Source organism: Elgaria multicarinata, chromosome 2 (assembly GCF_023053635.1).
Source record: "Elgaria multicarinata webbii isolate HBS135686 ecotype San Diego chromosome 2, rElgMul1.1.pri, whole genome shotgun sequence".
NCBI classification, from domain to species: domain Eukaryota; kingdom Metazoa; phylum Chordata; class Lepidosauria; order Squamata; family Anguidae; genus Elgaria; species Elgaria multicarinata.
In genome coordinates, this window is record NC_086172.1 from 107,707,060 (window position 1) to 108,787,395 (window position 1,080,336).

The following is a 1,080,336-nucleotide window of genomic DNA, read 5'->3' on the forward strand; positions in this document are numbered from 1 at the left end:
CACTCCATTAATTGGTTCAGAAGTTAATCTTACTTTGAATTTGAAGTTCCCCTAACAAGCCCAAACCAGATTTTGTGGGTTTGATTGATTGCCTCCTATAGCTGCTTTGGTAACCATGACAACCTTTACCCCCAAATAGAGAGTACAGCCTGTTTTCCAGCCTGTTGATAGTTATCCTTATACATGGCTCTGATGTCTTTAGCATGAGTCATTGTTTTTGCTGCACACCTGCATTTCGGTAGTAGACAGGCTTCGCCTAAAGCTAGAGTAAGATGTGGGCAAATCAGTTGTTGACCTTCAGCTGCGATCTGTATCTGCATCTCTTTTGCATGAGAGATCTTCTAATCGTGGATTAAAAATGCCACATTAGCTTCCCTTCCGCATCCATTTTGAAATGTCTGTTTCTCTCCCTAATAACAAAAGCAATACAATAAGGGCAGAATAGTTACTCCAAAGATGGTTGAACCGGGTGTTCCAGCCACTAGTTGCTCTTTGGTTGCATTATCTACAGGGGTAGGAGCATGTGAAGAGGGCCTGACTGCAAAGTAAATGGGCCACCTTTTACTCTTTCTCTTTCTCAACCCCATTTTCTATCCCCCCATTTCTTCATCATGCAATGGGCTGCCAAGGAAGGAACAGATTGCTGTAGCCTGAGGTCTGAACAATTCACATGTAGAGGCTTTTAGAAAACAGGCCAAGGTCCTAATTGCCAGTCAATCCTGCCAATCTACCTGGCTTTGATTAGGTCAGAGCATGGTCAGGTGGCTGTTTGACAGAGGATAGCCCTCTGTTTCAGAGAGCTGGTGTAGGACAGTCCTCTGTTTGAAGGGAGCAGTTGTGTTTGTGCTCTGCCTTGCCAGTGTTATAGAATGCAAAGAAATTGACTGAACAACCTCTGTATGAAACTATATGCTGAACCTGCATCTGTATGCAAGAATATTATGAGTAAAGCCATTTTACCCTTGCTTCACTAAAGTAGGGTGACCATATGAAAAGGAGGACAGGTCTCCTGTATTTTTAACAGTTGCATAGGAAAGGGAATTTCAGCAGGTGTCATTTCATCAAAACAGTTAAAGTGCAGGAGCTATACTAGAGTGACCATTTTAAAAGAAGGCAGGGCACCTGCAGCTTTAACTGTTGTGATGAAGAGGAAATTTCACCAGGTTCCCCATATATACAAATGACACCTGCAGAAATTCCCTTTTCAATACAACTGTTAAAGATACAGGAGCCCTGATCTCCTTTTCATATGGTCACTCTAACTAAAGAAGAGTGAGGTTTCCTTTTATTTTAGCCTTGTGTGTATGTGGGACTGGTAAACACTAATTCTGTTTTGCCTTTTATTTTCTCTGCTAATTGCCTTTTTAACAGGAGGCAGCAAGCCCAAATAATTCCAGTCGATTATTTCTACATTTCCACTTATACATAAGTATTTGCATATACAACTGTTATACAAATTGGCCTCCTCTTTTTCAGTGATGCAATTCCTCTTTTTTAGGGGAGGGTGAACTCACCCAGCTCCAACTCCTGGCATGCTCGCCCTGCTGCTGTTTGGCCCCACTTCTGCGCGGTGTGAGCTTCTTTGGCATCTCAGTGGGCATCTGATGAGTGCCCAGCAGGAGTCACGCTTGTCCAGAACTGCCATTGTGCACAACAATGGAGGCTCCAGAAGTTACGTAATTCCCCCATTGCATAAATGGCAGCCATAAAATCCCCATCTATGCAAAAGTAAAAGTACAAATGCTGTTGTGTAAGTTGGGACTTTATGACCGCCATTTAGACAAGGGGAAAATGCTTGTCAGCTAGTGAGGGTGGCACAGGACTCCTGCCACTGCCAGCTCTGAAACCCTCATGGGCTCTCCTTCCTTGAAAGGAGACATTGCAGCCACAACCACACCCAAAGCCGTGTACTTTCCTTGAGAGACCATGAGGGCTTCAGAGCCAATGGGGCAGGAGTCCCCTCTGCTAGCTGTCAGAAGGGACTCCTTGCATAAATGGGGCCTTTATGGCCATTTCTGCAACACGGGAGGGGAGGAATACGTAAAATACAGAGCCTGCATTATGGCACACAGTGGAGGCTCTGGATGAGGGTAGATGGCTGCTGAGCACTTTCTGGGCCTTGTGGACCCTCAAAGTGCTGCTCCACAAGCCCAACACAGTGCCCAACGTGGTCCAGGAGGTGGACGCAGGAGAGTCCATTGGAGTCCTGGACTCAGGCAGGTGCCCGTGACGTCCCTATGCACAAATGGCCACCATACTAGGGCACTAGTATCTGTGCAAAGGGCTGCATTGTCCCTTTGTGCTAATACTCAGAATAATTCTTGCTCAGAGCCAAACTACATGTTTTTAACATCACACAGAGCTCTGCATGAGTAAGCACCTTCAGCCGCGATTTGGACTGAGACCATGGGGCTCCAGAAGGAAGGATTTATGCTTTTCCCTCTTCCATTTTCATCCTGAAATTGCTCCCCTCCTCCTCCTCCACCACCACCACCACCACCTCATGTGAAGTGTAAGGTTCAAAAAAGAAAAATGCCTCCACTGGAATAAATGCAGATTTTTTTTAACCCTTCCACATGGGGTAGGATTTGGGGGGAAATGGAAGGGGGAAAGCTTAGATCCCAGAGCACCATGGTCTGAATTGGAGGACATGCACTTACACCGTGGGAAATAATCTGATCATGCATAACTCTGATATGCATGGATTGAAGAACATGTAATTTGGCCCTCAAATGAGCTGGCTTCAGTACACCAGGTCATGCATTAGGAATGATAGTGACATGTGGGGAACTAATTTACTATGAAGTATCATTGTTTGGAGCTTAGCTACTACCTAGGCTTCCTTTCATTCTAGCAACCAATTTCCCTTCTCTGACATTTAACACACTGATAGCCAATTATAAACAGCTGTTTCCTTAAGGAGACTGGAAAGGATCTCATAGTTTGTGCCAATGTAGCAGCAAGCAATGTACTTAAAAAGTAAAGTGTTTGTATCCACTGAAAAATAAGCTCTGCTTGCATTTTATACACAAATCTAAAAAATATACTATGTAATGTGAGAATGGCCATGCCAGGGTCTTTTTTCCCAGCCTTTTACATGCAAGAGGAGGCCAATCCCGGCTTATGCGTCCATATGTGTGCGGATCAAGCAAGAAAAATGTGGCTTGTGTGGCATTTCACGCACCGCGTGCACGAGTGTAGATGTGTGTGCGTATACAGCCAAGGGGTGACTGGCACTCGCTTACAGATGTAGCCAGGCGTTCCATTTGATATACATTAGAAAGACAGGCAGAAAGGATAGTTTTGGTGTACTGAGAGTAGCACAGATGGGTAGAGACCTTTTAAGCCCATTTTCTCAGGCATTTTAAGCTTCTCCAGTTGATTCCTCCTCCCTAGCCATCAATCACGCCCCACGTTTCTATTAGAACTGCCTTTAAAACAACCTCCTTCCCCCCCTCTTTTTTCTTTTTAGCACTTTCTACTTTGTGCCCTGGCATCACGTCAATCTCCGCACAGTTCAAGGATTAGTATTTATTAGCAAACTGCTGCTTTTGTGTCAGCGGGGAAAACATACACAAGTTCCCTGGTAATTGTGACTCTTTGCATGTCTTTGGTGACAGAGCAGTGAATTAAACAAGGATAAAAAGGGACAGGATGTTTAGAATACACAAGATAAGCGCTTCAGCATAGCCTCTCTTTGGAAGCCAGCAGTCCCAGGAGCTCCTTTGTGAGTCATAATTAGTAGTAACTTCCATTTATATCGCACCTTTCCTTCCCACATCCATTACGATCTACAGGCCATATGTGAAGGATTTGTGTATGTGAGGATTGGGAGAAGGAGGCAGGGAGGGGGTGGAGAAGCTATGTAGCTGACTGAAACTCTAGCAATGTAACCCTTACAGTGTCAAAGGGTTTGCGTGTATATGTCACTCCACTTCTTCCCCAGCTCCTATGACTAGACCTGCTACAGGGAACGGATTTTTATTTGTGTTTCCTTGTTCAGCCAGTTCATATATTTTACTGCTCAGCTATTTTCTTATTCGGGGCCTATTTCGCACCATGTTCCCTCCTTTTCTTTTCATTTCTTTTCTTTGCTGTGCTACATTGTTATTGCCATTGGCTTTACAATACATTTGATTTGCAAAAATTATATAGGCAAGGGCACTACGTTCGAAGACATATATTTCCCTCTCCTCTCCCCTTTCTCTGCATTCCCCATTCACTCTGTTTTATTTCTCTCTCTTTTTGCTTTCTTCAGTCTGGTTTTACATTCTTTTTCTTTTGTTGAATGTTTAATACAGGTTGTATTTATTGTTATGAAATCCGTTATTAGAAAAGTAAAAAGAAAGAAAGAAAGAAAATAGAACATTGTAGGTTAGGCTATGATGGCAAATTCTGCAGAAGGCAGAAGATTATGAATTATGAAAGAGGTTCAGCATCTCAAACTGAGGGCCCAAAATAGCTATGGAGCTGGGATCCATTAAAATGTGAAATGCAGAAGACAGTGTGTCTTCTTCTAATGAGCCAAAATGGCTTTAAAGTAGGGGGCCCTTGCCTGTAGCTCAATGGGGGAGCCCATGTTTGCACGCAGATTGTCACAGGTTGAATCCCCGCCATCTCTAGGTAGGGATAGGAAAAAAAGATTCCTGAAATCCTGGAGAACTGCTACTAAGGGCCAGCCCTGGGATAAATAGAGCCCTGGGTAAGGGGTGCCTTTGGTGCCCACCCCAGAAGTTTCATGGAGCCAAGTGCAGGTACGATGCCCATCAAGAATGGCATTACTCAAAACCTTGTTCTCTCAACCACTGTGCTGGTTTGCACAACCCTTTTCAGTGGTGGCCCCCCAATTCTGGAACGATTTCCCCGATGAGGCTCACCTGGCACCAACATTGTTATCTTTTCGGTGCCAGATCAAGACCTTTCTCTTCTGCCAGGCATTTAACAGCATTTAACAACATATGCTAAGTTTGTTTTTTAATGGACCCCAGAACTGTCGTTGTTTAAAATGGATACTGTTTTACACTGTGGTTTTTATACATTTTTTGGTTTTAAATTTGTATACTTTTAATGTTCACTGTTTTAACTTTTGTAAACCACCCAGAGAGCTTCGGCTATGGGGCGGTATATAAATTTAATAAATAAATAAATAAAGTTCCAAAAGCCACATTCTGAGCAGTGGCAGGGCACTATACAACACAGCAGAACTATCACATGTTTCAGTTATAACAATTGAACAATTGAACAAGTGCTTTGTAGCCACTCCTATCTTCTGGTAAGCATTCTTTATTTTAGAAAATCCATTACTTTTATCTTTAAAAATAACAACGAAAAGTTATGAATGAAAAGATATCCAGCTGACTGCTTATGGCTTTAGTTTATTATTATTATTATTATTATTATTATTATTATTTATATAGTGCTCATGGTGTTTATGGTATTTGAAGTGCTAAGTGCTTGGTACATCGCCTCAAAGTAAAGCCACATTCCATTGATTTTTACCTGGTGCGAATGCTATCAAAGTGAAAATTGAAAAAGATAACATACTTTAAAGCTAATTGAAGGAGGATCATTTTTGTAGTTAATACCCAAACAACCTGTAGAACATTGAAAGGTTACAGACACTTGTTTTTTTGCCACCCTAGCTCACTGAAAAAAACCTGTACCTTGTTTTAGCCTGTCCTGTTGAATTGAAAAGACTTGTTTCCGCTTCTCTCGTAACATATTCCTTATTTTGAAAAATATCTGGTGTGCATTTCCATTAGCTTTATCATACACTCTCTCTTGTTTAGCCTTCCCCCACTTGCTTATTGAAAAGATTTGTCAGGAGAGGCATATATCTTGTTGTTATCTTTCATTATGCTGCATCTCTATTATTCCATTAGATTCTATTGGCACTATGGCTTAGAATTCTCATTTCAAATCAGAATGTATTTTAGTTTCTCAGGTCGTTCAGTAAAAATAACTTCAAATTCATTTGCAGCTCCTTGGAGAAATGGGCTGTGGATGTCCAGTTAAAGGGAATCCTTGAGATTTAGGGTTTTGTTTTTGTTTTTTTAAAAAAGGGAATCCTTGAGATATAGGGTTTTTCTACTTGAAGCTTTTAATTCACTTCTTTAGTGAGGCTTCTGTTTCTCGATTCTCTGCTCCTTTACACATGTTTTTTCCACTGGGAGGTTTCTTTCCCTTTCTTTCTTCACATTCCATTACACAACCACTAGGTGGCACTGTAGTATAGTGGAATTCCACAATTACACTAGGCTTTATACTGCCATTCACAAATAATACCAGACTTTTCTCATTAGGGGGAAAAAACACGTTCAAAGTATGGGAGAGGCCCTGGAGGATGACAGTGTTGTGTAAAGGATCTGTAAATGATTGTAAGTGAGAAATCATGAGTGTACAATAAATTCCTTGTGTAGAAAGGCTCTCAAAATCAGGTTTAAATGTGTTCAAAACTGCAATGAGTATTGGGACATAGGAAGCTCTCTTTACTGGGCTAGTTGACATGAATGCTGCAGCCCACACTTAAACCATAGTGGGTTGCAGTGCATGCTGATGGCCGTTCAGAATATTCAAGACATGATAGTCAGTTACCATGGCTTATTGTATCATCTGAACCCAGGAAGTGTGGGTTGCCAGCATGGTTAACAAACCACCCACAACCCATGAGATGTTAGGGTTGTGGATGGTTTGTTAACCATGCAAACAACCCACCCTCATCAGGTTCAGACAACACAATAAGCCATGGCAACTGCCCGCTGTGGCTTGAATATTCAAAGTGGCTGCTGGCACATGCCACAGCCCACTGTGGCTTAAATAATATATGGTGAGCTGCAGTGATCATGCAAACTAGATCCCTGAGTCTGACCATGGACCCATCTAGCCCAATATTTTTGACACTGAGTGACAGCAGCTCTCCAGGGTTTCAGACTGGACCTTTTCAGGCAGGACTATCTGCAGATGCCAGAGATCAAACCTGAGACATTCTGCATGCAAACAGCGCTTCAGAAGGTGGCAATGAAGTAGAGAACTCCAGTGATGGAACACTCTCCAGAGAGGCTTGCCTGATGCCAACATTGTCATACTTTTGGTGCCAGGTTATGACTTTCCTCTACTCCCAGGCATTCAACATATATTATGAAGTTTTAACCAGTCCTGGGCTTTCTATTGTTATTTGTTTTTAATTGTGTGTGTAAATGGTTTTGCATTATATTATATATTGTATTTTTAAGGTTTTAATCTTTTCTAAACTGTCCAGAGAGCTTTAGATATTGGGTGGTAGGGAAATATTAACAACAACAATAAGAACATCTGCTCTACCACTAAGCAACATGGCCCTGTCTGCCTATTTGCTGAAGTGATGTAAACATTCATTTTTCCACTTTTCCAGCTTATATTCACTATTCCTTTTGAACTATGTATCTGTTTTGATCAGTCATTTGATATCATGTGCCATGATGTAACATTATTCTGTCTACCTTGTAGTGCTTTATTGGCTCCATTGCTTTGATTTCCTAAAGAACAGAGATATTGTAATATCACACATCATAACTTGACATCAATCCATTTGCTACATTGTATTGTATTGGGCTGAACAGAGCGAGCTATATGATCTTATCTATGGTGCTTTCCCAGACATGGACGAAAAAGAAGCTGTACAGAAAGGAATACTGTCGTCCCCCCCCCCCCCGCAAAAAACCCCCACAATGTTTTCTGTGTGTAAATGAGGGAAATATTATGTATGTTCAAAAGCAAAATTAAAATGAAAGTCAAATATCACACACTTCTAATGCTGGTTTAAAATAAACAAATCATAATATTTACAAACAGAGATCTTAGTTCTCTGAGTACCAGGAATATTAGGTTTTAGTGGGCTCGGGAAGCTTCCAGGTTTGAAGTACCATGATGATGATGATGATTAGGATGTTGTTGTTGATGATGATAATAATAATAATTTTAGAACCGATAACCACAAAAGCACAATGGAGCATGCTCAGTAACCTCAAAATGCTTAGGAAGTCCCTGGGGGTGGGAAATGGAAAGCAGGGTTGTGGAGAGGGAATGGAATGGAGTATTCTGAAGGTGAGCCTGGCTGGCTGAAATGCTGAACAGGAGCATTTCACACTGCAACATTTTATTACAGGTCACAACTACGTATACAAAAGTAAAATGGATCTTCTTCATGCAGACACACTGGGAGCTCACATGGGGAGCAAAGGGAGAAGAATGCCTGACTCTTGCATGACTATCATTAGCAGCAGAGGACAGGAGTCAGAGGGCAGTGGCCAATGCTTAATTGTGTTGGCTGATGGAAGAGAGCAGGGACACAAAAGCTGAAAGTCCCATGCCCTTCCAAACAGCCTAAAGGGGAGGGAGGAACCCACAGTTCCCCACAGTTGCTTTGGATGGGATGGGAGGACTCTGACTCTTCACCTCTAGGTGACCATGGGTGTGTGTGGAGAGGGGCTTCTCTCCATAATGTCAAAGAACTAGCATCATTTCAGAACATTGGGGTTGTGGGTGCAGTGGCAGTGGACAGGGCTGGCGTTTTCAAGAGGCAGGGTGAATTCCCTGCTCAGGCAGCAGATCAGGAGGGGTAACAGATTGAGCCTCCACCCCTGCAGGGAGGGCTCTTGCCACTGAGGGTTCTGCTGCCGCTGCTATATTGGCCCAACTTGCCTGCTGCAGGAAATGCTACAGCAGGAGTGTGGCAAACAGGGCTCCTTGAAGGGGAAGCACACACACACACACACCACAGCCTTCTCTCTCCCCAAGCCCTCTCCCAAAGCAAGTGATTAACTTGGCAAGCTCCCCAGAGAGGCTGCCTACCTGATCTCTTGGGAAAGAGCTCAGAGTGAGAAATTCAGCAGGTTGACTCTCTGGAGAGGCCACCTGCCTGCAAGCCTGCCCATCCAAGAGGCTTGCCTGCCTGCCTGCCTGCCTGATCTCTCACTTTGAAGATTTTCCCAGAGCAAGGGAGCTGCTGGGCAGGAAACCTCTCCAGAGAGCTCACCCAAACTCTTTCTCTGCACAGGCAGTCTCCACAGCTATCTCACAATGCCATGATTTGAGGAAGGACCCCTCAAAGTGTGGCTTACATCCCTCTCAGTCTGGGGATAATGGGGATTGGGTGGGCAGTGGTGATAGTGGCAACAGCATAGGGAGAAGCAGCACGTCTCCTCCCACCTCAGGAGAAGTGGGTGGTGGTACCTGCCTGTGGCATCACTACTCTCAGTGATGCTCTCCACAACTTCTCTTCCACTGCCACCTCCCTCTTCTTTTTTAAAAGAGGGAAATTTAAAGCTTCTTTTTATTTATTTTTGTGAGTGTGATTGTATATCACCAATCCACGGCAACAAATAAGACCAAGAGAGTGTGGTTAAAATAACAAAACAATATTGAAATTTTATTTATAAAGAAAAAAGATATTTAAATACAACTTACGTTTAAGGTTTTAAAATAAATATACTTTCCTCTGCCTTCCAAGGAAAACTAACCACCCTCCATAACTATAGCCCCAGTTCTCTAATCCTACTCTGATGAAAGTCTGTACTTCTCCCCCCTACTTACCATTGCCTGTAATAAAAAAGAATTGGCCCAAGCAAATCAAGCCCTGAACTAAACATTCAAAATGATACATGTAAACAACAAAATAAAAGACCATTCTGTCACTCTGCCACACACATGAACACACACCATGAAGAATATTAAGAGAAAATTCTGCAAAGTTGTCTTTTTCTGTGAGGTGAGGAAAGAAAAAAAACCTCTCAGAAGTATCCTCAGAAAGAAATATCTTCTGAGAAATGTAGCTCCAGCTCTAGTGTAAACGGGTCTCTAATTGCTGGGGCAAGAGAATGGAATAAGTCTCTAGTGTTGCAGAATGGAAATACTTACCTAGTAATTACATTAGAGAATAACTTGTTCATCACCACAGTTTGAACTCCGCTTTCAAGGAGGTCTTTCTCATCTCCCTTCATTGTTGGGAGCTGTAAAATGCACATGCAAGATGAGCTCATGCAAAATTTAAGAGGAACTTTGGCTAGATGTAGCTGTGGAGGCAGATATGTGAAACATACTTCAGTAGGTCTTGACTGGGTTAATATAGGGCAAAGAACTTAGTTGAGCTCAAGGGTGAAATTCCCTCCAGCTTTGCTCATGGTTAAGAACTCTTGAAATGGATTGATGGACCAGCCCAGCGCAGCGGAGCAGCGCAGGAATCATTTTGTAATTCTGGAACTTCCCTATAACTTGGATGCTGGGTCATTGGCATGGTTTGCATGTGTGCACAATTTGCTTATTTGCACAGTCTGCTTATTTGTAGAATTTGCTTATTCATATTGATTTGAGTGTCATCATTTTAAGCTATTGAATCTATGCCGTTTTGAGGAGCTCTACTGCTTGCAGTGTTCCAGCGTCTCCGTGACACAAACGCCATGCCTCTGGAAGTAAACAAAGCAGGGACAGAGACTACGTGAGGCTGCTAATATGCTCGCTTCCTGACGCACATGCACCTCTGGAGAACTGAAACGTCTTCCACAGGGAGAGTAAGGACATAAAACAGGGCTTGGGAAGCCCCATTGGCAATGGGGAGTGAGAGATGTTGCCCAACAACTGATACAGCTGCCTTGGAAAACTCACCAGTCACCACAGCAGAAACAGCCAGAGCAGGGACAGCCTCTTTCAGCCTGAGGGCCAAATTCACTTTTGGAGAAGCTTTTGGGGTTGTGGGAGGAGCATTCTAGTGATGGACAGGGCCAAAGGCGGAGCCAAAATACCAGCGTATTTTAGCTTAAAGCTCTTACTGCCAGTAACTGTGCCTTAGGAGAGGCCTTTCATCCTTTTAGAATCATAAAATAGTAGAGTAGTAGAAGTCAAGGCTTGCTTTATTCCCATGAAAATGAAGGACTCCACCATGCAATGTGGGATCAATGGTCGTGAAACCAAGGAGTGAAACCATGAAGTGGAACTCCAAAACACAGCACTCAGGACTAGGCAAAGCCTGATTTTGAGGTGACTCCTCTCCAGGCCATCACCTAATCCCATGTGTGCATTACCTGCTCTTCCACCATATAACCATAGAAGGGGTTTGAATAACTCACTGCATCAGTGCTGTTGTTGCTGCCCTTGCATTGAAGTAATTTCACTATGCTCCACCAATACAGGAAGTAGCCCACCAGAGGACACTTTAACCAAGAGCCCCCTGGGGTTGTACCCCTATAACACATCCAATTGGACTGTGCCCAGGATGTGTATCACAACACAGCATTCACTATTTATTTATGTTAAATACATCAACAATACCCCCGCCCCTTTTCTTTTCTTTTGTTTCATTATTGCTGGAAGCAAAAACAAATTCACAAACAAGCTGTGAATTTGAGATGAGATCAGGTGGAGAATATCACACCATCCCAGAGAAACCAGAATCACACACTTTAGATGGGTCTTTTTAAAACACACACACACACACACACACACACACACACACACACACACACACCACCACCAATTTCATTACCGCTCAATGAAGATAATGACACCATGGAATCCACAGAACTGGGTTAGATATAGCATCCTAGGCGATAGCTATCTTATCGCTTGTCGCCTGAATTGGGTTTATTTGAACCCATTTATCATTTTCATTGCAATCATTGTAATGAGAAAGGAACTCTGCTCCATTTTTAATCTCACCAGCATATAATATACAGCCTGGATGTAAAGAAAGCAGCAGACGCTATCATACTCATTTTCATTTTGCTTTGCTTGCAGCAATCTTCAAATGAGGGGGACAGAGAGGGTAAAAGAAGATGCGTAAGGGAGACTGTGTCAGGACACTTCAGTGTGGAAATAGAAGCATCTGGCAGAGCTGTAATGTGTTTCAGAAATCCCAAGGGGATAATGTTTATAACATGAAGGTTGAACGGTCTTACAACATGTATCTGTATGTGAGTTTAAATGTATACCTGTATTGATCAAGTTAAAAATCTGCAATTGCTGTAAGCTCTGCTTGGCTCATTACACTTTCCCAGAGTGCAGTTTCTGGTTGAATGTGCCAGAGATTACCAGTGAATGAAGTTCTCTCTTTGCAGACATACACAGAAGTTCTATTGCCAAAGAGGGATTGTGTATGCCTATGGAGTTTGATCAATGTACTTACAAAACTGAGCAAGAAGAGTATAGCAAAAGATAAGACTTAAAACCCTTTGCTGTCATTTCCGCCATGTTTTGCTTGTGCTTTCAAGTCCTCCTCTTCCCTGCTATTTCCTTCAAGAAGAAAATTGATATGATTTAGTGTGAATTTTCATATACCACCCAGCGCCATTTTCTTTTTCTCTTTCATCCCTTCTATTTTACTTTTGGCAATGTCCCAGGGCTTCTGACTATGCCCACAGTTACCTTGTCTCCATTTTCAGTCCCACAGTCTGCACTTACAATCATGTACTGGATCATCATTCCATCTAACACAGTGCTGCTTACTCTGAGCATCATCGAACAAGTGTTTTATAGCACGCTCGTTACTGGCCACTTACGGATGTTCATGGAACTTTTTAATGACGACGTCCACCTCCAATTCATCTCCCGCACCTTCTGGTCTTTTTTCCATGACAAAAAAAAAAGACCCAGAAAATCTGACTTTTGGTGGTTGAAGCGAAATGTGCTGTAAGCAGCATGATAAAAATGCCCACTGAATGGCCCGCATCATCATTGTTTACTTCCCTTTTCTTCCCCGTGTGACAAAAAAGCAAGTATTGTGGGACAGAAACGTGTGTGTGTGGGGGGGAGAAGTGACGATAAGGAAATGCAATTTCTCTCCCCCCATCTGATGACGCTCTCTGACTGTATGAATGGGCAACAGTAGCTCTCTCCAAGGGCTGAGGCCAAGAAGGTCTTATTTAGCCCTGCTATTTGCAAGCTTTTTCACTGGAAATGCCAAGGACTAAAGCTGGGACCTCCTCTTACCCTCATGTCTTTTTTAGTCCCTCTCTCTCTCTCTCTCTCCCTTTCCTCCTTCTTTACTCATCAGTCATCGCTCTATTGTACCTTCGCTTCCACTCTGCTTTCAAACATGCTCCCTTCTTAAAGTATCCTTTAGCCCTGCCGTTTCCTTCAGCTGTCACATCATCCTGTTCCTTTCATTTCATTTCTAAACCATCAGTTGCTCACATTCTGCCTTTATTTCCTTTTCAGCAACTCTTTTCTTGCCTAGGGAAGCATGATAATTTCATTGGGTTCATAATTTGATACAAACATGCCTAATTCACACATCCCTAATGAAAGTATGAACCAGAACACAGTCATGCTCCAACTTTCCTGAACGCTGAGCTTGGGTTTGGCACTTTAAAAAATAAGTACAAAAATGTGTATATTAAAAACAAGCATGCACAAAATGCACATATTAGGGGAAAGTGAGCATAAAATTGCTCTAGCCTATGGTGGAAGTGCATACATTTTTGGAAATACCTTTGGAAAACTGCATACAAAAATCTGTATATTGTCATGCAGATTTTTTTTTATTAAACAGTTTGCAAATCAGGACAGAAATAGTACAGAACAACTTTACCTATGGAAATCTAATGCCCTGATCAAAACCAAGTTTGATAGATTCAATCATCCCTATTCTTGACCATTTTCAGCTTAGTTTTCATCTACTCTGCCCAACAGAACTGCACTTTCCATGTTTTCTAGTTGACTTCTTCCTGGCAAAAATGCAAAGATTGCTTCTCCCTCTTCATTCTTCCTGTCTTCAAGATTGCTGACCACTGTCATCCTCAATTTCAAGAACGTGTGGACAAGATCATAGACTTATAGTTTGTATGCAACAATAGCTTTGGCTATTGGGCAGTATAAAAATGTAACAAACAAACAAACAAACAAACAAACAAATAAATAAATAAATCTGCCACTCATAGATTTGTATTCACAATCAATATGATAAACTACGATATCTGCTTCAACCCGCATTGTGCACCAGAAGCAGAGGTCCTGTCCACAGAGGTCTAAAATGAGCCCATGTAGTAAGAAACCTGTGGTTAGCTATGGCAGCTTCTGGTTCTGACAGGTTGTACAACTGTCTGGAGAGCCCCATTGATGCTCCATGTTCCCACCTCTCCATACACCCACCTGCCCTCTGGAACCCCAGGGATTCCTCATATAGTGACTTCTTTTTTCTCCTCCAGTGCTAGAAAAAGAATTTCTGCACTGCTGGAGAAGGAATAAGCAAATAGATCACTGACAGGATGGAAAGAGAGCTAGAGTGGTGTTTTCTGGCTGAGTGTAGCATCTCCAATAGCCATTGAACTCAGCTTTTGCGCACATTGAGGCTCTTCTTATTATATATGTATGAACCAGGCCAGTTGTTTTCAAACTGTGTTTGTAGGAACACTGCAGTTCCTTCAAGGTTTATCAGAGTTTCCTCCATTCAAGAATCAGTAGGACTGAATGAATTCTGGAATACTTCCCAGAATATTCTGCAATGCATGTAGCTTCTGTTGCTGAGGTCCGAGTGTTTCTCAGCAGACAGATCAATGATGAAAAATGTATTACTGTAGATAAGAATTTTGGAAAACACTGAAATATTCTTAAAAGAACCCATATCACTGCATTATTCAAATATGAGTAGTTTCCTCTTCTCACAGCAAGGTTGGGGAACCATGTCCCTCCAGATATGTTGGAACAGAACTTCAATCAGCCCTGCCCATTGGCCATGACATCTAGGACTCATGGGAGTTGGCATTCAATAATAGGGCCATGGAGTGTCCAGTCCTGTCCTATGGGAAATGCCTTGACAATATATCCTAGATTTGCACTTTCCCTTATGGATCCATATTTCATTTGTGCTTATAGAATCTTGTGATCAACTAGGGTCGACAGCTCTCTTTCCTTTTCTGTAATTCCCAGCTGATAAGTCTAAGCAGATACTGAAGTGCTTATTATTGATTCCCAAGTGTTTGACCTTATCTTCGGTGCTATTAAATTGAATCCCATTTTTATAACTCGTGTGCTTCATTCTGTAATTTTTTTATCCTTATCTAATCTGACAATGCCTCCCAATCATAGAGTCATCAGCAAATTTAATCAGCACACATATTTTTTCCACCCAAGTACAGTTGTTAACAAATACAGACTGAAATGGGACTGAGAATGACCTCTAAGGAGATCCAAGGCTCACTTCTCTCTAACATAAAAGTTTTCAGCACTTTAAATGAGACCATCTAGAATTATATACCCACTTACTTGGAGTAAGCCCTGCTGAACTCAATGGGGATTTACTTTTGAGGAGCCATGTACAGGGTTGTTATGTTAAGGATCATAGAACACTTGACTCCTGACCTCAGAGGTGACAGTGGCTGTGTTCAGAAGACACCTTAAACCATAGTGGTTAAGGGTGGGTTTTTTTGTTGTTGTTGTTAACCACTGTGGATAAAGCCTTAACCAGTGTTTAAGGTGTCTTCTGAATAGAACCAGTATGTTCATGGGGTTTATTATACTATCTGTATTCACCCCTCATTTAGTTTTTAGTTGTATCAGTAAATTATTTAGTTGTGGATATATATGTGGATATAATGGCATCACATGGAGGTTAGGTCCGTCACCAGTTCACAAGTATAATGTTAGACCCTAAGTAGAATCTCCATTTTCAGAGGCAAAACACCTCTGAATGACAGTTTTGGGGGAGGACAGTAAATGAGGACTATTGCCTTCATCTGTGTGGCCACTGTAGAAAACAAGAGGCTGCAACATGATGGACTACTGGTCCAACCTTTCTCAACCTCAGGGTTTAGTGACTCCTGCCCTTGTTGCTTCTCATAACATTGGATGGGCCATCACCCTGATCCAATGTGTCTTTACTCATGAATAGAGGGCTGTTTACTGTTATTTTCTCTTAAGGAGGAAGCCAGAACTGTACACAGATGGACCTTCAAAATTCTGCACCCTGTTCATGGGCAGAGAAATTTTTGGGGTGGTGGAGGAAGATTTCACTGAATTTCTCCAGGGCAAGGAGGAATTTTCCAATAGTTTTTCACCGATAGGGCTCACCATTGGCAGGGATTGTTGCACATATCCTTTCTTTTCCCCTAAAGGTATTTTTTGACACTGCTATTGCAAGTGTCAACACCAGCAGCTGTGTGGGCAGCCTGGCCCCCATTTTGCATCCTCTGCAATGCCCCCTACCGAATGTCTTTCCAGGACATCTTGGAGTGAAGAAAAAAAGTGAAGAAAATCTGAGGATTTTTTTTGCAAAGTGGCCTTTCATTTGTAGGGGGTAAGATGATAAAGATCTTAGAACTTTTCTGAGAAAAATGCCTGAGAATTTTTGGGCCATCTCTAGTGGTCATTCTTCAGGGTTCATCACCTCCTCCAAGGTTTTCCAAATATTCAGGGTACAACCTTATGCATGTTTAGCTATGCTGGCTGGGGAATGCTGGGTGCTATAGGACTTTTTTCTGTTTAAACATTTCTCCCCCAATTCCTGAGGAGTGACTGAGGATATATCTTGTCCATAATGCAGAAGCTAAAATTACCTCTACTTCCCTGAAAGCCCTGTGGCAGGTAAGGAAGACAGTCTTGTTTCCAGCCCCAGGGAAGAACTAGAGCTAGTGCTGCCTTTGAATTTCCAGAAAGTCTTCTTCCCACATGAGAGAGGCTTTCATTTTTCTGCCTCATTTTCAGGGCTTCTTATAATTTATTTTAAATTTATTGTGTTGATGTTTTGGATTGCCTAATCATGGTGAGGTGGTCTAGGGCACTGTGTTGTTGTTGTTGTTGTTGTTGTTGTTGCTTTACACATCTTCCCATTGCTCAACACCCTCCCAGACTGTCGCCTACACTTCCTGATCTGAAAAATCCCTATGAGGGGAATTCCATCACAATGTCTTTCCCTGGGCTTTCATTGAAGTGTGTCTACAGGTTGCTGGAAAGAGAATTGTACCAATGAAAGATGGGACACTTATGCATGCTCCTTGGCCACCTCATAAATAAGGAAAGCACACAGACCTTCCCATGAGCATTTCTTCAAAATCTTCTTCTCCTTTCAGTGGGTGCCTGGACTCATTCTTTTCTAGCAAATCAAATGACAATGGTAAAAAAAAAAATTAAAAAGTAGAAGAAATTTTCAGCACATCACCACCTTGAGCACTTTCCTTTGTGTGTGTCTCTCTACTTCATCCATTGAAATGAATGAGAAAGCCTGGGCATGTAGAAGCACACCCTGTGCCCGGAAGGGATGGTTTGAAGGATAAATAGCCAAAGCAGACTTTCTCTCATAAGTTGACAGCAAAGGTGATTACAAGGCAGTAGCAACCACATCATGAATAAAAAGATTCTTGAAACCAACATTGATTTGAAGTTTAGTGGCAAAATGTTTAACCACAAAACACTTTCCCTGTATATTCGCTGTGATTATTTTGATAGGGCATGCTCATGTGTGTGTTTGTGTATGCAAGCCCATAATCCTCTTGGTACCATGGCAACAATCTTTCCTTGTGATTGCACATAGGAGCAAAAGTCTTGGTAACACTCCCCCTCTCCACGCTCTCCCTCCCTCCTTCCCCCCATCTCTCTTTCATAGCTATGCATCTTTTAGGCTGATCCTACTTCTCCCTCCTTTTTGACCCTTCTGTTTCCTTCATGCATCACAAATACCCACATAACAGGTAAGTCTTAGGGGTGGAATGGCAGGAAAACTCTATGAAATGCATATTATTTTGGTTGCTTTGTAAAAAAAGATCTCAGCTAAAATTGTTTAGAGCTCAATTTGTAGGGTGGCCATACTCTGTTTAAAGAGCTGTCCAGTCCAAATCAGATTTAGAGAGGAAGAACCATAAGAAACTGTGAGAGAGCAGGGACCTTGTAGTTGCCCATCAACCATTAGCAGCTGGGCAGTAGACTGAGCAGTCACATAGGTCACCCACTACAGGAAGTTGTTTTGTATTTCTATTTAAAGCATAGGAATCATTTCTAAATGTGCATTTATACACATAAGTTAGCATTTTTGTGCAGCCGTGTGTCCTCTTTTTTGGCAGTGCATGTCCTCTGGCCACCCTAACCCTAAGGGCCCTGGCAGGACATGAAAGGTGACAAATGATTTTTCAGATCTTCTCTTCTGAGGATGGAGAGAGGTCCAGCCTTAGAGAAGGAGGTCTGACCTCACATGCCTCCTACCTGCAGCTATGGAAAGGTTCACAGCTGGTGCTTCTCTGATATTGGAACTCCAGCATTGGAGAGGCCAAAAAGGGAGGCATGCCAGAGGATGCTTTGGCTACACAGGATCCAAAACCCAACCATTCACCAAACACATCACCAGAATGGGGCAACCCCCCCCCCAAACACACACACACACACACAACTCCTAGAATTGGCCTAGTCTATTTCCCTCACGTTGATAATCACTGTTCTTATTGAAAAAGCCATATATACAATGCTTCATGTAGTGGGGGTGGGGGCAGGGAAGAATCTGATTAGCAAACAGACAAAACCCCAGATATGTGTTATTTGATACCATTATATTGCACTTGTCATATGTGAAATATGCTTTGTGTTCACTTAATTATCCATCAACATAAAACTGCTACGTACTGAATAAGCTAACAGGAACAATTCCAAACCTAAGACAATTAGCAGTTACATAGTTGCAATACTTGGTACTCCCAACAGAATGAAGTAGGAAGTGGCAGGGGATGTGATGAGAAATGCTCTAGGTGCAACAAGCACGCTTAGTGATTTTGCCATTGAAGTGGAAAATGGAGATCTGCACCTTTTCATTGGTGTTTATTATGCTTAATTGTTATGAGCTATGAATCATGCTATGCATACAGAGTCACTGTGATTCAAGGTCTTGCTATGAATATAGAGCCTTCTGCCTCCCAAAATTGCCTCGGAGCTAAAACAGACTTTAAATGAGTGTCTACAGCTTTTGTTTTTTGCTTTTTCATTTTTACTCTAGAGTAGGTGCAGGGTCCCTGATTTATTTATTTATTTATTACATTTTTATATCGCACAATAGCCAAAGCTCTCTGGGCGGTTCACAAAAATTAAAATCTGTATTGGGACCCTACCGTGGAAGGTTGTGGGCTTTTAAGTTCTGGATTCCACCCCCAACCCACCCCCGTACCTACCCTAGACTAAAAATATATAAAAAGAAGACATAGCTGCTAGACACACATTTAAAGTAAGGTTTGGATTTCAGTACCATGGACAGACCTACACGCACATCACTGTAGAATGTATAGCTGTTTTCTTGGCTGAAGTGAATGGGCCGGCTGACATAACGGGAGGAATTTTAGCACAACAGACAACACACGGCGGCATTGATTTTATTTATTTATTATCTGTAAAATAATTAATAACAGAATGCAGACGTGAGAAAGATTATTGCAGTTCATTCATTCATTCATTCATTCCATGCTTCTCCTCTTTAAAAGTTCCAGATTATGTTGGTTTGGAAGAAATTTGGGGGAGATAAAATCATTCATCATGCAGGCTTTGAAGGGCTCAAAGAACTAGACCTTTTGAATGAGCATTTTACTGTTTTGATGGCTCCACCTCACTTCTGCTTCTGAAACGATCCATCATTTTTATTTTAAGCTATAAAGTTTGTAGGCAATCACTTTGTTAATTAGCACATATCAGCTTTTCACAGAAGACACTTGAGTAGTGATGGGAGAAATCTGCCTGTTTCAATTTAGAATGGGCTGGAGATTTCCAAGCCCCTCCCCCCTCTCTTTTGAATGAAGAATTCTTGGGAGAAGCTCAGTGTTCCCCTTAGAATATATCAAAGCTTCAAAAGACCAATCTCAAAGATGCCCCTCCACTGGCCCTACCCCACTTGTCTGCCACTTTATTTCTCTATTCTATTTTCCATGTATCCACAAATGTAGACATTGTGGGAGATTGTAGGTTGGAGGGGAAATGACTGCTGAGAGGACTTTGGCATGGAGAAGGCACTTATTAAATTTCCAGCTCCTACAGTTAATGGAGGGAAGTATATTATAGTGGGGTCCCACAGGGATTGGTATTGGGACCAATCCTTTTCAACTTATTCATAAATGGCCTGGAATTAGGAGTGAGCAGTGAAGTGCCCAAGTTTGCCAGCGACACCAAATTATTTAAGGTTGTTAAAACACAAAGGGATTGTGAAGAGCTCCAAAGAGATCTCTCCAAGTTGGGAAAGTGGGCATCCAAATGGCAGATGCGGTTCAATGTAAGCAAGTGTAAGGTGATGGACCCTTGGTCTGATCCAGCATGGGTCTTCTTATGTTCTTATGATGCTTTAGCTTCTGCAGCTGTTTGCCCTGCTTTGCCCCTATCTGGCAACTTGGCAAGTTTGTGGAAGGATGAGAAAGGGAAACGAAGGAGGCAGATGGAGAGATGGCTGATACAAATTTGGAGGAGGTCGGACTCAGCTCATGATGGCTTGGGAATTTCCATGCTAGAAGAGTTATTTTATGAATCCCCACTTCTGAAATTTCCACTCCAGGTGCCCTTCAGATGTTTTGGACTATATCTCCAATAAACCCCAGTCATCAGCGATTATGGAAGTTGTAGTCCAAAACACCAGAAGGGGACCAGGTTACCTACCTTTGTTTCTACTCCGTCCCTACCATTGAGCATTGGGATAACTTTTCCAATTTCTCAGACATATCTGTGTCTCGGTTACCTGAGACTTTACTTTCATTCAATTTTGCAGTTAAAATTCAGAAACACATATATAGAAAATCAAAACCCCATTTTGTGTTCAGTGTATAAATAAACAACTGACTGCAGTCAGCATTCAATTGAATATTGCAATTCCCTCCATATTGAATGCTGATCAGAAAATCCTGGCCAGACCTTACCCTTTCCAGACAAAAATATAGGCATTCTCTTGATATGTTAATTCTTTTGCACAAAACCATCTGTTCCAATCTCATACATTCCAGGATACCAGCTCATGATGCAGTGTAAGCATAAATAAACAACACATGCATGTGAAGACATCCCAAACCTTCAATTAAAGAAATCATATGATAACTTTGGATTGTCCAAATCTGCTGAAATTCAAGTTAGTGAACAGTTTTTTATTCTAGAGAAAACTGCTACAGATCTGAAAATAGCCTCGTTCTTCACATGACTAGTCTACTTCATTATGTTTCTAACACCATCTACAAACAACCAAGAATGGCCTACTAGCTATAAGCACCATATAGAAAGGGTATAGTGATATCCATTTTCATTGGCTACCAATCTATGTATTAATAAATAGCCCTTTACTCTGTTTAGCTCTTTATCATGTTAAGTTACTTAGCAAGCTTTGATACACTTAATTCCTTTGTTGATTGAAAACTAAATATCTATAAACTGGAAAAAAAACTACACAAGTGGCAAAATTTGTACCCAGCATCAATTAACTGGGTCTCCAAAAAGTATGCAATCTGGCTGTTGGAGCTCCAACATAATGATGTGGTTCATACAACATGACACTCCACCATGGCTTAATGTACCCTAGGAGGTGGCTGTCACATCACCCTGGATGCTTGTTGGTGTCGCTTTGCCTGGTGCCTTTGGATGCCTGGCTTGACATGGCTTGTCATGTCATGCAAAACCAGGTGGCAGGGGTTAGACGACCCTCAAATAACCCATGGCTTGTTTTAGGGTTATTTGAGGGCTGTCTAACCTGCAAACAACCCCTGCTGCCTGGGTCATATGGAACAACAAGCCATGGCAAATGAGGTGCACCATGTAAAAATTGTGCCCACAAAAATTGCACCCACCTGGCATGACACAACAGCCTTCACAAGTAAATTAAGGAATAGTGGACTGTTGCGTCATGTAAACTAGGTCAGTGTAAAATCCACACACTGAAAGGAGGAGGGTGAAATTTGTCCTTTCCTAATAAGGACATGCATAGTGAGAATGAAATTATTATGATCCTCTAGAATCTCTTATTTAAAGACAATGAGTCATCATAAATGGTTCTTTTCTTAATGCCAGTAGGGGAAGGTTAATCCATCTCAGTCAAGGAGCTGGTTGGTAAGCCAAGTTAGAAGAGTCTTATATTCTCAAGAGCTCCTTCTGCAGCAAAAGCAGTGGAAGATAAAGCATAAAATTTCTTCAATCCAACACATTCCCGCCAGTTCTTTTGAGGACACACAATAAGGAGATTAGCCTATAGAGAGAGACAAAGCCAGTGGGAACCAACATAAGAAAGAACTCAGGTATTGAAAGCTAAGCATGAATAATGAAGGCCACCTTGTTTTAATCTGCTGCTGAGTCCAGTGAGGTGCCTTTTTAATGTATTAAGCGGTTTTAGGAAAATGTTTTTAGGCATGTCTCTTTTCAGTGAGCACTTGAGCAATATAATGTACCCAAAACAAGAAATATTGTTTCATCACACTTCTTCTGTGTATGAGAATGATAGGCCAGAAAACTTGGTAAGAAGTCTAGGACAGATACGCTGGTGAAAAACTAAGAATGAATCTGATAGAACACGGGCTAGAGATCATTTGAAAGCCTACTTTATGGCAATGAGGGTGGCAAAAAAAATAAATCATACTTTTCTGCTGCCACCATTGCATCTGTTCAGAGTCACTCAGCAGAACTTTTTCTTGTTGTGCACTGGCCCACAAGAAGAAGAGGCAGACCATTCAATAGCCCTGCTGCAACCAATTTGCATGACGCTTCGCAGATAAAACTGATCGTACCTATGTTGACTTGATATTGGTCTGGTGGATGTAACTTTGATTCCTGCTTGTGTAGCTACAATGAATGCATTTCAAATGGTACAGCTTGAGAATGTGGATAGGAACCTTAGGGAAGTGAGGCCTACCATTGTGGACTCGACACATGCCCTTCCTGGCTTATAAAAGCAGCCAGTGGGGATTAGCTGTATGGATAAGGGCTGTGATGAGTGCCTTTTAATGGCAAGGTTTGATTTTATCTTGCTTGAAGGAAGCAGTGGTAAGCCCTTTGTTTGCTTGCTTGCTTGCTTGCTTGCTTGTTTTTTTTAAAGCAAACCCTCCCTGAACCACACTGTGTTGAATACTTTCCAGCCAGTGTGCAATCTTCCATTCTTGGGCAAGGTGCTGGAACATGTGGTGATTTCTCAGATCCAGGGATTTCTGGATCCATTTCAATTTGGCTTCATGGCTGGTTATGGAACAGAGATTGCTTTTGTTGCCTTGGTGGATGATCTATGCCAGGAACTGGACACAGAGAGTGTGTCCCTTCTTGGAGGGGCAATCTTGGAAGGTGATACTGCAGGATTCCTGTTCAAGACTGTCTGTGGATATTGGCCGGTGGTGTCCCTCAGGGCTCCATCTTATTCTTCATGGTATTTAACATATACATTAAATTGCTGGGAGAGACTATTAGGAACATAAGAACATAAGAAGTGCCCTGATGCTGGATCAGACCAAGGGTCCATCTAGTCCAGCACTCTGTTCACACAGTGGCCAACCAGCCGTCGGCCAGGGACCAACAAGGCAGGGCATGGTGCAACAGCACTCTTCCACCCATGTTCCTCAGCAACTGGTGCACACAGGCTTACTGCTTCGAATACTCGAGATAGGAGTTTTGGGATTCAGTGCCACCAGTATGCTGATAACACTCAACTCTATCTCTCTTCTCCATATAAATCCAAGGAAGCTGTTCTGGTTCTGCATTAGTGCCTGATGGGGTAATGGATTGGATGAGGGCATCAAATGGAAGTTTAATCCACACAAGACAGAGGTATTCAAGGCCAGTCCAAAGGTAGATCAGGCAACAGGGATTCAACTTGTGGTGGATGGGGTTCCACTCTTCCTGAAGATCCAGGTTCACAGCTTGGATATACTCTTGAACTCAGCCCTGAACCTGAATAGTGACTAGGGGCTCATGTACACCAAGCAGGATATTTCACTATGAAAGTGGTATTAAAGTGGTAGATAAAAGCCAGGAGCTACACTACTGCTATATAGTGGTATTAAAGGGCACTGACAACCATTGGGACCCATAACACATACTATATACCACTTTCATAACACTTTTATGGTGTTATATCCTGCTTGGTGAAGTTGTGTCATGGGCCCCAACAGTTGTCAATGCACTTCAGTACCATTATAAAGCAGTAATGTAGATCCTGCAATGCACTTCAATACTGCTATAAAGCGGTAGTGTGGCTCCTGCCTTTTATATACCACTTTCATAGTGGAATATCCTGCTTGGTGTAGATGAGCCCCAGGAGTGTGTTTGCATAGCTGAAGATACTTTGCCAACTGCACCCATTCCAAGAGATGTCTGATCTGTCCATGGTCATGCATACCTTAGTTACAACCCATTTGGACTACTGTAACACACTCTATGAGGGTCTGCCTCCAGAAACTGTTCAGAAATTTCAGCAGGTCTAGAAAGCTACATCTAGACTGTTGATTGGGACCAGTTACAGGAAGCATGTGACTCCCTTGTTACAACAGCATCACTGGCTACCAGTCTGTTTCCAGCAGAATTCAAAATATTTGGTATTACCTATAAAGCCCTGTACAACTTGGGACTAGGCTACCATAATTTCTATTATATTTTAATATGTTTTATTGTATAATTTTATTTTAAATGGTTTTTTAAGCTGTTCTGAGTGCTATTTTTTGGGTAGAAAGGTGGGATATAAATCAAATAGATAGATAAATGAGCAGATATTGGTCAGGTTCGCATGATCGTGGCAGGGGAAATAAGCCATAGTGGTGCATGCCAATCATGTGAACCCTGCCAGGGTGGCTTATTGCTGTGGTTATCAAGCTATCCCAGAATCAACAAGCCACCCTGACCAGGTTCACATGACATCATAGGCCAGTGGTGGTAGTTATGCAATCCCCCCAGCACATGACAAGTAGGTGCACCATGGCTTACTTCTCCATTCATGATCATGCAAACTGGGCCATTGAGTTAAGACATCAGTGACTGTATTTGCATATGGCAAAGCTAATAGGATAGGAGTTGCAAATGCTGTTCCATAAGTATGTATTTACAATAAAAGTTCATTCCTGTACTAAGACACCACTAGATCAACTTCAGAGAGATTATGCACGTTCTGCTTTTCTGCACGTGAATGATTCATCTGTGCACTTTGGGAGTCTCACAAAGTGGTCAAATATTAACTCACGGCTAGTTTTGGCAATAATGTAATGAACGTTTTTCATGCAAATGGAAATTGCATGCACCCCCATTAGTTGTAAAAAACCATTAATTACATATTTTTTTCAAAAATTAATTTGTTTCAATGTGGTATTATACTTGGGAAACTGTGCTGCAAGCCAATATCAAAATTTGCCTATGCAACCCCATAATCCTCTTTTTCCCACTTGAAAATTACTCTGTTTGGATTAATACTTTTGCCTTCCAACTATGTGCCTGTGACAATAAGATAATTAATAAAATGGAGGCTGCCAATTTATAATGTTATTTCAAAATATATTTTCACATGCTTGGCCTTTATCTAAATCATTACCCGATGAACATTAATTTATTTAGAAAAATAGCAATTAATTTACCTTAAATTATGGTCCACACCTATGATGCAATATAAAATTATGGACCTGCATATGGTATGCCACCAATTTTCTAAATTACGCAGGTGAACATTGTTTGATGTATACTTCAAACTTCAAAGAAAATCTGAACACTGCCTCCCATAAGATTGCATTTATCCTTAAGTTACAGTCAAGAGCCCATGCACATTTAATCACTGAAAATAAATGCAGCAGCATATACTAAGGCGAAAGTAACTGAAGAACATAAGAGGAATTATGCTAGATCAGACCAATGGTCCATCTAGTCCAGCATTCTGTTCACACATTGGCCAACTGGTGTTGATCAGGAACCCACAAGCAGGAAACAAGTGCTGTAGCACCATCCCACCCATGTTCCCCAGCAACCAATGTCCATAGGCTTACTGGTTCTGATACTGGAGGTAGCACATAGCCATCAGGACCTGTAGCCATTGATAGCGTGCTCCTCCAGGAATTTATCTTACCCCCTTTTAAACCCATACAAACTGTTGGCCATCAAAAACATCTTGTGATAGTAAATTCAATGTTTTAACTTTGTGCTGTGTGAAGAACCAAACTCAAGTTTCCTTTCAAGGATGTACACATTGGCTGTGCCTGCACAATCAAATTCAGCCCCAGCACATGCCGGGTGCCTATGCACTCCCATTCCATAACCCAACCCCCATTCATAGGTTGTCATATCATCGAAACCCAGTGAGGTCTGGTTAAGAAAACACCCAGAACCCATGGGTTGCTTTAGGGCTGTGGGTGGTTGTTAACCATGTCAACAACCCACCCTCACCAGGTTCAGATGACACAAGAACCTAGAAGCAAGGTTTGGGTTATGTGGGTACTCGGCACATGACACAAACAACAGTAGCTTATTTAAGCCACCATGGCTGAAAATTGGTCAGTTTGAGAAATATCCTGATCAGCTAGGGATGGGATAGAAATCCATTTGGTTCACATTTATTATTTTTTTAAAAAAATTACCTAATCTCACACTTTCAAACCAATATGAGAACTGAAACTCAGTTATCCTTCACATCTCCAAATTTTACAATAGAGTGCTCCAATCATCATCATCATCATCATCATCATCATCATCCATACACACTTTCATATATTAGGGGAAATAATTATACCAGGAAAATTATGCATATTAGGCAAAATAGCACATAAAATACGTGTATTAGGAGAAACACGCCCAATTGGCTATAAATTTTCATGCATTTTTAAGGTTCCAAAGTTCAAGAGGAACTGAAACACAAAAAGCAAAAGCAGAAACTGAGAAAACCCAAAATGGACAGATTCATCTATTGCTATGATCAGCTCCAGCAAATAAAAATAAGAAGCTCCAAAGAGTTTGATGGCTAAGTAAGGATTTATGTAGAGATTTCCTCAAAGTTCAGGTTCCTGCCTCCTACACTACTTTCCCAGCATGAACAATTGCCATTTAGACATGGATAATGTAACATGCCCCAGCCACAAGCTAGAGCGCTCCTTCTGTATTCAACCACTTCTAGAACAACAAAGCAACATTTATATCTGTCAAAAGTTATGGAAGAGTGGAAAATGATTACCATGCTGTGCAGATGTTGTGTATCAATCCCACCTGCTGGTTTCTGGCAATACTTAAGCAGGGCCCACCTATGTGGACACCTAAGATAAACTTGTATGAAAATGGTTTTTAAAATGCAGATATCCGGAGGCATGAGGGAGTTGGATATTGGCACCCTTGACTCCCTGTCTTACTCATGCATTTAAATTAACCTTTATTAGGCTACTGGGTGGAACTTTAGAGCATTTGCTATCTAAACACCTGGCTGATTTGTGGGCAACGTTTAGACCCAGGAAAGTGAAGCTCTATAAAATGCCTGTGATTTAAGTGACAAAAACATGCCAAAACACAAAGCAACAACAACCAAAAGTAAACATATTCTTGAGACGTAAACTGAGCATCTGAATTTTGGATTGACATTTGGCTCTGTACTTGTATAAGGGCATGGATAATTTTCCTTCTACTTTAACTTGTATCATAAAATAGCTTCACCTAAGCCTTTATCTTCTGAACTGGTCAAGACTATGTCCTGAGATGGACACAGAAGGACTCTGCACCAAATCTATCCCTTGGAGCAGGGTGGCTGATTCCCAAAACCACCTGGCTAAAGGTGGAAGAAAGACGTAGACAGAGTTGAGTTCTAACTGCAATGATGGGAATTATTGGTTTGCTATTTTGGAAGGTTGGGACTTTGACCAATCATCCAAATTTCTGTCTGAAAGGGGTTCTCTAGTGAAACCATTCTAGCTGTTCCACAGATAGAATTATATTAGTCTGGTTGAAACATTTACCCCAGTTGTGACAGTCTTCGTAAGGTGAGTGAGTGGATCCAGCTTCCTCTCCTCTTCTACTGCTTAGATAATACATCTAAGATAATACAGTATGATTTGGCTGCTATCTGTTTTCTCCCTGTTTTATGGGGGTAGAATCACCCAAAGCAGGCAACCATACAATTGGGGTACCTGCATTGAGCAACCACATATATAATCTGAATGATGGAGGAATTCTGGACCTTGTAGGTAACTACATTGACCAGCACATGGGTCTGAACTGGTCATGGTCATGCTGACCGGAAAAGCACAGCCACAATAACAGACATCAGTGTTGTCTCTCAATTAGTTCAGCACAGTTAGCACATCCATTTCTCCATGGATTCATGGACACATACGTAATAGAACCTGGGCCAGATGAATCACTTGGAAGTTGGAGAAGGGAACAAATTGTGTGAACAGGCGCTTGGTGTAATCTCTCCAATGTAAAGCTACCAAAACAGAAGGATGATAAAGACTCAGGGCCCCTAGTGCAAGTTAATGCAGCCTTAATTTTATTTATACAGCAGTCAAAGGCAGAGTGATCACAGGAAGTGATGACTTTTGCACTGTTTAACACCAGGTAAATTGATGGTGGCAGTGGGGTGCTTGTAATTTTTAGAGGTAAATAAAGATTTGGATTGATCTGTCCTACTCACCTTGCACAGAACATAATGTGTTGCAGTGACTCAGCATCACAATATATCTTCAAAACAGGTCATCTAATGGAAAGTCCCAGTATTCTCTATAGCTCTAACTTTTCCCAAAATGCTGCTCTCCAGGGGTTTGGGACTATAACTCCCAGCATGCCTGACCCTGCTGGCTGGGGCTGATGGATGCTGAAGTCTAAAACATCTGGAGGGCACCAGGTTGAGAAGGCTGCATTAGAATGAATCAGTTCATTTCTCTGCACGTTCTAAAAATAACAAAATGGCTACCGAGAAAATCACAGTGGTTTTGTGGAAGGCTTTCAGTACACAATTCTGTCGAGCTAAAAATGCTCTGTTATTATGCCTTACAGGAACAGTTTGACAGAATTCATGATGTTTGCTTTCTGATACTGTTCTCAATTTGGCAAATTCAAAAGCGTGTGTCTTAGTTTGTTCCTGACCTCATGAGTCAAACACATTTACATTTTGCAAACACTGTAAGCTCCATCAGAGAAATGGCAGTGCATTCATTGAATGTAGCCTGAGCCTGATGCTTCTTTGAACTCAGTGCAATTTCAGTAAAATATCTCAATTCACATTATCCAGTGTATCCAAGGTACCTGTTTGGCCTGAAAGCATGTGCATTATGATTTATTGGTAGGTTCAATAAAAGCTATTACATTATCAACCTTGTGCATACTATTTCTCCTGGGAAATGCATAACAACATTTATTGCCATGAGACATTTAAAGTGCTCCCGTGTATGATCTATTGTGCTAAGATGCAGCATGTTTTATTACTTAAATGCTAGAAACCTTGTAGTAATACTCAGGAACTTTAACTATTTCTTCAACATCATATTTTACCAAATACTACTGCCAATCCAATAGAAGTTAAAAAGACATGCAATAAGGACATGTTAGGCATGAAATAATATAAAGGAGAAAATCGCCAGTACAATCAAACTATTACTGTGTCCTCAATTGACTCTGCTGCATGAAGATACAGCAGACTGTAGACAAAGGAACAGATGAAAATCATGTTGTAGAATGAAATCATTTTAATGGCCATGAGCATAAATAACAATAATTAGGTTTCATAAACCTAGCGACTTGGGGGTGGATCCAGATATAGTCACAATTAGAGTAGACCCACTGAAATTAAAGGGTCCTGACTATCTTAAGTCCCATTAACAGGTCTACCCTATGATTGAATATGGATCCAACCTCAGATTTCCAATTTTTCCAAATACCCACTTAGAAAAATCTTTTATTTTCACATGTGAAGGAGGGCTTGGAGGGTGGTTTTATTTCACATCATGCTGGTGTTTGAAGTAGTCTTTTCTGCTGTTCTACATAGTATAACAGAGCAGAGAGAAAACTCTGCTATTGCCCCATGGTGCCCTCCTACATGCCACAGGGCCTGGGAAGAGGTGGATTTCTCTTATTTGAGTTGAGTTTAGGAGGCGATAGAGACTCCTGCACAAATGAGATAAGATCCCACTGCCTCCCCCCAATATCTCTGCCTGTAGAAGAAGACATTGTTAGGAATTGGTGGCATCCCCAAATTAATGGCTGGTTAGTAAACCAAGACAGAGACTGTGTACTCCTCTGTCACTTACTTGGACAAAACATTGAATAAGAAGCTCTCTAGATATATTATCACTTAGTAAAATTGTTTCTGGGCAATACCATTTCAAACAGTAAGCAAGGAAGGGGGATGCATGGGACTGAATTCCCCCCCATTTAAAAAAGCTTACTATACATAGAAATCTAGATACCAGTGACAGTGAGAAGAGCTAAAGGCAAGACTTCTCCCTGACCATGGGCGCCATTTTTTTTTTAAAAAAAGGAAGTTGGCTGTCCTAAACCCTTGTATTTTAGATCAATGATAATTCCTCAGGAGCTTCAGTGTGGCCTGTTATTGTGAGATATAAAAAAGAAATCACAACAATGTGGGTATTTTAATTTAAAAAAAAGAGGAGTGAATTTTATCCTCAGTTTAAATCTTGCTCTCTCATTGTAATCTCTTTGCCCGCATGTGAAGCTCCTCTTACCCCTTTGACTTGCTAGTTTTCTAGGTCCAGGATCTGTAAACATTCAGGCTGCAATAGTAGCAGGGCTGAAGGGCCTTTCCTCTCTCTTGGGAACCACTTTCCTTCAGGCATAATCTTCCTGCTTGTGAACACTTGATGTGACAAATGCTGAGGCCCCTGGACCACTTGCTTAAACTTAGGGTCAGGATATTAACATTCGGGTAAAACTAAGTGGTCCAAGAAACACATTGCTGCTGCCAAAAATGGCAGCCCTGTGTTGAGTTTAAACTTCCCCACTCTGTAATGCTGTTTCAATTTACCCAGCTTCCTAACATCATTCTGCAGTGCATTTCTGAGCCAGTGATGTGGAGTGGGACACATCACAACATGAGACGTGTCGGCAGCAATGATGTAATTTTAGATCCCCGACCTAATAGTCTTACAGGAACCTCCCTTTATATGGTCTTGTGTTCAGTTGTGAAGCACACAACTAACACCCCTCTTCTCCCCTGCCCCACCATTCCATAGTTTACAATTGCTTCTATATTCCTGCTAATGTTAGAAAGAGAAACAGAGAAAATGCATCTTACCAATCCTAATTTTAAAAAGAAAAGGAATACCCTGGGCATGTGCAGTGACACATTTTAAATTCTCTGAAATGGCCGCACCAACATCAATGAAAAGGAATAAAATGGAGTTTGCTTCTGCTGCCCTGATGTTAAACATTTTTACTTGGGAATTAACATCATTTTGTTGAAGAAATGGATAATATATATTTTATAGTAAAAATAATAAAATGAACATCTGTAACCATTCAGATGACCATGAGCATGGCATTTAAAAAGAAAAAGAAAAAAGGATGCTTTGGCAAACAGTGTCAGTCTGCCCATGTTGGTCCATGCACTGACACTTTGGGCCTTGCTAGACCTACCTGATAATCTGGCGGGGAGTCGGGGTGAGGCCGCACTACAGCTAGCGCGGGCTGTCGCCCTTTTCTACACGTAACACACGATGGGGAAAGGGAAAGCCCTGTGGCGTTCTCTTTTTTTTTTTTAATTAAAGGGCCCTGTGCGCAGGAAAGGTAAGGTTTTTTAAATAAATAAATAAATAAAGGGTTCCCCACTCCCCCTGCCCCTGATTTCCCCCCCACAATGTCTGATGCCCCCCTGCCCGCTCACTTGCCCGTCCTCCCCCCGCTCGCCATGTCCGCCCCCCGCTCACTAGCCCGTCCCCGATCTCCTTGCCCTGGCCCCGTTCTTCTTCCCCCCATCAGCCATGTCTGATGCCCCCCTGCCCGCTCACCAGCCCACTCGCCATGCCCACCCAATCACCCGCCTGCCATGTCCGATGCACCCTCCGCGCCCACCCATCCATGATCTCACCACCCTGGCTCCGCTGTTCCCCCCCATCTCTCCTGCCGGGTCCGCTCTTTCCCCCGGCCCCCATCTCCCCCCCCCCGTGATTTCCCCCCCCCTGGCCCGATGGGCACAGCTCTCCTATGGAGTGCTGTGCCCAGTGCGTGGCTTCTTCCAGCTACTCGCGAGTAAGCGAGCAGCTGGGAAAAGCCACGGAAGTAGCTAGACCTTCTACAGCCCCGGGCTCAACCCGGGGCTGCAGAAAAGCCAGGCCATAAGCGGATTTACTCCTTGATCATCCCAGATGCAGGACATGGAGTAATGGGCTCAAGTTACAGGAAGCCTGATTCAGTCTAGACATCAGCAGTATGACAATGGGCATTCCCACACTAGAGGCATTCAAGATTGTGGCTGGACATCAGGAAAAATGGCCTGACTGTTAGAGCAGTATGACAATGGAACCAATGACCTAGAGAGGTAGTGGGCTGTCCTACACTAGAGGCATTCAAGAGGCAACTGGACAGCCATCTGTCAGGGATGCTTTAAGGTGGATTCCTGCATTGAGGGGGGGGGGCGTTTTGGACTCAATGGCCTTGTGGGCCCCTTCCAACTCTACTATTCTATTATTCTATGTTTCCAGTTTGGTGTAAATGGTATGGATTCCAACCCATAAATTACTTATTCCAGTTCAACTCACTGCACTGCAATGGAAGAGTTTGGATTTTGTTAGTTTCCACTAGCATTTGTTAGAAGTGTTCCTGTTTATGTTAAGTTTTATTTGGTCCGATATCTTTTTATACTTCCCATTGTTTTGTTTCCATTTGCATTTTAACTTATCCTCAGCACTATGCCAAGGGTATTTGTGTTGTATCCAACTCCACCGCCAGATCCTACTCCTGCTCAATGTTTTGAAGCATATGGCCATTAAAGATATATTTCCTAGTCTTGCTCTAATCCCGAGGCTCATTACCTTGCACTTCTCTGCTCTGAATTGCTTCATCTGCCCATGCTCCAAGTCAATTCAAGTCATTCCAAATTTGATTGCCTTCCTGCTTTGTATTGACTGCTCCTACCATAGGCTCAGCAGTCAATTTAATCTCCTTTCTCTCCATTTGTAAAGCTAACAATTTCGGCACAAACACTGATCTTCTAAGCTCCTCAACAGCCACCTTCTTTCATCCAAAATTCCATTCATGCCTGGTAACTACCCATTTTAGGTAGCTTCACCCACTTTATTAGCTCGCCTCCAATCATTCTCTTACTTATCTGTCGTTAACTGTGTGTGTTCTGCTCTCTTATTGCTCTGTTTATTTTATTTCTGTTACACTGCATTAGTTATGTTCAGCAGAATCTTATTGTTTGCCCTATGCTGCTTTTTCTTAATTAAATCATATTTTTCTTATGTGTTCACTGAATATCATTGTGTTCAGCGTCCTTGAAATGATTGCTGCAGAAAATTAAGTGTGCATGTCGGATATTTGTTTTGCTCTCTTAAATAAACTGGTTAATGAAACGGGTTGAACAGAAACTGCAAGTGAAGATTCAATACAGTCATTTTTGGAGTGTGATGTATTAGAAGACCTGACTTTTCCCCTTAGTTGGGCTATCAGCCACCCACCATCAACTGCTTTTAAGCATTGAAAAAGAAGACATCAAGAGTTCTGATGATAGCACTCAGCAGAGAACACTTCTTAGCCTTTATGAAGTATATTTCAAGGGTTCAACAGCTTCACAAATGCTATCTTCATAATTCTTACGGCAGCTATTAAGGTAGCCCAGTATTATATTGGTACAAACCAGTTCTCCAGGATTGTTCTGCAGGGTTCTGTTTCCTTTGAATCAGACCACTGTAGGCATATGGTGTTTTGTGATATGTGGTATGTTTACACATACATCCACAAGTTGAGCTGAAGTGGAGGCTGTGGCATTCCTGCCCCTATAGTACTGGAAATTCCCTTTTTCTAAGACCTTTCTCACTCCTAAGTAGCAACCACCTTTTCTCACACACACAGGGTTTCACTGCCATCAGGACCTTTAAGGCTCAGGACCATCACTTTACTCAGTCCTCTATCTGGAGGATGCACAGGCAGGATCTACACCACCACTTTAGAACAGTTCATAATAGGGGTGTGCACGGACCCTCCGCTCCGCCCCGCGGGTGATCCAAAAATTTTGGATCGGCCCGCTCCGCGCCGCTCCACCCATACTCCACTCTTCTTCGCCGCGGAGCTCCGGCTCTGAATCGGAGCTCCGCAGTGGAGGGGAGTGGCGCCAGGTAAGGCTGGGAGAGGAGGGCGGGGGGGTTACTGGGCCCTGCCGCCATCGCTGCCCGTGCGGCGATGGCGGCAGAGCCCGGTAAGGGACCAAGGGGGAGGGGGCCCTTACCTGCCTCCGTCCGCGGTCCCTCGGCTTCTTCAATTGAGCCCGCGGTTCAACCAGGAAGTCTGGGCCGCTAGTGCGGCCTAGATTTCCTGGTTGAACCGCGGGCTCAATTGAAGAAGCCGAGGGACCGCGGATGGACGCAGGTAAGGGAGATGAGGAGGGGTTTACCGGGCCCTGCTGCTGTCGATGCATGGGCGACAGCGGCAGGGCCCGGTAAACCCCACTTACCTTTCTGACGGAGCACCGGATCGAGGCGAAGGATCCGCCTTCACCTCGATCCTCTTCGCCATGCTCCACCGGCCCCCCAATCCTCTTCGCCTCAGCCTTAAGGGCAGGCGAAGCCCCCCGCTCCGCTCCTGCTTCTCCGGTTCGAGGAGAAGCGGAGCACATCCCTAGTTCATAACACTAGTGACAATTGTTGAGGCCCAGGGCACACTCCATATACAGTTTCAAACTGTTTTCAGAGTTGTCCATGTTGCTTTACAAGTAATACTTCAAGGAGTGTGGGATCATCTAGCTCAAGAGAACTGCCAAGTCTAAAATCAATTACTATGACCTGGATGGATGAGATGGACAGTGTATACCTGACCCTGCCTTGTCTGCCTGGCCAGCCTGAAGGTTCAGGGTAGGGGGGAGTCATAGAAGTTCCAGCTTGCTCACCAGGAAATCCCTCTGCTTTGGGATGGACTATGAGCACCTATGCCTTGTGTTGTGCCAAAGAGACACTGGTGATGCTATTGGTGTACCATCCAACCAGCTGCCCAATAGCTTCCCTGATCAAGCTGGATGAAGAGATTTTGGAGAACCCTAGGACCCTAGTTCTGGGAGACTTTCATGTATACGCTGAGGCTGCCTTAACAGTATTGGGTCAGGATTTCATGACCTCCATGACAACCATGGGGATGTCTCAGTTTGTCGTAGGCCTGACACATAGGACAGTGCATACCATTGATTTGGCCTTCAACTCAGTGTGAGAGGCATGGACTAGATATTGTGGATGGGTGAGTGTTGGAAATCATCCCATTATCATTATCAGACCATTTTCTAGTGACATTCAGTCACATGATGCCAGTCCCTCACTTCAAAAGTGGGGAACCATTAAGGTGACCCACCCATGGAGACTTATAAAATTTGAAAACAAAGTTTTTGTTTACACAGGTTTTCCCTGGCCTGTGATGGACTACATTGCTCTGTTTTACTGTTGTTTTTGTTATAATATTTTTAATTATTACAATGAAGATTTATTATTCTTACATCATTTTTTAAATTATATCACATACACATTTTAGTGTAAACCACTTAGAGATTTTATTATATCAAGCAGTATACAAACAGTATAAATAAATAAATGATTGGAGCCCAGATAATCAGCATCTCTGCCTTGCTTGGGCTGAATTTCAGTTTATTTCCCTTCAACCAGCTTGTCACAATCTCCAGGCACTCAGCTCCCACAGAGCTTCTACCATCTACCCTGGATTTGCTAGAAGGGACAAATACACTTATTACCAGAAAAAAAATATTTTCTTTTGTTATTTATTTGAAATTATTTTCAAGCTGATGTTAAGGGTGGAAGTCTTGGGATAAAAAAATCCTTTATCCTAAATGTTGAAAAGCATGGTGGTGGTGGTGGGGATCTGAGCCACGTCAGATCGCACAGGAAAAATCCCATGGAGCTGAGCTGATGTCCCCCAACATTACCTCTGGAACCTACCTGACAGGCTGTAGAAGGTTTGCAAAACTGTAGCAAAGTAGTGCCATCACCTCCCAATGTGACCAGGCAATTCAGGTAGATGCCATGGCTAATGGAATCAGAAGCCACTGAAGAGCACAAAGAATCAACAGTCACACACACACATACCCTTCTCTCTGTGTAAGTCATCCATAAGGGTAATAAAGTTTAGCTTGGGATGGGAAGACAGCGGGCTACCGGGACATTTCTCCTGATAGTAGCATCACCTTGAGAGAAGATATCTGGATCCCAAACAAATGACAGAAGAGTAAAAGCAATGTAAGTCTCACATTTTGAAAAGCTAGGCAATCCGCAAAGAAGGAATGGCCATTTATCTGACACTACTGAAGCACCACCAACTTTCGGCTAATTGAGAAGTACAATATATCCAAGCAGATGCCTCAAACACTTTGTAAGCACAAGGCTTATTGAATGACTGGAAGTGGTGGTAATGCTGTGCCTGCAAAATAGTTTTGAAAATGAGACTGTCCATGTTGCTTAGCTGTTTAAGAAAGACCGAGCTATCCTTGGTACATTTATGCTCTGAGTTCCACATGCACACACACCGAGGCCACTGCATCCATGTCAAGAAGACTATCCTATGCACTGAAAATTGGCGAAGAGCCATTATCCCTTGGAGCATGATCAAAGGCCTCCGGAGCAACCCTTCACTTCTCTTTCTTCTTTTGCTGAAATGAACAGTTCCAAGCAGCAGTATCAAAACTAACAAGCGATCATCTTTGCACTTAAGAATATCTGGATGTCAGCATCCTGTTCACAGCTTCAAGTGTGGAAAGCATCTCAATAAGAGGCAGGGACTCCCCCCTCCCCCCTCTAGGACAGAGCTATTTTCACCCACAGGAAGGAAGGCTGTCCCTGTCAGCTACTCAGACCGACAGAAAACAAGCAGCCACTGAACCAAAGGGTGAATAAGCAGCAGTGCCAAAGTAGTTCATGCCATCCCTGGAAACAGAGCGGTCTGGGTGTGCCCTTATCAAATCTTATCAGTGATCACTATGAAGGGGTGATGGGTGGGGTGGGGGATTGTTCCAGGTAAAATGTGACTCTGAGGATTGTCATGAGTAAGGATGGTAAAGAAGGAAGCTTTTAGGTATACAGCGCACATTTCATCTGTGCCAAGGGAATGCAGGGACATGGACACATGACCTCTTGTTTAACAGCTTTTTGAAAATGCCAGATGCCTACTGGCAGCTACCAGCTGACAGAGCTTATCAGCTTGCAGACCAGATATAGGACAAGCAGTAGCAATATCCACAACGATGCATCTGCAGAATATGTCAAATGCTGTTCCCTTGATTTGGAGAGACTTATCTGTAAAGGGCTGTTTATATAGCCAATATTTTCAAATCCTGGCATGGAAATATCCTGATCAGATCCTATTCCCAGATGTAGATAAAATTAACTGTAGTTCGTATTCAGTCCCTGTACACCAATTGACCGCAAGCAAGTTTGTCCTAATATGCCCGATATCTTTGACATCGGAAAACAACTGCACTGTGAATGACCACTGTAATGCTGGGATTGTCACTTCTGCATTTAATTTTTTCTGACCTCAATGATTACATTCCACGCCCCTCATAGTACTGTATATAAACCTGAAACTCTCCATAATACTCCATGCATCTGTGCTTTTCCAGCTTTTCTGCATGAGGCATTTATTGTAAATGCCATAAGGCATTCTTTACTCATGGTTGTTTATGGGTTCTTTAGTCAATGTAGTGACCCTCTAGTTTCACTTCTGTTTTTTAAGAGCATTTTTCTGGGGAGGGGGCAGGGGGTTAGAGTGGGGGAAATGGAGTATTATTTGTGAAAGGGGGGGAGTATTTCCCTACTTGTGTAATTGCAACAGTCTGCTCTAGCACAGCGCCATCTAGAGGCTATGTAGAGCTCAGAGCTCAATTTTGCAACAACACTGGATGCTCAATCTGGCCATTTATAGGTATATGAAAGCTAAATTTAACAATAATGCAGTAAGAGTTTAATATAGCATTCTATAGCAACCTCTGTGGTAAACAATCCTAACATCTGATTTTAGCTGCAAACCTGACTTCTCAGTAGAAAAATCTGTAGCAAAAACTCCACAATCTCCAGCAAAACCAATGGAACTCCTCTCCTATTTCTTCCAGCTACCTTGTTCTCTATGGGGGTCTATCTGAGAACAAAGAGAAGTAGCTCAATGTGTTGCATGCAAAAGGCCCCAGGTTGAATCCCTGCCATCTCCAGTGACATCATTTGCTTAGAAGAGGGCCCTACTGAATTCAACTCCCAGCACCCCAAAGCCAGGCATGCTAAGAGTTGTAGGACTTATTTCTGTCTGAACATCCATAGGATTACACCCTAAATCATTTTCTTTACTCTGTTTTTGCCGGACCACCCCCATTCCCATGCAATTGCTTCCATCAAGCCCTGAAGGCCTATCAGGCAGCAATCTCTCTCTGAAAGGAGCGATTATCCTCATCCCCACTCACTGGTGGGGGCAGATGCATAGGACAATAGGATCCATATATATAACTTTGATAATTGTGTAGAAGAAGAATTTTTGCCTGGTGCAAGTTGTCATTCAGTGATTAGAAAATCAGCTTTCTGTTCCAGTTTGCCCTTCTCCACAACTTTTAATGGTACAGAACAGGAGCTCTGTTTTCCTGCTCAGCTTTGGATCAGATTGTATTAAGCTTCAGCAGGGGAAAACCATTACCATCTCCTGATTGGTGTTGGAACTCCGAATGTTTCCTTCCCAAAAGCTGCTTAACATTCCAGTGCATGAATGGATCTAGCACTTTGGCTAAACTTTAATGAGCTGCACCTGGTTCCTCTTCTTAGCTTTTGTCTGTTCAGCACCCTTGAGCTTCTGCTGCTTTTCCAACAGTTCCCTTTTTGGACCTGAATCTCTCCACCTGTTTGTTGTAGCATATGTTCTGTCTTGGTTGTTGGCTTTTGATCATTTGGCACGGGCATCCTCTCTTTTAAACCAGAGCCCCTCTTTTCTCATACTTCCAAGAATTCCCTTGTGTCAACTTGGCTATAATCCTGATTCAGGCTCAGCAATTTTTTTGGCGGCAGAAGTTCTATGGGTCTCATTCTGATCCTGCCAAGAATTGCTGGGCCAAGTTGTTGAATAACATCTTCTTAAAATGTAATCCCTTGGCAGTTAACCCCATGCAGTTATTTACATCTGAGGAAGCATTACATGACCAGTGTGTTAGGAATCTCCTGTCCCAATTGTATATTTATTCTACTAGTGAATCGCTAACAGCCTCTGATAACAAAGGAAATCAGCATTGTCCATATTTTAGAAATGAAATAGTTCCAGATCACAAATAACTTTAAAAAAAAACACCTCTGAGATGTTCAACGGTCACTGAGTTCTCAACACTGAAATATTGAGAACTCAGTGATGTGGGGTGTGTGGGTGTGGGTGTGTAATTTCTCCAGCTGCTTTTCCTGTTTCACATATCCTTTGTTTTTTTTAGTTCTGTATTCACCTATTAAAATCTATATTGTATTATGTATGTGATGATGAAACTTCTGACACCAAATGCCTGACCTGATGGCATGGAACATTGATGTACCAACACTCTAACTGTGCAGAGACCAAAGGTGTCACCAGGATTGCATCCATAATAACTGCTTAATCTAGAATTTCCATCCTTCATTCACTCACTTTTTATGGAGAATCTAGATGACATCTTTGCTAACCCTTTGCATTCTAGGGCTTTCCATTTGGTCCTTCCATCTTTGTTCCAACCTGATTTTCAGTTCTTCCTCCATCAAATGCAACTGCAGTGTCAGCCTGCCCAGTGATGTAAATAGCACTTTTGAGGCTTTTCAGGGCTACTGCAGCTTTAATCAGAAGCTTCCTTCTTTCAGCTTCTGCTCCTATAATTACTTCCTTTTTAGCATGGTAATAGCACTACTGATGAAACGACCACTTAATTCCTTCTTTAATTTAGGCATTTCCTATTCCCCAAAAGGAGGCAGTCTTAAATTAGTGCTTTCCTCTATTGATTGATTGATTGATTTTTTGCTTTGCTTTGCTTTTAAATGGTGAAATAAATGGAAACCATTTAAAATGATTTTTTAAAAAAAAAATAAAAAAAAATTAGGGAGAGAAACCATAATTAAAGAGGTTTGTTTTAGCACAAGAAGGGCTAGATCTTCAATTTACTGTGGTCAGAGGAAGATTTGTTAAACCAGAGTTGGATGCCACATCTGCACAATTGATGTAATCGAGAAAAGGAGACCATATTTCATTGAATGGGTCATAGCTAAGTTGGCCCGACGAGACTCTGCGGTGGTAGGTTAATTTTTCAGAGCAGGCTATATCCCACACTTTCCCTTTCCATCCAGTGAGTGTAGGGCCCTTTGCATCTATTGAAGGAATAGATTGAAGGAAACAAGCTCGGTTCGGCATCTACAGAAATCGTGTTTGTGTATTTATTAAAAACGCTGTCTGACTTGTATGTTTTTATATATATTTTTAACTATTTAAATCGCTTTGTTAAATAGAGTTTAATTTAAAAAAATTAAAAAAGAAGGGCTAGATCTACATTAGTGCTTTATATCATCATTGAAGTGCACTTATATAGGGTGACCATATGGAAAGGAGGACAGGGCTCCAGTATCTAACAGTGGCATAATGAGGAAATTTCAGAGGAGTTATTTGTATGCATGCAGCACCTGGTGAAATTCTCTCTTCATCACAACAGTTAAAGCTGCAGGAGCCCTGTTTTCCTTTATATCTGGTCACTTGGGCAGGGCTCCTGCAGTTATGGGGGATTATAGTCCAATTTATCTGCAAGGCACCAGATTAGGGAAGGCTGCCATATTGTGATGCTGAGGAGGAAGCTGGACAACCATCTGTCAGGGATCCTTTAGGGTGGATTCCTGCATTGAGCAGGGGGTTGGACTTGATGGCCTTATAGACCCCTTCCAACTCTGCTATTCTATGATTCTATGATAATCCCTTTCCACAGCAAATCATGTGCCACCCACTGGATGAAATCTGATTAGCTGGACCATAAACAAGATCACACTATTTTATTCTGGATAACTTTTTAACCAGGAAACCTACCACCACCACCACCCAGTTCTGTACTCCTCATTCCACCACTGTCACTTTCACATGCTGGAGACTGGTAACTTCAATGTCAGTGAGGCAGTGAACCCACTTTGGGTTGCAGTCAGAACCACACAGAATTCTAAAGGAGCTATACAAGGTGCTGAACTCTATCCCCTCCCAAGCTCTGCACTTTGCACAGCTCTGACTGGTTCTGGTTCTGAATGAAACCCAGAGTAGATTCACCGCCCTCACCGACATCGGAGTCACCAGCCTCCACTGCTTTCACAGCATCCTATTGCATTAAGCACTCTGATATGGAAGCAAAGGGCAATGCGCATTATTAAGCAAAGTCAGGCTGCCCTTTGTGCTTTGATCAGTAATGAATATAAAAAGGCAGATCGGGCATATTAAGGAACAAGAGATTTCATGTTAAGCCTTCAAGATGAACCTGATTCCACAAGCAAAACCTTCTGTGGCATCTCAGCTAAAAGAATTTCATCTTGCTTTTTACTCCTCCCTATATGCTTGTGCATAGAGAAGAGTCCATGATGTTACTGCTAGGAAGGAATACTTTAAAATGAAACTTTCCACTAGATGGCAAAGCCAGGCAACGATTTGTTGCATCTTTCCCCCCCTCCCTCGCCCTGCAAACTGGGAGGGGGGAGCTCCAATCTGTAGAACCTGCTTGACAAAAGTCAAGAGTGTTCTGCAGATTTTAGCTGTTGGGAACAAATGTAACTTTTTAAAAAACTTTAGATCACAATGGGGTCAAAAGTCTTGAGACAGCAGACTGACAGGGGTTGAGAGAAAGAGCCATTTGGATCATGAAAATTCAAAGCAGAACTTCACAGCAGACCCATACCACTGCACAAAGGGCAAAACTGGTTATTATCTGAATCGGTCCATTTAAGTGCTTTTGTCTTATTTGAATTTGGTGGCTGCCTTGTAGCTTATATTTCTGCAACAGTCACCAGAAAACATTCCTGTTGCTTGCTGCAGAACAGCTTAACACCTAGAACGGATGGTGGGAAGAGCCGCTCAGTTCCCAGTCTTTCTACTGACCACCAGTAAAAGCCCACCACTTTACATCAGATTCTGACAGACTGTTAAGCAGCAAGTGCAGCTTTCTCCTGCATGTCACTGTTATCATGAAGGGGGAACACTTCACCAGTTGAATGTCTACCTGTTGCACAGCTATTAATGTCCCAGAAATAACAATGCCAGCTACACCTCATTTAGCTTTGCCTGCTGTAGTAGTGAGTTCAATTGAGGAGATAAGTCACTGCCTGACTTCCAGCCAATGGGTTAAATCCAATATTCTCTGAGTGGACTTCTCCTTGCTATCATTTCCCCCCTGCAGCCCCCTGCATGTGACCCAAAATCTGCTCAAGAGGGTCCTCCAACCCTCCAGAGCAGATTTGGAGGCACATACAGGGGCTGCAGAGGAGGAGAAATTCATTCCACTGGTGGACAGCCAGCATTCGATCTGACCCTATGGGTAGTGACCAATGTTAATCCGATATAGAGCAGACCCATTGAAATGAATGGGAGTTAAGTTAGTTGTGACTAATTTAAGTCTCATTTATTCCAATGGTTCTACACCACATATGACTAACATTGGATACTTGCTAATCAGCAATCATGTTCACAAGTTCTATCTATATTTCTATAAAACTCTGGTGGCTTTAAGTTTCCACCTCCAGCCTAAAAATACTGGCCCTGATCTAAAGAACAGAGTGCATGGCAGGAGTAGCTACAACTCACCAAACAAATCAGCACCGAAGAGCAAAAGCTCAACTGAGTATCAATGTGCTGTTGGGTGGCACAGGTCAATATTTGTCCCCCCTAACCCCCACCAATAGCATTGGTGGCTGCTGAAATAGGGTTGTGGTAACTCTGTGATAAACTGAACTCACTTGGAGAAACCTGTTTCTGCAAAGTGATCATAGGGCAGGGCATGTCTACACCAGGCCTATATCCCAGAATCGTCTCAGGATCGTTCCTGTGCATCCAAATGTCACACAGGGGATCCCGGGGCAGGCAGGGATGATCCTTCCATTTTCCTGGGATAACGCTTAGATGTAAAAAGGGCCATAGTCTCTGTACTGGAGTCATACACATAGAAGTAAGTTTTCTTGATTTCACTGGAAACTTTGTTTATATCCATCATCTAATAGAGCCATTAATGGAGCTTGAAGTGCCATGCTGCAATTTCACACAAAAGTAGAGAAATGTCTCTAAACATCTACATCTACATTTCCTTGAAGAATAGTGTTATTTTCACACCTTTGGATTATTTGCTGCCAAAGGACAGTGTACTGTCATCTTTACTCATGAGTACTAAGAATTCGGGTTTTTTAATAGTCACAGGACTGTTGTTGTTTTTAATAGTTGCAGGACAGATTGCAGAGTATGATGATTTAAACATGAAGAAATAATTTAATACCAAGCTTTGTAAGTTAAGTGACTTTGTTCTTGCTATGCCCATACACATATATAAATCTGTCAGTTTGATAGCAGTGTAATTAATTTATTTTGAATAGCAATATTTTCATGGCTCAGAAATCTGATTTAAGCTAAGGCTTTCAAAGACAAGAAAGAGGCTATTTTTAATTAAACCCACTGTTTATCAGTATACCCAGTGCTCCCAATGAAGGAGATGAGAACATTTTCATTCAGAAGAAATGCAGGAGACAACTATGATTCTGTTCAGAAAAACAATTATGTCATTAATGAGGCTTTACTGGACTTTAAAATACACACATACACATGTGCCTAATTTCTAAAATGAGAATTCCTGGTGCCTCTGCCAGCCCTGCATAGCTAACTTCTTTCCCACCCAGGGCTGGTGTCAAGGTTCGGCATCGTTGGGCACTTACCAAGGGCCCATGTCCCAGTAGGGGCCTGCTGACAAAAGCCACCTAGAGTTGCTCATCCTCTTCACCACTGCAATCTGCTTGTTCACCTCTTGATTGGCTCAGACAACAGTGGTGGTGAGAAGGAGGAGGAGTAGATGACACCGCTTACTTGCGCACCGGCTCTCTCCCTGCCAAGCAAGCAAGTGGTAGCAGTGACGAGGAAAAGGATAAGGAGCAACATGGCCAATGGTCAGGAATGATGGGAAATGTAGTCCAAAACATCTGATGGTCAGGAAATCAGGGAGAGCTGCATTGCCCCTTGATAGGGCCCTTGCCAGATGTGAACTACACATCCGGCATGGAGTCACTTATTCAAAGCTGTTTCTAATTATTTAGTCCAGTTACTCAGGCTGCTTCATTCATTACACAGCAACAAACCTAGGTTTGCTACTGAACATACACTCAACAGGAAGCTGTATCCATTTCTGCCTCTCAGAGGAGCATGCCTGCATGGCACATATCTTTCCAAAGACCTGTTTATTTCATTCATACTTTACATTTTTAGGTGTACACTTAAAAATATTGGGGGTATATGTCTATAAAAATGTAATGTCTGATGCAGCACTCTGTTCTGTGTGTGTTCTGCTAGTGATGGAGTCAAAACAAAGCAAACCAAAATATATATATATATATCTCACAGCCTGGCTCTCATATCTTTTAGGCTGGCTATGTCAGATTAAGCTGAGTATGGCGTTTAAGAAAATATTATACATATATATTTGTCTTCCTAATACTGCTGGCTTGAGCAACATCCACTGAGGAAAGTCAGCATGGAAGCCTATATTACCTTTCCTGAAAATATCATTTTTCTGAGTATAAACACACTTTAAGGATGACATTTTACACTCTGCTAGACCTGCGGTGGTGAAGCAGAACTGCATTACATATGATGCCAAGCTGTTCTTAGAACCCTTATATCAATGACTGACACGCAACAGCAGTCACGGAACTTCAGGACTGTCACTGCTATCGAATGCTGAACACCAAGGGGCAGCAGGTGGATACTCCTAAGCTGAAGGGTGTTCCCATGCGCTTCCCTTTAGATAGTTCATGCAAACATTTTCTGACCCTCTTCCTGCCTCACTTTATGCTTTAAGGTCACTGTCGTAAAGATGTTTAATAGAGGGTAAGCCTCTTTGAACACAGTGGGACTTACTTCCCAGCAAAGGCAGATAGGATTGAGCTACAGAGACCACCAATGGACAACTTGTTTTAGCACTGAAGGCAATATAAGTTAAAAATAAAATAAAATCACTTAGACGACTGCAGCTAATTTGCATGTGTACACCCCATATAATTAATATAGTGTGTCATCTGGCGCCATTAAAACTAATGGTGGTTTTGCCAGTGGTTGTATCAATGTATTACATTTGTTAACACACACGGCAGATGCACTACAACCCCCCGTCCAGAATAAAAAATGTGAGGGAAAATGCAAAATAAATCTAGTAAGAGCAAATGGCTTGCACAATTAGAAAGGTACATCTATTTATGCAAGGTGTCCGTATTGTCACCAATTATGCCACCCCATTTTCACACACAAGGCCTGCTTGACTGAGGGGCCAGTCAGTCAATTGTGGTTTCTCTCAGTCCCTCATTTTGCCAGTCTTAAGTTGAATGTTGAGAATTCATTTTTTTATAAGTTCACATGAAAATTCAAGTACATTTTTATGCACTTTTCTCATGTGTAATTCTGTATGCAATTTTGCTTAACATACAGATCTTTGGAAGCATTTTTCCTAATAATATGCATGTTTTGCCATTAAGTTCATGCCTATATGCATGCGTGTGTGCATTCCCCTCCCCCATATATCCTTTTTTGTACACTTTAAAAAAAATCTTTTTGAAAAATGCAAATTTCAAAGGAAAACTGAGTTTTTGTCCACGTAGTGGTTTGAAACTGTGAAATTAGGTAAATTCACCTTAAAATGTGAACCAAGTGCGTTTATGCCCCATCCCTACCTTGACCCTCAAGAGTGGCACTTGGTGGAGAGTAGATGTAGAAGACTGCAGGGAGGAAGGAGTCTGAAAGCTCTATTGCATAAATGAAGTCCCACTCACAATTCTTGGATCCAAACCAAAGCTTGAAGGGAGATTAAAGGGCCTGTGGAACTTAGGGTTTTTTTTACCCCTGTTACTGCCCCAGCTGCTTCAATTGGTAGGTTATTTCATTCTGTGGGACTGCAAAGACTCTTCTCCAATATTGACCAACCAACTCTGCTGGGTTAGATGTGTTAAGCTACTTATATTAGGGTGAACATATGAAAAGGAGGACAGGGCTCCTGTATCTTTAACAGTTGCACAGAAAAGGAAATTTCAGTAGGTGTCATTTGTATATATGGGGAACCTGGTAAAATTCCCTCTTCATCACAAGTTAAAGGTACAGGTGCCCTGCCCTCTTTTAAATCTGGTCACTCTAGTATAGCCCCTGCAGCTTTAACTGCTGTAATAAAGAGAGAATTTCACCAGGTTCTCCATATATACAAATGACACCTGCTGAAATTTCCTTTTCTATGCAACTGTTAAAGATACAGGAGCCATGTCCTCCTTTTCATATGGTCACCCTACTTATATATCATTGAAGTCAGCATTTACTCACCAATATTTGTATGTCAAATGAGGGGCATTGTGCTGTTCATATCTAGTTTAGGATGTTGCATTAGATGGATGGTTGGCCAAGGTATATATGTGCTTTTCCTTAAGAATGATAGCTCTGGAAAGGCTGCTCAGGATTGCAACCCCAGTGCACAGGGCAGGAGGTTTAGCACCTTGCTACCCACTCTGCAATCCTGATGAAAATCTCTTTCCCTGCACAGCTACAATGTGCCTTTAGGATGGAAGCTGCCATTTGCATTTCCTTCCCAAGACTGCAGCATGAGAGGACGGTGTTAAATCACGTTTCAGTCACAATCCAAATAGGCTTCTCTACCACTGTGATTTTAAAAGTAACACAAGCAAACATACTTAATGGCAAGCTACAGATTTAACATGATATGTACCTTGGCCCTAAGTGCCCACAACACTCTTAATTCTGCAGAATGTGCCTGTGATTTCTGTTTCCGCATATAGCACAACAATGCAGGCAGAGTGACTACATGGACTATTTCTAGAACTAAACCATATACTAGGGTGACCATATGGAAAGGAGGATAGGGTTCCTGTATGTTTAACAGTTGTGATGAAGAGGGAATTTCAGCAGGTGTCATTTGTATGCACGTAGAACCTGGTGAAATTCCCTGTTCATCACAACAGTTAAAGCTGCAGGAGCCCTGCCCTCTTTTGTCTCTGGCCAAGCCAGCAGGGCTCTCCAGCTCTTCTCTCTTTAAAAAAATGGCCACCACATGGCCCATGTGGACTGAGGGGGAGGATCTCACGAGCACCATATCTCCAGATCCTCCCCACTCCCTCCCATAGTGTAGACATGCCCCTAGTGTCAAGTTCTCACTCATGCTACTGCCTAATGGAAACATTTAAAAATGATTATTTACATCATGCTGCTAAAGTCATGGGGAAGGTCCATAGCTTAATGGTAGAGCACATGCACCATGTCCTGCTTGTAGGTCCCTGGTCGATGGCTGATTGGCCACTGTGCTGGACTAGATGGGCCCTTGGTCTGATCCAGCATGGCTCTTCTTATGTTCTTATGCTTGGCATGCAGGAGATTTCAGGTGTAATATTGGACTATGTGAAGGATTTCTGCATGGGACCCTAGAAAACCACCACTAGTCAGACTAGACAATATTGAATTTGATCAGGGATAGGGAATCACATGTCCATGGGCCAAATCCACCTACCTGAGGTCTCAATCTGGGCAGTGAAGGCTGGTGGCTCTGATTTTGGTTGGGCTGATTTTGGGGTTTCAGTGAGAACCAGCCAGAACTCTAAAGGCAGTATCCAAGGTGCTGAACTTATTTTGCGGCTAGGAGTCAGCACCATGGATGGCTGCTTTAGAGTTCTGGCTGATTCTGACTGAAACCCATAATGGATTCACAGCACCACCAAAATTGCAGCCTCCAGCCTCCACTGCTCTGGGATTCCCCAGATGACCATGCAGCCTTCCCCTTCCCCTGACCCCTTTCCCAACCACCAATCATTTTGTGCGTTCCCATTTTTCCCCATTCTAAAAGCTTGTAATACCTCTCCTAAAGCTTCATTACTGTCAGTAAGAGTTTTAAACTAAAATATGCTGCTATTTTTGGAATTTTGCCCGGACACCTTTGCCTTCAGTCCCATGGCGTTTACCTTCAGCACTGCCCATCACTGGAATGCAGCCCCCAGGACCTTCTCTGGATTTTCATTTGGCCTTTGAGCTAAATTGACAGGAGTTCAAACCACCACCACCCCATCATGCAGAAATAATGACCAGTTCACATGATCACTGCAGCGCACCATGGCTTATTTAAGCCACGATGGGTTTCACTGCATGCCAATGGCCATTTTGAATATTCAAACTATGGCAGGCATGTGCTGTGCCTTATCGTGTTATGCGAACCTGGGCTGTGTGTGCCAAAAATGTGTGTTGTGTCCTTTCCTAGGTGTATTGGACAACTTTCTGAATGCAAATCACTCTTTTTGGGTGGGAGCAATTATGTTTAAGGATAATGGCCAGTCCCCCTGCACTAGGGTGTGTGAAGTTCATTAGATAACAAAATTCTGCCCACGGTATGGATTCATTTTCATGTAAAAAGTCATTATGAGAACAATGTGGTGAAATGAATTTCACCATTGTGTGCCTGATGGATTTAATTTTACTCTCCCATCAGGCATAGATCTCCTAGAAGCAGGAGAACAATAATGATGAAGAATTTTCCATTTGAATTGACTTCCTGTAGGGCCATTATGAAGTAGCATGTTAACATCCATCTAATACCATTGTTGTTATATGATATCAAGTAATGAATGCAGATTTACATATGGAGTTATTCTCCTCTAGGTAGCTAGTTTTCAAGGACTGTAAGTAATAATAACCCTTAAAGTTGTCATTTATCCATTGCTCTGCAACAATCACAGAATTTCAAACTAAATAATTAGTCATCCTTTAAGTAATTAATAGGATGCTATTTATTTAGTAGTCTATACAGAGTGGTTCAACAGCACACATTTATCTTAAATGTTTTTATGCTATGCCATTATGTTTTATATGCAAATGTTATGGCCTGTCCCATTATACCAAGTGGCTGCAGAAGACCTTGTAATGCTCATTATGATGTGGTAGATTTATAAATGAGAGCTTTTACTAGTTGCTTCTTAGCGGTTTAAATTGCAGTGCACTTAGGAACTGGAAAGCCATTATTAAAAGCTTAATGTTATATAGTACATAGGTTATCAGGTCCTTTTGTGACATTTTTCCCCTCAAGGAGAAAAGAACCCCACCGGGGTATGATTCCATTTTAAAACAATCTGTTTATGAAGAAAATGGAAAGTTGAGAAGATGGAACACAACCAGCCCGGACAAGAAACCTTGTGCAGATGACAATTAGTGCAAGTCTTGCTCACAATCCCCATGCATTGATGCACCCAACTCCAAAGCCAACTCCTCCAACAAAGACCACCAGGACCAATCCCACTTCCCTCTCCACTTACTGGCCAGGTTCAGACATAATACTAAGCCATGCTATGTGTGTGATGCAATGGTTACTGTTAGATTTATGATCATAGGGAGTCGCCCAAACTAATTTTGGGATATGGATTTTCACATGGACTCTGTACTGAATAAAGAACTGGGGCTTGTGTCCAGTATTCATCCTACTTAGTTGACCCACTGAAATGAACGGGGTCTAAGTTAGACTAACACTGCATACAAGCCTAGGAACCCACCTGCATTGGATTGGGATGTGGAGAATGGATCCTTCTTCAACTCAAGAGCTCACTAGCTGGCCTTAATCAAATCATTACCTAATCTACTAAAGTCCTGCTCTGAGCCCCTTAGAGGAAGTATGGGATACAAATCAATACATACAGTGTAACAAGTGGATCTCATCTCTCCCCCCCACCCCAACCCACAACCCTCTCTCTGGGCATGTCTACACCATATGGTGTAGAGGGAGGGAGGTGGGACAATCCTGGACTTACCTGCTTCCAGGATCGTCTCAGGGTGCCTACATGGAAGCGTGACATCCCAGAAGGCAAGAGGGACATCGCACACACCACACTCATGCCCACCTTTAAAAAAAAAAAAAAAAACAGGAGCTGGAGGGCAATTACACTCCAGTGAAAAAGTAAGTTCTAAAAAAAAAAAAGCCCCAATCCCTCGATATCTATGGACTCTCCCTGGCCTGGTTCCTTCCTGTGCTGACTCATGGAGAGGAGGGAAGAAGCTGGGATGGGTGCCCACACCACCCACAGTCCTCAGGATCGTCTTGGGACTGCAGGAAAAACCAGGGGAAAATGGCCATGCCTAGACAAGTGTTTATCCCAGGGATCATCTTGAGATCATCCCTGTGCATCCACGACACACAGGGGATCCAGGGAGCAGGGAGGGATGATCCCTCCATTTCCCTGGGATAACTGGGACCACTTGTAACCCAATTTTTCCTGCAGTCTCAGGATTGTCCCGAGACCACAGGAGGTGTGTGGGTGCCCATCCCAGCTTCATCCTACCTCTTCATGAGTAAATGTCAGGAGGAGGGAACTGGGCATGGGGCACAGAGCTCTTCACATGCTCCATGCTCATCAGGGGTGGGGAGGGGAGCAGGATCAGGTTGGTTTTTTTATAAAAAAAAACTTACTTTTTTGTTGGAGCACATGTGTGCTCTTCTTCTGAGAAGAAGAAGAAGAAGAAGAAGAAGAAGAAGAAGAAGAAGAAGATGTCGGGCGTGACCATATCACACTTGCATGTGGACAAAGGGGAGGATTTCGTGAGCAGAATACTGCAAGATCCTTTCCCCTTCCTCCCCTGGGCTAGACATGCCCAAAGTGTCTGCAGATATCCCATGGAAATGGAGGGATCATCCTTACTTGCTCCTGGGATCCCCTGTGCATCATGTGGATGCACAGGGACGATCCAGGGATAATTTCCAGGAAAAACAGTGGTGTAGACATGCCCCTTTCTCTCCAGCTTGCCTCAATTTTTCAATTTCCTTGAGCTTTCTCTTTTGGCTGTTAAACATGCTGCGGTCGCTGTCTCCCACCCATCCCCCTTCCCTGCATTTATTTTCTGCCTACCTCTGCTTGCATTTCCCCTAGCAACAGTCTGTCCCTTATTAGGGAACCCAAACCTTTCAGAACCAGAACATTCAAACAGAAAAGTATTGCTGACTCCAAAAAAGAAGGCTCTGCTGAAGAAAGTACTAGACAAACTTAGATGAGGAACTATTTACAACAACAACAACAACACAACAACAATTCAAGGACAGCCAAAATAGAAAATACAGATCAAAGCTGGTGAGGAAACAAACATGGTGTAAGGGGGGTGGGAATGGAAAAGGATTTACCCAACTGGTTTCCTAGTTTTATCCACTCGTATCAGTTCAAAATCGCTCAATTAAGGTGGTGGTTATAATATAACCTTTTTTCCCCCCACTGAAAGGAAATAGTAATGAAACAACCCTGATAAGGAATTTCAAGCTTTTCACAGCTCAAACTGTCCCTCACAGCACTAGGCTTAAGAAAATTACCATCGATATCAACTAGAAGGAGCCAGGATTTAGGAACATAGGAAGCTGCCATCCATCTAGTCAAGGGGTGTTGAATTTCTTTCAGGGTGAATGTCATTTGGAGAAACTCTTAAGGACCACATTCCAGTAGTGGATGAGGCTGAAGACAAAAGGAGACATAGAGCTTGTACTTTTTCATCACCGTAAGTGGGTTGGATCACAATGCACTTATCTTATTGATTTAAGTGTATCCACTCTAAGCATGTCTAGGCCTGGATACAACCTAAAGTATTCCAATTGACATCCAGCAAATCAAAAGTACAATCTGATTTGTAATTCAAATTCTCAGCAATCAAGACTGTATCAAAAATTCCATACAAAACTTCATATACCCAGCTTTGTGCCTGGTTCCATACCTTTAAATTGCATATATATATATATATATATATATATATATGAATCAGTACCATTTGTGATGTCTAAAATGCCACTTGCTTTAGGCCACATTGAGGTAGAAATGATTGGGAATTATAGAGTTCTAAAATTTCTAAAACTGAATGTATAAAAAATGCAGGCTTTATCAGGATATGCAAATCAGTAAACCTTCAGCTCACCAAAGTTCTCCAAATTCCATATTGAAGCTTATTCCAAGTCGAGTCCATATCAGAGTACAAGCTTTTTTTTTTCTTTTTGCATGAAAATTTGTCCGTTTTTTCATGCATATTTTTCCTTTTTTTTTTTTTTATAATAATTTTTATTCATTTTCAACACTATATAAACATAGACAAACATTTCCAAAATATAACTGAAACTAACACAATAAGAAAAAAAAATACATCAAATATCTGCTGCATACATATTGAATAATTGTTGAGTACAAATATCAAAAACTATTACATATGCCTTATCACACTACAACATCTTCATTCTTAACATAAATGTGCACCCCCCACCTCGGGATCATTCTTGAGTCCAAAATCTAATCATTTCTTCTGCTGGTGGTTTCCCACTTCCCTTAGTAAACACAAACACTAGGAACTGTTTCCAGATTCCTTCGAACTCATTTATTTTAGTTACGCCTTTTCTCCACTTAATATTGCATGTCAGTTTATCATTAATGGCTATGTCCCATACTACTTTATACCATTCCTCAATAGAATATTCCCCTTGGATCTTCCAGTTCCTAGCTATCATCAATCGTGCTGCAACCAACAAACTCGATATCAGCTCTATAGTTCCTTTTCCACACTTTATATCTTCAAATAGTGACAGCAATGCTATTTTTGGTGTTTGTTCTATTTTCATTCCCACTATTTCTTCAATTTCTGAAAACACCATCTTCCATAATCTTTGTACATATTTGCATTGCCACCACATATGTAAATACGTTCCTTTTTCCCCACATCCTCTCCAACAATTTGCTGAATGTTGATCACTTATCTTATTCAATCTAACCGGGGTTAGGTACCACCTCCATAAAATTTTAAAATAATTCTCCTTTATTCTTACTGATAAACTTCTCAACACTCTTTGTTTCCATAGTCCCTCCCAGCTCTGTCGCCCTATTTGTATCCTCAAATCTGATTCCCAAATCATTTTCTCTGTATTCTCTCTAAACTCCTTCTCTAACAATATTTTATATATTTCACTCATTAATCCTTTTGAAACTATACTACTTCCTTTTCCTTTCTCCTTACTTACTACTAATTCTTCAAACCTCGTCATCTTTCTGCACATTCTATTATCTTTAATCCACTTTTTATTCCATTGTTCTAATTGACCATATTCTAGCCAAGATAGCTTCTTCTCCTTTAACAAATTTTCCATATCTTCTCTTATTTTAATATCTCTTACCCAATCCTTTAATTTTATTTTATTTTTCTCTTTTAATATTTTACATAATCTACCCTTTAGATCCTCTGGGAAATTCTTTAACATTATTATCGGTGCTAAGGGAGAGTTGCTCGGAAGCAGCTTCCCTTTAAATTTACTCCAAATTTCCCATTGAGTCCTCAGGAGTGGATTATCTATACTTCCAACCCACTTTCTTCCTCCATCTTTAAAAAAAACATTCTCCAGATTCATCTCTACCTTACTTATGATTTTTTCTTCCATCCAATATAAATCTCCTACTCCCATAATTGCTTCTACAACATGTCTTAATCTATTTGCTACATAGTATAATTTTATGTTTGGGAGACCCATTCCCCCCTTTTTTTGGCTTAGGTACCAATTATTTTTATTCACTCTTGCTCTCTTTTCTCCATTACAATATTTATTAATAATATTTTGCCAACTTTTTATCTCGGTTTCTGATATTTTTATAGGTAACATCCTAAATACAAAATTAATTTTAGCTAATATCTTCATTTTTATCAAAGCTATTCTCCCAAACCAAGATAAATTTAATCTTTTATATTTTTCCAATTTCTCTAGTACCTCCTTCTTTAACCTCGTTAAATTTTCCCTTTCTAAATTCTCTAGATTTTTTGTAATTTTAATTCCCAAATATTTAATCTCGTTCTTAACTTTCAATTCCATTCCCTTAAATTCCCAATCCTTTTCTTCCTTCTTAGTATAGTTAAACAACATCATCTCTGATTTAGACCAATTTATTTTTAACCCTGTAATTTCCTCAAATTCCCTCAACTGATATTTAATTCTTTCTAATTTTTTTAATGGATTCTTAATGGTCAATAAAGTATCATCCGCAAACATGTTTAGCTTTATTTCCCTTACCTCTCCAATTCATTCTGTGGGACTGCAAAGACTCTTCTCCAATATTGACCAACCAACTCTGCTGGGTTAGATGTGTTAAGCTACTTATATTAGGGTGAACATATGAAAAGGAGGACAGGGCTCCTGTATCTTTAACAGTTGCACAGAAAAGGAAATTTCAGTAGGTGTCATTTGTATATATGGGGAACCTGGTAAAATTCCCTCTTCATCACAAGTTAAAGGTACAGGTGCCCTGCCCTCTTTTAAATCTGGTCACTCTAGTATAGCCCCTGCAGCTTTAACTGCTGTAATAAAGAGAGAATTTCACCAGGTTCTCCATATATACAAATGACACCTGCTGAAATTTCCTTTTCTATGCAACTGTTAAAGATACAGGAGCCATGTCCTCCTTTTCATATGGTCACCCTACTTATATATCATTGAAGTCAGCATTTACTCACCAATATTTGTATGTCAAATGAGGGGCATTGTGCTGTTCATATCTAGTTTAGGATGTTGCATTAGATGGATGGTTGGCCAAGGTATATATGTGCTTTTCCTTAAGAATGATAGCTCTGGAAAGGCTGCTCAGGATTGCAACCCCAGTGCACAGGGCAGGAGGTTTAGCACCTTGCTACCCACTCTGCAATCCTGATGAAAATCTCTTTCCCTGCACAGCTACAATGTGCCTTTAGGATGGAAGCTGCCATTTGCATTTCCTTCCCAAGACTGCAGCATGAGAGGACGGTGTTAAATCACGTTTCAGTCACAATCCAAATAGGCTTCTCTACCACTGTGATTTTAAAAGTAACACAAGCAAACATACTTAATGGCAAGCTACAGATTTAACATGATATGTACCTTGGCCCTAAGTGCCCACAACACTCTTAATTCTGCAGAATGTGCCTGTGATTTCTGTTTCCGCATATAGCACAACAATGCAGGCAGAGTGACTACAGGGACTATTTCCGTTTTTTCATGCATATTTTTCCAAACGTACACATCAACTGTGCACATCTTTGAAATGTACACATTCTTCTCCCATTGATTAAAGCATATTTGTGCACATTTTTTAAAGGTACAATTTTTTTCCTGCACATTTTTCAAATGTATGCACGTTGTTGAACACATTTTTATGGTGTTCAAATCACACTGCAAGCATGGAAATGAACAGATTTTGCATACGAGTCCAAGTTTGGTCCAAAAGGTGCGAACTGGGTAAATTCTGATAAAAATTAACTTCAGCAAGTTTCTCAGACATCTCTAAGTATAATTGCAAAGCCTGGAAACACTCTGCTTTCTTGGTGTTACACAAGGTCTTATCAAATGTTCATCAAAAGATAAGTGTCAGTCTTAATATATTCTTACAGATGAAAAGTCAGCAAGAGCACCATTTGGGACTTCTTAATTTTTTAAAGCAATCATGCTAATACTATTTTTTAAGCAATTACTGTATTTTTGACAATGTCACTTATCCTTTATAAACTGATGTCAGAGTGCATCTTTTGTAAATTAATAGATAACAAGCAATGGACTATTCAGCAGGATATTATGCCTGAATATACAAGAATGCCTCCATCAATTGAGAATCATCTCATGCTTTTCATTCTTTGCTTTTTGCCCTTCACCATTGTTTTGTCAGAAATATTAACAGAATCAGAATGTATATGATGAACATTTTAGGATATATTTGTTTTAAACAGCCCATCGTTAGTATAACTTACAAGGTCAGTAAGAATTTGGACCACACATATACATGGAGCAATTATAAGAAAGTGATGGAATGGCAACTCATTAAATGGTGGCTCTCTAAGATTTGGAAGTAACTTGAGCTATTTTTTACATTAACAAATTGGGCTACAGATTGTTCCAAGATGAAGCTTGCTATTTCATTAATACTGTATTCAGACTCTGCCATTGTTTGGTTGAGTATGTTATGGTGGCATGTGATGTTCAATTGCTCAAGTAACTAAACTGTTTCCAGACCAGGTTTTTTGAGGAAATGGAACATTGTCAGTTTGACTAGAATTAAAATTTTACACAGGAACAGTCTGAAATCTAGGAAAGGTTCCAAGAATGCAGGGAAATGCATTTTTGGGAATGACCAGGAAAACAAATGTGGCTGACAGAAGGATGCAGAACAAGGAATGCATGAAGAAAGCCAAACTTAAGAAAAAGTGGGTGGCACAATGGAAATAAGAAATGAGTCGGGGAACTGATGCAAGAAGGGACTCTTGAGAGGCTGTGAAGAAACTCTACAGTCAGGAGGTCTATTGTTATAGAGGGAAAGGAAAGGAAACAGGATTGCTAGGGAGGCTGGTCAAGAGACAATGTGATTAAAGGAATGTGTTGCTAGCTCTAGAGAACGGAACTTGAGAGAGAATTTTACCAGTTGTGGCTCCTACTATCATTGCACCATTACACCCTCGCACCCTAAAAAAAAAGATGCACATAGTGATTTAAACTCATTAACCAGTTCTTTGGCTGCTGAGTTCTAGTTCTGTAGATAATATGCACTCAGTGCATAAGCATGTGACAAATGAATACCTGAGTACAAAATATATGCATGCCCCAACTAAAGTAAGGCCACACAAGGGTTTGTTGAATTGAAAAACTCAGAAGCAGGAGACAGGAAAAACTACAGTTCCTGAAGCCAAGCGATTGTTGTCTTCCTTGCACATTCATACTTCATGTCCAAAGTCTCCCATAATCATACCTTTATCTTTTGGCTCTCACGTTAAGGCAATGCTTCATCATTACTTTTGAAATAATATTTGGTGCCTTCCATCTCCTTCAGTTCCTGGCCCAGAGTCAACCACAATAAACCTTGAGATTAACCTTGTCAACATGCTTACACTGCACAGAAACTTCTTTCATCATGTAGAAACGAGGTAATTGGTACAATTGATTTGTTACACAAATCCCTATTAAGGAGCTGAATATGCATGACTGATCATATTTTCCCATCCTCAATGGTTTTTCACCAGTTGCCAGGGAAGTGGGTATGACTGTGGCAGCAATACCTGTTGCTTTGCCATCACTGCTTATGTTTTCCTTTTTTGGACTGTGGCTATGCTGCTTCCTTCATCTCAGCAGAGCCTCTGTAGGAAGCTACAGTGGAACGATACATGGCCCAGCCTTCCATGCAACAGTGCGGAAAATTGCTCACTAAAGGCAAAGTGAACAACTCGGTGTCACAGTACAGGTGGACTACACACCTCAAGTGTTAAAACACTGTGCTAGTTTTTCTACTAAAAAATCCAGCTTCATTGCTTTGTTTCGTTTTTAATTCTGACAACTAGCTCAATGGCAAACAAAAACAATACAAACAAAAAACTTGTCAGGGTAGGGAGATGGGTATTTCCTGGTCGGTTAAGAACATAGGAAGAGCCATGATGGATCAAACCAAGGGCTATCTAGTCCAGCATTCTGTTTACACAGTAGCCAACCAGCTGTCCATGGGAAACCCATAAGTAGGATATGAGTGTAACAGCACCCTCCTGCCCGTGTTCCCCAGCAACTGGTCTACAAAGCCATACTGCCTCTGATACTGGAAGTAGCATACAGCCATCAGGACTACTAGCCATTGATAGCCTTGACAAACTCTTGTTTAGTGTCAATATCAGAAGACTGACCCCAACCTGTTATACATAGAAAAAAGGCTTCAATCCTTGCAAAATCAGATAAAAATCCATGCATTATTATTGGTATTAGTAGTTTGTTGTGATATTAGGCAACATATGGATAATCATAGTATTTATCAATGATTAAAAAACCTGCTGGTTTAAGACTAGACTTGGCTTATGTTGGCTCAAGCTCCTCAAAGCCAGGAAATTGGAAATTGGAACCTGATCCTTTAACTAATGTGCTCCATAATCAGTGATGACGTTGTGCAACACCACAAATTGGGCTTGCTTATCCCATACACTTCATGAATTTCAGAGGACTGACCTTAGAGAACGTAAAAAAGAAATATGGGGTACAGACGGTAGGTTTGCCCATTTTTTATTTAAAAAATTCCGCCCCTCTGTGTGGAGATAGGCTGGGAGCAGTGACTGCCAATGTGGGTCAGAGGGGAAATCCTGGTAGACATGGGGAAGGAACAAGATAGAACCTGGCATTTCAGTAGTGCAGCTGGATGGAACCTTCCAGGTAATGGGCGGAGCCAAGGAATGCAGGTAGAGCCAATAGCTGTCAGGCAGCTGTGACATTTTATTCATTTTTCTGAGCCCAAACTGGTTGTCTTGCCAGAAAGAGGTTGTACAGTTTGGATCGATAAAATAGCAGATATATGGTAAGGTGACCATATGAAAAGGAGGACAGGGATCCTGTAACTTTAACAGTTGCATAGACAAGGGAATTTCAATAGGTGTCATTTGTATATATGGGGAACCTGGTGAAAGTCCCGCTTCATCACAACAGTTAAAGTTGCAGGAGCTATACTAGAGTGACCAGATTTAAAAGAGGACAGGGCACCTGCAGCTTTAACAGTTATGATGACGAAGAAATTTCACCAGGTTCCCCATATACACAAATGACACCTGCTGAAATTCCCTTTTCTATGCAACTGTTAAAGATACAGAAGCCCTGTCCTCCTTTTCATATGGTCACCCTAATATATGGAAACCCAGAGGTATGTTAGAGGAAGCAATTTCTTAGGTGCATTGGGCCTGAGACAGGATATGATATGATTGGCTACTTTTCATAGAATGAGGCATGAAATTGGTTCTTCATGGAACTGTGGATTGCAAGAGGCCTGAAAATTACCTAGATCAGCCTCCTACACTTACCATGTGTTCATATACCTCATCATGATAGAAGACTGCTCATGATTATTATCTGTTATTACCAAAGTTATAATGGGCTTTTGCAACAATTACTGATCAGGGAGAGAAAACTAGGAAGATCATTGTCAGACTTCCCTCCTTCTCAAGGGACAGAAAGAATCAGATGGATGAACATATGAGCTACTCACCATACTTCAGAGTGAGGAAGAAAATGTAAAAGAATTGGCCAATCTTACTTTTGGTGATGAGGGGAGGGGGCAGGCTTTTCATCAGCCAGGTTTGTCATTTAGTTATTCCATAACTAGAATTGAAAGGCCCATCTGATAGTCCCACAACATATTTGGGTTAGAAATAAGTTCTAACGTGGACCTCTATCAAGAATCAGATAGCTATCATTATTTTATACATTTCATTTACATATATAGGTGTGCCATGTGCAACATTCCAAATAAAAGGTTCAGTGTATGACTGATGAATATTTGTAACTCTTAAATCTCTCTGCAGGTTCGCTTTGATGTGAGATTCTAACAAGAAGCTTTATGATGATAGGCCATGCATTAATAGGGATGCCTGTTATTGTTTACATATTTAAGCCCCACAAAAAGCCTTCACAAAATGCCTTACAACATAACTAAGGTAAAATAATAATAATATAATAATAATAATAATAATAATAATAATAATAATAATAATAATAATAAATTCTCTGAATCTCTTCCAGTTTGATGTTGAGGGTTCCAATACATAAACAAATATTAGAGAAGTTTAGGAGGTGGGCAATCCTGATTCAGAACAACAACAAATGTACTTTGAGATTGTCCAAATGAGTTTGCCATAGTGTGTTCCAGACAAACCATAATTCGGAATGTGACATCAGCAGCAAATCCATCGTTGTCTTTCATGGACATGAGAATGTAGCTTCCTTACCAGGAACCAGGTTCTTGATAATCCAGTAAAGTTCTCCTTGGAAAACACTATCCCCCCACAGGCGGGGATTGGAAGATGCTTCCACATTTGGACATATAGTGCACACTATTGGAATAAAAGGAGAAGGTTGTGTGATTGGAAGCATGAGATGCTGACGGGTTTAAAACAGGGGTGAAGCACCTAAGGCCCTCCAGAAGCTGTTAGACACTAACAACATGGCTAATAATCAGGAATTCCTGGACCCAACAACAACCAGAGGACCACATGTGTCCTCTACTTGTGGTTTACACCTCAACATTAAAGGGGCACAAGCCTCAAAATTCTACTACACATGGAAGGTGACTTCTGCAGAGGACAATCTCCTCTATCTCCTTGAGATTTTAGAATCCTGATTCTTGAAATGAAATTACAATTACCGTTAGTTAAGTATTTATAATCACATTTATCACATAGGTAAACTTGCAAGCAAGCAATTCAAATACATTGAAGGGAGGGGTGGTTTGACAACACTGTAATGATTGATTTCCTTTTCAAAAACCAGGGAATTTCAGTGATAAACAAACAAACAAACCCTGTTCGTTTAAGACCAGAGTTAAGGCTATCTCAAATTAGCTCAAGTGCCACAAAGCCAGGAAATTGACAGCTAAGGCTGATGCCTTAACTGGCATGCCCCATGATCAGTGGTGATGATGTGCAATGTCACAAATTGTGCTTGCTTACCACAATGCACCCTCACATTTCCTTGATATTTCAGGCCCAAATCCAGATGGGAAGGATGGAGTGCATGCAACCAGCAAAGAAGCAGTGTAATCATCATCATCATCATCATCAAATATTATATAGTATTAAGGAGAAATCCTAGGTTATAATGCATGAATTAGCCTCTCAAATCTCAGGCTAATTTGAGCATTAAGGAGTATATGTTCTTTAGTATGAGCACTACATTGTCAACTGGTTTTTAATAGTAACTATGATTACTCATTGCAAGTGACACTGTCAGGAGATGGTCAGAAGGGCTCTCTGACACTTTAAATTATTCAGTGCTTCACATGTTTAATCTTTTATATGCCCAGAAGCATGTAGACATATACGTAACAATGCAAGGGCCGTACGTCCCCAAGGAAGTCAACAAAAACCACCAGTCCAGCACAGAAGCCTCAAACAAACCTTCTCTGCCCCAGTTTGCCCCCTCCGCTTGCCAGACAAGATAGACTTTTACAGGCATGCTCTAGCATTCTCAATTCTGGGTGGATTACACAGTAAACAAAGATATAGAAACAAAGGACCTGAAGGCAAGTCTATAAATATTAGCCGCTAGAGAACATTAGCAGGAGAGGGCCATTGCCATCATGCCCTCCTTTTGAGCTTCCCAGGGGCATCTGTTGACCCACAGAGAGAAACAGGATGCTTGACTTGATGGATTTTGCTTTTATCCAGCACGACTCTTCTTATATCAGCTGTGATGCTCCCAAATGTCCACCAGGAGTTAAAACAGAACATGACATCTTCACTCTTTCATAGATCCACTGTAACTGCTACTCTTCCAGGAATTGAAGTATCCTATGTCCCCACCCCACCCTACCCCAGACAGACAGACAGACATAGAATTGCTCTCTAACTTATTTAGTGGTTCATCTTGTCTCTATTGTTGCTACCAATCTCATACCAAAGGCTCATATACCAGGCTACTGGAGCATTTTAAAGTATTCTAAGAGAATCAGGGGCAGCAGAAAAGAGGCAGCTAAGGAACCCTGTGTTATAGTAGCAGAGAGTTTTTAGGTCCTGATATATAAGCATTTATATAAACTGCTAATTCTTCTCGATCTCTCATCAGCATTTCATACCACTGACCATGATAACCTGCTGGATCAACTCTGGGATGAGCATTGGAGGCACTGTGCTACCATGGTTCTAGTCCTACCTGCAGAGCCAATTTCAGAGAGTGACATCGGGTGATCATTCCTCAGGAACTGCACTGGCTGCTAATCATGACCAGACCAAGCTTAAGGTTTTGGTACTTGTGTACAAAGCCCTAAACAACTTGGGGCCAGGATATCTTCACCCGTACCAATCTGCCCAGTCACTGAGGTCATCAGAAGATATGCTCCTGGTGGTTCTACATGGACCTAAGGCCTGATGGGAATCCACAAGAAAAGTCTTCAGTCTGGTGGCTCCCTTCTTATGGAACTCTCTGCCTCCGGAGGTCAGTCAGGCACTAACATAGCACTGCATTCAGTGCCTCTTCAAAACAGCTCTTTTCCAGGAAGCCTTCTTTGGTTGACCAGCCTCGCACTCTGTTTTTTAAAGAATAATTTTAATATCATATTTTATTCTTTTTTTCTTTCATTCATTTTATCTCTTGCTGTTCACTGCTCTGGAACCTTTCTAGATGTGGAGCAGTGTACAAATGTTATAAATAAATTTGCTGGAAATAAGGAAGCACTGGAAGAGAGAATTCCTCAAATATCCCAATATTGACACTACGATGTTAAATCATAAAAGACTCAAATACAATTCTGATATCAAATCTCTATCCTTGTCTTTTGAGAATGCATGATGACAAATGGCCAGAAAATAGCAAAGGACAGCAGTTTGTAAATGTGGACAGATATGAAGCTACAGGAGGCTTCTATTATACTCACTCACTCACACATCTCAGACTCACATCTGACCATTCACATATTACAAAGATGCTCTTTTGGGGCCATTATCTTATGTCTCTACACCTATTTTCAGAATTATCGGAAATAGTGTGTGTTTGCTGTATTCATTGAGAAATAAGGGTGAAGACCATTTTGTGTGTGTGTTTCAGATGCTATTTTAGACAATTGTCCACTCCCCAGAAATTTCTGATCTTAGTTTCAATCTTTCTGTGCAGTAGGAGCAATGAGTAAGTGATTCTTGGTTCTCTCAGTGGTCATGAAGTGCTCTTGGCTCAAGGTATTCAAGTAGCTATTACTTTATAAAAGTCAAATCACATGATTTGCTAGCAAATATCCTGCAAAATAATTCTGCTCTATGCCCAGAGAAGAAAGTAAACTGCTCCTCTGAAGTCATTCCAATCACACTACTATGGGGGTTAAAGACTATTAGGGAGGTGCTTATGATAGCTCAGAGCTGTAGTAAACCTTTATCATCTTTGCTTCCAGGGGATGGTGGCAGTAAGAGGCTCATCGTCTTTCCCCTGAGTTTCCCATTAATTGTTTCCTTGCTACCCCCCAGGCTTATGAAATCACAAGGAAAAGTGGTATGTGCAGAACTGGCAAAATTAACAGATGAGGGAAATGTAATATTCATTCTCTGGAAACACTAGACCAAGTTGCAGATGTGCTAGACTGGGAGCATTTTATCACACGCTCATTACTGGACACTCATTTTTTGTGTGGATCCTTTGGATGATGCCATCCACCTCTCACGCATCTCCCACTCCTTCTGGTCTTCTTCCCGCAACAAATAAGCCCCCGGTAAATCTGGTTTTGGGGGGTAGCAAAAGATGCCACCATTTCCTGCTTTGTGCAGGAAAAGCAGCATGATAAAGACACCCACTGAATGGTCATTGTTTACTGCCTCTTTCTTCCCCCATGTGAAGAAAGAGGAAGTATCATGGGACAGAAGAGGAGAGAAAGCGATGGTAAGGAAACGTGTTTTACCCCCATCTGGTGACACTCTGGAATAATAATAATAATAATAATAATAATAATAATAATAATAATAATAATAATTTTGTTACCCACCTCTCCATCTGGATTGAGGTGGGGTACAACACAAATGCAAACACCATAAAATACATATAATTGATTAAATATATAAAACTAATGCATTATTAAAAGCAGTACATTATTAAAAGGCATCTTCATATGGCTCATGTCCATAGTAAAAGTTGACATTTATTAAACAAAACCCACACATACATAGAGATCTGCATGAGGCTTCAGGGATTCCATAGAATAGGCAGTTTCTGTGTATCCCACCAGCAATGGTTGTGCCTTACAAAGACAGTCCTTTCTGCATGATTTGATTTATGCCAAACGTATTCTGCTTCTCCTTCTGAGATTATCTCAAAATGCTTATGCCATCCCTATCCTCAGTTCTTGCTGTGGGGGGAGGGGAGGGGAGTAGATGCCCCACATTTCATTTTGGCTCCTGTATTGGTCAGCATTTAGGCTTTCCAAGAGAGTGTTGTGCTTTTTCTGAGGCTGGCTGCATATCAAATTGTCAGACTACAGCTGCATAACGAAAAAGCCGATAATGATGCTGAATCTCCAGCCTACTCCTAAGTAAATCCTCTTTATATGTACCATTGAAAACTAACATTAAGCTAGGCATTGTCAAGTGCTCTGTTCATAAGAAATGCTTTAGATGAGCTTTATGGGGACTGTAGTTTATCTCCTCCAGCAGATTCAGTGCTCCGTGTCTTCTTTACCTCCTTCATGTGAATAAGCCCAGGGGTTGCTCTTTTCCCACTGCAGAGCTCATAATTTATGCTTTCAAACCCACTCAGTAGCCGAGACAGGCACTTTGTATGTCTTCTAGTCTGCTACCACCACTAGTAAAGAGCAGTGGTGTACTAATGATCAGTTTTGAAGTGCAGCTGCCCATTGTGATAGTCCCCCTAGCCACACCCCCAAGGAGAGTCCCAAACTGCAGGCAGCAGTGTTGATCCATAACAGCTTTCCACAATTGTGTGCCCTTCAGATGTTTTGAAACATAGCTCCCAGAATTCCTGACCATTGGCCAGCCTGATGAGAGGGACTGATGAGAGTTGAGGTCTAAAGTTGAGGGCACCAAATTAGGGAAGGGTGATCTATAAATACACCCCTCTCCCCTCAAAGAGCAACAGCACATAGCATAATATTCAATTCAATAGGATCCACTGATACTCAAAGAATAGCGAGCAGGCAAAAGGCAGTTACAGGGTAGTGATTAGCATGGTAGAAAGACTTGAGATGGCATGAGAAAGAAAAAGTGAGGAACACAACAGCCTGGTTTGCACAATCACTGTGGTGTAATCAAGTCACGGTGGCTTATTTAACCTATGGTTCATGCCAGGGCATGCTGGGTACCATTTGTCTAAGTACTCACTCAGGCGTAGGTTGTTGTGTTGTCCAAACCTGGCTGGCATGGCTTGTTTGATGGGGAAACAACCCTCAAATAACCTAACAACTGGTCATGCCTTATTTGAGAGTTGATACCCCCTCAAACAAGCCATGCCACCCAGAATCATACGGCATGACAAGCTGTGCCTGGGTAGGTAATTAGGCCAATTGAGCCCAGCAAACTCCAGCACATACCATGGCTTAAACAAGCCACTGTGGTCACAGTGATTGTGCAAACTGGGCTGACATGTTCCCAATTTCCAGGAATTTTCAGGAGTTTCTTTTCCCAGAACCAGGAAGAAGCACCATCTTTAAATCAACAAACCAGTTCTAACACTTTTCATCTCCATCTGGAGCAGATCATTTGGCAAAGCTATTAATTGCCCGTTCAAGACCAAAACATTGCTAAACACTTTGCATTACAAAAAGGATAGCTAACAACAATATATTGTTGCTGGGAAAATCCATCCTCCCACTTTCCCCTGCTACTGTGATGACTACAGCTAAGTTCAGAGGGAAGAAGGGAGCCTGAGGGGGTAGCAGATGGCATCATTGTTCCTGCTAGTCAGAAAATCCTGACATTCAACCCTGCGAGCCCTGGCTCTACCACACTACTGCTAGAGAGAGGCAGTAGAGGACAGTGGGTTGGACATGTTCTGGACAGGACTGGTTCAGAACCTCTTCATAGCCACAGTGCTTCCTGGGCAGCCTTGGGTCAGTCATAATACCTCAGCCTAGCCTCACAGGGCTATTCTGGAAATAAAATAGAATTTCCCTTATATGTTGTCTTGAACTCTTTGGGAAAAGGTTGGGCTAAAAAAATTAATTGATACACAGGAAGTCAGACAATACTAGAAGGAATGATAATTCTTAAATGCTACAAAAGTGTTCTAAACAAGGGTCAAAACTTAGGTCTTCTGCATAGAAATTGTGCTTGCTATCAAAGAACTTTGCTGAGTATTGTCCTTTTAATTTTCAGTGGGATCTACAAATGTCCCTCAAGTTACACTAGATTTTTGTGAGCCATATATGTAGTTAGCAAAAGAAGAATGGAGTTATATAACAGCCTTCACCAACATGGTGCCCTCCATATGTGTTGGACTACAGTTCCCATAATCCCCAGAGAGCATAACTAGCTGGAGATTATGGGAGTTGTAGGCCAACACATTTGGTGAGCACCAAGTTGGAGAAGACTGATATATAATATAGGAGCAGCCATTCATTACATCATTGGCTCATCCAGTTGAATATTCTTTCTTTGTCACTGTCCAGATTCAAATTTTAAAGGGTATGCATGTCATTGCATCATTACTACCATGACCACCATCACCACCACCACCACCACCACCATTCTTTTGTGAACAAAAATGTCCACAATCTTCGCTAATTTTATTAGTCTGATAATGGTTAAGGAGGCCAAGCTTTCTACAAACTACATGGATGAAAGTGAGAATACTAGATGACTCAGCCTATCCTTAATGTCATTTCCATTGTTGGCACTTGCAAACAGTTGGACCAGTGTGCTTAACATCAGAGCATTGAATTCCAGCATAGATTATTTGCTTCCCTTATTTCTAATTGTGTGTCTGTTGCTTCCACAACTGAACTGTAATGCCACACCAATTCTGTGTTTTTTGGAAGGGTATCTTCATCCATTTACCAGTTCTGTTTCAAGGTCATTAGACATTCAAATGTTTCGGCATGACCAGAGCAACTGAGCAATCCCATGCATGGTTCCCATGCTTAGCGTGAACATTGGTAATGAGAATTTTGTCCTGTCATTTCAATGACATTCATTTTTTCAAGCTGCTGAGATTAAAATAGTTCAATTTTGTTCATATGCCAGTTGGGTTATCCTGCTTTCATAAGTCTGAATAAAGAAAGTCAAAGACATGGCTTAACATACTTTCAGATGTGTCTGAAAGAATATGCCCCAATTGCTTGAAACAAAAGAAGCTGCTTTATATTAGGTCAGACTTTTTTTCTCAGTCTTATCCTGTACTGTCTGCTCTCTCCAGGATATTGGCTTCTCTCTAGGATCTCAAACTGAAGTCTTTCCCATTACCTCTCACCTGAACATTTTCTAAATGGCATTACGAATGACTGAACCTGGGGCCACCTGCATTCAAAGCGGGTTCTCATCCACTGTGTTCTATAGTCCCTTCCTATTAAGCTGCTAGTGATGGCTGGAAAAGCTACATGAGTTCTGGATGTTTAATTTAAGATTACACCATTATTGTGTGATTCATAAGATAAGGTATGGGCCAAGTATTGGAATGGGAGCCAGATTTATGCTGGATCGAATACACTGGTAGAAGTGGACTTCCCTGGCCCCCTCCCACATCAGCCCCACTAGTCTACCTACATAGAGAATCAGGAGACCCTGCTGAATAGGGAGAGCTGTGGTGTGTGGGCAAAAGGGGGATCCCAAAAAATCAGGCAGAGGCACATTAAGTGAGCAGAGCCCTTCCTCTCATGGAAGGTCCCTTCCTCTTGTAGAATGTAGATTCTGGATCCAGCCCTTTCAGTTTATCCACCATTTGGATGATCTGGTCTCAGGAGTAGAAACTTCTGCCGGGAGCTGGTTGTTATTATCCTTGTCTTTTTCAGGCTAAGGATTAGGCCAAAATGTGTCCATATTAGGGCTGTGCATGGACCCCCAGATCTGCTCTGGATTCTGATCCACAACTTCTGTATCAGGTCTGCCCCACCCCGCACCAATCCGCCTATGGTCTGCTCCACTCCACGGCAGGGCTCCAGATCGGAGCTCCATGTTTCCCCCCATAGATTTGCATTGAAAATCAAATGCCTATAACTTTTTTCTTTTAATGTTATAAACCTCAAAATTGACACCATGACAGCTTATCCATGTATCCACATTCCTGGCCAGTTTGAAGCAAATCCGAGCATACAATGATTTTTGGCAAATACGTCACAATCCCCCACCCCATTTCCAGAAATGCCAATATCTCCATCATTTTTCCAGATACAAACTTGAAAATGGGCACCATCCTAGATTCCACCTAGATTCATATTCATGCCAAGTTTCAAGGAAATCTGAATATGCCCTGATTTTTAGTGATTTTAAAAAACTTTTTAACCCCAATTAACAAAACTTTCTGCATCTCTGTCACTTTTAATGTTAGAAACTTCAAAATAAGCACAATGAGAACTTATCCATGTATCCACATTCATGGCCAGTTTGAAGCAAATCCGAGTATCCAGTGATTTTCACCAAATATGTAAAAAAAACCCACCCATTTTCAGAAATGCAAATATCTCTGTCATTTTTCAAGATACAAACTTTAAAATGGGCACCATCCCAACTTCCACTTAGATTCACATTCATGCCAAGTTTCAAGGAAATTCGAATATGCACTGATGATTTTTTGGAATTTTGGGGAATTTAAAAAAATATTCCCTTCCCCCATTTACAGAGATGCAAATTTCTCAGGGATTTTTCCAGATACAGACCGGTAAGTGGGCACCCTGAGATCTTCCACCAAGATCATTATTCTGGCCAGTTTGAAGGAAATCCAATCATCCCCTGATTTTTGGTGAACATTTAAAAATAATATTCCCCCACCTCATTTTCAGAAATGCATCTATCTCAGGGATTTTGTAAGCTGCAGACAGCTAAATGGGCTTCTAAATAAATAGATCCCTATTCATGACTATTTGAAAGGAAATCCCAACATGCCATGAATTGTGGGGAATATTTAAAGATAAACCTAAATAAGAACCTTCAACACTTCAAAAATTAACAAGGAACTTCAACAGGGTGAGGGCAGCAGCAATGCAGCAATGCAGGAAGAAGGACTGAGTCAAAGCAAGACACACACAAACCAGCCCTGTGAGGAGGGCACAGAAGAGGAGAGGCAGCAGCAGGTGGCGGCTATGCCCTGGCCTGAAGTACTGGGAACAAGCATGCAAGAGGCTTGTGGGGTTGACCCACACAACCCATCTACATCTCTCAGGCACCAGGAGGGCAGAGAGGCAGGCAGAGAGGTGCTACACACACACACACACACACACACACACACACACACACACACACACTGTGCCATAGATCTATGGGGAAGTAAGTCCCAGGCAGCAGATACCAATCCCCCACAACAACAGCACCCAGGCAGAGGCAGGAAGGCAGGCATGCAGCAGACATTTCTGGGGGCACAAGTAAGTGAGCCAAGGATTGTTTCCACTTTCCAGGCCATCAAAGTCAGTAATGCAAACCAGCCCTGTGAGGCGGGAACAGCACAGAGAGATGCCTTTTGCATCCCATAACTAATAGAAGGCTAGGAGGATAAGAGTAAACCTTTGTCTTCCTTGCTTCAGAGTTGATTGACTGCACTGTGATCATCACACAGCCATTAGTAAACAATAATAACAATGTTAATAATAGCAGTACTAGTAATTTTATTAATAATAATCACAACAACAATAAGAACTTGAACTACAATGAAAGACTGCCTGACTTCACTGAAGAGGGGAAGCCAGGAGATCTTTGGTGGTATTTAAAATAAATAAATAAATAAACAAACAAACAAACAAATACAGGAGGGGTGGAATTAAAAGCAGCAGTGTTGCTGAATCTAGGAATAATCATAACAACAACAATTTTTTTAAAAAGGCTTTGTCTGACTTTATTACCAGTAAGGGGAAAGTGGACGTGCCCAGAGGGACAGGAGATTCCAGGCATTTGACCGATCCTGTCTCAGTACGTGCCTTTGAGAAGCGACATCACACTTCACCTCGTGCATGTCATTGGCTTCTCAAAATGGCTAACCTTTGGAGGGTTCTGATGACCCCCCCAAGGCAGGGCAGTGTGCACTGGGCACGTCCACATGACGTATGGACATCATCCCCTTGCACCACATCTATTCAGTTGTTCCCCAAGGTTATGGTGGGTACCTTGCAGTGGTATGTTGCCTATCTATTTTACTTAGTATATGATTTAAGGTTGTGTGTTTAAGTTTACTAGGGCTACTGCTTCAAAACACTGAAAAAAGTCCGATCGAAAGACAAAGAAATCAAAGTTACTAGTATTCCAAGTTACTAAGTATCCTGTTTTGCTTATTCCCCCCATTCCAACATTGGGATTGGAGGATGTCAATCATTGGCATTGAATCTGTCAATCATCAAGGTGGAAAAAAAGCGCTTTCCCCCTCCTGCTTTTACCCATTCTAAAGAAATTAATAGCAAGCAAACTGCACAATGAAAACTTCTGAAAATTGGCACAAATGACTCCCAATGTTCACTCTCTAAGCACAGTAAGTTTCAAGGATGTAGCTTGAAAAACAAAAAAAGTTATATGCACATAGTTTGCACCATGCAATCCTGTGGGGGAAAAGCTCCAAAATGGTGGGCGGATTGCTCCACTACAAGCGAAGCGCTCCACTTATAGGCGCTCTACTTCATTATGCTCACTTCTCCTCTGCCTTTAACGGAGGTGAATCAGGGCATTCCGATGCCTCTTCTACGACTCTAAGCGAAGCGGAGCACAGCCCTAGTACATATTGCTATTAAGAATGAATTATAATTACAGTATCCTCAGGAGAATTATCTATATGCATTCAATAGTCTGCAGATCAGGATTTTGGTACCATTTCTTCCCATCCAATCATTATTCCCACATTGATATCTGTTCAGTCCTGATGAAATTGAGCCTATGGGTAGGGTGGGAGGAAGTAGGTCTGATAACCAGTATGGAACTGATGGAAAGAGCAAAAAACAAACAGGTAGGCAGGGACCAACCCAAGGTCAAGACTACAGAGAACAAGGGTGGCAAGATACAGGATGTTCAGAACCCTGGACATGTTACATGGGACAGACACCTTGTTCGAACAAGAGTTTAAGGTGAGCCCTTATGTACTCTAAGACTACACCACCCCTTCCTGGAAATCCCCCCTCACTGAAGAGAAGAGAGCCCTAAAAGGGGCAATCTTCGCTGGAGCCCAGCAGTCCATCAGCTCTCTGCTATTTCTTGTTGGGCAAACTACCTATATTGGTGAGCAGGTCCAGGAGAGCATGAGGCTCTATGGCAAAGGTGTAAGATTCTTGGTGGACTCCAGCTGTACAGATTCAATCTCTGTGGACTTCTGTTTTAAGGGAGAGATTCTTGGTTGTTGGTCACAGGCTCAGTGTTGGGGCTCCGGTATAGCTCAGGTCCAGAACATAAGAAGAGCTGTGCTGTATCACAGTAAGGGTCCATCAGGTCCAGCATTATGATTCCAAGCCCAATTCAATGTGCTGGTTTTAAAATATATAGCCTTACATGGCTTGGGACCACAATACCTGATGGAACGCCTCTCCCGACATGAACCTACCCGTACACTGCGCTCAACATCTAAGGTCCTCCTCCGAGTGCTTACTCTGAGGGAAGCTCAGAGGATGGCAACAAGGGAGAGGGCATTTTCAGTGGTGTCCCCCCCCCCCCCTTATGGAATGATCTCCCCAATGAGGCTTGCCTGGCACCAACATTGTTATCTTTTAGGTGCCAGGTCAAGACTTTTCTCTTCTCCCAAGCATTTAACAGCATTTAACAACATATGCTAAGTTTGTTTGTTTTTTAATGGACCCTAGAACTGTTGTTGTTTAAATGGATACTGTTGTTTTATACTGCTGTTTTTACATTTTTGATGGTTTTAAATTTTGTATACTTTTAATGCTCACTGTTTTTAACTTTTGTAAACCATATAATCATAGAATAGTAGAGTTGGAAGGGGCCTATAAGGCCATCAAGTCCAATCCCATGCTCAGTGCAGGAATCCACCTTAAAGAGCTTCGGCTATGGGGCGGTATATAAATTTCATAAATAAATAAATTAATATAAATAAATAGATAAATACATAGTGGCCAACCATCAAAGGAAAACACACAAGCGGGATATGAGTCCAAAAGGACCATCACACCCATCCAACTGGCGTGAATAGGCATACTGCCTCTGATACTGGACATAGCCATGGTGACTAGTAGCCACTGATAATCTTCTCCTCCAGGAATTTGTCAAAGTAGCGAATGCCATAATTGTGAAGAAGTCGTTACCTATATCTGTCCCGAAGCTCCCACCAATCAGCTTCATGGGATGTCTCCGTATCCATTTTCTCCACACCATGCATAATTTTATACACCTCTATCATGTCTCTCCTTACTTGCCTCTTTTCTAAGCTAAGCAGTCCCAGATGACATAATCTTTCTTGTAGGCAAGTTGCTCTAGCCCCTTGACCCTTTGGGTTGTTTTTCCCCTTATTTTCCCAAGTCTACAACATCCTTTTTTAGATGTGGTGACCAGAACTGCACACAGTAGTCCAAGTGTAGTCACACCATAGATTTGTATAAGGACAGTATGATATTGGCAGTTTTACATAGTTCTATTCTAATTATACCTAATGTGGAATTTGCCTGACTTAGCTCCCTCCTCCTGTGTTTCTGTCCAAGTTGTTGCTCATAATATGAAAGATGACAACATCTCAAAAAGCATTCTGTAGAGCAAACAAACATCTTCACTAAGAGCGCTCCGACCCAAATTTTGCTTAATGAGAAAACAAATTTAAGGATTAATTCTTTAATGAAACATCTCAGGCCCTCAGCCCATCATGAAACTGTGTCACCTTCATAATTAAATATCTGAGTAGTGAGCACAAGCAAAACATTTCCAAAAGTCATTTTTATAAACAGTATCATTTTTAAGAGTTCAGCAGCAGACTTTCAATATCAATGCTTTTTCCCTCTTTACTTTTGTGTGTGTGTGTGTGTGTGTGTGTGTGTGTGTGTGTGTGTGTGTGTTGCAAGAAAAAAAGAAAAAGAAGAGCCCCACATTTATTGTTCCTCTGGCTTTCCTAAAGTCACACTGGCTGATTCTCAGCAATGTTCCCAAAATACAGCAAAGCATAATCCTGGCATGAGTCCTTATAGATACAGCTATTATGGGGACCCTTCTGTAATTATAACAGATAACAGAATTTCCCTTTCTTTTGTACAGATTAACAACAGGGGTATCTTTATTCTCTTGAGGTTCTTCTTTCCGTCCACATTTATTGGGGGGAAAAGTACAGTACATTAGCAAAGAAGGTATCAGCCATTCCAGTGACGGAATGCATCTTGTTCTATTTCAAATGTAGATCATTAGTTACTATAAGGTAACTAATGCAGGAATCCACCTTAAAGAGCTTCAGCTATGGTGCGGTATATAAATTTAATAAATAAATAAATAAATATAAATAAATAAATACACAGTGGCTAACCATCAAAGGAAAACACACAAGCGGGATATGAGTCCAAAAGGACCATCACACCCATCCAACTGGCGTGAATAGGCATACTGCCTCTGATACTGGAGGTATGTAGCACATAGCCATCGTGACTAGTACTCAACTTTCTCTTATATACTCCTATTCTCTTTCAGCTCAGGATTTGTTATTACCCAAAGCACCATGATGCATACATAAATAGAATAGGAAATGGCTGTCTTCAGTAATTCAAGGATTAAAATAAACATTCTGAGAACTGCCCATAGTCAGAAATATTGTGCTTTGGTCAGAGTCATTGGAATAACATTAGCAACCACCTTAAAAAGATGGTTCAACATCATGTGGTAATGTACCTAATGAAGTGAAAAAATGGGACTGTCATGGGCTATGTAAAAATTGCCCCTCTCTTAAGTCTTCTTCATAACATACACTGGGTTGATCCAAAACCACTTCTGTATCATGGAATCTTAATGCAGGGACAATAACATTTGCAAAAAATTTACTAATGGACCAATATGGGGACTCTACTTGTGTGAAAAGTCTCCATATCTTCTGGGGTCGGGAGGTGGTGCTAATATAGGTGTGTGTGTGTGTGTGTGTGTGTGTGTGTGTGTGTGTGTGTGTGAAGAGTAATGGAACTAAGTGGATAGACTCAGGAACTAGTTAGGGAATAAGAAGTGATGGGACAGGAACTCTGTGGGAGGATCCCTCACTTACTTCAGTGGGCCTACGTGGACTGAATCTGCTCACATAGAATTGAAGGAAGGCCTTTCCTCTAATCTAAAGCCTTCCAGTGATTTATGCTAATGAAACAGTGTGGAGATTTTTCATATAATTGGATTATTGCTACAGAGAGCTTCTTAAAACTGTTATGGCCCCAGATGGAAGTAGTACTACCCACCTGACATATAAAGCAGTCCTCACTCTGTTTAAAAAGACAGTGGATGCTGCTATATTTTGTCTAGGGCCATCCAGAACTATTCAGATATCTCAATTCATCCATGTGATAGCTGGAAAAACGTACTCATTATCTCTCTACTAAAGCCAGAGGAATATGATAGTTATCAGAGTATGACATCGCCTTTAATGTGCCATAGTCTAAATGACTGAACTGAAAGCTGCCATTGCCCTTCCTAAAATTGTTTTCCTCCCTTTGATTTTGTTAAGATCTTGTCTGTACCGCTCTCACCCATGTTCTACATGCTGCCTGCTATCACAACAAAGGGGCTGTTAATGTATTTTTAATATGCCAGATGTATTTTTTCCAGATACCTCAGCCTGGCGGAATTGGCTGGTAGGGTAGGGGGTTGCTGGGAGTCAACACATCTAGAGGGACCCAGGTTGGGGGAAACTGAAATATATGTAGCTGATTGAAGCCACAGGAAATAGCTTTGTTTTGTTAATAACAGAGTACAATCGCCCTGCAATCCGCTGGGTATCTGTGCCACATGGAAGTAGATTATGAAATCTCCCCCCTGACTCACTAACAAAGCAACATTACAGTTCTTGCTCTTCCTTTTCAGGCATTCCACTGTTTCCAAGGTGGCTGAGCTCAGCTCGAATGCCATTTCCTGCCATTGCGGCAATTTTGCTCTCCTTGGTGGCTTCAGAATCATTTTGGCCACATAGGGAACAAATGGCAGCCGGAAAGATCATGCCCACATTATCTCTGTCGCTTTCAAGTTGTCGTTTCAGATGGAGGAAGGATGAGAATGAAAGCGACAATCCAATTCTAGTGGGTGGCATGGAGGACAACAGCTGCTTTTTTTTTTTGATCTGCCAGTTGCTAATGTGCTGTGCACAAACGCCAACGAAGGCGTTCCATAAAAACTCTGCAGCATATAGAACATGGAGTTACGACAAGTTAAGAACGTATAGCTTGAGCTGATATTTTAAATGAGCTGCTTTCTGTTTATGGATTGAACATCTTTCTCCCCTTTCCCAGCTTTATCGCAACAGTGGCGCTTATAAACACTCTTTCTTTAGCAACCTACAGCACATATATTGAACAGAGCACTATTGAACAGTTTCTAATAGCATTTATGTCATGAAATATGTGTGGCAGAGGGCATTATTGTGTGCGCTGCAGGCTACACTGAACAATTTGCTGGCAAATGCACAGATAGATATGGAAGGAGACAGCTCCTGTGACTCCTACTGTGTCCTTAACACCCTAAATTTTCTATGGGATTTGAAAGAGAGAAGCTTGGTAAGAGAAAATGGAAGGGACTACGGTTGTGAATGAATTCGTGCTGGGCCCAGTGTGACCTTGATGTACTTTCTGTCATTTTATACAATACTCACAGCCTGATCCACAAAAGGGTTAAGCTGCTAGCTAGTTTTTTAACCCATTGACTTGAACTGATCTTGAATGCAAGCATTCAAGCCTACGGTGTTTGTGAATGGCATTGCCTATAATATGGATGGGTCACTAAGATACACTTTGCTGCTGCTCTATACGTGTTGGTAACGATTCTCGTTGATAATTGGGTTTCCTCACAAAGACATTTTACATGTTCTGCTAACCAATGGAGACTTTTTAACACACACACTCCGTGTGTGTGTGTGTGTATATATATATATATATATATATATATATATATATATATATATATATCATAGGGTGGTGAAAACAGTTGGGAGGAAACTTAAACCCTTGCAATCTGATCAAGATGCACTTACATGAAAGAAAAATAGCAGGCTGAACTACACTGATGTGATCAGTAGAACATATAGTTTGGCCCTAAGCCCTAATGGAGGCATGCCAACTCTTTAGAATGAGGGGGAGAAGTAAAAACTGCAAAAGCCAGGAAGCCGCAAAATGATTGTCTGCTGGAAGAAAGGGATTGGGCCAGGAGAAGACATGGATATCTGGGGAATTTCAGAATGCCAGGCCAGGACCCCAGACTTGACCCTAGGCCTGTGTTTCCACATTCATGTTCATAGAATCATAGAATCATAGAATAGCAGAGTTGGAAGGGGCCTACAAGGCCATCGAGTCCAACCCCCTGCTCAATGCAGGAATCCCTGACAGATGGTTGTCCAGCTGCCTCTTGAAGACCTCTAGTGTGGGAGAGCCCACAACCTCCCTAGGTAACTGATTCCACCGTTGCAAATGTTGTAAATAAACCAATACTATTATAGGTGCCTTAAATCTTTGGTGCTCTCTCATGTCAAAGAAAACTGACTCTTCTGTGGAACTTTGCACCACTCTGGGAAAGGGGTGCTTTGAAACTGCATATAATGGTCACCATGAATGAAGTTATAGAAACAGTGCAGAAGAATTGCTTATTTCCATGGTCTTTCATCAACAGTACATTCAGATTTAGTCAGGCATGAGTTTGTCATGTGCTGACAGTGCTTATGTAACAAAGGTAATCAAGTTCAGGGCCATCTTATTTAATGAAGCTGGCAGGGTAACCATGGCACACATCCTGTATGACAAGCAACAGACGTAGGAATCCATTCTACTTTGTTTCACCTCGTGTTTTGCTCCTTGATGCAAATAATTTAGGAGAGTGTGAAAAATTAAATGCAATATGGACAGATGGCTGATGCTGAAAGGATTTTCCCTGGCATCAAAGTTACTTCTGCATTACAGTAAGAACAAGACTTATATTGGATACCATTGCATCTTAGTGGTAAAAAAGGAGTAAACTACAATAATGGAGAAAAGATCATTGCATCCTTGGGAAAAACAGTTAACCAAAATTTCAGTCAAGAGGGCAACAATTTAAAATCTACCTAGAACATTCCTTTTGTCTAAAAGCAAATTAACTTTTTCTCCTTCTCATAACAGTCAATCACTTGGTGACCTTTCTTTACAGACTCATAATGCCCTGAGACAGCTGTAGTCAGAATCAGCAATTAACTTTAAATGATGAGTAATTGCATTAGTGAGAAAAGAAGATGAGTTATGAGACATATTTAGTAAGCTGCACAGGAAGCGCTCATTGCATTTATTTGTGGTTTAACCCGCTTTTCTACTCCTTCACAAATTCACTTGGTTTTTCTAAAACTTGGGGTGCAAATTTCATTTGTAATCCATGCATTCCTTTCCTGCGGCTTTGGAGGCAGGAGTTCTGAAAGGACCAAATATGACTGTATATACATTTTTAGTGTTTTGGAGTAAACCCAATGTAGCTGTCCAGGAGAGGAGTCCTAAAACTGGAGTAAGAAGACCTCTACCACCTGAATATGGAACTTAGCTTTGGGTGTGTGGTGTGTATGTGTGTGCGTGCATATATGTATGAATGACATGGGTTCCAACCACAAGGCTAAATCAACACCAAGCAGGATACGACACTTTGAAAACGTTTTGAAAACTGTAGAAGGAGTGTGTCCTGGGCCCCAACAGTTCTCACTACTGTTATAAACTGTTTTAAAGCAGTAGTGTAGATCCTGCATAGGTAAAACTCCATATTTTGGCACCTTCTCTCTCTCTCTCTCTCTCTCTCTCTCTTTCTCTCCTACTCTTTCCCCTTCTGCACTACCAAAAATAAATTTCCAAATTTGCTAATATAAGCTCTGAAATGTTACTTTTTTACTTCTGTTCTCTATGTCACAAGGAACCTGTATTCAGGGGCTCTTCCACACGTCGTACTGAGGCCGCTTCCATGCGCCCCCAGTGCGACCCCAAAGCGATCATGTACTTGCCTGTTCGAAGAGACGAGGAAGAGGCGTCCTTGCCGCCGCCACCACCCACCTCCCTCCTCGCCGGCCGTGTCGGAGAGCTCGGCCGAAGAAGGCGGGGTGACTTCCGTGGCTTTTCCCGGCTGCTCGCTTACTCGCGAGTAGCTGGGAGAAGCCACGGACTGGGCACAGCGCTCCATAGGAGCACTGTGCCCATCGAGCTGGGGGGGAATCACGGGGGGGGGAGATGAGGGCTGGGGGAAAGACCGACCTGGCAGGAGAGAGGGGGGGAGAAGAACGGGCACGGGGACAGCCATGGCAGATGGGGGGGGGAAAGGACAGGGACGGGTACAGTCATGGCAGACGGGGGGGAAGAAGGACGGAGACAGGCCTGGCGGATGGGGGAGGACGGGCAAGTGAGAGAGCGGGCAGGGGGGCATCAGACATTGTGTGGGGGAAAATCAGGGTCGGGGGAGCGGGGGACCCTTTTTTTAAAAAAAAAACCCTACCTTTTCCGGTGGTGCGCTCCTGCGCACATGGCCCTTTCAAGGGCGAAAACCCAGAGCACATGATGGGGCTTTCCCTTGCCCCGTCGCGTGTTTATGTCTGGAAAAGGGCGATGGCACGCTTTAGCTGTAGTGCGCCCTCACCCCTCCTCCCAGACGGATTTTCTGGTAGGTCTAGCAAGGCCCCTAGTATCTGTCAACACAGTGGTTTGGATCCAGATTTAAGCTTCCCCAGCCTTTCCTTCCCACGGCAGCCCCTCCAGCCTCCTGAAAAAATGCTACATAGAGAGTCAGAAGAGCCTGTTGAATGGAGCAAGCGGTGGTGGTGGTGGTGGTGAAGTGGGATCCCCAAAAGTCAGATAGAGGGACCTTCTATGATTAGCCCTTTGTCTTGCAGAAGGTCCCTTCCTCTTGCAAAAGGCAAATGCTGGTTCCAACTCCATTTGTTCCTGGTAGTGTAAGAACTACTGATACCATTATATAAATCAGTGCAGACCTTGGCTGCATGCTCACATCTGAAGGATACATGGTATGGAAAATTTGGAGTTTGTTTGGGGGATGAGGTTCTTCACCTCCGTGGGCATATCTTTTCCTGTTTTTACTGCAATGCCACCAAAACCATTTAAGTCTCCACATTTTGAGTACAATATGCAGTGGCACCAATAATGCTAGAGGTTCAAGGTGAGACAATAGGTGGCAAGAATAAGATGGCAGCCTATTTCTGCTGCCATCTTATTCCTGCCACCTATTGCCTCACCTTGGAATTTGTCCAGGACTGAATGGGAGGGTCTGAATGGCCAAACCTGTTCTTTAAGTGCATTCAGTCTTTCAGCTTGAAGACCTAAACAAGGCATAATTACACTTAACTGGGTCTTGTCCAAATGGCATGGTGCCTGCCCTAATTTGAATCTTCAAGTTTTCCAACAAAGCTTAACATTTATGGGGCTTGTGTGAAACAAATACGAGTACTCTCCTACTGAAGATAAACTCTAAGCAATGAAGATGAAGCTAACACATTCATAAATGTGAAATGACAATCTGTTTTCACACATGGTACAATTAGCCTATTGATCTCATTGCCAGAGAGTAAAACCAAGGTTAATCCTAATTATATTCTACTGTTTTTATTTTTGCCAAAAGATTATGCTACGTATATAAGGCCAATTGTAGCAATCAAAAATTACCCAGAACATTATAATATCTGCATAATGTGTTTGCTTACGTCTAAACTCCTGGGTGCTGGTCATGGAACTTTGGATTGGATAGATTATAGATTTCATTCAATATGGGAATTCTGGTTTTTCTTTATTTCCTCTTCCAAGCAGAGTGCTATTTTTGCTCTTATGTCATTTACCCATGAGGTAAAGAACTATAATTGTTTTATCCTGAGTATTGAATTAAATTAAATGATCAACGGATATATCCCTTCAAAATTATTACTCAAGTGCATTGCAATTCAGTGATGCTAGTGGAGATATTGGCCTGGACTGGCCCTACCATTAGGCAGAGTGAGGCAGTTGTCTAAGGCAGCAGATTCGTGGAGGTGGTAGCAAGGTGTTGGAGAAGAGAGCCGTGGGCCACATAGCTGCTCCGCACTACCTAAGCTAGCCTGCTGCTTTCAGGTGTGGTGGAGGATGCTGTCCCATTGCCAGTGTCAAAGAAAGAGTCAACTGTCTGTGCAAGCAGTTTTTGTACATGGAATGGGAAGTGGTGCCATCTTGTCCTTTGCCTTAGGCAGCAAAATGTCTTGAGCCAGACCTCATATTGGTTATTATTATTATTATTATTATTATTATTATTATTATTATTATATTATTATTATTATTATTATTATTATTATTATTATTATTATTTACATTTATATAGCACCCCATAGCCGAAGCTCTCTGGGCAGTTTACAAAACTTAAAATCAATGAACATTAAAAACAAATATACAAAAATTTAAAAGCATAAAAACAGCAATATCATTTAAAACAACTATTCTGGGGTCAGTTAAAAAACTCAGCATATGTTGTTAACTGCCTGGGAGAAGAGAAAAGTCTTAACCTGGTGCCGAAAAGATAACAATGTTGGTGCCAGGCAAGCATCATTGGGGAGATCATTCCATAATTGGGGGTGGGGCACCACTGAGAAGGCCCTCTCACTTGTTGCCATCCTCCAAGCTTCCCTCAGAGTAGGCACTCAGAGGAGGACCTTAGATGTTGAGCATAGTGTATGGGTTGGTTCATGTCAGGAGAGGCATTCCATCAGGTATTGTGGTCCCAAGCCATGTAAGGCTTTATTGGTTAAAACCAGCACCTTGAATTGGGCTCAGAAATGTATAGGCAGCCAACGCAAGCAGGGCAGAATTGGTCTTATATGTTCAAACCTTCTGGTTCTGGTTAACACTCTGGCCGCTGCATTTTGCACAAGCTGCAGCTTCCGAACCATCTTCAAAGGCAGCCACACATAGAGCACAAGGCAGTAATCTAGTTTGGAGGTTACCAGAGCATAGACAACTGAAGCCAGGTTATCTTTGTCCAGATAGGGGCGTCGGTGGGCCACCAACTGAAGTTGGTAGAAGGCACTGTGTGCCACTGAGGCCACCTGAGCCTCAAGGGACAGAGATGGTTGTAGGAGAACCCCCAAGCTACAAACTTGCTCCTTCAGGGGGAGTGCAACCCCATCCAGAACAGGTTGAACACCCACTATCTGGTCAGAAGAACCACCCACTAGCAGCATCTCAGTCTTGTCTGGATTGAGTTTCAGTTTATTAGCTCTCATCCAGTCCATTGTTGCAGCACATGCCTACCAAGTGGGAGTCCTGTTCACAATGATTTCTTGGGCCCATGTGAACATAGTAGGAGGAGTCAAGAATGAACTGATATTATTTCTAACCAAACTCAACCTAACAACAACAACAACAACAGATTGTACCCCATAATTGACTTTAATTCCCATCAGCCCCATCCAGGATGGCAAATGATCAGGAAAGCAGGGAGATGTAGTCCAACACATCTGGAGGGCACCAGGTTTCCACAGATGGAAGTATCCAGGGGAAAGATGGGGCCTTTTTTCCCTCCTCACTGCCTGCAGGCCAAGCATCCTTCATTCCTGAGATCAGTGGTGGCTAGTGGCTCTGATTTTGGTGGGGCTGTGATTCCATTCTGGGTTTCAGTCAGAACCAGCCAAAACTCTAGAGGAGCTTTCCAAGGTGCTGGACCCTATTCCCAAAATAGGAATTGCTGCTTTAGAGTTTTGGCTGCTTCTGACTGAAACCCAGCATGTACTTCCACCAAATCAGAGCCATCACCCTCGGCAGCCTGAGATAAATAACAATTAGAGACGTACCATTATGTGGATAACACTGCATTATTTTTTTCTCCCTCCCCCAATACCTTCAGAAGTGTATTCTTTTTATTTATTTATTTATTTATTTATTTATTTATTACATTTCTATACTGCCCAATAGCCGGAGCTCTCTGGGCGGCAATGCAAAATTACAAATTTAAAATACCAAGTTAAAATTTATTTATTTATTTATTTATTTATTTATTTATTTATTATCTCAAGCTCTGCATTAATAATACTCAGTGAAACTCCTGCTTCAGTTCAGATACTAGCCCTGTGTCTGTGGATATTTCTTTCCGACTTTTCAGAAGTACTTTGAAAGTTCTAACTGGTCATTGCTCGCACCGTCATGAAAATCTTGCTGAGCATGGTTTTCTTGTAATATTCTCTCTCAGTCAATGATTGAAGCATTGCAGCAGATGATAGGAAGCATATTGCTTTGCCGTTAAATTCTCTTTTATGGGTAGCTGTGATAAGAGCACAATGGAAAAATAGTTTGTGTTGTCTACTGTGCTGAATGTGGTTTTCTGTATGTTTCTTTGCTGTTAATGCAGAGGAGGGGGAGAACCCTTCTAGGCTGAAATTGCTGGTATTCAGTGATTTGACTATTGAGGGATTTATTTATTTTTAGTTTTGTTGGAATCATGGAAATCACCTCTTAGGCAGGGGTGCATTCCAGTGATGTGTGGGGCTGAAAGCAAAAGGGCATGCAGCCTAAACAACAACAATAACAACAAAATCTGCAGCATATATTAGCTTAAAGATTTTACCAGCTGTAATTAAGTCTTAGGATACTGATATCAGAGGCAGCAAGCCTATATACACCAGTTGCTTTGGAACATGGGTGGAGGGTGCTGTTGCACCTGTGTCCTGCTTGTGGGTCCCTGGTTGACAGCTGATTGGCCACTGTATGATCAGATTGCTGGACTAGATGGACCCTTGTTGTGATCCAGCATGACACTCCTATTGTTCTTATGTTTTTACATCTGGGAGGTCAAGGTTGGGAAAGGCTGGTATCAGAAGTTTGGAACAGGGCACACAAATCTGTAAATTTCTTCACACAGTAAACTATGGAACTCACTACCACAAGATGTAGTGATGGCCACCAATTTGGATGGCTTTAAAAGTGGGTTGGATAAATTCCTGAAAGAGAAGGCTATCAATGGCTACTAGTCTTGATGGCTACAAGCTACTTCCAGTATCAGAGGCACTAAGCCTACGTATATACACCAATTATGGGGAACATAAGCAGAAGGGTGCTATTGCACTCATGTCCTGCTTGTGGGTCCCTGGCCGACAGCTGGTGGGCCACTGTGTGAACAGAATGCTGGGCTTGATAGACCCTTGGCCTAAATTCCAGCTTGGCTGTTCTTACATTCTTATGAGATGCATTTCAATCTTCTAGAATCACAGAAAGCCAGGAAAATGCCTAATGGTAGACATTTGGGGGCAAGGGGTAGAAGAAGCTACCTGGTGATGTGGGGAAGGAGGTGCGGCCATCTGTGGAAATGCAGATGGCCAGATCATGATCTCAGGCAGGCCAGATTTGGCCTCCACATTTGAGCTTTAGCACTATGGGAATCCTTTGTCAGCTCTTTGAGTTGCATGTGTGGGGGACAGTGGATTGCATCCTATGTTTGTACACTATATATAAACATCTTATTATTTGCTTGTGTTTTTTTAAAGCAATATTGAGGCATGCCAGAAACAGAATCAATTCTGTGACCATATCATACTTTATCCTAGGTACAGATGTTAGAGACATTCACAACAGAATCAAATGCATTTGGATTCCTATGAACCTGACCCCCAGATTCTGCAGTAGATGACTTTAAAAGTGGGACTTTTCTTGAGTCACACAGATTCTGCAGATTTGTGAGCCAGTTTTTTGGGTGTGTGTGTGTGTGTGTGTGTGTGTGTGTTACTTTCTGGAATTTTACACAAATTAATCATAGTAAAACACATTTTAAAAAAAACAGCAAAAAACTGCATTTCCCCCCATAGGATAAAGCATGAAGTGCACATTTTGGGAACATTTGCACATTTGCAGAGGGATTTGCACATTTTGGTGAAGATTTGTGCAATTTTGCAAATGTGAATTTACACAAATGTGAATTTGTGTGAATGCAAGTGCATAAATTCCAGTTTCGGGGGAGGGGGGATGCAACTCTACCAGGGAGTGGGCAATGAAATGAAAGGCACCTGACAATCTGCAAAATGCAGACAGAACGGATTTTACAAAATCTGTACACCTCTAATCCTAGATTTGTGACCCTGAAAAAATATTTTCAGCAAATCACAGGGTTTATGGTGTCCCTGGGTCTTTTGCAATCTCATCTGCCAAAGTTGTATAATGTGCATTGATTTCTATTTGATATTCCAAGAGTGGGGAAAGCTGTTTAATCATTTGCCTTCTGACTTGTTAATAAAGAATCTGTCTCATTTAATCAGTTTATTTTAGATAAAACTACAATCTCTGCCACAAGATGACGTCCCCTTTTCAGTGTTTCTCTAAAGTAATAAATGATACTGAGAGTGAAGCGATGCAACTGTAATTTCAACTACACATAACCTCTCAAAAGTACCTGTAGTTTGCCGAGCTGTTCAATGGCTAGGAGTGAGCTATTTAATTCACTTGCCGTATGAATTTTAACTAAAAGAAAGACAAGGCATACAATGACTTCACATGTCAGAATGACAAAAAATACTATTCCTTGAAAGGAAGCCTTTTACAGCCAGGTAGAACGACACACCTATTTGTAAAATACAAACACCAGCAAATTCCCTCCCCACCCATCTCATTAGTATTCTGCACCTCTAAAACCCCATGGCAGAAGAGTCGATTTAAGGAAAAGGTCTTTTGCATTGTACTGGCAACAACAACAACAACAACAACAAAAAAATAGTATTAATTAATGTCATTAGATGATTCTGGGAAATTAATGAAAAAATTTCCTATGATGGTCATTTATCATGGTTTTAATTTTTGTGAACCGCCCAGAGAGCTTCGGCTATTGGGCGGTATAAAAATGTAATAAATAAATAAATAAATAAATAAATTTTGTGATGCAATAGAATCTGGTGATTCAAGCCGATGACTGGGGATGAGGGCAAAGGTGCTTTTCCCAGTAACAACATAGCTCAAAATAGGGGTTCCTAGGGTTATATCCACAGTTGGTAGAATGGATTTCCCCTCCTCCCCTGCAGCCCCCCTGGGTTCTCCTAAATCAAGTTATAGGTTTGGGGCACCATCCAGAGCAGATTTGAAGGTGAATGGAGGAATAGAGGACGGGAAAGTCCCATCTCAATAGCAGAAGTTTTCTTGCATGATGTTGGATGGAACCCTTGTTTTATCTATTATTTCATTTATTTAACATTATTTGTAGGCTGCTGTAAAAGTAGAACCCTTAGCATTTATGTGCTACATGTCATGTCTTCAGATATTTTACATACATTGTCTCAAGGATGAATGACACCAAGGGAGAGGCAGCTAATATGATTCTCTCTGCACTGGCTGTGAGGTGCAGTGGGAGTGAGCAGGGAGCTCAGACTCCTGGGTCCAAGATCACAGTGCTGCCTCCAACCTCACAGAATCCAAGCTATCCTATGCCCCTCTCCTACCAGATACTATCTATTGGCCATAGGATTGGTGTCTCTGGGAGTTTTTGGCTAAGTTGAAATTTGAACCAAGGATTAACTAGCTCAGTTCAATGAAACCAATTTGCAGCTAAACTAAACATCTGGGGTTGGATTTTATTTGCACCTATCCGTGGACAGAAGGGCTCCACCTAAGGAAGGTGGCTCTGCCTGATTTTCAGGGTTTCCCTCCCTTCTCCCCCCGCCCAACACAGCTCACTCTGATCAGATGGGTCCCCTGAGTAGCACTTTCAGGGGGCTAGAGGGGCTGTCATAGGAAAGAAGGGGCAGGGAAGTCCACTCCTGCCAGCTGAGTTGCACATGCCAAATCTGGACCCAATCCCCTGCTGCTGAATCAAAGCTATTCTTAGATACAAAGAATGTGACAATAATGTAACCCATATGGTTACCTTCCACATACCCAAGGAATTAGTGATGGACATTGTAGAGAAATAGGTATAAGTAAGGGTGCAGCTCTTCCAGAAGATGACCATTGTCCACAACTCCTCAACCTGCCATTTCCTTGAGTACTGAGTGCTGTCTGGTGTATAAGAATAATTTGAAAACCTCACCAAATTGAAGCATACAGGCTAATAACTCCCTAAAGGAACCTTATGTTTTACTTCTCCTTTGCACAAGCCATGAATGTAGAAGAGGCATGATTGGATTTTTTTTTCCTTTTGTGATGTCTCAAAGGGAGTAAATTTTGACTGCAAATTCCTTGCCAGAGACAAAGTGTTGGCTCAGAAACGTCTGCTCACATTTCATATTTATGGCTCAAGGAAGATGCTATCCAGTGTCCCCTAAACATATTTGTGTTTCTCAGCAGGATATTTATAATGCAATAGACTTGATGTCGAAGCAAATTGTCAGATATATGTATAGGAGTTTATGAAGGAGACCAATTAAAGGAGCATGAGGCTCCAAAGTATGTCTGAGCAGCAGATCACAAAGATGTGAATTAGCAGGAGGACAGGAGACAAAACCAAAGGTCAGGATAACATAGCAAGACAAGAAATACGAAGGTTGGTGTTTTTTTTAAAAAAAGAGCTAGATAAGCACAATTCTACACTCGCTGAAAGCTTCAGCTCACCATTTGCTGTCATCAAAGCAGATGAAGAGCAGCTACATCAAGATCAATGGCATTTCATCCATCATCAGACAGTTCAGAACCAGAGCCATACTATTTTGCAATTGAAGTGGAGTTTGAAAGTCAGGACGTAAAAACAAACAAAAAGCAGCCCAAAAATTATGGTCACTGGTAATTTTTTAATGAAATGTGATCTGAAGATAACTGATAGCTTCTCTCTCCACCTGCATGTTCTTTGTGTTCTTTACAGTGCATTGCAATCAACAGTCTTCTTTGCATTAGCTTCAGTTTGTGTAGAGGCTTTGTGCAGCAAGGAAGAAGCATATCCACTTGATGTCAATAAGTTGGCTGTAATGTTTGCATAGACCATGTATGCTTAAAATCCTAAATGTGTAGGTGCAACCAGTTGCATTAATCATTAGACTTTGGGTATCTATACAAACATTGCATACATACATTGATGTCCAATGAGCCTAGAGGCACATGAGTCTAGTAATTGACCCTGATCCCATTGCATGTAGACGTTACTTAGCATAGAAGGCCTTTAATAAGCATTTTGCCTTATTAAAGTTAATATTCCATGCAAAGCATATAGGTTGTTGTTATGAGACTAGCTTGCTCCAGTGTCAGCAATGAATCCATTGTGGATACAGCTTGCGTTCCTAACCTTCTATGATTTTATCATTAGATTATATAATTTGATCCTGTAATACAAGTCTGAGCAGTCAAAAATGATCAGAATATGAAAAATCACGCACACTTTTTTTTTAAAAAAAAAAATCTAAATTGATGATTAATCAAAACAACACTAGGCATTCTTATGACATTTCACTTTTCAACTTACAAAAGTTCTGTTATTTTGAATTGGGTACTGCTAGTAGTGCCTAGAAACATACTCCCTAACTTAGGGATTTTACTGAGTAAAGATGTCTGTCACTTGGCGATCTGGTTCTGTTTTGGCTTGACAGAGTTTTGTGGCATGTACAACCCAGTTTGCATCAGCGAGCCAAGCTGCAGGGTTTCCTCCAAACTCCGGGAATTTTTGTTACACATTTTTTGGGGGTGGGGGAGGTTTTGCACAAATTGATCAGAAATATGTACAAATTGTAGAACCTCCACCACCACACACCAAATGTTCAAATTTCCGAGAAAAATTGCAGGAACTAAAATGAAGTCCAGAAGGGCCAACATATTGAAAATGCATTGAAACTCCCCACAAACATCCCTATTACTGAAAAACCTCTGTCCTGAATCCTCGTAGAACTCCCATGTCTTAAAACGAAACAAAACAAGCTGATGTTTGGATAGCTGTTTTGGTGCTGTGTGTGTGTGTTGTGTGTGTATGTATGTATGAATGATCCAGTTCAGAAGACACCTTAAACCATGGTTTAACCATAGCAGTTAAGACAGAAATCTGGGCTGTGTTCAGAAGACACCTTAAACCATAGTTTTAACCATGGTGAGTAAAGTAAAAAGCCTTATTCACCATAGTTAAAGCTGTGGTTTAAAGGGTCTTCTGAATATGGCATGGCTTTCTGACTTAACCACAGTGGTTAAAGCCACGGTTTAAGGTATCTTCTGAACAGGCCCTGTGTGTGTGTGTGTGTGATGGTCACTTGTCCTCTTTTACAGAGGATAGTCCTTGGTTTGAAGGGCTCGCACAGTCAGCACCTGGACAGCAGACTGAACAGGCAAGGCAGACACACAGGTCACCTGGTCACAGTTGTCTGTACTACTGTCCGAATTACTACATTTCTATTAGATTCTAATAATTATTTCAGAATGGGCATCTATACATCTAAATTATCATATGCAAAATTTATCCAATTTTATACAGTCTTTTGTCTTCTTTTCTGGTGATGCATTTCCTCTTTTGGGGTGATTAATGGGGTGGGGGTTGCAATTTTTAACAGAGGGTTTGCTTTTCAGATATCATTCAATAAGGCTGCCAGCCTATGCACACTTAGGACTTAACTTCTAACTAAACATGCTTAGGATTCCAGTGAAAAATCATTACATTATGGCAGCCCTTGAATTATTAAAAGATGTTTCTAAAATTTGACAAGAGCCTCATTTAAATACGATCACCGATAAAATATTCTCAGTACTTGATCATGCTGCTGGTTATCCAGAGCTGCAGACATTCTCTAGTGGAGCAGTTTGCTATTGTTATTCTTTCCATGTTCTTCTCTTGACACTAACCACATAGGAATGCTGTTGATCTGCTAAAATCTAAATAATGGAAAGCTTTTCCTTAAACTGATTCTGACCCTGCTGTGTCAAGTCTTGATTTCAGTTAAGTGATTCTTCAGGCTTCCTGAGCACAACCCAGGCGTAACCGGCAAACAAAAAGAAAAGGTGGCATTTTTCCTGCCAACATTTGGGTGCTTCATCTCTCAAGTTCGGTTCCATGGAAAACAGCTTGACACGGTTGTTATCAAAAGGCCCGCTGCAATAAAACAATTTGTATTTTGAAGGTTATGGCTCACAGCTCCCTGCTGTCAGTTCAGCAGATGCAGGATGGAAGTGTTCCAGAGTAGCTCTCAATGTATTATATCTTGACCAAAGAATAATTTAGCGATAACGAATGGTCAAACCTCCAAATGAAATCCCTTAATGTAGAAACTCCCTTCATATCCATAAGGACCTGTTGCAAGAAGTCCAAGTTTGTTTCCACCCTCATTCCATAATATATGCACTTGCTCCCTCCTTTGTCCTTTGCTGCCCTATAGCACCTCCCTATAGTAGAAGAGCAGGCAATCTCTTGTGGTCTAGGGTCTGGATTGTCCACCCAAAGCAAGCCAATAGACTAGATGGCATTAAGGGGTTGGGCCAGTGTGAACATGGACTTGGACGCAATCTGTAATCAAAGTCTGTGCATTTCTGAGCTTGCAATGGGATTTGCAGATCCAAAAAGAGCATTTGACAGCATGAATGCATATGGAAAATGCACATCAAAAATGCATACATTTGTAAAAAGAAAAAAAAGGGGGGAAGCACAAATGTGCTTTAATTATTGGGAGACTAAGTAGGATTTAAAAGAAGGGTAGCCCTCACAGATCTAGTCAGACATGCTCGGACCTGTATGCAAGTGCTCGCAATGCCCCCACAAGCATTCAGCAGCTGCCTGCCCAGGCTGCTGACATCATGCACTTCCTCCCAGCATTAATGGCAGCTGCCCTTGGCGGGAAGGTGGGATTTCCGGAGGCAACAAAATTTTCCATCACAACCTAATGGCTGCCATTAGCGTGGAAGGGGGAAATGTGCAATTTTCAGAGCCTCCAGAAATTGTACGTTTCCCCCTTTTGCGGCAACGGTGGCCATCATTAGTGTGAAGGGGAAAATATGCAATTGTGGCAGTGGCTGCAGGTGGCTGCTGAGTGCTTGACCTCATGCCAAGGCCCCCAGTGGAACAAGGGGAAACACGTGACTTCCCAAGGCTCCCAAAAATGCACATTTCCCCCTTTCATGCCAATCGCAGCCACCACTAGTGCAGAAGGGGGAAATGTGCAATTGTGCCAGTGGCCGCATGTGGTTACCGAGTGCTTGCCAAGGTCTCATGATCCTTGCAAGCAATTGGCACAGGCTCACAGGCTTGGCCTGTGGGGATGAGCAGCAGCAGCTGCCGGGGCAAGCATCTGTGGGCCAAGCACTCAGCGATTCATCCACCCCTATTTAAAAGATGTGGACAATTGATGCTATTGGGGGGGGGGAAATAAAAAAAATATGCTCAGATTTCCACGTGAAAAGAATAAAAAGAAAGGCAGCCATCTGATATGGACTTGAGTCACAACAAGAGTTGAGATGGAACTTGGGGTACTTTATTTATTTATTGCGTTTTTATACCACCCAATAGCTGAAACTTTGGTGAGCTTGAGTTTTGCTGATTCAGACATCCCTACCTTGAAGCTGCTCCTCCCTCCCATAACATCACCTGACCCACCACCCACCTTTATTCCCTCCATATCTTTCTCTGCATGGAGAAAGGGACTTGGCCAGCGCTTGCAGAACTGGGTCCTGCAAATGGAGTAGCCACTTATGAACTACCTAAAAAGAGGAAACATGGAACCACAGCTTCTCTCCTGGAACCATCGTGTTAAGTGTGCATGTGTGCCCCTAGGGGGGAAAGCCCAAGAAAATAGATCTCCATGCATTTCAGCCCGCATGGTTTAGGAAGGGACTCAGTTAGTTGTACTTTCAGCTATAAATAGTTATTTTCTGCTTTTTAAGTTCCATTAACAGCATTTAGATATAGTAAAAACAGTGCAGGAGAAATTCTGGTGGGGTCTTTCCAATCCACATATTGGTTCTGGAAATGATATATTGATTATTATTCTTTCCTTTTGAAATGGGTTAGATGCAGTGAGACCAGGTTGTAAACTATTCTAAACTAAGTCAAAGCAAGATTCAATAACAACTCAAGGACAGGATTTCAGGTACTCTCACAATACAAACCCTATTTGCCAAGGCTACTAAGAATATAAACATGGTTCACTCATTTAAAAATCTCCAAATACTTCATCATGTGCAATCACTCCATGAATTTCATTTACTGAGTTTTAAGGCAAAATAATATTATCCTATGAATAATATCCCTTGTGTTTGACCAGCTTTATAGCTGAACAATATTAGCTGAATAATTTATTCATTGAGTAGTGCTGTATATTTCCTAACAGCAAGCCATTGCTTATTCATCGTAAAAATGTACATACTTAATAACTCAATATCCCCAAAATATATATCATGATTAAACATAAAATATGTATTAGTGTTAGACAATAGATTTCATGCATTGGGTGGATTTTATAGATGCCCAGGGTGACCATGGGGGGAAAATATCACATTAAGAAGAATAATGGGTAATTCCTGTAAATAATTGTCTCTACATTTAAATACCCAAACAATATTCATGCTGTAGGTAATTTTTTACAATGCAAATCTTGCTACTTCTGTTGAAGTCATTACCCATTTACACCAGTAGAATAATAACACAATAGCCCACAGAGAAGCGAGAGCATTTTTTTAAAGCTGACAAGGCTTAGAAAAAAGCAGTGAAATAGGCCAATAAAGTAATGTATAACAAGTTGGGCAACAGATGTTTCCCTCACTCATCATCCTTTCTGGAGGATCCACTGATAAAATTTAAATCTTGGGAATACAGCAATGTTCCAGCTCAGACAATTATCAGGCAACAATTTGGCTCGTGCAATGAAGGCTTGTACATGTGCCCAACCCATATATTTAAAGTATCAAGTAAGATGGGGGCTCCTTGCTGTGGTGCAGCTAGGTAATGCTAGACCCTGGACTTAATGGTCTTAAGGGGAGGGAGGCATTAGATGGCTATGTGAAAAATTTCAGTTGTGAACAGTCAACTGAGTAGTCTAATCTGGATGTAACCAGGGCACAAATGACTGAAGCAAGGTCCATTTTGTCCAGCCGGTGAATCAGCTGAAGGTGATAAAAAGGCAACCCTCATAATAGTTGCCAGCCATGCTTTCATAAACAGTGCAAAATCCAGGAGAACCCCCAAGCTACACACTTTCTCCTTCAGGGGGATTGCTACCCCTTCTAACACTAGGCTCACACCCCTGCCCAGATTCCTAGGTTTCTCCACCCATTGTATCTCCATTTGAACTGGTGGCTATACTAGGTTATAATAGGTTCTTTACAATCTAATTCTGAGACAACAGCTCACATTCTAAACAGCTATCAAGGGAGGGGCCATAGCTCAGTGGCAGACACATGCTTTGCATAAAAGTCTTGGGTTTGATCCCCAGCATCTCCAGGTAGGGCTAGGAAAGAATCCTTCCTGAAAGCTTGGAGAGTCACTGCCATCAGTGCTGACAATACTGGGCTAGGTTGGCCAATGGTCTGACTCAGTATAAGCAGCTTCCTAGGTTCCTATGTACTCTAGATGTATCTTCTTGATAGAATAGTTCTGCACATTACAAATCTCATCACAAATTGAGGTTCTGAAGATAACAAGTCCAGCAACAATGCTAGGTGAGCCAAAGATCAGCATGAGACTTAGTCCATGTGAGCAGGATGGACCACAAAAGCTCTTCTGACAGACTAATCCTAAACATATGGAATGAACAAACAAGCATTTCAAAAGCAATTTAAGGCTCAGGAAATTAGTTGACTTTGACCTCAATCTCTCTCAATCTTCAGCCTCTCTGAAATACAATAATTATGGTGACAAAACAGAAGACAGAAAGGAAGCTGGTAACTCACTATCTGCCAGTTCATCTGATCTGTTTAATGTGTGTCACAGAAGAAGCTGAAAAAGTGTATGCCCCAAGTAGATCTATTCACAATAAGGATATGTAATCTTCATCGAGTCAATGGCGGTTGACCAATAGCTTTTTTCTACAGGAGAAAGTCATTTCACAATCCAGTGCTATCGAATATTAAGGGCCAGATAACACATGCATTTTCATCACTCACTGAGATCAAATGATCAAACTTTAATACAAAACACCCTATTAAACATGGAATAATCATGTAATGTGCACGCTGTGGCATTCCACCTTTCCTCAATGAGAATTCCCTTCCTCTAAGGCCTTTCTCACCCCCAGGAGGAACCACCTTCTCTCATGCACACCAGGGCAGGATCTACACTATTGCTTTCAAACGGTTTATAACAGTAGTGACAATTGTTGGGGCCCAGGACGACACACTCCATATACAGTTTTCAAAATGTTTTCAAAGTGTCATGTCCTGCCTGGTGTAGATCTGGCCCAAATTTCACTGCCCCCAGGACCTTTAAATCAATGAGGACACTCAGACTTTACACTTTATAAACTTGTACCATTCCTTTTATTACCTCCCTCTTGCATAGCCATGAGCAGGAGGCATAGGATTTTATAAACAAAGAAAGCTTTATTAGTGACAATAATAAGTTGTTGAGCAATAAACAAATAACTCTTAAATGGCTCTATCAATATAGATCATTTCATCCACAATACTCCAAAATCAGTTACTCAAACAATCCTTGCACGATCACCACAGATCTCTCCCTTACTCTCTTTCAATCCTAACTCTGATCTAAAGCCAATCTCAACACATCCCTATCCCGTCTTGTCCCTGTCAAGCACACACACAACTTTCCTCGCCTTCTCACTCTCTCTGCCAATCAGCTCACACCTGCAAATCCACAATTTTACCCTAGAGATACTTACCAAACCATAGATCTTTAGCAAGGATACATAAACATAAACTCAGTATGGACAGACGGGTAATGTCACACATGCACGAATGAATCAGTTCTTAGATGTACACCAGCTTCAGATCGTGGAAATAAATCACTTTGATCCAGAAATTCCTTCTTGCTACAAGAACTCACACAAAGTGAGACACAGTCACTGATTCTCAGCCCAAACTACCTCACAGGATTGTTGTGAGAATAAAATAGACAGAAAGATCATGTAAGCTACCTAGGCTCCTTCTTGGAAAAAAGGTGGAAAATAATAATAATAATAATAATAATAATAATAATAATAATAATAATAATAGCAATCCTTTCGTCCCTGAGAGAATATCCCCTAAAACATAGTATTGTTCAGAGTCCCCCTCTCAAAGTTCATAGAATCATAGAATAGTAGAGTTGGAGGGGGCTTATAAGCCATCCAGTCCAACACCCTGCTCAGTGCAGACAGTGCAGAATCCTTTGATTCTGTTCCACTCCCCCACCCCTTCACACCCTGGCTGTGGAATGCCCTCCCTCTGGAGGCCCGACTGGTGCTGACACTGGCTTTATTTCGGTGCCAGGTTAAGACATGGCTTTTTAACAAAGCCTTTGATGGCTAAATCCACCAGCCTGCACACTGTCTTGTTTTCATTGGATTTTACTGTTTTAAAAATTCATATTGGTTTTAACATATTAATGGTTTAACTTGTTTTAGAACTGTATATTTATTGTTCCTTTTTATATGTATGATTTTATCTGTACGCCGCCCTGAGATCCTTGAGATATAGGGTGGGATATAAATGCTTTAATAAATAAAATAAATTAACTGGTTGTGCATGAGATTGATAAAGTGATTAGGTGTCCCTTTGATCCAGCTTCACTGAAAGAAATTTATGTCAGGAAGAAGAGGATTCCTTATAAACAAAACTCATAAAAGAATCAAGATATTGTTTGCTTGTCAAATGCATGCTTCATTATGTGCAATCATTACTCTGCTCTCATTTGGTTAAATCTGACAGCTGGGAATGTTACAGTCTTTGGAGTGAATCTGATATATAACATATAGATACACAAACACACACATACACACACCCCATTTGGGCCAAATTCTCTTCTCAGCTGCAAATTCTGCTATCGGCAGAATTTAAACGTCTGGTGGATTCACTCCAGATCTTGACATGTGCATACTTATTGGAAAACATTGAGTGAACACATTTTCTTGGCATAATGAAAGAAACACAGAGATATTAGCTAAAAGCCCTCTGAGTAATGTGTTGGCTTGCTGCATTGGCAATGGGAGACAATCATTCTTCACCTCAAGGCCGACAGTTCAAAATCCATCCTAGCATGATAAGGAATGAACACTGATACCATCTGTTGACTATAATATTTTAAACATCAATATATCTCCCAGTCAAATTCCCAGTGCACAGGTGGCTGCTTAATATAATATGAAAAACAATTACAGCTCCAATGGGTTAATTGTTCCTTCTGTTATTTTCTAATTAAAGCAACTTACCTGAGAATCTTTTGGATAAAAAATCATCATGAGCTTGCGTGGGTGGGCTTCCAGGACATTCTGGCAAGGGACAGAGTTCTCTATTTAAATGATGGGTTATAACATGGTCGCTTTTGGATCTCCAGAAGATGCCCAAGAAGACTTAGGGTATGTCTACACCAGCCATTTATCCCGGGATCATCCTGGGATCATCCTTGTGGATCTAAATGACACACAGGGGATCCCGGGAGCAGGCAGGGATGATCCTTCCATTTTCCTGGGATAATCCTTAGGTGTAAAAAGGGCCTTAGTGGTACTTCACCAGCTGGGAATTTGGAAAGCTGCAGGTGATATTAGCCTTTCAGTAATGCTTAAATCAAAATTAACTTTTCTTCCTTTCTTCATTTTTACCCAGAAAAAAAAATCATTTTTCAATTTCCAATATGAACAAAAGCTGCTGTGATGGCAGCTTCATAGTTCTAGCCTAAGACTGTGAAAAAGGCATGTTCTCCAGTCCAGATCTGCATGCAGCCCCCCAAAAAGCAGGCTTACATATGTGTAATGCTTGCTGGATCAAGAGCCATAAACATGGACAAGATCCACTCCAAAAGTGGTTATAATCCATCCAGTGGAGGCTTCAGTGGGGCCCTGAATCCATTTTGGGTTTCAGTCAGAACCATCACTTTAAAGAAGCTGCCCAATGTGCTGAACCCCTTTTGGGGTTCGGATTTGGCACTTTGGACAGCTCCTTTAGAGTTCTGGCTGGTTATGACTGAAACCCAGAATGGATTCACAGCCCTCTGAAATTGGAGCCACCAGCATACATTGTACTATTTTCTACAGGTTCTGCACTCAGATTTGCTGTGAATCCCATCCAAATCGGTCACATGCCAGAAAGGGGGTTGGACTCGATGGCCTTGTAGGCCCCTTCCAACTCTGCTATTCTATGATTCTATGATATGTCTCAAGAGCTGGATTGGGGTGATTATCTAATCCCCACTCCAATTTCATTTTGCATCCTGTACCCATTTCTGTAGTTCAGTCCATTCATCGTTATCCTTCTATCTCTATTTGTTATATTTTCTTACCTTGCATTCTAACAGTGGAATTTCAAGATGTTTTTAGAATGTTTTAGGATGTTTTTAGCAATGTGTATTATGTTTTAATTCAGTTTTGTGTATTTTATTGCTTATTGTTGTTCCCTGCCTTGCTCAAAATGGAGAAGCGGGTAAGAATTATTATTATTATTATTATTATTATTATTATTATTATTAATAACTTTAATTCACACAGATGACAAACTGAAATCATACCAACTGAAATGTGCCATGTTAACCACAGGGCAGAACTGGGACCTATCTGCACAGAGACCATTTCTGTTTAAATCTGGATTTTCATCAATTCCGGTTTGCTTCTCTGGCAGTAGCCAGTGGCCAGTGAACCAATGCTTCCTGTCCCTGTCCTCTTTTCTATGCTCATTGAAGTGCAATGGATGAGAATGAGATACGGAGATACACATATCCAGTGTAGGGAAAAGCCGTAGGCCATTGAACTAAATGTGATTTACTTCTGAACAGACATGGTTATTGGCCTGGTTTCAGCAGTTGTTCCTTGAGGCAAAGAAACGAGAGAAATGGGAAGGCGGGGATGAGGAGAGGAAGGGCATTGGAGGAATGAGTGAAAAACTACTGGGGAGAGGTGTATCAATGTTTCCTTCTTTTCTCTTTCTTTCTATATTTTTTTCTTTTTTTTTGCCATTCAACAAGCCTTCAGGGGTGCAATAGTATGATGCCGCTACGATGTGGAGGTGTGTGTGTGTGTGTGTGTGTGTGTGTGTGTGTGTGTGTGTGTGAACAAAGAGAACCCAAAAGCAACTTCCTGACTTTATCAGGAGTAAAAAAAAGAAGAGAGATTTACTTCTGAATAGACTTGGTCATCCATGCCAGCTCACTGTTCCTTTAGGCAAAGAAATTTAAAAATGAGAGAACTGGCCTCCTTCATATTCAAAGGTGTGGAGATATGGAGATATGCATTTCCAAACCCCAGTGTTCAGCGCAGGGAGAAGCTGAAGGTTAACTCTTTCCATTCCTTCGCTCTCCCATAAGAGCCGAGATTTAAAATTCTAGGCTTGCCCCCTGCCCTGCTTCTGCACCCACCTCTTGTCTCTGCTTTCCTCTGCTCCTTACAACTGAAAATATATATTTACAAAGCCCCAATCATTCATTCCAGGGCATGTATGAAAAAGCGCTTATGAATGCGCAACCTTCTTTCTTCCCCTCTGATCGTTAAATCGGCAAGCCTGGGAGAACGGATTCCCACCCCTTCTCTCTGCTTCTTACATCTGAGTAGGCATGTTTAGCCAACACCTCTTTCTCAGCAATTAGCCAATTAGCGGCTTCTACCCACCCCGATTTTCTTTGCTGCGAATTGATGCAGTGGAGAAAGAAGCAAAAGAAATGCGGCAGCCAACCTACAGTGACACAACATCAAAAGACATCCCAAAACAAATGTAATAAACCGCATCTAATTTGGGGAAACTGCTGGGTTATTACAGTTGAGGCACAGAACGCCTTTGCAGAAAATGCGGGTTTTCAACTGGAAAGGTCGGGTTTGCTGTGGAGTGGCAACAACATCATGTGACATGGATGACTGTAAAGTATCACTGGGGCAAAGCTCCCGTGTAGATGGGTCCCTGCTTTTATTATTTCTCTCCTCCCTTTATTTATTTTTGTCCTGCTGTGATTTTTAGAAATAATTGCTGAACACTAAAGACCAGCGTTAAACTATGGAGCTCCAAATGCAAAGAGTAATTGCATATGTGATGTATCCACAGAGACAGCAATGATATACTGCATTGTCTATTTTGACATAAAACGCACAGTATTAAAGCCTTGCAAAATGGCCCGGAATATGTAAGTTCACGAGCAGGAGGAAATGAAGCATAACTGTAAACATGAAAAAGGAGATCAAGAAATATCTGTAGCCAAAAACAGCAACAACAAACAGTAATTGCATATATTACTTATACCTAAAAGTCAGGAGCATGATAAATAGTACTTGTGTAGCATTTACTCTAGGGTGCTATTCTAAATGAATGTCTGAACTTAGTATATTGCTTGTAAGGGCGGGGTGGGGGAAGGAGAAAGATAATATTGATGCAGTGTTCCTGCCTCTAAGGACAAATGTGCAATGTCAAGACGACAGTGCTTCTAATACTGGCCTATCCTGATTCAATACTAGCAAAAAATGATTTTTCTAGTTATTAACATTGTCTTCCATGGCCACATGCTCCTGCCAGCACATGGTAATCCTGTTAGAAGCATCCCAAGGTGGGAACAATGTGGTACTATTCCAACCTTACTGCCCTTTCTGCCTCTTTGGTTATCAGGGTTCCTTAAGGGTGGGTTTTCACCAGGGATGCAGAACAGTTTTATGGTGGGGTGCCAGATTACCCTCCAACAGGCCCACCATGGGCTAGATGGCATCAAGGGGCACGGCCTCATTCCTGATGTCATAACAGGGATTGTTGCCCCACCACAACATCATCCCCTCCTTTTTCTTTTCTCTCCATGCTGGAAGGAAGTATTGAGTTCCATACATTCTTCCAGTATGGAGAAAGAGACATAGGCCTAATCTACACCAAGCAGGATATAGCACTATGAAAGCAGTATGAAAGCAGTACATAAAAGGCAGGAGCCACACAACTGCTTTATAGCAGTACTGAAGTGCACTGACAACTGTTGGTGCTCATTGACACATACCATATACCACTTTCATACTGCTTTCATAGTGCTATATCCTGCTTGGTGTAGATTAGGCCTTGGCCTGCACCAAGAGGAGCAGCCACTGCTCCTGGCACTGGCAGAGTCCCTGGCTTCAAATGGCTCCCAGCATCTCCCTGGATGGCAGGCACCATACAAACCTACTTGGCCCACGCCAAGGACTGCTATTTCTGGCACTGGCCGAGTCCCATCACATCACTTCCCCTGCTGTTATCTCTGATCTGAGAATGAAGATGACAGTGGGGGTTTCACTGCTGGTGTGCAGAGCCCAGGAGAACCACTGCTGTTACCTCCAATCTCAGATCAGAGATAACATCAGGAGTTCCCCTGGGTGCCGCATGCTGGCAGTGGAACCCCCACTGTTATCTCCAACCTGGATGCAGATAACAACAATGATAGCAATGGACCCCCTGCTTTCATGTCCGACCTGGACTCAGCCCATGTGTGGGCAAGTCCCAACAGTCCACATCCCTGCTATGATAGGAGACAACATCAGGGGTTCTGCTGATGGTGTGCACCAGCAGGGGAATTCCCCTGTTATGTCTAATCTCAGAGATATTAGTAGGGCTGTGCAGGGACCCCCCCCCCAATCTTGCATCAGAAGCTGATCCAGACCCCCAGAAGCAGCCCTGATCCACCTCGGGGGTTCCCGATCTGCCTCAGCACCAAAGCTGAGGTGAAATTTGGGTCCTCTGAGGCGACTCAGAGTTTTCTGGATGCCGGCTGCACAGCCGGCACCTAGAAAACTCTCCTCACTTACCTGGTGCCTCTGCCGTCCACCGCCGCAGACAGCAGAGGCACCAGGTAAGCCTCCCTCCCCCCTTACCTGCATCCGCCATCTGGCATCTGGCATCTTCCACTCCGATGACACTGAAGCCCAGAAGTAGGCCGCTCCAAAATGCCGAGGCAGCCCAAAGCGTCAGAGCCAATTGGCTTTGGCTTCAGGCTGCCGCGGCCTTCACCCACACCACCTTGGATCTGGTTTGGAAGGGTTCGAACCATCCTGATCTGCTTTGGATTCGTTGGATCCGAGGCGGTGCACAGCCCTAGATATTAATGATCCATAAGCTGGGGTTTTGCATTGGCCTGCTTCTGTTACTTCTGAGTAGAGATGTTGTGGTGGTGTTAGGCACCCTTTGTGCATGTCTACCAGATAATCAGATAATTGCTTCAGAAGAATATGCACCTGGCCTAGTTTCATCAGGGGTCTGTTGATGGGTAGTGGGATTTTCGGGCTTGTGATGGTATTTTTTTAGTAAGCTGCATCTCAGACTGGAGTGGCAAATTTGTAGGTTGAGGCTGCAGTCCAAAATCTCTCCGATGCTTTGTGCTGCAGGAACAGGACAGAGAAGGGACAGTGAGAAGGAGGTGTGGGGCATTGAAAAAGCCATGTCAGGATGGGGATAGGGATAGGGATTTTAAAATAATAATAATGTTGCAGTGTTTAGCTCAGAGTTGTTTAAACAAAATACTAGGAGTACCATTCATGTTGTAAAAATACTGTGCTTTTATAAGTAACTATAGTTTTAAACCTTTTTTTAAAGCTTGTGAGTAGCACTTTGATAATTGCATTCTTTTCCTGGTCTCTTCATTTACAATATAATGGAAATTCAAGTCAGATCTTTCTGGTACATTTCACTTTCCTCATATAAGTAAGGAAACTTAGCTTGATTTCAGAAATTTGAAAAGTTTGAATTTTCTACAAGATCATCCATCATGCACAGAATAAATTATTAACTGCAACTGAACAGCTGTTTTCATTCACTCTTCATTTCAATAAGGATGGGGTCATCCCTTAAGCAAGTATAATTGTCTCTTACCCTTTACTTATAGTTTACTTATAAAAGTATAGTTTACTTATAAAATCAGCTCAACAGAGATAAATATTTACTTATTACATTTACAATTGCATTTACTTTCCACTGAGGAACTCAAGGTGGCTACATGTAGTTTCCAAGCACTGACCAGCCCCAGACCTTAGTTTCATCAAGGTGGCTGCATCATATGCCGTCAAACAATACCCTAGGATTTGTTCCCTTACAAAATGGATCTAGGGAAGAAAACACTGACTTAGCTTAAAGCCTTAAACCTTTTTCACAACCCTCAGCCTGAGTATTGCAAGACAGCTAAAGGCTATTAAAAAGGAGCGGGGCTATAGCTCAGTGGTGCAATGCATGCTTTGCTTGCAGAAGGTTTAATTCCTGGCATCTCCAGGTAGGGCTGGAAAAAGTTTCTGGCTTGTAAGTTTCACTTTCCTCATATGACTAAGGAATGTTAGCTTAACTTCAAAATCTGGGAAATTTGAAGCGGCAGGAGATACAGGCACAGGAAGCAGGAGAAAATGTGCAAAGAGTCCTGTTAGTGAGGGCGGGCAAACAAACAGGCCAGCATGGTTTCTTGGATGACTGCAGGAGATAACAGGACTAAGAGGTGGATTGAATGATTGGGGGTGGGGCATCACACAAAATTCAGCCTCTGTGATGAGCTAGCTATCCCTTATTGAAGACCAAGCTGGGAGCTATTTGGCTCTGTCAGCAAACCTAGAAAGGCTAAATTACATCTGAGAGGTTATTATCTTAGGCAAGATCCACACGAAGCAGGATTTAATACTATGAAAGTTTGAAAACGGTATACGGAATGTGTCATAGGCCCCAACAGTTGCCAATACCATTATAAACCGTTATACAGCAGTAGTGTAGATCCTACCTTAGATAGTTTATTTGATCTCCCATCAGCCCAAGCCAGCATGATCAATGATCAGGGATGATGGGATATGTAGTACAAAACATATAGAGGGCACCATGTTGGGGAAGGCTGTACTAGGTTGTTACCCCCACACACGCACTCAATAAGACTAACTTCAGAGTAAACCATACAGAGCAGAACTGCTGCATTTCCTTCTCTGCATGGTGAATCCATTACATTTATATTTCCAGTGAACTCTCAGCTAACATGATTTGGAGCTAACACAATCAACGTTTTCCTAGAGCTTTTCATGCTAAGCATATGGTTATATGTTTGGGCTCTGACAGTAAAGAGAACATGAAAACATAATAAGAGCCATGCTGGATCAGACTAAGGGTCCATCAAGTCCAATATTCTGTTCACACAGTGGGTTTCCCACAAGCAGGACGTAAGTCCTCCCATTCATGTTCCCCAGGAACCATCTCTGATTGTGGAGATAGCATACAGCCATCATGATTAGTAGTCTTTTATCTGTGATGTATTGGTCCCTCTAAAGCCTGGATGCTGTAGTGAAGATGAAGGCCCTTCTTCCTTGCCTGCCAATACTCAGAAATGGCCATGGGAACTCATAGCATGTGAACTTCTACTTCCACAGGCTCTCCTACCTGCTGTTTAACACCATATTTGCAACAGTGCATCGAAGAGCTAATAATAAAAGGACAGCCCTGGATTATTTTGGTATCTTTAGGTAGGTAGGTAGGTAGGTAGGTAGGTAGGTAGGTAGGTAGGGTATTTATATCCCATCCTTCCATTGTAAAAGCAATGGGCAGAGTCCAACGGTTCACTTATGTCCCTGCTAATTCTCTTCCTTTATGCCAATTGCATTGTGCAAGTAGCCCCCACCACTTTCCCAATGACAATTTATATATGTATGTATTTATTGCATTCTTATACCGTCCAATGGCTGAAGCTTTCTGGGCAGCTTACAAAAAATTAAAATCATTCAAAATATAAAACAAACAGTATAAAAGCATAATATGAAATATGATATAAAACCACAACCAGCATAAAATTGAGCAGCAGTGCAGAAATTATAATACAAATTTAAAACTGCAGTGTTAAAATTCAGTTGACAGACTGTTAAAATGCTGACAAGATAAAAAGAGTCTAAAAGAATATAGTGTGGGTGCTAGGTGAACCTCTTTAGGGTGCTCATTCCACACCTGGGGTGCCACAGCAGAGAAGGCCCTCCTCCTAGTAGCCACCTGCCTCACTTCCTTTGGCAGTGGCTCACGGAGGAGGACCCCTGAGGATGACCTTAGGATCTGGGCAGGTACATATGGTAGGAAGCGTTCCTTCAGATAGCCTGGCCCCAAGCCGTTTAGGGCTTTGAATGTTAATACCAGCACTTTAAACTGGATCTGGACCTGGACTGGCAGCCAATGATGCTGGAAAAGGATTGGTGTGATGTGGTCTCATTGGCCAGTCCCTGTTAGTAAATGTGCTGCCCTGTTTTGTACTAGCTGAAGTTTCTGGACCATTTTCAAAGGCAGCCCCACGAATAATGCATTGCAGTAATACAGACAAGAGGTTATATGAGCATGGATAACTAGCTAGGCTATCTCTGTTTTGCACTTACAGGTGCAATGTGAAACAAACAGAAAGACTCATTTGTAGAAGGAGGCAGGTTGACACAGCCACATGAAGGAGATCTGCCAACCTGCCTCCATCCAGAAATGAGCATTTCCGCTTGTTTGGGGGCTTCTCCTAGGAAGCAGTAAATCTGCCTTGCATAAGCAGTGGATCATTGTGAGACAGAATTGACAGGACCCAGCACTTGTAAAAGGGAATCAGTGGGGCAGAAAGGGATTGGTGACAGCATAAGCACCCCTTTGTATTCCACGCAATACCCTGGGCAGCTTAGAGAATATTAAAAACAAAAAACAAAACCTAACATGTATTTCATGAACTTTAAAACTAAGATTAGGAGCAGGCCATGGCATATATTCTTAAAACAAGAGGTCAGTACAATAAGCTCCTTACCCTGCCAGGTCAAATGCCAGGAGAAGCAGAAACGTCTTACCTAAATGACAGTAGTGGTGGCTGGTGGCCAACCTGACTGCTGGAATGGAGGATGGGTCATCAGGGCGGAACTAAGAAATCAGCAAAAGGGGAGCAGTCTTTTAAATCTCCAATAGCCAGTGACCAATATTTTTATTTATTTTATTTATTTATTTAAGGATTTCTATGCCGCCACTCAGCCAAAAAAGGCTCTCACGGTGGCTTACAAAAGTATTTCTTGACAGTCCCTGCCCACAGGCTTACAATCTAAAAGACATGACACAAAAGGAAAGGGGATTGGGAGGGAGGAGGAGGAGGAGGGGGGAAAGGAAAGCAAATTCAGGCACTATAATCTTAGTTGCAAAGTTCAGCAGTTACAGTTGGTAGCAGGAGGGAGGGGGCTCTCAGCTGGAGCTGGACCCAGGCACGGTGGAGAGGTGCCTGGCTGCTGCTTCCTCCCTCACTGGTGGCCTCTGCAGAGACAGTTGGTAGCAGGAGGGAGGGGGTTCTCAGCTGGAGCTGGACCCAGGCACGGTGGAGATATGTCTGGCTGCTGCTTCCTCCCTCACTGGTGGCCTCTGCAGAGACAGTTGGTAGCAGGAGGGAGGGGGCTCTCAGCTGGAGCTGGACCCAGGCACGGTGGAGAGGTGCCTGGCTGCTGCTTCCTCCCTCCTTCCAATACTATATATAAAAAAGAAAACTGAGGTGCATGAACTTTAAGATCATAAATGCAAAGTTGGGGGGATTCCTGCCGCTTATATCTCATCCTCTGTGGCTTTGACTCACCAATTGCACATGACAACCAACCCTCACCTCCTTTGGGAATGCTGGAACTGCCTTCAGCTGGAGTCACAAGCCTAGAGGAGTTTCCACCCATGCACGACCTCTCTCAGGAGATTTATTCTGAAACACCTGAAGGGCAGCAGGTTGGAAAAGGCTGTTCTAATAAGTATTCTTAGGATTTCAGTCTTACCTAAGGTTTATCCCAGGATTGTCCTGAGGTCAAACCTGTTCATCTAAGTGCCACACTGGGCATCTAGCGCTCAGGCAGGGACGAACCCGGGATGATCCTGGGATAAACCTTAGGTCTAACTACGGCCTTAGTCACAGTCAGATAAGGTGTACAGATGCCACAAAAGGAAAGGGGCTTCCATCCTTCCTTCCCTTTAATAATGTATCGGTATGTGTTATGCCCTAAAGAATAACAAGTAACTGTAAAAATACCGCTAGTGAAAGCAGCATGGACCTAGGCATAAGTCGATAAATAGCTCTCGCTCTCTTGTTCTCTAGCTCTCTTCTGATTTCAACGCATGTGCAATTGAGAGACTTCACATTGCCTGTAGTTAGCTGTACTGATTTCTAGCACATTTGTAATTTACACAATTTTCTTTTTTCCTGGCATTGCCTAATTGCTCTTAATCCAGAGGAGAAAGTCATTGGAGTTGAATATTTAACCGAGCTATGGAACACAAATGTTGTCATTGTTCAAACAGGATACTGGCATGGCAAACCCCCATCCCACCCCATCCAAAACACCTTAATCACCAAACCTGAAAACCAGTAGACATGACCACCAGTGGGGGACATTTTTTTCTTCTGCCCATTTCAGGTTTTACCCATATTAATGCCAACCCCACATTAAGGAAGTTTGCGGAGGCATGCAAAGTGGAAGGCTTTGTTGCTCAAAGCAACCGAATAAGACAACCCAGGTTCCATGAGCAGGAAGTCACGATGTACAAATGAATAAAATAGCTGCCACAAACCAGACAGTTATAAATATTAGGCTCAAATGCCACACAAGTAATACACAAATGGCTTGCAAAATCAGATTAACAGTTCTTTGGGCGCTGAGCTGAAAAAAGTGAAGGTACCACTGCATATCGCCCACACAGTATATCATCAACTGAAATTCATCTGTATTTAAATAGTTTAACTATAAGGGATTTACCACCTAATTCTATGCATATTACTTGGAAGATAGTCCCGAAAAATTTAATGAGACTTATTCCCAAGTGCATCAAAGACGGTAGAGGAAAAATAAAATAACTGCATTTATTACACAGCAAGGATTTTCTTTCCCGAGCTCCATAAAATAAAATCCAAGAACACAATTCCAGTGGCATCTTAGAGATTCAGGGGTTTGTCTTCACGATATCCACATTACCTATAATACATACTTGTCTTAAATTATGTTACATTATCCATTTCTGCATCCCAGCTGTTTTAAATAAAACTGTTGCTCCAAAGGAAACATGCAGACTTTAGAGAGTAAACCTGTGGCCCCCAGACAGCGCTCTGACCTTGGACCCAGGGGTCCAAACTCCCTGCCCCTTCCCTTCACAGACAGCACAGAGAGAACCATGCCGGCTGTGTCTCTGAGGTCGCGGAAGCAGTCTCGGAGGGAAAGTAAAGGCAGTGTTCCTGTGTGTGGAGAGGGCAGGGGGCTGACAAAGCCAGCTTATAATGAAGACTCCGGCCTCCCCAGCCTCCTTCCTCCCCGATGTCTCAGCTAGACAAGCGAAAAGCCTATCTAGCTGAAATGCAGAGTGCAAAGAGTGCAGAGGCAATGATGGCCAAAAACCTCTGAGTTCAGAAGCTTTTGGACATTCCCTTAGGATTGATTTCATGGATGACGCCAAACAAGTCTATCAAATAGGAGCGCTATGGAACTTCACAATCTGTGAAGACAGACCGCACCATCCATAAAGGGTGAAGATCAATATTGGTATGACCCCATATTGTATTATACTTTGTGTGTGTTTTCAGATGCTACTTGCTTATTGAAATTTTAAAAAGTATAAATGCAAATACTCAGCCTAAATAATATATTAACCATCATTTATATCAGGAATGCAGAACTCCAGGCCTGCCTGGTGTCCCAGACTCTGAGGTTCAGCTGATGGCCCCACTCCCTTTGCCCCAAATGTTGATAGTTTTGTAGTTTCCAAGCTTTTGCATCGTTTATTTATTTGATTACTAATTAATTAATTAAAATATTTGTATCCCACCCTATTATCACTGGGGTCTCAGGGTGGTGTACAGATAAAATCAGAACAATATAAACATAATTTACACAGCTAAAAATTTATTAAATATTTTACAAATTAAACCCGGTAGAATTTTTTTAAAGCACTAAAACAATTAAAAACAATTAAAACTATGTGTAACCAGGGAGAATTTAGCCCTCAAAGGCTTTGATAAAAAGCCATGTTTTAACTTGGTGCCAAAATGAAGCCAGTGGATCCTGATCCGAAGCGGGTCAGCATGAGCCTAAAGCACCCTGAGACAAATCCCTGAATCAGTGTCCAAAGTGATGGGGGGGGGGGGTGTCTCTATGCCAGTCAGGCAGGCCTGGAGTTCTGCATTCCTGATATAAACAATAGGGTGTCAGTGCACAGCCCTAGTATTCGCTACCCATGTGTGTGTATATACTGTAGGTTTGCTGACTTCATGCATCTGATAAATTGCAGTTCTAGTCCATGAACAATTATGCCACAATGAATCAGTTAGTATTTAACATGCCACCAAACGCTTGGTGGTTTTCACATAGCAGCTTCTTCCTACCCAGCTCAGGTCCTGTAGAGGAAGAGTTTGCCTTGTTTTATAATTTAAAACAAAGCAAATAATCACACTGCATAAGGTACAAAAAGCAATGATAGCTATGGAATATCATCTTACTACTCATATGATTACTGTTATTTTCATGCTTGCTGAAATGACAGTCCACAAAAACTCTAGGCCAGGAAGTATATAAATTGACACACATATATGTATTTCTTTCTTTTTCTTTTTTAAAGAATTATCCAATAATGTTCATCATTTTATTTCCCATGCGTCTATTTTTCTTTTGCCAGAAGAACGTGTAAACTCATAAAGGTTGCAATGTACACATACTTGGGAGTAAATCTAGAAATGGCCAGATTTGACAATTTCAGTTTCTCATGTTTCCAACTCTACTTTCGGTTCATCTCAAACTTCTCCAGTCTTAAGTTTGGTTTGTCTTGAACTTTGAGATTTTTTGGTAAAGTTTGCATGAAAAGTTATGAGCATTGTGGCATTTATTTCTGCCATTACATGTATTTTGTATTCCTTTTTTTCCTTCTGTTCATATTTTGAAAGCAATTTTCCTAATACAATACATTATTATGATTTTCCCTAATGTGCACATTTTTGTACAAATGTTTTGTTTGGATAACTCCACTGCAAATTATTTGAAAAGTACAAATTTCAGTGGCTAAATTAGTTTTCGTTTTCATAGTGGTTCAGAAGTGTGGAATTAGGCAATTTTAGATTAAAATGTAAACTGAATAAATTTGTCTGTCATCCCTAAGTAAATCCCATTCAAGTCAGTCAGACTTACTTCTTAATAAACATGCACCAGACTGCTATACAATTTTGCCATTTATTGGATGTAGCCCAAACAACATCTGACCATGGGAAGAATGTCCAGAAAGTGTTGATGCTTTTGAGAAAACAATTCCAATTCCACTAGATTATTCATTTAAATATTTGTCAGGTTAAGGCAACTGGAAGTTTAAATCCTCCTGCACATAACTGTTTGTATCAGTGCTGACATATAAAATTGATTCTTTAGCATTTGTTATCTCCTTCTCTCGGGGAAGGTTATCTCATCGTACTGGGAGGTGTGTAGCTAAATCTGCACTTGAGCACTGACTGCTGTTGAGGTGAACATTCCAAAACAAATCATTCTAATGCTGTAAGACGCAGATCTGAAGAGGAATGCTTATAAAATGGGAAATTATTTGGAGTGCCAGACAAATGCTTTCTAAACTTCTCCAATAGGTGATCTCTCAAATAAGAAGTGGGACTCAATGCGCTGGATGTGAAATCTGTACTAATCCTCCCTCCACTGCTCAAGGGTGTACTTCTCTCTAACAAGTAAATTCTCAGTTTTCATTCATACACAAGATATCATTCCTTGATGCCTTTTAGGGATGATGTGGAAGTCAGGGTCAGCTGTACAAAAGCGTGGCTACAAATGGCCACCTAGGGCTGTACTACAAGTGCTGTGCCAAAGATAGCAATTTGGGAAAAATATTCCACGGATTTTAGTTTAAAACATACTGTTTCTATACTACAAGGATGGGGAATGTGTGACCCTCCAGATGTTGTCATACTACAATTTCCATCACCCCCTGACCATTGGCTATGACCAATGGGAGTTGCAGTTCAATAACGTCTGATTCCCACCCCTGCTGGGACCAAGTTTCTCAGGGAATCAAGACAGGAAAACATCAGCACAGTGAAAAGCTCCAAGTGGAGGCCAGACCGAGCTGTCTGTATGTTGCTCCAATAAGGAGATCAAGTTTAAGCCTTAAATAAGAGTTGGGCCACATTTAGGCTGGTTTACTCCACCTCCACATCTGTGAATCTGCCTTGATTAAGACCTCTCCCACTTATAAAACATCTAAGCAAGCATATATCCAACTACAGTGTTTATAAACAAAACAAAACAAAACTTGAGATATGGACCCTGACAACTGTGAAAGCAAAAGAGAGCAGCCAAAGCTCCATTACAACTCTGGACAACAAAAGTAAAGGACTATTTTATTGAAGCATTTATCATAGTCATTATTATTATTATTATTAATAATAATAATTTATTTATATAGCACCATCAGTGTACATGGTGCTGTACAGAGTAAAACAGTAAATAGCAAGACCCTGCCGCATAGGCTTACAATCTAATAAAATCATAGTAAAACAATGCTGTATTGTATTTATGCTGTATTGTATTTGACCAATAACCATCACAACCAACATAACTTAATACATTGTGCAAGAACAAAACACAGACAGGGATCAAGTCAACGAATCACTTGCACAGACAACTGCAATAGCATCCAGAGTGATTCCACGAATATGTTTTATGGCCTTTGCAAACCAGGTTGTTTTGTGTGTAACGTAATCTGACAGTAACCACCAAATCTTCACATAGTTTTTTTACCCTGTAATGATGCCAAAATGTGTCCCAGGAATCTCTCCTTGGGGTTTTGATATAAATGGCAGTACAGTAAATAATGTGAGAGATCCTCTACGCTACTTGATACCTGCATTTATCTTCCATCCAACAATGCTGTGGGCATGGTTTGGAAGCATAGTTTTGTAAATGAGGTTCTCAAAGAAGCAAGAGTGAGAGTTTGTAGATGTTGGGTTCTTTTATGATCCATTTTAAACAGGCAGTACCACTGAGAAAAATGTGAGCATTTAAATAGATCCAAGTCATGGTTATTATCTATCCTAGGGTGACCATATGAAAAGAAGGAGAGGGCTCCTGTATCTTTAACAGTTGCACAGAAAAGGGAATTTCAGCAGGTGTCATTTGTATGCATGCCTCACCTGGTGAAATTCCCTCTTCATTACAACAGTTAACGCTGCACTAGCTATACTACAGTGACCACATACAAAAGAGGGCAGGGCTCCTGCAGCTTTAATCGTTGTGATGAAGAGGGAATTTCACATGGCACCTGCTGAAATTCCCTTTTCTATACAACTGTTAAAGATACAGGAGCCCTGCCCTCCTTTCCATATGGTCACCCTATCTATCCCATATACCCAATCTCTCCGTTTGTTTTTGGCTCTCAGTATGGTGGAAATATCTGGTGGAAGGTTTTTGGAGATTAGCAACTCTTGGGCTGACTTAGCCCAGCCACCTTTTCTTTGTTTTTCTCAATTACAATCTGGGGAGGCGGTCTTCATACATTTCCAAGATTCCCTTATAATCTAGCAGGGCTGCCTTCTGAGCCCTAGCATCTACTGATACCAAGCCTGTCTCTGCTTTGAGGAGGGGAACTGCAGTCCCTGAGGTTACTGCCAGTATGTATGTATGAAGCCCTTGTAGTCCTATTGTATCATATTATATTATTCTTTTCTGTTTTGTGGCCTTTTCTTAAGAATCCTGTATCAACTGCACTGCCTACACAAATGATACCCGAACTGCTATGGCCTGTGTTGATGGCAGGCATTAGAATAGCCTTTCAATGCAGAAGCTGCTTTAAAAAAGAAAAGGGGGGGGGGGGAAGGCTGTACCGATTGCATGCTTCCTTTAGTTCCCCCCTGCAAAGTATTGATGGTTCATATCTTGCAGTGACTTTACAGTGATGAGACTTTGTAACACTGAACAGTGTTATTCCAAACTGTTGTCAATATTATGGAGAGCAGAATTTAGCCTATCGAATTTGCTTTCCCAGGCAGATGTAAGTAAGCACAGATGTAGATCTATATAGGCTAACTCCTTCCAGCATGTCCAATGAATCAATGTGGGGTGAATTCATTCATATAGAATAAATCTCCCTGCCCTGTACATTTCCCCCCTTGCAACAGCTAAGTCGGCTGGAATTCTTTGTTGATTTGGAACTGTTTTCTACGTTTTATAATATTGTCCGGCAATGAAAACATCTGCTAAATGTTGTACACAGGGCTCCCTTTTATGTTTTTGCTACATCCTTTCCTTGTTAAGTGAGAGTTGTGGGAAGTTTGCTATAAATATATATTTGCCAAACAAAAGCCATCCCTGACAAAGGTAGCTGCAGCTTTCTCCAGCACTAGCTGTCTGCAGCATTATCCCTGTCCACACTGGCTGCCTATTCACTACTGGGCCAGGTTTTAAGGTTCTTGTACTTGTGTACAAAGCCCTAAACAACTTGGGACCAGGATATCTGAGAGACCGACTTCTCCCCTACCAACCTGCCCGGTCACTGAGGTCATCCAAGGGCCTGCTCCTGGTGGTTCCATAGAGATCCATCCTCTGATTGGAGTCCACCAGGGGAGGAGCCTTCAGTGAGGTGGCCCCCTCCTATGGAATTCCCTGCCTCTGGAGGTCAGGCAGGCGCCAACTTTGTACTCTGTTCGGAGCCTCCTGAAAACATCTTTATTCCAGAAAGACTTTCCTTAATATCCAGCCATGAGTCACTGTATTTGCTTCTTTTAAAATCTATTTTAAGTGTTTTATTCTGTTTTTATTTTCATTTTATCTTGTACACCACTCTGAAATCTTTCAGTGGGGAGAAGTATGTAAATATTATAAATAAATAAATAAATAAGAAGATGATGGAGTAAGTCTTGCAATTTAAAAGTGATCCTGTATAGGGAGCGAACCCTTAAACACATTGTGATTATGGAACAGGGCTGTTGAACCTCTTTCATCCCAAGGGCCTAATTCTATTTCAGGGACGCTTTCAGGGGCCACATTCCAGTGGTGGGTGGGGCCAAAGGCAAAAGTGGTGGGGCCAAAACACCAGCATATTAGAACTTAATGATCTGACTGCCAGGAACTAAGCCTTCAGGGAAGCATTTTGACAGTTTAGAACGGGAGGGAGGAACTGTGCAAAAGCTTGGAAAACCACCAAACATTGGCAGTTTGGGAGAAGGGGTAGGAGGAGAGGCCATCTGGGGAACCCCAGAGGGTTGGATTGGGACCCTGGGAGGGCCAGATGTGGCTGGCAGGCTTGAGGTTCCAACACCCTGTTATAGAGAAATGCAGTCTAGTGCTGGAGAGGATCAGCACAGAGCCACGAGGAAAAACAGGAAGTTAAGATAGGAAAAACACGCATCACTATGAAACTGAGCAAACGGCACAGGGAGTAGCAATCCAATGGCATCTAACATAACATCCTTGCAGCATAGGACTGAAATAGCTGCACTTTGGGGGACTACAAATTATTATTGACCAAGCAGCATCTTGGATTAGCTGCTGGTAAAGAGCAATTCAACTACAAGAGGAGTACTTCTTAGGGCAATGTCATCTGGCTAGTTTCGTTACCAATGCTGTTGCAGTATCTCCCCCAGGAAAGGAAAGCAGCTGAAAAATGGCCTTCAGGCACCACTTCACTGCACAGCCTTTACTTGACTCTTTCTGATTCCCCTTCTTTACCCACTACTGAGCCAAGCAGCAGCCACCAATGGCCTACAAGAGACCTGAGTCTTACAAGGCAGGAGGGAAGGGAAAGAGCACATTGTCTACTTGTCCCTAGGAGGAGACAGCTGTGTAAGGGACAATGAACTGACATAAGCTGCTCTTCACTTGCGATAGGACACTGGGACTCACTGAGGCAATGAAGATTCCATTTAGTCATTTTTGTTTTTCTCAGATACGTGCCAGAGATGGCATACTGTGCTGAGGCCCAGCAAGGTCTTAGCTAACAAGGCTATACAACAGAAACACAACACATCCTGTCCTCTATCGTCAGCTAGGTGGCATCTTACTTCCAGATGTACATCTTCCATGGAGTACACACCTTGGCCGCTGGGGCATTGCATGACTAAGAGGACACAGTGCTTTGTTGACCAGCTAAAGGTAGCTCCTATACTAGTTCTTCTTGCCAATCCAACAGCTCCATGCTTTCTGCTAAATGCAGGCTCCGTTAAGGGACACCCCTATTCCAATCTGTGCTTGAAGAGGGACCTTCACCCTTTACAAAGACTGGCAGCCTTCCCCAGATGTTTTGCACTACAACTCCCAAGATTTCTGAGCACTGGCCATGTTGGCTGGGGCTGATGGAAGTAGAGGTGTAAAGCACCTGGAAGGCACCAGGTTGGGGAAGGCTAATCTGTGGCACCTCACAAGAGTAGGTGGATTCCTGAGATCCTGAAATCCCTGCTACCTAGATATAGCTGATAAGCCATATCGGTTATGGTATACACACACACACACACACACACACACACATACATGGGGAGAGAGAGAGAGAGAGAGAGAATTAAAAAATCATCCAACATTTATTTTTAAGGATTTTTTGTAGCATAAGACAAGTATACATACATAACTTTATTATATATAAAATTGTTTCACTTTTTACAGGAAAAAATTACACTGAGAATTGTGACAAAGGTAGCTTTTAACACACACTGAAATGGGACTGAGCCTTGAAACAAATTATTATTATTATTATTATTATTATTATTATTATTATTATTTATTTATTTATATAGCACCATCAATGTACATGGTGCTGTACAGAGTAAAACAGTAAATAGCAAGACCCTGCCGCATAGGCTTACAATCTAATAAAGTCATAGTAAAACAATAAGGAGGGGAAGAGAATGCCAACAGGCACAGGGTAGGGTAAGCAGGCACTGGGTAGGGTAAAACTAACAGTATAAAGTCAGAACAAAAACAAGTTTTAAAAGCTTTAGGAAAAAGAAAAGTTTTCAGTTGAGCTTTAAAAGCTGCGATTGAACTTGTAGTTCTCAAATGTTCTGGAAGAGCGTTCCAGGCGTAAGGGGCAGCAGAAGAGAATGGACGGAGCCGAGCAAGGGAAGTAGAGGCCCTTGGGCAGGCGAGAAACATGGCATCAGAGGAGCGAAGAGCACGAGCGGGACAATAGTGTGAGATGAGAGAGGAAAGCTAGGAAGGAGCTAGACCGTGAAAAGCTTTGAAGGTTAACAGGAGAAGTTTATATTGGATTCTGAAGTGAATTGGAAGCCAGTGAAGAGATTTCAGAAGCGGAGTTACATGGTCAGAGCGGCGAGCCAAGAAGATGATCTTAGCGGCAGAGTGGTGGACAGAAACCAATGGACTGATGTGAGAAGAAGGAAGGCCAGAGAGAAGAAGGTTGCAGTAGTCAGCACAGCAACTGGCCAATTTAGGGAAGCTTAAAGTTACCCACCACAAACATTTTGCTAGATTTCCAGTGGCGTTCCAGCAACTTCCTTCCTTTTGAGTGCTCTTTGTTGTGCACCCTAAGAGTTTGTCAGTTGAACTACATAGGTGTTAGATTCATTGAGCTCTGCAAATGGATCAGCTATTAGGAGAGTTCAGTGGTTGCATTTTATCATGAGACCTGGCAATGGCTTCTTTGTGGTTAGCTTAAGAAGATGCTCACCAGGGGATCGCGAGGTTCTTGCTCACAGACTTTTGAGGGAAACTATTTGCTAACTGTGCCAAAAATGAAATAAAAAAATTCACCTACTTCAATAAGTGTGAGTAGAATATTTAAGCAGGCCGGGTTTATTTCCTTGGCTACATCTCATTTTGTTTATTATTGTCAGAAAGAATGTGTGAGTGTGTGTGTGTGCGTGTGTTGGTTTGTTTTGGTTTCTTTGGCATTTATTTGGGTCACTGGCTTTGCTCTGTTGAACCTATGGTATCCTCTTTATATCTGTATTTTCTGTTATTTGCTAACATTTTTGTCCATTTTATCAGTTTTGTAAACCATCATGGAAACATTTTGCAGGATGGATAAACAAACAAACAAACACAGATAGGAAACAAGATACAAATTGGGATATCTGCATATTACATATGTCCTGGACTTTCCAGAAGCCATTAGCAGGTTCTAGCAAATTACTCATGCACAAGTGTGAAACACTCCAGTGTATCAAAGAAAACAAAGCCTGGAATAAGTAAGATGTAGTGTGTTCCTAAGCAGGTTTACTCAGAGGTAAATCTTGCTGAGTTCAACAGGACTCAATTCGTAACATGCTGAAATGGACACAGCCTAAATGTTGCTGTATAGAAGCAGAGGCCATAGACCTGTTTCACACTACACAACAAACCAGAGTATCAGTTGAGTGTGGATTATCATTGAACCGTGGGTTGTTGCTGAACCATGGTCTTTTGTGTGAACCCAACAAACCATGGTTTGTTAACACAGCTGGGTTCACACAACATAACAACCCACAATTCAACAATAATCAACATTTCAATGGCAATCTACAATCAACCAATACTCAGCTCATACTCTCTGGCTTGTCATGTTGCTTGGACCCAGCTATTAATGGAAGAACATATCCACCTCCTCGTCTTTTACTAAGGCAAGCTTATTCTTCCGAATAACGGGGTCAAGTTAAAGGAAGCCAGATTCCGGCTGGACATCAGGAAAAACTTCCTAACTGTTAGAGCAGTGCGACGGTGGAATCAGCTACCTAGGGAGGTTGTGGGTGCTCCCACACTCGAGGCCTTCAAGAGGCAGCTGGACAACCATCTGTCAGGGATGCTTTAGGGTGGATTCCTGCATTGAGCAGGGGGTTGGACTCGATGGCCTTGTAGGCCCCTTCCAGCTCTATTATTCTATGATTCTATGGCTACACAGGATACTACATATACTCAGCATGGAATGCTCAGCATGTTGCCTTTCCACCAGCAGGCAAAAACACTTTTATTCAGGCAGACCTTTGGCAGGTAAGCCTGTCAGACGATTAACTGGGTGGGTGCTAGCTATGCTTTGCTTGCTGTGTTTTAATTCTGTTTTCAACCAATTTCTATTTCTGTTATGTTTTAACCAAGATTTTATTTAATTTGTATTTGATTGCTGTTAGCTTGCCTGAGCACCATTTTTAGTGGAAAGGTGGGATATAAATTTGAATAATAAATACATAAGATTGTTTCTTTCAGCGCTCAATAGAAGGCAGAACTCGGTACAGGGCTTTCTAGAGTCATGGAGAAGTGAGGTCAAATATTTTAAAACAGGTTATCCTAAGCAATACTGAGTGAAGGAAAACAATTTGTCCAATAAATAGGAATAAAATGTGAGATTTGTGTAAAAGGGATTATCTAGGGATGTATTGCCATGCCTCCGCTGGACCTGTGACAGGTCTCCTTTCCTATTGGGTGTGTGTCGGCAGCAATGCTTCACAGCCAGCCAAGGTAATAATGAAAACCAATCAGATAGCAGTGACAGAAAAACAGATTTGTTAACATCAGAGGCTGGAAAAAATCACAGCCTGTCTTTAACAGAAAAATAGACTGACTGGAAAATAATTCAGGCTAATGTTACCTGTCCATTAGAAGCATAAGCACAAGCCTGTTTTCAAACTTTTCTCTATATTACTAGTTATTGGGGGGAAACACAAAAGCTGACATCCTAACAATTTTTATCTTACATTTTGAATGCCTTTAAAATCTCCTCAAACTGCACAACTCTTGAAATGTGACATTTGAAAACTCAAGCTCTCTATATGCTCCTACCAACGTGTTCTTATGTTCTTTCTTACAAAAGTAAGAAAGAATACAATGTGCAATGGTTATTTCTCCCAGCCTGTTGTGAAACTGTCAAAAGAGTTGGCTGTTCCACATACCAGAGAGCTGGGGTGCAATCCTCAATCTAGCTCTCGATTGATTGATTGATTGATTGATTGATTGATTGATTGCATTTTTATACCACCCAATAGCTGAAGCTCTCTGGGCAGTTCACAAATTGATGCAGTGAAGCAACAGCATTGGGCAGGAGGAATGATGCTGGTTTGGCCTTCCTCCTTGAGTAGAAGGTGAAGAGAAGGGAAGGGCTGACAAAGCAAGGAGAAAGCATGCCCAGTGTATTCCTGCCTAGTTTATTAGCTATCTAGCAAGTGCCATAGTGCCCACTACATGCAGGGCTACTGATACAGTAGTATATAGGCTTACTGCCTGCAGTAAGCCTATGCACCAGTTGCTATGAACATGGTTGGGAGGGTGCTCCCTGATCAACAGCTGGTTGGTCACTGGCCATGGCTAGATCAGGCCTATATCCCGGGATTGTCCCAGGATCATCCCTGTGCATCAAAATGACACACACGGGATCCCGGGAGCAGGCAGGGATGACCCCTCCATTTGCCTGGGATAATCCTTAGGTCTAGCTAAGGCCAAAGTGTGATCAGTGCTGGACTAGATGGATCCTTGGTCTGATCCAGCATTGCTCTTCTTATGTTCTTATGATGCTGAGAGGAGCAGAGATCCTCAGGTTATTTATCATCATCACCATCATCATCAACGTCATTAAAAACATTTCTATCACTTTTTTTTTTTTTGTATCAACAGGTTACCTAAATATGGCATATATTCTATTCACCACACCTCAAAAAAGGTTATTGTGGGGTTGGAAAAAGTGTAGAAAAGGGCAACTAAAATGATCAAGGGACAGGAACAACTCCCCTGTGTTACACCGTTTGGGACTGTTCACTTGGGGAAAAGGCAAGTAAGGAGAGAAATGAGAGAGGTGTATGCATGGTATGGACAAAGTGGATCTCTCTCTGTCATGATGTTAGAACCTGGAGTTATTCCATAAAGCTGAATGGTGAGAGATCTGAACAGATAAAAGGAAGCATTTCTTCACACAGCACATAGTTAGAACTATGGATTTTCCTACCACAATATGTAGTGATGCCCACCAGTCTGGATGGTTTTAAAAGGAGATCAGACAAATTCATGGAGGTGGAGGCAATTGTTGGCTATGAGTCCTGATGGCTATATGCTACCTCCAGTATCAGAGGTTGAATGCCTCTCTATGCCAGTTGCTGGCAAACATGTGGGGACGGTAGTATTGCACTCATGGCCTACTGGTGGGCTTCCCACAGGCAGCTAGTTGGCCCCTGTGTGAACAGAATACAGGACTAGATAAGCCTTTGGTCTGACCCAACACTTCTTATGTTCTTTTGTTCTTAAACAACTAACAACAAAGCAATGACACAACAAAATATAGAAAATCATAGCATTATACATTGTAAACTTAATAATAAACCACAGGCATAAAACACACAGCCAAAGAAAATAGCAGCAAAATATTTAAAAACAATGAGTAGCAGGAGATTGCCTACATACGCAGCTGCAGCAAGTCGCAGACAGTTCAATTGCACTTAACCTAATCCCTTTTGGAATTAAAAAGAAAGAAAGTATTTGCTGTTGGCTGGAAAATCAGCAGAGAGGAAGACAAATGAGTATCTCAGAATTGAGAATTGCAAAATCTGGGTATAACTGCCCCAAAGGCCTTCTCTTCAGAGACCAGGGGTAGACGGACCAGGAACTGTACTCCTTTATATACCATGGACCCTGGCTATTTTATTGTATTTTATTTATTTTATTATTGCATTTATATGCTACCTTTTTCCTCCAAGTAACCCAAGGTGGCATACATAATCCTCCTACTCTCCATTTTATCCTCACAATAACAACCCTGGGCTGAGAGTCTGTGACTGGCCCAAAGTCACCCAGTGGGTTTCCATGGCTGAGGAGGGACTAGAACCCTGATCTCCCGACTCCCAGTCCAACACTTTAGCCACTACACCATACTGGCTCTATTTAGGGCTTTAAAGGTCACTGGCAGTACTTTATTTGCATTAAGCCCATAAAGAAGTTAAGGAGACATTAAACTATTGGCATTATAGGCTCCACATGATGGTTCTCAGTAAGCATCCTACTGCAGCTACATTTTCTTACAAATCACTCTGCTGTGCTGTAGCCCTGTATATTGCTGCGTGGTGGGAACTTCTGTATCCTGCCCTGTGGACGTGGAGTACAGGATCACACACTTTGTTATTAATTATTTCAGAGGGCACAACATTGCAAGTTTCCATGATGTGAAGTCCCTCCCTCCCCTCCGCCCGCCAAACTGAGTGGCCCCATTTTGTGCATGGTATAGCCCCTGTTGAACTGGGCCTGATTCAAGATGGGTCTCACATCCTGATTCCGCTATTACCCCTGTCTACACCAGTGCTCTTCTCTCACTTTTCTTAAGTAAAAAAAGCCCTTATCTTTGGGAAGATGGAGAAATCACTTCCAGACAGGAGGGTCCTGTAAGGCTTGTTTTTAGGTGTAAATGAAGCAAGAAGTGTCATTTCCTGCTGGGGGGGTTATGGGGCCAGTAGTTGTTTCTAAACTTCATCCCCTATGATTCCACTCAAAGCAAGAAATGAAGCTCCATGCCTCATTTAAATTGAAGGAGAGGACTTGTGGGGATTCTCCCTTCTGAAAGGTAAGACTTTTTTAGCTTGTGGAATAGGAATGGGGATGATGGAGGCAAATTTAATTAGGGTTTTCAAGTGTTTATATTGAACACCCACAAAATCTGACTGAGCATTCAGATGGGACATGATGAAAGTCCAATTCATTTTCTGAGAGAGCCAGAGAGCAACCATTGGCTTGGGGCATCCCTAAGAAGCAACCATTGGCTTGGGGCACCCAAAACAAATGCCATGTGAGGATCTCTGTTTCCTGTGCCTTCTTCCAAATGCTTCACACAGGAAACAGTTAGTGTCCAGAGGTAAAGGTTTCCCACACTGGGTGATCATTTTACCCTTGCCACTCTTTTTAGTGTTGGAGTGCTATTTTGATGGAAAGACCCCAAACTGTGCAGCAAGCTTCTGCATATAAAGGCTGAGCACGTGGAGACAGCAACTGCAAGGAGTAACTGTTCTCTATTCACTGGACCTTAATAAAGGCAGTAAAATACCATGCCACTCATGCCAGATACAGTAAATAATTTTCTTTATTCAGCTATCTATAAGTAAAAAATTCCAGGATGTGCCTTTTCATCCTGTCTTCTTAGAAAGTTTTAGTTTTGTATTCCTCTTACTTTGATTCAAGTGTTGTTTTCAGAAATTATGAACACTTTTTAAATAATAGATTTTTTCAAAGCAGTAACCTAGCTGAATCCTGATGTTCTAGTTCGGTTTATTTTCTCAGAAATAAATGAATTTGAAGAAACACCTTTCGGCAATTATCATGCATAGAAAATATCAAGCCAAAAAGCATTGGCCTATGTTTGGAATGGTGTAAAATATTTATGATGGAAATTGCTTTCCACCAATGGCCGTTATAAAGTCCTCCTCCTTAAAACTGCTTAAGTACACTTCTGGCTTTATTGCTGATTGACTTGAGTATTGATTTGGATTTCCTCCCAGCTCCAGCCTCTAACGTTCAGAGAAAGTCACAATCTTCTTCTTCTTTATCGCTCTCTCTCTCTATCTGGCCATTTCTACACCTGCCTTTTCCCCCCAGGATCATCCCAGGATCATCCCTGTGCATTGAAATGATCCCGGGAGCAGGCAGGGATGATCCCTTCATTTTCCTGGGATAATCCTTAGGTGTGGAAAGGGCCTTCCTCTCTCTCTCTCTCTCTCTCCCTCTCCCTCTCCTTCTCCTTCTCTTACACACACACACACAGTCCAAATAAAAAATTAGTCAAAGTAAAAAAAAAAAAGTATTTTACAACTTCATACTGTGTTCAAGGCTTACACTCTATTTAATCCTTGTCACTAAAAGTCAGGCTGAGACACAAAATATTTCAGGTGTCAATAAGACTCATCTTGTACAGGTTGCACAGGACTATACTTACAGAAATTCACATACAAGATTAAGAGTGCCCCATCTCTCAGGACATGTTAACAGATCTTAAAGCAGGGATGTCACACCTCAGGCCTGTGGGCCAATTCTGTCCTGATTGCGGTCCCAATCTGCTCCCTACCCCATGCTTGGGTTCCTCAGAAAGACCTTCTCCTTCCTCCAACTCTAGCCCCTTTCTCCCAACTGTCAAACATTTGATGGATTCCCAGGTGAGCTGCAGTTTTCTTCCCTTTTTAAAATGTTGAAATGCCTCTCCAAAGCCTTAGGCCTTAGCTAGACCTACCCTTTAGCCCACAACAGAGGAAGGAAGATCCCGCAATGTGTTTATTGCGAGATTCCTCCTCTGTTTACATGCGATGTGTGATGACCTCAGAAGGAGAGGCGTCGCGCCCACCATTTTTTAAAAAAATAATAATAATGGGCAGCAATGCACGAATGCTCGTGCGCTAAAGGTAAATGTTTTTTTTTAATTTAAAATACTTTCCCCACTCCCCCCACCCTAGCCCTAATGGGCACAGCGCTCCTAAGGAGCCCTGCGCCCTGTGCATAGCTCATGGCTCCTCGTGAGGAATCGCATGGAGCTGGGTCAACCCACGGCACCCTGCCACATGTTCCGTGGTCTCAGGCTCAGCCCAGAACCGAGGCAAAACTGAGGCCAAAGGAGAGGGCGAGATCCCGGGGCAAGGGAGGGATCATCCCTCCCTGATCCCGGGATCCCCTGTGCGTCATGTGGATGCACAGGGACAATTCCCGGGGATTACCCCGGGATAAAGCCCCATCTAGCTATGGCCTTAGTTACTGGTGATAAGAGCTTTAAGCTAAAACATGTTGTTGTTGTTGTTGTTGTTACAGTTATATCTGTATCAGATTATCTGCTTACATAGGTGAGCACTTCTATGCATCTGATGAAGTGGGCTCTAGCCCACAAAAAATATTCCATAGTAAATTTGTTGGACTTTAAGGGTGCCATAAAACTCTTCATTGTTTTAGCAGAAGGAAGTTCTATAACTGTGGGATAGCTCATATATTTCTTTAAACATGTTGAAGATGGAATAATGAAGAAGGTATTCTCCATAGATCTAAGAGGCCACAATTAGATATGAACAAGGAAGTGGTCTCACAAGCACCGATATTGTTGTAAATGGGATAGCACAAAAAATAAATGTAGGTGTGGGGGGGGGTTGCCCCCTGATAGAATCCGGGCTTTAGAAAATGGTGCCTTTCTTCCTGAATTGAGCCATTTCCCAATTTTTATGAGAATTTTCAAATTGGTTTCATAAGGGATGCTATTAAAACCATATTATCAATGGTGCATCCTTATCATTTCTGCTCAAATTGAACAAGGCTTCACATAAATATTCATGGGAAAAGCTCTTTCATTTGCACATTCTAAATCCTTGCTGGATGGTCTGGAGCTCAGTTTCCAGGACTGTTCAATGTCAAGGGCAATGCAGCTTTCTTTGAGCAAAGCTTCATGTTCAGCTTAGAAAATTTAGCAGTTGCCTTCTCATTAAAAAAAAAAAAAAAGCAAGGGAAAAAAGCAGGCTTAACAGTGTGTGTGTGTGTATACGTATGTGAAATAGCATGAATACCGCTACCTCTTTTTCTCTTATACTTACGAACAACCTTAAGATTTACGTTCATAGAAATATTATTTGCATGTTTACTTCCAAGTCAGCCCTGCAAGTTCATCCACCAAAGTCTCTAGACCACAATTTTGTTTGATTTATGCATTTAAAAAGGTCGCTTGCCTACTTATAGCCTTTTAAGGCACCTTGAGAGCCTGAAAGAAAAAGAGAAGCAACTCTTTTCCAGTGTAACTCAATTTAAACATTTGTGCTTGCATAGGGTGACCAACTGTCAGGATTTCCCCGGATTTGTCCTGGTTTTTGTTCTTTCCATGGTGTCAGGGGGGATTTTCTAGAATTTTCAATAATGTCCTGGAATGACACACCTTCCCCTTTAAGGCTGCCATTAGCACGGCAGGAGGGAATGACATGCTTTCTTGAGGCACATCATTCCCCCACCCCAAGCTCCAATTGAGGTCTTAAAGGGGAAAGTGCGTCATTCGTGGACATTATAGAAAAGGCCCCAATTGGAGTGGATGGTGGTGGTGCAGAATGAAATCCTTTCCCCTCCTCCACTCCAATCGGGTTCTTTAAGGTGGCGGGGGAATAACGTACTTTCTGCAGGACTCAGAAAGTTGCTTTCCCACACACACACTAGGTGTCCTCTTTTTTGGTTTCCCAAATATGGTCACCCTATGCTTGCATATATAAGAAGTGCCATGCTGGATCAGACCAAGGATCCATCTAGTCCAGCACACGGTTCACATAGTGGCCAACCAGCTGTCAACTAGGGACCAACAAAGCAGGACATGATGCAACAGCACCCTCCCACCCATGTTCCCCAGCAACTGGTGCACACAACCATCAGGGCTAGTAGCCATTGATAGCAGTCTCCTCCAGGAATTTATCCAGCCCCCTTTTATAGCCATTGAAATTGGTGACCATCACTACATCTTGTGGTAGTGACTTCCATAATTTAATTATGCACTGTGTGCTTCATGCTTGGGGAAAAGTAGCATTTTGAGATATTGCACTGGTATGCCTAGTATTAATCATTCCCTATATTTGAAAATTACGCATACTAGCTGAAGACAGCCTTGAACCTTAAAGATTGGGCAGGCAAGGGTAGGAAAGAGCCTCTAACACAGACAAAGAGCTCCTGATGATATATGCAGATGAATATTTTTGTAAACCGCCCAGAGAGCTTGGCTATGGGGCAGTATATAAATGCAATAAATAAATAAATATTGGGAGGTTAGGTTAAGGGCTGCACATGCAAATTGTCCTCCTATGGCTACGGGAATGCATGTGTAATCCCTTATCTAGCCAGGGTTGAGAATCAGGCTGAATAGAAGCAATCAGTCTCACACTAATTCCTAGGAGTGTGCTCTCTGCCCTGGAATTATGTGGTAACCGCGAACATCCGTGGAGAGCATTCAATCTTCCAGTGCAGAGATTGGCTGCTTCCAAACCCATCAATTAATATCAGAGCGGAGACGTGCCCAGTTGGAGCTTCTAATGTCCCTGAAATTATTCAACTGTTTTTCAGGTGTCAATGGTGTGGGTGGGTGGGTGGGTGGGTGTGTTTCAACTGAATAACTCCATATTTGGAAGACGCTGAGTGCAGTGAGGGGTAGCTTTGATATTGACCTCACAGAAGTCAGTCATCCACAGTGAAAGTGCTGCTGGGCTGGCTGGCATTATGAGTGAGTAAGCATCTACACCTGAGTCAGGCAGGCTCTTTATTTCAGTTAAACTCTCACTCCTATTGACTTGCTGGGCTTCCAGTGCATGGGGGAGGGGTCCTTCCAATAGTTCTGGATTAGGGGTGTGCACGGACCCCCCGCTCCGCTTCATTTACAGATCCGCCATTTTCGGAGTGGCCCACTTCGCCCCGCCCAAGCTCCGCCCACTTCCGCTCCGCTCCGCTCGGAGCTCCGGATCCGGATCGGAGCTCCGTTTTTCCCCCCCATAGGGTTGCATTGAAAGTTTAAAAAGTAAACAACTTTTTTTCTGTTCAAGTTAGAAACCTCACGTTTGGCACCATGACACCTCATGGACGTATACACACGCACGCCAAGTTTCAAGGCAATCCCATCATCCCCTGATTTTTGCCGAATTTTTGAAAATCGGGCACCCCATTCACACCCCTTGGGATAGCGTCAATTTGCAAGTTAGAAACCTCAAACTCGGCACCATGATAGCTTATCCATGTGTCCATGTATAAGAATATAATAATATGTATAAGAATATACTATATGTAGGAAATGGGACAAGAAGTGTGTGTATGCTTTCAAAAGAAAGCTTTCACAAAAGCAGTCAGGCTTTAATAGAGAGAAGGGGGGGACAACCAACCAACCAAACACACACTCCAAAATTTAAAAATAAAGTTTATATTAAATCAAAGTAAGGGGAAAACACAGGGCAAACTAAGCTAAAAGTCAGAAAGAAGCAAACAAACACACGCGCCAAACTAAAATCCTAATCTATCTCCAAGTACACAGCAGCCAGCAGCTAGCTAAGTAGACCTCTCCCAACGAAAGCTAAACCCACAAGACGCTGAGAGCTCAAAGATCTCAGGATGACTCTGCCTTAGTCCCCCCCTCCAACGCTGGGATTGGAGGATGCGATCAATTCTCATCAGGATTGGGAGTTGAATGTGCCTGTCATCGCTTCAAATAAACCCCGCCGCGCCGCAGCCGGTTTACTCTATCGTTTGTATTGTAAATGTACCCGATTTTTTTAAAAAATATTGCACGTGAACCACAGGATGCAGAAAGTTGAGAGTAGTCTCAAAATGACCCCATCCACGACTCTCTGTGCACAAGAATTTTCAGAACACCCCCCCCCAGTTATCCCCGATTCTTTTCCGCAATGCAATCCTATGGGCGAAAAGCCGAAAATCACCATTTGAGCCGCGCTGTTGACCCGATTTTTAAAAAATTCTAGCACGTGACCCGCACGACGCAGAGAGCTGAGAGTAGTCTCAAAATGACCCCCATCCACGACTCTCTGTGCACAAGAATTTCCAGAACGATAGCTTCAAAAAGAACCTAGTTATCCGCGATTATTTCCCGCAATGCAATCCTGTGGGCGAAATGTTTCAAGATGGCGACCGGAGCGCTCCGCCTGAAAGAGGAGCTCTGAAAAATGGGCGCTTCTCTTCGCCTTGCTTCTAGGGGTATGCGGTCCGCTTCTACTCCACCTCTGGGTAAGGCGAAGCAGGCCAATCCGCTACTGCTTCTACGCTCCTAATCGGAGCGGAGCACATGCCTATTCTGGATGGCACCAGGTTGGAGAAGGCTGGAGTAGAATACCTACCCAATCTAAATTGAATTTAACTGCTCCAAACCCCATCTAACAATATTCAAAATGATTCTGTCTCTCTCTCCCTTCTTAGCAACTACTATACAGGCCTTTGACCATAACAAAACAAGGTCTCAGGCATAATCACATACAGTGTAGCTTCACAGAGGCCACACAAAGTAAACCTTACATAACAACAAGCTTCACAGCCCCCCTCCCATTCCATGTACAAAAGCCAACTGGACTGGCAGTTGAATCTTTCTACAACATTGGTGATGGGACCGCATCCCCCACCAAACCTGAAGGGAGCAAGCTAACTTATGGGGCTAGGGGCAGGCTGCTTGGCACGCAGCTTTCTCCACCCACAACTTGCTACCAACTGCCACCTGAGGCAACTACTTCACTGTGCCTAATGGTAGGGCCAGCCCTGCTTCTGGTCTTAACTCCATGCATCCCCAGCTTTCCTCCATAAGTTCTATTTCCAAGGGCCTTAAAAGAACTAGGGTTTCTTTGCTAAATGCCATTGCACATATTTTGCATATTAGCTATGCAGGTCTCTATTTGTACATTTATTATAACTATTCTTTGTGTGGTTCTTTGCTTCTGCCCTGGATGCAGCAACCATTACTTTTGACCTGATTAAACTGAATGGGGGTTCTGCTTGACTCAGGAGGAAGGTGGCCGAACTGTTAAAACACAGAGGCATTCCTTCCCGTATAAAGTGCTGCTGCCCTGGTCCTGTTAAAACAACATCTCTGAATCCAAGGCAGGAACTGGGAACAACAGGATGCAAAAAATCCAGGTACAAAGCAGCTCCCATAGTTTTTTGTCCACATTTATTAACGCTTATGAAATTAAAAAGAACTATCATCAGTGTGCTTAAACATTTTAGATTTGCTAGATCTCAGTTATCTGCACATTTACATTACGCGGAACAATAAGGAAGGAAGGTAAAACAATTCCAGAAGCTAAAATGAAATATATTAAGCAAAGTGACACATCTGTTATGCTGATTGACACTTCATTATCTAAATGCCTCACATCCTTTTTGCTTTTCAATAATGACTTGTCAGTTTGCAAAACCAATTACATTTTAAATGTTACCATAGTTATTCAAAGGGCCACATAAACTTCTTTTTTCTTGCAGCTGAATTGGTGTTCACATCTCAGGAAAATATATAGCCCTCTGAGGGATATGCATTGGCAAACAAGAGCAATGCCTGAGCACCGTTCACGTCTCTTGGACAAAGCAAAGATAAATAACATTTTCAGAATCAAGTAGCACATGGTACCATGCTGAGTACAAAGTAATTCTTCAAATGGAATTACTTTGCCTAACCTTGTACTATAGAAGCAAACTGTTCGTTTATCTTAGGTGCCTGGCCTTGTATTCAGGCTGTGTCTGGTTCATGCCCAGTTCATTGGGGCTAATAATTGATTTGAAAGCTCACAGGAAAAGTGGGGGGGGGGGAAATGCTATTTGGATCATATTCAAGAGCAAAAGAAAAAGAAATAAAAAAGAAGTTAATGGCAATGTTAAGCAATACTGTTTAGGCTGCAATCCTGTACACAGTTACCTCGGAGTAAAGCCCGATGAATTCTATTGGGCTTATTTCTGAGTAGATGTGTATAAAATTGTGATGTTAGACCATTTAAATGCCAAATACAAACTTTTGCTTCATATTGCATTTCCAACCTAGCTAATGCTTTGCCTGTGATTAACTACATTTTTTGCCACTAAGACTTGTTGAAAGGTCTCTAAATAACAAGAGACTAATGACACAAGTGCACACTAGAGAAAAATATTTCCAGGAGATGCAATGAAGCTATTAAATGAGGAGTATTATCTTGGACAGGAACTGTCAGTTAAGATATATTTTTCCTTCTCATTATCTTTCCGTCCGTCCCCCATTCTGAACTGAATTATTATCATCACAATATCTAAAAAATGTCTCAAAACAGTTTACAAAATTAAAATACATCATAATAAATACTCTAAAGTAGCTATCTAAGGTGCTGAATCTATTTGGGGGATAAGGTTCAGCATCTTATTTGGCTACTGTAGAGTTCCGGCAGGTTGTGACTGAAACCCAGAATCAATTCACAGCGCCCCCCCCCCCCCTGAAATCAGAACCACCAGCCTCCACTGCAAATGCTCATCAGTTAAAAACATTTAAACCCCAAAACTCAAAACACAACAATTAACAAACAATCTGGGCAGCACAACCATTCAGAAAAGGCAGGGTTAAAAATATGGGACTTTAGCAGGCACCGAAAGCATGCCACAGTTGATGCCACCTGAATGTCAGCTCCATTCTCACAAGCCTCCCACTGGTGGCTCTGGCAGTTGACACTTTAGCATGGCCATGCTCCTCTTCTGCTGGCACTTAGGATTCTCCCATGCATTTGGAACATCTGAACATGCTGGTGTGCTAATCACAGCTGCTCATGCATAGACTTCTGCACTGAAGATACTACCAGTTGGGCATCCAGAGATGGGGCCAGCAGTGTGACTGATGGTGTGGACCTGGCCAGGAGCACAGCCCTGCTCCCCAGTAATTGTGTGATGGCTTTTTCATACAAGGAAAGCATGAAAAGGGCTAGAATGTTGAATCTTTGTTGATGACAGACCCAGCCCACTTCAAAAGAAGGTTGCCATCTTTAAAACTAACAAACAAAAAACAAAGCAAAAATAAAGATGCCAATTGATTAAAGAATTTTAATTTATTAATCACCTGCCTTTCTATCAATTAATGAAGATGTTAAATTGGGCAGGGGGAGCATTTCAACAATGCCCCAATATAGGTGCCTGTTAAGGGATACACAAAATTTATTTATTTATTTATTTATTACATTTTTATACCGCCCAATAGCTGAAGCTCTCTGGGCGGTTCACAAAAATTAAAACCACAATAAAACAACCAACAGGTTAAAAGCACAATTACAAAATACAGTATAAAAAGCACAACCAGGATAAAACCACGCAGCAGAAATTGATATAAGATTAAAATACAGAGTTAGAACAATAAAATTTAAATTTAAGTTAAAATTAAGTGTTAAAATACTGAGAGAATAAAAAGGTCTTCAGCTGGCGACGAAAGCAGTACAGTGTAGGCGCCAGGCGGACCTCTCTGGGGAGCTCATTCCACAACTGGGGTGCCACAGCGGAGAAAGCCCTCCTTCTAGTAGCCACCTGCCTGACTTCCTTTGGAGGTGTAAGAAATATTATAATATGATAGTGTAAGAAATATTATAATATGATAACCTAAATCTGCCAGCCAGCTGCAGGCCTTTTTTCCATGGTTCAGCCATGTTAAGCAAGAACAATACTTACCACAGTATTCTCAAGACCTGACTTTCCTTGCTCTCAGAAAGGCCTTTACTGCCCTCCATTTCCAAACAATGCCTACAACTTATCCCGAGGGGAAGTATAAAGGGGTTCCCTATGCTCAGTGGACATGTATTTGTGGTGCGGGGGAGGTGGAAGATGTAGTACATTACTTGTTACGCTGCTCCTTGTATAAAGATATTAGGGAACATTTTCTGGGAGATCTTCTGAGAGCAAGAGTGGGTTGGCCCACAGGTGATATTATCTGTGATCTGTTAGTAGATTATAGTAAAGCGATTACAATCAAGGTTGCAACGTTTGCTGCAGTAGCTAAAAAAGTCTGCCAAAATTTTCTAAAGAAATCAGGCGTAGGTTGCAGAGGGGACCACCTGCTATAATTTTCTACTACTAGGGTCTGTATCATTTTTTTTACCAGTATACAGCTCAGCCTTTTCTCTAAGTTTGGTTCTTTTTGCAGGAATTCTCTCCCTCTGAGTTTGACAATCCTAGTCAAAAATGCACTTAAATGCACTTAAATTGGGGAACAGAGTGGAAGGCATAAACTTCCAAATGGTGTGTTGCATAATGAAACTGAAATATCCTCAATGTTACATCAATAATGCCATTGCATGAAACCTATCACTAAATTTCTGACTCTACTTATCTCCTATTTCAGCTGTAGATTGGCCTAAGAAACCATTAGGAAAATATTCTTCCCTTTTTTTCTTTGTTTCTCCAGAAATCAATTTCCCCAAACTCTGTCTGGATTTAACTATTCAGAGGCTGTTTCTTCAAAGTAACTCAGGGTTCTAGTATAACATTATAAATGATTTATTGTGATAATGACTTGCGACCTGGCCAGCTTTAAATTCACCTAACTGGTTCCCAGCTCATCCCCAGTGCTAGGCAATTGACAGTTGCATATATGCAAATGTGCCAACACAGGCAAATACACCCTGACCTTTTCCTTCCCTCTAGAACAGGAGAAAAAACTGGAGGTGTTTTATTTTACATGTTCAGCAGCAGTGCTTTCTCGGTTATCTAAGTTTAGTTTCTATGAAACCAGATTTTCCAAATACGATCTGGTATATTTCACTGGGAAGGTCCAAAACTATTTCATTAAGAGACTACTTTGATGCTTTTGCTCTGTGAATGTGTGTGTGTAGCGGGGCGGGTGGTGGTGGTTTGTAAACAAATGATGCTGTTCACTGTACAAAGAGTTTTGTAGGCATGGTTTGCTCTTAGCATGTGGTCCTAAATAAACACACTGTCTAGATGTGGGCCAAGTTATAATTGCATCTGTGTTTCAGAGACATTTCTCATAATAACAGTTGAAAGGACAGAAAGATGAATTGGCACTGCAGGTTTTGGTATTCAAATGCTTTCTTTCTGTGTGGAAGTAACTAAATCACCACAGCCCCCTAAGGAGCATTCAGTCCACTGACAGAGTCTGCTAATAAAGGAGCGTGCAAAGTTCAAATGAGCAATGTTTCTCCACTGCGGAAAAGCCGCCACATCTACTGCTACAGGAAAGCAGTCACATCAAACATGACACAGCTTACCTTCACAAATGCTACCTGAAATTGCCGGATCTAAAAAGCACAGACAGCTTTTCATCTAAGCATCTGAAGCTATCACAGTGCCTGTTAAACTGAGGGACTTTGTTTTTCTTTGCATGATAAACTTGGTTACTTATTCATTGCATGGGATCTAGATAGATATAGTCTCTGAAGATAACACTTTTGTTATGAGTACATTGAATTGTTCCAGTGCTCAGACTATAACAGAGGGCACATTCATTTTGGGGGAATTGCAAAACCAAACCAAATGAGCTCCATTTTGTTCAATTTCTGTTCATCCCAAAATGATTGCTGAGAGAGGATGAATGAACACAAATGGCAATCCCTTTAAAGGGAGGGGTTACCTTCTCTAGCAGTGCCAGAAGTTATCTTTGGCTTCTTTTTCCTGTCTAATTTTATGCTGCAGGTACTGACAGCAGCAAGGGAAAGTCATTTTGGCAGCTACCATTTTAGTTTTCCTCTAATACTGTAGATCAGAGCTTTCCAAACTTTTCATGTTGGTGACACACTTTTTAGACATGCATCTTTTACGACACAGTAATTCAGTTTTACTAGCAAACAGGAGGTTAAACTAACCCCTTATAAGAGATACGGACACATACCATATTTCTTCGATTGTAAGATGCCATCGATTGTAAGATGCACACTAATTTCAGTACCACCAACAGGGGGGAAAAAACCCTAAGAAACACCCGTGATTCTAAGACGCACCCCATTTTTAGAGATGTTTATATAGGGGGAAAAGTGTGTCTTAGAATCGAAGAAATAGAGTACATAAATTGTAATAATGAAATGTATGGGGACACAACATATCTCATGAAAACCTTTCATTTATATTTTAAAAAATATATGGTTTGCAAGATAATAACTAGGGGTGTGCATGGACCCGCTTCTCTTCCAGATCTGCAATTTTCAGATCGGGTCGCTCCGCTCCACCCCTGCTCCGCCTATGTCCGCTCCTTTCTGCTGCGGAGCTCTGGATCCGGATCAGAGCTCTGTTTCCGCCCCCCCATAGGCTTGCATTAAGCTAAAAAAGTATACAACTTTTTTTCTGTTAAAGTTAGAAACCTCAAGGTTGGCACCATGACACCTCATGGATGTATACACACGCACGCCAAGACTCAAGGCAATCCCATCATCCCCTGATTTTTGGGGAATTTATGAAAATCGGGCACCCCATTCACACCCCTTTCGATAGCTCCATCAATTTGCATGTTTAAAACCTCAAACTCACCACCATGATAGCTTATCCAGGGATACACACGCACACCAAGACTCAAGGCAGTCCCATCATCCCCTGATTTTTGGGGAATTTATGAAAATCGGGCACCCCATTCACACCCCTTTCGATAGCTCTGTCAATTTGCACTTTAGAAACCTCAAACTCGTCACCATGATAGCTTATCCAGGGATACACATGCACACCAAGGTACAAGCCAACGGCGACGGCGGCAGAGCCCGGTAGGGGACCAAGGGGGAGGGGGGCCTTACCTGCGTCCGTCCGCGATCCGTCGGCTTCTTCAATTGAGCCCGCGGTTCAACCAGTTGAACCGCGGGCTCAATTGAAGAAGCCGACAGACCGCGGATGGAGGCAGGTAAGGGAGAGGAGGGCGGGGGGGTTACCGGGCCCTGCAGCTGTCGCCACATGGGCGACAGCGACTGCAGCAGGGCCCGGTAAACCCCACTTACCTTTCCGGCGGAGCTCCGGATTGTGGCGAAGGATCCACCTTCACCTCGATCCTCTTTGCCACGCTCCGCCGGCCCCCCAATCCTCTTCGCCTCCACCTTAAGGGCAGGCGAAGCCCCCCACTCCGCTTCTAATTCGCCGGTCCGATTAGAAGCGGAGCACATCCCTAATAATAACATACATTTCCAAGACTTTTCACATTGGACTAATTTTGTCGAGCGGCAGTTGAGACGTTGTTCTATCAAAAAACTACACCCATGGAATTTCTCGAATGCGTCACTTCAGGTGTAGCCACGTCACCGGAAGTGATGTGGAATCAGCTGTTTCGACCCGATTATGCATACTGCACATGCGCAGTACCTGTATGATCCCTCGACCGTGGTGTGCATACATGGATATAACAGAAGTGCACCATACTAGTGCACCATTCTAATCGGCACCTTTGCTGTGTAAAAAAGCATGCAAGTTGGTATTGCTTATTTCACAGAGACTCAAAGTTTCTCGTTACCTTTGCATGACACACCTACACACTGCAGCTGACACAGTAACGTGTCGCAACACACAGTTTGGAAAGCTCTGCTGTAGATATTGCATTGTACCCAGGCTACCATTTTTGGGTGACCACCATTTTGTTTTTCCCATAAGGCCTGGAACAATGCATTAGACAGGCTACTGTGGGGGGCCGGGAATGGGAGCTGCTAGGAGTAATCACAAGTTCCAACTCCTCCCACTTCTACTATCACCACTGCAAAATGGGAAAAGCCAAAGATGAACGTGAGTGCCAAAATTACATGAAGTGAACCACAAAATTTAATGATTTCATATATAGTTGTCTGAAATTTGGCAAGCTTTGCCCCTTCAAGCTTTGCCCCTTCAAATACTTTCATCCAATTCTGCCAAGAAATAAAAAGGATATAGGCATTCCCTTAAAGAAACAAAAACAAAAAAACCCAGCAAATTAAAAATGCCTTGCATTAATACCCCTGCATCTATTTGTCTGAAATGTAACTGCAGGGTGGGGTCGAAGGGAGGAAAATGAGTGAAAGTTTTAGATGTTGCTGTTGATGATGCGGCTGTTTTAGTAATATTTTAAAATGTCATTGCTTAAATCATGTGATTACATTTAAATAGTGCTTTTGCTGGCAATTTTGCAATATAGGTTCCTTTATTATTTGTTTGTTTGTTTGTTTGTTTTATTACATTTTTATACTGCCCATTAGTCGAAACTCTCTGTGCAGTTCATAATTTTAAGATAGTGAAGGAAATGTAACATAACTTACGATTGACTATCATTTATTGTTGTTGTTCACCAAGGGTGTTGCTTATAGTAACTTTTGTTGTTTCATATTACATTAACATTGCAGAACCAAATTGATGGATCATTTTAGAAACATTTACTATATGTTTTTAATCACATTGCTGGAATGTTTACACCACCCCATTGATTGATTAACAGTGTGATTCTATGCATGTCTACTCAGAAGTAAGCAACCTTAAAGGGACTCAGGCCTTATCTAGACCTAAGGTTTATCCCAGGATCGTCCCAGTGTCATCCATGTTCATGTGAATGACATACAGGGGATCCCGGGAGCAGGCAGGGATGACCCCGGGATGATCCTGGGATAAACCTTAGGTCTAGCTAAGGCCTCATTCTACTGTAAGTGCATATGGATTGCAGCCTCATTCACAAAATATAAGTTTATGGGCAATAACATTGCTACTTCTCCCACAGGAAAGCTTATCCTCCAGGATGTAGACATGAGATACTACTATCACCAATGGATCAAATATAAAGGAAAAACAGAAATGTTATAGTCTAGAAAGATCCACAGAGCTATCATTAGGGATGCAAACACCCCTTCTCAAATGTCTGCAAACAGAACTGAGGGGTTTACACCCAGGTCAAGAAAGCCCCCTGCCTTATTACAGTTGCTTTCTATCCTCCACCATCTGCTACCCCCCAATCCTTTAAAAAAAAATCTTCTTAAAATTGTGAAATAGTGCTATTTCCCCATAACTTAAGAAAATAAAATGAGAGGAAATCAGTAATTAAGGATGCAATCCCTATACGCACTTTCCAAGGAGTAAGCCATATATAGGATTGCGCTATTTGAAAAGCCCTGGGAGAAGAAAATTGAAAACTCTGGCTGCAATGCAATGGTTGCTCCAGAAAACATGACTGAACAAAGGATGGGAATTCTAGAGAAAAAGATCAATTATGGAAGCAACCTCCAGAAGAAAGGATTTTTATTTCTGATGAAATAATAACACAAAAGGTATAACATTGCTCAGGGGAAAAATAATATACTTATTTAACTATAATAACTTCTTTCATATAAGTTAAGGAGGAAACATTGCAGGTGCTGCACTGTCAATCAAATCAAATGGAGCAGCAATGACGTTGGGCCACCATTGCCTGCCCGAAACCATGACCTCTCTGGTCATGGAGAACAGAAACTGTGCTGATGTCAGAAGGTGTGGCAGTGAAAAGCAGGCAGGTTAAAAAGGCCACCTGTTCTGCTTTCCCTCCCTGCCACTGGTACGTTGCAGGATCAGGGATAAGTTGCTGAAAATTACACAGAGTGGATTTTATTTACCAAATCAGCATAACTTATTTGCATGATATGCAGATGATTCAGCCTGGGTCAGAACCTTTCCATATGGCAACCCTGCTTAGGAAGCTTTCACAACTGTGTATGGGTTAAGCATGAATATGGGTATGGGTTCCTATCAGCTAATAGAAATATCAGAGGGCAAGCTCCAGAAAGCAGCTGTCTTAAAGATCAAAACCTCTTCCTCATTGTCTTGTGCATTGTACATTCAATGTAAAACCCTGGCATAAATGTAATTACCACACCAATGCAAAAAAAGAAAAGAAAGGGGGGTTAAAATAAAGGAGAAAACAGTCCTGACATCCTACTGCAAGTCATGAAGCTGCATACAGTATATATGCATATATCCCATCCTGCTATACAAAAAGGGTTTGGGGTGGGGTGGGGTGGGGTGGAGATTCAGGATTGCTTTACAGAGTCTGACTCTGAATTGAGGTCGTGAGACAACAAAACGGACCCAGCAGAACATTTCCTAGCATGTGTCTCATCTGCATTGGAGTCAATTGGAGCAGCAAGGTTAAGCTTCTGTATAATTGTTGCATGTGTGGTGCCATTATTCAAAGCCAGAGGGGGAAAACAAAGTCACAGCAAGAGAGAAACTAGCCGATAAGTGCTGCATCAGACATATTTCTCCTGCATAGAGATCATCCCTTCAAGGGGAAAAATGTGTGCATAGTGTCTCAGGTCTTGAGCCAATGCCTTCTCCTAATCACACCTGCAGATTAAGCAGCTGCTCAGAATTAGAGCCAGAGATGCCAACTCCTTTAAAAAAAAATCAGACTGTGTTTTAAAGATTTGGGGTTTTAATATCTTAAATCCAAGTGCTTTTGGACCACAATATAGGGCTGTGCATGGACCCCGTAGCCCACTTTCAAGGCTGATTCAGAATTTCCAAATCGGCCCCAACCCAAATCGGTCCCAGCCTGATCCACTTTGGATTCTGGATCCAAAGTGGTATTCGGACATCCAAATCAGCCCAGCCACCCACATGTGCCCCCTACCCCAATGCCCCTCAGCTGCATGAGCCCCCTGCTCTTTATTTTATTATTTATTTATTTATTTACCATACTTATACCCCGCTCCTCAGCCAAAAAAGGCTCTCGGAGCGGCTTACAACTAGGAAAAAAGACAGTCCCTGCCCTCAGGCTTACAATCTAATAAAGACATGACACACAAGGAAAAGGAGTCAAGGAGGGAGGGAGGAGAGAGAAAGAAAGAGAGAGAGAGAGAGAGTCCAGCAGGAGCAGGCCCCGATGTTTAGATGGAGTCCTGGACCCATTGGAAAAGCGGTCTTTGAGGTGTCACCTTTTTCTTTCAAAATGGCAACTCCTCTTTCAAAAATTAAATGTTGTGCAAATGGCAGACATAAGGCCATCACGTGTGCAATATTACAGGTGTAAATGGGTGGTTTACGCCTGTAATGTTGCGTGCATGAACACTCCAATGTAAATTTCTCCTGGACAAGACAACGCAACTAAACTATAGGGCACATTATTCCCCCATTAAGTTGTTTTTCCTACATCATTGTGTTGGATCATAGGGACAACTCTGCATGCTTCCAGACACTAGAGAAAGTGCTATGACAACAGCCACTTCTGTTGTCATTATGGAACTTCCCTACTCCCTCCCCTTCCTCTTCCTCTTCGGGCTCATCAACACCAAGCAGGATATTCCACTATGAAGGCAGTATGAAAGAAGTATATAAAAGGAGGAGCTGCCCTACTGCTTTATAGCGGTTTTGAAGTTCACAGTTGGGCCTATTGACACAGGCCTTAGCTAGACCTACCTGTTAGTCTGCGAGATCCCCCCTCTGTTTACACACAGTGCGCGACGACCTCAGAGGGAGAGGCATCGTGGCTGCCATTTTTAAAATTTTCTTAAAGAGCCAGCAGCGCACGAGTGCTCGAGCACAAAAGGATATATATATTATATATATATCCCGCTCCCCCCACCCCACCCGCATGGGCGCAGTGCTCCCTGGTCCCAGGATCCCCTGTGCATCATGTGAACTCACAGGGATGATACCGGGGATCGCCCCAGGATTTCGCCCCATCTAGCTATGGCCACATACTATATACCGCTTTTATACTGATATATCCTGCTTGGTGTGGCTCCTGCCTTTTATATACCACTTTCATACTGCTTTCATAGTGCAGTATTCGGCTTGGTGTAGATGATCCCTTTGCCTCTGCAACAAGCAACATGTGCTCTCTCCCTGACAGAAGCAAGTTACTATATCTCATGCCTTCACTTCACACCCCCAGCTTTAGGGGGTGCTTATAGCAATGAAAGGGGTTCAAGCATTGGGGTTCAATTCTATGCAAGTTTAGCCAGGGTTTCAACAGTGTTAAGGTGCAATCCTATGCATGTCTAAACTTGCACAGGACAGCACACTTACAGCTTCCTTCAATGATGTGTATAAAAGTACTAATAAAGTAAGTTGATTTGAACTTCTTCTAAATTGCCTTTAGGCTGTCTTAATTCCCTCTAATACTAAATGCTATGTTACTATGCTTCTTTTGAATAAGGCAACTCTGTTGTAAGCAGTGGTGGCTCCAAAGGGGGGGGAGGGGGCAAGTGCCCCCCCCAAAAAAAACAAGGAGCTTGCCACCCCAGTTTTTGGACTCCTGTTATAATTGCCTGAATTCTGGGAAGGTCAAGAAGTCAGCGGCAGTGGGGACAAGGGTCTGATCCAGTTCCAGGGCTGCTTGGTCAGCTCACTGCTGGGCGACTGCTTGGGCAGAGGCTTTGAGGCCTCGTTGTCATGGTGATTAATTATCTGGAAGAAAGGGCTTGTTGTTTTAGAAAGAGGTGGGGCAGGTTGGGAAGGTTAGGAAGCAGCGACTGTGCAAGAGTGAAGAGGAGAGCGAGCACCTCGTGCCAGGCAGGCCAGGCTAAGCAGCCTCGGTGAGCAGACACTGCCGAACCCTTTTTTGCTTGTTCCTTTTCTTGCGGGAGCAAGATCCGACTGAAGAGAAAACAGCAAGCAACAGGAGGAAGGAACAAGGATGGGATAAGGAACAACCGGCCCAGGTCCCAGGTTGCTGCCTCTGCTTTCCCAAGGCCGCCAACTGTGCCGTTTAAATTAAGTTTGTTTTAAAAGATTCTTCTTTTAAGTTACTGATATAATTTCATTCCCTTAAGACAGTCTGCTAACAATCTAGCATTCCATTTATATTATTGCTCTGCCTTATAAAAAACACTTCCTAATATTGTTTGTCAGGAAAATCCTCAATACACTATTGAAATCTGCACTGAGGAACATTTTATTTACCCCACCTTTGCCTTTTTGTGAATCGATCTGGTTGGTAGAATATTTCTGTGCTGGTTGTTCCATGGATCTCTTCCTTTTTTCCTCTTTACAATAGGCCAGGAAAAATGAGAGGGGGAGGAAAGAATTAATCTGTACCTTCTCCACGTCTTCCTTCTTTTCTCCTCAGAGAATTAGGGCAGAAATGGGTGGGTGGGGAGCATTCACTCACAGTGCAAGAGTAAATTGTGAGAATTTCCTCACAATGTTTGCTCATCAATTAATCCCACCATATTCAATGTCTCTTATTTCTTTTATTACATGTTACAAAGGCAATGGATTGTAATTTTTTTTAAAAACACACCCAGATTCATCAGGAGCATCATCTTTAAAAACATTGTCTTTTGGATCTTTAGACTACTACTTCACAAGCCAAGCAAAATTCAGGAAAAAGTCTGATGTCACAGAAACACAGAGTTCCTTGGAAAGACTAACTGAACCAGAACTTGACTGGGAGGAGGAATTATCTGGCAGTAGTAGCAAGTCTGATATTTGTGAAATAGATAATTCTGAAGACAAAAGTGTTTCAGAGTTGTCAGATGCTTGTTTAGGGGTTGAGTTAATGCCTCCCTTTGTAAAAAAAGGAAAAAAAGTTACCTGGTCCAAGTGACATTGCACAGTCTCAAGAAGAAAGTCCAATTCAGCCAGCGCTACAAAGTTATCCATCAACAAAATATGGCCAATCATCATGGAGACATTTCAATCCAGTATGGTACAAATGCTATTCTTGGTTAGAATACAGTGTAATACAAAATGCTGTGTTTTGCTTTGCTTGTCGCTATTTCTCTGGAAAAGATCTCTGTACTGCTGAAAATCCATATAAGCATTATATAACCACACAACAACATACATTGAGTTTCCTAGGTGTACAGGGCCCACAGTTTGCTCTTACTTTCCTTACACTAAGAGTCTACCTTCCTGGTGCTACCTGCACAGGTTGAAAAGTAACTGTTTTCTAAAGAAAGTGTTATTTCTGTTTAATCTGTATGTCAAGGAAATGCTTATATACTGACTACCTTGAATGAAAGTCTTTTTCCTTACTGCGATTTGAATTTAGCTAATATATGCTATATATTTTTTAAAAAAACTAAATCAATATATGTTTTCTTTCAGAATATATGGTTAGGATGGCAGTTATAGTGTGAGATATACTGTTATTTTTCTTTGGAGACCTTAATATGTGGGGCACAGCCCACCCACCTAGAAATATACTTTTCCCCTGCTGTGCCTCCCCCCCCCCCTGAATTTTTTTCTAGTGCTGCCACTGGCTGTAAGTCACACCAGACTTTCCAAGATATTGCACAATGCTATCATGAGATATATCCCTTTTGCTAGGAGGGTGGTCTGCTGTGCGCATCCAGAACTATACGTCTTTGCCTTGAACCCTTTTCATTGTTACTCTGGGTTTCCCTCTTCTAAGCATCCCCCAGTCAATTGCTTATTTACTTCACTCTTCCTCCATCCCCCTCTCAGTCACTTGCCATCACTGCAACAGCTTTAGCTTCAGACAGCTTGGTTTCATTCCATTAAAGATTGTTCCTTATGCCTTCCTCAGAACTACCAAACTTACTGGATAGGATTGGTACACTGACGCTTTACCTCTTGGTTTGATATTTATGATGGCTTGTCCTCTGAATGTGATCCCATGGACTTTTGAAATGGCTTTGCTTTCAGGAATCTTTAAGGCCAAGTGGATCCAAATTTGTCAGTTTATGAGAAGTGATGAGCCAAGAGCCAGAGGTGATATAAAAGTAGGCAAACATTTAGCTGCTCTTAATTACTATTTATAGTTCTTCTGGCAGTAGCTATCTTCTCACTTTATAAATGACTTGGGTAATTGCGTTAAGCAGGGTTGCACATAACACTTGTGGTCAATTACTAGATTAGAAAACATTAATTTTTTTTCTTTTTCACGTAAGCCTCCAGATCCAAATATACACTTAATTTATTTGCAATGGTGTCAGCCATTCCAAAAGACAGGCATCATGTGTATTTTTTCCCCCAGATGAGGCCACGTGCTCCTGTATGAAGCACCTGCCTATTATTTCTCCAGGTATTAAAGAAGTGTTAACTCACATATGGACAAATCAATGGATTCCTTACTTCCACTCTGGGGATTGTCTGTGAGGCAAATGTGTTTGCTCCATCAGGGCAAGAAATCAGCATATTAATTAAAAGAGTAACAATACAAAATGAGTGCTGCAAAGTTAATCTTATCCTGGGGCTTAACTGTAAGAAAGTTTGGAAGTTAACTTGAATAAATTCAAATTATTTGTGGTGTTATTAAAATTAATGTTTGAACTTCATAACTAGGATACCTAATTATTTCTGTTTCATGTATAGCAAGACTTTCAAACCACACATGCCCCCCCCCACACACACACACTATAAGCCTGGGACTGAACTACCTGTTTAGGGAAGAATGGAGTGTAAGAATTAGATCACGTATATTGTGATGCAACCTATTTTCTACACACTGGCCTACAATTCACATGGGTAAAGTAGCATGCAACTGAACGAATGTTACTTATATACCTGGTTGCAGATGGTTGCTATGATTTCTGAGAACATGGCCTCTGTGTTATAATATCAGTGAACTCAGAAATCACTTGTAGACCTGGTATGATATAGATGCAGTGTTGGACTTAGACAAAAAAGAATGGTGTTTATACACCTGCTCAGCCCTGACACTCACTAGGGGCATGTATATACCAGGGGAGGGGAGGAGAGGATCTTGCAATATGCTGATCCACACACAGTGCACAACATCCAGGGATGTCCTGCCTTCTTCCAGGATGCTCCATTCAATTCCTCGCACATACCCTCATTTTTCCCACTCAACAGTTATTATTCCAAGATCCACATTGGGCTCTTGCAGAGAGGGGGAGGCAGGGAAGAATGCCCCTTTAATTTTGTTTCTTGTTTGTACTTCTGCAAAAGTGGTCCCACTGAGCCAATTAATACCTCCCTCTTGTGCATGAGTGGAATCATTTTTGCTAACTATGGAACTATACTCAGAGAATAACTTTGCTATTGTTTTATATAACATTGTTTAGAAGCCATTCTGTGGTTATCACATTGCATTGAGTGACAAATATTTGCCCCAGAAATCAAATTATATATGAAAACATTTTATCATTTTGATGTAGATTTCAATAAAACAAAACAATAAACAAAATTTAAAAATGAAAGTATAACTGCATGCTTTATAAGCCTTGTTTTCAGATAAGGGAAAGGAATAGATTACACATAAATATCAATGAAAGCAGACCAAATATCAAAATATAAGTACATTCACAAGTTGTGCTTATATATCCCTCTTTCAAATGTTGCTAGTGTTGTTAGGTCTTCAGTCCATTGCATTATAGGTGGTGAGCTTTTATTCTTCCAATATTGTAGTATCAGTCTTTTAGCAGTCAAGAGGGTGCAAAAACAATAACCATGGGCTTTGGTAGACCTACCTGTGAATCCGGGCATGTGGAGGGGCCAGCTCGTGCTGCAGCTAGTGTGCGCTGTTGCTCCTAGCTAGACGTCAGACGCGACGGGGTTAAGGAAGCCCCATTGCGTCCGCCATTTTTATTTAATGTTTTAAAGCGACCAGAGCATGAGCGCTCAGGTAAGTGTTGTTGTTGTTGTTTTAAAAAAGGTTTCCCCGCTCCCTTTGCTCCCAATCTCCCTCCCCCTGGCAGCGATCTCCCTCCCCGCCGACCACGATCTCCACACCCTGGCTCCGCTCTTTCCACCCGTCTCTCCCGCCGGCTCTGCTCTTTCCACCCATCTCTCCCACCAGCTCTGCTCTTTCCCCCGATCTCTCCCCTGCCCACCCGCGCGTGATCTCCGATCCCCCCAATGTCCCCTGGCTCCACTCTTCCCCCCATCTCTCCTGCCGGGTCTGCTCTCTCCCCCCAGCTCTCATCTCTCTCCCCCTCTTATTTCCCCCCTGGCCCCGATCTCCCTCCCCCCCACGATTCCCCCCGGCCCGATGGGCACAGTGCGCAGCTTCTCCCAGCTACTCGTGTGTAAGCGGCGTAGCCAGGAAAAGCCGTGGAAGGGGCTAGACCTTCTGCGGCCCTGGCCTCAGCCTGGGGCTGTGGAAAAACTGGGCCAAAAGTGGTGCCGGTTACCCCGGGACAAGGGAGATTTGAGCCCTGCCTGAGCCCAGGATCCCCTGTGCATCATCTGCACATACAGCGGGGAGCCCGGGCCTTGCACTGGGCTAAACCCTCGTCTAGCAAGGCCCCCAATGTTACTTTCCAAGAAGCAGGTAAATATTTTAAGAGAACTTGTACATCAGTTAATATTAAAGAGCTTTCCAATACAAAGTTTATCTGTATGATAATTTCCTTCTGAAAGAAGGCCACTAAAGGGCATTTTCAAAACATATGAATAAAAGCAGTATTAACTGTATTACAACAAAGTTAGACAAACCTTTATTAAAGAGCTCTTGTGATGTCCAATAGACCCAAAACAATAAATTTTGCTGAATAAGATGTAGCCAAAGGTCCATAGACATATCAGATATGGACACCAAAATGACAGTCCATTGATTTGGCAAAATAGGACATTCCAATTCCTGCTGGATATCCTGAGTACCACGTTTGTTCACTGATAATAAATATTTATAAGCATGAATTGTGGATCGATATACCTGGTCAGCTTCAAAAAGTGTTTCCAAGAGCAAAGGAGACTCTGAGGTGGTGAAAGCAGTGGGACCAAATCTATATTCTAACAAATATTGCAATTGCAAATATTGCCATTCAGCTGTAGCAGGCAAATCAAATTTTATCTTGCAGAGCTGAAAATGGCAAAAACTCAGCATCAACACCCAAGAATTGATCCAGGGTTAAAAAAAAAAATTATCTTATCCTTCCAGGTCCACCACAAAAACATTTTCTTTCCAAATTTGAAATCTAGATTTCTCCATAGAGTCAATTTGGCATGGGAATTCTACCATAGCTGTTTAAGTATTTATTTATTTATTTATTACATTTATTTATTTATTACATTTTTATACCGCCCAATAGCCGAAGCTCTCTGGGCGGTTCACAAAAACCTGTTTTAGAGTAATAGTCCTGTTTTAGAGTAATAAACTCCATAAGAATATGTACCAGCAAGAGAAATAAACCCTGCAGAGAATGAAGAAGGCTATCAACCCATGAGGCTATTTTTTTATGTGGCATAATACATGGCTAGCTATAGGACCACCACATTTCATGGGCACGAGGGAAAGGTATGGGAAGATGTACCCCTTTTCCAAGCTCCACTCACTAATCTCCTTACCAAAGCAGATAAGCTAGCCTGAACCTATCATAGCCCTATTCAGTGGTTCTACAACTGAGTAGACATTATTATTATTATTATTATTATTATTATTATTATTATTATTATTATAAACCCAACCTAACTACAAAATACCCTAGTTGGCAATGTGACATGCATGTCCATCACACTCTACTCATCGTAGATTACTTTCTGAACAGGAGGCTCGCCACTTCAGACAACTGACCTCCATGTGGATAGGGTAACAAGGAAGGAGACAGTGCCACACATTCCTCCTCCTCATGTGTTTAAACAACACACTTTCAGAATGCCTGAGTATGGCTTATTACTTCTTGTGACTTGGAGAAGTGCTTTCAGACAATTGCCCTTCTGTTTTCCTCCATGACCAATGTTTTATTTGATGTATTTTTATTTAAATTTTGTTGTAATTTTAGTTTGTGATTTTTACTTGTTGTATGATTTATTTCACAATTTAGAATCAAACTAAAGAGAATAGGGAAGACCCACAGATCAGTTAGATATGAGCTCACTAATATTCCTAATGAATATGCAGTGGCGGTGAAGAACAGATTTAAGGGACTAGATTTAGTAGATAGGATCCCAGAAGAACTATGGACAGAAGTTCGCAACATTGTCCAGGAGGCGGAACAAAAAACGTCCCAAAGAAAAAGAAAACCAAGAAGGCAAGATGGCTATCTGCTGAGACTCTGGAAGTACCCCAAGAAAGAAGGAAAGCAAAAGGCAACAGTGATAGGGGGAGATATGCCCAATTAAACACAAAATTCCAGAGGTTAGCCAGAAGAGATAAGGAATTATTTTTAAACAAGCAATGCGCGGAAGTGGAAGAAGACAATAGAATAGGAAAGACAAGAGACCTCTTCCAAAAAATTAGAAACATCGGAGGTAAATTCCAGGCAAAAATGGGTATGATCAAAAACAAAGATGGCAAGGACCTAACATAAACAGAAAAGATCAAGAAAAGGTGGCAAGAATATCCGGAAGATCTGTATAGGAAAGATAATAATATTGGGGATAGCTCAGACGGTGTGGTCAGTGAGTTAGAGCCAGACATCCTGAAGAGTGAGGTTGAATGGGCCTTAAGAAGCATTGCTAATAACAAGGCAGCAGGAGACGACAGTATCCCAGCTGAACTGTTTAAAATCTTGCAAGATGTTGCTGTCAAGGTGATGCATACCATATGCCAGGAAACACAAGAATGGCCATCAGACTGGAAAAAATCAATTTATTTTTGATCAACTCATACCAAAAAAGGGAAACAGTAAAGAATGTTCAAACTATCGGACAGTGGCACTTATTTCACATGCCAGTAAGGTAATGCTCAAGATCCTGCAAGGTAGACTCCAGCAATTCATGGAGCGAGAATTGCCAGATATACAACCTGGGTTTAGAAAAGGCAGAGGAACTAGAGACCAAATTGCCAATATCTGCTGGATAATGGAGAAAGCCAGGGAGTTCCCAAAAAACATCTATTTCTGTTTTATTGACTATTCTAAAGCCTTTGACTGTGTGGATGATAACAAACTGTGGCAAGTTCTTGGTGGTATGGGGATACCAAGTCATCTTGTCTGCTTCCTGAGGAATCTGTATAACGACCAAGTAGCCAACAGTAAGAACAGACCATGGACTGGTTTAAGATTGGGAAAGGAGTATGGCAGGGTTGTATACTCTCACTCTACCTATTCAACTTGTACGCAGAACACATCATGCGACGTGCTGGGCTTGATGAATCCAAGGCTGGAGTTAAAATCATGAGAAGAAACATTTACAATCTCAGATATACAGATGATACTACTTTGATGGCTGAAAGTGAGGAGGAGCTGAGGAGCCTTATGATGAAGGTGAAAGAAGAAAGTGCAAAAGCTGGGTTGCAGTTAAACCTCAAAAAAACCAAGATTATGGCAACCAGCTTGATTGATAACTGGCAAACAGAGGGAGAAAATGTGGAGGCAGTGACAGACTTTGTATTTCTGGGCACAAAGATTATTGTAGACGCTGACTGCAGCCAGGAAATCAGAAGATGTTTACTTCTTGGGAGGAGAGCAATGACAAATCTTGATAAAATAGTCAAGAGCAGAGACATCACACTGACAACAAAGGTCCGCATAGTTAAAGCAATGGTATTCCCCATAGTAACCTATGGCTGTGAGAGCTGGACCATAACGAAGGATGAGCGAAGGAAGATAGATGCTTTTGAACTGTGGGGTTGGAGGAAAATTCTGAGAGTGCCTTGGACTGCAAGAAGATCAAACCATTCTGCTCACTTGAGGGAATGATATTAAAGGCAAAACTGAAGTACTTTGGCCACATAATGAGAAGACAGGATACCCTGGAGAAGAGGCTGATGCTAGGGAAAGTGGAAGGCAAAAGGAAGAGGGGCCGACCAAGGGCAAGATGAATGGATGATATTCTGGAGGTGATGGACTCGACCTTGGGGGAGCTAGGGATGGTGACGGCCGACAGAAAGCTCTGGCGTGGGCTGGTCCATGAAGTCACGAAGAGTCGGAAGTGACTGAATGAATAAACAACAACAAAGCCACCTTGTATTTGCTTTGTGCAAAAAATGAGATCTATGCATTGCAAATAAATAAATAAATAGCCTCCTACCAGTGTGGCTCAGGAAAGTTTGCCTTCTCTCTCTCCTCCTCCACCCCCTTTCTTTTGTAGGTTGTAAGGACTGTTGCAGAATGTAGTGTGTAACATGTAGTGCAGGGTGTCTATGAAGAAATACATTGAAGTACCTTGCATGATCGTAGTCCGTAAGGGTGCGGATACCCAAAGCCTTGGAGCTGGAGGACACATGTTGCTGTTACTACAACAGTGTGTAGTAGTACAGCACTTTCACAGTTATGGGAGACAATAAAGGGTGAACTTATATTGCTTCTTCTTTACTCCTTTCAGGCCCCACTGCAATGGAGCCAAGACTGCTCCTTGCCATTAGTGACCCCAACTGTTGAGAATCAAGGCCAACAATTCATTTGCAAAGTGCTGCCCTGGGTTCTCTTTCGTAGCCTCACTCATGTGTGACAGAATGATGGGAGAATGGGACCAAATGTTGAGAACAGATGTGTGTGTATATACATCTCTCTCTCTTTCTCTCTATCTACACACAGAGGGCTCATCGACACCAAGCAAAATATTCCACTATGACAGCAGTATGAAAGCAGTATATTAAAGGCAGGAGCCACACTACTGCTTTATAGCGGTATTGAAGTGCACTGCAGGATTTATACTACTGCTTTATAGTGGTACTGAAGTGCACTGACAACTGTTGGGACCCATGCCACATCTACACCAAGTAGGATATAGCACTATGGAAGTGGTATGAAAGCATTATATGGTATGTGTCAGTGGGCCCCAACAGTTGTCAGTGCACTTCAGTGCCGCTATAAAGTAGTAGTATGGCTCCTGCCTTTTATATACTGTTTTCATACGACTTTCATAGTGGAATATCCTGCTTGGTGTAGATGAGCTCAGAGAGAGAGAGAGAGAGAGAGAGAGAGAGAGGTTCATTTTACATATCACACAATATTTTAAAAAGAGTTATGATTTTATATCACAGTTATGTAATAAATGGTTAGAATGCCTGGAATAAAGCTAGAAAAAGATGAGGCTACATTCATCCTCTGAGGAAAGAAGGGAGGCCTGCCATATCAATTGTCTACTTTAGTTTCCTAATCCTGTCTCAAACACCTTGTTCTCAGCCCTTCAATCACACCGCAGACATGCATGGACTTCTTGCCACCCAATTTGTGCTCCAATCTATCAACATTCTGGCTAATATATGGTTCCATTCAGCATACTTCGGCGTTATCTCTTTGCTCTCACCCTGTCAGGCACACCAAATGCAGCAGCACATATTCCAACTACTGGTCAAAGCTACATTCACAGTAAGCTATATTTGAAATCTTCTACATTATCTTTGTTTCTCCTCTTTTATATTCTGTCTCCTTTATTCCTCTGGGAGAACAGAACCTATTAATTCAGAGATCATAGACAAGGGAATGCTAGTTCTGCTTATATTCATTAATACCCAGAAGATTGTATAATTCCATGGGAAGAAATTCTGCAGAGCCTTATAATTTATACATTGTCCATTTCACTTGTCTTAATGTTCTTTGACAACAACAGCCAAAATATTTTTAATTAGCATATCAGCCTTCCTGTTTTTGCTTAAATTTATTTAAATTCTTAACACTCTATTATAATTCTCCAACCAATTTTATTCTAAGGTAATTACAAATGTTGGATGTGTGGCCAAGAGATTAGGACCCTTGACAGCATTACTAAGAGTTGTATGGGTTACTTTTATTTAGTGGTTGTCACACCAATTGTTGTCAGAGACTGAGAACTGGGCATGTTTAGCCTGGAGAAGAGAAGGCTGAGGAGAGACATGAAAGCACTCTTCAAATACTTGAAAGGTTGTCACACAGAGGAGGGCCAGGATCTCTTCTCGATCCTCCCAGAGTGTGGGACACGGAATAATGGGCTCAAGTTACAGGAAACCAGATTCTGTCTTGACATCAGGAAAAACTTCCTGACTGTTAGAGCAGTACGACAATGGAACCAGTTTCCTAGGGGGGTTGTGGACTCTCCCACACTAGAGGCATTCAAGAGGCAGCTGGACAACCATCTGTCAGGGGTGCTTTAAGGTGGATTCCTGCACTGAGCAGGGGGTTGGACTCGATGGCCTTGTAGGCCCCTTCCAACTCTATTATTCTATGATTCTATGGCTACACAGGATACTACATATACTCAGCATGGAATGCTCTTGACTGTGAGATAGAATTTGTCTTCCCAATGACTCCAACTACCATTGCAAGCAAAACTCAATTACTAGGGATGAGGGAGAAATTTGTTTGGCTCCTTCTAAATTTGCCATTCTCTGAATTTTGTGATGGAGTTTTCCAATTTAAAAATTGTATACAAAATGTGTATATTAGTGAAAACAAAAATGCATTATATTTAGAAAAAAGCATGCAAAATTGTGTATATTAGGCAAAATTGTCTACAAAATGGATGTATTAAAAGGTGACCACAAAAAATGTGTGTGAATGTTCATGTGAACTTATTTTAAAAAATCTCAAAGTTCAAGATGGTGGATTTAAGACTGGAAAAATGAGAAATGGAGAACGGTAGAAACTGACCAGTTCATCCAGCCCTGGTCATTACTACATCTCATGGTTAACTAGTGTGAAGATCCAGGTCAATAGCCATGGCCCTGGGGGCTGGCAGCCAGGTGTAATCATTAGGTTGATATCTACAGTCCCAGTATCAGTGGTCAACATGTTCTGGAGTCCATACTCCATCAGGAACCTACCACTGACTACAGCCCAGTGAAACTGTTGTTGCTGCTCCTTCTCCCTCCCATCACCACACAAATATCCACCATGTCAGGACTACAAACAGCCTGTGAAGGATTAGCGATAAGCCCCAAGAAGTTTGGAGAAGCAACTGGGCTGGCATGGCTGCCTGAGACAGATGAAAGAGGAACAGAGCCAATACACAGCAGCAGGGACAGAAGTGGAGAGCCGGACATTCTTAAATCGGAGACAAAATACTACCATTGTGACATCACACTGAGGCCGTGTCTGCACCAGCCATTTAACCCGGGGTCAGCTCGAGGTTGCCCCTGTGTGAGTCCAAATGCTGCACAGCTGATCCTGGGGTCAACCAGAGATGACCTTTCAGTTGACCTGGGACTCCACTTATCCTGATTTTTTCCCACGGTCCTGGGACAACCCCAGGGATCGCGGGTGGTGTGGCATAGGCTCCTGGGCCCTCCCTCCTCCCCGCAAGTAATGAGACTGTTTAAACAGGCACAGTGATGTATGGGGGAGGGGTGTCCTCCGTGCTCATTGAAGGTGGGCAGCAGCATTTTTGCCACCCTCAGGATGGCTCTCAGCATGTTGGGGCACTGAGTTTTAAGGTGGTTTTTTTTTTTAAAAAAAAAAAAACTTACCTTTGGTGCAGGATTGCACCCACACAATTGCTCAAACCTCTCCCTTCTCTCTCTCTCTCTGTCTCTCTCTCTCTCTCACACACACACACACAGACACACACACACCTGGAAGGCTTTCCCCAAATCTAGACACTGAATCTATTAATAACATTTTTGGTGGAGCAAATAGTAATTCTTTGATTAACGCTGTTTCTCATACTTCATGTTCCTCATCACACTGTATTTTCTGCCTGCTGTGTGAGGTCAGTGAATTACTTCAGTAGACTAAGGACTTTACTTTCCCTTGGGAATGAGTCGTGCTTGTGAGTATCTCAGCTCCAATGCCCTATATGCATTGATCCTGTGTTAGAATTCAAGCTTTCTCATTCCCTAATGGCTGCCATATCAGACTTTCAAACATTTCTGGGTGTAAAAAAAAAAAAAAAAAGGCACCAAGACCTTCCCTGAATCAAACTACAGAGTTTGCAAACGAAGTCAGCTCTTTATAAAGACATGCAACTTGTGTCAGATCAAAGACAAGCCCATTCCAAAAGGGAGAACAGAATACAGGTTGGAGGTCTTGTGGTGATGTTGTATCTTTTGAGGTGAAGTGGGGGTGGGAAAGTTATCATCGGCATTCAGCAGTCATCCCGTCTTCAAAAAAAAGCTTTGATAGAAAATGATGCCTTTCCATGGAGGGGGTGAAACGTGCATTTGAGAGAATAAGAGAATACAAAGCTAAGCTAAGAACCCTCTTTTCTGTCTGGGATGTAAAGAGTAAGTTTGTTTGTTTGTTTGTTTGTTTGTTTGTTACATTTATATCCTGCCTTTCCTCTAGGGAGCCCAAGGTGGCATACATCAGTGTCATTCTCCTCTCCATTTTATCCTCACAACAACCCTGTGAGGTGGGTTAGTCTGAGGCCTTAGTTAGACCTAAGGTTTATCCCGGAATTGTCCCGGGGTCATCCCTGTTCATGTAAATGACACACAGGATATCCTGGGAGCAGGCAGGGACGACCCCAGGATGATCCCGGGATAAACCTTATGTCTAGCTAAGGCCTGAGACTCAATAACTGGCCAAAAGTCACTCAATGAGCTTCATAACCAGGTAGGGACTAGAAATTCCATGACAACACTCTAACCACTAAAGCACACTGGCTCATTTTCCTGGAAGTGATTGGCAACATTTAGGGATGTCCTGTGCTGGGAAAGCCACATTTCAGAGACGTACTGTGGATTTTTCCTGAAAACTGGGTATTTCTTCTGTATATATATATATATTTAAAAAAAAATCTTGGTGCAAATAGAAATTAGTACATATTGGACATGCAAAAAATGGAATATCTGTACACTGGCCTGACTCAATGCAGATCAAGTCAGGCCAGCTCAGGGGGCCAAAGCCTAGGGTGCTGAGCTGATGAAAGTTCAGGAAGCTCTACTGGCAGGCCAATCCAGTGGAATTTTAAGATGTTTTTATGTTTTTGGGATGTTTTTAACAATGTATATTATGTTTTAATTCAGTTTTATGTATTTTATCGTTTATTGTTGTTCCCTGCCTTGATCAGAATGGAGAGGCGGGCAAGAAATAAATAAATTATTATTATTATTATTATTATTATTATTATTATTATTATTATTATTATTATTATTTGCCCCGGATGGGTTACTCCAACATCTCTAGGGATATGTGGACATGGAGACTAGTCTCTTTCTCTCTCTTATGTGGACTGCAGCTGTGTGAGCACACATATGTCAATCAGTCTTCCGGCACAAAGTAATCACGAAGTCACAATGGCCAGTCTCTCTTCTTCAGGCAGGCAACATCAACATTGAGCATGTTCTCTCATTTTTCTCAGAAGTAACTCTCACTGCCTTCAATGGTGCTTACACCTAGGTAAGAAGCTATAGGATTGCAGCCTTACATAGGTTAAACATGAAATATAAAATTCCATAGAAAAGTTATTAGTAAAAGCTATTAAACAGTTTCAAACAAAAGAAGAAAACATACAGTAACAAACAAAACAAAGTCAAACGTCAATTATAATCTCATAGAGGTTTGTATCATATTAAATGAACCATAGCAACAGATATCTAAATTATATCTATTCTTCATAAAGTCTATAAAAGAAAGCCATAAATCATGAGATGTTTCTTTATACTGCCTCCTTTCATGCAACTTAATATGTTTGGTTATTATTTGGGACATTTTTGCTATATATGCCATATTTTAGCAAGGCAGTATTTTAATGATGGGACAATATTCTTCCACCAGTTACTGATAACAAAAATCTCTGCTACTGGTGATAAGTTACAGATTTGTTCATGACATCCCTTATGCAAAGGTATTTCTGTATATCCTAATAATATAATTGATGGTTTTAGAACAACTGAGTATATCCAATACACACACACTCCAAACACACCTGAAAATATTTTGAATCACATGTTTCACATAAGCAGTTTCACTAATAATTCTTGTATCTCCAGCACATGCCAAAGAAGTCCTGGTATAAATTGTTGTTCTCCTAAAGCCACCCTCAGCTTTGTAGCACAGTAGAATGATGTTCAAGTCATTAATGAATTCTGGAGGCTGTGAAAGAGCTAATGATCTTTTCTGATATTACACACAGAGGAATAAAAAATGGATTAACTGTCTACATTGCAATGCGAGCTGATAATAGCCAGATAGGTGGAAAGCTGGAAGAATGGCAAAGTGTAGGCTTATTTGTCTCCATTAAGAAAGATAAAATATTCTTTTTAGATACTCTGCACAGAGCTGCTTATGAGGAAATATGCTGGTGTCACTGCCACAGCTCTATCACTCCCTTTTTTCCCCTCGTATGTTTCCGCTAACTGTTACAACTTCTACAAAAGGTTCCAAGGTCCTACACGATAAGGAATGTCTTTTATTACATAGCTCCATGGGCTGTGATTAGTGATGGTACTGAGATCTATAATTACCTGGCATGCTGTATGAATTTGTCCACCACATAATGCTTGGCTGTATTACATACTGAGTATTTTTTCCCTCACAATGTTGAAAGTAGTTCTCTGCAGACATAGTCAGTGGTACTGACCAAACCACCAGACCAAACAGCCTTTTGTTTCGTGAGTAACTTCTTTATTTGGGTAAATTCTTTTGTCTGTTTCTTGCACATTTTTTGTGTACTTATTGTTGTCCGCCTGTTCATAATGAAAACCCTCTCATGTTCCCAGGAGTTGTTTTTTTTTTTTTCTGGGGCAGACAATGTCATTGACTTTTCAAGGGCTTTCCATATGAGTTACCTGAAACTCAACTACAATCCCCAGGGGGCAATATAATGTGCACAAGCACACAGCACCACCTCTCTCTCTCTCTCTGTGTGTGTGTGTGTGTGTGTGAATCCAGCCCTACTAGGCTCAAAGAACCACCAGATCCAACAAACACTGAGCAGCCATGATGGACTAAAAAGGATGACAGCAATGAAAAAGTTCAACCCTGTGCAACCTCTGGGGAAGCCAAAAACACTACTTGACTGCCAGTCGGTAACCTTGGTACTGCTGATAACAATAATACCTTCATAAGAAGCTGGAGAACAGTAGATGGCACATTCTTAACTCCCTCAGAAAGTTAGAAATATTCTGAAAAAGCAATAAAAAGAGAGCTACAAAAGCAATAGTGATGCAGCAGAATAGCAATTTTTAACTAGGGAGTGGGCTCTTGGTGCATGGTAGCTTACTTCTTCATATCCTGTAATGCATGATGTGAAACTTGGGTGTCTCCAGAAGTTGTTATACTATAACTCTGATCATCCCTGCCATTGGCCATGCTTGCTGGAGTTGGTGGAAGTTGAAGTCCAACAACATATGGGAGACCACAGGTTTTCCACCGCTGCTTTAGGGGTACCACTTTTCCACTTTGTAAGTAAAAAAGAAAGTCACCAGGACTTAAAGCAAATAAACATGTACATTAAATTGGTGAAGGTCTGATTTTCTGTTCTCAACGTAAAAACAGCATAGTCAGTGTTTACATGTAAGTGCCCATAGATGCAGAAGTGGTGCAGCACAATCCTATGCATGTTTGCCTGGAGGCATATATGCCACTGTTTTCAATAGGTCTTACTCCCAGGTAAGTGTGCATAGAATGGCAGCTTTAATGGTACAAGTTGGTGCACTATCAAATTAATTATGTATGCAGCATGAAACAGTTATTCAGACATGCATGGCCTTATACTGCTTTTATTTATTTATTTATTTAAAATAGTTATATCTCGCCCTATATCACTAAGATCTCAGGGCAGGGTACAAATAAAAACATACAGTACAAAACAATAAATATACACAGTTAAAAACAAATTAAACCATAATCCAAGTTAAAACAATATATAATTTAAAAGCAATAGATGCAGTTAAAACAGTTAAAACAATGTGCCAGTGAGTTTAACCATCAAAGGCTTTTTTAAAAAGCCATGCTTTTACTTGGCGTCGAAATGCAATCAATGTTGGCGCCAATCGGGCCTCCAAGGGGAGGGCATTCCACAGTTGGGGTGCCACCACAGAGAAAGCCCTCTCCCTTGTCCCACCATAACGTATATGTTGTAGGGGTGTGCACGGACCCCCCGCTCCGCCCCACGGGCCGATCCAAAAATTTCAGATTGGCCCGCTCCGCCCATACTCCGCTCCTCTTCGCCGTGGAGCTCCGGCTCCAAATCGGAGCTCCGCATTGGAGGGGAGTGGGGCCAGGTAAGGCCGGGAGAGGAGGGCGGGGTGGTTACCAGGCCCTGCCGCCATCGCCGCCCGTGCGGTGATGGTGGCAAAGCCCGGTAAGGGACCAAGGGGGAAGGGGACCTTACCTGCCTCCGTCCGTGGTCCATCGGCTTCTTCAATTGAGCCCGCGGTTCAGCCAGGAAGTCTGGGCTGCAAGTGCGGCCCAGACTTCCTGGTTGAACCGTGGGCTCAATTGAAGAAGCCGACGGACCGCGGACAGAGGCAGGTAAGGGAGAGGAGGGGGGGTTTACTGGGCCCTGCCACTGTCACCGCATGGGCGACAGCGGCAGGGCCCGGTAAACCCCACTTACCTTTCCGGCGGAGCTCCGGATCGGGGCGAAGGATCCACCTTCACCTCGATCCTCTTCACCACGCTTCGCCGGCCCCCCAATCCTCTTTGCCTTGCCTTAAGGGGAGGCGAAGCACCCCGCTCCGCTTCTAATTCGCCGGTCCGATTAGAAGCGGAGCACATCCCTAATATGTTGCATTGGTGGGATGCAGAGAAGGGCTCCTCCAACAGATCTAAGGTCTCGGGCAGGCATATATAAGGAGAGGTGCTCTCTCAAGTATCGAGATCCCAAGCCATTTAGGGCTTTAAATGTCACTACCAGCACCTTGAATTCCGACAGGAAGCATATAGGCAGCCAGTGCAGTTCCTTTAAAACCGGTGTTATGTGGGCTCTGTAAGATTTACCTGCCAGCAGTCTAGCTGCTGCATTTTGCACTAGCTGCAATTTCAGGGTCGTCTTCAAGGGCAGCTCCACGTAGAGTGCATTGCAGTAGTCTAATCGGGAAGTTACCAGTGCATGCACTACTGTGGCTAGGTTGTCCCTGTCCAGGAATGGCCGTAGCTGGCGGATCAGCCGAAGCTGACCCAAGTACTCCATGCCACACCTGGGCCTCCAGTGACAATGATAGATCAAGGAGTACTCCCAAGGAGTACCTTTTGAATTATGGATGACTAATCAAGTGTGTAATTGTGGAGGAGGAGGAGGATGGATGGATGGATGATGATACAACACATGTGATTTGCTATAGTAACCTACTTTGAGGAACTCAGATATTCATTGGTGTGGATAATAAGTGGCAAGGAAATGCAATGCCAATGTGTGAAGGAAGGCAAAAATAACTGTGGAAATGAAGGAACATGTTTTGCAAATCCCTGATTTCAACAAAGGTGGTCTGTGTTATGTCAGTACAGAGAAATTGGATATATCAGGAGAATACAGTAAAAGTTACCAACTCATTGAAGTGGCCTTTTTCTAGCTAGGGAAAGGTACATATGATGCTCCTCAAGTGAGGAAAGAAACCTCCCTGACTCTACCTCCTCCACAGGTGCCTCACCATATTGCTACTATCTACTTAAGAAAGGGGAGGGCCTTTCAGTCACTTAGGGCACAATCCTATGCATGTTTAGACAGAAAAAATATCTTACAACTCCCAGCATGCCCCAGCCACCATGGCTGGCAGAGGAATGCTGAGAGATGGTGGCTAGGGAATGATGGGAGTTGTAGGGATTTTTCCTGTATGAAGATGAATAGGCTTGCATGCTTACAGTAAGAACTCGGCCAGCCTTTTACCATGCCTTCCCTTGTTTGTCTTCATACGTGGTGCCCAATGAAATTCCACTCTTGCATTTTGAACTATGCAAAAAGATATCAGTTGGGAAAACCTGTCCCATTACAAACACCTAGCTGAATAGAAAACATTGAAATGCAAAACATGAATATTTTTCCCTATGAATTATTTGTTAAATTGTGTTCATTATACAACAAACCCATCGTGTAATGAAGGGTCTCTGCAATATTTTAATTTTATTTTATTTTAATTCTTCCCTCTCATGGTTCATTTCACAGGTCACAGGTATTATTGTTTTGTCATGATTTCCCAGCTCGTCTCATCTCTCGGGCTTCTTTAAAAAAAAAAATGCACTCCATTAGCAATAGAATTATCTTCTTCGTAAGACCAGGTGTTCACAAAATTGGAAATAACAGCTTGCTTCCTGGGCCAGTTTCTGCCTCCCAAGCTTTGATACAGTTCTCAAAATAACAGAGTAGCTGAAATGATGTCTAATATTGTACTTACCACACAGAGCAAGTTCTTTTGATTTACTCAGAGGCCCGCACCCTGTTGCTCGTTGCTATGTGCACAATCTCTCAGATTTATTTCTGATGATGAAAAGATTGAGAGACACAAAGCAGTGCTGGATTTCACTAGCCTAAAGTAAGATTAGTTGGATCAACATCTTCCTACCTTCTAAATCCTAGATGAACACTGCTATCCATAATTCCATTTGCTGGCATTAAAGCGTCAGCTCCCCATGGAGTGTGCAGGACAACACACATACAAATACTTCTTATAAATAAAAGTAAATATTCAATCACTAGAGAATTAAGGAGTAACTTGTAGTAGGGGATATATTGTATGTGGCTGCACAGATTCAGCAGTGAAAATAGAGCATTAGCAATATTGTCCTCTGTCACTTCTGCCAATGCCAGGAACAAAAAGAAGAATAAAATCATCATCGATATTGAAACGACTCCATAAGGTTTGCATGCAAAAACATGAATGAATCATCCTTGCAAGATTAATGGAAATACCTAAAACTATGCTAAGAAAGATAAAACAAATGGCCCTATAATAGCAGACTCCACTGTAGGGCTGCTATTGGCTACTCTATCTCAGCTCAGCCCTCCAATCTGTCATAGGGGCATAATAGTGAACTACACTACAGGGTTGTTCTTAACTATGGTCTCAGTCCAATATGCAACGTGGGGATAAAAACAGTGGATAACGTTGCAGGGTTGTTGTACCCTACATCAGGTGTCTAATACCACAGGGCAATACTACAGGGTTGTTGTACACACTCAGAGGCTGACCTGCAGCATTCAATTTGAACTACACTGCAGGGTTGTCGCAAGCCACTCTTTACAAGCTACAAATCTTTCCAATCTGCTGTATAGAAAATAAATTTCACTTGCTTTTGACATCTCCAGGTTTCTTTGTCAGACAAGATGTGACATAAAGTGGGGGAGAGAGGAGGCTGATTTGAGTTGATGCTGAAGCCATGAAGTCTGCATGGTGGAATCGTAACACAAGAGTGTAGGCAGAGGCAGACTGAAATGGGTTAGGCTCTACTAGGTGTTATTCAGGAAATAACAATGTACATCACTAAGAGTTCTTTGGATCAGAGGTACAGACCTTTCAGCCAAGGAGCCAAATCTGGCCGACCTGGGTTTTCAATCCAGCCCCCCACAGTTCCCCAGAGAGCTACCCTCCATCCCTCTCACCCCACCACCTGTCCCCTAACCAACAACGGTTTGGGGTTTTCCTAGCTTTTGTGTCTCTCCCCCACCCTCATTATAAAAACTTGAAATGCCTCCGCGAAGGCATAGTTACAGGCAATAAAAGATTTAAGCTGAAATATGCTGGGTGGGGGGTTGGTTTTGGCTCCAGGCTTTTGACTGTGGCCCTACCCCCCTTTTGCCCTTAGCCAAACCCACCACTGCAATATGACTACTTGATTTGGCCCCCAAGGCAGAAAATCTCTGAACTTGCCTGGATATAGAAATTAGGGCTGTGATCTGCTTCTCTTCGGTTTGGAGAAGCAGAAGCGGATCAGGGTGCTTCGCCTCTGTTACAGGTGGAGGAGAAGTGGATCAGGTGGCTAGCAAAGCATGATGAATAGAAGTGACCAAAAGCGAATAATTCGCTTTTGCACGGAACGCTCTGCCCGCCATTTTGGATATTTTCCCCATAGGATTGCATTGCAGAAAAGATTAGCAGATAACTTTTTTGTTTTTCAAGCTACTTCCTTGAAACTCACTGTGCTTAGAGGGTGGTGGGTGGGGGTCATTTGTGCCTATTTTCAGCACTTTGCGTGCTGCAGTTTGCTTGCTATAATTTTTTTAAAAATAGGGTAAAAAAAGTGGGAGGGGGTACCTTTTTTTGAAGCGCTGAGAGACAGATTCAACTCCCAATCGTGATCACCTGATGAAGCATCCTCCAATCCCAAAGTTGGAGGGTGGGGGATAAGCAAAACGGGATACTTAGTAACTTGGGATACTGGGAAACTTTTCTTTCTTAGTCTCTGAATGGAGTTTTCCCAGTGTTTTTTGAAACAGTAGCCCCACCAAACACACAAACACAACCTGAAATCATATACTAAGCAAATAAATAACAGATAGGAAACACAGCACTGCTACCCACACTAACCTTAGTGAACAACTGAATAGATGTGGTGCAAGGGATGAGGTCCCTTAGGGCATGTGGATGTGCCCAGTGCACTTCTGTCCTTGGAGGGTAATCAGAACCCTCCAAAGATTAACCAGTGGAAGCTACCTAATGCCTGTCATGAGTTGAAGTGTAAGGTAGCTTCTGAAAGATTGGTTCCTAGACAGGGCCAGTCAAATGGGAACAGTTCCCCCTCCCCCTGGGCACGTCCACTTTCCTCTTACTGGTAAAAGACAGACATAGCCTTCTTTTTTTTAAAAAAAAAATCTTCTTGTTGTGATTCAGCAACACTGCTGCTTTTAATTCCACCCCTCCTTTATTTATTTATTACATTTATACACCCCATAGCCCAAGCTCTCCTGGCTTTCCCTCTTCAGTGAAGTCAGGCAGGCTTTCATTGTGTTTCAACTCCTTATTGTTGTATTATTATTATTATTATTATTATTATTATTATTATTATTATTATTATTACTATTAACATTATTAATGGCTGTGATCACAGTGCAGTCAATCAACTCTGAAGCAAGGATCACAAAGCTTTACTCTTGTCCCCTAGTTATGGGATGCAAAAGAAAAGGCATCTCTCTGTGCTGTTCCTGCCTCACAGGGATGGTTTGCATTACTGGCTTTGAAACAATCCTTGGCTCACTTCCTTGTGCCCCCAGAAATGTCTGCTGCATGTCTGCCTTCCCTCCTCCACCTGGGTGCTGTTGTGGTGGGGTATCTGCTGGGACTTACTTCCCCATAGATCTATGGCATAGTCATACATCTCTGCCTGCCTCTCTGCCCTCCTGGTGCCTAGGAGATGTACTAGATGATGGGGTTTGTGGTTCAACCCCACAAGCCTCCGGCATGCTTGCTCCCAGTGCTGCCTGTCCTCCTCTGTGCCCACCTCACAGGGATGGTTTGTGCATGTCTTGCTTTGACTCAGGGAAGGTATCCTTCCTTGTGATAAAAGGCAGCTGCATTGTGCGCTCTTGGGGTGTGTGTGTGTGTGTGTGTGTGTGCATGTGTGCGTGCATTTTTGGAAGTGTTTCACCCGAGATGAAGATCCTTATTTAGAAAAAAAATCTTGATTCCTCCAAATCATCTGTGCTATTGATTGCTATGGGCAAGTGCTTTGCAATGGATCCCTATGGACAGGTATAGTTTCCTTATGGGTATACTGTCACTTTTTGTGGGGGATTTTTCATATATTCCCCCAAAATCAGTGGAGGCTCATATTGACTTCCAACTGGGCATGAAGGTGGATACATGGATAAGCTCTCGTGGTGCCAATTTTGAGGTTTCTAATGTGAAAACTGACAAAGTTCTAGAAAGGGGTGTGAATTGGGGTGAGTTAAAAGGAAAAAAACCACCAAAAATCAGGGGATGATGGGATTTGCTTGAAGCTTGTCATGAATGTGGATCTAGATGGCATCTGTGAGGGTGCCCACTTTCAAGTTTGTATCTGTAAAAATGTTGGCATAAATCCCATTTCTGAAAATGGGGTGTCGGATTTTCAAAAATTCCCCCCAAATCAGAGGAGGCTCGGATTTCCTTACAACTGGGCATGAAGGTGTATACATGGATAAGCTCTCATGGTGCCAACTTTGAGGTTTCTAATAGGGATGTGCTCCGCTCCGATTAGGAGCGTAGAAGCAGTAGCGGATTGGCCTGCTCCGCCTTACCCAGAGGCGGAGTAGGAGCGGACCGCGGACCCCCTAGAAGCAAGGCGAAGAGAAGCGGCCATTTTTCGGAGCTCCGAGTTCAGGCGGAGCGCTCCGGTCGCCATCTTGAAAACATTTCGCCATAGGATTGCATTGCGGCAAATAATCGCGCATAACTACGTTGTTTTTGAAGCTATCATTCTGAAAATTCTTGTGCACAGAGAGTCGTGGATGGGGGTCATTTTGAGACCACTCTCACCTCTCTGCATCGTACGGGTCACGGGCTATATTTTTGTGAAAATCGGGTCAACCGCGCGGCTCAAACTGCGTTTCCGGCTTTTCGCCCATAGGATTGCATTGAGGGAAAGAATCGGGGATAACTGGGGGGGGGGGTTAAGCTATCATTCTGAAAATTCTTGTGCACAGAGAGTCGTGGATGGGGGTCATTTTGAGACCACTCTCAACTTTCTGCATCGTACGGGTCGCGGGCTATATTTTTGTGAAAATCGGGTCAACCGCGCGGCTCAAACTGCGTTTCCGGCTTTTCGCCCATAGGATTGCATTGAGGGAAAGAATCGGGGATAACTGGGGGGGGGTTTAAGCTATCATTCTGAAAATTCTTGTGCACAGAGAGTCGTGGATGGGGGTCATTTTGAGACCACTCTCACCTCTCTGCATCGTACGGGTCGCGGGCTATATTTTTGTGAAAATCGGGTCAACCGCGCGGCTCAAACTGCGTTTCCGGCTTTTCGCCCATAGGATTGCATTGAGGGAAAGAATCGGGGATAACTGGGGGGGGGTTTAAGCTATCATTCTGAAAATTCTTGTGCACAGAGAGTCGTGGATGGGGGTCATTTTGAGACCACTCTCAACTTTCTGCATCGTACGGGTCGCGGGCTATATTTTTGTGAAAATCGGGTCAACCGCGCGGCTCAAACTGCGTTTCCGGCTTTTCGCCCATAGGATTGCATTGAGGGAAAGAATCGGGGATAACTGGGGGGGGGTTTAAGCTATCATTCTGAAAATTCTTGTGCACAGAGAGTCGTGGATGGGGGTCATTTTGAGACCACTCTCAACTTTCTGCATCGTACGGGTCGCGGGCTAGAAGTTTTTAAAAAATCGGCGGGAAAAATACCTTTTTCAAAGGGCTGAGGGGCAGAGTCAGCTCCCGGTCATGATGATCCCAAAGTTGGAGGAGGGCATAGGCAAAACAGGTAACTTGGGATTCTGGGAAACTTCTCTTTCTTCATCTGAACGGGCTTTTCCCCGTGTTTTTTAACACACCTCGCAGGGATGTTGTGTGTGGGGTGCCCGATTTTCAAAAATTCGCCAAAAATCAGGGGATGATGGGATTGCTTTGAAACTTGGCGTGCATGTGTATATCCCCATGAGGTGTCATGGTGCCAAACATGAGGTTTCTAACTTGAACAGAAAAAAAGTTGTATAATTTTTTAGCTTTCAATGCAAGCCTATGGGGGGGGGGAAACGGAGCTCCGGATCCGGATCCGGAGCTCCGGGCGGAGCGGAGCGGAAGTGGGCGGAGCGGGGGCGGGGCGGAGCGGCCCGATCCGAAAAATGGCGGATCTGCAAGTGAAGCGGAGCGGGGGGTCCGTGCACACCCCTAGTTTCTAACATGAAAACTGATGGAGTTCTAGCATGGGATTTGAATTGCGGTGAGTTAAAAGGGAAAAACCGCCCAAAATCAGGGGATGATGGGATTTGCTTAAAACTTTACATGAATATGGAACTAGATGGCATCTGTGAGGGTGCCCACTTCCAAGTTTGTATCTGTAAAAATGTCAGAGTAAATCCCATTTCTGAAAATGGGGTGTCAGATTTTCAAAAATTCCCCCAAAATCAGGAGAGGCTCAGATTTCCTTCTAACTGGGCATGAAGGTGGATACGTGGATAAGCTCTCATGGTGTTGATTTTGAGGTTTCTAACACTAACAGAAAAAAAGTTATAGGTGTTTGGATTTCAATGCAATTCTATGGGCGGAAAAACGGAGCTCTGATTCGGATCCGGAGCTCTGCAGTGAAGCGAAGCGGACTACTGGCGGATCGGCGCAGAGTGGACCCAATCCAGAAGTTGCGGATCAGGATCCAAAGCAGATCGGGGGTCCGTGCACAGCCCTAATAGAAATGACAAGTTACCGAACTGGAAGAGGGAGGGGGGGAAATGCCAACATGTAAACAATGATATGCTCAAATATATGATGGAAAATATTTAAACACAGTTTCAGTTAAAGTGTGTGTGTGTGTGTGTGTGTGTGTGTGTGTGTGTGTGTGAAGTTGTTAGTGAAGAAGTAAAAAGAAAAAAAATCACACTCCATAAAGTTAGAGGATGCCCTTCTCCACTACATTGTATAGAAGCTAAGTGTGTTTTCTACCCATTTTGACTGAAGCTCATGAAAATTAGTCCTTGAAATCAAATTAAGTTTAGTGCCACGTCTAGAAGCTGCTGGGAATTGGATGCTTTCATCTTAATCCCTTCCCTTATATTGCTACCTCCTGCCTGAGCTAGGAAGATTGTTGACACCAATCCAAATTTTACCTGCAGTAGAATTATGGTAGTTTTCTGTTGTTCCAGCAACATATTCTTGCAGCTGAGATATTTTCCTTCCATGTTATTCCCAGCCTTGGGGGATATAAGTGTTTACAAGGCTGACAAATATACTACAACCAAGATAGCCGGGATGTCTTTTTATTTATTTATTTATTTTTATTTCCCCCCTTCATTCAATCCCGCTCCTCGCCCATGGAAAAAGTGTTAGAAAGCCAGCAAAATTTAGTGAACATGCTACAGTCAAGGACTGTCAAGAGCATCTTGATAGACAGATGAGCTGTCACTTGCATTGGGAGTTCAACTCAGAGAGAAAGACATCAGTGTTTGGCCCAGATAGATCTCCTTGGAACTTGTATATTAAGTTTCCTCCCTCAGATTCACTTTTTCATATGTAACGTTTAATCATGTGGGAACCCCCTTGCGATTTTGCTGGCACTTTTTCAGAATGTACACATTTGTAAAGCTGAATCACACTGTCATACTTTTTTCTGAATAACTGTTTCATTTAAGAAACTTGCAACAAATTTTGTCTTTAAGGCACTGAGGGTGCCATGCATACAGGAGATTTGCTGATGAATCTCTAATATCAGGAGTATTAGCAGCCTAAGTGAACTTAATAAAGGAAGGAAAACATTTTCTAGACTTACAAAGGAGCCTTACAGCACTTAAATGGGTAATCTTGCAAAAATTCAATCCATTACCCATTGTAAAGTATTATACTAGCTCTTTCTCTTGGACTCCTGAAGTAACAGAACCGTGTGTGTGTGTGTGTGTGTGTGTGTGTGTGTGTGTGTGTGTGTGTATGTGTATGTGTGTGTAGTAAAAGCTTTATGAATAAAGAGAAAAAGAACAAACTTGCCAAAGAATAATTTTCTGTTTTAGCCAATTGCTATGTTTATATATTAAAACATGACCTATGTGGATATTAATATAAATTGTTGTAATAGGACAGACAAGTGAACTTCTTATAATTATATAGGTTTTAAAAAGTCAGTTTTCCTGCAATCTAGCAGACCTTTGCCAAAATGGATTTTCATCAAGACCAAACACTGGGGTGTTATGAATCTTTTTATTTTTAGGTCGATACAAGTAGAAAAGAATCAAAGAAATAAACAAGAAGCAAGCAGCGCTATTGTGAAGAGAGTCAGGCAGGACCTCCAAGTTCCAAGAGACACAGAGCCTGAGGGGAGTTTCCAGTTTACAGCTCATCTCATGGCCCATTAAGACAAAGGCAGCCTAAACCAGTGTTTTGCTGCACTGGAGAAAAAAACTTGAAATGGCACATCCACAGTGGAATCCACAGCTTTTGATTCTAGGATTGATTTGTTGAGTCTTAACAGAACATAAGAAGAGCCATGCTGAATCAGACCAAAGGCCTATCTAGTCCAGCATTCTGTTTACACAGTGACGAACCAGATGCCTTTGGGAAGCCTACATGTAAGACACAAGTTCAATGCCCCCCTCCTATGTATGTTCTCCGGTAAATGGTATACAAAGGCATGCTGCCTCCAATGCTGGAGGTAATATAGAGCCTTTATTGCTATTAGCCGTAGATAGTGTTTCCTTTTTTGCTTCATTGCTTCGGCCTAGTTGTCTGTGGCAATGGGCTTGCCCACTTCCATCCTTTCCTTGCTGGCCCTGAGTGGCAGAAACAGGCAAACCAAGCCTGATCAGAGAGGAAAACAGTTCTTTTCACCTGTGGTTATAGCAAAAGACCTCCATCCCACACCAACCACATTGTCCACCTTTCTAAATCTGACTGCAAATTCCTTCCCCGGGCTCATGAACACACCCACATGTTCCATTCACTCAGAAGCCCTGAAGAGTCCACATGGCAAGCTATCCAACCTAGTTTGACTCATCTGAGGGGAGAAATCTTTTTAGTTAGCTTAAATGGTTCCTATTCAATAAATGGACCTCTTCCTGCTGCTGTGTACCACAAAGAGAAAAGTAGTACTCCCAAAGGACACTTGCAAGTCACACAATGATAGCAACTGATATAATACCAGTCCTCCATTTGTCTTACTGAATAGCAAAGGGCATGTTGTCTCTTCACTGTATCATGTGTCTCCTATTTCCAAGCTGAATATGCATTCACAGCTCATCAGTGCAATGGAGGCAAGATTGAAGGCTGATTGGTACATGCATGCTTATCACTTGAATATCACAACATCAAATGATGGCATGCATGTGTGAGTGAAACATCACACCACAAGAGCTATGCCTTTCAACAGCGTAAACGTTTAGTTGACAGTCATCAAGTGCTGAATAGTCACTTGAAGAGAATCCTGTGTGTAAGAACCATGCCTGGATACCCTCGTGATGCTGTGGGAGAAACCAAGGAGCAAATCCAGTGAGCTGATTAGGTGTTGGGAGGTGAGGCTTGTTTGAACATGGTAACGCTGATGAAGCACAGCAGGGGTAGGCAAACAGTTTGGGCTGTGAGCATATTTGGCAATTTGAGAAACTATCTTGGGCACCACTACAAATTGGGTGCCATCGGAGGCATGGCAAAGGACAAGGAACCTGCCCAAATTACTGATTATAAGGCAGAGGTGGAGACTCAGCCCCCATATTAAACAACGCATTTGAATGCACGTTTTCCAACACCAACAGACACTTATTTTGCAGTAATCCCAGCTGCCAGTTAATTTTTTTAAAAAAAAAGTGGGAGGGGTAGGGCACCTTGGTGGGTGCCAAGAAAGGTATCCAAGAGCACCATATTGGCTTACCCCTGAAGTAGAGGTGCCAACTGACCATGGTGGGACAAGAAGCCAATTCTACACAGTATAGCAACTTGCCATTACTGAATGGCTGAGATGTACACATACATAAACACACACACACACACACACACACCCCTCTGTTGAAACATTCTTAACTGAAACAGTTATAATTCATTTCCTTGTTTGTAAATACAGGGTGGGCAGCTAGCCTGTTTTAATTTATTTTATTTATTTATTTTATTACATTTATATACCGCCCCACAGCCGAAGCTCTCTGGGCGGTTTACAACATTCCTCTACAAGAGAACATTCCTCTATTTGTAAGAATCCTCTGTTTGAAGAGCAGTCTAGTCCAAGTCAGGTTTAAAGATAGGAAACTGGAAGAAGGGAGAATGGCTTTCAAATTACCCTAAAACTGAGCAAACTCAGCTAACTGACTAGGAAGACAGTCAGGTCATCTGGTCGCAGTCTTCCCCACTACAGTGAGATGTATTTTATTTCTGTTTAAATTATGGTAATCATTTCTAAATTTTCACGTATATGCTGTTTTGGGCAACCTTGTGTTCTCTAGTGTCCTCTTTCATGGCAATGGATGTCCTCTTTTTTTCACAATGTCTAAGTGGCCGCCCTCTCAATAGGAAGAAATACAAACTACATGTTCGTATGTACACATGAATCTACCCGCATCAAAGACATTATTTTGGATGTCTTTAAGGGGAAAAAGTGCTTTGGATTTAAAAGATACCCCATAATAACGTAAGTTCTGATGGGTTCTGTTCTCAACATTGGCTTGCCCACCTTCTTGCCCCTCCAAGAAGGCTATAGATGGGATGTAATGTTTAGAAGTCTATTCCATATTTTCCTAACAGTTCTGACATACTGGAACAGTTCTGAACCAGGTTTTATTTAGGACTCAAGGTCCCTCCATATACATATGCTAAGCCTGGTTGGGGAGCCATGAACAATTCTGGTAGACCTCAATTTAAGTACTTGGTGGGCACTAAAGTTGTTGCAATAAAACCATATTTTGCTTATACTATGCCTCTGCATTTGCCTACGTCTCTGAAGAATCTTACACAGGACATCAAGACTCCAGCCCAATCCTGTTGATTCTCGCCAGCATTTGGTATTCAGAGGGGTTCCACAGAGTCTCAACATGGAGGTTCCATTTTGCTGTCATGGCTAATCCCCATTGATTGACCTACCCTCCATGAATAAATTATGGATCTACCCTGCTTAACCTTCCATAAGAATGAACACTGCACTGAGTTTTCAGACATGTTTTCTGACTGAGTTTTATTATATTTTGACCAAGAGAGAACAGCAGTACTCCACTCGGTAAGCAAATTTCCAGATAATTCCATCTGATAAATATTCCAATGGGCTGGATGGTAGAATAACATAATGAAAAATACAGCAGGCTGGCTTGCTGGCGTGCAAGCTATTTCTGCTGGCTATGCAAGGTTGGAAACAAGAATAAATAAAATGCACATAATTACTGACAGGCAAATCTAACAGAAATGGGATTTGTTTTTGAGATCACTGTGCATAGGTTACAACTAAACTGCTGGCTTTTGCAGGAAAAAAATTGCCTGAAGATGAAAATATTAATTTGGGATGCTCTCAATAAGTTATAAGGGGCCATGCAGCAATCTTCTAGGTCAATTGTGTATTAGAATTCATAGGCTGATGCTCCAGTGTACCAACATTTCCCAGTAAAGCAAACAAGATTTCTTCATCAAGAGGGTAGTAAAGCTGAAATCTTACTGGCTTGTCGGCAGCCAACACTCTGCCCTTTTTATGGACTGCTGATGAATAAATCACCAAATATAAACCAACCTCAATTTAGTCTGAATGTCATGTTTTCAGCTCTGATGGCAAAGGACAGCACATTGAGAGCGCGCACACAGACACACTTTCAACTAGGAAAATTAATTGCATTGTATGCTAATAGAATAGCAACACAGAAAATTACAACTAACTATAATAAGCTGTGTTTGCATAGCTTTGTGCAGAAAGGCAGTTAGCTCATAATAGATGTGTACCATCAAGAAAATAAATGGCTTTGCTCACTTTTGCTTCCAGAGCGATGCTACTGTATAAAATTTAGCCAAAATGAGGCCCTTAATTACAGCACCTGTACAATGCTAAGGTCTTAATGTTGACGAAAGCCTCAGCAGAGTACAAGAGGAATCCAAAAGAATGAAAAGTTTAATCACCAGCGAAATGTGAATGAAATAGATTCTGCACATGATGCAGTTGTCACAGGCAAAAGGTTATTAACTCGATTGTTGGAGCGGATGCCTGTCCTTGTGTTCTTGCTAAACCAATGACAAATAGATCTGAAGGAAAACACCTAACAGCCTCTGAGAATACAAAGCACACATGGATGGGGGAAGAGTGACCTATCGTAGGCCTGCTCCTGATTCCAACTGCAAAAGCATCACCAAAAGAACAGAACTATGGGTGTGATCCAATACACACATACCTGGGAGTAAACCCATAGGATGCAATGAGACTTATTTCATGGTAGATGTGCATTGTTAATGAATTTGGGTAAGAAATGATATCTAGTTAGCAGCAAGTAGCCTATATGTTGCCCCTATTGTGCTGAGGCACAATAAATAACGTAAGAGACAATATGCTCTCCCTCTAAAGGCCCAATCCTGGGTTTCCCAAACCACACAGGATCCATTCCTAACCATCAATACATAAAGCTCTATAAACTCTTATACATATATCTGTAAAATGAGCTATTTCTAGAACTTGAAGGGACATATTTGAAAAAGAAGAGGTGCATATTGTAAGGCAAAATGTGGCCCAACTTTCAGCTTCATTGATTGTTTCTTCCCTCAGATCTGGGGTTTTCTTCAGAAGAATACTAGCGGTGCTGATAGGGAAGAAATACCTCATTAGCCAGTTTTTTCTCTGTTTAATGACCTTTAGGTGGTCACTTTGGTTGCGCCTATGCACATTTTTGTCCTTCTCTTCACCCTCCCCCATTTTATAGCCACTCCTTGAGCTGCTTTTTTTCTTTCTCTTCTCTTGCCATTGTAACACATTAGTTGTACATTACTTAAGTTTGATAGATGTGACATTGGGAGGTGTGACTTGTCTGTATCATGGAATACAGTTCAATGGTGGTGGGGTTAATGATCTCAAAAAAAGGGACAGTGTGTTTCCAAATCAATTTAAAAACTATCCAGCATTCACCAAAAGATTTTGACTTTTCCCTGCCGATTCCAGTGTACGTCTGATCTCAAACACAAGAATGGCCATCAGACTGGAAAAAATCAACTTATATCCCCATACCAAAAAAGGGAAACACTTAAGAATGTTCAAACTATCGGACAGTGGCACTTATTTCACATGCCAGCAAGGTAATGCTCAAGATCCTGCAATGTAGACTCCAGCAATTCATGGAGCGAGAATTGCCAGATGTACAAGCTGGGTTTAGAAAAGGCAGAGGAACTAGAGACCAAATTGCCAATATCCGCTGGATAATGGAGAAAGCCAGGGAGTTCCAGAAAAACATCTGTTTCTGTTTTATTGACTATTCTAAAGCCTTTGACTGTGTGGATCATAACAAACTGTGGCAAGTTCTTGGGGGTACGAGGATACCAAGTCATCTTGTCTGCCTCCTGAGGAATCTGTATAACGAACAAGTAGCAACGGTAAGAACAGACCACGGAACAACGGACTGGTTTAAGGTTGGGAAAGGAGTACGGCAGGGTTGTATACTCTCACCTTACCTGTTCAACTTGTATGCAGAACACATCATGCGACGTGCTGGGCTTGACGAATCCAAGTCTGGAGTTAAAATCATGGGAAGAAACATTAACAATCTCAGATATGCAGATGACACCACTTTGATGGCTGAAAGCGAGGAGGAGCTGAGGAGCCTTATGACAAAGGTGAGAGAAGAAAGTGCAAAAGCTGGGTTGCAGTTAAACCTCAAAAAAACCAAGATTATGGCAACCAGCTTGATTGATAACTGGCAAATAGAGGGAGAAAACGTAGAGGCAGTGACAGACTTTGTATTTCTGGGTGCAAAGATTACTGCAGACGCTGACTGCAGCCAGGAAATCAGAAGACGTTTACTTCTTGGGAGGAGAGCAATGACAAATCTTGATAAAATAGTTAAGAGCAGAGATACCACACTGACAACAAAGGTCCGCATAGTTAAAGCAATGGTATTCCCCGTAGTAACCTATGGCTGCGAGAGCTGGACCATAAGGAAAGCTGAGCAAAGGAAGATAGATGCTTTTGAACTGTGGTGTTGGAGGAAAATTCTGAGAGTGCCTTGGACTGCAAGAAGATCAAACCAGTCTATACTCCAGGAAATAAAGCCAGACTGCTCACTTGAGGGAATGGTATTAAACGCAAAACTGAAGTACTTTGGCCACATAAAGAGAAGACAGGATACCCTGGAGAAGAGGCTGATGCTAGGGAAAGTGGAAGGCAAAAGGAAGAGGGGCCGACCAAGGGCAAGATGGATGGATGATATTCTGGAGGTGACAGACTTGACCATGGGGGAGCTAGGGGTGGCAACAGCCGACAGAAAGCTCTGGCATGGGCTGGTCCATGAAGTCACGAAGAGTTGGAAACGACTGAACGAATAAACAAACAAACAAAAAGACTTCTTAAGGTGGTCAGGTCTCCTACTTTACACGGGACTGTCCTCTATTTGGGAGGGCTGGCAGAGAACAGTCCTCTTTTTGAAGGTGTCCCCTATTTGATGGGCTGTCCAGTCCAAGTTCAGTTTAATGATAAAAGAACCATAAGAAGGGAGAGGCCAGGGGCCTTGACATTGCCCATCCACAGTCAGCACCTGGACAGCTGACTGAGCAGGCTCACCTGGGCAGGATCTGCACTACTGTTTTCAAATGGTTTATAACAGTAGTGACAACTGTTGGTTCCCAGGACATAATTCAAATGCAGTTTTCAAAACGTTTTCAAAGTGTCACATCCTGTTTGGTGTAGATCTGGCCCTGGTCACAGTCTTTACCACTATGAGATGCCCATTAGGGCTATTTAAATAATTGCTATTGTTTCTTAATATGCTCCTATACATATAAATATGTATATGCAATTTAGTGGCCTCCTTTGTCCTCTTTTTTGGCGATGCTCATGGTTGATGATGTTACTTGATTCTGCCATCCATTCTGCATGTGTGCAGTGTGCAGTGCCCAACCAGGTTGCTGAAGCCTGGGGCCAGGGCAAAGTAAGCAAGAAGTTCTGTAGAGCAGAACACTAACTCCAATCCATGGACCCCAATCTGCTTGACAATCTTAGCTTTCTTATTTAGGTGGCCCTAGCATCAAATCACAAGTTCATAGTTCAGGTCCTGCACCATGGACCATGCTCTTTCACAACAGAGGACTTGCTGTTTTACCATGTTCTACTCATACAGGGTAGACTTATCAGTTATGGAATGCAGTTTTAAGCACCATTGGGATTTCCCTTTGGAGGACCTACCCCCGCCCCACAACAGACTTCTGGGGGGTTCGTCCATCCCTACTTCCTGATGCTTTGGACTTTATCTCCCATCAACCCTAGCAAGCAAAGGCAATAATCAGGAATCCTGCGACTTGTAGTCCAAAATATCTGGAGTGCAGCAGATTGAGAAAGGCTGCCCTAACTTGTTGATATAAATTAGCTAGTTTCCCCAGTGTTGTCAGAATACAGACCATTTTCCCCTTCAAGAGTACAGCATAAAACAGAATAGGGAGATTGTCCTTTTCTAAGGATACACCCTCCCACCGCTTAAATACCTTATAGAAAAATAATGACATCCGAACATAAATTTAAAAGTTACATGGAAAAGCACTAAATCCTAGCAGCATTTTGAGACTTTCAGCTAAAGTTGCACTGAGCACTATAAATGCCCCCAACATATTGCAATGTTGAAAGGGATGCAGTAATATATATGTGAATTTAGAGTGGGGCACCAGATTTATAATTCTAGTTTCATGCTATTAATTACAATTGCAGCAAAGTCCACACACCAGTTAAGCTAGAATTATTATACTTAAGCCACCTGCCTTCATATTATCGTGCTTTTAATTGACTCCAGTAGAGCTAAATTGGCTTAGATCTAAGTATTCTCGATTAACTGATCTATAGATTAGACTGGCAGTGACCTTAATTAATGGCGAAGAACTTGAGTTGTATCTTGGACATTTCTACAGTCCTACTCCAAATTCACAGGACTATATTTGACGCTGATGGGATTCTACTAATTTAAAGGGTTTAAAGATTAGGTTGGCATTCATCCTGTTCACTGCAGTAGCACCAATATGAAATGATCAATCTTCTATTGTAATGCGCACACATTGCCTCCCCAACACATTATTAAAGAATACATTGTGACTAATAATGATTGTGATGTGATGACCCAAAAAAATCTCCATAAAATCACATAAGCCATTGTACCAATCTCCCAAAATACTTAACATCAACAAATACAACTCAAGGAACAGCACATCAGCCAAATGTGGACTGAAATTTTTAAAAAGTCTTCAAGGTCCTCTTCAAAACTAATATCAAAGGAGCAATGCATATTTTCCTGGGAAGAAAATTCCAAAAGTGAGGAATCACCACCAAAAAGGCCCCATCTGTAATAACTGCCAGTCTAATAGACTGTAACATCAGGCTAGAGAGCAGGCTCTTATGCATTCATAACTAACTGGAATATTGCTTCTGGTAGAAGAGATAACATCAGAATAGGAACAGATCAGTAAATCACTATGGGTATGGCTAGACCTTCCTGCGGAGGGAGGATGATCTCATGATTTTATGATCACAAGATCATTCCCCTTGTCTACACGTGGTGTGTGACGTCCCAGGAGGAAGAGGACATCACGCCCGCCATTTTGGGTTGTTTTTTTCAATCAGAGAAGAGCGCACAAGCACTCGTGCACAAAAGGTTAGTGTTTTAAAGAAGAAAAACCTTCTGCTCCCCCACCCCACCCTCAATGGGCACAGAGCTCCTGAGAAGCTCCATGCGCTATGAAGAGTTCCCGGCTCCTTGTGGTTACTTGCGAGGAGCCAGGATGAGACCGCGATGGTGGGCCAAACATCCCGCAGTCTCAGGATCATCCCAAGACTGTGGGAAAAATCAAAATTAATGGGTAGGGCAATATCCTGGGGAAAGGGAGGGATCATCCTTCCCTGCTCCCAGGATCCCCTGTGTGTCATGTGGACGCACAGGGATGATCCCAGGACGATCCTCAGGATATTTCCCTGTCTAGACATGCCCTATGTCCAGATAATGATGGTTACACCACCATTCCACAATTAAACAAAAGGATGTGTATCCCCATCTTAGAGAGAAAATAATATTTTCCACCTAATATGCACTCGCAACTCAGCTCTGCATGACTAACTATAACTGATCTCCCAGCTTTCCTCTTTTCTCACAAAATGGTCTTCCAGAAAAGTTTTTCCCCCAATGTGTCTTTTCATCCTTTTGTTGTCCTAACTTGTTCCCCCTCCCCCAAACCAACTTAAGTAGAGTTAGCTCAGTTGAAAGTAGCAGAATTATTATCACAGCTTTTCCTTAATGGTTCTGTGAGCCTCATTCCCAAGGCTCACCTTTTCTGAACTCTGCAATAGATCACTGCTGTTTTACGCTGGCAGTTCCTTATTAACATCCAATTTAAGAAAGACCCACACTTGGAGAACTCATCTTTTCCTTTATGACATAATTATACATAAACTGCTTAGTGCTGAAAAGAACCTATATTTCCCTGTCTGTATATCAGATGGCTTCTTTCTCTTTTTCATACTGCAGAGAAAAGCTGAAAGATTTCTCAGTCTCTCTCCAATAAGCACCCCTTCCAGCACTGGTCTTCACCCAAAGATATTCCATAGACAGCCTCTACAAGAGCAGATCTCTCCCCACACTAAGGGCCAAACTAGACATGACATCACATGTGTCTGTGCTTTCCATGTTAACATTTTAAAAATGCAAGTAGCAGCTGTTGAAGGGTGGTAATTATCAGGATCACAGCTGTTGGAGAGGGGGAGTTTAATCCTTTCTTACCTCCCCTACTGCGGTCCTGATGAAAATCACCCTTCAGGAGCTGCTGTTGGCATTGGGAAGAAATTCCCCTATCGGTGCCATTTTGGTTTTAAAGTAAAAATGTGAGAAGCAAAGCAAAAACAACAGGCGTGCACATTAAATGAACAGGCACACTGAACCTCATGCTAGTTTGGCCCAAAGGTATGAAAAGAGAATACCAAACACAAGGGATAGAACAACAAATAGACCTCATTGGGGAAGCACAGAGTAATTTTAAAAAACACAACAACCGCAACACACTATTGCCATGTAAAGGTATCATTTGGTGTGATTGATAAGAGGGCAAACTAGGCAGTTTGGAAGAGGATAACATAGTAATGAACAGGCATGGGTGCTAGCAGGAGTACAGCGGTATTTGTCATAAGTGATTTGGACTTCCAGGCTGAATCTACTAAAGTTGACTGTAGAAAACCAGATCGCTTGAGCAGAAATAAGACGCCATAAAAATACACACCTGTTAAGGTAGGGATACGTCACACATGATGGGTGGTCAGTTTCCTCCATAAAGCTGAATAATCAGTGTAAATGTCTATTGGCTATTGATGCACTGGTCAACAAAAGTTCCTTACAAACTATTTCAATGGATGCATGTAATCCCTCCAGTTGTCCTTTCTGTAATGTGAGCATCACAAAAAGCAGATCCTAATGTGTCTGTCAGTCTGTTTCCCTGGTCCCCACTAGTTTTGTCCTGCAGGCACAACTTGTATATGAAGGCGCTTAACTGTGTTAATTAAAGATGCCAGTGAAGCACGATGTTTAAAAATGATACTGCCAATGGGACACTCTCCTTTAAAGAGATAGATTGATTTAAGGCCCTCAGCCAACTGCTCTTTAAGTCGCACTGCCACTAGCTATTGAGTTACAAAAAAACTAGAAGATGCAAGTCTGACATTTCTGGACTGTAGCCATGTGGCAGAACCAGATGGAGACAGTGACAGTAACTCTACATTTTTATAGAAGGATTGTGCAGGGTTTCTTATTGTTTTGCAAATGTTCAAGTAATCTAATACTGCTCCATCTTCTAACTTCCCTTTAGATGCCAGATCTACACCTCGTCTCATATCAGTACAATCCCATCATGGTGATGTTGTATCTCTCTTGCACATTTATACCTTGCAGTATGCACAATGACAACTGTGGCAGTATTTTGGATAATATGGAATAAAAAGCTAACAATAATGCTAGAAAAGCAGTATGTGGAATGCATAATGAATAGAGAGAAAAGCATTTATGTATGTATGTATGTATGTATGTATTTATAACACAACAAAAATATCTTGAATATTAGAGTGGCATTTCCTATACCTGTAGTACCTTATGCCTTACTGGCCCAAAGGATTGGAAGGATATTCCTCTTCTTGTGCTTGACCCACCTGTGTGCTTGACCCTTGCCCCTCGTGGCTCATTACATCAAATAAGGAGGGGATCGCCGGCTGGGTCCAGGAGGTTGTAAATGCCTCCTTGAGAGAGGGAGTGGTGCCGGCCTCTTTAAAAGAGGAGGTAATTAGACCACTCCTGAAGAAGCCTAACCTGGACCCGGAGGATGTTAACAACTACAGGCCGGTGGCTAATATCCCCTTCCTGGGCAAGGTGCTTGAGTGGGTGGTTGCAGGACAACTCCAGGCACTCTTGAATGAAACGGATTATCTAGATCCATTTCAATCGGGTTTCAGGCCTGGTTTTGGAACGGAAACTGCCTTGGTCGCCCTGTGGGATGACCTCTGTCGGGAGAGAGACAGGGGGAGTGTGACCCTGTTGGTTCTCCTGGACCTCTCAGTGGCCTTCAATACCATCAACCATGGTATCCTTCTGGATAGGTTGTCTGAGCTGGCACCTACACTGTATTGCTTTCGTCGCCAGCTGAAGACCTTTTTATTCTCCCAGTATTTTAATAGGGGTGTGCACGGACCCCCCGCTCTGCTTCTCTTCCAGATCCGTGATTTGTGGATCAGGCCGCTTCGCTCCGCCCCCGCTCTGCCCATGTCTGCTCCGCTCCGCTGCAGAGCTCTGGATCCGGATCGGAGCTCCGTTTCCCCCCCATAGGCTTGCATTAAGCTAAAAAAGTATACAACTTTTTTTCTGTTAAAGTTAGAAACCTCAAGTTTGGCACCATGACACCTCATGGAGGTATACACACGCACGCCAAGACTCAAGGCAATCCCATCATCCCCTGATTTTTGGGGAATTTATGAAAATCGGGCACCCCATTCACACCCCTTTCGATAGCTCCGTCAATTTGCACGTTAGAAACCTCAAACTCACCACCATGACAGCTTATCCAGGGATACACAAGCACGCCCAGACTCAAGGCAGTCCCATCATCCCCTGATTTTTGAGGAATTTATGAAAATCGGGCACCCCCTTTCGATAGCTCCGTCAATGTGCACGTTAAAAATCTCAAATTCGCCACTATGATAGCTTATCCAGGGATACACATGCACGCCGAGACTCAAGGCAGTCCCATCATCCCCTGATTTTTGGGGAATTTATGAAAATCAGGCACCCCATTTGCAGACGTGGACTGTTCTCTGACATTTGGACAGATTAAAAAAAGGGAAGTGAGCACACTCACAGATGCCATCTAGACCCACAATCATGCCAAGGTACAAGGCAATCCCATCATCCCCTGTTTTTTTGGCGGGGCTTAAACCTGCAGACATCTCAATGGGGCCATTTCAAAGGAAATCCCAACATGCCATGAATTGGGGAGTAGAGATAAACCTATGAATCTTCTTCCACACTTGAAAAATGGATTTGGAACTTCCAAAAGTCTAATTGAGCGCAGGAAGGACTTCTCCCCTGAGTCAAAGCCAGACACACACAACATCCCTGCAAGGCGGGCAGGGGAGGAGGGAGGGAAGGCAGGCAGGCAGCAGACATTTCTGGGGGCATAAGGAAGTGAGCCAAAGATAAGCCAGTAATGCATATAAAATGGAATAAATAAATAAATAAACAAAGGAGGGGTGGAATTAAAAGCAGCAGTGTTGCTGAATAAACAACAAGAAGAACTTTAAAAAAAAGGCTATATCTGTCTTTTACCAGTAAAAGGGGGACATGCCCAGGGGAGGGGGAAGCAGCTGCCAATTTGTCTGGTCCTAGTGACCAGTCTTTTAAGAAGCAACGCTCTCACTTCAGCTCATGAAAGCCATTGCTCCACCATGAGAGCTCTACTAAGAAGTAAAGCTCTCACTTCAACTCATGATAGGCATTGCTCCACCGGGTTACTCTCTTTGGAGGGCTCTGATAGCCCTCCAAGTACAGGAGAGAGTGGGGGCACGTCCACATGGCATGCCCTAGGGGAGCTCATCCCCTTGCACCACATCTTTTCAGTTCTTCCCCAAAGTTAGGGTGGGTAGCAGTGCTCTCTTATTATTGGCTTAGTATATGATTTCAGGTTGTGTTTGTGCATTTGGTGGGGCTACTGTTTTAAAAAACACTGGGAAAAGTCCGTTCAGACTAAGAAAGAGAAGTTCTTTCTTAGCTACCCATTTCCAAGCTACCCATTTTGCCTATCCCCTCCTCCAACTTTGGGATCATGTGATCATGACTGGGAGTTGACTCTGCCCCTCAGCAATCGAAGCAGGTAACCTTTTTCCCACCTTTACCCTACTTTTTAAAAAATTCTAGCACGCGAACCGCACCACGCAGAGAGCTGAGAGTAGGCTCAAAATGACCCCCATCCACGACTCTCTAAGCACAAGAATTTTCAGAAAGATAGCTTCAAAAACAACACAGTTATCCCCCTTTCTTTTCCACAATGCAATCCTATGGGCGAAATGTTTCAAGATGGCGATTAGACCGGACCGCGGAAAGAGGAGCGCTCCGAAAATGGCCACTTCTCTTCACCTTGCTTCTAGGGGTCCGCGGTCCGCTTCTACTCTGCCTCTGGGCAAGGCGGAGCAGGCTAATTCGCTCCTGCTTCTACGCTTCTAATCGGAGCGAAGCACATGCCTATATTTTAACACTTAATTTTAACTTAAATTTAAATTTTACTGTTTTAACTCTGTATTTTAATTTTATATCAATTTTGCTGCGTAGTTTTTATTCTGGTTGTGCTTTTTATATTGTATTGTGTATTTGTGCTTTTAACCTGTTGGTTGTCTTACTATGGTTTTAATTTTTGTGAACCGCCCAGAGAGCTTTGGCTATTGGGCGGTATAGAAATGTAATAAATAAATAAATAAATAAATAAAAATTCTTTTTTCTCAGGCACTCTGAGAAGGCCTTTTCAATGGTGATGCCCCAGATACGGAATGCCTTCCCCCAAAAAAGCTCACCTGGCCTCTACATTGCAGGCTTTTCGATGTCAGGTGAACTTTTTTATTCTTCCAGGCATTTTTATTCTCCTTTTTTTATTCTCCCAGGCATCCTTCAGTTTTTATTGTATTAAAACCGTTATTGTGTTTTTTAGATCTTTACAGTGATGCTGTTCTTTTACTCTGGTTTTATGCTATAGATTTAAACTTTTAGAAGTTTTATGTTTTATCATGCTGCTGTATTTTATGTTTTTAGCTGTTGTGAACTGCCCAGAGAGCTTCAACTATTGTGCAGTATAGAAATGGAATAAATAAATCAAATTCTGGCTCTCATATTTTCTTGTTTCTGCACTATTCAGATTTTATACCTGTTGGCAGGAATGGACTGCTTCTGATGTTACAACCCAGGGCAGAGATTGTATCTGGTTTTATTGTTGTATAGCATACAGTAGATTTTAGGTGTCTAAAGCACAATCCTGTGCACTTTTACTCAGAAGTAAAATCCCACTGTGTCCAAATCTAAGCCTGTCATCTAATGCACTTTGAATCCCTACTAAGTGCATTATAATGACAACCTTAGAATTATTATTATTGGTTTGGATCCAGATGAAGATAGTTGCACTTAGGCCTCAGCGAGACGAGGGGGGTTGGAGGGAGGTGATCTCACGATTTTATGATCTTGAGATTGCTGCCCTGGTTTACACATGGTGTGCGACATAGCGCCTGCCATTTTTTTTTAAGAAGAAGGAGCGCATGAACGCTCATGCACAAAAGGTTAGTTTTTTTAATTAAATGAATTTCCCTGCTCCCCCACCCCACCCCCAATTGGCACAGAGCTCCTGAGGAACTCTGTGCCCCATGCCTAGCTCCCGGCTCCTCGCAGTTACTCGCGAGCAGCCAGGATAAACCGTGATGCTGGGCCACACATTCCACGATCTTGGGATCATCCCGAGACCACAGAAAAAGTGGGCTACAACTGGAGGGCGATATCATGGGGCAAGTGAGGGATCATCCCTCCCTGCTCCCGGGATGCCCTGTGCGCCATTTGGACACACAGGGATGATCCCGGGATATTGCCCCATCTAGCTATGGCTTTAGTTCCCATTGAAATCAATTGAGCTTAAGTTAGCCCATTACTAACTTTTTACACTGATTTCAACGGGACCTACTTGCAGCTGTCTTATTCTAGATCCCCCACCCCTCACAATGATGATTTCTAGCTAGAGAATCCCTAGTCTCTATTTGCCTTTGATACTGAGGAAGCCAGGCAAATAGTGTTGCATGGCTTCGGAGGGCAGCTTTGGGTTTATAAGCAGAATATACTATTGAAGAGGGATAGGAGGAATTGGGAAAAGAGCACCAGTAAAAGGACAAGGCAGAACATGCCAGTCCTAAAGTCGCCACTCAGTTGTCTCCCTCTTCCCCAAGTACACGCTGTTGCATTCAGGATTCTTATAGCACCATATTAGTCTGTCAAGGTTTAGCTACTTAATCTAAAGGGGCTGACATTCACTAGGCTTGTTAACCTGAAAGACTTATCTTGAGACAGCACTCGGCTTCTCTAAGATTACACCAAGGCATTCCCATTCTCCCTTGCAGAGAGCCTGTCCCAGAAGCCCTCACAAAGCACTATCATTTAAAGTATCCGAAAAGTCACCATAACTCAAATCAGACACCCTTGACTCTAAATGGCACAGAGAGGGGCTTGGTTACCTTAGGAGAAGAATATGCAAATGAAGCACAAGGAACAGCTGTGGGAGTTGCTCTTTGCACTGTGAATTCCTGTCAGTGTTCTGCTAATAATGTGAGGCAACCTGTTGTTTATTCCAAAGATGTCTAATCATAGAGGTTTGTTGTATAAAACAACAAACGGTTCATTTAGGGAGCCAGAGCTGAGGCTTGCAAAACTATCAGAAAAACTGGCATGTATCTATATTCCAGAATGGCGGTCACCTTCCAGACCTAGTTTCTGTGGCAACAGTAAACTAACACCATCATAAAATTAAAAAATATGCTCATGCATACAACATCAGTTCTAGTCATCTCTAATTCTGTTAAGTAGTCATAGAAGCTTAGAATACCACAGCAAGAAGTCGAGTGTCCCCACTTTTATTGACTCTGATGAATCCTAAATATAAAGGCATACCCATAGCACAGCTTTAAATTAGTTTAATTATTTCAGTAAGCCCTGGGAACTAGTTCTGTAAGGCTAACAATGTTATTCTATAACTTTGTAATGCTAACAATGGATTTTCAGGATCCTAGCCAAATTACAGCATTCTTTGGACAAAGGCAACAATTAAGCTGGTAGAGAACTAGTAAGGGTATAATGTTGTCCGTGTCTCTGAAGGACGGCCTCGGAGCTACATTGATCTTCACCCCCAGGTCTTGGAATGATCCACCACTCCAACAGCCGCACCAAGACAGCAGTGACCACTTGAAAAATAAGCAATAAGCAATAAAAGTTGGTCATGGAGATGTACCTTACTTTGTTGGTCCTTCGTATGGTAAATACAAGACAAAAAGAGAGAAGGGAGGGAGAGAGAGCAATACATCTTGGCTTCCTGGCCACAAGAATTGGTAGCATATAAGAGAATCTGTGGGGGCATTTGATCATTCCCCTTGCTTCATCAGTCCAACCTCCATCTCCAACTATCTGTGCCATTCACACAAAGCTATACACACACATGAATCTCTGAATATACAGTGGAATCTAGGAAGCTGTTTTATATTGAGTCTGACATTTATTTATTTACTTATTACGTTTATATACTGCCCCATAGCTAAAGCTCTCTGGGCAGTTTACAAAAGTTAAAAACAATAAACATTAAGAACAGATATACAAAATTTAAAACCACCAAATTTAAAACCACTTCACTCAGAGTAGGCACTCGGAGGAGGACCTCAGATGTTAGTCAATCTAGCCTAGTATTGTTGACATTGACTGGCAGCAGCTCTCCAGTATTTCTGGTAGTTTTTTTCTGCCCTACCTAGAGATGCTAGGGATTAAAACTTGGACCTTCTGCATGAAAAGCACATGCTCTATCTCTAAGCTACAGCCCCTCCATAGTCACCAAATCCTATTCATCTTTACTGGGACATTAACTGTGTTCACTGCGGCTTACTTGTCCAGGTAAGTATACACTGTATTGCAGCCTTCACCTGAGCAACCTAGGAAACCAACCCGTGGATTTTTAAGCACTGAAACTGACTGTGAAAACGGAGTTCATTGCATTGACCCAGTTCCATTAAGAATTAATTAACTTAGGCTAGTTCTTCACAACTGCAAGTAGATTTTTCCTCTTCACATATTGCCCATAGTCAGCAATGTTGCATCAAGTTGCTGTATGTCATTTCGGGATTTTTTTCCATGTTGAAAAGCAGATTATACCTTTCCTAAGGATAAAACACAATTCGTGGAAGATAAGAACAGCAAATATGTTCAGTATATATGCCCTTTTGATGAATGAAGGGCCAGATTAACTTTAGAGCAGACTTGAACTCATGGATATCTATTTTATGGCTTGCTTCGCCTTCCTCCACACCCCTCAAAAAGTTGTGAGTCCTCTCTGGCTCTGAGTCACTTAAATATACCGTAATTAAGGCTAGCGATATTTCACTGTGTGTGAATTCCTATACAAAATGAATGGATCCACATATTTTGGATGAATGCAGATCGAAATTTGAGTTATCCACCAGATTTTGCACTTCTCTGAACACACACACACACAGAGAAAAAGAGAGAGAGAGAGAGAGAGAGAGAGAGAGAGAGTAAATACACATTTAAATATATATTAAAACATTTATTTAAATATTCTAAAGATTATTTAAAAATAGACTGATGTGGAAACAGAGTGGAATTATGGGTAAAACATGCAGAAGTGAAACAGATTGGAAATAGGTTTGCCCATTTATAGTCATTCCCAAGTCCCATTGAAACTGAAAGCACTAGCAGTCAAATTAGTCTCAACTTACATGACCTGGAAAGAGGGGCATGGTCGTTAGTAACTTCTGCAGTATTAGGGCCCCTGTTCTAATGTGTACACGGCTTTAACACACAAATAATTAGTTGGGGATGTGGCACAGAATGCATTATCCTTGAAAGAGCCGATTTCAATATATTTTTAGATAAAACTTTAGATATTTTAGCACCTGGGGTGGATGAATTGTACATTTGTTAATTATCTGTTGCATGGAATCCAGACATTTCCTCTCTAGGTAGTGCTTATGTTGCAGAATTGCCACAGTTCCTCAGCACTCAAAACCGGAATATTCTATCCCTGGAAATATGTGAATCTTCCCAGCTTGCACTTCACATGCTTCCCATTATACTTGATGGGCAGTACATCTGCCTTGATTTTGTTTTAAAGCAGTGGTTCCCAAACATTTTCAGGTCACCGCCCCCTTGGTTCCACAAACTCATGCCCAGCGCCCCCCTACCCTACACTATAAACATCATTTTTCGGAATAGTGGTTTTCAATGAGCCACCAAGGAAGATAATAACAATAAAATTCAAAACAGTAACAATTAATTGAATACTTTATTCAAAATCCAATTGGTGTGCCCTGCCATGCTGGCTGCAAACAGAGGCGTTCGCTTTCGTTTCCCTCCCTCCCTCAGCAAGCCTGGGGCAGGTGCTTCCCATTTAGAGGGGATTCTAGAAGTTGAAGGACTTTTTTCTGTCTGTTGTTGTTTATTCGTTCAGTCGCTTCCGACTCTTCGTGACTTCATGGACCAGCCCACGCCAGAGCTTTCTGTCGGCCGTTGCCACCCTAGCTCCCCCAAGGTCAAGTCTGTCACCTCCAGAATATCATCCATCCATCTTGCCCTTGGTCGGCCCCTCTTCCTTTTGCCTTCCACTTTCCCTAGAATCAGCCTCTTCTCCAGGGTATCCTGTCTTCCCATTATGTGGCCAAAGTACTTCAGTTTTGACTTTAATACCATTCCCTCAAGTGAGCAGTCTGTCTTTATTTCCTGGAATATGGACTGGTTTGATCTTCTTGCAGTCCAAGGCACTCTCAGACTTTTCCTCCAACACCACAGTTCAAAAGCATCTATCTTTCTTTGCTCAGCTTTCCTTTTTCTGTCTAAACATACATAAAATTGTGCCTTTAACTTATCATGTCACACTAGCATGAATACAGGAATCAAATAGGATTTCCTTCTTCAGTGGAACACACTTACTTAGGAGTAAGCACTATTTTGTTATAGGAAAGGATAATGTATTTTAATTTAAAATTTAAAATAATTATCTGCCACCTAGTACAGAGTTTTCCTATGGAAAACCTGGCTGGGACTGAAGTAGAGGGGCACTAATTTTACTGTACTTATTGTCTTTAAATATGGTTAACTATCCCACAGTTACCTTGCTATTCTATTTCTACAATTCATTTTCTCCTGTCTTTTCTTCACCCTCTCTTCATTTTCAGGCTGAATCCTATGCACATTTACCTCAGAGTAAGATCTCAGTGGGCTTCTGAGTAGACATACTTAGGATTGTGCTGCAGCTCTGTTTTTATGGTGACAGAAGATACACACATACCATGTTTACCAAAATAACTTTTGAAAAAAGGGGGTTGGACACCCTGAAATAAGCAAGGGCAGATAGGAATGGTTTCAGCAAGCATTCTGGGAAAAGGTGCTGCTGAATCTTCTTTAGCCAGGAAGGACCTGGGGAATTGCAATTCTCTCTCCCTCCCCCTTTTCTTTTCTCTCCCAATCCTGTTGTAGTCCAGATTTTTTGGGGGGTGGGAGCACACACACAGACACACAGCATCTCTCTCTCTCCCCCCCCCTCCCTCCAAGCCTCACAATAGCTGCTGGGCTGATTAGGACAGGAGGGCAGCAGCTCAGAGGGGAGATGGCCCCAACCTGCAACTCCTGACAGGGGAAGGGAGCCTGGTGATACCTTGCAGCAGCACAAGCAGTCCTGCTCCCCACCCAGCCTGCCGGCTGACTGCTGTTCTTGGCAGCTGCTCTGCCGCCCGCTGTCCTCCACATGCTCCTTCCTCTCCACCGCATGGCTGCTGCTCCCGCCTTGTGCAGCAACTATCGCAAGAGGTCTGCTGGAGCAGCTTGTAGGAGGGAGCAGCTCTGGCCGAGGGAGCGAGCGAGTGAGCAGGCGGCGGCGGCTCCAGCAGGTAAGAAGCCCTGGGCCCTCCTAGGCAGGAGAAGAGTGGGCAGAGCAGCTGAATTCGCCGCTGTTTCCTGCTCTGCTGCCTCCTGTGGGCGCTTCCCCCACCCCCTACTTCTGGAGGGGCCACTGTGGGCTTGAGATAGGAGGAGAGAGCGGCTGCGTGAGTGAGAAAGTCTTTCCTGAGCAGGAGCAGTGTGGGGAGAGCTGCTGAATTTGCTGCTCTTTCCTGCTCGGTCCCTGGGTTTTAGGACCTTCTGGAGAGACCACCTCGAGCGCTCCCCTGCCGCCCCTTTGCCTGTTAGCGCCCCCTGCCAGTGCCCCCCTGCCGTCCCTTTGCCTCTTAACGCCCCCCTATGCAATCCCACCGCCCCCAAGGGGGCAATACTGCCCACTTTGGGAACCACTGTTTTAAAGTATGTGCACCCACTACCACCACCACCACTACTGTACACATACTTAAACCACTGGTGCATTAGATGTGAAATGAATTTGGAACTGTAGTCTTTAATTTTGTTCTTGAGGGAGAGAAAGGCCTACTGTACAAGAGCCACATGCAGTTGGGTAGTTATGGACTGTTCTGTCAGTCTTGGTCTCACTGAAATTATTGGATTTTTGAGGTTAAGTTCATTCTTTCCCATTTCTGCATAATCTGCATTTATTATTATTATTATTATTATTATTATTATTATTATTATTATTAAAAAGCTGTATTGAAATTTGTATTTTTTGTGTGTGTGTATTTTCCCTTATGTATTATCATTATTATGATTTATTTATTTCATTTCTATACTGCCACATACTTGAAGCTCTCTGGGCAACTTACAATTCTTAAAAATACAAAATATAGATAATAAAAATAGTCTAAAAATTTATTATTGAAAAATTAAAACAATATAAAGCGCTAAAAACAAATTATTATTTTTCCTAATAAAACTGTTCTAAAACAGCAGATATAGATGCCTTATAATATATCATTATTAAATACCTGGAAGTTAGACAGTGGTCTTTACCTGGTGCCAAAATGATGACAGTATACACATTAATGTACACATTAAGGTATACATTTTTGTACACATTGTTAAGTGTACACATTTTTCAAGTACTTTATATTCCTGAAATGTTGTTTTGTGCAATGTCTCCCAAATATACACATGTTGTGTGCACTTCCCCTAATATGCACATTTTTGTGTGCATTTTTTCAAGGTGAAGTGCACCAGAAAGCTCACAAAAATGCAGATTTCAGAAAGCAGTTCTGTGTTGCCTTGCTGAAAGGCTTGGGAGGTGAACTGGATAAATCCATTAAAGAAAATGACAGTGAATTTCTCACCCATTTCTACATTTGTGTCACATTCACTTTGTGTCTGGATAACGTTTCAATCAGCTTGTTCCTTGTGGCCTTAAATACTATGTTATGCCCTTAACTATACATTTACATGGACTTTTATTACCAGCCAGGAGGCATTTGTGCCAGGAGACATGATGCTGTTTAAACAACAACAATATAAATGTGCATACTAGTAGACAAGTGGGGAGGGGGGGAGAGAAACCCAGTAATTTGCTCAGTGATGCTGCAAATGAAGCATTTCGACTTCACTCTGCCAACTTCCATTTGTTTACAAGAATCTAATTTGTAGAGTTATCGACAGTACCAAATAATAGTGTTTTGTTCTATCAAGTGAATAGTCTGTTTCAATGCCATTGTATGATCTATACAGTACTGTTGGCAGTCACACATTCTATTATGAAGAGTATTGTCCATTAACAGCAACTTTTGATTTGTGTTTTATTTCTATTGTCACACAAACGCACTATTAACTTTTGAATAACAAAACAATGGTGCATCAAACAAAGAGCTCAAGCATTTTGGTCTTGGCAGTGAAACCAATTATCATAGACATGGCTGGCACCAATAGATCGGCCATTGGCTATTAGACTTGAGCTCACGGTGGCAATGATAAGTATTTTATTATAGAAACAAAGTGGCTTCCATGTTAAAGACTGTCACACTGCCCAATTGCATGAGGTTCTACTACCATCAAAGACCTGGCTATCATCATCTCTGTCTTTGTAACTTCTAGGTTTGACTATGGAAATCACCCTAAATGGGGCTGCCCTTGAAAACTTTTCAGAAACTACAGAATGCTACTGCCTAGCTGTTAATAGGTATAAGTTGGTGAGAACAATTTATATCCTTTACAGCTTTGTTTCTAAGGCCAATTCAAAGTGTGGTTTTGATATTTAAAGCACCCTGTTCCACATGAGCACCCCAGAATGAAGAGCTCATATCTGCTAGGGTAAGGTGCTCTTGGGTTCCTTCTTTTAGATGTTCAATTTACCAGGAGCATGGCCTTTTCTGGGGTGGGTCCAGATTTGTAGAGTGCTATCCCCAGGTAGTCTATATGTATTCTTCCCTGGTCTCCTTACACAGTCAGATAAAAATATATTCTTCCATTGAGTATATTTGATAAGTTGTGGAGATTTTCAGTTTTATATTTGTATTTTAAATATTTATATTTAATTTAGTAGTTTAATCATATCGGGATTTTCTTTTCTTTTCAGGACCCAATTCCAGGTGTGGATCAATCTTTTTTGGGGCCCAGTTCATCATATTGCTATTGTTGACCTTTAAAGCCCTAGACAGCTGAAGAAACATCTCCTTCTACAAGTACCATATATACCATTAGGTCAGCTTTGGAAGCTGACCTAATGGAAGTTAGGTGGGTGGCTAGAAGAGAGAGGGCCTTCTCAGATGGGGCACCCCACCTAGGGAATGCCTTCCCAAAGAGGCTTGCCTGGCACTGACATTGTCATCTTTTCAGTTGCCAGGAAAAGGCATTTCTTCTTTTAGGCTTTTCACATTTTTATTATTGCATTTGTTATATTATTGTATTTTTAACTTGCTCTTAGCCCATTTTATGGTATGAGCCATCATGAGAACATTTTGTTATAGGCCGCCATATATAATAAAGAAATAATACATACATAAATCAAATATCTGCAAATTCTAAGCAGATTTTGTATACCAGCATCATTTTCCCCACTCCTATCTATTCACCATAGGCATTCTTCTGCAGAAGAAAGTAGGAGTTTATATTAGGGCCAAGTTATATGCCATGCAGGGTATATAGACAAAGGATTTCACACAGCCTGGCATCTCATAAAAAATTGCTATTTTTTAACCATGTGCTTGTCCTTTGTGTGCACTGTTAGCATGTAACAGCAAGCTATAGGCAAGGAGGGAATTTTGATACATATAAAGAGACCAGTGCTCAGGTAAAAAATACTTTAAATGAGATGTCAGGCTGTGTGAAATCCTGGCCCAGATAGGTGATTGCTTAGCCTGCTGCCTGCTTCATGCAGGAATTGACTCTTAGAAGTTTCTCTGCAAGGATGTTGAAGTCTTTTTCTTTTCTTTTTAAATGTACGAACACTAATTTTTTTTTATCCCTCCCACAGTACTTAAGGAACTTGCAATGCATTTGATAAAGTTGATTATAACATTTTGCCAGCTAAATTAGCCTCCTAGTGTTTGATAGTTCAGCTTTGAAATGGATCACTACATATGCAAATTTAAGATGCTGAAGAGAAAGTTGTCTTTATTTGGAATTATCCATTTTCTTAATGTTATCAGAACTAGCATTACATGCTCTCTTGATTTCATGCAATTGCATTTCTTATATGTTAAGACACAAATAACAAAGAAGAATGATTGATTTTATACATTTCCACCCTGCTCTTCAACCCTCAACCATTTCCAGAGTGACGAACAATTCACAATATATTTTTTAAACACACTCACACAAACACACACACACACACACCACTAGTAAAATAAAAACAAACAAAATAACTTTAAAACAGCCAAATGACAGTTATAGATGTTAAAGACCAGGGTTAAGAAGATAACAGCACTTGCTAAAACAGCTTCTAAAAAACCTAGGAAAATAAAGAGGTCTTCACCAGGACCCAAAAGAACAAGATATGATAAGCCTCTCTGGAGTAGAATTTCCAAGCTGGGGATGCCACCACTGAAAAGGCCCTATCATGGATCCTGACTCAACCCACTTCCAAAGGCAGCCACCCCACCAAAGATGAGCTTGAAGAGCTTTAAAGCAAATGTACACTGAAGACCTGTTCAGGGCCTCCCTCCCTGTGTAAGCTTGAAGTAGGAAGCAGGACTATGGCCACTGGTTCCACCCCCAATGCCCGTACATTCAGCAGTTTGTTCGTTTTTTGCAAAGGGGTGCCTAATGAGTGTGTGGTAGTAGTGCAGTCATAAGTACCTAAGATGAACACTCATGGTGGATCAGACCAATGGTCCATCTCATCTGGCATTCTGTTCACCTAGTGGTCAACCAGCTGTCTGTGTGAAGCCCAGCAGTAGGACATGAGTGCAATACCAGCCTGCCACCCATGTTCCCCAGTGATTGGTGTACATAGGCACACTGCCTCTGATACTGGAGGTGGCATATAGCCACCAGTGCTCGGCTTCGTCCCTTCTCTTCTGCTGCCCCTTACGCCTGGAACACTCTTCCAGAACATTTGAGATCTACAAGCTCAATCACAACTTTTAAAGCTCAGCTAAAAACTTTTCTTTTTCCTAAAGCTTTTAAAACTTGATGTTGCTCGGACTTTATACTGTTAGTTTTACCCTACCCTGTGCCTGTTTTCCCTACCCAGTGCCTGTTTGCATTCCCTTCCCCTCCTTATTGCTTTACTATGATTTTAGTAGAATGTAAGCCTATGCGGCAGGGTCTTGCTATTTACTGCTTTACGCTGTACAGCACCATGTACATTGATGGTGCTATATAAATAAATTAATAATAATAATAATAATAATAATAATAATAATAATAATAATAGCCATTGTTATCTTTATTCTAGACAAATTTGTTCAAACCAATTTAAAAACTATCCAAATTGGTGGCCATCAGTATATCTTGGAAGTAAATTCCATAGTTAAACTATGGAATTGAATTTCATAGTGAATTGAATTCCATAGTGAATTCCATAGCTGGAAGTGAATTCCATAGTTTAACTATGGGCTGTTTAAAAACATACTTCCTTTTATCTATCCTGAAGCTTCCACCAATCAGCTTCATGGGATGACCCCAGGTTCTAATGTTATGAGAGAGGGAGAAAAATATCTTCCTATCCACTTTCCCCAAACCATGCATTATTTTGTACACTTCTAGCACATCTCAATTTACTCACCTTTTCTCTTAGCTGAACAGTTCCAAAGGTTGTAAGCTTTCCTCATAGAAGAGTTGCTGCAGCCTCTTGATCATTTTGCCCTTTTCTGTACTTTTCCCAACTCTACATTTTTTAGGTGCAATGACCAGAACTGTACACAGTATTTTAAGTGTGGATGTACCATGAATTGGTATAAGGGTAGTTTGATATTGGCAGTTGTAGTCTCAATTCCTTTCCTAGTTATATCTAACACAGAATTTGCTTTTCCACAGCAGTCTTAAGTTGACTCAACATTTTCATCAAGCTGTCCACTACAACCCCCAGATCTCTTTCTTGGTCAGTCACAGCTAGCTCAGATTCATCAGCAGATATGTGAAGTTGTAATTTTTTGCCCCGAAGTACATTGCTTTACCCTTGCTTGCATTGAACTGCATTTTGGGAATAAAGTTCAGCACCCTGGATAGCTGCTTTAGAGCTCTGACTGGTTCTAACTGAACCCCAGAATGGATTCACAACCCCACGAAAACTGGAGCCACTGGATCTCTCTCTCTCCCACACACACACACACACACACACACACACACACACACACACTCACACACTCACTCACACATACACACACACTATATGAGAAAATGTGTTGGGAATATGGTTGAGGTGATTTCTGGCCCATTAGTGGCTCTATGAATGAAATCGATGGTAATGCATGGATAGAGTCCTAGGACATTTCACTGTGACCACCGTTTGAAGTAATCCGTCACCTCCTCTAAGACATGCCTCTGCATGTGATTTAGGGAAGATAGATTTTTTCTATTAGCATTTCAAGCTCTCTTGGGGCCTTGAGATTGCTGTTAATAATATACAAGAAACGAAAATAATGTGACATCTAGAAATGACACCCTTTTCCCTTTGAGGAAAATGCAACAGGCTGAGGAGATGGAGCAGGGAGAGAAGGAGAATAAGCAGCCATAAAAGAAAGCAAACTCAGAGGAAATATGGGTCACAAAATATAAAGGGCAGAGTAGACTTGTACATCTGTCACTTTAGTAGCTGGGTTTCCTGTGAGCTTTTATTGAGATCCGATTAGCTCCACAGGGAGCAATCCAAATGGGAAAGCATTAGAAATGACTGAACTTGTGATAAATCCTTTTCTCACCCAAGCATTAGTCAGTTTATTCAACACCCCTTGGAGTATATTAGGAAATATACTGGTCTAATAAAAAAAAGTGATGATGGTTTTTAATCCTGAGTGGTACTTTCAGAATTATAGATAAAATGGATCATTTAGTGTTGACTTTTATAATTCCCTGAAGTAACAATATAGTGTTCTTTTTAACTAACAGAATCCTTCAATTTGAGGCTAAAATTATATGAACTGTGTGCCATTATTGATATTAAAACACAGGGGCAGTATTCAATATTGTTCATTCCATTGTGCTAGCAGGACTTCATTTCCAGGGTTGCTTCCTAAAGTGACCTTAGAAATTAGTGGAAATTCTCATTTTTGGATAGGGACAGGTCAGCAGAGCTCCTGTCTGTGACCTGATGTGCCCTGTTGGAAATGAGCATTTGGATTTGTTTCCAATAGCTGTAAGAATCACTAGTTCCTCCATAGGGATGTATGGGTTTTGTAAAATCTTTTCATTTCACAGATTATCAGGTGCCTTTCATTCTGTCATCTCACTGGCAGAATCAGGGTGTGTGTGTTTTTCTAATTTCCCAAATTTGCACAAATTCCTATCTGCAAAAGTGCACAAATCTCCCAATATTTGCAAATCTCCCCCCACCCCCCACATGCATTTTCATGTTTTAGCCTATGAGAGAAATGTGCATTTTAGCTGATTTTTATACTACTACTAATATTTTTCTACAACTAAATTTGCATAAAATTCCAGAAACTAGAAAAAGCATTCTGCATGTCTGCAGAATCCATGTGATTTGTTAAAAGCTGGTCTGCTGCGGAATCCACAGGTCAGGTTGAAAGAAATCTGAACACATTTGATTCCATTACGGAGTCCTCTGACATCCCTACCTCAAACATAGATATAGTAGGCCAAAATAAACGGCAATAAGTTTGGGAAATGGCTTAGAATAATAAAACTTCTATTGCTTCCCAAAGATTTTAAATGTTATGTTACCATGTTGATGGCTCCAAAGAGATTGGTCTGGTAGATTGGGATATACAGTATCACCAGGCTGAAGGCCTTTCATTAGTTCATAAATGTGTGGCTCTTATTGGCACTTGTTAAAGGCAGTAATTTTGGGAAGGGTGGGGAGAGGATGACAGGCTGAAAACCAGCAGAAAATAAGGCACATGTAGGACAATTGAAATCCATGAACTCACCTACTTCTGTGCTCCTTGTGGCCCGAGGCTCTGCACTCCACTCCCTTGCCTAGGTATCTTGATTTGACTGGATTTTCCAAGAGACCAACCACTTTCCTTTCTTCCACTTGCTGCTGTTTCTCACCACAGGAGGGCCAGCTCAGGAACAGTTAGGTATGGGAGATGGAGAACAAGGTAGGTGGCTTGTAGGTTCAGTCTGTGAGTGACAGGAAAGTGGGTGGGAGTAGCTTAGGGATACTTATGTGGGAATTTGGTAAGAGTGGAATTCTTCTTTGTCTGGGTTAAGACAGGAAAATATTTGAGGTGAGCATTATGAACCCCTAAGTCATCCTTCCAAACCCGGAAATATGAGTGTCAGTCACATCACTGCTCTGCATTTTTCATTCATCCAACTTCTTAAACAGACGTTTAATATTTCCTGAACCCTCTTTCAAGCCTTCAGGTTGCCCCACAAAGTTATTCCTACATTTTGAAAGGTTTTAATCTGATCAAAACTGACAATATATTCTCTTAAAGAAGCTAATACTATAACCATTTTGATAACTCTGAATGTTCCCTAAAGTGTCGGAATGTTAGTAAACACTCCATGTACGCACAGTGCAAGATAAATACCTCATTAATAAAATGGGGAAAAGAAATGGAATTTTTCAGAACAATTGTATGTCTGTTAACTACATGAGATCTGGCAGAGCTTGAGAGTCATGGGTGGATTTCGACAGCTTGGGCTATTCTGTCCTCCCATCCGCAATCCTCGCTTCAAATCTAGCCACACTCTGACTTCTTAAAACTGCTATTTAATCTATCTAAACAACTAGAGCACATAAATAAGTTTATGTGTGTATTTAACTAGAACCAATGAAGTAGGTTTTATTGAACTAAGCAGCATCCATTTCTGTGAATTTTCAGAATTACAGAAACATTTCATCCAGTCTCTGACAATGTAGTTTTATTATCTAAGGTATAGCCAGATATGTTATTGTTTACTTTAATTTTAAGTGCACTCAGCAATGAACTTTTATTCAATTTCCCTTAGGAAGCTGTGTCCAGCCAGATAGGCCTAACCAATAAGGAGGTTCATCCCACGTACACTTTTGTTCTGGTTTACCCTCGAATTATCCCATTTTGGTTATATAGTGCTTATATAGTACTTACATAGCATATGAAAACTTGTAAACTTACACCCCTGCTGTAGCGCGTTGGGAAGATCCATTGAGGTTCACTCACACATGTTATCCCCACCCCCAGATCTTCTTTGTACCTCCTCCTACCGTTTATTGATTGTTTGAAGTGGGGACAACTCCCCCTCTGACAACGGGGATTGGGATTTGCTTCTCTTGTTACTGAACACCAAAGTAGAACATTATGTAAGACTGCAGTCAACTAAATCCCATTGAGTTCAACGGAATGCATTTCCAAATTAGAGCCCCTCGGATTGCAGTCTTAATTTTTGCAACTTTAAAAAAGAAAAGAAAAACGGGGTGGGTGGCTGGGGTGGGGGAGCGAAGTGAGGTAGGAAGTGGCCATCTCAACTCCCAGTGTACGGAGGAGGAGACTTCAAACACAGCACCAGGACCTCCAATGACAGAGAAATTGAGAGGGAAATCACAGTGAGAGGATTAAGCCATCCTTTCCCATGTGGGGGCTCCCAATAAAAACTGGACCCCCTATAGTTAAAAAAAGAAAAGAAAAAGGTGGGAAGATGCAGGATCCCCCCCATGGAGAATGTTTTCATCTCAGCTTACCCCTGTTTGTGTCTCCTGCCATCCCCCACTCAGCTTCACATGCTCAAAGGAATGGAAGTACGATCTGTATCCTTCCCCTACCAACTCCCGTTCAAATAAGAACAAGAACAACACATGGTTTTAGAGAGACCAATCAATAAAGGAAGGAGCCCCATGTGGCGTTACACCCCACAAGTCCATTCCAAATGTATGTCTGCAGTTTGTAAGTCTGTGGTTTTTAGAATATTGGCCTGAGTGGGCGGAGTTAGAATATCTTGGGAGGGGGAGGAGTGATATATAAGGGAATGACTGAGGGGATTGAAAAAACTTTTCGGGGGGACTTGTTAGGTACTCTTAGAGTCTTTAGTGCTCTCTGTGTTTATGGTACTTAAGTTCTGGGAAATTTGAGGGTCAGTGTAGTGAGTGGTGTCTTTAGAGTGTGGTTTGCACATAGTTGAGGTATATCAATCAATACTGATAATAAAGAAAGTTCAAGAGTGATTGTGTGAGAAAAAGGAAAGCGCGGATGTGAATGAGTGACAGGATTGTATGAAAGGTTTCAAAAAGGTTTTTAAATGTTGTTATTGGAAACAAAGCTTGTGAACTTTTAAAAATAAATTGTGATTGTTTTGTTTTTAAACTACCCCAAAAATCCCACGTGTCTGTTTGGCATTTATCATCTTAAGTTTACACATTTAACACCCACTCTGACAACCATTCACCTCAGCAGATATAACTCACAGCGCATTATTATATATATGAAAATCCTTTCTCCATTTAAACCCCTTTCTCCAAATAGTTTGGAGGAAGATGGTTTTTATCCCTTGCCTCAGGCATATCAAGCGGTGGTGCTTGGCTTGAGCAGGGAGTAGCCTCGGCCGGGTCTGGTGTTCAGAGCCTGTGTCGTGGCACCCCACCCCTATGGAGAGCAGGGAGGGGATAGGGGAATGGGGCAGAGTATGGGGCACACACACAGAGAGAGAGTCAGAAGCAGCCAAAGGACTTTGCTTGAAACTGACAAGACATTTGGTGAAACTGACCAGCCTTGTATTGCTTTGAATGGCGCTCTTACCAACCTAAGGACCAGTGGAAAACTATAAACTATAAAGGTTTTTAAGGGAGGGAATTTTAAAAAATCATATATAATCAACAGATGAATCAATCTGATTAAAATTTGGTATACTGAAATCCCTCCTTAAGACCTTCCCCTGTGCCAATTTGGATCTCTTTATCTTTAAAAATGAGGCTGCTGGCAAGGAGGGTGCATTTTCCACATGTTTTGAAGCAAAGGCTCCATTAAAAACACACACACATCTAAAAAGTCTTTCTCCCCACATTCCTTTCCTCCCTCACAGTCCGGTATATATGTGGGTGAGGGTTGTTGCTGCTTTTTGCTTGTTAAAGCTGGTCCTGGTTTCGCCGCAAGGAGAGAATGGGGGATTTCGGAAGCAAGAGAAGGAAAGGTTTTCAACTGGCACACTCCTCTCTTTTGTCAGTAATATCCCCCTTTAAAACCACACCCACAAAACAGCACAATGAAACGATGTTTGAAAATACATGTTAAAGTTTCAGCGATGTGCTTTCGCATGCCTGGAAGAACCAGACTTTCTGCACACCAAAATATTTTGCTATGAGGGGCAGAAGAACCGCAATCACAGCAGGACATAGTCAACGTCATCAGAGTCCTTCGCAAGGAAAGCAGACTATTTGAGTCCATTGCATAGAATTCGCTGCAGCAGCACAATATAAGGCTGGTGGGATGAAGCTAAAGGTCTTCTCCTGCTAACCGGCTGTTTATTTCTTTGAAAATACTTTCTGAACATATACACAAGGCTGTGTGAAGTCCCTGAGTTCTCTGCAGAAGTACAGAATGTGCTGCCTTATGAAAAAGAAGAAAAACAAAAACATCCGCTTTCTGACAACTTTGCCAGGTCTTTTCTAAACAGCACATTTCCTGCCTTCTTGTTAGGAAATGTCCTGGAAAGCCAGAAGGAATTTCAGCATGACTTCCATTGTTCATGTGGTGATATCCTAGGGCAGGGCAGAACTCCTTAGCCCTGTTCAGGCATTCCAAAAATGGTGAACAGCAACAAATGAGGAGAATAAGTGTTCCAGCCCCATTCTTCTCTAGCCATATATACGCCTTGTGTCAAATCATTACGATCTCATCATGTGGGCTTTTCAGCATTCTAGCTCATGTGGTGAGCTCCACAGGAATATCAGAGGCACTCATCTTCAAACAGTCCCCCTCCACAACTACAGAGCAACAAATGCAACCTGCCTGCACAAGTGTCTTGACTCTCTTGCATGGTTTTCTGAAGCCTCCAATACTGATTCTCTATTCTAAGCTCAGTCAGTGTATTCGTTTTACAATTCTACCAGTCCTTGTAAAAAAAGTAATTATTATAATAAATCTCCTGAAACCCTTCTTCAAAGCAATGATGAGCAGATCCTCCCGGTATCATTAATAATAAATTGTGTACCAGATTAGAAATGTATGGATTTTGCTTATTTTTTTAATTTCCGTACCACCCAATACCCAAAGCTTTCACACACAAAAAAACCCATAAGTATAGCATAAAATATAATATAAAGACTTAAAACCACAATATAAAAACACAATTCAAAAGTACAACCAGAATAAAACCAAGCAGCAATGCAGATATTTAAAATACAGATTTAAAATGCACAGTTAAAAGACTAGGATAGTAAATTGCTAAAATACTGGGAAACTTTTTTTAAAAAAAAGGTCTTCATCTAGCACTGGAAAGATTACAATGTAGATAGGTGCCAAGCAAACCTCTCTAGGGAGCTCATTCCATAGCTGGGGTGCCACAGCAGAAAAGGCCCTCCTCCTGGTAGCCACCCAGCTCACTTCTTTGGTAGTGGCTCATGGAGAAAGACTGCTGAGGGTCCATTCTGTCTGTTTCATGGATTGTCAGGTGTCCTTTGTTCCATTGTCTGCTCATTGATGGATCAGATGAGGGGGGATATCCGAGAATTTAATTCCTGTTTGAAAATGCATATTTGCACCAATGTGCACATCCAAGTGCATATTAAAGCTAATGACCTCTTGAGCAAATCCCACCCACCACCACCACCACCACAACAACAACAACAACACAGTTGGCATAATCTACACAACTTGGAAAAAGCTGGTCTGCTACAAAATCTGCAGGTTGGATTCATAGGAATCTAAACTCATTTGAATCCACTGTGGATTTCCCCAACATCCTTATACCAGATCATTTTTCAGGATGACCCCAAACTTGCCAAGGTATGTTTCAGGGGCCACTCATGTTGCTGCATGCACATGATCACCTAACACTTTTTCTTCAAAGTTACATCTGTCTCTATCCATGTTTTGCATGGTGACTATGCAATGCAGCTAAGCAAAATGCAGTGTTCAAAGAGTTTTCAGATTAAACTAAAAGTAACTCTCAGCTTTTGTGATCTGCTGCTTAAAAGAGGTGTTAGAAATGAAAGGCTCCTGCATAGATGAAACTAACTAAAATAAAATGTGACTGCAGTGAGTTCTGACATGATTGAAATACTCAATATAAAGTAATATATAAGCTAGTACATTGACTCCATACAGAGTAAATCTTGGCATTGTGATCTGCATGAGTGTGTCTATCTACGAAGATCAAATGGCAGCCGCTCATAGCACATTGGATGAGGTTTAGAGCAGAAATTAGCATCAGAACATATAAAATTTGCAGCTTCCAATGCACTACACCACCACTAGGCCTCTGCTGATGATGTTTTGCTGGTAGGATCCTCCACACGTGCAACAGAAAGATAGTGCTTCCTAGAGCAACCCCAGAAATGGGCCAAAATGCTTATTTCTGGAATGTGACACATCACCGGAGTTCCCTTCTGCTAGCTCTGCAGACCTGTTCTGGAAATGAGAATTTCAACTGTAGGCTATAAGCTACTAGGATTTCTTTGGAGTGTGGATTTCACTTTCTTTGTCCATTCCACTGCCACTAGATTTCCACTGGAGGTGAGTGAGAGATTCAGATGTTTCATACCCATTCATGGGAAGTGCATATTTCCTCTTGTTGGAATCCAGCATTCAAAGGATCCCCAATTCCTCTTGTGGTAGCTGAAAAAGCAACTGTGGAACCAAATGCCTCCATTATCCTGCTTTGGACTGGTTTTTTGTAGCTACAGAAACTCTTGAATGCAACCTATGACAAACATAATAATAGAGGAGGAGGAGGAGGAGGAGGAGGAGGAGGAGGAGGAGGAGGAGGAGGAGGAGGAGGAGGAGGAGGAGAAGAAGAAGAAGAAGAAGAAGAAGAAGAAGAAGAAGAAGAAGAAGAAGAAGAAGAAGAAGAAGAAGAAGAAGAAGAAGAAGAAGAAGAAGAACCACCTCAGGTGTTCAATGTGGTTTTGTTGGTCTGTGAAATAATTTAATCAAAGGACAATGTTCTAACTTTAAGACTTCAGTACACCAGCTTGTGGCTTCGGATAGTGACATGTAACACATGAAAGCATCATGAAGTGAATGTGGTGAAGTTCTACTCAAAGCAATTTGCATTTACTTAAATAATCTAAACCATTGATATAGGGCAGTATCCAACTATATCATTCTGTTAGCACAAATTATGCTGTACTAGCAGAAACCAGGTTACAAACTACGTGAAAGAGGAGAATCCAAGTTAGGTGGCATTTGAACAAGCCCAGTTGTGCAAGCGATTGTAGAAGTGTGTGCGCAACTGATGTGCAACTAGTTACGCAACCAATTGCGCAACTGCTATTTGCGTTGTAGAATGACATTGCTGGTTACTGCCCCTCATCATGAAAAAGATACGTTACTCATCTAGTTCATTGACAGCCTGCTGTGGTGTTGATCTGTTTTTCTATGTATAATTTTACAAAGCTGTTTGACTCAGCAATACAGTCCACTTTTCTTTTGGTGGGAAGGGAAATATTTAAAGGCTCCTCTTCCCTGATCCATTCAGTGCTGTTCTTGCAGTAGTGGAAATGAAGGCTAATGCTTCAAAGCACAACTGGAAACTAACTGAAGCTAGCAAGACAGTAGAGGTCATGACCTCTCCTGTTCCAGAAGTACAACTCTGAGCTAGTTCCCAAAGTTGCACTATGAAGCACTAGCTTCCCATTGCACTAACAGTTATTCCCACTAGCTCAACATGATTGGCATTGGCAAACTGACAGCATACTCTTCTAACTCTTTCTCAGCCTAGTCACATGAAGTTTGTTGGAGAGTTAACCTACCGTTGTATCAGTCATCGTTTAACCAATGGGAAGATAGCCGGTTTTATCCCAGCTGGCCTAAGGAAATTTTAACATTCAATAGGAAGGTTGTTCAGGATGTAACACCAACAATGCCTTTGTCACACATAGGATGTGAATCTGCTTAGGGCCATTTATTTGGGAGGAGTGATTCAATGCTGTCCTTGCAGTAGTGGGAATAATAATAATAATAATAATAATAATAATAATAATAATTTTGTTACCTGCCTCTCCCTGTGGATCGAGGTGGGGTACAACACAAATGCAAACACCATAAAGTACATTTAATTGATTAAAACATATAAAACGAATACATTATTAAAAGTCATCTTAAAATTCAACTGGATAGGCCTGCCAGAAGAGATCAGTCTTTATGGCTCGAAAGCTAACAATTCATAGCACAGCTTGAAACTAGCCCAAACTAGCATTTTTTGAACAGAGCAAGTCAGCAGAGGTCATGACTTCTCCTATTCCAGAAGTACAAGTCTGAATCTGCCGAGATTCATTTCTTTGGGAGGAGCGATCAGGGGAGCCCACCTTGGGTGCCAAATTCTGGGTGCCCCAAAACAACTCCCAGAAGGTGGTAACACAGCTTCAGCTCCTCCCCTGTGTCAACTGTCCACCCATCTGTGCTGCCCAGAAATCTTCCAGAGAAAGAGATCACATGGGCTCTCTGGAGAGCAGCAGTGGCTGCACAATGCAGCCAACATGGCTCACCAGAGAGCTGGCCAGACCCAAATGTGGCACATTGAGGAGTCTTTTCTTAAAGCCAGGCATTCTGGGTGAGGTGACTATTAAGATTGCCTGTGCTGCCACAGCACAGGCAATCACCAGGGCGCCTCAACCAGAATGCCCCTCTTTAAGTAAGTACTCCTCTTAAAGGGCAGCCAGTGGGGAGAGGGAGGAGGAGGAGGAGAAGGAGAATATTGACTAGAGAAGAAAAGAAGGTTGGATTGGAGCAAGGGAGTGGTGGAGGAAAAGAGAGGGAAGCACGAGTGCTGGCAGGTCCACCTAGGGTGCCAAAAGAAGAAGAAGAAGAGAATGGAGTAGGGTGGAGATCGCATGTGCATTCGTGCTCTTTCTCATTGCATAAATTATTTGAAAGCCTGAATAGGGCTTTGTTTCAAGTGGAATTTGAAGAATCAGCCAATAATGGGTGTACCAACTGGGAATGCAAAAGTCCTTGGATTTTTCAAAAGAATATGTGTCCTTTGTTTACCCCTCAGTCTTATCAACAGCCAGGGTGGCTTTCATTTACATGAGCTGTGCTTTCTGCAGACAGATGGTTATACTGAATGCAACAGGTAACAAAATAGGTTTGGTGTAGGTTGCCATTTTCAGAGTGAGTGTGTATACAGTAAAGCTCTTGAAGGAAGAGAAATGTGCGCATAGCAACAGACTGTGAAATGTTCACAAGTTATAAGCTTGACAATGACGTCTTTTCATTTACATAAGACTTTAAAAACATACTTTAGCATCCTTCTTTTAGGCAAGCACATCAGTGTGGAGTTGTCTAAATCCTGTTGATGGCTATGAGATGACTGCAGAGTAAACTGTTTGAGGATGCAGCCCAGCTGTTTAAACCAAACAGCAATGTAATTGAAATCCTAACCATTGAATGCATTTGCATGTATCTCCCATTCATCTGACTCTGATCGTTTTCTTGTCTTTATCCTCATTTTGCTGCTACTTCTTTTCTCAGGGTACATCTGGTGCCATTCAGTGTGCTCGTTTGCTTACCGCCACACCTTTAAAGATCCAGTCTGGCTCAATTTGCATATCTTCCTATCAACCAGTCACCTGAATGTCTATTATGTTGCTTTGAGATCCACCTTTTATTTGGATCCATTACAATTTTATTAGCTTTAGTACATCATGATTTGCATTCATTAGGTGATGCTGCTGGGGGTGGAAGGGAGTTTCTGTATGAGAACCAATCTGATCCTTGAGCATTATGTTCCCCTGAACAATATGAATGGCACAAGTGGAAAACTCCAGACCTAGCCCTGCCTGTGATGCTATTGCCCCTGGCCTAACCTTCCAGCCATTGTGCTTGGATTACAGTTCAGATGCTTGCAGTTCTGAATGGAAAGGGTCATTTTTACCACCTAGGAATCCCTTACATAACTTTGCATGGCTGTACCTCAGGCAAGTCAGAAAGAGGGGGGGAAACCAATTGCAAACTGAGATGGACACAAATTGGACCAAATTTCAGGGAGGAACTCTGAGAACCTCAATGAGCTCAGGCTTGGCTGATCTCCACATCTCTACCCATGATAACATTTTGATGGGTGTAGCTAGCAGAGGTACGTTTTCAATTGCATGTGTCTGGGCCTGTTATTTAACACTCCACTCTGCAGGTGATCCAAAACTCAGAACCCATGATAGGGCTGTGCTAGTGGTCTATGCAGAAAGTTATGAGCTCCCAATGGCTCCCATTGAGTTCCACCGCACAAAATAAATGGGCTGCAAGATGATTGGAAGAGGAGAAAGAGGCTCGGGCGACCAGCAGTAGATGATAAGTTTAGCCCCCACTCCAACATCTCAGAATACACCCTGAACTTTCACCCAGGTGAATTCTCCCATGAGAAAAGTTAGGCTGCACATTTGGGAACATCAGCATGAAGGTTTTTCCTCCTCGACTCTTAGCAGTGGGTGGCGTAGCCATCACAGAGAGGGACCTTCAAAAGCTGCAGAGAGTTTGAGGGCAGATAGATGTTGTACTAGTTCTACTCGGTTTTAATCATTTGGAATGGTAAAAATAAACTAAAGTCAAGCTTTAATATAAATAAATTGTTTATCTACTTCAGTATGAGCAACTTGAATTTGATGATTTCAGGTGAACCTTGAATTTTGTGCAAGTGTCATTGCGGAATCAACTCCGCATAAACTTTGGACTTTCCGTGCCTAAACATAATCCATACTGTGGCTATTACGGCTATGTGTCTTTCACTGTCAGATGTTACAACAACCAAATGTATTTTGGGAAGCACTGAAGCATTTCTTTTCTTTTCTTGCTTTTCTCGCTCCTTATCAGGAAGGAAGAAAAAACAAGAGTATATGCTTAGAAAATAGCATCTCCCCTTTCATATATGTGCAGCTATTTGGAGCTGCTAATCTGAAGCCTTTTGTAAGTGTGTGTGTGTGTTAAATTTAGCCACAGTAGATTAAAGAAACATTGCAAGGGACAAAATTTAGTGGGGGAGTTGTTTTGTTTTTGAGATGTGCCATTTTAAGCAACCTTTTCATGAATAATCTGTGAAATATATAGAAAAGCTGTTCTTAGAATATGAATCTAGTCAAATGTTCCCTTGTGAGGGTTCCAGGGAGTTCAGAGACACTTAATTAAACAGCAAAATATTATCTCATATCACTAAAAAGCCAGAATTCTTACTTGAACAAACTAGTTTTAAGTGTGAAGAGATCACAGGTTTTGTACCAGAACAACATTTTAATGGCATCCAAGTTACCCAAGGACGACCTTTTCTTGGGGAGAAAAATTACTCATGTTCTACAATAACCAAAGCAAATGGATTCATATCACCCTTCCTCAAAAATGCTGTAGTATCTCAGGGTTTTTGTTTCAGTCTTAAAATCATATTGATGATATTTCAACAACACTATTTTAATATGAAGAATACAAGTGGGACCTGCAACAAAATATTACAGTATATCTATACATCTTAGTAGTAGTACCTCTTGCAATTGCAACATTTTGTGGCAGGGTTCCTACTAGCTAGTCATTCCCTCCTCCAGGTTACTAGAAGCTGTAAGGGGCTCAAGCAGACATTTCAACACCCCACCCCAAAGTTTTTCACTTTCTTTTCCAACTGACAGTCAATATTAAATGACCACTGTGCATGGTGAATTCATGAACTTTTGGGGTCCCCCACCCAATTAGGACTGCATACTTCTGCAAACCTCAGAGTTCCACCAAGTATGCTGATACCTCTGGTCTTGTTAGTGGCCCCATTTTGGCAGTAATTCTGATGGTACTCACCATCTGAGTTTGCTATTAAAGGGAGTGATGAGTGACAGTTAATTAAAAACAACAACAAGTGGTGTATCTGTAGATCAAAGGAAGGTAAGAGAATGCAATCCTATGCAAATTTACTTAGAAATAAGCCCCATTATGTTCAGTGTAAGTGTGGATTGCCTAAAGTTGTATCAATTAGTAATAAACTAAAACATAATGGTAGATTCTTAATTGCATTCTTGAGAATATGAAAATTGCTTTCCCCCCACATGCACATCAGAACTATTAGTTCCATTGCACTTCCATTATATTTGTACCTAATCAAAAGCAGAGAATGTTTAGTTAAATCAATCTGGTAGCATGTCACTTTTCACGCAACAACCATTCTGAATCTGTCAGTAGCTTGCATTCTCTCCCCGCCCAACTCACACATATACCCAATTAAAAACGCAATGGGAGATATTCTTGATTATTATTATAGCTTTCAATAATTCTAGATTGTTATGTCTTTCAAAAGGTTAACAGCAATGTGTGTGAAAATAAAGGCAATCATTTTAATAAAAGAAATATTGCTTTCTTTCTAAATAACCTCAACAGCCACAATTCCTAAATCAATAGACAGAGTGATTTCTAGAAGGGTTCCTATGGTGGGACTGGCAGCCAATTTTTCTTAGGGGTGAGGGAGTGCAGATACATGACCTTGATTTACCTATAGTCCAAAAAACAAACAAAAACCCCACTATACAAGAAACTATACATTTCTCCTTATTTCTTTCAGCGATTTCCATTTCCTACTCCAAGCGGCTCCTGTTCCAACAACCACTTTTAAGATCCTAATTATCTGCACTATGTTGCCAACAAACAAGATATTCTCTCTCCAGCTCATTCTGCATCCCATGAGAGATGTTAAAAAGTATAAGCCTGCTTGGCAATCCTGATCTGCCTTTTCATTATTGGTTTTTTATTTGTTACTTTTAAGGAAGAAAGACAGCACAGTCTAGTGACACCGTAAAGACCAACTCATTGATTATTACATAAGATTTCATGGAATCTGTAGGCAGTGAGGTTGGGATTCCAATTCCCAATTAAAATCTGATAAAGTGCATGGTGTAGTTCTGCAGTATAGTCCTGTTGCTATGAAAGTTCAATTACACTAACAAAGATTGAATAGGTGACAACTCTTACAATGTTTATCAGAGTACTGTTGTAAGCTACTATTGATCAACCTCATCTAAAATGTGGAAATCAGAATAAGATGGAGTGGTTGTAATCCCCACTCCCATCTGCAAATGGGGTATGTTAATAGTAGCTTCCATGGCAGAGAAGCTGAATGAATTCTTTGCATCGGTGTTCATTGCAGAAGATATAGGCTAGATACCAGTGCCAGAACTGACGTTTTCAGGGAGTCTGAGGAACTGAGGCAAATAGTGGTGACAAAAGATAAAGTTCTCAACCTTATTGATAAATTGAAAGCAAAAAGCAAAAACCAAACAAACAATAACAACAACAACAACAACAACAAAAACAGGCTCAGATGGTATCCAGCCTACAGTTCTCAAAGAAATCAAATATGAAATTGCAGATCTTAAAGAGACCATGTGAAAAGGAGGACAGGGCTCCTGTATCTTTAACAGTTGTATAGAAAAGGGAATTTCAGCAGATGACATTTGTATGCATGCAGCACCTGGTGAAATTTCCTCTTCATCACAACAGTTAACGCTGCAGGAGCTCTGCCCTTTTTTGTATCTGGTCACTTTAGTGACACAGAAAGGGGAAGTGTGTGTTTTTTGTGCATGGGTGGGGAGCTGCAGGACACTCACTGGGGCGTGGCGAGTGCTCGGGTGGGGGAATCTTCACTGGTGTTGGGAGCACCCGGCTTGATCCAGAAGACCGGATGCAAGGGGGACCTCAGGACTCCCAGACCCAGTCAGGTGCTTGTGGTATCCCTAAGTTAAACTATGGAATTCACTGCCACAAGATGTATTGATGGCCCCCAATTTGGATGACTTTAAAAGGGAATTGGATAAATTCCTGGAGGAGAAAGCTGTCAACGGCTACTAGCCCTGATGGCTATATGCTACCTCCAGTATCTGATGCAGTAGGCCTATATATACCAGTTGCTAGGGAACATGGGCAGGAGGGTGCTGTTGCCCCTATTTCCTGTTTGTGGGTTCCTGGTTGACCACTGTGTGAACAGAGTGGTGGACTAGATAGACCCTTGGCCTGATCCAGCATAACTCTTCTTATGTTCTTAAGTCAGACATGCCACAGAACTCTGTCCAGCAAAAACAACCACCAGATTTCTAAGCGATGGACAGCCCTAGTATGAATCTGCCTGTATAATAAATCTAAGCTGCCAGGCAGCTGCTGATGTTTCTGAATAAAATTCTGGAAGTTGCCCTGACTCCTGCTGCTGCTTGACCTTAGGGCAAACGAATTGAAAGGTGATCTCACACAGGGAGTACACTCCACCAAGCACATGGAAATAAAGAAGTAAATGCCACATGACAGGCACCTTCACCAAGCCTGAAGCAATGGTTACAGAGCCTGCAGTTGTTGATAGAAGCTTCATGATGCAATTCTCCAAACCCCCTTCTGAGTTGGGACTAACTGGCTGTTTGGGAGAATTGGAGAAGGGGAGGGAAAAAGCTCCTTCCTTAACACGCTGTAACTGATGCAAACAATTCAAACAACAAACCAAAACCTTGGCAAAAGACCTGAATGTTGCAAAGGTTATTGTACACCCAGGAAAAATCCTGTGTGTGAATGCTACCAATTTGGGCAGCTTAAATTCAGTGTTGTAGATGGAATTGATAGTTTTCTTACTCACGTAGCATGCAAAGTTCAAGCTACAAGTTTGGACCTTCAGAAGACCGGCTCCAAAAAGATTACAAAGAATTCTCTTGGAGCTTCAAAAATATGACATAGGGCAAGGGCATGTTTGTTGCTATTCAACGCCAGTTTGAGCAACCCTCAGGATGTAGCCCTTGATGAAAAGGTCATTGTCACAAAATCACCTCCTTTTTTGTTTTGACAGTTTAGTTTTGAGGGCAGATAGGGTTTGAAGTTTAATGAATCTTAGGCTCTTTCTACACCTCCCAGCCTTCTGGGAGGGAGGGGGAATGATCTCAGGATTTCTGGGGCCCGAGATCTTCGCCCTGGGCCCACACACCCACGCCATGTCCAGGGACGACGTGGGCACCATTTTTAAAAATAAAAATTGAAGCAGCAGGTGTAGAAATGGCCTTAGTTGAGGAGGGAGGATTTAGAGGGGTAGCGAGGTAAGCTTAGGCTAATTAACAACATCTTTGTAAATATTAATAACATCTGTAACACTCAAACAACATCTTGTAAGTGGTAAACTTTTTTATGTTACTGAGTTAAATCCATGCACCAATTTGGTCTTCGTTTACGCCACCTCATACATGAACACATCATAGACAGCACCCAATTTCCAAATTAGAAACAGTGGTAAATTCAACACACTTGGCATTAGGGATGTCACTAGCATCCAACTGAGTTCATGAGGGCAGTGGACTCTCATGCATCCAGCCCTCATGGACCCAGTCAGACATGCTCAGCCCAAGTTATTATTATTATTATTATTATTATTATTATTATTATTATTATTATTATTATTATTATTATTTATATAGCACCATCAATGTACATGGTGCTGTACAGAGTAAAACAGTAAATAGCAAGACCCTGCCGCATAGGCTTACATTCTAATAAAACCATAATAAAACAATAAGGAGGGGAAGAGAAAGCAAACAGGCACAGGGTAGGGTAAACAGGCACTGGGTAGGGTAAAACTAACAGTATAAAGTCAGAACAAAATCAAGTTTTAAAAGCTATAGGAAAAAGAAAAGTTTTTAGCTGAGCTTTAAAAGCTGTGGTTGAACTTGTAGTTCTCAAATGTTCTGGAAGAGCGTTCCAGGCATAAGGTGCAGCAGAAGAAAATGGACGAAGCCGAGCAAGGGAAGTAGAGACCCTTGGGCAGGCGAGAAACATGGCATCAGAAGAGCGAAGAGCACGAGCGGGGCAATAGTGTGAGGTGAGAGAGGAGAGATAGTGTTCCCAGCCCATCACGAGCAATCACGTCCAGGTGTGCAACTGTCATTAACACAGTGAGAGAAAATGCACCCTTTCTGGAGGCTCCGGAAAATGTGCTTCCCCCTCCCCAGCTCCAATAGGGACCTTAGAGGCCCTATCAATGCAAAGGTAAACCTTTAAAGTTCCCATTAGCACTGGGGGGGGGGAGAGAGCACAATTTCCAGAGCATCAGGGAAGTGCGTATTTTCCCCTACCACACTAATGGCAGCCACCATTAACAGAGCGGAGGGTGGGGGGGTGGGATGTACATTTTTGGAGCCTCCAGAAATTGTGCATTTGTCCTTGCTGCATTAATGGCAGCTGCTTGGGTTGTTGAGGAGCGTTCACGAGCCTTGTGAGCACTCGGCGGAGGTTTGTACAGCCCGGTTCATGGAGGTAAGTTGCAGCAGCAGCAGCAAAGTGAGTGCTCACTAATTTCGGCCATTCCTACTTGTGGGTAGCTGGGTAAAAGTTTAGCTAAATCCATGGATACAACTGATTTCACAGTGACATTCCACTGCTTGGAGTTATTGCATTGGCTGCCTAAAGGTTTCCAAGCCCAATTCAAGGTGCTGGTTTTAACCTATAAAGCCTTACATGGCTTGGGACCACAATACCTGACCGAACGCTTCTCCCGACATGAACCTACCCGTACACTATGCTCAACATCTGTTTGAGAGACAGGGATCTTGGGAAAACGAGAAACCCGCCATACATGTTTAGGCTGTCCATGCCCTCCATTGAGATAAGTATGAACTTCTGATACTGACTGTTAGATTGAGAGGAGCCTAGGTTTTACTATGCTAATAATATGCTAGTCAGATGGAGCGAGATGGAACTATTGTTGTCCCCCTATATTAACTATTTAAGAAGAGATAGATACACAAAAAGAAAAGGAAAAGAAAGAGGAGTAAAATTAATTAAACAGTCATTTGTTTCGGAAAGCAGTGGAGTGATTGAAAAAGTTAAAATTGTTTTTAGAAGCAAAGGGAGGGGGTGAGCCACCATATTATCACATAATTGGTTTTACTAAAATAAGTCACATAATTGATTTTACTAAAATAAATCAAAGTGTGAAAGAACTTAAATGGGATTATTTTAAAGAATTGGTGTTTTTCTAAAAGGCCTTGGAAGAAACACAGAAGAAGGAAGCACTGGTTTGTTGCCTGTTTTTTGCCTTTGTGTTTTGTGTGTGTGTGTGTTTTTTAATAAAAAGTATATTTAAATTATCTGAGCAGAAAACTTGAAACACTCCAATGACATCTGATAAAATCAAAGAGGTAAAAATGATTTGCTGAAGCCTATACGGAGATGTTAAGATCTCCTCATTTACAGACTTTTTCAGATGTGGTACTTCAAATCCCACTTTGTGTTTGATTCAGTGTTTTGATGCCAAATGCAGAGGCTGAAGTCTTCTAGTCTATGTATTGAAGATTCGATTGCACATCTCAAAGGCTTTGCCAGTATGAGGGTCAAACTAGACCCAGCTAGCAACTGCATATTTTCCCCTTCTAAACAAATGGGACCCTACCCAGATTAGGACTCTAATGTGGGGGATAAGGGGTTCAACCCTTTGCTCTCCAATGCAATCCTGATCCAGATTGAAACCCCTGTGCCTGCAATGTGCATTGGATTCTGTTTGGCAGTGCAAATTGCAGATATGCCTACCCACCCACCCACAATTTGGATGCTTGGCTGTCCTAATCTGGATTAGATCTCCCACACCAACTCTTGACTAATCAAAAAAGACGTAGCTGCTACCTGCATCTTTCAAGTAACGTGTGGATAAGGAGACATTTTTCTCCGTCTCTCAAAATACTAGAACCCGGGGTCCTCCCATGAAGCTGATTGGTGGGAGATTCAGGACAAATAAAAGGAAATACTTCTCACACAGTGCATATTTAAATTATGGAACTCACTACCACATGATGTAGTGATGGCCACCAAATTGGATGGCTTCAAAAGGGGGTTGGATAAATTACTGGAGGCAAAGGCTATCAATGGCTACTAGCCCTGATGGTTGTGTGCTATGTCCAGTATTCAAGGAAGTAAGCCTGTGTACACCAGTTGCTGGGGAACATGGGTGGGAGGGTTCTGTTGCACCATGCCCTGCTTGTTCATCCCTGACAGATAGCTGGTTGCTGAACTAGATGGACCCTTTGTTTGATCCAGCATGGCACTTGTTATGTTCTTAATGAACATTGTGTCCCTCCACAACACATGCAATCGGAGTCATGATCTGGTATCAGAACCCCAAAAGATGAGGGCAGAACAAGCAATTGACCACTAAGATTGATCATGTTGCTGATATACACTCCCCCACTACTTCAGACAAAAGAAGATTGCTCTTGTAATCAACACTACCTGATAAGGAAGAGAGAACTGTTCAGCCCATTTTCCATGAGCCAGAAACCAACAGCACCACCCTGCTTGTGAGGCTTGGAAGCAGAGCTTTGTTGTGGAGGAAACATCCAAGCTAAACTTTCTGAGTGTCACAGTAAAAGAAGAAGGCAGAACTGAGGTTGAGAGTAAAGAGGCTGTGCCCAGGGGGCAGTGATTTTCTGTTTCTTCTACCATTCTGTAATATTCATGAATGGTGACTTTTCAGTAAAGTTATTTCCATAGGATAGGGGTGGGCAATTTCAGGAGGCCCAATGGGCATTTTTGCACCATCACCCCAGTGCCCCCATGGCACTGAATTTTTTAAAATTAATTAAAAAGGCATCCAGAGTGGCTATAGAGCAGTCAAAGGCCAAAAAACAAACGAACACCCTTCTAAATGGTCATTCTGTATGCCATTTTGTTTTGTATTTAATTTCTGCTTTATAATTTTGGGAGACGGGGGGACTGCATGCAGCCTGCGGGCTGCAAATTGTCATCGTTCATCCACCCCCCACCCCCCCCCGGTCTCAGAACAACAAGAGACCTCCCTCACAAGGTGTCAGAGATGGCATTAGAGGCCCGAAGGCCTGGGGTTGCTTTGCTGTGCTTCTAAAAAGAGGCAGGCACGTGAGAGTCAATCTCTGCAGAGCAGTTCATCTCTAGCGGAAAGGAATTGCTAGGTCTCTGAGCTTTTCCTGCCCTGCTGTTATATCTTGCAGTTAATATTCCCTATTTGTGGCAAGGAAAGAGCAGAAAGGTTAGACATTTGAGAGATAGCTCAGAAGGTGTTTTTTAAAGAAAAAAGAAGAAGAAGCTTGGGTAACAATAGAAGAACTGCACTCTATCAAGGAGCTGATGGTGAGCCTGATTCTACTGGCTCCATCCCAGGGACAGCAAAACGAGAATCAGCCCATCTTGCTCTCTTTTGCCTTTGCACTTGTGTTGCCAATTTGTGTGGATGGAGCCTTCAGCAGCATAGTATGTAGGAAAGGAAGCAAATGTAGGTGTTGAGGAGAGGCTGAGGCCAGCAGGATTTGTGTTTTTTTGCTTGTACATTTAAACTTTCACCCACAGAACTTTCCCTGTTAAAATTCAAAACTCACAGTAGTAATCACTTGACACCACTCCTCCTCATCCAAACTTCTGCTCAGGTGGTTGGTCTTGTTTCTGAATGAATCCTCCACTGTTCTGGTTGTTTTGTTTTTAATTATTCCTGCATTGTGCTGCAGCTTTTAGTTCTGTTTTATTAAAACACTGTGAAACAATCCATCTCTATGAGAATGCATGAATGGTTGTATCTTTTTTGGCGGGCCTTAAGGCAGCTATTTCAGTCTGATATACATGGTGAAATGCTGAAATACAATTCATTAAGATCCCTTAGGTTAGACCAGGGGTGCAGAACCTCTGGACCAAATTCCATTTTAGAGAAGCCCTCAGGGGCCACACTCCAATGGTGGATGGGGTCAAAGGCAAAAGAGAAGTGGGACTAAAGGCAACAGTGGCAGGGGCAACAAACAAAAGCCCCCAATACTAGCACATTGTAATTTAAAGTGCTTACTTCCAGCAACTAAGCCTTAGGAAAGGTAGTTCAGCCTTCCAGAATGAATGAAAAATTGCACAAAATCTGTGAGATCAAACAATCAACGCTTGGGGGAAAGGGCATGGAGCCAATGGAAGGTAGCATAACCTTCTGGGGAATCCTGAGGCCTGGTTGGGGAACACCCCTCCCCCCCAGGTGGGCCAGTTCTGCACCCCTGACTTAGGTGGATACAAAAAGCAGGGGATGACTGGGAGAAACAGACAAACACACACACTCACCCAAAAAATAGACCAGATGTTGTTGCCATGAGGTTGCAGTTTAGAAATTTGCAGATTGAATGAGGTGTTGCAGGGTTCAGATTACACCTAGTCATGCATTTTAGGGAGAGAGAAGCCATAGTTGTTCTCCATATCTGAAACCACAAAGCCCAGTTGTAAAACTCACCCTTCTTTCTGTCTTCTTTTAGCCCTCTTTTTTCCTTCCCTTCAAAAGGAAACACATACATACACACACAAAGGAAAACTGCTTATGCAGCAAGTGCGGCCTACTTGTAGGACCTAACCATGCTTAGAGACCCCATCCCCTCTTTCCTGTCATCAGCCTTGTCCCCACTCCACTGTAATGCATTGAGGGGGGGGGGGAAATGGAGGGGAGTCTGTTCTCTGTATATATGCTCTACACAATCCTATGCATGGCTAGACAGACTCCTACAACTTCCAGCATGCCCCAGCCAGCAAAAAAAATCCAGGAAAAGCAATGGAACCCCTCTCCCACTTCTTCCAGCTGGCTTGTTCTCTATAGTGGTTGATGTGAGAATGAAGAGAAGCACTCAATGTGTTGCATGCAAAAGCCCCCAGGTTGGATCCCTGCCATCTCCAGTTACATTGTTTGCTTAGAAGAAGGCCCTACTGAATTCAAGTTACCAGCAGTGCAACCAAAATTATAGTAATTAAGCAATTAATTATGTGATTTAGAACTCTTACCACCTGTAGACGCCTTGCTACAGACTTCCCCCAACATGTGAATGACAGGGAGGGGAAACCAATGGCATACTCTAACTGGTTGAGGGTGGAATACCTAAATGGACTATAGTTCACATTTCAGTGCTATTATGCAGCAGGCGGGTTCCTTTTCATAATGAAAGAGCCTTTGATCCTCCACTGAGATTGGAATGGTTAGTTTCAGTTCTGGTAATGCTTTCTGAGCCAAGTTAATAATAGCCCTATAAAAACAGTATTTAGCATGGAAATAAAGAGAGGGAGTGTTAACCTCTGTAGGTACTGGCATGAACCACCCAAGAGGCAGTAGCAAATGTTAAGTGAAACTATACTTAAAATACTAGCACACCACCAGTCTTTTAATCACAGCTTTGCTTCCTCGATGGCCCTCAAAACGTCTCAAATTTTCTTAATTGCCATAAATATTTACTAACTGGATAATCATCTGTGTAGATGATGTTCTCTTGTTCAAACTGTAATTAAAAACGTGAATCAATAAAAATGCAATTGTAGATAGTTATTTTATTGCTTTAAAAGGCATTCTAATTGCAAATGAATGAAAGCAGTAATTTTAATTCATTTAATATCATTGCAAAGCTTCCATTAATTTCCAGAGAACTGCTAAACAGCCTGATCAAACAGCTAAATCCATAGAATTTTTCTCAACAAGAGTTCAAGGCATTGATATTAACTTTGTAATAAGAAAAGTAGTGTACATTCATACAGCTTCGCTACCTTAACAGACTTACATTTATAGCTATTTGAATAGAGGTTTCTATAAAAGATGGTTATATTTGTGTTCCCTTTGCCCCCTTTTCTGGGGTGAGAAAATCGGACTTATTCAAAATTATTTTGCTCACTGTTTAGAAGAGCAAGCAGTGGCAATTTTCACTTAGCTGGGTTTGGTTTCCTTTGGCAGGAGATCACTGGGGGCTTATATTATTTATTTATTTATTATTATTATTATTATTATTATTATTATTATTATTATTATTTATTACATTTTTATACTGCCCAATAACTGAGGCTCTCTGGGGCCAGTTCACAACTGAAACCATAAAATACAACAAATCAAAACATAATATAAAGCTTTAATATATATATTTTTTTAAAAAAACATGTAAAACCAAAATAAACCCAGCAGCAGTTATAGCTCAAGGAAAGCCTGTGAGAAAAGATGTGTTTTCAGGAGGCGTTTAAAGGATGTTGCATTTTCCGCCTCCAAACCACCCGAGAGGGTTTTCCAGATGATATTGTCATGGATTTCCAAGGCACTGACAAGACACCAGAGTGACACTGGCAAACAGCTTTATTTTCAGCAGCAAAACAGAGTTAGCACATATATGTGGGCTGAACCCCAACAAAGAGGGGAGGCCCAGAGAATAGTTACAGTAGCCTTTTTGTACTCAGTGCTCATGTCTCTTTTCCGCGATAACTAGCTAAATACATTATGAACCCAGCTTTCAAGATTAGAAGCCTGTGTTCCATCAAGGTTCTTCATGGTGACATTCCGTTCAGTTCAGAATGACCAGCAATATTGGAGTTTATTTAAAAATAAAAATGGTGGCAACAAGCGAGAGGCCTTTCTCTGTGACCGCACTCCACCTTCTAGCAAGTCCCAGGAGATAACATAATGGTTCTGCTAGCAATTGAAGACGTTTCTCTTTAAACAGGTTGTTGATGAAGTTGTTGCCTAATTTAATGTATTTCATCATCATTTTTGCTGTCTGTGATTTTGTCTTGGTGCTGCTTTTCATTTGATATTTGCTTTCTAATAATAGATTAGATAGATAGATAATTTTTATGCCTTTTATTATTTTGTAAGCTGCTTTGAGCAATTCCTTTTCAGGGCAGGGGGAAGCAAGGTATCAGTTTGTGTATGTATAACTTCTGGCTCATGTGGGTGCTTATGGGGCTTCATTAGAATAATCTTGCAAAGATATAACTTGAACAAAACATGTGTTTAGTCATCAAACTACACAAACATGCAACAATTAGTCCTTCTACATCCAGAAAAAAGGGGCATATCTTGCTTCTAGCCCAGCCTTAAGTGTCTTTGGTATCTCAAGATGCTAAGTATTTCAGAAGTCATTTTGTATAGAATCATAGAATCATAGAATAGCAGAGTTGGAAGGGGCCTACAAGGCCATCGAGTCCAACCCCCTGCTCAATGCAGGAATCCACCCTAAAGCATCCCTGACAGATGGTTGTCCAGCTGCCTCTTGAATGCCTCTAGTGTGGGAGAGCCCACAACCTCCCTAGGTAGCTGATTCCTAGGTAGGTATATTACCTATGGGATCGTCTTCCCCCGTACAATCCATCCTGCACACTCAGGTCCTCTGGGGAGAACTTACTCCAGTCAGCCAAAACTAGGCTGACAATTGTTACCCAGAGGACCTTTTCTTCTGCTGCCCCCAGACTGTGGAATGGCCTGCCGGAGGGGATTCTTCAATTTAACACACTTTCCGAGTAAGACAGCTATAAAGGCTAGTGTCTTCTGGCAGGCCTACCCGGATGAATTTTACACCTAAGAATTTTAAGATGTCCTGATTCTTATTTTAATATTGTATTGGTTTTATATGGTCTTTTAATCAGTTTTATGCATTTGATTTATATTGTACTGTTGTATTTAAAGTTGTTCCTCACCTCGATCCAAAGGGAGATGTGGGTAATAAATAAATTTATTAAGTATTATTATTATTATTATTATTATTATTATTATTATTATTATTATTTTCTTAATTTTAATTCACAGGACAATCCCCAATTTGTAATTCAACATTGTTGTTCAATGGATTAGCCCTGCAATAATAAAATAATTATGACAAATCCAAAAATGATTCCTCATTCCTTTGAAATTCTACTGTTCACTTTACCTTATTCAAGGAGATAAGAGCCTATAATCATAAACTTCTAACATCAATTTTTCAGTAGAACAAACTGATTTTTTTGGTGTTGTTTCTTCTCTTAGCCCTCCCTCTGAGTGAGTGAGGGACTATACCATCTATTCTACAGGGGTTACATATATATCAAAAACAAAATTTAAAAGCAGAAGCAACATGACTAAACTGTGCTGAATAGAGATGGAGCAGGCATTCAAAGCAGGGGTGCTCAAATATGAAGCACCCTTGCTCAAATGATTGTAAACAGAATTGAGATGGGCACAGACTACCTCAAGTGGACCATTGGCTCATGCCAGCCAGTTTCACATCACCCTTCCCCCAGGTTGCACTGGACCATCCCCCAGGTATCACCCTACCCCCACACTGCCTTTTTGATCCTGAAATCATGGGTGTTGGCATTGCTATAAGCATCCATGACCTTGAGCTCAAAGAACACAATTACAAAAGCAGCAAGGCAAAATGTTGAAGACCCCTTTTCCACAAACGTCTTCAGCAGTGTGTTTTTATTTACCTTGCACTAACTGCTTTTGGGACTGCAGGCTCTTCAACTCTCCATTTTGAAATTAATGAAAACACAAAGTCTCTATTGAGAGAATTAAGGAGCCTGCTTTTCTGGAAATGGGTAGTGGGAACAAACAGCAAGAGGGTCTTCAGCAAGCAGGAGAAAGAGGGCATCCAGGATTTGGTTGCTATTTCTCCCACCCCCACTCCCATGCATCTTTTTTAAATCTAAAACCAGTGTCTCCATCAATTTGAGCATGCATCTTCTTTAATTCTAAAACCCATGTCTCCATCAGTTTCCAAAGGCACAACACTGAGTGCTTGCAAAATCCCTTGAACTTTTGTAAGTATTTAAAGGGACTGCTTACACATGCACACAAACTATTTTCAAGCCAAACTTGTGAGTGTTCATCCTTCCCTTTAGAAGAGCCTTCTTCATGGCATGGCATGAGAGATGCATAAAGAACCATTTGAAGCCATGAATGCTCTTATTGAGCATTCCATAATCAAGAATGAAGTTCATCTGATAAAGGGCATAAACAAAAAAAATATGTCCCTTGATTGTCCAGGGTCTAGAGATGTTGCTTTGAAGACATCTCAACTACACATATAGTTCAGCATCTCTAGAAAAAGCTGTTGAAACATTTTGGTGATAGGTTGAAGGAGCCAAAGAAGAGGAAATATTATCTTCTAGAGAAGGATGAAACTAGTCAAAGCTCCACAGGAACTGTTCAGTGAAAAGAACAAGATGAGTACATTAATAACAGTTCGTGATGCAGCATTTGTTCTATGTAATGAAATTTTAAAAGCTTCCAAGACACCTTTATCATAAAATCCTAACAGTAAAAGATGCCATTAAAGGAGAAGCAAAACTTCCTGAACTGTTGCTTGAATTCTACACATAATATGCGGCCAAAATCCAAGACACATCAAAGGAAATGCTGGGAGGCCACGCAGTGTTCAGTGGGGTCACCTTCCAGATATGTCTGTATGGGATTACAGCCTTAAAATACATCTTTTAACAACAATTAATATTGCGATAATGTCACCTATACATTCTTAAAACATACACATTTCTTTTATGCTTCTTTCAGTAGAATTGTGCATTTTTATATGATCATTGAGCTGATGTTGCCCATGGGTATGTTTTATGGATCTTTAATAGAAAGATGTGCATGACTCTGAGACAAAATAAAGAGTGAAGATATAACAATAACTAAAAATACAAAATCTGAGAAGGAGGCCTACTTGACTTAGAATTTCTGTGGTACGTGTAAAGTTCCATACGATAATAAGGGCAGCACAGCAAAGTTCGGTACAGTTGGAGCTCCTAACTAGTCTGGTAGATTTGCTGCCAGCGTATTGAACCTGAAACAGGATTACCCGAGTTTAAATCCCCTCTCAGTTATAAAGCTCGCTAGATGACCTTCTTCTGAGTGTTATCTCTAAACCCAGAACTATGAGAATAAAATGAGATAACCCCATATGTGCCCCAAGTAAAAGTTCTTTGGTGGAACTATGGGCAGTGCATGTGATTCATCAATAACGGTGGTGCTTACTGAATGAATAATCCCTGTCTCAGACAGCATTGACCAGAGTTAGACCTAGGAACCACCATGAACTGCTTTTGAATTTAAGGCTGTCTCTCCATATGAGCTCAATGGGCAGTAGATATCAGGAAAATTCCCCTTATCTCTGCATTATAGGCCACTCAAGAAGCTAAAAGCAAGCTTTCTCATAACCCTATTCAGTTGTTCTTTCCTGCCCCACTCACATTATTATAATTACATGACGGAAGAATGGGGATAACCCTATGTCCACCCCATCCCCATCCATTGCATCCCTATTACCATATCTGCAGCCTTCCACATGTTGAAAGCTGAACACCTGCAGCAGTGAGCCCTATTCAACTTGAGTTGGCTCCCTGTGTGTTTTAGAACTCTGTGAAAGATTGGGGTTCTAAATCAGGTGGAAGCTACTTGAGTATAAAAGGGTCCTACTGGAGAAGTTCAGCCTCCACTGTGTGGAGGTCGGTGGAGTCAGGCCAATGGGTGACAGAGAGTGCAGAACTAATGAGCTCATCCCAGCTCTCTGCCTCATGTTATGGTAATTGTGTGAGTGAGAGACACAACTGAATAGGACTCTGGTCTGAGCCTCAACATAGGTATAATAAGGATGTTATAAGGTTGGTAAAGGTGATATATGTGAAGAGCTTTGAATATTCTAAAACTCTGTACAAATGTTTAATTTATTATTAAATGGATGCTATGTTGGTCTATATATATATATATTTCTCATTTGGAAAATTTCATGGGCTATGTCCCTATTTTATCCAGTTTTGACTACATGTCAGGAAACCCTAGAAAACGTCCCTAAATATTCACAAATCAACAAGTGGGAGGCAAGAGTGGTAGTCATAAGTGGAAATTTTGCCTTTTGACAAGGTTGGAATCTCCGGAAAGCCTTTCAAGTATTTACCAAGCCTTTCATGTGGAATTAATTAAGTCTTTCTTATATTCTCTTTCCAATGTTCATGCCTATCTGGGCTCAATGTTTGAATTGGTTCCTTCTGCTCTCAGTGGCAACGGCTTGCTTACTACTGGCACATTTAAATTCCTAATAAAGCTTAATTGCCTCTAATGGTTATCAAGGGATGCATGGTTGGTGATATCTCCTTTGACAGATTTCTTCACAGCTGCCTGGATTAACTTGCAAAATGTTGGATATAAGGCAATTCCATCGACTGATTTCATCCCCACCATTTTACTGATGGAATCCCCTAGGTCCACTTGCTAGGGCTCCCAGTGGCCCTTCCAAACTTCCACGAATTCTTCTAAAATTACTTGCTCTCTCAAAAGCAGCATATGCTACGGATATGAGGATTATCATTCTAATGTGGTGTGGTTAATAACACCTGTAACTATAAAAGAAAGGAGGATGCTGATATATAGCATTCATTTAGAAACTGAGCAGTGAATCAGGAAGTTATCAGTTGTCTAGGCTAAGCCATGGAAAGTGGTCTGAGCTGGACTAGGATCCAGGAGCCATCAGGTTAAAGGAGAAATTAAAGATAGGGCTGGGTGAGGAATTTGTTGTCAAGTTTCCCTCCCCCCCTGAATTTACCCAAGATGCATCTCCCAGAACCAAATGTAGAAAGCCATACATTCCCAGGTGTATGATGCATTCTGCAAAAGAAAAAAAACTTGTGCTTAACCACATGCACACATCTGAAAAATGCACAAAAAGCACTGTGTACCTTTCTAAAATGTGCACGTACATGCTTTAGTTAATGAGGGCATCCATTCTTGAATACATCTATTTAATGTGTCCATTTGAAAAATGCCCATAAAAAGACATATAGATTTTCCTCCCATGAAACAAACACACACACACACACCACCCCACAGAATGGATTTGGAGTTGGGAAAAGGAGGAAGTCCACAGAAACTGATTTGGCAGTTCCAGTCATCACCGTAAACATGTTCCAGTAACGTGAACTTGTATACACACACACACACACACACCAGGTTTACACATTAATCTGGCATATATGAAAGTAACAGCAAAATGTGTGCCAAAATCATACAAGTTGCTTTTAGGTTAAAATGCCCTGAACTTTTTCAAATGATGAAATAATAAGTATCTGGGTCAGGGTTTTTGCATCTCCAAGAGAGTGTCAGTACTTCCAACTAAATAATTCAGTTGCCTTGTAGCAGTGGTTCTTGAAAAAATATATGTTACAACATAACAAATCTGAAGTTCTTGAAGTCTTAAAGAGCCTTAACTCCCTTTAACTTTAACTGGTATAATTGTGCTTTCCAATGAATCTCTTGGAATTCCACATAATGTTGATATATTAGCTCACTTAGGAATGCATTTTTAGCAGCTGATTGCTTATGTAATCTTTCTGGCAATTTTCTACATTTTGCTTGCCCTGAATTTGTGGCAAGAAAAGATTTTTACTTTAATTTGGACCATTAATTTCCCTAAGTCATTTGGACAGTGAGGTACTTAGCCAGCCTCCTACGCAGTTGGAATGAGATACTATTTCCAAAGCACCTCAGCTGAGTGCTTATTCTGAGGTTTAAGGCTTTCATTAGGAATAGACTAGACTATCCGTGGAAGATTTATGTTCTATGATCAGGGGTATAATGTAACCAGAAATATAGGCACTATTTTCATAAAAGACTGGGCTTTCCAAAAAACCATGCTTGGATGGATTAAAGCTTTCTACACCGTCCACCCCATTTTATTTTATTTTTTAATATTATCATTAGCAATGAATTAAAAGTAATTATCTGCTAATCACCATACGAGCCAGGTCAGGTATTCCATTCCAAATCTATGATTGCTGTAAAAGCCAATGTGAGCACAGGGAATAGTCTTTGGCCATGCATGGGAAGGAAGACGTGGTTGGCGTCCTCTCAGAATGCTGTGCCTTTTAGATTTCTTTTTGCCCTTTGGGGCTTTACATCTGATGAAGTAGGCAGATTTATGTTGTTCATTCATTCCTGAGCTCAAGCTTTTTGCTTGAGAAACTGTGTTTTTGGCCATTTGTTGATACACAGAGAAGTTTAACTAGGACATTTTAGGCAGTGATTAAGCAAAGTCCATCTCTTTGGATTGCAGTTAATGAACAGGTGAGCAAACATCCTTTTGCCTGTGCAACTTTCTTGGAGATGCTAGCTAATATTAGGCATAAAAATAACAATGCATTTGCAATACCGGAGGGCAAAACAGAAATAAAAATCCAAAACAAACTTGGATCACAAATTGTTGCAGTCTATCTTTCAAAAGCAACATGGTTTTGATTCAAAATAATCATTCCGTATATCTTGGTAGGACTCCCCATCCATCTAAATGTGTGTACTTCTATTTCTTTATCTACAGTGCTTCCAGATTGGCCTTTTACTGTGCAATTGCACTTCCTCATTCACAAAATTTCATGGTGGTTCCAGGCATCATTTTCTTCCAGTTATATCCTGCCTGTGTTTTCCCACCACATCTTCTGGTTCTGATCTTAACAGGAGGGGAAAGCTGATAAGGAAGAAAACATGGAATGGCTGCACAATGCTTTCTTATTATTATTGTTGTTGTTGTTGTTGTTGTTGTTATTAGCGCTAAGAGCTCTTCATCTGGAAATACCATTACATAGATATGTGCAATGATTTAATATCGCATTTACATTCTGAGCATTTATGCTACATGACAAATTAATATGACAGCTCTGATAATATCAGTTTAGACCTGATAGTTTTAAATCCTCATGGTCTGTCCATCAGTTCATTCTCAATGTATTATACATCCCACCATGATGAAATTATATATATATATATATATATATATATATATATATATATATATATATGCCCTCCCATTTATTTGAACATATGACTTTTTTTTAAAAAAAAAAGTATCTGTGTCTCTCTGAACTGTTAGAATAGTAAAAAAGGTATGCAAGTTACTTTATCAGCTTTATCAGTTTGTCAATATGTGCAGTTTTGGTCAGATAGTTCATGGCTGAGGAGCGGAGTAGAAGACAGTTTCTATTGCACTGCAGAAAAACTGTATTCTCTCAAACGATGTAAGTAAACAAAACTCTTTAAGATCTGTTTGGAAGTTCTGTTCCATGTCCCACCACCATCTGAAGTGCAGCAGGAATACTCCATGCAACCCTTCTCAGCTGTGGAACTAAACTCTATTGGGAGGTTCACCTAGAGACTCCCCTCCTATCTTTTGGAAACTAGTGAAGATAGTTGTGAAGAGCCAATGTGATGAAGCGGTTATAGAATTGGACTATGAATCTGGAGATCTGCATTCTAGTCCCCACTCAGCCGTGCAGCTCACTGAGTGATTTGGGGCCTGTTGCTGATTCTCAGCCTAACTGATCTCACAAGGTTTTTGGGGAGAAGGCTTGTGTAAGCCACCTTGGGCTGCTTGGAGGACAAAAGATGGGATATAAATGTAATAATAAATAAATAAATGTAGACGGGCCTTCAGTTTTGGGCTATTTTTTCTGCTTCCCTGGATAGATTATTTATTTATTTATTTATTTATTTATTTATTTATTTATTTTTATTGCATTTTTATACCACCAATAGCTGAAGCTCCCTGGGCGGTTCACAAAAACTAAAACCATTCAAAGTATAAAACAAACAATATAAAAACATGATATAAAATACACGTTCAAAAGTGGTTAAAAACATACCACACAGGATTAAAACATCTTTTTTTTGTCTTGTTCTATTATTTATTTTATTTATTATTTATTGCATGTATTTATACCTCCTAGCTGAAGCTCTCTGGGTGGTTTACAAAAGTTAAAACTGTGAAAACCATTCAAAATATAAAGTAAACAGTCTAAAAGCATAATATAAAATGCAATATAAAAACACAACCAGGATAAAACCAAGCAACAATGCAGAAATTAAAACAAATTTAAAACAGCAAAATTAAAATTAAGTTGATAGACTGTTAAAATACTGAGAAAATAAAAAAAGTCTTCACCTGCCGTCTAAAAGAGTATAATGTAGATGCCAGGCGAACCTCTCTAATGGCTCTATTCAGGTGAGATCTTTGTACTGTTGAGTTTGAATAGCACCACTTTGAAGCCCTTGTTGGCCCTGCAGTCCCAAAGGTGAATTATGAATGGCTTAGCTCCCTGAGTTCATGGCAGAGACAAGCTCTGAACTAAGTGTTTCTTGATCCATAGCTCAGTTTCCTATTTTGTTAAATTACTACTTCATTGCTTTTTAACTCTCAACCAAGTAAACATTTTCCATAGAAAAATATTGTGCTTGAATTGGAAAGAACTTGGTGTCTGAAAAGGAATGTCTGCAGAGATGAAACTATGATGGCTGATTCACTCATGCTTGTTGACTTGATACCACAGTCAATGTGTTGTATGGATCCAAAGAACCATGAACAGAAGGCAAATAGCTTCTAGCACTGTCCTGAAATAGTTGCTCATGTGGGACCATGGTAGATCGTGGAGTGCTATAATACAAAGAATATCTAGAGTTCTCATGCTTTCACTTGTGAAAGGTATTGCACAAACTCTTGTACAAGCTTTTAAATAAGGACTAGAAGTTTTCTGGATTTAGTTTCACTTCTTTAGTGCAAAAGAACCCTTTTGAAGCCAGATAAGTGAGGAATGTTGGAACCAGTGAAGAAGAGTGGACCAGTAAGCTGACATTAAAACAAAGATCTCAGGAGACCAAGAGCAGAGGTGTAAATTAGAGCTTCTGTATTCTGAAGCTATCCTCTCAAGGATATAGTTACTTACAGTTAAGTCATTAATACCATTTCTTTACCCAATTGTGCCAAGTGAAGCTTAACTTCAGATCAGAATGTTGCCCAGAATATTGGCTTCCTGTTTTTAATGCCCTGTAATGCTGCATTCTGCCTCAGCAACAGTTCATTAACTTTTATTTCCTTATTGATCTATAAAATATGGAGGTTTGTGTTTGGCTTTAAACCTTTAATGTACAATTTCAGGGACAGTGACTCCTAACTTTGTAGAGAAACTGTCTGTAACAATGCAGATAGACATACACATATTGAAAGGGGTTAGTAAAATTTATACGTTTTATGCTCTGGAGAGCATAACTCCTTGTGACCATGAACATTTACTAGCTATATAAAGGAACTTTGATCTAAATTTGCCTCTCGTTCTCTTAATGTGTTTTGCTGAGACCACATTGTTTTGCCATCCTAGAAATTGAATTTTTCTGGCCAGGGAATGGATGGAACACATAAAGTATTTCTTTGCGTTAGAGCACTATCCTTCACCTTTGACAAATATGGCTAATGGAGAAAGTGTAGAAGGCCACGTGGCAATATCATAAGAGAACAAATGAAAAAAACCAACAACTTCTCCTTAGTAATTTCCTTCTAAGATGGACCATTATCTTTTGAAACACAACTAATGGCTGGACACATTTGAGAGGGTCTTTTATTAGAAGGGCCCATGGTCATCTTCCAAAATGTCCTGCTTTGTTCTGCTCATTCTCATGGTGCAGTGTCCAGCTAATTCCAACTAACTTCCTCTTACTTGGACTTTTTTTTCCTCAAAAAAGCAACGCATTTTTCCCCAATATGTGCAATTCAATTAGCACTGCAATTTTTTAAAAAATGCTTGAATGTTCATGTTGTTGCAAGTCTGACTCTGATATGAATAAAAACCCAAAACACCCTTGTAGGAATTAATGCCTGGTAATTATATATTTTAGTAATTAATACTATCTTCCATTCCACTTACTGCCCAAATGCCTTCCTTAAGTGGTTATTGCACTTCTCTGTAGAATGAGCGTGGTCTCTGAAATAGCAAATTGAATGGATAATTAAGACCGCTGAGCTGCAAGCCTATACCTGCTTAACTGGTAGTAAGCCCCATTGAAGACAATGCAATTTATTTCTGAGTTGACATATATTATTACACTGTTGATTTACCAAAGACAACATAAAACCAAATTGTGCAAACCATAGATAGTCAGCTTAAAAAAAGAGGTGATTTGTTAATGCAACAGTTTATCTAGAAATTTATGCAATACCCTATCCAAACACATTCCAGTACGTAAAAGATTACCACTGAAATAGACATTTAGAACAGAAAGGCAATAGGGAATAAAAATCTACAAGAACACATGAAAGACAAGAGTTTTGAGTGTCAGACTATAAATGCAACGACAATAAATATAAATGACTAAGAAATCCATTTTCTTCTTGGTTGGTTTTGTCTCAGAGCACTGCGTAGGCACAACAGTACTCAGTACCAATCACATCCACTCAAAAAAGCAGTACGGGTTCATGACTTGTGAATACAGCCTGGAGTTTATAAATCAGACTTCTAGTCTGCTAGCAGTCCATTGACGCTTTGCAAACAAGTTCTGAAATCAAATGTCTGCTCCAAATTGTTTTTAGATGTGACACACTTGGAAATGATATGCGGCTTGTTAATAGGAATAAAATGGCTGATCTATTGAGTTGATATGTCTTTTCTTCATTCTTAACTTAAAAGAACTACTTTTTTTGGCTCATTCCTATGCATGTAATGATATGGGTATTTTAAAGGGAAAGCTGAGGGACTGTAGCCCTGTTCAAGCATTTGCTTGCACATGTGAAGGCTCAAAATGAGCACAGGGATGGGGCTGAGCATATATTAGCCTTATCCCTTCCATCACCACCTACATCTCTGGTCATGCCTCAGCCCTTTAGTTTTGACCTTGCTGTATTGAACGTTCAAAGTCTAACCAAAAGTTCTATTCACAGTTGCTTCAACCCAAGTAGAACTCTCATTGCAATAGCTGGCCCGAATTCAAGGTGCTGGTTTTAACTTATAAAGCCTTACATGGCTTGGGACCACAATACCTGATGGAACGCCTCTCCCGACATGAACCTACCCATAGGTTTGTGAACCGCCCAGAGAGCTTCGGCTATTGGGCGGTATAAAAATGCAATAAATAAATAAATAAATAAATAAAATAAATACACTACGCTCAAATAATAATAATAATAATAATAATAATAATAATAATAATAATAATAATAATAATATATTTCTTACCCTCCTCTCCACTTGGATCGAGGCACGGAACAACAATGAATATATTACACATTAAAAACTGATTAAAAACATAGCATACATGATTAAAACATCCTTAAAACATCCTAAAAACATCCCAAGGTCCTCCTCTGAGTGCCTACTCTGAGGGAAGCTCGGAGGATGGCAACAAGGGAGAGGGATTTTCAGTGGTGGCCCCCCAATTATGGAATGATCTCCCTGATGAGGGTCTCCTGGCACCAACATTGTTATCTTTTCGGCGCCAGCTCAAGACTTTTCTCTTCTCCCAGGCTGTTAACAACATATACTAAGTTTTTAACTGACCCCATAATAGTTGTTTTAAATGGATATTGTTTTTATGGTTTTGATGGTTTAAAATTTTTGTATATTTGTTTTTAATGTTCACTGTTTTTAACTTTTGTAAACCGCCCAGAGAGCTTCAGCTATGGAGCGGTATATAAATGAAATAAATAAATAAATAAATATTGCAGGGTCAGCAATCAGGGTGTCTGATTGTTCCAAGAGTTCTCCTCGTCTCCAGACCTTTGCCACTTCAACGCGGTAAGGCCTAAACTGAGAGGGATGGGGCCATTGTACCCAGAGACTTAGGGCGGTTGGTCAGCATGAACATCCCAGGACCCACTTTGAGCTCTCATGCATTCAAGCAATGCCTGAACAGGGTCTGTGTACACCTGACGTCTATCATTTCACCGTATATCCTGGAATGTTCCACTGCTGGTTTTTGTGAATGCAAAAGTTTTGCACCTGTAAAGAGTAGAAGCAAAATATTGCCTTGGCTGGTATCTGATAGGCAGTTCTGTTTCCTGGGAGGGCTCTAGCAGATCTTCTTCTGCCATTAAAAGCAAAGAACTCCACGTCCAGCAGATTTATAAGGGTTGTCGCAAATCTATCCACTGCGGAGGCAAATCTATCAAATGGGAGGTTGGCTGGTTTGGAGAGATCCGATCAGTTGCTCCAAACAAGATTTGTTCATACATTGTGCAAAGAATCATAGGATAAAACATGAACAGTTAAAAAAAACCACTTCTTTTGAAAATAATATAACATTTTATGCTTAGTCCAAGCATCAGACACAATAAAATGCTTGAAGTTGAATCCAGATTTAGTCATACTTTGAGTAGATCCATTGAAATCAATGGAACTTAAATTGTTAGTCACGATTAACACTCTAACTATTACTAAGGCCTTAGCTAGACCAGGCTATATCCCAGGGCAAACCCCAGGATCATCCCTCTGCGTCCACATGATGCACAGGGGATCCTGGGATCAGGGAGGGATCATCCCTCCTTGGCTCCAGGATACAGCCCTACACTTTGGGCCCACTTTTTCCACGGTCCCAGGCTGAGCCTGGGACCACAGAAGGTGTGGCCCGTTGCCGCGGCTTGAGCTGGGAGCCACGCACGGAATGCAGCGCTCTTAAGGAGTGTTGCGCCCATCGGGGCTAGGGTGGGGGGAGCAAGGAAATTAATTTAAATTTAAAATACAGTTACCTTTGTGCACAACCATTTGTGCACTGCCGTCGCTTTAAGAAAATTTTCAAAATGGCGGGCACAATGCCTCTCTTCTGAGGTCATCGAGCCTTATGTGTAAACGGGGGAGAGATCTCATGTTAATCCCAATGCGAGATCTCCCCTCCTCTGTACCGGAACAAAAGGTAGGTCTAGCTAAGGCCTAAATCTCAATCCAACCCCTTAACTGTGTGCTCTACTGGAGGATTATTTTCAAATACAATCCCCTAGGTTGCTACGTGTGGTAAATAATCACTACATTGACTCATCCTCAGTGTTTTTTCAAGTAAATTGTGTTTTCTCATAAAAGTCAATATGAAGGTCAATAACATTGAAACTGCAAGTGATTTAGGACTGGTGCAAGAAAAATAATAATATAAAAGAAAACAATATTTTGATATTAAAAATGCCACTGTATTTATGAAAAGCTGCTGCATATTTTTAGTGTGTGCCTAAGAAAGCATGCAGAAGTACATGCAAATGAGCAGGCCTTTTCAAATTCCACATGGATTCATTAAACATTTTGCAAGGGTCGTACATAAAAAAGAAGAAGATATTATTGGAAGGCAAGTCAGCCATCTTACTCTTTTACCACCCCAGAGGAACTGTAATTAAAGTTTAATCATGTTTTCCATGTGTTATCCCTGAGCTAATTGAATTTAGCTAATCATTTTTGTTGAAATAAATACTAAATGAATGGCCCCATTTCTGAATCTTACAGCATTCAGACAACTTTGTGGCACAATTCATCAGCCAGACGATGTTCTGAGAGATGCACAATAAGCTTCCTATGGTCAAGCATGTTACAGTATTAGGCACTGCACATGCCCGGCTGAGGGCTTGTGAAAGAGAAGGATGCAAGGTTGAGCCCTATTAACCCCTATGGGAGTCTCCTCCAAAGTGTGCAGATGAACTTTTTTTAATGAATTGATTTTTCTTTTTATTGTGAATTTAACAAAACAAAACAAAAATTGTGAAGGGGGAAAAAAGCCAAGAAATTATATGCATAGAAATACCAATATTCCATCAAGCACAACATAAAAAAGAGGTGATTATACATAAGTTTCAAGGAAAGCAGACCAAGTATGATTTGATTGAATTGATTTGATTTGATTTATTGCATTTATATACTGCCCCATAGCCGAAGCTCTCTGGGCGGTTTACAGTGAACATTAAAAAGTATACAAAATTTAAAACTATCAAAAACATAAACAGTATAAAAACAACGATATCCATTTAAAACAACAGTTCTGGGGTCCGTTAAAAAAACAAACAAACTTAGCATTGTTAAATGCTGTTACGTGCCTGGGAAAAGAGAAAATTCTTGACCTGGCGCCAAAAAGATAAGAAAGTTGGCGCCAGGCAAACCTCATTGGGAAGATCATTCCAGAATTGGGGGGGGGGGGGGCACCACTGAAAAGGCCCTTTCCCTTGTTGCCATCCTCCGAGCTTCCCTCGGAGTAGGCACTCGGAGGAGGATCTTAGCGCAATGTACAGGTAGGTTCAAGTCAGGAGTGGTGTTCCATCAGATATTGTGGTCCCAAGCCATGTAAGGCTTTATAGGTTAAAACCAGCACCTTGAATTGGGCAAGCGGGCCAGAATTGGTGTATCCATACATTTATCCTTTTGTGAGTAGTGCCTATATACTACCCATTCAGTGTTGTTAAATCCTCAATCCATTGCATTATGGCAGGTGAACATTTATCCTTCCAGTGCTGTAGTATCAGTCTTTTGGCTGTCATGAGGGCTCAGAGAATCCATTTGCACAGACCATATGTGTGCGGGTGAACTTGCAGAAGGGGTGGGGGCATGTTCTTACATTATTATTATTATTATTATTATTATTATTATTATTATTATTATTTGCTTAAATAAACCTCAGTGCCAAAATATCCCAGTCATAAAGCATGTAGCATGAACCAGCGAAAGTGAAGCAGTTTTAAGTTCAACTGTGCTGAAGTAAATGATCTCATTTACTATTTGCTTTGAAAGCAGCATATTCTACAAGGCCACACAGACTAAAAAAGAAATCAACTTGCCAAACATTCAAATCGTTTTGATGCTGTTCCACAGTCCTCCTCATCAGGTGTGGGCAATCTGTTGCTCTCCAGATGTAGGACGACAGTTCCCATCATCTCTGACCATTGGCCATATTCACTGGGGCTGATGAGAGTTGGTAGCTTCTGCCTGTTATCACCTCCATTTTTCCTTCTTCTTTACCCTCACGTTTTTCAGTATCAATTTGCCGTATAATCCATTGCCTGTTGTGGCCTGCATCGTTTTGTTTCTGAATGTTTGCAAGATCGTCACTTTAGTTGCAGCACTATGACATTATCAGCAAGAAAAGTTACTTGCCAGTGCCAATAGCATTGCAACAGTGAGCGCAAATGACATTTAATATTGTGTGGACAATGTGGCACAGGGATGAACAGTGTTGAAATAACCGGAATGTGATTAGAACAAGTGCCAAAAATGGGAGGGCGCTTTTGACACAGACTACAAAATGAAGTAAATTGCTTTGGTTTAATCCCACTTTCATATCCCATGTAGTGAAAGAGGAGAGATTTCAGCCAAATTCTCACCACTGAAATCAGTAGGATCATGCCTGTGTTCTACGATCAATCCCTCAGTCTCTGAATTTAAACAGTAAAATTGCTTATTGCACTGATTATTAGTGCCGTGTCGGTTAATGCTCTCGAACAACATCTTTCTGCTTTTTCATTATCATCGCCTCAATGAGCACCTGATCACAGAGAATCACTGCACTTTGGGGGTGGGGGGAAGGTACATGGTTTAAAAACTCTTGAGTTTTGTACTTCATGTATTTTCAAAGCACTTTCCAAAATTACCCACTTTGAATCCATTACAACTATGGCATCAACTGAATTTGAATGTAAGCAACTGTTATTCCTTGGCAGACTGGTTGACTCAACAATCTAAGTGGACAGTTATTGACTTCCTGTCTAAATGGGCTACTTCACAGAGTACTTAGCAGATTCATCTCTTTATTCTCCCCACAGGATTAACAGAATGCACCTGCTCAACTTGATGAGAACCAAATTAGGCAAAGAAGGGAACTGGTTTTTTTTAATGGGCATGCAAATATAAAAGTGGGGGAGTATAAAATATGTAACATGTGTTTTTATTGTAGTGTCTATGAACGTAATGCCTCTTTTATACTTAATGAAAGTGTTATTCCATCTCCCTGGGCTATAAACCAGGAAATCCTTGAATTTTACAGGAATCCAAGTTAGTTGGTGAGTATTTATGTAACTCAATTCCCAAGATGTGCATGGAAGTCGGTAAAATGATTATACAATAAAGCCTCATTTACTAGGATCTTCCTTTCCCAGAATTGTAACATACACTGTGCTTTACCTATGTCATAAATGTCTGCTAAGGTGGTTAATAACTTTTAAAATAATAATAATAATAACCTTTTATCAATCATTTTTACCTTGTCTTGTATTATTGTTCACTGTTTCAGAATCTGTCTAGATGTGGAGCAATATATAAACGCTGTAAATAAAAAATAAATAATAACTGGACAGTAGCAACCAATGGTATTCATGGTCTAAAGCTATTTAATCAGAAGATCAATTCAAATATTACTAATCTAGTTTGGAGACTGCTGAAGATCACTTCCACATGGCCAGTTATATGTTCGCAACCATGGGGATGAGTAATAACTGAGTAGTAACTGCAATAATAGAAAGATTTTTTCCTCCAGATTTTTCAAAGTTAGAACAAAGATAAGATACCCAATACACTGAAATTATATTAATACATGATTAATCTGGTATTTAAGATAGAATCTCTCTCTATGCACAACATAATTAAGCTGAACTAATAGTATCTAAACAAATCTAACCATATAATGAAGTTCCTCGTAGCAGTGATTATACCAAACTAAACTGAAAAAGAATTGGGCAGGAGGTAAGGAACAAGATGCCTCTTTTCAATTGTCCATATACTTGTTTTCCAGTTTTATGTGGTAAAAGCCCATATATACTCACAGGATGCTCACACACACATGTTCAGTTTAACACCTATGTAATGTACAATTGTGCTGTAATACAAAAACATCTTCAGTTTCTGTACAAGGACATTTATTAAGGGTCTTGACAGCACACACAAAAAAAACCTTTGTCAATTAGCCTTAACTTTAGTGCTACCCTCGACATTTGAAGATCAGAAAGCAGAAGAGTGAATTTCACAGACCATTAAAACATTACATCTTTTATAAGCCCAGTACCTAAAATCCTTTCACGTCAATCTGTTCTACTAGAAATGGAAGTAATTTGATTGTTATTTTTTTATTTACATTTGTTGAAAGGAGATGATGACTTTAATCATATATGGTAAAAACTCATTAGTGTCGAAGCTGCCTGCTTTTATCCCTTCTGTTGAGAAGTAACATGCTCTTACTGGCTCTCACACCTGTAAGAGTATTTTCTAACTCCTCGTTTTCTTCTCTAATTACTTCTTGATTGTGGGGTAAATTCTCTGAGCTGCTGTGGAAAGGAAATCATTGTCTTTTTATCCTCTCTGTGGGGAATTGATTCCACTTGTTTACTGATGTGTGTGGCAGGCTGAATGAAATGATTCCTAATTAGCATATATGAAATAATCATTGGTCTATCTGGAGTCATAATTAATGCATTAGGAGGAATTTACCGAATGTCAAGGAGAAAGACATTAGCATAAATGAGCTTATTTTAGATAGGCTGTGATGGAGAGAATACTTTTCAGCAAGAATGTTTACTAAAATTAAGCAATAACAACATATCAATTTACCAAGAGCCATTACCACGCATGATTGGAAACATTAACTTTAGAAGTTGATCTCCATTTCCTTCTCTTCACCCCCATGCTATGTCTAAGCCTCTTCATGACATTTCAAAATACTTAATGAAGAGCCAGCACAAAGTGGGAGCAAGGAAAGGAGTACCTTGTCAGTGTAACAACTGCTTAAAACCTTTGATCTAACCACAGATGCATGAGAAAGGACTGTGAGAGTGTAACATTCTACCAGATAAATCTGAGCATCAGACCTTTAAAATACTCATCCCTGCTATGAGTCTAACCTGTAACCGAAAGCAAAATAGTATGATTATCCCCACCACAAATTAATGTGAGAAAATCATGCCAATTTCAGTACCATTGCTATTTTTTAAGTTAAGTGACATGCCACAATTACTCATGTTGAATGTTATCTCTTCCTTTTCTGATGAGTCACTTATCTGCAAATCTCAACTTCAACCAGAAAATGGGCTGCTATCTTGAAAATAGATATTCATTCTGAAAATGCATTTGGAAATGGGTGCATCACATCCTAGTAGCTATAAATCACGTCTGAGAATACTAGTTGACTATCGGCCATCCGTATTCAGGGCCAAACAGGTGTTCCTTTAAATGTGTATCTAGCGGCTACATCAGGGTTTATTTGTTCATTTTCCATTTTTACTCTGGAGTAGGTACAGAGCCCACTATCCAGATTGAGAGCCTAGCATGAGGGGTAAGAGGCTTTTAAAATCTGGATTGGCTTCCTGCACCTACTCTAGAGTAAAAATGGACATAGCTGCTAGACACACATTTAAAGTAATGTTTTGTCCCTCAGTTGTTATTACTCCATGTGATTAACATCACTTGGAGTGGGATCAGGGCTTCACATGCAGGCCCCACTCCTGCCATCACAGCTCCTGCTGGCTCTGGTCTCATGCCATAAATGCACTGAAGGGTCACCTCTGTGGAGGGTAAGTCCACCAAACACACATCAGCTTCCCCTGTGAGAAGAGTGGCCACTTGTAGAAGAAAACATGCATCATAGAAAAAGAAAACCAAAAAGAACACAGAATTGCATAAAGACATCCTCTGCACTTTTAGGCTAGGGACAGTGGCCATTAAACTGCTCATTGATTCCCTACTTCCCTCACATGAAAGCATGTGCGTCAGGGAGAATGGCACACACAGTTGATGCAGAGAGGGAGACAAGACTGATTGTCATGGGAAGTCAAGGAAGAAATTAAAATTCTTGTAATTCCTTAGATTCTAATCACCCAGAAAAAACACTCTTGACTTAAACTTGCAAAAATCATTTCAGTTCAATACTTCTTCCAGTATATAACCATATATTGAAATTTATTCACTACCCTATTTCTTAAAAAAACTCAGTTAATTCATGTTTCTTTTAATATCCACAGCCATCCTCATGTAGGTTTTCTAATCCCAATTCACACTCTCCAGTCTTCTTTTTATTTTTATATTTTGATGCTAATGAACTCCAGCCCATCTCAGCTGCAAGCTCAATGTGCAAGCTCAGTGTATACTTTGAGGTCACTTAAGCCGTTTCTACATCTAAGAGTTATCCCAAGAAAATGGAGAGATCATCCCAGCCTGCTCCCAGGATCCCCGGGACAATCCCAGGATATAGGGCTAGCATAGACATGTTCCAAGGCTCTAGCATGCCTGCTGCTACCAATTTAAGGTGCTTAGGGATGGAAATGGAACTGCAAGGAGGCAACAGTGTTGTCTTCAGTTCAGCACTCCAAAATGCCCCAGGTGGATTGCAGCCAGGTGTGCTAGGCAATGTTAAAGTGGAAACTCCTAACATGATATTATTCTTCCTTATCTCTCCACCAAATTCCTTGCCTTGTTTGTAGAATCCATTGCTTGGAGCTCCTATCCCTAAAGCAAGTGAGGTAGACAGAAGAATAAGCAGAGTAGTGAAAACTTGTGGCTAGAATAGTGGACATGGACATGGGGGCAACTTTCGTTCAGATCCCTGCTCAGACTCAAAGCTCACTGTGTAATTATGGTCCAGCCACTACTAGAAATGTGCGAATCAGCAAAACTTGAGCTCCCAGAGATTCTACAAATTTCACCATGAAGGTAATTCCAACTTGTGTCCGTATCAAATTGTGAACTTGTGTTGTTATTGTTCACATGAAAGTTCATGCATATTTCAGTGTGCATTTTTCCAAATGTATGCGTCAACTGCGAAGTATGTCTTTTCTTGCATTGATTAAAGCATGCTTGTGTACATTTTTCAAAAGTACACAAATTTTTAGATGTTATTTCTTTGCTCTCCTAATCACACCACAAGGTTGGAAATGTACAGACTTTGACAGTAGATTATGTTCAAGTCATGGAGGTGTGAACTGGTAAATTCTGCTCTAAATGGACTGAAACAAGTTTCTAATGCATCCCTGGTCACTACCTCTTCATGCAACTGACTTCATAGGGTTGTTGTGAGGATGAATGGGAAAATTCCATGTATGCTCCTTGGACACTCCTTGGAAGCTCCTTGGATGAATGGTGGGATAAAATAAATAATAAGTAAGTAATACAGTATATTTTGTTTTTTTTAATCTTGAGCACAGTTCAGTCTTTTCAAGCCTGTCGTTTAATACTTTTCACTCTGGCTGATTAAAAAGTTATGTTACGAACATTCAACTCAAAGTAGTGTGCTTCCAGAGGGGGCAGATGTTTCATGAAACCTTCCCCTGGATCAATGTTTTCACTGCTATCAGTGATGGCATTCCTGGGAGCCATCACTGCCACCAACCAAAGCAGGTTCTAGAGTGAAGATAGGAAAAATTGGCCTCACTCAGGTTGGTGATACAATTCCACATCTTCAAGACGTGTCATCTTTTGTAAGCCTCCTTTAGAATGGTTTGATGAAAAAGCAGTATTAAAATCTTCAAAATAAACAGAATTCACTAATTAAATGGAGACTCCTACTAACTGGGACTCCTGGAAGAACCATCACGGCCAGCATTTTCACGCTTCCCCCAGTCATCAAAATGCTATTCCTCAACTGTGTAGCACATGGTGAAAGAGAGGAAAGTTGCCTGGGGGAGAAGCATTCCCACCCAGCTGCATTTTTCATGCCAGGTCTGTGATGCATCCGACTTAAAAGTGGGTAAATACACGTATTAAAGGGTATTTATCTATCTTGCTGCTATTAACCAGTACTACTTATTCCTCTTCAGGCCACATCTATTGTACAGTAGTCACATAAATGTCTCCCATATATATATTTATAGGGTTTGAATCAAATTTATCATGGTGCTGTTTGTAATAAGCTGTGCAGATCACATTCCGCAGTATATGAAGCATAGCATTTTACTAGCTAAGCTTGAACTAATAATTGTTTAGTCAGTCAAAATGCCATTTGCGATTGTTCCATAACGGCACAGGATCAATGGTGGCATAAAATGGAAAGATATATCGATTGACAAGTTCTCGTCTTTTATGGCTCTTTATAGATTAAAGAGTAACTTTCTTTGGAAATGATGCTAAAATATGGCATTTTGTGTTGGATAGGTAATCACACTGGGGATATTTATGCACTGTCTTTCTTGTCATTTTCTATTTGCTGTTTTGTATTTCAGAACTTATTCCAATGGAAATCTTGTTGTACATATCTGAGACCATTTAAAATGCCAACTCTGTCATGACAGCAGCTATGAATTCCATTTTATATGGCAGCATTGCATAGCTCCGGACCAAGAGAGTGTCATCTGGGAGCCTTTGGGTTTGTGTGCAGCTGCAGCATGTGGTGAGCAATTGACCTGAATACTGCAGCCTGTGCAGAAGCCCGCTTCCTACTCAGCCAGCATATCTTGGGCGGGAGGCATTTCTGAGGGCAGGAAAGACCTGTATGGACACTGCACATGTGCTCTGCATGCATACAGCATGAGGTGTGGGCGGGGCTAAGCCTATAAAGGATGCCTCTGCACCATTCACGGCCTCTTTCTGTTTCTGGCTCCCAACCTGCCTCCCTTAAACCAGTACCAAATTAGCCAATCACTCCCTTTGGAGGGAGGGCTGACTAGGAATTTTACCTGCCACAAATTGGCATTTGAGTACAGGTTTTTTACCTCCTCCATAGTGGAATTAATTGTTAGCAGAGGGTGGGTAAATAGGTCAATTTGGTGGGGACAGGGTTGTACGGAAATTTTAGGAGAACAGAATATGGATTGCTGTGCTCTCTGGTGATTGAGTTTGCCATGTTTTGTATGTATGCCTAGCATATAGCCCTGTTTAATGGTTTATTGTTTATTTTTTAAAAAACACCTCTGAGTATTGTGGTTATATTTTCTTCGGGAGGGAATAAACCCTATTTAGAAGTTGCCTGTGTTTCTATCTCCCTGACCTGTGTCTTGATGTAAGTTTCACGGAGCATATACTTCCAAGTAAATGTGTTTAGAATTGAGTATCTATCTGTGGAAAGTACCCTGAATGCCAGGGGTGCTATTTTAGATGAATACAATTAAGTATTTATTCAACTGTTTATAATTGTTCAACTAGTTCAGGTCATTGGCAGAACAGGAACAAATAGCAAAGGAGCTCCCCACTTATTCAGAGTGTTTTGCATTTGCTTGAATAAAGAAGTTATTTTAGCCTTTCCTGCTGCTTTCTTATTGCCTTTACAGATAATATATTTTGCTATACGCTTTTCCTGGCATTTTCTAATCAGGTTGTCTGCCTTTATACAGGAGGAACAATAGCTGAGAAATCAGCTCGTAGCCCATTTCTATTTGTCCCTGTCCTGGAAGATCTTTATGGGGGCATCAGCAGAGGCGATATGTCTGGAAATATATGCAAACTGCTGTAAGTGCTGCTACCTTCTTCTCCACTGACATTTTGGCCCAGTGATAAATGCTATAGCAAAATAAGGCCATTCCAAAAAGGTCAGCACCAGAGAACCGATTAGCGTGGCAGCTGCTTATGGAGGCATGTTAGTGTGATGGAATATACTATTTGCTTCATTTTTCTTTGAGGCTTCCATGCCATTAAATAACTAGAAGAAGAAAAAGGGGAAGGAATGCCATTGTAGTTGTCTGGTTTGAAAATTTACCTCCGCAATTGGTAAAAAGTGAATGTAGCCTAGCGTCAAAATTTCCATTTCAATGCAAACTATTGCAAGATTGCCATTCAGCTGGTATCTCATTGGTTTTGGGATCTGAAATGCCTGTAAACTCCTCAGTCACCTCTCATTTAGGTTCCATGACTTTATTACCTCTCATCTAGATTGCTGTAATGCAAACTATGTGGGGCTGCCCTTGAAAAGTGTTAGGAAACTACACCTAGTTGAAAATGCAACAGCCAGACTGTTTTATTATTATTATTATTATTATTATTTATTTATATAGCACCATCAATGCACATGGTGCTGTACAGAGTAAAACAGTAAATAGCAAGGCCCTGCCGCATAGGCTTACATTTTCTGATATGCATTTTAAAAACCATAGAACACCAGAATTGAATCAATTTCACTGGCTTCCAGTTTGTTTCCAAACCCTTCTGGTTCATATCTATACCTTCCAAACGAACCTGCTTGAAACAGTTGCCATCAGGAGCCCTGTGATACGTCCCACCACCTAGAGAAGTTAGGTTGGTGGGTACATGAGACAGGGCCTTTTCTGTAGTGGCAACCTGAGTATGAATTACCTCCCCAAGGAGGTTCTATTAGCCCCTGTTTCAGATGGCCAGTAAAGACTGTATTGTGGCACTGCATTTTTAATGTATTTTAATGTTCTCTCTTTGTTTATCATAAAGAAGATTTCTGCTCCTGCTTTAAATTGATTGTTAGTGTTTATTGTGTTTTATTACTGTTGTTGTTTTAGCTTTGTATAATCTTGAGCAGCCATTGGGTAAATAAATGAGAAACTCCATATTCTCCTACGCTGATTGTCATGCTTCTGCTCATTTCCCCCTACTTAGGAGATAGATTTTGTCTTCAGAAGTTGAATTCTTCCACTTGTATGTACTAAGAGTTTCCTCTACTCTTTTACCAATCAAGCCCTTCCCTTTGTTCCTTTCATTTTCTCCTTGAAACGTTCATGACCTTTGAGAGTGCAGGATACTGTTTCAGATTTCAGTAGGGAGAGGGGCAAAGTGATTTATGTGGTGGGGGGGTGGAAGCAAGCAGCGTTCAAAGGCCTAATCTACACCAAGCAGGATGTTGCACTATGAAAGCAGTATAAAAGTGGAATATAAAAGGCAGGAGCCACACCAAGCAGGATATAGTGGTATGAAAGCGATATATGGTATGTGTCAATGTTCAAAATATGGTAGCCATTTCACCTATATTACACCAACTTTAAAATCACTTCACTGGCTGCCAGTTAGTTTCTGGGTAAAGTATAAAGTGTTGGTTATCACCTTTAAAGCCCTATATGATTTGGGTCCAGGTTACCTGTGGGATCGCCTTCTCCCATACAATCCACCCCGCACACTCAGGTCCTCTGGGAAGGGTTTACTCCAGTTAGCCACAACTAGGCTGACAACTGTTACCCAGAGAACCTTTTCTTCTGCTGCCCCCAGACTGTGGAATGGCCTGCTGGAGGAGTTTTGTAAACTTAACACTCTCTCTGAGTTTAAGACAGCTGTGAAGACTAGTCTGTTCTGGCAGGCCTGCTCAGATAAATTTTAAACCTAAGAATTTTAAGATGTTGTGATTGTTATGTTATTTTAATATTGTATTGGTTTTCTATGCTCTTTCAATTAGTTTTCTGTATTATATTGTATTTAACATTGTTCCCCGCCACGATCCAGAGGGAGAGGCAGGTAATAAATAAATAAATAATTTTTTATTATTATTATTATTATTATTATTATTATTATTATTATTATTATTATTATGCTCCACAGTTGTCAGTGCACTTCAATACCACTATAAAGCAGTAATGTGGCTTCTGCCTTTTACATACCACTGTCATATCCCTTTCATAGTGCAATATCCTGTTTGGTGTAGATTAGGCCAAAGGCTTCCTCCGATAAATCTCACATTACATTTTAGAAAGCAGCATATTTTAAGAGTTTCTATTGTGGTTGGTTTTTATTGTTCATAATAACAAAACATAAAAATGCTTACAAAGAATAATCATATATAGTCTGAAACATGGGGAGATGGCCCTTGTACCCTACCAAAGTGAGTTCCCTATTGCAGACTTTTGCTGCATTGAAATTAATGAAAATGGGCCTGTTTGAGAGATTTTGCAGACAATTCTGTCTCATGAAATCATGTTTTAAATATTGTGGATCATTTTTGTTATGAATTAGTATGTGTGTACCTGAGTTTCCATTAGACATAACTCAAAAATCTGAATGCATATCCACATTGATCCATATTTTGCCTTACATTTTTTTAAAAAATCCTGGAGACTGAAGTAGCTCTAACCTTCGAGTCAGTTCAGATTTAGTGCTTGTTGATTTTAGAAAACATGATCATTTATCTGAATGGCTGTGAAACTTGCAAATAACTTAATAACCAGATGTTTAGATAGCAGTGCTATTTACATGGGTTAATTACTTGGGAGACACATGGCAGATTCCGATAATCAGGCATTTTTGAGTTGTGGGGTTCACATAATGCAGGTAATATTTTATAACATTTACATTTTTGAAATACATCATTTACTATTTAGACTCGTTCATTTTCATAACACATGGCTTTCAAACACTAATGTCTCTGGCAAATTTCTTTACATATTCATATTGCTTTAATGATTTTTATCCTGTTTTGACTTAGGAAGACCAGGTGTGCAGAAGTATCTTTGGAAGAAGAAAAAAAATCTCATCTTTTAAATAGTATTTCCATTTGAAAGTTAATAATGAATATGCTAATGTATGCAATAATGACATTAACAGGCATCCAGCATCTCTCTAGGATAGATTGTGACATAAAAAAGATCTTCCAATCAAAGAGAAGAACAGCACATACTATCTTTTACATTCTTCAACCTAGGCCTAATTCTCTTCTTTTTGTACTTGAGTACTCAAAGTTGAATACAAAATACATAAAAAGGTGTGCAAGTATAGAACCAGCTGGGTATCAGTGTAAAACAACAACAACAATAATTCAGAAGCCATTATCTGGTATGCCTCTGCATAAATGAAATCACCAGAACATAGAGATCTACATATTTCCTAAAGAGCTTTATATATGTCTTCTAGTTCTGCGCCAAACCCTGCCCCTACTTTTGCCATTTCTCTCTCTCCCTCAAAGGACGCATTATTTCTTTGAGGTTTTCACAGGGAAGGGGTGAGTGAGGGGTTTTCTGTCTGTTTTAACTTTAAAATCTCCTCATTGCAGCATTGCATGACTCTTTACACAAAGGCTTTCAGCTCAGCAGCTCTTCCTCAAGTCCCATGAGATCATGTAATGTTGCACATTCTACAAGTAAGAATCTTTCTTTCTTTCTTTCTTTCTTAAGCCCTAAAAGCCCCGTTCTTGCTAGTAGCATTGCAAGGTTCTTTGCAAAGAGGCTTGCAGCCCAGTAGGAGTTCCTGAATGCCTCTTTGGAGAAAATGTATTTGCATACAGATCTGTTGTCATTGTTGATGATCACGATGATGGTGGTGATGTTTCTAAAGCTCTGTTCTTGCTTGCAGCATGGTTTCATCTGCAGAAAGAGTGTGCAATGTAACAGAGTGTCATAGGACTTCAGGAAGGGCTGCTGGGCTTAAAGCCTTTGTGCCTGTAACAGTGCATGGGGCATTTTAAGGCTAAGAATAAATAAAAAGAAGAGCCCTTCAGATACACCCTACACTTGAAAAGGTATATAAAATCCCTGTCCCCTTCCCCAATGACAAAATTATTCCAAATTCTCTCCCTTCCCAGACTCTTTCACTGGAGTTTTAATTTCACCCCTAGCCCCATAAATTGCCCAAAATGAAAGAATCTAAATATTTAGAACAAGGCTAACCTCTTTTGCTACTGATAAAGCAGACAAACGGCTAATACTTGGAGTGGGAATTAGGCTTCTTATGTTTTCTCTGGTAAACTCAGCACAGTTGTTCTGTTTCTCAAGCCATTTTACTCACATTTGTAATCCAAATAATGTGAGGCAGCCGCCCCTAGTGCCCTCCAGATGTTTTGGGTTATGATTAGCATTCCTAATCATTGACCGTATTGGGCATGGCTGAAGTTCAGAACACCTGGAGAGTGTTGGGGAAAGCTTCTGTAAAGAGTACTCTTCTTTCAATATACTCTGTAAGGAGTACTTCAACTACTCTTCTTTCAATCTAGGCAACAAATATATCATATTCTCTATGCTCAGGAGCTCTGAAATATCCATAATAGAGGCCCCAATCTAGACAGAGCTTGCAGTATTAAATACTTAAGATGGTGAATCCATTCCTGGAAACAACAGGCATCTGCACACATCTGTAATCATTTTGGGTGATTAAATATTCATTGTATCCTTGTACATTATACATATGTTGATATTTCTTCTGGTCCATCTTTGAACTTCATTTTCTTTATTAGTTTTTTCATTTGCTGTATAATTGCAATTGAGAAATTAAAATGCCTTTTTTGGTCAAGCATTCATAAAGTCACTTATGGCCTTTCATTATTAAAATGGCCATATTGCACAGCTTGCTGCACTTTGAAGTGCATACTTTGTTAAGAAGTTCCTCAGAAAATGTGCTTCATGTGATGCCCTGGCAATGTGTGAATTGCTTCATACTTGGACAACCAAAATTATTCCAACATGTGGCACACATGAGCCTAAACAATAAGTTAAGAAGCTAAAAAGAGAGCAAGAGAGAGAGCAGACAGACACAGAAATAGCACAAGACATTTTGGTGGCTTAGACAGAAAATCCAACTATGTGGCGGTAGAAATGTGTGAATAAAGGAAATAGATGAAAATTTGTGACCCTTTGGCAATATCTCCAAATTCACCTGAACTAGACCTAACCACTGCACCTTGCCTAACAGTAGGGCTGGCACTGCAGGCTTCACTTTTATTTCAGTCATGGATTGATGGAACAGTGCAGGAGTTTGGCTTGGTTCAAAGAATCGAAGGAAGACCAAACCTTTAAACTCTAATGAGTAGGGTAGCCACTTGTGAATCACCAAGAAGGAGGACAAAAGAGGGCAGAGATTTCCATGGAATGTGCATGTGCTAACAGATGCAAATTTAGAAATAATTATTTTAATGAACATAGAAACCTTGCCATAGGGTGGACAGCTGCGACTAGGTGATCTGTGTGTCTGCTCAGTTTACTGTCCAGATGCTGTTGATCGGTAACTTCAAGGCTCAGCTCTTCGTTCCGATGGTTCTTTATATTTATAGCATACTTAGGCCTTAGCTAGACCTAGGGATTATCCCAGGCAAATGGACGGGTCATCCCTGCCTGCTCCTGGGATCCCCCTTGTGTCATTTGGATGCACAGGGATGAGCCTAGGACAATCCCAGGATATAGGCCTGGTCTAGCCATGGCCTTAGACTGGACTTGAAATATACTTAAAATAGAAGATTCTCTTCTGTATAAGAAGACACATAACCACATTTTTAAAGAGTTGCTTCATTGGCCAGCAGTATTAGTAATCAACCCTCTCTTTTGAAAAAGCACAGCGCTTTTTATATTGAGTAAGCTAGTAATTTAACATTCTGTAAGAATCAAAGAGTGACTTTCAATTCTGTAGCAACCATTCTTTCTCATCTCTGCAAGAAGCTCTGCCCACCAGATCCATCAATACCAAAGCATTTCTTCACTTGATTAATCATAAAAAGATTCTATGGTCAACGTATTTGATTGTCCCCAGTTCAAAGAGATGTCACATCCAGCCCAATCTTATGCATATTTACTCAAACCCACTGACTTTAATGGGACTTACACCCAGGTACATGTCCACAGGATTGCTCCCAGGTATGTATCCACAAGATTGAAGTCTTACCACACAATCTTATGCATGTCTACTCAAAAGTAGGTCCTATGTAAGTGTGTATGAGATTGCAACCCTAATTTATTAAGTTCTACACAGATAGGCTTCTTTCGTTTTATAAGTCCAGAATATTCAAAGAGGGAGCTATGCTACACAACATATGTTAATTATATTTATTTGAAAGATTTATATCATGCCATTCAATAAAATTCCAAGGGCAGCTTACAATAGTTTTCAAAAATCAGTAGCAACTGCAGCAACAAATTTAAAACATACAGATAAATATAAATAAAAGAGTAAAATCACTAAGAGCAGCGTTAATGAGGTCAGAGCCATGACAATGTATTCACACTGTCAAAGATGATTTGATGTTTAGAATACAATTCTTATTGTGCAAAAAGGTCTGTGAGCCTTTTCCTTAAATAGAGACATGCATAAGCAACAAATATATTTTCAAGTTCACATATGTTTGGAAGTAGAGATTTCATGAGGAGAAGCATGAGAAGTATTAGTGTGCTGTTTTTGACAAAATTCAACTGTTCTTTATATCTCACACCCTGTGGACTATCCTTTCATTGATGAAGATTCCCCAGTTCCAAATAAGAACATTGTAATCCTCATTGCCCTGGTGAGCCAATGGAAATGCAGGAAGATCAAGCGGTATTTTCAATGAGCTTGTCTGATATGCATTCCCATTTCTCACTCCTTACTGTTAAGACCCACACTGTCTCGGTTCATAGCTGCCATTTCCACAAACATGCTGCTTCATAATTCATTATGAGGAGAGAGTTTAAAATGCACAGTGACACATAACAGTTCTCCATAGTCTAATACTACCGCAGGGCTGTTTGTGAGCCAACCCGCTCAGGACTGATCTACAGTGTGTTCCAGATTGAGAAATCAAATCCCAGGCTTACGTCTGTGTTGCCTTCCTGGCATTTGCAAGCAACAGCATTAGCATTTCCTAAAATACAAAGAGCAGCGAGACTCTTCCAGTGGTAGTGATGGCAGCATGACGCTGAGCTCACAGTGAAAGCAGAATAGCAAACTGTGAACTTTGTCATTTGGATAACAAATGTTGCTTTTCCCGACGCACCCTGATTTCACTCTTTTTTCAGATGTGCACCTTTCATGAACATCCTGTTTGTATCCCCCTCATTGTGAATAGAATCTAATTATCAGCCTTCATTGCATGAACTGAGAGAAGAAAGAGGGGTGGGAAACACACACACACACACACACACACACACACACACACACACACAATCTGTCTTTGATCACAAGGAGTGCAATCCATGTTTCACTATCCTAGTCCATTCGCAATAATTTATGAGTAAACTTTTATAAAAAGTGTTTTTTATCATATACCTGATCACCTCCTAACTAGGCATGAATAAGAATTTCAGTTCAGTTCATTTTTGATAGGAATTTACCAAAATCCACATATTTGGGACAAAAAGAACTTGAAATTTATTTATTTATTTATTTATTTATTTATTAAAAAGTATGTGGGAGAAAACAAAACTAATAGATTCATGCATCCGGGCTCAGGGCTTTGAGTGATTCATCATAAGAGTCTGGGCTTGAGTTCTTGTGTATTCAACCATGTTAATGCTTTACTAGGGCCGCCACCTCCTTTAGGATCCTCATCTTTGCCAGTTCTGTGGCAGCAGCACCTCCAGCTCCCATCCCTATCAGCCCACTGACTGACTTTCCTTATAGTGGGTCGGGATCACCAGTGCACTTGCTGCCTGGCTGCCTGGCTTTAAGACCTGGAGTCTAGCCAGCAGGGATGGGAGCTGGAAGTGCTGCCATGCACCATCTCCGATGGGAGCAGTGAAGGGGGGGAGCTGTCCAGCCAGAATGGGCCAGCACCCTGCAGGGATGTGAGCTAGAGGTGGTGCGGCCATTGTGACTGCTTTTTTTTTAAAAAAAAAAGCTCCGCGCCTATGCGCCAAGCGAGCACACCGTCACCAATGGGGGCAGTGGGGGGAAGTGAAATATATTAAGGAGGGTCATCTCCAGGGCCTCCAGAAATGCCCCCTCTCTTCCCCTTCCCATGATCCTCTCCCTCACTATGTGCATGTGTCCAAGAAAGGAGCAGCCAGCCACTCGAAGAGGCCCTGCCTGCTCGCTGACAGGCAACTTAATTTTCCACAGTGAGGCCCTGTGATACCCAGTGGGATATACTAGGATCAGGCTGATGCACCATATCCGAATGAAAACTGTGAGACTTGTACCACCAATTTTGCTCAAAGGTAGGAGATAATAGAAGGAACTTTCTTCTCGCTTTATTCATCACAAGGGCACCAAGTTGGGGAAGGCTGCTTTATATGGTAATGTGCAGGCAGGCAGGCACTCATCCATCTCTCTATATCAATGCTAGCACTCTTCTCCATAACAACCATGCATATATTTTGCTACCTGAAGTGGAGACCAGATGGCACCTCCCCCCAAAAGCTAGCCCAGCACTTTAAGAAGTTGTGCTGCCTCATTCAGACACCAATTCTAAGTGCTGGTGTGTGTCTGCCATTGATCAACAAAGCATCAGTGGGCTCTCTTGGGCTCTCATCCTCCTCTAACACACCCCTCCCCTTTGAACAGGCTGGAAGCTTAAGCGTTGGGGGGGGGGCAAAGCTTGGTGGGACCTAGACGGCCAAGTAGCAAAGCACACAAAAATGCTCCATTCATCTTTAGATTCTTGCAGCTACAAGTTCCCCTGCTACGAGCTAATGCCATATCCAGTAACCACAGATCAACACCATCTGGCCTACAACTGGAAAACAGGAACCCTCAAGAAAGTTTGTCAAGCACATCAACATACATTATACAGTATGATGGATAATAATAATTAATAATAATAATAATAAATATGTATTTATTTATTTATTTATTACCCGCCTCTCCCTCTGGATCGAGGTGGAGTACAATACATACAACTAATTCAAACATTTTAAACCAGTGCATCATTAAAATCAGCACACCATTAAAAAGGCATCTTAAAATGAATTAAGCACGTAGAAACCCCCCCCCCCCAAGGTTGTCCATTTTAGAGACTGGCATCAAAACACTTAAATCTAAAAGATACCTCTCTCTCTCTTTCTCTCTCTCTCTCCCCGCCCCACTCCCTCCTTCTCAATTCCAAATAGTGGGGACATGCAACAGAAGTATTCTGTTACAAGTTTACTAGTTGTAAACCTCCCAGAGGCATTTTATTTACTATATTTCTTTATCCTGGGGGACAGTCCTGTTGGTCTGTTGCAGCAAAAACAACAGTCCCATGGCAAGTTAAAGATGAATAAATTTATTATGGTATAAGATTTCATAGACTAGAGACCACATCATCTGATGGAGGCAACTGTAATCCATGAAAGTTTATGCCATAATAAATTTGTTAATCTTTAAGATGCTTTGAGACATTTTGTTGCTTTCTTTTTCATCTAGAGATTTACAGATGAGAAAAACATTCTTAAAACGTTATGTGATACAAATAAATATCTAAACTAGGAAAAAGAATAATAAAGGAGGGTTCCATGGTGTTAAACATTAGAAAGAATTGTTTTTGGTAAACATTTCCAATTTAAAGCAAACAAAAAGAAATAAGAAAAGAAAACCCTCCATGTGCATACAACCTTAATTTAGGAAAGAGTTTTTAAATTGTGCCCCTATTGACCTTACCGTTACAAGATGGGGGATACTTGGATCAGTAATACTACAAGAGAAAAGGATCTTGGACTTGTTGTAGATCACAAGCTGAATATGAGCCAACAGTGTGATGTGGCTACAAGAAAAGCAAATGCTATTTTGGGATTTACTAATAGAAGTATAGCTTCTTAACCACGTGAGGTACTGATTCCCTCTATTTGGCACTGGTTAGGCCTCATCTTGAGTATTGCATCCAGTTCTGGACACCACACTTCAGGAAGGATGCAGACAAGCTGGAGCCTGTTCAGAGGAGGGCAACGAGGATGATCAGGAATCTTGAAAAAAAAGCCCTATGAGGAGAGACTGAAAGAACAGGGCATGTTTAGCCTGGAGAAGAGAAGGCTGAGAGACATGAAAGCACTCTTGAAATACTTGAAAGGTTGTCACAAAGAGGAGGGCCAGGATCTCTTCTCGATCATCCCAGAGTGTAGGCCAGGGAACAATGGTCTCAAGTTACAGGCAGCCAGTTTCCAGCTGGACATCAGAAAAAACTTCCTGACTGTTAGTGCAGTAAGACAATGGAACAAATTACCTAGGGATGTCATGGGCTCTTAAATGTCATAGGCATTTAAGAGGCAGCTGGGCAGCTAACTGTCAGGAATGCTTTAAGATGGATTCCTGCACTGAGGAGGGGGTTGGACTTGATGGTCTTATAGGCCCCTTCCAACTCTACTATTCTATGATTCTATGAAAAATAACTGTGCTTTGTTTTCTAGTTCTTTTCTTGCTGTTTATGCCCTATTTTCAATTTGTACTCTTTCTCCAAGCACTGTTGTGTCATGTGTATGTCTGAAATAGCATAAGAAGCCCGTGGCTTTACACTTTCATTCAGTCGTACGATAACCCAAAGGACTCTGACGTTTTCCAGTTTATAATCTGCTTTGACTGTAAAGTACTCCCATGCATCCTGCTTTAATTGTGCTATAAAGCCAAAAGACCCGCCCTATTTTGCTACTAGTTTTGGAGCAAATCATTTGTTGTATTCCGAGCAACCACTAGGGCACAGGAGCAGGATTTAATATATTTAAAGAAAAATTAAACAAGTGCTTACATCTGCATAAGTTTTAAAGATAAAGACATCAAAATTGGCACAGTAATAGATATTAAGGAGGGTTTTAAGCATACCAAATTTGAATTGGATTGAGTCATCCGTTGATTTTTTGATTTTTTACATTTCTCCCCCTTAAACTGTTTCCTGGTATGCAAAGGATATTAGGAGCGCTGCCACCCAGGGTGTGATTTAGCTAGCAACAACAACAGCTTAGTGCTATAGGGGATAATTCGGGGGAAACAGGTATGTGGGATGAAGCTAGAAGTTAATGCTGCCACCAGTTCTACTGTGTGCAGTAATCTGAGTAATCACCAACAGAAATGGATTTTGTCTCTTAATTCAGGTCAGTGTTGTTCCTAATCAAAGCCATCAAACATTTCATCTGATGACCCGGTCTGTGATATTCCAAAAAAATAGATTAGAATGCCAGTCTCGATTTTGTAGAGGTCCTTATCAGCCTAGATTGAGCATGTTTCCTAGAAGTAAAATAGGAGATCAACAAAGATGTTTTCATTCTGATTGGTATGAAAAGTATATTTGGCTAGAATATAGCCCATCAAACGACGCAGCATTTTTACTGCCGTTTCTTCTCCTCTAATGATCCAGCAAACAAAGGTCACCCTGGCCCAGCATTTTTCATACAGAATTCAGAAACTGGCATAGGGCTAACGAATGTTTTAAAAACCACCAACTGTCAAAATCTCATGCGCTGAGCTGTTCTTCATGGTCAAGTTTTAATGAAGGGAAGCCTGTTGGTGTATTGTTGGATGAGGAAAAGCAGGCTTATCTGTCTAACCAAGAAGAATGCTGCCATAACCCAAGAGTAATGGAGCGACTGATTGACATTGTTCTGTGTTTGCTCCAAAAATATGATCCCATAATGGCAAAGCATGTGCAATGATCTCCTCGAAATGTTACCTATCTGAGTAATTGCATCCAAAATGATTTAATTCTGGCCCTTCACAATGTTGTGCAACAAAAGATTGCACAACACTAAATGGAAAAATGGTCTCAATAATTGCCGATGACACTACTGACTGTGGACACCATGAACAGATATCCATTGTGGTGCAGTATTTTGACAACGACAAACGTTCCAGTTGAACGTTTTGTGTCTGTACAGAGACTATTAGTAGTTGATGCTCAGTCTATTTTTAACCAGTTAGATGACATCCTTGGCGTTCTTAAAATTGACTGGTCATCAGTGATGTCTTTCTATTTTGATGGCACATCTACTACGTCTGGATGTACTGCAGGAGTTCAAATGAAATGTAAAAATAGAAACAGTGAAATACTCTATGTACACTGCTATGCACATTGTTTGAACCACATCCTAGTAAATGCAGGCACTTCAAGTAAACAAAACAGAACTGTCTTTGATTTGTTTTTTGTGGTTTTTTTTTAGTGTTATTCAGACTGGAGGGGAGTGCTGTGCGACATGCAGTACTGGAGAAAATTTCACAAGAAGTAGAATCCTAGTTGAAGACTTTGGAGTCACTGTCAAACATAAGATGGGCATGCAGAGAAGAGGCAGTGGCTGCTGTAAAACAAAATTACTCCATCATTTTACAAGCTTTACAAGAGATTATTGAAACAACTCGCCTTGCTGACACTAATAGCTTCCTCCCATGTACCTGTTTCCCTCAAATTATCCTCTACACTGCTAAGCTGTCACTGTTGTTGTTGTTAGCTAAACCACACCCCGGGAGGCAGCACTCCTAAGATCCTTTGCATACCAGGAAATGGGTTTAAGGAGGGAAATGTAAAAAACATAAAAAATCTACGGATAACCCAATCTGATTCCAATTTGGTATGCTTAAAGCTCTCCTTAATATCTATTACTGTGCCAATTTCAATGTCTTTATCTTTAAAACTTATGCAGATGTAAGCATTTGTTTAATTTTTCTTTAAACATGATCCTGCGCCCCCAGTGGCCACTCGGAAAACAACAAATGATTCGCTTGAAATCTAGTAGCTAAATACCTCGATCCTTTTCCCTTTATAGCACAATTCAAGCAGGATGCATGGGAATACTTCGCAGTCAAAGCAGATTATAAACTGGAAAACTTCAGAGTACTTCACAATAAAAGCAGATTATAAGCTGGAAAACTTTGGAGTCCTTTGCATGCAATTCATAGTGATTGCACAGTATAACGCTGGTGTGATAAAGCTGTAAAATAAAAGCCAGGGGCCTTATCCATGAACTAAATTCATTCAAGTTCATCTTTACCCTTCATACGATGCACCCTATTCTCCAGCTGGTGGTAAAAGTGAGTAAGGCTCCAGATCTCAACTTACTTACTGCAACGACAGGGGTGACAAGCTTGTGTAACTCTTTGGCTGTGATGAGAAGTGGCCCAGAATATTTTTAATATATTTTCAATGACTGTGTGAAAATGTGTGTAGAGAATGATATATTGATTCCCCCAGTTAAGAAGAGAAAAATAGCCACTTGTAATAATGACACGTTTGAGTCCCAGTATCACTTTGATACAAAAGAGGAGCAGTAGAGAAGAACTTCATTTTACCCACTCCTAGACTCAATGATTACCTGCATTGACCAGTGATCTGATCAGGATAAATTGTGACTGCAATGGGTAAACTGCTGAGCTTAGACATTGGCAGGGATGATACCAGAATCATTGCCAACTAATTTAAAGTGTCCTTGGATGAGTTGGAAGCTGAAGTCGGACTGCTTCAGGGCTATGGTGGATCTGTTCCCATAGGTAGCACTATGAACACCACCAGAGAAAAGCTTGATTGGCTAAAGGAGTCAGATTGGTCTTCCATGTTCCAAGCCTTTTACAAATCTATTCAATGTTTTGCAGTCTTACCTGTTACAAGCTATTCATGTGAAAGAACACTTTCGAAACTTGTTGTTTATTGTTCCAGCAGCGCCTTGACTCACTCATGATTTTGTACATTGAACAAGAATTGGCTTTGTCAGTTACTTACAATGTTGTGATTGAGGTGACCGATGTCTCATTCTTTAGGACAAGAAGATGAAGAAACCTGAATCTGTTTTGGTAAGTTTGGGTTAGCTCATTATCTGGTTAAATTTAAAGATCATGGAAAATGACTGTATCTTTGTATATGCCTGGTTATCACTACAGCAAAAAAATGGTATTTGGGGTCTCATTTTTTTAAAAATGTATTTTTTAAGTTGTTAATTTTTAAAAAATAAGTTTAGTTAAGTTTGGGTTTCTTTAGTTTGTTTGATGAATGAAAATAAAGTATTTTATGATTGAATATTCAAAAAATGTTTGCCTTTAATAATAATAATAATAATAATAATAATAATAATAATAATAATAATAAGTAAATAAAATTCCCTGGTGGCATACCCTAATGAAATGTGCTGCGCACACCTATGCCATTTCTACCCATATGTCAAGGTCAGTAAGTTTGCATTAAGTTAGGGCTTCATTGTGTCTTGTAATATTTAATGTTTTAGGGTAGCCTCACATTATCAGATTATTTCCCTATGGGGAAAAACTCACTTGTGGTTAAGAGCCCTTTGAAATCTTGTTTTGTAAATGTGTTCTGCGCATATTTTTCTGGTAAATACCAGAACAGCTCAGAAAATCAAGCTTTTTACTATCTTACCAATTCACGACAATGGCTGCATTCACATTAGGGATCCATTCCTGCTCTAAAAAAAATCAGCATTTGTAAACCAAAAACTCTGGTTTACGATCCTGGCTTGTAAAGGGACCAGCACACCAGGATCATTCATTTGGACAACATGCTAAAGAAACCACTTAATATATTGATATGAAAAACTACCCCTATCTGAAAATACCAGGCTGTCGTATTGTCAGTAAAGTTGATAATGTAAGTAACCCAAAAGTATGTCTACTACTTAAAAAGAAGGTGGGGATTCTTTCATAGAGTTCAGTGACTTGTAGAATTCACAGGTGGAGATGTATACTTGATCATTACTAAAACTAGATGTTTTAGAAGGAATTCCTTGAACATAAGAACATTAATATATGGGAATGTACTATACCTGTGGTGTTCCTAGGCATTTGACTGCTGGAGGCTCGGCGTGAATGACAGGAAATAGAATGGTGCATTGTTGTACAATGCTTTGGCCATTCTAAGGGACTGAATGGTCCAATGCTCTCACCAGTAGGATCCATTTTCATGCCTTCTATGATCACTGGCAATTGATTTCACTGCATAGGGGAAACGTCTTTTGGAGGCACTGTTCACTCTTAATCCTGATTAAAAACAGCTGGAGTTATAGTTGTTTAGTATCTGGGAACATCAGCCCTATACTGTACAGCTCATTTTGGAGATAAATTAAGATGAACTACAATATAGAAAAATAGCTTTGACTTAGGTTTACAGCAGATGACAATGGATAATGCCCTGGGGTAAAGGCTCAATATCATTTGTATCTCATTCTCATTTAAATATATGCAAAATTTATGTCATATGAATGTCCGTATTAAGATTTTATAGCATACATTTTGTATGTCATTATTGCTTGGTATATTAAAGTGACTTATGTCTCCTAATGTTGCTTTTGCTTGTAACATTAAACTAGTGAGCGCTTTAAAGTACATGGATACTGTTAGAACAGCCATCTCTATTTTGCACACATAAGACTTTAAAGATATAGTGCATATACGAAGTTCTAAAAGTTGTTTATTTAAATCCAGTCTATCCCTCCTCTTTAACCCTATCCAGGGATTGCAACTTGTTGCCCTCCAGATGTTTTGAGCCTATGCCTCCCATGATCCTTCACCATTAGCAATGCTGACAAAGGCTGATGGGAGTTGTAGGCCAAAATATCTGGAGGCTCTCAAGTGCCCTGGTTTCGCCCCTGTCTGGCAGACAATTCTCCGTTTGGTCTCTTTCAAACATGTGGAACAGGAATGCAGAACCTCTTTTCAGCCTATGGGCCAAATTTCATTTCAGAGACACACTTCAGTGGTGGTGGTGGGCAAATGCAAAAGGGAAGGGTTCCCCAAATCCCTGCATAACAATTGTCACATATTTTAGCTTCGAACTGACGCTGTCAGTAACTAAGCCTTAGAAGAGGCATTTCAACCTTTTCCGGTGGAGAAAAACCTGCACAAAAATCAGGAAACCACCAAACGATTGGTGTTGCAGGAAAGGGGGAAGTGCCAAGGGAAGGGAGCAGTGCTATTGGCTGCCTTGGATACCCCAGAAAATTGGATTAGACACTCTGGAGGGCTGGATCTAGCCACAGGCCTAAGGATGTTCAGCCCTGATGTAGAAGATCAGTGCAATGTTAACTCGGTGTAATTTCTTTTACTGCCTGCATTTGACAGGTTATTAAGTGAATATAGAATCAAAGGGGCATGCATAGCCCAGAAAACCTGGTAAGGCCTGGTAAGGACTCAGTGGACCCTTGGTCTAATCCAGCATGGATCTTCTTATGTTCTTATGTTCTCATTATACAAAATACACAATCTTCACAAGAAATAGGCCACAGGTGTATTTAAAACTCTGTACACCTAGGGAGGGATAGATGTACGTAAACACAGAAGCAGCAAATGCATGGCTGTGGTGGTGTTGTTTGTCTGTTTGTTTCTTGCAGGGCAAACTGTTTCTCTCCGTCTCCACTCCTGTTCTTCTGACAAACCAGCATGAGTCCAGAATGAAATGGATATTGAAATTGGTTTGATGGAAAGAAGGTGACTTCTTGACTGACACAAGTGCCACCCCATCAGTCTTACTCTGACAAGGGGGAAGTTTCTGATTGACACAAGGGCCAGACAATCTGCATTTTGAAAATTGAGGATGTGTATGGAAGAAATCCTCCTGAATCAGGTCCTGGGGAGATGATTGTATATGGGTCACAATACTGGTGAATGTGTTCCCACACCAGGCTTCAATTGATGTATTTACGGCTGTTTCTATCCGATGCACGCATCTCAGAATTGGTCCTCTGGGTTCTTTTGCAGAATAATATTGATGTTCATTTCCATTTGATCAGATGAGAGGGAACGATCCTCTTTCTCCACTATGACCTTTGAACACAGTATGATGATTGCATAGACACCACTGGAAATATCCTTCATGTAATGACTTCCTGTCTCTGCAGCTGAAAGATATAGTGCAAGTCGTTATGTTTCCTGGTACAGTTTGGGAGGTGGGTGGCATTTGCATGGAAGCTTTGATTAATTGAACTTATTTAGACCTCAGTGACTCGTCCTCAACTAAATTTCCTCAGGGTGTCTGTGACAATGTACTATTTCAGGCTGAACATTGCCCCTTAGGATGGCCATGCATCCTACTTTGCAGAGGTCAGTCCTTGATTGGACCGACAGAGGACAGTCATCTAGTTGAAGGTGTTCTCTATTTGAAGGGAATCCTCTTTAATGATGAAACTACCAGAAGGGAGAGCTCAGGGGCCTTGAAGTGCCCATCAACAGCCAGCAGCAGGACATCAAATTGATTAGGCACACCGTTCAGCTGGTTGCAGTCACTATATTGAGATGTATTGTATTTCTATTCAAATGATGCGATTCCTATTTTTAATTATAGTAATGGTTTTTAATTTTACAGCTATGCAAATTGGCATATGCAAATGTTATGCAAAACTATATCTGCTTTTGTCCTCTTTTTGTAGGATGGATTTCCCATTTTTCTGGTGCAGAATAAGTGGTCATCCTACCTATCATACAGCGTTCCTGGTACAATTTCTTTTAATATTTATTTTATTTATTTATTTATTTATTTATTACATTTTTATACCGCCCAATAGCCGAAGCTCTCTGGGCGGTTCACAAAAATTAAAACCATCATAAAACAACCAACAAGTTAAAAAACACAAACACAAAATACAATATAAAAAGCACAACCAGGATAAAACCACGCAGCAAAATTGATATAAGGTTAAAATACAGAGTTAAAACAGTATAATTTAAGTTAAAATTAAGTGTTAAAATACTGAGTGAATAAAAAGGTCTTCAGCTGGCGACGAAAGGAGTACAGTGTAGGCGCCAGGCGGACCTCTCTGGGGAGCTCATGCCACAACCGGGGTGCCACAGTGGAGAAAGCCCTCCTCCTAGTAGCCACCTGCATCACTTCCTTTGGCAGGGGCTCATGGAGAAGGGCCCCTGTAGATGATCTTAAGGTCCGGGTAGGTACATATGGGAGGAGGTGTTCCTTCAAATAACCTGGCCCCAAACCGTTTAGGGCTTTAAATGTCAATACCAGCACTTTGAATCGGGCCCGGACCTGGACTGGCAGCCAATGAAGTTGTAAAAGGACTGGCGTAATGTGATCTCGCCAGCCAGTCCCTGTTAGTAAACGGGCTGCCCTGTTTTGTACCAGCTGAAGCTTCCGGACCGTTTTCAAAGGCAGCCCCACGTATAACGCATTGCAGTAATCTAAACAATAGGTTATCAGAGCATGGATAACTGTAGCTAGGCTATCACTGTCCAGATAAGGGCGCAGTTGGTATATCAGCCTAAGCTGATAAAAGGTGCTCTTTGCCACTGAGTTCACCTGTGCCTGAAGTGACAGTTCTGGATCCAAGAGCACCCCCAAACTACGGACCTGATCCTTTAGGGAGAGTGCAACCCTGTCCAGGACAGGGCAAACATCACCTCGCCGGACAAATGAACCACCCGCTAACAGTACCTCCGTCTTGTCTGGATTGAGTCTCAGTTTGTTAGCCCTCATCCAGTCCATTACCGTGCCCAGGCACTGGTTCAGAACAGTCACTGCCTCACCTGGGTTTGATGAAAAGGAAAGGTAGAGCTGGGTATCATCCGCATATTGATGACACCTCAGTCCACATCTCCGGATAACCTCCCCCAGCGGCTTCATGTATATGTTAAACAGCATAGGGGATAAAATAGAGCCCTGCGGAACCCCATGGCTTAGGAGCCACGGCACAGAGCAATAATTCCCCAGCACCACCTTCTGGAATCGGCCATCCAAGTAGGAGCGGAACCACTGCAACGCAGTACCTCCAACTCCCAGCTCAGACAACCTATCCAGAAGGATACCATGGTCGATGGTATCGAAGACCGCTGAGAGGTCCAGGAGAACCAACAGGGTCGCACTCCCCCTGTCTCTCTCCCAACAGAGGTCATCCCACAGGGCGACCAAGGCAGTTTCCATTCCAAAACCAGGCCTGAAACCCGATTGAAATGGATCTAGATAATCCGTTTCATTCAAGAGTGCCTGGAGTTGTCCTGCAACCACTCGCTCAAGCACCTTGCCCAGGAAGGGAATATTAGCTACCGACCTGTAGTTGTTAACATCCTCCGGGTCCAGGTTAGGCTTCTTCAGGAGTGGTCTAATTACCGCCTCTTTTAAAGAGGCCGGCACCACTCCCTCTCTCAAGGAGGTATTTACAACTTCCTGGACCCAGCCGGCGATCCCCTCCTTATCTGTCAGGGATGCTTTAGGGTGGATTCCTGCATTGAGCAGGGGGTTGGACTCGATGGCCTTGTAGGCCCCTTCCAACTCTGCTATTCTATGATTCTATGATGTAATGAGCCACGAGGGGCAAGGGGCAAGCACACAGGTGGTCGACTGGACTTGGCCAAGCACCTTGTCCACATCCTCGGGCCTCAATAACTGAAACTCATCCAATAAAACTGAGCCGGACGGCGCTCTGAACGCCTCTACTAGTGGTGCTGCATTAAGTGTGGTGTCCAATTCATGACGAATCTGAGCGACTTTATCTTCAAAGTGCCGTGCAAACTCGTCACAGCGTGCTACCGAGGGTTCAACTATCTCACGCCCTGGCCCAGAGTGTAACAGGCCACGAACCACTCGGAAAAGCTCCGCCGGACGACACTGAGAAGACGCAATGCTGGTGGAAAAGAACTGCCTCTTTGCCACCCTCACCGCCACAGAGTAGGCTCGATAGTGAGCTCTAACCTGTATTCGATCAGACCCAGCACGAGTTTTCCTCCACCTGCGTTCTAGCCGTCTCCCCTCTTGCTTCATTGCCCTCAGCTCAGGTGTATACCAAGGAGCTGACCAGGCTCCTTGGTATTTTAAGTAGGGTTATTTGCAAGTAGCTGCAGATGTTTATCTGGAACTGGGACAATGTCGGCTGGGGAAGAACAGCAGGATCCAATTCTGGCTTGTTCCTAGGATATAACCCCAGAATGGGGGCAGGGGAAAACTATCCCAGCCTTGGAGCTGGTGTGTTTCTTTTCTCTTTCATTGCAACCAATCGGAGGTGTGAAATAAAATAAGGGGGTAAAGTTGCAAGCCTTGCAGGGATTAAGAAGTGGTGGTCCCTCTGCCGGAAATCCTCCCCCCACCCCCATGGATTCTATAGGATAGCTCTCCCCGTTTGGAAGCAGACAAAGAAGAGGAACCGCCTTTCAGGGCTACTGCATGCATTTTGTTTTAATTAAAGTTAGTTTTAAGAACATGGATTCAGTTTCATGAGAAAACTATCATGAAATAATGTGAAGTGGTAGACATTAGGGGTGTGATCCGCTCCGATTAGGAGCGTAGAAGCAGTAGCGGATTGGCCTGCTCCGCCTTACCCAGAGGCGGAGTAGGAGCGGACCACGGACCCCCTAGAAGCAAGGCGAAGAGAAGCGGCCATTTTTCGGAGCTCCTAGTTCAGGCGGAGCGCTCCGGTCGCCATCTTGAAAACATTTCGCCATAGGATTGCATTGCGGGAAATAATCGCGCATAACTACGTTCTTTTTGAAGCTATCGTTCTAGAAATTCTTGTGCTCAGAGAGTCGTGGATGGGGGTCATTTTGAGACCACTCTCACCTCTCTGCGTTGTCTGGGTCGCGTGCTATATTTTTGTGAAAATCGGGTCAACCGCGTGGCTCAAACGGCGTTTTCGGCTTTTCGCCCATAGGATTGCATTGAGGGAAAGAATCGGGGATAACTGGGGGGGGTTAAGCTATCATTCTGAAAATTCTTGTGCACAGAGAGTCGTGGATGGGGGTCATTTTGAGACTACTCTCAACTTTCTGCATCGTACGGGTCGCGCGCTAGAAGTTTTTAAAAAATCGGCGGGAAAAATACCTTTTTCAAAGGGCTGAGGGGCAGAGTCAGCTCCCGGTCATGATGATCCCAAAGTTGGAGGAGGGCATAGGCAAAACGGGTAACTTGGGATTCTGGGAAACTTCTCTTTCTTCATCTGAACGGGCTTTTCCCCGTGTTTTTTAACACAGTAGCCCCACCAAATGCACAAACACAAATCATATACTAAGCCAAGAATAAGAGATAGAAACACAGCACTGCTCCCCACCCTAACCTTGGTGAACAACTGAATAGATGTGATGCAAGGGGATGAGCTCCCCTAGGGCATCTCATCGTGGACGTGCCCCCACTCTCTCCTGCACTGGAAGGCCATTAGAGCCTTCCAAAGAGAGTAAAACGGTGGAGCAATGCCTATCATGAGTTGAAGTGAATGCTCACTTTTCAGTGGTGGAGCAATGCCTGTTATGAGTTGAAGTGAGCATTTTACTTCTTCTCAGAGCTGTTGGTGGCTGTCTTGAACTGGCAGCTACTTCCCCCTCCCCCGGGCACGTCCCCCTATTGCTGGTAAAAGACAGATATAGCCTTTTTAAAAAAATTCTTCTTGCTGTTTATTGAGCAACACTGCTGCTTTTAATTCCACCCCTCCTTTGTTTATTGATTGATTTATTCCATTTTATATGCATTACTGGCTTATCCTTGGCTCACTTCCTTATGCCCCCAGAAATGCCAGCTGCATGCCTGCCTGCCTTCCCTCCCTCCTCCCCTGCCCACCTCGCAGGGATGTTGTGTGTGGGGTGCCCGATTTTCAAAAATTCGCCAAAAATCAGGGGATGATGGGATTGCTTTGAAACTTGGTGTGCGTGTGTATATCCCCATGAGGTGTCATGGTGCCAAACATGAGGTTTCTAACTTGAACAGAAAAAAAGTTGTATAATTTTTTAGCTTTCAATGCAAGCCTATGGGGGGGGGGAAAACGGAGCTCCGGATCCGGATCCGGAGCTCCGGGCGGAGCGGAGCGGAAGTGGGCGGAGCGGGGGCGGGGCGGAGCGGCCCGATCCGGAAAATGGCGGATCTGCAAGTGAAGCGGAGCGGGGGGTCCGTGCACACCCCTAGTAGACATGGGTAGCTGCTACTGAAGATATATTAAAGTGTACTTTGCAATTTTCCAAGATTTTCAGGACATTCCCAGCTACCCTCCCCAAACTCTTTGCCACTTCAAAACACGCATTTTTGTATCTTCCACAAATGTTTACTTTGCCTGTTTTCTCTGGAGAATATCAAGTATTCCCTATATTACACCACATCACATCTGTTGAAAATTAGGTCATTCAGGTTTGCTAGCAGAGCTCAAGACTGGAAGGAAAGTGCTTTTAAAATGCAGGCTTCATCTTGTATGAGAGTTTTGTTTTATGTATCCCTAAACTCTATTGGCAACACTTTTCAAAATCAGAACATTGCAACCAATGCTATTCCTTCGTTCTGGTGCTGCTTGCCTTAAAGTGTAAATTGCACTGTTTGTTCTTCCCCCAAAAGAATGAGTGATCAACATTGTAAATGACAGTGCTGTAATTATCTTTGATTAGCGACTATGCTAACTTTAAGAAAATAAAGTAGATGTTGATTACCAATCACTAATGTAGTTCTTTCATGTACAGCCATAATTCCACTCATGAATAAACATTAATCTGATGCATGACTTGTTATCTTTATCTGAAAATGAAAGACATTAAAAATATATATTTTCAACAGGAACTTTTTTTTTAACAGAGATGAGGAAAAATCGCCTAAGATTTTCATGATTCATTGCTCATGCTACATGTGAGAAAGTACCTGTGCTCTTTACCTACTTAAAAAAATGCAACACTTTATTCAACTGGCTGATAAGCATGAATAACTGCCTACGTGTGAGCTATGTAACAACAAAAGCGGTATTCATGGGAAATTGCAGAAGTGGAGATTTCTGATTTCTACTATGCCATTTTCATAGAGGAAGCTGATACACTTTTTCATGATTATCTTCTCCAACATCATACTGCTCAGAGCCTCATGTGCGCGATCATTTGGGCTTATAGCCAGCTCTTTTGAGAATAGGTTCTAAAGCAAAAAAAGGCAACAAAGGCAAACCCATATTCATTCATTCATTCATTCATTAATTCATTTCTTTCTCCCTTTTTTAAATTCAAAGCAGCGTATAAAATTACTAAATCATGCCAAAACAATAAATACCATGTTTTTTAAAGAAAAAAAACCTGAACATTACTTAACACAGTATCATAAAACCAAAGGAGGTCTAAGTACATTTAAAAGCAAGGACATAAAAATGTTAAGAGTGCATCCCTATGTCTGCATACTCAGTGGAGTTTACTTCCAGGTAAGCATGCATAGAATTGCAGCCTAAACTATATCAAGACCAGAATTACTTCTCACCTTCTTGGGGATCATAATGCTTTCATAGTGTTTTGGGGAACCCAGCTGTTAGGGCTTTTTCTAAATGACCAGCAGGCAAAGGAATAAGTAGGTTGACTTTGCTACTGACACCTCATTGGTTTCCGAGTTCATGAATATCAACATATATCTGCTGGAAGAGAACAGGGTACAGAAATGCTTTGTCCAGCAGAATTACTGTAGAAGACAGCAGAGTTGGTCCTGCACATGCCCAAGCATCTTCACTGGGATGGACGATAGTTTGGTTTAACAACCTAGAACAGCCTTTCCCAACCAAGTGTACTCCAGATGTTTTGGACTACAACTCTCATCAGCCCCAGCCAGCATGGCCAATAGTCAGGGGTAGTGGAAGTTGCAATCTAAAACATCTGGAAAGCATAAGATTGGGTAAATCCATCATAGAAAAATATGGGTTGGCCTAAGTATGACCATGTGACCCATATACATGTGGTTAAATCTCGCAATATGTCATCCATCCCATAATATGTCTTCAGATAGGGTTATTTAATGCTATGTTGTCTACAAATTGCTGCTTCAGCAACCAGAATATTTCATCTCCTTGGCTGAATTTATAGCATGCCTCACTCTTGTGTCATTTGAATATTTTTAATATGCTGCTGTATATAAAATTGAATGCATCATATCTCCATAATCAACATGCTCCAATTTCTATTTTCTCCTCTGAGTACAAGTCTCAGATTTCTGGTTCACTGGAAGGGTACTTCTATTATTTCTGAATTCATTTCCAGAGATGAACTCCAAGTGCAGTATGAAAAACATTTCCATAGCAGTAGAAGAGTTTTAAAATTTCCAGATTGTTCCAGAAAATATGAGAGCATAAGTAGATTAGGTAATATACAGTTCCAGCCCTACCATTAGGCAGAGTGAGTTCAGTTGTCTCAGGCAGCAGATGCTGGGAAGAGCAGCAATAAGTAGAGAGAGGAGGTGTGGGCCATGCAACCCAGGCTCACCTCACTAAGAAGATGTCCCATTGTCAGTATTTAATAAAGTTTCAACTGCCAGTCCAGTTGGCTTTTTTTACATGGACAGGAAGAGGACATCATTTTGTCCTTTGCCTCAGGCATCAATGTACACAAGTGTGCATGCAATTGGTTAAAGAATCCTGGTGCAGTCATTCCTATGATCATATCAAAATTGTTTTTTTGGGGGGTAGTATTCTCTCTCTCTCTCTCTCTTGTGGATGTATGTACATAGATACTATGTCTAGGTGAAAAAGACAGAAATGTACTGAAATGTACACATGACATGTCCCTAGTGCTCAGTCCCAAATTTGGAAATAAAAAAGTAACAAAGGATTATTCTTGATGGAGTGATTCTGATTAACAAACTAACTAAAAGTGGGCTAGATGTAACAACTATAAGGTAGACCCACAGTTGGCTACAGAATTGGACTCAAAGAGTGCTTATCAATGGTACCTTCTCAAACTGAGGGGAGGTAATGAGCGGAGTACTGCAGTGCTCAGTCCTAGGCCCAGTGCTCTTCAATATTTTTTATTAATGATTTGGATGAGGAGGTGCAGGGAACACTTATAAGATTTGCAGATGACATAAAATGGGGTGGGATAGCTTATACCTTGGAAGACATTAACAAACTTCAAAGTGATCTTGATAGGCTGGAGCACTGGATGAATGTAATGGCGATAAATGCCAAGTTCTACATCTAGGAAAAAGAAACCAAATGCAGAGTTACAAGATGGGGGATACTTGCCTCAGCAATAGTACAAGTGAGAAGGATCTTGGAATTGTTATAGATCACAAGCTGAATATGGGCCTACAGTGTGATGTGGCTGCAAAAAAAGCAAATGGTATTTTGGGATGCATTAATAGAAGCATAGCTTCCAAATCATGCAAGGTACTGGTTCCCCTCTATTCAGCACTGGTTAGGCCTCATTTTGAGTATTGTGTCCAGTTCTGGGCACCATACTTCAAGAAGGATGCAGACAAGCTGGAGTGTGTTCAAAGGAGGGCAACGAGGATGATCAGGGGTCTGGAAACAAAGCACTACAAGGAGAGACTGAAAGAACATGTTTAGCCTGGAGAAGAGAAGACTAAGGGGAGACATGATATTGCGCTTCAAATACTTAAAAGGTTGTCACACAGAGGAGGGCCAGGATCTCTTCTTGATCATCCCAGAGTGCAGGACACGGAATAACGGGCTCAAACCAGATTCTGTCTTGACATCAGGAAAAACTTCCTGACTGTTAGAGTAGTATGACAATGGAACAAATTACCTAGGGAGGTCGTGGGCTCTCCCACACTAGAGGCATTCAAGAGGCAGCTAAACAACCATCTATCAGGTATGCAAATTCATGAGAGATGTATAATTACTTTTGTTTTCTGGATAAGCCTTAGCATCGTTGTGCTTATTAATAGAACATAATTTTAAACATTAAGGTTTTGAATGAGGTTATCCACTTTCTTGCTAGTACACCTAGCCCTATGCTATTAACAATTATTAAAAATGTTCCCTCCTCATATCACTGCCTATGTAAAGTAATAAAATGTAATTGGTGGTCTAGCAGAATCCCAGATTTAAGAATGAATTGAAACTCAGCTTCAATTAATACTTCATTTAGATCTGAGTCTGCATAGAAAGATAGGATTCCGCTGAATCAGCTTGGGACTGTGATAGTCCTCTCTCAATAAATTCAGGCAGTCCAAGTGCAATGTTCACCCATCCAGCAGGTCTGAGGCTGTTTTTCATGAGGATTTTTTGGGACGCCCATCTTTCATCTTTGACCCATCTGTTAGATCACTTTGAGGGTCCTTTCCTTTTACATCCAGTAGACCATTTTGATTTACTATCTAGGGCAGCAGTGATGACGAGGGATGTGTGAATAAACAAAACTCGAACTCACCAAGGTTCTCTGAATTCTATCTCAAAGCTCATTCTGACTCGAGTCCATATCAGAATGTGAGCTTTGTTTTACTCTTTTCACATGAAAATCTGTCCATATTTTCAGGTGTATTTTTCCAAATGTATGCAAATTGTGACATCTTTGAAATATACCCATTCTTCTCCCATTGATTAAAGCATATTTGTGCACATTTTTCTCATATATATATATATTGAACATTTTCCAAATGTACACTTGCTGTTGAAAACATTTTTATGGTCAACGAATCACATTGCAAGCTGGGAAATGTATGGAGCATCCGAGTCTGCATTCAGTCCAAATAGTGTGAATTCGGTAAATCCTGATCAAAAATGAACTGAAACAAATTTCTCATACATTCCTACTGATGACCAACCTTGAACAGAACTGTCTTTGTTTTGGTTTAGGGAACTTCCAGATGGAAGATGAAAAAACACACACACAAAAACACCTCCCATCTGTGCTGCATGCATATCCAATGCCATAAGCGACACAAGGACTGAATTGATCCTTATGTTGATTCCCACTAGTCTTAATGGCAGTTGGGGAGGTGGAATTAATGGAATCAATGAGCATGACACACTCCAAATTTGACACTATTGCACAACCTCCCCCTACAACCTGTCTGTCACCTCTTATTTTTCTAAGAGCTGCTTCACATCTTAACACTGCAGCTGCAATCCTATGCATTCCCTGTAAATCTATCTCACACTACTTGCCTATAAACAAGCCATATACATAATACTAATCATTTACCTGCAAATACATCTACTTCCCTGCCAATAAGTCAATGGGAATTATATCCAAGTAAACGGGTATAGGGCTGGCCAGCATATCATGCAGCCAACAATGTGTGAAGCTGCTGTCAGAAGAACTAAGCCTCAGGGAAGCTTGGTCATTTTCCTCCCCTTGATTGAAAAAAGGCTCAATAATGAGGGATTCTGGGGGCTGCTGTTGTTAATGTGCCCTGCAGTATTAAACCCTCCTTACTAGGTCTCTCTTGACCATGAGAACTGTTGAAAGTAGCTGGCCTTTTCTTCAACACTATTCAGTGTGTCAGATTAGTTCCCCCACCCACCCCAAATCATATAATAGTGCAATATCAAAGCTAGGCTTAATTCTCTCACTTGGTTCCCTTTATTCCATTGCCTCTCATTGGCCTTTTGCGTTCCTCATAGATTCCTCATGGGTTACCATTCCACGCCAGAGAGTGAAGCGAGTAAAATGTCGATTTCATTGAGTTCAGCTAATTTTCACTATAAATTACCACACACCATATACGCAGTCAGACTTTCATTAGGCGCACAGCCAGCCTGAACAAAGCCCTTGACCTTTTGAAGATTTCTCAGAGCCTAGCAAAGACTCCTTCTGATTCATTCTTTTCACATAGTTATTGATGACCTAATGCTGACATGTATCCTGAAACCATCCACTAAAATGAAGCTGAACTTTTGCAAAGGGTGAAAGGCACCTATGTCCTGCATCTGTAGATGTATCCACTATCTGCACAGCTTATTTCAGGGGTTTTTAAAAGCATTAACTATAACCAGTGAGCAATGGGATACTGTGTGTGTGTGTGTGTGTGTGTGTGTGTGTGTGTGTGTGTGTGTGTATGTATGTATGTATATATATATATATATATATATATATATATATATATATATATATATTCTTTTTAGCTGACTTAGATAATTAATGTTTGGCTCTCTGTGAAAAAAAAGCAATGTTGAGGTCATGAAAGGCAATGCATCAAGTTTACTGCCTTGCTTAATAAGATCAGAAATATTACCAGAGTCATTATAACTAGAGAAATAGCCAAAGGGGTGCTTATTATTATAGTTAGCATTAAGTGCAATTTGCAACTACTAGCCAAGCCAATATATTTGCTTTTACCCAGACACCATTCCCTTTCTCTTGTAACTCTGCTCTATCCTGTGATAATCACACAGCATTTACTATGTGACAGAACTCGGGTACAAAAGGAGACTGTATCCTTCCTAAGCAGTTGTGAATAACACTGCAGAGAACCCTAAACAGAGATACTATGCCTATATCATCCATTACGCAGACACAAACACAGACACGCTATCAACCAGGAGTGGGCAACTTCCAGCCCTCCTGGAATTCCAATATGGGGTTCCACACATAGCCATGCCAATTTCCCCCAACCACAATTTGTTTGGTGCTTTCACGACTGTGGTGCAATACCCACCCACCCACCCCCATCCCATTTGGAAAGGATGAAATGCCTCCTCTACAGCCTAGTTATTGACAATAAGAGCATTAAGCTACAACATGCTGACATTTCTTTTGCAATTTTTTTTGGGGGGGGCCACCCCCTTTGCCTTCATTCCCACCCGCCACTAGCCAATGAAAACGTCTCCATAAATTGGCTCTGGCCAGCAGGCTGAAAAAGCTTCCCCACCCCTGCAATGGACAGATAAGGGAGTAATATTTCATCATGAAACAGACAGTAATACAGTTTGAAAGCCTCACCTTGAATGTAGGGTCCTATGTCCATAATCCAAGGTTCTATTTATTTAACACAATTGTCTCCTGCCATTCCTTTAGGAAACCTAGGGCAGCTTATCCTGTTTTAATCACACAATGGCCCTATGAAGTAGGTTAGGCTGGGACATCATGGCTTGCTCACAGTTGCCCATGAACTTTACAGCTGAGTAAGGATTTGAATCCATGTCCCCCTGATGCAAGTATGGCTTTAAATGAGTGCTGAGTCACAGACAAAGTTCCCACAGTCTAGAATTACCCATTAAGTTCAGCAGAGGGGAACAATCCACCTATGAAAAGGAAGAACTGTTTGACTGGGTTGAAAATTACTGAAGCATTGCCCTTGGGTATGTCGTCACTTTGAATTATAATGAAAAAGCATGTGCATTGCATTTGATTGGCAGAATTCAGTATAGCAAAATGGTGTTTATGAATCAATCTCATGCAAAAACAATAATAATTAAGGGATTCATTAGCAGATAATCAATTTGCATGGCTGTTTCTCAAGTGAATTTCTATACCAATTCTGTCTGGTAATCTTATGCTAAAAAGGAGATCAGCTCCAACCCTCAAGCAGATGCCTCTGTTATGTCTGTTGTAGAGGAAGGAGGAGAGATAGGCTGGCAGTATCACAGAGTATGTTAGGCTTGTGAGTAGGGATATGGTCAAGGGAGGATGGGAGAGACATTTCTGCCTAATCTAACCCTGGTTTGCAGATAGAAAGAAGCCCAGTGTGGCTAGATGCCCACCTATCTGTCTATCCAACCACCTTTAAATCTATAAAGTTTGTTTTTCCACTTGTCTTGCTATGGACCAATGTCTGCTGTGTCTTAATTGGGCCAAGAAAGATTTTTGTTTCCACATCTCCAGATTCAATTTGGTGGGTTGGTTTTTCACCGTCTTCATTCCAATCCCTGAATGTGTGTACATCGTCCATTCTGTCACAGCTGGCTGTTCAGAGCTAAGCAGAGAGCTGATCTTGGGGAAGTTAGAAGGAATTAAAGCATAAACCTAAACCTCTGAGGAGCCACCTTAAGAAGTCTTAAGAACATAAGAAGAGCCCTGCTAGATTAGACCAAGGGTCCACCTAGTCCAGCATTCTGTTCACACAGTAGGAATGCTTTAGGGTGGATTCCTGCATTGAGCAGGAGGTTGGACTTGGAGGGCTTTCTCTGCTGTGGCAGCCCAGTTGTGGAATGAGCTCCCCAGAGAGGTTCGCTTGGCACCTACATTGTTTTCTTTCCATTGCCATCTGAAGACCTTTTTATTTTCTTGGTATTTTAACACCTAATTTAACTTAAATTTAAACTTTGCTGTTTTAATCTCATATTTTAACCTATATGAATTTTTGCTGTGTGGTTTTATTCTGGTTGTGCTTTTTATATTGTATTTCGTATGTGTGTTTTAAATTTGTTGGTTGTTTTTATGCTCTTCATGGTTTTTAATTTTTGTGAACTGCCCAGAGAGCTTTCGTTATTGGGCGGTATAAAAATGTAATAAATAAATATATAATATACTGGTTTTTGGTCTGCCACCTTGAAAGTACTGTTCTACTGAACTCTAGATGACTTTGTATAATCAGATTCCTCCACCCATTTAATGTTCATTCTTTCTTTAAGCAGTTAACACTACTTCTAATACTTAATTTATCCATTATGAGACAAGAGGCATTTTTTTATCCTCCAATGAATAATTTATTTATTTATTTAAAATATTTATATCCTGCCCTATATCAATAAGATCTCAGGGCGGCGTACAGATAAAAGCATACAGTATAAACAGTAAATATACACAGCCAAAAACAAATTAAATCATAAACCAAGTTAAAAAATATATAATTTAAAAGCAGTAAAACTATTAAAACAGTTAAAACAATGTGCCAACTTAGTGAATTCAACAATTAAAATCTTTGTTAAAAAAACATGTTTTCACTTGGCACCTGAATAAAATCAGTGTTGGTGCCAGTCAGGCCTCCAAGGGGAGGGCATTCCACAGTCGGGGTGCCACAACAGAGAAAGCCCTCTCCCGTGAGCCATCATAGTGAATGTGTTGTGCTGGTGGGATGCGGAGGAGGGCTCCTCCAACAGATCTCAAGTCTTGGGCAGGCATACATAAGGAGAGGAGCTCCTTCAAGTATCAAAATCCCAAGCCATTTAGGGCTTTAAATGTCATTACCAACAACTTGAATTCCAACCAAAAGCGTATAGGCAGCCAGTGCATTTCCTTTAAGACCGGTGTTATGTGGTCTCCGTAGGATGTATCCGCCAGCAATCTAGCTGCTGCATTTTGCACTTGCTGCAACTTCTGAGTCGTCTTCAAGGGCAGCCCCACGTAGAGTGCATTGCAGTAGTCTAATCGGGAAGTTACCAGTGCATGCACAACTGTGGCTAGGTTGTCCCTGTCCAGGAAAATCCGTAGCTGGCGGATCAGCTGAAGCTGACCCCAAGTACTCCGTGCCACGGAGTCCACCTGGTCCTCCAGAGACAAAGATGGATCTAGGAGTACTCCCAAGCTACACACCTGCTCCTTCAGAGGGAGCGCCACCTCATCCAGAACAGGTCGCTTTCCGAATTCCCAGACTCGGGAACCACCAATCCACAGAGCTTCCGTCTTATCAGGATTCAGCTTCAGTTTATTGTCCCTCATCCAGACCATTACAGCCTCCAGGCACTGGTCCAGCACCTTCACAGCCCCAGCTGACTCCGATGACTAGGAGAAGTAGAGCTGAGTTTAGTGGGGATAATTCTCTAGTAAATGTGTTTAAAGCTGCAGCCTAAATGCGTATTATTTCTGTTACCATTAGCCCTTGTTGGCAAATTATAGATCCCAAATCTGGCATCCATTCAAGGTGCAGGAGCACCCATGTGCCTATGGAGTTCTCATTCCTGGAACAGCTTCTTCTTTCATTGCCAGAAAGATTCCAATTCCTTTATGCATGGCAGATTGCTGTCCTCCATGAGTATGAATTGGGACTACCCAATCCCAGGTGGGTACTGCAGTTAAGAACGTCATCAGACAAGTGTTATACAGAATGCTCGTTACTGGCCACTTGTGGATTTTTGTGGGGCCTGTTCATGCCACCGACCACCTCCTGCGTGTCTCCCACTCCTTCTGCTCATTTTTCCATCACAAAAAAGACCTGTAAAATCTGGATTTTTTTGGCTGTAACAAAACTTGCTGCCATTTTCTGATGTGTGCAGGAAAAGCAGCACAATAAAAAATGCCCACTGAATGAGCCACGTGGTTGTAGCTTGCTTCCCCTTTCTTCTCCATGTGAAGAAAGAGGAAGCTGTTCATCCCTATTGTGAGACAGGAGGAGGAGGGAAAGCGACAGTAGGGAAATGAGGTCCTCCCCCCAATTTGGTGATGCTCTAAATCTACATTTCTCTAAGTGGACCTTATATTGAGATCTCACAAGTGTAAACTCCCCAGATGCTACCACAACTCCTGAGCAGAAAAGGAGAAGATAGCAGTTGTTAACAACACCAATTCATTGACTGCAGTATTCTGTCTGTCTGTCTGTCTGTCTGTCTCTCCCTCCCTCCCTCTCTCTCCCTCTCTCTTTCTCTCTCTCCCTCTCTCCCCTACCTATGTATCTTTCTATCCCATCAGGAGGTCAAATACTGATCCACTCCAGGATTTGTTTTTAGTGTATAAAAGGATCAAACATGGACAATGCAATGGAAGAACAATAGGCAGCTAAATGAAAACAACCGTAGCCATACAACTCAGTCCTTTATTTGCAGTTCAAGCTTCAAAGTCAAATGTCTCAGTGCTTCACAGTCTGCCATGGAAATATGGATAGCCACCTCCAAGGGCGTTCACTCTCCCCTCCCCAATCCCCAATGGTGCATTGGGAAAGTGCACACCCTGTTAAGGCGATAGCAGAAGCAGACCAGAAGGAGATCTCATGGCATTGTATAAATGCTCCAGTTGCAATCCAGAAAGCACCGAGCACAATCAGAGGTGAACTCAAAGCATTGCTCTGCTATTACCCTCTAAGGGTCATGCTCTTGTATCCCACTGTGTTATAACTTTCAATAAATAGTGACTTTTTAATTATCGCTATTCATCGTGAAAGGCAGGAAGACAAATGAGCATATCATTGTGGAAGGTCATCGCATCCATTTCTGGATGGTTATCTCTTCCTGACAGAGTGGCAGCAGCTTATCAGTGGCACATACTCATCATCACAGAGCTCTCCAGGAGGTCAAGAATTGCATCCCGAGGAAAATGAAAGGTGCACTAAGGAAGGCAGAAACTGTAGTTGATTAAATGGAAGACTGCACAAGTAGAGATGGTTATTAAAGTGAACTGATTACCATTGCTATCACCAATGCAAGGCATATACACAGGTAATGCCATTCTCTGTGCCCAAAGTGAATCATGTCAGTTCAGTTCAGGAAATTCAGGCAGCCACATTATTCTAGAAATGGCTTACCTCCATGATTCTACTGTGCTGAGATTTCTCACTAAGGGCCTTGCTAGACCTACCTGATAATCCGGTGAGGAGTAGGGGCGAAGCCATGCTGCAGCTAGCGCGGGTCGTCGGCCCTACCTAGACGTAACACGCGATGGAGTAAGGGAAAGCCCCATCGCGTCGGCCATTTAAAAAAAAAATTAAAGGGGCCATGTGCGCAGGAGCACACCAACGAAAAGGTAAGTCTTTTTTTTTTAAAAAAAAAAAAAGGGTTCCCTGCTCCCTCCTGCCCCCAATTTCCCCCCAACAATGTCTGATGCCCTCCCACCCGCTCGCCTGCTCATCCGCCCCCGCTCACCACATCCGCCCCTGCTCACTGATCGCCATGCCCGCCTGATCACCCGCCCACCCGATCACCTGCCCGCCATGTCCGATGCCCCCTCCACCCCCGTCTGTGATCTCCCCACCATGACTCCGCTCTCTCCCCCCCATATCTCCCACCGGGTCCTCTTTTTCCCCCCCGGCCCCCATCTCCCCCCAGTGATTTTACACACACACACCCGGCCCAATGGGCACAGCGCTCCTATGGAGCGCTGTGCCCAGTGCACGGTTTCTCCTGGCTACTTGCGAGTAAGCAAGCAGCCGGAAAAAGCCACGGAACCAGCCACGGGGCTGCGGAAAAACCGGGCCACAAGTGGATCCAGTTATCCCGGGTCAAGCCCAGCCTGACCCCGGGATCCCCTGTGCGTCATCTGCACGCACAGCAGGGAGCCCGGGCCTCGCACTGGGCTAAACCCTCGTCTAGCAACAGCCTAAGTTCCCCCTGCATATGGTAACGTCTGACCCTACTTTCAAAGGTATTATAAGGAAAGGTGACCCTGTCCTTTCCCCCATAACTCTAAAGGAAACTGAAAGAGTAAAGGAAGTCCTGAAGTTCCTACAGCTTGGGAGAAGGTACAGTGTGAAACAATAAAACAGGCAAGAAAATCAGGTAGGAAAAGTGAATTATTCTAGTCAAATGATCACAGGGCCTCGATTGAAAGCACTTGATGCAGCAAATCAATAGGGATGTGCAAATCAACAAAACTCAAGCTCATTGAGGTTCTCTAAATTCCACCTCAAAGCTCATTACAACATGTGTCTCTAACAGATTGTGGCTCGCAGGAAGGTTCATGCATATTTCAGTACACATTTTTCCAAATGTACTACTCATTGCTTGTGCACATTTCTAAAAGTATGTATTTTCTTTGATTAAAATAAGTTTGTACACATTTTTCCAAAGTACACATTTTAATGAATATTTTTTAAATGTACGCATTTTCAAATGTTATGTCTTTACTCTGCTAATCACACCACAAGGCTGAAAGATAGATTTCGACTGCAGATTGTGTTCAGTCTGGGAAGTGTGACATGGATAAATTCTGTTCTAAAATGATATCAAACTAGGCTTTGGAGAATTCACTGGGGGTGTGTGTGTCTGTCCTGACAGCTTGCCAATCCCTGTTCACGTGGCCTGGCACAGCCGCCATTAGTGTGGAAGGGAAAATATGTGATTTCCCCAGCCTTGGGGAAATCATGTGTTTCTCCTCCCCCACAACTGATGCGGCCTTAAAGGCCCTGTTCACAGCACCTTTAAGGCCCCCATCGGCCAGTGGAGGGAAGGGAAACACGCAATTTTGCCAAGGCTGTATATTGTGTATTTGTGTGTTTTCTCTAACCAGTCTAATGGCATTAGAATGGAAGAAGAAAATGCGCAATTTTCCAGGGTTTGGGGAAATTGCGTTTCTCACACACAAACACACAGTGTTAATGGTGGCCACCATTAATGCAGTGGGGGAAGGGACAAAGGGTGCAGGTAAGGGAGGACCCATGCCTGAGGGTTCTTGAAGGCTCAAGAGCGCTTGGGCATTCTTCACCCTGTGGGGAAGAAGATGCGAGGGACACTGGAGCAGGCAGGCACCATCGGAGCCTGCTTCAGTTGGACCACACCCCCCCACAGGGCTAACTGCCATCTTCACCCTGTGGGGAAGAAGATGCGAAGGACACTGGAGCAGGCAGGCACCATCGGAGCCTGCTTCAGTTGGACCCCCCCCCCCCCCAGGGCTAACTGCCATCTTCACCCTGTGGGGAAGAAGATGCGAAGGACACTGGAGCAGGCAGGCACCATCGGAGCCTGCTTCAGTTGGACCCCCCCCCCCCCACAGGGCTAACTGCCATCTTCACCCTGTGGGGAAGAAGATGCGAAGGACATTGGAGCAGGCAGGCACCATCGGAGCCTGCTTCAGTTGGACCCCCCCCCCCCACAGGGCTAACTGCCATCTTCACCCTGTGGGGAAGAAGATGCGAAGGACATTGGAGCAGGCAGGCACCATTGGAGCCTGCTTCAGTTGGACCCCCCCCCCCACAGGGCTAACTGCCATCTTCACCCTGTGGGGAAGAAGATGCGAGGGACACTGGAGCAGGCAGGCACCATCGGAGCCTGCTTCAGTTGGATCCTTCCCCCAGGGCTAACATCTTCACCTTGTGGGGAAGAAGGAGCTGTTGGTTTGCCCCTCCATTGGGAGATGAGAGGACAGAGCAGGGCCTTCCCACCAGCATAAACAGTCTCCTTAATTTCTTTTTATTTTCTCCCTCTTCCCTCCATACACTTTTCCTTGTGTGTCATGTCTTTTTTTAGAATGTAAGCCTGAGGGTAGGGACTGTCTTCTTTATTGATACATTGTAAGCCGCTCCGAGAGCCTTTTGGCTGAGGTGCGGGATAAAAATACTCTAAATAAATAAATAAATAAATAAATAAATAAATAAATGGGGCCCTCCTAGTGCTGTGTGGATCCACCTGGGCCCTCATGGACTTAGGCCAGATCTACACCAAGCAGGATATGACACTTTGAAAACAGCTTGAAAACTGCGTATGGAGCGTGTCCTGGGCCCCAACAGTTGTCACTACTGTTATAAACCATTTTAAAGCAGTAGTGTAGATCCTGCCCCAGGCAGACATTCAATACAATACTATCTCAAACAAATTTCTCTTACAACCCTATGCAGAAATCTTGCTGAGGCTAACAGGTCTGGATCTGGCCAGATCAGTGCCTGGATGGGAGACTGCTTGGATACTTCATGTGTCCTGCCTTGAGTTCCACCATGTAAGAAAGGCAGCTAATGAATACCTTGATCAAGCCAATTATATATGTGATTGAATATATAGGATTGCAGCTTAAGATATTTTAATTTTAAAAAATTAACTGGGAGGCTGGCATGCTTCCAATGTCTTGGATTTCTACCTTGTACTTAGATTCTTGGGCAAGTTACTTTTCCTTTAGTCTCACCAGTTTGCCTTCTCAGAAATAAATGTTTTGTGACTGGCCATGCCCATCATGGTAGCCATTTTATGAGAGCGCTGTCCCCAAATTCCTGATGTGACCATCTACTCAAAAATGCTGAGGACCCCAGAAGTTAGCCCATAGATTGCCAAATTAATTTGTTCATGTATAGGTTCATTCACACATATTATATCGTGCCTGTATGTTTTACAGGCAATTAGTGTTTGCAAATCTCTTCCAGCATGTTCTGTGAATACTGCAACCCGGATGTCTGCTGAGCTGTCAAGTTATTGCTTTGATTTAGAGCATCTTTTCAACAAGAGTCATTTGCTGGGAGTCCCCCCCCCCCTCTCCTCATTTGTAACAGGGCTTTGGAGCTACACAGCCATCAGACAACATTATTTCAGAAGGGTCATAAGAAGCTGGCATGCAACCAGGTTGATAGATAGCATCATAGAAGCAGACAGAACCTCAACAGCCAAGTCAATAATTAATTTTCCCTGTCCAAGATTTTTTATTGTTTGCTGAATCAAGGAGTCAGGGGTCATCTAGAGAGCATGTTTTAAATAGCCATCAAAAACACAAGAACAAGAGTAATAAAATCTGATTTTCATGCATTTTATTGCTCTTCTCTTATTTTATACTCTAATATGGTAATAGGGGTTAACCAAATTACACACTTTCATCTCTCTGGTGCCAAACTAATAAACTACTTTTCTTTAAATGACTCTGGACATATTTTTTTTTGCTTTGATCTTCATTTATTGAAATGTTCTCCTTAAGGCTATGATTGATTAATCCAAAATGGGTATATCCTGTATCCTTCTCCATACTCATTTCAAGGTTCCCAGTCTTATTTCCAAGCACAATACAAATAGCTGGTTTTAAAATTTAAAGCCCTGAACATCCTGGGGCCCAAGTATCTGTAAGGTTGCCTCCTCCCATATGAAACTGCACAATTATTATGATCACTTCCTGAGGTCCTTCTCCAGGTACACTTGCTGAAATAAGGCATGTGATGGTGAGTAGTGACTAGGCCTTTTGGGTTGTGAGAAGAGGCAGACTATGAGCATCATCACATCCGGGAAAATCACATTTCCTTACTGTCGCTCCTACACCCATCTTCATTCTTCCCAGAGGGGAAATAGGAAGTAAACAAACACCATGGCCCTTGTTACACCTAAGGATTGTCCCAGGAAAATGGAGGGATCATCCCTGCCTGCTCCTGGGATCCCCTGTGTGGCATTTGGATGCACAGGAACGATCCTGGGACAATGCCGGGATATAGGGCTGGTGTAGACATGCCCCATGTGGCCCATTCAGAGGCTGTTTTTATTGTGCCACTTTCCCTGCACATAGCAGGAGATTGCGGCACATTTCATTTTAGAAACAAAGTTGGATTAAAAGGAGTCTATTTTCCAATGGAAAAAAATGAGTGGAAGATGCATGGGAGGTGGACAACACACATCCATTAGTGGGCAGTAGCAAGGGTGTGATAAAACACTTGTCTGATGAACCTCATACAGAGACTTTTTATTGTGGGTCCTCATTTTTGGCATCTTCTCTCAGAGAGGCTTGCCTGGTGCTAAGTCTTTTTGGTGCCAGTGACTTTCTAAACCCTTTTTATTTAGATCTTTTTAAATGCTTTTGCTCTGATTTTAATGCTGTTTAAAAGTGTAACACAAAACAATATCTTTTCTACTACAGCTCAGATTTAGATATATCGTGAATAACATATGTCCCTAGAGACCTTTCAGTTTTAGCATCATTTCCAGAGTTCACCTACATCATGGATGGCTAATATGTATATTCTTGAAAGCCATTCTGTACTTGAGACAGTAATCCAGGAACCTGAAGTGTCTTTTGCCACACAACCTGACCTCCTCATTTGCTGTGCTCTGTAATAAACAAGTCTATACCGTTTAGAAATAAAGGCGCATGCACTAAAGTATTGCATATAAAACCCAAAAGAGTTGCGAGACTAGAGAGTGAAAAATGTCTCTATCTTAGGACTCTAGAAGCATTTTTCAAATGAAATTATGGAGGTTATTTATTTATTTATTTATTTTACAGCTCCTCAATTAAAATTTGATAGGACTCTCCAGGGTACAGATAAAATTGCTATGGCTACTGGACATGGTCCATGATTCACCAGCTGGCCATTACTAGCTACTCTCCTAATACCCATAGCACTATCATTGTGATGTGGAAACAGATCATTCTGCAGTGGTTTGACAAACTGTGCTTTGCAAGCTTTATGTTCATCTAGGTCTTAACAAAAGGAATTGCCAATATAGGTGAAAGTGATTGAGGGTAGCGTTTTCTAACTAATTTCAGTCTTTCTAAAATACGTCTACATTCTTGGAAAACGGAAAGCATTATGGGCAAATGTATTCATGCCACTGACATCTCAGAGATGGAGACTTCCACAACAGAACAAGTTCCACCAATATGTTTGAAATGTTGCCCAAATGGGCCAGCCATTATAGCTAGAAAGTCAATTCAGATTTACTGGCTTAACTTAATCCTTTCCTTGGCAACCCTTTTAGGACTGGCAGCAATGGCATGACTATTTTTTTGCACAATGTGAATCTGGGCTGGCCAGTACAAATGACTATATAATACAGCCACAAACCACTTCCCAGCTATTACAGACATATGTGTTCTGGTCAAAGCCATATTGGGCTGGAATGAAATGTTCCTCGCTTACAAAGAAGTTTCTATCCAATCTCAAATGAAGGGAATAAAACTTTGTGAACAGAAGGAAGTGGAAAAGAGAGGGAGACTTAAAGGACATTAAGCTAAAAGCTGTAACTTATTCTGTGGGTCCAATCTGACCATGCCGAGGAAATCCAAGCTGGCAAGAATATCAGAGCAGGCAAATTTCTTTTGTTGAAATGTTGTCAGGCAGCCAAAGTGCATCACTTCGCTGACAAATTAGGAATGGAATATTGACAACCAAGCAAATGAAATGGCTGTGTACCTTAACCTTAGATTCTTCAATGCCTCTATTTAGCAACCACAGTAGGCTAGAAATGGATGCTGCCCTGTTTCGTCCTGAAAGAAAAGGGAAAGCAATGACTTCATTATGAGAGCTACTCCTGAGATTTGAAGAGGGGCTGAAATAGCCAGTCTAATGATTCATGGGAACTCTGGCTCAGATGCAGCAGTTCCTTGGCATATTGGCTGAGTTCTTATTGCACCTGCATGTTCAAATGACGTCTCCAAGGGAAGCTGGGCCCTAAAAACATACGAGATTTATCTTTACCTCTCAGCTAGGTGCACCAGGCATTACTCATTTTACATTCTTTAGGGCAATTTCATACCATTAGAGCTGGTCGGGCAAATATATCACAATACACCTATGGGGTATTTTTATATTAGGAGCATATTTCTCAGGAGCGAGTTCTGTGATTTACTAGAGATGCATGCACAGAAAGGAGACTAAAGCACAGATGGAACCAGGCCTGGTGCTGTCATAGAAAATGATCATAAAGAATGCATTTCACATACACTGCAAATGCCTTCCTTCCTTCCTTTCTCCAAAATACAATGGCCTTATCAAGGAATTTCCAGGGAGGGTATTAAATGTCCACCCTCTCTCATACACATACTCCAAAATTGGGCATGAGAACGAAACCATCATGTGGTGCTCTAGGAAAGACGGAAAAGACCGAGAGCCTCTGATCAAATTGTGAATGAGTTTTGCTCTCGTTTGTAATTGAAAGGAGGGACAGATGGTGATAATGTAGCTGATTGTGATGGGTCTCATGAAATAAATAGCCTTGCCAAGCCATTCTTCAGGAGAAAAAGGGGTTATGTGCTCTGTTGAAATGAATTGAACTTAGGTTTCTCTTCCCTGGCAGAAATAGTCATAAACAAGGGGGTTGTGCTGGCTTTATGGGGTTCAACAGTGTAACAGCCCTCCGTAATATTTGTCTTGATAGCTCTTTGTGCTATAAATATTGGCAAGGTGACTTAACAATAACGTCTTCAGTACTGAATCCAAGCATGCAACAATACTTTCCTAAGAAAAACATAAACTCTCCTCTGTCTCTGAACCATAGCCAGTCTGCTTCACTAGGTGAGGCTGCCATATTTCCAGGTGCTGCTACTTCAAAGCCATAACTGGGATATCAGTGATTTCCTTGTAACTATCAAAACTACTATAACCATCTTTTCAAGGTCAAGCATCTACGTGTATTTAGCGACTCTGGGTAAAATCCGATGTTGCACGAATGGAAAGCAAGCTTGCACAATTGAACTTTTCCTTTCTCTCCTCTCGCTTGTACCCCTCTGTACCCTATGAAAGGTCTTTCCAGGCCTAGGCAGGATCTACACTACTGTTTTGCAATGGTATTGAAGTGCAGTGACAACTGTTGGGGCCAATGACACATTCCATATACCATTTTCAAACCACTTTCAAAATGTTATATCCTACTTGCTGTAGCTCTGGCCCTACTCAACACTGTCAACTGGGCATTATGGAGCTGCACTGGGAAAGGGGAATGATGAAAATCAGGAACCTTGGAGCGATTCACCTCTCCCAGTGCAGTCCCATATGGCACAGCCTACAATCTTTGGTAGGTCCCCATGATGACTACATTACACTAGTTTTAAAATCTCTTCACTGGCTGCTGATTAGTTTCCGAGCAAAGTACAAAGTGTTGGTTATTACCTGTAAACCCCTACATGGTTTGAGTCTAGGCTACCTGTAGGATCACCTTCACCTGTACAATCCACCCCACACACTCAGGTCCTCTGGAGAGAATCTACTTCAGCTAGCAAAAACTAGATTAACAACTGTTACCCAGAGGACCTTCTCTTCTGCTCCTCCCAGACTGTGGAATGGCCTGCTGGAGGAGATTCGTCCACTTGACAGTCTTTTAGAATTTAAAAAAGCAATAAAGACTGATCTATTCTGGCAGGCCTATCCAGTGAAATTTTAGAATGTTTTTAGGATGTTTTAAAGATGTTTTAATCATGTATGGTATGTTTTTAATCAGTTTCTAGTGTGTATTTTATATCATGTTTTTATACTGTTTGTTTTATACTTTGAATGGTTTTAGTTTTTGTGACCCGCCCAGGGAGCTTCAGCTATTGGGCGGTATAGAAATGCAATAAATAAAAAATAATAATAATAATCCTCTGGAGAGGCTTTGGGGGAGGGAGTGTCAGGGGATTGTAGGGTGTGAGGAAGGGAAGAAAACGATCCTTTGCCTGAGCTGCCTTCTGCATGCATGGATCACCTTATGGATTGTGAGTGATATGAACAGAAGCTTTTACCATCTTATATTGAATACCTTCCTTACATATTTTCCTTATGTCTGTAGTCCATTACCCACCTATCTGGGAATAAGCCCTATTAAATTGAATAAGATATACATCACAATGGACAAGTATAGGATTGTGCTGCAAGTTATCCCTAGTCCTCTTTAAGCACCCTGCCATGCTCAAAAATCATAATAGCTAAAGGGGGACCTTTTTCTCATGATATTTAAGCATATGGATATTAGTGATCTTGTAAAACCCACCAATTTAAATATTGGGTGGGCCAATATACTAGGCATGTGCTCCGCTCCTATTAGAAGCGCAGAAGCAGGAGCGAATTGGCCTGCTCCGCCTTGCCCAGAGGCGGAGTAGAAGCGGACCGCGGACCCCTAGAAGCAAGGCAAAGAGAAGCGACCATTTTCGGAGCGCTTCTCTTTCCGCGGAGCGCTCCGATCGCCATCTTGAAACATTTCGCCCATAGATAACTGGGTTGTTTTTGAAGCTATCGTTCTGAAAATTCTTTTGCTTAGACAGTCGTGGATGGGGGTCATTTTGAGACTACTCTCACCTCTCTGCGTCGTGCAGGTCGCGTGCTATATTTTTTTAAAAATTGGGTAAACGAACATTACAAACAGGGACAGCGCGGGTCAAACGGCGGTTTTCGCCCATAGGATTGCATTGCGGAAAAGAATCGGGGATAACTGGGTTGTTTTTTAAGCTATCGTTCTGAAAATTCTTGTGCTTAGACAGTCGTGGATGGGGGTCATTTTGAGACTACTCTCACCTCTCTGCGTGGTGCAGGTCGCGTGCTAGAATTTTTTAAAAAGTAGGGTAAAGGCGGGAAAAAGATTACCTTTTCGATTGCTGAGGGGCAGAGTCAACTCCCGGTCATGATCACATGATCCCAAAGTTGGAGGAGGGGATAGGCAAAACGGGTAACTTGGGATTCTGGGAAACTTCTCTTTCTTCATCTGAACAGACTTTTCCCAGTGTTTTTTAAAACAGTAGCCCCACCAAATGCACAAACACAACCTGAAATCATATACTAAGCCAATAATAAGAGATAGAAACACAGCACTGCTACCCACCCTAACTTTGGGGAACAACTGAAAAGATGTGGTGCAAGGGGATGAGCTCCCCTAGGGCATCTCATTGTGGACGTGCCCCCACTCTCTCCTGTACTTGGAGGGCCATCAGAGCCTTCCAAAGAGAGTAACCTGGTGGAGCAATGCCTATCATGAGTTGAAGTGAGCGGTCTACTTCTCTTAGTGGTGGAGCGATGCCTATCATGAGTTGAAGTGACAGTTCCACTTTTCAGAGCTCTCGTGGTGGAGCAATGGCTTTCATGAGTTGAACTGACAGCCTTGCTTCTTAAAAGACTGGTTGACCACCAGTCAAATTGGCAGCTGCTGCTTCCCCCTCCCCTGGGCACGTCCCCCTATTGCTGGTAAAAGACAGATATCGCCTTTTTAAAAAAGTTCTTCCTGTTGTTTATTCAGCAACACTGCTGCTTTTAATTCTACCCCTCCTTCGTTTATTTATTTATTTATTTATTTATTTATTCCATTTTATATGCATTACTGGCTTATCCTTGGCTCACTTCCTTATGCCCCCAGAAATGTCTGCTGCCTGCCTGCCTGCCTTCCCTCTCTCCTCCCCTGCCCACCTTGTAGGGATGTTGTGTGTGTCTGGCTTTGACTCAGGGGAGAAGTCCTTCCTGCGCTCACTTGGAGTTTTGGAAGTTCCAAATCCATTTTTCAAGTGTGGAAGAAGATTCATATAGGTTGATCTCTACTCCCCAATTCATGGCATGTTGGGATTTTCTTTGAAATGGCCCCATTGAGAGGTCTGCAGGTTTAAGCCCCACCAAAAAACAGGGGATGATGGGACTGCCTTGAGTCTCGGCGTGCGGCGTATGTATCCCTGGATAAGTTGTCATGGTGGTGAGTTTGGGGGGGGGGGGTTAACGTGCAAATTGACGGAGCTATTGGAAAGGGATGTGAATGGGTGTTGGATTTTCATAAATTCCCCAAAAATCAGGGGATGATGGGACTGCCTTGAGTCTGGGCGTCCATGTGGACACATGGATAAGCTGTCATGGTGGCGAGTTTGAGGTTTCTAACGTGCAAATTGACGGAGCTATGGAAAGGGGGCTGAATGGGGTGCCCGATTTTCATATATTCCCCAAAAATCAGGGGATGATGGGATTGCCTTGAAACTTGGTGTGCGTGTGTATACGTCCATGAGGTGTCATGGTGCCAAACGTGAGGTTTCTAACTTGAACAGAAAAAAAGTTATTTACTTTTTTAGCTTTCAATGCAACCCTATGGGGGGGAAAAACGGAGCTCCAATCCAGATCCAGAGCTCCGAGCGGAGCGGAGCGGAAATGGGTGGAGCGGGGGCGGGGCGAAGTGGCCCAATCCGAAAATCACGGATCTGGAAGTGAAGCGGAGTGGGGGGTCCATGCACACCCCTACAATATACCACTTGAACTAGTAATTTTTCTTTTCTAAAAAAGGAAGTTCTCTTCTTGGCTATTTGGGGTGGGGGTTAAAGGAAATATCAAAAATTAAAATGCTGCTCTATACAACAACTACAACAACCCAACTCTCAGTGGGGCAAATCAGTGCACCCATGTGGAGCCATTTACTATTATAGCTCCGCTCTGAACCAAGGAAGCCCATTGAGGCTGGCAGACTAAGCATAGCTATTTGGCTGATGTACCATTAAGACCATTGGGATCTACTTCCAGAATTCTCTCTTGGCTTTATTCCACTTTTTATTCAATTAAGCTAATTGAGAATGTGTCTGTTAAACATGATGACAGAAGAATCAGAGCCTAAGGAAAGAGGGTGCTTGTCTCATGGAGCCTGTGAAAACGGCCATTTTGAGGAGCAGATGTTCTGTTCTGACTAGAAATATCTCTATATAACTACTACATTGTGCACTGAACATAGACGGCTGTCTGCGAATAAACCTGCTACTGTTTTAAGGTGCTACTGCCGTTGTTTTTCTTTTTGATCCAAAGACTAACACTGCTACACTTGTAGGAGCTATACATTATATTAGCAATAGAAACAACAGAAGCAGTGACAAAAAGAAACTGACACATCAACAAGCTGAACTGTGAAGAGAATATGCATAGGAATAGTTCTAAATGAACATGGCATATGTCTACTCACTGCCTCAAGAATACTAAAGTGTGTGCGCTGATGATTTTTAAGGCCAGGTCTCACAATTGATCTGCTATGAAGATACAGCGTTTTAATCAATTAATCAGTTAGATTCCATTAAAATGTTTTGATTGACTAAAAGGTGCCCTGATTAATTAGGTGGCAGATTATATACGTAAAATCAGTACAATTCCTTTCCTATTGACTTGCCCCTTCCAATGTTTCTAATATGTCTATTATAGCTTTGCCTTTGCTCTAATTTGCACATCACATTGTGGAAGTGTAGCACTAAAAAGTGCCCACCAAAAATCTTTTATTTTTATTTTTAAAATGGGTAAGATCCAGAGCTTTTATTCTATTGGTGGAAACACATGTTCCCACTGGCAGAAAGGGGGGAGATTATCTTCACCAATTCCCCCTCCCTCTGCAGTATTCTGCTCCACTTTCCCCACTGTTCATGGGGGTGGGGCAACATGCCGGAGCAGATTTTTTTTTTGGGGGGGGGGCATAAAGGATTGAAGGAGGATGGGAGAATTCGTGAAGATGGCCTCATCTCCTGTTCAGCCAGCAGAAAAGCTCTCCTGGATCAAAAGTCTCCTGGTGATGGCAAGATCCAACAAAATAAATGCAAATTCTTCTGAAAACTCAATATGGCAGCCCCCATTTCCCCTTTTCTACACAAAGGAGAGAATGCCTCTTCCAACATGCCTACTACATCACATGCATATATTATCTAAGTACAGTGAAAGTGTGCTTTTAGGTTCAGAAACATTAGTTTAACTGCCAAAAATCTATGCAAATTTAACAAATTAATGAATCAGTCACTAAAACTCATAAAGTCAACTAAAATTTATTGAGTTGGATGACAGCTCTAGTTATGATTTAGTAGTCCACCATAAGTTATCTTAGGACAGGCTTCCTCGACCTGATGCCCTCCCAGATGTTGCTGGGAGTTGTAGTCCAACCTATTTGGAGGGTGTCAGGCTAGGGAAGCCTGTCTTAGGGTTAAACCGAGTGAGCATGTGTTAAGGAACACACTCACAATGGAGGCTGTTGGCTCTGATTTCAGTGGGGTTGCAATGCCATTCTGGGTTTCAGTAAGAACTCTAAAGGTGTTATCCAAGGTGCTGAAACCATTTTTGTGCTTCATCATGTCTGAATGACACCCAGAATAGAATCATAGCCCCACCGATATTGGTCAGTCTCCACTATTCGCTGTCCAACAGAGGAGTTGACTCTTAAAAGGAGCTTACAGGGGACAGGAATTAAACCTAACCTCTTCCCTGACCCACTGCTTCAAGGCTTTCCCCAAGGTGGCTCACTCCTGGACTGGGGGAAAAGACTTAAAGCCATGAAGAATGGAGAGTTGCATTAAAGGTTAAAACCCATGCATTAAAGGTTAAAACCAACAACAACAGACTTTACAGCAAGTGCATGTTTACTAAAACCTTTGTCTCACCTTACCAGATTCTTCTGCTCAAGGTCAACCTTTTTCTTTATCAATGAAATTATGGTGAAATCAGTGGGTTTGTGTTTGGCACTGCAGCTCAGCTTCTTTGGGAACGTTTCTGTCCTGACAGGCAGGCTAGATATTTTTTTAATATAAATAAATAAAAATAAAATCCCTGTTATCAGACTGGCAGTCACGTTGAAATAACATCAGCTGCAAATTAAAAACCTCAAACCAGTAATATTTTTTTTTTAAAAAATCACTGTCTTAAACCACATCATCAGGACATCCATTTGCTTTGGTAGCAACAAAAACCACCAAGCAGAATCTTTCAAGAGAAAATGACAAGGGCTACTTCACATATAACACAGAAACAAACATAGGACCTGCAGCCAATGACGGCTCCCCAAGGAGCATACCTGCCTCTCAAATGTATTTGATCACATTCATACTTCATATTTCAAAAACTATAAGGGAACACCAATAAAATGTGGGTGAAGTCCTCAAGGTTGCTAATAGGGGCATCATCAGAAAAATGTTTTATTGCACGCTCATGGTTTTCTGCGGGTCCTATTCACAACAATGTCTGCATCCCGTGTGCTCCCGCCCCTTCTAGCCTTCTTTGCACGACAAAAAAAGACCCCAGTGAATCCAAATTATTTTTGAAGTGGAACTTGCAGGAGAAGCAGTATGATCAAAATGGCCCACTGAATGGGCCACGTGCACATTGTTTACTTCCTCTTTTGAAAGGGAAAGTAATGAGGGACAAACACTCAGGCGGAGAAGCGACAGTAAGGAAACACGATTTCCCCCCCATGTGATGACGCTCTAGATGTTGTAGAGGGTTTAAAGAAATGAAATGAAACTAGTAGGAGGAGGAGTTGAATTCTTTCTTTCCATAAACTGCTGCCTTCAAGTATGGTTGATGAAAATCCATGAAAGTCATCTTACATTGCTGTAAAGTTTATTTTATTTTACTTTTGCTTCTGAATTTAGTGCACTTGTGAATAGGCTTACAATATCCATTCTGTTTTGTATATCCACCTATTTAGGAGAAGGAGAATTGAAGCCCTTCCAATATGGACCCCCAAAGGTCCCCTGAAGCATGAATTTTAATTGCCCACATCTTGGCTTATATAGTTGTAAACGTTATTAGTATCATAAAATTATGGGCATCTGTCAGCTCCAGGAGCTGAAATTTAATATTCTACATCTCCAAATGCTGGTTATATTAGTCTTGAGTACAGTCTCATTTCCTGAGCATTTAATACGAAGTCTTCCACAAAGCAGAAAACAACTGTATTAATACTCAACATTTTGGGATTGTTGTTGTTTTTAGATTTATAACCAACCATAACTAAATGGTCTCAGGGCAGGAAAAGGCCTTATAAAATGAAAATTAATACTACAACAAACCACAGCTGGAATAGAAAACAATGCATTTTAAAAGAAATGGTTCCAATCTACAGAAGTGTGCATTCCTATGTGCCAAACAGATGTCAGTACAGACAGCTTGGACAGCCTTAATCACTGTGACCAGCCTGCATTTTTGGGCTGCTGTAGAAATGGCCAGGGAGAGAGTTTTGAGTTGGGCAAGGATTTCATTTCGGAATCTGATAAAAAAAAGTTAGTGGGGTTGTTACCTGCTTATAAGAACCTGTTTGCTTCCATTGTGCTCTATGTGTATTAAAAGGGCATCATAACTCACCAGGAAATTCAATCCTGTATTGCTGCCTTAGCAACTTCTCCTCTCCTGGGTAAGTGGGGAGCATTTAATATGCTTCCAAACAGAACAGAATTGAAATAGAATAAATTTGTTGGCTATTAGCCATCAGACTCTGCTATTTACAAAGATAATCCCAATGCACTGGGTAAAGATGAAACCAATAAAAGTACATTACATAAAAATATCAAAACTCCATAAGAAATATGAATGGAATTTAAAACATATTAAAACACAGAATTTAAAATATAAAATATAACTGAAATAAGCTGTTGTGTCATTGTATACTCAAATTATCGAAAATACATCCCTCCTTAACAGTAAAGGGGAGGTCTAGCTATTAACATATGAAAAGCAAAATATTAATCTCAGTTCTGTTTATGAATTCTGGCTATGAATACTGAGTAAATGATCAAAACTGGCAATCATACTGATATGTTTCTTGTGCTTCAGTCCCATGAGCTATTTAAGGAAGAATGGGGGAGGGTAGAAATTCCATTTCTAAAATATCTTTTCTCCTTATAACAGGTTGACAAATGTATGTTTCAGTCACAACAAAGAAGCTAAATTTCTTGATGCCCTAAACAATAGTGTTCTAGAACACTTGGTTATGGAACTGACCAGATGAGAGGAGACCCTGGATTTAATCCTAAATGGTGTAACCTAGTACAAGAGATTAGTGTTGCCAAGCCAGTTGGAAATAGTGACAACAATACTATCATAATTAATTTATATTTAAGTGGAATGGCCAAGGAAGTCCGACACAGTCACATTTGACTTCAAAAGAGGAAACTTTTCTAAAATGAGAGAAGTGGTAAAAAGGACATTGAAAGGGGGAATCAAGGGGGTTAAATCTTTTCAAAATGACCTCAATGGTCATCTGGTCCAAACCCTAGCTGATGCAAAAAGTCCCTGCTAAGGCATCCCTGATAGGTCACCATTCAGCCTCTGCTTAAAACCTTCTAAAGCAGCTTCTTACGCAGCCTGCCCCGCTGACGAACATCTTGTACTATCAGGAAGTCCTTACCAAACATGAGGAAGAATTTCCTCGCAATAGGAGCTGTTCTGTTCAAGAATGAAAAAGTGATCTTCGGATATCTGAAGGGCTGTCATGCAGAAGGTCTTGTTCTCTGTTGAGTGTAGGACTCAGAGCGTAGGACTCAAACCAAACGAGATTTTAACTAAACACTAGGAAGAACTAGGATGGCTGATGATGTCCTTTGCAATTGTATGATTCAGTGTCCTATCCTCCCTATATTTCTCTAATCCATGTTTAAAGCCACCACCATATATTTTTCCAGGAAAAGTTGTTATGCATTGTGTGAGTAATTACTTTCTTTTGTCTGTCCTGTAGCTTTTGCCAATCAGTTTCACTGGTTGACTGCAAGTTCTGGTATTATGAGAGAGGGAGAAAAACCTCTCTTCACCCACTTTCTCCATACCATGCATTATTTTATAAACCACTGCCATGCACCCTCTTATCCATCATTTTCTAAACTAAAAGTCCCAAACACCTTATTGTGCTCATTCATTACAATTATGTAAAAATCTTCCAACTGTGCTCCAACCATCTATAATAGGTACTTCTTATATTTATCTATGAAAACTCATCCAGGACAATCTAGTTTGAATTCAGTTTCATAAGATTGATTAGTTTGCTCCCCTAATCATGCACTGAAGTCTCCTGCAAGGAATAGTGTTACCAAAGGGTAAACGCCTTGGAGCATTTCAGTCGTATCTGTTAATTGGTCCCAGAGCTGCATATGATTAGAAAGTGATGTAACATGTGGTTGTGCCTGTGTGTGTGTTTGTGTGTGTGGTGGTGGGGAATAAAGACTCATCATAAGATGAATATGCTGCTAATATAAACCCCTTATTTTCCCCTAACAAATATATGCTTGCCAAGTTTAGGGCTAGTTCAGACGATTGTACAATAGCTCATACAATAGTTCAAGGCATCATGAACCATGGTTTATAAAAGTGGGATTGAGTGTTAAGGTCAAACACTCTTCACTTGCCCCTCCCCTTCTCCCACCAAGGACTGCTTTTGGTATGAAGATCCTGGCTTAAATTCAACACAACCAAAGGGAGAAAAGCATCCAACTCAAATCAAAAGAAGAGAGAAAGACGTCCTCAGGATGCAAAAGGATTTATTTGTATGAAGCCCAACGTGTTTCAGCCTGTGTCCTATTAAAGGCTTTCTTCATGGGGCTGTAAGCATTAAAAAATACATTTTAAAACATTATAGGACAACACATGGAATTAAAATATGCGCATAATATAAAATAAATTAGACATATTGTCACAGGAGCCTATGTGCATATATAGGTTTTAAAAGTTATACATATTGCATGGGGCCACTGGAGCCAGTATACATGTGTCCAATTAAAACATATAAAAATTATCATACACCAGAAATATAATATATCATTCCTTACTTGTTAGAAGATGTCTGCAGATTTTCCTCTAGCAATAAACTGCCTCCTCTAATAATCGTTGGCGACTGAGAAGAATGGCAGCCACAGCGATCATTATCTCCTTTCCCACTTTTTTTGTTTGTTTTTGTGTGTATTTTTAACTCTCACAGGTGTACCCATTCAGGTGTGATAATGTCAGCTCTCTGCTGGAACCTCTCTCACAGTATGTTGATCACTTTTTGAAACCATTCGTACCCCTTGTACCATCTACACCCAGGCTAACTATTCTTCACACGTTTTCTAATCTTAAGTAGAGAATATGATGAATATGATAGCGAATGCATACAAAGATATGGTTATTATTACCGATGTATCATGAACATCTGTTTAAACATCTCAAATTCTGACTTAAGTGTGAATATTAAAATGTTTGCCTGTCACCTTAAAAATAGCAGGCTAGGCCTTTTCACACCTTCACTGCAGAAGAATAAATACATCTTTTTGGCTCTTAGGTTTAATACATAGAAGATAAACATTGTTATGTGTGGCTAATTTATCTTCCTATGTGTCATTTGCTGGTTATAAAATAGAAATTGTGCTATAAAGCATAACACTGGGATTTTTTTATGCTGAGGACAACAATGGCAAGCCATATAAAATGTCAGTCTGCATCTTTTTCTTCTTTTTTTATGGGGCATATTTTAATGAAAACAGGTTAATCCTTTTCTCTGATGCAAAAATGCAATATGAAATCCCACTGAAAGAGACATTTGAGCTTCAAAACCCTAACCCCTTCCAGAATTAATATTTTTAAGAAAATAGTGTTGGAAGCAAGTGCCCAATTCATGCATTACTACTGCATTGTGGGAGATGCTTCCATGTGTAATGTCTCTATAAAGAAACCATGTAGGATCAGCCAATGATATGACTGATCTTACAATCATTATTGTGGTTCCCCTTGCAAAAGTTCGAGGCACAGAGTGGGACCATACCATGTGGTAACAGATCCTGTATTCCAGGGGGCTGCCTTGATGGTGCCACATTGTTACCATGTTCCACCTAAACCTCTTGGTTTTGCTTCTCCGGGATTGTGCTGGGTAATCCCACACCAAGGAGGGAGCACGGGGATTCCAGCAGTAAGTCCCCAACTTTTTAACTGTGCTGCTTTGCGGAAAAGCCCCCCCCCCCCCCCGTGGTTGAGAATCGGCGGCTCTGTCATATAACTAATGCAGCACCAATTCACAGCCACCATGGTCTTAGAAGATGTATTTCCAGCCCCCAGGTTGGAGCTGACTTCGTCGTTGTGCCTGTGGAACAGATACGCCTGGTGAAACAGGACTTCCATGTACTCTCCTCTGCCCTGCGTGCTTTCCAAATTTCCCCAAGTTGTACATCTTGTCCAGTATCTCTGACAGCCTAGGTTTCACTTAACTATTGTGGCTGATAGGAGTAGCTTCCATAGGTAAAACTAGATGAAGCAAATAGCAGAAGCTTTGAGTAAGTGGAGCTGAGGCAAGGTGTGCTTCGAACAGCTTGTGGGTGAGTCTTTTAACCAACTAACACCATTTGGAGACACCAGCTGCTCCTGAATGGATCTGCAGGACAAATGTGTGAATTTGCCCTTGAGAGAAACCACTGAAAGTGCAAAAGCAGGAAAGGGTGAGTCATTCGTGCTACTGATTCTCCCTTGTATACTGCCTTAGCAGTCCCATTTCATTAAATAGTAGCAGTCGATGTGGCAGCTGAAATAGCAGTTTGCGATATTGTAGCTACTTCCTTCTTGTTAAGACACTCAGATTTCCCCCACCTGGTGCCCTCCAGATGTTTTGGACTTAAACTCCTGTCAGCCCTAGCCAACATGGCTGAAAAAAGGAAGCTGGGAGTTGTAGTGTTAAATGTCTAGAGGGCACCAAGTTGGGGAAGACTGTCCTAACTATTCATCATCTTATGAGAAGTTGCTCAGAGTTGCATCACCTCTTCCACATGCCTTGTAATGAAGAAACAGCAAGCAAAGCTTTCTTAGATAGCCCCACATCTGGCAACTTGGCATGTCTGATCTAAGGGCAACCATAGCACACCACATTCTGATCTCGCACTTGAGCAGAAGCTAGAACACTTTACCCAATATGTTTCAATGAAAGGGTGAGAGATAATAGAATTTAGGGCAGCCATGTGTCCTACTTGGAAGCGGACAGTACTGTATTTGGAGGGCTGTCCAGTCCCAGACCATTTTAAAGATGAAGACCCATAAGAAGGAAGAGGAAGGGTCTTGAAGTTGAACACCAACAGTTAGAAGCTGGATAGCAGACTGAAGAGAAAAACAGGTCATCCGTTCTCCGTCTTCCCCACTCTGGTGAGGTAGATTGTGTTTCTAATTAAATGATAGAAATTATGTTTAAATTTGCATCTCTACGTAAATATTATTGTATGCAAATATCATGCTAATCTATGTCCTCTTTTGACCTTTGTTTGTTTGTTTGTTTTGCTGATGCATTTCCTCTTTTGGGGTGATGTGTGTGTGGTTACCCTAATAGAATTCCACTTCTCAGATATCAGTCAGAAATGGGACTTTGAAAGTTCCCATGTTCTTTCTGCTTTGACTCTGTTAATGCACGTAAACGGTTGTACTCATAGCAGTGTGATATGGGGAAGAGCAGTCCAAATTTTATGAGAGCAAAATACAATGGAAATGGAAATTAAATAAAACAAGATTGAATCTAAGTAATAAATGAAAACCCATATTCCTTTGAGCTCAGGAGCCAATATAAGGCTAGAGGAAGGCAAGTCCATTCAATTATTCATGGCTACACATCACAGCAAGCAATTATTGCCTTTGGTTATAAGGGTGGAGTTGGCACTGAACAATGGAACCAGATGCCTCTATGTAAAATGGGAAAGTGTTATTACATATACCCAATTATATCTACCCATTGTAATGAAAGAGACAGCAAAAAAGAACATTATTGCAGGTTAAAATAAAATGTAATGAATCAGGATCTCACCAAAATGCATATGTAGCTATCCATTTATCTGTTCTCTTGTTTAATTTTTCTTTCATTGCATCAAGGTTCAATCAAGAGCCATTTTAAGGGCGACTTCCATTTACTGAGGCCCCTGCTGTGCGTATGGATTCCATTCTCTTTCCTCTAACAGAGCTCCGTAATCTGAAAAAGACTAATGATTTAGGTTAGATGAAAAGAAGCAAGAAAGCGTCTTAAAATTGCCAGACATTCTACCTTGCAGATAAGGAAAAGAAGAAAAACATAGCAGTGTATGCCAACCTTTCTGTCTACATCGTAAGAAAACAAAGAAATTTTATGCCTCTAGTCTTTTAAGCATTCCAGAATGTCTCATCTAGTCATGCCAGATATACATAAGAGATTTGCATTCACTCCTATCTTGGAAATGATTCTTTTTACTTATCTGTTTCTCTAGCCATTCTCATCTCTCTCCATTCCTGTTTCAGTTATCTTGTTGGAGTACACTGTGACATTCTTTTCCATTTAAAAATGCAAAATACTGAATTAATGAATGAGACAAAGGCTTCCTTTTGTGCATCACATCTGTCTTGTGTGAATGTAGAGCTTCCCCACAATCTATAACCAAACTGGGCTATACAATCTATGACCAAACTATAACCAAACTTTTCCAACCTGCAATATGGGGACATTGAACTGTATTTATTTATTTATTTATTTATTACATTTTTATACCGCCCAATAGCCAAAGCTCTCTGGGCGGTTCACAAACCGCTCTCTGGGCGGTTCATTTGCCTGGGATTTGCATTAGCAGGTGTGTTTTTTTTAATGTATCATGATAAATAAGCTGAGTTAGAAAGGGCATGAACTCTTCTATTTGCTGCTACCTGTTTTGTTTGTGCATACACTGGACACAATTGTGCTCAGCCATCATCAAAATCTTGGTTTCTCTTTTGATTTCTATGGGCAGCTCTCACTTCCATCCCTGGGGACACAGAATAATAATTTCTCAGTATGAACCAAACAGGGCCGGCCCAAGACATTCTGCTGCCTTAGTCAAAGAACAAGATGGTGCCCCTTCCATTCCATATTCAAAGCCAATGGGACTTGGCAGTTGAATCTTTTTTAAACACTTGTGATGGGACAGTGTCTTCCACAACGCCTGAGCAAGCTAGCCAGCAACACCCTCTTCCAACACATTGCTGCTCCCTAGCAGCATCGGCTGCTTGAGCAACTGCTTCACTCTGCCTAGCTTGGAAGCAGGAAATGACCTCTCCAGACAATAAGCAGGATCTCTCTGATCCTTTTTATATATCTATGTGTCTCTTCCTCTGCCCCTCTTTCCAACAACTCCATTTTATTCCCTCTCCCCGTTTTTCCATTTTTTCTTTCAAATTCAGTCAGCATTTTGTGACCACTGATATATGTGGGAGGTACCCCAGTTTAGGTTTATTTTCTAAAGATTTTTTTAATACTTCTGAAAACCTTGGGTCACCCCCTCTCCCCCAAGTCTGCTATTATCTCCCAGTGTGTATGCTGCTGTTCTGGTTACATAAGTGATGCTACACAGAGAATTGAAGCAGAATTATAATATAAAATGATGGTCACAGGGCCAAGATAATTTCGAAGATCTGGGGAAGGACTGTGGCTTGGTAGTAGAACCCATGTCTGGCATGCAGGAAGTCCCAGGTTCAATCCCTAGCATCTCCAGTAAGGAAAATGTCCTGTCTGAAACTTTGGAGAGCTGCTGCCAGTCAATGATGACAGTACTGGTGTAGATGGTCCAATGGTTTAATTTAGTATAAGGCAGCTTCCTATATCCCTAGGACAGTAATTTACTGTATGAATGCACCAATTTAAAAATCAACATTAAGGTTTGAACAGTCTAACATCAGTAAGTTAATTTTGGTTAATAAAACAGATTGTGCATTTTCAATTACATGATGATTCCTGTGTTAACATTCAACAGAATGGTGTCTGTCACCAGTGGTGGAAAGTGACTGTCAAGAAAGCCAGAGCCTCTCAGGATGAAATTGAAAGTCTCCAAGTATTTTATCCAAAGATAAAGTCACAGCAAACTCTTCATTAAGACATCAAGGAAAAACTGAAGGAGGAAGAAACACAATTATAAAAATGGGTTGTGTGGGTTGAGAGAACACCTAGGAAGGAAGACTTGGGGACAGAATGTTGGCAGGTTTTGGAGCAAGACATGAATCAGAAAACTAGGCAATTTCATTTCTCTAAACATCCTTAAGAGAGCATTCTTAAATAAAAATGGTGTTGTTTTTTGAAAAGCATGAATTCAGAATGCATGAATATTCAATGATACAAATTAACTTCAGGTATTATTTATGTATTTATTATTTTAGAAAATATCTACCCCAACTTCAACTCTCAAAAGGGCCCCCAAGGAAACTTCGAGATTAAAAACACAAAATTACAATAAAAACAATTATTTTAAAACAAATATATCAATTGCATAATTAAAACAGCAAAACAGTTAAAAAGCCATTGCCGCCACCCTTCTAAAACTTAGAGAGGGAGCTAAGAGAACGTCTTTCCACAATCTGGGTACCACTACCCAGAAGGCCCACTCTCATGTTCCCACCAAGCAAAACTCTGAAGGTGGCAAAACGCAGAGCAGGACCTTGGATATCGAATGCAATGCACAAGCAGGTTCATGTGGAAGGACCTTCAGATAACCCAGTTCAAAACTGTTTAGGGTTTTATATGCAATAACTAGCACTTTGAATTGTGCCAAGAAATTAAATGTAAGCCAGTAGAAATGAAAAACAACTGGTGTAATATGTTCTGAGAAGCAAACACCAGAAACCACTCTTGAATCAGCTGGAATTTTCCAAAATTCTTTAGGTGCAGTTCCACTTATAGTGCTTATAGTGCTAATGCTGGCATTCACGCTTGATGCTTTCTGTTTTCCCTCTTGCCATGTTATTGGACGCCATGGACTCTGGTGTCTCTAGTACCAGGTTGCCAGGTGGACTTCCTAGGCCCTTAAGACTCCCAAATGCAGTCTCTCCCCCACCCACCAGTGCTCCCCTCCCTCTGGCGCTCTGCTCACTCTCTGTCTGTTTACTTCTCCCCAGGAAGTGGCATCTATTCCTCCTCCCTTTTAACTTTTAGAAGAAATTGGTTGTGCTGCAGATGAAGCTATAGTCATGGCCAGCATCTTTGTTTTTCCATATGGCTTCTAGATGGCCATGGAAAACAACGTACCAAATGCGGCTGCTCTGCAGTGAACCAGAACTCTTCTAAAAGTCAAAAGGAAGGGAAAGGTAGAGAAAAGGTGGCACTGCCCGGTAAGGACTGTGTGTGGAAAGATCAAGCACAGAGGGTTGGCAAGCAAAGAGAAAGAACAGTGGAGTGGGAGGGGAGAATTGGCACCATGATGGGATGAAGGAGAGAAAGAGGTGGGGAAGGGAAAGATCACAGAAAGAAAGGGCGGAGGGGGGGATAAATTGGAGGGGAATACCCAGGAGTGTGTGATGGTGCCCCAGAGAGCATCTTGCCCAGGGCAACCTCAAACCTCAAATGGAGAGGCGGGCAAGAAATAAAGTTGTTGTTGTTGTTATTTATTTATTACATTTCTATACTGCCCAATAGCCGGAGCTCTCTGGGCAGTTCACAAAAATTAAAAACATTCAAAGTATAAAACAACAGTATAAAACCATAATATAAAATACAATATAAAAGCTCAACCAGATAAAAACAGCAGCAAAGCAAATTAACAAATTTAAAACACCAAGTTAAAATTTATTTATAGACTGTTAAAATGCTGGGAGAATAAAAAGGTCTTCACCTGGTATCTAAAAGCATATAATGTAGGTGCCAAGCGAACCTCCTTAGGGAGCTCATTCCACAGCTGGGGTGCCACAGCAGAGAAGGCCCTCCACCTGGTAGCCACCTGCCTCACTTCCTTTGGCAGAGGCTCGCGGAGAAGGACCCCTGAAGATGACCTTAGGGTCCAGGCAGGTACATATGGGAGGAGGTGTTCCTTCAAATAGCCTGGCCCCAAGCTGTTTAGGGCTTTAAATGTTAATATCAGCACTTTGAATCGGGCCCGGACCTGGACTGGCAGCCAATGAAGCTGGAAAAGGACTGGCGTGATGTGGTCTCGTTGGCCAGTCCCTGTTAGTAAACGTGCTGCCCTGTTTTGTACCAGTTGAAGTTTCCGGACTGTTTTCAAAGGCAGCCCCACGTATAACACATTGCAGTAATCCAAACGAGAGATTATCAGAGCATGGATAACTGTAGCTAGGCTATCTCTGTTAGGTTTATCTATTATAAACCTAACAGTATCACTGGCCATGAAGTACAGAAGGGTTTGGCCACCCAAGAGCTGCGAACTAATAGAACATTTCTGGGCATGATTGAACGACATTACTACACCAGAGAGCACTGTTCTAAACTGATTCAGTGTTGATGCCACAACTGAGTGGTGAGGAAGCAAAACTGTAATACAACCAGGAGCTTAGACTAATTAGTGGATTAGGCATTTCTGTTCACTGCAGCTCACAAGTAAGCCCCAGTGCAGTTTGTTGCCAAACATACTGGAGTGGTCCAAGCATATCCAGAAAGTCCAAGTTTCAACGCCTAATATACACCAAGCAGGATATAGCACTGTGAAAGCGGTATATAAAGCCACACTACTGCTTTGTAGCAGTATTGAAGTGCACTGACAACTGTTGGGGCCCATAAGACACATACCATATACCCCTTTCATACTGCTATATCCTGCTTAGTGTGGTTCCTGCCTTTTATATACTGCTTTCATAGTGCAATATCCTGCTTGGTGTAGATTAGGCCAAAAGGATTGGACTTTCTATGCTTATAGTTAATAGACTGTAAAATACTGTGTCTTATGTGCATGCATTCTTAAAAAATCATCATCGTCATCGTACAACTTTCTTGGGGTAAGTTTCTAGTCCTTGCTGTTAAAAGAAAAGGTTGTGGAAAAGCTACCTCCATTGTAATACAGTAGCTTAATGTACAGAAGAGAAACAAGAATAACATATATAATGTTTTTGTTTAAGCATTTTATGTCAATGGCAAAATGTAGTTATACCATTCTTCTATACTGCAATAGTTGTCAAAAAATATAGCAGTAACTAGTATGTAACTACACTGCTGCTGAAATGTAAATGAGCCCACATTCAGCAGCTCCTGGCTTAAATTAATTTGCCAACATTTGAAGTGGGCTCAGAAATGGATTGGAAGCCAGTGCAGCTGACAAAGCGTTGGCATCTAATGGTTGTATTTTAGGAAGAATATGTGAAGACATAGAATTGCATGCACCAAAATCTTTAGATTGCTTGAATTTATTTATTTATTTATTTATTTGGTTTATAAGCTGCCTTTCTTCCATTAACGTGTTCAAGGCAGCTATATCAAAGTTGCTTGAAGGAAGGCCAGTAAATCAGGGCCTGCTCCAGGCTAGTGGGGACTACAGAAAGGTGCCTTCAAGTGAAAGCTCCAGTGGGTGTTACCAGAGCATCCAGTATCAGTTCCTTCTCCTCCCTGTCTATCTCTCCCCTCTCTACACCTCACAGATGGAAAGGGTAGCTGCTCCCAGCAGCTATCCAGCAGGCAAATGGATGAGCTTGATGCTAGAAGAAACAACAACAGCTTCTCCCTCACCCTTTCCTGGGTGTCTGGACCAGGCAGAGTGGGAGAGCTGGCCCTTCTCAACTCATGTGTGTAAAGTCTGAGATTGCCTCAGTTATCTATGCTCTAGTGCAGGGGTCCCAATCTTTTTGAACCTGTGGGCACATGTGGGAATTTGAGAAACTCTAGTGGGCATCACCACAGAATGAACCTTCACGGAGGATGTGGCTAGTCACATAATGGCTGGCTAGTCGAAAGTGATATTCAGGACAGATAAAAGGTAGTACTTCTTCACGGAGTGCATAATTAAACTCTAGAATTCACTACCATAAGATGTGGTGATGGCCACCAATTTGGATGGCTTTAAAAAGGGGTTGGATAAATTCCTGGAGGCAAAGGCTATCGATGGCTACTAGTCCTGATGGCTAAGTGTAACCTCTAGTATCACAGGCAATAAGCCTGTATACACCAGTTGTTGGGAAACATGGGTGGGAGGGTGCTGTTGCACCATGCCCTGCTTGTTCATCCCTGGTGGATGGCTGGTTGGCCATTGTGTGAACAGAGTGCTGGACTAGATGGATCCTCGGTCTGATCCAGCATGGCACTCCTTATGTTCTTAAATCATGAGGTTAGAGGCTGGGAGGGAGCAGGAAATAGCAATGGAAAGAGATGAAGAGAGAAATAGCAATACTAGTGGCTGGGAGGTATCAGAAACAGCAAGGAAAAGGGTGGAGAGAGAAATAGCAAAGCTAGAGGCTGGGAAAGAGGGGAAACTGAAAGACAAAGGGATAGAGAAAGACAATGCTAGAGTCTAGGAAGGAGAGAAACAGATAGCTAAAGGGGGAATGGTGCAGCTAGAGACTGGGAAAGGAGGGAAAATAGCAAGGCAAAGCAGTAGAAAGGAGAAAACGACCAAGGTTAGCAGCCAGAAAGAGAGGACAGCCTTTCCCAAGGTTTTTATTTTAAACATTTTTGAAGGGTGCAGGAAGGAGGGTGATTACTGGGTGATGCTGGAGGTCACTGTGAGTGTTATAGCACCCTTAGGCACAGTGTTGGGGACCCCTGCGCTAGTGGCATCCTGGCTAGACTCCTATAATGACTTTTACATGGGGCTGCCTTTAAAGACAGTTTGGGAACTTCTGCTGATGGAGAATGTGTCTGTCTGAGTGTTGGTGATGCCCAGGTGGTCAGATCATGTGACACCTATACTGCAGCAACTGCATTAGTTGTTTATTTGTTTCTGGTCCCAATTCAAAGTGCTGGCTTTCCTCAAGCCTGATTCATGAGGTTCCCCACTTTGTCCCATGTGACTCTCCCTGTTTGATACGCCCCCTTCCTTTTTCCACACTTCATTACCTTTGGTCCTTTCTTTCATTTTCTTTCTTTCTTGGTTGGCTGCTGGAACATGATGTTTTCTCACACATTCTGGCTGCCTCATGGCCTCTTCTTAACCTTCTGGCCATTTCTGCAGCCCTTCAGAATTCTTAGCAATCTCCAGAGTGCTTTGTCAATGTTTTCTACTTTGAGGGCAGCTTTTGAGTTTGTCAGCAACCTCAGGAGTGACTTCGTTCACATCCAGAGGCCTCGAGGCTTGAGTTTTTTGTAATTCCTACTAGGGCCGGAACTACACTAGTCTTGTAACGTTGCTAGTGTCCCTTTCTAACGTGGTTCTCTGTATCGGTTCTCTGTATCATGGGGCACACTAGCTGTAACGTTACTGCAGGGCACATTGTTAAATCCTTTCCGTTGTTCTCCCTCTTCTCTGAGAGTAGCAGAGTTGCTGGGTTTGCTCCGCCCACTGCCTGCCTCATTCATAGCCAGCAGTGCAGGGCAATAGTCATAAGCACACACAAAGCCCCTCCCAAAACATTTTAACACAAGTCTTGGGGAATTGCCTGAATGCATAGAAGCCAGCCACTTTGCTGAAGCTAAGCAGGGTTGGGTTTGGATGGGTGACCAAATTGAAAAGTTTTAGCAGCAGCCCTGTTTTGGACTGGGAGCAGAGACCCTTGTTAATTTTCCTGCACAGAGCTACAGCAATCCTTTGAGCGCTCCTCAGCAACTTTGCAAAGAGGGGGGAAATGTTAAAAAAAAAATCATAAAAAATCAACCGATGATCGAATTTGGTATTTGAATTACTGTGCCAATTTTGGTGTCTTTATCTATAAAGCTTACGCAGATGTAAGCATTTGTTTTAAATCCTGCTCCTGCGCTCACAGCAGTGGCTTGGGCGAATCTTTTGCAAAAGGAGCACAATTAAGGCAGGATGCATGGGAGTACTTCACAATAAAAGCAGATTCTAAGGTGGAAAACTTCTGAGTCCTTTGCATGCAATTGTCAGTGATTGCACAGTATAACGCTGGTGTGATTTATCTGCTGTAGCAGATAAGATAGCAAACGGGGCAAAGGAAGGAGAACAGGAAGTGGGCGGAGCAAACCCAGCAGCTCTGCTCAGAGAAGAGGGCGAGGAAAATTACCGGTAGAAGGAGGCACATGAATCTGTAGCCGCGCTGGAACTAAGAAATAGAACCTGTAAGTACAACTCATTTGCAACAGGGTCATGTGACACTGTGCGTCACAGTAACCCATTCAAAACGTTAGAATAACATCAGTGTAGATTCCCACCCGGTCACAACTAACCATCCTCCATTAACTAACTGAACTATTATTGAATTAATATCTGATTTGAGGAGGGAAGAGGAGGGGATTAAAAGTTTGAATTTCTGAAAGTACCACCCATACCACTCATTATATGCTATTTTAACTAATTTTATGTATTATATTGTATTTAGTATTGTTCCCTGCCTCAATCCAGAGGGAGAGGCGGGTAATAAATATGTTGTTGTTGTTGTCTCTTTCTCGCTCATGGCACTTTTTCTAGACAGACATGACAGGCATTGCTATGTCATGCTGTCTTTTACAGTTTCAGGAATTATTATTATTATTATTATTTATTTCTGGGTAGACATGCACAGGCTTGGATTTTGGGCTGCCAAGCAGACGTACTGCTGATGCCTACTTCTGAGTAGAAACAAACTTGGCCATGCCTACTTTGCCTTTTCCTCCACCCCCCTGACCTTTCCCTGATTTTCTGTCTGAAAATGGTTCCCTCTCTCTGGCTTAAAGCCTTAAGTGATTTGGGACTGAGTTACCTGAAGGCCGGCATCACCTATATCCTTTGAGGCCCTTTTCATATCCCTCCTTCCCCAGTAAAAACAATCAGGTTGGTGGGAACAGAGGGAAAGGCCTGTTCAGTAGCGGCCCCACATTTGTGGAACACACTTCTAACTGGGGTCCTGAGACGCCCATTATTACAAGCTTTTGGAAAGGCCTTAAAGATCCATTTGTTTACCACAGATGTCTTATGAGATAGATTTTGCGGACTGCTGCTGATGGGTTTCAGCTGTATTTCAATTCATTTTTTTCTCTATTTCTGGAGCTGGAAGGTTTTAATTTGTTTTAGCACTGGTTCTTAATGTTTTGATGTGTTGAAATTTATTATTTATATATTTCCTTTTTGGGAGACGTCTTGAGAGGGTTTTACTCATGAAAGCACATACAAAACTTTTCAACAATTACAACAACTAGGATAGTAATAACAATTACAGTAATGATGGGATATGAAGTCTTTTGAACTAGACAGCGCTCTGAGAAATCAGAGGTTCTAAATTGGCAAACTCCCCAAAGAACTCTTTTTACACAGCCTGTCTTACACATTCAAATGTATGCCTTATCTGGGAAATGCATCAGGTTTCATATTGGCTGTGAAAATTCAGAGCAGCTCTAATTACAATATGTGCAACCTAACAACATGGTAAAGGTTATACCAGTGGGCTATTTTTGAATGTGTTCTTCCCGCTTTCTCCATCTTTTCCCAGGCGGTTCAATTACTATCATAATGGACATGGTAAGCCTGCCCACTGCTATTAGTGCTTGTTATTCAAGACAGAGAAAGCTTAGGTATTTCTGCAGAAGAGGTATGTGCTGCTAATTCACAGCCGAGAGACTGTCAAGAGCCCTAGACATGCTATTACATCAAATCCCTTTTTAAAAGGATGATTTTATCAATCATCAAGAACCGGTGGGGGGAAAAAAATTTCTTTCGGTAACTTTGGATATGAATCTCTCAAAAGAAATGATGCCCCTTCAGGTTAATAACATATATATCTCAAAGTATATTATATTTGCTCACTCAAGTCTAAAAGAAATAGAAATGAGCTACTAATAACTCCCTCATTTTCCTTGATTTTTGTACTTGTTTCCATGTGCATTCAGACATATCTGGAAGGATCTTTTGAGCAGTATTCTCTTGTCTTTTCTGTTCTGCACCAAGGTTAAAAGCTTTTTATGCTGTCCAAAGCCTGAAAACAGGGTGGTGAGACAGGCAATGCGGGTTGTGGGGTTTGCAACAGGGCTGGATGAGCAATTCAGATAATGGCTGGACTATCCGACCGAATAATCGTTTTGATAATGATTGCACCTTGAAGGATTTTATGAGGTTTTGGATGGAAAGGATAGGAAAAGTCAAAAGAAATTCATTTTAAATGAATGTTTTTCATGGCTGAGAGCTACCACCGCATATCTAAATGTTAATGGATGTTTGCTAAGACAAGAAAAAGAGAGTCAAAAAGGTGTAATTACTTAGGATTACTCCTTCGTAATTAAAGTCTGATCTCTTCCGGCTGGTCTATCCAGTGGAATTTTAAGACGTTTTTAGAATGTTTTTAGGATGTTTTTAACAATGTATATTATGTTTTAATTCAGTTTTATGTATTTTATTGTTTATTGTTGTTCCCCCACCTCGATCAGAATGGAGAGGTGGGTAAGAAATAAATTTATTATTATTATTTTAAACATTGCTTTCCTAAACACAGCTGTGTAAAAATAACTGCATTTATGAAACAATTTGCATGATCCCAAACCTAGTTGTATTGATTTTACAAAACCCAGGAAGACGTGTGATATACTGAGTGGAGTGAATGAACTTTTCAGTATATAACACACTATCACTTTAAATGTACAAACTTATTGTGATGCTCTTGCATATAAACAGGGGTGTGACAAACTAGATAAAACAGCAAAGAATCCTGTGGCACCTTTAATTTATTCTGGCATAAGTTTTCGTGGATACTGTCCATTTTATCAGATGCATCTGATGAAGTGGGCAGTGTCCACGGAAGCTTATACAAGAATAAATTTGTTAGATTCTAAGTTGACCAAAGCTCTTTTGTTGTTTTTGCTGCAACAGACTAACACGTCTCCCCCTCTGGAAACCAGAAAAAGTAAAAGGGAAGCAGGAGTTTTGATATTCACACGTACATTTCATTTCACTGCAGCTGCAGGGTTTCCAATCTTCAACTAAAAAATTATGGGACCTCTGCTGCCAACTCCTGATCAGTTGGCAGCAGAGCCAGGGTGGGTCCAGTGGTGGTGGCACTCGAGCAAACAAATGGTTTTCTGGGTTCCAGGATTAGAGTCCCGGGGGGGGGGGGGAATCAGTCTCTTTACCTAAGCTATACAGTTGTTTTAAAGCCAGCTTGCTCCTTGCTGCTCTGGCAAATGGACTAAAATGAAAAGTACAGTCTGAAAATCAAGCTGAGGGCAAACAGGTCAACACTTAGCTCCAACATGGTTCTTCTTCCACTGCCTACTGGCATTCAGTCGGGACTTTTGTATGATTCATCTGGAACATCTTAAACCAGGGGTGTTGAACCTCAGGCCCATGGACCAAATCTGGACTGCCTGGAGTCACAATTCAGCCTCCCCTTCCCCTGCTCAAGGCTGGCCACACCCCTTCCTCTGGTCCCACCCCTGACTCCCAATCATTTGGTGGTTCCCTGGCTTTTGCATGGGTGTTCTTTCGCATTTGAAAAGACTAAAATTTCTCACCTAAGTCTTAGTTACTGACAGCATAAGTGCTTTAAACTAAAATATGAAGGTCTTTTTGTAATTTTTGACCTGCCCTTTCTGCCTTTAGCCCCACCCCTCACTGGAATGTAGCCACCCAAGAGCTTCTCCAAAATTGAATTTGGCCCTCAGGCTGAAAGAGGTTAAACACCCATGCCTTAAACGAATTCATGCCCCATCATCTAAACTAAGGCTATTACTCCCATGTTTTTGTTCTGTGAAACTTTGGGCCAAACTATATGTCATTTTAAATAGGGTGATCATATGAAAAGGAGAGCAGGGCTTCTGTATCTTTAATAGTTGCATTAAAAAGAGAATTTCAGCAGGTGTCATTTGTATGCACGCAGCACCTGGTGAAATTCCCTCTTCATCACAACAATTGGAGCTGCAGGAACCCTGCCCTCTTTTGTATCTGTTCAAGAGCACAGTGTGTGTGTGTTTTCTTAAGTGTGGTGAATTCTAATGGAGGCTGGTGGCTCTGATGTCATTGGGGAGGTGAATCTGCTCCATGTTTCAGTCACAACCAGCCACTTTGAATAGCTCCTTTTGAGTTTTGTCTAGTTCTGACTGAAACCTGGAGCGGATTCACCACCCCACTGACATCGGAGCCACCAGCCTCCATTGGCTAATTCTGATAAAGTTTTAGAAACCACGGCATCCAAACTAGTGGCCATTATCTCCAGTCACTATACCATTGTGCCTGCTATGGCTTCAGAAGCCAGAGCTGGTTCTGCTACCTGACAACTGCAATCCTCTCCTCTTTCTGACGCCCCTGTGACCAGAAGCACCATGTTGGTACTTGTATTTGTCAAACCTCCACATTAAGCATCACCCTTTTGTCTGTTAGACTCAGGAGATCATCTGGTCAGGAACCTCCTCCTTTCCTCAGGTTTTCATCTTAGTCCTGAGGTTGCTGCTCCTGCTATAATTTGTAGTTGGCAATGTTTTAGGGTTAGTGAAGAGGATTTTTCCTTCATAGAGATGTGCAATTTGTCAGGCACTTGGGGATCCATAGAGCTGCAAGCCTCAAATATGTACTATTATTCTGTTATCTTTGTGGGCCTTCATGCCTTTGCTCAAAATTGTTGTCCTGTCTCTCAGTGTCAAGCACTCTGTACTTTGGAAACAAATTATAAATGGTTTCTGTGCCTTCCTCTCCAAGGAAGCAATATTATCAGTGTTTAAGATAACACTGTCAATGATCCTCCAGGATTATTTTTCATTTTCCTTCCAAATCCCTTGTCAGCGCAAAATGAGTAGTCCCAAGTCATGCTGCCGAGAGGCCATTTCCTAACAGTGGGAAGGAAAAAGAGCAAAAGACGAAAGGAGAATTGCATTGCAGTCCCCATGACCTTGTTGTGCTGATAAATGCCTAAACTAAAAGAAGTATGGCCTTCGGTTTTGCTTGATGGTTCAGCCAAGACTGACAACCCTTATTCCTCTCTGTCAAACATTTCACGAGCCCCCTGGTAGTAGAAGAACTTTGTCCTCAGCCAATAATGCCATGAGGGATCCCTTCATTTTCAAGCTGCAATTTTTTATTATTATTCCGGTTCAAAATCTCTTCTCGAAATACAAACAGATATATGTCCTTTGGCAAAGTGTGCACCACATACATCATCTCCAGTGACAATGTGCTGAATGTGATTGTCTCAGACAATTGCAAAAGCACAACCAATCTGTTAATTAAATTTCCATGAGTCATAAATCAATAGTATCCACAAGGCACCTAGTTATAATTCTTAATAGGCACTGCAATTACTTTATGTAATGTGTCGCACATTCAGAGCATTCATTGCTGTAATTCAAAGTCAAAGTCCAGTTTTGACTAATGTGCTGCTTAAACATATGTATAAGTGGGACTACGGATGTTTGAATCCACTTGGATCCAGTCTGGGGGCTGTTCATTGTGGGAAATCTGGCCCTCTTGGGGCTTGTTGGATTGCTCCGGATTTTGTCTATAAAATTCCCTTTAAAAATGGCAAGATGCATAAATTGCGTAATCAATTGCGACTAAGATTGCGTAATCAATTTGTGTATCTTGGGTGAATTGCAACTATAATTAATGTATTTTAGGCAAATTGGGGCCATAAAGTGCTTAGTTCTGCATAACTCATTTAGATCCATTCAGGATCTCTCCAGCATCCCTATGTGGGATATTGTTTTTGGAAAGTTAGCAAGATTCCCACGAAATGTTGGAAATGTACATGGATAGCTGGCCATTGTGTTGAGTAGGTGGGCCTTCCAAGTCTCTTAGGAATGAAGTCTGTTCCTGGTTCCTAGGCATGCAAATAGCACTGCATCTACCCCCATATGGGTCTTTAGGAGAAGGGACAATTGGCAGTGGCAGAGGCCAGGAGAGTTCCGAAGGAAAAGCTGCCACTTCCTAATAAGTTTCCCCCTCTCTCAACATTCTGATGGCATTTCTCCTGCCCTTGCCAGCAAAATGGTTTAGAAGGAGATAGACATAAAGACAGTCAGACAAGACAAGCATATAAACATGTATAGTAGGTATGGACTGTTATTCTACAAGGGCAGAGGAATGTGTGGTCCTCCAAATACTGTTGGACTGCAACTCTCATCAGTGTTAACCAGCATAACTAATGGTGAGAGATCATGGGAGTTGCACGCCAGTAACATCTGGCGGGATGCACATTCCCCATCCCTGATATAAGATCATTCAGCTTTAGTGAAACAATGTTGCTGGTTACCCAACAACACCAGCTCTCTACAAATTGCACTAGATCTACGCTAGCTTCAGCTATGGGTTATATATATATATATATATATATATATATATATATATATATATACATATATATAAATGCAATAAATACATAAATAAATAAATGTACTTGGCACCAACAATGCCTCAGCTTTCAGCCACAATCTTCACAGTTGGAGAGTTCACAACTGAATAGCAATTTACAAAATGTTGCTCGTCATCCTCTTCCCTATCATGCACACCTGCATTGTATTATTTAAACCCTATTTATTTATTTATTTTTCTGTTGGTGTAACTATTCAGTTTTTGCTTCATGAGTTTATTTATTTACACAAAACCTTTACTCCTCAAATGCAAAATAATAACAGGAAACTAAAGGGGAGGGAATGGAGACAGGTGGGGGAAGTGTTTATTGTTTGTATTGTATTGAAAAAATGGGGGGGATGGTTTGGTTTTGATCAGGCCACTTCCATGTTTGAGGGGGACCTGGAGGGCCAATGTTGAGAGTAGGCATCACTGGGCACTTGCTGCTGGCCACACACCAACAGGGACTCACTGCCAAGGGGTGCCTAGACTTACCCTTCTTCATCATCATTGTAACCTGCCTGTTCATTTGCCTCTTGCTCTGGCCCAGACAGTGGTGGTGATGAAAAAGAGGAGAACTACATGTCACTGCTGACTGTCTCTCTAGCTGTCAAGAAAGAAAGTGCTGGCAAAGACAAGAAAGAGGATGGGGAGCAATAATAGCTAATGACAGTGGTGGTGAGAAGGTAGATTTACTGAGGAAGGGGGCCTATTAGAAGGGCTGTCCCCAGACTTCATTGGGCCGTGCTGCCAATGAGCCCATGATCACTACAAAAACTCCCTACCTGCATGCTACCATCAAAGCCCTTCACCTGACCAAGCTGCCTGATCAAGTCCAACACCTGTCACCCAAGGCCCTCATCAGCTGCCTGCCCATACTGACACCAAGCCTGCCATTAAGAGAGTCCTGCCCAAGGTCCCTCAAACATGGAACCAGCACCTTGGCAAAATGGTGGACTTCTCCTCAGTTGGTGGGTTCTGGCAGGCTTACCTGGTGTGGTGGTGGTGGGTGGCAGCAACAATATTCCTAGCAAAACTCAGTAGCTGGGTCTAGCTGCTTTTTAAATTTCCATAACATCCAAGCCTTGTGCTACATTAGGAACATTGTAGGAAATTTGTATATTGGCTAGAACCAGACACATGGTGATGACTGAAGCACCTGGCCAGAAAAAACAATTCAAGGACAAGGATCAGCAGTGGGCCCTGCCAGAGCACTGGGGCTTGGGCACCTGTCCAAGGACTCCAGGTCCTGCCACCAGCTCTGGTGTGGGGTCGTACATGTCCATATAACCTACCTTGAGCCCTTGGGACAATGAAGTCTACAATACTAACTGCACAATCTTATGCAAGTCTACTCAAAATCGGCCCCATTCAGTTTATTTGGACTTACTTCCAGATCAATGTGTACAGGATTGCCGCCTACATCAGTCAATCCTTTAATATCTTAAGTTGAGCTAATAGACGTTTTATTTGGATACCATCAATTCTTTTTTGGAGGGAGAACAGTGGCAGTGTCCTCAGAATGCTTTTAATTATCATATCCTAACAGACAACATAAAATGCAGAGCCTCAGAAAAACAGATCATTTATAATTCAAGTGCAAATAATAATGTTGCTTGAGGGGAAAAACAAAATAACTTGAAAGTTATTAACGGCAAGAGCAATGCCTTTGATTAGATGCTTAAAATGGTAATGAGAAGTTACCTGCCATGTAAATGAAAAATGAAATACTGCTTTAAATCAAGTCAACTTTCAAATTGTAATGGGCATTATTGGAGTTTTATCAAATGTACTCCTACAAAAATGTGGGCAGGCTCATGGTGCAGTCTTTAACAGCATTTACCTAAAAGGTGTTTGTCATACTCATTTATTGGGTTAATACAGCTAGGGCTTAGATGCCGTTCTCCATGTGCTCCAATAACTGTGAAATTCTTAACATATTCATAGGCCTTAGCTAGACCGGGTGAAATCCCGGGACGAACCCCAGGATCATCCCTGTGCGTCCACATGATGCACAGGGGATCCCAGGATCAGAGAAGGATGATCCCTCCCTTGCCGTGGGATCTTGCCCTCCCCTTTGGGCCCACTTTTCCTCCGGTCCCGGGCTGAGCCCGAGACCGCGGAACGTGTGGCCTGTTGCTGTGGCTTGACCTGGCTTCACACAAGGGAGCCATGCTACTCCATCGGGAGGAGGGTGGGGGGAGCAGGAAAATTAAATTATTTTTTTAAAAAAGGACCTACCTTTGCGCACGACCATTTGTGTGCTCCTGTTTCTTTAAAAATAAAAATATGGTGGGTGTGATTCCTCTCTTCCTGAGGTCATCATGCCTTATGTGTAAATGGAAGAGGGATCTCGTGTTAATCACAACACAATATTTTCCCTTCTCCGTCACGGACTATGAGGTAGGTCTAGCTATGGCCATAGAATCAGAACGGGGCTGCACATCTAATGGGCCAACCCAATGTGCTTTTATAATGGTAAAAAAGCTGCCATTGGATTGTGCAGGATAGCATCACAAAATCTCTTATGTGATGTCATGGTATCAGTGCTTGGACTTGATCCCCGCATAAGTGAAATTATAATACTGTCCACCTAGGAACTTTAAAAACTCAAGGGAGGGATATAAATATTTTAATAATTTGTAGTATTTCTGTGGGGGGGACGACATATACCTCCCTTTGGTAGTTACATATAATTGAACAAAGCAAAATGCATCCATAATATTTATTGGGTTTATGCAGAATGGGAAAAAGGCCCTTTTCTATGATACATTTTCCATTATTGTTATTAATTCTTCTTCTCTTCTTCTTCTTCTTCTTCTTCTTCTTCTTCTTCTTCTTCTTCTTCTTCTTCTTCTTCTTCTTCTTCATTGTTTGTATCCCTACCTGCAGAAATGCCTGGGATGTATCAGAGTTGTTCACACTGCTGAGTGCACTGTGGCATCTTTATAACATGATATTTTATAGGGTTTAAGTACACTGGAAATTCTGTAGAGCTAGTCTGTACCTTACAAAGGCTGGGGGGAAGTGACGCAGAAATGTTTGAAATAGATTCAGCGGGAAAGCAGAGAGGATATGCATAAATTAGATTCACTTCACTACTCTGAATTGCCCCTTCAGAGTACTGGTTGCTTCTCTGATCCATTTGATAAGGTAGTGCCACACCAGGACATTCCATATGAGGCATATGGATAAAGATTCAGGAAGTTTGCGACATAAGCACTGCAATCCTTTGTTCTCTTTTGCTGATGGTGTAGTACAGCCAGGATCCTATGCAGTCCTAGCAACAAAACTGAGGACAGGGCAATACTATTTCAAACAAGAGATAACATAGCAGCACCCCAACACCCGTAGCGACATGACTGATGCAGAGCAATCATGGCTCAGTGCAACAATGCTGTACTTACATTGGGCAGGTATGGAAGGGAGCAATCCACCCAAAGAAATGAGGGGAAGCTCCCATGACACGACGTCACCACCTCCTCATATATCTTCACAGGCACAAGTGCACTCAGCAGTGGAAATAACTCTAATACGCTCCAGGCATCTCTGCCAATAGGACTATCATCATCATCATCATCATCATCATCATCAACATCATCCATAAAATGTTCTAAACACTGTACAGGTTTAATAGACATATGACCTGACACAAAAGAAAAAGGGAAAGCAAGCTCCACCTGCAGCCTTCTATCACAGGTACATACACACATAGTGCAAACGAAAGCCCCTTTGACAGGGGCACCTACCCAGCAGACTACCCAGTCACCTCTAAAGCTTACTTGCGAAAAGTACATGGTGACGTTGGAGGAGATGGGCGCTTCTTTGTCAGCAGTTTTCCTCAGTTCTTGAAAGTGGATGCAGCCACTGAGAGCCCACAGGATAGCGTAATGAACACTTAGGCCCTTTCTACACCATCCGTTTTTTGAGGGATCATCCCTGGATCATCCCTGTGCGTCCAAATGATGCACAGGGTATCCTGGTTGCAACCCTATGCTTCTGAGGTCTAACTTTTGTTTACTCAGAAGTAAGTCTCTCTCTTTTCAACGGGGTTGACTCAAAGGTACGTATGTAGTTAAAATCAATGGGATTTACTCTTGAGTAAGGGAATCATGCCCAGAAATGAGCTCCATTGAACACACACACACACACACACACACACACACACTCCACTATTGCCTTAATACCGCCACCACTATGCAGAATCGGAGAGGTATGTGTTAATGGGAAGGAATGACGGGGGATTAAAAATTCCTAAAAATCAAGAGATGAACTGATCTGATTCAAACTTGGCATGCTTAAAGCCCTCCTTAAGAGTTCTCAAGGTCCCAAGTTTCATCTCTTTGTCTTTAAAAATCAGGGAGCTGTAAGCATTTTGGTTAATTCCCATAGGAGCTCCAATGAGCGAGGGGGGAAAGCTGCCACTTGATCACATTGTCCATCAGCAACAAGAACCAATGAACTGGAGGGGGAAGGAGAAGGGGTGGGATGGGCACAATATCAGTGGAAGAGCAAACAAGTGAGAAGAGAGTTCACTGGTATAGCAACTATCATGAAAGGGAGGAGCCCTTGCCCCGCTTATAAAATGTCGCTAAAAAACACGCAAGCAAACCAGGGTGGGTGGAATAGGTGTGATGGAGGTCTCTGAGAATGACAGTTAATTGATCATGGTATTTAACAACTTTGGGTTGGATCCAAGGTTGCATGAGTGGAAGTTCCCCATCTTCTTTGCCCCATCTCCACCCCCACATGCCTCAGATCTGTTCCAGAAAGTTCTCTAACCTTCCGGATAATATTTGGAGAGTTCACAGGGGCTGCAGAGGGAAGGGAAATCCATTCTGCTAGGAGTTGCCATTCCTCTAGGGGTGACCAGAGTTGGGTCCAACCCATTTTTTCAATTTTAATTATTTATTTACAATATTTGTATGCTGCCCCATAACATATAGCTTACTGGTGGCTTACAATAAACAAACATAAATACCACTTAAATACAAAACAGAATATAAAACCATAAAATTAAATGCAACATAAAATACAACAAAACTCATAGTACCCCAAAATTAGACCCACAGATTTTAAAACTGATAAGCCCTAACTACATTCATTATTAACTAAGCACATCAGAAGGATGAAAAAGAAAAATAGTTATACTGCTCTAACATGGAAGAATTTACTAAGGAATGAAAGAATCCTATTATAGTCTACAGGAGAATTTGGGTTATGAGAGAAATGGCAAATTGACAGTAGGTTTATGGTTGCTTTCTGTTTGTTTATGCAGCATGTCACATCAATCTGAACGTATAGGCATTCTGTTTTAATTCTGTAAGTATCTTTCCTGCCAAGGGATTTCACAGTAGTAATAGCAGCTGCTCAAATGACTTGTGCTTTTGTTTTTTGATCACCCAGTCTACTGGATATGGGAGAACCCTGCATATTTGCCTTATATCAACAGACGCAAGAAATGTTCCTGCAGCTGGAGTGAGAGGTCATCAATATGGGGATGACACCCAGCACTACTTCTCTAACTGAGGTGAAGTAGTGGAGGTGCTAAACCAGGACTTAACCATGGCAATCAATTGGATGAGAGCCAATACACTGAAGCTCAGACCAGACATGTTGGTGGTCGGTGGACGGTCTCCCCAGGTTAGTGATCTTTTACCCATGCTAGATGGGATTGCACTCCCCTAGAAAAACCAAGTTTGCAGCTTGGGTTAGCTGTCCAGTACATCTTTGTCACTGGAGACCCAAATGGACTCTATGGCATGGAATGGCTTTTACCAACTTAGGCTGGTACGTCAACTGCTGATGGAGCCTATCTGGACTGGGACAGCCAGGCTTCAGTAATTCAGGTATCCAGATAAACTTTTCAGCATACATGCATTTTGATGAGCTCTTCTTTTGGTATATGCACTTAACAATTTATTGTTCCCTGAGGTAACTTTAACATTCAGCTTTCCCTCAGTCAGTTTTCAACTATCATTTCCGTTCATAATAATCATTAATATTTATTGACCTCATGCTGAGCAGTAAGCTATCTGTAATTGTCTTACAGAGGGGGGGAAATTATAATGCCAGACAAAGTATTTTGGATTGAGCCAAGCTTTTAAAACTTATGGCACCTCTTCGTTGGAGTTCAATAACACCATGCACAATAATGCTGAGTGTATTATGATGATGCTTGCTTTTAATGCAATTAAAGCATTGACCAGGGCAAAATAGCCTAATGCTAATCATTACCTCCTTGGAAAGAACTACTGAATAAGCAAAATGGTACTGAATTTAGTTTGACTTGGTAAATGTGTAGTTAGACTTTGGTTTTGCATTGAGATCAAAGAGGGCTTTTGGGGCCTAATGGTGATTTTCCAAATATTGACGGGTAATCACATATCCTCATTATAGATTATCCAGGCAGATCAAGTAGAATACCATTGTACAAAGTTATGTTGTTTTTAACAGTTTTTTCACAGTTATTTATATTATCATGGAATATAGGAGGCGCTCACTAATGGGCACCCTCAGCATATTCTGCATACCCAGAGGGCAGGGTTCCTGCAGCTTTAACTGTTGTGATGAAGAGGGAATTTCACCAGGTGCTGCATGCATACAAATGACACCTTTCTGTGTAACAAAGACACAGGAGCCCTGTCCTCCTTTTCATATGGTCACTCTAACCATGGGTTCTCTTTCTGGCTTGTTTGTGGTTAACAATCCCTGTTTGTTTGAGCGTGGATGGGTTTGCACATCACAACAACGTAGAATTCAGCAACCCATGGGTAAAATAAACCATGGGTTAGTGTTATTTGGGAACCTGGAGGTCACTGTCTTTTTTTTTTTCCTTGCCAAATGATATCAGCATGATCTGTTTTTCAACTATTGTGCAAACAATTTTGTCTCCTGTCTTGACTGAGGCAGCAGTACTTTCTTTTTACTAGATTTCATTGCTGCATAATACACTTCAAACTTTTGTTTTAGTTGTTCTTTTCTGTACCCCTCCCTTTGCTATACAACTTTCAGCTAGGCACGTCAAGCTAGATTCACTTGTGGGATTATCACACAATTTGTGACATGCTTTCAGTGATCCTGAAGAAAGGCCCACATTCTTCTCTTTGGTGAGAAAAGATAAAGCACAGCAGAAGACAATTTCTACACATCCTCCCTAGTCCCTTTGCAGGCAATAATAGAAGTCACTTCAGCAAGACATTATTTAGCTTGCTTTATTTCTTTTCTCCTCTGTGTATGAGCTGTGAGTCTCTTTAATGCATGATTCACATCATCTTGTATCTTTGCAGCCTGTTGTGGAGTAAGGGTTGCTATTCTTCTGATTTTGCTAGTTCATTTTATCATGTGCATTTCAATTTTATTCCATCCTTTTATTCAGATTCATTACCCAATAGAAAGCAAATTTGAAAATAGATTTTATAGACTCCAGGCTCCTATACACTAATAAAATTAAGTATAAGATCCTCTGGCTATATAACAATTAAATTTCCCTTCACTCCACCCACATTCCCACCTTTTGCAAATCTGCAAGGGATAGTAGCTTGAAACATTATTTACATTTCCTTTTGAAACCTGAAGAATTAATAATAAGACAGATTATTTAGAAGTGACATGATATAGGATATAACTCAATTCCAAATGTTGAACCATGCTAGAGCAGCCTGTAACTTCAATCTACAATAAATGGGATGAGCTCTTTCTAAATAAAGAATAACAATGGCTATTTATCTCTGCATATAAAGCTGACAGTATGTGTGTGGGAATGTATGTCTGGGAATGTTTACCCACTTCCAGATGAGTTAGAAACTTGAAAATTGGCACACTGATAGGTCTGTCTGTACAACACACCAGAAAAACCTAAAACATGAAATTTGGGGTTTTAAGTATTTTTAAAGAATTTAATTAAAAAAACTAGGTTTATGCCTACACCTCCAAGCATGCCTTGGGTGGGAGGTCAGACTTACCTGCCTTTGGCAGCCATTGTGAGTGCATGGGTGGGTGGCCGCTGTATGCCTTTCACAACCCAGGCCACAGCTAGACCTAAGGTTTATCCTGGGATCATCCAGGGTTCGCCCCTGCCTGAGCACTGGATCTCCTCCGTGTCACCTAGGTGAACAGGTTTGACCCCAGGACGATCCAGGGATAAACCTTAGGTCTAGCTATGGCCCCAGACTCCTAAGGTCGGTTTCAAATAGTCATCCCAATTCCACATAAAAGGAAAAAGCGCACATAGATGGGCAGCGTCTATTTGTGGGGCCTCCTCCCACCCACCGTTCATGGTTTTAAAATCATAACTAGACACAAGAGCATGACTTTGAGAGGCTGAACTCTAAACATGCTCAAAGGCATTCCGTCTTCATATTGCTGTTTTCTCAGAAGCTGGGGGAAGTGAGGCACTCTGCATATGCCCAGAAACAGGTCCAATGAAGGGGGGCAAGTGCCCGGGCCAGTCCCAGCCCTTCAGTACAGGCTCCTAATGGAGCACTTGGTGGGCTAGAAGAAACGCAGGCTGAGGCTGTCCCAGCAGGACTTGATTGGAGCTGGACATGTCCACTGACACTTGCTTACCTCCCCTCTTTGGTGATGCTCCTCCTTGATGCTCTATTGAGGAGCAGCATCAGCAATGAGAGAAGGGAAGCGCCTCTCAGAGGCTGCCAAAGTCATGTTGAGATGTGTAGTACTATCTCTCAATCCTAACTCAGCTGTGCACATTTTAGTGCTCACTTTTCAAACTGTGTCTATTTTTTGTACACAACTACTCATTGCATAAAGTGTGTCACACATTTTTAAACGTATGCATTTTATTTTGCATACGTTTCAAATGCATACACTTTTTCATATGTGTTTTTCCTGGTCCACAGTATACATCACAAGTTCGGAAATGTACAGTTTTCCAGATGCAAATTCAGCCTGGTCGGCATCCATTTCCAGGTGGTTCAGATTGGAAAAATCTATAAAAATATATGTGACAGAGCAGATTCTGCACTTATCCCTATTCTGGTGTTGACATTGGTATTCTGGTTGTGACAGGGAGGTGTTTTATACTTTCAAAGGGCTTGATTTGTGCTGAGATTCATAATAAATTTATTTAAGAGTAGTGCTATTAATGTTAAGTGGCTTGTGGGTTGCAACCTTTGTTAGCAAAACAAATGCACTACTGCTTGAAGCTATGGTTTATTTTATAAAATGTGGATATGTATGCAAAAAAATGCAAATCAACCTTCATTGGTTTTTATAATTCATTCCAGTGATTGTTCTGTCACTCACTGAAAATTAGCCTTGGAATTGCTGCCATTAAACTTCTTTTAATACAAAGGAAATGTGTATTTGAATGCTCTAATAATAGTTAGTATCAATTGTATATACTGATTGCCTTAATAAATATATTCTTTATTATACCTTTGGCACCCCTGGGACCTTTTATAATTAAATCTGATTCCACTGTCTTACCAATCTAAGTATGACTGGAGATTTTCTAATTAGTTTCAATTATTCTTCCTAGAAATGTGTTCTGTTTTGAATGATACTGTAGCTTTCTCATAAAAAGGTAGATCTTGTTGCTATTATTCTTTTTAACTATTCACACACTCTATAAGCTTGCAACACCTATATACCATCAAATGCCTGAGGCAACGAAAAATTTACTGTGTGTGGAAAACAGGATTTAACAGTGTCTTTAACACAACAGCTTCACATCTCAGAATATACATCCTGGCAACATACCTCCTGACAACAGCCTGGTCTAATTATTGGACTTCAAAAGTCCTCTATTTTTAATTGTGGGAATAACAAATGTACAGATGACAACTATTTATTATTTAGGGCATTATCCACACATCTTCAAGGCATAGCTGTGAATGTGGAGGAGAGATCACTACAGGGCTCGGTGAACCTTTCTCTCCTCCCTCCCCCTCTCTGGTTAGCCCATGATTGGATGCGGGAGGGAGGGATGCACCTGCAGCAGCCCATTCGTTACTTTCTATAGGAGGATGACACATACCTCAAATATGCATACCCAGCTTGTATGCGCTTCATCTAGACAACTCTGTCCTCCCCAGGAAATTGACTAACACACAATTTAGTACAGTTCCAGAACTTCCAGAGTGGAATGTGTACTCTTAAATATTATTCCTAATATTATTCCATTCTAGAGAGGCTGTTAATGGTGCTAAATATGTTTACCCTACCCTGTGCCTGTTTGCATTCTCTTCCCCTCCTTATTGTTTTATTATGATTTTATTAGAATGTAAGCCTATGCGGCAGGGTCTTGCTATTTACTGTTTTAATCTGTACAGCAACATGTACATTGATGGTGCTATATAAATAAATAAATAAATAATAATAATAATAATAATAATAATAATATCTTCATTCAATAATATTGGTTTCTTCAACCCATTGGGTGGCATCCAATGTTGTCTTTCCAGTCCTGGAAGGACTTCTTGATCCAGTGATGGCTTCAGCTTATGGAAGGGGCTGAGACCATTTTCCCTGTCTGTCCTGTAGCTCCCTGTGCTATTTCTCATGCTGTTCCAGAGGGTCCGCCAACATCCAGAAGAGATCAAAAGCCCTTCAATGAATGGGAAGGCAGCATTGGATGGAGTGCCAGCTCCAGGTTTTTGAGGTTCTTGGGCAAGACATCCTTAATGGGCCTTAGTGAGTCAAACTTACTGCCATTGTCACCAGCTACTATTGTTCCTCATCCTCTTTCTTGACATTGATACCACTTGCTTGCTTGACAGGCTGAGAGTTAGTCAGCAAGTAGGCAGTGCCATCAGCTCCTCTTCTTCACCCTCACCATTGCCTGGACCAGAGTAAGAGGCAGATGAACAAGCAAGTTGCTTTGATGAAGAGTAGGACAAGTCCAGGGGGCCTTTGTCAGAGTGTCATCACACATAGGAAAATCACGTTTCCGTACCATCACTTCTCTACCCCCACGTTTGTCCCTCATTACTTCTTCTTCTGCTTAGAGGGGAAAAAGGAAGTAAACAAAGACCACGTGGCCTATTCAGGGGCTGTTTTCATCGTGCTGCTTTTCCTGCACAAAGCAGGAGATCATGGTACATTCCTTTTTTTAAAAAAAAAAAAAGTCAGATAAAAAGGGGTATGTTTTGTGATGAAAAAACAAGCGGAAGGAGCAGGAGGCGTGCAGGAGATGGACACCATTGTCTAAAGGAGGTGCGCACATCCATAAGTGGGCAGTAGTTGGCTTGTCTGATAAACCTCTCAGTGGGCCTCTGCTTGGCCCTCACCTTGTACCCAACTATGCCTACCCTTGATGCTGGCCCTGATTGGCTGCAACCCATAATTTCTATGTTTACAATTCTTAACAAATTTATTTATTTATTTATTTATTTATTTATTATTGCATTTATATCCTGCCTTTTCTTCCTCCAAGGAACCCAAGGCGGCGTACAAAATTCTCCTCCTCCTCCTCTCCATTTTATCCTTACCACAACAACCCTGTGAGGTAGGTTGGGCTGAGAGTCTGTGACTGGCCCAAAGTCACCCAGTGGGCTTCCATGGCTGAGTGGGGACTAGAACCTGGATCTCCTGACTCCCAGTCCAACACTCTATCCACTATACCACACCAAATGGATGTGTGCCCGTTTTAGCAGTCTCCCTAGAAAGAGAAAGTTTCTAGTTCCTTTTGGTACAGTGCTGAATCATATTAAGTTGGAGGGTGGGAATCAAGAGATAGCTGCCAAGAAAAAGTTGTTTGGTGATAATTGGGGGAAAATGGTTGGTTATTCCTCCACATGGAGAGAAAAATGCTAATTTGTTCCATATGGATGAAATGGAAACAAATACACATATATAGATTTAAGCATGATTAAAATCTTCAGATTAAAGCCTAGTGCCTGAGGCCAACTCCATTGTGGCAAGATCCATTGTGAAGTTTGCTGTATTGTATACCCAGGCACTGATTACTAGCTCTAGAGAGAAGCTCCCTAAGACAGGGAAAATGTCTTGTTCGTTGGGTGGGTGGGTGGTCGGTTTACTGGTAGACTGGTTGGGTAGGTTATTTTTGGTGCTGGATGCAAGCACTTGGAAATAAAGCTTGCTTGCTTATCAGGCAGATTCATGTTCAAAATATAAAGCTTTCTGTTTTAGGTCAGTGAAAATAGCCCTATGTATATCAGTAATTAGACTTATATTTTAAATACTACTTTTCTCCTTTGTTGGTTAAGGATGATTTCTTATCGTATTCTCTTTATCTGTTTGTATTCAGTGCAGCTATTTCATTATGGATGTACAGAAGCAATCCAGAATTGTATGATTAATTTTAATGTAGATCTCTCTTATCTGAATAATTGATGGGAAAGAGGATCATAGACATTCTGAGTCAGTGGCTGTTGCTCCTTCTGTCTCCTCTTATCTTTGTAGTTGTACTCATTGCTCAATCCCAGAGGGGAATGTGCATTTAGTTGGGAAATATTTTGAATTCCCCAACCTCCTGTCATTGTAATTCAGGCCTTATCTGGGTATAAGTCTCCACTTTGTTCTGTTCAGTCTAGAAATTCATCCTACTTTACATACAGGAAAAGGTGCTTGATCTTGTACAAAACACCCGCTGCCTTCAGGCTCAGGGAAGACCTATAAGGATGTTGCAAGCAAGGACTACTCATGCAAGTAAAAAAAATTAAAATCACCCCTCAGCAAAAAGGAATGAATTCTTATTGAGGAAATAATTTTGCTGCCTGACAAGCAAACATCCAAACCAGTGGATTATTTTGCACCTGCAGCATCTTGGGTGCATTTCATATGCACACATGAAACCCATAGCTGTGCAGGGTATCCTATTAATTTTAGTGGAGACAGCATGTCATTACCCAGGTGGAGTTGTTTTGCCTATGAATGGGAAGCCTACATGGAAAGCACCAAGGATCAAGTCTATGAGGCAGTGCACCACTTATAGCATCAGAAGAAGCCAGAGCTACACCAAGCAGAATATGACACTTTGAAAATGGTTTGAAACCTGTATACGGAGTGTGTCCTGGGCCCCAACAGTTATCACTATTGTTATAAATCATTTTAAAGCAGTAGTGTGGATCCTGTTTATCACACACACACACACACACACACACACACACACACACACACACACACACACTTAATTTATTTGGGCAGCATCCAGTGGAGGCTCGTGGCTCTTATTTTGGTAAGGCCATGAATCCATTCTGGATTTCAGTCACAACCAGCCTGAATGCTAAAGGAGATACCCAAGGGACTGAACATATTTTGAGGTTAGGGTTCAGCGCCTTGGATAACTCCTTTAGCATTTGGCCAGTGGCTTTTGCATAAAACAAACAACAACAATACAATCATCAACAAAAAAGAAAAACAAGAGAAATTACAGAAGTTAATCACAATGCATTTGAACATATTGCATGTAACACATGATATACAAAATTTAAAAGTTTAAAAGTATGGAATAGCACATCATAGGTGATCCATATGTGATATAATATAAATCAGATATGGTCAAATGTGATTGTCTCCTTTACAGTTGATGCCTATCTCTGCTATGTGTTTCTTTCTGATCTTTTTGGCAGCTGTGGCAAACAGAGCTACACATCAAGTCACATATTTATCCATGTCCACTAGGAGGTAAAAAATCACTTCCAGTGGGCTCTGGTAAGAATAGTTTCCAATTAAGGTTGCCACAAATCGTTCCCTTGGGTCATTGTATAGGGGACAATGCAAAATATAATGGACAAGGTCCTCTGGTTCAGGACAACCACAAATACAAGTGCCCTCATTTATTGGGATGCCCCTGTGCCTCCCATCTCTATAGGCAGTGTCGATCATATTTAGCCTTAGCTCTGTGAAAGCTTTCCGAAGTTGTACAAATATCAAGTTGTTAAATTAATCTGCACATTCACAATCCTCTTTGAGATTAAAAAATAATGGTGCACCTGAGGTTCTATAAGCAGAGTTTAGATCCTTTTTAGTAACAACCTCCCTTATGGTTATCTTGATGATGTTTTTCTGTATATCTGTATAAGCTCTGTCAGTGAAAAACCATATTTAATGGTAAGTTGAGCAGCATGGTGTACCCAATTTTTAATTGGTAATCCATTATTCTATCAAACATTTTTTGGGTAGCCTAGTATTATCCATCTGTTATACCTTGAACCAATAGCATATTATCCTTTTGTCTATTTGACTCTCAATACTCAACATACAAGTTTCTAACCTAATCATGGGAGATAATACATCTCTGGGTAAGCCTAGCAATGCTCTCAAAAATAATTCTGAGGTGGTTCTAAACCTAACACCTTTGAGGTGCCCCAGACCTCTGCTCCATAAAGGATTTGTGCCATTGTTTTGGCTTTATAAACAGTTAAGGCAGGATTTACTAGATTTCCTCCTTTAGAGGCAACAAACTTCAGAATAGCCTTAGCTGATCTAAAAGCTTGCGTTTTAATGTTTGACAATTGTTCTTTCCAGGAAGCTGTTTCTAAATAGACCAATCCCAAATATTTGAATGATTTCACTTGATTTATGATATATTCATCCAAATGCCAGACATGCTTTTTAGGGTGCTTCCCAAATAGCACAAGCTGTGTCTTAGCATAATTTATGGTCAAAGCATTTCTCTTACAGTATGAAGCAAGCTTCACAAGAAGCTGCCTTAGTCCCACCTAGGTTCTAGACACAAGTACTAGGTCGTCAGCATACATTAATAGCAGACGTTTTTGATCAAGAATTGTAACAAGGGCAAACTGTAGACCATCCAGTTCCTTTACCATATCATTATTTTATTTATTTATTTATTTATTTATTTATTACATTTTTATACCGCCCAATAGCCAAAGCTTTCTGGGCGGTTCACAAAAATTAAAACCATCGTAAAACAACCAACAAGTTAAAAACACAAATACAAAATACAATATAAAAAGCACAACCAGGATAAAACCACGCAGCAAAATTGATATAAGGTTAAAATACAGAGTTAAAACAGTATAATTTAAATTTAAGTTAAAATTAAGTGTTAAAATACTGAGTGAATAAAAAGGTCTTCAGCTGGCGACGAAAGGAGTACAGTGTAGGCGCCAGGCGGACCTCTCTGGGGAGCTCATTCCACAACCGGGGTGCCACAGCGGAGAAAGCCCTCCTCCTAGTAGCCACCTGCCTCACTTCCTTTGGCAGGGGCTCACGGAGAAGGGCCCCTGTAGATGATCTTAAGGTCTGGGTAGGGAGGAGGCGTTCCTTCAAATAACCTGGCCCCAAACTGTTTAGGGCTTTAAATGTCAATACCAGCACTTTGAATCGGGCCCGGACCTGGACTGGCAGCCAATGAAGTTGTAAAAGGACTGGCGTAATGTGATCTCGCCAGCCAGTCATTAATTCTACGTCATTAATGTAGAACACACAAAAAAGGTGCCAAAATGCAACCCTGTTTCACTCCAACAAAAGTGTTTATTTTCAGGGGCATAGCTCCTTTAGCATTTCGGCTGGTTCTGACTAAAACCCAGAATGGATGCATAGCCCCACTGAAATCAGCACCACAAGCCTCCACTGCCTGTATTCAATTTTGCACTAGTGTTAACATAAATTACATGGTGCTACCATAAGCGACCTCTAGCACAATGTCAGTTGTGTTTGCTGGTGCAATGGGCTTCCCCGGAACACCTGTCGTGCCAGCAAACGTTCTTGGTGTTGTGCTAGAGGTTGCTTGGACTAACACAACAAAATTTACAGTAGTGTCAGTGGTCAATTAAATACTGCCCTTTGTTTTTATGCTATGCTTTAATTACGCTTTCATTATAAATCTCAATTTTATTATTTGGGTGCAATCCTGTGCATGTTTAGATGGAGAATAGTCCTACAACTCCCGGCCTGCCCCAGCCAGCATGCCAATCCTTGACAGAAAGGTGGGGTATATATAAAGCTGATACAGTGGGGCAGCCAATTCTGTCCTGCTTCATCATCATGCACTTAAACTAAAGTAGTAAGCCAGTCCATGCCATTTTAAATATCCATTGGCTTGAAAAAGTTCCTGGAGGGATTTTTGTGACCATGCCATTTTCTTGTTTAGTGCTAAGGAGTTTGCCCAATTGGGTGAGTTGAGATTATTTAATGCATTATTACAGACTTTACACTTTCAGCAGATTATTTCTTTGTCTGCCTACCAGCTGTTCCTCAGTTGCTGAGCAGCTATAATAAGACCTTTTCTAAAATCATCTGGAAAAGGGCTTAAGGTAATCAAATCAAACTTCTTCAGCATGCCCCAAGCAAGCCATTATCCTCACATAAACTATCCCACAATTAACCAACATCCAGATTCACTCCTATTTCTTGCAAACTGTACCATGAAGTTGAGCCAGGCGAGCTCAAACTAGCAATATTTTGTGAATCTCAGGCTTTAGCTAGACCTAAGGTTTATCCTGGGATCGTCCCGGGGTTGTCCCTGCCTGCTCCCGGGATCCCCTGTGTGTCATTTACATGAACAGGGATGACCCCAGGATGATCCCGGGATAAACCTTAGGTCTAGCTAAGGCCTCAGTTGGTTGGGAAGAAGGGTGGTTGTAACAGCAGCTTGTCCAGATGTTCTTTGGAGAAGCTGTATGTGTTGTCACCCGCCAAGCCTCTATTACAACCATCTTCACCCACCTTGCACCCTGGGAAGAATATAGATCATTTTAAAAAAACAGTATAAAAGAGGGCACAGTTTTGCATAAAATATGCATGTGCTAATTTATGTGTATAGATGCGCCTTTAGAAATAACGATTATAATTTAAATAATAATGCATAGAAAGGAAGACCATGACCCAGCGACCTATGTGTCAAAGTCCAGATGCTAACTGCAGATGGGCAGTCAATTCCCCTGCTTTCCCTTTTTATGGCTCTTTATCTTAAAACAGGACTGCAACAGAGTCTGGGCCCATTCAGAAGACAACTTAAACCATAACTTTAACCATGGTGGTTAAGCCAGAAAGCCAGCTTTCTGCCTTAACCACCGTGGTTAAAGCCATGGTTTAAGGTGTCTTCTGAACAGGGCCTCTGTATTGTTTTTTTAAAAGAACAGGTTTGGGGTGAGGGGTCCCGGGCATGGTGTCCTCCAACTGTCATCTCCAGCACCAATGTGCTGCCCCCGCAAATTAAACTTAGGAAGGGCAGTGGCAGGCAATAGCAGGAACAGCTTCAGCTGGCTAGAACTGCATCAGCATGATGCTGAAAAGAGATGGTGAAAGCAGCCTCTGGGCCTTGAAGATGTAGTGTACGGGGCGGGGGGGGGCAGGGGAGGCTCAGTGACATTGGTGGTAATGTACATGGTGGCTATAGCCACCTTGCCCAGTGCTTACTTTTGTACTAGGCTCTAAAAATGAGAGAGAGAAAGAGAAAAAGAGAGAGAGAGAGAGAGAGAGAGAGATGCCACAACCAACAACACAACAGTAAAAGAAGTAAACAGCACCAACCAATTAAAACACCTTCAGCAAGAGATCACCCTATATGCCATAACTGGTGCAATGCTTCATAGATTTCATCCCCAGTCCTTTGCATGTGAGCTTCCCCTTCGCATTGCTAGAAGGAACAGCTCCGCTTGGACAGTGATCTGCTGCCTACATTAAAATTAATGGGACACCCCGTAGACCCAAGGGCTCCCCGTGTTCATTTGCAGATGCCGCATGTGCAAAACTGTTCACTGGATTGGGTGCTTGCTTGTGGGGCAGAATAATTAATAAGGATTCATTCCTTTTTGCTAAGTGGTGATTTTGTTTTAAAAATACGTGCTTTGAGATAAAATATGTTTAGAAAAGGATATTTCCAAAAGACATATTTAAATATTATTTAAAAGTTGGGCTTTGTACATTATTATTTTTAAAATGGAGAGTAATATGGGAATGGGATGAGACTACTGATATCACCAAATGTTAGAATGTCAACTCATTGGTCAAAACTTGCCTGTTTGTAATGCTCACCTTTATGACAAACCTGGATAAATGTAGCACAAATTCACAACTTAAAGCTTCATCCCACCTACCTTCTTCCTTCAGATTATCCCCGTAGCGCTAAGCTTTCACCTTTGTTGTTGTTTTTGCTACCGGGAGGCAGTGATCCTTTGCATACCAGGAAGTGAGTTTAAGGGGGGATATGTAAAAAAAAACATTAAAAATCAACAGATGACCCAATTCAATTCAAATTTGGTTTGCTTAAAGCTCTCCCTAATATCTATTAATGTGCCAATTTTGGTGTCTTTATCTTTAAAGCTTACGCAGATGTAAGCATTTGTTTAAAATCCTGCTCCTACACCCCAGTGGTAGCTCGGAAGATACGCTCAGAAAGTAGGGGCTAAATAGTAGGGGTGTGCACGGACCCCCCGCTCTGCCCCGCGGGCTGATCCGAAAATTTCGGATCGGCCCACTCCGCTCCGCCCATACTCCGCTCCTCTTCGCTGCGGAGCTCCGGCTCCGAATTGGAGCTCCGCAGTGGAGGGGAGTGGCGCCAGGTAAGGCCGGGAGAGGAGGGCGGGGGGGTTACCGGGCCCTGCCGCCATCGCCGCCCGTGCGGCGGCAGAGCCCAGTAAGGGGGAGGGGGGCCTTACCTGCCTCCGTCCGCGGTCCGTCGGCTTCTTCAATTGAACCGCGGGCTCAATTGAAGAAGCCGACGGACCGCGGATGGACGCAGGTAAGGGAGAGGAGGGGGGTTTACCGGGCCCTGCCGCTGTCACCGCATGGGCGACAGTGATAGCGGCAGGGCCCGGTAAACCCCACTTACCTTTCCAGCGGAGCTCCGGATCAAGGCGAAGGATCCGCCTTCACCTCGATCCTCTTCGCCACGCTCCGCCGGCCCCCCAATCCTCTTCGCCTCCGCCTTAAGGGCAGGCAAAGCCCCCCGCTCCGCTTCTAATTCGCCGGTCCGATTAGAAGCGGAGCACATCCCTACTAAATAGGGTGAATCTTTTTGCTTTGAAGCACAATTAAAGCAGGATGCATGGGAGTACTTCACACTCAAAGCAGATTATAAGGTGGAAAACTGCTGAGTCCTTTGCATGCAATTCGCAGTGATTGCACAGTATAACACTGGTGTGATAAAGCTCTAAGTTCAGAACTGATTGCAAGCTTTGGAGCATATGCAGCAAAGTAGAACACAAAATCCCCACCTAAATTTTCAGTCATCCTACCACCCAGACCACTTAAAAAGTTACTTGTAGCAGTCTCCACAGCTGTGGTTTTGAGGAGGAGGAGGAGGAGAGATGTATAGAAATTTGTTTCAGTTCTGTTTTAATTACAATTTTACTCACTTTGCACTTTCCAGACCAAACATGGACTTGGATGCAATCTGTGGTCAAAGTCTATATTTTCCCAAGTTTGCAATTTCTGTGCTCGCAGACCATCCTCAAAATCAAAACAACTACAGAAAAACAATTTAAGGAGCAGCAAAATGAGCAGCACGGTTAGTGTACTTACAGCTCAGGGAATGCCTGGGTGAAGAGGTGTGTTTTTAGGAGGCATTTAAAAGATGTCACATTTTCTGCTGCCCAAACTACATATGGAAGTATTTTCAAGATGGCGGGTGGTGCTTCTACAGAGAAGCCTGCCATCCAGATACTTCATGGTGACATTCCATTTTGGAATGACTAGCAAGGCCTCCTCAGCTGATTTTAAAGGACAGCTGGGTATGTATAAGGGAAGGAAGTCTGCTAGGTATCCTGGATCCAAGTTGTTTAGAGCTTTATATAACAATAACATAACTAATTTTGATTCTTCCATTTTTGGCATTTCATAGGGGGATGGGGTTGAAACGAAACTCTGGTGAAAGAGGCTGGGAGAGGTGAAAATTTCAGATAGTGTTCTCCTTGGAGGGGGGGAGAGGGTTTCCGCATACCTTTTTAAGTGTAAACTTGTTATTGAGGGGTTTTTTCTACTTTTAAAAAAACAAAACAAAACAAAAAGAAAAAAACATCCCGGCAGTTGCAGGAGCCCAGGATTTCTTCCTGAGTGCCTATTGGACAGGGTGATGTCACATGGCCTTCTGATGACCACTCCCAACAGCTTCATATAGATATTAAATAACATTGGGGTCAGGATGGTGCCCTTTGGTTCTTAAGCCTTTTGGTTGGCTAATTCACCATAAAAGAAATCAAGGAGATCCGGTTGGAAGGGGATTTGCTAAAACATAATTTCAGTCCCATCTTTCAATGGAAGATTCCACTGAGCCTCCATGGAGTATGTGTTCTCAATCAGCTAACCCTTGGAACGACAATGGCTTAGATATTTATATATGAGAAATCTTCCTACCTTTGCTCCTGAATGTGCTGAGGTCACTTGAAACCAACTTGTAGTTTGTTATTGCGTATACTAGTTCTAGAGCATAGAGAATGCAAAAATAAATCAACCCTCCAAAAAAAAAAAAGCCAGCAAAAACAATTTCCCAAAGTATCTGTGGGATGAAAGTACATTTTATTTAACAAGTGTAGCCTTGCTAGATCAGGGCAAAAATGTCCAAGATCAAACCCTCTGGTTTGTGATAATTTAAAATCATAGCTACTAAATATACGTTAAGAGAGCCAAACCCTCCAGGTTTTGCATTCTTCCTTTTTGTAGGCATGCAGTTTTATCGCCTAAGTAAGATCTGCCTGCACAATTTATGACCCACTGAGCCAATCACAGTCCATCAGCCCTGAATAGCATAGCAGTCAACTATGGATGTCACAAACCTTCTAGCTGTGCTGCCTACCAGGCATTGTGAAAACCTGCAGGTTGTCAAGCACCTAAGAGGCCATAACAGACAGATGCTCACAGGGCTGTGTCCAGCTTGCTAAATAAGAAGTTGTGCAGGGGCAGTTTCAGTGAGAAGAAGAATTAAAGTTTGTAACAAAACAGAAACATGTTACAAGGTAGAAATCTCTACCGCTATTTCAGTGAAAAGTTCATAGAATCATAGACTCATAGAATAGCAGAGTTGGAAGGGGCCTACAAGGCCATCGAGTCCAACCCCCTGCTCAATGCAGGAATCCCCCCTAAAGCATCCCTGACAGATGGTTGTCCAGCTGCCTCTTGAATGCCTCTAGTATGGGAGAGCCCACAACCTCCCTAGGCAACTGATTCCATTGTCGTACTGCTCTAACAGTCAGGAAGTTTTTCCTGATGTCCAGCCGGAATCTGGCTTCCTTTAACTTGAGCCCGTTATTCCGTGTCCTGCACTCTGGGAGGATCGAGAAGAGATCCTGGCCCTCCTCTGTGTGACAACTTTTTAAGTATTTGAAGAGTGCTATCATGTCTCCCCTCAATCTTCTCTTCTCCAGGCTAAACATGCCCAGTTCTTTCAGTCTCTCTTCATAGGGCTTTGTTTCCAGACCACTGATCATCCTGGTTGCCCTCCTCTGAACACGCTCCAGCTTGTCTGCATCCTTCTTGAATTGTGGAGCCCAGAACTGGACGCAATACTCTAGATGAGGCCTAACCAGGGCCAAATAGAGAGGAACCAGTGCCTCACGTGATTTGGAAGCTATACTTCTATTAATGCAGCCCAAAATAGCATTTGCCTTTCTTGCAGCCATATCACACTGTTGGCTCATATTCAGCTTGTGATCTACAACAATTCAAAGATCCTTCTTGTTTGTAGTATTGCTGAGCCAAGTATCCTCCATCTTGTAACTGTGCATTTGGTTTCTATTTCCTAAATATAGAACTTGGCATTTATCCCTATTAAATTCATTCTGTTGTTTTTTTAGCCTAGCACTCCAGCCTATCAAGATTACTTTGACATTTGTTTTTGTCTTCCAGAGTATTAGCTATCCCACCCAATTTTGTGTCATCTGCAAATTTGATAAGCGTTCCCTGCACCTCCTCATCCAAATCATTAATAAAAATGTTGAAGAGCACTTGGCCCAGGACTGAGCCCTGCGGTACCCCACTCGTTGCCTCTCCCCAGTTTGAGAAGGTTCCATTGATAAGTACTCTTTGAGTCCGATTCTGTAGCCAACTGTGAATCCACCTAATAGTTGTTCCATCTAGCCCACTTTTAGCTAGTTTGTTAATCAGAATATCATGGAGCACTTTGTCAAAAGCTTTGCTGAAGTCAAGATATATGACGTCCACAGCATTCCCACAGTCCACAAGAGAGGTTACCTGATCAAAAAATGAGATCAAATTAGTCTGACAGGATTTGTTCCTGACAAATCCATGTTGGCTTCTAGTAATCACTGCATTGATTTCAAGGTGTTTACAGATTGACTTCTTTATAATCTGCTCCAGAATTTTCCCAGGGATGGATGTCAGACTGACTGGTCTGTAGTTCCCAGGTTCCTCCTTTTTGCCCTTTTTGAAGATAGGGACAACGTTAGCCCTCCTCCAGTCGTCCGGCACCTCACCTGTCTTCCATGATTTTGCAAAGATAATAGACAAAGGTTCTGAGAGTTCTTCCGCTAGCTCCTTCATTACTCTAGGATGCAGTTCATTGGGCCCTGGAGATTTGAACTCATTCAAGGAAATTAGGTGTTCTTTGACCATTTGTTTATCAATCTCAAACTGCAATCCTGCCCCCTTAACTTCTGCTTCACTTTTTCCAGGGGGGTCATAGACCAGTTTTTGGGAGAAGACTCAGGCGAAGTACTTCAGCCTTTTCTTTGTCATCTGTTATCAATTTGCCATCCTCATTAAGCAGTTGAACCACTATTTCTTTCTTCTGTCTTTTACTACTCACATATCTGAAGAAAGCCTTTTTATTGTTTTTAGCATCCCTCACTAATCTCAGCTCATTCACAGCTTTAGCCTTCCTGATGCCATTTCGGCACTTCTGTGCCACCTGTCTGTACACTTCTTTTGTAGTCTGGCCTATATGTATCCTATATGTATCCCTTTTTTGTTTTCAGGTCGTCTCTAAGCTTTTTGTGGAGCCACATTGGTTTCCTCTCTTGTCTTCTATCTTTTCTCCTTGTTGAAATTGTTTATAACTGTGCCTTTAAAATTTCCTTTTTTAAATACTTCCACCCATCCTGCACTCCTTTTCTCATTAGGCTCACTTGCCACAGGACCTTACTTATCATAGTTCTGAGTTTATTAAAATCAGCTTTCCTAAAATCCAGAGTACGTGTATGGCTACACTCAACTTTTGTCTCCTTCATAATCAAGAATTCAAGTATGACGTGGTCACTTTCCCCCAGAGTTCCCGTAACTGCCACTTTATCCACTAAGTCATCCCTATTGGTCAATAACAAGTCAAGGATTGCTGATCCTCTAGTTCCTTCCTCCACTTTCTGTAGGAGAAAGTTATCACCCATACATGTCAGGAATTTCTTGGAAGGGACGCTTTGGGCAGTATTTGTCTCCCAACAGATATCAGGGTAATTGAAGTCCCCCATCACTACTACATTACACTTACTTGAAACACTGGCAATTTGTTTCTCAAAAGTTTCGTCCTCGTCCTTTCCTTGATTGGGTGGTTGGTAGTAGACTCCGATTATCATGTTCTTTTTATTCCTTGCCCCATTTATTTTAATCCAGATGCTCTCGACGGGGCTCCCAGTCTGATCCGCCTGTATTTCTGTGCAGGGATAGGTATTTTTAACATATATTATTATTATTATTTATTTATATAGCACCATCTCCCTTTCTATTTCTTCTGTTCTTTTTGAACAAGTTATATCCTTCAATTGCTATATTCCAGTCATGGGAGTCATCCCACCAAGTTTCAGTTATACCTATTAAGACGTATTTGCCTTCACGTAATAAGAGTTCAAGTTCATTCTGTTTGTTTCCCATGCTCTGGCATTAGTATATAGACATCAAAGACCATGTGTTTTATAGTCTGGCTTGGTTCCTACATTGTTGCGGACACAAGTTGTTGTTATTGTTGCTATTATTATTATTATTATTAGCCATGTCTTTATGCTTGAGGGTATTTTTTTTCCTCTTAAAAGCCACTTTTTAATCTGATGTAAATCCAATTAAGTCTTAACATTCTGAAATGAAAGATCCACTCTTTGAATTTATGTATAACTGATTTAAACAAACCACTGGCTTCATGCTAAGCAAATAAGCAATGAAAGGGAATGTGTGAAATTAGACACAAATCAGAGACAGACTTGATTTCATTTTTATTTTGAAAAATTAATATTTAGCTGGGGTAAAGCATGGATTTCATTCTGACACCAAAAATATATTAATTAACCAGCTTCAAAAAAGAAAAAGTCAACCATGTGAAAAATGGCATTTAATTCACAAGGGACCTTGCTCTTTCTGTCTTTGCTCTTGGAATACAAACTGATCAGGACTTGTTTAGCACATGTCTAATATACAATCATGGAATCATAAGGCCGGAAGGTTAACTAGAATCATGAAATCCAAGCTCCTGTCTCCAGCAGGATTCATTACATATCTGGTGAAATATCCCCAGCATAATTACTCTGAATCTTGTATAATCTTGTATTGTAGGTTCCCTTTCCTCCCCACACATACCCATTGAAGGCCTGGTCTATCTGGACAATTGGTTGATGCCCTTCAATGTCTTTAGGCCCTTTCATTTATGCTGCTTATGTTTCTGAATGCCTGGTTCATATTTATAGCAGACATGATGGTATGATATGTCTCCATTCTGACAATTAAGGAGCAGTTGTATGTCCCTTAGACAATGTCTGGAAGACCTAAGATTGTTCCGTTTCCTGGCTCTGAGCTCTTAAACAGGATTCCAAGCTTGGAGCCAGGAAAGCACACTCTCTGCTCCCTTCCAATCTTAGCTGGCATGGAGATAGCTGTACCAGCTACTTCTCTGTGCTTGCAAAACAGAATGCAGAGATGGGGGAAAGGAGATGTTTCCAGGAGTGAGGAGAGGAGGAGGTCCGGGAGGCTGCAGTACACTGTTTCCTATTTCTTCCCCAGCCTCCTCCCTTCTCTCTCGAAGATGCCACTGCTAGACCAGCAAAATTGCCCATCTAGCAGAAATGCAGGTTGGGTTAGTCCATGGAGGTGAAGATTGCTTTTACTCTGCTCCCGCTCTGCATAGGATTCCCATCAGCCTCCCGTCAGCCTTCATTTAGTGTCAGTTCCTGGATTCACTGGAAACCTGAAGTCTATCGGCAGCACTGGCTTCTACTGTCCATGGGATTTTAGTGTTCTTCATTACTATTCCTCCTGCTTGCTGCCGGTCAACTGCCACAGCCTGTTGGTTTCTCCTGCATGTGCACAGGATATGGCAGCAGGAACTAAGGAACTGTAGGTCTTGTAGTTCTTGAAAAAGAAGTTGTCATATAATGGCAAAGACATCTTTCTAGAGTTTCCTTTATACATTCACTCCCCAACTCACCTGCCAAACATACCCTCTTCTAGAGGAGGGCCTGGACCAGCCACTGGTTACCCTTCTGATCTAACACTGCTTCTGATAGGTTTCAACAAATCATAAGGTCTGGACACCTTATTTAAAAAACTGGGAAATAAGTTTGCACAATTTAGCTTCAGTTTTTTTCCTCATGTAATGAGCTTGTTGTATTGAGATATATGTCTATTGGCTTTTCCATTCATGAAGGTGTGTGAGTAGTAGGCAAAATTTCTCTGGCTTCAGCTGTGGCAACAAAAACATTGTAGGCAACATGGTGGCTAACCCTGGCTATGAGTAGATGCATCACTCAAAAAAAACAAACAGTAGAGTTGCCCTTCCTGTAAAGAATGTTCTTCAATAATGGCCCACATCCACTCACAGTCCCTGCCTCTTCTTCTGCTTCGACTCCTTAGTTTCTGGAAACCTATCAAATCCATTTTGGTAGCACAATTCTTGACAGTAACTAGGGCCCAAACTCAGTTAGGATGGATCACCATCTCCCTTCTTTATATTAAGGCACCCAGTGGACTGTTAGACTTCTCAAAAACCTTAGAACCTTCTCTACAAGTCTATGAGAGTTATCTGACAGGTGCAGAACCTGGTGACAGAAATTGTCCCTAAGAATAGAATTATGATCCCACATGTCAATTTTGCTAGAACTAAGATGACTGGATTTGCTGTAGACCAGGCATTCTTCAGCATTTAAAACTGTGATAAAAACTAAGAAATCTAAGTATTTAAGGACAAAGACTTCTGTTGTTCCCCCTAGCTTTTTATGAACTTTTTAATGGATTTTGAGCTTTTGTCTATTTAAAGGCTTAAGTCATGTTATGCTTGTATCCAATTCGCTTCTCCCTCTATTAAATGGTGTCTATCACTGGAATGGGTGTCTATCACCCCTCACCCTGGCAGCCCTGTACATCACCTGAAAACTAGCCCCTGAGGTTTTGGGGAGAAGAATTTGGAGGCTGCAAGGGATGCAGGGGGTAGGAGAGATGGAAACAGTCCTGTTGCCTAAGTGGAAGTTCACCCACAGAATTTGGATTTTTCCCTTTTTGCTTAAGCATTGCAGTGATGTATTTTATACTGTAATTGTAGCATTATCATTCATATTGCATTTTAACCATGTTTATATATGCTACCCAAGAACTATGGTTATGGTGAGGCATTGAAATACCATTAATAAATAATAATAATAAGAAGAAGAAGAAGAAGAAGAAGAAGAAGAAGAAGAAGTGATTGTCAACAGTTTTGCTGCCTGAGCTTAGTTAAAACTACCGATATATGTCAAGCAACATGCTGTTTGTTTTAAAAGAACTGAGAGAGACAGCTGGCAAAGTAAGATAGACCTAGATGCTGTGAAGTTGAGATAAGATAACCTCATCTTTTCCCTTTTGCGTAAGCTGCTTCCATTTATTAAAATGTACATGTAGAATCCCATGATATTTTGTGGGTTAGATTTTTTTGTGTGTGGGGGATTTCTCATCTACAGACAGAGGGTGATCACTTCACACTCAAAATGTTCACCTCTCACTGAAAATTCATATGAAGAACTGTTTCATAGCTTAGTGGTAGACTAGAGCATATGCTTTGCATGACGAATGTCTTACCTTCAATCCCCAGTTAAAAAAGATGAGGTAGCAGCTGATGGGAAAGACCTCAGCTTAAGTCTCTGGGCTAGAAGGACCCACTATTGATCTCAATATAACACAGCTTCATCTATTTATTTATGTTTACAAAGTAAATAATCACCATTAGAAATGCAAACAAAGTTGGGTTTCTCTTCATAGAATAATAGAATAGCATTGTTGGAAGGGGCCTATAAGGCCAACCCCCTGCTCAATGCAGGAATCTGCCTTAAAGCATACCTGACAGACGGCTGTCCAGCTGCATCTTGAATGCCTCCAGTGTGGGAGAGCCAAGGACCTCCCTAGGTAATTGGTTCCATTGTCATACTGCTCTAACAGTCAGGAAGTTTTTTCTGATGTTCAGCCAGAATCTGGCTTCCTGTAACTTGAACCCATTAGTCGGTGTCCTGCACTCTAGGAAGAGATCCTGGCCCTCCTCTGTGTGACAACCTTTCCAGTACTTGAAGAGTGCTATCATGTCTCCCCTAGTCTTCTAATCTCAGGGTTAAACATGCCAGTTTTCTCCAGTTTATGGCAGAAAGTATTCAAGAGGAAATAGAAACTAATCAGGTCTCTGACCCTAGGGTCCCATCCACTAAAGACCCTCTTTTCTGAAGCTTTGACCAACAATCCAACCAATTTTGTTGTTGGGAACTGAAGACAGTGGGGACTTATTAGCCTTATTTTTCAGGCTCTGATTTATAGTCTAAACCACAGCTAGATCAAAAGACCGCAAAGAATAACATAAATCCTCTTGAATGCCTCCTAGGTATCATCTTCTAAAGGATAAAAAGTATATAACTGAATATAATATTCTTGAAGTTTGTGCTGAATATTGTGACCAATTAAAATCCAGTGTGTCCCAAAGTCCACCTAAAGGAGATGGATGTTACAAAATTGCAAAGACTCAGCGCCCAGACGGTGTCTTTTATACCTACTTTCTGGCAAATGCCCAAAGCAGCCAGCATGGGTCTGAAGGCTACTAAAGGATGAAATCCTATCTAGATGGCAACCAATGTAGAGTGGGAGAAGTGTAAAGGCGACCTTCCCCTCCATACTTCTCCTGCTCTACAAAGTATGAGGGAAGGAGGCTGAGGATAGCTCATATCCTCACTTGCGTATTACCTTCTCCTCCCTGTCCACAGATATGCTCCCTTTTCCTTCTTCCTGAGGTTTTGTGATCTCGGAAATACAGCTGGGGTGGTTCTGTCTGTGCCAACTGAGGGAACAGGAAGGGAACAGGAAACTCAAACTGCTAGGTCCAAGGTCAGAACAATGTCTGTGATTTTGGATCTAAGAATCCAAATTATGCCCCCCAACCCAAGCTGCTGTGTAATTGCTCTCTAAGTAGTCTGGCTGGTTGGTGGCTCTGCCTTCTCCACTCAGCTGCAGCTATTTATTTATTTATTTATTTATTACATTTCTATACCACCCAATAGCCGGAGCTCTCTGGGCAGTTCACAAAAATTAAAACCATTCAAAGTATAAAACAATAGTATAAAACCATAATATAAAATACAATATAAAAGCTCAACCAGATAAAAACAGCAGCAATGCAAAATTACAAATTTAAAATCATGTTATTTAAAATTTATAGATTGTTAAAATGTTGGGAGAATAAAAAGGTCTTCACCTGGCGTCTAAAAGCTATACCTCTTACTAGGACCTCATTATGCATGTTGCAGGAGATCCATTTTTTTTAAAAAAAAAAATTAAAAGCAGTAGCACAGGACCTAAATTTGGATAAGGGCGATGACATTTGTGTGTGTGTGTGTGTGTGTGAGAGAGAGAGAGAGAGTGAATCCTTCCCATCCATACCATTTCCTCTACTTAAATCACCCCAGAAGCTGCTATTAGCCATGGACAGGGGACAATAGAAATTTACCCCTTTCGCCCAGTGCCATGGCCCTGATCCAAATCCCCTCCCCCGAATGTTTTAGTTGATCTTCAGCAGCAAACATGAGTGAAATTATTAGATGGTACAAATGACACCTGTATACCTGGGTGACAACAACCGTTTAACATTTGTTAATGTATCTGTTTCCCGAAAGCTTTCATATTTTGAAAAAACAATGCTTTGTGGCATAACTGGATGAATTTGATGTGTCAGAGAGAAGAAATGTACCCTGACGACCCCTCAGATCTGTTGGGTGATTTTAACATTATATCAGGAGGCAGGGGAAGATCTATCAACTCTTGTCAGGCAAGATGTTTCCCGCAGACATTTACAAATGCAGCACATTGCAGAATGGGAAGGGCAAAAAGAGTACTTTGCCAGAAACATCCATTGCATTAGCCGCAGCTAAAACCAGCAAAGTTTCTTCAGAATGCTGTAATACACTGTGGAGATTGTTTACATTTTAACTAATGGTGGATGGTGAGATGGTTCACTGTGTGTATATAGAGGGAGGAGAGGGGCCATCCCACCATGACCTTTCCATGTTGGGAGGTAGCAGTGGAAGCAGGAGGTGCTGAAGCCAGTACCATGCAAGCACCCAGGGATGGCCCTACCATTAGACAGAATGAGGCAGTCATCTCAGGTGGCAGATGCTGGAGGGGGGAGAGGAGGCAGCAGGGAGGTATGGGGGGAGAGAGCTGAGTGCCCAGCAGCTTGCCCTGAGTCCCCTGAGAAAACCTGCCAACTTCAGGTGCAGTTGAAGGTGCTGTTCCATTGTCAGTGTTGAAGAAACAAGCCAGACAGCGTTTGTATGTGGCATGAAAGAGGGCACTATCTTTTTTCTTCCTCTTCACCCGAGGCAGGAAGTGGTGCTGTGGTAAATTTTGAAGTGCAGGCACTCATCACGATAGTTCCCATAGCAACATCCCCAAGGAGAGACCAACGCTTCAGGCAGCTATGGCCCTTTCTGCACCTAAGGGTTATCCCAGGAAAATGGAAGGATCGTCCCTGCCTGCTCCCGGGATCCCCTGTGTGTCATTTGCATGTGCACAGGGATGATCCCAGGACGATCCCTGGAAAAAAGGCAGGTGTAGAAATGGCCTATGTGGATCCAGATCAACAAAGCTGTTCTAGCAGCTTTTAGGAGCAGGCCTTTTGAAAAGCTAATGGGTCTTAATTACTCACTCAAGACTCAATCCAGCCCAAAAATATTTTGTATTACTACAAAGAAAAATTCATTTCCCCCTAGCTACTGTGAGGATTGTAGCTAAGCCCAGAGGGAATACTGAGTGGGGTGGGAGATAAGGTCAGCATTCCTGCTAATGAAAAAGTGCCAACATGGTGTCCCTGTGAGCTCTGGCTCCACTACCCCACTTGCAGGCACATGATTGCTGACAGGATGGTCATTGCCGTGTGGACACAGGTTGCTGGCATCAGCGACCATGTAATGACACAGTGTTGATGTTAGCACCCCCTGCCCCACCACAGGAAGGGAGCATGGGGGAGGGCCCCTCCCTCTTTGTTGATACTCCCACTGGCACTTAGCCACCGCCATTGAATTAATGATATTTTATTTTTGCTCTTTGGCAGAGAAAAATAATTTTATGCAGACGTTTTTGCTCTTAAGTGGTGGCTATAAATGCTCATAACTTTGATTAGCATTGACTTTTAATTATGGCATTCTTAGCTAATTTTTCTTTTTTCAATGGCTCATGATAGCAATAAAACCTTTCTGTATGTCTAGAGCAGCTTCCTCTCATAATCACAACCAGCCTCTACTCATCTGAGATTAGTTGAAAGGGCTTTCCTATCAAGTAGTGTAATATCCAGATTGGTTTAAGCAATATTGGCTCAGTTTTAGAACCAGAAATTAAGCAGCACACTTGTATCATAAGATACATCTAAATAACACAAGGGGATTGCAGCTCATAGGCTCATTTTTATTTTATTTTCTAAAGAAACAAAATAACCGGTGAAAAGAGCACACAACCAGAAACAGATTGAGAAAGCCAAGCAATTTTCCAGAGACTGGTAGCCTTAAACACATTGCATATTTTGTGTAGCTTTCTGGCTCTTCCTGTATTTTAAATATAGGAGGTGACCGTCAGCTTTAACAGAGTAAGTGTTGCCATGGCATTTTCTTAAGCAGAAGCATAGCAAACTGAAACCTTGTTCTTGAGCATTATAGCCAGGGGAATACACTAGTTGGCCTAGTATTCCTAAGAGTTTTATTCAGGCAAACTGAGATCTGCCACAGTTGTCTCTTTGCAGTTCCTAAGGCAGGCCTGGTTCGCATGCAGTGGCAACTCAGGAAGAGAATCTATGGATTGTTGTTCAATTTTGAACTTTGGGTTTTTAAAGGCTAATATCCCATAGTTGAATCATAGTGCAAGTTTTGCATATAACAACAACTCGCAATTCAACAACAGCCTATGATTCAACAATAACCCATACTCAACCTGTACTCCAGGTTGTTGTTACATGCATAACAGGCCTATTGTTTGAGTATCAGTTGTCATTGAATTGTGCATGTTGTTGAATCATGGTTGTCAATACATATAAAAACAACAACACCCCACTATGGTTTAACTATGGGTTGTTAATCACAAACAACACAGAAAGAGAACTTATGGTTTGTTGTTGAATTGTGAACTCTGGGGTGTTTGTGGTAAACAACCCATAGCTAAACCATAGTGTAGGGTTTTGTGTGTAATGACAACCCATGATTCAACAATAACCCACAATGACATGCTAACCCAAACTCTCAATTGTCATTATGTATGGCCCAAGTTGTATTGTTTACCTGTGAAGTTGCAGAAAGCCTGGAGATAGAGACGTGATTTTATACAAGTTTTTGATTGGCACATATAACCCTGTTCCCAAATAAGTGCTTATACAAGCCTGACTGCTTTGAGAATTAGATGCTTCTCTCTCCATTTTTTTATTTATTTAAAAAATCCATTTTACAGATGCTTGCTGCAGGGGATTTAAATTATTCTCATGAAGTTAGAGTCAGTTCTAGAAAGGAGAGGGAGGGGGAAGCACTTGCCCAAGACATGATGACGAACAACCCAGGGGTAGCTGTTTAGCAACATTGCCTGCTCTGAAATCCACATCTGAATGGCTGGCTCTTTTGAGCATCCTTTCCCTCCTCCCTACAAAACATGCTACATGCCAGTAGCTTTATTTAAAATGCTTTCAAAAGGGGCTTCATTAGAGAGGTGAAGCCTAAAGGGCAGTGAGCAAGAATTTTCTCTCTCCCTGCTTCCCTTTTATCTCCTCTGCTACTCCTGTTTGTTTCAGTTCTTCATCTTGCCCTAGTGCAGCCTGTGAATGCTAATGAGAACAGACCTCTTCCAAGCCTCAGGCAGCCATTTCCAGGTAATTGGTCCACATACCCAAAACCTGACCCACCCTTTCATACAGCAAAGAGGTTCGGTAATCCATGCCTATTTCAGGAACGCCTGTGGCCAGCCCAGCTCCGAAGAGGCCTAATCTGTATGCTTAAGAAAGCGTAAATTACAATAATCACAACCGTATCATGTTTTATGATGTAGAATATCATAGTGATTTTATAACTACACAGCAGATAATAGAGGAGCTTTTAAAATCCTTATCATAAAATGCTTTCCATTAGAATAGCTACATGTCCCTGGTATGGGGATAGTCATTTCATAGGCGAAAGAGTGGTTACTTATTAGCTTCTCAGGCCTACTGGATAAAAAAAGAAGTGGAAAATCAACTGTGAAAGTTCTCTTCCAAGACCTTGCTTGGTATGCTGTTTGATATACGACTGTAATGTATGAGACAGGTTGCATATGTGACTCAGCAGCAACTTTTATGGTCATGATTGCTGGACAAAGTGTTACTGCGATCGCACAAGTTGCTGCCAACCAATATTAATGATAATCCAGAATATATTGTAAGAGTGGAAGTTTGGACAGGAAAGGATTAACAGAGCTAGAAGTACTTCCAGTGACTCCCTTAATAGCCAGTGGCAAAGTTGCCAGGCACATCTTTTGTAAGGGTGGCTACTGGCTAAATAGCTAGGGAAACATCTGGTAGGCATTCAGATGCCTTCCGAATGGCTAGGAAATACCTGGAAGGTCCTTAACAGAGCATGCCTCTTCCCCTAGATGTAATCTAGGTTTGTAGGAAGGGAATAAAGGACTGAGGCAGGGAAAGAGAAAATGTGTTTTGGGAGGCTACTTCATTTCTGGCCACCTTGGCTCTGATGTCAGTGGGGCAGTGAATCTGCTCCAATTTTCAGTCAGACCCAGTCAGAACTCTAAAGCACCTTGGATAGCTTCAAGTTCTGACTGAAACCTGGAACGGAGTCACTGCCCCACTGGCCTTGGAGCCACCAGCCTCCACTGCCTTTTGGGTCAGGTGGTGTTGAGGTATAATTAGAAATGGAGTCTTGCCTGGTTTAATTCAAATCACCTGCTCTAAAACAGCAACTACTTATTACACATATCTGCCCCACACTTGTCATCTGGAAATGTGTCCTCCTTTGCTTCTCTGTAGATTTCAACCACCAGTAATTATCCTTTCTTTTTTCAACCTTGTTGAATTGATTTACTATAAACATTGTAAGTCAGACAGACAGGGGCCTGTGCCATTGGCAGAGAATGAGACTATATCTTTGGGCCACTGATGAAAGGCACCAGAGAGACAAATTAATGAAATGCAGTGGTGCTATGTGTGGGAAAGTTCCAGAGATAAAGAGGCAGCCTTTGGGCTTTGGTGCAGCCTTCTACTCTCCTGAAACCCAGAACAGATTCATCGTCCCACTGACCTTGGAGCCTTCCATTACAAACCAGCTCAGTGGAATTGATAGCTGCTGAGAGAACTGGAAATAGGAATGTCTCCTTGAGCAGCCACCGCTATGATCTTGACTCTATAAAGAAAACACCCCGTCTACTTCCTGCAGCTTCATCTAAACAAGAAGAGAGAATGGTGGTTTGTTCTTTAAATCTCCCTTGGGTTTTTTTTAAGGTAAAAGTGAGTTGTTCTTCTTCCTTCTCTTAGACTCCATGCATTGAGGAGGGGAGTGGCGGGTGAGCTATAACATTCCAAGTCAAGCTTTAAGTAGTAAGAGAGCCCTGGCAAAGGTCTGTAGAAGAGGAAGTCCCCTGCTCAAATCTTACCTGAGGGGAAACTCACAAAATGACCTGAGGGAAGCCACTGTCACACAGCTTCCATTACCATTCATGATGACAGAAATACAGGCCAGGCTTACACAGTTGTTTTATTTATTCATTCATTTCATTTCTATACCGCCCCATAGCCAAAGCTCTCTGGGCGGTTCATAAAACTTAAAACCATAAGGTATAGCATAAAATATGGAAGCTTAAAGACACAATATAAACATACAACCAGAATAAAACTGAGCAGCAATGCAGAGATTTAAAAAGGTTTAAAAAAGCAGAGCTAACAGACTAGGATGGTAAAATGCTAAAATATTGCAAAAATATAATGGTCTTCACCTGGCACCAAAAGGAGTACCGCATACATGCCAGATGAACCTTTCTAGGAAGTTTTAGAAGAGATGGACCTAATATATAGTGCTTTGAACAAAAACAACATCAACACCATTATATAAATGTTCGTTATTATGAGTTTCTTAGTTTTTAGAACGTCATAATGTGGAGTCACACCCTTGCCCTAGCAGTACTGTATGCCGTTGCTACAGAGACCTGCCCTGCATTACACAGGACACCTGTATTCATCTAAGCTTTCCACATGCTCCCAGTCATAGAATCATAGAATAGCAGAGTTGAAAGGGGCCTACAAGGCCATCGAATCCAACCCCCTGCTCAATGCAGGAATCCACCCTAAACACCCTGACAGATGTTTAAGTGAAGTTAGTTACCATATGTACTAATCCACTCGTGTACAATGTTAGCATGCCGGTGGAGTGGTCATCAATGATCTTAATACTAAGCTGATAGCAAATGATAAAGCAACTGGATGTCATGGAGAGCTAACATGAGGAATGGCAGCCAGTTCTACACCAAGCAGGATACAACACTTTGAAAAACAGGTTGAAAACAGCATAGGGAATGTGTCCTGGGCCCCAACAGTTGACAAAACCATTATAAACTGTTATAAATCTGCATTCTATATAAGTCAGACCAAACCTGCATTGCAGGAAGTGGTGATTGCTGCTGCTAAAAGCAGCAGTGGCTGGAATCACACCCAAACAATGCAAAAAGGGGTGGGGTGGGGAGGGGACATAAGAAGAACTCAGATGCTTGAAGCATGATCCTATGAGCTGCTGTGTGGCACGGCATCGTGTAAGAATGCACTGTGTTAAATGCTATGAGCAGGGGGTTGGGACTCGATGGCCTTATAGGCCCCTTCCAACTCTACTATTCTTGGATTTAATGCATAAAGCTTCACCCATTTAAAGAGGCGAATAAGTCTTGCCTTCCTTTGGTTGTTGGTTTCCTTGTGATCCAAATCAATTAGTCAATGGGAGGTTTGCCACCACATTTCAATGGCATAATTGCCTTCTTAAGCATTTTCTTTTAGATAAATTGAAAAAAAGTGATTTTCAAGTTGTGAAAGAGCCCCTCTTAGTTTATTCTTTATTTAATATGTATTTTACAGCTGTGTTTGCATTTATTTACTGAAGCCCTTTCTACTGAAGAGGATTTAAGAGAAATAATGATTTTTACACACCATAGAGTGCCTGACAAGTAATAGCTGTATGTCATTAATGGCACAAAAACTGGATTCAGAATTATAAGCATCTTAGTAGGTATATAAAAGCAAAGAATTGCAAAAAAATTAAAAAAAGGTATTAGTATGCCATGTTTTCATCTTTAAAAACAGCTAATCCACAACTGTTCTATAAGAGAATCCATTGAGCTGTTCTATAAGAGAATCCATTGAGATTGGATTAAATGATAAAGAATTATAGAATCCCAAGATTAAGAGAGTCCATAAACATCTAATTCAAGACCCACAATAATTTTTTCCTTAAAAATATGCAAAAAAAAGGACAGCACCATAAAGGAGAAACAAAGGGTAATAAGACATGCTAACCCACCATGGATTGCTCAAAAACAGTATCCATGGTGGGTTAGCATGTTGTGCGTGGGGAGATTTCCTTTCCCACGGTGGGTCAAGTACTCACATCTACTACCCATCTTTGGCAAGACGGTTCAGCATTCACAGTGGTTCTTGTGTTGTGTGATGGGAACCCCGTGGATTTCAGGACTTGAAACGATGAAAAAAATTAAAAATGGCAGTGACCATAGAGTTAGCCAGCATGAGTGACTGCCACTTCTGGCAATGCTCTTGCTGCCATGGACATTTTCTATGGCCCTTTTAGTGACTGCTGCCTGAGTTCTGCCATGGGACCCACTGGGATATGCAGGCGGCACAGCAGAAGACTGCAAAGTTATCCACAGAGCAGCTAGGGGTAAGTAAACCATGGCAATCTGCAGGGTAATAGTTGTGTGGTGGGTGCATGTGTCACGGTTTCCCTACCTCTCCATAGATAATTTACACTCCATTCCCCTGTGATCGTGTGAACAGGACCAAAGAGAGATCCAACAGGTTTGGTAGACAAATGTTTTAATTAAGTCACTTCCAGCCTAAGGGCTGAATCTCACTTAGTCAAGCATTCCAGGGCTGCATTCCAGTGATGGGCAGGACTGAATGCAAAAAGTTGTGGGGTCAAACTTGAAGAAAAAAACCCCAGCACAGCTTATAGTTCCAAGCTCTTACCATCAGTCATTAAGCTTTAGGAGAGGCATTTGAACTTTTAACAATTGAGATAAAACTACACAAGAAAGCTGGGAAACCACCAAAGGATTGGTGGTTGGTGAAAGGGGCCAGGAGAAGAGGCATGGCCTTCTGAGGGACCCTGGGTGGTGGTGGTCTGGATTCCTTCTCTCCCCAGGCCTGAGGTTCTGCACCCCTGGGACAGAAAAGTAATAGCTCATATTTATTGCAATTTCTTAGATAAGTATCTCAAAAAAGAGCCACAAACCTACTGCCTCCTACAATGATAACTGACCTAGGGCTGGCCCACCCATGAAGCAGGGTGAGGCACCCACATCAAGCAGTGGAACTGGAGGAGCGGCAAATTCCACAACTCTCCCTGCCTGAGCAGTGATAGCCCAATGCCACTGCCCAATCACATTCAGCAGGGTCTCTAGAGAAAGGCCCCGGCCGCTATGGCATTTGCCACAGCAGGAGAGCAGCCAGCAAGACTCTCTGGAGCAACTGCCTTCTCTCTGTTTCCACTTTGGAAGCCTTGTGGCTGGAAGCTCCAGGGCTCTCACTGGGGCCTGGCCTGGTCTTGCGAGAGTTAATTGAGCTCTCACAAGGCCAGGAGGCCTCTTCTGGCTGCATGGCTCTCCATATTGCTGCTGCAGAGCCAACGTAAGGAGGATGGAGGAAGGTGCTGGTGTGTGTAAGGCAATGGTGATAAAGGGGTGCAAGGTTGTAACACATCTTTTCCCACTCCAGATGGCGAAAGAGCTTGCACTGGAGCTGGGCTGAACCCTACCATTATAATTCTTATAATGCACATTTTGGAAGATGGTCTGTCAAACCATACATAAAAACATCAAAGGTAAACCCCCAAATATCTTGAACAGCTTATTTATTTGTTAGGTGGGTTTTTTCCATGTATAATATTACCTACATTAGTTAGTTCAGTTCCTTTTGCCTTGACCTTGCTCACCAGTTTGAATAGTGGTTATACATCTTCTTTGTGAAATCCTTTGAAATGCCTGCAATTTGTCCTCCACCCATTAACCCATATTCTTTTCTATAGGTTAAACTAGTGGTCTTTTATATCTCTAGGAGACTCATTCCATATCAGTTTCTCTGTTAAGGAACTCTTTGCAGATTTGTTCCATGAGTTTGCAGTGTAATTGGGGAAGGGTGATCTACTAAGATGCACTCAGTGCATGTTGTTTGTTGGCCAGGCTCCTGGGAGAGTCACCACCATCCTAGAAAACATATCTAGGTTGAAAGTTGCATGAGATGACCTTTCTGCAAAGCTTGTTCAACAGTATTGACTTTTCTGTTGAGGAAACCCCCCAAGGATTTTAAGAACATAAACCAAAAACCACTGGACTAACACCGTTAACTTAACTTCATCCATATGATTTGCTTTCTGGAACGTTTAACGTCCTAATGGCTCTTGACTAGGGCCCAACTCATACATTAGCTGCTAGTTGTGGTAGGGGGCACTTCCACATGGCTGTATCCTACACTAAAATAAAACATGAAGTAAGGAAATTCTTCTGGAAGAAGTAATCCCATGTCTACATTGCTGCCCTGATTTGGGGGAAGTCGGGCCAAGAAACTGCACTTGATCTCTCCTCCAACATTTCATGCATTACCAGAGCATGGGATGCAATCATTGGAAAGATGGTCATGCAATGGACAAATTGAACCTATATGCTTTCCAGCTTATTGACATCCTCCTTGGATGTTGGTAATATTCATTGAGGACTTACCCATGCTGAATAAAGTGGCATTGTTGCAATTTACAAATTACTGGACTGTTGTGCTCTACATCCCATTGCTGATTCATGTTCTGTTTGCTACCTAGTAGAATAAAACATGCTTCATTAGAGCAATGGCCTAGCCAGTTTTCTGTTATATGCTGTGTATGATCCTTTTACCTTGGTGCTGCTGTAATTTCATATTATCAGCCCAGCTTGCCAGTTCCTAGAGATCATTTTGAGTTTTTATCCCATCTTCTAAGTGCTGCAATCTCTCCTCAGATAAGTTAAAAGCTTTTCTCAAGTTCAGGTCTATTACATTTTTATTATATTTTATTTTATTTGCATTCTTACAAAATTATTTTGAAATGTCACAACTCTGTTACCAACCAATCTATACTGCCTGCAGATAATCTCCTTTTTTTCTAATTCTTCAGCGTTTACTACTCAGTTATTTTGTTCTAATAACTTCCCCTCCCTTGCCGTATGCCACGGTGAGCTCAATAATATCCCACATTTTCCATTTTCCTGCTTTTAAAGAAAGGAACTGGCCTTTGATCCAGAGACCTTCCAATGGAACAGTTAGTGGCACTAATGCAGATGTGCATCTAGATACCTATAGTACTGTCAATGTGGCCATACTAATCTCTGATGATGAGAGGAGGAGAAAAGAGGGTGCCTGGAATCTGTTCTGTTTCCCTCTCTCCTCCCAAAATGGGTGACTGATTGGCACTAGGGCCTTTGCTAAGACCTACCTGAAAATCCAGGGGAGAGGAGGGGAGCTCAAGAAGAGAGCCATCGCGCCCACCAATTTTTTTTTTATTCTTAAAGAGACAGGAGCGGTCCAGTGATCCTGCACAAAGTTAAGTGGTTTTTTAAAAAAAATTACCAACTTTCCCTGCTTCCCCCACCCTTGCCCTGATGGGCGCAGTGCTCCTGAGGACTCTCAGCCCGAGACCACAGGTAAAAGCGGGCCCAAAGTGTAGGGCTTTATCCTGGGGCCAGGGATGGATGATCCCTCCCTGAGCCCGGGATCCCCTGTGTGTCAACTGGATGCACAGGGGCGATCCCAGGTATCAGCCCGGGATAACCCCTGGTCTAGCAAAGGCCTAGGACAACCCCAACCATCTGTCTGGCAGTGTGCACTTGTTTCCACTCCCATCACAGGACCCATTACATGAGTTCCCATTGCTGAACTGAAGCTCCCCTTTCTCCATTCTGCTGAGCCATCTTCCCCCACCTTTAAGATTTTTTGAAAGATGACTATAAGTAATTAAAAATGAGTAAAATAAAAATCCTTGACCACAAGTTGTTTTGCTTTGGGTTTTTTTTTACAGTCTCCAGTCCGGAATGTCCTCCCAGTCTAGATTATGTCTCCATGCCAGTTTCCTCCTGAATGGCCTCATACCCACCATTTGCCCCCTAAGGTCTTAAGCAGTAAACATTGCCTTTGGGGACAAACTCTGTATCTGTGTGATCATGCCAAGCACAACAGTAATTTTCATTTTATTTATTAATTTACACTTATATCCCACTTTTTCCCCCTACAAGGACCAAGACAGTGAACATCATTGGCCTCCTCTCAATTTTATCCTCACAACAACCCAGTGAGGTAGGTTAGGCTGACAGTCAGCGACTGGTCTAGAGTCACCTAGACAGCTTCATGGCCAAGTGGGGACTAGAATCCAGATCTCCCCAAGTCGCAGTCCAACACTCTAACCAATACTACATTGGATCAGATCTGCAGAGCAAGATCTCCTACCTTTGTGGACCAGTATCTGAGATATATAATGCTAGCTTGTGGAACAGCACGACATTTCTTTGAAGTGAAGAAACAGATTTTTATAAATTTACCAAAAATGGTGGTGACATAGTTTGCAGTACACATACTAGCGAGTAAAGTCTCAGTGAATTCAGTGGGGCTTCCTTCTGAGTAAACATGTATAGGGTTGCACTGTGAGGCTTTTTAAAGTGAACAATCTATTTGAGTTATGTACTCTAATTCCATGAAGCCATTGAGGGAATTTGGAGGGGTGTGTGTGTAAAAACAGTTTCCATTTTTTTGTCCCAGAGTGAAGTTGGTTAAGGACACAATCCTATGCATTTTTAGAGAAAAAAGAGCCCTACAACTCCCAACATTCCCCAGCCCGTGCCTTTATAAGGAAAAGAAAAGAAAGATTTATGTAAAAATAAATCACATATAGGAATTCAGTTGAAAACATTTTGATGTATTTATAAAAGTTAGTTGTACTTAAAAAAATTAAATCCCAGCATTTTTTTTAAAAAAACACACAATTCATAACTTTAAAAACTACTTTTAAGAGGGGAATTAAAAATGTTAATTGCATAGGGATTTATCAAAGCATTATCAGTACAAAAGAAGTCCTTTTGCTCATGTATTAGTGGCATACTAATTAACACAGTTAGATCTTCTCTAGATGAGCATATTCTAAAACATAACAAATGGGAGAGAAAAGGTCTGTATATGTAACATAATTATACTGCATTTGTTAATAAACTGGGGTTTTTAGATTGCTCCTTCGGCTGTCCCCAGAAATAGAGACCACCAGCCCCAACACCATAGACAGAACTAGTAGCAATAAATATTCCTGATGAGATTGCATGTTCTATTTTCTCCAATGTAATTGAATTTAGCTATGTCACCAATGTGAAATGGCATACACAATCTATTTCAATTAAGTCATATTTTCCACTTCTAAGTCTGCAACTAAAGTAAGACCATTTTGAAATGGGCAGAAAGACCTTGTCACTGTGTTTGTTTTTTGTTTTTAAAGTAAGGGTTCATCCACACAAAATGCATTCCTATTATGAGTGGCTTAGCAAATCTCCCATGAGAGAATTTAATGGTCACTATCTGCTATGACCAGATGAAGTCCTTTGCTTAAAGAAGAAAAAGATACTTGAATGTCCTGAACTGTAATCCACAGCTATTTAAATTCTCATTTAAAATCTTTTATTTTCCTTGTTCTGTTATTACCTAATCAGTAAGTATATTATGCCTTAATGATTTGCATGAGCTCCAGCTAATATATGAGCAAGGTGCATGTAACTATGTCTTTCACTTAGCCAAGTTCCAGGAAAAATGCACCATTTAAACTAGAAGATCAAATTAATAATCAAACAAAAAGTTGAGGGGGGAAGTCTCATCAAAGCTTAGCATCAGAAGATACAGGCCTCCCTTTTTTTTCTCTTTGTCAAATACACGTTTTCTTTCCCCTCTCAAGTCCATTGAATGCCACATTAATGGTTTGTAATGTACACATTACTAGGAGCAAACCATTAACCTCATGGAACCGTGGGTCACAGCATGAATGGCAATCAAGCCATGTACTGTGTGTTCCTAGCACTGAGAGTCAATGGTTTAATTAAACAAGATTTGCATGCTGTGTGTAGATCACACACTGTGAAACACCTTAAGGCCAAGGCTGCCAGAATAATGTTTCATGGGACTTTGCTTAGCCTTCTGGCTGCCAGCAATGGCCATGGGAAAACAATCGGTGTTGTCTCATAGCAGAGAGTACCTTCAAACATTAACAGCAGCACACAACATGCAGACAGTCCTCTAAAGATTTGATTTTGTCTTTCGAAGGGCCTTTCACAGATCAGGGTAATCAGGAGAACAGGCTTAGCATGGTATAAAATGATTTTGGATTGTTATAGAGCTGAGAGCCAGTTCATATGTACAGTGGAACTGTTGAATCTCCTAAAGAGAGGCCAGACAATATTCCTTGGGCCTTCACATTTCAATAATTGCTCAGTGATTTCTTAATGGGAGAGAGAGAGAGAGAGAGAGATTGTATCCTTCCCTATATCATTAAGATCTCAGGGCAGCGTACATATACATACATGTCTGCATCACTTCCCTTTCTGAGGGATGCTGAAGTCATAGCAATTACTGCAAATCCATGTAGCCATCCATGTAGTCACATGAAACCATCTGCAATACTATAGGTAATATTAACATCAAGATCAAGGTGTCAGTTGCTGCCATCTAGGAGTGTTGGTGACCAGTCCAAGGTTACCGAGTGAACTTTATGGTCAAGTGGTGATTTGAACCTGAACCTTACCAGTCCTGGTTTGAACCTCAATCCGCTATACCACATGGTTATCCATAAGCCTATCTTGTTGAACTGGGAAGATAGGGAGATGATGATGATGCTTTGCGCAGTTTACATGCCTCCATCCAGCCGTTCTACTGCCTGCTGCCTCTGCCTGGGGAGAGAGCTTATTGGGGGGCACCAGAGGGGACTTTGTCCAGGGAGTAGAGTATAAATGGAGACAGTATAAGCACTCCTTCAAGCAGCAAATGTACTTCTCCATATCAGATCCCCAGAGAGGTATGTGCACTCCACCAAGTGCCTTCAGTTCACAAGTGCTCTCTTTCCCTCCTCCCTTCCTCCTGTCTCTTCCAAAAGCTCCCACCCCCATGTGCACACACACCCTTCTCTATATCCATGGTTATAGGGAGAGGGACCAGGGAGGGGGTTGGGTCATTTCTCCAGGCAAGGATCGATTTCTTGATTCAGAACGTTCCAAACAACTACAAAAAACCCTATCTCCATTAAGGAACCACGTGTTAGCCCTTATCAAGATTTTGTCTAACAAAGGATATGAGTAGTCCAGAATTTACCAGCACTTCCTGATTACTATGGTGTTTGCTCTCCCTCTTGCTACTAGCCAGTTGCCACACCTTGTTGGTTTCTCCTGCTTCCTTCCTCAGACAGCATCTCGCACAGGGAGACACACATCCCACTGTTCCCACATGCCCTAGATTAGAGGTGCAGAACCTCATTTGGCCTGAGGGGGGTCAAATTCCATTTTGGAGAACTTCTTGGGGGCCACGTTCAAGCAGCCAGAGGGGCTGAATGCAAAAGGCAGTGAGCATATTGTAGCTCACAATGCTTACTGTCAGTTGCTAAGCCTTAGGGGAAGCATTGCAACCTTTTGGAATGGAGTAAATACTACCCAAAACCTCAGAAGACACTCAGTGATCAGTGGTTGGGGGAAGGGGCTGACAACTTTTGGGGACCCCTTGAGGGGCAGATTTGGCCCACAGTCCTGAAGTTCTGCATCTCTGCCCTAGAGTTTCCTGTACAAGAGCTCTGTGTGTGTGTGTGTGCGTGTGCTAGAGGACGGCCTGGGCTAAAAATTCACTATTCAGAGTCTCTCACAATTTTACTAGATCTGGATATCAACTTAGATCAAGAGAAATAAGTTTGCACAACTAGCTACCAGCATGATCTATTTAGCCTAGTCAGCTTGCAATCCAGACTGGGCCCTCCCTGTCTCTTCCCTAAGTGTACCCATTCTCCCCTCCTGTCCCCAGTACCATACTACCTATGCACAGATAGATTTGTAAGCAGCATTGCGTACATAGATCATTGGATTGGGTCCATTTACCATTTTTAATCTCTGTAGTTCTTTCAGGCAATGTTTCTCCCCCCCCCCCCGCCCCGGTCGAATGTAGCCCAGTTTTATTCTAAACTACCTCGCTGACAGGAAAAAATGACTCAAATTAAATGATATGACTTGTGAAGGCTCTGCAACAAAGGAAACACTTGTTCATCATGAGCCGTATCTGGTGCATAAATCATACAGAAATGTCTTTCTGAAAGCCTCTGTTCTTTCAGAAAGACTTCGTTACAATGGAGACAATATACAAAGCAGAAGCAAAGAAAAGCTGCTAAATAACAGGTAATAGTAATAAAAACTCAGTAAAATCCCATTATCCAGCTGCTGATTATCTGAGGGTGCAATCCGCTGAAGAATCCCCAAGTGTTAAGGAAATTAGAGGAAGTATGCATAACGTCTTAATTTGAATGGAAGTGGCTATGGGGATTTGTTTGGCTGGAGTGGCATTTGGAATATTCTGTCTAACAACACTGACAGTTACCAATAATGGGCTCATAATATAATTTTTCACTCTTCAGAATATGCATGTTTAGCAGAAGGTGGCACACTTATCCTAAACTTCTTACTCTAATTAATAGTGAGAAAGATCTCTGAATTGTTGTCCGTTGCTGCATCTGTATAGTTGGCATTGGTCGATTATTTATTTATACAGCACCATCAGTGTACATGGTGCTGTACATAGTAAAGCAATAAAATAGCAGCACCCTGCCACATAGGCTTACATTCTAATAAAATTAAAATAAAACAATAAGAAAGGAAAGGGAATGCACCAAACAGGCACAAATGCAGTGATAGTGCTCCAAACCTGATTATTTTAATGCCTTACTACTTGGTCTCAATGAGACATAGCGTACACTCCTATGCATGTTTAGGCAGAAAATTCCCCACTTTTCCTCAGCAACATGGCTAGCTAAGAACTATGAGGACTTAAGGACTTTTTTCTGTCTAAACATGCATAGGATTGCACCTATAGCTCTCCATTCCTCATAGCTGCAGTTTAGTCCAGGCTTAGTATCCATAGTGCACCCTTCCCCAACTCTGTGCCTTCCAAATGTGTTGGACTGCAACTCCCAGCATGCCCCAGCCAGCCATGTGTGTGTCTCCAATCATAATCCAGGCCTGCCATGGCAGTTTTACTTTTATCCGCACCATCACTTCTTATGGGGACAAGCTGGATGGGAGTGGAGGAGATGTACAACTAGAGCAGCACCTGCTGTAGATTATCAGTCAGTCATATCCTGGCATGTTCAATGTATCATTGATGCTGATGCTGCATCAGATGGACCCCCAAGTTCCAGCAGCTGGTGAGAGGCCAAGACGCTGCAACTCAAGCTGCATAATGAACTGCAGCATCATATACGGAAGATAGTACTGTAGCTCTGTAGGGCTTCAAAGGTCTTGTTTCCTAGTCTCACCTTCCTAGAACCAGAAATGGACAAAGAAGTGTATAGCGAACTTTAAAGGAAGACACCTCCAATAGGGGATCAAAACAGACTGGCCTCTTCCTGGGTCAGCTGTTCTGTGTTCAATGATCAACAAAATCCACTACCATGATGCTGCTGATCATGAGACAGCATAAAGTTCTGGCCTGATGGATCAGCCTTTAGACACCATTAAGAGGAAGTGACTTGAAAAGTACTATGAAGCAGACAAGAAAGAAAATATTGAGGGCAAGCCTTACAAAGAGGCGGGGGACCTCCAGACAATGTTGGACTTGATCTCAGCTAGCCCCAGCCAACATGACCAGTGATCTGGGCTGATGGGAGTTGTAGTCTTAACATCTGGAGGGTCGCATGTTCCCCATTCCTGCTGTCCACCAGGCATTGAAAAACTGTCAAACTGTCATTGAATGTCTGAAGCGCAAAAGTTGATCATGCTTTTTATCCATGAAGATACTATAAGCTGAGGGAGGGGAACCTTAGGCTTGCAGGCCAAATCAGGTCTTCTGGTGGCGGGGGGGGAGGGGGCATGGCCACATCCTTCCCCTGACCCCAACCATCAATTGTTTGGTGGTTTCCTGGCTTTTTCGCAGTCTCCGTCCCCCCCATTCTAAAAGATTGAAATGCTTCTCCTACAGCTTGCTTACCGCTAATAAGAGATTTAAGCTAAAATATGTTGGCATTTTGACCCTGACCCTCTTTGCATTCAGCATTGCCCCATTTCCCTTTGGCTGCACCTACCACTGGAATGCAGCCCCTGAAAACATCTAGATTGGATTTGTCCTTTGGGCTGAACAAGGTTTCACATCCCTGCTGTAAGCTATTATGAGCTCAAGGAAGGCAATACATTTTTGTTCTCCCCCACCCCCCACCTTGCAAGTTCCCCTTTGTCTTTTTCAACTGTCTCTCAACATTCCAGGCCCCCTAGAGACCACTGGGAGCATGCTCATTCCTCATTCTGCTGCTTTGGGGGTATTTTTATTTTAATCTATGTCCTTGTATGCCTCCCTTGGGAGTTCAGAAATCACCGTGTTATTTGGAGGTGGCCCTAGTTTGCATCCAGACTGATAAGCTCCTGACTGGTCAAGGGTGGGCAAATTGTGGTTTTCCAGATGTTTTGGCCTTCAACTAACAACATCCCTCACCATTGCCTGTCTTGGCTAGGGCTGATGGGAACTGTAGCCCTCTAAATGTTTTGGCCTACAAGTTGTCCAGCCCTCATCCGAGGACAAAACTACATAATGCATTCAATATGTAGCGTACGCAGCCTCTTTTTAAAAAACAAAACAAAAACAAAACTTGTGTGTGAAGCCCTGTTTTGGATCAGAACCACCATGCATGGGTACAGGAGTGTTAAATCCTACCAGCTGCTTGTTTTCCTAAATTCAGCCCGACTATGTGGGAGCGAAAGAAAGAAAGAAAGAAAGACTTCATTGGCATCAGTGGAGACTTTGCCTTTCTTTCTTTATCCCCTGTGTTGCGGGGGAAGCGATATTGTTGAGAGGATAAAATGGAGGATACAATCATGTACACCACCCTAAGCTACTTGGAGGAAGAGTGTAACTAAAATGTAACATGTAATATAAAAATAAATTATATCCTTACTTTGAAAAGAATCAATAGGCAAAACATTTCTAAAAATAAGCACTCATGAACAATGATAATAGCAGCAATTCCGAATTTGATTATAAAAAAATTGGGTATTCTCTGGCAAGACTATGGCACGCAAAAGCAAACTGGAAAACAAGAGGATGTTTTCTATGCTGTGTAACTGGAGGATTTTCATTTGTGAACTTTTGATTTGGAGCTTATGGAAAGAATCCAGGTTTTAAAAGCCAACAACAGTTCTGCTGTGCATTAGTGGCAGTTTTTCAGTGCAGTTTGTGTACTGCTTCAGGATACTAGAGGGCTATATATTTTGCTTTCTCTGCTAGCAGCCAATTTGCAAGAAAAGCGGTAATATAAAAATTGCTATTTACTCTGAAACAAGTGGTACAGTACATTATCACTCGACACTGATGTTGTTAGGAGAGTAGCAAATCAATAATCAGTTCTCATTCAGTAACTTCGCAAACCATCAGCTTCCATCATTGTGAAGCTTGTTTCCATTTCTGCACAACTCTTTCTGCCAGACCAGCAACTGATTATTTCACCACAGACAGGGCTGATAGACGATCGAATGTATTTTTAATTACCTTTCTTCAAAATTAAACCAAATGGTTAAAGGATTGGAAGTTTGGACACTAACAGATATATTGCAATTGTTTTATAACTAAGAGAAATGGCCAGAAGTGGTGTTTTAAAATTTTATGGAGCAAGGCTAGGAAACAGAATTCATGTGATGTGAATCTTTGTTGATAAGTTTCCATGGCATCACCAGATGATGATGATGATTATCCCGCCTTTTGCCCAATACTGGGCCTCAAGGCAGCCTAGATACAGTTTGGAGCAGGGGCAGTGCCCTCCAGATATTTCAGACTACAACTCCCATCATCTCCATCTACTAGCCACACTGGCTACACTTGATGAGAGTTGCAGTTCAAACATCTGGAGAACACTGTTGTTGATGATTATTTAGGGTGATTATTTAGGGATTGATGGCGTTCCAAAGGGATCTCTCCAAATTGGGAGAATGGGCATCAAAATGACAGATGTGCATCACATTTGGGGCAAAAAATCCCAACTTCATGTATAACCTGGGATCTGAGCTAGCAGTAGTCAACAAAGGAACAGATCTTGGTGGGCAGCTTGATGAAGATGTCATCCCGGAGACGATCTACACTAGTGCTTATTATGTTTTTTCCTGCTGCTGGAAACATTTTAATTTGTTTCGTTTTAAAACATAACGGGGCACACTCCAGTAATGTCACGTTACTAACCTTTTGCTTTCCCGGTATTCATTGATTAGAGCAGGACACACTGTTTTATCATTGTAGATTGTACTTCCACTTCATGGCTGGTCTCTTTGCTCCATCCACTTCCTGATCTCCTGGCTTCACCTTCCATCTCCCCCCACCCTTGATTTTTTTAATGAATTTTTAAATGGAAATCAAACAAATGCTTACATCTGTGTCAGTTTTAAAGATAGAGAGTTCAAAATCAGCACAGTAATAGCTATTAAGGAGTGCTTTCAGCATACTAAATTTGAATTGTATTGGGTCATCCGTTGATTTTTTATGATTTTTGTAATGGAAACTAAACAAATGCTTACATCTGCATCCATTTTAAAGATAAAGAGTTCAAAATTGGCACAGTGGCAGGTCTTAATGAGGGCTTTCAGCACACCAAATTTTATTCAGATTGGGTCATCTGTTGATTTGTTATGATTTTTTAAAATCTCCTCCCTCAAGCCCTTTGGAGCTTATAGTGCACTAGTTTGAGGTGCCGAAAGGAAGTATCCACGCCCCCAGGAAAGCAATTGGTTGACCATCAAGGCTTGAAAATTGAGTGAGACAAAACAATAATGATGTAAGGGGGCACATAAGAAGACTTGCAACAGTATTTAAACATAACAACAGAAAAATACAATGAAAGAAGGAAGGTCAATATATTGATGATAAAACGTTACAAACATAGCGTCATGTGACCCAATAAGTTACACAACCCTTCCTTAACATTTTAAACCATTAGTGTAGATCCCACCCCAGTGTGTGGTTGCTGTGAAAAATGCAAATTCAATGCTAGCCATAATTAGGAAAGAAATCTAAAATAAAAATATCCGATATTATACTTTCCTTATTCAAATCTGTGCTATGACCACACTCTGTACAGTTTTGGTCACTGCACCTAAAAAAAAAAAAAAAAAGATATTGTAGAATTGCAAAAAGTGCAGAAAAGGGCAACCAAAATGATCAAGGGGCTGGAGCAATTCTTCTACAAGGACAGGTTGCAACAGCTGGGATTATTTAGTGTAAAAAAAAAAAAGCCATGTAAGGGGAGATATGATAGAGGTGTACAAAATTATGCATGATGTGAAGAAACTGAATACACTTAAACTTGGGGCCATCCCATTAAGCTGATTGGTGGGAGATTCAGGGCAGATAAAGGAAGGACTTCTTCACACAGCAGATAGTTAAACTATGGAATTTACTTCCACAATGTAATGATGTCCACCAATTTGGATGGCTTTAAAAAGAAATTGGACAAATTTCTGGAGGAGAAAGGTATCAATGGCTACTAGTCTTGCTGGGTATACACTAACACCAGTATCAGAGGCAATATGCCTATGTACACCAGTTGCTGGGGAACATGGATGAGAGAATGCTGTTGCACTCATGTCCTGCTTACGGGTTTCTTGTGGGCAGCTGGTTGGTCACAGAATGCTGGACTAGGTGGCCCATTGGTCTGATCCAGCATGGCTTTTCTTATGTTCTTATTTACCCCTGTTCTAGAGTTTTGTGTATGTGTTTCAAAGAGCATACACATACCAGAGCTCTTGTAATGTTTAGGCTCTTGCATTCACCTCAGTAGAGGAAGTAGGATGAGTTGGTGGACCTGTTTTTTCTGTTGAGGTTAATGAAGGCACCTGTTAGATAGGGATCAACTGCTAGAAGCCCAGGGCCAAATTTGGTCACCTGGGGAATACCATTCCAGAGGCAAGAGATGCATAGAAAATTTGGTAGCTGATACAGTGGAACTTGGTGGCGCTAGGACTTCTGGCGGTCTGTTCTCTCTTATAAAACTAGCTGCTGACCAGAGAGATCAATAGTTGGTTCTGATGTTAGTTTAACTCAAGTCCCATTATTTCAGTGGGTCTACTCTAATATTTGATAAAATCCAATATGTGCATCAGAACTCTCCTACATCCAGAGGAGAGTTATAGACTCTGTTGCAAGAAATATGTTTGCATTAGCCACTAATTCAACAGAGGTCTTTCCTTCTCTTTGCAAGCTATATGAGCGTAGGAGGAGGAAGACAGCCAAAAAAGCTTCATATCAGCAATGTATAGTTCTGAACATGGATTCACCTGGGTCATATTAGTATGACAAATGATTATCATAAAGTTTATATTAAAAGGCAGATGCATATGCCCATCATTAGGTACTGTAGTATGATAGCAAGAGGATTGGATGTTGCCTGGGAGAAAGGCAGGTATTGTTTTCCTTGGGACAGTAAGCATAAAGAAGGGCATGTCCTTCTACAGAATAATCAACACATCTTCTGCAAAGGCAAGTCCTCTCTCATTACTTTTCTAGAATTCTTTGAGAGTATCAACAAACATGTGGACAGGGGTGATCCAGTGGACATTGTTTACTTGGAGTTCCAAAAGGCTTTTGATAAAGTCCATCACCAAAGACTCCTCAACAAACTTAGCTTTCATGGAATAAGAGGAGAGGTCCTCTTATGGATCAGTAACTGGCTAAAGAACAGAAAGCAAAGAGTAGGAATAAATGGTAAATTCTCCCAATGGAGGGAAGTAAATAGTGGGGTCCCACAGGGATCAGTATTGGGACCAATACTTGTTCATAAATGATCTGGAATTAGGAATGAGCAGTGAAGTGGCCAAGTTTGCCGATGACACTAAATTATTTAAGGTTGTTAAAACACAAAGGGATTGAGAAGAGCTCCAAAGGGATCTCTCCAAGCTGGGAGAGTGGGCATCCAAATGGCAGATGCAGTTCAATGTAAGCAAGTGTAAGGTGATGCACGTTGGAGAAAAAAAAAATCCCAGCCAAGTATAACCTAATGGGATCTGAGCTGGCGGTGACCAAACAAGTAAGAGATCTTTGGATTGTGGTGGACAGCTCGATGAAAATGTCCACCCAGTGTGTGGCCGCTGTAAAAAAGGCAAACTCTATGTTAGGCATTATAAGAAAAGGAATTAAGAATAAAACTGACAATACCATACTGCCTTTATACAAATTGATGGTGCAATCACACTTAGAATACTGTGTATAGTTCTAGTGACTGCCCCTAAAAAAGACATTATAGAGCTGGAGAAAGTACAGAAAAGGGCAACTAAAATGATGAAGGGGCTGGAGCATCTCCCCTATGAGGGAAGGTTACATCAACTGGGATTGTTCAGCTTGGAAAAAGGAGACTAACGGGAGACATGATAGTGGTGTACAAAATCATGCATGGTGTGGAGAATGTGGATAGGAAGACATTTTTCTCCCTCTACTAGAACTCAGAGTCATCCCATGAAGCTGATTGGTGGGAGATTCAGGACAAATAAAAGGAAGTACTTCTTCACACTATGCAGTTAAATTATGGACTTAAATACTACAAGATGTAGTGATGGCCACCAATTGAATGGCCTTAAAGGGGGTTGGATAAATTCCTGGAGGAAAAGGCTATTAGTGACTACTAGCCCTGATCGTTATGTGCTACCTCCAATATCCAAGGCAGTAAGCCTGTGTGCACCACTTGCTGGGGAACATGGGTAGGAAGGTGCTTTGTTGGATCTACTCTTAGAGTTTAACAGGGGAGAGGCCCAGGTTTTACAATTCAGTTGGTAAGAGCATGACACAGTCTTAAAATAAAAAGCTCACTTGATTTCAAATTACAGCATTTATCTTGTTTCCCAAAATGAAGATTTTTTTGCTTAAATATTGAGTTTTCTCTCAAAAATTAATCTTTAAAAAAATAAATGGAAGGAATGTAGATTTCAGAGTAAAGGGAGAAAAAGGTTGGAATCTCTCCAAGAAAGTTCTATTTGAGGAAATAGAAAAAGGTATCTTGATCATGAATTTGTAGGGGTCATAAACTTATTATATGGGAATTAAATTACTTCTGTGGTCAATTTTTCATCCAGCTTTATTTAAGGATCACATACTGCGTAAGCAACAGAGAGGAACTAATAATGGGCGGCAGTATTAGAAAGACTGAACAAAGAGTCAGCGTGACTGCCACTAGCTGAAAACCTATCTATTGGGCAATCTATTGTTCAATCCGAAATTCACGCAGTCACACACAGTGGAAATCAACTTGCTCTAAAAACCTCCAATCTCCTTTTCACCGGTGATTGCTGAAGACCTCAAGCCAAACCACTTTGCAGATTTAGTGTGGTAATGCCATTTTCTTCCAAAATTGGAGTTGTCCACTAGAATATCTCTTTACTTGTTTGAGAAATTCTATTTAGAGAATGAAATTAAAGTTGAACATGAATTCTCACTATAAATTAACTAGCTATACTGTTGGTGGCTTTCAAAAGTATGCTGAAGCCTCAACTGAAGCAGGGCTTACTTTTTTCTTTTTCTTTTTAGTAATTTTAGCACATGATTTACAATCTTGATATTGTTTTTCCTTACACCAACACGCCTGTTTGGTAGCCTGTTATAATTTCCACTTAACTGATGACACAAAACCAAACATTTTTCCAGGTGGCACTAGTGCCATTTAAACATTTCCAGCCTCTGCTGTCTAGACATGAGAGAGAACATTAGACTGGCATAAGAACATTAGAGCCATGCTGAATCAGACCGAGGGTCCGTCTAGTCCAACACTCTGTTCACACAGCGGCCAACCAGCTGTCGACCAGGAACCAACAAAGCAAGACTTGGTGCAACAGCACCCTCCCACCCAACTCTACCTCAAGAAGAAAGTAGGCCCCAACAGATGATATTAGGCTACCAATATTATTCAACATTAAGCACACAGGAAAGCCAAATAAACAAAGGGTGGAAGTGAAGTTTGTCACACTCTCTCTATGTTTCTCTTTCTTTTACTATACCCCTTCCATTTAGACCTTCCCCATGTTGGGGCCTAGAAGGGACAAGGGAAGCCTCTGGATCCTTTGAACCCAGAGCCTCCTCCGTACTACCCAACCACCCCCTACAAACACCCTGGAGCTTCAGGGTTGGAGAAGTAACAACTGCAGAAAGATCCCATGGGGTAGGAGGGGGGGATTGGATCTCCTCCTCTGAGGTCAGATTTCTGCCTCCTTCCTTGGAGTTGGAGAGCTAATCTTTTTTGCGTTCTTGCATCTAACTTAAATCCATTTGGTTTGACTTATGATTCTGTTATTTTGTGGGTGGAAGGTGTGGGTGGTCAGCTTAACAGTGCTGAGCTCTTGTAAAGAGAGGGGAACATGTTTTATCCCTGATGATTTTTATACGTAAGTCTGCAGCATATCAATGATGCAGGGCAGATTATAGTCCTAAACTGAATGCCTACAAGCAGGAAGGACTTTCTGAATACTAATGGATGTTTCATTATACGAAAACTCTGATGGTGTGGCAGTTCTGTCGTAATGATGCAGGGTGGTGGGTGTTGTTGGAAGGGAAGTGTTCTGTAAGCAAATTCTTGCCCTACTCAGAAGACTAGACAATAGTATAATATGATGTGCTTCCCTGCACTCTATGTAAACCAGGCATACATATTCATACCTATGTCTGCATGCACACCACAAGTCATATTTGCATATGTAACTCCAAGAAGTGAAGAAAAAGCAAATTTGTCATCTTTTCCCACCAAAGCAATATAGTAGGACCCCATTAAATTGGATGTGTCTGATTGCTAGAGTCTGGCAAATCGCAAAGCTGGCTTTGCCCTAATAGAATTGCAAACAATTAGACTGTTAAGAAGAGAGAGAGAGAGACAGAAACAGAGAGAGAGGATTTTGTGGATGTTTTAAAATGTTACGATTAAAAACTTCCCCCCTGTAGTTCCAGATCTTCTTCTCTGCATTTCCAGAGTAATGAGGCCATGGAACGTTCTGCATTCCAATGGCTTTTGGTGTCTGATAAACTATTTATATGCAAGTATAAATGAAGAAATGATGACCCCAGAGTTTTGCCATCTGAGAGCTCTTTAGGTGGCCTCTGTGAAATTTCTTAGTTGACTCAGTATGCAATTCTTGCTAGACAGGTATCCACAATATAAAGGCATCATTAAATCAAGCCTTGAAATGTTAAGACAGAAACCTAACTGGGGGACAGATGTAGCTTTCACAACTTTTTTTGGGGGGGGGGAATCCCAAAGGTCCTATCAAAATGTAATCAAGGAGTGCTTTCAATTTAATTCCTAAGAACAAGAAAATTGCTGATGAACATTGCAAGAGATAAAGATTTCATGTGGTTCACCTCTTAGTGATCTGGATGGTTGGTACTTACTTAGTACATCTTTGATTAGGACTGTGCAAGCCTTGGGGGCCTCTGATTCGGAAATCCAAATAATGGAGGGCATTTTATGGCGAATCCACCATTTCCTTGCACAGCCTAGGCCCCCATACAGCCTACAACTCCCAGCACGCAGTGCCTGGGAAGGCTGTACTTATCGGGGTGCAGGAATAGACAGCAGATGTGTACTCACCCCCGCCTCCTTTGTGCGATCACAGGCTTCTGCTGCTGCACTCTGGAATACTCCATTGGCCTCTGCAGGGGTCTCCATGAGTTCCACAGGTGCCTTGAAGCCACCTGCTTTACCACCATCAAGAAGGCTTTTACATTGCACTGATACGATTGTTTATTCTTCTGGTCAGTTTTCTTCCCTAGTTATTTTTCTTCTTCAACAAAAGGAACATTCATTCACAAAACAAGCACATTGATTTTTGAGTGGTTAACTATTTCAGTTTTTAGATAAATGCTTTTTAATTCTTTAAAAAATAAAATTTAGGCAATTTCAACCACAGGAGGCACAGAAGTAAAATATCCCCAAATGTTCTCTTTTATGGCCTGCTGCTGTCGTGCTGGGTATTTGCCTTTCTACAGTGGAGGATACATATAGCAGTTTCTTCAGGAATCAGGACTGTATCAATATGTTCTGTTCACTATTGGTTTCACTTTCTATTCCCCTCCCATGGCCCTTGTATTGATATCCAGACTCCTCCTCTTGTTTAGATCTACTTCATCTCCCCAATTTCTCTATTCATTGACCTTCTCTATCTTTGCACTTAGAGAGAGGCAAGGCCTTGAGAGAGTGAGAGCACAAGAGAGAGATCATCCACTTCTGTACACCACTTTAATGAAGAATTACCTTCCATCTTCATAAACTACTGTTAACATATTCATAGAATATAATTAGAAGTTGTATAATTAATATGCATGATTATATCTTTGACCTAGGCTCTTTTTTTACTATTTGTTTTTTTAAAAAATCAAAATCTAATTTAAGTTTTGAAAGTCCAATTTTTTGATTTAAAAAACTATTGATTTTTATCAATCCTAGTTTCAATTGATCAATAAACATTGGCTCCTTAATTTTTGGAGGCAATGTTCAGTTTCCAGTACAGAGTTCTTAACTGGGGCTGCTATACTAGCATGTTTTTCCCTCATATGAAGATGCCATGGATTAGGATGTGTTTCAGCATGCTGATTATCTGCCAGGTGCTCCTTATATCATTTCAGGAGAGGTCTTCCAATTTCACCTTTTACATTTTTATCTGGTTCTAAGATCTTGCTGCCTTTTAGTTCTTGCATTATGAATTTTTGGACTTCCATTATTTTAATTTAATTTTTTATCTTCTGCTGCTCCCACTACTTCCCATTTTGCAAGGAAGAGAGGCATTTTATGGCACTTCTTGCCAACTAGTCTTTGGCCCTTGAAACAAAAGCAAGCTAACAAAATTAGGTGGGCAAGGAATTTAGCAGCAAGGAATTTCTCAAAATGACAACGCGACAAGGCCTTTCAAAGGAGTTATTTAAAGAATAAGTACCTTATCCATTTTGAGCCCAGAGTTCTGATCCAGACTTATCCATTCTTAGAGTAGACTCAGTGGCATAAATGGGGCTTCTGTTAGATATGAATAATTTAAATTCCATTAATTTCAAGGGGTCTGCTCTAAATATGACTAAATTTAGATGCAACCCAAGGTCTAGAATCTCTCTAATCCAATAGTTTAAGAAGTATCTTCTATCAGATCTTTGATTGACAGAGAATACTTCCATAGAAATAGATCAAATAGGACTAGGTAACCTTTTGGGCTCCCTGGGCACATTTTGCAGTTTGAGAAACTGCCCTGGGCACTACCACAAAATGGCTACAATGTGAGGTATGGCATAGGATAACTAACCTGTCCAAAACACAGAATACAAGGCAGATGTCCTTGTTGAGCCCCAAACACACTAAACAATTCCTTTGAACTAGCAGTTTTCAGCACCAACAGAAACCTACTTCACAGTGATCCCAGCTGCCAGTAAGAAAATGCCTTTTTTTTCTTTTAACTGCAATGGGCAGGAGCCAAGAAGATATCAACTGGTGCATTGGTGACTATAGGCACCAAATTGCCTAGCCCTAGAACATTCTTTCTTTATTAGCCCATTGAGCATTAGCAACATTGTTCTTCTGTATTGCGGCCCCGTGGGAAACATTTTGCCTTACCATTGTCCTTTGCCCATTGAACACCCCTTGGCATGGGAGAAAAGGGGAACCATCCAGTCTTGTGGCCGGGGCACCTGGATGGGTAATTCTCAGATTCTTTCCTTGACAACCCAAGAGCTATTTCAGTAACTCTTAATTATGTCCAAATCTGAAAGAAAATGACCCATAGTCCTCTCACTGAAGTTGGACAAAAAACACCTCTGTCCTGATGACCTCTATAGAGCTCATGATCCAGCTTCAGTGATCGATTGAGTGGGCTTCAGTGATTAATATCATTATCCCAACCACCATCACTTTGCAGTGTCTGATCCTACTAATGATCAAATCAATCTTCTCTAGATTCTGATGTACATTTGGAGAATCATGTTTCCTGAGTACAATCACATCTTCCTAATAGAAAGTTGTATTCCAGAAACATTCCAAACCATGCAAGGTATATGAAAAGTATTATTTGAAAAGATTGTGGCGTGCTTTCCAAACCTTCTAATTAATTATGTAATGTAAACTCTGCAATTTCTCACATTCCTAATGAAGGTTGTGATTTTATTCTATCACAATGTAGCTAGCAATTTCTTTAATTATGCCTGACATTTTCCCTATTGCATGAGGAAATATAGCTATCATCCACACTGGAAAAAAGTAGCTGTAATTTTATTCTCTGTGAAGAAGTCACTAAGTCACTTTATGATTGGGAAGGTAATGCAAATTAAGTTACATGTTTCATGCATGAAGTTTAGAAATGCACTGATATGTCTTAATTGGAAACACTGAAAGAAAACCATTAATATATAGCTTAGCTCTTTATTTCTGAGGCACTCTGTCAAGACAGGCTGTTACTCAGAAACTATTTAAGCTGGAGTCTTGGTTTTCATCATAAAAAAACATCTAGCTGAAAAACAGCAGAAAATAGCGTGTGCTGATGTAGCTACAGTTGAACGTAGTCTGATTCTAATGGAAAAGAACTTCCATGCATACCCAATTACTAGGTTAGAATACCACAAGACATTCTATGTGTAGAGCTGCATTTGAAAAGTCTTTTTTTTTAAGCTTCAGCTGGTACAAAATGCAGTGATAAAAGTTCTAACTGGAACCCACCACATAATATCATACTGTGCGAACTTCACAGGGCCCAACAAAGTATCCTTTAATTTTTATTATTAATAATTGCTGTTTTATTCCATCCTTCCTCCAAGGATAGTTGTGTTATATGGTTGGTTAGTTTGAGAGAGAGTAACTAGGCAAAAGTGACTGACTACACACTACACCATGCTAGCTTTTTTTTAAGTTCTAAGGGTGCAATTTGTGATTTTTTTTCTGCAGAAAAGTCCTGCAATTTCCAGCACTCACCCACTCCTGACAGCATGGCTGACTGAGGAATACCAGGAGTTACAAGACTTTTTTTTAATGTCTAAACAGGCATAGAATTGTGCCCTAAATGGCCTGGGACTAGGAGATTGAAGGATTATCTCATCCATATGAAGCTGCCTGTTCTGTGCCCTGCTCTGGTTCTTCAGCTTCCCCACCTTTGGAGATTTAGGGCATGTTTACACTATAGGGTGTAGAGGGAGGGAGGGGGAGGATCACATACTTACTGGCTTCCATGATCCTACCCCAGCGTTTAGACAGCCATGCGACATCCCAGAAGGATGTCACGGCCACCATTTTTTTTCAACGAGGGAGAAGGAGTGCAGTTGCGCTCCTCCACAAAAAGGTAAAAATATTTTTACCCCGACCCTCCCCCCATGGGCACGGACTGCTGATGTGCAGCTCTGTGCCCATTTCAAGTATCCTGCTACCCGTTGGGAGGATGGGACAACCTGGGAGCAGCGGCCACATAGCCCACTCTTGGTGGGATGATTCTGGGGCCATGGAAAAGTCAGGATTTCCATGGTTCCCTATAGTCCGGGGGAAGTCCTTGCTCATCCTGGGTTGCCCCCGGGAATCCCTGTGCGTCATGTGAATGTACAGGGACAATCCAAGGACTACCCCAGGATATAGGGCTGGTGTAGACATGCCCTTAGGCAGATTGATATGTGGAATATGGCCTTTATAGTCATTGTAGCCAAGCTTTGGAATGTTCCCTAGTGCGTTTGCTGTCCTCTTCACTTCTGGCCTGTTCTGTAAAATTCATTTCTGTTCTGGAGGGCTTTGGGAGTATTTAGATTATTAGTTGTGTGTGCTACGTTCATGTTATTTGTTGGTTTATTTCTGATTTGTGCTTTGCCTTTTTTTTAAAAAAAAAAAAACTACATTTGACCGTAGTTATGTTTTTAATTTTGTCAGCTGCTTTGGAGATAAGCTGAGGATATATAATATATATCCCTGCTATTGGTGTAATTTGAGGGGGGTGTTAAGAGTGATATGTTTCTTCAATTCTAATTTATGCCTTTTAAAGAAATCAGCTCAAAAAAGAGTTAAGTTGCTTGAAAGCTAAAGGTCAGAAGAAAGTCTCATAAACACTCAAATAGGAAGCAAATGTAGAGTTTCAACAGAATAAAATGGAAGTCATCTGACTATAAATAAACTGGTGTCTTTTCACTAGAAGGACAGTGAATAATCTATGAAGGATATTGGAGAAATGATTGCTGTGTTTTCAGAACAGAGAGTCAGAATAAACATGCATTGTGAAAGACAAAGGTGCATCAGTAATGAGTGTTGATAACTATTAGGCATTGGGCATGCACTTATAGCTAACTGAGCAATTTCTGGTCTCTGGGATTTGTCAAAATATATTATCCATGTCAATGTGGCCATAAGAAAGATCGACCATCATTATTTCAAAATTGGAGCCCTGGACTTTTTTTTCCATATTCCTATTAAAGGCTTGAGCTTAAGAATTATCTACTTGTTTAAAATATAAGCCATCTGCCTGCATTGTTCTTCATGTGTTAAAAGAACATGTGATGGGGGAGTGCTCCAGCCCCATGCCTCTCTGTCATCGTATCCATTGCCCTGTTCAGGTGGAGGGTTATAGTCTGGAATGGAGTGCCCCCTGTATCTGTGGAGATGCTCCATGTGATTGTGGTGGCAATAGGCATAATTTGGCATAAGGGAAGTCATGATGGTACTGGAGTTGAACTGTCCATGAAAAAAATTCTTTTGCCCAGCGTAGAAATAACATTCACTCTAGGTGAACTTTGAAATGGCTGACTGTCAGGTAAGTTCCTCTTACAGGACAGATAGGAAAGAGCTAGCCTAAGTGCAGAAACTACAGAAAAACCTGTAGTCGACTAAATTTCCTACTGTGTCAACAAAGTATTTTGCACATGCTCAGTTATTTCATGTCTACATGACCAAAATTGCTAATAAAACAGCTGGCACACCCACCAAGGGTCAGAAAGGTGCTCCTTGGCAGAGGTGCATTTTTCTCTGTTGTAATGTAAATTCCCTTCTATCAAATAAAGGTGAGTTGGAACCTGGAAAGCGTCTTCGTGATGTTTGGGTCACAACACGATTTAGAACCATGATTTTCCAGGTTTCTGAATCTCATGACGCACCTCCACAGATACAGGAGGTGCTCCTCTTCAGACCATCTCCTTGTGCATGTACAGGGTGACAAATGTGATGACAGTGAGAGTTGGGGCTGGAACACTCCTCACAAACATGTGAAGAACACTACATGAAGAGGGCTGTAGAGTCATTAGATTTCTGGTTTCTGCATGCATAGAGGAAGGGAAAAGAACCCAAGGCAGGTAATATAAGCCATTACTGCTGACCATTTATTAAAGCTTTAATTGAAAAAGATGTTTGCAGTTTACACAGAGTTTCAAACAAAAATGGTGGAGTCAAGGAGATCTGTACACAGGAGTTTTATTTAGATGCCACAAGTTTTAAATCACTCCCCTTTACATCCCAAACCACTGTATCATTTCCTCCAGTTGAATTACTGTTCGGTTTACAACATGATTTACAAAATGAATTAATGATGTGATTTACAAACGTCCTTTGAGGCTCCTATAAAATACAACTTTAGAATATCATTGCTAAAACAATACAGATATAATCAACACATGGGGGGTGCTAAAAGGGGCAGAACTTTAAAAAAAGAAAAAGAAACATCAAACTTTGCTGGCATGAAGTCCTACACAAATAGGGCTGCCTTTGCTTTCTTCAATGTTGAGGAATCCTTTGCACACCCACATTCCCATTTTGCATGAGTGGACTTCTCTGACATTGGAGAAAACAAAGCAGTCTGTGCTCGTATGAAGATCTATCTACATGGAACTCCTGCATGTGTACCAGAACTACTGGACCGAAGGACTTATTTTTAGGTTGCATCTATATATATTCAGCCGTTTTTGGAAAAATTACCAATGCTACTACTATTCTTTCATCGTCTATATTCTTCCATTTCAGACCTTCCACCACATTTCTTAGAACTGAGTTTTACATTTCTTGATAGATGCGTCATCAGACTGGAGGAGGGGTGGAATCGTAATTCTCTACTGTTGCTTCTCCGCCCCTGCTCCTGTCCCACATTACTTCCTCTTTCTTCCTGGAGAAGAAAGGGGCAGTAAACAAAGACCATGTGGCCCATTCAGGGGCTGTTTTTATCGCGCCACATTTCCTGTTGTGCGCAGCTGCACATTCCTTTTCCAAAAAAAAAAAAAGAAAAAAAGTTGGATTAAAAGGGGTCCATTTTGTGACAGAAACAAAGGCAAGAAGGAGCAGGAGGTGCACTGGAGGGGGATGGTAACATCTAAAGTACACACGAAAAACCGTGAGTAAGCAGAAGCCAGTGTGCGATAAAATGCTCGTCTGATGAACCCCTTCAACAACAACAATTTTACAGCTGTATTGTGTGCTTGCTAAACTTGTCTGAAAATCTGGTTCTGAACACACAAAAAGCTCTATTAAAAACACAGTGAAAGTAAGAGTGCATCATATAGGGAAGCCAAATTAAATCAAGTGCTTTAGAAACACAGGGCTACCCATTTGAAGATCCAGGAGTGGTGTCATCCCCTGTTTAATAGGTATAACAAAAAGCAATATTGCAGATAAATAAATAAATGTAGCCTGTTGCTGCACTTATGGATCATAAGATCATGATCAACATTACCTACTACTGGATTCCAGTTTTACCTCCCCACTTCTCACACAGCTTCCTATTGTATGTGCTGTGATCTGAACATGGAAACCAGTTGGATAGGAGCAAGTAAATTGAAGTTTTATACTGAGACAGATTTTGTTTTAGTACTGGCAATGTCCTAGCCTTGCAAAATCAAAACAGCTACCTCTCATTCAAGCTTAACCTTTGTGCACACTTCAAAGTTTTAATTACAATTTCTGCCTAAGTTTGGGATTTTAAACAGCATTTTACAGATGGCTAACTTAACAAATTAGGTCCTTTTGAATGTCAGAAGAGGGAGAAAACGGGGACAAGGTTGTTTGGTGAATATATTACATTTAATGAAAATTGGAACATGGAGTGTACCACCCTTCTTCCAAAGCTAGTACCCCGCCTAGTGTGATATATGCTGAAATTAAAGTTAAATGCAGTGACATTTACACCGTTCCTTGTAAGCTCTAACACAGTACAAATAGAGATGAACTTGTTCATTATGGCATATGCAACGGAGGATGGCAGACTTTATTATGCTAAAGCAACTACACAGGGGAGAGATTATAAACTTACGTGTACCAATGTAACCGCTATCAAAATCTCACCCATTCACTTAAAATCTAAAAGTGTAAAGCCCTTTGATTGCTTTATTGAATGCTACACAACCCTGACTGAATTACACCCACATCCAATGTTTGTTGTTGACTTGCAAACTACAACACTCCACTAAGCCTAATGTTGATAAGTGGCATGGTTTTGTGGGTACGTTCTGGAGTGGTGCTGATGAAAACAGTGACATTCTTTCTCTATTTCTCCACATGGGAATTTTGCTGTTAGCTCATTTGTCTGCAAAAGAAAGTGCTTTTTGCCACTTCATTAAACTTGTGACATTATTCCTTTTTATTTATTTATTTCATTTTTTTTTTCATAAAGATAGGCTGAGGTTTGATTGCTTCCAGCCTGTACAAATCAAATGTACCTTGGAATGTTTTACAATGTTTGACAGCTATGAAATATAAGTACTATGCAATTTGACTGTACATACATACATATTTTCATAAATACATCTGACAGGGACCTCAGAACTAAATAGGCAATAGTATGGGACAAAACCACAACAGGCAGCCTTATTTTGTAGAACCTCGATCTAACCTAAAATAAAACGGGAATTTCCATCATTATGTTTTGTACACAACTTAATCAAATAAATACATCGTCTTTTACTGATGGAATAATTCCAACGCATTTGCAAATGATTTGACAGAAAAAGGGGTGTAATTTACAACACTCAAAACTTTTAACAACCATTGATTTATATGCATTGTACTGTAAAAGTCACCCGAGAGAAGCCTAGCAAGGATGCGCGCGTAGTGGTAGGTCCCAAAGGCAACTCCCAAATATCTTCCTCAGGCGGAGACTTTGGTAATTGTCTGTTGTATAAAACTCCCATCTCTTACAACTGCATTCGTTTCAGAAGTGGGAAATTGCATCAGTTTTCCTCACAAAAAGAAGAGTCCCAGCTTTACACTTCAGTTATTGTGAAGACATTCTAAATCCACAAAGCAACAGACGTTTCCATTCTGTGTGCAGAAGGGGTGGGGGAGGGGGAGACCAAAAAAAAGATGAATTAGTAAATACAAGCAGAAAACATAGATGGTCTGACATGGACTCTAGCAATTTAGACAGGGAATTAAACTTTTTCAATTCTTTTCTCAACGTAACAAAAACCAGCCAAATCTTTTTTTGATGGCTAGACTCCTAATAGTAGCATTTACCAAGGGCCATTGCTGCAATAACATGGAGGAATGGCATGAGCCTTTCCCCTCCACAACACAGCTAACATCTCATGAGACCCAGGGCCAGCCATGCAAACAGTTAAAGCACATAGAGATTTCATTCCCATGATTGCACGATCAACTACCATTGCTTGAGCCATTCTACGTAGGAGCCCATTTATCTGTTCTAAGGAAAGTGGATGCTTTACTTTGATGCCCAGGAACGTTGATTCAGTTTCTGTTGGTAAGATTACAACAGAGTTTGGAAAATTAAATGTGAGCAGCTGTACAAAATCTTATTATGCGTCTTCTTCCTGCTCTCTTTCTTGCTTCATCTGAAGCATTAGAGATGGTACACTCCTGCCAAGATGAGTAGGTTCCTGCCAAGGAAATGCTAGGGAATAACGCCCCCTCCACCCACCAGTGGAAACATAAATATTACTTAAAGCATTAATCTTTCTTGCACATGCACAATTTGATTGCTGTTGTCTGATGAAATGTAGGATTCCCACCCACCCACGCCACACCTACCCATCAATTTAAGTGAAATTTGCTTACTTACACTAGCTGGATTCATAAACATATTCTTGGGCACATTCTGGTGGCACTGCATTGCCACATTGAAACCATGGAATATAGCAGTGTTTCAAAGAAAGGAATGCAACTTTTCACCCTAAGAATGTTTCTAATGATCCCATGATTGCTGCAAACAGCCGGTGTTGTGAACTGCAAACTCTCACTACTATTTGTCAACCATGTAGAAAAGTAGGGATATATGTCTGTACAGCTGGACAGTGAAATATGAAAATAGCCTATCTGGTCTCCAAAATGAATGCAACATCAGTGTAACCTTACTCTGTATTTTGGCTTTTCTTGTGATGCAGTACAATCTAGCATCTTTCATGAATATTTGGGTATGGAAGAAACTGCTTCATGTTGATTTTACAACCCCATGGCTGCAATGCACATGCCACTGATCACAAAGTATTGCCATTCAATTAAATGTAATTGTAGGAAGTGGTTCTGGGTCTCTGGTCTAAATGTACAACTATCTAAATTTATTTATTTATTACATTTATATCCCGCCTTTTTTCCTCCAAGGAACCCAAGGCAGCATACATAATCCTCCCCCTCCATGTTATCCTCACAACAACAACCCTGTGAGGTAGGTTGGGCAGAGAGTCTGTGACTGGCCCAAAGTCACCCAGTTGGTTTCCATGGCCGAGTGGGGACTAGAACCCGGATCTTCTGACTCCAAGTCCAACACCTTAGCCACTACAACACACTGGCTCTAAATAAAAAATAAAAACCATTTCAAAGTATACATCAGTTGCATTTGATTTTATCTGCTGGGTCAAGTTTTTGGGAACAAAATATTTTGTTAAGAAGGAACTATCAAATATACTTATTGAAAGGTCTGTTATACAGAGCAGCTTCCTGCCTGCTTTCACCAGGTGTTTGGGACTCTTAATCCACATAGCAAACATAGCAATTTCAATACTGTGCTAATCCTATCTCTGGTGTCCTATGATCTGATTCTGTGACATCTGAGCAAATACAGTTGAACTTCAGAGATACAAAATGGAGGTAATTTCCCCCATCCCTACCCCATCACATTTCATCCCAACACCTCAGAGAAATGATCCCAAAGGGCAGGGAAGCTAATCACAATGAATTAAAGCTGAAATGGCCCAACCATAGTTCATTTTTTGCATTGCACAAGAGCAAATGGTGAACGCAGACTCCTTACAGTATTTTATATAGTATTTCATAAAATAACATTTTGATACGTTTAGTGTTCAAGAAAGGATCAAAGGAAAGCAATTCCCTTCAAGTCAGAGAGCAGGAAATTGTGATTTGGCTTTCAACCGTTGCTCAAATGTCGCATGTTATTAGCTGTAAAGAAGTTACTATTTTGGTACATGTTCATTTTCTCCTCCTTTTAAATAAAAGGGATAGCCTTGGATAACTGATGCTAATTGCCCTTAAGTGTATTACAGTATTTCTAAAAGTTAATATGGATGGAATGAAGGAAACATGAAGTTATGCTTTTTTAAAACAAACAAACAAAAACTATTTCAATGTGTTTTCATTCTGTTCTTGTTTTATCTTGTACACCCCTCTGAAATTTTGAATGGGGAGCAGTACATAAATATTGTAAATAAATAAATGCCAAAAAATTCAGAAGGATGTCAGGCAAGCTTGATATCAAATACCCTCCCAGCTGGATTCTTTTTTGCACCAGTATATAATAGCTTAGGATGGAGTCCCCTAAAAGTTCAGTTTGGGACTCTTAATCCACATAGCAAACATAGCAATTTCAATACTGTGCTAATCCTATCTCTGGTGTCCTATGATCTGATAGGGCAATATCACAACCGGATCATAGAATCATAGAATAGTAGAGTTGGAAGGGGCCTACAAGGCCATCGAGTCCAACCCTCTGCATAATGCAGGAATTCCCCCTAAAGCATACTTGACAGGTGGTTGTCCAGCTGCCTCTTGAATGCCTCTAGTGTGGGAGAGCCCACAACCTCCCCAGGTAATTGGTTCCACTGTCGTACTGCTCTAACAGTTAGGAAGTTTTTCCTGATGTCCAGCCGGAATCTGGCTTCCTGTAATTTGAGCCGGTTATTCCGTGTCCTGCACTCTGGGAGGATCGAGAAGAGATCCTGGCCCTCCTCTGTGTGACAACGTTTCAAGTATTTGAAGAGTGCTATCATGTCTCCTCTCAATCCTCTCTTCTCCAGGCTAAACATGCCCAGTTGTTTCAGTCTCTCTTCATAGGGCTTTGTTTCCAGACCACTGATCACCCTGATCTACACTACTGCTTTAAAGTGCTTAATAACAGTTTTGACAACTGTATATGGAGTGTGTGTCCTGGGCCCCAACAGTTGTCAAACCTGTTATAAAGCGCTTTAAAGCAGTAGTGTAGATCCTGCCTGTGACAACCTTCGCAGCAGTACTATATGAGGCCTGCAGCCCTTGAGTGCTACTAACATGATCCAATGGAGGAGAAGAGGGCATTCTCAACATGCCAGGCCCGGTGTGCCTATACAGTATATGTCAATGATAAGCAGGTGAAGCCTTCTGGTAAAGCATTGCTGGAATCTGGAGGAACTCCCCTGATCTGCAAAAATTCTTCTGGACCAAGAGTATGAGAGAGATCTGGGTAAGTCATAATTCTGGAACCTCTTAACTTTCATGGGGCCATTTCTGAATTAATCCAAAAGATAAACTTGAGGGCCATAGTCTCCATGGTCTAATTTCCTATTTTTATTCATTCCATCCTATATAATGATAAATTGTACACCAGAAACTTCACAACAATATTTTTTAAAAAAATCATGCCCCATTAGGCTGCAAATTTCACAAAATCAAACTTTTGTTCCTCATGATTTTCTGGCTATGAGGTGAAATTTATTTCCCCCTACCCCTTAATCTTGATTTTTTGTCAGCCCCTGTAAGGAAATCTAGCAAGCGGTATAAGGGAGTCTAAATAGATGCAACATGAAAGCATGGTATCCTGCAATTTGTATTACTATAACTGCTCTGGTTAAGAGGCAGGTTATTCTTTGAAAATACATATTTATAAATGTCTAAAATGTTTACTAGTTATTAACATCTCTATTGAATGTGCATGTTAAGAATACCACCAGGGCTTTAAGAAAGAATATTTTAAAGTTGTCGAAGGCTGTTGAGTAGTTCTGGTTCAGACTCCCAGGATAATAATCGCATAATTACCATTATGACAAATTGCATAATTTCGTTACTGCATTTTCATTCTGCTGTTGTATCACACTGCTGTTGTGAAAGCTCCTTTTTTGGGAAGGAGTCTGAGTCCTGCATACAAATTCTGAACAACTTGCCCCGGGCATGTTTTAATACAAATACCTTGCATTTGCAGGTTGTACAAGGAGATCCAAGCATTGTCCATACAGAGCCACCGAGCCGTGTTATTCCATAGCCATCTAGACAGGTTTTTCTAATATCATAAGTAATGTTATCAGCCAAACAAGGGTCGCTGACACACCGAGGGCAACATTCGCCTTCTGATGTTGCTGTGTAGTCACAGTTCAGAGTTGGACAGGCAAGGGGCCAACAATCTACTTCACCTTCCTATGAAAGCAGAACGAAATCCATAGGAAATTAAGTCAAATGATTATTCATCAATGAAACAAACAAAACATCATAGTAACTACTTGTTCAAACAGCTTTTAAATATTTGGCCTAAGTAATCACCTAAAACATGCAGCCTGTCTTCTTGGCCTGGCAGTTATCAGGGACTCCAATGAGGTCATAATCTGATCAACTCCAGATATAATGCTTTGTATGCAAAACATTGCTTTTCGGCCTTTCTCGAAATGATCTTTCATGTTTGCATATAGAAACACTCTTGTTAATAGCCCTTTTCATGTGTGCAGTAATCATGTAGAGGGGAGGCAGGACTGGGTCCTACCCCAATGTCTCTGGGTTGACTAGTATATGTGGAAAGAGTGCCTATGGACTTGCAGATCACATGGAGCTCATTTCATATGTGCTTCTCAACACATGGATGATGGTTGGGTTGGGCCAGACCCACTTCTGTGTGATTATTGTATGCACAGTGCATATACACAGAAGGCTAATGAACTTCCTCAATTGTTTTATGAAACACATACACAGTTGTAGACAGATATTCAAGTAGTTAATTTAGCAGGATTGCCAAGTTATACAATAGCATATTGAAGATTAACTGCCATACACAAAAGACTTATTTCTGTTGCACTAAAGGAATTTTAACAATAATCTCCTGTACAAACACCACTGACATGAAAAGAGTTCTTTCAATGAAGCTTGCATAGGACTAGTTCCAGACCAATTGTATCTTAAAGCTTTGTTTTTGCATAACAAATTGGCACCTCAGGCTGTGTTACAATCATTTTCATCATCATCATCATCATCATTATTATTATTATTATTATTATTATTATTATTCGTGCCTTTTTTCCAATGCTGGGTCTACAAAAGCTATAAACAGAGATATAAAAAGTTAAAACTATATTGAACATATTCCAATATAAAAACATTTCAACATTTAAAATGTCAATTTTAAAAATCCTTGGCACAGACGGAGGTCCAGATCATTCACCAAAGGCCTGCTTGAACAAGAAAGTCTTTGCCTGCCTCCTAAAGCACATCAGGGAGGGAGCCAATCTAGCTTCCCTGGGAAGAGAGTTCCAGAGCACCGGAGCAGCCACGGAGAAGGCCCTCCACTGCGTTCCCACCAGGTGTGCTTGTGATGGTGGTGGGACTGAGAGAAGGGCTTAATTTTATTTATTTATTTATTTATTACACTTATATACCGCCCCCATAGCCAGAGCTCTCTGAGTGGTTTACAGAAATTCTAAAATTGAGATAAAAACAAGTATACAACATTTAAAATTTTAAAACACAGAACATACACACATAAAGCATTAAAAACCGTTAAAAAAATAAACATGTGGGTGATTAAGATGTGCTGCCATATGCCTGGGCAAAGAGGAAAGTCTTAACCTGGTGCCGGAAAGATAGTAGCGTTGGCGCCAGGCGAGCCTCGTCAGGGAGATCATTCCATAGTCGGGGCACCACCGACAAGGCCCTGCCCCTCGTCGCCACACTCCGAGCCTCTCTCGGTGTAGGCACCTGGAGAAGGACCTTAGATGTTGAACGTAGTGACCGGGTATATTCACGTCGGGAGAGGCGTTCCATCAGGTATTGTGGTCCCAAGCTGTGTAAGGCTTTATAAGTCAAAACCAGCACCTTGAATTGGGCTCGGAAACATACAGGCAGCCAGTGCAAGCTTATAGCATGGGCAGGCTTATAAGGGAGAATACGGTCTTTCAAATAACCTGAACCTTAGCCATATAGGGCTTTATAGGTCATAACCAGCACTTTGAATTGTGCCTGGAAACAAACTGGAAGCCAGTGGAGCTGTTATAACAGGAGAGTTGTATGCTCCCTGTAACCAGCCACAGTCAGCAGTCTGGCTGCAGCTCTTTGAACCAGCTGAAGTTTCCGAACACTCTTCAAAGGCAGCCCCACGTAGAGTGTGTTACAGTAATCCAATCGGGATGTAACTAAGGCATGTGTCTCTGTTGCCAGGTCCAACATCTCTAGGAATGGGCACAGCTGGCGCAGTAGCTTTAACTGCGCAAATACATTCCTGGCCACCGCCAAAACCTGGGCATCCAGGCCTAGGGCTGAATTCAGGCATACACCCAAGTTGTGGACCTGTGTCTTCAGGGGGAGTGTAACCCCATCCAGCACATTCTCTGATCAGCCTTTTGACTGACCAGGAGCACCTCTGTCTTGTCTGGATTAAGCTGCAATTTGTTTGCCCTCATCCAGTCCATTACAGCCAACAGATAGAAATAGCTTCGTTGGAATTGGGTGGAAAGGAGTAGAAGAGTTGGGTGTCATCTGTGTACTGATGGCACCGCACCCCAAAACTCTGGATAACCTCTCCCAATGGTTTCATGTATATGTTAAACAGCATGGGGGACAAAAACGAGCCCAGCGGGACACCACAGGACAACAGCGATGGAATCGAACAGGAGTCACACAGCACCACTTTCTGAGTCTGCCCATCCAGGAAGGAATGGAGCCACTGAAAAACAGTATCTTCAAGTCCCATCCCAGCAAGGTGACCAAGAAGGATACGACTGTCAATGGTATCAAACGTTGCTGAGAGGTCTAGCAGAACCAACAGGGACACACTCCCCCTGTCCAGTTCTCGGCGTAGGTCATCTACCAAGGCTACCAAAGCTGTCTCTGTCCCGTAACCAGGTCTGAAGCCAGATTGAAATGGATCTAGGTAATCCATCTCATCTAGCAATCCCTGGAGTTGGGAGGCCACCACACGCTCCAATACCTTGCCCAAAAGTGGGATGTTGGAGACTGGCCGGTAATTATCCAATACAATAGGGTTCAAGGAGGGCTTTTTCAATGTATGTCTTGCCACTGCCTCCTTCAAGCAGGCTGGCACCCTGCCTTAGTGAAGGGAGGCATTGATCACTCAACTTACCCACTCAGCCAGTCCCTTCTGGCTGCTTTTATAAGCCAGGAAGGGTAAGGATCTAGTACACATGTGGTAGCTCTCCCCTCTCTAAGGATCCTGTCTACAACACTGAGCTGTGCAAATTGAAAAGTATCCAATAATACTGGGCAAGCAGGTGCCAGAGTTAAATCCACTGGGTGGATGCCATATCAACTACAGCATCCAAGTCAGAACGGATCCGAGTGATTTTGTTTGCAAAGTGCTGAGCAAATTGGTCACAGTGGGCTGGTGAAAAGTCTAAATTCTCTTCTTGGGGGCCAGTGTGTAATATGCCCCTGACACCCGAAACAGCTCCACTGAACAGCTCTTTGCAGATGCAACAGTGGCAGAGAAAAAAGTTTTTTGTTGCCCATATTGCCACGGAGTAGGCCTTCAAATAGGCTCTAGCCCGTGTTTGGTCGGATTCAGTCCAAGTTTTCTGCCAACACCACTCTAGTCTCCGTCTCTCTTGTTTCATTGCTGCCAGTTCCCTGGAAAACCAGGGGGCTGCTGTGGCTCCACTTCATGAGAGAGGACACTCAGGAGCAATCATATCCACCGCCCTGACAATTTCTCCATTCCAGAGATCGACCAGGACTTCAACAGAATTGCTTGCTAAGGCAACAGGAAAATCCCCAAGAGCCATCAGGAAAACATTCAGATCTATCAGCCACATGGGGCGGACCACCTTAATCAGTCCTCCACCCCTGCAGAGGTTCTGAGTGTCAGCAAGTCTAAACCCCACAAGGTAGTGATCTGTCCAGGTCAACGGAACTATAGAAAGTTCCTCCACTCTCAGATCCCTGTCACCCCATCCAGCACAGAAAACAAGGTCCAAAGTGTGCTCAGCGGTGGGGGGGGGGGCAGATACTATTTGGGACAGACCCATGGTTGTCATGGAAGACATGAAGTCCTGAGCCATACCCAACAGGGCAGCCTCAGCATTAATGTTGAAATCCCCCAAGACAACAAGCTGGGGAGACTCCAACCCCAAGCCCAAGACTATCCCGGCTAGCTCAGGAAGGGAGACTGTTGAGCAGCGGGGTGGACAGTGCACCAACAGAACCCCTATTCTGTCCCGGGCACCCACTTCAGGTACACACATTCGAACCTCACAGACTGTGGGACAGAGCACCTGGTCAGGGGGATGGAATCCCTATAGACCACTGCCACTCCCTCTCCCCCCTCCAGGCCTTTCATGCTGCTAGACAGAGAACCCTGGTGGGCAAAGCTGAGAGAGATTAACTCCTCCAGCTTCATCCAACCAGGTCGCTGTGATATAAGCCAGGTCAGCATGCTCATCCAGGATCAACTTCCAACTAACTAATTTCTAAAATGCTGCTGGGGTGTTGATGATATAATACAATAAATGGAGGTTTGGTGGTGGTGGAATTGCTCTGAACTTGTTGGCCCAAATCCAGACATAGTAATATGTAGCTCAGGGATGGGAAACTTGTAGCCCTCTAGATGCTTTGGCCTATAATTGCCATCATCCTTCACCAGTGACTATGCTGACTGGGGCTGACGGGCACTGCAGGTCAAAGCATCTGGAAGGCTCAAATTTGTCCACCCCTTATGTAAATACTAAAGGGCACCAACTGGCTCCAGCTATTGTATTGGAATGCACAACCTCATCTAAATCACAATAACTATGGGAAGGTGGGTCAGCACCTAAAGACTGCAGTGCTGATGTGGATCACATGCATCCAGATGAGTATCTGCAGCAAGTTAAGAACCATGTGCACAGTCCTGACTGATAAATGCAGGCATCCAGCCACTGTATCCAGAAGCCTGTTGCTGTATGTGGCTCTCATTTGGTAGATTGAAATCAGTGGTCATAAATTGTCTGATCCTGAAGAGCATTTTCATTCAGATTGCATTGCTCTGTTATGCAAGCACGCATCTTCAACCTTAGTTAAGCAATTTACGAGGCTATGCAAAGTACTCATTTTTTTTTTAAAAAAAAAGGGAACTGATGAACCACATTATCACATCAATACTCCAGTGTCGCCAGTGGCTATTTATCCTCTTAAGGCTAAATGCTGTGTGGTAGTTTACAAACACTAAGAGATAATGACACAGTAGTTAACTTGTCTGGAAATCATACTATAGCTGACATCTAAGGATACTTTGGTAAATAATTCATGGCACTGCTCTCCAGCATGTGCCTTATTATAGCTTTTTGCAATTAAAAGCAAAATGTAATCCAGGCAAGACGAAAGTACTATTAGTCAGTGGTAATGAAGGTGAGGTTGTTCAATCTATTCTGAATGGGTTTCACTCCCATTCAGGGACATATTTATTTTGACAGCTTTTAATGTTTAACACCTACTTTTATTGCTGCAAGTTTTAATCTGTAGCATCTTTTACCCTTACTGTTGTTCCTGGTCAATGTAGTATGTAAAAATGATCCCAAGGGTAACAAAAATTATAGCCCCACTGATTATAGCCTTAACATGACTGCAGTCTGTAAGGTGAAGAGATTAATCCTTTATATGCATAAATCTGGAGAGTCTTTAATTCACGATGACCTCTCTATCTGCTCCTTTTGTGAAATGTTTAGAATACTAAGTTGCAGTAGTGAAGAGAAGGGGGGAAGGAGAAACTGACTGAAGCTTTTAACTTTCCCTGATGCTAAAACCAAAATGGTGAACAGTAGGAAGCCCCTGAAGGCACTACATTTGTTATGGAAGCAATATTGTACACTTTTTATTTTTGCAGTCTATGGCCTTAGCTAGACCGAAGGATTATCCCAGGCAAATGGAGGGGATACCTGCTCCCGGTATCCCCTGTGTGTCATTTGAATGTACAGGGATGACCCGGGACAATCCTGGGATATAGGTCTGGTCTAGCCAAGGCCCATGTTTGTACTGAAACTTGAAAATTCCAATTTTAAAATGGGAAAAATATGATAGCTTTCATCGATCTTTACCCATTATTTCAGGTCCTGCTATGCACCCTGGCATATATGTAAAGATCTTTTAACATTCTTTTTCTGTTTAGTTTCTAAATTACTAATATAAATAAAATAGTCTTACTGTTTATTATCATAAAACATAATTGCACTACTCCTAGATTCAATTTAGACTAGGGGTAGGCAAACCAGTGAACTCCAGATGTTTTGGATTACAGTTCCCATGATCTCTGACTTGGGCATGCTGGCTGGAGCTGATGAGAGTTATGATGCAAAACATCTGGAGGGCACCCAATTGCCTGCCCTTAGTTTTAAGACACTTACTCCAGGAGCAACTGTGATGGGTGATGCAGACGTTCCATCTGAAACTTATAATGTGACTTACACAATTCTCCTCACAAGAATATTTCACAAATCAGGCTTTCATGCTTTCCTTTGCATGGAGTGGTCATATACTCACTTCATCATACAAAGACAGTTGTTTCCCAGATAAGTGTTTGAACTTGTCCAAAGATACAGGATCAGTAACACCTACATGATGGTGGTCTCCAGATACCAAACCACTCATCTGGAGCCTTCTGCCCCTGCCCAGTGCTACGATGGACTTTGAAACAAGCCAGCATTAACTCCAAAAAGCTAGGTATAAAGATTATTGCACCAGGGCATTCTCAGAAGTTACAAGTTTTCAGATGTTTCAAAGTTCAGCATAAAAAGGAACTGTAACAAAATTCTGCATAACATTTTGGAAAATGAATATGTTGGCCTTTTCACACATAACTTTAAACCCTAGTTAAATGCTATATACACTAAGAGCAGTGAACCTTGAGCTCATGTAGTTTTCCTTTTTTTACTGCAGCTGCGATCAGAAGCTTTTGTTTCCTATTTTAAACTAACCAGAGTTTCTCAATGGGCCTGTTCAGGCAACACACTAAGCCATGGTTTGGCTGCTAACACTTTTGCAGCAAATGGTTACTGAGCACATATTTAAACTCTGGTTATGTAGCCATCATGGTTAGGAATGGTTCACATGACATGTTAAATCATTGTTCACATAACACACTAAGCCATAATATTTAGCTAAAAATGCTTAACCACCATGGCTTAGCACGTTGTCTGAACAGGATCATCAAGTGCAAACTGGGTGGAATTTAAAGTATGGTACAAACAAATCAAGATCAAACTGTGGTTTACCATCTTGGCTTGTTGAATAGCTAGAGTTTGAATATAATGACTGTGAGGGTAAGGTGAGGGTTAATCGGACCTTGGGACTGGCATGTCTTTTAATTTGTGAATTTTATGGTTCCGTAGGAAGGGAGATAAGAACCAGGCAGCTGTATGGGGGAGAAGACTGGAGCCAAGCTGATTGTAACTGTCTTGTCCTTGAGTGATTAACCATCCCGGGCAGAGGTGTGAAGACACTCCACGCATCAAAGCTGAAGGGAGGGGGGAAGGAGTGAAAAGAATAGTATAAAGACATCCCTGTGAAGGGAACAGGGGTCATCGGCTGAGTTCGGTCTGGGGTGACGTATGAAATAGTAGTTTTAGTTTTTAGCTTGCTTGCACTGGGTTCTTATACATTTATGCATGATTTTATAGTTTTATTCTGCTAATCCCATGTATTCCTACCCTTTTCCTAATAAATGGTCTTAAACCTCATTTTGTGAGCTGTGAGTGTCTGTGCCTGGGGATCCGTGCTAAATCCAGTCAAGAAGCCAGCTGGTTGCTGGGCGCTCTTCCTTTACAATGACAACCTCTGGTTAACTTAAAATTGGAAGTAGATGTGCCTATGCTCACTGGTATTTATGCACGTAATGCTAATCCATGGTTCAGCATTAAATCCCAATTGGTTCAATGAAAAGAAAAACGTTTAAGTAGAATTGATAGGAATTATAATGCTTTTGTTCACAATCCCACTAATTTCAATTGAACAATTAAGCGTATAATTAAATCTTTTCCGCTGAAATCAATGGTATGTTAAAGCTGCAATCATATATCCATTTAACTGGAAGTAAGCCCCATTGAACTCAATGGGATAGTTCTCAGCAGACATTTATAGGATTGTGCTGTAAACGTATTGAGCTTTGGCTGGATCAAGCCCCCTTTCCCCCAAGTAATTCTACTTACTGAGGAGAAAACTCCAGCAGTCTAATATCCTACATTTCTGCTATGATAATAAACCCCAATCGTAACTATTTGCAAAGATGTATCTGTATCCATCAATATAAGACCTTGTACTGTTTTTCTGGTGCAATAAATAATATCTTCCTAGTCATTAACTAGTTCAACAAGCCAGTTTTTCTTTTTTTAAAATGGGCATACTGTGTCATATGTTTGAGCTATTGGGCGGTAATGAAATAAATAAATAAATGAGAAACAATGTTACTAATATGCATTCTTGACTTCTGATCACCATCAATGTCTACTGCTTTTGAATCTCTTTAAACATTTTGTTATCTTCCATACCAGACAGCGGCACTGTTGACAGCTGTATTTCCAATTGTCACCACTTCGGTACAGCTTGTGCCCATTCTGGTCTAAACACTGACTGGTTACTCTTGTGTCACATTCTGGGCAACAAAAGAAATCAACACTGGGATTCTGACAATCACAAGCAGTTCGTCGACAGAATATCTTGCCATCCTGTAAGAAAAAAATAAAGATCACTAGCCTTAAGCAAATGCTGCTAAATAAGGAATATAGCAAATTGAGGCATGCCTAGCAATGAGTTAGCAGGACGTTCACAACCTTAATGATAATATTGTATGCTTCCCAAATACAACTGTTTGCAAAACTTAATAACCACATCATTCTTACACATCAGTTAATGATCTAAAGTACTGTGAAGGTCAGGAAAAGGGCCACTAGCACAAGAGAGAAGACAATACTATAAAAACAGATTCTATAGCAGTTTTCATCCTTCTGCTTGTGAAAGAGGTTGCACATGTGGAAAAAACAAGTGGAAAAAACATCTTTGGCTTTAATTTCACTTTTTCTACACTTCTCCAGTGTGAGGTATAAAACAGCCTTTCTGTGAGAAGACAGCTTCGATATGTGATGGAGCATCTTTGGAGCCAACGGTAAACAAGTCATTGTCTGAATGTATTGTGATATTATGACTCAAAGAAGCAATAATTTCACAAAAGCATTCCTTTACTTCCATACATTGAAAAGTGACTGCATTATCAGCAGACAGTTTGTAATTAATTATATAATCAGTAGATTGATTAGGCTTTTCTTACCTGGTTAATGAGCATCAGCTCTCCTAAATAACTAATTCATATGGGACTCACTGACATGAGCACTTAGAGTAATACTAGCAAGGATGCTAAAAGTTTGTAATTAATAAATAAATAAATAAATAAGAGTTGCAGTTCCATGGGTATGCCAACTATTTGCTTATAACTGGGCATAACTGCTAATTTTTGAGGATGCATATTCTCATTGTCACTGGTTCTGGGATGGCTTACATATATCCTCAACACTGAGCCAGTTTAAAGTCACAACAGTCTTTTTTAAACTGGGGATGGAGGGGTTGTACACGAGGCAGTGTGCTAGTACATGCTCCCTGATTACGCCTGCTCCAAGTAGAAGCGGCTAAACAATCCTGTGTTGTTTAGCACTGCATCTGCTCCCAGATCTCTGGCTTGTCCCTCGTATAATAAGCCAGAGAAAAAACTCATAGTTCTTAGGGTCATTTCTCTGGCTTGTCAGGTGAGAGACAAGTCAAAAGTCCAGGTTCGGATGCATCACTAAACTACCCCTGGGTTGTTTAGCTTTTCCCGTTTGCTACAGGGGCGATCAAGCAACTTGCCCCATTAAGTACTGTATCCACAAACCTCAAATATGGGGATTTCAATGCCAAAGGACGTCTAAAATTGTATTTTGTATTTCCCCTTCCCCCGCTTTCCCCTTTCTAGCCAATATCAAGGCTGCATTTCATTCTAGTTAGCTTAGCATATTGCAACCTTTATCAAAGTAAGGTTGAGCTTCCTTTCACATTACAAAGAAGTGGTGTGCTCTCAAGAATCACATTTGAAGATATAATATTAAGAAAATGTATGAATAGAAAAGTTCTTGACTTCACTACTTTTTTTCTCCCAAAATGGGAGAAACTATTGACTCTTGCAAATAGCCTTTATGGTGTTTGCTGGATAAAGAAATGTTTCTATTAGCCATTATATGAGTAATGGGTGTCTATTACCCATTACTAAGCAACAGTTTTCTTTGGAACTTTTTGAACTTTGGAACAGTTGCAGAGATAATACTTCTAATAAATTGCAGCTGAACAGATGGCCCCATTAGTTTAACAGGAATGCACAACACTCCAAAAGCAGGATTGTCAGAGGAATTTCTTATAGAATGGGGGAAATTAACCCTTCATCTAAATTTAGATTTGGTTATACATCTTGACTTGGAACTTAGCAAATGAAAACAGTAGGTGAATAAGACAGTGCCACCCTACCTAATAACTGGACACAATTTCACATTCTTCCACTGAAAACATTGGGATGTACAGTGCTTCACTTTGGCCAGATCATGCCCTCTCAAAACGTTTTTGAAAACATATTTCTATTTTACTCTCTCTGAAATAAAGCTCTTTACAAACATAGGAACTGGCACATTTGAATGGCTACAGATGAAATTAGAATCCTGTTAACTAAAGCATCAAGATTGTTGTTGAATGCAAAAAAGAAAAAAAAGGGGGGACAGTATGTGTCAATTTGATGAAAAAGGGAAAATGAGTTTATTCAAATTGTGGGAATGATAATTATAGGGATTATTGTGCTGGAAACTCTACCTGTTATTATAGGTGAATAAACAATTTAGCGCTTTTACATGCAGAGCATAAGACTGAAATCAAGAATACTAATGAGAGATTCTTTTAAAGTGTTCACTTGCTGAACAATTCAAGAAAGAAACCCAACTACATTTAAGAACAGGGCTGTCAGGGTTTAATGCTGTGGCAGGGAAGGGACACAGATCTGTTTGCCCACCACATCCAATGTGTCACTGTAGGTCAGGAGTCCACAACATCTTTGGATTAGTGAGCACTTTTTGAATTTTGTGAGTGCTGTGGATATTAATAAATGCTGCCACGGGGGAGGGGGTGCCAATTCATAAAATGGCTTCCACGGTGGTTCACAAAACACTCAATTCCCATAAGGCGACTAGTCAGGCTAAAAGAAAAGTAACTTTCCCAAGAACCTAAGTAAAAGTCTAGGATGGAAGTTGAGCTCCAAAACCACTCTTTTGGACCCAAATAAAGATGTTGCTGAAGCCTCCGAGTTAAAATATATATATAGGAAGGGCAATGAGCCTGGTAGGCATCAAGAGAGGTGTCCATGGAAACATTGGGGGCCATGGGCTCCGCACAGGAGACTCCAGCAGTAAGTGAAAAAGTATCAAGTATTGACTATTGCAATCCACATCACATGGGATTACCCTTGAAGAGTGTTCACATATTTCAGTTGGTGCAAAATATGGCAGCTAGGCTGCTAACCAGTGTATGGTATTGTGATAATATACTCATAATACTGAAAGATCTGCATTGGTTGCCAGTTAATTTTCTAGGTTCAATTCAAGGTGTTGGCTTCAACCTTTAAACCGCTAAAATGATTAGGGCTTAGCTATTGAGGGACTGCCTATCTTAATATCAACCTGCTCAATTACTAATATCTGAAGGAGATGTCTTTTTGAGGACACCCTCCCTTGCAGAGGCCCAATTTTCCGGCATGTGGGAAATGCCTTTCTCCTGTGTTTTCATTGCCATTTGGAGGGGGGATTGGTTCATTGGCAGGGGTGCTTCTGCATTTCAGCATTGGAGCATTTGTTCTATTTTGGTATTCATGTTTTGTTGTACATTTCCCCTTCTAAAAACATACACTATTCGCCACCCTACATGTGGGGGCAATGGCATACATGGTGGCTGCCATATCACCCCCCTCCTCAAATGCTTTGATAGAGCATCATTCTGGGACACTTGGAAGATGGGGGAGGGGAGGAGGAGAGAATTTAGCTCAACCCTACCCCTAACCTTAAACACTTCAGAACATTGTTGTATCAGGGCATTCTAGGAAAAACAATATCGCAGCCTCCAGTGGTTTTCCTCTCTGAACTCATTGCAAGACAAATGAAAATTGAACTGAATGGACTAATTCAGTTCAGTTTTCCATGCCATCCAAAGCAAATGCATGTCACACATTTACAGCAGCTTCCAGCTCCTTCAGTTCTACATTAACAATGGCTCACTGGTAAAAAAGCTGCAAAAAGCTGTCTTGATCTGAGCATATGTATGACTGCATCAAAGTTGTTTTGTGCTGTGTCCAACTGAAGTGTGCATGCACTGATGATAAAACACTACAAAAATAAATCTTGATGTGAACGCAAAGTTATATTAATATTCTTTTGTGTGTGATGTTTTGCCAATGACACATATTATGTACATCAATAAAACACTGCAAAAGAACAATATTAATGTAGTAGAGTCCTATTCATGCACTCTGTAAAATACTTAATTGAACGTATGAAAGGGGACAGGGTCACACTGAGTAGATTTCCCCCAAACATTGACTTATGCCATCTAGCTCTTCTTCCAGAGATCTGTGTGTACAGTGCAGACATCTGCAGGGAAGGAGGCTTCTATCTGAGCAGGAACCTCATGCTATCAGTGGACCCTCCGTACAGACATTGACACTGTATGCACTGATGCTTCACAGGAGGTTGTGGGGGAAGGGACATGAAGAAACAGAAAGCTGAAGCATATTGCAAATGGTTCGACTCTAGAAATTTTAGATTTTCTCCTGGTTAAACTTGAATTCAGGAGGTGTTTGATTCAGGGCAGAGGAAATCCATGGAATAATAAAGGAATTCAAACAGGGCAAAACCTCTCATCCATAGAAAGAAATTTATACATTTCTCAAAATCTCCTTATTCTTCCACCTGATGCTGAGTTTGGGTTCCAATGCTCTACAAGTTCATTGAGCACTTATTTCCACTTGTCCTTCCCCCTCCAGCTTTAGATTGCACAGTTGTTAGTTTTGCTTTGTTTGTTTCTTTAAATTAAACATTGTAAAAATCCAAAACTGATAATGAAATGAAAGTAGTCAAACGCAATATATTGTGCAAGCTAGTGCATCTACTTGGTGTGCCTATTATTTGGATGTCATTAGAAGTTCATCTTTCCAACTCAATATTGGACTTCCTTGTGACTATGAACTTCTTATTCTCATAGTACTTTATGTTATGTATACAGACGTGGTCTCTTTGCACTCTGCAGAGAGCAATTTGACCCCAATATTTCTGTGTCACAAATATTCAGCCTTTCACACTATCCCAAGTCTCTTGTTGCTTTGGCGTGTCAAATATCCATCTCTAAAATAACCTCAGCAATTTCTAAATAATCCGTCCACTATGTGCACAGAATGGATAAGTGGGGAATCTATTTCCCTTTCAGCTGATAAAATAGGAACAAAAAGAACCACAATGACCACTATCTCTATTACCATTACCAAACAGCATGGTTATATGACCCCTTGCACTTTTCATGCCATTTATTTGCACAAAAGAAATAGGGTACAAATTTTATGCCATTTTCACCCAATAGCATGAGGGCATCTAATATATCTGAATAACTGGAGGTTTAAATAAAATAAAAGCTTATGATGTAACAAAGTATTTCTCAACCTGTACAGTAGAGATAAGCAAACTTTTTAAATGGGTCACAATCATTACTGGTGCAGGAGAAATACATGCCGTCCAAATATCAGAAAATAAAATAAAGCAGCTGTTTCTATGAAAATGAATATATATCACTTCTTATGACAAAATGACGGCCAAAAATAAATAAATGAATCCATAAAAACACCTATACACTTTAGTATTTTATTAGTGTTATGGTTTATATGAGACCTTATTCATGTACATTATATCACTTGTCACTCCTAGTGAGATGCCATGTCTAATTACGATGCCAAAGTTTGGAAATTGGGGCTGATAATGGTTAGCTTACAAGTCCCTCCCTCAACTGATTACAACCTAAGCTTCAAGTGCAATTAAATTTGAATCCAGTTCATAATTAGTTTTCCAGTACCATTGTTACATTAAATTTAATATTAATATTACATGTATATCCTGCCTTTTCTTCTCTTGCATGGAACCCAAAGGGCTCCCAGTCCTCCTCCTCTCTGTTTTATCTTCACAACAATCCTGTGGGGAAAGTTAGTCACTCAGTGATCATCATGACTGAGTGGAGACTAAAAACTGGATTTCCTGAGTAGGAATGTTGGAGGAGTCCAGTTTGGGAGTGGAGCTAGATGGGGTTTTGCCAGCTCAGCCTCTGGATGCCAGATCACGGATCCCTGACCTGGCTTGCCTGGGTTCGCACCAAGTCAGGCAAGCTCACAGTTTCCTGGTTGTTGTTTATTTGTGGATATCCTGATTTGTGCAAAAAGCTTGAGGGTTACTAGGAAAGAGGGGACATTAAAGTTTGCCTCAAAAATATGACAGAAGAATCGCCTGCTCAGCTTTCCTGAATTGAATGAAATGAAGCCATGTTGCTTTTCCCAATGGGGGAAAATTGAGGCCCAGTACATCATCCAACCCAATCTTAAACCACTTGATAGCTGACATCAGCCAACCCGGTCTAGAATTACCTAATAGTTCACATAAGCCAGTCTGGTCTGGACCACTTCATGCCCGAACACTTAGTACCCTGGACAAGGCATATTATAAATCACATAAACCACCTGAAGAATCACTTGATCAGCTTGGGGATCAAATGTAGATAAACCCTGTTGGTTTGGGACACAGGCCTTTGCTAGACCAGGCTATATCTCAGGCTGATACCCGGGATCACCCCTGTGCGTCCAGATGATGCACAGGGGATCCCGGGCTCAGGGAGGGATCAACCCTCCCTAGCCTGATTTTTCCCACAGTCCCGAGCTGAGCCTGAGACCGTGAGCGTGTAGCCCGTTCCGCAGCTTTTCCCGGCTCTGCGCAATTACTCGCACGTCGCCGGGAGAAGCCGCGCATGGGGCGCAGCGCTTCCCAGGAGCCCTGCACCCATCGGGGGGGGAGCGAGGAAATCTTTTTTTAAAATAACCCAAAAAACTTACCTTTCATCATTCGTGTGTTCCTGCGCAGCCAGCTCTTTAAATCTAAAAAAAATAGTGGACGCAACAGGTCTTTCTTTTAGCTCGTCGCACCTGACATGTAGACTAGGGCAAAAGCCCACGATAGTTGCATCGCGGGCTCTCCCCTCCTCTCACCCGGATTTTAAGGTAGGTCTAGCAAAGGCCATAGACAAAGAAGACAACCAAGCTAGAGGGGAGCTGAAACTAGGGTTATGAAAGAAATTCACTCCTCCAAGATTTTGTCTAAAGACAAAACAGATCTAGCCAATTCACACCACCTAAGCCATTCAGCAAGCCTTGCGTTTGGAAAGCCGCATTTTTGCAAGTTTTATAATGAAGCTCATTTTGGGATAAATGTGCACCATATATGGGAAAGCACACACAAAACATGTATACTTGAGAAAAGTGCCCACAAAACAGCATTTCAGCAATGAAAAGTAATTCAGAAAAAAGTAATTTAAAAATACACCCAAAAATGCATAGATTAATGATTACGTTATGGAAAATGCACACCAAAAAGTATGAATTTCTGTACTTTAAAAATAATAACATGACAAACTCATGGGAATATGGGATGGAACAAGCTTGATCTAAAACCCTCGACAATCTCAAATAGACCAAGATTGACAGATCCGACCATCCGTAACTGAGACCCTGTTCATCCGTTATTGGACAGACCACTGACTAGCAGTGAAGACTTGATTCATATCCCAGTATAGACTGGAGATTTGGTGAGATATGTAATATCCCATCTATCTGTTTAGTCCTAAATAGGAAATTTAGATAGAAATTATGATTTGTTTTGTAGCCTGTTTGCTATGTGGACAACCAAAGGTTTAAACTTGCATATTGAGTGTGTTTTCCCTTTATTTGTATGGCACATTCCTATCCATGAGCTTGTAAGTTTTTGTAAGGGAAGAGGGACCATTGGTAAGGGTGATTCCAAAGAGCAACACCTATCTGTAAGGATCAGCTATCTTTTAAGGATAGCAGTGTATCATTGAGAGCACTACGGAGTTTGAATTTGCAATCAAGATTGGGGAAAGACAAGTTATGTTCCAATTCTTTTACAAAAGCTTTATTTATTTAGGAACCTATATACCCCACCTTTCTATATATAAGCACACCCAAAGTACCCAAATCAATTGTATGCAGAGCCAATTTTGAATCAAGCTGATGAGAACTGGCCCATGACTGTTTAAATCATGTCTTCACCCACTTTATTTATTCATTTATTTAGAATATTTATATACCGCTCCCCATTGAAAAATTTCGGAGCAGTGTACAAGGTAAAATGGGGGGGGGAAAACAGAATAAAAACAGTAAAAACAAAATTTTAAAAAAGCAAAAAACAGAGATTCAAGGCTGCATATTAAGGGAAGGCTTCTTGGAATAAAGATGTTTTCAGAAGGCGCCGAAAGGAGTACAAGGTTGGCGCCTGCCTGACCTCCAGAGGCAGGGAATTCCACAGGAGGGGTGCCACCACGCTGAAGGCTCTTCCCCTGGTGGATTCCAATCGGAGGATGGATCTAGGTGGAACCACCAGGAGCAGGCCCTCGGATGACCTCAGTGACCGGGCAGTTTGGCAAGGGAGAAGGCGCTCTCTCAGGTATCCTGGTCCCAAGTTGTTTAGGGCTTTGTACACAAGTACAAGAACCTTAAACCTGGCCCGGTAGCAAATAGGCAGCCAGTGCAGTTCCCTCAGCAGAGGAGTTACATGCTGGAAAGGGGCAGCTCCAGACAACAGCCGAGCTGCAGCATTCTGCACTAGCTCCAGCTTCCGGAGCAGCTTCAAGGGCAGCCCCACATAGAGCGTGTTGCAGTAATCCAATCTTGAGGTTACCAATGCCTGTACCACCTTGGTCAAGCTATCTCTGTCCAGGAGAGGCCATAGTTGGTGAACCAACCGAAGATGGTAAAAGGCACTCCGAGCTGTGGCGGCTACTTGAGCCTCCAACGACAGAAATGAGTCTAAGAGTACCCCCAAACTACGAACCTGTTCTTTCAGAGGCAGAGCAACCCCATCCAGAACAGGCAATGAGCCTGTCTCCCGGACTCGGGAACCACTCACCCACAGGGCTTGCGTCTTGCCAGGATTCAGTCTCAGTTTATTGGCCCTCATCCAGCCCATTACTTCAGAAATATATCATCTATCTTGCAAATCTCTCTTTCCCCCACGAGTATCTATTCCGAACCCCAGATTCCATAGTATTAGGCCAGTCAGACAGCTTTATTCATGAAACAATAACAACAGTAACAGCAACAAGTACAACAGCAGCAACAACAACAACAACAACAACAACAACAAAATAGGATTAATCACGAAGTATCTGCCAATCCTGTAATAATTCTCATAAGACTTGAGGGATGGACTTTGAGAAAGCAGAGAAAATCTACTTCAGGCTACTTTGGTAATGAATGCAATCAACTAATTCAGCTGTTAGAATTTTAATGTTTTAGTAAATTTTGTCCTCATTCATAGGAACAAATACCAGTATGTTTAGAGGGGATTAGCTGCAATATTTGGTCTGATGAAGTGCTGCAGTAATCCCTTGCCTTTCATTTATCATTAAAAATAACAAATAGTAGAGTCTTCATGTGGCCCAGTCCTGGACACGCTATGCCAAAACTGGGCATCATTAGCCACGGAATGGGTTATCTCTTTCTGCATACTCGGAGGAGTATCAGTTAATTAGGGTTTTGCCAGCAACTTCAATGAACTGAGATTCCATTCAACAGTACATCTCATAGAATAAGGATTTGTTTTATGTGAAAGATACCAGACTCCATTTCAATTAAGGCATTGCAGAAAAACCATACATAATGTACTAGAGCTAGTTATTAGAGAATATTAAATACATTTTAATAAATAGTCCTGACTAGCCAGCAATAAACTTTATTAAGCTCAGTAAACAGTATTTTTTGTTCTTGATGTTCTTTCATAGATCCTCAAGAACCTGGAATGTTGAGAAGAGGTGAAAGTTCATATGCTCCATGAAAGGGTTGTGTGGCGCACTGTCTAATTGTGTCTGTGTGGTGGATGAAAGGAACAAACCAGAGACATCAACTTAAATGGGTTATTAAATTGGCTATTAAATTAGCCACAACTTTATTGATTTTGAATAGGATTGGCGGAGGCATAAGGGCATGGATCCTGCCATTGGGCAGCCCGACTGCTGTCTGATTTCCATTCCTCGCCTGCCTGCCAGGAGTGCTGGTGGTGGGTGGAAGGGGCAGAGGCCCACCATGGCGCAGACTGCTAATGTGAAGCCCCTTTCCCTTCACCCTGGATGTGGCATCCTTGCAGCCACCGTGCTGGCCTGGTCTCGGTGCCACACCCACCCTGATCCCTTAAGGGGATCCTGCCGAGGGGGAGCCGGAAGCCCAATCCCGCTCTCCCTCCCAAATTGATCCAGCCCAGTGCCTATCATGCCACACAAAGTTCTGATATTATCAATACAATTCCACCAAGGCAAAAACAACAACAAATATGTAGTTCAACTTATTTATACATGGACTAATCTTGCAATGAGGAAGGTGAAAACCCTGCCCCCTTCCTTGCCAATTAGAAGGCAGGTAAAATTCCTTCCAGCCCCATTAACTCCCTTGCTCGGCTTCGTCCATTTTCGTCTGCTGCCCCTTACGCCTGGAACGCTCTTCCAGAACATTTGAGAACTACAAGTTCAATCGCAGCTTTTAAAGCTCAACTAAAAACTTTTCTTTTTCCTAAAGCTTTTAAAACTTGATGTTGTGCAGACTTCTACTGTTACTTTCTACTGTTAGTTTTACCCTACCCTGTGCCTGCTTACCCTACCCTGTACCTGTTGGCATTCTCTTCCCCTCCTTATTGTTTTACTATGATTTTACTAGATTGTAAGCCTATGCGGCAGGGTCTTGCTATTTACTGTTTTACTCTGTACAGCACCATGTACATTGATGGTGCTATATAAATAAATAAATAAATAATAATAATAATAATAGAATTATAGAATAGTAGCTGCACAGGCTCCTGCCAGCTCCCTTCCTTTTCCTGCCACCAGACCAGCGAGCGCCACAATGGCAGCTCCCCGGTAAGCGGGGCAATTCGAGTTATCAAATGAGAGATACTGTAGCTGATTCATGGTACCCCTAACCCTATCCCCCCCTCTAACATAAAGGTCAATCCACAACATGTTGCAACACCTGTCCAACAGCAAAACCAGTAAGACAGATTAAAACGCATGCATGGCTCATGCATGCATGCTGACACATGGATATGTACAGGTCATTCCCGTTCCTACATGTAACTCTGTCACTCTCTCTTGCTGGGCTCTTAAACCATTCGTTATGAATGCTTTAAAAAATGGACCTCCCTTCCCCCAAAGAGAAAGGAAAACTTGACCTCACTGAAAAGAGGTCCCATGTAGCAGGCAGCAGAGGAACTACGGGGCTCTCCTCTTTCCCAGACAGAAGGAAGATAACCACTAAGGCGGTGGTATCACATTATAAACACTGGCCAAATGTTGACAGGGACGGAGTCCTAATATTCTCACCATCCCAAACTGCAACGCAGTGGAGAACTGACATAGCTTCTTTTGCAAATACTGCTGAAACAAATATTCCAAACAAATGTTAGATTTGACAAATTCACGACGTCCATTTGAGTGCTACTGTGCAGCACAGCTGTAAATTAGAAAGTTCCCAATCCAAATCACGTCTCTGATTTGGGGTTATTGTGATAACAATAATTATGTTATTATTATTTTTGTATTATTACACTATCTTATGCTGACCTGATTCACATGGCATGACAGCCTGCCACGGCATAATTTAGCTGCGAGGACTAAGGCATCAAGCCAGACACCCACAGGCACCCACTTTGCTGTGCCTTGTCATATCATGTGAACCTCGGTATCAGGGGGTAGAGTTGAGGGTTAGACAACCTTCAAATAACCCTTTGCTTGTTTTAGGGTTATTTGAGGCTTGTCTATCTCTCAAGCAGCCCCTGACATCTGGGTTTGCATGACATGCAAACATGGCACCTACGGGCACCTGGCATGATGTAACGGCTGCTGCAAGTATATTAAGCCATGGTGGGCTGTTGTAAGGATCACTGAAGTAATGTATGTGAAGTGTTTTGAATACTCGAAAGCGAAATAGAAATGCTATGAATTCTTTTTAGATAAAATATTACTTTACATTGTAAAACATTGTTACACTTTATTCGCTTCACTGTTAATTTTTATTGCTAATTGGTTATGCTGTGCGATATGACAAAGAGCTAAACACATAGTTAAAAGATACTGCAGTAGATAAGTATCATTTTTTTAAAAAAAAAATCACGAATTTTGCTTAATGATTATAAATGTAAAACAACCCAGCTGTAACTACTAGATTAATCCATTCCAATGGTTATATTGATAGTAAACAGACTGCCAGGAGGTAAATCCTAGCCTCTGTTTCCAGCAGATTAAGGCTCCTGCCCCAATGCTGTTATTCACAATTTAGATGCATTTCAGCTAAGTAAAACTTTAAAACAAATCAAATCCGTACCTTAGAAAGAATAGGTGAAAAGAAAAGTCTCAAAAGGAAGTGTGTGCATATCTTGTGGAACACAGGTGGGCAACCCATGATGCTCACCCTATGCGTCCCATGACACTCCCTGAGCACTTCCTGAACCTCACTTTGTTCAAGCACTCCCAGCTCGGTTTCCAATTTCCTTTACTTTCCTGCTAGGCTGGGAGAAAGAGAAGCCTCTTTCCTGCCACCCAACACGGAAGGAAAGTGAACCTCTAGTGGAAAAAGAATTTTCCGCTTCCTCACCCAGTACAGAAATGTGAACGGGGAAAGTGTGTGAATGAAAAGGATGTGGATGAAAAGAAAGTGTATGGATGGATGGGTGTGTGTGTGTGTGTGTGTGTGTGAGAGAGAGAGAGAGAGGGGGGGTGTTTGATGGATGAAATGTGTGTGGGGGGGAGGATGGATGGATAGATGGATCATTAATGCCACACATTACTGATATGTGACCATCCCCAACCACTTTCCTGAGGGAATGTGACCCTTGACTACAAAGGTTACCTACCAGTGTTGTAAAATAATGAACAGTGGGTTTGATGGTTCCCCCCCCCGCCTCACCCCACCCCACCCTCACATTTTCTCATCAAATTTTCTTCCCAACTTCTTGGTACCTTTGTCTGACCTGCACTGATTCCACATTGTGCTTTGATGCAGCTGACACTGGCTTCCTCTTTTTAAAACACACACACACACACACATACACACACACACACACTTTTATACTATTTTTAATAGCTTAGCCCTAGAGACATTCTGGGTGCAAGACCAGTGCAGCCACTACTCACTTCCTTATTCTCTTTTCCCCCCTTCTACATAAAGCTGCTGAAATAAAAAAAACCTGTGAGGTGCTAAACTGGACTACATTTGTCTGCAAGTGCCAGTTCTGGTACTGCAAATAGATTCCTAGGCTGAACATGTGCTCAGAGGCACTTTGTTCCACAAGTCTATGAACACCTCTCCAAGCCACTCTTTTGCACCTGGATCTCATGTTAGTGGATCTCAGGGTTCTAATGGAAACCAAAGTAGATCCTCCACAAGCATCAGCTCTGCCCAACCGTATGCTACGATAAGTGACAAAGTAAAGATGATCAAGCATGTTGCCTTTTAATCTAGATTCCAACTCTCCAGTAAGAGACCATGGTGTTTGTTTGTTTGTTTGCTTTCAAAGGATTAAACTTTAAATGTGAAGTGGATTTGGTTCTCTTCACACAAAACCTTTTACAAAAAGAGTACCTAAGCAGAAGGACAAATCACGTTATTTACAGAGTAAATATCAGAGAGAACTACCCAAAGCAAATCATATAGGAACTTACCTTACAGGAGCAAACAGAGCATCTGTCTTTCTTCAAAGTCCATACCTGGCCATTCCGTTTCAGGCCTCCTTCATGCGGGCAGTCACCAGAACAGGACGGTCCAGATGGACAGAGGCAATCAAACCCTCCTGCCAGGTTCACACAGGCTGAGTCGTTCCAACAGGTGTGAGTCCTTAAGGCACATTCATCAATATCTGCACAATACAGAAAGTTTATTGGGCTTCAGCAACTCTGATCAGTTGTCCCTTGGGAGAATTAAATAGCTACTCTAGACTGGGGTTGTAAAGGTAAAGCATGCACCATTTCTACAGCCAGATGGTATGCTTGAAGGGAAATTATTCTTTTTAAAGCTATTTTTCAAGTCAAATCATAACTGAGTAGAAAAAAGAAAAGAAAAGAAAAGAAACAGCTTTAATCACATTCCAACACATTATTATTAGAGCACTTTATGGATGCTTAATGGTTAACAGCTGATGCACCTACCAAGACTAGGGTGGCCACATACACAACAAAAACAGAGGAGATGTATCACCAAACAAGAGGTCAATAGAGGATACAGATTAGCATAAAATTTGCATATGATAGAGTATTCAAATTTAGAAATAATAAATGAAAATCCAATGCATGTCACCATGGTGGGGAACGCTGGCTACAGAGGAGAAAACTGTGCCTTCTGTTTAATCTGCTGTTCAAGTGCAAAGTGCTGATGGGCAATTTAATAACCCTGCTCTCCCTTCTTCTTGGTCTTTAAATTGGAGTTGTGCTGAGCAGTCCTTCAAACAGAGGTTTGTCCTCTGTAGATATTTTTTTTTTTTAAAAAAATAGTGAGTTGGAGTAATTATTCTTATTTACTCTTTATTCTTATTCTTACTCCAGCCATACACTATTGAACAGAACAGCAAAGTAATTTGTAAGCCTTTGCATGAGCAAAATAGAATCCATGCTAATGGCTATTGAAGAGTTTTCTCATGTTGGGGAACGAAACAGCAAAAACAAAAGCAATCAGGCATACTCTGCGGAAGAAAAGGAAATCAATTCAGTATGGGGGTTAGTGGAAAAGAAAATATGCTACTCCCAAGGTACTGTAAAACAACAACAACCAAGGACTGGGTTCGGACGACACAATAGTCAATGTCCCGGAAAGCACAGCCGCACAATGGAGCAGGAGGAGCAGAGCATGGCTCCAACTCACCGGGACAGCCCCACGTGGGCTCAGGCACACCGCCAGGTCCCGGCGGTGGCACAAAGAGGATTCTCATGGGAGCCAGCACCACTATTCGGTGGGAGGACAGAGAGGGGGGTAGGGATGGGCAGGGGATCAGCTAGTCAATGCAGTTAGTTAATAGTCAACTCATGGTTGATTATTATCATGTTGTGTGGAGTATCCCCTAAATAGTCAACCATAGAGTTGACTATTAACACATGGCTGAATACTGTGTTATCAGAATTCACCCAAGGATGAGAAAGACTACAGGGAATTTGGCATCAAGAGAGTTGCTTAAAAAACTTTATGAATCAAAGATTATATTATTCTGTCACATAAGGCTATTTCGTCTTCAGGGCCTTCCTTCCTCCAAAGTTGCACTACTCACATAGTTAAACCACTCACATGAACAATTAATGCACATATATCTGCTTGCTCTGTTGTGCATTTAATGTCTTGTGTAAATGGTTTACTTGTGTTAAGTGGTGTAACACTGGAGGAGAGAAATCCTTGAAGATCAGTTTCTGTGAGTGGAGGATGTTCTGAAATTTGAAATACCGGAGGGCTTTCTCCGATGTGGCACCCCAGTTGTGGAATGAGCTCCCCAGAGAGGTCCGCCTGGCACCTACACTGTACTCCTTTCGTCGCCAGTTGAAGACCTTTTTATTCTCTCAGTATTTTAACACTTAATTTTAACTTAAATTTAAATTTTACTGTTTTAACTCTGTATTTTAATTTTATATCAATTTTGCTGCATGGTTTTTATTCTGGTTGTGCTTTTTATATTGTATTTTGTATTCGTGCTTTTAACCTGTTGGTTGTCTTACTATGATTTTAATTTTTGTGAACTGCCCAGAGAGCTTCGGCTATTGGGCAGTATAGAAATGTAATAAATAAATAAATAATAAATAAATAAATAAATACCTGTTCATAGAAACTGATCTGTGATTTTTCGTGAGTTTCTTTCTCCAGTGTTACACAAATAGACAGTTAACTTCACAAGAGAGACAGCTAAGATAACATATGAGCCAGCCTTTACTAAAGGTGAAATGAAATACTGTGTGTAATTTCCCTGTCTGCCTGTCTATCATTTGTAAAAAGAAGACAACCCCCTAAAGTTGGAATTTGGTGAAGTTCTGGTGAAACAGAGACAGAACACACATTTTAAGGGCAGAAAGAGGAGACATTTTAACCCAACAAAATGCCACAGCAAAAAAACATTTCTAAGCCTATTTTGCACTCTTATTCAAGTGGCACAGACAAATTAGTGTGGTTCCAATTACAGAGCATTAGAGGAAGAGTACTTGCTCTTGAGACAAGAGCCACTCACTATTGTAATTCTATAACTGCAGCCCTATTTACAACTTTCCAGGCATGTTTTCTAGGCCAGTTGAGAAAAGGAACAGAGGTGAGACTATCTCTGTAGATAATGATGTCATGAAGCAGAACAGTTATTCTCAGTTCTCTCTGTACGGAAGACATTGGCCAAATTATCATGCAAAAGAAAACAAATACATTTTAACACTCTTTCATTTACTCTTTCCCCCCTGTTTTCTGGCTGAAAAAGCACAATTGCACCAACAATAGTAAGGAAAAAATAGTAAGATATGGAAGATATTTTACAGGAAGCTGCCTAGAAGACAGATTTGCAATTGACCCTCACCCCCACACCCCTGGCCAAATAGAGAAGATAAAAGAAAATAAATATCTGAAGTCGGGGACTTCAGAGGTTCAATCAGTGGAGGCTGGTGGTTCCGGTTTAGGTGGGGCTGTGAGGTTTCAGCACTTTGGATTGTTCCTTTAGAGTTCTGGCTCATTCTGACTAAAACCCAGAATGGATTCACAGCCTCAGCTAAATCGTAACCACCAGTCTCCAAGGGCTCAGCAGATTCTCTCATTTTGTGTGTGTGATTTTACCTCACTTCTTTTAGCTTAGTCTCACTGATAATCAATGAGGATCTTAACATTTCCATGTATAAATTTAAACTAAGCAAGCAAATGAAAATTACTGGTTCATTTACTCAGAGAGGTGGCAACCCTAATTAAATACCATATGAAAAAAGAGGTATGTTTCTCAGCAAATGTAAGGGCTTCCTTTGCATATATTTATTTCTAGACGGCTGCCATGCAAATGACACAATTAGACTCTCTATTTCATATATTCACTTAAAAAATGCCTTACCATATCACAGTGCAGCACAAAGATTTGCATTTTGATGATATTTAAGATATGAATGTGTACAGCAAGTATGGGCAACTTGTAGCCCTCCATAGTTTTTTGCTTACAACTGCTATCAGCCCTAGCCAGTACAGTCGGTGGTGAGGGATGATGGCTTTATAGGCCTAAGCATCCAGAAGTCAACAAGCTGTCCATCCTGGTGTACACACACACACCATTGATTAGCATATGCAATATAACATTATTGGTCACAGAATTGCTAATCAATCACTACATCCATCACTAGAATGCCATAGAATGCATCAATTATCCACACCTGGCATCAATAAAAGGGCTGACCTTTCTCTTCTGTTTCAAATGCTTCTTTAGCCATGAACTAATAATACTTTCCTATTTTCCCCCTGGGTAAAAAGAAAAAAGAAAAAGCCACTTGGGGAGCTCCATTTGGAGTTGAAAAATGGGGAAGGGGGAGAGATTAAGCAGCTCCTTTCTCCCTGCCTTTCTTCTGTTCAAAGGTACAGTCGTGTGAAAAAGAAAGTACACCCTCTTGGAATTGTATGATTTTACATATCAGAACATAATAACAATCATCTGTTCCTTAGCAGGTCTAAAAATTAGGTAAATACAACCTCAGATGAACAACAACACATGACATATTACACCATGTCATTTTATTTAACAGAAATAAAGCCAAAATGGAGAAGCCATGTGTGAAAAAGTAAGTACACCCTTACTGTTTCCATAGGAATTAAGATGCTAAGTAGCAGACAGGTGCTGCTAATCAAATGTCCATGATTAATTGATCATCAGCAAGTATGACCCCCCTCTATAAAAGTCGAAGTTTTTTCAGTTTGCTAGTCTGGAGCATTCAGGTGTGTGTTAACACAATGCCAAGGAGGAAAGACATCAGCACTGATCTTAGAGAAGCAATTGCTGCTGCCCATCAATCTGGGAAGGGTTATAAGGCCATTTCCAAACAATTTAAAGTCCATCATTCTACAGTGAGAAAGATGATTCAAAAGTGGAAAACATTCAAGACTGTTGCCAGTCTTCTCAGGAGAGGACGTCCCAGCAAAATCACCCCAAGGTCAGACCGTGCAATGCTCAGAGAAATTGCAAAAAAACCAGGAGTTACATCTCAGAATCTACAGGCCTCAGTGAGCATGTTAAATGTTAAAGTTCATGACAGTACAATTAGAAAAAGACTGAACAAGTATGGTTTGTTTGGAAGGGTTGCCAGGAGAAAGCCTCTTCTCTCTAAAAAGAATGTGGCAGCACGGCTTAGGTTTGCAAAGTTGCATCTGAACAAACCACAAGACTTCTGGAACGAAGTCCTCTGGACAGACAAGATGTCTGGACAGATAAGACGTGGAGAAGTTTGGCCATAATGCACAGCACCACGTTTGGTGAAAACCAAACACAGCATATCAGCACAAACACCTCATACCAACTGTCAAGCACGGTGGTGGAGGGATGATGATTTGGGCTTGTTTTGCAGCCACAGGACCTGGGAACCTTGCAGTCATTGAGTCGACCATGAACTCCTCTGTATACCAAAGTATTCTAGAGTCAAACGTGAGGCCATCTGTCCAACAGCTAAAGCTTGGCCGCAATTGGGTCATGCAACAGGACAATGATCCCAAGCACACCAGCAAATCTACAACAGAATGGCTGAAAAAGAAAAGAATCAAGGTGTTGCAATGGCCCAGTCAAAGTCCAGACCACAACCCGACTGAAATGCTGTGGCGGAACCTTAAGAGAGCTGTGCATAAACAAATGCCCTCAAACCTCAATGAACTGTAAAGAAGTGTGGGCCAAAATTCCTCCACAATGATGTGAGAGACTGATAAAGTCATACAGAAAATGATTACTTCAAGTTATTGCTGCTAAAGGTGGTTCTACAAGCTATTGTGTATAAGGTGTACTTACTTTTTCACACATGGTTTCTCCATTTTGGCTTTATTTCTGTTAAATCATGACACAGTGTAATATGTCATGTGTTGTTCATCTGAGGTTGTATTTACCTAATTTTTAGACCTGCTAAGGAACAGATGATTGTTATGTCCTGATATGTAAAATCATACAATTCCAAGAGGGTGTACTTTCTTTTTCACACATGGTGCTTTGGGTTTAAAAGCACACTCATATGCCACAAAACTCTGCTTAATGTGTAGTTTGAGCCTTAGTTTCCAATAACGTTCCCATTAGTTCTTGGGAAGACCTCCCTGGAAATCTTTTAAAGGTATGTCAATGTGCACATTCTTTAACTCCATTACCTTTCTCTCAATTTTACATTTAATAAAGCATGCAACTTGAGAAAAGCACAATAGGTAATGAAAAGGCAGCCCGGTGCCTTGAAATCCAATCCAATGTCATACTATGTTTCAGGTGGAAGGGAACTATGAAAAGGAAAATTATGTAATAGTAATTAAATTAAGGCCATGAATAAATTGATAGAGAATTAATGGCATTAAAGGGAAAAGGCACATTTCTTGCCTTTAAATCTCTTGTTGTCACTTATCTTTCCAGTAGTCCCTCCACTTGTACCTTAGGCTAAAAACATTAGTTAAAAATGACACCAAAACTCTTCTTCGGTGTTTTTGAATTCATAAAACGTAAACAATGTTTTCTCTCAACTTAGTTAAGGCGTCACTTTTTACCATGGATATCATATGCAACTGGTTTAAAGTATAGATTAGAGGAGTAGATTTCACAGTTCAAAACTAAAAGGATTTCACAAATGAGTATATTGCCTACAAACTTCCATGTAATTGCTTTACTTGCGACGCAGACTCTAATTCTACTTCCGTGCAATTTAACAGATTTATGAGAAGCCAGATGTTAGCAATTATGGAAACCAACATTATTCATATTCTCAGTACAACAGACCTGTTTGCACTGCAAAACCCAACCTAATCTATTATACATATATCCAAAGGAGAAGAGGCATCCTATTTACATACCCCCAAATACTTCCTGCTGAGAGCCATAAACAGCATTTTCCACTGAGGAGTGCCAAAATCAGCAAAGCAGTCAAATGAACAAATAATCTATAAAGCAAAACCCATGCACCTTGTTGGGACTCTCTTTAGCTACTTATCACCCTTAATGCAAATTACAATTCATTATTTTACTGCTTTATTTATGCTTTATTTATCCATTAGTTAAGTATAAGGTTCAAATATGGCATCAATTCAGGTTCATCTTGTAATAAAACTACAAAAGATGGCAAATACATTAAACTTGGAATTCTACATCTACATGGATTACCAGTTAGCCTAATGGCACAATTTAAGCTACGCCTTTTGACCTAAAAACTCCAAAAATGGCCTTTACATAGGAATGTATAAGTAATTTGTTTCAGATTGTATTTTATCAGGATTAATTCAGTTCACCCCTTCCGCATCAAACATGAAGGCAGACTCGATTTGTGGTCAAAATTTGTACATGCCCAATCTTGCAGTGCAATTTTAAAAAAAACACATTGGAGTTTGACAGCATGTACACATATTTAAAAAGTGCATGAAAAATGTGCATATTTGAAAAATGTCCACAAATATGTTTAATCCATGGGAGAAGAATGCACACATTTGTTGCGTGCATTTGGAAAAATACACACAAAAAATTGCATATATTTTTATGAAGAAGGATAAAAAATAAAGCTCAACATGGCTTATACCTGCAACAAGTGCAAGCTGGTGGCACTTTTGGAAGAAAAAGTGAGAGGACTTGAGCGGCGAGTGTCCACCCTCCAAGGAATAAGAGAAGTTGAGGAGTTCTTAGACCGAACGGTGGAACTGCAACAGCAACAAGAAGCACATGAGATTGAAGAACAACAGCCAGCTGAAGCAGAAGTGGAGTATGCTGAGGGGAGGAAAGCCAATGAAGAGGAAACTCCCTGGAAAAGAGTGACAGTTAGGAGCAGAAGAATTAGAAGGCATTCTGCACCGGTGGAACCATTAGAGTTAAGCAACCGCTTTCAGCTTCTGGAGAATGAGACTGAAGGACAGTTTGCAGAGGAAGAAGTACAGGAGAAACCATGCAACAGTGACCAAGAGGCAGAAGGTAGGTCAACCAAGAAGAAGAGAAGAGTAGTCATTGTGGGAGACTCCCTGCTGCGTGGGATTGAAACCCAAGTATGTCGTGAAGACCCATGGACTCGCCAGGTGTGCTGTCTCCCTGGAGCACAGATTAGAGATGTGACTGAAGAGTTACCAAAGCTCATAAAGCCCATGGACGCATACCCCTTTCTTCTCATCCATGTGGGAACAAATGATGTCGCCAAGCAGAGCTATGAAGAAATCATTTCAGACTTTGAAGTTCTGGGAAGGAAACTGAAGAACTTTGGGGCCCAGGTAGTTTTCTCATCCATCTTCCCGGTTCTTGGAAGAGGATTAAAAAGGGAAAGAAAAATACTCCGGATGAACGACTGGCTACGAAGGTGGTGCTGTCGTGAGAGTTTTGGATTCTGGGACCACGGGCTATGCTACTTGGAACATGGACAGCTGGCAAGGGATGGGTTGCACCTCACAAGGGCTGGAAAGAATGTGTTCGGCCACAGCATGAAGAACTTGATCAGGAGGGCTTTAAACTGAATCTTACGGGGGTGGGAGACGTAAATTTCGAGGCAACAATGGATGAAGGCCAATGCACCACAGTACAGAGAACAGCTCCAACAGTGTCCCAAAATAGTGTCTGCAACAAGGTAGGAACAAAACCAGACTATAAAACACATGGTCTTCAATGTCTATATACTAATGCCCAGAGCATGGGAAACAAACAGAACGAACTTGAATTCTTATTACATGAAGGCAAATACGACTTGATAGGTATCACTGAAACTTGGTGGGATGACTCCCATGACTGAAATATAGCAATTGAAGGATATAACTTGTTCAAAAAGAACAGAAGAAATAGAAAGGGAGGTGGAGTTGCACTATATGTTAAAAATACCCATCCCTGCACAGAAATACAGACGGATGAGACTGGGAGCCCCATCGAGAGCATCTGGATTAAAATAAATGGGGCTAGGAATAAAAAAAATATGATAATCGGAGTCTACTACCGACCACCCAATCAAGGAGAAGACGAGGATGAAACTTTTGAGAAACAAATTGCCAGTGTTTCAAGGAAGTGTGATGTAGTAGTGATGGGGGACTTCAATTACCCTGGTATCTGTTGGGAGACCATTACTGCCAAAAGCGTCCCTTCCAAGAAATTCCTGACATGTATGGGTGATAACTTTCTCCTACAGAAAGTGGTGGAAGGAACTAGAGGATCGGCAATCCTTGACTTGTTATTGACCAATAGGGATGACTTAGTGGATAAAGTGGCAGTTATGGGAACTCTGGGGGAAAGTGACCATGTCATACTTGAATTCTTGATTATGAAGGAGACAAAAGTCGAGCGTAGCCATACACGTACTCTGGACTTTAGGAAAGCTGATTTTAATAAACTCAGAACTATGATAAGTAAGGTCCCGTGGCAAGTGAGCCTAATGAGAAAAGGAGTGCTGGATGGGTGGGAGTATTTAAAAAATGAAATTTTAAAGGCACAGTTACAAACAATTCCAACAAGGAGAAAAGATAGAAGACAACAGAGGAAACCAATGTGGCTCCACAAAAAGCTTAGAGATGACCTGAAAACAAAAAGGGATACATATAGGAAGTGGAAGGAAGGCCAGGCTACAAAAGAAGAGTACAGACAAGTGGCGCAGAAGTGCTGAAATGGCGTCAGGAAGGCTAAAGCTGTGAATGAGCTGAGATTAGCGAGGGATGCTAAAAACAATAAAAAGGCTTTCTTCAGATACGTGAGTAGTAAAAGGCAGAGGAAAGAAATGGTGGTTCAACTGCTTAATGAGGATGGTAAATTGATAACAGACGACAAAGAAAAGGCTGAAGTGCTCAATTCCTACTTTGCCTCAGTCTTCTCCCAAAAGTGGGTCTATGACCCTCCTGGAAAAAGTGAAGCAGAAGTTGAGGGGGCAGGATTGCAGTTTGAGATTGATAAACAAATGGTCAAAGAACACCTAATTTCCTTGAATGAGTTTAAATCTCCAGGGCCCAATGAACTGCATCCTAGAGTAATGAAGGAGCTAGCAGAAGAACTCTCAGAACCTTTGTCTATTCTCTTTGCAAAATCATGGAAGACGGGTGAGGTGCCGGATGACTGGAGGAGGGCTAACGTTGTCCCTATCTTCAAAAAGGGCAAAAAGGAGGAACCTGGGAACTACAGACCAGTCAGTCTGACATCCATCCCTGGGAAAATTCTGGAGCAGATTATAAAGAAGTCAATCTGTAAACACCTTGAAATCAATGAAGTGATTACTAGAAGCCAACATGGATTTGTCAGGAACAAATCCTGTCAGACTAATTTGATCTTATTTTTTGATAGGATAACCTCCCTTGTGGACTGTGGGAATGCTGTGGACATCATATATCTTGACTTCAGCAAAGATTTTTCAGCACTCTTCAAATACTTAAAAGGTTGTCACACAGAGGAGGGCCAGGATCTCTTCTCGATCCTCCCAGAGTGCAGGACATGGAATAACGGGCTCAAGTTAAAGGAAGCCAGATTCTGGCTAGACATCAGGAAAAACTTCCTGACTGTTAGAGCAGTGTGATGGTGGAATCAGTTACCTAGGGAAGTTGTGGGCTCTCCCACACTAGAGGCATTCAAGAGGCAGCTGGACAACCATCTGTCAGGGATGCTTTAGGGTGGATCCCTGCATTGAGCAGGGGGTTGGACTAGATGGCCTTGTAGGACCCTTCCAACTCTACTATTCTATGATAAAGGTTGGTGTAGTGTGGTGTAGTGGCTAGAGTGTCAGACTGGGAGTCGGAAGATCTGGGTTCTAGTCCCCACTCATCCATGGAAACCCACTGGGTGACTTTGGGCCAGTCACAGACTCTCAGCCAAATCCACCTCACAGGGTTGTTGTGAGGATAAAGTGGAGAGGAGGAGGATTATGTCCACTGCCTTGGGTTCCTTGGAGGAAAAAAGGCGGGATATAAATGCAATAATGAATAAATAAATAAATAAATCTGATACGGACTCAAGCTGGAACAAGTTTTGAGATGGAATCTGGAGAACTTTGGCAAGCTTGAGGTTTGCTGATTCACACATCCCTACCTAGGTAGGACTATCTGAGGGAATGTCTTCTCTCCTAAGAGCCCCTTCCCTTTTCCTTATAAGTGTTTACTGAGAACCTGCTTTAAGTTCCCTTCATACAAGAGATAAAATCAGGGCTAGGAAATGGATGAAAGAGCATCCCTCTGATCCCCTCGGGAGGACCTGATAATGTACCACCACCTTGCAAGTAATATAAGGGTATGAGAGAAAATGCAAAATATAAGGGGATGAGAGAAATTTGCTTTGTGGCAGGAAGAAATACATCTCACTAGCTAAACAGACCTTTACCCTGCCTGTCCAGCTGCTGAGGTGGAAATGATGGTTTTGAGCACGCTCAGAACCATCATCTTCTGCCAGAAACATGTAGTATAGTTGCGCCTGTCAGGAAATGCTGATCTGAGCATTCTGAAATGGACTCTGTCCCAGTGCCATTCCCCATCCCTACCTGCTTTGCAAAGGCAAACCTTTTTTTTTCCTTGAAAAGCAGGGAGCTGACACAGCGGAGAGTGTTTGCATTGGTGAGACATTGCAAGGATCACCCCAAACATAGATCTGGATGTTTTTGAAGTGGTTCGCAAGCATTTGTTGTTGTTGTTTTAACACTCCCCCCGCCCGACTGCACAACTGTCAAGACGTTCAGCTACCCCCTCTCCCTAATCAGTTTAAGAGAGTAGTAAAAACTTTCCCAGCATTTGGTTCTTTCTTATGACATTTTCATATATGAGACTGTTTTAACTAAATTGCTTTGTGATGAGAATTTCAATCCTCCATCCAGAATGTTCATTCAAACTACAAATATGTTTTCATCTCAAGTGCATAAACTCTGTTAGAGAAATTATTGCTGGAGCTGAATTTTGGCTGTTTTTAATAACGCTTCAATATTTGTTTTATCCTGCTCTTTTTAAATGTATTTTATTTCATTATATAGTATTATATGCTGCCTTAAAGCTAACTTTGAAAATCAGATTATAAATTTTAACAATTAAAATAACTTCCCTGGAAAACCTCTACCAGCACTTTTTAACTTATTGTATTTTTTAAAAAACTAGAACAAATGGGCTGCATTCTCCAAGAAAAGGTGCAACTGGTGCACCAGTTGAAGCTGGGCAAGGCTCTCCTGGCCACAGCAGCCACCTGACTTTCCAAGAGCAATGCTGGATCCAAAAGCACCCCCAAACTGAGACTGTGATCCTCCAGAGGGAGTGCAACCTCTTCCAGAACAGGCTGTGAACCCGCAATCCTAGAGTAGTTTGTCTACTGACCAACAGTACCAAAGTCTTGTCTGGATTAAGCTTCATCTTGTTCAACCACATCCAATCCATCACTATATCCAGACGATAGTGTAGACTTCCACAACCGCCTTGGTACCAGTTGACAACAAGACATACAGTTGGGTATCATCAGTATAGTTACAAGACTCATCCCCAAAACTCTGGATGATCTCTCCCAATGACTTGATGCAGATGTTAAAAAGCATAGGGGATAAAATAGAGCCTTGAGGAACCCCATAGGGCAGTGGTCATGTGCCGAGCAATAGTCCCTCAGCAACACCTTCTGGTTGTGCTCAGTTAAATAAGATCAGAACCACTGTAAAATAATGCCTCCAAGTCCCATGCTGGCAAAACACTCCAAAAGAATATCATGGTCAATGGTACTGAATGCCACTGAGAAGTGCAGCAGAACCAACCGGGACACACTCCCCCTGCCTACTTTCCAGCATAAGTCATCCACCAAGGTGTCCCAAAACCTGGCCTGAATTTAGATCAGAAAGGATGCAATAATCACCCACAAAAGCTGAGTCACAACCATTTGTTCTAGGACCTTCCTCCGAAAAGGAATGCTGGAGACTGACTGATAGTGTTGTAGGGTAGGCATAGCCAATGATTCACACACACACACATGCACACACAAACACACACACACACACGTACGTTCTTACTACAACTTCCTTTAAAGGAACTGTGACACAGCCTTCACCAAAAGAAGCATTTATCTCCACCACCCAGCTGGCCAGTCTCCTTTTGGCAACTTTTATTGACCAGGATGGACAAGAGTCCAACGAACAAGTGCTTGGCCTCACTCTTTCAAGTAAATTCTTCACCTCCTCAAGTTGAATGAGGTGAAACATGTCCATCAACATGTGGCATGCAGCTGCCTCAATTGCCACCCTAGAGGTGCTCTCAACGTAGAATCCAAGTCAGAACAGATGTGAGAAATTTCATCAGCAAAGCGTTTTGCAAACTTGTCACAGTGGGTTGCTGAGAATCCCACACACTGAGAGTAGGGACAGGAAAAGCACAGACTCTTTTAAAGTAACTGAAGAATTCTTCAAATTCATAACAAAGTAAAAGACGACAGAGAAACAGGCATGATGTTAATTGCACTTGCAATTAGAAAAATTGATATACCCATATCTTGTGTAAACTGCACATATTTTTCTCCTCTTCTTGGCATGAATCTTAAATAAATGTATTCATGAGCAAAGCTCAAGTGAAATCACCTGAACAAGAAAAGTGTGTTCAGTATCACAATGGATAATTTCTACTGACACGTAGCTTGATTAAAGATTGTATCCAGGACTTGATGTCCAAGACTAAGATGAAAAGTAGTGAAACACTTCTGATTTTCATATAATTTGCATCCCTATTCAGCCAACAGTTCTCACTTGTCAAAAATGCAAATTCCCCTAAGAAAATTGAAACTCAGAATTTTTTTTTTTAGCTCAGCTATAGTTGAGATTACTGACAACACAATCATATGCATGTCTACTCAGACATTAGTGAAGCATACTCCAAGGTAAATGAATATAAGATTGCAGCCATTATCACATGGTACAAGTGGAGCATTTGTGTACTAGCTACATGATCCTGGCAAGCTCATGTGATTCTGTCACTGCTTTTTTGTTCCAGAATCCTAGGCATAACCTGATGTACCTAGCAGAGAATAATCCAATCAAGTCTTCAGTCTCCATCATGAGACTGAGGCCATAGCTAGACCTAAGGTTTATCCCTGGATCGTCCAGGGATCAAACCTGTTCATCTAGGTGACACACAGGGGATCCAGTGCTCAGGCAGGGGCGAACCCTGGATGATCCCAGGATAAACCTTAGGTCTAGCTGTGGCCTGAGTCGAGATGCAGATCTCATGGCTACAGCATCAAGCCTATTCCTCCCCAAGCACGTCCGCACGCTCACACACACACGCTTCTTCCTGCTTTGCATAAAGTCCTGATAAAAAGTTCTGGAAAGTTGAAAGCTTGCTCAGAATTTTAGTGACATTTTAGTTGGTTTAATCAAGGTACTGCCCAACCATTGATTTTAAAATATTACTTGAGTGATGTGGGATCCAGCCACGAGAAACCGCCTGTTATATCTGTGGCAAAATGGACAGCAGCTATTCATTTGGATTCAGGTAGGGCACTGCACTGACCCCATCACCTGCCAACTACCTCCTGTAAGTTCACATGATGCCACAGCTCAAGAGTTTCTGTTTATTCTGCACCTCTGAGAATGCAGACACAATGTCACCAAGTCGTTTTAAAGACACACATGCTCTGGTAACCTCTTGCCTGGATTACTGCAACGTGTTATATGCAGTTGACTTTGAAAATGATCTGAAAACTTCAGCTGGGGGGAATCCGCACGTAGTTCTCAGGGCGCTTCCATCCGCCCCCAGTGCACTCCGAAAACGAGTGTGTAACTTGCCTGTAAAAGAGCCGGGGAAGAAGCGTCCTTGCCGGCGCCGGCGCCACCCAACTCCCTCCTCACCGGCTGGGATGGAGAGCCTTCTTCCCTCAAGCTCTCCGTCCCAGCCGGCAAGGAGGGAGTTGGGTGGCGGCACCGGCGCCGGCAAGGACGCTTCTTCCCCGGCTCTTTTACAGGCAAGTTACACGCTCGTTTTCGGGGTGCACTGGGGGCGGATGGAAGCGCCCTGAGAACTACGTGCGGATTCCCCCTAGGTCCAAAATAGGGCAGTCAGAAGGTTAATGGGGTCTGGCCAACATGATCATATTATGCCAGTACTTTTCCATCTGCACTGGCTGCCAGTCCATTTATGGGCATGATTCAAAGTGCTGGTGTTAACATCCAAACCCTAACAGCCTGGGGCCAAGTTACCTGAAGGATGATCTCCTTCTATATATACCTGCCTGGACCCTAAGATCTTTTCAGAGTTCCTTCTCTGGGAGCACCCACCAAAGACAGTGAGGTAGATTGTTACTAAGAATAGGTCCCTTTCTGTTATGACATTCTGGTTGTGGAATGAGTTTCCCAAAGAGGCTTGCCTGGTGCCTACGTTGTTCTCTTTCTGGCACTGCGTATTTTATGGTTTAATTGTTATGAACTGCTCAGATACATAAAGTTTTATGTCACAGAACTCACTGTTTAGCACTCCTTTAGTAGAGGTTGTTAAATACCATGTAAAGAGGGTGAGTGACAAGGTGGGTTGTACTGCCTGCCCAGCTGAACTGAGGCCAAGGTATGTGGGACAAAGCCATAAATAGGCCTCTCTCAAAGGCCCCATTCAGAAGACACTTTAAACCATAACTTTAACCACAGTACTTAAGCCGGAAAACTGGGCTGTGTTCAGAAGACACATTAAACCACAGCTTTAATTATGGTGAAAAAGGTTTTTTTCCTTAGTCACTGTGGTTAAAGCCATGGTTTAAGGTCTCTTTTGAACACAGCCTTGCTTTCTAGCTTAACTACTATGGTTAAAGCCGTGGTTTAAGGTGTCTTCTGAACAGGGCCAAATTTTGCCCACCATCATTTTGCAAGATTTGCAGCTCTTGCTCCTGTCACAATGACTGGACATGATTTCATGCCAAAGTCCACAATCTCCAGGATTTTGATATGTATAGCATTATGTGCAAATGTATGACATTGTATGGTAGCATTGTGAACATCTGCATTGTAGTGTAACCTTGTAGACCAATGTGTTATGCTTGTTATCAATCCAACTGATACAATACAATACAATCCACCTTTTTTGGTCTGGATTCCTGCTCCTGATAATGTGGGTTCATTAACTCTTACACTAGCCTCGGTCAATGTTTGCATATGCTGCATCTTGAGAGTATTAGAATTGAGAGCAACCAGTTTCAAACTCCTGCAGCTTCATTTACCTTGTTTCTCTAACATTCAAACTGATCTTTTGACACCAAACTTCATCCAGAGTTATTCTACCTTTAGTGAGGTATCTACCTTTGCAGTACTTTCATGAAAATGCATTTCTAAGAGGTATCATCAGGGTAGGAAAACATGATAAACTGTCACAGAGAAGAGGAAAAGAAGAACTCTACTGGAGTGCTAATTTCAACTTCAATGGTACATTAAACCATTACAATATAATCAGATGTGAAAAATGTATGCTAGGCTTCCAAACAACATATGTACAAGTTAAAGCTATAAACATTGTTTTGACGAATCACTTTATCAAGCAACTTGTCATTTATAAGCAGTTTGTTTCCTAGTAGAAAAAAATAAGAACTAGTAGCAGATTTTAAAACCACTACTATAGTTTTAGAGGGACTGTGAAATATGTACTGTTACCCAGGAAACTTCCAATGCTGCTATTTTAAAATGTCCACAGCAGTAAGAGACTTCTTGAAATACTGTCAGTAGTTCAGTGCACTGACTTTTGCTTTTAAAATGGATTTGCTATAAATAAAACGTGAAAATTACTACCAGTTTTATGTACTATAGAAGGATTGGGTACTTCTTTAATTGTTCCTCTTTTCTGCTAAACTGATGGTTTGCAACGCATGAAAATGAGAGGAGATATATAGATATATAGATATAGATATAGATGTCAGAAAGTAAGCAAAATGTGTTTGGTTTTTTCATATAAGATATGCTGACAAATGAAAAAGAAAAATATAAATAGCAAAAATAATGCCAACAACAATCCATTTCTCATATCATCAGCAATAGAAAATCAATCTAATTCAATCAATATTCTAATCCCTTAGATTCCCTTCCTTATGCCATTTTATAAAAGATACTGCAGAAGTCCTGGGAAAAGGGGTTGCAATCCCATGTACACTTTCCTGAGAGTAAACCCCAATGAACTCAGAGGGACTAACGTCTGAGTACACATGCATTGGATTGTAATGTAATAATGATCTAAGAGAGAGCATCATATGAAAAAAAAGCTACAATAACTGGGGCAATATGAGGAGAATAGAGATAAATTAAATTCATTCTGTCCAAAACACAAGAACAGTGTCATTTTTAATTTTTGTAAACTGCGCAGAGAGCTTTGGCTATTGGGCAGTATACAAATGCAATAAATAAATAAAACGAATGAAATGGACTGGATGGTTCCAAATGAATAAATGGCAGCAATTCCTTAATATAATACAAAGTTAACCTATGAAATCCATTGTGATGTGAGCTTTAATTAATAGCCATTTGAACGCACCGCTTTAAAAAAGATCTGAGAAATTCCTGAAGGACAGGGGTTCAGACCTTCCAGCTCATGGTGGCTCTGGATGTGGCATGCGGAGCTTGCACCACCTCCATGGGTCCCACCCCATTGGCACTCTTAGCCCCACCCCCTCCATACGCCCTAGGGTCTGAGAGCAAATCACAGGTGGCTGTGGCCACAACTCACTGACATTCGGAGTGTGACCACATCTACCTGATGCCATGCAGCTTGTAGAGGGCTGGGTGGGGTGTCATAATTGGCTCCTCCATCCAATTATGGTCTGCAGTTTTGCTGTAGGACATGTCTACCAAATAGCTATTAGCTACAGCCCCTCATCAAACAACCGCAATTTTTAAATAGTATGTCTTCAGGATGTCTCTGATTAACAGATACAGGAAAAAGTGAATGAATAGCCCATTACCTAGGGAAATTCACAAAATAGCTATCTGGCTGGTTGCATTCATAATCAAAATATGCATCAGGAAAGATTTCTGATCTATTCTAGCATGGCAGTTCTTATGTTTTTATGCCTCATTTTAATTGTCAGCATCAAATACGATTCAAGTGACCAACAAATTTGAAAGCATAGTTCAAAATTCATCAAAGGTTTGGAATGTCCACTGAAAATCTTTAAAACATTTATCCTGCAACTGTAAAAAGAAGTCCCATGGTGCTGTTAGCAATTAAATCAGTTCTAGATATCGGCCTTACATTTTCCAAGCCTTCAGCGTGATCAGAAGGTAATAAATATACTCCCTACTAATCATGTTGGGTATGATTGGTGCAAGCAAGATAATATTTGCCCCAGATTTTCCTAGACTGCTTTAGGACACCCTTTCGTATTCTCCAAATCTCTGGTATGGTCAGTGGGCTATAGTTTTGACTACCTGAGTGCATTTTCTGAGCCAGCCAGAATCCACTGGTTATGTCCCTGCTCTGACAATACTTCTAGATGCTCAGAATTTAGGAGTATCTAGTGTCCATTGTAAGAGCAAGCATTGTGTAGAATATAGTGCTCAACCAACATTTCAAAAATTCCATTTTCGACATTTCATAGGGTGGGGTGGGGTGAAGGGAAAATGAAAACTTGGGTGAAAGAGGCAAGGCAGGTGAGAATTTTCATCTTGGGGAGGGGAACAAGTTTTTCATATACCTTTTTAAATGTAGTCTCGATCCAGAGGGAGAGACAGGTAAGAAATAATAATAATAATAATAATAATAATAATAATTGTTGTTGAGGGGTCTTCTTTCTTTCTTTCTTTCTTTCTTTCTTTCTTTCTTTCTTTCTTTCTTTCAACACCCCCAGCATTCTCAGGAGTGCTTACTGGATGCTTTTTGGAGAGGGTGAGGTCACATGGTCTCCAACTCGCATTTGCTAAGAACTGCTGGGCTCATCCAAACAATGGAGGAAGGGGGTGTTTTTTGTTTTTGTTTTGAAAAACTAAAAAACAGGAAGAAAGCCCCTCAGCAACTGGCTACACTTTAAAAAGGTTAAAAAAAATCTCCCTCCCTAAGGAGAAAATTCTCTAAATTTCCCCCCATCCCTGCAAAAGAGGCAGAAAAAAACAATGCTTTTTTCACAGGGAGAGAGGAGGTTCCCAAAAATAGGGGGCAGGTTTTGGCCAGGCACTAGTAGAATACTGTTGCATGAATGTCAGGGGAAACTATTGGATAGTGACAAGTGATAAAACTCATTCTTTTTATGAATAAGTGGTTGTTCACTCCCCCATGGGCCATATTGTAATTAAATAAATTTTAGTTTTATATCCTCAAAAAATATGTCCTAAATTCCTAGCCTTGCTTATTAAAATGTGACCTCATGGATTAAAATTAGCTCACAACTACGATGGTTGTAATTGATTGATTTACTTATTAGATTGATCAAAGGTTTCTGGCAGCCCTTAAAAATGAAAGCATAGATGCAAGGACACTTCCCCTTTCCCTTTATTTAAGGATGTTTCTCTGCTCCTCTGCTGTACATACCTAGCCCTAGAACAGCCTTCTAGCTCTGTTTACAAAAAGAAGCTGCAAACAGCAGCATGCTTTATCTTTTCCCACTGCCAAAGTATACTCTCTGCACTAAGGCTCTTCTCCTAGATAGAGACAATCAGAAAAACAGAAAAGACAATGGCCAAATTGATTATAGGGATTTGCTAATAATAGTAGACTATAGACCAAATCCTTAAAAAAGAACAGGCATCTAAAGTCCACCTCCATGATTATATCCTGCAGCTGGCTCTACCATCAGGCTACACACACCAGGCATTTCGCTTCCCAGTACTTTGTTATTTTTGACTGCCCTCAGGCAGAAGAAGTGTACAGGTTACACACTGTTCTACAGATGCTCTCATTAATGAGCAAAACATGTTTATGCAACTTTTTTTATTGCAATACCAGAAGACAGTAAGCTAAACTCACCCTTAGGACATGTCTGCACTGCAAGGTACTCCTATATCTGGCAATATCTATTTGCTTTACTTGCAGTGCTTACCTATTCCTTTCAGTGGTCTCATATTAAAAATTGTTGTATTTCCAATGACTGCTGCAAAACAATGGCACTTTAAATATCCAGAGCCCCCTTTTCACCTGTCCCTATAAACTACACAGAAATCAGTCACACCTGGGCATCTGCCTCACCTTTGGGTCCTGTCTCAGGCAACTATTCACACACATCTTTATTAGATTTAAACACTCACCTTAATTCATAAAAATGCAGTGCTTGTATCTGATTATCAGTCAATCAATATATTAATAAGATAATAGGATTGTACTGTTATTAAAAATGCACAGCTAAAATAAACATTAAGACAGAAGTCACAACACATTATTTATTTATTTTATTACATTTATATACCGCCCCACAGCTGAAGCTTTCTGGGCAGTTCACAAAAGCTAAAAACAGTAAACATTAAAAGTATACAAAATTTAAAAAACCATCAGAGACATAAAAACAACAGTATAAAAACAGCATCATAAGAACAAAAGAAGAACCATGCTGGATCAGACCAAGGGTCCATCTAGTCCGGCATTCTGTTCTCACAGTGGCCCACCAGCTGCCCACAGGAAACGCACAAGCAGGACATGAGTGCAACAGCACCCTCCCACCCATGTTCTCCAGGAACTGGTGTACACAGACTTACAGCCTCTGAAACTGGAGGTAGCCAGCCAGACTAGCAGCCATTGATAGCTTTTCCCCCCAGGAATTTGTCCAATCCCCTTTTAAAGCCATCCCAATTGAGGGCCATCAGCAATGAATTCCCTAGTTTAACAATGCACTGGGTGAAGACGTACTTCCTTCTATCTATTTTGAATTGCCCACAAATCAGCTTCATGGGATGATCCTGAGTTCTAGTATTATGAGAGAAGGAGAAAAATGTTTCTGTCCACTTTCTCCACACCACGCATAATTTTGTACGCCTCTATCACATCGCCTCTTACCCACCATTTTTCTAAGCTAAACAATCCCAGCTGCTGCAATGTTATTCATTTTAGAGTGCAATCCAATCTGATCCACCCTGGGTACTCATAAGTCCTTAAACCCACTCTGAATTTTAGCTAGATGGGAGCTTTTATCCATCTAGTGGAGGCTTTAGGGAGGGAGAAGGAAAGAAGCTGGGGATGACTGAGGATACCTCAACTCTCCATGTATCCAGTCTCCTCATAGCAGCTTGTATCAGCAGCCAGCAAGGTCCTCTATGTGCTGGATGCAAGGGGGCTAAGGAGGAGGCAGGGAGCATGGTTTCCTGGCTGTTTCTGAACTTGGAACCAGGAAACCAAAATATCCTATGTCTCCCAGATGCCATCCAGGGGGCATAGGATTGCTCTTAATTACCATTTTCTGAACTTTCCCCAACTCTGTAATATCCCTTTTTTAAGTGCGGTGACACCTAGCCAAACAACAACAACCCAGAACTAAAACATCCAGAGCATTTTTCTTTTGATTTATTGGCAACACTGGATGATCGACTTCAGGTTGTGTTGGAGTTCTCGTAGGAGACAAGCCATAGCATACCAAGATCTCAGCTGTTACATGGCATCAGCGATGCCATCGATCCCTCAATAAGTTAAAGTTCACTGCATTCTGCATCATGGTAAACAATTGGTGCAATTCATTGATTTTGGTCCGCAATATATTTCCTCATGCATTATTATGAAGCACACTGCCAGTCTTCCAATCACCTGAATGGTAGCATCCCTTTCATTTTAATGAGCTTTGCATCAGCTGATAATTTTCAGAATTGTAATGTTACATATGATTAGCAGAAATCTGTTTGCAATGTTCATATTTTACTTTACTCTATAGTGATTTCTGAAGCCAGTGGAACTGCTATAAGCAATCAGTGAGCAATCCCTTTAGTCACATTTAAAAAGAAATTGACTGAAGTACTTCTAAAACATTACAATCTGCTTCAGTATTACAGAGCTATAACTGTTCCTAAAAATTAAAGCCTGTTAGAGACCAGTATAGAGAGTTTTAAAAAAATGTTTAATCTCCTTGGCACTGGACTACAGTTGAGCAGATGGCTCAGCAATGCCATTTAATTAAAATAATCCCATTAATTTCAAATTCCATTTACAGCTTACACCTGGTGACAGCAATGTCTAACCTTGTGAACCTCCACAGGTCAAAATGTGGGGAGGTGTTTTGAAAAATAATAATAAAATAATAAGTGGGATCTGCAACAAAAGTTTGCAGTGTGGAGTGATCCTATTCAGGCTTTCATCCAACCAGTCAACTACGCCAACTTCCAGGATACTCCATTCCATTCCATCCCCTTTGGCTTTCTGCTCCACTACCCATCCACCCCAAATCCTGTCAGCCAGCATTCCATAGCCATTGAGCATGCTCAGATCTCATTGGGGTATTCTGGATTCCCTTGCCCCAAACTTTAGGGTACAATCTTAGGCATGTTTAGACAGAAAAGAAGTCCCACAAATCCCAGTATTCCCCAGCCAGCCATGCTTCCCGGGGGATGCTGGAAGCTGTAGGACCTTTTTTTGTCTAAACATGCATAGGATTGCACCCTGGGAGTTTTCTTTTTTAAAGAATGTACTTATATAAACCTGGCTTACCTCAAGCCTGTTGATTCTTTCTTCTCATGCTGCCTAAGAACCAGGACTCAGGAAATTGAGTTCTCTGTTATATATGATGCTGCTAAATTTTCTGAGACATACTCCTTTGTTACATGAAGGAATGAAGTTTCAATGGGATAAACTGTACAGATTTTAAAAATAAACTAAACCTAAACCCACCACCACTCTCCATAATGATTGCATTTTGCCTTTCACACCAGAAGAACAATTGAAATCATTTGATCCTGAGTCTGAATTATTTTAGTTTACTATAGTTGTGCATATGATTTTTGAACAGTGACAGTTTTAAAAACTCCAGAGAAAGACAGGAGGAATAGAGGATCCATTATACCTGAGAACCCCTAGGGTCTTACTGGGTTATTTGAGATTGCTTTGCTTGCAACAGAATGATAATCTGGCAAAATTTTAAGCGTCCAATAATGACTTTAAGTATGAATGGCTTTCATGTGGAATATAATCTATTAAACCCATGAAATGCTGTGAAATTTGTCATTTTTGACATAATCACGCTTGTGAAATCCACTGCTGTGGATTTATTGGACATACGTTGCCTTATAGCAACAGTCATTTGAGAAGAGTACAAAAAGCTAGCACAGTTTTTAAGTCTTCTAAAATCCCATTTTAAAATGCCAATTGTAGCCCTTTTTTTTTTTTTTTTTTTTTTGCATTTGAGAGAATCTCGCCCTGAGTAGGGACGAAGAAATCTGTCAAGCTGGTCTCGCTGAGCTTCTCGTTTTTCCACCGCCAAGCTCATTCTGACTCAGATCTTCATCAGAATGTGACTCCTTTTCTTTCCCAAATGGAATTTTTCTAAATGTATGCATTATTTGTATGCATTTCTTAAATATACAGATGTTTCTCTATTGAGAATATTGGTTTTGTTCACATTTTCAAATGTACACATTCTTTGTGAGGTCATTTGAAATTTATGCATGTGTTTGTACACATTTCCTACTCCCCAAAACCCTCACCACACACCTTGGAAATGTATGGAATTTGTTAGTGAGATGCATTCTCTTCTATGTTCAGTACTGGAAAGTGCACATTGGGTATTTTCACGTACAGTTGTGAACCCAGTGAATTTCTCATCCATTGCTAGCCCTGGATTCCTACCAGTAACACAAAATACAATACTTGATGGCTGTGGATGATGGTAGTTGTAGTTCAACACGTTTGGAAGACACCAGGTGGGCAAAGGCTGGCCTAAATGTTTCCTCTCCCTATCAATGTGTTTTTACACAAATGCTTTCTTTCTTTTCCTTTCTTGACTGATTAAATCAAACTTAATTCATCTACCATAATACATGATGGAGGACAATAGGCAGTGAGATCCTTTTTAAAATGTAAACTCTGATAAAATAAGGGATTATATCTTTCATATAATTGTAAAAGGTGGCTTACAAACTGTATTTTTGGACTGTTCTACCCATAGTTTGGGTATGCAATGGTGATTTGGGTCTAAGCATGACTAGTTAGGTGACAAGAATATGTACAAAAACGATAAAAGAAGTAAAAGAAAATTGAAATCTAGACATAATAAGAGAAAACATTCACTACTCCATTTACAATCATTGCAGATTTCATTTGTGCCAGAACTTACCAGGGCTTAGCTTTCCATTTCTATCAAAGCAAGGCCTTTTCTAAATCAGGGGTGCACAACATCAAAGGTCACACGTGGGGGCTGAGGGCCACTTATGTACATGAGTGCACATTTACAAGCACATGCTTGCACATTGTTTCTCTGCCCACAGACACATGGGGGCAGCCCCCTTGTGTGCTAATTTTTGGAGTGTCCTCTGAAAAACAAGCCCCCTGAGTGCTGATTCTTAGAGCACCCTCCTGAAAGCAGGCCCTATGAGTGCTGATTCCTGGAATATCTCCACAGCAGAAGCAAATTAGAAGGTAATTTTGGCTGTGGAGATAATGGTTGGTCACAAATAACACACTGAGAGCCCACATGTGGATTGTGGGTGGTGCACCCCTGCTCTAAACACATGTGGTATGTGGATTTCCTGAGAATGAAACATGGGAGTTGCAGGCTGAGAGCATGGTGGCTTCAATGAAGATGACTTGCTCTTCGGATGGAAACGCTCTGCTTTGCAGTTGTCATTTGTAGTGCTCTGAAAATCTGAGGGCCATATCTTGTGAGACATTTTGTTCTCAGGCACAAAAATCCACACATATTAACCCATTGCCGACATTTTAATGCATGGAGAATGGAAGTGCAGAGGTGGGTGCATCGCAGCAGCAGGATCTACCTCTGACACAGAAGCATTCATTGTACTATCTGAAAAGACTCCATGCATACAACTGTATGTGGGGAAAGCTCCTGCTTTTCCAGCATTCCCAAACACACTAAGAAGAGCCCTTCCACATACAGCTATACATACCTGCCTTTCTTCAGGGAGTACAATGAATGCACACACATTAGGACTGGAACTTGGTGTCTCCCCATGTTCATTAAGAACATCTGCGAGGGGCAAATGTGTCAAGTAAAAATGGTACATGTATGTGGAAAATCGCTCCTGAGCTGAAGCTATCAGGCTCACACTGCAACCTCCATGAATGATTCCAAATCATCCTATCCATTCCAAAAGGTTTAATAAGTAACAAGCCGAAGACCTTAGGGCATACATTAATTCTACCTGAGCAATATTGTGATACCATCCCAGAAATGAAGTTATAATTTACAAATTACAGACATGTAAGATTCATGGTTTTGCATCCTGACCACAGGAGTATGGTGATACATTTTTGCCTTGTGTTTAAAATGTGTATTTCAACTGTACAATTTATAGGGCTGGTGTCATTTAGTGGTTATAAGCACTGAGCTATTCGCTCCTGTTTGAGCAGGTTGGGCCTGAGGGTGAGGGAGAAAGGCTACTTCTTTTTAGGTTTTGCTGTAAAGTAGCTTTGCCAAATGGCAACCAAGAAACAGTTTATCTTTTTAAAGCTGCTGTCACAGTTGGCAAGGCATGGGGCCTGAGGCAACACTTAGCTGAACAGCAGCTGAGGAGGAGGGGCATACATCCTAAGGGAGACGAGAGAAGGCCGCTGCGGACAGCTTTGTCAGTAGGTGTACAGCTGCGGATGGCCTAGATTTTGGTTGCCATTTTGCCTCTCTCTCTCTCTCTCTCTCTCTCTCTCTCTCACGTAAGGAGTTGTGCCCTCCTCTTCTTAGGCTGCCACTCAGAGTTGGCAGCCAAGCACAGAACAAAACCCATTAGGACTCCATTTTCTCCCAGAGTGAGTTCTTCTCACCCTCCAAAAAACAAACAGGCCACAACACCGCACTGAAAGAGGTGGCACACAGCCCACTCACTGTTTACCTGCTTCATATACACCTAGCATAATCAGAAAGCAGGAATTAACCTACATGCACTGCAGTTAACTCAGGAAAAGCAAGCTAAGCAAAGACTAAAGTTCACACTCAGACTTGGAATGTATAGATAACCCTTCTATACACAAGACAGAAAGAACCCCATCTCTTTCCTGAATATATACTAGCACATATGAGGACACCACACAGGGCCAAACTAAATGTGCCTTTAGCAGAGTTATGTGTGTTACTTTTATTTACTCTCCTCCAAACATGTGCATCCCCAATTCAAATTGGGACCACGGCACTTTGGGAGAGGAGGGTTTAAGCTTTACCCCACTATTTTTGTCCCCCCCCCCCGCAAAAAAGAAACTTCCATTGAATTCCCCCATGTCTTGACCCAAAGTTCTGCCGTCCAATTCCAAAAGCTATGTTGTAACTACTGACTGCCACCTGCACCTGCCCCATCCTGAATTGCAAAGCTTCTGCTGCTGCCACCAATCACCAAGGTCAGACCAAGACATTTTGCTGCCTGAAGCAAACGACAAGATCCCCCCACCCTGTCTATTCCATGTTTGAAAGCTAACTGAGCTCGCAGATGAATCTTGCTTAAATACTGGAAAGAGACAGGATCATCCACCATGCCCAAGGCCACCAGAGTAGCTGACAGGGTATAGGGCAGGCCCATGGCACAGACAGCTCTGTCCTCTAATACATCACTGTCACTCCCCAACCCTCAAACATCTGCTGCCTGAACAGGGTGTCTCACTTTGCCAGTCAGCTATGATGGGGACTCTGGGAGATAGAGTTCACAGGTAGGTGGGCCATTCAAATCTTTGTATGCACACAGTTGCGTTTTCTCTTCCTGACAATGGGAGAGCAAAGTGAAGGCAAACCTGGGCCAGCAGGTAATAGAGACCTGAAGGAGACTTATTAGGGATTGGTGTTTCTATTGGCCCATTGGACAATCAATATGCCTTTCTGCTTCAGGCTGGCCCTGGTGTTTATTCCATATCACAACCAGAAAAGTATAAATATCCCCCCACCTACCTCCTTCCAAGGCAACAGAAGATTCAACTGTTCTTTCTCCACTGAAGAAAATAGACTCTAAAAGGATTACTTTGAGATTCTTCTTTTTTCTCTTGAAGATAAACTACACAAAATGTGTTGATTGGTACTTATATGAGTGGGTTTTTTGTTTGTTTTTAAAGACAAAATTAAATAAAATTCCAAATTTGGTGACAGAGGTAAAATGCTGACTTATTATTTAATGTGGCGCTAAATCTTTGCGCTGGAACTTTTAAACAAAGAACTGGAGGAATTTAACATCATGTTTTATGTCCTATTGATTATGCAGCATAAAGCAACATAGGCATGACTTGTTTCCTCTGAAGTGACTCACTGAATAAGACTAAGGAAGGCAAATAGCCAATATGACCTCTAAATGCCCGTTTTCTGTATTACTATTCAGAGATTTGATGGTTCATCTCTTTTGTAATAATATCTAAATTATATTACACAGAACAGTGCTGAGCTTAAATAAATGGTTGGTTACATTCTAAGTTTAGCATTAAATATTGTCTTTGGTCATGAGATATGACACCATGCAGAACAATAACATAACTTCTCTGCTGATCTTTGCTTACCAACACAGGACTCCCCGGAAAGTGAATAGGTTCCATTGTCATGGAAACCGCTTCTGCACTCACAGTGGTACCACCCTGGGAGGTTAACACAGCGTGAATGGTTGTGACATTCAATGATGCCCTCAGCACACTCATCAATATCTGCCTCAGAGAAAAACACAAGCCAGCCATGATATTAATTTTCTTTTACACCAACATTTTAGATACTGTAAAACATACACACACACACACACACACACACACACATTCTAAAACGAAACATAATATATAATTTAATGAATGGGTGGGCAACCTGATTGACACTTAGCACCATACTGAAATTTTACCATCCCATATTCAGAGTTCACTCTGCAATCATGAGTTTGCATCCTTTAAAACTGAACCTGGGATGGTTCCATCATGATTGTATCAAATCAAGAGCTCTCAAATGAGCTTTGTGACAACAGGTTACCCACTTCTCTTTGAACAGGTCAGAGTAAACATTTAATCTCCTAATCTATGTATAATGTTAATTACTAAAATGATTCAAAATACGATTAAATGTTTTAAAGTAGGAATTTTAAAACTTAATGATCTAAGCAGAAATAGAGAAGCCAGGTTCTTATTTCTGGATAGGAGTGGTTCATTCATCTGTTAAATTCTTAAGTTAAATATATACCAAAACTAGGAACCATGAATATGGATTGAAAGGAAAGTGCAAACTTTGTGAATTTTGGATCAGACATTTGTTTAAATTTACACATTTGCAGTGGCCGGCGGAAGGGGGAGAATCACTAGTGGAAATGGGGGGACTGACTCCCAGAGAGGATCGCGGAGCAAGAGAATCTTCTCTGCAGGTGTGTGGGTGTCCTTTCCTCCACCAGTAGTTTTCACCAGCCATTTAAATCCCTATATTCATTTCTGATGTTGAAATTCAATTGAACCGTGGGATAACAGGCTGCCCCCATGAAAGTAGAGGTGTGCAAGAGGGTCCTCTACAGGGTTAGCTAGGCTTCTTCCCACCAGCTGTTTTTATGGCAGCAGCTGACAAAGCCAGCCCGGGATCGTGGAAGCAAAGCTCCTTGGTCCCTAGTTGCTGTTGACAGATTCATGCATCCATTAGAGTCCTTAGCAGGCCTCTTCTGGCTACATGAAACAGTCGTTTTAGGGTCTTAGAAGTAGGTGGTTGAGAGGAAGGTAAGCCAGGAATTCACCCCAGCTCAGATTTTATTTACAAGCATTATGAGTCCCTGAAGCTCAAATCTAGCCCTAAATCTGGTGAACGCTGAGATTTCTACTCGTGAATGAAAACCAATATATCTGACAATATTATTATTATTATTATTATTATTATTATTATTATTATTATTATTATTATATTGCATTTATATCCCATCTTTTTTCCTCCAAGGAACCCAAGGTGGTTCCTTCACTCCATTTTATCCTCACAACAACAATAACAACCCTGTGAGGTAGGTTGGGCTGAGAGTCTGTGACTGCCCTAAAGTTACCCAGTGAGCTTCCATGGCCAAGTGGGGATTAGAACCTGGATCTCCCAACTCCCAGTCCAACACTTTAGCCACTCCACCACACTGGCTTGTGATATTACTTTGTGATATTGGCTAGCTATTTGTGTGCTGCCAGATAAAAAACAGGTGGGCAAGATCAGGAAATTATACACATCTGGCCAAAAATTAGCTTTAATCATCACCTAGCAGAGAAGTCAGAGCTTTGGTGTTGCTTTAATTCACGGGTGGGCAATTTTGGGGAGAGGATTTCGAGATCAGGACCCAGAACCCACCAGGGACTGCACCCTGTTGTTGCCAAATGTATTGCTGGAACTGATATTGCAGTAGCTAAAAAGTAGAGATTTTTTCTTGAAAGCAAAGTGTGTGGGGAGTGTGCCTTGTTTTCAAGCAAAATCGATGCTTTTTTACCACCACCACTGTGACTACAGCAGCAAATTTGGTGGTAGGGGCAATGTAGAGCCCAAAAAAGGCTGGGGAGGGAGTACATGTGGCCCACGAGCTGTGTGTTGCCCACCCTTGCTTTAGTTTCTTCTTAGACTTGGTAGCCAGAAAATTCAGTCTAGATGTTAGCAAAATGTTAGCTCCCGCCCCGTTAGAAACCAAATTAGCTGCATGAGAGAGAAACACCATGAATCAAGCAGTGGATCTGTACACAATCTGCCCCTCTCCCCCCCTTTGGGATCTCCCCCGGCCGATGGGCACAGCGCTCAGCGCTGTGGCCAGTCCACGGCTTTCTGCGGCTACTCGCGAGTAAGTGAGTAGCCGCAAAAAGCCACGGAAGTAGCTAGACATTTCGCAGCTCCGGCCTGAGGGCGGGGCTGCGAAAAAGGCGTGCCATAAGCGACTTTGCTTATGGCGCGTTAGGGGAGGCTTCAGCGTGGCCTGGCGCCGGATCCCCCTGTGCGTCATCTGGACACACAGCAGGGAAACCGGCCCACAAAGCGCGCTAAGGCCTCGTCTAGGAAGGCCCATGATCCACTTGTGTTTCCTCTTACACTGCTACTTTGAGCATCCAAAACAGGTCACAAACTTTGGCAAGTATCCCTCAAAAGAGAATCCCATAGTTTTGTGTTAGCTCCAGATCTCAACACGCTTTCAGAATTAACATGGGTAGTATTTTTATGGTTGCAAACTTTCTCCACGTGTGTTTTCTGTTTATATAATTCAGGTTTCTTCTTTGCATTGTAACCTCTGACTTCAAACAGTATACATTATATTTGTATTACAGAGCATTGCAGAAAAGGGAAAATATATTTCAACAACAATTATATGTTTGGCTGTAGATGGAATGAAGCAAATTGAATATTTATAATTTTTAACAGTGAAAATATATAAATTGGATTCCCCAAAGAACTCTGATAAACATGTGATGCTTTTGTTTAAGCTGTATTGCTGATGCAGACCTCATAATCTGTAATAACTCTGGCTGATTATTACAGCATTTGGAAGGTATTCTCCTTTGAGCTTTTATGCTGTATATTTTGGAAGGTTATGATTAAAATTATCAAATGAATTTTATGTTAACCTTCGAGTAATTAAGAGGCTGTAATATTTTTTCAAACTGTTCACAGGGAAATATGATTGAATCTTTTATTTAGACAGAATCATTAAAAACAGTAATTTGGAAGGTTTTCAGCATCACTGCAGGGATATCACCAATAATAACTGAGTAACTTTCATAAAAAGGATGAGCTGTTTTCATCCATTGAGAATTATTTTTATCCAAGAAGGCAAGAGTAGCAGACTGAAAATCGATGTCCTCTCTTCAGATGAAGTGCCAGTTTGCACATGGTCTCTCCACATGATTTTATCCGTGTGTTACTTTATCCATGTGGCCTGTGCAGGAGTGAGTCTCTGATTCAAGTATCCCAATTACCTATGGATATAAACTGCAAAGTGTTTTTTTTAAAAAAATTAGATATAGAAACAGGTCTTAAATGTATTGCTCCATTTAATACAACCCCTGTCCAACTTGTAATAATAATAAGGTATTGTTATATACAGTATACACTAGTTGCTGAGGAACATACACCAGTTGCTGGGGAACATGGGCAGGAGGGTGCTGTGGCACCCATGTCCTGCTTGTGTGTTCCTGATCAACTGCTGGTTGGCCACTGTATGAACAGAGTGCTGGACTAGATAGACTCTCCATCTGATCCAGCATGGCTCTTATGTTCTTATTGTTGAACAATGAAATTGAAGCAGCAAGCAATGAACAGATGTTCAATGTAGAATCTATTTTAAATTATATTACTATCTATTGCCCCATTTGTTCATCTCATTATGGGCTAGGGGCAAAAATCTAGTATGTCTTAACTGTTGTGTGTTGGAATGCTTTAGACATCCTAGTTCTATGGGAACTTTACAATAAATTGACTAGAAAAATAATTATGGGGGGGGGGAGTTGCATTCTGAAAGCACCTTGCATGATTTCTATCAATACAACACATAATAATTAAGTGGTTTTTTAGAGGGTTCTTAAAATGGCTAGTTATGGATACTCTTTGCATTGTCTTGGAGCATTACCTTTTATAGCACCAGTAGGACCACAATATTTCTCCATCATTAACACTAGATCTTGTAACTTCTGAAGAGTCATTTCTATTTTACATTGTTCTATATTAGACCACCAACCTCATTCAGATCACATATAAATTACACAATGCCCCAGAAAGAGGAATTTATTTTATCTTTAGCTCTAATTCCTAGTTATATTTGAATATTGCTATAGTAATAAACATTAAATTAGTCATTTGGTACTCATTTTAGGTGTGTGTGTGGGGAGGGGGGAGGAATAAGACTATGGCCATAGCTAGACCTAAGGTTTATCCCTGGATCGTCCTGGGGTCAAACCTGTTCATCTAGGTGACACACAGGAGATCCAGTGCTCAGGCAGGGGCGAACCCTGGATGATCCCAGGATAAACCTTAGGTCTAGCTGTGGCCTATATATGATCATTTGAGTTGTAAGCAAACAACCACTGTATAGTCTCATCATTCATCCTTTCATTGTATGATAAATGCTGGTTGCTTATGCTTTAAACTCTGCTCTTGTTCCCTCTGCTACTGCTCTTCCTGTTACTTGCATCTTGGAGAAGATAATTTTAGCATACAAATGATGCACAAATCTAGCTGTCCATCAATTATTAGTGGTGCTTGGGGTGGGGTGGGGGAATAACCCTTTTCCAAGGCAGTATTCTCCAAATGGAATTTATCATGATTTTTCCATGTGTCATGGCTGACAGAACAAGTTTAATCCTATTTCAGTAAGTCCTACTGCGGGTCATTTACACACGCATCCCTCTTTTACTTTCCTCCGATTCTCTTGTATTATAATTCCCAAGCATTCTGATGTGAAGATTGCTTCCTTGGGTTAGTCTTTATTTGACCTGTCTAAATTCAATTTTCCTTCTTTCATTTGCAAAAAAATCAATACAATTTTTCTGTAGTTCATTTCTGTGGCACAGTACCATCGAAGACATATTTGATTTAGATTTATGGAGCTGAGTGTTAACTGGCTGGTAGATTGCTTCCAAAGCATTCAAAACGTGAGGAATTCTGGATCCTTATTAGCTTCTCTGAAAGGGGTCAAGTAGTGCACAGTTATGTAAATTATGTCAGCAAAGTGTACTACAGCATTGGATTACTTTTATAGTAGATCACTGCCTTGATTCAAAATTGTATCTACGTGCATGAAAGAGCTGAAATTAATGCTGAAACCTTTATACAGATCTAGAAGATACAGGAAAAAGTGTTAGACAAATAGGAGGGTTGTGAATGCATCCTTGATGTCAAACTCCAACACTTACACAAAAGCTAAAGGGGAAAAAATCAATAAAAAGAGCCTCAAGCTAGGCCTATTGTCATTTTGACTAAGCCCAATACAGACAATATGTCACTATGGAGCTGACATAGAAGAGGACAACATGAATGGGTTTGTTGCTTTGTCAAATATGGGACAAGAATGATGCAAGAAATATAATAGAAGGAAGAATCATATCCAAACAGGAATAAGCAATACATTGCTAATAATAATTTTCACATGACCGTACCCCCATGTGTGTTAAGAATGCATGAGGGGGACAAAGCCCACCCTATCTGTACCATGGCCACATCTCCAGGGGCATAAATATTTCCTCTTCCATATGTAAGGTTAGAAGGCATGGGGAACGGTTCTCCATGCACACTGATGTACGCACATATATGGACTCTGGCTCAATTCGGACCCCCCTTCCCATGGAGTATCTGTAGAAATGAACATCAGTAGACACACAGAGCCCTTTCCCGTACCATCCAGACATGTGGAAAGCAGGTAATGGCAGCTGGGGGTGTAGCTACAGCATGCAGGAGGCTAGCCTGCATCACCCCTCACATGTTGCTTCAATGTGATATTGAAGCGATATTAGGGATTCATGTGAACCTCCCTAATACTGAACATTTATATAGCAGCACTTTCAGTATTCAAAGCACAATGTATACATTATTGTTCGATTCCCTACAAAAAACATATGGGATAGGTCATTATAATCATCTTAACAATGACCTTTGATTGGTCCAAAATCCTGCTTTTAGACCATTGATCAGGAACAGATGAAGGAAACCTATCTTACAAGTTCTGAAACAGCTTCAGTGGCTACCAGCCATTTCCAAGCACAATACAAAATGTTCATGTTTACCTTTCACGACCCTGGTACCTGAAAGGCTTGACACTTGGGTAACTGAAGGACTGCCTACTGAAACTGCCTGCATGGTAAGGTCATCTACTGAGGTGCTTCTCCAGTTGCTGACACCTTCAAAGATTAGGTGGTTGGTCACTAAAAAAAGGGGATTTTTAATTCTAATGACCCACCTATGGAATGCTGTCCCCAGAGAGGCTCACCAGACATCCACTGTCTTTTTGGTGCCAGGCTAAGGTCATTTTTATTTATCCAGGCCAAACTAAATGATATGTGAAATGTATGATTGCATGGGACCAGGGAGTGCAGAAAGCAACCAGTTAACCCTTTCCCCCTGTGCTGTGGTACTGATGGAAATTGGCCCCTGAAACTGCTATTCACCCCAGGAGGGACTAGCAGCTTTGGGAGAGTGACATTGGTTAGGAACATGGCATCAGGGAAAAGGATAATTCAGCCACCCACCCGTCATCACACATCATAGCTCCAATCTTGATCCGCCCTGTCCTTTTAATTAAAAAAAGCGGAAAACCAGATAGGTGAAGTGTGACCATTCATTTCATTTTATGATTCTGTAAGGAGAGTAGTTACATTGCAGGGAAGGATTTAAATCTTCTAGATAAAAAAAAAAACAAATACATTTTGCAGGTAGGTGCTGAGACTGAGAAAGTGTGGTTTGCCTAAGGCCATGGATGGCACTTCCTGAGTCATAGCTCTGTCTCCAAGCCACAATACCCTACTAGCTTCTGTTTACTCCAGAGGCCATTAGCTTTGCTCAACATAAAGCAACAAAAAGGAAGACAAAAGCATCAAACTGGACCCATCAGAGGCTATTAATATACATCAATGATGCCAGAAAAAGACCTCTGGTCTGAGTTCAGACTTGTTATGATTATGAGTAGTATCTTTTTCTATCTATTCATTACAGAAGCTTGAGGAATTTGATATTTGCACATTCCAACATAAACTGACTTGATCCAAACCACCTGAATGAACTTAGTGGATCAGAACTTAGTTATCCAACCGTTGGCACCTTTTCTGAATGTTCTGATGCTATTTTTGCTTCAACACCCATATCAAAATACATTTAACAATGAATATTTTGAGAGAACATATATTTAGAAATGTGCATTTTGAAAGAAAATATATACATGCACACACACATACATGTACACCCCAGCTATCCTGATACATATCACTTTTTCAGCACTACTAGCAGCAGCCAGGAATGTGTGATCTGTATGAGGATCCTGGGGAGTGGGAATGGAGACTACAGGCACGATTGTTCAGCAGTGGTGGAAAGGTCAGAGCAACCTTGGGGGGGGGGTGCAGTAAAATATGGCTCCCCAACCTGTATGTTGTGCACCCCTGGCCTAAAGTGAGATATAAGAGACAAAAAAGACTCTGCCAGAGATCTCAGTGTTCAGATTTAAGCCCCCTTCACATGTCATTCGTCATGAAGTCTCCTCCTTCTGTACACCCACACACCCCCTTCATACCTTCTTTCAATGTGTGGATCTTGAGGGGTGGCGACCAGGCAAGTAGGTGCAACATTAGGGATGAGGCTAGCAGTATGATCATAAGAGCCCTGCTGGATCAGACCAAGGGTCCATTTCATCCAGCATTCTGTTCACACAGTGGCCAACCAGGGAGTCACAAGGACACGGTGCAACAGCACCCTCCCACCCATGGTGTAAGTAGGCTTACCGCCTCTGATGTTGGATCCCTTTACCTTTTAACCTTGTGAAGTCCCTTCACATGGAATAGCATATGAAGAGGGCTTTAGTGTCCAGGAATTGGGGGTGGGGGCGGAAATATAAGAAATGTTAATTGGATATAATACAGTATAACTAACTTTATGAGTCAATTTAGAACCGGAGAGGGGAGAATGGCCTTTATTCAGACCTGAAAGTTGTCTACAGATATTTGCAGTTGGTGATCTATTCTTGATAGGGATGGACGAATCTGTCTGTTTTGGTTTCTACCACTTTTTGAAGCACAACTTCATTCCATCTTCTTTCCATATACATAATATTTCCTAATCACTGTTTCTATTGATCAAAACGAGTAGGAAAACCTGCAGAAAATCTGGATTGTTCAATTTATTTATTTATCTGAAGCTTTCTGGGCGGTTCACAAACATGTTGATCTATTTCTATGGAACTTGGTTAATGCAGAGTTTTGGTTTGTTTCGTTTGGCATGGTACCAGCTGCCCTGCCTGTAATACTCAAACACAGGCTTTAGAAAAATTGTGATTTTATACCCTGCTGCAAAAAAATACAAGGGCATAGCCTTGCATTTCCATTTCTTGTCCTTGCAGCATCTGTCTGTGTAAAACCTACATTAAGCCAACTCTTGCACCATGTAATTCTAACACTACAATACTTTTAGGTCTACCTCTTTCCCCTTACCATCAATTCTGTTTAACTACCACATTTTCTGAAGGCTGTAGCTCTTCAGCAGACTCTGTTGCATGCTCTTATACTGCTCTGTAATTTAGCTGTCACTAACATGGAGTTGCTTATAGGTTCGACAACTCCACATTTTAGTGGCTTTGCAGATAGTCTGAAGTGAAACATTGGTTTGTCTGTAATGGAGGAGGAACAGAGCTGAGGAAGCTGCACCAGGACACTAATCCTATCCTTTGAGACCAGGTCCTTAAAATAATAATAATTAAAAAATCCCAGCACATTGCATTATTCATAAAGGAATTTATGCAGACATGATAAATAGGATAATTTACCTCAAAAAACAAAACACAATGGTTTCAGAACCAGGGAAAAAATGAAGAATTAAAAGAACTCATTCTTTTAAAATGCTTCATCATCTTTCTTCCAAAATCTTATCCTGAAGAAAAGTTCTTTTATGTTGTGTAACAGGAAGGCAATATACACTTTTAATGAGGCAGAATTGGGGGTTTCAAAATAAAGGCCTTTGTTCTTCAAAATCTTAAAACTCATTGTTGCTCACATTAAAGTAATTCTAAATCCTTTCTCTAGCACTTTAAAGTGAATAATGAATTGAATTAGAAGAGCAGTAGCAGTGATGAGTTCTCATCCCTAGACTAGTACAGGATCCTGTAAGTCTCATCCCACATGAGAAGAACTTACACAGTCCAGAAATAAGGTCACTGAATGGAACAGGCAGCTCAGTTAAATATAAAATTGTGTCAGCTGCTAATTACACACACACACACACACACACCACGGAACAAATTCTCCAGGGATGATGAATTATTTGGCTCATGAGCTCCACAAATATTACTTCAAACACCTGGTGGCCATATCATTATCATGCTAATAACAGGCACCAAGCACCACCTCAATAAGGAATACCTCCCCAATATTTCCCCAGATGAAAAGAGAGACATGCTTGTATACTTCAGAGGCTTCCAGACTGGTGGATCCTTAGCACTATTACTTTTCCACCTTAAATTATGTGTGGAATTACAATTTACTTTCTACACTTTGAGGGGTGGTGGGGAGAGGAGTGTAACAGTAATTGTGGGTTAGCTGTGGGCTGTTTAATCTACCATTAAACTATACTGTCCGGGTTCAGACATCACATAGTAACCCCCTAGAACATGTCATGGGTTATGTGATGGTTGTTTTACATTTTGCATAACCCCTGCCGGCCAGCTTTGCAAGACATGACACATCATGGGTTGAATATTGAGGATGACGCCCCTGGAGGAAGTATAACCCCATCCAGCACAGGTTGAAATCGCATTCCGTGATCTGCCTTTTCACTTAACCAGAAGCACCTCTGTCTTCACTGGATTAAGCTTCAATTTGTTTGCCTTCATCTAGCATAACCAAGATCGGACTAGAACTAGAACAACTTCCTTGGATTTAGATTAAAAGGAGAGATAGAGCTGGGTGTTATTAGCATACTGGTGATACCAAACAATCTCTCCCAGTGGTTTCTTGTATATGTTAACAAGCTTGAGGGATATGATGAAGCCCTGTGGGACACCACAGTCCAATTGCCACAGTGGCAAGCAGGCATCCACCACCACCAACTACTGAGATTACCCCTTGCAGAAGAACTGTAGCCATTGTCAGACAGTGCCTCCCAGTCCCATCTCAGACAGATGCCCCTGAAGGATATGATGGTCGATGGTATGGAAAGCCACTGAGAGGTCCAGCAGAACCAGTAGAAACAGACTCCCCCTCTCCAGTTCCTGCTGTAGACTATTCACCAAGCAATTTCTGTCCCATAACCAGGCCTGAAGCCAGGCTGAAATAGATCTAGATAATCTGCATCATTCAGAAATCTCTAGAGTTGAGAAGCCCTCACATGCTTACTAACAGGGACTGGCCGATGAGACCACATTACGCCAGTCCTTTTCCAGCTTCATTGGCTGCCAGTCCAGGTCCGGGCCCGATTCAAAGTGCTGGTATTAACATTTAAAGCCCTAAACGGCTTGGGGCCAGGTTATCTGAAGGAACGCCTCCTCCCGTATGTACCTGCCTGGACCCTATGGTCATCTTCAGGGGTCCTTCTCCGTGAGCCCCTGCCAAAGGAAGTGAGGCAAGTGGCTACCAGGAGGAGGGCCTTCTCTGCTGTGGCACCCCGGCTGTGGAATGAGCTCCCTAAGGAGGTTCGCTTGGCACCTACATTATATGCTTTTAGACGCCAGGTGAAGACCTTTTTATTCTCCCAACATTTTAACAATCTATAAATTTTAAATAACATGGTTTTAAATTTGTAATTTTGCATTGCTGCTGTTTTTATCTGGTTGAGCTTTTATATTGTATTTTATATTATGGTTTTATACTGTTGTTTTATACTTTGAATGGTTTTAATTTTTGTGAACCTCCCAGAGAGCTCCGGCTATTGGGCGGTATAGAAATGTAATAAATAAATAAATAAACAAATGCTTCAGCACTTTGCTGGCTGAAGAACGCTGAGAGTAGGACTCTTCTTGTTAAACATGCATAGGATTCTGCCTTTAGTTCCATTTGTTTAACCTCCCTAGGTTTCTGACTGCCTGATACACTAAACATTTAGTCACATATATTTTGGACCTTTAAATTCTATCAGCAGCACTTGCTCCACTGTCCCTGGGATCAATCACGGTGCTTTGTCCCTTCTGCCAACTGCCCATCCTTCCCATCTATGCAGAAAAATCTCTGGGACAGGTAGTTCTGCCCCAAAGGGAAGCACACAACTCTCGGTCTTTCAGACTATAAGTCCAAGACTCAAACTACATGTCATGTAAGTAGGATGCAGGTAGCTCTCTTGGTTTTATTTTTGAAGGAACGCCTCCTCCCATATGTACCTGCCCAGACCCTAAGGTCATCTTCGGGGGTCCTTCTTGGTGAGCCCTGCCAAAGGAAGTGAGGCACGTGGCTACCAGGAGGAGGGCCTTTTCTGCTGTGGCACCGTGGCTGTGGAATGAGCTCCCTAAGGAGGTTCACCTGGCACCTATACTATATTCTTTCAGATGCCAGTTGAAGACCTTTTTATTCTCTCAGCATTTTAACAGTCTATAAACTTAATTTTAACTTTGTATTTTAAATTTGTATTTCTGAACTGCTGCTGATTTTATCTTGGTTGTGCTTTTATATTCTATTTTATATTGTGCTTTTATACTGTTTGTTTTATACTTTGAATGGTTTTAATTTTTGTGAACCACCCAGATTGCTTCGGCTATTGTGGCGGTCTAAAAATGCAATAAATAAATATATGAAGTTAGTTTATGAGGCCCTGATCCAGGTAAGGATCACCACTCACAGGGAGTGAAAGTTTAAACCTTCCCCTCAAACTGCTTCTTTCCCCAAATCCGCACACTAACACACACAATGGTGGGGGGACTTCCACTGTTGCTAATAGACACTTTTTTAATAAAGCCCTGTGTATGAGAGACAGAGATTTCAAGAAGGAAGCAGATGGAGGGAAAGATTTAGACCTTCCCTTCCCATGTACAAAATTATGCATGGTATGGACAAAGTGGATAGGGAGACATATTTCTCCCTCTCACACAATACTAGAGCCTGGGGTCATCCCATTAATCTGATTGGTGGGAGATCAAGGACAAATAAAAGGAAGTACTTCTTCACACAGCACATAGTTAAATTATGGAACTCACTACCACAGGATGTAGGGATGGCCACCAATTTAGATGGCTTTAAAAGGGGGTTGGATAAATTCCTGGAGGTGAAGGCTATCAATGGCTACTAGCCCTGATGGTTGTGTGCTATGTCCAGTATTCGAGGCAGTAAGCCCGTGTGCACCAGTTGCTGGGGAACATGGGTGGGAAGGTGCTGTTGCACCATGTCCTGCCTTGTTCATCCCTGGTTGATGGCTGGTTGGCCACTGTGTGAACAGAATGCTGGACCAGATGGACCCTTGGTCTGATCCAGCATGACACTTATGTTCTTACGAGTGGTAGTCCCAACCTGAATTGGGCACCATATTGCCTGCCTCTGCACTAAGTGATTATAGCATTGTGTAGTTTGACCTCTTTCTGTTCTAGAGAAGGGCCTGGATAAACAATTAACTGGACAGAACGTTGCTTGTACTGCTCTAATATTATTTCTAATTCACTCCAACAAATCTCACACGATCTAGACAATTTGTCCAGAGATGGAGGGAAATAGGTTTCCTTAAATATCCTCAAGCATGAGCTGCAATGTATTTAATCTCATTTTCCCCCTCTCATGGGTCCTGGTAAAGTGTACTCTTTCTCTTCCCGCTCCCGCACCCAGTGTTTGGGGCCTGCGGTTAAGTCCTGTATTCGAAAATAAAGAATTTCCCAGAAACACATTCTTCATGCACATGAGAACTGGCAGTCTGTTATGTCTTAAATATAGTAACACTAGACAGGCTTGATCACCAAGTCAACTTTTATTTTAAAGATGAACTTAATTTTTTTCTCACATCTGGTGTCCTTCATGGAATATTCCGTATTCCTTAATGTGTTAAATTCATTAGTTATTGCGGGACAAATAACTAATTTGACCTGCCTCCAATTCCAATGTTGCTAATACTTCCTATTTATACTCCCTGTATGCAGGCAGATATGGAACAGAGGAAAGTGGCAAATATCCCATACACATAATTTTAAAAATCCCAAATTTCCAATTTTAATTTGTAGAAAGAAATATTACCTCTGGCACTTTAAAAAGCTGAAATTCAGGAAAAAAGGGGAACAAATACTTTTGATGAAAGGCAAGTGTGCTCTTTTTGAAGTATTCAATGAAAGATTTGTCAAGAGGGAAACTGATGGTTTAAGAAACAGTATAAACTCCTGAAGTGGAGTATGGCAGACTTCCAAAATTTTAAAACAACAACTCCAGCTTACAGAAACAGATCGGCACCAACAGATGGGTCTCACACTGTATCTGGATATGTTTAAAACTAGTATTTTAATTTTCTCTGATAATTTAGTTCCTCACATTACAAAAATAAATGTGTGCTTGTTGTGTTCTATCTTCCTTCCTTGCGTCACACATTCTCACTCCCCTCTCTCTTTTAAATTAGGGGCTATTCTCTCCCTCCCTCCATTATACTAAACCATTCTGAGTTGGCTGACTTTGATCAGAAAGCCATTCTCCAGGCCGGGTGCTGTTTCAGACATCAATAATTCCAATTAAGCCAATATGGAGATATGACTACATCATTTTACTAGGCAATTTAAAAAGACACAACTGAAATAAGTGGAAAATCCCACAAAAGAGGCCAAGGGACTTGTCAAGTTTTAATAAGTAATATTTTCAATCAAATGGTACATTTGTCCAAAGCTTATAAGGGTGGTTCATGAGAATTAAATATAGGTCATACCATAATATATCATTCTGAAGGAGGTTAAAAGATGTAACTAAGTCATATTCATCTTGTTGTCAAACCCCCAGTTTTTCACTTCAGTTTAACAAAACCTTAATACTTCTACTTTATTCAAATGGAAGCCTGATTCCTATATAAAGGTCTTGATGACATAGCATGTCTATACCATCCATTTATCCTGGAGTCAGCTCGAGGTTGTCCCTGTGCATCCAAATGATGCACAGGGGATCCCAGGATCAACCGGGAACAACCATTCACTTTCCCCGGGGATAAAATGGACTAGTTTTATCCTGTTTTTTCCTGTGGTCCTGGGACAACCCCGAGAACCATGGGTGGAGTGGCCAGTGCTCCCAGGTCCTCCCTCCTCCCTGTGAGTAGCAGGGCTCTTTAAATGGGCATGGAGCAGCACAGGGTGACTCCTCGCCCATCGGGGGTGGGGAGCAATTTTGCCATCCCCAGGTTGACTGCCAGCACTTTTGTTTTAAGTTTTTGTTTATTTATTACTTACTTTGTGGAGGAGTGAGGGAACACAATTGTGTGACTGGCTACTCCTTCCAAAAAAACCCACATATGCCATGCCAGACATCCTTCTTTCCTTCCATGATGTCGTGCTGGCATTTGGATGCTGGGGGAGGATCCCGGAAGCCGGGAGAACCCGAGATCTTCCGCCCCATCCCAGAAGGCTCAAAGAAGTAGATAAGCCCTTAATTAGTTTTGTGCTAAAATCTATTCTCCAATTCCCTGAAGATAGAGGGTTCCAATTCCCACATGATAGAGGGTTCCATTTTTCTGCCTCATTCTAAGGGCACTTCCATTTGGTGGTGTTTCTGAGTTTTCCTTATCATTGTGAGGAGGCCAAAGGTGCTGAGTAATTGTTTTTTTGCATTATCATCTCTCCTGGCTGCCCATGCTTCCTACCCAAAAAAGCCTTGTTAGGGAGGAACTACTTCAATTTTCCCTTTTCACAGCAGTCTCACACTAGGTTGACATTTTCATCGCGCAATCCACCACAACCTCATGAATTCTTTCTTAGTCAGCTCCTGCCAACTCAGATCCCATCACAGTATATGTGAAGTAGGGATTTTTTGCCCCAATGTGCATCACTTTACACTTGCTTAGACTGAACTGCATTTGTCATTTTAATGCTCATTCTTCCAGTATGGAGAGATGCTTTTACAGCTCTTTGCAATACCATTTTGTTTCAACCACCTAGGTAATTTCGTATTATCGGCAAAGCTGACCACCTTACTGCTCACTCCCAATTCCAGATCATATATGAACTAGGTAAAAAGCACTGGTCCTAATAAAAATCCCGACAGGACTCACTGTTTATATCTCTCCATTGCAAGAATTTACCATTTATTTCAACTGTCTGCTTTCCATTTTTTAACCTTTTCATTTCCCCCCACATATTATCTCAGTAGTCATTTCCCAATGAGAAAATTGACAATATTGGCATATGCAACGTATGTGGAACCCTTCTGTGACCCTGTTCAGACAACACACTAAGCCACGGTGGTTAAGCATTTTGAGCTAAATGTGATGGCTTAGTGTATCATGTGAACCATGACTTAACATGTCGTGTGAACCATTTCTAGCCATGGTGGCTACATAACCATGGTTTAGGCATGGTCACAAACCATTTGCTGCAAAAGGGTTAGTGGCCTAACCATGGCTTAGCCTGTCGTCTGAACAGGCCCTCTGTATTTGAAATAAATATGAGAATATGATTTAAGTTTGCCATTCACTAATAATGTTTCATTGTTATCAGTTCAAAACTCTCATGCTTACAAAAGGTTCAGTATCCAGATTTATAAAGTTATATGATATAATAGCATGTTTTTAGAGGAATTGAGTGAGTTGCTAGATTAGATGTAATATTACTTTTATAGTTGCTTAGCAGAATTGTATAAAGTTGGGAAAGCTTAAGTTGGACACTAGCCTGAGCAGGAACATTTTGGAAACTGAAAACCATGTAGTTCTAGAAGTTTAATCATCTGCCAATAAACCCAAACACACATCTTAATTATATAGATACGCCTAATGTCGGTGCTCCATGGTGGCTGAGAAAAGTTCACAGACTTTCAGAGATTTATACAATTTAATAAGCAGCTCCTAAAACCAGCCAACAAGCCCTCTTAAGCCAGATCTACACTAAGCAGGATACAGCACTATGAAAGTGGTATGAAAGCGGTACATGGTATGTGTCTTATGGGCTCCAACAGTTGTCTGTGCACTTCAATACTGCTATAAAGCAGTAGTGTGGCTCCTGCCTTTTATATACCGCTTTCATAGTGCTATATCCTGCTCGGTGTAGATTTGGCCTTAGAGCTTCATCCCACGTACCTGTTTCCCTCGAATTATCCCCTACAGCGCTAAGCTGTCACTGTTGTTGTTGTTATTATTACCGGACAGCTAGATCCTTTACATACCAGGAAATGGGTTTAAGGGAGGAAATGTAAAAAAATCAACGGATAACTCAATCCGATTCAACGTTGGTATGCTTAAAGCTCTCCTTAATATCTATTTCTGTGCCTTTTTTGATGTCTTTATCTTTAAAGCTTACGCAGATGTAAGCATTTGTTTATTTTTTCTTCAAATCTTGCTCCTGAGTCCCAGTGGCTGTTTGGAAAACAACAAATGATACGCTCAAAAACTAGTAGCAAAATATTGCACTTCTTTTGGTTAAGAAGCGCAATTAAAGCAGGATGCATGGGAGTACTTCACAATAAAAGCAGATTATAAGATGGAAAATTTTGGAGTCCTATGCACGCAATTCACAGTGATTGTACAGTATAACGCTGGTGTGATGAAGCTATTAGTCTGCCTTAGGTGCATTGTAATTGGTGGCTAAGGAGATTATGCATTGTTACAGGGGTAAAAGAATGAAGAAATTATGGGAGATGCCTAAATTATTTCTACTTATATTGTAATTTTTAACTACAACAGCAGTCAACACCTTGTAGAATTAATGCTACAGTTCCTTTCCATTCATTCTTTTCCAATGCTTAGAAAATGCTCCGTCCTTATTTTCTCTCTTGCTTCTTTCACTCCCTCTCCATTGTTATCTAGGAAACTATTTTATAGCCGTCCTTTATAGGGAACTCCCCTCAGGACGGTGCTTACAGTTTCTTTGCTATCAGAATGAGATATTAATGTACCCACAGCCCTACCAAAATTTAAACAGAATGTTGACAAGGGATTTAAAGGTGTGCTAACGGAAGATAAGGAGATTACAGAAAAGCAAACACTGAATAAATTCTTGGAGTCTGTCTTCACAGTGGAAGATGCAGGATAGATACCCCTGCCAGAACTGACTTTTTATTTGCCAAAATCTTTGTCTCTTGTCACCAATATTTCTTTCAGTTCTTCAAACTCTCTTCTTGAAAGTGGTGACAAGAGACAAAGATTCTGGCAAATTAAAAATTTAACAAATTCCCATATCCAGATGATATTATCTACCCAACAATTCTTAAATAACAGATGGTGAAATTCCTGACCTTCTAACAAAAATATGCACCTGGCCCCTAAGACAAGTTTCTGTACCAGAAGACTGGAAAGCAGTCAAGGATTAGCAGTGAAGTGGCCAAGTTTACTGACACCAAATTATTCAGGGTAACAAGAAAAAGAAAAAAGGAATTGTGCCTGAAAGGATCTCTCCAAACTGGGTTAATGGGCAACAAAATGACAAATATTGATCTCTGTAAGTAGGTGTAAGGTGATGCACATTGGTACAAGCCCCCTAAATTCACATACACAGTCATGGGGTATGAGGTGGCAATAACAAGGAAACAGGCCTTGGGGTTTCATGGTGGACAACTCAATTAAAATGTCAACCCAGTGTGTCGCTACTGTGAAAAAAAGTTCCATGCTCAGAATCATTCGGAAATGAATCAAAAATAAATCTCCCATTATTGTCATGCCTTTATACAATTCTGTGGTGGGACCACACTTAGAGTACTGTATACAGTTCTGTTTGTCACATCTCAAAACAGTATTGTAGAGATGAAAAACGGTGCAGAAAAAGGCAATTAAAATGATTATGAGGCAGGAGCAACTAAGAAAAGGTTACAATGCTTGGGTATTTTTCACTGGATACAATTCAGAGGTTTATAAAATTATGCATGGTGTGGAAAAAGTAGACAAAGAGTCTTCTCCCTTCTCATAAAATTAGAACCTGGAGTCATCCAGTGAAGTTGAATGGTGGGAGATTCAAAACAGATAACAGAAAATACTTCTTCATACAGCACAATGTTAAATTTCCATAATTTGCTTCCATAAGATGTGGTGAGGGCCACCAATTTAGGCCAGATCTACACCAAGCAGGATATCACACTATGAAAGCAGTTTGAAAACGGTATATGGGATGTGTCATGGGTCCAACAGTTGTCAGCACACTTCAATACTGTTATAAAGCAGTAATGTAGATCCTGCCTTAGACACGATTAGACAAATTTGTAGCAGAAAGGCTATTAATGGCAACTAGTCATGATGGCTATATGCTATCTTTCCATGATCAGAGAGAGCATGCTTCTGAATACCAGTTGCTGAGAAACAACAGTGGGAGATACATACTGTTCTCGTGTCCATAGAGAGCAGCTTGGGGAACAGAAAATTGGACTTGATAGTTATTTGGTCTAATCCAGCAGGGCTCTTCTTATGTTGTTAATGATTCCATGCATCTCTTCAGTATTCAACTACAAAGCTGCCAGACTAAAGAAAGCACTTTTTTAGAGAACGGGAAACAGGCGTATATTTAACTTGATCTTGCTGAAAAAATAATTAATTTCAAATTGAAATTAGCATTCTATGCTAGTGAAACTGATAATCAAGTTTCTAGCTCCCTAATGTAAGCTGTTTATAAAATATTAGGAGGGAAAGCATTTTTCAGAATTCAACCCAAATCCACTTGGACTTAACTGTTTAGCATACAGTTGAGAAATAATACCAGGAATAATGTGCATAAGTTAAAACTGCCCTCTTCTCTCAGGCATTTGGCAGCATATAGCAAGTCTTTATGATTTATTTATTCCATTTATGTACCGCCCCATAGCCAAAGCTCTCTGGGTGGTGCACATAAGATAAACATTTAAAAACAATATACAAAAATTTAAAACCACAAAAACATGCAAAATTCAAATACATTTAAAACCACTGTAACAAAAAACCAGACCCAGGCTCATTACATATTGCTAAATGCCTGGAAGAAGAGAAAAATATTGACCAGGCGCCGAAAAGAGGTCCTGGATGGTCTCTCTGGTTGATTGCTTTCAATTGTTTTAGATATATGCTGCTGTTGTATGTGCTATATGTTTTATATCCTTACATGACCGGTTTATACTTTATATAATGTATTTTAACAGTTTTTAATTTTTCTGAACTGCCCAGAGAGCTTTGGCTGTGGGGCACTATAGCAATATAATAAATGAAATGAAATGGATATGAAACCATATGTAATACACCATCTGAAACAGTCGTTCCAGGAAAGCAAAGAAAAATCACTACATACCTGGAAAAAATATTGCTGGCATTTGAAAATACAAGAAGCTTAATATTAACAATTATTTATACCAAGTAGTATATTGAGCCAGCCACTGGGTTCGTTTGCAAATACGCAGAACTTTTAAAAAAGCATTTTCAATAATGGGCACGTTATCAATCAGAGCCACCAAACTGTAAAGGCCCATTTCTGCCTGCCTGCCTAGTTTAGCTCAAATGTTCCTAACTTTGCTGTGATACTTGGGAGGGGAGTGGGGTGGGGGGAGGGGTTAAAAAGCCACTGACAATGAAGATTTTGCTCAGGAGCCTCTTCCAGCTACAGTTAAGCCTCGCTATAGGCAATGATGCTCTCCTTTCTTTTGTTTGTTTGGTATGCTTGGCTGTACTGCTTTATTTGGCTCCAATTGATTGATTTTGTCCAGGTTGCCTGCCTGCTCCCTTGCTAGGGCTGGTGTTTTAAAGGCCCTGTTTCACGCTTCCTTTGTTTTCCCTCCTGCTTGTTACACTACAGATGCCAAGTTCATGGGGGAGGCTCAGATGAGCACTTTGGAGTCACCATGTTGTGAGCTTGTCAGCTGATGGGTCTTCCATTGTGCTGGCAGCAATAATAATCTTAATGCCCTGCATCAGATATGACGAAGGCTTCAGCAGTGCTTATGGGAAGTTATTTGCTCGGAAAAGCTGGAGATAAATGAGGAGAGCTCATCTTCAGGGAGGCATTGTTTGGCTGGCTTACATACAAGTAAGCTACTGGGACTGTTTTGGCCTCTTTAATGTGCCAATGGGAGATATTGGATCAAGAAAGCAGTAGGAGCAATATGAACAACTGTGCCGCTAACAATGCTTTAAGGGAGATATATTTCACAATAAGCCTTTGCCTAGTTTTTATTGCTCATTTACCCATTTTTTATACTTTCCTTTTCTCTCTTCCCCACTCTCTCCCTGTATTTTATTGTTGCAAATGTGGAGGCCAGTTAAGATAAAAAGTGAACAGAGTGGTTTGTATATAAAGGAAAGGAACATGTCTGTGAAAACAGATTTCTGAAGCTTCAGTATTTTTATACGTTATACTCTTGAGATTCAAACTCAAAGATCAATGTAATCTCCCTGTCCAGAGCTTGCAGCAAACAAGCTGCCTCTGTTGTATGCCAATGGGCACCAACCCTTTATTCAAATACCTTGTTAAAAAAAGCCCCCTTTGCAAATCTTGTCAGTATGTAATACATAATCAGAAAAGAAGCAGTAGCTTGTGCAGAATTCCATCGCCCAACATTAGGGTGATCATATTTTGGAAACCAAAAAGGAAGACAACATGGCCGGCCCCCAAGAGGGCGTGCCCACCAACATGTCCAGCCCCCAAAGGGGCATGTCCAGTCCCAAGGGCGCGTACCCACTTGAACATGGCCTTGGCCACATGTCTGATTTCACAGCACACAATTAAGGCAAATTTGTTCTACATAATATCTTAATGTTATTATCACTGAAATAAAGAACAAGTGAGACATTCAATCTATCTGAAATTAACTTCACCATTCCTACTTTTGTAGCTTTCACTGTACTTTGAAGCATTTGCTATAGTCTCTCCTTCCCTCAAATAACTTTTCTGACTGCAAATCCTTCACTGGATGACCACAGTGTCACCTTTCCTAACATTTAACATCCTTTCCCCACCACCTTTCTCATATCCATACTCACAGATTCAGCATACTGCTACCACTGAACAAATCAAGCAGTTGACAAGTGCAGAAAAATCTAGTACAACAAACTAGCAACCTAGTATTCAGAAAAAGTATAAACTACTATTACCCTGCAAACATTAGCCATGGCACAAAATGGACTAAAGGCTTGTTGCAGTCACTTTACACTAGAACCTCTTAGCTTGTTTCAACTTCTGGTTTATCAATGAGAAACTAATCTAAAAATGTGTCATTATACCACTGGTTCTTGATTGATTGATTGCATTTTTATACTGCCCAATAGCCAAATCTCTCTGGGCAGTTCACACAAATTAAAACCATTGAAAGTATAAAACAAACAGTATAAAAGCATGATATAAAACACAACATAAAAACACAACCAAGATAAAATCAGCAGTAGTACAGAAATAAAAATTTAAAATACAAATTTAAAACAACAAAGTTAAAATAAGCCATGTAAACTAGACCATGGTCAGTAGCAATACAAAGAAAGGCCAGAACAAATGCCCATTATCACCATGCTTGACAAAGATCTTTCCTTCATTTTATCCAAGTATCTCCTGAATTTACACTGCTTCAGTGTGCAGAGAACAGAAATCCCAATTCCAGAGTGTAATAGTTTACCCAAAGAAAACTGAGTAGAAGACCATACAGCACTATCCTATGACAACTTAGAAATAAGTCCTGTTGATTTCAATAAAGCTTACTCCGAGATAAATGAATATAGGTTTCAGCCTCTTCACATCTATACATCTTAATCTACCAAGTGCAAGCCCCTCCTGTCAAGGAGAACTATGCACTCACCAGAACCTGGCCTCCTGGATCATTCAACCAGCAGGTACTCTCCAGGATGATGCTTTCAGAGCCTAGGAAATCCAGACATATACAAATAAGTCAAGCCAAGCCATACTATGCACTAACTATTATCTTGCTGGGACACAACAATTCTGAGACAAGGCAACACTTTGCAGTCGACCAGACATAACAATCATAAAGAAAAAATAAAAATAAAACACTACCTCATTGACAGAGCAATACCTAATGACAAAAATATTCCAGAAAAGGAAGAGGGAAAGAGAAAAATATATACCACTGGCTATAGAAGTTAAAGAATTATGGCAACAGCAAAAAAATATCTGACTGGAATATCCCACCAATCAGCTTCATAGGATTACCCTGGTTTCTAGTATTATAGGAGAGGGAGAAAAATGTCTCCCTAACATCATTCCAGGAAATTCAGCAAAAATTCTGCCAAATAGGGCTTCTTTTTCTGTGATGGGGGATGACAAAAAGAAAAATGTCTTCTGGGAAAATTCAGCTTAACTCTAGTGGCAGGGCACACAGCAGCTTTAGCTATTCCTGCCAATTCCATGCCTGGACTACCCTCCTGCCTCACCTGCTGGGCTAATCAGGGATTCAGGTGTGCCATGCAGCAGTGACATGAGCAGCAGCTTCCTCAGCTCTCCCGGATGTTGCACGAGAAGAGGGACTTCCGGAAGAGTTGCAGAAGCCTCCATTCGCAGGCTAACCCAAGGACCGACGTGCCAGGAAGGCGGGTTGGTCCATGGGTTAGCCAGTGAAGGGCGGCTTCCACAAGTCTCCCAGGAGTCTCTCTTCTCGTGTGACATCCGGGAGAGTCAGGGAAGCCACCAAGTGCAGCTGCTTCCTCAGCTCTCCCGGAAGTTATGCAAGAAAGGGACTTCTGGGAGTGACGCAAGGCCCAGCAAATGTGTGCCCAACTCGCCCCCCATCCACACTAATTGAGCAAGCATTAAGAGACCTTTTCAGTCTCAATTGGTGTGGGAGTGGGCAAGCTGGGTGCACGTTACAGGCCTACAGAAACTTCTCAGATTGGCCATCCATTAGCATAGCTGGAAGGATAGTTGTGTGCGTGCAGAGATCCTCCCAGCTACGCTAATGGCGCAGGCGATCTGTGTACTTTCCCAAGGCCCAAAAAACACGCAACCTGCCCCCCCCACACCTTTCCCAAAGATTTTCCTAAGATTTCAAAATTCCCTCCAGAGCCCCCCCCCCCCCCCCCGGTCCGAAAACTCTGAGATTTCTGGGGAAAATTGGTGAGTTGGTTAATCTACACAAGGAACTCAGGATTTAAGTCAGCTGAAGAGTCTCCTAAGAAAACTTGTTTAGAACTCCACTCTAATAAGAAGTAGAGCCATTTCAGTCTTGGTGCTGAATTTATGCCATTACCTTTAGTTGGATGGGAAAAAAATCTTTGCCAGAGATGGGCAGAACTACTGGGTTTTCTGCAAGGCAGTTTTCATTTTCAAATATGATGATTTTTCATACTCTTTGCCTATTTGTTTACAATGCCCTCACTTACATCCACTCTCAATTGCCTTCACTTGACGTCAGTGACAACATCATGTGATCTATTCTTGCCTCAGATTACCCATGTGATTAATTCAGGAAAGTGAAAGAAGAACCAGTGACCTGGAGAAACAATGATTCTGAACAGTATTGGGGGTGGGGGTTGGGGGGTGGAAAGTGGCACAACATTCCTACCTCACACACAAAAATGCTATTTTTGACCTGAAAAGTAAAACAGGACAGTATTTGGCACAGCCCTACTTTTACTAAAGTAAAAGATAGGGGAAACTAGGTCAGTTCAACAGTTAAAAGTTTAGGGGTACAGATTTATCTCCTATTGTTTTTATCATGGGTTTAATGTTTACAATTGCAGCTACTCATCATCATCATTCACAGTACTTTGTGCACAAATTACATGAAAAAGTGACATATCAGTATTAAACAAGACACATTAAATACGTGAATGGATTTAACCACCTTTTTTCCCTTTAAAAATAATAGTATCAATCAAGATTGCGGCTATTGGTGTTAATGGCAGCTTTTCTCCCAAGGGGGAATTTTAATCAGATGTATGGCATGGAAGCAAAGGGTTTAAAAAATTTCCCCTTCCTTGGCTGTGACATTTAACCAGGGTGGGGCGGGGAGGGGGAGACAAGACACATTAAATGTATTCACATATTCAATATAGCATGTAGTTTGGACCTCAAGAGAATGATAAGAATTTTAGAGTATGAAGCATCAACACAGGGCAGTACGTCTTGCACTGTTTTAGGTTTTAGCTATATCTATACATTTTGATGACCTGTCTGCAAAACTAAAACATGTCATCCCCGCTTTTCTACATTTTAGTATAAACACAAAAGTTTAGGCATTTTACAGAGAGCACTAGCAATATTGAATTGTATTGCTTTACGTATACAGTGGCTAGGGAAACCCATCACTGAGATGCATCTGCCAACTTGATCTAGTAGTGGAGCATTAAACAATATATTAGGATGACAAGTGAAGAAAAATTCCCTTTTTTCATTTCTAAAGGCTGAAAGAACATCTTGAGTGAAAATGTAATTGCCCAAAGCAGAATTTGCCCTGGGTCTGCTGATCTTACCCTTGAAAAATTGGTATGGATAAACATAACAGGAAAAATTACAACGGGTAAATGTCACCAAAGAAGAGGAGAAAGAAGATTTTTCAAATTTTCACTCTCCAGCCTTCTAGTCATGACTGAGTGGATATTCAGCCTTTTTGATCAGGCTTAGTCCCAGATCTCAGACAGAGACTGCCTTGGTGACCTTTCTCAGCCAGTTAGCTAAAATTCCAATAGGGTGAGTGTGTTATTCTTGGGACATCTCAGCCTCTAATTGCCTTTGATACTAATTATTGTTTCCCAGGGACCACAGGATTGCTCTGCCCAAATGACTTCTTAAGCATACACCCCATTTTGTTTGTTTGTTTATTTATTTATTTCAGAGTTTTTCTATATTGCTTTTTATTTTAAAATCCCAAAGTGGTTCACAGGTTAAAATTTTAAGAAGTATTTAGAATGATTTTAGAATGTTTTTAGGATGTTTTAACAATGTATATTATGTTTTAATTCAGTTTTATGTATTTTACCATTTCTTGTTGTTCCCCACCTCGATCAAAATGAAGAGGCGAGTAAGAAATAAAATTATTATTATTATTATTATTATTATTATTATTATTAAATACCACATTATTATACCACATTTATTATTATAAAATACCACAACACTTAACAATAAAACAGTGATAAAACAATAAAATGCCATTAAAATAACCACAGATTACTGACAATGCTAGGGGTAAGGAAGTGCCTGGGCAAAGAAATCTATCTTAAGCTGTCAGTGGAAATGCTGTCCGTGAATGGAAAGAAAGCAGCCAACCAGGATTTGATCCTGGATGAGTGTGCCTACCGAGCTTGTATCACAGAGACCTGGTTGGATGAGACTGTTGGGAGTAAATCACTCCCAGCAGTTCTCCGTGCTGCAGCAGGCAAGACCTAGGCAGCAGGGAAATGGGGTTCTCTGTATTCTATAGAAATGAGAAGGATTGCATAAAGTATGTAATGATTATAAACAAAGTATAGCATTTCTTGATTATAGGAAATTGGCGGGGTGTGTGTGTCTATACAAAAGCCCCACTGTGGCTGAGCGGTGGAACTGCATCAGTTATACGACACAACAGTCACCTCGTAGCCACCACAGAGCTTTCCTGCAAAGCTGCACAGTAGAAAAGTCGGGATTTACCAAGGTCAGTATGGCTCTTCCGCCATCTGTCTTCACTCCAGTGCCAGGCCAGGGGGGGGGATTCCCAGAAAGAAGGTGACCTCCCATTGGTGACTGGGACCTGGGCAAGAAGGAGGAGGCAGTCCTGGCGAGCCGAATGGCTGCCGAAAAGCCTGTGCTGCCTCCTGTGTCTGGATTATCCGATCCCACCCCACAGCAATGGGTTTTTTTCCAGAAAGCGGGGGCAAACCAGCACGGCCAAGGCAGCCCCTAGGTTTTCTGATATTCTACTTGCTTTGTTCAGCCACAAACATGCTCCTAATAAGAAGAATTCTTATTATAACAATAGAATTAGGCATTGGAATTAAAATTGGGTTCCATAGTGATAGAAGAATTCATGCAACTAACCTGACATTATACTCAATTTCATACAAATATCAGTTTCAAAGAATATCAAGGAAACATCCCCAACCATGGACAACTCCAAATGTTCAGGCATGTTTAAGATCAGGCTCTTCGACATATTATTTTGTACAGACAGAAGAGAATGTAGATGGCAACATCCAAAAAGAAAAACAGGAGTAAGAGTTGTAGAAGTCACTCCATCTGTAGATCTGATGGCATAATCAAAATTATTCTCCGCTATTCTTTATTGAAAAGAGACTGGAGGTTCTGAGGCAAGCATTAAAATGTGAGAATAGAGAGGGAAAGTAAACAAAAAGCTAGGAAATGATTGAGTTCCTTAAGGATAGTTTTGTTCTGCTAAAGCAAAAAGAGCTTAAATTTCTCAAAGGAAATGCCTAGAAATTAATGACATATCTTGATAAGAAAAATGGTTATGGGAGATGAAGCAAAATTACTTTTCTCAGAACATTCATTCCTGTTTAATAAATGGTCAGACAATTCATTTTCGTTTTATTTATCTTTGTTCGCAAGCACTCCATGGGTTCATACTGCCAAATAGGGACTTCTTGCCATGAGGTAGAAATCCCTGATTTAAATGTTAAAATCAACAGATATATTGCATGGCTAAGGACCTGCCAAAATGCCAGTTGGATTGTTGACAAGAGTCTCTATTAAAGTCTCTCTCTTTTGAAAAACCTTCTTCATAAAGTGTTCTTGGCTGCTCATGTGCATAGGAACAATAAGCAAAGATTCCCTTGAAAAATCAATATGTTATATTTAACCCAACATCATATGCTGACTAGCAGTCTGATAATTGGTCTAGCTTTGTGCTTCTCTCCATATAAGGAGAACAGCCTTTCATCCTTTGGTGCTATTCAACAGAAACCTTGTTCATGCACAAGGCCATTTACAGGCACTACCACGCTAGTGGTAGTGACTGAATCATTTGTGCTGCTGTTTGCTGCATATCCTGTGACACATGTGCCCTTCAGGAGCAACCACAATTCAGCCATTTGAATGAAACATATTCTCATACTTCTAGTGTAGGTGTCAATGCTGAAAACAATGGTGTCAATGCTGAAAACAGTGTTGTCAGGGAAACAGAGAGGCATCTATTTAGGACTTTGTCATAGGTATAGCAGATACTGCTTTTCAGTTAATTTATTTGAAGATATGTGCATGCATATTTTTTTTAAAGAGGAAAAGGGAACCTTTTGCCTTTCCAGACTATTGGATCCACCAGCTTTTTGTCTTAGCACTAGAATAGGTAGTACCATCTCCCCTCCCATGTAGTTTTCTCATGAAAGACTTCACTTTTTAAAAAAATGTTTTGTGTGTTGCTGAAGATAACAAGCATTAAAAAAAAACCTTAAAAAAACCTAATCACTCCCAAATAATAAATGAAAGGGTCCATGAATGTATACACAATGGCTACTAGTCCAGATGGCTAAGTGCAACCTCCAGTATCAGAGGCAGTAAACCTGAATACACTAGTTGTTGGGGAACATGGGCAGGAGGGTGCTGTTGCATCATATCCTGCTTTGTTGGTGCCTTGTCGACAGCTGGTTGGCTACTGTGTGAACAGAGTGCTGGACTAGATGGACTCTTGTTCTGATCTAGCATGGCTCTTCTTATTTTCTTAATCACAACTGATGTAGATGCTGGGAGAAAAATGGCATTTCCCAGTGACCAATACTGAAATTACCCTACACGTTTGAGCTAATTAAAGGGAAAATGTTAGGATCAATAATAAATCATCATCTGACAAGGGCCAAGGATTGAAGAGTAGTCTATACTTTAAGAAATCTTTGACAATTGACTATATAATATTAAGGTCACTGAACACTAGTGTCATCTTCCTTATTCTTCATTCTGCAAATCAATATACTTACTTACAGGACTCTTGTATTCTATTAAAAGCCTTCATTACACTAAGTAATGAATATCTGGAGAAAATCACACCTAGGAAACTGACAGCTCAAGTTTTAGGCTGCATGTCTTTCTGCCAGTTCAATGACAGAGCTTTTGACCTTGTAAGTACAGTGCAATGAGGTTACAGCTAAATCTTTTCATAAGAAGAGACCATGAGGTAAGGACCTCTGACATTACTGACTCTAATCCTATATACCATGGAGAAAATCAACAGCAGGTCTACAAAGAAGACAGTACTAAGAGTTATGCTTTCTGTCTTGAAAATAGGAATGCATTTTATGTTGTCTATCAGAATCAGTATTTATTTATTTAAAAAACATCTGTCCTATTAAAAATAAACTTCAAGGCAGCTTACAAGAAAACAACAATAAATAATGAGAACAATCCTTAAAAAGAGATTAAACAATGCTAATAAACCAGTGGCAGATATACCAATAAAATCACTTTGGCCCACTCATATTAAATATTTGGTAAACCAGTAAGGTGGTTCTAATACCTAATAAGGTTAAACTTCTAACTATAACCTAACCCAAGGAGTAGGCAATGTGCTACTTTCTAGCTTTTTTAAACTACTACTCCCATAATTCCTTACCATTGCCCATAATTGCTGAGGGAGTTGTAGTCTGAAACATCCAGAACGCACCAGGGCCGTTTCTACACCTGCCTTTTTTCCTGGGATCGTCCAGGGATCATCCCTGTGCATCCAAATGACACACAGGGGATCCTGGGAGCAGGCAGGGATGATCCCTCCATTTTCCTGGGATAATCCTTAGGTGTAAAAAGGGCCCAGGTTGTCTACCTCTGTTCTAAGGGATGCAACCTCTTTGTCCTTACAAGACTCAAAATCTACAGCCAATAGTTAAATTTTCCTTGCTGCTATTTAATAACATTTATTTATTTACAATATTTGTATACCACTCCACCTCCAAGATTTCGGAGCAGTGAAACACTATATTAAAATAATTACTATTTTAAAAAAGAAACAGAGTTCTGATAAAACCACAGCCGAGCATTTAAGGAAGGCTTCCTGAAATAGCAATGTTATCAGGAGGTGACGGAAGCCACACAACATTAGCACCTGCCTGACCTCCAAAGGTAGGGAATTCCATAGGAAGTGGGACACAACAGTGAAGGCTGTTTTCTTGGTGGACTGTAATCAGGCCATAGGTCCAGGTGGAACCATCTGGACCATGCCCTCTAATTATTTATTTATTTATTTATTACATTTTTATACCGCCCAACTCAGTGATCAGGCAGATTGGTAAGGGAGAACGCTCTCTCTCTCAGGTATCCTGGTCCCAAGTTTTTTAGGGCCTTGTACACTAATACTAGAACCTTAAACCTGGCCTAGTAGCAAATAGGCAGTCAGTGCAGTTCCCTCAGCAAAGGAGTTGCATGGTGAAAATTAGCAATCTGCACTAGTTCCAGCTTCCAGAGCAGCCAGAAGGGCAGCTCCATTTAGGGTGCATTGCAGTAATTCACTCTTGAGGTTACTAATGCCTGTATCACCATGACCAAGCTATCCCTGTCCAGGAGAGGCTGTAGCTGGTAAAACAGCTGAACCTGGTAAAAGGCACTCCGAGCCACCTTGGCCACTTAGGCCTACAGCAATTGCGATGGATCTAGGAGTCCCGCCAGAGTATGAACCTGATCTTTCAAAGGGAGTGCAACCCCATCCAAAACAATGAGTCTATCTCCTGGACTCAGGATTCACTCACACAAAGGGCTTCTGCCTTGCAAGGATTCAACTTCAGTTTATTGGCCTCATCCAGCCTATTAAAAAGTCTAGGCACTAATCCAGGACTTGCACAACCAAAACCTGATTCAGATGTCACAGGGAGATAGAACTGCGTGTCATCAGCATACTGATGACAGCCTAAAGCTAAATGGTGACCTAAGGTTAAATTCAAGTGTTTTCTACAGCATCAAAAATCAGAAATTAATGCATTGTGAAAATACAATATTGACAGTGCTTTTAAAGCAAATATATAATATTAAGCAGCTGATATGAGTGAAAAAATGCATGGTGTGTCATAAAAATTCGCATGAATTCTCTGAATAGAATCTGCATTTCATCTTACAAATATTTCCAGGACAACAGAAAGAGTTTTCTTTAAGTAATAAAAAATAGTCCTGGTCTTGACAGTAATATCGTCATATTTTAATCATTTGCAAATAGGACATAATTATTTTCTCCCACAGCTAACACCCATTAACCTATCCTGTAAACTGTGTCAAATCAGCTATGAAAGGCAGGCATGATTCCTTCAAGATTATGGAAGACTAATAACTCATATGCCCAATAAACATGAATACATTATTGAGGTACTCGCTGGCACAAAGGAAGATAATCATTGCCTTTCAGTCACAATGCTTTTTACTAGAAATGTGTTCATGTGAAAGAATTAAGAGATCCCATGAATTAAGGTAAAATTCTACCCTCACTGATTCAAGGAAAAGGCACCATGACTGCAATTCTTGCTTACAGAGTATGTTTAGTGGTATTCTGAATATTATAGCAACTACAGACAGCTCTAACTCAATACTTCTTATTTAAGGCCAAGCAAAGAAAGGAGGATGTAGAGCACATCTTTCAGGCTGTTTTACAAATCCGGGTTTATTCTACATTGCAACAGTCATTTATCAGAATTTATTTAGCTACCAAAATTGTTGTACAGCTGTTATATGAGGATCAGATAGTATAGTAACATACTTGACATCACTTGTATTTTTAAATTACAGCCTGTTAGATCAATATGCATAAAAATACAGGAAAAAATAAGATAACAAAACAAAGATCCATTCCACACAGACACTTTCTCCCCAAGCCTTTTACCTCCATTTATTTCATGTTCTGTAGAATGTCGGAGAATATCTAAGCATGGATAAAGCTAAATTTTGTCCTTACAAAATTTAGAGTAGAGCTGAGATGGATTTTTTTTTTCAAATTTCAGTCAAAATCTGCATGTTTAATGTATCAGTGAAGCAAATTCTACCATTTCCTGGATACCAGAAAGAGCTTAGCAAAAGTTCCAAATGCTGAACTGCACTGTAGCCCATACAATGGTTCTGCCTTGGCAGAAAGAGCATTTCAATCTGTGGGCTATCTGAGCAATCCCAGGGAAGTTCAAGCCCAATTGAACTAAAACCTTAGGCAGAGTCTATTTATGTACTCTTCCAGTGCTAGAGATGGGACTAGCGTGGTGCTATAAGCTGTCAGATAAAGTAGTGGAGAACTTACGGGGAATATATAAAGTGGCTCTAAAACAGGGCTGGACAACATGCAACCCGGGGACTGCATGTGACCCCTGCCACACACATACCCAGGCAGGATCTACACTATTGCTTTATAATGGTATTGTAGTGCACTGACAGCTGTTTGGCCCACTGACACATTCCATGTATCGTTTTCCAAACGCTTCCATAGTATTATATCCTGCTTGGTGTAGATCTGGCCCCAGTGTGGCTCCTGCTGCAGTGCTGAATTCAGCAGTTGTCAAGTTTTGGTTTTTCCCCCTTAAAGACCACTTTTAACACTATAAAGAACAAAAAGGACAGAGGTATATGAGAATTTTGTTTCTGATCATTTCTGATCAGGTTTTATGCAGTTTGCACCCTCAAAATTTGGGCATTTCTGAACTGGTCCAAAACAACTGTTTTCAACAGCATGCCTACATTTGAAATGTGAACATGAAATATGCATACTTCTGGAAAAATGTGCGCAAAAATGTTTTAATCAACAGCAGAAGAATATGTACATTTCTAAGATGCAAACAACTGATGCATACATTTGGAAAATAAGCCCCCAAAAATTAATGGAAAAGAGAAGTTCCCAATCTCATACAGACTCAAGTCAGAATGAGGTTTGAATTCAGATTTGGAGAACTTCAGCAAGCTCAAACTTTGCTGATTCAATCATTTCTATAAAAGGACCAAATTTAGCTTGAGAACAAGTTAAATCTAACCCTTTTAATGGTATGGAGCACTACTGAGTGGTTTGGCCCCAATTGCTTTGGAATTGGGGGGCAGACTGTAAGATGTTCCAGTCATTTGGTGTACCAGGGTGGAGGTCTGGATGGCAAAAGAATTGCCATCCAGAATTGTCCATCCCTGATGTAAAAGTTACCTCAATCTGAGCTTGGCCAAAGTCAGAAGTTACACAGCCTTGAAAATCATCTTCTCAGGCTTTCTGTACATTTTGGTCAGGCATCCAGCACTTGGATAAAAATACTAGATAAGTATCAAAGGGGCACCTGGAGATGCACAGGAAACAAACAAACAAGGGCAATAACACTAATGAAATCAAAGCTAAAGATACTGTTTGGGCTCAGCTCTTCCTCACGCGGGTTCCTTGGAGATTGCCACGTCATGTGCTATAGAGCAAAGCCAGGAACTTAAATCACACAGCAAGATGAACTGGAAGCCAGTGAGGTCCTAGGAAAAAATATGTTGTCATTTTGGGCTGCAATTTTGACTATAGCCACAGCTAGACCTAAGGTTTATCCTGGGATCATCCCGGGTTCGCCCCTGCCTGAGCACTGGATCCCCTGTGTGTCACCTAGATGAACAGGTTTGACCCCTGGACAATCCAGGGATAAACCTTAGGTCTAGCTATGGCCTTAGTTATGAATATTTAAATCTCAATGAGATTTAAATATCTAGTCACAGGACTGCCAGTTTGAAGGTAACTTTGTTAGGAAAAAAACCTTAAACAGCTCATTGGGTCCAAGCCTATATACAGATAGACACTTTGGGGGTGGGGGAATAACTTATGTACAAAGCAGAATACCCGCAGAGATTAAAAAAAGGAAGAAAAATATTTTATGTGTAATGGCACTCACTTCAAATATAAAAGTTTTTAATCATAATGCTTAGTGACACAAACTGTCCCTTTCTTCTTTCATCCGTTCTCCATAACATGCTCTCAAGACAGATTGGGAAATCTCAGTGGCTGACCTCAGGGGGACTGGGAAACAGACAATAATCTTGTTTTCAGCTGGAGATCAAAACAGCCTTTGAGGAGATGAACTCTGAGCTTTATCTTCTTACGGGAGAAATGCAGTTGTTACCTACTATGTCTGAGTAGCATAATGTCTATGCAAGACCAAAACAACAGATACCTCACACCTCAGAGTGTCTTAGGCTGCAGTGGGGAGGTAAGTCCCACTGAACATCGTATTTCTGGAGAAACATGCATGTTAGTATCTTTTCATTACACAGCACCAGGAGCTACCTGCCTAAAACACAGAGACACATAGACATACATCTCTTTCTCAAGCTGAAAACTCTCAGTGAATTTTATGAAGCACCAAATCATCAATATATAGTAGTGTAATGTCTAACAACTCAAGAACAGAACTGGGCATTTCCTGAACAATCCAGGGAACTTCAACAATCACAACTCTTCACTTTGGCCTCCTGTTTAGACCTTCTTAATTTAAAAGTCACCTTTTTTCTCTCTGACTGTTCAGAGATGTGCCAATAAGGACTCATAAGCAGCTTATTGATGGCTGCAGAGATTAAAATTTCTAGAACAATCCACTGGAAATGATAAAAGGGAATCTGAAGCAGCATGAATATACTACAACACACACAAACAAACAAAAAGAAGAAATTTCACACATGTGGAGTAAGACCCAATCAAACAATGAAGCGTAGGATCAATACAAGAGATTTTTTAATATAGACCCTTGCAGGTTCAGCTACAGTACAAAGTAGACAGATTTAAAGTACACAGCTGTGTACACCCTGCAATCCTTTACATGTCTACAGAGACATTATTGGCCCATTCAGTTCAATAAGACATACTCCCAGGTAAGTGGGTACAGGATTGCAGCCTAAATCTGCCCCCCTCCCCCGTGACCTCCCTGCCTGTTGCATTGGGTAAGCCATTGTTCTTGCACAAGGCAGAAATATTATTGTCTTTTTTCCTATAAACTATAGTTTATTAATAAGTTTAGTCTTACTTCCAGTGGCTAGAAGAGTCTGGAGCAAAAATAATTAATTATTTTTTCCAGGTAGGAAATGACAAGCAACTGCAGTTCTAACATAACATGTATTCTTCACTGAAAATTGTTCCTGAAGGAGTAAATGTGAACAACATGTTGGAATGCAAAATCCTAGCTGTTTCCGCATTTTGATGTCATTCCATCTCCCCAATATACACACCTATATTCTTCGAAATAGTTTTTCCCCCTTATTTGGAATCAGCTCGCTCAGAAATTGGTCAGCCATCTAGAGAGGTTTGTTAAAAATGAACTTAAGCTAATTTCCCTTCACTCCCAGATGTTTTAGGTTACAACTCCCACCACTCCTGACCATGCTGGTAGAGGTTGATGGACACTGTAGTCCAAAACTTCTAGAAGAGACCAGGTTGGGAAAGGCTGCCTTAAGCATGGCATTTGTTAATCTTGAAATAAATTTGTTGAAACAAGAAAAGAATTAATGAAGAATAAGAAAACCGTAAGAAAGCATAATAAAATGTTAGTTTGATTCAAATAGTTCAATCCTCTTAACTGTGTTGACTTAGATGTTCAAAGGGATTTATTTCCTGGGAACTATGCTTTGAATTCCCACCTAAGATTGACTCAGTCCAAAGAAAGAGATAAACCAAGAGGAAAGTCCACGACTAATATGGTGGCAGTTGTCAGCAGGTGTTACATAATTTGCGGCATAGCATTGCTCACCTTTCAATCCTGTTTGTAAAAACATCAATAAAACAGTCATGTATATTTATCATGGAACTCTGAGTTGAGAAATTACAAATAAATCATTCATTCAGTGATATTTTTTTCTAACTGAGAAAATATAATTGGCACCAGATGTCCACATTTTTAGTGAGAGAGGTTAATTTTAAGTTATAGCATACTGCCTCTGCTGAACACACACTGCTAAACCATTCATTTTTGAGAACACAGAAAGGAAGATACATTAGATCCGTTTCCCTCCCCCAGCATTATCAGATCCATGACACAGAATCTGCAACACAGGACCTGCAATTTATTATTTATGTTTTATTTTTCTACTTAGGCTTCTAGTCTTCCCCACCCCCCAAACCAGTTACATAGCACACTCATGGCTAATTCCTGGACCCTCTTTGTGCCTGTTACATGGGGTTGGGATGGTGGCGAACAAGGCACACAATATGTGCCTTGTTCCCCCACCCGTCCTAACTCCATGTAACAGTGTAACGCTCCCATCTAACACTCCCAAGTTACAGAATTAGCCCATAGTATTGGTTTGTGCAGTGTTGTGCCTGAGATTCCTGCCATACTAATCAACATTATCCCACCTTATGGACTGGGATGGTGGTATTTGTTGGCCAGCATGACAGACTGCCCTGTGACTGGATCCTTTTCTATGCCAAACTCTATGAACCGTACTCAATAAAAATTATGGCCATTTGTAATTCACTTCAGCCTATATGTAGTTATTGCTCCTATTCACTGACCTCACCCAACCACTCCACACTTGCACAATCGTAACAAGGTATTTCCAAAGCACATGTGAAGTGGTTTTGATACCTAAAGTTAAAAAGCACTGTATCAGTCAGTCCACACATGAGACCACCACTTACTGTTCTGACACAGCCCTATTCAGGTGTTCAGTTTAAAATCAATGGACAGGGACCCAGGGACAAATCCTCCTGCCCTGTACCTTCCCTTCTGACCTCCCTATATTGACAGGGAAGGTCTATAGTGAAAAGGTAAGCAAATCTGGCTGGGTGCACTTACACTGCTCCCAGAGACTGAGGGCCCTACTGAGGCAGGGTTCCTGGTCACATGGAGCAGTGTAAGCAAATTCAGCCAAATGCACTTATACCTTCACTACAGACCTTCCCTGTCAACACAAGGAAGTGAGGAGTGGAAAGGGCAGAACATGTCTCTCCGTTCATAAGAACATAAGAAGTGCCCTGATGCTGGATCAGACCAAGGGTCCATCTAGTCCAGCACTCTGTTCACACAGTGGCCAACCAGCCATCGGCCAGGGATGAACAAGCAGGACATGGTGCAACAGCACCCTCCCACCCATGTTCCCCAGCAACTGGTGCACACAGGCTTACTGCCTCCAATACTGGAGATAGCACACAACCATCAGGGATAGTAGCCATTGATAGCCTTCGTCTCCAGGAATTTATCCAACCCCCTTTTAAAACCATCCAAATTGGTGGCCATCACTACATCTTGTGGTAGTGAGTTCCATAATTTAACTATGTGTTGTGTGAAGTACTTCCTATTATTTGTCCTAGATCTCCCACTAATCAGCTTCATGGGATGACCCCGGGTTCTAGTATTTTGAGAGGAGAAAAATGTCTCCTTATCCACATTTTCCATACCATGCATAATTTTGTACACATCTATCATGTCTCCTCCTAGCCTCCTTTTTTCCAAGCTGAACAATTCCAGTTGTGGCAACCTTCCCTCATGGGGGAGATGCTCCAGCCCCTTAATCATTTTAGCTGCCCTTTTCTGCACTTTTTCCAGCTCTCTCTACAGGATTTTAAAACTGAATGCCTGAATAAAGCCCTGGTTGTAAGGATATGTCTGAACATGAGGGAGTGATTGACAAAATTCAGAGATACAATAAATCATACTAGAGATTCTGGCAGTTGTGATTTTAGCTTAAAATACACAACTGTCGAATGAAGGAGCCAACAATGCAATGGTGATTCACAAAGTACCTCTGTGCATATCAGCTCTCCATGACAAAAGGTAATAGCAGAAGAAACAATTCTATTAGTCATTCAGCTGCTTCACACTAAGCTCTGAGTGTTCAGGAAGAAGAAGAAAAAACCTAAAAGGGCATTTATGTGAAAAACCTGTATCAATACATTGTGTATATCAGGCTGAGTAGACTAGCAAATTGAAACAATTTCTCATGATGCTTCACTTTCAAATCTCATTTGGAAACAATTTCAACACTTGCAAGAAAGATGGTTCATAAGACAGATTCCATGAAAGTTGGTTGTGCCTAACTTCATGCACAGCAGCTATGCATTAGTTCAGCCAAAGAAAGATTAATATTCAGGGAGAGATTTATGACATTTTTCATAGAAATGATGTCTCCAAAGATTTAATAAACCTACCAAAATGGAAAAAAAATATTAACTACAACTATCAGCTAACAAAAAATTCAAATCAACTTATATGTTCAGTGTAGTGGTAACAAGTAATCATAGTTTCATTTCTAGTCATCTTGACAGGATGGCTGAAATGAAACATAATTAAGCTTATCTAGTGGGGCAATCCTCAAACTATGATTGGAGCAATGGAACTTCTGAATACACAGTGTTGTGCTATTTATTACATCATGTTATGTTAGCATTCAAAAAACAGAAAGCTGATGAAGAATAATTCATTCTAGAATGTGTGATAAAGGTATGACCAATACTTGTAATAGCTACAAACCTGAATGCAGCTATTGCATGTTTCTTTATGATGTAACTCGCCTGGAGCCTATGAGATAAAAGCCAAAGCAATATAAAACTAAATTATCACTTCTGCATTGTTAATGTGTATGGTCAGTCACAGAAATTATAGATAAAAAAGTGACTGACAAAACAGAGATAAGCTGAAAATTCTTTAGTTAGATACTCTGCTTTTATCTTCATCAATCAAAACAGGTACTAGAAGCCAAGATGGTGGTTCCAAGATTGCTGAGGATGGAGAGAATTCTGAGGAAAGTGACAGCTGCCATGCAAGAGATAGAAGAGTAAGTTTTTAAAAGAAATAAAAGCATGGTTACAAGATTGTGCATTATCCTCCAAGATAAAGCCACAGGGTGTTGGAATGCTCTGGCTTCTAGTGCAGGTGCGAGGTGCGGCATCTTAGGACTGGCTTTTGTTTTGTTTACTAAACATGTTTTCAAGCAAAAAAAAAAGTGATAATTTACACTGAAATATGACAATCACTTTTTTTTTAGCTTATATATATATACACAGATACAAACTATAATTTAGTACATGCTACAAACTTTTATTAGAAACAGGGCTTGAATATTTTGAAGACAATTCTAGATAGCACTAACCATGGTTTAACTGATTTGATTTGGGCCAGATCTACAACAAGCAGGATATATAACACTATGAAAGCAGTTTGAAAATAGTATATGGAATGTGTCCTGGGCTCCAACAGTTGTCAGTGCACTTTAATACTGTTATAAAGCAGTAGTGTTGAGTCTGTCTTGGATGTCAGTACGAACTAGAACTATAGCAAATTGGGGGAGTGTGTGGTATCCATGCGTGAGAGGAAAGGAAGGGAAAAGGGAGAAATTCCTATATTATAAACAGAAATTCCTATATTACAAATACTCCCTAGTATGACTGTGAACAGACCTCTTCTGTCAGTGCCCCCATGCAGAAGACACCGTAAACCACGGCTTTAACCACAGTGGTTAAGCCAGAAAGCCAGGCTGTGTTCACAGGACACCTTAAAGCACGGCTTTAACCACAGTGACTAAGGCAAAAAGCTTTATTCACCATGATTAAAGCTGTGGTTTAATATGTCTTCTGAACACAACCCATCTTTCTGGCTTAAGCACTGTGGTTAAAGTCATGGTTTAAGGTATCTTCTGAAGAGGGCCATAAATAGACAAATATCCTCTGTAGTTCCCAAATATGCATCCTTAGATTAATCTCTTTTTCACAATAACCCATCTGGTCTTAATTGACCAGATCTTTTATAACGTAAGTTCAGAGCCATTAAAGAGATGGAAGCAATCATTTTCTAAGAAGAAATAGAGGAGCTCTCACTATTTGTAAAAACAACCCATTTCTGTCAATGGAGTGGACTTATATTAATCGCTATAAACAGATGATTTCACCTCAGGTTTTGTCTCTTGGAACCATCTGACCAGACATCCAAAAATGCTCTGTCTTAGACCATCTGCTCTGCAAGAAATCACACATGCGTTCTGAAACCCAAGGTTCCATTTGAGTAGGTAGAATGTACTAGCTAAGTTAGGTTCATTTTATTGATTTTTATTTGGGATTCTCTGTGTGAGAGAGATTGTTGCACTTCACTTTTCCTCCTTCCCTCACCCCTTTTCAAACAAACTGCCTGGAATAGTAGACATAATATACAGCCATCATAACTATTAGCTATTGATAGCCGTATCCTTCAATGGGAATTCTTTCTAAGCCCCATAACTGCATCAGATGGGAAGAGGTTATTGGAAAAATCACATCTAGGGAGAAAAGGATTAAACCACGTGGGGTTTTCCTCTTTATTTTTTCCATTTCCCCCTTGACTCTTCACATCTTTACTTCAGAAGCCATTCTTCATGCCACTGATATGGCTGTAGGATATGAGACAAGGGATTTTTCCCATTGTTGTAGGTAAAATGTGCAATTTCTAGTGTTAATCTGCTGCAGCAAAAACAACAGAGAGTCTTGTGATACCTTAAAGACTAACAAAAAGCTCATGTCATAATAAATTTGCTATTCTTTATGATGCCACATGTCTCTTTGGTGCTATTATCGATTGTTGTTGTAATGGTGTACAGCCATCTGGATTATAGTCTGTATTGAACTATGGGGTAGAAATGTTCATGATTACAATACAACATATAATACTTATATTTTTGTTATAAAAATATTAATAACAAAAAACAATTTCCACTGAAATCGATGGCACGTTGTTCCATATAAATGTTTCCAGGATTGTTGTGACAATGTTTCACATAGAGTTCAGTGGAACTACTTTCCCATTAAAGATTGTAAGTGGATTCAGAATAAGAACCAATCATTCACCAGTGACTGAAATGCAGCTACCTCTGGGGTGAAATTGTTTCTATCATTCTGTGCCAGCAGCAGTGTACAACACTAAGAGGAAAAGTGAATACTGAAACTGTGAGGGGAGGCAGACAAAGTAATTACCAAACCTGGAATTAGATCTAAGTTCCATTGGATCTTTAATGACCACAAGTGTTCAGGGCCTCCATTGTATGTCTCATTCGTAAGACAGATGAGTATCATTCCCAAAGTGCACAAAGACTAGGATGGCAGTGTATAGTGAAGGGCTCTTCAGAAACATCAAATAAGAAAAGGAATTTCACTCTTTCACATGAAAACCCCTCCATTTAATAGATATTCCATGCTGAAAGGAATAATTCAGATGTTATACTTCTTAAATAGTAGAGAACTCCAGATATTTGACTGCTCAAGTTACTAAATTAGATACTCCATTTTCAAAAGAAGAAATGATTGCTATATTTAGAGAACTCTCTGTTCTAGTGAAGATCAAGGTCTGGAGAGATTCTGCATCAGTATTTTAAAAAATCTCAAAAATACCTTTGATGCCTACTTCCTGGTGATAAGGAGGTTCATTACATTTAAATTATATCAAACCTTAAATGAGCTAGCTAGGCTGAGAATCAGTTTGGATGATCTCAACTTATTTTAGTTTACATTAAAAAAATGGCAAATTAATATTTGAAATTTCTTTCTTGATGAGACAAATGGTTTGTTGACTCTGACCATTTAGAGATTTCAGCAGGCTTTGATTTTGCCTAAGCTGTACAGGTGCAAATAAGGATTTATATTTATTTCATTATGTAAGCTCTATCATCACTTGTCTTGACGTTAATGATCATCCAACACCTGTCTTGATTAACCATTGTATGCAATGCACAATTCAGATGTACCGTATATATTTTCTAACATAATGCTTATGTTATACTCAGAAGGGCCTTTTTCTTTCAAACTCAAATATTTTAAAAGAGTGAAATGAATTTTTTACATTCTGATGCACTGTGCATTCAGATTTCCTTTGTTCTATAATATAGATGTCCTGATGCTATATGAAGGAAATTTTTGTGAACCGCCCAGAGAGCTCTGGCTATTGGGCGGTATAGAAATGTAATAAATAAATAAATAAAGGAAATGTCTTTCCTATGCGGACATCACAGAGTCTTTTGAAACTGAAGCCCTGAATTGCTAATTACACAGACAAGGAACTTTTTAAAACTAGGGAATAATTGTCATAGAGTCGTACATATACTACTATAACAGGCAATGCATCAGCAATATATGATAGACAAGAATAATATTAAGCAAAATGCTGTCTGTACAGGAGCCACAAAATGAACATTGTTTCAAATGCTATGTTTCACAAAAGGCCAATGCAAGGATGGTAACCAAAAGTAAGCTAATGCTAGAATTACTGTAACTTTTTTAGAGCTGAACCCCTCAAAATAGCACAGAGGGAGTTGATTAGGGTGACCATATGAAAAGAAGGACAGGGTTCCTGTATCTTTAACAGTTGTATAGAAAAGGGAATTTCAGCTGGTGTCATTTGTAGTAGGGCTGTGTACTGCCTCAGATCTGAACCCCGAATCCAAAGCAGATAGGGGTGATTCTGATCCTTCCAAACCGGATCTGAGGTGGTTTGGGCGAAGGCCGAGGCAGCCCGAAGCCAATTGGCTCCGAAGCTTCGGGCCGCCTCAGCACTTTGGAGCTGCCCCCACACACACCCCACACACCCCAGCCACCCACTAATCTCCTTACGTGCTGCCTCCGTCGCCTCTGCCATCTTTCTTCTGGCAGCTTCCGGTGCCGCTGCTGCCGGAAATGAAAGGGAGTAGGCCTTGTGATTTTAAGTTATTGCACAGCCTTCTCCCTTTCATTTCAGGCAGCACCGAAAGCCACCAGAAGAAAGATGGTGGCAGCGGCGGAGGCAGCAGGTAAGCCCCCCCTCCCCCTTTCCCCACTTACCTGTGTCTGCTGCTGGCAGATGCAAGCCAGCGGTGGCAGTGGATGCAGGTAAGCCCCTCTCCCCCTCTTACCTCCATCTGTGGCCTACTTCCAGGCTTCAGCATCCTCGGAGTGGAAGCCACTGGACGCAAGTTGGCAGTGGCGGTGGACGCAGGTAAGGGGGGAAGGGGGCTTACCTGGTGCCTCTGCAGTCCACAGAGGTGGGCGGCGGAGGCACCAGGTAAGTGGAGAGAGTTTTCTGGGTGCTAGCTGGGCAGTTGGCACCCAGAAAACTCCAAGTCACCTCGGAGGCCTTTGGCACCGAGGTGGATCGGGAACCCTCGAGGCAGCCCCGAGGTGGATTGGGACTGCTTTGGGGGCTCTAGATCGGCCTCCAAGGCGGATCGGGGAGTCCCTTCACAGCTCTAATTTGTAGGCATGCAGCACCTGGTGAAATTCTGTCTTTTGTACCTGGTCACTCTAGTATAGCTCCTGCAGCTTTAACTGTTGTGACGAAGAGGGAATTTCACCAGGTGCTGCATGCATACAAATGACAAGTGCAAAAGCAAGGAAAACCCCGTGGGGGAGTAAAAAATAGCCAAAGGCAAGGGTGGAACCAAGAAATCTTCAAACATAAATATTAGCAAAAGTTTTATTAAAGTGCCAAGGTGCCTACGTGTTTCGAACGCAGAGCCCTGAGGAAGAACGCAACTGCGTTCGAAACGCGTAGGCACCTCGGCACTTTAATAAAACTTTTGCTAATATTTATGTTTGAAGATTACTTGGTTCCACCCTTGCCTTCTGCATACAAATGACACCTGCTGAAATCCCCTTTTCTATACAACTGTCTTCCTTTTCATATGGTCACACTAGAGTTGATTTTCAGAAAATGTAACCCCTCAAATAGTGCCCCTTTAAGCAAATGCATGTTGCAGTGTGTGAAACTGCAGTGTGAAACTGCAGCAACACTATGTAATAAAGTTGGTAGTGTCAGTTCAGTTGTTCCAACCCAATCTGAGAGGAAAAAATGAATGATTTTTGCCTTCACCAATGTCAACACATAACCATGACATTTTAACATTGTGTACTGAATACCTGATTGGCTGGGATTAGATCTTGATAAAGGATCTCATCCAAAAACGGTGTTGAAGCCACAGCAAATTAGGAGAATAATGGTTGCAAAATCAGATAGTAGGGAGTGAGGGAAAAGGGATCTTTTTATTCCTTCAAAAGCAATGTGTGGAGTGGTGGTGGCCATGGGTTTACAACAAAGAACTTCGGGTATTGGGCGGTATAAAATGCAATAAATAAATAAAACTGTCAAGAGCTGCTTTTTGTGTGTGCAGTGTGCGACCCCAGAAAAGCTGCTGTGTCTGAATGAAACACCACATGTAACCCTTTCAGGAATCTCATAAAGAGCTAGATGGCAACTAAGTATAATTACCTCATAGCCCCCTTCCTGTATTATTTTGCAAGCTTGCCTCAGCTGCTGTGCTGAAAGGCAGGCCCACAGCTGTAGTGTAATGTTTCATTAATTCAGGTCTAAATTACAAAGGCAGACACCAGTGGTAAATTCCTCTTTTAACAGCGTACTGCATTATGCATTTGCACAATTGACTTACATCTCCAATATCATCTTCACTTTGCATCCTGCACATGCCAGAAACATAAATCCTGAGTATTCAGCAACCACTAAATTCCCATTGAGTCTCATATCATCACTCCTGTGGGGGGTGACTGATGAATTACAGATAATTTGTATTAGAAAATAAAGCCACTCGCTTTTGGTGATCATGTTTAACTGCCACAAGGTTATCTTACATTTTCCTAGATGCTAACACAGATTTAGGTCATTACAAGTTGAGCCAATAGAAAGTCTTCTGATCTTGCAAATAATGTATAAAGGATTGTCCTGTGTCAGTGCAGAGGACATCTTTGAATGCAGTGTAGTGAACAGATGTCACTGAAAACATACCACTTCACTACAGATATTCATCCATTCCCAATGCATTTCTTTAGAACAATAGACGATTAGATGCATTTTAGACATGATTTTAGAGTACTAGTAAACACTATTTCCTTCTTTTTGGATGTTTATGTTACAAATTGTCATGAAGAGTATGTGTTAGGCATTTGGTTTTAATTTCATACAAAGCTAACAGATGTCACCTGAGATGCACTATAGAAACAACTGAAAGTGGAGATAAACATGTGCATAATTTAAGCATGTATTCTTTGATCACCCAAGCCAAAGACAGCCATCTGAACCATACAAACAAAACACAAGAAAGAAGAATTTTTAGAAAGTTCTTTAAGCCCAAACTCCTACTAGCCCTTTGGAATTGTTCCAAAGTAGTATTGAAAGCTCAAATTTATATAATAAAAGCTGATTATCACGAATGATCAGATGGGAAGATGTCATAGAGCAAGAGGTAGGCAACTTGGGACCCACAGGCACCAATGTCCTCCAATGCCTTTCTTGGAGCCCACTAAGACACACCAATTTTTATTTTAAAAATAGGGTTTTTTTCCTGGCAGTTGGGATTATGGCAAAGCGGAGATAGTGGCTGCCATCTTAACTACCCTTAATGTCTCTGAGCAGGTTACTTGTCCTTTGTGACTAGCCATGCCCTCCATGGCAGGCATTTGATGGTTGTGTCCAGGACAGTTTCTCAAATTTCCAAATGTGCCCACAGGCCTCAAAAGTGTGCATGTTCCTGCATAGAGGCAGAATGTGCGCCTACAAGTAAATCTACAAGAACAGATCAATCTCGATTACAAGGCTCCGTCCTAATACTGTGTCATGTAATAGCCTATTTCAAATGGTATAACTGCTAACAAGCATTTACTTCTTAAGAAAAAAATATTGTGTTTTCTGTGTAGAGATATTGGAATTGTTGCCATTCTCATCTTTACCTGTATTTAGAAGTAACCGCAGAAGTGTGCAAAGTATCTCTTATATCCTTCCTTTCCGAACAATGTCTGCACATACATTTGAAAATCCATCCATCTTGACCGAGCAGTTCACAAACACGTGTTTCAATAGTGGAGGGTTAACTAGAGTGACCATGTGGAAAGGAGGAGAGGGCTCCTGTATCTTTAACAATTCTATTGAAAAGGAGATTTCAGCAGGTGTCATTTGTAGGCATGCAACACCTGGTGAAATTCCCTCTTCATCACAACAGTTAAAGCTGCAGGAGCCCTGCCCAAGTGACCAGATACAGAAGAGAGCAGGGCTCCTGCAGCTTTAACTGTTGTGATGGAGAGGGAATTTCACCAGGTGTTGCATGCCTACAAATGACACCTGCTGAAATTCCCTTTTCAATGCAATTGTTAAAAATACAGGAGCCCCGTCCTCCTTTCCATATGGTCATCCTAGGTAAACTTGCATTTTGCCATTTCACAAGAACAATATCACAGTTGCATGTGCCAAAATTTAGATTTTCAACACGAATTGTGTATTATCTAGATCCTGCAGAAAAACAGCGAACAACAGCAGTAAAACTTACAAGCCTGCAGCAGCTCCCAAGTAACCAGCAGCAATGGGTCAGCTGGCATGGGAAGGAGACAGTTCTCATCAGGACACCCCCCTCCCCCAGTTTCCTTTTCTACTGCACAGTATAGTGAGAGGAAGAGCAGCAGGCTTGGGTGCTGACAGGGGTCCTAATAGGGAGCTCTACCCTCTAAGACTTTTGTCATTCTTCCCTTTGGGCCTGCTACTGTCAGAAAATCATCTCCAAAAGAAATCAGCTCATGGAATGCTCACAGCCAGCCCTCGCTGTTTTTGGGCCTCTTGACAAGCCTGTGGTCAGAGGGCAAGTTGGCTTGAAATGTCTTGGGGGAATACCTCATCTGATGCTTTTGTCTTACTGCTCTTGATGGCTTGAGTTGACCTCTTTTCACTCTTTTGGCTTGGCAGACCTGATTTAAAATGTTCTTGGTACTACTAATTTTCTGGCTTGCTTTTTCTAAAAACAACAACAACCCTTTAATGGCTTTTTGTGACCATCAGTGGGTGTATGCATCTGCTCTGGTATACTGACTGTGGGAGTAGGTAAAATGAGGTATTAAGTCTTTCTTTCTTTCTTTTTAGCCACTGCTTAGAGGAAGTGGATTGATGTTAGGTTGCTTGTTATGAATGCTTGTTATGTTTAATTTACAAGGTTCTGTATTAATAGTTTGTATTGCATCAATGGAATGGCTTATTAAGTTAGTATTTAAGAGTTTTTTTGTGATTATAGTATTAAATTGCTTCAATATTGGTTTTTTTAAACTAATTCTAATTAACATCTTCTTAGAAAAATCTTACTTTTATTGATGATGCACTTGTGATTGCAGTTCTTTTATGAATGATTATGAAATTGTGGTACTGTGGTAGATGATCTTTGCTATGTATTGTGGTCCCAGCAGCTATTATAAGCTGCATTCCTCTTTTTTGGCAACATACAAATAAACCTGATGGTGATGATGAAGCATTCCCCAAACCCTCTGCAGCATCTGGAGAAACTCCTTCACTGTAGAGAATTTGACAAGCTATTTAATCACTGCTCCTTTCAGCCTTGCACACAATTCTCCAAGCTCGTACAATATGTTGCGTATCCAACTGCATCAAATGTTGGTTTCTGACCAAGATACACAAGAGTTTGCGCATTCCACTGTCTATGTTTTTGGTGTGATCAGTAGCAGTAGTTTACAAAGTCAGCCACTGGTACCCCTCCTCACTTGCAATTAAATTTCCATCTGCCAGAATTGGTCACAAGGAGGATCTGGCTAACCACAGCATTTGTCTCTGCCAATGGAAGTACAATATCCATGTTGGAAATCTAACCTGGTAGATTACTATGCTATGTCAGACAATATTCCTAATTTTGCTGTCTAACCATTTTCTTGATAGGAATAGTCAATTACAGAATAACAACAACAACAAATGTGCATATGCATTGTAAAAGTATAAGTAACGCATGACAGCAATTCGTAAGCCAAAAAGTCAGTGATAAGAGTTTAGAATGTTACCTTTCTCACAATGACTTCCTGTGAATCCAGAAGGACAGGCACAATTATTAGGGGCTACACATGTCCCACCGTATCTGCATCCTTCTTCACAAAATGCTGAAAAAGAAACAGATTTATTTCATATACTTACTGCCATGCAATTGTAAAACTAGTTTCCATTTTAAGCATTTCGTTGTGGGGGGGGGGAATGAAAACTCTGGTGAAAGAGGCTGGAAGAGGTGAGAATTTAAGAGAACTATCTCCTTAGGGAGGGGAACAGGTTTTCCACATACCTTTTTAAATGCAGCCAGTTGTTGAAGGGTCTACTTTCTTTCTATTTATTTTTAAAACACCCCTGGCATTTTCAGGAGCTCAAGAGAGCTTATTGGTAAGGGAGAGGTCACATGGTCTCCAATAGACATTCACTAAGAACTGCTGGGCTCATCCAAATGCTGGAGGAGTGCATGGGTTTTGCTGCTGTTGTTTTGAAAACTAAATAATAGTAAGAAGGTCCCTCAGCAACCAGCTACACTTTAAAAAGGTATGTAAAAATCCTGTCCCCCTCCCCAAGGAGAAAATTCTCAAAATTTTCCCTCCTCTCTCCAAAACAGGGAGAAAAAACAATGCTTCTTTCACAAGGACAGCGAAAGTTCCTGAAAATATGCAAAAACAAATCACTTATGAGAATAGAGAAGAAGTACAATTCATTAAAAGTTACACAGACTGAGATAACAACTACAGAGGGAAAACTGAAGGCCTCTAAGCAAATTGACAACAACAAATGTTAATGATTATTCAGCATGGGCATTAAAGAGACAGAACAGGACACGTAGGAACTGAGTCTAATCACACTAATCCCAAAGTGACATTTGAAATTGGGTGCTCTTTGTAACCTTTAGAGGATGTGGAGAACAGCAGAGAATTTGGTGTATGAATTGTGCTAATTTCCATGCTTCATTTTGATTGTTTAAGTAGCAGGTACAATTGTAATATCTACTTTTCTATGTAGTGATCCATTAGTAGAAAAAATCAACAGAACTATGCAGTCATGGGATTTCTACTTTGAAAATATGGAGGCATTTCAAAAATTTCTTGTATGGCATAGGATGGGACTGTTCAGAGAAAAAGGCTTGGAAAATGACTGAAAACCTCACATAGGCTTAGCGCCAGCTCGTCTATGAACTATGGTGTCATGTGGCTCAGGTAGCAGATGGGGAGGGGTGACAAATTGTGCCTCAACACTCCTTACCTACTTGCATGCCATGGCTTTGCCACAAACTTTTAGTAAAAAAGTAAAAAACTTTAAACTCCCCAGAAAAAGTGGGAGGAGGAGCCCCCTCCCATCCATGGCTCCCTGTCTCAGGCTTCAGAATTGTTCCTAAATAGAATATTTCAAGGAACATTACAAAAGAGTGATTCATGCTGTGGAACAGAGTATATTAGGGATATGTTTGGCCTCATGTGACGCAGAGTGGTAAGCGGCAGTTGCTGCAGCCGAAACTCTCCCCACGGCCTGAGTTCGATCCCAGCGGAAGCTGGTTTTCAGGCAGCCGGCTCAGGTCGACTCAGCCTTCCATCCTTCTGAGGTTGGTAAAATGAGTACCCAGCTAGCTGGGGGAAAGGTAACTGCAACTGGGGAAGGCAATGGCAAACCACCCCGCTACAAAGTCTACCAAGAAAACGTCAGCGAAAGCAGGCGTCCCTCTAGGAGTCAGCAATGACTCAAGTGCTTTGCACGAGAGGTTCCTTTCCTTTCCTTTGGTCTTCTATACAAAATGTTAATTAAAAAACACACCACTGTAGCTTATGCTTGTACACTAAACCATTTAAATAACAATAGTTTAATATGGCAGAGGTCTGGTGTGGGAGGAGAGAAGAACAGGATGTGAGGATAAGATAAAGAAGCTGAACTTCTGAATACCTTTGATTAGATTAAATACCTTTTTCATTCATAGTTTCTCTAAATGGAGCAAAGAATTTTAGTCCAATTCAGATATTATCCATTTACCATGGCTGCCATTTTTCTATGGCGGTATTTCACGTGGCAGTGGTAACATTTGAATAAAGGAATCACCTTGGATGGGTAGGTTATGAAGTTTCCACGTATTTAAAGGTTACTAGAACGGCATGGAATCCAGCCATAAGGAAGTGGCAACCACACTGAATAGACTTTTGAACGAGATGTTAATCATGTATCCAACTATATTGTAAAAGGGAGAAGAGTTAAGAGGATGGAAATACATGCAAAATGGTTCCTCCTTTCATCCCCTGTCCACCCTCATCTGCGAATGTCACTGGAAATACCGTGAATGACTTTGCTAGCGCCGCCCAGAGTGCTGTATGCTCATAAGAAACCTAAATAATGTCCTGTGCAGTGCAGTTCTCAAGGCACCCAGTGGGCTAAGGAATTAATATTTAAAGGGTAGCTTCTGCATCAGAGTTAACAGCAAAGCCACCAAGCCATCCTTAAGCTACAATCACAGACAGAGTGCTGGCAAAGAAAAGCAGCAAATGAGGCTAAAGCACAAAATAGGTGTTTCAGATTTACTGTGCATTCTTATGCCAAACAATCTCAAACTAAGTGGGCCAAAGATTAGTCATGGGGTTGGGGGAAGTAATAATTGCAACTATTTATAGGTGAACAGAGCAAGTAATATTACGGGCCTCTCTTTTATTTGACTGCTTGATTGGCCTGTGGAGATGAGAGTACATGGTCCAGTATAATTGGAATAACAGAAGGGAAAGCTATACTGAACTTTGAGTGATAATATAGAATCACCCCTCTATGGTGTAGCAGCTAATTCAGTTCAAATTCTCAGGGAAAATTAAATTGCTTAGTACTTGACAAAATTCAAGTTGAAACAACTAAATCTTTATTACCCTCAGAGAGATCACTAAGTAGAAATTATATTGAATTAACATGAAAATGCAATACAGTATGGAGGGAATTAGAATTCTCAGCACAACAGTTAGTGAGAGCAATTGCTATTAGAAGAAGAGAAGAAAGGGGATTGTCAGACATCATGATTAATGTATCTTCAACACATGCTGCATCATTTCCTTTCATTATTGTTAGAGTACGGGGATCTCTTCCAACTCTATAATTCTTAAGATGCCCGCAAGTAGAACTATGTATGTGGGTACCCTGAGGCAGTACCTCTTATGACCTGACAAAAGACATTTGACAGCCCATAGCATTGGTGATGTGTTTCAATGGATGCTAGAATGGCCTAAGGAGAAATAGCTAATGAGCAAAGGTGACTCACCCTTACTCCTTCCTCTCCAAAATAGTGGGAGACAGGTAAGTCAGATCTATGTGTGAAGCAGGAAATTAGTGCTGGGACTGAATCCAAAAAGGGGAGGAGAGCGCTAACTTTGTGCTCTGAAAGAAATCTTGTCGCATTATGGGTTTCTCCAGAAATCTGATGGGGAACAGGATTCTCCCGATGGAGGGAAGTAAATAGTGGGGTCCCACACAGATCTGTATTGGGACCAATTGTTTTCAACTTGTTCATAGATGAACTGGAATTAGGAGTGAGCAGTGAAGTGGCCAAGTTTTCTGATAATACCAAATTATTTAAGGTGATTAAAACAAAAAGGGCATGTGAGGAGCTCCAAAAGGATGTCTCCAAGCTGGGAGAGTGGGTATCCAAATGGCAGATGCGGTTCAATGTAAGCAAGTGTAAAGTGAAGCATGTTGGGACAAAAAATCCCAACTTCAAGTATAATCTGATGGGGTCTGAGTTGGCAGTTACCAACCAAGAAAGAGATCTTGGGGTTGTGGTGGGCATCTCAATGAAATGTCAACCAAGAAAAAGAGCTTGGGGTTGTGGTGGACAGCTTGATGAAAATGTCAACCCAGTGTGCTGCCACGAAGGCAAACTCCATGTTAGGCATTATTAGAAAGGGAATTGAGAGTAAAACTGCCAGTATCACACAGCCTTTATACAAATCTATGCTGCAGCCACACTTAGAATTCTATGTACAGTTTTGGTCACCACACCTAAAAAAAATATTGTAGAGCTGGAAGAAGTGCAGAAAAGGACAACTGAAATGATCAATGGACTGGAGCACCTTTCCTATAAGGGAAGGTTTCAAAAGCTGGGATTATTCAGCTTGGAAAAGAAAAGGTTGCTTACCTGTAACTGTAGTTCTTTGAGTGGTCATCTATGCAGACACACATATGAGCTCTGCACCTGCATGAAGACCTAGCTCAGGAAAACTTCTAGAGCTAATGGCATTTTTAGGTGGGAACCCCTTCTCTACGTCCAACAGGACATGTTGCAATGGTCCCCACCTCTCTCACAGTCCTCGAAGACTGCCATAGTCTCCTCGGTACCAAAAGAAGAAACATCTCTCCAGTATCAATTGAAATAACTATGATACCGAAGAGGGGACGGGTGTGTGTGTTGTGTGACTGCACAGATGAACAGTTAAAGAACCACAGTTACAGGTAAGCAACCTGTTCTTCTTCGTGGTCTCTGTGCATCACACATATGGGTGAATAACAAGCTCACTAACTGGAGGTGGGCCAGTGTCTTATGCAAAAATAGAAGAGAGCACTGATCTTCCAAATGCAGCATCTGCTCGAGCTCGAACATCCAATCGGTAATGATGAATGAATGTTGATGGAGTGGACCACGTAGCTGCCTTGCAGAGGTCTGGAATTGGTATGCCTCTTTCAAAGGCTGTCGAAGTTGCTACTGCTCTTGTAGAGTGATTCTTGACTGGCAAGGACACAGGTAAATCTGCAAGTTGGTAGGTTAATTGGATAGTCTTTACCACCCAGTTTGAAAACCTCTGAGATAAGAGGGGTTGGCCTCTTCGTCACCCACCATAACAGATAAAAAGTTGTATCAACTGACGAAATGACTCAGTTCTTTCTTTGTAGAAGGCAAGTGCTCTTCTTACATCTAATGTATGTAGTGTACGTTCTAATGGAGTTGTCGGAGATTGAAAAAAGGTTGGCAAAACAATATCTTGGTTCAAATGAAATGATGGGACTACTTTCGGCATAAAAGTCACATCAGGTTGGAGAACCACCTTATCCTTATGGAAGGATAGCACAGGTATGGCTCCTGGTTGGTCCATCTCTGAAGTTACGGCATCGAACACCGGATCTTGCACCAGAGCCGCGGATTGCTGTGTGGTCAAACCTAGTTCTTGTGCCATCCAAAGAATTTGGTCCGCAAACTGACCTGCGTGCCTACTGCTGCATCTGGTGAAGAGACGGAAGGGTGGCTCCTGAGTCCAGGAAATAGGCTCATTGCCTGGGGTTGCACTCCCTCTGAAAGATCAGGATCATAGTGTGTGGGTGCTCTAAGATCTATTTCTGTCACTGGAGGCTCAAGCGGCCACGGCGGCTTGGAGTGCCTTTTACCAGCTTCGGCTGGTTCACCAGCTACGGACAGGGGCAGCTTGGCCACAGTGGTACAGGCATTAGTAACCTCAAGACTGGATTTACTGCAATGCGCTCTATGTGGGGCTGACCTTAAAGCTGCTCTGGAAGCTGCAGCTAGTGCAGAATGCTGCAGCTCAGCTGTTGTCTGGAGCTGCCCCTTTCTAGCATGTAACTAGAATTGTAACACCATGTAACACCAATTCTGGCCCGCTTGTATTGGCTGCCTATACGTTTCTGAGCCCAATTCAAGGTGCTGGTTTTAACCTATAAAGCTCTACATGGCTTGAGATAACAATACCTGATGGAACGCCTCTCCCGACATGAACCTACCCGTACACTGCGCTCAACATCTAAGGTCCTCCTCCGAGTGCCTACTCCGAGGGAAGCTCGGAGGGTGGCAACAAGGGAGAGGGCCTTTTCGGTGGTGGCCCCCCGACTGTGGAATGATCTCCCCAATGAGGCTCGCCTAGTGCCAACACTGTTACCTTTTCGGCGCCAGGTCAAGACTTGTCTCTTCTCCCAGGCATTTAACACCATTTAACAACGCTAAGTTTGTTTTTTAATGCCCCACAGAACTGTTGTTTTTAAATGGATACTGTTGTTTTTATACTGTTGTTTTTATGTTTTTAAATTTTGTATACTTTTAATGTTTACAGTTTTTAACTTTTGTAAACCGCCCAGAGAGCTTCGGCTATGGGGCGGTATATAAATGTATTTATTTATTTATTTATTTAGTATTACATTTTTATACTGCCCCATAGCCGGAGCTCTCTGGGCGGTTCACAAAAATTAAAAACATTCAAAGTATAAAACAACAGTATAAAACCATAATATAAAATACAATATTAAAGCTCAACCAGATAAAAACAGCAGCAATGCGAAATTACAAATTTAAAACACCAAGTTAAAAAAATTTATAGACTGTTAAAATGCTGGGAGAATAAAAAGGTCTTCACCTGGCGTCTAAAAGCATATAATGTAGGTGCCAAGCGAACCTCCTTAGGGAGCTCATGTTCTTGTACACTAGTACAAAGCCCTAAACAACTTGGGACCAGGATACCTGAGAGAGTGCCTTCTCCCCTATCAATCTGCCCACCCAGTCACTGAGGTCATCCAACAGCCTGCTCCTGGTGGTTCCACATAGACCTACCCTCCATTTGGAGTCCACCAGGGGAAGAGCCTTCAGCATGGTAGCCTCCCCCCCACCGAGAATTCCTTCCACCATGGTATCGAGGCCACCATTGGAAGAGGATCATTTCATAGTTCCACCACCAGGTTGCTCGTAACAACTCAGCTCCTCCTGCACAGTCAGCTGTCGCACAGACAAGCTGCATGCCATTTGTACCAATACCCTCTTCAGTAACGAGGGAATCAGTTGATCGCACGCAACAGCTGCAGGCTGTTATTAGGCATACAGAGCCAATATTACAAGATTTGATTCAGCAAGTTTCATAGGTGGAGGAACAAGGGCAACCAGCTAGGCCAGCTGAATCACCAATGTTGGATGTTTGCCTATCTGACTCGACACCCTCCTCCTCATGTCACCCACCCACTCACTGGGCTTCCGTCTTGCCAGGATTTATTTTCAGTTTATTGGTCCTCATCCAGCCCATTACTGAGTCTGTTCATAAGCACAGTTTAAACACACTCACTAACCATTTGCTGCAAAAGGGTTAGTGGCCTAACCATGGCTTAGGCCTTAGCTAGACCGGGCGAAATCATGGGGCGAACCCCGGGATCGTCCTTGTGCATCCACATGACACACAGGGGATCCCGATATCAGGGAGGGATAATCCCTCCTTTGCCCTGGGATCTCGCCCTCCCCTTTGGGCTCGCTTTTTCCGCGGTCCCAGGCTGAGCCTGAGACCGCGGAATGTGTGGCTTGTTGCTGCGGCTTGACCCGGTTCTGCGTGAGGAACCGCACAGAGCCGGGAGCCGGGCACAGGGCACAGCGCTCCTCAGGAGCGCTGCGCCCATCGGGGGTAGGGTGGGGGGGAGCAGGGAAATTAAATTAATTTTTTAAAAAGGACCTACCTTTGCACATGACCGTTCGTGCACTCCTGTTTCTTTAAAAATAAAAAATGGCGGGTGTGACGCCTCTCTTCCTGAGGTCGTCGTGCCTCACGTGTAAACAGAGGAGGGATCTCGTGTTAATCACAACACGAGATCTTCCCTCCTCTGTCACGGACCATAAGGTAGGTCCAGCTAAGGCCATAGTGTGTTGTCTGAACAGGCCCATAGGGTTATAGCAAATGTTTTCTTTCCACTCACAGGAAGCTGTATGATCCAGCAGAGGTTTTCATGAATGGAAATTGGGGGAGCATTGTTTTTTTGTTCTTGTTTTTTTAAAAATCCTGATTCCTCATTTCCTCTGCAGGTTCTTGCGCCTCCAAGATCTGAAGAGGGGGGCGGGGAGCCTCTGGCACAGCATGAAAGGTGGTGTAGAGTGAGAAAGGGTGGATTTGTGAAACTTGCTGCCTTTCCCCTTCTGTTCATGAAAGCCTCTACTGGATCAAAGAGTTTTCCATGAATGGAAGTACAACCGAGAATTCAGTCCATCATATAATACAGCAGGTGTAATTCATATCTGAAGGTAGGTAAGTCTGGGTCCCCTGTTATTTTATCTAACAACAATACTATTCTTTACGATCTTGTGATATAAGAAATACACCTTTGAGGGGGCAACTACAATAAAGTATAGTAATTCATTGTGACACTGTTTTCTTTGAATGCAATCACAGTGCTTTAAGATTATGCAGTGTGATATCATCATGATGCTGTGCTATTGCATTAAGGGGGGTGTCTATACGACACTGCGTTGGTAGGTAATTCCCTCAAAACCCCACATTATCGCTGCGGCAAGGCAAAAATGATAAAGCCAGATGGTAGGAGGCAGCATGGGCTATACAGCCAGGAAAAACTGCCGTGCCAACAGCCATGTCCACTTTTCAAGCCTGCCCTCTGCCCTGCCCAGAAGTATGCCCACCCAAACTAGAGTCACCAGACACAAGAAACAATGCGGTCACCTTGGAGCAAAGAGAAAAGTCACGGTAAGTCAACACTTTGAAAACGTGCGGTTTCGGGGCGGGGGGAGCCTGATGTGATTGTGAGTTGACGGCTGTATCTTATAAATGACACAGCACCACTGCATAGCCACTACAGGTTTAATCGGGCATACACACCCACACACATCCCCACACGCACCTCTTGTATTTTAACCTTTTACAGTTTGAGGAAACCTCAATCACTCTGCCAAATCAAAAATCCCACAAAAATGATTCTGCTGACAGAAATGTCTTTGCATATGCTGTTCTTGAAGTTATTTGCAGTGCTTCTTCTCTCCCCACTGATAGTACCTTCTTCTGGCGTCCGAGGAAGAGGACACAGAATCAGCTCACTAGTTGCACCATCAATTTGGGAAAATGTGCTCACATCAACTGAAGCTCTAACACTCTCATGTACCTGCCTGTCTTTGTCCTTACACTTCTTAATAAGTCTTATAGCCGTTTGCATCAAAAGACTTCTGCTGTGTTTCAAACCCTTCAACATCATAGTTTTGTTAGGTAACAGCATAATACTTCAGTACAACACTGAGGATTTTTATCCCTCATAGCAGGTTTCTAGTAATCTGAGAAAGCTAAGTGTACACTTGATAAATCCCAGTAGAGGTCGGTACTGCTAATATGTCTCCATTAATACATTTCATCTCTCTGCCTGTTTACAGGTAGAAATGCCATGTTAGAATAGTACTTATTGAGTTTGCAATAAAATGCTTTATAGAGAAAATTAAATGTGAAACTTACTATAATAAAAAACCACAGGAATATCAAACATTTCAATGACATAAAACCATAACTCTAAAAATAATTTCCAGAGAAAAAACACAATTCAGGAACAACACAAATGCCACCATTTCAGTGGGAGTTAACTGGTGATGAAGAAAGCCTCATTTTACAACCACATGTCTTTCTATTTTCTTCAAGCATCTTTTAAGATTGGAAGTTAAAAAAAAATGTTTTTGCCTACTGGCTGATTAGTGCAGACTGCTGAAGAACCAAGGTAATACTAAGTAGCACAGAATATTTATCTGTTACTGTAAATAGGGTGACTGGATGCAAAGGAGAAAAGGGTGGACATGCCCTTAATTGTTGAATTAAAGCAGGTATTTTGGCAGATCCAGATTGTTATTTTTTTTAAAAAATTGCTTCTGTTCAAACTTCCACTTCTACACAATTAATATGTGTACTGAAGACCTGCCCTCTTTTGCACCTGTTTGATCTAGCTTTAAACATTATAAACATTATGCACCTGGACGCTGGGGTATGAAACAAAGGGCCTTAACTAAATTAAAAGGGGGGGGGCTTAATAAAATCCACAAAACCCACCTTCTTATTCTCCTAATTTACTCAAATAAATTTTAGCTTTCTAAAAACAGTAGCTAAGCAACTATTTTCAAGGCAGTACCAGCCTCTGAAAAACATGGGTGTATCTGTGCAAAATTGCTCCATGAGACATTACTGGTCCACTACTATGATGAGAGGGCTGCTAAACAGTAAAACTGAGTAGAACCGCAATGGTGACTTTTAAGGCTATTATTGTGTCTGTAATATTTATTTATTTATTTATTTATTACATTTTTATACCGCCCAATAGCCAAAGCTCTCTGGGCGGTTCACAAAAATTAAAACCATAATAAAACAACCAACAGGTTAAAAGCACAATTACAAAACACAGTATAAAAAGCACAATCAGGATAAAACTACGCAGCAAAATTGATATAAGATTAAAATACAGAGTTAGAACAGTAAAATTTAAATTTAAGTTAAAAATTAAGTGTTAAAATACTGAGAGAATAAAAAGGTCTTCAGCTGGCAACGAAAGAAGTACAGTGTAGGCGCCAGGCGGACCTCTCTGGAGCTCATTCCACAACCTGGGTGCCACAGCGGAGAAAGTATCAGTTCTATTCAATGCCCCATCTGGTTTTGTTACCTCATCTCTGAGGTCATTTTATAAACTCCTCTATGAGGAGAATAAGATGCAAGCAGCTCTTGTATTCCTTTTTGCAACAAACTGGCTGTTGCGGATTTTAGCAGCATCTCTTCTGCCTGCACACTCTGGCTAGAAGGCAAAACATAATCTCAAAATTATGTAAAGCGATGGTGGCATTAATATTGGGTTGTATCCAACGTTAGTCCTGCTTAGAGGAGACCCATTGTAATTAATGGAACGTAAAGTTAGTCTAAATATTTGTATAATTTTTATAATCCTACTATTTATATAATTTTATCATCACATGCATCAGAATACACAATGTACATTTGGGCTTCCAAATTTAGCCATAAACATATCAAGGGGCAAGAAATAGTTAAGTAATTTTGAGTAACTTTGTATTTCCATACATCTCATACATTCCATACAGGCCTACCCAGTTGAATTTTAAGATGCCTTTTAATAATGTATTTGTTTTATATGTATTATAAATACATTTATAAATACAATTATATGTATTTTATGGTGTTTTGTATTTGTGTTGTACTCCACCTTGATCCAGAGGGAGAGGCAGGTAAGAAATATTTTTATTATTATTGTCTCTTTCTCGCTTATGGCAGTTTTTCTAAACAGACATGACAGGCTTTGCCAAGTCATGCTGTCTTTTACAGATTCAGGAATTTCCTGACAATTGAGCATGTTTTAATTATTTAAAATTAAATGGATGGTGGTATGGATGTATTTTTGTAGGCCCAGTTTCTGAAGGTTTTCTGTATAGTTTTTTGATGTGACGCCTGTGGCTGATGTGACTAATGGAATAATAGTGTGCTTTTCCTGTTGCCATAGCTCTTTGACTTCCATTGTTCTTTGACTTCCATTTTTCTCTCTTTTCTTCTTCCTTCTCATTTTTGTCATTCGGTATTGCTATGTCAATGAGGTATGTGTGTTTTTCTTTTTTGTCTATGACTGTTATGTCTGGTCAGTTGCAAGGTATTGTTTTGTCAGTATGAATTGTTCTGTCCCAGTATATTTTATGATCTGCATTTTCCAAGATTGTTTCGGGTGAGTATGTATAGTATGGTGTAGGTTGTTTGATAAGGTTGAATTTGATGGCTAGTTAATTTTTGGAGCTGTATTGTGTCTGTCCGTATAGTCCATTCCTGCCAGAATCTTACATCGTCCTGTCACATGGTTTATTGTTTCTTGGAATGGATGGCATTTCCTGCATAGGCCTGTTGTTACATTGTTATCTTTTATGATGCATTTTTGGTAGTTCTTGGTTGTTATAACATTATTATTATTATTATTATTATTATTATTATTATTATTATTATGTCATCTCAGGTATGGTCATAGTTGAACAACAGTGTTACCTCAGTTTTGAGAATCACCCAGAGAGCTCCAGCTATCAGACAGTATGATTCATGGCTACACTTCCATGACTACAGGAAACAGAGAATGTAACTCTCAAATAGATTTATATTTAACTTAAACCCACAGAGATGCAACACTTACTCTAAAATTAATGAAAAAGTAAAACATATTACTAAATGTGTGAAATGCTAGATGCATCTAGTAGTTTAAGGATAATTATGAAGGAACACGCCATTATACTAGCTGTCCCTCAAGAAAAAGAGGGTTCCATGCTGCATACTGTTGTTGTAGAGTTAGCAAAAGGTAAACCTGGACTACTTGGCTACTACAATAAATAGATGGGTGGGCACCGGACTTGCTGGACACTTTTTATTTTATTTATATTTGTATAAAAAGCAACATCTTTGGAAACAGCCAGATGCAGTTTATTGGTTTGTTTTTATTTTTTTGTAAAATGGTGCTCCCATCTCTTGACAAAATCGTAAGATATGGCAGGTCAGAAATATCAATACATTACATTTAATCACATTTATTCTCCCACATGAGAGACCAAAGTACATTTACATATGTTCTTGAAGAGACTGATGAATCACTAGGTAGATGGCCATTTCTTACTTTCAGTTAGTTTTACAGCATATCCCTATCTTTTTAATACCATTTGCCATTTCTTATTTTTGGAAAACAACAAAGTTAAGCCATGAATAATGGCCTCTTCATTTTATCTTTCAGCTCTTCTGGAGCCAGCAAACATCTTGTGTCAGAAGCTTCTGACAGGAATTATTTCAAGTAGACTGACTTTTCTCTCCTCCTCCTCCCCCAGATGTCACAATTAAAAGAGCCCAAGTAGCAGCCAACTATACCCCCTTTTTAACAGGCTGTGTTTTTCACAAGCTACTGACCTCTTCGGTTTGGCAGAACACAGAGCTGGAAGCAGGCCAGAGTTGCATTTGACTGTGCTTAAGAAGGCTCTTCTGCCTATGTTTATGCTCATAGATTTATTTCATAAGGGAGAGATATGGGTACACTTAAAAAAAAAAAACCATTAGGAGCTGCAAAGGGAGCCCATCTTTCAAAATATTCAAATATTAAGTCAATATAAGCTCTATTCAGAAGATATGTGGACAACTTGTAGCCTCAGATGCATTGGCTTACAACTCCCTAGCCAACATAGGCAATGGTGAGGGATGATGGGAATTGTAGGTCAAAATAGCTGGAGTGGCACAAACTACCCACTCCTGATTTAGAGTTTCTGCTAAATATGCAGTGATTGGGTCTGGGGTTTTTAGTAGCAATTCCACTTATGTTTTAAGTTTCTACACAGTGTACTATATTCTTCATCTGAACAGTGAACGGAGAATATTGCAAAGTTAAATATATTGCAAAGAAAACAAAGAAATGTAAGTTTTCTCAACTAAGTGAATCGCTTTGTAAACCACCCAGAGAGCTTCGGCTATTGGGCAGTATAGAAATGCAATAAATAAATAAATACCTATTGTATGATCCAAACCACAAGCAGAAGCTTGCATGGCAACAGAGGTAGCACATAATTCAAGGTAGAATTGGTACTGGTCTGGATCCAGCTACTGGATTCAGAGGAGCTAGTTACATTGGATTCCATATCCCTCCAACTACCAAGGAGAGAGAGAGGCATTTGTGGGGTGCTCTGCCTCAGATGCCAAAATAATATGGCTGGCCTTGGGTACTATGCAACTTTACTTGTGTGTGTGTTGGGGGGAGCCATTTGCATTGGGATGTCCCTGACTGGTAAGGCTGTTTCTGTAACTGGATGTACCCAGCCATCCCTGCCATCTCCCAAGAGACATTCAAGTGGGAGGTATGGAGGGCCTGAACCATATCTTTTGAACCACCCCTCCTGTTTTGTTGATGTTTCTCCTTTACAAGAGATAGATAGATAGATGTATTGTATTTTAATTCTGATATCTCTCAATGTGGATCAGTTATAAATTCTATAACAAATGTATAAATAAATAAAATTCCTTAGGTAGTATTCATACACTTCATAGCAGCTTCTCCTTGGTGTTGAAGTACTAGAGCCAAATGGCTTCGGCTGATTTTGCACAATGATTTTGTATCCGGGCCAGATCCCAGCAATGAAGTAAGAAAACAAGGGGGACAGGGTATCCCTTACGCTAGCACAGGAAGCTGCCAGCTGAAACTTGCTCTAGTTAGCACATATGTAGAGCAAAGCACTGGAACAAGCTATGAAGATACTGGGAAACAGATGTTTCACAGGGGTGGAATGGCATCCTGACATATTCAAACGCCACTACACACCTGCCACTAATTTGAATGAATGCAGAGTTCGAGAAGATCTGTTCATCTATTATAAGAATTTGTACTTATATGAATAATATCAGTTGAAATTGTAGGCTCAGAAACCTAGAAATCCATTGTTAGCCACCCTCCTGTTAAACCTGAATGGATAGTATTTCAGTTATTAATTGAAATATTTCTGAAAGAAAGAACTTGTGTTAATTAAATCATATAAAGCCCTTCAGAAAGTCCAAACGAAACCATTTCTGCCCAATATAGTATGCAGTTGCACTCCTTTGGTGTTGTCCCTGGCAATAATTTGGGTGACTTTGCTCCACACCTTGGTGGGCCTGGGCTGAGAGAAGTAAGCTTCAAGAAATTAAATAGCAGCAGTCAAAGCTGTACTATTCCTACAGGCACAATTAATCCTGTTCTGGTTGCCTGGGAAACAAGAATTCAAAAGGGCCCCAATCTGCCACTTTATTTCAGCTCAATAACATATTTTCTATTGAAATGCTGCTTGGGAACTTTGAAACTGTGGGAGTTCCAAGAGGAGTTTCCTGAAATTTCAGAGATATTTCAAAGGACCCACCCTGCACCCCATTTCACCACATAATGGAGAGCTACCCTACTGGTACACTGGCGTGATATTTCAGGATTACTGCATACCCTGCCCTGCCCTTAACAGAGTTTGTATGTACAAACAAAAGTAATTTCATCAAGAACAGTATCACGTCATCAAATCTTCTATGCGTTACAACTAGGAAGATTTCTAACTGATCAGATAGGATGTACGTAAATGCTAAAACGTAATCCGTTTTGCAGTGGCCAGAGGTTCTCTTGGGTTCATTTTTATATGAACATATTTCAATGAAATTAAATAAAAGGCACACCCAGGAAAAAAAGACAACAGGAAGAAATAACATCAATAAACTACTAGTATAAAGATCATGTTGTCATGGGCGGTAGTAGTCTTGCTTATTTCCCACTTTTTTGCCTTTCCAACCCCTCACCAGAGAGGGGCTCATGAATAATGCAAATGTGGCTCATACTTAGTGAATCCCCCCTCCAAAATGGCATGTGACACACACACACACAAACACACACCACCCTCACAAGCCCCGACTGGCTGCCTCTGTCCTCGTCGCCCTCTCTGCTGGTGGTGACAGCCAAATCACGTGACTGGACTGGAGTATTGACTGGACTGAACCTTCGTGCCACAACAGGGCTGTCCATCATCCCCCTCTAAAGAGGGGTGCCCTGCCTGTTTGCATGGAGGAAATTAATTGCTATTAAAGTTCAAGCTTTGAACTTTTTAGAAGTTTCAAAAATTTCTGCACATCTACACACTTCAAAATTCAGTTTAAAATAAAAATGAGCAAAATCTGTATGGTAAATCTCTAGTAATAATCCTTACAATAAAGTATTCTTATATAAGATGAAGTAGAAGAAGAGGAACTGGAGGTTGAGAATTTGGAGCAGGAAGCAGGAATTGGAAAATAGAGGAGTACCTTTTAAGTCCCTTAATTAATGTGGCATCCACATAGTTCCTACAAGGCAGGTAACCCCACACTAATACAGAAGAGGAACAGGATAGAATATCTCAGAACCCCTTCTAAAGTCACACACATAAGGTTGTATCAAATTGTGTCCGTTCACCAGTGGAATGGATGCGGCAGGCAGAATGGATTTCTCTTCCCCTATACTCCCTGTACCCCAAATCTACCCCAGATGACTGGGTGGCCCTCCAGAGAGGGTGTAGGTGGAAGGTGAGGAAGGGGAAGTCCTCTTGCAATGTTGGATGGAACCTATAATGTCTCCTTTCCTTCACAAATCACTATGAGGCAATAAAGGTGCAGACACCCCCAAATCCAATAGGCATCACTGATGGACTGTTACCTATGGGCATTATTTAATCCTACCTCAGGATCCTATCAATCCTGGGAGTTTTTGAGAATCACTATGTTAAGACCTTGCATGCTTTTAGCAAAGTAGCTACACATATACATTAATAATAAATTAAATAAAGCAATAAACAATGGCCAGTCATCTGAGTGATCATGCCTGCCACATTCATAGAAATAGCATACAAAGTATGCAACCCATATAAAAAATCAAAGAACACCCACCCACCCCGCAAAGTTGACTGCAGCCTTTCATCTCATGACACATTTTGAATGAGGTTGTGGATGCTTTGTCCCACTCACAGGGTTAAACCCAAAAGTTCTTTTAAAAATGCCCAAACTGACTCATGTTACTGCAACCAATGCTCCTATTAAAGTGGTGGACAAACTCCTGTTGCGGAAGTGGAGCGTGGAAATAACGAGGTGACACAAATATTTGGATTTAAAACTGGGCCACATTTTATTAACAAATAACTGCAAAAGGGTAACCTAAGTGTGCATCTCCTCTAAACGGCTTCCATCTGTACTTATCTTGGGCAAAACATTCCTGTCCAGAGGGTGGTGTGACTCATTCAACCACCCCCTGGGCCCCCTTTTGGGGTGGGAGACCTTCCGGTGTCACCCCTCCCCGTGACGTAAGTCTACGGGTGGGTGAGAAAGGTTGGTCTCAAGGGTAACCCTTATCTCCCCAGCTGGACCGTAGGGTTCGCAGCTGTTGAGCCTCAGGCATTTACCCTTCACCACTAGGTGCCTTGGAATGCTCACCAGCCCTAACCATGTGGAGATGTCCGCTTCCCTGCCAACGAATGTCACCAAAACAAAGAACTCCAATCAACCTATTTAATACACCCTAACCTGTCTTGCAGTGTGAAGTAGGCAAAAAAACTCACGACCTTAAAATCAGGTAATGAGTAAAAAATTCCTACTTGGCCTCCTAAAGACAACCAGCGAATCCACACTACCTACAGGGAAGGGCGGGAGGGAGCCGCTTTGAAGAAGAAGAGGAGGAGGTAAGAACAGATCTCTTTTAATGTCCTTGGTCCCCCTCCTCTCTCCTGTGGTGCAATGCGAGGCAGCCTATTGGCAGCCTCCACGCCTCGTCTCGCCACCCCCACCTGCAATGGCCTCACCACGCCCAGGCTGCACCGGGCGTGTGTGTAAGGCTTTTGTCTTGATTTAGAATCCGTATGGGATGTACAGGCTTTTTCATAGAATTCTTGGAGAAACCTTGTCTGTTTTCTAGAATTCTTCTCATTCATAATGTCCACAATGTGTTCACTTATCGGTCTGTGTTTATGTAGCTTATCATAATGTCCCTGAGAAGTACAGTTCCCAGCAACAACCATGGTGGAGAGCTACCTGGAAATTTGAACATCTTCTGCAAATAAGCACAGCTGGAAACAACAGATAGTTGCAGATCTGGATAGGGGCATTTGCAATAAAGGGTCAACGGAATTGACTAACCCAAATAAAGAAGTTACTTATCAAACCAAAGGATGCTTGGTCAGATGTTCTAGCCACATACTTATCAACAAATAATGAGAGTTTTATTGGCAGTAAGGGTTGAAATTACAGAACCTCCACACATTTATGTGCTTACAAAGATAGTTTCAATGACAGGGGCTAACATTAAAGAACATTTCTGCATGTACCTACAAAACAAGCTAGATAGTTTGAATGTTGACTACACATGTTCAGAATCTCATTTATATTCCAAGCGTGAGAATAATTTCTTGGGGAAATGTTCCTGCTCAGTCATAATACATATGAATACTATAAGCTGAACAAATTTGTTCATTTGAACCAGGTATTTCAATAAAGTGCTGACTTTTTAGATCAGAGGTGCACAGCCTGAGGCCCATGAGCCTTATACAGCCCCTCAGGTCTTATCTGGGGCCCCCAAATCCCTCTGCCATTGCTACTGCTGATCACCCACCACTGTCAATCATGCTCCTATACACACTGCTGACTGACTACAGTATATAGATGACAATCTGACCATAGAGATAGAAAGTCTCTCATATCTGTCAACGTGCAAAGGTCCAAATGCTAGAAGGGTGTATGGGGATGTAGGATAGGTGGGCTTACATAGATATTCACATCCCCTTTCCACTTTAGCACTCTGTGTGTGCAGGTGAATTCTGCAGAAGTTCTATGTGTTTATGTATATGTGTGTTTTCCCATGTGCACACAACTGCAGATAAGCAGCCACCAACCCAATATCATATGTGGCCCCCAGGGCTGAAACAGTTGTGCATTCCTGGTACCAACAATGTTGCCTCTACATGTCAGCCCATGACTACCATGTAATAATTAAAAATTGTTTAATTTAAATGAAGCTCCATACCCTATTATGACTTCTCTTAATCATATTCTGCTCTTCCCATTCTTCAAAACAATACGATCTGATAGGAAACTGCCTTCTAGAAAGCTGTACATAGGAATTTTTATAGCTTCTAACTTTAATTTTTTATGTTTTTATGTTTTCCCCTTGTTTTAGGAATAAAATAATTTGTTTCTGATCATTCTGCTTTGCCTTCAAGAAACAAAGCTTTAGATGATGCTCCAGTACATTACTCAGATACCCAATAGGCAAGAAATTGACCTTTGGCCCTAATGTAGTAGACACTCCAGAGGCCAAATGTCTCACTCGGTGGGAGTCCCACGGCTGAGTGGTTTGTGTTTTGCAGATGCTATCCTTCATGCTGAAATCAAAAAGAGAACTAGGAATATTTGTGCCTTCTCAAGGTCAGGATCTTAGTTGTAATTATACGTTTGTTTTTCTGTGTCACTGCAGAGCTGTGTCCACTATAAACTATATATCTGATGAATGGTTTTAAAGTTTAAAATTTAAACCATGCCCAAGCACATTTGGCTAGGGATGATACTTCTGCAAACACAGAAACACAAGAACACCCTGCTATTAACTATAATCATCAGAGAAAATTTAGTTTTCCATAGTAATACAAACTAATTACTTTGCTTGGATTCCAACAAGGGAGCTAATTTCTGAAGTCAGAAGTTCTCTCTTTGATTAATGCTTTTTTGTTTGTTCTGGCAGCAATCCCCCTCTCTCAAATACTAGAAAGCAGGCAAATAGTTAAGTATATTTTCTTGCACAAATTCTCTAAGTACATAAGGAGGTAAAATATGTAAATATTAGTGATCTCACACAGGTTTTGCTCATGGGCAAAATATACAGATTAAATTATGCCTTTTAACATCTCAGTTGTTTTATGTTTCTCATGAGCAGCATATTACATCAATTTGCTAAAATGTATATAAGTATAAATAAAATTAATTGAAACAATAAAGGACAAAAATAGCACAATAAAGCATGTACTATGATAAATTTCTTTTTTAAAAAAAAAATTATCACCCCCCTCTCTCCTATGTCTACCAATAAATGTGTTCTAAAATGATTTCACATTCGGTTTATTACAATGCTTTCCACTTGCAGCAGTATTCTTTAACTTTAGGTGGAAGAAATGCATATTTCCCACTGAACATCCATTGGAACATGCACACACAAAGCACATACAATGCATGTATAACCCCAATTTTCTCACTACTAACGCAAAAGCACACACATTTTAACACTATCAGGATTACGACTGAGATATCTTTTTTAGGTATTCTGAATGCTAAAAGTACTTTGAGTTGTAACTATATAGTGTCATCATGTATGATCACAGGCCTTTTAAAATGGCCATGCTTATCATATTCAACTCCCTACTGATTAAATGAATAAATGGACACATATCATTTCAGTAGTCTACACTATAACACGACCATCCAAAAATCATATTTCATGTTTTTATTACTATTACTATTATTATTTTATTATATATAAACTTCACATCAAATTAATATAGGTATGGCTCGTTCATTTATGTTCAATAGAAGAATTACAATTATGTTAAAATGATTGGAAATGGTATTATATTACAGACCTAAAATTGTTGTTGTTTATTCGTTCAGTCGCTTCTGACTCTTCGTGACTTCATGGACCAGCCTATGCCAGAGCTTTCTGTCGGCCCTAAAATCTCTTCCATTAAATGCTCCATAGCATAGCTTTGATGTTGTGGAATTTTGCTGCTACATCAGGTTCCCAACACGGTCTCTGAGATATTTACTGTATTATTGCCTAATGAAAACTTCATGGCATCCTCAAATAATAATGTTTTATTAAACAGTATGAGTGCTGAATAGCCTCAGTGCTTAAAAGATATGCCCAAGATTTCAATAAAACATAATTTTATGGGAAAACGGTAATTGCCTCTACATAGAAGATTGCCACCTTAACACCAGAAAGAATCTTGGGAAGAGAACACATATATTTGTTAAGTGGATGGAATCTACATAGCAATATTGTTTACACAAGAAATTATGTCAATATAACTTGGGGACTTACTTAAAAGCTTTTGGTTTTTTAGATGAAGAAGAGGCCAATTCAAGGCTGAAGTAAGGAAAGGAGCCACAAAAGAATCAGGAACTTCTCCCTCACCTCATCTTTACAATGTAAAATGGTGGCTCATTAACCCCACACCCTAACATTGGGGAATTTTCCAATTTTGATGGTGAATCATTTGGGAAGGCAGTGTTTTTACACACAAGTATTATTATCTGACCTGTTAGAACAAAACAGGTTATCAAGGAAAGTCTAATACCTTAGCTACAGTGCTAATACAGTCCCAATCTGTCAGGTAGCTATACGAATAATTCTGGAGATTCTGATAAAAATTGTTTCCTTTGTTTATACTTCCACGGACTGTTCTCATACTGATCACATCATTATGCACAGTGAGACTTAAAATATTAATTGGCTGTGTATTTATGGGGCACTATCCAATGCTGCTGCTTCATTTATGCAATTGATGTAGCACTAGCACATTGCCAATATCTTATGGTGGAGCAATAGGTTTTCCGGGAAAAGTCATTGCTCCTGCATATGATATTGCAAAAATTAGGGATGGACTACTATTTGGCCCTGATTCATTCATAGTCACATACATCATTACTGTATAATTTATATACTACTTGATTCTTCAGAAGGAAATGAAACCACCTCCCCAAGTACTCCCTCCAAATCTAGGATTACTTTAAGTGTGTGAAGGCATTCAACAAAGTAACAATCAACGTGCATCACCTTACACTTGCTTACATTGAACCGCATCTGCCATTTGGAGGCCCACTCTCCCAGTTTGGAGAGATCTTTTTGGAGCTCTTCTCAATCCCTTTGTGTTTTAAAAAAGTTAAATAACTTGGCGTTGTCAGGAAACTTGGCCACTTCACTGCTCACTTCTAATTCGAGATCATTTATGAATAAGTTGAAAACGATTGGTCCCAATACTGATCCCTGTGGGACCCCACTATTTACTTCCCTCCATTGGGAGAATTGACCATTTATTCCTACTCTCTGTTTTTTGTTCCTGATCCATAAGAGGACCTCTCCTCTTATTCCATGAAAGCTAAGTTTGTTCAGGACTTTATCAAAAGTCTTTTGGAAGTTCAAGTAAACAGTGTCCACCGGATCACCCCTGTCTACATGTTTGTTGACACTCTCAAAGAATTCTAGTATATTAGTGAGACAGGCTTGCCTTTGCGGAAGCCATACAAAAATGTATAGTTATGATAAAAATGGGTATATAATAAGATCACATTTTCATGAAGATTTTTTTAACACAACATGCAGATTAATGCAGAATTATGACTGAATAGATTTATGAATGAATATGTGTCATTATTATTATTATTTATTTATATAGCACCATCAATGTACATGGTGCTGTACAGCGTAATGTGTGCAATTGAAATAAATAGATCCAATTGTGCACTTGCACTGGGATGCTTCAGTGTCAGGACAGTTGCTTTTAGCATTAGGGGTTAGGACATCTGTCTGTGGTTACAACCCAATTCTGAAGATCAACTTTCTCCAGAGCAGTAATTTTAGATGTAAAGACATGATTGCAGATGTAAAGAGAATGCACATACCATGCTCTTTAGCAGCTCCAAAGAATTCCAAGTCCATAGGATTATGTCCTGACCGTTTTTTATCAAAACTGAATGCTTCTGAAATCATATATGGGATTTTCCAGAAAGAATATTCATAAAGGTGGCTAATCCTTACAAAGAGAAAGAAGCCACGGAGCTGTGATTCTTAAACATATTTTAAAATCTGTTGGTTTAGTTATGGGAGCTCTCTGCAGCAACTCTGCTTTGCTACAAGAAGATGCAATAGATATATTTTTCTTTGGTGTCCTTATTGCTGACCATCTAACCCTCCTCAACATAGAAGGAAATAATAAGAACTGGGAAATATTCAATGTCACCCTCAAATGCCATCCTTAACAACTGAAAATTTCAAATGAGTCACCAGTGGTTAACTTCATAGAAAAGCTACTACCAATTCTGGGAAGAGGGCAAGAATCAATAATATTCTGTTCAACTTCAGGCTGATGCTGATTCCTGCTTCATGGGCCAAACAAGGCCCAGTAGGAGTTTTAAAAATGTGACAAAATGTTCAAGACTATATGAGATCGCTCTCATTTCTTATAGCAACACATTATATAAGTGGGAAAATTGATACATGCATAGTAGGGGTGTGCACTCCACCCCAGAATTATCTGGCAACTGCGAACATCCGTGGAGCATTCAATCTTCCAGAGCAGAGATTGGCCACTTCCAAACCCACTGATTAATATCAGAGCGGAGATGTGCCTAATCGGAGCTTCTATAGTCTCTAAAATTGTCCTGCTCTGCGTGTGTGTGTGTCTAAAATGAATATCTCCATATTTGGAAGACACTGAGTGGGATGAGGGGTAGCTTTGATATTGACTTCTCTGGCTAACCAATTAGGAATTGCCACTGTTCTGTCCGTGACCGTGTTCTCCTCCAATCGCAGTGTTCAGGGGAGTGGAAAACACTAACTGGCTGCTGATTCTGGCAGTGGGGGAGAGTGAGCGCATTTCTGCTCAGACTAATAGAAGTCAATCATCCACATTTCCCCACTGTGAAAGTGCTGCTGGGCCAGCTGGCTGGCATGGTGAGTGAGAAAGTTTCTACACCTGAGTCAGGCAGAGGCAGGCTCTTTATTTCAGTGGCTGGGGAGGGCATTTTTTTAAAAAAAATCCTTACAAATCAAGGCATGAATGGATCTCTATCACCTTGCCATGTTTCATCTCTTTATCTAAAAAAATCATGCATATGTAAGCATTTTTGTTCATTTCCAATTTAAAAATTCCTAAAAATCAAAGCATGAACCAAAGTGATTCAATTGTGATGGGGCAAAAGGCCTCTTTAAGAGCTATCACTGTGCCAAGTTTTATCTCTTTATTTTTAAAAATGAGGGAGCTGTAAGCATTTCTGTTAATACCAGTTACCCAAATACTAAACAGTTCTTCGACAGATAATTTGAAAAGTTGGAGAGAGGGATCCACCCTGGAAATCAAGGCAGACAAACACCTCTACGGAGCCCCAGATCGAATTTCAAGGCAGAGAAGACCCACTTTGCACTGCGCTAATGCACAGTAGACACAATTTAGGACAATCAAGGCAAGTCATTAGGGACAGGAGTAAACCGTCTTTCCCTAAGAGAAATTCATTTTTTAAAAAATGTATCTGCAAATGTGTGTCCTCTCACAGTGGTTATGAAAATTTGAGCAGCATGCTCAATGACCTAACAATAGACTGCTCCAAGGATGTTTTACCTCCATAAATCAACATTTGGGCTACTGTGTTTTTTCAGTGAATAAGTTCACATTTAGTACTCAAACTCATGGCCAGCTATGCTGTCATAAGAGGCTTCATGTCATGAGGCTTCATGTTTCCTACAACAGGGTTGTGGCCCATTCAGATGTATAATGCACATTTCATATCTGCATTGGCTACAATGTCCATTCGCATCATACTTGCCTGTATTATAGTTTCTGTTCCTTCTTAGCAAAGATCAGTAAGGAGGCAACTTATTTCAGCCTCACACATGAAAACTGTGAAAACTACCCCTGTGAAAACTACCCCTTTCACTGTGAACTACAGTCTAGTTTTTGAGTGACAGAAGGTAGATGCACGACAGCAACAACTTCCTCTTTCTTTGTGGAGGTTACAGATTGTTTTCACCCCTGCTTGTGAGAGAAGGTACTTTGGGAAATAAAATCTAAGCAGCATAGAACAAGAACAGGAAATAAGCTGTTGATAGAGGTGGCTGATTATGTGAATCATATGGTATCCTGTAGATTGTGGGCAAATTTGGTGAAGTGAAATCATAAAAATCAGCATAAAATATTTTTCAGCCAGTGATCTTTTGACATATTGATGCTCAGACTCAGCTCTGGCCATTGCCAGATGTGGCTTTGAAGGGACTTTAAAGCTGATGTGCCTCTGATCTATTGCTTTAGCACCAGGTGTTTAACACTGCATTTAATTTTTATTTAAAAAAATGTTGGCAAATTTTGTACTCTTTTTTGACCGACTGAACAGAAGAGCAATCAACACATATTTAAAAGTAAGTAAATAACCAGCAATCCCATCTGAAGATGCAACTGGCGCAGACAGTTTGTTCATTAAAACTAACCCACAGCTGCTGGGTAATAAAGTGTGTCCAAAATATCAAAAATATTTTTGTGCTAATTAACTCTTTAATTTGGCAGGAGACTTTGCTCTTTGTGAGTAACTAATCTTTAGCTTATTTTAACAAACTGGATTGAACTGAAACAGTCCTTGTACAAAATAGTGTTTCCTGGATTGGCCATTCTTTCACACAGAGGCAAACTAATCACTGATCCCGACTGATCCCACCAAGTTACTTTTTCCAGTCGTCCTATCCTGGGGTTAATGTAATCTATACTGTATGTTACAATGCAACACTCTCTACATCTATTTTATCCATCGCTCACATGCCTTTTTAAGCATGGAAAGAAAAATTGTTGAAGCCTTAAAAAATTTTTTGTTGATGCCTTAAAAAAAACGCCTGAAGTCAAGAAACCAATCCCTTAAGCATAATTTAACAATCATAGTTCTCTCACAAGGTCTGCAACTTCGTTACCCAACAATCCCTGCATAATTTTCTGATACTGAAAGTTAATATTAGCACAGAGCCTGTGGTGTGCTAGAAGGCCATGTTTAAAATGTAAAGATGCCTGTACAACTTGTGACTCACCAAGCCAATTGCAGTCCATGTACAGCAGCCTAACAGGACATCAATAAACCTATTATCCTATTGTTAATGCTGCCTTGCTGAGATTGTAAAATCAGGATGATTGTCAAGCACCTCATGGACTACAATATATGGCTGGTGAAATGTGTTAAGCTATGTGGATCACTAATTCGGCAGACTTAGTTTAAGAAGTCTCCATTTAAAAAGGTTGTTCATAAATCTCTCTCTCTCTCTCTCTCTCTCTCTCTCTCTCTCTCTCTCTCTCTCTCTCACACACACACACACACACACACACACACACACACAAACAGATCACTGGCCCAACAGCACTGGGCAAAATCTCCACCCCATAGTAGCAGATGTGTGGTTTCTACCCCAAAAGTCCAGGCTACTGCTGTGTCAGTGATGGAATTTCCTACTATAGACTAACATGGTACTTCTACTGCAATTTCTGATTAACATATGACTAAAAGCAGGAAAAAAATGAAATCTACTGAAAACAATAAGCGCTTCTTTAAATGAATGTTTTATAGCACGCTCGTTACTGGCCGCTCATGGATCATTCTGACGATGCAGTCAGCCACCTGTGTGTCTCCTGCTCCATTTTCCCACTTTAGCGCTAAAAATAAAACCTCAGAAAACCTTTCTGGGATATATCAATATCTGTCGGGTTTTCCTGTCGTGTGCAGGCAAAGTCACTGTATAAAATGCCCACTACAGGACGCTGTCCCATTCAACTGTATTGCGGCTGTACAATCCACATGGTCACTGCTTTCTTCCTTGTGTAATTACAGCTCGTTGCAGAAGTGGAAGAGAAGCAGGAAGCAGAGCCAAGGAAAGGGAAGGCAATCCCCCCCCCCCATCTGAAGGAGCTCAAAGAGGGGGGGCAGACTATTTTGAAAGTACATCTGAGAATAGCAAAGAAGCACGGGTGCCATTACCACTCTCTCACAAAACAGTAAAACCATTGTTTTTCAAGTTTTTATTATCATAGCCTCAAGTTTGTTTGTTTAGACCTACTTCTTTAGAAGGAGGTTATATTTTATCAGTTAGTCTGACCATCCCAGGTACATTCCAGAGACAGTTAAGTGCTAACTTGGTTCACTGAGATTCACACAACCTAAGTTTCCCAGGATTGAACACAAAAACGTGAAGAACCTGTACTGGAGGCAGAGGAATAAACCTGCATAGCTCTGGTCTGACATACTAAAGTCAGGTCACAATTTTGGGAACTCTGAGGGTAGCAGAAGGCTAGATGGATTTGTAGTTTACTCAAAGCAGAAATAAAAGCATTTGTTCACTGTTCACTATCCATTTATTTCCATTGTGGGTTTTCTATTGCAAAACACTGAAAATATGAAGCTGTCACCTCTGACTTATTTAAAAATTGTGTCTCCTCAGACACTTTATTATGATGGTAATCATACACATACTCCATCTGCCCGAATAAATTTAGCGAGATGGAAGACGGTTCATTTCAAAGCACTTAATGAGACTCTAAACTTGAACTTATTCCAAATGCCCTATCTTATTCATATATATATCAGTTGGGAGAGAAAAAGTGATCACTTTTTATACAATCCTCTTTGAATCCCTTAATGATGCCAGCAGTAGCATTAATTTCTGTGTCTGCTCAAAAGGAGTGCAATTAAAAACTATTATGAAAGAGGAAAACTCCAGAATAAGTGGAATCAATAGATGACATGACTTTGTTCAATCTGTTGTGACAGCAGGTATGTCATGTTCTGGTAGCATCACCGTAATCACTATGGCAATTTTCAATTTTAAAACTACTTTCATCTCCAAACAGAAACAAAACAAAACATAAGCCTCTTCTGTGAGGTAGGTAGACATTAAAGGACTTATCTATCATTCATACATTATGACGTATTTACTCAAAGAGGTATGCTGATTATTTTCTGAAACTCTTGTTCTGTGAAATGCATGCACTCTAATAAAAAGATGATAAGCAACGGTTTCTGACTCCCAATTGTTTATAAAAAGCAAGGTTCCCACACAAATTAGATGGTTGGAATCCTCGGTAAATAGAAGGATTGACAGAACGAGAATTGTGCTTACAGAAAGAGTCCTTCTGTGAATAGAAATTTACTATCCACAGAGCAAAACAAAGCTCCAAGCCCCTAATCTGTAGATCTGTCACTGTATGTATGGATTATCCCAGTACATTGGGTCCTGGGATGCAAAAGGTAATCCGCTCCGTCCCTGAGCCACCATTTTGCATCTGGCTGGGACTCAGGGCCATTATGTTTCCCAGTCTCCAATCGGTGGATCTCAGGGTTCCAGTGATTACTTGAAAGTGATTTAAAGTAGATTCTGTGAACCTGATGTCTGCTCTACAGGCATCCACTGAATGGATGCAGTACAAAGTTTAAGAAATGCAAGGGACGCATGCCTTTCTGTGTACCATTTAAACTTCTACATCTGAAACTTTGATAGAATCATCACAGATTTCAGCATTTTGAAGATTGGGAAAACTCTCAGTTGTTTAACAAAGAGAAATTTCTAGCTATTATACCAAAAGTGGGCTGGGGAAAGAAAAACAAAAGACATCTAGTCTTCACAAGGGGGTCTGTAAAGAAATGCTGCAGGGTATTCTCACCTTCTGATAGGAGAGTTCCAGTCATCTAGCCATGCAGTCCTCCAGCAACACCCCAACCAAGCCCATTTTCCACTGTTTTTTATTTTTTAATAGTCACTTGACATTCTGTGCCTTCTGAGCATGCTCAGTCCTTTATTTATCCATTCATTTATTCTAAATGTATGAATTGCCTTTCAGCACAAAGGCAACATACAAGTGAATTACAATTACAGTGTTCTGATGGCAGTTTGCTAATCACCATTAAGCTGGAGGGATATCAGTCTCAGCCGTGCCACTGACACCTTTCTAATTCCTTCCCTACTGTCAGGAGCTGCTGGGAACAATTGACAGTTGCCCCATGTGGCGAGCCACTGAGTGCAGCTTCTCAGTGACGTGCCCTCCAGCCCTGACCTGACTCTGCCGACCCAGGCTGGCCACTGGAACCAACTGGACAGAAAGGAATATAAGAGGGCTTTCTGTTTTCAGTTGAATCTTATTAAAGCAACGAAAGCCCTATTCAAGCATTTGTCTGAACATGTGAAGGTTTAAAGTGCTTTATCAGGGTCAAGCAAATGTGAGTAGAACTCCCTTTCAGACCACTTTGCAGGAAGCAAAGTGACAAAAGCAAACACAATTTTTCCTTAATCTGAAGGGCTTCAAAGTCTTCTTAACTTCTGGTTCCTGGCTCATCTCAACCTGCAGCTCACAGCCCAGTCCTGATGCTTGCATCTCAAGGGAGTTCCCCCCCTCCCTATGTTTATTCCATTTGATTTATATTATCCAACTGCAAATTATGACATGTTTTTATAAAGCAATGATTTAAAAGAAGAAGAAATAAAGATACCATGGTGATTACCCCCACACAGAGACAAACACATGCATACTCTATTTCTTACTATAAAGTCCTTACTATATTGACCACATAAAATTTTAAACCTGACAAATTTGTTTTGGATCTAACCCTTTGACAACATAACTATAAGAATAAGGTTCCTCGAATAGGTACCTTTAAGATATATATTTTGCTCAATTACTATCACATATGGTCATTTTATATATACCCTTTTGTTACAAGATCCTCACATGAAGGCCCTTTCTACACCTAAGCGTTATCCCAGGAAAATGGAGGGATCATCCCTGCCTGCTCCGGGGGATCCCCTGTGTTTCATTTGGATGCACAGGGATGATCCTCAGACGATCCTGGAAAAAAAGGCAGGTGTAGAAACGGCCCAAGACTTCAGCCTCATATCATTTAGGTAGGCTATCTGAAAGGACATCCATGTGAAAATCATAGAATTAAGCATGGCACAGAAGCGGACTGAAAACTAGGCTTCTCTGTAGCTCTATCATGTTGCACCAATGGGTGCAACAGATTCCTATGCAAAAAATATTTCATGCAGAACTTCTAATACCACTCAACTAAACAGGGCAGCCTATATGGACGAGGAGATCATGTGTGTGCAACAGAGAGCTCCAACAGAGTCAGGGTCAGGGCAAATGACTAAAACATAAAAGGTAAAGTCATGGAAATGATTTGTTATACTGTATTTGGGACCTAATTTTCAAAAGGCGCTTCCACCTGAAATGGATATTTGTCCCTCTAAATCAGTCTGAATGCTTTTCAGAGTACTTGTACACAATAAAATAAGAAAAATTAAGATACTTGCACCTCAAGCTATTCGATTTTCTCCTCCAATCATGCAATAAAAAGGACAGTATAACACACTATCTGTAGAGCCATAATATCTTTCAAAAGAATGAGAACTAGTTGCTCAAGTAAAATGGAAAATTAATCCTCTTATGAAAATATACTACTTCATTTGCATCTAAGCTTTACTTCCATCATAATAAAGAAAGTCTTAAACATTGGAAATGCAGATTTACAGAACCATACAATAGTAAATGGAAACATTCCCATTCAAGCCAGTTCAGGTACAAATGCTACTGTGGGTCATCTGGAAGCTTTTCCAAGATGATGATATTATTATTATCATCATCATCATTATTATTATTATTATTATTATTATTATTATTATTATTATTATTATTCCTAGGATCTTTGGTCAATATGAATCCTTTGGGAAACCCTCAGATATCCTACGCTAGGCTTCTTGGACTAAAAGCAGAAGAGAAATATAATGGTGAGAATCGAAAGAGCTTCTTTATGTGAGTTAAAAACTTTGGGATAACCAGGGCATGTCTACACCAGTCTTTATCCCAGGGATCATCCCTGGAATGTCCCTGTGTGTCCACATGATGCACAGGGGATCCTGGGAGCAGGTAGGGACAATCCCTCCATTTCCCTGGGATATCTGGGAACATGCTTCCTCCATGGACGCCATGTGTGAACCCAGGGGGAGAATCTCATGATCAGCATATCGCGAGATCGTCCCCGCTCCCTCCCTAGGTGTAGACATGCCCCTAGTGAGGGTTTTGCTGCTGCTGCTGCTGTTTTGTTCTTTATCTTTAAAAAGCAAACACTCAAGATAGCCCTATTTAGACATAACAAGCTTGGTCTGATAAATTCGAGTGCTGTTCATTCGAGTGCTGATCTTGAGTGTTTGTACTGTGTGTTGGGTACTTGAGACAGATTAGGAATTCTGCTGGTGTACTGTCCACCCCGCTGCCCCACAGTCTCCCTGCCTGAGCTGACAGAGGTTGTCTCGGACCTGGTGTTGAGGACCCCCAGGATGGTGGTTCTGGGGGATCTCAACTTCCATGCCGAGGCTGCTGTATCCGGAGCGGCTCAGGACTTCATGGCTGCCATGACAACCATGGGGCTGTCTCAACATGTTACTGGCCCAACACATGTAAAAGGACACACGCTTGATCTCGTTTTCTCGACTGGACAGGAGGATGCTGATCTGGAAGTGGGGGAACTAACATCTACCCCCTTGTCATGGTCGGATCACTTCCTATTGAGATTTAGACTCTCGGCGGCCTTTCCCCTCTGCAAGGGTGGGGTGCCTATTAAAATGGTCCGCCCCCGGAGGCTAATGGACCGATGGATTCCAGAGGGCTCTGGGGGATTTTCCTGCTGATATGGCCGGTGCTCCTGTTGAAGCCCAGGTCACTCTGTGGAATGCAGAGATGACTCGGGCGGTTGACACGATCGCGCCCAAGCGTCCTCTCCCTCTGAGCAGAGCCCAGTCAGCTCCTTGGTATACACCTGAGCTGAGGGCAATGAAGCAAGAGGGGAGACGGCTAGAATGCATGTGGAGGAAATTCGTGCTGGGTCTGATCGAACATGGGTTAGAGCTCACTATCGAGCCTACTCTGTGGCAGTGAGGGTGGCAAAGAGACAGTTCTTTTCCACCAGCATTGCATCTTCTCAGTGTCGTCCGGCGGAGCTTTTCCGAGTGGTTTGTGGCCTGTTACACTCTGGGCCAGGGCGTGAGATAGTTGAACCCTCGGTAGCACGCTGTAACGAGTTTGCACGGCACTTTGAAGATAAAGTCGCTCAGATTCGTCATGAATTGGACACCACACTTAATGCAGCACCACTAGTAGAGGCGTTCAGAGCGCCATCCGGCTCAGTTTTATTGTATGAGTTTCAGTTATTGAGGCCCGAGGATGTGGACAAGGTGCTTGGCCAAGTCTAGTCGACCACCTGTGTGCTTGCCCCTTGCCCCTCGTGGCTCATTACATCAAATAAGGAGGGGATCGCCAGCTGGGTCCAGGAGGTTGTAAATGCCTCCTTGAGAGAGGGAGTGGTGCCGGCCTCTTTAAAAGAGGCGGTAATTAGACCACTCCTGAAGAAGCCTAATCTGGACCCGGAGGACATAACAATTACAGGCCGGTGGCTAATATCCCTTTCCTGGGCAAGGTGCTTGAGCGGGTGGTTGCAGGGCAACTCCAGGCACTCTTGAATGAAACAGATTATCTAGATCCATTTCAATCAGGTTTCAGGCCTGGTTTTCGAATGGAAACTGCCTTGGTTGCTCTGTGGGATGACCTCTGTCAGGAGAGAGACAGGGGGAGTGCGACCCTGTTGGTTCTCCTGGACCTCTCAGCGGCCTTCGATACCATCAACCATGGTATCCTTCTGGATAGGTTGTCTGAGCTGGGAGTTGGAGGTACTGCGTTGCAGTGGTTCCGCTCCTACTTGGATGGCCGATTCCAGAAGGTGGTGCTGGGGGATTATTGCTCTGTGCCGTGGCTCCTAAGCCATGGGGTTCCGCAGGGCTCTATCTTATCCCCTATGCTGTTTAACATATACATGAAGCCGCTGGGGGAAGTTATCCGGAGATGTGGACTGAGGTGTCATCAATATGCGGATGATACCCAGCTCTACCTTTCCTTTTCATCAAACCCAGGTGAGGCAGTGACTGTTCTGAACCAGTGCCTGGGCATGGTAATGGACTGGATGAGGGCTAACAAACTGAGACTCAATCCAGACAAGACGGAGGTACTGTTAGCGGGTGGTTCATCTGTCCGGCAAGGTGATGTTTGCCCTGTCCTGGACAGGGTTGCACTCTCCCTAAAGGATTGGGTCCGTAGTTTGGGGGATGCTCTTGGATCCAGAACTGTCACTTCAGGCACAGGTGAACTCAGTGGCAAAGAGTACCTTTTATCAGCTTAGGTTGATATACCAACTACGACCTTATCTGGACAGAGATAGCCTAGCTACAGTTATCCATGCTCTGATAACCTCTCGTTTGGATTACTGCAATGCGTTATATGTGGGGCTGCCTTTGAAAGCAGTCCGGAAGCTTCAGCTGGTACAAAATAGGGCAGCCCGTTTACTAACAGGGACTGGCCGGCAAGATCATATTACGCCAGTCCTTTTACAACTTCATTGGCTGCCAGTCCAGGTCCGGGCCCGATTCAAAGTGCTGGTATTGACATTTAAAGCCCTAAACAGTTTGGGGCCAGGTTATTTGAAGGAATGCCTCCTCCCATATGTACCTGCCTGGACCTTAAGATCATCTACAGGGGCCTTCTCCGTGAGCCCCTGCCAAAGGAAGTGAGGCAGGTGGCTACTAGGAGGAGGGCTTTCTCCGCTGTGGCACCCCGGTTGTGGAATGAGCTCCCCAGAGAGGTCCGCCTGGCAGCTACACTGTACTCCTTTCATAGCCAGCTGAAGACCTTTTTATTCTCTCAGTATTTTAACACTTAATTTTAAATTAAATTTAAACTTTACTGTCTTAATTCTGTATTTTAATTTTATATCAATTTTGCTGCGTGGTTTTTATTCTGGTTGTGCTTTTTATATTGTAGTGTGTATTTGTGCTTTTAACCTTTTGGTTGTCTTACTATGGTTTTAATTTTTGTGAACCGCCCAGAGAGTTTTGGCTATTGGGCGGTATAGAAATGTAATAAATAAATAAATAAATAAATTATGGTTTATTAGACTGAGAATGAGTGTTGTGTCCATACCTTTCCTCCTCCTTTCTCTTTTGTTGTATTAACAACTCCAGAAGGTACAAGAGAGAAAAGGAGATTCTTCTTACCATGAATTCCTATTTTCCAAATAGCTGGGGAAAGGGAGGAGGGATGCTTATGTCAGTATTGAACTGAGATCAATATGTCTGAACTGGGCAACAGTTTCACAATCTGTTTTTGAAAATCAGCTCTATTTTAAATACTTTATCATGGGTTTGGGGGGGAGTACTATTCAAAACACAAGTGCAAAGCTCTCTTGGACATGCAGAACTAGTAGCATAGTTCGTTCAATTCCAAACAATAACAACAACATTTCAGTTATGGTTTATAAATATCATGGCAGCAATATAGGCAATTGCATGACTTAACACTGCACATCCAGTGAGGCCCCTGACTTTTTGTTTGTTTTTTAACAGCATCTTTCCAAAAGCTGGGAAATGGCTTTTGAATCGTGTTACAATGTGGCATAGAGGATTATTGCTAAAACAAATAAACACACACAGAAATCCTATAGGGCATTTCCATCCCCTTGAGAATATCTAAAGGAGCAATCTGGATTATAGCTATGTTAGTATTATTTTTTCTATAATGAGGTTCTATGTCACTATCAAATTCTTACATAACATGGTACTGGATTACTAAAAGCACACAATATATATATTGGTGTATAAATGATAATAAAAAGCAGCCCATTAGATGTATTCCTATGTTAAATGTATGAAGTTTTTAAAAAGAAATGGGTTTCCTATCTAGATTTACATTCTCTCCCTGTTTCAATATAGTTTTGGAACATTTAGTTTGCAAAAATTGACTAAAAACATACTTGGTATATTGGTTTGAAATGCTACATTTACTTTTATGGCACAGATAATGCATTTCTATTAACAAATGTATCTGTACCCTGATAACATCAATAAACTACTTTATAGCCATTAAACACTACATGGATAACAAACAAAGCCATGCTGTTTATTTTCTGTTATTGAACTATGCAGATTAATTTACAGCTCGCAAGATGATACTTCCCACACACTGTTATACTACAGGCACCATCCTTTACCCTCTTAAGTAGAATCATTACCCATGTGATTAAATAGAAAAACAGATACACATACACAATTGTATATAAATACAAATGGCAGCCCTTAACGTTTCAGGTAATGCCTTTGGAGCTTTAGAAGAACGTGAAATAACAGCAGTTATAATTGCATTCCACGCACCTCTACTGTCTGATTAACAAATGACCAGTTTGTTGCTTCAGTGTTTAAAATCCATGCAGAATAATTATCCTGGACATAATCCACAAATGGCTGCACTATGCTGATGCCTCACTTCTCCAGCACCAGTAGAAGCAACCAAAGCCTGTCCAAAAAAACCCCACACCAATCTAAGTGGAATTGGAAATTTAGCATTGCTCAACCAGCCTGCCTTTGCACATGCTAAAAGTGATCAGAGCAATTTTAACACCTTCCAGTCAGATAGCAAAAGCCTGGAATACCCAGTCCTGAACAGGGGTTCTGGTGGTTGTGGAAATTGACTAGACCTGTTCTTTCTGACTATCCTGACCAGCTGTAACCACCTCCAGCTGAGCTTGAACATCCATAACGTACAAGGAAGGCCCGCAGCTCCGATTTCGGTGGGGTAGAGATTCCATTCTAGGTTTTTTATCTAACCAGAGAGAAGTCTAAAGGAACTATCCAGCTGTTGGGCCTCATCCCCAGATTGGGTCTAGCATCTTGGATAGCTCCTCTAGATTTCTGGCCGGTTGCAACTAAAACCCAGAATGGAATCTCTGCCCACCGAAATGAGAGCCACCAACCTCCCCTCATAAAATATCCCATTCTCAGGTATGCCTATGGTTTGGAGGGCTGCAGTGGTCTTGGAAAATACAGTTATTTGTAAAAATGCACCCTCTGTTTAGAAATACTTGGGAAGCCAGAGTGTGAATTCCCTAGAGGCCAATTGAAATTGCATCCTGGTTGCAGAAACTTAGTGGGGACCCATTCATGTGAACTGGATCCCATCACAGCTTGTCTGCATACCTGACAGCTGGACAACCACCTGTCAGGGATGCTTTAGGGTGGAGTCCTGCATTGAGCAGGGGGTTGGACTCGATGGCCTAATAGGCCCCTTCCAACTCTACTATTCTATGATTTCTATATCAGCACCACAAAGCATTGTCAGTTATGGAGAAAACCATGTGTGAACAAGGAATGGGTGAATGTTTTATTTCTGGCCCATATTGTTTTGCATCTGTTTACTCATAATTCAGTTCCATCCCATTTCCACATGAATCTAATCCACATGAAAATTTGCATTTAAATTCGCATTTAAGTGCAGATTTCTAAACAGATTTCCTTTTCTCTGCACACACATTTTATAACATATTTCAATAAGTTTGAGCTGAGGCCCATGCTGGAACACAGGTAATGAAGAATTAAACTGTGCTATGCCATTAATCCAGGAGGTGCAGACCAAGCCAATCTCTATCAGAATACACAAAGACTAACTTACTCAACTATTTCTAGTGTGAACTATTGCACATATATGTCTTGTTTCATTGAGCAGACGTCACATGGATGCCATTTAAAGAAGCCTCCCCGTGTGAGCTATGTCATGTGAAGATATCAGAAACATTTCACCTTAAGTCCTATTATGGACTCACTATTCCCTGTAGGTGGGTTGATGCTGCAATTATAAGTGTAACTCAGCCCTAATGTAAATTCCCCTTGCAGATTTGAACTACGAAATAAGCTACCCTCACAGTGTTGTACAACAATCAGCATCCTTTACCTTATCAAGTAGACTCATTACCCAGCTAAATACAAAAACAAATATATGCACAAAACTGTACATATAATGTGGTTCTTAATATATCATGGTTCTTTTCCTTAGTACCCCTCCCCTCCCCCTCCCCCCAGTGACAAAGCAGAAACATTGGAGAAGGATGGCAGCAACCTCTCCCTCTGTTCTTAAGTGAGCTGCTCACTCTTGTGATGCCACATCAGTTCCCACGGTCTGCTGAAGTGGAGAAAGCCAGCTAGGTCAGTCCAAAAGGGAAATGGCAAAGAAGAGCATATTGATACGAAGTAAATATCAATGTATTCAATGGGGCTTACTCCCAGGAAAGTGAGCATAGGATTGCAGCATGAGTCATGTCGGTACTAACCTAAAGTTGCAATAAATGCATCAAATGCAAGCTCACTGCGTACTTTAATTTAAAAACCACACCGCAGTGATTTTCATAAACATATTTTTGCTTTATTATTTAAAGTTAGAACAGCATCTTTTTGGAAACATATTTGACAGGGGAAGAGCATCTAATAGTGAAAGTAAACATACTGTAAATCCTTAAATGCAGACAGCATGTTGCACATTCATTTCTATTGGGGAAGTGGGTACCCAGCACACGAGCCACAGATTTGCTGATATTTTTGCAATTTGGACGATCTAACAGAACCATTAGCCCCCAGAACTGAGCATCACATGGCCAACGCACCTCCTTCATGGCCACCCAGAGAGCTTCAGCTATTGGCAGTATAGAAATGTATTAAATTAAATGAAATTGGAAGGATATGGCCTGTAACTCCAATTTTTCAGACAAGGAAGAGTCTCCATGGAACTGATGTTGCCTTTAAGCAGCACAGAGGATTGCAGAGGGGAGGGGGAATTGCTCCCCCCCCCCGATTTCACTTATGGGAATAGTTATGTCAGTGGGAGAACCTAACTGGATATCACCCTTTGGTTTCAAGCAAGAGCACAAGCTGGGGATAGGTGATGTGCGATCAGAGAAAGAGCTATTGCTAGATACACCAATATTCCACTGTTTGGACATGAAAGGAAGGTTTCATTCAATCTGGGGAAAGCACAGGAAAAGTCTGCCATTCTAAAAGCCAGTCCTGACACTCAAAGCAGAATTGTGTACGTGACACAAAGCCATCACTCCCTGTTGGAATGACCATGATTCTTCAGACTTTATACCTTGACCTTCCTTTGACCCTATTTTCAATTTACATTAAGGATCCAAAATGCCGGCCCAGGAGAGTCACCAAACCAGTACTTTCAATGTGCCTGCCTTAATAGTTAGAACCAGTATTCCGTTTTATTAAACAGAATCCTATAAAATGCCTATTGCCATGATCTGATCTCTTAGATGTATATTTTAATTCTTTTCAATTTATTAGTCCTTGGTTAAGCAACTGTGGGCTCATCTACACCAAGCAGATATCCCACTATGGAAGTGGTATGAAAGCAGTATATAAAATGCAGGAGCCACACTATTGTTTTATAGTGGTATTCATGTGCACTGACAACTGTTGGGGCCCATGACATATACCATACACTGCTTTCATACCACTTCCATAGTGCTATATCCTGCTTGGTGTAGCTGTGTCATGGGCCCCAACAGTTGTCAGTGCACTTCATTACCACTATCAGGCAGTAGTGTAGATCCTGCAGTGCACTTCAATATCACTGTAAAGCAGTGGTGTGGCTCCTGCCTTTTATATACGGCATTCATACTGCTTTCATAGTGGAATATCCTGCTTGGTGTAGATGAGCCCGGTGTCTTCAGTCCCTAAATTCCCTTAACCCTATAAGGGGTTAAGCATTGGGATGCTTGTTGTTGTTGTTGCTGTTGTTGTTATTATTATTATTATTATTCAATGTTAAAAGACACTTGCTAACAGGGTGGAATTTCTCTGCTCTACCAAAAGGAGATGGATTACTGTGGAAAAGAGTAAGTGCAGTAAGATTCCTATAGCACTTACAGCAATAGGAGTCCTATTGTACTTACAGCAATAGGAGCACTATGTGTGCTTCAGTTTGAATAGCTGAACTGTGTATGGGTTCCGTCTGGCAGCAGCGCTGGGGAAGTTGTGTGGAAATGACTGAGGTTTGTGTAATCCAGGGGAACATCATTTCAGCCAGGTAAGGTGTGAGGGACAGGGTATATGCTTGAGGTCACTAGAAGGAGAAATAGTTGGAGAACATGGCTATGATTTGAAAACTTCTCCTAAAAATTAAGAGCAGTAAGGCATAAAGAACTTATTTAGCCCCATGACCTTACATGATAATTGGCTGGCACCTTAAAAGGTGTTGAAACTCATTCTATTTCCAGCACCTTAAAATTTCTATGTGCGCAGTTCCTAACTTTAAATGGCTATACAGTTATTTAAAAATGCTGCTGGCTCCTTGTCTGACAGATTTCAGTGCAGATTTAAGCAGATTTCAAACAAGGGAAGATGCCATAAAACATTGGGATGAAACGGTTGTAGAGAATCCATTGAAGAAGACAGAGTGAGCAATAACATTAAAAATAAACAAATTAGGGAGTAATTTATTTATTTATTTATTTAAAACATTTATATCCTGCCCTATATCATTAAGATCTCAGAGCAGCGTACAGACAAAAACATACAGTATAAAACAATAAATGTACACAGTTAAAAACAAATTAATCCTATGCATGCTTAGGCAAAGAAAAGTCCAGCATGGGCGTTGTCTAAACATGAATAGGATTACACCTTTAACCAATTGGGAAAGAATATACAGAGCCCTAAGTGAAACTTAAACTAATTATTCCAATTAAAAATATTATATTGCTCCTCTTTTCCAAAATAAGCAGCTATTCAAATTCATTGTCGTCATGTGTAAACAAAATTAACAGTCCTGAAAGTGCTAGTGCTGAATCAGAGCCTGAGCACAGTAATGGACTGGATGAGGGCCAATTGACTCAATCCAGACAAGATGGAGGTACTGTTAGTGGGTAGTTCGCCTGGCCGGCTAGGTGATGTTCACCGTGTTCTAGATGGGGTTGCACTCCCCCTAAAGGATCGGGTTCATAGTTTGGGGTTGCTCTTGGATCCAGAGCTGTCTCTTGAGGCACAGATGAATTCAGTGGCAAAGAGTACCTTTTATCAGCTTAGGCTGATATACCAACTGCGCCCTTATCTGGACAGAAATAGCCTAGCTACAGTTATCCATGCTCTCATAACTTCTCGTTTGGATTATTGCAATTCATTATACGTGGGGCTGCCTTTGAAAATGGTCCAGAAACTTCAACTGGTACAAAACAGGGCAGCACATTTATTAACAGGAACTGGCCAATGAGACCACATCACGCCAGTCCTTTTCCAACTTCACTGGCTGCCTGTCCAGGTCTGGGCCTGATTCAAAGTGTTGGTATTAACATTTAAAGCCCTAAGCGGTTTGGGGCCAGGCTATCTGAAGGAACGCCTCCTCCCATATGTACCTGCCCAGACCCTAAATGAAGGACCCAAAGGAAGTGAGGCAGGTGGCTATCAGGAGGAGGGCCTTCTCTGCTGTGGCACCCCGGCTGTGGAATGAGCTTCCTAAGGAAGTTCACCTGACATCTACACTATATTCCTTCAGACGCCAGGTGAAGACCTTTTTATTCTCTCAGCATTTTAACAGTCTATAAATTCAATTTTAACTTTGCTGTTTTAAATTTGTATTTTAAATTTGTATTTCTGCACAGCTGCTGATTTTATCCTGGTTGTGCTTGTACATTGTATTGTATATCATGTTTTTATACTATTAATTTTTGTGAACCGCCCAGGGAGCTTCAGCTATTGGGCGGTATAAAAATGCAATAAATAAATAAATATAAATAAATAAAAGTAATATTAAGCACAGTATTGTTCTGAAATAGAAACAAAGTAACAGGATTCCACAAAGGCTCGCATAGTTAAATCCTGTTTAAATAGAGGTGTTTCTAAACACTAATCAGCCCAGCGGGAATCCCCTATAGAAGCATTTTTCTTTTCACACCGCTCTTAACTTAGCAGTCCCTGAAGTTCAGCAAGTCTGTAAAAATAGTTGCCAACCTGGATAAAAACTGTAACTATGGAAAAAATGATGCTAATATCCTGAGAGGTTATGTATTGGAGAGCTATGCTCCAAACTCAATTTAAAACCTTCCACCTAAAAGAAATGGAAGATTTACTGTCCCCAGAATGTGAGTTCCTAGACACAAAGGGGATGCCCGAAGAATCAATCCTCATTACAGAGATGTCCCTTTACAAAGAGAACGTGGGGGTCCTTGGCGGGCAAAGAGCAGAGATTCCATCTTTCCCCTTTCTCACTGAAAAGAACCAATCATTATCAGCAGATAACACAATAAAAGATACTAAATGGACCTCTTCCCTGCAAGCATGTCCTAAATAGGATGTGAGGAAGAGGAGGAGGAGGAGAACAAAGGAAAAATGACTGGGTAGAATTTCAAATATGACCTTCCCAGGACATTTAGGTGAAGCTAGTCTAAAAAGCAGGAGGACATCTGCCAACAAACTTAGTTAGGTAGAAAAGAACATCCTTCTCACACGCTTTTTTTCAGAGTGGAGACAAAGCAGCATAGCAGTGCAGAAAGTGGGAACGAAAAGCGACACTGCTAATCTCTTTGGTTAGTCCATTTCTATCCCAGCCATTAACACCTTCAGATTAAATAATGCTAATAAAATATCCTTTGAAGGAGAAGTAACTATAGTCTAACTGACAACATTCAGCTTTCAAAAATAATGGGAAGCACTAAATACATTCCTGATATTTCCATTTCTTAAAAAGGAGCCATCTAATCAAGTATGTTTCAAAAAGAAAATATTATGTCTTCAAATGCCAAAATGAAAAAGCTCTTAATTAGTATCTAAATGAGACGAATTAGTTTTAATGGCTTTTTTTTTCAAAGCAAAATATCCAATCCTTTATAAATCATTAGAGATTAAGAATGACATGGGAATTCCATTACCCCATCTCCTCCCCAAGTGTCCAGGCCAGAGGATGGGGCTTGGGGAAGGGACTCTCCATAGGCCAGATTGGACAAGTCCACAGACTGGATTAGGCCCATGGGCCAGAGGGTGACCTCCTTTGTCTTATATAACACTAGCTGATATGTGTGGCTTTCCTCGAGTCCGTGAATAATGTTTATAACATTTATTTTATATATAATAAATTTCTTAGCAACTTATTCATCTTTAAGTTAGTTGTTGTTGTTTTAGTTCAGTGGAGTTAGTAAATTGTTTTGTTAGAATAAATGGGAAATTGTGTTAATAAGAACTGTATTTTAAATTACAGCTTCATGATGAACCACATTTTTTGTTTTACCTGAAAAGCCACACCTACAGATATCTGCCCAGATATCTGAATAACATATAGTAGGGAAATGGATTCACCATCTTAAAGTAGCAGACCAGTGCTACGCCTGTGAGTTAACCTTTAAACAAATTAAATTCATTTCCCTCCCTCTCTTACCCTCATGACAACCCTGCAAGTTAGGCCTGTCCTAGGCCTGTGAGGTAACTTTAAAAGAAATTAAATTTGTTTCCCCTCTCTCTCTCTCTCTCCCCCCCCCCCCACCTCCCTCAATGCCTGGCCAGGGCCAACTTGAAGCTGAAGATTCATGATTTTCCTTATCCCCACAGAAAACAAAAACTACAAATCCCAGCATGCCTTTTGCCCAGAGCTGTGACCTCCTTCCCTTCTGTTCTCGATGGGGCCTAGTAAATGAGGCCGCCAACCCAGGCGCTCTCCCTTCAGGCCCAGGATGGCAAGCCACTTCCAGATGATGGTTGCCACAGCCTGATAAATCTTCCCTCGCACCCAAGTCTATTGAAACAGAAGAGTGAATGGAGGAATAACTGACAGCTAAGGCTAGAATGGAACGGTGGGCAGAGTTAGTGGCAGTTGGGGAAAGTCAGATAGTGGGGGCCAAGTTAGGACTGAGAGATAGTGATGCCAATACTACAACTCCCAGCATACCTTTGGCGGCCCTCAGGTGCCCATGTCCTCTGAGAGGCACTTTCTTCCTCTCGTGGCTGATGCTGCTCCTTGACGCAGCATCCAGGGGTAGCATTGCCAAGGAGGGGAGGTAAGCGGCTGTCAGTGGACATGCACAACTCTGGCCAAGTCTTGCTGGGACTGCCTCAGCCCACACTTCTCATCCATGAAGTGCTCAATCAGGAGCCTGTTCTGAAGGGCCGGGACTGAGCTGAACACTTGCCCCCTTTCATCAAGCCTGTTTCTGGGCATGCACAGAGTGCTTCCCTCCCCTCCCCTCCCCTCCCTCCCTCCTAATGGTGAAGGCTGTACATGTGCTTCCCTCAGTTTCTGATAAAACCGATATCAGGATGAAATGCCTTTGAGCATGTCCAGAGTTCAGCCTTCCAAAGACATCCTGTTGTATCTAGTTATGATTTTAAAACCACACGTCAGGTGGGAGGAGGCACCGCAAATGGATGGAGCCCATTTAAGTGGATAGTTTCCTTTTATGTGGAATTGGGTTGACTGCTTGAGACTGAGCTTAGGAATCGCAATGGCCACCAAAGACCAGTAAGTCTGGGTTCCCACCCAAGGCATGCTGGGAATTGTAGGTGTAAACATAGGTGTTTTTTTTTATTAAATTCTTTAAAAAATACTTAACCCCCCCCCCCAAATTCATGTTTTCAGATTTTTTCTGATCCATGTACATGAAGACCTGTCTGGGTGAACAGCATTAAGGCAGTGCCAGATGTAGAAGTGGGTAAACATTTCAGGACAGACGTGACACACACATACTTTCCGCTTTATATAGAAAAGTATTTGCTATTTATATTGAAATAATTTAGACATTTAAGACTGAATATTGTACTTCTAATGTATAAACTGGTTTATAAAACTTCTCATTCATCATCATAACTACTGTGATGTACATTGTTGTTATTTCCCATTTTAGCGATAATAAATTGAAAGAGATGTCATGACTTTCCCTCCCTATCTCTGCCTTTAGGAACATAGGAAGCTGCCTCATACTGAGTCAGACCATTGGTCCATCTAGCCCACTACTGTCCACACTGACTGGCAGAAGGTTTGCTGGAGGTTTTTTTCAGCCCTACATGGAAATCCCTGAGACTGAACCTGAGACCTTCTGCATGCAAAGTACATGTTCTACCACTTAGCTACGGCCACTCACCAAACTTTTTTTTCAGAAGCTGGAAAAGCAATAACATAAAATGTTTATTCTTCTCACATGTTCATAGGCATAACTGCAGTCTTAGTGTTCAATATGCACCAGTACATTTGCATGATGTACATGGGGCTAGAGATGTGTAAAAATTCTGTTTGAGGATTCAAAACTTGATGGATTTTTCCAGTTTGGCCCAGTGGATTTTATTCTGTTTCCCCCTGCTAGGGTCAACTCAATCTGTAGCTGGTCAAATCAATATGTGGAGTCCGTTTTTTAAAAAAATGGTGGATATTTGCTCAATTTGGGGAGGGGAATTTGCACAAATAGTGTCATAATTGTTTTTAAAAAAATATTATTGCCAATCTTGCGCAAGAGCACAAAGTCTGCCTATGTAGCCAAGCAGAGGCAAACTCCCCTCTTGTCAATATCCTTGTCAATTTAACACACTACTCAACACTGCCCAGCAGAGCCACATTACATACTTGTCAAAGTACTTGTCAGAGAACTCCTCAATTCCCCCCTCCCTTCACTCCAGAAGTGCCAAAGGAGAAGATGAAATTGACACTTTACTTTTAAGTTACTGATCTGGCATATGCTATGTTGATTTTTAAACATTTTCAAAAGGGACTATGCACTCTGAACTTCTTAATTTCAATATTCAATTTCAAGTCTAAGTGTTCCTGTTTTAGGGTGGCTCTTTTGTAAATGCATGATCATCGTATTTGGAAATATGCATGCATATTTCACAGGAAACTACAGTTTTCATTGTGCTGAGCCAGCATGTCTTCAGGGATGGTCAGAATTACTATCCTGTTTTATTCTTATCCTGAAATTTCAACCACACACAGTATTCTTCTTTACTCCTTGTCAAAAAGCCATTGATGTTATTACTCTGCTGCCGGCTGTGACATATTTCAGTGGCATATAAAGTGAACATTTTACAGACAGTCTATAAAGAGCTCTGGGTACTTTGGGATGAAAAAGCTGCTTTATGTTTGAGCTATGTTTTTCCTTTATGCTGAAGTTTTTCTGATATTCCCACACAGAGATGAGAAGAATGCAAAGACAGAAGGCTGGTCTAGGAGCATAGAACGGTTCCTGATAACACATCAGGTCACTGGCCCATCTAAACTGACTGGCACAGCTCTCCAGGGGCATGTCTAGACGGGGTGATATCCCGGGGATCGTCCCTGTGTGTCCACATGACGCACAGGGGATCCTGGGAGTAGGAGGCGATGTTCCCTCCCTTTCCCCAGGATATTGCCCTACCCTTTGATCCTGCCTTTTCCCGCTGTCCCCGGATGATCCTGAGACTGTGGGATGTGTGGCCGGCTGTCCTGGTTTCGTCCCGGCTCCTTGTGAGTAAGTGAGGAGCCGGGAACTGGGCATGGGGTGCAGAGCTCCTCAGTAGCTCCATGCCCATCATGGGTGGGGTGGGTGGGAACAAAAATATACTTTTTTAAAAAATGTATATTTGCGATGGAGTGCTCCTGCGCACTTTTTCGATTAAAACAACAAAACAAAATGGTGGGCGTGATGTCCTCTTCCTCCCAGAATGTTGCAAGCCACGTGTAGACACCCTGGGACAATCTCAGAAGCAGGTAAGTCCGGGATTGTCCCACCTCCCTCCCATGCCCCAGGTCTCAGGCAGAGGTTTTCCCATTACCTGCCACCAGATCCTTTTCACTGGAAAGGCCAAGGATTGAACGTGGGACTTTGTAGCCCTGCTCCTCACCCTCTGTTCTGTGTAGGGAAGTATTCATAAATGAAATGTGAACACAAAAAATTCTCTGTACACTTTTATAAACACAGGTGCAGGCCAAAGTACAATAATATGCCAGTAAGATACGGCCTGTAATCAAATCATGAAGAGATGCCCACAGTTAAAACAACCCAGTCAAAGTTTGCTTAACTGCTCAGAAAGGAAGTCTCTAGCTGTTAAATGTAACAAAATAATATTTAAAAGTCTCTATATACCTTTAAAAACACAGGTACAGGCCAAAGTACAATGATACGCCACTGCCTGTAAACCAAAAATGAAGGGATTAAGAGACACCGACAGTTAAAATTAATCCAGTCAAAGTTTAGTTTACACCAAGAACATTATATTTAAGCATTTTCTGAAAAGATAAAAGATATAAGGCTTCGAATGTTTAAATAAACACAGTTAAATTAAACCTTTCATTAGATTTGATTTTTCCCCACGATATGTCCTCTTTCTTCACATGGGGAAGAAAGAGGAAGTAAACAATGACCACATGGCCCATTCAGAGAGTATTTTATTTTACTGCTTTTACTGCACACAGAAGGAAACGATGGAACGTTTCACTCTCCCCCAATAAATAAATAAATTGTATTTAACGGGGCCTTATTTTGTTGTGGAAAGAAGACTTGAAGGAGCAGGAGACATGCAGGAGTCAGGCAGCATGGTCAAAACAACCCACGAAAAACTGTGAGTGGCCAGTAAAGAGCATGTGATAAAATGCTTGTCTGATGATGCTCAAAAAGGGATAACCAACTAACTCCCAACAATATATATATATATATATATATATATATATATATACGCCTGCCTTTTCCCTTTCCCTTTTCCCGTAGCACATTTCTGCAAGAGCATTTAAGCTAGAATCCAGTTCTCTTCATTCATGAGTTTATTATTAAAGTGCATAAAACTATAACATTCAGTTGGCCTGTTTGATCTTTTCTTGAAACAAGCTGCCTTAATATTATCATGAATGTGCCATTTTAACTTTCTTCAAAGCCAGATTCCCTCCATTTATATATCAACTAGGCATTCAAGGATTTTGATTCAGACTACACAGCAATGACTTATAATGGCCACTGAATTAAAAACTCTTTTTCCTCTGTTACCTTTCCATGCTAAGCCTATGCATTGAATACCTGACATTAGGTTGACCTTAACTCACTCAGCCATTATTTGTCACCACAGCAACAAAAGCAATATATACATGGTCTTTAAGAATTAGTTTTTTCGCTGAGGAACTATTTCGGTAAGCTTGATATTGATGTAATTAAAGCTTCCAAATTTTCCAACATTACTCCTTTCATAAAATTAAAGCATAGAGAGGAAATATATCTAATTGAAATCACGAATCCAGTCTTATGTAAAGCTCTTACGAGCCTGAGAATGCAGACCATTAAGACAAATTTTAGAGAATGAAGATTTAACAATATACCGAGAGATCAAAGAATTTGCTGTTGTGGAGTATAAGAGGTGGAGGACTTGGCTCATTATATATTATATTGCAGATTATACAATAGCCCTAGGAATAAATATTTAGCTAGGTATTTGGCCCCTATGGTGCAACTAACAGACCAAGCAAAATTAGGCTATCTACTAACTGCAGAGAAATCGACCCTACTGAATTTGGCCTATTTTGCAGTAAGAGCTGCAAAAATTAGGAAGGAACAGGTTCAGGTATCACTGCAGATACACGGAGTACAACGAGAAAATAGGATATGTATACTGCAGAAGGTGCGTGTTGATGGGAGTAACTGCTGTATAGTGCACCGCAAACTGTAATTTTTTATGTAATAATGTGTGATAATATGTGTTTGGCTAAAACCCATTTAGGGTAGCCATGAATAAAATTTGAAATTTTTGGAATTACCGTAGTTTTTATGAGGATAAAACCTCAGCTGATAACTTGAAGTTGAATAAATTTGTGCCACAAACAAGATCACATCCTTCTATTCATGTAATTTAATCCAGGAATATCTTCTGATACAATTATCCTAAATTACCTGTCAACCACTGTGACTGCAGGTATCTATATAGGTGTTGAAATTGAGGGAAGATCTCCAAAGGCGATGCAAACACCTCCCTTCACTAAAGTGAAGGATTCAGAACTTGAAGGCGGTGGGATTCCATTGGAGCACTCGTGCCCCTTTGCATTAAGGATATTATTTCAAATCCATTTATTTTTTTCCTTTTCTGCTCGCTGTTAAAGATGTCTGACACACACATACCTTCGAGGACTGGAAAAATCACACATATATTTCTGACTGTCATAAATATCCATGGATCTTTACAGAGTTTGGGGGAGGGTTTAATGGCTAATGGATCAGACCTGCAGGTGATCAGATTGCATGGTGCCCGGCATTCTAGGATGCTTCTACACCTGTACATAGTGTTTGCTGTTCTGTAGTTTTACAGTACCTATTGTAGGATTTCAATATTCAAAACACATTGTGTGACAGTCCCAGGATTGTGAGAGTTCTAGGACAGCAAAGTAGGATAGAGCATACGTTGATATATATCTGGTCTGCCATCACAAAGTCCTATGCTTGAGCCAGGTACACCTCCCTCTGTAAGGCCTGCACCAAGGCATCAAAATGCTGTCTGATGTCACTTTTGGGGATATCTGGGCTGTCTATTAGCTACCAAGCCACGTACAAGGTTGTGTTACTTTCATATAAAGCGCTAAACAATTTGGGACCAGGATACCGAGCAGACTGCCTTCGCTTATACATACCCAAGCAACCTTTAAGATCAGCAGAGGAAGTCTTGTTGGTCATTCCGAAACAGACGGTATCTCACCATGAAGTACCCACTACTTCTCTGTAGTGGCACCCACCAACCATTTGGAGAACCCTCCCTTGTATAGTTCGGGAGGCAGAAAATGTGGCATCATTCAAACGCCTGCTGAAGACACACTTGTTCACCCAGGCCTTCCCTAGGCCTTAAATTGATTAACTACACAACTCCATCTTACTGCTCCATTTTACTTCTCCTTTATTGTTAGAAGTGTTTTAATGCTGTGTGTGTTTTAATACTATATTTTCATGTTGTGAACTGCTGAGAGATTTTATTATATTCAGCGGTATATAAAAGATAATAATAATAATAATAATAATAATAATAATAATAATAATAATAATAATCCCTAGCTAAGACCATTTTTGTTTGGCTTTGTTTGCTTTAAAATAATTCTCTGTTAATCATATTTATATTTTTTAAGAGGGGGGACTTTTAACGGATATGCTGGACAAATTAAGGAATAGTATCATGAACTGCGCTGTAGTCTGTGATGCTTGTTCTGTAGATACACACTATATCTTTGTAATATGAATACAAGGAATTGGGCAGGGGGCTTTTTTGGGAAGACCAGTACAGTTTTTAAATAGATCTGGAAGGAAATGAGGACACTGACGATTATTCAAGATTCTCTTTAATTGTTGAAATATTTCCTTATGACATTTCCCCTGTTTTCCGGGGAAACTGAATATGGCTCCATGATGGGTTCATTATGAACCAACAGCATAGCAATTGCAACAGACACATCTTGACACTTTCCAGCTAACTTTCTTCTTAAGTGTAAGCATTGGGGATGAACATGCTGTAGCATCTGAGAATAATGAGCATTGGGTGAAAGGCAGGATAATAATAATAATAATAATAATAATAATAATAATAATAATAATGATGATGATGATGAAAGGGAGGATAGTGTAAACCAATGGAACCTTACCTGCTCTACACTATCGTGGGCTCCCCTACTTTTGGACAGAATGTGGTGATACTATTTCAATTCAGACCTTAAAGCCTGTAACCCATCAGTTCCTCTTACAACCATAACAAAAAAAGAAAATAGTCTATTGCACATAGATTGTGCTACATTTAAAGCCTTTAAAAGTTTTCTATACAATTCACAAAGGGAGACATTGACAATAATTTGATGAGGTATTAATCTTGTATCTATAGCAACATCACCCTTACAGTAATGTTTGGTTCTCTGTATTAAGTTCACTTCTCCCATATTAAGTTCACTTCTCCTGTATTAAGTTCACTTCTCGCTAGGTATGGATGAATCTCTGTTTCGTTTCCTATAATGCTTGCATTTTTTATTTATTCTGTCCCGTTTCCACATCAGTTTACTATTTTTTAAGTCTGCATGAGCATTCATAGGCTTTTCTTAACTACAAAGAATAGGTATCTTATATGGAGTTTACACTTTCCCTTAATACTTCCCTTTTTGTATGCTATTTTCCCTAATGTATGCATTTTTTGTGTCAGGATGAGGCTTGTTTTCTCTAGTGTGGGGGAAGGGGTTTCAGGGACTGAATCGGGCTCAGAATCTGAAGGAGGTGGACGAGGAGGACCACTAGAAGTACATCAGTCAAGACAGGATGCAGAGGGAGGAGATGGAGAGTCAGGAGTCAAGAATCAATCTTCCCAGGAACTTATCAGACAGGATGCCAAAGGCTCAGAGACCATTCTCCCACCCCTGAGAACTCAGACTCTGTTGAGGGAGGGGGAACATTGGAGTTGACAGATCCCAGAGTCCGCCACAGGGTCAAGCAGGCAGAGTTGAGAGGAGGTGGGAGGTGCTCCCTTAGGGTAGCCACTAACCAGAGGCTTCTCCCAAAAGAAACTTCCTGAAGTAAAGTGCTGGTTGGACTGCAAGGAAACTGTCCAGTTTTAGTTGAAAGGCAACTGCCTAGCTTTGTTAGGCTAATCAAGCTTAGAGGGTAGCTCCTAGCATTCACACTCCTATCAGGTGTGAAGAGATATTTATTTGTTGAATAAAGTTTTGTGGATTACACATCTCGGTGGGAGGGTGTGGAATCATGACATTTTTTAACACAATTTTGGATCAGAACGTCATAACATTTTATGAATTGCATTCAATTTAACGGATTACACCAGGAAGTGCGAATTAGGGCACTTTGTATTAAAATAAACATCACAGTTTTGGCCCCCTCTCGACCTTCTCCCCGCTCCCCCATGTTTTCAGTGAATATACGGAAACATTTTCCTTCCTATTTCTTCTTTCAGTAGTTGGCAAATTTCAGGTACATAACTGAAAGGGGTGTGTGCACACCTTCACAATATTATAGAAGTGATAATCAGCTGTAATATCGCATCCTATGTTTTGTACTTCAAACATTTTCACCTGACATGTTTTAAAAGAACACGAGAAATACCATTTGGATTATTTTGGTGTATGGATGGTTGATCATTTATAAAACAAAATTACAACAACACTTCTCTGTTTTATATGAATTCGCTCTATGAGTAATCACAGATTAAACTGTAGAACTGAGCAACATTTAGGCTCTATTAAACAAAAATTACTTACTGTGTGTCAAAACGATTCATAGCCAATGTGCAACCTAAGCATATTATTATTTGATTTCAAGTAAGAAAAAAATGGCTGAAGGTCATAGTTTCTTGTGTAGTAAAAAAAACTGTCAAAGAAAGCATATATTCTGCAAAACTATCAACCTCCCTCCCCATTTAGGCACAAACATGTCCTTTGGAGTTACTAAAGGAGTACAAATTCATAATTCTGTAGGAAGTAGGGAACTTTTAAACCCACAGAAATGAATACATTTGCCTTAGTACTCGTCTGAACAGGCAAGTACAGACGACATGCTAAGCCATGGTGATTAAGCTTTTGAGCTAAATATTGTGGCTTAGCATGTCATGTGAACCATGGTTTAGTGTGTCATGTGAACCATCTCTAACTAGGGTGGCTATATAACCATGGTTTAAATATGTTCACTAACCATTTACTGCAAAAGGGTTAGTGGCCTAACCATGGCTTAGTGTGTTGTTTGAACAAGCCCAATGTGTCCCAGTGAATTGTGGGAGGAGAGATGTAAATGGTAGAGCATAAGCTTTGGGAAGAGGAGGCTCCCAACTTCAAGCCTTGCCTTTGTCAATTAAATATCACCAATCAGCAAGGGTGGGGAAGACCTGATTATCCTGAACAGATGGATTGGAGTCATATTATTTATCTGAAGTATTTTTATTTTGCTCTTCATTTAGAAAGACTCCCAAAGCAGCTCACATATAATCAATTAAGCAAGATGGACCCTGCTCACAGGATTTTAAAGGACAAAACACACAAGGAAAAGGAAATGGGGAAGGAAGAGGGGAAATAATAATTTCAGCAGGGCTGGTGGAATGGCCCTGCTCTCCCTCTCACCTCTCTCAGTTCAGCCTGCTGGAATGGCTCCTGGTGATGACAGTGATGGTCAAGGCTACCACTATTCAGCTAAATAAACCAAGCAGGTTTTATTTATTTGTTTATTTATTACTTTATTATTTTTCTATACTTCCCAATAGCTGAAGGCATCTCAGTTGGGGCATGTTTGGATCCTTCAGATCCTTCAAAGACTTCTAGTTACTAGAGCTGTGCATGGACCCCCTGATCCACTCTGGATCCCAATATGCAACTTTTGGATCGGGTCGGCTCAGCTTTGGGGCAATCCGCCTCCGGTCTGCTCCACTCCATGGCAGATCCGGATCCGGAGCTCTGTTCCCCCCCCCCCCCCAAAGACTTGCATTGAAAATGTCAAATGCCTATAACTTTTTTAGTGTTCAAGTTAGAAACATGAAAATGGGCACCAGGTGAGCTTCTAAATACATCCTTAGGCATGGCCACTTTGAAGGAAATTGGATTGTGCCCTGATTTTTGGAGAATTTTTAAAAGATTTCTCCCCCATTTACAGAAATGTATGTATCTCTGTCATTTTTCCAGATACACACATGCAACAGGGCACCAGGAGAGCATCCACATAGATCCTTATTCATGCCCATTTTGAAGGAAATCAGTTCATGCCTTGATTTGGGGGGAATTTTTAAAGTTAAACCTAAATCAAAATCTTCCTCTCAGGTAACCACATCAAAAATGAACACAGGGAACTTCAGGATAGAAAATTATTAAACTGGGTGAGCATAAAGCACATAGCTGTTCATAGTATAAACAACTCAGACCTTGCGTTGCCACGCTTGGGTCGCAATACTTCTAAAAACTTAATTTCTTTCATGCCATCCACTCATTTCAAAGTGCTATAACATGTTGGTATAAGATGCACACACACACACACACACACACACACACACACACACCCCTCCATCACAGTTCACACACTCCAGGGTATGCCCAGCCAATACTTGTAATAACAATAACAATAAAAATACTAATAATCACAACAACAACAAGAATTAGAACAAAAACGCTGTCTGACTTTATTACCAGTAAGGGGAAAGTGGACGTGCCCAGTGGGACTGTGCCACCAGTCAATCGGCCGGTCGTACCTGCCTTTGAGAAGCCACATCACACATCAACTCGTGCAAATCATTGGCTTCCTTCCACTGGTTCTTCTTTGGATGGTTCTGATGACCCTCAAAGACACTGGGCATGTCCACATGCCGTACAGCACATCATCCACTTGCACCACATCTATTCAGTTGTTCACCAAGGTTATGATGGGTACCTTGCAGTGCTGTGTTGCCTATCTGTTATTTTACTTTGTATATTATTTAAGGTTGTGTGTGTGAGTTTGCTGGGGCTACTGCTTCACCAATCCACTACAAACTGAAAAAGTCTGATCCAAAGACAAAGAAAGTAAAGTTACTAAGTATCCCGTTTTGCTTATCCCCCCCCCTCCACTCCAACATTGGGATTGGAGGATGCTTCGCATAGGCTGATCACTTATCACGATTGGGAGATGAACCTGTCAATCAACTTTTAAAAAATAGGTTCCCCCTCCCGCTTTACCTATTCAATAAAAATTAACTGCAAGCAAACCACACAACGAAAAATTCTGAAAATCAACACAAATGACCCCCAATCATCAATGTCTAAGCACATTAATTTTCAGGGATCTAGCTTTAAAAACAAAGAAGTTATGGTGGGCGGAGCCCTGAAAACACACGGAGCGCTCTGCAAATGAAAGAACTGGTCCGTGTCACTCCGCTGACCAGCTGATATTCAGATCCGCCTTCGGCGGAGGCGGATCGAGTTGCTCCGCTCCCGCTTCTACGACTCGAAACGGAGCACAGCTCTACTAGTTATTCATTTTGTATTGCTTACTTTCTTTGAACATGCCATATCCATCAGTGCCTAAGCAGTAGAATGAAGAACATTACAGACCAAACATGAAGTGGTGTCAGAACATTCTTAGACACTTTAAATATCATTATTGTGGCTTTCTTAAGTAGTGGATAGAAATAAGTGGACAGTTTTTACAGTAGAGGGAGGTGATCATTTAGAACCTCATAAATGTGAATTGTGATAGGTGTCAATGAACATTTATAGATTTTCTCAAGTTGGGGTGAGCAGTAAGGTAACCAATTTTACTGATAACAAAAAAATACTGAAGGATAATGAAGACCAAGTGGGAAAAATAGGATACTTCCAAATGGGCCAAATCAGTAACCATGTATCAAATGAGATTCAACATAAGGTAGTGCAAAGAGTTATACATTGGAGCAGAATATTCCAACTCCACACATAAATAGTGGAGCCAGGCTTTACAGGAAGGCAGTGCTGGGACTGCTTTATTAGCAGGAATGCTGACGTCGCCAACCCCCACCTCAGAATTTCTTTTTCCCTCTAATTTATCTGCAATCCTCATAGCGGGTGAGGGAATCCCCCCCCCCAGCAACAATATATTGTAACTTTGTGATGAAAAGTATTTTGAGATGGCTTGGCCTTGAATGGGCAATTAAGATCCTTTGCATTACAAAAGCCCTACTCCTAGCAGATGAAAACTCCTAGAACTGGTTTGATGATATGGATCAACACAGCTGCCTACATCTATGGACTTTCCCTAGGGACATGAGTATAGGAACTGCTATGATGGATGTCTGCAGTTCAAAAATTACCACTACACCATTGCACATACACCAGTCACACCTGAACTGGGGGTGACAATTGAGGATAGAACTCTGAGAGTCATGGCAGAGAGTTCACTGAAGATATGAACTCAGAGCGCAGGAGCTGTGAAATTGGAAAGCTTCATTTTAGAAGTTATTAGGGGGGAAAGGAAATAAAGTATTAAAAATAAGCAGCCAGTATCATAATGCCATTACATGCATGTATGATGCAGGCACAACTGGAATACTGGTGTCACCCCATCGCAGAGAGGACATCACAGTGCTAGAAAAGATACAGAAAAGGGCAATCAATCCACTGCCTCTACTTTTGGTTTCATCATAGAATGACAAACACGCAATAGATACCTGAGTACAAAAGCTCATTGCCTTCATAGCCTACTTGTGGGCTTCGCAGAAGCTAATGTATGGACACTGTACAAAACAGAATGTAGACAACATGGACCTTTGATGTGATTCAGCAGAGCTTCGTCTTATATCCGTATCTGTGAAATGGGAGCACTAGGTCTGACCTGTACCATTGCAAGCGGCTCTGTGTACCCTGTCCTGCTGCTGAATTCCTTCCTGCACTGTCTTTGCTCTCCACTATCAAAACCTTTGGCTGGGATTCATCAGTTCCAACCACCACCACAGCCAGGTCCAGGGGTTAATGTTTTGAAGCATCTTTGCTCCAAACTTCCTCAAATATAAAACAGTGCACCTCCCAAATTTTGTGACTGACTGTGAAGAGGATGCTAATATCTCTCAAGACCTATTTGTATGGCAGCACCATTTTTATGCTTTAAGTAACAAGTTTAAGCTGTTTTATTCATCCACACATTTAAGAAGTGAGTTATTTTGCCCATTCTCTCTCTCTCTTTTCGTTTTATTTCTGTTTATTGTTATCATTTCTATTGTACTTGAGCGTGTCAATTGGAATTTTATTGCTAGTGCATTTTATTCTTCAGTATAGGAAATAAATACTATAATTCAAAAGAGGGATAAATTAGGCTTGGGGCTCAGGGAAAAAGTGGCCCCTGATTCCATGCAGGCAGGATGCTAAGGGGAAACCACATGATACATTATTAGTGGCAATGGAGGATTATTTTTTTCTGTTTCAGCTCTCATGAGAGCCATTTCAGAAAACAAGTGTCTGGGGAAAAGGTGTAAATCTCCTCTAACTGTGCACAGTGGTCCCAATCCAGATTGGGAAACTACACACTTACTCATGAGTAAATATAATAAAGGGAAGCTGAGCTGCATGCTATGTATTTCACATATCATGTAGTTTGACCCTCTGTGCTGCAGCTAGGCAGGTAGTAGAGCAGAGTACTGGAGACTGAGCAAGCCAGGCCCCATTGACAGCACCATTCTGTGCCCTGCTGTGGAGAAGTAAGTCTAGGCCGAAGCTGCCTCTTTCTAGGTGATTTGCAACTGCAGCAGCACCAAGATGCTCTAAAAAAGTTGAAGGTGGTATTCTTGGTGGTTGTGCTCAGTTTGGTCCCTCACTCCCACTGCAACTAACCAGAAAAACAATACAAAGAACCCCTTTCATTGGTTGTTGAGAAACACTACTGAAGAAATTAGGGAGAAATCAAGAAAGTTGTATCAGCTCCTAGGATTGTGTTGGGATATTGGAGTGCTCTGGGATGTCTATTTTAAATTTGGAAGTCTTGCCTCAGAAAGATTGTGTTTACCATCACTATCATTCTCAAATTATGGGTGGGGGAGGAGCTTGAGGCGAGCACTGTGGTGCTCGAAATGGTGAAGGTAGCATTCTTGGTGGTACTGCCTTGGCCACCTCAAGGTCAGGATCTGCCACACAATATCTCCATGGCAAAAGCAGATGGAGCTGCATGCAACACTAGGCCTAATTTCAAAATCCCTCTGGAAGTGATTAGTTGAAACTTCTGGCAAAAGTAATCTGTTTCTCCCCTGACAGCCCACTAGATGGGGAAAAAAGGGGAGGGGAAGAGAGAGAAAGAGGGAGAGAGAGAGAGAGAGAGGAAAGGGGGAAGAAAGAGAGAGAGAAAAGGCACTTTTTTGACTCTGGCCCCACCTACTACAAGTATGCAAATGATGACAGACTACCCCTAAGGTAAAGCATCCCTCAACTGAAAACAGGGTTTCCATCTGCTTTATACACATATAGTGGTGTGGTGACCTTGTTTTAAATAACAAATACTACAGATATGGAATAGTGTAGAAACAAAATCTTCTAGAATGGGTGGTTCAAGGTCTAGGGTGGTGAACCTGTGCCCTCCAGATGTAGTTGGACTCTAATTCCCATCAACCCCATACAGAATGGCCAATGGTCAGGCATGATCGGAGGTGAAGTCCAGCAACATCCAGAGGGCTGCAGGCTCCACAACCAGTCTAATTGATTCCAGCCCTGGCTCCTAAGAATTATGAAAAAAAATGCACAGCAATATATCCCCACATTGTTGGGCTCTTGCCTATGCAGCTGTTGATTTTCCTTCTTCTTTAGCTATTCTAGTAAAATAATTTCATCCTCTGTTATTTTCCTTTGCATTCATTTTTTACTATGTCTTGGATTAGTCTGTTTGCTTTTCTGCTACCAGCACTTCCTCCAATTCCAGTCAGGTGCCTCGTCTTCTACCTCAACGTATGTTTTGTTTCCCCATGTGTGCATGCTTCTTTTGTGCACATCTTTCCCACCAAAATAACTTCCATACAGTCCCAATCAACTACAACAACCTATTCAATTTTCTCCAGGGCTCCTAATCTGTGCCCTCAGTTTATGTATTCCTTTTAAAAACCTCTAGAATTAATTTTGGTTCCCTTCCCTCCCAACTCCCAATTTACTGCGTCTCACACATTCTTTTTAGTCAGCATGTAATCCATTACTTCTAGCAATGACTAACTTCTGCCTCGCTTTACAGTTTGTCACATCATCATGAGAATGATTTTAAATCATGCATTTTTAAAAAGTTAATGTCCAGATGAATTAAACCAAATATAGCGGGGTTTGTATTTGCATATAGTGCATATGCAAATTGCCATATGTATATGTACATATGTGCAAATTTACAGACAACCTAGGCATGAGATTTTTGTGTCAAAGCAACTCCAACAGCCCATGTTCACTGGCTACTGCAGGGTGAGGACTCAAACTCCCATTAGCCCCAGCGGGGCAATGGTCAGGGATGCTGGATATTGTCATCCAACAACATCTGGAGAACCACAGGTTCCCCATTGCGGTACTACTGGATTCTCCTGAAATTGCTGCTGGATGATAGTAGCGCCGTCATTCTGCCACCATCCCACCGAGCCCAAAGAGAGAGCACAGCGTACAAAAGGATGACAGCAGCTGCTCCGGCACTTTGCCAGATGGGGCCCAAAGAGGAAATGGAATTGAGCTGAGCAGGTAAGAGATGGTGCTAACTGTAATGGCAATTAGAACTACAGACAGCAGTGGTTGCCCTATATGTATGTGTATAAAGGGGGCTTAGTTACTGCGGACCTTTTTGCCATGGCAAAAAAAAAACCCTGAGTCTACCTTTCTGAGTTATACAAGTTTTTAAATGAGAACCTCTAGTCCAATGGTTCCCAAAGTGGGCAGTACTGCCCCCTTGGGGGCGGTGGGATTGCATAGGGGGCATTAAGAGGCAAAGGGATGGCAGGGGGCACTAACAGGCAAAGGGGCGGCAGGGGGGCGCTTGAGGTGGTCTCTCCAGAAGGTCCTAAACTCAGGGACCAAGCAGGAAAGAGCAGCAAATTCAGCTGCTCTCCCCACACGGCTCCTGCTCAGGAAGGACTTTCTCACTCACGCAGCCGCTCTTTCCTCCTATCTCAAGCCCACAGCGGCCCCACAGGAGGCAACAGAGCAGGAAACAGTGGTGAATTAAGCTGCTCTGCCCACTCTTCTCATGCCTAGGAGAGCCCAGGGCTTCTTTCCTGCTGGAGCCACCGCTCGCTCGCTCCCTCGGCCAGAGCTGCTCCCTCCTACAAGCTGCCCCAGCAGACCTCTCGCGATAGTTGCTGCACAAGGCGGGAGCAGCAGCCCTGTGGCAGAGAGGAAGGAGCACGCAGAGAATGGCGGGCGGCAGAGCAGCTGCCAAGGGTGGGGAGCAGGACTGCTTGTGCTGCTGCAAGGTATCGCCAGGCTCCTTTCCCCTGTCAGGAGTTGCAGGTTGGGGCTATCTCCCCTCTGAGCTACTGCCCTCCTGTCCTAATCAGCCCAGCAGCTATTGTGAGGCTTGGGGGGAGTGGGGGTTGGAGAGAGAGAGAGAGAGAGAGAGAGATGCTGTGTGTCTGTGTGTGTGCTCCCACCCCCCAAAAAATCTGGACTACAACAGGATTGGGAGAGAAAAGAAAAGGGGGAGGGAGAGAGAATTGCAATTCCCCAGGTCCTTCCTGGCTAAAGAAGATTCAGCAGCACCTTTTTCCAGAATGCTTGCTGAAACCATTCCTATCTGCCCTTGCTTATTTCAGGGTGTCCAACCCCCTTTTTTCAAGTGTTCTTTTGGTAAACATGGTATGTGTGTATCTTGTGTCACCATAAAAACAGAGCTGCAGCACAATCCTAAGTATGTCTACTCAGAAGTAAGCCCCACTGAGATCAATAGAACTTACTCTGAGGTAAATGTGCATAGGATTCAGCCTGAAAACGAAGAGAGGGTGAAGAAAAGAAAGAAGAAAATGAATTGCAGAAATAGAATAGCAAGGTAACTGTGGGATATTTAACCATATTTAAAGACAATAAGTACAGTAAAATTAGTGCCCCTCTGCTTCAGTTCCAGCCAGGTTTTCCATAGGAAAACTCTGTACCAGGTGGCAGATAATTATTTTAAAATTTTAATTAAAATACATTATCCTTTCCTATAACAAAATGGTGCTTACTCCTAAGTAAGTGTGTTCCACTGAAGAAGGAAATCCTATTTGATTCCTGTATTCATGCTCATGTGACATTATAAGTTAAAGGCACAATTTTATGCATGTTAAGACAGAAAAAAGTTCGTCAACTCCTAAAATCCCCTCTAAATGGAAAGCACCCGCCCCAGGCTTGCCGAGGGAGGGAGGGAAAAGAGAGCGAACGCCTCTGTTTGCAGCCAGCGTGGCAGGGCACACCAATTGGATTTTGAATATTCAATTAATTGCTACTGTTTTGAATTTTATTGTTATTATCTTCCTTGGTGGGTCATTGAAAACCGCTATTCTGAATAATGATTTTTATAGTGTAGGGTAGGGGGCGCTGGGCATGAGTTTGTGGAACCAAGGGGGCGGTGTCCTGAAAAAGTTTGGGAACCACTGCTCGAGTCTAAGAAAAGAAGGACTCATTCTAGGGGGGAAGGAAGAGTTAAGAAGCAAATTCTAACTTTCCAGCAGGGTCAGCAGCACCCCCAGTGTCATCAAATTAATAGAATAACTCAATGATGTAACACATTTGCATTCGCTTTTTATTAAACCAACTGAGTGTTCCTCTCTCCTCTGTGTGCTAATTAAATAATGGATTAACATCAGACACATTTTTTGATTAACGTCAGGTACATTTTTGTTTATCGGCAGTCAAGGTTTCTGAAAATCTGCATAGGAAAAAAAACACAAACACAAGGGAACATATCTGGGAAACCTATCTTTTAAATGGGACTGCTCTCCAACCTTGACTTAAACCATGCAATTGCACATCGTGGCAGGATACAATTAACTGCTCTAGGAAAGAATCATTTAATGCTACAGCCAATGCGGCTGTTCTAAGTATTTTATAAACTCCTTTATTCATTCATTCCTACATATGCAGAATGCTCATAATAACAAACTGCAAATGGAACACATTTGCTGTGAATGCCAACATTTTACAGATTTGCATGGTGTAAATTAAAAGTGCCTTGCGAATCTGAGTAGAACTGATAATGATGGGTGATCCCTCACACTTCATAATTGGTTTGGTTCTTCTGAACTTCCTTGGAAAACTTTCTGAGAATGCTCAGGATTTTCCCAAGAGTACTCTGACAAAGCTTAGAAAGGCCAAGCTCCAGAGATAACAGAGATATGCTGTTATCAGTTCTCCACCATCACCGCTTTCTCTCCCACTTCCCAAAACGAGGTAGAAACTGGTAATAAGGAAGGCTACCAACAGGGAAGCACCCATCCCTAAATTCCCAGACTCCATGTAGGCTCCTAAGGATGCTCATTATACTGTGTAGTAATGTAGGCTCCTACGTATGCTCACAAATATCTATTGACATATCTCAAAGGACCTGTTTTGACTCCAGAAGTATGGTTATAAAATCCACTGGGACAGCAGCTTTTCTGGAAAATTCCATAAATTAATTAAGCAACCCCGTTGTAAGGAACTGATTGAATGCATTCTCAGTGGAGAAAAGAATATAGATATAATAAGCGAGTATGAACTTTTGATTAATCAACTCCTTAAAGAACTAGGGCAGGAAATGAGACCATCAAGTAGTGAGGATATAGGATATAGGAAATCCTGGTTCGACCAAGAGTGCAAGGATGCCAAGAAACAAATTAGGGAGATGTATAAGGACTTTAGAACTTCTAATGACAATAGCCTTCTACTGCAGTACTTGGAATCAAAAAAAGATCTAGGCAAGCTAATGATAGCCAAGCAACAAAGGTTCTATCAAGATCGATGGGAGAAATTATTACAAGCCGTATTAACAAAAAACAGCAGGTTATTTTGGAAAATAGTTACAGGATCATTAAAGTTACCGGGAGGAGATTCAGCAAAAATTGCCCCCAATGTTTGGGTAGAGTATTTTGAGAGGACTTTTTTGGATAGTAGTCTCACTCAGGTTACTGACTTAGATCTGCCTACCTCTGGGATCCCTAAATGGCCCCCGGTGGACCCAGGGGAGATTTGCCAGTTAATTGGTTTATTAAAACCTGGGAAGGCTCCTGGGCCTGATGGAATACCTGCTGAGCTTCTTAAGTGTAATCAGGACTGGTGGGCTCAGCTTCTGGCACCTCTCTTCACAAAGGTTAATAACTCTGGATATCTCCCTAAAGATTGGATTTCTGCAATAATTGTGCCTATATTTAAAAAGGGTGATCCTGATCTTCCGGTTAACTATCGCCCGATTAGTTTACTGTCAGTTATTGGCAAAATCTATGCAAGATATCTAAATGATAAATGGACAAATTCTCAATCCATTCTTGGTCCTGAACAGATGGGTTTCCGGAAAGGGAAATCTACAATTGAAAACTGCCTGATCCTCTCCCACCTCATTCATAAACAGGTGAAGATAGCCAAGGCTAGACTGTATGTTACCTTCATTGATTTAAAAGGGGCTTTTGATTCAGTTAATAGAGAACTGTTGTGGGATAAACTTACCCAACAAGGAATTGACAGGAGACTTCTCCTACTGATAAAATCCCTTTACTCTAATACATCATTTAGGGTACGCTGTCCTGGATCAGGAGTATTATCTCAAAAATGCTCTATTAACCGAGGGGTTAAGCAGGGCTGTGTTTTGGCTCCTTTACTTTTTAATCTCTTTCTGAATGACCTACCACCGACTTTGGAGAATGTTAACAGCCACTGCCCAAAGCTTGGGAATAGCTGGGTGCCTCTTCTCTTATATGCGGACGATATGGTCCTTATTTCACGTACCCGAGTTGGCCTCCAGAGGCTGCTAAACAGAACTATTGAATATTTAATAACCAATAAGCTGGAGATAAACTACAATAAGACCAAAATTATGGTCTTTGCTAATAGGTGGTCCCCTCGTAAGTGGACCTGTAAGGGTAATAAGACCGAGCAATTGCGGTGGTTTAAATATCTGGGAATTATGTTTCATTATAATCAGGCATGGTCCTGCCACCACCGTGCAGTGGAGAGTGTGGCTAAACTCTCAGCATCGGCAATTTCAAGGTTTTATTACTCCCAGGGCAACCGCTACGTACCAGCAGCCATTATGGTCTATAAAGCTAAGGTGGTTACTCAAGCCCTGTATGGTATTCCAGTATGGGCCAAGGCATTGGGCCCAGGCTTGGAAAGTGTTCAATCTGTCTTTCTACGGAAGATCCTAGGCATGCCATGCTGTGTTCCGTATGCTGCTCTGTGCCTTGAAACTGGACTTGTAAGGCTAAACACACAGGCCTGGTTGAGGATTGGCATCCTCTATAAAGCGGACAGTGGTAGCCTGATTTTTCAACTCCTCTCCAATTCAGTTATGTGTTCAGGGATGTTAGACTTCTATGCCAAATTAAACTTGCTTGGTCTAGACCTTTTAAATCTGGGTATGTTAAACCAAACTGAAGCTTTCAGGGTCATTAGAGAAAGAACTTTAGATGTCGAGTATCAGGAACTCAACAGTGTAGCAAATACCTCATGCTCCCCACTACATTTCCATCTGCCTGTTAAGCCTGGTAAAATGGCAACTTACTTACAGTTGCTGTACAATCCGCAATTGAGAAGAGCGTTTATGTTGGCTAGGTGCAATGCCCTTCCTTCTGCATTACTAACGGGGCGGTTCAGAGGTTTACCATATTCGGCCAGGTTATGATTATGCAATGGGGGTTGTATTGAGACCCATGAACATATATTTTTACACTGCCCTCTTCACGTATCCCAACGGCAGAGATATCTGGAAAAGATCTTATTAAATTGTCAAGGATCCGCAGGGTCTGACACTCTACGGATCCTATTATCTGCGGGGGGGGGGGGAGGGGAATGCTTGAAAATGTTGCATTATTTGCCCATTATGTAATGACCTATCAAAGACTGGGAGCTACACCCAGAGGCATGGTGGAATAGTCAGCAGGGAGATTAGTACTGTCTACTATACTAGCAGGCTGAATTGCACAATGTAAAAGTACTAGTTTGTCTGGAGGATGTCAAGATGTTTTTGTATGGTTTGTGGTTGTTTTATGCCAAAAAAGGTACATTGATTGATTGATTGACTCCAGAAGATCTCAGGTCGAATTCACAGCATCTCCAGGTAAGGCTGGGGGCGGGACTCTAACACCCTGGAGAGAAACTGCAAATACTAAGCAAACTACAGATGGTCTAACTCAGCATAAGGCAATTCCCTATTGCCACTAAACCCCATAGGAATTCTAATTATACATATTGATTTATCATTCCTCCTGGTTTAATCCAGGAATGTTCCCAGCAACACATTTACACCATGTTAAGGTGCTTAACCAGTTTGTGACAATACTTGGGTCCTGGGTAATCTGATGTAAGGGAGGAGACAGCTCCTGTAACTTTAATATTTGTTTTGAAGAGGGAATTTCAGCAAGTCTCTCCTGCATGACAAGCTGCATTCCTCCCTCTATGTAGCCTGATCCTTTGCATCATCTACACTACTTGGTTTCTGTGTTGCCTGAAGGTTTTGAGTTCAAAGATATACAGAATTTTCACACAAGTGCCAAAATTTGCTCCATTTTCAAGTAAAAAAGAAAAAGTCTGCAGCTGTTTAGGTTCTAAAAAGCATGGATCCATGGGCATAACATATTTGACAACCTCTACTTTGTTCAAAAATACATTTTCTGATTCTTTTGTTGGCTGGTCATTTAGAAACTCTTTATCTTCAGAACAATGCAAAAAAAAATTCTTCTTTTGCTTATTACTTTCATATTGTAGATATTTATATAAAATACTACCTATGTAATTTTGAACATTTTAATTAAAAAAAATGTGAAAGATCAGCTTTCTAGACACAATTAATCATAATATGCAGTTCCAGATTAGAAGCTATAATTAACTTCTCAGTATCTACTATTCCTAATAATCACCCAGTCAGCAACTGTAACCAGAAAGTCCCCCTGCAGGCATCTCATCCCTGATCCTTAATTGGAAATCAAACATTTCCTTAAATGTAAGCTACCCATGCATCTACTTGTATTTAAATTTCACATCCGCTAAAGCTTTTAGTGTTGAGAAAGACATTAATTATCACAAAGGAAGTAAGATTTGTTTTCAATGTACAAAGCTGACATTTTAAGGATGTCAGAGAACGTGTTCATTTAAAGATTACTTTTCTATTCCATTTGTTTGACACATAACACTCATATCTGGCAGGATGCAGTCAGGATGAAGACTGAGCAGGGGAGAAAATTCAGTAAAGGTCACTGGGATCTCAATTATAGAGGCAAGTGCACAATGCAATTGTCAACAATTTGTGCTCCCTTTGTCAAAGCGACACATCTGGGGGTGCTGACTATGACCAGCAGAGACTAAATCCTCAGGACGCAACAAATTAGGGCTGATTCACACATGGATTTGCTGTCAGCAGTAGCTCCAGCCCTGCCCAGATGGTGATGTGCTTACAATTACATAGGCACCTCATCATTGTGCTTAGCATTTATATAGCACATTTCAAGTGTTTGAACTGCTTCACACACATATTAATCATAATTACAAAAATCCTGTAAAGTGGGCCAGTGTTATTGCCCCCATATTACAGAGGTGGAAGCAGCAGGGGAGAGGGGTGAGATGGGAGAGTGAAGAGTTTATTGCTGAGGTGAGATCGGAATGGAGATCTCAGGCGGGCTCGCATGATTGCTTCAACCCACCAGTTGTGTATTTTGAATCTTCATTTTGAATCTTCAGGCTGCAATGAGCAGTCGCTATGGCTTATTGTGTCATGTGAACCTGGTGCGGGTGGCTTATGTGAGGGTTAAACATGGGATATATTAGGGTTATGAGAGGGTTTTTTAACCATTGCATAAGCCACTCTCACCAGATGCACACAACTCGATAAGCCACAGTGACCACCTGCCATGGCTTGAACATTCAAAATGGCAGCCAGCACATACTACAACTCTCCATGGCTGCGGGCTGCTGTGATCATGTGAATCCAGTCAACAAATATTTAGGGATGGGTGAGCATTTTGTTTCAGTTTGGTGTTGATAACAATTTATCAACATTCACAAAGTTCTTCATAAGACAGCAAAAAGAACATGAGATTTTTAAAAAATTGCATGTGGGGAAAAACTGAATCTGACAGATTCATCCACCCAGTCCTAAGGATGTGATGAGAAGCTCTTAAAAGCCTGGGTTTGAATCCCTGTGTATTCTATTGCTACACATAATTAGGGTTGAGACTCCTTTTTCCTGGCAGGCTTCTCATCTCTAATAGCTATATGGCAGGCATATGCCTTCTTCATGCTGGGAATACCTGTACCTACTGAATTTGCCTAGTGCAGATGGGTGAGAATTTAATTTTACTTCGTTTCTTATAAGAATTTGCCAAACTAAGCAAAGTTCTTCACATTAAGGAGAAAAAGAACTTGAGATTCAAACCATTCAAATGCAAGGGAAAACGAAACTGACAGATTCGGGGGGGGGGGGGCTCTACAACTATTCTACGTCACTATGTTACACCTAAAGTTTGATTTGCAGGCATGTGCAAGACAGCCTCATTCTGCATGGCAGTGGCTACACATGGCTGACTAGCCATGGCAGGAAGTTCCCCAGCAAAATGCTTTCAAAAGGTTACAATGCATCCAGGCTGCATCTATAAACTGGCCATCACAGATTGCTGGTTACACAGAGCTTAGCTAGACCTAAGGATTATCCCAGGCAAATGGAGAGGTGGTCCCTGCCTGCTCCCGGGGTCCCCTGTGCGTCATTTGTATGCACAGGGATGATCCCAATCTCGGGATATAGGCCTGGTCTAGCCATGACCACAGACGGGAAAAGAGTTCCCTTCTAACTATAGCTGTTAATTGACTAAATTGTATATTTAACATCTGCTAACTTAATATAATAAAAAATGCAATATAATATTATTACATTGAAAAGTTGTATACTGCAGCTGCAGAATTCTGCAGAACGTCAACTATTAAACTGTCTCTCATGAAGAATACTAACCTAGAAGATCCTTAGGGACCTCACTTACTGTTCACATAATGTTTGGTTAGCCACCGCATTTAAAAATCAATAAACTGAAAACATTGAAGTTGTTTCCCATCAAGCATTTGGGGTGGGGAGAGTATCTTTACTTTCAGGTTCACATCACATTGCAATGAAGGCTACCATGGTGATGAAGCAGTCACAGTTTATCTATTGTCATCTGGAGACTGGGGACAGGAGTGACCTTAACATGCCCTCATAACGGAGGCTGTAGAAAATAAATTCATCCAAACAGATGATTTGCTTTCTCTTATGGGACAGTGAAGGCAGTATCCTAACTCTACAATCCAATTAACTGACTGCTCTATGAAGCAGTACTGATAATGCTCCTGGGAGAGCACGCAAGCCCCGTCCTTTCAACAAAACACCTGGATCATGATACAAGCAACTGAGAGATAGAGAAGAATGAAAAGGGAAGCCAAAATGGAAATGAAGTTAAAAGAGCATCCACTCCTAACTTCAGTAACCTGCAAAAACAAACCAAAAGTGAATTTTGGAGATTGTTGGGAAACACAACTAAAACTTGTTTACATGTATATGGTGATGATATTTAAAAAACATACAACACTTTTGAAAATATGACATCATTAGGGTGACAATATGGAAAGGAGGACAGGGCTCCTGCATCTTTAACAGTGGTATAGGAAAGGGAATTTCTGCACTGGAATACTACAAACTACAAACTACAGCAATACTACAAACGAGAAGGATCTTGGAATTGTTGTAGATTGCAAGCTGAATATGAGCCAACAGTGCGATATGGCTGCAAGAAAGGCAAATGCTATTTTGGCCTGCATTAATAGAAGTATAGCTTCCAAATCACGTGAGGTACTGGTTCCTCTCTATTCGGCCCTGGTTAGGCCTCATCTAGAGTATTGCGTCCAGTTCTGGGCTCCACAATTCAAAAAGGACGCAGACAAGCTGGAGCATGTTCAGAGGAGGGCAACCAGGATGATCAGGGGTCTGGAAACAAAGCCCTATGAAGAGAGACTGAAAGGACTGGGCATGTTTAGCCTGGAGAAGAGAAGATTGAGGGGAGACATGATAGCACTCTTCAAATACTTAAAAGGTTGTCACACAGAGGAGGGCCAGGATCTCTTCTCGATCCTCCCAGAGTGCAGGACACGGAATAATGGACTCAAGTTAAAGGAAGCCAGATTCCAGCTGGACATCAGGAAAAACTTCCTGACTGTTAGAGCAATGCGACAATGGAATCAGTTACCTAGGGAGGTTGTGGGCTCTCCCACACTAGAGGCCTTCAAGAGGCAGCTGGACAACCATCTGTTGGGGATGCTTTAGGGTGGATTCCTGCATTGAGCAGGGGGTTGGACTCGATGGCCTTGTAGGCCCCTTCCAGCTCTGCTATTCTATGATTCTATGATATCACTGTTAAAGATACAGGAGCTCTGTCCTCCTTTTCATATAGTCACCCTATACAACATCAAAGATAATTGAGGAGTACTAATTCCAGTGGATGCTGTAGTAGTGTTGTTTGGATTATTTGAGTCACTATATCTATGATCTAGTTAAGGACTTAGAACTATCTAGGTCACCTAGCCAGCAGAGCAGAGGGAGAGAAGAGAAGCAGGACGATTCAATCACCTCTGCTGAGAGCAGCTGCTTTGGGCTCTCCCCAAATGCCACCTAAGAGGATCCATTCAGTCAGGCTACCTGCACCATTTCCATCCCAGGTGGCCATGATAAGAACTATAACCTTAAGAACTGGTGCCTGAGTTTGCTTTTTCCCTCCCCCCTCTCCTCCCCCCTTCTTCAAACTGATTTAAGCCACTTCGGGAAGTCTTTTTTGCTAAAGAGCAGAGGGACAGAGAAGAAATGCTGTAAATAAATACATATTAAAGTCTAATTGAAATGAGTGAGATTTAAAATCATACGCTTTGTTCAAGGGGAAAAACTATGAATTTGTTTCCAATATTTTACTTACTGAAAAAAGGTTCACACAAACCTGGAAAAATAAAGAAAAGTATTACAATGCCTATTAAGCAAATAAAAAGCTGGATATTTTTAAACCTAGGGAAAGAAGGTTCTCTTTCCTTGGGAAGGAGGTCCTCTGCTATGTAGTGGATAGAATACTGAACTAGGACTGGGAAGGCCTGAGTTACATTGGAACATAGGAAGCTGCCTTATATTAAGTCAGGCCATGGGTCCATCAAGCCCAGTATTGTTGACACTGACTGGCAGCAGCAATCCAGTTTTTTAGGCAAGATTCTTTCCTAGTCCTACCTGGGGATGATGGGGATTGAACCTGGAACCTTCTGCATGCAAAGTAGGTGAACTGTTTTGCTCTGCAATGAAGCCTACTGCATGGCCCTGTATATCCCTAACTCTTGACCTAATCTACCTTCAAGGGTGTTGCGAGGATAAAACTGATAGAGCCATGGAAGTCATCCTGAGCTGTTTGGAGGACAGGGAAAGATACAAATGTAAGAGCCACCACCACCACTACCTCTCTAGTTAGATTGGAAACATTTAAGAAAAAACTCAGAACATCGTTAGTTCTGTCTGCTTTTGATTAGCTGCTGCTTTTCTTAATGGCTGGTGATGTTTATCTGCTACTGCTCAATTTTAAGGGGATGTAATGTGGTTTTAATTGGATGATTATTTTTTATGTTTTATGATGATTGTGCTTTATGAAATCTTGAGAAGGCAATTGTGTGTGGAGGGATGTGTATGCATACGCATATATGGATCGCAGTGCTCTCAGCACTACTTGTTCCTGAATCAGGGTTGGCAGAGAAGAGGATGCAAATGGCTCGGTTATTCTTTAAGATGACCCCCACCCTCAGCTGAGTGCACAGAAAGGGATGAATTGTGCCATTATTTCTTTTTAGAAGAAAATTATGCCTCTAGGGCTGCCATCCAAAGAGCTACTTTAGGTACAGTTCAGGGCTTGGACATACCCTAGTAGGATTAATTTAATTTATTTCAATTTATTGCATGGCACAACTGCTTCCCATATCAGACATTGCTTTGGAAAATCACCTGTGTTTCCAGTAGAGGATGGTCGCTCCTTTGGGAACTAGTTGCATGGGTATTTGATAGCTGATTGCCCTATCATGTAGAACAAGCCTTTTAATACATGTGATGATTTCCGTCAGCTTTGGACCATTGTAATATTTCAGGCACTATATTGCCTACTCAAGGCATTTATAACATGCAAAATGATATCTTATTAAATCCAAATTCAAAAGAGGCAATGTCCACTCCAAATTTAAAATGAGAAGCAACGTGACATAGAAAATAACCATATATGCTGCTTACAGAGACTGAAAAAAGAACACAATTTCCTCATTATCCTTTGAATGTAGAAAACATGCAGAGTGATGTCTAGAGGCTGCGAGAGACATTGACAGCAAGCTTCATTTCAATCTCCTTAATAACTAGCATTTTATGACATTGACAATAATGCTAACAAACTAGGGGATCAGTTCAAATTACTCTGCAAAAGTGAAATTAATATGCTTGAAATATAAGGCTAGTATCAGGACATATGAGGAAAATCTTCACCATACTTAGTCTATGTGCTTCAAATTACCTATTCTGGGAATAGATATAATGCCATCAAGTTGGATTTCAATGACTATTTCAGTACTGCTGCCAGAGAGCTGACGGCTGTGTTGCTGGAACTCAGCCCCAAACAAATGGATGACAAGAGCTAGTCACAGTAACAGAGGCCAAAGGACATCCACATGGAGTTCCCAAGCAAATCTGGCAAGTCTTTGCAAATGATGTCCCTCTCCCAGAATTACATTCACACGGCCACTCTGGGAAAACAGTCTGATAAATGCTTCAAAAAGAGAGAGACCTGGCCAAAAAAGCAGGTTAGGAAGGTCAAGTCGATCAGAAGTTCAAATGGAGAGCCAGGGGGTCAAAGGAACAGATGGGGATGGATAGCTAGTAAAACAGAGAGCAGAAAGGAGATGTACATTAGCCGGCCCATAGCCATAGAGGTGAGACCTTTCTGGATTTACTTCCTTGCTAAGTACTCCCAGCAATCAATCGGGTTGCAAGTGTGGAGCTGAGACACTAGAACAAGCAATGCCATTAAGACTGGGATCTACTGACCCTCACAACAGAAGTACACTTGGCTGTGTAGGCATGATCATGGGCTTGGTGTTCTGGGTGTAGGCAATTTCCTAAATTTGTCACTATACTTAAAACTGTCCATATTCTAGCTAGTGTTCATATATCACAGATTTCGTTAGCGTTCTCCAGTACAACACATAGTTGCAACTCCTCCCCACTCCTCCCTCCCCCCTCTCTCTGTATCATCTGTACCCTAAAATAGAATAGTAACAGTGAATAACTGCCTGAACTTAAACCTCAACACCATCATTCTTCTTGAATACAGCCTCAGGCAGTGGTTGCTAGCAGGCTGATCAGCAATGCCTTGACAGATCATCTGACTGTACCTTGCAGTGGAAACGGTCTCCCAGAACCTGCAATACGGCTCAAGTTTCTGCCCTAAATCATGTCAATGTGCTTGTTGCCTGCTCCCAAGAACTCAGACCTAAGCTTGTTTACCTTAGATAGTCCAGGCCTTTGCTTGCATCACATCCACACCCAGTGATATGAAATATTCAGTAGCAATAAACAGATACGATAATATATTAGATACCTGCAACTTACAAATAGGTATGAGTAAAGCAGAGTGAAGCTTTTGTCCATTCTGCAACCTTCAAAATATACAGAACAGCCGTTTTCAGGCATTCTCATCTCACATGATTACACCTGCATAGGGAGGGGAGGCCAAGGCGGCACTTATTAGCCCCACCCTATTTGTCATGTCCCTATCGAGGCCACCCCCCATGTGTCCATGCAATGCAGCGATGCGATGGGGAGGGGGATTTGAAAGGGGAAGACTGTTCTGCACAATCAAGCTTCTAAATCACATGAGGAAGCCTATCCTATACATGTCTTTGTATAGACATGTGTGGCACCCCGGTTGTGGAATGAGCTCCCCAGAGAGGTCCGCCTGGCGCCTACACTGTACTCCTTTCGTCGCCAGCTGAAGACCTTTTTATTCACTCAGTATTTTAACACTTAATTTTAACTTAAATTTAAATTACACTGTTTTAACTCTGTATTTTAACCTTATATCAATTTTGCTGCGTGGTTTTATCCTGGTTGTGCGGTTGTTTTATGATGGTTTTAATTTTTGTGAACCGCCCAGAGAGCTTCGGCTATTGGGAGGTATAAAAATGTAATATATAAATAAATAAATAAATAAAATGTCTGCTGTTTTGGAAAAGGTCTATTTGGGAATATATTGCTTACTTAAATTTCTTTTAGCTGTTTACATTGCTCTAATTTTTCTGTGTTAAAAGATTTTAGACCATTTTTATTATTCTGCTTTTTGTTCTGCATTTGCGTTTTTATGAATTGCTGTAAACTGCCCAGAAAGCTTCAGCTATGGGGCAGTAAATGAAACAAATAAGAACAATTATTATTAATAAAGTTATTTTAACACTTTCCTATGTCTTTATTTCTTTAAAAAAAATATTTTCTGAATTTTTGTTTCCAGAAAGGCAATACAGTAAGGCAAGAAATAAAATAAATGTAGATCAGGCTCCCCACTTGAGACCTTCCCCCAGTGTGTGGACAATGGGATCAATGGGGATATGATAGATGGGGCAGGGCCAGCAACCCTATTCCTGCTCTCCCCATCATACAATTTTAATTGCAGGGAAATCGCTGAAAAGGACTCATATTAAATAAATAAATAAATAAATAAATAAATAAATATTACATGGAAATCCTAATAAAAACAAACCACATTTCAAAGAGCGTAACCCTATGCATGTTTAGACAAAGGCCTTAGCTAAACCTAAGGTTTATCCCGGGGTCGTCCCTGCCTGCTCCCAGGATATCCTGTGTGTCATTTACATGAACCGAGACGATCCCGGGATAAATCTTAGGTCTAGCTAAGGCCAAAGTCTTACAACTCGCAGCACTCCCCAGCCACCAGGACTTTCCCTGCTGTATACGCACATATGGGATTGCACCCTAAGACAACCACACATGGCCACATATTAAGAGATTCAGCAACTATAAGGAAACCAAGTGAAGAAAATGTGGCAAAGAAGACTTCATCACACTGTGCCTTCTTAGTACATTTATAATTATGGCTGTACACCGCTTCAGTTCTGGATACAAATTCTGAACCATTTCAGTCTGAAGCTGAAGCAGGTCTGGATTGGTCCAAACCTGGACGGATCAATTGGAAGCACTTTGGATCGCTTCAGATGATTCTGAAGCCCAGACAAGCTTGTCTGTGAAATGTAACAATTTGCTGAAGAAAAGGGAGGGGGGAAACTGAGACTTGGCAAGTGACATCTCTAGCTGCCAATACAGGGCTAAACTTTGGATCTGGAATTCTTAGTGTGTGCTATGTGAGTACAACATACACATTATTGTGCACACACAAACAGTAAATACACAGTCCAATATATACTGTGGGGCAAAGCACTACGCACAATGCAACTGTTTTTCCTGGTGGACATCAAAATGATTTTCAGAAGAATATGATCAGGCTAGGCTCTATGCATTATTATTATTTTTAAAAATGTTTGGCTCTTCTTACTCTTCATTTTACAAATGGGAAAAAGGGCTGCCAAAATTATCAGGGGGGTGGAACAACTCCTCTATAAGAAAAGGCTTCAATGTTTGGGCTATTTAATTTAGAAAAAAGACCAGGTAATGTGTATTACAGCCAAAGAGAGGTTTAACTTTTTCTTCCCTTAATGGGAGCCTCAGACATCCAGTGAAGCTGAATAATAGTAGTAGATTCAGACAGACAAAAGGAAAGTACTAAGGGAGAGGAATTATTTTGCATTTCAAAAAAAAAAAAAAAACTACACAAGAGATTAAGGATAGTGACCTCCTAATTGTCACATTAAACACCTTCTGATTAGGATTTCTAATCCCCTGTGTAGCTTGACAGGTATTTTTAACATTTTCTTTTAGTTTTTGAAAAAAGGAAACATATGCACAGCTAACACAAAGCCAGTGGACCTAAGCATCTGAAATTTGCCATGTTCAGTCAGCTCCATATGGGCTGCCACGTTCCCAAACCCCAACACTTATGTGGAAGCACAAAAACAATATGGCTCTTTGCGCTAACATTTTTTTTGAAAAAGCAAATTTTACCTGTGGCTAGAATAAAAACCACTGCATGTATCTGTCTGAAATCTGGCAGGTTCAATCACCTCTGTAGGGGTTACCATGCCCCCAAATTCCATCCACTTATGTAGAAGCACAAAAATATTATAGCTCTTTGCATTGACAGATTTTCTTGGGGGGGGGATAGTTTTTATATGGATAGTAAAAAATCCACTGGACCTATCTGTCTGAAATTTGGTAGGTTCACTGTCCTCCATAGAGGCTGACAGGTCCCCAAATTTCATGTATTTATCATAAAAGTAAAAACGTTATGGCAGTTTCTGTTTTCCAATGTAAGTCAATGGGAAAATGTAAGAGCTGAATAATTCAGATTTCAAAATCTTGCTTTGGATCCAGAGTCCGAAGCGAGGTGGATTAGGTCCGAATCAGTCTGAAGTGGATCGGGCCTGAATCCAAAGCTATAAATTGGCCTCTGAAGCAGGTTGTGGGGTCGATGCACAGCCTATTTATAATGAAAATTGTATCAAAACTGGGCTATTGATCATGGCATACCATCAAAACAGTTTTATGAAAATAATAAAAATGTGGTTGGTGTGACATACAGCATTATGAGGCAAGCCTCACATGTATACTACTCTGGGGTACCTGGGATATGAAAGGATAATGTAACTTGAAAAAGATTTTATTTTTCATATAAAAAGTTAAAACAGCTTTGATCGTCAGTAAATGTGGTATACAGTATTATGACTTCCTACATGACTGCTGCAAAATAAAAATAAAAATTGAACACCACTCCCACATCATAACAGAAAATAAATGACATCTCCAACATAATTACATTTGATTCATAAGGATTTCTCACTAAAAACACAGACTTTCCAAAACATATAATTACTAAAGTTTAATGAGCAGCATCTACATGACTGAATAAGGCTGATTAGTAAACTATGGACTTGTGATGAAGAGATGGTAATGTAGGATTTCAATAACTTCTCTGATTACATAACATTTACAGCCTCTAACCCTGATTATTAAAAAAATAATGATTTTAGCAACCATAAGGGGAATTATTAGTGTTCTAGCCAGTAAAAAGGGGGGAAATCAATGCATACTTATGAGCCTTCCTTCTCCTTGTTTATAAATCACGTTCATTTTATTATAATAATAATAATAATAATAATAATAATAATAATAATAATACATAACTGGCAATTTTTCCTTTTATTTATTCTTTTTGCATCCCAATAGGCTATTCTAATTGGGGAAAATTTCTACAGCCATGAACCTCATTAGATATGGAGAAGAACTATATAGAAGTAAAAGTTAGAACTTCACTTACTTTCTAGAATAAACATTTTCCTAGTGGGACATGGCCACAACCTTTCAAATGGCTGTTTGTAAAAAAAATACTGCTGCAATACTAGCAGTGAAGTGCACATGATTTCATTTAAATTAGTTTTTCATCAATCTCATGCAGCCATCGCAAATCACATAAATGGATAAAAGAAAGTGGTCAAGGAAGCAATCCTATGGCCCCTACACAGTCATAGGATATTTTCAATTCTGCAATCCATGGTCAGGGACAGAACTCTGAACCTCGAAGGGGGAATCGGAGCCCCCCTCCCCTCCCCTTCTCTCTCACAACCTGTACAAAAAGAGCCATACCGGCTGCTCTCCAAGGTACCCACGTCAGAGAAGGGGGCATTTTGGTGGAGAAGGATGAAAGGAGACTGGAGAGGCCAGGATACAAGTTAACTAGAGATCTCCCCAGCCTCCTTTCCTCCCACTCTGAAGTGCCCCTGCTAGATGGGCCAAGAAGCCCATCTAGCAAAAAATGCAGATTGGGGGGACAAGAACACAAAGATAGCCTCCACCTCTCCTCCCATGTTGCATAAGATGGTCATTAGCCTCTGAGTTCGGGGACTTATAATCATCAGTGGTGCAACCCACAGGATTGCTCAATGGCTCAATTAATAATATATCTATATTAGGGTGACCATATGAAAAGGAGGACAGGGCTCCTATATCTTTAACAGCAATGTAGAAAAGGGAATTTCAGCAGGTGTCAATTGAAGAGGGTGAAATTCCCTCTTCATCACACCAGTTAAAGCTGCAGAAGCCCCATCCTCTTTTGTATCTGGCCATTCTACTATAGCTAGTGTAGCTTTAACTGTTATGATGAAGAGGGAATATCACCCTCTTCAATTGACACCTGCTGAACTTCCCTTTTCTACATTACAGTTAAAGATACAGGAGCCCTGTCCTTCTTTTCATACGGTCACCCTATCTATATACACCTACAGATACACACACACATACAAAAAAAAAAAGAATAGTGAACTTTTAAAATCTTCAGGGTAAATCTAACAAACGTAGGGACACAGAGTCCTATGAAACATTTCAAATACAGAATATATCACAGGCACACACAGAAAATGTAGAAGTAGTTCTCTTCACTACTATTGAATTAAATATTCCTCTTTTTTGCTTGTCTTTACAGGAAAGCTAACATGTAGAAAATTGAAAGGGGAGTTCTGAGGCATCATTAAAAAGTGCCTGTGCTCACTGTGGTAAAAATGTCAGGAAAAATATTAAGTGATAAGAACAAAATAGGTTTAGTTGGGGACACCTATACTGTTTGGATGTAATTATAGCAACATGCCAGGTGCCCTCGAATTAGATATAGTCATATTCTTAAGCATATTTTATTAGCAATGAATCCCAGCATTTTTATCCACAGCTTGCATGTTTTTTAAACATCACAATTCAATGTTCTGTCACATGCCATAAAATGTTCACATTATGTCTTCTATCTTTTTAATGTGCATTTTTTTATTTTCCATTTTAAGCACCAAATATGAATAAATGCAGCTCACAAATTTGCAGTGTCTAAAATGAGCAGAGACAGGTTATTGCATTCCTTGGATATTGTACGTGAAATTTACAAGTGCTTTTCACATTACTTCACCAATGACAAATATAATCACTCCTTGCCAGCATTAAGCAACGGCAACATAAAACAATATAGAATCTGGGAATAGTTGGAGAATTCTGAAACTAAAAATGAGCATTCAAACACCTTTATATTTTAAAAAGCTATTTCCCATCATTCTGTCCTACTCTGGGCCAAGAAATAGAACCCAGAATAAGGGTATGCAAATAGGGGATTCATCATCCTCCCAGGACCCTCTGTCAATGACCTTAAGGTTGTCATTCTTGAACAAAGGAACGCAAAAGGAAGACATCAATGTGAAACTGCACAATTCATCAAGAAATTCAACCGTTTCCTGCAATTTGAACAATGACAAAGGTGTTTGTTGTGTTAAATCTGCATGATATCTGTGTTATCACCCAACCATGTTTTGTGAATGCCAACCACTTTGATAATTATAACTTGCCTGTACTTTTTGCATTTCAGTTCCCTCTGACCTCACTGTTTATGAGACCTGCAACCACCACCAACAAGCATATCTACATATATCTGCCAACTTGAGCTTAACACATAATGCATCTGATAAAGTGAATGGTGTTCATGAAGATGTATGCCAGAATAAATGTGTCACAAGACTCTCTGTTGTTTTTGCTGCAACAAGCATTGCTACCCCTCAGGCTTTTAACACTGAAACATAGAAAAGTGCACAGAGTCTTATTTTCTGCTCTGAATAAGACAAATGTCCTGTTCTGGTGGAACAAATCCCACTTAAGTCAATGAGACTTTTGTATTAGTTAAGTAATTTAAAGATTACAAGTCTCCATGCACAATTTGATAAGATGACTTTTAACACAAAGTTAGACACATGCTGAAAGCATCAAAGAAGGATGAAGAGTTTGCAGGTCATTCCAAGAAACAGTTTCTTTGTTTGAACAGAACAAGTTTAGCTTACGTATCCAAAAAGAACTTATAAAGCATCCAGTCAAAATTGTCCATAACGTTGTCAAAGATAGTGTTATACTGACGGAAGAGGGAAAAAAGCAAAAGAAAACCAGAAACTGCAGATTTTGCCTTTCACATCCACATTAACAGAAACACAGAGTCCACATTAACAGAAACACAGATAAGATCAGGTTCCCGCATTCTGAATTAGGGATTTCCCTAAAAATAGAATATAGTTAGGACTTCCCATGATTGAGAAGAAGCAAACCAAGACAACTGAGGTCCCAGGACAGAAATGTAAGTGCTACAATTTGGAGGACAAGATAGCAGCATCCATATTAACATGCACATGCACTGAAATTAAAAGCAGGATGGAGTTTCATCTCAAAGTAATTGTCTGTTACTCTTTAGGGAGTTCTACTTCAGATGTTAAGATCTTAGGTTTAGACAATACAGTCAGGGCTGGCCCTACAATGAAGCATCAGGATGCTGGTGTAGCAGGCAGTGCGGGATGGGAAGAGGAACAAATTGTTCCGCCCTCCCCAACCAAAGGGCCTGTCACTGCTTGGCCAGCCATTCTCTCCCTCTGCTGCCTTCTCCTCCTTCCTCCCTATCTGTCCGCCTGTATGGCCAGCCAGCCAACAGCTGCCCAGTGGCAGCAGCAGCTCCTCCTTCCTCCCTCAGATTGTGGCTCCCATTTTCTGTCCCTTCTGCGGGACTCCTGGCTGGGAGACTTGCCCAAAATATAATGACACCATTTGCATTAGTTCAGCCAAGTCTCCAAGCCAGAAGATGGAGGGAGGAGGAGGAGCTGCCACTGTGACAGAAGGAAGGGAGGAGCAACAAGCCGCAAGTCACCAGTGCCACGCGAGAGCAAGGAGGAGTTGCTGTCATGTTTCTCAAAAACCTCCTGCCTTCTTGGGAGACAATAACGAGGCCTGCTAAGTAATCCACAAAGCTTTATTCAAGCAATAAACATCTCTTCCCACCTGAAAAGAGTCTAATCTCTAGGAACTTTCCCCTAATGAGACAATTGTCTTTTCAAGAAGAAGGGAAAGCTTTTTCCCAAGATGCATTAACTTCAGAGAGACTAGTTCTGAGGCAGCTTCTGATGGGATGCCAGCCAGGCCGACTTTATCTCACCTTCCTTTAGCTCTGCCCATTTTAGTCTGCGGCGTACTCTAGGATTAGCTAACCTCTCCATGCTCTCCCCCTCAGAAGAATGTTGGCTTCCCACTGACTGTGTATTATTTGCCTTTGACGAGATAAGCTCTGGAGAGAGTTCACTCCCAGCTGGTGAAGAGCTTGTGCGAGCTTTCTTCCCCACTGGTACAGGTTGGCCTGTTTCTGGCGCCAACTCCTCTACTTCAGAGTCTGATTCTGATTGATCACCTGAAACATCTTCTTCCAACCCAGGGGGAGCAGGCATGACAGTTGTGAGCCACACATTCCTTCAAGTGAGATGCCATTTTTATGAAATGCTGGCTGGTGAGGGAACAGTGAGCAAGATGCGAGGCAGGCATGGGTAAGTTTGCCCATCCCAGCACCACTGCCATGGCACAGGAGGGGGAGCCTTGCATTGCTGTCGCCACTGCCACAGCTTCAGCCAAGTGAGAGCGGGGGGGGGAGGCGTACCCACCTGCTGCATGAGGCACAGGAGAAGTCGGGCAGCAGTGCCTTGCCTGAGGTAGCAACTTCAATTGAACCAGGCCTGATTACAGTCGAGGTGTACAACTTCTTTTTAGCCCTGTAGGATGTATCAAGTAGCATAAGAAGGCGTGTATGTGTACATATATGCACATACACACTCACGTGCTTGAGCACACGCATTTGTAGGATTTCTCTTGCTAGTGCAAGCAAAGGAATCCCTTCCTTTTCTATGACTTTGATGCAGCGGAGGATGGGGATGGTGCGCCTCCAGAAACGTCTTGGCAGGCCACATGTGACCTGCAGGCTGCAGTTCTTGCATCTCTGCATCAAAGAGTTCCTCAAGAGTTGAGGAAATTCCCACAGTAATAGTTTAAGTTCATGGGCTCCACATCCACCAAAGCACAATCAGCCCAGCCAGAAAATGAAATGAGGGTTAGAAAGGCAGAAGACACACTTGAAAATAATGCATTAAAACCCACTGAATACTCTTGGTTATACTCAATCAGATATCTTATCCTCTTTTACAAACATTCGGATTCTATAACAACTTCATGTTTCAGAGCCAGCAGCCCCATTCAGGCATTCTGAAAGTGAAACAAACAAAAACATGAGAAGGGGAGCACGTTAGCCCTGATCCCCTCCATCATCATTTCCATGGCCATTTACACACAGAGGGCAATGTTTTGAAGCGGGGAGCCCCCTCTATCCATGGAAGCTCTCCACACAATTTTGAACACTGATTTTCGACTGTGTGAAATCATGTGGAAAACCTGCATGGCTAGAGGAGGCTCTCCCCTTCAGAAAGTTACCGTGCACATATAGAAGGTGATGTAAATGATGATGGAGGGGGCAGAGATAGCAAACACCCCTCCTCACGCATTTACTTTTCTCAACTTCATAACTCCTGAATAGGGCTAGAGTCTGTTATGTGTCTGACATTTCAAGTGGGTTGTGAATGTTTGCAACAATCCAGCTATACATTAAACTCACCAACACCATGTACTGAACTATAGGGTGGGGGAAGAGTGTGTGCCCCAGTTTGTGGGTATGTGTTGTTAAAAGGGGTGGGTGGGAAAAGTGTAAGAATTGTGTGGGAGGAAAGATCACAAGAGGTTTGTGAGGTGGGGGGAGGGTGTCTGTGAACACATTTGTGTATGTATGAAAGGGAAGGATGTGATGTTCAACTGCCTTACATGCTGTAAATGTAAATATCTACAAGGCTATTGTTTATATTATGCATAAAATTCCAGGAAGTAAGTAGGCCTCAAAGTACTTACAATTTGTAAAGGGTGGGTTGAATGCCTGAGTGCTGATTAGATGGTTGAGGGAGAGTGCTGATTGGCTGAGTAAGAGTGAGAGGAAATGGAGAAATGTATCTGGTTAACTAACTAAATATAGTTGAGTGAGAGAGTGTGCATGTGGTTTAGGATTTGGTGAAGAGAAGTTAGTTGAATGAAGGTTTATGAATATATGAAAGAAGTAGATGATTATATGAGAATAAAAATAGTTGAATACATAGACAGTAGTATTATATAGTACAACTTGTAAGAGAAGGAACTGACAGAAACCAATACGCTTAGAACCTTGTAACCATATGCATTTGCAACTGAAGAAATATTTAAGCTTATACATGCACTTACTTATGTTAATAAATACTAATTACATTTAAACAACTGGTGTGGTTTGTGGAGGAGTGACTGAGGAGAGAACAATTAATAGTGGCAGCGGAATGAGAAACTGAGAACTAGGTTGCTGGGATGTAGAGCTGTAGAGCCAAAAGAATAAAAACGAGACAGGAGCAGCAGCACTAGGCCAAAACCCTCACACACGTCATCAGCACAGTGGAGATTGAAGTAGGTGCTAGATGCTAGTGGTGTGGATAATCCTGTGAAGTAGCTTGTGAGCATCTTACATGAAACCAAGAAGACACAGGTGAAGGCAAATAACAAATAAACGCAAGGCAATGGTGGAGTTAATATGAACAAAAAGAACCACAACAAGCGACCACCAAAGGAATAAAGTTAAACCAGTAAAATAATTGTTATTCAAATTTGTACATATTAAACCAGTCAATACACTGAACTAGGACCCCATTAGTAATGAGAGTAATACGCAATCAAAACAATTCACAATTCACATACATAAACAGTATATCTAGACCAAATCAGTCAAAGTAATTAAACATCGTTTTAAAGACCACATTAACAAAGTTCATGATATTCCTTGTTTCGAAGATTTCTTTTTCAAAGCATTGGTCTTAATAAATCCAAAGCGTTGGTCTTAGTAATCGCCAGCTGGCAGTGAAATGCTCTCACAAATCTCGTTTTATTTAGTTTTCAGAGATGAAACCACCTTCTGGTATTTATATCAAGTCCAGTGGGACATATTTTGCTCTGTCACATCGTTTCCTGTGCTCTCAGCTGTATGTAAATTGTGAATTGTTTTGATTGGATATTATTCTCATTACTAATGGGGTCCTAGTTCAATGTATTGACTGGTTTAATACGTACAAATTTGAATAACAATTACTTTACTGGTTTAACTTTATTCCTTTGGTGGTCGCCTGTTGTGGTTCTTTTTATTCACAGGTGAAGGCAAGACATCATAAAGGAGGAATGATGAGCAGGTTTTAGAGGGGTTCCAAGGGTCTGGAGTGGGCAGAGAGAGTTCTGATGATGGATTCCATTCCATTGGTGGAAGGTATAAGTTGGATACCAGGCAATGTCCCCAAACTGTAGCTCCATAAGATATTTGTGAAAGTAATTTGATTGCAAGGATTTTTAAGAGAGAAAACATTTGCCTGAACCATCTTGCCTCTACAATATAAAAATGGCAATAATTGACTGTTCTGCTTTCACGCTAACAGTGTGAAAATGTTCATGCCATCTGTTGGTTTCAGAAAACAAAATCCCCAGGACACAGTAGGATATAACTTCTTCTATAATCCAAACATAAATCCTAAATACTTTTTTTTGGCTCCTACCCACACAAGAAAAAAACCTGTAATAATTTTATATAATGCATAATATACTTATTATAAAAGTCTTATAATAATTTATGGTTAACTAAGCTTATTATATTATAATTCCCCAAAGCCAAAAGCAGATGTCTCAGGCCTACTTGTGTTGCATATGATAAAAGGATCATATTGTCCACAGAATGAAGGAAGGACTGCTTCTTTGGGGAATGGTGGATGAATTCTCATCCATCAGCTTGGTGATAACCTACTCTATGCTGAAAAGGGGCAAAAATGCAACTCCCCATCATCTGTCTTTCATACCACAGGTTCTCTAACGTCTTCTATAGTTCGATTTGTTATGAATGTTCTCATTTTAACCACTGTACCATTCCTGAATGCTTTGATTGGGCACAAAAGTTCACAATCAACATTTGTAGTCAAAGTTAGTCCATTCTTTTTCTCCATTAGAAGAAGCAAATACAGCTTTTGAATTGACAGAAATTGCAAATAGTCATCTCTTCCTTGGATTAGAATATTTAATGATCAGACGATTTAGAGTAAAGAAACTGTCTATGGTCAAGAAGTTGATGCCAAAATCTGTCTTCTATTCATCAGAAATATTTTTTACTTCCACAAAGTCTGTTTAAAAGAAACTTAACATATATTTTAAGAATAATGCCAATTAGGTTAATGGGATTATAGTTGCTGGGCTGATTTTTATCTCCACTCCTTAATGGAAACAACATTTCTAGCATTTCAGCTCTACAGAGATTTATAAAATCAAATAATTTAGAAATCATGGGTTCCTTTCCCCTCCTAAATATAAAACACAGAAGAAGAGCGGAAGTAGCCACAAAAAAAGTTCCAAATGTTGCTGCTTTAAAACCACAGCAAGATAAACCAATAAATGTATTTTCTGGCACAAAAAGAATTCTGTTTCCTACATGCAGCTACTGGCCACATGCAGGTTTATTGACTAATAGTGGTAATATTAAGTTGATAACCTCTATTCCCCTCAATGATATGGGGCAAAACAAAAGAGAGAAAGAGATACCTTCCCAGTTTTGTTCCCTGCTGAATCAAGAGAGTTCAATGTGGGAGGTCAAATCCAATTATTATTCATTTTTAAGCAATACTATTTACCCTGATTCTTTTAGTTAATATCATTTTATTTTTAATTAATGATTTAAAAGTCTACATTTGGTGCATTTCAAGTTTCAAGAATACACAGTTAAACATGCTTCATCATGAGCGAGAATGAAGCCATTCTGTGTAAAGGATGAGTGTACAAACCAATCATGTAAACACTAGCTTAGTCAGTTCTGCTTGTCATCTCAATTCAGGGATATTCAGTATAAAAACTGTGAGTTGTATCTAATCCATCAAGACATTTCCCCCTGAAAATAAAATGATGTGTAAATACTGCTACGTATGAGAGAAAGATATGCATAATTTAGTGATAAATGCACAAATGGCTTCCAAAATTTTTAAAATGTTTATTTCACATAGGCATATTAACAGAAAACCTCAACCACTGTGGAGCAAATATGAGTGTGTGCTCATTTGTGTGTGCATGCATGTATACGTATGTGTTTTCTATAATTAAAAAAACTTTGACTTAAGAAAAGAGATAAGATTTTGGACATGGAAACTTTTAGTTTCTGTCTTAATCTGCATATCATGGACTGGAGCCAGAGAAAAGCCCACAGAAGGGTGGTGGGAAGAAAGTGAAGTTTCTGCTCCCCTCTCCCTCTCCCCATGCCCAAAACCCTACACACAAACCCTCTCTTGAGGATCAAGGGGCCCTGTTGAATGTGGTAGGCTGTGCCATGACAGATGAGAAAGGAGGATACTCAGAAATCAGGTGGGGAATCCCAGAGGGTATACAGGAAGGGTGAAAGAGGTTACACAACGGTATAGAAGAATCAGGGTTCAAAGGGTCAAAGTGCCAGGACTTTTTGATTAGTACAGGCAATTACATCATCTGCCACCCCTCTCAGACTTCCCTATTCCCTCTGAGTTTATCTGCAATACTCACAGTAGTTGGAGGGGAAATGGATTTTCACAGCAACAGTCTATTGCTGTGAGCTATCCCTGTTGTAATGCAAAGTAATATGGGTTCATTAGTTACGACCTGTTAGTTTTACAAAATACACTTTCTGGTGGTGAGGAAAACTGCTAGAACAGGTTTGTGGATATGGATCTACACAGCTGCCTGCATTTTTGGACTCTCCATGGTATCATGACTATGGGGTTTGTCATTTTGAGCTCCTGCACTTCGAAACATGCCACTGAACCACTGGACAAACATGCGCAAGTCCAATAGGGATGAGCAGAAGTTGTCAAATCCCCTGGAGTGCAATCAACCTAGTGCAGACAAATAGATGCTGAACTAGATGGTAAAGCAAACATCTGTGAAAGATGAATAAACTAGGTAAAGGTACATGCAGCACCTCCCAGATATTTTAGGCATGATACTTCATTAGTGTGTGATTTAGGGTAATTGTACCTGTAATTATGTTGCTAAGTGGTGCCGTGGCTGGGCCAGTTGCATAGGCAGTATACTGAGCAAGGTAGAATGAAATGCTACATTTCACTTCTTTGATAACAAGTATTGGGTGGTTTTTTTGGATCTATGAAATAGGGTAATCAAAAAACATAGGACAACTCCTGCTGTAAAAGATACAACAAACAGGCTATTGTCATATTGTTGGAACTCTACTATAAGAGGCTGTAAATCCCAGCAAATTTGACATGAAGTGGAATTACACATTTTAATAGCAGCCATGAGCTAAGCAGGCACGTTTCAAATAAACGTGTCCATAAAGAAGACAAATCCACACCAATTTTACACCATCTACAGTAGTTGATCCTGACGTCTCCAGATTATAATATGACACAAGCAGAAAGCAGGAGCAGCCAAGGTCACTATGGTAGAGATACCTTTAGGACAGAAAATAAGCTTAGTAAAATAAAGCTAGAAAACTCAATCAAGCCTAGCTACAGTAAGAGGAAAAATCCATCAGGGTCAGAACCTGACATGGATGACAATGTTATCCTAAACATGAATATGGCAATTAGCTAAAACTTGAACAAGAAAGTTTTAAAACTACAGTATATTGTTGTAACTTTTTAAATTGCTAAGCATATTTTTGAGCTGGGATGTTCTGGAATAAATCTGCTTTACTAGCCATCTCCTCAGCCACATTGAAGCCAAAGATGGCTGATTTCACTTGTTACATCCAGAAAAAAAATTGGGGGGGGGGGAACCTTAACATAATCTAGTCATTCCTGGAACTACTATTTTATTATGTGTGCAACTGTCTATCTCAAATAGGTATTCTGAGGCTGTCCTAATTTCACCTTCCTGCCACTTTCTATTTCTCCCTAAAAGAGCTTTCTTTCTGGATAATTAAATATACCCCCCTTACAGTGAGACCAAAAAATCATTTATATTTGAAGGGCCCTTCTGACTTAATTTGGTGGCATGAGAGCTCTTTTGTGTGCTCCAGTAATGCTGTTAGTTGAGAAGAGGTGGAAATCTGGCTATTTCTGTCCTGACAGCTTCCCTTTTTGTGTGTTATTGTTGCAAATATAACAAGAACAAAAAAGGTGGACAGCAGTGAAAGAGGGTCAAAGTAAAAAAAAAAAAGATAAAAAGCAAGAACATGACATAAAAGCAGAGCCATTCACAATAATAGTTCACAACAAAATTAATAAAAAGAGAGAGAAAGGGATTTGACACTCCTATTTCAGAATATATACATTAATATGAGCAATCATATATCTAAATAAACATCCCAACAAAACAGATGACTGTAGTATATTTGCTGAAATGTAGCACAAGTGAGATTTTCAGATCATGAAATAATAGCTGACATTTATCTTTCCAGACTTGCAAATGTAAGACCTCTCAAAATTCACTTCTGCTGTCCATCTGTTAATCCCAACATCACAGGAATAGAATTTAAAAGCACATGAACATCTGCAATAATCACAGATTTTTTAAGATCAATTTTTTTGAGAAATGTCTCCCAAGCAAAAAGGAGACCAGGAATTGTGCCAATCAGAGCCACACCTCCAGCACCTCCACCCTGAAAAATCATCCAAACCCTTTCTCTCTCTTGCTCAGATGTATCATGGCACCATTGCACTGGAGGTCGCTGCACTATCAGCCGCTGTGAACAAGGAAGTCAGGAGCATATCAGTTTGCAATTTGCATGTGTAGACATGTATCTTTCTCCTGGGTGGGGAAAAGTTTCCTGGAGGGTACACACTCAGCCATTGAACCAGCCATTTTATTCATTACAAAAAGCACCTCGACACAGGGTCCAGTACAGTCAGCCAACCAGAGACAATGTTTTCCTTCCTAAGGGTGGGGGGCCAGGAGGGAGTCATATACGCGGTGATGAGGACAAACACTGAAATGAAGCTCCTAACTCAAGTCACTTTTGTGGGTGTTTCATTGGCCAGTTTGTTGAGAGCCAGCCAATTGGGAGACCTTGTGGGTGGGTTAATATTCATTTGTTTAAAGCAGAAGATGCTGATCCTGGATCACCCACATCATGTCTGCTTTGGTCCTTAGGCAGAGGCGGGAAACAATAAAGGGAGAGTGGGAGGAGCAAAGGAAACAGAGGATTAATGTGAGCTAATATATTTGCATGTGGTTAGGCTTCAATTCATTTGGGGATTAGGACTAAGGCATCAAGTCAGTCTTTATGGAAGAGGTAAGGTAAGGAAACATCAGAATGGACCCTAAGAAATATTAGTTCCTTTCATCTCTACCATGCTTTTTTATTTACGTATTTATTCAATTTATACCCTGCCTTTTCACCAAGAAAATGGTGCTCAAGGCAAATAACAATCATAAACACGTCAGCTTTTGATACCGTTGACCATGATATCCTTCTAGACTGACTCCATGGGATGGGCACTGGAGGCACTGTGTCACAGTGGTTCCGATCCTACCTGAGGGGCCAATTTCAGAGAGTAACATTGGGTGATTATTCCTTGGCCCCTTAGAAATTGAGCTATGGGGTTCCACAGAATACCATCCTGTTCATAATGACTGAAAGCAGTCATTAGGGGATTTAGAGCCAAGTGCCATCAGTATGCTGATGACACACAACTCCAGCTCCCTGTGACAACTGAATCAGGTGAGGCTGTGCAAGTCCTGGATCAGTGCCTACACACAGTAAATGGGCTGGATGAGGGCCAATAAACTAAAACAAAATCCTGGCAAAATGGAAGCCCTGTAGGTGAGTGGTTCCCAGGTCCAGGAGATAGTCTCATTGTCTCTTCTGGATGGAGTCACACTCCCTCTGAAAGACAAGGTTCGTAGTCTGGGGTACTCCTCGATCCATTACTGTCACTGGAGGCCCAAGTGGCTGTAGCGGCTCAGAGTGCCTTTTACCAGTTTCGGCTGGTTCACCAGCTATGGCCTCTCCTGGACAGGGATATCTTGGCTATGGTGGTACAGGCATTAGTAACCTCAGGACTGGATTACTGCAGTGTGCTCTATGTGCAGCTGCCCTTAAGGCTGCTCTGGAAGCTGGAGAATGCAGAAGCTTGGCTGTCATCAGGAACTGCCCCCTTTCAGTACACAACTCCTTTGCTGAAGGAACTGCGCTGCCTGCTTATTTGCTACAGACTTAACCCACTTGGGACCAGGATACCTGAGAAAATGCCTTCTCTGTTACCAACCTGCCCAGTTACTGAAATCATCAGAGGGCATGCTCCTGGTCATATGTGTGTGCAGTATATTCATTAGGGTGTGCACCCAGGGAGTTTTGTTTCATTTTTTAAAGGCAAACATTAATTGAACACTCAGTTGTAAAGGACAATATTTTTATTCCTTTAATAAACCCTGTAGACACTGATGCCCTACTCAGTGTTCAGCTTGCGGGAAGGCTGTTGCAGGTGTGTGTGTGTGTGTGTGTGTGTGTGTGTGTGTGTGTGTGTGTGTGTGTGTATGTGGAGACGCTTCTCAAGCCCCAGCACTGGTGGGGCTTTGTTGTGACCCCAGCCATAGGAGGAGCATTCAAGGCAATATTAGTCTTCAGGGGGTCCTCAACCTGGCCTCTTTGAAGCCCGGCTCCCAGCAAAGCGATTCTTTTTTGCTCCTGCTGCTGGGAGCAAGGGTGTTCTATCGAGGGCAGCGGTTCTTCGGCACAGTAACAGAGCCGCTGGAGAGCAGCCGGAGGACCGTTCCTGCTGCATCTGGATCCCCCTCTGGATCCCTACTCAATGCCCCCCCCCAATTCAGCACTTATTGCTTGAGACATTAGGGCACACACGGCACACCCCTTGCACACCCCTTTGCTCCTGGTGGTTCCACATGAACCTATGCAGTCCACAGACACTGGAGTCCACCCAGAGGAGAGCCTTCAGTGTGGTGCTCCCCTTCCCATGGAACCTCCTGCCTCTGGAGGTCAGACAGGCACCAACACTGTGTTGTTTTCGGTGCATCCTGAAAACAGCTCTTTTCCAGGAAGCCTTCTTTAGTTGAACAGCCACAGTTTTATTTGCACTCTGCTTTTTAAAAAGAATAATTATAATATCCTGTTTTATTCTTTTTGTCTTTGCATCATTTTACTTCTTGTTGTTCACCATTCCAGAATCTGTTTAGATGTGGAGTAATATACAAATGTTGAAAATAAATACATTATACGTAATAAATATGTGATTATAAGGTGCTTTACCCCTCTTTTTGTTATACTTCTTGCTATTTTTAGATCCATTGAGTATTTTGAGTACATTTTTGTTTTTAAAACACTGTATTATACCATTCTCCTTACTGATAATTTATATGTCCACTTTGACAGCATCGTTTCATTATTTACACTGAGAAAGACTTTAGTGTGCAGTATCTATGACAAACTACACACAATTCTTTGTGCATTCGTTTGTTCTTTTCACTGGGGAAATCATATGGCTTGTTACTGTTTGGTTTGCTGAATAGTTTTATTTTCAGCTTTGTCTTTTTTTATTTAATCACAGCATTATTACTACTACCTAGGGACACACCACAGCTAAAGTTAGGCACTTTAAAGGCCCAGTGATGGAGTTAAGCATGTGTTTCAGTCTTTCCCGCTAAAATACATACATATAAATGCTGCAATCTATATACACTTACCTGAGAGTTATCCCCACTGAAACCCATAGGACTATGCTGCAAGTACTTAAAATCTGTCTAGATCAGAGGAGTTGAACTGCAGGTCCATGGGCCAAATCCAGCCCTCCTGGGGATGCCAAATCCAGCCCTTCAGGATTTCCCATATGGCCAGTCCCCCTTCCCCTGCTCACACTTATTTCCCTTGACTGTCAATCATTGGGTGGTTTCCTGGATTTTGCACTCCCCCATTTCAATTCTTAATGATTGAAATGCCTCTCCTAAGGTTTATTTACTAATCTAGCTAGATTCCATTCTAGGTCAAGTTAGTTGAAACTATGAAACCTCAACGACTTCAATGGGGCAGCCAGCTAAGCCCCATTGAAGGAATGTTTTATTAATAACTGCAGCAGTGAGAAAATGTAATCCAAGTACGGTTTCAACTCCTTCAGTTGAAAGATAATTTGGGTCAGAATCTCAACAAATAGAGAACATAGATCAGGGATGGGCAACTTGTGGGCATCCAGATGTTTTGGCTTACAACTCCCATCATCCTTCATAATTGGCTATGCTGGCTGGGGTTGATTGGAGTTGCAGGACAAAACACCTGGAGGACCACAGGTTGCCCACCCTTATCATAACTAATTTGGTTTTGATTATGCCACAAAATGTAAAGCTATTAACAATGAAGACCGAATGACCACATTCTTTAACTTTCTACCTACCAAACGTGATACCACTGGAAAACAACATAGGCTTATCTACAACAATTTCTCATGAAATGAAACTAACTTCTGCACAATTGATAGACACAAAGTTTCTGGCCAGTCAATATGCTTTGAAAAAATTGTAAGTCCGTTTACAACCTTCTCTATAAACCTTTCAGCTTGAAATCTTAATTATATGATTTGTGTCCTAAAGGGCTCACATGAAAACAAAAGTAATTTATGACAAGGCATCCTTTGCAAATGTTTAGAAAGCCAAAAAAAAAAAAAATGTCACTACTTAAATAGCATTTACCATGCAATCCTATATATGTTTACTTACAAGTAAATCCCATTAATCTCAAGTAAGCCCCATTTAATTCAATGAGACTCACTTCTAGGTCTGTGGGTATATGAGTGCAGCCTAAGAATTGTTTTTGGATGCATTTTTCCAGATGATGATGATGGGCAGAACATGAAAACCTATATTATTATAGGTTTTAATATTGTTAAGAGTAATTAGCAACTACAAGACCAGTGCGCGATGCATATTTTGTCTCATCTCTTTCAAAGTGTCTCATCTTTCTTTAATTTAACCCCCTGTAAAAACCACAATATTATTATTATTATTATTATTCGTACACTTTATAGTCTATTCAGAGCCTCCAATAGCAATGATATCTCTAAAATGTAGACAACTAGCTTATTAATGCATCATAAAACAAACTGCATCAGAAACAAAAATCATATCTGTGTGCCACTCTTCATATTCTGCAGCTCTTGGCAGTTTGCTCTACTATAAAAGAAAATTATGGCCACAGTTTAAAAGCCACATAGATCTTGTTTAAAAGACAGCTATTTTAGCTTAAAAGCCACATAGACCTGACCTAACCGTGGATTCCATTGCATTGCACTGCTCAAAAATGCAGTTTAAACAATGGTGCAAACCATGCAAAAAACCCAGCATATTCATGAGCAATAAACTGAAAGGAATTGTAAGTGCCTCAAAATAACTTTTCCCAGTAGTAAATTCTGCACAGATAAATTCTCATAATGTGTGTGTACACAATAGTTGCCAGATGATAAACCAGACAGGTAATCCCTATCAGAGCCCAGAGTCTTGTGCTGCCTGAACTTAGGAACTGTCAAGAAATATTAATAGTGTCTACTCCTTTTATCAAGTTGTTGGAACAACAGACTCACCTCGGCAGATGGTCCCATTCCCTACATATCCAGGTTTGCAGGTGCAGCTGTGTCCCCTGACTGTGTTAGTACAGATTGCGTTCTCATCACAGTTGTGCTGTCCGCTGTCACATTCATCACGTTCTACAAGAAAACAATCGAAGAGAAAGTGAGGAACAGGGAAGGGGGGGGAAAATAAATTTTCAGCTTGCTGATCTGACATTTGAAAAGCCAGTTATAACTAATGACTGAATTGCTACAACAGCTGAACGCAGCACAGGAGACATAAGATGAAACCTGACATAGACTGCTTCCATTTCAGGTCACAATTCATGGAAGATCAGATCAGGTATCTTAAATGGGGAAAAATCTACCTGATTAAAACATAGAATTAGAATTGAGAGGGGAGAAAAGGACATGGCAGTAAGATGAAGTTTGACCTTCAGTCACCACACATGGGATTCTTCTTTCCCTACTTGCTTTGTGCTGGCTGATCTGAGGAAGGGTTAACTTTGGATAGAGCAGGAAGAGGAACCTCCATTCCTCTTACCCCAACCCCCACTTCCCTCGTCTATGGGAAAGATGATTTTTTTTCTCTTTTTGGATCCCGGTTTATTGAATTTATTTATTTATTATTTATTAATTAAATTTATATACCACCCCATAGCCAAAGCTCTCTGGACAGTTTACAAAAGTTAAAAACAGTGAACATTAAAAACAAATATACAAAAATATAAAACCATCGAAAGCATAAAAGCAACAGTATAAAACAACTGTATCCATTTAAACAACAATAGTTCTGGGGTCCATTAAAAAACAAACAAACTTAGTATATGTTGTTAAATGCTGTTAAATGCCAGGGAGAAGAGAAAAGTCTTGACCTAGCAGTGAAAAGCTAACAATGTTGGTGCCAGACGAGCCTCATTGGGGAGATCAATCCGTAATTGGGGGGCCATCACTGAAAAGGCCCTCTCCCTTGTTGCCATCCTCCAAGCTTCCCTCGGAGTAGGCACTCGGAGGAGGACCTTAGATGTTGAACGCAGTGTACTGGTAGGTTCATGTCGGGAGAGGCGTTCCGTCAGGTATAGTGGTCCCAAGCCATGTAAGGCATGGGACCACAATACAAATTACAGATGAACTGGATTGAGACTGCAGCTCAGGACAAAGGGTTAAAGTCCCCCAACCCCACACATACACCAGGGTCACGATTGGATCCCCATCCTTTTGAGTAAAGAAAAAAGACATGGCTTTTAGCATATAGCAATGTGTAGTTTGACCCCGAGGCCAGATCTACATCAAGCACTTTGAAAATGGTTTGAAAACAGTATATGGAGTGTGTCATGGGCTCCAACAGTTGCCAATACCATTACAAACCGTTTTAAAGTAGTAATGTAGATCCTGCCTGAGTCTCCCAAGTCCAAACCGAATATTCCGACTACAACAACATATAATTTTCTCGATCACTTCAATGATAGTCCAAGAATTAGTGGTTTTGTTTACAAGTAGAGCATAACTTGAAAGTGGGATCCAGAGGGAATCTCTCTTGCCTTTCACATTTCCCCAGCTATGCACAGTTCCGATTACTTAGCAGCACTACTAAAACCTAATGCTGAGAAGTGAATAGAATTTACCACAAATTACATGCTGATCAAGAGTTAACACTTAAATATTCCTATAATGAAGACTACTACTATTTCAAAACGCATTTGCAGAACAATTGTATCTTCAAGCTACAGGTAGTTATTACTGACTTTCTATTCAGACAAGTGAAGGTTTCCTCTAGAGCACTGCATTGCTTTGACTTTGATTTAGAATGTGAATATCCATTTATTATGTGAATACTGTCAGCTTGGTGAGGATTCAGAGGATAGCAGCAGAGGTTTTGGAATATATACGTTATAGACAGACAATAAATGAATGAACTAGGCTCTCTTAGCTCAGGGAAAAGAAGATTAAGTAGACCTAGTAGAACAGGTTTAAAACTGCATATATCAAATGCCAGTCATGAAGAAGATGGGATTTTTCTCCCATGTCACTGTGAGAAAAACATGACACAACTGATTTCAGCTTCAGCATCACACAACAGGTTGGATACTAGGGAACAAGTTTTCTACCTGTGTGCGAGATGGACCAAGGATCAAGCACCTGGGGAAATGATGGAACCTAGTAAATGTTACTGTTTTGTATTGTTTGTCTCATTTGCTCCGTTGGGAGGGTCCACCCATGAAAGTGGGCTAAAAATAATTCTAAATACATTAATATAACTAAAACCTCATTATCAACAGATATATTTTTCAGAGTCGTGAGATGCATTTATTTATTTATTTATTTATTGCATTTCTATACCACCCAATAGCCGAAGCTGTCTGGGCGGTTCACAAAAGTTAAAACCATTCAAGGTATAAAACAATAATATAAAAACATGATATAAAATACTATATAAAAGCACAACTAGGATAAAATCAGCAGCAGTGCATCTGCTGTGGATGCTCTAGGTAAGTGTTTTCAGACTTCCAGGAAAGCACTGGAGCAGATGTCTAAGGGAATCTCTTCCAACCATGTATTATTATGGCTCTGTTGATATAGGAAATGTAGAGCTGTACATGTTGAGATGGCAGTTGCATTTATTTTCAAACCTTTAGTACCAACCACCTTATATATGGGCCATGCCATTTGCCATTCATCCAAGCAGTTTAGTGGACATTTGAGCAGCCAACTTCATCTCCTTGCCACCCAGCTCTTTTATCTCTTCATGAAGTGTACATTGTACATTGTTAATTGTTCATTGTACATTGTTCATGTACATTGATGGTGCTATATAAATAAATAATAATAAATAATAATAAGTGAAGCTTGGGGAGGAAATCCTTTTTGTATACTGTGTAAACACAGTAATGCCAGCAGTACACCTGGGATTCCCACTCACTCTATCTCCTTAAAGGGCTAGTAGTGTTTTAAAGCTTGGAGAGAGAACCAGTAACATTAATGGCACTGGAATGTGTCAATTACAGGGAAGTGCTATAGAAACTGTCTACATCTTTCAGACCCCGAAATGGGCATTGCTTTGTAAGGCTACAAAAAATGGGGATGGGGGGAGGGGCTAGTGTACTGCGACTGGACCTGGACATGCAGCAACATCCTCTTTTCTCTTATTCTCCTTCCTTTGCATTCTCTCTCACACAGGTTTCTATTTTTAAACACCCACAAGTCTTGAAGATTAGAAGAGAGAGCCATATAGTATCATGGTGGAGCAGATGAAAGGATACAGGAGAAACAGTGTAGGCTAGGAGAGGAAGGTTTAGTAGTCCTTGGTAGTAATTAGTGAAGTTGTTATAAGCTAGGGCTGTTGAACTTCATTCAGCCTGAGGGCCAAATTTAATTTTAGAGAAGCTCTCAGGGCCAGGGAAGCATCCCAGTGGTAGATGGGATAGAAGGTAAAGTGGGTGCATCCGAAACACCAGCATCCTTTAGCTTAAAGCTCTCGCAACCAGCAATAAAGCCTTAGGAGAGGTAGTTCAACCTTGTAGAATGGGAACAAATCACATAAAAGTCAAGAAAACACCAAGTGGTCAAGGCAAAGGGGCCTGCAAGCCTGAGGTTCAGTACCCCATGTATAAGCTCTATATTTATTTTTTAGAGCATCACATTCTGATAGACGTAGAAAAGACTCCAAAACAAGTGGGTTTTTCTAATTTATGACAAATGGTCATCCATTCACATTTAACACTGATTCTCTATACACTGACAAAATGGAAGGCCATTGCAAAAATTAAGAACAAATTGAAGGCCTAAACTGAAACTGAAGGCCTAAACTGAACAAATTGAAGGCATAAATCCATGGGTAAGTGATATTTAAGCTAATTTTGTTCACTTCTGAGAAATGGCTGTTGGGATGATTGCCAGAGACAACATGTTGGTTTTGGCAGGGATTGATTTAATTTATTGATTTTTCAAGTGTTCAGATAACATTTTTTTTTTTAAAAAAAAAAAATCCCATTCCAACATAATAGCATTGTCTGTATGGAAAGGTTATTTCTGTATTGAATCCTTGGAGGTGTTGATTTCAAGGCTTAATACATCTTAGATTTTGAGAAGGTACACTTATAAATAAAGATCTCTACTCTTGTAAAATTGAATAATTCTACTAAATCTCACAAGAGTATTCTGAGGATTAATTAACTGAAATTATTTTGAGCGTTTCATATGGAAGGAAATGCAAGAGATCAAAGGAGGAAATACAGGAGATCTACTGATAACTTGCAATTTACCTCTTTCATTGCAGCTGTTCATCTGTGATTTAGTGCAGAGGGAGAGCACTTCAGGGTCATTTGCAACACCTGATGTTGTGGACAGTCCACAGAAATTCTGCAGCTTCCCCTGGGAAAAGGTGCATTTTTGGAAAGTCCATAATTTGTGAATTTTTGCAAACTGTGGTCATTAATATGCTTAGCTTGCACAAATTGTAGGTGCAATTTGTCCAAGTTAAGCATATCTACAGCTGTAATTTGCATAAATGCCAATTTTAATGTGTGAGAGAGAGAGAGGGGGGGGGCTATTCAGGCATTCTCTTATGTGGGTAGATCAAACATGGGAGGAGGGAGAGTGCTCCAGTCCACCCCTCTTCCTCATCATATCCATTTCCCTCTACTCATTGGGGGAAATGGCTGAAGAGGAGAGCCCCTTGTATTTGTGGAGGCTGTCCATGTGAGGCAGAATGCTGGAAAATCAGCAGGTGCAGGAGGTTTTTCTCGTCAGATGTCCCCCTCCATGAGCAGAAGATGACAGCAACATGTGAGGAGGGGGTGGGTCTGTAGAGCTCTCTCTCCTTGCATGTTTGATCTACACAGGGAAGAGTGCACCTGAATAGGGCTAAAGGCAGGTTTAAATTGAATCCAGTTAATCTCTCTCAGATTAACTGTGTATTCCCCACCTGATCAGTCCCAACTGTCAGTGAGGCTGTGCTCTCTCCCCCTCCTGCTTCTCCCATGGAGGAGGGCCTCCATCTTGACAGACAACTCCTACCGGATCACTTTGTTACAGTAACAGTAACATTTCTGCAACAGAAGTATAAGTAGATACTTCGGGGAAATATGGGGATTCTTTCGCCTCCCAAACATTACAGGTATTTAATGTGTGCTGCTCAGCATAAGAGTAAGCACCATTCTTTCTACATGACCTCCTGGCTTCCAAACAACTGCATAACTTTAAAATACAGAGTGTTTTTAATGGCACAGTATTTATTCCAGGGTGTCAGGATCTATGCTGTACTGAGTGCTTGCAGGACCCAGGTCTTTGGTCAGGACCTGTCCTGCTGGGGTGTTTGCAAGCCTCAGGCCCCTGACTAACTACACACAGGGGGGTGATTAGAGTCCAGCTGGGTGGGGCCAGGGTAAGAGCTATTTAAGCACTGCACTTCTCTCTCAACCCTCGCCACAGCAACACCTTTACTGTACTGCCTGGCTCTGCTTCCCTGCAAATCTCTACACCGGTTCCTGATTGTGTTAGTTCCTGACTTCTGGACTGCCTTTTGACTTTGCCTTGCCTCTGCCATGCTTTGTTGGTTCCTGACTTCTGGACTTTGCCTTGCCTCTGCCATGCCTTGTTGGTTCTTGACCCTTGGACTGCCTCTGGACTATGCTGTGGTTCTGCCTTGGCAGGTGGTGCTGGACCCTTGTGCTGGTTCTGGGACATTGCTCCAGCTCAGCCCAGACTCAGGTTCAACTGTGCCTCTGAACTCTTGTATGCTACAAGAGGGGGCCTCTGGCACACACTAGTGATGGTCAATAAAGCTGAACCTTTCTTGATCCCACTTCAGTGTGGTGTTCTCTTCTGCCTCACTCCCCTGGGTCCCGGCGGCCCTGCCTAGCTCCCTGCTGCCCATGCCCTGGGTGTAACACAGTGATAAAACAAAGTCACATGCTTTTTCATCAGAATTAGGCCAATGAAACTGAAAAACTGCAGAGAGACAACAAACTCAAAACCTCATGCTACTGACTTCTTAAGTCTTCTGCAAGTCTTGTATGAATAATCTATTTTACACTGACACTACTACTTATCTACTTCAGCAGTGTGAAAAATTAACACCAAAGGGGGGGGAGTGTTGCTGTCACCTCAAAAGATTTTCAATGATCTGCACAATGATCTATATGTTTTCTAAAGACAATGGCCCTTTCCACACCTAAGGATTACCCCAGGAAAATGGAGGGATCGTCCCTGCCTGCTCCTGGGATCCCCTGTGTGTCATTTGCATGCACAGGGATGATCCCGGGACAATCTCTGGAAAAAAGGCAGGTGTAGAAATGGCCAACAAGTCAGCATCCCTTCCATAATAATATATACACTAGCATGTTCTTAAATGGCAAAATGACAATGCATTCACCAAATCAGAACAGCTCATGAAATTCTAAAGAACCCCCAAACATACATGCAAATCAACATAACTTGCAATGTTAGTGTACACATATGAACAAGGAAAAACTTCCAACACAGAAAGGTTTGAAACATAACTTCCCAGACTTGACAGGTCTGAATAGTACTTATGAACTACTAGATTCAGTAATCTACTGTTGATTACTTGTTTTCTCTGCTGATTATCTATTGGTTTTATGAGAGACTTATTCGTTGTATTTTACTGTTGGTTGTTTTTAATATTGTTGTTACATGCCCTGGGATTTTTATGAAGTGCAGGTTATAAATATAATGAACTAAAATGTTGCATAAAATATACTCTGGCCCAAATCTAGAAATCTTTACAATCAGAGAAGGGCTTCACACACGCTGCTGAGTGCAAAGATATCCCTGCTGAACTGAATGTTGGTAGTCTCATCTTTGACAGCTGATTACGTATCAAAGGGAGGGAGTCCCTGGAGTCAGTACTCCTATCCACCAAACAGGTTTATTGATGCTGTCAGAGGTGACAGCAACATCTGTCCATAAGCACAAACCTAGCCCATGTCCAACAAACAGCAGTCTGAATGCAACACCTGGGCTGGATGTAGGTTTTTGCTCTACACATTTGTGCATGTGGCGACCAATCCAGAAAAGAGATCCATCCTGAAAAATAGGCTCCATCACCCTTGTTAGATTAAAGCATATAACTATGATCCACAGGTGTGCACAACACACATGGCATCAACATGCACAGTGAATATGTTTTATCAGTTTTATACAGGCAGGTTGTCCCCATAAAACATGCCAACTGCTTGCTGCACACCTGCAATGTTCAGGTGTTAGAAAGCAGCCAAAAAGAAAACCCCTCCAATGTGCAATCTCTTTTCTAACTTCAGTTTTCAACAAGAAGATTTGAGGGAGCTCTGTTAGAGCTATTTGAGTTTGCAGAATGACACTGTTGAATACTTCACTTAATTTTTAAAAAGACATTTAAAGAGACAACAGCGCAAAGTGTGTTTACTTTTACTTTTCCATAATAGGGCATTTTATTATTCAGTTCAATGTAAATTATCTTAACTATTTTTGACCCTGCACAAATGAATATACATTCCTTTCTGTTTTTCAATCACTCAACTCCCTCAAGATCAATCAGAGTGGAAATAAAGCATTAAACACCTGCAAGGTTGAAAACAAAACAAAAACTTAATCTTGCAATTTTGTTGTCCTTATTTGAATTCTCTTAGACAAATCAAGGAATCAAACGTATAAAACTCTTACCAGAGAAAACGGACATAACAATTTTTCACATTAAAATATATCACTGACCTTAAACCATTTGGGGCTCAGCTCTTCACTGAGTTTGCTTTTAAATATGCAGTAGAGCAGCACCTACCCTTCTTTCCCCTGTAGTGTGAGGGCTTAAAAATTACTTCATATCTTGAGATTTGTGCTGGTGCACTATTTCATAAAGTTCAGTAAAGGTCAGTGCCCTAGTTGAATTTTCATTACCAAACCCCACTTCATCTATTTCTATATTTTGCAATACCAGTTATATATTATTTGGCAGAGACCTTTTTCAAGTGGTTATTTGCATTTTCTCTTTTAGAATATATTTGCACCATGATATCAGCCTCAACGTTAGTGGTGTAGTAGTAGATTCTAAAGTGCAGCACTCATTACAACAGTTTCTATAGCTGGGGTGACCATATGAAAAGGAGGACAGGGCTCCTGTATTTTTAACAGTTGTATTGAAAAAGGAATTTCAGCAGGTGTCATTTGTATATATGGAGAACTTGGTGAAATTCCCTCTTCATCACAACAGTTAAAGCTGCAGGAGCTATACTAGAGTGACCAGATTTAAAAGAGGGCAGGGCACCTGCTTAAATGACACCTACTGAAATTCCCTTTTCAATACAACTGTTAAAGATACAGGAGCCCTGTCCTCCTTCCTAAGGAGAGTCCAAAAATGCAGGCAGTGTGCTGACCCAAATCTATATATGTGGTGTGTTCTTGTGTGTGTGAGGGCAGAACACCCAATTTATTTGGGATCAACAGATAGTCAAAGAATTCTGAGTTGCCAAAGGACAGTGTAGTGGTTAGCATGTTGGACATTGGCTGAAGAGACTTGAGACTGAATGAGAAAGGAACGAGGGGGAACAACATGTCCCCAAACAACAAGACCACCAACTCAAGCTTTTCCAGGAGCAGAGCCTCCCCAGCCGTGAAGCAGGATAAATTGTCCACCATAGGTGGGGCGTTACGAAGAGTGGCAGAATGGGGCCTCCACCAGTGGCATAACGTGGGGTGAATGCCACCTTTGCTTTTGTGCTTACAGCACTAGGGGTACAGTGCTGCTTCTCCCCCAGACTAGAACAGTTTGCTGTGCTGCTTTTTTCACCTTTACCCCACCCCGCTCTCTGCTTACTCACATTGAAGCACTCGCCTGTACTGCTTGCTTTGCGAGCTGCCTTCCCTTCTTCTAAATCCACTGTTGCTACCAGATGAGGATGTATTTTATTTGCTCATAGTGCTGGGCTGAATCCTGCCCTCTATTTTCAGGAATCTTCTCTCTCCCTGCGAAAGAGGCATTGTTCTTTCTGCCTCTTTCGCAGGGAGGGAGGAACTGGGGAATTTTCTCCTTGGGAAGGGGGACAGGATTTCCATATACCTTTTTTAAGTGTAGCTGTTGCTGAGGGCCCTTCTACCTATTTTTTAGTGTTTTTTTTTAAAAAAACAAACAAACGAAAAACCTCCCTCCTCCAGCATTTGGATGAACCCAGCAGTTCTTAGTTAATGCCTGTTGGAGACCATGTGACCTCTCCAATCAGCATTCAGAAAGTACTCCTGGGCTCCTGAAAATGCCAGGATTTATATTAACCAATTCCATGTCTTGTGAAACAAAACTATAAATTAGGCAAACAATGAGTACCTAAGAGTCAGAGTATGTGCAAAAGTAATTGAACTCCTGGTGGGAATCTACACTGATGTTATTCTAACGTTTTGAATGGGTTACTGTGACGCACAGCGTCACGTGACCCTGGGTCTCCAATGTTGCAAATGAGTTGTACTTACAGGTTCTATTTCTTAGTTCCAGCGTGGCTACAGATTCATATACCTCGTTCTACTGGTAATTTTCCTCTCCCTTTCTCAGAGCTGCTGGGTTTGCTCCGCCCACTTCCTGTTCTCCTTCCTTCACCCCGTTTGCTATCTTATCTGCTACAGCAGATAAATCACACCAGCCTTATACTGTGCAATCACTGACAATTGCATGCAAAGGACTCAGAAGTTTTCCACCTTAGAATCTGCTTTGATTGTGAAGTAGTCCCATGCATCCAGCCTTAATTGTGCTCCTTTTGCAAAAGATTCACCCCAGCCGCTGCTGTGGGCGCAGGAGCAGGATTTTAAACAAATGCTTACATCTGCGTAAGCTTTATAGATAAAGACACCAAAATTGGCACAGTAATTCAAATACAAAATTTGAATCAAATTGGGTCATCGGTTGATTTTTTATGACTTTTTTTTTAACATTTCCCCCATCTTTGCAAAGGAGCTGAGGAGCGCTCAAAGGATCGCTGTAGATCCCTGCAGGAAAATAAACAAGGGTCCAAAGTCCAAAACTCATGACCAGCGGGGCTTAAATGGGGCTGCTGCTAAAACTTTTCAATTTGGTCTCCCATCCAAACTTTGACCAGAACCGGCCCTGCTTAGCTTCAGCAAAGTGGCTGGCTCCTATGCATTCAAGCAATTCCCTGGGACTTGTGTTAAGATGTTTTGGGAGGAGGTTTATGTGTGCTTATGACTGTTGCCCTGCCCTGTTGTGCTGGCTAGGAATGAGGCAGGCAGTGGGTGGAGCAAACCCAGCAGCTCTCACAGAAGAGGGAGAACAATGGAAGGATTGAACCATGTGCCCTGAAGTTCCGTTGCAGCGAAACGTAAGTCACGCTAGTGTGTCCTGTGATACAGAGAACCGATACAGAGAACCACGTTAGAAAGGGACACTAGCAACGTTATAAGACTAGTGTAGATCCGGCCACGGTTGCATCAGCTCAATTAAAGGGAATAATTATAATTAGGTGTTTAAAAATTAGGTAGATCTTTAGGGGTGAGTTTGGGAGGCCAAAGGTTCAGGAACTTTGTGAAACACATCATGCCATGATCAAAAGACACCTCTAGGAACTCAGAAAAGCATTTTAGAAAGGAACTGAATCTCATCAGTCTAAGATGGGTTACAAAACAATTTCTAAAAATTTGGGGCTCCACCAATCCCCTTTCAGACAGATAGTGTACAAATGGGAAAACGTGCAAGACCACAATCACTCTACCCATGAGTGATCATCCTACCAAAATCTGTTCAAGAACAAACTGGTATATATGTAATCCAGAAAGTCAAAAAGAACACCAGAGTAGCATCCAAGAATCTGCAGGCCACTTTCACCTTAGCTAATGTGAGTGTTCATGACTCAACAACCAAAAAAAAGACTAAATAAGAATGGTGCTCATGAAAGGATAGCCAAGAGGAAACCTCTGCTCTCTAAAAAGAGCATTGCTGCCCATCTGAAGTTTGCTAAAAATCACATAGATGATCCCCAAGACTTCTGGAACAATGTTCATTGGACAGACAAATGAAAGGTACAACTTTTTGGCATCAATGAACAATGTTATGTTTGATGAAAAACAGACACTAAGTTCGAACAGAAGAACCTCATCCCAACCCTCAAGCATGGTGGTGGGAATGTGATGGTTTGAGCTTGCTTTGCTGCCTCAGGACCTGGACGGCTTGCCATCATTTGCAGTGTATCAGAAGATTCTAGAGGAGAATGTCAGGCCATCCATCCATGAGCTGAACTGAGTCATGCAACAAGACAATGATCCTAAACATATAAGTAGATCTACAAAAAAAAAAAAAAAAAAAAATGGCTGCAGAAGAAGAAATTCCATAATTTAGAATGGCCTAGTCAAAGTCTGTACTTAAACCACATTGAAATGTTGTGGCTGGACCTGAAGTAAGCTATTCATGCAAGGAAGCCCTCAAATGCCATGGAGTTCAAGCACTTCTGAAGGGTGATTCCTCAAAACCAATGTGAGAGACTGACCAACAGTTACAGGAAACACTTACTTGAAGTCATTGCTGGTCAAAAGGGTCCCACCAAGTACTGAATCTAAAGGTTTACATACTTTTTCATACATGGATATTGAATACTGAATTAGTTTTGGATAAATAAATGTTGAAAAAGCATCATATTAGTGTGTAATTTGTTTAATCAGGTAATCTATTGTTCTTTATCTTGGGCCCTTTCTACACCTAAGGATTATCCTAGGAAAATGGAGGGATCATCCCTGCCTGTTCCCGGGATCTCCTGTGTGTCATTTGAATGCTGGGGGGAAAGGCAGGTGTAGAAACGGCCTAGGACTTTATACAAAGATCTAATAACATTTTAGGTTGGAAATATGTGACAATCCTAATGAGTTCACAGACTTTTTTGCCACTGTATGTTTTACAAAGCTCCCAGGAACTTTTTTTTCTTTTTTTTCCATTCTCATCTTATGCAACTATGTCTGTAGCCATTTTATGGGGTGTTTTTTTTCCTCTACACATGGTAACATCAGCTTGGGATGTGATGATATGAGTACAAAGAAAATAAGGTATCCCTTCACACAACACATAATTAAGTTATGGAATCCATTGCCACAATACATCGTTATGGCCATTATCTTTGATGGCTTTAAAAAATAAATACATTCATTTAGGATGTGTTACTTTCAGAGTGGGGGAGAGAAACATACACAATTTTCTGTCTCAGATGCCAAAATACTTTGGCTGACCTTGGGTACTAAGCACCTTGACTTAGGCAGAGGGGTGCCATTTTTGCTCCACCTCAGGCAGCGAAACAACTTGGAGCTGGCTATGTCCAGCAGTTTCTTTTCCCAGCACTAGGCCCTTTCTACACCCATGGGTGTAGAGAGAGGGAGAGGGGGCGATCCCGGACTTATCTTCTTCCTGGATCGTCGCCCGCAGTTTAAACGGGCTGTGCGATGTCACAGGCGCGTCACTACCACCATTTTTTTTAAAGCGACAGAAAATTAAAAGGAAAGGGGGAAAAAGGCCCAGCCCTGCTCCCCACCCCACCCCTGATGCCCCTGGACTCCCTCCATCCTGGCTCCTTTCCTCTCGCGGGGAAGAGGGAAGAAGCCAGGACAGGCGCCCGCAGTCCTCAGGATCATCCCGGGACCGCATATAAAACCAGGATAACTGGTTATCCCAGGGAAATGGAGGGATCATCCCTCCTTGATACTGGGATCCCCTGTGCATCATTTGAACACACAGGGATGATCCCGGGATCATCCCTCCAAAAAACAATGGCGTAGAAAGGGCCCTAGAGAGAAAAGCTTGTTCTCCAAGTCAATAAGCCAGTTCTAGTAGGTTTTTTACCTCCATCAAGAGCAGGTCTTTTCTAAAGATAATGGGTCTTAATTGACCATTCAAGACCAAGCCACCTCAAAATATTTTGTATTACCACAGGGATAGCTCACAACAATATATTATTGCTGGAAAAATCCATTTCTCCCCAGATACTGTGAAGACTGCAGTTAAGCTCAGAAAGGAGGAGGAAGTCTGAGGAAAATGGCAGATGATGTCATCATCCCTGCTAATCAAAAAGTCCCAGTATCTTGACCCTGTGAGCCGTGGCTCCACTATACCACTGCTCAACAGTTACATTATTGTTAAATAAAACTACGACTTTCTGGATGGTGCCATGCAGAGGAAAAGCATCCTATGGCTACTTCTCATACCTGGGAGCTGGAACAGGAATAGCAATGACAAATGTTTTACAGAGAGTTGGTTCCACAACTACACACCCACCAGACAGACAACTCAGCCAGTGTGAAGGAGAAGCTAAAGTCCATCACCTTTATGTATTCAACTGTTGTTGCAACTATCTTACAAGGGGACACAAATATGAGTTTTAATGCAGACCAAAGTGTGATCCAAGGACAGTGTAACTGCTGCTTACTCAGGTTTTCCTGTAGCTTTCTGATCTACTCATTCTGTTTGCTCTATTTAATACAGATATATTGAAAGGGCCTGTGAAATTGCCAAATTTGCAGAATTGCTACCGCAGCATTTGGATGACTTCCTTGGCCTCTGCAAAACAGCCATCTGTGTCTGCAAAATCTATAAGAGTTTTTCTTAAACCTTGCTGAATTGAGCACTATTACTGCTTGCGTTTTGGGGAATGTGGGATGGGGTTCCAGATCACCCCATTTTCTTACCTCGTCTTAGAGAATACACTTTAAAGCCTTTTGACTGTTATTTTTGTCCTACATAGCTGAGATCCAACAAACTATAAGCAAACATAGAACAGAACTGTAGTCGTGGTCAGATGTTTCTTTGATGTTTCTACTGCACCTGTTTGAACTGCTGAAGAGAGAAGTTGATTACCATTTTTAATTTATACTGAAAGTGTATTACCTCTTCAGATATCATAAAATTTCAAAGTAACCTCTTGTACATCACCTTGTGGTTTTGTGCAATAATTAAAAGTTCACAGACTATTAGTGGTTCCCAGATTACTACTGATCTACAAATATAGAGAACAAATGACTATTTTGTCCTTCTTCACAACTATGTATCAATAAAATTGGGTTGTTATGCAGATCACAAACCAAACCAAATAGCAATAGTGATTTGGTGGATTTAGCGAAGATCTATGTAATACACATGCAGGTCTCTTTTTTCTTTGTTAAAGGTATTTTTACCCTTTTTTATTTCCCCATAATAACACACATTTCACTAGCCCCCATTATTTTGACTTCAAAATAGTTTCCCCCATCATTCTATGTGCATGACTTGTGGCCTTCCAGATGTTTTGGCCTATAACTTCCATCAGCCCTAACCAGCATTGCCAATGATGAGAAATGATGGGAGTTGTAGGTTAAAACATACGGAGAGCTGCAAATTGCCCATGCTTGATCTATACTGATTTATATAGAACTGACAGGTTGGTACCCATAGTAAGAGAGACATATTTGTATTCCAAATGTCCTCTTTTAGCAGATAGCAAAGACATTTTTCTGTCACAAAATCTGCAATAAATTGATGTTTCTCCATCTATGTTACACACATCTGAGGTAAAGAAGAAATGCATGCATTTTTATACCACAGGTTTTGCTGCGATATGCAAAGAGTCCTCAACTGTGTCATAATTTGGAAAACCAAACTGTTGAAATATTTACCTGCAAAGACAAACAATGCTTCAATTTGAGCAAATCCAAGAGCTGACAGAATAGTGCTCATCCTTCTTATGCTAATTGAGAAACAAACTGATATCCAAAGACTATATACCTATCCTGCAATAAAAACCAAGCAATCCTTGGAAGTCTAAATGAGCACAAACAGCTTCTGTAAAACCATTTGTGTGGAATCTGGATCACTTAATAATTCTGTTCAGGAAAAGTGTGCTCTTCCTGCTGTGGCTCTCTATGAGTACTGTAAAACCTGGTAGGACTTGTACTATGAAAGTTCTAAATGAAACTCTTTCAGACTGACTCGCTGATCTGGTTCACACGATCAAAATAAGCCATCATGGTTTATTTAAATCATGGTGTGTGCCAGGCATGTGCCGGGTGCATGACCCATGGTCCTTTGTAGGTTTACTGGAGGCTTGTTTCCACCACCAATGAGCTGTGGTGTCCATGTTTGGATGGCCTGACAAGCTGTACCTGGAAGTGATTATGGAAATTACACCGCACAAACCCGGCAGGTGCCAGTATTTTGACCATGCAAACTGGCCTTGTATGAGGTATTTCCACATTTACTGGAAGCAAAGATACAAATCCTGGATTTTTAAGCAATGGCTTCATTTTGTCATCTGTTTACACCCTTGGATTGTCAATATTTTTGGGAACATAATAGGTGGGAGTGAAATTTAGGAAGCTGCTTTATTCTAGTTCTGACTCTTTGTCCATCTAGCTTAGAATTGTCTAGTCCTCTGCCTAGACAATATTAAGTTCATGCAGGAATCATGTAGGAGTATTTCACAATTGTGGTGACCTGAACTTTTTGTGGTTGAACATGACAAGGATTGAATCTGAGATCTTGTGCTACACCACTGTGCTATGCCCATCTCTTGAAAGGATTCAGATAGCCAGTTTTTCCCCTTTTCTTTTCCATCACATGGTGAGTTATGTAGTGATTACGTGGTAGGAATCCAATATAAAGCAATCTGAATGGGCCAAAGCTCATACCTGGGACAAGACATGAAATTCCTATTTAATAAAAGTATGATGACTGTGACCTCTATCCTGCTTTGGGCCCATGCAGGAAATCTAATTCTTCATGGGGGAGAAATTTATTTGATTCACATTTTAATACAAACTTACCTAATTTTGCATTTTCTACGACTTACGCACTCACTCTTATGTTTCTTGCTCTCCCAGTGCATTGCACATTCATTACGTTGGGCCTCTTCAGCTGGCTGACTATTTAAAGAACCTGTCAGTGGCTAAATATCGTATTCCTTTCTCCAAGGCCAGATGCAATATTATTCTATTCAATTACTTCGGGGCAGATATGCTGGTGTCCCTTATCAGGAACGACGGTGCCCTGTAGGAATATGGAAGTGGAGACGATGGAACATATCCTTCTGTCCTGTAGCTTTTATAATCAGGCCCGTCATCTTATGATCACCCTATTGCTGAGTAAACTGTCCAGAAGTTCAGACAAATTTTATGTTAAATTTCTGTTGGAAGATAAATCCTCAAAAGTAACTTTGACTGTTGCTAAATTTCTTACAGTGGTGGCCAGGATTAGAGCTCTCTGTGTATTAGATGAAAGTTGACAATAGCTCTAACTGTCTGATGTTTCATGTTTGAATCTTGTTTTTTCATGGATCACAATAAAGATGTATGGTATGGTAATTTTGCATTTTTAACTAATACGCGAATTGAAATTCAGTTATCATTTGAAATTTGCACTTTTGCAATGGAATATTCCAGTCAAAAATGCATATATTTTTGTATGCATACATATAGTTAAAATAACGGTAAAATGCATTATATTAGGAAATCTGCTTGCAAAAATGTTTTATATTTGGTAAATTGCATAGAACATATTATATATCAGGAATATCTGCACAAAAATGCATAAGATTTTCATATGAACTTTTGGCCTGGATGATATACAAAGAGAAAATACTGAGTTAAAGCCCTATTATTTGGGCCAAATGGTTTTTTGAGTAAAGAACAGGTGTGATACTGTATAATTCCAGGTTAAAAAAAAATGTACTGAAAATTTTCACTTACCAATTAATGTGCAAAAAATAATGTGTAAGATATACACATCTTGATATACAGATGTCTAGAAAAATTATAGACTTGGGTTTAATTGGCAAATTTTGAGCAAGGAGTTATCTTTTCAAACATATAATTCAAAATTGTTTTCATCTAGCCTGAAAGGTGTATGTGTAAGCCTTTTTTGTATGCTCTAATTTTTTTTTAGGAATGTTTAATAACAATGAGATAATTAAGCCTGTGAGCCCTAATTTATGGACGATAGATAATATTAGCTATGAGGTAACTTCTGTACAAAAAAAGTATAGCAATGTGCTGATTTAAAATGTAGGTGCTTCTTATTTGAAGCTCACCAGGCCTGGGTATTTGTCAGTTTAATAGCCTATTCAATATTGAACGGGGGAACTTGGTACTTAGAATGAAATATTTCCTTTTTAAAGTATTAAGACTAGCAGTCTAAGAACAAGAAATGCTTGGGAAAGTCTATTTCCTGTTAAGCTATTAAGATCTAAGGATCTTTAGCAAAGACCTGTTTAACATCAAGAAAGGTTTTAATGTTATTTTATGCAAGTTATATTTTGATGTGACATTTCAGGCATATCTTCTATCTATATAAATAAAAGGAAGTGTTTGTATGTCTTTGATGGACTCAAAAACAGTACATCCAATTGTTATGAAACTTTTAGGATTTGTTCTACCTCTATCTGGTAAGGTTTTAGACATAGAGAACATCTCAGCCACCGTCTTGAACCAAAAAGGCAGCAAATCAACAAAATGTTAAAGATGTACTGCTTCAATACCATTTGATCAATTTCAACCAAACTTTGCATCATGATTCAGCACTGCAGCAAACAGATTTGAATCATGCGACATTCATTTCCCATGTTTTACAGACATTTGTATAAATAAAAAAGCTCCAAATACTGGGGGGAAATATTAAAGGACAAAAGAAAAGGAAGAAGCACAGTTTAAAGGCAGAAAACATTAGCAGGCCGAGCTATAAACCTGCCCCTTCCCTTTTATTGTGGGGCAGCTCTATCTAAGGAGATGGAGTGGACAGATCCCTCCCTGAGAGGGCTATAGGGGTGGACTTTGACAGGAGCAAAGTGCCAGCAGACATGCCTTCACTCAATGTGACAGCTGTGTAAGTTTGTTTGAAGGCTTCTCTGTACCAACCTAACACAATACCAACCTGTACAAAGCCAGGTCTTTTTCCTAGTTCCTAATGAAAATGAAAAATGGATCAAAAATATTTTCCTATACTAATTCTTATTAGAACGAAACCAGAATTGAATTCACTAAAACAACTTCGGTGTACACTTTGTTTGAAGTGGATTGATCAGCTATCAGTAGTTAACTGGCAGCTAATGGCTTCCTAAATACTGGAACGATAGACTGATAACACTCAGCAAAGGCCCAAATCCGAAATATTATATCCTGCCTTTCATCTAAGCAGTTCATATCCCATTAAATATGAAGGGGTGAATGGAAGTATTTTTCATCCGCTTCACTTCAATTACATATGAGCAGCAATCAATAATACTGAAGTACTAAAAGACACAACAGCCCTGTAATTGATATGAAATGTATATGTGCAGGATTTGTTAAGTTTAGTTCCAGCCTCTCTTTATCAAAAGAAAAGCCTAAGACGGCTAACTCCACAATAAACATAAAATGCAAAACATCTCAAATATGTATAATACTCATGGCTTGGACATGCTGTGGGTCCACTGCATTGCACTGCCTAATGAACTGGAAAGGATGAGCTCTCCATTTTGCAGACCATTAAGTGCTTTATTCATCTCATTTTGTCTCTCTTCCTGGCCTCTTGAGTTCCACTTATACCCATTATGAAGACACTCAAGAGTCAAGTTTAGATTCTGTTATTTCCACTGATTTATGATTTTGCAGACTGGAGAACAAACAAAATGAAGAGAACCCATTCCCCCATTTACACAGTAAAAAGGCTGCTGTCTCTATGGTCATTTCCATGCCATTTTGGGTGTGAGGAAAGACTTCTCACTGAATATTTAGTTTACTATACAAGCAACATCTCTATTTGACCACACAAGCCACACCTCTGACTGTGTTTAGCATAGCACCCAAATGTAGCACTACCCAATGGGTAGTGGCACGTCCTCTACCCATTGGCACGTCCATTGGCACATCCTCTACTGGAGGAACAGTCTACTCAGATCTTGGTTGGCGGGGAAAGAATGATCCACTTGCTGTAGGGTCCTATTCCTTCCTGGAACTTCAATTTCCCCACTCCCATGGCTCCAGAGTTTGATCATCACTGAACCTAGTGTTATGGAGCCATATATCCCTCAGGCACAACCATAAGTGCTTCATTCATCTTATTTAGTTCCTTTTCCTGGCTTTTGAGTCCCAGTTTCACCCATTATGAAGACACCCAAGAGTCAAGATTAGACTCCATTATTTCTCCTGATTTCCACTGCCTGAACTTTGATTATTATTCTTCCCTTCAACTCTAGCCTTTCTAAGCCTGCAGTATATTCTGTATGCATGTTGCTATCTTTTGAAATTTCAGTGTAAATTTAGAAATGTTTGCTACTTAAAAGGCACTTTTATCTCATAAACTGTTTTTGCAGCAAGCACCTGTCCCTTGCAGTTTTCTATATAATTAGCATTTCCTTTACTCTGAAGTCTTCATTGTTTATTACCCTGCTTACAGCTGAGAAGTTTCAGGTAATGCTTTGTGAATCAGATGATATTTTGGGTTTGGACACAGAGTCATCAAACACCACACCCAGCCACCCAGAAGAGTCCTGCTTTGAATGCCTGATGAGCTTCTACAAGAACACTTACCGTTTGTAGCTGTCTTTCTGCTTGATATTTCAAGTTACTGCCTCTATCCCTCCTAAGGTCTGCACCTTGCTGAAAAGACACTTATCTTACCACTCCTGTCTTCTTGCATAACGCTGTGCTTAAATCCTTATTTTTCTTGGATAGTAATATGGTTTACCACTTCTCTGTGACTCTTTCATGCATTCAGAATATAAATTCTTTAGAAATGAATTTCCCGTTAGGCTTAACATCAAACATGTATTTTTTTTAATCTAAAGTATCATACATTTAGATATTTCTTATTCTTATTATTTTTAAATGCAATAGAGATGTATTACTGATTAGGCAGTTCTGAGTCCAAATAACAGAGGACATACTGGCATATGAATGTTGCTTGACTCCCTTTGAATTCAGCAATACAATCTTGCTGAATTCATAACAATTGGCTTATAAAATAAAAGATACTGAATGCAGATTTTAAAAAATTGTGTTGTATGATCTAATAAGCCAAATGTTGTCCTGATGTGATGTTCTCCGGGTGGGTAGAGCAATACTGAACTGTTTTGGGAGAGCTGTCAAGCTCATTGGACCCACTGTTCAACTTTAAATTATTGAACAGTTCTTAGAAGTAATGACATGAACAAAAGATAATCATTTTATAAGACTACCTATGAAAGTAAACGGTCTTGTAAAGTTATAATAACAATACTGTTGATAATTCTATATACACAATCTATGGGTTTTCCCCCCGTTTTCACAATGTATTTTCTGTTTTGTTTGTTTATATTTTCTGTTTGTATACTTTGACTGGTTTTAGTTTTTGTGAACCGCCCAGAGAGCTTCGGCTATTGGGCAGTATAAAAATGCAATTAGTAAATAATAAAATAATAACAATAATGTGTAATGGCTTCCGGTAAATGAAGTTCGTATTATATTGTATTTCGATATAGTACCTAATTAATGAAATTCAAAATAATACTTAGGATTTGTGTAGTGCTTTAAATGTCCTAAGGGCTTCATAATATGAGTTGGTGGAAATCCACTCATGCAATGAGACCTCCCCATAGTCTCCCTGTCTCCAAGTGGCCTCAGCATGTTCTGGAGGATTCTACAACCTTTAGATCAAACCCAATTTCTCTAAAAGAATCTTAGCTGGTATTATTAGCCCCATATTTCAGATGGGTGATAGTAGTGGTGAGGTTGAAAAGAAAATGTCTAGCTTAAGGTCACCATCAGAGATCAGAGTAATCAGATACTTCCCAGCTCACTGCTCAGGCTCTTAGTCACCTCTATTGTCTATGTCAGTGGTTCGCAATTGGTGGTCCACGGACCACCATTCATATATTCACCATTCATTTCTGGAGTCCACTGACAATGAATTCCTACCAGAAGTAACCTCCCAGTTACCTAGGGAGTTACCACAACCTCCCAGTTACCAAGGGAGGTTGTGGGCTCTCCCACACTAGAGGCCTTCAAGAGGCAGCTGGACAACCATCTGTCAGGGATGCTTTAGGGTGGATTCCTGCATTGAGCAGGAGGTTGGACTCGATGGCTTTGTAGGCCCCTTCCAACTCTGCTATTCTATGATTCTATGATAACATCACTGAGCACTTGCAACTAGCTTCAGAGATTACTTCCCTGCACCTAATCCTGAAAAGTCATGGATAAGGAATCCTTTTAAATGTGGTGATGTAGAACTAACAACTCTATCTGCAGAAAAGCAAGATGCACTTGCTGACGTGACTTGTGATGGTTCGTTGAAATCATTTTTCAAAGAATATAGACTGGACCAATTCTGGGTGAAGGTTTTTCCTGATGATAAGAAGTTAGGTGAAAAACATCTAGTTCCCTTTTGTTCCACATATCTCTGTGAACAAACATTTTCGACATTTTGTTATATGAAAAACAAGCATAGAAATCGGCTCAATATTGATCCAGATTTGAGATTAAAAGTAGGAAATATTGAACCAGATGTGGAAGGGATTGTTCAGGACAAAGAGGCATGATTTCTCCTATCATATTTAGGTTTAGTAGCTGCTAGACATTTCATAATTTGTTCAATTGTAAACTAGAGATTAGTAAAATTAAATTTGTCTTTATATTCCTAACTAAATCATTGTCATTTTTGCGTGATAATATCACAAGTATCACAAATTTTATGGTCTGTTTTTAGTATAACTAAAATCCTTTGCTTATTAGGGGCTATCCCTTATTTTCTCCAAAAAATTGCTTCGCAAAGTAACTACCAGAGATAACAATTTTTTCAAAAGTAGGGGGTCCGCAGTACTTAGCTAATTGGGAACCACTGGTCTATGTCAGCCTTTCCCAACCTGATGCCCTACAGATGTTTTAGAATACAACTCCCAGCATTCCTGATAATGGGCCATGCAGACTGGGACTAATGGGAGTTATAATCCAAAGCATCTGGAGGGCACACAGTTGGATAAGGCTGCTCTGCTCTATGTCCTTAAGATCAGTTTGGATGCTTATTCACATATGCCTATCTATTTGGTAGACAATATAACATATGATGTGGGTGTTCCACGTCCATGCCCATATGTACAAAAAACTGAATTGCACATTTTCTGCCAGTTTGTTTGTTTGTTTGTTTGAGAGAGAGAGAGAGAGAGAGAGAGAGAGCAATTGAGGCCACCATAAAGAATGCTCACATCACGTTTTTCTTTACGGTCTTCTTGCTTCTACTCTTAAGCTGCTAGTTCACTTGACATTTTCTGATCATGATTCAGCTCATGTTATTTATTTTTCCTGTTCTATTCACTGATGTCTCTTTTCTTGTCAGCATTTAAAGCTTATTGGATTTATTTTCAAATGTTTCCAGGTTTTTCTCTATGTATTCTCTATCTCCAGGTGCTCCTCTTTGTAACTTCTGCTCTACAGCAACCAACCATTGTTCTAGCTAAGTGTAAGATTACTTCTCTGTTTCTCACCCGTTTCCCTTGAAACTTCCCATCCCTGGAATTGCTCTCCCACCTGATATCTGACTCTTTTGTTCCTCCATATCTTTAGTCACATTCGTTCACCCTGAATTTTCCTGATTTCCCCCTTCATCCGTTTCCCTTTTTTGTGGACTAGGCCTGTTTTAATTTTAGTATTTGTACAGCACCTAGCATTTTCATTATGTAATTAAACAAAGCTCATTATGTTGTGTATGTGTGTCATGGATGACATGGAAACAACTCAGCTCAGATAAGCATCTGAACTAGACTCCAGATGTACTGTCAAGCCTACAATCGTATCATACTTCCCTTTCGACAGTACTTGAGGTTCAAGCTTTTCGAAATCCCACAACTGTTCATAGGTTAATAGATACCAAGCCAACCTTCAAAATTGGTTGCAGCCTGCTGTTTATATCCTGAATCCTCTAAATCCTCCCCAGTACCTGACCTACATATTCCAGACACAAGTGATTCAGCAGGGAACAGTTTCACTTATAAGTAACTGTTTAAGGTTGATGTGATGTCTGGGTCATGGCAGCAGGAAATATTGGAATTCAAATGACACATAACATTAATCATTTAATCATTTGTGGCTTGCAAAAGTAAGCTGTGATGAATAACTGATTACCCTAAAGCAGGAATAATCAGAAAGTTTGAGTTTGAACTTATATTTGTGACAATCTCAAGCAATTACTTTGCTTAACTTTAGAAGCACACATAAGTGAGAGTGTTACTGGGTATACAATTTAATTATCCAGAGTATCTACTGTTAAAGTATGCTTCCCTTGGATATGAATCTTGGTTATCCAAATGACACACAAATGAACTCAGACAAGGCACCACTGCCACCTCATTTGCTTTATTTCTTAAGCAGAATGTGTTACTTTGCTTCAAAGTTGTATTTATCCTTAAATTTTAAATTTAAATTTTAAATTTTATCCTGTGACCAGGATAAAAATAATTGCAAGATGGCACAAGCCCTGTGATTTGCTGGGCTCACTCCTCCCTACACCCCCCCCCACACACACATACACATGTTGGTGTAACACCGGACATAGTAAAAGGCCAGAAATGAAAGCAAAAAAATCCCATGCATGCAACGCTCCCATCCATGCACTGGGATCTTTAAGTCCCAGACCTTTAATCTTTTATCAGAATAGGATAACTGCTATCACCCATTGTTGACTTTGATAATAGTAACTACTGGGTTCTTTGCAGTTATACAACAGAGGGGTAAATATGAAATTTTGTTCCTGATTTAATTGTAAACAGACACTTCCCTGAAAATGGTGAATTAAGCAGTGATGAGCAGAAATATAAGAATCTGTTTTCTGAATTGTGTTTATACATGAGATTTACCGGTTCCATCTTTGAGTCTGCTTACTATTTAAAGCATCCTGCAGGCTTGGCATAATTTTCATCAAAGCATTTGCTATCCCTCTGACTTGAAAATATGCAGCTGCAACAAGAAGTGAGGATTTTATCTTCCAGATTTTCATGATGAAAAAGATGGGGGAATCTTCATAGCCTATTCTTTTCTTTTGATGAGTGCAATTCCTGGTAAGTACAGGAGACTGAATGCTCAGGGTGACCTACGTAGCGATGTACAGTGGCATAACTTCTGATTTTTTGAACTCACTTTGAAGATTCAGGGCCTTGCTAGACCTACCTGAGAATTAAGGCGTGTGGAGAGGCCAGCCTGCGCTAGAAGTAGCACAGGCTGTCGCTCCTTTCCACACATCAGACGCGACGGGCTGCACGAAAGTCCTGTCGCGTCCGCCATTTTTTTTACTTAAAAGGAACAGATGCGCATGAATGCTCGTGCGCTGAGGTGAGTCTTTTTTTTAAAAAAAATTGTTCTTCCCGCTCCCTCCTGCCCCCGAGCTCCAATCTTCCTGGCTCCGATCTCTCCCCGGCTCCGCTCTTCCCACCCCCGGCTCTTCCCCCCCTGCCCCCGGCTCCGATCTCCACCCTTGACTCTGATGCCCCCCCTGCCCCTGGCTCCGATCTCTACCCCCTGGCTCCAATGGGCCCAGCACTCCTGTGGAGCACTGGGCCCCGTGTGTGGCTTCTCCCGGCTACTTGCGAGTAAGCCGTGTAGCCAGGAAAAGCTGTGGAATGGGCTAGACCTTCCGCAGTCCTGGGCTTAGCCCTGGACTGCAGAAATACCAGGCCCAAAGTGGTGCCCGTTACCCCAGGGCCAGGCAGGGTTGACCCCTGCCTGACCCCTGGAGACCTTGTGCATCATCTGGACGCACAGGAGCGAGCCCAGGCCTCGCACCGGGCTGACCCCTGGTCCAGCAAAGGCCTCAGACAGTCCTTTCCCTTGCTCACAATTTACTAAAAACACACCACCTGAGTGATTTCACTGGAAAATGCAGACAGACTATTCAGGGAAAGAAACGATGAGTATCAAAAGGTTGTGAGTCTCTCTTTTAGACTTGCTTTAGTAAGATGATCTCTTTTCTCACTGACGTTATTTGAGACAAGGAGGTTATCAAGCTGCTTTACCTTATTTACTAACTAGCTGGCTTGCGGAGAAGAGAATAACAAAATGTTAAATACTTTGCAAAACTCTTAGAGCTCTTTACAAAAGTAGGTAATACGAACTTTACCTTTATTAACTATGAAACAGAACTGGTGCTAAATTAAGGCTGCACTGTACACATGCTTACCTGGGAGCAACTCCCACTTAGTAACGGACTGCACTTTACTCTTCCTAGTATAGGGTAGTATCCAACAGTGGATTCTTCTATCTCTAAATGTCAACTCTTTTTCAATTTCAGAGGAGTAAGAAGTATTCATTTGTAATTTTTCCCAACAGAAGTGATTAGAGTTCATTGCTTTACCAATACTGTAAATTGGATTGAATGACCAATGCTGTTACAAAGAGGTAGGCACAAGATAAATTACGGTTCAGTGGTAAACCACTGGGCGATTTGTGGTGGACCACTTAGTGCAGCTATTCCCAACCTGGTGCCCTCCAGATCCATTGGACTACAACCCCCAGCATGTCCCAGCCAGGATAGTAGTCAAACATATCTGGAAGGCACCAGGTTGGGAAAGACTGACCTACAGCCTGGTTGCTAAGATTCTTTCAAAGAAGATAGACTATGGACTGACCCAGCAAGGCCACATATTCAGGATCTCTTAACACACATTCATTCTTCCACCTAATCCCAAGTATGCATTCTTGTAGAATAAATTTGACACACATTAGCGAAGCCCAACTTCTTATCAAGCTGCTAATCACCAAACTGAGTTCATTGAGTATTTGGCACATTCACACAGAAAGGGACATGCATCCTGAAGTTGTTTTTCCTCTAAAAGATGACTTTGCGAATTTCCTTATATGGTAAAAGTCCCTGTTTACCACTTCCTGCTAAAGGTTAAAAGCTATAGGTTTTGTAAAGGCCAGCACCTCATTTCCCCAGTGAATGGTGGTCCGTAGCTACGTGGGAATAAAACAGACCCTGTTTGAATTGGAGAGTCATGTCTTCATTCCTCCACAAACCATTTTAAAGAATTTTCCAGGTCTGTGAGCACATATCTAATTTTTGCTATTTTTTGGAGATTTCATCTTACCTTGCTCCCTCCCTGTATTTCCTCTTCTTGTGCCCCCTTCCCTAGATTTCCTTCCTCCTCTTCTCCCTCCCTCAACTCACCCTGCAGCTGCCTCTTCTGCTTCTTCCTCCTCCTCCTGCCCCCTCTGGCTGCTTCTGGCATCACTTCCTGCCACTTCTGCCATCACCCCCTCACCTTGCTGTGCCCCCCCTCTCCTTTCACTTCTGTGGCCTGCTGGCCACTTCTGCCACCCCACCCCCAGCTTGCCCCACCCCACCCCCTGCCAATGCCCCTTTGCCCACCTGCTGGTAAGGTGAACACAACAGTAGGACGAAGCAGTGACAGGAGTGGCAGTGGAGGTAAGTGGGAGGGGAAAATGGAGGTCCAGGGGGGTGCCACAGGCACCGGGTTAAAGCCCCCTGCTGCAGACAATACTGAGCTAGATGGACCAACAATCTGACTCAGTATAAGGCAGTTTTCAGATTCCCCAGATATTTATTTTGCGAGCCTCATTGAAACATGTTTGGATTCTCTCAAAACTTCCCAGATATTTTTTCTAAGGAGAAACCCTTGAACTCAATTTAAATGAAATTGCATTGGCAACACTAGAGAATATTACCAAATAGCCCAGGATAGGTCAGCAATGATGAAAATGCCTGAAGGTGTTTCGTTCTATAACGGAGTAGAAAAACAAAGCATTTTTAAAGACAGCTCTAAATTAATACTGTTGTACTGCCAAACAATCAATAATAATTTTGCAGGTGAGCAAACAGAGGACCGTCAACACATTCTACCAGCTGCATTCTCTCTCTCTCTCTCTCTCTCTCTCTCTTTCTCTCTTTCTAGTTTGCATTTGGCCAAGCCATGTTGCTCATTAGGATTACTGGATCATTTTGCCAGATACTATGCACTGTGAGTAATGAGGAGAAATGTCAATAGCCTACATTGGAATAGGGCTACTGACCAAAACCTCGAATTTGTCTTGTCCCCAGTTATTTTTATTACTAATAGCCTCCCTCTGTTGCCTCTACGCTTTCACTTTATTTGTTCTGAAGTATTGATTTAAATCAAATCTGTCCTTCCTTTAGGCTAATTAAATCTCTCCCACTGTTCTGGCTATAATTCAGATGCAGTTTCCTTTTTAAAAGATGTGTTAAGTGATCACATTTTCATGTTAAGTGATTAAAACCAAGAATGTTTGAAATGCGGCATTGTGTCCTATTGAAATTACATCAACACACACAATGAGAAGGATTTATACAGATAGCAGCAATTATCCATTTTCTCAGATGAGCGGAACGAAAATCAGAAAAATGATTATGGCTTGAACATCACTGCAATATTCATGTATCTGCTTAACTGGCTGCTTTTGATGGTCTCATTTGTTTCCTTTGAACAAATGAGTAAAGAGATTTCAAAAGATTATGATTGTTTAGGATTCTAAAAGTAGATGAGTAAGATATGTGACAAAGGTACTTTAAATAAAGAATGGAATCTGGAGGCATTTCCCCTCTTTTTGCATAATATCAAAAAAATTGCATTTTATGCTATTAAAGGCACAAAGCAAAAGCTTGATTAAAAAAAAGTTCTTTGTTATATGTAAGTGGTAACCACTGATTAGGATAGTTCCTTTTCATGTTCAAAATGAGTACAGTAAATGGTTAGAAGTCTTGATGATCAAAATGCTACATTTATCCATAACAGCTGGATAACGAATACTGCAAGACATTACTAGACACTGATATTTAACTCTAGTAGAAGAATTATCTGCACACATAAGAGAATAAAATTGCATGGGAGGGTCGATTGGCCAAGAGAAAGGAAAACAGGCAGTTAATTCTGCCTCCAGGTGTTAGAAAAAATGGTAAAGGAAATTCAACTTTTCTTCTTCATCTATCACACAGCATCTCCTATTGATTCTGGGATCAGCACCTGTCAAACTCTATTGCTTGCGTGACATTTTTATTTGTATAGTTTGGTCTGTGTGATTTTGTTAAATATCTTATAAAATGCATCAGATATTTTATCCCATTGTCAGTTATTTTTAATCAAAGCCAGATCTTACAAACGTTAATATCCTAGAAAACCATTATATTAGATCTTGACCATGCACTATGCCTTGTCATATAGTTTGTCAAGCACTGAGAAATACTAACCAGACACATATATTACTCTTTTAACACCCTCTCCCTCCTTTACACACACACAAACAAACACACACCACAGTTTCAATATACTGTACATATTCCCACTCTTGATATTCTACTCTAAGTGTTAATGGACTTTGGTCTAACTCCTCCAGTTAGTAGTGTGATTTGTATCTGTACCATGATTCCTCCTTATAGCACCAGGCCCTCACCCTTCCATAAGGTTGCTGCCACATATTAATGTAACAAAGATGTTGCCCTGCACAAGCCATTTGGAGTATGAGATTTATGTATTTCTGCACAGACATAATTCTAAAAGGTAAAATAAGAGTACCAACAGGCAGTAGCGTAAAATTAAAGGACACCAAGTATATATTGACCAAGACAGTTTTAAAAAGCAATGATTTAAAAACCTTTCTGAAGTCTAGATTTACAATTAATTAAATAATATAACATATATGAGTGTAAATTAAAGAAGCAACATTCAGAACTGACATGTGGGGGAGAACCTTTCACAGAAGACTTCATTCACAGAAGTCATGCCTAAATGATGACATACATTGGGGATACAAAACTCTAAAGCAAAGAAGAGGAAAAGCACATTGATATAATACTTACAGTTTGATCTCTTCCTCCAATTATTACAATAACCATTTTAATTTTGGTTATTGAGTTTCACTGTAAAATATCTTTATTATGAGATAATTTTAATGCTTGCGTTGTACGATTGCTTACTCTCCCAGTCTTTTCCCCACATTTTTTGTTTTATTACATGAGATATAGTTTTAATTTACATGCACACGCATACACACATGCACACACACACAGGTATATATACATATGTTACAGGACACACATTGAGAGAGAGAGAGAGAGATGCTTAATACATTTTCTTAATGCACATTCTAAGGGAATATATACATCCCTTCTTGCTTCTATATGCTCACAGTCACACACACACATACACACACCATGTATAATCACGATGACCTATAGTAGAATGCTCAAAAATTAATTTAACACATTGTGTGCTGGATTGCAACCTTCATGTTTAAAACTGAACATGAACTAATTCTGTCAACAAATTAATTGGGATCTTCCCTTCTATGTAAAAATAAAATACCACAAAGTCCAATAACTGCCCTTATTCCCCAACCCAATTTATTTCAGTTAATCTAATGGTGCAGATTGGTAATTTATTAATTGTAGTCTCAATGCAACTGATCAAATATAAAACATAATTTAAGAGAGTTTAGTCCCAGAAGTCAATCATAAAAAAGAAGTGAAATGAGCATGTGCAACTTCAGCTGCTAAAGATCAAGGCAGCATTGGGTTTTCAAAATTAAAATATTTGCCCGGGAAAAGGATTTTCAGGATTCTGAACCAGAAGAAACAGGAGTATAAATTTACCAGTCAACACAGGAAGTGGGGGAAGAGAACCTCCCAGACTCTCCAGGAGCCAGGGATGAATTTTCACCAGACTTTCAGAGAAAATGATAACTCAGAGTCAGATTTCGTCAGAGGAGGAAGGGACTTCAGAGTTGACTGATCCCAGAGTCCACCACAGGGTCAAGTGGGCGGAGCTGAAAGCAGGGGAGAGATGATCAGCTTGGTTAGCTTCTTACCAAAGACTTCTTCAGAAGACTCCTCCATGAAGGAAAAGTGGCTCAGGGAAAAACTTTCCTTTTGTTGGAAGGACAACTGCCTAGTTTAGTTAGCTAAGTTTTTGCTTAGAGGAAAGCTCCTAGTGTTTCAGGTGAGAAGATATGTTTAGTTGCAGAATATTTTTTTCTGGATTACTTGGCAGACCTCTTTACTGTCTCACATCGCAGCGGAAGGGCTTGGAATCACAACACACAAGTATCAGTTTAGCAGTCTTAATACTTAAGAACTGTCCAAGAAAGTATTCCTCAAAATTCCAAATATAGAAAGAAAGAAAAAAACCTATAGGACAAAGCAGAGTCCTTTCCATTGTTTCTCCAAGGCTATAGCATTCACTCCCTGGAAAAGTCCATAAATATACATCTCTATTAGCTTACCAAAAAAAAGGGGGGGGTGTTAGAGGCAATGTTTTATCATACTTTTCCAAGATCTGACACATCGGGGATAATTTGCAGATTCCTGGTGCATTCGGGAAAGTGAGCATAAGTCACTGCGACTAGCAGAGAAGTTGGACTTCGTCTGACCGGCTCAAGACAGCAGTCCCCACACAAAACAGTGTGTGAAGTAAAATAATTTTCCAGCTCATTGCAGAAGGTTGGACCAGATGATCCTTGTGGTCCCTTCCAACTCCACAATCCTACGATTCTGTGATATTAATGGGTGAGCTATCAGTTCATTGCTGCTATTTGATTGCTATTTTCATTGCTGATATTTTATTGGTTGAGCTCTTACTGAGATATTGGAAGAATTTTCAGGAGCCACAGGACACACCTTGAAGCTCTAAGACAAAATCTTATTTAAGTGGTATGGACAAAAGCAAGGCATGAACTAGCTAATAAGTGCACTTCCTCAGAATTCACGCTGGCCCATTTGTTTGGAAAACTATTTCTGCTACAATAGAAAGGAAACAAATTAGATCTTTCAAGTCTGACTGGTGGGAAATCTAAATGCAATTTTTCTTCTTTTCTTGTGATACAGGATTAAGCTTGTTCTTCGAATTTCACTAAAACACTTGACTTCAGGCTTCCACAGGTGACTTTTCTATAATCCCTTGTTTTATCCAGCTACTTCAGTCCCTTGGATTTATTTATTCATTTCTCAGAGCTGTCACTGACTCAGTCACACAAACAGTCATGGTTTATGGTTCTCAAAGGATAGACCCGTGCCATATTGTTGCACCTATGAAATACAGTTCTTTACTTCTCTTCTCCAAGTGTCAATAATGGAGCGGAGGGGGGGGGGACACATATACACAATTTACAGTAAATTCCATGGCTATAAAGCAACCCATATTTTTATTTTACAACTTTGATTTAAGATAGTTATTTAATTTAAATTCTGAAACTTTTTTTTGCCTTTAAATCACAGAAATGTAGAATGTGTACATCTAAAATTTGGATCTTTGGGAAGAAAATAAACATATTAATACAAAATATGATCCATATTATCTGAACTTAAAAACCTGATCAGAGCAGTATAGTCCAAATTGACCAAGAAGAAGCCTATGGGAAGCCCTCCCATGAAATCAAATTGCATGAAGCCAGGAATCATAAAACTGCAACTGCAACCATGTCTATCTTACATAAAACCAGCATCCAAATATACATGCACAGCGGTACTAGATACACATCTATTATTATTCAATTAGTGTTTCGTGTTGTACATATGTAGTGTTCATAGAGTCCCCGGACTCATGCATGCATTGCTCCACAGTTAGGAAACAAAGTGGTATGATTATGGAGGGGAAATTATCATTGGTAGTGACATAGTTCTTACCTTTTGGGGGAGGGGGATCAAAGTAAAAATGTTGCTTTTTTCTCACAACTGTGCTGCATCATACAGACAGATTTTTTCTGAAAGTTTTTTGTATTTTACATGCAACAAAATAATTAAAGTAAACACAATAAGGTCATTCCATGCTGGTCTCCACCCAGGTCTTACATGATGAGTGCTCACATGACAAATGAAAATATTAGGCCCACCTTTGTCTGTTATGGCAACTGCATGTTAATTAAATGGCCCTCAATATCTTTTTATAGCCACCAGATATTTAAAAGGCTCAGCTTAATGAGCTTACGAGAGTAACATGAAAGTCAGAAAAAATCAGTGTATTAGTTGTAGCAATATATCAGGGTTCACTACAGTTAATGAAGATGCTGAAAGTGTTGTTTTCTGAATTATGCAATATTTAGAATTCCATTAAAATGTATTCAAACACAAAGAGAGCCATTGCCTCTAAACATTTTTAGTATTTTCAATGAGCTGAAACCTAACTCTGTCAAGAAAACCACTGGTTGATAGGGAAAGCTGAACCCAATAGAGGTGTTCAACCTTTTCTGGAAGGGGTTGCATTTCCTCTGAATGAACAGGTACACGGTTTGGGAATGCTTCTGGGTGCAGGTTTGCTCCTGGATATGCAGGTGGTGGCTGTGGCCAGGTATGCTTTTGCTCAGGTTAGTCTGGCAACTCAATTAATGGTTTTAATGGTTTGAGGGTGAGGGTTTTAATGGAATTGTCTTAATGTGGGTTGAGAGTTTTAATGGAATTGTTTTATATGTTATTGTAAAGCGCCTCGATGCCAGAAATGGTGAGGCGGCGCTATAAAAATGCTTTAAATAAATAATAAAATAAATTATCAACTATGGCTTCTACCGAAAACAGATGATTTCAGAGTTACATGTGCGCTGGTCTGTTCAGTATTAGATTACTGCAGGGATAGGCTGTGTGGTGCCTGCAGCACCAGCATGCCCCTGGGCACCTTTTCTTAGCACCTACCAAAGTGATCTACCCCTCCCAATTTGTTGCTGTAATTGCTCCAAAGCAAAGTGAAGGCCTCCAGCTGTTGCCATCTTCATTTTCCAGAAATGTCTCTGGGCTGCACCTCTGCCTTGTACTCAGTCTTTTGGGATAGCTATTTGTCCTTTTTGATAAGCCACACCTGTTATGCCAGCCATTTTGTGGTGATGCCCAGGACAGTTTCTCAAATTCCACATGTTCACAGAGGCCCCCAAACTTAGCTCTACCTAGATTACTGCAATGCACTCTTTATGAGGCTGTGAGTATCTGGAAGCTGTTGCTGCTGATACAAAATGAAGGTGCCAGACTGCTCAATTCAAGATGCTGAGCTTCACCTTTAAAGCACCAACAATGCAATTCTATGCATGTCTACTCAGAAGTAATTCCCACTGCGTTAAATGGTGCTTACTCCCAGGTATAAGATTGCAGTCTTAATGATTTGGTGACAGGATTATCTGGAAAACCATCTCTTTCCGAGTCCCTGCTGCGACTAGAAACGTTTGAAGAATCTGATCTTTATGGGATTCCAATACAATTATCAGATCTGCATCTTTCAGACTAATGTACAGACTGGAATTTAGGATATCTACAAGATTCAGACTTCTCTGGGCATAGATAGATAGATAGATAGATAGATAGATAGATAGATAGATCGATCTACCCCCACTCCACTGACTAATGCAGAAATTTAACAGAACAGAATTATGGGTAAAAAGCATGTGAAAGTGACCTAAATCAGAAATAGACATATTCACTGTCTCTATGCTATGCATCCCATCGTCTTCAGAGGTTTGAAGGACAGACACATGGAATTGAGCCCTTTGGGGAACAATACCTAGGCTATGGAATTCACCAGTTCCAGAGGTCCAGCAAGCTATAAATATTTAGGATAACAAGTCAAAATGCTCTTGTTGCGATGCAGCTCTTTCTTGCTGATAATGTCTTTATTTTTAATACTTCTGCTCCTTTATCAGCTGTTCGCTACTACTAAATTAGTTTTTTGTTTCGTTTTGTTTACTGTTTATTGTTTTAATGTAATTTAATGTTTTAAAGGTTTTGTTAGTTGCTCAGAAAGCCTTGGGATAAAAATAATTGTATAAAGAAATAAATACAATTAGACATAGTCCAAACAGCTACCTGCATGTGTGAAATTTTCAGGAAGCCAGAGGTTGAAGCATTATGATTCTTAAAGCATAAATTTGTCTGATGTTCCCCTTAAAAGCACACAGACCTTAAAGAACCAATAAAATACATTTGTTACTTTAGTATTCAGCATTTTTCCATGCTGTGTGCAATAAATAATGAAGTCTACTTGTATTATGATGAGATTTATAATAAATAGCTATGGCAATGTGAATGCACTTAAAACGTCTTTGCCTTTTCCATAGTTGCATTCACAGCATTAACAAAATATGGGGATTCATTAAGAATTCGGATTAGTCATTATTCAGTGAAATGAGTTTTTATATATATAAAGTTCTGGATTAAAAACAACCATTTTATGGTTTAAAAATGCATTTCACTCTATCACCTCCTACAATCTCTCAAATGTTTCTAATATTTTTGAAGGACGGATCTGCAGTCAGAACTAGAGCATCAAAATGATAATTCAGTTCAAAACAGAGTAAGCCGATGACAAATATCTGTGGTAAAATACACCCATTTAAATGTGATGTGCTACAGAAGGCCTAAAGAAAAGTGGTGTATACTGCTAGGCTTTTCATGACTTAAAAGATTTTTGCAAAGGTTATTTTTGGCACTGCTTGATTTGTACATTGAAATTCGGGTCGTGTCTACTCTTCCTTTCCTGAGCGACTTGACAGATGACTAAAGAAGAGGCAAGAACATGTAAGGTACATTATTCACTAAGAGGGAAGGTGATTTTTTATTCTGATCCCAGTAGGGCTTATTGGCATCTACTTAAATATATGAGAAAAACCTGGCACAATCCAGTGATCCCACACCACCTGCAAAAGAAAGAAACCAAAGAACACCAAGCAGCAATTCCTACAGGATTTCTATTATGCTATGCCCAGGGTCCCATATTCAAACTCTTCACTGATCTTTCTAAGTCTATAGGAGGATGGTGTACACCAGGTCAGACTAGCACTGCTTTCAGGCAGAGGTTTTTCCCTTCACCTGCTATGAATCCTTTTAACTGGAAATGCTGGGGATTGAATTTGGGACCTTCTGGAAATGCCAGGGATTGAGTTTGAGAGCTTCTGCATGCAAAGCATATATTCCCCAATGCTATAATAAAACAGTAATTTGCCAAGTAGAGTAACGAATTGGTTATTATAGCCGACCGATTCTACCTAAGACTTCATACTATAGCAGCAAAAGCCTAACATCACAAGAGCTGAACTTCCATCTCATATTAAGCAAACAAGGCAGAGTGGACCAACTCTAAAATTATGAGTCACTCCTCTTCTCCTGCTCACTTTCCCAACACACAGTCATTGATTCAACACCTAGCTAGAACTAAGGCCTTAGCTAGACCTAACTATTATCCCAGGCAAATGGACGGGTCGTCCATGCCTGCTCCCGGGATCCCCTGTGTGTCATTTGGATGCACAGGGATGATCCCGGGATATAGGTCTGGACTAGCCATGGCCCCAGAAAAGCAGCCCTCTCCACGGGATCCTGGAATATAGCTTGGTTGAATTCCCTATGCCCTAGTTACACCTGATTTTTTTTAATTATTTCTTTTGTACAGTTCTGCTTTAACATCAGAACTTGCCTAATACCAGGTCAGACTATTTGTCCATCCAGAGTTCACACTTGTTTTAAAGGAAAATAACCATTATAATTTTTTTGCCACTACCATCAAATTTGCTATTAGGCTAGCAAGCAGTATTGACATCGTGCCAGCGCTGGTTCATGCTAGCGCAATGTCAATAGCACTAACACATTGGATCAGGTCCTCTGTCCGGAATACAAAAAGGCCATCACCACACTCAAAGCACTTCTGAATACTAACAGAGCATGAACAATGTTTCTGGTAGTAGCTCCTTGTTTCTTATCAGTTGCTATTCCATAGGATTCCTGGCCTTGAGGAAGAAGATTTGAGGGACATGTGGTTTTTTTTACATGTCTTGTTTATCTCAGTATTTCAAGTGCAGCACTCAACCTGTAGATGGGGTAATAACACTGTTCACTTTAAGATAAAAATTACATGAAGGCTTTCATCTGGCAAGATGACCAGTGATGTATCTTCCAAGACAGAGGTGAAAATAACCATGTGTCATGAACTAGGAGCTATTCCATCCTGTGAAGGAGTTTGGGAATGTGGATTAAAGAAAAAAATGTAATTATTAGGAACAATAATACGCCTACAAAGAAAGTTTCTTCCCAGCTGTGCATACTTAGTGATTAGCTTATATCCTCAAGCAGTGCTAGGAGGCATTAGAGTCTGATGTTCTAAAACTATAGAAAGGCTACCTACTGCATGGCGAAATCCCTCTCCTTTCTGTTTCTTGCCTGAAGCAGTCAGTTGGGCCTCAAGCAAGCACGTCTGTTAGTGAGTCTGCATTTGCAAACATTTTACTCTGGGACCCCTCTCTAGTTAGAATAATAAATATGCTTAAGCTATAAACCAAACCTATCCACTTTAATATTAGAGTAATAGATACAGAAAATATCTAGCACATAAGACTACTTGCAGGCACATGTAGTCTTCGAAGTTGGTCCCATAGTAACAGTATAAGAAATCATACTTGGCTAAACACACAGTTGCAAAACTAGCAGGCAAGTGAATAGAACACCAGAAATGAGAAAAAATAATGTGTGTTTTGCCAAATACAGTCTTTCGTAGAGTATTATACTTCATTACACCTGTAGAGCATTATACTGCTGTGTGATCGGACTATTTGATTTATGTATTTATTATTTATTTATTACAGTTCTATACTGTGGAATAGCTCAAGCTGTCTAGGTGGGTAACAGCAACTAAAACCATTTAAAACTACAGCATAATATAAAAATAAAAATAACATCTAGCAGCAGGGCAAAGATTTAAAATACAGTATCAAATTCAAAACCAACAAAAGATTAAAATGCTTGGGAAAATAAGAAAGTCTTCAACTGACACAGAAACAACCACAATGTAGGTTTCAGGAGAGCTTCTCTGGAGAGGTCATTCCATAACCGAGATGCCAGAACAAAATAGGCCCCATTCTTAATGGCCCCTTGCCTTACTTTATTTGGCTGGGGCTCACTTTATTTTGCATCTATGCCCATATAGGCAGATTGCTGTATATGCATAGAGATGCCTTTCAAATGTTCAATAGAAATCATGAATGTCAGGGGTCCAGCTGGCCAGTGCAGCCCCACTCATGCATTCACTAAACATGTGAACAAATGCATCTGAAAAGGGCTAGTAAAAGACTACAGTTCGGACTTTCATCAGACATTGATTCATAGAATAGTAGAGTTGGAAGGGGCCTATAAGGCCATCGAGTCCAACCCCCTGCTCAATGCAAGAATCCACTTTAAAGCATCCCTGACAGATGGTTTTCCAGCTGCCTCTTGAATGCCTCTTAATGTAGGAGAGCCCACAAGGTAATTGCTTCCCTAGGTAATTAGTTACATTGTCATACTGCTCTAACAGTCAGGAAGTTTTTCCTGATGTCCAGCTGGAATCTGGCTTCCTGTAACTTGACCCCATTATTCCATGTCCTCCACTCTGGGATGATCGAGAAGAGATCCTGGCCCTCCTCAGTGTGACAACTTTTCAAATACTTTTAGAGTGCTAGTCATCTTATATTCAAATTTTAGAAAAACTTATTTGTAGTAATGTCATCAAGACTCAGAGGACTGTAATGTTCAGCCCAAATACGAAGTGAGCATTATTTATTTATTTATTGCATTTTTATACTGCCCAATAGCTGAAGCTCTTATGTTAACCTTCAAAGCTTTTCACGGTCTAGCTCCTTCCTATCTCTCCTCTCTCATCTCACACTATTGCCCCACTCGTGCTCTTCGCTCCTCTGATGCCATGTTTCTCGCCTGCCCAAGGGCCTCTACTTCCCTTGCTCGGCTCCGTCCATTTTCTTCTGCTGCCCCTTACGCCTGGAACACTCTTCCAGAACATTTGAGAACTACAACTTCAATCGCAGCTTTTAAAGCTCAACTAAAAACTTTTCTTTTTCCTAAAGCTTTTAAAACTTGATGTTGTGCAGACTTTATACTGTTAGTTTTACCCTACCCTGTGCCTGCTTACCCTACCCTGTGCCTGTTTGCATTCTCTTCCCCTCCTTATTGTTTTACTATGATTTTATTAGATTGTAAGCCTATGCGGCAGAGTCTTGTTATTTACTGTTTTACTCTGTACAGCACCATGTACATTGATGGTGCTATATAAATAAATAAATAAATAAATAAATAATAATAATAATAATAATAATAATAATAATAATAATGATTCTCTGGCCACAAGGAAAATAGTTTGCTACAACCATTCCCATATCATCATAGTCTGAGATTGCTAAAACAGGCCAGGCCCCTATAAGAGACAATGCCTCAGTCAGTATGGAGGTGGGATCAACTACCCTAAAACAGCCATATTCTTATTGAAACCACAGTCTTGCTCTGCTCTCTGTTGCAGCAACATACCGATGACCCTGTCTGGCTTCCAGCCCCACTTGGAGCTTTCTGTGTTACTAGTCTCCTTCTCTATTGCTTCCCTGAGAAACCTGACCTTATCTGACCTCTGCTCAAGAACTGATCCATAGCAGAACCCTGCCACCCAGGCTACAACACAGGGCTTTGACAGAATCCACAGCCTGAAACAGCACAGGTAGCTGTGTAAGGATGGAGCAAAGCATAGGAGCTCGAATTACTTCAAGCAGAATTGAGAGAGGCACAGCCCATCTTGAGCAGTCCCATCAATTCTCTTACTTCAGCCACAGCTAGACCTAAGGTTTATCCCTGGATCGTCCAGGGGTCAAACCTGTTCATCTAGGTGACACACAGGGGACCCAGTGCTCAGGCAGGGGTGATCCCTGGATGATCCCAGGATAAACCTTAGATCTAGCTGTGGCCTTCCTCTTCCCTAAGACTGGATTGGACTGGCTGTCTTGCAGCTCCAAAATGGATGACACACAGCAAAAGAAAAGAGAAAAAGGATGATGCAGGGCTGAAGGGGTGGGGGGAAATTGCCCCAATCCCATACTAGCCACTTTTGAGCAATATGTTTAAAACTGCTTACTCAAATAAATAAAAACCTGGTTCAAGATGCATTATCACAATTATTTCTACCTGCTTTTGAACTCTTCAATTTCACTGTGGTGAATATGTAGTCAATAGAATTAACTCTGAAAAAAACTAATTTACTTTGCAACATTTACTTTGTTTGAGAAACTTTACATTATAACTCACATCCATCTATACTGAATGTCAAATTACAAATTTATAATTGCACACATATAGGTAACAGCTGTATTTCCATTTTTTTCCAAACAAAAATTTCACAAAGGCAGCACAAACAATAATTGCCATCATTCCTATGAAGAGAATATAGGAACACAGGAATCTGCCTTATACTAAATCAGATCATTGGTCCAGGATTGTTGACACTGACTGGCAGTGGTTCTCTTTTTCATGCAGGGTGCTTTCCTCGTCCTACCTAGAGAAGGCAGGGATCAAACCTGGGGACCTGCTGCATGCAAAGCAGGTGCTCCGTCAAGGTATAGCCCATCCCTAGGAACTATGGAAACTAGGAATTGGGGAAAGTGTGGAAACAAGGGGGGAAGGAACTAGTTTAATTGTAAAACATGAAATTATTTTTAAACACTTCTTTCTTTTAAAATAAACATATTTCTTATTAAAATCTATTTTACTTTTCTGTACAATTTGTACATGATGTTCTTGCTTTTCTATTTTATTAAAGTTATAATATAATTTGCAGTGCAAAAATATGTAGGGCTGCATCCAATGTTACTCTAACTCCATTACAATGGTTCTACTCTAAATAGAGTATTATTATTATTATTATTATTATTATTATTATTATTATTATTGCATTTGTATACAGCCCCATAGCCGAAGATCCCTGGGCAGTTCACATAAGATAAAAACACTTAAAAAGCAATATACAAAGATTAAAAAACCACAAAAACAAGCGAAATACACATACATTTAAAACCAGTATAACAACTTTAAAAGCGATGAGCCAAAAAACAGACCCAGGGTCCCAGGGTCATTACATATTGCTAAATGCCTGGGAGAAGAGAAAAGTCTTGACCTGGCACTGAAAAGATGACAATGTTGGCGCCAGGCAGGCCTCATTAGGGAGATTGTTCCACAGTTGGGGGGCCACCACAGAGAAGGCCCTCTCTCTTGTCGCCACCCTCCGAGCTTCCCTCAGAGTAGGCACCCAGAGGAGGACCTACCAATTAACATTGGATACAACCCATAATATTTTTGTAAGAAATCTATCCATACATGCAGATGCTCTCTCTCTCTCTTGCTTGCTCTCATACACACAGAGGCATTATAGAATTGTAATTTTATAGCTAGGTAAATGCCAATAAAATGTATTTATGTATTTATTTAGAATCGTCATAAGCCACCTTTTAGGGGAAACCTTCCCCGAAACAGTCAGATAATAGTAATAATATAATAATACACAATTTATGTTGCAATTATTTTAATGCTAATTTTGAGTAGAGAAAGAAACCAATTAATATAATTCATAATGTAAATACTTTTACTGCAATTTCCTTTTGTAAAACAAAGAAGTTAACATTGTACAATAAATGCACGTGCTTGTCTACATGTTATGATCAGGGATGTATGAATCAGTCTATTTTTGGACCATATCAGTTTTGCATGTATTAATTCTTAAGTCTGTTCTGTCTCATTTCTGAATGAATCAGCAGAACTTTTACAAAAATCTGCACAAAAATCTATACTCTTTTTTGTGTAAAATACATATTTTTATGTATTTAACCATAAAATGCACATTTTCCTATGCATATTACTGAAAAACATGGCATTTGCTATGTTTTTAAAGTCAAAAACAGCACTGCAAAATTTAGAGAATTGCAGAAATTGAAAAATAACTGTATTTTTATCCAAATATCAGCATGGTTTGGTCCAAATGCGAACTGAACAAAATTCCCAAGGATCTGTAATCATGATATTCCTTTTCAGAATCATGATTTTCTGAGGTCCTTTGGGAGCTCTTCATCAATAGTAATAAAGAAGAGAATTCTTGCATTTGCTGCAGCTGAATCAAGCGACCGCTCCTTCAAGATCTTTCCCATTTCTTCTCATGACGGAGAACATTTCTACATTAGCTGTGAAAAGCAGCTCCGTTTTTGTTAACAACTGTACCAGCTGTGCTAAACACTTGTTCACAACAGAGATCTGTGGGTGGGCAAGCCATAGGAAAATGGCAACCTGTGGAGGAATGATACTAAGCACCATTTAGATTGCTAATATACTGATGTGTCAATGTCCTTTTTTTAAAAAAAAAAATGCTCATGTTTCTGGGGCCCTGCAGTTCCAGATTAGCCACTTCATTTACAGCACTATATGGTCCATCACCTTCTTCATCTCCCTCTGACTCACAGTCCAAAATGCCTGAGACCTGCTACAAACTGAACCTGATTTTTTGATGGCAGTAATGATAGCTGGCAGCTCTATTGCATGCTACTTCGTATGACCGAGTGTGGCACCCATATTGTTATTCAGTAGCTTGTGTATTCTGTATTAATCAAGAACACTTGCTTTCCGTACAACAGATCATTATTAGTTTATGGGTTCTGAGGGCAATCTGCAAACAGCCATCAAGGCATCTTTTACCTCTGCATCATAAACTGCAGATAGTATCTTAAATTTGTATTTTAGAATAGCTATTACGGTCCAGAGTTAAAGGGGGTATTGTGGGGCATTTGCCAAGGCCCAAGGCTTCAGGAGGGCCCACTGAGTCTGATAGGGCCTGCCCTTTCCATTAATTACCTCACAGACTACCTGACAGCCAAACTGTCCTGCTTTGCAGGACAAACTGTCTTGTGAGGCACACGTATGTTATGTATGCATAGTGGTCCCTGGAGCTTTCTGGCTAGGTTCAGGTGTGCCCTGAGAATGAAGGCAGCAGCAGTACACATGTGAAGACAAAATGTGAGAACTGCAATTCCCTAAGAGCTGCTAACCTCCTTTCTTGGAGGTTGTGTTTCTGCCTTTCCCCTTGCAGCAGCCATTGTGGTGTAGTGGTTAAAGTGTCAGACTGGGAGTCAGGAGATCTGGGTTCTAGTCCCCACTCAGCCATGGAAGCTCACTGGGTGACTTTGGGCCAGTCGCAGCCCAACCTACCTCCCAGGGTTGTTGTGAGGATAAAAATGGAGAGGAGGACGATTACATATGCCACCTTTATTTATTTATTTATTATATTTTTATACCAACTAATAGCCGAAGCTCTCTGGGTGGTTCACAAAAATTAAAACCATAATAAAACAACCAACAGATTAAAAACACAAATACAAAATACAGTACAAAAAGCACAACCAGGATAAAACCACGCAGCAAAAATTGATAAAAGATTAAAATACAGAGTTAGAACAGTAAAATTTAAATTTAAGTTAAAATTAAGTGTTAAAATACTGAGAGAATAAAAAGGTCTTCAGCTTGGGTTCCTTGGAGAAAAAAAGGTGGGATATAAATGTGTAATAAATAAATAAAATTAGCAGCCAGAGTGCAAAAGCAGCATCCATGAACAATGGTCGCTGATTACTGACCCAGACAGGGATTGTGTGAGTTTATTTTACATACAGTAAAAACAAGAATTGCTTTACCATTGCCTAAGTAAACCAATAATGTCCTTTCAACCGACATGGCTTGTTTTCTTTTTCAGCTGCTCCAGGCAAACCCCAAATTTCTCACTGGAGATCAGCCAAATAGATAACATTGGTGGTTGGCTGCAGAATGTCAGTGGCAAACCACTCAGGGGCGCTCGAAGGATCACATTTAGCTTGTTCTCCAGCTGAATTTGACACTTTCAAGGTTCTGTAATGATTTGCTGCCAAAGTTTGGTGGCAAACAGCCAATGTTTTTGCTGCAAATTTTGGTGGTACAGTGGCAAGCGGTAGTCAGCCCGGGGAGGGGGTTTTCTAGGGGGCAGCAGGGGCTGCATGCAGCCCACATGTTCCCCATCCTTGCTCTAGACCCAAAGCCATTCCATTGCAGGCCCCCCAGGATTTGATCCTTGCATGCACCAGCCTTGTTTCCTCCTACTGAAACCAACGGCAAGAAAAATTTCAAAAACTGCTGCCAGGATTTTCCCCCCCCCCATTTGCATTGGCACCCACTGCCAGAGCTCTGGAAGTGCTGAGAGATCTGCCCTATTATTCCCCCGCTCACTTAGGATTACTCTCTTAAGGTCAAACAGGATTACTTTGAAGATGAAGCTACGAGCCTGATCAGATTGTGGACCCAACACCTACATTCTATTACAAAATAATGATCTATAAAGCAAATGTCATAGAAATTGCTAACAAAACGGCAGCAAAAATGTTAGTGTCAAGCCATGAGATAGGCTTAAAAGTGACCAATTTAAGCTTGAAATTTAGGCTAAATTTGTCCCCTTTTCAGCATCAGTTGCAGTTTGCTCCCATATTCCAAGCCTATCAATTTTAAGCCTATGGTTTTAGAAGCCTATGGAAATTGGCTACTGTGAAATTTTCATGTGGAAAATATTTGACCAGCAGGCTAATGCAGTGTGTCACACTTTTAATTTATTTACATAAGCAATTTTAGGTTGGTACACAGAACTTAAAGTCAAAATAAAAATCAGCTTTAAAACCAAAAGGATAACCAAAGTGCAGTATAAACATTCAGTAGAGAAAAGAGCACCTTGTTAAAGAGAATGGTTAGCACCACATCTAGCTCATACTACACACTGGGATATCTGAGCCAATAAACATGTACTTGCCTGTTACCAGAATGACATCACAGGAGGCATCAGGCAAGCTTCCTTGGGGAGGGAGGGCAGGCCACCAACTGTGTCATTCCGCAAGCACAAATGGCAACGCATTAGCAGAAACTAGGTTCTGAACTATCCACAAGAGGAGCATCCAACTAAAGTTATATTTGCACAAGCATGGTTGTGCAAGTAGTTGTGCATTAAGCTTGCACAGCTGCTTATGTGAGTGTGATGCACAAGTGCTTGTGCAACAGAAATTCAGTGGTGGTCCACTAGTACTATCTGAGTTTGCAGAACGACACCATTGGATATTGCCCACAATTTCACAACCAAAATGGGGGCCCCTCTGGTCTTTTAATTATATGAAAACAACCTTTGGTCAGGCTTGTGGGGTAGGCAGCAATCCCCTCTATGCAACAGGATCAAGTCTTCATCGGCTTGGTTCCATCATCTGCTTCCATACAACTCAACCCCAGCACGAGAGGTGTTAACCACCTTTCCACATTTGGTGGTCCGATGTATGAGTTTCTAGAAAAGCAGACAGAGAAGCTGTTGCCCTCATGCTGAGTACTGGTCTCTGGTCTGTAATCCATTATGCAGTTACTACCATATAGCCCAGTGTTTTGGAGATTGTCCACTTACTGGTGGTGAGATGCAGTGAGGTGCAAACGCTAATGTTTAGGGCTCCGTGAACTTAATCAGCCAGAACTAACCCAAGCTCTGGCACAGCTTTTCTTCAAAATCATTATCAGGAGGAGATTTTCATTTAGGTACTTCAGGCTCAAGTAATCCCACGAATGGACATGCAAAATGAACCAAATGTCCAGCACAGGTATAAGAACAGTTGCCAGGTGAAAACAGTGGCCATGGGAGTTGGGGAAAGCCAAGGCTTCTTTCTCTCCATCATCTCTTCAAGTGTTAGCAGCTGCAGTGGGAATGAGATCACTACTACAGAAAAGGCAAAAGTAGTGGTAAGCAGATGTTGCCCTGGCATCTAGCAGATCTTCTTTACAACCGGGATGAGTTACAGGTCTTTATATGTTGGTTGTCCTCTTATGCTGGCTTGCAGAGGTATGATTCCCATGTGCCATCAGTGAAATTTTCAGATGAGATGGTCAATGATGTGAAAACAGTGAAGTTGCTGGAGTCAGGAGGAAGGGATTTGTTGTTGTATAAAAGTGTTCATAAGTGTACCAGCACCCAGAGAAAGCTCCACCAGTTAAGATGAGATCTCTAAATCCCTCACTATGGAAACAGACCCTTCATGATGTTCTGCTGCTGGACATCCACTGGCTATTGTTTGATTTGATGTTGGACTTGAGAAGACACATCTGGTGGATCCTCAGATTGTTCACAGGAACGCAGCTCATCAAACCCACTTATTCTGTGGCAGAGAAGTTCAATTTGCACCAGAGTTTTGTATATAGCTGTTGAACTTTCTGATGTTTCTATGATCCATCCTATGATGCAGTCACTAAGACATGAAGGACAAGAAGGAAAGTAAAAATTAAGTACATATATAATGACAAAAGGTACAAACAACAGGAAGAACGTTCCCAACTCCCTTCAAAATGCCTCTAGCCAGTTAACATATGCCAGGGACAATAATGGCAAGTAAATTGGGAAAAATGCCAAATGAACAGACAGAAGAAAACAAAATGTGAGAACATAAAACACCAGGTAAATGGCAAACGGGAAAAACACAGATGCTATGGAAGCCCCCAACAGGAAATCCCTATCTGACTAACCAACATCAGGAATGCAAACCAGAACAAAGTCCTCAGGGAAAAAAGTCCCTACATGCAAGAATAGAAAAAAATAGGTTAATAGTTTGTGTTTGTTTTTTAAGTTTTAAATTTCCCCACTCCCACCCAGCACAGTAGCTACAAAAACAGAAGCAACAGGTGCTTACTCCACCCACATTGGGGGGGGGGGGCGGGAACCTGAGAACATTTGGGAAAAGAACAAAACTGTGCAAACAGTAGGAAAAATGTGGGGGAAACTTTAAAAACTTACCAAATTACACCTGAAATGGATCTCTCTGTCTGCTTTCCACAATAGGAGGGAAGGAGAAAACTTGGGTTCAAGTTCAACTTCTGGTTTTCTATGTCAAGCAACTCACACTTGTAAATTTGCATGTGCTATATGGTTCTCTGAAGAAAAAAAATGTAATACCTTTGCACACCTTTAAAAAAATCATGCTTGCCAAATGCTACTGTGATAACAAAATGTAATGCTAGAAAAGCCTGGATCACAATATTATTATTATTATTGGGGGAGGGAAGAGGGAATAGAGTTTGACTGAGCATCAAATTAGGAACCACCATTATTCATCATGAAAAACATTTCCCACAAGGGGCTTTGTCTTTTGCTGGGAGTTTCAGCCTTATAATAACAACGTTCACATCAAAAATCAAATAACACAAACACTCAGAACAGCATTAGGAAAAACACATGATTACAAGATATCAAGCAAACACCATCTGCCCATTCTTGGGTCAGCGGGGCTTCAGATCAGTTCTGTATCAATCTAAGGATGCTCAGAAACATGTTCCTGGATCAATAGTACAGTAATTGATACTCAAGAATCAATAACAGTTTGATTTTTTTTAGCATTGCCTCCATCACTACACCGTCCATGAAATATTCATTTCAGCAACCCCCAACACACACTATTACATTAATTATATCATTGCACTTCCAAAAATAGTACTACAACTGTTGTACAATATCTAAATAGCTTATATTTTTCTAAACTGCCCAGAGATGCCAAGCAAGGAGCTTCCAGGCACAGAGGACAAAGAACAGAGCATCCAAAAACTGTGTTGAGTAGCATATGAGCAAGGGAGGAGGGAGGAGAAAGAAGCAGCAAGTTCTTCCTCCTCCACATATTTCTTTTTTACTTTGTTACAATTGAAAACTCTTACATTATATATGACTACCAAAGTGATTCCCTCATACCATTACATGATATCAAAAAGTAAATGCTTGTTTCTCCTCCAGCTTGTTTTCATTATTACATCATCGTACATTTATTTTCAATGCCTTCTACTCCTAATTTTCCTGCCATGTATTTAATCAGCAAATCAAACCATTTTCACAGTGGCTTTATATATTTGTAGGGGTTTCGTTAATTTTACCAGCTCTTACCATTTCTAAATTTGCTGAGAACATTTCTTAGCCTTCTTTCCTAGTTTTTGAGGAGTATCCTATACTGCCCCTGCGCTTCCATGAGTTCTGTTGCGCCAGCAGAATGGACCACAAGTGAAACAGCAACTAGCAGTTCCTCAAATAAGCACAGCAATGAGCAGCAATGCTCATTTCCAGAATGAGTCTGGCGAGCACAGCTCTCTATGGACTACCCCTGAAGTGCGTCCAGAAGATTCAATTGGTGCAAAATGTGGGAGCTAGGCTTCTCACTGGTGCATGGCATATTAAAACTGTCCTGAAACACCTGCATGGATTGCCAATTGCTTTCCAGGTGCCATTGAAGATGTTGATTTTAACCTCAAAATGGGTTAGGACCTGGCTATTTACCTGTCTCACTATCAACCTGTCCGAGTGTCAAGATCTGCAGGAGAGGGCCTTTTGAACCTGCAGAGGCACGGTTGTTGGGCACATGTGAAAGGCTTTTCTCCTGTATTGCTCTCAAACGATGGACTGGGCTCCCTCTCATGAACTGACTAGCCACCACTCTCTTGGCTTTTGGAACACAATCCTATGGATTGTGCTCTCGTGTACCCTGAAGCCAGCAGGGCAGGAGGAACAGCGGAGGCAATCTTTTTGGATAGGCAATAAAGAAACCTCTGCCTTCAGAGACATATGTGTTAGTGATGAGAGAGAGGGCCTTCTTGGTGGCATATCCCAGGCTCTGGCACTCCCTGTTGAGAAAGGCTAGGTTGGTGTCCTCTCTGTTGTCCTTCTGCCAGCAGGCAGAGGCATTTTTATTCAAACAGCCTTTCCCACATAAGCTTGTCTGTTGGCTTGAGTAGCATTTATATTCTTTTACTGTTGTGTTTTTAATGCATTTGTTTTATTATTGTTTTAAACAAGTTTTTTTAATTAGTTCCAATGACTGTAAGCCAGCTTGAGTGTGTTTTCTTGGTAGAAGGGTGGCATATGAATCAATCAATTAAATACATAATAAAAATTGTTTGGGAAAGTAAAAGGGGGAGGACAGCTGGTCACAAGGAATCTCCTATCTACAAGTCACCCTCCTGACATGAAAGCCACTGAACGCCAGTTTGACAGGGGAGGGGAATGGTTTAGATAGGGATTGTATTAATTTCAGTTTGTTTTTTATCAGAATTTACTCATTTGACACCTGCTGAACCTGAACATGGACCCAAATGTGATCCTATGTCAAAGTCAGTATATTTCTGAGTTTGTGATGCATTCTGCAGAACAAACAAAGTTTTCTAAAAATGTGTACATTCAAAAAATGTGCATGGAAAAATACATGTAAACATGCTTTAAACAATTGAGACTCAATCCAGACAAGACGGAGGTACTGTTAGCGGGTGGTTCATCTGTCCGGCGAGGTGATGTTTGCCCTGTCCTGGACGGGGTTGAACTCTCCCTAAAGGATCAGGTCCGTAGTTTGGGGGTGCTCTTGGATCCAGAACTGTCACTTGAGGCACAGGTGAACTCAGTGGCAAAGAGCACCTTTTATCGGCTTAGGCTGATATACCAACTGCGCGCTTATCTGGACAGAGATAGCCTAGCTACAGTTATCCATGCTCTGATAACCTCTCGTTTGGATTACTGCAATGCATTATACGTGGGGCTGCCTTTGAATACGGTCCGGAACCTTCAGCTGGTACAAAACAGGGCAGCCCGTTTACTAACAGGGATTGGCCGGCGAGATCACATTACGCCAGTCCTTTTACAACTTCATTGGCTGCCAGTCCAGGTCCAGGCCCGATTCAAAGTGCTGGTACTGACATTTAAAGCCCTAAACGGTTTGAGGCCAGGTTATTTGAAGGAACGCCTTCTTCCATATGTACCTGCCCAGACCATAAGATCATCTACAGGGGCCCTTCTCCGTGAGCCCCTGCCAAAGGAAGTGAGGCAGGTGGCTACTAGGAGGAGGGCTTTCTCTGTTGTGGCACCCCGGTTGTGGAATGAGCTCTCCAGAGAGGTCCGCCTGGCGCCTACACTGTACTCCTTTCGTCGCCAGTTGAAGACCTTTTTATTCTCTCAGTATTTTAACACTTAATTTTAACTTAAATTTAAATTTTACTGTTTTAACTCTGTATTTTAATTTTATATCAATTTTGCTGCGTGGTTTTTATTCTGGTTGTGCTTTTTATATTGTATTTTGTATTTGTGCTTTTAACCTGTTGGTTGTCTTACTATGGTTTTAATTTGTGTGAACCGCCCAGAGAGCTTTGGCTACTGGGCAGTATAGAAATGTAATAAATAAATAAATAGGAGAAAATGGTGCATATTTTAAAAATGTGCATAATTGATGCATATATTTAGGGAAATGAGCATGAAAAATGAGCACCTACATTATATGCTTTTAGATGCCAGGTGAATACCTTTTTATTTTCCCAGCATTTTAACAGTCTTTAAATAAATTTTAACTTGGTGTTTTAAATTTGTAATTTTGCATTGCTGCTATTTTTATCTGGTTGAGCTTTTACATTGTATTTTATAGTATGGTTTTATACTGTTGTTTTATACTTCGAATGTTTTTAATTTTTGTGAACCGCCCAGAGAGCTCCGGCTATTGGGCGGTATAGAAATGTAATAAATAAATAAATAAATATACACATATTTATGCAAAAAGAAAACAAACAAAAACAATCTGATATGGACATGTAAGAATGAGCCTCAAGGCAGAACTTGAAAAATCGAGTTTTGGTAATGTGCACATTACTAGGTTTCATTTACTTTGGTGTTTTGAATGGCAATTATACTTCTCAACATAAAGTTAAGTGATTGGAATTTGGTCAAGGTAGGTAGGATTAAGTCTGAGACAGGGAAAGGGAGAAGGAGTGATTTCTCTGGAGAGCTTTAGACTTATCCACATTATAATTCCCAATATGGCTAAAATCAGTGGGGCTAATCTAAAGATCAGGGATCACATCACTCCCAAACAGAAAGCATCCCTTAATTAACATATTAACACACCATATGCTCCCAAAGACTGCAACATGTGAACCACCTGAGAGCTGATTCAGAACAATGGCTAGTTAATCAGGCAATAGCACTGATTTGCAGTTCAAGAGAGAAAGGGTACTAACTCTAGTCTGTTCTCTCCATCCCCTCTGAAAACAGCTGATAGGCACGAATTGACAATTACCTGATGTTACTGGATCAGGCTAAAAACCAGGCATGGTTCATCATCCAGATAGGGATATATCTATAAAACACGTAGAAGGTGTTTTGCACATGAATGCCTGTGCTCAGATCATGCATCTTAATCTGGATCAGAATGGTACCCATGCTCTATTTCTACACTGTATTTTTAATTTTGCTAGTTATTGGTAGCTACATGCAGTAGAATATGTATGTAGTTATCTTTCTGCAGAAAACAACAGGGGGAAAATGCAAATGCCAAATCAAATACAGCAACAAAAAAAACCATTAGGCTCAATTAGCTATATACACTATCAATCATAATAACAACATGCATGGTGTCCTAAAATTCCATCTGAGGCTATTCCTTATAGAATACATTCCATGACAAATTATATATTTTTCAGAATGAAATAGACTACCTAGATGGTACATAAGCTACTACAGACACAGTGTCTACGAATTTTCTTTTCGGAACCAATAAATAATTTGTGTACTGAAACATTGCTTCTGTAAATGTTAAAAAAAAAATACAAATAGAGTAAGCCAAAATTAAGATTGACCATTTGTTCAGACCTGTGCTAATTTTTTACAGCTATCAAAGCACTCAATTTTCAACTGTGTAACCGGGCCACAGATTGCAATATGAAGATAAGGAGTCAAGAATGCACATGGAGTCCCATGCCCATAGAGCCTTATTTCTTCTCTCTATTTTTTATGAGTACAAGAATGCTAATAAAATTCCAGAGGAATTTCTTTTTAAAGTGTACAGAGTTTGGTGTGTAGAGTTTAGTACATTCATAGAATCATAAAATAGCTTTGGAAGGGGCCTCTGAGGCCATCAAGTCCAAATCCCTACTCAATGCAGGAATCCACCTTAAAGCATCCGTGACAGATGGCTGTTCAGCTGTCTCTTGAATGCCTCTAGTGTAGGAGAACCCACCACTTCCCTGGGTAATTGGTTCCATTGTCATACTGCTCTAACAGTCAGGAAGTTTTTCCTGATGTCCAGCCAGAATCTGTCTGCTAGTAACTTGAGCCCATTGTTCCTTATACTGCACTGTGGTATGGTCGAGAAAAGATTCTGGCCCTCCTCTGTGTGACAATCTTCCAAGTATTTGAAGAGTGCAATCATGTCGCCATCAGCCTTCTTGTCTCAAGACTAAACATGCCCAGTGCTTTCAGTCTCTCCTTATAAGGCTTTATTTCCAGACCCCTGATCATCCTCGTTGCCCTCCTCTGAACACCCTCCAGCTTGTCTGCATCCTTCTTGAAGTGTGGTGCCTAGAACTGGATGCAATACTCAAGATTAGGCCTAACCAGTGCTGAATAGAGGGGAACCAGTACCTCTCACAATTTGGAAGCTATATTTCTGTGAGTGCAACCCATAATAGCATTGGGTTTTTTTGCAGCCACATCACACAGTCGGTTCATATTCAACTTGTGATCTACAATAATCCCAAGATCCTTGTCGCTTGTAGTATTGCTGAGCCAATTATCCCCCATCTTGTAAATGTGCATTTGGTTTCTTTTTCCTAGGTGTAAAACTTGGCATTTATCTCTATTAAATTTCATTCTGTTGCATTCATGTTACACACACAGAGAGAGAGAGACACAGAGAGAGAGAGAGTGCCAGCAAGGCTTTTATTGTACAATCACTACACATAATTTACAGAATTTTACAGACAGTCCAGACAACGTCATGAGCAACGAATCTGTGTTTTTCCCCTGCTGCTTACATCTGCTTTCTAACCACAAATATCGATTAAGGAGCGAAAGAGTAAACAAGCAGCAAGTGCGAAAAGGAAAATGTGCAATTGAGGTAGGGTAGGAGGAGCTGATTCTTGGGAAAGTGGATGACATGTTGTGGATGGCTTCATGACATCACATTGCCACCACTTTCCTGCTAAACCCTGCCCTGCAGTTTACTTGCTGCAGGGTGGCGGCGGATAATCCTGATGGCTGGAAGCAGCACGGGCTTTCTGGTGGCAATTCAGTTTGCCCTCCCCCTCCCCCTGTCTTTTGCACCCTGCCCATCCACCCTGGAATGCCCCACCTTGATGACAGAGTGGGGATAGGCACAACAGAGGATAGGGAAGTTGTTTAGTGATTTTCACAAGGACCAGCCAATCAACACTCTGCACACCCTGATGGGGAAGTGTGAAAGGGAGGTTGTTTTGTGACATTAGGGCCAGCCAATCAGCACTCTGCACAGCAAGCTTGGGAGGAGGTAATGGAAGTTGCTTGTGATTGTCAGATCAGATCAGTCATCTGTACCAGTAGCTTCTGCTGAAAAGAGGAAGAACATACAACACGAATCTGTTTAACCAAAAATGGGAGAGTTCAGATCCACAATGAGCTGATCACATAAACTATGTGCATCTGTTTGTTTGCACCTTGAGTTACTCTGCAATCTCAGGTGAAGTGTAATCAACTGCCTTGTTACAAAAAACAAAGACCTCAATTAGACAATTTCAGATTTTTCCAAACTAGAGGAAATTTACATATTTTAATCTATTAGTTTTATAATGTGATGAGGGCATCACATGGAGACAAACTGAGAATGTTGCGCAAATACGTTCCTTTTCCAATATACAAAGGCAGTTCACAAAAGCATGAAAGGCTTTTAATGTCCACCATTTCATCTGTACTGAAAACTGCAATTACATAAAGCTTTGTTGCTCCAGTGAGACCTTTGGCAAATCACTGTTTATTTTTTCACAGACCATTTGTTAAAATTGTGCCAGGTCAGTCTACACTTGTTCTACTCTCCATATGAAATCCATTCTTTTATAGATATGAGAATCTGGAGATTTCTTTATTGCCTACCAAAGACAATCTAGCCAATTCATGTAACAGATGCAATGGGGAAACGAAGGTTAGAAGCAATTCACTGTAGACAAAAGCGCACAGAAATACACTTGAATGATGAGCTATGAAATTAATCTCTAAAGACAGATGCAGTTCTTCAAAATTAAAAGTCAGTAGTAAAAACAAAGATTTAGATAGAAAAAATGTAGTGCAACACACTACATTTTTTCTATCTAAATGGAAATACAGAAATTGAAGCTCTGATATAGTAGAAAGAGAATAATATTCAATTATTTCTTTTTTTTTAAAAAAACTGCAATTTTAAAACCAGAGTTAAAGCTATCTCATGTTGACTCAAGCTCCACAAAGGCAGGAATTGGAAGCTGATAATGATGAGTTAACAGTTAACTGTCTCTGCAGAGGCCACCAGTGAGGGAGGAAGCAGCAGCCGGGCACCTCTCCACCGTGCCTGGGTCCAGCTCCAGCTGAGAGCCCCCTCCCTCCTGCTGTCAACTGTAACTGCAGAGGCCACTAGTGAGGGAGGAAGCAGCAGCCAGGCCCCTCTCCACCGTGCCTGGGTCCAGCTCCAGCTGAGAGCCCCCTCCCTCCTGCTGTCAACTGTCTCTGCAGAGGCCACCAGTGAGGGAGGAAGCAGCAGCCGGGCACCTCTCCACCGTGCCTGGGTCCAGCTCCAGCTGAGAGCCCCCTCCCTCCTGCTACCAACTGTCTCTGCAGAGGCCACCAGTGAGGGAGGAAGCAGCAGCCGGGCACCTCTCCACCGTGCCTGGGTCCAGCTCCAGCTGAGAGCCCCCTCCCTCCTGCTGTCAACTGTCTCTGCAGAGGCCACCAGTGAGGGAGGAAGCAGCAGCCGGGCACCTCTCCACCGTGCCTGGGTCCAGCTCCAGCTGAGAGCCCCCTCCCTCCTGCTGTCAACTGTCTCTGGAGAGGCCACCAGTGAGGGAGGAAGCAGCAGCCAGGCACCTCTCCACCGTTCCTGGGTCCAGCTCCAGCTGAGAGCCCCCTCCCTCCTGCTACCAACTGTCTCTGCAGAGGCCACCAGTGAGGGAGGAAGCAGCAGCCGGGCACCTCTCCACCGTGCCTGGGTCCAGCTCCAGCTGAGAGCCCCCTCCCTCCTGCTACCAACTGTCTCTGCAGAGGCCACCAGTGAGGGAGGAAGCAGCAGCCGGGCACCTCTCCACCGTGCCTGGGTCCAGCTCCAGCTGAGAGCCCCCTCCCTCCTGCTGTCAACTGTCTCTGCAGAGGCCACCAGTGAGGGAGGAAGCAGCAGCCGGGCACCTCTCCACCGTGCCTGGGTCCAGCTCCAGCTGAGAGCCCCCTCCCTCCTGCTGTCAACTGTCTCTGCAGAGGCCACCAGTGAGGGAGGAAGCAGCAGCCAGGCACCTCTCCACCGTGCCTGGGTCCAGCTCCAGCTGAGAGCCCCCTCCCTCCTGCTGTCAACTGTCTCTGCAGAGGCCACCAGTGAGGGAGGAAGCAGCAGCCAGGCACCTCTCCACCGTTCCTGGGTCCAGCTCCAGCTGAGAGCCCCCTCCCTCCTGCTACCAACTGTAACTGCTGAACTTTCCATCTAAGATTGTAGTGCCTGAGTTTGCTTTCCTTCCCCCTCCTCCTCCTCCTCCTCCTCCCTCCCAATCCCCTTTCCTTTTGTGTCATGTCTTTTAGATTGTAAGCCTGTGGGCAGGGACTGTCAAGAAATACTTTTGTAAGCCGCCATGAGAGCCTTTTTTGGCTGAATGGCGGCATAAAAATCCTTAAATAAATAAAAAATAAAATAAATAAAAATAAATAAAGATGTCCTCTGGGATCCGTAATGATGTTGTACAATGGCAAAAACTCTGCTGGCTTACAACTTACCTTCCATGCACCCACACTTTTCCTTGGCCTTTGAGGCCCAAATCCAGATGAGCATGATGGACCAGCAAAGATGCCTCAAGTTGTCCTGGTCCTATATTGCCTTATGAGGCATCCGTGCCTTACTGTATTTACAGTAAAAATAGCTTCTACACAAGTTGAATGTTACATGTGAATAACTGTAACGTGTACAGATCAGCTACCTGTGTACACATGTACAAAGGTTGTATGCACATTTATTTAATGTATGAACACGCGTAATGTGACCATGTGTTCAGTTCAGAGAAGTATATGAATGTTGAGACTCATCATAATGGAACCTTTTTGTGTGGGTGACTCACCTTAACTAAAGGGGATATCGCATCAAAGGCTACTCAGAAAAATTAACAATGAAGGTATAAGAGTCTTATGAACAGGACGCTGTTGGGAAGCAGAGGGTAGGAATAAATGAGAAGTTTACACAATGAATGTACTTAAGTCAACACAGGAATGTCTTCCAGATATATAGTGTGACTTTTGCTATCTAACATCTTCATAATGATCTGAAGACAGTAGTGAATACTGTGTGATGAGCCTTGTGCTGACATCCAAACCAGCAAATTACACTTTGTACCTTTTTTCCAAACCAGGATTACAAGCCACAGTTTGAAGCTGCTTTTCAATCCTGACTCAGAGGGAAGCATGAACCACAATTTGCTAGATAAAATGTATTTATTTATTTAATTTATATCCCACCTTTTTTCCCCTTCAAGGAACCCAAGGCGGTGTACATAATCCTCCTCCTCTCCATTTTATCCTCACATCAACCACCCTGTGAGGTAGGTTCGGCTGAAAGTCTGTGACTGGCCCAAAGTTACCCAGTGGGTTTCCACGGCCAAGTGAGAACTAGAACTCGGATCTCCTGACTCCCAGTCCAACACCTTAGCCACTACACCTCACTAGCTCCACACTTGAGTCATTATAGTTTGTGCAAAAGGATGTAATTAACGAAAGCAGAGCATGTACAAGGAGAAGGGAACATGTGAGCAGAAAGCTCTTACTTGTAATGACAAACCCAAGTTTGGGCATTACCTGCAAACCCACCTACCCATTGCCTTGTTGGAAGGAGAGCAGAAAATTAGTAATGATTATATAGAAATGAATGTTTATTGAATATTTAGTGTCAGAATAAAAATAAGCAGCAAAAAAGTCTGCAACTGAAAGTCTTCTAGCATCAGGTTTTGTGAAAGGCCAAGATTTACAGAGTATTACAGAGAATATTTAGAGTAGAAAACAATCAAAATTGAGATTAATAAGGATCGATTTGCATGTGGAAGAGTCCACGTTCCCAGGTATATCCAAGCAGGGCTGGGAAAGACTCCTGCCAGAAATCATAGAGAGCTGCTACCAGGCAATTATGACAATATGAGCTAAATGACCCAGTATAAGGCCAAGGGCAATTGCAAGCAACACCCTATTATTTAGGATGGTGAAAACCCAAATACCATGATGTCAAATGGTAAAAGCAACAGCATCAACCTGTGTGTCTGCTGGAAGTCAATGATTTGCATTACTTTCAAATCACAAGACCGAGAAAACTTTCCCAAAAAGTTTTAACTTCAACATTCATTCATTCATTCATTTCTAAGATAAGCTCATGCATGTTATCTCTGGATAACATGTCATGTTTTCCTTTGGAGGATAAATCCTCCAGATTTCAATCTAGAAATGATTATTCCCCAAGAATACCTATAGTGTAAAATGTAGCACATTTTTGCAATTTAATCTTGTATATATACAAGCTGGGCCTCTCTGAACCTTGCTGTGAACCTGAATCCTCCCCACCCCCCACTCCCACCAGTCATGCACAAACAAATTCTTTTTAATCCCATACCAAGCCCCTGGTTACTCTCTAGGACCTTCCTTATGGACTGCATATATTTATCACATAATGTCCAGCTTTCTAGTGTAAAATCATTATTCAACATACTAACTGCTGAAAAGAGAGGCTGCCCCGTAGAATTTCCATTTCAGAACCACTGCCCAATGCCTTTCACTGCATACAATAGGAAGAAATCATTAATGTTCGGAGTGCGCCCCTAAGACAACTGCCAGAAGTTGCCAGTCAATGTACTTGTAAGAAGGAACTTTCCCCAAATTCTAAGGAAAACACACATGTATTTTATTTCTACCTGATCATCAAACAAACCAGCTGGAGATATTAGCTGGAAACAGTCATGTTCTCTTAAGACTTCTCATTACCGATATTTGCAAACAGTTATTTGGGGGAAAAAGAAAAAAAAGTGATTTTGATGTCCAGACTTTCTTATGCATTCCTTCTTTAAGAATTAAAGAAATATTAACTCATAGGAATAAGCAAGCAGAAATAGTTTCCTAACGGCGATTCAAACAAATGCATGTGGGTTTTGCTTCATGTGTAGGTAAATAATCAGGATGCATATATAGACATTGAGCATCATCAGACAAGCATTTTATTGCATGCTTGCTACTGCCCACTTACTAGGGGTGTGCACTCTGCTCCGCAAAACCGAGGGTCCGTTGGAGGTCCAATCTCACGGAGTGGATACTGACCATTTTCAAAACCATCAGATCTCCACGGTGCGAAATGAAGGTCGTTCGGAGCTCCAAAGTATCAGAAGCATCCAAAGGTTTTTTAGGCTTTGTGAGGAGTTGTTTTAACTTGATGGACTAAATAAACACTTTTCCATATTAGGAAGATGCTTACGGGGGAGGGAGGGGTAGTTTTGAGATTAACATCTGTGTCTAACCAATAGCCACAGTCTCCTCCCTCTCCCCCTCTCCAATCACTGTGTTTAGGGGGAGGGATTGCAAATGTTATAAGCCATTTTTCCCCACCCTGGAACTCATTCGATTGCTAGCTCATGGAGTGAGAAAGGGTCCAAGTTCCACTCCTCATATGCACTTCTTCTTCTCTCAAGACAGCTTGCAGAACTTTCAGAAACTAACCTCCCACAAAAATCAAAGTTCCCCATGTGTGTTGACTTGGTATCATATGTTTAAATTATGGGAGTTGTATCTGAACTAGAATGAAACAACAACAAATTTTCTTGAAAAAATTGATGTTGTCTGAAAGTAAGAATTTAGGGGAAATGGCCCACATTATGAAAATACTGAAAACCATTCCATGTAAATGAGTTGTCTCAGGAAGTGATGATGACTGACAGGCAGTGTAGATCCATACAGTCTAACAAGCAAATATTAGGATATGGAAAAGAATCTTGTGCCAAAGGGTGATCTGTGTACCACAAGTATGGATGCAACTCGGCCAGGCATAAAGTCAAGAGAAGAAGGGATGATGAGAGAAAAGTTTGCTATTGCTAGTAGTACTAGTATCTCCTGTTCTGAAGACAGGACTCAAGTCTATATGCTTTCAATATATATATAAATAATAAAGGTATTATATTTATGGTTGTTCTTGTCTGACCTCTCATAGGGAGAGTACCCCTCCCCCTATTTCACCCCACTAGAGAAAACAGTCAGGGAACACAACTTCTGATCCATGTACACGAAGACCTGTCTGGGTGTACAACATTAAGGCATATGTGGAAGTGGGTAAACATTTCAGGACACACGTGACACACATATACTTTCCGCTTTATAGGTAGAGATAGTAAGTCTGTATTTAACGCTACAAGCATTTTTGCACATGCTGTGTTTCTAGTTTTGATTTTAAAAACACACATGGCAGGTGGGAGGAGGCACCGCAAATGGATGCAGTCCAATATACAAAGGCATGTGTTAATAAGAACTGTATTTTAAATTAGAGCCCATGTCCTCTGAGAGGCGTTTTCCTCTTCTCGTGGCTGATGCTGCTCCTTGACAGAGCATCCAGGAGTAGCATTGCCAAGGACGGGAGGTAAGTGGCTGTCAGTGGACACACACAACTCCAGCCAAGTCCTGCTGGGACTGCCTCAGCCCACACTTCTCACCCAAAAAGTTTTCCATCAAGAGCCTGTACTGAAGGGTCAGGTACTTGCCCCCCTTCATCAAGCCTGTTTCTGGGCATGCACAGAGTGCTTCCCTTTCCTCCTTCCCTCCCTTCCTCCCTCTTAAGGGTGAAGGCTAAGCATGTGCGTCCCTCAGTTTCTGAGAAAACCGATATCAGGGTGGGGGGCCTTTGAGCATGTCCAGAGTTTGGCCTCCCAAAGACATGATGTGTAACTAGTTTTGATTTTAAAAACACACATGGCAGGTGGGAGGAGGCACCACAAATGGATGCAGTCCGTTTATGTGGGTTTTCCTTTTATGTGGAATTGGGTTGACTGCTTGAGACTGAGCTTAGGAATCACAATGGCCACCAAAGACCAGTAAGACTGGCCTCCCACCCAAGGCATTCTGGGAATTGTAGGTGTAAACCTAGGGGTGTTTTTTTTATTAAATTCTTTAAAAATACTTAAAAACCCCAAATGCATGTTTTTAGATTTCTTCTGATCCATGTACACAAAGACCTGTCTGGGTGAACAGCATTAAGGCATATGTGGAAGTGGGTAAACATTTCAGGACACACGTGACACACATATACTTTCTGCTTTATAGGAAGAGATAGTAAGTCTGTATTTAACGCTACAACCATTTTTACAAATATGTTGCAGACCACAATTTTTTATCTAATTAAAGACACATCCAGACCTTAGTGGTGCAGTGTCTACTGCTCCAAGAAATTCAGGAGATATGCAAATCCAGAATAATCTGGATTAGGGAGGCCAAAATATGACAGTATAAATACTTTTTATGAGTTTAAATGAGCATGAATGCACAATTACCCTATAAAATTCACTATATTTCCATCTTACTGGTTTATCTGTGGTCTAGCTCATTAATATGCATCCAGCAATAACACTAAATTCAACACTGGTTAAATCTTGAAAAATTAAGCACTTCAAACAATATAAGACCAACATTCTCTTCTATTTTCAATCATCTTGTATTTTTCCTCAAGGAAAATCTTGTCTGACATACAGTATGAAGAATATTTAGTTCCTTCCAACTGAACTCCATCAGTTATTAATAAAGTATCATGGTGTGATTGCTATGATATCAAGAGCTTACCTGTACATGAGAAATCATCAACGCGGATATATCCTGGGACACAGTCACAGCGATATGATCCAGGCAGGTTAACACACACTGTGTTGGCATGACAATAATGCATCTTAGCAGCACACTCATCAATATCTGAGGGGAGAAAAACACCCCATGAGATTGCAATCAGCTGCACAGTTGCATGTCTTCAGACTTACAGTACCAAAATATGAAAAATATAAATATCTCACAAAAATATCTAGCATACTTTGAATTCTGCTATTAAGCTTGGATGTATTTCTCTTCTCTTCATCCCACTCCTAAAAATAAGGTTTAAAGTACTTATTGTAAAGACACTTGAAATCTCAGGGCTCTCCATAACAAATCAATAATCACCAATGCAGTAATTAAAATAGGGAACAGAGGAAAGTTAGGCATTAATGGTTTCAGGAGGTCCCATGCCAGTGTATAAAGCATGCTGACACTCCCTTGTCCTTTCCAATAGAGGATTTCATAGGGACAGCAGTACTCTCTTGCAACACCTGGTTATATGTGCATAGCCTTGAGTTAAGAGGGCCTTTAAGGCCCTGATTGGAGCAATGGGGGTGGGAAAATACACTTTCTGGAGCCTCTGGAAAGTGCACAATTCCCCCGACATGCTAATGGCAGTGGCAATTAGCATGGCTGGGGGAATTGTGCACTTTCTGGAGCATCCGGGAAGCATGCTTTCCCAAGGTGGACCCACAACCGAGTGTTTGCAGGCTCTCACAAGTGCTTGAGCACGCATCCATGCTCATGGCAAACACATCTGACTGGGTCCAGGGGCCTCCTTCACCCAGTCAGGCACTTATTTATTTATTTTATTTATTTATTACATTTCTATACCGCCCAATAGCCGAAGCTCTCTGGGTGGTTCACTTGCGACAATCCTAATCTGAACTAAGCAATACTAGTCCTAAAACAACCAACACAGTGAAATCACAGAGCAGTTCATTAACCAAGCTGCCCAAGTGGCTTCCTCTTTCAATTCTTTTTGTGCACATGCTAGATTCCAACAAAACTATCAAATAGCTTCTTCCCCAGTTTCAGCCTGGGAAAATGAATGTGATTCACATCCCAGATACCCATCAGATCCCATTAAGCAAATATCTATTGTTCACCATTATTTATCAGACTATACAAATTCCCACAGTGAGTTTCATTGTGCATAATAGCACTCCTACAACTGTTTCATTTGGAGGTGCCAAATAAATTTCACTTAAAGCAAAACAAGAAAAAACTTGGAGATTCCTGTCAGAATAATTTCAGTATTAGCCACGAGAGTTTTGATAAATGTGACAAAGAGTTCCGTTGGAGTTCCACATATCCTCTTATCATTAATATGATATGGCCTACTGTATGTCTCATTCAAAATATCTTACCCAACTAAGTCACCAGCTGATTCTCAGTGAGACTCCCTTTCTCAAAGATTAGTTTAGAAGAGCACATGTAAAATGGATTTCATTTCCTGTCATCTGCCTTTAAAATCTCCATTTTACAAATCTGAACTTCTGATTAAGTCAGCTTCTATAGCATGTCCATATCTCTTACACAACAAGCACCACAGGGGCAGATTCTTCTATGGAGAAACTCCTCTCCAGACATTCAGAAGCATCAAAACACCAATCCCAACCTTATTTGTGTAGTCAGTAGGTGCACTTTTATGGCAGAGCTCAGAGCCATTTGTTTTGCTGCCTTACATGAAAGGCTGGAAAAGACTCTCAGCAACCAACACAGAGCAAGCGGAGCATGGAGACGATCCTCACTTCTGTACTCTGGCTACTCTGCATTCTTGCTAGCTGGGCGCTTCTGAGCAGGAGGAAAGGAGGCCAGGGCATGCATAGGAAGCTGCATATCACAGCTTTCCAAGTCTTCTCCCCTCCCTGCCCCTGGGTCTGCCCACCTTCCCCCATATCCACACTCCCTTTCCAAGCATAGAGCCATAGCCAGCGAGGAGAGAGCTGTGCCGGTTGCAAGTGGGAGGGGAGTTTGGTTTCTGGGGGACAGAGGATTGCTCCCTTATTTTATTTAAATTTTCCTAAATGATGAGATTTAAAATGTTACATAGGCCACTCCAGAGAAGTAGCACTAGAGCATACACCAGAATTTATCTTGAAAATGACATGAGAGAAAGGCCTTAGGCCCTATATAGGCTGAAGTACTATCCTAAGTGAGAACACTTGGGATTGATTCACATGCATCTGTACATCACTTGATAGCGCATCACTCATTGCTTTATCACCTTTGACTGTGTGAATTGCTTCCATTCAAGAGTATGGTGTTTGAGGAGACATAAAAGCTGTCTCTGAAAAAGCTGTTTCACATTTATTTATTACATTAAATTAAATACTGCCCAGTAGTCGAAGCTCTCTGGGAGGTTCACAATAATTAAAACCACAAAATATAACACAAGACACATTATAAAAAATTTAAAGTTTAAAGCTACCGTATAAAAGTAAAAACCAAAATAAAACCTAACAGCAATGCAGAGAGTTAAAATACAGTATCAGATTTAAAACACGTAGCCGTGTGTTCAACTTGATGCTACGATCACAGAGGAAATGCACATGAACTCATCAAAAGTACTAAAGGAAGAGGAAGAAGCTGTCACAGCCCGTAGTTACATTCCCGTGTCTTTCTGTGAACCTAGTTTTGTGAAATCATGAAAGACTGCAGGCCATTGTTACAATGACTGGCACATTTCTATTCTTCACAAGTTTTTCATCTTCCATAGGGTTTCTTTTCCACAGCTACCTTAAAGCATATTGTGGGTGGACCAGCTCTCTCAATTTTCCTTTGATCTGTTCACCCCATCTCCAGGTCAGGGACAAAAGTGACCTTTGCCAGATGAACCATCTGTCTCTGGGTTTTTTTTAGTTACACTTGGGGCAAATTTGGACAGGTGGTGATGATGTTAAAGAACACCTCCTTTCGAATTTACCTAAGGGCAATTCTTAGTACTACAGATAGCTTCTGATTTAAAAATGAGTTCATTCTCCAGCCATGCTCGACTTTGCTTGTACATAAAAACAGTGTTTGCATTAAATATCTTCACTTATCTTCATTTTATGTTCCTAATTATACAAGTGTGAGTGTAAGGAACACATTCCTATTACAAATTACTTACTAGTTGTCTTGAACTGAATACAGTTGTCCCAGAAAATTTGTCAGAGGTACATTAGACTAAACATGTAAAAACAAGAACAGCAGATCTACATTTGGTATTTATTCTCCTACTATGTGTCTCTAGAAATGGAGAAAAGGTGCTTTTGCCTTCATGCTGCTGCAATCCTGCACTTACGTTCTGAGTGGAACATACACCAGCTGTCACAAACACTTCTATCCTATGGCCATCACTCCAGTAAGCAGGAAGCTGAGGCCACTAACAAAATCACTTTGTACTGGCCACCAAGCAGCTGTCAACTGACAGGGACTTTTGATCAGTAAGCAGCCTGGGCTGAATATGAAATGATGGCTTGAAGGCAAATGACTACATCCCAGTCCAAATACCTTGAGCTATCAAATCTCCTTGTCTTGGCTGTTCCTGAATGATGATCCCCTTGAAAAATGTGTAAAAACTGTCAAAGTCAGAAAGACAAAATGGAAGGGGAAGGCAGCCCACCTCTCCATCACACCATGGTGCTCTGGGGCCAGAAAGTACTCACTTGGGTGTAAGTACATGCCTGCTGCCTTGTTTAAAAAACAAAAAATACAGCCTTTTGTTTCATTGCTTTGAAAAGGTTTTGTTCAATCATGTATAATAATTCCGAAACATAAAAGGACTGGGAAAGAAAGGAAAGTTGTCAGTGCTAGTAAGACGTTCACCTAAAAATTAACTTGACAAGGTGCCATGTTTGTCTGACACTTTGAAAGACATTAACCATGCCAATGAAAAATGCTGAAAGTGAAGGATTTAATTGGTGTTTTCTGCTAGTAAAAAAAGGGGGGAAGTTTCCTAGTTATTGGTAGCATTAGAACAGCTACTGCTTTAAAAGGTTTCTGTGTGCACAACTCTACTCCTATTTAATTATACATATTCCAGTTTTCAATCATAGCTACTCAACAATTAAATCCTAACACAAAGATATCAGGGATACAAGGTGCTGTGTAGGAAACTCACTTCTAGCCCATGCTGCTGCTGAGAAACTGTAACTTCCAAGCTCTTCCCTCCACAGAAAGGGAGTAGACGGATCTACAGGTAAAGTCAAAGGCTGGCTGATGGTAAAAATGCCGATACATAGAAGCAACCCTCTTGTGATAGGCAGACTTTTCAGGCTCTTGGCTGAGAGGGATGTAGTCCAGATTCCAGATTCCACCACGCAGCAGGAGGGGACTGAATGGGTGTCAGGACCCCAATTCCTCCCACCAAAATGCGAGGCAATAAAGATTCACTATGCAATCTACAAAGTTTTTGTCCAGTAAAAAACAAAAACAAAACTGCCTCTCTACAGCTGTAGCAACTATGAAGGCTACAAACTAAACTTAATTAGCCAAACAAAGGAAGGCCGATGACTATTAACTAAATGGATGATTTCCCACCGTGTCCAACAGGATTTTACTGGACTCCTTTAGTGAGGGTCCTCTTGACCCAACTTGTGCAGCTAGACTAGTGGACTGCCTCCCACCTTCTCTCCTCCCACCTTCTCTCAACCCCAAACCCTGTGGCAGACTCTGCGATCTGTCAATTCTGGTGCTCCCTCCCCCTCCAACAAAGGCTGAGCTCCCAAGGGGAGGGGGGAGACGATATCTGAACCTGGGCGTCCTGTTCGATAAGCTACTAGAAAGATTCCTTCCTGACTCTGGAGAGTCCTGGGGAATTTCCTCCCTGCACCGCCACACCCCCCCCCCCCCCAGCACCTTGTCTTGGCTGGTGTTCTTCTAGTTCAGCCTCTCTGAGCCTGACTCAGCATGTGAAACCAAACAAGGGAGCCCAGGCCCATCTTGACAATGAGATGCAGCCAGATTGTCTCCATTCACAGAAGCAAACTTTCCATTGCTTTACAGAATCCCACTTGTTAAAATGTTGTGCAGAACTCCTGTTCCCTTGTTCTCCAAGGCTTGGTTGCAAAATCCTAAGCCCACCTACTGCAAAGCAAGTTCCATTAAACGAAGTGTGATTTACGTCTGAGTAAATTTGCATAGGCTTGGGTTGCATGCTATGAATTAATTTGCTGCCTAGATCTGTAATTTCCATTGTCAACTCTTCACAAGCTTCTCTCCCTCAGCAAAATAATGGTAAGAGGCTCTCAAGGCAGTGGTAAGAGGCTTTCATTTAGCAAAACAATTTTGCTAAAAGTATGTTCCAGTCAAGGAATGGAACTATTGGATTTGACTTAATTTCTCTAAAAAATGTATATGCAGGATTAGATGCCTAAGACCAAAAAAAAAAAAAAAAATCTATTTAACAATGTTACCATATTATCTATAAACCAGACAGAGCGGTATACATCAACTTCGCTATAATGGAACTGAAATTGTGATTCATGTGTGTAGAGTGCTTGTCGCATTTGAAATATTAGAGCTTGTCTTCTGGTGGTCTATTGAGGTGATAAAAATGCATGATTTATGCCTTTCCCTAGGACTATGAAGTAGTTTGCTTTTCTTATAAAAAGGTATACTTATGGTCTTTAAAATGAAACTTGACACAGCATAATGATCCTTCACATATCACTAACTTCCATCTGCATAAGCTAGTTTGCTGTAATGACAAAGAGTCACTAGGGCTAAAGCTTTTCAATGAGAATCGCTGCATCATGGCTTAGTCTGCCATGGTACATGATAGCATTCTTTGATCAGTTTGAGATACTTTATTAATAAGCAATTTGGTAACTTTCTGTTTCTTCACATTTTATTCCTTACTGCATCAAGGACTGAAACCAGCAGACCACATAGTGTTATATTCCTTGTGCTTCTAAATCATGATAGGGTCAATTTAAACATAAAAACTTAAAAATTAAACTGATGCTTATCATAGGATAACTGGCTGAATTAAACGGCTATCATGCCTTGCTGCCACAGAGATTCTTACCAACACAACAATGAAAGTTTGCTTATCAAGCGATAAGCTTATCATATGATCAAGGAAAGTATGCTTATCAAGCGATAAGCTTATCATTTGATAGCTATCACTAATGCAACCTGACTTTACTATAGAAAGAAACAAAGAGGAAGAAGAAAGACAATAGTGTAGTGTCAGTACTCAGCATAGCAAACAGGCACAGCTCCTCTGATCTTGCAGGAAGCATGCTAATACTACCTGATATTTTGGTTCTTTTATCTTATCAAATATCAATAAATAAAAATGGACACTACAATAAACAATGAGAGTTGAACTATCTCAGCACTGCAGATTCTCAAACTGCCACCTTTAAGTCCCAGCAGCAGTTGTTTGCCCACTTGCAGCCTTTACCAGTAGAGGTACCAACCTGTTTGGGCAACCATCTGTCAGGTATGCTTTAGGCGGATTCTTGCACTGAACCGGGGGGTTTGGACTCGATGGCCTTATAGGCCCCTTCCATCTCTACTTCCATCTCTACTCTATGATTCTATGGGCATAACCACCTGTGACAATCCCAGACATATGAAAGGCCAAAGCAACAGTCAGGTCTCTAGGCCCTACACTATGCTTCACACCCAGGGTCTGTGCCCTCCCTGCTCCCAATCCTTTGCTGTTTTCTGCTTCACTTTACATACTATTTGACTTTGACTTCAGCTTTGCTTGAGTCCACATCATTTGCCGTAGCTGGATGATCTTCCCTATTTCTGATTTTGGCTCTCATCTTGATGATTCTCTCAAAGAAGCTTGCAACTGACTAGCTATTGCTGGAGTTGACTGCAAGGGGATCATTTGATATGACGGGTTGTAATGGTTTTGTTGGGGGTCATATTTAAATGGTATATGCATGATTATTTGTATGATGTTGGGTTTGTGAAGGCCTTTGTGCTACAGACAAATAAATCTCTTTGACTGATTGACTAGCTATTGCTTGCATTGATATAGCCGAAATTCTTTTAAAGATTCCCACCATCAAGCTTTTATCTGAGGACTAAAAATACATTTATATTAATGAAAGCTACATTTTTTTCAGGATTCCAGAAAAGGCTCCCCATCCTGGTTTCACTTGTACCTAAATGTCACTGAGATTGATAATATATTTATTTATTACATCCAAATGCCTACTCCGAGGGAAGCTCGGAGGATGGCAACAAGGGAGAGGGCCTTTTCGGTGGTGGCCCCCCCACTGTGGAATGATCTCCCTGATTAGGCTCGCCTGGCACCAACACTGTTATCTTTCAGGCGCCAGGTTAAGACTTTTCTCTTCTCCCAGGCATTTAACAGCATTTAACAACACTAAGTTTGTCAGAAACCCCAGAACTGTTGTTTTTAAATGGATACTGTTGTTTTTATGTTTCTGATAATTCTTAAATTTTGTATACTTTTTAATGTTTATATTTATTTATTTATTTATTTATTACATTTTTATACCACCCAATAGCCGAAGCTCTCTGGGCGGTTCACAAAAATTAAAATCATAATAAAACAACCAACAGGTTAAAAGCACAAAAATACTGTTTTAACTTTTGTAAACCGCCCAGAGAGCTTTGGCTATGGGACGGTAATAAATGTAATAAATAAATAAATAAATAAATAAATAAATAAATAAATAGAAACCAAGTTAACAATATGTGCAGCCATGAAACAACCTTTTTGTAAAACAGTGGAGTTGTTGGCTTATTACGCTGGCTTGTCATAGGAGGGACAAGCCAGAGATCCCAGGTCATGTGTAATGATAAACAAATCACAATGGAAGTTCTAGGGTTTGTTTACCTGCTTGCAGGTAACAATTGGTAGTGTGCACTCCCCAGAAACTTGGCTTCTTGTTACATGCAAACCTAGTCTTCATATCTCATACAGTCTACAGGCAAAGAACTAGGTTCCAACAAAGGTGAACTGCATCTGAACTTAAGCAGCAAGTTCAGCTTTTGTTTGTTATTGTTCTAAGCAAGTGTCTTTGCCATATAAATCTTTGCCAGTTTCCCTTTCCACCACTCCCTACTCCCCAAGGGCCATCCCCACACTTTTCTGGGGAGTCCTGCAACCTTTCCACCCCTTCCACTCATGGGAGCATCAAGTTATCGGAACTCTGTGCCATGTAACTCTAGATCCACTCTTGAAAGCAGAGTTGGAACAAGCCCCAGGAATCAGGAGGAGCTGATGTTCATGCACTTTTAAATTATTCTCCTGTAATATGGGGATTAATAGATGAACAGCAAAAGTAAATGTTGAGGGCCCTTACAGTTGCAAAGAGACTCATACTTCAAAGCCTGGAAAAATAAATCACCTAATGTTCAGTGGTCTGAATACTTTTCTGTTCTTGCTATATTTGAATGTGTATCCTACTGTCGTCAACTTCATATGGATGCATATATATATTTGTACTGATTTATATATTTGAAAGAATATTGTCAAATCCTTTTTTTCTTTCTCTTATTCCTTTTATTAACATTGTTACCCATGGTTACTGTGAATGGATATTATTTATGTCATGTTCTCTTTTTTCCATTGTTTCCGCCACCACCCCTTTTCTCTTTGGCTTAGGTTATATTTGGAAATAACAACAACAACAACAACAGCAACAATTTAAGAATCAGGTGCTGCTAAGATTCAAAAGCAAGGGGGAAGATTGGTTAAAGAAAACGGGGCAGTGAAGGCAGGGCACTGAGAGAAGAAGTGGGGGAAGGCATAAGAGAGCCAGGAGGAAAAGATTCTCACAACAGGAAAGGCTGTGCGCTCTTGGCGAAAAGATTAGGGGAAGAAACTTTGAAGTTAAAAGAACTGTGGGCTTGTCCTGGAGAACAAGGGAGCAAGAGGTTTAATTTCATATGCTCAGTCTATGAAGCTTATTTAGTATGTTGAGATAAATCTTTGGATGCAGGTCTTTGCTTATTCAATGTTTATGCATGAATGCCTATATATATATATATATAAGCTCTTTGCATTAGATGGAGATACACACTATCAAGTAATTAACATTTCTTGGAATGATGCCATGTTTAAATATCAAGTAATAAATATATTCTTTGTGTTTTCAACAAATATGAGATTTTCTTAACCCTGAGTGAATAGCTGCAGAAGTTTGATAAATGCATTAATGGGAAACATTTGTAGACTTATAAATATTTTTTAAATGTTTTCCACTTTTATTTTCATGAGAATACTTGATAACATATTCATAAAGCATCTGACAGTTAAAAACAAACTATATATTTTTTAAAAAAATACAGACTTGGAATTCACAGATGATAATGGTATTTGGAGATCAGAGTGCATAAACAATATGAAAACCTTAGAATATAAATCTTTTGGGAGAGCAAGTTTTGCCTTAAGGCAGGTTCTCAGTCATTGGGTTAAACATTCCCTATCCACTGAATGTGATTACTAATGTGAATACTATTGTTCAAATGATGCATACAATTATCCTACTGTCCTTATGTCTAATTCTATTCAGTTTAGTTTCTGTTAGGAGATATTGACAGCTAGATGCATAAATACTTGCACAAGATTAGCATAGAGGGAGAAAAATAGGCTGAATGCACATCATAATGGCCTGCTTCAGATGACACTCTGGGCTTTGTGGTTAGCTTAACCATGTTCTGTGGTGGTTAATGCTAACCACACATGGAATGCTTGCAGACATCACTTTTAACCCTTTTGTGGTTATGTTTTCCTTAACCACACACTAACCACAAAGTGGTTAGTGGAGCACCTGATTCCTCCAACTGATCCACCCTGTATCCTAGCAGCCCTAGTGCTAGGAACCCTGGCAGTTACAAACATCATTTTAGAGCAGGCACCAATGAAATCAGCCATTTCAAGCATGCATCGCCCCGTTTAGTGAGTAGTTCCTTTGCTTTCTGCATCGCCATGCCTGCTATGCCTCTACAGTCATCACAGGGGAGGCAGAAGCCTTCCAGGACAGCTGCACTAGCTGCATCAGCAGGCAGCACCAGCACAGTAATCAGAACCTGAGGGGTGTAATGGCGCTTCGTAGAAATGGATGCTTCGTAGGGGGAGATTGCAAATGGGGATTTAAAAAGCTCTGCTGTAAGCATGCTCTGCTAAAAAGAGCAAAAATCGCTCCAAAAAACGAATGCGAAACATTATGGCAGCCACAGCGAGCGTATCAATCAGCAGTCCAGAGCAGCTATAGATCTCGCTGGCTAGAGCGGCCCCACCTAGTTAGGCAACTCTGTACTGGAAGCTCTGTGTCTTAACCCCTTAACCACAGACACGTGTCAGACAACACTTTTAGCCATGGTTAGTGCCGCTAACCATGTTGCACAACATGGTTAGTGAGCCTAACCGCAATGGCCTGGTTCAGACAACACACTGAATCATGCTGCATTCCATTAGCCATTTTGTGGTTAAGCAGCATGGTTTAGTGTGTTGTCTGAACCAGGCCAATGTGGTTAACGGGACAGATGTTAGGGAAAACATGTGTCAGATGACACCGTTTACCATGGTTAAGCATTCTGTTAACCATTTTGTGGTTAAGCAGCATGGTTTAGCATGTCATCTGAATGGGGCCAATGTGTATCTAAGGCCACAGCTAGACCTAAGGTTTATCCTGGGATCATCCAGGGTTCGCCCCTGCCTGAGCACTGGATCCCCTGTGTGTCACCTAGATTAACAGGTTTGACCCTGGACGATCCAGGGATAAACCTTAGGTCTAGCTATGGACTAAGTATGAATGTCTATCATTACATCTTTACTCTCAATGGGCATCACTCTAATTGTGCATTCTGATCACACAATTAGTATAACTCATCAAGCATAACTTATGTGCAACAAGAGTTTGATCAGGGTATACGTGGACAAATTGTGCTGTGCAACATGAACAAGTAACACACTTTTGAGCCTGAAGCTAGCATTTTCTAGGACAATGAATCTGCATGTTATTGAACATTCAACTTTGTTCTTCTGTCCCGCACAAAATGTGCATGTTCTCAAATTAATGCAGCATAACTGATGGAAACTGTTGCACAACCAGAAATATTACACTTTCAAAATGTAGATCCCTATACTGGCTACCCAAGTAATACTTTTAAGTTAAGGCATGAGGTGTAAATGTAAAATGCGATTAAATAAATTATAAAGCTCATTAGATTATATAACTTCCTTTTCAGGGGATGGGTTCAGAAGACAACATCCACATGTACAGACATTATTTAGAAAAGCAAAGTTACCCAAGAGGCACTACTCAGTGTTTCTAAAGATAGCTGAGACTGTGGGAGGTAAAACAGAAAGATGCATAGAAATGAAGGGGCAGGTTTTACACAAGGTGCATGAAGCACCCTGATTTTAAAAAATCCAGTCTCTTTATTTCTGATTGGAATGTTAACAGCAGTCTGCCTGATGTTTGTAACCAAACTGAAATCCCAACTGTTTAAACCTATTCTTAATTCATCTATTATTTTGTTTAGGAAATATGTAGTTTCTCTGGAGAACTTGTGAAGGGCAATTAATAGAATGTTGGACTTGGGTTAGAAAAGCCTTGATTCAAATTCCTGCTCAACCATGACGCTTAATTTTCTAACAGCAGCCTTCCCCAACCCGGTTCCCTCCAGGTGTTTTGGACTACAACTTCTAGGATTACTGATTATTGCCCATGCTTTTGTGGGCTGATGGAAGCTGAAGTGGGAAAGTGCCTTACATATGTGGGAAAGTGCCTTACATATGTGGATTTAAGCTCCTGGCAGCCTTTTTGGACCTGTGGGCAAGTTTGGAAACTTGATAAACCATTCTGAGCACTCCCACAAAATGGCTCCTGTGGGGCTAGGCACAAATGAGAAGTAATCTGCCCCAAACTCTGAATACAAGGCAGTGGTGGGGACAGAGCCCCAACACACTACACTCTTTGAACACACCATTTTCTGCACCAAGAGAAACCTCTGGTATCCCCTTCTCTCTACCATGCATCTCCATTCATTTAGATTCCACAGTGTAGAGGTTTATTGGCATTCAATTTTGAGTATTTTCCTGAAGTACTCTTTCTTGTTTGGGATGGCTTTTGACAGTCAAGGACAACAAGAGGGTGTTCGCTTTAATAATTTACAGCATAATAATTTACAGTTGGGCTTTTTGTGCTGTGTTTTTTTAATTATTACTTACCCCAGGTTCTAGCGCTGGGTGCCAGAAATGGAAACAAACATGTCAAAAGAGCGCATCTGTATTTCAAAGGGTACTAAAGCTGTTCTAATTTTTAAATGTCTTTTGTTCAACTTTCTTCTGAAACTACACCACTAACACATATTAAAATAATTATATCCCCATTTATCTGGTATTTTAACATCTCTGTTCTTTACTAATGGATCAGAATGAACAATGGATTATTGTATTCAAAAGAAATTATTTGTTCCTATCACTTCTGCACTCAAAGCAATTATGTTAAAGTACTTACCCCTATCAGCATTTATCTTAACAACATTCGCCTGTGCTATTCTATTTTTATCTCAAATTCTTGCACCCTGCCTTTGTCCTTCTGTCTGTGTCCTACAATATTGACTAGCTTACTCTTTGAAATCCACACAGATACAATCTTCAGATGATAAATTGTAGCTGCCCACCCATCTAATTGATCCAGGATCCCTGTGCCCTCAGCAACCTTTTATGGTAGCATTTTGAAGGACTCTCTCTCTCTCTCTGTCTCAAAAATTATATAAAGATGAAACCTGTAGTTTGCTTACTTGTTTGCTTCACCTTTACTATATCAAAGAGTATTTATTATCCTTAAAGAATCACTGCCTTGGCATTCCATGGTGACTTTTAATACATAAATACCTTTGAAAATGAATGAGAGGTGTGGTAAATTATAACCGCTTCATGCAGAATTAATTCTTCACCACTAAAGCTTAAAAACAAAAAAGAAAGCTACATTTCTATCCTTTGCCTAATCAACAGCGATTTATAATAGTTACTAAAAGAGGCATTTTGCTTTTTAGATCACAAAGCCACACTCCTTAGGTATCACCTGATACCTAAACTAGAAGAGCTCTGCAGCTCAAGAGGAAAAGCAAACACCATGCCATTCAACAAATGATCACAAAAAGCCTTCTCTTCTCACCCTTATTCATCCTCAACACTCAGTACGAATTTTCTATTTTAATTGCTTTGCTTTTGGCTATGAAACTGAACCAGCAATTTAATTATTTTCTGTTCAATGACACTGTTAAGTTTGCTCTAGTTAAACATGATATGGGACACTCTCAACTGTGTTCGATTTTCCAGTCAGTGAAATATAATTTTGTTTGCTACGCTACAAGCAGAAGTCTACTTGTACGGCGGCTCCATATTAAAGCATCAAACAGGCCCTCATATTTCCACTATGAATCAACCACATCTTTTTCTATGAGGTCTAAATGGGATTCACATCCATTAAAAAAAACCAACCAAACAATATAGCCACCACCAGTCAGTTCACAGCTCCTGCGAGGTGCGTTTCCTATCTGTTTCCAGACATCTGAGTACCCTTCAAACAATGCAGGAACATTAAGGCAACCTACAATAAAATTACAGAGACTGTTCTTTGGGTTAATATGTGAAGCCATAGTACAAATATTGAAGTGTCTTTCAGTGGCCACCAACACTATTGTTAAACACATTGGCTGCATTTGGACGTCACTTGGGTTAATAAGCTACTCAAAGCAACTTATTTTGAAAATAAGCTACTGTTATCCCCCACACAATCAGACAAATAAGCTACTGTGAGTAGCTTATTAAGCAACTGTGTGTAGTTTGACTCACTAGCTCCTGCCCATGCAGTGACACTGTTTTAACTCTGAGATATAAACATAGCCTCCCCCAGTCAGGAGACACTCAGGGCGTTCCTAGACGAGGCCTTAGCGCGCCTTGAGAGCCGGTTTTCCTGCTGTGCTTCCACATGACGCACAGGGGAATCCGGCTCCAGGCCGCACTGAAGCCTCCTCTAACGCGCCATAAGCGAAGTCGCTTATGGCGCGCCTTTTCCCCAGCCCTGGCCTGAGGCAGGGGCTGGGGAACGTCTAGCTACTTCCGTGGCTTTTTGCGGCTACTCGCTTACTCGCGAGTAGCCGCAAAAAGCCGCGGACTGGCCACAGCGCTGAGCGCTGTGCCCATCGGCCGGGGGAGATCCCGGTAGGGAGAAGGAGAGACGACACAGCACAGACACACACACACGGAGGGAGAAGGAGAGACGACATAGGAGCAGATGGGGGGGTTTAACTAAAAAAAAAACCTTACCTTCTCCGCAGTCTTCGGGCCGCACGTGGCCCCTTTAAACTTAAAAAAAAATAGCGGACGCTGCAGGGATCCGACGTCCCTGCGCGTCCCGCGTCTGGAAGCCCGGGCGGCGCGCGCTAACATCAGCGCGCTGTCGCCCCGCCTCCCTGCCGGCTTATCCCGGCAGGTCTAGCAAAGCCCTCAATCTGCCATTAAACCCTGTACAATAACTCTCCAAGAATGGAAAATCCCAAGCATCCCCAAAGGGGAATAGCTAGGAAACCTTGGGGGTTTGCAGGATTGGGACCAAACTCCACACACAGCCTCTCCTAGGCATGTGATCCACCATCAAACCCGTGTGCATTTACTCTAGAGGAGCAAAAATTCCAAGTGCCCCCCAAAGGGGGAAGTGGCTAGAAATCCTTGGAGGTTTGAAGGATTTGGACCAAACCTCATAGCCAGCCTCTTCTACTAAGGATGCACTCAACGCACTATGAAAACCCAGTGCTAACTGTGAAAGCAGCAAAAATCCGAGGTGCATCAAAAAGTGGAAGATGCCTATAACACCTTTGGGGGTTGCAGGATCAGGACCAAACCTAATAGTCTGCCTTCTCTACACTGCTGTCTTGCTCCCTTTAATGTGTTCCTAATCAGTAAGTCCGTGACTGCAGAGCAGCAGCTATTTGGTCTGTTCTTGCTTCATAGCTCTGTACCCAGCCAAAATAACCCACTGTGAACGCCATATGACACAATAAGCCATGATGGGTGAAATAACCCACTCTGCCAACCATGGATTACCAGAGTGCATTATTTTGGCCAAATAAGCCATTGTGGATTAAAAAGTTCCCTCCAGACGACACAATAACTCATGATAGGTTAATTAACCCACCATGGCTTAATTAACCCATCAAGGGTTATTGTGTCATCTGAACCCAGTCATCATGTAAAGCCAGGGTACAGAACGTCAAGCCTGGAGGCCAAATCCTGGAGACTCATTGGAGATCTCCAGGGTTCTCTAGATGGCCACACACCCTTTCCCTGGTCCCATTGCCTTTCCTTTGACCATTGATCATTTGGTGGTGTTTTGGCTTTCGTGCAGTTTGTTTCCTCCATTCTACAAGGTTGAAATGCCTCTCCTAAGGCATAGATTCTGGTGGGAAGAGACATACTGTAAGTTCCAATACGCTGGTATTTTGGCTCTGCTCCATTTGCCTTCAGTCCCACTCACCACTGGAAAGTGGCCTCTGAATGATTCTCTGAAATGGAATTTGGCCCACAAGCTGAAAGAGGTTCTTATACACCTGACATAAAGACCCCCAGTTTCACCCATGTACCATTGCTTAGAACTTTGGGAGCCCTGAGTGACTTTCTTATTGACTACTTCCACCTCTCTAAAAAGGTTTAAGTCACTCTTAGATAATCAAACTGATTTCCACTGATCTCCACAAAATGACTGTCAAAATGTAGTACAATCAAACAACTATAAAGATGGCATTGTTTCATATCATGAAAAGTATTCCATGAGGATCAACAGAACTGCCTGCATAATGTGGCACTAAATGGTAAGAAGAAATGCAGCAGAACTGAAACTTCAGGTCTTGAGGCTACTATATTATAAACATTGACTTCAAAGGGATTTGATAATGGAAACATGCTTATCAATCCACACAAATAATGCACCTTAGACTGAGGTGACATGTAGAATATTTATCCAAGCTGCCAAGCTTCTTTGTGATAGAAAAAGAGGTAAGCCTTAAAATAAACCTTAGAGTTTACAGTGCAATTTCGTTTCCAGTGCTACGTTTCCTCTCAGTTTCTAAAGTAAAAGTTAATTAAAAAGACAACTCCAGCTACTGCAGTTCTTGATAGTGAGCTCCATCACACTTACGTTTTTTTTTTAATCTGGTTTTCAACTACGTTTCCCCCTCTGTTACCTTAGCGAGTTGAGCATTGTGCATTGTTGCACATGTATCTTTTCACCTATGTCGCTACTATGCCAGTGAAATCTCCCATCGCACCCCCTACATTCTCATTCCCCCTGCAGTTATTTTATTATTTTGCTCGTTTCAAAGGGTGGGTGGATGAACAAACATTTTAACTAATTTCTTTTGTAAACTTAGTCAGGTGCCCTCCTTTGCTCCAAGGTAACCAAAATGCTTGTTGTTGTTTATTTGCTCAGTCGCTTCTGACTCTTCGTGACTTCATGGACCAGCCCACGCCAGAGCTTTCTGTCGGCCGTTGCCACCCTCCCTCCCTCAAGGTCAAGTCTGTCACCTCCAGAATATCATCCATCCATCTTGCCCTTGGTCGGCCCCTCTTCCTTTTGCCTTCCAATTTCCCTAGCATCAGCATCTTCTCCAGGGTATCCTGTCTTCTCATTATATGTCCAAAGTACTTCAGTTTTGCCTTTAATACTATTCCCTCAAGTGAGCAGTCTGGCTTTATTTCCTGGAGTATGGACTGGTTTGATCTTCTTCCAGTTCAAGGCACTCTCAGAATTTTCCTCCAACACCACAGTTCAAAAGCATCTATCTTCCTTCGCTCAGCTTTCCTTATGGTCCAGCTCTCGCAGCCATAGGTTACTACGGGGAATACCATTGCTTTAACTATGCAGACCTTTGTTGTCAGTGTGGTGTCTCTGCTCTTAACTATTTTATCAAGATTTGTCATTGCTCTCCTCCCAAGAAGTAAACGTCTTCTGATTTCCTGGCTGCAGTCAGCGTCTGCAGTAATCTTTGCGCCCAGAAATACAAAGTCTGTCACTGCCTCCACATTTTCTCCCTCTATTTGCCAGTTATCAATCAAGCTGGTTGCCATAATCTTGGTTTTTTTGAGGTTTAACTGCAACCCAGCTTTTGCACTTTCTTCTTTCACCTTCATCATAAGGCTCCTCAGCTCCTCCTCGCTTTCAGCCATCAAAGTGGTGTCATCTGCATATCTGAGATTGTTAATGTTTCTACCTGCGATTTTAACTCCAGCCTTGGATTCGTCAAGCCCAGCAAGTCGCATGATGTGTTCTGCATACAAGTTGAATAGGTAAGGTGAGAGTACACAACCCTGCCGTACTCCTTTCCCAATCTTAAACCAGTCCGTTGTTTCGTGGTCTGTTCTTACTGTTGCTACTTCCTCAAGAGGCAGACAAGATGACTTGATATCCCCATACCACCAAGAACTTGCCACAGTTTGTTATGATCCACACAGTCAAAGGCTTTAGAATAGTCAATAAAACAGAAATAGATGTTTTTCTGGAACTCCCTGGCTTTCTCCATTATCCAGTGGGTATTAACAGTTAGGTCTCTAGTTCCTCTGCCTTTTCTAAACCCAGCTTGTACATCTGGCAATTCTTGCTCCATAAATTGCTGGAGTCTACCTTGCAGGATCTTGAGCATTACCTTACTGGCATGTGAAATAAGTGCCACTGTCCGATAGTTTGAACTTTCTTTAGTGTTTCCCTTTTTTGGTATGGGGATATAAGTTGATTTTTTCCAGTCTGATGGCCATTCTTGTGTTTTCCAAATTTGCTGGCATATGGCATCCATCACCTAGACAGCATCATCTTGCAATATTTTAAACAGTTCAGCTGGGATACCGTCATCTCCTGCTGCCTTGTTATTAGCAATGCTTCTTAAGGCCCATTCAACCTCACTCTTCAGGATGTCTGGCTCTAACTCACTGACCACACCGTCTGAGCTATCCCCAATATTATTATCCTTCCTATACAGATCTTCCGTATATTCTTGCCACCTTTTCTTGATCTCTTCTGTTTCTGTTAGGTCCTTGCCATCTTTGTTTTTGATCATACCCATTTTTGCCTGGAATTTTCTTCTGATGTTTCTAATTTTCTGGAAGAGGTCTCTTCCCCTCCTATTCTATTGTCTTCTTCCACTTCCGCGCATTGCTTGTTTAAAAATAATTCCTTATCTCTTCTGGCTAACCTCTGGAATTTTGCATTTAATTGGGCATATCTCCCCCTATCACTGTTGCCTTTTGCTTTCCTTCTTTCTTGGGCTACTTCCAGTGTCTCAGCAGACAACCATCTTGCCTTCTTGGTTTTCTTTTTCTTTGGGACGTTTTTTGTTGCCACCTCTTGGACAATGTTGCGAACTTCTGTCCATAGTTCTTCCGGGACCCTATCTACTAAATCTAGTCCCTGCTTACATCTGCATGATTTTTAAAGATAAAGAGATGAAACGTGGCAAGGTGATAGCTCTAAAGGAGGGCTTTAGCAGTGCCAAGTTTGAATCAGATCTATTCATGCCTTGATGTTTAGGATTTTTTTAATTCCCATCCCCCTCAAGCCATCCCCCTGATACTCCAGCAATGTGAAATTGCACCTGTTTGAATTTGTGGAGGATCTGTTTTCCTTTACTTTGATAATGCACAGCTATGCTTCTCCAGTTCATAAAAATAGAGACCTGCTGGGATCCTCAGGGATGTGGGCTCCCCCCTCCCACTCTGGCTTCGTTATCTAGTGATTTACTGATTTAATGTTTCATTGACTGGGCTTCATTTCTGCGGGCAATGAGGGTGGGGTTGGAGCAGTAAAACATCCATTCAACCAACTAATATCAAGTCTCCATTGTTTGACACAGAGTGCTGGAAAAGGAGAAACACCCCACCCTCCCCTTTCGTCAGTAAGACTCCATTCAAAGTACACACACCCAACAAAGGAAAAAGCGAGAGGACAGCAATCCACAGAGGCTTAAGGGCACATTAAATCTGCTTGGAGAAAATAATCCAGACTTTCCCGACAACAAAATAATACATAATAAAAATAATAAATAGAGGAAAAGAGGCGAGATGGGTGCATGACAGGGACAACATCACGTAAGTCCCGCGCTGCAATACCAGATACCAGACATGGCAAGAGTGTGTTAAACCACTGGTGTGATGGAGCTCAGTGTGAGAGTCCTTTTATTCCCTGGGCAGATATTGGTATAAAAGCACTGAAGTTTCTATTACCATGGGATAGGACATTTCTACATATACCTAGAACATTACTAAACCTCTAATTTTATGGTCTTTCTACATTAGGTGCAAATAATCCATTAAAAAATAATCAAATAGCATGCATGGGCTAAACTACATGTAGGCAAGCAAGCCAAAATAAAGATGGTAGCCGCATGTTTATGAAACGTTCTCTATAAAGAAGCTCATCTGGTGCTGATGCTGTCATCTTTTCAGAACCAGGCAAAGACATACTTACTTTCCTAGGCTTTTGGACATTCGTTATGGTGCAACTATGGGTTGCTTTTATGGTGTTTATTCTAGGCTGGGAGCAGGGGTATTGTGGATTGTGGATAGATACTTTTCATATTTATTGTTTTTAGATTATGCTTTATGGTATTTATTTGTACTGTTTTGCAGATAGTTGTTTATATTGATTTTGGGGTGTTCCCCTCCCCATTATATTTATCATGGATTTCTGTATTGTAAATTGCTTCAAGGTTGATTTTCATCATGCAATGCATCATGATGATGATGATGATGATGATGATGATGATGATGGCAGTCCCCTCAACATATCCAGTTTCTTTAATTTCACTATTACCACCAATATTCACATAAATATATTTAAGACTAGTGTACAATGCTATTTAACACTAAACTAGGATAGTTATGATATCCAACGATAGTTGGATAGTTATGATATCCCAATAATTCTCCCAGACTGTTCTATCAAAAAGTAAGCTCCTGGGTCAGAAAATCAAGTGAAACTGGGGGTTTGCAGTGACCACAAGATTTGGTTTGGAGCCCAATTCTGTGATGCAGAAAACAGCCCAATCTGACTTGGACAAATCCAGAGGCCACCTGATTAGCATCTAAATCTCCCATTGACTGTCATTGGAAGTTAACAACTGATTATGCTTTTGTTTGTTTGTTTGTCAAGAATGCATGCAAATGGCAGGCACAGCAGCACCTTGTGAGGAAATGAAACCTGCCGAATTTCAGACACATAGGTACAGTACAGGAGTGTTTGCGCTAGGTGCCTTTAAGGTTTGATTGCTTTCAAAAAGGAACTTCTAATAACTTCTTTATTTATTGGCAGGATTAAATGACATTTGTAGGCAACCTTTTCCCTTCTGGGGAAATTGTGCCTAAGAAGTTTCAGGTGAATAGGCGCAGGGGGAGTTTTGCAAGAACAAGCTTTACAGTTTGGGGGTTTCCAGAACTCCTAGGAGAGAAAACTAGCAAAGATCACTGAACAGTCCTGAGATATTTTACTTCAGCATTCCTGTCCCAAAGCACTGGGGTTGAAAAGCCCAGGTAAAACCATTCACTGTAATTAGAAGCTAGAACTGTCAGTCACAAAACTACACCTGCTCATCTCCCAACCCTGGTGTTTTCCTTCTATAGGACATTTGGGGGGAGATGTATGAATTGTTGCAGACACATTGCCTTTGTCTGTGTCCCACTGAATTTTAATTGCTAATGAAGCTACAGGTGGTTCAAATCTAGGACACTTTGTTTCAGACATCTCCCAAATCTGTCCAAATGAAAACACAAATCTACAAAACAGCCTTCCCCAACCTGTTGATTTCCTGATATTTTGGACAACAACTCCCAGCATTCCTGACCACTGGCCATGCTGGGGTGGCTAAGGGAAGCTGATCCCAAAATTCTGGAGGGCATCAGGTTGGGGAAGCCTGCTTTAAAATTAAAACCCATTTGACACAACAAATACCTCTGAAACTCATTTCCTTCCCTTTTTTTACAGGTAAGGGCTTCACCATTTACTTCAATATCTGAGACAGCTTTATATGCATATACATGTATGGAGATGTCCTAATATTTAAATGAATAGAAAATCCTTTCCTTTCAAAGCAGTCCAATTTCTATCCTGCCCTTATGTCCACAAGGGCATTCAAGGCCAACTATCTATGATTAAATTTAAAAAAAAACAATTTACAAGATGACCCCTCAGCCAATGACAATCAACAAACCAACAGAAGTTGAACATTAAAGATAAAGAGAAGACCATTTAAAAAAGCAAGAACTGTCTCACAGGTCAAACACTCACTTAACCTGGCACCTGAAAATCAGCAAGCAGGGAGCCAGGCAGTACCTCACAAGGCAACCAATTGCAGTTCCATGTGTGTTGCAGAGATTCCACAGAAGGAAAGAAGTAACATAGTACAATCCAGCTTTCCCCAATCTGGTGTCCTCCAGTTGCCTTAGACTACAACTCCCATAACCCCTGACTACTGGGCACGCCGATTAGAGTTTATGAGAATTGTAATCCAAACATCTGGAGGGCACTAGGTTATGGAAGGTTGGTGTCCTCTCACCTCTTTTGTTTGATTACGTAAGGACTAGTGTAGAGGCTTATGGCTTTCAAATAAATTGAAACTATTACATGTTTTCATCCTTAGCTTACATCCTATCCTAAATCAGTTTCTCATCCTTTAATAATTTGATGGGTCTTCTCAGGGTACATTTCAGTATATTAATGTTCAGTCCTCTGAATACATAAAACATTTGCCTTTGTTGTGTGCTTTGAACTTGCATACAAGCATGCACAACAAGTGAAACTGTTCTCCCAATTCTGGTCTTCTAAATCTAACAAATCACAAATATAAACAACAGAATGTAACAGTATATACATTAACTGCAGAAGAACTAAACAAAGAAAAATCCCAATAGCATAGAGATAATGAAATCAGCTGTTTGAGAGCACTATGAAGTTCATTTGGTGGCATGTAATCTCTTAATCAAAGGGAAGTTGATTTGAATTTCTCATAATTAAAATTACGTAATGTGTAATTTCCAACCATCTGCAGATTTTGGGTCATACATTTAAAAAAACCTTTTGCTATTTTAGAATGAGGTTAAAAACGTTCTATAATAAGCTAATTACAGAAAATTAACCTAAAGTCAATATTAGCAGCAACTTTGGAGAAAACTACTACCTTTCCTACAGAAGCACAAAAGAAGTTAACAGACTGAACTTGACCTTATATATTCAATTTATAGCCTAAGCCAACAAAAAAGTGGTTGTTAGAGCTGAATAAAGCTTCCCTACCTTGCTGTTCAAATCAACCACAGCAGAGAAAGGGATGAGCAAATCTGTCCAATTCATTTCCTCCTCAATTTGGGTTCTTTAAATTACAATTTCTTTCTCTCCCCAAAATAAACTTTATGAATTCTGCTAAGTTGTTATCAAAAATGAACTGAAACAAAATTCTCACCCATCTGCACCAGCCAATTTTAATAGGTACACCTATTCCTAGCATTGAGAGGACCATGCTGTATAGCTGATACAGAGGTGGAGCCTGTGAGAAAAAAGTGGTGGCAACCCTCATTAAGCATTAATATTGTTAATAAATAAAAAGATTCAAACCTATTATTATTATTAATAATAATAATAATAATAATAATAATAATAATATCCCGCCTTTTCTCCAGTACTGGGCCTCAAGGCAGTTTACAAGATTAAAACATGTACAATTAAAACATATAACTATAAATTTACAAAAGTTAAAATAGAATTAAACCTACAGTAAAATTAAGAACATGTTAGAGCAAAGCATGCAAAGCCCTGGAAATGGATTCACAAATCTGTTTCTCGAGTTTTTAAAATCTCAAGTTCTTTTATCCCCAAATATGGAGAACTTGGTAGTTTTTCCTGAATTCTTGTCAATGGCACACCTTTTCTGATGGGTTTTACTTAATACCAACAGCAAAGATAGCAAAGCACTAGAAATGTGACTGGTAGCAGTTACCTTTGCTGCAGTTAGTACTGGGAAGGGATCAACACATTTTGAGTAGTTTTGGTTGTATTTCTGAAAGGCAGCATGACATTAGAGACAAACAAAAGCACCCCTCAGAGCTGGAGAGCAGTGGCAGAGGCATACAGGCTTTCTTAGCCTCTATGAAAGGCTAAGGCATATGACTTGGGTATACTTTGGGATAGCCAGGTGGAAAGAAGCTCACCTTTTGAATCGATTTCTTAATGTGAGCTAACAGTGTAAGGTTGCAGCATAAAAGGCAAATGCAGTTTTTGGAAGCAGTATTTTAAAATTCATTTAAATCTCTGATGTGGCTATTACATGTGACTTCCGAGTCATATGTAATAGGCACGTCTGAGATTTAAAAGCCACACACACACACCACTTAAGGCCCATCACCACCACTTACCTTGTCTGTCGCAGCCGGGCGGTGGCTTCACTCGAGCCTGTGGCTCAACCCGGAAGCTGGGCTGCAGGTGCAGAAGCAAGCACCTGTGGCCTTGCTTCCGGGTTGAGCCACGAGCTTGATTCAAGCCCGCGCCCGGCCAAGACGACCAGGTAAGACCTGCACAGACTGTGGTGGTGGTGGCTCCAGGCAAGTCCCCCCCCACACACACTTACCTGGTTGTCTTGGCCAGGCGCGGGCTTGAACTGAGGCTGCTGGTAAACCCGGAAGCAAGGCCACACCTGCGGCCTTGCTTCTGGGTTGAGCTACAGGCTTGATTCAAGCCCGAGCCCAGCTGCAACGGACCAGGTAAGACCCCCCTCCTGCCTGGCCCCTTACCTGGCCCCGCCACAGCCGCACGGACTACAATGGCAGCAGCTCCAGGCAAGCCCCCCCCCCCACTTACCTGGTCCGTGGTGGCTGGGCCCGAGCTTGAACTGAGCCCCCTGGTCAAACTGGAAACAAGGCCGCACCTGCGGCCTTGCTTCTGGGTTGACCAGGGGGCTCGATTCAAGCCTGCACCTGGCCGCAATGGACCAGGTAAGACCCCCCTCCCACCTGTCCCCTTACCTGTCTCCGCCACCGCCGCATGGACTGCAGTGGTGGCGGCTCCAGGCAAGCCCTTCCCCACTTACCTGGACTGTTGTGGCTGGGCCCGGGCTTGAACTGAGACCCCTGGTCAACACGGAACCTGCAGCCTTGCTTCCAGGTTGACCAGGTGGCTTGATTCAAGCCCGGGCCCGGCCGCGATGGACCAGGTAAGACCCCCCCTCCCACCTGTCCCCTTACCTGGCAGCCCCCCCCCCAGGCAAGACCCCACACTTACCTGGTCCCTCGCGGCTGGGCGCAGGCTTCGCTCTCCCTTCTTCTCCCCCACTCCCTCCTGGAAAGCTTATGCGCATGCGTTAGCTTATCAGCTTCCCATAGACTAATATTGGATGCAAGAAAAATTAATTAAAAATAAACCGAACCAAATTTTTTAAAAAGAAAGGCCATTCCACCAACTAGAAGGACAGGGGAACAGAATCCTACTATTGGATTGCATGGTAAGGGTCCCAATTCGGAGCTTTTTGTGCGCAAAAAAATGCGCACAAGTATATAAGAGAAGTATATAAGAGTCAGTTTGAAACAGAGAGGCTTTCCCCCTTTTGTCATTTGAAGTGCCATCCTGCCCTCAATATTTCACCAATCTTCTTGAAACATGCAGGGTATGTAAAACCAGCATTTCTTTCTGGCAGGTCTCCGTTTCAGAAAGATTGGTGAAACATTTTCCATTTTAGGATGCTAGAATGACCCACCCCCCAATAATGGCTTTTAACATGGTGGAATGCTGTTTGTACTCTTCATCCTTAACACACTGCACAGTGCTGTGTGCAGTATAATTAAGGCATCCTAGTAAAGCACACAGATTTTTCCAAAATCTTCAAATGCTAATTTGATGCTGAGTAAATTCTTAGTAGGGTTAGCAAAATGGAGTTCACTTCACTGACAAATATTCAAGCCTAGAGTCCCTCACAATTGCCAAAATGGTATATGAATGAAGTTTAGACAAAACGGAGAGATCCCTGCACATTCAATGATAGAAGAATATATTGCTTTTGAGGCAACCAAACTAGAACATGTTATGCTGTGTTGCATTTCCCTTAGGCACAGTCACCTCATTATAGCCTTGAAACAAATTCTTCCCCTTTCACACCCCCGAGGCACCCATCCCTCTATTTTTGAGCTCTTTTGCTTTTCTTTTTTTTATTCTGATAGGAAAAGAGCTTTTCCTTTTCAGTATAAATCCATTCAGCAGCTTAGTGCATGCATGCACATGTGGCTGAAATTTAACAATATAACTTTAACCTGTCATTTTTTTTATCTTCTGTCCATATGAATGAACACCAATTGCTCATGCATTCCATTCCCTATCGAGAGCCCTAAATGGCTCAAAGGCATAAACGAAGATGTTGCACAATAGGATGTTGTTGCAAGCCAATGTATGATATGAAGGAATGTGCTCAATATAGACAATTGCTGCTTTAAAACAATAGAGTGTCCTTGACAGCTAAGCTTTGGTGTTACTATATAAATGCTAAAAAAGATTCCAGATTCATATCTGACTCATCAACAGAGAAAGGCCCAGTTATGCAACACTGAGATTTCAAATATCTCTTCCCCCCCCCCCAACATAAGGAGATTGTAGAGCTTAACATCTGGTAGTTTTAAAAAGATCTCCTTTATATTACATACAATCGTATTATGTCACTTGATCAAAATGCTGTGATTTAAAGAGCATTTCTAAAATCTGCAAATCCATCTCTTTAATCATTAAAAGTGCTAATGACTTCTAGTGCACAAAGAGACAAATTTATTAGATTTGGGTGGTCTGATAAATACATGTTAGTAGAAATCTTCACTATATCTCCTTGCATACCCATGCCAACTGCCATGGTATCAGAAACTGACATAATTACAGTCCCATTATAATGGAGGCATTGTCACTGCCAATAGCTATAGATTCTCAAAGAGTTAGCAACAGCCAATGGAGAAACTCACATGTCATGTCAACACATTGCAATGCTGCCAGATGGGACAAGTGGCATTAGCAGAAGACAGCACTGAAAGAAGCTATGGGAAGATGCCCTGATATGTAGCGATTTCAGAGTTTGTAGAGAACGTGCCCTGCAAAAGTAACACAAGTTCTCAGTGATTCTTCCAAGACGTACACTTTGTGCATTTAAGGTGCTACATGAATCGTTAGTAACAATTTCAATTCTTTTCACATAGTACTTGCTTGCCCCCACAGTAACCCTGCAGTGTTGATCAACAATGCTGTTTTACAGAAGGGAAACTGAATCCGAGAGACAAGAACTTGACACCTAAAAGATTTAGGCCTATAGGGCATAAAACTGCATAAACTGGAATTTGCTAATTTACATCTCTACATATGCAAATTTTGAAATAAATACTATGATTTATTTAAATTTTCTAGAAGGCAAAGCCAGCCAATGGTTTTCCCATCCAAATGAGCCCAGATAAAATAAATTATTCAATTAATTTTCACCCCAGCCCCAGGTCATCCCAAATCAGTAGTTCCTATTCCCTAATAGGTGGATTTCTGCATTGAGCAGGGGATTGGACTTGGTGGCCTTATAGGCCCCTTCCAACTCTACCATTCTATGATTCTAATTCATTTGTAATGGCTGTGAACAGGTGTGAAAAAATAAACACACACACCAAAAAGTGTGGCTGAAGTTTTCTTCAGGACTACACTCACTCACTCACTCACTCACTCACTCACTCACTCACTCTCACCCACCCACAAACACACCCATCCACCCTGGGGAGAGAGAGAGAGAGGGAGAGGGAGAGGGAGAGAGGGAGAGAGAGATCCTGGGAAAAAACACCCTAGCAGTCAAATCTTGAGTGTGTGTGTGTTTGTGTGTATGTGCACTAAAATGGAGTTTCAAAAATTTCATTAATATTCATCCAAAAGTAAGCCAAGGCTAGATTGGGGATTAGCCCTAATAATTTCCCAATTCCCACCCAGGTCGTGCTCCAAAATTTAATCAATTTCCCTTCAATTAATTACCCCATTCATCTATCATCATTACCTCCATAAATTAAATTAAAAATAAAGTAGTGTAGAACTTAGTTCGAGGTCCTGGGTGGGTAGTAGGAAGTGTGAGAATTGGAGAGCGACCATAATGATACTTCTGGATGAACATGCACAGAATTGCACTGTGAGTGAGAAGGTTGCAAGAAGCAACTCAAAGGCTGCAATAGGCAAGTATCCAAGATGTAATGTGATATCCCAACTAGAATCCTACTAGTTCATGTTTTTGAAACTGCTTAGAAGTGGGGCCTGACCGAGACAGGAATGCAAATGGGAGAAAGTTATCTCCCCTCATGCAACCCTCCATCTCCATCCAGTCTCATCTTTCCAACGAGAAATCCTCTGCAAATTGCAGATTGCACGGTTTGTATTTTACAGTAACGGAAACCACACTGGAAGACAACAGAGGGGCAAATCCTCAGAGCATTGCAATAGAGTCAAAGGTTCTTAATAGAAGGGACTCACTCACCTGGAGACTCAAACTGCCCCAGATATTACAAAGCATCAACAAAAAGGGGAAGAGCTCCACTTCTCCACCCCCACCTCTGTTACACAATACTTCCTCTTTCTTCCCAAAGAACGAGGGGCTGTTTTTATCATGCCACCTTTTCTGCACACAGCACAAAAATTCAGGTTTTGGGGGGGTGTCTATTTTGTGATGGAAAGAAAGAGCAGGAGGCGGACGGTGTCATCTAAAGGATGCACGAAAAAAATGAGTGGGCAGTAGCGAGCATGCAATAAAACGTTTGTCTGATGAACCCTAAAATGTGCGTTTCAAGACAAGATCCTGTACTACTGGCAAAAATTCTTTCCAAGTGCTCCAACAACCTTATGTTCTAAATGGAAGTATGACTGGCTGAGCTCAAACAATCTTCCTTCACTAAAGGAAAGTCTGCATTAGCCTTTTCCCAGCCACCCTTTGTCTCAGCAAAACAAAATGCTGTAAAACAAAAATACTGATTGGCATGGGCAATGCTACCCAGATGTCAAATTGTCAATCATTCTCTGGGATAAAATAATCTTTAAGAATAACAGATTTGACTCCATGAAAGCATCACTATATGTGTAAAGTTCTGATAATAGCTTTCTAAAGAGAAGTATAATTTAACATAATGTATATCATAGACCCCGTTTTTGTGGTTAATAAGCATGGTTTAGCATGTCGTCTGAATGGGGCCACAGATTACAGACCCAAGATATGATGATAAAAACAGAAATACTATAACTTCTTTTTTTTAATTATTTAAATTCTCCTTTTCTAAATCCTCTAAATCTTTTGTAATTTTAATTCCCAAATATTTAATCATCTCTTTAATTTTCATATTCTTCTCCTTACTTTCCCAATCCTTCCCTTCCTTTTTAGTATAATTAAATAACATCATCTCTGATTTTGTCCAATTTATTCTCAATCCCGTAACTTCTTCAAAATCCTTCAGATGATACTTAATTCTTTCCATTTTTTCTAATGGATTCTTAATTGTCAATAACGTATCATCTGCAAACATATTTATTTTTATTATTTTATTATTATTACAACCGACTTCCTCTATAATATCGTCTTCTCTTATCACATTTGCCAATAGTTCTATAACTGATGTGGATTATGGTTTAGGCTGTCCAACCGGACCTTACTCAGGCGAGACGACACCAGATGTCCTTAATTGTTTATTTGATTACATCGATGCAAGGTTAGGTTATACGTGCTAGAGCATCAGCATGTTACACCCAACAACCTGGGCGGAAACGGTACAGAGATATATATACCTTCAGGCAAAGTGTGCACGCAAGGGGGGGGGCAGCACCCTTTGGCGATCTGCCAAGTGTGCCTTGAAGCAGTTACTTGTTAACCAAATAAGGAGACAATGTAAATATGCTCTTCTGATAGGTGGAGAGGCACAATGCATATCAGCCTTTGACATAGGTCTCACAACATAACCAATACAAATAGGACCGGTGAGAGTGGGCATCCTTGTCTGGTCCCTCGGGCCAATTGTATCTTTTCTGTAACTCCATCATTTATCACCACTGAAGCTGTGTTTTGTGAGTATAATTGCTCAATTATACTTTTATTGCTCAATTATACTAAAATAAAAAGAACACTTGTAGAAGCAACTGTACATAGCTGTATAATTTATTGGACGTATTTTGGGATATTTTGGTATCACGTTTAAAAAGAAAGTCCTAGTTAAGCAGAGAATTTTTATTATTATTATTGTCAACCAGTCTGAAAAGGATTACTTACTGACTTGGATTACTTTCTAACAACAACAACAACAACAACAACAACTTTGAGCTTTCAAGAGCCAGTGTAGTGTAGTGGCAAAAGTGTTGGACTGGGAGTTGGGAGATCCGGGTTCTAGTCCCCTTGGTTCCTTGGAGGAAACAAGGCGGGATATAAATGCAATAATAATTAAATTAATTAAATAAATAAAAAAGTTCAAAGAACTAGCAGTCAAACATAGCACATTAGATTTTAAACAAGAAAAATAAAGTGTCATTTGTTATTTTTACCATAGTATGGCAAGGGCACATCAGTCCCTTTTGAAGGAAGGGCACTGGATCATGAAGTATGGGTGCAGGTTTCCATGAATGACCGTGACGCACATCTCCGCAGGAAAAACCTGTACACTCCATAGAAGATGGCACAAGCTCACTCTAGTTTTTAGCTACCAAAAACAAGTTCAGTAATAAATATAGGAGGCATTAGCTTTCAAGAATCCCTCCAACCCCATTATTTGTGCTATTATGGGTCTCAGTGGAACCAAGATAAAAACACCTATTGTGATATAGCTCCTTTGTTTTTAATTGTGCCATTTCAGGGCTGGCCCAAGGCATTTTGCTGCCTGAGGTTTAACAGCAAATGTTGCCATCACTATCCCTTGAGTCAAGTTCATAGTGCCCAAACCTAGTCAAATTGTTTTGACACCTGACACAGAAAATCCCACAAGCACCACTCCCCGGGAGTAAACATACCATGAACACGATCCAAATTTAGTCATACTTAGACTCATTGAAATCAATGGGCCCTAAGTTAGTTACTCGAAGTATGGCTAAGTCTGGATCCAATCCAATAACAAAACTTTAAAAACTAATAATTTGCTGCCCTTTCATGATACCCAAAATGATCTGTCTGTGGCAAATTGCTATCACTCTGTTCTATATTCCTTGATATATATTTTTCTGCTTGAGGAATAAATCCTCAAAGTAGAATTTCTTTATATGGAGGCTCACTGTGACACTTGAAAACCCCAGATTCAGGCTATATATGTAACTGGTTGTTTTTGGTGATCATTCAGTTCAAAGAACTACAAGCCTGAGTGACATCTGCCATGATTCACATTTTGTTGATAATTTTGTCTGCATGGCCACTTTGTATCATGACTTATGCAGGGTAACTAAATAAGTGCAAGCTAAAGAACAGACAGGAACAATCAGTTGTGAATTTATTCTGTTGAGCAGAGTATAGCACTGTCTGGCAGCATCATTCATGCAAATGAATTATTATGAAACTCTAAATATACAAAGGTATTGCTGAAAACATTCTATCATAACATAATAATAGGAAATAATAATAATACAAATCATGATAAAATAGCACATGTTACAATTCTACAAATAAATAAACAGCCAGGGGGTACCTTGATGCACATAGTATTTCTAGGGGAAAATGCAAATGCTTATTTAGGAAACATAGAAAGGAAAACACATTTTGTTACTTGCAATCTGATTTCTTCAACCGTAAGTCCTATTTTCAATCTTTTTAAACAATTATTTTCCTCCAATGGCCACTCAACACTAAATTCCAAACATTCACTCTCCACTCCTGGAAACAGTCTTTTTTAATGATTGATTTTACTTCCTATTTTATCTTTAAACACACCTCTAGCATTGTCTTCTTCCCATGTCTTGAACTTGTCAATACAGTACATTTTTTTATTCCAGTCTTATGTGGGTATGTGAATGCTGCTTAAAAATACAAAACATTCCACAAATCTCATGCTTAAAAATCTGAAAACATAAAATCCCTTGTGTATGTTGAATCTAGGGCACCTGAGCAATTTCTCTGTCCGGACATTTCTCTTGATCACTTTCTTTTCTTTTATGTATTAGCTACTTGTATGTTTAAAGAGCTAGGAGTTGTCAGTCATTCGGTTTTCAAAAACTTTTCCAGAATAAAGAAAAAACTGTCTTGGATTTGCAGTTTCCCTTCCTTCTGTTCACTGAAGGGCCCTGATACAAAGGAAACTTGTATTGAACATAATAAGAAGAGTCCTGTTGGATCAGACTGCAAGCCTATCCAGTCAAGCATTCTGTTCCCAAAGTGGCCAACTAGATGTCCATGAGAAACCCCCAATGTGGGCTGATAGAAGCATTTCTCATGCTTTTTTGGAGGGTCCCCCAAATCTCTGGAGGAGTTTTTAGAAGGTATATAGGGAAAACAGAATTGGTAAAAACAAAAACAAAAATCACCTCCCGGTCCTTCCTGGAGTGCCAGAATCTGCCATTAGTGGAGCTGGGGAAAATGGGCACTTTCCAGAGCCTCCAGAAACTGCACATTTTCTTCTGTGTGTGAATGGCGGTGGGAAAGGGTGGGTGCCGAGCTCTCACAAGCCTGACAGTGGACTGAAGTGGCAGCAGAGGTAAACATTAAAGTAAACTCACATTATTAAACTGGTGAGCTCTCACTCACGGGGCGAGAGCTCACCAGGTTCGGCCACCCCTATCTACAAGTGCCCCTTTTAAAATCTCATTCGACCCACTGCTAAAGACTTGTCTGGAATAATATACAACTCTGGATATTCACCTTTAAACTAAAAAACTAAGAAATGCCAAAACAAACCCGTCTCCTCTCTAACGGCCTGATTTTGCAAGAGCTGGACAATAAGGGAGCTTTTCTGATATAGACGCTCCATTCAATATCAGCTTATGAACGGCAATTTAACAGAAAGGTGATGGTAGTCAAAATCTATCTAAAAATTACTCAGATAAAAATGCAATAACATTTATCTTCCAAATGCCCAGATTAAAAAAAAAAACTATTATTTTATTAGGTGAATTATTCCGAACCAAACCCATGAATGATATTCAAAGAACTGCAATTTCTGTTAAGAGGTATCAATAGAAATTCTAATTTTAGAATTTTAACAGGAATGTCTCAATCAGCAATGCATTCCTAAAACAAAACGTGCTTAAAATCCAATTCTCAAAATGAAAGCCATGTCGCCCCAAAATAAAGTAAACTCACATTATTAAGCAAATGCAGTTGCTTTGGGGATAGATTCTGCTCTTGCTTTGCAAATAGATTGATTCCACTAACAACTAACAGGTGAGGGCCACTTCATACAAGACAATTTGTACTCATAACAATTTGTACTCAGGAAGAGACACACATAACACACTAGTTACAAAAAGCACAAATATTAAGAATCATTTTTCCCATTAAGATGTATGTAAGTGGAGGGTGAGGGTAGAAGTTGTTTATGATACTTTTGTTATCATTACTTTCTTTAATTTAAAAGAGAAAGCCATGATTTGTATAAGTGTGTGCTGCCTTCTTGACATTTTTTGTGTGTGTACCTGTACCTGAATATTCAACAGTTTGTATGACAAAGATGATAATGTTTTTCTTTCAGGCATCACCATGCTACTGAAAAAAATGCTCTAGATCGGCACTGAGGAACCATATCATAACTTTCTTATTCAAAGACACCCAGGTCTCAGGCTCTCTATATTTACACAGCTACGTCAAGAGACCTAGCACCCACCCCGCCATTCTTGAAGCGTCCTTTCCATCACAGTGAATCTCCTAATCTATCAACCATAAAATTCAGACTTAACCCCAAGTATAACCTCTTCACAGGAAATACTTTCTCAAAGCAAGTAGGAGGCATCACTCCTCAAAACCAAAATAATTTGATGAACAGCAACAGATGAGAACTCACAACAAAATGGTGTGCAGAATCCCCAGCCTTTGCTTTTATTATATTATTATTATTATTATTATTATTATTATTATTATTATTATTATTATTATTATTTGCATTTCTATACCACCCCATAGCCAAAGCTCTCTGGGTGGTTTACAAAAATTTATTTTTTAAAAAATAAAAATAAAAATACAGTATACCATGTTTTAAAATCATTTGCATAAAACACACAAACAAACAGTATACACAGAGACAATATATATCTAAAAACAACTTTCGACAGTCAACCAAAGACAGATTAAAAAATCATATGCCTCAGAAAAAACACAGCTCTTCACCTGGTGCCAAAAAAATAACGATATTGGCACAAAGTGTGCCTTGTTGGGGAGTTAATTCCTCAGTTGGGGGAACACCACTGAGAAGGCACTGTCCTTTATTGCCATCCTCCACTGGAGGAGGCATTTGGAGGAGGACCTTAGATGTTGAATTTATACAGTAATACACTTCTTCATACGTATTGAGCCCCACATTTGCAAAAGTCACTGGCTTGTCTGTGAGTAGTCCTATTCTGCTTCCAAACTAATAGGCATGAGACCACCGTCTGGTAATCATAAACTTTTATGTGATAGTTAGCATTTATATGGTGATTTAGAATGCTCAAAGTGCTCCTCATACATTATCTTGCTATAATCTTTCTAACAACCCAGCATTATAATTCAATATTTTCATGACCCCCATATTGCAGATGGGAAGAAGCCATGAGAAAATGGTGTCCTTCAGGCCTTGAAATGCATTCCGGGGAGATTAACTAGCATAACAGAACTTTTATGTAAATATGGCTCCTCTCAAAATGTGAAGTCTCTATGTGAAATACCAGAACTCTGAGAAAACCCTGTTTTACTGACACTAGGCAGTCCAGCCTGGGGTGTGTGGAAAGAAAGCCCTCCCCTTCTGAGGCAACTGCGGTTAGTTGACCTTGCCTCTGACAGAGGGAAAAGCCTACCCCCAAAGCAATAGGGAATGTCCTCCCTGAGTCAGGGAAGAACTCCCTTTAGATCTACTAAAACACATCCCAGCGCTATGTATGCCTTACAGTTCAGCCAGCACATAAACATGAACATCTGGCCCTACGGATAATACCATTTAAAAATATATCAAGGACAGCTTGCATTTTAAATTCCATATATGTGATCTCATACAGAGATATTCTCCACATTCACAGAGAAATCAAAGAACTGAGAGCCTGTTGCCAAGGGCTAAAATCAATAATTTTCCTCTTTATCCTTTTTAAAATAATTCCTTGGCCATTATTTCAGAATAAGAACAAAAAGCAAAAGATAAAGTGAAATACTGTATCTATGTTAACTATATTGCTCTGATCTTTCATAGAAATGGCCAAAGCAAAAAGAATTATTTTTAATCCTGAGATATTTTTTTCTTCTAAGTATCAGCTTTCCTGGTCCAAGAGAACAACATTCCTGATCCAGAAGAAAGTTACTTCAATGTTGTTAGTCTAGATTCTTCTATCTCACTTGGAACAATCACATTTTGTTCACAACAAACACTCTGCTGGTGTTTACAAGGCATATTCACATCCCTAAATATATGTCCATATTCTAGGCATGACAACCAATAGGGGATGCTCTGTTTCCAAAATATTTATTTTGAGCTAAAGCCGAACCATTATTTTCAGTCAAGCTGTCTGTGTTTGTGGATGTATCAGAGGGAGATATAAAGAAAATAATCCCAAAGATTGGGGAGAAACAGGAGAAATTTCTCAGAATTTGTTGATGGAGATAACTTACCTTACTTTAGAGCGGAGATAGGCAACCTGGTGCCTTCCTCATGTTTCTGACTACAAGTCCCATAACCCCAGACTATTGGCTATAATGGTTGGGGCTTACGGCAATTGTAGCCTAAACATCTGGAGGACACCAGTTTACCTATATCTGCTTTATATAGAAGGTAGCCAATGGTTCTTTTTCTTTCTTTCTTTCTTTCTTTTTCTATTTCTACACTTTAAAATAAACCTTGTTGAAACCATCAATTCTCTCAGCAGCTTCCTAAGCCAAAGAAGCCTTGTTCTATGGGGATCAGACACAGGAAGAGGAAACATGGCCTGGGACTCATGAGGCTATGGCCACTTCATCTCTAAAGCAAGTTAGCGGATACATCCCATGGAAATGTCTTTAAAATGCCTCCTTTCTGCCCTTCAAAATTGACAAATGACGCTGCAAAAATTGGTAAGTGGGGAGGGGATTGAGCCCGTCACAAACTGGAACAAAAGTACACACACTGCAGGAGAACTTCCATTCCAGAATTTCACATTTCATTATACATCAGGCATGCTGTTGCTATTTAGACATTATTTGCAGGCAATGTTGAGAGATTTTGAGTGTCAATACCAACAGAGACACTTCAACAAATTCATCTAGGGACCCAAGTCTGAAAACTGGACAAATTGTTACACTGCCCTGGAAAACATAGATTATCTTCATGACAAATGCTCCCAGATGCCACTTGTACTGTTTAGCGCCACTCAAGGTGCATGAAATGTGGTCACCATGTAGTGAGTTCCAATGCCTACTCTGCGTCATTAGGGGGCAAGGAAATTCATTACATAGAATGTAATGTACAAGAGGGATGTTGCCACAGGGATGTCCATCACAATGGTAAATATAATATGAATCCCAGGCCAAACACCAGGGCTGGCCCAAGACATTTTGCTGCCTGAAGCAGAGCAGCAAAATGTCTCCCACTCACTCGCCCAAACCATGGAGTATAGTAACCAAAGCCCTCCAAGTTATTGGAACATGAGGTAGGAAATCCCATAAGCACCTCTCCCCATCCCTGGTAGCAGCAATACAATAACAACTAGGGGCATGTCTACACCATAGGGGGGAGGGGGCAATCCCAGACTTACCTGCTTCCGACGTCATGCCTGAGTGTCCATATGGAAGCGCAACATCCCGGAAGGGAAAAGGGATGTCGCACCAGTCATGTCCACCTTTTTTAAAAAAAGACAGCACCAGAGCACACTTGCACTCCAGCACAAAGGTACATTAAAAAAAAAAAAACCACTCCCCACCCCACCCCCATTGTCCCCGGCCTCCCCCCATCCCAGCTCCTTCCCTCTGTTGACCCATGTTACTCACAGGGAGGAAGGAAAAAACTGAGATGGGTGCCCACACTTCCTGCGATCCTCGGGATCGTGGGAAAAACCAGGGGAAAAGTGGTCCCAGTTATCCTGGGGAAATGGAGGGATCATCCCTCCCTGCTTCTCCTGTGTGTCATGTGGGTGCACAGGGATGATCCCGGGATATAGGGCTGGTGTAGACATGCCCTTAGAAAATAACTAACAATTTGCTGCCCTTTTATGACATCCAAAATCTGATGCCTGAGGCAACTACCACACTCTGCCTGATAGTAGTGCCAGCATGCTACACACTATAACTTCTTCCTCTTTTCCCCTCATTAGTAAGGATTCTCCCTGTCTCTTCCTCATTAGGAAGGAGATCAGATGGGCAGCTCTTATCCACTGCATTAGACACAAAGTCAAACCAGCAGACAATAGCCAATCAAAGATCCCTTTAACAGACAAGTGGAGGGAGATCAGAAGTGCTCCAATATGTCTTTCTTCTTTTCCCTAGCTCTGCACTCTACAAGGTCACAAGAGACATAAACAAGTTTAATGCGCTTTGAACTTAGTCCAGTAGAACCTGTGGGAATGTAACTCCAGACCCATATTAAGTCAATCTGTTGCTGAAAAGGATTTTAATTGGTTGGTGCTGTTTATTCCTATTATAGTTGTGTTCTTAATTGTGACACTTAGCAGGAAATCAGACAACTATGACGAAATCAAGCCTTGCTGATACTCCCATCCCTGACAGGATATATTCAAGAAATGGACAGGGCTCTATCTCTAGTCAGGTTAGAAGCAAAGTGTCATGCTAATCATGGTACTGGTAGGATTTGGATTCAGGGATTTAACCACTCTTGAGAAAAGGCTACTTTAAAGAAGCGAGTCAAAATTTTGTCTCAAAGGACTATTTCAAAGCAAGGGCACCTTCTTCGATTCTACATCCAGCATTCTACATCTTGCTCAGCACTGTGCCTAAAGGTATAATCTACCACTATATCACCTCTTTCGCAGGCTATAATCCTATTTGTATGGTGACTTGGCATTCAAGATAGCAAGTATTTTAAGAAAAAAAAAGTTTATTTCATGACAGTCACTTGTTTACAGTAACTCAGATGCCAGCTTGGGGGCAGAAATAATATTTAAGTAGCAATCTATTAAACAAAAACACATTTAAGAGATATATGTAGTTTAATATTGTTTATGAGCAATTCACACCCACCTGCAGGGTGCACTTAAAGGCCTAGGTTTTTAACATACATTTAAAGAAAAAGGATAGGGGGAGGAAACAACAATAATTTTAAAAATGGAGTTGTTTATTCTTCCAAGAAATGCTTTCAGCAAAATTAATTTCTAAAAAATTAAAGTTATATAATTTTGCACAGCCTAGGAGTCCATCAAACCTTTCTTCTGATAAGGAAAGTAAATTCAGGGTAAAATAAGCCTATTCATTCAACTTTCAATTAAGCCCCAAAGGAGTTCCACCTAAAAAGCATGCTTGTCAAAACCCATTAAGTGATTCAAACAATAAGGAGGCCGCTCTTTACTTCATACCTCCACTTTCAGGCAATCAGCCATAATGCTTGGATAAGAGCCACTTAATACTTTATATGGCAATCACGTTTGCCACAGCTACGCTAGTGATTACCACAGCTAACCTATAGTGTGGAGAGCAAATGTACCTTCTTCAGTATAGAGGAACATGGGCAGCAGAGTGCTGTTACACCCATGTGTTGCTTGTGGGTTCCTGGTCGACAATTGGTTGGCCACTGTGTGAACAGAGTGCTGGACTAGATGGCCCCATGGTTTGATCCAGCATGGCTCTTCTTACGTTCTTAATACACAGTGGACATCCACTAGGGCCCTAGAACCAATCAAGTTTACCCAACATAGATTTCCAATGTATAGGAATCTATGTCTGTTTTCCATCTGCTGTGAGGAATAGAGGTGCAAAGCTAGAGTGGTTGTACCAAGCACAACTGCCATATAAAGAGTGAAGCAACTCTCAGGGACAGTGTCTCTAGCTGAGAAATATCTGTGAAACCACCAACTTCCCCAATACACACACACAAAAATGCAGAGAAGGAAGCTCCACTGTAATCAGCATGGCTTTACAAACTGGCTTTGTAAACTGGCTCTGTTCTGCAGGCCTGACATCCTACTTGTGTTTCTAATGAACTTTCATAAATTGTGCTGATAATACTGATGTAAGATACTTTTTTTTTAGAAAGGGAAGAAACCTTTGAATGCAGTACATTGTTATCGATTATTATAACATTTTTGAAACATAGTGACCATGACATACATAAGCCTTAATTTGTGATCCCTAGCGTAAATAGTTTTGATCCACAACTCACACTCAGAGGACACTCTCACTGAAGAAGGGAGCCCAGCAAGCCCCCTGAAAATCTGCTCCAAAGTCAGGAAATAACGACTCAGACACCAGAACTTGGGTAAACTAGAGCTTCTTTATTAAAGTTTGGGAAATTCACCCCTCCCTGGATCTGCATGTGACAGTGCAGGAATCTAATTGCTCTTTCTGCAGGCCACTAGCCTTGGTTATGGGTGAGCCACTCAGCCAAGCCAGGAGTCAGGTAAAACCTGGCTCCTTTCTTAGGCTACACGTGTGTGCTTGAGGGAAACCACCCCCACTCAGACCACTTAACACCGAGTAGGTGAGACAGTGAGGTCACTAGAGGCAGGCCGTATCTTTGGTTGAGAGCCGCTGAACCAGGCTTTAGAACCTGCCAATCACCAAAAAGGTGCCCAACGAGTGCTCACCAACCTCTTCTGGCCCTAAGATTCCTGCACAATCCTGCACCAAACTAATTGACCTATTTACCCACCCTCTACTGAGTTTGAGTTCCAGTATAAAGCAGGCAAAAACCTGTACACAAAGCTAATGGGTCTCAGGCAAAATTCCTACTCAGCCCCCATATAAAAGGGGTGACTGGCTAATCCCATACTAGACTTTTAGAGAGGGAGGGTGGGAGCTGAAATGAAAAAGAGGCCTGGGATGTGTGCGGGGCCCACTTTTAAAGGTGAGCCCCACCCATGCTTCACCTTGAAAAGGTGCCTCACAGGTGGGTCATCCTTCCCCCTCTTCCCTCTCGCAAAAGCCCGCTCCCGCCCTAGCCGTGCCTGCAGGGCAAGAAAGGGACTTGGGAGACCGTCAAGGCCAGTGTAGGAGCTCCCACAGGAGGCAGGGCAGGGGAATCACTTCCCCTCCCATTTCTTCAGTGGAAGCCTCCACCATATCAAAGCCTGTTCCACAAACAGAAGGAGTCCTACCATTCACATAAGGGCAACTATGGATCTATTCCAATGTTACCGTTAATTTTAGAATAGATCAAGAATACAGAATCTCAGGACTGGGGTGGGGGGAAATCCAGCCCTCTGAGGTTTCCCAGGTGGCCACACCTTCTTCCCCTGGTCTACCCACTTCTCCCAACCACCAATAGTTTGGTGGTTTCCCAGCTTTTGTGCAGGTTTTTTTTTAAAGTTTGAAAAGTTAGTTATTGACAGTAATGTCATGTCTAACCGTACTAGTCCTGTTCTGGGAGAAGATGTTTCAGGTAATCAATCAAAATCAGATTCAGAACTAGAAGACTCAGCACCAGACACTAGCCAGCCTGTACCAGTGGGGGAGGAAGCTCTCACAGGCGATTCTCCAGCTGAGAGTCAGCCCTCTCCAGAGCTTATCTCCTCAAAGCCAAATCCTACACACTCAGTGGGAAGTGAGGTTTCTTCCAGAGGTGAGTGTCCCGACAAGCTAGCTGATGCTAGGGTACACCGGAAGCGGAAACACAGGGCACGGAAGGAAGGCATGAGAAAGTCGGTTAGAATACGCCAGAACCTGCCTCTGCACCAGGCGCTCTGAAGTTACCAGTGTTTGAGAAGTGGCTTCCTATTCTTCTTGAACGGACAATTGTCTTGCTTAGTTTGCCTAGTTTTGCCTAGGGGAACATTTCCAAGAGGTTAGACTCTATTCAGGTAGAAGAGACGTTTGTTGCTTAATAAAAGCTTTGTAGATTACTTAGGAAGCCTCGTCATTTGCCTCCCATCGAAAGCAGGAGTGTTCTGAGAAACATGACAAGTAAAAGCTTTAAACTAAAACATGTTCCTATTTTACCTGCCCATATTTGCCTTTGGCCCCATCCACAACTGGAATGTAGCCACCTGGAGCTGCTCTGAAATGAAATTTGACCATCAGGCTGAAAGAGGTTCTGAATATAGAAAGGAAAATCCCTTTTAATTAAACATGTTGCCTTTTGCATGTCATATTTGTTTACAACAGAAAAAAAATAAATTTAAAAAATCTGAAAGAGAAATAGTATTGAAAGAAAACGCAAGTTGTTAATTGAGGAAGGAAAAGCGCAGCCGGCATTTCATGCCACATTTAGCCTAAACCACTGTCAGCAAAAGGCTGCTGGCACAGCTTGAATACATGTGAATGTACTGAATAAATGCTCCACATTTCAATATTACATTGCAATGTAAACTGCTACACCCTAGATTCAATTTGACAATGTGAAATCTATAGGTATAAACAAATGAACAACTCATAGCCCGGAAAACTAATTTGCAAGGTTTTAGTATTTAGCCAGTTACATACAGTCATATTTTTTTTAAAAAGATAATGCTACCCTACTAATATCACTCAAAAGAAAGCCCTTGCCTGCTGAAACACCCCCCCCCACACACACACACAAATCTAATGCAATTTTGAAGTTCAATTCACAAGCCAATATACAATGATCCAGACTATCACCTCGTCCAGTTGCTCAGGCTCCTGTCTTTGTAAGTATCATAATAAGTCCTCGCTAACTTAGGGAGGAATCTTATGCCCCCTGCCCCCGGCAGCATTAAATGCTGAGTTGCTAGGACATAACTTGATGTAACTAAGGGCACAATCCTATCATGATGCCCATCAGCCTCTGAACTCAGAGCTCGCCAGGAAACTGAACTCCCTGCCCCCCTTCCTTTCTCCCTCATAGCCAGCACAGAGAAAACCGCGCTATCTCCACGCTCATTAAACTGAGCATGGAGACAGGGAAAGAGAGGGCGTTCCCAGGGATGGGGAATGGAGGAGAGAGGAGCAGCTGCCTTACATCATTTCCTATGGCCACCCCAGCACCCCTCCCTCCCTCCCTCCCATCCCCAGAGGTGCTGCTCCTAGAGGGCTAAATCACCCACCTAGCAGAAATGCAGGGAAGGTTGGACCACAGAGGTGAAGATTGCCTCTGCGCTGCTCCTGCACTGCATATGATTCCCATCAGCCTCCGAGTTCGTAAGCTGACGAGAATCACGGCAGGATCGCACCCTTACTTACATCAAATTATGTCCTAACAACTCAGCATTACATTCTGAATTTAGGATCCAACCAATTAGATTCAATTCCATAGCTTATGTGTGGGAAAATATATGCTTTAATGGCCAACTATATTTTAAACATATTCTTTTGTGAGAGTCTCTTACGCTTAGAGCAGATTTTGAGCGACTGAAAATAACTAATTCTTATATTGAGCACAATCCAACAGAAAATAAGCACTTTAAAGTCCCACTGAGAGTTAAGCATGTGCTTTGCTTTTCAGCTGAAATTAATGGAACCAAGGAGTGTTTAGCTCCAGCTGGATTATGCCCATTGTGTCCTCAATGTAACATTTCAGTTACTTTATTTAGTGAACTCATATGTTCACTTCAGATATCCTAGGATAGCTGAACCTTGAATGAGAATAGAATGATGGGCTCAGAGCAGCAACTATTTTACTAATCTATGATTACTGACAAGCTGGCCTTCGAAACAGGAAGGAAACATTAAACACTGTATCTGCCAAACCCTGAAACATGCATTGTATTTCAGCAGGGTGACAATACATATTTTGCAGTATTTATTTTGACAATAAAATCTGGTACATACATAGCAGAAATGGAAAAAATTACTTTTATAAAAAGCACCAAGATATATGATATATCAACATTTTCTCAACTGGAGTTAAGGGTATAACAATACTGAAATGGAAAATATAGTCTTACTACAATATTAGAATGTAAACCTATGCGGCAGGGTCTTGCTATTTACTGTTTTACTCTGTACAGCACCATGTACATTGATGGTGCTATATAAATAATAATAATAATAATAATAATAATAATATGCATTTAATATTTTGCATGGCAAAATGTGTAAATAGAAATGCTAGTTATTTCCACCTTTTTCTTTCAACAGGTCTGTTTCATTTCAAAGTTTATGTGATCTCTAAGCTTTTTCTGTTAAAAATTATAATATATTAAATATACTGTATTTAATGGAATTTATTCATGGAATGAAATTTTGGTAAATAAAATAGGACGGAAGCAGGTGCATTTAAGTGCAATGAAGATAGGCTCAATATAAGTACAGAACAAGCTACTTAAATTAAATTTATCTATGTAGCTTGTCAGCCTCTGATTTATATAGGTGTCTGGTAAATCTCCCTCTGACTAGGGATTTGTTCTGAAAATAAATAGGAAGCATGGACTTTCCAGAGCAATTCAGTGACTTGGGACAGAGGAGAATGGATGTAGCTACTTATTTACATAACTTGAACAAGCCTTTGGTAGTATTGGCAGGGAGAAGAGGCATACCATTTCCAATACAGCGATGTTCTCAAACATTGATTCATTACATTACAAATCTGTTCTGGTCAATTTGAGCCCTCTTGCGTCTTAATTGGGGAAAACTGTCAAACATATGGCCCCAACCAAGTATTATGGTTTTTCAGCATTTCCCCCCTCCCCCACATAATTAAAGTTACTTGTTAATGGAAGCTGTTCATTACTGATGGCCGTAATGACTAATACTTTTACTAGGGTCATAAGCTATCAAGAAAGCCTATGTTTATCCCCTCCCGATGGTAACGATCACCACTTTTTCAGACCGATGGCCCAAGAACTAATGATCCCTGGTTGCCCCAGTCACATTTCTGAATGGGCAGGTACCCAGAGCAATACATCCAATGATGATCTCAATAACCAAGTAGATTATGTGTAGTTGTTATCTCATCTGTGACATACGTATCCTATATTGCGGCCTGCCAGATGCTAGAAACCTCTTATGCCTTTTGTAGACCAACTAACCTTGTTCTAGATTGTCCAGGAATCCCCAAAGCATAAGATTTTAATTACGAATGCAAACAGATTCTACGCTTAGGCAAAAGTCCTATTCAGGTGTTATCAAAAGTAGCAAAAGCATCATGTGAGTTAAGAGAGGGCCATGTGGACAGCTTTGATCCCGTACAATGTATGTACAATTGGTCCTCCTCCAAATTTTTACACTACAATGCAAACATCTGCAGGGAGAAGGCCTTTTTGCATATATCTGTACATGTAGAGGCTTGCATATGAACCAGAACCCTGATAGTGCAGGTTCCAGCTTGCATGGAAGCCTCAGTGTGTACAACTTATGTGTAAATGTTTCCTTGGACAGCCAAGGAAGGGGCTAATTGGTGCATGTGACACTGGGGCGGAGCTACTCAGTATGGCCACCATCCCTGTTTGCATATTGCTTTCTACTTTTGTTAATGCCTCTATAGGGCTGAAGTGAACTTTCCTTTTCTTGAAGATAGGACATACTTTTAGGTAATTGACCATGACCATCTCCAAATGGAACAAGTGAGAAATGATGTCAGAAGAAAAAGGAGGGTGGTAAATGGCCAAGAGCACCTATAAATTACTAAAGCTGTCTTCCTGCAGGGCATTAAACATGTAAACAGTTCCACTGAGTTCAATGAGACAATTCAAATACTTAAGTGCTTTCTTGGACTGGGCCCAGTTTAAACCTAGTATATTTCCTCCTAAATGTTTTAAATAGGATGCATTTAGAAATTCATCCCTAGGCTCTATTAGCTTCTGTATTCAACACCACCTCATTTAATTCTGGACCTTTATAATAGCAAAATCTCTTATACCTTTAAGAAAAAACATTAGTTTCTTATATTTAGTGCTTTATATTTTTATGTGAAAAAACATGACTATGCATAAATAAAATAAAAGTATGAAACAGGCAAAGTATTGAGGAAAATATCTAGATTTGGCCAAACCTCTGAGGCTGAATGGTCAATCTACACACAAACTTCCACAAAATATTTTATATTCCCATCCCTACAAATCTGCACAAAAGGAAATAATGTCCAATTAGGCAACTTAATTTTCACAACAAGACTATAGTAACATAAATTTAACATACTATGTTTTTCAGATAAACCACTGCATATATATTTTTTAAAAATATATAGTAGGTGGGGTGCTGTTTTAAATCTTGTCTAGCTTACTGATGTACCCATGCACTGCTAGTCAACAAAAGCTTTCAGAACACTTCTTCTTCTTCTTCTTCTTCTTCTTCTTCTTCTTCTTCTTCTTCTTATTATTATTATTATTATTATTATTATTATTACCAACAACAGCCATGGCTATTCATATTTCTATGGCACTTTCAATATATAAAGAACAATATATAAAATGACAGATTCCCTTAGGGACAAACTGTAGCTCCCTGGTATTTCACTTGATCTGAATGCAGAAGGTTTCAGGTTCAATCCATGGCACGCCCTGCTAGAAGAAGTGCTATAGAACAGGAGTGGGCAACAACCCAGGCCACAGGTGACCCTTGATAGTCATTCATGTGCCCCCATGTGTGTCCTTCACCTCACCAGTAAAAATTGCCCCAACACCATATGCAGCCTTTGAGACCATGGAAGCTGCTCACCCCTGATGTAGAAGATAATGTGAAAGACCCAGGCCTGAGAAGCTGCAGAGCTACTGCTACTGGAAAGAATAATTTTTACCCTTTAGATAATCATACTCCAAAAATAATTAGCTACACATAACAAAAACAAAAAAACAAACTCAAAACTAAATGTAAGGCCAGGCACACAGGAAGTGAGCAAAAGGATAAATCACTCAGTTCCAGACATATTAAAACAGCTACATTGTATTATTTGGAGACACTTTGTGTGTGTATCTTCATTTCTAATGTAAAATTAAATGCACAAGCGGCCTGGACATGACTGGCACTCTGGCACAGTCAGGAATTAACTTACAAGAAGACAGACACCACTGCTTCCTCCAAGTGAGCACTGACCATGCCCTTGTCAACAAGAGACCAGGTTGCCAAAGCATAAGGGCCACAACTGCTGCTTTCTCTTTTTGCATCTGGGGTTTTTTTTTATCCCTACCCCACCCCACTTCTCTATAAATCTCATTTCTCTCTACTTCTGAGCTTCTTTCTTGCTGCCTCCAACATACGGTTTCTCTCAGCATCAAGGTATTTTTCCACTCTCCATTTCTCTATTCATCTGGACATCTTTCCTGTCACTGACACACACACACACACACACACACACACACACACACACACACTTCCCTCAAATGCTCTGTTTCCTCACTCCTGCTGTTGTCCCATCTTCTCTCCAACTCTCTATTTATCTGTGTATGTAGGATGATGATGATTCATTTTTCTCCAAATCCCTCCATTCCTTCTAAATTTGTTTCTCTGTGCATATGGGCTTTATTTAGTGCAGAACTGAGAGTATGTCTTCTTCCACTTTGAAGTCTTGGTTTTGTTTTAAAGGAACAAAGGATTCTGGTACAAAATAATACCATACATTTCCAGTTTGACAAACTGTAAAATGTTAGCTACTTGATGTACCATTATTGTATTTCTACTGCCATGGCAGGCGTAAGGCCTTGTGGGATTTTCTCCTTCGTGCGCCAAAATAAGTTGGCCAGCCTTGGGTACTACACACCTTGACTAGAAGGAGGAGCACTATTAGTTTTTCCACCTCAGGCAGCAAAAGTTATTCGGACGGTCCTGATGATGAGACTACCTTAATGTCAGCTTTAGCATGCCCAAGCCTGAACCTTGCATTTTGAGCTCAGTCTAAATGGACAGCATGCCTGTCACACATTTGTAGTCTTACCAAGAAACGCCATTTAAAAATATTTGAACTCAGGGCCATCCCTATCATTAGGCAAAGGGAAGCGGTCACTTCAGGCCACAGGGTTTTGTTGTCATGAAAAAGCAGGAAAAATATTACTTATTAATTATTGGTAGGGAGTTGGGGAGGGGTCGTAGCTCAGCTTTGCATGCAGAAGGTCTTAGGTCTGATCCCTGGCATCTCCAGGTAGGGTAGGGAAAACTCTGGCCCGAAACTGTGGAGAACTGCTGCCAGAGGGTATAGATAATACTGGGCTACATGGAGCAATGGTCTGACTCAGTATAAGGCAGCTTCCTATGTTCCTATGTACATGCCAAAATAACTTGGTTGGCCTTTGATACCATGCACCCTGACTGTGGGGATGGGATAGATTTGCTGTTCTTCGGCTGGCCCTGTTTGTAGTTAAACCCCCTCCCCAGATGGTTGCCCATACCATCTTCTTAAACTGGATTGGAACTTTTATGTATGACTTTTGGAAGTAGACGCTTATGAAATTGTTAATTTACATTTCTCTTCTCGTGCACGTAAATAAATCATGTACCATAAAATGCATGAGGGCAAAAATGTGTTAGGTTGGGTAGTTTTGTTTTGTTTCACTGATGATTTAATTATTGCAACAAAATTATAACAGGGAAAACAACAGCCTGAAGGTGTAATTCATGTAGTTCAGATCTAACATTTTGCTATCTCACAAATATGCAACTCTGTACATGTTGCTATGGTCTGCATTTATATTTTGTAAAGAAACCACTGATGACACTTTATAATTTTAACAGTATCTTTCACTTTCATTATGGGAAGGGCCATAGCTCAGTGGTAGAGGAGGTGGCACCAGACACCAGCCAGCCTGTTCCAGTGGGGGAGGAAGGTCTCACGGGCGATACCCCAGCTAGGAGTCAGCCTTCTCCAGAGCTTATCTCCTCAAGGCCAAATCCTACACACTCAGTGGGAAGTGAGCTTTCTTCCGGAGGAGACAAACTAGCTGATGCTAGGGTCCGCCGGAAGCTCAAACACACAGAACGGAGGGAAGGTGTGAGAAAGTCAGTCCGACTAGGATTGCGCCAGAGCCTGCCTCCAAACCAGGCTCTCTAAAGTTACGGGTGTTTGGGAAGGGGCTTCCTGTTCTCCTTGATCGGACAATTGTCTTGCTTAGTTTGCATAGTTTTGCCTAGGGGAAAGTTCCAAAGAGATTAGACTCTCTTCAGGTAGAAGAGATGTTTGTTGCTTAATAAAAGCTTTGTGGATTACCTAGCAGGCCTCGTCATTTACTTCCCATTGAAAGCAGAAGTTTTCTGAGAAACACGACACAAGTAGGGCTAAGAAAGAATCCTGCCTGAAACTTTGTAGACAATATTGCACTAGATGGACCTAGTGATCTGTCTCAGTCCAAGGCAGTCTTCCCTATGTTCTCAAGCGTAAAGGTTCCTCAAATGATGCATACACATTATCATTATCTGGTTATCAATTAATTAAATAAGTCTTGTTTTCTAAATATATATCAAATAATTTATGCATTTTACAAAGGCCAGTGTCCTGATCTTGAGAATGCAAATCTGCATTCAGAAACAGATATCCAAGCCTGTATTAAGCACAAAGGCCCACTGCAAGGAAGAAAACAGGCTATATGCAGCAAGCTGGAAATTATTACGTTGCCTAAGCAATGATCTCAAATGATCCCCCTTGTTCACATCCGTCAGATTCATAATTACTCAGAACTAGGTCTTCACAGTGGTGATGCCATATTGATGGAACTCTTTACATAAACAAATGTGCCAGATATGCTCTTCTCTTGACATAGAAAATGTCAAGACTTTCCATTCCATTATGCTTTCAGTTGATGCAGATTATTTCAGAGTTCTCACGCTGCTTGTATTTATATTACATGTTTTCTTTGTATCATGTATTGCCCAAATTAATAAGCAGTACATGTAATTGATTGACTGGTGTTGTAATTGTTGCACTTTGCGAATATTTCCTTGGACCTTCCTCAGTGGCCAAAGGGCTGCAAGGTTGGTTGCAAATTAGACCCACAAAATAAGGAGTTAAGTAAGAAAAGCGAGCATCACCATGTGGAGTGCACACAAATTTGTGCACTAAGCTATCTGCAGCACCTTCATTCTTTATAATTAGTGTACATTGCGCTTTACAGAACAAGATAGCCCATCTCCTTAAGGAGCTTACTGCCTAGATTTTGGTAGAAGACTGACAACAGAAAGGGAAAGAAGGCTGAATGGCTGAAACAAAAGGAACAAGTGACAAATAAGCACAAATGCAGTTACACATACTTAACCTAATTTTCAGTAAGTTAGTTTAGGGCAGGGGCTTTCTGGTTTATCTCATACTGATTTATCAAAAAGGCTATTTTTTCCTATTTATACAAATTCTGAGACCTTTGGGATAAAAACTCAGCAACCTTTTTTATACCAATTACTGTTGATTGCCACGGGCTACAAATCTAAATAAACAGGGTACGCAAATAACATAAACAAAGGCCTCAGCCAGACATACCGGTCTAGCGCGACAGAGGGGTGAATTATTTATTTATTACATTTTTATACTACCCAATAGCCGAAGCTCTTTCAATATTTTTAGCATGAGATTTCCCCCTCTCCCATGTGGTGCATGACAACCTCAGAGGGAGAGGACGTTGGACCTGCCATTTTGTGGATTTTTTAAAGAGGAAGGCGCAGACAAGTGCTCCTGAGCAAAAGGTAAGGGTTTTTTTATTTTTAAAAAATTTCCCTGCTCACCCCACCCCACCCATGATGGGCATAGAGCTCCTGAGGAGCTCTGCACCCCATGTATGGGTCCCAGGTCCTTGCGAGTAACCACGAGGAGCCGGGACAAACCATGACAGTGGGCCATACTTTCTGTGGTCTTGGGATCATCCTGGGACTGTGGAAAAAGCAGGCCTAAAGTGGAGGGCCATATCCTGGGCCAAGGGAGGGATCATCCCTCCCTGATCCCAGGATCCCCTGTGCGTCATGTGAATGCACAGGGACAATCCCAAGGATCACCTCGGGATAAAGCCTCATCTAGCTATGGCCAAAGTAACAAGTCACTCAAACACTATGCTTAAACTAGAGTATCAAGAGTATTTGTTTTGTTTTTTAGTGACTCACTAGACTTGGTTTGTTTTGACAGTTAAGGTTTAATTGATTAAATATTTCATTTCATTAATTTAATTTTTATACTGTCCAATAGCCAAAGCTCTTTGAACAGTTCACAAAAAAAGAAACCTTCCCTAAAGCAAACTATGGGTTTTGGTTTGTTTTTGCACTAGTCTAATAACTTTGCTCAGTCTCTTGCTAAATGAAACTTGTTCATAAATATTCATAATTTTACTCCTGAATTCTGTTTTATTTGGGGTTGTTGTTTAATGGGGTTAAGTGGTACAGACCTTGACTATAGTTATAGAAAAAGGACCATTATATCACTTTAAATAAATGCAGCCTGCTGTTGCAGCGGTCCAGAATGTCATAGCCAATATTATATCTGTTCACATAATGGAGTGGCTAAAATAGTACTAGACATTTGGAAGGAGACAATGTTCAAACCTGGCCTGCAAAATTTGCAAGACACTTATGCCTTGCCCTGTGCAAATGGATGGGTTCACATCACTATGATAGAATGTAAAATCTCATACTAAACCTTTACCTAGTGTACGCCAGTTCCAATTCCCAGAGTAATGATAACTTTTACATCTCACTTTTAGAGACAACATCCTAAAAGGCTTTACCAGTTTTATTCAAAAATATGTTTAAGAGTTTAACTCCTCTGTTTTCAGCACATCCCCAAGCATTTATTCATTTACATTCATTTTCTAAACTATGATCAAAGTAACTGACACTTAAGTAAGACCATTAAATTACAGTAGAATTTCTAAGCTTCCAAAATAAAATGCTTCAACAATACAACAAATTTTACTAAGACAGCTAAAATTAGCTTTCTTAATATGTGCACTCATGCTGATATAAGTAGGAATAACATCTTATGTGCACTTCGTACAAGTATAAATTTATTTATACTAATGGGCTTTGGAAAACATGTGCAAAACAATCAGATAATCAGAGGTTTGTTAAAAAATTAAGTGCTATTTTCTTGCAGCTATGATATAGCAGAAAAGGCTGTGAATTCATTAAAGAAAAACAAGTTTGCATAGCTGTGGTTTAGATAATGGGAATTCTAATGAACGGCTGTGTCTGTTCTGTTAGGGGTATATGTGGGAATTGTAATAGAAATATTCCTGACGATAGTTATCACATTTAGTTACAGTTCTGTTTGATCCTGTATTTTCTGATTTTTGGTGTAATCATATTGAAAGTCATGCCACCCAGAAAACCAGCCTGAGATGAAATCTATAAATGGCACACAGTAGAACAAAATCCCTCCAAGGTTTAAAGCATAGCCCTTTTCAGCAATATCACATATATGCATCTGACTCTGCTCTGGTTCTAACAGCATTAACACAGTTTGTTCCTTGAAGCATCAAATGGCTTAACAGATGATAGCCGTTGCTTGTCTTCTGGCCAAACTGTCTCACACAGCTACGTCTGCATTTCTGGGAAAGATAGCAACAACTCTCAAAGTACTTGGTGGATGGACGTATATAAGTTTGGAAGTTTGGTTCAGTACAGAAATGGCCAGAAATTAAACAATGGACGAATGAAGTAATACTTCATTAGCAAATTTAAAGCCATACAACTAATTTTCTGGGATCACCCCAAAGCCTGCAGAGAAGTACTTGCTGGGTCAAAAATAAAAGTGAGATCGAGTGAGGGAAAGATGCAAACATTTCAGAATTACATTTTTGAAATTTAAAATAAAACACAGTGTAACATAATTATCAGTATATATAACCAGATAAGACAACCCTAATGCTCACAAAAATTCTCCCTTGTCAACATTACAAGGGAAACAAGTTTCCCTCATAATAGCATGGCACTGCCCTGCCATGAAGAGAGAGAGAGAGAAAAGAAAGATAAGAAGGACCTGAAGAAAGAAGACATCTAAATGCTCCTGACAAAAATTTAAACTGAGTATGAAAAGGATGCTATAGCCATGAGGAAAAGCAAGCGGAGTGACATCAAACTGATGGATGCAAAAAATAAGGTGAATGGAGGAATGTTGATGAGCATGTACAATTTACCCATATATTTATTTTGTTAGACAGATGGAAGAGCAATTCCTCTTGCCTTGACTCAAATGCCTGTGTATCTGAATGCTTAATAGGAGAGGATGGTTCATTCTTCCTTCTCAGTCATCATCCCATGATAATTAATGGAGGCCCAGTAATTGCTAACACCAGTTATAAAACATCTGACACAATCTCTCACCATCCGACAATGATAGAAAGATGCTGCTGATTTATCACTCTAGGTTTAGTAAAGCAGAAAAATACTCTCCAGTTAACCCCACAAACAATGTGTAGCTCATTTTTTTCCTAGAGGCTCTTTTTATTCATGTCTTCATTCATGGCCTTTTTGGATGCAGTAACATCAACAAAACACAAAATGCAACAACATGCTAATTACTTTAAAAGATAAATTTGAACTCTGTCTTGTGTTGTTAAGCAAGGAGTTCCTTACTGGAAAAAAGATGTGTCATGGTTTACAAAAAATAAAATAAAATGGTATTAACAGGAAAACCACACATTCAGTGTCAGCAGAGAGCTTTAAATTGATTCTTGTGTGAAATAAAGCTTGCAAACTGTGCTTTACATTCCATTACAAACTGAAGGCTCTTCAAAATGCTAGCTGACCTTTTCATGATAGCATTGATTCAGCTAGCAAGTCCGCAAAACTAAGAAGCAAATAAAGTTACCTAAAGGGTAACAGGTTAAAGTAAGCTGCACAACAGTATAGCAAGGCTGACCTTCAAAAGCTGATGTATCATCAGTCCCGTAAACCAAATGGAGGAGAAGGAAAATTGCCAGAGTAACTTTAGCAGATTTACTCCAAATGACTGTAGAAGACTCCAAAGGTTTTCAAAGTTTTTCTAAAACATTATCAGCAGAATAGGTGCAATCTCCTTTAATACATCTCTTAGCTTACCTTTAAAATAAACCAGAGCAGCAAAGCCTGAAGGATCTTCTTCCTTCTTTTGTCTTTTTGGCAGATAGTGATGCAGATAAATAAAGTAACTCCACATTTTTTCACTGGCATTTGCCTTTCTTGAGTACATAATTTCAAGGGCCTTAAGGTACTCCATGAGTCTTCACATCCCTGGACTCCAAACAAGGGTTAGAGTTGGCAGTTGAATCATGTTTCTGTATCCTCTGTAACTCTACACTCGAAAAACTCTAATAGTTGTTTCTCTTTGCTTAAGGTATGGATATGTTTTGAGAAATTACTCTTTACACAGTAGCAAATCCATTAAAACTTATGTGAATGACAAAATCAACCAACAGTTATTCTCTTTCATAAAACCTATGGCCATGCTATGATAAATAGAATTTATCTTCTCAAATAGGATCTAGTGCATTCCTCCAATACTCAAAGATTCCCAGATGCTACTTTGAGAGCATGTTTCTGCACAAAATAGATATGGGGTTTTGAAGTATCCCCAACTAGAAGCTTGCCTCAGGCACAAAGGTTCAGAACATCTTCAATTTCTATATGTGGTCTCTTCTCCTACAAAGCCTACTACTGTCCACCCAATATCTCAGGAGACTCATTCCTCTTTAGTCCCTCACCTTAGGGATGGGTCAAATAAGTCTATTTCCAGTCTGTGTCAGTTTCATGTGTATTCAATCATAAGTCTGTGCCATCAAATTTCTGCATCTGTCTGGATGTGTGTTTTTTAAAAAAGCATTAAAATTTGTATCTATGTACACAATTTTCCATATTATATGCAGTTTGCCCACAATTTTCCTTAATATACACATTCTAGCATGAAAATTTTGAGCTAGGAACTGCATCACAAGATTTTTTTAAAAAAAAGCTCAATATGAAGGACAACTGTGTTCTGATCTGAATATTATTCCAGGAAGTGAGAATTAGATCAGTTGAATTAAAATGCAGACCTAACAAAATTCTCCCCATCCCACCCATACTCCACCCCACCCCATTTCAGACCCTGATCCAAAGAAAATCTCAACAATTAAATAACTGAATGTTAATTTACATTAATTTCCAAAATAATATCTGCTTTATAATAGGGGAAGGGATTCAGTACTTGTCTACAAAACTTCTTCTGCACTGTAGAAAATTCTGTTTGTGGCACATTATAGTTTCAACAGTATAGGAGCTGGTGGATATACTGCTCCTTGACATTAAAAGGACTTTCCTGTGATTGCATTGTCCTAAAATATAGGAACAAAGAACCCCTCAACCCTCAGTTAAGATGAGATCCGGAAGATCACCTTATTTGTTTTTGTGTCATTTTGTGAAAGAATGTCAGCTGCTAGGATTAAAACACACACACACACTTCTTATGAATACATGACCAAGTTCTTAAGAAATTTTATTTGTATGACTGTTGACAGCACAACATCCCAACTAGTTGGGGCATCAGTGAAAAACAACCAGGATCATCACATTAATGTAAGAGGGAGTTAGTCACAAGAGAAATGCACCATTGTTGCATTACTGCACTATTGCCAGATACAGCATCGTGGAATCATTCAAAGTTATTACACAGAACAAAAAGAGACACACACCCTATTCAGTGTTCTGAACCTGAATAGACTAAGGCCGTTTCTACACCTGCCTTTTTCCCTGGGATCATCCCTATGCATGCAAATGACACACAGGGAATCCTGGGAACAGGCAGGGATGATCTCTCCATTTTCCTTGGATAATCCTTAGTTGTAGAAAGGGCCTTTATCTGTGAGGAGAGGGAGAACTGCAGCCCTGCCCCTCTCCACTGTCACATTTATCGCCCTTACCTCATGGAGGCCAACTGTCTGAAGATAATAGCCCTTGGTATCTATGGAGGCTTTCCATGTGAACACGAACCCTTTCTGGAAAATCAGAGTTCAACGATGGAGAGGGGGCTGGAGCTTGCCCTCTCCTCATGTGTTTGCTCTATTCACGTTCAGTATACCTGACCAGAGCTGAAAATGTTGCAGCATCAGAATGGAAAACAATTGGATGTGACTGCTATCCTAAAGTCATTTTATCCACCACAGGGCAAGGTGAGTTCTGTTACCTGACCTATGTCACCCTATGCACCAAATTGTGCATTAATAACCAGCTAGATGGAGATTATAACTAACCAACACAATTCCACACCTAGCATGTATTGAAATTACTGTGTGCACTGCTTCAACTATTTATATCATTAGAACTGGGTAGTAAGTCAATGTGTTTTGCCGATATATGAATTAAGGGACTACTCTTACAAATGTTCAATTCATGTTTACATCTGCAGATGCTGTTGCATATTCATGTCTTATACCTCTGCTTCAGCAATACATACACTGAAGGCATCCAATTGCAATTTCTGTATTAAAGCCTGAAGGGGTAAAAATGACATAGATGAATGAGACAGACAAAGTAATCAAAATGAAGATATCTCGGAAAATTGGCAAATGTAACAACATTTGGAGTGTTTTGCATAAAAGGACTGTGAAGCATTAAAAAAACACCCTAAATTTCAAACTATCATATCAACCAGGACAAACAGTCAAGTAATAAGAACATATACACCTGCTATTTATGTAGCATTTTGTAAAGTCTCTAGCAATATACATTTTCTCACTGGCACTGAAAGGAAGTGACCTTGAAAGTGGGAAATGAAAACTCAATAATGCCCAAAACAGAACTGCAAGAATTATTAGGTCAGAAAGATAGCACTCCTGCTAGCTAACCCTTCAATGGGGTTTTCAGTCTGGCCCATCTCCGAATGTGGCTTGAACGTTAAAGATTAATATCACCACATTTGTTTACGAAGTTGCTTAAATGGGAAGAAACAAAACGCTGTTGTGAAAAAAAAAGAAGAAAGAAAAGAATGCCAAAGTGAAATAGATCTAAGGATGCCAAAGCAGAAAATAAGCCAAAAACAAACAAAAGAGCTAGAAGTGTCTAGGTTTTTTGAAAAAAACACATAACAGGTTTTCATATAGGAAGTGTGGTTAGAAAGTGGAGCAATCATAGGTCATATTGATAATCTGGCAGACCCATTTTTCTTGCTTAATGTTTGCACAGATTTGCTGATACAATAGAAGCACTGATAAATGTACAACATCCCCCGTGCAGCCTCTAGAATTACAAAGTCAAGAAGCATTTAGTCCAGTATCCTGCCTTAGGTCAGGATTGTCCTGCAACCTCTCTGATTATCTTGTTTCAGGCCTTGAGCCCTTGAATGCTGGGCAGCCTACTTCTGTGCTGACCTACTTCTACAGATCAACTTTTCCTAACATTTAACAGCTAAGTGAACTTTAACCTCGACTTACCTTCCTGTATTTAAATCCACTGCTCCTCCTCCAAGTCTTTCTAGATAGAGTGAGCAACTGTTCTTCCTTTCTTAGCAGCCTTTCAAATATTGGGAAATTAGCAATATATTCTGTTCTTAATATTCTTTTTATTGGATAAATATGCCCATATATAATGTGCCTTTTAGTACCCTTTTTTCCATTATAACTCTCTTCTCAGGATCAAACTACATGGTATGTTAATTACATGCATCTAGCTTCCCCCCTCACTTGCATTCTTACTCAAGTGTAAGAGTGTGCCGCTCCAATTTGGCTCAACATACATCTCTCCCCCCCTTTTTTTTTTTTTTAGATCTGTACACAAGTGGGCAATTTCAGGAAGCAAACAGCTTGGATAGGAAGGTTTAATCCTTCCCTCCTGGTGCATACTGGTTATGATCTGAATTGGGGCCATTTGCTCTCAAGTAAGAAAGGAAGAGGGGGCAATTGCATAATCAACAGAATGTATCGAGCATACTTCCTTATTTCTGCACTGTCCACAAAGCCTTTATGTATGGAAGGAAAGGCTCAGCAAAATCATGCAAGGATATATCAGAGTTCTTCATAGGGGCTCTGTTCTGGAGACGAAGTCAACAGGCATCCTGGGGAAGGGATAGAGCATGGGTGGGCACCTTCCCAGAGCCTAGGGCCAATTTCACCACCCCAAGAACCCATCAAGGGGTGCACTCCTGCCCCTCTGTTGAATTTGCCACCAAAATTTGGCAGCATGGTGGCAAAACAAAAGTTACATTTAGCTTAAAAAGCTAAATATCTTTGCATGTAGCCATATGTTGCCTACCCCTGGGAGAGAGAAAGCCCCAATCATGACTAGTTCAACCATAGAAATATATTATCCCTTTAAGAGCAAAAGTTCACATTAATTTGAAGAAGGAGTGAACGGCTACTCTAGAGTAAGTGCAAGACCCTTGATCTGGATTGGGACCATAGCATAGGGCTTGCAGCATTTAAACACTTTCTCTCCTGCTACAGTTCTGATTCACAAATGACCACAAAAGGTATTGGTAAACAGTGATCCATTTACTTTAATGAATCATATTCAGCAATATAAACTGCAGGTACACAAGGCATTTGATCCATTATGGATTTTTCACACATGCATTCCATTACTTGATACTACAGTCATTGGAGCTGTTCACACAACATGTGAGGTCAGACTGCAGTGCATACAGGGTGCATACAGCTAGCAAGCGTGGGTTATGTGAGGGTTCTTTATCCATTGCTGGGTTCGCACAACATGACAACCCACGAGTGGTAAATAACCCATAACGAGAAGCAGCATGTCATCTGAATCTGCAAAGCATGTAAAGCTCAACCATCACAGAAACAGGCTCTATACTTCTATATGTTGTCTATTTTACTTTCTCAAATTCTGTCCTGCCACTCTGTAGGCTGGAGGCAACTTGCAACATAAAAACTAGTGCTGTGCCAAACCCTGCCCCCTATTTTCGGGATCTTTTTCTCTTCTTGTGAAAGAGGCATTGTTATTTCTGCCTCTTTTGCAGGGAGGGGGAGAATTTCAAAGAATTGTCTCCTTGGGGAGTGGGGGGGACAGCATTTCCACATACCTTTTAAAAATGTACCATCGTCTTACTATTTTTTAAAACACCCCCGCCACTTGGTGGAGCCCAGCAGTTCTTCATGAAAGCCTATTGGAGACCATGTGACCTCACCTCTCCAATAGGCATTCAGGAAGAACTTCCCTCAAACCTTCCTACACTTAAAAAGGTATGTAGAAACCATGTACCCCTCCACATGGAGAATGTTCTCACCCCTCTTTTGCCAGAGTTTTCATTTTTCCCCAACCCCCAGGAAATGCCAAAAACAGAATAATTGAAATTTTCTGTACAGCACTAATAAAAACACCACAAACATTGGAAAGCACTAGACTTATTCATATGCAATGCTAATTTGTTCTCTATACATATTATGAATAGTTCAGTCAGCAGAGACTTGTGCTTCATTTTGTTGCACAATATTCCAAGGCGGCACACAAGCCAGGGAGAAAGATATCCCTATTTTAAAATCCAAAAAGCTGGTAAAGAAATTGCCACAGAAAGCAGCTCATGGCTGGCAATAACTTTCATTCCAACTGTTTTTGCAGTCTGAAATAGACACAAACTTGGAAAACTCAGAACAATATCAATGTGTCACATGTTATTAAGCCTTGTGAGAGAATATATCACTAAACAAACTGGCATATGTCAAAGCTTTAAAAGCTCGTGCATTGTCAGATTACTTTTTTTTATGAATTGCAAGCAAAGTACATAATAAAGGGGAGAAAAGAACTACCTCTCTTTCAGCATAATCAAACATTATGATATATTAAGTGCTTGACAAAAGATAGCCATGCAAACATAACCTCAATTACATGGATCGAAAATATTAATACAGGTAGAGTCATAGGTTCTTCATTCTCACAAATATGTGAATGATTTTTGTTGAAATGAAACAATTTGCCTGAAGCAGACTCAAGGCATGTAGCATTTCAACCATGGTAACTAAAATGTTACTAGAGTGAAAGTCAGTAAAAATTGGTCATAAAATGGGCTGCATTACAGTTCAGTAAACAAAATGGTTGGACTGTGTACGTAATGGTGCATATGATACCTCACATATACACGTGACATGCTTATAGTCTGAATTCAGACACATTTTTAAGAGATCTTGAGAGTCGTACCATATAGACAACAACAAATTGTTATTTATTACGGTCATAGACAAGCAAAATTAACACCAAAACATACAAAGGATAGCTAAAAAGTGACATAAAAACAAAATACAGTATATTTAGGAATTAATATTTAATACCTTTCAGCTATGGAAATTTCAACTTTGGTAGTTTTAGGGCACAGGACACATCTAGCACGATTAATTCAATTATATTCTTGCAAAGCAAATACATTGGAATTGTGATAATTTAATCAGAGATGCTCAGCGTTGGAAAGTAAATAAATAAATGGAAACAACATTGCAAATTAATGAGACATCAGAAAGCTTTTAACTCCACAGTTGTAAAAAGGTATCAGTATTAGAGGAGCACAGAAAAATTACATCTAGTTGGAAATGAAATCAAAATTAGGCAACAGCCAAAGCCAATACTATTTATTTTTATCTAATTTTTACAGGCTGCCTTTCGGCCCAAAGAAAGTTACTCAAGGTGCCATACAACAAAAAGATGTCAAAATGCAACCAAAAATTGATGCAATAGAAAATAATCAACCACTAAAACAAACATTAGCTGCAGCAGTGAGATCTTAACAAGAGAAGCAGAAATTAACATCAACTGATCACTCCCAGCAATAGAAATGTAAATAACAAAAATACCCAGGTGCTATGAATAGGGAGGTTTTCCCTAAAAGACTCTTATAAATCTTTTAAATCAATCAATCAAAATCTTAAAGTCATTCTAAGGGAGTGCACAAAATGAAGATGTTTGCCACTATTCTGGGTGAAGTTGGTGCCAACTTCCAAGCTTTCTTCAGCCATGTAAATTATTATTATTTTAAATTAATTTATTATAAAAAAATCAACAAAACCATAACTAGAAGTGGTTATAACCGAGAGAGGCTCGGAGTGTGGCAACAAGGGACAGGGCCTTTTCGGTGGTGGCCCCCAGACTATGGAATGATCTCCCTGACAAGGCTCGCCTGGCACCAACGCTGCTATCTTTCCGCCGCCAGATTAAGACTTTCCTCTTTGCCCAGGGATATGGTGACACATCTTAATCACCCACATATTTAGGTTTTTTAAACAGTTTTTAATGCTTTATGTGTGTATATTCTGTTTTAGAATTTTAAATTTTGTATACTTGTTTTTATCTCAATTTTAGAATTTCTGTAAACCGCCCAGAGAGCCTTGGATATGGGAGCGGTATATAAGTGCAATAAATAAAATAAATACAAATAGAAAAATAAAAATAAAAATGTGTAGCTACATAGATTTGAATATATCAATTTCTATACATGCATCTGAAAATACAGCTTTCTAAGAAGTATACATAACCTTTAACAAAGGGAGACCAAATATTTATATATGTATCGATTCACAAGTCGTATCTATATTCCACCCACTGAAATATTGTAATGATTATTACGTCTTCAATCCATTGCATTATAGGAGATGAGCTTTTATTCTTCCAATGTTGTATATCAGTCTTTCAACTGTCAAAAGGACACAGAGATTCCATTTGCGCTGACTGTAGATAACTACAGACATGTACATAAGTAAATATTAAATAGTGTTCCAATACAAAGTTTATCTATATTCAACAAACAAAAAACCTACGGTTTATAAAACAACATTAAGGATGTACACTTTTCCACCAAGCACCAAAAAGCGGGGAAATTGGGAGTTAAGGCTCACCAGCCTTAACGCCACATCCTCCCTAAGGAGGCAGAAAGTACCAGTGAAATTCTCATTCTCTCAAAGCAGATAAACATGAGGACAGGATGGAGAATAGGATATGCAGAGGTGACTGTGGGGTTGTGGAAAACTGATGATGAACAACTTAGAGCCACCTACTTCTTTTTTTGTTTAGAACAGCCCTTCCCCAACCTGGTGCCCTCCAAAGGTGTTGGACTACAACTCAAGTCAGTATGTCCCATAGTCAGGAATGCTGGGACAGCAGGATGGGGAACGTAGGGCGGCGGCTCCAGGCAAGACCCCCTACCCCACCCCACTTACCTGCTCTGTTGTTGCTGGGCCCGGGCTTGAACTGAGCGTCCTGGTGCACCCAGAAGCAAGGCCACACCTGCAGCCTTGCTTCTAGGTGGACCCAGGGGCTCTATTCAAGCCTGGGCCAGGCGACGACGGAGCAGGTAAGAATCCCCCTCCCGCCTGGACAAACTGCGGCAGCTCCAGGCAACCCCCCTCCTGCCTGGTCCCTTACCTGGAGCTTGGTAGTTTCCTTGGTAGTTTCCTGACTAAAGTGGCTCTTGCGGAATGGGGGGTTGGTCTACCTTCTCCGGTGGCAGCGGGCTTGGTAGCCCGGTCCCGCCACAGAAGGTAACTGAAGTGGGGCAGGGGTTGCCCCTGCCCCACTTCAGTTACGTTCTCCGGCGGGCCCGGGCTACCAGGCCTGCTGCCGCCGCCGAAGGTAGACCAACCCCCCATTCCGCAAGAGCCACTTCAGTCACCTTCTCCGGTGGGCCCAGGCTACCAAGCCCACTGACGCCGAAGAAGGTAGACCAACCCTCCATCCCACCAGAGCCACTTCAGTCACTTTCTCCAGCGGGCCCCCCCAGCGGGCCCAGGCAACCCCCCCGCTTCACTTACCTTCTGCAGCAGCAGCGGGCCCGGGCTACCGGGTCCGCCGCTGCCAGAGAAGGTAGGCCCCCATCACAGCGTGCCCAAGCAGCCCCCTCCCCACTTCACTTACCTTCTCCAGCAGTGGTGGGCCCAGGCAACCCCCTCCCCACTTCACTTACCTTCTTCGGCAGCGGCAGGCCCAGGCAACCCCCTCTCCACTTCACTTACCTTCTCCGGCAGCGGCAGGCCAGGGCTACCCTCCTGGGAAGCTTATGCACATGCGTTAGCTTAACAACTTCCCATAGACTAACATTGGATGCAAAAAATAATAATTAAAAATAAACGGAAATGAATTCTTTTAAAAGAAAGGCCATTCCACCAACTAGAAGGACAGGGGAACACAATCCTACTATTGGATTGCATGGTAAGGGTCCCAATTCGGAGCTTTTTGTGCGCAAAAAAACGGTCGTCAACCCGGAAGTATATGAGTCCGTTTGAAACAGAGAGGCTTTCTCCCCTTTTGTCGTTTGAACTAAGCCACCCTGCCCTGAATACTTCACCAATCTTCTTGAAACGTGCAGGGTGTGTAAAACCAGCATTTCTTTCTGGCAGGTCTCCGTTTCAGAAAGATTGGTGAAAAATTTTGCATTTTAGAATGCTAGGTAGACCCACCCCCCAGTAACTCCTTTTAACATGGTAGAATGCTCTTTTTACTGACCATCCTTAACTACAGGGAACACAGCCGTGTTCCCTGTAATAATCTTTTCTTCCCCAAAAGGTGCAACTATTGGGCAAACTCACAGCAGGAGTATCCATTGCCACTTGCTTACCCCTCACACTCCTTGCAAGGAGAGTGCAAGGAGTTGACTGGCAACAGGGGCAGGAGTCCTGTGCCACCCACCAACCCCTTGTTCTCTCCTTCCAAGGAGAACATGAGGGGTTGATGGGCAGTGGAAATCAGCAAGATGAGTTGGGCAAGCTCGGGGATGCGCAAGTTGGAGTCTGGGGGCTGAGCCAGTGATAGCTTGCTGAGCTATACCCCCAAACTGGATTCCTCTGACATCTCTAGGATTGCATACCTGCCCTATGCAACCCTATTTCCTACTCATGGCAAAGCATCATCTATCAAATCTTCATAACAAATGCCTCCACACTTTCCATCTTCCAGCACACAGATGTCACATCTTATCCATCATGCTGGAAATGGATATGATTGGTTGGTCTCTACTCTAATTTACAAGATGACACACCAAATCCTATGCATTTTGCACAGGATTATATCGAAGTATATCTAGAATTGTAGGCTGTGAAGGTGGCTGCAGTGGCACCTTTCCCCCATTCTGGAAACGAGACAAGTAGCAGTCTTATGCACACAGGAAAAAAGCATCTGTTTCGAAGAAGCTCAATAGCTTCCAATTAAATGTGCATTGGCAATATGAACTTTTTTTTTCTTTGCTGCCATATTACACCAACATATCAGCATATAAGCATTTACGTAAGTTGGATGACTATGTGGGTCATTGTTGATAGGATTGCAGCGATAGCAATTAAAGTTATAAAATTCATAATAACAACCAAATGCTCCAAAATCATGTACTTTAATGTTTGTTTGATTTAATGTTCAAGTCTTACATCATGAATAAACTAGAAGAGTATCACCTTTAGATAAACAACGCTGCTTATGTTCTACTAGACTGAAATTCTGGTTCTCTATTTGCATTTACTAAATTATATTTTCAGACTTTAATGTTCTTCCTCACTTATCAGACCTCTCTTCTTTTGAAATACTTGCTACCGGTAACCTTCGTGAACCACAGGCTTCCAGGAAGGGAAGACTGCACACTAGCTCACAGTGTGTGCTTGCTTTACAATGTGTTCCCGCATGCTGTATATCACCTTGTCAATTTAAACAGCCACGAAACGTTAGCATTTTATAAGGAATGACCTTTCAAGCGGTGAAATGCAATTAGCAGTGCACTCTGGAGTAACAATGTCCTTTACAAACAGGTGGTGGACTAGCAGCTGAAACTTTGATACCATAATGAAAGAAAAGGACAACTTGAAGCAATGCTGTATTATGCTGATTGGCACTTCCATTCTCCAAGCTTTTAAAACGAATTTCAAAATATCCATTTGTTGCGCTCAGAACCAATGAACACTGACTGGATATTGCTTTACCATAGGATCTAGAGTTTATACTTATAGGCCATCAGCCACCAAGGATGTACTTCTGTAAAATTATTGCTTACTTCAATTAAGACAATATGGGTAGGGGAGCAATGGTAGGATGACTCTATTGAAGTCATAGGCACATTGCTGAACTTAATCAAAAAGCTCTTAACTTGGCAGCTACAGTGAGAACTAACACAGAAGCAGCATAAAGGAATTAAGTTCCCTTTATTGCTTGATAAAATGATTCTCCCTCTTCTTTTACTTGTTTCAGCTCCAAACTCCTTAATGTGAGGTCTATAACCAACCATCTTGCCCTTCAGCTCTCTTCTTTTCTCACCCAACCCTGGATTTTGTTCACTTCATTCATTTATTTCCTGCTTTGATCTCAGTCTGAATGTATCAGCCCCAAACGCAGTCATCCCCTGGTTCTTTTCCTGTTATTCAGGTAACTTCAGCTCTGGTCTTCAGGTGTTCAGTATGACCTCATAAAAGGGCTCTTATGCATGAGCAAAATATGTCTAATAAATAATTGCTAGATCCAGAAGCTAACCGATCTGAAAGGCTTCTAAGCCACACCCACTAGTTGGCATGTATTTGTTGTCAATCTAAAAGGATCCCTATGTACCTATATGTCAGGCCCAACTTTCTGAAACACTCCGGAAACCAAATACAGAATACAAGTAACAATGAAACTCTTTATTGCAGCAGATTAGTTTACAAAAATCAGCTTTCCAGAGCTCACGGCAAAGCTTACAGAGTTTATAGAGCCCAATAAATCAAACAGCCTAAGCAGAGGCTATCGGTACATTGCTTGCTTTAAGAGAAAGTTCTAAGCGTAGACACCCCACCGAGTCAGAGTCAGCATTCAAGTCGAGCATACACATCTACCCAGGCTCCCGACTATCATATGAAGGGCAGGAGAGGAGGGATCCACCCCTTCATGTTCCAGCCACCATGCATTTTGCCTTGACAAGCAATTTCACCTGTCTTGCCACAGCTTCGGGGAGCGGGAGGGGAGCGAAGGAGCCTGGAGACCCAATAGGAAACTGCATAAAGCAGTTTCCTCAGTCTCCTCCCCTTCCCCAGGTCCCCCCACTTTTTGCCCTCTCTGAGCTCCGTTTCCAAGTGCGGAGACAAAGCCATGTTCAATAAATGTTCACCTTCAAAAACAAGTGGATTCTCAAAGCTGTTTTTAGATATATGTTGTTTCTGTGTACACTGTTCGTGTGTTTTTAAATTCTGTATACTGTATTTAATAATTTTGAATTTTTGTAAGCTTCCCAGAGAGCTTCAGCTATGAGGCAGTATAGAAATGTGATGATGATGATGATAATGAAGAAGAAGTTCACAAATCTAGATATAATCAAAAAGCCTTTCCTGCCACAATGCCATCACTTTTCCCAAGTCCTGGTAGCTGGTGGACAGGATGGTGGTTTTTGCACCCAGCCCTAGACAGTAGAGGGAAAAGGCAAGCTGTGTTCATTTGTCATGATAGCACACAGAACAAATTGTCTGTAGCATCACAAGACTAAAAAAATTATCTTACACCCACATTTGAGGACTAGAGGCCACTTGGTCTGATTCATGAATTAAAGCTTGTTGTTGTTTGTTTATTTGTTGTTTCAACCATCATGGTCATATCAACTTTACAGATGCAATATAGATGCAAAACTCTGCAATGCAAAGAAGTAAAATACAAAAAGATACTAAAAAGGTTTTCATTAGAAGGTGCCCACAAATATGTAAAAGTTCATTTTAATACAAAAAATTAAAATAAAAGACACTAAGAATTTACGTCTAAAAGGTTCATAAATGTACAGAAGTTAATACTACTGATATGTTAAAACTTCATGAATTAGATATTATGTAATTTGCTTCTTTTTTTATTGGTGTGTGTGTGTGTGTGTGTGTGCGCGCGTGCTCACTTTTATATTCTTATATGACCTAGTGCTTCTGATTTCCTTCCACTGATCAACATTACTGATAGGCTACTGCAGGGAAATTAGAAGATGCTCCAATTCAAGTCTGAAAAACTTGCACTGCTTTGTGCTATTCCCTACTGATTACCTGAAAAGGAAAATTAAATGGAAGGCAGAGGGGATGAGATACAGACAAGAAATAAAGGACAACCCTCATTCTATATAAGATTGATTCTGCAAATTTAATTGTATATTGCTTATCTGATACATGATGTAATCCTAAATTTTAATCATTTTCAGCACAAGGTAGATAAAACATGTCAAATATAGAGTTCATCTAAAAGAGCAACGAAAAAAGTGCAAAATCCCAGAATTTCATTCCAAGAAATGCAAATGCCCCCTCATTGTTGCTCTTCAAAAGATTTTGATAATATTTCACATGGCTGAAGATAGGGATAAAAGTAACCAATTTCTACCAAATTCATAGGGTATGCTCAATTCTACTGAATAGAGATTAAAACAATATCTTTGATTTTTCTTTAACCATCCCAAATATCCTTCCAAACTTCTAAAAAAAAGTCTGAAAATGGGAAGCAAGATTGCTTCTGTACACAGAGAGAGAATTAGGCTGATGAAAGAACACCTAATTAGACAAAATCCAGTTAACAATAGAGAAGGACAAAACAAGAAACTAAAGACAAATGAGGGGTGGTGGTAAACACAACAAAACCCATCAAATATTCTCAGTGCAGCAGCTCTTAGTGAATCATCCTGTTTGAAAGAACAGATTGTGGTCTCTCTCTCTCTCTCTCTCTCTCTCTCTCTCTCTCTGACTCATTTATAACCCATAATAATCTAACTGTATAGTCTCAGCATGGAACAACAATGAAAAAAGGCCCAAATGTTCTAGTTATCTATTTGTGAAATGAAAATGCCTCAAAATTGGCCAAGTGAGGGCTAACCCAGTTTAAACCTGCCTCAAGTCCTCAGTTTACTGTGGACTATTAGTGAGTTTTGAAATAACACAGGCAAGCCTGCATGCACACCGATAATTTCATGGAGCTGGAGAATAATACATTGTATCACATTTGTTATATTCCTGTGGGATGAAATAATTCTAGTGAAGAAATGCAGCATGTGCATAGGGAAAAGGTAGCCTAGAGATATAATGGAGAAATTTTTAAATATGAATTTATACCTATAAATATAAAGATGATTAGCTGTCACAGATATAACCGCCCTTAGGTCCCATTCTTAAGTAAGCAAAAAAATATTTTCAGACACCTCTGCAAACATTGAAATTGTCATCTCTAATGAATGGAACAAGTGGAATTGATTAATAAACCTTTTAGCTGCATGGAGAGTGATCATATATCAGGGACAGAACACATGCATTCCAGGTAAAACATCCCAGTTCAATTCTTGCCATCTCTATTTAAAGGAGTGCCAGGTAGCATGACTGGGAAAGACCTCTGCTTGAATTCTTGAATCAAAATAGACAACATTGGGTTAGATTGGCCCAGTGGTTAGAGTCGGTATAAGGTAGCTTTATATATTCCTCTAAGAAACCCTTTCAATTTCTCTTTCTACTGAACTCTTGGAATACCATCAAGGAAAGGGCTTAGCAACTGATGCTATCTAGTGTCTCATGTGCCAATGTAAATAATCCCTTTTCAATTTCCTAAAAAAGTTTTCAATGTGCCAACATAAATAATCTCCTTTCAATTACCAAAAACATGGAGAAAAGAGAGGTGCATGCAATGAATATCCAAGAGAGAGACTGAGGCCTCTTGAACCTTGCTTCCCCACTCTCTCCGTCATTCACATGGACACACCTCTCTCAACCCTAAAATTCCATCAAGCAGTTTCAAAAAGTGGGTGAGAAGTATGAAGTCATAAGGAAGCGCCCTCATACTTGCTCTCCATCTTTCTATTTTGCATGCTTATGTTTTATATGTCCTTCTGTTTTCCTCCTTCGTGAAGAAGAAAACACATGGAGACACATGGCCTACCTCACGTTTGGCATGCCTGACCGTCTGGAGGCCACTGCAAGTGTGGAGGGGGAATGAAGGGACGCACTGCAAGCCCCAGCATTGGCAGGGCTCAGTGGTGCCACAGGCTGGAGGAGGGGCTTACCAGGTAATATTGGCCTGCAGAGAACAACTGAGCAATAGGCTTGTTGTCTTCCTATGGCTGGTTTGGCTGGGCTATGTTTGTCTGGATAGAGATGGTGATCATTCTGAGGCTCCATTGGTGGTGACAGGTGATGCCTGGAGACCTCCCACTGATGGTTTTGCAGCCCCACTGGGGTGATAAGGATTGCCTGTGGGGCCATCTCATTTTGCACACCCAGAGCTTCACAGCCTAGGAGGATGTGACAGGGGATGTCCCCCCTTTCCCCAAATGGGGAAATCTTGGAGCTGCCAATTCTATCATCAACATCAAGAATGCTTCACCTGATTACACTGACCAGCTAGTGTTGGCATAGTGGAATAGCAACCAAGGGATCCCACTTTGCAGATCAAATTTAATAAAAACTCTGTGGCAGGCTTAGATGATCAGCAGGGGAAACAATGTAGCACCAGCTGTTTTCCCTGCACATGCTAGTCACGTGACTAGGTTTACCCTAATTACCTGTGTCGCATCACAGGTTTCTGTGTCATCTGAACCCACTGCATGGAACAAGCATAGTTACTTTTCACCCACCCTACAACTCCTACTGTAAGCCATGGATTGTAAGGGGGTGAAAAGTTACTATGCCCATGCCACCACGTGATTGGTTTGGACAACACAGCAACCCACAATGTGGGTAATTAGGGTAATCCCACTCGTGTGACCAGCACGCAAGGTGAGGGGGGAAACAGCCAACCCTGCATTGTTTGCCCCACTGATCGTCCAACCCTTGACTGTGTTTTAATAGTAGGAATTTTGTATTTTTTCTTGGTGACACTTTGCTCCTGAAATATTGCATGGACGTGTTACCTGCTTATCCATGACCAAGCTAAATACAGAAATCCCATATCATAAAAACCCTAGACAAGGGCAAATTTGTCACAAATTACACACAGAATACAGAAAACCACTGACGCGGCCATGACAACCGTTGCTCTTCTCATGGATCTGACAAAGTGAACTTTATCTTGTGAAAGGTTATGTCACAGTACATTTGCAAGCCTTTAAAAGTGCAACAAGACTTTTTAGCTGTTTTTGCTGCAAACAGATTTTTTCCTTCATTAATTTTAAATATAATGTTTAAAATTTTAAAAGCTGGCTTATTTCACAGAAGTATGGTATAGATAGGAGAGAGCTAAGTGGTTAATTAAAAAAAACCTAGATAGCCTTCCAAACTGCACATTAGTGTTTCTGACTTCAATGATCACAGTTTACCACAGTTTCAGATGTTCTGTGTCTGCAGATACATCCTTAACATTTATTTCCCTACTACAGGTAGCATTAGAATTAGGCCATAAAATACTAAAGTCAAGGCCAAGGTTCCACTTGACTTTAATGGCAACAGGATTTAATATATTCATTTACCTAGCACCAAACAAGAGATAAATTTCCACTCACTAATTATTAACGCATACAAAGTAATGGTAGATCTCAGTATATCCAATCACCCATGGCATCTCATAAATCCTAAAGCTCAGGTACATTTACTGAATGAGGGGCAAAGACTGCCTTGCTCAAGTGCCTTTTTATTGCAATTCTGAGTATTTTAAAAAGATAAATCTTACTGTGATGTTTGCAATCTGCTTCACAAGTGAGCTGTTAAACATAAGAACTGACTGCAAGGTTGAATTTGTTTGGAACAATAATTATTTATGACACTTTATTACAGCATAACTCCTAAACATATGGTTACCTTATTAGAAATTAAAATTCATTTTCATATAAATCTCAGCAGGATATTACACCAGCATAACTGACGTAACTCCAGGGGACAACAAATAATTCCAGTTCAACTGTTCCAGGGCTTGGCAGTTGCAATATGCAATCTAAACCAATTCTCTTGTAAATACAAAGGCAGGTTTTGATAACACAGATCCATCTATGGGCAAGTACAGGCATAAATGTTATTTCCTTACAAGCTTTGGAGACTGCATAATCTCCTGCCTAGACACAAAGTGTCATTAATTTGTTTGACACTGGCTTTTCTTTTCTTTTTTAAGTTGCGATGGGATTTTGTGGGTGTGTTTGACATGCAGCAAATGTACTTGCTCCACTCTCAGATGTGTAATTGCATCAGGGGGTGGGAGGGAGAGATTTTGATTTCTATATCTTCATTATTATCAATAATAATGAGAATGAAGTCTGATGGTAATGGAACATCTGACTCACAAATACATTAGGATACCAGGGTGTCACCACATGCGAAGTTTGATCCCTTCACAAAATCAAATCTTACAACATGGTATGCAGGAGTTCCTGTCTTGAATGTTACTTTAGTTGCCTGCCTTTTTATTAGATAAATATGTTTATATGTATCTAACACAATTTTTTGTATAAGGAACTTTATATGTGTGTTTTATTGTTTTATACTAAGAGTTTATTGGGATAATCTGGCAGTGTGCTCCAGAGAGAGAGAGAGAGAGAGAGAGAGAGAGGAGATGGAGAGTGAGGAGGAAGGACAGTTTGCTTAGATGTAATTGTAGTTGTGCAAGTTCACAGATGACCACTTGAAGAACCACAGTTACAGATAAGTAACCTGCCCTTCTTTTTTATGGTTTCCGTGACTGACACATATGGATGACTGATAAGCAAGAAAAATCACACTTGAAGGAGGGCGATATGACACCAAAACTCTTGAGAGGACCTCCTGGCTGAAGTCTGCATCCAAGCAGGGCCGGCGCCAGACTATATTGCGCCCTAGGCAGGCGCGTTCTGAAGCCGCCCCCCCCCGGCTCGCTCGCTCGCTCACTCACTCACTGCCCCCTCACTCGCCTGCCCACTCCCTCCCGCTCCCGGCTTTGAAGCCAGGATGCTGGGGTTGGGGGGGCGGGGCAGAGGCTTTGAAGCAGCGCACCTGGGTCGCGAAGCCAGAGCGCGTCGCAGGCAAGAGCCGGGCCGGGGCGAGGCAAGGCGGGGCAGGACGGGAGCCGAGGCGCGGCGGTGGCGACGATGATGCAGGGTGGGGCCACCGACCCCCTCACAGCCGCCGCCGCCGCTGCTGCTGAGGGGCCGCCGAGGCCGCCCCCTGCCCGGCTGCTCCTGCTGCTGCTGCTGGTCAGCTGGTTAAAAAAATATAAAAAATGAAGTGGCGCGCCTGGAAGTACTGAAGCCTCCGCCTCCAACCCCAGCATCCTGGCTTCGAAGGAGCCAGGACGCTGGAGCTGGGCGGCGGCTGGGGCGGCGGCTTTGGAACAGCACACCCGGAAGCCGCTCTAGGAGAGCAGCGTCTGGGTACGCTGTTCGGCGCCCTCGTTTGCTTGGTGCTCTAGGCGGCTGCCTGAGTTGCCTCTATGGCAGCACCGGGCCTGCATCCAAGGGCCCTAGCATCCTGGTAGTTGTGCTTAATGAAAGTTGAAGGCTAAGTCCAGGTCTCAGCACTGCACAGTTGGAGAATCTGGACAACAAAGAGAAAGGCAGCAGATGATGTTGTGGGCTATGGTCGAGTGGCTGCAAACATGCTGGGGAACCAGGAAACATGTAACCTGATAGGTAAAGAAGATAGTAGGTAAAACCCACTTAGCAAAGTGTTGTGTAGATACAGGGTGTTCCTTCCTTGGGTCCAAATAAATAATAACAAAATAAATGAGGACTGGCATGGAATGAGACTGTGTGTTGTAGGTAAAATAAGATAGCTTTTCTAACATCCAAGGTATGAAGCTTAACCTCCAACATGGAGACAGTGTAAAGGTAAAATGTAGGCATTGTGATATTCTGAGACAAGGGAAATTATCCTCAGATAAGTGAAACTGCAATATCAGGAGGAAAGAGAAATCCATTTGCAAAGGAACCTTATCACTATGGAACGTCAAATTAGGTTGGTCATGGTGGAGGGTGCAAAGCTCATCTGGTCTACACACAGATGTGACAGTGGTGAGGAAAGACATGTTTATCATGAGAAAATGAAGGTTGGCTGTAGCCATGGGATAAAAGGCTTTAACTGTTCGCTGTGCCAGAACTACCAATAGGCTTCATGCTGGGAGTCAACTGACAGATAAAGATCGGCAAGTCCTTTGAGGAAACATTTAATACCTGCATGCGAATAGTGGGATGTGGTTATCCAAATTTGCTGCCAAGTTTACTTAGAGGGAGGGCAGTGCCAGCCCTCTGTGTTTGAGAGAAAGGAGGATGTTGAGGACTAGCACAAGGTCGGAAGACTCCAGCTTCTGTCTAGTAGGAGCAATGGAAGTTGAGGACACAGAGTAGGAGGTTTGAGAGAGAGGCCAGCACTTCCTTGGGGAACTGGTGCTGCTATATACTTGTCATGTCTTGATAGAAAGAGTCTCTAGGGTGTGGTAACTGATGTTGTGAGGAGGTCTGATGTCTATGGGAGATGGAGGAAGGAATTTTTGGAGAGAGGGAGCAGTGTCACATGGCCACCATGGGGTGATCAGGATGCAGGAGCATTGTCCTCCTCTATCTTGTTCACTACCCGTGTGATGAGTGGGAAACGAGGGTGGTAGATATAATTCAGTGTGACTCTGATATAGATTGCTAGTAAGGAAGAGAGTAATTCACAGAGGTGGAAAAGCTTTGGGATCTTATTCCCATCTTGAGAAAGTCTTCATCTTTTGGATATGATATAGAGTGTCATAGGTGGAGACACTAAAAAGTCCTTCTCTTTGTGCCCAGGGCATTTCTTCAAAATGCCAAATGAGCCCCAAAAGTTTGAAAACCCTGCTATAAATGATTGACAGCAAATGACCCATTCTCTATAAACAAGAGCACACAGGCCCCTGATCCTCTAGTTGACAAAAAGGTTTGATGCTGCTGCTTTGTCGTTTTGCTCTAACATAATAGTGAAAGGCTCATTACAACTTAAAACAGTTGAAAGGAAAATATGATCACATTTTTAAAAAAATATTTACATTGAAATTGTTGTATCTTGCATAATGCCCATTTTGAATAAATATTAACAGTCTGCACCAGTTATTTAACTTTTTAAAAACCATTATTACACTGGTTTTATATTTTCACAGTTTTGCGGATCATACTATTTAATACACTTGAAATATATGCTCTTTTTATTCCATTTTTTTAACTTCTAGTAATTTCCATTCCTTTCTTGATGCCCCCCACTTTTTTTTTTTTAGGAATACCTTTCCTTTTTTGTCTCCTTTTGGCTAGGATTCTGGGTCATTGTTCTTAATCTGGCTAAATACTAGATGCAAAATTACTTCTAAAAATAGGGGGAATTGTACTGAACGTATTTCAAACGTAACTTCATAAAGCATATTTTGTGGTAGGTGAGTACTCTTGGAGGTGGTTTACTATGTAATAAATTGTAAATTGGCTGCAGGAAATTTCCATTTCTAGTGTGAAGTGCTTTTTGGGAGAAAAAGCAGACAAACAGAAGGACGATCATTAAAAATTGATTCAAAAGGCACAGCAAGGGACACCAGCCAAGAGCCCAGTCATACATCACTGCTGCACAGGAGGCTTAAGTGACGCCACATAACTTCTACTTTTATCACTGGAACCATAATGGAATATTGTATAAGTAACAATTAAAGCATTGTATCAAAAAAAGGGAAGGAGAAGAAGACTGGACAAACAACAGTTAATTATTCATAGACTCCCTATCTCTGTGCAACTCAATACACACCTGGCAGAAGTTATGCCAGAGACTTCTGAGGCCCATCTACCCTTTTAAAACCCCTCTTTTATTACTTATTTAATGAGAGATTTCTGCAAATGCACCAATCACACACAAGCTATTAATTTGATCAAAAAGTTAAAAATTTCACTCTCATTTTTAATTAAGTGGTAATGGAAACCACTTTTGTGCACTGGTGAATGTTAAAACATTCCCACTTGAAACGTAATTACTGAACCCCTTTTTTTAAATGGAAATGTAAGCAGGCATTTTAATAGTTTCCTAAGCCGTATTTGATTTACTTCCCCATTGACTGCATTATTGCTTTAGTAATTAGAAAACACAGTATCTCTCCTGAACTGATTTTCTTCCTTCCGGGGTCATCACTATGAGTTTTAAGCTGTAAGTATGCTGCTGCCAGTGCATTTTTGAAAGAAAGTTTTGACCACTGAGTTTGAAGCTGTACTCTTGGACAGATAAATAGTCATACTTGCCCCACCTTGATAATTAGAAAATAGTCTTCGGAGGTGGGAAACATGTAGTGGAGATCTACCCGCCCCCCTCATCTCAGAGTGGGCATCCATCACTTCCCAACCACTAGGATTAACCTATTGCCTCTGTAATCTTATATTATTCATGCAGATTTCCTAATTTTGAAGCTAAATCTGCCTGGACATGATATAATTTTTTATTTTATGAAAATGAGAGAGAGCTACAGCAACTATCAAGTGTTAATTGAATACTGTTACTATCAATGTTCCCCATTTAATCTTTTTATTTCCTTCTAGGCTAAGCAAGCCCAATACTTTTAATCTCTCCTTCTAGTTTCTTGGGTTCCAGTTCTGTTTCCACTGTTACGGCTATGCTATGAGCCTTTTTCAGATTCTCTATTCTCTTCTTACAGATGGCAGTATGGCAGCTGACCTCTAACTAGTGTCAAGTAGGGCAGTTTTACCTGATTATCTGCTCTATCTTAAAAACAATGTGCCTGTGTTAACACACTCCAAAATGATATTTAGTGTGTGTGTGTGTGTGTGTGTGTTCGTGGAGGATTCAGTCTCAAATTGCTGAAGAAATGTCTACATCCCCATCACCTGGAATTTCTGTGCAATTTGCTAATGGAGAGTGGAAAGCCAGTTGGTAAAATAAGAGAGCAATTACCTACAATCAGAACAGTAACTGCAATTTTATAATTAGGACCTCATTCTGAACTAAATAGCAATAGAGAGCCAGTGCGGTGTAGTGAGAGCCAGTGTAAGAGCTAGTGTGGTGTAGTGGCTAGAGTGTCAGACTGGGAATCGGGTGATCCAAGTTCTAGTCCCCACTCAGCCATGGAAGCCCATTGGGCAACCCTGGGCCAATCACAGACCTTCAGCCCAGCCGACCTCACAGGGTTGTTGTTGTGAAGATACAATGGAGAGGAAGTGTGTTATGTGTGCTGCCTTGGGTTTCTTGGAGGAAAAAGAAGCAGGATATAAATGTAGTAAATAAATAATAAATAGAAGAAATTATAACCCCAAGGGAAATGGGTTATTTCATCAGGAAATAATATTACATCATGAAATAATTATTTCATCAGGAAATAATATTACATATATTCAGCAACCTATGCCTTTTAATTAATTATATATTGAGCATAGTTTTCATCTTTGCAAAAATGCCATCAAATTAAACATTTTAGCAAAACATTTTATTTCATTTTTTCATTTTTCATTTAATTTTTTAATTTTTTTAGCAAAATAAGGTAAAGATAAGGATGCTGTCACTTTGGGAACCCATAATAGATGAACACAAAGGGCAAGTCTAATTTTCATTTGGAAAACACACGCCTGCCTGCTGATGATACTTTTACTCTTATTGACAGAAAGAGATTAATCATTAGTCAATCATGGCCTAATTCTAACAGCAGTAAGGTGCCAACAGGGCCGGCACCAGATTCCAGTGGGCCCATTGCATAGTGTGGCCAATGGACCCACGGCACCACTGAAGCCCCCCAAGTCCATAGAAGTCACCCAATCCCCCTTTACCTGCCCACTGAGGCTCCCAGCCCAGCATCTGCCTACCGATGTGCTCTCCACCACTTCCTGCTGCTGAAGCCCCCTGCCCGCCAGCACCAACTTGCCTGCCCATACACAAAACATCCCCACCTGCCCAAGGCCACCCACAGAAACTCCCTCCCCCCTGTTTTTTGTTTACCCAGGGGTTGGTTCCTCCTCCTCCTCCTCCTCACCTGGCCTGTTATGGCACCTGGCTGGTCAGGGCCATACGGGCCCCACTCACACTTTTGAAAGAAGAAAAAATACTTACATTTTGAATAGCAGTGTCCTGAACCAATCAGGTGCTGCCTTTGGAACGGGGGTTTCAGCCAATGAGAGCACAAGGTGTCCTTTACATTACAATTACCTCTCTCACAAAGGCAGCATCTGATTGATTCAGAGCACTGCTCAGAATAAAAAAAAAAAACCTTTCCAAATGGAGCGCCATGGGGCCTGCATGCTTGGCCATGGCTCTTTCTTTTGCCAGCAGGGCCAGCCAGGAAGGTGAGGAGGATGCAGCTGCAGCATGATGGGCTCTTGTAATCTGCTAGGCCCTTGGAAGCTGCTCAGCCATGCCAACCACTGACCCTGAGGGCCAGATTACTGTAGACAAAATATGAAACAATCAGAGGCATAATCTAGTAGCCTTAATGCATTGTCTAATGAACATATGTGTAATCAACTGCAATCGAACTGGCCAGCAAGCACAGGAAAATACCATCATACTGACCCTGGGACCTGTACCAAGCTCCACTAGTAGTACCAGAGATGGCTGCAACGGGTGTTGAGGTTAGGTAATTTCCAAGGCCCAAGATCATTCCATCAGCACTGACTTCTTACTTTGAAGCACCCCAAAGGACCAGAAGTATCAGAATAAACTTTAGCTGCACCTAAAGCTAATCTCTTTGGCTGCAGTTACACACATTTGCATGTAACATGTCATTCGGCAATAGCATCCCTATCAATATGGATGTTTCTATTGTCTTTAACTTCTGAATTTATTGGAAAGAGTAAATGCTGATTTGAACATTAAGTTTATTGGCACTCAAAGAGGTGGAATTCTGTCCTGTAGCCCTGAAAATGCTGGTCAGGCATTACATCTTTTAATTATTTCTGTAAAAAACTTTCCCTGGATGTAATAAAACAGGGAAAGACCTAGGCAAGTCTCTCACTGAAGTGCTAGGTTACTATATCCAGAGAGATGTCAGAGCAACATAAAAGCAAAAAGATTTATATTATTACCCAACTAGTGCTGCGATGAATATTTTAATTCTTCAATTTTTGGCATTTCAGGGCAGGAAGGTTGACAAAACCTCTGGTAAGAGAGGCTGGGGATCTCAGAATTTTGAATAATTTATTTTCCTTGAGAAGGGGAACAGGATTTCTGCTTACCTTTTTAAGTGTAGGTGGTGGCTGAGTTGTCTTCTTTCTATTTATTTATTCATTTATTTATTTTTCTTTGAAAATGCCCCCTTGCACTTGCAGCAGTCTGTGCAAAGCAACAACAAATGGGGCTTTTAAGAGCTTTAGAAAACTCTGCAGCAACACAGAACAAGGAAGATAAAGAGTTTTTCTAATGCTCCAAAATCCCATTTGTTCTTGTTTGCAGCAGCCCGGGAGTTTTTGCAAAGAGGCTTCTGCATCCCAGGAATTATTCCTGAATGTCTATGAGAGAGGGTGATGTTCTATGGTCTCAGGAAGGTTCAAAAATTGCTGCCAGGCAGGAGAAACCTGTCTGTAAAAAGTCTATTACTGCTGCAAGTGTACAGGTGTTTTTCAAGTAAAAAATAATAATAGAAAGAAGATCCTTCAACCACCTCCCAGACTTAAAAAGTTATGTAGAAACCCTAATTCTCCTACCAAAGAGAAAAGTTATTCAAATTTTCCCTTCTTCCTGCAAAAGAGGCAGAAAAACAATGCCCCTTTTTCAGGGAGAGAAAAAATCCTGAAAATAGGGGGAAGGATTCAGCACAGCACTATTCACAACACATTTCAAGAAAATCCATTATCGAGGGGAAAAGTTTTATACTAAGATAAACTGCTTGCTGCACCACATCAAGGCAAAGTCTCCAGTCAGGAGGAATTTAATAAAAAATGGGGAATAAAAATGGTGGTCCCTAGACAGCAGCTACCAGGAGAATTGCTGCTGCTATCATCATGTTTTTGGCCCCATTTTGCAACCCCCTACCCGCCCCGCAAAGACATTCCAGGTGATTTTTATGTGAGGGACAATTTGAGAAATGTAATGCTTAATCTTTAGTCTGAAGTAATACAGTCCAAAACATACTATTCCCTCAATTCATGTAATGTATGGATTTAGCCTGAACTTTCTGTATAGTACATAAAAGTTGAAATAAATAGCTGTAAAATGTAATCTTAATTAATGTCTAGAATTTTCATGTTGCAGTTTCAGATGGTTGTATGGCAAAATCCCCATTATATGTAACTTGGATGCTTGGGTTCACTGTAGCTAAAATCCTTTGCATACTTGGGCTTATTTTTAAGGGAAGTCAATGAGACGTATTTATAAAATACAGATATCTGCCTAATATGTTAGCATATCATATGTAAGAATTGGTTTCTGAATTCATTTACTTTCCTGTTTCTTTTCAATCTCTTTTTCCCTCCCGTATTGTGTTGAGTCTATAAGACTGTATGCCATTATTTTAAAATTGCAAATTTAAAATGTGCATGCAACCCATGGCAAAGAAAAGCTCATTGTCTAAAATGTATACCCCTTTGTTGACTGCTAAGGATTCTGCAGGAAGCAATTTTAAGGGAAAGTGGGGAAATAGCCTGCAAGTATCTCTATTCAGGCAGTATTTCTATCTCCCTGTTTAAACATATGAGAAAATCACTAAAATGTTGGTCATTGTTGATATATGAAGGTTGAATACAACCTGTGAAAATGAAATTGGACATCACTGAAGATATATGCATATTAATACTTATTATTTCCATATTTAGTGTTCCGATAGAAAATATCTTTGGGGAAAATGTCTATTATTGCTTTAGATGCCAGTTATTCAGACTTTCTGAAAACTTCTGTGCCCACTATGAATTAGTTTGGAATCTATTATTTTACATAAATCCTTGTCAGTATTACCTGAGCAATTACTGCATTACTGAAACATTGGATAACTAACATATGGTATATAACAGAAATGTCCAAAATAATGTACATTTAGTTGCATATAGGGATAAAGCGCAATGAAACTTGTTATAACTCATAGCTTTCTTTCATAGATTTTATGATGAACAGATATAACATAGACATGAATGGCTGTCATTCATTTAATACAATATGAAAATCTGAGATGATAATTTATAGCAATTTCTATAACTGTTAAATATCTTTATCATATTCCTACTCATTCATTGTAACTTAATATCCTTATTATATTTTACTAATATCCTTCCTAACATTCTGTACCTTTTCTAATTTTTTTAATGTTATTATATTCATAATGTTTCTAACAACCTTTGTAATTGATTGTTAACTTATTCAGGTAAGATGATGACGACGATGATGATGATGATATAAATTTGTACGCCACAGAAGACTGCAAGGACCTGAACCACAGTGGCCATGGTCCAGGTTATGCATCATCATCATCATCATCATTTATATATATAGCACCATTAATGTACATGGTGCTGTACATAGTAAAAGAATAAAACAGCAACACCCTGCCACATAGGCTTACATTCTAATAAAAGCATAAGACAACAACAAGAAAGGGAAGAGAATGCACCAAATAGGCAAAGGGGACAATAAAACTAACAGTGTGAATGTAAGAACAAAGTCAAGTTCTAAAAGCTGTAGAAAAAAGAAGAGTTTTCAGTTGAGCTTTAAAAACAGTAATTGCTTGTCTTCTTGATTGTCTTCTTTTTCTTTTGTACTCTGATGCATCATTGATAATTTATGATGAATACTCTTAAGATATTACTAATAATTATTATCAACATCTATCTTATGGCATGTATTTTATGACCATGGTCTATATTTTTACCTAACTGCACAGCATGCAACTGATCATCACCATTCTATTTACCTTAGTGTAAGCATGCATGGCCCTGGGCAGGACCTACACTACTGCTTATAATGGTTTATAATGGTTATGACAACTGTTCAGGCCCAGGACACATTACATATACAGTTTTCATACCGTTTTAAAAGTGTTATATGCTGCTTGGTGTAGATCAGCCCCTGGTCTTGATTGGTACCACCATGCTCATGGAGATGCCCCATGATATTCTGATTAACAAACTAGCTAAAAGTGGGCTAGATGGAACAACTATTAGGTGGATTCACAGTTGGCTACAGAATTGGACTCAAAGAGTACTTATCAATGGAACCTTCTCAAACTGGGAAGAGGCAACGAGTGGGGTACTGCAGGGATCAGTCCTGGGCCCAGTGCTCTTCAACATTTTTATTAATGATTTGGACGAGGAGGTGTAGGGAACGCTTATCAAATTTTCAGATGACACAAAATTGGGTTGGATAGCTAATACCCTGGAAGACAGAAACAAACTTCAAAGTGATCTTGATAGGCTGGAGTGCTGGGCTGAAAACAACAGAATGAAATTTAATAGGGATAAATGCCAAGTTCTACATTTAGGAAATAGAAACCAAAGGCACAGTTACAAGATGTGGGATACTTGGCTAAGCAATACTACAAACGAGAAGGATCTCGGAATTGCTGTAGATCGCAAGCTGAATATGAGCCAACAGTGCGATATGGCTGCAAGAAAGGCAAGAAAGGCAAATGCTATTTTGGGCTGCATTAATAGAAGTATAGCTTCCAAATCACGTGAGGTACTGGTTCCTCTCTATTTGGCCCTGGTTAGGCTTCATCTAGAGTATTGCGTCCAGTTCTGGGCTCCACAATTCAAGAAGGATGCAGACAAGCTGGAGCGTGTTCAGAGGAGGGCAACCAGGATGATCAGGGGTCTGGAAACAAAGCCCTATGAAGAGAGACTGAAAGAACTGGGCATGTTTAGCCTGGAGAAAAGAATATTGAGGGGAGACATGATAGCTTAAAAGGTTGCTCAAATACTTAAAAGGTTGTCACACAGAGGAGGGCCAGGATCTCTTCTCGATCCTCCCAGAGTGCAGGGCCGGATCTACACTAATCTTATAACGTTGCTAGTGTCCCTTTCTAACGTGGTTCTCTGTATCGTTTCTCTGTTTCACGGGACACACTAGCGTGACTTACGTTTAACTGCAATGGAATTTCAGGGCACATGGTTCCATCCTTCCGTTGTTCTCCCTCTTCTGTGAGAGCTGCTGGGTTTGCTCTGCCCACTGCCTGCCTCATTCCTAGCCGGCAGAGCAGAGCAGAGCAGAGCAGGGCAGGGCAGGGCAGGGCAGGGCAGGGCAGGGCAGGGCAATAGTCATAAGCACACATAAACCTCCTCCCAAAACATCTTAACACAAGTCCCAGGGAATTGCTTGAATGCATAGGAGCCAGCCACTTTGCTGAAGCTAAGCAGGGCTGGGTCTGGTCAGAGTTTGGATGAGAGACCAAATTGAAAAGTTTTAGCAGCAGCCCCATTTAAGCCCCGCTGGTCATGAGTTTTGGACTTTGGACCCTTGTTAATTTTCCTGCAGGGAGCTACAGCGATCCTTTGAGCGCTCCTCAGCTCCTTTGCAAAGATGGGGGAAATGTTAAAAAAAAAGTCATAAAAAATCAACCGATGACCCAATTTGATTCAAATTTGGTATTTGAATTACTGTGCCAATTTTGGTGTCTTTATCTATAAAGCTTACGCAGATGTAAGCATTTGTTTAAAATCCTGCTCCTGAGCCCACAGCAGCGGCTGGGGCGAATCTCTTGCAAAAGGAGCACAATTAATGCTGGATGCATGGGACTACTTCACAATCAAAGCAGATTCTAAGGTGGAAAACTTCTGAGTCCTTTGCATGCAATTGTCAGTAATTGCACAGTATAAGGCTGGTGTGATTTATCTGCTGTAGCAGATAAGATAGCAAACGGGGCGAAGGAAGGAAGAACAGGAAGTGGGCGGAGCAAACCCAGCAGCTCTGGGTTGCGAGAGGAAAATTACCAGTAGAACAAGGCACATGAATCTGTAGCCACGCTGGAACTAAGAAATAGAACCTGTAAGTACAACTCATTTGCAACGTTGGAGACCCAGGGTCACGTGACACTGTGCGTCATAGTAACCCATTCAAAACGTTAGAATAACATCAGTGTAGATTCCCACCAGGACACGGAATAACAGGCTCAAGTTAAAGGAAGCCAGATTCTGGCTGGACATCAGGAGAAACTTCCTGACTGTTAGAGCAGTACGACAACGGAATCAGTTGCCTGGTGAGGTTGTGGGCTCTTCCACACTAGAGGCCTTCAAGAGGCAGCTGGACAACCATCTGTCAGGGATGCTTTAGGGTGGATTCCTGCATTGAGTAGGGGGTTGGACTCGATGGCCTTGTAGGCCCCTTCCATCTCTGCTATTCTATGATTCTATGAGATTTAAACCTTCTCACACGGCCCCCTTTTCCCCCAAAAATCCCCCCTCCATTGGTATCAATTGAGGTTTTTCTTCTTCTTTTTAGTCCCTATGGATGGGTGTAGATTTTTTGTGTGGCAGGGAGTGCTGTGTAGGAAAGTTTATATATCCCCTACCCATGCACATTGGTCCTGATCCTTATCAGGTCTCTGGACATTTGCCTAAAATAAACAAATACTGAGGGTCAGCTGCAAGCTATATAGCCTGTAGTTTAGCTCTAAGACTGAATTACATGACAGTTCAAGTTTCTTATTCTGGATTTAAAACTGCAACATGAACTAGAGAGAAAAAATACTATCATACTGTGATTTCCAACAGCAGGCATGCTACAAGACATTTTGATTTTGTGGCTGAGATACTCAATGGAGCTAAAATGGGCTGGACAGTTTAGTGCTGCAGTTGAAAAGAAATGCTAATTGGAATGATTAAGCACTCTCTTCCAGCGCATGACTTTCTTGCTTTGAGTTGCAACCTCCCAACACACCACTTCACAACAGATGTGGGCTAAAGTTTGTGAGCTCAATTGTCTAACATTATATTCTACGTAAGTCCCTGTGGTCAACTTTAAGAGGGGAAGAGGCACTGGCCTACAAATTCAATGAAATATATACGTAATTAATCAAATCAATACATTCCCCAACCCCAAATTGCCAGAATCCTTTGCTTCTTGGTGCCTCTTAAAATCTATTTATTTATTTACAGTGTTTATACACAACTCCCTATCTGAAGATTTCAGAGCAGTCAACAAATAGAATAAAAGAATAAAAACAGAATAAAAAATGATTAAAAATTACATTTTAAAAGAGCAAGGTACAGATTAAACCATGGACGGTCATTGGAACAAATTATTTTCAGAAGTTTTTTTGACGTTTTTCATTATTGGCACCATCACCAACCAAAATACTGCTAGGAAACCTGGCTACAAAAGTGACATCCCAAGTCATTCCCACTAAAGCCTTGAAAGAAACATTTCACAGTGTTTGGTAGTTCCCCTTCAACCCTCTGGACAGACTTCTCAGAGGACATACGCACTTGAAAGGGGGAACAGAAAAATCCATGGCATGAGTTACTTCTCTCTCATGTAAGACTGGAATTTATACTATGAAATTAGGTTGCTCCTGAGAAAAGGGTGGGTGAATTGTACAAAAAGCACACATCCTGGCTGACATTGTAGTCCCCGTACAATTCCTATACTAAGGAAGTTGTTGCAGGATGGTAGGGTGAATGGAATGGTCTCTAGGTTAGTAGCAGACCAACATGCAAATGATCCCAAGTTCATTCACTAGCATTGCTAGTTAAACAGGTCTGAAATAAAAGGCTGACAATGCTCCCTGTTTAAGAATTTCGACAGCTGATGCTAATTGAATTAGATATTTATTTATTACATTTCTATGCCACCCAATAGCTGAAGCTCTCTGGGCAGTGCTTGAAGAGATATTTGGTCAGATGAGGCAATGATCCTACACAATGTAAGGCTACCTGTTCCTCGATTATATGGAAATGGAACTGAACTGGCTAAGTAGTCTAACCATTTGTTTCTTTTGTTTTTGCTTTTAGGAATGGTATAAAAGAAAAAATAGAATATAATAGAATAAGCATGATGTCATTTTAATGTAAGGGCCATTTCAAAACTGATATGATTGGACAATCTCAATAATGAGAAAAGGAGTGTTCTCTTTCACTGGCCCTTTGAGAAGTTGACTGTCAATTAGTGCAAAGAGCCAACAGACAGAATCAAATGGGATTTCATTGTCAGCCAAAAACTAAGCTAAAGGCATAGAATACTTTTTCATGCTCTTTTTGACCTACAACCTGAGGAAAACTTTTTTCAGTTGAAATTATTAATTCATCGGTGAAGAGGTCTCAGTTAATGCCATCCATTTTTCTCAATCACTCAGTTCCCAAGTAAGAATATAATTAAAATTATTACCAATTAAATGTGTGACTAAGCAGAATGAAGCATTATTGTTTAGGAATAAAAACAGTACAGAACACCATTAATTCTGCATTACTTAACTGTGAGTATTTCTCTAAATGGCAATTAGACATTCTTATCCAAAATTGTCTCTTAAAAGATGTCTATTTAGAGAGAGAATAGATTTAAGTAGTAAATAAACAGGAAATGCCTTTACCTTTGCACAGCAGCAAAGAATACTAAATATCTAATTGACCTTTCAAGACCAGGACTCTGATCCAGTCATCCAGAAACCAAGTGCACCTAAGAGGTTTTCAATTAATCCTCTAATTTAAGTCCTATGTTTCTTCTCTATCAAATGTGGATAAAAGGGAAAAATAATTTCAAGTAAAGCCGTACGCTTTGCAGGTAGTAACCAGGGCCCAGCTTCCTTATTAGGAACTAAAGTCAACAACTTTATTATCTACTATTATTTACTTCTCATCTTTCTTATATAAGTGTTGGGATAAGAATAAAAAATGGGAACTGAGTGGCTAACATTCATGAGATTTATAACTAGAACTCAGTCACTGAGCAGCTATAAACATTGTCTATCCTACAGGACTGATACACTTAGTTTATAAAACCAGTGCTGCAAAAGAAATATATATATATATATATAAGGTCCCTAAACTAATTATAGTGTCTTAAAATGGAAAAAACATACTAAATCTATCATACCTTTCTTGGCTTTCTGCAACATATTATAGCTTTTAAGCTTTTCCACATGAAAAGAAATATAATATCCTCTTGTTAAATTAAAACAAGTTCACACAGGCAGGCTAGGATGCCATTCCTGTGATACATATCGTTAATCCATATGTGATAACAATCTGCAGGTGTGCTATCACATATACATACATTTTCCTGATTTACATTTAAGGGTTGAAATAAGCTGGAGAGCAAACTAGGAGGGTTTGAGCCATTTCTCAGATTATTCTTTTCTGATATGGGGCCAATCTACACCAAGCAGCATATAACACTTTTAAAACGGTATGAAAACAGTATATGTAATGTGTCCTGGGCCTGAACAGTTGTCATAACCATTATAAACCGTTATAAGCAGTAGTGTAGATCCTGCCCTGGACTAAAATTTTGCAGAATGTAATAGTTATGTGTGTATTTCCTTCATGATCAATCCCTTTGGAGATCCAAAGTATCCCACTGTGCATATGAAGTGGGAAACAGACAATTGTGTTGAAAAAGTAACAACGTGTGTCCCTTAGAAGCCAAGTCGAGAATTAGGACAGACAAACTATGTAGCAAAACAAACAGTAGTCTGCAAGTCAATTGGTTCAGGAGACATGGCTGCTACATCCAGCAGCTACTGCAGAGGGAGAATATGTAATTAGAGGAAGGGGCATTGCAGAAACCACCCAAACTGCATGTGTCTTCAAAAGCACATGCAGTGCAGTCTGAAAGTCTCTGATCCATAGAAGGAGGAGGACTGATCAGAGGAAAGCATAGCACTTGTACAGAGATCTGTGCAATAACACCGTCAGTAACCTGTGGTCAAGGGGAGCCGAGTTCTGATGCCTGCTGTTCATGACACAGAAACACCAGTACCTGTATAGAAAGTAGCATGTACTTTCCACAACTTGAAGAGAGGAACACACTAAAATGCTTCTCAGTAATTAATTCAGAACAATGCAACTTCCCTAAAGGGCAATGGGTTAGGACAACCAGCCTGAAAACATACTTTTTAAAAAATTTATGTGCTTTTTTGTTTGTTGGTTGGTTGCAAACGATAAACATTTATGGGGAAGATCTGAGAGAAAGAATAAGAAAAATTTAAATAAAAGTCCTGGAAACAAAGGAAAACTTGTACATGAAAATATATGAAAATTGGCCACCCTCCAATTTATCAATAATTTGGTGTGACTCATAAGTTTGGAATGTCAAGCCAAACCACATATTATGGAAGAGATCTGTGATTGGATCTCTCAAGTTAAAAACAAACAGCCACTGAGAAATGGCCAATTTCCTTGAAATGGTGGCATTGGGGGAGAGATTGTTTCCCCAAGCTTCTTCAAGTCTAAGACTGAATTTGTACAATCGATGGGGGATGCTATGTAGTATGGGTTGTCCCCCCCTCCCGCAAGTGCATCTCACATGCCCAGCATTTCAATAATTGCTTGTGCCTCATCGTAGGTTGCCATGTTGTCTATGCTGTCCTCTCCTATGGCAGAAGTGATTTCTAACTCAACCCACAACCCCTAGTGAAATCCATTGGTTCTGGGCTGGGTTAGAAGCCACTCTTGCTGTGCCACACACTGAGTTGTTGTCCCACACACCTGGGATGCAGTGTGGGTAATTAAGGAAATAGTAGGCAGGGGAGGGAAAAATAATCCACACTGGTAGTTTCTCACCACCACTCTAATTTGTATATGCTTTTCCACATAAATTTGCCCAAAGCAATTCACAACATATATCAACACATCATTATAATCAACAGTCCAGTACAAATTCATCTCAACATGTAATATGACAAACGAAATAAACAATTCATTTCAATAATGCAAACATTCTAACATTTTACATTCACTATAAAATAGACAATACTAATAATTAAAACTCAATGCCCATTGATATTATTTATCAGTTGTTGAGAATACATAAGCCAGAGTTAGATAAGATTTAAAAGATGTCAGTGTTGTTGGGTATTAATAAATAATGAAAACACATTCAATTCCTCCAAAGTGCCAAGTGCAAAAAATAGCAACCAGATGTCTTACAACCTGCAGCAGATGATCTCTTACAGGCTCCCACCCCCTTTCATTTGGATACAGCTCTTAAAGGCTCCAGCAGCAACAGATACTGGGGTGAAATTGTCATTCAGGGCATGTCTAGACCTACTGGCAGAGTGGGGAGGATCTCACAATATGGTGATCATGAGATCCTCCCTATCAGTCTACATGTGCCATGCAATATCCTGAGAGGAAGAGGACATTGCGCCCACCATTTTGTTTTGTTTTTATCGAAAATGAGCGCACAAGTGCCTGATCGCAAAAAGTAGTGTGGGGTTTTTTTTTAAAAATAATAATAATCCCCCTCCCCCCTCCCACCGCCAATGGGCATGGAGCTCCTGAAGAGCTCCATGCCCGGTTCCCAGCTCATGTTTACTCATGAGGAGCCGGGACAGCCGCCCACACGTCCCGCGGTGTCGGAATCATCCCAGGACCGCAGGAAAAACCGGGACGGAAGTGCAGGGCAATATCCCGGGGAAATGCAGGGATCTTCCCTCCCTGCTCCTGAGATCCCCTGTGTGTCATGTGGATGCACAGGGACGAACCCAGAACGATCCCTGGGATATTGCCTCATCCTCTTTCCTTGTGCCCTTTCCTTTCCCCTATTAGCACACATTGCTTAAATCTTCTGCCCGCCCCGAGAACTGTTTGGCTCCACTGGAGCAAGTACATTAGCAAGTACACCCCCTTCCCCCTAACAAAAAATGAAGGAAGATCCACTCGCAAATCTTCATGCAACCTATCATTTTCCTTACAGCAACAAAGACAGCTCAACAGAAAAGTTCACCTTATCTATTTCGTATTCTTTAGTATAACTTGGAGTCCGAAGTAGAGAATCTCGTGGCCCCATTTTTATTCTTTCTGGCACTTCTTTAACCAAGGATTTGCTAAGATACATTTACTTTTTTGTTCCAGTCTTTGCTGAGATATATTGATTTTAAAAACTATATCAACATAAAGGCAGAACATTAGGAGCTATTACCACAAGAATAGAGAGCAATACAGAATATTTCATTTCACCTTACAAAAGAGGTCATCAGCAGAAAGAAAGAAAGAAAGAAAGAAAGAAAGAAAGAAAGAAAGAAAGAAAGAAGCAGAAAAGCAGAAATGAAAAGGTGAATTACTGCAAATCAGAAATGAAAAAATAAAAGGAAAATGCTGGAAAAAAGGGGGTGGGAGTGTTAAAGGTACTCAGAGAAAGAATAAGAACTGAAAGCACAGGATACAAGTGAAATTACTCAATGCAGCATTCAGTTATGTAAGTGGATAAATAGTTTAACGTACAATCCTATGCATCTTTAGACAGAAAAAAATCATACAACTCCCAGCATACTCCAGCCAGCAACAGATTATATGATGACTCTAAGACATGTTTTACGTCTTCCATTGACAACATTGACAATTAAACGGATAATGTTGTCACATAGTGGAGGATATAGTGGTCCCAAAATTGGACAGGAAGGGACAATACAGACTAGCCCATCCTACTTGTTGATGTGGAACAAAATGACCATGCTGTAAATGGCCACCAAGGCCACTTTGCTGTAGAGGGAATGGCTGAACACCTAAAAAGCTTTTACAACTGCTTACTGTTTGAGCACATTGCAACACAACTCTGTCAGTGACCACGAAGCACTGACATTCAAACTTTCACAATGTACCTCCAATTTTTTCTGGTCATGCCAGTGGTAACTGTAGAATGTACTTCTCAAAGCAGGTTGGCTGGTGGGACCCACTAGTGGAGCAAGTGAAAAACTCAATGGGTAAGGCTGAGTCTCAAGCCTTGAGAATTTTGGTGAGATCAAAACATGACTAGGAACAAATGCCATAGGAGCATCTGCATACCAAATGATGGCCATGCCCATAGCAAGTCCCAAGAGTTTCTGCTTTTGACAGGCAGTACAGTAGAGTGGGCAACCTCAGTTGAGTGCCGCAAGGATCTTTGCTCTCCTAGCCAGGGAAAAAGTATTTCTATTATCAGAATTAAGGAGAGCCTTGATGAATTTGTGTCAATGAGCTGATTGGGGTGAGATTCAGGATAAGATAAAAAGAAGTACTTCTTTATTTATTTTTCTGTTTAATTTTTATTAATTCAAACACATACAATAATCACACTACTTCAACTCAATATCCCACAATAATAAAAATTACGAAACTTAATAAAATAATATAATCATATCTCGTGCACCCCACCCCCCGGGACCATTGTTCTCCTTTCCAAAATTGTAACGTATCCTGAGACGGTTTACTCCCTTTCCCTTTTCCTAATACAAATTTAACAAATAGTCTCTATATCTCTTCAAAAGCATTTCGCTTCGTCACTCCTTTCTTAACTGTAATACTACTCATGAGCCTGTCATTAATAGCTATATCCCAGACTTCTTTATACCATTCTTCTAACTGATAATCCCTTTGTTCCTTCCAATTCCTGGCAATTATTAATCTGGCTACTGTTAGTAAATTAGTTATTAGTTCTTTACTATTTTGCATACATTTAAGCCTTTCATATATTGATAACAAAGCTATCCTTGGCCCTATCTTTAGCTTCCATCCCATTATTTCATTTATTTCTTTAAACACTATTTGCCAAAACTTCTGAATAGCTTCACAAGTCCACCACATATGGAAGTACGTGCCTTTTTCCTGATATCCTCTCCAACATCTTGCAGAATATTTTTTATCCATTTGATGTAATCTTCCTGGTGTTAAGTACCACCTCCATATCAATTTGTAATAATTTTCCTTTATTCTTACCGACATAGTCTTTAATATACGTTGATTCCATATCTTTTCCCACTCTTGACTACTCAACTGTCCTTCCATATCTTGGTCCCATGTCATTTTGGTATGTTCTTGCTGCTTTCCCGCAATATCTTATATAGAGCACTCATTATACCCTTACTAACGATCTTACCTCCTTTGTCTTCCCTTTGTATAATTGGTATAATTTTCATTTTAGTAATCACTATTCTACCCAACCATGATAGTCTTATCTTCCTAAACTCCTCTAACTTTTTCTTAATTTCTTGTTTCAACCCCTCAAAAATTTTCTCTCCCAAATACTTTTAATCTTTAGTTACATATACCCCCAAATACTTAATTGACTCCCTCACTTTAATCTTTACACTCCTTCTTATCCCTCCCTGTACCTGTTCCTTACTATAATTAAATAACATCATTTCTGAATTAGGCCAGTTAATCTGCAGCCCTGTCATCCCTCCAAACTCCTTCAAATATTGTTTTATTCCTTCCATTCTCTCTAGAGGCTCTTATATTGGTAATAAAGTATCGTCCGCGAATAAGCTTATTTTAATCTTTTCTCTATACTCAATCCCTTTAATCCTTTCAACTTTTCTGAAGACATTTGCCAAGGTTTCTGTTACTAGTGCAAATAAGATTGGGGAAAGTGGACACCCTTGCCTTGTACCTCAGGTTAGGGAAACCTTTTCCGTTCATCCATCATTAACCTGTACCCATCCACTTCTTCACACAATGCATAGATGATAACAGGATTGGACCCAGGCTCTGAATTCGAATTCAGGTTCAGAGGCAGGACTATGAGAAGAACAGTTGGAAAAGAGGGCAGAGGAGGAAATTCCCCCCAAACTCTCCAGGAGTCAGAGAAGAATTTTCCCAAAGACATAGCAACCAGGTGAGTCAGGAACAAATATCACTTCGCCCTTCTCCTTTCCTTGTGGGAAAACAGCTTCTCACAGTGGAGGAGGAGGGTCATGACTTGGCACACACAAGAGTCTGCCATCAATCCAAGAGGAAGGACTTTATGGGAAGCCAGAGATGCTCTGTCAGGTTGGCCACCCACCCTGAAGGTGGGGCATAGAAAGCAGTTCGGGTTCTCTGAAGTAGCCTGTTGTTAATTTAGTGGCAACTCTCTTCCCTACTGGAGTTTTCCCCTAACAGAATTGTCAGGCTTAGCTAATTAGGCCCTGGTGGCAGTCTTTGGGCTTCGATGGAGTCTGTTTGATTTAGAAGGCCGCTGTTTGCCTAATAATTAGGGGTGTGCACCGACCCCCCCGATACTCTTCGCGTCCGATCCGCAAATTGTGTAGCGGGCCCGCTCCGCCCCGCCTCGATCCGCCTAGGGTCCGCTCCGTTGCAGAGCTCCGGCTCCGAATCAGAGCTCCGCAGTGGCGGGGAGTGGCACCAGGTAAGGCCCCCCTCCCTCTTCCCCCTTACCTGTGTCCATCCCGGCCCATCCCAGCTTCACTAGAGCCCGTGGCTCAACCAGGAACTGTAGGCCCCGATTGCACTTCCTGGTTGAGCCGCGGGCTCTAGTGAAGGTGGCGACAGGCCGCAACAGATGCAGGTAAGACCCCCCTCCCCCTTACCTGGTTCTGCCACCATCACCACACTGGCAGGGCCAGGTAAACTCCCCCTCCCTCCGCCTTACCTGCGTCCGTCCATGGCCTAGTCTTCCTGTTTGAGTCCTCAGGCTTAGTTGAAGCAGCTGCGGGACCACGGACAGATGCAGGTAAGATCCCCCTCCCCCTTGCCCCCTTACCTGGCTCTGCCGCCGTCGCCGCATGGGTGGCAGCGGCGGCAGGGCCAGGTAACCCCCACTCCTCTCCCTCACCTGTGTCCGTCTGCGGACCCGTGGCTGCTTCAACTGAGCCCGAGGCCTCAACCAGGAAGACCAGGCCACAGTTGCGGCCTAGTCTTCCTGTTTGAGTCCTCAGGCTCATTTGAAGCAGCCGCGGGACAGCAGATGGATGCAGGTAATACCCCCCTCCCCTTTGCCCCCTTACCTGGCTCTGCCGCCGTCACCGCATGGGCGGCAGCGACAGCAGCAGGGCCAAATAAACCCCCCTTACCTTTTTTGCGGAGCTCCGGATCGAGGTGAAGGATCTGCCTTCACCTCGATCCGCAACGCTCCGCTGCTCCCCCGATCCTCTTCGCCTCCGCCTCCGGTAGGGGGAGAAGTGGAGCACATCCCTACTAATAATGAAGTGTTGACTGGAAGTTTGAGCCTCTGTCTGCTTACTGCACAGCAGGAGGGCTCGTAGCTCTGACAGTTAAACTGTGGAATTTGCTACCACAAGATGTAATGATAGCCATAAATTTGCATACCTTTAAAGGGGGATTAGACTAATTCATGGCAGATAAGGCTATCAATGGCTACTAGTCATGATGGCTCCATGCTCATCCAATATTAGAGGCATTATGTTGCTGGGGAACATGATATATCTGTTGTTTGGGAACAATTCAAGAAGGACGCAGACAAGCTGGAGCGTGTTCAGAAGAGGGCAACCAGGATGATCAGAGGTCTAGAAACAAAGCCCTATGAAGAGAGACTGAAAGAACTGGGCATGTTTAGCCTGGAGAAGAGAAGATTGAGGGGAGACATGATAGCACTCTTCAAATACTTAAAAGGTTGTCACACAGAGGAGGGCCAGGATCTCTTCTCGATCCTCCCAGAGTGCAGGACACGGAATAACGGGCTCAAGTTAAAGGAAGCCAGATTCCGGCTGGACATCAGGAAAAACTTCCTGACTGTTAGAGCAGTGCGACAATGGAATCAGCTACCTAGGGAGGTTGTGGGCTCTCCCACACTAGAGGCATTCAAGAGGCAGCTGGACAACCATCTGTCAGGGATGCTTTAGGTGGATTCCTGCATTGAGCGGGGGGTTGGACTCGGTGGCCTTGTAGGCCCCTTCCAACTCTGCTATTCTATGATTCTATGATTCTATGATTCTATGACTAGGAGGATGCTGTTGCACTTATGACCTACTTGTGGATTTCCCACCAGCAGCTAGTTTGCCACTGAGTGAACAGAATGGTGGCCAACTAGCTTGTGTTTTGTATATAGCAAAAGAGATAGGAATAGTTACAAGAAAAAGCAAAATCTTAAATTAAAACATTCTGGGAATAGGACACTATTAAAAGCTTGTACTCATGAACCCCCTGCTTCAAGTATCATTCTCTCCAACAACAAACTCTAGTGGCAGAGCGTCTATCAGTTCAGAAATGAAAGAGGGACATCTAAAATAAGATACTGCTTTTTACATACTTGGGGAACTCCCTTGGTATGTAAAGCACATAAGCTTGTTAAAAAAAATTTTTTTTTAAACCCCTGGGTTGGATCTAGATGTATTCACTCAAATATGAGTAAAATATTTGAACCTATGTAGGGCTTGCATGAGTCTATCAATTAAGCAATTCTAGTTGCACTTACCTGGCAGTAATGCCCTCTGAACTCAAAGTTTACTTCTGAGTAAACATGTACAGAATTGCACATCTATGGTTGAGAGTAGTTCTGTCATAGAATCTTAGGGTGTCAGATGAAGACACCATTAATGGAAAATGAAGGTCAGGTGAAGGGAAGGAATTGACCTGCTCAAGCTCCTGGGACTTTGTGGTATTCTGGTGGTCTTGAGGGGATGCATGTCCTGATGTTTAAAATAAAAACAAAAAACCGTCTGCCCCTTGCACTATACAAGGGTATTTCTGAAAACCTGGAAAGCAAACATCTTTTCTCCTTTTCCTATAAAGTTCTCAGGATTGAGACTGGCAGTCCTCTAGTGCTACAGTATATACCACACTAAGAGAAGGCCAGAGGTGGTGGAAGAAAAGGTGTCCTGTAGCCTTTCTCCTCTCCTGAGACTCTCCCTTCCCTAGGAGCTGGCTGAAGCCCTGAACAGGAGCACTCCCATTAGAGGGCAGAGAGACACTGCAACATTGTGTTGCAGGTCCCACTTCTACTCCTTCCACTTTATGGACAATTTTCTGGGACTCAAAGGTTTGTAACTTCAGACTAAATACACCTTACTCTCCTGAGATCTCAAGTTAAAACTTTTTTTAAAAAAAATCCTTGAAATACGGTCATGGAAGATTTCTTGCAAAGTTAGCCTTGGAGCAGAAGTTGTTGAGGAGATCAGTTGTGAATGGGATGTGGACTTCATTTTCCTACAAGTTCTCTCCTGCAAATATACCTCCCCTCCAGGACACAGCCCTGGGCTCATTTCCAGTTTTAAATTCATGAAGGGGGGAGCATTTAAAACCTCCGGCAATACCAGTGTATTAGAGGGTAGGGGAGAGTTAGCCAAATACCTTCCTGCTACTAAGTCTTGCTTGCACACACACCCACACCCACACCCACACACCATTAGCCTCATGAGGGAACACTTTGCTTCCTTCCAATAGACTAGTTTTGCTTTAAATCCTGGATAAAAGTGACCTGGCGCCATGCAGTTTAAAAAGGCAAAATATCATAAGAATAAAAACATAAGCAGACCATGTTGGATTAGACCAAGGGTCCATCTAGTCCAGCACTCTTGTTCACACAACGGCCAACCAGTTGTCAACCAGGGACTTGCAAGCAGGGCATGGTGCAACAGCACCCTCCCAGCCATGTTCCCCAGCATCTAATGTATATAGGCATACTGGCAATGACAGTATAGTTTGAGACAAACGTTTTAAATATGTGCTATTTTCAACCTACATAGGGAAGAAAGATCCAAAACCCAAAAGTTCAGAGTTAATGATCCAGCATATTCTGAACTATGATATGCTCTTAAAGTCAGGAAAACCTGGATCTCGAAATAATCCATATGAAATGCCATTTCTGTTTCAACTCTTTTAAACAATTGAATGAAATTCAGATCATTACAGCAAATTTTATACTACTTAAGCCTGGCTTCAGTTCTCTATATGACCACTTATGGAGGTATTTGTGTTTTCAATTTATAATTGCATCCATTGTACCTCTGTAAGTAAATGTGATCAGGTACCAAGACTGTCCTCAAATAAATCCCCAATACAATTGCAAGAAGGGTACATTCAGCAGCAGCTTCCTATGCTAATGGTTCAGTGTGAAAAGCAGATAAAAATCCCTCCATCTATTTATTTGAGGGCCTGTAGCACAACACCTGGACAAATGGATGACTGGATCTGCCTTAACAGCTCCAAGGCAGCAAGACATAATGGAGAATTTATGCCTGATATCCCAGTGATGCTTCAATCTACTCTCTCCCTCCTCCCTCTCACCCACCAGCTGTGAAACAGAACTGGAGTCCTCCCAGACATAAAGGAACATTTTACGTGAAGGCCTAACATACCACATTCACTGGGAAATGGGCACAGTGGAGTGGCAAGAACCAGTTTGGACTATTTCTCCTACTAAAAATAGGAGAGAAAAGACGACTGGAGGATCACACAATGGGGGCATTCCTACAGGTGTTTGGTACAGACTAAAGCTGCTTTTTCCAACCTGGTTCCTTCCAGTTGTTTTGGACTTCAGCTCCCATCAGTCTCAGCCAGCATTTCCAATAGTCAGGAATCTTGGGATCTGGTAGTCCAAAACATCCAGAGGGAGCCGGGTTGTGGAAACCTGGATTAAAGGCTAACTGCATTGGGGTGGAGAGGGTTTACAAAGTGCTCTTCCCCTATGCTATTATCCCAGCTGAGATATTATCCAGGGAAGGGTTTTGTTTATCCTGTTTCCATAAGATTTTCTCAGCAACATTACCAGAAATCTTCCCTATTTATTTATTTTATTTCTATAGCATCCAATAGCTGAAACTCTCTGGGCAGTTCACAAAAATTTTAAACATAAAAACACAAAGTACAATATAAAAACTTAAACCACAATTTAAAAGTACAACCAGAATAAAACCTAACAGAGATTTAAAATACAGATTTGAAACAGCAAGGCTTCTAGGATGGTAAAATGCTAAAATACATGGGAAATAAAAAGGTCTTCACTTGGCGCTGGAAAGAGTACAATGCAGGCGCCAGCCGAACCTCTCTGGGTTCTTCCCTATGGATGTATAAATAACTTTTGGTTCTCCCTCAACAATTGCCCCTGAATACGGGGCGTTTTGAAGGAAGCAAACTGTTTGTGAGTATCAGTTTACCAGTAAGTTGCAATTTCAGCTAATTTGTGCAGCTAAATTCCTAACATTTTCCTTACACCCCAGCTGATGATTTCTAGCCAATATGACTAACCAAAGCCTTTAAAATGCCACTGTGGAGAAAATGCATTAAACTAGTTGCTGTCAGGTTAAACAAAATCCAGGGAAAGGGGTTTTCAAAATATTGCTAAACTTATTTTGCATGCTCAAGGGAAAATACATACATTAAATTAAAAAGTGGGAATAGATGGCAAGGAGGAATATACAGTAGAGACGGTGATACACTGAACTGTTGCTGCCAAAAAGCCTTATTATCTTCTATTGATTTGTAAAGAGTCATTGTAGCATATCTATAGAGCTTTTTTTCTTTTTCTTTTTTGCCGTACAGAGAGTTATTGTAATACATTTTTCTCTGTTAATATCATATAATATGAGCAACCGATACATCTTCAAACAGGTGATTCTAGCTATGAGTAAAATCCAACAGAAGTCCCACTTAGGTATATCCATTGAAATGAATGGGGCTTAAGTTAGTCATGACTAAATCTCACTCTAAGTAGGTGTTACGTTGGATTGGCCAGCAACAGTTGGCCAATGTTCTATTGGCCAACTGTTGGCCAATAGAACAGTTCTATTACTGTTGCAATTTGAGAATTGTCCTCATGTGTTACTCAATACTAATGATTCTCAGTCCACATACATATGAGAAACAATCAATTTTCAGGTCAGCTAAGCACACCAGATACCCACAAATCTCCCTCTATTGAACAGTCCTTAGTCTTTTCTTCCTGTTCCTGCACTATATCTTAATAGCTTGTTAAGTAAGTCACCCCTTCTCCATCTCAGACATACAAGGAAGAAATGAAGCTCAGATAAAATTCTTAAAGCATTTTCAAGAAAGGAAAAGTCCCATGAAGTCCAAGCTCATAAATACTAGTGTCATAAATAGAGAAAGCAAACAAAAAAATGTACAAGGCAAAGTGCCAGTTCTTCACATTAATACACGTACAACACAAAACTCTTGGAAGGCACTGTGCTTCCTAGAAAAATGAATCAATAGTATATCTCTTGCTAATGAGCAAACAAGGATAAATATTCAACCAGGTCATTTAAGGCCATTTTTCAGAAGAGACTGAACAGAACACACATCACTGAACTCCATGCAATTTAGGAGAACACACATGTTATCAGAAACAAAAATATTCCCCAAAGAGATTGCAAGAATTTCCCTTGCTTGGACATTACCTAGAAGAGAGGAGAGGAAGCATGTGTCCTACCTTGATTGCGATGAGAGCCCATATGATAAGAGGAAATTCTGGGGGAAGGGGGAACTTCTTTTGAGTATCAGTCAGCAGATCAGATTGGAGTTATGGGGCCTCCAAGTAGACAACTTGCTCCAATCAGGTCTGGAGGTCAAGTGGGGTCTTATATCTCTTTTAAGCCACTCATTCTCCCAGGCTTCACCACCTTCTTAAGGACTGGAAAGTCTTAATAGAATTGTCCTCTGGCCTTCAACTTTGTAACCAGTCACCTCTCAGTCAGTTCATGGCTTGTGCATTCCCTTCACTAGTAAGCATGCAATGGACAGTGTGAGACCCACGGTGTAAAGAGGGCAAGTTCCTTGTGGAAATCTGGCTTATGGAGCATTGTCTCGAAAGGACATAATTCAAGGGTCTCTAGTTCAAGGGTCTCCTGATAGGCTCCAAGTCTGTGTTCAGGTTCAGTACCTCCTTGGCTTGTGCTGCTGGTCCTCCTGATGAGCTGCCTCCTTGTCCTCTCTGTCAGTGCCCACGCTACTACTTGGGTATCATGATAGCATGATTCATTCATGTTTCCTCTCTCCCCCACTTCTATAGAAGCAACCCGAAGTGACAGAGAATGAAGAAGAGAGAATACCTTAACTGTATACTAAGAATGGTATATATTTTGGGTCTTAATGTATTGTTCTTTGAGGTCTCCTTTATTCCTGCGCTACTGCCTTCTCTTCTTTCCTCCCAAATGCAAGGGGGAAATGTGGTTCATCACACCATTTTCAAGCCATGAATTTAAACTAAACTTTAGAATGTCACAGCACCAAAAGCATTTGGGCTTTGTGGGGTACTGGTTGTTATGCTAAGAAATTCACTGTCAGTAATTTTGATCAACTGAGAGGAAGAGGAATTTATGCTTTTCCAGACACTTGCATCACCCATACCAAAGCTAGACACAACAGAAAGGGAGTCCTTCTAAACTGACCACACTCTCATACATTAGCACCAGGTGAGGATTTTCCATTCCCTTACCAAACAATGTAACTTAAAGATCCATTTAAAGTACTCACCACTATTACAGTAAAAAATAAAGACCCTCTAGACTGGGGGCCTGGGGGAGGGATTTAACCAAGCCCTGAATCATTCAGTATAAAATCAGACTTCGAACTTCAGTTAGAAGAACATCCCTATGCATGTTCTTCATAACCACATAAAACCAATTTCAAAATGATAGGTGATCTAGCTTGTCCAAGAAAAGACAAGAAAGACCGAGATGGTCAAATAGGCTAACATCACTGGTGAAATTCACTAATATGTAATCCAACAGGATTGTGTATGAAACACATCAATATTTTTGAACAACTATCCACATAAGCACTTCAGCCACAGAGATAGCTTTTCCATCAATTTGATAATAGGAGAGAGCCAGCTTTTGCAGTGCCTCACACATTCCGAGACACCATGTGCAGCCATAAACCTTAGTGATACCATTCTCAACAGTTATTGATTTGGTCTTCAGCTCAGAAAGATCACTAATATCCAGCACACCATCCTTACCATCAGCCTAAAGCAGCATGACTGAAATTTATATCGAAAAGAAATCATAGCCAGAAAAATGACACCTTAACATGCTAAGAAGCAAACCAGTCACTTGGGACCTTCACAATGAACTTTCCATCTGTCTGGGTCATCTGAACTATCTTGATACAAAATCAAATGGGGATATTATCATTTATGCTACCATGAAGATTGAACTTCACAATGAGACTCTCTGCCTGGTCTTTGTTTTAACAGAACATTTCTCACTAGATTACAATCAAGTTACTTTGCAGAACACATTATTTACCTTCACAATAGGCAGAATCCCCTTGGACAGAGACATAACCACTTTTGCATTCACAAGTAGCTCGTGTGTTCCAATTTCTGCACTCTGAGTTTTCTCCACATCTGTGTCCTTGTGCACAAAAATTATGACCTGAAATATGAAATATATTCACTATTGTATCAAACTGAAAGCAATAAAAAGCTGCGTCTTAAATCAGCACAAAAACTAATTAATTTACATACACTAAGGAAACCTAAATTAGCACTACTGTTATTTATACACATTTCCCCCCCCTTGAGAGCACATATGCCCTTTATTATCTACATTTACACAGATACAATTCTTTTCTATAATTTTCTTCACCAGTTTTCTTTATATGCTGCATTCGTCACACCTCTTTGAATAACAAAACCATAATATAACTCAATCTCCTTTAGCAGGGGTGGAGATCTCTAGATGTTTTGGACCACAACTCCCAGTATTCCTGACCATTGGACATGCTGGCAAGGGCTTCTGGGAGTTGAAGTTTAAAGTAACTGGAGATCTACCTTCTGCCCACTCCTGTCCTACAGCAAGGGTGAACAACCTGAAACCCACCAGATGTTTTGGCTACAACTCCTTCACCATTGGCTATCCTGGTCAAAACATTTGGAGGGCCACAAGTTGCCTTCCCCTGCCATAGAGGATCATGTACAGTCATGTTTATGTGGAGATACTAATTATAGCATAACATCAAATGGCAGCTTAATGACTCCATTTACCCAGATCCAACAATTTTCTGAAAGAGACACATTTTCACTTTCTTCCTAAAATTGCCTAAAGACTGACCTACTCTACTATGGCCTACTCTTGATGGCCTTGTAGGCCCCTTCCAACTCTGCTATTCTGATTCTATGATTCTATTCTATGATTCTGTGACCTAACCACACCTTGCAGGGAGGGAAATTTGTAGTTGTGGTATTACTGCCATCAAGGCTGTTTATGTTTTATTTGTCACTGCAAGGAATTGGCGAACACCTTGCAGATTTAGGAGGATAAAAAGAATTTCACATGACCCAAATGAGGTAAGTCTTAAAATGTCACAAAACAAGATACCAAAATTCTCTACATGTCTACTCAGAAGTACATCTCATTGAGGAACTCAAAAGAAATAGTGATATAGATCCAACAGATATTCTAATTGCAATAGCTAATCAAAGTCTTATTTAAATGACAATGAGGAGAAAGTAACTTAATATCAAAACAAATGAAATAAACTTCTTCATTACAGTAGTCTATATTCTTTTTTAAAATGGAGCCAAAATGCTTTTCCTTTATGGAGAATCAGAATGTTGTTGTTTTTCTGATTAGCTTGTTTTTGAGCACTCTAGCTAGCCTAAGCTTTGCTCTTGGAGAGCTTTTTAAAAAATCGTACTGTAATCTTAAAAAAAAAAGTTTAACTGTCAAAAAATTTACTTGCTTCATGCACTCTTGAAATTGGAGAACTCGTTCATACCAGGGATTTATGAATAACCTTCAAGACTGCTCCTTTTTATATATGAATTACACTTTGCATTATGATTGTCAAAGCCAGATTTACATGAAATGAACTTCACATCCCAGGCTATATATCTTCACACTTTACTGCTGAGAATCCAAGTCTTTATAGAATTTTTGTCATATTATTTGTAGAAGTTACTCCACAAGATGGAGTTAATTTTTTAAGCCCATTTATTAAGTCCAGTTGCAATGACATCATTTCATGTAATTTTATAATTGAGGACTGACACATGGTTTCAACATAGTGCTGGCTGCGTTAGCGTGTGTGTGTGTGTGTGTGTGTGTGTTAAAGAAACTTATCTACAGAGGCTTCTACACACTTGGTGTCATGTATAAATCAGGCCACTGGTGTCTGCGGTTGCAGCACTAGCACACTAATATCACATACTCCTGAACTTCAGATCTCCAGCATAGCTGGAATGCATTCAGGCCCCAACAACTCATTTCAGTCTGACTTTCAGCCTGGTTCTGCAGTTAAGGTTGTCCAGTGGATGATCTACACCAACTAAGTCCATTGGTTATCCTGGATCCCTAGTGATAACAGCAGGGATTCCTCTCACTGTTAGCTTTGCCTTCCTCCAATGGGAGAAGACATGGGGCAGAAGAAGCCACCCCGGCTAAGGGCTCCAGCTAGTTCCTTGGCCAGGGAATGGATATCGGAGGGAATAGCCTGCTGAGGGCTGGGGGGCATATGCTCCCTTCATCTGAACTTGTTCCCTCCTCCTGCCATAGACCATGGTAACTTCTCGGTCCATTTGCAGGGATGGGTCTGTGATGCAAAGGGATGGGTCTGTGACCCACTGCTCTACTGCAGGGGGTACAACTGTTTTGGCTTACAATCCTAAATGGTATAAATAAATGGTGAAGTATGATGGGAATTGAAGGCAAGAACATCTGCAGGGCCACAGGTTGCCCATACCTGCTCTACTGCATGGTGCTTGGCTCACAGCTTGCTGCAAGGATCTCTCTTATCTCCATGAAATGTTAATATCTACATGAAACTGTTTGATGATGATGATTTATTGCATTTGTATACCGCCCCATAGCTGAAGCTCGTGCAGATAAGGTTATGCAGAGATTGGGAGGAGGGGCTTTCTCAGCCAAGGAAACTCAAGGTGGAATGAAGCCTGATCCCAGACCAAGGTTACAGCTGGAGAAGTGGTTCTCCAGACAGTGGCTCAGCCAGGGAGCCTGCTTTGTTTCACCCAGGCTTTGCCTGTCTTGAGTGCCATTTTTGGTAGAAAAGTCAGGGTACAAATGAAACAGATAGATAGATAGACAGATGATAGATGCCCAGGTGTAGTAAATCCCACTGAGTTACTGGCTATACTCCTCTTTCTTGTTCCCCTGCTTAACTCTTCCATTGCCTTCCCTGTGTGGGAAAAGTAAAGCTGGAGTGATGTGGGCTCAGCTGGCTTCACTCTTCTATCACCTTCCCCATGAGGCAGAAGCACAGCTTTCATCCTGAGAAAGAGGGTGGGATGGTCCAGACTGGCAGGCCAAATTGTCCCCCCAGACCAGACATTTCCCCAGCCCTGCCCTACATGGTCAAAAGCAAGGATACATATTTCCCAAATGAGTGTACCCCCATATTAAGATATTTAGAGGTCCTGTGGTATGTTCTGCCACCAGATTATTTTGCATATGCATGGTTGCATCATCCATCGAAATTAATGCTGAAAGTTATAACTCCTAGGAAGAAAGCGAGCATGGACTCTTCCTGCATGCTCCACAGCAGCCATGTTTGCAGTAATAGATTACCTGGTCAGGGCAATGGTTACTAAATGCTACTAAGAGTTAGTCCTGTTCCTCATAAGTAAATAAAATAAAGCTTAAATCACTGTGCCAGCAGTGCTAACATTCATTCCTTATTACCATTGCCTCCTCTGCTGTCAAAATTTGGATTGTAAGGTTCTTGATTAGGAAACTTTTTTTCTTGAAGTCTTATAAAACTATGTAAGGGCAAAAATGAAGCTTATGCATGGGCTCTCCCTCACTAGAGGCATTCAAGAGGCAGCTGGACAACCATCTGTCAGGTATGCTTTAGGGTGGATTCCTGCATTGAGTAGGGGGTTGGACTCGATGGCCTTATAGGCCCCTTCCAACTCTACTATTCTATGATTCTAGGTTGAATAATTCCAAGGAGATTGGGACCCTAATCCTGCTAAGATTAGTCATTACCAAGCTTCAGTGACAACAATTATGCTTAAATTAGTCATGACTAACTTGTTCCATTGGTTTCAATGAACCATAGTCACAACTGGCTTTAGCTGAATTGGGGCTTAGGATAACAATGTTCCTTTTTTGTAGTGCAAGCTCTTAAAAAGTAGGATATCACAAGCATATTTATAGGAATTCTCAGAAGGGTACATTTATTTTAGACCTTTCACATTTATTTTGGTTAAAAAAATTTTTTTTTTTTTTGGTATCAGCCGCTGAAAATCTTAATTTCAAAAGTTTCAAAAAAGAAGTTTTGCCTAATACAAGTTTTCACACTGTGGGATTGTCTGAAGAACAAATAAAATCTTTATATTAATTTAATTCCAACACTGGTAACAAGGCAAATGAGCACAATCTACAATAACAAATAGCTCAGGACGTGTTCCGAACAATCCCCTCCACCCCAAGATAGAGGTCATAAACACTATTTAAAACCTTTGAGTTACAATTAGATACAACTAGAACTTTGACAGACTGGTGACCTCTATGCCTTCTTCAAATATTACAGCTGAATACTTCACCAGTTTCATCAAGGTTGCTAGTGCAATTTTTCTACACTTGGCTTTCCTTTGATGAGGGCATCCTTATGTCTTTATTACAACTGCTTCCACTAGATTAAATTTTGCTTTAAGTTATTTGGCTGTGCAATGACCCATTTATCATTTTAAGCTAATTATAACAGTAATCAAATTCCATGCTTCAGGGAATAGGTAGACAAGCTCATTTCACGTTGGTAAAGAATAGTACAATTGGCTAGGTCTATATCCTTCCAAATTGTTCTTCCAATTAGGTATAGGTTATGATTCTCTAAAACCCAAATACTTTAACAGACTTATACTTACTCTCCAAAGCTACTTCATCTGCAATCTATGCACTTGGTTAGGAATAATCCCCACTGAACTCAGTGTGGCTTACTTCCAAGCAAACACAGATATGGCCTTAGATATAAACCAACTGCTTTATTATGTAATCCCTTCTGACCGTCCCAGATATAGGATTATATGAAGAAATATGTGTATGATCCGACGCCAGTGACTGATTGTTATACAGTTTTACATGATCACTGCAGCTTCAAATAGTACTGGTATGATCACAACAGAGTGTATAAGGCAGACTTTTGGTTAGCCTGTTAATTTTTCCATATGAGACAATGGAAAAATGGAGACAATCAGGAAAAGCTAATTTCAAGGTGTATTTTGTGTGTGAACTAGCCCTTAGCCAGAATAACTAAGGCAGTAATCGTCAAGCTGCAGGACTATTCCTGGGTAAATTGTATATCATTTGCTATGGTAGTATTCAAGAAGCAGAGCAATCTTCAGCTTTTTAGGGGAGAATGCAAATTCATTTTCATCAGCATCCAGGTTTGTTGAGTCAACTATACTGTTAGAGAATATCACCATCAAAATATCAGAGCAAGAATAAGCTTTACCAATGCATATAAGCACTACCAAATAGGACCACAGCATTTAGGGTTACTTTGGAATGAGCCCCACTGAACTAAGTGTAACTTACTTCTGAGAAGACATGGTATAGAATTGTACTGTTCATTTATTCATCAGTTAGAGTGAGCAAAATATTTTTAACTCAATTAAAACATGCAAAACATTTTAATAGTTATTTTTAATGTGGGCCTATTCAGACAAAACTTCAGGCTCTGTGGTTAGCAAAACTGTGATCCTCTGGGGTTAGTACTAACCACAAGCCGTGCTATTGCACACAACACCCTAAGCCATGGTTAGAGCCACTAACACAGCTGAATACAGTCCGCCTGTGGTTAGTGAATGAACAGGGTTTAGCAAAACGCATCGCACAAGACACTTTAACCCTGCTGCTTAATTAACCAAAAGCCTTAACCAGCAGGCTTTAAGGTGTCTTCTGAACAGGCCCAGTGTGTGCTTAAAAAATTACAGGTTACAATCACATCTTAGAAAAAGCCTTCCTTTCCACTCAGGAGAAAATGCCTCTCCTATGGTGGTGCTATGATGTTGCTTGCATAAACTATGTGAAAACAAAGGTATTTTTTTTATTTCTTCAGAACTATTGTTTTATTCATATTGAAATTATACTGTCAATTAGTTACTTAAGCAAATCAATGTATATATTTACATATTTAAAAAGTGAAACTACACACATGTATTTTGCACTCAAGAAGCTGCTCCCAAGTACAAAATTTGCAACTTTGCAATCCCTGTCATTAGAATCCTGCATGCAACAGAGCTATTAAATCCATACTCCTCAACATCTATCTGGGACTTAAATAAAGCTACATTCTAGAAAGAATGCAAGGCATATTTGATTTTGCAACTTAGAAAACAGAACTCCTTTTATTTTCTTTATACATAAATGTTTCAAGTCCAGTCTTGGGGCTAAACAAGATGAGAAATATGCTAATTGAAGTGTCTCCTGAAACTGCCAATGGAAAAAATATACATTTCTTTTACATAAGCAGTAAATGTTAGAGACACATTATTGATACTATACTAGTGACTTCACTACACACACACACACACACACACACACACACACACACACAGTAACAGCACAATCCTAGACATGTGCTCTCAAAAATAAGTCCCACTGAGTTTAACAGGGTATATGTTCAGGTAAGTGGATATAGGATTGCATCCTCAGGTTGAATTCTGTATCCACTTATCTAGCAGCAGGTCTGGGCAGAGGGGAGGCCAGTGGGGCCAGTGGGCATGATTTTGATTTTGAGGGGGCCTACTCCAAGACCCCTGGGCAAAGTTGCTTGATTGTTCTGTTATTGTTGATGAATTTGGCCAAAGAAAAGCACGTAAAGCATTTCTGAATGTGAAGAAGTAATGTCTTACATGTATCTTGAATAAAAGTGCTTGTCATTACCTTTTTATAAATCGTTCTAGTTCATATGTATTTAGAACTGATTAAAAAATACATAATGAGCCATTTGAAACGGGGCCTACATATCCTATCTGGCCCGGGCCTATTACCAGCTTTGCCTGGTCCTGTCTAGCAGTAAGCCTTATTTATTTATTTTATTACATTTATATACCGCCCCACAGCCGAAGCTCTCTGGGCGGTTTACAACATTATTTACTTAACTGAATGGGTCTTACTTCTGAGTAGGCATGTATGATACTGCATGGTAAAAGACATTCAGCCCAGTAGGTGAATTCTTTGTGTGTGTGTTTTAAAAAATTGTGAATATCAACATAACAGAATTCTAAACTGACTGACTAACTGCCTACCTAGGACAAACTAAAGGCCCCTAAATTAATATGATACACAGTGTGTGAAAATTACTTTACCCAAAAATATTTTAGAATATACAATTACTCATTCTCTCTCAAATAGAAAGGTTATTCAATAGTCTTTGTTTTGTAGGGACTGACAGTGTGCTCAAGAAACTAAATAACAGACATGCCTTTGTCAAAATCTGGACACTGAATGGAAGAAAATGCACACTCACATCTGTCACCAAGTAACATTATCATCATCATCCATAATTTAACAGTAAATTTTTACCAAGGATGAGGAATCACACACAGAAAAACGATTAAGCTGCAATCAAGAAATTGTTCTGCTGTTCTATAGTGTTTTGATGATTCCATTTCAAACGAAACTATTTTTTTAACTGCAACAATCAATACCTATTAATTTGGTTGCTCATGATCATTATACACTGTTGTATGTGTACCTCTATGGCTGTGCAGGGGGATAAGCAGCTCTGCTTTTAAGAAGCAAGGTGCTTGGGGGCAGTTTGACTAACAAGTGCTGCATGGGGCTCAGAGAGATTGGAAGAGAGTGCCTGTAGCTGCACATGACACATTGCTGAGATCACCTCCATCGTTTTGATTATAACTATAACCAAATTATAGTATAATTAGAACTCAATTAACGTTGATCAAAGCAAGTATTAATAATGAAAAAATAACAATATTTACATTTATTTATTTATATACTGCCATCAATGTGTACAAATTGCATCTCTCCAAAATAAGATGGTACAAAACATCACTGCCAGGTTATTGACAGGAGATTGGTCCTGGCAATATATTTATATCTGGTTTTGCTTGATTTGCACTGTTTACCAGTTTGTTTCTAGGCTCAATTCAAACTGCTGTGGTGGTTTTTACCTTTAAAGCCCTAAATTGCTTGAGTGTTGGATATCTTAAGTATGACCTTCTTCCATATATTCCTCCCTACATACTGCGTTCAATATTTGAGGCCTTGCTTCAAATTCCTCAGCTTTGTGAGGTATACACAGCAAGCAATACTACTAGTGGGGCACTTTCTGTGACGGCCCACACCTAATGGAATGTCTTCCTGGTGAGATTTGGCAGAGTTCAACACATTGTCCCTTTTGGTGGTTTGTTAAAACATAACTGTTCCAGAGGGCGTTTTGCTGAATAGTTTCCTGATTTGTGATTTTAATACTTTTCTCTTTATGGCTCTTGATTTATCACATAATCTAATGGTTTTTATGCTTTAAAATTGCTATTTGAACACCACCTTGAGTTCAGTTAGTGGGGAAAAAATTGTAAATAAATAAAATAAAATAAACTATAACATGTTGTCCTTATGCTAAATCTGATAACTTTATAAAAGAATTCTGATGCTGATTGATATTGCAAATGTTTGATTTTATAGATGGTGAACCTCAGTTAGACATGTAAAATTTGTACAAAGCAACATCATGAAGTTATGCAGGAGGTCTTTCTGATCCAAAACAAACGCTCTACTTGGTGAACCACACTAAGAACCAAACTATACATTACGCTAATTGCGTAGCTGAGGGTTAGGTTTTTCTTTACTCTAATGTAAGCACAACCAGACACAATTTGGATCAAGACCACTGCGCACTGAGAGAACAGAATTAAACCTTTCCCTCCCACCATTTCCCCTTAAATCCTGCCCCCAACAACACGTGGAGGTTTTAAAAATAATAAATGGAGGCATTTTTTTTTCTTTTTTCACCTAGGGAAGGGATTAGAGGGGGTGTGGAAGAAGGAAGGCTTAATCCCCCCCTTCCTGGTGCACAGTAGTCTCAGTCCAAATAGTGGTGACACATACTTGCATTAGAAAAGCCTAATCTTTGGCTCTGCCATGAACATCTGCTCACATCCTACTTACCTTTGCAAACGCTGCAGCACTGATTCTCTGGGTGGATGTAGTCTTTTTCTGAGCAGTTCAATGGAGGACACGTCTCTGTTACTTTTACTAAAACTCCATTCTGAAAATAAATAATGTTTTAGAGTGTGACACTGATGAAAATGAAAGTGACAGAGGGGGTCACATAGTTTTCAAGTCTACAGCACCAGTGATCTTTACCAACAACAAGCAACAGACAGTAAGTAAGCTAAATACATTTTTGCACCATAACATCAAATAATGACTTAATCTACTCAGACACTTCTATTCCCACAGTTTAAAAGAAGGAGTGTTACTCTTAAATTCAAGGCTGTACTGTTGCTTACAATTTCTGTAATTTGTTTAACTATTTGCAGGAACTGAAGGTATCCATTCATGTTTTTCCTTCATGTCCCATTAGTTTTTGGTTGTTTTGTTTTTAAAAAATTTGGGATATTGATACTTTGTATTCATTCCTTTGATCCCAATACAGATAGACTGGAAATATAATGTACATATGTACCAAGCTTCTATTCCCAGTTGATTAAGGCATAATGCATCCCAGTACAGTAAATGTCACATATGTTTAACAACTGTCAATTTAAAATCTAGGCCACACTTGGCGTTCAGAACTTATATACTCAAAAATAGAGATATTCAAACCACAAATCACCTTTTTTAAAAATAAAATAAAATAAACTAGCTCAAATAAAATGAAAGTCAGGTCACCCTACTCCCGGGGGCAACATCATAACCCTGGGATGCCATGGTTCCAAAACCTACTGCCAATGGAACTACTGTTTCAGATGTATTATTGTAATGTGGCAACACTGCAGCAGCGGTAGCTACAAATGTCAGAACAAAACACTGGAGAAATAGGAAGAAAAACAAGCAGAAGCTCATTGGACCGCACTTGAAAGACGTGATGCATGCTACAGGTTACCTATAGACCAAAGGCCTACAAACTATGGCCTTAGCTAGACCTACGTATTATTGTGCGGCGGAGGGGTGAAGATCTCATGATGTTTTTATCGCAAGATCCCCCCTCTGTTTACACATGGCATGCGACCTTAGAGGGAGAGGCGTCGTGCCCACCTTTTTTTTAATTTTTAAAGAGACCAGAGCACACAAGCACTTGTGCGCAAAACGTAAGTACTTTCTTAAAAATAATTATTTTCCTTGTTCCTCCCCACCCCACCCCCGATGGGCGCAGAGCTCCTGAGGAGCTCTGCACCCTGTACACAGGTCCCAGCTCCTCGCGAGGAGCCTGGACAAACCGCAGTGCCCGGCCACATGTTGCGCAGGCTCAGGCTCAGAGTGTAGGGCAAGATCCCAGGGCAAAGGAAGGATCATCCCTCCCTGATCCCCGGATTCCCTGATCCTGGGGATCACCCCAGGATTTCACTCCGTCTAGCAAAGGCCTAAATCTAACAAAATGGTATCTGTCTGGTCAGCAAGGACCACATAGCACTTGACAATAAAGAATTCAGCATAGCCATTCTTCTTGCTTCCCAAACATTGTTGAATAATTAAAGAAATTAGTTTGAAAGAGATGGTGATTGAAAGATTGTGGATACTGACTTGTATAGATAGTATCTATACTTGCAAAATAAGATCTTAGCATTCTTTTCCTTTCTGATATTCAGCAATACTTGGTTGACACAGAATGGTTTCCAAACGGAAAACATGTGTAGACAACAAGCACTTATGATGACCCCTTACAAAATGGGCAGCAAGAAGACAAAATGAAGAGTGTCTGAAAATTAGCTTCAAGATTCTAGCATGAAAAGGTCAAAAGCAATTCAGATTGTATGCATGCCTTCACTACTGAAGAGTAGAAAAACATGCACAGGTGATAGGGTACTCAAAATTATGAATGTATTGTTAAATGCTATGGTACAAATAGTACTTTGTCTTGCAATAATTACTGACGATCTTGAGTTGCAGCATTATTTACAAATGCATTGCTCCTAAGGATACATATTAGCCAGTTGGATAGGGTGGGAGTGCTATGTATGGGGCCCGGGGAAGTACCAACATAGGGAGTATAATGGCAGCTGCTGTGCCAACACTGAAACTATGGTAGGGCTGGATGTCTCATATATTGTGTAATACAATCACACTCAACACTGAAGCTGATAGAATATAAATATCATAAATAAAGAAATAAAGAAAAGAATTAGGTACCCTTAATACCCGTGATCAGTAGCTCATAAGCTCAGATTTTTGTGGCTCATGTTCAAATGTAAGCATGTTGAGAAATGAGAGGTTTTGTGTGTGATATATTAGTGAGGATGTAAATCTGGGGTCTCCAATGTGGTGTCTGTGAATGCCAATGTTCTCATGAACACCTCAGTCTTGGTGCCTGCCAAACTCCCCAATTCTCTTGATTTTTATTTTATTTTATTTCATAGTTCTTTGAATTTAAACATTTTTTAACTGGAAGGTTGGCTTGTTGCAAAGCAAAGTGCTGCTCTCCAGTGCCATTTTTATTTGTATTCCAAAGAGTGGTTTCATGTTTTGGGCTCATTTGGGACATTATTATTATTATTATTATTATTATTAATAATAATAATAATAATAATAATAATAATAATAATAATAATTATCCTGCCTTTTGTCCAATGCTGGGTCTCAAGGTGGCATTACAAAATTTAAAGCATATACATTTAAAACCTATAAATAGAAATATACACAGTTAAAATATATTAAAAATATTCCAATATTAAAACATTTAACCATTTAAAATGACAATTTTAAAAGTCCTTGGCATAGACAGAGGTCCCAATTATTCTCCAAAGGCATGCTGGAACAAAAAAGTCTTTGCCTGCCTCCTAAAGCACATCAAAGAGGAAGCCAGTCTAGCTTCCCTGGGTAGATTGTTCCAGAGCACTGGAGCAGCCACTGAGAAGGTCCTCTCCCGTGTTCATACCAGGCGAGCCTGTGATGGTGGTGGGACTGAGAGAAGAGCTTCCCCTGAAGATTTCAAAGCACAGGCAGGGTTGTAAGGTTATCTTTCAGATAACCTGGATTCAAGCCGGATAGGGCTTTATAAGTCATAACCAGCACTTTGAATTGTGCCCGGAAACAGACTGGAAGCCAGTGGAGCTGTTTTAACAGTGGAGTTGTATGCTCTCTGTAACCAGCCATGGTCAACACTCTGGCTGCAGCTCTTTGAACCAGCTGAAGTTACTGAACACTCTTTAATGTGTTCAGTAACTGTAGAGTATGTTACAGTAATCCAATTGTGATGTACCTAAGGCATGTGTCACCATGATCAGGTCTGACATCTCTAGGAACAGGTGCAGTTGGAACACTAGCTTTAACTGTGCAAATGCACTCCTGGCCACCGCTGAAACCTGGGCATCCAGGCTCAGGGCTGAATCCAGAAGCACACCCAAGCTGCAGACCTGTGTCTATAGGGAGTGTAACCCCATCCAGCAAGTTACTTTATACTTAAGTTCTTCAGCAAGTTACTTTTCTTTTAGTTTCACCAGTTTAGCTTCTATGAAATGGCTGTTCTTTGACCAGCCATGCCCATCATGGCAGCCATTTTATGAATGGGCAAGGCAACCCTATGGAAGCCATTTTGTGACAGTATGTATGACACCCTCTCAAAATTCCAAATGCCAACCAACCCAAAAAGATTGGGAACCCCTGAATTGTAACTACAGTCTCAGAAATCCTTTTATCCCTTTTCAAGTCCATCATAAATCGTCTTTGAGCATTTTCAAACATGAATCTTAAAAGCAATTCCTTGCTTCAATAACTTCATAATGCAAATGCAAAACTAAACCAGGCAGGAATGCCTCTATATTCTGACATATATAGATATTGTTTTTATACTAACCTTGCATTTTATAGTATAAAGTTAACCTGTTGCTGACATAACCCTAAAATGACATAAACACCAGAAATTTACAAGTGTTTGATAGAAAACTAGGAATTTCAAGTTCAGAGTTCTTGGGATTGTGCAACTCATGCAGGATTTCCTTAGATATACAGAAGTGTTTACACATTTTAATTATACAAGGATCAGAAGTCAGGTATTGGACATTTCATTGCATGTGACAAAAAAGGGTTGTGTAACTTGGAAGGCTGTTTTATGTGGGTTTGTGATATTATAAGACATACGTGTCTATAATAAATTGAAAATAAAACTCATTAACTTTTGCCTGTAAAAACTCTAGTCTTTGCCAGTATGCACGTGTGTTTGTTGTTCCATAAGTAGGGACCAATTTGCTGTTAACAGCCTATGACAAGGGCTGGCACTACCATTAGGCCAACAAGGCAGCCACCTAGGGCGCAGACCTCAGAGGGGCGCAGACTATGCCATGTAAAGTGACCCTCCCCCCATTTGCAAGCATCTCTCTCTGCCGATGGCAAAGCCCATTCTCCCCACGCCCCCTCCCTTCCATCCTAGCCACAGACTTTAGTAGGTGTCCATATAGCAGGTGATCAAAGTTCAGCAGGGCGTCCACAGACAAGCTGCTTTCTTCCAAACATGTATTATTATTACTACTACATTTTATTAGAAAGTATACATATTTTGATGGACTAATTGTTATGAGTTAGCGAAGAGCTTAGTATCACGAATCCTATTCTTACTGGCATTTGGCATTATTGTGAAATTGGTTTGTTTGTTTATTTCTTTATTTCTATCTTATGGTGCTGATAACTGTGGGTTCAAAGGAGTTGTTAAGTGTGTTCGGACCCTACCTCTGCCCATGGCAGCCATTTTGTGGTAGTGCCCAGGAGAAGATGATCAAATTGCCAAACGGGCTCCAAAGAGTGTCTACCTTTTAGAGTCTAATTCATCACCTTTGCTGATACCAAGGCAGACCTCCAGTACCACAAGCAAGGCTTCGCCTGCTGTAAATTCTGCCTCACTTCTATACACTATACAGTCCTATGGTAATAATTGTGAGCAAATGACCGATTGCATGGACTGTATATAACACATATTTCCACCAATTATTATTTTTGGGGGGGGGGTGCGGGGTGCAAGTAGCTCGCCTTGCCTAGAGTGCAAAATAGCCTGGCACCGGCCCTGCCTATGACCTTACACCGGGGATGGGCAAAGGAACATACAAAGGTGCCTTAGTCCATCGACACTGACTGGCAGCAATGGCTGTCCAGGGTTTCAGGCAGGATTCTTTCCTCACCCTTCCTGGAGAAGCCAAGGATCGACCCAGGAAGCATCTGCAAGCAAAATAGGTACTCTGTCATACTGTCCTTTTTTTTTTTTTTTTTTAATAATTTTTATTCATTTTCAACACTATATAAACATAAATGAACATTTCCAAAATATAATTGAAACAAACACAATAAGAAAAAGAAATACATCAAATATCTGCTTCATACATATTGAATAATTGTTGAGTACAAATATCAAAAACTATTACATATGCCTTATCACACTACAACATTTTCATTCTTAACATAAAAGTGCACCCCCCACCTCGGGATCATTCTTGAGTCCAAAATCTAATCGTTTCTTCTGATGGTGGTTTCCCATTTCCCTTAGTAAACACGAACACTAGGAACTGTTTCCAAATTCCTTCGAACTCATTTATTTTAGTTACGCCTTTTCTCCACTTAATATTACATGTCAGTTTATCATTAATGGCTATATCCCATACTACTTTATACCACTCCTCAATAGAATATTCCCCTTGGATCTTCCAGTTCCTAGCTATCATCAATCGTGCTGCAACCAACAAACTCGATATCAGCTCTATAGTTCCTTTTCCACACTTTATATCTTCAAATAGTGACAGCAATGCTATTTTTGGTGTTTGTTCTATTTTCATTCCCACTATTTCTTCAATTTCTGAGAACACCATCTTCCATAATCTTTGTACATATTTGCATTGCCACCACATATGTAAATACGTTCCTTTTTCCCCACATCCTCTCCAACAATTTGCTGAATGTTGATCACTTATCTTGTTCAATCTAACCGGGGTTAGGTACCACCTCCATAAAATTTTAAAATAATTCTCCTTTATTCTTACTGATAAACTTCTCAACACTCTTTGTTTCCATAGTCCCTCCCAGCTCTGTCGCCCTATTTGTATCTTCAAATCTGATTCCCAAATCACTTTCTCTGTATTCTCTCTAAACTCCTTCTCTAACAATATTTTATATATTTCACTCATTAATCCTTTTGAAACTATACTACCTCCTTTTCCTTTCTCCTTACTTACTACTAATTCTTCAAACCTCGTCATCTTTCTGCACATTCTATTATCTTTAATCCACTTTTTATTCCATTGTTCTAATTGACCATATTCTAGCCAAGATAGCTTCTTCTCCTTTAACAAATTTTCCATATCTTCTCTTGTTTTAATATCACTTACCCAATCCTTTAATTTTATTTTATTTTTCTCTTTTAATATTTTACATAATCTACCCTTTAGATCCTCTGGGAAATTCTTTAACATTATTATCGGTGCTAAGGGAGAGTTGCTCGGAAGCAGCTTCCCTTTAAATTTGCTCCAAATTTCCCATTGAGTCCTCAGGAGTGGATTATCTATACTTCCAACCCATTTTCTTCCTCCATCTTTAAAAAAAACATTCTCCAGATTCATCTCTACCTTACTTATGATTTTTTCTTCCATCCAGTATAAATCTCCTACTCCCATAATTGCTTCTACAACATGTCTTAATCTATTTGCTACGTAGTATAATTTTATGTTTGGGAGACCCATTCCCCCCTTTTTTTGGCTTAGGTACCAATTATTTTTATTCACTCTTGCTCTCTTTTCTCCATTACAATATTTATTAATAATATTTTGCCAACTTTTTATCTCGGTTTCTGATATTTTTATAGGTAGCATCCTAAATACGAAATTAATTTTAGCTAGTATCTTCATTTTTATCAAAGCTATTCTCCCAAACCAAGATAAATTTAATCTTTTATATTTCTCCAATTTCTCTAATACCTCCTTCTTTAACCTCGTTAAATTTTCCCTTTCTAAATTCTCTAGATTTTTTGTAATTTTAATTCCCAAGTATTTAATCTCATTCTTAACTTTCAATTCCATCCCCTTAAATTCCCAATCCTTTTCTTCCTTCTTAGTATAGTTAAACAACATCATCTCTGATTTAGACCAATTTATTTTTAACCCTGTAATTTCCTCAAATTCCCTCAACTGATATTTAATTCTTTCTAATTTTCTTAATGGATTCTTAATGGTCAATAAAGTATCATCCGCAAACATGTTTAGCTTTATCTCCCTTACCTCTCCAATTCCTTCTAATTCTTTATCCTCCCTTAGTGCCTTCGCCAAAACTTCCATAACCATTACAAAAAGGACCGGCGAGAGCGGACATCCTTGTCTTGTTCCTCTGGCTAGTCGTATCTTTTCAGTAAGTCCGTCATTTACCACCACTACCGCCGTATTTTGGGAATATAACTGTTCTATTACATTTTTAAATTTATTTCCAAATCCCAATTTATTTATAATACTCTTTAGTGCCTGCCAGCTCACACAATCAAAAGCTTTAAAAATATCTAATGCCATAATACCTGCCTTAATATTTGCTTTTTTTATTACATTTATTACATTTAAAACTCTACCCACTAAATTATGCATATGTCTTCCTACCACAAACCCACATTGATCTGCTCCTATATATTCTGCCAAAAATTTATTTAATCGTTTGGCCATAATAGATGTAAAAATTTTAGCATCCTGATTTATTAAAGAAATAGGTCTATAAGAATCAGGATTAGTCAAATCTTTATCTGGTTTTGGGATCAGAATTATCACTGAATGTTCCCATGATTCAGGTATCTTCTCTCCTGATAATATCCTATTATAAAGTTCCATTAATTTTGGAACTAAACAATCTTTGAAGACCTTATAATATTCTGGACCCAAACCATCTGCTCCTGGTGATTTACCCACTTTTAACTTATCAATAACTTCTTCAACTTCTCTTTGAGTTATTACTGACTCCATTAACTCCTTATATTCTGATTTTATTTCCTTCTTTATAAACCTTCCAATATACTCCTCCACCTTTTCTTGTTGAATTTCTTTACCCTTGTACAATTCCTGATAAAATTCCTGAAAAATTTTTATTTTAGCTTTCATTGCATGACAATAATTCCCTCGACTATCTTTCAACGTTTCTATCCCATTCCTCCCTTTTTCTTTTTGTGTGAGCTTGGCAAGCAACCTCGAGTTCTTGTTACTGTTTTCAAAATATTCCCTTTTCATATACATTAAATTCTTTTGAATCTCTTCTATATTTAAGTTTTCTAATTGTTTCTTCTTAGCTTGTATTTCCACTAATTTATATTTATCTTTACTTCGCCAATATCTTTCCTCCAAGTTTTTAATTTCTATCTCTAACTTTTCCTGTTCTGCACGTTGTTGTCTTTTTAAACTACATGTTTCTCTAATACAGATTCCTCTTGCTACAGCCTTCATGGTGTCCCAAATGACTGACCCAGCCGTTCCTCCTTTTTCATTAATTTCCCATGCCTCCGACAGTTCCTTCCGAATTTTATCTACTATTTTATTGTATTTCAATATCTTTGTGTTCAACTTCCATCTATATGCCTCTTTATAATCTTTCTTAACTGTAAATTCTAAACTTAACAAGGCATGATCGGTTACTTTTATTACCCCCATTTCCATTTTACAAATCCTCGTTGCAAAGTCTTTTGAAACAAATATATAATCTATCCTGGAGTATGTATGATGAACTGGGGAAAAGTATGAAAATCCAGGCCTATTCCCGCAAAGTAAGCGCCACGAATCTAAATAATCATTTTCTTTTACTAATTTATTCAATATAGTCATATTGTTCCTCTTTTCAGCATTAGTGGGATTTGACCTGTCCCTTTTATTATCCATAACCATATTAAAATCCCCAGCTAATAATGCATACCCCTCCTTAAATTCTTCTATTTCTTTGAACAGCTTTATAAAAAATTCTCTATGCCTCTCATTTGGGGCATAAACATTAATCAAAGTATAAACCTTTCCCTCAATTTTACCTTTTAACATAAGATATCTACCCTTATCATCCTTTTTTACCTCTTCTAATATAAACCCACTTTTTTTTGAAATCAAAGTGGCCACTCCATTTTTTTTTGATGTCCCTAATGATTTTTCATAATAGGCTAACCACTTTAATTTTATCATATTCGAATTCTCGGAGCCTTGGTGTGTCTCTTGGATCATTATAATATCTGATCCCTCTTTATTTAGCATTTGTTCTATTCTCTTCCTTTTCACGACTGCCCCTAAACCTTTAACATTGAGTGTTGATACCTTTATCTTTTTATCCATAATCACCCTTTTGAAATCTCTTCCGATCCCTTGTGCTCAGCAATTCAAACTTGCTTACATAAAAACACAAACTCCATACATAAAACCCACACCCTCCTACCCCGATCCCTCCTCCCCTACCTTCCCCCCCTCCCCACCCCCCCACTCTAATCCCCCCCCCATATCCCCGTGAGTCTAATACTCCAGCCATCTACTTTAAAGGGGGAGGGGGGAGGCAGTGCTGTGCCTGGCCGGCAGGTCTCTATATTAGCATTTTTATTTGCAATTATCTCCAACATAATTAACAATTCTCTTACTCTCCAGATGTCCCAGCCTCATTCCCTCCCCCACCCACTCCAGCCCCATCTGCTTCCCCATCCAGACCCAGCCTCTTCAGCAAATCTTTACCTTGATCCAATGAGGTTACTCTGTATTCCCTCCTCCCATATGTAAATCTTAAGAAAACCGGGTAACCCCATGCATAAGGAATTTTATTCTTCATTAATGTTTCCGTTATTGGTTTAAGACTACGTCTCCAATTTAATGTGCGTTGAGAAAGATCATTGTAAATTTGCACTGGTTTGCCTTTACACTGTATCTGAACCTTAGATCTCAATTCTTTCATAATTTGCTCTTTTTTGTAATAGTTGCCAAATTTCACCAATATGTCTCTAGTCCCTTTGTAGTTTTTCCCCCCCACACGGTGGACTCGGTCCAGATCCGATCCATCTATTGGAATGTCAGGCGTCAGCTCCTTGAACCAGTTCACGATAATTTCTCTAAGATCTTCTCCTTGCGTCTCCTTCAGCTGCTTTATTCGAAGCGAAGATCTACGAGATTGATCTTCCAAGGCGATCAAACGCAATTCCCATTCTTTAAATTGTATATTAGTTGATTTTTCGAAAGCCTCTTGTTTCTTCTGGTCCAGATCCACTTTAGCCTCTATCTTTTTGATCTTATCCGAATTTTCCATCGTTTTATCCATAATAGTACGCATTTGTTTTCTGAATTCACTCATTTGCTGATCCATTTTTTTAAAAATAATCATGTTATTTTCTGCTATAATAGCCTTGATTTCCATTAAAGAGGGAGGGTTACTACCACTTTCTTTCCCCCCTTCTGCCATGTTTCCTTCTTTATTTGGTATTGTATCCAAAGAGACTGGGTCTATATCTTCCTCTTCCTGTTCAACTCCAGGGGCTGTACTTCCCAGGAAGGAGAGGTAAGCCAAATTATGATTTGAAGGTTTCTTTTTTTGTTTATTAAGCTTTTCCCAACTTTTGATCTTTTTTTTAACGTTGGGCATGGGTCCCTTCTGGGTAGGGCATAAATCTTAGAGTCCAACTCTCTTCCTTAACAACTTATGCTGGCTTCTCTATTATATAGCACTCACAGCTCCTTCTTCACGAGGAGGGGGGAAAAATCCAGTTCACAACAGCATTCACTAGAGGGGATCAGATTTAATCACTCAAAGTCTCTCACATCCCACATCTCCCTCACCGAATGCCAAATGCAGCTTTTTTCACCCCTTCACCCCCCTTCTCGCCACGCCAATAAATCCAGTCAACCACTTTAACCTTAGAAAGCCAGCATTCCAATCGTTCCCATGTGAGATAAAGATGAGAGGTTATATCACAGATCAATGTCCAGCAAACATAAATTCCTTCTTTTTAAACTGCGTCAGTCAGCGTTTACTTTCACTTTTCATAGAGTTGCCGTTTAGACAGACATTGCATTAATCATAGTTCATCTCACCTCCCTTCTCCAAATCTCTCCACTTTCCCGGCTCCTGTTGGTTTTATAATCATTTTCTGTCAGTTGCTCAAAGATTCATGCCCATTAAAAGAGAGATAATTGCCTTTTCCGGCAAGCGCCGTTCAGAGCCTCAGAAGAAACCCGCCATCGCTCAGGCTGCCAAGCTCCGCCCCCCTGTCATACTGTCCTATGGCAACATGTAGTCCTACAGGTAACTGCTGAACTACAACTCACATCATCCCTTACCACTGGCTATGCTAGGGATGTTGCAGTCCAACAACATCTTGGGGGACCTCATATTCCCATCTGTGCCTGAGGGAACAATCCTATGCTCCCAGACAGCATTTGTGGGGGACACAGGTTTGTTTGGGTTCCTAGCTTCAGGCTCAAAGCCAGGAAACCTCACTCACCTCCCATTATAGTTGGTGCTGAGAAAACCATAGAGGTACTTCCCTATAAAGTCTCCTCCCCTTCCCTGAAGTCTCCACTAAATGGGCAAAAATGCTCACCTAACTTAAATGTGGAGCAGGAGGCACAAGACACATCCCCCTGCGCATAGGATATGAGTACCCAGAGCACTTCTCATAGGATTATGCCCTTAGACTCGAAGCATATACCACCTTCTCAATATATTATACATCACCATTGTCTTTCCTCCATTTTTTCATACTCATTTACAAAGATCAGACATTAAAATAAACATGACATAAATAGTGAAAAATATTTTAGAACATTAATAAAAACATTTAATCTCTATAACTATGAATGTTAGAACTTTGTTCCAAGGGAAGGTGACACTTTGTAGAACTTTTTAGAATTCTTTTTAGAATTCTTTGGCCATAAGGAATTCTGTGGCCACAAGGTACAGTACACTCAACATTTGGTCTTGTACTTTGATGGGCAGCCTGATCCTAAGGTAAAGTGCTGGCTCAGTTTTGTGCTACTATGTTTAATGTGGCATCTGGACCTCTGTGCACAGTATAAAAATGCTTGTCACCATGGTTTGCTGGCACAACATTTTATGCTAGCACAGGGAAAGCAGCGGATTACTTTTCCAAGAGCTAGAGAGGGAAAAGAATAATATTTTGTCTTTTCCATTGGTCCGGGGACCCTAGATGCAACTTCCTTCTGGATGAGAGGAGCAAACCATTAGGGGGAAAATCATCATAGCCAAACTACATCCTTGATTCTGATCAGCAAGCTGCTTTCACAGTGTGTCTGCAACCAAGCATTTGCCTTTTTTCCATTAATAGAGCAATTCCTGCTATTCTGTTCATTATGGTCATGAACTCATATAACAGCCAGACAAAAATAGACTTTTACAAATGTTTGAGTTTATATCATTATTTTAGCACAGAGTCAAAGCAACAATACCCTTAAAGTTGTTGTTGCTTTTAAAGTTTAAAATGGTAAAAGGTCCTCTTTGAAAGCTGAACTGAAATTCATTAGATTCTTTTTCTACAAACTGAGAGCATAACAAAAAGAAAGAAAGAAAAATGTGGTGTGAAATAGCTCTCCTTTCCACATGAGGCTGATTCACAGAGTCCAAAATGTAGAAATAATATCCACCTGTGATGTGTGACTGGACTCAGTAAAGCAAGATATTTCCCCCAAGTTCAGAAAAATAGCTCTATATATTTGACCCCAATTCTAAATTCGGAAACCATCTTATGCCCTTGATGACATCTTCAGGAGCACAACAAGGCTTCTGGACATCCCCTACCCAAAGCCCCAAGGTATTAAAAATCATTAATCTGATTATGATCTAAACAGGAAAAGAACTCTATGGAGGCAAAGAGATGATTTCGGATACAGCCTAGCATTTTTTGAGCAGACAAATTCATCTCAAATTGAACAGCATTACCAGCACCATGGAGAGGTATGCGTATGCCATAACGTATGGATTGTATAAACATCTGTATGTTTAGATATATACAAATCTATAGGCATAATAAGTTTGATGTTTGTGCTATGGTGGGTTTTTTTGGCAAGAGATGTGTGCACAGGGACACACCCTAACATTTCTATGATTCCAATAGGTGTACTGACCATTAATCGTTTGACAAACAACCATATGTTCTATATAACTATGTCTTACAGTGCAATCCTATGTATGTCAATTCAGAAGTGCATAAGGTAAGTGTGTATAGGATTGCAGCCTTAATAATTTCATCATTAACATCAACCTTTCGTTAAACTTCTAACAAACCCTTTAAAATAACCTTTTATTAAACTTCTAGCAAACCCTTTAAAACAATGTCACAATGTTTTTTTGTCCATCAAGTCCTCCAGGCTTTGTTGTAGAAGAATCTGTACTAGCAAAATTTGTATGAGCAAAATGTCCATGATAGTGACAGGTAAGGTTTGTGTAGAAGGGCTTGTACACTTTAAGAACCTGATATGATATGAGAGTCTGTGCATGCATAGAGTACATCTCTGCTAGTTTTCACAGACACGTAGCACCACTGGGTAACTGTCCATGGTAGACAGTGCATCATCATCTTCAAATGCAGTATTTTATTAATTTCCCCACAGAAACATTATTTTGCATTTCCCTCTTGATGTGCCATTTGATTAGGTTAATTATTGCAGAGGTGAAGTTAATTAGATGGATTGCATGTTGCTGCTGCTTATCTGAATTGGGGCTACTTTGCACTAAAAGCAGGCTCCATCACTGCAAAGACAAGGCCAGGGCTGAAACAGAGAGGATAAAGCTAGCCTCATTCTATTCCCAGGTTGTTCAATGGGAGGGATGCAGTTTTCATTGCTATCTGGAAACTGACAGTTCTGAGGTACTAAACAAGTCTTCAATGAACGTCAGACAGCTGTGTTTGAAGATGGAAGGTCAGTCAGTTTAACTTTTTATTCTTTTCCTATTTGTAGGTTAATTATTGCACAGGTGAAGTGAATGAAATTGGCTGTACGTTCCTGCTGCTTATCTGTATTGGGGCTACTTTGTGCTAAAGGCAGGGTCTGTCAAGACAAAGACAAGTCCAGGCTCAAGCAGAGAGGATAAAGCTCACCCCATCCAGTTTCCAGGTTACTGGTTGTAATTTTCATTGCCATGTGGAACTGACTGCCCTGAAGTGCTGAAGGGTTCTCTAACAAGAGTCATGTGGCTGGGTTTGAAGTTGGTACTTGAGTCTGACTTTTTGTTCTTTCCCAAGTTATAGGTTTATTATTGGATCGTTAGAAACTTTAACTCTTTTTTTCTTTAAGTTGTACAGAGCTAGTGAAAATGTTTTCCCCTGCCCTCCACAAATCCTCTACACTTTTGTCTTTTGGGGGGTGGGAGTGGGCATAGTACATAATATATTTTAGGCACATTTCTAAAAAAAGTTTAATGATAAAGTCATCCCCTATATGATAAAATGATGAGGTAAGAGAATGGCTTCATGTAGTGTTTATAAATCTTACCACACACACTTTTCTGTTGAGGTATTTCTGTGCATTTACCATGGAGCCTGCTTATGTGGCAGAGGGGACTGCAACACAGAACATGTCCCACTCCCATGTCACGCAAGGTCCCCCTGTTGACACAGAGATTTTTCCCATCTGAACTAAGTATATACCCAAAAATTCACTAAAAATTCACAAGAATAGACACTGGAGCGAAAAGAACAATCTTGGTGGGCAAACTGTCTTTCAGAGAAACCCCTTAATAAGCCTCCCTGGAGGGAGCACAGTCTGAAAATCACTTAGTTCTGTTTCTGAAGGTAAGCAGACTAGAACCTGGCAAGTAACTGAATGAGTGATTACCTAGAAACCAATGTGTGTGACTTTGAATCCTCTCAGAGAAAGGGAGAAATATAAATGTAATGTGTGAATGAGTGATTAAGAGTTCAATCCTATGCATGTTTCACCTGAAAAAGTCCTAAAACTCTCAACATCCCCTAGTCAGCATGGCTGGCTGTAGAATGCTGGGAGCTGTGGGATTTTTTTCTATCTAAACACACTTAGAATTGCACCCTAATTGTATTAGAATATAGGAGCCTGGCTTTAAAAATGCCTTCTCTATCCAGGCCTGTGATGCAGAGAAATTAAAATTGCTTTCTAAATCACAACACCACACACTTTTGTTCTACTACCTAGGGCACGTACATTGCTCTCAGTTAATCTAGGACCTACACCAAGCAGGATATTGAACTATGAAAGCAGTATGAAACTGGTATATAAAAGGCAGGAGCCACACCAAGCAGGATATAACAGTATGAAAGCGGTATATGGGATGTGTCAATGGGCCCCAACAGTTGTCAGTAAGCTTCAATACCGCTATAAAGCAGTAGTGTGGCTCCTGCCACTTATATACTGCTTTTATAGTGCAATATCCTGCTTGGTGTAGATTAGGCATAAGTTACCTTACAAGTATGAAAAATGTCATATATATTTTTACTTTAACAAAGAAATAATGGAGATTTAAAGCACAATCCTATGTCTGTTTACTCAGGAAAAGTCCCACTGAGTTTAATAGGGCTTATTCCCTTATAATTATACATAAGATGGTAGTCATAGAAGGTTAAAAAAAAACTTACACGACATTCTCTGCAGTTCTTAGTTAAAATCCTCTGACCTTCTGCCAACACTTTTCCTCCATAGATGCATTTGGCTGGAATTTTAAAAATAAATAAAGGCATCAGTATTTAGTAGTAAGTGCATATAAATTATACAGTTCAGTAAAACAATATTGCTTAAGTAAATATAGATATACTGTGGTAAATATGATGTAGTCATTTTGCTTTCAATAGCAGTCAGTGTTAATTGCTCTCATTTATTTTGGCTGTAATAGTAAATTCATTACAAAAACTATTATCTTGAAGCATTTCACCATGCACACTGACAAACTAGGCTACTTAGTGACCTGAAATAATAGCAGAAGTAGAACAGTTATTGAACTCAATTTATTAACAGAATTACACATGACAGTGACTTTTTGTAGATTCATTTTTTGTAGATCCACAATACATTTCTATGAATATATGCCCCTACAACCTATAAAGTACTGAAGAATTAAATAGGCTAGCTTAGCAATAGATTACACTATATACAGATACAGCATCAAGGCAGGTGAAAACAAAAATGTCAAAACTTTGTGTCTTTGTAACTGTAGGATTACCTCTGAGAGACACATCTATTATAGTCGAATAGATCACTGTCAGAAAGATAGAGGTAATGAACAAATGGAAAAAGGATGTCCCATTCAAAGATCCACACTGAAGAGAATTTGTATTTTAACAGCACAATCCCTCATAAGTAAGTCCCATTGATTTCAATGAGTTTTATTCCCAGGGCATAGGTTTGGAGCCCAAGTTTACCTTCGGAGAATTGTGGCTCTAACTATTTTCTTGGTCTGATGCCTTTTGAAAATGGAACAATTAAAATGAGCAATTTAAACCTCAAATATCTTGCTCCCCACATACTTTTGATTGCAAAAAGTAACACACATATATAAGTGGCTTTACAACAAACTAGCATACCGTTCTTGTCCAAATAGAAGGCAGTTGAGCCCTCCCAGGTATCTTTTCGAACAAGGAAATACTTTTATTTTTAAGTGTACTTAAAGAAATTGTATTTCCCATTTCATAGAGAGATTTCTGGAATTGTTCAAGAGGCCTCTGCTTGGAAAAGAATAGTGAATTTAGGGTGACCATATGAAAAGGAGGACAGGGCTCCTGTATCTTTAACAGTTGTATTGAAAAGGAAATTTCAGCAGGTGTCATTTGTATATATGGGGAACCTGGTGAAATTTCCTCTTCATCACAACAGTTAAAGCTGCTGGTGCCCTGCCCTCTTTTAAATCTGGTCACTCTAGTATAGCTCCTGCACCTTTAGCTGTTGTGATGAAGAGGGAATTCCACCAGGTTCTCCATATACAAATGAGACCCGCTGAAATTCCCTTTTCTGTGCAACTGTTCAAGATAAAGGAGCCCTGTCCTCCTTTTCATATGGTCACCCTAGTGAATTAGACTGTTGTAAAGCTAGTCATGCATGATATAATTTCATGATGTATCTCCATGAGACATGCCAGATCCACGAACTAGGAAATACTATCTATGAACTAGGAAATACTATTTCTTTAACAATCCTCTAGAACTACATTGCTACAAGATATGTGTTGCTTGATTCTTTCTTTCATCCAAGGACCACTCAGAACGCCACATTTATTTCCAGTACCCTTATACAGAGCCTCTGGTCCACACACATTGCTTCATGTTGTTGTTCACCCTTCCTGTCAGCATATGTATAGTTTGTGCCAAACAAAGACAAGGAATGCATTTTGCTCTCTGATCTCTACTTTGATGGAATAGCACTGGTACCTGAGATGAAAATATATAAATGCAATATGAACAGGCCAGAAATCCACGCTTACAATGACTGGCACTTTATTTTAAAACAGACTCACTGAATCCTTGAGGTTACTGGATCCTGATCACATATATTCTTGGAAACTGAATGGATATTAGCTCCAAAAGCTTAGCAATATGTTTGGCTAGAATAAGAAAAGGAGTTGGCCTGGATTTTCTTACTTCACCGGATGCATCTCTAACAAGAGGATGCTACAGCAGCTCCCTCTTTGCCATCATTCTGCAGCTGGGCAAAGATAATGTATTCATGGCATGTAAGTGGGTCTGTTGGGGTGGCTGTAATTTTTATTCTTATCCTTATTTTGTGTTTCTTAATTGTGCTTTGAATGTATTTGTTTTAGTATTGTTTTAATCAAACTTTTTTTTACTTATGATTGTAAGCCACCTTGAGTGCCACTTTTTTGGGTAGAAAGGTGGAGTACAAATCAACCAATCAATAAGATGCCCTGTACTCTGAATTAATAAAGACAGAGAAATGTATTCCCCCAGGTTGTGTCATTAGAAAAGCTAAGCTGTGAGCTTTGCATAACCAAACGTTGCTTCCCAATAACACAATGTGTTACAAACTGCATTTATGACTTCTTCACACATCTGGATTATTTAAAGCCATAATAAAAATAGGTATGAGCCTTAATTCCAGTAACAAATGATTTTTTAAAAAATCACTCTTCAAGCTATTTTAGCACATTTCCCTTTCAAGAAAATCAAGTGCTTCAGAAGGTGTTAGGCTTTAGATATCGTCTTACTATATTTTCAGTATTCTCTTATTCAGTTCCCCCCCCCCATATTCGTAACCCTCCAAACTCAGAGTGCAGAGTGGGAGGCAGTGCAGAGTGGGAGGCACAGCAGAGGTAACTGTCACTTCTGCCACACCTCCCACTCTGCATTTCAGCTAGACAGGCTTTTTCGCCCATCTAGCTGAGGAATCATGGAAGAGGAGGCAAGAAGGCTGGAGAGGCCTCAAGATACGGTGTAAGCCGGCTTCTCCATTCCCCTCCCGCCCATGGGAATGCCCACTTTACCTTCCCTCCAAAGTCACTTTTGCAACCTCCGAGATGCAGCCAACGTGGTTCTCTCCAAGCCGGCTGAGAGGGGGAGATGGGGAGATCAGTTTCCTGGCTCTGAGGACAGAGCACTGTCTCTGATTCAGATCCTAGAATTCGGAATAACCTATTCCCCCTATGCATTATAGAAATCTATGGTCCCTAAGACAGAGGACTCTGTCTAGGGGCCATAGATTGCCCCTCCATGTATTAATTTCTATAATGCATTGGCTTTTACCCACACCCTTCTTATATTTTGCCTCTAGGTGTCTTGTATACTCCTGTATTGAGATATATAGAGATGTTTTGAGGTGTTATATTACACCTTTCACTCTTTTGTATAAATTTCATTCATACCATTAGAATTTTATATTGTGTGACTGTGTGTGAATATGAACGGATAGTTTGAAAGAGGCTATGCCATAGGGAAGAAGCAACAACACCGTTGCGAAGTCACACACAGCTTGCATACCTTATGCAAAGAACACTGGCTATGGGGCACACTTTATCGCAGCTTGTAGGTGAGCGGAAAACAACACACAATAAGAAAAACAAATGCACATTTCCAAGACAATGATACCTAATCTCTGCTACAAGAGAACAGCACTGAGCCAGAATGGCAGAATTCTTGTGCAACCTTCTGGAACAACACCCCAAGGTTGTAGCATACAAAGCAATATTACAGGGTTGACATATCTCTGACTATACGCTGGCAGCCAGTAGTCAAGATAACAAAGGGGTGTGAAAGGAGAGTGTGTGAGCATCTGATCCCCTGATATCCAGGCAAAGAGTATAAGACCCAAAAGCTGGAGGCTGGAGCCAGCATTGTTGAGAAACTCTGGGGAAAGAACACTCCACCCACATGCAGCAGTGAGACTTCTGCCATAGCTCTTCCCCCTAAGCTCCCAGTTGGCCACCTAGCAGATGAAAGCAACAATCTTGGGAATTATCACCCTTCCTGGGAGGGAGCACTGTTTGATTTTTAACTCTATATTCAATAAACATGGTGTTATATCTTTTCCCCATGGTGCTACATCTTTTCCCCATTTTCAGGTTCTTGTAAACTGAGCCTTATACCTAACAAAAGACACTTATTTACAACAGAGGTAACTATTCTACATTTCCATTCAGCCCAATAAATAACAAACTCTCGATCTGGAATATCAAGAATATCTCCTTCTGCAGCAAACTGTCATTAGGCATGTGCAGCTTTTCAATAGCCCAGAAGGAAAGATCCTTCGTTGTGTGCACATATTCCTGAAAATGTCTTACTAGAGGACCACTTATTCTATTATTTCTAATGTTATTCAGGTGTCCACTTAAACATTTTTTCAGGAGTCTTTTAGTTTGCAAGGGCATTCTATAGCATACACAACATTAGAGCTGCTACAAGTTGAGAACTGAAGGAGAAAATACACCGGATTGTTTGTAGGACTGATGAGTATGTTTACAGAAAATGCAGTGCCCAATTGTTGGGTTGATGGTCTGGGATAAATATTACTATAGACCAGCCAATCCTTCCAGTTTTTGTACATTTAAAAATGATTAAAGAATTATGTGTACAACCTGGAATATCTTTTAATAAATGACAATATTTATTGATATTTCCACACAAACTTCTATTGACATAGTCAGAGGATTGCTGATTAACCTATCATCCTGTGGATGATCCCAGGGGACCAAATGGTTTTGTCTGTTCTTTAAAGAAGCCCTTTTTCTTGCTGTATCAAGAACTACTGTTGCATACCCTCTATCCTACAATTGGGACCTAAGGATGGAAGCTTGTGGGGAAAGGCGAGTAAGGAGAGACATGATGGAGATGTACAAAATTATGCACAGTGTGGAGAATGTGGATAGGGAGACATTTTTTCTCCCTCTTTCATAATACTAGAACCTGTGTTGATCCCATGGAGCTATTGGTGGGAGATTCAAGATGGATAAAAGGAAGTACTTCTTCACACAGCACATATGGAATTCGGTACCATAAGATGCAGTGATGGCCACTAATTCGGATGGTTTTAAAAGGGGGCTAGACAAATTCCTGGAGGAGGAATAATCTATCAATGGCTACTAGTCCTGATGCCTTTTTTTGCTATTTTCAGTATCAGAGACAGTATGCCTATGTACACCAGATGCTGGGGAACATTAGTGTGCCACTGCTGTTGCATTCATGTCCTACTTCTGGGTTACCCATCGACAGCTGGTTTGCCACTATGTGAACAGAGTGCTGGACTGGATGGACCCATGGTCAGATCCAGCATGGCTCTTCTTATGTTTAAATGCGTTGGATTAAAATAAAGAAGTTTCCCTTTGGAGCCTTTGAGAATATGTTCAATTTGGGTACCTCTCTTCTAGTTTTTGTTTGTAGGCTGTAAGCCATGTCAGTAACAGATCTGTGCAACACAAGATGAGCAGGTTCTCTGGACTAAAATCAATAAAAAGAGGTCTGCCCTACCTCAGTAGATTGTTCCCATGTTGTCTGAAGTTGGCATTTAAGACTGTGATGAAGCTTACAACAAGATGGACAAGAACAATAGCTAGCCTGCCATTTTACAGCCATGGTTCAGAATCCTCACCCAAAAAAACACAAAACTGGCTTTTGTCTTCTGATATGTGTGTGTGTGTGTGTGTGTGTGTGTGTGTGTGTGTGTATTTTTCAACTCCAAATATTGCAGCTTACATTGTAGGGCGGGATGTAGATAAGAAAAAAAAGTGTGTTAAAGTCAGTTCTGATCTCAAAGCACATTCTGTAGTGGAGGGGTTAACCAAAGGTAACAGGAAAAAGCAGAAACACATATTTTCAAAAATCATCCCCATGTATTTTAAATCTAAGAAATGCTTGTTACTTTAACCCATGAACAAAGAAAGGATAATCATGCTGCTCAATAAGCCCTAAAGAAAGAAAATTACAGTTGATGATATCATCTACGACTAAATGGACAAACTACAGAGAAATCAATATATACAGTATTATCAGTATGGACAGCTTTAGTGACTGGCACTGTGTGCCCAAAAAGCCTGTGTCCCAAGCACATCATTCTGTCAAAGCACTGGCATTTACCATCAATTTCAATCAACTTTAATTCATCTGTTTCTCCTAACAGACATTCCAAGTCCCTACTACACCAACTAGTAGAGTCTAGTGCCAATCAAAGTACTAAGAGGAAGTTTGATTGTTCACATTTAATCAGAGGATGTGAAACAAAAGAAAAGCTCTCAAAGAACTTTTATTTGAGTATTAAATTCAGTGAATGACTGCAGATGTAACATTTTCTCATCACTTACCCATGTTTAAGATTATTGGAGCGCGCGCGCACACACACACACACACACACACTGCAGGCTTACATACTCCTCCTTCCTTTGCTCTCCCATATAAACCCCCTCCTCTTATCAGCTCTAACCATGGATACTATTACATCTGCACTAACATTTACACTAATTATGCTCAGCTTTCAACCAGGATTTGTAAACCTTGGTTAAAGGATAACCATATTTTCAATCTCTGTGTAGATGTATCACTAACTATAGTTAACTCTGGAAGAGGGAAAAACCTGAGGGAGCATGCAAACCCATAAACTTGCAGGATGCTCCCAATTTCTCAATTATACTAAAGAGATCAGGGGAAAATATTTCTGTCCCAGGCAAGTGTGGTTGGTTTTTCTAAAAAAAAACCAGCTGATTAACTCAGATAGCAACTGCCAAAAATAGTTGCAGAGACTCGTACAGAATGCCAAAAGCCAGATGTTTTCAAGTTACATAACACGTACTAGTGCTCAGGGTTGATGGTTATAAATTTACTTTCTAAATCATACATTCTAAGGCTTAAGTTGCCTTTTGTATTCATGTATAGATAACAAAGTACAAAATATATCTACCCTGCATCACTTGCATTCTATTCACTAATTTTTTACTCTAGAATACAGTAAGAGAACATTTTTTCCCTACCTGCATGGCCCCCCTTTCAGAAAATAAAAGAGAAATCAACTTCCTAGAGAGGAGGGGCTTCTCTTTGCCAAACTGAAATGGAATCTCTCCATAACCTCACTGTATAACTAATATGTAGTGGCAAAAAGCAAATGTTAATAGGTAGCAGAGAAAGTGAGGACAGACCCCTGGGAGGGTTTGGGAAGCAAAAGAGGCTATCCACAAGTTTTGAACTAATGGTCCTAAGCCATGCCCAGAAGGTAACAATATTTTCAATAAGAAACAGTGGGCAGATGTTTTGGACTTCAACTCCTAGCATTCCTGACGATTGGCCATGCTAGCAGGGGTTTCTAGGAGCTGAAGTCCAAAACATCTGGAGATCTACTTTCTGCCTACTCCTGTAGTAAGACACAAAGTCGGGGCAAGAAGATTTTTCTCTTAACAACATCCTGGAATAAAAATACATGTTGAGTAGAATTTTTTTCTCCTATTTATTTATGTACATACATAAATCCTATGAGGTGAGACGATGTCATTTTTCACCACTGCATCATATAAGTGCAGTAGTCTACAGGTAGGGTGGCCATTCCAGTCTCCTTTGTTGTGATAATATTTCCTGGAGGACCAGGCAATATCTACCAAGACACAGAAATTGTCTTTATAGTGACTTGTGAATTTAAAGATGGCAGCTCAGAAAGCTATCTCATAAATACCCTCCACTAGTGCCCTCTCTCAAAGAATCACCAAAGGTTGCATTTTGGAATAAATAACCATTCCTGGAGCATCATCAGATGAGCATTTTATTGCATGCTCATTACTCCCCACTTACAGATGTTCATGGGTCCTTTTGACAAAGACGTCCACCTCCCATGCATCTCCCGCTTGCCTTCTTTCCGTCAAAAAATAGACCCCTTTAAATCCAATTTTGAGCCACCATTTCCTGCTGTGTGCAGGAAAAGTGGTGTGGTAAAAACAGCCACTGAATGGGCCACATGATCATTGTTTATTTCCTTCCCCTGTGTGAAGAAAGAGGAAGTATTGTGGAACAGAAGCAGAGGGCAAAGTGAAGGTAAAGAAACACGATTTCCCACTGTCTGATGATGCTCCTGGAAGGGAAATATGTTGTGCTGGATGACCTTAACCACTGTGCTTTTGTTACAAAGAACAAAAGAGACTGTCTGATATTCTATATGCCTGAATCCTTTCTAGCAAAAATCTCAGTTCCCTTAAGATACATTTAGATACATTTAGCAACACCACAAGAAAAGCAAACTTCAGTCTGAGAATGGCCCTATCCTTATGGAAAATGCAAACATATTTACCAAAAGCACTCCCTCAAGCATGGTGGTGGTGATTGTAAAAAACACCAATTTTCTACCAACTAACTCCTTTAGTGAAATTAATACCAAGGACTCTATCTGGTCTTTCAAGGGGCCTTTACTTGATCCACTCCTATGGCAATGCCTTGTTGTGGGTAAAGGGTATCCACCTTCTTAGACTGAGATTTCTCTGTCAAGGATGGAGGGGAAATCCAGATATGAGCAAAACCCATGAGACTGGGAATAGTACATTCCATTGGATCCTTGAGTTCTGTATTTCCTGCAACTAGCACTAGAATACTGATACTGTGATTTGTCTGGTTGAGATCTGCTGGGCTCAAAACTTCCGAAGAGGATAATAGAACCAAGACCTCTGGCAACATCTGAGGTGAGCTAGCAGAATATGGTATTTCCCAGGACCACAGGGACAGGCGAAATTTTGTTGGACTGACTCGTAGCTTCTTTCTCCTGACAACCCAGCTCTTCTCTGGACCCTCTCCGCCCCCCGTGTTTGCACCTGGACCTAGCTCCTCTATATTGCATCACCAGAAACAGAATATTAGATTAAAAGGGTTATAAATATACACTGGTTAGTTCCATTTCATAGTGTTCAGCTGCCTTATAGAGATTCAAACCTTTTATCCATTTAGCCTAATATTGCCAATTCTAACTGCAGCTTTTTAACATCTTTACCAGCATTTTCCCTGAAATCTTTTTAACTGCACCTGCCAGAAATTGACCCAGAGACCTTATCTAGGCCTACTCTAGGTTTGAAGAGGCCTTTAGCAAAGTGGCCCCCAGTGGTCTCCCTTCTATACTGATAGTCCCCTGGCTGTGGGTTTACCTGGCAGCAGTAGGAGCCTATTTAATTTCCCACATTGTTTCTAGCACAGCTTTACTCTGAGACATTGTGGGAAACGAAAATGGCAATCTTCAGTGGCAGCTGCTCAAGGGTGCTAAGGAATGATGCTGGGCCTGGAGCTTCCATTCCTCCACAAAGATATAGGGGATAATCATACAACACAACAGCTCACCATGAGTTACTTAACCCATGTTGAGGCTAAAGCACATAACCCCTTGTTCAGGGATTGGAATATTCAACCCTCACTCAGGGTTGTGATGTTATGCAAATCAAGCAAAAGTGGGTTATGTGAGAGTTAAACAACTCACGCACAACATGGCACCCAAATAACCCAAAATGAATTGCAGCATGTCATCCAAACCCAGTCAGAGTCTCTCTTTCCACTCTGGCAAGGAAGCACACTAGACACTTGATCCCATGCCTGCAGAAGCAAAATACAGCATGCTCAAAAGATGGCTTCACCAAGTGCGCGTGTGTGTGTATGCGTGTGTGTGTGTGTTTTCCCAAACTCTGTGACATCTTTGTTTTATTCAAATTTTTCACCAAAGTTTTCAGTATTAATTAGAAAGAAGGGGCTGTTTTCAGTTGTATGACTTCAGTAAAGAAATCAATATGACTGCAGGGAAAGGGAGACCACAATATCTATACTTACACTTGCACACTTTGCAGCACTGGCCTGTTACATGGACTGGAAGGCCATCAGGAGAACAGTTCAATGGTGGGCAGGCCATCCGTCGGCACTCCACTACTCCACTCTATGTAATAACAGAAAAATAAAATATAAATATGTGTATGCACAAAGTAATAGATATGTTGGACAAAGTGTGATTTAATATGTGAAAAATCATTAGCTAAATCACAGCAATATTACAGACTATAATGATGCCGTACTGCAATGGTCAGAACCTTACCTGACTGCTATCTACGTGAACCTCTATTACATTTCTGATATAAACTACTGCCCTTATCCCATCTGCCAATGGTTGCTAACTTAGGCAAGAAAAAACATCTATCCATTTTTACACACACATAAATGACACCTTCCACAGGCTCTGTCAATCATCTTCAAAATTTTCACAAACAATTTTCTATTTTCTTGGGCAAACAAAACCTCTCTTCTGATAGTTATCAAATAATTTTAACCAAGACAAGATTTACATACTAATTCAACTTTTGTTCCTCTGGTGTTTAAAATGATAAATACCACAAACAGGATATACAAGTTGTTGTAATGCAAGATGCATCTTATGCATAATATTAAGATAATGCTTCCTTTTTCCACATACTACAATAATAATACAGTTCTAAATTATACACATGAAACACTAAATATTCACCCCCAAACAGACCCATATGAGATTCAAGTAGGGAAATAGTTTTAGACAGATTGCATTTTTTGTTTCTCTCCACCCCCATTCCCCCATCCTCTGCTTTAAACATACCACCATAGGCTAATAAGGTAACTTTCAGAGCTGGCATTATGTACGCAAGAACCCATACTTTTTTTTGTAAACCGCCCAGATAGCTTCAGTTTGGGGGCAGTATATAAATGTAATTAATTAATTGCAATGAGTTACCTTACCCCATCCCCCAATATATAAATTAGAAGTGTCTTACTTTGCATGTGCAGTTCCTGCAGTGATCATCTTCTACCCATGAGTCTTTGTCTCGATAGATCATTCCATTTACTTGACAAGTCTTCTCACAGTGACAGTTTTCCAACTGACTAAGCCTCATTTCTGCATAATTTAGCTATAAATGAGAGTTACTTGATTTAATTTTGGAATTCATTCACATGGCTTTATACAAAGCACAGAGTAGCTTACTGATCTTCAGCAGAATTTGATTTTATCATACTGGCAAATGCCACATGAAAACAGGAGAAATTTAAGCTGGTATCAATCAGTCCAGATCCACAGAAGCCAATGAAGCACAATCAATTTATACCATATGTACATCTCCATACATGCATATCATTGGCTCTTCTAGTCTAGTAAGCCTAGTCAAAATAATCAACTATCTCAGGGTGGAGTGTGTGCATGGAAAGACCTCATGGAAATTGTCTGCTCCATAAACATGTAATCAAAATAATGCACACTGACTGCAGAAACACAATTATTCCTTAAGTTCTTTAAATATGACTACTTACTCATTTAGAAAATAAAGCATAAGGGAACTTAAGAGACCAATCCTTCTATGTCTATTTTGGAGAATGATGGAGTTAGAAAAGACCAAAAGAAAAGAACCTCAGCTTTGCATGCCAAATCAGATAGTCCTTTCCCTATTTCCATCTGGCTTCTTGAAACATCTCGAATTGATATGGAGTTCTCTGGCTATAAAAATATATGCATTTCTAACTGAATTGGTCCACCTATGACTCCAGTCCCTTAGACTCAGATCTTTGCCAGCCTTCCTTCCTGGGATCTTTTTAACCACAGATGCTGTGGAATGAGCTTGAAACCTTCTACATACAAAGTATATGCCCTACTACTGAGCTAAGGTCTCATCTGCCTAGTCCAGGGGAGGGCTTCCAAAAGTGGGAGTGGGGGGCAGCAAAAGGGCATGGCCATGCCGCCTGGCAACATTTGGTTCCCATTGGTGCATTGGGAAAGCCATTGCATAGGTGAAGCTGCCCAACTAAACCAGCCGCTAGTGGAGTGTTCTCAGTCATCTGCTCAGTTCCAATGTTTTGCCCACATGGCAGTTTCCCAATGCTGACTTGCCTGCATCCCCCCTCCCCTATCTATCATTACAGAAATAGCACTGGGGATTCTTCCAGGGGAATCCAGGAAGGCAGTAGGCTGGATGAGGCCCATTGGCTTGAGTTTGCCCTTGCCTGTCCTAGCCATAGCTCTGTCTAAGCAGGTTTTGGCTTACATGGGCCAAGTTTCTAAAGGATATCACAAAAGGGTTTCCTGGGTAGGAAGAGCTGGACAACAGGTAGAAAGTTGAAGGCTGTTATAAGGTTGCATTTTACCTGACATCAGAGCTCACTTCAGCATATGTTAAGTGCTATCTTGAGCACTCCAAGGAGAAAGCTGCTACTGAAGGTTGCTGTCAAATCAGCTCCTCCTAATTTCCCTTGCTGCTCTCATCAGCCTTAGGGAGCAGAACAAAGGCTCTGCTTTCCTGAATTCCAATACAATCTGCTGAAGAGGCAATTGCGCTGACAAGAAATAGTGAGTGAGATTTAAGGTCCATAAAAGTATCTGTATGGAAGCACACATGCTTGCTTCAGCTGTATCCATATGTGTAGTAAAAACATTGGTCCATTTTGAATAGCCTATACAGTTGCCAGAATAAAAGATTCCACACTCATGTTAAAAAATCAAGCATATCGAAATCTGGCAAATTTGAGGTGACATGTCACCATTAATACTGGAGCTCGTAGTATCTCATATTTCAGCTCAGACATAAACTATGGGCCAAAACAGACATTACTTTAAAGGTGAGATTTAACTCTTTTCCTTGCTATGCCCCTGATTTTGATCACACACACGCACACACACGCCTGAAATTTCTATTCCAAAATAGTAATCCATAAAGAATATTAATTATTTTGCAAAAGAGATTGCAGGTGTGAAAGGTGGGGGGCTAATCCAGGTCACATCCATAATGTGTGTGTGGGGAGAAAAGTTAAATTCCCCCTACTCACACGTGCACTAAGGTCATTATCCTGTACTTAGTTCAGAATAAAAATGAAAGGTATGTCTGTTTTGGCCCAGAGTGATCTTATTTTTTTTTTAACTTTTTATTAAACATCAATACAAATCAATACAAATCAATACATCAATACAATAAAACAATACTACATAATACACAATAATATAAAATAAACAATTGATAAGATATATTCTAGCTTAATTCTATTAACATAATCATACTTAACATAAAAGTGCTCCCCCCACCCACAGGATCTTATTCATGTTTCCAGAATCTCATTGCTTCCTCTGGAGGTGTTTTCCCTCTCCCCTTTGATAAAACAAATTCTAGAAACTGTTTCCAAATTCCTTCAAAATCATTCGTTTTTATCATCCCTCTTCTAACTTTTATATCCCATATTTCTTTATACCAATCTTCTATATGATAATCCCCTTGAACCTTCCAGTTTCTAGATATCATTAATCTTGCTGCTGTTAACAAATTCGTTATCAATTCTTTTGTCTCTTTAGTACAATTCAGTTCTCCATATAATGATAACAATGCCACTATAGGTGTCTCTTCAATCTCCATTCTTAAAATTTCTTTTACCTCACCATTTTCCATAATTTTTGTACAAATTCGCATTCCCACCACATATGTAAATATGTTCATTTCTTTTGACAACATCTCCAGCAGCTTGCTGAATTCATCTTATTTATTTGATTTAATCTTACCTGGGTTAGGTACCACCTCCATACAATCTTATAATAATTTTCTTTTATCCTCACAGACATATTTCTCAACACTCTTTCTTTCCATATCCCTTCCCAACTCTGTTGCCCTATTTGTTCCTTCAAATCAGTTTCCCAAACCATCTTGCCAATACTTTCCGTCTCGCCCTTTTCAACTAATAGTCTTTATATTTCACTCGTTAACCCTTTTATTAATTTATTTTCCCTTTTCTCAATTTCTTTTTTTAAGACCAGCTCCTCAAATTTCATAGTCGCTCTGCACTCTCCATTATCCTTTAACCATTTCTTCGTCCATTGTTCAAATTGGAAATAATTTAACCACGTTAAATTTCTCTCTTTTAATCTCCATTAATTCTTCTCGAGTTCTCATCTTTTCTAGCCAATCTTTTAACTTCATTACTTTTCTCTCTATTAAACTTTTCCCCAATTTATCTTTTAAGTTTCCCAGAAAATTCTGCATCATTATCACTGGTGATATTGGGGAAATACTCGGAAGTAAATCCTTTTTGTATACTCGCCATATTTCCCAGTGGTTTTTTAAAAGGGGTTCTCTATTTCTTCCCCCCATTTCTTTGTATAATCTCTAAAAATATATATTTTCTAATTTCCAATCTGTATCTTCTCTCTTTCTATCCTCCAACCGACTTAAATCTCCTAATCCTATCATACTTTCAACCACATGTCTCAACCTATTAGCTACGTAATATAATTTTAAGTTTGGGAGCCCTAGCCTTCCTTTTTTTTGCGTTACATACCAACTTTTTTTTATTTAATCTCACTTTCCTATCACCATTACAAAAATTATTTAGTATACTTTGCCAACTTTTTAATTCTTTTTCTGATATTTTTATTGGTAACATTCTAAATAAAAATATTACCTTTGGTAAAATCCTCATTTTTATTAGGGCTATTCTTCCAAACCAAGACAAATTTATCCGTTTATATTTTTCTAGTTTGCTCATGACTTCTTTTTTCAAACTGTCTAAATTTTCCTTTTCTAAATCTTCTAAATTCTTTGTAAGTTTAATTCCCAAATATTTTATTATTTCTTTAACTTTCATATTCTTCTTTTTACTCTCCCAATCTCTTCCTTCCTTTTTACTGTAATTAAATAACATCATCTCTGATTTTGTCCAATTTATTTTTAATCCTGTCACTTCCTCAAATTCCCTCAGATGATGTTTTTTATTCTATCCATTTTCTCCAATGGATTCTTAATTGTCAATACTGTATCATCTGCAAACATTTTTATTTTTATTTTTTCAGTGCATCCTACTCCCTCAATATCGTCATCGTCTCTAAGAGTGATCTTAGGTAGCCAGTAATTGTCAAACTTAACCTCACACAATCAAAACAAGTCACCATGGCCTAAATAAGCTACAGTGGCTTGTGGTGATCTGTGGTGCTGGCTGAGGCATGCCGAGAGTCATATCACCCAGGTTCAAATGACATCGGAGGTATGATTATGCAAATTCTGCTTGGCGTGCATCAGAGCTCACATATGCTGGCCATAGCGACTTATTTGGAGCGTGGGTCATTATAGAAATTCTAATACTGGCTCTCCTTACAGTATTACTCAGATACTGACTGTATCTCAATAAGCAATATTTGTTAACATTTATGCAGAATAATTTATCTGCATAATACATAAATATACCAGATGCAATCCAGACAAAGCTAATGGTACGACTGCTACTGAACCACCATGGATTAGTAGGTGAAGGATGTATTTTGCATGTATGTTACATTGGTGTAATTGCAGAGCCTACAATGAGGGGTATGTATCTCATTTAAGCTGGGTTGTCATTTCAACAACAATCCACTTTTATAAGACCAACTCTCAATGTTTCTGAGAATGTTCTAGGCTCTATACTATTTTCATATTTAGTCATATTCATCCTTGAAGGCTTAGAGTTCTTACAGAAATTTACAGAGCATAAAAGAGGAAAGATTTTTTCAAGGGATCATATTCCAATTATCATTTTTACATCTGAACCCAAAGGATTATTTTGCAGATAAATTGTATTCAATGTGTCTAAACGCTAAAGCATACATTCCCAAATCATGTATGCCTTATGAGAATGAATTAATAGCAGTGATTTGTACTACTTACCAAATGACATGAAAAGTGAAATTCTTTAATGAACTGGTATGTGCTTGCATTTTACGGTTTTTCTGAGATTTCCCACAAAACATCCATGAATATCTTTTTAGAGAGGCCTGTAAACTATTACACTTCCTATTAGGTCAATCCAGATACTTCCAGATTCAGAAAGATAAAGGGAAAGATGTACTTATTAAATTTTGTGCCTTTTCTACTTTCTTTTAATCTCTTCAGGGTTAACAATTTTTTTTATTCTCCTAAAGCCATGCATGATCCAGGGTTATCAGCAGAATGGACATTCATCCCTTTTCATATCTGTCTTGACTTCAAAAATTCTTTTTACATTTTAAAAGTCGAAAAAGTCATCCTTTGTTGGTGAACCGATAATCCTTCCTATTTTCAGCAGTGACCCCCAAAAGGCTGCTGTATTTCCAACTACTGAAATACCATACATACATTATTAAATTGAAACTATGTTGAACTGTTTCAGAATTTTTATTTTAGAAAATAGTTTAATTTAGAATAAAATTCATTTCATCACTAAAACATCCAAAATATTACATCCTTTCTTTTAAAGGAAGTAATACACAAAATGGAAGGATAATTAGAAAAAAAATTATACTGAAAATGCACTTAGGACACAATGGTTTCTCAATAGGCTAACGAGTGCAGGGTGGATGGGTGTAGATTTCATTCATTCATTCTATTTTTAATCCAACCAGTAACAAGCATTCTCCATATCACACACACACACACTTGCACTAAGAGATCAATCCTATGGTCCCTGGTGAGCATCCCAGAGACCATAAGAATGTTTGGATTCTCCCTGCTGAAGCTGTAAGTGCTATGACTTAGGGAGGGGGTCTCCAGAATCCAAGCTCTATCCTCCTTGCTGCTACTGAGGAAAGACATGTGGTGTCTGCTATCCAAGGTTGTAAAAGCAAGCCTGGAGGAGCTTAGAGGTCAGAAAGGGGGCATTCTGGTGTGCACAGAGAGGAGAGGCCAGGATGCAAAAGATCCTATGTCCTCTCCAGCCCTTCCCCTGCCAGGTGACTCATTAGAGGCCCATCTAGGGGGGAAAGGAGGTCAGAGAGGGGAAAATAGCATCTATTACTCCCCCCAGGTTGCCAGCAACAGTTCATCAGGGCATAGGAAACTCAGAAGCCTCTGAGATCAGTGGTTTCCTTCTAAGGGAAACTACAGGGATACGCAGACAAAATGCTATGCCAGCATATTCTTACTGCAGCACAACTTCATTTGTAGGAGGGCATTGTGATGAGAGCATGATGGGCAAGAGTTCCTGCTCCACAGCATAGGATTCAGATCAGTTCCAGCAATATATATTCACCCCTATGATAAAGCAAACAGTAAAAGGCTTTCTCTCTCAGGTCTTACATCATGCACATTTAGAGCACACAAAGAGGACCTTTAGTGATGAGCTAACAGTCAGGTCTCCCAATGCATATGGGAAGACTGATTGCTGAGATATGTCTTGCAGAACCTATACATATTGGTATCCAGCCCCAGGACTCCAGACGTAAATGCACAACATCATGCCTTACTTAATCAGCAGAGAGGACAAAGCTCCCCCCACAGGTAAACAAGGGAAGGGAAATCTATGCTGCCAAGTATAACTGTTGCAAAAATTTCTCTCCCAAACTATATTGGTAGACCAATCCTTCCCTTCTCAACAGGTAGTTGACATCATCCACAGTAGAACACACACTCAAATGCAGGAAAGCTGTCTGTTGGTGAATTACACTCCATTCATAATCACTTTTACCTTTAGCAGCAGAGTCTGGACACATGGAACAGACCAGTCACTGCACATGGCTCCCTGTAGAGGTAGGCTTAAGTCATTGCCTCAGTCATTATAGTACTTGGCCCCAACAGAGAAAGGAAGCGTGAGACAAGGGGACTGGAACAATACTCACTGGCACCATTCTCAAACACTTCTCATACTTCCTCACAAACACCTACTGTGTGTCCAGATGCTAAGGCTACGTGCTTCAGCTATTTACTATTAACTCATTATTTCCTCCATGTCTCCTTTGGTCTCAACAGGCAGCTCTCCAAGAGATACAGGAGGCAGGACCTTCCACACAGGCCTACCAGCAGTAGTGTCCAGTGACTATCAGCTGTCAACCTTGTTCCAGACAGGGTCCTGCACCTATCCAGAGTCCATGAAAGACAGTTATGTAAATTACGTAAGTGAAGGCATACCCATCACAGAGATGGAGCCGTGGGGCAGATCTGCTGTTCTGTTGTCTGCCATGTAGCTTTCAAAGGCACAGGAGCTCTACTAGAATGGAAAGGTTAGACACCCCATCCATGCATGCATCTCTCTCTCTCTCTTTCAGACACCATTCTGCCTCTGATGTGATGTAGTGATTGGTATTATTTTTATTAGTTGCTAAAAGATCAAACCTATGACAGGAAAAAAATAGACTGCTGACCTCTCAATTTAAACTGAAAAAGGGAATGCTCATTACACTTGTTTTTCCATGCTTAATTAGGGAAAAAAAACCCATTCTTGTTTCTATTTAAGGGGGACAAAAACATGGTTTAGAAGCAGCCAGGCCTCTTTCCCGGAGATAGGTTTGCTTTTTACATCAACTAAGAATTAACTATGTAATCTAGTGAAGTAATCAAGTATCTCAGTTTGTGCCAGGACATAGCCCTGAAACCACTTTTCAATATCAGCGGTGCGTCTTCATGGTGCCGCTTCGGCCCCACATTCCCTTAAAACCCCACAGCGTTACAGTTGTGGGGTGGGGACAGTTAATCCTCACTGCAGGAGGGGGTGTGGGCTTTCCAGCAACTATTCGGCTAGGTGAGCCTGCCCCCTGCCCCACCTTCCCACTCCTCCTGTGACCTAACAGTGGTCATGATCCACCCCTGGAATGCTCCTGGCACAAAGCCGGAACAAGATCATCACTAGCAGATGGTGGGAAGATGGTGGTGATCTTGCAGAAATGCAAAAAGTCGTGGTAAGTCCCCGGCTTTTTTAAATCTGCAGCTTCAGGGGAAAGCCCCGTGTTGGCTGCAAGGTTATTAACAGGGACTGGCCGGCGAGATCACATTACGCCAGTCCTTTTACAACTTCACTGGCTGCCAGTCCAGGTCCGGGCCCAATTCAAAGTGCTGGTATTAACATTTAAAGCCCTAAACGGTTTGGGGCCAGGTTATCTGAAGGAACGCCTCCTCCCATATGTACCTACCCGGACCTTAAGATCATCTACAGGGGGCCTTCTCCATGAGCCCCTGCCAAAGGAAGTGAGGCAGGTGGCTACTAGGAGGAGGGCTTTCTCCGCTGTGGCACCCCGGTTGTGGAACGAGCTCCCCAGAGAGGTCCGCTTGGCGCCTACACTGTACTGCTTTCGTCGCCAGCTGAAGACCTTTTTATTCACTCAGTATTTTAACACTTAATTTTAACTTAAATTTAAATTTTACTGTTTTAACTCTGTATTTTAATCCTATATCAACTTTGCTGTGTGGTTTTATCCTGGTTGCGCTTTTTATACTGTATTTCGTAATTGTGTTTTAAACTGTTGGGTGTTTTACTGTGGTTTTAATTTTTGTGAACCGCCCAGAGAGCTTCGGCTATTGGGCGGTATAAAAATGTAATAAATAAATAAATAAATAAATAAATTGGTGGCTGTGTCATATAACCAACACAGTGACATGCCCTAGTCACTACGAGTAAATAGGGTGTATAGACAGTCCCTAGGTCTTAGCCCTGCAATATATCCAATAATAATAATAATAATAATAATAATAATAATAATAATAATAATAATATAAAGTGAACTACTGAGCAAGTGTAGTGTGCATTTTGCTCACCGTAGACTAACTACAACCTGCCCCTATACATGTGGGATTAAGAAGAAAGGTTTCTAGCCTGAGAGTCTGAGGGTTGGCATCTCTCATTTTAGATGATAAGCACTGAGTTTAATTAGTAACTTTTATATTCCAATTGCTTTTCTGTGACAATTAAACAATCTATTCTGTGTCATGTTCTCACTGAGCCATGAACGTAACAAAATACTCAATTTATGTATTGAAAAAGGATAACAAAACAGCATCATTGGGAATGAGAAACAAGAAGTTAAAGAATATTCCACTTGTAAGGATGCATGTAACCTTTTGAATACTAATCATGTATTATCTAGCCTAAAAATATATATAAGCAAGAAATATAATTAACTATAGCAAGGACAAGTCACTCGATTCACTACTTAATTGGCACCTACTAAGACCACCAACATGTTTCAGAATAATTATCTCACTTTCCTGCAGTAAAATGAGCTGAAATGTAATATTTCTCTTTCTTCAAGTGATCCTGCCCAAGACATGCTGATTGAAAAAGTACCACACAAAAAAATGATGAGACCTCAGTCCAAAGAAAAATGTGAAGATAATCTGAATATTAAACCAGGTGAATGAAGCATCTGCTACCTGCTGCAGTTTTCATTCAAAAACAGAACAAAAACAGACAAAGGAACCTTTAAGAAAAACAATCCTATACTCACTGACCTGAGAACAATCACCATTGAACACAGTGAGCAGTAGCCAATGCTGCCTGTGTGTCAGCCGGACCTACCACCGGTACAACAAGGAACTAACAAGGCTACAACAAGGCTACTAGGAGGAGGGCTTTCTCCGCTGTGGCACCCCGGCTGTGGAATGAGCTCCCCAGGGAGGTCCGCCTGGCACCTACACTGTACTCTTTTCATCGCCAGCTGAAGACCTTTTTATTCTCTCAGTATTTTAACACTTAATTTTAACTTAATTCTAACTCTGTATTTTAATCTTATATCTGCTACGTGGTTATATTTGCTGCGTGGTTTTATCCTGGTTGTGCTTTTTATACTGTATTTTGTATTTGTGTTTTTAACCTGTTGGTTGTTTTATTATGGTTTTAATTTTTGTGAACCGCCCAGAGAGCTTCAGCTATTGTGCAGTATAAAAATGTAATAAATAAATAAATTAAATAAATAACACATCTCACAACAACCCTGGAAATGGGCCAAAATGCTCGTTTCTGGAATGGGACAGGGCAGCAGAGCTCCCTTCTGTGAGCCCCACTGACCTGTTCTGTTCCAGAAATGAGGTTGCTTTAGGACACACCACCTTTCTGTTGTGATGGGAGTAGGACCCACTGGCACACAGGCAGCATTGGATACTGCCCACTGTGTTCAATGGCACTTACTCCCAGGTCACTTAGTATAGAATTACCTAACTATCCGAATGAAATCAATAGGATTTAGGAGTCCGTAACTTTGGTGTATAATGCTCTAAGTTTCTATCCGTCACTCTTGTAAAAGTTTAAAACAGGCAGCGGCTATTCATTCTGAAGAGCTTTGGGACGGTAAAGGTATAGTAAAGGTGCAATCTTATGGAGACGACTGAAAGCCACCGAACTCAGAGGCTTATGTAAATCCGATACAGAGCAGAAGGGCCACTGGATTCCTCATCAGCCGGCCTCTCCCATCTCCTCCCCGCTCCTATAACTGCCTCCTTTAACTTCCCTCCGAGGTCATGTTTGTGACTTCAGAGAGGCAGCCAGTGCAGTTCTCTCCATTGCATCTGCAAAGGGATGTAGGGAAGGGAGTTCAGACTCCTGGGTCCAAGGTCAGAACTCTGAATATGACCTCGGATCCAGGAATCCAAACTATCCTATGGCCCTTCAGACGTCTAGGGGACATAGGATAGTTCTCCCCATTACTGAATCCCTACTGATTTTTGATAATGGGTTTCAGGTTTTATACATTTCTAATGCTGTATTTATTGTTCTCTTACACAATGTTTTGTTTTATAACTCGCATTTTAATGTTATAATTTTTATGTTTCCATAAGACAAGCACAGGGAAAGGTGGAATTACATAAAAACAAGTGAAGGGACAGAATAGGATTCAGGCAGGCTTGGATAGGAAAGGGTGGGGTGTTGTTGTTTTTAGTAACAATGAACAAAAATCACACATTTCTTCATGAACAGGACAGATTTTGAGATTTTTAACATTCTGAATGTAGGAAAAAGCAAAACTGAGAGATTCATCCATCCCTATGCTTAGATGGACAGACCCTTAGGAAGAACCCTCTCCACCACTTCCCATAGCTACTGTTCCCTGCCATTCTTCATACCATTCATCCACTGTCATGCAATTCCATGCCAAAAAAACCAAACCATCTGAGAATGAAAAGCTTTGATATAAAACAGATTATTCAAAAAAAATGGAAGGGCAAATATATTTAATTTGTATGTATCTTATATCTGTAAGGGAAGAAAAGTGACATTGGGCCTGCTCTGAAGACACCTTAAACCCTGCTGGTTAAGGCTCTTGGTTAAGATGTCTTGTGTGATGCATTTTGCTAAAACCTGCTCACTCACTAACCACAGTCAGATTGTTTGCAGCAGGGTTATTGGCTCTAACTGTGGCTTCAAATCATAGAATCATAGGATAGTAGAGTTGGAAGGGGCCTATAAGACCATTGTCCAACCCCCTACTCAATGCAGGAATCCACCTTAAAGCATCCCTGACAGATGGTTGTACAGCTGCCTCTTCAATGCCTCTAGTGTGGGAGAGCTCACAACTTCCCTAGGTAACTGGTTCCATTGTTATACTGTTCTAACAGTCAGGAAGTTTTTCCTGATGTCCAGTCAGAATCTGGCTTCCTGTAACTTGAGCACATTATTCCATTTCCTGCACTCAGGGATGATCGAGAAGAGGTCCTGGTCCTGCGTGACAGCCTTTCAAGTATTTGAAGAGTGTTATCATGTGTCCCCTCAATCTTCTTTTCTCCAGGCTAAACGTGCCCAGTTCTTTCAGTCTCGGCTCATAGGACTTTGTTTCCAGACCCCTGATTATCCTCGTTGCCCCCCTCTGAAAATGCTCCAGCTTGTCTACATCCTTCTTGAAGTGTGGTGCCTACTGTTGTGTGTGACAGCATGGCTTGTGGTTAGTACTAACCCCAGAGAACCACAGTTTCACTAACCATAGAACCTGAAATGTCATCTGAACAGGCCCATTTTTTATTAGTTTGGATCAGTTGTGTTTTGCTCTCTTAAGATAGCCATGATTTCTGGCATTGGTGTCAGTTGCTGGCACTAAATATGTGTTTTCAGAGGACAGGGAGCAATGAGGATGGTTTGGGTACTGATATTCAGAGTGGGGGAAATATGGTGGTGGAAGTTGGACAGTCTGGTACAGCGGAAGAAGGGTGAGACATTTAATGGCTGCCCCTTCGTTTGGTCCTTCTTCAAATCCTGGGGAGTTTATAACTACGGCAGGTTCCCCTTGATCTTGAAGGAGCATCTGGTTAATGCCAGTCTGATTAAGATCACAGCCATCCATCACAGCCATCCAATCATATTTTGGAAGGGAAGTGCAGAGTAAAAAAAATCTTAACTAAATAGTATGTAAATAAAAAAACAAGCCTATGTGACCCCTGCCTACCAGGGTTGGCAAAGATGAACAATCAGCTGGTTTCCTTAATTTTTCAGGCATCCCTCTGCATCAGTATGCAATGGCATGATCCACACAAACAGAAAAAGGTGCAATCTATCCTGCACAGATCATATTCAATTCTCCATTTATAGCAGGGGTGGAAATCATTTTTTTCTACCAAGGCTGCATTCCCTCAGGGATAATTTGTCAGGGGCTGCATGCCAGCGGTTGGCAGGGCTTAAGTCAGTCATTAGTGGTTCCAAAGCGAAAGTGAGCATGGCCATTCCCCATTTCTCTCTCTCTCTTCCTCCCCACTTTGTGGCCTACTGAGGGAGGGACAAATTCCTGCTGCCAGACCCCTGATCTGATGGCTTCAAGAGGGATTTAACCTTAGGCCAAGGGCTTCATGATATTAGAACAAGGGCTACATGCTGCACTTCAGATGATTTATATGATTTATAATATGAATGATATAAAACCACTGACACTATGAGGACAAATGCATATATGGTTACCTCAATATATGAAGCAAATGACAACATGGACAGAAAATTGAGAGTAATAACCAGGTACCTACTTTTGCTGTCATTTTAGCCAGAAGTTCTTGTAAATCCATAATTCCTTGTACCAGGCTTAAGAAGTCACTGCAGGTTGGACAGGCTCAATAAAGTAAGGAAGGGAAACAACAGATAAATAAATACCATGTTATAATAAAACAAACAAACACATGCTTAATGTACACAAACCAATTGGTTTGTATTGATTTTCAGGCATTGCCGCTATAAAAAAAATTGTATTACAAAGGTTCTAAGAAAACTAACAAATTTAGAAAATTTTAGTACAAAACAGAATGAGCACTTCAAAGAGGATTGTCTCAAAATGTCACAGACTATTGAAGAATAACTTAATGGAATCTGAAAATTACAGTGAAAGGAAGGCAGGGGTCCTAGAAGTTCTTTGAAATAAACAGACAATGAAACCATTCTATATTCATACTCAGGAATTTAAAAATGTATATGGTGCTTTGACACAGGTTAAAATAAGTTGTAATAAATGCTGGAGAAGTTGTAATAAAACGGGTTGGACTGGCTCAAGGCTGAGTGTCCTCTGGTTTCACCAATACCAGGCATGTGCAACCTGAACTCCTCCTCCTCTTCTCTTCCTCCTTATCTAGACAGAGGTCAAGCAGAACTGGCATTTGCTATTTGTTAACATTGTTGCCAGCTTCTTGATGGGATGCCAGCTCTACCACTGCTTGATCACTCACCCATTTGCATGGATGCAAGGCAATCAACCAATCCGCACCATCACTCCGCACACCACCACATTCCTTCTGTCACAGGTGAGGCTGGCTGTGGCTGCTGCTAAGCATCATCATCATCATAACCAGCCCTTGCTTGCTTCTTTGCCAGGTGGGCAAAGAAGTAATCAGCAGCTGCAGCCCAAATCAGCTGGTGAGCATGCCCAGGCCATTCCCTCTATCCAGCTTAGGAGGAAAAGATAACACTATGTCAAAGGACAGGGGGAGCACAATCTTCCCAGAAGACCTCCTGGGATATCTCCTACAGCCAGAGAAAGAGGGAAAGCAATGGTGGGTGGCTGCTGCATTGCCACAGTGGATCAGGTGTCACTGATGGACCCTTAGCAGCTGTCCAAGAATGCCAAAGCCTGACAGCAGCCTTAGAAACTAGCACTTTGTATCATTTGTGATGGTCCAGTTAAAAAGTTCAAAATTTTTGAATTGAGTATCTGTGTGGAAAAGGAAATATTATAGATCAATTTCATTGTTCATGATCCCAGACCATTTCAAATTTTGTGGACCAACTGAGACTGTTAACTATCCAGTATATTTGCATATAACCAAAACACTTTACACCATATCCCACTTCCTTATTTTAACTTTCCCTTTTTATTTTAATATATTTTTAATTGGAAATTTGATTAAAATGTAGTAATTTCAGTTAAGACGGATGATAGATAGATAGATAGCAATTCATTTTTCATGATTTTTTTGCTTAATATATAATTTGATTTGCATGCAACGTCACTGGGAGAGGGAATTACTAATTGCAGCTAGACTAGGAGTTGCTAAACAATGGAAAAGCAAGCCTTTGCTATTATTATAATGTTGTTATGAAAGGGTTTGGAACTATTGGTAATGGAAAAGCTAACACCTCAACTAGGATTCTCAAAAGGCCAAGGCAAGCCAGAAGATTTTAACAGTAACTGGTTTCCCTTTATTAAAAAAATAAAAATTGCAAGCATTACATAAATATTTGCCATTTTAAAATTATTACAATCATTTCTTTGAGTAATGTCATTTTATTTCAATGTCTCTAAAATTATTGCAGTTAAGTAATGTTATATGATATTATCTTAAGTTACTTTGTCCTGTGTTTGTGTATCTGATGGGGTGTTAAGTTATTGTTATTTTGTATTCAGAAATAAAAATGGAAGTAAAAATATGAAACGGACTGATATGGAGACTGAGGCAATATCAGAAGTAGATCATTGTTAAAAGACTGCATTAATTCTCTCCCATTTCTGCATCAGTTTAAGAATTATATTTTTAGAAGTCTGCATGAACATTTTTATGTATGTACAGTTTTGTTTTCACTAATGTACTAATTGTTTGTCGCATGCCAGTATGATTGCTCTAACCTATCAGGGTTACCAAGGACATTGTTAACAGAGTAGCACGTTCAGCACTTGCCTCTAATCCTAGTTGTGCAGGCATGCTACTGAATTATATAGCCACTACTCTAATATCTTTAGCAGCTACCATTCCCTAAGAGCTGGAGAAGAAGGGAGAAGAGAAAGTTAGCTGCCAAGGAGCTAATGGCAAATAAGCAACAGATGCAATTCTATGCATCTTTAGACAGAAAAAGTCCTACAATTTCCAGCATTCCCCAGACAGCCGTGCTCATTGGGGAATGCTGGAAGTTTGTAGGATTTTTTCCTGTCTAAACGTGCATAAGATTGTGCCTTTAGTTGGTGCAGGGTGTGGGTTGCAATTCAGGGTGGGGAGACTGCAATTTAGTCCAGCTTTCCCTGACTTCTTGGCGGGGGGGATACCAAAATTCTCAACAGGCAAAACCAAGTTGCATTTCTGTGATCAGAATAATATGAAACATAGTTCCATCAAGGCCAGAGAATGGGGACACAGAATTCCTTGGCTTTCCCAATGGGAAAAGCCATCTAGATTAGTTGTAGGATTTGTTTAAACAAACGGACAATTAAATATTGTATCTTAATACAATAAAACAAGCTTAAAACAATCAGTCTTTAGAATTTTAAGACATCTAACGCTTTCAGCCGTGGATCTATTGCAAAGAGATGACAAATCATAGTAATAGTTTCTCATCCATAAAATGAGGCTATTACAGACTAACATCATATGCTTGTCCAAAAATGATCAGGGATTGCAAAACACTATCTACATTAAAAGCACTATAATTAAAAATAAACTTATACAAATAAAAATGGCTACTTACTGCGATTCAGATTAGGACACTGTGTTATATATCCATTAGGCATAAAGATGATTTTCGCATCTTGAATGATACCCTTTGTAACAGAAGAGAAAGCTGGTAATATAGATTACAGTTATACAATTAAAATTGTACAAAATACTTCACACTTTATCTGTTGATACTTATACTAGAACTGTATTAACTTGGGGGGGGGAACATTTTTCATTTTGAAAAAATAGTTTAAAAATATTCTCTTAGCTATTTTTTAATTACGCATAAGCAAATGAAACTAATAGTCTCAGAACCCAGAAGAAAAACATTAACATCGAACTCATATGCACTTACTTGGGAGTAAGACCAATTGAACTGCATGTGGCTTACTTTTGAGTAGACATCTATATGAGTGAACTGTTAAGAACTAGTCTTATTGGTGGGTATTTTAAACACTAGTTAGAGTCAACAATCTTATGTTCCCCCAAACAGCATCTGGGGCAGGAGAGGGGGGATATAAGATTGTTTAGTTTCTGGGCTCAAAGATCAGAAAAAGGCCTCCGACCTCAGAGCCCAAAAATCACGCTTCCTGCCCCCCTTCCCCTTGTACCCAGCATGGTTCTGTCTATGACTCCCCATTCAGAAATGGAATGTGGAGCAAGGAAAAGAAGGCATTCCCAGGGGCACAGAGGGGAGGAGACTGGGGCATCAACCATACAATGTTTCCTATGACTACCCCAGCCTCCTTCCCTCCCCCTCTGAAACCATCCAACTAGCAGAAATCCAGGGTGGCTAATGATTTTGCAAATACAATTAATATTAATGTGTTTGCTTAGAAGAGAAATTCAGATCATAACTGAATGGGAAGGGGGAAAACCCTGAACACATAGCTTGATCACGAACAGGCCTTTGTGACTTTAAAAACTTCCAGTTTTATTTTAATATTTCTACCCCACCATTCAAACAACTTTTCCAGCTCTAACACCCCATTCCACTGTGTGGCAAAGAGTGCTTAAGTCCCACTATTTTCAATGGAACTGAAGCACCTGGATTATGTAGTAAAGATATGCAGTCTCAAAACATTGAGCAATGGGAAATTTGAGAAAGAAAATGTTGTTGTTTTTCTGGAACCTTTCTGTTCTAAAGCCAATTTCACCAAATTACGTGAATAGCATCATGACATCCTCTGTTGATTACCCTACTGCCCTATGTGTTTTGGTTTATAGCGGGGGAACCCTGCACATTAAATCCAAATGTTCATGTTTTCTCTTACACAATCAGCCCTTGTACAAACATCAACGTCTGTTAGTGGGGAAAGATTACCAGATAAGATCTTTGGCTTCCAAATAAATATTGATAAATTTGCAAGCAGTACTGGATATAGATAGATAGATAGATAGATACAGATATAGATAGATATACACACATACATACACACACACACACACACACACACACACACACACATACATACCCATGTGAACACAATCCTACACTAGAATTTAGAATAGGCACATGCTCAGAAAGTCTCTGACATGTACACACAAAACTCTGATTGAAAAATTGAGTGTACTGCCAAGGTTATCCTTTGACAATTTAAAAAATGTCTTGATCAGGGATTACAGCAGTGACTTTCAGTTAAAGTGCAACAGAATGAAAGCTACAGAGCAGATGGAGAACATTGTATCTTACCCAGAATACTGAGCTTACATTATAAATAAAATATAGGCCTTAGTGCTTCAAGCTTTGCAAATGCAGCACCATTTAACATTTATGTGCTCGTTTTCTGTGACAGCAAAAGGTAATCAACAAGCACCACTTCCTGCTTGTTATTTCAATATCAAATATTAATTGAAAATATTAATGGAAATAACCAGATCCACCATGCACCTCATAGAACATTTATTAATCTTTTCATCTGTGAGAATAATGAAGCCATCTGAATAATAAAAGATGGAATTGTCATTGGGCTGGGGTAATCTCTGAAGCAATCATTAATATGATTTTGAAAATGATGGCTGGTGAATAATCAATCAACATGTAAAAACCATACATACACCACACAGCTTCCTGATACCAATGTTTAAATAAGCATAAATAAAAACCAGACACTTGCCCCAATCCAGCAAAGTGTAGCTGTGCATACAACTGTTTCCCATTCTATACTGGGATGCTGACTGAGGCCCCATTCAACTGGCTGTATGCTCTGAGATCCATGTCTCCACCTGGAGCCAGCAGTCATTACCTGTGACTATTTACCTGTGACTGATTTGCATTACCTGTGACTACATTACCTGTAAATAGTCACATTACCTGTCACTATTTACCTGTGACTGATTTGCAGAGGCAAATCAGAGAAAAAACCAAAAACTGCAAGGAAACCAAATCACATTGCATCACTTTAACAAGTTCTTGTCAGTCAATGTTTAAAATTAAACACCTGTTGATTTGATCTGCAGGACAGATAATAATACAAGAACGTAAGAAGAGCCCTGCTAGATCAGACCAAGGGTCCATCTAATCCAACAGAAAACCCATAAGCGAGACATGAGTGCAACATCACCCTCCCATCCATGTCCTCCAACACCTGATGTACATAGCTTACAGCCTCTGATACTGAAGATATTTTATTTATTTTATGTTAAAAAGTATACAGAGCGCTTTAGTCAAATAAATGTCCCTCTCAAGTTTGTTTGTTTTCCTATTAAGCATAGACATTGAATTTGCTCAGCATTTATTTATTTTATTTATTTATTACACTTATATACCACTCCCATAGCCAGGGCTCTCTGGGCAGTTTACAGAAATTCTAAAATTAAGATAAAAATGAATATACAAAATTTAAAATTCTAAAACACAGAACATACACACATAAAGCATTAAAAACCATTAAAAAATCATGTGGGTGATTAAGATGTGCTGCCATATGCCTGGGCAAAGAGGAAAGTCTTAACCTGGTGCCGGAAAGATAGCAGCGTTGGTGCCAGGCGAGCCTCATCAGGGAGGTTGTTCCATAGTCTGGGGGATACCACCGAAAAGGCCCTGTCCCTCGTTGCCACACTCTGAGCCTCTCTCAGAGTAGGCACCCAGATGAGGACCTTAGATGTTGAACGTAGTGTCCGGGTATATTCACGTCAGGAGAGGCGTTCCATCACGTATTGTGGTCCCAAGCCAGGTAAGGCTTTATAGGTCAAAACCAGCACCTTGAATTGGGCTTGGAAACATACAAGCAGCCAGTGCAAGCGGACCAGAGCAAGTGTTATATGGTCGAACCTTCTGGTTCTCGAAATCAATCATTCTAAGTTGGAAAGAGGTGCTGGCAACATTTAGCTTAGCTCATGTATCATCCACAGGTTAGTTAACTGCTCACTGCTTCTAAGCCTTGAACTATATGGTTTAAACTGTGTGCTTTTCTCGTTATACAGGTTAATGAGTTATTTAACAGGGATCATTTTCATTCCCTGCCAGGTTGGTAGGTGAGCAACTATATATAAAAAAGCAGTTTTCATGAAGAACTACTCAAAGAAAAGACAGATTGCTTCATGTGGTCATCTGTGCATTCACACACATAGGCTCTATGCCTGCGTAGAGCATCTTCGGGAAAACTTCTATAGCTAGAGGCATTTTAGGTGGGAACTCCTCCCCCACTGTCAACCACTCATGTTCCAACGGTTCCCGTCTTCCCCTCAGTATCTTGGAGACCGCCAAAAACACTCTTTATACCTCAGGGATCCATCTCCAGCATCATAGAAAAACATTCTTTCCTGACACCAGAGAGGGGACAAGGGGTGGGGGAGTTGTGTGAATGCACAGATGACCACTTGAAGAACTATAGTCACAGGTAAGCAACCTGTCTTTCTTCTTTGTGGTCTCTGTGCTTCACACACTGGGTGATTAGCAAGCTCACTTATCAGAGGTGGGTCGGTGTCTAAGTCAAGATGGATGACAGCACAGATCACCCAAATGCTGCATCAGCTCTAGCCCTCACATCCAGTCGATAATGACAAATGAAAGTAGATAGGTTAGACCAAGTCGCAGCCTTACAGACATCCGGAAATGCAATTCCCCTTTTGATTGCAACTGAGGTAGCCAGCGCTCTGATAGAGTGCCCCCTCACTGGTTCAGAAAGTTGTAAGCCTGTAAGCTGGTACGTTAAATGAGTCTTTACCACCCACGATGAGAAACGTTGCAGGGAAAGAGGCATCCCCTTGCATTGTACCCCGTAGCAAATAAAATATCTAGTGGATTTTCGAAAAGAGTCAATTCTTGTCTTGTAGAATGCTATTGCTCTCCTAAACTCCAGAGCATGGAGAGTAATCTCCAACGGTGTCGATGAGGACAAAAGGAAAGTCAACAAACTATGTCCTGATTCATATGAAATTCTGTAACTACTTTATGCCACAAAATGGCCTTTAGAAAAAGCTTGACAGTGAGAGCACGATTGGACTATGGGTCCTTCTCCCAAACACAGCAAACACAAACTGTGCCCATCAGACAGCGGCAATTTGCTGCCAAAACATGAACATTTTCTAAATGGCGCCCAGAGAGCCATATGCCCTAACGGGCGATCAGAAGATCGCGAATGAGAAAACAACACAAAAGCAAAAAGCTAGAAACAACAAAATAAATCAGAAAAAGTTAGAAGAAAAGAGAACGCCTCATAGGGAGAATTAAAAAAAAACAACTAGTCAGAAACTTCCCTCACAATGCTGCCAAAATGGTGGTCAAAGAGAGATTGAGGGGAAGGTGGGAACTGATGGAACATGCATGATTGACAGTAGGAGGAGGGGTTCCCACCTAAAATGCTTCTAACTATGGAAATTTTCCTGAAGATGCTCTACGCAGGCGCAGAACCATGTGTGTGAAGCACAGAGACCATGAAGAAGAACAGTGAGCGGCTTTTGTGACAGGTAAAGCCAAGCTGCAGTCTACGCAGTGCCTTTGACTTCAATTGATCATGAGAGCAGCAGCAGTACCTCCAGTTATATATCCACTGACACTATGAGCTAGCATTCTATAATGCAACAGTTTCTACATCAGGGGTGGGGACTAAGTCAGAGAATTTATTACACAGGCTATTGTAGAGGAGGTCAAGGTCCACTTGACAGCCCTGCAGGGTAGGGTCCTGGACCAAACGTCCTGAACTCCCAACAACCCACCTCCCGAACCTTGTCCACAACCAAGATGAGCCAGAGATTCAGGGAATAACACACAAATTCACCTTTAGAGACCAAAGCAATTTTATTGCAATCATTAAAACTCACACGTAAAGCCTTGGTCAGTAAAACAGTCTTTTAAAAAGGGAAAGGAAAGAAAGGGGGAAAGGGGAGATTAGGAAAAGGGGGAGTGAGGAAAGAAGGTGAGGAAAAGCTCTAATCTCTAGCCATTACCCCAATAAACAACCGTATGTCCCCACACCCAGATGAAAAGACAGCTGGCCTTTTCCAGAATACCCATAAACGTTTTAAAACATTAAAAATAGGGCTGTGATCCGCTTCTCCTCAGATCAGAAAAGCAGAAGCGGATCGGGGTGATCCGCCTCCGCTACAGGCAGAGGGGAAGCAGATCAGGAGGCTAGTGGAGCATGGCGAAGAGAAGCGACCATAAGTGGAGTGCTCCTCTTTTCGCGGAGCGCTCTGCGCTCCATTTTGGATATTTTCCCCCATAGAATTGCATTGCGGAAAAGAGTAGTGGATAACTTTTTTGTTGTTCAAGCTACCTCCTTGAAACTCGCTGTGCTTAGAGAGTCATGGGTGTAGGTCATTTTGTGCCTATTTTCAGCACTTTGTGTGCTGCGGTTTGCTTGCTATATATTTTTTTAAAATAGGGTAAAAATAGCGGGAGAGGCACCTTTTTTTGAAGTGCTGAGAGACAGATTCAACTCCCAGTCATGATCACCTATTGAAGCATCCTCCAATCACAAAGTTGGAGGGGGGGATAAGCAAAATGGGATACTTAGTAACTTGGGATACTGGGAAATTTTTCTTTTTTAGTCTCTGAATGGAGACTAAGTGTTTTTTGAAACAGTAGCCCCACCAAACGCACAAACACAACCTGAAATCATATACTAAGCAAATAAATAACAGATAAGAAACACAACACTGCTACACACCCTAACCATGGTGAACAACTGAATAGATGTGGTGCAAGGGGATGAGATCAGAACCCTCCAAAGGTTAACCAGTGGAAGAAGCTACTATGCCTGTCATGAGTTGAAGTGTAAGGTAGCTTCTTAAAGACTGGTCCCTAGACAGGGCCAGTCAAATGGGCACAGTTCCCCCTCCCCCTAGGCACGTCCACTAAGTTCCCCCTCCCCCTAGGCACTGTCCACTAAGACAGACATAGCATTTTTTTAAAAAAAATATTCTTGTTGTTGTGATTCAGAAACACTGCTGCTTTTAATTCCACCCCTCCTTTATTTATTTATTACATTTATTATACACCCCATAGCCCAAGATCTCCTGGCTTTCTCTCTTCAGTGAAGTCAGGCAGGCTTTTATTGTGGTTCAACTCCTTATTGTTGTTGTGGTTATTATTAGTAGTAGTAGTAGTAGTAGTAGTAGTAGTAGTAGTAATTAGTACTGGTATTATTAACGTTATTAATGGCTGTGATCACAGTGCAGTCAATCAACTCTGAAGCAAGGATCACAAAGCTTGACTCTTAATCTCCTAGTCCTCTAGTTATGGGATGCAAAAGAAAAGGCATCTCTCTGTGCTGTTCCCGCCTTACAGGGACGGTTTGCATTACTGGCTTTGAAACAATCCTTGGCTTACTTCCTTGTGCCCCCAGAAATGTCTGCCTCTCTGCCCGCCTGGTGCCTGGGAGCTGTACTACATGATGGCCTTTGTGGTTCAACCCCACAAGCCTCCGGCATGCTTGCTCCCAGTGCTGCCTGTCCTCCTCTGTGCCCACCTCTCAGGGATGGTTTGCATTACTGTCTTTGAAACAATCCTTGGCTCACTTCGTTGTGCCCCCAGAAATGTCTGCTGCATGCCTGCCTTCCCGCCTCCGCCTGGGTGCTGTTGTGGTGGGGTATCTGCTGGGACTGACTTCCCCATAGATCTATGACATAGTCGTACATCTCTGCCTGCCTCTCTGCCCGCCTGGTGCCTGTGAGCTGTACTACATGATGAGCTTTGTGGTTCAACCCCACAAGCCTCTGGCATGCTTGCTCCCAGTGCTGCCTGTCCTCCTCTGTGCCTGCCTTGCAGGGATGGTTTGAGTGTGTCTTGCTTTGACTCAAGGGATAAGTCCTTCCTGTGCTCACTTACACTTTTTTGAAGTTCCAAATAATTTTTTCAAGTTAAAAGGGGGAAAACCCACCAAAAATCAGGGGATGCTTGGATTTGCTTGAGGCTTGGCATGCATGTGTATACATGGATCAGCTGTCATGGTGCCTAATTTGAGGTTTCTAATGTGAAAATTGATGGAGTTCTAGCATGGGATTTGAATTGGGGCGAGTTAAAAGGGAAAACCCCCGCCAAAAATCAGGGGATGATGGGATTTGCTTGAAACTTTACATGAATGTGGATCTAGAAGGCATCTGTGAGGGTGCCCACTTCCAAGTTTGTATCTGTAAAAATGTTGGAGTAAATCCCATTTCTGACAATGGAGTGTTGGATTTTCAAAAATCCCCCCAAAATTAGGGGATGCTCGGATTTGCTTCCAACTGGGCACAAATGTGGATACATGGATAAGCTGTCATGGTGCCAATTCATTAACAGTGATAGAGATATCGAAAGGGGTGTGAATTGGGGTTAGGGGTGATGCTTTAAAGGTTAAAAAGCCCGTCAAAAATCAGGGGATGATGGGATTTGCTTGAAACTTGCCATGAATGTGGATCTAGATGGCATCTGTGAGGGTGCCCACTTCCAAGTTTGTATCTGTAAAAATGTCGGAGTAAATCCCATTTCTGAAAATGGGGTGTCAGATATTCAAAAATTCCCCGAAAATCAGGGGATGCTTGGATTTGCTTGAGGCTTGGCATGAATGTGTATACATGGATAAGCTGTCATGGTGCTGATTTTGAGGTTTCTAACATTAACAGAAAAATGTTGTAAGCATTTTTGGATTTCAATGCAAGTCTATGGGGGGGAAAGCGGAACTCCAATTCGGATCCGGAGCTCCACAGTGAAGCGAAGCGGACCATAGACGGAGCGGAGCAAACACGATCCAGAAGTTGCAAATCTGGAAGAGAAGCGGATTGGGGGTCCGTGCACAGCCCTAATAAAAACCTTTCTAAATCCAAGGAACCCCCTCCTGGTTACCTCGGACCTTATCTTCCCACTTGACATATGCACACACCACCAAGGAAAACTGGAGGGCTTTCTTCATAGAGCTTTTTATCTCTTTTTGGGACCCTCGGTCCCATGACCCTAACAAACCAGCCCGTGCCCTTCTCGGACTTTTGCCCGTCCCCTCCCAGAGGGGCCAGGCCACCTCTTTTTCCCACAGCTGAATCCCATTAGCTTGTCCACCGCCCTGATAATCGCCAGGTGCTGGTGGGAGTTAGCTTGGTTCGAGGCAGGGATGACCCTGGCTGGCAGCCACCAACTTTCACCTTCCCCGCCCAAGCCTGGCACAGCCAATTTGAAACAATAGGCCATAGATCATACATAGGGGCAGATTTTACCACCCCATAGCAACAACAGGTTTAGAGGCACAAGTTTGCACCCCTGTCCTTCACAGTTATCGGTAATATGCAAACTGTCTCATATGTAATTAGATGATGATGATAATGATGATGATGATGATGATTAAATTCCCTGTGCAAATTCACCTCCAGAAAACGAGAATATATGAGAGAAGTTAAGTTATGACATGCAGTAAGGAGTGTGTGTGGGAGGGGGGAGTGTCAGGTCTCTCACTTGTGCGCTTTATAATATATATAAAAAACATGATTTACCATATGCCAGCATGCTTGTAGAAGCAGCAAAATAGCAAACTGCAATTGCTCCTTTCTATTTCCCATTGCTATTTTGTCATCTTTATTTTGTATTTTATTCATTTTGATATATTTATATACTGCTTATCATATCTAAAAATATATGTAGAATAGAAAGATTAAAGTACATTGTAATAAATACAAAACATTTATATGAATATATATAAAAAACATTAAAACCAAATACTCAAAACTAACTAACTGGGCAGCACAATCAATCAGAGAAGGGCTGAGTAAAGAGATGGGTTTTCAATTGATGTCTAAAGCACACTACAGTTGCCACCTCCCAAACACTGGTGGGGAGGAGACATTCCATAAGGTGAGCACCATCAGAGAAAAGGTCCACTTCTCAGTTGCCACAAGTTGGCAATCTGCAGGTCATTGTACAACCAACAAGGAACAACTACACAGCACTCAGTTGCATACATTCTTGTGAATCACCCAGAGAGCTTCGGCTATTGGGCATCGTAAAAATAAATAAATAAATAAATGTTTTCCCCAGAATGTGTGTGCACATTTTTTTTTAAAAAAAAACACAAAGTAGCTACAGGAAACTGCTAATGGGAAGATTCCACAAGGAGACAGTTCTGCCCTCTCACCTCTTGTCAGGATTGATCTGCTTTGGTTTCAGATTCAGAGATGGAGCTAGAGGAAGCCCAGCAGAGACAGAGTGTGGGGGAGGAAATTCCCCAAGACTTCCCAGTTGCCAGCAAAAAACCTTCCCAGGGCTTAGGGAGGAGGAGGGCCAGGTTCAGAGACCGTTTCCCCCCCCCCTCCCCAGGGGAACCCAACCTCTATCAGAGCAGGAGGTAGCATCCAAATTGACAGATGCCAGAACCCACCACCGAGTTAAGCAGATGAAGTTGCTATCTGAATCCTTACAATAAAATCTATATTTCATATGATCACCAACAAAAGTTCCTTTATATAATCAGATAAACAAAGTTGACACTGACCTGGTTCACATATAACAGCAACCCAAGTTTTTTTTTTTTTAAACCTGGATTACTGTGACTGAGTCAGCAAACAAGTACACATAGTTCAATTGCTCCGACCTGGCTCCTGCAGCTACCTGGAGAGGCTAAATAAACCAGGAACACTCTATCCTTTGCTTGGTTAGCATTATGTCTGAATTAAAACCTCTGGTTAGAGTTGTAATCCAAGCCAGAGTTGTAATCCAAGAACAAACCCTGGCTAACCAATTTACATGGATGCACCTTCCAACATCAATGTAGTTTAAAAATGCATCTTCTTGAATTTGCATCTACTCTTCCCATGGCACATGTAGCCAATTGATGTGGTAGAGTCGATATAAATCTCACAAAAGCAAAGGCAATCTTAAACTGCAATAAGTAGGTGAAGTCTCAGTATAACAACAAGTTTCCTTGTTTGTTTGCTTTTGTCAACGATTTAGGCTTTCGAGAACTTGCAGGAAGCCCACCCCATGAGCTTTCCAAGCAGGGCCACGAAAGCCTTTGCCAAGCACTTGGGAGCTCTGTGAGCCTACCGAGCCCTCGGCAAAGTGCACTTTCCAGAGCCTCCAGGAATTGTGCAGCAAGATTACCCATTTCTGAAAGACAAACAGGACTTGGCCAGATAGCAAAGAGTTTCATAGCAAGGGCACCACAACCATGAAGGCTCTAGTCCTGGTAACCTCTCACCATCACCAAGGTACCCCAATCAGGGAGATGAATCAGGAAGAGGCACTTTTTCAAATCCTCTGGCCCTTAGGGCTTTAAAGATCAAAAACAGCACTTTGAATTGAGCCTGCAGGCTAATTAATTGTGCCGGCTTGGAAATGATCCAATTTATAAATTTATATCCCAAGGCTTCAGCGAATTTATTCTCCAGGTGCTAATGAACAATTAAACTACACATGCTTGCTTTCAATGTCTACTGTAAAGACTGTGGCCTACAGAATTCAGTGCTAACGTATACCATGAGTGGAATCTCTCACTCACTCAGCTCAGAGGGGAAGAAATGACTGTAAAAGTGACTCTGGGAACAGAATCATAAATTAGCTAGTTTAGGGCTCTCTCTCATTTCTTTCCAGCAAAACATTTTTTTTCTTATTATTGTGCTACTGAAAAGGCTCGTCCTCAGGTCTCCTCTGTCTTCCTTCCTTTTTTTTCTTTTCCCTATTCTGGCATGTATTTAGTTCCTTGTACTCAGAAATATGCCCTGTCTCAAAACATGGTTCATCAACACACATGCAATACTTTGTTTTTCTCCTCTTCTAGAAAAAGAAATATATACTGCCATGTGGAAGAGGCAAAAATGGAATTTTCATTCTTTCTGTAATCTTTGTTCTTAATGAATTCCGCCATCCACCTTGAAGAGATATCATGCAAGGTGCTGAACACTAGCACCTTCCACTAACTTGAAACCTTATTGATGTTACACAAGCAGAGCTCTAACAACTATGATGAGCTGATGTAAGATTTCCCTTTACAGGGTCAGAGTCTCCAACAAAAAACACTCCAAGGAACTAGCATGATTCAGCAAGGAGCTTCTTGGCAAATATATGAATTTGACCCCTAATAACATAAGGGCAAGAGTAGACTATATCCCCAAGGGTGCATTAATGCTACCATTTTTAGGGGATTTTCCTGTTAAGAACAAAAGCAAAAGATGCACTGGAAACAGCAAATTATACTGTTACACTCCTAATAGATTTGAAATCACCATTATTAGTATAATGTTCATAATAACATTCAGAGCTTTCTGTAGATACAAAAAAAACTAATTCTTTCTTAACATTCTTATTTCCCTACAGATCTGTTTACATTGAGAAAAATGGGGGTTTTATATGCTAAAACACTGAAACAAATTGCTTTGAAAAGAAAAAAGGAGGTTCCTGCTGAGTATGTAAATATAAAAGACAGGGAATGTGCACAGCTTATAAACTATCAAAATCATAAGCTTTTGCACTGCTTAACAACAAAAAATAAGGCTTGTGAAATTCACAAGCAGGCTTAAAAAATGCAACCAATTATGTGTTTTTGCCCTGCAGACAGTTAGTAAAATATTCAGGCATCCATAGACCAAAGAAAGGCACTTGTCGACTTTCATTATGATCAATAAAAACTGGCAGCTCATTATCATATCATTAGCTACCCTGCTGTTTCCAAAGTGTTAATGCATAGAAATATTAATTTATAAATGCAGAATATCCCTCAGTTCTTAAGACTTTAGCTCTATGTATCAAATAAGAACTAAAGATGGGCAAAACCAGTGTAACTACTACTACTACTTTTTTTGGCACTATGTGCCCATAAACATATGTTTACCATCTGCAGAATTACGGGAAGCAGCTGAGGTTAAAAAAACCCAACAGCTGTAGAATAAAATAATGCCATCAATTTCACTTCATAGTGACAGCTCAGCTGTTCGACAGAGAAATAAAGACCAGGTAAGTATGGAAGCATTTCTCCACCTTAATTTAAACCAGGAGCAGGGAGGAGGTGGAGAGGCATGAAAATTATCTGCCTTATATGAAAGCCTATTATAGAATTATTACTGATTCAATTACTTAAGCAATATTGGGTGCTTCCAATCAAACAGCTCCTAACACCACCAATCAAAAGGCATTGTGCAGCTATTCGGTCTCTCCCTCCTTAATAGCGGTATGGAAAAAGGTGGACGAGGCAGTGGGAAAACACAGGAGGGTTATAAGTAGAAGGCAACGACATCTGGACCCCCGTAAAATTCCGTGAAGGAGATAGGGTGATTGCACGACAAAGCTTAAGTCATTTTGTTTGCTCAAAGTCATTTTCATTATCCCAAAGCAGTTCCTCAGCCATTTTAACTATTGAACACTTTGAAACAAAGTGTTCAATAGCAGATAACTGTAGGATTGTTTAGGATATTAACAGGACCAGACTTGGAAAGGACTAAAAAGGGGCCATCTAGTCAATGTCTTTGTAACGCACACAATCTGTAATCCAAAAGCATGTGTCACAAGCAGACAGCATGTGCACTGCAAGAGATGCTTTCAGAACAGTAGGTCCAGGGGGCTGAAAGTGAACCAAAACTCATGATGAATGATGCCTTAAAATGTATCCTATTGCCTTAGTGCTGGGATACTCGTTAACACTTCCCATGGTTCTAGATGATGACTTGTCCCCGTCACTGCTGTAAAGTGGATGTAAATCTATCTGGTAAATGTATCTTCCTTCCTCATCACAGTGCTGTAGTTTTGGGGAGCTGGTGTGGCACTGCTCCATGTGATGAGAAAAGTAGCAGCTCTATTACTGGAGCTATATCACAAGGCAGCAACAGAGAGAAGTCATGTTGAGGAGGGATTCCTACATGGTAAATGTAATGTACAGATCAGCCTTTTGCGACAGATTGGTCTTTGTCTAGGAATTTTATGAGATGGTTTTTCTGTATTAGCTTGATCATGGATCAGTGGGTAACGTATCCTATGTGATCTTTCCAGAACAAAATGCCACCAAGAATGCAGGTTTATTTCTGACTTCTGGTATGGTATGGGATCGCAGAATTTTTAGGTAAAGGACATTGAGATCAGGCCTCTTTTCATCTTTGACTTCAAAATCTTAAGCAGTTTCTACATTATTCGAATTTGAAATAAGAGCACAGAACATACAATAAAACAAAATGCTTGCAAGCAAAACACATTTCTAAAAGCTTTTGCAGAATCATGTTAGGATAATTGCCTTTCTAAAAATTAAAGTTTCTTAGGTTGCAATTCTATGTATGTTCAGACAGGGGGGAAAGTCCTACAAGCATGCCTGAGCCTGAATGGCTGACTAGAGGGATGCAGGGAGATGTAGGACTGTTTTCTGTCTAAACATGCATAGGATTGCTCCCTTACCCAATGGCATTTCTGAGCTGGAAGCAAAAAGGAATGTAAAGAAGTGACTGAGAACCAATATTCTGCCCTGATGTTTATGTATTTTGCCTCTCACATTTTTGTTTTTGAGGGACTTGTTTATGTACATTTCCTGCAATATGGAATTTCTCTAACAATTAGTTATTATTTTTTCCCGAAGTTCCCGGCTATGATTTAAAGTGATATATTTACTTAATGGTTTTGTCAGTAATGCTGAGACACAATTCCCAAACAGGATAATATCTTCTTCTCTTTTGTATGTTTATTGTCTAGCTATTTTAGATTTGAAGTGTTTTTCAGTTCTGTTTACTTTTTAAATTTGAAATGTTTTTCATGTCATTTTAACTTATTTGGATGATAAGCAGACATAAACAACAGCCTAGTAAGCAGTTATCATGCCTTCCTTCTTATCTAATGCTCCTTTTCCTGACTTGTTCTTTATTACCTTAATTTTCTCATGCTCCTTTAACAACAACAGGCTCACAGGTCAGTGAAAAATTATAGCATGTCAGCACAAATGCTTGTGTTAGAATGCCTTGATGAAAGCAAACTGACTCAAACTTCATACGGTAATAAATTTTAATATATAATTTGTTTCTTTATGCAAAGTGTAGCTTAGGAGAGTTTTACAGTTTATAAGAAAAATGTGGGAGACCAATAACTCTTTATTTTAGATAAATATTTGCAAGGTGGCCCATTATGTGGGTTGGACCTGGAGTCTTGCCAGATGCAAAGGATTCTTGGGCAAATATTTATAACACCTTGGACGTTTGCAGTAAGGAACTAATCAACACTACAGTATATTTCATGCTCTTTAATTAGCAGTTAATCAAGTAAGTTACATAGGTATGCACTAGACAGGATACGAAGTGTGATGGTTGTATATCTTTTAAATGTAATTCTACTTAGGAAATAGGATGGCCGTGTTTAACATTCACCTCAGATCAATAAGACACAAGGAGGAAACAATTAGCAGAAAGAAAAGCCAAAAAATAAAAAACAGAGTGTTCTCACACAGGGATGGGCAATGCCAACTGAGGCCAAAACTATATTTAGACAACAAAACACATAATCTGGCAGTGTGGCTTGATATGAACAAGGAATGCTTGCACTCAGGTGACTTTTGTCTACTAGGCAATAATAGCACCCCTGCTGTACACAGTCTCCCGTGAATTAAAGAGTCCACAATCCTTTATAATGCAGATATGGATTCATGTATGGAAACAAATGCATGGCAGTGAAAATCTCAAGTGAAAAAGAAAAGAAAAAAGTGGAGGAGCGGGATCTGTGCAACAGCTACATTTTAGCCTATAAACTATTGAAGATAAACAGATTGCCTTCCTCTCACAACAGGGGCATCACAAGCAACCAATTTTTATTTGGGATTAGGGTGATTACCCCAGTTCATAATGCTAAAATAATCCCTGTAGTCAGAGACACATTCAGGGAGAATGTGCAAGCTGATCTTTTCAGTGTGATTCATAGGAGTGGAGAAGATTTTTTTAAAAAAATGTCCACATGGATCACTGCCCATGAAGTTGCATAGTCTTGTCATTTTATACATTCCTCAATGAAGCTGTGGACGTGGGATTGCTCTGTGTTTGTGTGGAGGGGGAAGGGGAAATTTTGTATGTACAAGTCAGACCAAAGACTTCCAACAGCTGGAGAATGGCCATGCTGATTGAGGATGATGAGAGTTGTAATCCAACACCTCTGGGGAGTAGCAGTTTGGGGTAGGCTGGCATAGGATATGTTCCCCATGACTGATTTCATGCGAAACATAAAGACACATATTTATCATTCTAATCACTGGTGATCCAGTGGAAACACTGCAAACTGAAGTCACTTGTTCAGCAAGTTTCACTCCACTGTATGTGGCACTCACATGCATTTGTAACTACAAAATACCAGTATTGGAGAAGCAAATGAGGAATGCACACCGTATTGCTCTTTGAAGCATTTCATTTGGTTTAGCAGGTTTACCTTAAAGAATCCGTGTTTCCTGTTACGCTGTCCAAGCCACAAATTGCTTCCTGGAGTCAAATGTGTTTCTGGAGGATCTATAACACGTTCATAAATCCTGTGGAGCAAAGTGAGATTGTTAGCTAAAGAGGATCATTTTCTTTTTGCTTATAATTTTAATAAATTTTAAATATCAAATTGAGCATTGTTGTTGTTTTTAGATATACAACCCAAGGCTAATGATAACAACATATATCTTATATTTAATTTTAAAATGAGAGAGAAAGGGGAAAAAACATTTTGAAATATTGATAAATATTTGAAAATGTTATTCCAGAGGATGATTACAGATCTCGGTACATGCCAGTATGCAGTTCTTTTGAAGGGGATATTCCATAACACACACATTCACTTAAGACAAAATTAGGAAACAAGAACCACAAGAATATATCCATGGTGACTGTAGAAAGCTGTCCTTGAAAGAGTGGTTGTCAGATAAAGGATGATAATTGCAACACACAGGGTTTTATCCAGCTTCTTCTCCACTGGCAGAAATTCCCTGGGTGGAGTTCCACTCAGGCCATTGCTAGACCAGGCTACATCCCGGGCTGATACCCGGGATCGCCCCTGTGCATCCAGATGATGCACAGGGGATCCCGGGCTCAGGGAGGGATCAACCCTCCCTGGCCCCAGGATATAGCCTACCCCTTCTACCCCGATTTTTCCTGCGGACTCGGGCTGAGCCCGAGACTGTGAGCACTTAGCCCGTTCCGCCGCTTTTCCCAGCTCCGCGCAATTACTCGCACGTAGCCGGGAGAAGCCACACACAGAGTGCTGTGGCCATTGGGGGCAGGGTGGGGGGAGTGGGGAAATCAAATTATTTTTTAAAAAACCTTACCTTTAGTCGTTCATGCGCTCCTGCGCAGCCAGCCCTTTAAAAAAAATGGCGGATGCGATGGGTCTTTCCTTTAGTCTGTCACGTCTGATGTCTAGACAAGGGCGACAGCCCGCAATAGTTGCAACGTGTGCTCTCCCCTACTCCATCACGGATTTTAAGATAGGTCTAGCAAAGGCCATAGAATGTTCCAGTGGGTGGAAAGGGGGAAAGTGAATTGCACTGAGACCCCCTACCAGTGCCACCTCTCCACTGTTACAGAAAGTCACCCAAATCCTCTGGGGCAGATTTGGAGGGCATAAGAAACTGCAGGCAGAGAGGGAATTTACAAATGTTACTGCTGCCTCCATTCCATCAGCAAAATTTCTCCACTGGATCAGGATCTTCCCTTGGATGGAAGGAGACCTTCCATCTCTAGGTGACAGATTATGGATACAACTCATTATACTTGACACAGGCCATAGCTAGACGTAAGGTTTATCCCTGGATCGTCCAGGGGTCAAACCTGTTCATCTAGGTGACACACAGGGGATCCAGTGCTCAGGCAGGGGCGAACGCTGGATGATCCCAGGATAAACCTTAGGTCTAGCTGTGGCCACAGTGGCCACATTTGGATATAATGCTAAACCATGGTTTAGTGCTATATGAAAAGATTCATGCACTCCTACTACCACTCCCATATGGCAAAGAGGAGGTGTTCTGAAACTTTGCCTTAACTGTGACTTCCCATGCTGTCCAAACTGGGGATCATGGTTTAACACTAGATTCATTTCAAAAGAAGCCAATTGTGAACTATAGCTAATGGTGAAATGAATTATTAAACATGACCCCCCTCACCCCTGGTTGGATGACATGGGAAGTTATCACCATAGCTTGACATTACAAACCATGGTGTGCTATGACATCTGAATACCGCTACTGAAAATGCAAGAGCAAAGCATCTATTAATTCATACTTTCATTTATTTATTCATTCTCATTCTCTCACTACTATAGATGGAAATATATAAAATAGTGCCTTAGAAATCAAATGTTATAATATAGCATTAACAAAAGCAATTAAATACATCTCATGAAAGAATACACATTCTTCGAAATTTATGTGAGCAAAACAGCTAGTCGCTGAACATACCAGCTCTTTTCACTTGTAATCTGTGTTCTTAATAAGAGATGGGATGCACTGCAAGTGTATTTTTAAAATGAACACACGAAGTAGCTCCAAAGAGGAATGCAAAGCAATCAACACAACCGAGTATGTTATGATTTCATTTACACTCCAACTAGCTTTCCAACATGTTGAGGCCTGGGCTAACCAAATGTAATCATTGGTTTTGTATTATAACTTGCTATTTGTTTGAAAACACATACATTTTAAGAGACCCACATTACCTCTGATTTTTAAGGAATTCTAAAAAGAAAGTCACTGCTTAGTTGTGTCAAGTAAAATGTAGGAACATATAAAGCAATATATTCTTCCAAATCATTTTTGACCAGTGAATGAGACAGAAATAGTAATGTAGAGATTTTTTAAAGCCCTATCTAAAAACACATGAAAAAGAAAGGGGAAAAAAACAATAGACTATTTTCATTTAAAACCTATGGCTTAAGAACATTAGCTGAGTTCAAAAGAGTTATTCCTATAATTATGGGGAATAGCTGCTTACCTGCATTGCAATTACAATCAGCTCTAATTTCTCAGAAAACTGAGGCACAAAAACAGATTCAAATTTGTAATCATGAATAGTGAAGCAAGGTGCTAGTTTTGGTTGCTTGGTAATGACCTGTTGCATTTCCCATTGAACTAATTTACCTTTTTGAGCAGTAAAACAAGTTGCCATACTCCAAGCCTATATTTTGGGGATCATTGAAATGGTGAAAGTATTCATTATCTCTATCAATATTTTAAAGTGTAAGCACCTCATGTCTTCAGTAACAAAAGCACAATTAAACCTTAGCTCAAATAGTATACTGCTCTAAGAGACTGAATAAGACCTTTGGCATGCTCACTGAGGAAGCAAATCACTGAATAACACATTCACATTGGGATTTTCTCTTTACCTTTATGGTGCATATATTTTTATTCAAAACTGGGGCATTCTCTCTAGAAAGTGTCTTGGCTTTTCAAAATATTGGTCAATATTCCATGAAGAACTCTGTCTTCTGTTAACAGCTAAAAGCCCCAAAGCTTAAAACAAAGGAATGTACTGCTCTCCACAACACTACTTACAAGGGAGTATTGGATTTTTATTTATTTGGCCGAGTGAGGCTCTAAAGGGACTGCACAGTATCTGTCTTCAGTGACATAAGAAGAATGAATTTTTCAATGTAAAAGCACACAAATCGACATGTATTATGCTGCAGCTCAATAGTACAATATAAGGAAGACAAATGAGGCAAGACCCAAATGGTTTCTCTCAGGCTTCGTTGGGAATTTAACAAAGGCTTTGCCCTTTATAGAAAAAGGTTGTAACAATCCCTCCTTCCTGGCATCCTTCCAGAAAATCCCATTCACACCATAGGTGGTAGGTACTCTTCATTTTTCTACAAGCGCCATTCTGGTCTAATTACGTTTATGAGGTGTCTACCTACCTTTTCCTTCAGATTAAATACAAAGGATGTTTTGTGCATTTTTCTATATAAGTAATGTTTAGGAATTCACAAATGGTTCATGTAAAAAACCCTAAAAAAAACCAATCCTTGACCCACCATTAAACATGACCAACAGTGGAAAGTAGAGAACTGGTTCTACAAACGTGTTAGTTTTGGTTTTGGCAGAAAACATTTTGATGAGGTGCCTGATTGATGTTGAGCTTTCAAATATTAAAACTGGGAGCCTACGAAAATAAAATTGGCAGAACATTATAGCCCTCCACAAACCAATGTGCAATGAAGTAATACTGGATGACCACCAATATGGGTACTACTGATTCTTCTGAATGCAATAACACTTTTTCCAATTTCTGTGGTTACAGGAATTGCACCAGCAATCTGGGATCATCAGCTGTTCATTATACCTCCCAGAAGAAGGACGTAGCTAGTGGTAGAGCTCATCCTGTATACACAAGAGATCCAAAATTCAATCCGTGGGATCTCTGATGCAACTGCCCTTTGGGATCTCAGATAGCATGACTGAGAAGACCTTTGCCTGAAGCTAGACAGAAGGCATCAATCCACTTCACTACAATGCAGCATCATATGTTATATTTGCCCATACTAATGCATACCCAGAGGCAGCCAGGACTGGACATGTCTCTAAAATATTATATTGTTTAAAACAGTCCTAAAAGTGTTTATTAAATAAAGAGAAGCCAATTTAAGTGCCAGTGAAAGACAGAACGTTCAATGTACAACATACTTGCCAACTTGAAAGGACTAATTGTGAGCTTTCAACATCATACAAAGGATAGCAGCTGAAGTTAAGAACACAATGTAATTCTGTCAAATGCTTCCCCCTTGATAATTACCCACACCAATAAAAATTGGAACAGAAATATTTTAATAAAATGGAAGAAATCTGTTCTCCAAATATAAATAACTGAGGCTGAAATGTTACTAAAGAGACAAAACATTTCTAAAACTTTGTTGTGGATTTTGAACATTGACATTTCATAATGAAACTGAACTTCAAGTTCAACACACACAGGCATTCAGTATATCAAAAAAATACTCCATAAATTAACATTTCTCTCAGTATTTTAACAGTCTATAAATTAATTTTAACTTTGCTGTTTTAAATTTTGTATTTTAAATGTGTATTTCTTCACTGCCGCTGATTTTATCCTGGTTGTGCTTTTATATTGTATTTTATATAAATAAATAAATAAATAAATAAATAAAACATTTCAATATATCCCACTCACTTCCCAATAACTTGACTTTTCATGCAAACAGTATTTTGTCAGAAGTTAAACTCTAACCCAAAAATAGCAAATAGGCTCATTTAATGGATGTGATGCTTATTTAAGTAGAAACACTCTTTCAAATTGCAAAAGGCAGGATCTAAAATACTGCTTTAAAACGGATTATAACAGTAGTGATAACTGTTGGGGCCCAGAACACACTCGCTACACAGTCTTCAAAACATTTTCAAAGTGTTATATCCTGCTTAGTGTAGATCTGGCCAAAGAAATGTTCTTTCAAATTGCAAAGAGGCTCTCTTCTCTCACATGACAAGTATATCATTAATGTTGTTAGGGTAAGGAATATTAGTTATACTGTATGGTATGGTGCATTACTTTGAATTATATTGCATTATCATAATGTTATGCATATCCTGATGTAGAAATCAGGGATACGCTGCAGGAGCACAGACTGGAGGTATGTGGAGGGCCTCCCTCACTCTGCACTTTGCCTTCCAGAAGGACATGAAAGACAATACTGATCACCTGTCTGAGATGGGGTAGGGGGCTGGGGATTGTTTGGAGTAATTCTGGAATCCACTTGTCATGCATAGCAAGTATTCTGCTCTGTCAAGTCTTACACCAATTTATCAGGGGAAATTCTTGCTCAATTTATCCATATATGGACAGATCTTGAAATATGCAACAGCTAGAAAAATAATTTGTGGGAAAAGATAATTTCACCTCATACATAATTTCACCTTTGTATCACCTGGACTTTTGTGGCAGTCTAGCTTGAATACAATCTTAATCCTAATGAAAACCTTTCAAAATGTGAAGAAAATTCTCTTTATAAAAAAGGCTAAACATAGAGTTGGGCCATGCTGCTTGGATCTGCAGACATCCTGAAAGCAGGTATCAGAGAAATATGAAGTCCCTTGGGCTGTAATTCTCTCCCATTCAGACCTGAGGATGAGTCTTTAATTGCGTTGCTGACCATTTTAAGAGACTTTATAGGAAGAAGAGAAGAAGGCAAATAACGGCTGAGATTTACTTTAAGAACGGAAATGCATCCAATAAAGCAAAAGAGAGTTGCAAGGACATGCAAGACAGGAGTAAGAAAAACAAAAAGGACAAAAAATCAATTGGCCAACAATAATGGGAGCCTTAAATGTACCACCATCTGATAGTGAATGTGACAGACTATCAAGCAAAAGAAAGTAAAAAGTCAATTTTCATAGAAAGATAAGATTCTATACCTGAAATCTCATTGGCACGCATGGGCATTTTGTTATATACAATGGGCTGTATCCAGCTTGTGTATTTCTACAGGTGGGATGCTCTTCGATCCGGTGCAATTTTTGTCAGCAGAACGGGGAAAGAGGTGATTTCTGCATGCATGCACGCACACACACACACACACACACACACCCCTGCTGAAATCCTCAGAAGGTTGGGAGAGCCTTTACAACAGCATGGGCAGTGGCATGGGATGCTACAGGCAGGAGGGGATTTACATAAAGTAGCCCCAGCTTCCACTGGAGCAAAGATCTTTCTGTCAACAGAGGGACCCAAATGTATTTGCAGAAAAATCAGTAGATCCTTAAATGAATGCCCAAACAGGGTTGTGTGTTTTCCATGACAACAAAGCATGTAGGAACACTTTGCATTTTGGCTCTTATCTAGGGTGACCATATGAAAAGGAGGACAGGGCTCCTGTATCTTTAACAGTTGCATTGAAAAGGAAATTTCAGCAGGTGTCATTTGTGTATATGGGGAACTTGGTGAAATTGCCTCTTCTTCACAACAGTTAAAGCTGCAGGTGCCCTGACCTCTTTTAAATCTGGTCACTCTAGTACAGCTCCTGCACTTTAACTGTTGTGATGAAGAGGGAATTTCACCAGGTTCTCCATATATACAAATGACACCTGCTGAAATTCCCTTTTCTATGCAACTGTTAAAGATACAGGAGCCCTGGCCTCCTTTCCATATGGTCACCCTATCTTATCATGCAATCATAGGCATGGAAGTGTGAAGTCAACATCTGGTGAATTTTCTAAAGTCATTCAAGAACCAAGCTAGGTTTCTAGTCATCAGAATGTAAGGTGTTAGTATCAAGGCTACCTCCATGCTCCTCCCCATATCTAAAAGAAAAATCATGAAACATTAAGAAATGCAGAAAGATGGGCCTGATTAGCATAGTTTAAAGGTGTGTGAAAATTCAGGTTTTCTTGTTGAAGAATTCAGATTACCTTGGTGCAGAAATGGTGTGTGCAGGTTTATGTGAGTTTGGACGTGTGCTGTAAACATAAAAGAAAATGGCATTTGGCAGTATGACCTTAACATCCACTTAAAATAAATGAAAATTCTGAAAAGATCTTACAAGAAGGTATCCTTATTCATGTGTGTGCATTTTTTTAAAAAACAGGGTGGCCCATTGAGGGTGTCTTGGACAAGGGCCCTGAAAAACTTGGAACCAGTACTGCTGCCTGATCCATCCTTCTCAATCATAGTGTGACCTGAAGCAAGTTGCTTCATCGTGCTGTATGCCACGGATGTATGCCATTGCTATCTGCTTTCTGCTGCCAGATGAAAGCATGGTTATTCCAGAAGGTTTTTGGTGCCAGGCAGCTGCTAATATTGATCATGTTTCAATCACTTTATTGTGGGTTAGTTGGGTTTTCGTTTATTTTCTATGGCTTTGGGAGCTGTGTTTATTGCTGCTGCTTTATCATTGTTGTTTTTTCATCAATTTTTTGATTTTTTTAAAAAAATTATATGTTCGCTCTTTTGAGTTTCTTAAGAAAGCAAAGAAAAAATATTTTTTAAAAAATAAATAAAACAAAATACTGCTAACGTCAGACTTTTGGATTCACTGTAGTTTCCTGCTTTATTCCATCACTTGTTTATTTTCATCCCAAATAAAAGTGTGTTAATACCAACATGATTGCTTTTTTAAAACGATGTTTACAGATAGTGTTGGTTGTGTGTGTGCTTTTAATCATTTCAGTTTTATTTTGGTTGAATTATTCATACGATTCTCAGCTTTCTGTCTCTGATGGACAATCTAGTAGGTAAAAAAAAATTCTTTTTCTTCTCTAGGGGCTTCTAATCACCTAACAAGAAGAAAACCATTTAGATAAACATTTCAGATCTAGAAGGAAGACTTTTCTTATTGAATTTGCAGAGCGCAACAGTACCTATCAACTATTTAATCAAGAAGTTATTGTTTGGCTCAGAGGGAGAAAGAAAGAGGGTGGTAAAAATAATAATAGCAAACTTAAATTTATAAAGGCTTTAAATGGGTTTGCTCACATTAAATGTACATTTAAAAATAGAGCTACAATAATCATATTTATCATAACAGCATATTTCAGACAAGCTGATGAACTTGGCTAGTTTGAAGCACACAGGTACAAACCCAGGTATGCTTACTAAAGCTGTGCACCGCCTCAGATTTGAACCCCAAATCTGAAGCGGATCGGGGTGGTTCGGACCCTTCCGAACCAGATCCGAGGCGGTTCGGGCAAAGGCTGAGGGGGTCTGAAGCCAATTGGCTCTGAAGCTTTGGGCCACCTCAGCACTTCGGAGCCAGCCTGACCCCCACCTGTCTCCTTACCTTCTGCCTCCGTCACCACCACCATCTTTCTCCTGGTGGCTTCTGGTGCCACCGCTGGAAATGAAAGGGAGTAGGCCGCGTGATTTTAAGTTATCACATGGCCTACTCCCTTTCATTTCTGGTGGCACTGGAAGCCACCAGGAGAAAGATGGCAGCGGCGACAGAGACAGCAGGTAAGCCCCCCTCCCCCTTCCCTGACTTTATCATGACTTTATTCCTCCCCTAGGGCCTTTTCAGATCAGGAAGTGCAGGCATCCTGGGAGACTGTAGGGTAATGGCGTGATGTGTAATAGAAAGAAAAATACAGACAATTCCATCAGTCACCTCCCAGTGATTACTTAAGGTCAAAAACACCACCAACACACATTCAAAATAAATTATAAAATGCCCTGAGAATGAGGCAGAAAAATAGAAGCCCTTTTCATGGGAAAAGAAAACTTTCAGGAAATTCCTGAGATTTTTATTTTCTTACCCCTTAGAAAGAAAAGGACAATTTTCAGAATTTTCCCCACATTTCCTTCACCATTTGGGGGGAGGGTTTTTTTTTTTTTGCATTACCTCCCCTCAGTGCCCTAGAGTGATGCTAGGTATATGGGGCATTGTGGAGGATGCAAAATCGAGGCCAGGCTGCCAACACAGTTGATGCTGTTGCCACTTGCAATGGCAGTGCAAAAGCCCATAAACCCTTAAGGAAAAAAGAAAGAAGCTATTCTACAACCCTTGTCAATGGTGATATCTACCTGTGAAAAATTATTGGAGAATTTCTCCCCCCCCACACCCCGCAAAGAAATTCAGTGAAATTGTCCCTCCCCCAATTTCAGTACCCACAAATAGGGTGGAGAATTTTGAGAGGCCACTTGCATACAGCTGTAGTTTTATTTACATCCCACAGCTCCCAGCTAAACTGCAAAACATATGTTAAAATAGACAGTAGTTTGATATCTAGTTTGCTCACTATGGTGGAAGAAACAATGCTGATGGGATCAAACTGAAATTTAAAACATCCATCTCTGCATCTGCAGCCTAGAGGGACTCTCTAGTTCATAACTGTGAGCAACTGTAACACATGTATAAAAACAACAACACGTCCCTAGATAGTTCTAAGCAAACTGGCACTTTTTAAAGAATACATCTGCATGTTCTCCTCGTCACAAAACTCCATACAATGACTCTTATTGATCTTAGTCAAAGTCTCCAAATGCAAGTCCCATGGAATCTGAATGGAAACTTGGTCAGGAATCTACGTTAAAAATGACTACATCTCTATAGACTGTGACATTCATACTGCTCAGTCTACAACTTTCCATAGAGTTGGAACATCCAAGGTGGCAGTGTAAAATATAAAGAGAAATGTCACTGAAACAGAAGGAATGGGGAAATAGACATAAAGTTTAAAAATAAGCCAAATAAATCTGTAACAACTGTGTAACAAATCTGAATTTCAGGGAAGCAAGGTGTACCCCAGATCTCCATTTGTTCAACATGGGACTTTCTTAGTAAGTTTCTGTACACCATAGTAAGTTGACTACGATGTTCCCTCCAGTTTATAATCACTTAGAGATATCTTCAATCAATCTATTAAATAAACAAATGGAAACAGAACTTGCACAAAGTTATAGCTGCTTGACTTTACTGAACTGAATCCTCCTTGTGAAACACTGAGGGTAACAGAGTGGTCCAACTATTCTTGGGTGCAATCTACACAATCTGGAACACTGGATAACCAGTGCTCTGAATTGTGTGGAAAGCTGCCCTCCAACCCTTCAGCACAATGACAGCAACAGAGGGCGCAGGGTTGTTGTGCTTCCCCTCCTCACATATTTAAACAATAAGCTTTTGAGAACATCTGGATAGGGCTTCTGAGTGTGATAGCTATGTTCTCATAAATATTCTCTGTCTTGAAAAGAAATGATTTGGAATGCTGTGAATGTGCTCAAACCATTTCAACCTCAGGATGAAGTCAGGAGGTCACATCAGAAAATAGCATTACCTACATCACTTTCCTACACTCATTGGGCAGGAAGAGGAGATTCCCTCTTATGCAGTGTACCTGTCCAGCATCAAATGTCACCAGATTACCACAAGTGGACATGACATTCAAACAAAGCTCATGTAAAAGCATGTGCAAGGTCAATTCCTGGATTTTATATGTGATAACCACCATATGATCTGGGCCTGCACACATAAGCCCTTATATAAACATCCTACAATGAATCCAGGTTATTTTAAGGTTGGGAGAATGAGTATTAAACAGACTTATTGCCTTACTCACCAGCTCTATTTACAACAATGAGGTTCCTTTATCTGACATAGTCAGAAAGCTGCCAAAGATAAATGCTAACAAATTTTCTCGCCCTTCTCTCCTCCTTTTAAAATTTTCTGTTAAGTTAATAACCTAATGGAACATCCTGTAACACAATTACTTGATCAAAGTGAATGATGTCACCACTAAGTAATTGAATTAATTGTAACAATTTCCAGAATGGTAGCTATGTTAGTCTGCTGTAACAAAAACAGGAAAGAGTCTTGTTGCATCTTAAAGATTAACAAAAGCATGAACTTTTGTTGGCTGGAGTATACCTTATCAAATGCACCCACATAATGAGATCCAATAAGGTAAATAACATGCACACAAGCAAGAATGTGTGAACCTAACTTTCTATATCTGTTTCATATTCAAAAGATATATTAAGGCTCAGCAGGATCAGAGGCAAATAGGCACAAGTCAAGTCCAAAAAAACAGCAACCAAAAGCCTGAAGAGCCAAAGAGAAACAATGTGGAACAAGAAAGGCTGATGGTCAAGTTCTGGGACAGAAAGAGAAAAATCAGGTGGGGCAATGAAGTCCAACACAGGGGAGTGGTCAAGTTTCAGAAGGCAATAGTGGTGAGGCAGCACAAAAGTTATATTACTATTCTAGGGACAAGTTACTCAGATTTTGAACCCAAGCCTAGGGCAGTTATTCCATAAAATCACCAGGTCACCTGATTTCTCTGGGCTGACCAGACAGCATCTCTCATCAGGATGGTACCATGGAGAAGCAAGGTTTGTATCAGTCATTTCCTCCATCTCCAAACTGTCCTAGTGATGGAGAGGGCAAGGCTCCCAAGTCTGCTGCCAAATTCTCTGGTTCGAGCATGCTGGAGACTTAGAACGAGTCAGAGAAATTGGTCATGAAAGTTGTAGGTAAACTGCCTTTGTATTATGCTAATACAAAAACAAGCTTGCCTTTTTTGACATTTACTTGGGTAAACAATATGCTGGGGGCAATCTATTTTCAGATATTTTGAATGGGCACCTAGTAGATGCTTTAAGTTTAGATGTCTCTCTCTATTCATTCCTCAATTCTATGATAAATTATATTTTGATACAAGAAGATGCCAAAGGGCAGCTGACATTTCAAAATGATCTTCACTATGATGAAGACCAAAAGAAAAAAATACTGGATTCAGTTAAAAGTAACTTTAAGAATAAGGAATTTTAGCAGTGCATCAAAATCTCATGTTTCTCTCTATAAGTTGTTATAAATTATGACTAGTGACTTTTATCTTCACTGTGGAAGGATGCCCATCTTCCTTGGGCCTATATCTCTTGCATCACAATAGCTGAACACATGGATAGAATCACCTTATCCCCAGCTTTATTACTGTAAAATAATGGGTATTTCTTCATTTGAACATTTTTCTTTGGGTAACGTTCTTTTGTTAAGATTGTACAACAGCAATCAGCTTAATTGGATATCCTTTGCAGCTAAATTTTTTTTCTTCTTCTTCTGGTTTTGGCATTCAATTCCCAATTGAGAGCAAAGGGGCTAAATATCTAAAAACTGTTCATGTTTATAAGCCTCGAGTTGCATTTACATTGGCCTGTACGAATGTTCTACCATCTGCCATGGAGATTCAATAAGCATTCTTCATTGCAACCTTGTTGTCCCTGTGGTTTGGGGAATTTGGAGACTGTAATGCATGTTTTTTATATTGCAATTTCTATCGGGATATTAATAGGGTGACCATTCACACTGGAAAAGTCCGGAGTCCTCCAGGAAAAAGGAGATGACCGGAAGAACTGGACTTTAGGCTGAACTTACTGGGAAAATGGGCGCCCACTACTGTACAGTAGGCCTTTTGGGTTTTTTCCTGGAAGCCAGAAGTCGTGAGAGACTTCCAGCAAGATTTTCTATTTCAAATCTTGCACAAGCACGCCAAAAAAACCCAGCTGGCTCATTCTGTGCAGAAGCGCAGCAGCAGTGGCGGGGCAGCTCTTCACTCCACAGCAGCAGCAGCAGGAGGAAGAGGAAGACGTTGGACAGAGGAGGCACCAGACAGAGGCACCAAGGGACAGTGACGGCAGCGACTGGCAGAAGCGGCGGCGGAGGAGGACCAGGCGGTGGGACTGGCAGCGGCAGGAGAAGGAGCAGAAGGAAGAGGAAGACGACGCTCACGCGACAGGACATGAGGCGGCACCAGACGACAGAGGCACTGAGGGACAGCGGCGACCAGCAGGAAAAGCAGCAGTGGCAGACGACCAGGCAGCGAGAACAGCAGTGACTGGCAGGAGAACCGGCAGCAGCAGCAGACCAGACGGCAGGACTGGCAGAGGCAAGGAGGACGGCGGTGGCAGGAGAACCTGTGGCGGAGTATCAGGTGGCGGCACCGGAGGCGAGAAGAGAATAGCGGCAACCAGTGGGAGAACCTGCAGCGGCGGACCAGGCGCTGGGACCAGAGGCGTGAAGAGAAGGATGAGATCAGCAGCGGAGGACTAGGCCAGCACTATCACCAATGCAATGCGGGAAGGTATGTGCTGGCAGCGCAGACATCCTCCTTTTTAACTCAGCCAACATGGCACATGCAGCTAAATTTTTGGGCATGCCTGGGCTGAGCCTATAATTCTAAGGCCCTGGCTGCGTGGCGCACGTGGCTTAATTTTTGGGCATGCCTGGGCTGGGGCTGGGGCTGGGCCTATAATTGTAGGACCCTGGCCGCGTGGCGCACATGGCTTAATTTTTGGGCATGCCTGGGCTAGGCCTATAATGCTAGCACCCTGGGCTTCCAATAGGCCATCCCTCAGCCAGGTGGCACGCACAGCTTGATTTTCGGATGATGATATTGATGATGATAATGGTGATATTGCTAATGGTGGTGATAATGATAATGGTGATAATGATAGTTCAGTGAGGGTGAGAGGAGCAAAGCTGATTAATTCACTAGGACTACTCTTCAGGCACTACCTTTAAATTTTAAAGATGCTTTATTTAATCTTGCTTGTGTGTGTGCGCACGCACACATTTAAGCCTTGTTTTATAGATTTGATAGGAGTTGAAGTCCAAAACATCTGGGGAGCACCAGGTTGGGGACAGCTGTTGTTGATAGGATCAGCATATAAAAAGGACAGGGCTCCTGTATTATTAACAGTATTGAAAAGGGATTTTAGCAGTTAAAGCTGCAGGACAGGAGTCCTGCCCTCTTTTAAATCTGGTCACAGCTCCTGCAGCTTGAACTATTGTGATGAACAGGGACTATCACCAGGTGCTGCATGCATACAAAACAACACCTGCTGAAATTCCCTTTTCTACACAACTGCTAAAGATGCACAAGCCCTGTCCTCCTTTCCATATGGTCATCCTATAAGTAATCTAGTATCTCCATGGCACAAGGAATTATATTGGGGTGGGGAATATTTACAATTTGTCTGAATTGTAAAATGTAGAATTAGACATGTGTGAGAGCCAGTGTGGTGTAGTGGCTAGAGTGTTGGACTGGGTGCCGGAGATCTGGGTTCTAGTCCCCACTCAGCCATGAAAACCCACTGGGTGACTCTGGAAAAGTCACAGACTCTTAGCCCAATCCACCTCACAGGGTTGTTGTTGTGAGGATAAAGTGAAGAGGAGGAGGATTATGTACGCCACCTTGGGTTCCTTGCAGGGGGGAAAAAGCCTGGATATAAATGCAATAATAATAAATAAATAAATGCGACTGAGGCCATGCCCCCTTGGGGATGGACATGTTGAGTTGGCCCCGCCTTGGGGGTGGACATGTTGGGATGGCTGGCCATGCATCCTGAGGGCAGCTATATTGTCCTCTTTTTTGGTTTCCAAAATATGGTCACCCTATTAGGAGAGAACTGGTTGCGCTTTGTGAACTAAGTTTCCTGGCAGAGGCAATCTCTTTTATGTACTTACTCTTTAGCTGACATCATTTCTGTAGATATTGGAAAAGTTGCTAAAAAAAAATCTGTTGTAGTGGAGACTTCAGTTAACCTGTTTCTGATTTCTTCAGAATGGATGATATACTCTTCTATGCATCTTTGAATATGCACTTTGTTGCTCTATAAGTTTTGTAAATATAACTTGTATACCTTGTTTTTTCAATCTGGTCATGGACTGCAATAAACAGATTGGAATTCAGTTTTATGGTTTTCTCTTTTTCTCAGTGCCCTTATATGCAAATACATCCTTAAAAAAATCCCTCAGGAAATACTGTTTGATTCTAATCTGAGCAAATATGCATAGAAATTAAAAGCTGGATCACTGCTCTCCATCTGATCTGTTTAGCAGACTTACAGCTCAAACATATGCAGATTTGCTCAGAAGTCAGTCCCAGTAAGTTAATTGGGACATACTCCCAGGTATGTGTATACAGGATTGCAGCCTCATTGACAGCACTTAGTATATCTGAATATATATATATATATATAACACAACATAATGTACTTTGCAAACTGAGCAGCACTTCCCAAAGAGACTAAAAGCTTGTCCCCCATGGTAATCAACTTACTCCCTGAAGCTTGAAATTTGATTAACCATGTCATTTGTTTAGTTTTTTAAATTCACAAATTAGTGAAGAGCTCATGATACAACTTTTAATATGGGTTTCATGAAAGTGATATTACTCTTTCATTTGCAACTATTTTCATATCAACCTAATTCTGCTCAACTCATTATTTCAGCTTCCTGTTCTATTACGGCAGCTTATGTGATCCCTTGTGAGTGTTTCAAATTCCAACAGTATGAGGATAAAAAATACTTCCCTTTATCATCACACAGGCACCATAAATGTGTGATGTATATTTGATGCTCAAAATGGCTATTGTTTCAGTACAACAATGCACATTAAATTGAGAGAGAGATTGGAAGTAAATTGGGAGAGGAGGAGGATTATGTACACCGCCTTGGGTTGCTTGCAGGAAAAAAGGTGGGATAGAAATGTAATAAATAAAATTAATTCAGAAATGGTTTGATGTAACTTTGACGTACTTCAGTGAAGAGATGTCCACTGCAAGATTGTTTGAAGAAGGAATAATCAGCATTTGGTGACCCTGGACAAAATCCAAGGCCTTGTGAAGGTACAATGCCAGACCATATACACACCCTACAATGTGGGATCCAGCAAGCAAGAAGACTGGCACTGTGGCAAAATGGAGGATTGTTGGGTTTCAAGTGCAATGTAAAGTAATATGCTGGTTATTAGCAAATAAGAAGAAAGGCAAATATTCTTATTTGATTGGATACGGTGACAGAACATCATTATGATTGGGGCTGGGCTTATTTCCTGAGACAGGACTGATTAGTTGGGTAATGTAAGCAGTTACTTCCAGGGGGTTATCATTTTAGTCTGTTGCAGCAAAAAGAACAAAGAAATCTTGCCACAGCTCAGAGCTAGCTGTAAGCAGGGAGTGGCAGGGAGTGAGCTGTTAGGACAGTGGGAAGCTTGGACTTGAGGGAAAGAGAAAGGAGAAGCCTTTGTCAATCCTATTTACTTTGCTTTATGAGAAAGATAAAACTTGTTTCTGGTATTTAAAAGGGAAATTAACACATTGTTACATATCCAGTATGTCTTGGAAGAAGTCCATTCTTTTATGATTAGAGCTGACTGTTTTCACAGCAGAAGCAAAGTTGCTTTGAGGATATGGAATAACAACAAAATTCCTTAAGTGGTGTCCGTGGGGTGGTAAAAATCTCTTGGTTCTAGGCCAGGGTTAGGCATCATAGGCACCACTCACAGTGCTATTTATTTATTTCTTTCACACACACACACACACACACACACACACACACACACACACACACACACACACACCCACCCACCCACACACCCTGCATTGTCCAGTGGGGAGATTACTCCCACACTGACTCTACACCAGAAAAGCTGAAAGAGGGTACAAGAACACATTAAGGCCATTAAGGTCAGTCATATTGAGCAAGGATGTCTCTGGAGTGGTTCTACTTGCATTCACTTGAACAGATTTCCTGATTGCACAAAGTTCTATTGCATTCAAGTGAACTTGGATAGGGCCCCCTCTCCAGGTCTTCCTGCTCAACCTGGAGAGGTTGGGGACTGAGGAAGCAGGGCCGGCACATAAGATGTGGGGCCAGAGTGTGCATGACCCTATGACCCTTATTTGAGTCTGTGTACCTGGATTGTACTTAGTGCAGGGCTGTGAGACTGAGAGGCAAAAGTAAGGGCCAAACAAACATATTTTTTAAATCCATATTTAAATGTTTACTCTAGAGTAGGAACATAAGAAGCTGCCTTATATTGACTCAGATCATTGGTTCAACTAATCCGCTATTGTTGACACTGACTTACAGCAGTTCTCCAGGTTTTCAGGCAGGATTGTTTCCTAGACCTACCTGGAGATGCGGGAGATAGAACCTGGGACCTTCTGCATGCGAAGTATAGGCTCTACAATTGAGCTGCCCCTCCCAAAGTAGGCACAGGGGGCAATTTGGATTGGGACCCTAGTATGAGGAGTAGAGAGGGGCTTTAAGATCCAGATTGGCCTCCTGCATCTACTCTAGAATAAAATGAAAGGAAGACACAGCTGCTAGATACTAATTTAAAGTAATGTCAGTTTTGGCCCTCCATGAGAGCAGAGGGCTGTCTTCATGGCACCAAGTTGGCACTGCTCCACCACCAAACCCTGCGGTATCACTGGTGCAGGATGGCAGCAAGCAATCTTTATTTCATTTCATTTCATTTATTGCATTTTTATACCGCCCAATAGCCGAAGCTCTCTGGGCGGTTTACAAAAATTAAAACTACAACAATATTTAACAATATACAATATTTAACAACATAAAACTAAAACATCACAGTAATATTAAAAAATAAACTAAATACAAGTGTACAGCAAAACAAACCAGATAAGATTAAAAAAAAAAAAAAAAAAGCTTCGTTAGAACAGCATTTCTCCCTCAGAAGCTGCACCTTCCAACCTTCAGCTCCAGCGTTGCTTTTGAAGTTGCCTTTATGAAAGGAGGCAGTGCGGACTTTCCAGCAGGTATTAGGCTACTTGGCCCACCCTCTGCCCAGGGAGATGGCAACCAATCAGTGGTCGCCATCTGCCCAGCCACCCCTCCACGTGACTCTAGAGCATGGTTAAACAGTGGATGCGCCATACTTGCCTCACTCCAGAAAAAAAAAGTTGGGTTAAGTCCCCAACATTTTTTCTCCACAGCTTCACCAGAAAGTCCCAGGGCAGGTATATGGTGGCTACTGCATCATATAATCAATGCAGCACTACCGTGCACCTGCCCCGGAGCTTTCCATGCATTTAGACAGCCCCCGGAACTAGATAGTATGACAAGCTTTACAAACTGAGGTTAACGTATAAGCACAGATGAGTCCACTTGCAAAAGAGGATTGATGGGAAACACTTAGCCTCCCCAAGACATAGGCCCTGTTCAGAAGACACCTTAAACCATGGCTTTAACCATGGTGAATAAGGCAAAAGGCCTTATTCTGTGGTTAAAACTGGGGTTTAAGGTGTCTTCTGAACAGGGCCTTATAAATCTATTCCTCACTGCAAATATCTTACTATCTATAGCCAATTTCCCAGATTGGGGGAAAACACATTGCCAGGTTTTCAACCTAGCTGGGGGGGGGGGAGACATTTAAAACTTCCTGAGAGAGTCTGATGGCCAGGCTAAGCACCTCTTCCTGAGTGCTGATTCATCTCTATAAAGACCCCTGCTTGCATTAAAAGTAAACACAGGGCTAGAAGGTACATGTATCTCATAAAGTTACTCTTGATCCCATCAATTCACCCTTGAGAGGTGTTGTCTGGCCACCAAGTGCCAACGCAAAAGCGTAAGGAGCAAGAAGACACATTTTGCAATGGCAAAGAAGCTTGTTAGCAAGCCACTTTTGAAGGTGGCATTCTGAAACACAGCCCACATAATTCCTATGTAAAGTGACACTCTGTTGTTGACTGAAAATTTAAAGGAGCAAGTACTTATTCTGAAAAATTAGACCATTCCAGTCATTGCAAAACAGGTCTCTCAAAATTCTTTTCTGTTTTTGAAGATGTAGACCTAGGGCAGTATCCAATGGTAGTCCTACTTAGATTAGGCCCATTAACTTCAATGGGTCTACTCTAACTGGATACAACCCCTGAACAGGATTCTGTGCACTTTAAATCAATGCCAAAAGAATAGTCTATATTAGGGCAGTGCCTTTATTAGAACAACTCAATGTCACAAAATAGTGTGCACGCCTTTGAATTCTTCAGAACTCTTCATCAGGCAGATGGAAAAGAAGAAAAAGTTTGAGGAGAGAGTGGCTGATGTTCATGCCATGGAGTCTATATGTAGTTACAGTTTAAAGATGGAATATGGGAAGATGCTGCAGACATTAAAGTCATTGAAAGAGAGTATATTGTTATTAACATAGAAGATGTATTAGCAAAACATGAGTACAGGTTTAAACTGGGGCTTCTGGAACCCAAAAAAGTTCAGTCCTTTGCCTGAAGTTAAGAGATCACTTTAAAGCTCTTATTGGTAACAATGAAATGAGGCCACTCATTTTCCCCATTATATTTGCCTCTGGTGTTAGACTGTATGATCTCCTACAGCACTGAATTTCAACCCCAGTTATTGATAATTATAAATCTCTATCTCTCTCTCCCTTCCAACTTATACCCAAGTTATTCTACTGGTTGTAATTCTTAGGCTGCAATACTATCCCCAATTACCTGGGAGTAAGCCTCATTAAACTCGTTAGCATTTATTTTTTGAGTAAAAGTGTGCAGGATTGCACTGAAGACATTAAACAGCATCCTAAAGCATATTTCTATTCTCCAATCATCATAATGTCCCGATTCAGAAGACACTCTGGGCTTTGTGGTTAGCTTAACCATGTTCAGCTGTGGTTAACGCTAACCACATGCAGAATGCTTGCAGACAACACTTTTATCCCTTTTGTGGTTAAGTTTTCCTTAATCACATGCTAACCACAAAGTGGTTAGTGGAGCACCTGATTCCTCCAACTGATCCACCCTGTATCCCAGCAGCCATAGTGCTAGGAGCCCTGGTAGTTACAGCCATGATTTTAGAGCAGGCACCAATGAAATCAGCAATTACATGCATGCATCGCCCCGTTTAGTAAGAGGTTCCTTTGCTTTCTGCATTGCCATGCATGCTATATCTCTACAGTCATCACAGGGGAGGTGGAAGCCTTCCAGGACAGCTGCGCTACTGTGCAGGCAGCGCCAGCACAGTAATCAGAACCTGAGGGGTGTAATGGCACTTCAGTGAGGTAGGAGCAACAGATGCTTCGCATGGGGAAATTGCAAGCAGGGGGTTTAAAAGCTCTGCTGTAAGCATGATCTGCTAAGAAGAGCAAAAATCGCTCCAAAAAACTAATGCAAAACACGAAACGGCAGCTGCAGCGAGCATATCAATCAGCAGTCCAGAGCAGCCATAGAGCCCGCTGGCTAGAGTGGCCCTGCCTAGTTAAGCAACTCTGTACTGGAAGCTCTATGCCTTAACCCCTTAAACCCTAAACCATGGCCCCTTAACCACAACACTTTTAGCCATGGTTAGTGCCGCTAACCATACTGCATAACATGGGCAGATGGTTAGGGAAAACATATGTCAGACGACACCGTAAACCATAGTTAAGCATTCTGTTAACCATTTTGTGGTTAAGCGGCATGGTTTAGCGTGACGGCTGAACAAGGCCATTGTGTTGATTACGTTCCTGTTTCTGGGACAATATAGAAATGAAAGGGGAAACATGTAATAGGAGATTCCCTGTAGGAAAGGATCATTTTTATGTTTTGCTTTTGGGTGTTCTAAAAACTTGAACGCAACCCATTAAAAATCCTCCTGTGTTTTAAGTATTTATCATCGTTCTGCTCTAACATCTAAATTTATACTGCAACAGTGTAAAAGGCAAATACATAATATCTGAGGCTGGGAAAATGCATTTACTTCAATGCTTTAGTAAATGACTGAATTACTCATGTGAGCCTTGCCAGTTTTGATTTAAAATTATTCTCCCTATCGTTAGGCATCCTCTCTCTCCCTCTGCCACACCAACAGCATACAAATAAGATGTCACAAGTAAGCATAACGCAGTATTATCCCTGTGCTGCTGAAGCTGTGAACCTGCTTATCAATAACTTTTCTGCTCTACCATGAAAAGCTTTGCAAATCCCTATGTCTTCAGAGCAAAGCACACATTACATTAAAGATGTAGCTAGCACCTTAACATAGGGCTTTAACCTTCACACAACAATCCTCAGTCTTGGTCCAGATCAGGGAGCCCTAAGCTGCAATTTGTCTTAACAAACGGTATTCCACTAAAGCAAATTGATCACTATTTCAAAATACATATTTCAGGCACAGCTCACCACAATCCAGATTGGGACTGCAGTGGGAACGGGTCAAAGCTTCCTTATCCCTTGTGTTGCACTAACCCAGATAGAAGGAATGCATGCTTGAAGCCTTAAGTGTTCACTTCTCTGTTAAGAAGATCCTACAGGCAACACCTGTCATCACTTAACATAGGAACAAAGGAGGCTCCCTAAGACTAAGGGCTTTTCCACATGGGTTTTTTTAACCTGCAATTAAGATGGGTTACTCACAGAATTGTGTGGGTCCTTTAAATGATATCATCAACCTCCAACACCTCTCATGTTTTCCAAGCATTTCTGTAACTTAACTTGAAATGGAAATAATGAGCGAACAAAAAAATCCACTTTCAATCAGTCTGAATTTGTAGGTAAAAAGAAGAAGTTGTGCTATATAACAACTTTGCCATCTAGTGGCTGTATAATGAAACATTTAGAACTCACAAATGGAAGAAAGGGAAGCTTATGTAAAGGGCAGATCTTAATCTTGCAATGAAATCCGAAGCAGAAGCCCCGGTAAAATCACATGACAAAAAGCCTCAGTGTGGAGAAGCCTTAAGTCAGAGCAGTGGCCCATCTAGCTCAGTACGGTGTACACTGACTGGCAGTGGCTTTTCAGGGTTTCAGTCAGAAGTCTTTCCCAGCCCTATAGCTGGAGATCCCAGGGACCTTTTGCATGCAAAACAGGTAACTGTTAGGATATCCCAGCCTTATAAATCAGCTGATGACAATATATAATTCTCATACAAAAGGCCTGTGAGAAAACAAGGAATCGTTCTTATATAGTTTATAAGCCATGCCCTAGCCGTTTTTCAACCAGTTTCATAATCAAAGTACATCAAAGTATGACTGACATGCACTGATCATTCAACAAGTTTCCAGGTCACTGTGGACTACTGGGAAATGTATGCCTTGGGCACCATTTTCTTGGTGGAAAGGTGGGGCACAAAATAAATAAATAAATAAATGCACAGCTGGCAACAGAACTTAGTTGGGTAGGAAATGCCAAGAGTAGGTGTTGTTAAAAATAAAGGGGAACATTTCCTCTCTAACCCCTCCCTGTATCCCTGGGAGTGGGGAAACCATAATGAAAAAAATAACTGAAATCCAACATCCATTCACATAAGTTTTACTTTTCCATCATCAGAGTTCCCTCAGGACTCCTCGTCATTCAAGTCATGGGATGCTGTGAAGGTGCTTTACTGAGCCGGTGCATGGATGTGGGTAACAACATGGATGAGCATCAATAAACTGAAACTGAACTATTGAGAAGTCAAAAGCACTTTGGTTCTTAGGCCTAGGGAACTGGTCTTCAATCTGGTTTGGGTGGGGTTATGCTCCCCTGAAAAAGCAGGTCCACAGTTTGGGACACTCTTAAATCCAGCTTTTGTCACCAGAGGCTTCAGCTGGTTCACCAATTGTGACTGTTTATGGACAAGGATGGTCTAGCCATGGTGATCAATGATCTGCTAGCCTCCCTGTTGTGTTGCTGCAATGGGTTATACATCAAACAGCCCTTAAAATTACTCAAATGCTTCAACTGGTGCAGAATATGGCCACCAGAATTTTGACTATTACATCTAGGTTTCTGCATATTAACTTCTGCATATAGAAGCTTCCTTACACAGCGTCAGACCATTGGGCCATCTAGCCCAATACTGTTGACACTAACTGGTAACAGCTCTCCAGGATTTCAGGCAGAAGATGCTCGGAGTTGAACCTGGGACCTTCTGCATGCAAAACATATGCTTTACCACACATGCTTTTTAATGTTCTTGTATTTATTTATTTATTTATTTATTTATTTATTTATTTATTACATTTCTATACTGCCCAATAGCCAGAGCTCTCTGGGCAGTTCACAAAAATTAAAACCATTCAAAGTATAAAACAACAGTATAAAACCATAATATAAAATACAATATAAAAGCTCAACCAGATAAAAACAGCAGCAATGCAAAATTACAATTTTTAAACACCATGTTAAAATGTATTTATAGATTGTTAAAATGTTGGGAGAATAAAAAGATCTTCACCTGGCGTCTAAAAGCATATAATGTAGGTGCCAAGCGTTTTGCAATGTTTTGTTGTTTTAAATTGTTGTATAACATCTTTGTATTTTTAACAGATAAGGTGGTATATAATTGTTAATAATAAATAATACCACTGACCCATGGTCCCTCCACTCTATGTTAACCAGACTGCATTGGCTCCAATAAAACCACACTGCCTCCCAACTCACTCCATATGGGAACCTTCACTGTTATCACCAGAGTTATTGTGGTGCTTGCCAGGCATCAATAAAATTTAAGTTGTGTTTTTTTTTAATTCTGCAAACATCATGACACATAAAAGTGAACTCTGCTGTGCAGGCATTCTTATTCATAGAACATAATCACTAATGTCACAGTGTTGGCGGAGGGTGAGTTACCTAAACAATGCCTGAACTTAAGATAGTGCCAGAATTTGGAACTGGAAAGATTTGTAAACTAATTCCTCCAGTTCAGAAAACAATACCCCATTATGACCTGAGCTCAATTCCTCCTGAAGTTTAGGCCCGGGTTGAGCTAGCTTGCACACAAGGGCCAGCCCTACCATAAAGCAGGAGGATGTGGGCACAGCAGGCGGCAAAATATAGGAAGAGTGTCAAAAGGTCCTTCAAAAGGTTCTGCTGCTTCTTGGTCCCACTGGCTGCCTGAATGGCCAGCCATACAGGCAGCTGGCAGGACCAAGAAGCAGCCACTCGCTCACCCGTGAGAGCTTGGCCTACCTACCTCCTCTCTTGCGTGCGCCCACACTGCTCATGCACCTCCCAACCCAGCTGTTCCAGTAACTGACCAATGTATCATACAGTGGTTTCCAAATCACTGAACACAGGTTCTTCTTGTGCTTTTGTATATAAACACTAACAGTAATATAACTTTCCACTTCAAAAATAATGGGCAAATATTACTGGTATTTTAAGCCTCAAAGAATTTGTCACAGATTTCTTAGCAAAGGAATGTCTGCATTTGGCTAAACATCTCCCCCCCCCCCCACACACACACACTGCCCCCACTACTCTTCAGGTCATCAACCAAACATCTGCCAGTAGAATAAACAATCCTTGGATTTTGGTAAAAGGTCTTTATTCAAGGATGGTTATTTATATCAGCATCCTTGAATTATACCTGAAATTCTGTAACTCTTCCCTCAGACATTTGAATTGCCACTGAAAAGAGCAATCAGTACATGGGAAGAGCAGATGTTAAAGTGACCAACATATGGGTAGGTGCATTTCCTTTATAATAATCTCACCTCCACTCCCTTGATAGTTGTTCCTCTTTACAGCATAGTTAAATTATAACAACATGTTCAAGAAGCCTCATAGTGGGGGGGTGTTTTCCAGCCCAGGATACTGCTAATCTTCAAGTAGCCACTCTTTGCATGTACAAGCATCAAAATCAGAATTTCACACTACATTTGAATACCTAAGGTCAATGATTAATCAGTCATTGGGTATCAAAGTGATGCTACTTGTCAGTGTAATACATATGGAACAGTTCGGAAAGCATAAATATGGATTGGGGTATTTGAACAGGATACAAAACCACCTCACTTTTCTCTCATCTTGTGTATTCTTCTCAAGTTCATGGCACCTACACAAATCCACATCTCCTTTTAGCAATCTTCCTAACAATCATATATGCAATTAATGGACTCTGCAGATCTGTGCAAGATGCTGAAAGCTTTTAAAAGCACGCAGTTATCCATACAGTAAAAGTGTTCGAGGATGTAGATGTATGTGTGTACAAAACTGGTAGAAACAAGATTAAAGCATCTTTGGGCACAGAAGGGGAGAGACGTACATTTGCAGTATCCTTCCCCCCCCCCCCCCCGCCCGGCCAAATCCTCTTAAAACATTGAGGAGAAATTGTGAGGGAGGGATAGGTGGGAATTTCCTCACTCTAAGCTGCACCATGCACGCATGGCTGTAGCTTCAAAACACTCTCCTATAACACTATGTGACATAAAATATGTCAACAGTTCAAAGTGGGTGAGAAAAGATCCCAAAGGTGTAACCACATTCACTCTCAGCAGCAAGCATTACCTATTACATGATGCAATGACAACTCGTGAAACAATCTTAGAGCTAAAGTGCTGTGCATATTTGGTGGCCCAGCTCCGTTTGGTGGCCCAGCTACGCCCCTATCTGGACAGGGATAACCTAGCTTCAGTTGTCCATGCTCTGGTTACCTCCAAATTAGATTACTGCAATGCCCTCTATGTGGGGCAGCCTTTGAAGACGGTTCGGAAGCTGCCAAAGGATGCAAACCTCACAGATCTATTGACTAAAATAGCATTCTCTTCTCCTATGACTTAATTTGCTCAAATAAGCTCAGAGAACCAGTTTGCTTCATTAAGCATTCAAAACTCATCTGTAAGCCTAAGACACTACTAAGCTATCATAAAACGGGGAAATTGATATGTAAAACCTGCCCTCCTTAATACTGGATTCCATGTGTACTTTCAAGTGCAGTCTTCCACCCACTGAAGATTAGGAAGGCTCAGATAGGGAGGCACAAGGAGTCCTTGGTTGCCATGGCCTTTGTTAGGCACAAGGAATCACTTTCAGAGCCTTAAGAAATTCACTGAAGAGTCAGCAGATGACATGGAGGGGGGAGGGCAGGAATCAAGGAAAAGTTCATTCCTTCTTTGAACATAAAAGTTTAGGTAAGAACTTAATTTACAGAGCAAACTATTTGCTAGAAGACAGCACTATTTTTCACTGCAGAGTCTGATTCATTCTATACCCCCTAAACCAAGAAACTGGGTCAAAGCAGCTGAACTCCTAAACTGACCTGCTTTGGGCCCAATGTTCTTTGTCCTGATTTGCTACCTATAAACCTATATAAACATATAATTTTATTACCATCCACTAAACATGTGTTCATTTCTTGTTACTTTCTGAAATAAACTTTATATATTAGATTCCTTTTCTTAAGGAAAACAACGCCATAGAATTTTGACTTTAAGGAACCAGCCAACTATCAGTCCTGTAAGGCCCAATCCTACGGGTTGTGCCCTGGATGATCATAAGCCCCTGAACTTGGAGTCTTGTGATCATCTTATGCAGGGAAGGAGGAGAGGTGGAGGCAATCTTTGTCTTCCTGTCCTTCCACACTGCATTTGTCACTAGATAGGCTTTCCCCCCCTAATTGGCATGTTTCAAAGGGGATGGAAGGAGGCGGGAGAGGCCTCAGGATAGCTTGAATAGTGGTATCTTCGGTCTCCTCCCCACCCACCAAAATGCCCCCTTCTTCCCTTCTCTGTAGTCTAGGTCCCGACCTCAGAGAGCAGCTAATTCAGTTATTTCCATTCTGGCTGTGAAGGGGATGGGGAAGGAGGGTCGGAACTCTAATTTCCCCACTCTGAGGTCATAGCGCTGTCTCTGACCTCAGATCAGGGAAACCAAAATATCCTATGACTCCTCAGACACTGTCTAGGGGCACACAGGATTTCTCCTTCCACCAGAGATTGTATTACAGCATTATTTTGTAGGAGTATTACCAATTATTATTTAATTTTATTTATTTTATTACATTTATATACCGCCCCACAGCCGAAGCTCTTCTGTGTAATAAAATGGGAGTGGGTGGGTCACAGCTTGCAAGGATGCTTGTTGACAGAAGGGTGATGCAAGTACACACGTATCACTCCTCTTACAGCTTCTATTCTAGCCACCCACTACCTCTTTCTGTGCAAGAACAGATCCCATGTGCTACTCTCTCCTGCTTAGATGCATGTCTTCATCTAATGTCCTTTCCAAACAGTAGGTTATTTTACACAATACATATAAAGCTCTCACTCATTTATTTACAGGAGAAACAAACTAAACATCTCTCCTCAAGGTCATACTTCTACTGCAGGGATAACACGTTTTCTAAGCACACAAAATCACACTGTTTTATTATGAAAAGAATATAGCTCTTCCTGGTTATATAACCATCTACTGGTTATATAAGTGCAAGGTACATCTATTAGAGAGTGCCTATGACATCACTCATCACAAGCAAGACACCTATACTACATTATTTTATTTTGTTTACTACTTAAAGGCTAATTGAAGGCTTGAGTGCTTCCAAGTTACTTTCAGAAATAGTTTCGCAGAAGGTTAGAAAGAAGGGAGCAATTCAGTGAGGATTCCTCTTTTCTTTAAGGACTCCTATTTCTTTTAAATCTGAATTGTTTATGCTACACCAGACCAGAATTATTCATCTGGAAAGAATCCTGAAGGCTTCCCATACTTTTCACAAGCCGCAACCACCTTTATGGCATTTAGCTATAGGCATAATGTGGTGGTAACTATAAAAGCAGCACAGAAAGAGTTACTTAAGATTATTTTACTGGACCTTCTTACTGGAGATGGACAAGCTTTGAATGTAAAAATGTCATCAATGAGAAAAATGCAGAAAACTCTTCTATCACACAGAGCAAAAACACGGCAAAACCCTATTGGACATAAGCATGTCAAAGAGGCTAAGACAACTGAGCTATCAATCAGCATTAGGAAAGAAGCAGTTCGGTTAATTATAGTCAAGACTCTAAGGAGGGCAGGATCAAGTTCATTATCTTTTTTCAGCACCTCACATATAACCTTCCAAGCAGCGTTTACAAGATGTCAAGATTTGTCTGAATCTGCCTTGCAGGCTTTGGCTGCTGCATCCAGAAATACAAAGAGGAGAGGGAAATTAAACTGGGAGATTGGCGGGACCACTGTTTCAAAGGATGTGCCAATGGTGGGGAAGTGATGCTAGAAGGCAAGCACACGGCTTTCACTCCATGGAGCAGTACAGTGTTAAAGGAAGATTTGAAAATATGCCAAGTACTTATTATTCTTTTTTAATCATCATCATCAATTACAACACACACACACATTTTGGGGATTGAAAAATAACATGATGAGGCACCTATGCACATGTATGGAATACCAAGTCAGTTGTTCCTACCTGCCAGCAATGTCTCTCTCCTGATCTGGGAAGGAGACTGCCAGTGGTAGGGTAGAGCTATAGGCAGGACACATACAGGTCATGAACTTTTCCACTTAGGATCCCAAAAAGTCAGAAGCTTGAGCTACAAGCTAGAGAAGATGGAAACTGAAGTGCAGGAAGGAGAATGAACTGCTCAATTAACTAAGCAAAGGAAGAAGCCTGAATGCACTACTTGGTTAACCAGGCAAAGGCAGAAGTCCTGCCTCTGTTCTTTACAATTCAATATGCTCAATCCAGAAGCTTTATCCCATCTTCCAGTCACTGTTTTGGTGGTGGTGGTTGCACATTCCATTCCCTTGTAGAAATCTGAATCCTGAGCACACAAAAGTCCATGGTTACTTATTAAGTTAGGTCCCAACGACAAGTTCTATACAAGCCTAAAGTGATACCTAGACAGGAAAGCTGTTCCAAAGTTGCAAGGCAACAGAAAAAACAAGGCTATCTGGATCCATGAGGCTACCTCATGGAGCTATTATGACAGCACTGAGCAACATGAAACTGATGGTTCTTATAATGCAGCGGTGCAAAAAGTGTCCCTTTCCCCAAGCCCTATCTGGTGGCCCCCAGACCCTAGCATCTGTTGTCATTGAAAAGGGGGGGAAAGGAAAAACACACACTCTAGAAACAGACTCTATGGTTTCTGCCATAAAAGCCTCATTTGTAGAGATTTCTGCTACTTCCTAGGAAGCTCTAAGAATGAGGGGTTTTATGACAGGAACCATAGAGACCATTCCTAGAACATTTTTCCTTATCCTTTTTTGCCGAACTGATGGTGTTGTTGCAAGCCCAATTTCGGCTTCCACACTGAGAAGTGTGTGCGAGTATGCAAACGTGTACATGTGTGGCCCCGGCCAACCCAGCAAGCACCTGATGTAACCCACAAAACCAAAAACGTTGTGCCTCCCTGTTATAGGGAGATTGATGGATCCATCCCTTCCTAGAACTACTGTGGACCAAGAACTGGACCACACATGGGGTTTTCCTCCTCCTCCCAAATATAACAGATTAATGGGAGGTCTCACTCAGACTGCTAAACAGGCTCTACATTGCCAGATGTAAGCTTTGGCCACGCACATAAATGCTGTAGTTCCTGAAGTGCCAGGCTGGGATGGGGTTGCCTTCAGCAGTGTATCATCTGGCAAGTGGTCTCTGGCTATCCCTTGGGGGTCCTGTTTCTGTGCTGCAGCCACCACAGGTCCTATCTCCCCTCCTTTCAGAGGAGGCCACATCAAGCCTGAAGCCCAAGTACTGGTGAATCCAGACAAAAAGACATCCCTCCCTCCATATATTCCTACTGCCATATTTGAAGATATGCTGAGAGTACCAGCCTGGATCAAGCAATATATCTGATTTTGTTAGAACAGGCAAAAGAAAGTATGCATAACCTATGGGATTCATTGCCACAAGATGCAGCAATTGTCACTAGCTTTGGGCCAAAGCATACATTACTTTAATGGCTCATTGTTTCACAGTATAAATTGTAGATGCTGGGCCCCAAATCTGGATCAGGCCCACAGCGGGGGTGAGGTTAAAGCCCCCAAGCCCTCTACATGAAGGTCCCAATCTAGATCAAAACCCCTGACCTAAAGTAAAATTGAAATATGTCTTTAAAGCAATATGTGTGTTGGTTGTTACATGGCCTTAAAAGGGGATTAGACAAATTCATGGAAGTTAAGTTAAACCCATCAAACTATTCTAGTTATAAGAGAACTTCCAGATTCCACGGCAGTATGCCACTGAATAACAACTGCTAGTGAGCAAGAGCAGGAGAGGGACCTTCCTGTGGGCTTCCTGGCAGCATTTGGTTGGCTACTGTGGGACACTCTAAAGATGGTGAATTAGATGGACTTTACTCTAAACCAACAGGGCTTTTCTTGTGCAGTTGGTAGTTGTGAAGAAAAAGACATTCCCAGTACATTACTGAATAAAGGCTTAATCCAAATGAAGTCCAAATGGCCATGAATCTCCTCTAGAGCAGCCTTTCCCAACCTGGTGCCCTCCAGATGTGTTGAAATATAATTCCCAGCATACCGTAGCCATGGGGGATGCTGAGAACTGTAATCCAACACATCTGGAAGATACCAGATTGGGGAAGCCTGCTGTAGATAACTACTTACGAGCAGTGTAGATATAAACTATTATTATCTAATAACCAATTAATTACTAAGGTCATTAACTGGAGATGGGGTCAATCATGAATTCATTTTAAATTGTTACAGATATTTATATACCCATTATATACTGCATTTTTATACCCATTTACCTGGGAGCAAGCTCAACTGAAGTTAATGGGATTTACATCAGGGTTAGGCACATACAGGAACTGCAATGCAATTTAATTGTTTTAAATAATTCCATTTGCTTTCTAAAATACAGAAATGTCTGAGAGTTATTTTTCAAGTGCCATAGAAGGGGCCCTAAAGTTTAGCATCGCTGTCCTCATGCATTCCAAAGGAGACCATGCTAACTGGCTTTCTTCATTCTTATCATGAATTGAGTTCTTTGAAGTTTACATGAGAACAATTCAACTAACTCCTTGGGCAAGATTACATACATATTTTAGAGCACTAGAAGCATTGTGAGAGATCCCACTGAAAACAGCATACACTTCCTAAGTTCCCATCATCACCTTTTAAGCTCTTCAAACATAGAGAAAAAAATGGAGAAATTGAAAGTACTCTCCTTCAATATAAATATACCATATTCTAACAAACATATCCTAGGAAATATTTTAGGTGCTTTGCCCATATTGTCTGGGTAAATAAAGTCTTTCTCTCAGATGGACTGGTCATGTTCATATACCGTATTCCTTCGATTCTAAGACGCCATCGATTGTAAGATGCACACTAATTTCAGTACCACCAACAGAAAAAAACCTTTGATTCTAAGAAATTATAAATGCACCTGCGATTCTAAGACGCACCCCGTTTTTAGAGATGTTTATATGGGGGGGGGAGTGCATCTTAGAACCGAAGAAATACGGTATTATGGACAATCAGTGTAGCAGATCATCTTTGCATTTTCAAGGATTGGGGAGAACTTTCAGTTCACATTTTAACATGAATTTAGCCAATTTCGCACTTCTAAAACACGATGGCAAATGAAAGCTCAAATAATCTTTAAAATTTGGAGTTTTTTGGAATTTTGCAACAAATTCTCCAATCAAAACAATGCATACAAAAATGGACATACCAGGGGAAACAAATTAAAAATGTATTATATTAGGGAAATTGGTTGAATATGGCAAAAATGCATTCAAAACCACAGATATTAGGAGAAATACACACAAAAATACTCACGAATTTTCATGCAATCTTTTTTTAAAAAAATCTCTAAGTTTGGGATGACCCAAACATAACACCAGAAAAATTCTTCAAGTTTGAGATGAAACAAATTTCAGATTGAAAAAAACGAGACTAAGAAAAACAAAAACTGACAGATTTTGCCAACTGTAGCTATTGCGGACATTTTTTTCAACTGAAACAATGCTGCGCTAATCTGTTGTAGTAAGATCAGCAAGGTCCTGCTTGACTAAGGGACAAACTAAATATATAATTTGTCATGTAGTTAGTCATGATGTGCATGGTTTTAAAAAATGAATAGGCAGCATAGATGGGGAAAATGTGTCCGGACTGTGGTGTGGGGAGAAACGGGCTTAAATCCTTGTGTTATAATAAGATCTTTCCTCCAGGTATGAATAACAGGCATGGGGGGGGGGTGCTCTCTCCCCACACACAACTGTCTTGATCCTGTTTTCCCACCACCAATGTGTTTTAAAGCAAGTACTCCAGGATTTCCTGACAAATATGCAGGATCTTCACCATACCGTTGTATGGAAACACATCATGCCAAGATTGAAGGCATCTCTGATGACTTCAGAAAAGCAGTTATTGCTGCTCATCAGTCTAGAAAGGGTTATAAATCCATTTCTAAGGATTTGGGGCTCCACTGTCAGACAGATAGTCTACAAATGGAGAAGGTGCAAGACCCCAGTCACTCTAACCAGGAGCAGTCATTTCTCCAAGAAAAAACAGCACATCAACCAGGAAGTCAAAAAGAACCCTAGAGTAACATCCAAATATCTGCAGGCCACTCTCACTTTGGCTACTATGAGTGTCCATGACTTAACAATTAGAAAAAGACTGAACAAGAATGGTGTTCATGGGCAAATAGTCAGGAGGAAACCACTGCTCCTCGGTTGGACTCGATGGCCTTATAGGCCCCTTCCACCTCTACTATACTATGATACTATGATTCTAAAAAGAATATTGCACACAGATGATCTCCAAGACTTCTGGAACAATGTTCTCAGGACAGACAAGTCAAAGGTAAGAACGTTTTGGCTTATATGAGAAATGTTATGTTTGGCGCAAAGCAAACACTCAGGTCAAACATCCCAACTATCAAGCATGGTAGTGGGAATGTGATAGTATGGGCCAGCTTTGCTCCCTCTGGACTTGGACAGCTTGCCACCATTGGCTAACAATGAATTCTGTAGTGTATCAGAAGACTCTAGAGGAGAATGTCTTGTGTGTGTGTGTGTGTGTGTGTGTGTGTGTGTGTGTGTGTGTGAAATGGGGAAAAGATTTGCAATGAGAAATATCTGGTGAAGTCTGACAACTTTTATTTTTCATAGCTGCCCAGATATTTCTCACTGCAAATCTTTTTTTCCACTATATATTGATAAGTATTTGGTAATGGTTCTTTAGCCTTCAATTGCCATTTTTTTAAAAAAAAACATGTTTGACCATATTAAAGTTATGCTTTCCAAGTAAGTGGGGGGGGGGAATCCAATATGAAGGTACCGGAGAAAAAGTAGCTCTACACCTACGATTATTAAACATTCCATCACAGAGGTTTGTAATGTTGCTGAGAAAGTTTTTGGAAAGTATTGGGGGATTCCCAGGAAAGTCATGTTGCTATGAATCTGAATTGCCTGTTTGCTTGCTTCCACACCCTCATAATAACTGTTCTACCTATACATTTATAAATGTATTTATTTATTAATGTATTTATCATTTAAATTTATTTTTAGGATGCCTTTAAGGGTGAAACCCTACAAAGCAGTATACAAAATAAAACTCATACAAAAATAGGCAATATACAATAAAAAACTAGAAAAACAATGTAATGAAAACACAATAAATAAATCCCCAATTCTCTCCCTTTCAAAGAAAGTGGACCTGCAGTATCCACCCATAACTTCTTACTGAAGTGCAAAACAATTTGGTCCAGAGAATTAATGGTGTAAAATTCAAAATAATTAAGGCACATCCTCTTTTAGAGTTTCTTCTTAAAAAATATTTCAAAGATTTTTTTTAAAGACACTTGATTACATGAAAAGAAATTAGAAGCTACAATTACAGGTTTTGGAGGCAGACGCATGTTGAGAGAAGCCCTCCACAGAATGAAATAGATGGCACAATGTCTTGCACTTAAATGTAATCAAGGTAAACATATATTCAGCATATACCTACAGAACATGAAAATGCCTTCCCACCATCCCAGAATCAGCAATCAGCATTTTGTTCATAAACACAGGCTTACTATTTCATTCTGATGCTGTTTTCTCTTTCACACGGCTTTTCTGTAGACATTTTGGAGCATATAAAACTTTGTTTCAAATTTCAACAAATGTTAACTTTTAGCTTGAGGAACAGGAGTTATTCGAGGGGGGGGAAAGACAAGACAAATAAGTAGAATACCTTACCTACTGCAGTCCACATGAAGCAGGAGGTGGGAGGCACTCAGTGACAATGCAATCTTATGCCACTGTCCATCTGCTAGCCGATACGGAAATACTTCTGTTCTTGACTTTCCATTAAATCTGTAGTGGTATCTTATTTCATCTCTCAGGCCACTGCTTTCCAGTTCAAAGTAACTGCATTTAAAACAAGGAGAATCAATTCCCTTTTGCAAACCGTACATTATTCAACCATGTAAGTCCTAATTAAAACTGCAGTAGTTAAAAATTAGTCATTATTATTATTGTTATTATTATTATTATTATTAAAAACCTATGTTATTACTTTCTCAGAACTTGTAACCATTCACCATTCAAAATCTCATGTACCTGATAGGTCTGGCTCCAGATTTGAGGGAAGACTGGGTAAGCTGCTGGTGGGCCCTGGCAGACTTACTTAGTAGTAGAGGCAGGAGCAGCAGAAGTAGTGCTAAGAGGTGACTGGATCTAGCTACATTTATATTTCCCACAATGCCCCACAACAACACTACATTGGGAACATTGTGGGAATCAAAGTGGCAGCTAGATCCAGTTACCTTATACTGCTCAGAGTGCCAAACCAAAGACTTCTTTAAAGTGGAGGTCAGCGCAGGCTGGGGAACTTGAATCCTGACAGGATGCCAGATGCTGGCCCTGGCCCTGGCCCTGTCAACCGGTCACATAGGATCCACTGGTACTCTTTAGTAGCAGTGGATGGGAACTGATGGGCCCTTTTTTTTCCCTTCCAAGTCAATGATTCTATGAAAATAATAAAACAACTAAAATTGGGGAAATGGGGTTGGTGGTTGGAAGGTGGATTTTTGTTTACTATTCTTACTCTGATCTGTTCCTTTCTCACAAAAGGCTTGTAAACTTTTGAGTAGAGAGGGGCTCACACAGGGACCACGTGAAGTGCTCAGCAATGTAACGCACTTACATTTTCCCCCAACACAAAAAATATTGACTGCAACATGAAATGGAAAACTCTGACAGACTTGCTCATGCAATAAATTACTGACTAGGAATTTGTGCACAAATGTGTGTCTGGCAACAGAAAAGAAAGGATAAAAAGGAGCTGGCACCATCTAACCCACAACACATATATCTAGTTCAAATAACCATTAAATGTAGTAGCAAAATGATGATGATGATAATGATGATGCTGATGCTGATGCTGCTGCTGATGATTTTAAGCAAAATATCTCAGCCTGAAGAGGAATTTGATGAAAAGATAAAAATGATCCAAAAACAGGCCCACATACAACCACCCTATCAAAGGAGTAAAAATACATGCACCAGAAATCTGAAGATGCAGGACTGGAAAGATGTAGCTTTTCTTATTCGAGCAAAAGACGTTAAGCGTAGGCAAAAGAAATCGAGCTTTCAATTAATGGGGAAGGAGCTTTGATAATGGGAGCTCTAAATTTACAGCTAAAAATGACTTTATGCTTGTAATTCATTTTAGCTTTGCTGTCACTCAGTCAAGAAGCTCTGTCAGTCTTCAGAAACTACCAACTTCTTCTAGCACTTCACTGTCATAGAGAGTAGTGAGACAAGTATTGTCAGTGAAGCTCCATTTAGGAACTTAAATGTTTCATAATTGCCTTCTCTTGTCAAGGTACAAAAAGAAATCACTTGTTGTGTTCGTTTCCCTCCTCCTTAAGATAAGCTGTACAGAAGATTATTCTTTTTAAAAAGATTCAGAAGAAAGGCGGGAGAGCGGTACTCAGAGAAAAGCATTCCTAGTTTTAATGGCCTGAGAGCAACATTTTGTTTCAAATAATTTGCCATCCCATATACCTGACTGCCTGTCCATAGATCAGCCCATGCATACAGGCATGCATGTCTTTGCTGCACCAAATCAAACCATCTAAGAGTAGGGGCCTTTACCACTATAGACCCTAGGCGTTGGAATTCACAGCCTACCGATGTGCCTCAATAAGTTTCACAGCCTGCAAACAGCACCCCTGCCAATTAACACGGCAGCATCTAAACTTGTACAATAAAGAACTAAATGTCAGATATTCACTGTACCCAAATACATTTCTTTTGCAAGCTCTGACATTTTCTGCCACAAGGTAAGAACAGTAGCACATCTGCTCTCTTCTTGTGGCAGTACAATGAGGCTGGGTTGTACAAGCTTGTGGGGCTGGTCCTGCCTTTAAACATGGGTTTGGATTTGAAAGCTTCTTGGTTCCTTCTAACTCTGATTCAGGCCTGCTTCAAGTTTGAGGAAATCCTCAACAAAGTGCCATCTGGCGTCTCTCTTCCTCAGTCAGTAGACCCACACTGCAGCGCTGAGATCAACCCTGGGAAGATTACAGCCATCTTCTTAAGTCTCACAATGTACCTGACACAGCATTGCTTTGGGCCACTGCAGGAAATTAAATGCTGACTGCAAGCCACTTGGTGTGGGAGTGGGATGGTGGACTGGGAAGATGTCAGTGCTGCAGCAAGCACTGCTGGGATACTAAAGCCCCAGCAGTTGCTCAGGAATAAGACATGTTGTAGGGGTAAATGAGTGTACGAGAGTGGGTGGATGTGAGAGAGATGGTCAGACATACAGTAGTTCTAAGAGTGCCTTTAGCAATATATATTGCGGAATAATCCACACTTGCAACACAGACATATTTCAGCTTGGGTCTTTTTCAATGCAAGCATACTAAGGAGGGTCATTTGCTTGATACTTAAGAGAGCAATTCTATGGTCTCTGGGGGGCTGTTGGAAAACCCTGGGTTGGGTGTGGGATTATATGAAAATGCTGCAATTGCACACCCACCTGAGGGCTTTCTGCCAATGCTGTGGAGAAAAAAGTTCTGGACTTAGCCTGAGTTTTTTCTCCAGAGTGAGGCAAGGACATGCAAGATAGCATCAAGACATCCCCAAAGCCTCGTTCCAGAGTCACAGCAGAGTCATGGCCAGGAGGTGCCTGGTAGAAGGTGACGTGCAATTGGTCGCCTTCCACCAGTCCCCGGATGGCTCCCAAAAACCCCGTGCTCTCTTCTTGTGTTGGGATTACCAGATGCCACCCTGGGGGAGGGAAAGCATGGGGTTTCCAGCACCATGAAGACATCCTCTGGGTGAGCATTCTAGGGACAACAGGATGGCTCAGATTCCCCCTTCCAAGGTTAGAGATAGTGCTCCAACCTTGGAAGGGGGAGTCAGATCTGCACACATACACACACCTCAGCCAGCAGAGAGGAATGTGCCACTTGCCTCTTTGAGATCAGAAAATTAAGCTTGGAGAGAGGGGAAAGGGCGTATTCCAGTGGGTAGGGAGGGGAGGAGACCAGAGAGGACAGGGTATGATTTATTCTGAGTCAATTTCCCTCTTCATCTAAAGTGTCCTCACTACATGGGCTGAAAAGCCGGACTAGAGGGGGGGATCAAAATTTGGAGGATGGGGAGGCAAATATTGTCTCCACCTTTCTTCCCACCCTGCTGGCTTTAGCAATTGTATGCCTAAATACTTCCAATTAAGGTCCTCTGAAGATGTTGGGCTTTTACTCTGATGTAAGTAACTGGTAGCTATTGGGCAAAATAACGTTACTCAATAAGACAGAAAGTAAATGTCAATGAAGTACAGTCATAAATATTTGTAATTGAGTACTGAAAAATTGCAGAGTCCATGTAGTTGGAAGGAATAAAATAAGACTACAAGATCACCTATAGATGATCTGTGGATGGTCCTGGTGAGATACAGGATAATATCTGGATCTTGGCACTTTTGCTCACTTGCTAGTCCCTGGATCCAGTAATTCAAAAAGTACCCTTCTGTAAATGGAGGGTGACTTCCACTCACAGAATAGCTGTTTTATAACTCCTGCTAGAGCATTGAATAAGGAAAGAAAAACTCAGTATGTTCTTCAGCTTCTGGAAGAACTTGTGCAATCTCCTGCTGCCCTAAGGGGCAGTGGAAGATGTTGTCCCACTGCCAGTGTTGAAGTAATATTTACATGCCAGTCCAGTCAGCTTTCATACACCGTGGGGGGTGAGGAGAGAGGAGGGAGATATCTTGTCTGCCCTAGGCAGCAAAATGTAATGGACCAGCCCTGGACCAGCCAACAAATTCTTGCACCAAACCTGTCCTCGTTTTGTTTTTTGACTGCTTCTAAAATGCATTGCAAATATTTCATACACCAAGAGAAGCACATTTTAAAAAATGAACAGTATTGTGGGCTTACTCTTTAGAAACAAACCTATGGGGCTTGGGTTGTATTGTTTCTTGCTCTTTTATGTCTGAGTCGACAAGCACACACAAGGCAAGGTGAGCTGAAGTCACCAAACTGGTAATGCACAAAGGGAACAAAAACCTTTATCTCTAACCTTCATTTCTTCTTTCAAGTTCTTATAGCAATTTTAGGCAAAAGAAGAAACAAGCATTTCCCGGTTCTCTACAGGGACCAAAACAAAAAAGAAAACAAGTTTTGTCTTGCAGCATTCAATGTCTGCTAAAAAGGCATTTCCTAGTGCTCAGCACTGTCAATAAGGCTAAATGGAGCCTGCTCATCATAAACAAGCTTTTAACCACCACAGTAGTGCTGAAACTTAACTTGGAAGAAGAGTTCAAAGCTTTGTCAGATGTTGCTACAGATGTCTTGAACACCTTCTCAATCATCACCAAGGAAAGCGAGAACTGAGATACTGGGAAGGTAGTCCCCTCTCATTAGCACTGACTGGTTAAAAATGGCTACAGTGCAATTTAGAAAGAGACATGGGGGAAATGGAAATATGAAATGTTCTAACAGCTCATTACATGAAACGGAAGATGTGAGCCCAGCTTTTAAATGTATGAGCAATAATTCCTACAATAATTGCTGTAACAACAATAAATTACAAAAATATAATAATGCTCCTAGGTAAGTAGCATTGTTGCCTGACTTAGCATATAATGCATGTCTAGCAATAGGAGGCCAACAAAGACTGATAATTCTTCAATATCCATTTTACCTCTATATAATTACCCCACTAAACATGTATTCAATTTAGATCAGCCTCCTACTCAATTTCTAATGTGCCAAAATGAACAAAGACAAGGAAAAAGCTGTTAAATTCAGCCTGAGATGCTAGAATGATTCTAAATTTAAAGTATAAAATTATGCTGTTCTTTGGAGAGAGACATCATCGACATCCCACTTTCAACTCTTAAGTTCTTCAGTGCCATGCAAAACCCTTCTATACCTCGTTGGATAGAAATATGTCATCCGCTAAGACCCAAATGGTGGTGAAACTTATCCTTCAGGCCTATATGGTTGAAGTTGGTCTGATTGATATTTGGAGAGCGTTGCATCATGATGATAGAGATAACATGTTTATTCCACCAGTACATCATAACTGTTTTCGATTAGATTATTTCCTAGGGCTCATCTACACCAAGCAGGATATTCCACTATGAAAGTGGTATGAAAGCGGTATATAAAAGGCTAGAGCCACACAACTGCTTCATAGCAGTACTGAAGTGCACTGACAACTGTTGGGGCCCACTGACACATACTATATACTGCTTTCATACCACTTTCATAGTGTTATATCCTGCTTGGTGTAGATAAGCCCCTAGTTTCTATTTCTTTGCTGCAACAAATAAAGGCTTGCAGAACTGATACATTGGTAATTTCAGATCATGCCCCAGTATGCTTGTAGCTACAGTTATCAGATTTGCCTAGACCGCCTGGTCTCTGGTGTTTCAATGTTTCTCTTTTGAATGATGAGATGTTTAAATTTCAGATCTCTGCTGAACTGTATTTTAATATTAATGAGGGTGCTGTGGGTTCTTGCGCCACGGAATGGAAGGCCAGCAAAGCCTTTATTAAGAGCCAAATCATTGCCTATGCTTCACATAAGAAAAACATTACTATAGCGCAACTGGTGTTTTTAACTAAAAGTTGAAATCTCTTACAACCCAGTTTACCAGTTCCACATCAGCACAACTGTATATGGAATCACAAAAAGTCAAATATGAGCTAAATAATATTCTTTCTCATCAGGCAGAATTTGCGTTAACTTGCCTGTGACAGGCATATTGGGGAAATGGGGAGCGTTCCAATAACATTTTAGCACATTATCTTAAACATCAAAAACATCGAAATGTCATTTCCGCCACTAAAGATAATAATATGATGCATACTTCTCCCATGGATATAGATCTACAATTTTTAAGATTTTATAAGGAGTTGTATGGTAAGGGTGGTGAGACATCGGAGCAGGATATGAATGCATTTTTTGCTCAGGTCAAGCTACCATGCTTAGATTTCTTATAAAGGCAACATCGTATGGCTCCTATAAGACTTTAAGAAATTATAAAAGCAATTATGAGTATTTATTTATTTATTACATTTTTATATCGCCCAATAGCCAAAGCTCTCTGGGCGGGTCACAAAAATTAAAACCATAATAAAACAACCAACAGTCAAAAAACACAAATACAAAATACAGTATAAAAAGCACAACCAGGATAAAACCACGCAGCAAAAATTGATATAAGGTTAAAATACAGAGTCAAAACAGTAAAATTTAAATTTAAGTTAAAATTAAGTGTTAAAATACTGAGTGAATAAAAAGGTCTTCAGCTGGCGACGAAAGGAGTACAATGTAGGTGCCAGGCGGACCTCTCTGGGGAGCTCATTCCACAACCGGGGTGCCACAGCGGAGAAAGCCCTCCTCCTAGTAGCCACCTGCCTCACTTCCTTTGCCAGGGGCTCATGAAGAAGGGCCCCTGTGGATGATCTTAAGGTCTGGGCAGATACATATGGGAGGCGACATTCCTTCAAATAACCTGGCCCCAAACCGTTTAGTATGAACAATTGGAAATTCCCAGGTCCAGATGTGTTCCCAATTGAGTGGTATAAAGCTCCAAAACCTTCAGCTTAAAATTTTTTTTTGAAGTAGGTTCCCTTTCTTCATCACTAAATTACGTTTATATTACAGTCATCCCCAAGCTTTGCAAGGACCATACTAATTGTGTTAATTACAGACCGATCTCACAAATAAATGTTGATAGTAAAATATTAACAGCAATTTTAGCCGATAGATTGCAACAAGTCATCACAATATTGATCAGACCAGATCAAGTGGAATTTATTAAAAACAGGCAGGGGGGTAATAATTTGGGATTAGTTGTGGATTTGTTAAGTTTAAACAGAGAAAGAACTGACCAGGCAGCTATTGTCTCCTTGGATGCTGAAGAGGCCTTTGATAAAATTCATTGGAAGTTTATGATTCTTACATTGAGTAATTTTGGTTTCCTGGTGGGATTTTTGAAATGGTTAGAATTTTATATTCAACCCCAAGAGGAAGAGTTATGATCAATGGCTGGTTGTCAGCATTTTTCCTGCTTGGGCAAAGTATAGCCTAGGATGTCCACTTTCCTCATTAATATTTGATCTATATTTGGAACCTCTGGCTTCTGCAATTGGACAGAACAGTAGTATTCATGGGTTTGTGCATGCTGACTTAGAATTTAAAATTATTCTTTATGCTGATGACCTTTTACTGTTTATTTCTAAACTCCAGGAATCTATTCCTGCTTTGATGAAATTGATTAACACTTTTGGTGATCAGTTATTCAATTAATTGGTCAAAGTCTGAATTGATGCTGATTGGAGATAGCATATTTCCTAGCGTGTTGGCAATTTCGATGGTGCTCTGATTTTATTACCTATCTGGGAATTCCCAGATATATATCTCAATTGAGTAAAATAAATTTGAATAAGCTGATCAATGAAATTACGCAAGACATAGATAGATGGGCATTGTTAAAGTTGACTCTATGAGGTAAAATCAACACACTAAAGATGAATATTTAACTCGAATGGTGTATGTATCTCTAATACCTGACAAATATTTTCAACAACTTAATGCTCTGTTTTGTAAATTCTTCTGGGGTTCTTTCCCACCATGAATATCTCTGAAACAGATGCAGCTTCCAATTTAAAAAGGTGGGTTTGGTTTTCAAGACCTTGCATTGTATCATCAGGCCTACCTATTGGCTTGCACTAAGTTTTTGTCTTTTCCAGTTCATTTACATTTTCGACCCTGGTCAGTTCTGGAATCCTTATGTTTAGACCATCTTTCCAAATGGATGCCACTAGGCTCTTGACATATCAGAATAAATAAATCCCCTCCTACAATATTGGCTGCTAGAGAGGTGTGGCATAGAGTATCACATCAATTACAATTCAATCCATTCTCTCATGCAAAATTGACTTTATGGGGAAATCCAGAATTAAGAATGGAAAGAAAGTGTTCTTGTGGAGGACATGAAAGGATAGGATGATCCTTACATTGGATCAATTAATAGGTCCAGATGATGAGTTTCTGTCATTTTCTGATTTACATGTTAAATATAATTTACCTACTATGGCTGAATGGCAATACTTGCAATTGAAACACTTGCTCGGATCTAGGTTTGGTCCGGCCGCTTTTACAGCTTCAGAGCCTCCATTACTGTAGGAAACACTTATAGCAGCTGAACAGGCCTATCAACCCATGATCCATATACATAAATACTTAGCATCAGAAAATAAATATGATACCGAGGATCTAAGACAGGAACGGAATAGAGAAATGGAGTGTCCTTTTTTGCCTAATCAGTGTATTGTCTTAGCATCTGTATCTGAAGCTTCTACTGATCTCAAGCTATGCCTTATTCAGCAAAAAAAAAAAAGGTTTCAGGTTTATTGGACTCCACAGTGCCTCTTTAATAAGGGTTTGTCTAAATTGCATAATTGTTGGAGATGTGAATTAAAGAAGCATTGCGTGAATTACATGTTTTGACAATGCCCAATAGTTGCCTCTTTGGGAAGGAGGTCACAATAAGAATAAACTTTGTATTGAAGCAGTCTTTAATATGGAATGATGTGCATGTTCTCCTAAACTACTTACCAGTTTCTTGAAAATTAACGCATGGTCAGCGCAAATGGATTTTCCGAGCCCTTATGACAGCTAAAAGACTGATATTATTATGTTGGAAGGATAAATGTTCACCTCCCATAATGCAATGGACTGAGGACTCAACGCTATCAACAGTTGAACAGATGGTATATAGATGCCATTTGAGAGTGGAGAAATACATGGATACTTGGCCTGCTTTTCTTGAAACCTATGCATAACTCTCTCCCTTTTTTGTTTTGTTTTGTTTTTATGAATGGTGTATCTGATGGGGGGAAATGGCATTCCCAATGCATGCAATTGTTGTTTTCCCCCCATCCCACCCCGATTTGTTTTCTGTTCTATTTTATTAAATTCACAATAAAAGGATATAAACGCTCCTATACCTCACACATCGGTATTGTGACATGAAGATAACATTTGCCTGCTGAAATGCGTTGTCTGAATAGTAACCTTTTTAGATCCTATTTACCAGCGAGCTTTTATGAGGCACTAAAAGCATCGCAGTTATGTCAAGGTAATCCAATTTGGTTGCTCAGCAGTATACAACAGCACAGAGATAGTTACTTGAAGATGCACTGACACCCATCCCACCCCAAATAAAGACTACTACCACTTTAAGGTGAGCACAAAGACTCTTTCCATGCCCAGTGGGAGTACTGAAGTTTTCTTCTTTGAACACTAAAACCCAATGTCATATCTTGAGTGGCTTTTGAAACTTTGCCAAGTTTTGAAAGATCTATGAAGTGGTACAACAGAATAAAAGTGTAAATAAAAAAACCCTCTATTTTTCTTAGTTGGACTATTCAAAAGACTTCCTTTCAAACATGTCTAAAATGTTGATGGATAATATTTGTATTCTAAATATACACCTTTGGTACTTTGGTTTTCTGCTTGCCACAAGGAATGTGAAACTGCAGGGCTTGACTTAATAACAACTCAAAAGGGGTGTTTTGCCTGGGTAATGTTTATCTCTGTAGGAGTTTTTATTTTATACTGATTATATAAAGGAATGCAATGAATACACACAAAAATTGCTGATTTCTTCTGAGTAGAAGTAACTAGGTGTTTTCATTGTATGTGGCAGATGGATAGACTTCAGCACATTTCTATCTATTATCTTAGCTGTTTAAAAAACTGCTTCCTTGGCATAGGCTGACAATCAACAGCTTAAAGAATAGGATAATATATCAGCAAACATCTATGCCCGACAAAATCCTCCCAACTCACTCTGTTCCTCCTAACGTCACTCACTCTGACAGAATGGATGTAAGAGGTGTTACTTTTCACCTAGCAATCATAGGATGCATTATTTTGGCGAAACTTGCGTAATTCTGTATTGAAAAGTTTCTAAGAAGACACTCCTGTATACTTATCTTGTCATTACCTATTGAACTCAGCCTACCAATCTAAACAAAACTGAAGTTGTTCTGTCTAGCATCCACATTCAAAGCCTAAACCAAGATCCTTCACATAGCTTAACTACATGTTCCTTTGTTTAGACCTCACACACAAACTCCTTTTTTTCTATTGGGCCGATGAACAGAAATAGCTATTGGCAATGGTCTAGTGTTGTCCGCCTTCTTATTTTAGGCTTCTTTAGTTCCACATTATATAATCTTGCAGTTTACAAGATAAAACTGATTAGCTTAAAATTGTTCCAGCTTTGAATGCAAGATAGAATCTATAGGCAGTGCACCAAAAACATTGAGGTATAATCCACTGCTTCACACACACACAAGGAAGGAGGGAGGGAGGGAGAGGAAGATGGGGAGAGAGGTGGGGAAACCTATTGAACTCAATTGGGTTTCCTGAACTTTGAATGCCATAGCCAGCACCTCCAACATACCCAGTATTACTTAACATGGAAAGCCACTGACACATAGTTAAGTCCAGTGCTCCCCATTGCTGAGATGCCTTGCTGCCATCTCAACCTTAGCACTTTGACTCAGACCTTCACTCTGTCTGTAGGGCTGTGCAAAGGAAACACATATCCAGGCTGGGACATACCATAAGTATCCTCTTTTGATGGCGGGGGTGACTCAACCATGATACCTAAAAAAGTGACATTTCTAGATGCATGCAAATACCTTACTCTACACCTAGCTCCTATTGAATCAAGCCATTCTGATGTACTCTTGTACTTACCCAGTCATAGCCCTGGAAAGCGTAAATGCCACTTTAGAAGCACTGCCACTACTAGTAAACCTATAAAGATTCATTAGAATTCCTTGACGTAAGAAATCTCCATCCAAGCATGGCACACAAAACTCCAGTTGCAACCAGTCCATCTTAGATATCCATTTCAATTTTGCACCCAGTTTTGTGCTTTTTGTTCTTAAGATCTTAAAAAAAGATCTTAAAAAAAGAATTATTTCAATAAGGCTATCTGCACTTCATGCTCATCCTTCTACTTACCTTGCTCCTTGCCCTGTCTGCCCCACACATTCTGTACTTCTCTTCCCCATCTGTTCTTGTTACTTTGCTCTCTGAACTGTATAGTCCAGTTTCCACAGGAAAGCATAGTCTTGTGTCCCCCATCCCACCCCACCCCACCCCACCCCTGCCATTTGTTCACCAAGAAACTATACAGCAGTTAAAGGACTGCTAGGCTTTGCTGCTTCCCCAATGGTACACGTTTGTGGTCTGGACTGAAGAACCTCTCAACTGAAGCAGTCAGCATCCTAACCCCTCTCTAAAGAGAAGACGTGCACTCGGTTTTCTTCTAACTTTCTCTCTCTCTCTCTCTCTTACATCTCTACTTATGCCAAAACAAAACAGACCCTGCATCTCTTATCTCAAGTTTGTCCTATTGCAATTAGGCCTTCTGGGTGTCTATCAACTTTCCTAGCACCCTCCAGGATCCACATTTACAGTAAAGCTCCCCCTCCTTTCTCCCCCATTCCTTCACTATTCCATCTTGCACAGCTTCTCTCTCCCTTTCTATCAACTTGTCTCTATAGTATCAATAGGCTGTTGCAGATCTGGTTCCAGTACTGGTTTTGCATTCACTAGTAGAATACTGCTCTTTACCTTTATTCTTATAATAAAACTGTGTGTTTCATTATTCTAAAGCTCTGGTTTACATGTCTTTTCGTTATTTTGTTACTTGGACACCCTAACTAATGCCCAAGTGCATTGTGACTCTGGATTAAGGAGCCCAGACATGTGTCACCCACATGTGTGTAGTATACAACTGGACATTATCTAGCCTTTAGGTGATCCTTTTCTGCCAAAAAGGACTTCCACTTCCTAGGTTTTAGAACCTTCTCATTTGATTGCTACCTGCTCATAGACACAGCTAAGGAGGGTTAGAGATACTGACTGACGTAAATTTAGAGTTAATCACTGATGATATCTGACCCACCTTGTTTAGTCACCACTGTGTTGTAAATTCACAAGTGCATATGAGAGCACATCACAGCTCTGCATATCAGAGATAACAATATGTAGTTGTTTATATGGCCCCTTATCCTAAAACACAACAGAGGTAAATCAAGAGTCATAATCATCCTGGGAGTCTTCCCTTCATTTTCAAACTTATTTCAACTTCTAATTAACCCCTTTGACCATCTAAACACCATCAAATACTGAAGTAAACTAAAGCTCCATCCTCTCAGGATTGTAGAATATATCAAAGAAGGCCTTGAAAAAGGGAAGGCCATCCTCAGTTGGGAGTAGCTATTCTAACTTTATAAATCTCAGTGGCATAATGAAATGCAATTCTCAGAAAGAATGGCTGAACTATAGAGTATTTACCCACAAAATGTTTTACTTCTGGATAGAGACATCACTTCTTTGGCTACTGCAGCCACCAGGAGATGGTCAATGCAATCGTTCCAAATATTTGAAGAGCCATTTTTAGGACCTGCTGAGTTTTCATAATGAATTCAGGATAATTTATCAGAAAAGGGTGAAGTAATATTTCCAGTAAAGACTACAGAAAACAAATCCTAGAAATCCATACACTCCAGTCCTAGATAATCTTGACATACTTATGTCATCAACTCTTGGTCTTAAATACCGAAGTTGTCATCTGTTCTGTTCCATTTTCTCAGTGTCCAAGCAATGAATTGCAACAGCTGGCTACTGCCATCACATTAATACTGTAAGCAGTCAATTGTCAGGCCATTGTATATAAAACACCTGCTCTCAGTGGGAAGCCTCAAGATGCTCCTTTGGCAGTTGTTCTTCCTTCACAAGGCTTAAATCAATGGTTGCTATGTAAAATGGAAACGTGTTTTATCCTGCTTCTGATTACCCCAGAGTAGAGAACCAAGGGTGATTAAAGTCCACTGAACTCAAGAGGAATCTTTGTATTCTTTCCAATGGGGTTTTCAATTGATCTGTCAGTGCACCAATATTCCATTAGTGATGAAAAAGATTATACCTTCTTTTTCAGCACCACTTCATATAAGATTATTTTTCTATATGTATGGCACTTCTGTGTAGCAAAAAATAAATAAATCTGAATTCACATACACTGTAATGTGCAAGAAATATGTCTATTTCAGCATTTGTATATACGAAAGAAACCTACTAACAAGTGCAGCTTGTTGCATTATAGTTTGCATGCAGTACACGAGTTTTCCTACACAATCACAAGATGAGGGGGAAGGGCTTAGACTACTGCAATGCATTCTACATGGGGCTGTCTTTGAAGAGTCTTTAGAAACAGCAGCTAGAACAAAATACAGCAGCCAGATTACTTTCAGGTATGTGCTTTGCTGACCATATTACATTGGTCCTTTACCACTGGCTTCCAGTTTGTTTCCAGAAACAACTCAAGGTGCTGATGCTTTGGGGCCAGGATATCTAAAGGAGTACCTTCTCCCATATGAACCTGCCCATAGTTTGGTTTCAGTGGACTTGTTATGGGTAGTATCCAATGTTAGTCCTATATGGAGTAGAACCATTGAAATGAATGAAACATGTTAGTCACAACTAACTTGTCCCATTCATTTCAATGGGACTACTCGGCATAGGACAAACATTGGATGTGTACCACCACCAAGACAGAGATTAGGTCAGTTGGGAACACAGGGGAGGGTCTTTTCTGTCTTAGCACCCAGATTGTGGAACTCTCTCCATAGGACGATTAATACATAGGCTCCTTTTTTTTTTTTAGCTTTAAATGTAATTTTGCTCTCTTAAACAACTTAAATATATATATTTATAATGATATTTCATCATTATGATATTGCTTTATTATGGAGTGCCCTTTTTTATATATGAGGGATCTTGGCAACTAATAAATAATTATATCAATCAATCAATCAATCAATAAAATGGTCCAAAGGATCTGCTCACATATCAGTCATTTTTGCTCAGGCTGCAGCAGAAAAACTATGACTGGGCACAATTATCCCATCTTCTGTAACAGTATATCCTGTTACTGATTGTCCTTGATTGATGCTCCATTTCATTTCATTAATATATAAAACACATTGTCACATTTAGCATGGGCGAGTATCTCAAGTCACCCTTCCAAGACACAGGCCTTAGCTAGACCTACCTTTTACCATGCAATGGAGGAGTGAAGATCTCACGTTGTAATTAACGTGAGATCCCTCCTCTATTTACATGTAAGGCATGACGACCTCAGGAAGAGAGGCATCGCGCCCGCCATTTTTTATTTTCTTAAAGCGACGGTAGTGCAGGAACGCTCGTGTGCAGAAAGTAAGTGTTTTTTAAAATTTAATTTGGTTTCTCCACTCCCCACACTCTAACCCCAATGGGCGCAGCGCTCCTGAGGAATGCTACACCCTGTGCAAGGCTCCCAGCTCTGCATGAGTAATCGCACGGAGCAGGGTCAAGCCGCAGAAACGGGCCACACGTTCCGCGGTCTCCGGCTCAGCCCGGACCCATGGAAAAAATGGGCCCAAAGGGAAGGGCTCTATCCCAGGGCAAGGGAGAGATGATCCCGGTATCCCCTGTGCATCATGTGGATGCACAGGGACGATCCCGGGGTTTGGTCCAGGATATAGCTTGATCTAGCTAAGTCCACAGTCTCACTCTTGATCCATAATATCCTATTTCCTCCTTTATTTATAAGTATTTATTTAAAGGACATATAACAGAATGACATATATCCAACATGACACCCACAGTTCCCATGGCAATTGCATGGCCAGGATTAGGTGCCTTACAAGCTATTTCCCCCCTCTGCAAGTGAATAGAGTGATTCCTCCATTCAGTTGCACCGGGGTGTCCTCCTTGCCAAAAATGAAGTCCACCCCTGCCAAGATCCCTTGTAGCAACAGGGTCTTTAGCTTTTGCATACCTCCAGCCTTTTTTCCCAGAGGGCTTTTGTCATTCCCATTAAAGCCAATCACACATTGGCAGGAGATGACCTTCGCCAGTCCTCACCTCCATCCACTTTTTGGCAAGAGTGCCTTTTTCTCAATCCATACAAATGAATGGAGAAACTGATCAATTTGCTTGCATGGAGATGGGGGAGAGGGAGAAAAAGAGGGAACGGGGAGCTGGAGAATGAGACAAAGAAAGAGGGATCAGAGGAGGGGCAAGAGATGGAACAGAGAGAGACAGAGAGGAGGAAGAGAAGAGCCAGAGAGATGGAAAGAAGGAAGGAAAAAGAGAAGGAAAGAAAGAGGAGCTAGACAGAGGCAGAGAGAAAGAAGAAGGAGCAAGGGGTTAGAGAAGAGGAGCCAGAGAGAAAGAGGAGAGTCAGAGAGCGAACGACTGAGAGACGAGGGAGGGCCGGAGGGAGAGCTGGAGGGAGGGCCAGAGAGAGGAGATAAAGAGAACATAGAGGACAAAAGAACCAGAGAGAGAGAGGAGGAAAGAGGAACAAGGTGGAAAGAAGAAGAGTCAGGGAAGAGAAGCAGTTAGAGGGATTAAGAAAGAGGAGATAGAGGGAGGGAGGGAAGGGAGGGAAGAAAGAAAGAAAGAAAGAAAGAGGAGCCAGAGAAGAGGGAAAGAGAAGCCAGGGTGTGCAGCCCACACACTGGGTGCACATTCATGCACACACAAAAATACAGATGACTCACAGCATTTTTGTGATTAGCCCTCCATCCCACTATAGCAGCTAATTTGTGATGATGTCAAGGGCAGTTTTTCCAAAAAAAATTAAATGTGTCCACAGACCCAAAAGGTTGGAGAACCCTGTTGTATATTCCGCCTCTCCATACATTCAAGGCAGCTTACAAAATGGAAGATGCATTCTTTTAAAAAGCATAACATTCTGAATAGCCCTTCTCAAACATCCAATAAGACTCATAACCATCATTTTTAAAGTTGTAATCAGTATCAAGAGCAATCCAATAGATCAGCCATACCTTAACTCCCAAAGGCCTTTCCATTTGTTTCTTAAAGGCCAAGAGGGATGGACATAGATGTACATCCCCATGGAGGTTCCACAACTTTGAAGCTGTAAGTATATAAGGTCTGTCCTTCTCCGTGAGCCCCTGCTGAAGGAAGTGAGGCAGGTGGCTACTAGGAGGAGGGCTTTCTCTGCTGTGGGACCCCGGCTGTGGAACGAGCTCCCCAGAGAGGTTTGTTTGGTGCCTACATTGTTTTCCTTCCATCGCCGGCTGAAGACCTTTTTATTTTCTCAGTATTTTAACACCTAATTTAACTTAAATTTAAACTCTGCTGTTTTAATCTCATATTTTAACCTATATCAATTTTTGCTGTGTGGTTTTATCCTGGTTGTGCTTTTTATATTGTATTTTGTATTTGTGTTTTTAAATTGTTGGTTGTTTTATTTTGCTCTTCATGGTTTTAATTTTTGTGAACCACCCAGAGAGCTTCAGCTATTGGGTGGTATAGAAATGAAATAAATAAATAAATAAATAAATAAATTCCCTTTGGATGATTCCCACCCCCGTTTTTAAATCCCACCCCCCACAGGAGTAGGGTCAGAAACAAAAATGAGTGAGGGGAAAGGTTTAAACCTCCCTCCCACAGTGCTATGGCCCTGATCCAAATCAGGGCCACACATGCTTACACAACAGTAAAGAGTAAGAGAAGCTGATTATCATATTCTCTTAAAGGTGATTGTGTACAATTTGCCTGCTAATAATAATAATAATAATAATAATAATAATAATAATAATAATTTGTTACCCGCCTCTCCCTCTGGATCGAGGTGGGGTACAACACAAATGCAAACACCATAAAATACATATAACTAATTTAAACATTTAAAACTAATACATTATTAAAAGCAGCACATTATTTAAAAAGGCATTTCATATGTTGCCAGGGTTTTGTGCTAATTTCACTTTGCAATGGCTTGTTTGTGATCTGTGTACATTTTTTTTAAGAAACATGTCCCTTAAATTTTTTAAAAAAGAAAAAGCTGATTCTGCATTATTTTATGAACGTAAGAGCCTTTCTTCCTTCTTCACCCCCTCAAAAGGAAGCAAGCAACAACTATGCACACTGTATAGAAATTAGCACAGGGGCAGAGAAAAGTGAAATGAAATGAAACAAATTCAGCTGAAAACACTGACAGACAGCACCATATTTTGTTCCTGCAGGTAGATGTATAATCTTATTCCTGTTGTACACCAGCTGATTCAGAGGCTCTCAGAACAATGTAGGCTGTTGAAATGTTCCCAGTGGTACTGTGTATGGCTTAAGCAATTCAGCATATAAATATTAATGAAGCTGGTGACTTCTGCCCTGCAAAGTAAAGGTTAATGGGTACATTTGCTGTTTTTCCATTTCTTGAATACCGTACAATCTAGAATCTGATCTGCATATATACAAGTTTTAGCAAGTCACCAAAACACTCTACTTAGCATCTGTAATCCTTCAGCTTTCTCATTAGGGTCAGTAGTAATTTGTGAAGATTCTTTTTTTTTCTTAATTAGGTTTCTATTTTTATTTCATTACCTTGTTAAATGTAAAACCTGGCATGCAAATCCACACTAGCTCCGACTCAAATCTTTATTCCTCTTTGTAAAGTCGGAAGGTAAAAGAAACACAGAACTACACATTTAGAAACATTTCTCCCAAGGAACCAAATTGACAACCCTAAAGTGGTCCAATGAAAGATGAGCGTGTAAATTCAGTTATGAACTGATCTAACTTATTCTTCCAAATATCATAATCATACCCCACCTTTCTCCACCATCATATATGTCTATGGTAGCCCAGAGACTTATGACTCAAGGCAAGGGGAAGCAGGAGCTGGCACCACATCATTGGGTCTACAGCCATTTTAAAAAATAAAACATCAGTGACTGAAATGATAATAAGGTCAGCAAAAGGTATCTACTTCTAAAAAAAACCCCTCTATTGTCCTTTTGTGGACTATACCATCAAGCTCCCCCACCCCCATCAATCTATTGCTATCCTGCCTAGAAGACTGACTCTTAATTTCTATGAAGTTTATTTATTTGTTGCATTGATATACCACCCCATAGCCGAAGCTCCCTGGGAGGTTTACAAAAGTTAAAAACAGTAAACATTAAAAACAAATATACAAAGTTTAAAAACATAAAAAGCATAAAAACAACAGTATCCTTATAAAAATTCCTATTGCTACCATTCATAATCTATCTAGATCAGGAAAAAAACCATTATAAAAGAACTTTCAGTCAGACAAGATTAATTGTGTTACTATTTTACTGTCTTATAAATCCCACCCATCCAATGACAATACTGATTGTAGCAATAACAATTAACTAAGTGGCATAAAATATCTACTGAACACAGCTGAACTGTATTCCTCTTGCTTAGTTGCATTCACATTTCAGCAGCAGCCAGTTTACAAGTCATTTGCATTTGCTTAATTTTCTTCTTTTAATATTTGAAAGCCAATTCTAAAGGATTTACATCTCTTTATCTAGCCATTTGTAAAACTTGAAAACACTGTAATTGCACCTTGATTAAAAGCTAAGATGCCGAGGAAAATATTTTTCTCTCTCTTAAAACAAAATATGGTGCAAGCAAAGTTACAGTTATAGTTGTACCTTTATGACTCCCCCACCCCGTGTTTAAAGAGAGATTAGCCTCATTAAGTGGGACCTTGCTCAAACAATCATAGAAATTCAGAGTGCTAGTGGGTTTATAAACTTTTTCAGGCAATTGAGAGAGTGACTGCAAACTACATTACCGATGCCCAATATGTTGACACGTGTATGCCACCGCCCTCTAAAGAAAGTGGAATATTGAAGTATTCAACAATTTTAGGACAGCAAAAAACAAAAAACAAAAAAAACCATCTTTTTAAACCATTTTTAAAAACAAATTCCAAGAAAATGTCCACGCGTACACACATACACAAATGTGAAGAGAATTAAATAAACTATGTGCAACATCTAGTGCAAATCAATCAAACATTTTCTCATTAATATACATTTGAACTAAGTTGAAGGACACAATTGTTTAAATTTACAATCTACGTTATGCATGAAGATTTAGGGTAAAACAACATTAAAGTATAAAAATCAACAATATAAAAATGAAAATATATAATATGAGTATAATACATTGTTCAGTTCCCACTACCATTTACTCCTGGCAAAAATAAAATGTTATTCAGCTTCTAAGGAATTTGACTAACCTCCACAATGGAGTCATTTCAAAACTGGAAATTAGGCACTAGGAATATTTTTCCATGAAAATACAAGGCAAGAACCTGTAAGCAACTACTTCATATAGGTGACTGGAATAGAATTAAGACTATACCTATATAAAACCCTAGTGACACAATTAATTCACAACTGTGGGCAGTATCCTACACTTCCCTGGTTTGATTTCCTTTAGATGAAAACTACTGGAGAGTAATGACTATCTTTTAATATTTAAAAATGCTATATTTACAAATACAGAAGTAAAGCGTAAGTAAGGGATGCCTTTTCTCATAACAACCTGCCTGAACAATAAGATCTTGCACTGAAGTTGTCTCAGAGTGCTACTGGCAGCAAAAATTGAGTAAATGGCAAAAAAGGAGAGGACTTTCTCATCTGTGGCATCCTAGTTGTTGACTTGGCCTGACATCCACTTTACTATCCAGTTGAGGCATTTTTATCTATCAGTCATTTGAATGGTTTGTAATTTAAAATAATATAGGAAGGATGAAATGTTTTAAAATACTGGAATTGATGTTTTTACTTTGCAGTTTTTAATTGATATTTTAATTGTGTATGGTGCTAATTGTGTTATTGGTTTATATTTTTAACTGTTTTCTTGTATATTTATTACTCTTTTGGTTTTAAACGCATTGCAAAAAACCCTGGAATAAATATTATGAAAGGTGGTACATATACATATCTTAAGGGTGTGATCCTATACTCACTTACCTGAAAGTAAGTGTCATTGAACTCAGTGGGGTTTACATCTGAGTAAGCATGCATAGGACTGCCCTGTAGATTAATTAATGGACCTGTTCAGAAGACACCTTAAACCCTACTGGTTAAGGCTTTTGATTAAGCATCAGGGTTTAAGGTGTCTTGCGCAAAGCGTTTTGCTAAACCCTGCTCACTCACTAACCACAGTCGGACCGTCTGCAGCAGGGTTAGCAGCTCTAACTGTGGCTTAAAGTGTTCCATGCGACAGCACAGCTTCTGGTTACTGCTAACCCCAGAGCACCACAGTTTTGCTAACCACAGTCCCTGAAGTGTTGTCTGAACAGGCCCAATAGGTGGACCCATATAGAAGGCATTATGCCACAACATAACCCTGGAGAAAAAGCCCTGCTCTCTCAGTCTGCCTTCATTCTTTAGCGAAATTTCAGTTTTCCCATGGCCTCTGCCTATTGTCAAATTACACAGCCTGATGAAAGTATCCCCCCAAAAACTGCTGTTTACATAGGGAGGGAAACTGCCAGTGCTTCCTAATGCAAAGATAGCAGGAGGGCAGATTTTTATCAGGAAAAAAATTCTCCCAATCCAGGGTCCCACTCCTGATTGGGCTCTCTCTTGGCTACTATTTGTTTATTTTTAAGAATTGTGGAAGACCAAACTACACATTTAACATAATCTGTAGTTGGGCTCTCTTTTCAGTTTATTTATTTATCATTTATTTATTTATTGCATTTTTATACCACCCAATAGCCAAAACTCCCTGGGCGGTTCACAAAAGCAATCCATGACTTTAAAGTATCTGCTTGGAGGCAATGGGTTCACAATAAGCTTGATATCTGTGTGCCTGCAAGTATTTCAAAAACAATAAGAGGCAGTATCCTATTCAGGCCTAGTGCTAATGTAAATTAGGTTGGGCTAGCATAGCGCAACAGCAATAGCATTTGCTGGTACGATGGTTTCCCTGTCTAAGAAGGCCTCCGCTTAAGCTTTAGTTTTGTTGTTGTTTATTTGTTCAGTCGTTTCCGACTCTTCGTGACTTCATGGACCAGCCCACGCCAGAGCTTTCTGTCAGCCGTTGCCACCCCTAGCTCCCCCAAGGTCAAGTCTGTCACCTCCAGAATATCATCCATCCATCTTGCCCTTGGTCGGCCCCTCTTTCTTTTGCCTTCCACTTTCCCTAGCATCAGCCTCTTCTCCAGGGTATCCTGTCTTCCCATTATGTGGCCAAAGTACTTCAGTTTTGCCTTTAATACCATTCCCTCAAGTGAGCAGTCTGGCTTTATTTCCTGGAGTATGGACTGGTTTGATCTTCTTGCAGTCCAAGGCACTCTCAGAATTTTCCTCCAACACCACAGTTCAAAAGCATCTATCTTCCTTCGCTCAGCTTTCCTTATGGTCCAGCTCTTGCAGCCATAGGTTACTCCGGGGAATACCATTGCTTTAACTATGCGGACCTTTGTTGTCAGTGTGGTGTCTCTGCTCTTAACTATTTCATCGAGATTTGTCATTGCTCTCCTCCCAAGAAGTAAATGTCTTCTGATTTCCTGGCTGCAGTCAGCGTCTGCAGTAATCTTTGCGCCCAGAAATACAAAGTCTGTCACTGCCTCCACGTTTTCTCCCTCTATTTGCCAGTTACCAATCAAGCTGGTTGCCATAATCTTGTTTTTTTTAAGGTTTAACTGCAACCCAGCTTTTGCACTTTCTTCTTTCACCTTTGTCATAAGGCTCCTCAGCTCCTCCTCGCTTTCAGCCATCAAAGTGGTGTCATCTGCATATCTGAGATTATTATTATTATTATTATTATTATTATTATTATTTATTTATTTATTTATATAGCACCATCAATGTACATGGTGCTGTACAGAGTAAAACAGTAAATAGCAAGACCCTGCCGCATAGGCTTACATTCTAATAAAATCATAATAAAACAATAAGGAGGGGAAGAGAATGCAAACAGGCACAGGGTAGGGTAAACAGGCACTGGGTAGGGTAAAACTAACAGTATAAAGTCAGAACAAAATCAAGTTTTAAAAGCTATAGGAAAAAGAAAAGTTTTTAGCTGAGCTTTAAAAGCTGCAGTTGAACTTGTAGTTCTCAAATGTTCTGGAAGAGCGTTCCAGGCATAAGGGGCAGCAGAAGAAAATGGACGAAGTCAAGCAAGGGAAGTAGAGACCCTTGGGCAGGCGAGAAACATGGCATCAGAGGAGCGAAGAGCACGAGCGGGGCAATAGTGTGAGATGAGAGAGGAGAGAATGTTAATGTTTCTTCCTGTGATTTTAACTCCAGCCTTGGATTCGTCAAGCCCAGCACGTCGCATGATGTGTTCTGCATACAAGTTAAATAGGTAAGGTGAGAGTATACAACCCTGCCGTACTCCTTTCCCAATCTTAAACCAGTCCGTTGTTCTGTGGTCTGTTCTTACCGTTGCTACTTGTTCATTATACAGATTCCTCAGGAGGCAGACAAGATGACTTGGTATCCCCATACCACCAAGAACTTGCCACAGTTTGTTATGATCCACACAGTCAAAGGCTTTAGAATAGTCAATAAAACAGAAATAGATGTTTTTCTGGAACTCCCTGGCTTTCTCCATTATCCAGCGGATATTGGCAATTTGGTCTCTAGTTCCTCTGCCTTTTCTAGTAAACATGTATCTAAGCAGAAGCACGTTGTCTTAGGTGAGAACAAGTGAATGTCAAAAAGAAAACCAGACCTTATTGTAACTCTAAAATAGTTTGGAATGAGCATGGAGGAAGTAGGGAAGCAAAAGTGCATGAAAAAATGCAGAAGGATAGGAATAGAGAGATATAGCAAAACTAGTTGCCATCTGTTACTGCAAGAACATGACAGGTTTCAACAGAATGAGAATAACCAAACATCAGGGGCAAATAGATGATGTGAGTGGGACTGTGCCCTATACACTAGTGGGATGGTTCCAGGTGAGTTCAATAATCAATGAGGATGCTTGGAGTATAATCTTGACATTTTTAGCTAATGAAATAACTGTCAGAAAAAATCCCCTAATACTATAAAAAGTAGTATGCCCAGCTTTGAGAGCAGTATCTCTGTCGACAGTGCTTGAAGAAGTATTGAAGAAGTACCTCTTTTCCTTTTCTTCCTTGAAGAAGTACCTCTTTTTTTTTCTGCATGTGTGAATAGGTAAATTCTCTTTTCTACTTTCAATAAAGCATATTTTCTGTTAACTAGTTGTTGTGAAACTCTTCTAGTCAAAAGAGCAGATCACCAAGCCCAAATCCATCTCTATTCTCATTGAGCAGGGTTGTGGGAACTCCTCTCAAGAGGACATTAAAATATGACATTTAGAAGCTACCCGACTAGTTTTGGGAATCTAATTTATCACCCCTACATGCTTGAGGTTGGTTATGCTACCAGAATGTAATTTATGTTAACACTAGTGTCAAATAGGATACTGTCCAGAAATTTAAACAATGTATATAAGGCATGGCCAAGTTTCCTCCAATCTCTCCTCACTGGCATAAGTCATTTGAGGGGCAGCAGTGAGGGGCAGCACATTGATAGACTGGCTGTTGATAACTGCTTAATGCTGAGGCATGACATCACATCACTCAGCATTGGTGAGGTTTGCAGTTAAAAGTGGAAAGGGAGAATTGTTACATACACCTGCACAGCTACAAGAAAAATTACCTCCATTTGAAATATTTTTTTTTCTTAGCAGAAACGCACAGCACCAGACTATTCCTGTTTCACATACATAGTTCTACCAAAATTCATCTGCAAGTGCCACCCATTTGACATGATGTGATAACAAGAAGTCCACTAGCTTTCTGCTGTGTTGGCAGTACTAAAAAGACACACACACACACCTCAAAACTGACAGATATCAAGGTGGTCTTTCACTAAGTTTGAAAATATGGTGACACTAGTTTTGTTGAAAGTCAATTAAATTCTCCATCCCAATGTCGATATTCAGCTACCAAAAAAAATCAAGATTAACAAGGTCATTTTGCACACTTTCCTCCAAAGCAATGCACTTTTCACTCTGCTTATTTTGTAAAGGAAGACGGAAAGGAAGCAAGAAAGGAAAGCAACTAAAATATGCTACAAAAATCTATAGGCAATCAAAATAGAACCACAACAATAATGACTCAGGTTCAGGGGGAAAAAGTGGCACTTTAAGCCAACAATCCTCTGGAATGTCAAGATCTAGTATTTGGCTCAATAACCATGTATCAAATCAGTCACCTGCAAGGCTAAAGGCTAATAGTGTGATCTGAATTATGATAGAATTGCTTTTTTAATGTCCTGCTGCAAGCACTGTTGTTGCAGTCAGTGTTGACCTTACTTGTAGATCAACCTGATCACAAAAACTTTTCACTTCCTGCAAAATACACAAAATAATGCTGCACTTCATGCACCATTCAAGATTCAGAATTTGTTAACACTCCCTGTTTATAAACTTTAGGTAGCAAGAGAAACAAGGCTCATTGTGCCCTAAACTGTGAAATAATTGTCCAGCAGCAGTGGAAAAAAAGATGAAGCAAAGAGTAGGGATGCCGGAGAAATCTAAAGCAGATTCAAATGCATTTGGATTTTTATGAATCCGACCTGCGGATTCCACAGTGGACCAACATTTTCCAAGTCATGCAGATTCCACAGATTTGCAGACTGGTTTTTCATTTGGTTAATGCTCATTAGCACTAATTAACATTAACTAATATTAGAATGTAAGAACATAAGAAGTGCCATGCTGGATCAGACCAAAGGTCCATCTAGTCCAGCACTCTGTTCACAGAATGGCCAGCCAGCCATCAGCCAGGGATGAACAAGCAGGACATGGTGGAACAGCACCCTCCCACCCATGTTCCCCAGCAACTGGTGCACACAGGCTGATTGCCTCGAATACTGGAGATAACACAAACCATCAGGGCTAGTAGCCATTGATAGCCTTTGCCTCCAGGAATTTATCCAACCCCCTTTTGAAGCCATCCAGATTGGTGGCCATCACTACATCTTATGGTAGTGAGTTCCATAATTTAACTATGCACTATGTGAAGAAGTACCTCCTTTTATTGGTCCTTGATCTCTCACCAATCAGCTTCATGGGATGACCCTGGGTTCTAGTATTTTGAGAGAGGGAGAAAAATTTCTCCTATCCAAATTCTCCATAACATGCATAATTTTGTCTCCCCTTAGCCTTCTTTTTCCCAAGCTAAACAATCCCAGTTGATGTAAACTTCCCTCATAGGGGAGATGCTCCAGCCCCTTAATCATTTTAGTTGCCCTTTTCTGCACTTTTTCCAGATCTATAATATCTTTTTTTAGGTGTGGTGACCAGAACTGTACACAGTATTCTAAACGCACCATAGATTTATATAAGGGCAGTATGATACTGACCGTTTTATTCTCAATTCCTATTATTATTATTATTATTATTATTATTATTATTATTATTATTATTATTATTATTTGTATCCCACCTTTTGCCCAATGCTGGGCCTCAAGGAGGCCTTTTCTTATAATGCCTAACATGGAGTTTGCCTTCTTTACAGCGGCTGCACACTGGGTGGACATTTTCATCGAGCTGTCTATCACAATCCCAAGATCTCTTTCTTGTTTGGTCACCACCAGCTCAGATCCCATTGAGTTATACTTGAAGTTGGTTTTTTTTGCTCCAACGTGCATCACCTTACACTTGCTTACATTGAACCACATCTGCCATTTGGATGCCCACTCTCCCAGCTTGGAGAGATCCCTTTGGAGCTCTTCACAATCCCTTTGTGTTTTAACAACCTTAAATAATTTGGTGTCATGAGCAAACTTGGCCACTTCACTGCTCACTCCTAATTCCAGATCATTTATGAACAAGTTGAAAAGAATTGGTCCCTACTCCAATCCCTGTGTGACCCCACTATTTACTTCCCTCCATTTACTTCCCAACATTCATTAGCACATTTGCACAAGTGTGCATTAGTGCTAGTATGAATTAGCACAAGCAGAATGAAAGAGGCAGCTGGACAACCATCTGTCAAGTATGCTGTAGGGTGGATTCCTGCATTGAGCAGGGGGTTGGACTCGATGGCCTTTTAGGCCCCTTCAGACTCTACTATTCTATGATTCTATGAAATTCTGGTTAAAAAAAAATCTGATTCTGTCAATGAGCAGACGAAGGTACAAAAGACATCTGACAATCAACCAAAGATAGACAGAATGGATTTAACAAAATCTGTACATCCCTAAGGAAAATATTTATCATGATCTACTCATCAGTTACTAACAGTAATGAACATATAGACAAAATGAAAAAGTGACCATCTTTTCAGCACAATCTCATGACTTGCTAATGCACTGATGCCTGGGGTGACCAGACCACATAAAAAGCAGGAAAAGGCTCTCATAGTTTTAATACTTCGAAAGTATAGTGAAGTATAGGCAGAGGAGGAAAAACAGAACTTTTTCTGATACTCCATGTTTGTTTGTTTGTTTTTACGCTATTTAAACACACAAGTGGTACTTTCCACCTCTTTCATAATAGCCTTTGGGCTTTTTTGGACTATGAAGCTGCAACTGTCACAGTCATCCAGAATTTTTCTGATTTCCAGTGTACAATATAGTTGTAGTAGCACAACTCTCTGTTTGAGACTCTGCTGCTTTAACAGTTGTAATATCTTATCTGGGGAAAACCTGAATGGTATCAGGATTTTTCAAGAATATTTAATTTAAGAAACTCAATGGGCTCCCTGGTTTGGTTTCAGATGCTGAGTCAGATTTGGAGGGTGAACTAGAAGAAGCCCAGGCAAGAAAGGGAGAGTGGGGAGGACATCCCCCAAGAATCTTCAGGAGACAGGGAGGAATCTTCCCAGGAACTTATTGAACAGGAGGCCCAGGCTCAGAGTTCCCAAGGGATGGAGAGGGAAACTCCCACCCCTTGGGAACTCAGCCATTGTCAGAGGGGGAGGGAGCACCAGAATTGACAAATCCCATAGTCCATCAAGCAGGAAGAGTTGAGAGGAGGTGGGAGGCTGCCCCCCCCCGAGACAAGCTGCACATCTGTCAGGGAATAGCTTCAATACTGCAGTGGGCCTTGTAGTTTGTAGCTAAAATTTAATTAGGAGTAGTCTGGAAGTGATCGGGCCTATTCATCCTGGGGAATGTCAGAATCTGTGTGAGCTTATCTCTGCCAGTATTCTGAACAGAGCAGGGGTTGTCACTCTACTCCCCCCACTCATCTACAAAGTCGACCTTGACGAACAGAGCGACTGGTAGATTGCTGTGAGAGCCTGACAGAGATAAGGTTGCACAGCTTCCGTCACTCCACAGGGCAAATAGGCCAAACACTTCCAGACTATTTCTAATTAAATCTTAGCTATGAATTACAAGGTCCACCGCTGCGCTGAAACTATTACCTGACAATGGCAGAAGTTGGGTCAAGAGGACCCTCCCTGAAGGAGGAGTCCAGTAAAAGTCTGTTGGGCATGGCAGGAAACTGTCCATTTAGACAAAAGGCAACTTCCTTGCTTTGTTTGGCTAATTAAGTTTAGAGGAAAGCTCCTAACCTTCACAGTCACTACCGGTGTGAAGAGGTGTTGTTATTGTTGTTTTTATTGAATAAAGGCTTTGTGGATTGCACAGCGAATTTTTGTCACCCCACATTTGCATGGGAGGGCTTTGAATCCTGACATATATTAATTTTTAATATATATATTTTTAACCACCCAGGGAGTTTCAGCTATTGGGCAGTAAAAAATGCAATAAATAAACAAACAAACAAAATAATTCTAGGAGTTACAGTCCCACATTTAACTTACCTGAGGGCAGTATCTGTTGTGACACTACCACTAACATACATTCCCTTAATCAAGCATAGATAACCTCTAGCAAAATGGCAATAATGCATGCTGACACAACATGTTTCCCCAGGAAAAACCCACCCTCCAGCAAGCGCTATTGGTATAATGCTAAATAGCACAACATCATTTGCATATCCACCACTTACATCCTGAAGGCACCTACCTTCCTTATTCCTTTAATCTCCATTGCCATCAAGTCATTCTAAATACTCCCATTTTAAACATTGTATAACATAGTAGCTAGGTCTAGACTACTAGATGACCAGACCAGGAGATTTCTATTAAAAGTTAAACAAATATATTATTTCTTAAAAACGTATCTACAAATTCATATTATAATATTATTTTGCAGGGTAGGTATTAAACCAAACTTTTCTATTGCCTTTAAAATATTACATTCTCTCTAAAGAAGTGTCTATTTCCTTGTACTAGTTCTCTTCCCTATTCTAAGCCAATAGACAATTTCCTTTTTTCTTTTCCCCAGTTAGCACACACAACGTTTCACAGAGGACCACCTGAACCTTTCCCTCTGGGTCAGGGACTCACTGGTAAGGATAAAGAACAAACATCTTCCACTTTTTAATCTGCCAACAGATGATAGTCTGGCTTCAGCTCCTATGTAGGACTGCTGTCTGGGTCTTCCTCTCCCTGCAGACCTTCTCAGCCTTAACCTTCTGTGATTTCAGCAATATTGTCTTCCCTTTTAATCCCTTAGACAGTCATCACTTGCTTCTACTGGGAACTTTTAACGTTCAACCCTGCTCTGGCTTAACATTCTTTTGCTAGCTTCTTCATAAGCTCCTGCCTCCAGACTGACTGACTCCAGCTGATGCCCACTAACTGGTTCTAACAGTGCTCTGCCTCTTTTAGAAACAGTTTTACTCTCTTCAACCAGAATCCTCTAACCAAAAGTTGTGCTCTCGTAGACCAATATTTCATTTATTTTTAACTAAGGATCAATGACTTCACATGAAATGTCCACGAAAGGACATACCACAGTGTGACCCTTGCCTGGCTTTTCGATTTCACTGTCTCATATAAAGGCAGTGGCCTCTGATGTCAACTGACAGAATGGAAATCTCACAAAACATATAGGCTCAGTTTGGGTGACATATTAGTCAACGGTGGACTATTTAATCAACCATTGATTAAATAGTCCACCAATGACTAACGTGTCATCTGTCAGGCAAAAACCATGCTACAGTTGGTTATTTTTTTTAAAAAAAAAAACACAACGGTGATAACTAACAGTTTGCAGAGTTAACTATCTGTACAACCATTGGTTATCGTGTTGTACGGTGGGTTCCGTTGATTATTTCTCTTGCCGACAGAGTAAGTAGGCAAGAGCAGCAGAAACCCCAGCTGCTCTAGCCCAATGGGGCTCCATCAGCACTGCTTTAGACCAATGGGGCTCCATCTCTCCCCAAGTGCTTACCAGCAAGCACTTGGGGAGAGCCGATCATGCCATCTCTTGCTTCCTGGCATGGGCATATGCCATCCCTGGGTGGGGCACTGCCAGTCATGGTGCCCTACATGTTCCCAGGGGCGTGTCCATTACTTTCCGCCACCCCTGCCCCCGGGTGAATGGCTCAAGGGGATAGCCCCTTCAAGGGGATCCTTGAATGGCTCAAGGGGATCCTTGTGCACCCACCGTTCCAATATTGGCGGATGGGTTTTTCCTGTGGTTGGATGTTTCATGTCCAGCTGCAGGAGGCATCCTTATCCCTCCCTGGCCTGCAATCCATTTGAGGATCAGCTCAAGGGGATTGCAGGCCAGGGAGGGATAAGGATGCCTCCTGCAGCTGGACATGAAACATCCAACCACAGGAAAAACCCATCCGCCAATATTGGAACGGTGGGTGCACAAGGATCCAAGCTGCTGCTATGATGAGCAGGACAGATTCTTCCATGTTGCATCCTATCCCCATTCACAAGAACAGAAGGGGAATCCTTTGCTGAGGAAGGCAGATCTTGCACATCTGATTTCCCTGCATCCCACCTGCCTCAGCAAAGGATTCCCCTTCTTTTCTCATGAATGGGGACAGGATGCAACACAGAAGAACCCATTCTGCTCATCACAGCAGCAGCTCGGATCTTTGCACGCCTCTCCGTCACCATCATTTCCATAGCAATGCTATGGAATTGCTATGGAAATGGGTGAAGTTGTTGTAGCCTCCCCCTTCCCTGTTGCTATGGAGACAAGGGTGAAGGACGCACCAGCGCCAAGCAACATCCCCATCGCCTGTCCCTTTGTGCTGGGGATAGTGACAACTGGCAGGTGCATCACCTTTTATAACAGGGGACACGGCACATCTGTTGCCAAGTGGCAGCGGATGAATCCCAGCTCCTCTCCAGAGGAGAGATGGCTCGCTGGGGCTTCTTTCTTCAGTGACAGCCACTCTGCAGTGTGTCTGTCCTCCCCCTCAGCTCCTCCCCATGGAATAATGGTGACGTGATAAGGTAAGCAGTAACTAGCACCCCATTCAGGGGGGGGGGGGGAGAGACGACAACGCCATGGAGTAGAAATAGTCCATTCCATGGAGCTGCACTTTTGTGTCGCTCAAAGGCACCCCAGAAACAGCCATCTGTGGAGTGGACTATTACCACTCCGTGGATTGAAGTGTCGTCCGAACGTACCCATAGTCACCTACTTAATAACTCTATCAGCGTAAATGTTTCTTGGCAGACTACCAACTACAGGCCACTTGTATATTGCATCTCTTCAGCATCAGAGGAAAACTGACAACTAGGAAGAGACAAATCTGTCAGGTTCAACTCCGCTCAGATTCCTGCTCTAGGGGCACAAACCTATTGGACCGCTACTGTTATAAGGAAGCATCCATTCACGGACGCTTCCCAGGATCCTATGCCCTGCCAGGCAATATATAATGCACTAATATAATGCACTATTGTGTCCATTTTCCTATATTATACACATTTTGTGCACATTTTTTTGATTTCTGAACTGCATCACAAAATTTAAGAAAGTGTGAATATCACTGTATCGCTGCATTTCAGTTTCTGTGTAGAATCAGGAAGAACTTCGTAAGTTTGCATTAAAACACAAACCAATTTCTTCACCATCTCCTATCCAACCTGAAGCTACAAAGGAGAAGTCCTAATATCAGGAAACAAGAAAACACACTCACTACACTTAGCTTCTCTGGACTTATTAATTCGATGGGTTTAAACTAATTTAACTGTCATTCCTTCAGCCTTGAAAACACTATTTCTGTGAGAGGAGAGCTAATAGAGAATTATAATGCATTACAAATGCAAGATTACATGACCAAGCCATGCACTAAAAATACACAAAAATAATCTGTGCACAAGGTTGACAATGGTAATTGCCATTTTTATGTATATAATGAAATTTATTTGGCTTTGTGAAGCTCACTTTGGCTACTGTTAAAGATGGCACATATGCAGGAAAGGTAAAAATCAGATTTGCTTGTTCTCATCAAATCTGTGTATTTTATTGCCTTTATTTATTTATTTTTTAAAAAGTTGCTGAATTTACTTCATTTAAGCAGTAACTTTTGCCCTTTGTGCTTTTACAAAATTACCTTTAAAAGGGAGAAACAGTCCATTATTAGGTAACATTGATATCTGTATTTATTTTGTATGGCAGGTGCGCTTTGCCTTGGTCCCAAGCCTTGAATCTGAAGCTGGCAATCTGGCCTGCCTCAAACCAAATCCAATTTGGGACCAGATTGGTCCTTCTTGGCCCAAGGTAGCCAAAGCGTTTTGGGCTGATTCAGCCCAATGGCCAGCCACTGCGCCCCAACCGCCCATGGGATATACTCAAAGCCTCCGCTCATGCCAGCAAGCCACCCATCCTCCAGCAGAGCTGCACTGGCCTGTTGTAAATCTACTGTTTTAAACTAATGCAGTGCCCAAAATTTTCCCCATTCCATTTTGGCGGGGGTGGGGGGAAATGAAAACTTGGTTGAAAGAGGCTGGGAGAGGTGAGAATTCTGGGCAATTTTCTCCTTGGGGAGTGGGGACAGGGTTTCCACATACCTTTTTAAATGTAGCCAGTTGTTGAGCCCTTTTTTTTCTTTCAATTTTTTAAAAAATACCCCAGGCATTTTCAGGAGCCAAGGAGTTCTTCCTGAATGCCTATTGGAGAGGGTGAGGTCAAATCGTCTCCTATAGGCATTCACTATGAACTGTGGGGCTCCTCCAAATGCTGGAGGATGGGGGTGGGTTTTTTGAAAACTAAAAAATTAGGAAGAAGGACCCTTAGCTACTAGCTACACTTTAAAAAGGTATGTGGAAACCCTGTCCCTCCACAAGGAGAAAATCCTCCAAATCCCACCCAACCATCGCCACAAAAGAGGCAGAAAAAACAATGCTTATTTCTCAAAAATAGGAGGCACGATTCGGCCCACAACCATTGTAAACTATGGCAGCTAGAAAAGGCCATTTCTGGCCACCATAGTTTATAACAGTAGATCTACAGCAGGCCAGAGCAACTGTCCTGGAGGACAGGTGGCTCACCAGTGGGAGCAGAGGTTTCAGGTAAGTCCTACAGGCAGGGGCAGCAGTTTGCTGTGTCCGAGGGGTGAGCAGGAGAGGAGGGGAGTCCTATGGATCCCCGGTCAACTTTGCACTGAGGAAACTAAAACAGCCAACCTGCTTCGGGTTCAGAACTGAATTTGAATTGGGCTGGGGAGGTTCCAAAGCATCCTGAGTCAAATCAGATCCAGCTTGGAAGCTCCAAATTGGCTTCCAAGGCAAATTGGGAGGCTGTACACAGCACTATTTTATATTCCTCATTTCCACCAAAACATGGTGCTTAAGGCAGTTGTACAAAGGATATAATGTCAAGATACTCCCTACAAAACCTGCACCATTTGGTAATGGTGTCACAACTGGATGTCATATATCTTGACTTCAGCAAAGCTTTTGACAAAGTACCACATGACATTCTGATTAACAAACTAGCTAAAAGTGGGCTAGATGGAACAACTATTAGGTGGATCCACAGTTGGCTACAGAATCGGACTCAAAGAGTACTTATCAATGGAACCTTCTCAAACTGGGGAGAGGCAACGAGTGGGGTGCCGCAGGGCTCAGTCCTGGGCCCAGTGCTCTTCAACATTTTTATTAATGATTTGGACGAGGAGGTGCAGGGAACGCTGATCAAATTTGCAGATGACACCAAATTGGGTGGGATAGCTAATACCCTGGAAGACAGAAACAAACTTCAAAGTGATCTTGATAGGCTGGAGTGCTGGGCTGAAAACGACAGAATGAAATTTAATAGGGATAAGTGCCAAGTTCTACATTTAGGGAATAGAAACCAAATGCACAGTTACAAGATGGGGGACACTTGGCTCAGCAATACTACAAATGAGAAAGATCTTGGAATTGTTGTAGATCACAAGCTGAATATGAGCCAACAGTGCGATATGGCTGCAAGAAAGGCAAATGCTATTTTGGGCTGCATTAATAGAAGTATAGCTTCCAAATCACGTGAGGTACTGGTTCCTCTCTATTCGGCCCTGGTTAGGCCTCATCTAGAGTATTGCGTCCAGTTCTGGGCTCCACAATTCAAGAAGGACACAGACAAGCTGGAGCGTGTTCAGAAGAGGGCAACGAGGATGATCAGAGGTCTAGAAACAAAGCCCTATGAAGAGAGACTGAAAGAACTGGGCATGTTTAGCCTGGAGAAGAGAAGATTGAGGGGAGACATGATAGCACTCTTCAAATACTTAAAAGGTTGTCACACAGAGGAGGGCCAGGATCTCTTCTCGATTCTCCCAGAGTGCAGAACACGGAATAACGGGCTCAAGTTAAAGGAAGCCAGATTCCGGCTGGACATCAGGAAAAAACTTCCTGACTGTTAGAGCAGTGCGACAGTGGAATCAGCTACCTAGGGAGGTTGTGGGCTCTCCCACACTAGAGGCATTCAAGAGGCAGCTGGACAACCATCTGTCAGGGATGCTTTAGGGTGGATTCCTGCATTGAGCAGGGGGTTGGACTCGATGGCCTTGTAGGCCCCTTCCAACTCTGCTATTCTATGATTCTATGATTCTATGAACTATTTAAATAATTTCCCTCATACAAATGAAGGAGGAAAAGCATGCTAACCAAGTCCTAAGCATCAGGACTTCATGGCAGAGGTACCATGAAAGATAAAGAGCAAAAGATCAATTATTATACTTAGTAGGTTCAACAGTGTTACCATAAGTAGAATCAAATATATGATCAATTCACAGCCACTTGTGGTGAAACCATCGCAAGTAGAATCTGTGACATATGTCCTGTCTTATGAATACATTGGGACTCATCAACATTGCAGTTCACTGTATCTTTTTTCAGCTTGGACAGAAATCCACTTCATAGAAATCCACTTCAAGTCCCTTCTGTACTTTTGACACTGAGAACTTTTTCATACCTGCAATGGACCACATGGCTGAGTGCTCATGATACAAGTACATTGGCAGAGCTTCACTTGATAAGCTGTCTTTGTGGGAGGCTTCCCATATGTTTAGGATGGATTTAACCACAACACTGCAACTTTTCTTTTGGGGAGGTTTAAATGTCAGTTAAAATCTGCTACATAAAATGCATGAGAAGATGCTTACACAAATGACCTGCCATCTGGAGTTATATAGTCCATGTCTACATCAAGGAACATAATGAGAGATGGGAAATGGCCATTAAAAACAGCAGATTAAAAAAAAAGAGAAACATATGTGGGGATAATCTTCACATGTCAAGAAATGTACTGGATAACCACTCCATCAAAATGCCCGACCAACAATTACTCATGATGACGTCAACTCATGATGATAGCATTATTTTAACTGAAAGCCGTAGGTAGATTTTATAAATAAAAATAAAATCAGTACATTAATAAATCAGTATGGATTCTACCAATTATGACTTTATGCTAGCAGAAAGCACTTTCACTTACAGTTAGCATGGCAATCAATTTTCACCCACCCCACCCTTACATATTGCAGCTTGGAATCTACAGACTTTGTAAATTCCATTCCATCTGCATTTTGTGGCTTGTTAGGTGTCTTTCATTCCATTGTCTGCTTACTGACAGAATCAGATTTCTGTCCAATTTCCCAAATCTGCACAAATTCTCATTTGTGCAAATTTGCACTTGTGAAAATGTGCAAAAATCCCCTTCAAAATGTACATTTTCATGCTTTAGTTTAGGGAGGGGGGGAGAGTGCATATTCAGCTGATGGTTTTTATTTATTTATTTTACATATTTTTCTACGGCTAAATTTTCATAGTATTCCAGAAATGTAGTCCACGGAATCCACGCAACTCAGGAAAAGCTGATCCACTATGGAACCTGTGGGTCGGATTCATAGTAATCCAAAATAATTTGATTCCATTGTGGATTTCTTTGACATCCCTAATTGCCTTCTGCAGCCCCTAAAAAGCATGGTGAAAAGTAGAAAAGCGTGGTGCCAAAAACTGCATTAGGGTGTGGGGCCCGGCAAAAACAGGATGCCTCAACTTGCATAAGCATGAACACTTGCGGCTAGTCCAAAGCCATCCATGGATACAATCCTATATAGTTATCACTATAAATGAAACACAACTACATTAAAATGAAATTTAAAATGAATACAAAGATGCTGAATTTGCATTCAGGCTATTTGAACTGTGGCCTAGAAATAGTTTAAGATGGATGGATTTTACACCATTTGATTCCATGACCATCTGTCTTTCACATTTTGTAAAAAATGTAATTTCTATGAAAATGAATGAACAGAGCCAAAAACCAAACAAACCACCTGCTATTTAAGTTTAAGCATTATAAATATAACAGAACAGGTAATGCTTTGTTATTGATTACTGTGAAAATAATGAATCCCAGTACTGTCATCCAAACAGCATATGAATTTACTTTCCATGTCTTACTTTTGCACCCAAATTTTAGGAAAGTTCTGACCAGCAGCTGTTTCCAAAAAATTGGGGAAAATTTTAGTCTTCAAGTAAGTCTTCATGTGATTCTTAAGAGCAGAAGTGCTGCGCCTATGGCACTCCAGATGTTGTTAGACTCAACTCCCATCAGTCCCAGACAGTATGGCCAGTAGTCAAGGATGATGGGAGCTAGAGTCCAATGTCAGATGGACCACAAGTTCCTCACCCCCTATTTTAGAGTTTTTCGACAGGAGGCTGTAAATAGCTGTATCTACATTCAGATTAATCACAGAACAGAGATCAGAGATCCACATGAAGAGGTTTTCCTTTCTGCTTTTCTGCTATATAACCTCTAGGTGGAGCTGTGCTATAGTGGAATATCACAATTACACAAATAGAAACAAGCACTTTCGGAAATAATATTCAATTTTCCCTGTTCTAAAAAAACAAAAACAAAAAACAGGAAAATGCTCTGACAAAACAGAAGCGAAACTGGAGGATCATGATGTCACGTAAAGAACTCTTAAACAACTGTGAATAAGGAATCATGAGCACACAAAAAACGCCTCATGCAGAAAAGCTCTTAGAGCATTTTTGCACATATTTCGATAATTTGTGGGGAGTATTCAGTATAGTCCAGAATTACTACCTCATCTGTTGTGTGATACCTAGGCCTAAATTCTAAGGTTTCAATGGAATTTATTGTCTAAAGTGTGTGTAAGAACATAGCCTGATGCAACCTGAACGCATTAAATTAATTTGTATAGCCAGGCACAGTAATGGAAAGTTACATCACCATGATGATAACAAGTGTTTATGGCAAGGCTTTTGGCTGAAACTTCAGAATCTCCATTTCCAACACCTTTGGTCTGTTTGATACTATTGCTTCCATTACAACATCCTGGCACCAAACTAATAGGTAACAAGATTCATCATTCAATAATCTGATCTAATTTCCATTCATTTAATTTTTAATGCCTGCTGATAGCAAAACAACAGTAAAAACCAAAGTTTTTCTTTTCTTTTCTAAGATCATAAAGATACAGTTTAAAATATATGGTATTATATTTATGTGCTAGAAAGGTATAATTAAATAACTCATCATATAGAAATCTTGATAAGGTTCTAATTGCTAGATCTCAAGAACTACAGGACCTATTTTAAAATGAAATAAAACATAGTGAAGCAGGAAGTATAGGACAGTTCAATCTTTGTAAACTTAACATCCGTGAAGAAGTAAACCACAAGGCATGCATGATAATGATACAACGGTTGTAACTTCTGACTAAAGCCATCAGAACTAATGGGAAGTCTTTTTACGGATAAAGGATAGGTTTTGTTCTCCACTCCACTAAAAGAAAAATACTTCTAATACAGCAGCCATGACTATTTCTATCATCAAGCTTAATCCAAACAAGAGAGAGGTGCACCGAGTTAGTCAAAAGGCAAATCAGGGAATAGGGATTACACCTGTACTGGAGAGAATTATACTCCATCTAAAGACTCAGACTAACAGCTGGGTTATTCCTTGACTTAGCCTTGAACCGGCAGGTTTTTGGTGGTGGTCAGGAGTGTGTTTGCACAGCTGAGGCTAGGCACCAATTGCACCCACTGCTTGAGATGTCTGATCTGGCCATGGTCACGTATGTCTAGCGTGGCCATATTTTGGAAACCAAAAAGGAGGACAGCATGGCCAGCCCTCAAGGAGGTATGCCCACCCCATCATGCCCAGCCCTCAAGGGGGCATGCCCATCCTGACATGACTTCCCCCCAAGGGGGCATGGCCCTGGTCACATGTTCTTGACCAGATACAAAAGAAGCAAGGCTCCTGCAGCTTTAACTGTTGTGATGAAGAGGGAATTTCACCAGGCGCTGCATGCATAGAAATGACACCTGCTGAAATTCCCTTTCCTATACAATTGTTAAAGATACAGGAGCCCTGTCCTCCTTTCCATGTGGTCACCCTACCTTCTGTCAAGGAGGACTATGCACCCACCAAAGCCTGCCCTCATGGATCATGCAAGTAGCAGATGCTTTCAGAGCCTAGGAGATCCAGACACACTCAAACAAGCCAAACCACACTATGCAATCACATATTACCTTGCCCCTTAGACCAGACATTGCTGCTCACATCCCTTTTGGGCAGCAAAACCTGGGCCAGCTTGGAAAGAGCAACAGGTGAGGAAGGCCTCTGGCACTCCATTGAACATGTCAGCAGCCAGTGTACCTGCTCACTCCTTGCAAGCAGCCTCACTGACTACAATGGCAAATTGCAATGTTTGGCTACTGGGCACCTCTCTCTGCCCAGTCAGGCACCAGTTTACAATGTTATTGTTAAGCAATTTTGGATGCTGGATGTAATGGTCTTACAGCCCCCTTTATAACTTAAAATGCATCACTTCCGCATTCGACAGCTGCTACATTTATGATTTTAGAATAATAATAATGATAATAATAATAATGGCAAGCATGTTATTTTTTGTTATTTTTTTATGTTTCCATACATGTGAGAGTTTCACATTTTAAACTCAATTAAGGTGCAACCCTATGCATGTTTAGAAAGAAAAAAAGTCCCACAATTCTGCTCATACCCCAGCCAGCCATGCTGGCTAGGGATTTTAGAAGTTATAGGACTTTTTTCGGACTAAACATGCATAGGATTATGCCTTTAACTCAAAAATACATGAATCAAATAGGATTTCCTTGTGCTGTGGAACAGACTTACTTAGGAGTAAGCACCATGTTGTTATAGGAAAGGATAATATATATTTTTAACAAAGAGTTATAAATAAGTATCTGTCATGTGGTACAGAGGTTTCCCATAGAAAACCTGTCTGCTTCACTGTTGTGATTATTTGATTGGGACTGAAGTGCATAACTGAAGAAGAGGCACTATATATAATTTTAGGGGCACTAATCATTACTGTATTTTTATTGTCTTTAAATATGGTTAAAAGTCCCCCAGTTATCTTGCTATTCTATTTCTACAATGCCTTTATCTGTATGCTTTTTCCTGTCTTTTCTTCACCATCTCTTCTTTTTCAGGCTGAATTCAATGCACATTTACCTCAGAGTAAGTCCTCTTGATCTCAGTGGGGCTTACTTCAAAGTAGACAGCCTTAGATTGTGTTAAAGCTTTGTTTTTAAGGTGACACGAGATACACACATACCATGTTTACCAAAAGAATGGCTTGCTGGTTACTGAATCATATCTGTTCGGGAAAAAAGGCGGCTGGATAAAATAAGCAAGGGCAGACAGGAATCATTTTAGCAAGTGTTCTTCCCTCTCCCCCTTTTTAGCAATCCCATGCAGGGTTACTTAAAATAAGCCTCGCAGAGCATAAAGTGGCTCCCTCCCCAAGAAGTGTGGTTAAGTAGGGTGACCACATGAAAAGGAGGACGGGGCTCCTGTATCTTTAACAGTTGAATTGAAAAGGAAATTTCAGCAGGTGTCATTTGCATATATGGGGAACCTGCTGAAATTTCCTCTTCATCACAACAGTTAAAGCTGCAGGTGTCCTGCCCTCTTTTAAATCTGGTCACTCTAGTATAGCTCCTGCAGCTTTAACTGCTGTGATGAAGAGGGAATTTCACCAGGTTCTCCATATATACAAATGATACCTGCTGAAATTCCCTTTTCTATGCAACTGTTAGATACAGGAGCCCTGTCCTCCTTTTCATATGGTCACCCTAGAGGTAGTATCCAATGTTAGTCCTATGTAGAGTAGACCCATTGAAATGAATGAGACCTAAGTTAATTACAACTAATTTAAGTCCCATTCTTTTCAATAGGTCTATTTATGTAGGACTAACATTGGATACTACCTGTTGTGGCATAAAGTCCCCACCCCCATATATAATTTTTGGGACACTAATCATTACTGTACTTATTATGGTCTTAAAATATGGTTAAACATTCCCCAGTGATCTTCTACAGTGCCTTCATCTGTATCCTTTCTCCTGTCTTTTCTTCAGCCTCCCTTTTTTTTAGGCTGAATCCTATGCACATTTATCTCAGAGTAAGTCCCATTGATCTCAGTGGAGCTTACTTCTGAGTAGAGAAACTTAGGATTGTGCTGTAGCTCTTAACACAAGATACCTTAAAAACATTTTTACCAGAAGAACTGCTTGCTGGTTACTGCATCATATCTGCTTGAAAAAATGGGGTTGGATACCCTAAGCTAAGAGGGGGTTGAATAGCCCCCAGGAATTTATCCAACCCCCTTTTAAATCCATCCATCCCTTTCTTTCTTTCCCAAACCAGGTGCTATGCAAAGGACTTTCCTAAAGGATCTTTGTTTCTCTCCATTTATCCGCTCTTCTTTTCTCAGGAGCAGCCACAGAGAAGCACATTTCACAGGAGTAAGAGGAACTGCTGTGTGTTGCTGCCACTCTGAGCTGTCGTTCTCTTTTAAAGTTCCATGATCCTCCCCATCAATCCTGTCCTTCTCCATGGAGCCAAGCTCCTTCCAGCCAGAGTTTAAAAACACGCACTCCCAAACCAGACCCCGAGGAAAGAAAGGGTTTCTCAGCACTTTGCTCTCGCTTCCTAATCTTCCCTCTCTAGCCTCCCCCTTTTTCCCTCCCATCACTTGGCTCCTTTTTTTGGGGGGGGGGATCTCCTCCCAGAAATGGCTAATTTAGAGCCCTGCTCCAACCCAAATCAAAAGCAGCCACTGGGAATGAGTCTGTCAGGGCAGGCTCGGCCCAACGTGTGTTGCCAGCTTATGCGCCAGCCGCCACCTCACTGCCGTTTCCCCACCTCTCCCCGCACATCTGTGTTGTTGTTGTCATTGTCATCATCCTTATTATTGCCACTGAGGCTAGGCAGGCAGGCAGGCAGCTGGCATTTTTGTCTTCAGCGCACTGACACAAGCGCAGCCTCTCTCAGGATAAGTCTTCTACTTTAGCAGTCTCACGAGAGTTCAGATATCCTGGAAGTTTTGTATGACTTAGCACGTCTTCTGGGTCAGGAAGGAAGCTGGTGGCAGTGGCACATTAGCATGCAAAAAAGAAAAATACCTCAGCCTGTGTGTGCTTGCTTGCCCTGAGACTCGGGTACCAAGCATACAAGGTTGAGAGAGGCGCTGCGGGAGGGAGACGCGAGTTGGGCACGGTGGAGGGGAAGGCTGCCTCCAGGTTGCTCATCTTTTTGCTGGAGAAATTACACCCTTTACTGGTTGCCCCAGTGACTCGTGGTTTTGCCAGTGTTTTCCAGGAAAATCCGGTGTAAATGGTCAGTCGACGTATGTCTTAGTTACATCCTGTTTGGCGTAACGTAGCAGGCTTTAAATGGAGCTGCCTTCAAAAACTGTTTAGAAATTTCAGATGGTCCAGAATGCTGAGGCCAGACTGTTGCCGGGATCCGGTTACAGGAGCACGTGACTCCCTTGTTGCAACAGCTACACTGGCTACCAGTCTGTTTCCAGCAGAATTCAAAGTGCTGGTTATGACCTATAAAGCCCTATACAGCTAGGGACCAGGCTATCTGAAAAACTGCCTTCTCCTGTATGAGTTTGCCCCGGTCTTGCTATCTTCTGATGTTATCCTATAATTAATTGTGTTTTAATGCATTTGTTTTCTTATTGTTTTAATCAAGTTTAATTTTTGATTGCAAGCAGCCTTGAGTGCCATATTTCTCGGTGGAAAGACGGGGTACAAATCAAATCAATCAATCAATCAACACAAGCTTTTTGAGGCCATTGTACCTGTAAGACACCAGCATGGGGGTGGGGAAACTTTTTCAGCCCAAGGGCCAAATTCAACTTTGGGAAAGCTTTTGGGGGCCACATTACAGTGGTGGGTGGAGTAAAAGGCAAGAGGGCAGGCCAAAGGCAAAAGGGGGTGGGGCCAAAAATGCAAAAAGTACCAGCATAATGTAGCTTAAAGGTTTTACTGCCAGTAACTAAGCTTTAGGGGAGGCACTTCAACCTTTTAGAATGGGGAAAAACTGCACAAAAGCACAAATGATTGGTAGTTGGGGGGAGTGGGGCCAAGGAAAGGATGTGTGATCATCTGGAGGAGTGGATTGGGACCCCAGGAGGGCCAGAGTTGGCCCCCGGGACTGAGGTTTCCCATCCCCAATTTATAAGAATACACACAAAGACAGATTTAACTAAGAACATACCTGCTGGATATTTTACCTATTTGGAAAATATGTTCAGTCACTGCCCTGTCCATGGTGTGCCTCTTAAGGAACACTGCTTCTATTAATCTCCCTCTAGATTCTGCAGGCAAGTTTGGGCTAAATGGCACTGACTAAATGACTACATTTGATCTGCTTCTCCTGGGACTCTGCTGCTGTTAGTTTTGTATTTTAAATGACTGAATTTTTTTGTTTCTATCGCTACGATTCAGTATTTTATTGATTAACTGTCCAGTGACTTTACTTGAAGCAAACTGCCTCGAGTTAAGTATTTTTGTAAAGCAGCTAATAAATTATAGAACAAACAAAATAAATTAAAGTAACACAGTGGCAAAAAACGAAAAAGAAAAGCAGCCTTGTGATTTGGTTATGTGCTTCCCTGCGTGGCAGGGAATGCCATTCGGAGATCGCAATAGCTCAGGTCTGTTTCTGCAAAGTCATTCAAAACTTTAGATGATTTAAGACAAGCCACAGGTTCTCCCTTACCTGTGCTCCAACTCTCGGATAGACAGAATGACTCCTGAAGTCGATGCCCGCTGCTGGAAAGTGGCCAGAAATGTGAACTCGCTTTTATTCCGGAAGAGCTGAATTAACTTCTCACTTGTGTGGGGTGCTGCGTGGATTTCTCTATCTATAGCTTTAAAAAAATGTAATTGGAAAAAGAAGAGGAGGGGAAGAAGCATGCTGTAAAAATGTTCACATCCAAAAGAGTAAGGAAACACTTTTCATTTGTGTCTCCTGCGGATATATTCTTCATTCTGGGCGACTTGCCCACCACGTGCTACGGCTGCACTCGTGCAATATGAGAACAGAAAACATCATCTTTATCAGTGTGCCCCATTTGTCACACTGACAAGTTCACATTCCAGCATCCACTGATTTCCTGACAGAGTTTCTGACAGGGGATGGTGAGCCATTCAGGTCTGTGGTGAGCAGATTACATTGCTGATTCATGAGGTGTGCTGAAACAAGATAATGGGCTCCGAAATTCAGAGGGACTGACTGTTCGAGTCTATTGCTAAGCTCAAATTTCAATTTTACTACTGTCTCAGTTACTCTCCTTCCATAATACATCTAGAGAATCTGTCCTTGTACCATGTATGAGCAGAGATGCATTATTGCTAGCAATGTTCTATCAACATACGTTTCCCTCCCAACCTATTTATTTCAATACCCTGACACACATGATATATTTACAGGAACAATCATAATTTCTGGGACTTCTGGGCTTAAACAAACAATGTGCGTGGTGTTCATGCAATATTTATTTGGCCACAGTCTGATGCTCAGAGATGCACACCACTCCCTATCCAAGCAGGGGAAGGCAGCACTCCACCATTCCACTTAAAGTCACATCTCCTTCAGTTCTTGTTAGTTTGCACTGCTGCCATTATGGATGGGGAAAAAAGAATGAAAGAAACAGATGACAACAACTACATTAAAGAGAATGACTCACCAACCTTTCAACCTACATTTCTGTTTGCTGCATTTCAAAGCTCCAGCTTTGTCACATATTTTGGAGATTTGTGTCAGTTTCCTGAATTCCATTACTTTTTTGAAAAGATACAGTGCACTCTCTCTTTGCAAAGGGTTTAAGAGTAAAATTCCAAGGGTGGCATCCAATTAAGTCCTCCTGCTGGCAGTACTGCATCCATCAGCAGAACAGGGAGGGGGCACGTCCCCCTGGAGCCCCCAGCACCGCCCTGAAAATATGCTCTGGAGGTTTTGGGAACTCTCTGAAGCAGATTTTGAGGAGGTGCAAGGGACTGCAGTGAAAAGGAGTGGAGAAAAGAATCCTGTTGCCCAAGTGAAAATCCACTCATGGGACACTGGATTATGCCCCAAGCAGTGCCGGTCCTACCATCAGGCAGAGTGAGGTGGCCTCAAGCAGGAGATGATGGGTGGTGTGGAGGGGGCAGCCACGACAACAGGAGCACTCCCCTGGATATTCCCCTCTGATGGAGGGCAGAGCAGTGTGTTCCATGTGGTCTACGCCACTCCCCCTAACCTAGCCTGCTGCCCTAAGATGAAGTGGAGGATGCTGACCCATCACCAGTGTTGAAGCAAGATTCAACCACTAAGTCTGGTCAACTTCTGTAGGTAGAATGAAGAGACGCCAGTTTGTCCTTCACCTCAGGCAACAAACATCTTGGACCTGCCCAAGACTAGATTCCAAGCTGAACAAAGGCCCTTCCTTAGCACAGTCAATGGCAGCCAGTGCCTCCAAAAATGGATGTGTTACAAGTACATGCAGTCTTCTCCATCCAGCAGAGCCTTGTGGGTCAAAAGGCAGAGACCTCAGTAATCACTCTGTTCTAAGGTGTACACAGCCATTGTTCTACCAACAAGCAAAACCAGCCACATATCAGTCAATTCAGGCCCTTGCAGACCAACTCAATTGAGATGACAAACTGTGCACAATCAGAAAGCAGAAAATAACCTACACAGAGAGCAGATAACTACAGAAACTGAGCAGAGACACAAGCTAAAACATGTTGCATATTTTATGCATTAATGGATACTAGTCAAGATAGCTATATACTACCTCCGGTATCAGAGGCAGTACATCTCCGTACACCAGTTGCTGGGAAACATAAGCAGGATGGTGCTATTGCAAGCTTCCCTTACGAGGCTGGTTGGTCACTGTATGAACAAAATGCTGGACTAAATGGACCCATGGTATGATTCAGCATGGCTCTTATCATATGCCTCTATCTGGACAGGGATAACCTAGCTTCAGTTGTCCATACTCTAGTAACCTCCAAATTAGTTTACTGCAATGCCCTCTACATGGGGCAGCCTTTGAAGACGGTTCGGAAGCTGCAGCTTGTGCAAAATGCAGCGGCAAGATTGATAGCTGGTGCAGGGAGGTCTGAGCATTTAACACCGATTCTGGCCCACTTGCATTGGCTGCCTATACGTTTCCAAGCCCAATTCAAGGTGCTGGTTTTAACCTATAAAGCTCTACATGGCTTGGGACCGCAATACCTGATGGGACGCCTCTCCCGACATGAACCTACCCGTACACTACGCTCAACATCTAAGGTCCTCCTCCGAGTGCCTACTCCAAGGGAAGCTCGGAGGATGGCAACCAGGGAGAGGGCCTTTTCGGTGGTGGCTATTGGGATATGTTGCTCTAATATTCACAACCTTATTTTAGTTATTGCCAGACTGGGCTTCTGGCCAATAATCTTATAACAGAGTTTTTGCAGCGGTTTCCAGCACAGTCAGCACAGATACAGATTAAGACAGAGACTTTCAGTAGGTTTAAAGAAACCTTTACTGGCATATAAAATATAATTTAGTTATGGCAATCACAAATACAAATACTTACATACGGTCAGTCAAAACAGCTCTGATACATGGAGTGATACAGTGATACAATGATCTCTGATACATGTACATGGGAATACAATCCTTTTATAGGCTAACTGTACAATTACGCAACTGCTTGCAATCCCTTAATTGAAACAATCAAGACACCAATTATTCAATCATGACATCAATGTCCAGGTGCAACGTTGACCTTTAAGTTTTCTGCTGAGTCTTCTGATTCCTCCAGCTCCTCAGCAATTAGTAAATCCCTGGAAACATAACCAGGATCCATTCCAGGATCCAACAGTGGCCCCCCGACTGTGGAATGATCTCCCTGATGAGGCTCGCCTGGCACCAACATTGTTATCTTTCAGGTGCCAGGTCAAGACTTTCCTCTTCTCCCAGGCATTTAAAGGCATTGAACGCTAAGTTTGTTTTTTAATGGACCCCAGAATTGTTGTTTTAAATGGATGCTGCTGTTTTTATACTGTTGTTTTTATGTCTCTGATGGTTTTTAAATTTTGTATATTTTTAATGTTTACTGTTTTTAGCTTTTGTGAACTGCCCAGAGAGCTTTGGGTGTGGGGCGGTATATAAATGTAAATAAATAAATAAATAAATAAATTGGCTCAATGAATTATGTATAGAGAAGACTTTTCTAGAAAACACTGATTTAGAGATGATGGGTAGTGAAGATAGAATCAAAGCTGCCATAAAACAATACACCTCTCTTCTTCCTAACTGAGTATCATATGCTACAGACAATCTATTGACTTCATGCTTTGCTTCCAAGCTTCTAGAAGCATTTGGCTGACCCCTTTTGCAAACTGGGTAGTAGACCAGATTGAGACAAGTGGCTTGCCTGAAAGTCACTTACTGAATATAAGGCAGAGGTTGGATCTGAGCATCCAACCCCCTCTTTGAGTCCAGATTGGCCACTACAACACCCATTTTAAAGAAGTTAGGCTGGGTTTTCCACATCGGCTCCATGTTTAGGAAGAGGAAAGGAACCTCTCGAGCAAGCACTGAGTCATTACTAACTCTTGGAAGGACACCAGCTTTCGCTGATTTTTTTTGGCAGGCCTTATAGTGGGGTGGTTTGCCGTTGCCTTCCCTGGCCATTATTACCTTTCCCCCAGCTAACTGGGTACTCATTTTACCGACCTTGGGAGGATGGAAGGCTGAGTCAACCCGAGCCAGCTGCCTGAAACCAGCTTCCGCTGCGATTGAACTCAGGCCGTGGGGAGAGTTTCGGCTGCAGAAACTGCTGCTTTACTGCTCTGCACCACACAAGGCTCATGTTTAACATGACATTAAATGACGGATGACTTTCTAATGTGAATAGCAACCTTTAGGGTGAGAGCCCTAATCTTCAAGTTGTCGGCATCTTAGCCCCACATGCCCAGCCCTTGCTTGGTATCTGTTGCACTTGCAGATCAAACAAATATATAATTCACAAGGCACACAACTACTAATCTATAACAATTTTCAAACCTGGAGTAAGAGAATACTTTTTATCACATATATCAATTTTTAAATTCTATACATATAATACCATCGCCAAAATATGAAATAACATTGATACCATTTATATTAACAAGCTGACACGGCTGAATAAGGTGTGTTTAAACAACAGTTTAACAGACGATGATAAGGAGCAAATGCTAAGCGGAGTTGTTTCATACAAAGAGAATAAACTGTTTTACAATGTTATTTATAAAGAGAATAAACAAAGAAAAACAGGCATCTGGTATATTTTCAACCTGTTTCGCAGGGAGGTTCTTCAGAAAGTATTGAAGCACCATCCTGAAAGCTATTGCCGTGGATAAATGGAGGTTTTCATTATTAGAATGTAAGCCTATGCGGCAGGGTCTTGCTATTTACTGTTTTACTCTGTACAGCACCATGTACATTGATGGTGCTATATAAATAATAATAATAATAATAATAATAATAATAATAATAAATTCCTCAACTCCATATAGAAATTCACTTGAAGTCCCTCCCAGCCATGGTTGTAAAGCCTCAGATGTGGTGGGCTCCTCCGAGCACTTGCAATTCTACATCAGGGATAGGCAATGTTTTGGGGTTGTGCGTACATTCAGCAATTTGATAAACTGTCCTGGGCACAATCACAAAATGGTTTCCATGGGGGACATGGCAGAAGACAAGTATCCTGCCCCAAATACTGAAAATAAGGTAGGGGTGTGGGCTGGACCACAATACACTAAATAACTTCCATGAACCACAGTTTTCTGCATAAACTTCCTCGAATCACAGTTTTCTGCATAAACAGAAATCTATTTCACAACAATCCCAGCTGTTGATAAGAAAATGTGCTAATTTGTTTTTAAGTGGGAGGGGTGGGGTACCTTGGTAGGTATCAAGGAAGGTGTCCAGTGATACATTGATGTGAACAGACACCATGTTGCCTACTCCTGGTCTACATCCAACCTATACATATAGATGGATGTACAGTACAAGAGCTAAGTACTGTGCTGATACACTGGCCGTGGTGATGAATTTATAAAAGAATTTCACTTTCCCAGTCACAAACTGTTGGAAATTTAATGCAGGCCAAATATGATATCCCTGTATGAGGAACTATACTGAGGAAATATGTCTGTACTGCTCATAGCATATGAGTAACAACTAGATATATAGAGAAAGGGGGGGTACATATTCTTCACAGGCCTCCAAACTCAGGACAGCCTGTCTCACAAGCCAGTAAAGCTACATTATGTTCTGATTGTTCATAGAATCATAGAATAGCAGAGTTGGAAGAGGCCTACAAGGCCATCAAGTCCAACGCAGTGGGACTCAATGCAGGAATCCACCCTAAAGCATGCCTGACAGATGGTTGTCCAGCTGCCTCTTGAAGGCCTCTAGTGTGGGAGAGCCCACAACATCCCTAGGTAACTGATTCCATTGTCGTACTGCTCTAACAGTCAGGAAGTTTTTCCTGATGTCCAGCTGGAATCTGGCTTCCTTTAACTTGAGCCCGTTATTCCACGTCCTGCACTCTGGGAGGATCGAGAAGAGATCCTGGCCTTCCTCTCTGTGACAACCTTTTAAGTATTTGAAGAGTGCTATCATGTCTCCCCTCAATCTTATCTTCTCCAGGCTAAATATGCCCAGTTCTTTCAGTCTCTCTTCATAGGGCTTTGTTTCCAGACCCCTGATCATCCTGGTTGCCCTCCTCTGAACACGCTCCAGCTTGTCTGCATCCTTCTTGAATTGTGGAGCCCAGAACTGTGACTTAGCCTCACAGGCTTTTTATACAGTTAACTGAATTGAAGATGTGGCTGCAAGCTGGAGGCCTTTCAGTTCAAATAGGACATGCAGCCTTATCTTAAAGGGAGACTTTAGCCTAAAGTCAAGCATGTCACATGCCTCTAACTTTAATATAGTGGTTTGAGCCACCGTAGCTAGAAAGGCAGTCTTAGGACCTAACTAGACGTGACATTAAATGAGGGATGACCTTCTAAGGCAAATAGCGACCTCCAACACAACAGTTTTCAACAGGACTGCAGCAGGATATGAAATGGTTAAACTCCCATCTCTCCCCTGATAATATGTTCTAAAATGCATTAACGATGACATCTAGTTTGGTCCTGAGAAAGGCACGTAAGATGGAGATGTCTAATTCTACCCAAGGCCACTTAAAATAGTGAAACTCTGCCTAGGAGGTACACATGCTAATTGCAGAGTTGTGCCTGCAGGTACTGAAGTACTCCAGTGACCCCCAGGTGTCATACTATGGATTATTGGCATCTTGAAGAGGGCATTCAGGAGCTAGGACAGTACCAAAGAGGTTAACTACTTTTGCTGTAATGCACCTTCAGTTAGCTCCACTACCACCACATACACGCACACACAAATTGATTGTAGCAGTGGTGTGTGCGATTCAGTTTCCCTCTAGAAATTATAGCAAGTCATAGAAAAGAGAGGGCCTCCTCATCTCTGTTCTCTCTCTTTGTAAATAGTTAATGTATGCCCTTAAACATTAGAGTTGATGATCCAAGTTTTAGGACAGACATCCCAATCGGGTGCCCCTCCAAACGTTTACACCAGCCAGCATGGTCTCTGGTCACGAACCCTGGGAGTTGTCATCAAAAACATCTGGAGGGCATCAGATTGTAATCAGCTGCTTTAGGGGGCATCAATTTGTGTATCACAAATTTGTGTCTCAACATAGGTCCTTGAAAGCATGAGAAACTCTTTTTAAGAGTCTTTTTGCATTTCCAGACTTGCCCTTCCACAAAAGGAAGAGCAATTTTCATTTGCAGAAAGAACTAAGATCCAGCAGAGGCTCCTTGCTTTTGGTGGTGGGGAGGTGATTTTACCTGATTCCCCCTTCCCCTCGTATTCCACAGTGCCACCTCCCATTGTTCCATGGAAGAAGTGTGAGAGAAAGGAGTGAAAATAATCTTGCCCTGCCCCCCCCCCCCCCCGTGGCTCCAGCAGGCAAGCCTTGTAGAGTTTTGGTTACTGGTAAGCTAAATACAACTGTTCAGCTTTTGCACAACACACACAGAGCTACTTTTACAACTACAATAATACAATATTCCATCCATACGAAATTCACTGAGGGGAGCTAAGCCATAAAAATGGGCGTTCTGGGGACAACTACAAACCTTGCTGGAAAGAACATCACCTTGATGTGGGGAATAGCGAGGATGGCACACTGAAATTTATGGCACAGTGGCAGCTAGCCCATACAGAAGTCTTATGGCAAATGCAGTAGAATTCTTGCATCAACCACTTGCTCTCACTCATTCAAACAAACTAAAAAAGAGGGCAGCTGGCCAAAAGAGCTCAGGAACGTGAATTAAGCATAGATCAACATTGTCACCTAGAACTGCGCCTAAGTTTATGCAGAGAGCCCGCTATAGTCTTGTGAGTTGCGAAAAGGGATGCCCTGTAGCTATTCATCTCCCCCCTTTTTTAAAAAAGCCTACATTATTAATTCCTTTGTGAATAAGTGCAAAGAAACAGAGGTGCCAGCTAGATGAGCTTGGGCACTAAGAATGGAAAGACCAGGCTACTTCTGGCCTGTTAAATCTGTTCCATCCCATTTCCAAATTAATCTGTGATTTTTTGATTTTTTAAAAAATGCATGAACATTTGCATTCAAATGCATATTCAATTGTGCATTTTAATTTATTTATTAAAATTAATTATTGTATTTTATTTTCCACAAAGGTTACCAAGAGGGTGTACAACAATTCAAATAAAAATATATAACATAAAAGCAATAAAAACATATTAAAACTGCACTGAAACAACATTAAAACCACTACTCACAGTTTAAAAGGCCATATTAAAGAGATGCTTCTTAACTCCTTTTCGAAACATGAAGGGAGTGGGGACCAGTCTTAGCTCTGAAGGGAGAGCATTCCACAATATGGGGGGTGGCACAAGAGAAAGCCCTTTTACGCATAATTGACAAACAGGCCTCTGCAAGAGGAAATGGCCTGAAAAGGGCTATTATTGGAGATCTTCATAATCAGATAGGTTCATAGCAAGACAGGCAGTCAGATAGCCAGCCCCTAAACTATTTAGGGTGCAATCCTATGCCAGAAAAGAAGCCCCACAACTCCTGGTATTCCCCAGCCAGCTAAACAGGCATAAGACTGGCTACAATCCTATACATAGGGTCTATTCAGATGACACTGAGGGCTCTGTGGTTAGCTTAACCATGCCTCCCTGTGGTTAGCATATGGCACCGTAAACCCTATCTGGGTCCCGATTTTCTTAACCACACGCTAACCACAAACTTGTTAGATGAGTGCCTGAGTCCGCTGAATGCTCTGCCTCGTATCCCATCACCCCTTGCACTACAGGAGCCGGCAATGGCACCCACCATTTTAGTTCAGTTACTGAAGTCAGCAGCCATTACTGCAGTAACGCAGCCCTCTACACTTGTGATCACCATGTCCTGTGGCTGTAATGCTGGTCCCCAGTGAGGAATATTGATCCCCACTGTCTCACCAGCCAGGAATTACTCCAACATATTTGTTTACACGGAAGGCACCATGGTGCCATCCCGAGCTTGCCACCATTTTGGAAATGTCTGCCATTATGCTTGATGCAGTCAGCCATTTTGATGAGGCACCTGTGCTGTGCCAAGCTCGCCACCATTTTGGGAGTGTCTGCCTGATCTGGGGATAATTGTGGATCACTGGGGCTGGATTCTGGATAGCGTTGTATAGGGTGACCAACTGTCAGGATTTCCCCGGATTTGTCCTGGGTTTTGTTCTTCCCATGGTGTCAGGGGGGATTTTCTATAATTTTCAATAATGTCCTGGAATGACACACCTTCCTCTTTAAGGCTGCCATTAGCATGGCAGGAGGGAGTGACATGCTTTCTTGAGGCACATCATTCCCCCACCCCGAGCTCCAATTGAGGTCTTAAAGGGGAAAGTGGGTCATTCGTGGACATTATAGAAAAGGCCCCCATTGGAGTGGATGGTGGTGGTGCAGAATGAAATCCTTTCCCCTCCTCCACTCAAATCGGGTTCTTTAAAGTGGCAGGGGAATAACGTACTTTCTGCAGGACTCAGAAAGCTGCTTCCCCACACACACACTAGGTGTCCTCTTTTTTGGTTTCCCAAATATGGTCACCCTAGCGTTGTATAATTGGAGACATGCCTTTGGGTAGTAAAAAAAAGGGCTGGATTCAGTACACGGCCCTTTAAACTACATGTGTCGCTCCAAAAATGGGGGCAATTATGCAAAATGGCGGCCACTGTGGCCATATTAGAACTGGAGCTAGGAGGGGCAGTGAGCAAGCTTGCAGGCTAGAACAGCCTAGGCTATTTAGACCGCTCTATACTGCTAGCTCTATGATTTCGGCCCCTTAACCACAGCTGCATCACATAAGACACCTTAAGTCAAAGTTAGTGCTGCTAACCCTGCCGCAGAACAGGGTTAGTGAAGCCAGCCACAATGTGGCTAGCAGGTGCGCCTGGTTAAGGAAAATGCATTGCACAGACACCCTAAACCCTGCTTCTTAACCATGAACCCTCAACCAGCAGGGTTAACGATGTCATCTGAAAGGGCCCATACTAACCTGGGAGTAAGCCCCTCTGAACACAGTGGGGCTTACTTCTAAGTAAACATACATTGGATTGTGCCCTTTAAAGGTTAAGAATGACACCTTGAATTAAGCTGGAAAAACAACTGGCAACCAACTAGGGTGATATGGTAATGATACCATGTATCAGCCGATTATTATTATTTATTTACTTACTTACTTACTTACTTACTTACTTGGTTACACCCCACCTTTCCACCAAATAAAATAGTGCTCAAGGCAGCTATTAGTCACAACAACCCAAATTTAAATAAACAATTTTTAAAAAAAGAATCATAAAAAGATATTATAATTATAATTAAAAACATAATAAAAGCAATAAAAAACACTGTCCAACCCAATAGAACCCACGTCAGCAACAGCTTACCTGCCAAAAGCCTGCTTAAATAAGCAGGCTGCTGCATTTGGAATGGAAGCTTTTGGATGCTCTTTACAAGTAGTCTATCCTACATACAGTGTGTTACAATAGTCTAACCGTGATGTTACCAAGGCATAGATCAGAACTGATTCAGTACTGGTTGAAGCTGGCCCATTAAATGTAATTGTGCAAATTCACAGCTTGCCACCAGAACTACCTGGAAATCAATGGACAGCGTAGGATCAAGGAGCATTCCAAAGCTACAAACATAACCTTTCAGAGGGAGCAAAACCTCTTCCAGAGCATAACCTGACAGAAAGGAATGGAACCACTTCAAAACAGTGTCCCCAAGACCCAACACACCAAGCTGTCCAGAGGGATACTATACTTGGTGGTATCAAAACTTGCCAAGAGGTCCTAGCAAACCAATAGGGCTGATCCCACTATTCAGTTCCTGGTGTCGTCCATTCACCAAAGTAACTGAAGTTTAGTGCCGTATCTTAGCTGAAAGCCCAACAACTGTTTTCATATTATGAAAACAGGTTATGAAAACAGGTGGCTACTAGGAGGAGGGCTTTCTCCGCTGTGGCACCCCGGTTGTGGAATGAGCTCCCCAGAGAGGTCCGCCTGGCGCCTACACTGTACTCCTTTCGTCGCCAGCTGAAGACCTTTTTATTCTCCCAGTATTTTAATACTTAATTTTAACTTAAATTTAAATTTTACCGTTTTAACTCTGTATTTTAATTTTATATCAATTTTGCTGTGTGGTTTTTATTCTGGTTGTGCTTTTTATATTGTATTGTGTATTTGTGCTTTTAACCTGTTGATTGTTTTACTATGATTTTAATTTTTGTGAACTGCCCAGAGAGCTTTGGCTATTGGGCGGTATAGAAATGTAATAAATAAATAAATAAATAAATACTTGTCATACACAATGATTTCTCAGGGGAGGGGGAGGAAAGCCACACAGCAGTTTCTGGTTGTGATTCGTGACACAACACACCTGTGCACTTTCCTTCTCTGTGCACTTTGTTCCATGACATTTAGCAGTGTAATGGCTGCCATAGGCATATCTTATCATAAGCGAAGCCATGTTGGCACTGGGGGTGAACTGTTCATAAAAAAATACAGTACGGGTGCAGATATAACATTCACTCTGGGTGAATTTTGAAACGTTTGACTCTTAAGAAAGTTCCTCTTACAAGACAGACAGGAAAAAGCTAGCTTAACCACAGAAATTTCTGGAACTAGTGATCAGCTAACCTTCCTACTGAGTTAGCAGGCATCCTCTGCACATGCTCAATTGTTTCGTGTTTATGTGACCAGAACTGGCTAATAAAACAGCTGGCACACCCAGCAAAAGGCAGAGAAGGGTATTCCTTGGCAAAGGTACATCTTCTGGCCATTGCAATGTGAGTTCCTTTCTATCAATAAATGTGTGTTGGAGCATAAGAAGAGTCTTTGTAATGTTTGGGCCACGACAGAAGTTTACACAGAGTAGCAGAAAATCTTGGGAATTGAACAACATTAATGTAGAAGAGGTTATATTCAAGAAGTATCACAAACTACAACAAAAAATGATTTGGCGTGAGGGATTAAAACAACAACCACTGGGAATAAGAGTGGGGACCAAAAATACCAACAAAGTACTGCTGTTTTAAGAATATCATATTGTATATAGTGTTGCTTCACTGCCCTTATCGCAACATTGACAACTTCACATTGCTTGCCTGGAATGATTTTCTTCATCTTGGAAACATTGGTAAATATACTCTAAAGAAGTCGTCCCCAACCTGGTGCCCTCCACAAGTTCTGGATTACAATTCCCAGCATTCCTGAACATTGATCAAGCTGGGTGGGGTTGATGGGACTTGAACTTCAAAACCTCTGGAGATTGGCAGATTGGTGAAGGCAGCTCTAAAGAGTATCAGTTGAATATGTGGGAAGTGTCTTTAGCAGTGGGAGGAGAAATTTGTATGCTTCATCAGGATTTATTATTATTATTATTTATTTATTTATATAGCACCATCAGTGTACATGGTGCTGTACAGAGTAAAACAATAAAATAGCAAAACCCTGCCACATAGGCTTACATTCTAATAGAATCATAATAAAACAATAAGAAGGGGAAGAGAATTTAGGATTCAAGAGGAACTTGGACCACTCACTTTACTTTTGACATTGTTATCAGCCACTTTTTACATCAGCTAACAAAATCTTTTGTGTTGTTTGAATTTTGAACTAGGGCTGTGCTCTGCTCCATTTCAGTTCCCCGAATCCGAAGCAGAGGGGGCCGATCCGGACTTCTGAAGCCCAGTTCCAAAGTGGATCAGGGGAGATCCAGATCAGCACGGAGCAGTTTGGAACGGTCCGAAGTGATTCGGACCATTCCAAAGCTCTGGACGCAGGTAAGTGGGGTGGGAGGGGGCTTACCTGGCTCCGCCACCACCACCACCGCAGTCCGTGCAGCGACAGCAACAGAGCCAGGTAAGGGGGGAGGGGGCTTACCTGCGTCCGTCACGGTCCGAGCGGCGGCTTCAACTGCGGCCTGGGCTAGTGCTAAGAGAGAGATGGGGAGGAGCTCTAATGGGCCTCCTGCAAGAGCTATAAATGACAGGTTCTCTAAGAGCTGTATACATCACAATGATCACTGCTAGCCCTTCATAAAGTGCAATGCTGCTACAATCTCATTCACAGCCCCATCAGCATTTCCCTAAATAGCCAACATACCAGGGGAGTGGAAAACAACATTGAGCTACACTGCGGAGTTGGCATACACTACTCTACCCTCACCTCAAATGGGAATAACACACTGGGCAACTTTGGAGAACTTCTGTAATCCATACCTTCTGAACTGCAGCTCTGCCTCCTGCAATATGGGTACTTTATCTGCACACATTTTAAGTGATAATTTCTGTAATGTTTATGAATTCAGAAACAAATTATTAATAAGACCTGAGTTAGAAACATCATGAATTCCTGACTTTGCTATCTTTTGGTGTTTGGTAGACACCTACTGTTCAATCTCAGCTACACTAAACTCCTGGATCTCTAAATTGATTTGTATGAGACTGCAATTACTTCCTAATAAGCAAGACCCCACCCCAAAGGGTTAAAAATAAACCAGAAAATTCCTTCTCCAGATAGTAAGTGTATTAACCATTGCTATGTCTCCATACATTGGCTTAAACCAATGAAAGCTGGGAGCAGAGCAGACTAGTTTCTCACAAAATGAATGAGCAGAATAGCGGCTACACATTCTGCAAGGGTTAGAGACTTGCTTTATTTATAAATGAAAATCAGAAATCTAGAAATTATGATCCATCTGAAGAGGCAACTATCCATTCCTGTAAATGATCATGGTCCAGATAATTCCATTGTGTCTGGAATTTTACTAGCACCACTTTCTCAATTATTTTGGACAAGAAAGGTACATTTGTGAATAGCCTTAATTTACCAAGTCTGCGGGATCAAATAAGGGTTTCTCTAATATATCTTATTATTGCCTCCTTTAAGCAAGAAGGACCATGCCCCCACCCCACTTAAGGATGCATTAATCACATCCATGAAGCATAAGGCCTGTCCTACCTTGTCCAATTTAATCAACTAAGATTGGCAAGGGTTGAGTGAACAGATGATAGACCTCACCTTGCAATACACCCTGTCCGCATCCTAGAGATTCACAATCAGAAAGGAATCCAAACAAAGCAGTTGGACAATATTACATCCACCTGACCTATCACAATGTTGGAGTCCAAATCAAGATGGATCCAAGTGACATTATCCCTACAAAAATGAGCAGTATTTTGAATTTTTACTATGCATTTCTCAATGCATTTTACCTCAAAGTATGCATTTTAAGTTCTATATTGATTTGGGTTTTGGGGATCAAGAACTGCAGGGCAATATTTGAAGAAGTCTAACATCTGTACATCAGTCTAGGGGGGCAGATCAACAAACTGGCATTTGCAAAGATCAAATTCCTCAAGCAATTCTGATGTGTATAACTCCCGTAGCATTCTCTTTTAAAATAAAAGTTTACAGAAAGGCAAGGTTTAAATATTTCAAATAAATAACAGGATTAGAACAGTGTGAAAGTTGTGTCACTTGGCAATGATCACATCATAAACAGTACTGAAAGAGGCGCATGTGACACTGACACATTCTACACAACCATCACAATAGCAATCAATGTGCCATCTGGGAAAATAATTCTCCCAATTACAAAATGCTGTTGTTTAAGTGATGGGAAAATGAGGGTGTTTACATAATTTCAGTTGTTAGCTCACAACACTGTTTTCCCCCCAGACATTTAATATTCTCTCTCAGACTGAGTTTCAAAAAAACAATTTCTATGTGCTTACGGCACATGCCAGTTGTCCCCTCAGCGGAAGTACAACTGTGATCGTGCCACGAACAAGAAAGAAATATGCATCTATCGTACAATAAATTGATTGTGCACCAAGGCCCTGTAAATCCTTCATGCTCACATAATCAATACATTGATAAAATTTATGTTCAAATAATGTGTTCAAAAGCACCTCATTCTTTAAAAGAATTGTCTGCAGCTTGCTGGGTGTTTTTTTTTTTTTTTTTAATAAAGCACATTTTTATGAACACTACCCTGAATCCTTCTCTCTCTCTCTCTCTCTCACACACACACACACACACACAGAAGTAACTACACACAAGAAAATTCCATTGACACTGAAGTGCAATACTGGAGAAAAATAAATACGAAACTACTTACTTCCACACCCTGACTTGATGTTTCAACAACAGTTCAACATCAAATATTGACAGTGATTTGTTCAATCATAAACAAGTATTTGGTTAGAACAAAAAAATCCAAAGTTTTACTGGAAGGGGAATTACAAAAAGACTAGCACTGTGCAAATCCAAAGCTTCCCAGCCAAAAGAATTATTGAGGCCACCTAGATGTCCTGGATGCAGCCCAGCTTAGCGCACTCACATATGCACATACACACACTAAGCTACATTTACACCTTCACTTAATCTAAATTATTCTATCCAGAACCTAGACACACACACACACACACACACTAGTAGATGGCCACCTTCTAGATATTTCAGCAACAGCTGCATCTAGGCCTCTGTATCTATTAGGGGCGCAACCCACCAGAAAGCTACCCCCATGCTTTCCATTGAAATGCACTGAAATGAATTACTATTCCAACCCACCAGAAAGTCGTCCCATGCAATCCACTGAAATGCATTGGAATGAATTACCATGCAGGTGCACAACTCCCATTAATTTTAAATAGGACTTCTTCAGAAAAGCTTCTCTGTAGATTGAGCCCTAAAGCAGTGTTTTGATAATGCACAGTTGTGTCACTGTAGTCTATATATTTTTTAAATTATATAGATAAAGCACAGTAATATAATATTACAACATCATAGATTAGAGTTCCAACTCACTAGAGCATAAGTAGTAGTATTTCATTGCCATTCTGAACTATTTCCATGGTATATAGTATATACTTTGCAAGGGAATTCAGCTTTGAAAGAGCCATTTCCAGAAAACACTTTGGTATTTCACTGCTTGTGCCAACAAATAACAAGCTCAGCACTTGTTAAGTTTGCAAATCCAAGTCTGATATTAACAAACCTTGCCTTCCAGTATACAAGAGGAAAATGAGAGCTTAAAAAACAACAACCCTGAAACACCAACAACTGAACTATGCAACAGAACTGCTGAGCTTCAGTGTTGTTCCCTCCAGAGTAAAGGTGCTGTTTCATTTAGGATACAATCAAATAAAAGCTAAAAATAATAGTAATTTACATCTAGCTATTTCAATACAGAGTTAAGCAGATGTCTAATGCTTTCTTTCTGCTTACAAGAAATAAAACTTATGATGACCTTTTTAACTTTAGCTGGCTTGTGACTTCTCTTATTTGATTTAATAATAACACATTTGGAAATGTAAACTAACCGTACTTCCCATACTCACGGATCCATTTAACTATCTACTGCACGGTGGTCCTTACCATAGCCTTCTAGTGCTTGATGGCTGAAACTGCTCTGGAACTGATTGATATGTATTTTAATTATTGTGTGTCCACATGAACATTTATAAAACAAATATGGTGGTATAAAGAATTTAGAAAGACAAAGGGACTAGTGTAGCCTTGTACCCTGAAAATGCAGGGCTATCCATGGACCAGCGTCTCTATCACCACCAGAAGCAAGGCACCATTAGAATCCAGGTCCCCTGCAAGCAAATCGCTCCAGATGATTCATCAGCCAAGCCAGAGAGTGCTACCATATTTGTTTTTGTTGTGTTTTATAATGAATTATTTTATTTGGGGGGGGGGGAATAACAAAATAAAGGCAACAAAAAGAGTAACATACATAATAATAAATCAAGATCACTAAACAAAGGAATTCACTCATTATGATGCTTAGTCTATAACTGCCGTATTTGTTTACAAAAAAAAGTGGCACCTGGGGCTCAAAGACTGACAGAAGCTAGAAGTAATAGAGAGAGATGTGATGTGACAATGGATGAAGTGGAATGATCCGAAAGACTGAACTCCAGAATCAATAGTCTTACAGACAAAAGTGATAGAACTCGCTGATGTTTTATATGAATAATGGAGAGAAAAAGAAAATGTGTACAGATACTTTCAGAGCATTGAAACATTGTCATCTGTAGGCAGGCAGATAGTGAAGATTTCATGCATTAAAAGATTAAGAGTACTGGGTGGGGGGTGTCATGATACCCTGGGTAACACTCATCCAAACAACAACATTGTTTGATCTTGACTTTGCGTCAAGACCTTGCTATTGTACTAAGCCTGTTTTCAGGTAGCCTTACGATGCTCGATTCAGCTTTTCCTAAAGACTCTGTATTTTTGGATTGCCCTGATATCTGATTAAGACCGTGACTCTCTGGAGCTTGGCCAATCCCCTGAACCTATGTCCAGCTTCCGCATTGCCTCCTGCTCAGGGACTGAGCCAGGAAGAAAGAAAGGAACATTTCCTCAAAAATACCTAAATTACTCACAAAATAGATTAGAGCCTTTGATTAGTGCTCCAGCAGCCACCTACCCTTAGAAGTAGAGAAAGACTTCTATAGCCAACAATCTGGGATTAGGTTGCAAAAATCAGAGGAGTTGCGAAATGTATCTAATAAAACCCCAACCCTTTGTCCTAAAGCAATTTCCAAAAATGAATGCCTTTTTGCAGTTAAAAAACACCTCCCATCATCCTCAGAGTGGCCAAAGGTCCAATACTGTCCCCTATTTGAATGGCTGCTAAGTGCAATCCCATTTTAAAGCTAAAGGCCCATAAGAAGGGAATGCCCAGGGGCCTTGAAGTTGCCTGTCAATTGTTAGCACCTGCACCGCAGACGGAGCAAGCACACTGGTGGCCATTCTTCCCTACTCGGTGAGATGTATTGTAATTCTGTTCCAATTAGAGTAATTATTTCTAAATTTGCATCTATACTTCTAAACTAGTAAACATACATTTTATACTAATCGGTGTCTTCTTTTTTGGTGATAGCTCAGTGGCCGCCCTATCCTCACTCTTTCTTACAAAAACACTCACCATAATAAAACTTTGTTTAAAGTGTCAGTGAGTAGTGAGCCCTGAGGAGCATTCCCCAACCAGCTCCTCACTCCCAGGACCCTCATCACCCAGAAGAAGCAAACAAGTGCAAGAAAGGGCACCTGCCCTTTGAAAACAGACAGACAGGTACAATGCTTGAGAAGGTGGCAGTCTCAGAAAGATTTTCCTGCTTGGGTATAAAACCCCATCAATTGCTAAGCCAGTGCTGGGGCAACTTCTTTTACCTAGCTGTAGGATTCTCCTCCATTGTCCTGAATCTGAGCCCACAGTCCCTGAGGACCAAACTAGGCATTACTTTAAATAATATCTGGACTGGGATCCTAGCATAGTGGGTGGAGTGGGGTGGGGTGGGGGCTTTTAAAGATCCAGAACAGACCCCTGCACTTACTCTAAAGTAAAAATGAAAGCTTCTTAACTGCTAGATATAGATTTAAAGTTATGTCTGCTTAAGCCCTGAATTGGCACCTATAGTTCCCTCTGGGGTTCTGAACCTACTCTATTCCAAAATGACTTCAGCCACAGCCCAATCCCATTTCTCCTGGCCTCAGCCATCACTAGTAGGGATACCAGAATGTGCAATGGAACAGGATGATCAGTCCCACTACATATCACCCATCTAAGTACTGGTTCTTATGGACAAGCAATATTCGCAGAAGACGTAACTGCAATACCAGTGGCCGATCTACACCAAGCAGGATATAACACTTTAAAAACGGCATGAAAATGGTATTTGTAATGTGTCCTGGGCCTGAACAGTTGTCATAACTATTATAAACTGTTATAAGCAGTAGTGTAGATCCTGCCCAGATCCTCCTGTATAATGTCAACATATTGTAACACTAGCAGACTGGTATAGCAGCTACCATGGGGCAGCAGCAACAACACAGCTACTGTTAACATAGGAACTAACCCTCCAAGTGTTCCATGTTCACAAGAGTGAATAAATGGCATATGAGAAAAGCATACTTGCTTAAAGGAGTAGCTTAACAGAACTGTCCAAGTGGTTAAAGCATTTCAGTCAAGACAAAATCCACAGGTGGTGGTGGTGTGTGTGTAAGAGACTATGCAAATATACTATATGTCACACAGAGTCCTTTTAAATAGTCTTTTTGAATATATTTGTAAATAACACAATAACAAAAAAGCAGGGAGCCTCAAAGAAGGGAGAAAAAGAAGGAGAAGGAAGAAGAAACTATCATAAATCATTTACGTCACTCTTAATTAAAAGAAAGATTTGACACTTCTATTTGAAATATATGTATCTTACTATAAGCAATCCATATATCTAAACAAGCATCCATACAAAATTGATGGCTGTAGGAATTTTATTTATTTATTTATTTATTTATTTATTTATTACATTTCTATACCGCCCAATAGCCGGAGCTCTCTGGGCGGTTCACAAAAATTAAAACCATTCAAAGTATAAAACCATAATATAAAATACAATATAAAAGCTCAACCAGATAAAAACAGCAGCAATGCAAAACTACAAATTTAAAACACCAAGTTAAAATTTATTTATGGACTGTTAAAATGCTGGGAGAATAAAAAGTCTTCACCCGGCATCTAAAGGCATATAATGTAGGTACCAATGTGTTCAAATGTAGCAAGAGCAGTTGGATTTTCATTGAATGATGGGCAGTGGATGTTTATCCTTCCAAGCTTGAAGTAGAAGTATCCTTGCAAATATAAAGGCTCTCAGTATCCACTTTTGCTATTAATCCGCACATCGCAGTGAAGTATTTTGAAAACACATGAACATGTACTATTACCATAGATTTTTCAAGAACAAAGTGTATATGAGCAATGGCTTCAAGCCCAAAAGAAGCCACTCTAGGACATGTCCACATCACAGGCCTCAATGAAGCACTGCCCTGATTTCATTGTCAGCATCCGGCCTAGTAAGCCAGCTTCTTCTTAACAAGCCTCTGTGGTGCCCAATATACACAAACCCAAATTTTTGTTGAATCAAACTGAATTTTAAATCTATAGAAATAGTACACATGGAGGCTAGGGCAACTTTCCATTGATTGAACTGTATAGAGCATTCCAGCTCCCTATTCCATTCCTCTCTGACATTCTGAACTTTTATTTTATTGCATTCCACAACACTTTTACAAACAGGTATTGTAGGCTTAGCTTTCTGTAAAGAACCGATTAATTCATCCAACACTGAAGAAAGCACTGAAGGACTCATAGCTGATGCCCCATATATAGACTCCAATAAAAGCTATAGTTGAATATACTGCCAATCCGCACTAGACAGCAAATGGTATCTAATCCACAATATTGAAAATTGTAAAAACCCATCACCCAATTGTAATAACTGAACTGAAGTATAAATTCCACTATCAGCCAATTCCTCCACATACAAGGCTGTCTCTCTATTTTCAATACAGGATTCCCCCATAAAATTAATTTAGCGTGTGACTATGGATCAAACAGCAGCTGATGAAACCTTGAATGTCAAGTCTCTCTCATTTCTAAGATGAGCCATTTGTAGTGGAGCCATTTCTTTTGTTTTAAAATATCTAGATCTGTTGTCATCCAACTAGAAAAAGATGTCAAATAGGTTGACTCCAAAACAATGACGGAGTATTAAAAGAAAAAGTTGTTTTCCAATCATTGGTACAAATTAACAAATAAGCCTTATAATATAAATTAAGATCTGGGAAATTGAATCCTTCGGCTTTGTTCAACAGCTGCATCTTCTTCAGTGAAAAATGGGAAAGAGCCCCCCCCCCCGGGCCGGCCCTTTCCATAAGCTTCAAAAATGCTATATACCATTTTTGAAAATATGTTTGGAAAATGTATAATGCCATACTATGGGCCTGTTCAGACAATATGCTAAGCCGTAGTTAGGCAACTAACCCTTTTCAAGCAAATGGTTAGTGAGCATGTTCAAACCATGGTTGTGCAGCCATCATGGTTAGGAATGGTTCACACAACATACTTAGTCATGGTTCACATGACATGCTAAGCCATAATGTTTAACCATGGTCGCTTAGCATATCTTCGGAACAGGGTCTGTATAGTACATAAATTGCCTGTGGCAAGATATTAATCTTAAACATGTGAACATCCTAAATAGTTAAATTAAGTGATGCCTTCTTTCCAAGTCAAGAGATATTTCCACCAGTAAAGCACTTATATTCATTTTAATCATTTGAGAAATCACCAATATATCAAGTTACTTTATCACTTCTGGACACCAATGAAATTGCCATTTACTAACTACATTGGGTATCTTGATACTCCCTATAGGCATTAATTCAGATTTTGACCAATTAATAGTATAGCCTGAAAATGTACCAAAGGTATCCAGTAATTGTATTAATCTTATTAACCTAGTGATGAATAAGAACAAATCATCTGCATATAAAGCCATTTTATATTCAATTTGTTCACGCCCGAAACCATAAATGTCTCTACTTTGCCTAACTGCACACACCAATGGTTCCAAGCACAAATCAAATATCAAGGGAGACGGAGGACACCTCTTCTTTGTGCCCTGCTCCAAACTAAAAAAAACTTGAAAGAATTCCGAAGAAAGTTATAACATTCTAACCCATCTTAAAAATGCCTATGGAAATCCAAATTTCTCCAAGGTCACAAACATAATCTGCCAATATAATTTGCCAAATATTAGATTGTAAGCCTATGCGGCAGAGTCTTGCTATTTACTGTTTTACTCTGTACAGCACCATGTACATTGATGGTGCTATATAAATAAATAATAATAATAATAATAAATGAAATCACCACAGCTGAGTTCATTCTTTTAGAATTCAAAACAATCAGATTTATTACAAGCCTTAAATTATCTGTTCCCTGTCAAATAAATCCCACGTGACCATGATGCACTAATGTATGTATTACATGCTGAAGTCTAGTAGCCAGAATGGCCGTTAATATTTCAGCATCCTTTTAGACAGCCTGACCAGAAGAAAACAATTCTATTCCAATTCTAAATAAGGCAATTGCAGCAGAACTATCTAAAGAACCTAAATGTGTAAACAAGAGGATGTGATCTATTAACATGTAATCTGAGCAGACTGAGGCCGGTCCATTTTAGGAGAAAAAATAAATTAAAACCAAATGAAAGTAATATGGGGATCATGCTCATTCTGATTACTTGGTAATTACTTAGTGACCTTCCATTACATTTGTAGAAATTAACAATGCTCAGGCTGCAAAGCCAGTTAAACAGAAAGGCACAATCCAACAAAGAAAACATGTGTAGCTCAGTAAGCTAAAACCACATAAATTCAACTTTTTAGCAGCGAATGGGAAGGCAGGCAGAGAGACTGAATCCAGCTGCTAATTCTCCTTTCTGAACAGCTCATTGGTGGAATTACAATCTTATTTGCTGAACTTCAGGTGCTTTGTTTCAGTTACTGGATCAGGCTGAACAGATAACTTGCATGGAAATCGAGATCCGGGCAATTTCTTGGGTATACCTACAGATTTTATATAGGCTACTATGTTCCTTGTAGTGTACCTTTCACCCTTTTATTGCCCTTAGCTTTTCTCCAAATATATTGCTTAACATTTTACAGACTTTGATCTTTTGTTTAAGGCTTTTGTTTACATTTGCATCTGACTGAATTGTTTGTAATGTTAAAAATAACCAATTTAACACATGGTGGTGGTGGTGGTTGCTGCTCCTCCTCTTCTTCTTCTTCTTCTTCTTCTTCTATATAACATAAAATCCGGTCGTCACATATCTACTTAAACCTTATGTTCCACCACAGCAATTGAAAAGAGCAATTCAAATACATTGCCAATACTTGGTGTTAAGAGTGTGACTCCATGGCAACTTGCACTGCGTTCCTTTACGCAGACTTTGGTGGAAATACACCAGTTCAAGTGGTTTTTGAATAATGCTCCAGCATTTAAAGTGCTGTACGCTTCAACTGTTAGAAAAGAAGACAGTGGCATGCAAGGAGAAATAGTATTTCTATTATCTATTGAAAATGATTGCCTCCTAGTAATAAAATGCAATTTTTGTGAGTAATGCAGGGTATTACATTATCCGGTCATCTTCCATACAATACTAGTTTTTCACTTGAAAGGTAATGCAAGCTCAGCAAAATACACAAAGAAATAAAGACATGTCTTTCACATGTCCTGTTAAAGTACCTGTTTCCCTCTCCTCTTTAATCTGAAATGCCAGGGTTATTTTAATGAAATCATTGTGTTTCTGAAATCAGAATCCGGTGGATACTAAGTAGCTTAGCGCACTTATTTGAACAAGCAGTGTGGTCTCCTCCTCCACATCAAAAGGGGCTATTCAAGATAGTCCCGCTTAAGAGAGGTTTATATTTACATCAGCAAAAACCAATCATAGAATCATAGAATAGCAGAGTTGGAAGGGGCCTACAAGGCCATCGAGTCCAACCCCCTGCTCAATGCAGGAATCCACCCTAAAGCATCCCTGACAGAAGGTTGTCCAGCTGCCTCTTGAATGCCTCTAGTGTGGGAGAGCCCACAACCTCCCTAGGTAATCATGAGCCACCTTGTACTTTAAAATATAATCTTGCCATTATTTTCTGTCCACGTCAGCATGATAAATCAAGTGTAGCTGTCATGGAACTTTACACTAAGCCACCTCCACACAAGTCACCAAAGAGATAAATTAAAGAGGCATTTTGCTACCATTTGGGTGCATTCCAGCACAGTCCTTTCAATTTACAACTCATTCATGAGACAATAGCAGTTGCCTCCTACCCCTGCCCCTGCTTCAATAGCAAGAAACACTCGATGAACCAATTACACACTGTTGCAGCCACATGGAACCCCCAACATGTCAAATAATAGTGTCAACGATTTAAGAAAAGCTAGAAAACAGTTAACTCTAGCCCTACACAGAATATAAATGAGCAGCTAACTCTGGTCCTATTCAGATAGAAATAGAGACCTGAGGACAATCTCTGTTTCCCTGCACATGTACATTCCATTAACTAAACAGTCCCATACTTGTCTGTGCAATTGGGAAACCCACTTTTTCTGCAGGGTTCCCGATTGTGTACACAAAACCTACTGCACTAATTAGGAATTCTGCAAAAAGCAATTTAATATTCATCACTTGGAATTAAGGTTGGAGCCAACCACTTTAACCCTGTTCTGCTCCTCTCATATCACTCAGAATAGGGCTAGTATGGAAAAATAATTGTGGGTAGGAACAACATGCTTGAGACCGTTACTCCCAACATGGCTAATTGAGCTGTGATTTCTCTTGTACAACATGAGTAAAGGCACACCTAGGATATTGTACAATATCTTTAAAGGACATATCTAAAAGTCAGTTCCTTTCCTACCATTCTGCTTCATTCTCCAAGAAAGAGAACGTCAAATGGGGACAACTGACTCCCGATGGCAAGGACACCAAGGACAGAGAGGACCTTTAGTTCTCCAGCACAGTGGTATTTCCATGACTGGTCAATTGAGGAAGGCTTATGAAAATAAAGATTTCTTCAGAAGGCACCAAAAACAACACAATATTGGTGCCTGACTGACTTTCAGGTGTAGGGAGTTCCACAGAAGGGAAGCCACCACAGTGAAGGCTCTACTCCGGGTGGATTTCAGCCGGGCCCTAGGTCCATGCGGAATCACTAGGAGCATTCCATCTGATGACCTCAGTGACTGGATAGGTTAGTAAGAGAGAAGGTGCTCTCTCAAGTATCCTGGTCCTAAGTTGATTAGTGCTTTATACAGTAATAGCAAAACCTTAAACTTGGCCTGGTAGCAAATAGGCAGCCAGCAAAGGAGTTGCATGCTGAAAAGAGACAGTTTCCAACAACAGCCGAGCTGCTTCATTTCTCACTAGCTCCAGCTTCTGGAACAGCCTGAAGAGCAGAATGACATGAAGCAAATTACAGTAATCCAAGCTTGAGGTTACTAGCACCTGTAACACTGTGACCAAGCTATCGCTGTCCAAGAGAGACTGTAGCTGGCATACTAGTCAAAGTTGGTAAAGGGCACTCCAAGCTATCATGGCCTCTAGCGGCAGTGGGCCTGCAGCAACAGTAATGGATCTAGGACTATCCCCAGACTACAAACCTGATCTTTCAAAGGGAGTTCAACACCATCCAGAACAGGCAATGAGCATATCTCCCAGACTTAGGAACTGCTCACCCACAGAGTTTCTGTCTTTCCAGGATTCTGCTTTCATTTATTGGCCTTCATCCAGCCTAGGAAATGATCCAGGACTTGCACAGCATCGCCTCATTCAGATGTCATAGGGAGATAGAGCTGTGTGTCATCAACTTGCTGAGGGCACTTGGTTCCAAATCCCCTAATGACTACTCCCAGCAGCTTCATATAGATGTAGAACAAGATGGAGCCTTGCCAATGAGCTGAGGAATAGTCACCCAATGTTGCTGTCTGATACTGACCCTGGTAAGTCTGGAAACACTGTAACACAGTTCCTCCAATGACCATCGCAGAGTCGATCCATGGGATAGCTTGGCTAATGCTACTAAAAGCTGATGAGGGATCAAGCAAAATTTAAGGAGTTGCACTCCCCTTGTTCCTCTCCTGATAAAGGTCATCCATCTAGGTGACCATGGCTGATTTGATCCCATAACCAGGACAAAACTCAGACTGGAATGGGTTTAAATAATCAGTATCCTCCAAGAGTGCCTTAAGTTCTCCATCACAACCCTCTCAAATACCTTCCCCAAGGAAGGGGTATCCGTCATTGGGCGGTAGTTGTCAAGTACTATTGAGTCCAGAGTGGGTTTCTTGCGGAGTGATTGCACTACTACTTCCTTAAGGACAGCAGAAATCACCCCTTCACACAAAGATTCATTTACCACTGGACCCACCTGGTCATACCTCCTAAGCTAGCTCTTATTAGCAAGGAAGGTCAAGAGCAAGTGGCCTGTTGCATTGCTGCACCTTCTGCACATCATCAGGCCAAAGCAACTGAAATTGATCCCACAACATTTAAAAATCACATTATAACAATTTACAAATAACATAATAAAAAGCCTAAGAATTGTACCAGAATGAAAGAGTGGGACACGGAAAGTATTGCCTGCTGCAGGATGAGTTCTGTCTTGAGGAAATCGCAAACATCTGGTCTCAAGAGTAGCTGGGTGTATCTCTAAAGCCTCCAGAAGTCCTCCGCAAGCAGCAGGAACATCCAGAACACAGAGGATGAGACTAAACGTCACCCCACCTCCATGTCTCTGCTAGACCCCTACAAACAGCACCAGAATGTGAGGGAGGAGGAGGAGGCAATGCAAGAGATCAGTGGCTGCAGGTTGAAGAAACCTGCTTGCTATTTCCTGCATTTAGCACTTTTCTGGGAAGTGTTGGTTGTGACTACAAAAAAACCCCAATCCAGTCCCCACTGAAGGGTACAATAAAACTGCCCTTGAGTTGACTGAATCTCAACTGCACTCCCAAGCTCCTGCCATAAAACTATGGAATTCAAGTAACTTACAGGTAAGGGGTGTTGAGGCAAGAAGTGCTCCCCATATCTGGATTGGAATGATCCTAAAGTACAAAACACTTGAGCTGAGTATCTTATCTGAACTGCACGCACATATATTTTTTCAGATGCTAATTTCTTTGAAATACATCGGAGCAAGAGTCTCATCACTCCTTGAATTTCAAAGAGATCAGCATCTCAAAATACTTGTTCAAGTGAGAACTGCATTGTGAATACTTTGTACTCAGATACAAAAAAAATAGTATTGTTGAAGCAGCTCTAAATTAAGGGTGTCCTTCCTCTGAAAATTTTCAAATGCTTTATGGATTCAGCATTGGTATCTCTGCAAAGATTCATTCAATAATAAAAGCAGGGCATCATGTTGAACAGGGCTGCTTTACAATTTATGATTATTTGTAATAAATCACTTTTTTATATGTTGCTTCAAACACTGATTTTCAAGTATAAGATCTGCCAGCACTGAAATGCTCTGTGATTTTAATATGCAAACCTCCTACAGAGATGATGTCTCATTTTAATTATTGTTTCGGTTTAATGGGTTTTCATTAAATTAGAGGATAGAGCAATTACCAGGGTGAACAGCTAATGTTTCAAAGGTAAGATCTCATGGCTATGCAACAAAGACAGAGCTAGAAGAGAGGGGAGGGAAAAGCATATTGCAATATACTCTTTTACCCTGCAAAATTATCTGGACAGTTTTTTCTTACTGAATTTAAGTATATGATCCTAATATGTATACCTGTAGAAACTCATTTACAACTGGCCATCCTTTAACAAAGCTAACTAGTCACTGATAATGGTGACATTTCTCTAACGAAGCAACATTAAAAATGCACTATGTAACATTAAAAGAGAGCGGGGGTGGGGAGAGAACCAAGTCCTACAACTAAGAAATCAAAAGGGCATCTCATTCCTTCTCATTTTCATTTTCATTTTCACCAGCCTTTGTCCATGGTTATTTAGTTGGCTTGCTATATCAAACCATGATTTCCATTCCAGCAAACTCTGCTTTGCACAAGACAAAGTTTGCCTGGTTCAAATGTAACAGTGAACTGGTTTGCTAACAAATGGAAATGCGCCCCCATGTGTAATTTCAGCTGTACACCTCTGCTCTACATGAATAAACATAGTATAACAAAACAAAAAAGCCTCCATCTAATACTGCCCCCAAGGAAAGGTTGGAATGGTTCAGAGCTCTGCTACTCACAATGAAAGTTTTTTTTTCTTTTCTTTTAAAATGGAGCATCCTGAGGCTTTCACACTTCGCCCTGGTGCTTCTCCTCACCAGTGGGATGAGAAGTATGGCAGCAGCTGTGGATGGATGGATCTAACCTGGCATTAGCAGCTGCCCACCCATGCTAATTGCTGGTGCCGGGCTTGCAATGATTTCAAAAGTAGTGTGCACTGTGGGATCCTTCCTCACTTTCTGGTGTTAGATAATGTATGGCTATGGTGTTGGTTGTGGCTTTTCACACTAGGCAGTGAAATTAAGATGATCTAGAAGGCAAGCAACTGTTGATCTCTTAAATTAGATGCTTATTCCTTTGCCATCTGAAATGCTCAAGAAGTCACAGTACCACTAAAAGCACATCAGCTGGTTTTAAATCATGTGAGCTAATCAAATTACATGCCTTGTTAACTAATTAGTTCAGGAGTCACTGATTGCAAGGTCTTTCCCCACATTTTATTGTTATTGCCCACAAGGTGCCATCATTTTATCACTCCCTAAATAATGTTGCAGTTCTTGTTTTCAACTTTTTGCAAGAATGGTTAAAACAACAACAGTTACTACTACACAGCAATAAAAAGATGTCAGCAAAGCTAATGGCACTAGGCAGAGAGCCGTTCGGAGCAAAAAAATAAATGATTTGTAAGATTCATTACAGATTTACTGTCCTTCCTGAAAAACCACTGTCCATTTTAGAGATCTAATTTCGATTATGATAAGCATTAATATCATACTAAATAAGCAGACACTGAAAATTTTGCCAAGGCCAACCTAACAGGTATTTTCCTCTGTAAAGTACAGTTTCAGATAAATCTTAAGTTGCAACTCCATAAAACTAAAGATTTTAAGATTATCCTCCCTAAAATGTGATTCAACATATTGCATTTGGAAGTACATTTATGAGAAACTCTGAGATAAGGGTGCTGGGATTTAAGCATCACTGATGGGGGAATATTTCCTCAGATTTCATACAAAACTACCATATGTTCACACTGAAAGATACATCTTACATCGGTTCATCGATTCTTTCTGTTAGCCCAACATATGCATAGAGCTAATTTGCTTTCAGGAGGGGTTACTTAATCTAGATCTGCAGTTTCTACTTTGGCAAAGAACCTATACAGTGCAATTCACTTTACTGACAACTACATTAGTCCACTCCCTTCTATGTGCTGAATCAAAAGCTCCCAAGAAGACAAGAAAAAGTGTGGCCTGGGTTGAATCAGGGGAGACTTGTCTTCTAGTAAATAGACACTCATGGGTCCCATGAAAAAAATTGGAGTTACACAGAAACTCATTAAGATCCTTGCTTTCTATTATGAAATTAGGAAAGCTAGAGCAGTCAGAGGATCATCAGCTTCCCATACTGAAAATGCTACCAACCAACTCAATTTTCTGAGGCCGTCATCGTGTGGTTCAGTCATGATGCCCGGGTGTACTCTGAAGAAACCAGCTGGCTGTGTTAGATGCCAACATACATGTTTCTGGACTAAAATGATCAGGTGAACAGTCTCCCATTTCAGTGTGTCAGGGTGAGGCCAAAGGCAGCTATCATGGCCATGCTGGCTGGGAATTATGGAAGTTGCAGTCCAACACATCTGAAGGTTGGGGAAGACTGCTTTATATGCCTTTTTGTTTAGGATGCCCCAATGGCAAGCCTGGGTGGATAAGGTAAGTTCAGAGTGTTAGACTATGTAACTGCCCTAAAACATGCTCCAAAGCATACATGGCAGCCACACAGAGAGCTAAGATTTCCCATTTCTAGCCTAGGTAACTCACAACATAGTGTGCTGCTTCACATGTCATGATAATCTACCCTGAGAATAAGCCATGATGGGTTGATTGTTTGCTTGCTAACACATGTTACTCCCGACAGATGATCAGGCATTATGGGCTTGCCATGGCTTGTTTCCCTCCCGCTTGCTCATGGCATGTATCCCATGGGACTTTGAAGCACAAGCCTACTCAGTTACTCCGCTGAGTCCAAATGCAGTCATTAGCAGAGTAGAGATTATTTTGTAGATATTTTTTTCACCTTTGGAGAAGATGCATATTTTTCTGTACCTTCAGGAAGATGTGCACAAATTTAATTTTTTTTAAAATGGGGAAATTTGCACAAATTTCCTAAAGCATAAGTGCAGTAGTTACTATGAATTTGCGCAAATTTCCCCCAAGTTTTTTTTTTAATTACATTTGCACAAAATTTCCCAAAGGTACAAATCTCCCCAAAGGTAAAAACAAACGAACAAACAAAAACCAGTGTTGCTGTCTAGGGGGTGACAAAGTGGAGGCGTAAATTGACTAGTGTCATTTCAAGTCGTAATAGAGAGGGGATATCATTAGTGAGCTCATAGGGAGCAACTGGAGGTTTTTTGCTGCTCATGCCAGACAGTTCTGTAGTTCTTGTGACAAGCCATTCACAAGCCATCATGCTAGGCTGACACGTCATGACAAGCCACTCTGAAAACAAGCCACCCTGAACAATCCAACAAGCCATGGGTTCTCGGGGTGATTTGTGTGTGGTTAACAAACCACACTGAAGTAACTGGTACAATGCAGAGAAAGGCTCATTGTCTTAGTCCTGTTTAAATAAGTAGGAATTAGTTGCTTAATTGTGTATTTGTTCATGCAGTTTCAACAGATTATAGGCATATCTTCACTTTCTCTGAATTGTGCCAAATACATCCAGTATTAAAGGCTTAATGCAGAATCTCAGGCCCAGGGAGCCAATTCAGTCCTCCTACTGCTATCTAGATGGCCATGGCCATGCCCCCTTCCCTTGGCCCATCCCCTTTCTTTCAACCACCAATTGTTTCATGGTTCCTTGACTATTTTACAGGTTTTTCACCATTCTAAAAGGTTGAAATGCCTCTCTTAAGGCTTAGTTACTTGCAGTAAAGACTTTAATCTAAAACATGTATTTGGTACTGCTCCTTTGTCTTGGGCCCTGCCCTCCACAAGAATATGCCCTCGAAGAGTTTCTCTGAAATGGGATTCAACCCTGAACTCAAAGAAGTTCAAAAACCCTGGCCTAAAGCTAGGGTGACCATATGAAAAGGAGGACAGAGTTCCTGTACCTTTCACAGTTGTATAGAAAAGGAAATTTCAGCAGATGTCAGTTATATGCATGCCACACCTGATGAAATTCCCTCATAACAACAGTTAAAGCTATAGGAACCCTGCCCTCTTTTGTATCTGGTCACTGTAGCTAAAGAGGGCAGGGCTCCTGCAGCTTTAACTGTTGTGCTGAAGAGGGAATTTCACCAGGTGCTGCATGCTTACAAATGATATCTACTGAAATTCCCTTTTCTATATAAGTGTTAAAAATACAGGAGCCCTGTCCTCCTTTCCATATGGTCACCCTACTAAAGCCTGCAGATGTATGCATTGTCTGATCTTGGAGGCCTCACTAAGCAGAATGCCAATTGCAATGGAAGATACTGTACCTCAAATTCTGACAAATAAGATGTATGCTTTTTATATGAACAATTAGTTTGAAAATGGTGTTGGTTTCTTCAAAGAGATTCCAGCAAGATCATTAGCAGCAATTTAAAATAATATATTTTGCAATACCTAGGCTGGTAAATCAAATTGCTGCTCAGGCCTCTGGAACATTGTATCAGCACCATAAACTTAAAAAGGTGAACTGCAAGTTAATTCAGAATATAAATCCATATGCCACTGTAAGAAAAAGATAAATTCACTACAATAATCGCAGGCTAAATTGTTTTAACATTTTGCTTTGGATATATATTTAGGGATACAGCCTGACTAAATGCATATATTCTGAACGAATGCAAACACACGACAACCTGACCTAATTTTATTGGCTTTACTTCCATTCCATTGGTATCTGGTTCTGGGTGCAATGAATATAAGAAGTAGCATGAACGTGGAAGTCAGGTTAAGGATCCTATATTCACAGGAATGGGTATGGATTTTCTATAGCTGCTGTGAATTTACTGCAAGACATATACAATAAATATTGTTCTTTCCTATAGTTGAAAAATCACACTATATTAGGAGCCACAACAGTTGCAAAGTAAATAAAATCAGACTTATTTATTTACTTCCTAGCTGTACTTTAGTTTAAAATTGTGAAGATCCTTAAGAACTGCTTTTGATCACTTTTTAATGTTTTGAATTCAGAACTTTCTTTTACTTGATAAAACAATTCTAACAGATACGTTATATCCTAAAATACACTAAACATTTGCTTATACAAATGGACACACATGCACAAAGACGTGTTGTTCCTCTTTCTCCTTTCATAATTACATGTGTAGAGTTTTACAGTGGAAAAAAAATCAGAATAACTCATCAGTCCTAAAAAAATTATATAAATATTGGAGAAATCCCAGAACTTTTTAAAGTAGCATAGTAACTGTTTTATCTTTTTTTCCCTTTGCTTGTAACACTATAATTATGATTTGAAGAGTTACTATTCTTATTTCACCGAAGCACACCACAAATTCATGAATAAAATATGACAAGTTTGATAGCCTCCATTGCTGAAGGATCATCCGTAACAGTGAAACGTGATCTGTGTACTAATTGCTCCTTTGCTTCATAGAAGCCTTTGTTTCTGAATACAGGATCTCATTTAAAGAGGACCACCACTGCATGTGCCGTCCCATCCTTTTTACATTTGTTGCCTTTAGCAATAACACAGAGAAATAATGTTTACATTTCTTTTCCCCTCGACAGATGAATTTCCAAACAGTGACAATGGTAAAAGGCCATATAGCAGACTGTCCCGTCGGAGAGCCCATTCTTGCAAACAACTAGAATACTATCATTTTCATCAAAGACCAAGCAAATGATAAACACTAAAAGGTATCTGGGGTTATGAACACAGGGTGTAGTAAGATTGCACCTACTTTTCTTATCCCCATTCTCTGACTTCCATGTATTAATTCAAGGCTTTAAAGCAGGGATAGGCAATTTAAGGCCTCCAGATTTTTCGCCTACAGCTTCCTTCATTCCTCACCACTTGCTGTGCTGGCCAGGACTGATGGGAGTTGTACACCAAAACATCAGGAAAGCCACAAGTTGCCTTGGCTGCTCTAAATAGAGGCTATTCACATATACTACTTGCATACATTGTATCTCCCTGCCATTTTGCAGGGTCCCCAATCTCATGCATAGACAGTGGAGGCTGGTGGCTCCCCATTTCCGCATTTTGGATAAATCCTTTAGAGTTCTGACAGAAACCCTTAATGGATTCGCAGCCCCATTGAAACTGGAGCTACCAGCCTCCACTGTGTACAGAGCAGATGCATGAACAACTGGCATGCTGGTCGCATGGGAAGGGCTGTAGCAGAGTGGTCAAGCAGAAGGCTCCAGATTCGCTCTCTCACATCTCTCGCTAGGGCTGAAAGAGATTCCTGTCTGAAGCCCTGCAGAAACTGCTGCCAGTCACGGGAGACGACACCAAGCAAGATGGAGCAATGTCATGTCGGGCAGCTTCCTATGTTCGCATTCCAAATGCAACCCTCACTACAACACATTGAGCGGCGTTATATCTTAAGGCACCAGACCAGCACACTATAAACTGACAACTTCACATAACATAGTAAGTAGGTATATAGCAGAAGTGAAAAATAGAAAAGAGGCCATTTCCCCCTGTACTACAGATAGCGCTTCAGGTGGCAAATTAATCTGAATTTTTAGCAGATAAGAAGCAGGTTGAAGCCTCACAAGAAGCATTAATTTTTATTCTCTCTGAGAAGTTCAAGCCAGTACTTTATTTTCACCACAGGAAATTGCCAGGCTTTGGTTACTACATTATGCCTTGATTATATATGTCTGCAACATATAAAAACTGCATAATGGCTTCTAACTATTTTTATTCAAATTATTTAAAAGGGATACTGTCAGCTAGGACATATTTGAAAGTTAGCTTCCTTTAAGAACAACTAGCATAATGTGAAAGAGCAAGTATAAAGAATTACTGCAAAAGATGTAAGATGCTATCATATTTGTAAATTTTTAAACCCTTATAAGAGATTCTGACCAGGAGGGAATCTACACGTTGTTGTGTGGGCACTTACATGCACCCCCAGTGCGCCCCCACAACGACTGTGTAGACCGAGAAAGAAGAGGAGGAGGAGGAGGAGGCTGGGGAACCAGCCATGTCCTTGCCGCCGCCGCCGCCCTGCCGGCCTCCTGCTGCCGGGGTAAGAGCCACCCGGATCGGAGAGCTCGGCTTCCGCTTCCACCGAGCTCTCCGACCTGGGTGGCTCTTAGCCCGGCAGCAGGAGGCAAGCAGGGAGGAGGCGGCGGTGGCAAGGATGCGGCCGGTTCCCCAGCCGCCGCCTCTTCCTCCGTCTCTTCTTTCTCGGTCTACACAGTCGTTGTGGGGGCGCATGTAAGTGCCCTCATAACGATGTGTAGATTCCCTCCTGGTTCATATGTAAGGACAAGCCAGAGCACAGATTGAGTATGGATTGTCATTGAATTTTGGGTTGTTGAATCATAGATTGTCATTATGTGTGAACCCTGCACTGTAGTTTAACTATGGCTTGTTAATCACAAACAATCCAAAGTTTACAACCCAACAACAAACTATGGGTTCCCTTTCTGGATTATACATGTTTAACAACCTACAGTTAAACCATAGCACAGGGTTCACACATACCAACAACCCCCAATTCAACAACCCATGATTCAACAACAACCCATATTCAACTCAGACTCTGGGTTGTTGTTGCATTCTGACCAGGAGGGAATCTACACGTTGTTGTGTGGGCACTTACATGCACCCCCAGTGCGCCCCCACAACGACTGTGTAGACCGAGAAAGAAGAGGAGGAGGAGGCGGCGGCTGGGGAACCAGCCATGTCCTTGCCGCCGCCGCCGCCCTGCCGGCCTCCTGCTGCCGGGGTAAGAGCCACCCGGATCGGAGAGCTCGGCTTCCGCTTCCACCGAGCTCTCCGACCTGGGTGGCTCTTAGCCCGGCAGCAGGAGGCAAGCAGGGAGGAGGCGGCGGTGGCAAGGATGCGGCCGGTTCCCCAGCCGCCGCCTCTTCCTCCGTCTCTTCTTTCTCGGTCTACACAGTCGTTGTGGGGGCGCATGTAAGCGCCCTCATAACGATGTGTAGATTCCCTCCTGGTTCATATGTAAGGACAAGCCAGAGCACAGATTGAGTATGGATTGTCATTGAATTTTGGGTTGTTGAATCATAGATTGTCATTATGTGTGAACCCTGCACTGTAGTTTAACTATGGCTTGTTAATCACAAACAATCCAAAGTTTACAACCCAACAACAAACTATGGGTTCCCTTTCTGGATTATACATGTTTAACAACCTACAGTTAAACCATAGCACAGGGTTCACACATACCAACAACCCCCAATTCAACAACCCATGATTCAACAACAACCCATATTCAACTCAGACTCTGGGTTGTTGTTGCATGCAAACCAGGCCACTCAGTATTCATAATGGATTTTCTTTTATCACACTGAAAGAACCTTCTGATACAAAGAAGAACAGGCATGTATATTCAGCACTCTTCTAAACAACTTCACTTCTAGTAGATTATTGGGATCAGACTTTGGGCTCCATCACACCAGCGATTTATCACACACTCCCCATGCCTGGTATGTAGTTTTGGACTCCGGTACCCACATGACATTGTCCATGCCCACGGCTCTTACCCTCCATGTTTCATTTCTGTTTGGAGTGCAGAAAGTCTGGATTATTTTTCCTCCCTGTGAAATAAATGCTCTCCTCCCTCCCGTGTATTTCTGTGGTTGCATTTTATCAACTATCCCGTTCTTTATTGGAGGCATGTGTGTCTAAGAAGTTGTGCATCTTTAAGTTCATAAACCACAGATCTGCAGGTTCCCTTATTCAAGAGTAAACCCCATTGAACAGAGAGAGACTTACTTCTGAGTAAACAGAAGTAAGACCTCAGAAGCATAGGGTTACAGAGCACATATTTCCAGCTTGCTGTTTTAGACTTAAAAAAAAAAAAGCTTCTGAGTGACCATACTAGTAAAAGTCAATTCTATATATGTTTACTCTTGAGTAAGGGAACCAGCAGATCTGTAGTTTATGAATTTGAAGATGCACAGCTTCGCATGATCAAATGAATGGAAGATCGATCCTTCGCACTTCCCCCCTTAAACCCAGGAAAATGGGTTTAAGGGGAGAATTTAAAAAATAATTTAAAAATCAAGGGATGGACCAATATGATTCAAACTTGGCATGCTGAAAGCCCACCTTAAGAACTATCACTGTGCCAATTTTGATCAATTTATCTTTAAAACTAACACAGGTGTAAACATTTTGGTTACCTTGGAGCAAAGGAGGGGACCTGACCACCTTTACAAATGAAATTAAAATGGTTGTTCATCTGCCCACCCTTTGAAACGAGTCAAACAAACCTTCGCTCCTCCTCCCCTGTAAACCTTTCCCAAGGGGGAAGGGGCTTGAGATTTCACCGGCATAGTAGCACTCCAAGTGAAAAGATACATGAGCTGAAATAGTGCAGCAATGTGCCCCAGCACTCGACTCGCTAAGGAAATGGAGGGGGAAACCGCAGATAAAAAAGTAGGTGTGATGGAGCCCTTTTTCAACATCTGGAAAAAAGAGCTACACAGCCTTACACTATGGTGGAGCAGGGTTGGGCAACCAGTGGCCCTCCAGATGTGATTGGACTACAATTTCCATAATCCCTGAAGATTGCTCATGCTGGCTGGGGCTGATAGGAGTTGGAGTCTAAAAACATGTGGAGGACCACGTTTCCATCTCTGCTGTGCAGCAACAGCAGTTAGGCGGCTTGCATGCAACAGGCTTTATTTTGCAAATTCATTTTGAATGGGAATCAGTGCATCGTTGAATACAACCCATCGTCAACACTGTCAAGACTTAAATCTGAAGAATCCCTGTCTGGTGCTTATTCGGCTTTATTTCATATGGATATAAATCAGCAAGGAGATGAATTAGACTTGCACAAAGAATATAAAGATGTAAGGAATCTACATTTTTAGATCAATGAAGTTACTACTTCATTTAAAATAACCAGGTTGAGGGATAGGATAAAAAATATATACTTATAACCACAATCTTTCTTTTCTGTAGACTATTTCTTCATATATATTTTTGAAAACTTAATATGAAAACCTGGCTAGGCAAAAGAAAAATTACTGTGGTGCCTGCCATAGTTCCCCTAAAAGAAGTGGGATTTCCTAAACCAAGTTTAAATAGAGAATACAGAGCCTAAATGATAGGAGGTTGATTAAAGCTTGAGCTTTTTACACTTTTACTAAGCAATAATATAATAGCAAGCTATTGTCACTGTCGTCGTCATCCTGATAATTTTTGTTTCATAGCATTCAGTTTATGTAGGGTGACCATATGGAAATGAGGACAGGGCTCCTGTATCTTTAACAGTTGAACAGAAGAGGGAATTCAGCAGGTGTCATTTGTATGCATGCAGCACCTAGTGAAATGCCCTCTTCATCACAACAATTAAAGCTGCAGGAGCTATACTAGAGTGACCCGATACAAAAGAGGGCAGGGCTCCTGCAGCTTTAACTGTTGTGATGAAGAGAGAATTTGGCCAGGCGCTGCATCCATACAAATGACACCTGCTGAAATTCCCTTTTCTATGCAATTGTTAAAGATACAGGAGCCCTGTCCTCATTTCCATATGGTCACCCTAGTTTATATAACTCAGGGACCTTTTTGACATTATGCTTAGTGGTATGGGAGCTACTATAAAGTAGTTACTTCCTGCACTACTCTATAGTGTCAATGTCTACGGTTATATGGGAGGACTTCTACAGTGCAGCTCTACACATCAGCATTGCTTCAATTTTCAGAAAGAATGACCCTGGTGTAAGAAGAGGCCTCAGCATCAACTTCGTCCATGTGATCATGAGGAGAAAAGGTCATTCAGTAGTGGCTCTTACACATTATCCATTATGTCTGTTGGACTCTCATCATATTCAGCATTCAGAAAGACTGTGATTTTCAGAAATAACATTTCCCTGTAAATATGAAATGTTTCTGTCCATTCTTTCTTCCTAAATATTTGGACACTCAAGCTGTTAACTTGCACAAGAGATATATGCAAGCAAACAGCCATTATTAGTAAAATGGGGACCAGCCACTTTTACTCTGATTATCTAACTAGTAATTTTCTTGTGTGTCGAGCATAGGACACAACATTCCACACAGAAGCTTCACAGATGGATCTCAAGTTGCCAACAAAATATATTTGGGGAGAAAAATATGGCATAAGAGATTGGTTGTAAAGAGAATTTCCAGACCACAATACTGGTTCTGGTAGATCCCCCCAAGATTACACCAGTGGTTGTTTTTAGCACTAGATGAATATTTTGTTCACCTCCAAAAACCAGTTCAGAAATATAACCTGAAAGGTAAGAGCTGACATAAAACATTTCACAGCAATATATTACCCCAGTGCTTGTGGCTCCATATGGATCTGAAAAGTGGAGGTTAATCTGAAGTTTGATAGTCACATTTTGTGGCAGTTGCTAGACTTTCGGCTGCAGAATCTAATATTCCCAACTTAAATTGAATATCTTTCTGATGAAAGATGTTTCTGGATGTGTTGTTGTATGCTACAATAAGAGCTTCTCCTATTGTTCATTTCTGGCCACTCACAGAACTTTTCTTGTCAATTTACCGATGTAGTAAACAAACAGGAGGTCTCCGGTAGTCCCTCCCCTTTATTCCATTTTAAAATATATCACAGGTAAGCTGGAATAAACCCCAAATGGCGCAAAATTGGCAGCACGTAAAGCTGACTGTAGTATGAGGAAGGGAGGAAGGACTTTAAACAAAGAGGGTAAAATGCTTTCTTGCAACAAAGGCAGGCAGATGTGATCCCCATTTGTCTACTCAGAAGTAAGTTACTTGGCTTACTCCCAAATAAGTGTGATGAGGGTTGTAAATTTACAGCAAAATATTACTTCTCCCCAGAAGTAAGTCCTTGCTTTCCTCTAGCCTGTGAGGAAACAGAGAGCAATACATGCCAGGGAGGGAGGCACACCCTCAATTCAACTCTGTCTACCATTTAAAGGAGCCCTGGGAAAGAGCAGCAGGACCTTATGCCTTGTCGACTCTCTCCTCTTGCGTAATGCGATTCAAAACAGGAAGCACAACAGCAGCCGGAAAACAACGGGGTTTCCCTTAATGTAGAGAAGCTCTACTGCTTTATGGTGGTATTGAAGCGCACTGATAACTATTGGGGCACTTTACACATTCCATACACCTCTATCATAGCATTATTTCCTGCTTTTTATTCTATATTATCCAAAACGCCACAACGAATGTCATTGTGTGACCTACGAGGTAAAAATGCACAAGAGGGGTATAGCATTACCATGATGAGATTGTGATGATTTGACTCAAGGTGTAGATTTGGCCTAAGTCAGTTCTGCTGAAACAGCCAGTCATTCTCAAACAGTTATTATCAAAAGTGAAACCATAGATCATAGAATCATAGAATAGTAGAGTTGGAAGGGGTCTATAAGCCCATCTAGTCCAACCCCCAGCTCAATGCAGGAATCCACTTTAAAACATCCCTGACAGATGTTTGTCCAGCTGCCTCTTAAGAGCCCACGACATCCATAGGTAACTGGTTCCATTGTCTTACTGCTCTAACAGTCAGGAAGTTTTGTTTATAAACTGTATCTTGGATTCTTTTTATCTACTTCCTCATTTCCAAACCTATAAATATGCTTTTGTTAATTTGTAAAAATATCTCTGAAAATGTAAAGGGCTAGAAAAATTAAGAAAACAAAGTGAGAAGCTCTTTCAAACAATGTATCTTGTCTGTGTACACCCAACACATGGAAGGGGTAGTGGGGTTGTAGTGCTTGCCTCACTTGATTCCTAGTAGTTGTACTATTATTTTCTTAAACTCCCTGAAATCAGCCTTGATTAATGATGGTATAAAATTGTTTTAAGTAACTAACTGAAATAATTAATCAGTGGTTGGACATGTATAGCTAACAGGGGCCATTGAGATACTTGTGTTTGGCCTGAAAAAGAGCTAGATTAATCATAATGATCTCAGCTTTCTCTCTAGGAACATAGGAAGCTGCCTTAAACTGAGTCAATCCATTGGTCCATCTAGCCCAGTATAGTCAACACTGACTGGCAGTGGTTCTTCAGGGTTCCAGGCAGGAATATTTCCAGCTCTTCCTGAAGAAGACAGAGATTGATTAATAATACTTTCCCAGGCAAAGCAAGTGAATATGTAAATTCAACTCTCTTACACCTATTGGTAAACAATTAGTGAACAATCAGATTGTTTATCTGAGTAGTGTAACGTTAAAGTACATATTTCCTCACTCCTGATGTCCCAGAAGAGGGAAAGTGTACTCTTTGATTTGCCTGGACCCCTTAATGTAAATACCAAATTGACTTTTGGTAGGATGGTTTCCAGAGAAAGTGAATCAAGATTTGCTGTATAACTAAAACTATGTTTTAACTGGAACTTCCAGAACATAGGAGAAAACACAGATTGATAGTGTGAACCGCCCAGAGAGCTTTGACTATTGGGCAGTATAAAAATGTTAATAATAATAATAATAATAATAATAATGACTATAATTCAACATGGTTATTTAGTCCAGCATTCAGTAGCGCTAGAAATTTTACATAAAAATGTAAAGTCTCAAGACTACTAGGATGACATCCAGATACAATTTAATTCAGATTCCGACTGATCCGATGGGAAGAGAGAGGAAGTGTCCTTCACAGATATGCAACAAACATATATCCTTGGGTTAGAAGCCAGCTTGGATCCTGCCCTGAATTTGAATTATTCTGTTTGGAAATATTTAATGTGACTTTTTAACTCCAGTAAGCTAGTGTGAGAAGCACATCTACTAAGTTAACTACCTCACATGTCTCAAAATAATTTTTGAATACCTTAAATAGTACTAGTCCCAAAACCGATCAAGAGAAACTGAAGTACACACTCTGGCTGGTCCCTGTCTTGACTCTTCCTGCAGTCAGTGGGGCCAGGTTGCTAGCTAAAGGAGTAGATAACTCTAATATTATTTACACACACACACACCCCTACTAGAATTGAGGCAAGCTGCTGAACTCTACTATTCTTTGGAGTACTCAAATTATACACTATGCCCCTTATATATCTGTTTGGTTTTTCTTCATGAAAAGACCCACAACGGATGCCCAATAAAATCTGAAGAATCTTTAAAAAGGACTTTGCCAGACATTCAAAGGAAGCCTCTTAACTGCAGAGTAAATTAAGAACATGCGTGGCCCAGAAGTTAATAATAGCTAATAGTTTAAATGTATTACAAGAAAGGACTAGGCAGATGTGCAGAAAAATAGAACTAAAGGCCATATTCAACCCAAATAAGCTTCTTTTTTTAATGATGGCAGTTGAAATAACACAAGCAACTACTCTTTGCTGCACTGAGATCTAAACACCACTGGGAGATAGGAGTTACAATCCAATTCGATTGTTCTTATTTTCTCATTAAAAAGACAGCAAATCAAAATGAGACACATCATGGTGGAGCATAAGTGGTTGACTCTCTCACCTACTGCAGCCACAGGCTTGCACGCCAAGAGACCTGAATGAAAAGACCAACGTTCACCACTTTCAAGCCAGGCAGGGAGGTCTGCTGTAGGAGTGTACAGGTTTTACGAAAGGCAACAGGGCACAGCTTCAGAGCAGCTCTGAGACACTCACTGATTGTGGGGACCATGCATGCAAGATCCTCTCTGCCTACTTAAATTCCAGGCCAGAACAATTAAACCAGATCAATAATGGCAGGATCAATATGTCCAAAAGTATCATAGTCTCAATTAGACTGAAGTGGCAGGTGGTCAAGGTGATTGTGACACCTCTCAAGATAGACAGAGGTATCACAAGGGTCCATGATAGGTGCATTTAGCCTATAACAACACAATGTCTCTCAAAACCCAGCCTAACATTTTAATTCATGGCGCTGTACCACCACCACAAAGTTAGGGCATAAATGTTTCATAAAATGATTCACATAAACTTCAGATTGAAACTTACTACATAGGACTTCTAGCCATTCAAGGAAAAGCTAAGAAATCACAAGCTGTCCAAAGCTGATTTTGACACGCAGGAGAGAAACAGCATTTCTAAATCAATGCATTGGATTTATTTGGGATGCAGATCCATGTATTCTATTTAAACACATAAACAAACACATACTAAATAACAAAGCTTGCATTCCATCTTAGGATTTCAGCAATTCAAACTTCATTCTCTTGATTTATAACATCATTAGAATCACTCAATAGAATCACAGCCTTATAATTCATATTGCCTCTGTTTGTTTGTGTGCATTTCTGTCTCTCTCTGTCTCTCCCCCCTCCCTCTCTCTTACACACATACACACAGTGACCCTGTGAAAAAAAGATATACAACAGAAAAGATAGCAGTAACAATATACTATACTGCAGGAATGCGTGTTAATTTGGACAGCCTAACTTGTACAATAGTCAGAAATTAAGCTTTGATAATGCCTCCTCTGACTTTTAACATGGGAGAACTGCTATTTATTATTTTAAAAAACAACCATCGCTGTATAAAGTGTTTATATCTCAAATTTTCCATTTCCTTAAGGCATTTACACAACACAGAAATATAACAGAAAAACAGCAATTGTGCTAAAACAGAAGGTGAAAACAGAGCTAATCGTTTTAAAATCTAGAACAGAACAGCAGTCAAGTTTAAAAGAGCTAAATATAATAAAATGCCACTCAAGGCTCTAGAGAGGTATGAACTTCATCTGGCATTTAAAAGTAAAGGAGACATCAAACAAATACATTTAGGGAGGGACTTTCATAATTTTAACACCACCATAGGAAAAAGTTCTCTTTCTGGTAACCACCTGCTTAACTTCTAAATAATAGACAGGCTCATGTGGGAAAAGGTGATCCAGCAGGTACTGCTTCTTACTTGCTTTTTGGTCAAATATATGCTTGTTTACATACTGAATCTCAACAGAAAATTATGTTACCATGCTTTCTTAGGACACACATCTCTAGCATACATCCTATTTCTGTGTAACCTCTTCAGGAACAACAGGTGATTGGGGAAATTTAGCCTTCCCTCTGCAGTACCTGGATCTATTCCTGCCTGAGGACAAGTTGCTGTCAATCTGGCAGAGCCAGCCAAGAAACTAGCATATTTGCAGAATTAACTCCTGTTAATCTTTTCTGTTACATATCTTTCTTTCACAGGGTCACTGTGTGTATGTACAGCATGGGTAACATAGGAACTTTAGTCAAGATAGCAAAGTGTCACCATAATGTTTCCAGGAAAGAAAGATAGAGCTAAACTCCCAGAAAAGGAGTTTATTAAAAGACAACAAAAGGCAAAATGACATTATGATTGTTTAGTTAGTTAAACGTCAGTTACTGAAGACTTGCCGAAAGGAAATGGGTGTAGAGAGAAGGAGTCAACACATTGAAAGACAAGGCAGGAGGTGAGGAAGAGGAAAAGAGGGGGAGGTTACTTAACATTAATCTGTGGAGACAAATGAAGAGGCATGGAAAGTCCTCAGTGATAAATATTAACAAATTAAAGTATTTTGCCTTTTGGACTTGGAATGCCAATACATATTGAAATTTAATTAAGTTATATGCCATATAACTGCTATATGAACTTATAGTTAAGTTCATATAGCAGTTTTCAATGCAATTGTCATGGCTCAGCCTCAAGCTCAGAGGAAAAGGAGGCAGCCAAGTTGGGTGCTGTGTCTGCACCCGTAGCTGGGGAACTGGACCAGAGTCCTGATACTGAACTTGACACAGACTCAGGAGCCTATGGAACCCAAATGAGGGCCTTTCTCCAAGCCCAATTCATCTGAGGAGTTAACTACCTGCCCAACAGCATAGGGAGAGACCCAGGCAGGAGCCCATAGACTGGAGAAGCACCTGCCTTGAGCCAAGGGATTGGCCCTTTCTGCCAGGGGGTGGAGCTTAGAAGGAGTGGGTTTGTTGAAAGGAGTCATAAGGCCTCTGTTCGCCTCCAGCTTTTATTGGAGCATGTTGCTCACTTGGAGCTTTCTGTGGTGCAGCAACCACCAGCCTGCTTTACTACCTTGCCTTGTGGGTACCTGCAATGGATGGATCAGTACAACAACCAAATTGGAGATTCATTACACAGGTATTGTACAAGATACTCTCAGGGCTAGGACAGGTGGCAGGTCCAAGAGAATGACCAACACGAAGCCTATGATGCCCTGTCCATGTACAGGCTTCTGCCTTGGATAATCAGTCAGAAAGTGTTGAGGGATTAACGGCAGGTTTATTGAGGTTATTCCTCTAAAGCACACTCCAAGGTAATATAAGAAAGATGCTACAATTTGGATAAGGGTCCACAAATATAGTTTTCCTCCTGAGCCTTCAATAGATGGATTTGAACTGGCCAGCCTAAAATCATTATTTCAGCAAGTAAATCTGATTCTAAATTCATAATGCACTATATATAGACTCATTTACCCAAGTGGTGGGTGGGCAGACCAAATATGAATATAATTGAAAGAAAAGATAAAAAGGAATGCCATTAGGTTTACACCAGAATGAAACTATACATGTAACAGACAGACTGAATTCCGAACATTAAAAGGGACTACTATTTTCAGATTGGAATACTTGACCTAAGAATATACTTTATTCCAAAACTCATTATTGCCAGATTTAAACAGCCAATGTCTTATAACTGAGATAAGACAGAATAATGGGTTTTATACACAGGACAATCCAACATGCTCTATTTTGGCAGTGGCATAAGTATGTAAGTTTTCCCTGTTCATGAAGAAAGCTAGTAAAAATGTATTGGACATATCACGCTACAATAAATTTCTATTTTCTGAGCATCAGATTGAAACTCTGCCTTTGGGGTAAAGTTGGCTAAGCAGAGGCCAATGTTCAGTGGTGAATAGCCCCAAGGTGATATGGAGACAGTATTTTCCATTATTTGGATTCACTACATGGTTTGGAGTTGTAACTGATCTTTCATGGGGGGTTACTACAAGAAGTACATTGTCTCTAAAAGAAATAAGCATCATTAAAGCCAGGTAAGCTTAATTCCACTAGGAAAAGACTTTCCTGTAAATGCCTTGATAAAAAGAAATGAAAGTCTTAAACCCGCACTGTTCTTGTTATATGGAAAAACCTTTTGCAGTTGTTTTCAAAGGCTACAAAACATATTGGTAGTAACTCCAGGACATGTTTTTGTGCTAGTCTGGCTGTGAACACCGCCCAGGGAGCTTCGGCTATTGGGCCGTATAAAAATGTAATAAATAAATAAATAAATAAATACTTGGACAGACATAAGAATAATGTAAAAAATTAAGGACTGAGAAAAGCAACTTTAGGCACTTCTACCAAATCACATGTCACGAACAGTTGTCCACAGTCTGCTATAAGCAGATCGCAACATGATCTATACTTAGATGGGAAATTGTAAGCTGTATTGAGCTTCCCAAAGGAAAAGTGGAATGAAAAGTGGTATTTCAGACCATTAGGTTATCACAAATATTTAAATCTGGTGCCAGAACAGAGATGCCTGCAATGTTCTTAAGGCTTAACGTTTCCCACCTGATTCTTAAACAAACTGAGAAAATAACTAGGATATGTACAAAAGCAGTGTGGAGAAACACTATATTCCAAGGTTAAAGTTATTGGCATGTTGTGAAAAAATTATAAATATATGTGTGGTGTAATTAGCATTGTTGTGATAAGTGGTTAAATGTGTGAGGAGAAACTATTACACTGAGGCTTAATTGTAACCGAGGCCTGCTGCCAAAGCCGATATTGTTACCAAGGGAGCAGTCATGACCTTAGCAGGTTTAGAGTTGGACCAGGTGTTTTAAAAAGTCAGCTTGTTTTAGGCCAGTGTATGAACATTCCTCTCTTTGACTCATAAATAGGCCAATGGACTGACAGCTAGAGATGTGTTTAAAGGTAATTGGTCAGAGGGCTCCGGCTAATATGTATAAAATATCACTTGGAGCAGGTTGGTCAGTTCACACAGAGAAGACAGCAGCATAGCTAAAGAATGGAGCTTGCAGAAGGTGTGTGCTGCTAGGAAAGGAAATCTCAAGGTAAGTCTAACGGGCTTCAGACCAGAAAGTCAGCAAAAGGCAGTTGGCCTCAAGAGGTTGCAACTGGGTGAAGACTTCTTTGCTGTGGCCTTATCATTGAGTCCCTGATCAGAAGAAGACTTCAGCTTGCCAATGGAAGATGGGTCATCTCAGGGAGCTGCAACTGAGAAACAGTTGGAGAAACAACTAAGAAACATTACAGTTGTGTATTCTTCCAGTGAACTCCTGAATAGAGGGAGAACTTCAGGTCCTCTGCGGAATTGAAGAAGAGTAATTGGCAACTAGCTTTTAATAAGTAAATAGCAGCTTCCTTAAAGAAACAGTACATGTAAACGAAGCAACCATTAAAGCATATTGATAACATCTAGCCTTCTATATAATTGAACATACTAACACAAAAATAATTTTTAAATAATGTAGTTTAACTTTTACATCTCGTCTGTTTAATCTGATATCAATAGCCTAGAATCCTACTATTGATTGTGTTTTATGGAATAAGGTTTTATTAGGAATTTAAATTGTGGCAGCAGAATTAAGGAATAAGGAAATAAAGTACATTTTCGTTCTATCGTAACATTTTGTTGACACAAGATGGTATTATAGGAAACCCAATCCAATCTTCCAAATTTGTTGGTGAGAGAGATAGCATAATTATGCTTTTACAATTATGTGAATGAGCAGAACAGAGCTTTAGGATCATATACTTCTCTCTTAATACATCCCATTTTCCTCTCTCTGATCCTGGTTTGCCATTTTGTCAAAAACAGTAAATTACGACTTGTGTTTGCCCAACAAACCATAATCACAAAGGGTACAAGTTGTAATTGTTTGCTATCATTTCTATACTACGTAATTTGCAATTGAGGATTAGGTTTGTTTGGGGTTTTTTGCTTCACTATAGAGTTAGAAATGAGTTGTACGTTGTGTTTTCTGAATGGAACATACAGGGCAATATATTTTTGAACTAAGTAAAGCTGATAATTTTGATGGTATGGATATTTAGGGATGAAATACAGGGCTTCCTCAGGTTAAATAGATGGTAAGAGAAAGAAAACCAGGCTGGAAATATACAAAAGGAACTCAGTAGGTTCCTGACACGATAAATCCAGCCAGCTATACAGGCAGCCACAGTTGTAATCTACAGAACATGTGCTGCTTTTGCTGAAGACAGAGTGGAAAATACTAGGCATTAGAGTCATGTGTAGATAGTAGGCAAAGCAGGAAAAAGCAGACTTTATATAGTAATGCACAGCTATAAGTGATCAAAGCACTGCTTTGCAAAAAGAAGGGATCACATCTCAAAGAATAAAGAAGAGAAGGCAGACTTTGCAGTGGATTAATGGCATGTTCTGGTAATACACTGTGATTCTTAAAATGCTTATTTCCCAGTCGCTTTTGCAAGGATGCTTTTTTGTGTGCACTCCACCGAAATAATGTAGCATGGTGTAGAATGGGAGTGGGGAACATGAGGACCTCCAGATAGTGTCAATGGCAACTTTCTCATCGTTGGCTATGAAGGGAGGGGGGAGCTATTATTCCTGCATGCACCCTTCCCCACCCAGAAGTATGCTTTTTCTGGCACTGAAAATTGGGGTTTTAGGGACAGCCAGCTCTGCCATATAACACTGATGGAGCAGAGCTGATTTCAACATACTGTTGACAATAAGAGCAATGTGCTTTCCTCCTGTGCCCGTCAAGATTTATTATTTATTTATTTATTTAATTAGCACCATCAGTGTCTCCTAGGCTCTGAAAGCATCTTTCTGGAGAGCACCTGCTGGTTGCATGATCCATGATGCCAGGTTCTGGTGAGTGCCTAGTTCTCCTTGACATGAGGGGCTTGCACTTGGTAGAGCAAGGTGAAGAGATGTGAAGAGGCTGCAATCCTATATTCATTTATCTGGGAATAAGCTTTATTGAACTCAATGGGACTTGTTTCTGTGGTTTCTTTGGGCAGTTTTCTTTGGGTCCCTGTTTGGAATTTCTGTTCTCTGCACTCTGAGGCAGTGTAAATTCAGGAGCTATTTGGATAAAAGGAGGGAAAGATCCTTGTCTAGCATTATGATAATGGGCATCTGTTCTGACCCCTCTTTGTATTGCTACTGACCATGGTCTTGCTTACATGGTTAATGAACCAGAGGTATAATGACACATTTTTAGATTAGTTTCTCACTGATAAACCAGAAGTTGAAACAAGCTAAGGGGTGCTAGTGTGAAGTGACTGCAACAAGCCTTTAGTCCATTTTGTTCCATCATAGTAGGATCACAGTATTTTATATTCTTTCTGAATGCTAGGTTGCTAGTTTGTTGTACTAGATTTTTCTGCACTTGTCAACTGCTTCATTTGTTCAGTGGTAGCAGTATGCTGAATCTGTGAGTATGGATATGAGGAAGTTGATGGGGAAAGAGTGTTAAATGTTAGGAAAGGTGAGATTATGGTCATCCAGTGAAGGATTTGCAGTCAGAAAAGATATTTGAGAAAAGGGGAGGCTATATGTAATAAATAAATAAATAAATAAATAAATATCATACAGAGTTTAGCAAAAGCTTCAAAGTACAGCAAAAGCTACAAAAGTAGGAGTGAGTGAAGTTAATTTAAGATACATTGAATGTCTCACTTGTTCTTTATTCCAGTGATTTTAACATTAAGATGTTATGTAGAACAGGTTTGTCTTAATTGTGTGCTGTGAAATCAGACCTGTGACCAAGGCCATGTTCGGGTGGTTACGCCCCCTGGAAGCTGGACACGCCTCTTTGGGGCCCAGCCATGTTGTCCTTCTTTTTGATCTCCAAAATATGTTCACCCTAGTTCAACTACATCTGGAAGGCCACATGTTTCCCTCCTCTACTGTAGAAGGATTGCTGCCAAAGCCAAGAAAAGCTTCAGAGATACATGTACTTGGGTTCCCCTCCTCATTTGAGGTTTGCTCATGTGATGTTGTGTCACATAAAATGCTTGGAAGATAAGAAGCCTTACAGCACTGAATTCTCGACTGCAATACATTTTTAAAGGAAGGCATAAGTAACATCACTTTATGATATTATTCTAACAGCCCCTCAGGTTTCAGCTAGAACTCAAGTACATTATAAACTGTCTTATATTGTACTTCAGTGTACATCAATAATGTGACTCACACAGTTTGCCCATCTCACGGTAGAGAAAATGAGTAGAAGGAAAAAACCAAGGGCTAGGCAAGTTTAACAGGAGATATTTGACTTAGATGAACTCTGTACCAGGTGCCTCAATATTTTGAAAGCAGGTTCCATATGATTCTGTAGCTTTTACTTCCAGGTTTATTGGGGTTCTCTGGCATTTGCTTTCATTTTCATATCAGATGAGAAGCCCACATGGATAACAATCTGTATCACACATTGGTATGGCTGCTGCTGCAATCACAGTGTAGGAATCTGAACTATGTCAGGAGAGAGAAGTTTCAGTAACCGCTCATCTGCCTAAAGGCAGTAGTAGATATGGATTGCCCTTCCCTGCTTTCAGAAAATAATGAGCGAGAGAGAGGAGTTTGGGCAAACAAACTTTTCATAAAGGCTTTCATAAACATTGCAGCTGCAAGGAATTATAGGTCTTAAGCAGGGGTGGCCAACTTGTGGCCCTCTAGATGTATTGGACTACAACAGCACTGCCTAAGCCAGAACTGCCAATGGAATTTGGAGAGCCACAAGATGCCCACCCTTGGTCTAAAGCCACATCATTACTGATGATATATTAGGTAGGGGAACCTCTACCAACATAGCAATGGGTGCACAACCTGCTGCACTTATAAATTTCTGGATCTGAAGCAAACTGCAGAACTAACTTGGCTGCTAGATGTGAGTCAGAGTCTCTCTCTCTCTCTCTCTCTCTCTCTCTCTCTCTCTCTCCAGCAGCTCCAGCTCTTGCAGTAGGGTGACTCATGCACAGAAACCCATTACTGTACTCACACCATCCTTTACCAGAACAGAGTTAAGCTATTGAGTGAAATTAATAGGACTTCCATACAAATGTTTTTTTATATTGGGGGTTTATGGCACATGAGCAGCTAGGCATATCTGAATATTTACACTCTTGATTTACTTGTTCTGAATAATTACATCTTCCAAAATGCTATATTTTCTCTCTCTTCCTGGACAAAGATACACATGTTTCAGCCGTGAGTGTATTTTTATAGCATGCACATACTGCATGTCAGCTTGTTAAAAATCATAAAGCAGTTTGGAGTTCTCCAAGGTGAGCTGCATTAAAGAACTGTCAAATCATTAGATTACTTCCCCATTTATTTTCTGCATGCGTGGTTGAAACAGGCACATGTATTTCTTTAGCTTTTTCAAGTACTACTGACAGCCCAGTTGTAAAATTCTGCAAACACAGGTGTTCTTTTGGCACAGTCTGAATCCACTAAAACCAACATCCATTAGCGATTTTACCATGTCATCCATTTGGCCACCATGGCTTGCTGAAGATTGAAAGTATTTTAATAACCCATGAGCCCAACTACACTTGTGGTATTCTATCAAAAACAAATAGTTCTATCGTGGAACTACCAACATGTGTAGCATATTAGAAGGTACCATGTAAAAATGTAGATAATTTGGCCAGGTTTCAACAAACTCCAAGGTGTTAAATTGGGTTCAGCCATTTCAGACTTAAGGTGGAGGCTCACACTGAGTGTTCCTCATACTCACTGCTGGGGGTGGGGCTGCACATAGGAAGTTGCCATGTCACAGAAATGGCTAGGCTTTGCACGAGGTGGGGGTGGATAGGGTAGAATTATGAAATATCAGTCCACATTTGAGGTCTGAATAAGTCAAGCCGAAACACAGCTTGAAAACAGGTTGTTTTAGTAAGGCTAATAGTTATGGAAGAGGGAAGGGAGCTGCTGTATAGTTTTCAAAAAAAAAAAAAGTAAGTTATTTTAATACATCCCAGAAGAAAGAAGAATTCATATGTGTCTCTAGAAACTATTAGAAACAGTCACAAAGCTGTCTAATGTAAAACAAAAATCAGCAGTGCTAAAGAAAACAGTAAGTTGGCTGAAAAATTGCCCCTATTTATATTATAGCTTAGTCATATAAATAGCATGCTATACAGTCATTTCTTCAGCCACTAAGGGCTATGAGATACACACGTTGCATAAAGATTCTCTTTCTAACCCACTTCCCTGGTTGCATCAATACCAATACTAAAATTATAAACGAATGGTTGTACTGGATCAGACCAAAGGCCAGTCTAGTCCAGCATTGTGTTCCTACAGGGGCCAACTAGATATGTATGCAAAGCACACAGTCAGGACATGATTAGAGCAGTACCCATCTTCTTGTGTTCTCCAGCAACTGATATTGAGAGGCACACTGCCTCTGATACTGGAGGTAATGCATATAGCTAGCATGACTACTAGCCATTGACAGTGGCCTTATTCTACATTAATTTGTCAAATATTTTTTAAGTTGTCCAAATTGGTGGCCGTCACTACATTTTGTTGTAGCAAATTCCATAGTGAAGAAGTCCTTCTTTTCATCTAAATTATTTTTTAGAAGTCAGTATACTAGGGACTGACAAATCTGTCAATTTCTTTTTCACCCAGTGTCTCTCTTCTTTTTTAATTCCCAAATTCATTTCATCCCATTTCTATATCAGTCTGTTAATTTATATTTAGGTTGCAATCCTGTACATGTTTAGACGGGGGGGGGGAAGTCCTATAAAAGTTGTAGGACTTTTTTCTGTCTAAAGGTACATAGGACTGTGGTCTTAAGTAACTAATACAAAAGTACACCAAAAATAAAAAACAAATTTTAAAACATCGCTGTCTTGTTTGTTTAATGCTAATAGCAGCAGCTGAGATATGATTATTAAGAAAAGGTTAAACCTATTGCACCATATTTAGAATGGTCATAACAAATCAACAAAATAAATCCTATACATGTTTAGACAGAAAAAGCCCCATCGTTCTGGGAATGCTAGGTAGGACCTTTTTTCTATTTAAACATGTATAGGATTGCACCCTTAAAAAAGTCTGCACAAAAATGTGTAGCACTTTCTTGCAAATATTTCCCAATGTATGCATTTTATATGCATTTCCCCCTAATACACCACTTCTTCACCAATTTCCGCTAATATAATGCTTTTTATAATGTTACTTTTACAAATATACTTGTTTTTGTATGCATTTCTTCAGCTGCATCACATCAGAAAAATGTGAATATCAAAATATAACTGAGTTTCAGTTTGCATATTGGGAGGTGAACCACAATAAATACATCCACAAGGTTTCATAGACACACATATCAGTGGCAGCTAGTAGAGGTCAGAAGAGGACAGCATTGTGCAAACAAAACTATGAATACTGAGAAGGGATTAATAGCACAGTAAAAGGATCTCACACCTTTTTAAGATGTTCATGTAAGGTGTGTTAGGTTCATTGCTAATGTAAGTGCAACTATGATAAACTCATTGGCAGAATCCAATGGGGCACATTTGTCTCTGTATTTATTTATTTATTGCATTTTTATACAGCCCAACAGCCAAAGCTCTCTGGGAGGTTCATCATAAAGGCACACTAATTAGAGAACAAAGAGGGATCTGGTTCACATGATCACTGTAGCCCAACATGATTTAAGCCATGACATGTTCTAGGGTTATGCAAGGATTGTTTAACCCTCGCACAACCCATGCCACCTGGTTTTGGATGGCATAACAAACCACTTCTTAAATATTTAAAATGGTTGTATGTACATACACAACCCACAACCCACCATGCCTTAAATAATTGTGCACACCGGCCGGCTACATCTCACTATCAAGCTTACGCTTGGTGCTTAACTTTATATTACCATGCAAAAGTATGTAGCACCCCCTACCTAATACCCAAGGAACTGCAGCCTAAGGAAAGAGGAGACATACCAAAGGGTCATGTTTCTTAAACTTTTCCACATAAAATAACGACACTGACCTGATACAGAAGATGGCAGAGATCCTCTACATTTAATATGCAGTAGAGGTAATTTCAGCAGCTTTATCATGACAAGCAACAGATGCTGGAATTCTTCTTCTGCACAACTATTAAAGCTACAGAAGTCCTTTCCTCTCAGATCTGGCGACCCTATTTCTCCACCTACCACTAGTAAGTGCTCCCCTACACATACATACACACTCACACACACCCCATCTTCTCCCACCCAATGTAGGATTCTAAATGCTGCCACTGGACATAAAACTGTGTCAGGAAGATGATGTGAAATTAGGGACAAATGTTTATATCTAGCGGTCGTAATATATAAGGCCTTTGGTAGGAAATTGCAACTATTCTCTTGGATCCTCAGCTTGTGCTAGTGACCAGAGAAGGAAGTCCCATTCCCAACTCATAGGAAATTAATTATGCAGATGTTATTTGCAGCAAAAAACAAAACAAAAAAAGTTCTACTGCTCAAAAATGGAAAGTCTCCCATAGTGAAATTATATTTCTATAATAACCAATAGCTGAAGCATTCTGGGCATTAAACTATAACATTAAAATTAAAACCATAAAAAACAGCATGATAAAACAGAATGTATGTGCTTAAGTTTAAAACTACAATATAAAATAAAAATTTAAACCAAAAGAAAACCTAGCAGCAGTGGAACTATTACATCACACATCTGTATATACGGAATCTGTAAGTATTTAACGATGCACAGCCATGGGTCCTTCGTTAATGTTCGACGGGGCGGGGGGGTAAGCATTCTACCATTATAATGGGGTAATTGGGGGGTATTGGTCATTCTAACATTCATAAAATTGTTTTTTTTTTTCCTCCACCAATCATCCTGAAATTTACATATGCAAGAAAGAAATGCCTGTTTCACATAACCAGAAAATTTCAGGAAGATTGTTTAAAGATTGAAGGAGAAAGGGCAGTTAACCGAAAAAAGAAAAAACAAAACCTTGGTCACACAAAAGTGTTTCTGAAAAAGTATTAGCAACCATTTGTGTCTGGCTCTGGTCGAGCAAGGATAGCTGCCACGTGTAAACCATTGCCATTTCCACACTCCCTTTCTACTCTACTAGGTGAAATGGAATTTCTTTTTTAAAACATTCAATTCAACTTTTTTAAAAATGTTTTATTGCTAATAAAAATTATTAGCACACTGCAATATGAGTGCTGCTCATATTGCAGCACTCAGAATGTTATGGGGGCGGGGAGGGGAGGGGGGAATAACTGCCATCTGGAGTTAAAGCAGCAAACAGCAACAGCTCTGAATTTCTGTGACCTCTGTATGTATGTGGACGAGCAATCCCCTCAGTGTGACCTGACAAGGACGCTATAGAACTGAATGGGAGTGAAACTTTAGTTCAGAGGCTGGCCTGGCTTTCCTTGAGGGCAGAGAGTTTTCCTGCCTGAAGTCTGAGAAGCAGACTCAGACTGGTTCTTGCCTCCCTTTTGGGAGAAGAGACATCTTTTCTCTTTGGGAACATGTTTTCCTTTGGCTTTGAGACTATTTTGGGCTATCTTTTCCTAAGTCCAGTTCCTCTGATCCAGGCAACTAGCTCCCAAACAGGTGTAATTTTCACCCCCTATTTGATTTTACTCACTGATAAAGTTTGGGCTTCACAGCAATTTTCATTTTAAAATATTTTCTACTCTCTCTACCTGGCATACATAGCACACACAGAGCGCTGTGACTGGCAAATCAAAAAAGAAGTATGTTGCTTTTCAAGAACCAAGGAAATTCAATGGGCTTTACTTTTTAGTAAATATCTAGGGATGGAAATGCAGCCTGTGCAGGTTTGAAACTTGACCACAAACTTGATCACAATCTGCTCCTCTGAGATCCAAAAAGCAAGAAAAAGCATGTAGCATAAAATGAGCTATAATAATTAACACAGTAAACTGAAACTTAGAATAATATAGAATAAGAACATAAGAAGTACCCTGATGCTGGATCAGACCAAGGGTCCATCTAGTCCAGCACTCTGTTCACACAGTGGCCAACCAGCTATCCGCCAAGGACCAACAAAGCAGGACATGGTGCAAGAGCACCTTCCCACCCAAGTTACCCAGCAACTGGTGCACACAGGCTTACTGCCTCAAATACTGGAGATAGCACACAACCATCAGGGCTAGTAGCCATTGATAGCCTTTGCCTCCAGGAATTTATCCAGCCCCCTTTTAAAGCCATCCAAATTGGTGGCCATCACTACATCTTGAGGTAGTGAGTTCCATAATTTAACTATACGCTGTGTGAAGAAGTACTTCTTTTTATCCGTCATGAATCTACCACTAATCAGCTTCATTGGATGACCCTGGGTTCTAGTAGTTTGAGAGAGGAAGAAAATGTCTCTCTATTCTCATTCTCCATACCGTGCATAATTTTGTACACCTCTATCATGTCTCCCCTTAGCCTCCTTTTTCCATCTTGTGCACTTCCAGAATTAATCAGGGATTTTTAATTCCAGTAGAACAATTTTTCAAGTTGTCTATGTGGTGTTACCCCACAATTGAGTATCTTGTATATGTCTAGATTAGTATGTCTGGTAAGTATGGAATGTTAGAACTGAGTGGGTGTGGTTTATCATGTAATAGGTGGGAGGAGGAAAAGAGTAAATAAGGAGGGTGTTGGGAGTTTGTGAGGTATGTGAGTTTGGGGGATGAGTGAGAGAGAGAGAGTTGTTTATTGAAGAGTTTGGATTCTAGGGACTTAGAATTGGTGTGAAGAGTTTGTGTGTAGAGAGTTTAGATTAGGCAGGATTGAAAGTATTATATTTTTATTTAACGCTTTTAAATAACAATAAACTTGTTTTGTTAGCTACTAAATACCGTGTGTCAGCTTGGCATTATTTACCTGCCTTACAGTTATTAAACACCTACACCAGATTATTATTATTATTATTTATTTATATAGCACCATCAATGTACCTGGTGCTGATCAGGTGTGTTATACCCACAGTATATTCAAAGAGATCCTATATTAAACCTGTTTCCCTCGTAGCTAAGGAGAAGATTTTATTTAACCCTCCCTCAGGTTTTCAAGTGGTGGCGCCTGGCCTGAGTAGGGTTTATGTGACGGGCCTAGTGTAAGGGTCTGTTACGTCGCAATCTCCAAATACAGACACGAAACGCTTCCTTTTCATGAGGCAGTGATAAAAAGCTTTTATCTCTGGACACCAGCTATTGAAAAGTTCAAATGAGTATCATCAAAGCATAACTTCTGGGGCACATTTATTAATTTGAAAAGTGGGTTCAACATATAACACTAGCTTTGATTTTATATTGGATGTCAGCATGGTGTAACATCCTGGCTGACACTGACTTGGTTGTCAATTGTATAATAGCCAGTCATCCGTTACAGAAAGCCGTGAAATTCATTAAACAAAAAACCTATGGTTTACAAAACAGTGTAAAAGCTCTAGAGCTTTCCACCAAGCACCAAAAACCAGGGAAAATGGGAGTTAAGGCTCACAAACTTTAATGCCACATCTACCTCTAAGGAGGCAAAAAATGCCAGTGAAATTCTAATTCTCCCAAAGCAGATAAACCAAGAGGACAGGATGGATAATAGGATATGCAGAAGTGACTGTGGGGTTGTGGAAAACTGATGATGAACAACTTAGGGCCACCTACGTCTCTCTCTTTTTTTTTAAGAGCTGCCCTTCCCCAATCTGGAGCCCACCAAAGGTGTTGGACTGTAACTCCCATCATTGCAAGTCAGTATGCCCCATGGTCAGGAATGCTGGGACTTATAATCTCAAATATCTGGACAGCAGCAGGTTGGGGAACGCTGTTCTATATTCTTACCAAATATATTGTCTGCCCAATACTTTTCTCTCACACACATCTCCCATATAGATTGATGACAAAAGGGGCACTATTCATTACAGATCTAGAGCCAGAGCACGTTCCATTTTTGGTCAATATCCTGCCCTTGAAAGAGTCGAAGTATTTTTCTTAAAATGTGTTCACACAAAATATACTGTTCACTCCCCACAATCCCTCCACAATACATCATCTCATCAAAGTGACAGAGGAGCAGAAAATGTTTAGTTTGGCTGCCTTGAACTCCTTTCAGATGAGATTAGTTTGCAACCCTATACCACTTGGGAGTAAACCCTAGTGAACTCAGTGACACTGACTTCTGAGAAGACATGTACAAGATTCAAGTGTAAACCAGCCTTCCCCAGCCTGGTGCTCTCCAGATTTGTTGCACTGCAACTCCCATGTTATGTGTATGGGGAAGACAAAAATAATTTTCATCATTAATTTTAAAATAACCTTTATACATGAAAGTATTAGGTGCTAGCTCTGCCTTTGATCTCACACTGCTGAAAATGTAAGAAAAATCCTCTATATTCGTCCCCCAACACCATATATCTGATATTCAATAATCAGAAAACCCATGCCATGTGTTGAAAACTAATTTTGATGTCTGAACAACTATCTGGATTAGGTATTCTAGATTCATTCATTGTCACTGAATTAAAAGTGATGCACCTCTTTTGGAGTTCCTTGATGGATCACATATCTTAATGCTGGAAAACATCATACTTTAGAACAGATGTGGGCATAAAATAGATCTGTCCTGATGTTTTGGACATCAACTCCCAGCATTTCTGATCACTGCCCATGCTGGTTGGGGGGTTTACAAGTTGAACTCCAGAACATCTAGAGGTCTACATTCTGCCTGCTCTTGCTATAGAACAGCCTTCCCCAACCTGGTGCCCATCAGAGGTGTTGGGTTGCAACTCTCAACATGAGGAGTTGCTCTAAAAAAAAGTAGGTGGCTGTCCTGTTCTGGCAGTAACAGACTCTCGCTGCAGTTCAGATTACAATAGCAGTGGTCAAATTCCAATCTGAAGTCAGAGCACAGGAGGGCAGGCAGCAAGAGGAGCAGGCATCAACAAAAGTGGTCACAAAGAACAGGCAAGAGGAGAAAACACAGTTAAACAGTCAGTACATTATGTAGTCCAAGAGCAGAGTCGTTAAGCAGTCCAAAGGTCAAGAAACTGAGTATTAGGCAGAGGCACGATTCAGGAAACATGACACAAGGTGGGTGGACCAAAGTTGTTCCAAAGCTGGCTGCTTCCTACTGCAGGCTTTTAAGCCCAAAGCCTGCTGGACCCCAGCCAGAGCTCAGCTGGTATGATCAAGCCTCCTTCTGCAGAGCTTAACTCCTGAGGAGTAACTTTCTCCTGAGGAGTCCTTCTCTGCAGGCGAGCACTTCATCGCACAAGAGCCCTGTTAGCCTACTGCTTGAGGCGACAACGCTTCCTGGGGTCAAGGGGTTGCTCAGCTTCTGCCTCAGAGGCAGAGTCTCTCTCTCCTGGCAGGGATGGCCCTGCAACCACCTCCGCCAAGGGCTCAGGCTTCTATGAGGCTAATGGTAGTCCCTGGTCTGGGGCTTTGATTTCTAGGGCCTCCTGGGCTTCTGGGTCCTCTAACTCCTCCTCTGAGGCGGACTCCACAAGTAGGGACATGACAGTGGCCATAAATTGCTCATCATCTGTTTTCCATAACCACACAGTCACCTTTGTATATCATATTCTCCATCCTGTCCTCATGGTTTATCTGCTTTGGGAGAATGAGAATTTCACTGGCACTTTCTGCCTCCTTAGGGAGGATGTGGCGTTAAGGCTTGTGAGTCTTATCTCCCAATCTACCTGCTTTTTGGTGCTTGGTTGAAAGCGCTACAGCCTTAACATTGTTTTGTAAACTGTAGATCTTATTTGATGATAGGAATGTGTTCTGAGATATATATTATGGTGAGCAGTTCTAGCCGAAGAGTGAGATGAGTGGCTGGAAGACTGGTGGATTTGCATACGTGTGAGGATTGGCTGAGTGTATGGAGCGGGGTGAAATGGATATGCTATATAAATTGTGAGTCAGATAGGAAAGAAATAGAGTTCCTTGACACGAGAGAATTTCCAAGACTGACAGCACAATCTTGTACGTATCTACTCAGAAAACCATCCCAATGAATTTAATGTGTCTTACGCACTGGTAAGTCAGCAGCCTAACACTCCATATTGGCTAAAAGTACAAGTTGGAGAGTTCTCAATTTGAGTATCACTTCATCCAGGCAACACTTACTTTCGCAGGTGTTGCCTAGATGATACAATATTGGGATAATAGCGCTGATCTTCTAGGTTACAGGGCTGCTGTGAAGATTATCAGGATAATGCATGTGTAGCACTTTCAACCATATTAATGTTATACTTTCTCACACCCAGACACTTATTAATAACAGGGGGTATTTTTGGTGCCTACCTTCCGCAGAAGCATGGCTCTCTGACTTGGAAGAACTCAGCACTGTTTTGATACCCATCACACCCTGCTTTTGATTGTAGACATTTTAAGAACAGCAGATTACAACAGTCACCTTTTATTCTTTCCTTTCCCAAGCATATTTACATCAGAAGACTGTAAGATGGAATTACTCAGGAGATTTCAGAATATTTCTTGTATTTCCACATAAGCAAATACACATTTCCATATGTATACAAAGAGATACATATAGAGATATTTTCCAGAACATTTGAGCCATTTTAGGTACATTACTGACCGGGCGAGAAAAGTGAATACAAAAATATTGCTTGCTTTTTTCATTCATACATTTTTTTCTCATAGTAGGTCACCTCTAACTTAACACAGAAGTAGCAATCAAGTTACGGAAGCATAGGAGGGGCACACTACTCACAAAATGTAGGCAATAGGAGTTTTCTCTTCTATTATAAAAGTATTAATTATTCTCCTGTGTTTATCTACAGAGCATGGGCCTAAATCCAATGTCCCATTAGCAGAAGAAATTGTTGCACTAGTGGAACTCCTCTGCCTTTTCTACTTGTGCAAATGCTAGTGGACCAGTTTGTAAACCAGGCAAGCAGTTGTATAAGCAGAACTTTAGTTGGGCTCTCCCCTTGTGCATACTTCAGAATTTGGTTTGCACAAGTGTAAAGTCATTTGTGCTGTAGAATGACATTGTTGGATAAAACCCAATGGAAGGACAGGATGGGTCTAACACTGATTAATAAGATTGCTTTTTACTCCAAGGACGTTTATACATAAATAACCATGCTCTTGATGGAAGGAAGAAACATTAAAGCTATAATCCTTTGGGATGTGCCCAGGCTATTTGTTAGCCTTCAAACTGAGGTTTACAACTATCCTATGGAGAGCAGGCAGCACCTTGCTAGATGGGCATTTCAACCCATCTAGCAGAGGCTTCGGGAGGGGGAGGGAAGGAGGGTGTGGCAGCCATAGGATTTATCCTATGGCTGCCGCCCCAGTCTCCTCCCCACCCGTGGGAACACTTCCCTTTCCTCGTTTCCATGCTCTGTTTTGCAAGCATAGAGAAGTAGCCACACAGTTCTCTCCATGCCAGCTATGAAGGGGAGGGGGAGAAATCATGGTTTCCTGGTTCCCATCTCATAGTCTTGTCTATGAGCTCAGAGCCAGGAAACCTAACAATCCTATCATTGCCCAGACATTGTCTAGGGGACATAAGATTGCTCCGTCTGACTAGAGCTTTCAAAAAGTGATTCTGATTGTCACAGGAGTCTTTAGGGAACATGACTGTCAACAATCTGATGTACAAAATAACTTTAATAGATGTACAAGGATGGCCAACCGACCAATATACAAAACTCACAGATATCTAATATTAATGCCCTTGCTATATTTGAGTACATGCACTCCAGGACAGTGAAACTCAACAAGCATATTATAGTGCTTGACTACTTGTGAGGAAGTCAGTTTGTGTGGAAACATACTCTTCCAGCTGGAGAAGAAGGTGACCCTAGAGAACCTCCTGAACTAGTACTGGAGTAAGTGAAAGGACAGTATTGTTTTCTTATTTCTTCATGTAACTGTGATTCACTTGGTATATATTTCTCAGAAAGGGCCTGTGCTTCTGTGCTAGGGAATTTTGAATAACTGAATTAGTCAATTAATCACAATATTTTCACTTAAATTTAGAAGCCAAGCTACCCAGCAACATCACTGTCAATAGAATACCAATCCATATCTTAAAAGTTGAAAAAGAGATTCAAGGCATAAGGGAAAATGCATCCTTCATATGAAAGGAATAGGCTAATTCATCAAAATTATCAGTTACTCACACATACATAAATAACACAGAGAAAGGTATTAGGCTTACCTTGAAATAAAAATGCTTTGCTGGCATTATGCAGTCCAGACACCTGTGTAACTCCAATAGTCATGTTGACAAGATCCAGTTCTGTGATAATATCAATTTGTAAGTTGGGGTCCATTCCAAAGCCTACAACTAATTTAAAAAAAGGAGATTGAAGAAGTCAGTTTTTAATTTTAAATTACAATTGCTACAGACTCTAGGCAATCATGGAAACTAATACATCCACACACCCATTTTTAACAGCACTTGTCCTACAACTTAAAAACAATATTTCACTGCATTAACTGAAACTGAACTCCCATCTTTCCAGATTTTTACTGTATTGGACAGGGCACAATAAAGTACAATTAATGCAACAATATGACATGATAAGTGAGCCATGCACATAAAGATGAACAACCTGAAGATAAACATACAGATTAGCTGAAGAACGTTGTGAGCTATTGGACAAGCAATGAGTGTACTTAATGAGATATATTATTATTGAAGATTAAGAAGTCTTACACAAACACTTACAATCCACTAAAATACTTCAGTAGTTCATATAATACTAATCACATTTCTCCTTTAGTTGGATTATCCAAGTATTTGGATGTCATTTGGACAAATACCATTATACTTTGCATTTTCTAGCTACAGCTACTACTGCATATGAGGGAGGGTATTAGCTCATATCCATCCATCATGGTGTGGATGCACTATGTTGGTGCAATTCATTGGAAAGCCAGCTTGTATTTGCTCAAGTAGGAATCATGTGATGCAAGAGAACTGTGGTATATGTTCCATAAAAAGGAGTCAAGGCACTGCTTCATTCAAGCAAGCAGCACTATCAAAGGTGATATCAATCATCTGTTCAGCCAAAAAGGTCTTCACATCTGCACAGGTGCCACACATGAAGAACTTTGGACACCAGAAACTCAAACTCCTGAAGACTTTTTCTTTACCCACCTAACTTTAGTTTTGTTGAATCTACTGCAAATTCCTGACAATGCAACTGTCTCACTGGGGTAAATACAAGCAAACAGAGTTATGATCCCTATTTAAGAAAAAGTAGAAAGATTTGACAGCAAAGCTTATTCCCTGCAGAAGAAGCTGTGGTGTCACTATCCTGACTCAATTCTTTTACTTGGCCAAAGGTATCACTACAACAATCCTGTAAAATTATCACCATTTTTTGGTGATATGAACAATTATCACCAGTATTATCACCATTTTGCAGATGAGAGTCTAGGGTTGAACGACCATGACTAAGGCGATCCAGTTAGTTCATGGCTAAAGTTATACTTTAGCTAAGATATCTTGGTTCATAGCTTAAGCTGCAATCCTATACCCAGTTTTCTGGGAATAAGCCCCAGGAATGAGACTTAGGCCTTAGCTAGACCTACTTGAAAGTCTGGGGGAGAGGAGGGGAGACCTCATGTTCCGATTAACGCGAGATCTCGCCCCCATTTACACGTAAGGCACGACGACCTCAGGAAGAGAGGCATCGCGCCTGCCATTTAAAAAATTTCTTAAAGGGAGAGGAGCGCATGAATGGTCGTGCACAAAGGTAAGTGTTTTTTTAAATTTCATTTCATTTCCCCACTCCCCACCCACCCTAACCCCGATGGGCGCAGCTCCCAGCGAGGAATCGTGTTGAGCCGGATAAACCTGCGGAAACGGGCCACATGCTTCGCTGTCTCGGGCTCAGCCTGAGACTGTGGGAAAAGCAGGCCCAGAGTGTTTGGCTGTATCCCCGGGCAAGGGAGAGATGATCCCTCTCTGATCCCGGGATCCCCTGTGTGCACAGGGAAGATCCCAGGGTTTGCCCCGGGATTTAGCCTGGTCTAGCTAAGGCCTTACTTTTCAGGAGATATGAACAGAAATGTGCTGTTAATCTATTAGCCACTAAGCTACATTAGATCAGAACACATACTCTTGGGAATGGCTCAGATAGTGTTATGGGGCCCGGGCACCCTATGCCACCATTTATATACTAAGTAGAGAACAAAGTTCCACACACAGACTCACCCTTCCGGATGTAAATATCACATGTGCACCTCCTCCTACACGTAACTTATCTGAGCCTCACTGAACAGTCTCAATGCAGCTTTAGATGTGTATCCCCATCCAGATTTACCTGATTTTTGCAACAAGCAACTGGTGACTCACAACTAGAGCTAAACTAGAATCTTTATTTCCTGAGAAATGCAAACTAACATGGCTTATTTGCCTGCAAAATTGAATGCAATTTTGGCTGCTGCCGCCCCAACAAATTCAGTGGCAATTTATTTATTACATAACTATATTGACCAAAACCCAAAGCTCTCTGCACAGTTCACAAAAAGTAAAACCACAAGTACAGCATAAAAATATAAAAGCTTCAAACTACAGTATAAAAAACCTAGCAGCAATGCAGAGATTCAAAATACAGTAACAAATTTAAAACAGCAGAGCTAAAAGACTAGAATGCTAAAATTCTTGGGAGAACAAAAAGATTTTCAAGTGGTGCCAGAAAGAGTACAACATAGGCACCAGGTGAAGCTCTCTAGGGAGCTCAATCCACAGCTGGATTGCTATAGCAAAAAAACCACTTGCCTCACTTCCTTTGGTAGGGGCTTCCAGAGAAGGACCGCTGAAAATGATCTTAGGGTCCAGAGAGGTACATATCGGAGGAGATGATCTTTCAGATGATCCAGCCCCAAGCCATTTAGACGTTAAATGTTAATACCAGCACTTTGAATTGGTAAATGAGGGTAGGATGTGGCACCTGGTAGATTCCAGGGAGACAATGCAGCCCCCAATCCCCAAAAGCTGCCCACCCCTGGTTTAGCACAACACGAATAAGTAGGATCAAGGTTCATGAGCGGTTGTTTCTGTACAGCTGGGCGGAGAAGCTCAGAAGCTTTCACTTTTGCTTAACAGCACTTTGTCATTGTGTCCAGACCAAAAACAGGTGGTTAGTTTCAAACAAGACAACTTCAAACCAAAGTTACTGAGGTTCTCTTGTTTAAACTATAGTTGAGATTAACCACAGTTTCAGAGCCAGATGACATCCATTGCACATTCTGGTTAATCAAAAGCAGAAGCTTTCAAACTCCTTCTCCAGACCATGAGCGGGAGAGGGGGGGGGCTAAGTGTCCGAAGCTCACTGTGGCTCATTCACAATAGTAAACTATAGTTTAGCTTTAGTGTGATGTGCAATCACAGCCAAATAAAATTGCTCTGCAGGTGATTCAAATACCATACTTTGATTCAATCAGGTCAACAGACACAGGAACAGATCAGCAAAGCTGGCTTCTTACAAGGGAATATCAGCACAATGAATTGTGTAATATGACATATGATGTATTATGGAAATAAACTTTATTTCTAATGATTTTTCTCAATGATTTTATTAGAACTATAAACCAAGGGGGGAATTCCAGCCATGAAATGAATAGTAAAACTGCAACTGTTTTCAATGCATTGCAAGTTACCCAACTATTTAAAGAGTGTGTACTGACTGTGTATGCTTGATTGCTACAATTTCCCTTTGTTCTTGGAGGATTTGCTTCTTTAGGATTTGTGTGACCAGGAACCATCATTATATGGCTTTTCTAAAGTCTACTCTATTACAGAGTACCTTTCATTTCACTTACCTATAAGAATACATATACATACTAGAAAAGCATTTTTTGCATATTCTCCAATTATGTAGAACAATATTTCAACAAAAACATGGCTCATAAAGGCCAACTCACATGTTTATTTTTACAACAAGGAAATTAACTTCTGTATCAGGAAGAAGGAGGAAAACAGGTAGTTGTGCAAGTGGTTCTCTGCGTTACTATGCACACATGATGAGCTTATAGGATATCTGTGTTTTACCAATAAAGATATTTATCCTCATGTCAGAAAAAGACAACAATGTGTGAAGAACCACTTGACTTCCATGTTAAAACAAAAAACAGAAACTAACAAACAAAAAAGAATAGATCAGGATGCAATCCTGTGTATGTTTTGGACAGAAAGAACTCCTCTAACTCCTAGCATGGGAGTTGTAGGCCTTTTTCATCTAAACTTGCATAGGATTGCCTCTTAAGTAAGATATACTATATAAGAACAATTAGATTTGAAGCCCACTTTAGAGATTTCCCAGCACATCAGACCCTACGCTTCCACCTTATGTATGCTTGTAGAAATTCCCATATCTGCATTACCTAGACGAAATAATCATATCTGAATGTGTCTCAAAATGTACGGAAAGAAAAATATTAAAAAGATTTCTCCTTTTAATCTCACTCATGCATGGAAAACAAAGTCAGAGCTAGCCCAAGGCATTATGGAAAAATCCAATTTGCTCTTCCCCTCCCCACCATACAAATTTAACAATAAAATAACTGACAATTTGGCACCCTTTAAGAGCATTCAAAATCTGCTGCCTAAAGGAGTTCTTAATAGTAGAACAAGTCCTTTGGACAGCAGCTTGCAGGGCTTGTCTCATTACTACAGGCTCCAGAGAAACTATTTTGCAATGTAACTACACTTTGATAGAACTATTCTTTAGTCCATTCACGGGAGTACTATATACAATTCCTCAGACAAAGGCAACAGTTTGTGCAATCCTCAAAATAAAACTTGCTATTTGCATCTTGTGAATAAAATTGGTCTTTTCAAATCTGCTGGTAACTCATCCTATCTAAACACAAAGTTCAGGTCCGTATATTCTGCATCACAAGACTGAAAAACACTGCAATGATGTGACATCACACACCACAAACCTAGGTGTGGCTTCTGGACCAGGACCATATATTTGGGTGCTGGGGAAAAGACAGGCCATGCAAGTGATCAATATCACATAAAAGTCAGCTCAGCTTAAATAAATGTTTCAAAAAAATAATAATGCACTAATGCTGCAGTATAAAAGTAGTGTGTGAATTTTCTTGATAGTCCGTATTAACTGACTTTTAAATCTCTTGCAGGCTTCATTCTGAACAGATGCTGAGAAGACCCACAGACATGCCTTTGACTTTTCTTACAGTCTGGTACTGCCATCTTCAGTTACTATAACTAAGGTCTATAATGAATGGCAGGCTGGGAAGCGGGCTGGGGGGAGTGGAATGCTACATTACACAAAACAGGACGCACCTGGGGATACAATTTTTTTCTTCCAGACCTGAGCAATAGTGGCACCTAAAGATTTATGCTGGTGCCAGGCAGTTTATCGCGCAACTTCCCCATGCTAAAAATTCACTGAGGATCTAGGAACAGCATAGAAACATATTGCCAAGAAGGTGGCACAGAAACTCAGTAAGATGAGGGCTCAGGGGCACAACCACTGAAAGAAGGGGAACAGGGTAGGCAGTAGGCTAAGAAGTAATGAGTGGGGAGAAAGGGAGGAAGGAAATAGGAATAGAGGCAGGAAGTTGGGGGTGGAGAAGAGAAACACTTCTGTTGAGAGACCAGCTGCTTCTGGATCTCCCTCAACTGTTGCCTAGTGGCAGTCATTCCAACAGGCTGCAGAGCAGAAGGATAGAAGAGAAGCAGGGCTATTCCATCACCTCTGCTGAGAGACCAGCTGCCTTTTGACCTCCCATAACTGTCACCTAGGGCTTGTTTATACACCCTGCATACCTGTCGGGGCTGCGCAGTTGTTTAAATGACGTAGCCGCCAACTTTCAACCACAAAACTGTGCTTTTCGCCCCCAAAACTGTGCTTTTTCGCAGAGTTGTTTCACCGTGACTTTTTCAATTGCTCTGAAGCATCCCAGGCACCCAGGAAGCGGCAACTCATCCTCAAAGTCAGTGTGCTTCTGCTCTCCGTTCAAAATGGGGCAAAAGTTTTAGGGACACCTGCAACACCCCCACCCCCTCTAAATCTGATTCTCTCCCCCACTGCTGGGGGGAAAAAAGATGAGGCTCCAGCTTCCTGCCATGTAACTCTATTGCTGCTTTGCGCAGCAGCAATGCTGCAGGGTTTGGGGGAAATGGAGAGGCAAAGCGGCATCATATAGACACAGTCCTAGTAGCAGGCATTTCATCAAGCTTCCTAAACTCTTTCCACTCCAGCTGATCATGATAAGAACTGGCTTACTTTTCCCCTTACCCAACTACTTCTCCAATATCTTGGTGTCCTGTTTTAGAGGACAAGGACTGCTTTACTGCTGATATTTGTAAGCCAGTCTGAGAGCATTAGGGGCTAAAGAGCAGGATGAAAATATTTAAATAAATAAATGTACAATATAAACAAAGGAGGCTGGAGAAAACTCAGAACAAGGTACAAATGGAAATAGGAATGTGTACTGTTGTTGAAAAGTGGACGATCTGGCAATAGACCTCCCAAGTTAAGGTGAGCCTAAATTTTATAGATATGGGTCAGTTAGCTAGTCAAACTGCAAGTATTTAGTGGCATTTAACGTATCTACATAAGAATAATTTTGATCTAGATAAGATTTAGTCTATAGTTTGTAATTTAATAACCAAATATCCCAATCCAAAACATAATTAAGAGGTCCTTTAAATGCTTTTCTGTGTGTGAGCTACCCCTATTTGCTAAATCGGGAAAAACGATCACATGTCAGGGTATACATCAGGAAACAGGGCCAGTCACACACAAAAAGGCAAGTTACAAAAGGTATGTTGGCTTTCACAATAGCTGCTTTGTAAGTTACCATTCTTTATGTCATCCTTCCCCAACTGGTGCCCTCCCTCCAGATGTTTTGGGCTACAACTCCCATCATTTCTGATCATTAGCCTTACTGGGTAGAGCTCCTAGGAATTGTAGTCCAAGGCATCTAGGGAGCACCAGGTTGGGAAAGCCTGCTTTATGCAGATCTTAACTAGAGTGGGCCAAATACACAGACCATCATTTTTATATGTTTCCTACATGCAGGTTATATTCTCTATAAAGAAAATTGTAATGATGAAGCACCCTCTTAGTAACAAGGTCAGGTCTACTGAGTTATGAAGATATGATCACCAACCTATGCCTCTCTCTCCAATTAGTAACAACAGTATTCTCAACATCAAATAAGCTCTACAGCAGGGCACTAATATTCTGCCTTCACATTATTCATTTTTTCTTTTACTAGTTCCTGATTTTGCATGCGGACATACAAAAACCTTGGGTTTTTAAACAAATTAATAATTAATCAACACAAAACCCGCAGTTTTTGTCGTATAACCAGGTTTATTTCCCTCCCTGGATTCTCAAAGACTCCTTCTGAAACCTTAAGGAAGAGCACAGACAGCTATCCAGTACCTTGAGGCTATACATTTTTCTTCCTATAAATTAAAAAGAGCCATTATTTGGGAACAGTTTCCGCTAAAATTAGCACAAATCACTGGGTTTGATATTTTGTTCTAATCCCAACTGGATTAGAAGACTTTCAGTTACTTCTTCACTTCACCCCAATTTATTTAATTTTGCAAAGACAAAGAGAAAACTTTGACCATTAATGTTAAAGGCACTATGGTCTTTATTCACAGGTCTGACCTAGAGAAGTACGGTGGTCAATCCTCTAAAAAATCAATTTGTATTACCAGCCCCTAAAAACAAGTCACCTTATTGTGTTTTTATCAGCCATTTGGCAACTGAAAGATGACTATAGAGCTTTGGGTTAATGTATGCAAGCCCACAGATATCTCATAGATAAACCCAGAGATAACATTTTGTGGCAATATACACATTGCACAGGAGAAATTTCAGTTAAAACATACTTAATAGAGTTAACCATGCTCATACAACATTTGCTATTGAAAACTACTATGAAACCTTTCCAAACATCTTGATCTGACAACAACCAATGGGCAAAGGATGCTCACCAAGAATATCCCAAATGCCTTACCTCAGAAGGCCAGTTCAAATGTAACATTTTGCAGTAATTTTATAAGTGAGAATATTTCATCTAACTGTAAAATCCATGCAATTTATTCATACAGAGTCCTGTGACTTTAAGGCCTGAATGCTAGCTAGATCTGGTTCCCAGGATACAACTCTGACCAAGTTTCATGGGTGACCTATTCAGAGAAGGACACACACAAACCCATTCAAGGTTAACCACTTTCAAGTCCCAATGACTGTAATAAGAGCGGGCTACATTAATGCTTTACTCTCTCCCATTGAAATTAATGGAATTTGTAAAACTGCTTAATGTTGTCTAAAGACTTTTCATGTGGGCTCATTACCCCTGTAGCACTTTTGATGTAAAGTGTTTAACACAGAGCATTGTACCAATGGCCTCTCAAAATTGTGGGTAGAGAAATTGTGAGGGACAATTTCAGTGAATTTCTCCAGAAAGAAAAATGCTCAAACAGTTTCTCAGAGGTAGCATTCACCATTAGCAGTGCCTGTAGCTTAGCTTCTTTCTTCCTTCGCAGTGCCAATAACCAGTATTATTGAGGATATTGTGTGGGTGTGTGGGAGATGCAAGACAAAAATGGTGGAGACAGTTTGGCAATGGCCAAGAGTACAGTGTATTTTTTTCTTTCTATTATACATCTTTCCATTGCTTTTCAGTCTCCCAGCTGCCTACACTTCCTGATCCGAAAAAGCCCTATAGGAGGAATTACCTCATCATGCTAAAGACTACCCAGGAGATGAATGTACAATGAGTCTGGACTCTCGCACACACTCCTTAGCCACCTCATAAGTAAGGTAAGCACAACAACACTGAACCCAACCCATGAGAATTTCTCCAAAATTTCCATATTTGAATTTCTTTTCAAAAGCAATTTCTTTTCTAGCAAATTGAATGAGAATGATCAAAACATGTGGAAATTTACAGCACAGCACTAGTTTTACAAACTTTTGCTCATCTTTCAATATACCAGAGAAGTAAGCTACTTCCCATTTGACTATTGAAAGATTAATGCTGGGATGTAGGGACTATCCAAGATGATAGTGACTTTTCACATGCAGCTATCTGTATGCAGGTGCAAGCCCAAATACCTACTTGACCATATTAAACTGTTCCCATCAGCCATCCTAGGTATGGACGATGATATAATCGGTTGGTCTTTCAGTCTTAAATTAGCCTATTTGGGCATAAAATACAAGCTAGACCTGGCAATATTTGTGCTGGATTACCTGCAAAAGAGATATTTTGTTCAAATACATCTTTAAGGAGTACCAGCCTAATCCTTAAAGGTGTTTTACTCCAAGATGTAAATGCCTCTAAATTAAATGCAATTTACTAAGTATTCCTTGTACTGCAGCCTTTAAAGCAGCCATCACCAATCAGGTTCTCTCCAGATGTTTTGGAGTTCAACTTCCATCATTCCCCACCCAGCATGACCAAGGATTAGGAATGCTGGGAGTTGTAGTTCAAAACATCTGAAGGGCATGAGATTGGAAAGTCTGCTTTGGAAACTACCTGAGATAAGGGGTAACTATCACAAATTACTATGTTAATTTCAGCTCTGGAAATGCTATCTAAGAAAAACTATGTACGTAGATATACTTCCTTCAAAATCATCTAAAGCTAGGAGCATATTTATAGGACTCTGAACAAGTGTAAATAGAACAAAAAAAATGAAGAAAACACAATTACTCCTGCTTATATTTTCTCTACGCAATGGGATTTGTTTAGCTTATTTTTTACAGGACGTTGTCCAGGTTCCTCCTAATTGCACATGCAAGCTCTACGGCCCTAGAGAACTGTTCTGATTTAGACACCCTTTTTAATTAAGATGGCCCTCACTGCAAAGGAAGAGAGAATATGGAAAGTAATTCACATACATCCCTCTATTCATTCCGGCTTTCAACATTATGATTAAGTTCCTCTAAAAAGCAATCTGCTCCAGTTAAGTCTCATTTAAAATGTGTTCCTATATTAGCATGGAAAATAGGTAGCTAGAGAAATCTATATATGACAGAGGCTTCCCTCTCCTTGCCCCATCACTTTATAATATAATGAGTTTGTGCCTGAGAGTACTCTGGCAAATTGCTGTTGTGAAAGCCAGAATTAGACAGAATGTTCCTCCAATATGTGAAATGAAAGGATTAAGGAAAACTCTGTACTCCTCTGCTGTCTAGGTCAAAGAAATCCTCAGGCACCTGATCTTTGTCCTCTTCTAAAGTGAAGTGTAGTGGGCTTCCCTAAGGCTTTCCTCTGTTCTAAATCGATTCTGGTAGGTTCCCTTAAACTTTTCTTTATGGATCTTTTTTTGAGTGAAAGAATAGATACTTGGGGAGACCGAAAATGAGCTGGTGGGAAGATAAACTCATCTTGGGGAGGTAGGAGAAACTGAATGCCCAGAACATTCAAAAGTCAGTCAACTGGAAGGGTGGGATTTCTTAGCCAAAGCCTTGCAAAAATAAGAGCAAGATTTGCTTATCCAACACAGCTCCCTAAAGTGGTAGTAGCCACTTTCAGGCCATTTAAATGAGCTAGGTAGGATCGCTGCACTGGATTTCAAGATCTCCAGCAGACCTTATTTCCCCCTCCTCCCGGAACAGACATGCTGTTTCAGTATAAAGCCAAGCTTGCTGCTTATCCATGAGCTGAGAAGACAATAAAAGAGTGCCACCCATGTGCAAAGCCAAGAAACAGGCAGCCCGTTTTTCCGGGAGAAGAAATCGCTAATAGAATAACCCTAACCTAAATCCTTTTTTTAAAGAAAAAGAAAAGAAAGAAAGAAAGAAAGAAAGAAAGAAAGAAAGACTCTCCTTTCCTTGCGATCCCCCCCCCCGCCCAGAAATGTTATCTACCTATGGCAGGTAGAAGTCACCTGCTTTTTCCCCCGCTGTGCTAACAAGAAGGGAAGATGAATCCTTAGCTGGTGCTTGCCTCGTACGATTATCAAAGGCTTGGCAAAATTAAAAACAAAACAAAACCCTCTAGGTCAGATGGTGGGCGAGGGGGAGCGATACGTTGTGGATGGGGGGGGGGTTTGCAGCAATGACTGATAAGCATACACAGCCCTCTCCGCTGCCCCGCTCCCTTCCTCGGCATGCCCTTAGGATAGAAGCAGCGGTGCTTCCTAAAACAGATTTCCTGGGGTGGGGTTTGAGCAGGACTCGCACGGTCCTAAGAGAGCGGCGGTCATTACAATGCAAAGTTTCCGAGTTCCGCCTTGCAAGCCGCGGCAAAAGAAAAAGAAGGTGGACGGGGGTAAGATAGCTGCGCCCTCGGGTCGCGTGTCCCCTTTTGATCCTGCGAGGCATTCAGCATCTTCGACATCCTGCACCGCCTCTCCTCTTCCTACTCCCCAGCCCTTTGGCTTCCTTGTGCGTGCGGGTGTGTTTAATCCATGCCGCCGCTTTTCTAAGATATCAATTGCCATTTTAAAATGATGATGATGATGATGATGAACACCCCACCCCTTTCCCTCGATCTCCTTGAGGGCGGCTGTCATTCACTCTCACACAGCGCAATTTCTGGGCTAACTCGCGGGTGAGAGTAATAGTGGTCCCTGATCCACTTTCAAGAAAGAGGAGCGAGAGAGAAAGAAAACAGCTATAGAAAGGAAGGGAGGGGGATCGGATCCTCCACAACGTCTATTGTCTTTGCAATAGAGGCAGAGAATGCGCGGTTATTCCTATTGATGTATTTTGGTTATTAATAACCTCATGTCCATTGCAGGCGGGCAGTCCCTTTGCAAAGATGCCTCTTGGCAGCTTCACACAGCCTTTCCCGGGCGAAGCTGGGGCGGGGATCCCACCACCACCACCACCCCTCTCCCGTCTTACCTGTTCTTGCAGCTGCCAGGCAAACCCAAACGCCTATAATTACATCCATCTGGGCTGGTCGCGCTGTATTCCCCGTAGAGATCCCGCACGGCAAAGCCTGGCTGCAGTTGTCTTTTGAGCATCAGAGCCCTCAAACTTGAAGCGCTTGTTTTGCCAGGGCTTTGAACAGGAGAGAGCGAGAGAGAGAGACAGCGGCACCACCACCACCAGCGGCCAGACCTGCTACCCTGGAAGAGCCCACGTGCTCTCCGTGGGGATGGTGCCCGGCTCAGACGGCCTTTTCCCGTGGGGCTCCGCGGCTCACGCCCAGCCTGACGTTCAATCTTTGTTCAGCTCTTTCTCCGTCGACGCCCCTGCCGCCTCCAGTTGCCTCCGCCAGCCGCTTGGAGAGCGGCACCGTCAGCTCATCGGTTGGGTGGTGGATCCCCCTCTTGGAGCCTAATGGATTGGTCTAAACCACTACTACCCCCCTCCCTCCCCAAAGAGGGAAGCAAAGGCATCTCTGAAAGAACCGAGCAACTAGGATGCTGTCCAGACATCTGATCAACTTATTCAGAGAAGGGAGTCTGCTGCTGCTGCTGCTGCTGCTGCTGCCATCCGTCTTGAGTAATAAGGGTACGCAGAGAAAAATAGCATCGCTTTACTGGACCTGCAGTGCAATCCTGGATATGTTTACTCAGAAGTAAGCCACACTGGGTTCAGTTGGACTTACTCCTAGGAAAGTGTGTATAGGATTGCAGCTCTTATGAATCTAGAAAACGGTGTTCTCCCCCACCCCACCTCCAAACGCACAAGCTTTTTCTACCTCCATTTGTATATGGACTTCCAAATGAGGCTGACCCTTCATGCATCTGATGCAAGGGACTCTAATCCATGGAAGCTTAAATTGTTAGACTTCAAGGTGCCTTAACATACATACATACACACACACACACACACACACACACCCCACTCCCGGGAATATACAATGAGTCTACACCCGAGACCAAATTTCTCCAGGATGAGGGGGACAGGTTAGAGGTCTCTGTCATCCTGCCAAGTCACAAGACGGATTTTACTACACAGCGGTTGCTGATTAGTGCCTTCTAGGAGGAGAGCTTTCTCCGCTGTGGCACCCCGGTTGTGGAATGAGCTCCCCAGAGAGGTCCGCCTGACGCCTACACTGTACTCTTTTCATCACCAGCTGAAGACCTTTTTATTCTCTCAGTATTTTAACATTTAATTTTAAGTTAAATTTAAATTTTACTGTTCTAACTCTGTATTTTAATCTTATATCAGTTTTGCTGCATGGTTTTTATTCTGGTTGTGCTTTTTATACTGTATTTTGTATTTGTGCTTTTAACCTGTTGGTTGTTTTATTATGGTTTTAATTTTTGTGAACCGCCCAAAGAGCTTCGGCTATTGGGCGGTATAAAAATGTAACAAATAAATGAATAAATAAATAAAAACAGTTGCCTCTTTCCACCCAATCCTTGACCCCATTTAGAAAGAATGCTTGCTTGTTTACACACACAGGATCATTTAGGTGCAAATGACAGGGTTCTGGACCCTTTAATAATTATATAGAAGAGGAAATTTCAGCAGCATAAGCTTCATCTGCTGAAATTCCTTCTACACAACTATTACCAACTACCATTAAGCACCTGGTAAAAACTTTCCATTATACCCAGACATGGGATTGAAAATGGCTCACTGAAAATGTTGTTGTAGTGCGTGTCTGCTGTGAAAAAGGCAACTTCCATGTTAGGTATAATTAGGAAAGAAATGGAAAACAAAACATCCAATATCATACTGCCCTTATACAATTTTTTGTGTGTGACCACACAGGGAATACCGTGTATGGTTCTGATCACTGCATCTAAAAAAGGATATTGAAGAGTTGGGAAAACTGCAGGAAAAAGGCAACCAAAATGATCAAGAGGCTGGAATGAGTTCCATATGAGGAAATGTTACAACATTAGAGAAAAGGTGGGTGTGGGGAGACATGACAGAGGTGTAGAAAAAAGAATATGCATGGTGTGGAGAAAATGGATAGGGAGACATTTTTCTCCCTCCCCTAATACTAGAATCCAGGGATCATCCTATGACGCTGATTGGTGGTTGCTCCAAGAGAGGTAAAAGGAAGTATTTCTTAACACAACCATAAACTATAAAGATCAGTTCCACAAGATCTAAAGATGGTCACCAATTTGGATGGCTTTAAAAGAATTAGACAAATTCATGGAGGCTAGTCCTGATGGTGATATGTTACCTCTAGCATCAGAGGCAGTATGTACATTTGTGCTCTTTTTTTAAAAAATAAATAAATATTGATTTTTACCTACAATACAATTAACAAAAATAAAAAAACATAGTACATAAACACAGAATAACATTTGTATCATATATTCAAACTTACTCTATAGAACATAATCACACTCAACATAAAAGTGCACCCCCCACCTCGGGATCTCATTCCTGTTTCCAAAAACTCATAGCTTCTTCTGTTGGTGGTTTCCCGCTTCCCCTAGATAACACAAATACTAGGAACTTTTTCCAGATTCCCTCAAAATCATTCGTTTTTACTATACCTCTTTTCACTTTAATATTACATGTCAATTTATCATTAATAGCAATATCCCACACTTCTTTATACCATTCTTCAATACAATAATCACCTTGAGTTTTCCTGTTCCTAGCTATGATTAACCTTGCAGCTGTCAGCAAATTCGTTATCAGTTCCTTAATTTCTTTGCTACATTTAAGATCTTCATGCAGTGAGAGTAATGCAATTCTTGGTGTGTCTTCTATTTTCATTCCAACAATCTGCTCAATCTCGAAGAACACCATCTTCCACAACTTTTGCACATATTTACAATCCCACCACAAATGTAAATACGTTCCTTTTTCACCACAGCCCCTCCAACAATCTGCTGAATGCTGATTATTAATCTTGTTTAATCAGACCGGAGTTAGGTACCACCTCCATAAAATTTTATAATAGTTCTTTATTCTTACTGACATATTTCTCAACACTCTCTGTCTCCATAGTCCTTCCCAACTCTGCTGTCCTATCTGTATCTTCAAATCTGTCTCCCAAACCGATTTTCCTACACTATCCAACAATCCTTTCTCAGTTAATATATTATATAATTGACTCATTAAACCTTTTGTCCCTATATTTTGTCCCTTATCAATTTCTTTTTTATCAATTAGTTTCTCAGACTTCGTCATCTCTCTACACTCTCCATTTTCTCTTACCCAATTTTTGGTCCATTGTTCCAATTGCCAATAATTTAGCCAAGTTAATTTTCTATCTTTTAGAACCTCTTCCATCTTCTCTCTTGTATTCATCCCTCTTAACCATTCTCTTAATTTCGTTCAATCGCAGCTTTTAAAGCTCAACTAAAAACTTTTCTTTTTCCTAAAGCTTTTAAAACTTGATGTTGTGCAGACTTTATACTGTTAGTTTTACCCTACCCTGTGCCTGCTTACCCTACCCTGTGCCTGTTTGCATTCTCTTCCCCTCCTTATTGTTTTACTATGATTTTATTAGATTGTAAGCCTATGCGGCAGAGTCTTGCTATTTACTGTTTTACTCTGTACAGCACCATGTACATTGATGGTGCTATATAAATTATTATTAATAATAATAATAATAATAATCTTTAAATCTTCAGGAAAATTCTTTAACATTATCACCGATGTTAACAGGGAGCTGCTCGGAAGAAACTCCTTTTTATATTTGTTCCAAAGTTCCCAGTGGAACTTCAAAAACTGATTACCTAAATCATCAACCCATTTTCTTTTCCCTCTTTCCTTAAAAAATACATTATGTAAATTTAATTCTATATTGCTTGTACTTTTTTCCTCCATCTAATCTAAATCACCTACACCTAAAATTGCTTCAACAATATGTTTTAACCTATTTGCTACATGATAAGAACTAATGTTTGGGAGTCCCAATCCTCCCTTTCTTTGGCTTAAATACCATTTACTTTTATTAATCCTAGATTTCTTCTCTGCATTACAATAATTATTTATAATATTCTGCCAACTTTACATTTGTGCTCTTCAGCACAGAAGTAAATTCCATTAAGACCAATGGAACTTAATAGATCAACAAAACTAAATACCTATTAAAGCTGCAATCCTTTACATACTTACCTGGGAATAAGGCCATTGTACTCAAATCTCATATCTGAGTAGACATACATAGGATTGCACTGTTTGTGCTATTTGCGGTCTTAGGAGGCAAGAAAGCTGGAATGAAAATACCTCTTCAAAGGAGTTAGCTAGTACATAATTTGATAGTATTTGTCATTTTCTTGCATTGTTAACAGACACTTCTGTTTGATTCAAGGTCCTTAGGAAGATGAGGTGATGAATAAGGAGGATAGGTTTGGGACCCTTTAAACTATTAGGATGGGATAACCTTGAACTTGTCCCATCCTGTTGCAGATGCTTAATCACAAATTCTCTTTAGGTATGGCTGGAGCATAGAACATGGAAATCATGACCTTCAGGTCTTTTCTAGCCTTTATGTTCTGAGGAACTTTTCAGATTTACAAACAAAATGGGAGCATTAGTTTCTTGGCATATATCCTAAATTTTACGTCACACAGTTTGACTTTGAATAATTGGGTTGGCAGCCCTTAACTAAAACTGATACCTTGCATCCAATGCCGAGGCAAATCCCTGAAATGAGTTACAAAAAGAAAGAAACAAAGATATCATGGAACATGAAAAATCCAATTTTCAAGCAGCACATTATATATTCCTTAACAAAGACTTGTGAATTCATTAATATTGGTGTGATAAGGATGCCTGTAAAACTCTAAAATATTTTTTGCAAACTGAAAGATGCCAGTATTTGTACCATACACGTGATGAAATTTGTCATATTCGAGTTGTCTATAGATCCTCTAGCTAATGATAGCATTAGTAGCATACCCATAGTTTTAAAGGAAAGAATTGTCCGTTTAACGCTGGAATAACATTTCAAGGAGATTTAGAGATATTTAAAAATGTTTAAAATCATTAGTGTAATAATTAAACAGCAGAATGAAAAAAAAATATGTGTGAAAGAAACAGAGGCTCTGCTTGGACAGCATGCTAAACCATGATGACCATGAGCTAAACATTATGGCTTAGTGTGTCATGTGAACCATTCCTAACAATGGTGGCTACATAACCACGATTTAAACATGCTCACTAACTGTTTGCTGTAAAAGGGTTAGTGACGTAACCATGTTGTCTGAACAGGACCAATAAGAGAATGAGGGCATTTCCACCTGAGGCTATTATCCTGCATCTTTACCAAGGTTTCTGCTTCAAGACTGCAAGATTAAGATTAACTCCTTTACATGAGTGTGTTTTTTCTGGGCATTTTCTTTCTCTTCCTTTGTATATTCCATGTACAACTACTACACAGCACTGTGATATAGCGGAAGTTGCTTGATTCTCTTTGCAATGGGAATTGTTCCTGAAACAGGAGAATGTTATGTGTACTTTTGTTTGGCTGTATTAATCCCATCCCCCTTTGGTACATATGATCTTAACGCTCATGTGCCTCAGTTTCACATTTCTGTTGTAATTGTTGGTGGCTGTTGGATTGCTGTGCTTCTGCTGACTCCTTGACTCTGCCTTTTGTTCCACTGGGTTACTGGGGGGATGTCTATACAGCTTCTTTACCCTGACCTAAATTCACATTGCATTTCAGGACACATGATGCAGCTGCCCATTCGTTGCAGCACTGGGTTTTTAACTGGAAAATGCGCAGGTTCTTAGTTGCGATTTACCGTGGCTTTTGGATCAACCTTCGAGTTTGTACCTTATTCTAGTTATGTGTCGTTGGGGAAGTTAAATAGAATTTTGAAATGTGGGCGTAGCTTTGAGGGCAGGACAAAGCGATTAGCCAATTTCCTGCCTTCCCACCTATCGCGTCCTTCTCTGGCTGCCTCGTTCCTTCCCACTGTTTTCATTTTTAATTATATGAATCTTTGGAGCTCATCAGATACAGCTTATAAAATTGAAACAAAGAGGGGGGAATGGGCAGCCACAGGGAGGAGACGTGTTCAGTCCCTTCTCGCATCCTCCTCTGCTGCCTCGTTCCTTCCTCCCCTTTTTTCTCTGAGCAGTAAATTCAGGAGATATATCGCTGTTGCTGCTGCAGTGTGATGCTCTTTGCCTAGATTCAAATCTATGAAAATTCGGGTTTATATTCAATGAGGAGCAATCCCATTGTCGTATAGATGGGGGCTGGGATTTTATTGGCATTTTGCAATATTTCTGCTTATTTATAAATATACGAGCTGCGCATAGGCGGAGGCACAGTTTAAGCACTCCAATAGACTCCTGCCACATCAGATCTCTAGGAAGACAACCAGCCCCATAAGATGTTTGCAAGGACTAAACAGAGCTTTCTGTCTCTTTCTCAGTCTTTGTCAAAACTCAAACTGCTGTCTGGGTTTGGAAAGAACTGTAGACATCTTGTCTCCTCCCCCTGGCTGAAGCGGGCAGTGGGGGGATCCAGATGAGTACACTCAACAAATCATCCTTCTTAGTTCATTTTAGCTCCCATGGAGACACATGTCCTCTATATTGGAAGCTATTTAAAAACTGGCTAGGTATTAAACTTCATCTCATGTACCTGCTTCCCTCGGATTACCCCCGTAGTGCTAAACTTTCACCATTGTTGTTGTTTTTGCTACCGGGCGACAGCAATTGTCTCAGAGCAACACACACTGATAGCTCTAATCACATAAAGAAAATCCAAACAATACCTTTTTTAAAATGCTATTTTCATTATTTAAAATAGTTGAGTCATTTGTGTGTTTTAGATTTTTAATCTGCACATCTTACTTTATATTTTTGTAAAGTGCCTTGGAATCAATTTTGTTAAAGGGTAGACTAAAAATAATGAAGCAAATAAATAAATAACCATTTATGATATTCTCAGTGAACAGTGACTTCTCCTACTATCTTAACACTGGCCCCCACCATAACAGTTATAAAGCGTGTTCATACTACTGAATGTGTGAGTTGGGAGTGGCAGGGCTGGCCCTCGGATAGATAGTGACCTGATTGAGGAACATTTTCATGTTATTTTCTTTTCAAAAATATATTTCAAGTGCTGATAGTACATGTTGTATTTATTGTGCTTGGTAATGTCACCTCAAAATTAAGCCATGTTCTGCTTATTTTTTATCTAGAATGAATGGCATCAAACAGGAAAGTGAAAAAGAAACCATACTTTCAAGGTAATTGCTGGAAGTTTGTTTAGCAGCTCCATCACATCGGGGGTTAACACGCTCCCTGCCTTCGCTTCTCCGCCCACGTTTTTGTTCCTCAATTTCTTCCACTTTCAAAAGAGGAAGTACACAACAAACACAAGGCCCAATGAGTCCACTGTTCTAATGGCGCGGCTTCTCCTGCACACAGCAGGAGAGAGCAACAATTCAGAGTTTTAAAAAACACCGGACTTAATGAGGGGTGTTTTTTTGTCATGCAAGGAAGGCCAGAAGGGGCGGAAGGCGTGTGGGAGGCAGACGACATCATGTGAGGGACCTGAGCAAACTCCGTGAGTGCCCAGTAGCAAGTGTGCAATGAAATGCTCGTCAGATGGAGCTTTTTGTAGTAAGTAACTAAACCACCTGTAAAACATGGGCAGAGTGAGGTTAAAACACTTACTGCTGTTTTCTAACTCAGCTCAGTGCAGATGGGACATTCAACAACAGAGTCACAAAGCTCAGCTCAGCACCCCTTCAGCTTAGTGTCCAGGATGATTACCCAGATCACCCACTCCTATAGGAGGCCATGGCAATGTACTCACTGACCATGCTTCTGCATTAGCCATTGGGCACATTGGTGTGGCAGGCAACAATGCATTGGCAATTCCCCACCAACCATGCATTTAGTAAGAAATAGGTCATAATTGCACAAATGTATGCACATAGGTTTTTTTCCCTATGAACAATAATGCATGATCCCCCAGGGGCCATGGTTAGCAGGCACACCCACTAGCCCTCTATGAATACATGAGAGGGTTTGTAAAAATGCTATACTTTAAGATAATGGCCTTGTTTCCAGCTGAATGAATAGTAGTAGTTTGGCCACTACAAGTCTGTGTGCACTGCCACATGGTCAAAAATAGTTAGTGGTGAAGCTTATCCTGTGCCAGTTTTTTTCCACAGATTTCTTCTCACTAAGCCTCACTGTTTTGCCACATCATGCTGGATCAGACCAAGGTCCATCTAGTCCAGCATTTTGCTCCCACAGTAGCCAACCAAATGCCCATGGGAAACGACAAGTGGCATATGAGTGCAATAGCTCCTTCTTACCCATGTTCCCCAGCAACTAGTGTACATAGGTTCACTGCTTCTGATGTAGCATATTGCTTTCAGAACTAGTATTTTTTTTATTATTTATTTATTTATTACATTTTTATACCGCCCAATAGCCGAAGCTCTCTGGGCGGTCCACAAAAATTAAAACTACAATAAAACAACCAACAGGTTAAAAGCACAATTACAAAATACAGTATAAAAAGCACAACCAGGATAAAACCAGTAGATATTGATAGCATTCTCCTCCAGGAATTTAGTGGCCATTGCTACAACTTCATGTGAATTCCGTAATTCAACTATGTGCTATGTGAAGATATCCGTCCTGAATCTCCCACCATCAGTTTCAGGGGATGCAGAGGAATGAAGGCAAACCGGGCCAGCCCAAGGCATTTTCCTGCCTGAAGGCGAGCAGCAGATGGCTGACCCCACCCAGCCAAGTCAAGGTGCATAGTACCCAAAGCCAGTTATTTTGCAACATGAAGCAGAAAATCCCACATGCGCTTCTACCCATCCCAAGCAGTAAAAATACAACAGTAACAAATTAAATAAACTAACAATTTATTTATAATTTATTAATAAACTAACAGCCCTTTCATGACAGCCCAAATCTGCTGCCTGACAAATCAAGCCTGGTATTACTGTCTACCATGTCAAGTATTCACCTTGCCTCTGGTAGATTTTGGCTGGTCAATTTAAAACAGCTTGTAAAAATCACCTCCTTACCCCTTTTGAGAGAACCCTTGCAAGAGTTACATAGAAGTGACCATTTCAGCAGGTGTTACGTTTCTCATCGTAGTGTTGCAGTAATGGGGAAAAATGCACTTGGCAGAGTTTCGCTTCTATGCTTCTCTTAAAGGCAAAGAGCCTTCTAAAGTTTAGACATACCACCCGTATGCCCTCAGTTTCATCTGGTCCCAAGTTCGTTGGCTCTCAGAACTCACTGTAGGGTAGGGTGACCATATGAAAAGGAGGACAGGGCTCCTGTATCTTTAACAGTTGCATAGAAAAGGGAATTTCAGCAGGTGTCATTTGTATGTGTTCAGCACCTGGTGAAATTCCCTCTTCCTCAAAACAGTTAAAGTGCAGGAGCTATACTAGAGTGATTTAAAAGAGGTCAGGGCACCTGCAGCTTGAACTGTTGTGATGAAGAGGAAAATTCACCAGGTTCTCCATATATACAAATGACACCTGCTGAAATTCCCTTTTCAATACAACTGTTAAAGATACAGGAGCCCTGTCCTCCTTTTCATATGGTCACCCTACTGTAGGGCTGTAATCTTCTTTCCTGGCCCTCCTCCTGAACTTTTAACAAAGGAAGCTTAAACAACAACAATAACCTCCTTGTCAGGAAAAGCTCCACAACTTATTTTCCCCCATATCAGCCAGTTGCTAAAGGTAGAGAAGCAAGTCCAGAAAGGGAGAAAGAGAGATTGCAACCTACTTGCCTCATGGCACTTCATGGACCTATCCCTGTTTAGAGTTGCCTAATGAAATACTTCTATTACCTTTGAACTGGCCATGAAGCCCTCTCACAAAACAGTGGCAATTTGTTAGTACTCTCCACTTTTCTTCAGTTCCATATCACCAACAGTAACTACTGGGTTGGTTCACATACAGCCAGTGATCCCCATCTTTTCTGAGAGGACATGGAATTGCTGGTGGACTCAGCTGGGATAGTGTGGAGGTGCTAAGTGTATAAATTGGTGCCTACAGATTGTGAAGAACTCATGGTAGAACATTAACAATGCAATTAAGGGATAGGAACATAGGGCAGAACAATGGTGCCCTTGCATGAGCAGCACAGGCCTGCTGCCTCTTGAGCATTTACAGTCCTTAGTGCCAGCAGCCGCTAGGTAGTGCTTCCAGGGGCAAGTGCTGAAATAAGTAGTGCTGTGCCGAATCCCACCCCGTTTTCAGGAGCTTTTTCTCTCCCTGCAAAAGAGGCATTGTTTTTTCTGCCTTTCACAGGGAGGAGAATTTAGGAGGGGGATAGCAATTCCACATACCTTTTAAAAGTATATGTGGTTGTTTAGGGGGCTTTCTTTTATTTATTTTTAAAACACCCCCAGGCACATGGAGGAGCCCAGCACTTCTTCATGAATGCCTATTGAAGACCACATGACCTCTTCCTCTCCAATAGGCATTCCAGAAGAACTCCTTTCGCATGTGCCTGTGTGGGGTTGTTGTTGTTGTTGTTTAAACAACCATAAAGAAGACCTTCTCAAAACTTCCTACACTTAGAAAGGTATGTAGAAATCCTGTTCCCTACCCCAAGTACAAAATTCTCAAATTCTCACCTCTCCAAGCCTCTTTCACCAGAGTTTTTGTCCCCCCCCCACACACACACACAAAGTGCCAAACATGGAATAATTGAAATTTTTGGTACAGCACTAGAAATAAGCAGGAATGCTCATTTCTGGAAGAGGCAGGTCGTGCACTTGCCCCTGGAGGTGCTACGTCGAGGCCACCAGAGGTAGGTTCCTGTACATTGCCATCATTGGTTCTTGTCCATAGGGAGATGGTATATATGAAATCAGCTCAGTATTAACTACACCTAATACAGAGAGTTTTGGCTTTGGGATGGTATAAAAATGTAATAAAATACACCCACCACCCCCAACTTAGTGCCCTCCCAGTGTGTTGGACTGCAACTCCCATAATTTCCACCCAGCTTGGAAAAGGCTGCTCCACACTGTCTGTTAGTGGATGTGCAGGATGCCAGACAAGGTACTTAGCCAGCCCTATCTGAAGATGCTGGGGATTGAAACTGGAACCTTCTGAACAAAAAGTATGTCCTCTACCACTGAGTTATGGGCCTTCCATTAAACAATGAATTCTTTGTATTAGTACAGGGATGAGGAACCTGTGCCCCCCCCCACCAGATATTGTTTGACTCCAACTCCCATCAACCCTACTCAATGTGGCCAGTGGTCACAGATTATGGGAGTTGGAGACCGAGGGCTGGAGGTTCCCCACCATGCACTAGTGGATGGCAGTCAGTTTCTTTGCACTGAGATGAGTGCCCACTCAATCTCTATGTGCTGTGGGGTGTAGTGATTAGGCAGTTGGACTTAGAGGCCAAGGCACAAATCCCCACTCAGTCATTAAGTTTACTGGATGACCTTGGATCAATTACTGTCTCTCAGCGTAACCAATCTCACAAGGAGGGCCAGATATGTTTTGCTCTCTGGAGGAATGAAGGGATTTTTAAAAAGTTATAAAGTATAATCGTAATGTGTCCCTGCTCCCTATTGTACCTACCAAAAGGAAAGGATTTTATTCCCAGTGAAAGAAAGTCTCAAGAGATGGTCCTTTAACTTGGGCTGAGAAAAGACTGTCATCTCACCTTCTGTACTTTTTTGCTAGTTGATATATTTAGCTACTCCTTAGCACCTATCCTTGTAGCCCTGGACACCTTAATGCTCACTTTTTAAAAATCCACGAAGAAATTAATCATATATAATAACATCCATTAATCCCTCTCAACTGCCCCTTCTGATAAAGAAGTCCTCGACAGTTTAGCGCCACATTTTTCTCTGTCACTCATCAACCTGCCATTTGTCTTCCTTTTATCATTGTAAATGATTCATATGAGAAGAAACTGGGTCTCATTAAAACAGGTGACAGGGAAAGCTGTTTGTCCTACTAAATAATCCCATATGGAATTTAACGCTCAGTGCATGAAGCTGAGGAAAGAAGAGCAGGAATGTAAAGGCTACAGTAAAACAATTATCTGGGAGATCATTTGTTTCGTAGTGCAAAAAAGACATTATGAACCGCTTTCACATAGAAAAAACACACACAGGCTGCTTTAAACATGTTTATTGCCCTGGAATCAGTTTGTTCATAATCCCAGTTTGTTATCTTGGGGCCAATTCTGAAGAATTATTTTTTCAAACATGAGCATTATTTGGAATTATTTAATTAAAAACCACTACCACCAGAATTCATGCTAAAAAGGCATAGTACTTTGTTAAAATGTATCCCGTTTTAAAAATGTATGATGTTTGATGCATTTCCCTAATCTGCATCACATTTAAAACCAAACAAAATCCACCATGTTTTTATATATCATACTAGCGTAAACAAGAAGTGACCTTCCAAGCATAGATTTCTTCCTTGCTGCCAGTGGAAACCAAAGGAATGTTAAAATGTGTGAAGTGATAACTTCCATACTCCTATTTCTTGTATTGATAGCAGTGTTGGTTATTATAAAATTGATATTATACCCCAGGTTTCAAGAGAAAGAAAAATGTCTCATCTTCAGACTTTTCTTGGACTACATGTGATCCATACTTTAGCTTTCTATCTGTTATAAATGCCTCTTAATAAGTATGATACTTTTGTAAATGACTAAGAAAAGAAAAGCCTGGGGTCTTTATCTGGATGATATCTTTGCCCAAAAGAGTAGAAACTGGTTTCTTAAAAAGAGAGCAAATTTATCTTTGTTGGAGCACCTACTGCTCAAAAAGCAGTACACAAATTGTCAAGCCATACAGAACTTTCTGCCAGGTTGGAAGTTCAAGAAAAGGAGGAAGAAGAAATATATTTAATGTCTGTATTTTGAACTCTAGCTGGTCCAAGCAGAACTTATCCCCTCGTATGTTCTGAATTTTGTATTCCATGCGACTAGTGCATCTATCAAAACTTTGATTTACTTTGGTTTCCTAAAAAATCTCAGCTTTTTCTTTTTTTCAAAAAAAAAAAAAGAAGTTTATAACTTGCATTATTGTTGATGACTCCTGAAAAGGAAAAGCAGGGTTTCATTACAGTGTGGAATAACCAGCCTCGGCCAGGGGCCTGCTCTTTCTCAGGCTTTCTAGTCTCCATCCCCTAATATCTACATGCTAATGACTTCTTAGCAAATTTACTTCCTCAACCATTAGAAAAATACTTTGGTTTGGATCCTGTATTCCCATGAGCAAAACTCATGGACACTCCCATTAGAGGAAAGGCCATTTTGACTGGGTCTTCCTTCTCCCTGCAGCCCCTGTTCCCCTGTTAAAAAATGTCTCCCTGACTTCCTGTAGTATACAGGTGGGCAATGTGCAGCCCTACAGATATTTTGGCCTACAAGTCCCATCATCCTTCACAAGTTGCCCATCCGCCACAAGTTGCCCATCCATGCAGACTAACAGGAGCTCTACTGTATTTTTGTCCCATGAAAGAAAGGAGCCCTTCCATTCGTTGAAGAGATATTCTGGATCCAACCAGCTTTTCCTAATTTGAATGCTTTTTTTAAAAAAATAAGATTTGCAAGTTTGTGCAGTTTATTGTGAACATAGGAGTTGTTATCTTGATTTGGGACAGTTGTGGGATGGTTGAATGGGAAATAGTTAGTAGGCATTTTGGGGGTTCAAGTGACTGGGGTTATGCAGTAAGTGTTGTGGAATCAGTTATAAATCAGAGTTACAGTCATATTTATTTAATTTCACTTTTTTACCACCCAATAGCCAAAGCTCTCTGGGCAGTTCACAACAATACAACATATAATAAGGGTCTGGTGTAAATAGTCTCTCGGACCCAAGAAACTATTTACACCAGACCCTTATTATATGTTGTATTGTTGTGACCCACCCAGAGAGCTTTGGCTACAAGGCGGTAAAAAAAGTGAAATTAAATAAAGACTATATTTTATAATAATTATAAATTAGATGTAATACTTTGTCATCAGTTCCAATTGAGTATTTCCTAATATACAGCGCACAATAGTGAAGACTTATCAAAACAGAGTATTCATTAGTGAGTCGGGTCCTTACACTTCCTTAGCACCACAGAATCAGCAAGACCTAAGGACTTCACAGATCCAAACCTCCATGTTATATTACAGCACTGTGTTTGTGAGTTTCCAACGGAATTTTCTTTTTATAAATGCAGGCACAGATTGGTGGGGCAGAGGACAGAGTGATTTGGACTGTAGTCTGGAATAACAGGTGGTTCAACCCTTCTCTTCCGCACTACTTATCTACATTATACACCACAGCAACCCATACCTGCTCTTACGACATGGAGGTGAAAAATTGTGAACTTAAAAATTTAAGGATTATACTCTATCCACACCCCATGCAGCAGCCCCAATCCAAATTGAATCATGCAGCCACATCTACAAAAAGAAAATTACATTGGAAGCTATAAACACGGAGCTCAAATGTAACATGTAGTTTGGCCCTTACCTTCACAACGAGAACATAATGCAAATATCTATCTTCAGTGTATTTACATGGTTTGTCTCTATGCCATGCTGTGCTATTATGAGTAAGTGTCATTTTGTTGCTTTAGTACTTAGAGATTGCTTGTCAAAAGCATTTGTTTTTCAGCATGTATCAGGACCCACTCAAATAACAGAAACCATTACAAAATGTTTATTATATGTTCATGCCTTTGCATTACAAGTACTACTCTAGACTGGGAGAGTTCATCTATATATTTTAAAGCATGAGGGGCGGGGTACTTCCTTCCAAAATGACACCTTTTTTAAAAAAGCTCTACAATTTTAATGAAATACTAGTTAAGTACATACTTAAGGATGCAATCCTACACATGTTTAGACAGGAAAAAAAGTCCTCCCAGGGAATTCTAAACATGCGTAGGGTTGTGCCCTAAGTCTCTCCCATTGAAATAAATGACATTTTGAATAGCTTGGTTTTGACTTGATTGTGGTCCTGTTTTGACACTTGACCAATTGAGCTCTGCATCTTTTAGCATTATTTTAAGCACGTTTAGTCAAGCATAAGAACTTCTGAGTCCCAAGTGAGGGTGCTTGGTACTGCAGCCTTTCTCTGCTTTTTCGTCCATGACTGGTTCCTCCTTCCCAAACATCTTTCCTCCCTCCATTTTTATTTAATATTCTGTGTGATTGATTTAATGCAATAAAAGGATTTAAACAAATCCATCCAGTCCTTTGATAAGTAATTAATTATTCAACATGCTGCAGAGCATTCTAATCATTACTACTCTAACCATCTAATTGATATTTGCTTCTGCATCTGTGCGATATTTCATTCCCCCGAGAGCACTGAAGGTTTTGTTTTTGGTTTTTGGTTGCCACTCAGGTTTTCTAAAAAACACATGAACGGATATATCTTGCAGCTGAATGCACAGACACACAGACACACACACAAATAGGTTGCTTTTAAAATATCCAATAGACATAGTCACAATTTGTATTTTTAAACACTGGACATTTATTTAGGTGGATTTTTTTTCCTGAACTCATACATTAGAGGATAGTTTCTAATTTGTAACATCAGAATATAATAGCCAAATATATAATACAGTAAATTGCATTTGTACACATAAATACAAAATTTGAGGTAGGGCCTCAAGAATAATGATTTCTTAAATGAATAATGTATAGTATATCATCATAGGTGCTATATAGATATATATAGATATATAGATATATATATGCATCCTTTGAAACATTATGTAATCTTTTCATTAGCTTATATGTGGAGAAAATATAACGTCCTGATTAGGGTACATATCTTTATCCATAGGCAGCAGTACCCCTATAGAATGCCTGTAAGTATTTATGACATTACGCAAGTAATTAAGAATTAACCTATTCCATGATAGGTCCACAATAAAGTGCCTAAAAGACACAAAGTACTCTATACTCTAGGTGACAGACAACAATATATTCTAATCAAACACTAATTTTATTCCTAACAATGAAATACACCTATAAGGCAAATGGTTACCTGAAGATGTATTTAAAACATGGCGGGCAAAATCATACTACTGCAAGCAATAAGGTCCAGCCCAGCTTTCACATTTTAAATTCAGCCCCTCAATAGTACACACTCACTCTCCCTTTCTTTGGTTATTGGCTGCCTGATGGTGACACAAAGGCAGAAACCATTAATACCTTAAATGCATTTCTCCCTCTTCCTTCTAAGTCTAGAGTGGAATGCTGAGTTCCAGGCAGGTTAGTATGCAGAGATTATTATATGTAAGAAGTTTAGCTACAAGCTAGGAAAACAGAGTCAGAAAAAACACATTGTGGCTAGTGGCTATGTTTAAGGGCTTCTGTCTGAAACACTTCCTGGGAGCAACCTAGCAAACACCACCACTGCACCACTTCTATTAATTTTAATACAGCCTAAGTGGTGGTGGTGGTTAAACCCTATGAAAGTCACACTTAAAGGGATGGAGGCTGTACAGAAATAGCAGTAGCATCTGCTGGATTAACCTCTCCCCATAATGATAGAACACCTGCCAAGCCTGCAACCGGAAGCATCGAAATTTCATTCCCGTCTTTGTTCATTTGAGATAGAAAACCTGCAAAAGGTGCAGTTTAATAGAAAAGAAAGGAACAGCATCTGCATGAAATAGGCAATAATTCTAGTAAGAGACCACTATAAGCCTATAAACCACATAATTGTGCATATATAAAAAAAAGGTATGGGGGAGTAGAGGGGAGGCTCATTAATGCTAAATGACAATTTTATGGCAAAAAGAAACCATAATAAAAAGAAAATGATTATTTTTTTTCCAGTGGAGAGGCACATCAATCTAATCAATGAAGCAGAACCTGATAGAAAGAATAACTTGATCCAAATGAAATATTAGTCTAAACACATTCCAAGCCTTTTTTGTCAATTAAAATTTTGTTAAACCCTCCTTTTGGAAACGAAGTGCTGCTGTGTCAAACAGAAACACAAGTAGTTTATACAGATGACCCTAAGGAATTTGAAGGTGGAATATTTCTGCATTGAACATCATTTTAATGTATACAATAGTGCATCTGGCTTATTCAAAAGTTAGCCTCATTTCTAGACAAAATGTGCTACAGAGACATCTATCATTAGATTTTCAATCTTTTTTTTTCTCTTATTTGCAAGATCAACAGTCATAGAAATAGATATGTAAATATGGCTTTTTTTTCTTTACTCATTTACATTTTTCAAAATTACAGTTACTTAAAAGACTTTGATGATGTTCAGGAAATGCTCATATAATATGTGCAAACACTACTAGTAAATCCAAACAGCTATGAAATAGTTTTTATTATTATATAACCAACTTTTGTTTGGTTGGTTAGAGTTAAATACTGTACTTGATAAATTTTAAAATGAACAAAAGCTTTTGCTCTTTCTGAAATGGTCAGACTAGTGCAGACTGACTTCTTTTTTAAAGTGTAAAGATTCTGTACCTTAGGCACTAGACAACAACAGAAATTAGACTATTCACGTTGAGCACCTTCAACCGAAACTTTCATGTCAAGAGGAGTTTTGCCATCAGATTCAATGGAAAATTACTACCATTTGTAAAATAGGAAGATTGTTAAAATAGCTATTTTTTTCCTAAATGATGCAAAGCTAGCAAGTGATGCTCATAACCTATGGCATATATTTTCTCCTGATTACATGTATTACAGTTCTCCAGATCACTTATGTATTCTTAAACACTATGGATTTCAATGGCATCAAGTGCCATTTTAGATGACCCTCAGTCATCTTGACCCTTGAAAATGACCTAAAAAGTTTACCTCCCTGCTTGTGAAGAGTTTGTTGGATATGACTGCTACAACAGGCAGGACTGAGCCTTTGGCATGCCCCTGCCTTCTTTGAGTGATTGCCAATGTGTGCCAAATACTGAATCTGGCACATGGTGCTGGCTGCACCTCACTGGCAGAGAACTAACTCAAAGGCTTTCCAGCTGGTCACCATACGCCCAAATAGTTGGAGGAATCAACCTTAGTTCTTCCATCCATGTTTTCAGGTCAGTAGTCTATTTCCGTTCAAATAAACGTATCTTAAGGGGAAAACTGTCATACGGATAGGTTTGGTAAGGCTGCATGCCTCACACTTGCTCTCAGGCAAGTGTGTGGAGGACAGAAGCTAACATTTGCAGTTTCTTTTTTAAAAAAGAAAAAAAGCAACTGGAAAAGTTGAAGAACATTAAGGCACAACTGAGGCAAAGTTAAGCAGATTTAAGTCTCAATTATTCCACCTGTAGAGAGTTTAGCACGTGCTGAAGTTTACCACTGAAATCAATGGGATGCCAAAATGCTTAATGCTTTGCCAGGATTGTACCCTATTTGTTTTAAATCGTAGGTACCAGTGTTTTATTCTCCAGGTTTGTGTGTGCATTGCTGTGGTTCTAGCAGAGCACCAGGCATGCAAGAGCCTATAAATTTCCATGAAAAGGAAAACACCTGGATAATGCAATAAGGAACATGCAAACATATGGAGCTGTTCACATGATCACAGTGTCGTTAACCCCACCATGCGTGCCAGCTGGATTTTGCTAATTACCTTTGTTGGTGCAACAAGGGTAATTAGTGAGCCATGGGCTGTTGTTGGGTTATTTGAGGGTTGCTGCCTCCTGCCCCACCCAAACAAGCCATACCACCTGAGTTCAGATGACAGGGCAAGCTGTGCCAACAGGGGCAAGATCTACACTACTGATTTATAATGGTTTATAGCAGTTTTTACAACTGTACAGGCCCAGGACACATTGCTTTCAAAGTGTTATATCCTGCTTGGTGTAGATCTGGCCTGGGGTAATTAGCAAAGTCCAACTGGCACATGCGGTAGGGGGAAAGAAGCCACCATGGTTCATCATGTGGACTGGTTCACTGAGTCAGACCATTGGCTCACCTAGCTCAGCATTGTTTACACTGACCTGCAGTGGCTCTCCCAAAGGATCTTTTCCTAGTCCTGCCTACCAGCAATTGGACCTACTGCATGCAAATCATGTGCTCCACCACTGAGCTACAATTCCTCCTTAAGGCTGAAGGATATTTGGTGTGTTTCCCACATATAGGAGGAACTGGAAAGCATCAGCCTATGTAGACTTCTGACTGGACCGCAACAATTACATATTTATATTGTGGCTATTGTAACCACTGCAATTAACTCTAATAAAGTTTGAACATAATCTACTCCAGGAATCTGCAGCCTCCCTCTAGCATAGCATGGGGACAAGTGGCATTTGGTTTTTAATTTATGTGTTTGATACTGTTTTTATTGTTTTGCTTTCCTTTGTAGTTGTTTTGGATGTTATTTTAGCAGAATTCATGACTAGCAAGTTTAAAAATAATCATAAGATACTGCAGAAATGTAATCTGTGCACAAATTTGCAGTGGCTGAGTTTGGATGGAGTTACAAAAATAAAGTCAGATTTAAAACAAAGAGCTAAAAATACAGAAAATAAAACCATCCTTAAAAACAACAACCATGTTGTTTATTTATTTCAGTATGCAGCAGATTTTTATTCTGGCAAAAGCATCAGCTCATGTTTATGAAATTTCATTATTCCAAAACAAGAGGTGGATCTTCAAAACCCAACTCAGACACAAAATAAATCCCTGAAAAAAATGTGGAATAGCAGTTCCCCACTGAATCATCTGGCAAAGGTACCATCAGCACTGTCTTCAGGCTGGTAAGCTTGTGAAAGGTGCACATTCTTAACTCTACAAGCTACTTGGGGACCAATGAAGACCCCTAAAGGCACACACAAAATGCTGAAATATCACCTGCCCAGTGAAATTAAAGGGACTTTGCATTTGTATGTCCCATTACTTCACTGGAGGATTTGTGGAGAACATCCCAACAGATTGTGCTTAATATGGGGGGGGGCACTCATAGAACATTTTAAAATCTATTTTCCATTCCATTTGATGGCAGTTTGTTTGACTGAGCTGCTCAAGGACTGACAGTCATCCAGTAGCAGCAAAGAACTGGCAATGCTTTTTGGCCCATGGAAGAGAAAGATCAGCAAAATGATTCCAGGCTACAATCCAGCCAAAGCACATTTAACACCATTATTTCAAGGATGGTTTTAGGGGGGTTTTCCCACCAAAATCAATGAGAAGTGCTTAACTTTGACTGGAACATGCCTAAAGTTTTGTATATTTTATATAAATTTATGTTTTAGATATAATATTTCAACATTAATTTTAGTTTCCATTTTAAAAACCTTTTTACCCCCAGCAGGATGCAAATGGCACATCTACAAAACACAGAATTTTAACTCAAGAGTTACCTGAGACCCTGTAATGTGAAAGACAAATAGACAAAAGGAAGGATATGATATAAAGAACAGTCCCCTGAAAGGAAGTACAGTTAGATTGGCTACTACGAACATTGGGAGGGGGGGAAAAACAAGCAAAACTACTCTAAAACTCACCATCTCTACACTGGTTGCTAAGATATTTTATAGGGACATATAACAGCACTAGTACATACTACATGAACACTGATCACTTTTTAAAAACCTCATATATGCATGTATAGGATACAAGAGGATACTAAAGGTTACAATTTTGCCAATTATTGAAGACATATTTTTCTCCCTCATGTATAGTGCATTCATAATAAACGGGTTATTTCTATGGAGTTCATTGAATGTATTCTTACAAGATCTATCTTCAATCTACTCAGTAGGTTAAAAACTATTTTAAGATTAATACCTGTATATCACTGCACATATTGCAGTGCAATGTTATGGGGTGTGCTGTGTGCAATAACACAATGCAGTTTATGAATGGTGTGCCAAGGATCTAAATTCTTGCTCTTCCTTGTTTTACATTGTCCCTCTGCTACTGCAAGTTGTGATGGTGGTTTATGGCATATGGGTTTGGAATGGTCATGGGGTGGGAGTAGGGGAACAAAAGCAAAGTATGTACACCTCAAGATTGCTGTCTTGAGGAAGAATTTGTCTTTCTGAAGTTATGCATTGTATATAATAACAACAACATTTATATAGACTAACTTCAGGGTTCAGCTATTTCACTCACCCTGCTGGCTGAAAGAGAAGAATACATCGACAGGCTGTATAAAGAACTTCGTTAAAAAAAATAGCAGGGGAAAATCACACAATTGAACTACACAGTTAAACACGAATAACTGTTTTGTATGTGGAAGCTAGGATATTCATACTTCTGTAGCAATATAAAATTAGGCACAAATTATATGATGGCTTCTTGAGAAGGAGAGATTGTAAATAAAAGTGAAGGAAAACATATTTGAGACAAATATAAAATTAGGACTTCCTATTTTCTCTCTCTCTTCCATTTGCCAATAAAATTAGAATATAAAAAATACTCAGTAACTGAGGCTTTATTGAAAAGAGAGGGCCTTAAATTATTAACTGAAATGTGTAAAATTAAGACAGGGGTGCCCATCTGCCTCAGGTTGGCACTCTTTTGCATTAGATTTTAAAACAGATACAGCTTTCTCTCACATAGTACACGTCATCAAGCTCTTGTTTTATTTTCCTCCCCATACATGCCTTTAAAAAAAGCTTGAAAGGCTCATTAATCTCTCTCCACACCAATGCCAAGCATCATAATATATTAGTGCACTGTACTGAAAGGCTGTCTCCTTGCATGTTTTAAAAGCAGCTCAGCTAGTGCCAATGTAACTAGCAGCCACTGAATGGAAGACATGTTGGCTGAAACTGGGCCACTTTCAGCTCCTATGGCATAAATATGGAGGACTCAGTGGCACCCTTCTGCATTTGTATTTGATATTACCGAGGTAGGAATCCAGTTCCCATATGTTACATTCTATTCGCAGCTGCATCCTGCAATGTTCTATTGTTCCATACACCCAATTCTAACTATATGTGTGTGTGTCAAGCATAACAAACCTGGGTGCAGAATAGGGAGGCCATAGCTCAGTACAAGAACGCACGTATTCATGTATGATGTCTCAGCTTTAAACCTCAGCATCTTCAATAAAAGGATGTCAGGCAGTCAGAAAGACTTTGTCCTGAGAGAGCTGGCTTCAAGGCTGGCTTCTAGCCATGACTGGTAGAATAAGCCACTAGCATGACACTATCCATACATCCAGTTTCAACCACACATTATGTTAAGATACTAGGGTGGTTGTAACTTGGGGCAAATAGATATGCAATGGATTTGCCCATATGGTAGCCTAATCACTTGGTTGTAGACTTCAGATAGTTTTACATATTAAGACATCTGGTCTAGATGGTTCCCAGGTCTAACTTAATAACCTTTAAAATCAATGTGCACAGAACCAAAGCAAAATGGTTGTGACTTTTCCACAAGCAGGGAAACTAAGTCAATTGAACCCACCATTTCAGCCCTGTGTTTACTGGTTTTTACATGTCATAAAATAGGCTATAGAAACTTCTGTGTTAAATCAATTTTATGTGAAAAATCCAGTGTGTGTGTGTGTGTGTGTGTAACCAATCAAGATGGGAAGCATGAACCTGCTGCTTCCATCCAGTTTCTGCCCAGCAATGCATATAGTTGCCAACCCATTCATATCTCAACAAAACTGAAGCAGAGGAAATACTCATGGGGTGCCCAGATGGTGCCAGCAACTTGTATTTCACCCATGTGGCTGCAATAAACAAATCAAATTGTGTGAATTAGCTCTAAGAGCAAAATTGGCCCAGCACTCACAAAAACAGTTTCCCAATGCAACTGATTGATTGTCACTGTTTCACAGTGAAAGTATTCCTTTCTGGGCACCACTGTATATAAAGACCAAAATCCAGTACTTAAAGTGGTCTACCTAGTTCTTTACTACAGGCATGCAATTATAAATCTTACTTTCTAAGTAACCACTTTCAGGCACTGTGAGAAAAGAAAGAAAGAAAGAAAGAAAGAAAGAAAGAAAGAAAGAAAGAAAGAAAGAGGAAGGAATGGGATGTACAACATGGCCGCAAGTTAAGGGATTTACTAGCATTGTGTCCCCAGTTCAAAATCTTTCGGTGGTAGCTTAAGTCCAAGGGAAGATGTTCCCAGTGGGTCTATCATATTCTGGTAACGATCACCACGGTGTTTAGCCAGAAATGGCCCCCAATCTGGCTGTGGAGAGCAGACCAACTTGAGCCTCTAGAATTGGGGAGAAAATCAGTTAGAAAAGCAGAACAAAATCAACTGAAATTATTGGTGTTGGTTACTCTACACAGCAAGAGTAAAATATCCTGCTGTTCAGTGATTGTTTTGTGCAAGATTACTAGAGAATAAAGTGTCCAGATTTTAATTATCCAGACTTCGCCATATTCTCTCTTTCTCTGTCTCTTCAACCCCACTACGAGGCCTAGGAAAACAACTCAGGCACCAAGCTCACACACCAAAGGACATGTGCTCAATTATTTAGCCCAATCGTTTGAGCAGTGGGTTGCTGCATCAAAATAATTGGATTTTTGTTTAGCAAATTTCCCAAAAGTATTCAGATGACCAAAAAGTAATATATTGCCGAGAGTGAGCAAAGATTTTAATTATCATATCACAGATTATGTTACATCTATGGAGGTGGGAACCTTGGGTTAATTCTGCAGAGGTAACAGACAATGAAAAGATCTTGTTCATCTTGCCACTGAATTTTTTGTTGAAGATATAATTTGATTGGTGCTTTTTATATAGAAAAAAAGGGAAGAAAACATATTTATGGTGGTTTAAGAGGGAACAATTATATGTTTATTACCTTTTAAAGGGAATCAAGTCTCCATATCAGTTATTTCAATTTCTGCTTAATTACCGGTTTGCAACCCTTGCCTCCCAAATCAACTCTAATGAACTGGGTAGCTTAGAAAATAGTGTGCTAAAAATGAAATAACTGCTGCAGGAAAATTAAATTCCTTTCAAACAAGACATAATGTATTTGGTACTGCTTTGAGCACTATGCTTTCTTTAAAAGAAATAGAAATGGCACTATTTTATACTAGGCAATACCTAAGCCATTTCCAAGCCAGTCCTCTTAAGATTAGAAGTCCAGAAACAAAGTAACTGACCTGAGAGAAACAAAAAAATGAGATGGGGACAAGGAAAACCAAAAGCTTTCTGATTCTGCTGCAATAGCAGGAATTGCAGCAGAATCAAAACAAAACAATGAGCTCTGTATTTTGTTTGTTTTTGCTTTGTTGTAGGAGTACTTGAGTTCTAAAACACCTAAAGTGTGTTTGCTCTTTGCTAGTTTTGGATAAAATGATAATACTGTATGTCTTCAGACTTACAGCCTAGTCCCATAAGGACCAAGGATGTGTTACTAATTACTATTACCTTTAGAAGGCTCTTTAGGGTGTTCTAAATTCTTTACATGCATTATTTCAGCAACAGTTCAGACTACGAAGTGTCTGTTCCACTCATTAAAATCTTTCATTTGACTCCATTATGTCTATAGAACAGATCCTTTCAAATATATATATTTTGAGTCAGTGTGGACTACCATCACTCCATCAGTGAAGAACCATTATTATTTTAATGTTTAGAACAGAGCTGAAATGAATTTGCTCCCTAAAATTCTCTTCCTTTGTAAATGTGTATGACAAATATTCTCCAGGTGCACTCTGGCTGTTCAGATCTTCTGCCAATGTTCTCTGAGCTGTTCCTATATACCAGGGGTGCTTAACCTGCAACCCTCAATGTAATTTCAAAAGCCCTCTGCAAATGATCAGATCAGACCTATGGCAAGAATGATCTGTTCTTTCTCCAGCAGCCCACTTGGCAGGCAGATAGAGGGAGAGGCGAGAGACAGAGAGAGAAAAAAGTGGGTGGCAGAAAGGGAGAGAAAATGAGTGCCCCCACCCTCTTTTGGCTCTGGCCCCACCTAATGCTGGCATCGGTTCTGCCCACTGCCAGAATGTGACCCTGACAGATTACCCATAAGGGAAGGTGGTCCTTGACAGGAAAAAGTATCCCCACCACCTGATCTAGATTTCTGTGGTTCCACAGCCAAGAATTCAAATATTCAACTGGTGTGATTACCTGGATCAAAGCAATTACTTAATTGGAACAAGTCTCTAAATACAGACATACACACTAGCAATAAAAATTAACAGTCGTGTACTTGTAGGCACATCAAGTGCAGACATATGGGACATGTAGACCGTAGAAGACAGATGTGCACTAAAGGTACATTCAACCTCTCCTCCTGAAAATGTCTAAGCAGAAGCACCCTTTGTTATGCTGTTTTAAGATTTTTTAAAAATTGTTTTAAAAGCCTCGTGTGGCGCAGAGCGGTAAAGCAGCAGTTTCTGCAGCTGAAACTCTCCCCACGGCCTGAGTTCGATCCCAGCGGAAGCTGGTTTCAGGCAGCCGACTCGGGTCGACTCAGCCTTCCATCCTCCCGAGGTCAGTAAAATGAGTACCCAGTTACCTGGGGGAAAGGTAATAACGGCTGGGGAAGGCAACGGCAAACCACCCCGCTATAAGGCCTGCCAAGAAAACGTCAGCAAAAGCTGGCGTCCCTCCAAGAGTCAGCAATGACTCAGTGCTTGCACGAGAGATTCCTTTCCTTTCCTTTAAAAGACAGGTTACTTATCTGTAACTGTAGTTCTTCAAGTACTCATCTGCACACTCACACATATGGGCTCTGTGCTTGTGTGGAGCCCAATTTGGAAATCTTCTATAGCTGAGAAAAGTTTAGTGTGAATCCTCCTTCCCCATTTCCAATATCCCTGGTGCATTCCTGATTATTTCCTCAGTTCCTTGAGACTGCCGAACACAGCCTCATAACTGAGAGGAAGTACAACTTGCTTTTCTTCTTTGTGGTCTCTGTGCATCATATATATGGGCAAGTAGCAAACTAACTTATCAATGGTGGGTTTGGTATCCTATTATAAAATGACCAACAGGGCAGCACATCCAAAGGATGAGTCAGTTCTTTCCTGATGTCCAGTCTATAGTGAGTGTGTATAAATTTGATGGTTTCAACCAGGTAGCAGCACAACAGTTCCAGTAGCAAGATGTCCTTAGTGAATGCCACAGAAGTAGTTACTGGCTGCATAGAATGCGCTCGAACAGGATCCAAGAATCATAAAATAGTAGAGTTGGAAGGGGTCTATAAGGCCATCAAGTCCAACCCCTGCCCAATGCAGGAATCCACATTAAAGCATACTGACGGATGGCTGTCCAGCTGCATCTTGAATGCCTCCAGTGTGGGAGAGCTTGTTTCCATTGCCGTACTGCTCTAATAGTCAAGAAGTTTTCCCTAATGTCCAGCTGGAATCTGGCTGTCTGTAACTTGAGCCCATTATTCCTTATACTGCACTGTGGGATGATCGAGAAGAGATTCTGGCCCTCGTCTATGTGACAATCTTTCAAGTACTTGAAAAGTGCTATCATGTCTCCCCTCAGTCTTCTCTTCTCAAGGCTAAACATGCCCAGTTCTTTCAGTCTCTCCTCCTCACAGGGCTTTGTCTCCAGACGCCTGTTCATCCTCACTGTTCTCCTTTGAACCCCCTCTAGCTTGTTTGCATCCTTCATGAAGTGTGGCGCCCAGAACTGAACACACTACTCAAGACGAGGGGAAACAATACCTCGCATGATTTAAAAGCTATACTTCTATTAATGCAGTCCAAAATAGCATTTGCTTTTTTTGCAGCCATGTCACATATTCTGCTTGTGATCTACAACAATTCCAATATCCTTCTCGCTTGCAGAATTGCTGAGCCAAGTATCCACCATCTTGTAACTGTGCATTTGGTTTCTTTTTCCTAGGTGTAGAACTTGGCATTTATCCCTATTAAATTTCATTCTGTTGTTTTCAGCTCAGTGCTCTAGCCTTTCAAGATCACTTTGAACTTTGTTTCTATCTTCCAGGGAATCAGCTATCCCAATTTAGTGTCATCTGCAAATTTGACAAACATTCTTTGCATCTCCTCATCCAAGTCATTAATAAAAACGTTGAAGAGCACTGGACCCAAGACTGAGCCCTGTGGTACCCTGTTCATTATCTCTCCCCAGTTTGAGAAGGTACCATTGATAAGCACTCTTTGAGGGTGATTCTGTAGTGAACGATGGATCCACCTAATAGCTGTTCCCTCTAGCCCACTTTTAGCTAGTTTGCTAATCAGAATATCATGTGGTACTTTGTCAAAAGCTTCGCTGAAGTTAAGATATATTACGTCCACAGCATTCCCACAGTCCACGAGGGAGGTTACCTGATCAAAATGTGAGATCAGATTAGTCTGGCAGGATTTGTTCTTGACAAATCCATGTTGGCTTCTAGTAATCACTGCATTGTTTTCAAGGTGCTTACAGATTGACTTCTTTATCATTTGCAGGAGTTGGAGGCCTGTGAGTTTACAAGCTAGTCTGATGTCATGCACAACCCATGAGGCAAATTTTTGGGATGACACCGATAATCCTTTCCATGGATCCTCCTAAAAGAGGAATAGATGAAATGTTTCAGTCTGACACTTGTAGAAAGCGACACATCAAAAATGTGCAGCTTCATGGTAAATAGCATGATGTGGCTGCAAGTTGGCGGCTGCGTCATATAAACAATAGAACCTGTTTCATGCATCCTGGTGGTGGGATCAATTTTTTCTCCCATTTTGACAAGAGGGTGGTGACTTCAGCGAGAAGGGCAGGTGAAGGTGCAATGATCCTGATGGGTTGTGGTGGGGGAAGAGTAGCAAACTCTATCCTGTATCCCATCTGAACTTTTGAGAGAACACACAAATCCAATGTTCTTAGCCTCTAAGCCTGGAGGCAAAGAGTTACACGGGATCTGAAGATGGGGTGAGAGAAAGAAGGAGGAGAAATGGAGTGGAGGGAGTCAAAGGCATGTTTTCATCCTTCAACCTGCTTGCACTGGGTGTTGCAAAACTTGGATGATAAAAATTAGGTATTTCTGGGCTGTGGTAGGGGACTGGCAAAACTCTTTATCTGCTAAAGGAAAATGTGTTGATATACAGATTGCCAGTATACTGCCTTGGTTGATATGAAGACGGTTGTTGATTTCAGGCCTATTTGCTTACCTGTATTCTTGGCCTTCTGTACAGTATTCCATAGCCTCATCTATCTTTGCATTGAACAACCTGTCACCATTGAATGGCAAATCTTCAATACCTCCTGGGACCGTCCTGAGAGTTGCAACCAGGCATGCCTCCTGAGTGCTATGGAACCAACCATCACTTTAGAAACACTGTCCGCCAAGTGTCCGGGTGTATTGATCTGCTGTATTGGCAAGTGTTCAAATAAAGTCCATACCTTCTCCCACAAGAAGAGTTGATAACAAGGTATCACCACCTGATAGTTCGTTACACAGAGACCAAAAGCCACAGAAGAATAAGTGCACCTGCCAAGCATGTTAAGGTCCCTACCCTACTTGGCTACTGGGGGAGGAATGTGCTTTTTGAGATTTTTCCTCTGAAGGAAAAATCACTATCAGAGTTAGACATAGGGTGGCATAAAAGAAAACCAACATCAGGCTCCAGGACCTTATACGTGTGTTCAAGGCACTTGGAAGTTGGTGATATAAAGGATGGTGTTTTCCAAGTTTTCTGAATGGTTTGAAGTACAGCAGGCAGCACTGGAACGGCTATATGAGAAGCAGCCTATATGGGTGATGCACAGAGGCCACAAAGAAGAATTGTAAGTTGTCTTAGAGGAACTTTCTGGTTCAAGGATGGCTCAAAAATAAGTATATAAATAAATAGTTACAGGCATAGTTACTGTTATCGTCAATGGAATTTTGACTTGTTTGGATCTGCTTGAAATCTATACCAAGCAGATACCAGCAGGCCTACCCAGTTGAATTTTAAGATGCCTTTTTTAATGGTGTGCTGCTTTTAATGATGTACTGGTTTTAAACGTTTGAATTAGTTGTATGTATTTTATGGTGTTTTTATTTGTGTTGTACCCCGCCTCGATCCAGAGGGAGAGGCGGGTAATAAATAAATAAATATATTATTATTATTATTATTATTATTATTATTATTATTATTACCACCAGCCCTGGTAAAAATTAATACATTTACCCTTAAGAGTTGGATCTTTTTATATAAGTCATGGAAGCTGCTTCAGCACTACCTTTTTTTCTGTGCTGCTGGGAAAATATGAGAAGCCCTGGGCCATGTAGGAGGAGCCCATGCTGTGGCTCTTTCCCACATTTGCATTATTCCACTGCAACACAGGCACTAGAGCATGACCAAGCGTTTCCCACATTACCCTGGTGGCACGGGAAGGAATGGTACTTCAGCAGCTTCCACATCATCAGTGTAACATGAGACCACAAGTCATTGGGCCTTTCACACAACTGCTATAGCTGGTGGCCATTTTGAATATTCAAGCCATGGTGGGTGGGCATCATGGCTTATCATGTTGTGCGAACCCAGTGATTGTGGCTTATGCAAGGGTTTAACAAAGCTTGCATAAACCATGGGCTGTTGTTTAACCCTCACATAAACCTTCCTCACTGGGTTTACATGATACGATACACCACAGTGCCCACTCACCATTACCTGAATATTCAATATGTCTGCTAGCATGTGCCACAACCCACTGTGGCTTAAATAAGCCATGGTTGGCTGCAGTGATAGTGTGAACCTGGTTATTGTCTGCACATCCCTGATCCCAATTGCCATCCACTAGGTGCTCCCCAATGGCAACACACCTTTCAGTAATTGTAATCTTTTCTAAACAAGATTTTGGAAACTTGTATAAAGTAACCTGATTCTACATCATTAAAAATATGGGAGATAAGACATAAGGTTTACCTCAATAAATCTGCCAGGGGCTATATGCATTTTGATCACAAACATAATGGGTATCCAGATAACAGAGCAAGCCAACATCAACCATCCTAGTACCATAGACCAGCCTGGGTAGTGGTATGTGCCATAAGTCATTGGTTCCCACTGGTAGAAGCTGAAGCAAAGGATGAACTGGTAAAAAAAAACACATATTTTTATTATCGATACATTTTAATATTAGCCCCATATACCTTATGAAATATATAAACACAACGCAATGTTATTTCTATGAAATGTATTTATACATGCTTTTAAAAAACACATCAATATACAACAATTAGTATGTGTTTGTGATCATATTTGAGACTCCATTGCACTATTGTAAACCTAACATAACTCCACAGAAATCAATGGAATGAAGTTAGATTTACATGAGGGAATGAAATCAGAATCTTGTACCTACAGTAAAAAGCTTTATTATGCAGTCTATTGGCAGTATAGCTTAATGTAATTATCTTGTTAGTCCATTGCACTTACTGTATAAAGAGCAATGCATCTGCTTGTGTTGGTGCATAATTCAGTAACGTCTGTGAATTGCCTACGCATGCAATAATTTCATGCAGAAGATTTATAGCAGTGGTACCACAAAGGAACATATAAAAGTGGCTCATTTTATTCCAGGAGATGTGGATTAATTTAAACTGTAATCTTAATCATTCCAATATATCAAATATTAGGTTTAACAAAGGCCAAAACAAGAAAGAATGATACAGGTTGGCTTTCTGTTTGTCTTGTATACAACACTGCATCTTCAACAATCAATGCAAATCCTAAATCTTACAAATATCACTCCCTGTCAGGTATAGGTTTCAGCAAGTTGTAGTTCAATTTAATTAGAATTAGTTTTGAATATTTGTGCAAGCTTATCTCTGTCAGGATTCTCAGGATTACCAGGATTCTCAGGATTACCTTCCCTGTGATTGTATGTATTATCAACTGCTCAGCGTAAGGGTAGAGTGGTGTTTTTTTTATTGTTGGACTTGTTCTCTGCAGACTCAGGTGGCAGGGAATTCCCCATGCTAAAGTACAAGCACGAGAGTTCTTGTGCTGAAATTTTTACCCACCCTGTGATCTTGTTTAGGCTTTGGCCATGTTCCCTGAGTTACCAATATGTGGCCGCATTTGACTAGCTCCCTTGGGATGGTTTGTTAAGCCTTTCAAGAATTCCCCAAATTTTTGTAAACCGCCCAGAGTTTACAAAACTCTGGTATAAACATGTAATAAATAAATAGATAAATAAATTGTTATTGCCTGAAGGATCATATCAGGAATCTTTCCCTCCCTTGGTTGAGTTCGGAATCCATTTTTGGAAACATTGAGCTGGCAACTGGGAAACCAGGTTGTTATTGTAGTGAGTAGCATTTTGACTGTACGTTACCTCGGAGCCTAAAGCTTTCTGATCATCAATCAGCTTTAAGTATTTCTGAAGTGTGTAACCATTAAGCTTTTCACCATGAGATTTCCCTCAATAAAAGAAATCTCACTGATGTGAGTGTCCTGTGTCAGTTTGCTAGCACATGTGAATGCCAGAGGGAATGGGGGGACACAACACTTCCCTCATGGGGTAGAGCAGCAGCTTTAGGAATGTGGGTGGACTGTGAAACCGCCCAGAGAGCTTCAGCTATTGGGCGGTATAAAAATGCAATAAATAAATAAATATAAAATTCTGCCACACATTGCCTCTCTTGGTTGCTGCTGAGAATTGTAGGTGGTGGGCAGGCAGTTAGCAGGCAGATCAAGATTAGAGATGGGCATGCCTGAATTAGAGATGGCCAGGACTACTAGCAGACCTGGATTACTGCATCTGGAATCTGCAAAAAATTCCAATCTCAAACTGGAATTTGTGATAATCTCAGTGATCCCTCCTCACATCACTCTGGAGTGCTGAACACATGGCATCACAACCTTTCTGAGCTTTATTGTATGTGTGCAGAGATATCTAGTTCATCATTCACATGAAACTAGAAGTATGCTTGCTGCAGCAGAAACAGATTGGTAAAGTAATGGGGCAGCCGCATAAGATAATGTGGCTAATTTGGGACTTTTAAAGAGATAGGCAGGGGTTTCATGTTGCAATCTGGCAACCTTGGGTAGATAATCAAGGCAATGAAACAGAGATGCAATCTCTCTTTTCCCAAACCTAGTCACATTAACCACTTATCTCTCAGCGAATATGCATTTACTATTATGCTATTTACTGTGTAATCTGTACAGCACCATGTACATTGATGGTGCTATATAAATAAATAATAATAATAAATAATAACATATATCCATACTCTTGAGTATTATATTTCAAAAGTTCAAAGTCAGCATATTATTATTTTAACTGGCCTTAAATTTCCATCTTGCCTGATCATTCTCTGAAATATTAGCTGCGGTAGAGACATGCCATTTCAGGTTTCATTAAAGAAAGCAAAATTAATCTAGTTTGGGGTGGGGAGTCAGAAGATTCATGTGTGTGTGTGTGTGTGTGTATGAGAGAGAGTGTGTGCCTCATGTTTTCACCTAGAATAGTAACATTGAAGTGTATTACACTTTTTAAAACATTGAATCAACTGCTTTGCGTTTTTAGTTTTTTTAAAAAAGTTTGCTGCAGATTCTAGTAGTTAAACATAAAAGATTAACATTGCTCTACTTTCAATAAAGTATTCAGCTAGGGAGGAAGGGATGAAAGGTTTTTTTTAAAAAAAATCAGTGGGGATAAAAGATATTTAGAAAATATAATAGCACAGAGTCATGCTCAGAAGAAAATGTAGGGTATTCTTAGCACAGGGATTCAGATTCCAGGCAAAGTGAACATATGGCTCTTCGGTTCTGCCTTTAGAGTTTTGAAATTGGTCATTAATCTATTTTAAAATACACAGATGTAACATATCTTTTTCCCCTTAACACTTCCAAATATAAACTACAACAAATGTGAGACAAACAAGGAAGAATATGTGATACTGGCTGCTTATGTAATAAATACCTTTCTTCCATTCCCACCTACCCCAAAGAAAATATAGGTGCCAAGTGGTCAGCAGTTTAAGGATTGACCTTCATTACTATAGAAATGGTATTACGGATTTCCCTTCCCTTTCTCTACCAGCACCTCCCAAACTAAACACATTCAAGTTTCGAAATTTGAAGCTCCTGAATCAGAGTGACACCTAGTGGCACTGGGAACCAACTACTAGTAAATTGCCCTGGAAATTTCTTTTGTAAATGGCATCTTGTAGTTTGCATTGGAATACATTAGCTGTGCACAGAAAAGAAAAGCCTTGTTTACTAGAACAATTTGTCACAAGGGCTCAGCTTCACTAAGTGACCATGGTTATGAGAGCAACCACTGTTCTAAGGCACAAATGAACCTTGGCAAGCAGTTGCACTATCCACCCTCAAAGACGGGGTTCCTTCTAAGAAAGATGGCAGAATGACTGTTACGCTGGGAAGAGTTTCATGTCATCCCCGTTCAACAAAGCATTTAAACAGAAGGCTTAACTTTAATACACTCCTCAAATCAACTGTCATGAGGTGCTTTTGTGCTTGTGAGTGCCTTGCCAAATATGGATCTTTAGATTCAGTATTTCCAAATAAACTTAGATTTGGAATAGGATGTAGCTTCACATTGGTTAGACTGCATTTCTATATTGTATTTTGTATTTGTGTTTTTAGACTGTTGGTTGTTTTATTATGCTTTTCATGGTTTTAATTTTTGTGAACCGCCCAGAGAGCTTCAGCTATTGGGCGGTATACAAATTTAATAAATAAATCCATCCAATGCCACCCACGGTGCCAGTTGTTTCCAATCCTAACACTGTATCAGGATTTAGGACTCTTCTGAAATTATTTCTAAGAGGACTTAGGGCCCTTTTCAACAGATCAGAGCAGCATGGAAGTTGTTTAGGCACAGCGAGATTCTGTGACATCTGTATACTGGAACCAGACGGCTGGGGCAAACTGCATGGGCCTTTGGTTCTGATCATTGCCTTCCTTCTGTCAAGGTGACTAGTTTTGAAAAATCCTTGCTCAGGTGCTTCTGGTATACATATCAATACAAGATCTCATCATGAAGTAGCTCCAACAATATCATGAGAAGAGACCCTAAAGCCGCCTTCCTCATCCTGGTGCCCTCCAGATGTGTTGGACTGCAACCACCATAATCCCCCAGCCAGCATGGCTTTCAGGGAGATTATCAAGGTATAGTCCAACATATTTGGAGGGTACCAGGCTGGGGAAGGCTGAACTAGAGTATTCATTAATTAGGGGCAAGGCTGCAGGAATTGCAACCTGTCCAAGATTCAATAAGATGTAATAAGATTTCATTCACCTGGGCCCCACTGAAAATAAATAGTACTTCATTTCAGTAGAGCTTGAACTTCAGAATGTCTCGGTACCTAATTATCTTCCTCTAGATAAAATAAAAAATTGCTTAGTTTGTTTACACATAGATAGAATGTAATCACAGAAGGATCAGAATTACAAGGAAAAAAATCCTATGACTGATGTTGAGGTTGATCCAGCTACTGGATGCTTGGATAACCAAAATTCCAATATTTAAATATGTTGCAAAAGATGCTTCCAGACATAGGGCTCCTATTGCTAAAAATCAAAAATCATCATGCAGCCATTCTCTCTTTTTCTGCTTAACTGATTTTTCAGGAAAAAGAGAAAAGATGTTGTGGAAACACACTGGAGGGCTACAAATTGAAGACCATATCAACTGGATCTCTCATAAAATTTCATGAATTTGTCAGTGATATTGTACAATAAAAGCCTTGTCTGGAAACACCTTATACTGTAGCTTCATGATTATTGCCTATAGGAAAGACCAGATGTTGTGGCCATTATTGCATTATCCGTAGTGTGTGTGTATAGGAGGAGGGGGGGTGGCAAATGCATATGTTCCAGGATATTCTTCCCCTCCCAACCCCCCTTTCTTGTAGTCCTTACTGTTAAAATAGTTGGGGTCACAAAAGCCCAACAGACTCTCCAGAATATGTTTGGCTGGAATCCAATCATCATCTCTATGTCTTCGCAAAATCTTTGCAAGCCTGTAAAATAAACAAATGTAAATCCAAAATGCAAAAGAGATCAGGCTGCAGCTTACAAAATAGCTATTGTGATCTCCCTTGTGTCTAATTATAGGAACAGACACTCTGACTTGTCAGTTCAACTCTTCAAGAAGCATTCTAAGTGTATGGTATAATGTGGGTTATTATATGGAAAGCCATCCTAGTAAATTATTTACTTTTTTTAAAAAAAAAACCACTGATACCGTACATAAATATTAAACACATTTCTGAAGTTTTGTATTTTAAATATATTGAAATATAAAGAAGAAGGCCAACACCACTTTACTGGCTACATTTCTACAGCATCATTTACTTATTTTCCTCATTGTCTCCCTGAAGAAATGGAACTGTTTTTTAAGGCGATGAAGATCCATGAAAACGTCATTGAAATGAATGGGGATTACACAGCAGCAGTGTCTGCCAAATTGCTCCCTTGAAAGCAAACTTCAAAAATTTAGCCCATCTTTCCAAAATACGTAGCTCTATTAATGTCAGACAGATCAACTTGCAGCCAAGTTTTCTTTTTGTCACTTGGTGCTGTTGCTTAATATCCCTGCTGCACCCCCTAAGCAAACAGTTGGGGTAGGAACCAGGAGAAAGGGTTCCTAAAGTTTCAGTTGCACCCTAGTGTTTTGTGCATTTATTCTGCACAGCGCAAGCCTTACCATAGTTGAATTCTACTTAAAGTCAAGAGTGAGAACAGGAAAAGGGAAAAAAAGCGAGTAAAGTGTTTTAAATAGTATCTTGCAAATAAAATCTTGGATTCCCTATTGAAAAGAAAACAAGTCAAGGCCTGTAATTTAGACCAGAGTCTATTAAATAATATGAAAACAGAAATTATTAAGTAAAACACCAGTAACAAATCCATCCAGTATCAAAAGAATTGTTTCCCATGATGGCTGTAATAAAGTCAGGCCCAGAATTCTCACATTATTTCAGTCCATTGCCTCTTTTGTTTGATAGGCCTTTGCAAGACTGCCTCATTATATGGTTTGTTGCACCAGTTCTATGTACACAGCAGGTGCCTTCTGCCTTAACAGAAAAGGGACTAATACTAAGCTGGTGCAGTTCCCTTTTCAAACTTGTGGTTCAGCATCACAGCATCACTTTGCACCAGATGATGTCTGGACTGAGTGATTTTCTTTTCCTTGACTTCTCACTGCCGTTCTTCACACCTGTTTACCGCTAAGTAAACTGCCTGCACTCGACAACAGATGTTTTCTAATAGAAACCCACGCAACACTGAAACACTGCCACCGCCATTAATTATTCACTCCCAAAGAACAAAAGCATCCTAACTCAAAACAAAGCGAAATGCATAACTTCTCTGTCGGTGAGCGTGACAGATCAAGGCTGAATTTGCTGCTCTGGTGTGCATTTCAGATTTTTATGTCCACTCCAAGTAAAAGTAAAACATGAGGCCTTGACCGCAGAAGCTACATATAGCAATCCTAATACTGTAGTAATAATCCATCTATATCCACTGTAGTGGATGGATGGAGTTCATAATGTTAAAGAATCACCACTAGCAGTAAGAAATGAGTTATACCCACTGTAAACAGACATGTTGGAGTTCAGAACCATTTAGAACCAATGAAAGAATTCCAGAGACAGCCCTTGGCTTTGAATTAGGTACCTACTATTACAAGCATGCAGAGCATTCAAAACTGTGAGGCCCATCCATTGTGCAGCACAGACAAAAACTCAAGCTAATTGGTGTTTGAAAGACAGCTAAGTTTGAAGACAGACAGACATTCTAAGGATGGAGAAAGTGATTTGAACAAATAGTCCATTAAAGCTACCTGGAGTATTCATTTCAAAATAGTAGGGCAGCTTCATACATGCATCTTGGGGCTTCATACATGCACGTAAGCTATGTATGAATGGGGATATATCGCTTGAACAACATGTCACTACATAACATACCTGTTGAAAAGCAGCCCATAGTAGGTTACAACAGCCTTGGTTTTAGCCACTTGCCTGGTCACCATAGGCAAATAGGAATTTCATCCCAGCAAGTGGGAGGGCTGCGAAGAAGGATGGGGCAGTTGGTTCCTCTTCTGGAAGCCTGCTGTGTTTCTGTGGGCATGTCTACACCATGTCTATATGCTGGGGTAGTCCTTGGATTGTCCCTGTGTGTCCACATGATGCACAGGGGATCCTGGGGGCAACCCGGGACTAGCAAGGACTTACTCCAGAATATAAGGAACCGCAGAAAACCTGACTTTTCCGCAGTTCCAGGACCATCCCGCAGAATGCAGCTGTTTGGCCACTGCTCCTGGGTTGTCCTGTCCTCCCCAAGAGTAGTGGGAATTGTAAAATGGGCATGGAGCTGCATGGTGGCAGTCTGTGCCCATTGGGGGAGGGGGTGCAGAGCAGGGTCAGGTTTTCTTTTACCTTTTGCAGTGAAGCGTGAGTGCACTCTTCTCATATTTGTTTTTTTTAAAAGTGGTGGCTGTGGCATCCTTCCGGGACGTCACACAGCCGTCTAGACACCCAGGGAAGATCGTGGAAGCCGGTAAGTCCGCGATCCTCCCCCTATACCCTTGTGGTGTAGACATGCCCTGTCTCAGGTCTGGAGAAGGGCGCTTTGCCTTCTCAAACCCCATCTCCCAGCATAGAAACAAGGCAAGCTGTCAGGTGAAAGACAGTGCGCTGAGTCCCTCCTCCAGCAGCTCACTGCATTTCTATATTGGATAAGCCCCCCCTCCCCACAGTAACCGAGTGGACTGTAAGGGACGTATGGACATCATCCCTCCTCCACTGCATTTCCATATTGGGCACATGAGAAGTGGAACTTCCTCCTCCATGTCCAGCATAGAAACCAAGAGCCCTGGTGAAGGAGGGATTGAATGCCCCTTCTCCCTGCCACCAGCCTGCCATGTTTCTATGCTAGAAATGCTCCTGCGTGTCTACACAGAAACATGGTGGAGACACAAAATGAACTGTGCCCGCTTGGTTTCTCTGCTGGATAAGTAGTAGATGTGCAGGCTTCACCACCTGCACGTCTAATATAGACAAAATGGCAGGCTGGTGGCAAAGGGACAGGGCAATCCATGCTTTCATCACCGGCCCCTTCAGCTTCTGTGATGGCAATCCCGGTTCCTGCACAGTCAGCATAGAAACCAAGCAGGCTGGCAGAAGAGGCTGGAAACACCATGTGCCTCCTTTGTCGTGCTGCATTTCTAGCTTGCAAAATGTTTAGCAGCCTGCTTTTTATTCATAAGAAGAGCTGGCAAAGAAGGGACAGAACAGTGGTGCACTCACAGTAAGACTTTGGGGCAGAAGCCCAGGCCCCCACTCAGCCGAATGAACAAGAGGGCCCATACATGCAGCAGGTCTTATGTATACCTTTTGAAGTAAGCTCCCCTTAAGCCTATGAAGTCCAGAGTGCTCCACCAGCCTCTACAGGCTAGTAACTTTTGGGGGTCTAATTCATAAGGTTATATAAAAATATATTAAAACAGTGAAGGTATCCTCCTTCACATCTGCATCTTTACATGTTGAGCAAAAGGGGTGTGTGTGTGTGAGAGGGGGGGAGAGAGAGAGAGAGAGAGAGAGAGAGAGAGAGAGATTTTTTAAAGCCAAAATGCATGTGTAAAGCCACTCTTAGTTATTTCTTCTAAAGACTGCCTTGGTATTGACAGAACTCCCTAGCAATATCTGTAAATACTTCAGTAATTTTCTCCAGATTGCTCACATATACACTCCACTGCAAGTGAGATATTTGGTGCTGTCAATTTGGAAGTGAACACAAAGAAAGGCAGCTTTCCCTGACTGAACCTACAGTGTGTCTGGCACCCTACTTCCTGTACAAAAGAGAAAGAACAAGCTATGCACAGTTACTTGGGAGGAAGTCCAATTGAACTTAATTAAAAATTAGTTCTGGCAGTAAGGGCATATCTGCAGTAGCAAACCCTGAGAAGTGTAGTATTGTGGCGTCTAGAGGAGGTCTAGGAATGTCAAAAGGAGAATTCTCAGCTCCATCGTCAAATTACAATTTTCAGGATTCTTCCAATGAAGCCATTAAAGGTTAAGCAGATATAAAACGGATATATGTTTGTCATGCAAATCTGTCCCGAGAGGATAGGGGAAGATCTCAGTTTCATTCACCATGGACATGTATAGCATTAGACATGTCATTGTGCCTAAAAACACATCACTTCATGCCCTCCTCCAAAAACCACAATGCCCTAGCTCACTGTGCTTACACTGATATAAAAAATAGCCCCGCTAACAATGAAGCACTTAGCAGCATTTTCACAAGTAGCGCTAAATATGGCATTTGAATTTCCATGCTGGTAAATTAAAGAGCCAGACAGAACAGATATCGTAGAATCATAAAGTTGGAAAGGGCCAATATATTAGTGCGTATTTTAAAAAGCTTGCCCCATACGTTTTATATCATATTTACAACATTCAGAACTGATGTGAGGAAGACTAAAATATATCCTATGGCTAAAATCTTAGCTGAGAGTGAGTCTCATTAAACATAGTAGGATTTGCTTAAAAGTAAACATATACAGGATTGAACTGGTAGGTTGCAATCCTATGCACGCTTACCTAGAAAGTCAGTGGGGATTACTTCTGTCTAGACATATATAGGATTGAGAGTCACTCGTGGAAATGCCTTTAGGCACTGCCATAAAGATAGGACATAGTGGAGAAAAGAACATTTCCAATTGCATGTAGCAGATGAAACGGCCACTCAGCAAGGAGATAGGACAAGCAATTTCCACTGGAAACACTGGACATTTAGAGCTCTAAGCCTTTCATTACCCATCTTTGTTCCTTCAACCCCTTCACAGACCTCTTCTGAGCAGCCTCTACTAGGGATGAGCAAGGAGATGGACGAGAGAGCTTACAAGATCCCCTCCATCTCTAGGATCTTCCTTCTCACCATGAGGTAGAGTGAAAATACAATAGAAAATGAAGACCAATGAGAGGTAGTGGGAGGGAGGAAATCAAACCACTTCCATCCACGGAGGTAGGGAAGTGAATAGGATTGGAGTTTGTGTGTGTGAGGTATAACATGATTGATTTGCAGGGCGTATTTCACAGGATGAGTTGGTGACTTGCAGGTAAGTGATGAGCATAAGGAACATGAAGTATTTGTGAGGAAGGAAGCATCTCTCTCTTTCGGGGAACAGGAATGTCAAACTGCCCCATTACTTCGCATTCAACTGTCCATAATTTAAACATAAACATGCAAAATACAAATATATATTAGCAACAGAACAGTCTTAGATTTCCTCTCCACTGATTATTCCTGCAGAAAGAAGTCACCTGAACATTCATTGCACTCTCCATTAAGGATAAAAATAAAGCTAGGTTTTATTATTCTGACAGGCGGTGGGGGAAGCAGATGAAAGGAATTCAGTTTTAAACTGAAACACACTTGTCTCCAGTATTCATTGGCTTATACATTCTTTGTATATTGCTTTCAGAATAAAGCAAATGAGGATTATGTAGGTGAGTCTGACAGGCAATATGAAGCCCTAATAATATTGCCTTACCAATCAATCATTCCTAATCTGAGAAAATAGCAAAGGAACATTTGCATGTTGGATATGGAATGCATGCAAGTATTGGGTAGGATTATAACGCAGAACTAATGAAATGATCTTTGGAAAGTTTCCCCCACTCCCCTCTAATTTAAAAAACTCCATGAGCTCAGTGAGCAGAACATGTATCAACAACTGGAGACAGATTTATTTAATCATAAAAGCCCTTGTCACGTACGATAACAACTTGCTTATTCATTTTTTAAGTACAAAGAGAAAAGTGTTACTCAAGTGTTAAATGAGTGATTGTCTGAGTTACGATACACAATGCATCAAGCTGAAAGCAGTATTTGGAGAAAGAGAGGGAAGAAATGAGAGTGCAGGTAGAGCTGGCATCTTCCAAGTCTTAGGATGCGTTCCCAAGTGGCACTAAGAATGCCTTTTAGTCTGGGATGTATCACTTCAGGACATTATTAATGTGCTATTGAAAAGAGAAGCAAGTCAGTGTAAAATCAAATTCTGCTCAACTGAGCAATGTGGGAAACTTAAAATCAAACAAAATACACATTGCATTATGCATGAAAACATTCTTAGTCAATTCTCTCATATATGTCTTAAAAAGAAAAAAATATCAAAAGTGTCTTGGCACCAAACTACATATTAAATGCATGGTTTGCCATCCTGCAACTCTTTTCTAAATAAAACTTCATGGGTGAAATAATATGCTGTATACAACCTACCTGGGAGTGCATAGGATTGTGCTGTAAACAGAAGTCATAGGAAGACAAATCTGCTCAGGACTGGGACCACAACAACGTGGAAGGTTTTTTTTAAAAAATCCTTTTTTCCATACTACAATCCTGATGAAAATAATCCCCTCTGTTCTACTATTTGGCATGCCCCCACCTCCCCACTATTTCAATATTATTGTTTTTTAAAAATGGATCACACAATGCCAAACTAAGCATTCAACAGACTAACCTGGTTTGCATGACATGCCAGGGCTCACCATGGGTTATTTAAGCCATGGTGAGCTGCAGCATGTGTTGGCTGCAATTTGAATATGCAACCCTGTTCGGGTATTGCTGTGTTGCATTAACTGGCCATCAGGGTTATGCAAAGGTTAAGGAACCCTTGCAGATCCCTACAACAAGCTGAGGTAGTTATACCCTCTCATTACTCCTGATTACCAGGTTCGGATGACATGGCAACCCCCCAATTGCCTTTGCTCATCAGGGTTAAATAGTGCGAACCAGTGCACTATGTAGTTTGGCCCTTAGCAAACTTACTCATGTGTAAATGCATAGGCTAGTGGGTAGGATTATGTCTCAGTTGCTGTTTGTGGCTGGTAATGGTCATGTGTAATAGTTCTAGGACTTATAAAGGGATGGTGGTCTGAAACTGTGGCACTTTCTACACCTAAGCGTTATCCCAGGAAAATGGAAGGATCGTCCCTGCCTGCTCCTGGGATCCCCTGTGTGTCATTTGCATGCACAGGGATGATCCTAGGACGATCCCTGGAAAAAAGGCAGGCGTCTAAACGGCCTGCGTCTATTGCTCCCTTTGTTTTATTATTTTAAACACTGATAATTCTTTTTAAATGCTTTCGCTGTATTTGTGTTCTGCCTCAGAAAAAAAATATTTTGAACGGTGACCTTTGAAATAAATAGACAGATTTTGGCCCCAAGGGTTCGTTCTAGTTGCACCACTGTTTATAGCACTGATAAAAGCTGGGCGTTGTACAAGGCCAAAGAAGAACTAGCAGCTAGGCCAACTCATAGTTAAGAAGTACAAAGCTCGAAAACCTTTCTTCAACTGAATAGCAATCCTTCTTACCATTTCCAGAAAGAAAACCTATTAAAGTGGCAGTAGAGAGCCACTTTACGAAAGCCCATACAACCTTACCCCCTCCCATCACTTTGAGCATTTCTACACAAGTCTTTTATTGCACGTTCATGATTGGTCACTCACAGATGTTTGCAGGTCCTTTGCATGACATCATCAATGTCCAGGGCATCTCCCATGCATTTTGACTTTTATCCCACTTTTTAAAAGATTGGAGTTAATGTGGAAGGAGTGTTGATCCAATGTATCAGCTGTGTGTAATGACAAAGTTGTGATATATGGCAGCCATCTATTGGCTGATTAATGAAACATATAGAACCTGCAAGCAAATGAATTCGCAGAATCAAAGCATGTGTCCACATGTGTAAAGGGTCTGATCTTAACCCCACAAAACACCTGGAAGCAAAAGCCCTAGTAAGTTGTGCAATAAAAAGTCTGGTGTGGTGGCAACTACGGTCTGCTGCTACTGCAGTCAGTCTGAGCATCAACTACAATTGTGACTGACTGTCACACAGACTTCAGACAGGTGTTTTATTTTTCAGATGATTGACAGAAGTTTGAAATAACAATTGCTGCTCATGGTATGTTCACTCATTCCAATTTCACTTCTGGTTATTAACAGGAATTGCAGGTTTTTGAACTGTTTCAAAAGCCCACATAACCTGTTTGACTGGAGGTGACAAAAATAAAGGTGCACACCATGGGATATTATGCTTCTCCCAAACCACTTTCAATTCTCTTAAAAGACTATTGAAAACGGAAGGTTGTTGTTTTGTGACTTGTTTTTGTGGTTTAACATTGCCAGTGCATTTTTGTACCTTTATTTAGATTCATCTGTTACTTTCTCTGATTTTTTATTGGCTCAATCTAATTTATTCTTTCTTTCTTTTTAACACACCCTTGTATTTGTAAATGTTGACCTCACAGAAAGTCTAAGTTGTTCCTGCGGCAACCAGCTACAAAAGATGTTGTCCAGTGGGGATCAGCTGAAACAATAGGGAAATGTGAAGATTGCGACATCTCGTTGCTAATATAATATACTTGATTTCCTCAAAAGAGAGGGCAATTTTGTTGTTTATAAAACAGAACCCCATCAATAGGACAATTTCTGCCCTCAGCTCACACTTGCAGCCTGTATTTGTAAAATGAATTCTATAAAGAGTTGTAAAATTACAGAATGAAAGCAAAAGAGGAGTGCTTATTCTCATGAATCTCTTTCCGATGGTTAAATGAAGCTGAGTTGTAAAGGCAAGAGAGGTGGACATAAAGAATAAATTTATTTACCAAGAAAGGGACTACTCGGGGATCTCAGTTGATGAAAGAAGGAGAAATAAAACAAGGAGCAGAATTCCATTCCAAATACATTTACAATCCAACATTGCCAATTCTTGGTATTTTATCACAACTTGCAGTTTTTAGAGCTACCGTTATGGTCTAAAGTTGTAGCACTGTCCATAAAGCTGTGGTTATGCCAGCTTCCCTTTAAAAACACACGTTTCTAGCCCTGATGATTACTCAGGAAACTGCAATGTATCCTAAAGGCTTTGGAATAAATACTGAATAGAAATCCAAATCTATTTGCTTAATGTATGATATCAGCTCAGTCTTCTCATCTAGACATCCATCAGGATCGCAGCTCATGGGAGTGGAGAGTTAACCCCTGCTGCCAGGAATCCTCCTTCCCTGGGGCACAGTATGAAAGAGGTGATGTGAGGCTGAGAAGAGACCTGCAGTTTGGATGGAAAGGCTCCACATGATGGAGATTCTCTACTCCTGGTTTAGAGAATAGGCTTAAATCTCTACTATTTTTTTGCACATTTATAGAAATCTTTACAACTAGAACTGGGGGAGGGGAGCATTAAAATATGCATTGGTTTCTTTCTGCAAATGAGAGTAGCGGTCTCTATCTTATGGAACTCCCTCCTAAGGCATGTGGAATTGCCGGCATCCCTCAATTGCACTATTTAAAAAGGAATTGAGAAACTACCTGTTTCAAATGGTTCTTTATTGATGTGTTGTATTAGTCATGCTGCTGCTTCATTGATATTTTATTGCTCAGGCTTGGAATGTTTGGGTATTCTGGTATTTTTGAATTTTAAAGTTTTATTATAATATTCTATATTGTTGCATTTTCATTAGTGTGTATTTTGTTTGCCACCTTGGGTAGACTTGGTCCAGAAAGATAGCTTATGAATACTTAAAATAAATCAAAAACAACAATGAGTCTTGTGGCATCTAAAAAACTAGCAAATTTACTCTGGCATATTTTGTTAGCCTTTAAGATAGCACAAGATTCTGTTTTTGCTGCAACAGACTAAACATGGATACTCCTCTGGAAATCAGTGCATCACTAAATGAATTAATGGGAACAATGGTCAAGAAAGGGGAGTCAATGTTGAAAATAAAGATAGGCATTTCATTTGGGTGACATTTTAACTTTTATTTAGAATGCTCCCAATGTCTCAGGTAGAGTTTGCTGTACTCCTGCCACTCAGTGGTCAAAACAAGAACAGCACAGATGTTTTTAGCATGACCATGTTATAGATATGGAGAAGGAATTGAAAGCATTCTTCTTAGACATTTTAGGAAGGCTTTCCCCACCTCCAATGACGACAAGCTGTTTTTCCTGTTGTGTTTTCCTCTGTCATTTTACTAAGTTAAAAAAATGAAATATGCTGACTAAATTGAAATAATGTAAATGCGGGGGGAAACTATGGCTTATTTTATAATCCTTCTCCCATATCTACCCGACTGTTGCGATCCTCATCAGAGGTCCTCCTAGTTGTGCCTCATTCTGCAGATGTAACAACCAGAAAGAGGCCCGCTCTCTGGGATACCCTCTACTCAGAAATTAAGCAAGCACCAACCCTAATGCAGTTTAGGCTTATGCTGAAAATGTTTTTATTCACCTCAGCATTTGATGATTTGTGATGTCTGTCATTCTGACTTCTAGCGGATTGTCACTGATTATGTTTTAGTACATTTCAGTTATTTTGGTATATTTATATTGTAGTATATTATATTACGGTTTTATTGTTGTACTCTGCCTGGATATGTTCTTATTTATTTATTTATTTATTTATTACATTTCTATACCGCCCAATAGCCGGAGCTCTCTGGGCGGTTCACAAAATGTTCACAAAATGTTCTTACACGACAGGCGATATAGACATATTTTTAAATAAATAAAATAAATATAAAGAGGAGTCCAAATGATGCCCTCCAACTCTATAGGGTCAACTAAAGACTTGCTGCACCATTCAGACACCAATTCCTGCCTTCATCTGTTCCCCCTTCTCTCATGGTGCCATCTGAAGCAGGTTGTTTTACCCTGCTACATGGTAAGGACAACCCTGTTCAAAAGGTGTTATCTCAAGGCTATTATCCTGCAGTAACTCCATTCTACACAAACAAAAGAATGTCAGTATACTTCATGTATTATTAGTATTGCAACATCAGTTATCAGTGTCTATAGCACTGTGCTGAGTTACACAGATAAAAAGAAATTCTTACTCTTGTGAACAGTGATGTTGCTGCTGGATATGGGGAGTGAGTAGACAGAAGAGAGATTAGGCGAAAAGGTCAGTAGTTCAGTTTTGGAGATGTTGAGCATGCTACAATGAGAAGACAGAAGAGATATGGGTCTAGACAGAAGAGGAAGAGCTCTGGCGTAAGTGATGCAGGTAGGTGTCATCCGTAGGTGATAGTAAAAGTCATGGAAGGTGGTGACACCACTCATGGCACTGTAGATAAAGTACAGCAGGGGACTAAGAGAAGAACCCCAATGGAGACCTTCAGACTACTGCAAGGCAGAGGAGGAGTAGCTTTCCTCAGTGGAAATATTTAATAAGCAATTTGATAGGAAGACAAACAGGGCTGCAGAAACCGAAGGGAAGGGCTGTGCTTCAGTGCTATAGCATATGCTTTGCAAGCAGAAGGTGCTTGGCATCTATAGGTAGAACTGGGGAAGACCCCATCTGAAACCCCAGAAAGCTACAGAAGATAATACTGAGCTAGATGGACCAATGGTATGACTAGGCATAAGGCAGCTTCCCATGTTCCTAAGGCATGGAAGTAGTCAAGGAGAAGGTGGTCAACTGTAAAAGGGAAGGAGATGTCAAGTAGGGTCTGGGCAGAATATAGGCTGCGAGAAGTCTATAATCATAGCAGGGCAGTTTAAGTGGGGTACAGAGAGTGGAAACCAGTTGGAGGGGGTGAAGCATACATTCTGAAAAGAAAAAATCAAGGCAGCAGAAAAGAAAAGCATGTTCTAGGACTTTGGAAAGAACGGGAATAAGCAAGAATAGCTGTTTTTATAAGGATACTATTGTTTTTATGCTTTTTATGTTTTTAAACTTGGTATTTTTGTTTTTAATGTTTACTGTTTTTAACTTTTGTAAACTGGCCAGAGAGCTTCTGCTATGGTGTGGTATATAAATGCAATAAATAAATAAATAAATAAGGTCGGGCAGTAGTTAGATGGTAAGGAAGAACTTTTTAAAAGACTTTTGGGAAAAGAAGGATATGCCAAAGTCTCTCCCGGAGTATTTGGGGTCTCAGTGTTTCTTTAGGGAACCATATTGACCCACCCAGCCAATATGGTTGCAGCTTGCATCTTCTTTCTTAGGATGAAAAGAGAGAAGAGTTAGGTGCATCTGATGTTTTGACTCTCTTTCATCTATTCAGTTTCTTGTATACCACTTAAACATGTAAACAAATCAGATTTACCCTAGATAACTGATTCTCGATAATCCCTTAAGCAGTGCTGGGAGAAATGGCTAGCAAAGAGAGGCTTCCTGGAATGCTCTGCTAGAGGCAGGAACAGGATCCAGTTTGTATGCTCTAAGCACAAATTTCTTATAGCTTGTAAGGCTGCTGTTTTATGAGAATTTTCCACTTCCAGCTAGCTCTGTAATGCGTTTCTATTACAATAAAATAGCACAAAGGGGCAATACAAATCTTATAAGCAGGTCTTAAAGTTGAAATGCCTTGCAATATATCCAGTGAGTATTCAATTCATTTACAGTAAGTCAAACTGGAAGATGTAAAGAGAGATGCCTGACACTTTAATGCTTCCTTCTTGAGACATACAGCAGTACGCAATCACCCATTTCATAAACAACATCTGGTGCAGTGATTTGGGATATTACAGCTGCAGTTGTTAAAAGACACAGGTAGGGAGGAAAACCCCACTTCATCACAAATCTACAGACAATACAGTTTTGGTATGGATATTCCCACTTCTGACACAAAGATATATCCGCAGCTTATTTAGTTCTAAATCCTTCTCTTAGACGAGGGCACATATGGCTTCTGTTGGTTTCCGTGGAAACAGGCTATGAGCATCAACTAGCTTCCAAACATGACTTGGTTCTGTTACCAATGTGAATAGTTAATTGTGAGGTATTGTGGGCTAATCTAGTGCAATTTTGTAGAGAATGGACTCTTTTTTGTCATAAATAGTACAGCCTCATTTACCTAGATCTTTAATTTCTTCTTGTAAAGCACCTGGAGTCTCAAACCATTTGGACGTTGGCCTTGGGACCCAGAAAACACTGACAGAGCTAGCAAGGAGAAGGAGCTGTTGGCCTGCTTTCTGTTGCTCTTCAACCCCACCACTGGGGATGGTCAGAGGTAAATACTGCATCTAAGTGATCCGTACCGGTCTGTTGAAACAAGGCATCTACAGGATCCAACATGAGCCTGACAATGGCTTGGCTATTCAGTTAGAGCAACTTGTCACTCCGGCATTGACCGAGCTGCCCTCAAACAGCTTCTTCCTGCTTCCTGACTCATTTACCAGCTTGCTTTCAGACCTCCAAGCCTTGACACTTCATTTTACATTCCAAGTGATTTGCTGGATGGCTATAATCCAGTCAACCCTGCCTGTGTAAGGGCACGCTCTGTCATAGCTGACTTTCAAAGGGGAAAGAAGCCCTTGTCGTCACAGAGCTCCATCTGCCATAATTGACACCAAATTATTCATGGTAGTAAAAATGCATGCAGACAGTGAAGAATTCTAAAACGGTCGGTCCAGAGTGTGTAAATAGGCAACAAAATGAAAAAAGAGGCTCAGTTTAAGTAAGAGCAAGGTGATGTACAATGGGACAAAAGATTCTAATTGAACTGGCAGTGACTAAACAGCAAAGTACATTTTGGGTAGCAGATGAAAAGCAACTCGGTGTGCAGCAGCTGTGAAAAAAGCAGATTCCATGCTAGGAAAGATTAAGAAATGGGGTGAAAATAAAACTAGGATTTTTCAACGGCTAGTTGTTGTAATAGCTATTAAAAATTTCCAGTTCAGAGACACTATTCCAATAAATATCAGCCACTGGGGAGCTACTGTGGAAGAGGGCTTTTGCCTTCAAGGTCTGCCTGTAGACTTCACAAAGGCATCTGTTTGGCTACTTTGGAAAGGACGAGGCTGGGCCACCTACTAAATTTCAGCCAAATGACCCTCCCCATCTGTGCTCAACTGAGCACATCAAATATCCCATTAATTTCAGTGGAGAGAATTAATGTGCACAAGAATGTGTTTGCAGATCTGTTGGAATAGTTAAGTGAACAGTATGCCATTGTAGGCTTGAAACTGATTACAGGAGTGGTGCAAGCATCTATTTGGATGTTATCTCCACTGATGGAGAGAAGGACAGAAGTGGTGGCAGGGCCCATTTTGGAACCCAAGAGTTGTGGGCTCCTATTCTCAACATTCTTACTTTACTCTTTACTCATTCACTTTGATATGGGGACAGAAGGGAACAAACAGATCCTTCATTGGTTATTTCTCAGCTGGCCATCATATCAATTTCTCATATTGAACAAAGCAGGTAGCATTAGACCCTATTGCCCTGGAGTTTGTGGGAAGAGGATGTTGCTCTAACATTCTCTGAGCATATAGACAGTTTCTCTGATATAACCAATGGATCAGGGAGGGCGCTTATACCACAGGTAGGGTGGATAGTCCTGGGAACATCTGATGGAATTATGTGAAAGAAGCTGACAAAGAAGTACATAGAAGCAGCCACATCCATACATTTATCTGTAGGGCTCCTGGTTGCCATTTAGCTCTGTGCACTGTGTAGTGTTACTTTCAAATGGATTTGCTTGTTCACCTACCAAAACTTTGACTGTTACATCTCTGGGGAAGAAGCTGATTAAAATAGTAATGTTTATTAACAAAAATCACTTATGTCTAAGAAGATGGTAAATATCCTGTTCTTTATATTCATTACAGCACTTTTACTGTAATTCACTGGATATCAACCCCATTTGGAACTTTTAAGACACTCCATTTTTAAAGTCCTGAACTTGTTTGTTCTGTTGTCATAGGGCCAAAACTGACATTACTTAAAATCCATGGGTGGGATCCAACATTATCACTAATGGCACTGTGTTAGCATAAACCAATGTTTGTGCAATGTAACTAGTGCTTGATAAAGCATGGGGGAAAGTGGCAATAACGCTAGTACTGGGGTACAGTTGGATCTTACCCTTTATCTAGCAACTATATCTTTTGTCATTTTTACTCTAGAGTAGGAGTGGGGGAATCCAGATTGGAACCCTAAAATGGAGAGGGGGTTAAAATCTGCATTGGTGCCCTTGCACCTTCTTTGGAGTAAAAACAATGGGGAAATGTAGCAGCTAGGTATGGAGTTAAAGTAATGTCTGGTTTGGCTACTTAGGCTTCAGTAATTGGTTTATTTCTGGAAATTCCTTTGTGATGATGAAAACTAAATCAATAAACTTGAGTGTCTGGTTTTCTAGCAAATTTGACAATCACTGCACACAGTCTACTATGCAGCTCATCCCTGCCTGTCACACAGAAACGTTAGTTTTCCTAAAAGGTATGTGTCAGAATAGTACTTAATTGAAAAAAAGAATCTCTTAACTGCAATACAGGTATTTGTAGTGTAGCATCCCAAATACACTTGGGGTTTATCTATACGCTCTATATACCCCATCGTGGCTGCACAGTGGCACTGCGTTGTTTATATGACACAGCCACCAACTGCAGCCACACTGGGGGTTCTACCTTTGAAACTGCGCTTTCTTGCAGTGTCCTTTTACCGTGACTTTTCTGTATGCTCCGATGCCACCATCTTGTTTTCCCCATCTGTCAGTGGTGGCTTTGGTTTGGGGGCGTTCCTAGGGGCGGTTTCCCAGTGAAGGGTAAGCGTGGGAACCCAGGACATTGGGCAGGGGGCAGGCCATATAGATTTAGTGTTCCAACCCCACAGCAGCGAAGCTGTGACGTTTGGGGGGGAAGCAGCTGCAAAGTGTTGTCGTACAGACACCCCCCTGGGGAGGTTTGAGGGTGGAAGAGGAAGGGGATAGAGGCGATGTTAGAATACTAGACTCCAACCATTCTTCCATGAAGCAGAATCTAGTAAGTTCAAAATCTGGTGTTTATATAATTGTATGACCCCTCTAACTTCTAATTATGTGAGATAAGCCACATACAAATACTGGGAGACAGGGGGGAAGGACTGAGGGCAGTACCTAGACATCCACCAACTGTGAAAACTCCCTCTCCTAATCTCAGGTATGAGTAAAGAGGTTGAGTAAACTGGTCGTGGTCATGCCTTTATACACACAACTCTCCTGTAACGTAAGGGATGGCTGAGTGTTTTGTTTCAAAATTGTTGAGTGCCTCAGAAAGACAAAAGGACTGCAATCCTCAAATGATATTCAAAACAGTGGAACAATTCCAAAAGTGGCTCATTTGAAGATTGTAGCCTTCAGGAGTTTGCGTGTGTTCCTCAGAGTCTTCTGGCAGCATAAAGCCAGATATGACACTGCTAATGCCTAGTGTAATTCTGTAGAAACTGGAGTTAGATATTTCCATATGCCAAAATATTTTTTCTTACAATTCACAGTATATGGCAGGATAACTGGAACAAAGATGTGTGCTACTTGATATGCCACTATTATAGGTTAACTTCCTAAGGAATATTATTCTGATAGCTAAAAAAAATGGGATTCAAACTAAAGGAATGGATTCTCTCTACCAAGAACAAATTCTTTGTACCATTGCCTACACATGCAATCTGGTATTTGTACTGTTCACAAATATTTGCATGGATCCAGACTTTGTTCTCAGCAGGAGGAGTATGTTCTGAACAGCATTCTGCTCTGGGAACACTCCTACTGGCAAAAGGGGGACAACTTTTGTTGATTCCCCCGTCCCCCTGCACCCTCAAAAATTCTGTTCCAGAGGACTGTGGACTTTCCGGAACAGTGCAGGAGGTGCTGATGGAAATTGTTAAGGAGAGGAGAGAATCAGCAAAAGTCATCTCTCACTTCACTACTAGGACCACTCTCCTGGATCAAAAGGCTTCTGCAGATGGAAGGAGGCCTTCCTTTGACAGATGGCTAAGTCCAGATCCAACCCATTGTGTTGCATACAACTTCACTGCATTGCTTGTAGCTTTGTATTGTTAAAAATGCAATCTGTAAAAGCTAGTGCAAATCCTGTCTCACCACGGGGGCTAGCAGTCTTAGAATGTTCTTTTTAAAAACGTCATCTATCATTTCTTGAAGTTTGAAGTTGAAAACACATGATATAAGATTTTTCTTGCTCTTTTCCCTCTGGTGTCCATTCAGCTTTTTCTCCTCATCTTCTCTTCTTCCTACTCTATCACCAACTGACTTTTCTTCAGCCCCTTTCACAACATTCAGTGCCTGTCCTTTCATTGGCCCAGCACTCTCAGAGCTCACAGGAGTCAGCATTATTACATGTGCATAAACACACTGTGTCACATGTTATATTACATTCACAGTGTGGGGTGTTTGCATTAACCTCCCCTTTGCCTCATCCCTCTCCCTTCTTGAGTTGCCCAAAGCTCAAGCTTTGAACTTCTTGGAAGTTTCAAAATTTTCTGCACAAGCTTCAGTTTAAAACAAAAATGAGCAAAATCGGTCTGGTAGCTCTCTAGTAATAAAGCCTTACACTATCGTATTCTTATATAAGATTGTAAGTGCATGGGGCTGCCATCATTCTTAAGCCATTCTTGGAGCCTGAACCTTGTCTACTGTAAGCCTACATACATATTTGCATGCTTCAATATTACTTTTACATGTCTTACAGAAGCAGTGCTGAACCTTTTTCAGCCCGAGTGCTGCATTCTAGTGGTTTCAGAGCTTTTGGTGGCCATATTCCAATAGTGGGAGTGGGGGCAATGGAAAAAGGGGGCATCACCAAAAATGTCAGCAAGACCAAAAATACTAGCATACTTGAGCTTAAAGCACTTACTGCCAGTAATTACACCTTGGGATAGGCATTTTCATTTAGAACGGGGAGAAAGCAGGGAAAATACCAAACAACCAGCAGTTAAGGGAAAGAGGATATAGCCAAGGGAAAGGGGTATACTCATCTCATGAAACCTTTAAGGCTGGATTGAGACCCTAGGCCGGGTGTATTTGGCCCATGTGGCTGAAGTTCAACAGTCCTGTCCTCAACACACACATTTCTATATATCTCAAATGACTTACTAATACCAGTTCAGCTGTGCTGCTATAAATGGGCCTAAGGTTTCCAGAGAAATGTTTGAGCGACTACTCTTTAATTTATACTCTAAAATGTTAACAACAATGTGCTTTGACTGTAAAAGGGGGACTATTTGTTGTGTTTCACTTATTCCATTTTCACATATAATTATCATTTGGGTGATCTACACAATAACACGTATCTTTCTTACCATAAATGTATGAAATGCCAACAAGTTCAAAGATGGCTATTATAACAAGAGAGTAAGATGCTGCATAGGTGTCCACGAGCTGCAACATGTACATCCCACCCTAAAATTAAAATAAGTAATTAGTAACAGAAATGCCAAAACATATTAGGAGGTAGTCTATGGACCTGACTGACAGTTTCAGAAAGGAACAGAAAGCTTACTGTAGCTTTGTCATCACAAAGACTCTTTGTGATGACAAAGCCTTTTCTAGGGTTTCTCACCCTGGAAAAACTCTTTGACTTCTATAAACTAGTATAGACATTTTCAAGAAGGTCCATACCATACCACACCTTTCACATCAAAGGAAGCAATCCTAAGTGGGCTGGGGCAGGGGTATTAAGTGGCAAATCATCCATCATTTCCAAAGCTCGACCAGCTCATCACCAGCCAGGCTGGGAAGCAGGGGGCTGTGGCTTTACTAGGCTTCTCAGACAGGTGAATCTTTGTTATCTGGATTTTCCTTCCTATTGAAGCCAGTGTGTGTCTGGGGTGGGTGGGGCAATAAGCTACACAAGCTCCCAATTGGCATAACAGAGAAGCCCATTCCTTGGACCTCTTGGGGAATGGAGGGATTTCGGATCAAATGGATTCAAAGCTGCATCTGCCCTGCTCCGATCTCTGGGCAACCTGTTCCAGCAACTAAAAGCTGGCAGTAGGTTTACACCCACAGAGCTTCCCATGGATTTAATTGGGGACTCCACTGAGAGATACCTCAGCCCCATTTTAACTCCTAATAGCCTGTAGATTTGAAAGTTAGGGTTGTTCTGAAAACTTTCTTAAAATTTCACTCTGAACTACATTGTTTATTTTAAAAGCTAATATTCTCATGGAGCTGTTACTACCAAGTGTAGGATCAGCCTTTTTTCCATTGGAAGAAGTGATCTTCCCGTGGAAGATAACATGCATATATATTTACCTGAGTGATCATAGGAAAGCCCATGATGAAAAAGGAAACACAGCATACAAGAGTGAACAGAGGCTTGTGAGTACGTAAATACTTTGGAAACTCATCTGAAACAGATGTCACTATCGTCTCAATAGTGGCAAACTGGGGAAGATCAAAGAAGACAACAAGTAAAACAACAGTAATCAATGTAGAGAAACAGATATCATTTGAAAAGGGTATATCCAATCTTGTTGCTAAAACCACTTTCAGAAATCAGAAGCTTTAGTACGCAGGGTCATTGAACATCATCTAGTTCCACTCTTCAACTTTAAGGAAGGTTCTTTCTTTCATCAAGCCAGTCTTGCCTCCCGGATTGAACCCCCTACAGATGAAGTTTCAATATGCAGAGAATGGACAAGATATATCCCACTACCAGACCTGTACAATGTAAGTAAATCTTTAAGAAAAGCTACTGTGATAGCTCAGGTCATGTAGTACATGGGAAGGTTAAAAAGAAAATGGGCAGGAACAGTTCATGTGATCCACTGAAGTAGCTTTACACATACAATTGTGGGGGCAGGATGGGGGGAATTTGTATAGTGGGAATGCCAAACAGATGTAAACATCCACTTGAGAAGCAACATGGATTTCACCTAGTTTCTCCCACATGGAGAGGCTGTAGCTCGGTGGCAGAGCACCAGCTTTGCATGCCAAAGTTCTCAGGTTCAATGTCCAGCATCTCCAGGTAGGGCTAGGAAAGACCATTGTGTGAAACCCTGGAAAACTGCTGCCAGCCAGCGCATACAATTCTGACCTAGATGGACCAGCGCTCTGATTTGGTGTAAGGCAGCTTCCCAATGTTCTTAATAATGTTCCTGGTAATCTGGCACAATATGCCTCTGCACCAAAAATGGCAGTATTTGGTGGTGGAATTAATCAAAACTATTAGGGGAAAAAGGCCAATGAGGCTCCAACTGACACACCAGGAAGCCTAATGTCTACTGAAAAATGTGTCTATTTTCAGGATCTACCCGCCTTGTGAAATACTCAACAGTAGAACTTCTTTCAAAGTATTAGGCATTGACCCAGCTCCACCCCCACCCCAGCTCAACTAAATTGTTTCTCCTGGATGCCTGTGCTTGGAGACTCCAACTTCTTGCTAGGACAATAGTTCACTTCATGCCCACACAGTTCTCCAATACCACTTTCTTTGACACAACCAAGTTTGATCCCGCCTTTCTATACTGAGCATCATCAGACGAGTCCATCTGATCACGCCCATTGCTCTTCCTCTTTCTTGGACTGAAAATCACAGCTTTGACTTTGACCTATGCCTGAGCACAGCATGTGAATCACTCTCCCTTGAGGTCAGACTGATTAACTCCTAGCTCTCTGCCATATCACTCCACCACCCCCAAGCTAGGTAATTAACTTGAATTTTGTAATTAAATTCTGTATGGGTTTGGGTACAACTTTTCTTAACCTCAAAATAAGTGTTGGCTCCAATCCTATACACACTTACTGGGGAGTAATCCCACTAAACTCAATAGGGTTTACTTCATGTTTACTTCAAAGTAGACATGTGTAGGAATGTATTTTCTGCGTACTTATTTTGCCCAAAACCTTTAGGTATGTGCAGAACTCCAGCCTGCAACCAGCTGCATTATTTTTTTTAATCTAATATGAAGTCTTTGGCGCTTAATGAACAATAAGGAAGTTTGATTAAAAAGCCAAGTTTACCATGGTGTCCAAGCCAAGTGTTAGAAGCATCAAGAAGAAGATTATAGCCCAGAATGGTGAAAGAGGAAGCCTAGTTAAGGCTTCGGGATATACCACAAAGGCAATTCCAGGACCTAGAAGTGAGAACAGAAGAGACAGATCTTGTTATATTTATCATAATACAAATAATTGTGAAGGATATTAGCATGGAACAAGAAAGAAAGTTCCGCATTGTCCATGTTGTGCTAGAATTTAAATAACTGCCCTGTCACTGAGGTCATCCGAGGGCCTGCTCCTGGTGGTTCCACCTAGATCCATCCTCCGATTGAAATCCACCAGGGGAAGAGCCTTCAGCGTGGTGGCGCCCCTCCTGTGGAATTCCCTGCCTCTGGAGGTCAGGCAGGCGCCAACCTTGTACTCCTTTCGGCGCCTCCTGAAAACATCTTTATTCCAGGAAGCCTTTCCTTAATATGCAGCCTTGAATCTCTGTATTTGCTTCTTTTAAAATTTGTTTTAACTGTTTTATTCTGTTTTTATTTTCATTTTATCTTGTACACCGCTCCAAAATTTTTCAACGGGGAGCGGTATATAAATATTCTAAATAAATAAATAAATAAATAAATATCGTCATTTAGTCATTAATACTGAATTAAGGATGACAAAATATAGACCTCAGTTCATAATTTCTGGTGGATCATAGTGTTACATGATCACAGAATTCAATGCTGCGCTATTAAACTCTGTTTCAAGGGCAACTCCAGAACAAACTAGTTTTGGGCAGTGAAAGGGTGGCTGGGTTTTTTTAATTAGTGTTTTAATGTATTTGATTATTGTTTTAGTCATGGTTATTTGTGATAATAAGCCTCGAGTGTCATTTTTCTTGGTAGAAAAGTGGGGTACAAATCAAATCAATCAATCAGTACAGAACATTATTAAGGGAGCAAGGATTTTGCTATACATATTAAATATGAATACTCTGTAACTAGGGGAGGGAAGAGGGTAGCAGAAAATATTTGGAGCCATCCCTGTTTTATTCTATTCTACTGGTTCTAAACTGTAGTGTAGAGGGCACAATTCCTTTTTGAGTGATGAGGTTTCTCCGCTGTTCCTTCACATTCATTTACCATTTATATGATTTATCCAATTGTGTCCTTCCACCAGGGGAATGGACACTGCTAGTAGATAAAATTACACCTCTCCCCTGCAGTCTACCATGAGGCCTCCAAATCTGTTTGAGAGGGTCAAGGGATTGGGGGAGGGGGGTGCAGGGAGAAAGGATACTCCCATTTTGCAAAGGGAAGTCCACTTATGTAACATTGGTTTTGGCCCACAGATACACTCCCCACACTTCTTTGCACTACAGTATAATGTAGTGATGCTAGTCTATTTCAGCAACAAAAGAGTTAATTTCAATATATACTTCACATAGTGTTTGGGAAATCCATGACAAATATTAAAAGTATTGTGGGCTGAAGATATTTTTATTGGTATGATGCAATGCAAGCAGTCCTCTTTAAAACCTGCTGTTAACTGGCAGTTTTTCTGGGCAAGAAGGCTTAGGGGACGTTATATATTCATGAACATGCTCTTTCATCTCTTGATTAAAGATTTCTTCTTGACTACTATAGATAAGAAGGCTGTTTGCACTAGCTTCTTGCATTTGGAAATTAAATTAAGGAATCAAAATAATGAGTTTCTAGAATTCATCATACCCTCTGGGAACATTTAATTGCACAACATGAAATTGCAAATCTCCCTTGATTGGGATCCTCTAAATTAATCTCATGGAAAGGTGAGAGCTATGGCCACCAAGAGTTGGACATACATGAAGGCAACTGCTGGGTTTCAACAACTATCAGAGTAAAAACAGACATTCTTCTTTTTGTAGTATTAACTCAATATTTAAGCAACAATTCAAATGCCACCATTTTATGACCACTAGAATGTTTGGAGACAAAAGTGGATTTCCTTTGGGACTTTGACTATATCTATATCTCACATTTGTATATTTCATTTTCATTGTGGCATTTTTCTAAATGCACATTTTGCAAATTACTAAAGTCCTCCTGCTCTGCAGCCCCCCCCCTCTTGGCCATCCTCAAGAGAAACATTATGCCCGGGGCAGGGGGAACCCATGGCACTTTTCTTTCCCCTCCCTTTGTCCCCTAAGCTTCAGTAATATACCCCTATACCCCATTCTTCCATAGTGTCCAACGATTTAGTTTTGTTCTGTAGTTCTTCTCCCCTGGCAAATGATAGCGTGCTCCAATATTGAATCTGCAGAGGTTATTTTGCCATCTTGCTCTGTACTTTCATGCTATTTAACCTATGAAATATTTTAATGAATTTGGAGTTTTTAATACCCTTCCTAGTGACCCAATTTTGAACCAGACTGACCATGCATGTTTTAGGCCTGAAATCTGGCTTCGCCAAGAATGCAGCTAATTTCCCCATGCAAAAGTACAGATCTCAAAAAAGTCTTCTAGCTTCATTGACTTGTGTTTAATGTAATGTAATTATAGTGTGTTTAATTATGCTTGTGTTTGTTCTACCAAGTTAATTTCTCCAAAATCAACTGGTGCATTTCAAATTCATGCTTGACATCCACCAATGTGCCACATGGTGTTAACCCCAAATTCATGTATGGTTGTCAGTTGCATTATTTGCAGACCTTTTATGACTAATGTAAAAAAAAACACCAATTTAGTGAATGCAGGTCCTGTGAGAATGTGCATAGTTTTTTACATTTATTTAGATAGGCAGTACATTCATTAACAAATAGGATCATTCTCTTTGGACAAATCACCCATCCACTTGCTGCAATTTCTAAGAAATGGATTAAGTGGACAAATGTGATCTCTTTTCAAGAAATGGATTGAAATAGTCTAATTGCTGAATAAAAAGTGCTATTATGTTAAGTGGCTTCATGTCATGAAATGGGGGTAGGTTTTGCATGTAATGAGCAATTCTCCATAAAGCCTAAGAAATATACACATTCCCTGCTTAGACCTCAGATGTTCTAGTTGCTATTCTGCTTCTGAATCTCTGGCCCATGGCAAATTCAAGATTAAATTGCTGCTGCATGGTGAGGATTCTTTACCCAGGCTGCTACAGGTGATGTCTCTTGCAGTTTGGGCTACTGCAGCAGATACAAGAGGCATGGAGAGACCAAAGGTGTTTACAAGCTTCCCACAGTTTTCAGATGTTCTAATTTGGACTGAACAAGCACTTTGTCAACTATGTTTTCAGTTAAGGAAGCTCCCTGTTGCTTATAACATTTTAGACCAATCATTACATCCAGGAAGTTCAACAACATGATAGACTGGGAGAGCACCTCATGGCCATGAGGAAGCTGTACGAAAATTTCTTGGATGGCTAGAGAATACACAGTTCCTAGCCTAGGTCTGGCACAGAGATTGCAAAGGTGAAACACTCCCTTTGACATCATGGCCTTTTACATCTTCCTTGGCATTTTCCCTCTCTCCTTTTACAGACATAAAAATGAAACATGCTTTTCTTTTCTTTTCTTTTCCCTATAGCTTTTAAACTTTGAGTTTGTTCTGACTCTATACTGTTAGCTTCACCCTTCCCGGTGCCTGTTTACACTTCCCTGTGCCTGTTTGCATTCTCTTTCCCTTCTTATTGTTTACTACAACTTTATTAGATTGTAAGCCTATGCGGCAGGGTCTTGCTATTTACTGTGTTATCTGTACAGCACCATGTACATCGATGGTGCTATATAAATAAATAATAATAATAATAATAATTAAATATGATGTAACACGTGTAAGTGATAACTGCAAGCATCTCAACCAAGTTCTTCTTTCTGATTTCAAGAGGACGTATTGTAATTTTCAAGCCTTTCTAAACTGCTAAATCTGTTACTAAGTATTTATACAGTGCTATCAACAGACACAGTGCTTTACAGAGCCACATAAGCAAAAAGAAAAAGAAAAGAAAAAAGATAGGCCCTTAACCTAAGGAGTTTACAATCTAAATTTTGACAGTGGTGACTGGAGACAGCAGAAATAAAGGCAATGGTGACAAGGGATGTAATCTGAATAAAAAATATTCAAATTATATAGAAATATATTAATATTTATCCAAACTCATGACATGGCTGTTTTTAGCAATGCTTCTTCAAAAGGAAACAAAATACTAGCAGAATGTCTTATAGCCAAAACAACTTAGCTCCAGCTATTTTAAGAAGGCTCATGATGTTATGCTATGTTGGTTGATTGCTATTATTGTATAGAACTTAACTTTTATGTAACTATTGTGCACAATTTTATTTTAAATGCTTTTTATAGTATAAGTTAGTAGTATGCAAGTTTTCTCATTTTAAGTAGCTGAAAATAAAGCTAAATGTCTGACTGATTTGAGAAAAGAACTATAAAAACAACAAGTAGCAACATGCTAAATAAAGGTTGCAAAGTTTGCATTACAAGCTAAAAACAAGCTAGTAAAAAGAGTAAGCTAACTAAAAGTTAAATATTATGTTGCTAAAGTCATTTATGTCAGCATTAGCAGGTAGCTTGCACATGTAAAAATGTAACACTGAGACATGACTCACTGAGGATTTGGCTTTCAAATGTATGTGTTCTACCAAGGTCATGAATCCCAATCTTCAAAACCAGAATAATGTTAAGTATTATCAGGTTTACAAAAGTAGGAATAAAAGAAACACACAACACTGAACAAACTTCAACTCAACTCTATACAGGCTTATATAAGTAAGCTAGACAATCATCAAAAATCATATGCTGTCTCGCTGCATAAAGCAGACCCTACACATGTTTACTCAAAAGACTTATTTCTAAATAAAGTATTGTGGTTCTAGTGTTTCTCCAAGTGCCAGGAAGTGGTACTACTTTGTTCATACAATTCCAAAGACTTGCCAAATGTGTTCCAATTAATGTGCGTTTCCAGGTCAAGTTGTTATGGAGATCAAAACAAACACATCATTATTCAAATGCAGCAAAATTCATAAACCAAATTCCAGTGAAAAACAAACTATTATACCTTGGTCTGCAACGTCTTCAATGTCTACTTTGAGCTCATTCGCCATGAATCCAATAACTGAAAAGATGACAAAGCCTGCAAATATACTTGTGGCACTGTTGGTGCAAGTTACTATCAAGGTGTCCCTAAAGGAAGGGGGAGAAAAGAAAAGACATTTGCCTGCTTATTTTAATGTGCAAAGCAGATGTGACAATGTATAGTGGGTATATCAATCAGAATTTATTATTGGTGAAATACAATACTTATGAGATACAAGAAATTATACATGTTCTAAGTAAGAAATCCCACCCCCAAATGCCAAAATGTTAGACTACCAATAAGCATAGTTTAACCCACTCTACTAATACCAAAAAATTAAAAAAAAACTCATGCAGGAAATGTGGTGGTTCTGGAGGACACCACAAAAATAATGTGTTAGATCCAGACTAAGGCCAGATCTTCACCAAGACGGATATGACACTTTGAAAACAGTTTGAAAATTGTATATGGAGTATGTCCTGGGCCCCAACAGTTGTCACTACTGTTATAAACCATTTTAAAGCAGTAGTGTAGATCCTGCCTAAGTCACACTTATTTATTTATTTATTTATTTATTTATTTATTTACATTTATATACCGCCCCACAGCCGAAGCTCTCTGGGCGGTTTACTTAGAGCAGAACCACTGAAATCAATAGGACTAAAGTTAGCATTGTCTATCTAAAGTCTCATTTATTTCAATGAGTCTATTCTAAGTATAACTTCATCTGGATCCTACTCAAAGTATTTTACAATTAGCATCACAATATGAAGGCTGCTTCCAGTATAACAGTTTGATACTTTAAATCTGTGGAAAATACTAACTGTGATACCACCACACTCCATAATGCCTGTTATCATATACTTCCTTGGTGAACCTAATCAAGTAATAGAGTTCCATATGTGTCCTTAAGAAGATAAGAAGATCCATGCTCGATCAGATCAAGGGTCCATCTAGTCCACCACTCTGTTCACTGACCATGAACCCACTGTTGACCATGAACCCACAAGTAGAACATGGGTGCAACAGCACCATCCTATCCACGTTTCCCAGCAACTGGTGTATATAGGTTTACTGTCTCTGATACTGGAGGTAGTACAGAGCCTTAGAATGAGTTATTGTCCAGTAACCACTAAGCTACCAAAGTCACTAAGACTGAACAGAAAATTCAGTCTACATAATCATTAATTCCAAACATGGCTCTTCTCACAGGTCTAACAACAAGGATGGTGTGGCATTCCATTGTTTACGAACAGTGGACAACATTTAACTTGCACTGATGAATAAGCAAAGCCAATATCCCAATGCCTCCTATAACAATTACTACATTTCCTTTCTTAAATCATTGCAATGAATAATTTCAGGAAACTGTGATCTGCTTTATACAGCAGCCTAAGCATGAACCTCCACGTGTTCAAAAGCCTCTATCAGTTCTGACAGCTGCTACACAGACCCCTGCAGAGGCCCCGTTTTAGCCATTTCAGGACCAGCTATAGCAACAGCAATACTACTGCTTGCTCCCTCACTATCCAGCAGTGCCTGGGTTCTTCTGGCAGCAGAGAGAAATTAGGAAGTTGCTTCAAACTGGTGAGCATCATCATCACTATTGATACTGGGAAAGCTGGAGGGATCTTAAATGGATGCCTGTAGCAGCTGTCTGAACTGGAGGCTTTGGACTTTGCTTGCTTGTTTGTTTTTGCAAGCTGCTATGTGAGCCAGACCACTATGCCTGAGCAATGCTGTATAAACATAAGCCATCAAGTTATCTACTAGAAATGCTCTTGGAACATCTCCTTTCCATATATCTCTTTTAAGATATTTATTTACTTTACTACCCTTATCCACAGGTAAAAAAAGTATAAGGTTCCAATGCCAGGTGTTTCTGAAAATAAGAAACTGTGCATGTATGTGGTTATGCACACACACACACACACACACACACTAATAAAGTTAGTGATCAAAAATATAAGTGTACGGATCCCCCCCCCCAAAGTAATACCAAAAGGTTTTCAGTTACAATGCCATTTGTTTATTAGATGAAAAGCAATTTAGAAACCTGCCAAGAAGTGTACTCTGCAGTACCTTCAGCATCTCTAAGGGAGACTCCCCTTAGGCAAGATAACACAATCTATTATGTTTCCTTCCTGCTGAGCCTTGATAACGTTAACTATAGAAGCAGATTGCTGTGTTCTAACTTTATTCTAAAGGAAACTTTTTGGAGGGCTCCGGATCAACTTCTGACAGAAAGACGCTCACTAAAAAGTGTATGATTCCCACAGAATTTTAAGTTATTTGTTGTATGTGCTGCAACTTATAAAAAATGATTTGTCAAACTGTACTGAAATACACAGAAAGGTAACATGTTTAATTGTTCTGAGACATATTTAATTGTTATTAGACCTCTTCACAAACAGGGATAATGCTTACTTCCCAAAGTACTGTTCACTACTGCCTCTCTTGGCTCAGCCTTGGCTGAATTCATACAGTACCTTGTCAGCTGGATAGTATCAGCCCATGTGTGAAGGACTATGTCAGTTGCTCCACCCATGTGCTACATTTATCCAGATTTCACTAGAGCAGTATGAGGTTGGAGTAAGGGAAGCAGTCCCCATGCTTCAGTAGTGAAGTATGAATTGGGACTAGAACATGACACAGAAAGAAGCTTTAGCTAGGCCCTGGCTAATCAGAAGAGCAGGAGATACCCCAGCTTAATTTCTAAAAGACAGCTTGTTTCTTTCAGATCTCTGTGATCATGTAGCACAGGGTTTCTGCTTGTGCTGTTTCTAATTCAATTTAGAATCTGAGTTTTTCCTGAAACACTTGGATAATTTTTGTGCTAGTTACCTGATTCATGATTCTAGTACTCAGCACTATGATGCCACACCTGACATGATATTAAGGAGCAAACTAGACACTGTGGGCTTCTCTATACCAGGCTTTTATCCTGCACCTTTACTGGAGCTTCTACTTCCAGATTCTTTGTGGGATTAAGATCGGCTCCATTACACCTGCTTTTTTGGCAGCGGGGCGGGTTTTTTTTTTCCCTTTGTTTGCAACTTCTATCTATTTCATTATATAGCCACTAGATGGAACTGTGACATAGCGGGATTCTGGAAATATATGCTCCTTTTGTAGCGGCATTCAGAAAATGCTGGACTTTTCCCGATCTTTAAAAAAAAGGGGATAAAGGTTCTAAAGCATGGGAGAGACCTTGGAGGTTGACAGTCATGTAAAGGACCCACAAACTTCCGAGAGTGACCAATCATGAGTGCATGTTAAAACCTCATGTAGATAACCCCTGAAACTGTACAACTTGACTTGTGGCAATTTATATAAAGCAGGGTGGGTGGAGGAAGGCCATTTATAACGCAACATGGATTGGCAGGAAAAGGGTGCTTCACTCTTCTAACACCCATGATATCCCCTTTGAAACTGTTTCTCCCAGGCATTTTTTCTCCTGGCAGTGGTTACGTCTATTCTCAGAGTCCAGTGGTGGGTGGGTAGGTATTGATGACTGGTGCAAAGTAATTTTAAGGGGAAGTATGGGTAGGGAAATAGTTTGTCTCTCTTCTCCCATTGACCCAACCTGCACTTTACATGCCCTTCGCCTCCACTGCACAGGGACTTAGTGGCAGCCTCACTCTTACACAGATCTAATGACCATAGCATCCAGTTTGGTCCTTAGATTTTGGGATTTATCTTGCACAGATAATAGTAAGGCACGATCTATACTACTTCTTTAAAATGGTTTATAACAGTAATGACAAGTGTTGGGGCCTAGGACACATGCCATAAGCAGTTTTCAAACCGTTTTCAAAATGTTATATCCTGCTTGGTGTAGATCTGGCCCAAGTTTAAAAAGCAGATGCTGCAAAGATCTGGGGCAGTATGCTATATTGATGCGGCACCTACACTATTTCTCTTGCACAAGCGGAACTGACCCCTTGTGCAACAGGAACTAGCAGCTCCAAAAATAACCCAGGAAATGAGCAGTAAATATAGTTTCTGGAACAGAGCAGGGCAGGATCTACACAACTGCTTTAAAACGGTTTGTAACAGTAGTGACAACTGTTGGGGTCCAGGACACACTCCATATACAGTTTTCAAACCATTTTCAAAGTGTTTTATCCTGCTTGGTGTAGATCTGGCCTAGGTCAGCAGAACTCCGTTCTGCAAGCTCTGTTGATCTGTGCACTTATGGAAACAAGGGTCGTTGTTTGTTTCGGATTGTTTTGGGAAACACTAGTTTCTATTGTGCTAGCAGTAGGTCCCACTAGCACAGACAGTACTGGATACTACTCCTGGTTTAAAAATAATTTCAGAATGGAATCTTAAACACAGGGTACCACAACATACCCAGATGTGCAGATTGGAATCACCAAAACAGGTAATTAAATCCCTGAAATTGGAACATTCACCTAGATTAAGGCAGGTTTCCCCAAACTGGCACCCTCGTAAATACATTAGCCTACAACTCCATCATCCTCAGCCTACATGGCACAGCCTTGCTGGCTGGGCATAATTGGGGGTGGGGGCTCTAGTCCAAACTGCTTAAGATTGTACAGCTAGTGTCATGAGTCAAACAGCATAGCTTCAAAAACCATAAACTCAAAAGAACTGCAATTCACTGGAAATAAAACTCTCAGTGATGGCTTAATCAACATGCAAGGAGCAACTAAGACACTAACTATTGATCATGGCCAAAACAAGAAAAAAAGTTTACAATCGTTAGAAAACAAATCTAATGAGACTTCAACAATTCCCAGGCACAGCATTAATTAATTACTCCCCAGGGAAGTTCATATGGATTGTTCTATTGCAGCTTTTAGGAGGATCACAGGCACAGTATTCCTGAGCAGGATGTGGGATAGCCACGCTGCACATTGTCCACAATTTCCAAAAGCACAAACTGGTCAGGGCAGGCAGTGGAGAACACTCTTATCACCATTTCTCACCACATTTATTTATTTATATATATACACACACACACACACACACACAAACACACACACACACATATATACTTTCCCTCCCATCAATTACAATGGGAAAGTGCTTAACCGAGTTCCAGTCTAGCAAACATGAGGGACCCAATCTTAAGGCTGCCTCTTGGGGAAACAAAGGGGCTTTGGACCCAGCAGATCCAAGCCCACCTTTTTCCCATCCCTGGAATGCCCTGTTTTGGAGCCTACCTCTAGCAGAAACAGGTAGATCTATGCCCATAGAGCTTTCTGCAAGCATATAGGGGGCTTGCATAAGTGGATGTGTGCCCCCAGCTGGTAAAGAGGTACTACTGCCTCATCATACCCTTTCCAGCTAGCAATTCCAAGGGCTGGGGTTACTATGAAAAACATTGGATAGTATCCAACAGGGCCTCTGCACTCCCGTCAGTTCCACTATGCAAGTAGGACCCATCGCTTGTGCAATGGGGCTTTAGCACTGTATAAAAGCAAGCACCAAATGAGCGGAAACACTCATTTCTCCATCAGGACAGGTCAAAGGAACTCTATTAAGTGAACACCATTGACCTGCCTTGTTCTGAAAGTGACTGCTTTTGCTCATTTCAGGTTCCTATCCAAAGCATTAAAACCCCTGTTGTGCAAGTAGTGGGTCCTGCTAGTGCTTGGACAGCATTGGATACTGCCTATTATGCCGGTAAGCTTTTGGGAATTAGTCACTGCGTTTTAAATTGCTGCATTGACGTACATTCAAAATCATTTTATATTGTTATGCCATCTTTGTTGTTACTATGTTTTTCAGTTTTATTTCAGGATGATGAATCCTCAAAGTATTTTACTGATGGCCATCCATTTGGGTTTTTTTATAAGCTGCCTTGCCTTTGGCCTCTTTGAGGGGAAGTGGCAGGATGTAATTTTTAAAGTAGGTAATAAAGTAAGACTTGAGAATGTAACAGAAAAGAAAGTATAATTTACAGTTCTGTGACAGAAAAATGTCAGCTGAGAGTGAGCCCCAAAAATGAAATCATGTTATCAAATGCTAAGGAAGCAGTCATTTCACAAAATCTAGGTTGTCATAAAGGTAATTTGTAAACACCAAACTAATTGAGGTGATTCAGTACAGAGATAGAAAGCCAGTATCTGTTAAAAAGAAAAAGCACACTGAAAAATAAATGTCTCTTTAAAAGTAAATGCTTTGGAGAGGGGAAGCGAGTTATGAAATGAAGTGATAAGCTTTTTCAAAAACGAACACCACTCTTATCTTTCAAATCCGCTGCAAAAGATGACAGAACTGGGGCATGTGTTAAGGAGGAGTGCAGAACATCAGATGGTGCAGGCTGGCCTCTAGGCTAAAAGAGCACACAAAAGGGGCCTGTCACATCAGCTTGAACATGCATGTACTCTGTATTCATTTTGCCACCAGTTTGACTGTAAAAGCAGCATAGGATGAAAGGCTGTGCGTCTCTTATGAATTATCTGGGAGCACCTGAGGTGTGGATTTGCTGAATGTAGGTGACCTGGACAGGAGACCACTAGAAGCCCCATGGAAGACTACGACATAAGTAATAAATATTATTTTAAAAGGCTATGCCACCTAGATTTATCCTTTGTTCCTAAATATATATTTAAAAGATGTGTATCTATTTTTTTGTATGCTCTTTGAACTGAATATGAGCTTGCCTGAGACAGTTAGCAACCACAGCAACATCTAACTACGTCAACAGAATTCTTCATTTGTAATTCATCTTTTCTGGTTGATGCGTCACTCAGCTATTAGAGGAATTGCTCCCTTCATAAGAAAAGAGCCCTATCTGAGAGTTAAAGCAAATGTGGAGGAGAAGCCATGATTGTTGTTCCCATGTCTACCCCAATCATCAATAAAGTAGGAAGTGGCATGTGTTTTTTTTTTTTTTTAAGGGCGGTTGGGGATGGAGAGGAGCTGAACTTTCCTTCCTTCCCTAACCTGCTGTAAGTCATTACGTCAATCACTTTTATTTCAGTCCTAGGGGAGATCTACACTACTGCTTTAAAGCGCTTTATAACAGTTTTGACAACTGTTGGGGCCCAGGACACATAGCATATACAGTTTTCAAAACGTTTTCAAAGTGCTTTAAAGCGCTTTAAAAGCAATAGTGTAAATCCCCCCCTACTCTGATATGAGTCAAGAGCCAGTTGGGAAGAAAAAAGTCCTTGAAGGGACAGAATATGAAGAGCTAAATTCAGGGTTCCATTCCCTTCACCTGCATGCACCTCTTGTTGTGAAATTAGACTCCTGCCTGCCCTGGGGCAAGCATTTTAAAAATATGGTATGTACATCTATTAAACAAAACAACAACAAAGAAACATGGCTGCCCCTGTCTAGTTTAGTCTACCTCGACCGTGACCAAAGCTCATACCAAATGCTCAGCCTTATGAGACACATTGCAAAGTTGGTAGACATGATGCCCGGAGCAGGACCCAAGCCCTATTTCTCCTGGCATATGGCGTGCTTCAGCTTCTTCAGGTCATTTTGTTTATGCCTACCTGAATCCTATTTACAACCTATTTACTGCCACGCAGGGCATTATGGCATGTATGTAAATTAACTATAAATGAAATAAACAAATACCCTTTAGACACTGTTCCGTGCCCAGGGATTTAGTACCAGTTCTACTATTTAATGTGGAGCCCAGATGCTTACCCTTATTTCCTCTTTTATATTCTGAGGCCTTTTAGTTCTATCAGCAGCACTGGCTCCTGCCCACAACAATTCCTGGGATTTCAACATCCCTGATTAGACTGAGCCTTTTCTCTCTGTGTTGCTGCCACACCCTGTTGCTACCTGTTGTAAAGAGGAAATGCCAGCTAGAAATAAAGAAAGCTGGGATTTGTATTTCTGATGAGAACATGCTGCATAGGGTGGCACACTTCCCTCGGTCCCTCAAATGACAAGTCCAAGCGCATTTCTCCAACAGTGGGCCGGGGTCTCCTGGTAGGCCCCAGACCACTTTCAGGTAGGCCTCAGCCCTGCACTCTGCCCTGTGTCTCTTCACTGCCTGCAGCCTTTTGGTTAGATCTGTGCCAGCAGAAGTGCAGTTCCTTGGATCATGGTACAGGAGGTACATAGGTACAGGAGGGGCTGGGAGTTGGTGAGAGAACAAGGCTACAGCATGTAAAGCCGGAGAGGAGGAAAGGAAGAGATGACAAAGAAGGAGAGTGAAAAACACAAAGCGACCAAGGGTGAGGTAAAGGAGAAGCACCAGGGGGGCTGCTCTATCTTCTGGCTATGCTATGGCTACTTCCTAACGGGCTCCCTGCCTCAGGGGAATCACTGTGGCAAAGAATTTAACCACTGTCTAAGAGGGGTTCAGTATCAAAAGAAAACGATATCAGTAATTGCCACCTGATTATACCACACTCTGCCTCCGTCTGCTACCATTTTGTGACTGGCTCTGGCACTGCAATTCCATTCTGTGGCTGGTGGGCCTCACTAATTTTCAGTTCTCACAAGTGGGCCCAGCGAGTAGAAAGTTTGAGAAACCTTGTTCTTGGGGTTTGGCCTGTACAAGCACTCTCTCACTCTTTAAGTAGAGAAGGGGGGAAGTGGTGTGGGGGAAGTTTAATCCTCACAGTGGTCCTGATCCAAATTGAGGCTGTGCATACTTACACTATAGTAAAAAAAAAAAAACAAGGCACACCTCAGCTACATAATTAGTGTTAACTATAGTTTGGCTCGCACTGTAGCCCAGATTGAAAGAAGTAATATGAGCTCCACAATAATTGAGATACCTCTCATTGTTTTTGTTTTAGAAGTCCCCACTGCCAAAGACACAGTGCACTCTTAAAACTGAAAGTAGTCATGCCTTTTCAGCAACAGCAACTGCTACAGCAAAAACATTAAACATTTTCAACTGTATCTCGCCTCCCAAATCTCCCTCTTGTGCACATGTTATTTCTTACTGTTGTTGAGTTTATTGATTTAACTTGTTGTTGTTTTTAAGGTTCTTCAAGTACTGGAACAGGTGAAGTAGAAATGTATTAAATAAAGAAAGTCAAATATGGAATTAGAGAGAGGGGGAAGGAAGGAAGCTCTCAAACCTGTCTGTTCCTTCTAAGCTCCATAAATTACCCATTTTAATCAAATGTTCTTTCTTTAGGACCTTGGAGAGCTTTTCTTAATCTGAACTTGGTGATAACGCAATTGCAAGAATAATCACCTTGCTAGTGATTACAGCAGCCACAGTCGTGGCTGCTGTATGTTAAGGCCCGTCAGTAATCTGAGCATTCTACCATTATAATTTTTTAGCGGGGGGGGAAGGGGAATTTAGGGTCCTAAAATGAAAAATATTTCAGGAATCTTTCTGAAACGCGGGTACTGCCAGAAAGAAATGCTGGCTTTACATTCCCTGCGCGTTTCAGGGAGATTCCTGAAATATTGAGGTCTGGGTGGGAGTTTAAAGGAGAAAAAGGGAGAGAAACTCTGTCCGTCACAATCTGCTTTGTTTTGCTCGGGGGGTGGCAACTTTTTTTTTGCGCAGCTGTAGCGCAAAAGGGGAAGCCTCCCGGAGCAATCTATAACGAGGATTAAATTCCCCTATCCATCCGATTGATGGAATGGCCTTTCTTTTTTTAAAAGACCGTTCCATCAATTTTTAATTAATTTTTTAAAATCCCATGTTTCTCAATGGGGAATCTGATAAGCTCACGCATGCGCGTGAGCTTCAGAATCCCCAGAGAGAGACGGAGAGCAGGGAGAGCGCGGCCGGCGCTCATCCCCGACCGGTCAGGTAAGTGGGGTGAGGGGAGCTTGCCTGGAGCCGCTGCTGCATTCGTGCAGCAGCGGGCCCAGGCGTAGCGGGAGGGGGGAAATCGGGGGGGGGGAAGTCGCCCCCCACCCCCCGGTTTCACCTTGTCCGTCGGCTGCAGGCCCGGGTCTGCAGCCGACTTGGGCGGAGGGGGGAGGAGAGGGGGGCCCGCGTCGGTGGGTTGGGGGTGCAGGGGGACCTTCTCTAGGCTCGCCGCCGCTCGAACTGCGGCAGCGGCGAGGGCAGAGAAGGACCGCGCCGCTGGTGTGTGTGTGTGTGTGTGCGTGAGTGTGTGATTGATTACCTGGTCTCCGCTGCTGCCAACTGCGGCAGCGGCCGGAGGCTAGGCAATCAATCAATCACACACACACACACTCACCAGCGGCGCTTCCCGGCCAGGGTAGCCGCCGCCGCCCCCCCCCCACGCGTGCACGCCGGAGGAGAGCAGGGACTTACCTTGCTTTCTTCCTCGTGGCTGGTCTGGCCGGAAATGTACTTCCCTGCCGGAAGTGACGTCACTTCCTTTTCCGGCAGGGAAGTACATTTCCGGCCAGACCCAGCCACGAGGAAGAAAGCAAGGTAAGTCCCTGCTCTCCTCCGGCGTGCGCGCGTGGGGGGGGGGGTGGCGGCGGCCCCTCCTCTCTCCCGGCGCGGCGTGGGGGCGGGGGGGGCGGTGGAGGGGGTGGGGCGGCGGCGGGGGTGGGGGGTGGGGCAGCGGCGGCGGCGGCAGATGAGGGTAGGCCGGGCCGCCCTGCGCCGGAGGGGTTTGGGGCCTTCTCTAGCCCCGCCGCCACTGCCTCCGCGGCGGCGGCGGCTGGGTCAGAGAAGGCCCCAAACCGCTCCGGCGCATGGCGGCCCGGCCTACCCTCAGTGGGGAGTGTGGGGGGGGGGGCGGCGGCGGCGGCTGTAGATGAGGGTAGGCCGGGCCGCATTGCGCCGGAGGGGTTTGGGGCCTTCTCAAGCCCCGCCGCCACTGCCTCCGCGGCGGCGGCGGCTGGGTCAGAGAAGGCCCCAAACCCCTCCGGCGCATGGCGGCCCGGCCTACCCTCAGTGGGGGGTGTGTGGAGGGGCAGCGGCGGCGGCTGTAGATGAGGGTAGGCCGGGCCGCATTGCGCCGGAGGGGTTTGGGGCCTTCTCAAGCCCCGCCGCCACTGCCTCCGCGGCGGCGGCGGCTGGGTCAGAGAAGGCCCCAAACCCCTCCGGCGCATGGCGGCCCGGCCTACCCTCAGTGGGGGGGGTGTGGGGGGGGGGCGGCGGCAGATGAGGGTAGGCCGGGCCGCCCTGCGCAGGAGGGGTTTGGGGCCTTCTCAAGCCCCGCCACCACTGCCTGCGCCTTAGATCCAGCGGGGGCGGTGGCGGCGGGGCGAGAGTAGGCCACGCCGGTGCGATGGGGAGGGGAATGGAGGGGGCCCTAGCCGTGGGGGGGGAGAGAGGAGGGACTCACCTTCTTCCTCCTTCTAGGTCTGTCGGGAAATGGAGTTCTCTGACGTAAACAGAAGTGTCGCAAAGGCCTATTGCGTCACCTCTGTTTACGGCAGGGAATTCCATTTCCCGACAGACCTGGAAGGAGGAAGATGGTGAGTGCTGGTGTGCGGCGCGGGTGGGGTGGGGTAGCTTCGCTTCCTGGCCCCGCCACCGCTGCTGTAGATCCTGCGGCGCCGGCGGTGGGGCCAGGGTGGCCCCCCCAGAGTGGGGGGGTTCCCTGTATCTTTAATAGTTGCATAGAAAAGGGAATTTCAGCAGGTGTCATTTGTATGCATGTAGCACCTGCTGAAGTTCCCTCTTCATCACAACAGTTAAAGCTGCAGGAGCCTTGCCTCTTTTGTATCTGGTGAAGACGGCAGGGTTCCTGCAGCTTTAACTGTTGTGACAAAGAGGGAATTTCACCAGGTTCTCCATATATACAAATGACACCTGCTGAAATTCCCTTTTCTAGGCAACTGTTAAAAATGCAGGAGCCCTGTTTTCCTTTCCATGTGGCTAGGGAGGCCATATGCAAAAGAGTACAGGGCTCCTGTATTTTTAATAGTTGCATAGAAAAGGGAATTTCAGCAGGTGTCATTTGTATATATGGAGAACCTGGTGAAATTCCCTCTTCGTCACAACAGTTAAAGCTGCAGGAGCCTTGCCTCTTTTGTATCTGGTGAAGACGGCAGGGTTCCTGCAGCTTTAACTGTTGTGACAAAGAGGGAATTTCACCAGGTTCTCCATATATACAAATGACACCTCCTGAAATCCCCTTTTCTAGGCAACTGTTAAAAATGCAGGAGCCCTGTTTTCCTTTTCATGTGGCTAGGGAGGCCATATGCAAAAGAGTACAGGGCTCCTGTATCTTTAATAGTTGCATAGAAAAGGGAATTTCAGCAGGTGTCATTTGTATGCATGTAGCACCTGCTGAAGTTCCCTCTTCATCACAACAGTTAAAGCTGCAGGAGCCTTGCCTCTTTTGTATCTGGTGAAGACGGCAGGGTTCCTGCAGCTTTAACTGTTGTGACAAAGAGGGAATTTCACCAGGTTCTCCATATATACAAATGACACCTGCTGAAATTCCCTTTTCTAGGCAACTGTTAAAAATGCAGGAGCCCTGTTTTCCTTTCCATGTGGCTAGGGAGGCCATATGCAAAAGAGTACAGGGCTCCTGTATTTTTAATAGTTGCATAGAAAAGGGAATTTCAGCAGGTGTCATTTGTATATATGGAGAACCTGGTGAAATTCCCTCTTCGTCACAACAGTTAAAGCTGCAGGAGCCTTGCCTCTTTTGTATCTGGTGAAGACGGCAGGGTTCCTGCAGCTTTAACTGTTGTGACAAAGAGGGAATTTCACCAGGTTCTCCATATATACAAATGACACCTCCTGAAATCCCCTTTTCTAGGCAACTGTTAAAAATGCAGGAGCCCTGTTTTCCTTTTCATGTGGCTAGGGAGGCCATATGCAAAAGAGTACAGGGCTCCTGTATCTTTAATAGTTGCATAGAAAAGGGAATTTCAGCAGGTGTCATTTGTATGCATGTAGCACCTGCTGAAGTTCCCTCTTCATCACAACAGTTAAAGCTGCAGGAGCCTTGCCTCTTTTGTATCTGGTGAAGACGGCAGGGTTCCTGCAGCTTTAACTGTTGTGACAAAGAGGGAATTTCACCAGGTTCTCCATATATACAAATGACACCTGCTGAAATTCCCTTTTCTAGGCAACTGTTAAAAATGCAGGAGCCCTGTTTTCCTTTCCATGTGGCTAGGGAGGCCATATGCAAAAGAGTACAGGGCTCCTGTATTTTTAATAGTTGCATAGAAAAGGGAATTTCAGCAGGTGTCATTTGTATATATGGAGAACCTGGTGAAATTCCCTCTTCGTCACAACAGTTAAAGCTGCAGGAGCCTTGCCTCTTTTGTATCTGGTGAAGACGGCAGGGTTCCTGCAGCTTTAACTGTTGTGACAAAGAGGGAATTTCACCAGGTTCTCCATATATACAAATGACACCTCCTGAAATCCCCTTTTCTAGGCAACTGTTAAAAATGCAGGAGCCCTGTTTTCCTTTTCATGTGGCTAGGGAGGCCATATGCAAAAGAGTACAGGGCTCCTGTATCTTTAATAGTTGCATAGAAAAGGGAATTTCAGCAGGTGTCATTTGTATATATGGAGAACCTGGTGAAATTCCCTCTTCGTCACAACAGTTAAAGCTGCAGGAGCCTTGCCTCTTTTGTATCTGGTGAAGACGGCAGGGTTCCTGCAGCTTTAACTGTTGTGACAAAGAGGGAATTTCACCAGGTTCTCCATATATACAAATGACACCTGCTGAAATTCCCTTTTCTAGGCAACTGTTAAAAATGCAGGAGCCCTGTTTTCCTTTCCATGTGGCTAGGGAGGCCATATGCAAAAGAGTACAGGGCTCCTGTATTTTTAATAGTTGCATAGAAAAGGGAATTTCAGCAGGTGTCATTTGTATATATGGAGAACCTGGTGAAATTCCCTCTTCGTCACAACAGTTAAAGCTGCAGGAGCCTTGCCTCTTTTGTATCTGGTGAAGACGGCAGGGTTCCTGCAGCTTTAACTGTTGTGACAAAGAGGGAATTTCACCAGGTTCTCCATATATACAAATGACACCTCCTGAAATCCCCTTTTCTAGGCAACTGTTAAAAATGCAGGAGCCCTGTTTTCCTTTTCATGTGGCTAGGGAGGCCATATGCAAAAGAGTACAGGGCTCCTGTATCTTTAATAGTTGCATAGAAAAGGGAATTTCAGCAGGTGTCATTTGTATATATGGAGAACCTGGTGAAATTCCCTCTTCGTCACAACAGTTAAAGCTGCAGGAGCCTTGCCTCTTTTGTATCTGGTGAAGACGGCAGGGTTCCTGCAGCTTTAACTGTTGTGACAAAGAGGGAATTTCACCAGGTTCTCCATATATACAAATGACACCTCCTGAAATCCCCTTTTCTAGGCAACTGTTAAAAATGCAGGAGCCCTGTTTTCCTTTTCATGTGGCTAGGGAGGCCATATGCAAAAGAGTACAGGGCTCCTGTATCTTTAATAGTTGCATAGAAAAGGGAATTTCAGCAGGTGTCATTTGTATGCATGTAGCACCTGCTGAAGTTCCCTCTTCATCACAACAGTTAAAGCTGCAGGAGCCTTGCCTCTTTTGTATCTGGTGAAGACGGCAGGGTTCCTGCAGCTTTAACTGTTGTGACAAAGAGGGAATTTCACCAGGTTCTCCATATATACAAATGACACCTCCTGAAATCCCCTTTTCTAGGCAACTGTTAAAAATGCAGGAGCCCTGTTTTCCTTTTCATGTGGCTAGGGAGGCCATATGCAAAAGAGTACAGGGCTCCTGTATCTTTAATAGTTGCATAGAAAAGGGAATTTCAGCAGGTGTCATTTGTATGCATGTAGCACCTGCTGAAGTTCCCTCTTCATCACAACAGTTAAAGCTGCAGGAGCCTTGCCTCTTTTGTATCTGGTGAAGACGGCAGGGTTCCTGCAGCTTTAACTGTTGTGACAAAGAGGGAATTTCACCAGGTTCTCCATATATACAAATGACACCTGCTGAAATTCCCTTTTCTAGGCAACTGTTAAAAATGCAGGAGCCCTGTTTTCCTTTCCATGTGGCTAGGGAGGCCATATGCAAAAGAGTACAGGGCTCCTGTATTTTTAATAGTTGCATAGAAAAGGGAATTTCAGCAGGTGTCATTTGTATATATGGAGAACCTGGTGAAATTCCCTCTTCGTCACAACAGTTAAAGCTGCAGGAGCCTTGCCTCTTTTGTATCTGGTGAAGACGGCAGGGTTCCTGCAGCTTTAACTGTTGTGACAAAGAGGGAATTTCACCAGGTTCTCCATATATACAAATGACACCTCCTGAAATCCCCTTTTCTAGGCAACTGTTAAAAATGCAGGAGCCCTGTTTTCCTTTTCATGTGGCTAGGGAGGCCATATGCAAAAGAGTACAGGGCTCCTGTATCTTTAATAGTTGCATAGAAAAGGGAATTTCAGCAGGTGTCATTTGTATGCATGTAGCACCTGCTGAAGTTCCCTCTTCATCACAACAGTTAAAGCTGCAGGAGCCTTGCCTCTTTTGTATCTGGTGAAGACGGCAGGGTTCCTGCAGCTTTAACTGTTGTGACAAAGAGGGAATTTCACCAGGTTCTCCATATATACAAATGACACCTGCTGAAATTCCCTTTTCTAGGCAACTGTTAAAAATGCAGGAGCCCTGTTTTCCTTTCCATGTGGCTAGGGAGGCCATATGCAAAAGAGTACAGGGCTCCTGTATTTTTAATAGTTGCATAGAAAAGGGAATTTCAGCAGGTGTCATTTGTATATATGGAGAACCTGGTGAAATTCCCTCTTCGTCACAACAGTTAAAGCTGCAGGAGCCTTGCCTCTTTTGTATCTGGTGAAGACGGCAGGGTTCCTGCAGCTTTAACTGTTGTGACAAAGAGGGAATTTCACCAGGTTCTCCATATATACAAATGACACCTCCTGAAATCCCCTTTTCTAGGCAACTGTTAAAAATGCAGGAGCCCTGTTTTCCTTTTCATGTGGCTAGGGAGGCCATATGCAAAAGAGTACAGGGCTCCTGTATCTTTAATAGTTGCATAGAAAAGGGAATTTCAGCAGGTGTCATTTGTATGCATGTAGCACCTGCTGAAGTTCCCTCTTCATCACAACAGTTAAAGCTGCAGGAGCCTTGCCTCTTTTGTATCTGGTGAAGACGGCAGGGTTCCTGCAGCTTTAACTGTTGTGACAAAGAGGGAATTTCACCAGGTTCTCCATATATACAAATGACACCTGCTGAAATTCCCTTTTCTAGGCAACTGTTAAAAATGCAGGAGCCCTGTTTTCCTTTCCATGTGGCTAGGGAGGCCATATGCAAAAGAGTACAGGGCTCCTGTATTTTTAATAGTTGCATAGAAAAGGGAATATCAGCAGGTGTCATTTGTATATATGGAGAACCTGGTGAAATTCCCTCTTCGTCACAACAGTTAAAGCTGCAGGAGCCTTGCCTCTTTTGTATCTGGTGAAGACGGCAGGGTTCCTGCAGCTTTAACTGTTGTGACAAAGAGGGAATTTCACCAGGTTCTCCATATATACAAATGACACCTCCTGAAATCCCCTTTTCTAGGCAACTGTTAAAAATGCAGGAGCCCTGTTTTCCTTTTCATGTGGCTAGGGAGGCCATATGCAAAAGAGTACAGGGCTCCTGTATCTTTAATAGTTGCATAGAAAAGGGAATTTCAGCAGGTGTCATTTGTATATATGGAGAACCTGGTGAAATTCCCTCTTCGTCACAACAGTTAAAGCTGCAGGAGCCTTGCCTCTTTTGTATCTGGTGAAGACGGCAGGGTTCCTGCAGCTTTAACTGTTGTGACAAAGAGGGAATTTCACCAGGTTCTCCATATATACAAATGACACCTCCTGAAATCCCCTTTTCTAGGCAACTGTTAAAAATGCAGGAGCCCTGTTTTCCTTTTCATGTGGCTAGGGAGGCCATATGCAAAAGAGTACAGGGCTCCTGTATCTTTAATAGTTGCATAGAAAAGGGAATTTCAGCAGGTGTCATTTGTATGCATGTAGCACCTGCTGAAGTTCCCTCTTCATCACAACAGTTAAAGCTGCAGGAGCCTTGCCTCTTTTGTATCTGGTGAAGACGGCAGGGTTCCTGCAGCTTTAACTGTTGTGACAAAGAGGGAATTTCACCAGGTTCTCCATATATACAAATGACACCTGCTGAAATTCCCTTTTCTAGGCAACTGTTAAAAATGCAGGAGCCCTGTTTTCCTTTCCATGTGGCTAGGGAGGCCATATGCAAAAGAGTACAGGGCTCCTGTATTTTTAATAGTTGCATAGAAAAGGGAATTTCAGCAGGTGTCATTTGTATATATGGAGAACCTGGTGAAATTCCCTCTTCGTCACAACAGTTAAAGCTGCAGGAGCCTTGCCTCTTTTGTATCTGGTGAAGACGGCAGGGTTCCTGCAGCTTTAACTGTTGTGACAAAGAGGGAATTTCACCAGGTTCTCCATATATACAAATGACACCTCCTGAAATCCCCTTTTCTAGGCAACTGTTAAAAATGCAGGAGCCCTGTTTTCCTTTTCATGTGGCTAGGGAGGCCATATGCAAAAGAGTACAGGGCTCCTGTATCTTTAATAGTTGCATAGAAAAGGGAATTTCAGCAGGTGTCATTTGTATATATGGAGAACCTGGTGAAATTCCCTCTTCGTCACAACAGTTAAAGCTGCAGGAGCCTTGCCTCTTTTGTATCTGGTGAAGACGGCAGGGTTCCTGCAGCTTTAACTGTTGTGACAAAGAGGGAATTTCACCAGGTTCTCCATATATACAAATGACACCTCCTGAAATCCCCTTTTCTAGGCAACTGTTAAAAATGCAGGAGCCCTGTTTTCCTTTTCATGTGGCTAGGGAGGCCATATGCAAAAGAGTACAGGGCTCCTGTATCTTTAATAGTTGCATAGAAAAGGGAATTTCAGCAGGTGTCATTTGTATGCATGTAGCACCTGCTGAAGTTCCCTCTTCATCACAACAGTTAAAGCTGCAGGAGCCTTGCCTCTTTTGTATCTGGTGAAGACGGCAGGGTTCCTGCAGCTTTAACTGTTGTGACAAAGAGGGAATTTCACCAGGTTCTCCATATATACAAATGACACCTGCTGAAATTCCCTTTTCTAGGCAACTGTTAAAAATGCAGGAGCCCTGTTTTCCTTTTCATGTGGCTAGGGAGGCCATATGCAAAAGAGTACAGGGCTCCTGTATTTTTAATAGTTGCATAGAAAAGGGAATTTCAGCAGGTGTCATTTGTATGCATGTAGCACCTGCTGAAGTTCCCTCTTCATCACAACAGTTAAAGCTGCAGGAGCCTTGCCTCTTTTGTATCTGATGAAGACGGCAGGGTTCCTGCAGCTTTAACTGTTGTGACGAAGAGGGAATTTCACCAGGTTCTCCATATATACAAATGACACCTGCTGAAATTCCCTTTTCTATGGAACTGTTAAAGATACAGGAGCCCTGTTTTCCTTTTCATGTGGCTAGGGAGGCCATATGCAAAAGAGTACAGGGCTCCTGTATCTTTAACAGTTGCATAGAAAAGGGAATTTCAGCAGAGGGGAACCTGGTGAAGTTCCCTCTTCATCACACCAGTTAAAGGTGCAGGAGAAAAATATATTTTTTACTTAATTAACATTAAAGAATGCACAATGGTTGTGCATTCTTTAATGTTAATTAAGTAAAAAATATAATTTTTTTACAGTTATATTTATAAATATAAATTTCAGCAGATATCATTTGTATATATGGAGAACCTGGTGAAATTTCCTCTTCATCACAACAGTGAAAGCTGCAGGAGCCTTGCCCTCTTTTAAATGGAGTCACTCTAGTACAGCTCCTGCAGATTTCACTGATGTGATGAAGAGGGAATTTCACCAGGTGCTGTATGAATACAAGTGACACCTGCTGAAATTCCCTTTTCTATGCAACTGTAAAAGAGGCAGGAGCCCTGTACTCCTTTGCATATGGTCACAAGGTGGGGCTGGTGACTCCGACGTCAGTGGGTCTATGAATCCGTGGGTATATGCATAGAATTGTAGGATTTTATGTCTAACCTTGCATAGGATTGTAGGATTTATGTACCCATGGATTCACTGACATCGGAGTCACCAGCCCCCTGCCCGTGACCATATGAAAAGGAGCACAGGGCTCCTGTATCTTTAACAGTTGCATAGAAAAGGGAATTTCAGCAGGTGTCATTTGTATATATGGAGAACCTGGTGAAATCCCCTCTTCATCACAACAGTGCAAGCTGCAGAAGCCCTGACCTCTTTTGTATCTGATTACTCTAGTATAGCTCTTGCAGCGTGCACTGTTCTGATGAAAAGGGAATTTCACCAGGTGTCATTTGTATATATGGAGAACCTGGTGAAATCTCCTTTTCATCACAATAGTGAAAGCTGCAGGAACTATACTAGAGTAACCGCATTTAAAAGAGGGAAGGGCTCGTTATCCTTTATAAAAAGCCATGAAATTCAATGAACAAAAAACCTACGGTTTATAAAACAACGTTAAGGCCCTACACTTTTCCACCAAGCACCAAAAAGCGGGGAAATTGGGAGTTAAGGCTCGCCAGCCTTAACGCCACATCCTCCCTAAGGAGGCAGAAAGTACCAGTGAAATTCTCATTCTGCCAAAGCAGATAAACCATGAGGACAGGATGGAGAATAGGATATGCAGAGGTGACTGTGGGGTTGTGGAAAACTGATGACGAACAACTTAGAGCCACCTACTTCTTTTTTTGTTTAGAGCAGCCCTTCCCCAACCTGGTGCCCTCCAAAGGTGTTGGACTGTGACGACGGAGCAGGTAAGAAACCCCACCCCCTCCTGCCTGGCTCTGCTGCCAGGTAAGCCCCAACCCACTTATGTGTTCCATTGTCACTGGGCCTGGACTTGAACTGAGCACCCTGGTCCATCCAGAACCTCAATTCAAGCCTGGGCCTGGGGACGATGGAGCAGGTAAGCAACCCCCTCCTGCCTGGCCCCTTACCTAGACCCACTGCCACTGCTGTGCAAACTGCAGCAACGGCTCCAGGCAAGCCCCCACCCCAGCCCACCCCACTTACCTGCTCCGTTGTCGCTGGGCCCCGGCTTGAATCGAGTGCCCTGGTCCACCCGGAAGCAAGTCCGCACCTGCAGCCTTGCTTCTGGGTGGACTCAGGGGCTCGATTCAAGCATGGGTCAAGCCATGACGGAGAAGGTAAGTGGTGGGGTGCAGGGGGGGCTTGCCTGGAGCTGCCACCGCAACAGTTTGTGCAGTGGCAGCTCCAGGTAAGGGGCCAGGCAGAAGGGGGGTTGGCTGGAGCTGCTGCACTTTGTGCAGCGGTAGCAGCAGGTCCAGGTAAGGGGCCAGGTGTGTGGGGGGGGGGTTCTTACCTGCTCCGTCGTCACCTGGCCCAGGCTTGAATTGAGCCCCTGGGTCCACCCAGAAGCAAGGCTGCAAGTGTGGCCTTGCTTCTGGGTGCACCAGGGCGTTCTGTTCAAGGCCGGGCCCAACGACGACAGAGCAGGTAAGCGGGGTGAGGTGGGGGGGGCTTGCCTGGAGGCGCCCCCTACGTTCCCCATCCTGATGTCCCAGCATTCCTGACCATGGGACATACTGACTTGCAATGATCGATCGTTGCAGTCCAACACCTTTGGAGGGCACCAGGTTGGGGAAGGGCTGCTCTAAACAAAAAAAGAAGTAGGTGGCTCTAAGTTGTTCGTCATCAGTTTTCCACAACCCCACAGTCACCTCTGCATATCCTATTCTCCATCCTGTCCTCATGGTTTATCTGCTTTGGCAGAATGAGAATTTCACTGGTACTTTCTGCCTCCTTAGGGAGGATGTGGCGTTAAGGCTGGCGAGCCTTAACTCCCAATTTCCCCGCTTTTTGGTGCTTGGTGGAAAAGTGTAGGGCCTTAACGTTGTTTTATAAACCGTAGGTTTTTTGTTCATTGAATATAGCAATAGTAGCAGTGGAAAGTGCAGATTACCCTTGCTGATGCAGAGTGCTCAGCACGGTTGGATTCTGACCTATTTCTAAATCTTAAGGCTTTCTTCAGCAGACATTAGCCTTGTGCTTCATTTCATGCTGCTATCCCTGGTTCTTGACAATTCCCTAGATTGCTTTTCAACCTGGCCTGTTTTTAATTAGGGCAAGCATTCAACAGGAAGTAGGACACTCCAACCCCATGAGCGCAATGGGTTTTGAGACCCTAAATCACAGGTGACGGACTGTTTCTATACTTGAAAAGAACTGTTTTAGGTTTAAACTGCTTGATGATGACAAATGATGCCATAGTTTTTAGAAGCCGTAGAATCAGCCATAGTTTAGCCAAGCAAAAGAACTGTCAGGTCCAACAGGTTCAGAAATATATGGTATGTTTTTGTTGTAGAAGTCCCCACTGGACAGTACCACTTATGTAGTATGTTACAATGCTAATTTTGTAAGTTACTCCCCACTGCCCCAAAACTTGAAGTAGCATGTAATTTTCTTTCCACCATTTGAATTAATTGTGCTATGGTACTACTTGAATACAGAGATTGGTTCTCATTCTACTACAGATTGGGTCCCATACAAATTTTCCAGTTTGCTTCTTTCTCTGGTCTGACTATTTTGAATACTTTGGAGCCAATGGTAACCCTAATTATGTTTTTAAAAATATATAAACAACCCCACCACTAGTTCTAGGCAGGCATGTTAGGGAAAGCTGCAACAGATTAAAATGCCACTGGATTTCTATGAATTCCCAAAGTGCTGCTTTTCAGAGTCATGCAGAGTTGCAGACCTTTTTTTCAACTTTCTGAAACTGTACGTAACTGGTCATTCAAAACAAAACTCATGCAAAAATACAGTAATGTATATGCCATTTTTAAAAAGCACTCCACATTTTACACATCTCTTCAGCCTCTGCAATGTAGCAATCTTCTTTTTATGTGCTCTGCTCGTTGATTTTATGCTGATCTAAGAAAAGTTCGCAAAATGTTACATACCAGTGAAAGTTCCGTAAATTTTGACAGATTTTTTTGTGTACTTTTTGGGAAGGGGGAAAGATCCACATCTGTCAATGAACAGACAACAGAGTGATGACCCCTGACAATCCACAAAACACAAATGGAGCAGCATCCCTAATTCCAGGTATTTCTGGAATCAACTTTGTCACCCAATCACTTCAGTCATTGGTTTTGGTGAACTAATACTACTTACCTGTATAGGTTGTTGTGAAATTTGTTATAGGAAGACAGTGTAATCAAGCCACCCCATGCAGCAGACAAAGAGAAAAATATTTGAGTAGCAGCATCTTTCCATACCTAAAAAAAAATCCAGTGAAGAAAATTAGCATCAGCTTCAACAAACTGTAACTCATATATGTGGCATGGCTAGCCAGCTATACCATGCAGCAAGGTGGAACAGGCTGCTTTGAAGAGCCGAAGGCAAGAACTGGTGCACTGAAGCCTTATAAACTAGCAGGAGGACTCTGCTTCAAACAATAAAATGACTTGAGCCATCACTGATATGTGGGATATTCTAGCCCTGATAAATGTTGCCTGCTGATCAAGCCCTGGTATCAGAAATTCCTGCCTAGCAGAGGTGGACAACCTTTTCCCTGTCAAGAGCCAAATTCCCTCATGGGACTGCTGGCAGTGTCTGGAGCCAAAGCCAGCTATGGTGGGGCCAATGTCAACAGTGGTTGAGTCAACCCTTTTCTTTTTCTGCTGCCCCATTTTCTTCCTCTCCCTCTTCCTTCCTGCGCAGTGCACTGACAGGGAAGGAACAGATCATCCTTGCCAGAATTCTGATCGTGTGCAGAAGGCTTTTTTGAAATTAGGCTGCATTCTATTAGGCCAAGGTTTATATGTCATCCTAGGGCTGCAGGTTGTCCATCCTTATACTAGAAGATGGAACGTATAGGAAATACAGGCACATCTCTGCAGGATTTGCATTGCTCAGGGTACCAGTGTTCACAAAAAATAATAATCAAGATTAAGACCCTTTTTCACTCATTGCTAGAGAAATTTTTTGGGCTGTTATATTGGTCTGACTGCAAATCCAACACATTGAGTAATCTTAACATTTTAAGAAATGCAAATATTGTATTAATGCTATTCATATCTTCTCAGATCTGAGGCATCTAGCCAATTTGGGAATATGTCTTATTTCCGATGCTTGTAGAATTTACAGTTAAATGTCATTTCCTTTGAGGTTAATTAATTTTACTTCCAGATTAAAGTCTTTATTTATTTCAGGTATTTTTATCCTGTCTTTTAATTTTAACAACATGTTCTCAGTGCAGCTTTGAAATAAAATAATATAAAAGCATCATTAAAACAATCATACAATACAAAAGCACAATACGTTAGTAAATCAATAAGAAAAATAAATCTATATGATCAGATAAAACAACAGAAAGCAACAATATAACATCTACAGATAAAACATCAGTAGCAATATTAATTCAAAGCTCAAGCAAGTAAAACTACTTTTTAAAACTCATCAGGACTGGTTCAGGGCAAACCTCTCGAGAGAACACTTCCATAGCTGATCACCACTTGCCTAACTTCCAAATGCAGGGGTAACCAGAGCAGGATCTCTTAATATCATCTTAATAACAGGAAAAGTTTACGTGGGTGAAGAAAGTCCCTTAGATGCCCAGGCCTCAAACTATAAAGTTATGTTACAGCCAAAGCTAATATTTGGAATCATACCCAGATAAACATCAGAAGTGGAGGTTTTACACTGCTTAGATACATTCTACATGGCTTGTTCCAGTCAATAATCTGTTATTTTTCACATCCATTGAAGCTTCTAAGTGATCTTCAAAGCAATTCCACATGCAACTCATTGCAGTAGTCTAATACAGATGTTACCAGGGCATGGATAACAACACCAATGAGAATACTTACCTATTGTTCACTTGACCCTAGTGGTAAACCAACTAAATTTTCATTTTCCTTCTGTCTCTCTAGCTTCTGTTTAGAATTAGGTTGCATGAAGGTGCACATGGAAATGAGTGCTTAACTCTAACCAATTCAGTAGCCAAGGGAAAACCATGCTACTCTGATCTACAGCTGCTGGAATAAATCCTCTAATGCACACACAAAGTTCTTCCATCTGCAAAGATTCCCCATTACATTTCAATGTGAAGTGACAATTAATGCATGTGTATGTGCAGTGGTTTGGTTAGTCTTACAAAAATTAATGCACAGCAGCTTCTTATGTGCATAAGAGCACAGATTTTGGATCAGAATGAATGCTGACAGCAGCATACTGTGTCATCCATGTATAAATTTATCCAATGATTTTAAATTATTTAATTTATATTTGAATGCCCATACAGTAAATTCAGTTGTAGCTAACCTATGGGAACATTTATGGATGGAATAAGCTGAAAACAAAATTCCACATAGTTTTGAGCTTAGGAAACATTTCTCCCTTCTACTCAAGATAGTTTATAAAATATCCACAGTGACATAACAAGCATCCACAAATTACAGATCTTGTAGACTTCTTTCACACTTACAGCATGTGCTAATGATTGGGTCTAATCCAAACCAGAACTCTTCTAGCTGTATTTCAGCTCTTTATCTTACCTTTTAAGTTCACCTCCCTGCCCCTGGACTATGTTCCATCTCATTCCCCTCTGTCCCTCTAGCTGCTTTCCTTTCCTCTTCTAAGCTTTTCCTTGAGACCTGCTCTGTCTGTCTGACCCATCCTAGCTCCTCCTGACCTGCTTTTCTATTGTCTTTTAAATTGTAACATTGGTGACTGCATACCACTGAAAATAGTAGCAGAGAAGTCTATTAATGTACTCTAAACTCTGATAGTTATAGGGAAATCCCACTCCTATCCATAGTAACTGGAACTTACTTAACCACTTAATGCTCTGGGGGCTTTTCTACATGAAGCTTTTAACCCACACCTTTATTGAGACTTCATGCCTCCAGATTCTTTGTAGGGTTATGACTGGCTCCTTTACTGTTACTTTCTACTGTTAGTTTTTCCCTACCCTGTGCCTGCTTACCCTACCCTGTACCTATTTGCATTCTCTTCCCCTCCTTATTGTTTTACTATGATTTTATTAGATTGTAAGCCTATGCGGCAGGGTCTTGCTATTTACTGTTTTACTCTGTACAGCACCATGTACATTGATGGTGCTATATAAATAAATAATAATAATAATAATAATAATAATAATAATAATAATAATAACATTTTCCCTTTTTTTCTTTCTCTGTCTTTATACAACCACTAGGTAGTGCTGTGGTATAGCAGAATTGTGCAAATAAATGAAGCTTCTATAAAGCCATTGAGAAAAATACCAGACTTTCCTTGTTAGCAAAAATATATATGATAACGATTGCAAAGCACGGGAGAGGCTCTGGAAGATGACAACATCATGTAAGGGACTCGCAAACTACTGTGAGTGAGGAATCACAAGCACACAATAAAAGCCTCATATAGAAAGACTCTGTGACAACTTAAGACTGCAGCCTTGGTATATCATGATGGGCTAGGGTAGCAATTCCCAGTGTGCCACAAGATAACAGTTATGCTAAAAACAAAAAAACAAAAAAATGAACTGGACTCATAGGTGGCTTCCCAAAGTACTCACCCACAGAAAAGACTGTACACTGCATCTCTTCCCCCAATTGAGGAATTTCTTTCTAACTAATTTACACTTGGACTTGACAGTACAGGCCTTCAGACCGTTTTTCAAGAAAAATGTTTGTTTCGGGTAACTTTTGAGAACGTTCTTATGGGGCAGCTGGTCTGAAATGGTTTTTTAACTGTTTTATGTGGAATCCTTTCAAGACTCATCCTGGCCAATCATTTTTTACTCTGTTGTTTTAAAAATTGTTTTAGATTGCACGTAATGTTGTTTTACTATTTTATGTAAGCCTCATTGTAAGGACTATGCCCTAATAGGCAGTACCACGACACATTTCAATTCCTAAGCCCTCCCTCTTTCTTGTTAATGTAATGTAGATTGTGCACACTGTCATAGGAAGTACTTCTTCAAACAATGCATAACTTACTACTACAAAATGTGATGATGGACACTAGCTTTGATGCCTTTGGAGAAAGGATTAGCCAAATTTATGGAAGACAGTTTGCTATTGGAACCATAATACTGGAATATTGGTCTGATCTAGCCAGTCGTGACATAATATAGACATCACTGGTACGAGAGAGATTTGCACTACAACCTAACAAGCAACCAAGTGAGTTCTATACTGGGCATCTCTTGCAGCAAAAAAGATGAATGGTCTTGTGGCACTTTAAAGACTAACACAGTTATTATGGCATAAACTTTAGTAGACTACAGCCCACTTCACCAGATATATGAAATAATATCCTGAATTCTAAGTGTGTACAAATACAAACACACGTAGTTGTGGGGCAGCAGACATTCCAAACAGTGAAATTAGAGGGAACTGAAATGCAGAAAGTACAGACAGTGACAATTACCATATTTAAACTGAGTCTTCACAAAACAGTTGTTGGATGATAAAACAGACATCTTTGCATTGCTCAGCTGATCACTACATATGTTCATCTGGTGAAGTGGACTGTAGAGTGCAAGATATATTTGTTAGTCTTTAAGGTGCCACCAGACTTTTTGGGTGCAGTCTTACTGAGATGCCCATCAGCATCTGAGTTCAGAGGCTGATAGGCATCCTATGCAAAGTTGGAGTTTTGCTAGAAAGGCTAGCTGGGACTGTGGAGCAGGAGGGAAGGAGACGGCAGAGGCCTGAGGATTCTTTGTAAGCCGGCCTCCCTAGCCCCCTCCCCTTCTTGTCTATAGAACTGCCCCCTTTCCCTCCTCTCCAAGGTCACTTTTGTGGGTCTGTGCCAATTTCAAGGGGAGGGGAGTTCAGACTCCTAGATTCGAGGGGCCATAGGATTGCTCCCTCCGTTGTTTTTGCTTTCTGAGAGTGATATCCTTCAGTCCCTTCAATACAAAGAATGGATATGGTGTAGACCTAGCTTGGAGATAATCCAATATTTGTATTGCTTTGTTGTAGCTCCTTACATGCATAGTTGTTGCTACCCACCAAAACAATGTACCGAAGGAGACACAAACTAAACTTACTAAAATCTAAGCATATTAAGAACACACATTCACAAGATTGCGTACTTAACACTGTATCTGTATGCTTCCTTAACGCACAGCAAATAATAAATCTATATGAGTTATTCACCCTATTGGAGTGTTATAACTGGAATAATAAGCCCACCATAGCATCACTTAGTTTCTCCCACTTAGGTGTGATGAAGTACCACATGCCGGCCCCGGCTCCAGGCAGGGTTACTCCTCTGATGAGTAAGATGATAAGCACTACATAAGGGAAAGTAGCAGTAAAGTACACCACCTAAAGAGACCACACAGAGACAAAGAATTACTCATTTGGTTTGATCATAGAAGTAACATTATTGCCTCACTGTCTACAACAAGGAATTACATAGGCAGAGCCAGTGATACTAGACCAAGAATCTGAGGAATCTAACGAGATAATAGGATTATTGTCTAAAATGTTGCTATCTATGCAGAACTACAACTAGTTAAACAGCAATGCTTTGAGATATGCAACATGAACAATAACTGTATCTATATCTGAAATCTGCCTATTTAGGAATGAAATCCTTGAGGATAAAAACAGATACCTTACACATACAAAAACATATCCCAGTCTTATGCTTGACTACAAATGTAGTCACAATCATACCTTAACTCCCGATGTAGTCAAGTATAATTAAATCAATGTTGATTTCGTTATGAAAATAAACGTGGATTTTTTAAAATTATTATTTTTTGTACAATGGTATGATCTGTAATTTGCAATAGCAAGCACTTATACAGAATAGCAGTCCTGTAAAACTCTCTCTAGATGTGTGCTGACTGATAATTGCTTCTGCTCCCACAGTTGCTCCTCCATTGGTAAAGGGAACATTTAAAATGTTCCATCTGCAGGGGTTGCCATTACAGCAATTACCAACCTTGCAGATAGAACAAATGTCAAGGATCTGAGCACTGCTTTGTGTGATTTCAGAAAAGTAATGTGTAGTCGATTCCTCAGTGTGTGTGTGTAGTGCACAGGAGGGTTCATGGTCTCACAACACATTTCTGAAAGCAGAAATGCATCACTGATCTTTACTATTCTATGACTCTATGAACTTAACAAAAATGTTTATCAATGAAAAATGTTTATCTCAACAACTTTTCTTCAGTTACCATGCAAACTGACAAGTAACCATCCTGCTATCACCTTCCTCAACAAACTATTTTCAGTGCAATCCTATGCTCATCTACTCAGATGTATGTAAGTCCCACTCAGTTCAATAAGCGTCTATAGGATTGCAGCCTGAATATTTCAGGAATACGTAGGTATTCAGTAATACAATATATAATTCCTGAGTTATGGCTATGAATAGTCTAAAGCAGGGGTATGGAACCTCTTTCAGCCTGAGGGCTGAATTCAGTTTTGGAGGTGCCTTTGGGGGCCACATTCTGGGGGGAGGAGGCAAAGGGACAAAGACAAAAGGAGGGGGGCCAAAATTGCCAAACATTTCCAGCATGTAGTAGTCTAAAGCTCTTACTGACAGTAACAAAGCCTTACAAATGGCTAATTTCAACTTTTTGTAATGCGGGGAAAAACTGAACAAAAAACAGACAATCCCTAAATGATCAGTGGTTGGGGGAAGGGACCAGGGGTGGGGAGGAAAGGAAGTGTGTGTGGACCCCAGTCTGTGGACCCCAGATTTGGTCCCTGGACCTGAAATTGCCCACCCCAGTCTAAAAAAAGATATTCTCTTACTTTTCCTGATGTCTTTATTCCTTTAGCCAGGGAGGCATAGACTATTGCCCAAGCCAGAAAGAGAGACAGTACCAAAGGCCACCGAATTTCACCAGGATATTCAATTCCTGCAGAAATCTTCAGCACAAAGTACCTGAGAGTCAAAATGTCAATATGAGTCATTACAGGCTATGTTCCCCCAGTGTATGGTTTTGTATGAAGTTTTTGATATAGATAGATAGATAGATAGATAGATAGATAGATAGATAGATAGATAGAATAGGAGTACTCCAGCATTTGTGTTTTACATTTGCATTATTTCTTTTTTAAAGGGTTCACTTCATGCCCATTAAAACCAATTAGACATTTCCTATTAACTTCAGAGATGTGGATTATACCTACAGTACAAATTACCATTGACAGCCACTGTGGTCAGGTGGACAGAAAGGAGTTTGATCTGGAACCCATGGGTTCGAGTCCTAAGTTTAGGAGTATTTTATAATGAAAAGTGGGTAATACATTTCATTCATAAATAAATAGATAAATAAATAACTGTGACATGAATGAACTATGTGGCCTTGCATAAGTCACTTTCTCAGCAGGAGTAGGAAGATGGGAAATGGGGGGTTGAAACATATATTTCCTTGTCATGGTCGATCATCACCTGCTGAGGTTTAACTTACAGCAGCTGTCTCCCTGTGCATGTGTAGGGGACCCATTGGAGGGATTCCAGAGAGCCCTGTGGGGATTTTCTGGTCTGAGACTTCTCTCAAAACTCTGTTTGCATGGAGAAAGCCTTGCAACAAGTCCACTCAAGCAAAAGTAAGAGCTCGTTACTGAGCCTACTCGGTGGCGGTGACTGTGGCAAAGAAGAAGCCATTTTCCCACCACCATTGCATCCTCACTAGGGCTGTGCTGCGCTCCGATTCAGATCACAAATCCGGAGCAGAGTGACCCAATCCGCTTCCGACAAAGGCGGATCCGAATCGGGTTGGGGGAGCTGCGGATCGAGGCAGAGCGGTTCACCTCCATCCAGAGCTCTGAATGCAGGTAAACGTGGGGGAGGGGGCTCACCTTGTACCGGCGCCACAGTCCGTGCAGTGCCGGCTGTGCTGCCAGGTAAGAGGGGAGGGGGGCTTACCTGTGTCCAGCGCGGTCTGGCACAGGCTTCAACTGAGGTCCAGGTCTCAAAGCGGAAGCAGGCCACGGCCTGCTTCTGCTTTGAGGCCTGGACCTCAGTTGAAGCCTGCGCCAGACCACGACGGAGGCAAGTAAGTGGGGGGAGGAGGGCTTACCTGGCTCCACCGTCGCAGTCTGTGGCGACGGCGGCAAAGCCAGGTAAGAGGGGAGGGAGGCTTATTTGGCACCCATTTTGTTCCCCCTTCCCAACTTACCTGCCTCCGCTGTCCGCTGCAGAGGCAAGTAAGTAGGGAAGTGGGGGGGGGGAATCTCGATCCGCCCATCTGGATCTCAATCAGCAGAGCGGAACGGGGGAGGATTGGATTGACCTGAAGTGGTTCGGGCCCGATCTGAAAGTTCCGGATCGGGCCACGAAGCGGTTCGGGGGGGTCCGTGCACAGCCCTAATCCTCACCATGTAATCCAGCAGACCTTTTCCAATTGTTTCAGTGAGTCTTTTGCAATCTGACCCAGTGGGAAATATAGTTAAATCCTCAGGAGCATATTTTAACATGTTTGCAAGACATTTTGAGGACAAAACTGCTCAACTGCCACAATCTAGATATCATAATTAAAGAGGAGTGATCAGTGGAAGAGTCAAGGGCATGATTTCATCCTATCTTGTTGGATTTTCTCCAGTTTTTAGGGCCTGAAGATGTAACAAGATGCTTGGCCAAATCCAGTCAACCACTTTCATGTTTGAATCTTGTCCCTTCTAATTTATTACATTTCGCTAGCTGGGTCCAGGAAGTATTAAATTCCGGACTGAGAGAAAGGAAGTCCCACCTTCCTTAAAGGAGACTGTGGAATGACTGGTCCTGGAAAAGCTCAATTTCTCTTTATTTTTACAAATCCAGGTGAGGCAGTGGAGGTGCTACAGCAGTACCTTGCCGCAGCCATGGACTGGATGAGGGCAAATAAGCAGAGCCTCATTCTAGGCAAGATGAAAGTTAGTAAATTGTTCACTTGCCCAGATGAGTGGTGTTTAACCTGTTCTGAAGAGGGTTGTACTTTCCTAAAGGAAAAGATACATCATTTTGGGTTTTCATTGATCCATCCTTGTCACTAAAGGCAGAAGTGGCCTCTGTGGCTCAGAGTGCCTTCTATCAACTTTGGTAGGCATGCTAGCTATGCCCCTACTTGGACAGAGATAGTCCTGCTTCACTGATCCATGCCCTAGTAACTTCCCGTTTGCATTATAGCAATGCACTACATGTGGGGCTTCCCTTTGAAAATAGTCTGGGGTTTCCACTGGGACAGAATACAGCTTCAAGGTTACTAACTGTGTCAGGGCATAACGAACATATTATGCCACTACTCTCCCGTTTTCACTGGCTCCCAGTCCATTACCAGGCCCAGTTCAAAGTGCTGGTGTTCTTTAAGATCCTTCATTGCTTGACACCTCAGTACTTAAAGGATTGCATCTCAACACTTATATACCCAGACTATGAGATCTTCATTTGACAGCCTTCTCCAAGTGCATCTTCCAAGTGAGATACGGGAAGTGGCTTTGAATAAAAGAGCATTTTCAGTTGTTGTACGAGGCTGTAAAATACTGTCTCAAGAGGAGTCTGCCTGGTACCTACTCCAATGACCTTTCAATACCAGGCAAAGACCTTTTTATTTTCCCAAGAGTTTAAATTAACCACTGATTTAGTTTTCCTAATTTTTATTCTCTGTTACTTTCTTAGTGGGTTTCTGATCTTATCTGATGCTGCATTGTATCTCATTTTATTTTTATTCTATTGTATAGAGCCACTTAGAATGAAAGTAACAACTTAGGACCAGGTTATCTTAAAGACCATCTCCATCTATATAGCCCAATTTGAACACTACAATCCTCTGCAAAGGCCTTCTTGTCCATGGCACACCCTGCAGAGTCCCATCTGACAACAATACAGCAATGGGCCTTCTCTGTGGTGGCACCCTCCCTCTGGAATGGCCTCCCTTTATAATATGTCAGGCACAGATGATCGTGTACTTTTGACAATTGTTAAAAATTAACTTGTGTACCTTAGCTTTCTTCAGCCATCAACTACTCCAAATGCTGTTGCATTATTATAATGATGCATTGTTTCATATTTTTTTGTAAACTGTTTTAGGATAAATAAATTGGAAAGTGGTATATAAATATTCAAAAATAAAGGGAGCAATCCTATGGCCCCTAGACAGCATCTGAGGGGCCATAGGATATCTTAGATTCCCAATCTGAGGTCGGAGACAGCACTCTGACCTCGGAGAGGGGAATCAGAGCTTTGATCCTCCTCCCCCTTACAGCCAGTGTGGAAAGAACCATGCCAGCTGCTCACTGAGGCTGGGAACCTGACCTCGGAGGAGGGGCATTTCTGTGGGCAGGGAGGGAGAGGAGACTGGAGAGGCCAGGATATGAGTTATCCTGAGGCCTCTCCAGCTTCCATCCCTCCCCCTCCAAAGCACCCCTGCTAGATGGGCAAAAAAGCCTATCTAGCGAAAAATGCAGTGGGGGGGGAGATTGGGGAGGCAAAGGTCACCTCTGCTGCTCTTCCCACCCTGCGTTGGATCATCGTAAACCTCTGAGTTTGGGAGCTTACAATAATCAAGGGTGCAACCCATAGGATTATGGGTTGCACTCATTATACATACATACATACATACATACACACACAATCCAATCATTATAAATAAGCCTGTCAGGGAAGTGGTAATGTGGAGACTGCACTACCCTTTTTAGAACTCAGGTCAGGCAAAATAGTATAGCATAATCTCTCATAACATTCCTGTGAAGCAAGTTGATGATGCCTGATATTATGTCAGCTTTAGGGAACTAAAGATGACTTGATGAGACTTGAACCTAGAACCAAAGATCACACTCAAATAATTGAACTCCATGTCTACCAAAATGATGCTGTTTTTCCAGTACGTGTTCAACATGCCATCAAGTTCCCTTTGTCTACATATCAGCAGTAACCAATGCGTTAGTGAACTCCCAATATATTTAATGCCTAAATTAGTGGCATATGCACTCAACCAATGAATACTAGGAGAAGCAGCATATAGAAAATATAAGTACTGTTTTCTGTTCAGTATATTGTGTGTTATGCTTTCAATGATTTCTGGTGACTCTGAAAAGAGAATATGTATGTAGAAATGTGTGGTTATGCTTGAAATGTAATGTTGGTTACTGAAATATTGGTTAATATAATTGCTCTTTTGTAAATGAAAAATCTTCAAATACATAAAAAAAAAAACATTTCATCCATTACCCAGTGACTTCCATGCTTAGATTTCTTTAACTATTTGTTAACGAATATGTTTTTTTTAAAAAAATCTTACTTGAAGTATTCTTCACTGCCACTGACAAAAGTTTTGTTGACGACATGGCTGGTGTAGTTTACCATTGTCAAGTTTGGATAGGCACTCATACAGAAAGTAGAGTTCTTTATTTGTAATTTTGGGTGGTCACCAATGATGCAGGAATCTGACAAAAGACACAAATCAAAAAAGTAAAACTCCAGGGTAAAACTTTTGAGAAAGAACAGAATAGCAATGAACAAACAACATCTTGCATCTAAAGTATATTTCATTTGAGCATCTAAAATATAATTAAGCTTTCATATTTTGTTGAACATAAAGATTCACTCTTCCTCTCAACATTAATCACTTTTGAGTCTTCCTTTCCATTGATGAATCTAATTTGTCTTGGACTGCTATGTTTCCAATTCAGAACTTGAATATTGATTGATTAATATAGGAATTTGATACATTATAGATGCTCAACTACCATTCAGGTCAAAGTCTCTCTTTGAAAAGCTACTGGCTTCTAAGTTGCAACTTAGAGCAACATTAACCCTCAACAGAACTTTTATATTATTATTATTATTATAATTATTATTATTATTTATCATCATCATTTATACACCGCCCCATAGCCGAAGCTCCCTGGGCGGTTTACAAAAGTTTAAAACAGTGATCATTAAAAAGAACTATACAAAATTTAAAACCATAAAAAGTGTAAAATACAAACAAAAACAGATGATATCCATTTAAAAACAACTATTTTGGGGTCAGTTAAAAAACTCAGCATATTCTGTTAAATGCCGTTAAATGCCTGGGAGAAGAGAAAAGTCTTGACCTGGCACCAAAAAGATAGCAATGTTGTCACCAGGTGAGCCTCGTCGGAGAGATCATTCCATGATTAAGGGAATGATCACCACTGAAAATGATCACCACTGAATGATCACCACTGAAAAGGCCCTCTCCCTGGCTGCCATTCTCCGAGCTTCCCTGGGGGTAGGCATCCAGAGGAGAACCTTATAAGCAGGCCAGCCCGACCATTAGGCAGAATGAGGCAGTTGCCTCAGGCAGCAGATGCTAGGAGATGGCAGCAAAGTATTGGAGGAGAGAGCTGTGAGCCACATGGCCTGCCCTACGCCTGAAAGCTGGCGATCTGCCTTCAAGTGTAGGGAGAAATGCCAGTGTCAAAGAAAGATTCAATTGCCAGTCCAGTCAGCCTTTGTACATGGAATGGGACAGGGTGCCATCTTGTCCTTCACCTCAAGCAGCAAAATGTCTCAGGCCGCCTCTGTGATAATCCCTAAATCCTTCCAAGCAAAGATACCAAAGATTTTGTGAATGTACACTGCTTGTTGATACGATGAGGTTTTTCTTCTTTTCTTTTTGAGTGTTATGGAAATGCACAGGTCAGCAGCTTTAATGTCTGTCCATGGAAATATGTGGACCTTCTCAAGCCTCCTAACTCTGATCTGATCTCCTAACTCTGATCTCAATACCTGATCTCAGTAGCACATAACTGGAAACGATGACTTCTCTATTAATTGACAGGCATTTTCCTGCAATTAAAATCCAATCTTAAAGTCAAGTAGATACAATTAGTGATACAAATAGTATCAAAAATGAAAGAAATCTATTTCAATAGTGTGAAATCAGCTGTTCACATGTCCCTTGGTTTTATTCAACCTACTGGTAACTACTATTGCCATCTTCCAGTTTTCTGTACTGAAATATGTGATTATTATTTTTTGAAAGAAAGGTGTTATAATGTAAATCAGTCAGCAGAGGGGGCTGTAGGGTGGTATCCTTTCACTCTCCTATTTTCTGCACACCCTTAGATTTACTTGAATATTACTTGAGGACTAGGTGTTAGAAAAACTGTAGATTTTTTACACCTGGTTCCATATATCTCATTGTTCAGAACTTGTACACAGAAAGCTGTTTCTTACTTATGGAAGAGAATATACTTAAATTCTAAGGGCCATCACAACTCAATGCGAAATTAGATGCACTTAAGCCCACTGAAACTGGTTTTAGTGTGTCTAATTCTGTCTTGTATTGTATGATTGCTGAAAGGCTTCAACATTAGTAAATACAGATCTGAGAAAGAACTTGGATTTTTTTGTTAGTTTAAAGTATGATATACTCCCAAATTTTGAATAATTATTGCTTTTTAAAGACTTTTTCTAAATTTTGTATACAGGGGTTATCAACCTACTGATTTCAATGGCATCATTTGTTAAAGGTGGGGACACTTTCCTTATAAATGTCTTAACTTCACTCCAAATGAGAAAATCCATATTAGTGATACATTGTGTTCAGGTATTTCTTTTGCTCCCAAATTCTCTATAACACAGATGCAAAGCCAGAACACACAAGACAATATTATTTACACAACAACAGTAATATCCCAAGTCTCTTCACAGGAAACCACTTGGAAGATATAATTGCACGTAAGTATAATTGTACGACTTCTCAATTTTTTAAAAAAAATCTTAATGATTTTGTATTAGTGGGACTGCAGTTTAGAAATAGGTAGTTCTAAAATCTGCACTAGACGAGAGCATGTTCATCTATACAGGCTGGATAGGATTTGCCTTGTTTAGACCTTTTCGTAGCATGAGTGAGATCACAGGATGACACATAAGGTCACTTTTGCTGCAGTGCAGCAAGCTTTTTTTACAGCTTAGTTTTCTAGAGCTGTTGATTTCCCTGCAGTAAACAGTTCAAATCAGCAGAGGGCGCAATCACTTTGCAGCACAGAACGAACAAATCTTTGCATGCAGTGCTATCCATCAAACCTTGAGATAGGCAGAAAATAACGACTAGACTAAACCAGCATGAAAACACTTTTATATGAGAATTACTAATAAGTAAATGTATCCATTCAGAAACTAGAGGGGGGAAGCCAATTGTACTTATTTTGATGTCAAAAATGTCTTCACACATCACTCTAGCTTTCAGGCATCTATGAAGCCTCGGGAACATATAATCCCACTGAAAACAGTATACAATAAAATATATTTCTGAGACAGCATGTTTAGGATTGAGATCAACAATATCTGATCTCAGAGCACAAATGTCAGGCAATAGCTTTAATTTTTTGCTCCATTATCTTTATAAGATATTATGCCCCTGTAATAAATACAGGAGAATCCAGAAGCATGGACCAATATGGATGTGCCCTGTCGCTAAAACAAGAACTGTATATTCTCTTTGGACACAGTTAGTGGTTGAGCATTATTGGCTTCTGGCTTAGACTAGGGCTAGAGAGTTATACAGCTCCCTACATACTTCTAGAAATACCTAGATTGTTAAATCAGACTTGTCAGTTATTTTGTCAGTTATGGTTTTGCCTGATTTTTAGGAACTTATAATTTCCTTTTCCTGGAGTGAGCCAGGCATAGTTACAGCGTTAGATTCACCATATAACATACATATACTGTCAATGCTATGCACTTGCATCATACTACTGAAGAGTTTTAAGAATAAACATTCTCTGGCCAGCAGCCTCTCTCTGACTGTGGCCAGCACTGGCTTTGGTAGAGAAAGTGTAAACCTGCACAGCGGCTGGCAAAGCAAACAGTCAATTTCCTGTTCTATAAACATTACAGAAATCAGCAGTGAAGACTCGGCATGTGTAGGTTTAAAACATGATGGCAGAGATCCATCCATTAAGTAGACCTACACTTTATGGCAATGGTGGGCAACTTGTGGCCCTGAACTTCCATCAAACCTAGCCAGCATAGGCAATACTGAGGTGTGATGGAGTTGTAGGCCAGAGCATCTGGAGGGCCACAAGTTGCCCTCATCATCTTTATGGTTTGTCCTAAGACCGCTCTCTGTGGGGAGGCCATTTTGAACAACATTCCCCAGTTGACTCTAATTATTAGTCTAATATGTTACCTGACCTGAGAGTAGTTTCAGTTCAGAGGTTTTAAAGACATGATCATAGAGGATGTACAAATGTTCTTACTCCACTTCTAATGTCATGTTTAAAAAAGAACTTCTTGGATGCACAAATTCCGGGCACTCAAACAAGTTATATTTCCCCACTTCCATTGTACTTTGCACAAGATAACAAAGTAAGCTGTTTACATTGGGTAGAATCCAATGTTAGTCCTAGTTGGATGGGACTTAAATGAGACTTAATGAATGGGACTTAAGTGAAGCTAACATTGGATACAATCCATAGGAAATGCAGAAAGATGCAAATAATAATAGTAATAATAATAATAATAATAATAATAATAATAATAATAATAATATTATTTCTAACCCGCCTCTCGATCCTGATCGAGGCGGGGAACAACAAGAAGTATAAAATACATAAAATATTAATCAAACACAGTATACATTGTTAAAACTTCCTAAAAACATTCTAAAAACATCCTAAAATTCCACTGGATAGGCCTGCCAGAAGAGATCAGTCTTTATAGCCTTCTTAAATGCTAAAAGACTGTTAAGTTGACGAATCTCCTCCAGCAGATACTTAACATCTTAAGTATGCCCCCTCTTCCACCACTTATTTAATATATTCAAAGGTTCTACAAGTCTTCCACCCATTCAGTACACATTTACCTGGTAGTAAGCCTCACTGTACACAGTGAGACTTACTTCCAAGTAAATGTGCAGGATTGTGCTACATGACTGGAGTCTTAAGCGTGTTTACTAAGATATATGTCCTGTTGAGATCAATGAAAGTTTTCTCTGAATAAATACAAATAGAATTTGGCTATTAGTATCATAGTTAAGAACTTTTACATCTTAGCATTTGTCATCCAATGAAGAATAGGGTTTAGAAGGCCAATTTCGTGGCTAAAATGTTAACTTGCATGTCAGAAATCTAGTCTTATATACCCACTTTATCCACTTGGCTTTAAAGCACATTGGGTGGCCCTAGGTTAGCCACTTTCTTTCAGCCTACCTATCTCACACCGTTTTGTTTATGACACTAAATCTGCAATCCTATACCCACTTACCTTGGAGAAATCTCCGTTGAACTAAATAGGACTGACTTTTAAATAAATATGCATAGGGTTGCACTGTAAGCATCATAGGTTCCTTGAAGGAATTTTGTTAAAAGCTGGAATCACTTTGTAGTGCATCAGAATAGCAATTTTATCAGGATAGTCTTGTTTAACTATTTTTTTCTGCTTCTCTTCTCTTCTCTTGACAAGAGAATTCTTGACTTGAATTCTGTATATGCCTACTCAGAAGTAAGCCCTATTGAGTCCAATGGAAATTACTCCCAGGTTATAGAATTGCAGCTTAAAAGACTTAAGGATACAATATCTGTCATCATTTTAAATGTTAGCAATATCACAAGAAATATAACATATGAGGAGCTACTTAAGGGATGATAGTATTTTGTTTAAGTTCCTGATATACCAACATTGTAAATATGCAATAAGACACTAATAGTGCAATGCTATGCATATCTACTCAGAGGTAAGCCCCCATTTAGTTCAATGGGATGGGCTTACTTCTGAGTACATATGCACGGCAGCATACTGTACAGGCATTAGTGGAATTTCTGCTTTACATTTTTATATTACTATATGAAACTTATTCTACTGCATAATTCAGACGGGATCCAAAGAAGTTGGAAGGTAAATCCTATCTGTGCTAGTAAAACCTATTTTCAGGCTATTGTTAGAATTTCAGCTGAAATATAGTCAAAAACCTATAGCTCTTTTCAATGGAATGGAAGACATTTACCATGAAAAAATATTAAGCTGAAAGGGTGGGCAGGACCCAGCGCATTCCAATCACACCTAAAAATTTAGATCATAGAATCATAGAATAGCAGAGTTGGAAGGGGCCTACAAGGCCATCGAGTCCAACCCCCTGCTCAATGCAGGAATCCACCCTAAAGCATCCCTGACAGATGGTTGTCCAGCTGCCTCTTGAAGGCCTCTAGTGTGGGAGAGATTGACCTGTGTAAGAAAAATCAGCTATTGAGCGGTATAGAAAATGCAATAAATAAATAAATATCATCCCATTGATACTGCACCAGAAGCAAAATGCAGGAGTTATCAGGGTGCATTAATGCCAAGGACTTTGTAGGACCATGGGTCTCAGAAGAGGAACCTGGCATTTGCCAAGTTGAGAAGCGTGCATGAGCTCTTGAACCCTTAAGAATTGCAAGGGGAGGGTGGAAATCAACCAGGCGCAGCTTGTGTTTTTACGGCAGCCCTGTGAAGGGAAAAGCCACAACCCACAAAATTCTCCTTTCCATATATTTCTAAAAGGCTCATGAACCATCTTAGGTTCTGAACTTGCAGGTAAAGAGATAGATGGCCTCTTGTCAGGATGCTGTAGTAGTGGATTTCCTGCATTGGCAAGGGTTTGGACTAGATGACCATTGAGATGTTTTCCACCTCTGGGATTCTATCCTATGTTTCTGTTAAATTGAAAGCACAGTTGTAAAAGCTTTGTCATTCTTTCCTTGACTTTCAGGAGAATTTGGGAATGATGAATTCAACTAATTCCCCCCACTTTATAAATTAATAACTAAGAGATGCATTATGAAGTTTGTGGCATTCACAACTTATAGTAGAAAGTAGTGTAACTAGAAACTAAGCAGGGACCCAGGCCAAATCAGTGCCATTCTGAACATCTGTGGCAAATAGTTATAGTGGTACACTTGAAACTGTTTTTCATAAAGTGTCACCCAAAGGCCACCATTTCCAATTATTCCTGCTGATGGACATAAATGCAAAATGTGTGCATGTAGGAGAAAACGACACTGTAACTTAAAACCTAATTCTTTACATATCTACTCAGAAGTAAGGCCCACAGAATTCAATGGGACTTACTCCCAGATAAGCGTGTGTAAATCTAGTGGACAAAATCTAGTCGGCTGATAATTCAATTTTCAGTTATGTTTGCTCTCTTGGCACACTTGGAAGAATAGATAATAAAACAAATGTAAATAAATACATGCCTGTGGAGGATAATAAGCTAGGGTGACCATATGAAAAGGAGGACAGGGCTCCTGTATCTTTAACAGTTGCATAGAAAAGGGAATTTAAGCAGGTGTCATTTGTTTGCATTTCGCACCTGGTGAAATGTCCTCTTCACCACAACAGTTAAAGCTGCAGGAGCTGTACTGCAGCTATGGTGTGACCAGATTTAAAAGAGGGCCGGGCACCTGCAGTTTTAACTGTTGTGATGAAGAGGAAATTTCATCAGGTTCTCCATATATACAAATGACACCTGCTGAAATTCCCTTTTCAATACAACTGTTAAAGATACAGGAGCCCTGTCCTCCTTTTCATATGGTCACCCTAAATAAGCATTACAATCTTCTATGTCCATTATATGATCCTTAGAACCGGCCCTACCATTAGACAGACTTAGGTGATTGCCTTAGGCAGCAGGTGCTGAGAGGCAGTGATGGTAGACTTCTAACTGTTCCTTCTGGCTGTTTCTCTATGTTGGAAGACAGAGCTTTGTATGGTACATGACCTGTCCTGGCCCTGCTAAACCAAACCATTGCCTCAGTTATGGTGGAAGATACTATCCCATCACTAGCATTGAAGTAAAGTTTAACTGCCAGTTCAGCTGGCTTCTATACAGGGTGCCATCTTGTCCTTTGCCTCAGGCAGCAATATCTTGGGCTAGCTCTGATGCTCCCCCTAGGAAAAGAGTTATTTTAGGGCAATATAATATAATGCTTTGGCCACTAACCAGCTGTTTACCATGCTAAAAGCCCCTGTAGTTTGTATGTTTTATGGTAACCTACAGTTTTAAATAAACAAACAACTTGACATGAAACAAGTTTTCTCCTGTTTCCAGTAGAATTTATTTCCAAGGAAGTATTCTTGGGATCACAGCAAAGTAAGGATCTCCAGCAAAGAAGTAATTACGCTCTTCATGGTTTTAATTTTTGTGAACCACCCAGAGAGCTTTGGCTATTGGGCAGTATAAAAATGTAATAAATAAATAAATAAAATAAATAAAAAATTAGAATGCAGCATACTAACAACTTTGCCTGCACAGCATCAGCACAAGAGGTCTGACTGCTATCATAAGATTTCTGTTCTGATTCCCAACTTACGGTCTAATAGAGCTGTGATTAAAAATAGGGGACAAGTTGTCTTCTCATCTGGTGGAACATTCATTGCCATACTGAAATGTAGGATGTTGATTGCCTTTGATTTATTGCCAGTGGCTAAAACAACTGCCAGATGCAGATAGGATAGAACTATTATCTTTAAAATTATGTAAAAGGGATATTTAGACCTTGCAGCTCATCATGTCTCAGTGTAACAGAAATGACAATAACCAAAATTCCTTCTGCACACAGGGTTGGATCCAGATTTAGGTGTGTACAGCTGGCTGAAGCAGATCCCCCACCCTCATCCTCCCCACAGCAGGCCCCTGAAAATGCTGTACAGCGTGTCAGGGAATCCAGCTGAATGGGGTAAGCTGTGCTGCAGGCAGGAGCAAGTGGAGATTCCCCAAAATTGGGCAGAGGCACCTTCCATGAAATAAATAAATAAAATATTTATTTATTTATTACCCACCTCTCCCTCTAGATCAAGGCAGGGAACAACAACAAATACAAAACACCATAAAATACATAAAACTGATTAAATCATATAAAACCAATGCATTATTAAAAGGCATCTTGAAATTCAACTGGGTAGGCCTGCCAGAACAGACCAGTCTTTCTGTCCATGGATGGTAGATTCTGAATTCAATCCAGAACTTTTAATGACACAGGAGTGCATTAATAATGTAGCTATCTTAATGATAAAAATAGCCATCTTAAATATGGCTACCATCCTAAGTACACTTATTAGGAAGTAATCCCCACTAAGCACAGCGAGAGATAATTTTCAGTAACCATGCATAGGATTGAACGCCAATGTCCTTCCTCCTCAAATGTATATTGAAAAACCTTATCACTATCACCTATTCTCTACCTTATCTTTCATATCGTATTCTGTGTTTGCCTGCCTGGCATCTGAGTCAATATCCATGACAACATTATTAATGAAACACTCGACCAGTTACTTCAGTTCCTAGATCTCTTGCCATTTAAGATGCATGTTAATTAGTTCACTGATAAGTCTGAAACTTCAGATGAATTCTGGACATAGCCCTTAACCCCATGACAACACTCTTGATGAAAGGACATCTTCCCACAATAAGGAACAGTTTGCAATAGTAAATCTATGAGTATGCTCATTGCAGAATTGTCAGAACATATAGAACAGATTTGTCTGAGCCATTAAAGGATAATATCAAGGATGTAAAGGGAGAGCATGCTCCAACTTACCTAACAAAAGTTTGTTTTTATCTCTACAATCTGGTGTGTTCCATGGATTGTTACAGGAGGCCCAAGGTAACACACGTACAAGGGATGCAAAAAGGTAGAAAAGTGTGTAGCACAATATAATATTATAATATATGGCTATTAGGACAGAAATAATCAACATAGCAATGCCACAGCCTGAAAAAAAGAGAGAAACAGGGACAATTAGATACCATCCTCTTTTAAGCTGCTAAAAGATATATAGTGACCTGAAAGATAATGTTGAAACTGCCAATACATATGCAAATTCATTTTTGTTTGAAGATCATCTTTTTTTTCAGGGTTTTCCTTTGACAAGAAGCTCCTGGCACACCACACAATGCTTACCTATCCATTTTTAATCACAAGTAAGCCCAGGTTTCAGACTCAAAGGAAGCAAGCTTCGGCATGTTGCCATCAACAGAACTTGTATTCTTATTCTTGTATTCCCCCAGGATACCCTATATCAAGGGTTATTATGCAGCATAAACAGAGCCAAAATAAATGCTTTTAAAACACACTGCTTTGATGCAATTAAATTTTATAACAACCAAGAATAGGCCCTTGAATCTTGATGTGCATTTTCCTCCACCACCACACAGAGATTGAACCCCCAAATGGCTCTCCTTATTATGGTTCCTACAAGGAAACTGGAAAATGACTGTTCCTCATGGTACACAGGAGTTACCTAGCAATGACGGCAAGTATTGTTGCCTTATTAGACGTATGTGATACAGGCAAAGCGATGCAGCCATAGGAAGCTCTCCTGCTGAGCAATGCAGAGAGGATTCACTAAAGCAGAAAAAGTGCTGCATTCGTACAACATCAGTCAATGGAAGGTCATCTCAAGGTTGAAGCAAGACTACAGTGTATCACCCACTGTTGTAATTGTCCCTCCTGTTCAAACTAAAGATAAGCCATGATCTCATAAAGGGAGCCATCTCTAAATGCACAGGAAGACAGTATTTCCTCACAGCTCACCTTGCAAGGCAGGGATGGCTTTCCAAACAGACACAGGTCCCTGACTAGCAAACTGCCCCAGAGAAACCTCCAAGAGAAAGATGGGGACTCCCGCCAGAGCCAACATTGTCAAATAGGGGATAAGAAATGCACCTAAGGGGGAAAAAGAAGACAGACTTAAGAGATAGTGTGGGAGAAAATGTACAATCCCTACTAGTAGTAGTGCCTATTTTGTAGAGGTACTACAAAGGTACCTTGAAGAGGTATAACAACCCTTACATCATTCATCCTCACTTAAACAATGGCAAACCCTTTGGAATTCAGCTTTTTCCTCTTTAGGAAGCCTGGTTGAGCAGATATGCTTTATAAGCAGAAGGGGGTGGGGAGCTTTCCATAAAAAAGCTTTGCACATTGGTCAGCTTGGCAAAAGATCTTCCCAAAAACACTCCGTGTGTGTGTGTGTGTGTGCGCGCATGTGTGTTTGTGCAGATAGACTTTAAAAAGGCCTGCAACTCCCAGCATTCCCCAGCCAGCATGGCTGGCTGGCTGGGTAATGCCAGGAGATGTAGGACTTCTTTCTGCCTAAATATGCACAGGATTGCACCCTCAGTTCACCATAAAATCCTTGATTATTGCTACCAAGGCATACGTGCTTATCAGGCATATCCTAACCATCTTTATTCTGAATGAAGCCCCGTTTATTTTAGTGGGATTGCAGCCAAGCAAGAACATTCAAGTTGGCAGCCTTTGGCAAATATGTGAACAATCAACATGCATTTCCAGCCTGGTCCTAAGCATGTTTACTCAGAAGTAGCTCCAATGAACTCAATACTTGAACATCAGTTTCACTGAAATCCTTGAGACTTAAGGGTTCGATCCTAGACAAACCTGGAAATAAGCCCCGTTAAATGCAATGGGACTTTTATTATTACATTTTTATTATTACCCTGGCAAACATGCAGGGGATCACTGTCTGTGCAGGGCTTCTCCGCGCTCCTAGCTACCTCCACAAGAACTGCCTTGTTTAGTTCACCCCCTCCTAACCTGCCTGTTCCTTGGGGCATATTATGGATTGGCTTCTACACCACGTCAAACGCGGCTGCCTGTTCGGAAGGGAAATGGCTGCCAGTCTTGCTCCAGGTGGTGCAGCTAATTCAATTAGGGCCAATAATTTCTCTCATCATCACTTACAACTGTGTCTCAGGGCTTCCTGGAGTGTGTCGAGAGAGGAAAACTAGGGTCGTTTTAGGCAAAACATCCCAGCACAACATGAAAGTATGATTTCTTTCAGCACATTGTCCATTTCTACCTCTATACGTGCAACCCACAATCGCTGCTATCGTCTAACAGTCCCGATTGAGAAAGTCGATTAGCCAATCCACACACTAAGGCAGAGAATCAGCCAACCCTGGGCTATCCGCGTGGAGGGCCAAAATAGACAGTACTTTAAATCTGTTTCTAGCAGCTATGTCTTTTGTTCATTTTTACTCTAGAGTAAGCGCAGGGGCCCGAACCTGATCCCGACCCTAACCCCTCCCCACAGCTAGGATCCCGATCCGAATTATCCCCCTCCCTTTGCGCGTACTCTAGATTTTTTTTAAAAAAAAGGTGGGGGGAGACGAAGACACAGATATTAGAATTCTGTTTCGAATTCAAAGTCATGAGAATTTTGCAATGACACTGATGACCCTCACAAACCGCTTGCTTATGTACACTTCTTTGGGAGTTATCTTCATTAAACTCAATGGAATGTAGTTTCTTCGGAATGTGTATGCATGGGATTAAGCACACGAAATGTGACTGAGGTTACGATCGGTCTCACTCAAGTACGGATAAATTCCGTGAGACTTATCCCAAAGCAGAGGTTTCTTTCCATCCCGAAACGGAATTCAGCAGCAGTCCGTGAATATTGTGTGTGTGTGTGTGTGTACACACACACAAATAGATACATACACACACTGGATACATTGCGATTTAGAATAATCAGTGCAAATTATTTGCAAGTCTACTCAGAAGTAAGCCACACAGTTCAATAGGACTTACTCCCAGGTACAAGAGTAAGGGATTGCAGCCTTAATCCTTCCCTTACCCCCGACTGAAAATGAATTATAATGAACAACCTCTTTATAGCCACTAACATTTCACCATATAAATTTTGAGACGATCAAATGTTTAGTGAGAAACATGTCCTTTTGTTTAAGACAAAGTTTAAAGTATTCCCACTATAGTCCAAAACCACAAAACCATGTAAATTCACCATAAACTACAAGAAAACTGGCTTGCATCGGGCTGGGCATATGAACAGAATCAGGTAATACAAGCAATCATTTTGATTGGGATACGTACAATAAACAGATACATAAAAACAACCATTAAGTTGAAATAATGCAGTATAAGATGGAAAAGGAGAAGTTCATCGCTACTGAAACTCTAATATCTATATGATTTTTCTGTTTTTTGCTATTTATAACGAATACACTTCTTCGAAAGAAAATCACCACCAATATTCTGCGTGTTTATTTATTTAAAACAATGACGAGTGTAATAGCAACAATATAGCATAAAAATAATCGGTGGGAATATTAACAGTCCACTATTTTTCTTTGTGATGGTAACGAGGACAACAAGCAGAGAGGTTGTTACATTTCATTTGATTTTTGACATTGTCTAAAACTGTATTAATTCTTACATATGGAAGTCTTTTTATCCTTCACAGCTGCACTCCTATACCAACGTACCTGGTAGCAGGTCTCATGGGACTTGAGTTCAACGGGACTTACTTCTGAGTAGTCATTCATAAGGTTGCACTATAACCCTATTACGGTTTATAGGATTACAGCACATGCCATACAGACATTTATAAGATTGTACTGTTAGGACTCCCCCTCTCCTTTTACGGGTAGTTAAAACTAATAAATTATTTTTCTAATTAGGTTTTCTTTCTCTCCCTGTGTATACATCAAGAAGGCCTAATGTACCGGACAGGAATAATTATTATGCAGTTTTTCAGGGACTGGTTATCAGTTCAACTCTATCTATCTATATCATACGTTTCTTCACTTTCTAAGCACTAATCCATATCCAATAAGCACTTTCTTATTTTCCGTCCAGCCTCTTGGGGCTGGAACGGACAAACCGCAAGAAGGCAAAAGGTTAAGCAGACGCTTTCCCGTCCCTCTTCTCAAACTAGCAGCCTCCCACTTAAAAGGGGGCGTCGACAGACTGGGAACCAAGTGCTGTCGTTTCTTTAAATCCCGTTAATTTCAAGGAAAGATTATTAGGATCTTAATGGCAGATCGGTGAGGGCCCATCTAGTCAAAAGGCGAGTTACTAAGGTCGCAATGGCTGGCTGGAGCATGCTGGCAGTTGTTGGACTTTTTTCTGTTTAAGCATGAATAGCATTGCGCCCTAGATACGTTTTAGGAGCCGATTTTATGTTTTTTATATATACGAAAGTTATATTCTGTTTTATCCGGGTCTATCTCAACAGGGACGGTGTGAAGCCTGTTGTGCTGCAGATGCTCATGATCACACACATGTAATTGGTTTCCCCTAAATCTGTAATGCAGATTGGATTCGCCATTTCACCCATAAGTATGTATTGAAACAGTGCAAGGTAATAGGATGCTAATTGCCATTAATCTGCCTTAAAGTGATCTGGATTATGAAAACCTAGATTTAAAAAAAACGGTCACGCAATTATTGTAAGTGTTCAACTCAGGGGCATGGATGATCTGTTGCCACAGTTTTCCAGAGAAGCCGGAATAGGGGTGGGGCTGCGTTCTTTTTCTCAGTTTCTTACCCTGCCCTCTACTTCGTGCAATCCCTTCCCCCCTCACCCCACCCATTCCCTCTTAATTTGCTGGCTGGGAAGCCCGACCCAGAAACCAATGAGGCTGAAAAGATCGAATTTAAGACGGTCATCGAGCCAATTTACGTTCAAACTAAGCGCCCCCTTTTAACTGGTTTGTGGATCAGGGCCTCGGTCAGTGGGGGCTGGTGACTCCGATTTCGGTGGGGCTGTGATTCCATCCTAGGTTTCAATCACAGCCAGTCAGAACCCTAACGGAGCTATCCAAGGTGCTGATCCCATTTTGAGTTCTGGCTGGTTCTGACTGAAACCTGGACTGGAATCGCAGCTCCACCGAAATCGGAGCCACCAGCCACCACTGGTGTCGGTGTTGTCCCTTTCTGAGCTGCAGGATGTAAAAAGAGAGGAAAGTCCATACCTCCCCCATTCTTAAAGGCCAGGTACGGGAACCTCCAGACATTGCCCAGCCCAACTGCATAACCCACCATGGAGAGGATGAAGTCCAGCTTGCTAGACCAGTTTCCTCGGGCTTTATTTTCGTCCCCTTCATCTTCCTCCGGCTGGAGGGAGACAAAAAAAAGAGAAAGAAATGACATTGGCCTGAAAATAATAGCCATGGTTGCAAACAGCAGTCTCAGGTCTGTCAGACAACCTACATCATCGCCATCATCCATAAAGCTGGAGTTCCAAAGATAAGAAGAGCAGCGTTAGATCTATTGGACCAATAAATAAATAAATAAAACGAGAGAGTTTATTGCGGCATAATTATGAAGTAAACATGTCCAATAGAACTCACTACCACAAGATGTAGTGATTGTCACCAATCTGGATGGCTTTAAAAAGGGGTTGGATAAATTCCTGGAGGCAAAGGCTATCAATGGCTACTAGCCCTGATGGCTGTGAGCTATCTCCAGTATTCGAGGCAGTAAGCCTGTGTGCACCAGTTGCTGGGGAACATGGGTGGGAGGGTGCTGTTGCACCATTTCCTGCTTGTCCATCCCTGGCCAATGGCTGGTTGGCCACTGTGTGAACAGAGTGCTGGACTAGATGGACCCTTGGTCTGATCCAGCATCAAGGCACTTCTTAAGGTAGAAGTGATGTATTTATACATGTGCTTCTCTAAGCAGTACAATCCTGTGCATGTCTACTCAGAAGCAAGTCCCATTGAGTTCAATGGGGCTTATTCCCAGGTAAATGAGTACAGGATTGCAGCCTAGGTATTTTAGGACTCGATGACCCCAGTTGAACCTGTGGACTGCCTTTACAGAGGAAGAAAAAAAGCGAAGCTCTTCTACTTCCCATTGGCAGAGTTAAGCATATGCCTTCCATACAAATGGATAAGACTGAGAAGCGATTAACCATGACCCGATCATGAACAAAGTATTACATATCATACTAGATATCTGGCTCTCTCTCTCTCTCTCTCTCTCTCTCTCTCTCTCTCTCTCTCTCACTCACACACACACACACACACACACACACACACACACACACACACACACGTGCGAACGAGAAGAAAACTCCCTGATGGCATCTCAACCTACGTTTTGCATTCTCGCCACAGGCGCCTTTTAGCCCCACATGTAACCCTGCACATGCGCAGCCACCCTTCGAAAGGGGAAGGAAGGGGAAGCAGAAGACAGAAAGCCGCCAATGCCTCGGGATGGCGACTTCGTGCTAAGAGATCTGCTTCCAAATAGCCCCCCTGGCTCCATCACGGCAGTGTTAAACATTAAACGGTTTGGAGAGCTATTGCCGTAATTATGCAGGGTGTCTCTGCTGAGCACGTGGCTTTTTAAACATTGTCCCCGGGGCGCATCATTTGGTATCCCTGAACCCACATTGAGCCACAGCTGCCACAGGGCCAATTTCCCCTCTGCTTTGTGCTTCGGGAGAGGCAGGCAGTTTATTTGAAGAGGCAAATGCACTCTCGTTACGACCACCCAAGGATACAAGTGCACCCTTGCATGTATACGCAAGTCCCCAGTGTTGGAACTGAGCGGTTGTAGAGATTCTCAGCTACATAATTATGCTGATGAGGTGGAGGGAATCTATCGGTCCCTGTGACCCATTCCATTCTCTCTCAGGGCCCACCCAACCTCGTTTATTTGTAGCTTGCGTTTATTTCAATGGAGCCCAATCATGTCAAATTGGCATTCCCAGGTCCCGTTATGTCCTATGGGCGTTCAGATAGTTTCCAAAGGACATTTAAGGTCCTTTTTTTTTTTTTTTTTTTTAGTTCCCATTAGTGGGGGCTGGTGGATCTGCTTTAGGTTGGGCTGTGAATCTATAAGGTGCTGAGCCCTATCCTCCAAATAAACTCAGCACCTTTGCTCCAAATAAACTCAGCAACTTTAGAATTCTCGCTAGTTCTGTCTGAAATCCATATTCACAGCCCAAGCAAAATAGGTGTCATCAGCCTCCACTGGTTCGCCCCACAGGGATTACCACGAGGGACGACGACGTGAGGCTCCTCCACGACCCAAACAGAGCCCGGATGAAATCATAGAAAGGGAAGAAAGTCTGGGAAGGTTAAAGTTCAGCCTAAACTCTCCTCCCGCCACGATGATGATGATGACGACGACGACGATGATGATGATGATTTGGAGATCCTTGAGCTTCACTTGGAGGGGGGGGGGAATCAATTTATTTCGGGAGAAATCGAAGGGGAGGTGAGTTCAGTCCCCTTCCCTCTGAGCTTTGCAGGAATCCCCCCCAATCCGAAACAGGAATCCCAGCGTTTGGCTTGAACTTTCTGCTCAGTGTCTCTCAAGGCAAGAACCAATATTGAATGCCAAGCAGTGGAGAGGTGGGGGTGGGGATTTTTCATCAGGACCGCGGGGAAAGGGTTAACGACCTCCTCTCCCACCCGATCCTGACCGAGCCACCCCCACCCAAACACTGGGATTTAAATAATAACACACACACACACACACACACGAGAGAGAGAGGGAGAGAGAGAGAGAGAGAGAGAGAGAGAGAGAGGACGTATCGTCTACTTTGGCCCCAACATATAAACTCCTCTGGGATTGAGAAGGTAAGTTGATGGACTCAGTTATTTCTCGCTCTAGGACACCACTTTAAACTGTAGGGAGAAGAGGAAATGGACACCTTGTGTCTTCAGCTATAGAATGGGGTGGAGTAAAATAGCCAGTTTTCTCGGACTAGTTCTGGTAGATAGCAGGGTTTCAAGCTGAAAGAATAGAGGGGAAACGATGTGCAGGAATTGAATTTACCGACTAAGTTTGTAATTTAGCTTGGGCGGAAACAGTAAATGGTATTGTGTGAACCAACTCCATCCACAACCTAATTCGGCTGAATGATTAGAATGTAAACTCACCGAGACTTAAAAAATTTCAAGTGTTAAAACTTCATTGAGTTGTATGTAGTAGCCTGGTATTAATGTTTACTTGCATGTGGTAGCAACTTTCTGAAAAGCGAATGAATTTAATCCCCAGACGTTTTCTCACGGGAGGCTTAAATAGATTTGCAACGTACTTATCTAAAATGTGTACTCCAATTCCAATTCAATAAATAAAAATAAAATCTTTCCTAGCTTCCAGATTTTCGGCTTCCATGCTGGAGAAAAAGAAAATGTTTTTGGAAGCCATTCTTAATGGAGTGGATCACACCCTTAGATATCTTATTCTACTTCTGAGACGCTGAAGGATGCATTTCCTCAAGACCTCATTCCGATATAGAGAAGAAGTGGTCCATTGATATTAATGGGGGCCTTAGGGTGCTGGTTCGGTTTAGGTAGCCTTCCTAGTGGAAGTTGGTGACTCCAACGTCAGTGGGGCTGTGAATCTGCTCTTGGTCTCAGTCAGAACCAGGCAGAACTCTGAGCTATCCTTGTTTTGGGGTTTGGTTTCAGCATCTTTGCTAGTTCCTTTAGAGTTCTGACTGAAACCCGGAATGGATTCACAGCCTCACTGACATCAGAGCCACCAACCTCCACTGTGCCTCTCCCAACCATATAGCCTGCCCCAAGCTGGTGCCCCCTCCGGAGATGTTGGACCACAATTCTCACCATACCCAGACAGCATAGCCATAGGCCTCATTGACTGGGGACGCTGGGATTTGTGGTCCAACACCTCGGGAGGCGGCACCAGCTTGGAGAACTTTCCCCTATGCATCCCGGGCGGAGATGGGTAACCCAGGCTTTTCCGGGTTGTTTCTCTGGAGAAGGCGCTGTTCAGCCCGGGCATCAGGTGCGCGCCTTACGCGCACCAGCCCCCTGCCTACATCATGCCGCAGTGCCGGGCACTTGCTCACTGACCCTGAGTAACGATTGAACTGTCTAAGACGGCGTGATTGATCACAGGGCCCGGCCCGGTGGGGCTTCGAGGGAAGGGGCCTGATACAGTTGGCTCTTTCTTTGCTTGGGTGGGTTTTGTTGTTATTGCTGATTGTGCTCCCGTTTGGTCGACAGGCAAGGACGTCCCCAAAGGGTTCCTGTATTCCAACCCTCCATAAAGATCAGCGCTCAGAGCGAGTGAGGGCGAGCGGACGTGGGACACGGAAACCACCGCTACGAACGCTCCTTTGAACGCGAAGAAGGGCCCCTTCCCCTTCTCTCACGCACGGGCCAGAGAGAGAGAAAGATTGGGATGGGGGGGGAGAGAGAGAAGAAGAAGGTTAATTAGGTTAATAAGCTGTGCGTAGAATAAAGACAATGCGGTTCAACGTAATAGGTATTCTTCCATTGTAGTGGCCATATCCCATCGTCGTGAATGGCAAAACGCCAATCAGTTCTAATGCTCCTGGATCTTTTGTTTTCTAGCCGGCTCTAGAGAAATAGACGGAGACACGTCTGTCTGTATTAACATGGTCATTACCCGCCAGAGCCTCAAGAGGAGGCCCGATAAGAAATTAATAAATACTGGTATTCCTTCGCTTTTCTGTGTCACTTTCCCTCCCCGATACAAAATGTTTGTCTCCTTTCTCTGCCATTGAGTCCCAGAATGAAAGTGCGCGGGCATAATCCTAAAATTACTTACTCGGAAGTAAGACCCAGTGTATTCAGTGGGCTTACTCCGAAGTAAAGGTGCCTTAAGGCCGCAGTGAAACAATGTCAAGTAACTTGCTTCTTTCATTATATTCCACCGAACTTCCTTTTTGCGTTCTAGTGCTAAGTAATTATCACCCATTATTGTCCACTGGAGGAAACACCCACACACACACCCTCCATCGCTTGTTTTGTGCTTATGTTCCTGGGATGGGAGAAAACCCTTCAGTTTAGGGTCTCTGTGTGTACAGTGGCTAAGTGATTAGGGCATCAGCCTCGGGAGACGCGGGTTCAAATCTCCATTTGCTCATGAAGGTCACTCCATGACCTTGGGCCAGTCACAAACTTTCAGCCTAATCTATTCCCCACAGCGTTGTTGTGAGGATAACATGGGAGGGGGGCATGTATGCCGCCTTGAACTCCTTGGACGACAACGAGAAAGAAATGAAATGAATAAATACAATGACAATGATTCTCCATTGTCTTGATTCGGTAATAAAGCATCCGAAACCCCTGGTTTCTTCTCATTCCTACTGGTTTTGGAGAATCACGGAGAGATTTCTTTTCTTTTCTTTCTTTTTTTAAAGATCGCTCCTTGCAGTCTCTAAATTTGGGCTGATTTTCGCTTAGGAATTCATTTTGCGTGGTAAATGAGCATTGGTGGTTGGTGCTAGGCGCCCGTGTTAGATCCGGAAGAGCCGCATAAGGGGTGGGGGGGGAGACAACTTACCTCGGTGACCCCGCTGCTGCCAGGCAGAACAGAAGTGATCCCATCTGTGCCCAACACCACGGTGCTCTGGCTCATGTTCACCCAACCTTGGCCCTTGGCACTGTTTTGCTCCAGTGTGCTCTTACCAAGACTTTGATTAGCTTCCCCGCCATCCGTGCTTTGCAACGGGGGGATTTTACACGGGGCAACGTTGCCCTGGATGGCGGTCCCTGCACTGGTGGGGGCATTCTTGAGAGGGAAAGGCTCGATCGAGTCTTTGCCGGCGGTGGAGTTGGCTTGCACGGGGGCGAGTTTGCAGATCCCCACTTTGGTCCTCTCGGAATCGTTGGGTTTGGCTTCGTCAGATGGCAAGGTTTTGCTGTCGCCGGAGAGAGCTGTGGCGACTCTGGCCAGCTGGGACGGAACGTGGGACGGTAGGTTCTGCGGCTGCTCGGTTTCGGGGCTGTTCCTGATCATGCCTGCGCTTTCGAGTGGCCCAGAGGCAAGCATCTCGGGACTGTTGGCGAGCTGCTTGCTCATCTCCTTTGGACTGGCGTAATCCTACGAGAGCAAAGGCGCGTTAAAAAGAAGGAAGCGAAAGGGGGTGGGGGGGGTGAGGTCCTGCCACAAGGAAGCCGCCCTTAAACATAAAGTGTTGGGGTTTGGTTTGCGCTGTGTAAATTGATCAGGAAGGCGCTGCCGCAAATTCGAATTGAGACAGCCCTTTCTTCAGTCATCTTAGTACAGTAAGGTATAACCGCACCTGCGCTTGCAGACCTACAATTCTAGCGTTAGACACAGCATCGCTCGCAGCTCTCTGCTCACAAACCTTCTTGATTTTCTCATCACGACTGTAGGATGTTCCCTTCCCCTAGCACTATTGTAGAAAGAATCTTTAATTTTACGCCCCATTTCCTTTCTGTCATTCAGCAATGCACACTGGGGGGGAGGGGGAAGAGGGGGAGAGACACGCTGCCCTCTATGCAGCCAGCGAGATATAACGGAACTCAATCACATAGGCTCTTATATACCCAATAATGATTTTCTCCCCAATATTTTCGGCTAAGAGTGGTGGGGATGGGGCTTCAAAAACCGTGAAAGGAGATACTCTCTGTTAGAACGAATGCTGGATTGTATTTTCTAATATCCCAATCCTCAACATATTACTCCAAGTAAACCGATTCTAAAGAGGTTTACTTTTCATTTGGCGTTTTAAGGACCGGAGTTTTCAGAGTACAGGATCTTGGCCACAGTCCCTCAGCCTTTACTTTAACTTTCCATCTCTCAATCCTTTCGAAGATTTTTTTTAAAAAAAACAACAAACGAACAAATAATCAACAACAATGGTGCTATAATTATACAGCTTTATAAAGTGTCCTGTCCAGACATTCTGCTACGCTTCAAAGAAAAGACTCATCAATTTCTACACTTAAAAGCCAATCTGCAGAAGAAACTGCAAGAAATTCCTTCTGCACGTTTGCTGTTTAGTCGACCAGCACCCCAAAAACTCAGATAACCAGTAATAATTACACCTTCAGAATACATGGCAATTTTTACTGCGTGGCACTGAAATACTTCCATTTATGCATGCCCCTTTCCTTCCCACCTCAAAAGGAAGAAATTACCGAGATACGACCGCGGACGACCGTCTACAGAAGAACGCAGGCTTTCAGCACCTTGGATAGCGCTCGCCGCGCGAACACGCTCCTTACTCACCCACCCCGCAGCCAATCTTCAAGCTTACAACACGCTTCCGACCTTAATTCGTAGCCACTTTTATTTCCAGTATGGAACAAACCGATTGGATAACGAGACAAATCTATTTTCCCGAACCTCCTAAAATAAACAGAGAAGAAGAGGTGGGGGGGTTGGGGAAACACCCCACTTACCATATCTAAAATATCATCTGATCGAACCGGCAGAGAGGTAAAATCAGCACGACAGGCAAAATGGGTAGACTGGATTTTGCTCCGGCAAGAGCCAAGCTTTCTATACCTCCGTGGGAAAGATCGGGTTTGCGTCAGTGCATAGCAAGGTGCCCTTCGTATGACATTTTCTTGATAATAAGAGTTTGATAAATCATTACCCTTGGATTGGGATTTTTAAAGGGACAACACGAAGCCAGCGCGCCCGGCTTGCTGTCACTCAGGCAGCGGTTGGGATTGCGTGTTCAGAGTGACTCACTTGGGTGGGGGTGGGGGTGATGCTTACTAAGCCAAGCCCAACGAAAGCAGAACTTTCTTGCTAGTAATTAGAAAGGAGAAGGGGGGAGAAGAAGAAGGAACATGTGAGGAACACGTCCTATTGCACCCAAAGCACAAACTCGCGCGGCAGAGCCCCTCCCCGCCCCCGTTTCTCCCTCCCTCCCTCCCTCGTGAACGCAGGGCTCTCGGTCTACGCTGGCTTCGAGTGAGAACTTCCGCAGTGGGCGCAGCCCTTCCACCGCGTCTCCCGCGGTTTCAGGGGCTTCATCCCTGTCCTCCAGCTTCCCACTCATCAAGGGCCCTAACCCTCGTGAAAGGGGAGGGGGGATCTTATCCCCTCTGCCGGCTTCTGTCCGCCAAACGTAACATAGGTGGAATTAACAATAGTCGCAGAGAAATGTTTATTTCCATCGAGGACATTTTCACTGGGGTGAAGCCCTGCCCCCCCCCCCGCACTTTTTAGAAGTCTGCAATCCTATGCCCATTTACCTGGCCGTAAATCCCAGTAAAGTCAATGGGGGTTACTTTCAAGGACAAACACACAGGATTGCACTGTTAGGCTGAAGGCAACCTTAAACACACTTACTTGGAAGTAAGCCACTCAATGGGACTTCTTTTCCAGTAAGCATGCATAGGATTCATATCCTAATGGTGCAGTATCCTAAAGTGATGCTGGGACTGACTTTGCGATACACTTGATTCGCCTTAAATTTTTGTTATTTGATGTAAGGAACTATTGGAAACTACTAGCTTTTTACCCAAAATCGAAGTATCATTTTCGCATCTGAGAAAATCCCAGAGGTTCTTTCTCTAAGCAACGCTCCTTCATGGGGCGCCAGGTAGTTTAGAAGCGTAATTAAAGGGTTTAGCTCGAGAACTGCAATAATTGGAGAAATGTATTGTAACTTTTGCACACTTCCTAAACTGGTCGGAATGGTATACATGCTGGGATCCGAAGTATGTTTGCATGTAATGGAAGGGCGTTCTTTAGAATCATTGTGACATCTTTTCCCATTTAAGATCCATGTGAATTTTGATCATACGCATCTGCCTAGTACACATTGTGGAGACAACAGAGTTTACACGTGGGTTGCTCACGATCCAGCTAAAATCAAAGGAGAGTTATATCAATTTCAATGGGAAAAGAGATGAGCTTGTTCTTTACACACTCTCATTGAGATAAGTGGTACTTCAGAGTGATTAACTTTGGCTAAATTATGCCTACAAGTGTTCTGTATATTTTGCCACCTTCGAATACTGTGATCTATGCCTTTAAAATGTGAAGTGCAGGCTTGTTTCTGAAGTATATTCGTGATTTTCCTGCTTTATTCGATGCCCTTCAGCTTGCACGAATTTAAAATGAGGACTTTATATTTCACAACCTTTTCGGTTATTCAGAGGCATTGCACCTTAAGAGGCAGGAGGCTCAAGGCAGGAACTCAGCCTTTTCTATATAACAATACAATATATTTGTCTATTAAAATGAGAGAAAAGTTAAAGTAATCTGGGGGCACATAAACCAACAAGTCATTGTTTTCCCTGACCAGGGCCCAAGGCACTTGACGCAGCCCCCTGCTAAACCTAAGCAGGTCAGTGCCTGTTGAAAGACGCCGCCTTGGGCTCCAGGGTAGAAGAAAGGCGGGGATAGAAATGTACTAAAAATAATAAATAAATAAATAAATATTTAAAATCACTCGTCGTCCAGCATCAAATCTAATATTCTGAAGTGGCCTCCTAATGAGCACTTACTTGAGAGCAAAGCACGCTGAATGCATTCAGAGCAGGGCTTAGTTCTAAGGTACTTAAAAATAAATGAAAACTTGTGACTTCAGATATACCACTTTTATTTATTTTTATTTATTGTTACATTTATATCCCGCATTTTCTTCCTTCAAGGAATCCACAGGCTACCTCCTCTTCATTTCATCCTCACAACATCAAACCTGTGAGATAGGTTAAGGTGTGAGAGTCAGCGGCCCAGAGTCACCCAGTGAGCTTCTATGGCTGGGTGGGAGTTCCAGGCGGCACTCTAACCACTACACCACATTGGAGATTCACACACTGTCCATCACAACACTGTCCAGTCTAACACTATAACAACTATACCACACTGGAGACACGGGACATATATATCACGCAAACAATGAGGGGGGATATTTTTTTAGAAGTTAGAAACGAAAGTGTATCTCGTTTTAAAATGTCACTGTTTCCTTTGATTTGTAAAATAGAATAGGCATGAATTAACTAAAATTACGCTTTTACAGCACAATCCCATACACGTCTTCTCAGAAGTGAGTTTGGCTGGTCTTACCCAGATCAATGGGTATACACTTAACTGGGATTAAGTCCCATTGAACTCAATGGAATTAATTTAAGAGTAGACATTCATAATCTTGTGTTGAACTCAATCGCATTTAAAAGCGTTGAGGCTTAGTTGAATCGTGACTAAGGTTTCTATTTAACCGGGTGATTGCAGAGTAGCAGCCTTTGCTCTCACTGTCAACCAGTCTCTCCCTCCACCAAGGTTAGAGTAATCCTTAAAATATAGGAACGAAATTAAACGCGACAAGCCATCAATCTAAAGTACTATTTTTTTTTGTTAAAGACAGCCTCACTGGCTGGGGTAGGGATATTTCAAGAAAAACGAAGCTGGTTTCTCTTCTTATCCGAAGTCTAGCAATCTATTAATATTTTTTTCACAGCAGGACTTTTAAATGTTCTGCATTTTCATAAATGATGAGCCCATAAGTAAACTATTCGTCTTTTGATTCAAAATGGACAACAACAACAATAATAATAGCCAAACTATAGACATCTTTGTCTCCAATGAAAAATATATTAGAATAATTCTGTTAACCACAAGGAAGAAGAGCATTAAAAGCAGAGATCCCCACACTTCCAAGTGGAGCTGAAACCAACTGAAGGAGGGGGAAAGTTACAAAATGTTCGCCAGCTCATCACATAGCATTGCAATGTCCCTGGCTCTTTTCTTATTTATTGCAAGCACGCAAAAACACGAACTTCATTAAAAGTTGATTTAAGAATAAGACAAGGCCAACTCTTCTAGGCAAGAAGGTATTGGCAGCTGTTAATTGCCACTCCTGGGTTCCCCGTCCTTCACATTCCTTTTAATTAATATTCAGTGCCCAAATCCAGCTGCATGCCCGGTTTCCACAAGAGAACCGGGGGAGAGGAGGAATTGCTGTAACACTTAACATATGTGGATGAAAAGAGCTCCCTTATTACGGAAAATCTGAAAAGTCCCCCCCCCCCCTCTAATTTTCAGCTAATTGTAGTTTCATCTGTGCCAACAGACACGCAATGTAAATTCTTCAGATTCTTTTCTAAACCAAGAAGACTTCCTGGTGTTTCGCTTACAGGCTCTGAAATGGCCTAATGCGTGGCTTACTGGCGTCCTATTGATTCAAGTGGACAACAGACACCGACAATTTCATACTCAATGGCCTTCTTGATTTGAAGGCTTGTTATAAATAGCTAAGCTTCGTAAGTGTGTTTTTTTTAAAGCACCCTCTCCACAACCCTTGCCCCCCCCCCCACTCGTCTGATCTACGCCTCCCCTTTTATTTAAACCTTTCTTCCTTTTGAGGGCAAGAAGGGCGGGCGGCTGCATCGCCGAAGGGGGGCCTCGAACTCGCGTCATCCCAGCTAGCTGCCGAGCCCAGCTTCAGAACAAGGAGCGCTGCAAGAAGGCGAAAAGTGTTTGCACCAGACTCCGGGGACAGGACCTTTTTGTCTTCGGGTTGCTGCAGCGCAAAGGAGGCTGCTCGTCTGAATTCTGTCTCTTTACTCAAGGAGCCCACCAGCTAGACCGTCCGCGACTGGGAGGCAGGAGGAGGAGGAGGAGGAGGAGGAACAGCAGCAGCAGCAGCAGCAGCAGATCTTTAGGGGCTGGCGCATCGCTGACTCAGAATACTGCGGACTGAACCGAGGCACGAAGTTCGGAGCGCGCATCCGTGCACATAAAACTGAACCCATCAAACTAGTTGTTCACGGAACGAGGCGTCCCCGCCTGCCCGACCCGTCCGATATAACTAGAGGTGAAGCAGCAAGGACTGCATCGAGTGTATTGAAACACGAACGACGGCGCGAGCGGGACTCCGGCTCACCTGCCAAAGTCCTTCCCTCTGACCTTTTCCCTGACCCTCGTCGTTGGCTTTATTTCTCAGTTGGTTTTGGCAACTCCCACTATTTCTTACGGACCTTTGGATAGCTGCCGTGGTTTCCAAGGAAAGCAACAGAGACGCTTGTATCGCCATAAAGACTAACCGATTTATAAGCTTTCCTGGACCATGTATAGCCCCTTTCATCAGCTGCATGGAGTATTATGGAGATTTTCAGGTTTATATGCAGTGGTGGTGGTAAAGCGAGAATTGTAAACAGGGAGGTCAGAAGGAAATGAAATGCAGAAAGTGACATTCACATGATTTAGCAGTGGTCATCCACAGTGCAGTTGTTGCTGATAACACTAACATCTTGCCATTAGGTAAGCTAATTAACACATGTAGTGTGCTTTTTTTTAAAAAAAAACATTTATCTCGATTCGAGCCTCTGGTGATAGAATTAAACCTATTGGTGACTTCCAAGTCAGCGGCCTCTCACTAAAATCTCCCATTGAAGTGTCTTTGCTTCGTGATACCCTTGCTCAAGTACATTCCCTCATTGTCATCTGCATGCACAATTGGGATAACTGGGTTCCATTTAAATAATGCAAGCTACAAATAAGCGATGGATGAGCAATCTGCACATGCTCTTTGGCACTATATGGTGGGTGGTGGTGGGAAGAGAGATTAGATAGCTAATTCTTAGTGAGAATTAGTGAGCCCTAATTTTAAGACCCAGGCGCAGTGTCAGTTTCCACTGGGTTTTTAAAACCTTCCTAGAATAGCCTCTTTTTTTCTTTCTTTTTTAAACTTCATGGCTATATCTCTGTGCTGACCTGAAATGGTTTGGGCCTGGCAGGCAGAAAAGGAACCATACTCTCTCCACATTCTCAGGTTTCTTGTGCCTCGCTGAAGTTTCTTTCTGCTAAAAAAATCTTCCTACACAACTCACTATGGCAGATCTTCACCAATACTGCCAGCATTTTCTCACTCTTTCTTAGCCTGAGGCTAGAAAATAGGAAGTTGCAGTTTAAGGAACAATGACTATGTCCAGTGAAAGAAATCTGCCATGCCTGCATTGCTCCTGGCTGCATGCAGACGGAGCCTAACTGTCTGCAGTTTCCCTGTCGGTAGGACAGATTAGTTGAATTAGTTAGCTGATACTTACTGCATAGCTATAGGAATGTTGGGCAGAAATTGGTCACTGTGAGAAGCAAGATGCTGGAATTAGACGGATCTTTGGCAGAGGTGACTGATGCCCACTGGGGCTGACGGACTCTCCAGAGAGACAGAGCAGTCTCTTACATTCCCAGGAGCCCATACCATAAAAATGGAAAACTGAGGAACATGAATTTTAAGATCATTAGTGCAAAGGGGCAGGAGGAATCCGCAGAACCACATAAACCACCACCAGCAGCAACAGTGCCAACAACAACAACCTATCGCAACTCATTGCAAAAGGAGGCACAGAGAACAAAGCTCTGTGTCTAAGGATAGGGATGGGATGATGATAAAGAGAAGAAGAAGAAGAAGAAGAAGAAGAAGAAGAAGAAGAAGAAGAAGAAGAAGAAGAAGATGATGTTCCTCAGAGCTATGCAGAAAAGCAGCCTTGGAACCCAGATACAAATTCTGAAAGCACCCCAAATCCACTCCTTTGCATGTCCACCACAGAACATGCCTCAAAGCGACCCTGTGCATATCTACTCAAAAGTAACAGTGAAAAGCATCACATTACAGAAATCCAGTGTATGCATGTCTCCTCAGAAGTAACAAGGATCGGATAACTCAGGAGTAAGCATGGGCAGCAAGTTCAACCCATTTTCATCTAAACAAACAAACATAATCATCCACACAGCCACACAACAACACTCCTTTGGAGCCACTTTTTTTCTGTTCTGGCAACAGCTCACAACACACAAAAAGGAAACTGAATCAAGTGACTTTAATCATGAGTGCATAATATTGGAAGATCCATGCACCCCACACACAATCTTCTGTCCCTCCAACACACAGCAATCACATGCATGCACACAGCCACCCCACACAGAAGACAACCCACATTCACAGATATCCCCCACTCCACAAGACATCTTACCCCCTTTCTTTGCTACCACTGATATCTCTCTCTCTCTTTTCTGGGGATGCTGCTTTAGTGCTCTGCAATACAGAGGTTTTTCTTTCTTTAAGGTTAGTTGGGATTGGCTTAGGGCAACTCAGTGGATGCCCACTTTAGAAAAGAAAATTCTTAGATATATGCATCTTAGGTGGATTTAAAACAGGCTTGAGCCTGAACTGCACACATTATCATGGGTAAATTGTCCTGTCGTTGGAATAGAGAGCACCCACCCATCTTATACTAGAGGCAGATTACAACCACCTATGGGTCAGCTACTGGCAGTCCCTGAAATGATGCCAGCTGATTCTCCAACAATTAAAACCAGAGAAGGAAAGAGTACTGTGAGAATGATAATCACAGGAAGCCATTGAGGAGGTAGTCATAAGGCTTTGGGCTACTAACATTCACTCCCTTGAAAACATGCCCCTTAGCAATACTAATTGTGGACTAAGGTGTGATTCTTAATACCATATCATGAATTTGACCTCTGCTAATAGGCACCCTTGGGCCTACCTAGGGGTCAATGTATCTTTATGTTTTGGCAGAGCCGCCTATGAGGTAAACCCTAAAGTGCACTCATGCATAGAGCTACTGTGTGCTCTTATCTGCATGTTACATTTAGTGATGCCAGATTTTTATAAATCTTTAATATGCTACTGCATTCTATTCTGTTCTGTCCTGTTCTATTCTATTCCTACAGATTATACAATGAACAAATAATGGACTAATGGCCATCCAAGATATCAAACAATATTTTGCTGAAATAATGGCAAAATGCCCTTTAAAAACAACAGCAATTTGGCCACCTTTATGTGGATTTGGATAGTCTGGGGGGTCATGATGCAAATTCACACAACTATAGTCATGCTGTGAATGTCAGCTGAATGGATCTCTGAAGGGCATGCAGTTACACCAGAAAATGCCCAACTCACAGCACAGTTGAATGGTACTGAACTAAATCTGCCTCAAATTTGGCTAAACACACACAGAGAGCATATATGTGCTATAGAACTGAAAACCCATTACCTCTTCTAAGCAAATTATGGGAACTGTCCTGTGAAGGAGCTGGAGAATGCAAACAGAATGCTCAGCTTCATCACTGAACTATAATACCCAGGATTCATGTTGGAAAGCCATGACAACTCAAGTGGCACAAAGTCGATATAAATGAAGGCTAAATGTGGGTTGCATTCAGGCAGAAGCAATCACACCACCAGTTCGCCCTTCTGTGGAATTCTGCACGGAGGTCCTCAAACTGCCCTCTCAACTCACTAGTTTGGTCATGTGAATTTTCTTGCAATAATAAGTGAACCAAATTTCAATTGCATAAGGAAGTTTGGGAATCTATTCTATACACACTGAGACACCAATCAGATGGTCAATTTTATCAGCATTAATGTGGGGGTGGGAGGATGGAAATGATTGCTCTTTGAAAGCTGATAGTGCTAACTATCTGTTTAACATTACACACATGGCCCCAATCTAGCATTGGGTACTACACACACATCTCTCATACTGGCTGCTGGGATTCAGTTATGAAAACCACATACACAGTAATCACTTTGCACACATGGTATTCAATCCACAGTGAGTGTGAGTATGAGATAGTATGTGGGTATTAATTGTTCATTCACTCTGACCTCTTCATATCTGCTTTTTCTCTCTTCTGCAACGGTGTCTGCGGTCTCTTTAAAAAGGGAAACACGTCCCCCTGGAGTTATTCCTTGCTCTCTGGCCTCCTGTTTGCAGTGGATAATCGTTTCCCTACGCTGAAGCAGAACTGATTGTAAATCTGCATCTATCACCGCAGCAGCCATTCAGATTGAATTAACAAGTCACTACAGCCTTAATTACTTTGTCAGAGATGAAAAATAGTAATTGATCTTGTCCTGGATCAGCTCATATCACCCCCTCCTATCCCCTCAATGCCCTGGCCCACTGCAAGTCCTCACAGATAAGCAAATAAATAAATAAATAAATAAATAAATAAATAAATAAATAAATAACCCATTCATATGAATGCTGGGACATAGAAACAAATATAGCAAAAGAGGTCCTAAGGCTCTTCATGAGTAGAGGGAGATCTGGAGAACAATTGATCGATAGCCTTGAGATATTTGGAAGCAGCAGAGTCATAAGAACATACAAACGACAGCCAGGCTGGATCAGACCAAGGGTCCATCTAGTCCAGCGCTCTGTTCACACAGTGACCAACCAGCTGTCGTCCAGGAACCCACAAACAGGACATGGGTGCAACAACACCCTACTGCCCATGTTCCCCAGTAATTGGTGTATCTAGGTTTACTGCCTCTGTTACTGGAGGTAGTACAGGACCATCAGGACCAGTAGTCATTCACAGCCTTCTCCTCCAGAAATTTGTCCAATTCCCTTTTAAAGCCATCCAAATTGGTGGCCATCACTACATCTTGTGGTAGTAAATTCCATAGTTTAATTATACTCTGTGTGAATTATGCAGTTTCTTTGACCTAAATCTCCTATCAATTAGTTTCATGGGATGACTCTGGGTTCTAACATTATGGGAGAGGGAGAAAAATGTATCCCTATCCACATTCTCCAAAACATGCATAATTTTGTACACCTCTATCATGTCTCCCCTTACCATCCTTTTTTTCCAAGCTAAACAATCCAAGCTGTTGTAATATTCCTTCTTAGGGGGAGATGCTCCAGTTTCTTGATCATTTTAATTGCCCTTTTCTGTACTTTTTCCAGCTCAACAATTTCTTTTTTTTAAGTGTGGTGACCAGAACTATACACAGTATTCTATTATACAATAGTATTATACAATAGATTTGTATAAAGACAGCTTTATTCTAATAATGCCTAACTTGGAGTTTGCCTTCTTTACAGTGACCACACACTGGGTTGATATTCTCATTGAGCTGTCTACCACTACCTCAAGATCTCTTGGACATGTTGCATATTTTGGTTAGAAGACCAGCAATTTCATAATTGAGACCTCTAGAATGGATACTATCCTGGCCTGGTGATTCATTTGCTTTCAATTTGGCAATAAGGTTGATAACTTCTTCTTTTGTCACCACTATTTGCCTCAGTTCCTCAGACTCCCTTCCTGAAAATATCAGTTGAGACACAGGTATCTCTCCTATATCTTCTGCAGTGAACACCAATGCAAAGCATTCAGCTTCTCTGCAGTCTCCCTGTCTTCCATTACTACCTTAACTCCACTGTCATCCGGTGACCCAACTGCCTCTGTGTAGCTCGTTTCCTGCTTTTGAGATTATATATATCAGAATATATTGTTGGCCTTGCTGTTGTTAGCAATAGTCTCTCACTTATTTTCTGCTTGCATTGCCTTTGTGGAAGCTTGTGCTTCCTTTTGCATTTTTCATTTGGGCAAGACTTTCATTTTCTGAAGGAAGCCCTCCTTCAGTCATCCTTTAAACCAGGGGTGTTGAACCTCTTTCAGTGGGGCTGTGAATCTGTTGTGGTTTTTAGTCAGAACCAGTTAGAACTCTAAAGGAGCTATACAAAGTGCTGAACCCTACCGCCAAAGTTGATTCAGCACCATGGACAGCTCCTTTAGAATTCTGCTGGCTCTGGCTGAAACCCAGTGTTGATTCACAGCCTCACTGAGATAGGAGCCACCAGCCTTCACTGCCAAATTCCATTTTGGAGATGTAATTGGAAGTCACATTCCAGTGCGAAAGGCAAATGGGGACTGGGGCAAAGGCAAAAGAGGGCATGACCACAACCACCAAGGCTGGACGTAGAAGCTATTTCCCATAACTAAGCCTTAGTAGAGGCATTTCAGGCTTATAGAATGGGGAAAAACTGCACGGAAGTCTGGAAACCACCAAATGATCAGTGGTTGAGAAAATAAAAGGGTGCACAGGCATCTAGGGAACCCCAGAGGCTCAGATTTGGCCCACCCATCTGTGCCCCTGCATTAAACACACAGACACACATGCTTCCCCTTAACATGTCACTTGAATGATTTGCTTACTCTTCTGGCATTGTCTGGTAGTGGACTTGCTCTGTGATTTAAGCCCACTGTGATCTGGACTGAATGGCATTTCTGAGTGAATGATTCTGCCTTGAAGTAGAAAAACGGGACATGTCTAGATGGTGTTTTGATACCTTCCAGTTTTATGGTTCTATGAGAGAACTGCTGAAGTGACACATACAAGCATACATGTGTTTAAATTGACTTTATTATATTTTTATGCCTCTTTAAGAAAGTTCTGTATTTTGAAACGGAGCCGATAAATCTCTTAAATAAACAAACAAACTGATGCTTAACACAGTTAAATACTACTGATGTCAAGTGCATGGTTAGCTCTCTCCATTTGAAATCAAGGGGAGGTACAACAAATGTACATTGAAAAGTACTATCTGAAGTGTATACATTGTAGCTGGGCTTTAAAATGTAATTGCATTACATCAATGAAAAGCACAATCTTAGGCATGTTTAGATGGAAAAAGGTCCTAAACCTTTTAAATACAGATTAAAATTTGATCTCCAGATTTAAATAAAAATAAACTTTACAATGGCTTTCCTATCAGTTTGAATACAAACTCTGTGAATAGTTTACCTGTCAGGGTAACTACTATGCTTTCCCTTTGAACAGGAAGAAATTAATCAGGAAGTGCTCAGTTGAAAACATGTGAATATGTCCTAAGTATGCCATTTAACTTGTTGACTGCTTCAATTGCATATTATACACGTTTTGTTCAAACTGGCATGTTAAAAATGTATATGAATATTTTAAGTGCATTTGTTGACAGATCTACAGCTCTGTCCTAAGGGTCCCTTGTGGATATAATATTGCAGCAGTCTGAACATCACAGTGATCTTTTGCCCATTTAGTAGTGGCCTCCAGTTGGTTTTTGGATTACAACTCCCATCAACACAACCATTGGCCATGTTGGCTGGGTTTTACAAAAGCTGTAGTCCAAAACTGTCTGGATGGTAACAGGTTGGGGAAGGCTGATGTGCAAGAACAGGTGTGGCTTGAGCAGCCTCAATTGCTCCATGAACTGAATGAGTCTCATTGCTGTGATGCCACAACATCAACAGTGAAGCAACCATCTGCTTTACTTTGCCAATTCTTGTCACAGTGCAGTTGGTCTCCATAAAGGGCATTTTGTAGTGACTTACTAGGCAGGAGTTGAATACTAGATAGTAACTGCTGATCTTCCATATAATTTCTTTTTGAATTATTATTTCTCACTGTTCCTTTTCCTCTTAAAAGCTACACATACTTTTCTTTGCATCCAGAAATGTGTTGTAGAGTTGAAACAGAAACATTTGAACAGAAATGTTAAGATCCTCAGAGTTCTTGCTAATTGGCCTATCACCAAGACCATCAAAGTGGATGAGCATTAGAGATGGAATGTTTTCAGTGGTAGCCCCTAACCTGCAAAATTGCTTTCTGAAAAATATTGTGCCATTTCAGATCTTGGAGTCTGTTGACACTCTGCACTGTTGCAGGATTTTGCTATGGTGCAATCTTGAACAGCCGTCTGAATATGTCAGGTTTCACAGGGAAGCCAGACAGGAATAGGTCAGCACCATGGAAAGCTCCAAGTGGGGCTTGCTGCCAGAGTTGGCTGTATGCTGCTCCAACAAGGATCAGTGCAAGACTGAGCCTTAAATAAGAGTATGATTGGTTTTAGTCTGGCTGGCCCCACCTCCATACTGACATAGGCATTGTCTCTTAAAGGGTTTGGACTGGTTTTGTATACTCAAACTCTAACATGGGAGTGTCTGTGGCTTGCTAGTTTCCTCATGGGCTGAGTCCTCAGAGCCCAATCATGGTGATGCAACCTCCTCTGGATGGAGGGGAGCTGGGCCCTGAGGTCTTTTTGGAGAAATGCATCCCAGGGAGGTGGAAGTCTCCTGATGACTTTCTGTAGATGAATCTTTCCCCTGAACCATTAACTCTGGAGCCTTTTTCTCTGAAGACAAGAGGTCAGAATCCTTTGAGGATAAGTGCTCAGAGGTCTGGTCCATGACAGCCATACAGCTGGCCCTATCTGTGGCTGCTTTTAAGAAGATGTTTAAAACTTATCTATTCTCCCTGGCTTTTAATTTTTTAAAAAATATGGCATCCCCTGATGTTGTTTTGAAAGTGCATTTTTGAAACTGTTTTTTATTTAAAATTGTTTACATTTTTATTAATATGTTTGTATTCTTTGTTGTGCTGTAAGATGCCTTGGGAAGAGTATAGTCTTGAAAGGCAGCTAAGAAATGGATTAAGAAATGACTAGAGCACTGTCTACACTGGGCTGAGGTCCTGCCTACTAGCTCCCCACACACACAGAGAGAGGGAGAGGGAGGGATATATATATATATATATATATATATATATGAGAGAGAGAAAGAGAGATTTCTCATATTTCTGAAAAGTTCCAAGCCTATTGATGCTATTTTGGGTAATGGCCCTTTAGAATGCCACACAGGAAAAAACATTGCAGGAAACCATGGCATCACCAATGCCATGCAAGTTCCACTGCATGGCTCTTAACAAGCCTTGATGGGGTGATGGGCAAACAATGCTGCTGGCAGTGCCAAATGCCAGTGGTAGTGCACTGCTAATGGTGCTGTGGACAAGTTCCAGTAAAAGCACCTGTCATATAATAGGATTCGACCATTAGATAACTCTGACATTGCATATCCTGGCCATTAGGAAATATTGCATTGATGAGATTCATTACAGCATATCTCTCTAATTTTGGACAAACATTTCCAGGACTAATCTCAGCCAAAAGTTTTTTTGTTTTTTTAAATGAAACCTACTAGTGTCCTAGTTTGTTAAATGAATAGAGATGCAGGCATATACTTCCACCTCCACTATGTATCTTTCAAATGACTGGTTTGTTTTACAGTTCTGATTATAAAGAACAAAATAAGAGTAGTCCAGAGTGAATCAAATGGATACAATCAGTCACGGAACTGTTTCTTGGATTTCAGTAGCTCCTTTTACTGCAGAACAAAACCATCAAGCATGAGCAGATAAAACAGCCTTGGCTGAAGGTGATGCATCCCTTTGTTTTAAACCTGCATTCTTCTATGTTCATCAAATCTGGAAACAAAACATGAACATGCTATGCTCCTATTAAGAAATATGACCTCTGAAATCCCATGAATTAACAATTGAAGATGTAGTTGTTGTTGTTTAAAAACTCTAAACAAATTATATGAAGCAAATTATAAGAAAGTTTGGAAGATCATCAGCTCAGAAATCAGGAGGTGGAAGCAGCAGCAATTATGCATCTCAAATTGCCCAATCACTATTAAAATGATGTCAGTCCCAAAACTTTTATTTCTGTTTCAAATACTGCCAGTTTGGATTTCTAGAGACCAACTACAACATTGGCAGAAGCAATTAAATGCATTTATATTCCGCACCAAAATCCAGAGGATACGTAAATCACTCCTATATAAACAGCAGGAAAATGGCGGCTGGTTAATCCCAAATCTGATAGGCTATTACGAAGTCAATCAACTCAAACACATAATCCCCTTGATGGAAGAAAACACCTTCAAACAGTGGTGAAGATAGAAGGAATTAGGAATGTGGGAACCCCTATCAGTTTCTGGCCATACTGTAAACATAAGCTTAGACAAGTAGAGCAGGTACAGAATCCATTTACATTCACCACATTGAAAGTTTGGAAAGTGAAAATGGAAACATCATCAGAGCTCTCACCATTAAACCTGATTTCCCATTACCCAGCCTTTGAAGGTAGACTAACAACCAGGGAGATAATTAAGTGGAAATCCAAAAGACTTATGGATTTCTTCAAGAATGGGCAATTGATTAAGAAAATTGGCAGATGAGAAAGGACAGTGAATAAAAATTGCACAAGCACACACCTTTCGCTTGCAGCAAGAAATACAAACTGCAGCCACTAGGAACTTAACGGCATTTGCACGAGAAGTGGTGGGATATAAAGGAGCAACAAGAGGTTTGCACTCCAACTCTACAAATGGATAATAATGGCTCAGGAAGTCAGTACAAATGATTCACTTAAGATGAAATGGATCTAGGAATTCAAATTGAGGGAAAAGATTGGAATGCATTGTGGGACAGATGCCCATTTAAAACAACATCAAGTAAAAATAAAGACTTAATGTTAAAAGTGACCCACAGATGCCCAGAAGAATATCAGTGATGAGCCCAGGGACATCCCCAGATTGTTAGAGGAGATGCTCTGGAATAGGGACGTAAATACAAAGGTCATGCCCAAAGGTGAGTACTTTTTAGAAAAAAGTTTTCCAGGAGATCAGCTCAATAACTTGACAATGGGTTCACCCATCTTCTCACCTAGCTCTGTTAAATTTATTCAGAGGATTGGACAACAATTTGTTAAATAAGGAATTAATAAGCCATCTACTATTGGCAGCTAGATGGCTGATAGCCAAGCACTAGAAAGACGGAAAAGGGCTCCATATTGATAATTGGTACCCAAGGGTTTGGCAGATTGCCCTTTTAGAAAAAATGACCCAGAAATTGAGGAGAGTGAGGACAACAAAGCGAAGACTAATTTGAAGGGGTATGGAGGAAACTTATTGAATTTGCAAATAAAGAAGGTGGGAGAATGCCTCGATCAGCATATTTAAATATGGACAGTATAGATATGGGTAAAGAAACCAATTTCCGGATTACCCTTAAATTAATGAATGTTAAATAACATCAAACCCAGGTGGGAATATACGTTGGTATTTAAACTGAATGTATGATGTAATATTGAACCTTTGTAACCAGACCTATAAATTACAAAAATAAAATGTTTTTTAAAAAGTTACATCAAATTATCATGACTCACTTCTTTCCTATCAAAACTGAAAGAGTGTTTGCAATGTATTATTTTGTTTTTTTGACTGTTGTCAACTGCCCAAAGAACTTTGTAATGGTACAGCATACAACTTACATACATAAATAAATAATTATATCTGGTAAAAAGTAACATGTAGCTGGGCCATCAGTCAGTCAGAAGCAAACCCCTGGTGCCCACCAGATGTTTTGGATTCCAGCTCCCATCAGCCCCATCCAGCATGGCCAGTGCTCAGGAATTCTGGGAGTCATAGTTCAAGACATCTGGAGAGCATCAGCTTGGTAAAGTGCATTGTTTCAGGCAATGGGTTCTGATGAGTCTCTGAAATGTAGTTTGGATTGCAGTGTTCTGCTTGGGATAGAGCTTGAGTAAGGTGATCAGGTTCTGTCAAATTTCTCAGAAAGCAAGGTGGAAAGAGATCATACCACAGAAAGCTGCATGTGGTGCTGGGGCTGGAAGCTAGACAGGATTGTCTGTATGTTGCAGATCAAAGCAAAACTGTAGCTTAAATAGGAGGTTACCAGTCTTTAGGCTAGTTAGCTCTGCCTCTACATTGACAGAAACCTCCATCACACCTAGGAAGAAACGCTGGCTACCATTGCTTCTCCATTGTCGCTCAGTTACTTCCTGTTTGAAAACAGGAAGTAAACAAGGAGCACAAGGCCCATTCAGTCCAGCGATGTAATCACAGTGCTTCTCCCACACACAGCAGGAACCGGACTTTTTCTGTTTTTTCTTGTGGTGCAGAAGGCAGGTGCGTTCAAGGGGCGGAAGGCATGTGAGAGGCCTTCATGTGAGGGACCTCTGAGAAATCCATGCGTGCCCAGTAACGAGGGTGCAATAAAATGCTCATCGGATGGAGCTCTGAGAGGGGGCTGGTCAGCAACTTTGGGCTGTGATGTGGGAGTGTTTGTGGCATGCTAGTGCCAGCATGACATACATACAAATAGTATGTCAACTAATGCCGCTTCCTCTGGATGCAGGGGGGGGTACCCCTGGGGTTCCTCTGGAAAAGTGGGTTTTGGGGACATGGAAGCCTCATGATTCTTCCCATGAACAACTTTCCCCTATTGGTTGCAGAGCCTTTTCTGAGGACAAGGGGTCGGAATCCTCTGGGGATGATGGTCCAGGGTGCTGTTCCATGACAGGAAGATCACATTTGGTTAATCTTACTGTTAAAACTGCCTGCCTGTATAAATTAAGTATCATATCTACGATGTTCCTGGCAGTTTACAGTTTACAAGTTATATGCCATTTACTAATTACAGTTCCAAATGAGTATGGTCAATTTTGAGAAATATTGCATTTGTTCAGTATTTACATGAACCAGATTCTGAAAAAACAAATCTTTGTATTACATGAGCCATCATTTGTCAAGAAACCCCATTAACTTCCACTAGACTTCGTGGGGCTTGTTCTGTAACTGTAAAGAATTTGTCTCCATGAGTCAGTCTGGTTAATAAAAAAGCCCAGTCTCTTTGACAGGGAAATCATTACCTTGTAAGAGCCCTCTGACAAAAATCCTCTCTCATTCCAGTTGAAATTATCCCTAGATAATGAAGAGTCTGGTAAATCTTTAAAGCATTAATTGCTTGGGCATTGGCTCCTCTGTAGCAGCTTGAGCTAACACATCAAGCAGGGTTACTAGGCAGAATACACACCTCTTTTTGTGTTCGTTTCACCATTTGCTTTTATCTGTTTAAGCAGCAGTTGCTTGAACATTCAAATATATGTTCTGAATTCTGACACATACAAGAATCTGGACTGTAAGACGATCAAAACTACAAAGACTTGGCTATTGTCAGGGAAGCCTTTAACAGTAATGGACATTGGTTGCTCAAGGGGATCAGGTGGGAGAGAAAAATAGAAGCATCTGGAGGAAATTTCTGCATCATTGGTCAGGCAGTCATGCTGTTAACAGCTATTGTTCCCCGCTCATGTACCTTTTCATACCGCTGAGGATTTTCCTTGGCCACTACACCATATTACTATAACACTCTCTACTTATACAACATGATTGTCAAGGTATCATGTTGAAATGGATCCAGAACCAGCTCCCTCATTTTTTCTCCATGATGAACAGAACCTAAACAGCACATTCAAGTCAACATTCAGAATAAGTGTTCAGCTAAAATGATGATGACGAAGTGCATGTGATGTGCTGGGCTTGACGAATCCAAGGCTGGAGTTAAAATCGCAGGAAGAAACATTAACAATCTCAGATATGCAGATGACACCACTTTGATGGCTGAAAGTGAGGAGGAGCTGAGGAGCCTTATGACGAAGGTGAAAGAAGAAAGTGCAAAAGCTGGGTTGCAGTTAAACCTCAAAAAAAACCAAGATTATGGCAACCAGCTTGATTGATAACTGGCAAATAGAGGGAGAAAACATGGAGGCAGTGACAGACTTTGTATTTCTGGGCACAAAGATTACTGCAGACGCTGACTGCAGCCAGGAAATCAGAAGACGTTTACTTCTTGGGAGGAGAGCAATGACAAATCTTGATAAAATAGTTAAGAGCAGAGCCATCACACTGACAAAAAAGGTCCACATAGTTAAAACAATGGTTTTCCCTTTAGTAACCTATAGCTGCGAGAGCTGGACCATAAGGAAGGCTGAGCGAAGGAAGATAGATGCTTTTGAACTGTGGTGTTGGAGGAAAATTCTGAGAGTGCCTTGGACTGCAAGAAGATCAAACCTGTCCATACTCCAGGAAATAAAGCCAGACTGCTCACTTGGGGTAATGATACTAAAGGCAAAACTGAAGTACTTTGGCCACATAATGAGAAGACAGGATACCCTGGAGAAGAGGCTGATGCTAGGGAAAGTGGAAGGCAAAAGGAAGAGGGGCTGACCAAGGGCAAGATGGATGGATGATATTCTGGAGGTGACAGACTTGACCTTGGGGGAGCTAGGGATGGCGACGGTCGACAGAAAGCTCTGGCATGGGCTGGTCCATAAAGTCATGAAGAGTCGGAAGTGACTGAACGAAAAAACAGCAAAACTAGAATCGAAGCATTTATGTTTATAAACAGTATTGCTAAACTTTTGTACACATTGGTCTTGTAGACTTGCTGCAGATCATTGCCAAGCTAATGCAAAAGGGTAAAAACTATCCATGAATACCACAAAACAAGAGGACAAGCCTTACAGCCTAAGACCCCTCACAGTGGAGGAAGAGAAGAACGAAGAAATGGGAAACAGGAAATACAACCACAGAAACACAACCACAGAAGACAAACCTAAGATTTATAAACAGGCTTGTTCCAAAATATATAAGTCCAGCATGAAAGAATACTATTGAATTTTGAACATACAGCATCACAAAACTGCTACTCTATACCAGAGGAAGAACTAGAGAGTCCCTTGCTGTTTTGGTAATTAAAGCAACATGGTGATCAGAGGAATCAAACTGAAAATGAACTGATCCTTCGTTTCTCCATTACAGCATGTGAAATCAGTCCCCCTCTATAGAAAATGGGAAGGAAGTTAATGCTCAATATGACCAGCCCCACTGATGGCATTTTAAAGCTTCCAATCGGGCCAGACTTTGGGGAAGAAACTTTGGGGGGAGAAGAAGAAACTTTGGGGAGAGATAAAAAAAAACATGCATTGTCCCAGAAAAACAGCAAGAACTGCCTGGCCCTTGTCCTCAGTTTGAGCCACTGGTATACTCTGCCTTCCAAATGTACAGCAGAGTAAGCCTGTGCTTCTCCTCCATGCTAGGGGCCCCTTGGTGATCTTACCGTATTGGGAAAATTATAACTGTAAAGCCAAATGACCTCTTGGAATCAAACCTCTCCTGCAGCTACCTTGACTATGTAATCCACAAGGCAACAGTATACAACTCTGCAAATCTCACATCATGCCAGGCAAGCTACATGACCAGTAACAATCCAGAGTGAACCTCAACAGCCTCGGCCACAGAAATCTGCTAAGCAATCTTATTTCAGAGTAACAGTATGTTCCCATCCAGTGTTTCATTTGGATCACTTTGAAGTATGTTTTATCTTGTAGTAAAATGAGAACTGACCTAGTTTTACACTGACAAGTTTCATTGCTCAAGATGTGGTACATAAAAATAGCAAATATTTAAGGTTGACACTCAATGGGGGGGGGGAGTTTTCACACAGAAAGGAGTTTGATTTGTAAACAATGGCTAATGATTTATAGTAGTTCACTTTTTAGATATTTTCAGCTTTATTTAGTTTTTCTTTGTTATGTCAGCTCAATATTAGAAGAAATGAGCACAGAGGACTAAGGTCCCATCATTCTCAAGTTGACACAATGGACATAATTGAGCATAGATCCTCTCAGTGCTCCCAATTCCACTAGTGCAATGGGGTGATGCTTGTGACAGTTTCAATTTGGAAGATGAAGAAAAGAAGGGTAAGGGGGGATAAGCCACCACAGTGGATCTGGTTGCTTACGGTGCAATTCTATACAAGTTTACTCAGAAGTAAATCCCATTGACTTATTTGGAGCTTAATCCCAGTAAGTGGGTATAAGATTACATCCATGATTGTTTCTTGCACACCAGATGCACAGTAAGAGGGTAGCACCATCAAGAGACAGAAGAATTAAATAAGAAAAAAGCCTGACAAAACCCAATGTGTTCCAAATTAAAATATGCTCTTTATCAGGGGAGATGTAAAATGAAAAATGCACATGGAGAGATAGAGATCATAAATAATGTATAGTACATGTAAACAAGCAATAGTTAATTGTGAAAAACATAATAAAACATCCAGAAATCAAAATGTCAAAAAATAAACCCAACGATAAAATACTATGAAATTAGATACATTAAAATCAGTTTCTGTATCCATTTTGCAAATACTTTAATAGCCCAATATTCAAGATGAAAAATGGCACATGAATAAATAAAATACTAAGTTTAAAGTGTGCGTGTGTGTGTGATGCTATTGGTTTGTATTGTATGGCATATGTTCATGGGTATATTCTTCATTCTAGATATAACCTGACTAAGGATACCAAGTGGTATACCTGAACTTGTGAACCCAGCTTCTTCATTGAATTAATTTCCATCTCAGCCCAAACAACGAAAACATAGACCACAGATGAGTGTATCTTCTTAAAACACAGAAGCTGCTTTCAAGGGCAAACTGCACAAAAATCTGATAACATGCTTTAAGATATTATTCTGACCAGAGGTGTAAGCAGAATGGCATTGGCCAATTGAATAGAAACGAGCTAGAACATTTCTCTTCCATTATAGCTGCAATACATAGTCAGTTATGGCCTTTTATCTCAGTTCTCTCATTTCATTCGTCTAGTGCTTGACCATCCAGATAAGCCAGTCTGACATGATGCTCAATATACTGGCAAATTCCCAGAGGGCGGGATGGTTCTCAAGATTGTAATGATGGTGAAATAGATTAAGAGATCACTGATGCTAATAGCAAAGCTCCTACTCCTTCATTATCTAGAGCTTTGCTTTAACCCTCATTTAAAAAATGCAAACAAGATTAGTAGTGAGTGTGACTAAAAGTGGTAATCATAAAGACGGCTATTCAACTAACTAATTAAAAACATTGTTTTCTGATGGTTATCACAAAGCTTCATCTTAAACGTTGGAGAAACCAATAGGTGACAAAGCAGTTTTATTGGTGAGCTTTCCCCTCTATCAGTGGGCTTACCAGCTGATGGAGGGCAACAGTGCTTCTAGCAGTGCTGCATGGTTGAATCTAGGTGCTGTTTTACTTTTTCACAGTGCTCTGGAACAATGAGACATTGGGAGCATTGTGGGAAATTAAAATGGTAGCTAGATTTAAAAGGTGGCCAGGGGGGCAGCTGATGCCAGCCAATCCAAACCACATTTTTGCCTAAATCAAAAATCAATGATTCTTAGACTTAGTTTACTTTCCAACTTCAGTTCCTCCACTGGGAAAAAAAAGGGGGGGACTGGACTTCAATACTTGAAAACTGTGGCTTTTAAAAATAAAATAAAGACTCAAGGCAATCCCATCATCCCCTGTTTTTTGGGGAATTTATGAAAACCGGGCACCCCATTCACACCCCTTTCCATAGCTCCGTCAATTTGCACGTTAAAAATCTCAAACTCACCACCATGATAGCTTGTCCAGGGATACATATGCACACCAAGACTCAAGGCAGTCCCATCATCCCCTGATTTTTGGGGAATTTATGAAAACCGTGCACCCCATTCACACCCCTTTCCATAGCTCCGTCAATTTGCACGTTAAAAATCTCAAACTCGCCACCATGAAAGCTTATCCAGGGGTGCACATGCATGCCGAGACTCAAGGCAGTCCCATCATCCCCTGATTTTTGGGGAATTTATGAAAACCGGGCACCGCATTCACACCCCTTTCCATAGCTCCATCAATTTGCACTTTAGAAACCTCAAACTCGCCACCATGATAGCTTGTCCAGGGATACATACGCACACCAAGACTCAAGGCAGTCCCAGTGGCAGAGCCCGGTAAAGGACCAAGGGAGATGGGGGGAGGAGGGCGGGGAGGGGGTTACCGGGCCCTGCCGCCGTCGCCGCATGGGCGACAGCGACAGCGGCAGGGCCCAGTAAACCCCACTTATCTTTCCGGCGGCGCTCCGGATCGAGGCGAAGGATCCGCCTTCACCTCGATCCTCTTCGCCACGCTCCGCAGGCCCCCCAATCCTCTTTGCCTCCGCCTTAAGGGCAGGCGAAGCCCCCCACTCTGCTCCTGCTTCTCCGGTCCGATTAGAAGCGGAGCACATCCCTACTATTTTTATTTATTTTTCATAAATAACTCCCATTTTAAAAAACACCCACACAGAATATTTTACAAAAAGAATGTCATACCATACTTATTTTAAAACAATTTTATACTGCCCCTTATTCTGTTTATAATTCCAGAATGGTGTACGATCCATTAAATCACAGCATAAAATATAACAATAAACTACCTGATAGTACAATCCTGTGTACATCTTCTGAAAAGTAAGTCCCATGCCCTTCAACGGGACCTACTCCCAGGTAAGTGTGTATAGGATTACAATGGAAATCTCTTAATTCTTAAAAGCATACATAGGCTGAAATGCCTTGATGAACACTAGCATTTTAGCCAGATGCCAGAAAGATTGGAACATGGGTAAGCAAGGTGAGTCTCCGATAGTCTTAATGCCACTCCTGAGAAAACTCTTTCCTTCATGACACATGCCATACCTATGACAGCAGCAACCTAGTGCAACAATATGAGTGTATGACAATGCCTAGATGAGGAGGGCACTATAGCTCAGCGGTAAAGCACATGCTTTGCCACCAGAAGGTTCAATCACTGATGTACCCAGTTAAAAGGATTTGGGGCAGCTGAGCTGGTGGTAGAGGGACTCCTTGGCTTAAGATCTTGGAGAGCTGCAGGCAGTCAGAGGAAATGGTGCTAGGCTGGATGGATCAGTGGTCTGATTCTACATAAGGCAGCTACGTGTGTTATAATCAAAACAAAGAAGAAAAAGGAATGGCGTTTTCTGCTGTGATGAGCATGCTTGTTCTCCAAGTGTTAAGACTTACTTGCTAATCCTAGGTACAGGACTATCCCAGCTGAATTCCTTGATGGTCTTCCAGCTGATTCATGCGTGTGCCTTAGGAGAGTACCACAAAGCCAATGGTGCCATTTCAACAGCACTGGCACGAGCCGTGTACAGAAGAGGAACTAAGCCTTTTGTGGGGGCAAATGAGAAAGATACTGTCCTCTCCCGAGGAAGCAGACTCTGTTCAAAGGATAGGAGAGTGAGGTGGGAAGAGAATGGACGAGGGTTCCCTTTTATCTTCTCTCAATCAGGTATAATTTTAACTTGTGAAGTTCTAATGGAATGGCCACCTCAAAGCTTTTAAAATGCTTTTGAACTTTTAGAGGTGAGAAGGGCAATATTTACCTAATCAAGATAGTATTGCCAGTTGTTTATGTTAGGAAAGTCAGAAATAACAAGGTGGTGGTTTAGAACAAGAGTGATTCCTTCCCCTTTGGTCTCAAAAGGATCATGATATACTCTTAAAGGTCATAGATATATTTCATTTTATTTGTGCGCTGCCCTATCCTGGTGGCTCATGGCATATAACCCCTATTTTGAATGAAGTGCACAGATTTGTGTCTTTTGAAGTGTCACAACAAAACACACCACATATGCAGATGCAGCAGGGTAAAGAAAGAGCTAAAAGAGAAAAACAGGTAGACAGAATTTTAGAAGAACGGTCTCAACTCTTCTCTGCCCTGCTCTCCCACCCCATGATTAGTTCTCTTGATCACGCGGCGTGGGCAGCAGAATGGGTGGCTTCCATTTGATAGAGGAGGCACATAAAAGGCATCTTTACCTGTCTCTTTTGTTTCAAGACGGTCCATTAATGATGAATTTTTGCCAACATTCTGCTCCTAGCAAAACTACTTTATACAACACTCCTAATAGGGGTGATGCCAACAATCCACACAGACTGGACAGTTCTTTATATCTGAGAAACTTGACCAGTGTTTTTAATTGGCATATGGCAGGTCTCCTAGACTGGGCAACTTAAATCTGGAAGTAGGGGCTGCACTTTTGAAAGCTCTGCCATGATAATACCCCCCACCCCCCGTGGAAATCTAGTACATCAAGGAGAAGGAGTTGTTATGTATACTAGGCTTTTTTGATATACAAGTTTTCTATTTACAGGAGAGACAGTTTAACTTTGGGCCAATTTCAGTGTAAATCCCCGTCTGTAAAATGTGAATTATGAACAAACAAAAATGTGACTATTTTTCAGAAGACCTAGAGAAAAGGAAGACTAGAAACATAAATACACAAGCATATTTTTGGCACTATGATCTGGAGCTGAAAATATAAGCATCAACTTTCAAAAGCCACTTAAAATATAAATAGGGGCCTACTCATGCTTTATGAATGTATTATGGCAGATTCATCTTACAAGGTACAGAAGTCTGGCTTTCATAGTCGCATTGGAAAAATCAGGAGTTATAAATGCTGTAGAAAATAGTGTTTTGCTTCTTTACAGTCAGGTAGCTTTTAAACAAGAAGAGTAAATCATTAGCTATTTCCTTCTGCTTCCTCTTTGAATGGAGAAATCTTCGCTCACACAGGGAAGCATAGTTTTGTGAGAGTTTCTGAATAACAGCGTTCTACCATATGCCATTTCCCCAATCCAATTTTCCAGCTGAGTGGACAATGGGTCAAAGCTACCCAGTGATGTGATAAAGGTCAATTCTATTAAGAGATCCTCCCCCACCTATCTTGCTCATTACCAGTCCTTTGCATAACTCATCAAGAGGTTTAATAGAAGCTCAGTTGTATATACAACTGAACTTTGTTAAGCTGAACTCAAGTTCAATAACCATGAGGCAGCGCTTCCCATGCCTGCCCTAACCCACAATTAGCCTGTCCCACATTCCTGTATCTTATATAAGATATATTGTATCTTATATAATAATGGTCCAGCCAGGTGTCTGCAAGAATTTGGGGTGGGGGTGGGGGTGGGGGCAAAGCTCCACAGCAGTTTGTGGTTGTAATTCACACACATAGTGCACTGCTACAACATACCTGTGCACTTTCCTTCTGTGTGTGCTTTGTCGCTTGGCATCACATTTCCATGACTTTTAGATGCCTACACAGAAGAAACAGGGAACTGAACAGCACCAATGCAGAAGAGTGTTATATTCAAGAAGCATTATGAACTCAAACAAACCTCCCCCCCTTTTTTTTGGAGTGAGGGATTAAAAAAAAACAAGGAACAAGAGAAAAAATCCAAATGCCCAAGCATAGCACAGTTGTCTTCAGAATATTATATCACATATTAATAATGGCAACACTGCTCTTATTATAGCATTGACAAGTTCACTTCTCCTGGAATGAGTTCCTTCACCTTGGAATCTCTAGAGCATGCTTCCTCAACCTGTTGGCTTTCAGATGGTTTGGACTACAACCCCCAGCATTTCTGATCAAAGGTCATAATGACTGGGGCTGATGGGTATTGGTCCAAAATATCTGGTGGGCAACAGGTTGGGGAAGGCAGTTCTAGCAAGTAGTACTCAGGTCTTTGGGGAGTGTCTATAGCAATGGGAGGAGAAACGGGACTGCTTTATCACAGTTTAGGGTTCTAGAGGACACTTCTCACTACTTGTACATTGTTATCAGCCTCTTCTTAAATCAATACAACTTCTGCAAGGCTTGAATTTTGAACTGCAGCAATGTTCTTTTCGAATTGCTTATTTTGTGCATGGTTGCACATTTAAAAGAAAGCTCTGATAGCATCAGAGAACAGGTCCAGTATTCTGGTAGATCGGGGGACCTCTGAGTCCTGCACTAAGTGAGAGATGGGGAGAGGCTCACTTGGGTTCTCCTACAAGAGCTGTAAGTGGCAGGTTCTCCTAAACAATCCCCTCTAGCCCTTAATAAATTGCATTGCTGCTACAATCAAATTCACAGCCCCATTGACATTTCCCTAAGTAACTAACACACCAGTGGAGTGGATAGCAACACTGGACTACTCTGCAGAGCGGTCATAGACTATTCTAACACACACACACGGAATAAGAACACTGGGCATTATTGCAGGACTGGTGTAACCCACATTTTCTCAGCCATAGCCCTGCCTCCTATAATATAAACTTTATAATGATGAACTTTATCTGCACACATTGTCAGGGTAATTTTTGTTCATAATTTACAAACTCAGGAAAAAATATTAACAAGACCTGAGTAGGAGCGTTATCATATGGAGGGGGGGGGGTCGTGTTTCCTTACCATCGCTCTCCCGCAGCTTCTGTCTCATGATACTTCCTCTTTCTTCAGACAGGGGAAGAAGGAAGAAATAAACAATGACCAATAGGCCCATTCAGTGGCTGTTTTTATCACACCACTTTTCCTGCACACAGCAGGAAATGGTGGCACGTTTTGGGTTTCTTTTTTTAAAAATCGGATTTACTGGGATCTATTTTGTGACAGGAAGAAGGCCAGAAGGAGCGGGAGCTGCATGGGAGATGGACGTCGTCGTCAAAAGGACCCACGAACATCCGTAAGTGGGCAGTAACAAGCATGCGATAAAACACTCGTCTGATGAAGCTCTAGGAAAGATCACAAACTCCTGTCTTTCCTGTCACTGGTTTTTTTTTTTTTGTAGGCACGTTACTGCCCAATCTCAGCTACAATAAACTTCTGGATTTCTAAATTGCTTTTTTATGAGACAGCAATTACCTCCTAACAGGGAAGACCCAAACAGGCTTAAAAATGAACCGGCAAGTAGACAAGTGCCTTCTCTAGATATAACTTCATTTATAGGCAAAAACACTGAAAGGCAGGAACAGACTAGTTTCTTACCAAACGAATGGGCAGAACCGTGGCTGCACATTTTCCCTCACATCTCTGATTTTACAAGTTTTAGTAAAACTGCCGCCGCCTCCGCCTCTTCTTCTTCTTCTTCTTCTTCTTCTTCTTCTTCTTCTTCTTCTTCTTCTTCATGAAAGTAGTAATCTGGAGATTATGGATCATCTGGGGTAGGTGGGTGTCAAATGCTTCTTTGCTCCTTCCTGCAGAAACCCATGTAGTATAGGTCTCTAGCATGCAAGTCCTTCCACCTGCTGTGTATAAAGGGCATCACTGCCACAGGTAGCACTAGCAGCATCAGAAAGTTGAGATGGACGGGAAGCTTAGGAAATAGGGCAAACCTGTCATCTTTCAGCTGGGGGAGAACACTTCCACATGACCAATCCATCTTGGGACAGCAGTCAGGGAAAGGGTCTCTCAGTGCAGAGTGAAGGGTCATTGTGACATCAGCAACAAGCTTCCCTTTTGTCCTTTCCTATTTGCTAGCTTTAAATGGCAAGCTAGGCCATACGGAAAATTTTGAACATTTATTTATTTATTATATTTCTATACCACCCAACAGCCGAAGCATCTTATGATTTAGTGGCCATCTCACCAATTTACAATATTATGATTTAAACAAAATACTTTAAGAATGAGATCAGCATAAATAGCATAAAGACTATCAACATATTTAAATAGATGCCAATCTTTAATATAAAGCATAGTAAAGGCCATTTTTGCATATATTCGACAGCTATCTGGGTGTACCAACCGCATTTGTTTTCCTGAGATTTCTTCCACTACATTCCATGCATTTCTATGGGAGTTTGAGTTGTACCCCAGTGGAAAATCAAATTAACTTGTTGAGTAACTTTTATTCCTATTTAATTCGTATTAGCCCCATTAATTGGCTTGTGTTTTGCTTTGGTTACATACTGCAACAGGAGCAAATGAAAGCAATGTCGTGATTATTCCATGGTACTTGCATTTAGTTGCTATAATGGCTTATTTCATGTGATGCCAGTACCACTACCAGCTTCTATTTTTGATAGTTGAAAGCATTTAGGTAAAGAACTAAGAAAGTTTTGACAGTATAGACTTCACTTTACAAAACCCCTTGATGTTATGTTTCTCTTAGCATGGCATAGTATCATCAAATTTGCCCACTCATAACACATATCTTGAATAAAGACCCCAAACCTGGAGCTTAATGTTATCATTTTTAAAAAATAATTTGATGTGATGAACATCTATTTCAGGTAATACTTTGTCTCCACTTGGATTTAACCAAGACGGATTAGCGTATACATGCTTTCTTTTCTGCTCTCGCTTCTCACTTGGGACTTCCAGTGAAGTATTATGTGGATGTGTTTTTTAAGCTAGTTTTCCTTTCATATGAATGCTACTTTAGTCATTCATTCTTAAAGCATCTTCCGTACAGTCCAGCTTCTTCTTGAGAAAGGAAGCTTTAAGAAAAATCATACCACCGTGCCTAGCTTACCTTACACAGTTGTTGTGAAGATAAAAAGTCTGGAAAAACCATGTATGTCACCTTGAGCTCCTTGGATGTAAGCTAGAATATACATGAAACACATAAAAATTGAAATTCTAGGGCAGCCTTCCTCAGCTTGGTGTCCTCCAGATGTTGTATACAACTCCCATCATATACAACCAATATGCTGTGCTGGCTGGGCATGATGGGAGTTGCAGTCCAACACATCTGGAGGGAACCAGGCCAGGGGAGTCTGTTCTAGGAATATAACTATCTATACCGGGCAAGCGCAGTGATCTCAATGAAACTTTCTGCAATGCTTCTCTGCATTCCTTAACCCATTACAGCGTTGTCTAGTTTAAGATTAGATACTTTTTTTCTGGATCATAGGCACTGCATCTCATTAAACCAAACTCCATGGCTTAGAATGAAAAGGGCAACAAAAAAGGTGCAGAAGAGAAAAACTGAAAATCTATTAAGGGTCGCAGCAGGCGGTTCATTTCTTAATAAAAGGCCCAGAGACGCTGCTGTATTAATGGTTTCTTTTCGCTTCTCTGCTGACTGAGCTGGGTTCTGTTTCGCAGCTCAGTTGGTGACGCATTCAGAAATCACCCAGCCTTTCTGTTATAAAAAGAAAGAGGCCTTCTGTATGAAAAATACTGTTTTCTAATTCCAAAGAGGTATGTTTCAAATCTTAATTCTGTGCACTTGAAAAATGGGAATAATGAAAAGGTGAGTCAAACTAAATTCTGGATATCACTTCTGAATTTCTGGAAACCCTATGATGCAACCCATTCTAACATCTTCAGAAACAATCCAAAAATAGACACGGAATGGTTCTTTTACCGCATAGTTCAACAGTTCTCTCATGTGTATTTTCTGTGATGGGCTTCCTGCGTTCCCGTTTGACAGAGCTAACTTTCTGAAAACATTCAGGGTAATCCATTACTCATTGGACCTCATTGTGCAGTCCTTTTCTATACATACATATTCCACATGCACAGAAACTAATGAGGTCATTCCAAACAGACCAAGAGGCAGAAAGAGTGAATGGCTAGGGATAATAAATCGATAAAGAAAATACGATGTAATATAAACAAAAATCAGGAGTATGATAGCATAACATAGAGTCCAAACAGTAGATTAAATGTGGTGCAAATTTGACAATCACTATTAAAAAAATCTAAAATTCCAAAGTCTGATGGAAGAAAATCCAAAGCAGTTTCATCATCTAACCTGAAAAAACACACAGCTTAGTTGAGGCATAGCTGGTCACTTCACCAGATTTAAGAAAATCTTCATCAAAGTGAGTTTCCATGCATGACTTTGGCAGTCTATATAACATACTTCACAGATCACTATGCTCAAACAAGTTCCACAATCTACTTGTCACACCCAAATTTGACAAGAGTCCTGTCACACTTTAAGGAACAGATTTATTGTGGCATAAGGTTTTGTAGACTACAGCCCACTTCATGTGATGCATTATGTAATGAGCACCAGTCCATAAAACCTTATGTCACAATCTGCCCATACGTTATACATTCAAGACTTGTAAGGGTGCAATCCTATGCATGTTTAGCAGAATGAAGTCCTACATGGTAGGATTTTTGTGTGTGTAAACTAGGCATGTGCTCCGTTCCGATTAGGAGCAGAGAAGCAGTAGCGAATTGGCCTGCTCCGCTTTACCCAGAGGCGGAGTAGAAGCGGACCGCGGACCTCTAGAAGCAAGGCGAAGAGAAGCGACCATTTTTCGGAGCTCCTAGTTCAGGCAGACCACTCCGGTCGCCATCTTGAAAACATTTCGCCCATAGGATTGCATTGCAGGAAATAATCGCGGATAACTGGGTTGTTTTTGAAGCTATCGTTCTGAAAATTCTTGTGCTCAGAGAGTCGTGGATGGGGGTCATTTTGAGACTACTCTCAGCTCTCTGCGTGGTGCGGGTCGCGCGCTAGAATTTTTTTAAAAATCGGCGGGAAAAATACCTTTTTCAAAGGGCTGAGGGGCAGAGTCAGCTCCCGGTCATGATGATCCCAAAGTTGGAGGAGGGCATAGGCAAAACAGGTAACTTGGGATTCTGGGAAACTTCTCTTTCTTAATCTGAACGGACTTTTCCCAGTGTTTTTTAACACAGTAGCCCCACCAAATGCACAAACACAACCTGAAATCATATACTAAGCCAATAATAAGAGAGAGAAACACAGCACTGCTACCCACCCTAACTTTGGGGAACAACTGAAAAGATGTGGTGCAAGGGGATAAGCTCCCCTAGGGCATCTCATTGTGGACGTGCCCCCACTCTCTCCTGTAGTGGAAGGCCATCAGAGCCTTCCAAAGAGAGTAACCTGGTGGAGCAATGCCTATCATGAGTCGAAGTGAGCGTTTACTTCTTAGTGGTGGAGCAATGCCTATTATGAGTTGAAGTGAGCGTTTACTTCTCAGAGCTCTTGGTGAAGCAATGGCTTTCTTGAGCTGAACTGGCAGCTGCTTCCCTCTCCCCCGGGCACGTCCCCCTATTACTGGTAAAAGACAGATATAGCCTTTTTTTTAAAGTTCTTCTTGTTGTTTATTCAGCAACACTGCTGCTTTTAATTCCACCCCTCCTTTGTTTATTTATTTATTTATTCCATTTTATATGCATTACTGGCTTATCCTTGGCTCACTTCCTTATGCCCCCAGGAATGCCAGCTGCATGCCTGCCTGCCTTCCCTCCCTCCTCCCCTGCCCACCTCGCAGGGATGTTGTGTGTGTCTGGCTTTGACTCAGGGGAGAAGTCCTTCCTGCACTCACTTGGAGTTTTGGAAGTTCCAAATTTTGCAGGTTTAAGCCCCGCCAAAAAACAGGGGATGATGGGACTGCCTTGAGTCTCAGCGTGCGGCGTATGTATCCCTGGATAAGCTTTCATGGTGGCGAGTTTGAGGTTTCTAACGTGCAAATTGACGGAGCTATCGAAAGGGGTGTGAATGGGGTGCCCGATTTTCAAAAATTCCCCAAAAATCAGGGAATGATGGGATTGCCTTGAAACTTGGCGTCCATGTGGACACATGGATAAGCTTTCATGGTGGTGAGTTTGAGGTTTCTAACATGCAAATTGACGGAGCTATGGAAAGGGGTGTGAATGGGGTGCCCGATTTTCAAAAATTCCCCAAAAATCAGGGGATGATGGGATTGCCTTGAAACTTGGCATCCATGTGGACACATGGATAAGCTTTCATGGTGCCAAGTTTGAGGTTTCTAACATGCAAATTGACGGAGCTATCGAAAGGGGTGTGAATGGGGTGCCCGATTTTCAAAAATTCCCCAAAAATCAGGGAATGATGGGATTGCCTTGAAACTTGGCGTCCATGTGGACACATGGATAAGCTTTCATGGTGGTGAGTTTGAGGTTTCTAACATGCAAATTGACGGAGCTATGGAAAGGGGTGTGAATGGGGTGCCCGATTTTCAAAAATTCCCCAAAAATCAGGGAATGATGGGATTGCCTTGAAACTTGGCATCCATGTGGACACATGGATAAGCTTTCATGGTGCCAAGTTTGAGGTTTCTAACATGCAAATTGACGGAGCTATCCCAAGGGGTCTGAATGGGGTGCCCGATTTTCAAAAATTCCCCAAAAATCAGAGGATGATGGGATTGCCTTGAAACTTGGCGTGCGTGTGTATACGTCCATGAGGTGTCATGGTGCCAAACGTGAGGTTTCTAACTTGAACAGAAAAAAAGTTGTTTACTTTTTTAGCTTTCAATGCAACCCTATGGGGGGGAAAACGGAGCTCCGATCCGGATCCGGAGCTCCGAGCGGAGCGGAAGTGGGCGGAGCGGGGGCGGGGCGGCCCGCTCCGAAAATCGCGGATCTGCAAGTGAAGCGTAGCGGGGGGTCCATGCACACCCCTAGTGTAAACATGCATAGGACTGTGCTCTCACAAAAACATCTCTAGGATAAAACTCTTGAAACTTCCCAGTTCTGGAAGAAATGAAGCAGTTCTCTGAAGTTTACAAGGTTTGTTACACTGTGATTAAAAGCCATAATGCAAAGCTTCCTCAAGCTTCCTCTACACAAATTCACATTTATTGGTATTAGTGACTGAGAAGTTCTAGAGAGCCTTGGGAAGCACAGGATTCAGTTTCCTCAAAGAATCCAAAATGCTTGAGCTCATTAACTATACCAAACCATACAGTAGGACATATGACCTTCTAAAGTTATCATTAGTTATCATTAAAGTTATCTCTGGAAGAGTGGAATGATATGATTGTGAAAGTAATCACATATAACGTTTGAGCAATCACTCCTGTTGTCCATTTCAAGGTGTTGCACATTTTGCAGCAGAAGTAAATAATCATGGGCTCCTTTATGAAGATTATACTGGAGTATTTGTCCATTCTGAGTGATCTGTCCATTCTGAGAGCTCCGGCTATTGGGCAGTATAGAAATGTAATAAATAAATAAATAAATAAATAAATAAATAAATAAATGAAACATTTAGCAAACACAAGCTCTTTATGATTTATACTGGTGTCTCTACCTACTCAGAAAATATTAAAATCTCGAACCAATGGATGGCATTTTCAAATTCTAATTCTAATTTGAGGGGCTTCTCTGAAGCGGCCCCACACCTTTGGAACAAACTCCAATCGGAGATCCACCATGCACCATCTTTCCTAGCTTTTAGAAGGGCTTGAAATTGTCGTGGCCTTCTTGTGATGAGTACTGTTACTGCTGCTATTGCTGTTATTATTTATTTATTTATTATTTATTTATTACATTTTTATACCGCCCAATAGCCGAAGCTCTCTGGGTGGTTCACAAAAACTAAAACCCATCATAAAACAACCAACAGGTTAAAAACACAAATACAAAATACAATATAAAAAGCACAACCAGGATAAAACCACGCAGCAAAATTGATATAAGGTTAAAATACAGAGTTAAAACAGTAAAATTTAAATTTAAGTTAAAATTAAGTGTTAAAATACTGAGTGAATAAAAAGGTATTCAGCTGGCGAGGAAAGGAGTACAGTATAGGCGCCAGGCGGACCTCTCTGGGGAGCTCATTCCACAACCGAGGTGCCACAGCAGAGAAAGCCCTCCTCCTAGTAGCCACCTGCCTCACTTCCTTTGGCAGGGGCTCACGGAGAAGGGCCCCTGTAGATGATCTTAAGGTCCGGGTAGGTACATATGGGAGGAGGCGTTCCTTCAGATAACCTGGCCCCAAACCGTTTAGGGCTTTAAACGTCAATACCAGCACTTTGAATTGGGCCCGGACCTGGACTGGCAGCCAATGAAGTTGTAAATGGACTGGCGTAATGTGATCTCGCCAGCCAGTCCCTGTTAGTAAAACATTCTTGCAGATGTTATTGTCTTTTATTGTTTCTAATTGCTATTTTATTGTGTTTATGTTTTCATTGCTTTTAATATTTTAACTGTTTTTATGTATTTTATTATTGTAAGCCACCTTGTGAGGGCTTCTGACCTGAAAGGTGGCTAAGAAATGCTTTAGATAAATAAAATTAAAAAAAATAATTCAAAATGACCTTAAACTGTGTATCAATTCAAAAGGAATAATTAAATCTAAAACACTCTGCACAAACTGTAGTTACATCCGTTAATGACAAACCTCTTAGCTTTTAATAGTGAATGTGGCTTTGCTTCATTAATAAACTATTTACTGGTGTAATTAATTTTTGAGATCTTATTTTTAAATATTAGCACTGCCTGTAGTAGTAATAATAATAATAATAATAACAACAACAACAACAACTTCTTTAGTCATACAGATTGGAAAAGGGCTTGCAAATTAAAGGGGCAACGATCTTGGATGGGAAAGCATATTCTGAGAGTGGGACACTGGGGGCAATTAGAAAGACATTTATCTCTGTGTCCCCTCCCCCCTCCAAACACACATACGTTACAGACCAAACAGTGTCTATATGAAAGGGCACTTTTTCAGCGTTCCTGGCGGAAGATAAAATTATGCCTGGTGACAAATGACATGCAGAATGATGAGCTTTTAATCCCCAATATACTCTGGGCCATATAGCCTTATGGAGATATGAGGGGGGGAAGGTGTTACAGCACCATGTACATTGATGGTGCTATATAAATAAATAAATAATAATAATAATAATAATTACACCCAACTCAATAAAGAAGTAAACTCATCCAGCTCCTGGAATTCCAGTCAATCAGTGCAAAAGCATAGCAAAAGCATGTTCCAGCCCTTGATCATTTTAGTTGCCCTTTTTCTAACTCTGGAAAACCCCTTTTTAGGTGTGGTGGCCAGAACTGTGCACAGTATTCTAAGTGTGGTTGCACCATAGATTTGTATAAGGGGACTTTGTGCTAACACTTCTAACCTGTGGTATACATCTTAGCTGAGTTTCTATTATTGTGACTTTGCGAAAGCATTTTGAAGGGATTTAACCCTCTTGACTCCCTCATTGAACTTCCTTTTTACCAGTTCCCTAATTTTGGAGAAGTTTCTCTTTTGATATTAAATGTGACCTGTGTTGGACTTCTTTGGCAAATCTGATAGCACTATGGTCAGAGTTTCCAGTTGGTTCAACAACATTTACATCTTATACCAAGTCCTGGGTAACACCATTTAGGATGAAATCCAGGTCACCTCCCTATGGTCGGTTCCATGACCAACTGTTCTAGGACACGATCATTTAAGGCATCAAGAAATTTAATCGCTTTGTCATGGCTGGAACATACATTTATCCAGTCAACATGGGGGTAATTGAAGCCAACCATTTGTATAACACGTCCTCATTTGGAGGCCTCTCCAATTCCCTTTTCCATCTCAATATCACTCTGAGCCTTCTGATCTAGGGGACACCAGCATGTTCCTAGTACTAAATTACTTTTCAACCCCAGTATTATCACTGACAGCACTTCTGTGGAAGAATCTGCCCCTTTTATATTTTCTAGTATGCTCAACAATATGCCCTCTTTGACATACAGAGCAACACCTCCTCCAGTACGTCCTTCCTATAGTTATATCCAGAGATAAGTGTCCTACTAGTTCTCTCCATTCCCCCAGGTTTCCTTAATGCCTACTATGACTGGGTTCAGATGATCACTGGAGTAAAAGAAGCCACCAAAACATGGTTTTTGGGGGGCGGGGTTGGAAGCCAGAATTTGGAAGCCACCCCCTTGCTGGGTTTGGATGACACATCCAGCATCGTACCAAGGGTAATTAGGAAAATAGCAGGCATGTGAGCGGCCCATATGAGCAGGAGATAAGAAGCCATAGTGTTTTGTTTTTTACCTAATGATCATCTCAACCCAGCCTATGTCTACATTCTCCTTCAAAAATAGAAGGGAGGGGAGGAATCTGGTCAGTGAGGGGCTGAGTGTTCTTCCGAGCCAGAAGGATACTGTAGTCAAAAGTATTGAAAGACACTGAGAGGTACAAGAGTACCAACAGGAATGCATTCTTCCCACCTTTCTTTTGGCAAAGGTTTTCCCATAGGTCGACCAGAGCAGTTTGCCCCTAAACTGGGCCCAAAGCCTGACTCAAATGAACTAGAAAATAAACTTCACTAAATAGTTCCCCGAGTTTATTGGTATTCTGAATGACTTGTAATGGCTGTAAGAAGGCTATTTATTACACAACATGTAGTATTTTCAGTTGTTTTCATTTTATTTTTAACAGTTTATATAATTACACAATGACAATCTGGGCAGTCAGATTTTGCTCTAGAAATGAAGGGTATATAATGTAATGTGTGAAAAGTTAGCAGAACAAAACAAAATTTACTTATTACATACTTATACTGCCCAACAGCCTAA

At 41.1% G+C, this 1,080,336-nt stretch overlaps 2 protein-coding genes across 3 annotated transcripts; both read right to left on the minus strand.

Annotated features, from left to right (window-relative positions):
• Nucleotides 1–365,358: 365,358 nt before the first annotated feature.
• On the minus strand, nucleotides 365,359–929,442 carry NELL1 (neural EGFL like 1). 2 transcript variants are annotated; one of them, XM_063117359.1, is made up of 20 exons: nucleotides 929,072–929,442; nucleotides 917,422–917,550; nucleotides 856,618–856,768; nucleotides 814,079–814,249; nucleotides 780,375–780,471; nucleotides 764,622–764,694; nucleotides 761,705–761,787; nucleotides 748,799–748,933; nucleotides 747,834–747,936; nucleotides 738,201–738,274; nucleotides 722,627–722,726; nucleotides 713,777–713,905; nucleotides 615,920–616,045; nucleotides 556,347–556,469; nucleotides 466,210–466,305; nucleotides 419,431–419,571; nucleotides 392,433–392,626; nucleotides 378,896–379,072; nucleotides 370,356–370,580; nucleotides 365,359–366,266 (listed from the first exon to the last, which is right to left on the minus strand). In XM_063117359.1, the coding sequence occupies exons 1-20, from the start codon at nucleotides 929,118–929,120 to the stop codon at nucleotides 366,216–366,218; spliced, it is 2,427 nt and encodes an 808-aa protein (XP_062973429.1). In that variant the 5' UTR covers nucleotides 929,121–929,442; the 3' UTR covers nucleotides 365,359–366,215. The 2 variants fall into 2 exon arrangements, with proteins under 2 accessions (XP_062973429.1, XP_062973430.1); XM_063117360.1 differs by lacking the exon at nucleotides 419,431–419,571.
• A 22,604-nt stretch (nucleotides 929,443–952,046) lies between these two features.
• On the minus strand, nucleotides 952,047–1,042,628 carry SLC6A5 (solute carrier family 6 member 5). Its single transcript, XM_063118799.1, has 16 exons — nucleotides 1,042,493–1,042,628; nucleotides 1,041,838–1,041,840; nucleotides 1,037,173–1,037,314; nucleotides 1,032,965–1,033,096; nucleotides 1,031,969–1,032,142; nucleotides 1,022,719–1,022,863; nucleotides 1,018,250–1,018,382; nucleotides 1,016,672–1,016,806; nucleotides 1,011,639–1,011,742; nucleotides 989,639–989,763; nucleotides 984,638–984,750; nucleotides 982,928–983,059; nucleotides 981,973–982,072; nucleotides 963,805–963,905; nucleotides 958,834–959,001; nucleotides 952,047–952,219 (listed from the first exon to the last, which is right to left on the minus strand). Exons 1-16 carry the CDS (start codon nucleotides 1,042,565–1,042,567, stop codon nucleotides 952,064–952,066), a joined length of 1,938 nt encoding a protein of 645 aa, XP_062974869.1. The 5' UTR covers nucleotides 1,042,568–1,042,628; the 3' UTR covers nucleotides 952,047–952,063.
• Nucleotides 1,042,629–1,080,336: the final 37,708 nt, after the last annotated feature.

Bases quoted from the DNA above. Each gene is read 5' to 3' on its own strand.
- NELL1 (XM_063117359.1), bottom strand. From the start codon at position 929,120: ATGGATGTAATTATAGGCGTTTGGGTTTGCCTGGCAGCTGCAAGAACA. The intron at 764,695-780,374 runs GTAAACCTGCTA...TCTGTTACAAAG, and splicing joins GGAAACACGGATTCTTTAAG to GGTATCATTCAAGATGCGAA. The intron at 370,581-378,895 runs GTATGGAAGATA...CTGCTTTCATAG, and splicing joins GTCAACAGTGCCGCTGTCTG to GAAGGTGAAGTAGATTGTTG.
- SLC6A5 (XM_063118799.1), bottom strand. From the start codon at position 1,042,567: ATGAGCCAGAGCACCGTGGTGTTGGGCACAGATGGGATCACTTCTGTT. The intron at 1,033,097-1,037,172 runs GTATGGACTTTC...TTTCCCCCTTAG, and splicing joins GGCCTTTAAGAATGGGGGAG to GTGCATTTCTTATCCCCTAT. The intron at 1,011,743-1,016,671 runs GTGGGCTTATTA...ATTTTTTTTTAG, and splicing joins AGAAACTAAGTGATGCTATG to GTATGGAAAGATGCTGCTAC.